Here is a 1,014,234-nt window from a genome sequence, read left to right as displayed (position 1 = left end):
GTCGTCGAATGTACAACCGATGGATCGGTTGAACTCTATCCGCGAGCCCTTTCTTCCGCGGGCGAAATGGAGATTACGTTCGAACGCTAAAATATGTAACCGCCGTCGGGAACTGAAAAGTTCCTGGCGGACGGAGAGATATCGGAGCGCGCATCGCCGATACGTGGACTCCTTCGGGACCAAGTTTCGCCTCTATCGACCGCGGTTCAAGAAAAGGAAAACAAACGGGGGAGGGGGAGGTAGGAGCGGGCCATATCCGAGATGATCTCATGAGTATGCATGTGGCATAACGAGTGTCGAACTGAGCCAATTACAGTCCATAATTACGAGATTGGTCATGCGGGGCCGGCCGTGTCTCATTAGCCCCGGTTCTTCCTTGCAGCTAACTTGCCCGCCGGTCGTCTAATTTGGAAAGTTGTTTAACCGAAAGCGCTTACCCGTGCACCCGGATTGAGGACGCGCGCGCGCGCGTGGTCCAACGACGCTGGATGCTGGGATACGTGCGCTCAGGGGATGGAGATCTCCCTCGGGAGACCGCGTCTGAAATTCAACGCCGCGGCCTCGCTTCGACTTGAGTTCACCGGGCGAGCATTTATAATTTTCCTTACGCGTACCTCCCGCTTTCCTTCTTTTTCGCGACGCTTTTCGCTGGTCGCCGTATCATCGTTTGGTAAACATTTGCCGCAATAAATAAATCTGTGCGAGTCCAAGCTCGACAACACGTTAAATATACCGTAAAGCGAAGAACTTTCGCAGTAATTTACACTTCGCGCGAGTTAACCGTCCCTCGAACGTTGTATCGACGCGTCCGTTCGTTCTAAACGCCGCGTCCTTTTTCCGCCCGATAATCCCGAACTCTAAAACGGTGACGGGCGAACGTAACGCGGGCTTCGCTGAAATGAAGTTTGATCGCGTAACGAGAAGAGACAGCGCCGGGCGACGTTTAACCGGTTGCGAATTTATCGCGGGGGTCGCGTCGCGCCCGGACAATGGCGCGTCTATTTAACTCGCCTATGTGCCCGCGCGGAAAATGGAAAGATAAGCGCGTAGGATTTATACGTCAGCGGCGTTTTAGCGATGACCGGCGGGCGCAACGTGCGCGATCGCGATACCGCGACACATCGTGCCGTCCGCGAAATTGACACGTTTCGAAGCGCGTCCGTGTTCTTTTTTTTTTACTCGTGCCGAGAGGAAGTTCCGGTTTCAACTACAATTTCGTTTATATTACTCGACCATTATGATGACGAAAATAATTAAACTGAGTTTATTTATTCGTTAAAAATGCCGTAAAATTTATAGCCGAGGTCGACAGAAACTACATATATCTCTCTATCTCTGCGTGCGTTTTGCGATTTTTTTTTTTTTTTTTTTTTTTATTATTTATCTCGCGAAATAAGAATCGATCTCGCCCCTGTCCAGGCAAAACGAGAGCTTCGCGATTATACATAGCGACAGCGTCGGCGAATTGCGCTGCGGTAAATAGTGCTTGCAGGCCATTCGACGGCACATTGCGGTCCCCATATGCAAATCAAAATAGGTCCGGAAGCGCTTCCGAATGTAATTTACGGCAGCGAAGCGCCTGGCCGTGCCGGCCGCCGCACTGCGCTGCCAGAAAATGCATTACGATCTTGAACGCGGCCGCTTGTTTTTAGTCGATGTCGCACGTAATTCGTTAATGGTTAAAACAACATTAGAATGCCATTACGCGGCAATGATAATTAATTTGGCGACCGTTTCTAGCGCTTTCAAGAAAGTGGCGGGTGCTTCGTTGCATTTTTAATGCGTTTTTTTTTCTAATTGTTTTCCACCGATGACGCTCTATTAGTGTTACCGTGACATTATCTGCTTCCGTAGGCGAGTTTTAATTACACGCGCGACCCCTTCTTGCGGCCCGCTATCAAACGCGTTACGCGTTTCGTAAAACGTGTGCCGGTGACTCGATTTAACTTTTATCGCGGTGCCTATGAATCGGTTTTTCTGCCCCGCGATTCAGGCGAGCGAAACTTTCGGCGATCCCATCGATTGATAACGGTAGGGCACGGCGAATGGAAATCGATAATCACGCGGGTGTCGCAATTTGTACGACATATCGCGGGTGCGCCTGCATCGCGGCACCAACAAACGGTGACCCAGTTCTGCGAGAGGCGCTTTAAACAATGCGCGGCGACTTTCATTCATATCGCTTAGATAAATTTTCAATTAATTTCATTAGGACGAGCACGCGCGCGCGCGCATACGCGCGTCCCCTCGCGTGTTCGGAGACACGTAAACAAGCAGATGAACGCCGCGATACGGGAGTCGGCTTTATCGCGCGCGTACTTAATTTCACACGTGACTTCCTACTTATCGAAATAAAAAAATAATAAAAAAAAAAGAAGAAAAAGGGAGGGGAAAGAAATTGCGCGGCCCGGGGAGAAGTAACGCGAGGCGACAGGTCGCTATGGGAGTTCGCTAGGCCGCCAGGTCGAATTTGTATATCCACCGCTGTCCAATTCAATTTCTGCGGAGTAACGGGCAGGCACTCGCGGGAATTATGCCTCCCGCGGGCGCAAAAAGGCGCAGCCTATTACCGGGGCCGCCTTAATGGCCGCTCTTAATATTCGCGCCAATTATTTCCCGCGATCGACCGCGTGCGCGCCGAGCGGGGCTCTCTCCTGTTAGTTCGATTGTGGCGATATTGATTCTTACGCCTGCCGTGCACGAGAATCGAGCCGAGCGTCATTGATGTTCCAAAGCGACGGGCAATTTTTCACAGGAGGGGAAAAATTTCACATTAAGAATCACTGTGGCGATACAGCGGTTGTGGGGTCGTCTCGGAATTGTTATAAGTACTACAAACGCTACGGTGGACAGTGGTTAGCTAATATTTAATCTTACAATTCCTGCACCAAGAAAAAATCGTAGTTGAACTTTAGTTGCTTTTGACTTAATCTTGAATTTTATGATATTTCCACCGATAAATATGATAAATTTAATTATATGTATAATTAGCTCGATATTTATTGTTAAAAGTATGGTAAAATTATGATTAAGTTTGAAAGTAACTGGACTCCTCTCTTGGTGTATAATTCTTTGATGGTTTACAACCATTGTGACATCGTTCTTGGTGTAAGATTTTTTTTTTTTTTTTTTGTGCCATCGAAGGCGGTCATACGGAAAGGTTCTCGCGACGTCGGGATTTTATTTCTCCAAGGCGGGGATTTGCAAATGGACCGGAAACGAACCGCTGCTTCACGCGTCTTCGTCGGCGGGGCGTCGTCGCGATATCGCCTTTAAATTGCTCCCTTCGTCTACAAAATGCGCCACGCCGCGAGATGCTGCGCCGATAAATGTGGGCCGTTATTTATGGCGCCGTCGCGCCGCTGTGTTGTACATCTATGATTATTTATAGCAAATGCAGGATCTGATAAGAGCCCGCGACACACGCCGCGAACCCCGTGCAGGTACACGCAGGACTGTGATTTTTATGCCGGTTGATCTCGCGACGGGTAAAAACGCGGTACGACGACGTTATTAATTGGAAACGCTTGAAATTACGTGTTTCAATGCTTCGGCGGAACGGTCGTAGCGTTTGATCTTTGTAATTCCTTATTGTAATCGTCGAATAGGTCTGCGGTTTTATTCTCGCTTGCCGAAGTCACGAGAAGGTTGCGCCGACTTGCGGACGGCTGAAAGAAAAATAATACCCGCCAATATCCCATTTATTACTAACTCGCTTCGTGACGTTGAAAATTTCAATATTGAGGAGGACCGGAAAAAAAAAATTACAACATTTCGGCACACGCCGCGCGTGAGGTATCGCAGGGGAATTAGAATTCCACGTTTTAAATCAATGTTTTTATTTAATTGTAATACTGAAGCAAGCCATTCGGGGCGAGTAGTTGAGAAAAATATCCAATTTCCGCAAAATTATTAGTTCAGTATTTTTATCTGAAATAAAAAAAGAAAAAAAAAAAAATATGTAATTGGTCATCTATGTGTCGCGTTTTACGAGCGAAAAATTGTCGGTCAAGATAAAATATTGAAAGATACAAGAGGTGCAGCCGGTGCGGATCGAAGCCCGGTTAATGAGAGGATTTTGAAAAATGTATGCAGACTAAGCGCATCAAAGCGTCACGATTACGCCTTGTTGTATATTTACGCGGGGGAGAGCATTGAGATATGAACAGCAATTTCACGTCAATGTTGCAGGGATGCCTGCTCGCGATGGCGTTTGTTTCCGCCGAGCGAAATTCGCGAAATATTTCAAGTTCGATTCCCGCGTCGCGATTAGCAAATTGCGCCGCAGCCACTTCTGCATCATGGTAATTCCACGGGAATCAAATACATTAGAGCATATTCGATTTCTGTCGAGCCCCGTGCTTTTTATTAAATATATCGAATAATAATTCGGATATTATTGGACATATCAAATTTTTGTTAAACGCATTAAATTATTATTAAAACATGCATGCGAATTCGAAACTATCCTCCCCTCCTCCCCGCGCTTATAACTTTCAGGTAACTTTAATTTACTTCAAAATTAATTCACGGTATAATAATTTGACTTTGAATTATATTTAATCAAGAGGTTTACACGAGAAATGTAAGAAACGCGCGTCGAGCTTTCGCGTTTTATTTCTCGTTTCTCGCCGGGCAGTTTAGGTCTTAAGGAAATTAGATTCTCGACAGCTCGTTCTACCCGTTATCATAACAATCGTCCGGAAATCGTCGCCGATCGATGTTATTAAGCGCGACCCGAGGAGTCTGCGGGATTCAATTGATCCATTCGCTGGAAAATGAAATACACTTTTCCGAGCGCTCGATCGGGTTCACGGCGCATCGATGACGGGCGTTAAATATAACGCCGGTGTACGTGAAACTGACAAAAAGGTGCTCCAGCACCCGGCGAGCAACTAGGACAATTGCTGGCACGAGTGGTTTTTGCAAACGAATGTTAGGCTGTCGAAAATTATTGTCCGCCCGTCAGCTTTGGCAACTTTTTGTCGGCTTTTTATCCTTCGGGTTTTTACGTTTTTTTTTTTTTTCCCGTTTTGTTTTCATCGCGCCGTTATTTTTCGCTTACGACCGAATGGAAAGCGACGTGGACGTTTCGCGTCTTGCGAACGACCGCCTTCTTGTGTTCGTCACGATAATTTAACGGATAATTAAATGGAATTAATTATAATTAATTACCGCTGAAGCGATATATCACGGAGCCGGTGTTATTAACGCGGAAACGTCCCGAAAGTTGTCCCGCGCTTCGATCATTCGCCACCGTTTGTTAAAGTATGAAAGCCCTTTGTGACAAAAATTAACAAACTTTGCGCGAGTTGCTCCCGCGAAGTTGAATTTCCCTTCTGCATCAAATATTGCGTTCACCCGATTAGAAACGATTATTCTTGTTATGCGGGCGCGGCAACAGGTAGACATTCTCTAAAAAGGGAATTTCCTGAAAAGTTCCCGATAAGATAAGGCTGCCCTTAAGCTCCTTTACTCGGAGCGAAACTTCTTTGTCGCGTGACGTTATGAAACCGCCGGAGATTCATATCCGCGTGATATATTACTCGCATTACGAGTTTCTTTTAGCGTTTTGTATTCCCCGCGTGGCGCTAAATATTGGTAAACGTCGTCAATGAGGGCCGTTCCGGTCTGCTCTGCCCACCCGTTTTGTTGCAATTTAACGTGGAATTATAAATTATAGCGTGTTCTTTATGCAGACGTGGCGGTCTTTACATTGTAAATTCGCGAAAGATGTGAAACAATGAGCGGCATCGAAATGGAACCGGTCGTTCTAAAGAATAATTAACGTGGCCAGCCCCGATCGACCGGCGGCGTATTGTGCTCGTATCGCGTTACGAGTACGCGATTATTAAAAGCGCTGAAACCGGCGACTTCTCCCAGTTGTAATGATGATTAACGCCTCGTGGAATTTTCAGCAGCCCCGAAACACGGCCGCGAGCTCGGTCGATTTGTTCGCCGGCCGGGGCTAAAATAAATTTAATCGTACCTCGATTCAATCGCGTAATCTATTTAGCGCCTAATTTTGGCCACTCTTTTCCGCGCGAATCGCATCTGCGGAATAAGAAAAATCGAACACTCGCGTTGCAATACTAAAACTAGACTTTTACTCTTTTCCCGCCAGTTGCCGTAAACTATTAATAAAATTATTAATAAATAATTTTTAATTGCTTAACTAATACCGAATATTTCACGACTGTCATTGCGGTTCGGCATGCATATTTGTCCCACATCCAGATTCAGTTCTGATCACTCGGCACGAGTCGTCGTACAATTTGTCTTACTCGTTGTCAATTGCGCCGAGTCGGTCCCGAGGGATCTCCCCCGTAATCATCGGCTTTAATGAATCCGATTTAGGACGGCGAGGGATTCAATTAGACTATGAGTCCGAAGAGATTCGAACGATCGCGGGTCTGAGATTTCGACCGCAAGGGTCAATTGCGTAATCCGACGGCGCAGCCCCCGATCCCGCCCGCTCTCGTCGCGACGTTATTCTTTCGCGAAGGGACGCAAAGACGACTCGAAACGTGCTTTGTTGCGCGTCGTAAACACTCCTCCGGCCCGAGAAAATTATTCGCTCAAGCCGGTCTAATTGATCGCGAACGGATTGCCGGGAAGTTTAATTGCAGATGCGCCGGGACTTGCCGCGTGAAGGGAGGAAAGAGGAGGAGGAACTCGCGGAATTGAATCGCGCAAAGTGCCCCGGGGGTCAACTGTATTTTCTCTACCTCGCCTCCCGACCCTCCGCGATCCCCGGCGGGTAAAACGAAAAACGAACCGGCCGGAGGGCGCCGGGCGGGCCTCTAATTCGGTCGAGAACACTGCGATAATTACGGCAATTCGTCGCGAGTAAACGTGCGCTGCATGCGACACCGGAGGACCGCGCGGTGTCATTAGCAGCGCGCTTATCCTCGTGACAATGTCCGCGCATCTTCTTAGCAGAGAGGGCTGGCGCGCTGTTAACGAGCGCGTTAACTTTTCCAGTCGAATCGAAGACGGTTTTTTCCGGACGGGAATTAACGGAGGCGCCTCCTTCAACCGAGACAGCTGCCGGTGGTCGCGATCAACGTTAAGTTGAAAGACACTCGTGCGCGAGATGGAAAAACGATCCGGTGGCGGCGCGACTTTTCTCTCTTCCCTAATGCTCAGAGATCGCGCGTTAGATATTCGTTATCGCGGCCCGTATCGCGGAAGAACTCTAATTGACGACTATTACTTTCGTCACCGGGGTTACGTCACAATTTTATCTCTCATTGTAATAATAATCTCGATTAAACTTGCTCTCGATTCCACGGCACTCCGCCGTAATATTTGCACGTCTCTTGCAGCTTCGTGTTTAATATATAATTTTCGTAGTAGACACACACGTGTGTCGGCGCGGCTGAGTTTCGCGGACTACATGACAGTTGGATCCGCAGTATATTACTTCTCGTGTAAGGAGTCTGGGGCTGTAATTGAGATTCCGGGACACAGGTCTCGATACAAGTCACGAATTGGCCTGCGAATAACGTTGGATAATTGTGGAGCGATCACGGAGACGTCTCTCTCTCTGCCGATGCGATGGCGCACGGAGATACTGCGGACGAGGGTGTAACGACAATGACGCATTTCGCGTATGCATTCGCAACAATGGCAATCAAATTGGACGGGGAATACATTGGCTGGCATTTGAGAATAGAATGAAAGGGCCGCTTGCGACAATCTTCTTCGTTTTACAGCAACATCGTAATTGATCTCTCCACTTTAAAGTTTTGGTTTTGCTATTCAGTCTCGGAGCTTTTTTTTGTTCAACTCTCAAAATAGACACAAAAAAATGTATATATATGTATATATATTCCACTAATTAGTAGTAAATTCCTTTTGGCTTGTTCTTTTTTTGTAAAGCAAAAAAATATTGCGCTAAGTATTTATATTTTTAATTAATATGTATTCATCTATAAAAGAGTGGAGGCTGTAATTAAAAGTAAATTTTTTATACCGAGTTTTATTATAATAATCCGAATAGATTTTTAAAGTAGAAAAATTTTAATAATAAATAATTTAAATCCTCGCGGTACTTACGCTTGATAAAAAAAAAAATAAAATTATTGCGTTATAGACTAGGACATTTTTTTTAACGTAAAAACAGTTTAAAAATAATATATTTAAGTTGAAAATAATTAGAGATTAAATTTAAAATTTATAAGTATTATAATAGCATATAAATTATAATATAATGAATAAAAATTAAAAATTTAAAATAGTTTTAGGATATCTCTCTAAGGCTCGGTCGTTCCAATTTCCTCGTAAACTTGAAAGAACCTGCTTTAGGTATATTTCTTTCTAAATGTATCTCCTCGAAACTGCGTGCATGAAAAAAAAAAAAAAAAAAAAAAAAAATAGGAAAGAGGAAAAAAAAATTATTAAAAATTAAAAGATAGCCGTCGAAATCTAGAACTCTTTTTTTCAGGGTGAGATAATGCGCTTTGAATGCGACAAATAATTAGTTACGCCGGTAACAGCGAGTGCGCATACATTACGTGACGCTTAGCAAACGCGCGCGACGCTCATTACAACGGATGCATTTTTCATGTTTTGTTATTAGAATGATTACGCGTTAACAAATTGCGAATGAGCATTTTAATTGCCGGCGATACGTGGAATACGGAATGCCTGTATATTGCATTCGTTTCCCAATGCGTATAAAGATAAGCGCGTGCATAGTGCCCGCGTAATTATTGAAATGCAGTAATACGCGATCTATGTATGCGCATCCTCGCGTTTACGGAAACACATCAAAGTGAAATTATTTATGCGACTATTTTTTTTTTTGAGCGTAGAAACGCTTAAAAAAAAATTTGCGTTGTAGAGAATTTTGTGCGAAATAATAAACCTTTTTTTTTTTGGCGAGCCGCAGTTTCGCAAAATTATGGAAAATAATTTTAGTTTTAAATGTGATTATAAATTCACAATATGTAACTAGGCGCTGGACTGTTCGAAGTGCGCTTATATTTATATGTTTTCAACCAATTAACGTTTTTAATGCTTCCCCCGAAAAAAAATGAAATAAAAAAAAACTGTTTGTCGTTTTTGTATCTGCTTCGTACATTACTTTTTACATCTGACACGCTTCTGGCGTCTTCTAAACTAGCATTTCAGCGTGAACTGGGAAAGGAAGTATATAATTATGAAGGTAAATTAAAGAAAATGCGTTCGTTAAGTTATCTTTATTCATTAGCGTCACTAATATTTATTTTACATTAATTCGATACTTAAAAATAACTCCGGGAATCATAAAATCAACTTCAACAATTCCTATAAGTTAAATACAAAATTAAATTCTTTTAGGGGGAAAAAAAAAAAAAGAAATTATTTTTGGAACCGCGAATAACTTTCTAACTCTTTTCGTTTTTTATTTTTTGCAGGTTTAAGGGACCGAGGTACGCGGTGCATTTGTGCGTTCCTGAGCGAAGATCAACAAGTAGCATGGACCGGTGGGGGCGATCGCTGTTTGTACGTTCGCTAGGAGGGAGTCGGCATCGTGGCCTGGCGCTGAGTAGAGCGAGGCTTGCGTGAATGTGAACGGGTGGTGGGGCGCAGGGCGAGCGGGTGGAGGGGAGGCCGAAGCGGACAGGCGAGCGAGCGAGCGCGCGCGGCCGAGGGCAGGAAGGGCGAGCTGGCGAGGAAGCGCGTCGCGTTCAGTCGGGTAGGCGCGTTTGCACGGCGTTGTTGTTCTTCGATCTTGCTCTGCCGCTCGCTCGCCGGGCCGTTCTCGAGTCCCGCCGTGCGGTGGAACGACGCGTGTGTGTGAAAACGTAGTGCGGCCGATTATCGCCCGGTTACACCGGAGCAACGTCGCAGGATAAATATAAACGCAGGTGCGGTGCGGGATAGACGATGAGAAACAGTGCGCAGTGACCGTTAAGCGCCGAAGAAGTACGCGGAGGCCAAGCGAAGAAGCGACCCCGAAGGAGGACAGGATCGGAGGAGCGCAGAGGGACGCCGGACCGCCATTTGGAGGAAGGTGGACTCTCGGGGGACCGTTGACGATGCTGGAAACGCACGCCGCGCGGCGGCCCGGGGCGAGGCCCCGCGTCCCTCCCGCGCCGTCGCCCGCCATCGTCGCCAGCGTGCTGATGCTGCTGCTTGGAACTCTCGGTGAGTAAACCATTTCTCTCTCGAGGTTACGAGCCCTCGCTACGTGGCCCGATATCCGTGTGTTCGAATCCGTGGCGTCGTACGCGCACGCGCGGCCTCGCGCTCGTCTTGGTGCGTCGCCGAAGTAGGGGAGGCGATTCCAAGCGGGGCCTCAGATCGCGTTTCTGGGACTTGGCGAGCCGTTGAAGCCGAGCGCCCGTGCTCGTGCCCTGGGACTCCCTTCTCCTCGGCCTGGCCGGTGCGGCCGAGGCGAAGAAAAGACGCGACGTGGACGGAGAAACGCACAGCGGTGTGCACCTCGTTTTCTTGTGAGAGGAGCGCGCCTGGACGCCATGAATGCCGATCGAGGGCGCGCGGCTTCGGTTTCCGAAATAATAGAAAAAGCGTACAATACGACGATGGAATGCGGGACCTCCGACCTAATGTGCGCGTACAAAAAAAAAAGAAAGAAAAAAAAAAGATAAAAAAAAAAAGGTTTTGACCTCTCGCCATCTCTTCTTCCGTGGCCGCCAAAGCGTTTCTTTATTTTTGCGACAACGGGTTTCACAATTATTTTTCAAACAACAGGTTTATTTCCGTTGAATAAAACGCGGGTTTTTTTCGCCCTGGTTAACGAGAGAGAGAGAGAAAAATAGGAAAAAAAAAAAAAAGAAGAGGAGCTCGTGATTGAAGTCCACCTCGGGACGGATAACGGACGGCCGGATAATCGGCGCGCCCGCGTGCTCAGCCGCCGTGTCCCTTCTGCTTTCTTAAATCGCGGATTATACGGGCGAGCTAATTTTTTATGCGGAGTAATAACGCGGTCTCGTTACCGCGAAATCACGGCGATTCTCGAGCTCCAGCTGTCCGCATAATTGATTTTTTTTTTTTCTTCTATCGCGACCCAGTTTGTCTTTTGACTCGCCTGCTTCTTATCAGACTCGGCGACGTTTTTAACAACGCCCGACTCGTCAATTTTTAAAGCGCACACGTTGGGACGAGGCGCGGGATTAAATCCGCTCGTATCGCGAAAGAGATGTTAGCGAGCGTCCGAAAATTCGGTCTGACAGTCGTTGCGCTGTGTGAGTTTACGCGGCTCAGGGAGATTCCGTTATATCGGGCATCAATTATTGCGACTTATGTTTCCGCATGGCCATGGATGGTCGATCGTGAAAGCTCGCGCGAGCTTCAGCGCACAGTTAACGGGTCGTTTACGGTGCTTATGCAGTCGCGGGACAGAATTAAGCTAGTAACAAGCATCCTTTGCATAACGCACGGGTCATGAAAAAGTCAACCGGAGTCTAAACTTTTGTTCCAAATTAAAAATAAAAGCAGACTGATTATATAAAGGAAATCGCGATTAAAATACGACTTTCAATTGAAATAAAAATTTTAATAAAAATAAACGACTAACTGAGAGAAAAAATAAAAAGGTTTCCTATTAAAGTAAAATACTGTTGAATTTTTTTTTTATGGCCTATGCATTATGCAACAAAGTTACGAATTTAACGCTCAAATAAAACCCCCTTAAGTCACGTTAACATGTTCTTCTTCTTTAATATTTCTCGCGTCGATTAAAAGGAAAAATTTCTTGAGATCGATTCATTAGTTAAATTAACTTCTAGTAGTAACGATCAATTTATGAAAACGCTCGGTCCTCCTGCGAACCTCTCCGGCAGCTTTCTAGGCCCACTTCGCAAACGACGTGCGCGGAGGTAGAAAAATTCGCGAAAATTGTTAGAGAAATCAAGAACGCGCTACGACGCGAGCCGACTGAAAAGTTTCGTGAAAGAGGAAGGAAGGAAAGAAAAAAAAAAAAGAAAGAAAAGAAAAAAAAAAGAAAAGAAAAGGGCAGAGAAAGGTCCACCGCCGTCGGGCGATTTGCACTTAAAAGAAGATGCGCTCGAGCGAGTGACGTTGTCTCGGTCGCACGTGACGCCGTATGTAGGTTCGGGAAAAAGTTTCCCGTCACGAATCCCGAAGGAGCGAGGGACGATCGATGCACACCGGGGACAGTTCCTAATTTCGGACCCGCGCGAATGTCGACCTGTTAATCCCGATTCGTTTTTAGACGCCGGTCAAGAGAAACGCCTCGTCCGTTCGCGACGCGGACGAAACACGGTCGCTTGCGAATCACGTGGCTCAAAATCTTTCGTTGACAATCGCGTAATTGCCGGACGTATGCTGGACCTAATTTTTTCTTTTTTTCTTTTTTTTCTTTCTTCTTTTCCTCGCTTTCGATCGCGCGCGTAAGCGCATTAAGCTCGTTTTAAAAGCAGACAACGCGATGTCAAACAAGCGGATTACTTTTTATTGACATTCCATGTTAATGCGCGTTAATCCTTCGGCACAGGGCGTAATACGTGCTCGTTCTATGATTAAACAATTCCTTTTGAGCGTAAATTAATAACGCGCCGTTCCATCTAAATGTTGCAAAACACGCATTTTATTTATCGTACACATTTTATTTCCTACGGAGAAAGGTAAAGGTAACAATTAAATAAATATAAATTTGTAACGCCGAGCGCCAGTTTAATATTTTATTGGACGGAAGGAAGGATTCGTTATTCGTCAGGGGGTGAATTTTTCAAACGGGAGAAAAAAAGCACAAATAAGCGTAACGTAGTTTTAATATCGCGTGCAGCGTAGTGTTAAACGAACTCGCGATAGACCCGACAAACAACCGGCAAGTGCAATTCGGTGAGAAATCGACTCGCAGTCGACCCTGTTTGCCTGCGGGGAGCGGGCACAAAGGGTTTATGCACCGAAGGGCTCTTCTCGATGACGCGCTCGACGCATCCTCCCGTTCTAACGAGATGGTTTACCGCCGTTTACCACGACTTGTGCGCGGCGCGAATCCGCGAGCGGAAACGGCGAAAGGAAGCCCCGTCTTTCCCCCAAGTTGAGATTCCCAAACGCGAAATTGGCTCGGCATACCTGCCTAATGTGGTGTTTGCCGGCGGAGCGCGGCATATTAATGGCATTAAGGGTCCCGCGAAAGTACCTGAGCGGTTTGGTAAACTGAAGACTTAACGAAAGCGACCGGTTACAATCGGGGAAACTCGAGCGGTTTCATAGACGCAAAAAAAAATTTTTTGGACGCCGTAATAAAAATTCGTAAAAGGTGTAAATATTTCTATTTGCTAGAATAATGATTGTATTTCAAGCGTTAGAATTTTTTTTAAGTATTCTTCTTCTCTAAAGTATTTTTCAAAATATTCCTACCATATTTTTTCTTTTTTTTTTTTTCTTAATGTCTTGCGTATAAAATAAAAATAAGCGCTTTGCAATTGGCACATTAGGTGAGACAGGAACAAAAAGTAACCGAGTGGCGATAGTGTGCCGTTTGAAGGTTGAGTTCGATCTGTCGCGTGCCACGACCGGGCGACCCGGAACTTCGAATAGCCTCGTCCCGGGAGAGTTATTATTTTGCTTGTATTTATTCCCCTGCGGTAATAGTCGTTTTCGAAACGGCATATCGAACGAGTGAGAGTCGAGACCCGGGTAAGCGGCCGCCGAAATGGATACGCTTTTATTTTTAATCTCGCGGCAAGACGATCTTTTCGATACCATTAGACCGTTGAAACGATCTCGCCGGGGCTCTTCCCTCAGCCGCGCGATTCCACCGCCGCCCGCGATAGAAGCCATTAATCAATACTTCTAAAAATACACTCGTAACGGAGTAATGAGCGGGAAAATATCGCCCAGCGGTACTTTGATATCTCGACCCGCCGCGTAACGACCGGCGGCCTTTTAAAACGCGGCTTTACGACTATTGACGATGCAATATGTAAAACCGCTCCTGTTGATTGCGTAATATCCGGCGAGCGCTCTATCTCGCGCTCCTTCGCGTTCTCGCACGAAAGACCGTGGCCGCTTAAATAGAAATACGTGAACAATTGCTGCGGCACGCGGAGGGAACAAAGGGCCCGCCCTCGACAAATATTAAAATCTGCGTTTTCACCGGATTCTTTTGCGAAGCGAGTCGGGTTTTCTTCCCGTGGGAATCTTCTTCCCGGGACCTCGCGCCGGACGCAAAGGGTTAAAAGGCCAGAGGCCGCGCGAGACGACGACGGGACGACGGAGATGCCAGGGTAACGAGACTCGCGAAACGCTATCGATCTTCCTTGCGGCCGTGTTCTCGGGTCCGCCGTCGATTCGGTGCCGCCGTTCGATTTGGATCGTCACGCGCGCGTCTCCGCCGAGCGGAGAGTTTTTGGCGACCGGCGAGGACCGGTGATTGGACCGAAGGCTAGGACGTGCCGGGTGCTCCGAGGCGGCTGCTAAGGTGGTCCAGACTACCGGATCCGCGTCGCGGCTTTATTACCTCTCGCGAAGAAGGCGAGGCGGTACGCGGGGCGGGGGGGAGGGACGAAGAAGAGCCGCATTGTAGTAAATCTCGCAAGTCTTTGTCTTCGCGGGGCCGCGATTTGCCGCGGCGGCGCCCTACCGGAAAATACAAAGCGCACACACGGCCCTACGGATCATTCTTCATCCGGATTCCTCACTCGATCTTGTTTTTCCTCGCTCCCCCGGAAGCGCCCCGAGAGATTATTATTCCGGCTTTTCATTTTTCGGTATTAACGCAACGGCTTAATTCTCCCGCGGCCGAGGTCTCTTGGAAAAGTAAACGAGGAGTAAGACGCTGTTTAGGTCCTGCTGGAACTAATTTGGACTCGAATTATCTCAGACGTTTTGTTTTGGAAGCTTCAAATTTCTTGGTCTCTAAGTATATCTTTTCTTTTTTTTTTTTTCTTTTTTTTTTTTTAATATGAAAAAAGCTACGTTAACTCTCTTTGATATCGGACCGTGGAAAAAAAAGGGGAAAAATCGATTCTCTATTAAAGGGGAGGCTGAGAAAAAATGACTCGCCAGGATCTGGAGCGCCATACGTATCGTTTAAAGTTTAAGCACATGCGTACGTTCCGCCTACAATTTTCTGCTATAACGGAGCATAACGTTGGATATCAAAATAGATTGTAGTATCACGTAGCGCGTTATCAGACTGTAAAAATAATGTGGAAAACGGAGAGACGATCGGACGAGATTAGTTGAAAGTTGCGGAGCGATCAATTCGCCGGCATCGATTGTTCCTGTTTCACCTTTATCGAGCATGCATCGAAAGAGCGGTAATGCAAAAAAAAAAAAAAAAGAAGAAAAAGAAATCGTTTTTAGGTGCCGCAACTGAAATTTATCGCTAATCTTTGCATTTGTTGAAACATTGATTTGCGCTTGTTGGGAATATCGATTGGCGCATTTAATTTAACACAAGTTTGTGAAATTACATGATTTTCTTATGCTCGCGCAATTAATAACGCAACTCTTACAACTATTATTCGTTTTAATTTCCCACACTTTTACAGTGTAATCTTTACATCTTTACAATTCAACGTCACAGCGAGCAATATTTTTTGCCGTTACGGGATTATTTTATTCCGCGCGCGTCGCGCCTGAAAAGTTGTCGGCTTCGTACGTGTTTATTACGCTCGTTGGACGAATTGGAAGTGATGCATGCGGGATGATGATAATTCGTTCACAGATTCATGTCTGGGACCCGTATTAGTTTCATTGGCGTTAATTGGCCGGAGTGATTTTATTCGTGAGCGTCTTCGCTCGGATGGTCGCGCGCGGGCGCTTGTTTTGCACGAGGACTTGATACCTCGGGATCTGCGGGGTGTTTTTCACCAGGTAATTTCCTACGAGGCTTCCGCCGAAGCCTCCGTCGCATTCCCGCCCGAGTTTTGTTTGAGGCACGTCGCCGCATTTTTATTCCGGCGTCCCCGCGCGTTCTCCCGACGCAACAATGATGCCAATGACTTCCCGTCGATTCGTATTCAGAACATTGTCGGCCGAAAGCAGGGGACGTCAAGGTAAAATACTATTCCGGGATGACTGAGGCATTTCGCGATATAAAAAAGAAAAAAAAAGGGGAAAGGTAAAAGAGAACGATTCCCGCTTTTTACGTCGGCGTAATAAAAGTATGCTCGCGCGTTATGACGCGTCGTGTTTTGCGCGCGGGAATAAATTACTATTTGAGTTGCGAGGAATATTTAGACAAAGTGCAGTCGGGACGGGAGTAATTTTTCTCGTGGGGAAGGAGAATCTGAAATGCGAATTAAATTCTTTTTTTTTTCTTTTTTTTTTTCTTTTTTTTTCCCCCCTCAAGTGCGTCTCTTTTGAATTTATTTATTTCCGTATCACGGGGCTCTTTCTTCGGTTACGTTTTCTCCGTATTTTCGCTAAACGTCTCTTTTTGTACGTTTGATACGATATAAAACGGAACATATCCTCTCTTTATTTGCCGTATTCTCGAGATTCGCGGTGCTTCGGCGAGCGCAATATCGCGGGGCTTCTCGAAGATTCCTTCGCACGGCGCTAGCCTCGGTTAGAGACTGTGTGAGGGGACGTAAACAAGTGTACAATCCAGCTGGGATTGCGCGGGGAGCGAGAAAATGGTCGGCCGATTCCAGAATTGCGTTAGCCACGGTCCGCCCGAGCGGGACCGCGTGTCGACCGGAAGAGGAAGGGAAAGGAGCGCGTACCTCTCGACCGATCTCACGGGGGACTTGGCCATATTTCACAGACCGTTGCCCGAGGTCTGTGAATCCTTGCCCTGTGAACGTATCCGGGGAACGTAGAAATCGCCCTGGGAAACTCGAAGTTCCGAAAACGCGGCCGGGATTCCGGACGTTCGCGTCCGTCACCCTTTATTCCGAGATAGTCAATCGAAATCGCGGGATATTCGCCGCGTATCGGATCGCTCATGTAAATAATTCGCGCACTTATCAGAACCGTGACGCACAAAGCACTTAAACAGAGAAGGTGTAAGCTCCGGAATAGGGACCGATCGAGAATTTCACCGACCATTTTGAAATGCAGCCGAGACAAACATCGCGTACGGTTCCGGATTTTGAGTCCCCGAGCTTTGGTGCTCGCGATTCAGCTCAGCCGCTCGTTAGAACGCGGACGAATTTTTACGACGAGGCACTCCGGCTGGATCTCCCTCTCTCGTCATCGCTGCACTAGGTTAATCTCAACGCAATGCGTCAGCCGGCGAGCGGCTCGAGTTTCCATCTCGTCGTGTTCGTACACGTCGATTATTTTTCCGCGTGATCGGCGAATTTTGTACTCCCCTCGTCGTTATAATCCTGCGAACTCTCGAAGACGGTCCATCCGATCGTTAAATCGCGTTCCTCCCGCCGATTAAACAAGCCCGCGGATGAACAGCAGCACCGGATTCCTCGCAGGACTTTCGGTCCAGGCGGTAACGCGCGGATACGTTGATGTAATTGCCAGCCCGGGAACGAGATAGCGGGCCGAGCAGGGTGCGGAGGAGCCTCGGGGGGGGGGAAGTAGGGGAGGAAAGATCCTTCGAAAGCTGCGATTGTTCGCCAAATATTCTGCGAATTTAACGGGGGCGCTTCCCGGCCGAGCGTGCCTCTCGTCGGCAGAACGGTGCAGGATGGGTTAGTCACGTCTTCCTCGCGTTGAATCATCGATATCTCGACGAGGTGGGGTACTGTATACGTTACGTAAATCCGCGTCTTGCTAGCGGGCTGGTATTTTAGTTTCGCGCAGTTAACTGAAATCACCGAACGCCGAGGCCTGAAAATTCAATTAAGCTCTCCGGCCGAGTCCCGCTCGTCGGTCAAGCGAGGGCTGCGTTATTAGCCGGCTTCCCTCTCGCGGTTTGCTCCCTCGCGCGCGAATTGACTTTCCCCGAGCATATTTCCCTTATCCCCCGTATCCGCGTTTCCAGAGGCGGGCTGGAGAACATCGCTCGCCACGTCCCATAATGAAATATGCATGGACCGCGTGGCTCCGGTCGTATTGGAGGAACTAAATATTTTGATCATCAAATCCGCATCGCTACGTTATCTTTCAGCGTCAAGCAGGCGGCCGGTGATGCATTATACATGCGGGCTGCGTCGTCGCGAGGTTTCGAAAATTTCAACGCCGATAGCTTCTTTTATTTATTTATTTATTTTTTAACTTAAACGGATCAGAGTATTTTTGGAGAAATTTTTTTTTATCCCCCCCCTTTTTTTTTGTTTCGTTTGAATAAATCCCTTGCTTTCTCGGGAAAACCACTACGAAATCATGCCGGGGGGGGAAGACAGATCGACGATTCGAAATAGAAAATAGGCGACCGGAGTTTGGGGGCTCGCGTCATCTCGGTATCGAAAAATCGACGACGAGTGTCGCTTTTTCCCCTGAAATAGTCTATCAGAACGCGTTTTCGGCCTGGAATCTCGGCCCGCGCTGTCGAGCGGAGCCGAAGGTACTGGTGCGCACGACGGTCGGAAGAAATAGCGAGAGCGAGAGGACGGGACAAAGGCAGAAAAGAGAGGCCGCCGTCCGGGGTGGCGGGGGAGAGGGGGCCGGAGTCGAGAGGACAAAGAGCGCCTGGGGTCGCCGGCCGTTTGTTGTAGGTGCAGCGTGTGCAAGACAGTGTTTCTCAACGACCGTGCCAGGGGTTCTCCCGGGCTCCTCGAGGCCCGCAAAGCCGTCGCGAGCGAAAACCCCCCTCGACCCGGCGAACTTATCCTTTAAATCCGAGTCTCGTTACCCGCGGCGCACATAATACGCGGTTTAATTAGATTCGGGATCAGATTCGAGACGTAAGTGACGCCGGCGACACGGACTGTGAATGCAGTCCCTCTGATTCACGTGGTGCGCGAGGCAGCGGCTTGGAAACCGCCGGGGCCTTGAATCCGGACTTCGCGAGGGAAAAGTCGCAGGCGTCGGCGGGACTCTGTTCGTTAACGAGGCGCGGTGCAGGCTCCGCGTGCGCTAACCGTCGCGCATCAAACGCTCTCTCGTTCCGCGGAGAGCCGACGTCGCGGGATTGCGAAATTAACGCCTCGTATTACAGCGCGATTCTCGCGTAAATTTTCACTCCGACGTACTGCAACGTTTGTTACTTTTTTCTTTTTTTTTTCTTTCACGCGGCTCTGACCAATTTCGATCGGAATAATACCTCGCTGTATTTTAAATGATCGAAATACTCTTATCGGTGATAGTCTCGTTAATTATGGATGCAAAATTGAAAAATATCCTGTTAAAAATACATCTTCGTAAGTACATATCGAGCTGTCTGCGCTTTAAAATACTTGATTACATTAGGCTGGGCTTATTCTAGACTCTTCTCCGATTTAATCCAATTTTCTTTGGTGGAGACATTGCCGAGTGATTTATTTCTCTTCATCTAAATGAACTTCTATCAAACCGAATGAACAATTAGCTCTCGCGCTAAATAGACGGCGGGTACAACAAGTTTCGGGGTTGGCGGTGCCGGCTCGCGTTGAGAGACGCTGCACCGCAGAACGTGCGAGCTGCGGAACGATAGACTTCTCGATTGCAGGGCCGTTGCGAGTCGCCGCGAGAACCCACGAGTGTCCGTTTCAAGTCGTTTTCAATACGGTACGCATTATCCCGCCACCTTCGCCCTCGGTTCCGCGTAATCTCGCAGATAAGCGCCGGCGTCGATAGCGTATCACGGGGCGCGCCCCGCGACGTTGACAATTTTTCCCCGTCCCTTCCCGTCTCCCGCGAGCCGGAAATAAAAATCGTCCCCGTCGCGGTGGAGCTTCTCGTGTATCGATTTTCGGAAAATCCGCGAGGAACTTTGGCGTCCACCTCGCGCCGCGGGAAAGGTGGCATCCGTCAAATTTTATGCGCGGCCAGAAGTTTAGAAGAGTTTTCCGGCCGCGGTGAACCGTAATAGAATTCACCTAGCGGGCGGAAGAACGCGCGAATGATTTATAAGCTGGGCTCGCTAGGTGCGCGCACCTTCCCCTCGGGGTCGTTAGGATTGATTTTTTTTTTTATTTTTTTTTTCCCCCTTCTTCGCGGGGAAGATAGATCGCGCTATCTCTTTCAATTACAGCGAGTTCGGTCGTCCGACCTGAGGAATGACGCGACGGGCGAACAGGGCGAACACTCGCGGGGAAAACGAAGCAGTCGAGCGCGAAAACTTGAACGAGGAAGAAAAAGGGAGGAAGGCAGGCGGAGCGAATTATTATTTCTTTTTTTTTTTTTTTTCTTGTTCCTTTCTCGCCGTCATTCCGGAACCGGGCACCTGTGCGCGCGGAAGCTAAAAATGGACCAAAGCGGCGGCCCGACGAGCTTTCGCGGTGGTTTTTTCAAACGCGAGGGCAAACAGCGGCGAAAAAAAATGGGGGGGAAAAAGAAAAAGGACGAGACGGCGCGATTGTCGGAGGAATTTAGTTGGTTCGCGGCATAAAATATTTATCTTTTTTTTTTTTCCTTTTCTCTGTTCATTCGCGACGCTCCGCGTTCCCTTTCTTCCTTAGCCCCGCTTCGAGTGTCACCGGAATGGCTTCTGAGTTACCTACCTACGGCGGACGAGGGACCGGTGGCGAGGGGGGGGAGAGGTTCTTTGGGTGATTCAGCCTGCGACGTGTAACTTGCTCTCGTGACTGCTGTTGAATCAGACAGTGACGTAGCCGCGCGTCTCGAGAACCCAGCTTGTTACGTAATTAGCCCAGAAAGGAAACCTCACGTTGCTCATTTTCCCCTCGGACGTGAAAAAATATCTCGAAAAAAATGACTAACTCTCACCGCCTACTTCGTCTATTTTTATTAGCGCAAAATAATTCACGGAAGTAAAGTAAAATAATCCAACGTGCAGCTGTCGTTCTTTTTTTTTTCTTCTTTCTTTTTTTCTTACAAATTATATATTTTTATCGTTTGCATCGAACGTATCAAAGACTTTTTTTGTTCGCGAATGAATTAAGACTAAATGGCCACCGGAGATCGCGCAGGGCGATACGATCGCGCGAATGACACTTGAGGATCCGCTTGTCGGGTGTCCGATTGCGATCGTCAAAGGCGCTTCGCATACCGCGTCGAATGCCAGAGGCGTTACGTTTCATCGCGCGCGCGTTCGATTGCTTACACGTACGGTGGAAGAGTTTACCCGAGGCTCGAGTGAGTCGCGATTCGTGTTTAAAATACGTTTAAAAACGTTTACGTACGTGGCAGCCGAGGTGAGTAATCAACGCGTAAAGCGAAAGCCCGAAACTTCGCGTCGCCGTCAAGCTGGGCGATTAACTAACTCGGCGCGTCTGGTTTATGCAATTTAGCCGGCTTATTCGGTTGATCCCGCCGCCGCCGTGAACGTTCGCGGCGAGCGAATCGGCAATCCGCGTTTTAACGTCATCGCGGATGCATTACCTTTCCCAGCCCGTTTGTTTTATCCGCGCGCGCCGAAAATCTCTGGTAAACAGGAACGGCGACCGCCGCGGCATACTAACGCGCCGGCGATAAATTGACGGAGATGATTTCGGCGCGCGATACATTAGCAGAAGTTTCCGGTTACCGTGACGCGGCAGTAATTCACGTCGCGGCCATTATCGTCGAATCCGTTCTAATTGGCTGGCTTTCGCGGTCGCGGCGCGGAGTTTAGAAACCAGCGACCGTCCGTCAGAAATGATGGGGGCCGAAAGCGACGCTGACGTCCGTCCGATTGCGGCCGAAATACATTTGCATTCGAAAATCATCCCCTTCCCTCCCCCCCTTTGCCGCCACCCCCCACTGGCGACCGGACTGTCAGTCTGCGCCGTGATGGACGAAGCCGGTGACACGCGCGGACAGAGAATTGATTTACATGCAGATTTTCTGAGCACGCGTTTAACGCCGCCGAGGCCGGGACCCACAGTGCATCTCTCGAACTCTTCCGCAATAAAAGTAAAGCGAAGAAAAACAGTGGAGGGAAAAAAAAATTTATTTACTCCAATATTAAAATATTTATTTGCAAAATTACATTAAAAATTTAATTAATTCGTGCAAATAATGATTGCAAGAATTGCGTTATTGTGTCAATGTAAAAAGAATCACGGGAGGTTATGAAATTTAAGTATAAAATCATGTTTTTTTTTTTTTTTTTTTCATGATTGTCAATGTAATAAATTATTTACAATTATTATATGCATATTACTGTGGGTAATTTATATGTAAATTTTTTTTTTTAATCGAGAACTGCACACACAATCGTAAAAGTAGGAGCTTTATTTAAAAAATTTAATCTATGTGATTTTAAATAAGAATCAGGGATTGTTACGATAATACGATAATACGATAAATTTATTTGTTTTGTTTGTTATGATAATTTCAAAATTGTCCCTCGGCGCTATCGCAGTTCTCGATGTAAATTCGTTATCAGCATGGAATAGAGAATCGATGCTTTAACACGCGTCGTTAGTCTTCATTAGCATGAGTTCGGTCTTCGGCAAGTGGACCTGTTGAGACAAGATCGTGTTTTCGATGCAAAAACGCCCAATTGCCTCGTTGAGCTAGAAACGACAAAGAGATACGCTGCAAAAAAATTTGGCGTCAATTTACTCGTTCGCGTTCTGCGGAATTATTTATATGCAATTTTAATCTTTCGATCGAAACGCTTTTTCAGTGCGCCGCGGTGAAAACAATTTTCGCGCATTTCCCTTCGACAGATTTCTTCACATTCTTTACGTAATCGAATTATACATATATTATACATTTTAAATAATTTAATTAATGACCGTATTTAAACTCGCGAAGTTTAAGAATATAATTAGTTTTGTAAACGAATTAATTTATAAATTACGTTTATTTTTGCTAGCTCGGCAAATATAATTACCGCCGAAGTTTCTAAGACAAATTAAATTTTATTGATTCGAAAGAAAAGGGAAAGAAAAAAAAAAAACAGAAGTTTAATAACGAGGAGAAATTCGGTCGCCAGGTCCGGAAATATTTTAATGCATATCTCGTGGGAAGTTACGTCGGCGTGATAAATAATGGAAGGAAACGGGAAAATGATCGTACAAAAGCAAATATCATCTGTTTTGATTAAACGCCACCCGAAATCACGGGCGGCGCGCGAAAACACACGATTCACACTGGGAAGCGAATCTCGGGCGAGATAAGAGCAGCGACGGCAATGAAACGTGAATTTTCGCGTACGCGCGAATTTTGCCGTTCGGACGGCAGAGGTGAATTTATTCGCGAGCGCAAAGACGACGGTTGTAATCGTTTGGCTGCTGCATCTTTTATAATATATAGCAGTTGCACGCGTTCGCAGCGTCGGGAATTTTATCGCTTTTCCGCCCGTCCTCTTCCCTCCGTCCCGCTTTTATTTACACGTCGAGATAACTCGTTACAGGCAAGGAGGAGAGAGTTTAACCACCGTTACGTGAGATCTTCGGTGATGATAATCGGAACGGGGGATGAGGGGGTGAGGGGAGGGAAAAGGGAAAAAATTGTAAATTACTGCAAATGTAATGGCGTACATTTTGAGGCTATCCGTTTGTCACGGGTCTTTTCGATGGATTTTTTTTTCTTTTTATTTTATTGCTCCATTCGGTCGCCATCCCTCTCGCGCAGACACGCAGGCAGTTAAGATGATTGCATTTCGCGAGCGTAATGAAACGGTGTTAGTTCAGTGAGAGAGAGAGAAAGAGAGAGATACATGCTTGTCGTGCCCTTTCCCTTTTATCTTCTTTTCTTTCTTTTTTTTTTATTTTCCCCTCTCTAAATTAAAACAATGACACTGACATTCCCGTCGAATTCTCACAGGAAGTTTGACTGTAACTTCATCGTGTCGCAATGCAATGCGCGTCTGCATGCAATATGCACTCTTGCGTTCGCAGTTCTAATTACCTGCAACTACTGCGACACACGGGAGAGAAGCGAAATTGCCTTTCCAGACTCTCCCTACCTCTCTCTCTCTCTCTCTCTTTCTCTCTTTCTCGCGTTTACTGGTGCTTGAATTAGCAGCTTATGGTACATCATGCCACGTTTAATTTAACGTTCTTCGTCGGCAACGGGAGGGTGTCTTTTGAATCCGGATGCAGCGCATAAATAGTTTTTCGATCACGACGTTTTAATTACAAGATACAAGGTGGAGTGTTTTCCCCGTTCGAATGCAAGACTCGACCGTTTGCTCTGTGAGGGCAGAAGCGAGGAGGAAAGGAGAGGGAGGGAAGAGGGAAAAAAAAAAGAGGAAGCCGGGAGAAACGACGGAGGACTGAAACTTGTTGAAAGAGAGAAATTGCGCAAACTTTTGTTCCATTTTGCATTTTATAATAATAAAAGGAACTCTCTTCAAGGAGTGTACCGGGGAATGAAGATTCTCGGGTATTCAATGGTAAAAGATTCGCCTTCATTATTCATTATCTTTATTCATTGTGACAGACGTTCGCTGCGCCGTCAACCCTCGATTTTTTTTTTATCTCTTCCCCTCTTCCGCGTATTAATTCCATTTCATACCTCATTGCCTGCAGTGGCCCGAACATTAATCGCAGTATTTTCGCTCGCGATGGGACCCGCTACTTTTTTCTTCTTTTTTTTTTCTCTCGTCCTTCCGAACGTGCCGGCGAGAGAGGCCTCCGATTAAGCGAAGCAGTTCGGCGTTTGTTGCGCTTATCAGACCTCGGGCTTCGCCGCGCTTTATCAAATTTCGTAAGTTGCAAATCGCACCTCCGGGTAGTATTTCCGCCTCGCCCACGTTGGATTACAAGCGCCGCTGTGGGAAAAGCGCTTACGACCTCGGCGTATCGAGACGCACCGGAAACGAGGCCGCGATACCGCTTTGCCCCGCCGCGAGGTATATCTGTCGCCGTGCGTCACGCCGCGATTCCCGGCCAACTAATTCCAGAGGCTTTTCCCCGACGCGGCCAGATAATAAAGCGATAATTCGAATTCCATTGAGTTCCACCGGGAAAGATACGAGATCGGCGCGATAATTTTCCGTTTACTTTACGCTACCGCGTCGCTCTTTCGGGAAGTCACGGGCACCCGCCCCGGGCTGAAGAGAATAATCTCGCGGCCGCGGAAAAATCATCCGGGCGTGGAAGATTAACTGGGGCAGGCAAATAATTAGCAAACATCGCAATACCTGTCGTTTGGATTAACGAACCGCGAAAGAGATGCGATATCGCGTGCAACGTTCGCTATTCTCTCTATCAGCACATTTGGTTTTTTTACGCGTGGACGATTTTTCCTGCAGTACAAGATGCTTTTTTTTTTTTTTTCTCTTCTTTTTCGACGTTAAAGGAAGGGATCCAGTACTCCGCGCGTTGTCTTTCTCCGAATGCCGCAGTCGTTCGCGAAGGCCGGGTCGAGCTCCTCCGTCGATCTCGCGTTACTCTCGTCCGTTTCACTCGGCGAGCCGCGCGACTGCCGTTGCGTGCGAGTAAAAATGTTATCTGACGCATCCATAATTTCTGGTCGTTTCGCCGTATTACGTGGAGATTGCGGAGGGCCGTCATTAGCCAACGCTCTCATTTCCATTCACCATTTTTTTTTCTCCTCTTTTCCACCGCGCGTCTGAATGGGATATCGACGGTTTATATTTAGCCACGTCTATCCGGAGTAAACTTCGCACGCTTATAAAGACGCCGGGAGCGCGGCAGTGAAGTATAACTTAATCTATACCCGGCTACGTAAGGGAGCGAGAAAGAGGGAGAAATCGAGACGCGAAGAGAGAAGAACACATTGTGTATCGCGTTTCGAGGAGTAATAACGAGTCAACTCGGCGGTGAAAATGAATTTCTTGTGGAAGGTCCACGTACTTGGCACTCAGAATGCGGGCGAGGGACGGGAGAAAACCTTTGTAACAAGCGTCTCTTTCCCCCTCTAACTCCCCCGGACTTCGGCTCCTTGAAATTTCAGAACGGATCTCGAGTGGACTCTATTTTCACCACGCTCGGCCGCTCTCCCGCTTGCTTTCGATTGATTGGTATTAAGTTTCGAGCTCGCGGAGGAGTACCTGTAAAGTTCGACGGATCAGAACGCGGATGGTGCTCGGCGAAAAGTTCGCCCGAATTCTTTCGCCGTGTCGTTAAGTTATATAAAAAGCACGAGGTCTCTTGAAACACGTCGCGGGAGCACGGCGGGATGAAACAAGACGGAAAAGTTTCGCGCACGGCGGGACGAGCCGCGCGACTGGACGCGTTACTCGCTGCGTTTCGACTCGAGAATCCCGAATTCGGGGATCGAGAAGCTGCGATTAAATCACCGGGATCATCCGCGTCGCCGGTCGGCAACCAGTCGGAATTCCGTTTCCCCGCTTTAATGTCGACGAGGGCTCGATACTCGACGGCGAGGACGTTATTAGAGCCCGACAGCTGCCGTCTCGCTACAGTCGACGACGCGAAGAGAGTCATCTCGGCGTGTATTTATCATTAAGCGCATAGACAACGCGCGCGATTATGGCGAAGGCAGACCGGATCTCTGCGCGACTTGCTGCGTCACGAAACGCTCGTTCCCGGGGAGAACCCTCGCGAGAGAATTTCACCGGAAAAGAAACGGGAGGAAGTAAGATTAGTGCAAAAAGGACGGGCTGGGAATCCTGAGTTATAGTCATCTAGAACGATATCCGAACTTTAGAAGTTTTAGAAATTTTATTTTTATTTTGTTAAACGTTAACAAAAAAATTCCAACGTTTTTTTTTAATATATATAGTTGGCGTCTCGATTAAAAAATATTTTAAAATAAATGCATTTTAAATCAAGTTTAAAAAAAAACAAATAGAAAGAGACGGAGCGGCGAACGTATAGTGCGCCGCTTGCGAGTTAAATAACGACGAAGAAAAGAGGCTTCGGACATGCCGTAACTCGGAATTTAAAAGTTCGCACGGAGAAAAGAGAACGGTGTTTTGTCTTACGGAGCAGAAGCAGCTTTTAAACGAAAACTCGGGGGCCCGGGACTCTTCTCGCGAAGATCGAAAAACTCGTTCCTCGTTACTTCGCCCGCCGATTTTAAATCTCGCAGAGCTCACCGGACAAGTTTCCTCTCCTCCTCGCGAAGTAGGAAACCATCTCACGTAGCGGTCGTTACGTATCACGTCTATTTCCGCTTCGAGCACGATTAATTGGGATAGGTCGTAACGGCGAAAGAGACAGCGTAATATTCTGTAATGTAACGTCGCGATATGAAAAATAACCGCCGCGGTGCTCCAGGAAAATTTGATCGGGAAGTTTCTTAATTAGATTTGCGAAAAGGTCACATTATTAATTTCCGCAACTCGCGTCCGTCCACGCGGAGTTAATTATCGTAATTGCCTCTACGTTTGAGCGCCGGCATTGCGATTTAATTTTTATACCGTCCGAAAACGGTTCTTCCAAACGTGTCCGACTGTAGGAGGCGCCTTCGCGTCACGCCGGGAATATACGTGAAAAATCTTATAATCTAATACATAAAGTAGTCTTATCCTAGATATAATCCTATATACAATCCTATGTGCATATAAAAATAATCTTGGTAAACTCGAATTTATACATTATTTTCATGCACACGGAACGCGGTGGTTTCGCGAAACATTTAACGCCGTAAACAATACGATCTTCGCGCCGGTGTCGAGGTGTACTTGCTCCACGTCTCGCGTCGTATACGCGACAATAAACCAGCGACACTTGTACTTTTATTAGGTACAGTAACGCGAACGTCTGTACGTAAAGCTCAGATTTACGCATCTCGGTGGCGCGTGCATTAATATCCAGCGCTAAAGTTTAATTTGTGTAAATACGGCCTTTCAATATCCCCAACGTTCGCCACGCGGGGAGTAGAAATTACACGGTTATAACTTGAAGGAAAAAAAAAAAAAAAAACCACTTGCGGCGCTAAAACGGTAGGAATTATAAATTCAAATCAAGCGCGCGCGCGGCGTGTATCGCTCTTTTTGTGCGCCGCGGCGGCAAAATCGACGGTGAAATCGTGCTCGACGGCCCCTTAACGATTCATTCACATCGAGGAAACGCCGGGTTTGTTCGCCGCGTTCGAGACTTAAACTTCCCGAGCGAGTTTCATTAGGCGGATTTCGCGAATTAATTCCGCGGAAAGCGACAGGTGGATAAAACGCATCTCCTCGTTCGTGTTCCTCTTCGCGTGCTCGCTCGGTCGCCCCGGGAGCGACGCTAGCTCTGGAAACCTCGCGTATACGGTGACCTCTTGTAATCAAAGTTGGAAAAACTGGTCCCGAAGCGGTGTAACTGGATTACACGGGCCGGCTGCTGGTTGGCTGGCCGGTTGGTCGCCCGGTTTGCCCCCCGACTCGGTCTTCGCGATCGTGGCCTGGCAAGGCATCTCTCGCCCGGCGGCAAGACTGCCTTCTGATACAATCTCGAATATCGCCCGTTCCCGCGGATTTTCCTCGCCCGCCTTTAGGTGAAGAGAGCTCGACGGCGAGAGACTCGGGGCGCCCCTCGCGAAAGGAAATAGGCCTCGTAATCGTGACCTCGAGGGGTGAACAACGGCGGGAAATAAGATTAATTACGTTCGGAGATACTTAACGTCCGACGAGACGGCCTTCGTGAACGGCGACGGAAATAGAGAGTAATTCGCGTGGACGTCGCTGCACGGTTTTGATTAATACAGACGGGCTCTTCTTCTCATCTTCCGTCTCTCTCTCTTTCTCTCTCTCTATCTCTCTGCTCTTGCAACGAGTGTCGTAAACGTTATTTTCCGAGAGAAGCCGAGAAACGGCGTTCGGCGCGACACCGCGCCGGATATGATTCAATTCCTCTTCGAGCGAGTGCACCTCGCGCCGCTTCCTTTTGTGTATCCGACGCCGCGAACTCATCTCTTGCTCGCGACACTCGACGGGCATTCCGCAGCGCGCGTGAGGTAAGCGGGAGGTCACCGAGCGGATCCGTAGTACGTACACGAATAACAGTCACTCCAGGGAGAGTGGTTAAGTGGGAATATAAGCTGGCAGATACTCTCAGCGACGCCGCCCGCATCGCAGCCGGCGGCATTGTCGGACAACAACGACAACCTACCTCGATGCGAAGCATACACTTCACCTAGGTGTGCGCGCTTGTATGCACGTGCACGCATGCATGCATGCGCGCACATGGCGTTACCCGGCGCTCGCGCTGCCGCGCCATACCTTTCCGCTGAGAGCGCGCACTTGGGAAAAATACAGTCGCGCCGGCGAGAGAAGTGCCCTAGAATCTCCGTCGCTCGGCACTCAACGGCGCCGCCGAGACGCGGTTACGATTAATCGAATTACGCCTACGACCAAAGTACGGCCGATAGGGAGCCCTCCCCCTCCCTCTCCCCCTTCGCCGCCCGCGCGTGATTAAGGGGACAATCGGAAAGGGAGATAAAGTTACGTAATCGCCGCTTGGGATTTTATCTTTCGAAAGTTCGTCTTTGATTGTATTAATTATCAACGGCCGGCTTTCATTGTATTAATTATCAACTAATGACTAATTGCTCGTGGGAACGTCCGGCGAGCGTATTTTGAAAAAACACGGGGAACGACCGACCGCAGCGCATCCCCGATGCGAGCGAAACTCGCTACTCGAGTAAACTATCGCTGCGTGCTGTCTCGAGAGGGATCGCGTATCACATCGGCGACGTATATATCTGCGAAACGTACACTCCGTATCAAAGTAGACTCGGGAGAGTGGACGGAAGACGGCGAGAGAGAGCCGGTCGGGCGAGCCGCGACTCATTCTCGGTATGCAATTTTCGCGTTTAACTCGCGGACTTCGTCGTCAGTGCCACATTCGACGTCTCTTTCTTCCGACTGTCCCGGTTTTTTTTTTTTTTATTCTCTCCTGTTAATTCGCGGGGCGATTTACGGCTTCCCGACCGAGAGCGATTAGATCGCGGGCTGCGGAAGCTCGCGGAGATGGAAGCGACTCGTTTCGCACGGATACAGGCGCGGTCCCGGCGCTCGCACGTATACGAGAACGCCCAGTTTCGCGACCATATTTTCGCGTTTTACGTTTTTACATTCATAAATTCGACGGCGGAATACACCGCGGGAAGTGCACGCTCGCGCTATAAGTGATTTATCGCCGATGAGAATCTTAATATCCGATACGTACCGCGGCGAAAAACATTTTGCATCTGCGTGGAAATTTTTTTCCGCGCAAAAAGCGCCGTGCTAAACTTCCGACGCAGTCGCGCGTCGATTTAATTAACGCTCGCTGCGAATATTTTATTTACATTTAACACGAAGTAAAAAAAGAAATAGAAAAAAAAATATTTTTTTAGTTCTGAATCTTAAGTTTTTATCTGAATTTTTTAACGTGTTTGCTTTACGTTAAAATTAATACAAACGTTTGAGTGAACAAATCAACGCTAACTCTTTTTACTGTGCCCGGTATTTTCCGTTTTCGTGCCGCGTTCGATAACTCTTGAGTTTTCTGCCGACATGAGGTAGCCCGGCAATGTTAACTTTTTACGTAAATCCGAACACAAACCCTTAAGCCTGTTACACAATGCAAAGAAACGGTGAATAGAAAGAAGAATAAATGATCCGTCGAGAATGAGAAGAAACTAAAGATTTCGACGAATCGGATTTTTTTTTTATTTGTTATTTTTTTATTTTTATCTTCCGTTTTCTTTCGCATTGTGTAAAGGCTTTATACCGTCGATAAGAGCTTCGTGTATGCACGTATCACGTCGAGTGATAAGGCGATTCGACTATCGAGTGCCCGACTTTCTCAATTTAAATGGAGAATTCTTTTTTTAGCGCATGCTGCACGCATATTTAAATGCCTTTTGTATGCTTAATTTCTTCGGTGCAATTTTAGATCGCGTATAACGTTTCTAATCGATTTTCTTGTTACGTTAATCCGATAAGAATATCGCGTGCGATATATCTTTAATTTCGAAAATTATACGCCGGTAATTAAATCTAAAATTAAAATCCTGTTAGAACGCGGTTCGGAAACATTGGCGATAAAATTTTTACGTATTTGCCATACTCCCCGCGACTCAAATGTCTGTCTAAATGTTCGATTTTACGCTCAATAATTTCTCAACGTTAAAGCAACTTTCATTCCTCTGTTCATATCTCGACATGTATGCCAATAAAACTTACACGCCGGAAGCTTCGCGGTGTGTCCCGTCAAGAAAGTCCCGATCCGTCGCGATCTCTCTCTTTTTCTCTCTCTCTTTCTCCCGAACGCTTTGTGACGAGTCGCGTAACCCGTCATTCGTTTAATCAAAGCCGCGTGTACGAAAGGACGATGATTAGAGGGGCCGAGGCTGAAGAGCACAATGCGCCTTCAGACCCGCTGCTTTTTGCGTCATTTCGAATGAATCCCGCCGCGCGTCCTGCCAGGTGCTGCGAGAGATTTCCGATCGCGTCGTAATTGACCGGCAAAATGAACGTGGATCCTTTATCGCATAAAAATATTTCCAGCGTCGATAAGCCGGAAGAAAAATAAATCCATCTTTATTTTTTTTTTGCATCGAGGGAAAAACGCGCTCTTCCTAAGTTTGCAATTTTTTAAAACGTTATTGAGAAGCGAAATTCGTAACGTTTATATTTGGATAAAGATAAGATTCCGAGACAACGGCAGATAAGGCCGAGAGTTTACCAAGTCGGCGGGCTTATTCGGGGCAACTTATCACGCTAGGCTCTCGGTGTGACGTCATCGAAAGCTCGCGAGACACGAACAGCGGTCGTAATCTTGGGATCGCTCATCTTATTGAAACGCTCGTATGGCGGGATATCGCATGATCCGCTTAGACGCGGCGGACGGATGAAGCTGTCAGTCAACTCGGGAGCACCGGAGGAGGGCCCCCTCTGTGCATTGGGAATGCTCAATTAGCGATTCGAGGTAGTTCCGAGCCGCGGCACGCGTATTATGGTATTCATTCCCTTGCGCCCTTTAGCCGCCCGGCGGTGGATCGACGCGGATAAAGTCTTTTTCCCTTCCCACGCAGACTGAGAGAGATTATACAGTTACTTTCGGATCCGGACTATTGTTTTATCTAATTTTGTATAATATTTCTAATGATAAATCCGATGGATTTAATTTTATTTATTATAATCGACACGATTGCGTTTAATTTTATTCATATATATTTTTATTCGTATTTGTTAATATTTAATTTTGGAAGTGCGAAATCATGGCTGGGTTCGGTGATAAGTACGTACTTCTTTCGGTGTACATCTTCTAATTAATTGTGCCTCGCAATTATGCGTGCCCCACGAGTTTCGGCGAGAGGCACGAAGTCGAGTGGACGGCGGGATTTTAATAACGTGCACTCGTTCGCATGATCTTTCGCGTTGGCGGTGGCTTTGGCACACCGAAATTGGCTACGCACGGTAATATGCTCGCCCTGGTAAGACATAAACGTCGCTTTATGAGATTGGATCGGTTGCCCCGCCGCCGGTACACGCCATTAATCACTCCACGTCACGTCATTCTGCAGCCGGCAATAATTAGCGGAATTAGCCGAAGTTCAGGAAACTTTTATGAAACACAGTATTCCGGTCGGCCGGTCGCTCGGGAAAGCGGCCACCGCGGTCGGCGTCCTCGTCGTCGTCGCGTTTTAAAACAACGCGATCGCGGTGACAGGGAAAAATACATAAATCCCTTACGGCGCGTAAATTTTAATTCGCGACCGAAGACCGAGGAACTTTAAGCCCCTAATTCTTCAAGGAAAATCGATTTGCATAATCCGACCGCGGCACGCGATGCCCCAAATGAAATCATAACACGGTAAAAAAATCAAAGTTTTATCCAGGCGGTAAATAAAAACGTGGCTTCCCTTTTTTTTTTTTTCTTCTTTTTACGGCGCAAAGTTTTCGCGAAAACACCGCTGGTCTGCGATAGTCGCTGGTCCTCGCATTTCTCGCATGTTGTTTTTTCACCCTCCCGCAAACTTTTCGAAAACGCGAAAAACGTCGCGGAGCTTCTCCTCTTTTTTTTTTTTTTTTTTTTTTTTTACGAGACGCCGAGCGCCCGGTCGAGATATTTGCGCGCAATCAGAACTCCGCGAGGATGTTTTCTCACGGTAATCAGTGGCGCGGGCACTCTGTGGTGCCGCTAATGCAGGTGTCGTTGCAAACATCGTCGGACCGCTTCTCAACGGGAATGCCGTGCTCGCCAACGGGGAGTGCAGCGGTACGCTTTCTTGTCGTACGAGAAAAATCGCCGGCCCTCTCTCTCTCCGCGCGCGCGATGCTTCCCGTAATCTTTCGGAACGCGCTCTGGTTTGTTGCGACCGGGTATCACCTGCTCCCGCAATTCCGCGGGCACTTCTAGCAGCGGTTTGTTAACATTTTTCACTTCGCGTCTCGATCTCCGCGCGCTCCTCCCTCCCGCGACTTATTCCAGACGGTACAGAAATATCTCTCGCTCTTCGAAATAAAACTATATAAATAATTGCCGAGCCTCGAGCTTGTCATATATAAATTATAGCTTTTGCATTTGAATCTTTCTGCGCGGCTTAAAATAAAATTAATTTCATTAATCTCATTGATTTCGAGTTTGCACGTCGCTTATTGTACAATTTACCGCTCGCCTCGCCCAGCAAATTATCTCGCCATCGCGACGGCAACGTTCCTTTGATCGTCTGCGCGACGCCCGGAGAATTGGTATTGTCAAAACGCTTTGACTGCGGAGCGATCCATAACGCCGGGGCGGCGTCGCGAAATAAGAAAAGACGAGGGGGGGAAGGGGGAGGGCTGGCAAGAGGGGGGTGGCTGGCGTCGGAAAAACGGAGCGATTTGTTTCTGCCTGCCTTTTCAATTTTAGACATCGCCTGTCAAAGAGAGATATCGGAGATTTGTGAGGCTCGAGAGCCGATCGAAGCCGAGAAAACCGGCGGGGTGAGGAGAGGAGGGGTTGGGAAAAGGGGGGCCGCTTATACTCCGCCATTCTTCGTGGAGTCGCGCCTCATCCACCCCTGCCTCTTACCATTCAGCGGCGAGCGCGTCGTGATAGATGAGAGGACATTCAGGAAGCTCGCTCTTGCCCGTGACAGTTAACTTTGTGTACAGTCGAGAGGGGACTCCCTTTCCGCGAGTCGGATCCCGCATTTCGCGACTCGCCTTTGTAATAATTCCCCCTTTATTTCCGCGCCCGGCGAAAATCTACGGCGCCGTCCTCGGCGAAATTACCCCGATAACGGGACCCGTCGCGGCCGGTAATTATAACGTTATTAATAGAAACCGGTGATCATCCCGGCGGGCTTTGAGCGTGTGTAGGGTTTTTCTCGCCGCGAATCGATACGTTCTTCGCAATTGGTGTGCGAGTCGCCGGTATCTATACCAATTACTAATCATCAATATTGGGTTTCAGTTGTTCACCGCCGCGCATCGCCGGCGTAATCCTCTACCGCATAAACTCGCATTATTAATGTTAAATTGCTAATCATTCCGCGTCATTGTTTCCTAAATGCAATTATGTTAACGTAATTTATTCATCAATAGGATAATTATCCGTAGAATTGTAGAAGAGGTCTGCGAGGGGTAACGTCGATCGATGCTCGTATTAACGACCTTCGCTTACCTACAATGTACAATGTAAGAAACGAAAAAGGAAAAAAAAAGAAAAAAACAGAAAAAAATTTAGAAAATACGTGAAATCGCATCGCGGGCCGTTACTCTCGCATCGCGAGCGGGAAGGAACGTCGGGGGTTGCACAAAGCCTGGTCAAAAGTGGCGTTGGCCCGCCCCGGAGCTCTCGACTCGGGATTTCGAGCCCGGCCGTTTATCGTCCGCGAGAAACTGCCTTTTCGCCGTTAAGCCCGCGGCCTCTCTTTGCCATTCACCCCGCCGCCCTGCCTCACCTTCGCCCTCGGCCCTCCGGCCCTCGTTCTTTTTCCCGCGGCATTTTTCCGTGCCCACCAAAGCGCAACGAATACACGAGACGGCTCTGCCCTGCCTTCCGCAATTCCGGCGAGCCGTTCCTAGACGCTACGTGATGGCACGTCTCGCGTGTTTGGAGCGCGAACGTGACCCGCACGCGTAATGAGCGCGCGCGATCCGGCGCGACAGTTAAAATATATATATATTTTCTTTATTTTTATTTTTTTTTTTTCGCCGGGCGAGCGAGGTGAAGAAGGGCCTCCGCGTCTTTTAATGGGACACGTCGTTAGACCGCCGTCGAGATTCACCGTCGTTCAACCGCGCGCTTAAACCAAGGGGGGAAATCCGTTTCCCACGACAGATCGCGAACGGAAACTCAGTTTTGCCGTTTGTTGTTCTTTATTATTACGTTTCCCTTTTTCTTTTTTTTTTTTTTGGCCGGGCTTTTATTTACTGTACGTAACCGGCGAACACGAGGCGCGTGTTCAGCGACCGTTTCGCGTTACAATTATCGCGGTATCGTTACGATAATGGCCCCGTTTTATTCAAGAATACCGCGACGTGTACTCCTACCGCGGCCGACACTCCTATTGACTTGAAATCGTCGACTTCGATCGTCGTACCAAGTTCCACGCGGATCGACTTGGGATTTCGGCTTTCAACGAGTTCGCGTTGTCGTGCGCCGCCGCGTTTGTTAACATTACCGCGCCTCCATTCACGGAGCTCCCGCGATTTTGCGGTAGTTTTAATAAATCATCGGGCCGTGTGCCGCCGGAGTCGGCCGAATCGTTAATTATGCAACGACAGTAATGGGACCCGAAATAAGTTTTTGCCTTTCATTAGACGCTCACGCTCGGATTCATCAACACGCGCCGCGGCCTCGTAGACGCAAATCTCGTTCGCTCAGTAATCAGATATTTGTGATTAGTTTGTAATTATTCCGTAATGAAACTTGCATTTCCGCCGGTGCGTCGGCGGTGCATATTCGCTCGCGTCGATGGGGTGATAATGAAATAACACACAAGGCGACGGGAGAGGAAAAAGGGGTGGAGCCCTTGATAGAGAAAAGTGAGAAGAAGAAAAAAAAAAGAAAAATCCAATCACTGAAGGCTTACCGTCGCGTCATCGCGTAAAAAAAATTACATGTAAATTACCCACGGCGATAAATGTAAAATTGCACTGTAAAATATTTGGAGAGCTTATGCAGGTAATAGTAGCAAAAGTTTCATTATTAGTTATACGAACATAAAAAAAACAATTACTTTAACACGTAAATTATATAAAGTTTCATAGTTTTTTTTTTTTTTTTTTATTCGTACGAAATTAATAATGCAATTCTGATAACTGTTATTTGTGTGATTCAGTGAAATTTCGCAAGTAATAGTTGTAAATATGTTATCACTAATTTCACGAACATAAAGAAATCATGTAACTTTGCATGTAAATTTTGTAGAACAGAGTTACATAATTTTTTTATACTTACGCAATTGGGAATTCAATTGCCGCAACTATTATTTGCGTGAATTTATTAAACTTTTTACGGTATGGTCTTGCCGTTTATATTTCTATTATAGCAGCTAACATTTTTACGGTGCAAAAGGAGCAAAGTGGCGGCGGAAGGGAACGTTGCGGCGCGATTATTTTCAAAGAGCGGGTGCGGATCCATTCGCGGGAATATGTTGCCCTTAGCCGCGATGCTAATCGCAAATCGATAACCGCGGATGTAGTCGTAGCGAGCAACTTCACGGTTAAATTAGATTCCGCCGGAAAATGGAGTTGGCGTGCGAAAGATAAGGCAGAAAGAGATAATGGGAGAGAGAGAGAGAGAGAGAAAAAGAGAATTAGGGAGGAGGAGGAGGAGAAAACCGATCTGGAAGAAAAAGTACGTGGGACCGCGGCGGTCTTTCTACACGTAACGTTCGATTTCACGACTCGGGGAACCACCGTGGCATCATCGAAAGGCGCGCGATTGTTGGCACCGCGCGTTATACGCTCGACGGCCACGCGAGAATATTTAATCCATTTAATATTTCGTCATATATTTAATCATACCGGATGCTAAATATCGCGGCGGTGTTTGAACACGCCTCGTTTAATTTTCAATATTCGCCGCGGGTAAATAATATCCGTGGCAATTATTTGCAAAATAATTAATCTGTAATCGGAGCGAGGTGGACGAAGGGGCGGAAGGGGAAACGTCAACGCGATGACACGCGGTACGCAATCCCCCGTGCGATCGGGATTCCCGTCGTGTCGACGGGTTTCCCGTCGGTTCCTCCGGTTAATTATCGGTCAAGAGGGCCCCTCTCCTCGAGATGAATCACAGGATTCTCGCGCGAGTCGTCCGGGTATCGAGAAGGGCGCCGGTATACATGTGGCGCGACCGCTTATCGAGAGTGCGAAGGGCGCCACGGCCAATTCTCTCCCTTCGAGTACCCAGCAAACGTCAAGTACCTACCCAGTGTTCTCTCGGCTACTTCGTGTCGTTTTCTCTCTCTCTCTCTCTCTCTCTCTCCCTTTTACGTGCGTGCACGTCGAAAACGAAGACGCATATAGTCGTCATCCGCGCGACACACATGCAAGACCAGCTCATTGAATTTCCTTTGAAGTCCCGGAGAGGTAATGGGAAGGTGGCAAGTGGAATGGACTGGAGAACGTTGGAGAACGAAAGAGAGAGACAAAGAGAGAGAGAAATATAGAGCGAAGAGCCAATTTGGCTTTTTCATTTAAATCTTTTTAACGCGTCGCCGCTCCCGCCCGTTCTTCCGCGCGTGTGGTATATTAATGGCACTTTTAAATGTCGACTTTATCTCGGCCGCGCGTTACGTTCGCTTATGTCGGTTCGTCCCGAATGCACTCCCCGGTTTTACGTGGACGCGCCTCGGAGAAGGGACGCGCTTCAGGGAAACGAACGGGAGGCGGGAAAGCGAGACGCCGTGGCGCCTTAATGAACGTATCTCTCACCGTACTCGTTGCCGAAATGTAATACGTGATCAAGGGCGTGCCTGACTGCGAAGAAGAGAACAACACACGCGAACTCACCCGTACGTGCAGCCCGCAGTCTCTTATTTCAGCGGTACGTAAAAAAAAATAAAATTAAGTAGTAGCAGAGCAACAAATCTTTTTGTTTCAATCGATAACTTTTTTGCGATGAAGGGGATAAACATCGACTCCGCTCACTTTCTTCTACTAATTTACGAGACGCCGCCGCCCGGTGTCCCGAAAGTAAACCGGGGTTACTTTCGGTTTTAGCTATAATTTTCTAATACTTCCGACGCACACAAGTGCATCGGTTGACTCAACCAGCAACGGTGGAAACCTCACGAGTCGATTGTATTTATAATCAGAGAAGTGTCATGAAATCATGGTCGCGGGCTGAATTTTTTTTCTCCCGGCGTGTGTAATTAGTCGGGCGGCTGGTTTACGCGCGCGCCGCGGGAATTTCACGCCACGGACGTGCGAGAATCGATCGTCTCACGCTCTCGCGGGGCCGCTTCGTCCGCTCTCTTCTCGCGGCGTACGCGATCGAAGCGCGATTCACGCCGTGGAAGTCGCGCCGCGCCAGGTATATCGTGGAGTGAGTGTGCCACGGCGACTCCGGTGACGTCAGCCGCATTCCTGGCTCTCGTGTCACACGTTCCGGTTAGTCAGCCGTTCTCGAGCACTTTATCTTTCTCGTTCTCTCGCCCCCTTTCTTTCCCGCTCGTGCCTGCACGCCCGCTCGATTTTCTTCGTCGCCGAATTACGCCATGCATATGGATTCGGATGGGTTAACGTCTCAGAGATCGAATTTACGGGCCGGCCCTTTGACACGTCCCTAAAGGAGTCATTGAGCGCGTTTAATGACGAAGCCCTACCTCAAGGGCTATCGATATCCGTCGCCAGTTAACGTCCCTAAGCTCTCCCCTCCCTTTCTACGTAATTGCCACGACAGCTTCATTAACGCGTAAGAATACTCGGACTCTCTAAAATGATACGTCCTTAGAAGCGCGCAATTGGCGCGGCTCGAAAGCGATGATTAGCGGTGAATCGCGGCCGTCCCTGTGCCCTTTTGACTCCGTCCCGCTTCTCATTGATAAGATACGCGCGGCGCGAGAATGAACGTGCGACTTCCTGACGCTCCCGCGAATCCTGTTATCGCTTATCTCGAGCGTAGCGTGACGCGTTACTCTTGTTGAAACTGTATATCTCCGATTAGTCGTTCTTTAAACGCCGCGATGACTACACGCGAGAGAGACCGCCCGGGTTCTTCGCGAAGCTCGCGACGTGAGCGCGATTTTACATCGTCGATTACGCCGGAAAACATATTTGCAGGAGTCAACTGGAATTTATCGTTAATTTTTTGTTTGCTGAAATATCGATTGATTGCCACGCGCAGAACTAGCTTCCGGCATAAATAATAACTGCAAATTCTGCACCACTTGGATTGATTAAGTGCGAGAAACACGCGGCGTTACAGCGCCGGTGTTTTTCAGAATTTTTAAATAAATGCTGCGGGTGGAGGCCGCGTTGAAAAACAACCGGATGCCGTGTTCGCTTATTGCTTATCTGCTTCAGTTAATTTTTCACACCCGGACGATTTTTGCCGCGGCTACAAGATTATTATTTTTTTTTTTTTTTTTTTCCTTTTTTTTCGGCGAACCCGTCCGGGTCAATCCAACGCCGACGAGAACGTTTCCAAATCGTTATCGGATACCGATATGCCCTCGGCAGGGCGCAACCTGACGCCGCGGCCACGCGAATCCGCAGAGAATTACGCTGCGGCCGTGCGGACGTATTATTTATGGGGTCGTGTTCGGTTATGTGGGAGCCGGAGTATAGCTGTATTACGTTCGCGCTGCGGACGTAGTCGCGTGACGGCTTCGCGGGGCGGATGACAAGGGCTCGGGACGACCCTGCACCAACCTGCATAATGTAAGAGCCGTTTCCACGGAGGAGGAGCCCCGCCACGAGAACACCGGCGAAGTTTGTTATACGCGAAACTTCGGAAACCAAATCTTGGCGGCGAGTTTCCGCGGCCGATATACCGAGACTGGCGTTCATTTCGACAGTTGATCTCCCCGGCACGGGTAACAATACCGCACACCACTCGGCGACCTCGTCCCTATCGCGGAAAGGCATTGCGGGCTATTGATTACTTCGTATCGTGCCGTAATTAATACCTTCGCGCCGCGAAATTTGCCGCTCGCGCCACGGTAAAAAAAAAAAAGATCTTGCGCGCTGGAATTGAAATCAGTCTCTAATTGAGAATGCTATTCTCATATACGCGAGCAAACTAATTATTGCGTCAAATTGTACGTGTAGATTTTCATTTGAGATTGTTTTTTTCTTCTTTTTTTTTTTATGTGTGTACCAAAAATTTTCTGGTGCGAAAAATTACTGACGCTGATAAATAATTACCAAACACTCTGATATCGCGTATTTCTTGCACCTAATTAATTTAAATGCTACAGACAGAATTTATAATTTGCGCTCCTGCCAATTTCATGTGCAATCAATATCTGTAAAAATTGAGAAAAATATAAGCATAAATGTCGGACGTGATCGCGTTCTCGTCATGTATGTTTTGAGCCGGATAGGTCGGGGCAGATTGAATTCTATTATGGATTCGACGTATATAAGTATTAGACCGTTTGTCAACAAGACGTAATGTCTTTTAGAATAGCGAGCGATAAGCGATGACGGAAAATAAAGGCTAGTACTTACGAAGGAGACTCGAGAGAAAAAAAAAAAAAAGTAAGTAAACTTCTAAAAAGAGACACTCACGCTCCCACGATAATATTTCAACAAATACAAAAATTAACAATATCGATTGCGGCGTAGTAATTTTTTTTTTAAATCCGTTCTTCGTTCTTCAATTCGGTTTTATATTATTTGTTGCACCGCGCTCGATTATTTCGCGCACGCCAAACATTTTAATTGTCGACAACTAAAGCGCACCGGGGCTCACCGCTCCGCGTTTTTCTCGCTTCGGAAAGGACCGCGTCAGTCGCGATTACGCCTGCCGATACTTTCTCGCGTTTAACGTTTCCCGTTATTAATTTACGAGCCGTCTCGCGGTTCAAGTGCCGTTTTCCTCCTCGCGAGATTTACCAAATAATTTACGAGCCTGGCGGAATTCGCGCGGGGATGATTAATGAAATTAAGAGCGAGAGAGCTTCAATCGTAACCTACCCGCGGATATCGGACGCCTTCTCGCGCGCGGGATTTATGTGTCGCCCGCAGTAGACGAGGCTCGTTCTTCCGGCGATCAAACAAAGGGGCGTCGCCGTACTGCCGTTTCTTAGCGTGATAAATTGCGACGAGCCGACCTGCGATCGGCCGTAGGGGAGCCGTGCACCTGTTACTGCATCGGCTCGTATCTAATGAATGCGTAAAACCTCCCCTTCTCTCTCAGCATTTTAAAATTACACGTAACGTAAAAAAAAAAAAAAAAGGGGATTTGGTCCCACAGGCGTGCATTCCACCCCCGTTCGGGCGCATACCGCGGAACGCAATGAACGCAGGGGATTTCGCACTTAATTGTCCTTATTCCTTTCCTCCTTCCCCCGCGCTCGCTCCCCATCGTCGCAACGTGAGAATAGCGAACAAAGAGCCGTCGCGTTCGTGAGAAACGCATGGGATGTCTACTCGAGGTGCGGTCGTTGGGGCCTCGTTACGAACGGCGAGTACTCGCGGGGCATAAAATTGATCTAAGACCGTCACGGCAGTTCTAACGATCGCGGTAACGCTCGGCCGAATAGCTGCGAATGGCTGGTATAGTTTTGAGAAAGAGAGAAATTCGGTGTTTTTTTTGCTTTCCGCGTTTCTCGCGAAACACCTCGCGTCGTAATTATTATTATTATTATTATTATTAACATTAACACGTACGCTCGCGCTGGCTGCAGCGTCGTGATCTAAGGTTAAGACGCAATTTCGCGCGGGAGCGCCTTCTCGAGGCCGTGATTGCGGTGAGGAAAAACGGTGGTTTTTCGCCGGGCAAAAGATTAGATAATTTTCGGACTGTCGCGGCAAACGGGGAAGTCGGTAAGACGATACGTCGCCTTGGAGGGAGCTAATAATACGCCACACCGGGAACAGTAATGAGCTAAAGTAATGGAGATTGGTGTACCGCGAGGTCATGCGCCCAAGTCACTCCGCCCTACCACACGTGGAGGCCGGGGCCACACACACGCTCACGCACGCGAGCTCGCGGGTTAGATTCTACCCTCAGGTGCGCCATGTACCTCGCATATTTGTGCCAGTGCATATCACCGAAGTCCGTGCATATACGTTTTATGTACGTTATGTATTCTCCGGCGCACTCGCACACCCGAGCGTATAATGGAACCCCATAACACCTGACGCGACATAAGACGCGGGAGTCGCGCGCTCGCGCGCGAGCGCGCCCGCGCCCGCTTCGTAGGTAGCTAAGTTAACCACTAACTCATTAATGTAAGTAGCTGGAATAGCTTCCCCGCCGTCGGAGACGGTGTGTGACAGCGGCGGTACTAGATTGCGACGCTTTCCTCCCGCTGGGTCCACCGTGGCCATTGTAAATTGTGAGGTAACTCGATTAGTTGTCGGAGGAGCCGGTTGAGAGCACAACGCGGGCGCGAGATATTTTTCTTTCTCTTCGTGAGGGGGGTGGGGAAGGGGGGGGAAGGAGGAGGAGAGGGATCTTTTCCAACCTCACCGCCGACTTCTCTCTCCTTTATACTCGATTTCGCGCGGAGTAATCCTGAATTCACGAGTGCCGCCGACTTGCTCGCAAATTCGCGTCTACTTTGAAGTATAAATCTGGTCTGAGAGGCGGAAATACGGCCGATACGTCCCCGGAATATTCCATCGGATCGCACGGGAACGACCTATGGATTCCGTCGTGGCGTTAACGCGCCGGGGAATTTTCCTCCCGGGTCTTAATTGAATTTCGCCCAATCCGATTTCCAGGTGGCGCAGTTCGCTCGGCATTAGTTTCTTTTGTTTATTTAGCGTCGTCCCCCCTCCTCCCCCATTGTCCCCCCTCGCGGAAGATGAAAACGCACGGGGCGCAGTTTCATTCAGCCCGAGATTAAGTCGCTGTTGCGCTCGCGGGGATGGAATTGCGATATCGAAATAAGCCTCGCGAGAAAAGCGCCCGGCGAGATGTAAGTGTGCCTGTCTAATTTTCGACGGACAATCCGCGAAATTTCCGCGAAATTTTCATGAGCGCGAGTGTGCCGCTGCCGGCACGAATCTCGCGGGCGCTTCTTAGAAATTCGTTAATTACGTCGCCCCGGCACGACTCGCGCATTCCGAAACATCAAGTTAGGACAACTTCGACAACTGACCGGGACACACCGTTCTCTTCCGCTTTTCCCGTCTCTCTTCCGCGCACCGCGCTTCCTCTATGCCGGGAATTTCAAGCGGAGGGTGTAGCGGAAACGGGGAAACAAAGGCCAGCGTCGGCGAGCTTCAAAGCGAGCAACTGAGGGTGGGCGGCGAGTGGACGCGCTTATTTAAATATTTACCAGTAGCGATCGCTCTTGACACTCATCTCGAATGAAGGAACAGTTACGACTCCGCGGCCCCTGCGTTTCGAAGCGCGTGTTGCCGACTCTCGCGTCGGCTAAAGTGAATCGTGCACGGAGAAAACTTTGTACTGAGAGTTATTATCATTAGGAATTAAAATTTCAATCCTTATGTCAGACAATAACTAGCCATACCATTTAATCTTGTATTCCTTGATGGTTCTCACAGCTGCCTCTGACCCTACAGTAATTCTTAGTCTTCCCTTTTTTTTTTTTTTTTTTACAAAATTTTCTTCGCGTAAAACTCGCGTTAAATCGACGACGATCAAGCTGAACCTTATCATCATCGCCGACCTCGCGAATGAAAATTTGATGCGGTTAAAACACTGTTAGAAAAATAATTGGCAGTCAAACGTAAAGCCGGCGCGACGCTTTTGTTTGATTCCAGATTTGTATATATTAATATCGCTTTTAAACGCGAAAAAACCGTACCGCGGAACAGTGTTACGTGTTCGAAGGGAAAACGGTATTTACACGCCCGCGGTTTTTCGAGCGCGTTTTCATCGCGGGACGAGCCAGGCCGCTATTGACACGTATCAATCGGCGGTTTAATGCGGATTACCGGGCAGACCTGTTAAACTTATTAATCCTGAGTTATTATGGCCTTTTCGATGCGCGCTCGGCCCGTCCCGTGGAAATTATTACGTCACGCAATGATCGAAATGGCATTCGACGTCGCGCGCCGACCGGCGATTATCCCGCGGCCGTCATATATATTGACCCGTGCCGTATATCTCGTAATACAGGTTACTAGATCATAATTATCATCGCACACGCGCCACCAATGTTGCCGGGCTTAATTAGTATGCTAATTTTCCTGTTCACTCCCACGGCTGCGCGATCTTTTACGGCCTCGTTCCCGAGCGGGCTACGTATTTCCGGGTGGTTCCGGTGATAATTGGGGTTTCATCGATCGCGGGGACATAAAAATGCACAGGCCCGTATATTATTATATATTTATTTATTCCCTCGCTCGTTTATTGGCGGCGTGGAAATCACTCCCGCCCGCGTCGCGCGGTAGAAAGGCGCGAGAAATGGCATACTCGAAAATTTTAATGAAATCGGGAAGAAGTGAAGCATCGAGAAAAGAGAACGGTATTAAAATTTTCAGCACTCGAATTTGCATAATAAACCAAAACGGCAGATAAATCAAACATCGGCTCATTAAGAAGCGACTGTATTTATGATATCGAATCGGGATTCTGTAATATTAATTAAATTAATTAATTTAAGTAAGGCGAAAACGTTTAGGTGCCGGAGGGTGACGTTGAAGTTTTTGCAGTGCGCCAAGGTATTAATGTGCTTGGAATTGATGGGAATAAATCAGTGACAAGGGATGACATCGATGTTAAATGACTGTCTAAATTATTGATGCTACGTTACCGATTTCGCTCGCTTAACGTTATTAATTATAATTCGATCCTCCAACGCGGCTTTTATTTTTAAACAAATAGGATTAAAGTACGCGAACTGGGTTAATTCCTAGAGCACGGCGAACTTTTCGGGAAATATCTATCGCGCGCGGAAACAATCTGTAAACCTAGATATTGTTTTTTCACAGGTATTTAGCCCATTTTTATTTGGAGCCTTTGAATTATTAAACTACACGCGCGGTCCAATCGCGATTTTTCATTGTTGCGCGTGGCGCATCGGGGATACAGATATTTGTGGCGGACAAAAAAAAAATAAAAATAAAAAGAATACCAAAAATAAAAAAAAAACTCTGGATTCGGAAATCCAGTTTTCGGCATGGTCGTCTGAAAAATAGGCAGAATTTCGGTCGGCAGGGTCTCGCTATCGTGTTTCAGGTCCATACAAAGCTGATTCAGAACGCTCTAGGAATTCGCCGTTGCTTTCGAGAGTATCTTACTCCGCGAGATAAATTATTGAAACGATCGTGCGTGACGCATAGTTAGACGTAGTGGATTATCGCGTATGAAATGACACCGGGCCTTTATCGGGCGCGGATTTTTATCGGAAACGAGCGATCGCGCCGGGCACGCACGTACAGCGTCGATAAAAACTGCACGCGGGTGTGAATACATTTTTCAATAGTCCTCGGGAACGCGGGAAGAGGAGAGAGAGAGAGTGAGAGAGAAAGAAAGAGAGGGCCTTCCTCTCGTATTGAATAAATACAGTCGTAGAAAAGCGGCTGGCGCTCGTCGTCGTTAGAGCGTCAATATCCGGCCCGCCAAATTGCCTGTAAATCCCCATTTTTTTCCCCTCCCTCGTTCCGCGCCTCACAGATATTCCAGATTTATGCGGGACACCCTTTTAAGCGTTTTGAATACAAACCGGATTCGCAGGTGGTGCGCACGCATATCAACGAGGCCGGGTGCGAAGCGCGCGTACCAGCCGCCAAAACGCGCCGGGAGATCATTGAAAGGCGGCGCGCGTGCGTGCTCGCGATAGATATTTATATTTGCTAAATATTGGAAGTTACCGGGTTGGCATGCGACGGCAGACCGGGTCCCTCGTTAAGCATTCGCCACCGTCGTAAAATGCTTGAGTCGAGATGATTTTCACCGATGCGGATTAAACCGATATATCGCTTTAACACGCTCTCTATCGTATATTAATTCCAAGAGTTTTCTTCAATTTATTATATTTGTATTGTATATTAATTAAAAAAAAAATTTGACTTTATTTTATTATATTTTTATTGGATATCGGTGCTTCTACAAATTTATTTTATTAAACTTTTAATGCATATTAATTTTTAAGAACAGTGCGAGATAAGTAGGGAGATAAACCGAGATTAAATAAAGGTAATGGTGGAAGTAGCTTCAACTGTCGTGCACGCGTTACGGAAGCGGTCAAGTCACCGCGAGCTATTACGCGATCAATTAAAACTAATTAAGGCGATTAAATATCCTTTTGTTTTTCTATCGCTGACGGAGCATTATCGCTATCTCTACACGCGTCTTCTTCGACGACGTATATCCGTTTCTTCCTCTGAGAAACGTGCGACGGCCGATCGAGTCATGCCTTTGTCTGCGCGATGACGGGGAGAGCCCTTCGCGAATGTTGCGGGGAGGAAACGGCCCGGGGGAGGACCGAGATGGGAATATCAGAGACGGAAGACGCGCCTTTACAAGTCTCGAAACGGAGATCGGACCCCTTTATCTGAGCAATTCCGTGACGCGACTAAGTCGCCGATGCACCGAAGAAAATGATCTCGTGATCTGCAGCTTGAATTGCTTGGGTATATGAAAAGTCAATTACCAAACGCCGTGATGTTTTATTTTATATTTCTGCACTTGATTAATCTAAGAGACGAGGTTTATAATTTATAGATATAAATATATGCCACTGGGAATTCTATGCGCAACAACCAATTGCAAATAGAAAAATTAGCAATTAATTTTGGCTTTGGCACATCAACATTTTTTTTTTTTTTTTTTGCGCGAGTGATTATATCGTGAAAAATATTATTCACTATGGTAGATATGTGACTGAATATTTAGTACATTTGCACAAATAATAGTTGTAAAAATTGCATTTTTAATTGTGAAAAAGCAAGTAATAATAAAATTCTTATAATGATTATACGGGGAAATTGACCAAAATTTTTGCAATTTAATTTTACATTTATTATTGCGGGTAATAATTTACATGCAATATTTTCCACGGTGACATACTACTCCACTGACGTTTTGAAACACCGGGTAACGTCAAAAAATATTTCTTTATTAATGTTGGATGGCTTAAATGTCAACTTTGCCCGCGAGGAATAACTTTTCATAATGCATTTTAAATATTTAGGCCGTAAATATTTGATATCCTTAAACTTCTTTCTCGATACTGTTCCGAGAAAGATTAATGCTTATGTTCATTTATTGTATGTGCTTGCGCGCCGCGCGCGCTATTAATTAATGTGCAATCAATGTTCGCTATGATCGGCGAAAAGCAAGCAGTTAAATAATTACTCGGGATTACAGGTAACTTGTCCGCGGAGTCGATGCATGATGCATTTACGTAGAACGTATCCGAAATTACCATAGAAATATTCGATCTCGTCCGGCATCCGCGGCGTCGCGCAGAAAAAAAAAGGAAGAGAGAGAATTAAAAAAAAAAGAAATAAAAAACAGAAAAAAAAAGAAAATAGAGCGGCCCTTTCATTGCGCTTTTACCGTTCGAGTGATTTTCGCACGTCGCATAGGAGGCTGAGCGAAACGCGTATCCGCATATAAAATTGCGGTATCTAACCGGCCGGTCGCGGGCCAAATAAAATGCAAAAAAATGGTGGAGGGGGAGGAAAAAGAAATAACAACACGAATGTGAGCAGCGTTATCTACTGGAGAACATTTTTACAAAAATACACGCGAGAACACGACAAACACGAATCGACGGCCGAAATTGAATTGCGCCCCGGTTGACGGTGGTGAAAAACCCGGGGTCCTCTATTTTTTTCGGGGATCGCCGGACCGAAAAGTTTGCGTGTGATTTTCGGACCGTCCTCTTCCCACGCGAGCCTTCAATTAACGTCCCCTGGTCGGTTTTCCGCGCATTAGCGTATTGTCTCCTCGTGCCCGATTATACCCCGAGAACGGACCGTGAACTCGCCGCGAGATGGTTTTCCCCGCGAGAGGAATCCGTCCTTCGCGCGCCAATACGGCGCAATTAACCCACCTCAAAATGGATTTGCGACTGCCCGGGCCTGGGCTACTCAGGATAATTGGCTCGAAATATCCGCCGGGCGCTTTTATTCCGGCTACGCTCTCCTCTTTTCGTTTTTAGCCCGCGGGGAGTAATTACCGTCGCCGGCGGGCAGAATTATTCGCCGGATAATCTAACGCTGGAGAGAGAGAGAGAGAGAGAGACAGAGAGCGAGCGCGCGCTCTTGCGAAAACTCCGGACTGCGCTACACCGAGGTAATTAAGTCGGCGGATAGATAACAATAGCCGGTGACGGAATACGCGCCTGTCCCTGGGTCCGCTCAAACGCCATCACGCGGCCCCGATCAACCGGAAGCACGGTTTATTAAGTTCGCCGACTCTTCGCTGCACCTATAACATCTCGTTACTGTTCGCCACGTGCTGCGGATCGCGACAGGACCGCCCGTGTCCCGTCCTAATTGCTTTGTCGAATCGATATCGCTCGTCGCAAGCAATAATCGCGTGTCCAGCCGCTGCGATTCTTTCTCAAACTCGCACGACGTATCCGACAAGTTTTGTCTGCCGACACGACTCCGGGTCTTTCCTCGCGAGATTTCGGGGGAACGCCTGTCCTCGTAAAACCAACAATATTCACCCGCAAAGAGCGACAAGCATTGTCCGCCGTAAACAACAAGAAAGTTTGAGCTATTAATTTAGTCGTCGCATAAATCGCGTCGTCGAGAAGCGAGACTATTGATCTTTCCCCGCTTTGCGATTCGCGGCGAGTCGGCGAGAGTTACGCGGTGTATTATTAAAATATATTTTTTCAGCGTTTTTAAAAGAGACCGCGGAGAGAGGGGGAGAGAGAGAGAGAGAGAGAGGAAGAGCGACGTGCATTCGAATGGAGCCGCACCCTTTATCGATAATCGCTAATTTAAATAACGCGACGGGTTGAAATATGCAAAAATTTCAAAAGAAAGAAATAATTCGCGCGCCGTCATGTAGATGGGAATGAAAAGGGAGGAAAAACGTTTCCTGGCCCGGGAAAGTACTCGAAATGCGCGGAGCGTCCGCGAAGATCGATTGCGATTTAAAAGTGAGACGAAAGAGGGACCACTCTGTCCCTTCCTTTTTTTTTTTCTCCCTTTTTCGCGAGTGACAGTATAAAAGTCGAAGCGCGTGGGCGTCATATGTCGGCTCAAAGACGGAAGCGCGGGCGGACTTCGAAGGGATGAAGTCAGATGGAATGAATAATGCACGCCCTTCGACGCAATTTATGTATACTTCGTTACAGCATTCATGCTCGGGTTTTGCGGCAATCTGGCCGGTAAAACTTTGTTAAGTTGGGTAATCCAATTTTTGCAGATTAGCAAACAGGGATCGTCATCGGGTGGGGTAATTTTACGGGCTGCGGTATATGTTATATTTAACGCGCTTTCATCAGCTCGAAGCGAGCGGGGGATCTCGCGTTATGCGGCATAAACGAGATGGTTTGTTACGAGAGAATTTTGCGCGATGCGCCACCGGAATGTATGAAGGAGTTCTGCCGCAAAGTTTTACGCCAGCCCTCCCGACGTTCGCCCGTATTGTTCGCGATAAATTGCTCCTTACGCGAGCTACTGCTCAACAATAAGAATCAGGGTAATAAGTAACGTCAGAGGGCGAACAATGGTTCGATAAATATTGAAAAAGGCGCGGGCGGCGAGGGAGGGGTTGAGAATAATATACAATTGAAACTACTGTAATTAAAAGTGAACGAGTAAATTATTCGCCGGGAGTCGATAAACGCGGGAGTTATCGCTTGATGCTGAAAAGGCCACTTTTTAAGTTACTTTACATTATTTTTCTTCCGCGTATACATTTTATATATTCATTTAAAATTAAATATCTAAATTTTTTTTTTTTCAAATATATCTATTTAATTATTTGCTTGCGTGTAATTAATTATTAAATATATAGATTCTAATATTTTTTAATAATCGTATAATGTTAAATATTTGAACGTATATCGTTAATGTATTTTATCAATCGATTTTTACGCGACGTGTTAATTTTACCGCGAAACCACTGCCGATAGAGAGCTCGAGGTTTCCGTCGCCGTATATCCGGGACAAGGGGAGACCATTTAGCGCCACGCGGCATGTCGTTTGCAGGAATTTTGGATTTACGTCCAACTACGTGCAAACACGTGATCTTAATGGTTCTCCCACGGCAATTGGGGATGACCATGCGACTGACGCCGGGGGACCGTCATTCCTCCCCTTCCTCTCTCTCTCCCTCTGCTCTCCGAGCGGGTAATCTACAACGCCGTGTGCACGCCAAATATTGCTAAGCAAGGCGTATTGCACCCTCGTGTGCGCGAGAACAGCGGCAGGAGCAACCCAAGGAACCGTGTTAGATCGCGGGATTAAAAAGAAACTTGTAAAATCGGTCACTTAAACGGGAGCACATCTTCCTCATCTTCGCGACTCGTACGTTGATTGGCGTCAAAAAAAAAAAAAAGAATTGCAATTTACGTCACACTTTTGACTTGTGCGACGCACGCGAGTCCGTCGATAAATCCCTATCGCAGTCAGCGGACAGGTGGGCGTTTAGCTCGCTAAATGATTCTTTACGCGTCGCGATCTTTCATCGGTCCGTATGGCGGATTTTCCCTGGGAGCTCGGGCTGGAATAAAAGGAAATCGTCGCAGGAAATTGCTAAATCCCGGACGAAACTGCGCGGAACATTCGGACGCGTTAGTGGATGGCTGATATTGAAAGCGCGAAACCGATTGAGATAAATACGATTGCCGAGTGCGCGCAAGCTGCGAGACAAGCTCTCGTTTTTGTCTTTTTTTTTTTTTTTATTTTATTTTATTTTATCCGCGCGCGTGGAGCGAGCTTGAGTCACGCGGAAATCGATTTCTCGGATGGCGTATCCCGATTCGCGGACGATTCGTCCTCGAAGGGCCTCTCGAGGCCTGAACGAACGACGTCTCGCGCTGAAAGGAACGCGCCCGGCGATTGTACGCGCGATAGCGCGCGTCTATAAATATATCTGTCCGAAGAAAGGGCTTCCTTCTTTCTCGCTTAGGCGCAGCTGACGCCCAAACGAGACGCGGACGCGCGCGCTTATAATTTATTTGTGCATCCCGAGTCTGAAACGAGTTCCTGGCACGGTCGAGATAACCAGCGGAGGCTTCTAATGGCGTCTAAAAATAAGCGACCCGAAGGCCGTCTCGCGTCGCGGAAGGCGACTTTAGCCGTCGTGCGTGCTGGTCGCCGAGGTCCCGCGACTTTGGCAGGAAACCGTGTCCGGAACAAAGGGAACGTTCCTTCTGAACTCGCAGCGTTGCTCACTTCCGCCCGAGAATTTCGATATGTATCAGAAAACAACACCGCGCTTAATATCTCATGGTATTTTCGAAAATTTCTATCGGCATCCTTTATTTTTCGCGAGGAAGTTTGAGCGCTTTAATTGGGTTTTCTCTCTTTTTTTTTGTATGTGTGTGCTTTTTTTTGTGTTTTTTCTTCTACCCTGAAGAAAATTCTTGTCGACCGGATTGCTGTTCGATCCGCTTCTTTTTGCTAGACGTCGGAAAAAAAGAAAGTAGCGTTGCAGCGGAAATTCTCGTAGCGATGCGTCATCTCGCATAGCCGTTAGATACCGCCAAGGTTGTATGCGCGATTATGCTGAGGCAAGAAAATTCCAAGTTGCGTAACGCGGCGCTGAATTTGCGACGGAAACTATGTTAAAAATGAGTTTATAACTTGCCTTATACGCGCGCGAGACGCAAGATGCGCGGGGCTCTCGGTACATGCCGAATTATATACGTGTATCTGCCTTATGAATCTGATTTTTTGTCTTTTAAAGTTTGAGAAATTACGATAGTGCGTTATAAATATATTTGCAAAAAATTTTCTCTTCTCTCTCTCTCTTTAATGTAGATTTTTAAAAAGTGTAATTTCTCCTATAATAATTTCTGATATAGCGAGCAAAAAGAGAAACGCCTTCTCCAATCTAAGTTTCCGGTTCCATTCTTGAACCGGGAAGTTTTATTATCCCGATAATATTGTGCGACACGTTGGGAAATGTCCGCGAGACTTCGCGAACTCAAGTCCATTGCCGGCCCGTCAATTTAAAATTCAAAAATGGCAAAAAAGAAGAAGAAGAAAAAAATAAAACATTTGTCGCGCGAGTTGGAAACTGCGTTTGCATGCGGAATAGATTTCTATTATTGTAATCCCCGTTATTTGCCTTAAAAAGAAAAAAAAAAAAATAGAAAAAGGGTCACAGGAGCGCGATCGCCCTTCGCTCCCGCCGATATCCAATTTAACATCGCTCGGCGAAATTTTCAGGAGATCAGGAACGGTTTGTTTCCTTATGAAACATTAATACCGTCTGTTCGATTGCAAATTCAACTCGAGTCATCCGGTAGTTTTATCGAGTTCCCGCGTCGTCGGGAATTTCGTTACGACGGAGGCGTCAGCCGAACGAGGAAGCCGTTATCGTCCCGACGCTCTCTTCCCTCGCGCGGCGACGCGACGCGTAAGTTGGATTTGAAAACGTGCTTTTCACCATCGCGTGCCTGCCGGCGACGTGGAAAATTAGGCGCGCGGATCTCAGACAGCTGGCGGGAGGGAAAAAGTACACGGCGCGTGGAAAATTCGTTCGTTAGGGGACGGTAATCACGAGGGTAGGGGGTCGGCTTTCCCATGGTTCGCACTCCTCGACAAGATGCTCCTGATGATAGAGCAAATGCAATTTTTCGTTCCTTTTCGACGCGGGCTGACGCGCCTTGCCGTTCTCCCAGGTGTACCGTTCCCGTACGAGGGCGATACCGTAACACCGTCGCTCTCCGAACGCCATCGATTGTGCGCATTGTTATCGCGCGTATTTTCTGTCGCGCGCGCCTCACCGTGAGATTGTGCAAGCAGCTCGTATCAAACGAGCCCGGGGGCCTGCGGCCGACTTTCTCGCGGGCTCCCCTATCAATTACAGTCGCAGGACAAAGTATACGAGGGCGGGAGAGATTAACTTCCCGAAAGTTCGCTACGAGCGATTACGTCGTCGTAACTGCTCTTAATTCAATTATTATTCAAGATCCGAGCCGGACGGGGGCTCCGTCCCCCTCGTCTCGCCCGTCCGAGCCCCGTCATTATCCGCCGCGACGTCACGTTCGATGCTCGCCGCGAGATCTCTCCGTCGAATCTCGCGCGCACGCTGCAACGGACGGGCAGGGGGAGGAGACCAATAGAACAAAGTGGATTCTCGGTCTATGAGTCACCGTTACGTACACTCGATGCATGCGCGTGTGTGCACGCGTGTACTCTGAATGATGGCTGAATGCGCTATCGACCGGTTAATGCAGCAAGAAGAACCGAGGGGCGGCGGGGGAGAAAAGGGAAAACGTTATTGTGAACCGTATGTGTGCCGGGGAGACGGATGGGCGAATGGGCAGAAGTGGAAATAGGTGGGTCTCCGTGGCACGGGGGAGACCGACCCGGGTCGGCAGGTCTTCCACGGCGTGAGTTGGAAATAAGGACGGGAAAAGGGCCGAGAGTAGTTCGCCGGGGTAACTTTATCGATCTGTATTCGTTAACTGGGGCCCTTCGCCGACGGGGGAAGCCTACGCCGCCTCTCGATCACGAGCGCGACGGGGCAAACACATCCGCTTTCCCCTCTTCCCCCCCCCTCCTCCTTCCCCCCCACGTGCCGTGCACAATTACGACGTAATGATGTTTAGGTGAAGAATAACCGCGTGATTCCCGCCCGATCGCGCCGAACGTGCCCCGCTGGCGCTGGAGCACAAATTACAGTTTCGTTTCGTGAGCAGCTTTCCGCGGTGACGGGGTTTCTCAAGTCGATTGTGTCGACCAACAATCCAAAATCAAAGTCTAACAGTACATAGAAAAGAAATAAGAATTTTTGGTATTTATTTGGCAATTTTATAACACTGCCAAAATTATATTTATATATATTATTATATTATTATAATAATAATTATTATTAATTTGAAAATTAAAATTAGGAATTTTTTTAAGAGATGGACGGACAAGTAAGCTGTAATGCGTGAAAAAAAAAATAATAGTAAAATTACAACCGAGGCCAAAAGCAATTGTATTCTCCTTTCACTGCATAAACGATGGCCCTGTCGGCAGCGCCCGAGATCAACGTGTAACGTGGCGTATCGCCGTCCATCGCGCTGACGGTGGAAAAGTCCGCGGCGACGGGGGGGAAAAGTCCCGCCGACACGGAATATTTCTCGAAATCTTATTCAAATCATTTCAAACAGAAACTCCCCCGTCCGCGCTCGTTCTTCTCCGCCAGGAGTGAAAAATTCGCGCTGAAACTTTCGCCGTAAAATTTTTATGAGATCTATTCATTAAAAGTTCAAAGAGCCCGGGGAAGTTCCCGATAGTCTCCCTCGAAGTTATCGGTATACAGTAAAATGTAAGTTTCCTTAAAGATCAGGTGCTATTCCATCTTCGTGCCTGCGAACCGGCCGCGGCTCTCAATATTCCGGCGCGATTGCGCGACGAAAGACGGTGGTTTCGAATTTAACGGCGCATTGTGCGGATCGGGATTGTACGTCTTCGCCGGGTATTTTTGCGGGGAATATCGAGGTTACCCGGCCGTACCCCCGCGCGTTCAGTTTATACATATCGAATTTGGTTCGCTCGGCGAAACGATTGCTCGTTTATTCGTCGCAAACTCGCAGTGTTGGTCCGCAGTGTATGATTCTATTTATTTTATTGAGATGTAAAAACTATTAGCGTGGCGCGGGCTCGCGTAAATTGCGTTCGCGATTACTTGGCGTTTGAAAACGTATTATTTCAAACATTTAACCCGCTGTTTATTTAGTAATTTTTGCTAACCGAAACACGCCGCGCGAATTCTCGGATCCTCCCGGTTTAGGAGAGGGATGGGGCTCGAAAAAAAAAAAAACGAAAGTTTTCAACGAGCCCCGCCCCGGCAATCCGCCCTATATTACAATAGATCCGCGTTTCTCATAAAACCAGTGCCTGTCCTTCCGTTCCTCGCATAATTAACGCGCGCTTGATTCTCGCGCTCGGAGAGAAGGTCTCTCTCCGCGGCGCGAAGAAAACTAATTTTAAATATTAATTAATACAAGTCGGCAGTCCCGCGTCGCGCGCGATCCGCGTTTCTGCTGCGTGAGGTGAAGATGAAAGAAGTAGAAGAGAAAAGAAAAAAGTAAGATACGCGCGGAGCAGCTGCGAAATTTCAGGAATCGCCCATAGACATCGTAGAGGTGAATTGCGTTTTTTTTTTTTTTGCTTCTCTCGCATTAAGAAAATGCATAAAAATTGAAAAGAGCGAGGCTGGTGTTGCGGACTTATTTTATCTTCGTCTACCGAACTGGAGGAAGAAGATGGAAAGGCAAAAGGGAGGTAGTAGTGAGAATAAAGGAGGTTGTGTCAAGCATCGCAAACACAGGACGCGTAAGAAATGAAATGAATAAAAGATCGTTATGTGAAAATAAAATTCTTGAGTTTAACAGAATTTTTTTTTCTTTAAGCAAGAAACGGATAAAGAAATTTAGTCTTTATTTCACTTCAGGTATTGGTAGTTTACGAAATTAATGTCGCCGAATAGATCCTGAAAATTTACTCAGTGTGACGACTGAAAAGCATTGTCGTTCAATATTTTAATGCTACAGATAAATATATTAATTTAATTCTATTTTTTTTTAATATTAAATATTATGATATTGTATTACGCTTGGCAGTACTAACTTACGAATTATCGTCAGAGCTTTCCAAATTTCGCGCATTTATTCGAACCGCAGTCTGCCTCTACTATGTCTATGAAATCGCCGACGGCGACGTCATCAGCGTTACGAGCGTGGGCCAGGCGTCATCGTTCTTCATGACACCGCACGTTTCGCGGCGTGTAAACGAGCGAGTGTCAATTACGGCGTTGGCCTAGGCTCGAACGGCGATTGTCAGCCCGGCGAAGCATCACGCCATTCGTTATCATTGCAGCAGCACGCGGCGCGGCCGGTAAAATACGCGGCTCGGAATAAAACACGCGCGACATTTGTTTGCGCCGTTCGTGTTTGCGCGAAAAGCGCGCGTTTAATATCGAAAAGTCGGCCGGCCCGGAGTACGCGCGCGTTTCCTCCGTCGGCGTTCGAAGTAATTTTGGATGGATTTTTGGAAACCAATCACCCCGTTTTTGATACACGGCCCGGTTGAAAACGATTCGACTTCGCGGCCTAATTTTTACTCGACAATACGGGAGATACTCGGCCTCGACTTCCTACCGCGAACGGGGCGCGCGTAATTTGACGTTACAATATGAGTTTTCCCGGACGAGTTTCCCACGATGGGATGAAATCCCGCGGCCGTTTTCGTCGGCACGCTTTTTCCCTTTTATAATCACTCGGTCGCCGATAGCCCGACTGTGACGTAATTTAAATGCGTAATTTGTGCGTCCCGCGACGCTGACGAACGCACGCCGGGATAATCAAGAGAGGGAGAGAGGGAGAGGATCCCGTTCCGGCGCATTGGCGCAATTGCGGCAACAGATTCTAAAATTGCGCACGCATAATGATCCGGGTTTATGACCGTCAGTAAATTAAGTAATTTGTGTGTACGTGTTTGCGTGCGCCTATCCAATTTTGAAACAGCCGGACAATACAAAATTTCCGCGCGACACTCGTGGACACTGACGACGTAATCGATTCTCGCAGATGGTGCGCTAATTCCGTGGAAAGGGGCAAATCAATTTTTTTTTTTTGTTTTTCCCCGTATAATTAGAGATATCCAGCCGCTCGTTTGCCAAGTCGATCAACGCCGACAAAAGCAGAATTTCGGAGATTTATTTTCAATTACAAAAAAAATTGAGCATTAATCACGCGCTTTGCGGGGCTAAAATTTTGAAAAATTAAAATTCAAAGAGGGGAATGGCCGCGGAAAATTGCCCGTATTACCAGCACGTATCTTCGCTAAGAAGAAATCGTCGCTTTGAAAGAATGCGAGGCACACTTTCGGGACACGGCTAGCTGTTGCCATCGGAACGATTCTTCGTGTTTCGAACCGTTATCGCGACACGAGTGCGCCGCGTATATCGCGTTTAATGCAAGAATGTCGTGTAGACCGTCGGGAATATCGCGCGTGAGATCGCGCCGGCGAATTTTAATCCATTGCCAATTAAAATCCATCGCGTCTTGGGCGATGGTAATTCGGTGTTTCGCGGCGAGACACGACACGATCGCTCCATCGCGATGCTCGGGCAGATTGCCGCACAGCGCGAGTCGATGCTCGCAAGCTCGAAAAAGCTCGTGCCGCTCTCGATATCGCGTGCCGGTCCGGCTCGGCACACTTTAAGCCTATTACACAACACAAAAGTGGAAGGAACGAAAAGGAGAAACAGAAACATGAAATAGATACCTGTTTGATATTGAAATACGATCCTTCTTTTCCAACAAATGCGGTGTAACAATTATTTGTGTCTTTACGTGCGTTCGACAGATCTTAATAACCGAAAGCTATATCATTCTGATGATTGAGAATCAGTAATAAAAAAGAAAAAAAAAATAAGAACGAAAGTTTCACAATCTGATTCTGTTATTTATTTTATATTTTATTAGAAGTTGATATAAATTTGTCTTATTAGACTTCTAAGTATAAATGTAGAGATGTAAACTTTTAAAGTATAAGTCTTTTAAACTATAAATTCTTAAATTTCAAATATTTAAAGTATTAATGTTTTAAAGGTATATATTTTTGTAAATAGCAGCAATCTGGCAATCTTGTTCCTCATAAAACGGAAAAGTGATTATTCTGGTTGCCTGTGTTATTTCCATCGCCAGCACTTTTGCGTTGTGTAATAGGCTTTAGCGGCTCCGAAGCTCGAACGAGGCAGCTGCACGCGCGGGCACGAGTGTGCGCACGTTACCTTTCCGCTCGATCGTAATTTTTGGCGCGGCGCGATAAAACGCTCCCGATACACCGCGGCCGTGGGCCTTTTTAATTCTGCCCTCCCCGCGTCCCCGATCATTCATTGTCGACGTCACTGGTTTATCGCGCCCGAGCCTCGCAATTGCCGGCTGAATTATGAACTCCGGCGGCATAATCAGGCCGCCGTTCGCCTTCTGTTTCGCACGTAGCTCCGCGTTTCGATAGCATAACCCGTCGGGAAAAAAGACCCCGGCGGGACCTCCGCAGTTAAAGTAATTTCGGATCACCTTTCCGTTTCCTAATGAATCGTTAACCGGGAAGGGGGAAGTCGCGCCCGCGGTGCTTTGTGCAAATGTTCGTAACGTTAATCCGTTTGAGGGTCTCGACATAATTACAATTTTACATAAGTTTTCCATCGGAAGAAAATCCGCTGGAAACATTGACCGGACGGAGTAAAGTTTTCCTCCCGCCTCCTCACTTTTATTTCCGTAACTCGCGGAGGAAATCTCGCTTTTTACAAGCGCGGGTTAATAATGAAACTGAGGAAAGAGGGAAAGAGAGAAAGAGAGAGAGCCCGCGCGCGACGTGAAATTCTGCAATTTGCAATTTTGAATAGATCGCTAATGAAATCTTGAGGAAGGGAAGTCTTAATGGGACTCGAGGGCGGGATATCTTTGCACTTGGTATCAGAACGCGTGTTTAAAAAAAAAGTGTTCGATTTGCAAGCGAGAGGCGTATCAGTCCTCTCGATAACACAATCGTCTCGGTCCCGAGCGACTTGATCGCGCTTCGCACTCACGTTATCGAAAGAATCGATAATGCGGGCCGAGATGCGACGATAATCGTGATACGATAATATTGGAAAAAAAGGAAAAAAAATCGCGAGGAAACGCGTTGTCTCTCTCGGAGGGAAAGCTGCACTTCTTTGACGCGCGCGCGCGGGCGTTTATTTCTTCCGTCGCGTCGTAATGATAATACAATTTGTCATTTAAGCGTTTCCCGAGCCGGATAGCCTGCGCGCCGTTATTGGATAGCGACGGCTCAAGCGGAACGCTTTAAGGTTGGACGATTAAGAGGGGTTAAACGGTACAGGAGGCGGTCGAACGAAGTTACCGTTGGAATTAAATTGCAGCTGAAAGGGGCGCGGGGCGCCGGCGAAATGAAATGCCTGTCCTTTATAGTGCGAGGTGCATTTATGACCGGGCGACTTACGAGCACCGCGGGATGCTGCGACGCGCGTCTTGACAAGAAAATTGAGACGTTTGACCGTAAAAAAAGAAAGAGAAAAAGAGGGAAAGTAAAGGGAACTGGCGTATAAAAAAAGTGTTCTACTTGTAAGTGGGGAATTTCTTTTTTTAGGTAAATAAATCTCGCGTAAAGCACATGTATTTTTTTTTTTTTAAGCAACGCGTGTTTATCTGTAAACGAGTCAAAGCGCAATTTGTAAATCGAAAGTAAATTTCTGTATAAAAGAATCTATTGTGATAGTCCGGGTACCCGCTTGAAATAAGAAGATGCTTTAACTATTTTTAATTATTTTAATTTTTTAAATAATTTAATTATCTTAGTAAGCTCGACATGAAAGATTAATTTTATTTTTATGCGTATTGCGTGAGACTCTCCCCGCCGCGAGTTACAGTTTACCTTAAATTTTTCTCGTCTTCGTTTTCCATTCGCGTCGTTACCGCTTCGCATGCACGGCCGCGGACGAATCGGCGATTCTCGGTAAGCACGCCGGATCATCTCGGCGCGCGGCGGGAATAAGTACGTAGCCCAGAAGACGCGCGATTCCGCACGTACGCGTCCGCGGATAACGAAACGCGTATGTGTGTTTGCGCGTGCAATCCGCCGGCGGGAAATTTCATTCCCTTCTCAATTTCAATTCCGCGCGAATTCGCGATACACGCCGTGTACGGGACGGGGAACGGGACGGGGCGGAGGACGATCTCCGCGCGGAAGCGGAGCCCTCGAGACGGGACGGCGGAGCGAAGTAACGGCGGAGAACAAACAAGCCGCGGAAGGGAATACGACCGGCGTGATAGGGACGACAGATAGAACGAACGCCCGCCTCGCGTCTGCATGTGATCTCCGCACGTAACGCGCGCGTCCAATCACTCTGCTCGTCACCCGCGGCGGAATAAAACTTTATATTCCGCGCGAGACACGCGCCGCATTTATGACAGATCCCGCACCCTCCCCCCCCCCTTCCCGACCCCGGCTACATATTCCACGGTGATAACGGAGGCGCGGACCGATACCGACGTGGATGCTCCCCCGAGTGAGCTGCCGCTGGCGGACTTTGTGCCCGAATTGCTGACCCCCTCGGGGAATTGTTTCAACTGCCGAGTCTTTTGTTACCGGTTTGTCCGGGCGCAATCTCGGCCTCGAAGGTCTCCGTAATTTTTGGGGCGTGAAATCGTATCTGAAATCGCGTCCGAAATCATCCCCGTGAGTTTGCATTGGCCCCTCTTGTGCGGCATATGGATCGGAATGGCCACGGTGAGATTCGACACGAGAGATGACGCCGTACTCCAACGGGAAATTAGCCTGGAAAGCGGTGCTCGCAGCGGCGCTTCCGGTAATTCGTACGACCGATAATAATTGACGTAACGAGGACGATGGACGGAGGCCCGATCAATGACGCGATCGGTATACGGGGACGCGCATATATTCCCGCGGGCCGGGGATTATGGCGTAGTCTGGCCGGGAGATCGCACGGGAGGGTGGTCGCCAAACCAGTAGATCGAATGTTATATCTATCCCGTCTGTCACCCCGGTGCTTTAACTTGCAATCGATATCAATAGTTTTACGCTTTTATTGCTTCTCTAGCGTCGTTGCGCGGCGCAAAATAACATCCCCGATTGTTATTTGTATCTACATAGTAAAATTAATAATGAATAATTGCTCCCTTGATAAAGATACACTTCAAAATAGGATCGAGTTGTATCTATAGAATTTTTTCTTTTTTTTCTACTTTAATTATTGAAATTTACAATTAATATTTTAGCAGTCAAGTTATATTTAACTATTTATTTTTTATTGCTCAGGAGTAAAAGCATTAATCTATTTTGCTAGAATTATATTTTTTATATTTATTTCTCTTAATTATAATTTATTTAATTGCGGGTATAAAATTATTTAACTCCGGGAAACGTAATTATTGTGTGTATATATATAATTATATTTCTTTTTAGAGGGATATGTTTATTATTCTTCGGTTAAAATGTACGATTATTATTATTATACGTAGCCGAAATAGCTCGACTCCTCGGTCCTTGTATTCCCTGCGGATGTATCAAGAAACGTTAGCTAGGACAGGAGCGTCTGCTCCAGCCGGTCTTCTCCTTGTCGTCCGTTGCGATTATATCGCGCTATGGCTCTATCTCCATTAACACAAGGCGTTTCTACTGAATATAGAGACGAAATTGACGTTGCACAGAAACACCCTCGCAAGCGTTGCACGCATTCCGCGTGTATATTGAATATTCCGTGCTGTACAGAGTAACCAACGGGGTGCTAGAGTCTCGAAAACACTCCTCGCCTCAACACCGGAAATAAGTCGGCAGTGAAATTTGCGATTAGGAAATTCAAACAATTTTTAAACGCCGCGAAAATTGTGTTATGCTCTAATGAAATAAGGTCCCTCGAAGTTCGAGCGAACTTTATTCGAGGCGGAGAGAGAATCGTTTCGCGTCCGTGTTTGTCGTCCCGCTTGTTGAAGAGCCCCGTTGAGATCAATCTTGAGTAACGATACGGCTTAATGGATCTTGAGAATCAATTTCATCATTCTTTCGCTAAAGGAAAAATTTGTTCTTAAGCGTGTTTGAGTTTCATTTCTCGTTTGGTAATTTCTACGAAGGAACTACGCGCGATCGAAAATTATGAATAATTTCGACTCGTTGAAATTGAAAATTATAATCTACTATTTTTTTTTATTACACTTTTGCGCTCTGACACCAAATCGTTATTTTACGTTATACCCGTTTTATAAAGTAGCCTTCTGTTTAAATTAATAATTTTCAAATTTCATATTGGTGTGTCAGTGATAATTATACGCCAGCAGCACGAAATTTAATGTTCATTGAAGACAATTTCTCTTTGTTTTGGAAAAATAATTGTAATAAATAAATAACGTTACTATTATTAATATTCTTCTTAATAATAACTTAAAAGAAAAAAAGAAAACTCGATAAATTAATAAAAAACTTGATAAAATAAATTATACTATTGCTCTATTATTTTTGCGTTTTGAAAGAAAGTCTAAAATCGTACGTGCTGTTACGAAATCAATTGTTGCAAATCTTTTATTAATAAAGCAAGGAAAAATTTTATTTTTGAAACACCAGTTAAATAGAAGAGCTAATAATCCAATAAATTAACTATTGGTTTAATTAATTATTAAAATTGTTTTAAAAGAGAATTAAATAATTCAGTCGGTGAAATAATTTAGTCAGGATTTATTCTGTAAAGGGATTAAATTTTGTTGTTAATAATCACATTGCAGTATCAAGTACTTAATACAAGTAGAAAGAAATCATACGCTAAATAAAATATTATTCGTTTAATTAATAGACTCCGGTAGAATAAAAAAAAAATTACCGAAAATCCCGATATCAATTCGATAACAACGAACGCAATATACTTAATCGAATCCCGGCAAAATTCTTTTTTTTTCTTCAAACCGAAACTCACGTAAAAAATTTTTACTTTAAAACGCGATCTCAATTAATCCTTATCAACCTGCATTTATCACCGTCACACACGACGCCAATGAAACGCAACGCAAGACACGGGCTTTTAAGAACCCCTCGTCGAAATTAATTCAAAACGCTGCCAGTGGAATATTCAACGCGCGTTTACTTTATATAACGCCCCGCATATTTCGCGGTTTGTTTTTTATTTTATTTTTTTTTGCCGCGCATCTGTCGTTCGCGTAACGAGAGTCGAATTGTCTGCCGTAACGTTACTCCTCGTAACAGTTGTACTTTAGAAATGCAAGTGCGGGGGGGAAAAAAAACCGGGAGATTTAGATGACCCGGGCACAATGCGAGTTCACCGCTCGCGCACGGCTCCGGGATCCCTCTCGCACACGTGTGGGTTCTAGCGCACACACGTGCGTCGTGACACCGCTCGTACATACGCGCGCGTAGATCACGGAAGGTCGGCCCGCGTATATACGTTATACCCGTGGATGTGATTTATGAGACCACGCTTGACTTCCACAACGTGTTCGCTCGCGCTGCGGCTAATCCGTCTCGGCGCTCCTTCGACGAACAGTCGAATCGTTTCCGAGGTGCAAATATTGTTCCTGGCACGTCATTATCGCGAGAACCCTTTTTGCCGCGTATTAATTGCTCCCGTCGCTCTTCCTCCGCTCGATTATTCGGTAAAGCGCGTCGCCGTCTCTGTAATTCGATACTTTTTTGTGTGAGAAAGAGAAAGAGAGAAGAAAGAAAAGTTTGCTGCGGTCGAATCGGCGAGCACGCAAAGAAATCGTTATCATCTTTAATGAAGCAAAAGCGGGAGAACCGATAAGTATATTATATGAAGTGAGAAACTGCATGGCCATGTACGTTTTAGTTTTTACGACGAAAAATTGTACGGAGAGCGATGAAAGCGTTTTAAAATTTATATAGTGCGGGAAAAGATTTTTTTTTTTTTTTTAATTAAGTAAATATATTTCCTTGAAATTTTTACGTTTGACGAGATTTATTTATTTTATTTAAGCTACTTTCTTTCTTAATACTATTTTTTTTTAATTATGTATAACGTTTTTCTTTTAATTAAAAAGTTTGACGTTTTGAAATTGAAAAAGTACATTTTATTTTCGTAAATAAATTTTTCTAAAATTAACACGTAACGGTGGTTAATCCGAAATAAGTTAAGATTCAAGACCTCTTTTTTTTTCAGGATTTAAATTAAAAATTAAGCCTGCTTGTTTTAGGGTAAATTTACTCTCTCGGGCGCATTTCTGCCGCGTTTTGTTATCTCACCGTCGCGCTTGATGCGCCTCGTTCGTCCCGATGACGTTAATAGCCGTGATAAATCTCTGCGGCTATGGTTTATTTTCCCGTTTCTCGCGGGTCCCTTTATTTTTCCACGTGGCTTGTGTATCGTGTATCCGGCCCCCTCGTTTAATCCGCGTCCGTTTCCTCAGGTAGACCCGTCGTCTCGGGATCACTCTTTGAGAACAATGTCGCCGGGGTAAGCGCTCTTGTCGTGCTTACTTGCGAGAAGTTCGATGCCAGACGCTCTCGTAAACTTTATCTCGCCCGCGTCTGTACCGGGTATTCCGAAGTAACCGGGCTAGATCTTTCTTTTGAGGGAACCTGTCCAGGATGTAACCGAACCGTGGCGCGGCGTTTTCACTTTGTCGTCAGCGCGCGTGACGCGAAAAAGCGGAGGCGAACGCAGTATCAATGAAATATCTCTTTATCGTTCTTATCTGTGTGCAACGAGACGGCCTAGTTAGCCCGATCGATCGGGCTGCTGGCTATATTTTATTACAACACCAATCTCCGTACTTTCGATAAAGATCGAACCGCGTACGAATAATATCACGACACCGCCGCCCCGAAAGTAGAGCATGCCCATAATGCACGTGAACGCGCATCGGCGGCGGCGGCGATATGAAATAAATAAGGATAGACACTCTCCTGGTTTCTCAGTCTTTCTCTCTTTCTCCTCGAGTCTTTCTCTGTCATATAAATTCGTAGCGTCAGGCATTCTCCGTTTTCGCACGGTGAAACGATTTGGGGGGTGGGAGGGGGAGGAAAAAGCTTCGCAGAGAGAAAGAGAGAGAGAGGAGAGGCACAAGGGCCACATTGGAAAAGCTTTAAACCAAACTGCAGCGGCTGCAAATTACTTCTCGCCGCGAATCTCTCCAAGGATATTTCGGTTATTAACGAGCGCGCGCGCGCGCGCGATATTACCACCCGGCGAAATATATGAAAGCAACGAGCGGCTGTTCCTTTTGAGATACCGCGGGCGCGTGCAACAATCGCTCCCACGTGATACCGCCGTCTGAATTATTTTCGCGCGGACAGTTGGCCGTAAAATCAACATTGACACAGGCCGGCGGCGTACAAAGGCCCTCCCTGCATTAACGCCGCGCCGGGCGGGGACGAGCGCAATTTTTCCGCAGCTGGGTCTCCGCGAGGAACGAAATTGGATTACGGACGTTTACGTGTTGCACCTCTGTGCGACGCTACGGATAACGACGCCGGTGATAACGCGACTCGCGAGGACTGTTGTCACGAGGCTCACGGGAAGCTTCCCGCCGAACTACGAAATACTCTGCCACTTTTACTGCAAGTTCGGCCGCGTATACAACACTCGATTTAATTGGAATTTAAAAAGAAGATAAACTGAAATAATATTCTCTGCACTTAGTTATATGTATTTTTTTTTTTAATATTCAGCATAAATTTTATCTATCGAATTAAAAAAAAAGAGATGTTTATCATATTAATAATAGGAAAAGCTTGAAGCGTAATATAGAAATTAAATTTCTATATTTTAGTTATTGGATTAATTAATACAGCATACATATTTGAACAAACGCGCGGCATCGAGAGATTTTTTTTACGCGAGTGATCACGGGTTGTTCGTCCAATATTCGCGGATGTTAACCTTTATGTTAACCCTTAACGGGCGCGCTATCGCGGCAACCCTTATATCTCCCTTATATCTTGAGACTTGTTAGATCGATAAAGCGGGTTTTTTTTCCATCGATACTTTGGACGTATATTAAAAAATAAAAATATTAGTTAGAAAAAAATTCGTTTTAAAGGCTTCCGAAAATTTCAGTAATGTAAAATTGCTTTGAATTACCAGTGACCCAGTGGTTTAGGTTCATTTGAAGGACCGACAGCGTTTTTGCACGGAAATAGCGCGGGATAATAGAAACCTAGACGTTCTCTGCGCGATATATACCGGTCGACGGGCTTGACGCTTTATTGATTGCGCGGTGTTTGTGGCCGAGCGATTTGAACCTTGTCCAAAAGAATTGATACTCCGCGTGCGGCTGTTGCCTCGGACAACAGTAATTTGCGGAAGATTGATACGTGCGCTACAAGTATACGACGCCTCGTGTGAAAATATCGGCGGCGCCGCCAGCCTCCTCCCTCTTTCTTTCTCTCTTTCTCTCTCTCTTTTTCTTTTTTTATATCTATTGTTTTAAGCACAATTATCTTCTTAATTTTCTTTGTGATTTTTTTCTTAATTTTTATCAGTATTAATTTCATTATTTTGTTATTACGTTTTTCTTTTTAATATGCATATAGTTTAATTATATTTTTATTTTACGCTTGAAGGGATCCGTCCCAGAACATAAATGACGCTCCTTCCTCTATCAACGAGGTGGAAAGATAACAGAGTTCCGCGAGACTTGGCGAGAACAGAAAAAAGCTAATTGATAGATATTTTATGAAACATCGACGGGGGTGCGCGAGCTTTCGTACCGCGACGTTCGCGCCGTTTCCACCCTTCGCTTCAAGCGGGGAATCTTCGATAATATTTGCTCATTATTTGGCGAGTAATTTCGCCGTTAATTTAATTTCCGCACACCAGCGCTGGACCTTGTCTTCCCCGAGCTCGTTCTTCTCAGCTCGAACCCTCCGAGCACTTTCCCTCCCCCTCGATGCACCGGTACGACGTTCTTTGAATTAACCCTCAAATGAAACATTATCCTGATTTTTTTTTTTTTTAATTTAATGTACCAACTAAGGCAATTTTTGCTTTGACTTGTACGCCTCATTAAGGAAAAAAAATGCGTTATAAATATTTAAAAGGTACAAAAGGATATTTTTAATAATTTTAATTTTTCAAAATTGCCATGGGTCGCTGTAACCCAGTGTTCCACTTGCCGGTTAAATGGGCCGGCGGGTGAGAGGCGCGGTGCAACAACGGGCGAGGACACGGAAAACGAGAGAGAAATAAGCCAGTAATAGGGAGATGGAAGTAGCGAGAAGCGTTGAAACTTTCTACTTCGCCAGATTGAAATTGTTTTTCGCTGCTTCTCTTCGGCCGCCGGCGTGCTCGCTGGGCTTCGCAGCTTTCTTCGCTCCACGCCGCCCTCGATCTTCATTGACTCCCCCCCGCCGTCTCTTACCTCTCAATTATCGGCCATTTTTTAATCGACGCTCGCGTGATAACGTCTCGCGTCTGAAAGCGCCCGCATTCAATGCCCGGAACCGTAAACCGTACGCTTGATCTCTCAGGGGCCCTATCGCGCGAAGGGAAATTCTTTCGTTTTCTGAAATTTATTCTCGCGCGGAAACATCGCTAGCTGTTTAAACCGGTGCATGCTGAGAGAAATATATAGTCACTTCTGCCTGTGTAATTTCGTAATATTTTTAACAAATAAATATAATAGTTAGCTCGATTATTATAGCACCGGAAATAACTGAATCATTGTATTCATAGCTGGATATGCCATTATATTTACTTACAGTCGAGGCTAGATTTTTCTCTCGGTGCATTTGGTCGCTCTAATCGCGAGAAAGCGCCGTGTTTAGCCGCGTAATTATACTGTTATCTTAACATTGCCGACTTAGGCTGGGTACGTCAAGTGGGAAATATTTTGCGGGAACATCCGACTTGTCCGTCGGAGTAGTCGAGTGCAAATAGTGATCAGCACCGGCGGTACCGGATCGTCGGTCAGTTCGTTAAGCCCTCGTTTTATTTTCGTTCCCCACGAGTCGTTCCGTGCGTCGTGACATCGCCGAGGGGTGCCAGCTGTCCCGCACGCACGCGGCTGCACCTCACGTATTTTCCCGATAATCCTATTACATTTCATTAACGTGTATTCAGTTTTCCCCTCCCTCCCTTCCGTGACGCTATTTCTCGTTTTTGTTTAATTTTTTATTTCTATGTCGCGGCAAAAAAAAATAAAATAAAATAAAATAAAAAAAGATACACCACAGTCGCACTGTATTCGATAATGAAGTCGAAGAATGATTCGCTTGTCGCATAACTGATAATCGGTTTCGGCGTTACGCAAAATGCGCCGCGGTGTCGTTTCCGGCACGGAAAACAAGCCGCGAAAGAATTAACCTCCGAAAGAACGGCGTCGGGAAATTACCCCGGATGGGGGTCGGCGTGCTAAAAAGCTCTCTTACACCGCGTGTCTTCTAGTCAGCACCGCCGCCGGGATCTGCATAATTTTACACGGCGAGCGAGCGAGCAACGCTACACCATCGCGCTTGTTTTGCGCGCGCGAGCGCGACCATTTTTGCATTAACCGGTGCAAGCCGCCCGGCGGAAAACAAAAACGATGCCCGGGAGAATTTTTACGATTATCATAAACACGGGGAGTGCAATCGTAAATATGAGTCGCAATAACGCGGAGCCCCGACATTCGCCGTGGAAAAGGAATTACCGCATGCATTTATCGGCGATCATCTTTCCCGGACACGTCGGCGTTGTAATGTAAATCCGCGCGCTTCGATTCGACAAACAAATTACCGCCTCCGACGCGATATTGACAGTCTCGAATAACTCTTAGAAACGCATCACGTTAAAGAAAGTATCGCATCCGCATCGGGAAGTATCGCCGTTATTATTAAGAATTTATCATTCGCTCGCGAAATACGGAGTTAAAAAAGGGAGTTCCACGTGTCGGGATTTGTTTACTAAAATTTTTGTGTTAATTTAATATAAAGCCGATATGTCAAAAAGTACAATAACAAATAATATGCAAGAAAATAACGCAAAACTCAACATTTAATCAAAGGGCGAAGTTTATATAATAATTAACTATGGTTATTAAATGTTAAAAGTCTGTGTTAATTAAATTAAATCCTTTTGATAAATAAATTTAATATTGATAAATGTATAATGTTAAATACAACTAAAATGTAATATTATTTTAATATTTTATATTTAAATACGTAGTTGTTAATGGTTGTGATAAAAATACAATATTATACATATATAAATTGATACATTTAACAGAAACGAATTAATATATACAAATCAGTGACTTCTAATTATTTAATAAAATTGAATTAAAAAATCTTGTTAATTATTAACACAACAAATATGTCAACTGAATAAAGTATTAACTCCAAGCCTAAGCAAAAAAAATTTTTATGTCAAATTAAAATAAATAAAAACAAGAAAAAAATTAAATTTTTTTAAAAATGAATTAAGCGCAGATGCAAAATATTCTTTACTACGTTTCTCGCCCGGTGCGCGTTGTTAGCTTTTCAATGCCTTGTCTCGAATCGATGAGAATACAAAAGCGATACGAACAACGGTCGCGGATACGGACCGTTTCTTTCGAAGAAAGTGCTCCAACGAGCGGAAGAGGCGATAGTCCGAGAGAACAAGGGGAATGGGATAGAATTCACCGTGCCAAATCGACGATTTTTTGTTTCGCGACGGGAAACCTTAGTGGATCTTTCCGAGACCAGGATGCTTCTTCTTTATTATTATATTTCTTTTTTTTTTTTTTTTAAGGAGTGTAGGTCAAGTTGGATACAATAACCGTCCGTCACGATTGCTTCGGCACTGAAAAAACTGCCGCCGTCGCGCAAAACGACAGTTGCCTTTTTGACGTATTCAATACCATTTGTCACTTATAACAAACTGCATTTTATTTATGCATTTCCGGGACGGCGTGAGAGGAAGAGAGAGGGGACAAAAAGGGTACCTGCCCGGTTTAAGATATGAATTATTATTTTATTGCGGTGATTATTGGAGCAAAGGTTATTACTTTTTAATTGTACGTTTTCAATTGGTTTTTAATTGAATTATAGATATATTTCAACGCGGGGAATCCCCTTTATTGCAACGCAAAACCGTTATTACCTCTTCTTTGCGTTTCTCTCTTTATTATTTCGGCTCGTTTACGTTGGAATAACGCATATAAATTATGCCGCCATTCCGCGGTAAATTATCGATTTTACAGTATTCATGCCTACGTACATAATTACATGGATCGCAGTATTGTTGGCTGGTTATTGCCGGCGTGTAGTATTTGTCAATGGCGTAATCGGGATCGGAAAAATGTTGAGGGAGAGAAGAGAGGAGCCGGCTGCGTGGTTCTAAGGGTCGCGTCGACGCGCGACAAGCGAAGGGCGGGAAGGGCCCTGAGGGGGGGGAGGGGAACCGCCAAGAGGGATCACGCTCGCCCCACGTTGATCGAAATGAAATTTATGTTACAATATTGACCGGTTGTTTCGTCCCGTCCCGTTTCCCGCGTTCGCATGAGCGTCGCACGCACGGCACGCATGTCGAAAAAAAAAAAAAAAATCTGCAAGAAATTAAAAATCGCGATCCGCTTTCAGTGCCAGCCGTGCACCGATAAAGCGCGACGTTTGTTTGCGTGTGCGTGTGTGCTTTTTTCGTTTAAACAATTAATTCATATTGCGCTGTTAATCTTTTAACGTTACACGTACAACGCGCGTTCGCGGGAATTCACAAATTAATTTCGTAAAAATAAATTCCATTACTGTATTGGGGGTGCTTTTATAATTTCCCGTTATGTTTAATTTAATTTATAGAGAGAGAGTGGGCAAACTATCGTCTCGATTACAATGTGAGCACGAGTGCGTTGGGAAATACATATTTTTCGGGCAAACAGCGTGTCCCTAGGCGAATATTGTAATATACATTTTTAAAGTAATTAAGCTGAAATTTTCACGCGCCGGCGAGGGAGAGAGAAAATCGATGGGACAATCGTCACGTAGCGAACATGATGATTAGCATTTCGCGGATTTAATTTTACAATTAACAATTAACTTCTCCGTTCGTAAGCGAAGGTATTTCAATTTTTATTACGTTCTAAAGAACTGGCGCGCGTTTTTACGATCAAGATTGGCTGCGATTTCCCGCCTGCCGGCGCCTATGCATCTTGGATCACGCTGGCTGCCATCCATATATGCATATGTGGTGGATACAATATGCGACGTTCGTAGGGTTCGCATAGATGTGAGTTGCATAGACCCGGCAAGTCGGCACGTGACCGGGCGGATGAGGCGAGAGATGAGAAAAGAGAGAGAGCGAGGGATGCTGGGCCTTCGTTTCGCGAGGGGAGTCGAGCTTTCGCGTTTCTCGTAGTTCGACGAGAGTCGTTCCCGAAGGGAGCAACGCGGCAGGGGTGCCCCACTCGTGAAAACCAAAGTGGGATTCTGCGGGGTGTTACAGCCTGTTTTACGATATTAAATCACGCCGCGCGGCAGCTTTTCCCCCTCCCTCCCCCTCCCCCTTCGTGGGTCTGTAAACTTGTTTCGCCGGCGACGAGGCACGAGCTGAAACGCAGCGTGATACAATAGGCGGCTACTCGAGAGCGCCAGGGTGAGCGAGGGAGAGAGAGGGTCCCACAAAGTGACACCCTCAGCCTAAGCAAATTGATTCCATTTGCATAGCGCGAGCCTATTGTGCACCTAGCGCGGCCGTGTCGCACACGGCGGCCACGTAAACGTCAAAATGCACATGCATCACTCTCGAACGCGCTCGCGATAACGGCCGAGCGTCGGATAACTTTAATTCCCGGAAGCCCCCTCGTCCGCGCGCGAAACAATGGCCCTGGCGCCGGCAAGAAAGAGCACCCTATTGTAGACACCTCTGGATCGCATTAGCATATAAGCCGAACAACTTGAAAGCGTCACATTGAAATGAATCTCGGCGCGGTGGGAGATTACGCCCAGCTATTATTTGACGGAAAAGCAAAGCGCCGCGTTCGCGTTCTCCGAGCTCGCCGCTCTGACTTCCGCCGATTCCGCGTAAGTTTTTTCTTTTTTTAAAATATTTATTTCTATTATTTTTTATTTCTAAAGAAAATTAAGCGCGTCGAGGTTCGCGAAGTATCGCCGAAAGGTCAACAGGTAGTTTTATTGCGTTTATTGCGCTCTTTTTCTCGGAATTCCCTTTTTTTTTTTTATTTTTTTCCTTTTCCACGGCGAAACCTGCAGAACCCTCGAACTTCATGTAAAATAGCGGAGATCGGCGGGCCAACTTCCGCGGCGGATCGCGCGAAGTTTCGAAATACTGCGCCGCGGAGTTACGGGCCAGCCTCATTGTGCCGCCCGCAATATTATACACGGGGAAATTATTTCTAACAATGCGCGCGGAACAAAATAATATTTTGAATAGTAGAATTAATACATTAACGGGCGCGTGTTATCCGGAAAGTTACATCGGAATTAGTCTGCGCGATGGCCGGAGGATATCGCGGAAGCCGACCGAAATTCGCCGCGAGACGGGGCTCGCCGAAAATTCGTCTCTCGCGCCGAGAGACAAATAGTTACTTTCGATTGAGCGTAATTTATTTTCGTGTCACCCATTATTATTATACCAACTGTGAATTATATTAAAATTGTCGATAAATATAATAAACTCAATTTTTTGTACAGTTTGCTTCATCATATTTCTCGTTAAAAATGTAATAAAATTGTGATCGGACCCGGAAGCAGCTACATTCTTTTCTGAATACAGTCAACTGCGAATAATTCAAAGGATTTTTCAGTTCCTGTTTTCTTTTCTTTTTTTTTTATACTTTTTTTCTATTTTTCTTTATTAAAAGGAAAGAGAAAAGAGACGCTTGAAATCATTTCCAGCTTCGAATCATTTACGTTGACCGCGTCCCAAATGTCTCCGGGTGAAAATGCAGAGCCCCGATTTTTCCGCGACGCGTGTTTCCCAAACGAGGTGCCGCAGGTCGCGCAGCAAAGCGTTTGCCCATCCGAATGAGAGCGATGGAAGGCGTCGATAACAATCGCTCGCTCCGACCTGGACCGGGGATTCTGCGACTCTCGTAACGAGAAATATCGACCGAATAACGATCGTCGCGCAGCTTTCTTGTTACACGTTGCATAATATATATCGGCGATCGTTATTCGGTCGATATTCCCCGCTCGCTCGCTACAGAATCCCTGGGTCCCCTTTCGACCTCGAGGCACGTAACGATCGCACGGTCCGCCGCGCCTCCGCCGGTCCTTCTCGCTGCGAACGGGCGCTTTATGCGAGACGTGCGCGACGACGCGCGAATCGAACGTGATATTAGCGACAGCGACGTGCGTCCTCCGTCTCCGCGCGTAGCCTCGATTTGAAATTGCACGCGCGACAGGGCGCCGACGGGCGAAGGGCCTCCCTTTGAGCCTGGCACGCTCGTCTCTTCGACATCTAATCGCGCGGGAACGCGATCAACTGCGATGTCCCGCCGCGCTCGCGGGGCGCGTCACACGTCTCTGCAACTCTGCGTTTCCATTAGCCTCCGTTTGTAATTTTCGCCGCGATCCCGCGTGACGGATTCGTCGATCCACGGCGGCCGGGAAGCGACGATCGGCCGCCGCTTCCGTTTGCTCTACCGCGCGACATCGCCGAGCGAAACGGGAAAAACGCGACGGAATTTCGCGATGATAAAACACCGTCAAAGTTACGATTTTTTTCCCCCTTTCTTTTTTTTTAATTTTTTTTTTTTTTTTTATCACGCACGCGACGACGCGAGAAGTTACAGTTTATCGGCTCTGCCTAATCTCCGAGTTGCGGCACGAAACGCCGCATCGCATGCACGTGTCGATATATAGTTGTCGAGCACATCGGCAGCAACTGTTTTTATTTTTAGCCAGGAATTGCAAAGCGCACGCTTGTAATTGTGGTTTGACAGTTCTAAACGATAATGTTATCGTTCATCGACGCTTCGATAGCATCTTTGGAGTTACCGTTCCGTATTAATGCCCGGGTTGAATTATTTATGGGTATTTGATAGGGGAGAATTAGAGAGTTAAGCGTGTTACGTGTTTTCCGAACTTTCTCACGTTGATATTAATTTTACCGGCTGTGCCGCGCAAAATTATGCGATTGGAGTAGCTAATGCGCGTTAAAGTCGATAGGTATAACTGAAAAATACAATTACTTTTCCGCGTGTGGCAAAGGCTCCGCCGCTTGCGTAACGTAGTGCGTAACGCGAGGGGCGAGGGGCACCGACTGAGGTGTACGGGAGGGCGTGACGTCAATCGTACGAGGCACGTACATCGTGCCCTCGCTTGGGCGCTCGACCTTGTTTATGAAACCTCACCCCTTCGAATTATAACGCATTTTAAAGGAATTTTTCCGATTATCATGGCAGAATGTTAGGTCGAATATTATTCCGCTGTATCGTGAATCTCTAATGTAACTGCTGGATATGTTCCGATTGTACGATTAAATTAATAATTTCCAGCTTATGTTAACGTTTTAAATTAAAAAAAAATCGTCAGGTAAAATATTACAAATGAATATGCGAATGTATAATTATATATTAATTACATTTGAAGAAATAAAACGTTTGAAATGCCACGTAAGATGCGCGCATCTGTAATTTATCGCTGAAAATTATTATATGTAAAACGGGGTTTTTTTTTCTTTTTTTTTATAATGTAAACGTAAATACCGTACTTTTTAATGTTTAATTTTATTAGGCTACGTGTAGAATTGTGAGATTTTTTTATATTCACGCGATTAATAATGAAATTTGTTTAACTGTTATCGGGTAATATCTATGAAAGTTTTTCACAATGTAATGTTATGTCATTAGAGCACGTAATTTACACATAATTTCTTTTATTCGTACAACACGTGTGCCTTCTTTACGATCATTTCACGCGCATTGAAATAAAAATACAGTTACTTTTGGATACAATTACAATTTTTTAATGTTTTCGATGGTAATTATATCGAGTCAATTACGCGTATAAAATTCTACCGTTAAAAATATAAAAATTGTGGTTTCGTCCAGAAGTAAATGTATATTCTTTTCTCAGTGCGAGATTGTGCCGCCGTTGTGGAAATGGATATGGAATTTCGTCCCCGTCGATTTCATTTGGCAATAACGCATGCACGCCGCGCCCGACATTCCCTCGGTCGGATTTAATCTGTCGGCGTAACAAACCCGATTGACATGCGGCAATTTGTCCCGCGTAGGATCAGCCGCGAAATGAAATTATTAAATTTGAGATTGCACCGAGTGTTTTTTGCTTACGCGATCGGCGTGCGGTTATTAAGCGCGGAAAAACGCCCGGTCGCTGGACGCGGGGTGAAATTACGCGATCGTACCTTTCGATCGCGTTGTAAACTCTCATCCGCGTGTCGCGATTGCGGGCTTTAAACCCCGCTGGAACGAAGACGGGTGCGACACGTTGGCTCGGCGCGTAGCGCGAAGTAAAATTGAAAATGCAAATTTAATCCTTAATACCCGCGAAAGTTATCTTAAAGTCTGTCACTTGGAACGCATTCGGCTATACATTTGTCTGGGAAATATTCGCATCTTGCCGCTGAATCGGTTTCCCCCTCCCGCCTCCCGCTGCCGTGAATGTAAAAGTGTCTATGTGTCCAGCTGGATCAACTTCATTTATAATCCATTTGTCGTCCCGCGCTCCACTTGCTCCTCGAAGTTCACGTCGAGATCGCTGGCGAGCTAGCTGATTTACACCGCGCGCAGTTTCGGCGTAATGTTACAGCTGATATCCCCCAGAGACGACATCGACGGTATTAACGAGCGAATTGTAATTCATTTTAGTCTTTCCCCTTTCCACGAATACCCGCCGCTTTCCATTTACACGAAAACTCGGATAATTCTCGTCTGTGACGTTGCCCCACTTTTGCCGCCCTGCTCTTCCTCGCTCAGGCGACGAACAAAGACAGAACGACGTTACGAAAATTACCTGAGTTCCGATGAAAAGCGCAGTTTTATTCGCGAACCACCCTCGGCTTCTAGTTCCGAGCCCTTCGCTCGAAATTACGCGGCGACGTTCGCGTCGAAGGGCGCCATCGCGACGCGGAAGTTTTACCGTCGGCTTCGACTTTATGCCTTAACGCGATCAAGTCGAGTGTCGGCGTAAAATTGGGATCGTAACGTTGCCGTCCGCGTTTTCGAATGCGCAAATGACCGTGGGAGTTACTCGTCGCTCGAATTGCGGATAACATTTACATTTTAGGTGACGGAGGGAATTTGTGGGATTTTCTTTTGATTCTCGAGAAAGTACTTTTTTTTTTTTTAATTAACAATTCGCCAACTCGATTAACCCCAAATAAAAAGCTGGAAATTTATTTTAAACGTGAAAAATTGAGCATTGATTGCATATTTTGGCATTAATATATAAAAATATAAAATTTTTAACTTGAGTTAATTACTTTAGTTTATGAACAATTCACATGTAATGCACGGTTAACTCTTTCTGTAATTTTTTTCTTTTTTTTCTTTTTTAATTTTTTTTTACATACATACAATTCATTTTTTATATTTTATTAATTATTTTATTTTAGTCGATAAAGAAATAAAAAGGTAAAATAGTATCGTGAAAATTCGATACGCAATTTATGGTATAATAATACAATTTCTACGTGGATGTATGAATTCACGTATGCGCGAAATATATGTATTAGATACCTTGGATCAAAAAAATGCAGTGCATTGAACGTGCTTTTTTACATTTTTATTATTATTTTTTTCAAGCTAACAATAGAACAAAATTGAGGCAGAATTTATTTCTTTACCGAAAGAGAATTTTTTTTAGAATCTTATTTACGTATATCACGTTTCTTTTCGCGGCACGGGGTTGTGTCCTTTTTTTTTTCAATCGGCACTCGCGATTAGCGAGTCCTCGCTGCATTTATCGAGTTTCGCGCGGTATCTGAAATTCAATTGTCATTCCACTTTCCCCGCAAAGGCGCGAACACCGACTGTGCAAACATCGGCCGATATGGCGGGTATAATTCCTCGATTTTTGCGAGGCGCGCGCGCGCGCCCGACGGCTCGGTCTTTGAACGAAAGCCGCTCCAGTTTTCAAACAAAGGAGCCACTCGTGCGAAATCGCGGAGAAAAAAAGAAAAAAAAGGTCGATTGGAATAGAGCGTGTGGCGTCAAGTCACTCCGGCCGCCGAAAAACCTCGCGAACCCTCGCCGATTCAGGGGGAGGGCCTCGGTCTATTTGGTGACACACGAGTCGTCGCACACAATCGCTAGATCTGTCATTTTTCAACGTCCAGTCAACGACACGGACAGAACGTGTCGACTCGTGTCCCTAAATGGAGAGCATCCAGCGCCTCGTTCGTTTCACGGTTTTCCGCGACACGAATGGCTTTCCATTTACATCAAAACTCAGGTAATCCTCACTTGTGGCCGTCGCTCTGCCTTTCCGCGACGTTTGTCGAGCGAACGAAGACAGAGCTTCGGTGTAAATGGTAGGCGGGTTCGGCGCGATGGCGCAACGGAGGATTACGCAGAATGATTCCACTTTCCTCCCCGAGTTTGAAACTGATCCGCGAAACGGACGGCGAAGCCGGGAAGCATTAACTTTCCCGTGCTGTAAGTCGCGAATCGAGGGGGCGGACCGTTGCCGCCACCCTTTCCTCTTGTTCGCGATTAAATCATAATTCCCGAGGGATCCTTTTCCGCGAGCCGCTTCCGGCAGAACGACAAGGGCCGCGGTATTGCGTTGCGAATATAATTGAGTTGAGTGTGATTCACAAAGACCCCTTTATCTTCAATTTTCGTCTCGGAAGGGTTTTTTTTATTTTTTAGGTTCTTGGTTTTGTTAACGTTCTTGTAATTATTATAATTATGTTGTTCTTACAGGCGAGGTATAATAATCTTTTTTTTTTATTTTATGTTTAATTGAAATGTTAGAAACATTTTCCAAATTATAGGAATAACGTAACTTATTTCTACGTTGTAGATGAAAAAAAAAAAGAATATACCGCAAAAAGAGCATTTGCCGTGAAATTTGCGTTACTCGGATTAACAATTACATTTCTACCCTCCGATAAATATATTCTAGCATACTGCTTCGGTTTTTCGCGCTGCGTATCGCGTAATGAATACGTTAATCGCCTCAGCCGGCGCAGGTCCTTTGTGTTTCTTCATTCGACGCACCGAGTAGCAATTCTATTTATCAATCCCTCCTCGTTTCTCCTCCCTTCGCGAGTTCCTCTCCCGGAACCCTTGTCGAAATTAAATTCTACTCTTTCACGCTTCCCCTGTCTCGTTCCGAATTACTTCCCTCTTCCTTTCCCCTTTCTCCCCTCCGGTCTGTTCTCTTCCACCACGCGGATAAAAACTTGGGCGCTTCTTCATTCGTGAAATCCCTGATCGAATTATCTCGTTACGCGTTTATCCCTTTACAAAACTCACGAATTAATTCTGATACGCGCCTGCATCGCAAAATGACGCGTCTCGTTCCCGATTTCGTCTCTTTTCGCGGCACCTAGCAAGTTCGGAGGAGAGTTACTTTCGTAAATTAGAGCTCGCTTTCATCTGCGTTCGAAGGGGAGGGCCTTTGTGGTCGTCGCAAATTATGGCCGGTGAAAGACGGCGCTTTTATCCGAAAGCAGGCGCCTGTGCGGATATTTTTCGCGAGGTACGGGGAAAGGGCCGCTCCTCGATGGCGAGAACGAAGCGAAAGCAAACGCGAAACGTTATTAATCTCCGTGGAGTAATCCGAAACACACCGGAGTGAATAAAGAGAGCGTTCCTCGGTGAGAGGGAGTGTTTGTCCGCGGTCCGTGTGCGATGCAACTTTTACCAACACATCGCGCATTTTGCCTCCACTAATTATTTGTCTCATTTTGTTTTCAGGTGAGTACGAATGATCTCCGCCAGTAGCCTGGATCCGGATTTATTATTTACGACCGGGTGGCTGACGTCAAAAACAGCTCCTGACGAAACGGACGCGGTAATTAAAATATACGACAGAATAAATACTGAATTTTATATAACGCTGGGTAGGGGGAAGGGTGTTTCCCCCTTCGCCTCGTTGTTTTTCCTTCGAGCGCCACGCGATTGCACTTCGGCCGTGAACGCGCGACGCATTAATTTATTAACGTGAATCGCGAAATCAACTAATCGCGGCCGCGCGAGCGATCATTATGTGCGCGTATTTATTACACGCGCTAATTACGCACGTCACGAGTCAGCCGTAAGTTCGCAGGGCGAAAAGCGGCCCCAGGGGGGGTGGGAGGGGAGGAGGGATTATTTTCCCGTCGACGAGCCATCGCGGCGATAATTCGCATTTTCCTCGGTATTAAGGTTCAAACCGTTTGATCGCGAGCTGTAAAGCGATTAATAGCAATTAATGACCGCCTGTCGAAATAAATCACTCTTATCGCTACGCGAGGCAACCCAATCTGTTTCTCGTCGCGATAAAAAGCAGCTGGATGAGTCAACGAGCGTGAATTGATTATCGCCCATCTTTCTGCTCGTGTCTTATCAAGGCGACAAGTTTTCTTTGAGCTTGAATCACGCGGCATGCTAAATCGGAGAAAATGCGCGTTAAATGAATGAAGCACCGTGAAAAAGAAGAATGATTTGAGCTATTAATGACGCTCGGATCAAGCGAATAATATTAGTTACATATTTATGTTATACAATTGATCGAATAATAGTAATAATAATTATTAATTACGTAATTACGTTATACAATTAGGCGAATTATAATATTATCTCTTTCCGATCCGCAGACGCGCACTGCCAATTCTCGTTTCGCCTGAATTTTCTTTTATTTCGAATTTGCGGTGTCGGTAAACGGAACTGAATCGTTTCGGGGGTTCTTGGAGCATCGAGCACGTCTTTCGCGTCCTCGGGCCCTTCTTTCTTTTGATATATACGGTAGCGGCCGTTACAGACGCAATCCCGCGGGTCGATAGTTGAAAAAGGAGCACGTATAAAGGAGGATATATTCTGCCGTAGCAATTTAATGACGCTCCTGCCAGCCGCGCGGCCTTTATAATAATAAGCGTCCTTTTAATAATGAGTGAACCGAGAAAATTGCCTCTATCGTTATCAGCGAAAGCTCCGCCTTGCGGACGCTTTTACTTCGGCATGAAATCATTATCGGCGCGAAAATATTTCACGCGCCGTCTGTGTGCGTTTGGAAACAAGGCGATAATGGCTCTTAATTTTTAAACAACGCGCCGGGAAACATTTATACATTCGTTAGCACGGATTTGCGAAGGCGACACCGAGCCGCGGCTCGTATTTATTGCAACGCGGTGGAAAATTTATAAATTATTGAGACACTCGGGCTCGATTTTCGACGAGTCCGTAGCTCTCGATAGATTAAACAAACAGCCTCACGCGTGTGCGGCACACACGTTTGAATGCCGCGCTTAAATTTCGTATCCGGTGGAAATATGTCGCGCGCGATAAAGCTCGCTCGATTTGTCCCGTGATGACGTATACAGGGCGCATTCCGTCTCTTGAAATTTTCAAACCTCTTCCGCGAGGCTTTATACGCGATATTGCCCACGAAAATGGTGCCCATATTTCGAGATGGTCTTAAATAAGGGATGGCGGTAACCTTACTCGCAAATCCACGGCGAGGATGCTGCCCCGTCGCCCCGTAAATTCTATGAAACCAAGACGCGGGGGAGGACCGACGATCTTCATATTGCCAGAAATTACCCAAATCGCCATTCTAAAAACGTTTTCCGCTTTGAAAAGCTGCCAAGTCCTGTTACATCTTTGTATATCTCTCCCGCTGTACATACTTCGTATTACGCGGTGAAAAATATTTTGTGCTCGCGTGGAAATTTTTCTGCAGCGGAAAAAACTTTTTTTTATTAAACGTCGAACTTTTCTGCGTTAAATTAATATTAACTGTTCGGTTATTAAATATTACATTTTTTTTGCGTTAATTTTTTTACGTATTATTCGCGTTGTCTTTTATATATCTGCTTTATGTTAAATTATATAAAAATTTGAATAGACAAATCGGGACATAAAACGCGTTAAATTTAATCAAACATTTTTTCTTTTTTTTTTTATTGTGTATCTTTTTCTTTTACCGCACATCCGAGCTTTCCCTGGTGAATCCTAGACTCGATCACGTTAATTCAAGTCGATCAGTTTTGCTTTCGAGATTTATCCTGAACTTCGGATGGGATCCTCAACATGGAGAAGAGATCCTGATTTACTCGCTCGAAGGCCTTCCGCTTTCGAAGGAAATTTCCTCTACGGCGATTTTACTTCGTTCTTGCCCAACGATCTTCTCGTTCCGAGTCGGCTTACTGCGCTCGGTCACGGCTCTTATTGCTCCTCTAGTCTGCACAATTAAGTAGGACTTTCCCCGATTTTTCTTTTCTTCCTTTTTTTCTTTTTTGGTTTATCCGCTCCTTTATTACCGTAACTTTTTTCCTTAATTTTGCGCTTCAGATATATTTTGCTATCGATCGCGGGACGGGCGGATTTCGAGGATAATACCGAATATTACGTAATGCTCCCCCAGTCATCCCGAAGGAGAGTAATTTCAACATCCCCATGTCAGTCGTGCCTCGCCCGACTTCATTGAACGCCGAGCTTCACGCGAGGCGGATCCGAAGCTATTATACAGCGTCTGATCCCCAGTTTAAGCTCGCGGATGTAATCGCGGGAAATGGGCATTGGCGGAGGGCTCGATCTGATAATCGTGCCGCGGGTCTGCACGTTCGTGCACACGTATTCCACCCGCAGGCTCCGCGCATCGCGGCGGAAGTGTGCCGGCTCGCAAGCGCACGATAATTGCCACGTGGAAACGTCAGTTCGTCTCGGGGTGTGCGCGATTACGTGTTGCGGAGCGTGTTTTTCTTTTTTTTTTATTTTTTTTATCCCACAGCCCGGACACACCGGCAAGCGGACCGCGGGCGAGAAATTACAACGTGTTCGCCGCGAAGAAACGGCTCGTGTTCGCGCAACTAAGCGTCGTCCGGTTCCGTTTTGTACGATCGGAAGTTTCTCTGACCGAAAGAAAAAAAAAAATTTATATAGTCACTTTTGGACTCGACTACATTTATTATTAGACATATAAAATTATGGTTGAGTTCCACGCAATTGTATTTTTCTCTCGCCGTGCGAAAATTGCGTCTCCTCGCGAAGCGCTCCACGGTTTTTGCGCTTCCGGATAAATGCAAGTCCCGTAAGCGTCCGGCATTTTTGCACACGCTGTTCCCCACGAAATCCACTTTCCCACCGTTACGTCGATCGCCAATCGCGCGTCCATTATTGTTCCCGAAATCCGTGGAAATCCGCGGCGCCGCGTTATCACAATGCGGCGTTTTTGCGCGCAATCTCCTCCCCAGCTCCCCCCTTGTTTTATTTTTCCCACCTGGAGCAGCGACGGGTGCTTTTTTGCGGCCGTTGCAAATAAACTATTATTGCGTATTAATTTTACAGCCACACCGACATGAAGACCGGCGACGAATCTCAGCTTTCCCGGCCGCGTTTCATCGTCTCGTACCGATAAAAAGAAAAACCGTCGCGAAAACTGCAACGGCAGGACTCCCTTTTTTGTAAATTGCATTTTTGTTACACTCTCCGACGTGCTCGTAAATTTTCTATTTATTTTTTTTCTTTTTTCCTTTTTTTTTCCGTCGGGGAAAAAAAACCGAGATAAACAACGGAAACGAGCGGCGAATACCAATGCTCGACAAAGTGCGCGTTCCCTTTGGCCCCCTTTCGCGCCCTCGTTCGTTCATTTTTCTCCGACAGGTACTTTCAGCGGAACATACCCGGAATTATGTGCACGCGGGATGCAAATGTCGACCCTTGTCCGGTTCACCCTCTTCCCTACGCTCGCGCGCGTACACACGTGCGCGTGTCGCTCCGGCATTCCTGGACGTCACGCTTCTCTTCGTGTCAGGGAAATAAAAGTGACGCGAGAAGGGTAAAAACGGAGGCGAGACCGCTACCGGCGGCGGCACGCGTGGCGTTAAAAATAGGGGCGGCCGTGTCTGAAAGGGGCTGAAAGCTCTGACCCGTTAAGCCGACCCACGGGGTCACGGGACGTTATCTGCGTCTTAATGCTACGCTATTTAAGTAATCCGCGAGATAACGATCTATCTCGTCGAGCTGGTTAATGTCAGACTGATGCCGGGCATAACGGCGGCAACCATCAGTCTTGAATACGAGGGAAGGAAATATAAAAAAAAAAAAAAAAAAAAAAAAAAAAAAAAAGTTGGCCTCTTCCACGAGTCTTTTTAACTATCATTAGCCCTCAAACGGAATACTAAGTCACAGCATCCCAACAGAGTTTTCAAATGTTAAAATTTTCTGACATTTTTGTTTCTCTTTATTAATGTTTGTCGTGTTTTTATTAATATTTGGCGTATCAATTAAAAAGAAAGCTTGAAAATTAATGTATTAGTTCTCGAAATGTAAATGAGAAAAAAGTTTAGTGCTTTTTATTTTTTTTCTTTATTTTTTATTTTTTTTTTAATTTTTTTATTTTTGTGAAGAATTCAGTCTTGAGTATATCAGAAGAATTTTTACCTTATACATGAACGAAAAAATGGTTGCGTTATTTCGAATACATACGTACATAACTTTTAATCTAAAACCAACGTTCTCAATTTGAAAAAAGTTGGATTTTTTATTCCGATTAAAACCTTCGGCTGTTTGTAATTAAAGGAGTTCACAAAGCACGCTGTTTATCGACGTCGCGTCGTCGTGGTAGCAGGTTATTTAAAAAATCATGTACTTTTAGTCGAAGTATTTTAACGCGGCGTATTAATGAAGGATTTTATATGAAGCTGCAAAAATGTTTATTATTGCGAGCATAATGAGCAAAAGCAACGCGACGACCGTTGTTTGTCCGTTTTGCAAAATTATTTTGCGACAAAATTGAATAACGAACGCGACTTTTTTCGGAGAGTCGCGCAAAAAGCGTGCGCGCTGCTTTTTAAAAAATGTTTTCGTAATGTTGTATCGCGCTCAAAGCGCCGCGAGACGTAATGCTGTAATTTCGCGAGGTCCGGCGTGTGTTTTACGTAGCGCGCCGCATGGACGACATTGGAAAAATTCGCTGGGAGATTTACGCGTGACGTGCCGCGATTCGAGCCGCTCGAGCGCTTAATTTCGCGGCGGATAGCGCGACAATTTGAAGCCGGGTCCATACCGGAGGACGATGTAAAATGGAAATGCGATTGGCCGGCGCAATAAACGGGCGCCGATAAGCGACACGATTCCCGGACGTCTCCGCCGTCTTTCTCGCTGTTGCCCGCCGCGTGTTTTATATTTTCTCGAGCCCGCGGCTCCGCAAAGGGACGTCCGGTCGCGTATTTACGCTGGGGCTGCATTTACGGGTGGTACTTGCGATTCGCTTCGGAAAAAAGTGAGGGGGAAAAAAAAAAATGAAGAGAGAACAGAGAGCTTTTCGCGTCGCGAGGAAACGAGAAAACGCGCCTGCCGGATGGCGTGCTTGCGTTCGACTCGCTTTTCGCGTCGCGAGCGCGGGAAAATGGGCTGAAAAGGGGGATAAAAAAATAACACACCCATGTCGCGGAGTACGTTTTGCCGGTCGGCCTCGGAAAAACGTGCGGAATTATAAAGGAACGGGAATTAACTCGCCCTCGCCGTGTGCGTGACGTCCGTCGACACGAAAAAGGGAGAAAGAGAGAGGTCGGATCGCGGCCGCGCGACGCGACGAAAGGGCTCTGAAAAGGGAGCCATGCGTTCCGGGGACCACGCTCTAAAGTTAGAGATGTGTACGCAGTGTAAAGCTAACGGGACAAGGGGGAAACGGGAAGATTCCTTTGAGGGCCGTGATGAAACTCGAGCCGCGCAAAACCCGCACCCGCATGTGCGGGGTTTATCAGCTGAACGCTATCTGAAAGACGCGCGCCGACCTTTCGATGTTAACGTCGTCTCCCGTAACGTCTCTCGCAACGTTTCTGACAGGGAAAGAGACTATTTTTCTCTCTTTTTTTTTTTTTTTTTTGTTTTCCCTTCCGACCGCGCCGGTAGTCGCAATACGTAATCGGTGGCTCATCCGAAGACTCTTGACGACGTTCAACCGTTTAAAGCGAGGGAGAAAAAAGGAGCAAGAAGACGCGCGTCCGTCGTTCGCGACCGCGAGATTACGTAATATGGCGATATGGAAATGCGAGGCGAACGTGGGATCACGATCTTTTTCCGCGTCGATGCGGACGGAAAGAGTAATGAGGTGAACGATGTATCGACTGATCTTCGCCTACCGCGCGCTCGGCGCAGGATGAGAAAAAGGGGCAGGCGCGAGCCGGGAAGAGAAACGAAAAGGGCGAAGCGGGAGCGGGCGTCGCGTCGTAAAGGCTTTCCCGAACAAATTACGAGCGGCGAACGGAGGGCGGTTTGAGTTACAGACACGCGCGGCCAGAAGCGCGGTGCTAAATATTAGAATAGAAAAGTGAGAGCGCTCCTTTGAGAGGCGTGCTTCACTGATGAAACTCGAGCACGAAAAGCAGCGGAATACTCGCCGCGGTTCGCCGGACCAGCGTTTTCCTTTCCAGTGCCGCGTTATAAGTCAGAGTCGCCCTGATGTGCGCCTATGTGTGCGCGCGCCTGTGTTTCTGTGCGCGTGCAATGCACCGACACGCACCCGAAAAGCCAAACGGGCGCTTCATCGTCGTGCAAAAGCCCTGCCCCGGAAATTCCGGTCCGACTCGCGGCAAAGCGCCTCGTTGCTTACGAATCGATTAACGCTACTCGCGCCGCACATCTACCGGAATGCCGTTTGCGAAACATACGTACATTCGTTGCCGCTCGCTGGTTTGGTACAATTGCTCGCATATCTCCGTATTTAGATTCCCGTGAGTCGCGCGAAACAAAGGACTCATTTTTTGCGAACGGCGCTTGGACCGAGGAATCGTTTTACCGTCGTGGATCGTCAATGCCCGACTTCACGAACGTCAATGGACCCTTGTCCCCGTTTCCTAAGATGAGCCGCGTCGTCTCTGGCGCGATTAAATGCGACTCCCCGATATCTCGCTCGTGTTCGGATGGGAATCTTATCGCCGGCGACTTATCGGCACCGGGCGATCTCTCCCGGCCGCCGCTATATCTCGCGTATCCGGTTCGTGTACCTTTCCCCGGGTCGGGGAAACCGCCGCTCCCTTCGCGCGTGGTGTCGGGAAAAGTATAGAGCAGCGCGCTAATAGCGGCCTGTAATTATAAGTTCACCCTCGCGCCCTCCCCTCTATCCGCAGCCTAGCCGGCGGCCCTATCATTCGGTTACCTTTTGCACTTTGATTACTACCTGCAGCACAAGCCGCCTTCTCCCTTCCGACCTGCACGTCACCGTTGGTCATCGTTGAACGCCACACCGTTGACCATCGACCGAATCATCAGGGGTCTCTTTGCGGGCGGCGCGCAACCCGCGAAATAGCACGATTCCCAGGAGGGAAGTGGCACGGGGGGATGAAAATGTATTCCGGTGCTCTCGGACGGGACCGGATGGCGATGAAATGGCGCGGCGCGAAAGAAATCCACGACGATTACGTCGGCCATTAATCCGATCGCGCTTTGTGGCTTTTCGGTCGAAAATCAAAAGTAGTGCTCGCTCTCGTGATTTTTTTTTTGATTTTTTTTATTTTTTTCAGTCTCTTTTCCTCCCCCCGAGCGCTCGAGCGAGACGCGAGTGGACGCGACTCGTTTCCGATCAATCGGTCCCGGTTTTGGAGCGCGAATAGCGTCACTCCGGGCACGGACCTTTTCACTCCGGCGGCAAGGGAGATCGCGGGGGATCGATAATAATTATGATCCACCCCGGGACCGCCTTTCGACGTTGGGGCATGTAAAGAATTAAGCGCGTTTTGCTCGGTCTATAGAATAATTATTGTCGGATATCGGCGCGCAAATGCACCGTTATATTGCCCGCAAATTGCATCGGCGATTCTCTAAGCATAAGCTATACCCTTCAATTGTACGTTCTGGATAACAATTGCTAGTCTCTCTTGTGTTTCTTCTCTTTTTTTTTCCCCCTCTTTCCTCTGTACTTCGCTCTTTCTCTCTTTAATATGTAAAATCGCGCGAGTGGATGGCGGTCAAACGCGGCAAGATACAAAAGGAATTCACGATGATTGCGCGAGTTATTTAATCCCGTTGCGAACGTTACATTTTTCATCGCCATCCTCGCGCTTTAAAGAGCAAATTGCGTATATTTTGCGCTCTCGAAAGCTCGCGGTGTTTATTTCCCCGCTTGTGTCAGCTGTAACGCACGGCGAGGGGCGCCGGGGACCCAGCAGTTCTGATTAACAGCGTAATCCGATCGCTCTTAATGATACGGACATTCGATAGCGTTGCGCGCGGTAATAAATTCCCGATCGCTTGACTGGCGATAATCACTTTTGAAGCTTTCCCCGCCGTTTTATTCGCGGGACACGTAAATAGGCTGGTTACGAGCCGTCACGACATTCATCGGCGAAATTAATGCAAAATGCCGGGCAGATGCGGTGCGCAAAAGAAAATTTCCTTATGGCGCTTTATCGAAGAGTTCAGCTACGAGGCGTTCACCCTTTTCTCGTTTGTCGCGACCGCAAAAGTACGTTCGAGGTTCGCCCACGCGAAACTTCCCCCGTCGACGTGTAGCTTGTGTGACTTTTATATTGTAAAAGCGATTTTATTATTTGCCCGTAGGTAATTGTCATTGTATACACTGAGAGGAAAATATATGTGTCGTTGTTTAAACCCATTTATACATTTTTTTAGAATTTTAAAATAATTGGAAGTACTACGTTTTATTAAAAAAAAAAAAAAGAAATTGTGAATATGATTAAGACAATTATAAATGTAATTAAGTTTATCGTATTTATCTTTGAAAATATAAAAATTTGGGTCGAAAAGTAACTATATATTTCTTTTCTTTCGGTGTTGATAGTTGATTTTACTGGTGACTTATGCAGGAAACATCCGTCGCGTTAGTTCGATCTGTCCGCGGAGGAGACGCGGCGAAAGAAGCGGGTGACGTTACCGCGTTAATTTCCCGCGACAATCGCGGCGACACCGACGTTTTAATTAGAACGACCGCCGTATTGAAACAACGTGCTCGCAAATAAGACCGGGACTCGCGCGTTTTCCACTTTCTCCTTGTTCCTCTCTGCTTTCTCGCGCCGCGACCCTTTCAATTAACCGCAATTTCGAGCAAGATCCGTGCTTAACGAGCCCGGCCGCGCGCGAAACAATACGCCGGGCGCGTCTGATCGAGCGAGTTAAAGCGACAAGAGAGGGCGGAATGTGGACCGCGGCGCTCATTCAACCTCGTTAAGATCCCGATCTCGCGTACCCCGATCTCGCGGGCATCGATCCGCCCGGCGGTTCGCCTTCGTCGTAAGCTGCATCCTCGTCGGACGCGAATAAACGGAATTCGCGTCACGCAACGCGGTCGCCCAAGAGAGGCGCGCTCGTAACGATCATTGACACGCGGCGAAGATAAGATACGGACGTAAATAGAATTGACGGCGGGGGACGTCTCGATTTTTGAGAGAGCGAGCGGCATCGTCGTCCCTCGAGAAGGCTGCGACTGCCGTGGGTAGATATGACCGATCGACGGGCGACCTCCAGATCTCGGCGCGTTTCTCCGCCTCGAATTGTCGAGGCATCGATCGTTCGCCTTCTCGCTATTTGCGGAATGTAAATATTACGATACTTACACGCGCAATTGGCGACGCCGGCTCGGACGTCGCGTAACAATTTTCCTCGCGCGACTACTCAGCGAAGTTATTAATTATTCCGCGCGGCTATTCTTCGCGGGGAGGAGACGACCGGGGAGAGAGAGAGAGCGGCGCAACTTGAGAATTTCAATTGCTACCCCGCGGAACTTGCAATTAGCCTCGCGACTATGGCCGTGCACGGTCGATTCGCGGCCCGTAAGTGGGATGTACCGGAGAGCGCCTACGTATTTGTAACGATTACACGCGGCGCCCGCAGTCGATACGCTGCGGTTGTAACCGGGGTGTTGCCCGGAACGAGTCCCGCAGTTGAATCCCTCGATTTTCCTCTGGTCGCTTGGAAAACGCCGCTTTTATTCACACGGTAAAACAATTTTAGTTTCCCCCGATTAGTATTTTGCATTCATTTACGCGAAGCAGGTGTGTTAAAAAGTAACGTTAATAGTACGTTGACTAAATTGCAATTTACTTCTATAATTATTTTAAAATTCAAACGTGGCATTTGATGAACATTGATGGAATCAAAATGCTTTTCTCGGAGTATTAGAAATATTCGAGAACTTCAAGGTACGCTCGGCTAATTTTATCTTAATCTTTTCTTCATCGGATATATTCGACGCGGCTCGATCGTTCTAAGTCAACGTGCAGAACGGACTGACGCCGGGGGTAACTCGCTCGCCCGAGATAAAAGTTTCGCGCAAAGTCGCGCGTGCGATTTTCGAGAGCCACCCTCCGTCACGTCCGCGCGCGCTCCTCGTACCTCTACGTTATTATCATGTCGTTCCGTTAGCTCGCACACCGAGACCTAGTTACACCACGTTCAATCTGCCGACTCGCGGATCCCGGGACGTCAATCCGGACGAGCGAGAGACGTTGTACACGCCGCAGCATCCCGCGCTGTAATTTCGCGGACGAGCGAGGACGAGATCTATCTCGATTTGATACACCGCGAAGAGTATATTTACTTTTGGACCCGGCCATAATTTTATCTCCTTTTTTTCCTTTTCTTTCAATGATTATTATACGGCTGAATAAATTTGCGTTACTAATTATATTTACTTCGTCTAATTATTAAATATAATTATTTCTCAATTATAAATATAATCGAGCCAGTGGAATATTTATCGTTGAAAGTGTTACAAAAATTATGCCTGGGTACGAAAGTAAGTGTAATCTTCTCGCAACATCTGATCGACTCGATTGCATTTATAATTTATTCGTTTGTCGTTTAGAAATATTAGGAAATTATTTTATCGGATTTGAAAGCGACTGTTGTATTCTACCAGTGTGGAATGATGGTTTTTGAGTCGGCCGATAGGTATATGTGCGCAGATACGGGTTACGTAGGTTACCAGCGGTATAAATGCCACGAGGACGAACCGAGGGCGCGCGGATATAACCGTATATCATTGTTCTGCGAAACTTCCGGGAGCCTCCTGGCACGTCCTGCCGCGTGATTTCGGCGGCCGAGCGTCGTCCACGTGTTTCAGTCCGTTGAACGAGAACTCGGGGTAGGAGCTACGGAGATTCGCGGTTAAAATACCCTTTTACAGTAGCACGAATCGGGCATCGCGTGCCGCCCTTCGATCTCGCATCGAACGACGATGCTGAGAACGAGAGGAAACGCGTGCACGAAAGGAAATAGAAATTTCCTTCTCCCTTTTTGCGAGGAAGGACCTCTGCTATTTTCCGCGACGACTGGGGGGAATTTTCCGGGGTTTTCGCTCGGGCTCTCGCAAATAATCTTGGACGGTCCTTCCTTCTCGAGGGCAGCATCCCGCAGGACAACGAGTACCTCGTAATCTCCTTTCGTTATATAGTTGCGCGGCTCTAATGGGTCGTTAAGTTCCTATTGCGAGCCTCGACCGATAGTCCTGGTTACGTGTAAAGAGAAGTCAGCTACCGGTGACAATTAAAGGGTTCCTTTTGCGGCGCGATGCGGTTTTTAACCACGGAATTTCGTTTGTACCGAGGAGAAAATAAAAAAAGAAAATAATAAAATAAAAAAAATGCAAAAAGAGGCTTGCCGGTAATTATCGAAACATCGAACGTGCCGTGCATAGAAGATGGTTTTCAATTACTCGCTAACTAGAAATCCGGCTCTGTCGCGGCTCGCGCGCGCCAAAAACACAGGACTTCCGTCGCTGCTTTGAACCAGAAACCGGCGCGCCGCCACAGAGGGTGGTTCTTTTCCTCGGCGATGCGGTCAAAGTGACGCAAGGGGGACGCAAAATTTTCAGAGTCATCCAGAGAAAGCGAGTGCTATAATACTCTGCATGTATGAACGCATACGTGGTCGGAAAAGTTAATTTTTACCAGAGAGAAAGAGTTAATTTCACCCGCATGTTTTTTTTTTTTTTTCTTTTTCTTTGGATTATTAATTGTACTTTTGAGCACCTAAACGTTGGGAATCGAATACTGTTAATGGTAATATGCTCGTTATTCGATTTTTAATGTCGGAGAAACGAACCTCGCGCAGCTGCGTTTTTTTAAGGTCCCTGATTAAAAATTAGGATTCAATTTGAATTAAAAAAAAAAAACCCCAATATCCGGTTCAGTGAACTTTGCTTCCATCGATTTGTCATATTGCAATCTAATCTCAAACTTAATCTCTGATACCCAATGCTGGTTCTGCATTAATCGCGAACAGCCGGCTGCGCCCCTGCGACAGCTGACGAGTGTCGAGCTTTACGTGTAGAACTCAAGCCTGACTGGTTGCTGCAATTCGCAATCAGCTGCTCGCGATTAATGCAGATCAAGCGTAACGCGTGGCGCTTTGAATATCACGCTCGTTTCCCGATCGTTGTGAAAAAGACCGCACGTGAAGGGTAGACGGGAAGCAGAAGAGACCTAAGCCTCTTATCCCGAGCTTAATTCGACTCGTAATCCTTCGCGGCGAGTCCGGGGACGTAAAGTCCGGCTCGCGAGTAGCGCGCGGACGAGAAGTTTCTTCGCCCTTAAGACTCACCGTCGAATGCGGCGCGAGCAAGTAATAGGTACGCGACCGGATAATGCTACTTCGCGTCTTCAAATGGCAGTGCAAATGGCACGGGAAGTCGGCAAGTCCTTTTCAGAGGCTTTGCGCGGCTCGGCGGCGAGTCCATTTTTAATCAGGCTCAAGGCTCGGGCTCGAAGTTCGAGCACGAGTACGCCAAGATGATTCCTACGTTTGTCCGAATCGCTCCGCTCGAACGCAAATCACGGCGGGTCCCTTAAATAATTTTGATTGTTCGCGCCGGACGAGTAGCCACTCGCGATGGAATTTTCGCGACAGCTCTCTACCTTCGCTCGAAACGTGAAATAAACACCGATTCGACCGGAGGCTCGTATTTCCGCGCAGCGTCCGGCGATAAAAATGCCGAGGGAATGATCTTTATAGCACGAGACTCGCGCCGAGAGACTGCGGCGGTGGTGTTTGGTCCGCGCGCAGGGGCTGCTCGATGGAATCGCGGGAGATAGAACAATGCGAACGGAAGGAGACCATCGGAAAACGAACAACTCGGTGCCGCGCGTACTTTTGTGCCTGCCGAGAGAGACGTAATCGCAAAGCACGCGCCACGGGTCTTCCACACCGCGCACGTTGGGCGAGAAAAAGGCGAGGTAAACCGCCGTGTGTTCCTCTTTGCGGGTGTACGTGTGTAATAAAATGGCTAAGGGGAAAATGTGGTTATGGAATTTAATTACGGTCCACCAGCGCGCATTACGTTAAAACACTTTGCTGTAAAAATGCATCTTGATCGCCGATAGCGAGCCGGCAATCGTCTCCGCGATACTCGCGCTCGGGTTCTTCATCGTTCGAATTGTTAAATAAGTGACCTGATTTGCTTCGCGCATTGACGTAAATTGGCTGCGCCGTTAGGTGCAACGATCCTAATTTATTTACTAAAATTTTTGAGCTTATTTCACGTAAAACAAATATGTCAAATAAGTAATACAAATACCATGCAAAAAAAAAGAAAAAGATAAGCTAAACTAAAATTGATTTTATTTTAATATTTAAAACAAATATAATTATTCATGATATGACAAATTATTATATTCACAAATTATTATATTCACGATTTAAAAATGTTAATTAAATAGAAATTGAAAGCAAAACTTTTATATAAATGTAAAACTCGGCGCCGATATCGGACTGATGATAAATTAAGACGAATCTTCGCGGCCGGCGTGTCTCGATTTTCGGCAGTATTTTCGGTCATCGGGGGAGCATCGATTTCGACCCGGAGATCTTTCTTCCTCCCCTTCTTCCTCCCCGAAATATCATAAGCCGTAAGTTTCGTTGCCCCGGATATTCGACCGGCGTCGGCCGAAACGGGGATAATCGATATGCTTTATCGTGCTGAATTATTCAAGCTCTACTCGGCCCGCTCGACTTTCGGCGTCGGCCGAACCGAGCGTGGTGTTCCAAAAGAAAAGTTTGATATCCGGCCGAATGTATCGCCGGAATCGTACGCGATCTCCTTCAAATAGAAGCTTAATAACGTTTCCTTCATTCGCGTTGCACGTCATTCACGTCGCTCGCGTTCCTTTTCTATAATATCTTCCGAGGAAATTTCGCCGAGTGTCTGGCAAGGATATCGTTTTATGCGCTAATTAAAACGGATGTAGACATCGGGGTGAACGAGATAATCCAGGGCAGCAAGTGGAGCAAGGCGTAAAAAAAAAATAAAAAAATAAAATTGCGCGAGGTTATTGATTTAGAGAATTATTATATTCGACGGAGAGAAACAAAAAAATACTCGAGTTTGTTTGCGTTTCTTGACTGAAAAATGGGCGGCTTGTCGCCTTGTTTGTGTTTCTTATCGGCTATAATCCGGGCGGCTATATGCTCCTGTTGATTTTCTAAACAACTTTCATGCCAATCGATTTCCGGCGCGTCAAAGCGGCTCCCAGATTTATCCCGGAAATCCGGATGCATTCCGCGCTTAACTTTTGCTATTTCGGGAGAGGTAAAAAAAAAAAAAGAAAGAAGGAAAACAAAAAATTGGGTGTTTGAAAAATTTATGTCGCTTTAAGCAGTCTTTTTTTAAAACTTATAGCCGACTAAAATCTACTTTGCAGCTCGCAGTAACAACGATTGTGTAACAAGGAATATTAAAATAGGTCGAGCGCTAAATTTAGGGAATTTATTCCCATAAAGTTACGTGTTGCAAGAGCTAAAGTTGTATTTGGAAAATTGGAAAGATTATTTGTTACACAAATTAAACTTTACAGTATACGTTATTCAACCGCATGTGTTACAATCTGTGCCCAATCCGGTTTTAAACAATATTTAACAAAATATCGCATATTTACACTGCATGTGGTCGATCAGTCGACGTAATATCCCCGTTTATTATTTACTTTCGCGATATGTAATTATTATTATTGGGACGATTATTATTTGGAAACCCCGTTTCGTCGGCGGTTTCAAGAAAGTCAGTACGCTTTTGTCGCTTAAAGTCCGTTTACCGCAAGCTTACCGCGGAGCTTCTCGAAAAGAATGCTCCGTCGTTTGAGGTGGAAATTATATCTGCGCGATCTCGCGCTAATTGCCAACCTCCGTCGAGCTCTTCGCTTATTAAACCGTCGCGCGCCGCCGAGACCACGCTGGATAATTCACGAGCGTTGAAAACACGGGTCCGTCTGATTTACGCGGCGAGGGACTCGTCGACTCGCGGGGACAATTTCGGAATCGTAGATTCGCCAGACTTAAAATTCCAACCGCGCAGAATTTTCAGCGCCGGTCGAGCCCAAATTTCGTAGAGCGAGATCTAACTTGAAGCGAGCGAACGTTCAAACGACTGACATTGATTCACTCTGAAATTTACCGTGAAAAAAGTGAAAAATTTCACTTTTCACAATAGTAAACACGTTTTTGATTTAAATTGAAGCGAATGTATCCGTTTATTTTTATATTATTTATTACTTTTTTTAAAATAAACTGAGGCAAGTTACGATTCAGAGCGTTAACGAACAAGGATCAGGAAATTAAGCATACGTGGCGTTTAAAGACTCGTGTCACTTAGATCATCGCCTCGGGCTTAACGAGAGAAAGTTTTTTTTTTTCGCGTCATCCCCCTCGTATCTATACCGCATTCGTTCTCTTTTTTCCTCAAGTGGCGGGCTCCTCATTCCACGACAAGAGCGCGTGACTTCGGGAATTTCGGTCCCCCTCGGGGGAAACTACTGCGGGACAGTCACTCTCGTCTCGTTCTCGTGCTCTCGGGACGATCGTTTGGCTGAATAAACGATCGGCCGGGAAAGTCATCTCGTTACTTTACGACGCTTCCGTCGGTGGCTCGGGGCGGATTTCGTGGGCGGCTGGCGTCCGATGAAGGGGCCTCGTCCCTTTCCGTACACCTCTTGCACCCGCGTTTCACTTCTAATTCCCTCGACTCGCGGCCGAGTCCTCGCCTCGAATCGATCCGGCCGAAGTTATTATTGTTCGCGTTTCCCCTCGCGAGCCCGGTACGATAAATTATCGCCCGCGCGGTGATAAATAATCGGCCGCGCGCGGATGGCGCCGCGGTGAGAACAATGTTCTCCAGGCGAGCTCGGGAAGTGACCCGGGGAGACTTCGCGACTGTCACGTGCACGCGTACGAGTTATCAGCGGTTAAAGTTCTCCGCCGCGGGCGAGGGCGCGAGGCGACTCCGCGCGCGGTCGTTAATTCCGTTTGCGAGAGAACGGGGCCCAATTTGCCACCCTCGATTTCCACCCGCGTCGTACAAATTGCAATCTTTCGCCACGCGCCGCCCACTGTTAATTTCCGGTTTGCCGGTCGTTTTGTAGGGGCGTTGTCGCGGCGACGAGGGGGAGGCACGAGGAGGAAAAGAAATTGGGAGTACACGCGCGCGAAGATCGGAAAAATTAACCGAGCTGCTCTCCGTTCTTTCTTTCCGCGAGAGAAAGGGAGGGGAGAGGGAGAGGAAAGAAAAGAGAAGAGAAAAAAGACCAGGGGAACTAGCGGGAATCGAGTCGCCGCTTAATCCTCGGCGAGAGTTCCTCTGTGGAACGACTGCTTCCACCGGATGAGACGTTACTCGAAAGTAATCCAAGAAACGCGGGTGTGCGAGAGCGAGGGATCGCTGAAGATCTTAAATGCAGCTGCGATCGCGTAATTGATGGATTAAGTCGCTATCGCGAACTTGCCGCAGTCTTTCTTTCGATCGTAGATTCCCTATATAGCGTACATATCGAGTTAATTTGCTCTCGACCGTCTTTCGCTGACAGGCAAACTTGCCTAATCGCCCTCGTTCGCACGTCGAGATCATCGTCGACCGTCGAATCGCACGGAAACCCCGCGATTTGCACGCGCTTTTTTTTCGTAATCATCCGGGGAATGATATCGCCGAGGTTACAGTCCTTTTTAACGCGGCGCGTAAATCTCCCCCTGGCCGTGAACGCGGCAATGCTCCTCGGGGTTTACGAGGCGGACGCGGATATCCCGCGTTCGAATTAAAAATAAATTGAGTGGCTGGCTTCCTTCGGGGATTCACGCCGTCTCTCGAAATAGACTCGCGGGGAAGGAAAGCGAAACGTATATACACCGGGAGTCCCGATGAAAGTAATCTGCGGGTGAAAATTTCACCGCCGAAAATTAACGATCGTAATAGAGCCGCGTGGACGAATTGGCAGCTCTTTATTTTTCTTCTTTTTTTTTTTTTAAATCTCGCGTTTGGAGAAAAAGAAACGTGACGCTTTGTGATTCGTTGCCTTATAAATATTCGTAAACTGCTGATTGATAGTGACCTGATTACTTATCTTGTTTAAATAAAGTGGTGACTTATAATTGAATAACTTTATTTATATAGCTGATTAATTAAATCGTCATGTTTATTTATAATAGGTATATTGATTGATAAACTTTGTCAATGTAAATTATGAAACGAGTGCAGAGGTCCGTGGCGATAGTTCAATTACTGTATAATTTTTTTTTTTTTGTAGAAAAAGAGAGAAGCAAATATCTATTATTAATATTCGATAGTTAAATAAAAAAAAAGAGATAACTAGAAATAAAAAAAATACAATTCAGAAAACTCTATCTGGGAAAGAAAGCCAAGAAAATAAAGTTTTTGTAAAACTGTGCGTGATTATTATATTGCACATGCGTTTAACTACGCGCTCAAATAATAATAAAAAAAATATATAAAAGAAAATGAAGAGATTTAATTGTTGTCGTTTTTCCGCGATGCTGATTGCTTCTCTCGCTCGACTCGCTTTGCGCCACGAGAGTAAATGTCGGTCGTAAAGAAATTACAGTTCGTCAGATTTAAGCGATAACATTATCGTGATGCCTCGATAACATTCGCGGAATAAAATGCTTAATTGTAAATAGCTAATAAATATATAATAATTAGATTTAATTGTTAAACATGCCATGCGCAAGTTACGCTCCTTTTCGCGCTAATATTATTTTGCATTATAATATTATTATTACCTTTTTTTCACATATAATAAATAATTCTCTAAAACGCAGATAATGTGAAAAATATATATTTTCGACTCGCCGTTTCGATATGCAGCGAGAGGCGAAGTTATGCAGCCACGATAGCTACGACGACCCAGTAACAAGCGAATCAAAAATTTAAATTCTAGAGATGTTTAAAATAATACCCAGCCAACATCATTCATTGCAAACCGCGGCGTTTGTAGTTGTGTTTTTCGATTAAATCAATCACTTGTAGTTCATGTTATCGACTTGATAGTAGTTTATTGCTAAAATATCATATGTAAAAAAAAGCTCCAATAAAATCACGCTTTTGTGATATCTAAAATCTGAATAAAATCGAGTCGATTGCATGCGTTATTGGAGATATCATAAGTCATAATCGAAGACGAAGGAAACTATTTCCTCTCTTTCGCTCTCCCTCTCTCTCTCTCTCTCAGTGTAAGTGCTAAAGCTTTCGTTTATTACCGCATCGCATTTATGATTTTTCCTCACCAAGTATCATTCCGAGGCAGCTGACCGCAGTAAAATTGAAAAAGGAAGAGAGAGAAGGTATATACATATAAGGCACTTAACGCCGGTTTTGCGATGCAATCTATAATGGACCGGCAACGCTCTCCTCCTGGCCGCCAAGTCGGGGGCGACGATTTTATTTCCTTCCCGTCGGCGTCTCGTGACTTCCTCTATTTTTACGCGTACCTCGTAAATTTTCCTCGATACGGCTCTTGCCCCGGGAACAACCCGGCGCGCACGCGACGACCCTAACTCGTGCGGGATCCAAAGTCCCGCGATATTTCAATGGACGAAGCGCCGTTTAACGTTTCCGTTGTGAAAACGGGCCCTCCGACATCCCAGCCATTTTGCAACATGTTTTTCCGCCTTCCGCGCCCACGTCCGACCCGTTTTAAAAGTATTCCGCGTTCGGGGAAAAATATTTATCCGCCCGCTCGCGTCTGATTATCTTGAAATGCACTCGTTAATGCCGCGCGATGTATTAAAAGCGCTTTCGAGTTGTAAAGTAATTAAAACGCAGTCGGCGCGCTTTTGTTCGCTTCGCCGTAATATCGAAGGTAATGAGAATAAAAAGGAAGGCCGGGTGCGGCAAAATACGTCTCGACACATTTTTTTTTCTTTTTCTTCTTTTTTTTATTATTATTATTATTTTTTTTTTTTTCTCCTTTTCGCACGCAGCGGCAATTCGTGTAACATCAGGATCAATGTTAATCGCCGGACGGTTCGTGCCGGCTCCAGCAATTATCGCGTAATAAGCGAATTAGTTTGATTAAATCCTCTATAATTTACAGTGCCGCGTGCGCGTTTTTTAAAATTAAGAGACACGCGGCGCGATAAACACGCGAATGTAATTTCCCTCCATTTTTTGCGCTTTATCTCCGCGCTCTCTTTTCAACGGGCCGTATGCGGGGGGTGGAAGTGAATATTGCTTCCCGGTAAATCTCACACCTTGGTGATTGCGTCTCGCGTCGCGAGACGCCGTATGGCTCCGAGAGAGAATCATAGTTCTGTAATATTGTCATAATTTTACGAGAATACATTTCTAACAATTATGATCAATTTATTTCTTTCGAAACTGACTCGGTCGCGTTTATCGATAGACATGAAAATTATGGTTGCATCCGAAAATAACTATGTTCTTCTCTCGGTGCAGCTTTCCCGGTTTTTACATTCCGCGCAATTTTTCTTCATCGCCCGGACGCATCATTCTTTCATTTGCAAAGTACGCCGTCGTGTTATCGTAGCCGCTCGAGCGGGCCCGAAATTTACGGGCGCCCTTTCCCGCCTCGCGAGTCGCATTATGCCATCGAATTTGGATTCGGCACGTACACGGGCGCCCGGGGTACTCCTAACTAGCCCGCCGGCTGGAAGAGACGGGGGGAAAAAGTTTAGCCCAGTTTTCGGCGACGGGCTGTTTTGGCCGCGTGACAGCGGTCCTCGTACTCCCGATACTTTCCGGTTCCGCAACTGCTTGAAACCCGTCGAAACGCGGAATAACTCTCCCTGCCGCGGAGAACTGCGAACTGCGCGATTAGCGGATCCGAAATGCGAGTCCACGAATTTGTCGTCACGATAGATCGGGAGAGAAAAAAGAAAAAAATTATCTAGCAGCTGCAGAAATAATTCCCCGGGTATAAACAATAAAAAAATTAATAAATAAAAATTAATCCGAGCCAGATTAATAATTGGCACTAAATATTTTTTGCATCGAATCAATTTGAGCAACGGGGGCAGAATTTATTATTATAATTAAGTTAAATTATTTAAAATATTTGTTATAAAATAAATATAAAAATTAACGATACATTTTGATTACGGCAACTAAAAATTTTTTTACTTTTTTATTTAACGATACATATATTATAATTATTATCTAGAAACAATTACGGGCCCCGGGAATTATCGCAGGGGCGACCAGAACTCGGATTTACTTTGAAATACGAGGAGCCGGGATTCGCGAACGCAGATAGATATTCGGCCGTTGGAAAAGATATCCATTTTCACCGCCACTCTCGCGCCGTTTCCTTTCCGCTTTTTCGCATTGCGCTTTAATGAAATTGCTGCGATGCTACGGGATAAAAATCTTTCGCCGCTCCACTTTTACAGAGTCGCCGCAGGATTAATAATGCCCGGATAATTTCGTTCCCTTTTTAATAAATATCAGGCGCGCCGTTGATGCGCGTGCAACAATCAATGCTTTCTATTCCGCGCCGCTTTTGCGGAGATATTCCCGCGTCCTGCCCTTTCATCGTCACGCTTGATTGCGCCTTGTTATACATTTGCCTTGCCGCTACGAATTATATTTATCTTTAACAACCCATGCGATGCGAGGTCTCTCGGGCGTCTACAATTTTATTTCCGATTTTCGTAATTCCTCTATACGCTCGCAAACGCGACCGTGTTTCTTTTATCGCGCGGTGCACGAGCTCTACGTCGTGTTCAGGTACGTTTGCATGCTTTCGAGCCGGCGTTATGAAGGAAGATTATACGATGATACCGTGGCGAGAACGCCGTGGCACCTGCATTGAGATAAAAACTTGACTTTGACTATAATTTTCATGATATTTCTAACTATAAACACGGTCGACTCAATAGTTCTCATCGCCATAACGGCTGAGTTAACTAGAATTATTAATCTTTTTGACTGTGCCGTGCTTTCCGTGCTTCTGCTTTCGTGTCTCCGCTTTAGTCAGATCTTCAGTTCTTTTGCAAACCGGACCCGTTTTGGTAAACGCCATCTAAGCACCCCGCATTATTATAATTTTACGCTACTCGCTTCCGCAATGTTTTTGGTGGAATTGTCGAAGCTTTGTCAGGCTCGTTTGAAGCACAAAATTAACCCGCAACTGCGTTGGAAATTTACGCAAAGCTGTTTGTGGCAGAAAAATTTTCACCCAAATGCAAAACAATTTTTTTTTCCTTTTTTTTCTTTTTTTTTTTGTCATGTAGATTTATTTTTAGCTTCTCAACATCTCCGTTCGGATGTAGCCTTCTCGTCTTCTACTTTCCCATCGGACTTCCGTTCTCAACGCGTCTTACTTTGTTAACGCGCGCGGTAGAATCATCCGGAAAGCGGCGGTATAATCGGGACTTAATGACCCGTGAAATCAAACGAATCGTGGAGAAGGGGTCGATGTCGGTGGCGTGGGAACAAGTAATAACGACGCGGTCGAATTTGTCGAAAAATGGGAATGTCGCGAAAGAAAAAAGAAATTAAAAGGAATAAAAAAAAAAAAAGGAAAAGAAAAGTCTAAGAAAATGGATAAGAATTCGCGGGCGGAACGTAGTTTTTACGATTACGAGCTTTCTTGCGGAAGAAAGCACAGAGGGTGGGAAACGTCTCCCGGTGTTGTGTCCCTGATTGACGAGTGGGTATAAAAGAAACGTGCTTAACTGGCCGGGTGGCGGTCGCGCTCGCTGGTACCGTTAAGGGTGGCTGGGACAGTTGGCGGGAGGGGGTCGGAAAACGGGCGGGAAAACGAGGGAAAGAGGAGAAAACGGACAGAGCGGAGTATAATGGCGGGGTTAACGAATGGTCGCGAGCGACCGCAATTGAGTTCTAAATTTAACCCGGCAGCCGTAGGGCGGATTCGCCGTTTCTGCGATTTCGCGCGTAAAGGCCGCGATTCAATCGGCGAACTCCGCCGCTCTCGGAAACCCCGTGGACCGTCAAACCACTTATCCCGAATTCCGGCGTGCTCAGACAATGGCCCGGCAGAATCGATCTTACCGATCGCCCGCAAGGCCGAACTGATCGCGCCCGCCCGAAAGTACAATATCGAGCTGGGCGACTCGCGTATTTTCACCTCGGTTCTTAAAGGCGCGCACGGTGGAAGTCAGGGTCCTCAAATTACTCGCGGGAGGTAAACTTTCGCGCAGGGCAAACAGTGTTTAAGGGATTGGCGGGGACTTTCCAAGTCCCCGGGAAAACTTCGGCCACTGAAGTCGAGAGCCACTCGCGATATTCAAACGTAAAAGTTAACATAATTTATTTAAATGTATGAGACGCGGAATCCTTGCCGGTGGTAAAGTGGCTTAATTGTGCGTAGACGGATAGCGGGGTGCGTCTCGGAAAATGTTTAGAGACGGGTGCTTAGGCGAGAGCTGAGAGGCATTCCCCGGAGGGACGGTACCCCCTAATACCCGCGGGCGCGATGTTGCGCACGTAGGCACGTAGGTTTTCCAACGGAACTTTAAGGTTTCGTGTTGATTCTTTATACACGCGGAGCTGTTCGTTCGCAAATTACGGCGCCGAACTTGCGCCGTAACTTTCGGACTTTTCGAAGACGAACTCGCCCGTACTCGCGCCGCGCAAAGTTCATATTTTCTTTGACGGTGTGGTGGATACGGATCACGTGCGCGGTATGCACGTACACGCGCACACATTTCACGCTCGCAGCGTGTCCTGAGAGAAAAATCAACCCTAAGAGGAAAATATAGTTATCCCTCGATTCCGCCGTAACTTCATCGTTTTCTTTTTTTTTTTCTTCACGTTGAATATAATCGAGTCGATTATAAACGCAATCAAGCCGATCGTATTTATCATTAGAGACATAAAATTCCAACTGGATCCGAAAGTGACGCTAGTTTTTCCCATTGTACATTTTTCTTAGCACGAGACCGGTACAACGAAAGCCAGGTTGCATAGTGGCGGAAAACGATGCGGGAGTCACGTTTCTCTTCTCTCCTTCCCTCCCTCCCAACCCCGCTTCTTTCCGATAATAGGAATTGCATTCGCGTTACGCAGTCGGGAAGGCAGCCGCGTAAGGATGGACGTATTCTCCCGAAACGGGAAGCCACGTCAACGGAATCTGGCGGAGCACATCCGCGCCACGTACGACGACGGGGCGTTTCTGCAACTGACACATTTTTCCCAGGCGTATCTCACCGCGAAATTTGCAACAACTGTATTCTTGGTAGCGACATCACGGCGATACGATAACGTGGTGCATTATTTTCGCTAGGAGAACGATCGTCAGCGGATTAAATCGATTGAGACGATAAACGCCGCGATTGTCTCGCGAGGCGAAGCGTTTCTTATGCGATTTTAATGGAAAAAAAAAAGAAAAAAAAATGGAAAAGAAAGATCTTCTCTTGCGCAGAAATCGAATACTTTGCTGTAATTGATGTCGTGAGAGAATGTTCACGCTCACACGTGGACGGGACATTGAAATAATGTTTCTAAATCCGAAACTATTACTGTTCGAAGAATAGAAATAGACCGGACACCGTCCGCCCGCCCACTCGCGCCTAAAACAAACCTGATCAACCTTGACCGCGGCTTAAATTAACAATCGGGGCGGGATGCCATTTCGCTACTTCTTCGACTATTTTGAGAATCTGGAGACTTTTATTTTTAATCCCCGCTTGCTTTCTCCCAGTTCGTATACATAATTCATTTATCTTCGATGTATAGGTATATATGTACGTACGCATATATGTTACGTGCCGAATAACGGTATCGATCATCACTTTTTCCACGTGGCGGGCGAACGTGACTGCAAAGCCGGCGTTTACGACAGGTAAAATGCGCTTTCGTGAACACGTCCCCATATCTTTCCGCGCATTATAGTACATTGGTTACGCTCGTCTCCCTCGCTGGGAGATAGATAAACGGAGGTTACTTTTAGACTCTGCCATAAGTTCGTAATATTTCCGGGGATAAACGATCGCGTCGATTATAAATTTCGAACGAGCTTTGTCGTATTTGTTATATATTTATCGTTGGAAATATCATAAAATTATGATCGGGGTCCAAAAGTAACTATACTTCTTCGTCAGCTTCGTTTTTTTTTTTTTTTCCGCTCCGTTGAGCTTTTCCTTTATTCACGCCGAAATCACACCCCTTCGCCCTTTCCGTATCGTAAATTTCTCGGCGTAGGGTCGACCTTATTTGTCAGCGGAACGGTCTCGTGACGCTCGACCTACCTACACGGCTTATCTGGTTGTTTGACGGCGCGTTTGCTTATCCTCTCGTTCGAGCGGCCCGGATAGGATGCCTTTGAAATAGACAATAAATATCTTCGGATAAGTCCACATCGATAAGACTGGGCATGGATATTTATCGCGCCTCGCAGAAATCGTTCCGCGCTTCTCTATCTTACTGACGATTTCCGCGCGCCGGACGCAGATTCGCACCGAGACTTTCCGCATCGAGAGAAACATTCAGCCTCAACTATCAGTCTATAATATTTCTAACAATCAAATATAATTGACTCGATCATCGTAGGGACAAAAATGACTGGAATCACCTGTGCTTATATTAACAGAAAAAGAAAAAAAAAATAATAATAAAATAAAATAAAATCATAAAATCGTAGATTAATATTAAATTGTTTTCTCAGTGTAAAGTGTGTCGCCGTACCGGGTCGCGATGCGAAAGATTCTTCCCGCGATTATTTTCACGTATATGTACATATACCGTGCGACACATGCGAGCAGCTCTCTCTCTATTCTCTCCATCCTCCTTCCCCCCTCCCCCTTCTCTTTGCGTCATGTTCCCGTATATCTCGCGGGTACACGCGCGGCCGGCGGGATATTAATTTCGATATCGAAATCAGATAATGCAGCCGCGGCGCAGAGTGCCGCGAGTTCCGACGGAGTTCGATTCGCCGCGATCCATGGAAACGAGGTTCGCCCAGTAATACCGATACATACCGCGGTATATAACTCTCTCTTTTCGTTTCGCGATGTAAAACGCGGTAAGCGCGACGACAGCCCGTCGACTAGGTGTACTTTGCGAGGCTACGAAACGCCGATGAAGTCGATATTACTTGTCCTTTTTTTTTCTTTTTCTCGCTACTTTAAAGCGGTTCCATATTTGACGCAAAATTTTTCTTGAGGCTTAATAAAGCGGCGGTCTTTTTTTTTTTTTTTAAATATTTACATGCCACGGCGCGTGTTGGCTGATCTCGCTGCATTGATGACAAGCGACTGTGATTCGACGTGATTATTTATATTCTGGATGAATTCACGCTGAGCTAAATTTAATCGACACTGTGAGAAAAGAAAAGCCATTTCCATAACTTTGTAATATTTCTAAAAATTGTTGTGTTGTCCATTAAGGCAATGAAAATGACTGGAAATCTATTGCATTTATTTGTTAGAAATACAATAAAATATTACTTGAGACTAAAAATTGCTTGCCAAATTCGCAATAATGCCAAGAACGTTTCTCTCAACTTGTATATGTATAACTGGATTAAGTAGGTAATATTAGACACGTATATTTCAATGGATGATTTATTCATTCTTAACGAAGTTTAGACGACGAGTCATCGCCAACTCATTGATCGTTCCGTATCATTCTCGCCGGCTGTTTCTTCGTATGTCGTCAAGTAATCCAATACCTTCGATTATTCACGTCGCCGAAATTATCTATCCTGATAGTAGCGCATCGATTCTGTTCGCTTTTGTGCTCGCGAGTCGAACGACGTGTTACCGTGGAAATTTCAACGTTATTGCCGGACAACCGTTAAAGTTATTGTTGCACGGAACATCGAGACCGAACATAACTACGCCGAGAGAAATATAGTTACTTTTGACTTTAGCTATATTCGCGGTTGAAAATATTATAAAATGATAATATCACTAAACTTGTACAATATTTTCTGTAACGTATAAACTCGTATATTAAAATTCAAATTAACTATATTTGCGGCTGTCAATATCATGAAATTATAATTGAGGCCAAAAGCAACTATAATTTTCTCTCATTGTCAGCGTGCGTTGCAATGATTGTTCTCGATGCCGCCGCTTCGGCGAGAGATCGTTTCGCAGGATTCTTCACAGCTGCACGGCGCGATCTCTCGCGAGGCCGTGAGTCACTCGCGTGATGTGAATGAGGAAAACCACGTGGGACTGGTCACAAAGTCGGACAGACCGGCAATTTAGCGGGTTTCCGTGATGACACGCAACTCCGCGGACTCGTCCTGCGGTGGTCTGCACGCGGTAAAGAATTTTGTGCTCAATTTGACGCGTTTCACATGTCCCGATTTATCCACTCGAATTTTAGTGTCATTTATTTAATAATATAAAGCGAATAAAGTATTAATAATATATAAAGTGAATAAAATAAATCGAAATTATCAAAGAATAATTTCGAATACGTAAGATATTAACGTAAAATTTTTAATCGTCGAAAATGTTTAATTTCTTTTTTTTAATTTAATTACTTATGTAATAAAATATGGAAGATTTTTTAGGATTAAAAACGTGTGCGATCTTTTGGTTTAACTGTCACATTGAAAATATAGCACCATTTATGTTCTTATTTTAACATAAAATCAAGACAACGAAATTGTGTAGCAATGAACTGGGTTGTTTTAACTTTTAAAAATAGTTTCCATTAATTTAACATAGAAAAGTTTAACCTGTGCAACAACGATACGCTAAATTAAAACACAGCCGGCGTTTTAATAAGAAAATCGATAAAAGATTCTGCGGAGCGTACGAAAGAATCTGAAATTCGCCGGTCCTTTTTCCGGCATTTATTTCTCGTGGCAACAAGTGTCCCATTTTTCTTACGTCGTAAGAAAAATCTTGAGCAACCCTGTGTCGTCGGATGATCGATCATTTGCCGTAAATCGAGTATCAGGACCCCTTTTTAATTGTACATAACCCACCTTTCGGCGCGTCTCATTATTACTATTATTTTATTTTATTTTATTTTAATTTTTTTTTGGACATAACTCGACTCAAATAAGACGTTGATTAATCTCAGCGATACTTGGTTTCGGTCAGAGCCGCTTTTGTCAAGTTTCAATCTAATATATTCGCAGTCGTAACGATACTTTATCAAGCCACGTAACTCGAAAACTATTGCTCCTTCAGCGCGAGAAAATATACCGTCAAACAGGATATTCTAATTACGCTTGTGTCACGTTTTTTTTTTTCTTCCTTTCTTTTTGTCGCCGCGAGGACGTTTACTTGTGTCGACTGGCGGGGCTGAAACCAGGCACGTAAGGAAGGAGGATCGTCGTACCGTAAGGAGGACAGGTGTGTAATAACGAGTTTCGAAATCGCCGGAAGTTCGTTATCTTCCTTTGCGGCGCGCTATGTATTTCCCCGTAAGTGTCATTAGGCGCGGAGACGAGATCTTTTCCATCCGTATTTTTTATCCGCGGCCCCGGAGGTCCGAATTAGTTCTTCGATCGCCGACGTATTTTGCGAGTAATTGAACAAACTAAAATGGATTTATTGGATTTCTAATGAATCGCTCAGGCAAATGGTAATCGGCAGGAAAGATTGGCTTGTTTGGAAGTGGGTCAACCGCGAGCGTTATAATTATCATATCCATATATTCTGGTGAATTATTCGCGAAAGAGTTGCTGCACGCCCCGCCGTTTGACTTCACTTCGCTTAGCGCTTTTTCCCCGTTCAGCGTCCGCTTTAATTTTCATTTAATTATTTATTTATACGCGCTGCGTTTAAATGCGAAGGGACTGGATGCCGTGCGCCAAAGTCCAGAAATGTTTCAGTCCCCCGAGCGAGTCTGCGCCGTTATGTTATGCAGAGGCATCTGCTGACGTTATTAATGTAATATCACGCGGTTCTGTAACGAGTCTTCCGTCGCTCGATCGAAAATCGATTAAGCTCGCGAATTCAAATTTAACATTTCGCTATTACACGCGTCCGTAGAATTCGCTACCGCATTTCCCTACCGCAGCGCGACGGCCGCGTAGCTGATCATTTTTTTTTTTTTTAATTTCTCGATGAAGCACGATGCTTTGTTTAATTTTCCGAAAATTCGCCGGTGGAAAAAAGGCGGCTTCCTCGTTGGAACGAAATAAACGTCTTCGCGAAGTGGATTAGTGCTACTTGTATTATATTTAATTTGCGCTCGAAGTTCGAAGCGTTTTCGACGGGCTTTCTTTATCCGCTGCGTATTTAATAGTTGACCGCATCGATGCAGTATTTTGAATAATCTAATTATCACCATTGATTTCATTAAATGTTATCGCGTACATTTCGGTACGCCTTTAAATTCTCGGGGATTTAAATAAGGAATCCAATTGATCGCTAGATAAAAGAAATAGGAGGAGTAACACGGTCTATTTGCTATTCGTGATATTTTCGTTCGATACCACGACGAGATATTTTAAGTTTTCAATATCGAATCTCGCTGTCATCGTTCGCGTATTTGTCGAGGATTATCGAGGTTTATATATATTCGTCTGTCAATTTATAATTAATTATATAGAGCATTTGAAAAGAAAAATGAGCACGCGAGCTCGTACAACATTCTGGAATGGAAGCAGACATTGCCGGAAGAACGCATAATGCATATTTAAGTACGAAGCGAGGATGTGACAACGCGGATGCGGCTGTCTTGCTGACATACCGTCTGCAAAATCATCCCGGGACTATTACATTCCATCAAGTACGTGTCTAAGTTGAGCTACGCGCTCTTCTCTCGGCTTATATCGCTAATAAGCGAATAACAAAGCCGCGCGATCTCTCTTTCTCTCTCTCTGTCGCGGTCGTGGAATAAAAACGCCCGTCGTAATGACGTTGGATATAGAATCCGTTCATGCGGATGAAATTCTCTCGCAGAAACATATGTGCAGCCCAGCAAATCTGTCCAGCACTGAGCCAGAAATGTGAATCTCAAAACGTCTGGGTACTAGACAATCATTACTTACTAATAACGAGCTAGAAAAGCTGAATATCTAAATGTTTTTCGCCGCGTAAGTCAGTACGCGTTATTACGACTAGTACGCAATGAAAAACCTTTAGACACCTAGTTTTCTGGCCATTAGTCAATAATAATTGTCTCTACATGGCCCGCGCTGGACAGTGACTAGACAGATACTAGATCGATATTTTTTTTTAATGACACTATCTGACACTACACTTTGGATCTTATACAGTGGACATTAACTAGACAGTCACTGAACAAATTTGGTAAATGTGCAAATTACTACGAATAATAGTTACAAAAATTTCATTATTAATTTTACGAGCATAAAAGAAATCGTGTAATTTTTACACGCGAACTTTGTAATTATACTAATTTTAAGTCCTGTCACTTGGATCGATTAAATGCAAAAAATATACGATACGACAGTGCTTGCTAATTATTTATCTGCCTTAGTTTAATTCTCCACACCAAAATTATTTTTGCCGCAAGATCCCTTTTTTTCCGGTGACGTCAGCTTCTACGCGTTCCGCCAGGCTTTTCGCTTCGTCGCTGCAGAATCTACATTGCATCAAACACGCGTATCGTATGCCGGTATAAACGCCGAATCAATGCCTATTTTGGAATAAGATAGCTGCAAGTCCAATGCGGTGTGACGTGTCGAAACGCTATCGAGTATCACGCGAACTATACGAAAATAGGATTCGGAATTTCGTTGAACGAGACTCGTGTTTTCTTTCCGGAGATCAAAAGGATTCGAAGTTTCGTGAAGTGAAACAATATCACCATTGATTTTTAACTCACTGCTACGTGACGCAGATAAGGAAAGGCGCGTTAAAAGGAAAATGTATACGTGCCTACGTGCATGGGAGAACGATATTTGATTACGAATCTATATATTTACCGGTTGTAGTAGAATCAATATGACATTTCAGATATTTGCGCGAAATTGTTTGTTCCCAATCCGTTGTATCGGGATTCAACTTTAAATGAAATCAACGGGGATTTAATCGAGATACGTAATCATCGGCATTGTTAATGCCGCAAATGAAATCGCTTCCGTGGACGTGAGCCGTCGATAATTATCGTAATTAAAATCATACGTGCGAAATGATACGAATCTGATATGATTAGTTCGTTAATGTAATCGCGACGAATTTTTATTTCCCCGATAATGCCTATCCGCGCGAAATCGTGCCCGCGATCGATTTCTTTCGGATTTCGGTGCGGTTTTGATCTGCAAAACCGCGACTTCGCCACGGCTTTTTTTTTTCCTCCGAATCGATGCCCGCCGCTGTTTCCCTAACCGCGAGACTTAATGGCGTTCTATTTGTTGGCTCGTAATTACGAGCGAAATAATTCACAGTCATTGCTGCGAATAAATTACGCGACGGCAGTCCCCCGGCCGCCGGGCGTTAATCGAGATGTCCGAAAAATCAGATTGTTCCCGAAAGATAGCGGTTGGAAAAAGGGACACGTCTGGATTAATCTCGCGGATCATCGCGGGACTTTAAAACGCCACGACGCTTTATCCGACCGAGTCGGTCTTATCAGAAACGAAAATGTGGCTCCTTATCGCTTTTTGCGCTCACCCCTCGAGTAACTTCCGCAAATGCTTGCGGCAGTCCAAGTAGGTACGCCACGCCAGTCGAGTTTCTATAAATAAGCTCCGCTTGATAAAGTTAAAACGAAAGTGGAAGTCCGTCCAGTTTGACATTGCCATTTAAGATTCGCGAGCGGATATTGCAACTATCTACTAACTATATAGATTTACTAAATTTTTCACGGTTCAATAATTTTGTTATAGAAAGAAAAAGAAAAAAGATAAAAAAAAAAGAAATTAATTTCTAGGAACAGACGATTAGATTAATGTTCCGAAAAAAAATTCAGATTTAATTTAGGAGTTCATCCGCGTTTCTTTCAATTTTTAATCCCCCTGTGCTCGCTCGCATTGCTCCGCGTCAGACTAAAGACGGAATCGGCATGGGGCGAAGAGGAGAGGGAGGGAAAGAAAAAACAGAACCTGAGGAATTTCGCATTTACGTAATTCGCGGAAGACTCGCGTGATTTACGGCACCCGTCGTAAGTGGACGATAACTCAGGTGTAACTGCCGGCCATCACGGGATTAAGCGGGGCGCGCGCTTCCACCCCGTTATCACGGGCCCCGATATCGAGCGGCAGGCGTCGAGAGCCGTGGATCTCTCGCCCCCACGGCGCTCTTTATCCTAAGTGATTTCGCACCGCTCGAGATGTATATCGGAGGCGCATCGACGTCCGCCACGGAGAGGGATGGACCGTCGCGGAAAAGGGCCATCGAACGCTAGTCGTAGCGCGCTGAATTCGACAACTATCAACTGCGCCGTACAATAGACAATAGATGGTGGCGGGGACAACAATACCTTGCCGCGAAATGTGTGCCTCGCCGGCGCACGTGTACGACCGATCGAGCTCCCTCCCCTTCCCTCCCCGGTGTTCTCTTCCGCTTTGAAACTCGGCGCAATATTTCGATAGGAAAAGAGCCGCCGGAAGTAGCGCGCCCTGCGGGCGAAGGAACGCGAGAACCTGGCGAGCTCCAGGGAGACGGAGAAATAGACTCCGGAGATATTCCACGTTAATCCTTCGACCGGCACGAAAATGACAATGAGCCGCGACGGACAATAGCCGCCGGTAGAAGAAAACAATACCGGAAGAGGGATAGGGAATATATCGAGCACGCGGGAGTCGACCGGACCCTCCTGTGTCTCTTTGTGCGGACAATCATTCGACGTACAATACTCCGTTAATACGTTTCGAATAGAGTCGATGAGGTCTTTGTACTCGCGCGATAACACGCAAATGTGCGCCCCTCTTTTTCTCTTTCGCTTCTCCTCGCTCTTTCTCTTTTTTTCTCTCGTTCGCTCGGCTATATTTCATTAATCGCATACGACTCGAACCGGTGGATCGGCCTCACTTAGCTCGGCCCCCGCCCTTCGTCCGGCACCCGTGAATAAGAATCTTTGTTCCTCGCGTAAATCGCGTAACCAATATTCCGTCACGCTGCGCATTCCGCGCCGCAGTGTTTCATCTCGTCTCGTGAAAACGTCGGGGATTCCGATCGGGACACCCGGTTTCAAAGAAAGCACTGTGCGAGTCGCGACGCGATACGGCGAGAGGTAAATCTCCTCGCGCTATCCCGCACTAGTGGGATCTCCCCCCGAGCCATCCCGAGTGGCTTCTAAAAAAGTCTATCACGTGAAAAAGTTTTCAGCGGCCAGGAGTGAAGTCTGCACGCGGATTCCCTCCAACTTCCGCGTCCGCGAAACGCAGGCAGATGGAAGATCTCGGCTTCGCGAGGGTCAGCCTCGATTATTGTCAGAGACGTTAGGGAATTCGGCTGGTTTCCCGGTCGCGGCGATGCCGAAAAATGCCACGAATTCAGATCGGAGGATCTGACGCGACGAGAAAGCGTAAAGGATTCCGCCGTAAAATTCCACACTGCAGCCTCTCCGCGGCGCGCTGTCAAGCGAAATATCTCGCTTCCAACGCGATCCCGTGAATTTAAATATTTATTTGTAAGTCTAAGTATGAGGTATTTATTGCCACGCCTGTGAAGATAATTCTCTATTTTTTTTTTAATTAAAAAAAAAAGGAGAAAAAAAAAGAGAAGTTCTCGAGTTTTTCTTGCCTTTTATTTAAATGTCAACTACATTTGTAGTTTGAAATATTATGAAATTATAATTAAGGCCATAAGTAATTATATTTTTTTCTCAGTGTGCCTATCGAATACACGCGTTTCGATACGTGTGTACACCTACGTACGCGGTGTTAATTGTTTTATCCACCAAGGTGTCCTGTGCTTGTCCGAGCGGCGAGATGCGTAGCGCGACCTCGCTGATAACGATACCGCGCACGCGACGGTGACGGCGTGCCCCGCTATTTTTTACGACACACGAGACGCCAGATGGAGAGAAGGACGTAAAGAAAGAAGAGCGCAGGTGAGAGGGAGCGTCGAGAGGTAGTTGCGGCCCGACGCAACGGCTCACGCGAAGCTAAAATTTCATCCGGCGACACAAAAGCGTTCCAGCCGCGCGATCTCCTTCGCCTTTCTTCCTCGTCCTCCGTCTTTGTGTCTCCGCGTCCTCGGACGATGTTTTCGGGATTTCACGCGACATTCCACGACGAAGCGCGTATCACACAGCCGACTATCGGACGTTTATTTTATTTTATTTATCGATTCTATTTTATTATTTTTTTTCTTAATAAAAAAATGCCGCAGACTATTTTTCAATTACTTTTAAATATATATATATATATATAATTTCTTTTTTCTATCCGTACGTTTTAAATTTATTGTCGTTAATTATAAATACGTTGACGATATAACGATGAAATAATTATTTTTATTAACGTCTACCCGAACCAGCATGGAATGGTCAACGGTGCCTTTAACGTCTTGGCTATTTGCGACGTCTCGCAATTATTACATGAGACTAAAAGGAAAGCTAAAAGATATAACCAGCGATACTGGCTGAAATGGACCTATTGTACGTTGCAGTCGTACGCTCGCAATCATTCTTCATTAGTGCAGCTAGTCGCGTTACATCGCGCAGTTTTGATCTTCTAACACAGTAAAAAAGATTTTCCTACGCGGAAAGTGTTCTGTTAATTTTTTAATACGATCGCGTGTTAATTCAACATATCTCATTTCGTGGAAATCTTTAAGTCAAATTGATATTAACGAATTTAAAGAGTTTGAAAATAACACAAATGCTTTCACACGCGAACTTATAACGACTTAATTTTATATGTGTTAAGGTAAATTAATTGCATTGCTTTTCAAACGTATTAACTTTAGATTGAACTGACCCAAAAATTTGTATTCGGACATATCGATAGCGTACACAAATTTCAATTACGAGATCAATTAAGACACCTGAAATTCGTTAAATTGATTGAATATAAAACTGAATCTTTTTACTGCGTATTGGATTTAAACGCTCGAGCAGCTTCTCCAAGCAGCCGGCGTAAAAGATGTTTCTTGATATCGCGCGATTTATCTTTTCTCTCACAATTCGTGCGTTCAATGTGTACGATAAGGGGTCAATCTCCGTTTTTGCGCCGATCAATTTTCCACGCCCGCGGTAATCCGTCACCACGGGGCTCGGTGTCGATCATCTCCACCGTGAAATGTCAATCAAGCTCGCCGTGACGCTTTCATGTGCACGTAGTCGCGCGGCTGATCTCCGCGTGCCTCGCGGTTTTATCGCTCGCCGCTACAAATGTGACGGGCTCCGAAGGTCCCGCGTTTTGACAAAACGTTAATCTCGCCGCGCGGGGGGGCTACACGTGCCTCCGCAACCGCGCGCGTAAATGAAGCGGAGCGGACGGCGCACGCAAATCGCGATATATATTATAAGCACGGCGGTAAATGCGCGCGCGGCGACGCGTCCCTGCGATCCTCGAACGTTTCGCACCGCAAATTGCCGACGCACGTTTCAAACATTAGCCCCCGCTTTTTCAGCAACGAGGCAAGCCAAGCGAGAGAGAACTAATCGGTGTAGGTTTTAAGTGGTAACAATTAAAAAGTTAATTTATGCGTCACCCACCAATTTTTTAAGACAGGATAGGAATATTTTTAAACAACATTAAGTCTGTTAAAATAATTTAAATGGTAAATTTTTAGTATTATTACAATTTATATTAATTACGTTGCTTTAAAGTGAAAAAATTAATACAAATAGTTACGGCGTCCAGAAAAATCTCGATTTTCTTCCCGTAAAAGAGAAAATTTGTGAAACGTTACTTTAGCTTGTCTAATCGACGAGATGTCGATCGATCGGACGGAGACATTTAAGAGCATCCTCTTCAGGATCTCGAATATCCGACGGACGGGATCAAGATGAAAGAAGTTCTTTTCCAGTTTAACGAACTTAATGCGCGATATTGTACCGTGCATCCCGAGTGAAAGAAGTCCCTTATCGGTTCACGTGCGAATGCGACAGCTTTAATGTTTACGAGTGGCAATAACGGTGGCCCGCCCAGAGAGAAAAATATAGTTTGGCCTAAACTATATAATTTTATTATATTTCTAACCACAGATACAGTTAAATCAACTATATTTATCGTTACAAATACCATAAAATTGCAGTTGAGACCAAAGTAATTACACTTTTCTCCCAGCGTGAGCGCATCTAGCTGCGCTTTCGAGTATTCGGCGTCGGGCTCGTAAACTCCTAACGACCCGGCAGTTTTAGGGCAATACTGACGAGCAAAGGCTCAGCGAACCTTATTCGCGACTATTAACGCGGCGCGAATCCGGTCTGGATAACGCCCGGTTTATGACGATAATTTCCACTTTGGTTAGCGAACGACGGACCGCGGGACGGCTCTAGTGCGCTTTGCTTGCTCGGGATTTCAGATTTCTCCGCAAACATCCGGAGATACGATTTATGCCATTTACGTCGTGATATTTATGAATCCGCTCGACCTATTTATAAAGCGAAACGAGATCCATAGTAAAACCGAAAGGCGTATGATTTCGCGAGCCGAAGCAAATCGAAGTTGCGGAATAAATTTTTGCGAAGTCTCGCTCCTGGGAAAGATGACGCCGATAAACTGCGCTGGCATCGGTTCAACAACCTGAATAATATACCGCCGAACACTCCTGTTCCGTACCTTGTTTTAAAAAGAGACGCCGCCGATAAATAAAAATCGTATGGAGAAAGATAATGTGAACGGCGGCGGTCGAATTATCGGCTGTTTCGCGCGCAAAGACCTATCTGAGCGTTCTCCCGCGAACGTTGGCTCGCGCTTCGGGTACATCGTCTTTAAAAGGCACAGAGAAGCCATAATATTATCTGGGATGAATGCCTGACCGTATCGGTACCGCCGTAAGTCTCGTGGCTCGTCGAGAGCTTACGCAACGTCGGGAACTGATATCGCTTATCCGAGTGGACGATGAGCTCGAATTAGGCGTCGCCGGCGGCTTCGGTTGATATTTCAGAATCAGCCCGCGAGCCGAGAAGGTTCGGGGAAGGTTTTGCGCGGCCACGAAAGGATGATGGAACGCCAGGGATTGATTAAGCGGCCAAGGATTGACCTGGATACGCCGCGGATATCAAGACGGTTCGTGAAGCGGCTGGCTGCCGAGGCCTTTGCGAGGCCACGGGAGGCAAAGTAGTCGGCAAGTTGGTTTAATTGAATTAGACACGGCGACAGTAATCCATAACGCGCGTACACGGGGGAACCGAGCGGGCGCAAACGTACGCGTAAATGCGGCCGAACGAGCGTTGGGGAGGCACGACGATCGCCCGGGCCGGTAGGAGGAAAGCTGGAGAAGTTGCTCTCGCGCGTGTAACGCGCGCGAGGCCTGCTTTAGCTTCGATTATCGATACGGTATGCACTCACGCTGGCATAATGCACCCGCAGGCAAGCGTATCCGGGTGTCCGCCTAGTTTTACGCGATATTTCGTGCCGCGCAGCTCGTCCGCTGAGAGAGAAGAGCGGCCGTTAATCGCTTTTGGTCGATAATTTTGAGATATTTCCAACGATAAGTACGATAATTTTATTTTATTACTCAGTCAATTGCGTCGAGATACGAGATTTAATAAATTTTCGTCCGAGAATGACTCGGAATCTAATGAGCCAGTTGTTTTCAATCGACACGTAAGCAATGACGTTTCGTTATAGAATCGTCAGAGAGGCAAGCTGGAGATGTTGCTCGACTTTTTCCGAACGGTCCGAACTTTTCAAGCTGCGGCGATCACTGTGTACCGAAGATCCGCGGTAACAATCCCTTTCTCGACCGAAACAGCCTGGTAAATTCCCCGTCCGCGAATTCCCACTTCGCTCCGTGGGCATTTCTGGGATTATCGTATCCCACGTCCCGGAATTATGTCGTTTCCCAGTTGCCTTCTTGAAAGTAAATAACCCGTTCCCATCTGATGTCTCAAATCTCTCGCTCGACACGAGGAGAGGATTTACGCGGCTTACGCGGCTCTTGCGTTCTTCGCACAATTGCGGAATTAACACCGATTTCGCGCGCGTTACGAGTGCGAATCTGACCGATCCGGTCTCGGAGTGAAAGGTCTCGGCCACCGTGAGCAAGAAGTGCCGTTGTTCGATCGCGTACCGATCCTCTCGGCGATTACCCACGTTATCATTCGTTCAAGCGGATAGATTGAGAACGGAACACGGTTGACATAATTTATTCGTTTGAAATATCTTGATCATACAGTCGAGGTTGAAAGTAACTGTGTATTTCTCTCGGCGCGGTCCGATCGATTACCATCCCTAACTCTTTAAATCGATCACCGTGCTGGTCACTTAAATTCTTTGCTTATACCTCGAGTGTTTAATGCATCAATTTTAAAGCGTTAATTAGAATTTGATTGAAATCTTTAGCCTCAAGATTTGAAGGGGGAGAGGGGGAAAAAAAAAGAAAAAAATTGTACGCGTCTAGTGTGCACGTGTGTGTTGAGAATATTCGAAAAAACACGAAATACGATTTTAAAAAAATTCTAATCTCTATAACTGTTCTGGGTTACCGAGACCCAGTGGTCTATTCCGAGTTAATTTCATTATCCGAAACAACTCGTGCGCTCCGCAACGTGATAATTGTTACAGAGAATTTTTCCCGCACATTTTTGCGCCGCTTGAAACTCGACGGCACGACTTTGAAACACGTGAGGCTGGCATGGTTACGGGAAACGACAGGAATAATGTTTACGCGACCGTGTAAATATTCAAAATATTTCGGCGGGCTTACGTATCGAGAAGAATTCGTTTCACGTTTGTCTCCGAATTTTTGATTACGAAATTAAATTATTTTTGTAATTCGATGATGTAAAACAATATTTTCTGCCCGCGAGGAAAGCGTATATTTTGATTCAAATGGTCATTTCTCGTGCAAAGGTAATTCTATCTTTGTAATTATAATAGGTTTAATTGCCGTTGGCGATAATGCTTAAAGATTTATAAGAATTTGTTAAACATTAGCGATGCATCACGAATGTCTTGGAATTAAAGTGAAATTAATTTTTAGCGTTTTCCCTTTCCATGTCAGTCGCGGATTATTCCTCGTGGATAATAAAAAATATTACTATAATAGATGGTAATATTACACCGCAAAAATACAGTAAGCTCACATATTTCATATATAATAATTAGTACTAATTAATAATACAATTTTTACAACTATTATCTGTATAGGCTTCATACTAAACGTTTCGCAATGCAATTTACATCTAACTTTCCTCACAATTTTATTTTATTTTTTTTAATCAAAAGGAATGCGTGCGCTGAGTTTCGCGAGCGCGTCTCCGTGCTCGCTTATCGCCAGTCACGTCAGGCGGCTCCGAGTACGTGCGCTCGATGACCCGGTTATCGATAATCCACCACATTAGATAAACCCCTTGGAACGGTGGGCGCCGCGCCCATCCGCTGCGATCTCTCAGACAAATTAACTCCTCGTGCAGGGTGACGCGTGCCAGAGCGCAACCGCGATTATGCGAGCTTTCTTTCGCCTCTGAAAGTGAGGGGGAGGGAGAGATGCGTGGCGTACCCTCGGGGGAATACACGCAGCCTCCTCGAATCCGGGTCGCGTCACAAACGGAACGCGCGATACTCGTCAAACGCACGCCAACGTCAGACGCGGGAATGCGTGGCGCTAGGGCGTAATCCGAAAATTTGCATAAGCCTTAAACTAAACTGAACGTATAAACAACGCGATGCTTGCCTCCCGGGTTATCGCGTGCGCTGTAAAGTCGGCCTCGCAGCTGCGCCTACGTTGCGCGGAGACTATTAGCCGGTCTCTCGCTTCGAATCGCTCGTTGCGTGCCACTGTCTCCGCTGCGAGGCACGCAGAAAGGAAAGGGATGCGAGGGAGAGCTAATTTATTTCTCGGTGTCGCACGTGTCAATACACCTTCCGGCACTTCTCTATTTTATTTTCTTTTTAACCGCTTTAATTAAAACCGTAGCCGAATCGCGGCATCCATTTCGCGCGTTTTAGAAATTACTCACCGCGGAGGAGCAATCGCGTCGGTCGAGAGTCTAATTAGCGAGCTCATCTCGTTTCCCGCCCCCCGGCGCGCGTCTAACTTCGACAATAATCCACCCGTGATAGTACTCACGGAAACCGAGGATGACAACGTGTTTCTCGATGTCTCCTCGTCGCTTCGGACCGTCGTGTAATTTTCGCCGCCCGGAGATCGAACCGATAATTACGCGGTTTCGCACGGCAAACAATAGGGTGGCCCCTCGAATCGATCCCCTGAATTCTCTGGATCGAACACGCGGAGGCCTTTTCTCTTTCGTTTTTTTTTTGTTTTTTTTTTTTAATACTTTTTTCCCCGCGGTGCAATCGCGGTATCCAACAATTTTTAATATTTTTATAAAACTCGCCGGAAAACGCGGTCGAAACAAACGAAATGCGCGATTACGCCCGGGTGGGAGTGCCGGTGTAATTGGCTTCGTTTGTGGTAATGAGCGTTTGATGCTATCGGGATAAATCTCGTTGTTCCGCTTGCCCCCCGTGTCCCCCGACTGGCGATCGCCCACGTAGATGCGTATCGCCCCGGCCTCGGAAAATATCGCGCCGACACCTGGACGCGATATGAAAAATGCGAAACATCCGACGCCGAATCCTTTCACAGCCGACGCTTCCCCCCCGATGACGTCGCTGATAACGATAATACCGGAAATGGCATCTCGCGGGGGGGAGAAAGGGGGCTCGATTTCCGCGAGATCTCGCATTTTCATAAATCTCTTCTTTTCCTCTGTCGGTGAATTCTCGACGCGCGCGTAAAAAGAAAAAAAAAGAAAAAAAATAAAGCGTGGAATTATGAAACGCTGCTAGTTGCAACAAGCACAGGGAGATGAAAAAAGCGATAAATTCGAAAACCGTTTTAACCTAATTAGATAAGTTAACGGCGCATTTTGTCGCCGGGCGAGCCGGCGAGAATAAACGTTCGCAGATACGTGAAATTATAACGATTATCCGGTGCGTATATTACATTTAGGCGCCTTTTCGCGCGATTCGGGTTTATTAGAGGAGCAATGGGGGTGAGTTGCATAAGCGGCACAGAACAGGCTCCGGCGTGCACTTAGCGAAATGAGGATTAATAATTTCCGCAGCGAACGCCGGGAGTCGTTTTGCGAAAAAATTCGCCACGGCGGGGCGATAAGCGCCGATTGAATCGGTGCCACACTTCTGTCGACTGTAACTCATCGTTGCTTAACCCCCAAGTGGCACACCACCCTACACCGGTGAAAAATGTAGTTACCTATTCTTGGCTTCAACTATAATTTTACAATATTTTTGACACATAGTTAAATCAACTTTATTGAAATAAATAAATATTAAATTAATTTAATTTTTTATTTTCTAAGAGTATAAAAAAAAAATAATAATAAAAGAAAGGCTTAAAAATTTGTAAGGTATGAAAATCGTTTCTGCTTAAGTCCAAAAGTAACTGCGTTCTTTTTTCAGTGTGTTGTCCGTAACCCAGTGCTTCGTTTGAGAATCTACTGTCTACGTCGGCGATCTCGATCTATATTTTATTTGCGACGTGATATACGAGTTATTACGAATCGCCGCGGTGGTTTCTATAAACGCGCCATGCGGGCAAATGTGCCTTCGACAAATTTGCCGAGTGTCGTTCCGCAAGCGAGTTAGTTAGACCCGAGTTCGACCGGCTCTGTCGAGTTCCTCGCGGGTCTCTCGCTAGATAAACCAAGCGTTTCCATAATTTTCACCGCGATCGATCGCCTCGTCGTCGAGTGGCAATTATCAAAGGCGATCAACTTCCCATTTACTGAACGTCAAGGGAAATGTTGGGGAGGGGAAAAAAAAAAATAAAATAGAATAAAACGTCAAAATATAAAAAGACTGCCTGAGGTTGATGAGATTGAACAGTACATGTGCCGGGGCGTTATGCAGGTACAAATCGCGAGTTTTTCGCCGCGAATTAGAGTGCGCGTTGAGCGTTGCCACCTCCGGGGGGGAAAAAAAAAAGCGCGGATCGGGGAGCCGGTGCGGTCGAATTCAATAAATCTCGCTCGTCGATAGTTTCGATAAATGGTTTTGATACGGAACACGGCGGGCTCAATCCGTAATCCGCTAGAACGTACCTGGTTTTCGGCCTGTGACATAAATGTCGCCGAGTCTCTTCGGGCACAAAATGGAATATAGAACGGCGCGAGTGTCATGAATTCCTCCTAACGACGCGAACACACGAGACCTCTTCCTCTCTCTTATTCTGCTTTCACGGGGGGAAAAAAAAAAGAAAAAAAGAAAAGGAGAAGGAGTTTCAATTTTTTTCTTTATATATATATTTTTTTATTTTTATTTTTACTTTTTGCTGGTGGATAAATTAAGCAACTTAGGTTTTTCTCTTGTGTAAACGTTTAATTTGATTTACGCGGACGTCTTTTAGTTTTGCGTGCTTCTGTTTATTTAGCGAGACGTACGGATTCGATTATTTTTATAAGATTGTTATGCAATGGTAGAAAGGAATATTTATGATGTCATTGTGTCAAATATTCATGATAGTTTCGTAAAATATTCAGAAGCTGCGGTACTATTTCATTTGTATTGGAATATACACCGGACTAACTATGAATGAAAAAAAATAGAGAGCCGACGTACAGCAATCGATGGCAGGTCGACACTCCCAGTCCGTTGCGCTGTTGACAAACGTAATGAAAAATGGCAATCTTTGCTGAGCACGCTGCCGGCAATATCTCTTTGACGTTCGCAAAGTGTACGAGCTCATAAAAAAGGTGAATTTACCGCGTTTCACGTACGTTCTCGCATATCGTATCCATTTATCCGCGCCTATTTCCGGCGTTACGAGACGCTTCATCGCAAGCAGTCCCCTGGATTAACCCTCAAACGGCACACCAGCGACTCCATTCCTTTCCACTTATATCTCGAAACTCAATGGATCAAATTTAAAGCATGCTTAAGCCGATACGCCGAACATTAAGGAATAAATAAAAATGCGTTAAGAATAATAATAAAAAAAAAATTTCTAAAAGAAAGTTTCGTAAGATTCTAATAATCAAAAATTATTCTGGGTAATCGTATTATCCAGGGAGTCATTCGAGCAAAGTAAAACATCTTCCGTCTGTTATTTAATATTAAGAGACAGCTGAACATTGACATTCAAGTTTCATTAACCATCACGAGCCTTCTTTTAAACGTAAAGATAACGTTACAGATAATTTGACTTAAATTTCGGTCACTAAATGTTTAATCTTTGTATGAATTTCTTACGTATCGTTCGCGTTACTTTTCAACATATTCGTTTTATCTTAATGCAAAAATTTAATCGGATAAATAGAAACGAGTAAAGTATCTCAACGCAAAAATTTTTTCACCGCGTAATGTAAAACACCCGGGGTAACGGGAGACTTTGACAGAGAAATTTCCCGCTAATATGCGGAGCTTCGCGAATGTAATATCGGGTACGAAGTACTTAATGGATCTCTCGCGTGAAAGAACTGGGCTAAGAGATGCTTTCTGCCCTCTCTCTCTTTTTCTTTCTCTCTCTTTCTCTTTCTCGGAGACGTCTAAAAGGAACGGAGACGCGCTAAAGCGATGCAGCTTAACAGGGAAATACAAATAGCCTCTGCGTGCCGTACAGATGTTGCTCTCTCCCAACTAGGGCAGAACAAGATAATGGACGAAGTGTTAATTTGGACGTTGGGGAGGACGGAATCGCGGTTGCGGGCGGAATGTGTGCTCGATTGAGTACGAGTGATAATAAATTCGAGTGACGTCGACGGTCGTTTCGAATGATTTTGACACAGCCGAATTGGGGGGAGGGAACCGAAAGAGGGAGCCGATTTTCAATTCAATTATCAAAAGTCCCCGTCGGGGGGATTCCTCAATCGACGAGTTATACATGTGCGTAATTATCCTTGTTATACGTTGCGTTTTATGCTGTACTTTGCGCGGATTGAGCGACAGTCGTTTATCGACAATCGTTTATCGTCTCCCCTCCCCCCCAAACATAATTAATCTCGCCGCTATGAATAATCATTAACGTCAGATCGACTAAATTGTTAAACGCCCTCCCAATCAACCTACTCGGAACGACGATATAAAAAAAAAAAAAAATACAAAAAAAAACAAAAAGAGGGAGGAAAAAAGGAGGAAAAATCGAGATGAAAATGCACCCGGAGTGTAGCGAGAAAATCCACGCCGGCGATTTATAACACAAGATGTCCGCTGCTCGTTCCGCCGTGTGTTATTTATTTTGTCGTTTTCACGATATTCCCGGTGACGGGCTGCGAGCGTGAACGTTTGGGGTGGATTTTATGCAGTTCCGCCGGTATCGCTTTTACGGCGCGGAGAAATTTACTTAAAATCCGGGGGACAGTGGGCCACATTAAGTGCGGGTAAACCGCATTGCGGCCGGGTCGCGCAAGCTGCAGGAATGACAGCACCTCGTCGCCGTCACGTATTGCGGTCGCAAAGCATTAACAAAAGAGTGACAGGAAAACGTTTTTGGCGTCCAAAAATACCGAACTACGAGTGTTCGTTATAAAACAAAAATGTCCAAATACAGCATTAACCTAGCTATTATATTTTTGCTCGCTTATATTTCGGAATCAGACGCATTTATTTCAGACGTTTAAAGCATTAATTAAATCCGCTATATTGGACATAGAAAAAAAAAAAAAAATTAAATAAAATAAAATATTTATTTCGGATATTTAAAAAGCTAAAAGGAATTTTTTAACTTGTCTAGCTTCTAAAAATTGTCCTGAGTTATCGTACCCCGGTGTTCTGCTGGAGGTTTAATAGCAAATCACGTTTAGGATGATAAGCCGTCTTCTTTGCAGCCGAACGACGACACTGACAGGTTCTTTGCGAATAATTTTGCATACCCCGGCGCTTGTACTTTCTTCCTCCGCCTTGCGCTCCCTTTCGCCTTTGTGCATTAACTTAAAGGGACTCTAATGCCGCATTAGCAATGCCTACTTTGCGTAACTTATGAATAGTTCCGAGATAGCGCTTCAAGTTGCATTCCGCGTTGGCGCGGGGGCCGACATTGTTGTGAATGATGCATAAAGATACTTGCAGCCGGGTTTCGCCGCGAGATACATAATTTCTAATTCAGTCAGCATTCGGCGCTTGGAAATTTAGTTAAGATTGTTCCCCGAGCTACAAATTTTCCCTAATACTTCGCTTCCGCTTGCCGCGGGAGCTGTCGCGATCGCGACTGCTGGCGTTCTCGTAAAAATGCTAAAAGAAAAATGTACCTTTAAAGTACGTTGACAACTTTCTGATATTTTGAACCGAAATATACGTCTAATTAACAGTATATTACGTCATGTAATTAAACTGTAATGTTATAATTATTATTATTTATAACAAATTATAGTTCGGCTGAAAGTAATTATATTTTTTTTTCCTCTCTCAAAGTGTCGAAAGGACGCTCGATATTTTAAATTACGTGCAAAATGTAAAGTGGGTGCCGGGGGAAGAAAATTTATCGTATGCGCCAAAATAAAATCGCGACGGAACGAATAATTGCGAGCTGAAATAATTATTAAGCCGATTACGTCACGAAAACGAGGGAGAGAACGAGAGGGAGAGAGAGTGACGTTCGTCTTATCATTATAAATTTAACGTTTGACTCGCGTTTTCACATATTACTGAATTCATTTTTGTCAGGGCGCGTGCATTATTTTCGCCCGATGCCGTTGAAATATTCGACGCGCCGCATCGGCGAGCTCCGACACGAAGATAACGCGATAACGTACGTATCACAATTATCTCGGTATCCATTATGCATATGAGATTTATTAATGTGACAACGTCGCGATAGATTGTACAAATATTGTATAATAGAAAACCAATGTTCTTGCTTCGCTCCGTGGATAACAAATCAAGTTGCATACATAAATCATGGTACTTAATAAAAGAGGAATATTAGTTTTAAATAATACAAACTCGACGAATGCATTTCCATGCATTATTAAATATATTTTTGCCAGAAGCAAGCACTACTTTCGTCGACGCGGTGTACGTCAGCGTATCCTTCGCTCCCGGCGACATCCGTAGAGACGTATTTACGTATCAGGATATTTTTCGCGCCACCATAAATATGTATTAGATATTAGATAATGCGCGGGACATGTTATTCGCGTAGTCGCGTGGAGTCTCGGTCATTGAAAGAGTTAGATAACCGTTTTAACCGGTGACGCCTTACCGCTGATAATTAATAAAATATGATTAAATGCTGAATCGAAAAATGAAAACGGTGAGACGACGTCAAATTTCACTGATTTATCGGTGATTTTATTGGCTGTTTCGCAGCGACGGTTAATAGACGAAAAACGATATTTCACTGATTGTTAATGATATCATTTAATTATTGAATTAGCGAAGCGATACACTGACATGTGATATCAGTGATACCCCAATAATCATTGGCAATTAGTGATCACTCGCTTTCTGCGCGCAGAAAGTCTTCTCTCTCTCTCTCTTTCTCTCACATCTCCCGTTCTCTCTCGCGGTCGATTTCTGAAACAACGTAAACGCGTCAATCCCGAAATTTGTGCGAGACTCTCGGGCGATTATCCGCGCCTTATCGGGGCGCAATATCCTAAATGGGCGATATCGTCATACCTCGTTTCTTCTTTATGTTACAGCTTCTGCGACGAGATTGAGGCACTCGAGGCACCTGGACGTGAGATCGCAGTTCCCGGCCGAGGGTGTATTACCGGTGAGTGCTTCTCGATTCGTTCTTGATTCGATTTCTAACCCGCCGTTCCGCTCCCCCCGCCGTTTACACCCCCTTTTCCTTCTGTCTCGACGAGCCGAGCCCGGTACCTTTTTACCGCCCCCGGGATCTCACGGACGATTCAACCGGATCTCCGTATAAACCTACCTACCCGGCAAGTCGGATAATGGATTTGTCTCCCTCCCGTCGTCACCTATCTGCCGAACGGCTTAAATATTTACCGCGCGCGTCTGCAGTAGTCCTCCACGTCACGTCGACGAGCGGGCCTGAATTTATTGCCCCTCGTTGGTTATGCATGAAGCATGTGTGAGACCGCGATTGGGGTGACGAGCTTAAAATATATCTCCTTTAACGACGTCTTTATTATCGTCGTAAAGCTTTTGATTTGAAAACAAACGATTCGCTGCGGGAAATTTTTTTTTTCTTTTTTTTTTTAATAACCACGGTGCTTTAATTTGAAAATAAACAGACGTGTTGGAGACTTTGGATTAATTTGATTTATTCAAGGTTATCGTTTTTAAATTGTAAAAAATAGCAAATATATTTAATTTCGACGTATATGGATTTTCTTAAATGTAACGTATCCGAAATACTCGCGCTGAAGTATTAATATCATTTTTGTTATTGATGTCGGTTTTCTTTAACCGAATGTTGATTGTCGTATTAGTCAAATGAAACGAGCAGAAATATTAATGGTGCTATTTCTGCACTTTGTGTCAATCTTTTTTAAGCAAATGTTGATCATATTAGTTGAATGAAACGGGCTCTCTTTATGCTTGGCAAATTTCACCGTGGTAACCAAATCTCCAACAATCAAGTCACGGCAAATACACGGGCAATATTTAGTTTTTGAAATCCATCAAACGCAAATATTAATATGGGTATCATGTTCCCATCATCAAAGTCGAGATTTGCTTAGCAAACTTTTCTACGCGAAAGACGTGTTTGATCTGGCGGACCGTACCAGATTCACTTTTCTTTTATTGTTTTACACAAAGTGTCTTGAAACTCGAGCGTTCCCGGCGATGTAACGGCTAGCGATAAAAGTTGGTTTTTTAAGCGCGGTGTATTAACCAGATTCTTATTTAGATGGTGGATGTTATAATGGAACATAATTTGATCAGCTAATAATATTTCCTCTCGCATTGCGGTAAGAGCTACGTACGCTGTGAAATCAGTTTACTTGCGTAATCTCCAAGATATTCCTTTTTTTAGAAATTCTTTTAATATTATCGGACTCGTGTTTTATTCTTGGAGTAGAAAAATATTTTCCGCGTGTCATCCAAGTGTCTGTAAAAATCGGTGATCGACGGATTCGACGTCGAGACGCAACGGCGCGCGGCGTTCCTTTTACATAATTAATTCAATTTATTAATTTATTGGTAGTCAGAAATATCGGTAAATGATAGTCGGATCCAAAAGCAATCATATTTTTCTCTCTCGGCGTATAAATATATAACTAGCCCCAGTTCGACGACTAGAGCCGTTACAGTACAATACGAAGCGAGACACTTTGATGAGAAGTCCTCAGCTGGCGAGGCCCACGGGACTTGCTTACGAATCGTCCGTAAATCGTTGACGTTACGCCAAAGTTCGCCCGGCAAAGCGTAGGATATTTAGGAACGCGAATTTCTGGACGGAGTGCCATAGGGGCCATTTCATGCGCGCGATTCGTTAGCCGGAATTTCAACAAACGGCCACAATCTGACGAGAATTGCCGTTTCGCCAGACCTGTAATTGGACGGTGAACTTGTTTGGGACCTAATCTCGCGAATTACAGCCAGAAACGTCGGGGAAACTTTCCCGTGATTCAGATGTGACCTGCAGATCGCAGCAGAAAGGACTACTTACACTCTTCGCGTCAATTAAATATCTATTCGCGATTGATTTCAACCGAAGGAACGGAGCGGCGAATCTATAACCGTTAATGAAACATTACTTTTGTCTCATTAAGCGCATCCTCCTTCGCTTTTTATTCGCGCTGCGAAATGAAACGTTAATTATTTTTATGTTTCTAAAACGGAGACGACAGGGGGGAGAAATATGGTTGTGACATTTATATTAATAATTTAATAATGCACTTTTGAATATCCGGGTGTAGTATTTAACTTCCCCGTTGCGATAACATCTATTTAAATTTATTTAAAATTAAATTACGTATCTCCCATTTTATTTACAGAAGTTCAATTAATTATGATCTTTCAGCATGAAGTATGTCGGCGACTTACTTTTAATTAAATTTTTCTCAGAAACAAAAATGGTTAAAGAAAAAAAAAAAAAAAAATCAAACAGCAAGTACTTAAAGAATAACAGGAATTCGCTACCGCGGCGGTGACTCTTTTGATGTGTATAACGAAATACAATTTTCTCGTCGACGTTACATTAATGTAACAGGGTTTAATGCTCAGTCCCTTTACGAAATTTCATTGCTTTTACCCTGCCCTTTAAACTCGCATTGCGAATCGGAGATGAGACGGCTGTGCGACGGAGCCGTTTTACGCATATTAAACGTCGCGCAAAAAGGGATCGCGTGTAGTTTGCGACACATGAAAGATCTCTCTTTCTCTTCTCTCTCTCTCTTTCTCTTTTCATTCAATATTAAATTAAAGGACGAATATGTGTCTCGCCATTTTGTTGTGTGTGCCGTTAGCTTCAAATTCTGACCGCATAGTACTTTGAGGTAGAAGCCGCCGTTTACCATAAATATACGCAAAGATGTCAACTTCTCTTCTGAGCTCATGATACCGCTGTGAATTCGCGCGGGTATCGCGTTCACACCGACGTTAAACGAAGTGCTGCTAACGCAATCGCGTATTCGTCTCGTTACCGCTCTTACCGCTGTTTTTATATATTTATTTTATAACCGATACGCTAGATATTAAAAAACAGCAGGGATGCGGCAAGAACATAAAAAAAAAAAAAAAAGAGATAATGGAAAGCTCTAAAGAATCTTGAAAATCATGATTCAGTGTAATTCGGCTCGAGAACTTAACTTCTTGCTACGGGCATATTTGCAACGACGGTAGAAATAATTACGAAGTGTCTTTTACTTGGAGACCGGGAACACTTCAAGAGTGTACTCCTGCCTTTTTCCCTTAAAAAACCCAGGTAGCTGCGCGGGGAATTTTATCGGAACTCGAGGAATGTTCGTCGAAATTTCGTGAAGTCTTTAGAAGACTTCTCTTTGCGAATACGAGAGTGTCATATTCTTAGCGCCCAAGTGCTTTATAAATCTCAGTGAAAAGGGTGTCACGTCGGCATTTAAACGCTGACATTTTCTTTACGGTCATAACGGATTCTATTTTCATCGAAGTCCTGTTTATTCTAAATTTGCATGCGAAAATACTCTTGATTTCGTTTCCTAACTCGAAAGCGAAGTTGCCTGGGAGAGGTCGGGAGGTTCTCTCAGGGGTTTTTTTTTTTTTTTTCCTTTCTTTTTCTTTCTCTCTCTTTAAAGATCTCGGTAGATAGCGGAGTTGTGAATTTTAATCGATGGAACTTTCTTTCGGACAAGTCGGCGGAAATCAGTCGCGGCGCAACGTAACGGGGTTAACATGCTAAAACGCGGCTAACTTGTTTATCGTTAATGAGGCTGGAAGGTATGAGAGCGTGCCGGCGGTAACACATGACGTCGGCGAAGCGTCGCGCGAAATTTCCTCGCGAGGCAGAAGGGGGTTTGCAGGATCTCCTCCGCAGAGCAAACACTCCGAATGCGGGTTATATTTCTTACCGAATGCTGTTTACCTGGGAATATCGTTATCCCCCCCTCCCCCTCTCTCCGGTGGGACAGAAAATGGTAATGAATATTAATGCCGCGGCCATTTAATTACGTTGAAGATAACGGTTTAACGCGCTCAGGGACGCGAGGACACTTATTAGCGTTATTACAAGTATTATGCCTCCCGCCTCCCTTTCCATCCCTCTTTTGTGTTTCGGCACGAATAACCGACGATAAGGCGCGAGCCGGTGACAATTTTCTCGCTTTGCGATGGACGTTCGTGAATTTTTCACCCCGCGGTTCTGTCGGCCGCGACACCTAACTGTCCTTTCCTTTGCCTTCTCACGGTTTAGAAGTTAAACGCCGCTTCGATCGATCGTGCGTTACGTACGTTAAACAATAACCGGATCGATTCTAATCGTGATGAAACGGTAACGCGACGTACGAGGGCGAGGAATAATTTATGAGGGTACGACTCTTGCCGAGACGGGCAAAGCCACGGGACTCGCGCCAACCTTGCCCCCCTCGTGCCCCAGATCGCCGGCGACGGGCGACGATTATTGCGAGGCGCCTGGGTGCGATGCTCCGCTTTTTTTTTCTATTTCTCTTTTTTTTTCCTCCCTCTCCTACATTACCCCGCCTCCCCTTTTACTTTGTGCTTTTACCGCCCTCGTCCTCCTCCCGAAGCGGCCGCGTGTTGGATCTTTTATGAGGAAACGCGACATAATAGACCGGCGGAGTGCGCGCTGGTGATTAATGGCGCTTGGTTTATGAGGAAACGCTTTGATTTATCGAGCGCCTTGTTCTCCGGAGTCTTTCCCACCCCTTATTCTTCCCTCTCCCTCCCCCCTCTCTCCCGCGCGGTGCCAAGTTTACCGATTAATCCCCCGGACATCTTTCGTCGGGGACGAAGAGAGGTATGGCAATCCCCGTGTAACACCCGCACTAATAGCCGTCCGTTTCTCTTGCGCTTTCAGTTCGATGAAAATCACAACTACAAGCCGGTGTTCACCAACTGCTCGAATTACGCGCCGGTGGTGAAAGAGGAGGAAATGCCAGGAATAAGGGTGATCCAGGTGCAAGCTGAGGACAGGGACCCACCGGAGGCGGGAGGTATGGCAATTCTTTGAAATATTTGGGACTAATAATTGCTCGACAAACACGGGAAATTATTGATTTACTCGTTTTGAGTAGACAAAAAAATATTTCCGGCCACATTGAAAGATAAATTCAACCTCGGCTACAATTTTATGATACTTTTAATCGTAAATGTAGTGGATTCAACCATTTACGCGACCGTAATGGTTGAGTCAACTATATTTATTCGTTAGAAACATCGTAAAATTATAGCTAAGACCCGGGAGCAACTGTATTTTTGTTCTCAATGCACGCGTAAAGGGTTGCGTTAACTTATTTTTGCGCGGCGGAAAGTTTTGCACGCAAACATTTTTCACGATTTTCAAAGTTCCGCGGTTTTAAATCCGAACGTAAAACAGGTTTAGACAATTCGCGCTTTAAATCGTTCACCGCGTTCTCGGATGTATATTATTCTATAATATTTTTAATACATATGTGATCTTTTGAGCAGCGCGCGTTTGTTTTACTTTAATCTTATCTTTAATAAAACCGTTCTAAATCGAATTTAATTTATTGCCGTTTTTAAAATTTTTTTTTTGTGCCACGAAAGTGATTGTTAGGTTTAGTCTTATTATTTTATTAAATTTTATTATCTTTACAATTTTAATAATTACTTTTTCTTTGCAAGTAATATATTATTCTCTGAAACGTATTTAAAAAAATAAAACAATCATGCGACTCACCAATTTGCATAAGCATCAGCGGAGTTGTAGAATACTGCAGGTGACTGTAACATAAAATTAAAAAAATGTTATTAATATCGAGATACTGAAAATATCCAGTTTGAACAAAAAAAAATTACTCGTCTTTAATTAATTCTTTAATTAAATAAATAAAAATAGTTCGTTAATGAAACGAAAGAGTTATACAATTTTATACATATAAAGAAAAATTTATGCTCACCTAAAAGTTGCTCCGCTGGTGCAGGATGCCCATCCTGGACCTCCTCCTCCTCTCAGATGGGTCGAGTCATCCTTCCGGACTCAAGACATTCACGAAATGGCGACCGTTAAAACACTAATTTCTTGAAATCTTCGCACAACCCTGAGACGGCACTCGCGTTCTTAAACCTCGAAGCAAAAATCGCCGGCTACTAAGCGGCTCTCTCGAAAAATCGACCAACAATCTGGCTGCAGGTCTTTTATTAACTTGCATCGGCGGCTCGTACAAGTCCATTGCTTGCTGGAATCAAAACGAGTTCGATAAGTAATAAGATAACGTTAATCTCATGAAAATAAAAAAATCATGCTTACCCTGGGATTGTTCCACTGACGCGAGATGGCTCTCGAAGGCCTGCTTCTTCTTTCAGGATATTAAGACGCGATTTTGAACCATTCTTCCATCCTAGACACCGATGACGAAAGTGCCTTTCGTTAACAAACTTTCACCTAAAACAAAAAAACAATTTTGATTATATCTAATTATCTTGGGATACTATTTGCGTAGAAATCATTGAATGTAACAATTACTTTTCTGTATGCATGGAGCTTCGTTATGTCTTCCTCTGCGCATGATTTGCTCGGCTTTCCGATAAGAGACCGCTTCCTTTGCACGACGTGGCCCGACCGGCGAAATTTCCGGAGAGGGGAAACGTATGGAAACGTATGGTTCACCCGCTCGCTCGTCCACCCGTGTTTATGTTTTTAATGAATACCTTTAAATGAATATCTGTATGCAGCTCAAACACGTTTTAAAACATTTAAAACACCGAATATTATATTCGATATTTACTCTGATTTATCGCGAATTTATTTATTCGAATAAAAACTGATGCTTACTCTGACGTTGCGCGATGCCTCTTCGAGGCCTCCTCTTCCTCTCAAAATGTTCATAATCTCTCCAGGCCGGATCTTTCTTTCGCGCACAAGTCCCTCGCGGCGGGAACGCTTTCTGCTTCTCTTCCTGATCTCAATCTGAAACAGAATAAATGATTTTCTTACTTAATGACACATCGAGTATTAATATATGTATTATTAAAATGTATAATTCGCTTCGTACGTACTCTTCGCGTGTAAAATATTCAGCGCATACAGAACTCAATGACGACGTTCGCCACGTAGTCGACCATTATAGCGGACGCGACGGTGTGAACAGCGCGCATCTTTTACTCCTCCGAAACTGCCGTAAGTCGCGCTGTTGTCGAAGATCGTGTGACGTCAGCTCGGTCAGCTGCGCGACCGGCCAGCTGTGTGATCAGCTATCGTGAACGTGGACGCAGCGCCCGCGCGAGTCACGTACTCCGCTCGCGCCACCAAGCTAACCTTGGCTGCTACGCAATGCGACCGCGTTACGCACAAAAATTCAGACAGCTAGCATCGCGCTTACAATTATACTTAATACATAACGAATGCATCATCGCGTGATATGTGTGTCAATTATGAGAAGTGCCTTTTCCACACGTCTTTGCACCAAATTATTTACGTAACACACACATGAAAAAAATGTATATCAAATATGGAGCACGACAACGACAACGCCGAATTATTCGCAAGCGAAGAGCTATTATTTTCGTAATTAAAAATAATGATAATTACCTCCAGGTTGATTCGTTGAATTAATTTTTCCCTCGAACGATTTATCGTCTCGAAGTTTATTGAACATTTGACTTTGCGCTTCTAGGCACTATCACGTACCGACTGGTGACCGGTCCTGACGAGAGGTTGAAGTTCAGGATCGACAATAAGACAGGTCTCATCAAGACGACCCAGATACTCGACAGGGACGAGCCCGCCCGCGAAAAGGAAGCTTATCTCACGGTGCTCGCTACCGACAACGGGGTACCGCAGCTGGATGACGTATGCACATTTAAAGTCACCATCGAAGACGTCAATGACAATGGTCCCGTCTTCGACAAAGTGGTGAGTCGCTAACTACCCAAGTTACCAACTCGTTACTCGACTTCCCTTACGGCCCCGTGTCTGCAAATACGAATCTGGGTGCATGTGCCACGGTACGAATACATTCATCTCTGTGTTGCTCCTCAAATGGGACACTGGGTCGCGGTAGCCAAAGTGGATTTTCAAAAGCTGGGGAACTGTGAAAGACTTCCTCTTGTGTTTCTCAGATATTCCTAACATAGTTCTTGATTCTTCCTTAATATCTGGCGTATCGGTAAAGAACTTTTCTTAAAAGCAGCTGGCATTAGATTCTAAGTTTGATACAAAAATAATATACGGTGACCTAGAATAATTTTATATGTATTTGAGAATTATGCATACATCATTATTATTTAAAACGTTAATTGAATTATATTAGAAGAAAGATTCGAAAGAGTAATTTTTTTTTTTTTGTATGATATTTATAAAGCTTAGTATATTGTTTTTCGATGAAGAGGTGAGTCTTTTTTCATGAGTATATTAGAGAAATGAGAATGCAAAATCACTCTTTTAATGCAAGATTAATTTTCTTCGAAAGTGACACATTGCCGAAATGAAGAGAGATTTTTTAAATCTTTTTAATCGACTTTAAAATATAGATGATAATTCTAGAATATTTGGCGATATAATGAAGCGTAATTTGAACATAATTAAAATGCTAGCGAGAAACTTTAAAACGTAAAATAAAATATTTATGTCTATGGAAAAAGTATCGAGCGAAAAAATATCGAGATTAACTTAATAATGAATGAATAGCTCGTGAGATATTTTACGGTTTATGTATGCTATTACATCGCGTGAATCCCTCTTCTTTTTTTTCTTCGTAGACTAACACAACAGCCACTATCGCTACTAACAACAATTGCTTGAATTTTTTTGTTTCATTTCAATCCCAGGTCTTCCGTGGAAACGCGTGGAAGGTTGGTTTCGAATACGTGGTGTGACTGTTGCTCGATGTATATATAAATAAATAAATAAATAAAAAAGATAAAATATAGAAGTAACATAAGTTCTGCTTTTTATCTTTTTTTTTTTATGCGCACAGTTTGAATATTTCATGAAACAACTTGCTTTTTTAATTTTTATATTTTTTATTTTTCCCTGCATCGAATAAATTACTTGTCGAGGTTTGGGAAAATATTTTTAAGCCCAAAGTGAGAATTTGAAGAAAGCATTGAAAAATTCACATGTTGGCACGATCGATTTCATTGGTGAGTAGCCGTGAGGTCGTCAGTGATTAATGTGATGAATATTCTCTGTTGATTTCTTATTCAATTAAATTTTAAAAATAATTCTTATTTAATTTACTTAATTTTTTTTTCTCTTATTAACGTTATTTATTATTGACTCACCATGGATTTTACTTTTGGTATTGATTTATTAACGATGGAAGGGAATTAGCATGCATGCACGTGTGGTTTTTAATCACGGAATGATAGTGGTGCCTCAAGCAAAACTTGCATGGAGCACAACCGGCGGAAAGTGCACCGTAGAAGCCGGCGCTCACGATTGTTGTCGGCTCTCGTTAATATATTTCTGCTTGTTACACAGGCATACAGGGAATCTGTGCCACAAGATTTGGCAATAGGCCGCGAGGTCATGCGGGTCTCCGCCACCGACATCGACGACGGCGACAACTCGATCGTGCGCTACAGCCTCTCGTCTAAGAGGCCGGATGATGCTGCATACTTTCGGATCGACCGCGACACCGGCATCATATTCCTCAACAAAACTATAGACGTAAGTGACGCAAAAGTGCGGCGATATCAAGAGGACGTTATACCCCTCGAGTATCGACGGCGCTTGAACTCCATTTTACAACGTTACTTCGAAACTGGAGCTTGTAACACTTACACTTAACTCGACGGTAGTTACGCCGCTTTATCGGATCGTTCGAATTTTTATACTCATCGGCGAAGTTCGTTATGCAAATGCGAACTGAGAGAACATATAGCTCATATGCATAATCGACTCGTTCATATTTGTCGTTAGAAATATCATAGAATTATTACGTGATTCTTTCAGAGAACTTTTTATTTTTGCCATTTTCGGCAGATACCCCACGTGCAATTAAGCTTCCGAAATAAAACTGCTTGTTGAATAATCAAAGGGCGGCATTTATTATTTGCTGCTTGTGTAAAAATAATTTTTTCTTTTAATAAAACCCTGATGAATAATGCAACGGTTTTATTTGTTTTCTTGAACGAGCGGTTTTAGCTTTTATTTGGCAAATCTTATAAATGTTATTGTGATTGTTCTATTTTCCGCAGAGAAAGCCGAATTACAAGTTCAGCCTGACGGCCACCGCTACTGATCTTGGAGAGAACCCCCAGAGTGGTGTCATTGATCTTGACATACGAGTTGTGGAGTCGCACAAGAAGGCGCCGACTTTCGTGTCGAGGTCGCCGATGGGTCCGATCAAACTCCGGGAGGACTTTCGAGATTACGACACCGCTATTGTTCGCTTACAAGCGATCTCAAACATCAACTCCAGCAGCATCGTGAACAACTCGTATCTGGTGTTCGATATGGTGTCTGGCGGAACGGAGCAGACTAACAAGTTCAACACTTTCAGGTACTAAATCACTTTTTTTTTTTTTTTCCATCTCATGTAATACGAGACGAAGCTCGTTAACAATCGCGAGCCGCAGTATCGCCGCGAATATTTCATTTCACACTTGTTATAGATTGGAGTCGAATAATGACGTGGCGAATATCCACCTGGCCCAGCTCCTTGATTACGAGCGCAACACGCAATACTCGTTAATAGTCCAAGTACAGAACAAGTATCATTTGGCCGCTGAGGCGGTCGTGGATATCGAAATCCTGGACGTGAACGACAACATTCCGATCTTCCGTGAAATTAAAAAGGGAAGCGTGTTTGAAAACGAGCCACCGGGAGTTCCCGTAATGCAAGTGAAGGCGATCGACGCCGATGGAACTTCCGCCAACAATCAGGTATTGAAATTGCATAAATCATACTTTGTGCTCTGCGAGTCTCTTTTCGGTACGACTGTGTATTCGAGTTTCATTATACCTTGCACTTAACGCAATATTTTTACTCTTGTTTTTAAAGGTCAGTTACGAGTTGGACAACTTCAGAGATCTTTTCGCCATCGACCCGAAAACTGGTAATATTACGACGTTAGTGACGTTCGACAGAGAGGTTGAAGATACCTACACCGTGAAAGTAATAGCGAAGGACAATTCGCCAAGTGCCGTTTCGAAAACTGGCGAGCCCAATAAAGGATCGCACGTGTTTGAAATCGAGATTGCCGATAAGAACGACAATCCGCCTCGCTTTACCCGGAAGGTGTACACGCACAATTCGGTTTATGAAAACGCGAACATCAACGCGCCCGTGACCCAAGTCGAAGCCATCGATTCTGATACAGCGAGCCCTGTCACATACAGCATCATATCTGGCAATACCGATGACAGCTTTTACATCGAAGCTACAGGAAAAATTCGCGTGAAGAAGCCGCTTGATTACGAAAAGATCACAAAATACAACTTGACTGTAAGAGCGTACGATGGTGTATTTAATGATACAGCCCAGGTCGAGATTTTTGTTGAAAACGTTAATGACAACCCACCGGTCTTCGAAGATTTTAATAAAAATCCGACGATAGAGGAAGAAAAACTTGTAGAGGGTAAGACATTTATGTAGTAATAAATTTTTAGTTAGAGATTTTGTGACGATCGAATAAAAATTGTTGAATGTTGGTTGGGTATAAATGTCAGACTCTTAAATTTGATCGTTCTTCTAATAAAATGTATTATTGCTTGTTTAGGATGTATCACCACCGTGGTGGCTTACGATCCCGATATAGAAGACAGGAATGCCGACCAGCATATTGTTTATTTTATAGTCTCTGAAGACCAGCAACCTATAATAGGAATCGACAAATCTGGCTGTTTGAGATTGAAAAAGCCGTTAGATCGTGACCCTCCTAAGGGTTACTCTACGTGGTTTGTAAGTTATCGTTCTACTTTCTTATCATATATATTAATAATACATAAAAAAAATAAGTATTCTTTATCACTCTCTTTTTTTTTTGTTATCTTGACAGATTACCGTGATGGCGAAAGACGAGGATGGTTTGTCTACGTATCTTCGAGAATCAATGCAAATTAATATCACTCTTATAGATATAAATGACAATGCGCCATTCCTCGATATGCCTTATCCGATAATTTGGGGCGAAAATAAACCGCCCGGTATGATAACCGAGTTGAAAGCACGAGATTACGACTCTCAGGAAAATGGCCCGCCATTTAAGTTTAAGATAGATTTCACCGCGGATGATGAAATTAAATCTAAGTTTGACATACGCGGAAATAACTTGTATGCCCGAGTGGAATTCGACAGAGAGAGAAAGAAAAGTTATGATATACCGATCGCAATCACGGACAGCGGTACGCCACCCATGACGGGCATTTCGATGCTCACTGTGATCATAGGCGACGAAAATGACAATCCGATGCAGGAGGGCGCGAGTTCTATATTCGTCTATAATTATAAAGGAGAGTCTCCCGATACGGAAATCGGACGTGTTTACGTTAATGATCCTGATGACTGGGATCTGCCAGACAAATCTTTCGACTGGGCCTCTCATCACGACGGTTTTCATCTTGATACGAATACCGGCATGATCACTTTATTATCAGGCACGTCAAACGACACTTTTGTATTGAAATTTATTGTTACCGAGAAAGGCCAAAAAATTGCATCACATCAAGTGCACGCCTACGTCAACGTCACTATTAAAGAACTTCCTGAGGAAGCCGTCGACAAATCCGGCTCCGTACGATTTTTTGGTATAACGGCAGAGCAATTTGTTGAACCTGACGAATCTGGTGTCAGTAAAAAGGAGATATTCCAAGAAAAACTAGCGACTATGTTGAATACGTCAATCGAGAACGTCGATGTATTTACTGTACTTCATTCACCTCATCACAACAACAGAAGCCTGTTGGATGTTCGATTTTCGGCACATGGCAGTCCGTATTATGCTCCCGAAAAACTGAACACGATTATAGCACAGCATTCGAAAGAAATTGAACGTGAGATGAAAGCGGATATCTTGTTGATGAACATTGACGAGTGCCTGTTCGAAAGAACCCATTGCAACAATTCGTGCCGCAATTTCCTGAATGCTAGCACCGTTCCGTACACCGTCTACACCAATACGAGCTCGTTTGTTGGTGTTAGGGCAGTCGTGGATCCGCAATGCACTTGCCATGTTGCGGAACCTATTGTCTGCTTGAATGGTGGCACGCCTCTAAAAGAGCGATGCGAGTGTCCGCCTGGTTTCGAAGGGCCGAGATGCGAGATACTGGGCATCGGATTTCATGGAGACGGCTGGGCCGTAATGCCACCGCCCGGTCAAGCTTGTGACGACTCACATCTAGGTAAGCGCATTTTCATTTATATATAACTTTTGCTTTTTATTTCGATCCTTTTTATTCACATAAGTATGATTTTCGCAGGATTGGAGATAACGCCACACGTGGACAATGGTCTTGTATTTTACTTCGGCCCGATGACTTACAATCCGAAGCTTGGACATCAGGACTTTATGTCCCTTGAACTTCAGCACGGCTTCGCTGTTTTGTATGTCGACTATGGAACAGGAACTGTAAGACTAGATCAAAAACAAATCAAATTAACGGACGGCAAGAGCCACAGAATAGACGTTTATTGGAGAAAAACCGTAAGAATCCGCATTACATATACGTCGTTTGATTTAAATTTTATCTTACGAATTATTTTAATCGTGGTTTTCAGTCGATAGAGATGATAGTCGATAGATGCGGCATATCTGCTTGCATGAGTCTCACAGCACCGCAGGGTACCAACGAATTTTTAAACGTTAACAGTCCGATGCAAGTAGGCGGTACGTTGAGTAATTTAGCGCATTTAGCATCGAGCTTAAAATGGGATCATAAGCCAACGGAAAAAGGATTTGTTGGCTGCATACGCAATATGACATTTAATGGAAATGTGAGTTATTAGAATGTATCGTAATATTCACAGTTATAACTAACTATGAAGAGAAATTAAATTTTTACATTTCTTTTAGACATACAATTTAGGTATGCCAGCGTTATCTAAAAATGCAGATCCTGGCTGTGGTCATGACATGGCGAAGGCGATTTCTTTCGGAATTGACACGAATTTTATAGTAGCTATTTTGGTTTGCGTATTAATATTGTTAATATTGCTTGTGGCAGTAGTTGTGCATAGAAGAAAGACCGATGACCTGTATAAAGATATGGACGATATCAGAGAAAATATTATTAATTATGAAGACGAAGGAGGCGGTGAAACCGATGCAGGTTACGACTTAAATGTCTTAAGAGCCATTTATGATGCACCGCCTCTTGATTCAAAAATAGCTCCAGTTGGTCTACAGGGTAGAGGTACGATAATGGTGGATTAATAAAATGTTACTAGTTTATGAATTTATTGAACGAAAACTAACGAATAAATTTTTTTACGAAGGAGCCGATGAAGTTCCAGATATTTGTGGCTTTTTAGATAGTAAAAAAGAAAGCTGCGATAAAGACCCCGATACAAATCCGTTTGATGACGTGAGACATTACGCTTACGAAGGAGAAGGAAACTCAGAAGGCGATTTGTCGTCATTAGCTTCATGTTAGTATTTTTCGGTCTCAGAATATCTTAAATTTATATTTTCACACTGTTTGCTTAATTAATTTTATGTTTTCTTTTCGTTGATAGGCACTGATGATGGAGATCTCAACTTTAATTATCTATCTAATTTCGGACCAAGATTTAGAAAATTGGCAGATATGTATGGAGAAGATCCAAGTGATGAAGAAAGTGACGGAGTCGGTGAACGAGAAAGTTGGTGTTGAGTTTTTCTACATGAGAGAGCTCAATATAAGATTGTAACACAGGTAATAACAGTTGAATAATTTTTAAATGTATAATTATAATTATACACTTTTCCCATACGTACATTATTGATTTTATATTTTTAATTATCATGGTTCACATAGGATGGTAGAACGTATTAAGATGATCAAACAAATCATATACATATATTTTGCGATATTCCAATAATAATATAAATATGCATTTTTAGTACAGAGCGAATCACAACGCACTAATAAAAACAGTCAAGCCGCTCGTGCTATACAGAGCCCACTATATCAAGTACAGCGAGATCAACAAATGGAAGCACTGAAAATCGAATGAGCTGTGTTGCCATTCCAGAGAAGACAGCGTGCGGCTACTTTATCTTTTGTTGACCCGGCTGTTTTTACAGCCCCAGATTCCAATTACTAGAAAGAAAAATTGGAAAGAAGTAAGGCTTTATTGTACTTAAACTGTGGTCTCGCTCACCAATGGATAAACTCTAGTTCGGGAGTTGACGAGACGTAGAGCGTGTGATCGCGCCGTCTTATCAACGCAATGTGTAATTAATGCGTGTGGTTTATTAGTGAACGGAAAAGGGACTATCATGAGTGACTGCACAGACACATATAAATTTCGTTTATTCGTGAAAGTGATACGTATCTTTAAACTGACCCTTAAGATGAATTTTTATATCGAGTCGATAAAACCTAGCGCATTTACGTTATACTTTTACACTAGAAGTGATATATGTGTGTAAGTGGGACGGGATAAAATAGTGCGCGTTCACTGTACGTTGCACAAATGTGAACGTTTTGGATTATCGTGTTTTCTTCGTATGTATGAGTTGGACAATCGACATTTCCACGCATCCATAATTAATTTCTTTTTTTTTTTACTTGATTAAATATAATGCAGGTTTAATATAAGCGACGCTCCATTAGTTAGAAGTATCAGAACATCGGCATAAATGTTGCATTGCGTAAACGGCTTAATACTTCGCCGATTTTTCTGATTGGAGATTTCTTACTGTTAGAAATAATGTACAGAGTAACTTGGAAAAAGCTGCAGAGATTTTTGTTATTATTTTCAAAATACAAATCAAATAAAACTGATGTGAGAAAAATTAAATATTTATGTTAAACTTGTTTATTATTATTATTAGTATTATTTTATTTTTTATTTTTTTTGTTAATTTCAAACCTTTGATTTTTGCTTTTTTTTTTTTTAGACAGAAATATTATATATATGTAAAAGCCACATTGTTAATTTTAGTGGTACGAACTTTCTTTTCTTCTCGAATTATAAAAATATACGCAAGTTGACAAAGTATTAAGCCAACTTTTTTAATTATTCATTTATCAGGTTAGAATGAGAAAAAGAGCTGCTGTCTATTTTGTTAATATTTTTTTATAATTGCGTAATAGCGACGAAATGCTATGTGACTGACTTTAGAACTCGCTGTCTGGGAAGACTGAGTAACATTGTGAGATACGAAAGCTGCCAGATTCAAGAAAACACTCGCCTGTATACGCATTGTTAGATTTAAAATGTGTTGCATTACATTCCAGTAGCAAAGTAAATTGTAGTCGAGTAACATCAGTTAGCGAAATATGTCTAACGCATCACGGATTTGTAATCAGTCCAGTCCAAGTGTATCGTTTTTGTCAATTGCTGATCTGCATTCTTGAGTTTGGCAATCCTCAAGTTACGAGATTTCCAGACTATTTTTTATACATACATTATATAAAGAAAAGTATATGTATAAATATATAAAGAGATATATATATATATATGTATAGATATGAGAGAAAACTGAGTAACGTCAAGTGATCATTGAGGTAACTTATAAGAACGCAACTCTTATAAAAAAAAAAGTGTATCATCATTCTTCTATTTAATTTATATGATACTTTAACGTATGTGTAATGAGAGAGAATAATAATTACGTATGTATGAATGGGAAAAATGTACATGATACGTTACGCTGCAATCGTATGTTTCTATTCGTGTGATCAGATGGACACGATATTGCGTACGTGTTATTGTTTTCGATATATGTTCCAGAATATAATAACCAAATCGAAAGCTATTTGCAAAGTATTATTTCACTGGTAAATATACCAACAGAAATGTGAAACAGAAAATTAATAGAACGACAAATTAATAATTTTCAATTGTAAATGACTAGAAAATAGTCTTTTTGCCCAGTTTCTATTAGCAGCTTGTCGCAACATTCCGTTCAAACCTGCTAATATTTTGTATGCTGGGTGTATATTCATATTTTACAAGCGCAAACTCTCGCCGTAAGTTTGTCCATAACGTTATTCCGCTAATTAAGATTTTGTCATTGTAAGCAACCGAGTATTCCAAACATTGTGAAACATTGCGGGTATAGACGAATGTAGAACGAAGGTCGAGTGCCATAGCGCGCTTTAGACACTGATCTTTCTCCTCATTTTGTGAGCGACGACTCTTATCGATAAGATTGTTGTGTATCACGGCTCGCAACGACCTAGTGCGTTCTCGCCACGAGCACGTTTCTTCTTCACGTTCTTCATCGACCAGCCGTTCCATAACATTAACGCTGTCATTTTCGTCGTATCTTAACGCAGCTAATAAGTATTTATGTATAAATGGATGCTCTTACTTTTAAGGCTCTCATACAATAAAACGACATATGTATTATCTGCACGTGGATACGTTGAGATACTCTGTGGTACGAATGTTTCTCGATTACTTACGCGCTTAAAATTTTTAATGACGTTAACGAGAAGGTGCGACGAGGAAGTGTCTCGAATGTATTTTAGTACGCAGCGAGCACATGTAGTAAAACGGTACGTTATGGTGTTCTTTGAAAGGTTTAAAATCATTCTAACGAGATCTGTGTATATATAATCGCATTCAATAAACTTTTAACGTTTTATTTTCTCTACGAAATCGTGCAAATAACCGGGAAACGTTAAAAATTGAAGTAAACACGTTTTTATACTTGAAATACAAATGTAATTGATCCTAGCATACATATGTGCATAAAAGCAATCACAATCAAATGTCATGATTCAATAGTCGCGAGAAATAGCGGGAGTAGCTGTAAGTATTTGCTCCTTTCGTTGATTAGGCGCTGACTAGAACTCAACGTACCGCGCAGTTTTAATACATATCGTGAAAATAAAACCCAACTTGTAGGTATGGTATACGTATATGCGATAAGAAATGTAATTTAGGTGAACGCGTGTGATCTCAAGAGTTTGAGGGGCAGAACTTCGCGAGCACGTTCCTCCTAGGAATGTCCATAAGTTATTTAGGGGCTTGCCATTGAACAACGACTAGGGTGACAGACGGATGAAATGTAAAAGACCTATGCTCTAAGGATTATCTACAATAATCATTTGTCGTTCATCAGGCTCGTGATCATAATGATAACATGAATAAATAAGGGAACGTTAGAGCGAGCGGAGTGTTGCAAAAAAAAAAAGAAAGAAATTTTAGAAGCTGAATTATTTGATATAAAACGTGTGGTTGTTCTCTAATTTTTTTATAACGATCCACTCGTTCTAGGGTTTCTTGATTTATTTATATTGAGGGTTATCTACGTTAAAATTTAACTTTTGCGCACTGCCGTGCTATTCAATTCTTTTTTTTTTACACTGAAACGGTATTCGGCAAGCGTTGTTCAAAGATGTTACTTCAATATAAAGTTTATTTGATACAGATTAGTGTATAATAATTGTAATAGGCTATATGGTAAAAGTTTAGCGTACGATAATTGTAATAGATTATTAATCCGCCAGACGGGCGTGCAACTAACGCTAAATATTGCTCGACTTTTAATTATTCTGTTAACGGGATTAGCTCGCAGAGGAGCATAAGAGTTTTATAATTTTTTTTTTTGTCATTCTATATTTTTTTTTTTTTGCAACGAGGCACTTTTCTTACTCACTTGTTAAGAGATCCTCGAAGAGACTATGCCTATGAAATTTGTATGTTCATCACTTCACTTCGTGGCCACTGTAAAAACAAGTTAACACCGCCATTATTCCTCATCCGATTTTCGTACTTGCGTACGTAAGTGTCGTTTTTATTATTCGCAGAGATAGATCGTATAATATAAAGAGTTCATAAATGCTGTTGATAAATGTTTACTCGACACTGCCTTTAAGATAGACGGAGGGATGCATTTTTTGACACGCGTTCTTAATGACTAAATTTTAATTGGATCTTACAATGTATCGCTCTACATTTTAATAAAAACGTATTGTAAAAAATTTTAAAAAATAAAATAAAATAATAAATAAATAAATAAATAAAAACTCTAATAAATAGACACGAGAATATATATATATATATATCCACGGCTAACGTAACGCGCGGATGTACACAAGCTTGTACATTACTTAGAAAGTTAAGAACTATCGTGAACCATTTAATATGTGATAATCGACAGCAACATATGACCGCACTATTATCATTTACCTTCTACTCACTCTTAGCTCGAATGCGTTATGTGTAATTTCTTTTTTAGTAGCAATAAAGTGAAATTCGAATACATCCTCGTCGGTTTTTAATTGCCATTTTAATGATCCCGTGAATTTAAATATACTTTCCTAGGTACGTAATATCATTGATTGATGAAGCAATCGATAAGGCTTCATATCCTGCCACGTCCCACGTTGGCAAATTAGTCGGAAGCCCGCGAGTGTCACGGTCGCACATGTTAATTTAATTTGACAACGAATGACGCAAGCGATCCAGCTTTGTCCCTTCACACGTAATCGTCACAGTGACGACATTCGCGGGATAAAATAATTTTCGGGATGGATTTCGCTGAAACGAAGATGTCATTCCAAAGTAATCGCACCGGAATACGCGTCTCTTTCAACCTACTTTTTTTAAAAGCGTCACGTCAAAACGTATACAGAAATGTTATTATTCTCGCCTACGGTGCGATCTGCTTCGGCAAAAATATTTCATTGATATCCCTAAAGCTTTAACTGATTTTTACAACTGGTTTCTATGCCTGTGATAAAGAAGGGACGCGCAAAGCTGCATGTCTCCAAAATCCTGTCTGTTAAATAAAGTAAAGCCGCAAACTGGATCGCGACGCGAAAATGCCGACGCGGCGTTTTCATTATCCCTTCGAGACGAGCGGTGATTGAATCGCCGGGGGATGTTGTAACGTGTGCGCGCGTTGCAGCAAGGGGTCCAATAAATGTATATAAACAGCAACCGCATCCTGAGGACCACGTAAACGAGACCTCTTGCAGATCGGCATCGCGCGTATTGTCTCGAACGGAAACCAAACCATTCCGTACCTACGTCTATAAGAAAGTGTTGCGCCATGTGAGTCTTCATTCTTTCTTTCTTTCTTTCGTCAAAACATTTTATTTATCTTTGTTAAAGTAGTGCGACCATCTCGGCTCAAACGGTCGGGACGAACCGACGATTCGTTCGACGTGAATAAAAATCGAGTGCTCGTAACAGTTGTTTGATATCGAAAGAAGGTTTAAGAAGCACAGCTTTACTTTTTCAGAGATCGAATTTCTTCTTCGCGCTTTAAGGGGCTTTGTGATTTATTAGTTTGATTAGTTTAGGTTAAATAATTGTACCGGCTTTTGAACGTCGGTTTTTGCAATAAATTTAAAAAGTAAAAGAGGGTTTCTTTATCGTAGAAATGCATATAATTTGTACTTTTCATTGCGCCGTTTGTACTTTTGATGATATTATTACAAACGTATTTACGATTTTTTTATTTTTTTATTTTAATTTTTTATTTTACACACGCATTTATACATCATGCATATTTATTGTCCCACGGTGTCGGCGGTATAAATATTCAAAACATTTTTTGTTATTATATGTTACGATGTGACATGAATATTTATCTCTTTTAACATTCATAATAAATATTTAAAAATAACATTGATCATTTGCATTATAAATTCAATTCATCCGAGTGTTCCCAAAGATGTTCTCTTAAAGAAATTAAATTCTACCAAATAATTACTGATAAATACTTATTTCGAGTATTAAAAAATGTACTTCTTATATTTATATATAATTATAATTTTAATGTTCAAGTTAAATAATCTATCACTATTTTTAATTATCGAATTTCTATGATGGTTTACGAACAATATTTGCAGAAAATTATTTTCGTATTAATTCAGACGTGTACGTAATAAATTTTTCTTTTTTTCTTTTCTTTTCCAAGGTTCTGTAAGATGTCCGTCAGATTGTTCGCTGTAGCATTTCTTTTCTTAATCCTCGTAACGAATGGTGAAGCTCAGTTGAACTTTTCTACCGGATGGGGTCAAGGTAAACGAAGTCAAGATGTGCGAATTAGATCAAGCAACGCGGACTGTTCGTCGCAAGGTGCATCGCTGGAACAATTGCTAAAATTATACTCGTTTATTCAGGTAAGAATTGCACATAATAAATACGTGAATCATTCAAAATATTCATAATTCAATGCCTCTCGCGGAAATTTCCAAATTGATACTGCCGAATGAATGTTAAAAAGTCATTTCTTTCAAACAGGCAAAAGTATTGAACAACGTTGCTTTTGATTTTTCAATATTTATCTGGCGGCATTAATTCTATTTTTACAAAGGGATAAAAAATTGTTGTTGCAAAAGAACAATGAATTTTCCCGTCATTATTCACACCGGCACCGAAATTGTTAAAGATTTATAATTCCGGCGTGATGTCGCCAATTGTAAATTATTACGTGACACTCGAAGGCTGGTGTCCATTTATTTACGACGAACGTTATAACAAATATTCATTAAGATTACATAACGCGCGCCGTTATTTTCGACCTGTGCTAAACTGATTTATTGCTTGTAGGTCGAAGCACAGAGGATCCTGGACTGCCAGACGTTGAACAAATGAGCCAAGGAGACGTTGTTGGTCTTATCAATCAGATCGTTCGTGCCGAAATCGTCAGCTTGAATTAAAAAAAACAATGATATTTGGACAGCGCAGCCGACTACGTCCACGCATCTCATACTTCTGCTTTCGAACTCGCAAACAGATCGGCTTACGCGATTCATGTCGATCGCCCCTATTTACTTTACATATCTCACGCGCGACGTTCGAAATTTCTCTCATTTCATAACCCGAGCTGAATACTTTTGCCTGTTCCCTGCACGCTTTTGTACGCGATATGTTGACGGCGTAAGCTAATATTGAAACAAGCGGCGGATTATGTTGAAGCTGGTCTTCTCTGCTGATCCTGAAAACAACGTAGAATTTTATAGATTATTTGTACACGTTGCATTCCCGCAAAATGTAATTTCAAAATAATTAACAGACACTGTAATTAGCTGTATTTCAAAAATCAAGTGATAATAAACTGATATTCCCTGCGGCACATCTGGTCTTCTTCTCGGAGCGCGGGAAAATGAGGGAAGGTTTTTTTTCTATATAATAAGGGTTGGTTTGAATGTGTGTTACGAACGCCGCCGGGTGCATTCGAAAGATATCTTTTAAAATATTTAATGGGACAGACATAATCAAGCGTTTCAAAGCGTTGTGAATATTTTGAATATAATTCAGCATAGTTACGAAGAGAAATACAACCCCCGGGATAGAGATTAACTCACATGACGCGCCATCTAAAGGGGTGTACTTTACTTATCAAGAAATGCTTTCGCGTTGGGATATTCACCACCCGTCGTATTTCCAGTGAGATAAAAATCATCCCCTAAAATCATTTTATAATATTTATTTCAACTGTGAAAAATAAAGCTGATTTACAGAATGCGAGGCAAGAAAAATTTGACCGGATTTTCTTTTTCTTATTTCTGTCGTCTCGTACAAGAAACTTAATAGAAACGAGCTTGTTTTTAATAATTTAATAACTTTCAGGATTCTTCGCAAAAGTTGAAGCATTCTGTGATTCACGATTGAATCCGTCAGCACGAAAAGTAAAGTGAGGTCTCTCGAAATAAAATTTATATAAATTCGTAAAGAGTTTGTCTTCTCTGAGGACTCGAGTGGTTTACTACGTAAGTTTTCTTTTACGTTAATTATTTTTTGCGACCCTAGTCGCAGATGTTCGCGCATCAGTGACGCGAAAGAAAAAGAAAGAAGAACAAAAAGCAACGAGCACACGCTACAAAAAAACGAGAACGCCGCCCACTCGACGCGATCAAAGTGGCGTGAAATTCACCCTCTTCGAATCGGGCGAATAAAATTGTTGTGTCGAGAAAATATCGCTAAATCAAATTGATAAAAAAAAAAAAGAAAAAAAAGAAAGAAAAGAAAAGAAAAAAAAAATTAAAGCTGTCAACATTTCGCAGAAGAAAAGAAGGTAATACATTTATCTCGCATTGCCCTAAAAGCCACGTTACTCTATTTTACTATCCAACGATAGTTTTCAGCGTGTCAAAAGTTTTATTTTACCACGCGAGCAAAGCTGCCGCGCAGAATTATTTAAATTATTTATACTAAATAAATAAATGCAAAATATAGTAACAACGTGATAAGACGCCGATATAAATTAATGTAACGATAAAATAATAAAAGTAATACAAAAGCGGTGCTGCGATATCGATGTGCGCGGGCGAGCGTTTGAAAAAGGGAGCGGTCCTTGGCGGTTCGGCGGGACGTCGCGGCGCGGCGCGTCGCGCCGCGGAAAAGCTCGCGGCAAGTTAGGCGTCGCGACGCGGGGGTGCGCGGTCGCGGCCTACTAGAATCAATACGCTGGTCGCGCAACGGACGGACGGCGAGACAGCGCGTTCCGGCGGGCCTCCGGCCTCCGGCCCTCCGCGTGCAGCCCGAGCTTTCAGTCGGACGCACGCCCGCGTCTCGCAAGTTCGTGCGTCGGTTCCGCGCGCGACATTGCGAGGCACACAACGTCCACCGCCCGCACGTAAAAGCGAAACCCCCGGCGGCGGCGGCGCGGGGATCGCGCCCTAAAAGGTGGAGTAGCGTCTCGGGCGGCAAAATGGCGGCCGCGGTAAGAAACAAATGATCGGAGCTGGAGAAACGGCAGCGTTGAGAGACATCACCCCTCGCCTACGGTAATCGAAGGGCTGACCGTTTTGATTGATCGCGGGCTCGGGCCACGTCGGCAGCGGCCGGAAGATCGCGGCGGCGAGAGTGCCACATCCCGAAACCCCGAGGATCGCCCGCGGAAGAGGAAAGGCGCCCGCGAATTTTTCCCGTGCCACGAGGGGCTCCTCCGTTGGCGGACGTCGGTCGCGTGCGGGCGCCGCGGTTCGATTATCGATCGCGGATCCGCCGGCGGCGTGAAGGGCCGCGCACGCCGCGAGAATGCTCGCCGAGGAAGCGGGCCTGGACACGACGTGGAATCCGGCCGCCGCGGTACACGGTGTCGGGACTGCGGTGCGAAGTGCTGCCGGTTCGATAGATTGATGGACCTCTCGACGGGCCGTCCGATCGCGTCGCAACCATGCATCTGCATTTCGAGAAGAACAACAACGCCAAGTGCGACTGCAACATTCTGTCGCTGAGCTGGATGGGGAAGGTGCCGGACGAATCGCCAGAGGTAAATGTCACGCATAAAACCTGTCTCGATAACCGTCCGAAAATGATGATCCCGGGATTGCGATAAAATTTACCTGGCCTGCGAAATATTTACGTGTTTCTGCCTGTGAAGTATTGATAATGTTTCACTGACAATGAGGCGGATGAATAATCAGCGGGCACTGTGATAACGCGTATCCTGGTTTTCCTTTTTTTTTTTCTTTTTTTTTTTTTCTACTCAATCAATCCGAATGTCACAGGCAGGATTTATAATTGCAATTTGTGTCGCGGCGATTTTCAGGCGCGATAGAAAATATTCTGACGAGCGCAGAAATTAACGGTGAACTTTGGCCGCGGCACCTTGATTAATTAAGCGATCGTTTAAACGATTTAAAGTGCACCGACAATATTCCGCTATTTATCTTTTTTTTTTTTATCGCTTCTTTATTTATTATACTTACTCATCGTTAATAATCATCACTGTTTCCCTTAGTCATACGGGAGACTATCTCGTTAGCGCGCTAATCAACGTGCAGTTCTTCAAACATAGAGACCTGATCGTTTTGCAAAAAAAAAAAAAAAAGAAAAAAGAGAGAAAAAAAAGAGGTGGATCCCGATTCGACAATCTCCATCCTCGTTTCTCTCGACGTTCCAGCGAACGCAGCGGGCTGAAAACGCGTTTTATCGCGTTTGGTATTCGGCGAATCACGAAATCAAACAGGGCCGCCACTTACAATTGTTTACAGTGCTTAAATAATTTTATTAGCGGGATAAATATGCAAGGGGAGGAAAAAAAATATAAGTTAGCTTCAGCCTCGACTACAATTTTACGATATTTCTAACGAATAAATACAGTTGGATGAACCGTTGCGACAAGCGAAAAACAGTGGAGGCTGAGAGAGTAACTACATTTATGGTTAAAAGTATCACGAAATTATAGTTGGCGTTAAACTTTCATCTCGGTTTAGACTTGCTACGCGTTAGTATCGCACGATAGGCTCCGGGTCTAAAAGCGACCCGTTCGGTCTCTCCGGCGTTTCAGCCTGAGCTGCCTTTTCCCAGCGAATTTTTAGACCGCCGTGATTGTCGATAGCTATTTTTATGTAACCCGCCCGACCGACGCCGATTTACCCGCCCCGGGGAAATTTTAATTCGACAGCGTTGAGTTTGCAAAATTTATCCGCTGATTATTCGCGAAAATGTTTCCCAGCGTGCAGAAACGACGATTCTCTGTTTCGCGCAACGCTGACGGGCGCTCCACGATCGAGGAAAAAACGGCGTATTTATGTGTATTATAGGTTTCCGAACTTGAGAAAAGAAAGCGAACAAGTGGAACGCCGGGGCGGGAGATTGAAAATGGCATACAGCCGCGAATAAAAACGAAGCTGCCGCCACTTTGACACACATACATCGGCGCGAACGGCGGCAGATAAAACTTTTGCTCGGGTGAAATCGAGCGAGGCAGCGCCAGTCGCGCCGTAACGAGCGCGAAATTAATTTATCCCGTTTCGCGCGAGATGGCTGAAATATTCGAGGGCTTACACGGCTCGTTGAAAGGATCTGTAACGAGATCCGAACGTGTAAATGACGGCCGAAAGACTGCGTAATCGGCGGGATAATACCGGTGATCGCGTACGACGTTGCGCGTGAAAAACCGACGACTTTCCGATCGTTAAATAACATGAAATTCATCTGGTTACGTTTCTCTAAAAGAAAAAAAAATAAGAAAAAAGAATAATTTATCAAAACTTATGACGGATAAACGGCGACGGTATTTCAACGAATTAAGGAGAAAAAAAATCGTTACTTTCGGACCTAGCCCACAATTTTACGACACTTCCGTCGACAAATATAATTAATTCGATTGTATTTCATCATTGATTTTAATTGATCGAGTCAATCGTAAACTTAATAGAGCCAAAAATATAATATTCGTCGCCGGAGGTGTCGCGAAGTTACGGCTGGGTTCAAAAGTAACTATACTTTTCTCTCAGGGCAAGTGCCATTCGGCGGGGATCACGCCGTAGTTTTCGCACAAAAGTCTCGCGAACGCGTGGGTTAATAACGCCGCAGAGGACCGCATGACCGCGTCAAAACAACCGCACCGCAGTCACCGGAGATTGGAATCCGTCGAGATGAGGCGCGCGCTTTCCGGGAGAATGCGAGGGTGTCACGAGGGCGAAAGGGCTTTACGAGAGGGTTGCCGGGTGCCGCCGCGACCTGACTCAGTGTCGATGACGAAGACCGTGCTCGATGTCTCGAGTGGATCTCCTTTTTCTCTTTTTCTTTTTTTTTTTAACATGGGCCGACTAACGAGTGCCTACAAGTGTACGATTTCCCCGCGACGGGGTTTTGTTCCGCCTCGCTTACACGGCTAACGAGAAACGAAAGCCGACGTAGAGATGCAACGCCCTGCACGAAGGGCGACCCTAAAAGTGTTTCCGCCGAGACGCTGAAGCAGCTTTTGCTATAAAAGAAGACGAGTCCTTATTGCACGCGTAATTTCGGGAATCTGCTCTTTCGCCGACTGCTACGCAGGAAAGAGTTTAACATACATTTTGCGCGTTCCGATTTGTTCGATAATTGTAATCGTTGTGTTAACGTAGCTTAAAGCAAATGTGTTGAAAAAAAAAAAAAAAAAAAAAACGAGATCTCTTGTGGAGCTTTTCGAATTAATACTGCCAGATAAGTACTGAATTTTGAGGATTAAAAGCGCTAAAAATTATTTATTGAAATACAGACTAATTATCATTATAAAGCCGTTATTCAATATTTTAATAAAAAAAAAAAAGAAGGCCGCCACTACAATTAATGCTGTTAAATCCTCAAAAGAATTGGTTTCCCAGTATTCACCCGGCAATGTTAATTTAAGAGTTTTTACCAGGAATGTTGAATTAATCCTACAAAAGTCTGAGCGATTAAACGACAAGATGTTAAATTAGGGCACAGCTGTGATCGACGCTCGACACTAATCTTTCCCGCATAGAAAAATCCCGCACACGAATGCAAAATGCTCCTCGCTGTGTATCGCATAATTTGAACATGCATGAATGCCCGGCCTTTATTACCCTCGACCGCTGTCGATGGTGGTTTCTCCCGACGATCAGTTCGTTCCCAATTCAACATGCGTGTGCACGCTCAAACGGGAATTAATCTGACTGCCGAACTTCGGGCGGGACGCAATCGATCAGAATTAATTACGACGCCTCGTATTTCTTGATCGACGAGCGGGCCCTGCAGCGACCGCCGTCGCCCACCGTCAGAGGCCAATCTGCGAGCGGGCAATTTGACGGAAGCCGATCCCCTCGCAGGAAGAAGCGCGATGAAAACGGCGCAGAAGCGGGTCCAGCTCAATTACTGGAAATATAATTGACTTATGGCGGAGCGAATTCGATTGAGTCACTCGAGAGTCGTCCCCGGCGGGAATTCGATCAGTGCGCTGCCTATTATTTCCTCGTTCTTCGCCGCCACCGTCTCCCCCTCCCACCTCCTCTCCACCCATCGGTCGTCTCGTCATTTTCGCGAGACATCGCGATACGCGGTAAATAAAGGCGCCGGCGTGCCTACGAATCTGTACGCGACGGCGGTCCCCGAGGGAAAACACCCGATAGCAGTACGAAGCCGTGTTCGAATGGATCCGCGAAAGGCTAAAGATACTTCTTCTTTTACGACCCTCTCGTTCTTTGCCGAAAGGGGGAAGATCTGGCCAATCTCTACCGATAGATTTTTACGCCGTGCGAATCGCGGTGGCTTAAAACGAATAGAAATCTTGATGAAGGATTAAGAATTCGCGAAACAAAGCCCGGCTACGAATATCAGAGATTCTCAATGATAAAAAAAAAAGAAAAAAAAAAGAACGGAGGATAAGAGCACGATTGAACGTGGCTAGGCCACCACGAGGAGGCTCGCTGGTGGGTGGAAATAAGTGCCGGTCCATTGGAGAGGGTGGGCGCGCCACGGCAATTTTCTCTCCTTACGGCTTGCACCTCGATCAAATGGGATTTCTCGCAGGATTTTTCGAAAAAAAAAAAAATTTTGCAGCCGATCGGACTTGGCTTCTCTCGTCGGTGAAAACGGGAGCTCCTCCGTGAAAATTGGGATTCGAGCCCTTTTTTTTCTCTCTCTCTTTTTTTTTTTTAAAGTAGCGAATCTCGGCGTGCGCTCACGTACGCGACACAGAGATAATCCGCCGTCATATGTTCCCATTATGTTCTCGCATTGTGAATCGCGACCGAATCGATAACGTCATTATTGAGAGCCGTTACGCTGCTACTACTACGGCCATTGTTCGCGGGTGAATTCTATCGAGGTGCGTTTCGAGAAACCGAGCGAAGTCCTCTCGTTCTCTCCTCTTCCCGAACGCTACGACGCGGCGTTAAAAAAAGAAACTCGCCCGCGTTTCGTGTCCTCGCGCCGACGTCCATTTTCCAAGCCCTCTCGATTTTCCGCCGACTGCCGGCTCTCAGGGTGTTTGCGAAGATTGAATTACCGCCGATTTCTTTCCCCGGCGGAAAAAAAAAAGGGGGCGGAAAAAACCCCCCGACGCCCTCATCGATCACGGCACATGGAACGTTTCTCACCGGGTTCGGGGCAAGGACGGAAATCCGACACGATTTTGCGGGTGGACGCTGATGACGTACGCAGGAACGATGTCGGCGGATGTTAAGCCACCGCCGCCGAGGAAATCCGCGTGCGAGATACGATTTTTGAAAATATTGTCATTTCAATGGGCTACGTTGCTTTCGAGTTAGGCCGCTTTCGCTCGACCTTTCGATAAATCCACCGATAAACGCACTCGAGTTAATTAATTATTTCGCCCTTTCCGCGCGCTCCATTTGCCGCGAATTACCCAAACGATTTTTGTTTCCAGCGCGGATAATAATCCGCCCCGTCATTATCTACCTTACAAAAGACCACCGTCGCAAAACACCTTCATTAGATCGCGCGTTAATTACAACGGGCGGCTGCACGCGGACGGGCCACGCGCGCGCGAAAACTTTCGTCCATTAGGAAGCACGTGTTGTGCGACCTGCCGCGACCGCTGCGGATTCAATTTCAAATTTTAATGAAAGCACGGGGCTGCATTTTGTCCCGCGCCAATATTTTCAAGGGAAAAACTTCGCCGGAGATAAGAAGGAGGCGGACGGTCCCGTTGCGGATCGAAGACTTTGATGGAGTCGCGTGAAAAGTTTTGAGAACTATTTATATTGCAAGGACGCGTGTCTTTTTGAGGACTTGTTACGTTTCGACGACGATACCTCGCACGTGGGACAACGAGGTTTCTCGCCCGTGTCTTTTTCTCGAGTCAAAAGTACGCCGTTAATTAAAACGAATGCCCGTTTACGCGAAACGGTATACTGCGGCAAATTGGAGAGAATTCGGACGTCGGTCGGGTGGGACAAATGCCAAAGGGAACGCAAATTATCCGGATTGAATATTTCCTGCATATTCGCTCGATTGTTTCCTATGCCAAAATCCAGGAGCTCCCCGGCGGCTGCGGAAATTCAGAAATACAATCTCATAACACACAGTAAACAACAACAGCGAAACAACGTAGCAGCTTATCATTTTAATTTTTATCAAAATCATAACTATCACTTTTAGAACGTTAAAATAACATTACGCTTTAGTTGTATTCGACATTACATGTACGTCGATTTAATATAATTAATAAAATTAATATAATAATATTTAATATAAACTTCAGTCGTTAAACGTGAAATTTTTGCTTTATTTATTCTCTTGCATTTTATTTGCGTTACCTTTTAATATATTTGCTCGTGTTAAATCAACAGGAAAAAAAAAATGTCAACGGTAACTCGGGTGGGCTACGCGAAATTTAGCACGAAATTTATCATTGTGTAATTTTATTTTCGTCCCGTGCGGATCCTCCGTAACGATTTTCCATAACGGCGAAAGTTTGACGTGTCCCGAGCAGTAGGTTAGTACTACTAACACTTTTATAAATATAGCCTTCGCATATTTCGATATCGTGCTCTGCGAGGTTGTCCCGGGGAGGAGGAAGCGGAGGGGGGGATTGCCTCAAATAATTACAGCCCGCGGATGTGCAATATAAGGCCTGGGGTGAAACCCCTTCATTGAAACCCTTGCTGCTTAATACCGTCACGTTTAAGTCGAGACGTTACGTGTCGACGAATAGTAATAGAGTTCCAGTAAGCATCTTCGATTTTAGTTGGAAACGACTGCGCCTCCCCTCGGAGAACGTGACGGGCCCGTGCGACAATCGTTCGTCTAATTATTAATATCGGCCAATCCCCTGCTGCTGTACTTAATCAAATGTAAAGCGCCCCAATTAGACTCGCGAGATCAAGCTTCGTGAAATGAATAATGATCAAACGCTGAGAACCAATTTCAGAAAGGGTCCCGGTAGCGTGACGGATAACTGGCCGGTGAAATTTATTTGCAAATTAAGCGACGTGTTATTCCGGTTGGTCCTTGTATCTTTGCATAGGTCGTAGGTTCCATGCGGTTTCTTTTCGATTCTCTTGGCGAATTTTCGAAATAGCCGTGACATTTGCCGTAATCGACGCCACTTGAGGGAATTATTATAAAAAAAATTCTCACGCGAAATTTGCGCTTGACCGCCCGAGGTGCAAAGGCCAATACAGCTTTCGGAATAGATTAATTTTACGAATACTTTTAACGAACGAATATAGTTGAGCGAACCATCGTTATTATAGTAACAAAGATGCTCGAGTTAATTATATTTCCGATTAAATATATCACGATATATATTTATAGGTGGAAAGCTAAATTTTTCCCTCGCTGCATTAATCACGAGCGCGCGTTTCTCCGCGCGTTGCACCGCGAAACGGTAACTAACGTTCTCATTTTATTTACCAGGACGAAGGATGGCAGCTCGATCGTATAAATTACTATCAAGAAGGATGGCTGGCCACCGGCAACGCCCGCGGTCTGGTAGGAGTGACTTTTACCACGTCGCATTGTCGCACCAGAGCCGCGGAACTTCCACTCAGGGCGAATTACAACCTACGAGGGCATCGTAGCGAGGCAAGTATCGCCTTTCCCTTAACTTTTCGTTATCCGAGCATGGCCGGCTCGTTTGAACGGGACCGACGTTTAATTTCCACAATGTAATTTCTACCGAGAACGTTATAATATTACCATCTAAATCGGCAACGCGTAAAGGGAAACGTAATCTTATATTTTTCACACGTTTTACGGTCCGTTTCCTCAAACAGCAATTTGTAGACAAACCGATGATCAACGCACCGTACAAATATTGTCATAATTTTACGCGACCCCGAGATTGAAGCGCCCCGGCGCGAAACGATATTCTATTCTGCTTGGCGATATTGCGGAAGGAAGCGCGCGAGGGTTATCGGTTAGTAGCAGTCGATGTATGTTTTATCAGCTCGATACACGAGCGCCAGGCTAACCGGCAGGCGCGAGACGTGTGGGTTAAACCGACAAAGAAATTGGATGATTGCGCGATAGGAGCTCCAGCCCGACGACATATTGAATCGTTAAGGAAATGCAAACAGTTCGTACAAATAAACGGCGAAGACACGGCGGGGAAAAAGAATGTAGTAATACTTTTAGCCTCAATTACAATCCTATGACATTTTCAACGGATGAGTATAGTTTATCGGACCGTTCGCCGGCGTTATAATGGCCGAGCTAATCATACTTATCATTAAAAATGTCATAAATTTTGCAGACAAGTATAATTCATCATTTTTTTTCTTTTTTCTTTTTTTTTTCCTCAAAATTTAATTGTGAACTAAGTTATGAACGTCAAGTTTGCTGCAATATTGTCCACGAGTCAACATCGTCGCTTACATCTCGTGTAATTTATCGTATTACATCGTTAATACTCCGATTTGTCGGTAATACGTCGCCGATTCGAATTTCCCGACAGACCGTTCGTCCTTCGGCAGTAATTACAAAGTTCGTTAATATTTCAGGCTGCGCGATACGCTAGTTTCGCAACATATCGCCGTGGTGTATAGCGCCGGGCCGAAACTTGGCGTAATCTCCGTATCGGTAGTAAACGGCGAAGCGGCGCGGCCCTTTGTGGCCCTTAATCGATATTAAGCCGCGGCGCGCTTTTAACAAACTGCCCGCAGGTGCCCGAAATCTACGTACACGACTTTGCGAGATGCCCGCCGCCGCCCCAGCATCTCCAATATTAATATCACCGGCTTAAAATCTCGGGGGCTGCACCCCCTCCTGCGAGTTTCCGTCTTCCTCGCAGCGCGTTATTAAACCGCGTTTCAGCTCGTCCTCTTCCAAGTCCGCCGTTCTAACTCGCCAAGACTTTCCTTGCCTTCCGCATTTGCTTAACAAGTAGCCGAGAGGCACAATAGAACGCGAGCAACGACGTTTGTTCGTCGTAAATCCATCAATAATACACGAAGCCCGGGGTGCTTAGGCGCGGAGATCGTTGCGTAAGGACATCACTTTGTCTCGGGATGAATCGAAAATACGTTTAGAAGAGAGTATGGTTGCTTCTGACCTCGATTACCTATAATTATTGCGATGCAATTATCGTACATGTATCAAAAGTGAATTTTCTGCACGTTTTGATCTATTCAAATTAACCCAAAATGCTGAAACTCGTTATATTTGTTTAAATCGATATTTTTTAAACAGTCTAATCTAGGAATTCTATCGACCATTCCCACCATTCGTAATAATTGAGTCGACTATATTTACCGATTAAAAATATCACGAAACGATAAATCGAAGCTGAATTTTGTCTCTCAATGTGTCGAATATTGGCCGCGAGCCGCACAAAGCTCGGAGAGTTTTTCTTCGGCAATTTTTCCCGTCGGCACACGTACGCACTCGGATGTACGCTATACACGCTCGCGCTTTTCTTTCGCTCGTGTCCCTTATGAATACGAGCTCGTTCTGCTCGAGGGGCTCGCGCAGAATGGCGAAGAACGACGAGGGATCGGATAAGCGTCGCGGGCGTACTCCACGTGACGAGACAAATGAGACGTTGACTCGCTCCCGCGAGGAATTTGTCCCTCGCGCGTCACCCGAGATGTCTACGGTCTGGAAACGCCGCGAAAACATTCCTTTCCCGGCTCCGTGACGCTCGGAGAAGACGCCGGAAATGTGGAAAGCGCGAAGCAGCAAAGTCCATTATCATCTCGCGGAAGCGGCGCGCAGCTTCCTTTTCGAAGCGGCAAACTTCCACGTTAATTGTTCGTTAAATATCGTCCCGCATCCACGCGACCTCGCGTACGTCCTGAGAGGAAAGTACGGCCGCTTTTGGACCCCGACTATAATTTTACGACACTTCTAGCGATAAACACAATCGAGCCAATTATACGTATAATCGATTCAACGATATTTACCGTTGTAAATGTTATAAAATAATGGTTTGGTCGAAGGGTGACTACACTTGTAAGCTTTAGGGTCAGCTATAATTTTTATATTTCTATCTGGAAATATAATTAACTCATTTTCATTATTATCAGCGAGTCAACTATATTTTATTCGTTGAAATTATTACGATGTTATGATTCAGCCCAAAAGTAACTGGATATTTCTCTCAGTGCGCGTGTTTAAGCTGAGCGACGGGTCCACTCGCAGCTAATTTATCCGAGGGCCATTAATTAGATTAGGATGAGCGATGCAGCGTTTGTTTTTGAATGCGGCACGCGTGCACGTAAATCCGCGCATTCGTCGGGTAACTTTCCCAGACCCTTTCGTCCCGATTAACGAGTCCAGTCAATAAGTCACCCGGGACCGTGCAACTATGGGGCGATACTAGTCGCGGGGTGTACACGACGCGGGGAAACGATCTCAGCAACGAGAACCAGGTCAGCTATAAGTTAGAACGGCCGCTGGTACACGGTAAAAAAAAAAAGAAAAAATTAGTGTTAAATGAAATATATTTTACATGTTTCAATTTGCTCGGTCAAATTTTTTTGTTACTTCAACATAAAAGGTAATGCAAATAAAATATAAGAAGTAAAAATTGAACACTTGATGACTGAAATCAAACTGAAATATGTTTGTATAATATTAAGCGCAATGAAAATCAGCACAACTTGTATTATTTTATACTCTGAAAAATTGTTAATACCAATTTAATATGGAAAATTTCAAGTAACGTAATGACATTATTTTTAATTAGCACGTGTGCTGTGTTGCAAAATTAAACCGCATTTAAATTAATACGCAAATTGTATTAGAAATTTAATTACGAAAAGCTTTGTACAAAAAAACAAAATCTCATCGCAAATACAAAATGTTCTTTTTTTTCTCTTTTTTTTTACCGTGTGCACTTCGTTTTTACGTTGCGTCAAATAACGCTGTACGCGCGTTTAAATTATGCACTCGTGCAATACGAGTCTAAGCGTACGTGGAAGTTGTGAGGTCTGTTTACCACTGTTGGACGCTAACGAAGCTCCGATCGCAGTCGATGACAATTTGATGAGAGGCTTTTATTTCGAAAGCTTCGACCGTTTCGCTTGCAGCTGCAAGTCCGCCAATCGAGCGGCTTGTTTAAGCGGAAGTCTCGTCTCTCGTATCCGGTCACAACGCTCGCCCGCACGCGGCCCGGCGGAGGGAAAACTTCAATGGAACCTCGGAATTTTGCGTCCACTTCGGTCCACATTTCAGAGCTTAAGGGTAGCCGCCGTGGTATCGATCTGGCACACGCAGTGCTGTTTTAAGACCGCGGTTCTCAACTATGGTTTCCACACCGGCGACCGCCTGTCCGACGTTTCTCTTCGCGTGGCTCCAATTTTTTTTTTTCTTTTTTTTTCTTCTTTTTTTACTCTTTATCTTTTCCACGCTGAGGCATATTACGTTACACATATCCCGGCGTTGTTCAGGAATAGAAAACTGCACGGCTGGGATGCCCCCGCGAATCGCTATTTGCGCCGCGAGCACCTTCGCGACGATAATATCATCCCCCGCGTTATAAATGACGCCCCAAATGGCGGTGGTCCCGGCAGGTCTACTTAGCGTAATTCAGGACGTTTCTTTAGATCGCAGCCGGTGACTTTCACGATAAGGGTGCATTTTCAGTTATTTCTGTTCTAGGCCGTGCCAGCCGCGTTCTCGCGGGCCTCGAATCGATAGCGCGATTATATCTGCGCTCCTTGTACGGTAACTGTCACTTATACAGGCGGACGTAATTTCCGCGCTTTCCCAACGAGCAATTACAAAATCTCGACTAGCAAACCTCCCATTTTTCCCTCCCCCTTCTGACGGAGTCCTCCCGGTTCGTGGGTCGACCACCAACCCCCGCGGCTTCGCTGAAGTAACAAACGGCACGCCGTCCGCGAGCAGAAATTTCATACGCGGCTCCCTTGTAAAAAATTCAGGCTCGAGCCGACACGTTCCACCCCGGCGACTTATAGCACAACTGTAACGAGACTTTCTTAGCGTAAGCCGGGGCTTTATTACCCGACTAAGAGAGTTCGCGATAAGGTTTCGTTACCGTTCGCCAATAGGACGTAGGTGAAACTTTTATGTTGGCGAGGAAATGTTTTCTTTTTTTTTTTCTCTCGCGCTGACATCGTTAGCCCGCCCGGAGTCCGGCTCGTGGATAAATAACGGATGCCCGGACTAAGTGAAAACGCGACGACAGTGCTGGGTCAGTAATCCTTTGAGGATGGCGGGCGCGCCGTCCGAGGACAGTGACGTTAAAACGAGCGTATCGTCCCGGAAGACGAGCCCGTGGAATATTAAACGGACGATATTATATTACGCGTTATAAATTATTCATTGCCCGATGCGCTTTGATCGCTTGCCGATAAACCGGGAAAATTCGGCGGCGGTGCGGCACGTCCTGGTGGATCGGCATAATAAATTAAAATAACGCACCCGCGACGGCGACCGGGATCAATACCTCTGTTGACAGATTCCATTACGATGGCTCCATAAAATATTCACGTGTTACTTCGTAAGGAAAACAAAAGTTTATTACGAGATATTGAAAGGGAGAAACGAGGAGAGATTCCCTTCCGTTTGCCCTTATTTGTTCGCGACGTTATACGCTTCGCGTAAATCAGCGAATTATCGGCTGAAGAAGTATCTCTTTTCTTCTTTTCCTACTTTAGCCGGAACTTGGCGAGAGGAACCTTCCGGCGCGCGAGCTCGGTAGTGTCTGCTCGCCGTCGTTCTCGGTGGAGAACTTATACATAAGTAACACGAAAGGCGTTCGAGATGTGTAAATTTCGGCGCGGCTGATAAATCACGGGGTGAGAAATTGAAGCCGGGATAGAAATCGCCGAGGGATTCTCTCGCTTGCTGGGTTACCTTGACACTGAAAAAGAACGGGCGCGGAAAGGAAGCGTCCGCATTGATTTGCCAAACGAGCCCGCCGTGCGAGGCGCGCTCCGGCACATGCTGCAGCCTTTACCGCAATGCATTAGCAGTCAAAGGATTACGTGATCAACCCTTCCCCGTCGGGGTAGTCGCGGCATATTCCGGAGAAAGGCGACCGGCTTCTATTAACACTCATGGAACACTAGACTGGGAGGAAAATATAGTTACTTTTGGCCTCGACGATAATTTTATGATATTTCTTACGAGGAAATATAGTTGACCGTTGGTAGTAAGTGGTCGAGTCAATTATATTTCTGGGTAGGAATATTATAAAATTGTAATTAGAACTAAATTTTTCTCTCGGGATAATTTTTAAACGTAAATATTTTTTTTTGTTCTCTCTTTCTCCCTTTTTTTTTTTTTTTTTTTAAGTACCTCGTCTACATTTTTTTCATTACGCAGTAAAAACATTTTATATTTGTATTAACATTTTTCTTTAAAGAAAGTCTTGCGTTATATTTCCAACCCGGTTGGGTACTATTTTAATTAATTATAAGACATCGTTATACTGCTTGGAACTCTTTGTGCTGAATTAATATCAATTGTTTCGAAAGGTTAAAATACTGCAATTGATTAAGAGAAGTTCTTCAAAATTGGCACATTAGATCCCGAGATATGAGCAAACAGAAGTAGAGTGTGTCATTTGATAATTAATATACATTTTCCCGGAATTAATTGAAGGTGGATCATAAATTACATTGCGCGTGTAATACGCCACGTCGGAATAAAGATCATCGCGTTGTTAATGCGAGGCTTTACGTTCGCCGTCAGAGCGACGATAAGAAGATTGCGCGCGAAGAAAGAAAGCGCAATAAAGGATTTTCCTCGAATGATTTTAATTACGTTCTTCTCGTCTCTCCCCCGGAGAGATCTCGTCCGTCTCAAGTAAAAGGTGAAATACGCGCAACGTAATCTATGGCGACGGTGCCGCCGTTGCAGGTCGTGGAACTCCCCTCTCTGGGCGAGTCGTAATGGAAAAAGGAAACGCGGCGACCTTTTCCCTCTTTTACAAGTTCGAAAATACAATTACGTCGCGTCGGATTACCAGACGCGTCGCCGTGTTCTCGCGCCGCAGTAATCGCGAAGCAAGATAAAGGGGGTGTAAAGTCCATGAAGAGTTGCTGCTCACGTTCGGCCTGCTGTACTGAGAGGAAAATGCTAGCTAATTAAGGACCCAGCCATAATTTCATGATATTTCGAACGATAAATATGGCTGAGTCAATTAGAAATATAATCGAATCAGTCGTATCTGTCGTTTGAAATATGTTTAAAAATATATGGATGGGTCCGAAAGTATAAAACATATTTCTTTCTCGGTGTGAACGAAAAAAGTACACCGAGAGAGAAATATATGGTCACTCTTGGACCCTGGACTTATTATAATTTTACGATACCCTAACGCTGAGTATGGTCGAGTCTCGATTATAAATATGACTGAGTTTGGCAAAATTGTGGCTGGGTCTAGAAGAAATTGTACCTTTTTTTTTTCTTTTTTTTTCTCTCTCTTGGTGTACGGTGTGTAGGAAAACGTGACTTCCCAGCGTATGTGACGCAACGACAGTGCGGGGGCTGTCGCATAAAAGCTGATAATTCCACCCTGCGCTCCGTCGCGGAATATAATTTCGAGGGAGCGAGCAGCCGAAAATAGATGCGCCGCGTCAGTTTGCGCCAAGAGAAATTCAGGAGCAACTATAATTTTATAATACTTTTAACGGCAAATATGATTAAGTCACAAATAAATATAATTGCGGTAGACATATTAGTCAATGGAAATTTTATCAAGTCTGCGATCGAAAACAGTTCTTTTTTCTTTCCCCTCGCAGTGTGCAACGCGAGAAAATCCGATGCGGCCTTACGGGGCTTTCCTTATCGATCAGCAGGCTCGCGCTATCTCCGCTATTCCCGGACTTTCTCGCACGATCATGTCCCTGCAATTTACAACGAACCCCCGGACAGATTTTATTGCGTCTGCAGGATGCCGCGCGCGGAAAATTCCGTTTATTCCTATCAAGCGGGGCCGGCTTATTGTAACGCAATTTCGTCCACTACGGCGAAATTCCACGCGATAGACTCCCGCTTAAAATCACAAAAGAGAAAACTTTCTCGGGCACTCGCCACGGAAATTCCTCTCTCCAATCTAATACACCGTTTCAAAACCGATATAGAATTAACCCACGGCCTTTATAATTTTCGTAATGATAGGCTACTTTTGACCCCAACTGTAATTTTATAATATTTTAAACTAATAAATGTAATGGACTCTATTATATTTGTGGTTTGTGGAGTATCATAAAATTATAGTCTAGCGCAAGAGTAAGTGTATTTTTCTTTCAAGGCGACGTTACGTCTTATACTTTATTAACATCCGAGAAAAATGATTTCTGGCGTTATTACGACCATTGAGACCCCCTATCTTCTCGTACGTTTCGAAAAGGGACAATTCCGAGGAAAGAAACTTTGCGCCAATCTGTAGATTAATCCATTATAAAGTGATTTAGTTTCACGACACGTGGCAGAAAATTTCTTACGCTCTGCAAGTTGTTTTGCAAAGGCATCGATAACTTTTCGAATCTTTATACGCAGGTGGATGCGCGAGTGTGTACGTGGCGAGGGGTCGACGCACACGTGTTCAACTTGTCGGCACTCTCGTCACGTACGGTATCCTCCTTCTCATTTTTCGCAGCTCACCCTCGGCGTGACTCCATCCGCACTTTCCGTCCCTCGAACAATACCGAGCGGTCGATCAAAGCTTTACGAACAGGGAAATTAATCTGTCGTGCATTTCAAAAGTCCGGGGGGAGAAAAAAAAATAATAGAAGGTAAATCGAGAGAGAAAAAAAAGAGATTTGTTTTAATTTTATTACGATTTTTCAAGAGAAAGGAAATCGTCGTTGTTTCGTAAAATAATTCCAAAATTAAAACTTGGCACCGCGGATGTTTTTCGAAATTGACGAATGTTAAATTTGACGAGTTTTATTTGCCATGTTGCGTAATCGTAGATTATGCAAGACGCATTCGAGGGTATAAATAGTCGCTGATAGGTTCAGCCGTTTTACTTAACAATTTTAGTCAATGAATTAATTTTCCGATAAACTTCTATTTGCCGTATCGGCGCGATAAAAATACAGGCACCGCGTACGCAATGGAAAGCAATCGATCGAGGATGGAGCAATGACACCGGCGTGGACGTCTCGCACGTACCCGCGATTTCACCCCATGTGAAACTTACCCCCGGGTCGCCAACGACGGCGCGAGGCAAAGCGAGGGTCGCGATTGCCACTCTTGACGGAGTGGTCTGGTCTCTTCAAACACTCACGATTACCTTTCTCGCTTTAATCTCTCTGAATCCTCCAGGATGCCTGACGAAGTCACGCATTTGAGCCAACGGAGCCAGAACGCGACTTCCGATCGGAATTATCTCGCGAACAATAGCGCGAGCCGTAAATTTTATTCCGAATCAATCGATCAATTAAGTTATTTTAATTATTTAACATTTACCAAAGAAAAAAAAATATATATATAAATATGTATAATATTATTTGGTTTTTTGATTAAGAGTGAAAAGTTTTCGTCGAGGAAATTAACGCTAATTAAGGCTTGGGTTTAGGCCGCGCTTAATTAAAGCCCATGAAATTAATTACAGACTCAAGACGAAATACCGTGGATCAATTTACAGCGGTATGTTAAAGCTGGCGCGTTAAAGTCGAGCCGCCTTCGCGGAGGAAATTGATGGAAAATTGAAAACACCTGGTGAACGGCGCGCCGACAGTAGCCCGTCGAAAATTCGATCACGGCTCGCGATTTATCCGCGGATCAGCATAACCACAGGTCTAATTCGTGCGGCTTGTTTCGTCTGCCTGCAGGTGATACTCGTGAAATGGAACGAGCCTTACCAAAAGTTGGCCTCGTGCGACAGCTCGGGGGTGATCTTCGTCTGGATCAAGTACGACGGACGATGGAGCATAGAATTAATCAACGACAGAAACACACCTGTCACGCACTTCTCCTGGTCCCACGACGGTCGCATGGCCCTTATATGCTACAGGGTGAGTCGGTCAACATTATTTCACCTCCCTACCGTGATTTCCTCCTCTCTCCTCGAACACGACCCTCCTCCAACCGTCGTTCCAATGCGCAGAAAAAGAGAAAAGGTCGCCCCGGCTCTTTTTTAATCAAACGGAAGTTTTATTAAAAAAATATGCGCGTCCGTGGAACATTGATTTGTTACATTTTTATTGGCGCGCACGAGCGTAGTTTAGAGAGAAGGAACGTTCCATTCAATGTGCCGGGGGATGCGCCTCGGACTTTAGAACTTTATGTGCTTATTTACGACCCTCGTCATAAATGCGGCTCACACGTTTTCTGCGGAGGACCGTTTGCCGAGAATACGATGTTTTATTGCAGGACGGCTTTGTGCTGGTTGGGAGCGTCGCCGGACAGAGGTACTGGTCGTCAATGCTCAACGACAAAGCGACGATAACTTGCGGCATTTGGACCCCGGACGATCAGCAGGTTCGAAAGCTTTTGTAAAGGACCACTCGTGATTTCCCGGTTATGAGTTCGTTATATTCGGCGTAGGGGAGATTAATCGAGAGAGGTGTACTGATTAGTAAGCGTTTAGGCTCATTAACGTCTGAAAAGACGTGAGGAATAAATTTGAAGCTTCAACGCGAATCGATCGCCACTGCCAAATATTATCATTAGAAGGCTGCTCTTGCTTTAGAGTTTGATTTAGATTTAATAAATATTCTTCGACTTTGCTAAAGAGGAAAGTTAAAGGGTGTTTTTGACCACAGAACGCGATTGTTTCTAGTTGTTTAATTCTTTTTTTTCGTTTTTTTTTTACTTTTAATCCTTTTTTTTTATTTCGAACGTACCAAGTTAACTTTTTGATTAAAACGGTATTTAAAATAACGATAAAACTTTTTATAATATATTATAAATGTAATAGAAATATTTATGTTTATTACGTTTAACTTAAGCGTAGCAAACCGTGTTTGAGGGTGTTATTCTGTATCGATTTGTGTTTTTTAAAAAGAAAGCAGCCGAAGACTAGCTGTGACGTGACAAACAGTGACACGGGTCAAGCTTGAATCGTACATCGGGCGTGAAGTACGATATGCCGATGTACCATTTTAACTCTCAAATGGCATATTGGCTTTATTTCTACTTTTCTTTCCATTTCGCTACTTTTATTTGCCTACATTTTGAAACCTACTCTTGTAAAAAAAATTCTAAATTAACGCCAAATAAATATTAAAAATTATTAATATACTAAATTACATTTAATTATTTTATTTTTTCTCACTTATTTAATTTTTTAATTTATTTAAATCATTTAAATACTTAACAGTAATGCTCTCAATATTCAAAATAATATTTAAAATAACTTTCAGTATTAATTTTCCAGTATCGATTTGGGAATTTATCTCTGCGGGAGTATTAATGTCATCAATTTTAAAGCATTTCTCTTTTTTTCTTTTTCAAACAAAACGGTAAAAAATTCTAATGTTTAAAAATCGTCTCGAATTACCGTAACCCAGTGGTCCACTTGAGGGTTAACAAGAAGCACTCTCGATATTAAATCGTTGCACGCTCAATCATTCTCGACGGCGAGCGAGCGCGAGTTAGAAGCCCTCCTTCCGTCGGCGGAGGACAGTCATCGCGTCGTCGCCGTCGGCAGGAAAAATATGATGAAAAATGACATCACTTACCCCTGTTGTTCCACGACAATAGGTCTATTTCGGGACGACCGCGGGCCAGTTAATCGTTATGGACGTTCACGGGGCCATGGTGTCGGAGGTGCAACTAGCGGCCGGAGTCACGTCGATGGCCTGGAGCGCCGAGAAGTTCACGATGGAAGAAGACGAGACGTGCGACCGATCTCAGAAAGGTACTCGATCACGGCTTCCGGGCTCTCGATCCAACGTGCTTGACCTGTAAAAAAGATAAGAGACTCAAAATAATACAAAGTTCAACGTCAAATTAAATATATTATTTTGTTTTCTATTCCTTTTAGCGATTATCAAGAATTGATTAGCGTTGATTGTTTGTTAATTCGTTAATAACGTATGTGCAAGCGCAGATGACCGGAATTACGTGCTCGCCGTCTGCCTGGCCGACGGTAATATCGTCATGCTGCGGTCGTTCGACGACGTGTCGCCGATCACGATACGCAGCAACCTGAGGCCGCCCTTGCACGCCGAGTGGAGCAACTCGAGGAAGCTGTTGGCCATCGCCGGCACGAAAGAACCGACTGACCAGGGAAGCTCACAAGAGTATACAAACCTCCTCAAGTTCTATTCCGTCAACGGGACCCTTGTGTACACCACAGAGATTCCGTACACGCAAGTACGTTCTACGCCGGTCTCTTTACGGCCTGGCACTTTATAAGATTGAAACTGTTCCAACTTCTGTCCTAACTTCTTGATAAATTCATCTATTACATAAAAACGTGTCTTTCTTTATTCATAAAAAAACAAAATTAAGATAAATATGTGTTTACCTGATAAATAAATTTGTTAGAACAACTTGCATTAATCGACGTTGTATTTCTTATGATTAGTGTCCTGTATCGGCGCTGACTTGGGGACACAACGACAGGCGGCTCTTCGTGGCGACCGGGGCACGCGTTCACGCCGCATGGGTCTCCAGGTGATTTTTCACTCTCTTCCCTACTCACTGACGTGACCGCCACAAATTTACACAAGTAATTGTATCGTGTTTTTTTTTTTCTCTTTCTTTGCAGAAGGGTCGGCTCGCTCCAATTACTATCGCGACTGGCAGTAAGAGCGGCTCTCACGAGGGAATCCAACGTTCAGCATCTTCCGTTACCGCCGCGACTGAGGGCGTCAGTGGCCGCCCTTTTCGCTAATACAATTCGGTAAAACAACTCTTAACATATTCAAAAAAAAAAAAAAAAAAAAAAAAAACTAAGTAGCGAGACGTGTTCTGACTCTAGATGCGTGGATTCTTTTTCAGGTGCTCGGTGCCGGAGCCCAGAGAACTGCGACGTTTTGTGTCGAGGCCGCCGCCGGGAGGCAGCCGGTTGCACTGCACTATGCTCAGGCACGCGGTGGAGCCCGTGCCGTGTTACACGCTGTATCTCGAGTATCTGGGCGGCCTGGTACCGCTCTTGAAAGGCAGGCGGACTAGCAAAATCCGGCCGGAGTTCGTGATATTCGATCCGCAGAGCCAGGAGACTCTGCAGGTATACGACGACATGTCGCAGTGTCCGTCGTACAGCGACGGCTCAGACACCGAGAGGGACACCGCGGATCTGTGCGGCTCGCCCCGGTACAGAAAGAAGCATCGCAAGAGACGAGAGGAGAGGACGGGCGACGACGCGGCAGATCGAGAGGAAAAGCTCAACGATCTCTCTTACGTGGACACGTTGCCGGAGGTATACAATGTTCTCCCTCTCTTCTCTCTTTCTCTCTCTCGTATTAAACACTTCGTATATGCAATCGCGGCTTTGTATCTCCCGACGTCATTACGATTGATTAATCGCATGCCGCGCGCAGACAGCGACGATTCTTTAGTATCAAAGGGAGCGTACGCCTGGTCGCGTGACCGCGCGCGCGTTGTCGCGGATATTTCTAACGGGGGCGTATCTGCTCGTAGCACGCGAGGCTGGTCGAGGTAACGTCGAACATCTGGGGCACGAAATTCAAGTTTCACGGCCTGACGGATTCGGTCCCCGCCAACCTAGGTCAGGTAACGTATCGAACGTCGCTGCTGCACCTACAACCCAGGCAAATGACGCTCGTGATGACGGAGCTGCGGGACGACCTGCCCTCTGGTAATTTGTGACAATCGATTCGGTCGCGTGACTCTTTCTTCTTCACTCATAAGAGCTCGATAAGCTGAGAATGATAATTTTTCAATGCAGGTCCGGACCCGACGTTTAATCCTAATTTGTTCTCCGAGGACGAGGAGGAGTCGTACCAGGAGGCGAGCTCGCGTGCCACTCCGGAGGCGCAGCCACCGCCGATCGCGCCGATGACACCTCGAAATGCTCGACTGAACCATCCGAACCGGCCGAAATCTCAAGTTTCACAAATTTCTAATCAGTTCCTGGCGTCGGAGGCGCTACCCACGTCGCTCGGAAAAATTGAGACCTACGAGAACGAGTACGTGCCGTACGTGGACCTGCAGGATATGGGAAATTTGTACGAGAATATTAGAAACGCTCCTACGAACACCTATCGGACACCGCCGCGGCACAATCCGCCGAGGTGTTGCGACGTGCCGGCTCTGCAGTCGCCGAAAAACGCGGTGGCGCCCACACAAACGTTAATAGCGACCTCGAACGCGGGGGCGGACTACACCAGTAGCATTCAGAGGATGAAGAACGCCCTCGCGGACCAGCAAGCGGGCATGCCGACAAAGAAGGAATTGGAAAATAATAAGCTCAATCAAATCTCGCAAGATGACAAATCGTGCCTGACGTCGGCCTGCGTGGCGAGCATTATCTCCGTGTCGATGCAAAACGGTCAGGCCCTGAATACGGAGGCGTCGAGCAGTCGATATATCTCCCAGGGCCCAACTGTCAACGGCCTGGAGAGCGGCGTCGACTGTTCCTCGGCGCAAACCGTATACCATAACGGTCTAAGTAACACGGGGTGCGCAAGCAACGTTTTACCCACGCCGCATCCGGTCAGCGGCAGCCCGGCCGCGATATCGTCGAGCGCTCATAGTTTTGTACATAGTAAGAATAATCAAAATACCGGAGCGTCGAGTGCGACGCCGTTAAATGGCTCTCAACCCGGGCAAGCCTCGAGCTTAGGTCTTAACAAAAACGGCATACACGGTGTAATTTCGCCGGCGTGTTCCTATCAGTTCCCGGAGAACATCGATCAATGCTTCAGCTCGTCGTGTTCGCAGTGTTTCTCTAAGCACAAAGACCCCAAGTGCCATGCGTGCTACGGGAAAACAAATCCCGGTTACGTAAACACCGGGACTACCGGTAACGTTAAGCTTGATGAGGATTTAATGCGATTCAGTGACGACGAGGCTCGCGAGGAAGCAGAGGCATCGGTAAGAGGCGTTCACAGAACCTCGACGGTTATCAGCATCGGCCCGGTGTGCTCGAATGACTCGATAGTTCGCAGCTGTAGCGTCGGATACCTGGACTTGGTGGACGCCCAGTTAGTCCCGTGCGACGTGGCCCTACGAATGCTGCGCAAAGATGCGCCGAACAAAAGGCTGGTGTTGGTGTCGCGGAAAACGAAGCGGCGGAAAAGGGCCAAGCCCCAACACGACGTAAGCCAGCCGAGCTCGAAACCGCCCAGGCTTCGCAATTGCGGCAAGTCTAAGAGTCTCGATTCCAGCGATATATTTCCAAGTAACGAACAGATATCGTCGCCGCCGCAATTGCCAGAACACGTGGAAGAGGTAACGGGGCCGACAAACTCCGAAGTCGTCGAGGATAGCGTGGCGGAGCACAACAAATCAACAGAATCGCCGAAAACCGAGTCGCGTGAGCCAGCCGATAAACACGAAGAAAGCAACGAAAGTAAAATCGTTCGCGAGCCTCAAACTAAAGAAAAGTCAAGCCAGTTAGAGGCGACTGCATCTCCCGTCAAGTAAGCAATTAAAAATAAAATAAAATTAATGAGAAAAAAAAAATTCTTTCTAAGCAGTTTTAAGTAACAAACTAATTCTGCGTTTCAGAGGCTCAAGTCCGAGTGGATCCTTCGCTTCCTCGCTCGACGGTCTTGCCGCGAGACTTCGCGATTTCGATGATAATCATTCCCTGCCGCCTCCTTCCCCCCGTCCATCATCAAGGTAATACATTAGACTCGTTATTAATTACAGCCAGATAATAATTCAATAATTTTCACAGATTACCGAGGAGCTCGCCTAGTAGTCCGGCACCATCTAAAAAAGGCAAAAGACCAGCGTCGGCCTCTCCGATTCGAAGGAGACTTTTGTCAAGTCCGTTGTTAAACAGAAGAATGAGAAAGAGTCGCGGTGAGAGCTCGGACGAAGAAGGGCTCCTTCAAGATGATTCGTCAACGGCGAGTTATCGGGATCTAGAAACATTCCAGAAAGCTCAACTACGTCAGAAGGTCTGCATATTTTTCGCTCTCAACGGAGAGTCGTATTCGATAAAGACATATATGTATACTATACTCAAAAAGCCTCGGCAAACTATATCGATAGATAATGTTTACAGCTGAAGCAAAGGGGAATAGGAATTTCTGGTTCCAAGGCGGAAGCGATAAGGCGCGACGCACAATTGGTGATGCATAACAAAGCGCCCATGTGGAACGAGTCCAGCCAAGTGTACCAGCTCGATTTCGGCGGCCGAGTGACTCAAGAAAGCGCTAAAAACTTTCAGATTGAGTTCAGGGGTAGGCAGGTAAGATTAACCGCGTCCGCTTGCTCTTCCTTCGTTAAATTGCACGTGTAAAACATCGTTCAATTGCAGGTGATGCAGTTCGGAAGAATAGACGGTAACGCGTACACGTTGGATTTCCAATACCCGTTCAGCGCACTGCAGGCATTCGCCGTCGCCCTCGCGAACGTCACGCAACGGCTTAAGTAACTGTCGCTCTCCGGCAAGTCTAATGTAAGCTGTATGATGAAGGATAACGAGCAGCCGCAGAATGTCCCCGCCGCATATGAAGATGTTCAAAGATGCGCGTTTGCGAATCGAGGAAGAGCTCGGTTCTTAACAAACGAAAATGAAAGTTTACGAGGGTCTTCGTCGCCACGATCGCGCGGGATTGGTTCGCCACTCACGACGGATCGGTGAAAACGTATTCCGGAAGCTTTTTGACGATGCCATCCAACTAACCCGCCGTAGTTTCTAAACTGCGAAGAGGATCGCATTCGTAGCCGAAGGTTGACAGTGTGAAGCGGGCGATTCGATGTGCAATGGGCCAAGTGGCATGTGCTAATTCGCGCGGATGCAGTTGCGAGCGATTTGAATTTGAGCGGAACACAAAGATTTTGCGGCAGCCTATGTAACGTTTCGTTGAACGCTTTTTCGTCGTACCGTCCAAAATATTTCGTTTCCTCCCAACTTCGAGCGCTCATTTTTGTATAGTTTATGCGACACGTTGGAGTCTACGTTGGAGCGACGCTGTTAAAGATTCACCTCGTTCATTTTTGCGGTCCGCCGGGTGTGCATTCGAATTTTATATACATATACTATATATTGACAGACTCGCACGCGCGGGGCGAGGGTTTCATGTTGTTCAATTAAATGTTTCTTAACGCGTATGGTGGAAATAACGATAATAATAGTAACGATAATGATATTAATAATAATGATATAATAATAACGATGATTAAATTAACGTAACATTTGACGTCCGGCCTGTAACGTGGTCTCCGCCATTAATGATAACAGGGCAGACTAATCCTAAGGACAGAGATCGAAAGGGGTCAGAGCGAAAGTATGCGCGTGTAGATGCGAGTGTATGCAGCGAGATAAAGGTCGTCTGTAATACTTAATCCTAATCGCAAGGCCACCGTGATGGTCACTTCGTCGAGTTCGCGTCGCGCAAACGCGATCGACGTCAGGCCTATTAGGGTAGAAGATCGCCACTATTAGCGTATAATTCCGCGCTCGAGCTCCGTGTGACGAGAGGGGCGTCCGAAGTAAAAGGGATGGAGAGGTGACTTTATCGCGAACAATGTGTAGCACGGATTGTAACGCTCTCTCCTTTCCCGTCACCGTTATGCAAGTCACCGACAACAACGCGAGACTGTCGTAGCGCGTAAAGAGGCTCAAGATTTTCCTAATTGTTTTTAAGACGTGAAGCTGCAAGCAGCTTGAGACATTTCCTTCAGATGTCTTTATAAAGCTGATGCCTGAATGTCCTAGTACCTGAGCACCAAAGACAAAGTAATCGCGTGTCCAGCTGTCAAACGTTCGAGTATTCGAAATATATGAATAATCGCACGAGCACTCGGTTATCTCGATCGTAAAGTACCACCATCTCGAGTACTCGGACGTTCAGGTGTCTCGTTATCAAATCATCGACGCTAGTTTATATCGAGTTACGCTGCGTTTGTACTTTCGTATTCGCGACGCCTCACTCTCACGAGAGCGATGTCGGCGACAGCCTTTTATTAGAACCATCCTCGCCCGGGTGATCGTCGAAATGCAAGGCGATAGGTCGTACGCCAGGTTGATCCGTTTTTTCTAGTCGCCCTTGCTGTTGCCCTTAAATTCCTCACCATAAGTCGCGTAATCGTAACATCAGGCTACTTTAATGTACGTGAGTGCCGGGAATCCTGAGATCGCATGAGAAACGTAGCCAGTCGCTTGCTGAGACCTAAAAAAAAAATTTCGAGGTCAGACAGAGTTAAAAAGGAAACGTCGAATCGACCGATCGGGCTGACGAAAATCCGGGAGATAATTTCGAATCGTTTTTGCGCCACGCTACATTTTGATTGGCACGTAAATCCTCTGTCTGTGCGTCGCGGACGTTCGGGATGCTGAATCCAGTTTCGCATAAATGTAAAATGCTTTTTTCACCGTGCGGAAATCGCGCGAATTCGACGCCAGTGAATAGAATGCCTGTATTTGCATTCGAAACGGCCTGCTTGACGCGCGGTGATTAGCACTCGAGGTCCAGCGATCGATTCGTATGGCGTATCTCCCGGCTGCAGCTCGTCGTTATTTTCGTGATTTCCTAAGCTGTAACGTGGACCGGACGAGAAGAGGGAGAAGGATTCGCGTTAAACGAACACAATTCCAACTTATCTCTCTATCTATTCTTTGTAGGACGGACAACCGAATGCGTTCCGTACTACTCGGCCTAGCTTTTCTAGCTTAACCCAGATTACACTGTAAAAAATTGTACCCACGATAAATGTAAAATTACCCTGTGCAAATTCGGTGAACTTACAGAGATCGTAAGGATTATGAATTATGCGAATATATATTAAAAAAATGAAAAAACAACTGAATGCAATTTTATAAAAATTACAAGCAAAATTATATAAATTACTACATTTGTGTGATTAAAAATGAAATTTTTGTAGCTAATGTTCGCGCTGACCCGCTGAATTTTTTACAGCGTAACTTTACATCCATTTTACATCCATTACAGTGGGTAATTTACATAGTTTCTTTTTTTACAGTGTACGATGGACTCTCCTTTTACGTTGAACGCTTAATTTCTCTCTTTTATCGATGTAGTGATTAAAAAATTGTGCTTAAAGAAAGGAAGGACGAACGTTGTCATGTAAATTTCACGACTGATATCTTAAGGAGATTCCACACACATAAAAAAAACACACACTCACACATATATATACACACACATACACATGTACATGCTGTGTCCGATTAGAACGGGTTTTCTCGTGCGAACGCGATACATATTGTTAATTCAGTTCTTGCCTTAGTGCTAACGATAATTCTGTATATGTGCAATGTAATTTTGTTACCGAGTACATTATACGATTATCGACTATTTGTAAATAAAGGAAAAAATTACCACGCGTAAATGCAAGCGTTATCCATTTTCCTGCTAATCGCGAGCCACCGCGATCGTTTCGATCGGCTGACCGATCGACTTAACGTAATTCATTATACGTTTAATAATTACTTGCGGCGAAGCTCGATTAACCACGCGCGTCATAATATTAAGTACCTACATTATTTTCCACCTTTAGAAAAATTGCCGTCCGGTAGCAAATAACCCGGCAAATCGTCAACGGGAGGCGGAATCCACGTTTTTAATAATTAAAGTTAATAACACGATACGAAATTGCACAGATAAGAGCTCGAATTCGTTTTCACCGGACGTGGCCGTATTATCTGATATGACTTAATCGCCGTGGAAGATTTAATTTTGTTATTTTGACAATCGGGGAGCACCTTCGACCGGCCCGTTCGCGCGATATCGCACGCGGCAGCCGAGAAGCGAGATAAAATTAAGTCCCCCATTCCGATAAACATGCGTTTCAATATAACGCCGTGTCATCGCGCGGTTACTTCAGAAGCCATTTATCCGGATTTATAACGCAAGGCGTCGGTTTTGTAACTTCTCGCGGAATCTATCATCCGTGACCTTTTCCGCGCGTGATCGTACCCGCCTTCTTCGCTATCTACGATTCTCCAATCGGCCGTTTAAAAGCCGCTTGAAAGCCGCTCTTTCCTTCCACGTTGCACCGTACGCCGAGAGGGCGTTAGCGCGTGGATCTCCCAACTTGGGAGACCCAAGTAGCCGGAGACTAGAGACCGGAGTCATTGGAGGCTACAGAGATCAGATCAGCGTGGTCCAGCGCCGCACCGGCGTCTGCTTGATGTTGACAGCTTGACTCGCTTCGCTGTATCTAGCTGGCGGTGGGAGTGCTGATAGCGTTATCTCCGAAGTGTCGAGTCATTTCGTTAGAGATACATTAGCAACCGGGAAACGTAGGTGAGTGCAAAGTTAATCGAGTCTCAAGTGAAAATATTCTGGCATTCCTGGCCACTCTCTTTGTTTACGTCTTAATTAGGATCTAATGCTCCAGATTTGAAGCATGCGTTTAGATTGACACGCCGGGGACTGAGGAGAAGTTAGAAATATTCTACAGAGACCGAAAGACTTAAGTCTTGACTTTTGGAATTTGCCGTGGGTTACCGTAACTCAGTGCTTTGCTTGAGAGTTTGTATGGGCCCATCACAGGGTCTTTGAGAAAGTCTAAGCCTCATTCATGCTTGTAACAATCAGCTCCCGTGAAAAAGTGACTCGTGCATAATTATGTATGACACCTTGTATAAGTGTATGGAATTATAAATGATTGCATGTTTAATGTGACGTATAATTATTTACGTTTGTATGTAAATGTCATATATAATTCATATATGAACCATTATTTCGTGATAACCAGGCGTGGCACTGGGGTTTTGTGTCGAAGGGTGTCGCGTTTACAGTAGTAATATGCTAAATTTACACCAAAATGTATCCTTTGTTGTTTAATGAATGATAAAAGAAGATAGAATGACGTCAGATGTAAAAATTATCTCAACTTTGATGTAAATGAGAAGCAACTGTAATTTTATATGTCGTACGTAACGTGCGTTTAATGGTTTAATTGTTTTGCAGAAAATATGTATCCCGCCGTGGATTCCGTACGGACGTTCATAAACCATGCGTTTCAAAATAAGGAGCCTTGGCAAATAGCCGCTATGACGAGCACAGTCACCCTGGCCACAGTGTGGCTGTGGACCTTCGTTTGTCAAGACGAGAGTAAGTATCGCGATATGGAAGGAGTATCCTCTCCAAGTCTACTGTAATACTTTCATTAAATAATCATTATTCGTTCATTCAGAACAAATAATTTCTATTGTAATTATTGACGCTAGAATGTGTTACGCAGGTCTTTTGGAACGTGGGAAGAAACATTTATTTAAACTAGCTCGTTACGTCCCATCTATACGTGATAGGATCAATAAAGAACTAACTAACGTTAATGACACTTTTGAAAAAGACGTTGTGCGCAGGCTGAAGGAAGCATCGTTTATTATCGAGCTTCCCAAAAGTGGATTGAACAATGAAGAGATATTAAATCTAGTAAAGCAGTTTGTGCACCTAGGTAAGTGTGATACTGTTAATGCGCCTCGTTGGAGATTCCAGCATTCCGATCTGACTTTTCATTTCCTTTTCTAGGTGATTACGATTGGAAAGGAGGTCGTGTGTCGGGTGCAGTTTATAGACATAACGACGAACTTGCGCAGCTAATGGGAAATGTATACGCAATTGCATCTTACACCAATCCGTTACACCCCGATATTTTTCCCGGAATATGCAAAATGGAAGCGGAAGTAGTCAGGATAGCTTGCCACTTATTTAACGGAGACGAAGCAGCTTGTGGAACTGCAAGTAGCTTCAATTATTTTTATAATTTATGCTACGCAATCGTGCGAATAAAGCATTAGCATACAATACGTTAAGTCTCTTAAATAATTTTAGATGACGACGGGTGGTACAGAGTCAATTCTACTCGCGTGTAAAGCATACAGGGATTACGCTCGTGATGTCAAAGGTATCAGAAAGCCAGAGATAATAATGCCAGTTACCGCCCACGCGGCATTCGACAAAGCCGCCCAATATTTGAACATAAAAATATGCTGCATACCTGTCGATCCGAAAAACTTCACAGTATGCATCAGAACAATGAGAAAGTCAATTACAAAGAATACAATAATGTTAGTGGGATCCGCACCGAATTTCCCTTACGGAACGCTGGACGATATCGCAGCGATATCCGAGTTGGGCGTAAAATACGGCATACCTGTTCACGTGGACGCCTGCCTGGGCGGCTTTCTGGCTTGTTTTATGTCCGACGCTGGCTACGCTCTGCCGCCTTTCGATTTCAGTCTTCCTGGTGTAACAAGCATATCAGCTGATACTCACAAGGTATTTTAATTCCGTAAAATGTATGAGAAATATAAGCCCTACTCGAAGAACGTGTAAATCAGATGATTCTTTTCAGTATGGATACGCGCCGAAAGGATCTTCGCTAATCCTTTATCGAAATAAAAATTATCGACACTATCAGTATACGATAACGACGGACTGGCCTGGCGGCATATATGGTTCTCCGACCGTTAATGGATCTCGAGCTGGTGGTATCATAGCCTCTTGCTGGGCGACCTTAATGTTTTACGGGCGCGATGAATATGTTAACTCTACGAAGAAAATTATTGAAACTACCAGATATATTGAACAAAAGTACGTATCCGGATATACATTTATGTTACTGGTTGATTGAAGATATTACACGACGTACGTCAATATATGAAATTATTGAATTAGTTTAAGGGACATGGACGGAATTTTCGTGTTTGGCACACCGGCTACGTCCGTTATTGCGATCGGGTCGAAGGACTTTCATATCTATAGATTATCGGAGGCTCTCAGTAGCAAGGGATGGAATTTGAACACGCTGCAATTCCCTTCCGGTATACATATATGTGTTACACACGTCCATACCGAGCCAGGAGTTGCTGATAACTTTTTGGAGGACGTAAGAAACGAGCTGAAAATTGTTATGGAAGATCGAAATGTCCCAGTGGAGGGAAAGGTAAAACAAAGAAAATTAAAATTTGTAAATAAATTTACCTTTTAAAATGGAAATTATTTAATATTTTTTTTCAGCTTGCAATGTACGGGATGAGCCAAAGCATTCCGGATCGAAGTGTCGTCGGCGATTTTACGAGATGCTTTTTGGATTCTATGTATTATACTGACAAGAATGGAACAAAATAATCTCGTTTCTTCCAGAGAATGCAATTTGCTACGTTTTTACACATACATACTATAATCTTTACATTTTTTATGCTGAAAGCAGCTGAAAGAATGTATATATTTTTTCAAAAATATTTTCTACAATTAATTTTTTGGTTGAGATTAATATTTGTATATGAACATGTTAAAAATGTATTTAAATAGTTAGATATTTAAAGTATTTTAAAATGGGTTTTTTTTCTTATACTGTACAATATATAAAAGTGCTAACAGAAATATGTTTTTCTTAAAGAGAAAGTGTAATTTTGTATATAAAATAAAGACTGAATATATTTTTGAAATTTTGTAAGAAATATTCATATTAGTGCCAAGTAATTATTTACGAAATCTTACAAAAAATTATAGTTTATACTACTTTAGTAGTATAAATAATAAATTTATTTACAAAGAAGGCAACGTGGGTATTTTTGCCACACCCTACACCTTTTGGACGTTTTTTGAATGTACTTGGGCGACGCCCTTCCTCAGAAACACTCTGATTTTCACCTTAAATTTCATTCTTTTTTTCTTTTCCTCTTTCTATTTTTCTTTTTTTTTTTTTTTACAGCATACGTGCGCAGAAAGATAAGATAATAATGAAGTTTATAAAATTCCTGTATATTCTTGTGTAGGTATTATATTTCGAATATAATTTTGCACAGCCTTTGTATCCTCTATTCAATTATTCTCAAACACAAGGATTCACGTTGATATTAACAATAAAGCATCACATTATCGTCGTAAAGGTATTTGCTGGTTACTCTCGACAATCGCAAGCGCACCCACGTCGCGATTTCATCGCGACGTGCGTCACGATGCTCTTATAAGATACAAGTACACGTGTAATTCCTTAACTTATCCGTACTTCGATCTCGTGTCCTCGAATATCGGGGTTCTGCGTTCAAAATTTCTCTTGTTTTTTCGGTTAATTCGTCGAGGATTAATTCGATAATATATATTTTCATAAGAGACGTGGCAAAAGTTTGTCCTCACTCCGAAGATCTCTCGCGATTCTAGGCGGAGAGGAAAAAAAAAGAAAAAAAAAATTTACGGGAAAATGTTTCTATAAACCGTGAGGAATAGAGGAAGACGCGGAATAAGCAATCGTATCTTTCGATAATACTTACGCGTACGATAGCGGAAAGAAGACGGGAAATATTTATATCGTAGAAGCTCTCGCTGCACTTTCGAGTCAGCGCGGTGAGTTTTAGAATGCTCGCGTTCAGCCGAACATTTATCTCGTGCTTGTTGGAACGTTTCTTCGTAGACGCTATTTATACGGATTTACAATCCACGCAAATTGATCGGCGCGAAAAAAAAAACAAAAAAAAAAAATAACGCGTCCAACAGTTACGAAATAAATCTTCCTGTGTGCGCCAAAGTTACGCGAAACTTTTGTTCGATCGTGCTAATATCTTCAAGTTTCTACATTTGCGTCTAGAGAATCTACTCCCGAATTCGTATGAGAAGCTTTCGTGAAGAAAAGCGATGCCAGGTAGTCACTTTGCACCCAAACGCTTCTCGCACGGATTTAACAGGACCTTAATTTACATGGAACTTGTTAATTTTCTACTTGCTCATTCGACCTCCGCTTTGTGTAACATTCAAACGTTAGCAGCGCGAACGAACTGTGTACAAATATCCGTTGTATATACACATTTCATTTTCTTCCCTTTTATTTATGCATTATAAGAGTAAACAAACTTCACGTACTTTAAATATTAATTTAGTATTGTCCTACTATTTCCACGCGCGTTAATATGTAAACCGCACTCCACATACATAACTCGTATAAAGTTGAAAGTTTAACGTCACATGTACGCACTGAAATAAAAAAATGTAAACTCCTTTCTTTACTCTTATTATAGAACTAAAACATTTGAATCAACGTGATGTAACATTTCGAAATATTAATTTTTATGATAATTTGTTCTTTATAATCTAGCATATTTGTTGATAAAGAGTTTAAGGATCCTGGCCACTTGCCGCGTTTAGTTTAAATTTTAATGTCTGAAGCGAGAAATTGTGCGCTAAAAATACTTGCATGTTATATTCAAATAAAAATTTGTTTTTTTATTTGATAGTGACATGCGCTATTTTCAATGTGTGATTTCTTGCTTCTGATATTTTAGTTTAACATGCCGCGGCGTTGAATTTTTCCTAATTGTTTTTGATGAAATGCATATTTTATTAACGATCGGTATTTCACTTTTTCACTAGTACCTTACTTTCATATAGTTATCAACGCTATACCATTGTTTAATATATCAAATAGTCGAAAAAGTTTCTCGTCACGCTCAAAGTGTCCGTGTACATTATGAAACTTTATACTTTGTGAATGTAATGCGATATAATATTGAATAACATATGCATTGATATTCCGTTCACAAAGCGCACATTATTTCATAACACCACAATCATTTGAGCACTTTATAGACGCCGTTTAAATTACATGTCATATATACTCAATTATGTACGTGAATGTAAATCTAAACGGTGATAAGTCTCGTTTATTTACAGTTAAAGTAATTTTATATTTAAAGAATATATTCTTTTATATCTCCTTAAAATGTAGTGAAATACCAAATCGCAAAAGATTTAATTTTTTTCAGAAATAAAAGAACAATGATACATTTTGAATAAGTGTGACAATTTAGACAAGTATAAAAATGAGAAATTTATAGTGTATAAAACACGAATAAAATGAGTTAAACGAGATCACTGGTCAAGATATAATAGTTTTTCTTTTTCCCTTTTTCACAATAGACTAAGATTATAAATAGGATCACACGCTATTAGTTGTATGAATATAATAATAATGATATTTACATTCCGACGTGATTTTTATATTATAAATGCAAATGATATTGTACCAAATGTAAATTGTGCAGTGTTGACTCTTCGCTCGCTTTTCAAAATAATTTTACAAAATTTTAACGTTTACAAAAAAGCTATTATACATTTAATTAATTTCTCTTTCGCGAATTGAAATATGGATATGTAGCACTTTGTACGAGCTATTTTCAAAAGACGATGCAACACGATAATTCTCCTATATAACGACTTTCTTTACACATTCACACATAATAAGTACTCCAATCAAATATCATTTTACAATTGTTTGTCTTATAAATTAATTATATAAAAAATCATTAACTTTTTTTACTATAATACAGCTAATGTCTTAGTAATATCCAGCCTCCCTAAAACTGATTTGCTACATTACGTATAAGTCTTTTTTTTATTGTAGGAGAATGGTCTTGACTTCTTATCATGTCATAAAGCATAGAAGAATTCAGACATGGCCAAAGCAGACGATAATCGTTTACATCCATGGGATGTATTTATGTAGCTTTAAACATACTGTTCGTTCCTAAACGCGGTGTGTCAAGCGCTTATACATATAAATTATAATTTATAGTCTCACGCAAGTCAGTTTATTTTAGTTTTTTTTTTCTTCTTGAAAAATTTTTTCTCACTATCTCACCGAACTTGTTAATTAGTCATTGATCAATCCAATTATTTCTCCAGACACTTCTTGCATAATTGCTATTGGTACTCATCATAAGACATTTCTTAGTTTGCGCACATTGTTGCGAACACATTGGATTTACTCACTAACCACTTGTCTAAAATAAAATATTTTTAGATTAAATTCCGTGCAACAGATTTGTTTCTAGAATGTAATAATCGAATAATTCACAAAATACACTTACAATTATATCACAATAAAGGAATCTCTGTATTGATGCGTCACTCAAATGCTATAAATAAAGAGAATATTAAATTTCTGCATTTAATAACACATAATGGAAATTTCAATTTTAACGTAATAAACTGGTATACTTACGGGAAGGAGATCTGGTATCGGCTTGACTCGGCGCTCCATCCATTAGCAAGCGTCCACTGCATACATTTCCGTTTGATGGATTATAATTAAGGAAATCCCAAATTAATATGGTATCATCATGAGATGATGAAACGATTTGGAATTCATCAAATTGAAGACGAAATACGCGTCCAGTATGTTCCTACGATGACAAATATACATTAGTAAATAATAATTGTTAGTCTATGGGACACTTAATAAATTATTATATATCTACAATACGTGTGCGAAAGAATCTTACCACTAAAGTGCGTAAGCATAATGTACTGGCAACGGCACGAGGGTCGAGAGCAGCTACGAGATCCCAAACTTTAATTTTCCTGCAAAATATAATAATAGTCGTGAATGCCTTTACGAATTTATAAAACTAATTTATTCTTAAAGTAAAATTTTTTTTTTATATTAATTTAAAATAATTCGTACCAAATTCAGTTTGAATATTAACGTAAGATTAATAATAATTTTTTTCTTCTCTGTACATAGAGTGTCATGTTGTTTGGGACATTTTGTATAAAAAACGTCATCGTACTGCATTGTAAAATTAAATTTAGAATTAACATTTTTGGATCACATACCCATCATAAGCGCCGCTGACGATGTGCTTACTATCGAAACGAATGCATCTCACTAATTCTTCGTGCCCTTCCAGAACACGTAGGCAAGCTCCACACTCAATGTCCCACAGTCGTATGGTATTATCACTACTACCACTAACTACTAAGCGATCTCTATATTGCAAACACGCAATACCACGTTTATGTCCGTTCAATGTTCGCACGAATTCGCAATTGGAAGTGTTCCACACTTTGATAGTCCTGTCACCACTAGCCGAAACTATATATTTCTCGTCGAAGTCAACTACGTTTACTGCTGCTCTGTGTCCTACCAATACTCTTCTCAATGCAATCTCTGTCTGCGATGTCATATCCCAAACTGCTATTGAGCGATCCTGCAAACAAAAATTATCATCAATAACGATCTCTGATCGAATAATAATTATGTAATAAATAAATTATATATAATAAATACAAGTTTATCGTTTCTTTTCGACTGACCTTTGAGCAAGTGACCATCATTCCGTTGTTGAATCTAAGATGCAACACTGCTTCACAATGATGAATTAGGGTATTAACCATCTCGCCGGTAGTAGCGTCCCAAACTCTCACGGTGCTGTCTGACGAACCGGATATTATAGCCTTATCATCATACTGCAAACAAAGCACAGAGCCCGTGTGACCCGTTAACACTTTGATACACTGCAGAGTATTTCTGTCCCAGATTTTAATTGTGTTGTCGCGGAGTCCGGAAACTATCTTCTGGTCGTCATACTGAAGACAGTAAACTCCTTTCGAGTTCTCACTGCGACAGTTGATTCTTTGAAGATTGAATCGGCCCATTCTCCAGTTATTCTCTATACTCTCGATGTCTTTGACAATTTTCGGATAAAGAGATCTGTAGAAGTTGTGATTAGGGTGAGCCTCGCCTGGTTTCGGTTTGAAGAGATATTGTATCCTGAAAGCATTTATGACATAAATAAAGAAACATGAAGGGATGTTTTACATATATATTTTATAAATTTATAATATAAACTTGTAAAAAAAAAAATATTCTTAGTCAAAGTTTTATGTTAAACATATTGCAGCCTGCCACTTACCATCCTCTTCTTTCAGCCAGACCTCTCCAAACCGAATCCGTTCGAACCTTGCGCTCAATCAATTTCTTCCAGAGCATCCCTTCACTGATGACCCTATGCCATTCCTTGCACACTAGCTCTGCAGAAACGAGCGACTTCGCGTCAAGGTAAGAAAGAATACTTTCCGCTACGTGGTCCAATCCTTTTTCTGTAAGTTATTCATTTTAACGTTAACAATTGAAATAATTGAAAAATATCGTTCAGAAAAATTCACGAAAAAGCGGTGTGCGCATGTTTGATTACTCACTTGGTAAAAGTGAAATAAAGTCTCTCTGCAGCATCGGTTTGAGATACGCATTTATGTGACCATGCTGATAGTGGCACATTCGGGCCAGCAGCTGTTCGACAAATTGCACTTGCTCTGGCTCGCTCCATCTCTCGAACAGCTTCATACAAATTTCTTTTTCCTGCCCGTAATGCGTAGACGCTCCCGTAGACGGTTCCTTCTTGCAGCTGGGGTCGTAGAGAATCGTCATTGGGTACTGGAACAGAATATCGAAGCAAACTTAGACCGAGAATCGCTTTGGAGTGGTTGCCAGTCAAACAGAAAGTAACTTAATTAAAAAATTATATCGCTTAAAATAAGTTTTACTTTTTGAGCAGCTCTCGCGTGTTTCTTGCCTAGAAACACGAGTGCAAATAAAACGTCCATCGTAATTCTATATATATTTGTGAATATAATTAAGAATTAAAAGTTGTATTTGCCATAAAGACGCACGCAAAAGTAATGTTTTTTTAAATTTAATATATATAAACGATAGCGTACGATAAAATCAAAGGAAAATTAAAAGTAGAATTTTATCTTGGAACTTGATGTAACTGCGCTTGAGACAGGTTTAAGCGTGAGTTTTGCAAAACTAGAGAATCGCGGATGTCTTAAGGTAGAACGAAGTACCGGGTTCTTGACCTCTATTGCTTCATTCTTTCTCGCATAAACTACACCGTACACACGAGGACTCTTTCATTCGAACTGATCGTCTATCCATGTCCCAGTTTTGCGGCAAATATCTCGTTTTCTCCGTTAACGCCGTAATTAATAATTTAAAAGCCGATAAAAAATTTTTTTTTTAATAAAAAATACCAATAATTAATAATTTAAACGGACACGTGAGTAAATAAACATCTGTCTACTGATTTTAATTATTTTAATGAAAGTCACTTTCGAAATTCTTTCGAGATAAACAAGGTGGTTTTAAAATTCGCAAACCGTGAACGCGATCAATCTGTAAATACAATTACACGAACAAATAATTAACTGAGTTAAACAAATTTAATAAATTCCTGATTAGCTGTTATATTGAGAGAAAAATATAGTTACTTTTAAGCACAACTATAATTTGATATCTCCAATAATAAATGTGATAAGCTCTAAATTAAAATATGGCAAACTATATATACATTTGACTCATTGTCAGTCATACTAATCGATTGATGTCATCAAATTATGATTGGATCCAAAAGTAAATTTTCTTCGTTCAGCAAAAGATTGTTGATAATAGAAATTCGAACGCTCGATTAAGTTTTAGATGAAAATTGTCCGACGCGCAACGTTAAAGGTAATTTTTTTTTTTTACAAAAGAAAGTACTCTCGCGCGTTTGCACTTTCACTGTTTACGTCATCCTTATCGCCTGTATTTGTCGTAAATATCCGATAGCCTGACAATATTAGCTGCAATGTCACGGAATGAGGCATCGTCGAGCACGCTCTTCGACACAGTTAGAAATAGAACTTATTGATCAAGTCCGTGATTTTCCTTGACTAAGATCTTACTTTCCACGACACTTTTACTACGCGTTTGAAGATTTCATTGTTAAAATTGAACCAAGTAACATTCTTTAAATCGTAAACAGGTAAGAGTAAATAAGAGAAAGTAGTGAGAAATAAAAACGTGCGTACTCACAACTTACGTAATAAAATAAAGTAACCAATTTATAAAAAAAAATTAACAAAATAAGCAATAAAATTACTACAATAAAAAAAAAATTGTCAAACAGGTTAAAGATTTTTTTAACGCTTTCTTGACAAAAATCGATTTTAAATCAAAACGCTATTAGAAGATTGAAAGTCTTTAAGAAGTCTGAGGTGTAAGACACCCCACGTGTCCTGAAAGGCTAAGCACAGCATAGCTGATCCTATATTTATCGTTACAAATATAGAAATTGCAGTCGAGGTAAAATTCTTCTCATAGTGCACAGCAAAACAAAAATAAAAAAAAATTTAAAGCAAAATAAAATAGGACAAAAATTAAAAAGTGAACCCAACCGGCGGCGGACGCGCGGCGGCGCGGATTACCTGAAAACACTTTGAGTGCTTCTGACATAACGGTATCGCGAACTCGTGTCGAATCTACGCTTTCCTGATTCTTTTGTCTTCCTGGGACGTCGTCCCGCGCACCTCTTGACATAGCCCAAGTACCAATGTACCGGGTGTCCGCCAATAGATGCTCCATCTGATTTTCTACTCTTGCTTATCAATTTGAACACGATTTTAGCCCGACGCGCTTTTTTATACGCTTAATTTTTTTACGCGCCTGAATTTGCTTAACGTATTATTTTCCGTTACTCATTAAATAATAAGTCATAAATCAAAGATAAGTAATAATTATCAAACCGATTAAATATTTCTAAAAGTATTTGTAAAACTCCTACATTCTGAAAAAATTAATTGACTATGAAAGAAAAATTACCGTTTAACAAGTGCAATAAGGTATTTTCAATTCAACGGTACCACTATCTTGATTATTTTATTTCGTTTCACTTCTATTACCTAATGTATCAATTTTAAAGCAATTTCCTAATTGATTCGAGACTATCTCAAGTAATTCTTAGTTGGTACAGCGGACATGTTCAGCCTTAAAGCCAAATAAAACTATTTTCGAAGATCTTGAGTATAAGAATGGACTAGGAATACCGGCTTCTGGATACCCGTTACGTGCGAGATGACGGCAGGCGACGATAAGATCTTATCGTCCGGCAGCAACGTGTAAATGTTGAGGAACACGTAACTCTTTGCCTCTGACTACCGTTCGTCTCCCGCGCTTGAAGAGAAACGCGGAAAATTGGAAGTCGCCTCTCGTTGTCTCGCTGTCGACCCGTCGTGGAATACGCAAGTGGAATACGCGCGTTATAATTCTCGGAAATGAAGGGCATGACTAATCAATTATCTTCGATAATTTCATGTGCAGGCAGCAAGTTAAAAATGACGAGTTCGCGCCGCTCTTGCGCAAGATTGCAAAATACTGTTTTCGGCGAACAAAAAGTCAAATCAAAGTAGTTCAAATCAAAATAACGTGTGATTTTTCGATAAGATAAATCTTAATATCTCGATTCGGGTAGCCTTGCAAAAAAACTAATCGAAAGTGAAAAATACACATTTATCTACAATCGCAGATAATGTTAATATAAATAATCTGGATCAAAACAAGCAGACTTTAATTGAACGATACGTTATCTGGTGATGGTTTTTTTTTTTCTTTTCTAATTTGTTTCTTTTTTTCTTTTTAATTAATCCAAGCAAGGAATACAACTTCATCTAATTATAATCACAGATTATTCTGATCTGCGTTGCTTTAGCAACGCAGGTCAAAGTAAATCCGATCCGGTCTGTGATCCTGCGATTGAATAAATTTAATTCCCGACAAGCCAATCAAAGCGTGAAATATGACTTGCGTGCAATCATGGTCAGAAATTATTTGTGTACGGGATTACTTTGATCCGGGCCTGCTATCGCGAATGCCAGTCAAAATCCAGATCGAAGTAACCTCTGGCTTCGATTAAACAACGTCCTGAAGAAAGTACGATCTTGAAGAGCCAATAAAAAGCGCGAGATATTTACATTCAATCGCGAACGCGGAGATTATTCTATCACCTTGATCACTCCGATCTCGAGCTTCGCAGCGCCCTGCCGAGGCGTTTAATGACCGTCGGCAAGTCATCGAGCGTAAAGTAGACGAGGTTTCCCGTGCAAGCGAAATTGTTCGCGGCTGGAGCAGCGCGAAAGCCTCGTTCAAACCTATTCGCGACCGCTTTGGTGCCCGGAACGCCGCCGCAGCGACGCGTCGGAACGGGACACGTACATGCGTGACGTTGCGACGAGCGACAATTCGATCGGTCGCTCGACGAACGGCGAGGAGGCACAAGATGGCGGTAATTTTTCCTCTTCCCCTTTTTCCGCGCGCGGGGGCTGGGGCAGATTCGCGCCGCGTAACTTAGCAGGATACCTCTCACTCACCTGCAGGCTCACGTTCGTGTCGTCGATGATCTTGTCCGTTTCCATGTTTGCCCTTCCCACGCGATGATTCCGCTGGCTGGACGCTCCTCGGCGCACGGGTCGTCGCGCGAACTGGCGAGACGGGGCTTCAAGCGCCACGCGGGAGTAATGCCTAGCCCGACGGGATGTAGCCCGCGAGAGGATGGAAAGAAAGACCGCGATAGAGAGAGAGAAAAAGACACCCCGGGGACGCGACCAGCGTTCAGCGCGACTTGAGGACGACGCTCGCTACGAGCCCACGCTGCGCATCGCTGGGAGTCGACGGAGCGACACTTCCATATCTAGAGCACAGTGGCTGCCGCGCGCGAATAAAGTACGTCACTCGGTTACTGTCTTCTGGGCAACGGGCGTTTATTGCCCGCGCGGTTCCGCTGACCGTGCGGAGTGGATCGCGAACGAATGCGGCCGCACGATGTCACCAACACGACGGTTAGCCCCTTTTCCTCAATGGCGAGAAGAGGACGGGACGTGGAAGCCGAGCGCACTCGCGACGCGGTAGAGTCTGACGTTAGTGACTGACCGAACGACTGACCGGTGGACGGAGACGGCAAGCGGTCGCGTAACGCAACTCTACGTCCAACGACTCGAAAACGCACGGATGCACTGTCCTACCTATACCACCGCGAAGAGAAACATGAGAGTAGCCATCTTGGTCTTTTTCACGGAGCCCGTAGGCCGCGTTTGCAATGGGCGTAGCAAAACCTAGTCCACAGCGGTGTAGCAAACCTAAACTAGCGAATCGTATTCGAGTTCCGATACGATTGGTCGAACTTTTAAGTTAGGTCTTGACGGTTTGATTAAATTTATTTAGCATTTTTATTTAACTCTGTCTTTATTTTGTTTAAAAAAGATAGACAGTTTTAAATTGCAATTCTTTAATTTATATATTTAATTGATCTTAATTTTAAGAAAAAATTATTTTGAAGATATTATATTTTCAAGTTGATAATGTAGAAAACTAAACTTCGATGATCGATTGTGATATCGACGAAGCAAATATTCGAGCTGTATATCCTTTGTAATTGTATCACTTTTCCATGTTCGGAACTTCTAGAAATTTTTAGGCACAGTAAATGTTTGGCAACCACATGTGGTTATTGATGCACGAGGATGTCGAAGAAAGAGGATATTAACGATGCCGCGGTAAGTTTGTCACAAGTATTATCAGCCGTTTCATGTGTTTTACTTGATTAAAGACAATATAATCGTCTGTAAAAAAAAATGTCAACATTAGAGCATAACTATATATGGTAAAGGATATAAATATATCGTTAAATAAGTATTTTAGTTTGTAAAGATAATTTTACAAAAATAATTTTTAAAAATTAAATATTTTTACATCTTTTAAAAAATTGAAGTATAACGTGAATGAACATAATTTTCAATATTTTAATTATTAATATAATTAATTATAATTATTTTCTTTTACTTGTTTAAACATAAAACAACTTAAGAATATTTTTGATTAGTTACACATATAAGTCAATTTTATGTATTACAGATAAAGTCAATGGCTCTGGCTTTATCACCAGATTCTCCAAAGAAACCTGTAAAATCAACAGCAGTGGTGAAATACTCTGCAGTCCAAACGCCAGCAACTTATGCTCAATTACAATGTAACACAGACTTGAACCTTCCACCCAGCAACTGGCTCAGCAGCTCGGCGGAAAGTTATGGTTTGCAAAATGTTTGGTCACAGAGCACAGGATTCTCTAGCTTTCGCATGGCTCATATGTTTCCTGACTGTGTTGGGGAGGTAGACGTAGTATCTGATGCCGAAAATATAAAGAAATTGTTGAAACTACCTTATAATCACGATGTGATCTCAATGATGGTGCATCGCATTGAGAACACATTGCTGTTGGATGATTTTGATATACACAAGTACCTACTGCGGCAAGCAGAGAGTGACTGGGAATGGCTAAAAAAATTCTTCTATGAGCATATCTTTCAAAGTCTTGGCGAAAAAGAGAAGCGCCTTTTCCACAAGGGCTATAGTAGAAACAGCTTGCAGCAGAGGAACTTGGTCTCGAAATTTCTGTATCACTCTATAGTACTAGCGGATAAAACCCAGCAGAGTGAAAAACCACAATTGCCTGTGAAAACGCTTGAGCCGTGCCTGCCGGAGCCGACGCAAGAAGACAAAGTACCTGATCCGAATTATAATCACAATTTTTCGAGAAATGTCGTGTGGACTTTCGAAAACATACAAATGCTTGTTGGAACAGACATGCCTATATTTGGCGGTCAGACGCATCCGTGCATAAGTTTACGATTAAGGGACATGACGAAGCCTATAAATGTTTTAACCGGAATAGACTATTGGCTGGATAATTTAATGTGCAACGTTCCGGAAGTAGTAATGTGTTACCATTTAAATGGTATTGTACAGAAGTACGAACTGATAAAAACGGAAGATCTTCCGAATTTGGATAACTCCAAGTTTAGTCCTAAAGTAGTTCGAGATGTTGCTCAGAATATTTTGAGTTTCTTGAAAAATAATGCAACAAAAGCCGGTCATACCTATTGGTTATTTAAGGGTACGTTTTAAATTTGGCAAATACAAATCGAACTTGCAACGTGCAAATATTTTATGTTTAATTTGTTTTATTTTTTAGGTAAGGATGATGATGTTGTGAAGCTCTATGATTTGACATCATTGTGCAACGACGTTTCAGAAGACAAGGGGCAAAATCCTTTCACTGTGCCTGTTGCAATGTTGTTATACAGAGTAGCTCGCAACATGAAATATTCTCCCGACTGCCATCGTTATCAGGGTACAATCAGAATGCTCCTGAAGAACTGCGTTCAGTTGCTAGCCAAGGAAAAGTATCCACAGATCGTCACGTCCGCGCATTTCATGCTTTCGGATTTGTATATACCGTCAGATACGGATCCAGCCAATCCAGGGCTATCAGATCAAAGCGACGAAGAGGACATTAATAGCGAATGTGGTACGAGTCAAGAAAACGATAAGGAAGAGGAAGAGGATGAAGCTTGCGCGATAAAATCTTTGACTCTAGCAAATAGTGAGTGAGCCTTATTTTAATTTCATTAATTTTAATTTTTTAAGAAAATTAATATTAAGTAATTAATATTAATATTATTTTTGCAGTGAAAGAGCAAGTAGAGCGCGAGCAGCTGAAGTACAAGGCACCTCCAATGTCTGGTACTATAGAAGAGAGATGTTTGTCCGGGTTGGAACATGTTACTCATGGACTCGAATGCCTTCAGTATTTTCCTACTGACAACAGCAAAGATGAGGAGCAGAAGAAAGCGGAGGAATATGAAAAGGAGAAGCGAAAGTATGAGGAGATGCATCCGAATGTAGCGAAACCTTTCCAAGCAATTCCTATGCCTTACGCGCCGTTAAATCAACAAGATAAAAATGCCACACCTGAAAAAAGTTCGGAGACTCCCACGCATAAGAAGAAAAACAAACAAAGGAAAAAGAAAAATGAGAAGAATGTTACGAAGGAAGTAGCAAATGTGAACGCTTTGTTATGTAAACCGAAGACAGAAACATTGCCGACGTGGCACGCGCCGAAAAAGAACGATAATATCTGCTGGAGCGCTCATTTGAAAACGTTATTATACGAAAAGGCGTCGTTAATATTCGCCGTGCTCGCTGAAATGGAATATGTGAACAAAAATTACGGCGCTTCTTTAAGATACATGCTCGAAGTATTATACTGTCAAAAAATATTGGAAATTTTTTGCGGTGTGAGAAACAACAAATCTGTCAGTTATTTGTTAGGCCGTGCGGGGGATTGTTGCTTCATGATGGTGCAAGACTGGTGCAACGTAGAAAAACACAGGAAAGACTACAATACGAAGAACGAAATGGAAGAAAAGTTAGTGGAGGAGCTTTTTAGTATGGAGGGCTTAGACATGAGTGAGTATCGAGATGCACTTAATTTTTGCAATGAAAATAATACGTAAATTCATTTTCGACGTGCGTTTTATTACAGACAGTGCGGAGCTGTTGCCAAAGGGATTAGAAAGTTTAGAATCTACTTTGGTGTCATCTTATAAATGTTACGAGAAAGCCCTGTCGTTGGAGCCGATGGATATGGACAAAAATAATTTGCTGAGACGGTTGGGAAATATTCATAACGAGTTGGGCGTTCTTTACATGAATCAGGCAGGATGTACGTAAGCTTTACATATTTTAACAATAGATAACTAAACTCGTTAACAAAAAAAAAAATATATATATATATATAAATTCTTGTAGCTCGATATCAGCAAGACAATCAGACAGAAGACTTATCGAGTTTGCCGGATGTAACAACGCTCTTAGCACGTTCTTTAACGCACTTAGATTCTGGTGTTAGAGCTTTCGAGACAGTTCATGACGAGACAAATTTGGCGTTATTGCATTCTAATACCGGCCGACTTATGCGACTCTGCGCGCATATGCATGGTAAACAGAACGTGCAAGAGCGTCATTTTTATAACAAAGCACTTGCGAGCTATCAGAAGGCTCTGCAAGTCTTGGGAGATAGAAAAACCAATTCGGCAATATGGGACACTGTCATGTGGGATTTTTCAACAACGTTATACACAAAAGCTACATTATTGCAGGATTATCCTACGACTGACTATAAAGTAACTTAATTAGCATTTTATATTATTATATAATTAAAATTTTTTTCTGTAAAAAATTCAACAAAAAGTCGGTAAATGTGTTAATAATTTTGTTTTAAATTTCTTATTGCAGACCGAAGAGGAATTAGAAAGAGAAGTAGTGGATACTCTTCAAAAAGCACTTAAACACTGTGATATAGACACACCGGGACCACGTCAGCCGGTTTATCAATTCCGCGCTGCGACCATCCAGCATCGATTGGCTTCGTTATACCATCGCGTGTACAGAGAAATAAAATCGGACGCGGATAATAGCAAGAAAAAAACGAGTTTGCAATTGTGCAAATTGTATTACGATAAAGCGGCGGTGCTTTTGCTTATGTTAGAGCAAAGTACCGAATATTTGACCGTTCAAATGGAAAGAGTCGCCCTGGCAGAATTTCAAGCGCAAAGTACGTTTTTTTTTCCTCTTTTTTTAAATTTTTTTTTTCTCCAAAAAATTCTCGTGCCGATTGTTTTGTTTTTTCTTTTATTGTACGAAGATTTTTTTCAGATGCAACTACTTTCAATAGCAAGTTGAAAGCGTACCAGAACGGTTTAGAGCTAATTTTACAATGCTTACCTATTATGAATATACTATGTGAGCGAAGTAATACGACAAGACAAAAGATACTCGATAATAAAACCCAGGATGATAACGCTGAGCGCGAGACAGCGGCCGAAGAACAAAAGTTAATGGACGACGAAGAAAATCTCGTGGTTTTGCTGGAACAAAGATTGCAGTTTCTTTTGCGATCATTAACCAAGCTATTCCTGAGCAAAAGTCCCGTCCATAACAAAAAAGAGTACGTTGCTTTTAAATTATGTATTATAATTAATATTTCAAAGATTGATCAAAGACTTTTATTAGTGCTTATAATTTTAATTCGTCCTTTTTATAAAATTTCAGGCACGAGACGCTTGCAAATTTGTATAAACAATGCTACGCCCGAGTATTGCGACAGGACACGATGTCTGGATTCACTTTAGTAAAACACGTGACGAAAGTTTTACTAGATCTCGACAAAATGTTAATGGAAACGGAGTTCTAATTAAAATATGAGCGAATGTAATGTACAGCTAGCGAATTAGGAAAATGTACATATGACGTGAAAGCTGTTTTTCCAAAGGAGCGATGTGTTTTTTAATCTTTTAAGATTATGTGATGCGTGTGTGCGAAAACAAAATATACACAGAATAATATTTATTATTATTCGACTGGTGCTGAAACTTGGAGATTAATTAATTCCTTTGGCTTCACTAATGCGACTGTTGAGAAACTTTTATTCTAACATGTAACTCCAACGAATCTCTTTTAAAACAAGATGAAAATAAGACTAAGCCGTGCGTTACTTCGATTTCATAATAAATCAGTATTAATTTCATTTCTTTACTCAGTTTTTTTTTCTTTTTTTTTTTGCCCTTTATTTCTTATCAAATCTGATTAGCATTCGATTAGCATCGTCGCGAGATCTTATCCGACGAATCGAAGAGAGCCGTCGGAGTGGCGTTTTAATTAAAATGGGGGTAAGGTCAGATGGCAAAGTCTGAAGCAGTCTATCGCGCCAAGGTTGACCCGGGTTTCGTACGTGTTCCTTCGCAGATACGACCTCGCTTTGTTCCCGGCAAGACAGATGGCGGCACGGTAGTTTAAACGAGTCAAGTTCCGATATACGAGTTCCTGACGTGTACGAGCATACGGGAAAGCTGGCACCGGCCTGGTCGAGCGAAAACTCGATAAAAAAAAAAAGAACTCGTTTATTAGGAAATCCGAGATGAACCGTTGTTGCGTGGCCGAGAGCCGTCCGGCTGAAGATTAAAGGCAACATGCCTTGAGGCGAATCGCGAACCCGGCTGCGCGTGTATCGGAAATGTTTCCCGTTAACGAGAGCTCGCTACAAGATCGTTTTCATTAAACATCGCTTGTATTGGGAAACTTTTCCAAAAATAAAGCCAGGTAATACATATACACGTGTCTCGCAGAGATTTGCAGTCAGATCTTTGCGATCTGTACGTAAATACTTTATGTGGACATAATTCTTTGTCGGCATTTTGTCGACTTTTAATTTTTCGTTTGCAACATATATATATATATAAAAGAACAAAAGAAAAAGCGACGGGAGCTAATTTTATTAGTTTTCCTTTTTTTTTCTCTTACTCTCTTTCGTTTATCAATTTTATGAAATAAACTCGTTTAATTTAATAAATCACAGATTTATCCACGCTATACATTTTACAGTTCTACAACGGACGAGGGATTAAACTTGACGTCGCTTCATTCCTCCATCAGGAATCGATCGAAGCGGATTCCCGGCAAGGACGCCGAGGTACGTTTAGCATGCATGTCCGAGTAATATACTGCGAATTGTTGCGGGTGGTAGGCAGAGACGCAATCCGCACCGGCGCTTCGGCTGATTAATTTTAACGAAGGTAGGAACCAATCCGTCCGCGCGTACGGCGCGACCGGTCGAAGATCAATGAACTGCGAGCACGGGGGTGTCCGTCCGCCCCCGCCGAGATATAACAATTCCAGCTGTCAGCCGCATCCCTCACGCTCGAATAGATTCGACTCCGGAAGAGGAGAGGACGGCACCGCCGGAGCGTATGTCAAAGACAAAACAAAAGGAGCAGGCGGAAGAGGGTCGGTCGATCCGCTGTCTCCTTCCTGTTTTCATTCCCCGCCCGATCCTGATTTCGCTCAACCCCTTTCACCCCCGGACGGTACCCCTATGAACTGCGGACCTTCCGCAGTGGCGGATTCGCCGTTGTAACGCCGACGGTCCCTTCGGAACCTGACGGTCCTTGAAATCGTTGCGTAAATTGACGGGAATTCAAAATTCTTTTTTTTACCACCCTATTTGTAATTCTCGATTTTTTTTTGCTTTTTTTTTCTTTCCTCGGAACGCAGTCGCTTGATGATTCTATTAGAAGCGCGCGATTATTAGGAAATGACTTGTTTTTATTAATGAAAATCAGATGGTGATAAGAAATGTTTATATTAATAATTGCGTAATTATTTTAAAGCAAAGGAAAATTATAATTGTTATTTTAGAACAAGAATAGATAATAGTAGGGTTATTTTAGAGCAGGGAAAGTAATGATTGCATTATTTTAGAGCAAAAAAAATTAATTGCATTGTTTTAGAGCAGGACTCCTGCGTGTTGTTAGGACGCGACTAATTTTACGGACTACAGACTTGTTAGATACATCCTCTGGACAGATTTTCTTCGAAATATCATCGGGATCTCAGAATCGTGACATTCGCGGTTTTCGATATCGATATAACGCGACATTGCGGTTAAATATCTGCCAGTGGAAGATACGACCCACCTAAATCTTTCATTTTTAATATAGAACGTGCTTGACAAACGGCGATAAGTGTCGCGGAAATGAGCACTGCGATAAGTTCGAGTGCATCGGGATTTATTAAAAGATCAGTCGAATTATAATTTATTATTTTAAAATACTTCAATATATTTGCAATATTTTAGATATTATTTTTAATTATTTAGATGCATTAATTATTTTTCCATATATTTATTATTAATTATCGGGTCTCCCCATTTCGCGCGTTGAACGAGAAAGATTATTCGAGGGTGCATGGACGAGTAAAGTTACCTTTTTTCATCTCTTCCTCCGAGTTCACCAAAGATTTTCGTGCGGAGGTGTCGCGTTACCCTGGTTAGTCCGGGGACGGATCCTCCCCCATTTGTCCCCGATGTCGCGTTCGTTATTTGTTCCATCTCCCGGATCCAGCGGGAAGGAGACGTCGTCCCTTTTCACCATCGTGGCACAAGCCCGTCGCCCGCAGCCGCCGCAAATATTAATCCGCGAAGAAATTCGCCGCGCGGTGTGCCAGCACGGTCCTTCTCTCCTCCTCTTACTTCCTCATCCCGCCATTCTCTCGCTGCCTCTCATCCCCCGCGCTCTCGCCTGCACGCTCATCCCTCGCATCCTCTCCGGATTGAACGCACGCAATTTATGGCCCCGGTACCTTATCTTCCGCACGCTTTCGGATAAAACGGTAGACGCAGTGGCGTAAACAGATGAGGGCGCGCACCGAACCGCTCGGCGTTTAATCCTCTTATTCGATCCACTTTTATTTCGCGTTTAAAACGCAACGCGGATCGCCGGCGGTACGTTTGGTCGTGTTAACAAAAAAAGAAAAAAATTCCAACGTTATTACATATCCTTTAGACAGCCCAATAAAGCTCCACGACATTCCTGATGCTGAATGACGCGCTTACGGAAATAGTGACGGAAAAAGGGCGCCGCCGGCGAATGAAATTGCCGCAAATAGGGCGCGGAATTTCGCGAGGGAGATCTCCGAGTCGCGGCTCGTTTCTTGTTTCAATCGTCGGCGTTTTATCTAAACATATCAATTAGTTCGGCGACGGTGCCTCTCGGTCGGCGCACTCCAGCGGCCCTTTTCATCGTCGCCTTCGTCTATCCCTTTTCCCCCCGGCCCCTCCAGACGGTTTCGCCGTTGCCCTTCGACCTTCGGCTCCTCGGCTATCGGCTCGCTTCCGGCTGATTGGTTTTTCTAAGAGAAAATATTTTCGGCGAGCCTAGCGTTCCAGGTCAAAGGGGCTGGCACGCGACCCCACCTCCTCCCCTTTTCCCTTTCACCCCCGCGCGAACCGCGGCGGTTTTCTTCGACGTAGGGCACTTCCGACGATCGTCTTCTCGTCTCTGACGCAAAGTTAGATGCTCGGGAGACCGTGAAATATAAAGTCCGACGAGGATTTTGTGCATGACGCTGGTCTGGTGGAATGAGTCTCGGGTGCTCGCGATGGGTGAATATGCGTCGAATTATTTACGATTATTACCGCGACAATAAATGACAATTCGATTTGATTCTATTTAACGAAGTGATTGTCTAAATAAATAATGTAGCAGTATTGTACGACGTGACGACGTGTAAAAAAATTGATTTTAATTATTTTATAATACAAACATATCGGTCAAAAAATTAAAAAAAAAAAAAGGAAAAAAATATATATTTTCAGCTACGAATCAATTAATAAAAATTAATTGTAGGTACGTAAATATAATATATTTAAAGTTATTCTCGCGTAAATAATCGTCTCGAGCACGCATTCCCGGCAGAATACGAGCGGAACATCGGCGATAATATTCCGCGCATACCCGCCCGTTAAGTTTCCGAAAGTATCGGTACTCGGGGGATGAGTTATAGCCGCGACTACTTCGGATTATTCTATTACGGCCGGCCGGCGAAGACAAACGCGCTGTAAGGCGGCCAAGAAGTGCTTGTAACCCGCGGTGTAACAACGCGGATTTTCGCCGGCACGTTCGCGGAGCACGTGCGGTTACACCGACCTGGCGCGACACGGCCGGCAATCTCCTCGCAATTCCGGGGGATGTTGGATGCTGGGGCCAGCCACCTAGCCGCCCAACCTGCCCCGTCGCGCCGTGAAATATTGGCCGGCGAGACCGCCAGCTAGGTTCCGCGAAGCTGCGAGTTGGCGAAGGAGAACGCGACCGGGGAAACGGAGGCGAAAGTTTCGCGCGCGTGTTAGAAATTTGAATAAACAGACGGTACGTGCTTGGTTTAAAAACGGCCTCGTTTCGGGAAGGAGGACCGCGCGAACGTCCGCGTCATCTAATCCTTGGTGATTCTGCCCGACATCGAGTGCACCCCGCGAACGAAGGATGATATTTAGGATTTAGACGGACGTATATCTAAAGTAGGAAAAGTTATCTTGAAAAAAAAAAAAAAAAAAAAAAAATTTATTATTACACGGCGTTGTTCTTATTAACTTACTTTGTATGAAGTGTCGAAAATAATTACGTGACTTTTAAACTCGAATAATTTGTTATCCGACCAAGAGTAAAACCAGACCAAGCGAAAGAGAACTAATCAGCGTCGGTTTTAAGCAATAACAATTAACAGCTAATTTACGCGTCACGCCAATTTTCTAAGATAGGAAATTTAAGACTCGTAAGTCTGCTGCTATCTTCAACGTTTCAATTGCACGTTTCAGCGTGATTCGACCGCGCCGGTTGAAAATTATGGATAGCCCTCGATAATCTCGCGAGAAGATTACTCAGCTCTGGATAAAGATTCCGCTCGCGCTGAAAATCGGATTAAAGCGCGTCGGAAAGTACGAGCGGCAGCTGAGCGCGCAACAAGTAAAACCGGACGGTCGTTTACTCTCGTTGCAGCATGAAAAAAAAAAATAAAAATAAAAAAAAAATAAAAAAAAGAAATGCCAGACGTATTTATCGTCCGGTAGAAATACCTTTTGATTTATACGACGTGCGTCAAACCGAGCGCGAAATTTTCCGGTCTCGTCGTCCGCGCGACTCGCGAAGATTTACCCTCCGCGTGCCCCGACAGACGGGACGATAAGTTCTTCTACACCGAGCTCCGTTTCTCAAACGTGACAATGACGAATAACGCCCGTGGAAATCGCGCGAGATATCAACCCTTAGTTGGAACACTAGGTTAAGACAACCCAGCGCGATTTTCAAACGTAAAAATTTTTGGAGACTCCTCCCTTTTTTTATTTATTTATTATTATTTTTTTATATTTTTATTGCGTTAAGCTCGACAAACTAGCCGCCTTGTTACCAGTTTCATTTCTGTACCAATCATTTTCATTATTTATTTCCTTGTTTTATCTACGCTTCGGTTTTCGCATCTTTCTCGTTCCTTCGGTGCGTGCACAAAAATTCTGCCGTTACATCTCGCCTCGACACACTTTTCGCGAACGAACACGCGCTTTAGCTCCGACCTGCCCTATCTTCCGCGAAATAAATTCTTACGTCGTAGGAATTGCGGTTGTAAAAATTTTGTGTGCGTTTTATTATCGCGTCGATATACCGCGGCGCGAAACGTGGCTCCGGATAACCGGGAGGGATCAGCGATTGAGGGGGGAAAACAACCGGTTATTACGCTACGCGGATCGTGTATAATATTTTCGCGGTATATAGCGACGGTGCTACGTCTACAGCGGTATCGCTAGAGAGTCCTCGACATCGTGAAACGAGGCTCTTCCGAAAAAAAAAAAAAAGCAATTTTCCTAGAATTTTCATCATTTTCGACAGTAAAGTCGCTCGAGTCTCTTGACCTCAGGCTGCGGAGTGGCGATTACCCGCGATCTCACCTGCCCTGTTGAACGGCTATTAGAGAGTGGCTTTGTTCGGAGAAAACGAGGGCTTTGCTTGCCACGAAAAGCTCTCATTTTTCGCGGAGAACGTTCTCATTGTGCATTTACTGCGCCGAACAAGCAGTTCCTGTCGCGTTCAGCATTTACGTCGGGACGTTCGCGGTGAATAAATAACTAGGTCCTGAATTAGAGACTATAGTGTAAATAAGAGGGAGAGCGAGGGAGAGAGAAAGGGCTTGCGACGGGCTTGCGAGTCATCGAGTGGCGGCGTGATTCGATTAGATTTGCGATCCAGAACTTTTGAACTTGTTCAGCGATCTCCGCTACGACTTGGGTGCACGTGTAACTCGACGTTACATCGGTTACATTCCTAGGAACTGGCGCGAACTTCGCCCGGGCGAGCCGTTTCTGCCTCGGAACTTTAACCGTGTTGAAACGTGCTCAGCTGACGATTTCGCACGGAACAATGCGATCGCCTACGGCGACTAGGGGTGACCGGTCACGCTAATTAATAATGCTTCGCGCTGTGTTGGCGTCGCCAGCAAAACAGCGCCCGCATTCCTGGACGCGGGCACCACCGGAAGGCCCCTTCCGCGACCCCTCCTCCCCCGATAACAGATTCTAATTCCGGCATCCGGTCGACGGTGAAATTCGAATGAATTAATTAATAACGCAACGCGTTCGTTTCCGTTTTTTTTTTTTTTTTTTTCCTTCATCCCGCTGCACTCCCTTCCTCTCAATTATTCCGTCACCCTCATTTGCTGCGATTTCGACTCGGTCGCCGAATCGTTTATACCGCTGTTCTCTCGCGTACATTTTTCCTCGGGACGCGTTTTGAATCACGAGTTAAAAAAGTGATTCGTAATAAATTCCCGGCGCTCATCGCCGCTCGATGTTTCACGCGCGACGTCCAGATTTTGCGGGATTTTTATTTTCGCCGGATTTCGACATCGCGCTAAAACAGGCGGATGGATACTAATTCGCGTTTCAATCGGCGACCCGTTGGGCGGGATATTAAAAATGATAGCGGTAAAACGATAAAAAGGTTATTTAAAAATGTGAAAGGGAGCGAGGAAAAGCTTTTGCAAGCTTTATTAGAAGTAATACTGCGTTTGTGATATACATAAATAAATGCATGTTTGACAAAATAAAATAAAACGTAATAATAACATAATAACAAAAATTAATCTATAAAATATAATATAATAAAGACAAAAATAAAAATAAAAATATATATATAATAAAATTTAAAAATAAAAGTATATTTATAAATGTGTAAATTTAGATATGCGTGTAATTTATATTCAGACGATTATTCTACGTTCATCAAAAATGCATGAAAGAAATACGCGGGTTTCATCGTCGCCGACAGCTCGCGCGACAAAACATTTTAAATTGGCACAAGGAAATAAACCTTCACGCCGTTGTAAGACCCTCCTACCCCGACGCAAAACTAGATCGTACAGCTAAGAACCGGTGAAATTCAATTCACGACGAATCCGATTCGCAACTCTTTTCTATCATCCTTTTCATCCGCCGTCGCATTACCGATGCAGCAACGTGGTCGTTTCCGCCGGCGAAACAAATGAATTTCAATTTATGATTCAATTTTCAAAGCATCCCGAACGTCCCAGTGGCTCTCAGTGGACTCCACGCGAGCCTGAAACGCCGATAAAAATGGCACGTCTGAAAATTGATATTTGTAGAAAGAATACCTTTCACGCTCGAACGTTGCGTGGCAGCCGACAGCGTTTAAAATATTTTCAATTAAATCGTATTAACCATGTTACTCGCGTTTTTCTTTTATTTTTATTATGTTTTCTTTTTTAACTGGTCTCTCTGAGAAACCAAAAGATAAGACGACAAGTAACGGAAACAGCTTTCTGTAGTTCAACTCTAAACGATATGTTATCTCGGCCACTTTATTTATTTTTATTTATATCTCACGATTTGATAGATCAATTTTTAAGCAATTTTTGTTTTAATTAATGCACCAAATCGAAGAGGGGGAAAAAAAAGTTAAACGCCAAAATATTAAACTTTTGTGTTAATTGTTCAAATATTATTATCACGATTATTTTTTCCCTTGAATTTTTCTCGTAAACGCATCGGTGCTTCGATTCAGAATAAAACCCCGAATTATTCTAGAAACTTAGGTCTTACCTCACGCGGTCGTCTGACCCTATCGCATTTTCCTCCCCTTGCGTTACTCCCTCGTCCGTTCCGCGAAGGACTGCTTCACTTTTGCCCTGCGCCCCCGTGACTCTAAAATTAAGCCGCTCGCTTCGTTTTCAAAGCAATCCGACGGGAAGGCAAACTTTCATCTGAAATCGCGCCCGTTTTAATTACATTAAAAATTCCTCGATCTTAATCAAGAATCTTCGCCGGCGGCGTGAGTTTGAAGTAACACTCGCTTTACCGTTCACTCAGCGCGCCCTAAAGGGAATATGCAATACACACGAATCGTAGCGTTCTTGTTCACCTCCGTACGTCTACAAGACTCCCTTGACGGAAACATGAATCGCTATTCGAATATTTGTCTCCGATCCCACGCCGCGTAGGTATTCCCGTTTGATTTTGCGCGTTCCGGCGGACTTTGTCGGCCCTTGATTTAATTGCGCCGCAAATCTCGTTTTGCCAAAATATAAATTAGATCGTAAACCGTAGAATTGATTCGGTCGGGTGTTTGACACGGCACATGCACGCCAGCTATTAGCACCCCCGTGGCGAGACGGAATTGCGTTTTAATTCGTTCAACGGGCGCGTCGCGTGTCGACGATCGAAGCGGCTAATAAAGTTCAATTCCGTCGCGAGGCCCCGAAGCCCCTCTCCATGAGAGAAACTGGACCGTCAAAGATCGCCGCGTTTTCCGCCTGACGTGGCGAAGCGCGGTGAGCTCTCGTGTGCAGACTATATTATAATAAAATAAATACAAGATAAATATATGTTTATTATACACATGTATAATAAAAAATAAATGTTGAATATTATAACAAAAATTGATTTAACCAAATAAAATTAAAATAAAATTAAATTAAAATAAACCGATGTTTTAAGCTGCATTCCGCATTAATATTATTTAAAATATATATTCGTTATACATACAGTAAAAAATAAATATTAAATATTATATCGGAAGTTATTTAATTAAATAATTAAATTAAATATAAATAAACCGATTGCCCCACCCTACATATAAATAAAAATTTATTATATAAATTCACCGCTCGTTATTACATAAGTAACATAAATCGCCGGGGGTCGCGTTAATCCCGATCACCCTTCTCCCTTCTACTCCAAACTAATAATAATCTTCATTTCGCTCGTACTTAGTTTCTCGCTCTCTATTAGGAATCCCGGTAATCCGGCGAGTTTTCGACCGGCGTATATCAACTGGCGCTTTCGCCATATTTCATTTCCCGGTAGCGAGAAGGATTCCCCGACGAGCTGCTCGCCTTCAGCTTCTCGATCGAGCGCACTCGCGGCCTGTAGGGCGCAGATTGATGACGCCGAGGGTAGAAGAAGCATGAACTGAGGGGGAGAGGAGGGGGACCCCAATTAGCGGCTCGCGGGGGCCACGGCATTTGTCCTCGTTACCGCGGAGATATTAAGTAATAAGAAAGAATAAGGATCCCCTGCGATATTGGCCGGCGCGATACGTGACTCGCCGACCGCGGCGCGATATACGGCCGGTTAAACGAGAAATAATTGCCGCGGGAAAACTCCCAGGAAATCCTCGAGGAGTATTCGCGTCACGCAATGACGCCACGTTCGTCCCGACCTTTCGATGCGAGCCACCACGTGCGCCTCCGAAGACGAAACTTCGCGGGTTCGACTCCGCCGTGAGGAGTTCGGAGCTTCCCAGCGCCGCGGACGCGGACGCGCGGATGTGCGAAAGAAAATAAAAAAAAAAAAAAAGAAAAGAATGAGAGAGCATCTGGAAACTTGGGATATGAGTTATTTATTTATGAGTACCTAATGAAATAATATTGAGATACTTTCGTATGCGACGAGTTGGGATTTAATCGCTCGTGGACGCGTAGATTTTTTTTTACGTTATTTAATTGTAATATCTAATGTGACACATTGTGAATTTCTTCAACTGAAGTTTCTCAACGTGATTATAGTACATAATTCTTACGAGAAAGTGGCCCTTATTATGATTAGAATTATTTTTGGTAACCGGCATATTTGTTGTGACTACTCGGGTGCCTCACCACGTTTCGACTCACGCTCACCTCGTGGTTTGAGCCGCGCTAGGTGAAGTTGCGACTCATCTGACCTCTCATCGCCTAAGGGTCGGTCAGGATTAATAGTACCCTCCGTACCACGGTAATATAATCGGCAAGTTAAATTGCGCCTGCGCTAGTAAAAGACTAAACGACTGTACGCAACGCAACGCAGCACGGAATTTTCGGCAACATATTTATTAAACGTGAGATTTTGACGTTACTTAAGGTTTATTAATGTTAAATAACGTGGAACAAAATTAATATCAAGTCGGGCGAAGATTAAAGTAAAACTCTCGTACCATCGCCGCGATTACGTTCGACGCTGCCGGATCTAAAACCGGGATCGTATTTAATAAATAGTAGAAACGCACGCTTGGGCGGAGGGAAACGGGAAGGAGGATGCAATTGCGAGAGGATGCAGCAACTGCAACTGGAGCGGCCGCGCCGCAAAGCGTGCGTCCCGCTTTGCGAAAACGAGAGCTTGTAAAGGGGAAAACGCAGACCGGACCGGTTTGCTCTCCGCCTGCGGTTGCCGGACCGACGGCGTACGCGGTGCACGCACGGTGCTCGCGAGCGAGAGATCTGGGATAACCGAATTATTCCGCGAGAGTTGCGATTAAACGGATTTGCATTGGACCCGATACGTTGCGCTCGTCATAAGTAGATTATACACGGTACCTCGGATTTCAGAAGGCGGCGGGAGCCACCCCTCCCCCCCTCGGCTCGCCGACGTGAGCTTTCGCGTGTGCGCCTGCATGCTGGGCATTTTCCCATCCAAATCTCCGCCCGCGTTTCTCTCTCCAGCAGTTCTTTCCCTTTATATTATCCCTTTTGCCGGGAGGCCACGTCGTACTTCGTTAGACGTCATCGATATCCTTCTGTTTTCCGCCGCGATAAGATTATCCGTAAAGGATCGCCGTCCGGATACTACAAATTATCTTCGAACGACTTTTTCAATGCGGGTGTGGTCTGTATTTCTGAAATTTTTCTTCATTTCTTGGAAAAATTGCGTTTAAAAATTACTCCCGTCGGATTAAAATTGATTATAAATAATTGCAAGTTAATAAATTGTTTTAATTGACTAGATATTACAAAGCGCGCGTCTTTTACTCATTTCTTGTAAAAAACAAAAAAGGTTTTATATTTAATAATTTTTACCAACATTTAATGTTTCTAACAACGAACTACGGTCACGGAATTTACGGGATCAGGTCGTATGCGTTTGTCTATCGGGTTACGGCTGCGTAGCGGGCAGCGTTGTGGCTCGCGCGTGCGGTGTTCGCATCGGGCATGATGCCCCACTTGCTAGCCACGCAGTTAAGATAGGCCAGCGGACGCGCTGGTAACCTACTTTCTTCCTACTTTCAATGCTTCTGCCAGCGACCGAGCAACGGGCCGTGTCCGCGTGTGCGTGTCTCGCGCGCGCGGTCCGAAAGGTCATCGCCCGGCTCAGCTGGCCGGCCACGACACGACCTACAACAATCGCGGGACTTACGGCAATCTCGGCAGCGTACGCGGCTCGCCCGCGCGGTGTCCGGTCATCGCCTCGCGCAAAATATATAACATATAAAATATAATAAAAATAATATGTAATAAAAAATTTTAATTTTAATAATAAAATTTTTAGATATAAAAAGTAATAAAAATTAATACTCCCGCGGCGCAAAGTGAGCCAAACAAGAAGATAAATTAGGTTTTAACTTGATCAACTGAAATTATTTTATTAATATATGTAACAGTTTTAATTATCATTACGTCGCAGTATAATAAATATAAAATGTAGATTTGTCTCATAGATAAATATTGAATTTTTATCGCGACTTTAATTAGAGGTATTAATTTCAGATTGTGTCTTTTTAATAAAAGAAAAAGTTAAAAATTATTTAGTATCTTATTGCACAAGTGGAACGTTGGTGTAATATGAATTATGGAACCACTTCTTTAAAACACGAATGCAAAACTAATGCAGAAGGTATATTGATTAAACGTCATTACTATAGCACTTTCCATCGTGCGATGGCACTTTCATCGTGCGATGGCATTCTCATTAAATTAACGTACATCATACGTGAACAATGGGTCCTAAATAATATGCACTTAAGATACGTTCTCTCATTTTATAATCGTCATTGAAAGCAATGATCTAGTCAAGATTTTTTATTTTTTCGTTAAAATATAAAAATACTATTTGAAGTGCTAATTATATCGCGAACGGCAAAAAGATATATAATAATAAAATTAAATTAATTAATTATTCGTATGTGTAAAATAATTTAACACATGTAGCTGTAACTCGTTATGTAATAGTTATATAATCAGTGAACAAATACTTTATTTCTTTCAAAAGGGGGAAAAAAAAGTAAAAAAAAAAAAAAAACTTGACCAGGCTTCAGATTGGCGTACGCTCCGTTTCAGTTAATTCCCCATCTCCTCTTTGCTCCCCGCAGATGTCAATTTCGATTGTCAACGGCAGTTTTATCCCGTGCGAGGAGTACGAGCTCGTGACGTCGGTCCAGCAGCAGTTAGTCGCCCGGATTCGACGTATGCGCGAAGTGACATGCATGACAGCGTGATCGATAGAGCGACCTATCTTCCCGATATACGACCTACGCAAACTTTCTCTTTCAATTACGGAAACCCCTCGGTCTCATCCGCCTCCATCGCGATCACCGGCAACGAGGCACACATCTCGATGACTCGATTTTCCCGGTTAATGTTTAATCGGCTAGCTACCCATCGCGATTGAAACGGCCAACAGCCGGGCGAAGATGACACCGTACACGATAAATAATGACGGAACGGGAGGACCGAAAGAGGAAACAGGCCGAAGGTTTTCACTCGCCGCACCGAGAAACTTTTCGTCGATTTCGAAAATATATATAATAACATATTTAGCTCACTAGAATTTTTATTTTACGCGGAAATCCTTCCGATCCTGATATTTATTTTTTTGTTCTAACGTGCAAAAGGGATCCCTGTCTGTAGCTTTATCCCGAAAAATTTTTCTTTAATTTGACGATTAAAAGTGATTATTGCATTGTAAAGGGTATCGAGAAACATCTTTTTATGATCTTTCTTAACGTAGGAATTTTTTCACGTGCTTTTTGCCAGTCCCTTGTATTTTCTCGAATAATCAGCGTGCAATTCTTTTTTACAGCGTGTTGACTTGCTACGGGGTGAGCAGTGCACATAAACAATGGTCAAGTCGGCGACGGTAGTCGAGCAAGCTGCGAGCCTGGACTTATCGCTGCATTCCTCAGGCGGGTCGTTCGCGTTACGCGCTACGCACACTTACCACGCGACGAGCGGACCTCTTGCCTTTCTCGCCAAAAGGTAATTCTATTTAATTATTATTCTTTGTACTATTTCATTCTGCACACATTGCGGTCTTCAGTTACGTCTGAGGTGTTTGACTTTGCTTTACAAAATTTAAAAAAAAAAAAATATATATACATATATAAAAAATTAAATTTATCGCTAATTCGTCAATCGCGTCAGCGTGACTTTACGTTTGATTTTAAATGCCATACTTTTAAAGTACACAATTAAAATAAGTACGAGAAAACGGCCCGTGTTAAATTTCTTTTCATATCGCCTGTAAGTTATCGTACGGATTGCTAAGAGGAGAGAGTATTTCGGAGGATTGTTCTCGATCGCATATTTCATTACCCCTCGCCGGCTCTTTTCGGTTTCTGCGAGCATTATGCAATTTAAATTTAAAACGCTGGCCCTCCAAAGCGTCTGCATTAAAATTCGTTCGGCTTACACGAATCGATTGCAAATGCTACGTGCTCCTAACGCACCGTTGAAGATAAAACGATTACTCGAGGGAGGAATATAAGCAGATGTACTCCCCTTCATTTTCGCGAGTTGCTTAAAAGTAGTTCGGGGAGATAGGAAGAAAAAAGAAAAAAAAAAAGAAAAATTGCGAAAGAACCGGTAATAATAATATTAATATAAATATTATATTAATATTATTGGTACTTCTTAAATAAATATATATCGATTTAATTATCCTAAAATTTATTACCAATTTATTACGAATAAATATATAGATAGGTATAAAATACGCCACTGTATATTTAAAAAATAATTCCTCAGTGAACGAAAAAAAAAAAAAACAAAATCGTTGACCAAAATTTTCTTTTCTTTTTTTTTTTCCGCGAGTGGATGAGTAATTTTATATATTACATAAATGACTTCAATTGCATTTTGGCCCGACAGTTAGTTTCAATCAAAACTGTATTGTATCCGGTTTTTCAAGCGTGATATAAATTTTTTATCGGCAAAAATCGTATTTAACGGGAAATGAAAAATAGAGAAATATTTGCTGCATACTGTAACCCCGTGCTTCGGTTGTCATACATAATAAAAGCCCTGGATATTCCATGTCGGACATTATTGGCTCGATGAAATCCGAAGTTTAGCTGGTTTCGTGTTAACCGCAATGACGACCGCTCGCGTTACACTCCACTCGCGCGTTATCGCGCCAATTGTTCCCTCACTTTTCTAATAACGGCGAAATTACAATCCCATCGCGCAACGCAGACAAGAAAAGCAAACAATATCCCTTGAAAAAATTCTATATTTCAAAGTAGAGTGTTATATTTATTTATTTTAAATTACTTTATTTTATAAACGTTAAAAAAATTGTTAAACGTTTTTAACGCGCAAAATAAGCGATTATCGACATTTATTTAACATAATTAATTTAAAAAATATCTGTAAGAGATACCAAATGAATTAAATCTTTTTTTTTTCTTTTCTCCTCAAGATGGCATTTCGCGTCCATCATTTTTCTACAATCATTCGTGACTTCCTGTCTCGCAAAGGGCAAAACGCTCTTCGATTGTGAAAAGGATCGCGATGAGATCCTTGTCCACCTCAGACGGAACAAATCTCACAAGTGCAATAATGTTTCCTCGGTCCTCGCAATATGTTTCAATTTGTCATGCCACTTTATTCGATCGGACAAGTGCATACCAGGGATATCGAGAAAATTATTTCGATGGGAAACGCGATTCGAAAGACGTTCCCCGTGCACGAAGAAAGCTCCTCCCGGCCGCGACGAGGTAGCTGCACTTACGAGAATTATAATTTTCCTGATTCGGCAAAAGTCTCGCGACTACTAAGCTTCAAGGGAGCCCGCACGCATCCCTTCATCCGCCAGTTTTCCCACTCGGTTTATCTTATTAGGAGGAAGACCCTCGGCCCTAAGCAAATCGCGACTTAATGGAGATGAGTCGACGAAAACGTCGGAGACCAGCTAGCGAGTTTCAAATCAAAATTTTTTTTTTTTTTTTTTTCCAAGTCTGCTGCCAAGCGAATCTCGTCTACAAACAGAAATCGGGATACTCGGCATCGAGATTAATCACATTAGTCGGCAAAAAACGCGACGAAAATCGATTAATCAATGTAGATAAGAAAAATTGTTCCTTTCGTACGTCGCAACTGTTTTTTATAATTTCAATTACATATACGCTTAATTTTTAAAAATAAATTAGCAATATTTAGATTAATCCTTTTGTCGTACTTTTATTTTCTTTGTCAATAGAACGTGGGCTCGTAAATTAAAAAGAATTGGGAACAGAAAATCAAAACGCGAGAAATACTTGACAAACGTCGTTGGTCTCCGCGTGTATATTGAAAGTTTAAAACGAAATATAAAGTCAGTGCGAAGAAAGTAAACTGCGACGACTGGCGTGTATATTTAATCGACGAGTATGACCGCCGTGGAGAATAAAAAGCCGAGTGCGGAACGCGGCGGCGTTCCCACGGGAACGTTTTGGCCGTTTGTCGGCGCGAAAGTTATCCGCGAATTTACAGTGTTCCACCCGCGTGAGCTAGTAAACGACGACGGAGGCTTTGTCGTTTACGAGACGACATTCGCAAAAGAGAGAGAGTTCTCTTCCTGGGCGAATATAAAAACGCGGAAAAACGGGCGCAAATCGGGTCAGAGGGAGCCGAGATTTAAAAATATAAGTAAAAGAACTCAATACAACGAGAGGGTACTCGAGTCATTCTTAAGAGGGAGAGGTGCCGTTGCAAAAAAAGAAAAAAAAAAAAAAAAAACGAAATCTATCCTCTCTCTTTGTTTCTTTCTTCATCTCTTTCTTTTTCTCTTTCTCTTTTTCTCAAGGATAATTTTTAATACGAAATCTTTGCAGCACTTCGGCATATCTCTTTCTTTCTCTCGCGATCTTATGCCACCGACCTGCGGCTGTCGAGGCTTTTTTTGCCGGATGTTTTTTCACGTCTCTGGATAAATTGCAATTGAGCCCGAGACAGCAAAACAGAGGAGACCCCGCGATCGGCGGCGATTTCGCTCCGTTTTTCATCCCGACGCGGCGCGGCCTGCCTTCTCGCGCGAATCGCGAACTTTGTTTCACACGTTTTTCCCCCCCTTTTTTTTTTCGTCTTTCCCCCTTCCAAGCTTTTCCCACTTTCCGCTACTTAATCCTTTTTATTCCTGCCTTTGTCTAACACCGCACGCTCGACGGACAGGCTCTCGAACCCGTTCCGCTATTTTTGCAAGGTAACTCGACTCGCGGGCGAAAAGAGATTAGCCGCGCCAAGCCGATTTGGGCGGTTCCTACAAATCCCGCGTTTAAATACCGCGAGAATTCGTAGCCGGTGCGGTTGGAATATTCGTCAGGAATGCACGGGATGTCCGGAAGCAAAATATTTCGCGGTTACACGCGGGAACTCGGAATCAATGTCGCTCCGGCGAAAAGCAATGTAACGCTCGCCGTGCGACTTAATTTTTTTTTTTTTTTTCTTTGATGGTTTTCTCGTTTCTGCGCGGGGTAATATTTTAAACCACGCAGGATGCATATTCAACCCTCGACAGCGGTATCTTATATTCCGGTCACTATATATTTCTCATCGTTAATCAGAGAAGCTAATTTGTGCTGACCGATATCTTTGTTCATCGGATATAATTATTTTGCGACACTCGCGGAGTTTCGCTATCTCCGCGTTATCTCGTGCTGTGATAACAGTCGCGCGAGACAATGAGTCGGCCGCGCACCAATTTTTATTTACATATGTATGTACCTCACTTCTACACAGTTTAACGCGTTGTAAAAAATTTACACGCCAATATTATATCAAAATAACTGGTGGACAGGTGGCGATATTTTTCGATTAAATAAATCCGAATTTAAATAGTAAAGAAAAAAATTTAATATTTGATATTAAGCAGAAAGAACGTGTCGGAGACATTTAAACAAGAAAATAGGTTTTTATATATATAAAAAAAAAATTAAACCTTGCGACAAATTTATATTTATCCATAGAAAACCCGGTGATAAGGTTTTACGTTTGAGATGAATCGTGACGGCTATTCGTCTTACTTACGTCGAGAGTAGCCACTTGATTACGCATTGCATTCTCCATTCGACGGCGAAGATCACGAACACGCAAAATTGCTATTCATCTAATCTGCATATCTCCATTTCGCAAAGATACCGCATAGTGGCTACAATTCCGCAAGTCCGAGCACGTCGATATACTAAAGTCTCGATCTCGCCGGTCATCAGGAGCTCGGAAAGTGTCATTATATGAACAACATTGATTTTTATTTCTATCGAATTTTTTTGATTGTGTTTCTCAAAGTTAAGGGATAGCAAAAATAAAAATAAAATTAGCGCGTCGCGTCTCAATGAGCATGCCATATCTTTATCGTTAATTGCGTCAGTTCCGCATTACGTAAAAAAAAAAAAAAAAACAAAACCCCGCGTTTACTCAATTAAAAATAAAATTTAAGATCTTTATTAATAATAAAAAAAATAAAATAAAATAAAAAAAGGAAACAGAAGGGCCATATAAAATCGAGGTAAACGCCTGCTCTTCCTCCGGTGATGCACCGCCGACGGTGACGTAAACAACGTTCACGGAGTCGCGCCCGCAGCGTGAGTAATGCACCGTTCGCCACGGTCGGTGCAGCCGGATTGATGCGGGCTGTCGGGGACCACCGTCTATACGGTGAATACAAAGTATCGAGCAATGTACAAGCCGAGTTTCAAAAAGAAAAGAAAAGAACGGCCGACCGAGCGAGCGTGCGAGCGAGCGAGCGAGACCGACCCCAGCTGGGGTCCTCCCGGACGGAGGGAGATCGCGCGCGCATCGAGAGGACGCGGAATGCAGTTTACCCCGACGGATTCAATCTCCGTGTGAGAAAGGACGAGATCGTCGGCCCCGATCGTCTATGCATGCGCCACGCGGGAAGTATATCCCGGAAAATGCGGGGCATCGCTCGTTGCCGTAGCGAGCTCTCCTCGCCGGCTGCCGGGAGGGAAGAATCGAGCTGCACTTAAGGGCGATATCCCCGCGATTTGAAGGAAACGTGAAATCTCTCTCTTTCCCCGCTCGCCCCTCCTACCGATACTCAGCGCGATCGTCGGCGGTCCGCGATCCTTCCTGAAGCACCGTCGCGTCCCGCGGGACGTGCCACGGGGACGATGAAATATAAAATGATCCCCGACAATTGGATTTGCACGTGACAAACGCGCCTGACGGTAAATATTTATCCCGACGTTGTTTAAAAGTCAGTTTACACGGTCTTGTGGAAATATGCATCTCGCGGAGCTCGAAACTTTTTAGTTTTTACTTGGAATACGTTTACGCTTCTAATGCGTGTAATGTGAGACGATAATTTTTGGAAAATTAAGAAAACAATATAATTAATACGTTCAATTGAGATCGAGATAATGTACAAATATCATTTCGTACTAGCTCCCGCTGAAATTATAAATGCTGGGAAAAAATAAAATCATGCGACTCACCCGTTTGCAGGAGTCTCAGCGGAGTTGTAGATATTGCCGGTAACTGTAACATAAAGTAGAAAAATATTAATGTAGACATGCTGAAAATGTATAAAAAATTAAACTAATTTCTAATTGGTTTTTAAATAAAATTATTAAAAAAAAACAGCCATTACTTTCACTTCTTCATGCCTTCGAAGTCATTCTATCTATGCTCATTTTACAATTTTACTAAAATTTCTATCTCATTATATACATATAATACTATTTGCCATAAAAAAAAAGTTTGAAATTCAAAGTCCAAAGAATGAGGAAAAAAATGATGGTAAAAAAACCCTTTTTTTCGACACTTAAAACAAATTACAGTCAAACAAACTACAGAATAATAAAATTATTAATTTTTAAAAAGTTATTTGTTTAATGGTGTCAATTATTTTCGTTCAAAAATTATAGTTTCACGTTATGTGCATTATACACACACGTCACGTTTTATATCGAGCTTTTCCTATTCCGTTATGCCTCGATTCTTGTCGATCGTTCCGAAAGTGCGTCCCATAATTTATAGCATCCCCCTATCGTTGCATAGCGATGCGCGCGGCGTAACTCACCCCCGCCGCCAGCCTGAACGAAGATGAACCCGACCCGCGCTATTCATTAATGTATTTATCCGCGCATAATCTCCGCGCGTTCCCTCGCATCCGGTTAAGATGATATACAAGCGGCGTGTATTTTAAGTCGCCGGGGAATAACGGATGCCGTGCGCATGCCTGCGAACGCGTCTTTTTCGATTTGCTTATCGGAGCTTATCGAATTCAAAATAAATTCCATCTTTTAATAACTTCCAGAAAGAAATTCTATTTCCTCGCGACTTAATAAATATATTTCAATTTTGTCATTTAAATTACGAAAAATATTTATTATTAATTTCTAATTCTTTTAAATCTTACGAAATAATTGTCGACATTTGTTAAAGTGAAATAAAATAAAATTTCCTGAAGTCTACCAAACGTACCACGTGTAAACCGCTTTTTTTAATTAATTCATTATTCCCTTCGTTATTTATTATAAAGTAAACCTTATAATTAGGAACACTGCGGTATTAATTTTCTACGACGACTGAGCGTCGAAAAAAAAGAAAAAAAAAATGCGCGTTGTTCGCTCCTCGAGCGAGAAGGACAGAAATGCGGTGGATTTCCCTGCCTGATCCTTTCGCGCACTAAAAAGCCGCGCAATGGCGTTCAACACGCGAATCAATAAAATGCAAACGCGGCATGTAGAAAAATAAAGCAACGCCGGCGGCAAAATATACTTCGATGTGCGGGTTTTGCGTGATCCACCGTCAGACGTGCCGTGTAACTTTTATTTACGTACTCCGCGCGTTACAAGGTACTTTCTCTTTCCTTTTTTTTTTTTTCCACAACATTGTTATTCGTGTCGCGACAAAAAAAAAAAAAAGAACCGGGCATCGTTATTAAGATTGCATTACAATTGCGAAAATGTATAATTTTCCGGGGTAGCGTTTCCTGAAATTTACGACGCAGGGAATACTTTCCGCGCGTAGAGGGAGAGATGGCGACCCCCCCGTTTAACGCGACGCGTCCTCGCGCACGAAATCTTTTAATCGCATTTTCATACATTTGTATAAAATTTATAGCCACACCCTGGCGGCGGGGACGTGCGAGAAATAGCGAGCGCGGCGCCGATAATACTGATCGCGGTATTGCGCGGAATTGCGAGCGTAACGGCGAGGGGTAATTAGATAATGCGGCCGACAAAGGAAACTCGAAGGTGGAGCGGGGAGGGGATGAAAATCGGGCTTCTCGCAGAGGCGACTTTTATCTCCCTACGAAACGTGCGGCACGTTTCCTCGGCGCGTCGCGGAATCGTTTAAAGTTGCCGCTGCTTCGCGCAGGATCGTGGGGAGGCAGCTGGAGGAGACGCGAAGGGGGACGAAAGGAGAAAAGGCGAAAAAGGGACGCGTCTCTCAGGACCTGGATATCGCCTCGTTGAAGCTTTGTTCGCTGCGAGATACATTTGGCATTTACTTATCGTCGTGCGTCGGCCATTGTTAATTCGCCGTGCAAACTTTTTCAATTGAACGAGCGGTGCCGGGGCAATGGGGAACCAGCCGGAAGTCTCCGAGGAGACGGGCCGGTCGAGGGCGGAAAAAGGCCGCGGACTATCAGCACACCGGGACGCGAAGTTCGAACCGGGTTTGTCGTCTTCCTTCTCTCCCCCACGTCGCTGCGAACAATTGATATCGATTCCCCCTTTCGTCCTGGAGAAAACGTCCGTCATTTACAAGCGATTCCCACGGAAATCAGCACGTTGTAAGCCTTCAATCGACCGGGAAGTCCGAATAATGTTAATCTCCGGGAGATAATACCTTTAGAAAACCGGGCGCGTCATTCGGGGACTTTAGCGCGAAAGGTACTCGGCATTCGCTAAAAGAGATAAAGAACAATCGAGCGTTTGAAAGGATAGAAAAGAAAAGAGCTAGATACTGGATACAAATCGAAAATGTTCCTTTTTTTTTTATGGAATTTGTATCGATTTAATTGTGTCCGATTTGAATAAAGTCCAATAATTTCGAACGATAAGGTATTGATGCTCTATTTGAGAAATGGCATTTAACAATTTTGTTTTTTTTTTCTTTCTTTCTATTTAATTCGCGTGTAAATTCGCCTCTGCGAAATCGCTCGCGACATCGGTGGCGGGAAAGCGATTTTTGAAGCCATCCGGCCGTGAGAGTTACGGTGAGCTGGCGAGGCGGAAAAACGCGTTCCTGAAAAATGCGAAATGCGTCTGACGGAAACCACCTTTGCGCTCGTCAGATTTTCGTCATAATCCTGGAATCTCGCGGGGCAAGAGCGATCGCGATGGTGCATGGGGTGAGGACGAAGAGAGAACTCTGAAAGGTAGGGAGGAAAAATCGAGGAGGGTGAAGAAGCCATTGACATTGACTGTGTCCTGTTCGCGCAGTGAAAGAGGAAGAAAAAAAAGCCAGGAGGGATTGCGGAGGGCAAGGAAAGGAGAGAAAAATGTCGTGCGAGAGGAGAGAAATGTTCTCGAAATAGATCGAACAAAGAAAGAATTTTACAAGACAGTCTGTTGTGCCAACACTCATGGCTTACAAGTATAAAATAATAATCATATAACGATAATTATTAATTTAACAAATTATAATATTTAGATTATTTGATTAATTTAGCAACAATATAATTTCTCACATCGTACTGAACAGCTTCGCGATGAAGCGCAGAATTTTACAGCGACACGTTTCGCCCGCAAGAATCACAAGCGCTGAAAAGACAGGGAAAGTGTTCGCGCTTCGGAATTTCGTCATGCGGACGTTTCAATGGAAGTTTACCGCACGCCTCGAGATGAAGTGCAGTCCCAGTGAGAAAATATTTAGATGCCCGGCCGGAGAAGTCGATATATCGACCGCGCGCTTGAAGAGACATTGTCGGGCGACTTTGGGCGGCGGCGAAAATTTTTTTATACGGTCGGAAACATCCGGCGATTCGGGATATATACTCGGCCTGACCTACTTCGGCAAGTCCTCCTTGCCGACTAGGGCAAAGGACGCATACTTTATAAGCAATATTTAAGCGAAAAAATGAAAACAATGTTGGCTTAATGCGAAAATATCCGGGAATCTTCGGCGCTCTCGCATGCGTTTAATAAAACGCGATTTCGGGGAAAATTTCTCATGCGGCATATTACGAGGAATGAAGTAATATCGCGCGCGCACGCGGAGGGACAAACATTGCATATTATCCGAGTTTATCAACAATGCAATCTCGCGCGCATACATACCGGAGCATCGATCATACGCCGGGGCATTATACCACGCAGGGTGTATTGCAAAATGCGCTGGAGCGTGTCTCGAAGTGTATCGATAATTCAGCGGCCATCCTGCAATACGGCCGAGATGAATTTGGCGACGTGACCGATGATCCATCATTCGTCGGGAATTCGATAAAGTGACCCGTCATCCGGCCGCCGGTGATAAACCTCGGCGGAATTTATCTCGCGCCTAAATAACCCGCGCTCCAGATTCCACGTTGGTTTCTTTGGGACCCGCGTTGGAGATATATTAATACGAGCGCGAAAGAAAAGGAAGATGGGTAAACGCAAAACGGGAGCAGGCCTCCTTCCGTTTACTTTTAAGAATGGACAGAGAATTGTTATTTCATTTCTTTAATCGAAGATGAGTAATTGGCATTGCTAAAAAGCATTTACTTAAAAAACTTAAAATAAAATAAAATTTTTATTGACGCACATTTGTATATTTTATTTCAACTTCGTGAAACTTGAAACCATCGATGGGAAAAATATCGCATTTAGGTCACGATATAAATTTTCTTACCCGTGGTAATTATATCACGTCATTTCAAGCAAGAACGTATAATTTTATGCAGCGAATACTTTCGCGAGTATTTATTTTTAATATTTGTTCAATGTGTACAGAAATGTGGCAGATTCATCGATGAATAAATGCAAGCACGATGCGGCATTGATCTCAGAACCTTAATCGAAGCTCTATTTTTGCCCTCCGACCGATGTCCATTTTCGATAAATTACTTTCGTGAGTTCGTGACGGAATGGCCTCTCCACCTTATTTTTCCCTCCGCTTCCCATTTACTTAAAACCCGGTCGCATAGCTTTCTGAACAATTACCCACGAGGACGGAGCGAAGGAGGAACGTCGAAGAACAAATCGCTAAATGTCGCTTCCCGGGAGATGGGTGACAACGTAAAAGAGTGCTTTCGCAGAATGTAACCAGTCGGAGGCGCGGGCGAGGGTATCAAATGGAAAATTCAATTTTCAGTGAACCGATTTCGGTGAACATACGTATGGAAATGCCTCCTTAACCTTTCGATGAGCGCGCGAGGTGCTTTCTTACATCTCACACTTCCGTAAGACTCAGACTTCTAACGCCTTTTGATACGAAATCAATTTTTCTCAAGAAATCATTAAAATTGTTTGTAGATAAATATAATCGCATCAACTATATTTGTGACTAAACATATCATAGAATTATTGCTGAAGCCAAAAACCACTTTTTTTCCCTTCCCTCGATGCATATTTTTCGACTAAGAAGATTAGATCTTATCCCGAAGGGACGAAACGTTTGCTCGCGCAGCATCACACACGAGAAATCAGGATGTAATATTATCGGCGCAACTTTGTGATGATATCGAGAACAAGTTAGGAGCTTAATTATCCCATAACGAGATAGGTTTCGACGGGACCTGAGAGTTCGCCCGGCGACGGCCCGTCTCGCGAGCGGAAACGTCCGGGACACGAGGAGAACGACGGAGACGGAAACATATCCGGGGCCTCGGCCGCGTATATAAAACGAGACGCGGGAGCGTGTTCTCGGGTCCAAGCGCCGTCGGTTATAAATACAGACCTTAGAGCAACGACATGCACTCACGGCGTATGAAATATTCCGGTGGCCCGGCTACGTGATATTCGCAAATGCACGGCATATTCCTTTGTATCTTTGTCTACAGGTGACACGGTTAAAGTGCACTTTTCTCCAAGCGGCGGCAAATAAAAAAAAAAAAGAAAGAAAAAAAAAGCAGAGAAAAAGAGAAAGAGGAACAGGGTTGAAGGGATCGGTTGGCAGGGTGGAGCAGAAAGAAACATCAGAGATACAACTTTGCCGGAAGACAGGAAAGAATTAATGAGACGGGACCGAATGACTGACTACCACCTTGCAAAAAGACAGGGGGGGAGGAGGGGGGAGACGGGGAGGGAGAAGGCGGAGGAAGGAAAAAAGAAAAATTGGATCGCAGAAGATGCAGAAGTTTTCCTCAAGCTGCTCGAGTGGGTCTCTCCCGCCGGCCGGAAGTCACGCGAATCGTCGCTCGCGGAGGCGGCGTGTCCTCCTTTCTTTCTACGAGCAGCTGAGCGGCTTCCTCTTCCTCTTCCCGTTCACCGACGAGCTAACTTCGTAATCTGAATTTTCCGCGGGGACGTCAAAATAAAGAATAGTTGGAGGCGGACGGAAGTAACGAGCGAGTTGCCCGCAGCTGGCCGGCATTACGAGTATTACGCGGGCGTTTAATTAAGAGAACGCGAACTGATTCGTTTACTAAAGAAGCCGAATTAGTTATTCGGGAATTGTTGTCGGATTTGCGCGTTAACCCTTCAGCGAGCGTGTTGAAGATCAAAAACGTAAGAAGAGCGCGAATTATATTCCACGTTACTGGATAAAAAAAAAATTTGTTTATTAATTAAATTTTCTTCATTTTTATAATCTTATTATTATATATATTTTATTGAAATATATATTTTAAAAAATCCAGATCTTTAATTTTAATGTTTTCTTGAGAAAAATCAATTTTATATTGTATAACGAAAGGTGGCCAGAAGTTTGGGATGTAAAAAACATTCCTCGTATTCCGAAAGGGTTAAACGTGATCACAGATTCAAAAACTTTATAACTATCGCATTGAATAAATCGCCTACAGCATAAACCGAATTGAATTAAATCAAAAGTTGTGTCAGAAATTAAGAGAAATAAATTTAATTAATTTTAAAATAATAAATTAAATTATTAATTTTATAAGACGACGGATCTAATTTGAACACTCAAGTTGTTCCCGCAAGTTTTTATTGCTGGTGTTGATTGTAATTTTTAATTAATTATCCCATTGAGGCGACGTTGTCTTGCTTTTATCGCGCGTTATTATTCTGATAATATTGGCAATCGATTGTCGCTCGGGAATGGCGCGTATTTTTGTAGGCGCATGAAAGAAACTATTCTCTAATGTTACAAAAATAAAAACGATATTCCGTTAACATTGTCGGGTCAAGGCGGTTATTTAGTGTAGCATTTTTAGGAAAGGTGGCCTCGTTCCATTAATTTAGCATGCATGAAACGTGCTGATGTTATTTGCGGCCGCCGTTAACTAGCACAGAGTAAAGGTACCATCTTTCATTTTGCTGCGGGAGATAGTTTAACGATCTTTTTTCGTAAGGGCGAGCATGATAATTAAAACTCCGACAAACGAAGCGGCGTAATGATTTTCCGATATTAATACAATTAAAAATTATATAACGCCGCGGATTTAATTATGTTTATCTGACGGCCATTTTGAGGCCATGGAAATATTTCAGGGAAATTAAATTCGTGGAGAACTTTACATCACGCCGCGGTTAGTTACGTAATTAAACCGGATCATTTAAAGATAACTAATTTACGAAAATTGCGACCGGATTAAACTACGAAATATAAAATAATCGCCGAGGCTAAATTCTTTTTTCTCTCTCTCTCTCTCTCTCAGTACCAGCGATACGGCGCAAGATCGCTGTGAAATTTATAGCCTCCCGTGTTTCTTTTTCCATAAATCGATTACCTTTCGTCATTACGCGCTAATACAATTAATTTCCGCTGGCAAAGGGCGCACGAAACGGGAGGTCGACTTTAATCCCGACGTGTCTCGACTCCGCAACCCTATCCGGCAAACGCGACGCGCTCTCGATCGTTTCCACGTCAATCGAGCGATCAAATTCTCCCTCACCGTCGTCGGATCAGATAATTTCGGCTAAGTGGCCGCGAGGAGAACAATCGTATCTCGCTAAAGCGAACGGCGGTGTCGCATCGTCGCGCGAAAGACGCTCCTTTCTACTTCCCCGAATTCTCGCAGCGCCGTTCCTCGTCCCGCGAAGAAGCGAGAGAGAAGAGAAGAGGGACGCGCGGCTCCGGGCCAAGAACAAACGCGCCGTAATGACGTAGCTTTGTCGAATTAGTGCTTTCCTTCCCAGCCATTTCGCGCTTTTCCCTCGCCCTGCGGAGCTTCACCCTTCGCTCGCGGCGCGTGTGTCGGCACGTATGCCTATTCCGGCCCTTTTCTCCTCACTCCCGTCCTGCGTGTGTATCCACGGCAGACATAATTAACAATTAGTTCACCTCCCCCCTCAGGTCGCTCCCTTGAACGCGACGTATGTCTATTGCCTCGTAAATTGCGCCTCCCTTTCTCGCGACGCGGAGAGCTCACGCGCGCGAGATAGAAACTACCGTGCCGCAGTTCGCGATGACGAAACACCGAAAACACTGAATTGAGAGCGAGGAGCGCTCCTGGCTCCCGATGAAAAATTCGCCCCGAAAGCGGATCGATAAACAAGTTTATCCCGCGGCGGAAAATAGGAGCCTCGAAAAGGGTTGAATTTAAATCGATGCGGGTTTAATCGCCGGCGCTCCTAGGTGGTGACCGATGGTCATCGCTATATTTATGATCCATCGCAAATTTCTCGTTTTACAAGTTTGTTTTATAGCCGTGCTGTTGTTACGCGGCTAATTAATTGCGCAATTGTGTTCTTTAATTTACATTTGCCACTTCCGGCTGGACGAACTCGGGCGACGGGGGGATTTTGTTTGTCGATGCAAATAGAGAAACTGCGAACTTGTACGCGCGTATTTGAGGTGGATGCTAGCAGCGGAATTCATTTGTTCGGCAACGGCAACCTCAGCGAATCCCACCGCGGAAAAACGAGACGCAAGTCGCGGGAAAATAGTTTCGGAATGAAAATCGGTTGTTTACGATTCGAGGGGGTGGTTTTCCGGCGGACGTCGCGTTCGTGATGGGAGATACCGCGAGCCACGGGATACAAATATATCTCCGCGTTAGAAAAATATCTTGCCCCCAAAACTGTGAAATTAGAGCTCGATAAAAGCAGCCTCGAGGGAACGTACGTCTGTTACTTGTAAATGGACTGTTAAATAACAAATAAGAAATGCTCTTGGATTTATTTGCGTTATTTTGCAAAGTGAAAAACATTTTGTACTTTGATTACAATTTATCCGCGCAGAGTTTCGTTGTTGGATTAACGATAAAATTGAAGTCGATAAATTAATGCGCGAAAAATGAATTGAGTTTAACACAAAATTTCTTACCGCGGATAATTTATCGAGAAAAAGCAATTTAAATCGTTTCAATTATCGCCGCAACATTTGCTCTTTCTGCAGTGTGCCAATGAACGCTTTATCATGTCGTCGGCTGTTTAATGAACAAAAACTGAAACAATTGTCACACGCAGCAACGAAGATGATGTCATTCGAGGAGGGAGGGGGGAGGAAAATTGAGAGCATCTTGTAACAATTAGCGAAATTGAACGGCACACTATCTTGGCTGTTCTAATTTCTTTTTGTATGTCCCGGAATTTAATACAACAATTTAAAATAACTTGTTTTAATATCGTATATATATACTTACATTTAGATACTTGATAAAAAAAAAAAATAAAGATTTTAAAAAATGTTAACGTTTTAAAGTCGATCTGGGTCACTCTAATCCGGAGTTTCGTTCGAGGATTTAGCCGGATAAAAAATAATTGCGATAAAACGGAAACGGGCAATAATAATTAAGATAACCGAAAAATTAAAATGACGTGCAAACGTGAAATTAAACATGTAAATAACGCGCTATTGTCGGGTGTAATATTTTTTTCGTACTGTCGCCAGGAGATTCGGAACGTCAGTTTCGGATAGGAAATACTCGAGATAAAATGCCTTTAAGAGGCGCGGCTTTTGAAACGCGAATTTACATTCTGAAACATAGTATTCATTGACGAGTTAATAATTCATGACTCCGCGACCCCGTCGATAGTAAGAAAAGCTACGGGGCTTACGTCGCAAATACGCAAATCAGTCGCCCCCTTTTTTTTTTCTCCCCGCCGCCATTGAGAAACTTCCTTCGTCCTTCCCGGCGAACTTTACTCGCGGATATTTCGTCCGACAATATGGAGGGTTATTTGTGCGTAAAACTCCGAAACTTGGAGATAAGTACGGAAAATGGCGTTGCATTCCTGAAAAGTATTTTGTGCCTTTTTACGACTTCGCTTTTACGCAAGCAAGAGGAGAGAGAAAGAGAGAGAGAAAAAGATAAAAAAAAAAATGTACAAGGAACAAATTCCGCCGTGCAATATGGATTGCGTGTTATATTTGGCCAATGGCGGCGCACTTAAATATCAAACGTTACATCCAGGGTCGACCGTCGCGGAATAAAATAAAAGCTTGCGTTATGGGAATGAACGTTTAATAATGAGATTAACAACGCGCGATAAATTAATCGAATTTGTATTACATTTACGCAGCCGCGCTGGCATGTCCATGTGACTCGCGGTCCACGCGATTTATTTGAATCAATTCCTCTTTTCTTTTCCGAGTTATACGTATATTTTATTTTGCAATTGCGTGCGTTATTTTATTTGCAACGAAATTATTATATGTAATTTGTTTATTTGCACTCGGCTCGCTTATTGGTTGCCGCGGTCAGTGATTAGCATAAAACAATGTCGTTGAAACATGTTTGTGCATGGTCGCATCAAACTTAGGGTAATTATGAGTTCATATTATCGCGCTTTTGCAAGTGGTAATGTAGCTTTTGCGTTTAAATTAATTGTAAAAAAACGCAGTACAAAAAAGTTTTGAAAATATCTTTTAAATTAATTTTTTATTTTTAATTAATTACATAAATAGTTTGAATTAATCGGGAATTAGTTTTGCTAAATTAAAAATAAAATACTTTAAATTTTTTATGTATGCTAAATTTTTTATGGTTTATTTTAATAGAGACGCGCTAATAATAGATATGGTAACATGGGCAATTAGCCCAGATTTAATATGATAGTGGGCTTTAAAATGTAAAAAATTACTAATTAATTGTCTTCGACTATTTTATTCAAATTTTATAGCAAATGTGGTCAATTTATTTAAAAAATCAAAACTTGTTATTACACCTACGACACATCGAAGAATTTCCAGAAGTACCCACCCTCTATTTCGTTCTTATTTTCTTTCGTCGATGACTCGTGTAAATCTGAATGATTCTCAGACAAAGATCAAGCGTTGTTGTTTCTCAGGGAAAATGAGCACGAAATTAATGCGTCCCCGTGGTAGAATCAGGAGAGAGCGCGTGTTCGAAGTCAATCGACAACACGGACAAATGAGAAAGAGAGAGAGAGAGAAAGAGAACGACGATAGCGAAAGGGAAAAGAGAGAGACATGGTGAGAGAGAAAAGAAAGAGAGACATAGAGAGACAGACAGGGCAGGGAGAGAGAGGAGGGTGGAGGAGAAGGGCGGCGCGTACGTGCGAGGTGGATGCGCGCGAGGTTCTGCTCCTCCGCTCGCGGCCGCGTACGGGCCGCGCTAGTTCTCTCGCAGTACCGCGGCGACCTTCGAGCCAGGAGTATCCGACGTCCGCGACGCATCGTGCTCGCCCGGCGAAAAAGGGGGTATTCGCGGCGGTGGACGAGGAATCTGTCGTGAAACGTGAGAACCTCTCCCGCTCTCGTGACCAAATTCGTGCGCGTCGCCCGTCGCCGTCGTCGCGGCGCCTCCTCGGTCGGCAGGCCGAGCCCCGAGATCGCAAGAAACCAACTCCGTCGCACCTGTGCGCTCGATATTCCTCCCCCTTCCCCCCCTCCCGCCCGCCGCCCTCGTCCTCCTAGCCCCCGCGCGACGCGATTCGGAGATCTTGACCCCCGCGGGGTGCCTGTGTGATTTATACGTGCGCGAGGTGTTTTCAAGAGTACAGCTATCTCAGCCCGTCGTCGTTCCCTCGGAGTCTTTCGGAGAGATAAGGAGCCGCATTCGGAAGCTGGGCGCCGGACGCCGGAGGTGTCGCAAAGGTAACAGCCGAAGGGGAAAAAGTTACACGCGGCGCCGATTTCTCGACGATGCGCGCGCTGATCTCGTACCGACGACGTCCCCCCGGGGTTTTGCCAGATGTTTCTAAAAATATCAACCCCCATATGCTTGCGCTCGTCGTGCGATCCCCTGCGATTTGTAATTTTTCGAAACTCGATCGGCGGCCGAGCTTGAAGCGGTGCCACAGGTCATTGCGATCCGGATCGCTTCGATTCGCGTCGCGAGAGCGGCCCAGCGGGCCCTTTCAAGAAAGAAACCTCACGCGCCGGTGTATCGGTGGCGATCGACACTGCATGCTTCCGCGATAGTTTTTACTACTCACTTCTTTTAACGTTACCGTTTCGCTCGTCGAAGAACGCGATCCTATCGCGCGATTTTTGTTATTTTACGTACTCGATGACAAACGCAACAATCGTAATCTCTTTCTCTCTTTTTTTTTTTTTTTTTCGTATTATTCGGTACACTGAGAGAAACATTTAGCCTCAATGATAAATGTAATTAATGACTATTATGGCTGTGAGAATGGTTCAGCCAGCTGTATTTATTCGTTCAAAATATTATATAATTATAGTTAAAGCTAAAAGTAACTAAATTTTCTTCCCTCAATTTTAAATTCCTACGTACCCACTAAAATATTAATATCTGAATATTAGACATTATTTAAATCAACGTTGGAATTATATCAATCATAAAAATATCTCTCCCGTTCGCGTTCTATTTATATCCCCCCGATTGTCTTTGATAATTAAAATTCTTCTTTTTTTTTTTTTTTAATTGATTAAAACGACATATTTCGAGGCGTCTCCACTGCCGCGCGTCACTTTTATTCCCCAGTTCATTAGCCGGCAATGACACTCGATACGCGCCGCGTTCAGCGCTCGCCAGTCCCGGCATTGTGTAACTCGGGTTACATCCGTGAGCTAAGGTTATTATTACGCAGTAACTATTACGTATTCGCGCGATGCGCAGCTCAGATTTTGGCGAGGGGGAGATTCCATTAACCACGGTTTCGAGCCCTAAATCCACACCCGCTCCGGCTCCGCGCACACCCTACCGTCTCAGATTCCTCAACACGCCGCTATTAATCCTCCCAAGCTAATTATGCGGGTTTTGTCGTATATGAAAACTTCGCATAGAACTCTGTCAGATACTTACTAAACGCGCCCTCGTCAATTCTCATTTCGACCGCGACGAAGTCGACGTGAAGCACGTTCGAGGCGAAGCAGAAAGAAATAGTTACTTTCGATCAGAAATATAATTATACGATAATTTAATTAAATTTCAACAAATAAATATAATCGACTCTTTCATTGGTTTATTTATATTCGTCATTAAAAATATTAAAAAAATTAATCGATCAATTCGTCAATTTATTTTCGGAGAAGCTTACGTTATACTGTGAGAAAAACTTGCCGAAACTGTAATTTTATAATAGTTTTAATTAGAAATATAGTCGACTCAATCATTTCTACTGGTATAATGACCTAGTTCAATGTGCCTGTTAATTAGAAATATCGCAGAACTACAGTTTCGACCAAAGAACCAGCTACGTCTTTCTCTCAGGGCGCGCGAAGGGCAATCGCTTTTCGTCGAGGAACGGCGGGAAAACGTAGCTACGCGCGGCGCCGTCGCGAATTCACGCGCGGCTTTTCTTTTCGGACAGGATTCCCGGGCTTTTCATTATTTACGTGCCAAGCGAGTAATCAGATTTGCGACAACTTGTTGCTTACCGGAAAGCGCGACGCGGAAAGGCGAAGTTCGAAGACACCGAGGTGGAGATTCGCGCTAACAGACCGACGGGAGATACAAGGGGAAAGGGCGAGGGAACGGGGGAGGGAAACGGGGGATGGCTGCAAGAAAGGGAGGGAGAGAAATCAGCCCCCGCGGCCATTAAATTACTCAACCGCCCTGAAACCGGGGAAACTAGCGGCAGGCCCCAGGACTGAAACTGTTTATCATCCGCGATCGTTTGTACGTTCGCCCCGTCGGGTATTCCTCCTCCTGGTCGTCGTCGCTCTCCGTTGTCGACGACAACGACGACTACAACACGAAACGGGATCGCGGGGCTGAAAAACGAACGCGGATCCGGCTCGCGAGATCGCAAAACGTAACTCTCGGCTCCCGTATGAGTCGTTTCACCGGCGGCGACGACGAAACGTAATGAATGCCGGAGCAAAAAGAAGATTCGGCCGGCCGGCGTTCGCGAGTTTGCACTTCGCGGCTAAATAATGTTTCCGTGTTACCGAACGCTTTTCTCCCGCTTCTAGCCCCCGCGTTTCCTCGAGTCGCCGCGACTCTCGGAGCGAACTATAATTACAGATTTTTACGCAACGCGTGTTGTACGGTGACGCGTTGCTGCGAATTGAGGACGGTATCCGATGACACGTTCGCCGCGCGATTTTACAGTTTTTGTACGGGAATAATGGAGGAGTGGTATTAAGATTTTATTTCTTGAGATGCACCGTCGAATAAAAAAAAGTTACTGTGAATCGACGCGTATTATTCTTTGCCAGGTTAAAAAAAAAAAAAAAACATAGACGTTTATTTCTGTGTTAAAGAACAATTAACGCAGAGTTTCTTTCTTGCAAATTAACAATTTCCACAAATTTCCGTGCAAAAATTAACAATTTAATGTTGAAATTTAGAAGAAAGTAATGAAGGAACGATATCAAAAGGTCTCACTTTTGCGAGACGTATTTCAAAGTGTAAAATATAAAGAATCATTGTTTTAAATAAATTTGTATTATTCTTAGCAGGGGATAATAAAAAGACATTCAGGACGTCTTTCCTCGCGGGGCATTCTCCCTACAAATTAATAATCCTCCGCGCAATTTCCTTGAAGAACTCACCGCTTTACCGTTCAAACTTAGAAGGCCGGGCGATTCCTCGCGATCGATATAAAAAGTTTAACGTATTCGGGGATAAAAGTACACGTGTTTTTGCATTCTGCATCGGGCGCATAAAAGTTTCAAGCAGCGGGGACTATTTATATCACGGGCGAGATGGATAATGCATCGGATCGCGTCTTCCTCGGATCCGGTTTCTCAACAATCGCGCACCGGCATTGTGATCAATACCGAATCGGTGGGAGGAGGCGGGGGAGGAGGGGTGAGAAGATATACTGAATAATGCCGAGCGGCGAAAGTTCCTCGTAGTTATCTCTCTTGCTGCACCGGCGGCACTGCGGCGGCGGGAAATGTCTGGCCGGCGGATCGCGAAGTTCGCAAAGAGTTTCGCGCGAGGGATATAAATATTTTCCGTGTGCTTTTCATTAAGTGTTCGTTTACCTTTTCGGTCCACCGTCGGAAAGGCCGGCGGCAAAGCGCGGGGAGGAGACCTCTCGTCTTAAAAACGAGAAAGCCCGGGTGTTTACAAAGAGGAGCTTTCCCGAGCGGCTAATACCGTAAATAAGCAATCTTTTCGAGCAACACCATGCACCGCATATCTGTGCATCTCGATGCTAAACGGGGGATGTTTATACAAGTCTCATCCCCCGCGATTTAATACGATTCGTACTCGATATTTCTCGTGGACGGCGATCGGCGTTGAATCTATGATTTTTGTTACGAAGCACAATTGTGGAAATATATGAAATATGATTTCTGCGGAGTTTTATTTTGAGTTTTATTGTTAAGGGCAGAGATAATCACTGTTTCGCTTCGATGCTTTTTGCACGAAAACTTGTAATTATGTTTGGTACTGTATATGCTCGCGCGTAAATGCAATTTTTTTTTTTTTTTTTTTTCAACGAAAAAATAACAAAATACTTTCTGCGTGAAATAATACGAGCCACTTTACAAATTTGACTTGATGAGTAAAAATATTGTGTAAAATATCGGGCCGTGTGACGGCCCGTCAATTTACCCTGGAACGGTTCCAGATAGCAGATTCTTTTCGTGGCCGAGAGTGACCGGTGGATAAAAAAAAAAAAAGCCCCGAAAACGTCGGCTCGGGACTCGAGTGACGTCGCTTGAACGGAAGCGATTCGAGTGCGATTTGAATTTCGAACGTGCGCCGATCTGCATACGTAAACAAGCTGCGCGAAACGCGCCGCACTTGGTCGCATGTGGGATATGATTGTGTACCCGCGCAATTTCGCATAATCATTCAGGAAGAGGGACACCTGACTGATTTCCGACCGGCAGAAAACGAAACTTGATAGAATACCGCGAGATTCGCGTGCGAGGGGCACTGAGAGGAAAATGTAGTTATTTTTAGACTGTAACTGTATGATATTTTTAACGATATCTAAGATCGAATCAAATTACGTTAAAGCTGCATTTCTTTATCAAGGTGAGATAGAATTATTCCTGAATCCGATCATAATTTAATAACAATTTTAACGGTATCTAAGATCAATCCAAAATTATCGTAATTAAAATTTTTTTTTTAGCGTGAGAAAAAATTATATCGTTACTCTTGAAACCCAACAATAATTTTATACTTGTACTTTGTCTACAATAATTATAATTAAATTAGGTATAAATAAAACTGAATCAATCACGTACATATATTATTAAAAATATAAAATAATAACTAAATCCAAAAGTAACTGTAACCTTTTTCTTAGTAAATAATATGCGAAGGCGAACAGTTCCTCCACATCGATTTTCCTCGATCGTTTCAGCAGGATAATAATTGAAGAACCTTCCGCTTTTATTTTTTCTTTTCTTTTTTTTTCTTTTTCGCCATCAAGTATAATGGATTCACTTAAAAGAAAAATCGGCACGCGCTCTCACATACCCGCGACGAACAGAGGGATGTTAGCGCGAGTTCACCGACCGTCACCTCTTACGCGACGTTTTACGCGACCGTGCGATAATGCCGCGTTATCCTTTTGATTGCGATCATGTAAAAGAACCAGAATCAACTCTCGCGCTGGGCTCTCTCGGCGCCACCTGAATTATTCAGCAGCTTACGCGACCAGGGGCTCCTCTCTTTCGCCGACATGCCCGCGGATCAATCTTGTTTACCGCGCAGAAACCGGGTTATCACTGCGGGACTGCTTAACAATACAATTCGCAGGTGGCCCGCTTCTAGACCATCGAATTACCATGCATGCCTCATTCATCGCACGTTTCCGGAGGACGTGCATTCATTATCCGAATCGAGATTGACTTGCGAGAACTCGTTTTTGGGCTTTAACGACCAGGCCCCGCGACAACGTTGGCAATTTTTTCCCGATCGATTTTTTCTCGAACAATAGAAATGATTATATCAGCTAATTCAAGCGTCACACCAATTTTTTACAAATATAGAATTCTAACGATAAATATAATTTCCAAATTAATAAAAAAAAAAAAAAAAAGAAAAGAAAAAGAAAGGATTATATTTATAATTAACCGAATCATGTCTGTCAGAAATGTATTATGGAGTAAGAAGAAATTATAATTACCCTCGGAATAAAATATCAAACCAAAATTAAAGAAACTCTAATTCGCGATAATTCGAATTCCTTTCCGTGCGAAAATCTCGAAGAAATATCTCGGAGATAAGGGAGACCTTGTATTTCACTCTTCCTCGCGTTCTCTCGTGCTCCGGCTACGACGATGACGCGATAACGCGTGATTATGCAAGACGCGTGTAACGGCTTGACGTCCCGCAGCCCTGACGTTAAAGCGTGGCGTTTTCCCGACCACGGAAATATCAGATGATTGCGCGGCCCCGGGGCATGATGAATTGTTACCCCGCTTTATTCTATTTCGGTCCATTCTCCGATAAGAGATAAGCTTTATATTTTCCCCGGGACGGTATCGCGTAGTAGTAACCGTAGAAATTACTACCCCGGAGTGGCTGCACTTGTAGGTCGTTCTGCAACTTTATCTTTCCTTGACGTTCCCTTGTACAGAGCACTTTGGAGAAGTTTCACGTTTCTTTTAATATTTTGTCGGAAACACGCTCGGGAAACTGTCGGGAGTAACGGCCGCGCGTTCGTTCGCTCTCGCACGTCGAATTCTCTATCGTGTGCTACTCGGCGCATCTCCACGCCGAAGCAAGAATTAACCTAGAACTTTACGAGATTTCGAACGATAAATATTACACAATCGACTCCGACCATTACGGCGGTGGAAATGGTTGAATTGATTAAAATATATATATTTTTTTTTTGTATTAATTTGTTAAAAATATCATAAAGACATATACAAGAAACCAAAAGTAATTATACGTATATTTCTCTCAGTGTATTTATCTAATTAATCTATAAAAAGAAAGAAAAAAAAAAAGAAAGTAAAGTTATTTTAGATTACTTGTTTGTTACCGAAAAAAATAATGCGTTACTTCCCAGCCCTAAAACGTGTGAATTTTAATATTAATTAGCTTGATGCACATTAAATCATTATTATAATTCTATAATCAATTATTACTCTATTTTATTATTAATATTATTATTATTAATATATTATTAAAGTTAACACGAGTACGTTGGCGTGAATTAGTCGAGTTTATAGGCGCTTGATGACGATTTTTATCTACTACTGTTTTTTTTTTTTTCGCTTTTTCTTTTCGTAGATGTTCCGTGGCACGTGGCACCGGTGGTCGGTGGTCCTGCTGCTCCTGCTCGCAACGAGATTTCTTTCCGTGCACGGCCAATGCGGATCGTATGCCCAGGACCGACAGGAGAAGCAGGAGAAGCAGGACAAGCTGGCGCTCTACAGGGTTACCCTAAGGACCTACTGGTCTAGGGCGCGATTTCCGCGACATTATCCGGAGTGGAAGCCACCGGCGCAGTTCGGCAAGCTTATCGGTGAGTTAGTCTCAACCGCATCAATTTGCAACACGTAAATTTGTGTTCCTTTTGGTAACCGGCTTCTCTCGATCACATTTTTACGTGGATATTTAAAAAGAACAGAGTCAAAGTGAATTCGATACGTCGTCACATCGACCAAATTACGATTGCAAATTTACGTCATTGTTTAATTAAATATCTTATAGAAGTTTTCAAATTAATATAATTAATAACTAAATACTGAAAATTACTTGTTTTAAATATTAAAAGCGTTCTTGTCGGCATTTTAATATTTACGCGAAGTAAATAATTTTCCTGTGTTGTTTCCAGTAATTATGCCAATATTAATTGGAGAATTTTGTGTATAATAGAAAATTTGCTCGATATAACGTTCAATTGATATTACTTTGATTTTCTGTTCTCCAAGGGCATATATTTGGTCACCGCTTGACAATATGTTGCTTTATTCAAAAATTTACGTGGCATGCGAGCGCTAGTAAAGCCCGGTGCACAGCGATGAATAAAACATCGAAGAATATACGATTATTATTCCAGGATTAATGCTGCAGTCTGAGCTGCGGAGGTAGTCGTGTGCTTTAAATAATTCGTGTAACTACCGCGCGCGAAAGGAATCGGAGTCGGTTCTACGTGCCAAAAGGCTGTTTTTTTCCGGGCAAGTCCGTCGTCCAATTCGAGGGCCGATCTCTCATTAGCGACGCGTTCAGAGCCGAAGGCTCGCATTTCCCGGCGAAAATTGAATTGTAAAACGGCGCGTAGGAAACACGGTCGCTCTTTCGCGCGTCGGCCGCAGTTTTAATCGAGCGCGACGTCATGAAAATTAGATTAAACCATTGAGGCGCCGATAAAAGAGCGAGATTTTTCTCTGATTACGCCGAAGCCGCGATCCGCGATCGTTCGTCGAACAAGGAGGAAGAGCGACGGGCGGCTCTCTTAATGAGATTTTCCCGGCGCTTTTTCTCTCTTTCCCCGACGTTTGATTCCCCCGACGCGCGGCGGCCTCCTAGCCGCCGAAACTTTAATTCGATCCGAGTCCCACCAGGTTCCCGGCGTCGCCGATTCCGATCACGGCGAATACTTATTTCTCCCGCGTCGGCCGACTCGCGTGACCCGCGCCACGTCAGCCCGAGCCCCGCACCCCGGGTTTATTCTCTCTTCTCCTTGTCCCCGGCGGGCGCGAAGGCGACCGTGGAGGCGAAACGATAATTGGAGAAGTTGGGAATTATCGCGCGGCGCCGCAGCCGCTCGACGCAAATTTGAAACGTCGCGCGTTTACACGAATATCTTCCCCGGCGAACCAGGTCCCCCTTTCGTGCGAACCTACCGGCGGCGAATTTGCGACGCTTGCCTTTCGAAAATTTGGCAGAGCGACCGAGCGTTAGTCTCTGGTTTTTCGCAGTACACCGAACGCTAATCGGGATATCCGATTCTAATTTAAGTTCGAACCCGGCCGCTTTCAGTCGGGCGGACACCTCGTAGACGCACGAACAGGTGTCGTAAGTCTTCGTCGGTCCATAAATTCCCCGCGTCCCTCCCCGTTTCATCCCCCTCGCTGTCAGTTGGTCCCTATAGTTTCGCGCTCTCGGCCTGGCGTCTGTGGTCGCGTACCCTTCGTTTCCTCGACCGGTTTTACCTCGGGCCGGGCGCCAGCCATCCCTTTCTTCCCCCGTGAAGTCGAATAAATCCCGCCGTTAGACCTGATCCTGGCCGTTTCGCCGAATGCAGTGCGGGCGTTCCGCGAGAAACCTCAAATTCGAATTAGAAAGCCGCGTGCGCGCCGCCGCCGCCGCCGAAATTCAATTTCCAGACTCCGGCGGAGTCGAGAAACCGCGACCGGCGGGCACGATATGAGGAGAATCCGGAGAGCTGCGGTTCCTCCTGCCCCGGTCGCATTTTGTTCTTCCGCCGAAACGTTTTTCGTGCGCGGCGATGCCGTTCGAAATTACTTATCGCTCTGAGAGAAAACGTAGCCACTTTTCGGCTCAACTATAATTTCACGATACTTCCAACGATAAATATAATGGGCTCAGCCATTATTTATCGTTAATAGCATCACAAAATTATGGCCGGGGACTCAAGTTTTTCTCCCAGCGCAAAGTATCTCGATCCAATGAGATTTTCTAACGACAAATTTATATTTAGTCGTTTCAATTGATCACGAAATAACACAAGCTGAAGCGAGAAGGGTTTCACCACATTCACCATTCAATCCGAAGTCAATTTCGCAAGAATGTAATTTCACCTCTGGTAAGAAGTAGCGCAATACGAAAAATTGAAAGAAAAAAAAAAAAAAAAAGAAAAAAAAAATCTTACAGGTCGGCCCCGGGGAAAAGGATCGAATGCCAGTTAAATAAAGAATCAACGGAGCGGTGGAGACTTTCCTTTATTTTATTTTATTTTTTTTCTCGCGTGATACGAAAGGAACCACGTGAAGTGGGCTCGAAACAGTGCGGGGAAGAGGGGAGGGGGGGGAGGGGGGGCGGAACAAAAGCAACGACAAAACGTAATCGAAAATCCTTTACGCCGTCCCGGAGAGAAATCGCGGCTACGGGAAAAACGAGGCCCGGCCTGGGGGGGTTGAATTCACAGAGAGCGCGGCGCGGGGCGGGAGGAGGGACGGTTTCTCTTCGCATTCCGCAGGACCTCCGCGAGAGACCTCTCCGTGGGTACATCCCGCGTGCACACGGACGAGCAAACACGTTCGATCGTTAACGGCCGACTAATGGAATGGAATTCGCATCGCCCCGTCCTCTCGTCGTATATGCGCCTCCGACCGGAGGTCGTTTCCGCCATTCCTTCAGCCTCCTCCCGTTGAGTCGTAAAACTGTTGCCGCGCGGCGCTTCTACCCTTCGCGGCTCCGGTCGATTAAATTCGATTTTTTTTTCCCTCCACCCCGTTGCGACTGCTCGTTTCTCTCGACCTCGGTATTTCTCCTCCACTTCCGTCTCCGTCCGCGCTCCTTCCCCTCCCAGAACCACCCGGATTTAAGTGGAAACGCACGCGGGCATGTTTTTTTAAGGCGTTATCGACGTCGGGTGTATCGTGCATTTTTTATGCTTCTGCGACACGTAGTATAAAGATAAATCTCGCTCGGACAGAAATAAATAGATCTCCCGGCTGCGGCACTGTCTTTTTGATTTTATAAGACGTAGGTGCGGTAATAATAGAGAGGAGTTTGTCGATACTTTCTCCAGCACGGGAGGGGAAAAAAAAGAAAAAGAATTCCGTAACAACGTAGGCAGTGTTTTTCGCAAAAATGTTACGCGAATTGAAACGGCCTTTGATTTAAATTATTCGTCGTTGATTATTCGGCGCATTTTAAGTGAGTTTTTTAAGCGAGTAATTTAAAATAAAATTAAAACAAGAGGCGCTTTGATTCGGTCTCGCGAAAAATGGCACGCTTAAGGAAGCCACGTTTAATTGGAGCTCGAGCGTGAGCGGATTGGAAGCAGGCGCGAGTAAACTGGGTCGGAATAGGCACGTATTTTGCTCAGTTACGGTCTCGCGACTTGTCCGCGCAACATATTCACGAGGAACAAAGGGACGCGCTGTTACCACGCGCGTATCTGCAAGGCAAACACGATAATAATAGCGTCGCTAATGCACGACAGGCGCTATGCTAATGGCGAGCAAATAGCTTTTTTTTTTCAGGAATAAAGCAAATTACATCGGTTAACAAGAAAAATCTTATAAATGTCTTCGCGCGGCTTAACGCGGAAACGGGAAAATATTTTTCGAAGGAAATAAAGCAATCACGCGACGCACTTCGAACATCTCGACCTCGCCCTGCGAATCGAATTTTAAACTCGAAAATATAAATTCAACGGCTCACTAAAATTATTGATATTATTTTCTGTTTTATCTTCGATATAAATATCGCTAATTATCCGCATAAAAAAAAAAAAATATATTTTTCGCGTAGTTTTCTCTCGTTATAATAACGCACGAAGTGTCGCGCTGCGTTTATTGACGCAATAATCCGTTTACGACGAATCGTTCGCTGGGCAACAAAAAAAAAAAAAGTAACGGTCGATATTCCGATTTTTATTTCGCGCGAACGGGATTATTGCGGCCGTATGTTTTTCGCGCTACGTTTCCCCGCGTTGCTCTTATTCGGCGGCGATGATGCACGCCGAAAGTTCGGCCGAAAGGCTATTTGTAGGAGAGAGATTGTCCCGGAATCATCGGCGAGCCCACTTTGGGGAAAGGCACTTTTGGTATATGCGAAAGTTCGCCCATTCTCCGTATGCTAATAGACCCCATAACGGCGACGGGAAAGAACGATTTCCCACGTCACGACTCGTAGGGCGGATAATAAATAATATATGTGTACGTCGTAGTACAATATGTGATCATATATGGATATTAAATATTAAATTAATCATATACGTTATTTATACGTTATTATACATATGTCCACATTGGATATGTAATAATTTTATAAAAATTATTTTTTTTTTATGAACCGCGTTTTACAGACTTCGCGGACGAGCTTTGAGGGATGGTTTATGCGGTATTCTATTTGTTTTTAATATTTTTTTTTTTTTTTACATCCGGCATATTAATTAAAAAAAAATTATTTGAAATTGATATATTGGATCCCGACATATATGCACACCAGTCAGGATAGTGTGCCATTTGAGGGTTAAGTCCGTCGGTGAAATTTCTTTAGACGTTCGAGTGTTCTCTCTCTCTATCTCGTGGCGTGAATCATCCAGCGCGCATAGGGCGACCCAAAAATATCCCCGGCAAACGCCGGCCTGCGATGTAAATGTGCCAGAGTACGCTAGGATAGATTCACTAACGACCACTAGCTTCAGTAAATAATCGCTCTCCTTCGACCGAGAATTGAGATAGACTCTACATCTTCGTCTCCGAAAAGACGCGACAACATATTATTACGTATTTGTCGCAGCAAAATTGAATAAACGCCAATAAAACGGACATAAGTTAAGTAAATTACATCACGACACAGTTGTTGTAGTAAAATTGATATAAACGTTAATAAACACGAATAAAATATTAAACGTAACGTAATAAAAAAAAAAAAAAAAAAAGGAAAAAAATTAATGCCTAATGGAAAGCAGAAAAAATAAAGTTAGCAGTTGATAATTGGCTGCTGATGAGTTATGGTTCGCATAATTTATAGCAAGTCCCATAAAGGTCTGATCACGAGCGGCTACAAACGCAGCGGGGTATCCATTATAATTTTACTCGCAACGTGCACAATATACCACGGATTTTCTCGGCAAGTTCCCGCGTTTAGATACCACCGAGGCAGAACGTCTGGAACTTCGCCGTGAGCGAAGGCAGACTTTGCCAGTTGCGGAACGAGGCCAAAGCACGGCGCGGAGAGTAAAATTTGCGTGCGGGGCCGGCGACGAGCGACGCGTGCACACGACTTGCACTCGCGCGAGCACACTAATCCCGGTGAACTTTTGAAATATACGGCTCGCGTCCGACATCGAAGCATATTTTTCTTTCTTTATTAGATCCCGTCCACGCGGGGTCCCCGACACGGCGTCGTGGCGAAGAGCCAAGGAAAGAGCGCGCTGAATCCGAACAACAATTCCGGCCGGCGCTTGAGCGCTAATCGCGCGAGATTGCGCGAAGGGACGACACGTGCAATCGTCGAATGCGCGCCTCGCGAGAAGAGAAGTTGGAGAAAAAGCGTCCGAATCCGGTAGCTGCCAGATTCAGTAGAAAAATGCGCGAAGTAGAAGACACTCGCGCGACCGTCGGTTACTTCTTTCGCGGACAAATCGGGAGGGGTCTAATTATTCTATCCGCGTGCGCGCGCTTCTCTCGATCTCTTTTCTTTTTTTTTTTTTTTTTTATTTATAGCCAGAGAGAGATGGTTTAGCGCAAACGGAGGACGGAGGGAGGCGGCTGGACCGCAAGCGGGGAAAGCGCGCAGATCCAGAAAAAGCGAGGAGGAACGGGATGAAAGAGAGAGAAAGAGAGAGCTTGGCGAGGGAAGGGCGCGAAAGAGGAATATTTTTAGCCTGGACGGACGAGAGGAGCCGAGAGCCTCTTCTCGTTTTGCTTTCGTTTCTCTCTCCTCGTATATATGCCGGCTGCACCCGTATTGACGACGAACAGCAGAAGAAATGCACGCGGAGAGGAAAAGCGAGCCATTGTGTCGGCGGATTTGTTAAGATTGAAATGTCGAAGGGAGAGAGAATGAGAGAGAAATGCAAGCGACGGATCACTGACTTCCTACCTCGCAAAAAGATTACACAATACGTAGACATTTCCGGTCTCTCGTGTTAAATCCGTCGATCTTAAGCCGGTATTCGTAATCCGTTTCTATTTTAAGACGGTTTAATTTCATTAAATCTTAATTGTGGTAACCTAGAACGATTTTTGAAAGTAAACATTTTTTTAAACTTTTATTTGCGTGTTTTTTCTTTTAATATTTTTATTATATTTTTTTTTTTTTTTATGTTAGACGTGTTAATTTCAAACTACCGGCCTAGAGCAGTATATTCTAACCGACGACGTTGTACAATCATAGTCCCGCTGAACTTGATATATTTCAACGTCCCCCGCGACCTTTTCCTTCCGCCATCCGATGCCTCGAAAGGAAACCGAAAGCACTCGGCGCCTCTTGGCCAGTAATAAGTTCGGAGAGGCAATTTTTAGTCTGTCCAACCGCGAACATCGTTTCCTGCTTGTCTAAACTCTGTGTTTAGTCTTCTTTCACGAGAGGCGTTTTCATTTAAACCTGTACTTGCTCCACGAGCGCGAGGTTCCGGTTTCTCATTAACTAACGATTACTTGTTGTTCGCGAACGTTTTGCATTATATTATCTGGGGCATTTTGCGTTATTAAATACAATATTACGGCGAATTTACTTGCGGGAAGGTGTATTGAATTAAGCCGAGTTATCAGGTTGCAGTAAACTATTTAGATAATTAAAAAACTGCTTAAATATATGACGTGATAATTTAGACAAAGATATATGCAGCAAATAGAATTATAAAGTATATACGCATTACGGACAAACGTATTAAGAATTACACAGCAAATAAAAATTAATTAAAAATAAATAAATCAAAAGTTTCTGATAACTTCAATTATTGAAAATTGTAACGAGTTATCGTAACCTAATATTTTATTTAAAGCTTAGTTAATGTTATATTATGGGAAGAAAAAAGAAAACGCATTTTAATAATAATATACGCCAATAATTATGAATAATAATTAAAAATAATAATTATTAATAATTTGAATTAATAATAAAAATAATTATTATTTTACCGACCTAAATAACAATATTCTTCGCATCTCCGCTCGTGCAACGAGATCGTTTCTCCGATTACTTCGTTCCTCATCCTAATTAGCCAAGCTCGCTAAGACGCGCTAAGACGATTCTCTCCATCGGATCTAAAAAGCTCGGCCGAGATTCATCTTTGTAGACCATCTCGCTGCGCCGGCTCTTTAAACGCGAGAGCCGGCGCGGATCCACAATTTGATGCTTGTTCAAGTCTTAATGTTAATTGAGCGCGAGACCAGGTCGCGATAACGCGGATTCGAGAAACGGCGACGTGCCGCGACTGTTACGCAGCTCTTTACCAGCGATTAAGACCGTCCCTGATTTCCGCGGACAATCTCGAAGCTACCCAAAAAAAAAAAAAACAAAAAATGTTAGCTAATTCACCGAGAAACGTCCGCAAGCCCGAGAACAATCGTTCTCGGCGGCGGCTATCGATTTGTCCCGACGCGGCGCGGCAATGTAAACACATTCGTCGACCCGATATAGCGGTAATACGGATAATAATTTGCGGCGACGGGAAATGGCTGAGGCATTAATAACGCCATGTCCGGCGTGCCGCGATTATTTCGCCGTCGCGGCGATCGAGCCCTCCGCTCGAAGAATATATCTATTGTGGCGCATCTCGGGAATAGAACGGGTAATGCACTCGGAAACCCGCGCGAGAACGATATAATTGATACCCATTTAATTAGTTTTCCGCGCGACTAATGAATCTACGGGATGCTGGACAGAGAGAGAGAGAGAGAGAGAGAGCAATCGCGTTCAGTTCGCGAAAGTCAATCTTTATTAGACAATAATGATATATTAACTGGCATTCCTTGCTGCCAACACAGTTCTGTGACCTTTTTTTTTTTTATTTTTATTATTTTTTTACTTTCGTATTATTTTGTGACGCGTTAAAAAAAAGTGCGTTAATCAAACGTGGATGATTATTTGACAACGGCGTGTGAATAAAAATTGTCTCATTGATATTTAAAAGTCACATCGCGATACGTTGTCGCTGCTGTGGAAAGAAATCCAAGTCGTAATGCATGAATAAAATGAATTCGGTATTAATGACGGAAGTTCGACGCGAGCCGAGGGCGGGCGCGTGATGAAAAACTGGGAGGCTGCATCTTAAATCCGAAGTAATTCATTAGAAGCGCCGCGGCACTTCTGGTCCCGACTACCCGAGGGGTTTTTCTCCGGAGGGCGAGTCCGCCCCTTATCAGTGTCGTAATCGCCAGGCAGAACAAACCGCAAAGTGTAACGAAGGAGGAACCTGGTTAGAGAACCGAGCGAACTGACAGAAAGCTGGGGCGGCGGAGGGAAACGAGGGAGAAAGAGCGAGAGAAAGGGCGAGAAGGAGAGAACGCGAGATGGCGGTTTGAGGCAGGGAGTGAGAGACGGGGACAAGTACGACGGAAAGCTTTCTGTAGCAGATGTAGTACTCGCATCTGAAAACCATCCCCCGAGGGGCTTTTGTTGATTTAATAAACGCCAGCCCTCGAGAGCTCACCAGCCCCCGACCATCCATTGTCGTAGCCACCCTGGTGCCCCCCCGGGTCACCCCGAGCCCCCTCTTCCATCTCTCTTTTTCTCTCGCGCGCCTTTTAACTCATATTTTCTGTCTTTACTATTGCTTAACCGTCTTCCGTTTCATTCGCCTCGCCCATCCGTTCGTTGCCGGTACCTCCGGATTATGTTACAGGCAAATCAATGTCCGGGCTGACCAGGGGTCGCGGCGGGAAAGGGGGAGGGGAAGGTATCGTTTCCCTTTGTCGCCTCGCGGAGGATTCGGCGCGCCGCGCGAAAAAGCCGGGGCGGGACGCCCGCGTTCTTGGGCACCTTCGAACTCGCAGGCACGCCGATCGAATTACAAAGCGCGGGACTTCGCGATTTCGCGATGCGTGACTGTAATTACCACACTCGTTACCCGAACTCCGTCTCATTTCTCTCTCTCTCGTTACATCACACCGCGTTATTTTTCGCGTTCCCTTTTCCTTCTCTTTTTCCGCTTCGGATGACCGTATCGCGTTCCTCTTCTTCGTTACGATATCGCGTTTTTATCGGGACGAGTCCCCCTTTGAATTTTAATATTCCCCGTCACATAATGGAGCCGCGCCGCTCGACAAATAGAGTCGGAAAATCCTTATCCCGGCAGGATCTAGGAGCAACCAGTGTCAAGTGGTAATTTCCTGTGAAATTATTCAAATGGCGCCGCCCTTCGTCGTGAAGCTCCACGGCGCGATTCGCACGGGGGTGGCAAATCATCCGCATTTTCTCGCTCTTCGATTCTAGGACGAATCAAGGGCCTTGTCTTTCGCAATCCTCGTGAATCTTAAATACGGCTATTTATACGATAAGACGAGGCGAGGCTGAGGAGCGATTATTAATACGCCTGAATTCGTTAATAAAGCCCGTCACTATTATATCGGCAATAATTGTCGAATAAATCGCTTCGAAAAGTGCATTAATAAAATTAAACGCTATTTGAGAATAATTTTCAATATTACAGTTTCAAATTTCAATCGGGAAGATTAAATTCAAATCCCAAAAACACGGTAATGACGCAACTCTTTCACTTCGTTCGCATTGAGAGAAATGCGTACTACCATAATTTATAATATTTCCAACAATAAATATAATAAAACCAATTATATTTATAATTTATTATAATTTACATAATCGACGTCGTTTGAAATATTATAAAATTATAATTGCATCTTGAAGTGTCTAAGTGGAGAAAATTTTATATTAATAATTACTACGTCACAGTAGCTGCGGACCATCAAAAAATTACAATATTAAATACTACGGCTTATTCATTAAATTTATAATTCCTCGACGGACCACAACTATTATGACATTATAGCCGTTCTTCGAATAAAATTTTCTCCGTGTACATTCTTTTCTCAGGGTGAAAATGTTTTTTTATTTTTTCCGCGAGCGGTCTTGTTATTATACCGCGCGTGACAAATCCACGTCGCTGATAAGCGTCAGGCAATGAGTACTCACGTCCCATTAATAAATTCTTTCCTCCAGCCGGGCTCTCGCGAAAGGGGATTATCCCTTCGGAAACTATCTCGCCCCGCAGCTCTCGCAACGTGGGTTTCACGAACGCGCACGCATACTCGTCGCCGGCGCCGTTTGCGTAATGAGCCACGTTCCCGTTATGCGATCGTCATAATAATGCGCCCTTGCACGGAATAAAATCTGATTAACGAGCTAGTTTGGCGGAAACACGATATTAATTACGATTTAGTGCTACGTAGGCGGAATTTCATTTCTCGAATTGCCCCGGTTATTCGGCGTACGTGAGCCGGTGTCTCGCCATTTGAAAGGCATACTGATGATATTCGGCATTTCCATGTCAAAGGTTTCCACGATACTTCGCGGCCAGGAATAAATTAGTAATCATAAATTGTGCCACCCCCCCCCTCTCCCCCTTCCTTGCTTTCACAAAACTTTTACGAAGTTTAATAATTATCGCCCCGGTGATTTTCGATACGATCGATCGCCGTGCGCGAATTTTGGAAATTTTAATTAATAATATTAGTAACTAGGAGTATGAATTTACAATTGCCGAATGTATCGGCGTTGTGTAATTGTTATCGCTATATTGTTACAGTAATTATTTCAACAGACGCGTCGAGTTTTGGTAAGCGAAATATTTGCGGATATCTAATTTTCGGCTTAAATTCGCGCATGAATGATTCATAATGCGTAATTTCGTTCGGAATAACAGTGCTCAATGATTTATGAACAAATATTTAGAATGCGAAACGTAGCGTCGCCGTAGATAGGTGGATGAACTACTGACTCACTTCAAGAGGATTATTTCGCGGGAGCGATTCGTCCCGGCTGTCGCCAATAACGATATAATATCGAGTGACTCCCTAAATCCGTTCTTCAGTGTTCTACGCAATAATGCGTGGACGGTATAAAAAAATGTTTGTGTTAATATTTAACACATTTTTATTCACGTTTATGTTAATTAATATAACCCAATTATATTTAAAAGTAACATAAATTTTGTGTAAGCAATTAACGCAATAATTTAACATTTCGGGACGAAAATTTATATCGAGATGTATTATTTTTATAATTATATAATGTTTTACTAACGAAAGAAAATCTCTGGAATTCGTATCATATGAAATATGTCGATTTAGCGTTTAGCAACTGCTACAATAAAAAAAAAAAAATTGGTAAAAATAACACGTAGGAGTTCGCGCATTTACGGATAAATTGCGATATTTAAATTCACGAAAGTAGTTAATATTAATCTAACGTGGAAAAGTTGAAGTGACATAACGATGATACTTTAAATTAACACACAACTGTGTCAGAACTCCGGCGCGTAGCTCTCCCTCTTCCTGCGTAGAAAAATTCTCCCGCGGATGCAAAATGTTTTTTACTGCGCAGTAAATCTCCATGCAAAAAACAATGTAACGATCAGTAAAATGTGTTCGCTCCCAGATTAATGCGCGAAGAGCGCGTGGAAAAAGCGCTCGCGTTTCCGAGCTACTGATTTCTTTTTGCGGGCATTTGTCTTGTCCAACAGCTTTCCGTCCACGAGGCACGCGGCAAAACACTTCATACGTGTCCTGTAATACAATTGCAATTACAGGTGCACCGCGGCGAAGGTAATAATGGTAGTAACGGCGCGATAGTGCCTATCTCCGCGAGCTCAGCAGATCCGCGCCGCGCCATCCGACGCTTTCGCGCTTTAAAGCCCCGCGCGCTCGATAAGGAGAACGCGCGAAATTCCGCTCACGCACCTCCGCGCCGATCGGGACGGGTGTAAATTCTCTTTTATCGTAAACGCAAACGCGCCGGTTCCGTCGTTTGTACGTCGGTCACTGATTGCCGCCGCGAAACTGCAAATGAGATGTGCCCTTTTCTTCATCGAAGGGAAGGTGGAGAAACCCCTTGTCGTTTCCCGGCGTTCTATTATTCGGTTTGTTGCTTCGCGTGCGCGTTAAAGGATTCAGGTTTACGTAAGGCGTTTTCGTTATTTTGGTTTTATTCCACGCGCTGATTGCACTCGAAAGTCGGGAACGTCGTGCTCGATCGTTCGATTTAGGACAGTGCTCCGGAATTAGCCGTGCTAGTTCGGTAGCTAAGTAACGAGTCGTCTCGCGACGGCTGTTCGTAAACAAGTACTGGATTGGAATCTCGGTCCCGATAATTCGGTCCCTTTGTTTATCGTTTTAGTGTAAGAGTACGTCACCCTTTGACGCAACGTCCCCGGAAATCGGATGCTGTTTCACCGGCTGACCCATCTCTGATCCGGAGATAAAATCACGCGCGAGTGCGTGAAAGCTACCGTTCGCATAATTATCGCGGATAAAGACTATCGCTTAACAAAGACTCGTTATTGTCGAATTTCGAACGTGATATTTTAAAACCGCGAATTTATTGGCGTTTGAAATAATGAAACGCTTCGCAGTTAATAACTCGCAAAAAAAGCACTAGAATGAGAGGCGATGCCGTTCAACAAAGTCCTATATTTCCTACGTCTGGCTTCGCGACAATCAAAAACAGCTCTTGTGCCAAACAAATCATCGAGACCGCCGTCGTTTCCTCGCCGACGACGGCCGATCGACTTGACGCTCTCTCGCGGGGATGATTCGCAAGATTTTCAATATCTCGTCACGTCCCGTAAATGCGCCCCGACGTTTCTTTCGAAAACCACGTTTTGTATCCTCGTCGCGAACGGAATTCGGAATATTAAGTTGCATTTTTACATCTCACCAACAAGGTGCACATCCCGCGGGAACGTTGAGATAATTTCAAGAACGTGAGATAGTAGAATGCTACAAATCTGAATATATTTTTATTTTTCGAAACGATAAATGATGAATAAATATATTTATTATTAAATTATATTATTAAACCAAAAAAAAAATTATTATTTTATGTATTATTTTTTGCAACTTGAAAAAATTGTTTGAAACTTTTGTTTCTCGCAAACTGCCAGTTATGTTCCTTTACCGCAAAACCCGGCGTATCGACTTAAAAAAAATCTTTGAAAGTCGTACATTACGTTTCAAGATATAAGCAATAAAAATGTAGACAGTGTGCCGTTTGAGGGTTAATTAATTTCAGAGTGGCGCACGTGAAGGGTTCTCCAATCCCGGCTTCCGAGTAAACATTCTCCGAGCGCTGTCGTTAAGATTCCCGCCGATATTCCGGACGGTGTTCGAAGAACACGTCACGCTTTAATGGCATTTCGTTTGATCGATGGCTCCGCGTATCGCACTGTTTACACGACGCACGAGTGGCGAACAAACACGCGTAACAATGCCCGGGGCAGCTCTCGATCGATGTCGCCACGCCGGAAGACTCGCTTGCCCTCCGCACCCCGGAGGAAGGCATTACGCGAGGATAAATTATGCAAAGTGCACCGATAACTCAACTTCCCTTCGTCGCAGGGGAGGGAGGTGGGGAAGCCTCGACGCTTAATATTTCTCTTAAAACTTGCGAATATACTCGCCGCCGCTCTCTCACCGGTCGTTTCCGCACCCGCTTCACGAATCCGGCCGCGTTCTCTCTCTCGTCGGGGAGAAGCCGGGACGAAACGGAAACGCGAAGTAACCCGGCGGAAAGGAAGGAAGGCGCACGAAAACTCGGGGACCCGTTCCTCCCCGGGCCATCGTCTCGGGTTTCCGAGAGTTAACAGAACTCACGTCGCCGGTAACATCCCGCGTCTTGGCCCGAGCGCGCCCCGCGAACTTCGTTACCGGTCTCCGAAGCTGCGTCGTCCCTTTTCCCCCTGTTTTCATCGCGAGAGGTCCGACAAAGATCTAACGACGTTGCTCTCCGACGTAACTGTATAAAGGGCCCTCTCTAATTAAGCCTTCCGCGCGAGTAACCGAGATAACCGAGATCCCGCGGAAAAAGGATGAAGACGGAGGAGCGGCGCGAGCTCAATAGACTACGAGGCGGAAGTCTCGCGGGGATTAATTAATTAAATATTTATCGCGCGGCGGGATAGCGTCCGCGCACTCCCTACAAGCGACGTGTAATTTTAATACGCGAGCTAATTACGGCTGAGCGTAATTAAGCGAGGACGCGACACGCGGCGAGGACAACCGCGAAAGATTCGAGGGGAAAGATCGATGATGCACGTTTCGTGTATTTAAAAAAAAATCCTGGGTTTCTTTTTTTTTTTTTCTTCTTCCAAGCTGCCAGTTTTGAAAAAATATCGCGGCAATCTGGCGACCGACGAGATGACTTTTTCCGCGCGCGAAAGTAATTAAAAGTTTGCCGCCATCTTGGAGAACGGATTCGGGGATGTTATCGCAATGTGACGCAACACGCGAGAAGATTGCTGGGTTAATGTACCGTTATAAGATGCCGCGATTTTCGCGGCTCATACGGGAGTACCAAAGCGGTTCACCGTTCCTCGGGCATCCTCTTGAAGCGGAGAATTCCCTTCCGCTGCGGATCTCCTTCTCGTTTAAGACGTGCCCGGAATACAATCTTCTCGCGCACGCGCAGCCTTTCGCCGAATTTATTCTGAAAGTCGATCGGCGGAGTTGATACCTGAACTTTCCTTTTTAGGAAATTCGGAAAGAATCCAAAATACCGGCGGCTCGTCGCTCTCGCGTGCGATGCATTTTTTTAGCACCAAGAGCCCGTGACACGCAAACAGTAAGACTCGGGACTTGAAGTTTTAACCGGATGTACAGAATTTTAAGCGCTACTTGCGTTTCAAAATGACCGCTTGTACTTCGGATCTCAAAAAAAAACTTTTTGTGAACAAAATTAAGTTTTCTTGTTTTAAGATTAATTTTTTCCTCGGTGAGTTTGAAAAGTCGGCGAAGACCTGTCTCGCTAGGCATTTATGACGTTATTATATCGTTGAATGCAACCGATGGAACGACGCTACTTTAAGTATTTTTAATTGCAAAAATGTGATTTTTAGTTAGAAAATAGTTCGCAATAATAACAGTAATTTATTAGATTAGAAGATAATTTTATTCCAAAAATAAGAGACTAGAAAATATTCAAAGCTATTGTAGTAGCCGTCAAATAAAATCATCTTAAATAATTTTTTTTTTAATAATTTCTGCTGCGTTTATTATATTCGTTACCGATCGCCCTCATCCGTCGCCAGTGCGCTATCATTTCGACAACGGGCGTTACAATTCCACCTTTAAGGGTCGCGCGCGAGAGAACTGGTATCGTCCGTTCAACTTCAAAGTTAGACACCGAGACCTTAAAGGACCGTTGGGCACAAGTGAAGCGTGCCGTTATTCGTGTCTCCTATATATTCGCAAAGTTTTATTTGAATTGATGAGCTTGGGCCGGCGTGGCGGTACTCCTTCGCGAGTTTGCCCCACATTTCGCGAGCGGACTCTTGACTTTTATTCGAAACGCGTCGGCAACGCGTTTCAAGCGCCGCGGGCAAGGCGGCTTGAAATGAATATCGATTCGGGTATTAAGGTTTACGGCGCGAGATAGGAGATTTAGGTGGCCGGGAAGCAACAAAAGTTTAATGCGCGCGATTCCTGCCCGAGCAGACAGTCGCCCTCTCAGAAGCATATACATATATATTTTAGAATCCACCGAAATGTACGGAATAAAACAAAGATTGCCGTCGGAAAGCCAGGGGGGAGGGAAAGAAGGAATGCCGCGGGAAAGAGAGTGGGTGCCGTAGGTGTCCCGCATTTGCATAAGAATTGAACTCCCAGTGCGTGTCGGATGCGAAATATTTTTCTGCTGTATTCTCGCGGAGCGTGTCCTGGTTCTTTCTTCTGGACGTTACACGGGTGGTCACGAGCGCGTCTGAGAAACGGCCGCCGCTTAATTTGCGAATAATGTATTTTTGCAAAATCACGAAATATATTAATTTACTTGTTGCGGCAAGGCGCGAGATGGAATTACGTTTGCGGTGCAAGTGGCGCCTAACGAAATGGCGCAAGAAAATTTTGAAGACTACTTAGCTTTTCGGTGGAAAGTATCGAGGAGAAAGGTGTTCTTTATCCGAAGTGTAAAAAATTTTGAAGAGCTTTTACCAACAACGAGCTGTACCGCCCTTAGACACCGCTGTAGGACTCGGAAGGAATTTTCGCCGAAAGTTCCCGAGAGTATTATCGCGTTATCAATGCCTCCCTGATGCTAATTAATCCTCGCGCCGCGTGCCGAATCGCTCGAGCGGCTAACGAAGTTAACGCACATACCCTACACATCGCTGGTGATTAAAGAAGAGGGCGGTGAGATCTCACAGATGTCCATAAAGCTCGCCGGGCGAGCGCGAGGACTTCGGCGGCGAACCTTAACTCGTATAAACTTCGGCAGAAGTTAACTCCAGCTATAATTCTGTCGTTCATCCTATCTACGCGGAACTTTTAAAGTAACCCATTGTTACGTCCTAGACGAAACTCGTTAACGCGACCGGCAGCAGCCACGATTTTTCCTCGACGTTCGTTCATCTTCGCAGTGATCTCGCTTTCTAACTCGCGTTGTAATACTTCCCGTCCGGTAGAAATTAAAAACAATTTCTTGGAAATAGTTTGTCTTTTTCTTTTAAATAATAATTTTATGTTTTTAATAGTAATTAATATATTATTAATTATTTAATAATATTTTTCAATATTACGTCAAACTGATATCATTTTAATTCCGTTCTTCTTGGAATCTCTCCCTTAATTCCGAATGCACGTTTCATCGGCGAAATATCGTTAACTACGTGGAAATTAAGGCGCGGGCACATTTCTTTTGTCGGTGTTACTTATGGCGGTGCTATTCTGAAGTTCAAACCGGTCTTTTAAAAGCGGAAGGCTCAGAAAAAAAGAAATTTCAGCGCGAGCGGGCAACACGGGGCCATAACTCCTCTTCTCATTTCCGCGTTTCGGGGATGAATTCAGCGCCGGGGCGGTCGCGCGAAATGCGAAATAAAGACATAACGGACACGTGCATGAGTTATATTGGTCGAGGACTCGACAAGGGCCGTTGGCGAGCTCGATTATCCTCGCGAGAGTCGAATTTAAACGGCCGGAATTAATCGGTGATACGCAGTTAAACGCGGGGAGGGAAAAAACAATAGGACGACGGACACGCTCGATAACTTATGCATTCGTTACTGGTCGATCCGATTATTTCAGCCGCGACATATTTTAACATAATAATGCAAAGTTATACATATTTCTGCGTATACGCAACGTTATTTATTTATAATAAATGAACGTAACTCCAGAAGCAATTGCCGCATTCGATTGATTCATTTATACGATTAATTTAAATTAATTAATCCAATTGGAAGTTCGCTGACGAGAATCGGTTTATTTTACCGCCGGCTATGTTTTTTGTTAAGTTGCTAATTATTTATAATTATTATTGGGAAATACGTTTTAAGTACTTACGTTATAAAGGATCAATTTGTCTTATAGGAACGTTTCAAAAGATACATTTTTTTTTTTATAATTTTATTTGCTCCGCGTTACTTGTAGATGATCGACATTCTTGCCACGTAAGATCCCTTAATGCTCCTTAACGCCGTCGCGTTAATAAAATTTCGAAAATGTGTTTTCTAGTTAAAATTTCATCGGCTCTTAGTTGAAATTTCTTTTCTGTTACACAACAAACTGATGCTTTTGAGAAATTTAATTATATTAATAGCAATTATTATTTTATTGTAAAATACGTCGAGTAACGCGGTTGTTAAGTCTATATTATAAAAAGAACGGCTGCGATAACAGCTTTAAGTATCGTTATAATAATTTATTTCACGGCTCGAGTATTACGGCGATAAAACTGTTCGCGCGAACGACCGCCGTCGTGAAATCGGTGATTCGATACGCTTCGCGGTTATCCGTAACCAGTTAATAACGCGATCCGTTTTCGGCACGCGGCGAATTTCCGCGGCGGCTGCGGAGACGTAACTCTAGGGTAGTCGCAAGAGGTAAACTGCATAGTTAGTCATGCAGATTAGACGTTCGTGTAGTCGCGCAGTCGTGTTCTAGAAGATATAACCCTTTCCCTCCCTCGCTCTCTCTCCTTTACTCCCTTACTCCACCCTCTCTCTTTATCTTTCTCTCTCCCTCTCTCTGTCTCTCTGGTTTTCTCTATTTCCCTGATTTTCTCTCTCTCTCACACTACCACTCGACGCCATTTCCCGACCGCCCCGCGCTGCAAGCACCCCCAGAGAATCCCCGTTGCAGAGAGTGCCGTTAGGACGCCGCTAATAATAGCGATGAATTGTTGATGACGTCGCTGTACTCTGTATTTATGTACCGTGCGCGGTTCCAACTCCCAGGCGCACCCTATACAGCGGTCGTTTCTCTATCATTCTCGCCCCCGTGGTCACCATTCGCGACCTATCCTCGTCGGGTCCCCCGCGACGTCACACCCCCCCTCTTTGGCTCCCTCGTGCGAAATACGCGATGAACAGGCCGATGCTCTATTACGGCGAATTCACCCACGAAATTTGCGTATCTCCCAGGCCCCCCTCTACTACGACATTAACTCCGCCGGAGTCCCACCCTTCGTCGGAGGGTGCACTTTCGACCCCGGGGTTAACACGCCGAAAAATCGTGCCCCGACTGGGAACGAGTGTGCCCGGGGACAACGGAATTTCGGGGAGACGAGCACGCACGTGACGCGGGCAAACAGTTCGTTTTAAATTCCGACGCGGTCGATGAATATTACACGTGATTGAACTGAAAGCCGGAGGTCAAGGGAACCAAGTAAACAAGGTGTTATCTTTAAATTACGGTTTGACAATCCGTCCCCCGCGTTTTGTTTCGCGTCTCATTAAATCTGACGTGACGGAAGCTCAAGAAAAGCTTCGTGGAAAAATGTACTTTTTATTTTATACAAAATTTGTCAAAAATAATATTTTCACGCATGTATTTTTTTTTTCCTCCCCCGCATTGTGGAGGATACAATTTCAATCATGTTTTTGTGCAAATGTAGCTCATTATGTAATAAAATTGTTTACTTATTATTATTTAATTATATTATTTTATTTATATATATTATTAATATTATTCATTTATAAATTTATGAAATTGTAATTTGTAAAGATTAAGTTTCATCATCGAAGGGGTTAAATCGGAGCTCGGATGTCCAACGAATTAACAACAAATTGCAACGCGACCACCGCGATCTTACCGTGCACTCAATGCACATCTCGCAAGCTTTATCTCGCGAATGCGAAATTAGCATATACCTGTTCGCGTTACGCGGGTTCGTATAACTCTCGGCTACAAACGCACATATCGACATGAAAGAAACGAGAGACTCTCATGCGCTTTAACGCGAATATGTGGGAATAATTAAAAAAATTTCCCGGCTGCATGAATCTGACGCATGAATAGTAGAAAGCATTGCGTGCAAACGCCGGCTCTTAGATTGTTGCGTGGTCCTCATTACGGTGGATTCATCCGCGGCTTTTGAGGTTAAAAATAAAAAAATAAAAAAAGTAAAAGGAATGGAGGCAGTAAATTGCTTTGACGAAATATATATCCGCGTAGAAAAAGATGCGCGATGCTAGCATCAATATGACCTCGTGCATCGATCTACTTTTAACCTAATTAAATTGGTGATCGCTGAAAGGAAAGCCGGTGGGAGCCGAACGTTTGGACAACGAGCGCAAACGTGAGGAAGAATTCTAAATGCCGGCTCGAGTAAACGATATAATGACGCTCTTACGTTCCCCGGACTTTTATTCCGCGGCAGTGCCGCCTCGCTTTCGCTGGACGAGAGGTTTTAAATTATAACAAGACGCGCTGTCGAGGTAACCAGCGGGGAAAAAATCGTCCGGCAGATTGATGTGTTTAAAAGTATAGAGAGCGGGATTTAATAAAAATAATTTAACGCGTTTGATAATGCCTGCCCGGGAGCGCCGCGTAAGAATATCCGACGATTTTCGTTCGCAAATCGCGGCGGAATTTCACGGCAAAGTAAATTTCCAATTCGGAATTTAATTAAGATTGGCTAAAAATGAAATATAATATTTGGATTCAGCACGTACGGATTTTAAAATGCGAGATAGCCGGCGGGCAAAACAGCAGATACATGGCGCGCATTATTCGTTTCATATCAAGATCTCCACGGGATTTCTGGCAATCCTCGACACGACACTTCGCTATTGTTAGTTTTTCTTCATTGTGTTCGCTGCCACCGAGAAAAGCCGATATCTCGCATATTGACTTAAACAATAAAATTTTTACAAATGTCTTGCCTCTTTAACGCGCGCTTTATCTTTAATTTTTAATAATGAGCTTTTATCAAGGCGGAAACATTTTGATATGAGTACAATATAATTTTTTACTGCGTGAAATTGAACTCCTTCTCGTGCAAAATGTTACTTTCCAGATACCGAAAGAGACTAGAGTGTACTTTAAAAACAATACAGCGTAGCTCGACAGAGTTGATTATACTTTTGAGATTATTCCCGATAACATTGGACATTCCTCAGGACGTGCGCACGACGGTAAATACGAAATTCACAAGCTCGGCGAATAATTTTATCCATTGCGCTACGGAAAGCGAACTCTTTCCCGGATCGTTTCTCCTCGGTCATCCGCGAAATTTGCATTTTCCCGTTACGCGATTCTCCAGCGGCTCCTTAATTATTGAAAAACCAAGTCTCGCGTCGAATTCGTGAGAAGGTTTCTCCTGCAAGATTGAGGAAATTTGTCTAATCGGAAATTCAGAGATCCGATGATCCGGAGATTCCGGCAGGGCGAGCACTCGCGCGGTTTCAGCGAATTTCAAATATTTGAAAACCCAATAATCTATACGTCTTGCGATCTAATATATATTTTAAAGCTGCTAAAGTCAAGATTAAGAAATCACAAGATCGCGGAATTACAATTAAGATTACAGAAAAAGAAAAAAAAAAAAAAAAAAAAGGGAAAAGAAAAAAATTACTGACAAGCATCGGGGTGTCACATACAAGACTACGTGGCGCAGGCCGCAATCTTGCGCGCGGGATTTCAGGACGGGATGCTGCGCCGAAGCTGGGTACCTAATTCTTACGGCGCGTCCGGCGTCGCCGCAGAAATTATGCAGCTGCAACGACAGCGAAACTGCGGCGGCACACGGTCGGCGATACCTGGGGACGGCGAGTTCGCAAGTACGTCGTAACCGGAGCGGGGTAACGTGTCGTTATGCGGGCGGCGTGGAGTTGACGCAGCCCGGGAGCTACCGCACCGGCGGCGAGACCATTTGTTTATAATTCCTTCGGGATCGCAGCTTCGCGCAGTGGCCGGTCCATCCCGCACCCCCTCCCTCCCCGCCCCCTTTCCACGCCCGGGATTCCTCTCACTCGGCGAGAGCGAGCCGAATTTAAATTTCCCAAATTCCGTTCGCCTATTCCGCCACCTCCGGGTCTAACGACTTTCTTAACGACCCTCCGCGGAGCCTCGCTCTCACCCTCCCTCCCGTTTTCCGGTTCAACCATCGCCATTTTGCACCGTACGTATCGCGTCTTCTCGTCTTCCTACCGTACGTTCGCAGCCTCGAGGCAGCCTGACGACGACGTACGGTCCATCCCGTATGCTAACCGAGTAAAGTAACCGAGATAACTTTGAATTTGTCCGCGATCGAGGATAAATTCGTGCGGACGAAAGTAAAAACGGATACCTGGTGTCGAAGCCACCACTTTTGTCGCGTAAAACGCAAATATAGTAAATTAAATTAAACGTTTAAATGTTTGTTTAAACAAATTTATATATTATATTACTGGTAATTTATTTTGATACGACAAACTTGGTAGGTAGTCGTAAAATTGCATTAATCACGCCGCATATAAAATTTATGGAATAATTTGTTGAAATCGTATGAAGTTTGTTTGTTATTGACTGATGATTAATAATGAAAAATTCATTTTTTGTTCGTATAATTATTCGGGAATAAATGGCAAATCGGTAAATTACGCTGCGCGGATTGAGAGAATGGAATTAAAAGAGTACTATTATTATTAGAATTTGTTTCAAAAAAATAATCGCACTGGCGACGTTCAGCGGAAAAAGCTGCTTTGTAACTGATGCAAAAATCGTCAATCTTATTAGCATGTGCTCTTAATTTTCGTCGAATCTAGGAGCATATGTCAATCAGATTTATAATTTTTGCAACAGTCTGCAAAAAGCGGCTTCTTCTACAGAACGCAGCCATTGTCTGCCACGGCATTTAAACTATAATAACCCCAAGACGGTTCACAACTTTTGTGACGCTATTATAATTCTCGGTATAAAATTTTCTCCGTGCAGCTGGTAACATTTCAAATCCACGTCATCCGTCGCATTGTTCGGAGAGAAGAACCGTTTTCCACCTTCGCCCGCGTCTTTATTGTTCTTTTACTATACATCAACACACGAAACACATATTCCTTTCCGGTCCGCGCTCGGGCATCCGATCATTTTTCGTTCCCGCAGTTTGTCCTATTTTGCCGGGGCGTCTCGCCCCGCTCTCGCTGCCGGAAGAAGGGTTGAGAAATTTATGCGAGAAATCCAAGGAATTCACCGGAACGAATTGTCCAGAAACCGCCGGATCGCGCACCACCCGAGATTTCAAAACGATGTTTTACCGGACGTCTAACATACCCGGGATTCCCATCGCTCGCAGGGAAACGGGGAGGACGAGGGGAGAAAAGGAGAGACGGAGAGAGACAATAATTTCATTCCGCTCCGGTATTCGTTTTCGTATAATTTTCAGCGCGTGCACGTACGATCGAAGAATTGAACTTCCGACCGGAGTGCGGCTTGTATTGCGATCGTGACCGAGCTTGCAGGAATGCTTCGGGGCTTTTCCCCTGATCGACGCCGGGCGTCATTCCGGCTGACGCAAGTCGCAGCCGGGCCACTTCGCGATTAATGTAGAACGAGCCTAGGAAAACTAATATCTGAATTCTGTGTTTCTATACTGACGGGAACGTAGCGCTCTGATTGAATTTTCTTGCGTCTTAAACGTCGGGGGCGAAAGTATATTTTACCGGCCGAAAGTTCGGGCTATAAAGTAACGGGTGTCAACGCCGCTTTACGAATTTATTTACGCGCAATCTCCCCGTGGAAGGTGGCACCGAATCCCCTGTCGTGGGATAGCGACATTCCGTGCCCGCGCCGCGGTGGTCGTGCAGTTTGCATCCTCGGCGTGATTCGCAACAGTAAAACTTCATCTCGACCCCGACCTTTCGGTCGCCCACCGACTTCTTTTATCTTCGCACGCCGCGGCGGCGGTGCGACGACGGCTGCGGTTGTTTCCGTTTTTATTAGACAAGTTTCCCCATAAACCGAAAGCGAGCCCGCGCCGTTTTTGGCCGGGTATTTATTATGTTTTTACCGCCGCCATTTGCACGTTCTTCGTTGCAATCGCATGCAAAAAAAAAGGAAAGAAAACAATTTTTTTTAACCAGAAAAATGTGACGAAATAATTTTTGATAATTCCTTAATTTTTTTTTTTTTTTTTTAAATCAGTATTAAGAATTAATAAAGCCGTGATAAATGCTGCTTCTCGTTATAATCAAGTATTGAAATTAGGTAAGACTGCGCGATGATCTGTAATAAAATGTTGATAAAATCCAGATAGGGCGCGTTAATCCTACGGGGCTGCTAAATAAGTATCGCGAGCCAATTGAGTTCCGTAGGTATACTTGACTGCGCCTCCTTCTGCGCGAGGAAAGCAGCCTTTAATTAGCGAACGGAGCCGTCAAAGACTGCCGGCGAAATAGGACGAGAACTGCCGCATCTCACAGTCTACGTAATTGGATGAATCTCGTCAAGTATCGTGTTTTCAGAGCAGATCGTAGATCGGCGCGGCGCAAGAAATAAACATTTGTAAGAGATGTGATTGGCGCCTTTGAAAATCGCTAGTGCATTAACTATGATCTCGCGACAGCGGAACGAATTGAGAGCCGCTCGCATTATCTGCGACGGGTATTGCGGAGATGATAACGATGGCGACTGTGACGGTAACGTTGAGTATGTAAGCCGATTAACAAGCGTAAATCACGAATGTGCACTTCGATTCGCGTAAATGAAAGTCAGAGCGATGCTGAGAGGAAAGGTAAGTTCCATTTGGACTCAACCAATTTTGAGACATCTCTGACGATAAATATGATAAAGTCAATTATACATATAATTAAGTTCGTCATATGTATATTTATTATCAAAAACATCCTCGAAATTATAATTCGGTCCAGAAGTAACTGTATTCTTTTTTCAATATAGCGTCTTTGTATGTATAATAAATAATTAATAAAACCAGACAAAATAATTATTGGACACAGTAATTAAATTACTGACGATATTAAAGCAATATCAAAATCATAAAAATTGTATAAAAATACAATTTGTATCTTAATTATTTAATAAGTTATTAATCATTGAGAACACCGTCGCCGTCACAACGGCGCAGACGTTTTTCTTTATCAGGAACTATCGCGTGTCTACCGGATTATCGCGGCAAGATGGCCGTAATTCAGCGGCAAGCAGAAACGGCGCGGCAAACGTATTAACACGCATCGCGAGCACGCGGAATTGCGCGCAGTTACACAATAACCGCGCCGCAACTGTTGGCGACGTAATATAATACTGCATTCGCGGAATGGAGCGGTTTAGTCCGCCTGCCGGTTGAAGCCCGGCCGGAGAGAGAGGCGCCCGGGGTTTGATACGAGAGACTTGGCAGCAGATATAACTCCTGGGAGGTAATTTTCCGGACATAACGCTGTAAAGAAGATTGAATTGCCGCGCGGCGTAAGCGACGGATTACCTTTAATGCAGCTCACCCGAACCGGAATCGCATTGCGCGCGGTCAACCGCGCGAAACTCGCAACAAGAAGGACGAAGCCCTTCGTCGGGCTTCGACGAAAAACGTTCGATAGACGTATCTGTCCCACTTGGACACCCGAAATATTTCATTAATTATTGAATAAATCGACACTGAAAAAATATAGTTAAGTTAACAATGAATGCAATTGAGTCACGTTTGGTTGAAATTTTTCAGGTAAAAATATTATAAAATTATGGTTGTCTTAAACATAAGTATACTTTTCTCTCAGCTCGCATGTTATTTTTTTTTCTTTTTTTGAATACCGAATATTACTTGCGATCGGATATTATCGACAGGGCGGCGCGCGGAATTAATTTAGATGCACGGCCCTAATTAAACTTTAATGCTATTAGCGTGCCTGCGCGGCATAAATCGCAGGTGAAACCACGCGGCGATACTCGGGGCCGAGGTTGCGAGACACGCGCGCAAACTTCGTCGTTGCAGCCTGCTTCGAGCGGACTACGGGTGAGACGACGCATATACAAGCCGGATTATACGCAGACGATGCACACGCAGTGTACCATCTACGCGCGCCTACATAGCTGCGTGTAGATACGGTTATGCCGCGTGCGGTTCGAAATTGGTTACATGCATCAAGGGATGCAACACCACCGCCGAACGTCTTCCGTTCTCTCGCTGCGCCTCCCTTCGACCCTTCTCACCGAGCTGCATCTTCATCCTTCCAACTGCCATCGATTAAGCGTTATCATGTGACAAGAGAGCAGCGTTCGCCCCGTCTCTCTCACTCTATCTTTGTACAATATATATTATCTCTTTCTCTATTTCTATCTATATACTTATCTTATCCGTTTATCTTTAATCAATTTTTCGTTATTTGTTTCAATTTTTTTTTACGTATTTTTTGTGATACTTTTTAACCCTATTCGATTTACGTTAAATTGACACGAAAATTTGAACAAACTGGGAACACGGAAGATGTATAAAATTTAACAATAAAAGAGTTTAACGTGTATTGCTTCTCTCTGCTTATTTATACATGTATGCACGGCTTCACTCGTCTGTTGTGTTTGCACGGATGTAAAGAAGCAGTCGCTTTCGCATATTTCATAATCTTGCCCTATAATCCTAAGTCCGCTTATACTCTAATTCCCACCCCCTTATAAACAATGCCATCGGTATTACCGTTCTCGAGTCGGACTCTCTACTGCGTTCACTGGGTTAAGTGTTCCGTCTCGTTCTTCTCTCTCCCTACCCTCTTTCTCTCTATATGTATAAGACTTAGAGATAATACGAGCTTCATTTATACATAATAAGCGTGGGATAGAGAACTATTCCTCCACGTAGCGTTGCATTTAGCAACTGTTTTCATCCTTTTTCGAGATTTAACTTAATGAAAAAAACAACGCCTACGAAAGAGAAAAAGAGAGAGAGGATAGAGGAGGTTTCTGAAAGCGAGCTTTCTCTTTCTTAGATGATTAATAAGTCCACGTCCACGTTTGAAACCCGAAACAATTCATTATCGATAAGACTGTCATAAAGTTGTCATTACTATTCAATCAGATATTCAAATCTCTCCGCTTTTCTCTTTCCCACTCGCAACCGAGCCGGCGGAACCGCTTTGCGATAAGCATAATTAAATAAACGGCGCTTCTCGAGAAGTCCGACGTATAAAGAAATGTAAATGGCGTTATTATAACACGGGCAATTGGAAAAACGAGAGCGTTGAACGGCGCAACTGACGGAGGGCAAATTGATGAGAATAAATAGACACCGTGATGACATAACGGGCCACCGGGGGTGGAAATCCTGAATCTCGCGCGGATCGGTATGACGGCGGGAGAAAATAAAGAAGCTGGCGAATGCGAAATCGATAGGGGCGAGGTCTATTAGCGACGGGGGAAGTTGTCTCGTGATGGACCGGAGGGTGCTCGGACCAGCGCCTCTCCGAGATTAAATAAAACAAACTCGCGATTTGAAATCGATGGTACCGGGCGATATTTATTACGCCGCCGAGAGCGCGATTCGCGGACGAGATCGCGCTTTGCCCGATTCATTGGTACGCCGAGTCTTTTGTCCGTGCCGCTGAAAGAGCCGGGACGAATTCTTATTGTGATCGTGCGACGCAAATCACCGGCGATTTATATTTTTCCCCGCCTGCACACCCCGGTCCTAGCCGTTCTCTCTCTCTCTATCTCTCTCGCCGCCCCGTTTGCGCTGACGAGCGCGGAGAAAAATGCTGGCAAACTGCATCGACGAGTCCCCGTATCGTTCGGGCTTTTCGCGAGTCCCCGTGTTTCCATTCATTCGACTGGCCTAGTTTTTTGTCGCAGAAACGGCGAACATCAACGACGTATGGCCGGCATTGTCGCGGGGCGGTAAGCGATAATTCTTTTTAAGCGCCGGCGGTATATTCAGATCGCGGTCTTCATTTTACGTCCTACGAACGTAAACGAAATCTTTATGCTCAACACGTGTCTTCCTTATTTTTATTACGTGGTTAGTTCGACGGTAAAATAAAAATAAATTAATAAAGCGTAATAAATAATTATCGGTATTTATTCGGCGGTATTGAATCGTCAATTTCTGTGAGGGATTCTATCCGACAAGGGACGCTTCTTCAGCCGATATTTCGGAAACCATTACGGGACACTATTTGGGGTTTATGCTCCATTTAAGGTTTGTCTCTCCCGCCCATCTTTATACTCCCCCCCAAGGACGTGCCGATGCGCTCGCGCGTGAACGTGTGGGTGATGTCCCTTTCTCTCTTCGCGCGCGTATGACGTGCACACACTGCGTGTGTCCGTTAACGGCCCTATAAAAACCGGCGGACACGAAAAGTGTTTCGCTCCATGATGGCTTTGTTTAGGCTTTCCGTGGCCGGAGATGCGCGCCGCGAACTAAGCTTCCTTCGAACGGGATCTGGAACGTTGTCGTTTAAATCGAAGAAAAGTAACGAGAAAATTATTTTAAGGGAAAATGATTTCTTTGAATATCTTTGAATATTTTCTCATCTATTTGGCCGTTTTTCTCTATTAATTTGTTCTGTTTGAACAATGTAATTAACATGAAACATTATCTCTGATAACTGACAAAAGTATTGTTGGTTTATTATTGATTTATACTATACAGCTCGCGAAAAGTTTAAAAAAAGAAAAAGAAAAAAAAAAGAGTCTTGCTGTCCCTTCAGGTCGTTCTCGTTTAATTCTTCTTTAACGGAAATTTAATCTGCGGTTTAACTGGCGAACTATTTAACGCCGCGCATTAAATAGTTTGGGAAATGAAAAATCCAAGTAACGCGAGCGGAAGTAGTTCATTTTTTAATTAACACATATTCAACTTTTTTAATAAAACTCCGTTACAGGCTTTAGCGTCAATTTGCGTATTTAACACCATGAATTGATTAGCGAATAAGTTTTGACAGAAAGACGCGGGGACGAGATGAGAGAAAGAAAACATTCTGTTAAAGTATATTATGTTCAAGACTATCGCATCTTTTTGTGTAGAACGGAAACATTTTTTAACTCTCAAATAAAATACTGACTTCTTAAGAAATATTTTTAAGACATGTTTAATATATTCTTATTAATTTATTTTATAAATGTCTGCCGTACGGATTAAAGAAAATTGATTTTCAAATCCACAATTATCACTCGTATTTTTACTTTTAAAGAGTAATTCCCGCTATGAATTAAATCGCTACTCGGACGGCGCAGAGTAATATCGCGTCAGAGAATAAAATGAATCGAGGCGAAAATAAAGCCCGCAACGGAGCGCGGTGGTTGAATATCCTTGAGCGGGAAAAATGTGTCGCGATCAGAAGCGGGATCGCGCGAGAGGCCATTATGAATTTTATGTCGATCGATTTCACGCCAATGTTACTAATAAAAGTACCATCTCGTCTCGCCGACGTCCATCAATTTTCCATCCGATTTTCGCTATGCGTGTCACGTGACTGCGGCGTCTCGCGAATTCCTTGGATAATCGGGATTCCCTTTTTGCATTTCCCTCGCGTTCTATAACCCGAAATAAAACTAAATGGCAAACAGCGCGTATCGCAAAACGCGAGCGTGTTTTCGCATTTTTTTTGGGGGGGAAAGGGAAGAGCATCTAGAAGCAACAACGATAAAATATCAAAAGCTGAGGGTCGCCAAGTAATTTCCTCGCTGGAAAATACACGCCGGATGTCGCAAAAGATAATTACGCGAAATTTATTAGCGGCAAATATAATTTTCCCGCGTTAGAATCGCACTCGGGCGATGAGAGGAGCCTGAAGAAAGCACGTCGTGCCGGAGACGAGAGAGGAATATCGTAGTTGTCGAGCGGCTTGAGGGAAATAAAAATTCAGAGGAGGTCATTCTACTTACAGAAACGTTAAGAGATATCTCTTGCGGTTAAAGGGGGAGAGGGGTACTTGTCATTGTACGTTCGGGGCTCTTTTCATCGCGCGGACGTATATCGTTCTCCTTAAACTCTGCCTTTTCGACGCGTCCCTTTTTTTCCTTTTCCTTCTTATTTTTTTTTCCTTTTTTTTTCTCTTTCTTTTTTCTTTTTCATTGATCCTCCCCATTCCTTCGATCCGGATGCGATGGAACTTTCAAGGGAGACGACAACGTCGACTGCACTACGGATGAACTCGACCTCTCGCGCCGAGAAAGCGGCGGGATTTCGTTTCCTGACCGGTGGCTGTACAAACGGCGGTCCCTCGAAGTTGGGGTTAGAAAAGGTAGAGAAGAGTGCAACATACACGCGGATAGATACACAAAGATACACCGAGGGAAAAATGTAGTCGCTTTCGGACCCGCCCGTGATTTCATGATACTTCTGGCGATAAATACGGTTGAGTCGGTTCTCCATTTAAAAAACGAATGCAGAAATCTCGTTGCGGCCCAATTGCCGCCGCCTTTTTACGGTACCAATTTGTTCCCTCGCTAATGTCCGCTTAATTTTTATTATTTTGTACATTTTAACTAGTATTTTTTTTTCGCGCTTAATACGCTTTTTCCCAAAACGCTTCGTAAATACTCTCCGCATAATGATTATTAATCGTTAAAGCTAATGCGCGTGAAACGACATAGCTTTGTTCGTCAAATATAAATTTAACTATTTTTCGAAGCGTTACGGAGCTCCGCTACCTGCGTGGTATGTCTATCTGCTTGTTAACATTCGGCTGAGAATTAATACATTGGTTCCCGTGGTACGGTGAATAGAAACGGTAACTGGGGCAGAGCGTCGTTTAAGAGTTAGCGTCGTTTTGCAAAAGAAAAAAAATTGTACAAATGTCGAGGCGATACCCATTAATCTACGTCTCGGGGCTGCGCGTTGTCTGTCTCAAAGGCATAAAAAGTTTTATAACGGTCGCACTCCATGATTTCCACGTATTTGTGCACGTACCACGACGGCGTGCGGTCACCCATGAACGCCATTGTTACCCCCGGCCGGTCCCCGGCTGGAAATTTCAGTTTATGAAATTGGATCAGAGGGTTGAAAGCCGGATGCATAAATTTTCATTTTAATAATGGCGTCCCGGAGTTACTTCGTATAAATTCGTTAAGGTTCTTGCAGAGAGAGAGAGAGAGAAAGAGAGGAGAAAAAAAAACGACCACAAAAGGGAAGAAGAGAGACATCGGAGGCGGGGGTGAAATGCGCAAAAGCGGAAGCGATTTTGTGCCGCGTAATCCACGACTTGGTGTTTGCCGAAATTATTCGTGTTTCTGTGAAGAGGACTGCTTCCTTCCGCGAGAAAGAAGGGCTCCGTAAACACTGGGTAAACTCGGAATCTCGATTCCCTTGTTTATTCTTCGATTTGAATCCGCTTTTCGATCCCGTCGCTCGCCTATCTAATACCGCGCGGAATCAAGCCGCTCTCGAATGTCAAATATAGTCGGATTCGGGGACTAAAAGTTATCCTTTCTTCAAAATAAGCTGGCAATCAAGAGGCTCCCTGCGCGCGTTAAAACAGTCTCGAAACGTATCGTCAGGTGTATCCGGGATACGTTATCCTCTCCGCGAAAAGAATCGAATCTCAGATTAATTTTAAAAAAGCCCACGCACCAAGTTCCCTCTTTCAAAGAATATTTTTATTAAAAAAAAAAAACCCTTGTTCTTCTTGTTGAAAATTGCAAGTTTACAATCACGAACGTTTTACAAAATTCGAAATTCATATGAAAATTTACGATGCTGCACATTTAGTTTTATTGGCATAAACCCTTATTTTTTTTCCTTTTTTTTTCTTTTCTTTTTACGAGAATAAAAAGTGCATTTCTATGTGACATTTCGAGACCGAGCCCGAGCTCAGTCGTTTGACGTTATTTTTTCCGCTAGGTACAAATCGTAAGCGCGAGCGAACGTTCATGGAAGTGCATGGATTACGATCCCTATCGCAATGTCCCACGCGTTCTTCGCTCCCCCGATTCTCTTTGTCCCGCGCAATCCGCAAGCTTTACGATGAAAGCCCGGGGATTGACACGACGCTAAGAAGAAAAAGTACGAAGATCCGGACAAACACGAACGAAATACGGTATTTCCTGTGTCTCTTTCTTCATACAGACGGATTAAGATATTCGAGGACTTTTCGTAGTGTAAATCGAGAGCTCGGTGCGCTTTAATCAGCGGGTATTATCGAACTCCTATAGTATGATCTTGTCAAAAAAATCCACTGAAGAATGTGCGAAAAAATATTTTTAATTATATCAAAACATTTAAATAACATTGTAATATTTAAATTTATATCAAAAACGCAGTGTCAATTTTTTTGTGATTTCTTTTTTAACAATTTTAATTTTAATTTTACTACATAAAGATGCTTTGAACGTTTTCCTTCTTTATTTCTTCAGATTTATTTTTTATATTTAAATAATTAATATTATACAAAACATCTCTACAGAGTGAGAAGATATTTTATAATTTTCTAAATATTTTATTCATATAATTAAACAAAATTGTTGAATTTAAAAAATCATACTCAATTGTTTTTAATTTTTTTTAACAATTCGTTCGCGTTATATTACTGGCTTTATTTTTGGTTCCGATACGTCAGCAATATTGATTCCGCTTTAAGTTCTACATTTTTAATTGAAATGATTATCTTTCTTAACAATCGAGTTCTTTCGGCTGTCTTCCTCTCCAAGTTGCGTTAACGGTTTCTAGCCAAAAGTATTACCAAATCGATTAAATACACGCGGGCAAATCCTCATCGAAATATAAATACAGTTTCCGATCGACGTGTTCCATCGCTGTTAATTTATTCTCTCGATCTCTCTCGCTGTTTCTTTCATTCTCGATTACTATTTAAGAACTTCATTATATTTGCTATCGGAATTGACCGCGAGTGCAATGTTGAATTAGCCGACTTCGTGATACGAGAAATTATGAACAATCCGCGGAAAATAGAGACAACCGACGGGCTGTCCCGCGTTTATTTTCTCGCGTCCCTTTCACCCCGTAGCATTTTTATTTCTCGGCCCCTTCGCCCTTTTTCCCTTTCGCGTGTTTCGTCCGCGGTCCCTTTACGAACTGCATAATAAAATATGTACGGTCCCGCGGCCGCCGGCACCGTCTAGCCCGCCAAATTGGATTTTCCGAAAAAAAATGGCCGAGGTCTGTTGCCCCGGGTCTTCGCGTCTCGTCCTCGAGTGCATTAACGTGGCGTTAAAGGAGTTGATTACGCGAGCTGTGATCCATTGCAATCAACGCCACAGGCGATTCTCTGTTATTCAACGGTTAATCAAGTGGTAATGTGAGAAAAATAATACGTGGTGAATAACGCGAGATCGATTCGAATTTGCACAATTTGTTAATTTTAATTACACGTAGATAACAAAAAAAAAAAAAAGACGAGTGGAAGCAAGGTATAACTGCACGTTAGCGATTGTATTTATTAAAAAAAAATTGATAATAATTTAAATAATAATTTTTAATAATAATTTTCAAAGACGTTAGTTAATCTACATGGAGAATTGATCTCCGTACTATCTTTCGAAATGCATGCCGTTAGTTAACTCGCGCGGCGCTGCTGCGTCAAACGAACACAAGTCGGGATACGTGCGGACGACAAAATGACACGCCGAGTGCATTCGATGCAGCGAGTGAATTAACGTGCTCGAGCATACTTCGCGCGCGAAAGTGTTCCATGTCGCATTGCGACTGTACGGCACATTGTTTTGCGCATTTTGCGACGATCGTCGACGCCGCCGATGCGCTACATTTCGACGGCACGTCACTCGCGTGTTTAATCAGTCGTGGTAGGCAAAACGCGCCATCGCCGCGAGAAATGTTAGATAACTGCGAGAACGATGTCAGCCTTCGGAACGTTAATAAAGAAAGTGTGATCTGGCTTTCAAGTCAGTCACTCCTTAAAAAAGTATCCTGAACCAACGAAATATCGTTTCTCCTGTGTGTTTACGGATTTTTTAAACCTCGAAAACGATACTTAATAAAGATTGTTATCTCACAAAATTGATTTATTTGATATAATTAAATAGAAGAGAAACAAAGAGAAAAAAATTTTTTTTTGAATTTGTGACGAATATAAAAAAAAATATTACTCTGTTAATAATTTTTTTTTCTACTACTAATAGTAATCAACTGGAACACGTTCCGAGAGCTCGCCGCCCGACGGCGGGAAATAGAAAACAAAACGGTCCTGACAAATTTCATTTCTGAAAGTGCACAGGATTTATTCCCATAGCTTTTACAATTGTTGTTCGGCAAACAAACGCGGGCGTGCATGACTATCTCTGAAATCAATATGGAAAAAAAAAAGAAAAAAAAAAAACATTTTATCCGCCGGACGAATATTTATCGGTCCGCGCGTAACTAAATTCGCGCATAAATTGCAAAGTACACAAATAGGGCGCGATCTTTCTTGTCGTACGTCACGCGAAATAATTGCGTGAGTGGCCGTTTACCGGAGAAGAACGGCGTGAAGTTCTTTGTGGAAAAAGGCACGCCGAATTCACTTGGCCGATCGAAGCGCGCACCGATGATTTATCGCAAAAATTTTATTGAAATGGACTCGATGGCGTAGTCGAAAATTTACGGCGCGCTCGCGTATGCTCGCGAACACACGTCCCTGCCTCTTGCATGCACGTGTATACGTACACGTGCCACACGCGAGAATTTACAGCGCGGCGAATGTGGAAGCGTAGATATGTATTTGCAGATATGGCAGTCGTTAATTAAGCCGCGGAGAAAAATTACGCTCGGCGTTCACGTTCACGAGCGTGTTCTAATTAATTGCACATCATATGCTTCATTAAAAGTCACGGATTTAAAAACAAAAAAAAAGGTTAATAAAAAAATAAAAACGATCAATATGTACGACGGAATATAAACTCCAAAATTAATGTTTGTGTCATATAAACGCTTACCTTTTTACCGAATTTAAAATTTAATTTTATTAAAATATATAGAATTTTATTATTTTATATATATATATTTATTTCTACATGTTAAAAAAAAATACTTTTATTTCTTCTCGTTATCCACAATTAAGAAGAATTTTAACAGAATTATGGGTCAAATCAACGAGTGATAATATACATATATTTATTACACGAATATAGTTTTTCAGCAGTCAGAATCTCGTTTCTATTCAACCAAATTAATCTCGGCGATATTTTCTCGGGTTCCGCCGAAAGGAATTGTCAGGGCGTACGCGAATAAGTGGAACAGTCAACGTTCAATCCCCCGGTTTAAAAGTGATGCTCCCTCGGTTCTGCGAGGATGATCGAGAGAGCGATTCGCGCGGCGCGTCAAATTCTTAGGCGGCGGGGAACGCGCCAACGTAACGAGCACACGTTAAAACGAACGACGGGATTTCCATCCGCCGCCGGTGGTATCAGTGAGCGAGGAGGGTACTTTCCTCCCTGTGTGATAGTCCTATTAACGTCCGGCGGAATCGCGCGGCACCCCGATGGCGAGGAGGAAACGACAGCGGCGAAGGCGACGAGATGCGAAATTAACTGCAAACTCTTCGTCTTCCTCGGGTCGTAAGACGGAAGTGAGGGACGCCGGGGGAGCAGCGAGAGGTCACACGGTTCTCCCAAAGGTTTCGTCTCTGTCCTGTCCCGGGGAATTCAGGCCGCGGAGACGCGAAAGGGGGAGTCGAAGGGGGGCAACGCGCAGCCACTTTGAAAGTCAAATAAAGTTTTAAATTCTTAAACACTTTATTGCGCCGAGCATTTAAATTTGAATATCATTCGATTACGGCCACGTCGCCGTCGCGCCGGCAAGACCGCATTCAAATTTATTCTCCCGACGTCCGACTTCCCTCCCCTCCCCGTTTTTTTTTTCCTTTCTTTTCTTCTCCTTTCTTTCCAATTTTTTTTTTTTTTTTTTTGTTCCTACTCGGGACACCCGCCACGAACCATTATTTACCGGGCCCGCCCGGATTCTGAAGCACTCGAAGACCCGGGGCAAATCTCTCGCCTTCGACGACGTCGACGGAATCGAGCGCGAGATCTCGAGTGGCACCCAAATCCGATGGGATGTTCGGAATTTTTTTTATTTCTTTTTTTTTTTAACAACCAACCGTCGCCTGTACAATTAATAAAACGGAGATAAATGTGCGAGAGAAAACTTCTATCCCGGGAGGTATCTCTGTTTAGCGAGAGTTCGAGGAAGGAACTATCGGCCGCGTCTTTTCGTCGTTGCTTCCCGAGTCTTTTATCTTCTTCCGTTTCCAGATTTTCGTTCAAGAGAAAAAAAAAAAAAAGAGAAAAAAACCGAGAACAATGAAAAATGGATGAGCGAGCGAGCGTCTTCCCCTCGTCGAGCCGCGTCGATGACGACAGGCGGCCACCGTGGAAGTGCGGCGAAAATAAAATTAGAAACGACCGCCGGCGCGCGAGAGAGCGTGCCGATATATAGACGGAAATAAAATCATTCCTTATTATGTTATTTCTACCCTCGTCCGTGTCCGCCCTACCTTCTCCTCCGCGTCTAGTGGCGGCAGGGTGAAAAGCTTCGAAGAGACACTGATTGGCTCAGACTTCAACCTCGAATCTCTCTCTCGTCCGCCGTTACCTTACCGCCTCTCCTTCTCTCCATCCCCCCTCCCACCCCCGCGTTTTCTCAAGAGCAGCTCGATCTCGAGCTCGGATGCCCAAGAAAATATTTCCGCGGAGACGGAGCGGATCTCGGATTTTCGCGTCCCTTTTCCGACCGCTCGTCCATCTCCGCCGACCCTTTCCCTCTTTGGATCTCGACGTCCACCGAACATACGGCCCACGATCGTGAAACTTTCGCCCTCTTGTTCGTGTTTTCTTTTAGCAACTCTCGTCCCTTCTTTTTTTACGGATCGATGTAATTTATTATATTAATTTATTCTAATTTCTATTATATATAAATTTTTTTTTTTTATATTAAAATTTATTCTAATGTTACCTACATTGGATTTGTGTAAAAAATAATTTTAGGATTCTACCCGGATGTAGCTTTAATTTTAACGCCGCGCTTCTTAAGCTTCTTTCGAGCGGCGAAGTGCACGGTAAGACGCCGGGCACAATCTCCGGTATTTGTCGCCCGACTCTTCTTGCGTCGCGCGCGACGCGGCAAATTCCCCGCGTCTGGAAAATTACACTCCCGCCTGAAGAACGTCGGATTATCCCTGACCCGTAGCGGAGGACTGAAATTAAACGACGAAGTTAACGTCCGTTTCCCGCGGGATTTCGAGGCGTGCCCGCGCGCGACCCGGTCGCCCGTTCCCTCTCGATCTCGTTATTTTTTCCTCCTCTGTACATCTTATTTCGCGACTCGCCTTTCTCTCGCTTGGATCTCAGTATTTTCGTTGCACCCGGTAATAAGACTCGTTTGCTCTTTACCTCGACCTTTCTCTTTTTCTTTTTTTTTCCCCTCCTGCGAGACACAAAGCGAGTTCCGTCGAAATGCGCGACAATTCATTCGCGAGTCCGTCGAAGGACTAATTAATCTCCTTCGATTGGGAGTTTTAATTATAACCAATGTGTATGCGCTTTGTTATTCAAATTTGTCATGAAATTTTGTCGTTAATATTAAGGATCCTACTTGTTTAAAAAAAGTGCACGGCATATTTGCGACGTTGGACAAATTTATTTATTACCTCGCGTATACGTAAATTGCGTTCGTTCCTTCTTTGACAATTGAGAGCGAAATATTCGAGGCAATATTATGCGGCAGCCGTTGGAGGAAATCGAAAAAGTGTTCTGTGATCAGTGAGAAACGCGAACGAGTGAGCGCGGCATAAAGAAAATCCGGAAAATGAAGTAAGAGCGGAGGCTGCGCGTAATATACAGAAGGTAAAATTTAATTTTGAAAATGGATCTGCATCATGTTATTGAAAGCTTGCTGCAACAACCCTCCGTCCTTCCCCCCCGCTTCCTCTCTTTTCGATTCTCTCTCTTTCTTTTCCCTCCTCCCACCTCCTTTCCCTTTGTTCGCGTTTATACTATAAACGCGCGTATGCAAAATTTGTAAAGCCGCTATCTCCATCCGGCAGTGACCGTCAGAGTTTCTGTCGTGTACCGATAAACAATTTTAATCGCCGGCCTTATAGCGCGGGATTAGTCTTTAATCGCTATCCGAGTCGAATCGAGCCGGCCCGGACTACGGCTTGTAATCGACGATTAGCGACTGCCACAATAGATTCGGACAGATGCGAAATCGAACGCGGATGTAAAACACATCGGATCCGCGGGAGAGAGAAATAAAAAAAAAAAAAAAGGATCAAATGCGGCGAGAAATTAAACGGGACTCCGTGCCTCGTGGTTGAAATAAATTCGATAAAATCACCAGAATCGTCCAGTCCGCCCGAATAAAAAAAAAATAAAAAAATAAAAATATATACACATATCCGTTGCACTTTTTTTTTCCCCACCCAAACGGGAGTAGCAATACATGAAAAATAAACACGAAGCGTTGCGTCGAAATAGTAATACGCGAGATAAGGGATACTGCGTGGCGCGCGAACGCGGTTGACGGTTAATACAGCGCGACAGCTTGTCGTTCGTGTAACGGAAGAGAGTTAAATCTCTTCGGTGATTAACTCTAAACGAAACTCTCGCAGTGTCGCAGCGCGTAAAGTTACAGCGTGAATTTCTGATGAAGTCCCCGGAGTACCGCTAATCGGCTGGGACGCGATCCAATAGGAGTTAATTCCGGAATTCGGCGCGCTGTTTCGAGCACACGGACGAGCTGGATGCCGGCGGATCGCCGGTGGGACACATCGGGAACCAATTTCGTACGTAGCAGGCAAATTGTGCGACGTCACGTTCAGCGTGAACAATTGTTGCCGCCGCCGGCGCCTTTCTCCGAAATACACGAAAAGCCGCGACGCAAACGTCACACTTTACGCGATATCGATTTTTTTTTTTTAATCGACGCTTCCACGCACGAAGGGACGAAAGATATTTAACGCGCGGTAAAAGAGACTTCGCGTTTGCGTGAAAGTTTTTTCCACGTAGAAAGCTTTTGTATTAATTTAATGCCAACGTAAATATTTGACGACTCTATTTTATACATGAACTACGAGGACAAAATATTAAGCTTTTGCGGTGGCTCTTTAATTATTATATGTGTTACTTTTTAACACACGTTTGGTTTATATTAAATTACCACGAAAATTTGAGTAAATAAATTAAATTAAATTGTACGGAAAACTTTTATACGGCACGGCGTATAAAAGTAAAGCGTTGACTTGGAAATGTGTATCTTTTGCGTGTTCGAGATCAAGTCTTTTTTTAGACGAATAATAGTTTGAATTCGCGGTTTAGTTTCGATGTGACGAATAATATTAATCGTCATTAGTCGGCGATAATTCCACGGTGCGGATTTCAGCCGAGCCTGCGAGATTTGCAGTTCATTCTCGCCACCCCGCGACTCCGCCGTTAGTGCGAATCGCTTTAATCTGCGCGCGGATCTTGGTCAATTAATGAAACCTTCGAATACCTACCCCTTCGTCCCCATGAGAATCGTTAAGAACCCTTCCACAGAATCCCCGGCGTTATTTTCCAGATTCAATTAATCGAGGGATTGGGCGAATTTATCGTTCCGATCGGATAATTCGCGGGGAAGACGCTGATACGAGCGACGCCGATAAAGACGCCGAATATTCCTCAAGAGAAATGACATCTAGCCACGTAGACATTGATTTTCTCATTATATTCGACTTTAAAATGACACAATATCTCGTCCGCTCTATTTCTTTTTTATATTTTGGGGTACATTTCGTGTAATTCTTTTTACGCGATTGCACAGAGTGCTCGATTCACCGCGATTCTTTTTCTTAAATATAATTTTCCGCTTGAAATAATTTCCCACCCGAATTTCAATTTAAAATAAAAAGAAATAGAGGACTCACCGGTCGATGCGCAGCAGCGGAGTTTACGGCAATGATGATCTGTAACAAAAAAAGTAGAAAAATTTAATATAGCGATGCTAAAAGTCGTTTCTACCGTAAAAAAAATGTATACGCGTCTCTAAATAATTTATTAATAAAAAAATAAAAAATAAAATTATGTTTTGCTTAAACGGAAAAGCTATTACGTGCAAAGGAGAAATGATTCTTACCCAGGGGTTGCTCCGCCGATGCGAGATGCCTATCCGAGGCCTCCTCCTCCTCTCAGAATGACGAGACGGATCCTCCTTGGCCCACAAAACACTCGCGATAACCGGATAAGTTAAAACCGCGCGACCTCGTACGGCACTCGCGAACAAACCGACGAACCGACTGCGGTTCGTTTATTCATTTATCGGCGATAACGACACTTTCCCTTCTCCTCCGGATCTTTATCTGAAACGAAAAAAAGATTTGTCGTGATTAGTATCATGGTTAACATGCAGATTCAATTAAGATACCTAAGAGCCCGCCCACCGCGAGATCGTATCCGCGAGGCGAATCGCAATACTTTACTATTAAAAATCAAAGACAAATAGTGATCGAGAAACCAGAACAAATAAGTGCTCTCCACGTATGAAGCATGCACGGAAGAAAGTAATTTCGCTTCGGGATACGATATTTATTCGTGAAATACGCTTATTACTTTTAGTAAAGCTGGAAACACGTGCTGCGTACGCCGTGCGTGCTCGACCCCTAGCGCGACTCATCACTCGACTGCGCGCAGCGACGTACGTACCGAGCCTCAGCGCGTACGTGATAAGGAGCGTGGGAGTGGTGGGGGAAATATCGCGCGAGCCTACGCTCGAGCGAAGGCCACCGACTTTGTTTATTATGATCGCTCTGGAAATTCACGAGCTACAAAAAAGCTTATGCCGAATATTATTTTAACACTATATCGAATATTCGACTAAATGAATCACTTTTTCAACGCGACAGCAAACCGCTCGCCTTGTTCAAACGAGCAAAGGTGAAACTTAATGAAAGAAACGCGCCTTCACCTAAATGTTTAAATTAAGTTTTTATTGGAAAAATAAATTTATTACGATACGTAGACGAATTAAAAAATAATATTTCTTTTACGTCGAAAAGTAGGTAGCCGACGTTTTTAACTACACCAGAAGTAGAGATTGAAAATGAAAGAAAGTTTCAATAAAAAAAAAAGGGGGAAAAAAAAATTCTAACATTTAAAAATTCTCTTGGGTTACTGTAACCATGCGCTTCAATTGGGAATTAACAAAGCACGTAAGACTCGATAAATCTCTCTGATTCACAAGAGGCGTTACCAATACCGTGGAAACGGATTGCCGTGTTTCTGAAATTAGCTCGTACTACCGTTCTTAATTGACAAATAAATCCTCCTTGCGGCCAAGAAGGGCCCTTCCTATTTTCTCGTAATTGCGGACGGTGCAATACGTTTCTCTCGGCCGCGGGACGCGTCTCTTTCTCTTTTTCCAAGGAACCCCATCACAAAGGGTAAACAAAGAGATTAATTCAATTGCAGGGCGATTCCGTGCGTCGTGAAGTATTTTCAAATGTATCTGTTGCGGAAAAAAAAAAAAGAAAAGGGCTCGCCAGATATGTTATAAAGGGCGAAATTTAATTATGCATTCCGAGGAGGCGCCTTTCATAATTCCGCGAGGTGAGAGACGTTCGAGGGGGATGCGATTCTTTTCTTTTTTTTTTTTTCCTTTCCTTCCCCGCGTTACATTTCCATTCGATCCGTCGCGCGGGGCTCCCTTGTCTCGCGCCCTTTACACCGGTCCCTCGTGGAAGCTGGGGCCCGCCCGCGTCCCAGAGGATTCTCGTCTCAAAAAGGCGCTTTCCGCGCCGCCCCTTCTTCCCGGCCGAGCTTTCGTCGCCGCGGCCTCCGGCAGTCGTGCCCTGAATTTGAAATACCTTCCGGAAAACGAGCTGATCGATGCGAGCGTCGGACAAATTTCGCGAGCAATAATTCCCTCGACTGCTAACAACTACTCGGCCGCTTTCTCACTCGAAGATTTTATCGGCAATTCCGCGGGAGGTCCGCCGGATACGTACGAGCTTCCTGCGAAATTATCGAGCCCCGCTGCTCTTCTCCCGATTTTTCAACATCGGACGCGAATGGTATTGTTAATCGGCGCGATTTCGACGAAAGGATAGACCGAATGGGTGGTATTTACATCGGAGAAGAGGAGGCGAGGCATTATTTTTGCGAGACACGTCGCTGCGTGCACTACATCACTGCCCTTCGGATCCTTTCGGTCCGAGTGCAGCTGGCATTTCCGACCGGGTATAATGGAAGGGTTATAACTCAAAAGGGCGGCGCTTCCCCGACACAGATTTATATAAACATTCCTCACGCCAGCGATGTATAAAATCGCGCTTTCCGAAATTTTTGCCAGGACTTTTAGAGCCGCCCTGCATTTCTATTTATATTTATTCGTTCTAATAATTGCTGCATTTGCATATGTGCAGCGTATATTTCTCGGCATGCTGTAAATCATGTTTAACCGTCGCGCTTCGTCATTTTTACGATCCCGGTTAGATGCCCAAGATATTTTATGTCCCGCGTAGATCTCTTTCTCCGGTGATAAGTTTCAGTAGCTAATGCGAAGACTACTTTTTTTTCAAATTTTATTTTACTTTATTTTATTTATTTAGTGTTTTTTTTTTTTTTTTTTTTCCCTTTAATAATAAGCTCGGTAGAATTTGTGTAAAAATATATGCACGTGCGTATGATTTACTCCGACTAAACAACGTAAAATTATCATCGCGATTAGGCAAAGCGATGCGCGCAGAGGAGACAAGCGCGGAGAACGAAACGGCGGCCGGTAACAAGCATCATCTTTTATAATAATTGTCAGGTGACACGTGGAATCGCGCGTCTCGCGTTACAACGGCGATCATTGTCGGCCGTTATCCGCGCGGCACATCAGCCGGAGATTAATAGACATCCAAAATGTGTCACCGGCAAGCCGCCAGCCGAGGGAAAAATTATTCCCCCCTTGGGGATTATGGATATCTGGACCGGGGAATGGCGAATCGCTCGGGAATGAAAGAGGGCAAGAAAAAACGCCGAGGGTCGCCGATGATTCCAAGGCGGGCGGCGATTTCTCGAAGACGGTCGGACAAGTCGATCAAATCAATATCCCACTCGTCATACTTGATGATTGATATGTTTCGCCGCCCGACAAAATTCTCGCGATCATAAAACGTCGGTCGCCTCCAAACCGAGAGACATTTATTCCAATCGTACGTTTATACCTCAAACGATATATTTTATTAATGCGTTTATTAAAATTGTAATAAATTTACGTAATAATTATTTGCAACTCCCGACGCTTTAAATTTAACCTTAGACTTGTTTTTACTTCTACTTTGCGTATTTATATAAAATTAAATTAATTTGCCGGAGTAAAACGAATAATACTTTTTACCTAAAGGAAACATTTAAAGAAAATATATATTAACATAATTAAAAAAAAACAATTGTTTCCCCCTGGCATGCGAAGACACTGTCTTAACGCAACTAATTAACGCTGCTTGTTCCACGTGAAAAAGATTTGTTTTAAATAATTAGACGTATATCTATGTTTACCTCGTGCATGCGCGCTCGCTCGCGGGTTATTGTGACAAACTCGGAATTGGAGCGACGCAATTCGAATGCAATTAAAGTTTAATTCATTTAGTAGTTGTAACTCTCTATAGTGCCGTCGCATTCAACAAATTAACCCCGATAGACGTCCACTTGTAGCGCGCGGGAGCGCGCGAGTTTTACAGCGAGTGGATGAAACGCGGGATAAATGAAATCCCCGGGTTGCATACGGATGCAATAATTTTGCGCGATGCGCGCCGGTCCTGCAGATATCCTTTCCCGGTGCAATATTTAGCGGCGCGAGAACAGAGACGCCAACATTCATTAATATCGTACATTAAACGCGAGCCAACCGCGGCAGTCTGGTAATTTAAATTCTTATCTGCCCTTACGTAGCACATTCCCGCGTACGCGATGCATTAAAACGCAGCGGCCCGAACGTATCCTTTTGTATTTATTACGCGGTCGAGACCGCCGCCCCGTGCAGTTCACACTACGGCAATTAATTCCAAAGAGCAGAATTCTAAGTTGGAATTTCATTCTTCGGAAGAATGAAATAAAAATATATTTAAAAACTATCGGAAATGTATATATGCCGGTATGATAATTTTGCGCAAATTGAATTCCTGAAGAATTATTGATCGACCGTTACAATTAAGTTTGCGTACAGCGATAAAAATAGCGCGCAAAAATTAATTAAATTATAAATATTAAACTTAAGTGCATTAATCATTTAAATATCGAGATGCAAGTAAATAGAAATTAACTAACTAGTGAGCCTGTTTAATAAAATTTTTTTTTTAATTATAAGTGTATCAAGGTAATATAATATTGTAGAGATATTTGAAAAGAACAAAAGGAAGTTTTTAACTTTTACGGTTTACAAATCGTATCGGGTTGCCCTGACCGTGTTCCATTTGAGAGTTAATTTCACGTTTTTATTTTTTGTTTTTTATTTTACCTTTCCCATGTGCTCCACTTACTCCGCTAACATTATCGAATGCATCTCGCTATCTATGCACGATAACGTATCACGGCGGGCGCTAACCGTGCACCGCCAGCCGCTAAGTTCATTGTCGGGTAATCTTGTAATGACAAATATTTGCGCGCGCGAGATACGCCGGGATCCCTTTGCTCATCCTTTGCGCAATCTCGGACAAATGAAATGAATAATTCATCATTTCGAAACGCGCTAAGCCGGTGAAGCGCAATATACATATACGTGTACTGTATTATGCGTCGCTGCACGCGCCGCGCGAGGAGAAAAGATCGAGAAATTAGAAAGAGCAGTACGGAGCCATTTGTTTCGCGGAACGCTTGAAATTGGAGCTGCCGTCTTGAACTTCCGACGGCGTCTTCGTCACTTCTGTTCTCCGCCCGTGCGTTCTCCATTTCCTCGGTGTATCTGACTGCACAGCGGCGCGCAGCCCGCCTGGACCATCCATCAAATATAATTGTCTCGCGAATTCCTCCTCGCCGGCGCCGCTCTCTGATGACTCTCGAGCACCTCCGAGGCGTTGTCTCCTAAGTAACTGCCGTCAGATTGAACAAGTGGCCGGGATACTTGAAAAGGACCGCGTGACGTAAGACGTTTGCAATGCAAATGCTCGAAGAAGCGGGAAAGCCACTACGAGGAAGGTGAAGATTATTCGCGAAACGTGGGACGTTCTTTTTTATTTCTTGAGCGTCGAAGCGTACGCTTCGCGTTGAAAATCGACGGAATCAGAGCTTTCGGCGATGTAACGCACGAGATAAACGAATATTCTAAGTATGCGTGAAAAAAGACGTTGAATTACAGCAACTCAGAACTTGCTTTAGATTTTTCTTTTAAAACTTTCTTTTTTTTTTATTAATTTTAGAATCATTAAAAAAGAATTTCTTTTTTCTTTAATGTTTGGCATATTGATTAAATCAAAAACGTTTTAAGATTGATAACCGATTGGACACAAGCAGAGAAGCAGAGCGGCCAGGATAGTGTGCCGTTTGAGGATTAATCATAAAGATTCCGAGAGCGCGATCGGCGAAAAGTAACGATTTCCCAGCAACCGCGAGCTATTTAAGGAAACGTTGGGACTTTCTTTCAGAACTTTTTCCCTCCGATTATTATTTTCATACAACCGCGGACGCCTATTGTTCTCGCTATTAATTACTTCCCCAGTGCACGCCCGCCTTAATTAACGTTCGAAGCACGCGGTGACGAAGACGGCGGAAAATCGGAACGCCCGGGCGAACTCGTCAAGGCGAGACCCGTCGACGGCAACGAGTTTCCGGAAAAACGTCTCGTTTGCAATTAAGTTAAAGGTCGTCGGCCCCTTCTGGGAACGGAGGGTCGTCGTTGCAAGCGTTACGACGACTTCGTGCTGCGAGATATACGCCCCGAGATCGAGGCTGAGTCGTCCCGGACGTCGTCCTGAAGGACGGGCCGACTAATTCGCAAGAGATGGTCGATCGCCGTGCGCCGGACGTGCCGATTTTTTTGCTCGAGGGCGGAAGCTGCGAGGGGAGAATTTTCCGAAATTAGCAATTAGGAGGGGCTCGTTTGCAGTGACGTCCGTCGCGCCGGTAAAAAGCGCTTCGCCTCGAGCGTACGAGCGAGCGAACGAACGGACGGGGTGAACGGACTTCGCCGTAACTTCCGCGGCACGTTGCTACCATCGCTAGCAGCGTGCTAACGTGGTACACGAGATTATGGTTTCTCGGGTTTTGCCGGGCGCAAACGGAATTTCCGGGGCGAGTCATTTGCAGTGGCGCTCGTCAAGAGTTTCGCCGTGAAAAAAGGAGCCGCTCGAAGCGGAGCCTTCGCCGGAGAGTTTCCTCGGCGGCGCTTCTTCTGCCACGCGGCAAGAACGTCCCACTTGACACTTGGCGATTATATTAATCATTTTCTGAGCGATGCGCCCGAACGTACTCGAGGGGGCGAGATCGAAACTCGTGCGGTGGAAAAAGGGTTTATGGATGGCCATCGCGGGGCGGGACGTCGGTGTTGTCGGAGGAGAGTCTTAACGATTAATAAATCAACGAGCTGCGCTCGAGACGTTGAATTATGCCCGGCCGCGTTTGCTGCGGACGTAGCAGCCGTTTCTTAACTCGCAAGTGGAACACTGGGTTACGACAGACCCGGGACAATTTTTATAAACGCGAGAATTTTTTAAAAGTTTCTATTATTTTCTTCAAATATCCTCGACATATTCTTGTCTCATACGCTTGGCGTATCAATAAAAAAAAAAAAAAAAAGAAAGAAAGAAAACTCGTTGAATGCCGTAATTTCGAAAGTTAAAAATACTAACCCTCTCAAATTTCACGTTTGAACAAGCTTCGGCAGAACCGAAGATATATTAACATCACTTAACGCAATCCGACCTGCCCCCTGTGTTTTCCGACTATCTTCGCGCGTCGAAATCACGTTGTAATCCGGTATCCATCGTGTCACCGCTAATTCGGCCATTTGCATATTTGCAGTATCGCGGCAATAGCTACCGTATCGTACTTTTCGATAATACTCGGCGCAGGGTACTCTGCGTAATTTTCGCTCCCCTCCTCTCCCTTCTCTTCGCGTTTCCCCGATGCCGAACGTCGAGCACGCCGATCGCATGGCTGACAATTTGTTAATACTATGGCCGTTCCCGCGCGCTACGCATTCCGGACTATAATTATCGATCAGCGTTTATAATCCCGGGCGTCCGCGTTTACGTTTCGCGGGCGCTGTTTCAGAGGCAATTACGGGGTTTATTCCGAAGCCGCGAAATACGTTTCGCCGGCGAACGACGGCGCGTAACGTTTTAAATAGGTGCGTTAAGAGCATTATGCGCCGAGATCGTAGATCCGGTCGATATGTCATCAACCACTAAAGCCGGGCGTCGAAGGGCCGAAGGGACAAAGCGATGACGTAACACGGGATCTTCCCAATCTAAAGTTGAAGCACAGCTCGCTCTGCCATCGCAGACAGTTCGCTATCGATTGCCCCGCGTTCCACTTTACGACATCGCCGAGAGCCTTCAACGCGACTCTAACGATCACGTGCCGCGATTCGCGCATTTGTGCAACAAACAGAGAGATGCTTTCCCGATGTTCGCGGTTCTTTTATTTTGTTCCTTTCTCCTTTTTTTTTTTTTTTTTTTTTTTTTGGTTGTTATAACTCTATCCTTTTTTTCTCATTTCTCGCGCTTTATTCCTCTTTATTTCTATTTCCTTCTTTGACTGATCAATTTTGAAACGCGACATCCGGCGGCTGTCTGTTACCTGTAATCGCTAAAAGGGAGGCGGCGGATACGAGAAAGGGCGGGCCGCAAAACACGGCGGATTCATTGGGAAATGCGGTTTCCGACAATTTCGCTAATTTCGCTGAATTACGTGAAGAGCGGCCACCGCTGACCGGCCGATAACGATATCGATGTCGATGGAACCGTGATAACGGCTCGCGTTCCCCGGTATCTGGAATCGTTGGCCGGAAACCGAAAGAGAGCTCGGCGCTGAGGGCAGCCCACAAAGCTTCTTTCTTTTTTTTTTTTCTTCTTCGGAAAGGGAGGAGGTGAGCATTACGAATGCGCATTATCGCGTAGACCAAAGGGTGAAGCGGCCGTCATTACGATACGCGTCGCGGCGGGCTTTCACGCTTCGCGTCCGGTGTGTGTGGCGCACGTGTCTGGTGATGTCTGATTGTACATTGCCTTGATTGCGCTATCCCGCATAACTAGATGTGCGATAATGAAAATAAACCCGGACGGACGCGCATTTTGTATTTGCTTCGGTGTTACCAAAATTATATTTTACATTCGCCGCAATTTAAAACGTGCTCTAAAAATAATTAGAAAACAAGGACGATTTTATTCGAACGGGAAATACTTCGCTGTTATTTCTTTATAATTTTGAGATAGTTGCAGTCACTTGTGCGTAATAAGTTTTTATACGGCTGCTACTTTCTTTCAAATTGCAAATATTCTGATTTATGCCTCGTTGACGTTTTTTTGCGTTTCAATTTTTAAGTATTCTTTTAAAATATTCTTTCTCAGCCGTGCGGTGATAAGTGCCGGAGTTCGATGCGCAGTGGAAAAGAAACTCGATGAATCCAATGTGATTTCGGCACGAAGGGTTTCGGTTTATTTTCAATAGCGCCGAGGAAAAAAAAAATATATATATATATCTCGCTGCTTATCGGTTATTCCGGTTCACGTGCGCCATCGCCGATAACGACGAGCTGCGTCGCTCGCGCACCGTCTGACACAATCGGCCCTTTACTACTTCCAGATTTTCGTTCTGCAACGAGTCGCGACGCCAGACGCGCTTTCTTCTCGCCCGGTGTTTCCGAAACGAAAGTTCGACCGCTCATCTACTCGTCATTGCGTTTCCAAACTGTTTTGCAGTTCTGTTCACTGTCCCGATTATCGATTTTTTTTTTATTGCGTGTGAGAAAATAAGAAAAAATTAATCAGAATAGAACGACCGAAGACCTAATTTTCAAACTGTCGTGCAGTGATTTTTATTTTTTTATTTATTTTTTTTTTTTACATTTAGATTTAACCTACAAATGGAACACTGGGTTAAAGTGACTTAAAGTAATTTTTTAATGTACAAATTTAAATATAGACTTTTGACAAATATTTTTAGTTTATTTTTTCTTTAATGTTGACGTATAGTTTTGAAAAACTGCTTTAAAATTGATATGTTATATCCCAAAATCGAACATAAAAAAATAGAGTGGCCAGGGTAGCATTTCAGGGTTAAAAATGGATCGCTATAACATATTTTTAAAGTCATCTGTATACTTTTACAAGTTATTTATATGCGAATCGTGCGACTTGCAGGTTGCACCGTCTGTCGGTTCTCGGATTCACAGGAGTACCTGCATATGAAAATACATTTCGCAATACATAACGGAGCCTCGTCATGCAGAATTACGCTAATGAGAAACTTTCCTAGCGCGTATATTCGCACTAAGAATGCGGAATATTAATATTATCCCATATAAACACATTTCTCGGAAATATATCTGCGCAACGAATAAACGTGTCGTTGATAGCCTCTCTCTAAAACGCAGCGTGACCCAACGCAGTTTCCCGTCTTTTAATATAACGAAAGGTCGGATTTTCAATTTCTAATGGAGTCTTCTAGTCAAAGACGATTCGCGATCGCGCTTCCAATTTCATTTTCGGTTCACCCGACTCCCGGGACGCCGAGCGAGAGCGTGACGCGGGGAAGGTGAGGCGCGCAATACCGCGTTAGTTCGACCGGGCCGACTTTGGCACCGGCCATATCTCTCTTACACTCGAGCGCGAGCGAATCCGTACAAATTTATACGAACAGTTAGTTCCGGGGTGGTTTCAGCGGCGCGACCTGCTCCACCTTTCCTCCCTGCTGGAGAGCACCTTCTCCTCTCGTCATTCCCCCTCTTGCCCCCCGTTCGCTTTCCGCAGCCAACTCGGCATAACTCACCGTCTCGCTCGGCGTCTCTCCCGTCGCTCGGTTAGGTCTCTCGCGCCACTCGCTCGATACGCGATCACGTCGCGAGCCGAGAGGCTGCCTGCCGGGGTCGTAGGTTAAGCCCGGATAAATACACGGCCTCATAACTTCCACGAGCTCCGCCGCGACGCCGTGCCATGCCACTTGCGGAGCAGCCTTCCACTTTGCACTATCATCCCGCCTTACGCGCCCGTCTCTATCCGCACCCGCACTTCTCCTTTTGTACACGTCGCTATTCGTCTCTTTCGCGCCTGCGACAACCACCCATCTCCCTCCCCCTTCTCCGTCACCCCCGGACCTTAGCACGTACGCGATCCTCTCTATCTCCCGGCATCGTTTACTCGAGAAGATCCTCCGGTCCGTCTTTTGCCACTGCTTTTACTATCTCTACGTTCCTCCCCCTGCACCCCGTCCCCGCCGCGCCCCCTTCACGGTATCTAGCCTCCGAGGCATTGCCCCGGTGACTTTTCTTTCGAGGCGCGTTCTTGGCACAGTCTTGGTGCCGCTTGCTCGAGCGGAAAAGTGCCGCTTGGAGCGTACAACGTGCGCTGCAAGACAGATTAAGGATGGTTAAGAGGTGAGAAGCTCCCGGGGCAAGCGTCTCTCACGAACGCCCCGCGTCCCTGAATTATGCAGAATTTTCTTAGGATTCCGCTGAGATATTCATGAAACGCCACGCTGAAAATGCCCGCGACGGCCGTGAATCAGCAACAGTTTCTTTCGGCGTCTCCGTTGCAATGTGAAAAGTTGCACTTTTCCACGGTGTTGGAGGTCAATTAATTTATTTGTTGATTTATCGATTTCTTTTTTTTTTCTTTTTTAATTAATTCCGGCAACGCTTCGGTCTTTTTATTCTCGACATTCATATAAATCTGCGACTGTTTTGTCCACGTAAAAATAGTCATTCCGTTATAAGACTCCTTTGCTTTTTACGACTGTAGGAATAATTTTCTCCGAATAAAAAAAATACTTTATTTATCTATTTATCGATAATTTTATCTCGATAATAATAATTTTAACAATTATTAATGCTTCGACATTTCTACTAATCTACCTCGTCTACATACTAGTAAATCACTGTCCAACGAGATTATTTTGCTCTCGACACAAATATCTTCCCTTGACCAATCGCATTAAATTTAATTCTAAAATTGTTCATACTGATTGTTTATAATGATAAAATTGTTTATCGTGCTCTTATAATTAAAGTTATTTTGTCTTACAATGTATAATATATCGAGCGTTGTTGTAACTCGGTGCAGAACGAGTAACAACTCTAACAAACAACAGAACAAAATCCCGCAGCGTCGAACGACTGCACCAGCGCGTGGCGCGCAGAAATGAGAATATTAAATTATGTAAGTTGCAGGAAATTAGATCTTAACTTCCGTTAGTCCGGGGCATTCTAAAATAACGCGCCAAGACGATTTCCTTCCGCCTTCTCTCTCGCTTTCGCGCGCGCCCTAAGTGTACTTTAGGTAATAGTAACGAATGCCTGCGCGGCGGTTATGAAAAATGAAAATTCTCATCGTAGTCTTGTCGAGGTATCTCGATATGCACTTACTCCCGCGACGACCCTCTTCTCGCACGCGCGATGCCGGGAGGAGTTCCAAAAATGCAATAAAAATTTCTCTTGTTATTCGCAGCATTATTCCCGTTTTTAATCCCGGTTCTTTTTAATAATGAATTTTCTGATCGTAAAGTCAATATTCTCTCTAAGAATTTCGGCCACATTTTTCGCAGAATTTTATAACAGTTGAAATAAAAAAAGAAAAATATTCTTTGTTGAACATTCGTATTTTAAATATTGAATGAGAGCTCAAAAATATTAATTTTATCTGAAATTAATAGTACTGAATTTTTCATTAAGTAATTTAAAAAAATAAAAAATAAAAAAGATAGAAATTAAAAGCGAATATGGCTCTTTTAGTCGTCCCACATGTTACTCTCGTTAATATTTTCCGTTTGGAGGCATTTAAAGTACCTTCTTGTCGCTCATCGTGATCGAAACTTTTAAAATGATATCGCAGTTAATGTGTCGCCAAGAGACATTTAAGCAATACTTTACGCACGTAGTAAAAAGTTTAGTTTTAAATTTAACAAATTTTACAGTTTTAATTTATAAATTCAGTTCTTTGTGCCAATTTTATATAACACAAGTACGTTAAAAAGTACCACAATTTAGCTGCTTATTAATAAGTTAATAATAAATAATATTTATACATTACATGAATTATTGAATTTTACATACATTTTATAATAAATTAATAAAAGCAAAAATATTACATTCTTCAAATAATAAATATTAATGTAGCATAACGAACTCTGAATAATATGTATATGAAATCAATACACAACTGTGTCAGATATTTAACGCAAAATTCTTCGCACGTAACAATTTTAACATTAGTGCAAAATTTTTTTTTTTTTTTACCGTGTACCTAACGCAAGCAACCCCAACCGATCCCCCTTGTGCAGCATTCTGCGTTCGCTTGCAAACGGTACCGTGCATAGGTATTTATCCCCGTGCAGACACGCGCGTCCGATGCCGAGGTTCGCTGTCCCGGAGGTGGCACTTCGGTATGCGGGGGACGATCTAATTTAACAGCCGCCAGAAATTCCAGCTAGGTTAGAAATTGCCCCTTAGCCCTCGAGGATGCGGACCCTCCCTCCCCCCCTCCCTTCACCCTCGAAGGTTCCTCGCGGGCTTTCTCGGCAGATAGATATTCATCTTTGATGCAATCCCGAACGCTTATGGGTCCGTCGGAAGTTTCGGGCGGGACTTGCGGCACAGCTGCAACTGCGACCGCGGCTCTCGTCCGCGTAACGAACCGAAGTTCCTTCCTTCGTCCCGAACGACTCCTTTCCCTCGTACTTTCCCGGAAACTAGCGGGGGTACTTACAACCTGGCCGGCCGGCGGCCGCGGGGCGGAAACGAAGGGGACGGTGGCCGAAGTTGGTCCTGAGGTTACGATCGCGCGAACTTTCTAAAATTCCGACTACCGCGGACCTTCCCTCGTGCCGCAGGTTCTCGCGCGATCACCGCCGTGTACGTCCGCGAGGCGCGGGGGGAGAGGGGGGGTGGCACGAGATTCGTGCTCGCGGACCTTAAAAGAGCTGGGTCACGCTTCTATATTAACCTTTGAAGAGAGCGGCGGAAGAAGCTCTCGCTTCCTGTTGTGTTTTCGCGAGAGTAGACGCTCGGTTTCATCTCGACGCATCGGCGTCTTGTTACAGTCTCGTTTCATTTTTCGTCCCCCCCCCTTCTCCTACCCCCGCTTGCTTCTTTTTCCTCGCCGTCTGCATATTCAATTTGCAAAACTTCTTCCTGAAAGGCGGGGCTCCGAACGAGCTGCACGCCGACGAATAAAAAAAAAAACGGGAGAGAATATGCGGAGCCTGATTTCGTCTTGGACCGATTTTAGGGGATTTCTTCCGATTAATGTACGGATTTGATTATGCGTACGTTATGCATTCGCTCTTTCGACTACGATTTTTTGAAGATTTACTCTTGAACATAAATCTTTTTGTGATAAATATACTAGTGATGCTATATGTGTCATTTTTTTTTTTTTTTTAAATAAAAACCTACACTAGATAGACGATATAATACGCTAATATAATATAATAAAATATTCCGTAAAATCAGACGCGCGAAATATCGAGGAAATAATAAATCTACATCGTAATCGGCATCGAGCAAGAGCGCGAAAATTCTTAATTAAATGCATTAGCTCCGATTCAAATGCAAAGACCCGCTCGGATCGCGGAAGGAACGCGACGAGTGGACGTACACATAAACGATCCTTTATGCGAGCAAAACCGAGGGGCTCATGCGAGATGCATTAATGCAACTGTCCATGCTTTTGTGCCTGGTGTTTGCGTCGTTATAAATTGTTTGCGATGCGAGGCTCCGGTGGATTCCAGAGACGGATGCTTAAAACGTGAGCACGCCGCGCGTCACTCTTATCGTTCGCGGAGAAAAATACGCGAAACGAAGAGACGAATAAGAAACTCAAAAACGTATTTCGCGCCCATAAAGCGCGCCTTATAATAAAAATGTTTTTCTCGTATATCCACGACTTTCCTGAATCTTGGGTGGCGCTGGTGATATTTGGATTTCATCTCCGCGATATCGCGATTCCGTACGTTTCGTTTTCCCCGATTTCACCTGCTTCTACGTCCCTCGTCATCTATTTTTTATCCGGCATCCGTGCTTTCGACTCCTGAGCAAAGGGGTTAGCTATCTCGGAAAAACGTACATGTGTATCTAGCAATGACGATAGTAGTCTCAACCTGCCGTAATAGGAAAAGGAAAAGGTCTGGAAAATCGAAAAAAAGAAACGGAAAGATATAGAATACGCTCGCGGTATCTTTTTCCGAAATAGAAGAAAGTAGAATACTGGCAGAACGATCGATACGGTTTCGCTGAATATTAATTTCGCCGAGGCGTAAGCTGAGTTAATGCGTGAATATTTTTTGAAAAAAAATAAACCAACCTCGTATTATTTGTAGAAAAATCAATAATTGCAAATCGTATTCATAAAGTCATACTATGTCGAATAAAATAAAATTATACTTAATATATAAAAATATTTCGGCACGGTCGATATAAATTATTTCGACAGCAAATTATTTACATCGAGGTAGTTATTAGTTTTTGCATCGAGTAAGGAAAAGGAAAGACTAACTTCTTGCAGAATTGAAGTAAACCGGTAAAACGATCGATGTGGTTTCGTTGAATATTAATTTCGTCGGGGCGCAAACTGTGTTTATGCATCAATATTTTTGAAAAAATAAACCACCTTGTATTGTTGTACGCAATCAATATTTGCAAATCGTATTCATAAAATCGTGCTATGTGCAATAAAATAAAATTATACATATATGTATAAAATATATGTACGTGCCGTACGCAGAAATAGCTCCGTTAGCCGACGTAAAATTATTCCGACAGCGAATTATTTACGTCATTAATTTCTAATATCGAGTAAAGGGAGAGAGAAAGAGAAGCGAAGAGAATATGTGCAATGCGTGCCGCGACTTCGCATCACTATAATGTACACGGAATATTCATAACCAAGTTAAATGAAACTTACCCCGAACTACCTAACATAGTATCACTTACATTTGCTAGACACATTTTAGTTTCTCAGCTGTGCACTTTGTGCACTTCGTTCTCGCGAAGGCTCCTCCATCTTAACCCTCAAATAGCGTACTATCCCGGCCGCCCTACTTCTTTCTGCTTATATCTCTTTTAAACCACTTTTTAAATTGATACACCAGACGATAAAAAAAAAAAAAAAAATGTTAGAATTTTTTTTTAAATATTAATAATAATAATAAAATAAAATAAAATAAAAAGTACCTTTAAAATATTCTAATGTTTAAAAATCGTTTCGAGTTATCGTTGCCTTGGATTCTACTTGAGGGTTAATTTTTGCCTGTACAAGTATATCGTAAAAATTTATCGCTAAACCGCCAAAGATCGACCGACTCGAATTTATATTCCACAATGAGACTTTTCCACGCCGACCGTTTACAGTCCGAGCTGTTGCCCGCAGTTCTCCTTCGTCCCTTCGCAATTTCACTACTTTATTGCCGACGCAGGACGTTCGCGGCGAGCCGCCCGCAGTAACTATGTACGCGATCGTTGCCGAGGTAATCTGGCAGCCGGTCCGAAAGGATCGAAGGGCGCGCGGCAATAAGGGCCGTACATTTTTTATGTCACACGCGGCGTAACTAATACCGTCGGTTTTACAACCAGCCCGCCGGCGGAAACACGCCGGATATTGTCGTTCGGGTGCGCAAACATCGCGTACGCACCCCGGGCTGATGCCGTAAAGAGCCCGCTAATGTTTGCCGAGAAATATTTCATGGCCCAATGGTGTGTCGTTCGATTCCTGCGCACCTACGTCGTCCTCGTGAAAAGACGACGGGAAATTGAGAAGCGAGAGGAAGCAACGTTGCTTGAAATTCAGTAATTTACCATGAGAATTAAAGAAAATTGAGCATCGTTAAAAAATACTAAAAAAAACTACCAGAATAGTTTTGTTGTAATAAATAATTAAAAAGAAAAAATGTAGAAGACCTACTTTTTATAATTCTAAATAAATAGAAATATCTGTAATACGCGAATTATTTAAATTACTATAAATAAAGCAAATAGTACGACAGTAAATAGTTAAGTGATCGAGATTAAAATAGAATAATAATAAATGAGAAATTAAATAATTAAGTGACAAAATTTAAAATTACTTTCAAATTAAGATATTGACTGACTTTCTTCCGCGGTGCTTAATATTAATTCTCTGAATCCGTAGCGGCATTTAAAAGTGGAGCTCGTGAACGCCGGAGGAAAGATTATTTATTAGACGGCGGAGGCTGAGAAAGGTCAGGGAATTTACGAAATCCTGTCCACGCAGCAATTCTAAATGGCGATGAAAGATCTTATCCGAAAATGGTTTCTCGGGGATGAACGGCGCCCGATGCGCACCCTCGAATGGCCATAACTCGACGAAAAATCTGTTGCAGCCCAGGGGAATCTCATAAAGGAAAAAACAGACCTCCGGTGGATTCGCAAAATTTACCTGACTTACGTTTCATTAACCCTCAAACGGTACGCTATCCTGGCCGCCCTATTTCTTTTTCCTTGTACCTCAGGAAACTTACGTATCAATTTGAAAGCAATCTTTTTGAATTAATACGTCAAACATTAAGGAAAAAAAATATAGTAAAAATATTACTTCGAAGATATATATAAAAAAATTAATAATTCTCAAAAAGTTAGAACAATAAAAAAATGTCCTGGGCTGCTGCGACCCAATGTTTTATTTAAAAGAATAATATCAATTGTCCACGAAGAATCTTCGTCTCTCCGGTGCGTTTCTTTTACTCGTTACATTTTCTCTCATTACGCTCGCGAAAAATATTCGTGTTGAAAAAGCTCAGGCGATTACGTTTGCGAGGGCCGCGATTTGTCGTCCGTCTGATTTGCAGTGGATTCGTGCCAACCGTTCGGCCGAATCTGTTATCAAGAAATTCGACTCGCGCGCCTTCTCTTCATTCGGCTCTTCCTTCCTATCTCTGTTCCTCTCTCTCTCTCTCTCTCTCTCTTTCTCTCTCTTTTTTCACTCAAGGACCTCTTAAAAACGACCGGTCGCTCGTTTGCCTTGCTCGTTCCTCTAGCTACTAAAAGCACTCTTCATCGCGAACGCCAATATTTCACTCGAATTTTCAAAATCAACTTGATCTATTAAGTCGACCGGTACTCTAAAATACTCGTCCATTTTTACTTTATTAAATATACCGTGTAGATATAAAAACCGCGCCGATAAAAACTTTATATCGTTAACAGGGCAATGTAATTTCTTCAAGTAATCCAATGAAATAATTCTTGCTCTAACAAATAGAGATATATTTTTAAAGAATAAGTGCGAATGAATTACTGAAACGTGATTCAACTTGGAAACATTATCGGTGAGATCTTCTTTTCACATTCCATTTATCTTTAGTCAACATTATCATAATTGCATACTTCAATTAATCCCGTTAATTGGATAATTATAATTACGCGCGGTACGTTCTTGTCTCACGAATATTTCATGAGTGAGCTCAACCGCGGCGAAAATATATAGATCCGTATGTCTAAATTCGGGGGCGAGCGAATTATCGAGCGTAAGGGGGAGGAATACATTTGTAAAGTCGCGATTGTGCATTTGAAAATCTCGCGGCGCGGCACGACAGGAATTTCCTATTAGTTACTCTCGTGAGCCGTGGAGAAGCCCGTCGGATGTCAGAAATGATTCTCGTCCGGAATCGGCTCGCAATTTCGCGAGTACACGACACAAAGTTTGCCGTCGTCGGGCTCGCTGACGCATTCAACTCGATATCAGCGGCGCGACCATTTTCCCCCTTTCCCCTCGTTCTATTAATTCCGCGGAAGCTGCGTCTGACAAAGGAGCGACGTGTCTGCCGGAAATTTATCACCGCGAAAACGCACCCGAGTTCGCCGCATTCCGCATATCCTTCTCTCCCCCCTTTCGGTGGCTACACGTGTCTTACGCCTGTTAGATTATTATCTGATCCGAAATGATTAATTGAGATTATCGGATTGTTCTTTGCCGCCGCGGGTTATCGCGCCGCTGAGTGTAAAGGGGAAAATCGCGGGGCCGATTGTTTACGCGCTCTAATACGTGCTGCTATTATCCCGGTAATTTTCTTTATGATCTCCCCTCCCCCTCCTTTTTCTTTCTTCCTCCCTTACTTTCGTTTTCTCTTTCTCTCGCTCTTTCTATCTCTCTTCTCTTCATCCTGTTAAGCGAGACACCAGACTCTAAGACCATTAATCAGTATCGAGACTTGTCCGCTTTCCCGCCTTCGGGGATCGCGAGATAATAATCGGCGATTCATTCCCGCGCGTGAAAGAAATCTGCTCAATTTGTACCGTGTCATGAAATTTATCCTGCACCTCCATTCGACGGCTTCTGGACCGTGCTCGCGCCGTGATAATTTATTCGTACGATGCATTTACATGTTGCATCCCCAACGAAAATCGATCCGGCCGGCCGCGAATCTCGGTCGCGCGTATTTTTTGACGTTTAATCGCTTCCATGGACCGCGCAATATCGTGATGCGGATTCGCGTTTCGCGGATTAACGCGCGGCAGAAAACTCCGAGATAATGCTTGCGAATTTTATGCGTGACGCTCGACGCCCAAATCCACTCTGATAGGAATAAATAGGTCAGTGGGTTTTTTTTTTCCCTCGCTATCAGCCGCGAGACGAAAACGTCATCGGGAATTTCGGAGTATCGCGGGATATTTTACCTGCGGCGCATCTCGTTGGACTAGTCAAACTTACTTTAAAAAAAAAGAAAAAAAAAAGAAAAGAAAAAGTATATCATGTCGATTCGTCGCTGAAGATTGTTCGCCGAAGTAATTTCATTAGGCGCGTCAATCAAAGTATCGAACCATTTATCTCGCGTCTGATTTTTCCGGCCATTACGCTCTCGGGGCCGATTAGATCCCGCGATATTTTCACCTCTACATCCCGGGAACGGACGGTAATACGTTAAGCAGCGCTTCTCCCGGCTAATACGAAAAAAGACAGGGAATCAAGAGGAGTCGGGAGGAACGGGCGGAAGCCGAAGCCGGACGGGAGAGAAATAAGGAAACGGATACGGGAGGGAATATGTACAAGAAAGAGAATATCGAGAGGGTTCTTTGATGAGAAAGGATAAGGGAAAGAGCGAAATGCGAAGAAAAATCGAATGGGGGAAACGGAGGGAAGGCGCGGCGCGAAGAACGGACGATTCCGGGGTTCCTTCAAGTAGTAACGGTCGACGCTCGGGCAGCCAAGCGTGATATTCCATTCCGCCGAATCTGCGCGGACTACATAATTCCGAGTCCCGATTTCGAGAAGCGCCGCCGATCGACGTGCCATCGGTTTGACCTAGTTTGCGAACTCCGCCAGTGACAGGTATCTCTTTTATCTCGACGAGCTCGTTAGTTAGCGAAGAGGGAGAAAGAGAGAGAGAGAGAGAGGCGAACGAAGATGAGGTATAAAAATAAAATGTGATGGACAAGAAGCGAAACGTATCGATTTATGGAGAGAGAGTATATAGAGATAATTACAGTGCCAGTCATGAGTTTATAGATAAATACAGAAAAAGAGAATGGCTAGTAATTTTATTTTAGGTACAAATTTTGTTCTACTTTTTTTCTCGTTTCTTACTTTATTATTCAAATAATATAAATAATTCTGTGTGTGCAGTTACTCGCCGTCCGTCAGAATCTACTTTAACGAGGTTAAAGAAGGTTCCATTAAAAAGTAAATACGCTTCATCTTTTATTGCTTGGCAGTAAAAAAACTATAAATAATGTGGCACATTTTAATATCCCAGCTTATGATTCAACTATGCGATTAGAAATATTTTGAAATTATACTTGAGGCCGGAAGTGACTATATTTTTCTCTCAATATCGAGCGATTCGGCCGAACGAAAGTCGCGTGACGTAAACTACAGAAGTTCGATAGGGATAGCCGTGGATTAATATTGGCGCGCATCTTGTTTTCATCCGTCCCGAAAGCTCGCAATAAATCAAATAACGGCCAGCAATCACGAATTCCTTCGGCGCCGTCGAAATCCTGTTGATATAAACACCGGGGGAGCGATAACGTTGGGCCGAGGCGTTATCGCGGCGGCGGGAAAGAAATACGATTTACGCGTGGATATTTTAAAACGCAGTTCCCGAGAATATTTGCACATTTGGGGATTATCATTGCGTTTCGATCCCGGCGCGCTTCGAGATTTCCGCGACTCTATAAAAGGGCCATAAAGCACGGCGGAATATACAAATAAAATATGAAGAATATGGCATGAAATAAAATAAAAAGTGCACGCGGGCAAATATGGGAAAATATGAAAATACGAGGAGCGAAATGCGAAATGTAAAATATTGCTGTAACTATGGAAGATGAGAAAAAAAAAAAAGGTCGATATGAATGTTTAACAAGAGTTTATGAGGAAAGCACTTATTAGAAGATAGACGATACTCGAAAGGTACACGTTTGTAGAATACACCGAAAGAAAAAAAAAACAGGTACTTTTGAAGTCAAGTTTCTAATAATAAATGTGTTTCACCTAATTAAGTATATTTATTATTAAAAATATTAGAAAATTGAAACCAAAAGCAGCTATATTTTGTTCTCAGTGTATTAGATACGGTAAAACATGGAAGAAAGATGTAAAATTTTGTAAGATTGATGTCCGCGATTTTCTAGAACGTTGCTCAACCATTTTATGCAGGTGACTAGTCGACTCCAATATTCTCCACAGATATTACGAACGCTATCATACTTTCGCATCTCAAAGAGTACCAACGTGTTGGTTAATATCCAAAAATATAGCTGCATCTCTCACGCATTTACGAATTTTGCAGGAATAGATAAAAAAAAGAAAAAAAATTTAGACGCGAAAGAGATTATGGCAAAAATCATGCAAAAAGAATTGAACGACACCGGCCAACATTTATTATTTTTAAAAGTAATAAGTACTATATAAAAAAAATAATTGTAATTTTATCGATTAACATTTTATAATAATAGTTTATAATTTTATACATTTAATTTTACTACGCGATTAATATTTTTTTTTTTTTAATTTTATTTTATATGTATAATACGTTTAACTTTAAGAAGTAACAGTTTATCTAAAAGTCTATCGCCATAATAAATTCGTGACGACTTATTTGCGGCGTAATTAAAACCGCTAACTTATTCAGTTCATGTGTCACTTTTTTAAAGTACGCTCGCGCCGCTAAAAATTTACGACCGTATGTTTCCATCAAAAAATCACGGCGGAGACGCGGACGGGGCGGCGAGTTTTCCATTTACTCTCACCCTACGTTAATTCCTCTGTCTGGCCGCTTGTTGTCACCCCTTCGGGACGAAAATATTTTCCAGGCATTATTTACAATATGTCATATTTACGTCGTCTGCAGTTTCGGCCGGGCCTCGAGCTTTTTTTTTTCCCCTCTCCCTCCCTCTAAAAAAAACGCCCGTATATACCACAGCACCCTCGCGTTTTTCACAACGATTAAACGCACGCGGCTCGAAAACGAACGGGTTTTTTTCCGATGAAAACACCTTCGCTCATGTTTCGACACCGTCATCGCGTCGCGCACGATTCGACGATAGCCTCAGATTCGCGCCTCAGACGGCGCGCTGTAATTACGCGCTATCGATTCGGCTTCGGCCGGTGATCGGACGCTGATCTAATCGCTGATTAACGGTGATCGTTTCCTACAATTACCTCGCTCGCGGAATTAACTAGCGCACATATCTTCGCAGGCAGCCAATGCCGCGATACGCAGGTTCGTCGTCGTTGCGGTTCTCGGTGTACTAACACGCTACTCTGAAGCGGAGCCTTGAAATTTTGAACAGAATACGAGCAGCCCCCGTTAGAGGGGGAGGGAGGGGGAGCGAAATTGATCGTCACCGACCGCAACGTGACCGCCATCACCGCGATCATCGCCATCATCTCTGAATTCCAGTACGTTAATGGGTATTGCAATTGGCGCGGAAGATTCGATCCTCAATTTCGCCTGGATCCTCGACTCCGGGCCGAGGTTTGTTTCACGACGATAATAGCGCCGAATACGCGATCCGGACCGGTATCCGCAGCCTCTCGTCTCGTCTCTTCGTTGTCGTTAATGACGAGCACTCGCGGCGTGCAATATCAAACGTTAAATACGCGGAGAAGCGCGACTGCGGTAAAGAGAACGTAGCGAACAGATTGGCGAATCGAATATCGTTGCGTGCGACGGATCAATGTCAATATCGCAGTAAAGAATATTACAATAAGTATACGAAAAAAAAAAAGTTTGGTGTTGAATCTGACACAGTTGCATATTGGTTTAACATGTCATAGTTGCGTTACTTAGACCTTCTTACGTTAAAGTAATATTAAGTAAAGTCCAGAATTAAAATAATATAATCTACGTATGCACGTGAATTTTTGAAGACTTGTTTTATGTCTTAAAATAAATTGTATTATTTTTACTTAATTTTATTTTTTAATATAACGGTATTAAATTGACATATTTTTTTATGTTATTATTTGCAAAAATTTTCTGTCTTTTATTAAATACGAATATTTTATCAAAGCTATCAGTAATTACTTTTATAATATTAAAGTAAAATTATATTTTTATTATATTTAATATGTTACCACAAATGTCAACTATATTTGTCGTTGAAATTATAAAATTATGGTCGAGATCAAAAGTATAACTATATTTCTCTCAGTGCGAAGGAACGGTCGAGTAGACCACCTAAGCGTAGTGCGGCTTCTATCTTTCAACGAAAATCGAGTGACGCGCGGGGTTCTTTTTTTCCTCGCTAATCCGCGACAACTTCGGGAATAGCCGACGAACACTTTTGTTCAAGCACGAAGAGAGTGAAAGCGATCGCGTACAGGGACACACCATCACCTGTGTCCACCGTGTGCTCGCCATCTCCGTTTCTCTTTCTCTCTTTCCACGTCCTATGGGGTCTCGGTGGCAATTTACCAATCAGCTTTATTAAATTTCGGTGCCGCCAATATGGCGGACTACGGGGTAACTCGATTGCTCCATCGTGCTGCAGCCACTTCCGTAGCTCACAGCCGGTCCTAATCCTTAACAGGATGGGACGGGATCGCGCGAGGGTCGGGGGAAACTCATTATGGCTCGATCGAGTCTCCCAAGAATAACGTCGCGGCTAATTACTGTAAGCGGCCGTAATGCGATCTAAAAATTTCGCCGAGTAGCTGATAGAAGAAAGGCTCCCGATAGCAGAAATTATCTCAACAGACAGAACATTAAACGTCGAGGCGCAGACGGTTTGGATCACGAGTAAAGCCGAATTAATAAGTTTCAATCCCAGATCGTTATTCACTATTTATTTATTAATAGAAATTCAAGTTCTCTAAGGTAAACCCACGCTGAGAGAATAATTTAGCCTCAAACTCGTCGGAAACGTCATAAAGTTATAGTTTAATACAATTAATCGAACGTGCAAACAAAACCGAGGCGACTTCATCGAAGCAAAGCGAACGGTCACGGCGGCAAGAATAGCCACGATCCGCACAATTACGCGTGTCTCAGTTCGTAATTTCGGCGCGCTTGTTCGAAGGGTTGAACGGCGAACGAAGGGGGCAACAAAAAAAAAAAGAAAACAAAAAAAGAGGAAAGGCAGGTAGTAAAGGGAGCGCTCGCGGGCGGAACAGGTAAAACCGCAAAAGCGCAGTCTAGAGAGCGGCCTACGGCGAACGTAGTGACGGGGGATCAATATACACGCGCGGATCTATCTAACCAGCCACCCGGACCGGTTGTCTGGACCGCCGCCGCCGCCCTCAGCCCATCGGGAAATCATCCCCTAGGCTTCGAACTCCAGTCAGTCACCCCATCCACCGAGCCGCCTCGTCCGGCACGGCCGATCTCTCCTCCTTCGATCACGTAAATTGCTCCTCCGGCCGTGCTCGCCCCTCGGCGATTGATACGCGGAGCTTAAATTATAGGCGCCCCCTGATCCCCGGCGCGCCTTAGGCGAGCATGGGCCATGGATTTGCGGTGGATTCCGGGCGAGCATGCGAACGCCGGGCGGAATCGAGCTGAGATGTGCGGCATCGGGTCGAGACGAGAGGAGGACGGCACGTCAAAACTCGTTCCGAGCGAGTGGGATCATTCGTCCGTTATTTACCGCGCGGGAGCTAAGCCGTGGATAAGTGTTACACAGCACGATAGAGTCGTTAATTACCGCGTAACGAATCGCCGGGCGCGAGAGGTTGTTTTCAAGCCTCGGAGACTTAAGAGGTGAAATTTATCGTCGCCGAGAAGTGCACCGCACATATCCGCGCGTTTAATTTCTTTGAGAACAAATTCGAAAGGAACAACCACTCGGGAGGGGGAAAAAAAAAAGAAAAAAAAGGCTTTTAATGAATTTGAAAGTGTGAACGGAAAAGTATCCTGAGACAAAAATACATGCACTTTCAGCCCCGATTATAATTTTAAAGTATTTTTAACGAACAAATATAATTGACTCGTAAAAATAATTGCTCCACTAAATTTGTATTTATAGAAATATGCCATAAAATTAAAATCGAAATTAAAATTATTTTTTTGATACGATATAAACGATAACGAGGATGACAACAGCAGGATTATTATATGCGAGATTATTACAAGTTTTACGTTTGATAAACGGGATTATTAATTCAATGCGCGGTCAAAAATAACGGGTCATTATTCACGCTGAAAGTACGTGTTCCATAAGGATATCAAATTTGCATGTCGTCGGTAAATAAAGCCTGTCTGACAGAGAAACTTGAGTTTCAGAGCAATCGCATGAAATTCGCGACTTGCTTCTACAAGTGTTTACACGTGCTATTTAACGCTCTTCAAGTCATTTGATGTAATCGATCTTTTAAAATACATTTTTAATAGTAAATAACGACTAAACATTAGCAACGTACCGCTGCACTTAATTTAATTGCCGATCTTATTATTAATTAATTGAATGGAACAACGATACAAGATTTATTTCTTGATTCAACTCTGTTTGTGGTTAGAAATATTAAAAAATTATAGTCAAGACCAGAAGTAACTATATTGTTTGTCTCAGTGAAGCGCATCTCATCTGATCGAAAAAGATTATTATTTCAAAAACGGGATTTTTCACAAAGCGGTCTACGAATTATTTTTTTCCGAAAACATCGGTGGAGCGCGCCGATTTGTAACGAGCGGGCAAATTATTTTCATAAATTGAAATCGGCACGAGCGCGTATCGTGTAATCAATTTTTGCCGTCGCTTCCGCGCGAGCCGTTTTTTAATCAATACAGATATCGGGAGTTTTAAATACGAATCACCGCGAATATCGCCAGTCAAATGTCGCGTATTTAATTCGCGTAATAAATTACTCTTTACGGCCGAGCACGGCGTTGTGTCCGTCGATTATTATGGCGACATATAATATGTAATGCAATATTAATATTAATGAATTAATTTCAATAGAAATATTATTCAACGGGCACGTGTAATTCCCGTTGAATCGGAGATCAAAATTGAAATTAATAAAACCGCTGAAAGGAACATGACGTTATTATGATAATGAATATTTTTCTGCCTCGTGGACTTAAAAAAAAAAAGAAAAAAAAAACCCCCAGAACAAGAAGAAAAGAAAAACTCCATGGAAGAAAAGAAAGACGGTGAAAATTTGTAACGCGGAGAATCTCGTATTCTAACGCCCGGAGTTTTCTTCAATTTAGATTCCCACGTTATCACCAACATCGTTATCGTACCGAGAGAAAAATAAACTTATTTTCGGATCCGACCACAATTTTATAATACTTACAACAATAAATACAATAAATACGATTGATTCAATTACATTCATAATTTACTCAATAATATTTATCGTATAAGAATTTCAAAAAATTATGGCTCAATAAAAAAAAAAAAATTGGTTATTTTCAGTGTGCGTTTACGTTTGTCACTCTCATTAAAAGCCGGTTTAATATATTTAATTACGACCGCGGGGACGAAATTGACATCGAGGATCAGATGCTTTCTTCTCGTTTTCTTTTTTTTTCTTTTTTTCCTTTTTCTCATATCTACCGCGTTCGTCGATATCGATACCTTTGAGCGCCGGCGACGGTTCGCGCTGGTCGTTTTCTGTCTACGTTGGGCCACGACGAGAACGGACCTCGCGTCAGGGAGCGAAAGCTCCGACATCCGTGGGAATCGGGTGGCTGCGTCTCGCGACGGTAGCCCGAGGACAGTGCGGCGGAATCGTGTAGATTACGAAACACGTCCCGTCCACTCCGGACGTCGTCTTCGATCGCGGAGAAACTTTGTCGCTTGCAAACTCGAGGTGCGAACACGTTATAATCCGTTAACGCGTCCAATACCGCCCGGTCGCTTGACACGGGATCCCGGTTACATTTAACGTCCCTAATGAAAATCTCACGTCTCTTCGTATATAACGGAAGATTTTGCGTTAATCCAACGCGAGGCAAATATATGTTAAGAAAAACGCGAATAAAATATGAAAAGTAAAATAAAACAGAAATTTAATGCAAAGCTCTGGGCATGGAAAAAAAAAGAAAATCTGACGCAAACGTCTTTCACTGGCACATACATATTTCGAAAAAGTAACCCTTGTTAAGTCGCCAGCACTCGTTTGAAATTATCCGCGATGTTCATTACAAAGACATACATATTTATGGAAATTATATTTATCATAGCACCGGAATATACATGAGACCTACCTCCGCGAATAACATTAACGTAACGAAAGACGTAGTTTTATACGAGGCGCTTAAAAAAGTGACGTCCACGCCTCGGAGTGTCCCTCTCGGGAGCGACTTACGACGTTCCGCATTTGCCCGCGCACGCTCTTTTATTTTTCATGCGTGCACGTACGTCGCGACGCGGACGCACGCCGGTTAATTGAGTATTTACGTGAAAGGGATTTAATTTGCGCCCGACGAATATCGGCGCGGGCGCCCGCACGCTTTGTAAACGGCATAAATTAAATACGCGAGGAGCTTTTCTATCGGGAGCGCATTTGTTGCCGCGGAAATGTTTGCCGAACAATCCTGATATTTCCCGCCGGCACTCTTCATTAGCCGAAATTAATAAACACCGGCCAAGTAAGACTAATTAATGAAATTGCGGGGAGGGGCGGCGGGTGCAAGTAAGAGCGAGGAACTAATTAAGCGAATGACAGCCGCGTTCGCATGCGACTGTCACGTTATCGCAATGTGAAATTGCCCGTCAGATAGATCGTTAACGATCGTAATTATTCGAAATTAGTTTGAGCAGTCTGAGACGAGGCGGATCTGTTTAATTTGCGATTCTATCCCCCGTATTGACTCGATCGGCCGATTGAAAATATTTGCCTCACGTTCATTCCAATTTATTAACGTATAAACGTTAAGCTTATTAATTTCACGACTTGACAATTCATGTTTTTAATAATTATTTTAATTATAAGTTCGAATAAGCTCGTTCTTTCAAATAAGATGTGTATGCGTAATCCACTTGACTAACAGTTTCTTTTCTTTCTTTTTTTTTTTTCTTTTTTCTTTTACAACAATTTAAATTTAAGACTAACATATTTGCTAAACTATTCAGCTTCGAAATATCGCACGTAAATTTAAATTTATCTCGTAGTTCATTTCAAATTATAATTTTCGCGATTTATGCAGCGCACCAGCCTGACATATGCGCGCGAGCGCGAATGAAAGAAGTTCACGTTGGGCAAAAATCTCGGCTACTCGTAATTTAGCAAAGTCGAGAAGGAGGTCGCGAAATCTTTGAGCTTCCCCAGCACAACCTAAGCCGAAATTCTCTTTGAGTATTCCTCACCGGGCGTGACGGCGAGAACGTTATTGCAACGGCAATTGCAAAAAAAGAACACCCACCTTCCCCTCCGACCTCACCACAGAAGTAAAAGCGCGCGGTCTTTTCTCCGTGTCTTACGCCTCGCCGGAGAATGGAAATGTTGACTTTCAGATCGCGCGAACAACGAGTTATTTCCTCGAGTGAAAAAGACGATTTCACGCGAATCGCCGCGCAGTTAAAAGCCCATTGTTAATGCAAAACGTCGTCGTCGAGGAAGTCCGCTTCTCCTCGAAATTATGCGTGTCGCATATTACGTTTAACGCGACGAATAATCTCACTGACAGAAATATATTTTTAACGAATAAATACAGTGCACTTAAATATTGCCACTACCATAACGATTAAGTTAATCATAGGTACTTATCTTTAGAAGTCCCTATCATAAAATTATACTATATATTATGAGCGAAAATTTTTCTCTCAGTGCGGTTTTGTAATTAAAATGCGTTCCGAAGTTCGAAAGTCTTTCAGAAGTTCGGGGCGTAAAAAAAAAAAGAAAAAAAAAAGGCAAAAAAAAAACTCCCGACGCGTTTACTAAAGGGTTAACCGCTGTCGCGTGTGTTTAAACGTTGTCTGTTTAAAATGTTTAAACTACAGAATGAAAATATACGTTCTGTTTATTGTGCGGATAAAATTGGCGAGCTCTATGCCGCGCGAAAGTTACGTAGGTTCACCATCTCGGGCATGTTAATACGCGGGTGTTATTCCACAGAAGCATATATTGAACGTGATAATTGCCGCCAACCGTTAATAGAAGAGAAGTTAAGAGCACGGAATTTCCAAGTATACAGCCATGCGCCGCAAATTAATATCGTCCACAGTGATGTATCCGCGTATCGTTAAACACGGTTATCCGACCGCGGCCATCCTGCCGTTATTATCCTGATGCATGGACTACTTGTCCGAGCTCATGCAGTTCCAATGCATCAAACATGCATGCGGGATTGGCGCGCGGAGACATAGTCAATCGATTGCCAATAATAGCGCAAGGTTAGTGCTACGCAAAAATGACCCGAGTTGTCGAAAGGCACGTTAAGCGTTAGACATATTAACGAGTTCGCATTACACTGTGAAAAAATGTACGTAATTCAATCACGTTTGTTAGAAATGTAATAAAATCCTCGGTGATTGTTAATATAAAAATAATGCCAATTTAAGACACGGTAATTATTATAATTAAAAAAAAAAATAAAAAGAAATGTAACACAATTTATTTCAATGCTTCTGACGCGCCGTCGACTATTGTGCAAAATGAAATGAAAATGGACTTGATTAATATTATTAATTTATTACGAGAACGCACGCAAAACGAGTGACAAAACAGCAGAAGCATTAATTAATAACGTCATAAATTGCAAAGGGCGTAACAATTGTTTGTTAAAATTTAATCAAATGTTTCCAAGTCTCTGGCACCAAGATACGTTATTAGCCCTAATAATTATACGATACGAAAATCAATGTTGAACAGCGGTATATAAATTCACGTCGATGTAAAAGTGCCGCGACGACCATAATTTGCGAGATTAAAGCGAGCGCGATTTCCCCCATCCCTTCGAAAGATATTTCTGAAAATACCGGTGGCTCTCGTATTTGGAAAAGAGCTTGTAGCGAGACGTTTTCGAGAGCCCTCGCTCCGAGAAACGCTCAGTACGAAACTTGTCGAGTCTCGAGCACTCGACTGCGGACGATACGTTCTGAAGTTACGCCGTAGACGTGTGAATCAAAGTTCGGCGGACGTATTTCCATACACATGCATTAAGAAGACAAAAGGCACGAAGTTCAATAGCCCGGCGCGTTACGGGGAAAGATCGATGACTCGATTCTCCATCTTTTGCCGGTGGAGCGGCGGAGAGGCGGTTGATAAGTATAACAAAGGGGCTCGCGCTATCTTTCTCGAAGCGACGACGGCGACGACGTCGTCAACGCGTTCCGGCACGTAGAAACGTGTAAAGAAAGACCGCGTACACCCGTGTCGTCAGTCATCGTCGTGAGAGACGACAAGAGGATTTCCACCACGACACGCTCGCCTCGGCAAAGTCGAGGGTTATTCGCCGTCAACCTCGTTTCGCGTATCCGCGAACTGCCGTTCTCACCGGTGCCACTGAAAGCGACGTTTCAATGACGTTGCGACGGAAGGCTGCGAATCTAGGTGTCTCGCGGTGTACCTGCGAGCAAACTCGTGAAATACTACTCTACGTTGCAGCTCGGGGATGGTTTAATATTGCAACTACTTGTGATAGATAACCCTGTCCGTTAGTCACCGCGCTTGACGATCTTAGATTGGTCGCGATCTGTTTTGATGTACTGTAGTTTAATATTTCTTTCTTTCTTTCTTTCTTTTCTTTTTTTTTTTTTTTTTTTTTTTTTTAATTACTTCCCACCCGTCGTTTTATTATCGCCGCTTTTCCGCGATGCTGATTTTCTCGCCTGGCTCATTTTGCGCGAGCACAGAATGTCAATAAGTTATCGTTTAACAATTTTAAACAACAAGATTATCGCGAGGGTTCAATAATATTTTTAGAGAATATTTGTTTTAATACCACGTTGAATAAAAATATTTAATTATTATACATGTATATTAATTAAAATTAGTTGCTAAGCGTATGACGTTTTATTAATAATACATATTACGCGAATCGTTTCAAATTATTATTATATTTAAGATTATAATAACGATTTTATAATATTTTTCCGTGCGTAATACAAATAACCCCAACATTGAAAAAATAATTTAAACTCACCATTTCGATGCGCAGCGGCGGAGATCAGCTGGAACGACGCTGTAACATACAAATATAAAATTAAATTGTAGAGACGATCAAAAGTTTACAATAAAATTAAATTAAATTAAGCGCTTTTAATTAACTTTCCAATTAAATCATGAAAAATGAAATTATCTATTATCTGTATATATCTCCAATAAATTAAACTTTTCCAAACTTTAAAACTTCTTTCTGCACTAATTATTGAATTCTCTATTATTTTTTGTTACAAAAGCAACCCGAGTGGAAATTGATTCCCACCGTTTACCTAATAAGTAGCTGGCTAATTCGTGGTTCATCTCGTAGCTGTCTAGCAAAGTTGTCTAGCACTGAGCCAGAAATGTAACACTCAAAACGTACTAGGTAATTATTATTAGCTAATAACGAGCTACAAAAGCTAGATGTCTAAACGTCTTTCGCCGCGTACTTGTTTGCTGTTGTGTACTGATCTATCCCTACGCACGCTCGACTCCGAGTTCACTGGACCCGCGGACCGCCACGGTGGAGTGAGTACGTGCGTTTGTTTACATCGGCCGGCAGCCTTCGCGTTCCAAGTTCGCAAGGTGGAGGACGCGCGGGTGGCGGGCGGCAAAAACCGGTTGCCTCGACGGATTCGGCAGTCGACCGCCGCGATAGTGTTAGTACGTGCGTGTGTTTACGTCGGCCTGCAGGTCCTCGCATTCCAAGTTCGCAAGGTGGAGGACGCGCGGGCGGCGGGCGACGATAATCGGTCTGCCCGGCGAATTCGGCAGTCGAGTTTTGCGTAAGGTCAACACACAACACAACAGTGGACTAGTACGCGGCGAAAAACGATTAGATATCTATTTACGAACATGTTCCGCGCTGGACGGTGACTAGACGACCGATACTAGACAGATTTTGTCTTTCTTTTTTTATATGACAACTTAATTTTTTGAAGACAGTCACTAAATAGTAAATACTTTCTTATAATTTATGGCTAGTACCAAGCTGGTCACTAGTTAAGAAATATATTTAATCTGCGCGATCTAAAGATAAATTTCCACTCGGGAATATAGCAAGCCCGATAAATAATTAAAAAAAAAAGTTTTATTTCTTGTAAATGAAAAAGGAGGCTCACCTTAAAGTTGCTCCGCCGAAGCATGAAGTCTTTCCGAGACCTCCTCCTCCTCTCAGAACATCAGGTGGTATCGTCCTTCCGCGCACAGGACACTCGCGACACTCGCGACCGAGTGAATTTACAGTCGCGCGATGGTACACGGCAATCCCGGTTTAAAATATATAACAAACGCCCGATACTTTAGCGATATTCGCGAAACGGTCGACGAACCGCTAACGGTTCATTTCAGCGTCGGCGACGAAGAATGATGACGGCACTGTAACATAAAAATACAAAATTTGAATTAAAGAAGCGTTCAACAAGTACTTACTGTAAAAAAAGAATTTTTTATACAAATAATTCTTACTTTGAAGCTGCTCCGGTGAGGCAGAATGCCTTTCCGAGGCCTCCTCCTCCTCTCAGGACGTGGGATGTTGGATGGATTATTCCTCCACGCACTCGTGGAAAACGCGTCTGATTAAATTACATTCGCGAGGACTAATTATTACTTTAAGATGTTCGCACGACCCTGGGCGACACTTCCGTTTATTAATTAAAAACGTAAAAAAAAAAAAAAAACAATTCGCGCGATTATTACAACAACAATCTCGAAAAGAATGGCTGACAAACCGGCTACGATTCGTATACTTGGTCATTAGCGATAAATGAACGTTATCATCTTTCTTGGACTTCTGTCTAAAAAAAAACAAAGTTATATTTCAATATTATCCTCGAGAAAATGGGTATACGCGTCGCGAGAAGCTCGTACTCATACAAAAATTACTGTATAACATGAACTAAAAGAATTTGTAAAGTAATAAAAGCATATAAAGAGAATACGAAGATTTTTAATCGCCATAGTATTTTTTAAAAAGCAAAAGAGATTTGAAACTTTATTTTTTTTTTGTGATTTATCATATCGCGCGATTATGAGATTGCCAATAATTTCTAAATTATTTTATTAAGACCTATGAAATATTAAGTTACTTAATGTTCCTATATATACGTTTTTCTCGAGTTTTATCATTTCTCCGTAAAATTACAAAACGGCTAATTGTCTGGCGTTAAAACATCAATTACAAATTAATTTTCTTTTTATTTAAAATAAGTAAGATACTGCTGGTGTTATTCCAACGAGATTCTTCTTCTCTAAACCTCCCTGGAGTTGCACAAAGGTGGAGTTCCGTCCTGAGAACTGTTCCATCGGTTGTCCCTCTCCTGCTACTTCTTCTTATTTTCTACAAGTTTCCACATGCACCGCGATGAGGTCGTACCTACGAAAAGAAATTACATTGTAGTATAAAATTCACCAATCGATATACTATAAAAATATATAGCTAAAACACTGGAAAATAAAACAATTGCTGCGTTAGAAATACTCACACATGTTGTACACGAAGAACATCCTCAGAAGAGAAGCTAATGAGTCGCATTTACTCGTAAATGGCAGCGTTTCGTCGTCCAATCGTCTCTCCGACTTCCATCTCTCGATTGAGCCTTCTCTTCGTCGTTGCGGCAGCTCGTCCCCGACAGAAAAGCGAGACGCTGCAATTGCGAACATACATTATAGTCGCGATCAATCGTGCGTGATGTTAAATATCCTATACATATTCATGCTACGAGCGCATAAGACTTAAACGCGTTAATGCAAGAGATCGAACTAGCTCGTCGAGCCGTATGCGTTGTCAGTGCGATTGTTCGTTTAACCATCAATTTTCGACGGAGCGCGTTCGCGTCGAGTCGGAAATTCGCCGCCGACAAAACGCAGTTATATAAGCGCGATCGAACACGATATGACGTTAAATCTATTCGCTTTACGGCTTGCCACGGTATTCTTGGCATGGAGTTTACGCGGATTGTTAATTAGCGGGGGTTAAACTTACGACAAAACTGCAGAGAGTGCGGAGTGGCGGAGAGCGGAGTGGCGGAGAGCGGAGTACGTGTCCGTGCCGTCTACGTACCGAAATGCAAATGGCTGACGCGCAGACCCACCGCTGCCCCGCGCACCTCATCCCCTCCACATCTCATGCCCCCTCTACACACCTTACGGAAAATTTTCGGTGCGTGCAGGTCGTACGCAACTCACAGATTCTCACACGCCTTTGCGTATCATTGCATAAATTTGAAAAAAAAAAAGAGCAATTAATCCGTATGTATCCTGGCAATTTACTCGCAATATATTTTTTATTACATCATTAATTTATCGAATGTATCAAACGTAGGTACCGAATGTGGATTTGAAGCATTCACAGCGTAATATTCATAAATTATACAGGATACGAGCGTCGCGTTATCTCGCGTTCTAGCCTTCGATGAAAAGCGTATTAATTTTTAATTAGTCAACAGCTTCATTAAATCCCGAATGGTGCACGCTGACAGTAGCGAAGGTATTTCTCAATTTCTCTCGGCGCCACGGAAAAAGAGAAGTTACGCCTCGTTCGGGCTTGTCCTTCGTGGATTTCCGACCAAAGTACCTTCTGCCCTCCACATCCCCGGCCCTTAATTATTTCTTTGGCAAATATTCTCCCTATCGGCCGACTCGGGCGGCTTGTGTTTCGCTTTTATTAAATCCCATACCCGGGCGCCGCGAAACCTTCTCCCTTTCTCCTCGCGCGTCTTTCATTTCTGGCACAAGGTTTTAATAAAACGCGATATTAAAGATATTAAGTGCGCAGTCATCCTCTGCCGTAGCTGGCTGTACCCGAAGCTAACACGGTCCGCAAAAAGGCCCGCGCGAATTTCTTCCGTTCTCACCCGAGCCCCTTGAACCTCGCAGCCAACGATTATTGCGATCGTGATTCTTTCGCAAGGAGAATGAGAAAAGAAGCCCGGGTAATCCGCGCATCTCCGGACGCGACGTTCCGCACGTCCGACGTTTATTGCATGACACGTCAAGAGAAAGCGATTGGCGAACTAACGACAGCCCTTTAGTTTTTAATAAGCTCTGGATGAAGCTCACGTCGTTAAGAATTAATCATTCTGGCTCCTCGGTGAGTTTATCTGACGTATACATTATGTATCGTTTATTCGTTTAAAGAGATAGATGAAGACGAATGGCGTTAACTTGATACACTGAGAGAAGTACACCGTCTCTTCTGGGCACGGCCGTAATTTTATTTCAACTCCAATTTTCTCTCAGCGTCTGCAAAGTTGCCGAGAACAATCGGCCTTAAAAATCGTCTGCATCCGTGAAAAATCTCAAGACTGAAGCGACGCAGACAACTGGTCCGTAAAAGAAAACTCCGCTCTTTTCGGGGGATACGTATGTGTGTGTGTGGGAAAAAAAAATGACCCAAATTTACATCGTTCGTTCTCGCGTCGGCCGAGCCGACGGTGAAGCCCCCGCGCCCACTTGCGAAGTAAGCGTCGCATATAAACAGATCTCCCTACTCGTAATACGCGACCGTCTTGCAAATCTCCTCTCGAGTAATGCGGCCGTGCCGTCAACGTCGTCGCCGAGAAACGGGGTGGGCTCATGAATTTTTCAGCCGCGCGTTAACGATGCTCCGTGGCCCGCGCGAAAATCGCGGCCCCGTCTTTGACGCGGTCCGAAACAAAGAGGCCGCCGGGGCGCCGGGCAGGTGCACCAGCGGGAGGGTAAGAGGAAGGCGAGGGGAGGCGAGAGGCGCTCCTTTTTCCGTATCACTAGCCTGCGGATAAGAAACGACCGCAGAGCCAGGGGAGAAGCGGGGGGGGAGGATGAGGCAAGCGGCTCGCTCGGAGAAAAACTCCTGCGCCCTCGCCTTCTTCTTTGACCCCGTCCGCCATCATTTCTGGAAGTACCCGCCGCGAGGGAAACTTTTCCGACGATAAAACGAGGCCTCTTTTTATACTTCCGCGCCGCCCCCTCCCCGCCCTCTGCTTTCGCCGTCGACTCGACTGGTATCCTCGAAGTCTATAAATCCCTCGGCGTCTTACCGCGCTTCGAGTGCGCATCATTAATAACGACGGTGAGCCGCTCACCGTCGAGGACGGGGATCTTGCGAACGGGTATACATACTAGACACTCTGTAGAAACGAGACTCTCCGATCGGAACGAGTGCTATTCGGCCGAGTGACACGATTGGGATTTGCATCTAATCGATGCGAGCGCGGTGAAAGAAGTATTAAAAAAAAAAAAAAAAAAAAAAAAGTTAAGTAATTGTAATAAAATATAAAAGATATTAAATTATAAAAAAGATTTTCAAAAATAAATCAAAATTACTTTTTGATCTCAAATAACATTTTATAATATTTCTAATAAATAAATATAACCGATTCAATCGTTCTCACTATGATGAAGTTAACGAAGCGAATTGTGCTTGTTCTTATAAATATCCGAAAATTATACACAAGATTAAATTTCTTTTTTCTCATCACGTCCTTTATGAATTACAATCACAATTAATGTCGCAAATTGACGATGTCGGAATTAATTTCTGTGGTCATTTCCGCGGCTGTGCATTACAAACTATAATGATTATTCCTAATTATGTACTCATAGATTAATCGTTTTGTGATTTTGACGCAATAAACGTTACTCGTGGCGAGTGATACAATTATGATAACGTAGGGAAAAGGGTTTTCTTTATCTGGAATTATGCCTCTCTTGATTTTCATTAGATCTTTGACACGGCTTGGAGTATCGGGATCAAGACTGCAACGTTCAACATGACCTCGACCGATTTTCGACTCTATTTTCCCGACAATTATGGTTCATTACTGCACGAAAGTTCGTCGCGCGGCTCGTTATGGGCCGCGCCGCGGCCATGAAACTTCGTTAATTGCCGGAGCTTTTTATGAGGCCCTGAAAGCGAAAACGACAGCGGCGAGGATATATCGAGCCGTTGTAAAAAGGCGTGTGGATTTATGACTACCTCGGTTCATTAGACGCCATTCGCAATCTTGATGCACTCCCCGTAATCTGCCCGAGATAATATTTCATCGGTTCCCTATACATACACCGTTTATCTCTTCGAGACGTCTCCGGCTCTGCATTTGTAAATTACTCTTCCTACAATTCGGCATTTTATTACATTCTTATTAAGCTTCAGAAAAGTCTGTCGTCTTTCCTCCCACTTCCACTTCGATGTAATTAAAACCAGACAAATAGTGTGCCGGAAAATAAATTTTGCTACGAAAACGATATAAAAACGGTTTTCTTTAACGTGGAACAAATGACGCGCGAGCTCTGTGACGTTTGGCGTGATATAAATTCAATTATTTAAAGGGCGCTTCTTTCGAGCGTAGCCGCGAGCATGTTGCGTATTCGAGTCTCCTTAACGTGGTAATTATTCTATCGGTGTTAGTTTTACCCGACGTCCGGAAGATACTGCGGAATCAAGCAAATAACTCGTTTCCTCTGGTCGCTCTTGCTGGCGATCCGCGTGGTTGTATGCCCGATTGTTATGCAGATTGAAGTAACACCAGCCGGCAGTTACTCCGGGGCAATTTCGGCGATACTTAGCCGAGTGAAGTTACCCGATCCAAGCTGACCCGTAAGTGATGCCATTTCCACTTTAGCGACCCGCTGTTCTCAATTTGCCCCCGAGTGAAAATGATATTTATATGGAATAAACTAACGCTCTCGGCACTCTCGCGGCTTCGACGTGTATCGTTACGAGGATTTATAAAAGGATATCGGACCGACAGACTTCGTTCATGCAAATTCAATTATTACTTTGACTTCGTAGTTGTGGCAAATTGGACATTCTACGAAACTAAAGTAATAATTCACTCCGCCGGTGAGTTTCGCGGATTTACTGATTTATTGATTATTTATCGACCATTTATTTAGTTTCGCTCAGCTGTTGTGATAAATTAAATCACCGCTGTTAATTAAAGTAATACTTTATTCGTTGGTAAGTCATTGATTTACTAATTAACTAATTATTTATTTGTCATTTATTGATTACCTTAACTTGGCAGTTGTCAACCAATTTATCGCAACACCGCTAAATCAAAATAATTTCTTGAAAGATGACGCGACATATTGTGCCGGATAACCAAATGACTTTTTTCATTCGGTGGAATATCCCTGACAATTAGTTTTACGCACGTCACGCTAAAGTATCGTCGAGCGCGAAGGGGGAGGGAACGGGGAGGAGAGAAAAAAAAAAAAAAAGGGAAGGGAGCTCGCCATAACACCGCAATAGAATCGCGATTGCAATACTTTTCGCGAGAATGTCATCACATTTATTTTCGTCAGGAATAGACGGCTGTCACCGGACGGCATCCGATATTTCTCTCTCGCCGGTAATCAATTATACGACTTGACGTAGCCGAACGGCCGGTTGACGCGGCCGTCGAAAAACACAAAAGCGATTCGCGCCCGCCAAGGAAAGGACGCGCATTTGCATGCCGGCGCTGTTGTTATGCAAAGCGGGGGACCGGCGGAAAAATGGCCGACTAATAAACGGCGACGGTGATTGTAATGTAATTAATCGATACGGGAAGATAAAGGAAAGAAGGGGAAAGGGGGGGGGAAGGAAAGTGGGTAGAGAACATCGGAGCGGATCCCGCCGATTAGTGATCCGATCTTGTTTCAGGACAAAGAAGCGCTCTCCTTCGACGAGTAACTGGACAAGGATTAATGACGTGTTTGATCAGATTACGCTTAATGAGCGCCTGGGCTTCGTTCTGGCCTGCAAAAGGGCGAGAAAGGGGAGGTGAAAAAAATTGTTCCTGCATCCGCGCGAAAGATATCGCCCGCGTCGCGGTGCTTTTTAATTCGCGCGAGATCCCGCTAATCACACGTCGGAAGAAGCAGAATTATTGCGAGATAAACGCGGGGGGGGAATTAATTTCCTTTTTGTCCTCGTCGTCTTTTATCCCTCGCTTACGATGGGCCGGTTGAAGGAAAACGAATTAGAATGAGGGCTGGGATAATTCGTTCCAATAATTCAGCGGAGTTTATGAATAATCAGCCTGTAACTATTTCTATTTAAACGATTTATCGAAACGATAATTATTCAACCGGCGAGATAAATAATTGGCGCGGTATTTAAATATTTTCACGTCGGAACTTGCTGCAAGTGTTATGCAGTTGTGATTTATACAAATGCAATTTAAACACCCTTTTCGAATTTTAACCAGTGTTGGATTTATCATTATTTATTTTAGCGCATAAATTGTGCTAATTTTACTCTTGAAAATGTTTAATATTAATTTAACATAAAAAAGTCTAAGTGAGATAACGATAATACAATAAATTCAACTGTGCTAAAAATGTAACATAAAGCTTGTTTTTCTTTTTCAACAGAAAATATTTAACACAAAAAAAAAAAACAAAAAAAATGTCTTTTACTATATATCTTACTCCGTCCCCGATTGTAATCGATGTAATTTTCTTAACTCTTCTGTTTTGATTCAACTACACCGCCGGAGAGAAACTCCCGAACGCCGTGGTGACGTTGGAAAGGGTTAATACTGCATTAAAGAGCCTTCCTCCTCAAAGAGCTGATATCCCTTGCCAACGTGATGGCGCACTATGGCCTTCTCGGTTGGACGACCGGCGGAGAGAGGCGAAAAGGAGAGACGGGGTTGACTCGATTTTCGATCCGTCGCTTTCGCTATCCCGAGGGATTTTGTCCCAGTCTAGCCACCTAGCTTTGTAGACCGACTGACCGGAACTCGAGCTCGTAGATATTGTCCGATCTGCGGCGGGAGGACCCGGGGCTTTTTCCACCTTTAAATCATCCGGTCTTCGAGCCATATTTCGCTCTCGGCGAGTTTCCTACGCTGGTCCGCGCATTCCTCGGCCTCGTTTCCGCAAACACGGCGGGCACAAGTTCGCCGGTGGGAGTGTGTTATCGCGAATTATTCAGTTATCTATGCTTTTGCGCGATGGTACCCCTCCCCTCCCCCCCCGATTTTACCCGCGCTGGATCCTCGCGCACTCTCAACGTGGAAAATAGAAATAAAAGTCGTATTACAGACACATAAATTATCGCCAACTCCGGCGATTCATCTAATAGTTTGTCTTTAAATAAAAGACAGACCGAGATGGAATGTCGAACGGTATTCGTGCGCGCTGCTAACGAAAAAGAGGAATTGAAGAAGTGGTTCTCGGAAAAAAAAAAAAAAAAAAAGCTCTTATTAATATGATCCGTGCAGACGGACGTAGCAATCGAGAATCTACTCTACTCTTTCCCCCGGTTATATCTCTTTGTTGCCCTATTTCGCGCATCCCATCTGCATACCGTCCGCGTAGCGCACTGGAAGCACGAACGTTCCTCTCACCCCCTCCTCCTTTTTCCCTTCAGCCACCATACAAATCGAATATCCGCGAGAAACGAAGCACGCGTCCGATATTTTATTGCCCGTGCTTTTGTTTCGTAAGTTCATTTTCGCTCGGACACAAATTAGCGCGCGGAAAGGGGAAAAGGGAGCGTTCGTGGAAGCGCGATAAAATTGTCGAGTCCACGTAATGTCCCGAAGTATGAAAGTTCCCTCGTTACCGCTGGCATTACCGCTCCGGATTATTTGATTACGCCGTGTTCAGGGGAATTTTAAGAGATCCTTAATGCGGAATTGCAATGCGTTCGGGTGGGCGAGGTAGCGAAAGCTTAAATAAATCTAGTACCCCGCGTCTGATAGCCCGATCCACACAGCTCCATATCGAGTTGATACATACGTTGGAAATGAAGGAGTATCGCTTTGAATAAGACACAAACTGTAGAGAATGAGCGGAAAAATATGGCTGAACGTCTCGAGGTTTTATTAATTTATACGTGTTTGTCAAATTTATTTCGCTGTTATGTTCGTTATCGAGAAGAAAAAAGGTTGTTTTTTATTTTTTTTTGCGCAAATGTTATTTTTCTAGTAATTCCCGGTTGAAAATATTTTCATATAAATTAGCTACTTGATGCGTTATAAAATCCATTGTAACGATACATTAAACTGATATATTTTTCGTTTTTTTTTAAATATTATTTTTTACAATTAAATGATAAAAGATCTCCCGTTTTCAATTGCTTCGTTCTTACGAAACGTGTCAATTAACATTTTAACTTCGTCAAAAACATTGATAACTTTTTAGTTAAAATAAAATAAAAAATTCATCAAATACACGAGAATGTGTAAAACGCGTTAAACTTGACGTAAAACTTTTTTTTTTTTTACCACGCGCGGTTTATCTCGGCAAACGTTTTCGGTCAATCCGCACTTAAACTTCATCGGAATTCATGATTTTCCGACGAACGGTGTCGCTCGGAATACTCTTCCCGATACTCTTAGGGTATTTCGTTGTCCCCAGTTAACCCGGCCAACAATCGTCGACGGCTCATTTGAGCCGTGAAACACGCCAGACTTTACTCTTGCAAGTAAATAGGTCATACATAGCTAATTTCGAAACAGCGCTCGGCTCTGGTGGTCGCGGGGAGCAATATGACATTCATTGTATTTACAGCGGAGAATTACGGCGCGGCCCCCGCGTTTCCGACAAAGAACGCGTTATTTAACGCATTATTAATTACCACAGCGAAATTGTTTCGATCCGTAGCGCACACGCGCTGTGTTATTCCAATTATTATACCGTATAATCCGGCTCCGTGCCCTCGAGCGTTCCATACATACATTAACCGGCCATAATAGAATGATTTTAAAACCCGCCGCCGAATTTTCGACCAATAATTTAGCGGTCCGCCGAGAGAGAAGCGTTATTCGCCGGCGAAAGGAAGGCTCGCGACTTGAAACGTAATCGTAAAAACGAGGCATTTAATTTCTTTTTATTATCAACGAACGAACGTTTGTCGATGCGGTTATCTCTTCACCGCGAGAATTAAGGATGCGGGGACCCCGGCAGTCTGGCAGTTGTTCAATTATCATGATAAGCGCGCTATTACCGGCCCGGAACATAACGAGATGAACGGGAGCACTCATTTATCGCTCTCGGCTCTCCTGTTCCTTCCGTCTCTGCCGCGACGCTCGTACAACGCGGCACGAAGGGACGACGAAACTTTTTCATCTGGCCGGCACGCCATTTATCCGCGCGACCCTACGGCTAACGGCACGAAACGAGCGTACAGTCGCGCCGTAAATCCGTCGCGGCCGGAAGTACGCGAGCAACAACTGAGCGGATGTCCCAGGCAGCGCGATTATCAGCCTCGTGAAAATAAGACTCGCGGGAAGTCGCTTATTTGAGTGCTATTAAGGTGTGTATACGCTCAGTAAACCAACACCGAGCGAACAGCAAACGCGACATTCGCAGATCAATCATTACAGTAATAGACCAACAACACACATCACCGGACAAATATTTGTTCGCTAAATGTATACGCTTTTACATGAAGACCGAACGAACTCCGACGAAAGAAGGAGCGTAAGAAAAATAATTTTAAAATTTTAATAAACGATCTCGCACTCACTGAGAAAATGGTACAGTTACTTTTGGACCTGAGTTTAATTTATAATATTTCCGACGATAGATAAACTCAATTGTATTTATAATCGATGTGATTATATTTACCGTTGGAAATATCATAAAATTGTGGTCGGATCCAAAAATACCCATAGTCTTCTCTCAGTGCTTTGTCCATTTTCATTAATTATCGCTTAAAAAGAAGCCATTCATATTATGATCTAATAAACTGACATACATTCGTTATATCCTCCTCGTTTATTCATATTTATACGAAATTTGCCGCGATTACATCATAATCTACGCTCCTTCGGTCGTTTGACGTATCCTTGCCGCATCCTACCTTCGCCAAGCGCTTCTCCGAGATTGTATCCATGCAGCCTTATGAATTCCAGAGGAGCAATATATTCCCGCGGCATCCCGGCGACGATTTGGCAATACGAGATGCCCGACACCAGGAGAGTGCTTTTGTCGGTTTGCCGGGGCGAAAAACGACCGGCTGAATAGTCGAAGGAAAGGGACCGCCGCGATACAGCATTGAGAAGTCGGAGTCGCGTTTCACACCCCCGCGGTGTCGTCGACCCTTCTTCGCCGCTTTCGTTATCCTATCGAAGGAAACGCCGGGGAGAGGTGAGGAGAGGCGCCGTCGAAGATCGCTGACGACAGGGATCGACACTTGGCGTCAGCCTCTCGAGAAAGTGAGAATCGCGCTGCGAAACGGTGAGACGCGAAGGGAAGCCGAGGGATCGGGGTGGAAGAAGTAGACGACGACGGCGGTCGTCGATAGCACCCCCGGGAAACGAACCCTACCGTGTCGCGATCAAACACGTGCGCGACTGCATCAACCACGACCTTGCGTCTCGCTATGTGCACCCTGAGATCGCTCTCCTTACGTTGGAAGGAAAATATAGCTGCTTTTGGATTTAATCACAATTTTGTGATATTCCTGCCGAGAAATATTTATCGTTACAAGTATCATAAAATGTGATTGAGTCCTAAAATAGCTATACAAGAGCATTTTTTTTTTAATGGGCTTCGCTTTACTAAAAGAACGAATTGATGCCAACCATTATAATCTCATGACATTTTTAATTAATAAATATAGTCGACTCAACCATTATGGTGATGAAAACGGTTGAATTAATTATAATTATTTGTTAAAAATATCATAATTTATAGTTGAAGCTACAAATAATTATATTTCCCTCCCAGTGTTGTCACTCATGTGTAAGTGAGAAATTAATTTAAATCTTTCCCAGTTTATCAACTCAGTTTATTTTCGCGTTTCTAAAAGCATCACGATGCACCGTATTTTCTATGCCATTTCCAATGTTTTATTATATTATCAGTTCTCTAACCGGAAATAGTATGCTTTAAATCCGGCGGAACTTGTCACATTATCTTTATTAAGAGTTATTTAAACTTTAAATACTGCGCCCCGGTTTTATGTTAAGGAATTTCACCACATTACATGTACATTTGAATTTCCTCGCGCAAGAAACGTATTACTCTACAATACGCTAACATTTCTTACCTCGTAATTATCTTAATCCCTCTTTTGACGGAAGTCGGCTAAAGTCATCTCGCGATAGTCATCTCCCTCGTATCCTTATCAGGAGCCATTTGCAATGTAATTACGAGCGTACATAACGTGTCCTAGATTTCCCGCGCTTCCTTTTATCCGCGAGCCCTTTGAGAAATCCGACTCTGGTGTTTCTTTAAGAAATCGTTCGTGCGCAACAATCTCTCAATTATAAATAATTAAAAATATCGTAATTCTCGCCAAAAAGACAGTATCGAATCCACCGCGATGTAATTTTAAACTTGAACGACTCGAACGATTGTTTCCTTTAAAATTGAATGCAATTATTCTTCGACTTTACAACGTAATACGATTCTTATAAAAATATTCCAAAATGAATATTACCGAAGAAATATCAGAAATTACTTGCGTCGAATATTAAAAAGCATTCGCGTTCAGTATGTTTTTTATTTTAATATTTAAGGTAAATATAGTTTACAATAATTTTAATATTTAAAATAATTTTCGGTGTTAAATCGATTGAATTAATTTGGCAATGTTTGTAAGGGTGATTTCTCTTTTGCGACAACCGAAACATCTTTTTCAGTGTAATGGCGAACCCCATGAAAAAATATTTCACGACACTTGATGTGCATACGATTGTAAATCAAACGCGTGCGCGAAGATTCGAAAGCCCCTCGATAGGAAGCTATCAGCGTTAAAGCTTCGCTGCGAGGGACGCCAGGCAACGGTTAGTCAAGCGTGGGGATCGTTTGCAGTATCGATAAACAGTTAACAGAAGCGAGAGGCGATTTACAAATAGCTCGTATTGATTTGTGTCCGTTGCACCGCGTCGCGCGAGAGAGAGTGCATACATCAGCGGGGTAATTAATAAAAGTGTATCCGCGAGGTAATTAACAGGAGCGGACGGGGTAGAAACGCGATACTTTCATCACGGGAAAATTTCAAATTACGCGCAACGTAGCTTTACATATTTTCAAAGCGATCATAAAATCGAGAGAAGCTCGAAAAGATATTAATTTATATATTTTGACGTTACCCAAAAAATTTTGCAAAGAGAGAGAGAGACAGAGAAAGAGACAAGGAAGGAGAAGATAGAAGAGAGGGAGAAACATTGCCTTAATTGCGCTTTTAGCAACAGGCTATTCAATTATCGTTAAACCTACTCAGTAATTAATGCATAACACCGGGCACGTTTTGTTTGGACTTTTTATGAGCGCGATGGAACTTCGACCCGATAAATTCAACGCGCCACATCGAACGCGAGGTGCACTCGCGGAGGTAAAACCTTTGTGCCATTAACATCGAGGCCTCGTGTCGCGGGCGATCCACTTTGCATATTACGAGAGCCGTTTCACGACCGCGAGGGCTCACCGAGAACCCACGTCGCTTGACTTCTGCCGATCGCCACCGTTCAATTTGCCAGCCCCGGGGATGATCGATCGGCGTGAAATTGCCTATCCGAATGCAAAAGTAGCTCAAGGCCCTAGGTGGCATAGAAATTGCGAGATTAAAAAGAACTAGAAGCGCCCGCAAAAGGAATCCGGCGCGAAATTTACCGCGAAGCTCGCCCGGTTGTATTTAAATATGGAACGCTGTTCTCTAAAACCGTTATAAAATAATAAATACCGCGTAAAGATAGAGAAATAAATTAAATCTAGAGTAAAAGCACAAAAGCTAAATTAAACAGAAGTTTCTCGTCGTCATTATAAAAATTCGCTAAATTTATATAAATTGCTAAAAATAAAATCGAAAATAAAGTAACGTTACGGTTGATGTTTTACTCGGTTCAATTTTCACAGCTCCATTAAACTTGGAACTTTCCTTTGTGCCGCTCAATTTTTCACGTAGAAGTTTCCTCGCGATCAGCCTCCGTGCCGTACCCGGGCGCTATCTGGAATTTCCGCCGGAAGCGGCAATGACGAGCGGAAAAACAGGACGCTCCCGCGGGTGCGCTTCATCGACGTAAATGGAATTAACTGCTTAGAACTTCGCGCTTAAACAAACCTACCGGGATCGGCAAACAATTTCCCTCCTACCCCCGCCCTATCCCGAATGAAACTAACTTGTTCGACTGGACCGCGGAAGATGAGCGCGGAGTATCCTCTCTTCCCCGCGCGCTGAAAGAACGCGGCTCGCGGATTTCTTGCCAGGAAGCGAAAGAATGGGAGAAGCGAGGAGGTAAGGAGACCGGAGAAGAGCGGCAAAAGGAAAAGCCCTTCTAATTCTTCGGTAGCCACTAACGACAGGGAGAACGGGGGTCGGGCAGTCCTCTCTCGCGATGCCAGGCGCCTTTTTATCCACCGTGTAATCGACTCCACTCCCGATCCACTTCTCCTTTTGTACACGATGCCGGACTCGACGAGTTTAGAGACGCTACTCGCCGGCTGCCGCTCGCAGCCGGAAAGAAAATCCCGCTAATTCAATCGATAATTGTCCGAGACCCACTGCACACTCGGACGCGCCAAACCGCGCTAATTCCTTAAGGCGAGCGTTACGGCGACTCATTTTTTTTTTTTTTTTTTTTTTTTTCTTTTTTTTTACAAGCGCAACGGATGTACAAAGTACTCGGTAGCTTCGGGGAAAGGGCACGAAACTGAATTACTGAAATGTTGCAAAGTACTACTTCTTTTACATCCGGCACTTTTACCGAGGTACGTTTCTTTTATCAAGAGAGATATTTCTCGGAATATTGAAGCAGAAATACGGGAGGATCTCATAAAAATATGGCTTGTAATATCCCAATCTGTATATTACCGGAAAAACGTGATAAGGATTGGCAGGTTTATATCGACCGTTGCGACATAAGCATTCGGGGATCACGGATGCCAAGTAGAATCGCTTTAAATCGGTTCAGCGGAGCAGAGATATGAAATTCTCGAGACAGTTGGAATCAATGGAAACGACTTCACAAGGTTATTTTCCAGACCGCCTTCTTCCTTCCTCCCCTCCCCCCCCTTGTGGAAAATTATATTTTTAAATCTCCTGCTTCCGCGAGAATAATCGTGCAAGAGAAATTCTACGTGAAATAAAAAAGAGACACTTTTTTCTTTTTTTTTTTTTTCCTTCCGCGAACTCCCGATGTAACGAGAACGAAAAAGTATTCCGCGAGTATATTAACGTATATAATGACTATCGCGATCTCGCGCAAGATTTATGGAAAACGAGAAACTTTAATGGCGTTTTGCATTAATTTATTCGCCGAGAAAAACACTTTGGCGATGCCTTGGTAATTTAATAGGACATAAGTAACATCGTTCTCGGTCTTATCAACTTGATTAATAATCCGATTGCGAGAAATCGGATCGCATTGCGGCGAAGAAGAGATTAATTCTCATCGGTTCTCCCGGGAGCTGGGGGATGAAAATTTCAATAATTTAAATAATTCAAACACGCGCCCGCTACGCTCAGGTACATAATTATTTCAAACTGGCCTTGACGTTTGACTTTCAGCCGTGATGGATACGGCAAGCTTCCACTCTTGGGAATATCCGTTTATCTTTTCTACGTCGGACACGAGGGGGAAGAAAAAAAAAAAAATCAGGCCTCAAACCGTCACCTACTTTCAAAATTACGAAACGAAAAAAGACGTGTCTCTTAAACGCGGTGAACGTAAATTCTTGTCGTGCAGCGGATTCTCTCCAAATTCCCCGTTGAACTTTTTTGTTTCGATCTATTATTTCTCTCTCTCTGTCTCTCTCTCCATCTCCGTCGCTCGCTCGTGTCGAAGCTTTCAACGAGAGTCGATCTCTCGAAATTCCCCTGGAAGCGTCGACGTCATGCATCGAGGGGACCAACGTGTCGGTGCTGAGAATCGAACGAAAAGGTCAGAAGGTTATCGAGCGACCCTGCGGCATGAAAGAGAGGGACGGAAAGCGTGCGGTCGACCGTGCGGAAACGACGTGAGTTATCACGGGACTTGAAAATAATTCACGCGGCCGAGATACAGTTGTAAAAGCGAATTAAACCGTCAAGACGTGTTTCCCGCTTGTAAAATGCCGATCTGACGTGGCCGCGCTCACGCCGATTTATCGAGCACGAGCATTTGTCGTTGGGATTGAGTCGCGGGACATTCTGGGTGCAACGTGCATGGCTTTTCGAAGATGGTCGGCACCAGGTATTGACGACCCTTCACGCCAACTGCGGGCGCGCGGGGCAGTGGTTTGAGAACTTTTCGACGCCGGCCGTGTGCGAGGAAGGAGCCGGGATGTGCCTCCACTTCTCGCCGAGCGAACGTGCGCCGGACGGGGATGAATTTATCGGCGTTATGGAAGACGAATGGCTGAACGCGCGCGCCGAATGAAACGGGAACGACACCTCGACCGATCGGCGTCGGGATGCCGAGATTTCCCCGTCGAAGAGCTTCGGTGCCCGATACCCCGGTTTATTTGCGTGATAACATAGACATTAGGCTTTTCGTAGCAAAACAAGGGATTTAGTTTGTACACCGAGAGAAAAATATTAGTTATTTTTAAACCCATCCATAATTTTCTGTTATTTCCAACGATAAATATCATTTAGTCGCAAAATTGTCAAAATATCGATATTATCTTTACTTTCTGTTCTCTTCAGATTATATCCCGTTAAATTAACGAGCTATCAGTACATTTTTCACAGGGATGCGACTAGTCGGGCACGCAGAGTATCCTATCATCTATATGCGTAACAGTCGCCAGCCGGTCGTCTGGCATCCGGAAAAAAATAGTAAGCGCTCTCGAGGGTGCCGGCAGCCCCGATATCCCCGATCGCATTACCGCGACGAATTCGCATATCGATGCGCATACGAATAGAAATTTCCGCGGAGAATACCTGCGCCGCCACCTCTTCTCTCGACTAATGTACACGGGCCACGCACGATGGGAAACGCACTTCGCCTCCTGAAATATACAGAACGGGGATACCCACGTATAAACCGCACGCCGTTCCGAGTTTTCAATTGCTTCGTTCGTGCTTTTATGGATCCGGTATCGTATCTGCGTACGTATGTCCGGCCGACGACCTCCTGCACGAAAATGAATTCCTCCCCCGCCGATTCGGTTCCCACAAAAGGAACGTGCGTAGCACATGTAAAGAGTCGTACGATAGTACACGCGGCAGCGAATGCTCGATGAAAACACCGACGCGCTGTTGGATAACACTATTTCGCGAGCCCCAGCGAACGAAAATATTGTTCCTGCAATTTTTTTTTTGTCTTTTTTTTATTGTATTAATTAAGGCGGAAAACTGAAACTCTAAGTGAAAGGTTGAATCCCCCGTAAACTTCGGTAGATAATCACTTTAAATTTATCGAGAACGATAAGGTTTAACGAGAGAAAACAGTTAGATTACAGCTATCCAGTGTACGACGAAGATCGTCGTCGCGAAGGGTCGCGACAAATTGCTATTTGTGCCATTCTGAAAAATCATGACACCCACTGTTACCCAACCTGAGACAGCGTATTTTCCCCAAGGGACGTTCGATGCGCCCGCCGCCGTCCGCATAGCTTGCACGGTTCGCCGGGTTTCTTCGCGCGAAATGTTGCGACGGCGACGTCGCCGCGAAAGGTGACGGTTTTCAATTCCATCCCTGCCCGCTCTTATGACTGACAGGTATTTACCGGATAATCGGGTGGCTGCTGCCTGAAGGATGCGACGTCAGGTGGAATCGCGAAAGCAACCGCCGCGAAACTATATCGACCGCCGTGGATGCATTCTCGAGGAAACATCGTCTCCACTCTCTCATTTCACCCCCGCTCCTCTCTCTCTCTCTCTTTTTTCTCTCGCTTTTTTATTCCTCTAACTCTCTTTCTCTCTCTCTATTTCTCTGGCTTTCTCTTTTTGTCTTTTTCTCGGGCACGAGCGGAAATAAAGCACCGCGGGTGTGTATCCACGCAAAAGTTGGTCCAGATAGCAGAATTAAAACGCCCTGCGGGCGCTGCGAATTCCCAGCTGTTTCGACCGCTCTCCGCTTGTTTGAAACTCGCGGATTTCGCTCGGCCGACGCATCGACTTCTAAATAACGGCCCTCCCGCGAACGTAACGTTCTATCGCGCGCGTGCAACGTAATACCCCGAATGTCACGCTGATTTCGTGAAATCTGTTGTTGACACCGCGTCCGGCACGTGCGTCCCATCGGCGGATTTTCCGCGCGGAGCAGCGTTATTAACGAAGTATTCGGGGGGAAATAGAAAAAAAAAAAGTAGAAATATATGTATACATATAAAAATCCTCCCGTATGTGAGGTAATAATTTTTTTAACGGAAAAAAGAAAGCTCTTTTTTTTACGAATTATTTTTACGATACATTAAATTTAGAGATATAAGAGAGAAAAAAAAAATAGAGCAGCCTGAATACTGTGCCGTTTGAAGATTAATTCTTTTTTAACGATTTCAATTTCAATTTTGACTACGCTGAGAGAGAAATATAGCTTCTTTTCGGTTGGTAATTTTACGATATTTCGAATCACAAATATAGTCAAAAGCAAATAGCAACTAAATTTTCCTCCCTTCCTATATACGAGCATTGAAGAAGTCTCGACTCGAGAAGCATTTCGATCGTCGGTTTACGGATGCACAGGTCCTTGCCGATCTCGCGTTGATTTTCTCTCGGCCGCGGTATATGATTTTCATTCGCGCAAGGGCTGCGGGAGAGAGAATCGGAAGGTATCGCGTGATTCTCGCGGCAGGAAAGCCAGCGAACCGGGGGCGGATTAAACGAGAAGCTTAGGAAGAAACTCCTCGCACGCCCGTCGCCCGGGATCCCCCGTCCATAGAAAATGCATTCCGACTGCATTATTCCCCGGCGCACGAGCGGCAGCAGTCTAAACTCCTCGTTTGTTTCTTTCGGAGCGAGAGGCGGACAGAAGTTTGAAGCCGTTTGCCAGCCGAAGAGAAATAATACTTACGAAAGTAGTTCGGGAATTCGTATCTTCCTTATATTTGCAAGTGGCCGTGGCAAAAACGGCTTCGAGAAAACGAGACGCAGACGGTCGGCTTATCCACACAACGCCCGGCAAACTTATACGCCATGCCGTGAAAGAATAATTTCGCCTCGATAATTTTATGACGGCTTTAACGATAAGTATAGTCGATTTCAATTAGTGCTACTGTCATAATGGCCGAGTGAATATTTATTCGTTGAAAAGAAGAAGAAAAAACATGATCGAGGTCAAAATTAACTATGTTCCTTCTCTCAGTGTGGCTCGTAACTAATATAATTATACGTAATACATACATACAAGTATTTAATTGAATAATAAAAAATATAATTGAAAAGTATGGTTCTAATTATAGCTGCGACTAAAGCACGATAAAAGACCGTAGCGTTATACGATGAGATTGTATTGCCTGCATTAAGAAACGATAGATCCATAATCAAAGGAACAAAAAAAAAAAAAAAGAGAAATAAACGAGAACAGCTGGCATTTGCTCGACGTGCGCCGAATTTACGGCGCGGGGAAAGTAATTTGCGAGAACAAATTTCGGTAAAGCAGGCAGGCAAAACGGCCAAGTGCCAAGAAGGAAAAAAAAAAAAAAAAAAAAACAAGGGCGGAAAAGAGAGCGAGAGATCGAGAGAAAGGGATAAAGATAAAAAAAAAAAAAAAAACGGGGAAAAAAATCTCCGTATCGCGGCGCACTCGCGGGCATCCATTTTAAGTTTCGGCCCGGTGCACCGCAATCTTCATGGAAAACTTCCGCGGCGAAGGAGGCGAAAGAAACGCAAGCGAGCGAACGGAGTGCGCCGGCCGAACTCCCTGCAAACAGAATAAAGTTTCGGTCTCCGGCGACTACGGCGCGGCGTCGTAGCGCAGCTGAGATTGCCGGTTACAGGAAAGCTGGTCCGAAAGAAATATAAAATACCGTCCCGCTTTCTCGCCCTCTCCCCTTTGTCTCCCCGTTTCCCTACCTCCGCTTGCAGTCTACTAACGTTACATTTCGCCCGTAGACACGAACCGTCGGTTCAATATACCATCGGATTTTGGCGCCGCCGGTCCGCATGTTAGAGCGATCTTTCATAAATCTCGCGCGGCCCGAGAGCTTATCGATAAGACGGCGCGCGAAAGATTTTCCTGTAATTGCTGCACCGAGAGAAATATAATATACGTGTACCTACTTTCGGAATAACTTTATAATATTTTCCACGAATGCGTACAGTTAACCCGAACATTTTTATCACCATAATGGTCGAGTCAATCATAATTAATTTTTAGAAATTAGTTATTTTATAAAATTATAGTCGAGATTACATTTTTCTCTCGACGCCCCATTTTTTTTTTTTCGCGTCGTATTTTATATAATGCATTAATATACGACGATGACTTTCTAGTATTAAAAAATGTAGCGTTCATAAATACAGCCTCGCTTCGAATAAATAAATCCGGCGGATGAAGGTTTATTCGGTCGGCGGTGCAGCGACGGTCCTATTCCAGAATTTATACAAATTGGATGAAGAGCAATCACGTAGAGACGTAAATATGGCGCGCGCCCTGCTCGCCGGTCCGGACCGGGGATGGAATCGGTAAGGCTTAATTCCATTCACGCGTTACGATGCGGTGTACCAGAGCACCGCAAGCCATCCCGATTGGCTTGTGAGCGCATTACCGCACGCGGCATACCGCATCATCGGTTCGCGCGGATAAAACCGGACATTCGCGCTGCAAGCTGAAACGTAGTCGCGCGGAACGATCGCGGGGGCCGTCGCGCAACCGATTGCTCTTGAATAGATAAAACACAATTGGTTGCGACAACAATTAGACGCGAGGTGGAAGCAAATCAGCCAACGAAACTCTTGGGATTTTTTTTTTTAAACATTTTTTAAATACGTGTTCAGCACATTTTTCTTCTTTTTATTTCTCTCTCTTTCTCTCTCTTTTGTAATAAATAGTAATTCTTGCAACAAAAGGATTTTTAAATCGTTCACGAGCGATATAAATTCGTGCATTCTTGCACCGAGTGCTTTATTATTATTTCTTTTTTTTTTTTTTTTTTTTTTTTGCCTGTCGGCGAAAAAGGCTCGAGGAAAAATCCGAATAATTCCAATTTCTCGCGAGTTGTAAATTTCAAAGCCGTCGCCGTCCCCGCATACAGCGCGACGATTGATAAGAACAATCATTCGAAATCCGATACATGAATAGCATTCCGGCAGTAGAGACGGTACGCGAAATGGATTACTACCGTCCCCTATTTCGACGACAGGAGAAGATCACCGAGTTACAAGGGCGAAGCCGATTAAGAGATTTTTTTAGAACCCATTTGACGAGTCACGCAAGAGGGGACACCGCACTCGAGCGCGTTTCGGGATCTTGAAGGATATATTCGTATTTGCAGAGGGATTTTCTTCCGTCTATGGTTTTATTTTTTTTTTCCCCGTTTTTTTTTTTTTTTCCTTTTTTTTTCTTTGCCCCGAGTCCTTTGTACCCCCCTTGCGATCGTACCTGCGCCAAGCCGCACTTGACAAAGAATACCCTTAACGCTCTTATTTTATTAACTCTACACCCTCACTCGAATTTTCTCCTCTGTAAATATTAACGTAAATTGACGATCCTTTTATACAGAGATATTCCCTTGAATATTTTAAACTTGCAACAAACGCAACTCGTTGTCGTGTTGTTTAATTATATTATCCACACTTAAATAGCGGAAATCACAACTAAAGATTTTATTATTAAATTCGAAGATGAAAAATAAATTAACCCTTCAGTGAGCGCGTTAAAAATTAAAACGTAAGAAGAACCGCGAAGAGTAAATTAGTTTCTTCTTTTATTTTATATTATTTATTGCTGCACGTATTTTAGAATATATGTATAAATGAGCCAGACCTGTAATTTTAACATTTTTTAAAATAAAAATCGGTTTTATATCAAAATGCGCTCAGAATTCTGGGGTATAAAAAGCACTCCACGGGCTCACTGAGGGGTTAAAGAGGAGAATGAACGAAAAGGAACATAAAAACGCAAAAAAGTTCCTTCTGTATTGGAATTTGCTTTCGCCGGAAAGCCTTCGCATTCCCGCGACATAATCGAAAGTACGCCTCGAAACAGAAAAGAGTAACTCGGTCGTTCGCGATCTCTTTTCGGTTCGACGGTGGGGTGTTCGGAAAAATATTCCAAAACCTTTCATTGAAATTCTTGCTGAGGGGTCGGTCCGCGCCCAACGCAGCAATCGGGATGACATACCAGCCGCGACATAGCGTTTCATGCGGAATCAAATGACGCGGGCGTTCTTCGGACTGGTTCCGGTGATGCTACCGCCCTTCACCAGAAACTGTCGCCGCCGGAAAAAAAAAAAATCTCTTTACAATTTTAAAACCGTAGGCGACTCTGTGCGTCAGAAAATTTAATCGCCAACGCGGCGCAACACCCACCGAGAGGAAAGTAAAATCACTTCTGGGACCAATCATTCTTTATAATACTTCCGATAAATGTGATTCAGTCAATCATACATACATATAATGTAATCGGTCATATTTATCGCTAGGACTGTCACAAACTTATGATTTCGTTCAAATGCGACTCTACTTTTCTCATAGCACGAGAATAGGCCGGCCAATCGATTCCGGCAGGCGAAATGGAAAGCACGACTATCGTTGCGTATCCGACGAAATGCGCTCGTCCGACAAAAGTCCGATTTCATCACTTCGATTTACTTCACTCGCATGGACATTTGGCGTTAAGCGGGACACGCTATATGACAACAGACGCAAATGGACTCGACGCGATGCGTAAAGAATATTCACGAGAAGTGCGTGCAAACATGAAAATGTGAAATTCAATATCGAAGCGGGTATAAAAAAATATAAATTCGGCGTTCTACGCGCGACGCAAATTTTTATTTTACTTCGAGGCGAACTTTCGACGAGTGCATATTCCCGCGCGGATTAATAGTTATGAATCAAGTGACCTCCTTCCCGTAGGTGTACTTCGAAATAATGCTTAACCAGCGAAACGGTTGACTAATGCGCAAGTATAATATATCAGATATTTCATTCACTTGAATAACAAGCACATTATCGCAATGCGCAATTAAATTCTACTGTGCAAACTAATTGGTTGGACCCGCAAATGAAATGCGTTTCTGCGCAAATGTAACGAGCGCTGGCGAAACTTGCGTCCCTTTTTGCATAATAGCTCTTAATTTCGCAATTAATTCGTAGGCATGGCGATTGATAATTTAGTATCGCATACAATTGTATATCACATTGTATTACGTGGAAATAATTTTGTAAATTAAATCATATTGCAGCCACATTGCCATATTGATATGCATAATATAATCATCATCATTATAATAACGCTGGCATATGCACCATGCGAAGTTCTTTCACAATCTCATTAATATGCGGGGAAAAAAAAAAAAAAAAAACAATGCGCAGCAAAGAATTTTTTTAATAAGCTCGATGTATTCGACAAACTTCTATTTATAAACTGAAATGTTCTGATAATCAGTCGATTAAAATTAGTCTTTACTTTTTTTATCAGGTTTTATTGGATTATCGTGACACGGTCTCAAATTAATTTAAAAACCAAACAACTTAATTCATTTACGCGACAATGATCCGCAACAGTTTCTCGTTTCTCCGGCCCTCAAAAACACGTTTGCTTTACCAAACTGCGCGTTTAATCGTCTACGCTCTGCTCCATAATGGTGAGCTTTTTTAAGGCACGCGCGAGTGGAGAGAGAATTGTATTCGCGGTATGCGCGCATCTCGAGGAAGAATGTGCGTGGGTACGCACACGCGTACGCGGGCCCTCGTGTCTTTACCCGCTCCCGCGTGCGCCCGCGATTCTCTTCCACTCCTCGTTAGCGCCGAGAACAAAAGGCTGATTACCTCGGCCGTGTATCCCTGTGCAACAACGCGTGTACACTTGACGAGCGCATCCCTCTCGCCGGCGTTTCATCCCCCGGCCGCGATCCGCCGAATCTGAGGCAGTGTGTCAAATTTCCGGTCGACCGGAAGCGCCCGGAGCTTCGTCCCGCGCACCGATGGCAATCACTCCGAACCGTCCCGCGGCGTATGTAATTAACGGCGGAATATTATAAAATCGAAAATCAGCCCGGACGGCCGATCGATCGACGAGAAAATTTAAACGACTCGTCTCTCTCTCTTTCTTTCTCTCGCAATTAACCGGATATTATTGAAAAACTCTTGAAGCGATAAATAAATGTGGATTTGTGTAATAATTTAACGAGAAATGAGGGAAAAGCGGAAAAAGCCGAGGTGATCGAGATGAAAATATAAAACATCGCGTCTTCTTCGGGAGTGCAACGAAATTTCGTGCCGTGTATTCCGCATCCGGTGACTTAATTTGCTCCGGTATTATGTAATACGTTGCGGCGGTTCGCAGATGCATCTGCGACGCGATACGCCGGACCTAGATTACGGAGAAGGTGAATACACGGCTGATACACGGCCAGATGCTGGGAAGGTCCAATGACCTGAATGATTCAGTATGCTCGAGGCGAAGGTGAATGCATTTGCACAACGCAGCGCATCCTCGGTGCAGCTGCTGGTTTGTAATCTCGTGAAAGTCGTTATTAATTTCTTATCTTTATTGATCTCTTAATACGCGATCAGGTAATTTATTTAATGACACGATCGAGCTCGTTTACGCCGACCGTTTACGCGGACTGTATTAATAGGCGGATGCTGATTTCGATTTCGGCTTAACACGGAGACGAACGATGACAAGACGACGGGGCTGCTTGATGAATAACTGTTACGTATACACGGCGAAGTTTGGATTCGCGTATCGCCTTGTTTAAACAGGTGCGTGCCTGGCACGTCGCGTCTCCGCACACCTGCTATTTGCGAAGTCATTAGATTGGGGAACACACGACGGAGCACCGCGATACGTCGCAGTACGCAACACTCCTGAGTACGCGCAACAATAATCGTTATCTTTACTGTGGTTATAGCTATCAGCCGAGTCGCACACCGAAAGGGAGATATAGTTACTTCTGATCTCAATTAGAATTTTATATAATATTTCTAACGAACATATATGATCAACTTCGGCCATTATAGCACCGGAAACGGTCCAGTCGGTTATACTTCCGCGCGTACGGAAATATGAGTTTCGCAGTCGAGGTCAAATTTTTTTTCTTTTTTCCTCTCAGCGAGCGCGGGGTGTAAATAATTACGAAATTACACGTCGGCACAAAGTTTATAATAAAACGTGCTCGCGCAGCGTAATATCGCACGCTTCATTGGTCCATTTCAATTTGGACCGAATGGAATTCCTGCGCGAATTATGCCGAACAAACGCAGCGTTAATAAATGGAAAGCGGTATTCATCGCCGGATGAACAAGAATAAGCAATCAAAGCGTGCCATTATACACGGCGTATATCTTCTTCTGCCTCTTTTTTACAGCCAACGCAGTGAATTCGATCGTAAGCGTATGAAATTGTCCGTTCAAATTGAGCCAGCTCAACCCCGTCAGTCTGAAATTCACGCTGCGGTATTCGATATGTGTTCACGCAGCACTTTTTTTTTTTACGACGTAATATCGGCGCGATACTATGCAGATCTAATAATGTTGAGAATTAAAATTATTATGCAATTTTGATATATTATCCACCGTGGTTTAGGTGACGATTTATAATATTGTAAAATTATCGATGAACGCGATAATTCATATTATTTCGATTACGCACGAGAAGAAAGATTTTTTTGCATTCAATAAAATTTTATTAAAAATAGAAACATATAGTCCTTGAAATAATCGAATTTTTTTATTTGAAGAAACAAATATAAGTATTCGATTTTTTAAGTAATATGTCTTATTGACATAAATAAATGAGTTCTTTTAATATTCTTTTTTTAATTAAATAATTTTATAACTTTATTTTGATGTAAAATATATATGTATATGTGTATAATGTAATTAAAAAAAAAAAAAAAAAAAAAAAAAACTAGTTTTACACGTCCCTCAGTCTCTATTTTTATTTCGCAATTTGTTATTGTGCTCTTCGCTGTTGGCCGCCGATAGAACGCAGCGCGTCACAACGCAGACCGACACCGATATCGCAATAGACCGGGGCTCGAAAGAGTGTTAATTCCCGGCTCAAAGCCCGCGCAGGACAGGGGATAGCGATACGGTGGTGTGCGCGAAAAACAACAAGCTGCTACGGCGCGTAACCCGAATGCGAAATACACGGGGGTGATACAGGGGGATGAAAGGAGGGAGGACGGCGAATTACCTGCGGTCGGAGCCGGCAGATTGTATGTTCAATAAGCGGTCGCCAATTCTCAGCGGTATATATCCAGCTGTCGATTGAACGTCGACATCACTCTCTGCCAATCACCATTTGTAACGGACGACGGAAAACGCCAGCGAACGGTCAATCTGCTCGGCACAGACTTCCCGCTTGTTCTATGCGGGCATGATTATAGCCCGATTGAATTTGGATACCGCGAATAATTAACCGCGGAAAAGAAAAGAAGAGGAAAAAAAAAAAAAAGTACAGCTACTCTTGAGCCCAACTATAATTTAATAATATTTTTAATAATAAACACGATAAACTTAATTATATGTGTAATTGACGCGATTACTTTCATTGTTAGAGATATCGTAAAATAATACTAGGATCTAGAAATTTTTTTTTTTTCCCTCCCGTGTATTTCCCTCCCGAAAAATTCAAATGCTTTTTACAATTTTTTTTTTTTTTTCGTTAAAATCACGACTGTTTAATTTACTGTAATTTACTTGCAATTCCAAAAAGTTTGGTTTCATGCAAAATACGAGTAGGAATGTGTCGGAATTATACAACACACACACGCACACATTTCTACATCCTGCATAGTTATTTCGAAAATTGGAAAAATTAAATAAATTTAGGTAGCATTAAATAAAATTAAATTTTTGTCGTGACAGAATTGCGCGCAATTTTGAAGACCAAAATTACATCACGGATAAATGTGGTTCATCAGAATACGAACAATAAGGGAAGGGGAAACATTTTTAATTTACAAATACAATACATATAAGCGATATTTTGCCCGTTGTAAAATCTGATTTTCAGCGGCTGCTGTTTGAATTATTTATGCACATGACAAATTTGCTCTATTAAGTCGACAGAGCAAAGACGAAATTTTCATTTCGCATGAAACGCGAATTACAACCGATACGCATGCAAATACACTTGCAAATAGCGTCATTGATATACGTATTAATACACCCGGACGGGAATTTATTCGAGTAACACAGCGGAGTATGTAAGGGCGAAATTGAATTCGACGTCATATGCGAATTATGACCGGCGTATAAATACATGCGGACGCGTCATTAGTGCGCGTAAATGCGCATGGATAAGAATTCATTTGGTTAATTCGACGAAGTAGAAGCGAAATTTGATTTCCCGTCGATGTGGAATTTATTAACGCGCGCCGTACGCTTCGATAAACACGCCGCGTGTGCACATGCAATTGTTGATACGTGTTGTTTTATTTATTCAGTTATGATCGCGCGCATCGATCCCATTTATCCGATCAAATATAACGTTTTCGAAAAAGAAAAATACGCTTGGAAAATATACGAGAATACGGCCCTCTACTGAATATCATGAAGAGAAGGATCGTCGCTGAGAGAAATGTTTCTGTTGCCAGAAGAAAAGTTAGTTTGTTATCGAATAATTTGGTCAGGTTTGAATTTTGTACCTCAACGTTGCATTAAATTGCAAACACGACCGTACTTCGATTTCCCTGGGTAAAATAATAAATTCGTGCAGCTTGCCTGTGTAATACGTAACCAAAATACGTAATATAATAATTGCATTAACCGTACTTAACTTCGCAATAACAATGTACATTTTTTTTTTTTTATTTCAAATATTTAAAATTTTATTAAAATTAATAAAATTTGGAAAGGATTAATATATGAATTATCCATTAATTTTTCATCTATTGCAGCCAATATCGAATGGAGATCTTTACAATGTACATACATGCATATATTATTTCATATTTCTTTTATACTGAAATTTCATTTATATTACGAGTAATAATTAATAAGATGCTTAATAAGAATCTACGTGTAATAAAATTAATTCCATCTCTTTTATTGATAATTATACGGGATGCGCCGCGTACAATATTTGGTCGTTATAATTTTCTACGGCAAACTTTAAATTTGCACAGTTCAAATTCACATATTTACACACGACGTTTTACCGCGAGGGCTGAAAATACTGCGGCCGTAAAGTGAGCCGAAACAATACCGGCGAGCGTCGTAATCCCGTCCTTAATTCGTCAGATCATGTCCCGCGTTCCCTGATGTATCGTTGCTCATCCCTATCGACACGGCTGGAAATAATCTACATTTACATTTACATCGCGCCGCGGCCTGCCTGAATTTCCCGTTGTAAACTTCGCTGTCGAAAACTTTAGGAATCGTAAGAGTGCGGCGAGCACCGCGTGCTGCATGCAAATCCGTCTTTTTACATTTCAGCGCGCATTATTATTTCTTTTTTAGCTTCTTACGTTTTTTTTTTCTCCTTTTAGTTTCTCACTTTTTTTTAGTTTCCTGCTCTTTTTAACTTCTTGCTTTTTTCTTAGCTTTCTGCATTTTTTTAGCTTCTCGTTTTATTTTTGTCTCTTGCTTTTTTTTATTAATTGTATTTTTATTATTATTAATTTTTTTTAATAACTCGGGAACGGCTTCTTAGGCTCAAGCTTTACTTTTCGCGTTCGCAGCATCCTGACCGACACTTCGTGATGCGATCTGTAACAGTTTCCGAGGACGGCGAATAAATTCCCGACGCCGGGAATAATTCCCATTGTGCCCGACTGGTCTATTCATTTACGTGGCGTGTACGCGCATAAAACGATCGTATAAAACAATGTTATGTGTGCAATAGTCAGGAACGTCAATACGGTATGGATAAACCATAGGGAGTTTCCATTAAATATACACGTACGGAATGTACAACCGAACGTACCGCAAATACATATTCTAACTGAAAGTAGCTGCAGCAGCAGCGCGCAGTTTACTCCTCGAAAATTGAACGAATATATGCGAGCGACGTATGTTTATCGTACGCCACGACGACATTCTATTTGTATTTTTCGTATCAGTTAATATTTTCGTTTTATTTAACAATCTCGATATCGACAAGGAAATAAACGAGGAAGTAAAAAAAAAGAAGAAGAACGAGATTGCACAGTAAGAAACTTCGAGTTAAATTTCATACATTTTACATGTTTGATTTATAGAATAAAATATTTGTGTCAATTTAAACATAAAGTTAATATGATGGAAAGTAATACGAGGTAGAAGAAATTGACGCAAAAATTTAATATTTAATAAATAATAAAATAGAAAAGAGTGGAGAAAAAAAAAAGAAACACTCTGAAAAAGGTAAACAAGATAATCAGAGACGCGTAAACGTAAACGAGCGGTATGATGTGAGAACAAAGCAAAAGAGACGCGGGAAGGAGGGACTCGCGAGAAAGAATTCCGCGCGGGGATGAAAGAAGTCACCAAGAGATACCGCCGGAAGGCCGCGGGAGATAGACTTCGAAGCCAAGGGGTGAGTCCGGCGTTTGAGGGGAGGAAGATGGAAAAAAAAAAAAAAGACGAAGTTAATGGCAAAAGCGGACAGGAAAGACAAAGACCAAGGGAGAAGATCGGGACCTGGAGGTTCGAGGGTTTCCGGCGAGGGGAGGAAAACTCCTTTTCGCCCTACCTCCGCCTTTCATTTCTTAATGTATCTTTACGGGGGAATTCCGCGAAAAGTACAAGGGGGTCGTTTCCCTGTTCGGGAAACTCGATTTTACTCCCCCGATCGGGTAGAACAAAAGAGCGGGCGATCTTGTGCCGAACTCGTCGCGTTTGGGTGGTCTCTCCCTCGGAACTCTGATAAATCCTCTGAGGAAGTGATTACGGTAATGCGTCCAGTTGATATTTTTTTTTTTTTTTTTTTTTTCATGGATAAAGAGAAGGGTATTACGAAGGCGGATCCAGGCCCATAATTTGATTTATGTAAATATGATAAGATTAATTTACGAATTTGTATCTTAAAGTGTTCTTACGCTGTAAAGTATTTTGTAAATTAAGATATTCATTATTAATTGCGCGGATAAAAGAAGTTATGTAATTTATATATAAAATTAATTAATTTTTCTTTTTTAAAAGGTAATATTTAAATATAAAAAACTATAGAACTATATAGGTTAAATCTCCCGGACAATCGTTTTCACGTTCATTAAAAAATATTTCACCGCCGACGTTTTCGTTCATCGAAACGATTCACCGTCTACTTTCCCCGCGTTCACATTTGTAATCTGACGTCTCTACAGTCGCGAGTTCCCTCTATTATTTCCTGTTGGCCGCAGTCTGTCTTTCGCGGAGACTGACCCGGAAGGGATTTCTTCCTGCTCGATAAGCTCAATTTTTTCCCGCCGAGCGGCGAAAGGACAAACGATCGTAAAACCCTCCTCGTCGGCGCTCGCTCGCCGGCTCATCTCTTCCGTTAGCCTTCCTCTCTTCATCTATCGGTCGATATTGCCGTCGAGTTTTCCTCTCGTCTACCTCCACATCGATAGATTCCCGCAGGAGAATTGGGTCGTTTCGGGCGAAGCAAAGGCGGCTCGTTATCCCGAAGTCTTCCGGAGACCGCAGAAACCACCCTCGCTTGACGGGAATCCCGAACGAGAACTTCCGGTCGGTAATATTTAACAATCTCTCCACCGATCATTGGGGGTTTTATAGACTCCAACTTTTCGCGTCGCGATAATTCCCTGCCTTCTACGATTTCGTCGGACATCCGACTTATCACGGTATCACGTGTCGGGAAAACTCCGACGTTATTGCAACCGATCTCCGTTTCACGATGAATCCACCAAGTTCGATCCTTTTCGAAACTACGCGAACGTTATATTTGCGTGATTGCACCTTTCCGCGATTTAATTTCGCATTTCCTTCAAAATGCGACGCGAAATAAATAGAGAAATCTTGAAAGAAAGGAAAGAAATACAAAAAAAAAAAAGAATTAATACCCTGAGTCTCTATCGAGTGATTTCGAATATTCTTTTCACGATGCGACTTCTAATTGCATTGTGCGAGACGGAACCCGAGCCGCGATATATTTTTCAGTTAATGAAAGTTTCCGACGACGCTCTCGCGAGCTTCGCGCGGCTTGGCACGTCGAATATTTTTTGCTAACAAGTAACGCGAGATCGCACACGAATCGGGAGGGACACGAGCGTTATTATATAACGGCGCGTTATAGCGGAACGAAAATCCTTATCTTTGCGATAGCCCTGCTTTTCAGTGTTGACCGTGAATAGCGGGCACACATGCGAGAGAATATAAAGGGGACGACGCCATATTTACACGAGTTTCGCGTCGCGCACAGTGGTCGGCGAATAAAGGCTGCCTAAAGGATAAAAAAAAAAAAAAGACCCACCTTCATTTCATTAATGCTTGTCGCGTCAGTCTCTTGGACCGAGCCAAATACGATATGAAGAGGAACACAAGCGTGGAGAGCGAAAGCGCGGACGCGCGCGCACACTGAAAAGGCAGCTGTAAAAGGTTTTTATAATCATGAGGGGAAGAAAAAAAAAAAGAAAAAAATCTGCATTGTCTCTTTTTACAAGTTTTTGAAGGGTATTAATATATTGCGCTCCACTCGAGCCGCTAGGATAATTATTAATATTTGAATGAATATTAATTCAAAATTTAGAAAGCAGATATGAGTTTTTAAGTTCCTGCAGTATGTATGCCGTAATCGTTTAATAATAAATTAACTATGAGAGGGAATTAGAAAATTGTTATACGAGCCGCTGTTTCGTTCAAATTGATCGCGTTGTAATAAAAATGAGAAAGCCACGTTTAAATAATCGGAAGATACGAAATATGATTTTAATATTTCAGAACTTCGTGCCCTCGTATGTTTTCGGGACCGAGTCCGGTGACACGGTCTTCACAATGCGCGACCCCGTAAAACGATGATAGAGATTATTATCCCATCGTCAAAGTATCCCCCGGAAAAGGAGTGAATGCATAACCTTTCCTGAATGTTGCATCACAGTTATGGCGAGTATGCAGCATGCAGCAAACAGACGAGTATCTCGAGCGGGAAATCATTTGGCAAATAGCCTCTAAGGGCGCTTTCAGCGGTAACAGAGGTGCTTTTGAGGCGAGTAATGTACAGACCGGTATGTGCAAATGGTCAAGCATTATCCATTCCCTCTTTGTTTGCGGCGAGAGTTATGCGAGCGACGGAGATTATCCGCGTGTCGGTAACGAGACAGAAAACTTCTTCCCGGCTGTCTTATTAAAATTTCTTAATTTTACACTCGAACCCGTTGAGCTTTATAGAAATTGTTGCGCCGACGACGTTTCGCGAAACGCTGATCTACGATCGATCTTACGCGCCAAGATAGGATGATTTCCGTCGGACAACGCGAGTCGCGCGCTTGATTGCGAGCGACGTCCAGGTAACTCGGATCTCGCGCCGGTCGAGAACGAGTCGTCGGCGCCACGTACTTCATCTCATTACTCAATTCGTAATTGTCGACGCGAGCGGACGATATTCATTGCGAGGATCAAAGGACGCCCGATAGCACCGAGCGGCGAAGCGAGACGTCGACAAACAGAATACGTAACTGTTGATTTTCGCGAGAGAAGAGCGAATGATGAATATTAGTCCCTCTCCCTCGTATCCCCGTCGCCTCGCCCCCTGCCCGCCGTCTCTTAGCTTATGAAATAAGTGGAGTCGAATGCGAACTGCAACGCTACGTACGAATAAGCATATCAAAGGATAATTGGCCAGACAGCCGGGTTTATGCGGCCGCGAATTTCGTAAACGAGCGAGAGAGACGCGGAGACGAAGGTAAATGCGAGAGTACGGCGGGGGTCCATAATTTTTTTTTTTTTTTCCCTCTGAACACCGTTTTCCCCCTTTTTCCGCGTGTCATCCGGAAAAACAGAAATTGTCCGTCAAAGGAAACATAATTTGATATCATAGCATTCTAATGAACGCTTATGCGTACGCGGAAAGTCATTACAGACTGCTTACAGCTCTGTAAAATTGTTCATCGCTCATTTCTTATTTAATACGTGCCTAAATATCAGCCGATTAGAAATTTATAAAGTACCTATTTTATTTATCGTTTATTAAAAATTAAAAAAATAAAAAAACATCTTTAGGATTAATATTTTACGTAATTTCCTGTTTCTTACATCTTGTGTTTTTATCTCAAAAGTGCAAAATTTAATTAATTAATAAAATAATAAATTAAATAAACAATAATTAACGTTACAAAAAAAAAAATTTGACAATCATTAATACACAAGAGAGATTTAATATTAATTTCAAAACCAACTCTTGGTCTTCCGAATTCAATGCTGAGCGCGACGCGTGACCTCGGATAAGTGTTCTCGCGGTTATATGAACCGGAGTTCCGACACGGGACACGACGCGTTTTATTTGAGCGACTAATATGAGGGAAGGGTAATATATCCCCTTAATTGGTCGTCGAGCGAGGTCGATGAAGAAGTCGAAGGATTTCTTTCTCCCAGGACGGGAAAAAGAGACGGCGAACGAGCGGCCGTTTTCCCTCCAGAGCCAAAGTGGCCGTCGTTCTCGCAATCGTTAAGCACCGGCCGGTCTTAAAGTCGCCCGATGGGGATAAGACGATATCACAGAGCAGATATGTAGGTACGTGGCCGTACGACGCTTGTTTATTTCTCGCAGCAGCTGTTTGCGTAACTCGCACCCGGATACAGGACAAACCGCTCGCATTCTCCGCAAACGACAAACCGCAGCGCGTTAGCTCGCTTTGAAAACAACGAGAGATCCATTTTCTGTTTCTTCAGACTTACCGAATTGTTTGGTATTATGTTATAAATGTATGAAAAACAAACTGTAATGTTCGAGCTATCGCGCAAAAATTTAGTATCTTTGAACGTGGATACGTTTGTTACAGATTTATTGAACTATGTGTGTAATTAAAGTTAAATTAATAAATTGTATTTTACCATGTGATCAAACGTCGCTTTAGAATTATAATAATAATAATGTGTAATAGTTAAATTAAATATTTTCATTTAATTTAAAATTATCAAAATAATAAAAAATTAAAAAAAAAAGAGATTTAGTAGAAAAAGAAATTATAAATATAATTAAAATCATGGTTTCTAAAATGACAATAACGCAGAATTACGCACATAGAGAGAACAATTTTGGACCCTACCGCAAGAGGAAGAGAAGACTGTTATCGCCGTACTAAAGGAACGGGTTACTCACCTCTCGTCGACGTTAATTTCGTCGCTGCCCCGCCGATGTGAAGCCAACGGCAAAAATGGACACCAAAGGCATGACGACATTCACGGAAAACGAGAGGCGAGGTACGCTCTACGGCGCCCCTTTCTCTCTCTTGCGCGTTGCGTCTCGTCATCAACAACTCTTACAAAGATTAGGTCAAACTATAAATAAATGCGAAGCGCTCATCTGAGCCGAGCCGGACTGAAGTAACCGGACGCGAAGCATCGGTTTTCCAACTGCCTTACATAATCGCACGAGAACGTCTTCATGAATGAAGCGGAACAAACGGCAACGTTATTTTCGCTTCTTAAAGCGCGAACGTTTCTTAATAACGGTGCTCCAACAGAAAAGGAAATTATTCGAGTAATGCGAAACGTTTTCAGCAAAAAATCGTAGACTCGTCGAACGGTGCATAAATAACGTAAATGCATAAAATATTGCTCATTAGTATTAATTTCGTATCTATACACTTTTTTTTCTTTTTAATTTCATAAATGAAAATTAGGGTAAAAGAAGAATGTCATGCTTCTATAAAAAAAAGTACTTTCATCAAATCACGTTAAAAGCAGAACGTTCTCATCTGATCACTCAAGTTAAACAACGTTGGGCGCGGTCAGTTACTTAAACGAGTGACTGTTTGGAAATACCTAATGCTATTATTAGCAACTTTCCTTTTTTTTTTATTTTTTTATCTCGAAATTTAATTGAGGGATCTAAAATTTATTTTATATGTATTATTATACACTACCTATTTATATTATAATACATTAAATTAATTCACGTTTCAGTTACTACACACAATTATAGTAGACTTATTTGCTGTACTCACATTGAAAGCCACGTACTATAATATTCATATCATTTTAACGTAAATGTACTGTAGAAAAGTGAATAATGAATTATGCAATTATAAGTACGAACTAGTTGTCAAAAAATAATAACGCGCGCAAGACGCTTTGCATTGTCTAGCACCGGTATAAATTTTTTAATACAACGAGAAGTGCCGCGTTCGAGATATTTTTCGTACATAAATATCTCGAATTGATTCAGGTGTTACATTTTAAATTTACGTAGTTATTAGTTACCGATGTATCTTCTCAAAATATTTCAACACCACCGTGTGGGTCTCCTTTGAAAATTACGCGATAAAGGATTTATCGAGGTTTATTTCCGTACACGTAAATGTTAAGAATACGACGTGTGACGTGTTGTTGAAAGCTGCCCGATTTAATAACTCGATTAAACCTTCGATATTTCAATAATAGCTCACGGAGATTACATTGGTAGTATTAATCGAGCTACAGCTCGTCAATTTTCATAATATCTTGTTAGATGTAATTGGAGGGTTATTTAAAGCAGATAAGAGAGAGAGAAAGAGAGAAAAAGTCCAATTTTTGGCAGCCGGAAAACTTTTTAGGATTCGTATCATCCGCAATGCTACGGATTTTGTAAATAATCCGGTCCGCGTAACAAAAATGTCAAGGTGGACATCCGACATGCAGATTCGGAATACTCATAAAAACAATAAATAAACAACGAAGCTGGCTATATTTTATCCCGGACTACCTGGTGCGCCGTATTCGCAAACGAAAATGAGAAAAACCTAGCACGCGGTCCGTTTCAACTTGTTGAAATGTATTTGCGCCCATTATACCACGTGCACAATGATTCGCAACTCTGTTTAATTCAGTAAAATTAACTTCATCGTGCATACATCCAAAACGAACCACCTGCAGCGTAGACGAAATTATTGCTACCCGTGGAACGATACCGCTTTTCAGCCGCTGTTATTTAGTTCAAAAATTGCTTTGTACGTTTTTTTTTTTTTTTTTTTTAGCATATCCGTGAACGCAATCTGCTTAAACAATGGCAGGATAATAAAATATACAAATTTGTATATTTCTTTTAAAAACATTACGCAATGTTTAAATTTTTTTAATAAAACAGAATTGTAATCCATCGTTTTTCTTCGCGTTTTTGTTCCGTCGAAACAACGCGATTGGACAATTAAGTAATTCCCAATTTTTTTTTCTATACATATGTATGCATAAAATAAACTTATTATACACATCGAATGGAACTTGTTGTGTCGGCAGAATAAAAATGAGTAAAGTAACAGTTGGCGGAATTCTTTTAGCTCCACTTTTGCCCCGCAGTATTTAAAAAATACGATTTAAATGTCATAAATTATTTAAGCCTTGCAGTTAAATTTTTCGTCGCTCCCTCGATATGAATAAATAGTGAATGGAACTAAATTGGCAAGTAGTTGCCCGGTAAACGGTGTCGCGATAAGGATTGCTATGAGGAATTCGCTCGGAGCTTAAATTGTCGTCAAAGTCGTTCTCCCCTGCGAACGCAGATACGTGAGTTACTTAACGAATTAGCCATTCGACGAGGAACGCTCCTCTCTCTCTCTGCGGATTTAATATCATCCGTCTTCGTGCGCGTCGAGGACATTGCCCGAGTGACGAGTTGCTTAATGATTTATTAGCTAAACCGTCTGCAGGCGACCCTACACTCGAGAAGGAACTCTGTCACCGTACTTTCGAGCCAGCACACATAAGGCGCACACAGGCTTTATGCATAATGAATTTTAATTAATTAATAACACGTGCACCCTCGTAGATATTGTGTATATGTATAATTAATGTCGCTGCTACACGGAGAACGTGCCACGAGTTCGATAAATCTTATATGCAATTAAATTGTTTCGTTCGCCGAGGAAAAACTTTTTCCTGATATCGTGTTAACCCTCGAATGGTAGAACTTTTCAATTACTTTACGATTTTTAAACGTTCGAATTACAAGCGACGATATTCACTTTCGCAGAAAAAAGCAAATACGAATTTGTAATCTTTCTTATTTGCTCCTGCTGCAGCGCGAAAATATATTTTCGTAATAAAGACAAATGTGTAGAATTTGTTAGAATGACGAGCGACGAGAAATGATTTGCAACAGCAATTTACTTGAATTATTTTCTTTACAAAATTATCAAAGTGATAAGCTGACTTTCGTTTCGATGATCAAAAAAATTTTTCTCAGCATTTAGTCACTTCGCTTTTAAGGTCAGGTGTTTCAATAATTGCCTATTATATCGTTACCACGTTTTAATATTAATTAAGAAAATTGCATTCCGGATTTTTCTCGGATTGGCATAGCTCTGCCCTTTCAATTTTCGCAGTTCACGCAACTTCGTGAACTGAATGTTCAAATGTTCGCAACAGTTCTCACGGCAGTAGCCCGCAAACGTTACTTTGACTAACAACTTTGACTAGGTATGTCATGACTGCAGAAGTAATTTTCCACGACTATGAACTGTATAATGAGAATTTGAGCTCGCGATCTCGTCAAAAATAACTCGCTGGTGGTCAGGGGGAGTTTTATTATGTTTTATTATAGACGCTATCTGAGAATGAAATGCACTGGGAGAAAAATTTTAACTCAATTATAATAAAAATTTATGATACTTTTAAAAATAAATACAGATAACTCGACCATTATGGTACTAAAAATGATTGAGTTTAACTATATTTATTCGTTGGAAATATCAAATAAAATTTCAGGCCAAAAGTGACTATATTCTTCTTCTCTCAAACGTGCCTTATTCAGAAACTATGTCAACTGCATTATCTGCTGGAACAGATTGTTTATAATTATCCGCGAGGAAAATATAGTTACACTTGGATCCGATCATAATTTTATAATATTCCCCGCGATTAATGTGATAAATAATCGACCCGATCGCATTTATTGTTAGAAATATAAAGTTATAAATCGGGTTTAATTCTAACTATACCTTTTGCGTCTCGGTGTGTATATTATAACCGACAATGCAGAATTGAATTCTTTTGGCGAAACCGGGGCAGCTGTTTGTTGCTCCTATATCTTACATTATCGTTAATAGCGCATAATACGTTTGCGCCGCGGCGCTTATGCCGGGACTTCCAAGCTACGTAGAAACGAAGCGCGAGGGTGAAAAACAGAATGCAAGAAGGGCTATTACGTTTCTTATCGCGGGAGTACACTTGACCTCGCGAAGCTCGTGCCTGTGATCTCGCGACTTTGCAAGAAAGCTTGACAAATTGCAGTCGCGCCTTAAAACCGTCGCCGGTTGCCGCAGATTTTGCCCGCGCCGCCCAAAGCCACCTTTCGCGTGGTATCGCCCCGAGCATCGTCTTCTTGCTTCCCCCAAGTCTCTTAACGCGCACTTAGCCAGAATGCATACTGAATGACTAACAGCAATCGGTGCCGCGACCTGGGCGAGAAAGAAGGACCGACGCTAAAGAGCCATTGTTATTCACACCGACTAACGCACGACTTGGTTTCCCTCGATTTGCTTCTTTACGCGAAATAACAAAAAGATATATCTATAGATTATTTTAGCGACGTCTAAGGATTTTAGACTATTCAGTTTTAAAGGTAAGATAAAGCGCAAATTAAATCTTCCAAAATTATAGTTTGTACATAAAAAACTTCTTTGAATTAATTTCTCTAGATTTGCTTGGATTTATTTTCTCTATCGAAACAATATAAATATCAAACAAAACGTTATTTTTAGTAACTGATAAAAGTTGTTTCGTTGAATTAAATTATATTATTCGAACAATAAAACATTTACATTAGAAGTGTATAAATAAAATATCTGTCGGGCAAAACGTAACTAAATTAAAATATTAAAAAAAAAAAAAAAAAAATTCCCAGCGTGCTGCGTAATTATTGCGTATAAAAAAATACATATGTATATATTTAATAACAAACTTCTGTTGACTAAAACCGGTGTATATGCAATTAAAAAATATTAACAAACAATATTATTTTAAATTAAATTAAATTAAATTGAAGCACGATAAAGCCCACAAGAACTTTAATTACGTGGATATCAAAGAGAGGAAACGGATGTTTTCAATGTTTTCCATCGAGCAAATTAATTTCTCATGAGCGCAAAATGTGCGTGCATCTACCCTAAGACCCCAGGATCATCGGTTATAAACAGGAATCCTTTATCTATATGAACTCTCCGCATGGGAGGTAAGGTAACAAAGCGTTCTAATCCTTCCACGCCGCTTGCTCAATATTTGACTTTTAGCTCGAAAAGCCGCACTAACGAAGTCCTCGCGACTTCTAAACTGAGTCACGGTCTGAAGGATCTTCGTGGATGAGAAAATGCTTTCGTCCCTCGGCGAAACAAACGAACCGTGCGCAAACGCTCGCTAATTCAACGACATTCGTCGCACTGGCGTTAAAGAAAATTTAGGAAGTTGTTGTTCTCGAAAAATACTTATTAATCTTAAATAATTTTTAAAGCGCAAGAAAGTCTTCACGAAGTAGAAACAGAAAGTTTCGCCAAGTGTCATCCTTAACGGAAGCTATTGAGAAACACATTTCGTTTAGCAGTTGCAAAACTGGCAAAAATAAGTAAGGTTTTTAAACGAAACTTTGAAAAGTATAAAATGTAATTTTGATAAAAATATTTAGTCACGCAAGTGTTTCTCAATATTAATATTTTCCGCTTACCGTTGGGTTGCTTTTAAAGTTCCTCTCGAACAGTTACCCTCCCGAGCAGCGGCAGTATTTTTTTTATTTCATTCGAATAGACCGTCGCGTCCATAGTTTCCCACGGATTATTCAATCACGGCGCGCGTAAAAGATCGATTCAGAGCCGCGGCTTATTATTCCACAAAACCCCCGTATGCGTATTTTTCGCAGCGATCGTTACGCGTGTAAGAAATACCGTATATTGTTCCGCGCTCGCGGCGGTAAAAGTTGGTAACTCGTGTTTCGGGGGTTTCGTTTTTGAACCGCGATTTGGGAGAGAGACAGAGAGGGAGAAAAAGCTTCGCGGCACGGACTGGATCCGTAAAAACAGCGCGGCGATCCTGCGGGCACGTTCGAATCCCGCGTTTGGATTCCGCAGGACGCGCGCGCGCGCGCGCGAGCGCGCCCGTGTACGTAACTCAGTTAGCTACATTGGAAATTACAGCCGGTACACGATATTACATGCGCGGTTCGTGTGCCGCGGGTCCATTTATATTCACACCCGCGCCGCCCCGCGAATAACTTCCGTATTCCCACGTGGCCCTGCCACGTGTATTCGTCATGCGCGTACTCGCGCGCGGGATGCATCGCACGAACAATGGTGCAGTTCCGCGTTGGGTGACTATTGGACGATCGATCGGGAGAAACTCGCCGTTTCGTCTAGCATCCGAACGAGAACATTCATCCTCTATCGTACGCGCAGTAAAAAAAAAAAAAAAAAAAAAAAAACATTTTGTGCTCGCGTGGAAAATTTTTTACATTTGTACAGAAAGTTTTGGAATGAATTTCTAGCACGGTTCTGCCGTCGATTTGATATATTGTTACGCCACTTGGACTTGCCTACGTTGAATTGGTGTTAACTGCTTTCGGGAATTAAAATAACTGTGCATGTGCACGGGGGGAGATATTTGTACCGAGAATCGTCATGACGTTACAGTATTAGACCGTAAGAGAGAAAGAAGAGCGAGATTGAAATGATTATTCGAGTATTCGTCTATCCATGCTAGCCATTGTTCTACTCATTTAAATCTATAATTCTAATTTGTAGAATATAAAAACAAAATTTGATGCACAGATTATGCTTATTATGATACCGATTACGACTTTCGCGTGACCAGAATGCGCGACTCTCGCGGTCCGCGCACGAGCGCGCACGTTTGTGTCACGTCACATATACGTTTAGATGGGTTAGAACTTAGAACAGCCCGCGCCTTCCGCCACAGCGAAGAATGGAGTTAAATGTGCCGTGCATAAGTAGGTAACGTTTCCGAGGCAGAGGGTTGCACAGCCCCTCTTCGCCTCTCTCTTTCGAATTCCCGCTTTCTTCCGTCTCACTCTCTCCTATGCGCTATCGCGGCCTTTCATCTTTTTCCCGTGCTCGCTTCGCGCTTCCGTTCGCTCTCACCCTTCAGGTCCCGGCATCGAGATACTTTAACCACCCGTTACTCTCGCCACTCGAGTTGCCGCGCGCATCAACGTGGCGGAGGCGAAACGCTTTAAGCTCATTCCCGCCGTTTGAACTTTGAGCGGCGGAACGAACCTCGCGATGCGAGTTGCTAGATTTCGATGGTCGTTTTCGTGCCCGCCACGAGTTCTTAATCAGCTTCGAAGCGATCGAGGGACACTCGTTACGCCACGCTCAATGGAGTTTCCCGTCCCGCGTACGTACTCGTGAAAAACGCCAACTTTCTCAAGCTAGTTGCGTCGAGTTTTTTTTTAAATATACGTGAAGGCTCCGAAAGATGATAATAATTATAACGAATCCGAGCGGTACGCAAAGATGTCAGAGATGGGTAAATATAGCGCACGAGAGTTTCAAGCGAGAAAGCCCACCCAAGCGTTTCAATCTTTTCTTTTCCAATTACAATTTCAAATACAATATGTATACGGCATGAAACGCGCCGTATTCAAAGAACGACGCTATTTTCGCGGTTATCTCGCGCGTTGTGCCCGCATAATTGAATGAAATATCACATGCCGCCGGGGGCCACGCGGCGCCTTTAAAATTTTAAATAATACGAGAAGCATTTACCGTACTCTCGCCGCGCGGGAGTTCACGGATTCAAAACGGAATTCAGGTTTCTCTCAGACGCTCTCAATTCGACGTGCTCGCGATGGCCTTTCAACTTCCACACTTTTGTTTGAGATTTTCCTCGCATATCAGTCGTTCGTCGCCTTTTATCTTTCTCTATCTTTCTTTCGTCGTTCAAGAATTCACACCGCGCAAAGATATTATTATTATTTATTTTATTACGAGTATACCACGTTGTATTATTTAATAATTTTATTAGATTAATATTTTTTTGCTTTTATTTTTTTTTATTTACGTAACGCAGAGCTTCTAATTTTTTCTTTAACGCATTCCCTATAATGTAAACATTGTAAATAAAATATTGGACTTACCGGCCGATGCGCAGCAGCGGAGTTAATCTGCTATGGTGATCTGTAACATAAAAACAAAATATAAATTATAGAAACGTTGAAAATTTATATTGTTTAAAATAATAATTTTCACGTTACGTAAACGTTGTATTTAACGTAAAAGAAGCGGGATTAAATTACAATAAAATACTCGGTTGTGAGAGACGCAACAAAAATGTGTAATGTACTTCGTTCTTTCGCTACGCAATTTCATGACGATTTATTGTATTACATTCTTGTAAATGATAATTGATTGCAGCTATGCTGCAATCCATCGGATTGTGCTATTAGTCAGCGAGACAGGTTTTTCACTGACTAACTGCATGATTATGATGGTAAATTATTGCTATTCGCGCTTTAACACAATATTGTCCTCGTTTCGCGTGCATCTTGCGTTAAAAACACGCACGTGTTCGCCGGATTACCGTGAGAAGTGCGCGAAATGCACGGCCGTCGCATGGGATGGATTAAGCAGCTCGTGCGGCGGCCGCTCGCGGAAACGCATCTTTTTCTTTCACCCTCTTTTCGCTGCATTTTTAAACTTTCGCACGCGCGAAACACAAAGCGCGGATTATTTTCACTCGGACAAAGGCACGAACCGTCTCGCTTTAATCTCCTCTCGTTGCTTCGCAAAGTTGTATTTTATACAATGTGTAATATTACAATGCATACACGCGTGCGCGCACGTACGGTACATGCGGTGATTCGGATGCGTGTACATAAAATTATATGTATGTGCATATTGCATTGCGCGTTGAGAAAAATGCGAAACTTTGCAAAAACGTATTCTACTTGTCGCTGCTTCTGTTATAAATTTTCTCCGTAATTTTCCCTACATTTTACGTAAAATTCATATTGAAGAAAGCATTTTCTTTTTGTTGGGAGAACGAATTGACGTCACTACGTTAATAATCGCCGCAAGCTGTCGGGTTTTTTTTTTTTTTTTTTTTTTTTTTCTTTTTTTGTTCTTGATACCGTATTGGCTTAACCTTCAGATAGAACTCTATCTCGACTATTCTATTTTTATTTGCTAATTTAATTAGCCGATACCTAATTAATGTCATAAATCGATCTTGTTCATAATTTCGCGTCTCGCAGTCGGGACGAAACTGGCGGAGTTTACGCCACTTTTGCGGAAGAGTACACATCGCGAGCTCTCTGTCGATTCGCGTTTACGCGGCAAAATCATTTGCGATCGCGACGGCAACGAAAGGTCCCCCCCTCCCCCTCTCAAGATTAAATTATCGGCCACGCGAGCGAGCCACGCTTCGCCGAGTGTTCGTTACAAAATATTTATTCGGCGTAATTCACTTCGGCCGACGGGCGAACGTGCCGCGCACGGCTAACCGCGCGGCTGCAACGCGGCACGAAATAGCGGCAAAATAGGCGCACGTGCGCGAATTTCGGGAACGGTATCGATAACCGATTCCAATTACTTAGACCGCGCCGTGCTCGACGTTAACTTGGATTGCTGACGCGCGATAGCGACCGCTCCAGCAAGACCCCGCAGCTACGGTTAGCCCGGACTTAATCGATGACGTAAGGGCCCTCGGAACCCTCGGACTTAAATACACTCGCCTCCAGTATCTGCATTACGAGCAACTGAACTATTTCTAATTTACGTTGTAATTTAGAGATAAACGTTCGGTGCCGTTAATTAGCGAGAAATACGCAGAAAGTAATGTGTTACTTACAGTTTACATTGAGGGAAAGATGTAGTTACTTTCGGCCTCATCTTTTGAGTTGCCATATTAAAGTATTTTCCAAATATAAGTTCCAAAAATATATATTTTAAAAATATAAATTTTTTTATTTAAAGCAAATTTTCGTATTTTTGATTATTTGGAATAATTCAATTATTTTGTAATTTAATAAATTATCTGGAATAACAAAATACAGAAATCCATTAAAAAAAAATTTATATTTTTTACATTGAAATATATTTAAAAAATAACTTGATCTGGGAAGTTAAATAACTTCATAATGTAGTTATAAATTAATTTCAATTATTTAATTAGTTCAATTATTGTGGTAATGAAAATGATTAATTATGCTTATGATTAAATATCATGAAATCATAGTAGAGGCTAAATTTTTCCTTCGGGAAATAGATAAAACATATCGCTTAATCTTTTTTTTACAGTGGAGGCTAAATATCGCGCACAAATTTTTCGCGTTTCGAATTCGAGTCGGACTTGTTTCTCGGTCAAAACGTGAAACGCTGTTCTCTCATTTTTCGTCAAACATTCCAGTAGTTAAACTTAAAGTGACATTTGTTTGACGCCGCGCGGGAAGCAGTTTAAGAAAAACTATCAAGAGCTGTAGTCGACTACTTGACGTTATTTGCGCGCAACACGATGACACTGTGCACAACTGTTATTTTTCATCGCGAAGTGTGCAGGTAGCCACGAAACTGGGAGCGTTTCAGTTTCGAAATTCTGATCGAATAACCGCATACGGAACGCAGGGAATCCGCGACGCTAATGCACGCCGCGTTATACGCTGAATTGCGATACAGGATCCAGCACTTCTCGCAAATATATTGGTTCCCCGCTTGTTTGTGCTATTTTACATCCAATCGTACGACCCGAATGATCCGAACGTATTTTATACCGTTCAACACTAAATCTGTTTTGATCAACGAGCAAAAAAGAAACGGAGCGAGGGAAATAAAAAAAAAATAGAGAGAGAGACAGAAAGAGAGAAAGAGCGAGGAAGAGGGAGAGTAGACTGCTATCAATGAATAAAGCGCGGTCGTCATAATTTATTCAGCTTGTTCAGCGCGCGAAACAATTATCGAGCGCAATTTAACTGCTCGAATACGAATACAAGTACCAGCGAGATTGGCGAATCGATAATAGCAAAATAACGGCGATTAGCAGATAATTGTATAATAAAATAACTTGGAAGTAAATATGCCGATATTTTTTTTTTTGAAATAAAATTGTTCCATAAATCATTTAAAGAGAATCAAGAAAAAAAACAGGTAGTTTTTTTTCAATTAAAATGTGTTCCGCAAGCTTTGTTCTCGGAGAATTATTAGTTGAAAATATTATAGAAAATTTAAATATAAAAGAAAAATTATTAATTTCCGTACTAAAAATTTTTTCTTTTTGTAGAAAGTATGTTCTTCTGTTTCAAAAAGAAGATGTAAATATTTAATTATTGCCAAAATCTCGCGATGTAGATTAATACTCTTTGCGACCTTCTAAGCAATCAATGCGATGTTACAGGCAACCTAACTTATCGTAGACGAGATATCCAATTTAAAGAAATATAAATGTCTCGCAAATTCTCTTTAATTTTTCGGCATTTAATCGGCAATTTAATCGGCATTTAACCTTAGCTGAGTTCCAATGGAGTCGAAATGTATCTACGGAATGGGTTTGCCGAACACCAGGACCAGCCGGGCGGCTGTTGCGCGCCATTTAGGCGGATTCGTAACGCATACTGTGCACAATACTGTTCGCGTGCGGATAGGGACCGACCGGTTCGTTAGGGGTTCGTTTGTTTGCCGCAGCTCGCAACACACTCCGCGGAAACGCGGCGGGAGAGTGTCGGCTTTTACAGCTACCGAGGCGCCCCGGAAAATCGCCCGCGACACTCGGGGGAGGGAGGGGGAGAAGAGGGAGATGAGGGGTGGACGGGGGAAGTTCATAATTTATACGGCTTTACAGAAAATTAGTCATTGTTCCCGACAATTTCGGCGCCGCGTGGCAACCACGTCGGCTGTTTGCGGCGCAAAACAAACAAATTACTTTGCCGAACGATCGTGTAGCAGGATCGCACTGGGAGACGAGGTAACCTTTGACCATAATTTTGTGATATTTTTAACGATAATTATAGGTGACTCCAGTACTATGGGAACGGTCGAGTCAACATGGGTGGGGTCTCTACTTTTTCTAATTGATCGATTGATTTGTTGCACAAAGTGCAGATGCAACGAAGCGTTTTCTTTTTTTTTTCTTTTTTTTTCTTTTTTTTAATCGATAAAATACATTAATGCGTTGTTATTTACTGCGCCGTCACTTGTACACATCCGGCAGGAATAATAAAGTTACTTTTGAGCTCAACCATGAACGATTTTATAATATCTTTAACAATAAATATGATAAGCGCAATCATATTTGTATTTAATTAACTCGATCATATTTATCACTACCTCGTTATCTACCGCATCGTTTGTATCTCTCGAGCGAGATTATACGCGTGGCTTCTCGTCACCGATCGTTTTGTTAAATGTACGTACGCCAGCTACCGCTTCCGATAAATTCCGATAAACTGACCGTCATCGTTCGCAATTAGCGTATATGCTTCTAGTCGATCAAAATTGAAAACATACGCCAATCCGATTCACGATTTTTGGAATAACTGCAGAGCACCCTTGCTTTTCTATTGAGCGGGGCCAATACACGCCGTTCGCTTATGAGTCCCGATAATCGTTCGTTTCCCGAGGAATTTAGGTGAGCGGACGCTTCATTTCCTTCCTACACGGAGCCTCGTTGCTCGGCGAACCCCTCCTTTCGTTACTCACCACTGGGCCAGCGGTTCCTCTCAATTTTGAGCATTCGAAATGCCCTATTTCCGGAGGCACGCTGCCGTCCATCCATTTGCCGGCTCGTCGATAAGGGGGAAAACCGTTCGATATCGAGAGAGTGTATCGCACTTACGGTATAGTGGCGCGCGACGGTAAATTGACTGCGACAAACGCCGGTTTCACATTTCGGTAAGTGAAAATCTCCTCCCGAACACTCTCCCAGCACGAAGAAGAGTAGTAGCCTAACATTTTAACTCACTGTCCGCCACGTTTCTTCTGCCCGACGTGTTGCCGTGAAACTTTGCAATTCTATGCTTTCCGGGTCGCCAATTACAAATTTGAGGTCAGATTTTAAAAGTTTAAAATGGCGGACTTATTGCGGCTAACAGTGCGGGGACAAAATGTCAAATTCATACTCATTAAACTGCAAGTAATTTATTGTAAAAATAAAGGAGAGAGGAGTACCTCAAGATGCACTAAATAATTCCAGACAATGAATTAAATGAGGATACGGCAAATAAATGTAACAATCTCGCAAATCCGAACGATTCGCAGAACGTGGATCACGGTGGGATTAACTTGATTTCAACAAATCGCATTTCAATTAATGTTACGAGAAACCACGGGTCGATTAAACTTTTTTTTTTTTTCTTTCTATTTATTTTTCAGGAAAATTTCGAATTCAGAACGGAGATAAATATGTTGCGCATTGAAGTGTTAAATTGCGACATTCTCCATAATTAACCTATCACGATCGCAATTTGATATTATGGCGCGATATATTCACGCAATTGCAAATACATTGCGTGTCAAGATATTAAATTGCAAAATTCGGCATAATTAAATAATTCCATTGCAATCATAAACCAGATGCCCAATTAATTAATGTTAATTCAACGTGTTCAGTACGGTAATCCGTGCGAGAGGAATTAACGGTCAAATCTATGTGTTTCATAAATTTGACTTTATAATAGAAGCACAGCATTTCAATTGGCTCAGAATAAAATGTAAAAGTGTTAAGTGTCCGCCATCCCGAGTGGAAATTTATCTAGCTAATCTGATTTTGCAGCTAGTGGTTAGATCGCGCAGATTAAATATATTTATTAACAAGTGACTAGCTTGGTACTAGCCATAAATTATAACAAAGTATTTGTTATTTGGCGACTGTCTTCAAAAAATAAAGTTTCGGATTTAAAACAATTTCAAATCATATCTGACACTGAGAAAAAAATCGGAAGAGATTTAATTACTTTCAATTTCCCGGTTAAAATAATAATATTAATAATAATATTATATTTTAATTTGATAAATAAATATTTAGTAATATTTCTTTTTCCAACAATATCTTCTTCTAAATATTAATTTACCTAATACTAATTTAATTAATAATATGTATAACGTTTTGACTTCAACAGACAGATGTGTTTCAAAGTATAACGACAGTTTCTTGGTCGCACAGTTCGCTAAGATAAAACATTAGTATATGTTAAAATGATAATAATAGTTGTTACAATATTATTTTAAATGAATGAAGATTGAGTTCTCACCGTTAAAGATTCTCTTTAATTAATATTTAATCTATGAAATTTAAAATAGTCCTGATTATTTAACGTGATTTCAAATTATATTTAGAAGAATTTCCATGTTCTGAAAACGATCCCCAAATACCTGACAGTGGCTGCTTCCCGTTTCAAAAAACACGGTCGACCGCTTTCGACACAAATTGACACGCGTTGCTTTCTATTTAAAATTTAATTCGGATAGTGTAATGTTTAAAAAAAAATGTTAAGTGTGCTAACCCGCGTCGATTTTGTGTATTCTAAAAGAAGATTAGCCTAGCGTGGGATCAGCAAACGGCTTTTGAGAAGATCTTCTCTCCTCCTTTCCCGGGATACGTGCTCGCGTCTTTCCAGTGCTAACTCTAAGTCACGCGGTGCGCAAAACTGGCCGGAGCACGGAACAACAGTATCGTCACGACGGAATTGGGTTATCCACTTTACTGGAACACGTACCTCCGTTTCATACATTCGCCGCAGAAGAGCTCTTCCCCTCTCTCTCTCCTCACTCTCTCTCTCTCTCTCTCTTTCTCCCGCAGAAAAGGAGTGTCAGGGACTCGCGTTGCGAGATAAGCGAGAGGGAGGGTCCGGAGGATGCTGAGCGCAGTTGCACGCGCGATTCACGGACTACTCGCGGTTGCGCCGAGTTAAGACCGGCTTGTTACGAAAGTTGTATCAAGTTGGATCGTGCCACCCCACGATGAGACTTCGCTCGGGAGGCTCTCGCGAACACGTCGTCTCCACCCCGTTCTTACTCCCCCTCCTCCCTCCCCCCTTCTGCCCCTTTCGCTCGACCAAGCCGAAATTTGCCGTAACGTCACCCCTATTCGCTCGGTCTCTTCCCCTCAGCCGACCTTATGTGTACACATCTGTGCGAAACACACGTACGTACGTGTGCATGCGGGTATGAATGTATGGAGGGCATATAGTAGATTTACCCGTATTATTACCCCGTGGTAGTTTGGCAGAAACGGAGAGCCCCGTGGTGCCTCATTAAGTTCGCGAGAGACAAGCCGAACCACTCCACATGAAGTAGCTCCGGCGCCATACGCGACAAGTCTTATAAACTGAGAACTGGCTTAGAATAGTTCCTAATTGAGTAAAGAACGCGATGAGGGGGAGGAAAAGAGAGAGAGAGAAAGATATGAATACGATGTTTTACAGAAGAATTCAACTGTTTCGTCCGAAAGTCGCGCAATAAATATAATATTAAATTTTTATTGGCACACTGGGTTATTATTACCCATCGCAATTTTTTTTTTTTAAGCTAATAACGAAATAATTGTAATTAATCTCTGCACTGGTTTTTTAATTTATATAAAAATTCTTTTAATTGATACATTAAAGCTCGAGATATAGGTAAGCGAAGAAAAAGGGGATAATGTTCCATTTAAAAAAACATAACGATGATATGTTCGACTGGCGTACTGTATTACAAATTTAACCCAAAAGTTTTTGAAGCGGAAAAATTTCGACAGAAATCGAAAATGTTTTTCGCTGTGTAATAAAATCTTCGCATAAGCTCTATAAAAGGAAATAAGAACAGAATAGGCACGTTGACTCGAACTGCTCTTAGTTATTAAATTTCGAGGATTCAGCACGCCCCGCGTTGTATTCCGAACTTGACTTTATATGAAAACACGGTCATGATTTATTTACTGTAGGACTAGGCATAAATTTCTTTCACCGGGTACTGTATCAGGCCGTTGTGAAAGCTTCTTCGACTTTATCGTCGCGAAATTGTACGAAAACTAGGCCATCTGTTTATAGCGTAATACGACTTTATTGGATATTAAAAGAGAAGCGCACTGACACTTTCGTAATTTTTTTTTTTTTTTTTTTTCTCCCTTTTTTGGAGGGGCGGCAAGATAATGTTAATATCTCAAGCATAAACCATCCAAATTTTTGATCATATGCAAACAACAACTGTATTACACGAATAACATTATTAATATTTAATTTATGTAATGAACATTGCGTTAATAATATGATGTATGAAATAACATGGTTCGGGATAATATGCAGCGTATTATAATACAGTAAATGAGTGAATTATTCACACTGAGAGAAAAATATATGCTATTAGTTTTGGTCTCAACTACAATTTTATGATATTTCTAATCACATATATAATAAAATTACCGAATTAAGAAATCACGAGAAAAAAAAAAAAAGAAAAGAAAAAGGAGATAACTCATAAAAGAGTTTCAGTGTACAAAATCAATTTAGGTGGCGGTACAAAGGCTCGAGCGTCTCACATTTAATAAAGAGAGAAGCGACATGAAGACTAAAAACACAACACTGTACTGGTAGCTTATTTTGTTACGACATGCTGGAAGAGCTGTGTCAATTTAATACCACGCAGTATAAACATCCTGGTTATCAAGTATGCACCGCATTATACGGCAGAAATGCAGAAACATCGGTAGCGGTAACAGTTTTCCTTTATCGATAATAATTTTCTTAAACTCCGCGGCTACATAAAGAAATATTTAGCTGCGAAATGAAAGAGCGAGAGCTAAATTCTGTAAAAAAGAAGATAACCAAATTGTAGAAATAGAAGAGCCATTTCTTTGAAACGCGGTGTAAAGCCTCGACGAGAAATATAATACAGAATTATGGTAGCGTAGTAGCTAATAAAATAGCACCGTGATAATTCGCGGTGTAAAGTTTAATTAAACACCTGCATTAACGTTGACTCGCATAGTACAGATGAAGAAACGTATCGTTAACATAAAGAGATAGTGGCCTATAATTTTGAACAACCGTAATAGCGATAAAGTATTTTTCTTTTTCGGTAGTACTAATTCTAAGTAAAGCCTGGAAGTATCAAAAAACGAGAGGATTCTTCGAACGAAAAATTATTGTAAAATACCTAAAATAAAATCCACCAAATAAACAGCAATTTACACAAATTTAAAACTTTTATTTCTGTATATTTATTTGTTAGAAATATCGTGAAATTATAGTTGAGGCCAGATGTAAGAATATTTTCTTTCTTTTTTAGCACACAGTAAAAAAAGAAGTATATCATAATAGCCAAATTCCACGGCATATGAAAATAAAAGCTCGCATGGTTTATTCAATACAACTATTTATAACGCCTATTGCTTTAAATAAATACGACAATAAAAATTAAAGTTCTTTATTTTACAATATTCCTCCTTGGATCCGCATAAAAATGAACATTTAAGTAATAATAATAATAATAAAAAAAGAAGAAGAAAAAACAAAGTGTAAAATTGCGCTCTCAAAGAGACGATAATCGCGCGGGTAAGATAAAATCTCGAAAATATTAGCCCAAGTAAGTGCGGAACGAAAGCTGAGATCAACGGCGAAGGGAACTATAGTATCGCACATTTTCAAGATCCGCCTTCAAGATCTTTCACTCTTATAATTTTCTCACGCTCGATGAACCGCTCCTACAGTCTCGCGGATCGAATTTCGAGCCCATCGAGCCTTCTCTCTCTTTCTCACGCTCTGTTACTATTTCGACGCGAAACCTCTTCGTGACCCAAGTCGAGCGCGATCTCCGCCTCTCCGGGCTTCCTCCCGGGGAAAGTTGAAAAGTTGTTTCAAACGCCAATTCTGGAGAAGATGAAGACGAACAAAGAGCCGACCGGCGGAAAAGGCAGGACCGTTTTCCCGCCCGAGTTTTCATCCAATCTCAAGTATAATCCGTACCTCGCAACCCTTTCTTTCTTTCTTCCTCTCTCGAAGGAGCAGGAAACGTTTACAGTCAAGCGACGCGAAACCCCGTGGTCCCCCTGCGCCGACTATCAATCCAACTTCCGGCCGCCGCGAGTTTATCAATTTCGGTGTCGGCGCTCGTACAGGTCCGCTTTCTCAGCCGCCTAAACGAAATCGCACGGCCTCGCCAACGCGATCGCTCGCAATTTGTCAAATCACGCTTGTTTGCCCGAGGGCACTTTCGCCGAACTTACCGGATAAGTTCGACGACGTACGGGTGCCCCACGCCGCGTTCTTCGTCCGCGGCACTAATTAAAGGTCGCGCATTGTCACGAGCGAGCTTTGTTCGCATTTCAATTAAGGCCCGGTCGATTTCGTTGAATGAAGCGCCACGAGCCAATCCGAAAGCCATCCCCCGACCGACATTGTTCTTATCCCTCTTGTTCATCAGGAATTCGACCGCTTTAAGACGCGAGTTCTGGCAAAGCACGAGCTCGAGAAGATTGAATACTGTGTGGGGAAGCATAGAGATGCTCGTTTGATTTCGGAAGAATGTCCTCGGGAAAACGATTACCGCGTTTCGTTCGATTATTCGCGCATCGCCCGACACTTTATTCTCGGGAAAATCATCGGTGGCTGCTTCTTTTAAATATTAAAATAATATTATATTTTATTACATTTAACATTATAAAATTGTACGCGTTGTCAATTTAATATAAACTTCGATCACCAAGTATTAAATTTCGGCATCGACTTCTTACATGTTATTTCTCTTATTTTTTAATATTTGTTTTGTTACATTAGCACAAACAATTTTAAGTGGATTAATTTAAACACGTAAGATTTATTAAATTTAACACAAAATTCTTTGCTAATGTACGTTTCGTGGATTTAATGCAAAAAAAATGCAACGATATCTCTGTCGCATTGCGCTCTAACGATATAATTATAGCTGAGAAAAGCAGCTGATCGTCTTGCAAATTCTTCGACAAGGTAAATTATGACGATCGTTAAGTGGATTGATTTCGCCGTCGAGAAGTTTAAATTCAGCGACGTTGAATTTCGCGAATTGAGCTGCGGGCCCGTTCGCGCTCGTCGTGTCGTCAATCTTCGTTTCAGAGGTTTCTCCGGTGCTTCCCCTCCCCGCCTTTACCACTCGAATATATCGCGGGGGTTGTCGAATATAAAAAAAAAAAAAGTGGAAAATCTCTGGCGCGGGCGAATAGCAAAAATTCTTGTGGTTTCGATAGGTCGATCGAATCGAATTTCTTATTTATTCGGGAGAGAACTTTCGTGCGAAATATCACGGTATTTGTATTGACGACGAAATTTGCTATAAAACTCCCGTAAAGTGTGCTTCAATGATCGAATTCTTATCGAGCGCCATGGAACAACGAAAAATTCGCATGTAAAGAAAAGAAATCGTCGGTATTAAATTGTGATAAAACTCCGGGATGAGAAAGTTGTCTTAAACGAAACTAGTTATCGTTATTAATTACGGATTATTAAAAAGAACTAATAGTTTCTAGTTTTGTAACTTAGAGTGAGTTACAATTTGCTACCTTTCTCTGTTGTTTTTTGAAACAAAAGTTCAAAGTAAGAATTTTAAAAAACGATAGAAATAATAATTAAAATCGTTACTTAAAAAAAAAAAATGTAAATTTGTTCTCGTTACAATTACTTAAAATAAAAAAAAAAGAATCTTATCAGCCCGTCTCGTAAAAAAGTAACTTCAAATAGTAACGGCGTTCCCGCCTCGAATAAAACCCTTGATTGATAGCAGGAAACGATCGATTCGAATTGCGAATCGCGTCGTATTGATATATCGCGTATGTTTCTCGGGGCAAATTTGTACTGAGCGAAGAATATAACTAAATTTACATAAAAGTTTTTTTTTTTTTTTATTTAAGAATATTCGAAAAATCGCGTTATTTCAAATCTCGCGAGATAGAAAGAAAGAACGAAAGAGAAGACGGAGCTCGGGGGTTTACATTTATTTTTACTCCTCCCCGTAAAACGGCGCTTTTTATTTTCGCCGTCCGCGCAATAAATATAAAACAAACGTTCGCAAAGATTTTCCGGAATAATGATTATTAAAATATAGGGGCGCGTAAGGTACAAAGTGGTCGCTGAAAGGAGGCGACTGCCGCCGGGAACGAGCGGAATTAATAAAACGCCACTGTTTGCGAATGTAATTTGCGGGATGGAATCAACGTCTATTTAAGCTCTGATGAAATTACCGACCGGTTAGAGATAGATTGAGCTTCAAAGGTACGGGGGATAATATTCATTCATAAATTCTGTCTCCCCGAGGCAAGGCGGACGGGAAAGACGCTGGAAGACAGGATCAGATTGGCGGGGCTGTGTGAAAAACGGGTCAATACTAATTAATCTAATTAACGAGGGCAATTTAAGCCGCGAGTCGACTTTAACGACTTTTTCAGCTTACTTTCGCGAGGCGGCGCAATACTCGGGGTCTGTTAAATTAATTCAGGAGCGCGTTGTACAAAGATTTATTCAGATTTCGCTGAAATCGGAGAATATATTGCCGTCGCAATACGTTGAATCAAAGGAGGCTCGAATCTTTCGCTTACATCTTAATAAGATATAACTCGAATCTTTGTTATAAAACTAAGAACACCGATGAGAATACAATGGCCGTGTACGGTAGTAAAAAATTATACCGTAACGGTAATGTACTTGTAATATAAACCAGAGATGAAAATATCCGGATAATTTATTCACCGATTATTTATTTGTTAAAAAATTATAGACAAATTCGAAGGTAATTATTTTTTTTTTCTCTCGGTAATCAAATTCATAATTTTAATTGTACGAGTACAATGCTTGATACGCGTTTTATAAAAATATGCGAAACTCGTGCGGAAGTTTACATATTCTTTTTGGGATATTTGCATGCCGCGAATTTCTTCGACCATCAAACTCCGAGCGGGTTTTCACGGCGAAGCGACGTATGATCGACAGTTTTCGCCGAAATTATGAAAGCGCGTTTCGCGTTCTGCGTAAAGTCCGCACGCAGTCGGCGTCCCTCGCGGTTTTCACTAATTTCGTAACTAATTACGTCTCCTTCGAACTCGGCAGGAGGGGTCGGTGCGCAGCGCATTGCCAGCAACGGCAACTATTTCGATCCCTTTGAAACCCACGTTCCGGTTTTGTTCGCACGAATGGAATGGGAAACCGCATCGCGTAACATTTTGGCGAATAACCGGATGCAATAAAAACACGCGCGGCGGACTACTACTCGTGTACCGCGTGTTTCGGAAAGTTTCGCGACGATTATCTTTTGACAAATCCGAAATTAATTTTCTCCCTCTACGCGGCCGCCAAAATCGAGGAAAATGGAGAAACTTTGTAAATGGGAAATTAATCGGAAGTTCAACTAATTGAATTTTAATCAGCGAGGAAGAACGATTCGTAAATAGGAATTAATTTATTAGAATATCCGGCACCTCGCCGGAGATTTTCCCAGGCGTTCGGTTTCGTTTCGTTTCGTTACGGATGCGGGAACGGCGGCGTCGTAAAAAGCACGTAAGTTTTCCCGCGAATCGCGACACACGTGGTGTCCCCCGGTTGCGCCGGGTGCGCCGTCGATTCCCGATTAAAATGCCGCGAGCGTTCGGTAAAAAGAGCGCGGGAGGAAAAGAAACGCCGCGGATAGGGGGATGCAAAAGTTGCTGCACGTGTAACGCCGGTGCGCGCGATTCCATCTGAAGCGACGTTGGTTTTTCAGCGGCGCGGGAGGGCCGACCCGTCGTTTATTCCGCCGTCGATCGATTGTTAAATCGTGCGTGACGATGAATGCCGGTCCAAGGGATAAAACCGACGAGACATAGGGCGAGGCACGTCAGAGAAGATTGTTCAAGGAATTTTTTAGGATTGTGCTGTAAACACGCGAACGAGCGCGCGCGAGCGCGCACAGTTTGTTTACGTGTGCGAGTGGGTCACTACATTGAGAAAAAAAAAGTTTAGCCTCAACTATTATTTTACGATATTTTAAATTATAAATATAGTTGACATTTTTAAAAGAATTTTTTTTTTTTTTTTAAGTAAAAACAAGATTTTTATTTTCCATAAAATAATAACTATACTTTTCGCTCAGTACAAGTATTACTAATCTTTAAACTGCACCTTATGCAATATTTTTTTAAAATTTGATATATCAAATTATCTAAACAATTCAAGAATCTGACCTCAAGTAATCGGATAATAGTGTACATATATCTCAACATAAATATCTCGGTTTATCTGGATCGTAAATTATCCGGATGTTTTTCGTTTCATGCAGTTTCGTGCGGTAACATTAATTGACTATAAATTCAGCGACCCCTCCCCCCCTCCCGTCTTTTCTTTCCCCCGGCGTTAATTCGACTATCTTAGGAAGCAGCTTCTGAAACTACTCGCGACAAAAGCAACGAATCCGCCGTTAACGAAGCGCCTTAAACTCGCGTGCGCTATTTAACGCTCGCGGAGCTACGAAAACAAGACGGCGAACCGGCTCCGCGGATACTCGACAGAAGTAATTGATCGTTAAACGCGTTTGCATTGCGGCGCGGTTGTTGTTCCGCTTCCAGTTGGATAGCGATTATGTGATAGAATAATCGTGTTTCGCAACATGAGAAACAAGCGGCCGCTCCGGGCGCTTTTTAAATAAATTAAGTAAATTAAGTTTATCTGTTAATCAATCTATTTATCTCTTCGCTAAATCATCGCAATAGCAAATTAATTTTCGTTCCGATAACCGAAGTATTTTCCTCAGAGCAAATCTGATAATTGTTTTTTTTTTCTTTTCTGTTGTTGCAGGTCGAACGCACGACTTGACTTACACTCTGTACAGATTGGGCGAGCGGTTATCGACGGGGGCTAGATTGTACGTGGAAACCGGAAGGGCCGACGGACTAGACGCGGACGGGGACTCCCCCAACAGTCTTCACTCATTCGCGGGACCCCCGATTCCTCAGGGCGAGGGCACGAGCGTCACCCGGGCCTTCTTGGACGGCAATCACACCTTAATCAGTATCATGGCGCGTATCAATCCCAGCCCCGATTGGTTCGTAGGCGTGGATTCATTCCAACTGTGCGTCGAGGGCAACTGGGTCGATACCGTGACCGTCGAGGTAATTACATCTGACAGCAATGCGCGCGAAACCCGACGTGTCTAATGTGTCAACGATCGAAAACCGTAGAAGGATAAAAGAAAAAAAAAACAAGATAGAACATTGCTAGTGCAAGCTTCAACTAAATTTTTTTTTTTTTTTTTTTGTCTAAGCGCTATCAATTGCTGGTTTTTGTTCACACCAAACTTTAGACAATTCTCACCTGCGACATCTCTTTATCTGTATTGTTTAATGAATATTAAATACATATACTTCTCGCGTCATGTTCTCGTATTACTCGTTCAATTATTCGGCTTTTGTTATATGAAATATGAATTTTCGAGGAGTCACTGCGAATAGTATTACGTTACGGATGCAAAATGCATGTAAATCGCGTTTAAGCCAACCGCCCGGAGAGTCAGACGTCTGGGCATCGCCAGTCGCGAAACGCGCATAATTTATGCGTTTATCTCCGCGAGTGACGCGACCTGTCCCGCGAAAATTCACGAAGCGCCTCGCAAAACGCGTTTATATCACCGGTGTTCCTTTTTCAACAGCTCGACCCGCTGGATGGGGGCACGGATAACGGCTTCACGTTCACGGCCGCTAACTGGCCGACTCAGCCCCAAGGAATCGCTTACAGAATCACATCCCGATACCCGGCACACCCCGCGGGAAGCTTCTATTATCCAAATATACCTCGCTTACCGCCGATAGCCACTCTTACATTCACCAAGGTACGTGTTGCAACTTAGCTTTAATAATATAATTTTAACAAATAAAAAAATCTAGCTTTAATACCATAATTTTAATCAAACATAACCGAGTCAATCGAATTTATTCGTTAGAAATCTTTATTAATTAATCGCGCGAAATTAGTGAAAAAAAACGAAAAAAAAAAGATAGAATTTTTATAAAAGAATTTGTTGCGCTCTTTGCGCGGTTATTTCCAAACAACAAAGATCACAGAAATTTTTTGCACGTAAAACAATGAAGAGATAAAGCAAGTGAATTTCGCGCATGTACTTAATTTACTCGAAAAAAGCTTTGCTTTTTCGAGAAATTGGGAACAAATTATGTCACCGTCTCTTAGCGACTCTATATTATCTCGTCTTTTTTTATGTATAACGCTTTGGTTTCGCGAGAGCACTCTCTTGTCGTCTGATAAAATAGCAGCAGCGGCAGCCCATTAAAAGAACATCGAACTTTAGTAATAGCCATTAATTTATTTCCCTGGTATTGATACGCCGCGCAATAAATGCCCCGGCAATATCAGTTTCAGAGTAAAACTGATTAATTGCATTCGCTGTTAAACAATCTAATAATTCTTCTTGCGCGAGTCGGGCTGATATAATATGGTCCTGATAATGCGAGGCCGGGCATCGCTTTATTGCGCCAATTTTCATATATCGAGCGCGAGATAGAATAACGAAATTATATATATTTCCGTCGATCTTCGCTAATGGGGTATAATAAAGCAGACAAAAACACATTTCAAACGTTCTCTCGTTTATAAAAATTGCATCGCCGTCGGTTTCTTTGATATTTCGCGGCGAGCAGAATTCCTGCCAAATATAAGGAACGTATTGTTTTAACCCTTTTCTCGAGAGCTGCAACGCTATTATCGTTATAAGTTAACGCCGCTTTTTTAACTATACCGGTAATAAAGCTACATTTTTTTTTTTTTTGTAGTAACGGTAATAAATTTTATATTTACTTTTATCGTCATTTTTTAAATGTATTTAACTTACTTTTTACTTAATTTTATTTTATACGTGTATGTTTAATTCTCACATTAAAAAGATTACGAGAAAAGGGACAGATCGTTACTTTTCTAAGTAACGGTAACTAGTTATTTTTGGTAATCAGTAGCGAATAACGGAAATTAGTTACTTTTTTGACTCGCTAACGAGCAACAGTAATTAGTTCCTTTTAAAGAAAAACTCTACCTGTTAAATACATTTTCGACGCGCAAGAAAAGTTACTCTACTCAGTGCAAATATTCTTTTCCTCTCTCTTACGTATCCAAGCAAACATCATCTCGGCGAAACTGTCTTCTGCTTCACTGCCAAACTAATATCTTTAACCCACTTTTTAACCACCCGAGAGTTAATTAAGTAGCACGGTAATGATTATTTGAAAAAGTTACTACGGGAAATTCGTAGAATTGATACTTCAATGAAACAAATCGAATAATTAGCGGGGCTTTGAAATCAAATTAAAGGGACATTTTGCTGGGAGAATGTCCCAAAATTTACACATCCTTCAAATGCAAATAACCTAATTGATTGAAAATTCCGTTAATAGGCTTTGAAAATTTTTTGGTCAAGCGTAGGATGTTCGCGGTAACGAAATTCGAGGGGCAACGACTCGTATAACTCGCTAATTATCTTCGACCGCGGTCCATCCAATCGCCCTCCTTGCCTCGCAGACCTCATCCGCTTCTCCACTTCCGCTCTTTGACTCGTGTCACCTCTGCTCCGACCTTCCCGTAGGGCAAAAGGGTGGCTCGCTTACTAAATTTCTCTCCCCCTTCTCTTTACCCGATCACATTTAGTACTTAATTACCAAATTTATATCGCTAACCAATACACCTCGTAAATCTGTTCTCCCTTTTTCATAATTTTTTTTATTATTTTTTTATCGCCATTTCTTATCGCGTACTTGAACTTTAAGTGTATCTATAATAATGTTATCTGTACTTTCAATCGCTAGTACTTCCGATGGATTTATCAATTCGATTTTGTATAAAGAAATACAATTCGATATATTAAGGATTATTCTTTAATTTTATAGTACGATTTTATGATTAATCAATTTATATGTTTGACAATTAATAATAGTTAATTTTTATCTAAGCAGTCCGTATCGTTATTTATCACGCGGCGCTTTTTTGCCACTTGAAATATGTTTGTCCACTTACTGGGATATATGTATTACTTTATTTCTCCCGCAAAGCATTTTCACGAACGGCTATCAAGGGTTGCAACCCCTCGAGAAGGAGAGTCGTTCGCAGCTGCGCCCGCGACCCCGCTGTTTCCATTAAACTTCACGCTTCCGGAACTCCATTAAACTGAAAATCAGACCGCCTAATGTAATGCCCATTTCGTACAACAACGCGCCCATTATCGCCCCAAAGTGTCCGGCTTTGCAAAATCGAGGACATTTGTTTACGCCGCCCGGCTCCTTGAAAGCTTCAAGTAATGCGACCGAACGTGGCGATGAAAATAAGCGAACCGATTGCACGAAGCTGCCTATTATTATGAGACACGATCGCAACAAGATTGTAACGAATTTAGTAAACGCTATTTTTGTTATTTACTCTATATGCATATTCGTTTAAAAATAGTAAAGTTATGTTAATAAGCTGAAAAATAAAAACATAATAGGCTAACGTATGCAAAAAGGCAAAAATATTTAATTCTTAAATAGAAAGAAGGAAGTTACTAAAGTCTAAAAAAGTAGAACTTAATTAAAAAAAATAACAATATAGCAGATTTAATCTGGAAATTCCTTGGGATAGCATATCCGTGTGCTAACCCAGCCAATTATACCGAACGAAATAAAAACGATTTAAAATTAATTACACAAAAACTCAGCAGTAAATACTATTTTTAAGTGGCAGAGTGTACGCGAGCTTCTCTCGGGCATGTGCAATTAAAGATTCGATGTATTCCGACTTAAACAATATCGTTAACTATTGCCAACTCTTAATATAATATAAATTACCATAATTTAATTTCGAAATTACTTTAATATTTTATTTATCAGTAAATTATTGGCGTTTGACAATTTTTGTTAGGTATTTACTTTAGCGCGTGATATATGAGATGGAAATTAGCCGACATTAAGTAGCTAATATTTATTCCGGTCGATCGGCAATTGTTGATCTCGCGCGAGCGTAATTTTACGCGAACGGCTAATACGCGCGCAATGCGTTAATTATCCTCGAGTATGGTTCTCCACGTGGGGATAATTAGTGTCTCTTGAGGCCAGTGCACGCGGACGTGCCGGAGTATGAGTCACCGACCGCGGATATGGATAAATTGAGGTCCACGGCGGTGAACCAAATCATCGTGAGGCGAATTAGCCAAATCGACCCGAAAATGGCGCGACGCCCTAAATTAATTTAAATGTCAGAAATTGAATTAGAGGGAGGGGTGGGAGGGGAGGAAATACACCCCTTCACATGTGTCGAAAGCATGACGTCGATTACCGTCAAGCCCATATTTCTCGCAAAGATTGATGACACGGAAAAATATAAACCGCGCGATAACGGTGTGCGATGTTATTACTGCAACGTCACATATAACGATATAATGTTATTATAATTGATGGAATACGTATTAAAACGCTTTTCATGGCTTTAACTATTAAAAAAAAAGAATTTGATTAATTTACGAACATATCAGTTTTATATTTGAGGTATAAGAAATTGCGCTAATTAAATAATCTTTTTTTATATTATTAATTTTTGCGCACGCAACTTTTATGTAAACGAATGGGTAACAATCGTTGTCAGAGACGAAATACGTATTCGTTCCTAAGAGTGAATTAGTATAATTTTTTAAACGTATAAATTTTTTAAGTCAATACGTAAAAATCAATGAGAAAAATACTAATATCTCACTATAATATAATAAAATACAACAAATATAAAATAAGTGACTTTGTATTATTTATTTAAGAATTTCTATAAGAAAATATTACTTGTGTTCAAAGCTGCACGATTTATCAAAATAAGGAACAACTATTATAATTTGCAACAGCAGCTCCCATTAACATTCTTGTCAAATTAAGTAGCACGTGGTAACCGAAGCCTTCCTCGCAATAATACCGCAACTGTTGGCGAACGCTTTCTCCGCGTAACGCGTGATTATTCACGCCTAAGGGTATCGTTCGAGTCGCGGGTTACATCGAAATCTTCCCTAAGGAGCAACCCGCGATCGCGCTCCGGGGGCTGGTAACGCATGAATTACTACAGTCGAGTGGTACAGATAAAGGGCTATACTCGCGCCGGCGTGCGGAATCGGCGTGGAGCGGATTAGGCAGATTAAACAGATTAAACCCAAGCGGTAGGGGAGACCATTTGCCTGCCTCCCGCACGGAAAGGGGAATCGTTCGAACCCCGACGCCGTATCAACGTCAACGCCCCAAACTTCGCGATAAGGAGCCACTTCGTCTTTGGCGAAGTGGCGCCGAGCACCATACTGTGTCTATGCGCGCGTATTCTGCACGCGGGATCCCTCGTAATTATGTACTATATCATTGCGATCGACAGCGCTTCTTAACGTTGGACGATTCATGAATTTACGACACGCTCTTATCAGAGCTTCGCTGCATTATTATTCTACGTTTGCGGCGGCAATATTTATGTCGTATCCGGATAACGCATCTCTTGCCTGGACGATCTTGAAATACAAGTCGCGAAATACAATGACTTCTCAAAAGCTACGCGGTAAACGTTTTGTGTTATTGAAAGATGTTATCGCTGGTAAATTAGTTAATTATTCACTTTTGAAGAAGAATCGTGAAAGAAAAAAACAGCTTTAAAACTGATATATGTATAGCTCTGAGATACAAAGAAGAAAAAGTAAGGTGGCCAAGATAGGTGTGCTGTTCGAGGGTTAAATAATTTCTTTATTAATAAATAATCCTTCCCACCCGATATTCCGAGGATACTGAAAATTCGATTTCGGTTTTGGGATAAAATCGCGGAATATATTGGTGTGTGTGAAAAATGCCGAGCACGCAATCGGTGGAGCAAACATCAAGAGCGAACCTCTGAAAGCGTCGACTACGTGTCTGGCTCTTCCAAACGTGTGAAAGGAGCGGTGATTACTTTTCTACTCGTGTTATCGCGAATGTATACAAATATATAATAATCCGTATGTATCACGTGCGACTTATTGCCGATGCATAACATCATACATAGAAGATTGTACGGAGAAAAAGAGGAAGAATATAATATCAGATCCCTAGTTAAAATATGATATAATAAAAAAAAAAATGTTATAGCACGAATGTCTGATAAGGCTATTATTTTTTTTATTACAACTAATTTTAAAATGTATTTTTTTTTAATTACAATTTATTATAAAACTTTAAAATACATTTAGTCAATTGTTATTAATTTAAAGAAAATTCCTAAAATGCTAAAAAAATCACTGTACTTTGAGTATCTTTATTATTTTTCGAGATACACGCGCCTTTCAAAGCAAACGAATTTTCAAGAGGCCACAAATAACACACTTTTACGGAAAATAGGCTCGAACATGTTTGTACACTCAAATGTGAGGGAGGAAAAAGAAATATTAAAAAAAAAAAAGAGCAAAGAAAAAGAAAGTCCGGACCAACCGGTGAAGTTACCTCGCCTTTTGCTTCGCCTGTTTCGAAACCCCGACTAGTGACGCATTGTAAGTCTTCCGGGGTGTGTGGAGATTTACTTTCACATTTTTAACCCGGCGAATAGAGTTCGACGGGAATCACGTCGCGTACTTAGGATAAACTTTCCTCTTGCCGGACGAGAGAGGCTTTGCCGCGGTTCAAGTGAAGTATCGCGTATCCGAGGCCCGCGAATTCCGCGGAATACCTTCGACCTGGTTTCTCCGAGCGGCACGAGAATAAGACAGGGAGATAGCGGCCGTGCGATTTATACGAAATCAATAAACGATAATGGCAACGACGCGGGTTCGGACTGCTAAAACGGGGCAGAGTAAATAAACTCGAATCTGACTTCTGGTTGAAGAAAAATCGATAGCTGCTTTATTCGGTTACTCCGCGAAACTGACCGAGTTCGAAGGAAAAATGGGCGATTTAAAATTGATACGAAGAAAAGATGTTTCTTTATTCTTTTTTTTTTTTTCTTTTTTTTAGCAGAACGTTAATTATCAGACTACAATTAATTTCTCTTTACTTAAGTAGACGTTTCTTGCTGGGAAATAATTTACTCCGCGCGTCATAAAGCATAGTCGAACCATCGTCTTCTAATTCGCAGAGATGTTTATTTAACGTTTCACGGTGTTGTAAAAGGAGAAGGTATGAGGAGAAGTGCAAATCTTCAATACGGAAAATGGGAGCGTGAAATGTAAAGATACAATTTCCTTTTAATTTTTCATAAAGGAATATTTTCGTAATTAAAATGAACGAAAAGAGATTTCTTTTATTATTCTTTCAGCTCTAGCTTTACTAATACGTTATATGCGTCTACGGAAACAATAACAGTAAAAATATCGAAAATAATAAAATAATCAGATAATAATAACAGTAAAATACCTAAATATATAATGTCTACTTTTTTTTTAATCTCCTAAATCCTCGAAATTTACAGTAAAATAGAATATTTCTCTACGCAAAATTATCTTCCACGAACTTATGAAGATTAGCGCGTTATCGCCTGCGCGCACGGCCGCAGAATCCGGCAACGAGTCGTATTCATTAAACGGGAAACCAATCGGAAAATCGTTACCGCGACGTGACGATATCGCGCGCCCAGCTCGGCGCATTTCGAAATTGTTGTAACTTTTTGACATATCAACATCCATATCAACAATGTTTCCCACAAACACATAACTCTTTCCGAGGCACCCCCGTATTCGCGCGCCCGGTATGTACATACATATGAGCCGCGTGAAATATGCCCCGACACGATACGCGCGCATATCGACAGAGGCTGCTCGTTCTCCGCTCTAACGAAGCAAAAATTTATGGACTCCGTGGAATTTGGCTCTCCGTTTCATCGGCTCGCGGAACACGCTCGCCGTCGCCGCGATCGTTACGCCGGGCTTTTCACTTCAAAGCCGGCGGCTGAATCAAAATTGCAGCTCGCGACAGCGCATTCTTTATCAAATGAGTTGACAGCGCTTTAAGTGCAAGACGCGAGAACGTACTGCATTGATAAATATTCGTTTTAGCGATTTATAAAAAAAAAAAAAAAAATAATAATAATAATAATAAAAAAATTGTCATTTCGCAGGATATTAATATGTAGATAGGAAAAAAATCGTTCTACTGATATTTAATACACGTGCTGATTTAAATCATAATAATCATTCGTACTTTACTGTTTAACTCGCGTACTTATTTTAAGCATATTCTTTAAGCGGCCGCGGAACAGCTCATTCTTTCAGCTGGCGATTATATGTATACACACTTGCAAGCTAATATTGGCTTACCAGAATATCTACGGATTAAGATTAAGCAGTTTTCAAAGTAAATTTTTATTTCCCCTTTGTTTGACTTCATTAATGACTATTCCGCGAGTCACGCGACAGAGTAACTTCGCGAAAGTCCGGGAGAAACTCGAGAAAGATTTAAATCGCGACTTAACCCATATTTTCACCGTAAACCAGAAAGCTCATTAGCTATCGGTACTAATTGATACCGACCGCCTAACAACGGCGGGGTGAGGAACAACGGCCGAATGTCCTCTGGTTTCCTTGATAAAAAAAAAAAAAATAAAAATAAAATATTACGTAAACCTGAGAGAATCTGGTCGATACAATGTCGAATTGATATTATTTTAACCCTCTGTTTTTCGGGTCTAACAAGATTCTCGACGTGGGGTCGAGATATCGCGGTGTAGATGCCGAAGTTTAAAATCCAAAGCGACCGCTTCGATATCAATAACCTCGGGAATCGAGTTTTCGGGCCGCATTATCGAGCTTAGCGCGGGATTATCCCTGCGGGATCGCGTGCAAAGTGTTATTGGAAATTACGAATTTGATTCAATAGCATTGGCGACCCGCTTACAAAATTCGCCATTGTGATTTCGACAAAACGATTGCGAAGCGGATTAACGATAATAACGCGATGCGATATCGCGCCACTCCTCCGAAAGCGGAGGGGAGCAAAAAGGGTGGTAGGGAGGGCGGGCAGAGAAGAGGATAAATTCGTAGATCCGACTGATACGCGTGATTTGATGCTGGTATTAAAATCGACGGCGGATAATCGCGTCTATTAAACAAAATGTATTCAGCGCGATAATATTCGCGCGTGCGCGGACACGCACGTGAACAAACCTCTTGAGCAATATACGTATCTATTATTATCAATTAATAGAGCACGCAATTTTTGGACAACAAACAATTCGGCAGTGAATTAAATGAATCGCCGACGACGAGGCACCGCTAAATTTTGCTACATATTTTATTAAGTATCCGCCACATACTTTCGTTTTATGCCGTTACCAATTGTGTAATGTACAACGAAATATAATGAGTTAATTTTATTAATCGTATTGTGTCGCTAAAGCAACGAATTCCGCTAATTATATTTACCAATTATTATTATAGGTATTAATTTTATTAATTATGGTTGTTTTAATTTCGTTCTTTCCATCTTCTCGCAATTTGAGGTTACAGTCGATAAAGTGCATTAATGATATGACAACTGTCTGCATTCATATCTGTTTTTAGATGCCTCTCACGCGGCGATGAATTTTTCGTTAAGCACACACAATCACACGTCAGCTTGCATATCACGACTCGCAAATTATTGTGGTGACGATAAGCACCGCCAATAATTTATTGACGGACGTTATCGATGAGTCGACACCTTGCAAATATGATGATCCGCCGCGACGACTATTTCGACGAGCGATAATCAGAAAATCAGATAGATACAAACGTTCAAAAATAATTTCGACCATTACCGCCTACTGTTCCGGATTGTCATATCACTCTGGCGAACTTCTCATTTTTCTAACAAAATATACAAGTATAAACGAAAATTTTTGAAACGTCTGCTTACACGTACTCGTCTTAAGTTCAAGTAAATACTCGCGCGCGCGATTAGAATCCATCGAATAAATAATTCTCATGGATGTAATAAAATTTCTTTTATCTGAAGATAATTCTTGAATATCAAACATTAGTTTAAAGTATTTTTCTTCTGTCCTCGTTTATTATCTCTTTAATATTTGTCACTAATTGGCGCTACGTTCTATAGAAATTGGCATTACGTTCTATAGAAATATATTATTGTAAATAAAAAAAATTTATTTTAACTGAATAAAAAATTTAAATACTAAAAAAAAACAAACTTTTTTTTTTTAATATTGTGCAACATGAGATAAAAGTGCTGGCAATCAGACCGTTTGTCGTGCAAACTTTGGAGATAGAGCGCCATGCAAAACGCATATTTATTAAATTGTATTAATTGTCGACTCATAATTAAAAGCTGCATAATAAATTGGAACATCTGCCGTTCGTAAGATTGTCACGCGCGCGTTCGTTCGAAATACGCGATATAAACTGTTTAACGAGAGCAATTCGCCGGTGATAAAATAACGCTTTGTCGAGCGTTATTAGAAAAATAATATTAAACAATTTCTATGAGACTCGTTATCGTCGCAATTTGACCGCTGGGCGTGCAACAAAAGCAGGGATTATCAGATAAACTCGTGCCTTAGTAATTCCACGACGGCGCGAGACTTTATTAAATTACGTTAATTACGCTGGCGCGTAATGGAAAGTTACATTATGAACAGGGAAATGACGTGTGCAAAATTCTCGAATACACGAGTGGCGCGGAAATTTAACGATTATCAGAGGTGATTTGCCGAAAGTGGGCAAGTATACGGCAATTAAAGCCTCAACGCTGCAATTATCACTTCCTCAGTTGTTGCGTGTAAAAAAAAAAAAACTGGATTCTGAAGAAATTGCAAAAGCCACGCAAAGTGACCAGGTTTATGTTAAATCGCGAGTATCAACGGCTGATGTTACAACGAAAACGAAAACTACGCGACCCTTAATAGATACTATAAAATTACTTTCTTTATCTAAACCGCAACTTGTAAGACGAGAAAAACGAAGAGACCAGTACCAAAAATTATTCACAAATGCACTTAAAAAAAAAAAAAAAACAACAACAACAAAAAAAAGGAAAGAAAGTGTTGGAATAATTAATTAGAATAATAAAAAAAACGAATCTAAAAAATTACACACAGCATGCGTGTAACACGTCGACGAAACGGATTTTAACGTCGTTATTCAATTATGATCCCGGCGAATTTGTACATGGCGGTTTTAGCGTGCGCACGTGTCAATCTAGAAACCCCCGGTTCCACCCCCGGATCGGTTTTCCAGTTTCCAATTTCGTGAAATTCGCCGACCGCCTCCGCCGTCGGCTGTGTTTCGATCGGTTGTGCCGCCGCCCGCGTTACAATTTGTCACGGTTCCCTAGCCATCGACGTACTAACCAACGCGACGGTCACGAGAAAAGCAGCCTCCCGTCCGGCGCAAACATCGAACACTACGTGTTTCTCGTAGTTCTGTATCCTCTCCCCATCCTCCCTCTCGCTCTCTCTCTCTCTCCCTCTTCCCCCTTTTCCGTCGGCAAGTAAACGATGTAAAATTAGCGACAATTATTAAATTACAGTGGCGGCCACCGGCTGCTAATTACCGCGGACCCCCACTGGTATTAACAGATTTTATGTTGGGCAAATCCGATTAATGGGAACTGCCGAGCAATCGATGCGCCGGTAGCGCAGGGAAGCTCGTTTCCCGGCTAACGATCGCAATTAATCGTAATTGGCGATAACGATGAATATTTACAAAAATAATGACCGCGTTGTGTAGCAACAATTTTTTTATAGCATTATTAGGGGAGATCATCCAGGACGAGCTAATTCAAAATACATATTGTAACGACGCAACAATATAGTGATAACAAATTTCGATCGTTTTTTTGGACATTGAATTTCACACTTTATTTTTTCATGCCAAATAGCAGTGAGATGAAACATTAACCCCAGTAAAATTTTTAAATGAGCATAGGTTTCAGAGATAAAAGGGGATGAAAGTCATGGATTATGACAAATCATCACTTTCACCCCTTCAATCTCCGGAATCGTGCTTATACTCATCTTGAAATTTTCTTGGAATTAATATTTTATCTAATAATACTATTTGGCATAAAAAATTGAAATCCTCTCAAAAGTTTTAAAAACAAGAAATTTTATAGTCGATTAAAAAAAATTTCTTTCGGCGTACTAATTATTATACGATAAAAATTATACGTTCTTTAAATAATGTAAATTAAATGAACTAAAATGTATAGGTGAGTTTCCAGTGAAGCAGACCCTTAATACCTTCCAACGAAGCAAACCCTTGCAATCTTTCTAAAGTTGCATTTATATTTGCTGCGAGTGTGCTAATTAACTGCTTTTATATTTAAAGTGAATTTTTTTTTAAATCTGCTTATAGAATTTAACAGTTTGTACGACTTTAGTCTACGCTTATCTGACTTTTCTGCAAGAAGTTTGTTCGCTAGTTGATTAGAATGCAAATCCCGTCGATCGCATAGTTAAAAGCATACTTTCCAATATTTTTTTGTTTTTATATCAAATATTTGTACCGTATAATTTTCTTAATTACAAATCATAGTGCGTTTATTAAAATTTTTGAAATTTTCGACTGAAATCTTTTAACAATTTCGATAAAAAATTAAGGTAAAAAATTATTTATCTATACATATTATTACTTGAATATTAAAAAAATGCATTTAATAAATTCGACTTGGTTCGTAGCTTCATTAATTTAATGTACTATATTAAAAAAAAAAATAAATAAAAAATAAAAAAATCTGCGAGTCATAAATAAAAATCACATTCCAAGTAATTTGCGACGAAAAGTGCAAATAGGTACGATTTTACGTGACGTTTTATTAATGCATTTCAAGAATAGTTCGTCAGCGCAGCCTCTTCAGAGCCGCGCGCTCAGCTCTTATTACCATTTCTCTTTGCCGCACTATCCGCAGTGTACGAGTGATACACATTTTCCCTCTCCCGCTTTACCTCTGGTTCTAGCACTCTAACCAAAACCGCGATGTGATATAGGGGTGGCTTTGCGGCGTTGCGCTTGTTCTGCGGAATAACGTGGAACACGTACCCGACTTACGTTCCACACGCGCGTTCCGATGCCACGCACATTAATAAGGAAAATATTTCAATAATCAGAAACAAAAGTCGATTTGTTACTCGATGATTTATTAAGAAAATAAATCGCTAAGTTCCTTTATAGAAATTCTCAAAGTGATATTGTAAATAAAATGCTGAATGAAAATTACGTCAGCGCAGGAATTAAAATCTTATTTTTCTCAAGCCCGGGGCGTTACCGGACTCGGCATTCAAATAATTGCCAATCAATCATTCGTGTATTTATACACGTCGAGTTATACAATTCTATAAGAGTGGCTTTCGCAAAAGCTTTAATTATTTCAAACTCATTAATAACCATTAATAATTAATAAAAACGCGTATGATAGGTGATAATGCTCGTTTCGACCTGAAAGAGTGTTTTGGCGATCAAAAATTCCTTCTAGCGCCCGGTTTTTATAAACAATAATTAAATGATCACCTAAAAGCGAAAAAAAAAAAAAAAAAAAAATCAATGTTTGTTCTTCAACGCGCGACAGAGAGCTCCTCGTAACGAACGGGCGCGCGTTACGAATGATAATATCCGCGCGTGGAATTTATCGACGCGTATTATAAATATTATACGCGTAATGAATATGTAAAATGATTATGCATATCATTATCGCGCATTACGAACGTATTGCGATAATTCTGATCGATTTAATCGTTTAATTATTTCGCGAATGTCAGTAATTACGGACGCTGTTGTACTTACGTAATGTCGTTTCCGCCGTAATTATGCATTTACCATTGTGCCGCCGATATGCCCGGGCGTTGTTAATAACTTAGCATTCATTGTGACAAACGATAATCGGAGCCTAAGAAGCAAAGCCATCGACCCTTTTCGCCGCAGCGCGGCGCATGCACGCGTGAAAACGCGTTCTCGGTTTACTAACGTATTACTTTGCCCGGCAACACCCTTAACACACTTCATGAATACATTATAAAAATACAAAGGGAGACGCGATGCACGTGGATGTGGAAATACCGTTACGTCGTACCTTACAAAGTGAAGTATCGTAATTTTTTTTATTTTTTTTCCCCTTTTTTTGTACGCGCAACTTTTACTTGCACTCCTGCGGAATTTAGCAGCCTTCCGTTGGCAATTAACGAGGAGACGTATAATTTATAATCGTGTTTGCGTTTAATTCAATTCTTATCATTAGCGATTAAACCCTCCGAGGTTCTCCAAGTCGCTAAGAGAACACAAAAGTTAATTATTATTGTAGATACTTAATTATGTAAATTTTTTTATTAATAAAAGGGTACAGAGGGTAGTTTATCTAATGCAATAATGAATCAAATTCAATTTTAAACGTTGCGTTAGTGAACAGAGTGATAAAAGCAGTAACCGCACTTTTTCCTCAGTGCGGGGAAAGTAGGAAAAGCGTTCATTTTTGCTATGTCTATGGGCGATTTGTATCAACGAGGATCAACTAATTCTTATGATTTATTGTAAGAACTTATTGTTGGAAAGAGATGGAAAAGCAAGTCGAGCCGAAATTAAAATTGACATGCATTGAGTGGAAATGATCTAGAGACGTATGCGGACGTCGAAGTACAGTACTTCAAGCCCTTCATTTGCGTGCGCGCGTCTCGTGGGTTCTCGCGAGACCCGGATATCGCTCGTTTGCGAACTACGACGTACGACCAACGATTGGCGACGTGGCCGACGGCGTCGAATAATTCCAAGAGAAATACTAAATGCGCTGCAGCGCGTCACCGGCGTACCTCAGCAACCGCAGATTTACGAGCGTCACGCTGCTCGCCGCAACGTAAAATTAGAGCGCTTTCGGAAACGCGTTCGACCTCGGGAGGAAAAGGGGAAACGTGAGTATCGGGAGGAATCCTTGCTCATCAAACGAGAGCGACGATTCAACCAGCATCAGCCTGAATCAGCTCAATTTACAATGGACGAATCGAAAGTGGAAGGGAATCACTGACAAGAACACTTTATTGACGCCTTGTTAATTTAATAAGACATAGGTATTCGCGACAAATTCGATTGCAATAATAAAAAAAATAAAAAAAAAAATTAAAAAACAAAATTGAATTACTCATTATTAATTCGATATTGTGAAGACTTTTTGCCTGTTTCTGTTCTATTATATTTTATTATAAGTCGTAAAGTGTCCTTATCTTACAATGCCGACGCTACGTCGAAAACGAGACAAGTTCCACAGCGGAGGGGGCTCTACCGCGCAGTATTATAATACCCTTTCACGGATTCCAATTACAATGCCTCCCTAGATAAAGGTAAGACCGCGATGAACAACCGAATGAAAGATCAACAGCGGACGCGCCGCCCGTTCAACGTTACAAGCCAACTTGTTGACGCCTTGCGTCTTGCGCGGCATCTCGCGTTTCAATTACTGCTACTCGTTAGTCGTGACCGTGTAAAAGACTCGACTGACAAGCGAGCGTAACATTGTTTCTCTCCCGGCATCGGTAATTAATAATTTACATAATACATATTTACGGCGCCGCTGCGCCCGGGAAAGTCCGACAGCGTTTTCCCCCCTGCAGCTTCGGCCCGCCTCGCGAGCGACGATGGCGGGATGCAGCAACGGCGCGGAAAGTTTGCGGAATTAATTTACACCGGGGCCGCTCACGAACAACGGTTACCGCGGGTGTTTCGCCCCGCGCTCGGTCGCGCCACGTCGGTCGCATCGTTTGTACGCCGTGCGACGGCCGTCCCGTTCCTCTCTCGCTATGAATGAATGACGAGGTGATCCCTCGACACGACGCACTTGCGGCGGAACGAGGGCGAGCATCTGCGCGCCGCCGCTTACGTCCGCAGAGTTACAATGCCGTTCCGTAAGTAGGAGCACTTCGCGAACCGACAACCGCCATTACTCCGCCGGCAAGCATTTCGTCCCTCCCGCGATCGAGCGTATAAGAACCGAGAGCAACACCCGTATCTGTATCTTCGCGGATATTTTTATTTCAGTCGCGACGGGTTTACGTTTATAAAAATGTAAATATAGTCGGGAACGTGAAATGATTACCAGCCAAAACGGATGGTTAGCTCTCGAATTAAAGGCGATTGTGAAAACGATGATTGAATTTAAAAATAACTATATTCTTTCTCCCAGTGTGATCTAGATAGTTCATGTTATTGATTTTATCGTGCACGACTGTCGCTAGCAGTCAGATATCATTGATGGCGCCTGTGACTTAAATGACCTGGTTTTGTTTTTTTTTTCTTTTTTTTACTCGCGGTGCCACGCTTATAACTAATCATCTAGTATGATTATTCACTGTTTTTTAGTAATAATACCCTGATTGGCTTTGACAGGGGCAGGGATATTATCGGAGAGGACCAATTAATCCCGCGACTAAGAGGGGACTAATGAGTACGCATTACCGAGTGGATCGTCCGACAAATGTCGAGCGATTTACCGCAAGTTACACGAACGTGCACGCGAGTAATTTAAACTTACAAGCCGAGTCCTCGCGCGACCGCCAATTGGACGCGAAGCGACAAACGACCGAGAGCTCTTGTTTGTCCTCGCACAAAGATCCGTCCGAAACTACCACGGCATTTTCACGCGCGATGTACCGCCGCCGTGACAAACGTTAACCAGCTTGCGCAACAAGGAACTTACGCAGAAGGTCCTACACTTTATTTTCCAGACAGCGTCTAGATAACATCTAGAGAATTAAAGGGAAGCGGGACGTATCAAGGTGTAATTCCTTGAATTTATAAAAAGTACTTTCCGAGGTACTTTCGTTTCAAGAAAAACTTGGGAACAATTGTTTTCGCGATAACAATTAAAAATAATATAATACAACGTCTTGTTTGCCCGCAAGCCTTTTATACGTTTCAAAATTCTAACGCGTTCATTGAAGGGTTTAAAAAAATAAAAAAATATAAAAAAAAAACTCGTGACATCGAGCTACTAAATTACGACACCGTGACGTGCCATATTAATGAAAATCGTTGCGTGTGTTTGCGCAGGAAAGTCGGCGAACAACGACCGTGCCTAACGGAGTTCTGTATTGCAGTTAACTTTATCAGAATGGGATTTTTTTTTTTTTTTCGGACAAACGACCGACCCGGTTTTATTGGCTTCACGCAAACACAAGCGTGCGCTGCGATACACCGCGTCAATTAAATCGGACGAGCCGTGCAACCAAACCGTGCTTCCAATAAGCGATCGAGCGAAACTTCTCCGTGTTTTAATACAAACGAAAATATCACGAAAAGGTTTATTCCCTAAAATTGGTAAGATTTCACGATTTACATAAATCCATAAAGAAATCTCGTCGACAGGCTGTACTACTCTAGAGATTCCGCCTAAAAAAATCTGACGACACTTTAAATGACTGTCTGAATTATTCCATCGTTATCACGGCAATTTTCAAGGAATTAAACAGCTTTGGATTATGATTACACGGTTCATGGTTTAACACATTTCACGTGTTATAATTTATCAACTCGAGTTCTCCTGTTAATTTATTTGCTTACTGTAAAATGAGTTTTCAAGAACATTTATATTTGCGCATAAATTTACTGCGTAGGAAAAGTTGAATCCTTCATTCAATACACGTAATAAAAGTAATAAAAAAGCGTCTCGCTTACAAAAGAAAAAAATAAAAATACAAATATTGAAAGATCTCGTTAAAAAAAAAAAAAAAAAAAAACCTAGAGATATTTCATCAAGAGATGTGTCTATAAAAAGACTTACATTTTTGAAATTATAATTAGTCGTATTACAGTGCCACGTGCGCGCGTGCCAGTGCGAGTGCTGAACGTCTACTGTCTCCTAGATGTTTAACGTTTTGCAAAATGAATTAATGAATATTACTTCGGAGATTAACGTTAGTCCGCATTTTCAGGTCGCGTAATTCAACGTAATTACATATTCCCAGTATGACTGTACGATGACGTGATGTCTAAACACGATGCACGGAACTTTGCGCAGTTACCTGACGAGACGAGCCGGAGAGACGAAGTCATAGCTCACTCGGGGAGTTACAGCGCTGTTTGCGAAGTAATAACGCCGCTAACTCAAATGCTATTCTATGGCTACAAACGTTGCTTGACGTACGCTCAAATTATCGGTACGCGCTTTCGAGATAGTATTTATAACGCATCGAAGTATGTGCATAAACACGATAAATAGCCACCGGCTGCAGAGCCTCGTTACTTAATTCTTAAATAAAACATTTGTGGATTTGTGGTAAATTTAATACGATTTTCAGACGTAATGAATATTTTAAAATTAAACGTTTAATAATAAATAAAATCTTTCAAACATTCGTAAAATAATTCTGCGTAAAAGTAGCTGAAAACAATTAAAACTCCGCGCGGAAATAAAAATTAAGACGAGACAGGAAAACAAAGAGGAATCGATGACAATAACAGCGGGGATGACCGTCGCGGATTAAAAACTGACTCGCGCGCATTTATACGATTTGTTCCGAGTTTATCGAGCAAATAACGAGCGTCCTTTGTACGCGCCGCTGCGTATTCGGTTCCATTCCCCTCCCGATACATCGATCCTGTAAATGTGTCCCGCGCGCACGTGTGCGCGAGGGTGCAGATTAGATTTCGTGCGACATGGGTCGCTAATGAACGGCGAGTGTCGTTTGCACGCGAGGGGAAATCCCGGAGAAAATTTTCAAATTTGTGTTTACGCCCGCGGTACCTGGGGCTACCGACCCTCGTCTCGCGTCGTCTGCTCCCGACCTCGTGACTCCCTCATCCGCGACATGCAACTCCGCGGCAAATGAACGGCACAAATATATATCCTATGTAAATGGCGACGAGATTTATCCCAGGCCACTGCCCCCTCGGTCCAATCTCTCCTCGCTTCCTTCTATTTGTTTTCCCTCGTCCTATCATTCCTGCGCTCTCTCGCAGCTTTATATCTGCATGTGTATATTAATCCTATTAATTATATTATGTGCGTAATTGTGTTTGTCCCCTCGGCCCCTTTTTACGTGACGTCCGCGAGTAATGAATATTTTATGCATATACGGTGTATGTATAAGAACGGCGCAGGCTCGCATTTGGTAAAAGCTATACTTAGATTTTTATGTTGAAAATAAAAATCGTTTATATGTATATCAAATAAATAATTATGTCCAAACATATTCAAACAATTAGATGCTGCAAGAAATATTAACAGTAGTTTATTTTATTTTTTTTTTTTTTTTGTAGCACATAATTATTTGGCATATTTATAATAATTATTTATTCGACAATATATCCTGCAACAATATTTTGTTTCGAGTTTCTATGACTTTTGTTTCTCGCGGCATCGTCTTCGTCAGCACATTTGTTTTTCTCTTTTAACCACCGCCTTTCGGTTTTCCACCTCCGTTTTGCCACCCCCCCCCCTCCCCTTTTTCCTCGCAGCTTCAAAATCACCTGCAAGTTAGTTTCCCAGAGTGCACTCTGTACTCGGCGATTCGAAATGCACGGACATCGAGTTTCGCGGGAATCGCACGGGAGTGAGAGATGTAACTTTGGCTGTCGTTACGATTTCAATTCTACGCTTCGTACCACCGCGAATCGCCGACTGCGGACGGGTCCATGACGGAAGCTACATACGGATACAAACGGGAATGAGTGCCGCGGGCGAGAGGAACGGGTGTAATGCGAATCGCATCGAGCGTTATTAGAAATACAATGGAAGCCGGAATTTTCGCGTTGCGCGTCGCAAAATTGCGACACGTTTCAAATGTTGTGTACACATATGTATAAGCGATTTTCACAAACTTGAACGCAACGCATGATTATAACGCGAGATACAAAAAAGTAGGAAAAAGTATTAATTTCGTAAAAAATTTGTTATTACATTCGGGGATAAGTTCGCGACGTAGGAATATTTTTTTATGTTAAAATAAAAAATTGAGAACGCGTCATAGAAAAAAAAAAATTTTTTATGTAGTATTTTCAATTTTAAAATACAACCCGGGACAATTTTTAAACGTTAGAATTTTTAGAAAAAAAAAAAAAAAAATTAGAATAGAATCCGAGTCATAAGCAACAAGGAACAGAGTGGGCCTGGATATCGTGCCGTTTGAAGGTTAATAATCATAATTTAATATTTGATAAAGCGTAAAAAAAATATGCATGGCATAGCATCTTTGTATAGTCCTCCCGGATAGTTAATGGATAAGCGTAGCGGTAGGTACAAGCTCTTTATCTCGCACATTTGATTTATGCACGCGAGAAACGACGGCACGGGCGTTGCATGATGCGGGCGAACGTTTCTTTGCAGTTACAGCGACCATTTGTTAGGACCTCACAGCAGTATCGCGTATAATTTTGTACATAGTCGGTACGCCAGGTTTTTGTTCCAAAACGTTTTAAGGCGATAAAAAACACTTCACGCGTCTCTTCATGCTGATCACGTTAAAGAGTGGCGAGCGAATATATTTAATTATAAATACTCATATATTAAAATATAAAAAAATATCGTTGAAAAAAAAAATAAATAAAAAGAGAAGAAAAAAAGATGTATTTCAATACAACGGATCTTCGTGTCTCGTCGTTCCGTTCGTCTATTTTCTTCCCCAAACTTCCCCGCAACGAGTCACTCGGAAGTAACTATCAAACTGCGCTTGTGACTCAACTGGCAAAGAAACGCCTGGCAATCGGGAAACCTTGTCCGGACAGAAAAGCGATGAACGGAATGGGAAATCGCCAGTCGCGATATCGCGTCTTCCGATAAAAAAGTAAAAAAAAAGGGGGGCCGTGGAGAAATCGGAACGAGACGGAAAGGCGACACCGGCACGTTTGAAGCCACGCACTGTAATACGCAGAACGACCGGTGGCTTGATGCGACCGTTACATCGAGCTCGATATTACCTCGGCGGTGCGGTGTATGCCCAGGGTAATTTCCACGGCTACGGGGGTGGATTTGTTTTGGCTGGGGTAATATCGCCCTCCGGCCGCCGCGGCACTTTGCTTTCCTATCTCTGCGAGGGCTTTTCACTTGCATCGCACGGCCATCGCGCGGTTTTTGTCCCCACGGCTATCATCCCTCGTTCGGTTTCAGGTCGCGGAAAGGCGGCCGAGACAACGCGCGTTCGTGAAAAATGTATCCGCGGCGATCGAACCCCCCTCGACGCTAAAAAACCGCTAACCTCTCGACGAAAAAGTTATTACGCAGACAAAACACGCCACCGGGCGTATGGACCTTGTTTGGGCGGCTCTTCCCTTTGCAAAAAGTGACGTGGGGTGCTTTTTTTTTTTTTTCGAAAACGCGCCGTACCTAAACAAGCGGGGTAATAAGTCGAAAGAATAAAGGGATCGAGCATGAAGCAGCGACAGTTTGGTAAAAAAGTATTATATGCGTTGGGAAATGGGAAAGGCTTTATACATATACGCGACTGTGTTGGTACTTGCGCATGTAAATTTAACTAGATCGATTTCAGTGAAGTGATAAAGGAGCATTTTTTATTTAATGGATTTTATACATTAGCATCTCAACTTAGCTATGACCAATTTTATTTCGTGAAATATACTGTTTCTAGCTAATTGCAAAAATCAAATCGCGTTAATTGTTCGAATAATTTTCGCGCTGTTAATGCAAATTTCTTTTTTTTTTTTTTTACGTAGGAAAAAGAGAAAGAACAAATTATTGGTTTTTCATATGCGACCGCGCTACAAAAACGGGCTTGTCATTTGCGCGGAATTAAACTGCCTTTTTAATTCGACTTCGACGATATTCCCGCACATTTCACTGCTCACCGGGATTCAGGTTATTTCTCTAAACGACGGCAAATCCCCCTTTGATTCGAATTACACTGCCGCCGATTTCCTCGGATTATCAACATTTCGACGATCGCATCGCGCGTCATGACGCAGATGCCATTCATTGCTGTATTGCTGACATCGTTACGGTCGTATACTCGAAAAGGCAACGGAGAAAGGAAAGTGTACAAAAGAAGAGAAAATGGAATAACTGTGTTTTTTATTCTTTTTTTTTTTATTTGCAGACAAAAAAAAATTTCTACGAGTTTATCGACACAACTTTCAGCGTAATTTCAAATTTCTGCACGCGATAGACGACGAATCTAATATTTTCCCAATATATTCTAAACAATGCTGACCCGTTGGAAAAGACCGCAAGATATAAATTCCATTTTCCACATTTTCGTAAAGCAAAGAATTTTTTTTTTTTGAAAAGTATTTTACGCACATAAAGCGCGCAGACACTTTTCGCACGTGAAAGGGAAAAAAATGCAAATTTACGTCACGCCGCAAAATAATTAACCCTTTGTTCCCGGTGAGTTGTTGGACACGGATTTTTATATTTTTCGTCTTTATGACAACCTACAATGGGCAAGTCTTAACCACGTAGAAAATTAGTCTTGTCTTAACGCCGTGAAAAAGAGAAGATTTCCAGTGCAGTGAAATGGCTTTATTTTATAATAATATGTAGTGTGCTACATGCAGTTTATACGCAGCGTTTTCATTTAATGATTAATAAACGTAAATGTGTCAACGTTTATTTATTTATATTAATAATAAATTTTTTTTTATTTATCCCGCGATAGGTTGAGCGAAAACTGTGGGACACTATGTATAGTATGTACATTAAAATTATATTGCACCCTACGCATATAACTTTTTATTTTTTTTTTTTTTTAAGAAAATAAAAAAACATTTTTTTCGAAATTAATCCTCAAATGTAATACGATTCTAAGTGTCCTAATATTTCTTCTTGCTTGTATTTCAGAATATAATGTATCAATTTTATAGAGATTACGTAGATTAAAGAAATAAATAGATTAGCGTTAAGTAATTAATACTTTCTTACGGATTTCGAAGTGATAAACGGCGCGTTTTCTTCGTTTTGTCTATTACGTATGAGTAATAAAGTTACGCATTTTGCATTTAATAATTGATCCCGATCTGAACGTTCGATATTCTCGAAGGGGGCGAACGTTATCGCCGATTAATTGGGAGACCATGTCAGGGGTTTCGAGAGGTTATTAATTGGACTATTATTAATTCAGCATGTTCCTCGCGAGTTCTCTCCTGAACTCTCGATGCGAGAGGACGTGAGATCGTAGTTACCGAAAGCAGTTCGAGTATTCGATTAAAATTTATTATCAAAGTGACGCACTCTATCCTGCTAAAAATTGCATTTATTCTATTTCTTTATTTTGCAATAACACTTATCTTTTGTGCAATTAATTTTCTTTTTGCTTTATTTATATAAAAGTTTCATAATTAATTCTTTTCGTATTATATTTAATAAACATTGGAAAAAATGTTTTATTTCATAAACCATGAACCAAAATTACACTCAAACGACAAGAGACTTTAGTTAAAAATACTGTACGATTTGTAATATTCAGTAAATATTACAAAGATATTAAAAAATCAAATTAAAGTATTTCAACGTTACGTTAAATACTATGGATATAAACCGCTGCACGAAAACATAACGAAACAATGGAAATTGATTTTACGATTAAATTTCTTCGTATTAAGTTTATATGAAATAAATGTATCGTTGCGTATCACACATGTTGTATTTATATTCCAGAAATAATTTTCTCCTCGCGCAAGGATTTTAATATTTTCAACGAATTAATTAGAATGTTGTGCAAATCGAAAATCCGTGTTACAAAAAATATTTTCGCGCTACTTGCTGTTATTTGTTGTTGTTTTATCAGAACAACATAGCAAACTGAGTTGAGAAATAACATTTACGTAACATGCTACCTAGTTTGCGTCTACCTTATTGATTTAGCTCTCCATCCGCATCCCGAATAGAATCAACGCTACCGTCGTGGGGATTTTACGAAATAATTACCGAAACATGATTAGAAGCTATCGCTCGACGCGCGACATTTAATTAGACAATAATTAATGCTTGCTCCAATTTCAAAGTCCTCGCAGCGTAAACAAGCAGATGAAACCGTTGAAATATTATTTAATAATAACTTCCACAACTTTGGTAGCCAAACGAACACAATGGAAAAGTGTCATTTTATTCATTAATTAATTATCTTTTTTTTTAATGAAAATTATATCAAAACGACTATTGTCGGTAAAAATTAAAAAAAAAAAGCTAATTTAATTAGTTTTGTATACAAATACAATTATAATTCAAAAATTATCAATAATTCACTGAGAGTTTAATTATAATAGTAATAATTGTGAAGTCTTTAATATCCATTTCAGCAAATTAAAGATGTATTCGTTTTTTTATTGAAAATTATGGTTCTTACAACTTTTACTAACCGAAAGGAAATCGATATATCATTAATTCATCCCGGAAGCGAGCACGTCGATAAGCTTCATTAAGAATAAATGACCGATATTAGCGGCAACGTGAATAAAAGTATCTTAAAAAGCTCGTTAAGAACGAAATGCGTAGCTTCCTTTTATCACAGCGGTTTCTTTATATTAGAAATATAGTCCGCAGAAAATATAAAGAACGCACACTTGTTGCGTAATTTAAATAAATTAAAAAAAAAAAACTTTGCTTCCTCACTAAAAAAAAGAAAATAAAAAAAAAACACTAAAATTTTATTTTTTGCGTAGAAAAAATAATTCCTACAAATATTTTTTTCTAAAATTGTCTCGATTTATTATTCTATTTGAACAACAAAATAAAGAACAAACTTTTTTTATTAATTAAAAAAAGTATCGTATAGTTGCATTAAATATTATTATTCAAATAAACCAAAAAAAAAATTAAATCAATAAAAAGAAAAAGCTGCTTAGAAATTTTTTTTCTTAATAAAATAATCCTTCGTTTAATTATGTAAAATATTACTCAATGTGATAAAACGTCTCTTTAATTAAATAACGGCATAAACCTAATCGAAAGCTTTATGTTACTTCAGTGAAATACAAAATAGCCGGTTTCGCCCGCTCGGCGTTTTTCCGTGCACGAAGTAAGTGCAGAAGTTCGTCGTTCCGAAAAATCCAGCGAAAAATAAAAACGAATCGGACTAAAGGGCAAACGGAGAAAAACGACGGAGTGTTATCCGGCAAAGCACCATAAAGTCTCATTGGCTTTAATTCGGTCGTACCCCGCTGGCCGCTGGGAGTGATTAATCGTAACGTTACTGTAACACGAAAGCACCTTACCACCAATCATTCCCTACCTACAATGCTTTAGAAAGAAAGTCAACACAGTGTCGCCTAATGCGTTCTGCCCTAATTGGTTATAATTTCTTTCCGGGAAAAACAAACCGACTGTATAATACTAATACTTAATTTTTAACGTAAAAGGAAAAATAATAGAAAGAACGATTTCTTTGAATAAAATTTTTTTTTTCCATTTGTTTAAATTTAATTATTCTATTCAAATAATATAATAGTATATAAAATATTATTTATGTTGACTAAAAAGAAAATTGTATTAAATAATATTATTTTAAAAATCAAATAATCATATTTGGTTTTTTTTAATTAAACGGATTTAATTGACTGTTTTGAAGAACCTATTATTTATTTATTTATTTTTTTTTTTTTTATTAAACGCAAAGAAATCTTTCTTCCTACGTAGTTGATAAAGAACGTGCTGTGCTATATTATGTATATAAAGAAGTTTCTGCCGGTCGAAAAAGATTCTCAATCTAATTCCGAGTAACTGCTGCAAATATCTATATTCCCCATTTATTAAAATTCATCGTAAAGGGAAGGAAAGGGCTTTCGGTTTAAAGCGATAAAATATTCAGTTACTTTTAAAAGGAAAGAAAGAAGGTCGGTCAATGTTTAATCCTTAAACAAAACAGAATGTACATTCTTATACCTTCCGTTGTATCTCTTATTAAATTTTAAAAGTTCTTAAGGTCTGTCTTTAATTTTTCATTACGTCCAGTTTAAATTGCTGAGTCTGTAGATTGAAATACGTTCGAGCGTTTTCTACGTATAAAATAAAAATTATCTTACTTATTTGTGTACGGTACTCCCTATCCGCGGACGAATATTCGCGTTATTGCGGAGCGATTAAATGCACATCTTAAAGCTCGAGCTTCCGCAACGAAACTGGAGTGGCCGTTAAGTTTTTGAGGGCATTAGGTGGAGGAACGAGTTAACAGAGTGAGGACTGAACGCTTTGAGAAAAGGAGAGAACCGCGAATGAAGAATGACAAACAATAGGCTCGATCATCGATTAGGTTTTGCTCGTCGCGCTATGATCCAGGAAACCGAGTCCACGTGGACTAAATTATCGGAAAAGATTATCGGTGCGACAGCTAGATCTCGAGTGTTCGACGAAAAAAGAATTAATCTAAACAAGCGACGCGTGCCGAGCGCGAGCAAGTCGTAAAAAAAAAAAACTTTGAAGTCGTCGCCAAACTGGGCGTTAGAGCTTGTTGTGACTATCGAATGAACGTTAATACTTTAAATGGCCAGCTCGAAAGACCATAAATTTTATTTAGGACCCCTCGAAAGCGACAGATTTCCGAGAACTGATTAGATAATCTTTCCTAGTAGAGTCATAAATTTCTCACTCCCGTCTTTCTTTCGTCGCAAGTCATCTCGGTACTTGGCGGTATTTATAATAGCGAAAACTAAATACTGATCACTGTATTTCGTCCGGTACTATGCAACACTTCCTTTTATTTAATTCGGATAAAATCTTTCACGCGATTACTTTTGAGAGAACTCTCAGAACGACCGACGAACTAGCTGCGATTCGTTAATCATTTATTGCGGCGATATGTGAATTTTTCCTTCGGATAATTATCAAAGCAAAACTCTCGTTCTGCCCTGATAATATCTTCGGGGTGATGAGCCGTAAAAATATTAAGTTAAATTACATACATCTCATTTAATTTAAATTGATATTAAAATAATGATTAATCGTTACATATATTTTATACAAATTTCATGGCGAGTTCTTTTTAGTTTTAAAAGTCTTAATTTTTTTTATTTTATTTTATATTTTATTTTCCGCCCTACACGCGTTTTCTATTATTTTATTTTATTAAATTGTTTTGCTCTACATATTGTATCTTACTTTTCCTCGTTTACAATGTAAGTTTTCCCTCCCAAGTTATTTTCTCCCGCCCTGAACTCTCACAAGATAGAAATTAAAGAAAAAAACCTGTTTCTGTAAAGACTCACCGGTCGATGTGATGCAGCGGAGATCTGCATGCGTGATGACTCTGCAACAAATAAAAAATTAAATTATACAAATGTCTGATAATAATTTACAGCAATTAAAAGAAAAAAAAATTAAAAAAGAACTATCTATTATCACATTAATAAAATAGTAATTCAGATAGTAATTTAATGTAATAAAAAAAGCGACACTCACCCCGGGGTTGCTCCGCTGGTGCCTGAAGCCTCCCAGGCCTGCTCCTCCTCTCAGGATGCTTAGGACGTAGGCTGGAGTCCATCCTTCCACACGCGCACTAGACACTGGCGACGACCTTCATCACACTAGCGACGACGAAATGTTACTGGTCCGCACGAACTTAACGTAACGAAAGGAGTGACGCCCTGGAGTTGCTCCGCTGGTGCACGGTGTCTCCCAGGCTTGTTTCTCCTCTCAGAATGCTTAGGACGTGGGCTGGAGTCCATCTCTCCACGCCGCGTACCAGACACGCGAAGACCTTCATCACACTAGCGACGACGAAATGTTACTGGTCCACACGAACTTCACGTAACGAAAGGAGTGACTCTCTAGAGTTGTTCCGCTGGTGCACGATGTCTCTTAGGCTTGTCCCTCCTCTCAGGGTGCTTAGGACGTAGGCTCAAGTCCATCTTTCCACGCCGCGCACTAGACACGCGACGACCTTTATCACACTAGCGACGACGAAATGTTACTAGTCCGCACGAACTTAACGTAACGAAAGAAGTGACTCCCTGGAGTAGCTCTGCTGGTGCACGATGTCTCTTAGGCTTGTCTCTCCTCTCAGGGTGCTTAGAACGTAGGCTCAAGTCCATCTTTCTACGCCGCGCACCAGACCCGCGACGACCTTCATCACACTAGCGACGACGAAATGTTACTAGTCCGCACGAACTTAACGTAACGAAAGAAGTGACGCCCTGGAGTTACTCCGCTGGTGCACGATGTCTCTTAGGCTTGTCTCTCCTCTCAGGGTGCTTAGAACGTAGGCTCGAGTCCATCTTTCTACGCCGCGCACCAGACACGCGACGACCTTCTTCACACTAGCGACAACGAAATGTTACTGGTACGCACGAATTTAACGTAACGAAAGAAGTAACACCCTGGAGTTGCTCCGCTGGTGTAAGACGCCTCCAAGGCTCGTTCCTTCTCTCAAGGTGCTTAGGACGTCCATCTTTTCACGCCGCGCACTGGACACTAGCGACCTCATCAACTAGCGGCGACGAGATATACTAGTGCGCATGAGTCGGCCGGTCGAGGTAAGGTGGTAGGAGGGGAGAACGTCGCGCGAGCCTAAGCCGCCCAAGCGACCGAAGCCAAGGCCAATGTTTGTGTACATTCTTTAGCGATCACTCTACTGCGCTCAACCAAGTTCACTGAAGCGTAAAAAAATATACATGAGAAATAATATTTTACGTAGCTGGTAAAATACTATGCCGAGCGTTCACTTCGACAAATTTATAACTGAGGATTATGCCGCGGTACTTTATTTAACGAAATAAATCCATTTATCGTTTATGAAAACCAATGAAAGTACAATATACGTATACGATTCGTAAGAGAAATATAATGTTCACGCGCGTAGCCGAAAAGTAATTAATACAAAAGAAAAGATACTCTACATTTGTCACTGCGGTTGCTCTGCCGATTGAGATACTCCTCTTGGCTCTCCTCCTCTTGGCTCTCCTCCTCTTCCTCCTCCTCCTCCTCTACCTCTTCCTCCACGAAATACCAAGCCGGATCCTCTTTCGGCGACGAGTCTCTAACTTCTCCGAACCACAATCTGAAATGGAACAACGGTTTTTCTTGATTGATGATAAATCAAGCCTGACTCAATTACTCGCGAGTTACATGATCGCCCGGAGACGCGAACATAACTGATTGTGGGTACGTGTAACTAAAGGTAGCGTGCCGCGCATGCACCTCTACGCATCTGCAGGTGCTGCAACATTTAAAAGTCTTCGCAGTTGTTACCGCTACGAAAATTCAAATGTTGTTAAAGAAATAACACACCGAATATTATATGAAATATTAATCAAACTGTAATGCACTCGCAAAAAGTGTATATTACTCCTTAACGTTATTTCCGTATTGTGTGCGTGCATATCAGATCAAATGAAAGACTCGTAAATTACATACATCACTTTTTCTTTTCTACTTTATTTGATTGGCGTCAGACCGCTGATTGAAAGCGTTTCCACTGTATTGCTGTTCCAGTTACGGGAGTACACCCTGACCGAGTCGTATCACGAGGACGAAGTCGAGGTGGAATTCGTCAGCAATGACAATCTGCAGGCAAACAGCGAAGCTCCCCGGGGAATCGATCCGAACAGAGACCTAAACGAAGCCATAGCCGAGGAACGAAGGGAAATGGACACTCAGAGATACAGGTACTCCCTCCGCCAAGCTTTTTCATCTTTTCCTCCACGTTTAAGCGAACTTTTTACTTCGCTTTTTCTTCGATCGGCAATGGAAAGTCGCACTTTTTATCGCGTATTTGGCAAATAAACTTCGATGTAATCAAAGAGTCATTCTCCTTCCCATTTCTATGCTCTTGCATTTTTTATGCCGCTATCGGATTTGATCAAACTGAGAACAGATCAGTCGAGTTAATTTAGACATTTTTCTTTTTATTCATTAATTTTTTTATTTGTTTATTCTCTTTTCTTTTTTTAATTTATTCTTCTAATTTGATTATTTTAAATAAAAGGTACAGTGCACTTTTAGCATTTATTATATGAATAAATAATCTATGCGGTATATTTAATCTGCATAGTAAAATGCATTTTCGGTTTGTGTAAAAATGTTTCTGTGCAGACAGTTTCGTGTGAAATTTTTAAGTACCAGTAAACAAGCTAATAATGTTGTTAAACATGCAATAAAATTCTGTTATTTCCGCCGCTATGAATTTTATAATTCGCTTTCAGGGTGTGTGAATTGCACCGAGACTTTTTCTCTCTTTGCAATGATCAATACCGCCATCTACTAAAGTATTAACCTTTCCTCCCGGGACGCTTTTGCTTTCCTCTCACTTTATGAAAAGCCCCAGGACTAGATTCGTCCAGCCTTTCACCAGTCTCTTTTATGACACGAACTCGGATCGCTCTTCTGCCTTCCAGCAGTCCCCCTTCATGCCCTTACGAGATTTCTCGTCCGTCCCTCTAGCATGCACCTTCTCGCTCCATTTCTCCCTTTAACTTTTACGATGAAGAAGCCAAGTGGAGAGTCGTATGACGATCGTGGGCCTTCCTCTCACAATGTCGCTCTTACGTGCCACTCGGAAAAATCGCCGGACCAACCTCGTGACATTTGACAATTCCGTATGACGTGTTTACGCGATAAAGCGAAAACCGTCTGGAAAAACACACCTTTGGTAGAAAAATTTCTCTGTCGGAAGTACGCGCAGTTACCAATATCTCCTCTGCGCCACGACGGCGTTTCTTAAATTTCTTTCTTCAAATTAACTCCAATAAAATAATCGGCTTCTTATTCCCGTCCGCGTGACAAGGTGCAAACTGTGAACTACCGGTAATACCATTCGCCGCAATTGCACAGAAATAAATGTTTAAAGAGAATTTATGGAGGGCATTTTAAGACCGGTTTTTCCGCGACGTCGAAATAAAATGTTTGTACCGTCAAATTCGAAATAAAACCTCTCATTCGAGAGATTACAAAATAAAAAGTGATTATTAAGCGCTATTGAGCGCTTTAATTTAATATGACATTAATGTTGTTTCGAATATTTTATTTTTTGTCTACGTTAATATAATTCTGTAAAATATAATTTTTAGCTCTCCCTATTTTTTTTTTTCTTGCCTCGACCTCCCCAGCTGCACAAAAGTGCAATAAATCTTTTGAACAAGCCGAAGAGACTTGACGTTGCTCTCCAGAACAGTTGGACACTCTTGACATCCAACGGTTGATTACGATATTACTTTTCGCGGACGTCCTAATTCGCGACAATTTCTGCGATACGTACAGCGCATCCGGCGGTTCGCTGTAATATCCGGCCAGGACTCGCGGTAATGTCAGATCGACGGAAAACATCGACACTATACGTCGCCGAGAAACGTACGAGCCTGAAAATAACGTTATAACGCCGCTCCCCCGTTAAATCGTCTCTCCAACATTTTGCACTTGTTTTACTTCGCCGTGGCGGACATGCTGGGCGAGATTTTCATGACCTCCAATTTCGATCAAGCTGCCTGGCGAAATTGGGAAAATAAAGGGGACGTTTTCTCGAACGCCGATCGAAATATTACAGATGACGAAAGAATAAGAAAAAGTGTGCACGGAGGAAACGTAATCGACTCCGAAAAGATTCTGTTTAAAAACAAAGAAAACAAAAAAGATTTATTTAATGACGAGGGAATCGCTTCATTACTTGTATAACTTTATCCGTCTTCAAGTATGTACTCGTATTGTTGTAGAGAAATTTTTCTTTCTGTGCAAAGCGATTACAGTTCATTAGAGATTTTTAATTAAAAAGCACGAGGTCTAAATGCAAAAAAAAATTACAGCAAAGAGATGCCTTCGCCAATCGAATGCATCTTGCGTTTTTCGCATCTCCTATCTCTGGATAACGATAGCGCATGCGATAACTGCGAATATATCAACCGATCGGAGCCGTATAAAAGACCGCAAACGCCTCGAATCGGAGAGCGGGGGACGTGTGGGATCGATACATACGATCGGCGGGGTGATCGCGCGAAGACGAATCGGCTGCGTTCGCTTGATAGGCCTCTCGCATCCTTATCTGTTCAATATCCGGCTGACACGCTCTGGCCCCCGTCGAGATCGATAAAGCTTACGTCCGATGACACTCAAGATCGATCTCCACAACCCTGCCGTTTCCCCTCCGCCGACCGGAGCCAATCTCTTCGGAACGTAACCACAGATTCGATTCCATTCAACGCTATCTGGCCACTCGGCAAGGGGCGCGATCACCGTTTCTGGTAATTGCTATTGTGCCTTCGAGGCGGTCCGCCGATACCGCGGTTGCTCCACTTTGAAACGAAGCCCCTGCCGATCTTTCTATTTTCCTTCTCCTCGTCTTTGCAGATTAAATCTTACGACCGGATCATCTCGGTCATTTCCTAGTCCGAGGCTCGTGGACGGAGCTCGTGTCGTTGGAATAATATATCGTATTACTGCGCCGCCGTTGAGCTGATTCCTTCGTAAGATGCGAGGCAAATTGGCAAATTAAACGGTTGGTAGATTCCGCTTATCGGACATGGCTATCTCTGTCTATTTAGAAAGGAAGATACCTGATGAACGAATTTATAAAAGAAAGTTGCCGGAACTACTTTCTCGTTACAGTTAGACATTAATTTCACGGGCAGCGAAGATCTTTTTATATAATAAATAAAATTGTGCGTTCTCTTCGCATTATGTCTTTGCAAAATTGTATTTAAAGTTGCAGAAAATTAATTATTATTGGTTGAAAAAATTATATTCATGCAACGTGTAATTAAATTATTTAATAGTTTGTTGTTCGATAATTATATAAATTCTGTATCATGCGTGAGCGATAAAGTAATAAGAAAAGAACGGTGACATTTTTTTTTTGCGACGGTCACGCACAAATTGCGAATATTCCCGAAAGGTAACGTCGATGTAACAGTAACTGCGAATTAGTGATAAAAGGTAAATCACGTTCGAGCAGTATTTCAATTTGGCCGAAAATTTTTACGTCCGCGAGGCCACGCAGCGCGCGCTTTTTGTCATGGTGTATTCAGGTTATTTCATTATATTCTTTTCACGAAAATAATTTCCTAACTGTTCCGATAAAAATTTCTATTAACGAAGCAATACACTTTTTCCTCCCTCCCTTCTGCCATCGTCAATATTTTACAATATTTTGAGAAATAAATTGCGAATAGATACGATATCAATGGACACAACCACAAAAATAAACAAATTAATGGTTCAGCAAATTTGCTGATGGCGTCGGAAAATAGAATAAAATACTAAATCGAAATAAAAACAGCGCCGCCCTTTTACGCCACGCGTTTAATTTCGCGCATATGATGATCATTAAAATACACAAATAATACATAAAATAGAAAGGAACGAACGCGCCGCATCGTGTAGGTACGCGTGTTATTTCTGCAAAGAAATAATTTTTTTTCCCCATTATTGTATCGTTATATGTTCCTACGCTACGAATACTAGAATATGTGCTAAAGCGCACAGACATTGTAGTAAATTAATTCAATTGAACGTAGGATTCGAATTTAAGCTACAGGCATAAAGCAAAAAAAGTTACAATGCAAAAGATTATTTCATTGAATTTAAATCTCCGATTAAAATGACGACTTTTTGTCAAAAATTTATTAAATTATGTAACAAATTTTTCAAAAGCAATGTTAAACTTGTCAACGCTTAACGTATCTTTATTTATTAATAGACCAAGTAAACATTTCATTATGTAAATAATTACGTTTAAACGGCATCATTAATCGAGTTTAATAACTACGTTGGGTATTAAGTTAGCTAATCACAACCGTTTCTCAAAAAAAAAAAAAAAAAAAAAAAATGGAATAACTGTAATTGGTTAGTCTAATTACTACGGTAGCAAATCCGATTAACGATAATAACACGGCCGTAGTCAATGAAAACAATGGTTGCGTGCTACAGATGCGCTACATTTGCGACTGTTGAAAAAATCATAAATCCGATTACTGCGAGCTCTTAATCTTGAATGAGTCTATAAAAGCGCGTGTCAATCAAAATCACAAATTTGTTGATGACGACAAAATATATATCAAATTAAAATTAAAAAAATGACTCGTTTTTCTTTATTCGAGGTAAAAAAATTAATTAACATTTGCAACTGAAAGATCACTAAGTGTCGCGTACGTATCGCGAGAACAAAGGGAAGTGGCGTTAATGTTTAAAGTAACCAGGCACAGGGTGAGGACAAAGTTTGCCAGGCGCGTTTTAAGAACGACGCACGTCACGTTAACTGCCAGAGTGCCGCAAAACTTTTTCGGATGCCCGTGAATTCAATAACGCCGGCCAATAAACGCATTCGCTTTTACGCCTCGCGCGCGATCATAAAGTTAATTACCGGAGAACGATAGCCGCGCGCACGTCGCAAAGGGCATGCATTTACGGCCGCGTGAATCCCCATCGCTCCCGACAACGTGGCGGTGCCATTTGCGAACTGGCACACGGCACGTTCCAATGAATTTACTGCGATAAACGGTGAGCGAGTGTAACGAGAAGCAACTACAACGGACGACGTGCCTAGGTGGTATCATACCCGTTGCATCCCTTCCCGGAGGGTGAGACAGGAAAGAGTCGCGAACACGCGCCAATCGTAATGCGCCCGGTAATTTATTTTCCGCCACCGGCAATTTATTTTCACGCATTTTTCAGCGCCCGCACGCGAGGTCAAAGAAACTGAACTGGAATTCCAAGACGCTCGTTTCGTTGGCGAGATAGCCCCCCGCTCTCTATTTCCCGCTCGCGTATTTAATTTATCAACGTCAATGATGCGCTGAAATATTTAAAATGATCCAGATAGAAATAATCCGTGGCTCTGATTGGATAAGCTCATATTTTTCACCCCGATTGACTTGTGAAGAAATCAGAACCATGTTATGGCTCATGAATAGTTCAACCTGTTAGAGTGAAAACGATTTTTATTACTTGTTCTGGATTGCAACAACATTTGGAATTCTTACGGTAAAACTCTTTCAGCGAATAAAAAATTAAATGGCGATAATGTGCAGCATATATAGCATAAAACGATGTGTTTATAATTACTTCGACTTTTTTTCATTTTCACTACTGCTCTTTTTTAAAAAAAAAAAAAAAAAACCTTCCGTCTTTTTCCCTCCACTGCTTCAGTAAACGAAGATCGAGACTCTGCTCAAAATCAGCTTACTCTTTTCAAAGTGTATACATTTTCTTAATACGAGAGAAGCAGGGATGCTTTACTATATCTATATATGATTCTGGCAGCGAACAGCTCCGCTCTTTTCTCCTTCGGCGATACAATCTCGAGCCGAATACATGCAAGTATCTGCGTGAACGTGTGCGGGTATACGCGCAAGTGTACGTTCACAAATGTATGCGACACGATGTCCTGAAACATTTTTTCATATCTCTCGCGAGCCCCGTGATAATCCGTGCGAACGGAGTCGCGGAAACAGTCTGCATAATCCAAAATGTAAATGCTATTACCGTCGTAATGTTGGAAAATCTCCTCCATAGTTTCCACTCATATTGAGCAATATCGTGTATCTCCTGAATATATTCCGAAGAACCCGAGCTGCCTTTTTTTTTCTTTTTTTTTTCGCTGACCTCAATTGCACTTTTTGGAATATGCCGGAGAATTTTATGTGTAACAAGCGCGCGAAGAATCGGAAATAATTTCATTTCGCGATTTACGCGACGTATCCGAAATATCTGATTAAAAAATCTTTTTTTCTTCTTTTAATATTCTTCCTGCGTATATGGAAAAAAAAAAAAAAAAAAACCACCTTTGACTCACGGAACTTTTAATTCGAATATGTCGCGAGATACGTGATCGATCCAGAGAAATGAGTATATCCTAGTACGTATGAATAAGACTAAATCTTACTTAAGATAGAACCATCTCGTGCCGAAGTTAAGTTAGTTGTTTATGAACAACGAAATCAGCCGTACAGGCGAACTAACAGTAAGTTATTCGCAGAAAACTTGTTACAAAATTTATGACGTCCCAGTTTGCGCTTCGGAAAGTACGCCGATAAAGATAATAACTTGTCAAATAATGCTTACCTATTACGCGAACAAATGTATGACGAGATTGAGGTACAATGGAACTAAAATTTAGGGAGCAACAACAAACTACTGCATGTATTAACGTTCAAAGTCCCTGTGCCGTTAAATGCAAGCACATTAGCACGCAATTAATTCACCGACGTCCATTATATCGCGTTTTCCCGCATATTAAGTCCGTCGCTTGTAAATTTCAACGAGCACGACGTTAAAATAAATCACTACGTCGGCGATGTTGCGAGGGATCAAAATCCTGATAAGAGAGCAAACTGTTGCGGCATTTTCCGTTTCAACGTCATTGCCAATAGGCTTCTACAAAGAGGAAACAATCCTTTGAATATACTTTCCCCATTTGCTTTTTAAACAATATAATATTATGCGAAACGTTACCGTTATTAACTGAAAAAAGTATCGTGTATCGCATTATGGTATTATATAGCTAATGGTATTTGCTAAACATTTTAAACGATAAAAAAAAAAAAAAAAAAAAAAAAAACACTTTTATTTAAAACGAATTGATTTAATAAAATAATATATGATTTTATCATATAGAATAGCGTTGGTAAAATATATATTGTATCATATTTGAATCCAAAAGTAACTATACTCTTCCCTCAGTGTACGAAGAAATGCCTTAAGAGATTGAATGCACTTTTGTCCGAAAATATATTAACTTAACAAGCTTCTGGCGATTTTTTCGGGAAAGAAATTGATTAGACAAGTTTTATCTTAGTTCACCGTGAAAGGTGGTCTCTTGTTACGAAGTAAGGTAATAACGCTCGAAGACAATTTCCTGTGCACCTCCCCACGCCCGTGACTATAGTGATTGCCGGCAAGTATATGGTGTATATACTGTTTACCCTACTTCGCCGAACTTCCTGCCGACGCGCGACGTGACCGTAATCGACGAAGACGATGTCGTTACATCAGGAAACCCGGTGGGACATAATGAAGACCGAGCCGAGAATATCGCCGATTAGATCCGAATACACGTCGATTTCCTGTCCCGTAAAATTCCACGAGTCGCACCGCGCCCCCGCCCACGACAATCGATTGCACCGTTGACATTCGAACAATTTAGTTGGAACCCTTTGACACAGTTCGGAGACGTTGAATGTGTTCATTTTCCAGAAAGCGTGTCAAAACTTGAACTATAAAACTGAACTATAAAAGGGCCTATTTATTAATTATATTATGAGTAAATTCACTCCTCAAACTAGATAAATGAATTAAATTGTTAATTTCAATGTTTTCTCGGGAAGGAAAAAAGTCACGTTATTTAGAATGAATAAAGTCTAGGATGTAAAATAACACAAAGCCAAAGTAATATGAATTTTACATCATATTCAATTTAATTATGACTAAAAAATGACGTAAATTTGTTATAACTTTGATCGGTATGACGTTAAAATGATATTATTTTAACTTTCTGTTCTCCTTATACATATAGAGACGTATAAAAATGACACGCTTTCCATTCGCAATCAGGTTTCGCCGAGAGCGAACGTTCGTTTAGGTTCGCACGTTTATTTCGATTTTTCGGTTGACAGCGGTGAAGTAATGGTAGCTCAGTTCAATTAAAAAGTTATAGCGGCCCGTAAGCACGGTCGGTTCTCTCTTATTGTTAGCGTAGCCACCCGCTCGGAACTTCCACGAAGAATATTAAAGCCCAGAAAAAAGTAAACTTATGCTCGATCTGCATACATGCAAATTATCGTGCGGAAAATATGATTATGCTAAGTGCGCCATGTCGGTGTACTTTTAATATCGACGAAGCTATCGGTATTGCACACGATTTATAACATTGAGGTCATGTTTCAGGCATTAACAAGTAATAACCCGAAGCGAAACGCATATATTTTATACGCATTGAGAAAAGAAGTGAATTAAGTTACTTTTGGTTTCGACGATAATTTTATGATATTCCTGACCACAAATGTAGTTAATTCAAGAAAATTATTTTACCCCGTCTATACACTCGCCGCAAGTAGGTCAATGAAATTTTATAATTAAAGGATAACTGTGATAACTAAACGATTTTGGCTCTTGTAGCTCTCTGCCGCGAACCAATACGCCGTCGACCGGTCGCATATTATATGTATACATTGCCTAATACATATTGCAAAACGTAATTGCTTAACTCGGTCACAAATTACAAATGGAATTCGTAATTATCGTACTTAAACGGAATTTTCTGATCGATCGCGTTCAGAATTGCAAATTTTCGTTGCAAATTGCTATAGTAATTAAATCGCAAACATCGCAGATTGGTTATGACGATTTTATCTGCGTCGAAAGATGTAGCTTCCTGCGTCAAATATACGCTTGAGAGTGAACGCTTTCGATGAAATCTCGTTGCGCGCAAATACGTGAAGAGCAAAAGCGAGAAAGGGCAAAAGGAAACGAGAGGAAACAAGAGGGAAAGAGAAAGAGAGAGAGAGAGGAGGAACGCACGAAGTGAATAAGTTCTTCTCGCGCGAGACGCAAGTTTCGGAACTGCCGTCCGACAACCCCTTCATTCTGTCTCTCTTACGTGTACCACATGCCAACCGTAAATCAATTGTCGAAATTGTTTTCGCGCGTCCACACGCCTCCGCTCAGCTCGCTAAATTCGATTCATCGGAGTGCACGTACCGGCGAGAGCCGCTCCTATAGAAGCTTCATAACGAACGACCGATTTCGTCTCGGCAAGTTCGTGCTGCGAAAATCAAAAAGGCACATATCTACCGTCTAACCGTGACTTATTGAGTTCAAATATATTAACGGATAATAGGAATTTGTAGATGCCGGAACAGCTTGCCACGTTTAAATAATGTACATTCGCGAATCATTTATTAAAAAGCAGAAAATAACGTATCGAGTAATATGCACGTGCTTCTTTTTTTTCTTTTGCTTTTTTTTTTTTTCTAATTACTTATTACTTTCAATTAATGCTCTGCAAGTCAGACTTACATCTCGTTCTATAATCAAAGCGAACAATGTAAACGACATTGCAGGTGTAATATTATTTGATTATTGAATTACTTCGTCGACAAATCGATTGGGTTTGAGATAGATCATTCTTACCGCTCGCGAGCCCGAGAATTTTATCGTCCCCCCCCCAGAATAATTAATTAACGACTTCATCCCGCGACGCGAAGGCATTACTCCGGCTTTATATACGCGCAAGTAATGCATGCATGTTTAGCAAATGGGGTCTGACAAGTTCAGCGCGCCACTAATACTTGGCCAGTTCCATTTAGTAATTGCTATCTAACACGCTCGTCCAACTTATTACTGTCTAGGCGCTGTCTGCACTGTGGCGTTCCGCTGCACCACATCGACCGATTGCATGTATATTCATCAGGTATTGATTGCGAGTGTGCGGATGGGACAGTAATGGAAATTTCGCCGATTCGTGTTAAAGCATTTGACGCGCCCGGTCCGTCAAAACACGCGGCGTCGAAACAAGAACAGCTGTACGCGAGCGGCATTACCATAATCGGTGGCATTAACGTTGATAATCGCGGAGAGGATTGACGTGGAGTTCTCACGGCGCGGCGGTGTACTTTCAACCCTTCGGCGCGGGCGTGAAAACGTAAGAAAGCGCGCGGGATGTAAACTACAATACATGCCGAGTTTGATATTGAATTGAGGCTGCTATGTTTATCGTTCCGAGTATAACGGAGTCATAGTCGAGGCTGAATTTTTCATTCGGTGCGCTTATATTTTATATTATAGTATATGTTCCTTCGCAACTTCAGGCTTTGATTCTTTGATAACAGATACTGGAGCACGACCGGCAGCGACCAGTCGTACGTCGTGACGGACGTTCCGCGGGATAACAAGGCGGCGATCATCAACAGCATCGCCACGTCGTACGCTTTGCAGAGACCGAGGTACACCGCGGGCACGATACCGCGCGGGCCGAAGGCCGCCGTCGACGGTAAATCGAAATACAGCGAGACCGGCAAGTCCGACTGGCCGTATTACCAGACGTACAGGCAAACGGCGGAGACGCAGAAGGCGCAGATCTACGAGGACATCCAGAGGAAGATCGCCAACGTGTCGAGCGCGGGCTACCCGTTCGCGAGCAACGCGACCGGCGCGACGGATCAGCGCCAGCACAGATTCAGAATGAAGCACCACGGTTTGGCATCCAAGGGGAAACGAGTCAGAACGCGTGAGTACGACGAAGACGATCGGATAATCGCATTATTCCGTTGCCCGTAATTAAATTCCCGCGTCGTTGTCCACGATACATTTGCTCGTCGCGATCCCGCCAGTAAGTTACATAGGGAATAACTTTTGTTAATTATTGAATGCAGCGGAGTTATCGGACCATCGGATTTGAACGTGGCATTATCTGCTAATTAAATAAGTAGGTTCCTCGATAATTTGAAATATATACAACTGTACCGTGCAGGATTGAGGAGCAACGTTTGACGTGATAACGATTAAAATTTAATAAATTTACGTGTAACAATTATTACATGCTCGTCGACGCGTACTTTAAATTATTTGGCGGCATTATTTGACTACTTCATTAATTTAAAGATTAGAAAAATAATAGTAATCCCCTGCAAAGCCAGGCTTTGTTTGTTCGCGTGGCAAAATATTCGAGGCAATCTGACGTAACTAGCCATACCGTATACCGCGACGCTATTGGGAACTACGCTTTCGTTAATCACCGATGATGCAGCGACCGATGAGCGCGGATGTAACGAAGAGTGTTTTTCGAAACTCACTTCCGTTTTTGCTGGCTCTAATCGAGCCTCTAATTAACTCTTTAAGCGGCACGACGCGAGAGAAGGGCCGCAGCGGACCCTTGGCGCAGCTTTTTTTTTTTTTTTTTTTATTGATAGCAGCTAATGCAAAAGCCAAGCGCTCTCAATAGCCATATTTCCCGCGTAAGTGATCAAAGAGCGCTTCCGCACTCTGTCTCTCACCCTCGCATCCCTTTCCTGTCTCTCCCATTCACGTTGGCCTCCATCCCACACCTGCCGTCTCGCGTTTGTCCGCTATTCCGGCTTCCGTACTGGCGCAGATTTTCCTTCGTTTACGAGAGCCGAGCGTGCACATGACAATACGCTGCCCGAGCTGATAATAACACCATCAGACTGCGGAATGGCAGCCAACTCGATTAGTTCGAATCTTAATTTGCTAAACGTTCATTGAAACAACAGCCTCTTTTGGCGCAATCTGCGTTCTCGTTTACTATTACTATTATCTATTAATGTTGCGAATGTCTTTTTTTTATGATAGAACTAATAATTATTATTATAATTAAGAGCGCGAAGACTTAATTGCCAATAAAGGCTGTTGTTGATCAAGTTCCGATTTTTTAAAAATAATTTTGAAACGAAAGTTTAAAGCTTAATGTCCAGTATAATGAACATTTTTTTTCTCCCCTTTCAATTTGCAATGTATAGATCACAGCTTAACGAGCATAAGTATAGTTTTTACATTTTTCTTCTTTTTCCTGATGTATTATCTATCCTCTTTAAACTGTCTTTTTCTACTTTCTTTTTTTTAAATTCTATAAGAGAACCATTTATGCGAAATTTAACCGTAGAAAATATCCCCGACGTTCATTGCGGTCGTCTATTCCGAAGATCGTGATTATCTTGCCCGTGGATTTCCCAGCACGTCGCGAGATTAGACGTGGACCTGCTCGTCCGCCCAAGCGGAATAATTGCATTCGTGATTCCAGGAGCGCCGAGAGATTGCAAGGTCGGCGAATGGGGCCCGTGGAGCGCGTGTAGTCGCAGCTGCGGGGTGGGCGAGACCCAGAGGACGCGGAAAGTCACGATAAAGCCGCGCCGGGGTGGCGCACCGTGTCCGCCGTTGAAGGAGACCAAGTGGTGCGGCAGCGTGAACCCGTGCTCCGAGAGCAAGCCGATCGTTGACTATCATTGGTAGTCATCGCCCGTGTCGGTCTCCCTTCCACGTACACGTGCACCAAAGTGACTCTGCTCGCTGACGAAGGATCGTGCGAGCCGAGGACGAGCGAGGAGCGACTTGTGCGAAAAACGCTGGGACGCGAATATAATTAACCCTCGAATGTAACACAGTCATTCGGGTAATCCGGGATGATTTGCGTTAGAACTGGAAATATTCTTAGCTCTTTTTTCCTTAACGTTCGACATATCGATTAAAAGAAATTCTTTAAAACTGATACGTTAGGTCCTGGGATAAAAATAAAAATAATAATAATAAAATAAAAAATTGACCAGCTGAAATACGATTACTTTTGGTCTTATTCTATATTCGCGGTTAAAAATATCGTAAAAAAGTTATAATTGAGGCCAAAAGTAATATTTATCTCGTAACGTAGTGTGTCATTTGAGGGTTAAATATGAAGAAACGGATAGCTGAAAAATGTTATAGGCTGGAAAAGAATATCTTTTTTATCTCTCTCTATCTTTCCTCCCTTTCCTCTCTCCCTTTCCTCTCCTCTCCTTCTTTCTCTATCTCTCTTTCAATAATCATCGCAGCGACAAGGAACATTTATAGGATACATTGCACGAAAATTCATAAATGATATCTAATATCTTACAGCAAAAGAATCGGTAACTGTTGCAGTGATTGCGTTCACGCAAATGGCAATAATGATCGCGCGCGACGTAATTTCGCGTAATCCCGTTGCTATCGAATCCTGTTTAATTAACGAGCACCCATGACAAGGAAAAGCGCAGAATTACGTAATCGAACGGTATAATATATTTCGTTACGATTAGTATTACAGAGCGGCAAACGGAGAGGGGGTGCATTATTGCTATCGGCCGCTTTATTTTACTCGGCTGCATTTATTGTCGTTTGATACCACGACCATCATCAATATTACGCGCACACGTACGCACGTGGGGAAGGGGGGGCGTATCACTCGGACCACAAATATTGAAAACACAAAGATTGCTAAAGAGAAATTCGAACAGCTGCCGACTCGCGTCGTATCGCATTTCCGCGCGTATCACTAAAATGCGTTTGAGGCTCGATTTTCACTCCGAGCGTTTCAATCTTTTTTTGCTTCCGAAATAATTGAACGATCGGGCATTGTTTGTTAAATTTGTTGTAGCGAAGTTACGGTGTAACTGTAAAATAGTAAAAACAAAAGTAAAAAAAAATTTCTTTTTTTTTTTAAACAGGAAAAAGTTACGCGTGTTCCGAATATCTGTTTTAATATAGATGTAAATTACAGTCGTGGACAGATCGATAGCAACACGTTTTCCTTCTTTTTTTTTTTCTTTAATAAATTTTGAGACGCGTTTAGAGAAGAACATTTTTTACATTTAATAAAATATAGTAAAAACAAAATTTAATAAAATGTACGTTTAATATTAAAAATAAAAAAATTTTTTTTTTTTTAATTTAGAGCTTAACTAAATATTATTTTATATAATTAATTATTTTAATGTATATTCCTACTTAATGTCTTCTTCCAACGTCACTGTCGAAAAATATTCTTTTCCAAAGATCAGTAAAACAATTTTAAATCTCAAATAACACTGGGTCGCAGTAACCCAATAGAATTTTCAAACGCTAAAATGTTAAAAAAATTTTTCCATTGTTTTTTTTTAAATATTTCTACCATACTCGTTTTTCCTTAAAGTTAAACATATTAATTACAAAAAATATTTTAAAATTAATACATTTGGCCGCGAGATATAAGCGAAATGAAATAGACCGGTCAGAACAGTGTGCCGTTTGAGGGTATTCATTAAAAAAAAAAAAAAAAAAAAAAAAAATGAAAGTACTTTCTGCGTAAGAAAAACGAGGTCGCCGCTCACGTAGGACATATCGAACAAACGTCAGGGCGAGATGCGCGCTCGCATAAAATTCTAGAATGCGTTTTCTCGCCGAGCTTCTCCTCGTTCGGCGGTATCATCAATGAAAAATATAGCATAAAGAAAAACCCGCAGACTAGGCTGCAGGTTTTTTTTCCATCGTCATCGAGAACTGTGTCCTTCTCACTTTCTCATCTTTTTCTCTCTCTCTCTCTTCCTCTCTCCCTCTTTCTCTCTTCCTCCCCCTCTCTTTCTCTCTTTTCCTCATTTTCCCGTGACGTGGTAGGGAAATTTTTACAAAGATATCACATCAGGTACGTCTTAGGTGAGTGTATTATATCTTAGGCATAAATTTAACAATAACAATTAATAATAATAATAATAATAACTAACATCTAATCGTTAATTATTAGACCTGTATTAATCGCGCTCGCGACGTGGAGCTCGGCGTTGTTGCCCAACATGTTGCGAAGAACGCGAAATTTCACTTCTAAGAGCGTAATTAAACCTCGGCGGACAAGCGGAAAGCGGCAGCTAATCGGAACTAGCGTTTACAGAAACGATAAGAGAAGCACAGGGTTGATCGTATACTATTCAACTTGGTAAAAATTACAAAAGTGGACAAATTTACCAGAACACTTGTAATTTTATTGATCAAGATTTACAATGAATTCGCTCACTTTTGTAATTTTCATCAAGTTGTGGGATACACAATCAACTCCCAAGAAGTAGAAACTGGCGACTGTCGGCGCGAGTTTTGATTAGCTCTCGCTTTCTGCTTCTCCGCGAAGATGTAAATGCGCTGTAAGGACGAACGAGAAGCGACTCTGCTTTGGTAAATGATTCTAAAGGCACAACGCTGAATTCCATAGGTTGACGCACGGCTTGTCCTTCGTATCTAGCGTCGTTCACGATTGCTGTTCTCGTCGGGTATTTAGCGTTAAGCGCGACTTGGACAATCACGAGACTTAACGCGATTGACAAAATTTTAGATCATTTAATCACCGCAATTCGATATTAAAATGTCGAACGTAAAACCGGGAAAGGACCTCGATCTCAACGCACGAATACCTGCCGCATTTAACGCTGAATATACGATAAAAGCCCTCGTAGCTAAAATATTTATTATACATAGTTATGTGCGTTACAAGTTTTTATTTCAATTAAAATATTAATTTCAACGAAAAGTGAACTGTGTCCGTTACCGCGTGTTGCTGTAATTAAATATCGCGTAATTTTTTTTTTTTTTTATCAATTTTAAACGTAATAGCGATGATTTCCCCCGCTGCGTTTCGACAACAAAGCGATACGAGCACGCTGCGTGAAAAAAAAAAAAGTGCTACGAGCGGAAAATGTACAAACTCGTATATTACCGCGCATAATGTCTACGTTTGCTCATTCCGCTATGAACTGATACAAAAAACCAATAGTTGGGTTCAGCAGGAAAACCCGCTTTACAACTGTTGTCGAAATTGTGAATCTCATTCACGTACCTAAAAAGAACAGTGTCGAAATAGAATCAATTTGGCGTTATAGTGACTAAATTATGTTTAAAAAATGACGTAAATTTATCATAATTTGATCAATATAACGTCCAATTAATATTATTTCAACTGTTTGTCATCTTTAAATTTGCTCTCAATTTCGAACGAATTTAGAACCAATACGTCAATCATATTCACATTTCTTTTTTTTTTTTTGTAATAATGTAAAGCAGCTTTTTCTGCTGAACACACGAAATTTTCGCGACGATGACGGACAAACGCTCGATGGGGGTTCGATTACGTATGAAAATTCTCAATCGCGAAATACTACATTACAACGTAATAATTTTTCACAATTAATTTATAACTGACCGTTTAAAAAAAGCTTGTTACACTGTACTTTAAACGATTCCCCTCCTTCCCGTAAAAAGGTATAAAAAAATTCACCGCATCTTGGACAATACTCGTGTAAAATAAGGTAATGTATCGTTTTTATACACATGCAATTTCTGCTCGTGCTTTTTCAAATTTCCAAATTATTAAAGCTCGTCAACGCGGAACGTAATCTCTAAATAAAAATGATAAGTAGAGAGTCCCTCGTACGATGAAAATAATATCTACCGGACAAAACTGGGTACAAAAAAAAAAAAAAGAAAAGAAACCAGACGATCGTGTTGAGGTAAAAAAAAAATGTTTTCTCGAAAGAAAGAGTCGACTAGCTAAGAAGTCACCTTTGGAATCACCACGCCTACATTTATGTGGTACTGTTAATCGGGTTTAGCATGTATGGTGCACTGAGACAAAGATATAGGCACTTTTGGACTCAATCATAATTTTATGATATTTCCAACGATAAATGTGATACTTAATTTGTATAATTGACTTAATCATATTTATTGTTTCATATTTTTATATTATAAAATTATAGTTTGATAAAAAAAAAAAAAAAAAAGTAGCCTCCTTGTCACTTCGTAAACGGTACTCACGATGTTCTCCGTGTTATGTTAAAACCCGACCGGTGTATCGCGAAATTTGTCACGAAACAATATTACACGGCGAAAAGAGAGGACCGCTTTTTATTTTACGGTACGTGTACATACATGTATGTACGTACACAAGCGTGCACACCCACCCACATACACAATACGCAAATATAAATATTTATATATGTATAGGAAGGAGGACTGAGCCGTTGCCGTCTCGCAGTTAGATGCATTAAGGATAAACGTTTTGTAAATGAGTACGCTTTCGTGACACGAGAGCTTCTGTAACAACGGAAGGAGAAGAGGAATGAACACGCTTCGGATAACGATATGCAAATAAATTCCTGAATAAAAACGCTCGAGCTTGATGCGCTCCGGCGTCTTGATGCGCCAGAAGGTTCGCTTCCGTCAGAATCGTGCGACAATTCAAAATTTTTTTCCTTATCTCAGTTCAACAATCGATTCAACTAGAATCTCGATAAAAGCTTTGCTTTCTCTCTCTGCAATCCGAGTGTCGTATATTTTTAATCACACGTTAAATTAATAATTAATTACGATTGCAATTCTTTCTCGTGCAACGCAGTTCATTGTCTTGGTTCTCAATTTTTTTTTTCTCGTTCAACTTAATTTATTGATTTTTTTTTGGCAATATGTTCTTTGCGAGAATCATCTTATCTTAATTTTTTATTAAATATTTGTTGGATGCAACGAGTAAACGCGTTTTCATCTTCCTCTCTTTCCCGTGTTACCAGCGTAACGTGACGATGACAAATCAATGACAGATCAATGAAATAAGTGGAGAGGAATAAGTGGAGTGCCACGATGATGATTCTGTACAAGTCACTGTGCATTTTAGCCATAAGGATAGCCAATAGGATTAGCGACTAAGCCAAAGCATATGTAGCGATGTATAACACATAAGTTTATATTACATAATAAAATGTGTCGAGAAAATAAGCGGGCTCCTTTCTCGATCTTCGAATACATAATATTTTTCACTTGCGACGTATGGATGGTATTCGTATATAATAAAGTAGCAATTATTTCAGAATTTGTGTGATTTCTCTCTTTCTCTCTCTCTCTTTCTCTCTCTTTCTTTTGTTGTTATCCAGGCTTTTAATAGCCACAAATGTCATCGCACTTAAGTGTCTTTTTTGAAAATAAATCTTCATATAACAATTTTATTATTTGTTAAAAAATCGTAAAGTATAGAAAATACGGTTTAAATAGCATTTTAAAAATTAATTAATTTCTTTATCGCATACATATTTGAAAAAAAAATACGCGAAAATGCTATATTTTATAAATACTTTTATATGTTAATTTCATGTGTGTATATAGTATAATAATATAAGTAATTTCTTTCTTCTTATTATTATTACTCAAACAAACCATGCGCACGCTTCGTGTGAGCTGTTTTTCGAAAGAAAAAAAAAATTATGCGACTTACCTGCATGCACGATCCATCTGCATGAACTTCAGCGGAATTGTACAGTTCTGCCGATGACTGTAACATAAAAAGGAAAATATTACTGTAGACATGTATATTAATATATTAGTTAATAAGATTAATAAAAACGTAACGTAGCAAACTCATTAACAAAATTTTTCGAGTCAAATGTTTGAAAAGTCGGCTCTTTACTTTTTTTTCAAACCGAGATTTTTAAGGTTAAAGAATGTGCTACAATCTACGAGACATTATAATGCTGATAATAACAGCTATTATTGTTACATTACTCAGCTGAAGGAGCTTGACGAGATGAAAGCCGCTGCTATAAGTATGCAATTACATTGTCGTAAGTATGTAACTACGCCGGAAGTAAGCAATTTCGAGTCAAATTATGGAGCCGAACGAGTTCTATCTCTCGCGTCTCCACTATTTTCCACCCCCGGTTCCATCTCGCCGCCGCATCGCTGCCATGGTAAATGGCGATGATTCGAGAATTTACGCTTCAAGGAAATCGATCGTTATGGAAATAGCGGTTTTCCCCTTTCTTTCTCTCCCTCCGCCTACATAACAACCATTTAACTATGTTACTGCGAAATTTCGATTATGCAAAAAATATATAACGTACACAGCAATAATTTACATATTCAGCGACTTCTTTGCATATTTTTTTTTCCGCACCGCTTTAGATTTGTTTGCTCTATTGAAATATAATATAACATTGTATAAAATATTATTTTTATTGACTGACAATAGTATTGTTTCGTTGCATTAAATAATTTTATTTAAATAAAAAAAATATTTAAAAAGAACAATGATTTAGGTCCTTATTTAAATATAAAACAATTTCTTGTTTAATTTTGCAATATATTGTTCAGAAAAATGAAACACCTTTATGAATAAAAATACCAAAAAAATATATATATACGATTTAATTAACGAAAAGTTGTTTCTTTCATTCAATTAAAATTTTGTCAACAAAGCGAAGCCAATAAGAATAAGCTTCACGTGCTTTCAGACTATGTTAATTAACATATCGTTCTATCAAATGATAAATAAAATTGCACTTGTGCCCGCCGACGAGAAAGTCGCAGCGTCAATCCAAAATAAGATACAGTCTTCTTAGCGTACTCGAGGTAACAAACGCAGAGAACCGAAAACGACGGTATTGTTGAGCTTCGGTTTGAAATCCATTTTTCGCAAGTACCCAGCTCTCTCAGCTCGCCGCGACGACCGAGCGGCGTCCATCGAAAACGCACGCGATGCAAGGGTCCTATTCATCTCTCGCCATTCTTGGCGATCCTACTCGACGGGGTTGTTTCTCTCGCTCCCTCGTGCTCTTTCACGTTCCCGTTTCAACAAACTAGACGAGTGACGGTAAACCCCGAAGAGAGAAAAAGCACGGCAAGTAAGTGGGCGAGGGAGGCAAGCAAAGTCGCGTCCAATCCCGACCGCGTTTATTCGACTCCTCTTACTTCTTATTTTCTCGAATCCTCAGTTCTTGGCCATGTCACCGTATGCGCTTTATTATGCCGCGTATTTCGTTACTTCGTCTCTCTTTCTTTTTTTTTATCCTTTTATTCTTTTTTTTTTCTTTTTCTTTATATTTCGTTTTGTATCTTGTCCTCTTTTTATTGGTCGTTTCTCGTGTAAAGTGGACGCTCGGGATAATATTTGTTGAAAGGAAACACCGGAGCGAGAATGGCAAGGACGTGTCGCGCACAGGACTCTTTTAAGGCAATTGCTCTCATTGCCACTTTCACCTTTGACGTACGATTATAGAGCACAATGGTGTTCGTAATATACAATCAAAATGTTTCGCTCGAGTTACAGATTATCTACGAAAATATCGAGCACAGCTTCGAAAGGACTAAATAATAATTGATTACAATCTCTCGAAAATATTTCTTTCAGAAATAAAATAAGAGGATAAAAATTAATATATATGAGAACCGGAGCAATGCGGTAAAAAATCATTGGAATAATTAAATACGGAATTAATTTGAAGATAAAAATATCCAGCTGGAATAGCAATGCAGCTCCTTATCGACTAGACGGCCTTCAAGAAGCTACAAGCGGCACTAATAATCGTCCCTCTGGGACGATTCCACCCGTTCGTTGTTATCACGCAACATTACCCCAAGATAAAGCGTTCGACGCAGCGATAGCAATGGCGCTGCTGCAAAATTGCATAGAAAAGGTCGTAGAAGTAACAATCGAAAGTAACATAATAGTACAATTTCTTTCTAACGTCAAATCGTAGTGAGAAAAGTTTTACACTTTATTATTAATAATCTTTATCGACATTTTTATCCACCGAAGTGAAACGTTGCGTGCGAACATTAAAATATTTCTTTTTTTTTTAATTACCGCATAAATTAAATAACAGATTGGTCAGATGGGCTGTGTTTTGAAAAGTATTGAAATTTTACAATCAAATATGAAAAGCTTGATACGAAATAATTAGCTATTTAGATTTAAAAATTAATAACATGAATTTAAGATTATATACGGAAATATAAATATTTATTAAAATGGTAAGCTTGCTAATTTACAGCTTATCCATAAATCAGCTTTTAAAAAACAGCATTGCAATCTGCGCAGGCTGATAAAATCGATTTATCGTGGCTCGTTTATAGCTCTCGTTTAAGCATACACGTATTCAATTCGTTTATTTGCGTGTTTGTTAAAAATAGTGTGATCCGTATGCGAGTGTAATAGACAAATGCGAATCAAACAATCCTTGTTTTACTTTTTTTAATTAAACAATATCTCTTTTTTTTTCGATCAAACAATATTATTTAACGCAGCAAAACAATACTCTTTTTCAGTCTATAAAAATAATGTTTCGTATAATATTATGTTAGTTGAAGAAAACAAAGAATTCTAGCAAACGGAGGTAAACTTTTCAAAGGCGTCGTTCTCTCTGTAGAAGATCGACCGCAGTCACTCACATAATAGAGATATTACCGTGAGGGACACGTGCGCCTGGCTAGAAACGGGGATAGCCGAGGGTTCATAAAATTAATAACCCATAAATTTCTAGGAATATTGCCAGGAAAATTACTTCGACATATATTACCACGTCTCTGGTCGACTAACTCCGGCATCTTCTCCCCCGAAACTTCCCATTGTGCCGAGGGCGTGGAAAACGATCAGCGTTTGGCACGCCAGCGTCGTTTTCTTTATCGATTTGACGTAACGGAGGGATTAACAAATTATTTCATTTCGCCTGTTAATCTTCGTTAACGCGTGCCGCATTTATCTTGCGCGACAGACAATCCTACAGCACAAACGGCGCACTGTTCTGATTGCTCGATAATTCTTTTTATAAAAATATGTGTGGCCACAAAGTAAAAAAATGTAACGCCGTTTACTGGTCCGTTTCTCAAAAGAGTAACCTGTACTTTCCAATTCTGACTAAGCGAATTGTGTTAAAAAAAAAAAAACAATAACGCCGTATGCGTTGAACAAAGCTAGATATTATTATCGCGTGAAAAACAAAAAGACGTTGCTGTTGATACAACGACTTTTAGCAGGAAGGGAAACAGTTTTCGTTGAAGTCAGCGGATCTTTCGCCGAGTTACTTCGTCTACGAAATCTATTAGATGCTCGCGGACCGTCCCCGGAGATGCTGCCGCCGAACTACAGACTCTCTTCCCCGCGATCGAAAAGAGACGGAGTCTCCTACAACCGAGTTCAAAGATGTTGCGCTCAAGGCCGTTTAAACTTTACACGCGAGACGTTCCTCATGCACCATATCGAGGCACGGACTTTTCAAGAATCTTTTGCTCTCCCCCCGTCGTCTCCCTTTGACTCTCTCTTACTATCGTCGCTCGAAAACTTTCACGACGTTCCAGATAAAGCCGGGGCGAAAAGCAGGCGCGATGAAATCGAGCTCGGAGGAAGCGTCTCGTAAATTAGGTAAAATTCTGTTTACCTTTTTCGCCGCGCACAAAAACAACGACGATCAAAGGCGAAAGTCTTCTTGCGAGGAATATTTTTTTTTACTTTGTTTCTTTTTTTTTTTCTTTATCATTGCGACAATTAAATTCAGCCTGCGCTTTCGTTCAATTAATAAATCCACGCTGTTGATTAATGTGCCGTCCAAATCGTGCAGCTTTGCTAAATAATTAATGATAAATACTCTTAAATGTACCCGCGTGGAAATTAAACCTAAACTGTTATCTAGTGATTAGCTAGCCAATCCGTGGTTTATTACCGTGTATCATATAGTCCATGTACCATTACCATATACGTGGTTTATTACCACATAAATTTACGGGTTATCTCGTGACTGTCTAGCAAAACTGTCTGGCACTGACAAGCCAGAAATGTAACGCTAGACGATTGTTACCGCCTAATAACGAGCTAAAAAAGCTGGATATCTAAACGTTTTTCGCCGCGTTTAGTCTACTGTTATGTTGCGTGTTGATCTTACGCAACGTACGACTGCCGAATTCGCCGGGCAAACCGGTTCTCGCCGCGGTAGTGTGCGTACGTGGGTTTGTTGACATCTGGCCGGCACCTTGCGCTCGAAGATCGTAAGGTGGAGGACGCGCGGAACGGCGGACGGCGAGAACCGGCCTGCCCGACGAATTCGGCAGTCGAGCGAGCGTTGCGTAAGGTCAGAACACAACAGTAAACAAGTACGCGGACAAAAAACATTTAGATATCTATCTTTCCTAGCTCGCTAGCAGCCGGTATTAAATACCTCGCCGCTTGACTCGCGCTGGACAGTGTCTAGACGGATACGCCGATCCGACTGAATTTCTAACAAATATTTATATTTGAATCGACTATAAATATCATATAATTGTAGGAAGAGCTAAAGGTAACTTGATCGCCTTCTCAGCGTAAACAGTATGTATTTTCGATTCCGACCCAAAACACTCTTTTAAATAAAAGCTTGTTGCTTTTTGAAGCGACAGATAGCGACAAAACGTTTCTTGTGAATACTTCGAAAAAAAAAAAAAAAAATTCAAATGCTCTATACGTACATAGTGCAATGACATGAATAACAGGTGAAACGCGGATATAGAAAGAATGATATCCTCGCACGCTTCATCAATCAATGGGCAGATGCCAACTGCGACCCGGGCGGGCGATCTGTCGATAGTTCCACAACACATTCCGTTCGATGTGACAGATCGTTCGCAGCCCAACGTGTCGTAATTTTCCACTTTGCAAATAGTCGGCGACTCGTAAAGAATATTCTCCTTCAACTAATGACTTTATACTATAAACGTGCAATATTAATAAAAGATAATAAGAACGTATCTTTTATTTTTTAAGCTTGTTTCTTTTTTTTTTTTTACCGAAAGATACTGTTCGATAAATTCTTCAACGACTTTCTATTAATAATTTTTTAATGTTTTTAATTGCACGACGCGCATTTTATTCGCGTCGTCTAATCTCGCGCGACACAATTGCCGGAGAAATATAAATAAAAGCAAATAGTATGCATGTACGCCTGCGAGCGAGCTGCGGGATAAAATGTTCCATAAAGATGCAAATAGCCGAGTGGCGTCCGAAATGAGAAATATCGAGTATCGTTCGCGGAAAGGGAGAAGATCGGTAGCCGTGCGCTCTTCGGCTTCCGCCTATGGAGGATTCCTCCCCTTTGCCGCGTATCAGCCGTGTTTGCACGAGACATTCAAAATCCATTTCGGCATGAACGCCGCCCACCCGATCATTTTTTTTACAGCGCGACCCAATTCGCGAAGCTATTTCACGCCTACACTTCGCGAACGATTGCTCGAACGTCAAGATAACGTGAATTTGTTGCTAATTATTCTGTTTACCTTTCCCGCTTTTCCTCTTTTTCTGTTTTATTTGTTTCATTTTTTATTAGGTTTTTTCTTCTCGATTGTATTAAAGTAACATAATTTAATTACTTTAACATATTTATATATTATATATATTTATGAACAAACGCGAAATTTACACACGAAGGAAAGCCGCACTCCTCGAGGTTCGAATCAATGATCATAATCTGATTATTCATGGCGTTTCAGCGACGATTGCGCTTTATATACCTATTGAACTTTATCGTTGTTCGAGTTGTGCGATAATTATGCTCGATAAAGGGCGCAGTCTCGTGGACGCCTTTCCACTTCGAGAAAGCAACTTTCCCCCCGGGATACGTGTGAGCTACTTCGATAAAGCCAGATGCGAATAGCGAGATGAATATAATGTAAAGGCAGGCATAAACTCATTCGCGAGCTTCACGACGTGATAAGATTCAAGCTGCGGATACTGACTATCTCTGAAATGCCAGCAAAGTATCTGAGTTACTCGCTTAAAAAATTTAAGAAAAACTACTACGCTGCAAGTTGAAATTAATGTGAAAATGTCAATAAGCTCGTCAGAACTCTATAAATTGCACTAAAAAAAAATGGAAAAACTCCGGTCGTTGTCCCGATTAAAATGGCCCACCTGCGCAAAGCACCCAGCGACGAAGTTAAAAATAACTCTGTACGGTTTCTAATGACAGCATCCAAAGCCTCCCGACTGTTTATCGATGTTCGGGGAGGAAGAAGTGGAAATTAGTGAACTCAGAAGTACACCTTGCAAACGGAAAGCGGGAGAGGAATTCGTTATGCTCTCTTCGTGGAGGGTGTTACCCTCCTCTGAGAAGGAAACGAGGGAGACCGAGCAGAAGACCGAGAAAGAGACGGACAGAGAGAGGCAGATACAGAAACAGAAACAGAGACAGAAAAAGAGACAGTGAGAGAAAAAGAGAGAGAGAGAGATAGGGGAGGTAAGGGAGGGAGGAAAGGGAGAGAGATAAGGGAAATACTGGTTTGGCATCTACGCAATTTCCTTCATTAGCATCAAATTTCCGCAGGATACTCCCTTCCCACTTCATCTTGCCACTCTATCAACGCGTTTCTCTCCATCTCTCGCGGCTTCCTCTACCTCCCTTTCTCAATCGCGATCTACATCCCCGGCGAAGCTCACCCTCTCGTCCGCTCGCGGCGAGTCCTGTACGTCCCCCAGCCGGTATTCCCGACCGCCTCTTTCTGCCTCCGTCGACGCGTCCCGCCAAATCTCGGGACTCGAGATTGAAATACACGGTATCCGCGTTGTCGCCGCCCATTGCAATTTGGTTAGTAAACTGAAGCCCGTTAAATATATGCGTAGACTTGCGTAAGGAGACCGGGAGATAAACCAGAGATGAATTTCACGCTAACATCGATCTCCGTGCGACTGAAGATCCGTGCTTCAACTCCGCGAATAAGGCGTATCAATGTTCGGTATTGTTCTTCTTGACGTTAATTCAATTAACTCCATTCGTATAATTAACCTCGTGAAGTAAAAATGCTGCTTTTGCAACTGTTGTACAATTTTGTGCTATTCATTGCTTTGTGTTTTTAAATCTATTTCGGCTAAGATTAAGAGTATATGTCAATCGAATTCGCGACACGTGCGAATCAATTCGTCTTTCGCGGATTGCAATTAAAAAAAATGGTGCGTTTAATGCTTTTTAATGATTTTTCATTTGCAATGGCATTGTTGCGTATCGCGGACACAGCATCGGGTAAATGAATTATTTATAGGCCACGGCGTTCACAAGCGCGCAATTGGGTGTATAACAATTGAGCCGTACGCATTGGCGTACAACAATAGCGCGTAAATGTATGGGTGGGATAATGCGATTATGCCTCATAAAATGTGCGTTGTAAAATTATTAATTCCGCGAAAAAGTAATACGAGTCGTCAGATAACTGCAGCTATAACTGTACGATGAATTATAATTGTATATTATTAAGACAATCTCTTGAAAAAATGCTCTATTAAGTAATAAACTTAACTGCGTATCGTCGCACAATACACAAAAATCAATAATTAATTTGTTCGAGCAATATATAATGTTTAGAAATTAATTACACTGAGAAAAAAATTATCTAAAAAAAAAAAAATGTGTTTAGTTCAAGAGAAGCATTTGTTCAGCGGATCCTTACATACAATTCCAATTTTAACAGAAATTTCTTAAAGCTTCAAAGATTTAATAAAAAAATTAACAAATTTGTTAAAAAAAAAAAAAGACTGCATCAACTGGGCGTATTTGCGAAACGAAAGGAATGATCGTTCTGATAAACCGATGCACTTTCTTCTTCACTTCCATTTCGATATCAGCGTGGACATCCCGCTGGATTCCTCTCGGGATATCGAAGTGGACATGACAGAGTCGATATATAAAGGATCTCTGAAATAGATTTAAAGAGACGAATGCACCTCTCATGTAAAACCATTTGGTAAATCACATCATATCTCGCGTGCAGAGCGCAAAGTGCACTCACCCCGCCTGGCTGCATTGTCTGCGGCTCCCAGTCGATGCCGTCCGAGATCAAATATCGTTTACCTTAATTCTTGGCGACGACCAAAATGCAATTTTCGCGCAAACTCCGCCGAGAACCCGAATGCGGAGTTCCGCGCGAGGCGCCGATGTAAACTGCGACTAGCCGGGAATCCTCGATTTGTTTGCAAGCGATCAAATTTGATGGCATTTCGCGGGTACGGAGAATGGACGAAAATACCACTGCGGTCATCGCGAATCGGAAATCAATCAAGCACGAATTGTTCTGAGCTTCTTGAAATTGCAGTAATGGAATTAAATAATTAATCTTGTTAAATTATAAATGATGAGCCCAATTTCAATCAGAGAAATGTTATACGTATGTATAATAAATATTATATATTATTTAAGATTTTAATATTATTTTTTTAAAATAAATATAATATTTATAATATATAAATCTAATGCATATGCATAACTTTTGTTATAACTATAAATAAACTATGTAAAAAAAAAAAAAAAAACAACTTATTTCCACGTTTATGTTATGCAAAATGCAAAATGATAATCAACGTTATTGGGTATTCAATGGGCAGTAGATGCCTCGAACCTCGCGTTTCAGTGGGACCACCTTTTCCTTCCCTTCAACTACTTTTTAACCTTGCACGTGATAACCTAACCGGAATGATTGTCAGGAGGGGCAAACCAAATTACAGGTTTACCTGGAATGCGTACGGACGGATTTCACAACGTGATCCTCAGTCCCGAACGTGGTTGCCTGGATGACGAGACTTTTCCTGGCCGGCACACGGTAATACCACACGGTGCCTGGCATTGAGGATCGAATTGAAGGACAGGATCATAAATTGCGATCAACGGATGAGAGGAGGGGAAGACGATGACCGCTCATCCTTCACCACCGCTACTGCGCTTCTTGATGGTCTAAAGCACACAAGTTGATCGCATTTTATGATCCTAATAGGGCCATTTCTACCAACACCGACCAATTTTAATCACGGTGCCACTTACTTTCCATCTCGCATTCTGAATTCTTAGAACGTCATCCCCTCAAATTCTTAGAATTGCTTCTTCGAATTCTCAGAGTTCAGTTCTTCGAATACATGCAGCGAGATAAAGAGCAGGTTTTTCTGTGATCAAAGTTGATCGGTGCTCGTAGAAATGGCCCCTTAAAAGTGGCCCACTGACTTTTCGGATTTACTTGCCCAATATCAGATTATCGGATCCCAACGGGATCCGATGTTAAGATCCGCGGCCTGTCCTTATAACTAAACTGTAATAAACATAAGCTCTCTCGAGAAACACTGTACTCGCGCACTTCATGAATTTGGTGTCTTAATGCGTAAAATCAACATTTCAACGGACATTTAAAGTTTAATTCTCGAGACAGAAATTCTAGATCATAAATATAAATCATAATACCGGATTAATGTAATTTAACTTAGCAATTAATGACTATCAAATTAATATGTATTTAAGATCGTAGACATCAAGTGATCGATATACGAACTAAACATGTTTATAACATACATACGTCTACAAGCCTTGTATCAAAGAAAAAGTAAATAGTAGAAACTTTTGCAAAAAAAAAAAAAAAAGTTTTACCAATTTTTAACTGTTATTTTTTTTCTTATCTTTTAATTATCTCTGTTGTAAATTAACGTTAAATTTTGCCACTTTATTTTACAATCTATATATTTTAAACATATTACAGTACGAGACCGTCGTATAAAAATAATAAAGCCTCGAATTGAAGATGCGCTCAGTGGGAGTGAACGCAGGGCCTTGTCGGCCGACTAAACCGTGCGGGAAAAGAAGGAAAATGAAAAGACCACGGTGAGATAAAGGGGTGATGGTGGTGCGATATCGAATGTCGGATTGCTGCCGTCGGGCTCTGGAAAAAGGAGCTCTAAAAGGGGCATGGCAAAATTGCGGAAGAATTGCGATGCACATACCTATAAAAGACGGCCTGTCAATAGCATGGACCCGCCACCACCGCATCGTGCGCGATTTCAATCGGTGTCTTCTCTTTTCCACCCACCCGCCCCCTCCCTCTTTTCGATCCCCTTTCTCTTCTAAAGCGATACCGTGGCGCATACAAGGCGCCACGGCCATACGTATGCATGTCACAGAATGCTCGCACCTGCGCAAGCACAGGACCGGATTTCCGCGTGAAAGCTAGCGGGATAGGTAAGCGGGGAAATTGAGATAGCATAATTTCGCGGCAAGGTGAATCTCCGGAGTGCATCGGCGCTCAAACATAAAATAAAACACGTCAATCTTTATTCCCCGTCGAAAGGTGCGTGAGAAACGTAAACCTGTAATTTTTTCCGCGCTCGTTTATGTAGTACTTGAAAGTTTGAGTAAAGGAAAAAGACAAGGAAAAAGACTTATTAAACAATCGAAAAGATTCTTTTTCCTTCTCGACAAGTTTCTCTCCCGTTATGTAAACTTTGAACTTTGAAACTCGGCGATTGAAATGCGTACATTTTCTGTTTCTTTTTTTTTTTTTTTTTTTTTTTTTTCCGCACGATTTGAATACTTTTACCGGTTGTACAGTTTGAAAAATTTATATAACACGGTTTGTATGATACATACAAGTGATTGGATTGCCCGTCGCGTTTTTTCTTTTTCTTTTTTTTAGCGATAATTAACTCAGTTATTAGTTTCGATCTTCAGCAAGTTAGTAATCCGCTCTAGCACGGGAGAAAAACCACGGAAGAATAATACCCCATGGGACATGTATTCGCGAGTCCGATATAAAACTTATCCGAGAAATTTCCTATCGCGCGTCTTATTTCGTGGTCGAAGGGACTCTGCGCGAGAATCGAAAACTTGGCCGTGGCCAATGCAGTTGACAGGCACGCCGAAGAAGAAAAATCGGGACTCGGAGCCTTCGGAGATCGTAAAATACTACTCAGTGTGACAAAAACAGAACGCGAAAGCGAATTTATAACGTGAAAAGAATTCGCGTTATTGTTAATCGATATTACCGACGGCGATTTCGCGAAATTCGAATCGGTTAGGGCCGCCGTCCACACTTTTGCTTATTTTTGTTTAGCGGAATAATCCGTGGCTGACGAGCGGAAAAAGTTACGTGGAAAATTAACACGAAGAAATTCCTGAACTCTGCAACCGGTAATGACGGAAAGGGAAATATGCGGATGGTATTTCATTAATCGGCGATATCATATGATCGATTTAAGACAAATTGAATCGAAAGTAAAAGAGCAAATCTTCCCTACGAAAGGATCGACGGTCGTTTCATAAATCTCTGCTAATCGATAAAGAAATGATTATCTCTTGCAGATAGCAGCCGCCGATAACGCCGGAAATGTGGTTAGTTTTAGCCTGAATAAATTGTAACTTGAAGATGATCGATGCAATAAATACGAGGCCGGCGCGTAAAATCATTAGATTTTCATTCCGCTTCATATTTTTTTTTTGCTAGATAATGATATTTAACGATACTTTTCTTCACTAAATTTCTTTGCATTAATTTTTCTCTGCGAGATCTACGCGCAGTCATTTTATTTCGCCGACAAAAATGTAAAGAAAACAAATTGAAAAATTGCGTATCGCGTATTTTCTTCCGTAAGCAGAAAGTGTACCGTGCACACTCGCAACGCAATGTAGACAGCGCAAATCACAATCGAAACGTAATACGTAAACGCTTACCTGCCGCTTTTCCGTTGTTCTTTCCCAAATCTCGTTTCTGCATCCGTTGTCCGTTTCGTGAGATACCGCGTGAACAAGGCCGCAAGAGCCGCCGAGGCGCAGCGACGGCAGATGGCGACTGCATAAGGGCGTCAACGGAAAATTAAAAATCCATACACTGCGCGGCGCCGGTCTGGACGTACGTGTGAAGGCAGATGACGTCACGGTTGCCTTCCTTTACCCCTTCTCGACCGAAGAGCATCCCCGTCGAGAGAATGGTGACTCGGGTCCGTTCGAGGCGGGCAGCGCACGGGGATTTAGGGATCCGGGACGTGGTTGAGTCGCGTAGGGAACGCGAGGACGAGCGCGCGTAGACTGTCCGTCCGTCGAGTCCGTGGACGGCTATAGACATTCAGCAACGTGAAGTGTGCATCGTCACCCTGAGGCGCCTGAAAGTTGTCGCGAACGGGCGGTGGCGCAGCGCGCGACGACACTCGGGCTCGGGCTCGAGTTCGTCGCGTCGCGTCGGCGGAAACGAGGACGGTGACGGCCGACGACGGCCGGGCCGGGTCGAGGTGCAACAAGCGTTCGCCGCGCCGGGCAAACATGAGCGAGTCGTACTCGCCACGGCTGGCTGCGAGGCTCGGCCTGTGCGTCGCGAATCGCGCCGAGTTCGCCGGAACAGGTGAGTTGAACAGCACCGACGTCTGCAAAGCTGCTTCCGGCATCCTGGAGGTCGACCTGTCGAATAAGGCCGTGAAGTTAGTTTAAAGGTACAGAAGGTCACTCCTCGCCCGCCTGGCGAAACGCGGAATATTGCAACGACCGCTTTCGCATTATTCTGCGTTCGCTGGGCGTGTTCGCTTCGTTGCGATTCCGTCGCGTCGATTATAACGCAAATATGAGGAAATAAGTCTTAACCAGTTGCAGTGAGTGCATCATTTATCGACCAACATCTATGCGCAGAAAGCTAAGAGCTCTTTAATACCGTTGAACGTAATCGTCTCGGCAACCCTATTACGCCTTATTTCGTTTTCTAAGGATTTACAATTGATCTCGACGAGATCTTCTTGTGTCATATTGTTAATGATTTCGGGGGAAAAAATATGTGTCGCGCATATCATTGTTATTGTTGCGCGCGTGCGTATGTGAGCGAGCGAGCGTCGCAATAACTTTACACATCATATAAAATTTTGAGTAATATACAACAAAATTTAACGAGAATACGTTAGGTAGCAATAATTAATTACACGAAGGGTTAAACATTCATTCTCTCACTCACTGACCGACGTATTTCACAAGGTGAACGTAGTAAGAGGTTTCCTCGCATCACTCTTTTATCGGCTGTACTTTTTATTAATTGCTTTTATTGCTATCATTCAGATATAACTGCTGTACATGCTGGGAGAAACGTAATTATTACTGCATGACTCGCACAGAAAATCAAGACGGAGAGTAAAGAGTCGTTTAAGAGTTAGGATTTATAAGACCGGCACTAAAATTTACGTTCGCTGGAATTACTGCCTGCATGAAATTTTATTCGAGCTTTGCATAGCAACTGCGTGTTAGCCATGTCCTTTTATCAATTGTCTTCGAAAGCGATTCGTTCTGGTCCAAGAGATGGATTAAATCATATTTGAGCTACACGATACATTTCTATACGTGATTATGTTGTACGCGCAATATTTAATCGGGTAAAGAAATCTTTAGACACTTCAGAATAAAGTATACCCGGGATGCAAAATAAATAGAAATAGATCAGCTAGATTACATTTTTACATTGATATAATTAATGTTCTTTAATATATAAATCAACATTTTGATAAAGTATTGTAAAATAATTCTTTGCTGTTCAAAATCATATTATTATTGTATTGTATCTGCATTAGACACGTATTTTTATAATTTTATGTTCTAAATTACTGTCACATGACCTTCAAATTACTCGTGAAATATCTCGGGAGGTTGTTCACTATTCTGAATGAACTTCGCATACTTGTCACTCATTAATCAATCGTTTATTGTTGCCAAGATGTACGTCGGAAAGCAAAGGACATGGCACACCTGTAGAAATATGAAATGCCGGACTAGTGCGAGAAGCGAGCGGCCGACCAGTAGAGGCAGCGCAAGCGAGAAGCAGAGCAAAATAGTTGAAGAGAAGGTAGAGTGAGCAAGCACGTAGAGCCAGGGTGATAAGGGGAGCATTTCGCCACCGAAGTTACTTAGCGTGGCGCAATATTAGCAGAGATAATGAGTCACGCTCAACAGCATGTGCTTGCGAGCGCGATAGTCCTCGCGCTGTTAGTGGTATTCGGCATCCACGTCTTCCTGTTTCCTATGTACACGTCGACCCCGCCGGCGCGTCACATGAAGATCTCGGCGTACGAGCAGGCGCTTTGCCGCACGAACCTGAAGAACAACGTCCGCATACCGGTATCGGAACTGCGCAACAACCCCTGCCCTAAGTACGGCATAGTCTCGGCGGTACAAGGCGGCAGGCTGGGAAACCAGATCTGGGAGTACGCCTCGGTATGGGCAACCGCCCGGAGAACCGGCCTCGAGCCGTTTATGCCGCGCTGCATCCTGAAGACTCTGGAGGAGCACTTCGAGAACCTCAGCATCCCGCCGCTCAGCTACATCGGCAGGTGCACTCTGGACGTCAGCCAGGTGGTTAACTCCCTTGGCCAGTGGAACAGCACCGAACAGAACATTATTATACCCAGGTTGACACATGTTTTTCTTTTGTTGCGTGAATGCGTGAATGAAACAAGTTACTTAATATCTTAATTCTTAATTGAAAAGCGTTAGACTTAAAGGAGAATTTTTTTTCAGGCATGCGGCTTACTGGTCCTTGATACTGGTCTGGCTGGACGACGTGCGGCGCGAGTTTACGTTCAAACCGAGTTTGAGGGTCTACGCGGAGAAGGTGCTGAAGCGCGTGGCGGAGAAGTTCAACCTGTCTTCACCGACTTACGTTAGCGTACACGTGCGCAGGACCGATTACGTAGACTACCTTTGGCAGAAGTTAAAAGCGCGACCGGCGCCGGTGAGCTACTACCTATCGGCGATGAATTACTTCGCCAGCAAGTACAGCAACGTAATCTTTGTAGTGACGAGCGACAATATCGCCTGGTGCAAGTATAACTTGCGCAGCGGGCGTCACCGCATCAGCTTCGTGTCGGAAACCGACGGCAAAGGCCCGGGAAAAGACCTCGCCGTTTTGTCCGCGTGTAATCATAGCATAATAGACTACGGCACCTACGGTTCTTTCGGCGCGATTTTGGCCGCCGGCGAGACCGTGGTTTACAATGTAACAACATACTTTTCTACGTTGATCGCTGACGTTCTACCAAACTGGAAGATAATGGGTTAAATAGAAGGAAAAAATTAAATAGTCTACAGCCGACAAGCCGCATTTCTGTTGCACCGTATGGACAGTTTTCTTTTTCTTTAAAATAATCTTTTTAAAATTAACAAATTATTCTTGGAAACTTTTAATTAGCTTTTGATTGAATAACAGATAGATAGATAGATAGAGAGAGAGAGGGAGAGAAAGAAGAAAGAAAGAAAACAAGAGAGTTTTCCTTACGGTTGCTTTTCGACACCGACAGAGTACAAAATTTACAATTCCATGTTTAAATTAAAGAACAGCTTTCATCGGATTGCAGACCAAACGTGTACAAGCCACATGAATGATCATCGTGCATTGTATCCGCTATTTATGCAAGTATGGTAATTTTGAACTACTTGAAAGTGTATCTTGCCTTTCCCCTATCTAGGTAATATATATGCTCACGTATATTTTCCTTTTATTTATTGTACGAGTACGCGAGTCGCTAGTAGTGAAATGAAAGTGTGTTGCTACATCACGGTAAATTTTATATGTGCAAAAAACGTCATACTATGTAACGGTGTTAAGCAATGTATTGCGCTCTTATTTAACTTTAGTGTACGCACCAAGCTAGAAGTTGTTGCACTCTTAAAAACATAGCGAGGATCCAAGGAACATGAGAAAAAGGTTTACAATGGAACAATGGACCACTAATATCTAAAATTAAAGCAGATGCTTATTTTTTCTACGACTCTGATACACACTGAACACGGCGATAAAAATTGAAAGCAAAACGAAAGAAAAAAGAAAAAAAAAAAAAGTATAGATCGGATAATTTTTCTTTTCCACAAAAGACGTAATTAAACGAGCCTACTTCAAAGAAAGAGAGAAAAAAGAACGAAAAGGACGCGTACAGATAAATTCTAAATTTTACCAAAAACTGGTTAATTTTTTAATGTTTCGCACGATTTTTTTTTACGGGACTTGGATTTTTTCTATATTGTTTCGTATATAATTTGTGTAATTTTATATAACATAACCTAGTGTTGTAATATTTATGTTCACACGTATTCGATGCATTTCATATCGTAGTGAGCGTGGAAAATATATACTTTACAGACACAAAACTGACATATTGACAAAAACCATCTGTAAATCTTATAATGTACAATGATTTCAACTGTGATTCTATTTCTTATTGTGCCAAAATTCTTAATATACACATATGCATATATATATATAATGAATATATACATATATATGAATATAAAATTATATCTATACAAGGCGTTGTATAATATTTACAAATCTGTAAGCAAATGATAAATTATTTCTTCACTTAACCGTAAAGTATTATAAAATAGAAGTTTTAGTCTGTTACATATTACCGTGCGAAAAACGAACGGGGGAAATATTTTACATAAAGCAGTGTTTGAAGTTTAACCATGTGACCTGATGTATTTGACTTATAGTATTTTACAAGCTAGATTAGTTAATGTCTAATATCTATATGTTAATATCCATATATAAATGTATCTTCTATGTATTCGTGCCTGCGAGTTGTTGAATATCTGACTAGACGTTGGAGGTGTAAAGTTACGTTAATAACGAAATCATGAATATGTATGAGCTGTACACGATATCAGATTTTTCATTGCCAATATTAATTACGATATATTACGAGAAGAGATCTAATTAAAAGTATATAAATATGTTGAGTAATTACCGAGAGTTTACAACTTCCAGGCATTAATACGATCTACTCTATACATTCTCTGTGATAATTTTATGTAATTTTTAAAAACATAATGCATAAGCTAAAACATGTATTTGTTTTACAGAATAAAAATACTCTGTGTCAAAATTAATTCTATATACCGATCAAGTTCAAAATTGTAATATTGCAGGCTTTAAAAAATGTTAGTAAATGCACTAAATGGAGATGATCTCAAATACGTACAATATTAAACAGACACGATCAAGTTGTTTAATTAGAATTAAAATAAATTTATATAATTTGATTGGTGGTGTCTATTTTACACTGTGCGCGTTTGGGATTCACTCAATTAAGAGCCAAATTTGTTTCAATTTGTAGGTAACTTTACCTGCCTAATAATATGTTACGTGTTTTTCCGTTGTTTTTCCGGAATGCATCCAAAGATAAAAACAAATGCGTATTTATCTGATAGATAAAGTTACTAAGAAATGGAACACTTGGCTCTAACTGTACATGCTACAGAGTATCTTGTACATACAATACTTAGACACATGTCAAGTGTTGTACGACTTACTAAAAGGAGCAACTTGTCTCTTCCATTAAAATACATAAAAACGGCGATAAAATACAATTTTCATAAGTTAACGTGTAAATGTTTATAAAATGTATCACTGAGACGTAACGAGACCAGCTGGACCCAGTTTCGTGCCGGCTATTCTCATCCTCATAGGTTGAAATCCAAGTTCACTCTTGGGGATTCCGTATTCCTGCAGTTTACTTTCATAAGCCGCTAACAAATCATCGTGTGCTTTGCACACCTTAGCTAGTTCATACTGTAAGTCTTGTATCGCGGTATTTTTTCTATTAAGCATGTCCTACAAGAAAATAGTATATTACGTTACTACGATAGTGACTCATATTTGATTAAAACGATCACCATGAGACCTCGTTTCATGCATACCTCTAACTTTTTATTCACATTGACCACCGCCGCAGGATCTAATTGCGCAGCAGCCAACACTTCACTGATCTGTGCTTCACGCTGCTCCAATAAATCCGACAGCTTTTCTAATTTCTTTTCCAAGAGCACATTTTTCAAACCTGTCTTCTGTTGCAGTTCGAATATAGCCGAAACGAATCTAGCATGTAATTCGTCCCTCTCGGATTGACACTACATAAAATATAAGTATTATAAAAATATATGTATGTGGATTTTAAAAATATGCGTGTGTATACGTACTTTTTCAAAGCGCAGTTCGAGCACTTCGTTTTCCCACTTTAAGTTTTCGAGATCCTTCAACACTACGGACAATCTCCGCTTTGTATTCTGCAAATAATCGTTAATTAAATTACGCTTCAATGCTTCATAGCGTCAAAATTACGTTTCAGATACCGACCACCAAGCATTGCTTGTCTTTCTCGTAATTTGCAAGCTGACGATTAAGCTCGGCAACCATTTCCTGCGAAGTTTTTAAATCAGCTGAATATTTTTTATTCTCCGTTGTCAATTCTCGTACTTGTTTTTTTATTCGTTCCTCGCTGTTCCTCATCACTTCCATTTGTTCCTGTTAACAGACTCGCTTGCGTTAGTTTACTTTCCGATTCTTGCTTTTCACGATTCTATAATTTTGCGTTTCATAATAACGATAGAATTCACCTTCATGCTTTTAATTAACGACAAGTTATTCAAAGTGATGTCATTGTAGTAATTCTTCATCTCGGCAAATGCAGTCTCATGATTCTTTATCAAGCTCGCGATTTGGGCATTCTTTCTTTCCTCCACCTCGGTTATTTCCATGCGATGCTTCAATATTAGGGACTCGTATTGGCTAGTTAACTTCTGCTCGTACTTTTGCTCCATATCTACCGCTTCAGATTCAAACTTTTTTATTATATTAGCCATTTCTTCCGAATCGTGCTGCGTTTCATAGATATAGAAGTAAATATTTTTTTCTTAATGTAAAGCTACATAAAAATATGCACATGTAGACGACAAATAATTATAAAAGAGTCTTACCAGTTTCAGGGCACGGATTTCGTTCATGTACGCCAGTTCCTGTTCTTTCTGTATTTTTTTCAGCTCAGTTTTATCTTTGATAAGTTCGTTTTCCTGTGCAACATGATCATCTTGCGCCAGTTTGAGAGCAACCAAATGCTCGGCTTTCGTTTCAGATAAATTGGTTTGATGCTCGTACATCAAATGCTTTACTTTTTGCTTGTACAGTTTAAGTTCGGCCTCGTGATTCTCTGCCATTTCCTCTTTCTCACGTTCTTTGTTTCTGAAAAAGTTTCAAATGTACTTACGTGTGTTACGGTTTGGCGATCAATGTCGAAATACCTGATTGTAGCGCGCGCTTCGTCCAGCTGGTGTCTCGTAATTTCCCAAAAAGTTCGCAACTTGTCTCTCTCCAGTTGAAAAAAATTCCTCTCCTCCCTTTCGCGTTCCATTTCATCTAGTATCTTGTGGGCATATACTTCTAACTGCTCCCTATTCATTTTTGTTGTGTCCACCCCATCAACGTTATCCGCCGCCTTCCCTTTCGCTTTCTTGGGACCCTTTCCATTTTTAAATAATTTAGATATTAATTATTTAGCATAAGATAATTTACATTAATTTTATAACGTGAAAAAGTAAGAATTATTTGTATGTAAATAAACGTATAAATGTAGTGAGAAAACGATGGTTAATGAAATGCCGAGATAATAATGATGAAAATTAATAATCTATAATGCTTCAGGACTTTTATTACAAGTTAATAATAAAAATTAATAATGAACTTACCATTTTTACAGATCCAGAAAGGTGTAAAAAGATTGTTGTAATATAACCTCAAAAAATGTTTTGTAAGAACGTTGCTAAGTAACCAGATCTAACATACTTAACCGTCATCTATCACATATGTAGATTATATGCGACTTCGGACGCGTCTTTTCAATGTGAAATTTATTCAAAATATACGACATTTTATTTAAACTAATGTATTCAGAAAATATTTGCATATTACATTATTTTTATTCGCAAAGCTTTATTTTTTTTTGCAAGGAAAACAATGTAGGAGATAAATGATATATACATAGTACATTTTCCATAAATAGTTAAAATGATATTTTATTAAAATTGTTTGGCATATTTTTTCACAATACATTGCAACAGAAGTAAGTTATTTGCTTGCACAACAGTATGCTTATGGTAGTATCAAATTACTCGTTAAATTACAAACAACATATCCAAACCTTTACTAATTATTATATTTCAAGTACCTAAAATAGAAGATAAATATATCACGGTTATTGTTTTTTTTTTTTTTTTAACAATGTATTTTACTTACGATATAATATCAGTATTTCTTTAATACGTTGATATTCACTCGCAGTATATCATACTTATCAAAAAACAAGAGTTTTAACATTTGACACATCTCAAATAACTCTGAGTGTGTGCTTTCGTACGGTTTCAACATAAATGTACATTTTTAATTATAAATTGCAATAGATCGCTAGAAATGACATTAAAAAAAAAAAAAAAAGAAAAATGTTTAATTTATGCAACCATTATACATATATGCACAGCATACAGAATTGAAATAATTATTTTATTTAAAAATCTGAATATTAAATATTCAATAAAAAATTTGTATTAAAGATTTCATCCAGCGACACTCAATATAATAATAAAAATACAAATATTTACAGTTATCGCGAAAGTATTTACCGCCCCGGTGATTTTTATCCGATTAAAAACTTATGAAAAGGTATGAAGGTGTAATAACGATTACCGTACTACTTATATACATAAAAACTTGTGCACATTTGTAGAAAAATTTTACAATATAAATTATGAGGTAGAACTAGTCTATGCGGCATCTAACGAACATTGGAAGGAGAGGTAATCCTTAATCCCATTGTATTTGGTCCATTGTATTATTCTACCTGCCGAGTCACACTGGATGTGTGCTCATGATTGAACGATTACTGAAATAATTACCCTCCAACCAGAAAAAAAGAAAAACCTATCTCGTAATTATATTTCCTACGTTAAATTAATTATAAATTATACAATGATTTTACAAGTACACCGTTAATCGTACTACTAAACATCCAGGATTCGGTCTCTTTGCAATAAATGAATTATTCGACAGACAGTACTTAGGTTCGCGTACAATTTTAAAAAATGTAACAAAAATAAATATGGTTACATTGGATAATTTTGCTCACTCGATCGAAATGTTCTATGAAGTTGATTATGTGGAATGCTGCATATCGTATAACTTTTCCAATATTTCCTATTATATTTAGCTTGATTCGCCATTAAATTGAAGTAAACATCCCACCGCGCCAAAGTAGCCCTGAAATCAAGACAACGTGTTCAGTAATATCTAAATGCAAATCGAGTTTAATTTGAAATATAAGCTTATGGTTCAATTTTTACTTCGTGTTCCAAAAACAGGGCCTTCATGGTTCCCTTAGACCAGTAATCCATAGCGTAGGCCAAGAGTTTCATCGATATAGGATTTACCCTGAGAAAATTTCCTGCGAATACAACCTGAAAGCGAGAGTTGTTACAAAAAACTAAATGGAAAAAGAAACATGAAAACACAAATTATTTTAACATGTAGTATTACCCTCTCAATTTTTTCATTGACAGCACACATACGCGCGATAGAGCCAATATTATTTGTAATAGTAACGAGAGTTGCACGCGCCAAATCTTCCTTCGTGACTGTATTTCTGCGATCCTTGGAATTCATTTGTCCAAAACTAAAAACAATAAAAAAATATGACATAATATGATATAAATATAAAAAAATAAAACGAAAACAGTTAGTAATAATTAAGATTAACAATGTGCGTTTTACAATTACGTGTACCTGCTTGCAACTAAATCACCAGGAAGACCAAAAGGACCATAATCGCCACCGTATATATCCTTCACTAATTTATCGACTCTTGTATTATCGCCGCCCGTTGCTAATTCTATCGCCTCTTCAAACGTATTGCATCCGGTAAGCAAACAACATAATCCTAAGAATGTGCCGCCACCTAAACTATAAAACAATTAAACCCTGTACTGCTTTGTTGTTAAACAAGTGTTTTGCAATTACAAGATGTTAATGCGCAATTTACCTTGTTCCAGATATCCTTTTATAATTTTCCGGTCCGTACACAGCCAATATGCTTACTCCAGAACCTATATTAACAAGCTGCAAAATACAATCGTACGTACAATAAGTACCTCTTAAAAGAAAAAAAAAAGTACAAAATTATTCAAAGAAATATTTTCACACTTACTAAGAAAGGATATGGTTCGGAAAAATCGTAGGGCTCTTTTTGGCATTTGCTGTCATCTGTGGGATTCGACCAATAATAGCATTCGTGTGGATTCGTGGTCTCTATGTAAAGCATTCCGCGTATTAAACTATCTAACTCGTCAAATTTGGCCAAGTTCATGTTCACTTCCTGTTGAAAACGTTTCGTTTTAACAAATATTCGTGTTACAATTAATAAAAATCAAGATAGACGATTTCCGAACCTGTTTAAAATTATCTTCAAACTTGAAAGCGCCGCCACCAGTAGCGCAAACAGTGGTAACGAGATTCGCCATACCCTTGGATTTTGCGAGAGCTAAAAAGTTTCCCATCTCACTCGTAGGAAACCTAATGAAATGTAACGTCCCTCGTCTGCCCCTAATGCAGATATTGTCTATCTAAAACAATCACAATAATCGGTTATCATAGAAAAGACTAGTCTTTTCTTTCGTAAAGCTTTACGACGCTCACTTGTAAATGCGTGTCGCGATGTCCGGTTTTCCCGTATGCCGAGTTCTTAGTCAAGTATCGGCGAATATTCTTCAACGTCTCAACTTCGGCGTCCGCTTCGTCCCTCGTTATGTCCTTCGGCTCAAAGTACACTAATTTGCACAGCGTACCGCCGATGTCCATCCCAAACCAAGGCATCGCTGTAACAAAAAAAAAAAAAAAAAAAAAAAAACGACGTATGCGATTTAGCATTTCATCTTGCAAGCTGCTCGAAGACCGGCAAACACAGAATATTGCAACGTTATTGCCGCGATGTTGAGGCAACGTTAAAATGTTGCCGTAACGCTGCTGTAATTCTATGTTTGCTGGGAATGTTAAAAATACACTTTTGTAAAAGAGGATGCGATAATAACTTGCAATTAGAAAAGCGAAGTTCTACAAATTTTATGTGGGGGCATTAAGATAAAATTTTTTGAGCGATATATTAATAAGACACGTCATGCAGAAAAACTGGCAAAAAAATGTGACCATACATATTTGCCTACGGTAAATTTGTCTACTCATTAAACATGTGGGTTTTTTTTTTAAGATAACAATTCAAATAAAGTACCTAAGTACTTTGTTATTTAATTTCATAAAATTAAATAAGAAATAAATTTTTTTTCTACAAAAACGATGTAACGCCGATACTTAGGCTAGTACAAGATCAATGTAGACATCCGTGCGATAAAATAATTATTTTAAAGAATTCCGCACAAGGTTAGATACAGTATAATCGTAGTATTTCTAAATGCATATAATCGTTTGAATATAATATTCATAATATGGATATAGGATAGACATGATATGTCCAGTTTGTAACCTTCTTCAACCACGACGTTCATAGTTTCACTAGTATTAGCGATATTATTTTCGACAACATTCCGGAAGAAGTTTGACTATTAACCGAATACTTGATAAAAATAATAACCGCTAAGTAAATTTATAATAATTAAAATAAATTTTCGACGTAATTATATTTGCAAATAATTAAAGTTGGAGATATCGTATCTATACGTAGAAAATATTATATCGCACGGATGTAACTCGTTCACTCATGTTAGCTTAAACTACATTGGTTGCGTTCAGCGGAAATGCTATTTGTATCTACTTTAAAAATAGTGATTTTGATTAGCATATGCTCTTTACTTTGATTAAATCTAAAAGTACACGCCAATAAGCCTCACAATTTTTAAGATCTATCTATAATAATGATAAATACACTTATAGATAAATACTCTGAGCTTCCCTCAAAGATTCGAATCGAATCAGAGTCGAGCAAGGTTGGATAATTAATTTACTGACGCATCGATATTTATGCACACATTTATGCATTTATGTCTGCATAGAATCTTGCAGAAGTTAAAAATGTATCGCTTCTGCTGAACGTAGCCAATGTTGCTGAATTGTTTGGTGTAACCGAGATCATTCCAATTTGAAGATTCTAATCGTGATACCAAACAACGTGGGGAAACAAGGTGGTATGGTAAAAAGTAAAAAAACTGGCAGTCTAAGCACACATACAATCCACTGACTCACAAGGAGATGAATGATTCCTCGTTTCTTTGGACATGGTACTGCCAGCGGAGTATCCGTTAGACTGCGCGGGCTGCGCTTTCGGAGTTAGGTTGTTCTTATGGCTTTGCGGACTCATTGCTCAGTATAAAATATTACTGGAGATCCCACTATTATGGTAAGTAATGCGTTCGCTGAAAAAAGATACATACATACATTTAAAAACGCAATGTTTGACGTAAAACTATAAAATAAGACATTATCGCATGTGCCTTGGTGACATCATGTTTAAAATATCATGCAAATGCAAATCCTATAAAGTTTTTTTTTTTTTAACTACCGGCATATATCCTTTTGCGCGCGCAAACGCGGAAGGTTTTTGAAAGAGCTTGTATACGTAATAACTATTTTCAAGTCAAGAGTCAAAGATCAATTCTTTGCATTTGCGTACACAATGTGTAAGATACGCATACGCGCGCGGATAGGCATATATTTACATAAATCACGTCACGTAAGCTCGCGTTGTTTACATATATTTTTATACAACTTTAATGTAATCTAATATTTTTACATGCACTTGCCGACGTAATTAACCCGCAGACGGCGCAATCTATCTTGATTATTTTTCTCTGCTTAGATATCGAGATCTAACGTATGAATTTTAAAACTTTTTTTTTTTGTCACGTCAAATATTAAAGAAAAAAAAATATGATAGACGCATTTAAAAAATAAAATAATAGTATAAAACAATAAAAATTAAAATTTGAAAAAGTTTAAACGTTTGAAAATCGTATTGGACTAAGCAAAAAAAAAAAAAAAACAAGAAAGTTTTAAAACGTTCTAAAATTAAAAAAAATGTACTGAGTTATCATAACTCAATAAATTATTTAGAAATTAAAGAAAAAAATCTTATATTAAAAATATCTTAAAAAAAAATAATAAAAATCTGACGTTCAAAATTATCTTAGGTTACCATCACCCAGTGTTCGATTTAAAAATTAAAGATAAGAAACATGGTCAAAGTATTTCAGGAAAAAAGAAATCCAAGAAATTCTAGTATTTAAAAAACGTACTGGGTTACTGTAACCTAGTGTGCTACTTAAGAATTGAACGCAAATACGAAATTTAATTTTTTCCACCGTTACATGTCGCTAAATAAAACAATGTAACTGCTACTCGAATCAAAGTCTTGAAAGAACTTTAATAAATAATACTGTCGTGCACTGTAAAGTTTCGCTGAGTCGCTGAAAGCTAAAGCACTGTAGCTGCCAGAGCAACAAGTATATAGCGTCGGACGTTTGCAGCAATTCACGTTTTGATTACACGCGCAAATATGAAAATACCCGGTTTACGAGTATTCATTGACTCTCTATTATCTTCACAACAACACGTAAATCGCATTACGTAAACGCGTAATCTCTATGATGAATTAACAATTAACTTCTGATCGATCCCGTCGCGACATTGTGTTCCCATTTCGTAGATTCGTATCATTATACATTCGCCGACCTGTTACTTTCTTACACCCAGCGGTGTCACATAAAAGTACTTCATATGCGCACGACAAATTTCTTTGATCATTCTTATTGACTGTAGCTGAATAATATATAAATTAGCTTGGAGACTCAAAAACTTTACCATTTTCCAGTTAATCACGTTTAAAAAATTGATACAACACGTGAAACGTTAACCAAAAGGTGATGTCGCATATCTAGTAGCACACATTTTTAAAGCCTTTTTTAAAATTTAAAGTTTAACAATGGATTAAAATTTTTTTTTTTTTAGATACTCGAGAACTTTAGCATTTTATAACACATCAACGCGCACAAAACATTAACATAAATCATTATTCTAAGGCTGTCACACGTATAACATTATAAATTTTAAAAGATCGTTGATTGACTTCAAATTAGAATATTTTCCTTTACACGCTAAAGATCTTTTGTGACAAAAACAGTCGCACGACACAGAAAATATTAGACCCATTTAAACCGAGCTCCGAGTGAACATAATCGGAGTACGCTAAGATCTCATGGAAAACACACTTTCTTATTAAGTCTTTTCTCGAATCTAACCTCCGATTAAATCATTCAGAGCTCCGTCGAAGTAGGTCTAACGCGCGATGGTCTTCGTTCCGTTCGCAAGTTATCTTTAAGGACTTGAGGGAGACCTTTGCGCCGTGCAAGCAAAGCTGCTGTCTTTTCACGCCAATCGCCGGGTTATCGCGGTCGTTCTCAACAAGCGTCACTGGAGACTCTCGTAAGCGGCGGAGACGAAGGGTGACGGTGGCGTGAGGTAGCGTGACGTTTCACGCTAGGTCGGCGTGACACTTACTCATCGGATCTCCGCGGGATCATCGGCGCAACTTCGCCGCGGCCCGTCGTTGACCTGGACACTCCGTCGTTTCCCAGCGCTTCGCTCACTCCAGATCGCCTGGCTGACTGCAACTATGAATACTACGGTCCGAACTATACGCTGCCGTAATACAGACGACGACTGGCGATCTTAGCGAGCGATCCCCGCAACCGACTACAACGGCACCGCGCTGGTTGTCGTATAAATAATGCCGTCGCGGTGCAATAACTGTACTGTCAACGGGATGGGTCGGGACGGGAGTTTCTCGCCGACGGAAACGCTGCTATGCGGAAGCGCGGCGTCCGCGCGTAGCTCGTGCGGGCGAATTCTTGCCGAGCGCGCATCACCTCAACTCCCACGATTTCAACTCCACCTTGGTTGGCACTGTGTAAAGGCTGCTGTCCATGAAATTATGTCGGCGGCGCGAACTATGGAGAAGGAACAATTTCTTTTAACATTTTTTAACAAATTCTTTTTTCTTTTTTATTTATTTGGATTTGTTTGTTCTGTTAAAATAATTATATGAATTTTTCTTGACTGAAAGAAGTACGTGACTTCGTTGGAATAGATAATATTGGATCGAACATGTAGTATTATTTGAGATAAATCTTTTTATATAATATATATTGTTCAGAGAAATAAAACATCTCTTTAAATAAGAGTCGTAGTGAAGTAGTTTCTTTTAATAAAGCATATATATTTAAATTCGAAGTAAACATTAAATTACGGCGTCGTGTAATTATTTTAATATATTTCATATTCTCATACAATTATTTAGTTAAAAAAATATGTAAAAAAAATTTATCTTCGTGGTAAAAACGTTCTAAACTTACCTCGATAAGATACTCCACGTTTTGTAGATTTTACTCCGTTAAGGAACGTGACGATCTTACTTTAATCATACTTTAGTTTAAGCGTTTTTACAATTACTTTCTGATAATCGTTTCGAATTTTCGGGTTATCGAGAAATTAAACGTCACTCGCCGCGACAAAATTGCAAGAGCGATACGAAGCTGATCAGCTGATCGCAATTTTTCTTTTCTAAAATAGACATACGTCCTTGTCGTTAACGTTCTCGTGCAGTTTCTTATCTCTTCTTCTTCGGCTTGTTTTTCCTTCTTATTTTTCTTGCTATAATTATGCATACAACCTGAAACTACATAAATTTTATAACTATTTAATTAAAATAAAATTACCATTTTAATTATCTTTTTCTCGGAAATTTTAATCTATATTAGACTTAAAAATTACTTATTGAATTTTGGCATTAATTATTGCCAGTCAATTCTGCCATTCTCCATTATGAAACTGCTTTCCATTTTGCAGAAAATTTCTTATTGCGAAAGATATTCGTGCTCATTAAGAATTTACTATCGTCAAGCTTCAAACTAATCGGTTTTCAAGCGTTGTAAACGTAAATTGCTCAATTATTGCGTTGTAACATCGTCGAAACGTATCGTGCTGCTCCATTTATATAAATACACCCGCACTTTCTTTCTCTTTGTTCCTCGTCCCTTTCTCCTCTCCTGCAATAGAATAAAACAAATTGTAATTGCGATGCTCTGAAAAGAATTCGAGACTAAAAAAAAATCAAACAATCGTAAATAAATTGGCAAAAAGACGCTTAGAATGCAAAGAAATAATGTGTGTCGATTATATCATTGCGTAAGAGAATTTTTTGCTATAGCAATAATTTAAAGTCGGTCACTAGAATCAAAAGATCTCTTCGTTAATCATGCATCAGTTGAAACAATAAAAATAATCAACCTAATTCACTCTCGTATTTTTTTTTTTTAATAATAGTTTCTATGTTTATTTGAAATTTAATTAAAGTGTCTAAATGCATATAAGCATAGTGTCATGAAAAACAAGTTATATAAAATTGCACTTTACTTAACGAACGTTCATTTAATACATAATTATAATAAATTAATAAATATTTTTCTTTATGTAAATTATAAATAAATTATACCTTTGCCCGTAAGAAAAAATTAAAATCGTTTTTTTTTCTTGTTAGCGATATGCAAAAATATTATAGTCGATGTTATTATGGTTCAATGGGTCAAATTAGACCTCAATCCATGTACCAGCTCAACCATCTTTTTCTTCTCTTTTAGGTATTTATTGTCTATTAAACTCATTCCTAACTTAACCGTAATGAAACGAAAGTTATGGAAAAGTGCAGATTATATACAGGGTTAACCCCATGTGCAGGAGAACCAAATGTAACTGAAATTTACTCACAGCAAATCAAAGTTTCTAAACCTGAGCTTAAGATGTTGAATAGCTTGGCACAGAAAGGAAGAGAAGAATAAGTTCGGGCAATGTAGCGATCAATGCCAAAGGGGACTAAGCCCCAACGGCTGCTTTTTCGTTCGATCTAAGCAAGATGTTCATGATCGTAATTGCCGGATCTTAACAGGCCCATTTTTGTCAACACGGATCAAATTCAAATCACGGCTTGCTTCTCATCTCGGTCTTTGACAGACCAAGATAATTGGCAACCTCCCTCTACTCTCCACCGTGATTTAAAGATCCTCCGTGTAAACAGAATTGGGCCCGTAAAGCTGGAAGACTGATCTCCATGTTTTCTTGACCAATATCAGACTACTAGATCCCCACGGGATCCGAAGTAGTGATCTGCGACTTGTCCTTATAAATAAAGTATTATGAACACAAGCACTGTCGAGAAAACATCATGCTCGTATTCTTAATAAATTCTGTAGATTCGCAGTATTGTAAAATTTTAAAATCAATCATTCCTGTCCGCATAAGATTATCCTCAAGATAGAAATTCTAGAACATAAAAATAAATCTCAGTAAAAGGATTTATACCATGCAACTTTAACAGTTTATCACCCGCGAATGAATATGTTGTTTAAGCTCGTAGACACCAAGTGGTTGATATCCAAATTAAAACGTGAAGGAATACGATCTTACCCAAAGTCAAAGAATATTTTGATCCGGATAATTCTGCTTCTGTATAGCATAACCGGTAAGACACAAGCAGCTCTCTCTGCCGATTCTGCTCTGACTGCACTAGCTCGATCATTTTTCGTGTAAATAAAAAGAAAAGAGAGCTGAAAAAGGAAAAGTGGATAAGTGATATATTTATTATACGAGTTATTAATTAAAAAATGTAATTACAGAAATAAAGTTTGGACTAGTGCGAATTGGTGCAGCGAGGAATAACCGCCATGCATCGTGCATCGATGTGGTTTGCGGTTACGTCATGAAATGTTATTGTGCTGAACATAACTGTTTCTTATTTTTCTTTTTGTGACGATGATGTTGATATTAAGCAAATAAAAAAATCTGCAGCACACGTGCGAAGCCGCGGTGAGATGATCGGCACACGTTGTCGCAGTTGTCCCTACACAGTTACCGTAATCGTTGGCTATAACCTCACCTAATCTCAAACGGTCTACGTCGACATATCATCACGTCCAGCGGCGGGAATCTCGAAGTATTCATGCTTCTGTCGAACCGGCCCGAAAATGTCGCAGAGTATTCTGAAGAGCAGCCTGGAGAACGCCTCGTTCAGCATTATATTTCAGGTATATTCGTGTAAAGAATTGGGAGGTTTCTAAGGATGATCCGAAGCTCCTTCACTGGGTCTCGCGTTGTTCTGCTTAGCTGTCTCATTCTTAATTTAATCCTGCGTAGTTTATATATCTTTTTCAAATCGAAAAAAATTTATATAACGTAGAATTAACAAATATTAATCTCGTACGCAGATTAATCATAAATTTTCGATTTTCAATGTTTTATAATTATTTTTTATTATTTATTTATAATGTTTAACTTATAATTTTACTGTGGCAACAAAATTAAATTTAACCAGCAAAATATAGATATACGAAACAAAATATGAAACTTTAAAGTCACGAAACTATAGACGGTTGAAAGCATTGTATTTGGCACCTGCTTTTGTACATGGACAGATGCCACAATACACAAAATTTATTAAAATTCTTCTTTCAGATATTCTGCCGTTGCGTTACGTTTGTCTTGAACGCGTTTGTCATCCGTCATGTGGGCCAGGCAGTTCTAGGCGTTATTAATGTGAGATTGCTCCTACTAGAATCTATGATATTGTTTCTGTCGCGAGAGCCATTCATGAAAGCATGTCTCACTAATACAGCAGAACACAATTGGGCCCAAGTTGTAAATTTACTATGGCTGACGTTAGTTCATCATGCATATATTTATATATATTAATCAAGGCTTTTTTTTTTAAAAAGACAAAACATAAATTAATATTTTTGGACACACTTTGCTATAATTATATAAATACTTTTACTTATCAAAGTATATCATAAAAATAGACTTTTATTAATATATTCTAGGGTACCCATATGCATTGTGATGTCTTTCGTGTTTGGATACATCTGGTTATTTCTCCTGTTCAGTACAGAAGCATTACCCCCTTACTACACATTTGCAGTTTGGTCGGTTGGACTATCGTGTATCATTGAACTGTCTTCCTTAGTTGTTCAGTTAGCTGCGAGTGCATTTCTCTTCGTTAGGCTTAAAGTAAGATATACATATATAAGTCAGAGATATAAATAAAGACATACATTTCTTAAAAAAAAAAAAAAAAATTATTTTTTCTTTCAGATAATTTTGGATACAATTATGATCGTTATTCGTACCATGACGTTTGTCCCATTAATATTGTATCATCCAGAAAACGCGTTACTTGCGTTTGGTATCGCTCAGCTTGTGGCAGCGGTATTTTACACGACGAGCCACTACGCGTATTTTCATCGTCACATCAAGAAGCTGAATAAATGCTCGCAGAAGCGGAGAATGTCTCTGAAAGATAATAGCGATGAATATGTGATAAGGGAGTTTCCCTTTCATGCTATAAAAGACTTTTTACCTGGGCAGTTGGAAAATCATGTACGTATTAATGATACTGTATTAGTATATTGCGTCATCTTATGAGAACAGTATAACAGTTACTTCGTAGGATTCGTATCTTGATAGAAAGTTGTCTCTTCTTACGTGGAGCTTCTTTAGGCAGGGAATACTGAAACAAATTCTGACAGAAGGAGAAAGATTGATTATGACTATAATGCCAGTGCTGACGTTCACAGAACAGGTTTGCGATCGATTTATATGTATATTAAAGTTAATATAAATATTTTATTCATTATAATATTATTATTAGACTTATATTTTATGTATTTTTTAAAGGGTATTTACGAGATAGTTAATAATATGGGTTCGTTAGCTGCCAGATTTATTTTTCGTCCCATTGAAGACAGTGGATATTTTTATTTCACGCAAATGATAAAAAGGGATAAAAAGATATCTGATCAGAATCCAGTGAGTGTCAGTTACATTCTTCCTTTTACTGTAAGATTTTGCGTACACATATTTATAATCTACGAAATTTTTCAGGTGATGGTGCAAGAGAGCGTGAACGTGTTGACTCATTTATGCTCTGTCGTCACATGCATCGGTCTAGTTGTCCTAGTATTCGGTCAATCTTACTCGAGCACGCTGCTCTGGTTGTACGGCGGCTCAAAGTTGATTTTACCTTTACCTGTTCTCTTACTAAGGACACATTGCCTCGCTGTCCTGCTATTAGGAATCAATGGCGTAACTGAGTGCTATACAAATGCAACGGCCGACAGCGCGACCATAAACAAGAGCAACTGGATTATGGTTTACCAGTCGATCGCTTTCCTGGGCGCGTCGTACTTGTTTGTCACCTGGTTTGGTCCGGTCGGATTTATTCTCGGCAATTGCGTGAATATGAGCCTGAGAATCATACACTCGTCGATGTTCATTAATAAGATGTACCAAGACACAGTCTATCGTCCGTTACGCGGACTGGTACCGAAGCCCATGTTTTCCACGTGCTTAGTTGTTGCGGCGTTCGTCACTAATTTATCACACGTAAAGTATCGTTACGGATTATTTTTAATACATATGTTTGTATATGTGCGTTTCCTTTGCATAAAGATTAATTTTTATCATTCCAGACTTACTTCTTTCCGGCTGAGAAAGTATTACACCTACTGATTGGTGTAGTAATGTTTACGATTGTACTTATATCTTGGATATACGAAAATTACGAATTAATCAAGCTCGCTACGAACAAATGGCACGAACGAAGAAACAAGCAGAGAAAAAGCGACTGATTCCTGCCTGTGCATTATTTTATTTATTATTTGTTTAAATTAAAGTAATTACAGATTAACGCAAAATCTTGTAAAATGTTGAGATTATATATAAATTGTTATTTTTTTCTACAGCTAACTAAAATTGCCTGTAAATTCGTGCGTAATGAAAAGTTATTCTTATATATGTATATATATATATATATATTTTTTTTTTGTTATTAACTTGCATACATTTTAATAATAAAAACCTAAGTGATAATATATTTTTGTAGAAAAGACATCTTGTTTTACATATAAATAAGTTTTAACATTGCATGTAACAGTAATTCTCACGTTGATATATCTTTATATATAGCGCCAACTACGGGTTCTTTGCGAAGTATAATACATTGCCTAAAATGGAATTAAGCAAATCATTGCTTTAGACTTAGAAGGGCTTAGAAATATTGCTAAACTGTTTAATTTTCTGTTTACCTGTTTTCATTCTGAAGTGACACAATTGGTGATCCAGATTTTGGTTCCAGTTTTCCAACTAGATCTGCTATGGCTGATATCAATCCGGCGCTGTCACTCGACGCATCGCCTTTAACTGCAAAAATTTATTTGTGATTCTGAATTATTTGAGTTTTAATCGAAATGGAAAGCAGTAAGTGTTTTATTTGCGTCTTTATTAATTACCTTCTAGACAGAGACCAGCGTGATCGACCAGGATGCAACCAATGATGCCTTCTTGTTTATCGTACCTGTACGGACAGTACAACACGGTGATTACATTTTTTATATTTTATATATAAAATCGGTGGCAAATTTAATGTATATAAAAAACAGAAATAAGCTCGCCAATGCATATACAACCAAATGAAGTAACTATCACAACGCAAACTTAATTATCACAGAAACTAGATAATATTAAAGCGTTAAGCAATCGACGTTGAAAAAAAAACAGGTTCTCTAACCTAAACGCGGTATGACTTACGTGTCAGCCAACGTTTTAGTTAAATTCCTTTCCATTCTCGAATCCCGCGCGTATCGTGATTGCAGTATCTAGGTTGCGGTGCTCTTGCAAGTACGATTACTCTCACATAAAAAAGTACCTCAGCGTTATCAGCTGTCACGCGAATGTTGCTTGACGTTTGTTTGCTGCTTGACCAGATCTCTCGCTTCGTAATCTCGCGTAAGTCGACTGATACAATCGCGCCATTCTCTCTTCATCTCTCTCATTTCTCTCTCGCTCACTCGCACGAACGTACACGCGCGGTGGTATCACGTGACATCGCCTCACGCATATACCCGGCGTCGCCTGATGAACTTCATTACGCGGTAATTGAACCTTGCTCTTTTTCTCCACCGTAATTGCAATGCGCGAGCGGATTATACATCAAATTAATCGAAGGGGGAGGAAGGGGGAAAGAAGGAAGACGACGCGTTACGCAACCCAATAAATTTCCTTTTACCGTGACTCTTCGAATTCTTCGTTCCCCTGATATTTTCCGTCGAATTGAGCCTCTAATCAAGAACCAGAAGAGATCCCACGTACGCCGGTCCACGGATGCGAAACAGCGAGATCGTCCGACATTAGCGCAACGTGAGATAAGCGGTGATAAGTCGCCGTTTCCAAGACACCCGATATAGGCCGCTATATACGCGCCGCGCGACGGGCCGACGTGACTAGTTCAGTGACAATCATGGCTGGTAAGTAGTGAGATCTGTGGCTGTTTGTTGCTGTTTTTTTTCCGTTGAAAAATGAAACGTAAACAAGTGAAGACGATTAATTTGTTCTTGCAATCTCGTTTAATTAGATGCCGATTTATTTCTGAAACAAAGGTTAATTGGCGTTTCTCGTGACTGTTGAAATTCAAAGGAATGAAATACACGAGCATTTTGGTTGAAAAAATTAAAATTGCGACACAGGCAAAGCATTTAAAATTTAAATTCTTCTGTATACTTTATTCAGATATGTCAACATAAGCGCAAAACGTGTCGTAGATTATTACAGCTTTTTTAATATTTTCTGCAGCGTAATTTTCAACACGGATGTTTTAATTGATTGGTGACGAAAATTGCGACGTGCAAAAAAATGTTTAAAATTTATTTCACGGAATTACAGTCTTTTAAATTATTTGCCGACTCGGCATTTTTATACATTTCGCACTTTAAAATGCACAAAATAAAAAACAAACGTAAAGAAAATGTATTAAATGTTATTTAGCTTTCTGTTAGATTTTATAATTTTCTCTCTTTAATAAAATTGTAATAAAAATTTAAAATATACTTGCTTCACTTTGCATTATGTATAAATTTTTTTTTAATTTGTAATAACGATATATTCTTTTATTTCAGACATAAATCCCTACAAGAACCTACTAAAATCCATTAAAATTGGATTGAAAGAATGCCAGTATTATGATATCAGCAGTTTTGGTACAAGATATGGTAAACTTTTTACTTCTTTCTTTCTTCATGTCTATATATAAATATAAGAATATATATTAGTGTATTAAATTTCTGCATTATAGACAAACTACCATTTTCTGTTCGAGTCCTTCTGGAAAGTGCTGTGCGCAATTGTGACAATTTCCAAGTAACACAGACTGATGTGGAGAAAATCCTGAATTGGGAAAGTAATCAAGCTCTTTCAGATGGAGTTGAAGTGGCCTTTAAGCCGGCAAGAGTCATATTGCAGGTAAAGAAGCTATTTTGATGTATTTTTTATATTTTATACAATTTATTTGTATGCAAAAATGCATATTTATTACTACTAAACTACAGGACTTTACTGGGGTACCAGCAGTTGTGGACTTTGCTGCAATGAGAGATGCTGTAAAAAAACTTGGTGGTGATCCTGATAAAATTAATCCAATTTGCCCATCAGACCTTGTAATTGATCATTCAATACAGGCTGATTTTACAAGGAGGTATGATTTACTGGGTTAACAAGTGTTTTGATTTTTGATATTAAGAAGGAGTTAAAGGTTATCATGAAAGCTGAAAGATTACTAATAAACTACTGCAATGTTACATATGTAAGAAGAAAAAGTGTTACATAATGTGGTTAATACCATTGTAAAACACAAATAGAAAAGTTATTTAATAAGTTCTGTGTTATGCATTATTACGTAATATTTTTTTTTACACACACAAACATGATTGGTATGTTTCAGCAATGATGCCTTAAAGAAGAATGAAGAACTCGAGTTTGAAAGAAACAGAGAACGCTTCCTGTTTCTTAAATGGGGTGCGAAGGCTTTTAAGAATATGTTAATTGTACCCCCTGGAAGCGGTATCGTGCATCAAGTGAATTTGGAGTACCTGGCGAGAGTGGTGTTTGATTCCAACGACCTTCTCTACCCTGACAGTGTAGTTGGCACTGATTCTCATACCACCATGGTGAATGGGTTAGGTGTTCTCGGATGGGGCGTTGGTGGTATCGAGGCGGAAGCTGTTATGCTTGGTCAAGCGATTTCGATGCTGATTCCTAAAGTTGTGGGATACAAATTAGATGGTGTACTGAATCAATATGCCACGTCTACCGATCTTGTTCTGACCATTACTAAGGTAAACGTTCTGTCGCTGAAATAATTTATTTGAGAGATATAATTTTTTTATATAATAAAATGCTATATGTTAATTTTTTATAAATAAAATTTTACTTGTTTTTTAATAGCTAAATAAAGTGTATGCGACGAGATATGTATTTTATATACAGGACGAAAAATATTAATTATAAGCTCATAAATCTTAATATTTTATTTACAGAACCTTCGACAAGTCGGAGTGGTTGGAAAGTTCGTTGAATTCTTCGGGCCAGGTGTAGCACAATTAAGTATCGCTGATCGCGCTACTATTTCGAACATGTGTCCAGAGTATGGCGCAACCGTGGGCTTCTTCGCAGTAGATCAACAAAGTTTGGCATATCTCAAACAAACAGGTAATTTTTTTTATTAATAAACTTACAATTTTACAAATTTCTTTTATATTTTTTAAATTTATTTTATACAATGTGTATAAATATATATTTTTTCTATAATTTAGGTCGATCTCAAGAACACATTGACAAGATTGAAAAGTACCTTAAAAACGTACGAATGCTGAGAAATTATGAGGACTCGAGCCAAGATCCAGTCTTCTCCGAGGTGGTCACCTTGGATTTGAGCACTGTGGTTTCGAGCGTCAGTGGACCTAAGAGACCTCACGACAGAGTTTCGGTATCCGACATGCAGATAGACTTCAGAAATTGTCTTGTGAACAAGGTAAGTGGTTTTCAAACAATATTACTGCATGAAAATATTTTTTAGTGAAATAGAATTGCACTCGTGAATAAACTTTTTTTACTTCGACATAATTTATATTTTCTTACTCAATACGAATCGTATTGATGATATAAATAGTGCTTGTAATATTAATGTAATGCTAAAATTTGTAAAATTAATCAGCGCTTTAGGAAAGATGATTTTTTAGTACATACAAGGGACGAATATTACCCAGTGACTATGAAATTTAAGTCAAACTGGATTATATTCATCTCACGCTGTACCTCTTATTCCGCCAGCTAAGCTTTAATATAATCTCGTAACAAATTACTCTAAAAATATTCTCTCGGAAACAAAAAAAAACCTCGATAAAAATGAAAAATGATTGATAGAGAATCACGTAACTAATTACTGAGATACGATTATCTTGCTCTAACATATTGCAATATAATTTGAATTTTACAATTAAAGTCATTTGCTTCCAATAAACCGTATTATATGAATTTAATATTATTAAACGCTGTATTTTATTTTATTATAATTATTATTTTTTAGAAGACATTAATTTTTAATATTAATTAATAATAGAGGTACTTGAATTTTTTGAGCGTGCCTGCTAATATGATAAGTAATTGTTAATGAGATTCTATGTTGCTATGTCTCGAACATCTTTCCCTTGCTGATCTAGCTTTATGATATTCTGATTCCACATATAGTTAGATCACCAAAGATAAATGGACGAAACGAAGGTTTTTAGGTGACACATGTTGCCATTAAAGACGAGTATATGATCTAGTCACGAGTTTTCATGTGTGATACCAGTCGTATACTCGACCCTAATAACAATATTTAAAAGAGACTGATGCATGCGTGGACTTTGGAAGTAGCAGAAGTCTGAGGATTCGATATTGCATGTAATCATCACCCGGTGAAGTTTTTTATTACAACCTTACCGGATATGATCGCATCCAACGATAATCCTTTGTGTAATGTCGATTCTTGTTATATATTCTTTTTTTTTTAATAATTAAATTTATAAGTACCTTATCTTTACTTTCGAATTACTCCGAAATTCTTAGTGAGGTGGGCATTTGTAAATAGCTTTTATTTTATCACTAAAAAATCAAATAATTTCTAAAAAACCAAAGAACTGAACAAGTTCGAAGATACATGTTCTATAATTTCCATTCACAACACTGCATGCTTGATTTAAAGAATTTTAGCAAGCGTACAAAAAACGTACAAACCGTCAATTCGTAAAAAGGAAAAAAAAAAAAACTGTTTATCAAGCGAATATATATTTAACTCGCGATCATATCGAAAAAGTCGCAATCTTAATCCGACAGACGAACTGCGGCGAATGATCGTTCATCGAGCGGAAACAATATGTGTTTAAGAACAGGCCGATCGATTTCTATTCGAAATGTTCAACATTAGCGTCACGTTACCTGGCCTATGAAGTATACTTGACGAAGAAACTCATCCACGTGAATCATAACGCATCTTCCGTATGAAATACAATTCTTTTTTGATCGAGTTTAATGTTGATGATCAACGAGATATGCCAAAGTTAATATACTAAATCGAAAAAGCATAAACTGAAAATGTTAGATTAAACGTATGCCAAATATAAATAAATAAATTTTTTAATTAATTTAAAATAGATTTTCTGTAAAAAAAAGAAAAAGTTTTTAAATTATATTAAATTCAAGAAACTGCACAAGCATAATTAAATTTAATATTTTCAAGAGTATCTTCAAGACGAACTGTTCTAACGATTTAATTATTTCTACAATCGAATTATTCTCCAACATATAATTTATTTACGATAATTCAAATGTTTAACAATAAGTAACTATTTTAATATATTTCAATAATGAGTTTTTAAAACATTTCCATTACTACGTGCACGTTATCTTCCCACAAGTTTACACAGTCTGTCTGTAGAATGATAATAGTATGTATCGAAACGTCGCTTGAGTTTTTTGATATTTATATTTATCAAAATTTATTTGGTAATCAGAAGACCGCCGATAAATATCTGTAAACTGTAACCTTCGATTCCTCCGAACGCAGAAGAATGCGAGCGCTGATACTTATCAATTTACGAAGAATGAAATAATTTGTATGTACGTACCGCTGATCAATCGGTCCGTCCGCTTCGTTGGAGAAGACAGTAGCCTTTGGTCGCACTTCGCATAAGTTCTGGAAGACTTATTCAGAGCTCGCGTTGAAATTGCTGATACAACAACTTACTACATTCGTTTTGCAAAGCTCACACATTTCGTTGCAAATGAGTTATCGTTTGCCGTGCACACTGGTATATGAAAAGAGCTCGGATTTCCTATCAAGCCACGATGCTCGGCATGGAAAAGGATATGTGTTTACGGAAAACGATGAGAAATTTTGTCCCGAAGGAATCTAGTTTAATTAATATTGTGGCAATGATTATGATTCATAGATTAATTAGTGGTCGATATTTTAAAAGAAATAATTGTAGCTTTTGCTTGAAGTTCTGTAAATTAAAATTAAATTAAATATTGTATACATCTTTATATTTTTTTTTTTTTTTTTTATTGAATTTTTATTTATAAAATATATAGTATATATATATTAACATATTTGCTTTATGTTAAATTCACACATAATTGTTAGAACGTTTATATAAATATAAAATGTTTTTTTTTTTTTGGGAGTATGTGTATATTACAATTTATAATTTTTATATTACAAATTTTTTTAATCTCTCCCTTGTATAAAAGTACTTGTCATTGCTGGATTGTGCATATGTAAGGTGAATAACGGGGTCATAGACCTCGTGATTGCTTTGAAGATCGTTGCCAATTCGTACTGCTTTTTCAGCAAATTGTTTATCAAGTAAAGAATTCCGTTTTACCATTCAATGCATTAAATCTGCTAAATTTATAGAATACAAATAAATGCGAATACCTTCAACCAGATAAAATAAATCGTGTATACGAAACAAAACGTGCAATTTGCATTAGGTTTTAATTGTAATTTAACTGTAATTAAGCACGATAAAAAAGAATTATATATATTACTGTAACTTTTTTTTTTCTTTATTGATTAATAAGTTTTCAGCGCGCAGTAAATAAGGATATTTCCACTAATATTTGAAATTGCATAACGGAAACGTAATTTTCATTTCAGGTAGGCTTCAAGGGCTACGGTTTAGCTCCTGCGAAGATAAATACTGTGGGGAAGTTTAACTACGAAGGAAAAGAGTACAAATTGAAGCACGGTTCGGTAGTCATCGCGGCTATTACCAGCTGTACGAATACTAGCAACCCTAGCGTTATGCTTGGAGCAGGTTTGTTATAATTATTTTGTATTTTAAAACTTTTTGAAATCTTATCAGTACTGATGAAAATACAAAGTTCTATAATTTCAAAATTTTATTACAAGAACATAGTTCTATAAAATTTCAGTATTATTAATGTTCTAACATTCTTTACATTTTAATTCACAGGTCTCCTTGCTAAAAAAGCCGTAGAAGCTGGCTTGAGCGTTGAGCCGTATATTAAAACGTCATTATCACCTGGATCGGGAGTTGTTACCTATTACTTGCAGGAAAGCGGTGTAATTCCATATCTGACGAAGTTAGGATTCGACATTGTGGGTTACGGATGTATGACCTGTATTGGAAACAGCGGTCCACTTCCTGAGGCTATAGTCGAGACTATTGAAAAAGTAAGGAAATTAATTAATTTTATAATCGGATTCTATTTGTTGTTCTCTCAAAACTTTCTTAATTTTTGCTTAAAGGAGATATATGAATATTTTAATAAATTATTGATAAAATCATAAATGTATAAAACAAAAATCACATTAAAAAATAATTAAATCGTAAAGTTTTTTAGTTTTTTTAACTTGTTCTTAAATATTTCGTGTTCTGCTTGTAGAATGAACTCGTTTGCTGCGGAGTTCTGTCAGGAAACAGAAACTTTGAAGGTAGAGTTCATCCGAATACTCGGGCAAATTATTTGGCGTCTCCACTTTTAGTGATAGCTTATGCCATTGCTGGCACTGTGGATTTCGATTTTGAGAAGCAGCCACTGGGTAAAAATTCTTTTCATTTTGCTCAACTCGTATTACAGAGATACATGAAACGCTAAAACATAATTTACATGATGTATCTGTTATCTTTCAGGTCACAAAACTGACGGCACTCCAATATTCTTGCAAGATATCTGGCCAACCAGAGCGGAAATTCAAGTTGTTGAGCAGAAATATGTCATTCCAGCCATGTTTAAAGAAGTCTACAATAAAATTGAGCATGGTAGCAGTAATTGGGCAAGCTTGGTAGCACCTGACGGCAAATTATATCCTTGGGACGTTAATTCTACATACATTAAAAATCCACCTTACTTCGATAACTTGCAAAAGGTCAATATAACTTACTAAAGGCGATTTATAATTATCATATAATAAATACTTCAAATATTCGGTTTTTATTCGAAAATCTTTTTAAAAACAAAAAATAAATCTTGATTTAATCCTAATGTTTTTTTTTACGGTATGTTAATATATATTTAAGACATTATTCATCTTTAATTAATAAAAATAACTATTTTTATAGGAGTTGCCTCCAATTAAGTCAATCACGAAAGGGCGAGTACTCGTAAATCTTGCAGATTCTGTTACGACTGATCATATCAGCCCAGCAGGTAGCATAGCGCGAAACTCGCCAGCCGCAAGATATCTAGCTAGTCGAGGGTGAGTTTGATCAGTATCGATAGAAATTATAGAGACCACGCATGTGAGCTGGTTAAATAAAAAAATTTTTATTTTTAGTTTGACGCCCAAAGATTTCAATTCCTACGGTTCACGTAGAGGAAACGACGCAGTGATGGCGCGCGGTACATTCGCTAACATTCGTCTTGTGAACAAATTTATTGGTAAAGCAGGACCACGAACAATCTACATTCCAACAAACGAAGAGGTATATAATAGACTACATAAAATAAAGATTTTAAAATATACATTAGTAATGAATATGTCTATAATGATTGATGCTATTTAGATGGATGTTTTTGACGCGGCCGAGAAATATGCCAAAGATGGAACGCCTCTGATTGCTCTGGTTGGTAAGGAATACGGATCCGGATCCTCCAGAGATTGGGCTGCCAAAGGACCCTACCTACTAGGTATTCGAGCTGTTATAGCAGAGTCATATGAAAGAATACACAGGTAAGTCGTTTTCAAAAGTGTATATTTTTGGTTTAAAGTAAATTTTATGGAATTAGTTAAAGAAAAAAGAAGTTAAAAATTAATTTATTTAAAGTAAACGATTTAGAATAAAGAGTATTCACTTAATTAAAAAAAATTTAGATTACATTTGCTTTAATTGTGCATTTAAATTAATATTTATTTATTTTATCTGGGTGTGTAGATCGAACCTTGTAGGTATGGGGATAATTCCACTACAATATCTTCCTGGAGAAAACGCAGAATCTTTAGGATTAACAGGTTACGAGCAGTACGACATTGCGATACCCACGAATTGCCAGCCCGGAGAAAAGATTACCGTCAACGCGGATAATAATAAATTCGAAGTAATTGCACGATTTGACACGGAGGTTGATTTAACTTACTTCAAGCATGGTGGTATTCTCAATTATATGATTCGCACGATGCTTTGATGAGAAAGAAATAAACATAAATAATTTTCTTGAAACGTTACTTAACGAGATGCTTAATATATGGTTTTTGGATATAAAAGGCGTATCTCCTTCAAATAAAATTGAATCTTAAATATGGAGAAATATAAAGGATATGTAAAGTAAGGATACATTTTGCAGGCGCTATTGTAATTTACAATATTCATGTATAGCACGCTATTAACATATTTATTTCATAACATTAAAAAATATTTTATTTCTTGTTGTTGAAATTTTTGCTTTGTAGTTATTTTTTTAGCAGAAATAATTCGAAATTAAACGAAGCACAGAGCTTTTTCGAATGAAACCTGTTATAAAACAAAGTTCTTTTTATATTTATAATTGTTACATCTCTTACCTGTGTGTATGGGGAAAATTATGTTGTCTTTGCTTTTATGTATGTATTGCAGTAATAAACTGTTGAAATATAATAGCAATATAATTAATTTTCTTTATTATACAAAATCATTCTTCTCATATATCAACATTTCAAAATATCTCAAATATTCATTGTTTAATTTCCAGAATTGGGCCAAATGATTTTTTCATGTCTTTCCTGCCATAATTAATTACTGAATAACATATAATGTTTCAATCTTCAATTATGCATTAATCTGCACGACGAACTGAACACTGACTTGTAATCGAGCCTCTGATACGAATTGACTGAAAAATTTAATTTAAACACGTGTCTATCTGTAGCACAATACATATTTGTGCTATCGAACTGTACAGAGTAGATCGGACTGCACTGAGATGATCCAGTCGAGTTCACGTAATACATCTAGACATATTGGAAAGAAAATTCGTTATGAACGTATATTGTATAAAGCGCATACATTACTTCAAAATTAATAAGAACCTGAACGAAATCACTCTTTCTTTGGTCCCACAGAACAGCTAGGCAATTATACTGTGTCCCTGTAATCATGCTGTACCGATGATCAGATGAAATGGAAAATAACGTTGCATCGGTTGGATCCGTCCATGCACATACACAGTTTCCGGTTCTGAAATCGCAAGCATTAATGCTATGTCAAACTGAAAGTAAGTAAAAAAAAATAATTACTTATTAAGATTACTAAGTAGTCAAATATATTACCTTACATCCCACTTTCTAATGCGTGTATCGTAGCCGCAAGTGATTAAAGTGTTGGGATCATCCCATAACATGTCTAGTATTCCAGCGCCATATCTCCACAAATAATTCATTGTATCTGCTACTGTGTACCTGAAATATCTCCATTAGCTCATTGTAAATTACGTAGGTTGTATTCAAGAGACAATTAATCACTAAACGCTCAGTGATTCTTTATTACAATTAAATCCTAAGAAAATTCAAAGGAAAGATCTAATCCTATTACAGAATCACTGAGTAGTCAGTGATCGGTTGTATCTGCTGAATACATTAATTCATACATATTAAAAATCTGTTTAGTCATAGTCCTTGTAGTAATCAATTAATTAATCACAATACGCATACCGTTCAATATCAATTACATGTAGTGGGGTCTCAGTAAATCCGGACGAGCCAACAGCAAACCTTACTCCAGTGGGATCAATTGAAAGCGATTGCACTCTATTCTTTAAGCGTTTGCATATTCTGTTATCATAATCATCATTCTGATAAATATGTTTTTCAGACTTATCCATATCCGGATGTCTCAATATCTAAACAGAAATAAATTTTATATCAGACATTTTAAATATATTTTACATCATCTCCTTATACATATACATTACAACTTACCTTTATTCCACCACATTGTAAACCCACAATAACAATTTCGGATGTTGCATCAACAGCATTAACAGAATTCATAAACGGTCGTTCTAACTTATTATTTAGGAACACTTTTGCAACATGATATTTGTTCTTGTCAAAGTTTACCTTAAGGTAATTTAGAGTACCATCTCTGTAAAGTTTTTACATTAAGAAAATAAAAAGTAATAAAGATATACATACGATTAAATATATATCTATATATTATATATACATGTGGCCACATATGATGAAGTCTTTCCAAAGAACAAATTTAATGATGTCACCACCTATTAATTTGTATTTTTTTTCACGTGTGAAATATATTGTTGATTTTTCTTTGCGCTTAAGACCATAAAAATTATGACCACCACACCACCAGAGTATGTCATTTGTCATTCTCAGCCAGGATATCACCTTTAACTTATGTGTAAATATTGTTTCCTTTTTGTATATACCATAACGCCAATTATTAGATACAAACCAGGAGGTACTTGGACGCAATATTGTATTACATCTGCAAGAAAGGAGCAATTTTCAATTTTTAAATTAATTATTTATATATCGTGTAATATTATATGTATATATATATATATATATATATATATATATATATATATATAAATTTTCTAAGAATGTAACATATTTATTAAAAGAAGGTACTTCCAAATTATAAATATAAAAATTTCCAGATATGCATGTCAATGTATCAATAGATAAGATTATTTCGTTACTTTATTACAGAAAAATATTGTACTGTCATTATTATTTAACCGAATTTGTTTTGTAGAAGCCCGAATTTATATTCGAAGACAGAAACGTCAGATATTCAAGTTCAAGTGCAGATTAAATATAACCTTTCACGAAATCTTTCCGATGTTTGATTTGTGACAAGAAATCGTTTGCTTTTCTTGAACCAAGCCACATCCGTACGCACGATTTCGTAAAATCGTTTGCATACTTCGCTGAGTCGTAATAAGTCGTACTCATCGCAGAAGTCAAAAATTAACAATAACACCTCGCTCGGCAGAATATCCAAATGCCAAGTATTTGTCATCTTTTTAGGAGTAAACATGTAAGCAGGGGTAAGGGAGTAGGTTCCATAACCTTATCGTCTGCTTATCGTTCTTGGCTACACGCGAATATCCATAAGGCCGCGTTTACAATGAGCGCTATCCACTATCACAGTTCCTCAGTGAGCGCGCCGGTCTTTTTTATTATTTTAAATTATATTAGCGTGTAACTACGCGCCGCACGCGTGTCTCTCGTCGGAGAATGCAAACGTTTGAAGTCTGACCGAAAAAACAGAAGCTCGGTAACAAACGGCTCTTGAAAATTTCCGTGGATTTGCAATAAATTTATTTCGTCTTTCCGTGAGACTGTCAGTGGATCAAGACTCTAAATCTTCCTATGCAATTCCGTGGCTCAATCTCGGACCCTTTGCATTTTGTGATAAGCTACACTTATCTACTTTATTACCTATTACGAGATTAGATTAATTTTAGTTTTATAGAATTAAAAATTCTATATATAGATACATATGTACAGGATATATACGCGACTGTTAATATGATAATTAAACGACTATTAAGTATCAAAAATTGCAATGTTTAATAGCGGTGAAATAGTCGATTACTACTTCTTTGTAATTGATCAATCGCTTAAATATTTTAAAAAATATTAAAATATTAAATTGTCGTTTCTTATTATCTTAAATAAAGATATATAAAACGCATACTATTCTGCTACAACACAATGTGCCTGTGCATCGTCTGGTTTCTTCCATTCGACATTCTTTCTTGTGTCTGCAATAAAAGAAATATTTTACTAAAAAACTTATCGCACCGGAATCGACAAAAAAATTATTTGATCTTCTTACCTGGTGTTTTATTCTTTAAGTACAAAATATGAAGAATGAGGTACATAAACGCAGAACATGCTGCGAGTGTTGAAAATATTCTTAAAGTCCTTACACCACCAACCTTTTTGTACAAAATACCTCCAATCAAACTACCAACCGCGAAACCTACGAAGATATTACAGCGATAATTATGCAATTAATATAGATATTTTAGCAATGACCATATTTAAGTAGTTCCGAAACAAATAGGGAGCATCCTAGATGTGCAGCGTAAAACAGACATCACCAAATTGCTCAAGATAAATTTATATTGGTAATAAATTGATGGTGTTCGTTTTACATTAATTGTGCGCACCTATAACTCACTCAAAAAATATATTTATATCACTTATATAAACTTTTCTTTTTATAAAATAAGTCTCAGTAATCGGAAAAAGAATTTACCTAAACCATCGTCCATTCCTGCTACAATTCCTTGTACTGTAGCTGATGTACCAGGTGGCGATACTGCACTTGCGTATGCCACTATTGTTGTATAACAAAGCGCATACGTTGGTCCCTGCATGAAAAACTCCACCAGAAGCACCCACCATGGCGTTGGAGCAAGAGATATCAATCCTAGCCGCAGCGCGTAGCACACAAAGCAAAATGTAAAAGTGTAACCGTATCCAAATTTTTTGAGTATTTTACCTGGAAAAAAAAAAGAATTAATATTGTATAATAGATTAAAAAATATCGACTTTTACCCAGCAAACGCAGAATATTGTAACAATATTACACCAATATTTTATGTTTGCTAGGTAGAATTCTTAATTAAAAAAACCATTGAAACGTTAGAAATAGAAATAAGAAAATAATTTACCAGACAAAGAAAAAAATATTATCTCGCCACCTAAAGTCTCCGCGGCTACAGTTAGACCCTCTATTAACTTGATTTTACTCATATGACCAGTCGTCATAGCAAGATCTTCCATATACCTAATGAAAATAAACTACATTGAATGTAATTCGATTTGATTAATTTCTAAAAATTTTTTGGAACAATAAATGTAAATATATTTTAATAAAAAAAAATATTTACCAGAACAAAAAGTAAATCATAAAGCTATCGAAGATACCCGCAAGAGTAGCAAAACATAGAAATATGAGAATAGGTTTCATCTTCAGAAGCGTCCATACATCTTTCATTATACTCGACGATCCTGACATAAGCGGCAGCTGTAATAAGAGCATACGATATAAAACAATATAGAATATACAACGTAGATAAAAATGTGAAGAACAAAAATTTATTTACTACTATTTATTTATTATTTATTTTTTTTAATTTTAAATATAATTACCTCCAATTTTCTGCAACAAATTAAATCGATAGAAGTAAATACAAGCACAAGCAGAAATGCCGGTGTGTAAGTTTTGTAGATTCCTTGCGACCACCAATCTAGTGCGATCCCACCTAAACTCGCCGCCACACCAAAACCAATTGTGCCCCACACTCGCTGCCTACCATACCCCATTTGTCCTCCCTCACCTGAAAAAATAATTTATAGATTTTTAATAATACAATAGAACAGACATCAATCAAATTGCTTTGTTAGATTGAGTCAAAGTAAATTAATTTAATCTGATTGATAAGGTTTATTTTATACTGTAAGCATTTGGGACGCTTACATTTGTATCATTAAAATTTGACTTTTAGGTAGATATTATTTTAACATTAAAAAAATACCATTAAAATATGTTCCTGCAAATCACTTACCTAATACATCAAAACAAATTGCGTCGCTTATGCAATTGGCAACATTAAAACCGATATTACCAAGCGACATTAAGATTACAAATCCCCAAAATGTAAAGGATGTATAAAGACAATTATTATCTTCGAAATCGTCGCAAGTAACATTACAGATGTAATTCTCTGTTGCATGTTTTTGACACAATAACGTCTCATTAATATTTAATAGGCACGTAACGTTTGGCGAAATCTCTGCTTCCTTTCTAGTTTCATTGAAAGATAATCTAGTAGAAAAATTCGCATCCTTGCATACCCAATGACATGTAGTATCCTTCGTGCCGTTACATGATGTCATCGACAATGCGTGCTTAAAAGAAAAACTTAAATTAAAAAAATGAATTTTTTATTAAAAATAATATATATAAATAGTTAAAAAAAAATTAGAAATTACTCAAATAAAAAAAAGCTAAATTATACATATGTAAAGTATGTTCCAGATTAACCAAAATAAATTTTTTAATTCTTATGAAAGATAATTAATCAACTATTATAGAACTTTTATTGTAAAAAAAAAAAAAAATGCGTAGCTATAGAAACATAAAAAAAAATTACATGATCCAAATCGCAAGACGGCAAAGACGCGCAGGAAATATTTTGAAATTGATGATCTGGTAGAAGTGAACCGGGTAGTACCGGCAAAAAATTCATAAAAATATAACAGCAACTTGTTACTCCGAGTAGCGCCATAAATATTAATTTTCTCCAAGTGCGATAATAGTCCACGATAAAGCCAAACATAGGTTTTGCGATCAAAAATAAAATAGGCAAAATCGCAGTGATGCTACCCATAATTAATGGCGAAACACCGAGCTGCTTGCCGTAAACCGGCAGAAACGGTAAAATAGGACCCATTGCTGAAATGATAACAGTTTTCAATATCAACGATTTCGATGATACTTCCTCTAGGAAAGTTCTTAAAAGCATTCTTTCAAATTGTTACAAGGTATTTAATATTTTATAATACTCACCCGCCATGAAAAAGAAATAATGCGCCTTTATAGGCAGTTGCGAGTAATTAATTTTCATGATGTACGTTTATGAGTGTCGACAAACTAATAAGTCCAATTAATTTTGCGTTTCTCTCCTTCGACGTTTTCTCATGCTAAATTTCTCAGCTGTACTGCAAAGTAATAATCAAAGATAATAAGAATAATAGCATACATACACGCACACGTGCGTACAATATATCTTAATTTTAAACATTATTAGCTGCGATCAGTAAAAGTGTTATTTTTTTAAGTGTTGTATAATTTGTGAATTCGATTGATGTGTGCTCTTAAATTCAGATATTTTAAAACAGTCTGCACAAATCATGATACTTCGATCTGCTGGACGCAGTCATTGTACGACATCGATGAAAATAATCGTCAACTAAATGTACACTAAATTGAATTTAAACTTTCCTCGATTCGCGATATATCGATAATCATGAAATGTTTCTCGATCGCAAAAAAAAAAAAAAAAAAACTTGAAATGACTACAAACGATTTCAAAATGGCGCTACACGATATGACAACCGTCGTTGGTACACTGCGGAATCAGTGGTACTTCAGGCAAGTCCAAAGAGTTCTTGAAAAAGAAACAGGTTTCCCACGAGTTCCCGTTCCCGGCCGTTACGTACTTGATAAAGCCGTCTTATCACTCTGTCCGAGCGAGAGGAATCCATTCACCGTGTTTCAGCATATTTCACACGCTTATTAACTTCGAGTCCGCACTCCGACGATCTTCCGGTCCTAAAGACAAGTTTTCTAATTACTTAATAAACCGCGTACAATACATATCAGCGCGACACGGCTTCGATGTCACGGCGACAAAGCACGCTCGGCCACATATGTGCCCGAATAGATGTGATTCGATTTCTGAAGTGTCACAATTGCACTTTTTGCACTCCTCGCGGACTCGTCTTGCACGCGCTGCACGCATGAAAATAAAGCCCCGGCACTCTCGGCAACAGAGCGTCTTGAGCCTTGAGTTTCAACGCCTGACGCCGAGACGAAAACAAAAGAAAGAAGCAAGAGTTGAAAGAAGCGAAAGCAAAGAAAACTATGTACGACATACATATCTCAAACGCGCTGACCGAGTATTAAGAATAGTATTGTCGTTGGCAAGTGCATTTTAGTCAGTCCGAAAGCTGCTAAAAGATTCTGATAGTGCCAGCAATTGTGAACGTACCTCCAGGATTTTTATTGGTAGATAATATTATAACGCAGCTTATGAATGCGATGAGGCTGCGGCGTAGTCGAAAACTTTGACGCTGGATCAGCCTTTCTCTTTCCAACGAAAGCCTCTGGACGCGACTTGTTTAACGGCGCTGACGCAACGCACTGAAATTACAATCACATTGGTATTACTCTCGGTAGATTGATGCGACAGTACCGCGCCGTCTCTTAAAACTAATCTAGAGTGTAAGTCATCAAACGTTATATACCGATCGTTGCGTGTAATAACGCTCCTTTTATTGCGTATACATTGTGAATCTATTATAATTATCTAATAAGTCGTTTAACAATGCGTTGCACTTCACAATATTCAAATGATTTATCACACAGACGATTGATAAGACTGCAAACGACTTATTTATAATAATGCTTAGTTGCGTGCTTATTTTATTAATGTAATAAAATCAGTCTCGATTTGAGAACTCTTAATTATCGAAAGATTTGGTAGCAATTAATTTATATGATAACATCCTGTATTTGCAGTCTAAGATAAGAATGTGATAACGATGTAAGGTTGCTTAGAAACTACGATCTCTTTCGCTAATTTAACTTGGTGCTATCTTTTTTTTTTGCATCATAAAATTACAAATTAGTAAAAATTAAATTTTGTTATTTATATTAATTAGCAGCTGGAAACGAAGTGATAGATAGCTGTTCTCGTATGAACCAGTTAAACTTTTTAAAATTATACATTCCAAGTATTATACATACGCATAAATTCGCGTTGATTAAGACTCTACCAGTAAAGTTATTAATTTTTTTTTTATTGTTTATAATGTTAAACTCACTTGTTCACAAACTGAGGAAATGTGTTATATTTTCCAGCCTTTCCAACGCTCATTTCTGGACCCTTTGAATGATAAGCACAAGGAAACGGCCTCGTGACGGTTCGCAAATATTGCACTCGTGCGAGGTAACGGGTAACAGAGAAGACTGTATTTGTTATCGCAATGCAGCCTCTCTTTCGTGTAAGGCGTCGGGTTTCGAAGATATCTCGTCCACGATGCTATTTTTTAAACACAACGTGTATTATTCATCGATATCTGCATGAATTATAAATACAAGATTATATGGAGACGCAGTCTGTTTGCTCGCTGAGGGTCGCTGATGTTTACCAAGTACGATCCTCCTCGTATCGTAATCGGCATTAATGGGTAAGTACATGAAAAGACAATGTTTTACATTTTTGCTATTATAGAAAAAAAAATACTTTGTACTGGATTGTACTTGTATCGTTACGTATTTCTTGATACTTATAAGTGCCATTTAATCTTGACTGCTTTCGCGACGCAAATCAAAATGAACTAGCTGATTCTGATTAGATAAAATCATATTTCTGGCTCTGATTAATTCGTCAAAAACCAGTTAGAGCGAAGACGAATTTTTTTTAATATCATATTTAAAGACTATAAAATATGTAACATTTGATATACATATAATCAATATATATTATTGATAATCATTTATATAGTACGTATTTTTTTAATATTGCAAGATTCATATATTATGTTTCGTCTGTAGCACAGTCCCTTCGTGCGTCAGCAGGTTTTCTCCATTCAACATTATTTCGTATATCTGCGAAAGGAGAAATTATATTTAACAATCTTAAAAAAATTGAAATAATTAAAATTATGGTAAATAGTATTTCTTGACTCGTTACCTATTACTGTCATCGTATGCTTTAAGTACGAAACATAAATTATGAAATACAATAAAGCAGAAAGTGCTGCAAGTCCTGCATAAATTCTGAAAGTCATTGAACTGCCAACTTTTTTAATTAAGTAGCCAGCTAAAAGACCACCAACCGCATATCCTAAAAACATTAATTGCTGTGTTACGTATAACGTATCGCTAAGTTTGTTGGGAAAGTAGATATATTTATAAAGTGAAATGGGTGTAACGCGGACTGTGATCCTTTGATGGAAACTTTGTTAAACTTACCAAGACCCTCCTTTATTCCAATCGTAATTGCTTGAACGGTGGCGGACGTGCCGGGTGGTGCTATTACGCTTGCATATGTTACTATTGTTGAGTGGAGTAGCGCAAATGTTGGTCCTTGGAAACAGATTTCTACTAGAACGACGTACCATGGTGATGATACTAAAGACAATGATCCCAATCTCAACGCGAAGGCTAAAAAGCAAAATGTTATTGTGTATCCATATCCAAATTTCTTCAATATTTTTCCTGAAGGAGAAAAAAAAATAGATTATTTTCACATTACATTATATACAGTCATATTTTATTTATCAGAACGTTAAAACAAATATATTTTTTGCAAATCTTACCGGACATAAAGAAAAAAATTACTTTGCTACCAAGGAAAGCTGCTGATATTGTTAGGCCCTGTATTAATTTAACTTTATTCATGTTACCAGTCGCCATAGCTAGATCCTCTATTAACCTAATAAAACAAACAATTGGATTGTTATTAATATATATGACACAAATTTTTACATTTTATTCTTTGTATAAAACTTACCAAAATACAAAGTTAATCGTGAGACACTCGAAAATGCCAGCAATAAATACAGTGCATTGAAATATAATAATTGGCATCAATTTCAAAACGGTATAAACATCTTTTAATATGTTTGGCGATTTTATCAATGGTAACTGTAATAAAAATGTAACGTCAAGGTAATAACATCAAAATTATATCATTGTACTTTTTTCTTTAATAATATAAAGTACCTTCAATCTTTTGAAACAGGTCAAATCGATACAAATAAATATAAATACTAAAATAAACGCTGGCGTGTAAGTTTTGTAGATCTTTCCTTCTGACCACAAGTCGATGGTGTAACCAGATATAAGTGTCAGAAAAGAAAAACCAATTGAGCCCCATAATCGCTGCCTACCGTATATTACTTGTCCATCTTCACCTAAACAATTAAGCTTTATTGCAAACAATATTTTACTTGTATTTAATAATATAATGTGAAAGCATTTATAAAGTAATTTCTTGCTAAAATTTAATTGATACAGATATTTCTTTTTTTTAATTTCAATTCTGAAATATACATTTACAAAAAAACGTATTTACCTAATATGTCGAAACAAATTGCATCGTTTACGCTGGTACAAATATTAAAACCAATGTGACCAAATAAAAACAGAATCACAAAACCCCAGAAAGTCACAGATTTATATAGGCAGGGATCGTCTTTAAAATTGTCACAGGTAACGTTACAATTGTCATTTATCGTGGCGTTCCCCTGATGAAATAATGTTCCGTTAGCATTTAACACGCATGTAGTATTCCGTGAGATAATTGCTTCCCTTTCGACTGCGCGAAATGATAACGGCACAGAGAAATTTGTATCTTTACACATCCAATGGCACGTCGTATCTTTCGTATCGCTACACGATGCCACTGTTGAGGCATGCTTGAAATCAATAAATTAACAAATCTTTCTTTAAACGTGTTTTATAGTAAAACTATTCAATACTTATAAACGTAATCATTGGAAATGGGACATTTAAAAGTATTTAAGATTTCAGCAGAAGAATTTACAATTGCGAGAAAATAAAGATCGACTTACCAGACTAGTATTGCAAAGCGATAGAGAGTTGTAGGAAATATTTTGATATTGGTGATCTGGTAATATCGGGCTTGGTAGAGCTGGTAAAAAGTATATCGAGGCGTAGGATATACCTGTCGAAGCGATTACTATCATAAAAATCGTTTTTTTCGAATTAAGAAAACGATCCACAGCGTAGCCAAATAATAATTTGCCAATAAAGCTTCCGACAGGTAGAATCGCGATGATACCACCCACAATTAATGGCGAGATACCAAGCTGTTTACCGTAAACCGGTACATATAAATTAATAGCGCCCATAGCTGGAATAAAATAGATATGAACTCCTTTTATGGTCATTTTATACAATTAATTTAATTATTTAAATGGACATATATGTGTAATTTACTTTGAATTTACTTTTGGGTTGACACTTACCTGCCATAAAGAAAAAATAATGCACCTTAACATTCAGATAAGTGTAATTAATCTTCATTATTTATATTAAAATAAAAACGTGTAAACAATAAGTATAAAGTTAAATATTAGCAGTAACTTAGCTCTATGTTTCCCAGTTAAGACGTACTAACGGGACATTTCGAAATGCAAGAAATATATAGTATTAATACTCTAACATTATTGTGTTGCGTAACAGTAAATGGCAAATAATTAGACGTTATTTATATATTTACCATTATTTGTTATTTACTGATACGCAATACTAAAGTGTTTAGAAAATTGCAAAGTTGATACTATATGTTACTCTCATTTTAAAATGTAGCGTTTGTACGTTTTAACTAGAAAACATAAATTAGTAATATTTAATATAATACTTATGAATTACAGGTCAAAGTTAATATTTTTATATAAATAATAAAGATTAATTATACTTAGCTGATTGTAAAGGTGCATTATTTTTTAATTATGGCAAGTAATTAAGTGTCAACTCGAAAGTAAATTCAAAGTGAATTACACAGATATATGCATTTAAATAATTTAATAAATTGTAGAAAATACTCATAAAAAAAGTTTATATATTTTTTTATTCTAGATATGGGTGTTATTTATCCATATGCACCAGTTTACGGTAAACAACTTAATATTTCGCCGTTGGTAAATATATAGAATAACGTTTCTACCTTAAATTTTCTTCTAACTTAATAAATATGTGTTTTTTCATGCCTTTAATCTTTCCTGAGAAGGAAAATCGTCGGGCAAGTCTACCTTTTTTAAATTTTAATTTTAAAGTTTTTTTGACGTCGGTAAGTAAGAAAATACCAAATTTATCTCTTTCAAGATACCGCACACACACTCCAACGTTAACAGAGTGACGATTTTCCTTCTCAGGAGAGATTAAAAAAAAAACACACACAAATTTACCAAGTTAGAAGCAAATCTAAAGCGGGGGCGTTATTTTATACATTTAATTATTATTAAAATCAGTGTCCAGCGATTACAAAGATAGACTTGCAACGATTATATTTTATTCTTAATCAGATTTTATTAAGCGATAATTCTATTATTTTTATAAAGCAAAAAAAAAGTCTTACATCGTTAAAGGAAAACTAAATAAAAAAAAAAAAAAATTGATTTAACTGAACGAATTCGAAACAAATAAAAGTTGATATGTCTCGAATGAACCTGGCAAGTCCGGGATCTGATTGAGTTTGAGCGCTCGCAGAACTTCGAATAGATCGGGGATCTATCTCGGGCGATAAATCCTCGTAGATTCCGGGACGGCCCGGGTCGAAAAGTTCGCGAATCAAGATTATCGAGTTGGCGCCGGACATGTTTCGCGCGAAGTGCAATCTCTAGGGATACTCCTCAAGGCCTGGCGACACGCGACGAAGATAAAGCACCGGAAGACCGATAAAAAAGCTATCGCTCGCATGCCAGGAAATCGTGTTCCCGCCCTCGGGCCACGACAAGTAGCAGCCCCAAATGGAAAGAATGAATCCCAGGCACCATTTGCGTCCCCGTCGCGCTTAATGGCGCAAACTCGAGTAACTTTCTTCTTTTGTCGGGAGAGCTTCTTTTCGTGGCCCGCGTACCGTGATTATCGCGCGTAAGCGGCACGCCGAGGGAACCGGAAGCGATTAATACCGCATTAATCTAAGTGGCTTTCAACGTGAAGACTGCGGTGATTCGCAGCGCATCGGCTTTCGGCAAATAAAAATTGTCTCGGAGGGGTAAAAGCCTAGCGAGTCGCATCTTCTTCGTTACTTGATCGCGCGCGAGTTTAAGTGCGCGCATATGCGTCTCACGTACTCGCGTGAAGATGAAGTGCTCTTCGATGATATTACTGCTGCCCGTTTTCTTCGGCCAGTGCATCGTTTTCTCTTGGCAGGTGCAGAGTAAGCAGAAATAATGGAAGCAACGTATTTTTATTGATAAAGGCAGGGGGAGCGGGCGATTGAAATTCAAATAGAATTGAAATCGACGACTGAGCGACCGTGCAATCAGCATAATATCACCCCGGCAAATCAATAACGAGCTATTTTCTTTGATACGGCTACGGATACCTGCTGAGAAATGTACTTTATCGCGGAGCATTATTGTTACGCCCGAGATTGAAGTCGCCTTTATCCATCGGGAGCTCAGGAGAACGTTAAGTCGCAGGAAAATAAATTTAATAAACGTCGCAATTAATTGTCCCGATATTTATTTTTACTTCGCGCTGTTAATTAACCCGCTGCGTTGAAGATCGCCGTAGTTTTACAAGTCCCATCTCTAATTACTTTCCGCGAATTTAAATGAGATCAGCCGCTTTATAAAACCCGATGCAGTTTTAACGGCGTATCGTAACAAATATTTCCTTTCAGTGCGATGTCCCACGTTGCAGCTGACTAACGGAAAAACTCGCCTGCGGGCTCGCGGTAGAGTCGTAAGGTTCAACTGCCACGACGGGTTCACTCTGGTGGGCAACAAATATTCCACGTGCGTACGTGGCCAGTGGGACACTCCTACTCCCGTGTGTGTGAGTAAGTAAAATTTTATGTCGGAATAATAGAGGAAATTACCGATCAGAAGTGGACGGGTTTTATAAACGCGATATATACGTTCAATGCATCGCTGCCTATTATTCGCGCTCTTTGTTTCATTTTTGATCGCGATAAAATATTCCGAGCGAAATGCTCTTTAAAATAAAATGCGCTTTGGTAAAATATAGCGTTGGGTGGTAATAAAAAAAAAAAAAAAAAAGTGGAAAAAGAAAGAAAAAAAAAAGCCCGACGAAATGGTCCTGCCTGTGATGGCCTCGCGCTGTCGATATCGTGTTTCAAATAAGTTTTTAATGCGGGGGCGGAAGGGGGATAAGAATTATCGATGTGATAACGAATATTGAATGTGATTTATCTTTTTGACATTTAGACGCGGAATGCACCGCACCGAGTCGACCAGATCACTCAATTATGGTGGAAAAATTGTACGGGGCGATATCAATGTTCTTTTGCGAGCCCGGTTACTCTCTGGTCGGCAACGCTGAAATTTACTGCGACGGACGTCGATGGAATGGAACTGTTCCTTATTGCCGAAGTACTTTAACGAAGAGCTAATTTGTTTGATTATTGTTATTGCTTGGTACGCTTAACGATTGCGCTCGTCTCTGCAGTCGAGCTACGGGATATTGCGAGATAAACGTTTACTTACAGCGTAGAGGAATAATTATTTCATTTTTGTTCCTGCGAAGCTTCGTCACGCTTGTCCAATCTATAGTATATAATTAATTTTTATATAACTGCATATTTTCTTACTTTTAAGTCTTTCTCTTATTTTATTTTAATTAACACCTTATTTTAATTCATTATTTTTATACTAATTTTGGTTTTCTTCGTGTGACGGCATATCGCAAATTTTATTCTCATTAATACAATGTCTTTTGTGATAATCTTCGGTAAGGTTTAAACGCATCCACGCCAACGAAATGCGATTTTGAGAGCCCGGATCTTTGCTGGTGGGAACAAGATCCGCAGCACGATTTCGATTGGAAACGCCACAACTTCGAAACACCAAGCCTGCACGTCGGCACCGGTCCAACGCACGATCATACGCTGGGAGCCGGAAATGACGGTACGTCTGACGCCAACATTCCACTGACAACGATAGATTAGTGAAAAGAGGAAAAAAAGTCGTTTTGTTCCGAAGCAATAATTGCGTACGTTTCAGGGCATTATCTATATATCGAGGCATCCGGACGATTGGTGAACGATACGGCGAGAATCGTATCTCCTCTGTACAATTCTTCATTGGCCGATTCAGGATGTTTCTCATTCTGGTGATTAATATAATTTATATAATATTAAAATATAAATTTGCAGTTATTTTTATCAATTTTTTGTAGTTTTAACACATTATCTTATTAAAAAAAAAAAGTATGTCAGCTTTGTCGTAAAAATTTTAACATTTAATTTATATTAAAAATTTGCAATACACGATTTTATATAAAATATTTAATCAATTCGGCAGGTATCACATGTACGGCGCCACGATCGGCTCTTTAAATTTGTATTTCAAACAAGAGGATTCCGCGCAGCGATTAATGTTCACTAAAAATGGGAATCAAGGCAATCAATGGTTTCACGGCATTTTCAATTTACCAGAAGCTAATGCTAGCTTTCAAGTACGTGTGGTTTTAAACTTTGTTATTTAAATCATTAAACACGGCTTTTAATCATCGGAGTACTATTATTTACGTGGTAGTGCACTGTTATTAAAATATTACGAGAAATCAAACATTTTCATCGGCAGTTTGATATATTTCGAGTGTTTCAATCCAATTTTATTTCGTTAATAATAATATTAATGATAATAACAACTGATAACTTTAGCCGGTTTAAAATTTAAACACAAAATTTCTTTCTATATTTTTCTGCAGATTATTATAGAAGGAGTGCGAGGTACCAGTTACGTGAGCGATATCGCTATAGACGACGTCGCTATTTTACAAGGGGACGAGTGCAAGGTTAAAAACGAGTCCACGAGCGTAATCGTCAGCGACGATGGTAAGATTTAAAATTAATTTCAAGTATATTTTAATTGAAAAGCTAACCGTAAAAGTTATTAGTTTAATTTTGTTCATTATTTTGCAGAAAAATATGTCACAGATCAAGTCGAAATAATTAACGCTCAGCAAACCTGTCGGGATAGATGCGTTTCGTCGGAGAGCTTTACCCCACCGCCGTTTGGGCCGGAGAGTTGCCTTTGCACGATCGATTGTGCGGAACGTTCTATTTGCTGCCCAGATTACGTTGAATATTGCATTCTAGGTAACTGTTTACTGTTTTAATCGGATGCTTCGGTCGGATGCCTATATTAGGAACCCCTAATCGGATTAAAAAACCGATGATAGCGCCGGATTTGATCTTATAGATCGCTAATCAGTTTCGCGAGACTCCCACGATTGAGAATCTTAATTATAATTACAGGATACAGCACATCACTCGACAGTATTACGACTACAATTACACCGGTTAAGAATTCCACTCTAACAGGATTTCCTATAAATCCGAAGGACGATATCGACCCATATGTATCCAGGTGGCCGACGTCGACGGTTCTGAGACCCATAATGACGACGACGGTCAGAGCTCAAACTAGAAAACCCTCGCAGAGAACGACGCCTGTGAAGTCGACGCAGCAGGTGGAAACGAAAGAAACGCCATTCGCATCGAAGACAACTTCGACGACGAAATACGTAGAGCTTCAGGACCGACCCGGTACATATATCTGTTTCATTACGTACAGAGAAAGATTATCCGATATTAAATCGGAGCGAGACGCCTCGGCCTAGTTTAAGTAAGCTACACCCTGAAAAGGATCTCGAAACAAATTGAAAAGTTAAAGTACGGACTTACCCAGCTTTGAGAAATTGCATTATGGACTTATAATGCATTTATACCTGCGTCTAAGTATCGATTGACCCTTCCCTTCTTGTTATGCATGACACTGCCGGCTGATAATTCGGGGGGAGAGAGACGCGAAATGTTTAACATAATTTCACGTTTCAAACTCAGGATAATTTAATTATTGAAAAAGAATTTAATTGATAATTCAATGCATACTACGTTATGCAAATATTTATGTCGAATTAATTTAGTGACCTATATCGATTTTAGTTGGGGAGATATGTTGATGCTGTTGTAATTGGCGATGGGAAAAAAATTTGCAGATATGCACGAAGCGGAGCGGAATCCGGAAAAGGTGAAGCAAGGGAGAGGCATTGAAATCCTGGAGATCGTCGCGGCGGTTGGTGCAACTTCGGTTCTACTCTTCGCGGCGTTTGCGATCGCGATTATCGTCATCAGGAGAAGGAAAAGTTATAAGAGAGGAGCAAGCGGATCCGCGCTCTCAGAGGACAGTGACGTCCGCTTCTTAACATCTGACGAAATTCTCGACTTTAATTTAGCCCGACCTACTGATAACGACGAATTATAGCCCTACGTTATCGAAGTCTCTCTTTTAAACAATTTAAAATTAAATTAAATTAAATTGATCCTTCAATTGAATAACTGATTGACATATTAATTAAGCGAATGAAGCCATGTGAGAAATTACGAGTGGAACATCATCGCAGCTGTGCTTTATTCTTACGGATCGTTATCATCCAATCTTTTTCTAGAAATAAATTATTTTATAAAATTCGAAATTATTTAAGTTCAACTAATGTTCTTTTCTTTTTTTTTCTTTTTTTTTACGCATTAAACGTTTCCGTTCATTTCCATTATTTCAGAGCAGCGACCTATTTTTCCGATGACGAGTGTTACATCTGAGAGATTAACCGCTGGCGAAATTGTGCAACGTTCTATTTGGGAAGTCAAACACGCACCTGGGATTGATGTCGGGTTCTCCGATTGATTTCACTCCACGAATACGTCATTGCCAAAATATGTATGCCGGAGCACGTAGATTCAATAGCACTTCTAGACAATCGGCGGCTAGACAAATGGACGTTTTCGGGCGTCTAGACGCTTACACAGTTATATTACGTATTTGATCGGTCGAAGTGCGAACAGCTGCGTGGATTCGCATCGAAGAGAGGATCTCAGCTTACGGAGCTGCGAGCAAGAATTTTTCTAATTAAGCGCACCCATCATAAAAGGTCCCGCGTGAACGTCGGGCCGATAAATTATTTATGAAGCCACTCTGTAGTCGCGACATGCAGACTTTTTGTGGTGAACTATACAGGTTTGCGGATGTCGTGAAACGACGCTTTCCTCTCAGGAGAGAGTACCGAGGAAGAATACAAAGCGAAAAGTGAATATCGAATTTAGTACGTGCGTGGTCGATTTGCAGCACGGCGCAGTTTCGGCCGCGTTTCACGTCCCGACCTGTGCGAACGCACTGCGTATGCGATTCAGATTATTACGTTTACTTTGCGTTTCGCACGGGACTGCGAGACATGATATTTTCCAACGTGAAACGGGATGCAAGTGTCGTAACCTCGCGCTCACGATCTAACACCTTTGTTCTTTCTTTCCAAACTCGCTCTTTGTAATTACAAAATCATTCAAATTCATGATGTAATACGAAATTAAACTCGATACAATTTAATGTAAATTAGACCCTACTTAGTTTACGCTGCGAACAAAATGTATTTACGTCGGGTTCATTTATACCGGATTGCATCAGCGATAAACAACATATTTATTTCTCGGAATACAGTTTGGGGAACGGCACAAGAAAGTGAGCTCCGGACTAGAGTTGTCTCCAACGCGGAAACGTTCCTTATTATAGAGCGCGGAGTGAACTTCCATTTCCATGCTAATCTCCTCGCACAAATGGCCTGTCAGTTTCCAACGGGACTTGTACCAGCGAGACGTGGCACGTCTCCGAGGCGTGCTGAACGTTGCCGCCGCCCTTGCCCGGGGACAGTGTCAAAAAAAAAAAAAAAAGAAAAAATATGTATATATCGGAATACGTCGCCGGCGTTTCGCGATTGGCCTTCGCGGCCCGGTGAAATTTCGCGCCCGCTACCGCACGTCCTCCTTGCGAAAGCTCGCTCTTACTCTCGAACACTTTCTACGGCCGATTACCGAATTGCGTCGCGTGTCATCTCCCTACCGGTTCCTGCCTGCCGGTGATTTTAGAATCTGTGCCCCAGGCTCGCGCCGGTGAGCGCGGATATATTTGTCTTCCCCCCCATAGATTAGCACCTGCGCGTTAATTTGGAAACACGAACGTTTAATATACAGACAAATAGCTTTACCGACTTTAATTTGGGGAAATCCGTGGAAACGCGAAGGACGAGGTGAGCAAGGGGATAAAGCTTAGACTGCAGAATAAGTATCACGACGCGCGGAGAAAACGCGCGATATCCAACCCGAGGAAGAAACTCACTTGCTGATCGATGTCTATCAAGGATTATCGCTGCGTGCGATTAGTTTGCCGATTAATTATCGCGAACTCGTTAGCGCGAGGCGCGGCGGATCTCGAAGAGAGCTTCATTATTCTCGCGCTGTTTGTTCGTTACCGCAAATTTAACGTTTCTCCCTCGCGCTACGTCCTCCGCCGTCGCTCTCCGCGGAGAATATTCGCGCTCGGTTTTATCGCAACGAAATATCCGCGATGCTGTAACACCTAGATACGCCGGCAACATGCCGATGATCGTTGCCCGATCGTTTGCTCGAACGCGGCTCCGGTGAATCGCAACGGGCGGACCGTGGTGTCATTGTCATTCGCCCGCCGTCGATCGCAGTTTCGCGTGTGTGGCCGCGTGCGTGCCAATGATTACGCGTGTATATCAGATCGCAACGTAACGAGTCGTGCAACTGCGCGCGACAGAAGCACGTGTACCACTGAAAGGCGGGCCACGTGGAGTACACGAAGGAGGAATGGAAAATTCGTTGCGTAGCTTCGCTTTCTCTCCTTTCCCTCGTCCCTCTTCCCCCCCTGACCCTATCGCTCTCTGTCTTTTCCTTTATCTGGCTCGTTCTCTTTTACTCTCTCTCTGTCTCTCTTTCTCTCTTTCCGCGTCCTATTCTTTTCCCCGCCGCTCTACTTGTTGCAGCAGACAATAGTGTGCATTATCTGCCTGTCACGTCGCGGGGTTGATAAATCGAAGCGACGTCCGCGTCATGTCCCTATTACCGCTCCGCTTTCTTTCACTTCCTCGAATTCGCCTCCGCGGATCTGCCAAGTTCTGTCTATATAAGTCCCATCCAGATATCTGGATCGCTAGTAATGGATCTTTCATGACACTTTTCTGCAGCGCGAGCGGAGAGGAAAACCGCGAACAGGTTTTTCTGGTGAAACTATTGTAAATTGCAGTCCACATTGGCGAACGCCAAGTGCAGCGTTTATTTTTTATTATTTACTTTTTTTTTTCTTTCCTTTTTTCTTTTTTTTTAGACAAACTGAGTTATGGGAAGGCAGCGTGCAACAGAGAAATTCTAATCGCGATGTAAAAGTTGTAATCGATGCAACTTTGACAAAGATACGTCTGTCTTTCTTTCTTTTTTTTTTTTTTTAATTTCTCGATTGCGTCTTAATTAATTTTTAATAAAGAAAATAAAATCGGTTCCTTATAAAATACAGTATAAAAAAATTAATTTAAAAAATGCGCTTTGGGGGTGACTAGAGAAAGAATTTGAAACGTAGAAATTTATTGCGACAGATTTCTCGTTTCATTTGCGGAATGTTAAAGAGATTCTTAAAGATATTCATGTAATTCTCACGAAACCTCTTTCAACGAGGTACAGCTTACTAGCTTGCTACCGTCATGCGTGCAATAATAATGCTTCCCAGGTGTCACAATAGGTTCGATCGTCCTGAGCCCGGTATTAACGGCGTTCGTCCCGGCGCCGTGGTAGGGGAGGCGCCTTCGAAATTGCGCTTGTACCAGCAGCAAACAGCAGCGAGGTAGGCAAGTCGGTATAAAATCGAACGATTCCCCGATCAAAGTCACAGTATTCGGGCCAGTCCTCGCGGTGTATCGTCACCGTGATCTTTACCGTGTATTATCGTACTGAGACGCAAGGTAAGCGCCTAAAACCGGTTTCTATCAGTTAAGCAGGAACCCCGGAGGGAAAGAAAGCGAAATTCTAAGCGCCTTTCGTACGGTATCGATCGCGAATCTGATTTCGATTATAAAAAAAAAAAAAAACGACACATAACGTACGAGCAGATGAAAGTTCACGTCTTAATGAAATGATCGGTAAACGAAACCTCAGCGCTACGTTAAAAAAAAAAAGAAAAAAAAATAAAGAATAAGAAAATAAAAGTGTTAATGGTTAATAATTGAATCAAGACCGTCGGTTAAATCGTTTAATTTGAAATGTGACTTTAGTTTTTTTTTTATTTAAAATTAAACTACTTGGTATGTGTGCGTTAAGTACATTTGTGCTGGGTATTTGCATGAAATGCTCTTATGTCACTTGGAAAAATTGATGGTAAACAACAACGGTACAAGGTATTTGTTTTTCACGGACAGAGATGCATCGCACTATTGCCATCATCGTCGCCACCGTCTGTTGTTTCCTCGTATTGAGAACAACGGCGGAAGAGGCTGTCCAACAGAATCAACAATCGCTGGACCTCGGAAACGTCGCTATCGAAGATCAGGTTGATGGTGGCGCGATACACACCAGAGAAAAGAGAACATTATTTTTGAAAAAGAAACTCCTTGGCGCTGGTCTTCTCGGTTTCGGTCTCGGGGTCGCGAAAGGGTAACAAATATTTCGTCTATACATTTAAATTGGTATTTTCATTGACGGTATTTCTTATAATTAAAACATTCCAGTTTTATAAAAGAAAAAAAAAAATAAAATAAAATAACGATATAGAGTTGTCACCTTGTTTCTATTATTTTTATTAATAGAAAATGTAGTCTCGTAATTTTTTAAATTAAAGTTTCCAATATATTAATCCACAAATATTTTATCGCTCTGCATTTCATGAATCTCGTGGTGCGAATTTTTTTTTTTATTTCATTTTCAGTTACAAGGCTGGTTACTTCAGCGCGCCAGAAGTGCATCACGTCTATCTATCGCCACCAACCAAGTACGTGGAATACGTCGAGAAACCCGTTTATATCGAGAGAATTGTACCAAAACCTATTTACAAATCTGCCGAGTATGGTCCGCCACCAGCCTGGTCGCAACCAGACTCATCTTACGGGTGAGAAAAACCGGTCACTAATCTCTATCTAAGGGATTAATATCGTTAAAATACGATATCTCTCCTTCGCTACAGTTAGATTTATATTCTGCAATAAAACTAATATATATATATTTTTTTTTAAGTCTATGCTGCGACAGCCTGAAAAAAATTTAATACAAAAATTATTGTTTGTTGCACCGAAAGGCTTGAAAAGAATTTTTTTTAAAGAGCTACAGCTACTGTTTGGAAAACTGATTATTCTTCGGGGGATTACTTCTTGTTAATCTTACTAAAGTTCTTTTTGAATTTTCTTTACAGCACCTGGTAAATCCGAAAGTGCAGTCGGCGTTAATAACAGAGTACCAGCCTGATCTCCTAGCTTTATCACGAAAGCTTAGGAATAATTGCGCATGCATCGCGCCGAGTCTCAGTCAGATCACCAACTTTAAGTATAAGGACAACAGTTAAGGTTATTTAGCGACATAGTAATCGAAGACATTGTTATTTTTGTTATTAATGTTACAGATTAATAAATGACGGCCTGTAAATATCACAAGCGCATTTATTGCCGTTGTATTACTTACTCCTTTTGCTTCCGTTTGAAAAGTACGTTTTCCTCAACGTTAAATTATTGAAAGGAGAGGAGCTGTACACGCAAGAAGTATAAAATAGATGGTTTTACGGCCGTATGATTATCTTTATTGCCGAAGATGTTACCCAGTAACATTGAAGTATTAATAACGAGTATATAATCGCACGATGCGTCTGAAATATACAAATACCCAACCGTCGCCACCGATTACTATGCTATGTATTTAGATATTCTTCCGATAACATCTTGTAACATGTAACATTCATACGTGTACAATTACATAAGTTCTCTTCTATTCACACAATCAGATATAAGTGTAGAAACGATGGTCAATGGCGTAGCGAATATTTTCGCTTGAGTATTCAACGGAGAAACAAACCTAAGCTAATCTTAATCCATTAAATAAACGTGCATTTTAATTAAGAAAAAAAAAGAAAAAAAAAATACCGCAATTCGTCCTTCAAGAACTAATTTTCGTAATTAACGATAGTTGCAGTTTATAGATTTCTCTGAAGTAATATTTATAGTAAAAGAATTTCATTATTGGTATCGATTAAATAAATTATTCAAGTAAACGTATCGTCTATTTAGAAATTGTGATTAATATAAAAAGTACAGAGGCAATTGAACATTTTAGTTAATGCCACTTAATTAGCTGACCAGCGAGTGGGCATTCAGCGCATATTCGTTACGCCATTAATGAGAAGTGATCATTGAATTTAACTGATGTCTGGCAAGCATCCCTGTTTTAAATCTCTCTTTACTTTATACCTTTACTTCGACTTGGCTTTAATCTTTATTATTCTTAATTATTCATTTTACTTTATAATAATAAATTCGAGAACAGTTCCATTACGTTGATTTAAAATTTCGTAAGATACAATAAACAGCGAGAGTACCTGCTCTTCGGTAATTAACGACTTCAATAAAATTAATTAGAATTTTGATTGACTCTTCGACTCCGCGCGATTTTATTATTAATATTACATTTACTTTTTCTCACCGCGCTATTCGACTCCTTTGTTACACATGACACACGTCGCGCGATATATTATTGAGCTCCTTAAGAGCGAAAGAAATTGGAAAAATGTCAGGTGTCGGAAAATAATTAAGCACCGAGCGGAAGGATGCGAGGGGGGGAATTAAAATCGAGTGACAAACAGTCATTCCACAAAGTGTCTCTAGAAATTATACAATCGGTTCGTGCGCAATTCAAGGATGCCTGTCGCATGGTGACGCGATTCGCTTCGAGAGCTACTTATACCTATTAATATCTCTAACATTAGCGAGCTACGCAATCAAACGAGTTACATCAAGGTACGTACATCCGTTGAGTATCGTTTTCGGGCTGTAGATTATTCACGAGCTCGATCCTTTTAATCGCGGAAGCACCGCGCGAAACCGAGCTCTCTATCTCGCGCGCGAGCTACGAGACAGCCGTTGAGAATGATCGGATAACTATTGTTACGGTGAACGTTAGAAAATGCGATTATATCCCTTAACGATTGTCGTCCGGATTAGCACCGACAGCGTCGGGGCGCTGATTTAGAAAAGGTCGGAACATTACACTCTACCGAATAAACGAAGAAGAGCGCGTCGAGAAGCTAATCGAACTCGACGGGCGCGTTTGATTTGAAACTCACGTATCGTGGGAACGAAAGGGAAGTTCTTTGCCGCTCGGACTCCTCGTTTTGATTTGGGACAACGGGCCCCTGAACTTCTAAACCAGGTTTTTATCCTCGCCTTTCACGTTTAATACTCGCGAAGTGTACGCAACGTGTTTTGTTGCACATTTATTATTGTACGTAGGACACAGTCAAAGATTTTAATTAACATCGTATACGTATTTCGTATCTTGTCGTTACGAGTACAGAATTATTGAGACTACCACGTAAAGCGCGGCTGATATAACACTCAGTTAAACCTCGGGACGGGCAAGCAGACGTAGCGTCCTGATAATCCCCGCGAATCGTTCCAAATCGTTAGGAAGATACTACCCGGGTGCGCTCGCAGCTGAACTTTGCCGAAAGGTGATATCAATTATTATCGCTAGAAGCAAAGCTAAATCTAAAATAGACGAAGCCGGGGAACGTGAACGCTGCCGGCTAGATGCGAAGGTTGAGCGTGATGAATTTCGCGAGGGTGACACGCGGGACACGAATTTATTTTACAGCTCGGTACCTCGGAGAAACTAGTTAGCGGAATAATCCGATCCCGGCGCGATTGTTAGAAACGATACCGAAGAGACGAGAGATTAGCGCAATGAAGAGATTGTCGTCCGCGATAAGAGAGCGCCATTCCTATCCTTCTCCCGTTATCACCCGTTCACGTCTGAAAATCGTATTCCCTGTCTCGTCAGAATCCCTAATTTTCTTAACCGTTGATTTTCCTTCAATTTATCACTGCAATTTATATTCTCGAAATGTTAAATTGACCGTGAAAACACTCGCGCCATGCACTGAAGAATATTTGAAAAATTATTCACCTCGGATTTATATTTTCATTATAATTTCTTTTTCCATCTCTCTCTCTCTCTCTTTTTTTCTCTCTTACGTATTGTCGAATATTAAAATTTTTTTTATCTATCGTTGGCACATTTAATACATATATAAACTTCCCTCGCGTTAAAAGAACAACAACGCTTTCTTTTATTTTAAAATTCCAAGTTATAAATTAAGGTATAGAAGTCGACGAGCAGTTAGATGTTTTATCGAGCTACTGTCGTCTCGATAATAAAATACGTCCCTTAGCCGCAAGACGTCATTCGGCAAACCGATCGAAGCCTCGTCCATTATGATCACTTGGCGATCTCCGGATGTTTACGTCGCACTCCGTCATCCGTGTGCTTGCCGTGACATTACCAGCGTTTACGATCATAAGGTAAAAACCGATGCCGTGCCTCGTAGTAACCGCACTTGGCGCGAGAAACGTGCAAGAAAGTTATTCCCATCGCCCAGCCTACCGTTTCTTAAGCCGCTCGTCATAAAGATTGATTTTCGCCCGCCGGCCGCAAAAGATTTTTTTTCTCAAAGCGATAAATTAAAAGAGCCAGTTGGGCAACGGCCCGTTCTCCTATAATTCTTGCGATTATACATATTAGCTTCGGAGAGTTTTTAACATGAATAATTCAGATGTTGCAGTTACCCGAGCTATCAATTATTTCACAGATTTAAAATGATTTACAGATTGTCGTCGAAACTATCTTCATTATTAATCATACAATTAATAATATGTTTAAACGACTCAATTTTTAGCAAGGAAAAATTGTATTCGATTTGTTTGAAAAATCTTGAAAAAAAAAGAGAAAAGAAAAAGAAAAGATTAGAAAACATATTTCACTTTTTACAAACGAAACACTAATAAAGATAGAATTTATTGTAAAAATATTTGCATTTCACGACGTTAATTAACGTTCCTCGTTAATTTGATCACTATTACAAAATTGTCATGCAACAGAAGACCGAGTGTTTCCCTCGACTTTCGTCATAAAATTATTAGGCCGGAAATAATAGCGATATCAGTCACACTTATATTTACGTACCTGCTGATTGATGAAATGCTTCTCTACTGCCATAATCGCGAGAGAGATGATAGTTAATTACTTCCTATACAACTTTCTTTTTCGACGAGCATCATTATTCATAGATTGCGTCACGTGTTTTGACCAAAATGAGTATAAATATCACATAAAGATTGTATACGCACGAGCAATATATTTCCTTTTTCAAGAATAACTCTTTTTTTTCTTCTTTATCGAGATATATTTAAGAAATAATTATAACTAATAGTTAATTAAAATTAGTTTAATATTTCTTTTTCCCTCGTATTCGTCGCTATCCGTCTTGCCTCTGTTTAACAGTCAAAGATCCATGTTTACAAAACCGGAATCATTTTTACCTTCCCTTTGCAAGATGCGTGGAAATGATCTCACGACGTTAAAATTTCATTCAAGAAAACCGACTTTAGAGAATTTCGCTTTATAGATAGATACAACATTTAACGAGAACGTACAATCGACGGCTACAGTAGACAATCGTGGAGGAAAACAGCGTTTGACTCTTGGAAGGTAGAAAACGATCGCGCGGTATTATGAAAAAATTTGGAAACGAGGGGGTACATTATTACGTTTCTTAAAGTTTCGATTTTCTAAGAAAGAAATCTAGTTATATATTGTACAAAGTGAGGTATAGTAATTTAACGAAATCTCTCGGCCGTTGAAAATACTCGGAACTCTGAATATTTTCGCACGCTCAACAGACACCTAATTGTAAAGTGTTCGTTAAATATTCCGTGCCGTCTGAGATGCTGCTAATTCAGCATCGAGAACCGTGGACGACCGTGTCGTTGAGTTATCGATGAAACGTTGAAATGCCTAAGATTGACAGGTACAAACAGGTACACGTTGGGGGGAAAGAGCGGATTGCGTAAGTCCTAGGAAGATATATATATATTTTTTCTTTTATCTTTACGCCAACGATTATTTGTAAATTTGTAACGCACGCCTAGATCGTTACCTCGTACCACGAGTTGCATTAATTACGATCCCCTGCCCGCGGAATCTCAGTCGAACGGAGATTTCACGTTCACCCTTCGCGCAGTAAGCTCGTGTCTATCGAATCTTTTACAGTTCCGCTCGCGAAACTGTCCCCGAGAGGGACTTTAACGTAACGATAAGGACTCGACGGAGAGGGACACGGAAGCGGCTTGACGATAATTTTGTAAAAGCTGCTTGGGAGTGGCCGGTGGTATTTCCTCGATTCTCTCCAAGTCGTTGGCCGCGCCCGCGCTGTTTTGCTTGTAGAGACGAGGAGTTGACCGCGGCTGGGACTGCTCTGGGATTATAGACACCGGCTCGTCCGGGCGATCCAGGCTGAATTGCCTCTTAAGCATTCGGCACCCGGGACCCTTCCCTGATCAAAGAAAGTGACGTGGTCCGTTAGGGTGGCGGGGTCAATCGAACGCGAGAAGTTCTATATACTCTTGGGATATTCGGAAAATATTTGAGTAACACGATATCTTCCTAATAAGCCGTAGTAATCTAAATCATCTCCCTTTTGTATAAATAATTTAATATATCTCAAGTTCCTCTAGGAAAAAAAAAAAAAAACAAAGAAAATAATCTGCTGCTTCGAGATAAAATAAAGAGGCAAATAACTGACATAAAGCGAAGGGAAGGACATAAAACGCTTTCGAGATATGTACCGTGATACTCGTTGGGCGACAGACATCTGTAGTGATTGTAAGGTGTGCTGAGATCGTTCTCGTCGATGCATCCGGCGAAACGGCGGTGCCTCGCGAGCGGTTGTCGATACGCTGCGCTGGCGATTGACGTGAGCGAGCTGGTGGACGCGCCGAGGATCGCCGAGGCTGGATCGGTACTTGATATCGAGGCCGACACGCCGAGGGAAGTCTGATTATCGCCGGATGTGCTCTTTGTCATCCCGCCATGGACCGTCTCGCTCGTCTTCGCCACCGTGTCCTGCTTACCCTGCAACACCTCGATGAAGTCGGACTTCAAGGAGTAGCTCGGCAGCAGCGTGCGATCGTCGTGGACGGACACGGCGACCTTCCTGGTACCGGTACCCTCTTCGAAGGACGCGGTCCGGCTGCCGCTGACTCCGCTGCTGACGGAATCCTGCCGGGTCTCGCTATCAGGCGTCACCTCGACGGGGGTTTCCGGTTCTTCGTGGCTCTCGTCCTGCGACGGTATCACCGGCAGCTGCGAGCACGCGGAGTCGCTCGATATTCCGCTTTGATGTCCGCTCAGCAGACTTTCGTCGAGCCTTCGGAACATTTGGGAAATTCAGAAGGGACCCGGGCTATGCGAAAGCCGCAAGACGGCGACCGTAAAGGACATTTTTCGCATCTTAAGAAGCGGAAAGGAAATAAAAGATGGATACACATGTTTGTGGGATCCTCCGATAAATTTAAAATGCAACTCTTACCGCAACTTCGCGTTCTGCGGGCGAAAGAAACTCAAATTTTACGGCATCCCACGACCGCTGGCGCATGAAAATTGCTGTGTATCGAATGTTTGCGTTATTTATGCATATCGCCATTTTCCGCCGGCATGCGAAAGAGTTTTTCGCGCAAATTGACATGCGAACGACGCGAATGGTATTTCGATGCCGATGGTGCACAGATGTTTCGTATGGGTGTTTATTCATGTACGTCGCGCTATTTTAACGTCGGTGTCACTCGCGGAGGGAACCGACGGAAATTGGAAAGTTATAAAAGTGATTACAGAGCTGCATCCGACGAACGATACGGTTACATTGGTGTAGGGAAGGATTTAACTTTCGACAGGATAGGGACGAAGTTGAGGGTAAGAACGTGAGAAGCGACTTTTAAGGTAATTGACGTTTTGACGTAAACGTCGTTTTGAGGCTGATGGTTCCTGGAGCATGTTTATTCATGCGCTGCGTTTTGCATTCTCATTTTGGTTTATACTGCTTGTAAAAGACTGATAAAAAATCCGTCATAAATTTTCATTTTTTTTTTTTTTTTTTTTTTTTTAATGAAAATTCCTTTTTAACATTTTAATAAAAAATTTAATGTACGGTTATGTACGAAAAATATCGAATAATGTTGAAATTATGCGATCGAACTTTTGGCAGATTTTCATCCGGCGTAAGAAAAGGATTTATCCAGCGTGGAATAATACAATTGATTTCAATGCTGAATTATTTATGTGAAAATCTACTTACCCGTGGTTCTCTCTGAACGCAGCAGCGGAATAGCAACAGATAAAAGCATTAAATATCTGGAAATCAAATAACTATAGTGGGTGAACCTACATTAAAAACGCGAGGGGCGTGGATGAGAATAAAATAACCGCCCCTTTGCAAATTTGGTCGCGCCAAGCATTCAAATTATTATCGTCAAATATTAAATTATCATCGACTAACAATAAAATTTAATTAATTCAGTTTATGACGTATCAAATAACATGCCGCTTATATAAATATGAATTGAGTTATTTAATGCTAAGTTATCGGCTAATTAAATTTCTGTCGAAATTCGTTTAAAAATTAATTGCAGGGTTCGAAGTTCGGGCTACTGTCGCGTTCGCCTGTAAATAAGGGCGACTTGAAAGCCAATTTTATCTTCGGTATATTTCATCACCGTCGCGTGTAACGTAAAACTGACTTTCTCGGGTTATAACCGAGGCGGGTGTTTTTCTTATATTCGAGTCCGCCGTCTGCGACTGAAGGGCTACGCGTCAGATCGGAAACACCCTGCATAATATAAGCGTTAATTTTAAAGATAGCTTTCCTCCCCGCTTATACGCACACCGTAGTAGGTCACTTTTTGCCCGCGGGTGTCATAATAGAATGGCTAATGCACGAGAGAGAAAACTTCGCCGCGTTATGTCACTTTCGCGAGTACGTTGAACAATTATAAGTAGCGAGATATGCGAGCGGCGCGGCCGCAGGGATGAGAACGGGCACACAAGCCGCCCGCGCGACTCATTGTTACATAATTAAAAACTCCCGAGAGCGGCTTCCTCTCGCTCTCTGACACTTAATCAAAGAAGCACGCGGTAACTTCTTTGATTAAACCCGACTCTTTTCTCCGCGAGGACTCGCAATGGTATTCGGGAACTTATTCCGATCGAACCACCCCTCGTCGTGTTACATTCCAGGCGGAATGCGATAAAAAGAGAGGAGCGACGTAGAGTCGTTTAATGTTAAAGAGAAAGAAAAGTCATCGCGATAAATTCAACTTAATGAGACCTGCCGGATGCGTGCGAAGCGTTAAATCATGGCACGTTTAAAGGGCGTGCTTGCCTTGCCGAGGGGTCGGCGGGCGTCGTAGGGTAGGTTACGTCGATGGGGTGGGAATTCAGAAAATGTTCTCAGTGGAACTCACCTAAGAGGCGGCGGTTTGGGTAGCTCCTTGTCGAAGCCTTGCTTGCCGAGCAGCCAGTAGGTCAGCATCTTGCCTTTGCCCTTGACGTCGGTAGGTCCGCGGTATTCAATGTGGTATCCACCGACCTGCATCAATCGATCCCTTGTCGCCTGGCTGAGATGAATGCGCCACGGCGCTCCGGTCGACTCCATCCTCGAAGCGGTGTTCACCGTGTCACCGAATAGGCAATAACGTGGCATTGTCAAGCCCACCACGCCGGCACAACACGGGCCTGATCGAGGAAAAAGTGAATTTCTACCCTTTAGTATTTTGCGCCACGCGAAAACACTTTCACTTAGCCGCCGATAAAAGAAACGATCGTTCAGATTTGCCATTTCAGCACAAATTTAATCAGAGTAAAGTATGAAGACACGGCGATAAATCTCCGAGTTCAATCGACTAATTATACGAAACTTTACTTGTCCCCTTCACTTAATTCTCGAAGTTAATTAAATGATCGTTTAATTAAAGTAACACGACATTGATTGTTATTATAATAAATTACGTTAACATTTTAACGGGAAAGAAGGGACGTTAAAAATTTATTTCCTCCCGTACAATCTTTTAATTAAATTACGTAAAAATAATTTAAATTGCTCACCCGTGTGAAGACCAATGCGCAGCCTGAGCGGCGTATCCGGAAGGTGTTTTAACTTGAACTTTCCACTCTGATGTAACAGATCGAGCGCCATAGTTGCTATTTGAGTTGCATGATCGGGTATTCTCACAGGGCAGCCGCCTACAACCATGTAGGCATCTCCGATAGTTTCCACCTGTGATATTTGAATATGTATTTGTAGCACCGGAGTTCCAAAACTTTTGACATGATATCACTATCAAAAAAATTAAATAACAAATAAAAAAAAAAATATATATATATATAAATAAAATAAAATAAAGTTTTGAATATTCAAACAAATAGCAAACATAGCTGATTTTTTTAATGAATAAACTTGTTGAAAAAAAAAATAACCACGCGGTTAAGTGAATACCTTGTAAACTGTGTATGCGTTGATCGTGTCGTCGAAGCAGGTGTAAAGATCGTTGAGCAGATCAACCACTTGAAATGGTGTCGAACGCGCGGATATTGTCGTGAAGCCAACAATATCCGAAAAATAAATCGTGACTTCGCGAAACTCTTCGGGATCGACGGGCATTCCGAGCTTGAGTTTCTCTGCGACCGAACTAAAAACATTCGAATTATAATTTTCCCAAGAATATCACGACATTTAGTCGGTTTTATTTATCAAAGAAAAATTAATATCGACAATAGCTTTATACAATAATATTTTCACGGAATAAAAGTTTTTTTTATATTTCTTTGTTGTTTACCTAGGTAACATTCTGTTTAATAATTGCTCGGTCTTCTTTTTCTCCATGTCGAGTTGCTCCGTACGCTCGCGAATAAGTTCCTCCAAATTATTCGAGTACTTCTCGAGCATTTGGAACATCGTGTCTACAAAGTTTACCTTTCTGAAAGTGAAAGGTGCTGGCTTTATTCCAATTATTACTTATTGTCAAGAGTTTTTGTTAAATTAATTAAATATAAATTAGTTTTAAGAATTAGCCAGAATTAAGATCAAAAGCAATTTGTAATTAATATTTATTAAAAAAAAAAATCTTTCGGAGTTAAAATTGTTCATTGCTATTGAGGTTGCGATTAAATTAGCAAGATATAAGCTTCGACAACGCGACTCTTGATTTCTGACCAATATTACGTTCAATATTTCCGTGGCGGAGGCACAATGGCTTGGAGATTATACGACCAGTGATTTTACCTCCCATGATTTAGCTTCTTGAAGAGATCGTGCACGTCGTCGAAGTTGGGCCTCATTTCAGCAGTTTCCGCCCAGCACTGCCGCATGATGTTTATGGCTTCCGGTGGTGCGGCACCTTTACTTACTGATGGTCTGATTAGAGGTGGTGGCTTCATTATTTTCTCGATTATATCTGCAGAACACGTAAAACGTTTGACGTTTTTGGTTCCGCAAACATGACAATTATAAAATTCTAGCGTCAGAAGTTATAATCACTGCCGCTCGGCCGCGCCATTATGAGACTTCGGAGATTACGCTCGTGGATAATCGACGCCAATAAATTAACGCGTAAATATAGATTTAATTCTCGGCAATTGTAAAATCCGAGCCGTAATTATGCGTCTATCGTTAATCATTTTATCGGAAAACGATACGCGCGAAGAATTGGCTCACTCTTATCTCAATTCTCACACATTCCTCATAATGATATTTTTTTAATATCAATGGACTCGACGACATGAGATGCGAAGTAATAATCGATCCAAGCACGATGTAAAATTAACGATTAATGTGTTACAATTAGAAACTGATATAAATACATTTTTCTCGATTTTCTTAATTATTTATAGATTAAAGAGAAAAGTCGTCGGGAAGAAGTCTTTGTGCTGTATACTTAAAAAAAAATTGTTAATAATGCTTGCTCGTACATTACCTTCCGGAGATAGGGCGAGCATACAAAATGGCTCTCCACGAACTACAACTTCCTGCATGATAATTCCGAAGCTGTACACGTCCCCTGCCTGAGTTCCCTTTTTCCGCAAATTTGGATGTCTAAGCAGTTCCGGCGCGGTCCACAACAGGTCTACCCAGCAACAAACCATTATTAGCGAAATTAATAGCCGCCCGCTTATGTTAATTATTCTGATTCTATTCTCGCACTCCCTCTCCGCTGTAATCCTATCTTCCGAAGTAATGTAAAACCCCGGGACTCGGCTTAAATATCTTCAATTAGTAAAGCATGCAGTTTAACTTTTAATTAGTAAAACTTTACAGCTCGAGAAACTTGTAGCCCCGGCAAAATTTCTAAACAGCGCGTAAACACTTAGATAATAGCGCCTGATGAGCAGAAAATATAATTTTCGTGTGATCCAAGAAGTAAAGTCGAAGATATATTTCTAACAATATGATATTCTCGAACAACTACAGGCATTATTATTTACTTTCTTACTTATTTGAGTTTTAATTTGAAAAAAATTCTGCGCTACGAGAGATTACATCGAGCGCACGTTGAAGAAAACATAATGAGGCGAAAAAGAATTCCAAACATAGAAAACTTACCTCGGGCTGTTTTTACCGGCGGTACTATGTTCTGGGCTTCATAAAATGCAGGCAACCCGTAATCGGTGACTTTCAAGACCCACCTCGCATCGATCACGCAGTTCCGCGAAGTCAGGTAGCCGTGGACGCGTATCGGAGTGCTGTGAAGGTATTTCATACCCTGAAGCAAACAAGCCACCCGAAATTATCATAGTTTCATAGTGTGCAGAATCCATTTCAAGTTAGAAACTTTAAATTGTCGAGGAATTACTTAATGCTCATCAAAGTTGAAATTAAAAATCTTCGATTATTCTGCGTAATTATATTAACGTTTTAAATTGCAATAAATATCACGCGTGTTCTATTCAAGTATTTTCGTTATTCTCATACAAATAAAAAATTAAATTTGTAACTGGATACGTTAATATAAACAATTTTTTTTTTTTTTTTTTTTTAATTTCTTCGAATCTTTTTGGCTTGTCGGGAACTTTTTGGCAGGTGCGCTTAATGCATCATGTTTCAGATATTACTCACCCGTACAAGATCGGTGAGCAAGGATAATCTGAAGGACCAGTCGAGTTTAATCTCGTCCTGGACGAGTACGTCCTCCAGGGAGCCCCTCGAGCAGTACTCCGACACTAGACAAGGTCTCGTAGGTTCATTAAGGCATCCAATCAGAGGATTGAGGTTCTCGTGTCGCAGCCCATGGACCTGCTCGAAAATAGAAACGTACAAGTGGAAAGAAACTCGATCGAAATGTAACTCAAAGGTATGAATAAAAGGATGTGCGCCTTTACCGTGACCAGCACGTCCATGGCCTTGTTCTTCAGTTCGAACGTACCTTGAAAAGGCAGCTCCTTCAATTGAACCAAGTCACCCTACCAGAAATCAAGACGGATCATTAACTAAAGCATTAGTGTAGCGTTACATCCGTAGGATATCGCGATCGGTCGACGTCTTCGTCGGGGAAGGGGGAAAAAAAAATAAAAAATTCGTCAACGTTCGATAGAAATAAACCGGAGATTAACTCGCGTCTTTGCTGCGCGTTGTATACTACCTTATCAGTCTTCATTACGCGCAAGAGGTTCTTATCAGCTCGATCATATTCCGGAACTTACGACATTAATCAGCGTCACCATGTAAGGAACATTGACGTTGTAGATGCCGGTGCGAAAACGAATATCGATGTGCGAAGTATATTCTTAGTGCCGTCGGATAATACCGCGTGTCGTGTCAAGCAGAAAATTCTCGGAAGTGATCAAGGGTGAAATTGTTTGCAAGGGTAAAGGTATACAGCGCGCGGGATACCGATAATGCCTTGAGAGCAAATATATGGGACCTCCCAAGTTTTCTTTATCCCCACGCTGACTCTCGTTCTTTTTTCTTTAAATAGAAAAAAAAAAATACGAGCACGGAGGATAAAATTGGACTTTAGAAAACGTTGACGAACTATTTCTATCTCATTACCCTTTCCCTTTTCTCCCTGTCTTATGTCACATCTCGCGAATTATCAGGTACTTGTATAAATTAGCTAAGTCTGGCTGAGTCAACACGGGAACTCAATTAACGAAGATTAAAATCCGGTGCGAGGACGTAAGGCCGGGATAAGAAAAGGCGGAAGCGAAGCGGTGTCTAAATCAGGCAGACACCCTGGGATAAACGAGAGACGTTAAATCGGCGTCACCAGGTGTACTCACGTTATATCTAGCGCGTGGATCCTTGAAGAAGGTGTGCCGTGGTACGTTACCGCCGCTGGCTTGAAGGTACGGCTTCAGCGAGTTCACACTACCGAGTTGGAGGAGATCCGGCTTCTCGACTTCCGGGCCGCCGAACTCCTGCAGCTGCTGCAGCCAGCAGCACAGCATCGCTTCGATGCCCTCGTCTACCTAAGAACACGCGCGCGCCGTGTGCGATAAAGATTGCGCTCCGCCGTGAGTATTATTCATATAAATGCAACACGAGGTAATAGAATCGAACGGTTTTGCAAAATCTTTATCGGAAACGCTCGACTTTATCCCCGACACGTGAAAAAGATTGCGGATTATAAATGCGGAAGAAAGAAATTGAAAGCATAATTTTTTTAAGTGCGCAATCTTTGAGTGGAGCGTCGTAAAAAAAAAAAATGTCTTAAGCTTCACAGTTTAAAGAGAAGATCACGGTAACTATTTGCGACGTTTAATGCAGCAGTATATAAGGGTACTTAAAGCTCGTTCGGCGTTCAATTAAGCCAAGTGAACTACTGTCGCGGTGACATTTACTACTTTTATCGGCCATTTCTAGCACGTAGACCGATAATTTAGAAGCTCACACGGGGATGATTCTCTCGCGTGAAATATATCCTGCCGAGAGTGTCTCCTCTCCCGCGGAGCGTTCCGTAGCGTCATATTAAAAAGTACCTGGCCGTTGAAAAGGAGAGTTCACGCTCGCGGTGCTAACGCGACTCCACAATCCGACGACAGTGAAAAATTGTTTTCGCTTATCCGGCATGTCGGATTACGGTTTTGTTTCGACGTATGATAAAAAGTGAACGCGGCATTTTACAACGCAAACTCTCCGACGAGTCTGACAGACGATATTAATTCTCCCCCGCGCCGTTTGCAGGATATTTCACGGGGAACTTATCAAAGATAATTGATAAGAGCGGTAACCCAAGTAACTTCATTAATAATTTTAGCGATTCTGTGCGGAAGAATTCTTTAATCCTTACGCCGGCGATGAAAGCGAAGGATTAAAAGCTCCTGTCATGCTTTGAATGGAGTTCCACTCACCGTTCTTGAATCTACTGGAGGCACTTGAGGAAAAACGAAGTCCGACGTCGTTAAAATGATTTTGTACGGGCCTTTAGACATCCTTTTCTTAAGCAGCCTCTTCCTGCAATAAATTATCAACGTATTCAACAAAAACTCTCCACTTACTAAGGATCGGAATGAAAGTTTGATATTAATTCTAAAGCTACGTGCGCAACAGAAATAAAGAAGTATTTCTGGCGATTAGGAGCAATGGGAGCGTTGACGCATGCTACTTTCTACGGTTTGGCTACAGGCTATAAATGATATGATGCATAAGATAAAGTGATCGCTCACCGGATTATAATCGCGACGGCGATGGCGACAAAGGTGAACAGCAGCGACCCAAGAATAATAGCTACGATATGTGTGGTACGGAAAGTGGACATGTCGGCCAAGCCATCTGTTAAATAATTAATTCACTGCATTACCTCATTACGAGTTTATCGAGCGATATTTTCGGAATCAAGGGAGCCGTTTATCGATCCCCCCCCCGTGCGGAAAGGTACAAAGGAAGAGCCCTTTCTTGGCACCTTTTGCCCGCAATTATCCCGTCCTATTTTTGACAATACCTTCGCTAATCGCATATAAGCGCGCAATTTAAGCGATCGCGTTGGCAGCGTATATTATTAATAAAAATGAATAAGTAAATTCTTTATTCCGAAAATGCTTTTTCTTAGACGTCGCGGACAAAAATTTCCGCGCGAAAAGACAGGCGCGTGTATTATCCTTGTACATCCTTTGTAAACTTACTCGAGCAATCGCCGTCGACGTCGCAGGACGGCAGATCGGGCTCCTCGACGTTCAGGAACGCCACCGCGCTTGGCATCAGCTGCTGGACCAGCAACTGCTGATGCCGCTCGACCAGGGCGAGGATCGGTTCCCACCCGGCGTCACGCCAATTCATTAAGACGTACGTGTACATCTTGTTGTTGTGGCTATCGAGGCTGCTGTTGTCGCGTGTCAGCACGGCCAGCGATTCGTTCAGTCGATCGAGCAACGCCAGCGTCGCGTAATCCTGCGTGCCGTTGAGGATCTTCCTCACGTCGTACCTGCGTAAAAGAAAAACCGCGCGTCGGGAATACATCTCGTGAGAAGGCGACGCGTCGTCGCGACGCCCGGCCAAGGGCCGTTCCCGCGAGTTAATCACGGCCCAGGCGAATTACACGGATCGACGCCTGCAATTAACTCGGCTCGGTGATCCGACGGACGAGATTTGTATTATAATGCGAGATCGTCACGTGTAGCACGAGGACGAAATTTCGTAATTACGTATAGCCTCGTTGTTGCCACGGTCAAAGAAGACCCTTCGATTAAAGCTCGACCTATCGACTAAGACCTCACGTATTTATGCTGAACCCCGAAAAAGGCCAATTCAGTATCAAAATTAGAATCGATCTCGTTACTTATATAAAATTTACATTTGAAAATATTCGCGATTAAACGATCTACATCTTCGTAAATTAATTTTACACTCTGTCTAAAGAGTTCCACTTTATAATTCATGAAGCCGCTGTATTATACCGTCGGTCTGGAATGTTACAGACCCGCGACTACGTTCATCGATAAAGCGTCTCCAGGTTAACGTCGTTAATAATTGATTACCTCTGATCAAGCGGCGCGACCACGAGCAGGTTCTCCGTCGTGGTACTGCTGAGATTCCTCGGCGGGACGAATCTTCGCGTGGCCGGCTGTACCCTCCGCGCTTTCTCGTCTCTCTCCGAAGTCGCGTGCGGCCCGGCGAGAGTTACGTTCGAGGTAGAAAAATTGGAAGACTGAGCGATCGCGGAGTGGGCCAAGGTCGATGGATCAGCGGGAACCGACGTGGGCGTAAGGTCGTCTCTTCGCGGCAGGAAGAGGTCGATATCCTCCGTGTGGATCATCAGAATGACGGGGTTCTGGATGTGCGTTTGCCATGCGACGTTCAGCTCGATCAGAACGCGGCTCGTCATTTCGTCGAGCAGCGGCAGACAGAGCACGGTGGCTGATAAAGAAAGATCAAGTTCGAGTAATCGTCTCCGCGTGATAATTCCCAAGAAAGTATGAACACTACCTTGATAAAAAAAAAAAAAAAAAAAAAAAATACAGGTTTGGACACCATTACTTAATCACGCAAATTAAAAAAATGTAATTTTATTTACGATTTTTTAAAATAATTACTATTAATTAGTAGATAAAAAAAAAAGAAGAAAGAGAGGCAAAAGAACGTTCGACCGATGAATACATAGAATGCGATTGCAATTTTGGGCTTCATATTACGACGTCGAAACGAATTTAATAATTCAGTGGGCAGGCTTTTGTCGCACGTAGGAATAAGCCGCTCCTCGATTTCGTGCCCTTTATATTCGCGTAAACGGCACAGTAATTACAATCCCCCGGTTCGCGACTGATCGCGCACTTCCTTCAGCGAAACACGAAGCCGTTCATTCATAAGGCTGAAATTAATTAAAACGGGCTTTAACTACGTCATATCTCGTACACGAATATTGAGATATTCGCTTAAAGCCCCTCCTGGAAAGTTCACGTCATGCCATTACTCGATTTATTTGCGTCCGCGAAATTACATTGCTTGTCGTCGTGGATCATCGATAACGACATCGCTCGCTTTCACAGAGACGCTGCAAACAATTATCACGCAACGTAGCGTGATGCAAAAAAAAAAGAAAAAAACGCGATGGAAAAATTCCGACAAAATTTGCTTAACAGTTCTCGAATGGGGTTCATAAGAGAGCTTTTTTTTCACGTATAAATATGTATATGTTGCGGTTGAAAGCCGGCGGTACTGGCTGCAGATGGGTTTTAATGGTGTTAAACCTGGCTCAACAGCCGGGCTGGTCCAGCTATGTCCTTTATATACGACGGGCACCACATTTAAAAAGACATTGTTTACTTTACGACCCTCTATAAACACACATTGCGCGGCGAGAGCAATCTTGGTGTCTGTTACTTTAACTCGCTGGGAGTTGCGTTTGTCGAGGTATCTTAATTCCCATGTCGGGCAAATAAAAGACTTGCAAAGAGATTCCGAAATGGATTTTCTATTCGGGTCGAATTCTCAAAGAGCATATAAACAGCAATAGCTCGCGCGTTTATACAGCAATGTTGTATTTAGATTTACTTTGCTTGGGCGATATTAATTTTGAAGCGAATTAATTTGCCCCGTAGTAACGCAAATATAAATCCGCTAGTTTATTCTAACGACGGATCCGCTGTCCTTTTACTCGTTCTACGAAAAAGAAAATGTTATTACTTCCCTTCAAGTCCGACGGTCGTTGTTTAACTGGGCGGGCTTTTGATATCTCTCGTTTCAGGGAAGAAAGTAAATCAGCTCTAAATCAGATCAAACTGAGTTAAAGTTGAAGGTCTACGAGACATCCTATGTAAATTCGCAGCGACAAAGGAATGTAATTAAGGGATTAAGTCGCGAGCACCGTTTGGAACAGTTCCGAGTTGATGGCATCACCATCAAACTGCGCCGCGCTGACTCGAAGGGCGTTAGAACTGCATAAACGTCTCGAAGGGATTTCGGAACGTAAGGGCGAGGGGGAAAACGCGTGTACGCCTCGCGTCTCGCGCCGTTTAATCCTCAACTACGATGGTTACGGTACTTGCTTCGGCAAAGAAGGGCGACAGACATCTCTGCCTGCCCTTCGAGTGCAGAGTAATGCCCACGAGCGTCGAGTACAATGGGATTAATCGTGCGTTACTTACCGCGACGGGAGACGCTGTGCGCGGACCTTAGAATCCTGCGGATTTGCTCGAGGGTGGCGCGATGGGGTAGAATCAGGTGGTACCGCAGGACGACGCCAATCTTTCGGAACACGTTGATTACAGCGCGATCCAAGCTGGACCACGGCTCGCGATCTGCAACATTAATCACACTAAAAGTTACGCTACTGCTTTGAAAGTTATTATTTAGAGAGGCGCAGTCTCTGTAATTTATTTTTTATTAATTATATTCTTAGGAATATTTGAGTAATTGTTTTCAATTTATTAACTAATAAATTAATTGAAGACGCGTTATAAAAATATTCTTTTTTTAACGATATATATTATTTGGAGTTTTTACAATTTATTTATTTGTTCGTCACGGTATTATTGTAGCTGCGAACTCCGTCGCTGCGCATCAAATCGATGAGTCGCGAATATCTTTTTGCTACGTTTACGTTATGGAAAACCACACGGAAACATAATGAAGATATGATATCAAATATAAAATAATACATTAAAAAAAACATATTAAATAATAATAGTGTAATTCAAACTGCCTGACAGTTAACATTTACTCTCGTAGAACGAAGCGTGACCAAGCGAGAGAACAAATTAGCATTACGAAAAAGCGGCAACAATTATAACTTTACATCTCTTTTTTTTTTTAAAACAGGATGTTTTATTAAATCACTATTTATTAACTTTTTTATTTTAGTAATACTCTATATTTTAAATATTTAATTCGAATTGGTAACGAAAAAGTTATTGATGATAAAAAAAACATTAAAATAAAATAGAAGTTAAATAATATTTTATATTTCTATCGCCAGCACGGTTCATTTTATAGAATTTATTTAGAGCAATACGTACGTGTGTACACGTGCGTAGGTGTAGTTTTCGAGGACTTACCTATACTGATAACAGCCGCGGACTTCCACTGCAAATGCAGAAATATTTCTGCCACGGCATTAGCCATCGACGGTAATGACGGAGTAAGCCTAATGATCGAAGACAGATTTCTTTCCTTCAAATCTCTCTGAAACAGAAGTATATTAACGATTTCAAATTTTAACGAAGCAACATATTCGAGACGTTTTATTTTCAGTTCATAATGCCATTATTCAAAATCAATACATCAATTCGGGGAACAAAAATTGTTTTACAGAGAGATATTTGTAAAAATTTTCAGGATATTTATTTTTTCGTGCGTATATCTTTTCAAAAGCGATAACATACACGCGGGTGGCATATTTGCGTTTCTCACAGTAAAATAAAATCTGTTCGAAATATTTCTTACGGCTCCTCTACAATATCATTTTAAAATTATTTTCCATATTTTAAATACTTTATTTTTTTTTAAATCAGAACTTGCTTTAAAAAAATCTTTAAAAATAAACGTAATAACAATGTAAAATTCAATTCTCTTTCTAAATGGGTCAAGGAATATTTGTAAGTACCGGATTCGTTGAAACGGTGACACAACTGTCATCTTAAGGAACGCGTGAAATATCGACGAGCAGATAAAGAGCTTTTTCCCGAGATGACAATTTTCCCGTGCGAGCGAGTCGTCTTTTACCGGCGACAAAGTTCACAGTGAATCAAAGGAAATTTGACGAACTTCTATTATTGCCACGTCGAAGCGCTCGGCGGAGTCCTTTCGCATCGGAAATGCTTATAATTGGACGTGCGCCAATTAGAAAACTAAATAACGGGAAATAACCATTTATCCAGCCCGGCGCAAATGATGCTCGCAACTTGGTATTAAAATTGGCTCTTCTAGCGGAATCAATTGCGCGGAGGCCAAGGCGAAATTTACAGCCTCTCCAATTTCAGTCCAGATATTACACAGCACGTAATTATTTACGAGCATCACAAATTTTCATTTTAACTTTTGCTCAGGGGGGAAAAATGCAACGGGTTAAATAACGTCGCGCCATATTTCACGGTTTCCTACAAACGCGCCACGCAATAAACATACCGTGGAATTTGCATTTAATATTTCCTTTCGCTCGCATGTCTGGCAACGCAATCTTCATTGTTTTATAGTTTTATTGCATCATTGGAGATTACAATATATATATTGTATACATGTATATATATTTATTTGTTATTCACCAATAATAATATCCGATTGAGTCACGATATTGACATTCCGAAAAGTTCACGTCGAAATCTGCATATAAAAAAAAACTTACATCGATTCGATTTAAATGTAAAGCGAAACGTACATCAATATGTATCGTAAATGTCGGGCAGACGAGAAAAATTAATTTCTAAAATGTTTTTATATGATTTTATTGACTCGCGAATAATTGACGGTAAAAATATCCATAGAGAATGCTCTTCAAGCGAATCAGTGGTGCAAGTCAACAGCGGTCGGACGTGCGCCAGGAGCGCGACGCTTAATTATTCCGACGCGATGCAAAATTTTATATTCTTCTCTCGGCAAATTTTCTTTTAAGAGAAAACTGCAGCGAAAAAGCTTTGCTTTATATCAAATACGTTCGCAAGACCAGACATTCCTCGAGGCACCGAAAATGTGGCTTAATTGCAGTTCAACGGCTCCGATAACTGTGCAAACTGCGAGGGCCGTCTGGTAGTAAGGGTGATAACACTCACCAGCGGGCAAGTCCAAGTTAGCAGCGGTTTATTCCCAAGGTGCGCGAGTTTGGCGGCGACCTCGCAGATCGAGCTGTCGAGCGCGGCTATCACCGCTTTCGTGTTACTCTCACCGAGAGCGTTGATCAGCGCGCCCAGGCCTCCAGTTTCCGTCTCGCACGTCACTGGAAATTAATTAATCGAGCCACTTAGTCCCGACAACGATTAGGGATTTCGGGTCGATGGTGGTCTTCCACTCCGGCAATTTGTTATCGCGGCACGGCCGAGCGAGAAGCATTACAAAGTACCGAACGTTTAACGAAGCGATTTTCGATCGGTCGGTCATTGACTCCGATAAGCTCGCTGTTCTCTCTCGAGGGATAATGACAAGTCGCTCGTTACAATTCAGCCACGGCGAATCTATGTTCGGCAGGCTCGTATTGAAGCGCGATTCCATTGCGACGCGCGTGTATTTCTCTTCGCGAGAGATACGCGACCGTTGGCGATTGTGCGATGTACAAGGGTGCAAACAATAACGGCGGAGACGCTATTAGCGGCACTTTCCGAATGCCCGGAATCGCTATCGATCCCCGAGAAAATCGGGCTTGCGACTACGTGGCCGATTCGTTCTCAAGCTCAACTACGTGCCACACGAGTCGCATTATATGCTGCTCGCGTCGGCGGCGATGCTTCACGTCGCTACGTCATTTCTGCGATACGCGTGCCAACGTTTGCGAGGGTGAATGCCGCACTTGGGGAGCCTCGGACTCTTTGGTGCCCGGCACTTACACTGAATACTTGAGACGAGGTTTCGATTTGAATACGTAATGGGAGTATCGAACACCGCGTGATTCACTCGCGTGTAAATTTAACCGGCAGCTTTATAACACGTAACGGAAGCGTGCGAATAATTATATTACGCTCTATATCTCGCGGATACACGCGTAATGCCATTACTCTTGGCCGAAGGACGACGGGGAGGGACCGCGAGCTGTTACGTTAAAATTTAACGTCACAGCTCTGGCGTGCAGTGCAAGCGGGTATAATTAATTACGCGGGTGAGAGAAATAACCCTCGAATTAATTAATGCGCTCGAGATTACGATGGCGCGCGGTATGTTTCAGGCTTATCGTCTTTCGTGCGCGAATCCGCCCGCGCAATTAATTGTCGCGTCATTAAATACCGCCGGGCGACTCGTGAATTTTCTACGTTTGTTTGTTCGGCCCGCGTTTACCAGAGCCGCTGTGTAATTACGTAAAATATTAAAACCCGTAGGTTTTCCACCCACGTCGCGCGGATAGTTTGCGGCGCCCATTGCGAAATAATAACGAGCTAAGCGTATCGTCGAACGAAGTTCGTGGCAAAGCGGTACTCACGGGATCTCGGCATCACGCCGATCGAAAGCTCGCCGGGCAGGTCGGTCGCGCGGTCCAAGTGATCCTGTATCTCGGTGACGTTCATATACCCGTCGCATCTGTCGCCCAGGAAGATTACTACGTCGGCGTCGGGCCGTGGCCGCTGGTCACGCGCAGCTTCCGAGGGATAGGTGGACGTGCACGAAATGCGACCGGCTACGACCGCGCTGGGCAAGCACCCGGACAGGATCGCGATCGGGAGCCACCACCAGAACCGGCGAAAGCAATTCCCGGCCATGGGCCCCCTGGACCCTGCCGACCACGATGATGTCACTGCCACCACGGCGGGGAACGGCGAGAGTGCACCCTGCTCCGTCGATTCGCCCTCGCCTGCGGAAAACACGTTGTTAGTTGACCTATTTAGACGTGCGTGAAACGCGGCCGAGTTCCCTTTGCGTCGGAAGCTCATGGTATTTCCACAAAGTCGTCTCGTAATAGCATTAATAATGTATTACAGTACACGTAACATCTTCATGTCGAAATTTATTTTTTAATTATTAATTCTCTCGGATATGCCGCGTGATTTATGGGTCGGAATATTTTCATTTTGAATTTCGTAACATTAAAATAGCTTATAATGTTTTATAACTGAGTTTCACCGGTAATATTGTAGCGAAACAGTAGGTACGTCACTTCTCTTCTTATTTCTCATTTTTCAAAGTCGCGCTTTCGCAAGAGCGTTTTACGAAGCGAACTGTCACGCGTGTCACATGCAAGCAGATGCGTGAGACAACCAGAAGCTAGGTATCGCGAGGCAATGAAATCGGGACGGTTCTTTGTTTGTCGCGGAATACGTGATTGTGCTTTCCTTTCTTTTAGCGTCGCAAGAACAGAGAGCTCTGCGGCGTAATTAGCTCTTTGAGATGCTGCAACTGAATCTAGCAGCGAGGTGAGATTTTTCTAACAAGTAGCGATTGACGCGAGTCTACTCTCATATTGCTCTGTGCAGGAAAATCAGTTCGGTGATGAATACTAACATGAAAAATTACGAACAAAGTTATATAAACTTCCGTAACTTCACGAGCAACAGGCAAGCGGTGTTCTGTATAATCAGTGAAATATTATCTTTACAACATAAATTTTGCAATATTTTTCTCTGCTGAAACTAATAAAAGAAAACGTAAATATCGTAGAGTATTCCGTATTTCGATTTTTCCTTTTTCTTAAATAAATTCGATTCGCTTAGACTTTTTCTTTTTTTTTTTTTTAAACAAATGGCGAAAAGAACGGTGGATAAGAGCATGTGTTGCACGGATACTTTGAAACTTCTGTGATTATAATTATATCGTTTATCATACTTTATAAAAGTTGAACGTCATTATCGTTTGATAAATGTTAAAATAATTATTTTAAACTCACGTACGCTGCACTTAACTCGTAATTCGTTGTGCGACAGTTAACGGCCGTGAGCGGAGGCTGGATTTACAGAGCGATTGAAAAAATTCCGCGAAGAAAAATAAAATAAAATAAAAATACCGTGAAAACTGTCGAAGTAGAAAAATAACCGAAATCGGAGCGTTTCCTCTATCGCTATTCGTGCCTCTCGGTCAATCTATCGGCTTTAAAGACCTCTTTGATCCGCGCGAAGTCGAACAACAGAGATGCGGCCCGGTTTCGAAAACATGCTGTTATAACGTTATCGTGCCGTAAAAAAAAAAGAAAAAGAAAAAAAAAAAAGCAACTACTGTGCACTAACTGTGTGCAATTTTTACAATGTTAGCGCACGATCAAAACTACACGGCGCACAGTGCACGGTTTTTACAGCGTTACTGGGAAAACAGAAATTGCATTCTAACTCTGTTTGCGCAGCTATCCTTTTGACGATGATAACTGGATAACGGTCGCTCTATAACACGCGCGCGATAAAGGCCACGTGTGAACTTATGACGTTTATCGGCTTAATCGCGTTCGGCGTGATTATCCAGCGCGGTTGATTGCTGGTTCAATTTCGCAAGGGATTATCTCGATAATGAATAGAACACACCCCGATGCGCATTCGTCCGCCGAGCGCTCTCGGGCAAAGACGATTCTCCCTGTGCCGCGCGGCGCGTAAGTAAATTTACGCGTTATTCGGAAGCTCGCCCCGTTTTCCGGCGCTCGGAAAATTGAATGCCGCACGTGACTCCTCTGCCCGCAGATTTCCACGAAGAGCGGATATGAATTGGAGAAAGCCGAATTGCTACGTCGATTTAAAGCCCCGGCCGCGGCGACCGGTTGTTGAGTAATATTCGCGGGGGAACGCTCGCGGCGCGGCGATTGAAAAGTTTAATTTCGCAATCTGAACGAGATTCTATAAAGAACGCCACAAAGATGCGCATTTTATTTTATTTGGATTAATATACGCGCTGAATAATATTGACGGGACTGAAACAAGAGCGTGAAATGTGTGATACCGAGCCATTCAATTAATTCGGGTCAATACGACATTGAATACATAATAATATATTGCGTGAATGAGTCACGATTGTAATTTAAGGGCATAAATTGTAATAGCCTTTTCAAAAATAAATAATAATATGCAATATACGTATGTGTATAACGAGTTTACTTTATTTGTAATGATAATTTCCTGCGCGAAACTCTTGCGGAAGAGTCCCTAGGCAATTTTACAACGCTTCTCACGTCCGTATCCATTATTGGTCATGATAATTACTATCGTTATTCCATATCGGGCAAGAAAAAAAAAAAAAAAGAAAGGCGTATTTTATCATTCACAGTGACGGGATATTAAATTGGTTCTCAGGCCGGATATCGATGGAAGATTCACGGCGGAAATAAATAGATGAATTTTACCGATAAAAAGAATATCCCTCGCGATTGTGTTCTTTCTTTAAATGAACGGCGGGGCGGTCTCAAATCGCGTTTTCCGTATATCCGAATCGAGAAAACTGTTATCTCGCGCCCTCGGATGATCCGACAAGCTGCAAATCCAGTTCCGAGTCTGTTTAAAAGTCTCCGCGAGGATCTCCTTCTAACTTTCGCATCGCTTGCGGTATCGTGTGCGCAGAAAATAATTCATTTCTACTCAATCCCCCTCGCAATCCCTGGAACGTGACACGCCGGAACACGATTCGAATACGCCGTAAAGCGCTTTGTCTTCCCAGGCTGCGAGTTGAGATAACCGGAGACGATCCCATACCAGTTTGTTACAGACAACACCCAGGTGCCGGGGGTCGTTTTACGCGGGACATTTACGATCGATTACGAGCTTGTTACGTCGGGGAAAATTGCCGTGATGTAATTACAAGACACGTAATGCCGAGTTATTACCGTTCGTGCGCTCGATATTGATTAAAGAAAACCATCGTATTGCGATCCTCGGTATTCGCATTCTCGCACTCCTCCCTCCCATTCTCCCTCGCTCATCAGAGAGATTTCCCCTCATTAGCGAAGTTTAAATGCCAATAACGGTAACGGTGCCAATTAACCAGAGAAATTCGCCGTAACATCTGTGGGGCACTTCGAGGAGATGATTTTCCTGTTTACGTAGCCCGCGCAAGTTTCAGACGCGCGCGCCGAGAGCCGTCATCGATAAATGCATTGAATCAGATGCACCGGTCCCTGACAGGGTATTCGTAACAATTTCCGACGAGCAGTTTGTCGGCGCCCGGGAGGCACGCGGGATAATCATAATTCAGAATCTTAAATTGGATAACGCGCGCGCGCGAGCGGTATAAAATGAAGACGGCAGAAAAATATGAGAGACGTCGGGGATGATTTTGAATGAGAATGGCACGACAATCTTTTGAATTCTATATCCGCCGAAACATCGCTATAGCTACTTCACGTTCGATAAGAATCGAAAAGAGAGATCCATTCCTTGGATCATTCGCCACAAAAACGATTTACTTTTATTCTGGTAATCTCCCTGTCAAGCTCGTCCTTTTTCTTTTCATGCATCGTTCCCGTTAACGCATTTAAAAGATACCAGAGTGTTACATTTCTGGTTCAGTGCTGAACAGTTTTGCTAGACAGCCACGAAATGAACCACGAAATTTGCTGGCTGATTATTAGGTAACGAGGGAGGGAATCAATTTCCACTCGGAAATATTTTCGACGTATAAATGTAATTGAATACGAATGACAGAATGTTATGAAGTAGCCGATTTTTCTGAATAAACCAATTATAAGGAGAGGCGTTAAAAATGTATTATCGTCTTAATTTAATCTTTCCCGATATAATATCTGTCGCGTGCAATGGTACTTTACGTAATTCGATATATTACTCATTATTTCATAATGACGCTAAATTGGAATTGCATTATATTATATGCGAAAGGGTAATCGATTCGATTATACATATAGACATACGTCCACTATTTCATTATGGAGCGGACTCTTAATGTTGCATAAGCTAGAAGTTCACATTCGTGATCTGGGATTGCATTATTTCTTTTTGTGTCTACTTCACACATCTTTGTACAGATCAATATGTCGCTTCCTATTCGCGCCTCTTATCAAATTTAGATTTCTTCTTTAATTGTGTTATCCTTTACGTAAAATTAGCGAAGTCAGATAATACCGATCGCGCGGGTGCAGTTCATTTAACAAAATATTAATTTGATAACGTTCATAAAAAATTAATGTCTATAATTTAATTTCACAGCTAAATGTAATTTTTTTTTCTTTTTTTTTTAAGTAAAGCGATAAAAAATTACTGTTCACGCAAAAGTGTGGCGTCTTTTTAATGGTGTGTGTTAATCAAAAAGTTATGTACACCAACATGCAAGTAATTAAATAATATTAAATAACCACGTACTGACAATGCAAACTCCTTTTTCAAAACGTACTCATTATTTCAGTTTACATTTTGCTAAATTTGTTTTGCAATTTTTCCCTCTGGCAGATTCCTCTTTTCACAAGGAGCCTCTTAATCTTTTCAATTTATTTTTAAAAACATCACTATTATTTACACGCGGTTCTTTTACAAGAAAATCTTCAATTTATCAAGCGTAAAGCACCCATAGTTTTAATCAATGCTGCACGACGCTGTAATAATCTTTCTAAAGTAACGTTTGCGCTACTCGATTACTTAATTTCTACCAGATAGCAAATCCCGAGGACTGACAGTGGACAGTAAGACATTAATTATATTAATTTCTTTAAGATAATTACAGAAATTACAACTGAGCGAGCTAGTCGACGAATATCGCGACGTATTCGCGTAGTTACAGATTCGTGACAGATCAAAATAAATATTCAAAATAATATTTGAAATAGTATTCGATGTATACATTTTTTTTACCACGTGCTAACCTGTGTTGAGATAGAAACATAAAAAAAAATTGCGGCACGCAAAAGGTGTACATTCCTCTCGCGCGCCGTTAGTCAATACATTCCTAAGCCACGTGTCGCGCCAGTCGAGTCTCGGAGAGCGAAGCTCTTACCGTACACAATCGAAAAGTTATTAAATTTAATTATTAAAGCTATCGGTTCACGTGAATTACATTTCCCGATTACTAATCCTTTCGTGTCGAGCATTTACGAGGGTTTTAATTCGAATACGTAATGTCCTTTTGTAATAAATTTCGTCGTAACAAAACCGTCGTAATGAATTTATTCTCCGAATAAAAATTAATTTAAATCGGAAAGTAATAATTATTATAACTTGCAAATTGATGAGAATTAGTTTGACGTTTACCCCCGCGGTACAAAATGAGCCAGCCGAGAGAAGTGATCAGCGTCGCGAAAAAGTGGCATTATTGAATTTTATTGGGTGTAACATGGTTTTTTAAAGATATTAAAGATAAAGATGTTAAAAATAACGCGCCCAAATAGATGATTAAATTATGCGAAGAATGAGATCAACAGGTGATGAATCTACTGTAGCATAGAGCACGGTAAATTAGTGGAGTTGAGGAATTTAATGTCGGCTGCAGCGCAGCTTTCTAGAAATTCGAAAATAAATTGTAGTCACCGCGGTTCGCTTACGTCAACGTAGAATCATACTCTTAACGAATATACTTTCTTACATACTTTTCCACAGAAAAAAAAAAAAAAAAAAGAAATAAAATACGAGAACGTTAAAGAAGAGACGTGTCGAAAAATTAATAATTGATATCCGTGCTTGCGTGCATTTCGTCGCCCCGTTTTAACTTCCTCACAACGTTCTATTTCCTTTTGAAAGTCTCAATTCCGTAAGGTGCTTTATGTTCTCTTGAAAAATCCGTGTTTTGATGCGGTGGCGAGTTTCATTTTAAAATAAAACATAAATCCATATACCTGTAAAATATTACACCCGACGGGATTTGCGACTCTTGCGGTTGACAATTTGCGAGCACCTACTTCTACATGACGGTGACGACATTCGCGCGTTGTGTATTTTTCTTTTTTTTTCTTAATAAAATACTCCTCTGTGCAGAGTGGCTAAAGCGGTTCCTCTCAAAATGGATGTCGCGCAAACTACTTTCGCGCCTGCACATTTTGTCGCATCGACGCCGCGAGGGAAAAAACGCCGTGTGACACGTCGGTTTTTAGCCCCGTCGTGTTTAACGCCACGTTAGCGCGCCTTGTGCGCAGAGATTGAACAGGAGATTCTGCAACACTGATCTAATTTATGGCAGCGGCAGCCGCGCCGCTATCACCGCTCGCAATTTTTATCCAACCCTGCGTGACATTCGATATTGTCAGTCCGCGATATTAAATACTTCCAACATTCTTCTATTTTACGTTCCCGCTGTCCAATAATCCGCAGCGTACATTTTAATTATCCACCTTTATAGAGACAGTTATGAAACTATACTGGTCAACCCTCATTCAGAGTACAAAACCGAATTCCATTCCGAGGTCTAATGAATAAAGGCATTTTTGTGACCGCGGTGATGATTTTTCAGTCAGTTAAACTCACGTTCCTCGTTTGAAAAATTTTATATACCCGCCGATACTCTCGTTTGTTTTATATTGTTTTCACTGATAAACCTGATTTTACTTTTGATACTTTCCTCATCAGAACCTCTTTTGTTTACATCCCCCTCACCGGGCGAGTCGACCGTAAAATTTACGTTTTACGACCGTGTTCACTTATACCGCTCGTAAACCAAATTTCATTTCCAATATCTCTATTTCCCCGGGAAGATCGTTGCTTTATACAACGTTCATATTACAATTGCCGGCATATTCGCTTCGAGTTTCAAACACGGGAAAACGAGAACAAAGAGTAGATTGAGTTAAAAGCCCGATCTTAGCTCACAGTCGCTGCCAATCAGAGACAATAACATACGCTCGTTTTAGCCAGGAATAGCGTGTACTAGGAGACGATATCGAGCGTACTATTTCCGACTACGTCTGTCCATGATTCAGATATCGGTCCGGCGGAATGGGATTCAACCTTGACTCTGATTGTTCGCACACTTCGACGCACAGTTATACTTACATATACATGCATGGGATCCGCGTCCCGTCCCGGAAACGTCTATCTGCGGGATATATCGATTGCGCCGGAACGATGGCGGCGCGGGAACGAGGATCGAGGTCGTTGTTTTTCGGGGTGTCCTCCTCGAGAGGGCGAGACTCCGTCGCCTGGTTGTTCAAAGAGCGAGTGCCGGGCGTTCGATCGCCGTCGCAGCTTACTCGCTCCAATTTCCAAGTCCGTCCGGTGCCGGCCGTCCGGCCGCCACCTCATTGCGACGTGTTCGGATCGCCGTTAACCAGCATCCGGCTGGTTGGTAGCCCGCGTCGTACGACCCTCGCATCCTGCGGGTTTCCGTGGCTCCCCGGATCGACAATGACCAAATTGGACAAAATGGTCCGACGCGCACCCTGCGGCAGCGCAAAATCACCGGCGGAGGCGATGTTTCCACCTGAACCGATTACGACGTATATCGCGCGATGATTGGCAGGTGAAAGGCCGCACGCGCTCGCACCGTCATGATCTGTAACAAGTAATGAATGCCGGTGATTACGGGCCGCCAATAATTTCGGATTAATTCTGTCGTCAGTCCCCGAGATGTTACGCGAAGAACAATGAACCGGCTCGAACACTGTCCGAACGTTAAAGGGACGTTTATTGAATCTGTCGCGCGCGAATTTATAGCAGTCGTTTACGGAGGATTAACGTCGGCGTGTATATTTGGAGCATCGTAGACTGCCGATAAAAACGATAATTTTAAGCCACTAATAATTTCGCGTTAACTCTCACGAAGGCTTCGAGATAACGCGCAAGCAATAATGAGTTTATTTAACGAAAGCGAGTACTTTCAGAATATTAAAAAAGTATGTACGTATATGTACATAGGACATATTTATTAAATCTCTTGCAAAACGGACGTTTTACAAGAACTGTGAACAAGAACCGATGATAATGGGACGAATTTTTAAGTACCAGGATTTGCAGTCGATAAAATCCAGCGCTTATAAGTTGCGAGCATCAAATTAATCCTATCGTGCTCGCCGAGATATCGCATGATGGATGGTATTATTCATCGGGAATAGTTTAGGATTTAATATCGACTCGGTCATTATTGATTCCACAGTTAAACGTTTATTGAATTCGCGGGGAAAATCGAAAACGCGTATTTGCAAAGGCCAAAGATTAAAGAGTGATGCGCGCTTGTAAATGCACATCGTGCATCAGGTAACGGCTAATGGAAGCCCGCGTTTACAGTCTGCTATTACTCGCAGTTTAATCCTATCGAATTCTATGCCCGTGGTGCCCGAAGCGTAAGTTAATTATCGCCCCGGCTCAAAGACGTTTCATTATACACACCGCGAGCGGGTCAAGTGCAGCCCGCGTGTTATCTAACACGCCCTGAGAATCGTAGGCATCGTTTTGTACGCACGTTGAAAATTGATAGCGCTCGGTCAGCGTCTCTCCGAATTAGAAACGATTCGCAACGTCCCTTACAGAAACCTCATTTAATACTGCCCGAATAAATACTGAATATTACTTACTTTGAATGTCAAAGACACTGACGAGCAGAGTATTTTAATATTCAAAATACGTAATTTATTGCCCACTTTTAATATCGAATTTCTATAAGGTATGATAATTACGTAATCGAGTTCTAAAGCGCGAGACAGCGCGCTAATCATTATCCGTAAGCCGCGTAAATATTATTAAAAAATATTTCATAACTTATTAATGAGTTTTTGATCGCGGCAGATTGTAAATTACGTTGTTGAAATTTATTAGCATGATAAAACGCCGTCGTGTGTTCACTTCCCGCGATGCGCGTTACAAAAATGTTGGAAAAAAATAAATTGTTGGACGAAAAAAAGGGATTTTCAGAGCTATTATATTATCGTGCGTATCATCCTACTCGACGAGGATGTCAGAATGACGTTTGATATATGTATATTCGTTTTCATCCGCCGAACTCATATGCATAAGTTATTCACATTTAATGCGAGATAGGCGCGAAGAGACGGGCTGCCGAGTTGGGAAAAAAAAAAAAACAATGGGCTAAACATTTGCAAATGAAAACGATTACGGCAATCGCGGTTCGCGATAACGAGATAAGTTTTTCGATTATAGCCGAACAATGCACTTATTAGAAATCTCGCAATAATAGCCAATCTCTTTCTTCTTCTTTTTTTTTTCTTTTTTGTCTTTTTTTTTTTTACTATCACGTAATATACGTACATATTGTAAACGTATTACGCGCAGCTGCCGTATCGCAAATAAACGTGCAATATGCTCCTTTCTTTCGCCATCGGAACCGCAGAATAGAATCGATTCTCCCAAAGCTCGGATATCTCGCGACGTTCTCATCTTTCGTCCGTATAAATTCGCTGCCGCGATCCAAATGACTCAACCGTTATTAAACTTTAGAAATAGACGCGAGGTATATAATAATGGCAGTGCATTCATGAGAATGGTGCAAGACAACGCCCCGGTATTTTGCGATTTATGCGTCACGAGGAAAATTGTTTAAAATATGACGGTACTTTATGGTTCCACTGAAACACGTCCCGATTAATTCAGGGTGGAATCCAAATCGCACAAAAGAGGGACACACACCTAAGTAATCCGTCTCTTAACATAAATTACACTGAATTACTGAGGCGCGTTGTCCACTTGATCTACCTCTTTATTCCGTAGTCAGTTAATTTTCCAAGGGATCAGGACATATTTAATCCTCTCGTCCGGTTTTCGCTTAATAAGAAATCGATTTAATATCTTTTTAAAATTTTTAATTTAAGCCACTCGCCGTGGAAAAATATTTAACGTATATTTCTTTTTTTTTTTTTTTTTCTTTCTTTTTCTCTCCCCCTCCGCTAATGCACTTCTCATCAAAATTGAAAGATCATTTTGAATCGCAAAAATGGGGTCACTTGAAGTAGAAGCATCGCCGAGAAAAAAACTTGGTGGAATTTAAAAGCTGAGGCTTCGAGGCTTTAAAACGCTCCTCTGAACGTCACTTTACGACCGTTTTTTCGCAAAGTTACGCGAATTTGTGCTGTATCATTTTTTTCCGCCGCGACTTCCCTGCGACCTTTTAATTTTAATGAAAGGTGTATTGCATACAATTTTTCCTGCCACAGATTTAAATTACGCCCTCTGTACAAGGGTTGCCAGTCACGTTAATTTATTAAAGAGCATCGTACTTTTTCATTTCAGAAATTCTACACGTGTTTCACGAGTAAAGATCATTAAATCGAGAGGCATCGTGGAATCGATGTATTTGGCCGCGGTCACGGGGCATAAATTGAATTTTACGACACGCAGCGAGTGAGCTCGATAAATGGAATTTGTAAATATAACCGGAATGCAAACACGAAGGCGTTTTCCTTTTGTACGGGCGAGTTTCGAGGATCGGCAAAATTACCGACGCTCCCGTGACACGTGCGTATCAATCGGGGTAATGAAAATTAGTCAATCACGTGTGTTTGCGGGGGATAATCCCCCAATTACGCGGTACACAAGGCGAAGCGCAAATTTATCTCGCCGAGGTTTCCTGCCCAATTTCCCTCGCCAGCGGTGGCTCGTCTGTCGTCGGCGGTCGTAACTTGTTAGTGGTCGGACTAAATGTGCGAAAAGATTGCGGGGCCGGCATAAAACCGGGCCGGCGCAAATAAAAGGGGTCTGCTTATCTCGCGCGACTGTATCCTCGCGTCGTGGATTTGTTCGCGTTGACATGAAAATATATCGCCCGCTTGTTCCCCGAGACCACCCGCCACATTCTACGCGCGACTGCGTTAATTGTCTAACGAGCGCATTCAAGAAATTCTGTTGTTTAACCGTAGCTGAACGCACTGAGAGTTGAGCGTCGAGCGACCGCGAACGCAAGGCTCGGGCATAAATGTTCGCATGAATGCTCCCTTGGCTAATTACGCTTCGTGCATTTCCTTACAATTAGATAATTAACAGCGATACATTGTTGCATTACCGAGATTACAGTGGCGATCGTGATTTTCTCTCGTCTTAATGTGGCCCTGCTTAATTAGCGCGGCGCACAATCTATTTTCCGCAAATGCGTAATCGCCGTCGCGTTACAATCATCTGGTAACCGACTTCGCCCTATTGACTAAACGCCGGAATAACATTTGCAATTTGTAAAATACACTCCGCGCGATTGTTGACGATGGGAGTCTTTCACGTGCTCGCGAGTTAAAATAGAAATCAATATGTGGCTCGAGGCACCTTGCAACATATGACGACGCCGCGAACGTCGGTAGAAATTTCCTTTCGCTCTCTGTGCCCAGTGTCCGAGAGAGCGGTGCCGTTCGTTCCTCTCCTAACGTCGTCAGGTTCCACCCTGCCGGCGAGAAAACTTTGTGCATCGTTGGGAAAAAGCGTATCGATCCCGCGACGGCAAAATGCCAAATTTAAGCAGGGTTTTGTTAAGAAAGCTGGAGCCAATGTCCCAGAAGACGGTAAATAAGTCCCGCGAACGTCGCAAAATCTCTTTCCCTATCCCACGTTCGTTACGGCGTAATCCTATCTTAATTACCGTCCCCATCGTCTTCGGGATCAACGGCGACTCGCGCATCGGCACGACCGATGTCATAGAGCGCGTCTTAAACAATCCCAACGTAACAATGTGGAAATGTCAAGTGACGCAGGTGAAGTTCCGCGTGGGCGATACCGGGCAAGTTTGCGCCAGACGTTGTTACGGAAGTCGCAAACGCCTTAGCACGTTCATTGGTGTTCGATACCTCCCGTAAGACGCTTTTCCTCTTCGCGAGCAGTTTTGCTGCAAGCGGCGAGGAATAATTAAGCGCCCGGTGTAAATACAGCGGGGGTGGACTGCGTTTGATTAAATATGCATGCCAAAAATTGGAAAGCCCGAGCTGATGCCGTAACGTTAATTCATCTCTGTCTATCCTCCATTTTATTCTTCCATCTTCTTCACCCTCCCCACCCTATTTCGGGAGACAAAGGCGAAATAACTCCACAGCATCCGTTTTAAATACAATAGCGAATAAACAGCGAATATAATAATTATTGAACGTACCTCCCGGCAGGCGGAATTCCGTAAAGCGTAAACAATGACGTAAAAGATTACTAACGGCTGAGGTTATCGTTCTCGTGATATTAAATTTCCAAAATACAATTCATACGTAATACGCGATACTAGGGACGAGCGGGATTCTGAAATTACCGACGGCAATGAAGCGGCGTCTGGACAATTATTGATTATGTTGCGTTTATTGTGATCAGTTATTCAACCTGTGCCGAGTCAATCATTTTATGTAACGCGACCGGCCGCGCACCGTGCTCGCGCTTCTGACGGCACAAAGCAGCCGCGGCACAAACGAATAAGTTCTGGAAAATCGAAATGCTGGGAAGCGGAGGCGAATAAAAAATGCCTATTGTCGCCCGAGCGAGAGGAGGGCGGTTGAAACTTGTTTGTTGGCCGTTGCAACAAATCGGGATGCGGACGAGGCGACACTTCTCACGCCCCCGCGATGAATTTTGCATTTGCCCACCCGTGTCGATCGCGAAATATAGAACCGGCCAACTCCACCGAATTTCTAATTATCTTACCGCTCGCAAATTCGCAATATTGCCGTACCGCGATGCGCGCAATTAGAATTCTCACGTTTACCAGCCCCGGCTCGCAGCTCGACATTGATTCGCGAGTGTCAATTATTTTAATGAATGGCCCATACGTTTCGATGGCATTCTAATTAGCGGCGCTTAATATCCCGATGACTGCTCGTTTGTCTGAGGATTTGTTGGATGAAAAATTATCGCTGTTAGCGTGAACAAATCTCTTTTCGCTCGACCCGACGTCGGTCGAATTGCAAGAATGGAGCGCGCGTCAACGGTAACGAGATAGGTATTATTTATTTCACCGCGGCACGCGGCAACCTGTTAGTATAACGTCGAGTCACCTCGTCATGCCAAAAGACAATGCGTCAAAACTGCCGGGAGAATCCACACGGCTGTCAGGCGGTTTGAAATACCGTTCCCGGGAGGTTGCGACGATGCAACGAGAACGAATGGACGTTGTACCTCTTATTGAGCAGACACGCGGCGTGCTCAAAGGTGGACAACGCCGGCGAGATAACGCGCGGGAAGAATGTACCGCGGAAAAACCACCCCGCGGACGTGTTCCTCGCGGTCTGGTTCGTAAATCATTTATTAAGCAGCCCAACGAGCTCTCGTTCGCCATGCAAGTTTGAAAGGATCGTTGAGGGTGGGCGGGGAGGGTCACCCTCGTCGTCGAGCTATATTTTATGCATGGCGGTTTAAGATCGCGCCCTGAAAACGCAGAGATTGCGAGGGACTCGGCGGAATGTTTCCAATAACAAAAGCTGCGAAACGCGAGAAGAGCCTTACATCGCGATCCCTCCTCGCTTTTGCGCGTTATTTGATATCCTTGAAATTATACAGTCGTTTATTGCGAAGTGTTGCCGGCGAAATTACAGCGCTCTCGGATTATCAACCGGCGCTTTACATGCGATCTTTTAAATTCAAAATTGAACGTGGAAGCGGAACTTTTCCATTTCTGCACGTCGGGATAAATTTTTTATTAGCTCAGACAAGACTGCTTCATGTTCCCCGCTTTGTAATTTCGCCCTGGAGGAAATCATGAAAGTGGTGCTAGCATTTGCTTTTAATTAAAAACTTCGACTTTTAACGATCCGAGCATTTAGCGAAATTCTTAAGAAACTCTTTGCGGCAGTGGACACTACGTACGTATGTACATTAACATCATTAGCTGAAATTAAATTATAAATTTCGCGTAATTTGATCGAACGTCTGATAACAGTCGAAATGAGCGTTAAAGTTGGACTGCAACAAAGTTGGACTGAAATTTCACTCGATCAATCATAATCGGACTACCTGCAACGTACGTAAATTATAATTTCAATTAATCGTAGTAATTAAGTATTTATAAGTATTTCCTTGCAAGTGCTTTATCAAGTATTTATGAACATGTATAAGTATTTATTTATAATTTCGGGTGATTCGATTTATTTCAATAGAGTTCGGCAGGGAGTCATTTTGAAACTAAAATCACAATAAAAATGTGACGGCTAAAATACATTTATATCTATTGAATTGATTGGAACGCTTTTTTGATTCGATAAAAGTAAATAGAACAAATTTCAATTCAGCCATTTTCTAACAGAGCTCAACGGGGGAAACAATTACTAATTAAAAACTTTTATTTTGCAATCAACTTTGATGACTCAAATCTAGAACTTCTGTTGAGGCAAAGTCAAATAAAATTAACTGATAACGAGTTTTCATTATTTACACTTTTCAAGCTTTATTCACCGAAATACTCCAGTTTTCGTTACTAAATATTGAAACAGCCACCTTTTCTACGTTCTTTGTTCCTCTCTCCTCCGCGGTCGGGCGAAAACGCATTTTACCAGTTACAACGTATAGACACAAGACCTCCGTTTCTAGTCATACGATAGTCTCGCCGTATCTCTCTTGCCTCCGACTAGCGGAATTGTTCCGTGAACGTGAAAACGACTTTGCTGGCGCTACCAAATATTTGCAGCCAAACCGGGCCGCTTAAGTTAAGACGTAACGACGGCGAGTTTGGTGTTTACGGCCCGTGGCCTGGGCTGCATTTTCATCTCGATTGCGCGCATGGCCTAGTTGAAGAAATAAAAAGCGATAAAAGGGAGACGCTGATGTCCATCGACAACGAGACGGGTTTTCCATTTCGGTGAATATTGTCTCTCCCGCACGCGGTACACGCCGCTATTTGTATTTACGCGAAATCGACTTTGTGCTATGCGGCCCAATATGATCGCGCGCTATCGAAAGCGATTAGTTTTCGATCGAATGTCGCGCGCGGCGTTTCGAGGGTGAAAATATTTCTAGCCGTCGAGACAACCCGAATCATCCGACGGATAAACTTGGATGAAGTTTTGGCTCAGACGGCATCTGACGGCGCTCTCGAAGTATCTCCAAAAAATCGTACCCAGTTCGTGGGAAAAAGATGAGGTGACAGCGGTGACTCTCTTATTTTTACAAAGCATATAATCTCCGCGCCGTTAATTATTGTTCACTACCAGCATCATAATCCGCGCGTAATAGTTTCTACAGCGGTACGGCGCGTACCGTCAATCGAGTGTCGCGGGCTGATGGAAATTTAATATCGGCAAAGTGACAGCTATATAAAAGTTTAATATTAATAAAATAACAGCTGTTATTTAATAGGATTTCGATATCGAAATAAAAAGCGCGGCTGTGCCCGAGCCGCCGACACGACCGATCGTGAAAAACAGATCCCGTCGCGGCTTCTCCACGTTACAGATACGGGAGAAAGTTGAGTGCCGACGAAAGTCCCTTTCTCTGAGGAGCACTTTGCATGCCATTCTGTCAACGCGTTTACCGACTCTGCTACGAGGGGCCATAAACCAGCCCCTAAATCCGTCGAAGAAGAATGTATAAAAGCGGGAGAGAAACGGCGCGTTCTCGCGTACTGCTTTATACCACTTCGCGATTGCGTCCGAAGGCTATGAAAATCGAGGAGGGTCGCGCGAAGCGTCGCACCCTTGTTAATCATGGTGACCTGCCAGGCTGTAAATATTTTCCAGCCGGCCGCGCGAGAGGGACGCGCCCCGCAGCTAAAAATACTTATTGCCGGGGTGCATTCGATATTTCTACGTCGCAGATAATTGCCGGCTCATTATATAAAACGCCGGCGCTGATATTTTCCGATAGACGCAACGAAAATACGATCCGTCACCGTCGACCATGCGCCGGCCGCTTTATCACCGTCCGTTGCCGGGGTATCTGAGACGACCGAGAGGCGCTCTTTATTTAAAGCGTTTTATTAATCGATACTCGCGGCCGCGGTAAACGCGGAAATTAACTCGCCGCGAAGCATCGGGGCGCCGGGCTGTTCAGATTCAGCGATTAACTTGCTCGGCCGTAAAAACAAGGCCGCCCGTTATCCCGCCGCCGAAATGACAATGGAGCGCGCCGGCACGGCGAGATGTTATTTTTCGATCAGCGGGGGTCTGAAATAAAATTTTTTCACCCGCTCCGCATGCTAAACACCGCCGTCATTTGCGCCGCTTATCTCCTGCGCCGATTCCGCGAATTTACAATGGAATAATCCAGCTCCGGCGGATTCTCGAGCTCGCGCGGCTTAATGATCCAAATCCCTCTTCATCGGGCATCGGAATTGTCTATTTCAATTTTTTTTTCCCGTTGTAATCGAGGATTACGAACAATTGCGAGAATCGCGCCACCGAGTACTCGAGTACATCCACCGGAGTTTGGATTAATTCGTATAAATCTAACGGCCGGGCAACGCGAGCGCTATAAAATATCTCGCACTCGACCTTTTTCACAGACCCCCGAATGCTTGGCGAGCGCGAAACCGCGCCTGTGTACGTACACACGTGCCCTCACGTATGCGCGAAACTTTGAAACAATTTTATTAAACTTCTTGTGCCAGCGAGCGCGCCGAGAGAGACGATTAAAATACGCTGAATTGTCGCCGCGGTGTTCGAGACATTTTAATAGTTAAACAAGAGCCTGAAAGCAAAGTTGTTAACTTGATCGCGCCGTCCGACATCGCAATTTATAATCCCGATATCTCTTCGGCGCTCCGAAAATCCCGATCGTCGCTGTAGTATTCGAGTTACAAATAATCCGGCGAGTACGCTCACCACTTTCATTTGATATTCCGCGCAGGGGTGATAATAGTGGATGAACGCAGCTTCCGGACGTACTCTAATAAAGGGCGCGATCGAGACTCCGACCTTGGAACGTTATATTCGATATTACAAAAGACGAGAAAAAGGGTCCTTTCGCTTGGCGTCCGTCTGTAGTCCGAGCAGTTTCTCTCAACGCCCCGTACCACCGAGAGATGTTTAACTCACATATCCCATTCGTTTCGACCTCTCGTTTGCCGTTTCGCCCGTCGGTTTCATTTTGCGTTACGCGTGCCGTTTGGAAATTGAAGGTAAATATCCCGCGGCCGTGCCACCCTCATTAACGTAATGACAAAAGTTTCGGTGAGATTTATACGCTCGGGAGGGACCTCGTTTTCGAGTTATCGGGCTCTTTCGCGCCTCCGCGCGGAATCTCAGCGGAGCAAGTCGAGCGGAATTTTGACTTTCTGTAGCCCGCGACTTTATCTCGCGAAACTTCTCTAAACTGCGGAAGGATTTATCACGCGGAAAAGAGGTTCTTCCGGATGCAGGTGTTTCCTCGCGCGTACTTTCACTGGTTTAGGAACAATGAGGTAAAAAGAAATACTTATTGTTACGTGACAATCTTGGCAAACGACGATCTGTAAATATGTTCACCGCCTTCTTGCGATAATGCTTAAAGTCTTTGAGAAATGCCCGCCGGAACGATAATTAATTTTGTCTATTTTTCTCCCCGTCTCTCTCGGTCCTGCATGCTGAGCACTTGTTTCAACGAAATGCAGATGTAATTCGGTGCGCGTTTTATAAAACGCGCAGCCCTTTCATTCGTCGTGAGCGAGAATTTTCCGATTTTTTTTTTTTATTTTTCTACTTTTTTCCACCACGGCGCGTTTTTAAGCGCGGTCCACTTACGAATGCACACGAGTCTCGCAGCGAAACACCGCTACTTTTCTGTCCGTGAATCCCAATTTAGCGCGTGTCCCGTTTGAAACAAGAACTGACGAGTGATTCTAGCGCAGCGCAAAATGAGCTGGCATTATCAAGTATCTGGAAAACCTGCGAATTTTCCCAGTATGCGCGGCATATACGTTGATACGCGAGAAACTCCTTTGAACGAAGTTCGCAATTCTACAGTAATTTACGAAGAAATTGAATCACGTTACATGTATCGAAGTGGAAGAAATAAGGAAAGAAAACAGTTAAATAAGAAGTAATTGGGACTGCGTGAATATTCTTTGTAAGTTAATAATCTACGTGTTTAAATAAAGAGAATTAAATTGTAAATTTTATTATCTCGAGATAGCAAATTTAATCACAAGCTGTATATAAAAAAAAAGAAACTCGTGTAAAGTCGTCCATCAAAAGTTCTTTGTTTTAAAATTAGTTCAGGCTCTTTTATGAATTAGCGTTTCAAGATTTATCAGAATAGTAGTAAGATATCTCGGACTGGCTTTCTACCTTTAGGAATATCTGAAATTCCTTACCTCAATAAATCTTTAATGTTCTAACATTTGAAACAATAAAACCCGAAGCAAAGAAGTTGTAAAAAAATTTTGAATTTTCAGTAGAATATTTTTTTTTTATTTAATAAAAATGATATTTTCGCAAGCATGGCTATTTAACGAAAGCTCCGGATAACGTTCCAAGAATTCTCCCACAAAAAGAGTTATTAGCGTATTTCGCAGAACAAAAATTTAGAATTGAACTTTCACATTTATTAACGTCATCGAGAAAGCAAACTTTACGAGATATTTCGCTCTTCAAGTTAGAATATAATCACAATTGGGACTTTTCAATATCGTACTTTCTGCATAATAATAAGAAATATCGATTTTAGAAAGAAAAACAATTTGTTTGCCTTGTTTTTTTTTTTCTTTTGGAAAATAAGAAAAGTTAATTTGTTGTTTTGCGAAGAATTTGGGAGTAGCGCCGTGTTTTTCGCCGCAATAAAATTTAAGGATTACATTTACATATTTCTCGAATTCACAGCATTGAAATTAGTTGTAACAAAAATATAAAAAAAACATTTTATTCATTCAAGCAATAATATTCAAATATTCAACGCGCCAGAATATTTTCATTCAAACTTACATTCAGCGGATGAGAAAAAGAAATTAACGAAAAAGCTCATTTACGTGCGTGTCTCCGAGAAATTGCTGAAAGCGACTCTAAATTGCGGTTGGTATCTCGTTTAATCATCGTGATTCCCGGCATGGGATACGCGCGAATACGTGCGTGTAATCGCCGTGCTTGGATTTTATTGCTGGGAATTTCCAAAATACGGTCAATCGTGCTTCTCTGAAACGTCTGCTCGCGAAGCGAGCCCCTCAGACGACGTTCTTTCGTTCCCATTGCCGAGATTGTTTCGGTATCCGAAATCACATCGCTTAGCGGCTTAATTAATAGGGCGAGCGATGCGAGAAGAGGGTCGATATGCGAAGTGCGTGGGGTATACCCGCTGACTATGAACCATCCCGCCATTTACGGAACACGGCGGGGCAAACCGCGCATACTCTACTGCGTGCGGCATATTACCCGCTACATTCCACCGTGCGCATTCGTTTCCTCGAAATTGTTAATTCCCCGCTGGTAATCTCGACTGAGTTTCTCATTCGGCAATTAAACGCACCCTCCGGCGTACCCGGACTGAGAAATAACGCAAGCTTTTCTTTTTCAAAACCGCGTTCGCCGAAAATCTCTTTTCTACCAATTTATCGAGGCGATCTTCATTAAGTTAATTCGAGTAACGGCAAGAATTTAATATCAACATTTCGAGATCGCGTGCCACGCTCGTCGCTTAAGAAATAGTTACTTCGGACAGTAGTTCGCGCGTATTTTCGACGTGCAGGCGTTTTTTCGAGGGTGAGAAGTTCGATTCAGAGTCACTTTGCTCTGAGACACGTAAATATTGTCCGTTACACGTTCAAAGCGATGGACGACGTGTATGAAAGGGAAGTTTTAACAGACAGAGGTACATATACGGTGGTACATATACAAGCCGAATGTACAGTTGAGTGTACTCACAAGGCGATCGTTAACGATGGCACTTAAGTCGCGTTTTCTTCTCCCGATGCTCGCCGATCCTCACAGGAGGACCCATTGAAGAGGAGTACCGTCCCGTTCGCGATCTCACCGCCGCTCGGCCCGGGAATTCAAAAGCTCATTCACAAAACGAAGCCCCTCGAGGGTGCACATGGTCCAAAGCATTGTTCGCGCACCGGTTCAACGATAATAAGCGTTCCGTTCATAAAGCGATTTCTTTTCGTCGCGAAAAGGAGAACGAGGAAAATCTTTCGATCGCAATCGCGAAATGGCACCCTTTAATTTCCCGTGCAAAATCAATTTCTGTCCAAGGGCTTTAGAGCGGATTTCTGTTTTCTTTTTCTTAATTCCGTGGGGCGCACATGTTACCGCGTGTCGCAGAGAACTTCGCGCGGCGCGCTCTGTGTTCTTTCATCTCTCAGCGAGCGCAAACCGGCGGTACTTCGGGCAAGGGGAACCAGTTCAGCGCGCGGACGTTCCCCAGAGTGATAATGGGATGGGGTTAACGGTAACGATAACGGCGCCGGGATCGGGTACGAACCGAACGCTTCGGCGCTCGGTATCGAACTGACTGAGCAAGCCAGCAGCTCTCTGGCCAGCTCACTCCTACTCTTACGGGACGTGCGACGCCGCGTTCGCTATCGCGGCGACGAAGAGAGAGCGGCGGTGGGTGAGAGCGCGAGTCCGTCCCGGGGAAGCCGAAAGCACCAGCGCGCGCGCCAGCAGCACCAGAGGGTAGGCCAGATCATCCCTACCTACCTACCCCCCTTGCACTCGGAAGATGGAGCGAGAAAGAGGACGCGAGAGGAAGAGAGAAAGAGATAGAGGCTCCTCGTCGCCGCAGACTTTTCCCCTGATCTCGTCGTCCTACATCTGAATTGTTCTTTGCCTCTCTTTTCCTTTAGAACGTTACTCTGCCCCTTGCGCTCCCTTAGCTCAGCGGGACACTCCGAGGATCAGAATCGAAACTGGTCTGGAATTTGATTCGGATACCCTCGGCCCCGGATGAGGAAATGTGACTGAAATGGAACGTGCATCGCGTGCGGTCTGCAACACCTCTTCGGGGTCACCGTCATCATAGCGGCGGCTCTCACGCACGATCTCGTTTCTGGTCCCTTAAACGCGTTTGAATTTACTCGGTCCGCGTGGTCCGCAAGAATTTTCAAGACTCTGAGATACCGTGCCTTCGTACGTTTACTTGATACGGCAAACGAAGGCACGGATATAAAACACGTATGCTTCTCATCCAGAAAATTAGATATTTATTTTCACGACTTGTGCTCGTTATGTTCATCTTTTGATCCTTTTGTATATTCCAGTAGCACAAGCGTGCGTTACATGAACCGTCGTGTAACCGTATTGCAATTTATGCATCTCTAAATAATGAAAAGTCGTGTTTTGCTTATCTCGAATTTTTATCTCATTTTCTAGTTCTCCATAATGCTGAATTAAAAATATAAAAAGAGATGTTTTAAAACTCATTATTATCTTGTTATTGTGATACGTACAACTAAAAAGTACGTGACGCTAATACAGAGCTGTCCGCGCGTGACGCTTTATTCCATTCATTATTAATTATTAAATATTAATTAAATTCCATTCTCTGTCTTAATAAGTTTTAATGAAAAGGCATCGATGTCTTTCGTTCCGTGGAGAATCTAACGCGCACGTTAATTTCGTTGATATCACGCTGATGAGAATCGAGATCGGATCTTTTCCCCCATTTATGCCTTTATTCGCTGTAAAACTCGGAATTTTCTACAGATTGAAACGAGACGCAGTGGATTGAGGCGAAAGTTGCAAATCCAATGAGGTGGCCCTCGACCATATAAAATCAATACACGTTGGGAAGTCAAACTGTTAACGTAAGCATGAAAAGAGTACGAAGAGTCAGAATAGTTATTCTTTTCGCTAGTAACCCAGATTACCGCGAGCCGGACCGAAGTAAATTTAAGCTAAGGAGAGTGTGAAGTTTGCTAAAGTACACCGGAGTTATGGACGGCATTGGTTAGAAGTATGGGGATGCTTTGCTAAACTATGCTAACTCGAACTAGTTAACGTCCGCAAATTAAAAGGGATAACAAATTCTCGAATTCCTTTAATAATAATCCCGCTCTCTCTCGCTCTCTCTCTCTCTCTCTTTCTCTCGGTATTTATTTCTCTGGCAGTTATCACAGTTAATTTAAATATTTCTTTTCAAGTGACGAATTATTTGATTTAACGCAAATTAAACTTCGACAAGAATTAATTGTTCATCGAGATAAAGTAAAAAATTTTTATTTCGGCCTAAGTAGCGTGACGAAAAATATATTCAAAACAAACTACTTTTTATGGCGACGTAGGCAGTCGAGAAGTAAATTAAGCTTCCACATTCTTACTTTTCTCCCCCGTCTATCTCCGTGAGATATTCCTTCGTTTATCGAGGAATCCAACGAATCGGAATTGAATTTAACAATCTGATTGAGCGTCATCGACCGTGCGAAAATCAAAATGTGCGCGGGCTTCGGCGATGCGTGTAATATATCTGAAGTAGGATTTAAACCTGTGATAACATTTAAGTAAATCGCGCCGGAGCGCGATCCGCAGATTCGGGCAGGGTGCGAAACTCATCTTCTTTTACGGAGAACTTTTGCGATAACTCACCTTTGGATCTGGCCTGTATTTGCTAGAGTTAGTCACGATGTCGTTGCAAAAAAAAAAAAAAAAAAGAAAAAAATTCAGACTTAAAATCTCCCGTTCTGTATAACGTCGACATTTTTGATCGAACGAAGATATGTGCATACATTGTACCATCCTCGGCGAGGATCGCACCGAAAACTATTGTAGGAATTAAGATACTTTTCGGTCTCGCAATTCTTCGCGTATAAGAGAGATTTACATATAGACAGATATTTCTCGCCGCGTGGCGTCTTTTTATGAAAGCCCCGTCGCCTCGAGTCTCCCTTTCCTTCTTGTTTTGCTCTCGATTCGCCCAGTATTTATGTAATAATAAATCAGAAGCCCCGCGATTACTGATGTTACGCGCGCCGCGTGAATTGCCGCCGTAAACGTGATGATACATTTTAAAGCGCCAGCTGCGACAAACGTTATTTTCATTAAAATAATACAATTAAAATAATACAATTTAATTTGTTTCGACGCAGGAGAGAGATATCGCAATGGAAACCGTTGTTGTTAGGCGAGATTCCATCAGCGACGCGGCGAAATTAAATAAAACGTTAATTACCCTCATGGAAATGAGAAACTGTTAATTAAATTATCGCGGTACAACGTGTGTCGGTTGAAGCGGCAACGGTGAGAATATAAGTAACGTGATCGGCTAAAAAGGTACGACGCTTATCTGCGAAGCAGGTATTCAATAAGGCGATCCATCTTAGTTCCGCGCGACAAATTTTTCGGCTCCGCGGGCACGGTATGTGCAAAGGCGGGATTTAATATGTTTTCCTTTTCCTCATTTTATCCGCCGGCCCTTTGACAATTCACTGCCACTCGGTATTTCTCATCTACCCGACCGTTTCGCGAATTGAAATTGAATCTGATGATGAGATCGAGCTTCATCGACCGTACGAAATAAATTGTAGCCGAGAAAATGTGAAGGGGAAAGTGGGTGGAGAGAACCGCGTCCGCTAAATGCGAGACTCCTTGAATTAATTATCGAGGCGGATCAAAAATAATTTTCGTCACCGTGCAAAGTCGCCGTGAACGGTCACCGCGATATTATTTAGTTTACAATATAATTAAATTATGGTAAAATTATATTATGCCGAGAGGTCATAGAAATTAATTGCCTCCTCGGCGCCGTCCACTTCAAACAATCCGAAAAGTGTCGAAACTTCGAAAACTGTAAATAATTAAAGCTATTAAGCCGCCGCGATGTGGCCGTGCGTTACGCGGTATTCAGCGAAATGTTAAGAATTCATTCGCGCTGGTGAATATTGCACGACTGCCACTCGTAAAAAACCAATCCGCGACATTCCACCGTCAGCGTGCGAAATTGACAATTTCGGTTTTATTAACTTAGCGCCGGACAATCTCGCCGTTTATTTCCATTCCCCCGGGTAAACACGATTTGAAGTTTCAGGCCGTTTTCGAAGCATCGATGCCCCCAATGCTCGTTAGAGAATGTGTTTTCCGCTTGTTTCGACTGATCGGCGGTCACCAGTTACAGTCGCAAGTGCCAATGAGAGTATTCGTGATATAACTTCACAGGTTTCTAATTAAATTTTTAATAAAAAAAACAAAAAGAAAAAGAAAAAAAAACCCCATTAATTTTAATTCGGTTTATCGTGAAATATTTTTTAATCAATACATTTCCACGCCTCATAAATATATTTCGCACTCTTTTTCGAGATTCGATCCGTCTTTATTTAATTTCTTCGACACCTAGCTCTATTTAAACATCGGTGCGATGGGTATTTCTAAGCGAGAGCAGAATCAAAGTAATTTATATACTTCTAGGACACAATCTCAAATTTGCACATATATAACGAAAGACTAACTTAATTCCGACAGCGTATTATTTGAACGTTAACGGTGTCGATTTGTCCCAGCGTCGTCTGTATAAATTGGCTTTGCGGCTGATATTTCCACGGCCGGCACAATGCGAGCGCTACTCCTATTTACAATTATCGCGAGTGGAAGCGTAACACCTAGTAACCGATGCGTCATGCTCGCGGTCGTGAACATGCATATGCACGTACCGCATTGCATGCGTGTAATGCGAGACCGTGCGGGGGTGTTCGCGCAGGAATTTGCATACGTATCTCAGTTATAAATTAAGAGCGATGCGCGTCGGAAACTTTTGCGTACAATTTCCGTCTAATTGTCCAGAGCCCGAAGGTCTCTCTCGCGTTTAACGCCTCCGTGCGCAAGAAGCTATCCTCCGTCGCGTAACCCGACGTTTAGGTTTTCAGCAGCTAATTCCATCGCGCGTTTGATCGACGCCGGGCGTCGGGACTTTTCCTACGAGAGAAATTACCGCTGCGAAATATTCAGGCGACTCTGGACGCGAAGTTTGTCTTCCGAGTGTAAATTGCCGCGAGGCGAGCTCGATTCAATTATAAGGCGATCACCGGGCGAGACGTCTCGCTAATGTCTTCGCGCGATACGCGTTATTGCACATGTGAAATTTATACGCGCAACTTCCGGTACGTAAACGGCGCAAATTTGCACGCGCAAACATTTCGCGGATGTAGAAAATGAATATCGTGAAGCCGTGCGACAGCGGGCGTAACTAAGGTTCTTATGTCAAGAGATACTCGGGGCTGAAGAAGGAAAGAAAAATAAGAGAGAAACCGGGAGGTAGAGAAAGAAAGAAAGAAAGAAAAAAAAAAAAAGAAAGACAAAGAAAAAGAAACGAAAAGAATGAAACGCATGAAAGAAATATAAAGTTCATCATCAGTACTATTTACGAGTAAGAGGAGCTTTTAGTTCCTTCCAGCAAATGCAATTCGCAAATTATTGTTAGGCTTACAAAGAAAATGAGAGAGGAGAGATAAGTACGAGATAATTGAAATCGACGTTGTTTAAAGACTCGAAGGCAAAAGGGTGAATTAGAGAAAATTGCGGCGGGAAGAGAAAAAGAGAACGAGGGGCTTCCTTAAGCGCTCCTATGAGAGATTCTGTAAATGCTAACCCCCGCGCCGGTTGTATACATATTTATTTAATGTCGAGACGGTATTTTTCTCAGTGCGAGAATTGTTTTATCAACAAGCCGGGTATGAGCACTCGCTTAGCGGAGATACCAAGGGTTTCATCACAATAAAAGGGATGAAAAATTGCCTAACGTTCTCTGGGATCATTGTATTACCGATTTAATTTAAGAGGGTTTCGTAGGAGGGAGGACTCGGGGCTGGGAATAAAATTATTTTCCCCGGCTGGCGTGAAAAATGCTTTGTTGAGTTAGGTTGGAAGAGTCTTTCTGATAAAAGAAAATGACCTTGGTCTACGTAACGGCGCGTGGTGGTTAAGTTTGTACTCGAGAAGTCAATTAATAATTACATTACTGAATTACGTGTGCTTCGCGTAAAGGAATAATTTGCAATTGTGGATTTTATTTTAATTATACGTTACAAAGCGCGTGATTTAGCTCGTGCTTTTTTTTTCACGTTAATGAAAACTGTTTTATATTTAATAATTTTCGATTCAGTTTAGTTTGCAACGAGCTGTAGATGTATGTGTATTATGAAATACTTTAAGCACCGCTTATTCCTTTAAATATACATTTTCGCGAATAATATACTTTTCCAAAACGTATTAAAAAAAACGTTTCTCCAAAACGCATTATAAAAAAAAGTATGTGACTCACCGATCGGTGCACAGCAGCGAAGTTCTGCAGCTACGTCGATCCTGTAACAAAAATAAAAAAAATTTCGTTATAAAAATGTTACAAATAATTTCCGTTATTAAAACAAAAAAAGACCCGCTGGTGGCGTTGTCGGCCTTCATACTCAAAAAGGTGAACGTTAGTAGAACGTAATATTTTTTTACGCCGCTCGTGTCGCGATCTATGCCCACTAGGAGGCAGTAACGCACGCGTTGTACAAAAGCAAATATAACTTACGTATAAATAAGGATACAACTTACCTTAAAACAAATCGAAGCGGTTGTAAATGCTCTCCGCACACAAACCATGGTGAGGAAAAGGTGGATTGCGCCGAGCTACGTCTTCGTGTATCAAACATAAATGAGGTGTCCGATGTGAGCAGAGCAAGTACGTTGAACGTCTCGTGTAGAACCTGAGCAATCGGCTGTCGAAGGGAGAATGAAGGGAAGATGGCCGGTACCAGCCCAGCGGCCCTAGCGCGTACGGCGCAGCGCCGCGCTTGTCCCGCTAGCGCAATCTAGTTTCAATCGATCGCAGTTCGATCGCCTGCATCGATCATTTATATTCCCCACCACTCGACTAAGAACCAATCCCGTGCCCCGAATCCGCGGTAAAAAAACGCAAATTCATATATAACGGGCCGCTTTTCGCGGCGGGTCTTATTTTACCACCAGGCAGGAGGAAGTGAACATCGCTTACCGGAACACCTGTTCTTTTAAGAACAACTCGTGTAACAGAGAAGTCGCCGTTCGCAACGTACTTCAGAATTAGCTCGGACAGTCATTTCTCACCGAGACATCTGTTCTTTTAAGAACAACTCGTGTTTACATTACATAGGAAAAGCCGCCGCTGTGACATCAATCGTTAGGATGCATCTGTACCCGAAGCCACTTGTAAGGAGCCGCAAGTTTTCGGAGCCTGGATTATATTTCGAGATCAGCCCGGGTATCCAAATGCAGTTAACAGCTCGCTGAAAATATTGACGGCCGTTTTTTAAGGTTAGTCACTTGCGATATAAAAATATATAGACTTAATACAGAGAACTCACGTCATAATTAGAAATCAGTCTGTATAGTTAACGTTTCTCGGTGTAAGAGCGATAGTTTTTAAGGTTAACCGTTTACAATATTAAAATATATTGGCTTGATGCAGAGAGGAAGATAAAGAATTCGCGCTCACCGAATATAACGAGTAAAATTTCAGCCGCCAATATTAATCGATAAATTACAGTCCGTCTGTTTCATCGGAAATTCCTTTGGTCTCTCTTTTTCCCTTCTAATTGTGTTTCTTTGTTTTTGCTTTGCGTCTTTATTCCTTATAAACGGGCACATTATCAGTCGAGTGGCGCACGAAAGAACGTTACTTTTTAAAGTGGCATTGAGAATCTACTTGAAAGTTTTTACCTGCAAAACCGATAATTCTTTATTGAGACTTTTTACCAAAGATATACGTTGTACCCTTGATATAGCTTTTATATTTCAAGTCGTTTATTTCTAGATTACTTGATTTTTTATTCGCCGCAGGATCGTAAATGGGCTAGAAACGTTTTATCTGCGAGGGAAGATATTACTAGAAGCTAAGGGAGAGACGTGATAAAGTATTTTCATGCTCCGCAACAAAATTCTGATAAAATAGTTCCGGCGAGATGCCTGCGGAAACGAGAGACGGCCCGCACGCAAGTTCTTGCAAAATAACTTCCAGTTAGAGTTTCGCTTTCTGTTAACGTGAGCTTGTATACGCAAATAACGTGTTATCACACATCGCGATATGATTAATGAGAGGAAAATAGGAAAAAATATATACGCACGAGGCGAAGTGTAACGTGCGGTTTCACCGCGCGATCATTAAGGCAATTTCGCGTAATCTCTTGTTCCCGGGAAAAATGCAAATTACGTTATCTCGGTGATAGCGACGAAAAATAATTTTGTTTATTAGTCGTTACGTGCGGCGAGAATGCATCATTATTTTGATACAATTGATACGACGCTCTCGATAGATCGAAAAGAAGGGGAGGGAAGTATGCAGATTGTCCGATCGATTCGAAGTCGGCTAATTTCTTGCCTTTGTCTGTCATGGCCGCGCGTCTCGGCGCTGTCGGGGTTCACGTCTGCGAGGAGAACGAATACGAGAATTACCCGCGGCTCGCTGGAAGCGGCGAGGCGGAAGAGGCGGCAGGAAGCTCGGGGCTTCGCGTGTTGACCTACTCGGTTCGACACCGGGTGCACGTGGACTACGCCGCCACAGCCGGTGTCAGCAGGCTCCTCAGGCAGTCCAGGCGAAAGCAGTCGGCGAGAATCAGGAGATGCATGTGTCTGCCGTCCAATTACGCCCTCGTGGAGTTCCCCGTGGTGTGGTCCGAACTCAGGTCAGTAATCATGCCCCGTCGTAATTAACGCATCCTCTCCTCCCTTCCCCTCTGTCGCGGCGTGCGGGTTATTAACATTCTCTCCGTCTCTCGGGGACAATACGTGACTACTTACCAGATAACAGGATAAGAGAATCTTACGAAACCCTGATTTGCTTTTAGGAAATTAGCTAATTTTAGCGACTGTTACGCGGCTCCTTGGTGAAAAGCTTAAAAGTATTTTTTTTTTCTCTCTCTTATTTCTGTAGACATGTTTTTAAGAATAACATTTAATAATTGTTTGATGAATCAGATATATTTTTTTATGACGCGAGAACAATGGACTGAAGTTAGTTTTGCGCTGCGAATAATAATACTCTGCGCTTCATGAATCAATAATTAATAAGAGAATTAAATTTTTTGAATGTATTATATTTTTAATTCAATTTAATATTATAATTTTCATATCCATTTTCTCGTTAGGATATTTGAAACTTAATATAAATATTTAATTACGAAATACGAACTGCGTTTTCAAAATTGTGACAAATCTATCGGTTTTAGGGCTAACCAGCAGCTGTGCGACGGCGTTATAAGATGCCTGGAGGATCAAGTCTTCCCAGTCCATCGCGCTATTTTATCCGCAGTGAGCCCTTATTTCAAGGCCCTTTTCACGAACAGCCTGAAGGGCGACAAAACCGAGATCACGGAAGTAGTTATTTCCCATTCCGGCGAAATCTTTAGTCTTATTCTCGACTACGCTTACACTGGCACATGCAACGTAAATGCTGACAATGTCGAACAATTATTGCCGCTAGCTGATCAATTTGAGGTGCTCGGAATCGTCCAGCTTTGCTGTCAATTTCTATTGCGTGAGCTGCGACCGGAAAATTGTTTAGGTAAGGAAAAAAAAAAAGAGATTTACAACGTGCAAAAATACATCTAGTTGTAAGACACTGTGGCATTTACATGGCATATAATTTTAGCTCAGCTCAGCTCAACCAGAGATAACAGTTCGAAAGTTAAATTGCTCGTGTCGAACTTGGGTGTTGATTTTCGATTTTCCGAATGAACAATTCGCGACATTTATGTTAGGAATAACTTGGATTGTTGTTACGGGTTACAGGTATTTTCAAATTTGCACGACACTACTTCTGTCGCGAGCTCGAGAAACAGGGCCGAAAGTACATACGCCACAACTTTAAGCGAATACTGCAGGAGAGCGCGGAGTTCAAGGATCTTCTTTGCGACGAGCTGGAAGCAATATTACGCGACGACGAGCTCAATGTTAAAAACGAGGAGATCGTGTTTGACGCCGTCAAGACGTGGGTCGAAGCCGGAGTCGAGGAGAGACGGGTTTATTTGCCGAGGTTGCTAGAATGTATACGCTACGGTCTCATGAGTCATAAGTATTTCATTAATAACATCGTCAACTGGAAGCTCGCCGAGAAGGACGAAGTAAGTTCATACCTTCATCACTGCCGATCCCCACGTCTTGTTTTGCTTCACTTCGAATCGCATGTAATGGAGCTAGGCGCAGCGCCGACGATATGTTTTGCAATTATTTTCTAGCAAGACATTGTTATAATATTGAACAAAATTAGAAATTGATTTGCGTTCTATTTAACGAATGTTTTTGCTTTATACCAAAAAAAAAGGAAATTTTATACAAATATTAAAACGGGAATTGCGAAATATTACGTAATATTTTTATTAAAACACGAAACGAGAATAATAATTATTGTACTATTTTATTTAACTTTTATTTGAGATATATGTTTGCTTCGGTTTTGATTTCTATGTAGTATTTTAATTTTTCGTTAAACCCACTCAAATTTTCCAAGGCGTGTGAACAAATACTACTCCCTGTAAACGCATATCTAACGGAACAAGAGTTGAAACAAAATGGTGAAATCGATCTAAAAAATCCAATTGCGAGACCGCGAGTCCCGTACGAAATTCTCTTTGCGATTGGCGGATGGAGTGCTGGTTCACCCACCAGTTTTGTAGAGACTTACGACACAAGGTGCGCCAAGCTCTTACAAAGTTATATCGCATAACCGAAATTTCCATAGAAATCGAAAATTCAGAAAGGTTTCAAAAATAGCACTGCGCATACGGATTTTATTTTAGGTTTTAAATAAAAATAAATAAGCATTTTTTTCCTAGCAGCGGCGGTATTTTTCTAACCCATTTAAAATCAATCTTTTTTAAAGAAAAAAAAAATTTTATAATTAGTAAATTGATCTAGCGTAACTAATTAATATACATTAATTTTTTATTTACGTTTAATTACTTTATAAATCAGTAAAAAGAATAGTCGTTAAGATTAATTGTATTAAGATAAAAAATATTGAAGCAGTAGATTAGAACAATGGGTAAAGAAAACGGCATTTAATGTGATTGCGAAACTGTTACCAATCTTGTATAAGTGCTACTTTAGATTATCGTGTCTATTAAGTACACTTCGAAAATCTTGTAACTTACCTCAATATGATCTCTAGAGCTGACAGATGGTTTCTATCAGTGAACACGGATGTAACGCCTCGGGCTTATCACGGATTATGTGTCCTGAACAATCTCATCTATATGATCGGCGGATTTGATGGTAACGAGCACTTTAATACGGTGCGATGTTTCGACCCAACGACGAAAACGTGGCGAGAACGAGCCTGCATGTATCACGCACGATGTTACGTCAGCGTTTGTACGCAAGGTAAATTTTTCGCTAAAAAAAATTGATAAAGCACAATTAAATTAGATCTCGTCGCTGAAACAATGATGAGTTTCTTTTATCAGTGAGAAACTCAAAATAGCGTAGAGGTATTGTTTAAACGAATGAATAGCAAAACAAATGTATGCGCAAAAACCGCGTAAAAACCTTCCTTCCTTCCTTCCGCGTTATTATTTACGTTAAAATAAATTCCATTTCTTTATATATATATATATATATATATATATATATATATATATATAAGAACTAAATACCATTTTTCTCGCGATTTTTTCGCATCTTTCCATTGTCTACTTATTGTGCATTGTCCTGGTACTGTTCAAAGGCGGCAAGATTTATGCGCTCGGCGGATACAATGGTCGCACGAGAATGAGCTCTGGTGAGCGGTACGAGCCGCAAAGGAATCAATGGGAGATGATACCGTCCATGCACCGTCAGCGATCGGACGCGAGCGCGGCCGCCCTGCATGACAAAATCTACATCGTCGGTGGCTTCAATGGCCAGGAGGTTCTCGACTCGGCCGAGGTCTTCGACGTCGAGGCCAATCAGTGGACCAACATCAACTCGATGATCAGCCCGCGATCCGGCGTCTCCTTAGTCGCCTTTCGTGATAGCCTCTATGCCCTCGGTGGATTCAGCGGCGTCGCGAGATTGAGCTCCGGTTAGTTTCGATTGTCTCGACGCACAATACCGCGTTTTTTTTTTTTTTACAGTGCCTCTGATCTCAATTGCGCGGTTATAGCTTAGGATTTTAACGCCCGTAGATAGGAAGTTAACTTGTTGAAATACAATGTCGGTTATCTTCCGCTGTCATTCCTTATCAATACCTGCCCGACCACGGTCGAATATTTCTTACTATTTAAGGAACGCTTTTAAATTAATTAAAGAAAGGAATTCCTTTAATCAAGGAAAGTAATTAGATTTGTAGAGAATATTGCGACATTTTAAAATTATTAATTAAAAAGGAATCGATTTTTAATATTATTTTTATAAATAAATTCTAAATAAAAAAGACGCTTGATCATTATTATTATATTTATAGATTTAATAAATATGTTTAATATTTAGGAGTTAATAACTAATTAGTCAAAGGAAGTTTCACGGACGTTTCACACATTTCTACTAGGATGTAGTTTGATACTGAAATGTTCGCACAGACAATCGCGGTTTTGTTCAACTGCAGTTACGTTACAGTTGCACGATATCATTCTCGAATTGCGTATGACGTAGTCTTCAGTATTCGCGGCCGTATAACTGCGCGCTAAATATTTTCCACGCGAGCTTTTGACGTGATGGTCTACGCGCGAGAGTGAGTGGCATCATTCGTGTTAAAAAAAAAATCAACGTTTATTTTCCAGGGGAGCGTTATACCCCAAATCACTTGGACCAGTGGCACGAGGTCGCGGAGATGTTCAGCCCACGCAGCAATTTCGCTACGGTGATCCTGGACGATATGATTTTCGTTATCGGCGGCTACAATGGTACGACGAAAAACGAGCTACTTCGATCCTTTATCACTCTACTGATTTATTTTAGTCTGCGAGCGTAACTTCGTAAGAAAAGAAAAGAAAAAAAACATGCATATATCTTCCTAATATTCTTTTAGTCGTAATCGAAGGCACAGTTTGACAAAACCGAAAAATATTTTACAGTAATGAGAGAGGTTTTAGGGACGATTGACTTTAGCATAACTCAAAATCCGTGCACTATGACGTGTAAAGTGTCACAAAATGTATAGTGAAAGCCTGCATCAAAATAAGACGCCGTTTGAAGGCGGTTTTCACTTTCGCGTGAAATATAAGCGGCTTATAAACGAACAACGTTATCGTAATAGGATCCAGCACAATTCCGTACGTCGAGTGCTACGACGCGGATTACAATGAATGGTACGATGCATCCCCTATGAATCTCAGTCGCAGCGCGCTCAGTGCCTGCGTGATAGCGGGTTTAGCGAACGCGCGGGAGTACTCCTATCTAGGCAAAGCTCGCGATCTCGGTCAAGGTTAGTATAATATCCGCCTCAGCAGCCTTTGTCGCGGGGTCCCTCAAAAGAGATGATTAAACCTTCAACCGCCCGCTTTACACCTCTATACATATTTATGTACGGTTACGCATAAATAAGCGCGTATGCGCGGGGAGAGCTTGCGTCGCAATCGATCCTCTCGCCGTCAAGTATTTTCTGTATTTTCATCCTAAGGAGCTGCTTCGCAAAATTTGCACAATTTCTGTGAAAGCGTTACTGGCGACGAGCCAGTTTGTAGAAAATTATCCTGACTCATCGCGAAAGAATTCCGCGCACGTTAAAAAGGATCCGCAAATCAGATTCTCGCACTGTAACGATCTTCTCGGGATACGCAGATTACGCCGGGAATTAATTATTTCGAAATTTACTCGTCGCCGCACGTAACCGCGACTTTTTATTAGTAATTTTTTTTGTCACGCGCAACAAGAAAGTATTTCCGATGGATTAAATATGTTGTTGCGATCTTTCCAGGCCAAGCGACGTCGAAGAATCGGAAGAAATCTGATCATATCGGCGAGGGCTCTGCCGCGGCTAACGTTGTAATCTTGACAAGGGAAGATGAGGAAATGGACGTAAGCGAGTCGGTGCAAGTTGTTGGCCCGACCGACGGCATGGCTGACGGTATCGGAAATTTTTACGAGGAAGAGAACGAGGAGAAGGAAATGGAAGGCGAACTGTTGTACGCTGTGCACGAGCTCGATTAAACATCATTAAAAATTGAAGCGTGAGTAGACAGGAGGTTGCCGCTACCTCTAGTAAGTTTGTAAATGTTAAAAATAATATTCTGCTTGATCGAGTTGAGAAAGGTTTTTGCCAGTTAAATTAAAAGGTTTAAGTTAGTTATGCAGAATATTATTTTCTAGTAACGTGTACAAATTTTGAAAAGATACGGCATTTCCTTGTCCTTTTGCTTCAAAATTTCGTGAGAAAAGTCGCTGCAGAGAAAGCATGGACAAACGAATTCTTACCATTTGAACGGAAAAAGAAGCAGACGTTAATTAAACAATTAAACGATTAGTCGCGTAGTTTTAGAATTAACCCAAATGAGCTGCTTGAATTGTACTACGAGATCCGATTTGCCGTAGAAAAGGCTAGCAAACGGGGTTACCAAGAGGACAATGAAAATGGGAAGCTTGAAGTTGAATTGCGTTACGCATTAGCAAGTTTTTATAAGTCGTTTTTGCGATTCTCGCAGATTAGTCGTAACCCGGAAATTTTAATTGGCGCAAATTAACGTGCGGTCTCGCGCTGGTGACGACAGCTCTGCGATTTTAATAATTATTTTTTAGGCAATTTTTTTTTTCACCGTTTTTCTTTTTTTTTTTTTTATAAATCTACCTTCAATTTGTAGGCACACGTAACAATGAGAATTATACACGCGATCAAACATAACGAGATACGCCCGTGTACGTGGAGAGAAGCACCTTTTAAAGCTCTGTAAATTGGCACTGTTTTATTCGATGCCACGTTTTCCGCGTACGCGAATATTTACACATTCTTGGATGGCGAGAAATGCCACGGGAGCATGACATTTTACACTCGCGGAGCAACGTTGTTATTTTTTATGAATACATTTTCCGTCTTTTCTCGCTGCTGCACAACGCGAGCTTTTTTTTCGCCGAGATTCGCATGTAATGACACAACTTGTTATTTTAAGCCAATTAAATCGGTCTCTTTTAAGCCACGTGCTGTACCCTTATTGTAGATTTAGAAACTCGTAGATAAATATTCTACGAACTGAGTCTCACAGACTCCCGGCTAAGGATATCGATTGCACTTATCAGGTAAGACAAACGCATTATTGCACTGGTAAATAAGAATGATTTAAGCTCACTTCAGATTTTTTATTAATCTATTTCTCAATTTATATATACGTAGATTTATTCATTATCATTTATCATTTTTGTATACTCATATGGTATGTATAGTGTATACATTGTTACTTCTTCATTGGTGTTTCTCTTTTAAAGACGATGTGTCTTCCTATTTTGCATATATGCAATTTTTTTTTCTTTCGTTTTTTTATCTCTCACTCACTCTCTCACTCTCACTCTCTCGTTCTCTCTCTCTCTCTCTTTCTCTCCTTTTCTCTTTTTTTCTTTCTTACATTTTTTTTTTCACAAGTGATTCGATTGAGAATTACATGGTGACGCCTTTTTGTCGGAACCAGCTGTACGACACGTTTAATAATCGCGACACGAGAGCGGAATACAATAGCGAGTTCTCTTTTTTGAGTGTCGATGAACACTTCGATGCACACATGAGAACGGAAAAAGGATATCGTTGTCAAACTGGCAATTTTTACTTTTGGCACTGCCTTGGCACTTAACTATCAGAAATCACTTTGAAACCCGTCGTCACTAGAAAATTTATAACTCTTCGAGCGCTTTTATGTTATCAAAAAAGGACGTACGTATAAGTAACAGAAATTTGAGCAGAACGTAAAAACGTTACATATAATAAACTTTCAAAAATAAATAATCCAATCTTACAGGCAGTTTTTTCCTCTAATTATTTTTAATTTTATCTTTACGTATCTATATATTTTAATTTCTTTGGCCCCTGGAAGAACGCTCGACTAGTTCGTTAAAAGAAAAATTGCCCAACGTTAAAGATTTTATTCGTTAATTGTTCGTTAATTATCTTCAGGGGCCGTTACTACTTATTAAAGAAAGCTCGCTATGAACGTACAGCTGGATTGGCGCCACGGGATGGAGGAACGGAATGAATACACGAATTGTAAATTATGCAAGGACATACCCACCAAAAATGCAACAACGATTTTATGTCCCTGAAATAGTTTGCCGGCCCGGAGAAAAATCTTTCTAAAACATGTCGAGAAACGGAACGCGGAAATTATTTCGATCGATCGTCATTGAACCGATCGCGTTTCCATCGCTCCCCGATAAATCTCTAGAAAATTGTTGCCTTAGGTGGTAAGTTAAAAAAACTTAAGTTTACATGACGAGAGTACAAAGTTGTAATTACCGCGGCTAGAGCGTGTTACAGAGTCGATTATAATATAAAACGACGATATAATTGAGCAAATAATAGAATAACAATGAAAGTTCCTTTTGATCCGTGTTCCCCGCGAAAGAGCAAGTCGAAAAGCTCTTCGGAAACTCTCCCATTACCCTATTTCTCCGTCATTCGTAATCTCCTTTTCGCACACGATTTATAACGCGTTATTGATAACAGACGAAGAGAGAAGACGGTGTCTTTCTTGTAATCGATACATGACGCGCGTAAACGTCACCGATGAGATTTATTCGCAGCTGAGGGAACAACATATACGCGGCGATTAACCTGATAAACGTGTTGCTGCGGAGTGAAAATTTGATTAAAGAGACAGTCAGAACATGAATTTTTTTTTTTTTTACTCACATGCGCATTTGTCACGTTCATTGATGGCGCACGAACGTCATAAATATTCGACAGAAGTCGGCAAATGCAGACAAACGTAACTCCCAATTCTCCAAATTGTAATTAATATGCGACAGTTAATTTCAATTTGAAACAAATATATTTCACGCCATAAATTACGGGGAAATATCTCGATATGCATATTAAACGTGTAAACCAATTTCTCAGAGATTTTCTGTTGAAATTGTTTGAGAGAATTTCTAAAAATCATTACGCTGAAAATTTTCAGAATAAACGTATATAGTTTGAAGGAACGAAAATGCTGCACTTGTTTCTGGTAAAACTTTTCACCATATCGCGATTACCAGACTAGAACGGTTTACAACAACATATACAATTGCAGTATACATGTTAATGGTGATTATTAGGTAATCGTTTTACGACGATACACGTAAACGTTCCTTACGCATATAAATGGCTCACGCTGAGTGACACGAGCGATAAATTTGTATGCGGTACGATTACTCGCATATCGAGAGCCGATGTATAATCTATATTATCCGTTTTTGACACATATGTTACGATAGAATTGCTGTAAAAATTATTATTTTCTACGCGCGCGTTTCGCGCTCGGGACAGTGTATGTGTACTCAGAGATTTGCTACGCGAGAACTGTGGAGTGGAAGATTATAAAGGGCTATCCGTCATGTGCATGCGTTTATCTCCGCAAACACGTGTTCCGTAAATTGAAAACGCAAAATCCACGCGTGCGGCTACGAACGAAAATTTAAAAACAGCGAGAATGATGCGCGACGGTGTTGATCGAAAGCTCGCGGGGAAGTCTAATCTCTCACTTTGAATAAATAGTTGCCACCAGAATACAATAGCTCTTACGTCCTTCCACTCCGCAATTATTAATTCGCAATAAAATGGTTCCCTCGCACTTCGGCGCTCTCAGTTCACAATGATTGCAGTATATTGTGGCTATATATAATATATTATTTATATACACATTCGCGATTATCGTTTACAGAATATCGGTTTATTAACACTATTTTACATCGTTTCACAAATAGGGACATACAGTGGACATATCGTGTTCGTTAAAAATGTTTAAGTACATATTTGTATAATGCGTAATACAAACATCTAACACATACCCATTTGATTTCTCGGAACTCTTGTCCTCCCACAAAAAATATTTCTGTAAGCGTCGAAGTGCGAGGTGCCATTTCTGCGCCGCAATGCTACAATCGCACGTAGCAGCTTGGTACACAGAACATCAGAAACTTATTCCTCAATTATACTGACAAGATTTTTGGCGAGTTTAAAATCTATTTTTTTCGAAGATGTCCGTCATTTTTTATCACATTTTAATATTTAATATTAAACATTTTAGATAAATTAACGAGAAAAAAAAAGATAATAATTAATAAAACAATAAGAGTCTGTCTTCTTCAATTACAGATTCAAGTTCTCAAAACAATCCTTCATATTAAACAGTTAATAAATAAAAATCGGCGGTTTCCTAGCGCTCTGCAGATTTTAAAGCTCGAGCTCGCTTGGATTTACACGACGATCTGATCTCGACAGTGACTGCACTCGCGGACACGAAGTTTCGCGTACGTCACCGTTCGATTACGATTAATATAATTTTTTTTTTTTTATTTGCCTTTTTTTCGCTTTTCATTGATAGATTGTTCTGAGCAATTGAGATCTAGTATTGGAGGGATTTCATATACCTGAAACGTTAGTCACTCTCTCGTTCGTTTTGCAGCCCAGATATTCTTCTTTATCACATTTCAGGGCGCGAATTTTCGTTTCGTCACACTAAGATCGTATCGAAGAACCCGCTTGTTCGAGACTGATAAAACCCGTCGCTGACGTTGATAACACTGCTTGCACCTCACGTATCTTCATCTCCTAGTCGCTTTAGTCTAACGTCTTTGTCAACTTTTGCTTAATCATTTTCCTTTCGGTTATCTTTCTTTCTTTCGCTCAGCTACTCGGCTCTCATCCACCCGCTCTTCGTACTCGACGCATTCGGCATTCACACTTATCTGATAACAATTGACATACGTTTCATAACTTTCCTATACGACTAGACAATGTGTCGTTGCATTGCCTTATACTTTTATTATTTTATTTGTATTATTAATATTGTTAATTTTTCTCTCCTCGACACGTGACTGAATTCCTACTCGCTGGAATCTCCTCTTCCTCTTCCTTCAAATAAAAAAAAAAAAAAATAAATAAATAAATTTCTTCAAACTGTCGATGAATAATTTTCGTTTTTCTTTTCTTTCAATAATCGCGATCCGTTCTTCGTGATTAAGTCTGACGACCACATCGTGTTCCCTCGTGATTACTTCGTTAACGCTAGGCCGCCAAGCGCGCTGATCATGTTCTGCTTTATTTTTTTTTCATTTTTCGAAGTTCCAATGTTCGATCATTCGTAGCATTTCGCGTCACTCATAGCGACGGCGTGCGTGACACGCTGGACTCTTTCGAGCTGTATCTTCTCGAATTAGTTTTCCACGTTTCTTTCCTTTTCTCTTGTTCCTCGCTTCCTTGGTCGATATCACTACTACTATCACCACTACCGTCACTAGAAAGTAGGTCCGTTTCACGGCGAGCTACGGGTTCAACGCGAATGCCCACCGGGGCGAAGTCTCGGTAAAGCGTTACAGGAGTGAGTCCGGAGTTCGATCGTCGTGACGGATGCGCGCAACTTTTTCACGTCCGTGATTATGATAAAGGTGGCACGTAAGAATCTAACGAATGCTCGATATTAAAATCGACGGTCGACGGCGCCGCGTCGTTTGTATAAAAGATCGGATTGCCTCGCTTCGAGATCCCGTTCGTTTCTTTTGAAGGAAGACAGCGAAGAGAAGGGGCGAGGCAATATTGGACAGGACGCCTACAATTCACGCTAATATACGGGATGGCTGAAGCTGCCGCGATAGAACGCGACGCTTCCCAGATCCGCGTTTGAGTCCTTGTTTTATTTACTTTTAATAAGCTACGGTTAATTTTTTTTATGTGCGCTAGACTGTTCTTTTTTTTATCTGAAATATTTCAGTCCCGCGACCAGCAGGAATTTCTCGATGAAAAGCTCGGAATCGAGGACGGCGATATGCGCGGCTCGGCCTATCAGGGCGTTCGCCGTCGGCGGTAGAGCGTGATGCACGTCGTATCTGACGAGACTGACCCCGGGCGCTGACATTACGGGGTAAAGAATGTTGTGCACCATCTCGCGATACGCGGCACCTAAAAAAAAAATTAGACAAAAATTCGAAATTATTATTATTTTGTTGTTGCTGTTATTATTAATCAATAAAGCAATTTGATTGAATTTATTTATTTCGTTAATAAGTAAAGCACCGCGAAAAAAAAGAAACGGTAGACAGGTGATACCTTGATCCGTCGGATCTCGCACGGCAGCCTTGCAGAGTTCGATTCGGGCAGAGTGCAAGGGCACGTATCGATCTTGTGCACTGCCGCACAGCAGAACGTGTTTGAACTTCTGCAGATTGCTCTTCTGGCTCAAGCGGAACATGAAGGAACGTCTTACGTCCGACGCGTCCTTCATGGCCAGTTGCAATAAAGATCCGGACTTTTTCCACTTTTGCATGAACCACATACCTGTGAAAATTAGCGAAGGAATGTAATTTACGCTCGAGAGTTCTTGCAATATCAAGAAACGTGTGTCGATGTATTTGTTAGACTTACCAGCGTTTACCAAGCCGCTCGTGTTATAAAGAGTACCTAAGTGCGGTCCACTCAGGCTGAGGAAGGTGTGTAGACGAGGAAGTAACGGACGCAGCTGCGGTCGCGTTAGGGCGCTCCGGATGATTATGGTCCCAAGAGAATGCCCAATAAAGCTCACTTTCTTCGGGTTCAGACCCGACGTCTCAATGTGGTAGAGAATCTCGGACACCAATCGGTCGGTCATCGTCTCGAAGTCGGAAAAAGTATCTCCCTATATAAAAATATTAGTGTTAGAAGTTTAAATATTGAGTTCTCTTTAAATGTAACTCACCTGATTTCGCTCGGACATTAAGAAATCCAAATGCGCTCCCGGCAGACCCAATTCCAAGTACGTTTTGACGAGACGGAGGTCAGCGGCATTACCGTCGAGGCCGTGGACGCATATGATAAGGTGCGCACCTTCCGGCGAGAAGAGTCGATACTCGTCACTGATGTGGAAATACGGCAGGGTCGAGGCCAAGGTTGGGTAGTCACTAAGAGGCACATGGGATCTTAATGGTTGAACCGACGGCGAGGAATTCAGAAGGTCATCGTATCCGAGGGAATGAGCACGTTTATGCAAATACAACTGTGCTTCCTCGCGTTCTCTAGAGGGGGATAAGGTAGACAGAGAACTTAACTACGAACAGACGGAATTTTGCGGAAACAACGCAAAAGCGAAACGGCAAATTCGACACCTTTAAGAAGGTGAAAGCGAGATCTTAGAAAGCGTCGCGTTTGTATCACATTGAAAAATAACACCGTTAAAAAAAAAACTAAATCAGATTAAATTCCGGCACGCGCAAAGCGTAACTTGAAGTTACCAACTTTTTAAAGTATTTTATATTTTATTTTCCAAGCGTATTACTTGAATTCATTAGTTTGATTAATTAAAAAAAATAATTACAGTATTATATTAAATTAATTTAAGCTTCGTAAATTATTTGAAAATCCTGTTGGCTTCAAGCAGCTTTGAATCTTGCTTCGTGTTAATTTTAAGAAAGCGGTTCTAGTTGGGTGGGCTGATCGTGTTATTATGCGTAGAAATTCGACGTACCTATAAATCTTGCCAGAAAAGCTCATTTGCCTCTTAAATTCGTCCTTGCACTTTTTGAAATTAATAAAATCATCTTGCGTAGACTGTAGCAGTTCCTTGCCCTCTTGGTAGCAATCCAGACATATGTCTCTGGCACCGTAGACGTTCTCTCTGTCTCGATCTCGATTTCGCTGTGGACTACAGGGCGCCGTTTTATTCTGTTTCGGACTTCTGCTCTGCTTTACAGTCTCGTACACGTGATAGAGCGGGTTGTCAATTGGCTCCGGAGGATCGCGAAACTCTTCGGGAGGCGGCGGCTCGTCCTGGAACATCTTCGGCGGTGGCAGCCGCACCTCCTCGTACGAGTGCTCTTCCACGCTCTCCTTCGTAACGAGAGGACGATCTTTGCGCGGTACGATTTTCGACAGCTTCTGTCGCAGCTGCTCGCTCGAAAGTTTGGCTTGATTGCGACGCTGTTCCGAGCTGGAAGTGTCGCCGCTGCTGACCCAGCCTGAGCACTCGGAAGTTAGGTTGCTCGAACTCGAGCTTGGCGTGGGGCTACTGGGCCTGGTGGACGGCGGACTGAGAAGATGCGGTATGATCGGCAGGTTGTTAGTAAGACTGTCTTTGCTATCGCGGATCGGCATGCAGGGTAGAGAGACCGCGCTACGTGGCACGACCACTTTATTCTGTTCCACCGGTACGCTGGCGCATCGTAGTCTCTTCACAGTCGACGGCGGTATTCCGAAACTTGATACATCCGAAGGCGTTGTGCCATTGGTCGTTGGCGCCTCCATGGGCGACTTTATAGGTTCCATCTAAAAAAAATATAGACAAATTAGAATATTAATAAAAGTATATATATATAATTTATTTTAATATATATATTTTTTAATATTATTTTCTGCTATTTTACCTTCAGAATAATTTTATTGTTGTTTTCCACTTCAAGAACGCTCGTCGCAGGCGAAGAGGGGTGACGGTGCTTGGGCAAAGGAGCGACAGCGGGATCCCGATACGCTGGCGGTGGCGGTGCCGGTTTTCGGTTTTTATGACTGCACTTTCTATCACTTTTGTGATTACTCTCTTCTATCGGATGGTCGATATCGAGAACGGGCGCTGAGTGCGGCCTTCTGTTGTGCTTGTCTTTCCTTCTTCCACGCGACTCCTTCTTAGATTCCATTTTCAAAGCTATCACTTCGTAAATCGGTTCCGCGTCCGCGTTTTTCTTCTCGGCCTGGCCATGTCGTTGCTTTTCCTCGTTGTAATTTTGAGTTACGCCATTGCGTGGCGACTTGGCCGATCGATCTGCTCTTCTTCGGATCGGTCGATCGCGCCGAAAATCACAGCACTCGCGCTCCACGTCGTCGAGCAGTCGTTCCGTGCTCCTCGGCCTTTTCGGCTTGTCGAGCTCGTCGCGAGTTCTTCCGCTAGTGTTGCCGTTTGCGCGGCAGAAAAGCGAATCCGTGGTAGCATAATAATTAGATCTCTTGCTCGTAGAATCCATCGAATGCAAATGACTGCTTATCGCGCTACCGTTCATGTATTCCGGTATCTCCGGGCGACTTCTTTGCGTCATTGATGTCTTGCCTATCGTGTGATACCTGCGATTTTCGATGCCGTTCGCTTGGCTGTACTTGCCGCCTGTCTGGTGTCCGGATTTTCGTGAGTTTCCTCGGTAAGTGACTCTATCCAACGTCGCGGTGTGTAGCGGTTGATCTTCTAAAAAGTCACCGTTTACATTCGTCTTGGAGGATAAAAAGCTACTTTGGTCGTTTGTGGTCGTTGGTAGCGGTTGGCGAGTTCCTAGACGATGACTTCGTGGCTCTAGTCGTAGCCTCCTGGTATCGAGAGAGTGATAATCTACAAAATAGATAAAAAATTTTAACTGTCTTTTATATATTAATTTATATATATTTTATATACAATTAATTTTATTAATATAATTTAATTAATTTTTCTCAAATTATTCTTAAATCTTTGAACGCATTATCGCGCACCTTCCATTGTATTTGCCGACTTGCTCTCCGTTAAGCAATCGGGCAGTTGACTGAGGTCCAAAGCGCCCATATACGTTGGCACAGTGAGATTCTGCTCGCAAGATTTGGACGAAGGTCGATAACCGGGCAGGTGTCCACCGGGCGGCAGCTCAGGAAACATTACCGCTAGCAGTGAGCTAATGGGAGAGGATTGATAGTCGGACTGCTGCTGCTGCTGCCGATTAGGTACCAGCATCTGCGTCGACTTGGCGCGAGGTAGCGGTATCACCGGCGTGGAGCCGAGCGACGGGTTCGGCGCGGAACAGGCTTGCTGACCCGAGGGCGGGAAGAGGGTGCTAATGGACGGCACTGTCGACCTAGGTTTCCCCCTGGAAGGAACCGTCGCAGGCGGCGTGACATTTCGACCGCCGCCACGCAGCCCGCGTGAGAACAATTGAGTCGACACAGACCTGGGCAGAGTCTTCGGCGACGTCCTGGGCTGCGGAGGTGTTACCAGCTCGGGGCCCAGCTGATCCAGCGACTTGCTGTGCCTCGCCGGAAGTGTCGAGGGTGTCAGTATCAAGCGGGCCTGGATCGATCCGATGTCCTGAGCTGCGCCCTCACTCCTGGGCGACCAGATGGCCATGTTGCGCGACTCCAGGATCGCTGCAACGCCGCAGTTACAATCATCCATGCTGGGAACTGCAGAGCATATTCGCATAATATTTTATAATACTCTAGTACGTAATTAATTTAAATGTTACTGCGTATGCGCTTATACCGCTATTTCTGTGTCTCTGCTGCATGTCAGCGTACTGATCTTCGAAAATCAAAGGCAGCGAATGAAGATCGCCATCTACTTCCGGACAATGGACAGGTAACGGCGGCAATGATGCGAGATAACGCGATCTTCGAGCGGCCTCACTCACCGCTTGATAAGACTGATAATTCGCATCGTAACAGCCCGCCGCTGATGTTCTCGGGTTCTCTAATACGAAAAAACCCTCTGCAAACCGTTTTACCTGCATTTAAATAATTAGTTAATAATAAATCGCATAATATAATGCTATTAACATCAATATTTAAGAAACTAAGTTTTTCTTACTCTCAATTGATGATGAATTCGTGCTAAATGCTGATGGACCGCTTCTCGGCCAGAGAATGCTTCCAGAAAATGCTGCCAAAGAACGATATTTTGTGCGCACAGTTGGGCTATGTCAGCCTCCTCGGTGTCCATCAACTGCAAACAACGGGTTTAAATGGCATATGCTAGAACTTGAAAACATAATACAACGTAAAAACACAAACCTTTGTGATTTCTTTGTGCGTGTTCTGTGCAAGCTCGAGCGCTCTTTGTTGCCAGGAAGGGAGGAGCCGTGCCAAGTCGGACAAATCATTCAGTAAAGACTCCCTCGCAGCTAAGAGCAGCCTCGTTACTTCTTGCTGGACCAATCTCGCGTGCTGTATCCTCGTCGTCGACCCAACGCATCTCGTTGTGGTCTCCTGATTTTATTAAATTTTTATTAGAATTAATTAAATAGCACTTGATCAATTTCTATCATTATCTTGATGATTTGAAAATTTGCTTTAAATAAACTCACGATATTTCCGAAAGTTGTCGCACTGCTATCGCCGTTCGTCGCGGATTGTTTAAACTGCAGCCAAGGTTTTCCGCTTCGCGGTGCACTGTAATACAATTCGATATATTGCAATATACATATGTTTATGTAGGCAATTAATTTTCATGGTAAATATAATTACTGTAATTATTATATTCAATAAAAATGTATTTCTCTTTAATTCTATTAGTCGCGAAAATGGGTGCTGATATTCACGCGATTAAATGTCGCTAGATATAAAATTATAAATACTACATATACATCGCGATTACGTGTATCACGACGATTTCTAGCATTAAGATTTATTAAATTTGTGTAGGGGTCAACATAATCACTGCCTCGTAAATTCAGATTCAAGGCAAAGTTGATTCTTCAGGAATTCAGAAGTCGCGGAAGAAATAATAAATTGCCCAACTACTCGCGCCGAAAGTTTAACCAGTTCCGGGCTTCTGTCAAAAGTGTCAAGAACTTACCAACTCTGCACTACGTGCAGTATGCTCTTCCTGCGTTCGCCGGAGAAGAGACGGGAGCGGTGCGGCCATAAAACAGAAAAAGAGGACTCCGATAAGAGACAAGTCGATTATACGGTGGGATTCGGAAAGTTTGCGTGACGCGCGATCGCGCAATACTGACTTGATGTAGGGCTGATGAAGAGCCACGAGGCACGCGTGGATCGTAATGGACACCGCCGCGAGATGAAAGTAGTCGAAGAGCACCGGCAGGTGATAGTGAAGGCCCTTCGTGGGTGTGAAGTTCAACTGCAGCGCCCTGAAAATGAACGTCCTATCGATCACGAGTGGACCAGGCGAGTCGAAGCTGTCATCGATCAGTTCGGCCGAATTCTAAATATCCGACTTGTTTGCGAACAAATATCCAACGTATGTCTGACAAATCTGTCTGAAGCACGTTTGACAAATTACGATTTTTAAAGATTCTTATGACGATCGTTAATATCGTCAAGACCGAATTAATACCATCGTTCATCGTTCGAAATTGGAATATTTTTTTCAATGTCGCTACTAAACTCATCTTATCGAATCTCGGAGAAAAACTTAAGAACGCCGTTGTACTCTTGTAAATCAATGATACAGCTCTTAATAAATTTCTTTTATTTATTAATTTATATATTTTTTTTTTAACTTTTTAAATTTAAACACCTTGCTCGCAAATTTATTCATTCTTGCGTATATCGTGCTCGGAAAGGGTTGCAAACAAGAGATAAGAATTACACGGCCGACTCTGATTGCTCGGGTCGCTTGTAGTCTGCGACTCTTGCGTGTCGCCGGGAAAAGAATACGCCGTTTTGTGCTGAGCGGCGAGAAGCTTACCTCGAGGACACGCAAGCCATGTTGCCCGGCTGCGTTGGCTCGCTGAACCATAGCTCGACGCCTAGATTGAAGTGGGTACGCGACAGAGCCTCCTCAATCTTGTGGCTATGCACGAGCACGTGCGCCCGGAATAGTACGGAGGTGCCGAGTGTCACCTCCTCGTTTCTGTAAAGGATCTGAAAGCGCTTGCTGGTGCCCGGAGCCTCCAGGGAATCTGCAACACAACGGTGTGTGTTCTTCATCGCATTCGACATCGCCCTCTTCGGGGATAGATCGATCGATCGGGGTGAACGGATCCGGCCGAGCACGTATCGCGTGATGTGACTGAGAACTCCGCGCGGAACTACGAGAAAAGATCAAAAGACTCACGCGATGCTCGAATAAAAAAAAAAAAAGTCTATATGTACGTATGTAATATGTATAAGTGTCGAAATGTAAAAGAAGACCGATAGAGAAAGATGTTTTAAAATACACGACCCTTGGAAGAAGATTTTTATAATAAATTCTAAGACACTTAACGTAATGATTGTACACGCAAATATAACGAGAAATGAAAATGCTTTTGTCGCGGAAGTTAGTTCCGAACGTCGGAGCGCTTACGATTTCTCGGTTGATTGACCTCCACTTTGACTGGCAGCTTCGGCGATACTCTGAGAGCAGTTCGGATCTGGTAGTATCTGCAAAAAAGCACAGATTTCCTCTCGTGAACGACCGAAACCAATCTTGGCAGCCAGACGTGATTTTACGAAGACACGAAGCTGGCGTCATACGCCGAGAGAGATACGAGCGGTAATCTTACCCGCGCTGGAAGAGATCAACATTGTAGAACTTGCAGAGCTCGAGGGAGAACTCGAGGGTGGCCTGTAGATCGCTCATCTCGATCCTCGCGATAGAAAGAACCACCCCCGTTCCCGTGCTACCCTGGCACAGCCCCTAATCGCACGAAGACCGGATTCTCCCGACACGATGACTTGCAAGCACGAAGTTTTCAGGACCCTGCCGAACCTGTCGGTCCGCTCCAGCCATCCTGTGAAGAGGAATCTCAGCGCCAAAGGTCCTCTGAAATAACATTTAAATTCTCTATTTTACAACAGAGTCATTGCACTATTATAACAAATAAAAAATATTAAATGAGAAAAACTTGAAAAGAGAGGCATTACGTCGGAATAATTTTGAACACAAAGAAAACAAACGATTTTTATGATTAAAATCATGCATCTCTGGTAAATGCTTATTACATCAATGTAACGATTCAACTGGAGTTAATTTTAACCACTTGCGCTGGCAACTAATTAACGATTAATTGATGCGCGTGTTAAACTCTCGAGGGTAACTCGCCGCGAGACGTCACTTAAAACGAAAGAACCCGATAGAGTCTTACGGGACGAATTTTACCAGATGTAAATACTAATTTTGTTGATGAATAATTTTCTGCAGTATGGTATCTTTCAAAATAAAAGAAATTCAAAAGCAGCTCGACGTGCCGCGCACGTCTTTCCAGCGCAAGCAGTTAATAATTGAGCCAGTGTAATAATTCAGCCTCTTCAATACCAGCAAGAAGGTGGATTCGCAAAATATTTAATAGTGCCTTATTGTTAAGAGCGCTTAAGGACAAACTGGGAGGCGCGTTTCATATTTCAAGATGCATGTCGGAAAGGGCTATAACCGTCTTATTAAAATTTCATCGTTACCCACATGATATTTCGCTATTCCGCGGCGATAAAAACACGGATAGGGGCATGTCCAAGTTTGCGCGCGCTATAAATAAATCGGCGACGTCTAACTTAGCCGTGGGCCAAATTTAGCCGGGAATCAGCCCGCTCGGGCAATTAATTTTTGAGCAGACTATCACTGCTATAATCTATATCGAAGCCCGGCTTATAATGTCAGCGGAACAATGACCGGACGTGTGGACATGATCCGACAATGCGGCGGCACAGAGAGAGGGACAGGGTTTCAATAAACTCGTCTTTTTGCGCGTACAAATCGATATACCGAAGGCCGATGTAGTCGGCTCGCTCTGGTGTATACATAATGTTTATATCGCGGAAAAGTATTTTACAGCGACCCGCGTTTCATTGCCAAGGACATTCGGAAGCTCGCACGCGAATACAATTATCCACGCTCGGTTTCCTACTTCGTGCACAGAGGAGAAGAGAGAGATCAATTGTTGTAATCCGATTTTCGCAAGACGCGGCTTCACAAAGAAGCGATAATGTATCAGCGGAATTACGTTATCAGGCCCAACAAAGGGGAGCACCGCATCGAATGAATTAATTGAAGGAGCTTCAGGAATTAAGAAATTACATCCGCGAGATGCATATGTAGTTTTTTGCGTAATATAAAAATAATCTCGCAACGAGGAGTGCCGACGGCGATGGTATTTGCATAAGATCTCGATAAATAAATAAAGATATCTCTCAGCTGGGTAATCCCCGGTAAGCTAATCGACCCCGATAGAACCATATAATCCGAGTGTTCCATTATGAATGTCATATACCTTTATGACTCTATCGATACGGATTATACGTGAGCGATTGTTTCAACGCGACAATCTCCGGCACGGGAAGCCGCTCTGAACGGCTGAACTCACGGGGAAACTTTCTTAATTTACGCTCATCGATATTCTCAAGGACAATGTATTTTCTCCGGCGTGCACGTCGGTGCTCACGATGCCGGAAAGTGCTTCTTGGCGAACGCACTCCATTGCCAAGGCTACTCAAAGGCCGCGTGCGCTCGGCCGGCTCCCTTTCTGCTTTAAAATAAGAAGACGGATGACACCCTCTCGGCATGTCGTCGCACTGGCGGCTCTTTTTTTTTTCTTCTTTTTTTTTTCTCCGCAAATCCATTTTCCGCGAGCCATCTTTCTCGCGCGACGACAAGAAAGTGCCAGTGGCACAGAGGAAAATTTTTCGAGCGATCAAAAAGGTTTTGCATAAATTTGCAAAAAAAAAAAGAAAAAAAATGCACTGCGTTATAAAGCTGGCAGATGTAAATAAGAACGGCTTCTTGCGATCTTGACGTTTCGTCGTCATTCACGTCATTTCCACGGATGCTCGAGGCACGGCCTGGAAGCCGTCTTTTCCGACACATTTGTTCGCCCGGCGCGAAGATCAACGACTCCGATTTTCAGACTGGAGTGGAAAGCACGAGAGGCATTACTAGGATAGCACTTGTCTCTCTTCCGTCTAAGGAGAATTTGTGCAATTATCGTACAAATTGCACTAGACCTTGTTCTGGTATTTAAGTTCTTGAAAATAAATTCCGAAGTTTGGAAAATATTAATTAATTAATTATAAAATAATTATAATAAAAGGAATATATAATCCGTATTTAAAATTGCATGAATCTTTAAAAAAAAAAAAAATCCAGAATCTGATTTATCATCTGCTATATTGAGAAGTTCGCCTTTTCTTTTCCCATAAACCGCTCAAGTCCGCGGGTTATTTTCAAGCCTCGTCGTTGAAATAAAGTCCGCGCAATAATTTAAAGGGTCGGATTTTCTCTAAGTCCGCGACAAGCGGCAAAGTGAGAAGGAAGAAACGGACGCGGGATGGTGCTGAAAGGCAGCTGTGCCCTCTGCCATTTTTAACTTGGTCCACGTAATCCAGTTACGTGTGCATGTGTGTAACCGACGAAAAAGAGCCGAGCGACATTGCGTGCATTTTTTAGATACCTTTGAATTCCGCTTCTTGAGCGACGTCTATCTCTTTCACCGCAAAACGCGGTTTCAAACTGTATAAAATATTGAAATAAATCCTTAGACACCATATATTTTTTTTAGATTTATTTCATTGCAGTTATTTGAATTTCATTTAACTAAATGTTCCTCGGAGTGTCAAAAATGTGCCCGAAATCGAGTATATAGGCGAGTTAACTTTTAATGAAAAAATTCACCGTGTTATGCAAAAAGAGAATCGGATCTTTCGTAATAGCTCGCGACGGGACAAAGTCACGCTCTCGCGTACATCAAACGCATTTCAGTCGCACGAGGGTTAATCGTGTTCAAGCGCTCTCTCCCGCCTCGTGTGTGCGCGCTCACGCGATATTTCTAGCCCCGAGGCCGACGCACCGTGGCCCAGATTAATGCCTCTGGGCAATGCCGGCCTACATCGACCGACGGTGCGTATTTACGTACGACGACCGCGGCTTTTTCCTCTTCTGTGCGCGGAAACGCGAGATAAAAAGCCGGCCGAGCGCTCTCCGCGCGTCCGAGAGCTGGGGATCCGGGCTGAGATATCGCCGACGACGCTTCTCCGCGATTTTGGCTTATCGCGTTTTTTCACCACTTCCGCGACGGAACGCAAACGACGCGGCGATCCATTTATTGCGTTTTCTTGCACCGTATTTCGTTCCCTTTGGCTTTCATCATCGTCTGGTCCTTTGATCAGCCTTACGGCTGTACCTTTGGAGGGATTACCATGACTGGGGCAAACGTTCGGGTGGGTTTATCGCGCTCGCAAATATATCGAATTATGAAAAGCGGGTAATTCTTCGGGGAACTGCGGGAAAAGGAAATTTCAATTTCCTAAAAAAAAAAGAATAAAAAAAAAAGAAAAATGTATTATTAAAATAAATGGACTTTATCGTGGTCCTGTATAAGTAAAATCCCCTTTCGAAATAATCTTCGCGAAGAAGTCGAAAGTTGAAAGACTGCAAAATTCGATATTTCGCGACCGAAGGCTCAACTGCTGAAAACTTAATTCTTCCCGCGTTTATGAGTGCTCTCGGATTTACAAGGGGAGGATGGGGGAGGCACAACTTATAATTTAATGACGGTCGCGCCTGAATTCTTTGCGAAGTTACTTTTTAAACGGCGAAACCGCCGGTGAAAATAGATGTACGGCGTGGCCCCCGGCCTCTTCGCGCGCACATCCACGACGGAAAAACTTCCCGGTTGGGCGTTAAGCGCGGATTATTGTGTAACATTTTCCCGGAGTAATCTCCTTTCTATGAAATTGATTTTCTTCCCGATAGACTTTGTAGGTTAAATTAAATATGCGGAACTATAAATACACCGGCGGGAATTGCTTCTTATATACCAAAGGTTCGTTCGCGTAAGAAACGGAAAACTATAAAATGGTCTTTCCCGCGCGATGATAAAAGCTGGGAAAAAAAAAAAAAAAAAAAAAGAAATTCGCGAAAGACATCTCGCGGGTTTTAATTTAGCCGCATTAGTCAGAGAACTTTGTCCATTTCGCGGCGTGTTCTAAAACAGTAATTTAGGAAATTACTCTTTTGCAACACGCACGTAGCGGTCGATCTTTTTAGAGACGTCTACTCGCTCTCTTTCTTATTTTTATTTATTTTTAGAAGGTCATATCTCGAAATCCACTTCGTCAGCAACCTTTCAGTAGATGGATGTCAAAGCAGCTTTTTCCCTGCGACGTGTAATCATTGAGTCGCCATCGCGCGACCTCGCGGGCGTTGTGAATAGCGATGCATAATTGAACAGTTTATTTTGAAGCCGACGCGACGTTAATGAAATTTCGCGACGCGAAATGTGCTGTAATTGTATTTATTTGTGTAGGTTTCAAAGTACAATTTATATGCAATTTCGTGTGAGAAACATGATATTAATTGATACGTAATCTATTTCGTGGATTAAATAGGTTTCGCCGCGAATTGCAGTCTAGCCGGGGATTGTGCCTGACGATCGTCCGCGAAATAATCGCTCTTTGCGAATTAATGGAAAAAAGCTAAACGGTCTTGTCCCTGAACGAACAGAGACCTTGAAGTGCCATCAGGAGACTTATTAAGTTCGCCAGTTATCTCATCGATTATAAAATCGCATGCGCGCGGTTGTCGAATGAAAGAGACAGGAAGCGTCAATCGTCCGGCGTCGGCTCTCCGTGGCAATGGTAGAGGAAACACGCTCTAACAAGGAAAATTGAAATTTCGTATCGATTAGCGCGGTCGTTCTGCGACGAATTTCCATATCGCGCCGATTCACCCTCCGGGTCGTCCACCCTATCTCCGACCGCCGCCCTTCTGGCCAGACAGCCGTGTGTATTTTTCACCTAGCATTTTTTTTCCTTCGCCGCGCGAGAACGTAATTAGTAGCAACGAGAGAAGCGCAAACTTTCTGCCGATGTTATTTCGAGAAATAAAACCCGGGGAAAAGCGCATTTTTACGGGCATGCCGATCCCCGCGAGTGGTTCGATAAAATCTTAGGCTCGGTATCTCACGAGCGATTCACAAGCTTCCCCTGCAAAAAATGTATGATTTAGGACAGTGTTTTTTTCTTCGTTATTTATCCATTTTATTTATTCAACGGTTCCTGAAACGTTTCATCTGTCGTAATCTCGCTGTGCACTCTGCAGACGATTGATCGCGAACCGGCTTCTGGTTACGAGGCGCCCCGGGACTCGCTCGTAAAAACGTAACGGTGAGATTTGCCGTATGTTTCGTGATCGTGCAGAAAATGGGAAATTAATCATTTTGTCGCAAAGAAAAAAAAAGAGAGAGAGAGAGAGAGAGAGATTGAACGGAAAACAGTTTGCGTGCTTTTCTGCGCAACGCTTCCCAATCTCCCGCGTCTTTGACCCTTTTCCCCCGGTCGTTTCCCTCGGAGCATTTAACCCCCGACCTTTTTCGGCTCAGCCACTCGTATTTAGTTGGATCTCGTATGCTTTGTAATATTAAATCACATTTCCCGGTAGATTCGTGCCTCCCGGAAAAGCGCTTCTCGACCCGAGGTTCGATAGACGCTCTCGCAATAAGGCTCAAAGTGAAAAAGGCGAATAAGTAATTTCGAGCCTTTTATATATTGAGCAGGAAATGCAATTGCAGGGCCCACCCTCCCCCGACGTACCTACATCAATTTTTTATATCGCTCTTTTTGCTTTTTCAATTTCACGGAATTACTTTCAAATTAAATCAATCTGGCTAAATGTCTCTGCTGAATACGTGCCGTTATTTATATAAATTATCTTTCACCCACGTTCAATCAATTTGATTTCGATCATGTATTTAGCCAATAATAAATCATCGCGTTTACAATGTAAAGCTCATTCGTTCGTACTGCACTACGTTGTTGATTCAAATAATTATCAAGCTGACTGAATTTTTACTTTAATGAGCCGGTCGGCGCTGCAAATTATTTCCCAAGCGGAAGATATTATTTAGATTGCACCCTATTCAAAAGCACGGCGCTCGCCGTATTTTTATTCGAAAGCCGATATTTATATCCCCCGGTCAAAAGCAACTTCGACGAACAGTTCTGGTAAGACGTGAAAGCACGTCTATACAGGTGTGTCAATAAATTTTTTATTATATTCTCGTTCCGCCCTTAAAATAGCGGCACTATCGCGCTAGATTTGCTCGCCGTGCGCTCGCTTTTAAGATATTAAATCGTAATCTGTCGCTCTCCTTTCGACCGATATCCGTATGACCTTAAAAATACGGGCCAGAAACCAGATGGCGAAGAAATTTCGTATAAATGAAAATTCCTTCCGCGGCGGATATTCACGTTTCCCTTTTGACTCTCGCCCCTCGAAGTCGCTTTCGAGGGGGATGCCTGGATATTTGATGGAACCTCGAGCCCGGCGGCGTGTAAGTGTTGCAAATTTAAAGATTGACTCGGATTGCACCGGCGGACTCAACAGTGAGAGAGCAGGAATATATAGAGCGTCATTGACTTTTTTTTTTCTCTTTCTTTTTCAGAACGAACGTCGCGGAGAAAAGCTCAAGAAGCTTTATTTAAAGGGAGTAAATAATTTACGCTTTAAAAGTATATATAAAATAATGAAATCTCGAAAAACGCGACGTACGACGCGCAGAGCATTAATCCTCGAAAGACGGTTTTCTTTGAAGCCTCGCTCTGAATGGCCCCCTGTTTTCGCTTGCAGAAGTTGCATGCGTGTTTGGGCAGACGTCTAGACGGTTTCTATCCGATGAAGCGGCGGCGGCGACATCGTGTAATCAAAAGTATTTCTTATCCTCGAGGCATCGCACGTGGCTCCTCGCGATATCAGATCGAACCTCGAGGTAATCTTGAGGGTCCGGTTGCTCGCGACCGAACGGCATTTACCGCTTATTACTGCAATAAATATCCCGAGGAGCTCACGCTCTATCGAGGAAAAGAGCGAGCTGAGAACTTCGTAACGAGACTATCCACCGATCGCGACGATTTATTCGAGACTCCCGGGGTTCAATTCGCTCGTACTTTCCGCCGTAACTTCTTTGAACACAAGCAGCACTAGGTTACTTCGTTTCTTTTTGTTCTTTTTTCTTTTCTTTTCTTAATTTTTGAAATTTATTTTATATTCGAAGACTTGATTAAAAATGCCACGTCATTATGGGTTTGATAAAATATTGCATTGTTAAAAATTGATTGTTATAGAAATAAAGCGAGGCGCGTGATAAGATAAGAACTAGAACATATGTGAAATCAACGTTTGGGCTTTCCCGTAAAAAGCATTCTTGTTCAAATCTCGTTGCAAAAACGTCGTTGTTCAATGTAATGTAAATTCAAGATGCAAATTGCTGGCTGTTTCATCAGCGGAACATCGGCGTCTGCGTTTTCGTAGCACGGTATCGCAAAAACCTTCTCATTTGCATCTTAGATTTACATTAGTGCCCGTTGTAAACGTGGGTTTAACGTCTAACCATATCCGAGACATGGGGATGCGAAAAAAAAATTAAAAAAAAAAAAAATCTCGCGGTAACAACTGCGTCATCTCTGTCCGCTCCGTCGTCTGCAAAAATTGCGGACGGCGCTGATAATACGATAAATGTTAAAATCCATTAACTTGGGCGGCGTGGGAAGAGATTTCATCATCGCGTATTTCTCCGGCGAAACGTAGCCTCTCGGCCCCAAAAATCTGGAGCACTTTAATAAATGAAAGCTTAAATTAATTTGAGTCGAAGCTGAGATTTATAAGCTAAAAATATCACAATTATGTAAAACGTATAAATTCTTAATTAATTTTGTTTCAGAAATTTACAATTAAGGAAACGTTACTTTTCTTTAAGTTTCTTTTTCGAGCCGGGAGTTCAACAACCACGCCGGTGTGGCTGAACAATTTCACCCCCCAAGACGATAAAGTGGTCTTTATTGCCGGAGATACGAACACGCATACCCGCAATCCTTTCTTCTTACCACCCTGGAAAAGATTTTCGATAATAATCGAGGCGTGTTTTCTGCGCGCTCGGGGGTTTTTTCTTTTTCTTTTTTACATAATCTTTACAACCGACGTGACGATCAATTTTGTGTTATCGGTTTTAATAGTCAAGACCGTAATATTCGAATTAATTTACAAATAGCATTTTTTTTTTTTTTAATTGATCCTCTAGCGATTAAAATTCAGGTTCTCGGTTCTGGTACGTCTCGTAAAGACAATGCGTCTAATGCGAGGAAATTGCAAGTACAAATTGGCGTATCAAATAAATAGTCGAATCGATTATTCTTTTGTTCCTGCCACCTCGGTCACGTCTTGATCTCGTTTCGAAGCGAAATTGTTCGTTCCGAGCTGAGCAATTCGCTCGCGCTAATCACCACAGTGCAACGAGCCAAGAATCTACTACCGTGGCCCGGAACTCCTAACCGCATTGCCACTCATTATTTCTCGAGCTGCTTCACGAGCAGATCGTGGGCCACTTCAGGTTTGCTGACACATCGCGATCTATCGATATCTGACTTAAACTGTGGCTGAGGAAATTCCATTTGGTCCAATCTCGCGCATTACAATCATAATTACACTTATTCTTAAAACAAATATCAAATCTTAATCATTTAAAAAAAAAAAAAAAAAAATTTACGATAAAAGGTTTTACTTCTTCCGTGATAATACCAGTAAAAAATGAAAAAGGAAATAAATAAGTTGTTAAGCTTTAACGATCGCACTTAAGAGCTCAGGAGTTTTATGTATTATTCATCAACGAGAACCAAAAGCGTTTTACCAATTTTTGAAACTGTCACAAGTGAACGGAGTGCTTCGACAGTCAGTAATTGCGATATTGCAATATTTCTTATGTAATAATACGGTACGTCTCGTTACTTAATAGAGCAAACAATCGCTTACGAGGCTCTGACGTAACCACGAATAAAAATGCGGCATATATCGATATACCCTCCACCTGGCACTGTCTGTTTTACGTGGAGCTATACAAGCACGTCCTACATACACGTGCACGTCGGCATCCTTGCATTCTAATATTCCCTCGCGAGCGTACATATACAATATATATATAAACGTATACGTCTTATATGTATACACGTCGGTTCAACGACCGTCGCGATCAAAGATTGAAAATGACACAACCATCCGGCTGTTCCTTTTTTCCTTTGCGATAAGGTTTCAGGTCGAATAGAGCACTTCGACTGATTGCTATTAAGACCGGAAGTAGGTCAAGACAATAAGAGGCTCGCGGAAAAGTTATAATTCACAGAGGCCTCGGTAAGGAAAATGGCGAGGGTAGCAACCGGGAAATGTGCTTTTGGCAACAATAGGAGAGCGCATTGGCATCGGAATACCTGTCGGAGTACGAAACGAGAAAGACGATCGTTCTGGCGAATAAAAATATATTTAGCATTTTATTTTATTTTACGGCATGTATTATTATTATTATTATTATTTCTTTTTTTTTTTTTTATCAAAAGAACCCTAGAATGGCGAGAAGAGCGGGATGGGGGCGACTATTTCCAATGGGGAAACTCGATCGGAGTCTACGCGCGCGATCCCACAATTCGTGCGCTGCTCCATATCGGCTGACCTTTTCTGAAAACGGCCGTGCCTCAGAAATGTCAGAGTACTACTATCTCCGCGGCTATGAACTTTGGGCTATACATCTGTTACGCTATTGAAGTCATCGCACCGCGCGGAGGCACATTGGCAAGGGGCGGATGGAATTTTCCTCGAAACTGATCACATGCCCTTTATCTCATTCGCCTGTACCTAGTGAAATGTGACTGCCAGACAGACAGTAGATATAATCGATAACGGAATAATGCACGGCACCGGAATATTGCGGTCGGGGGCGTAAAAGGCGCGTTTGTTTAATAATAGCTAATCGAGCGACCAATTTTAGATCCCATTCATTTCCACGCGAATTGATTTACTGAATGGCGGGCTTATTAAATTTCCTCACGACCACGACACTACTGTAAGCAGCAAGATCGCCGGCGAATCGTGCGACTCTTGCAGATCTCAAACGATACGTCCGCGCTTATTTTACTCTTCGTTAGAGTGACTCGAGTTCTGAAACTCGAGAGCTTAAGTGAAGCTGCGTAAAAAGGTAAGGGACGAGATCTAAACATGATTGTGAAACGATTAAAGTCGAGAGCTTTACGTGGCGCTCGGGCTTTACGCGCGTCGTCGTAACTCCATCGGCGGTTCGGAAACTTAACGCTCGTAGACGCGAGAAGGATGCTATTTGCTTCCAGATATCCAGAATAGCGCCGATCATAATCCCCTCAAGTGTGATAGCGGCACGCACGGCAGAAAAGGATTGACGAGCGGCGCGAAGTATCGGGAGGGAAGCGCCGATCGATCAGCTTCTTACGAGCTTCACCGCGACGGCGGTTACCGGGACGGTTGGTGTCGGCAGCAGCCGTAACCTTGCTAAATTATTGAACGATCATGCTAGACGCCGTCCATGCCGCAGTCATGGGCAATTCCGCGGGATATACATTTCCGGATCGCGTAAAGCCGACGTACCGGAAATCGCGCCGATGGATTTTGTACGGTGGGACGAAGTCGAACGGCAGATTTCGAGCATACGCGGCCGTCGTAAAACGAAGATTTGCGGGGCGGCGGAATAAAGGAAGAATAAAAAAAGGGAAGTCGACCCCGTTCTCTCGGGCGCCTTCGAGATTCGGTAACTCGAGATCTGCGTTTCTACTCGGCAACGAACGCAATTGTTGAACGTTAATACGTTTATGGTCATTATTTCAGGATTGATGGTGGAGGTCATCAGTGCCGCGTTAAGCGAAATTGTCCTCGCCCGAGGAGGTAACGACACAAACCGGTCGATCGTAACATCGTGGAGAATTGAGACGCGCCAGAGAGAGGTTCATTGAATTGCTCGGTGAACGGTCGCGGAGCCTGCATTTAAATAAATTGACATTTTCCGATTCGCGTACGCCTAGATGAGGCAAGATAGCGGCTACTTCCGCATAATAGCGGGCGAGGGCGAACGTGGACGAGGGAAGGAGGAAGAGGAATCAATTTAAAAGCGGTGACTCACTGAGGCATGATGACGTAGTTAGTGAGCGGCTTCTGTCGTCTTTCCGAAAATGAGCGATAAAGAGAGGGCGACTGAGAAAATAAAAAGGGAAAAAAAAAAGGAGAGTAATTTGATAACGTATCTCTTTAGCGACGGCAGGAACTAATGCATACGCGATGATAAAGAGGTGACGAACGAGAGGGCTGCGGAGGGAAGGTATAGGAGAACAGCAAAGGGTGCACATACACGTCACGCGCGGTAACCTTTTTTTCTTCGTCGTTTGTACTCGCAAAAAAAGGGAGACGCTTCGCGCACCAGCGATTCCGGTTCGAAAGCAGGGCGAGGAAGATGCGAAGGAACGAGAGGAAGGAGGGGGGGGGTGCAGATGATAGAGAATCGAGGACGAGAAGAAATTGCGAGGGAGGAAACGGGAGGACCCACGGTGTCTCTCCGTCGTTGCGTCCTTCCTCTCGTCGCCCGCACCAGCGAACTCGGCAGAGCGACGTTCCCTCGCCCCAATTACCATTGCCCGGCGCGCAACGCCTGCCGTCCACGCTCGTAATTTGCATCCGACCTCTATTTCCTCGCGGTGACGCGCGATGTTGCGTGGACCCCCTCGATCATCGTCGAACGACGGCACTCAGGAAGCTACGAGCGATTTGCGACATGATGACATTCGGATTCAGAGGCGTGGACGGGCCGCGGGCAGCATCGCACGGATTCATCTCTCATCGGTCAATGTGCACGCGAGGTGGTTCAAAGCGAAAGGAAACGTATCGTATTTTGTTTTTTACTTACGAAACGTGAGGTCATCTAGGAAAAGAAGACGAGCGATGGATTGGCATCGGCTCCGGGACAACGAGCTAGGACCAGGCATCCTTCCGGTCACTTCTCTCTCTTCCGTCTTCCTACGTGCAGCACCACCGAGGAAGTCCCACGGGACCCGGGCGATCCTCCCGCCGTCGTCGTCGTTCAGGCAACACCCACTTTCTCCCGTGGCCTCGTAACCTCGGAGATTACCACTTTCCTCCCGTCCCGCCGCGAGGAAGCGAGAGGTGCGTTATCCCCCGTCGTCCTCGTCGTCGTCCTCCACCACAACCACTTCCACCGTGAACCACCGTGACCGCTGCAGTCGTTGTCGCTGTCACAGCCACAACAAGCAACTAACGGCAGTGGAGGCAGCAGACGCCTGTTATACCACTGCCAGACAGTTTCGCACCCTTCGCGTGTCACGTGAGCTTCCCGTACGTTTCTCACCCTCGCACCCTCTAGCTTCCGCCGTCCTTGTCTCACCCACGATCCCTCTTCCGCCCTAGTATCCCCTTCTCCCGCCCCCTTTCATCGGGGGCGCGAGCTATCGACTCACTCCCGTTGGCAATTAATCGCAGCTCTCCGCGCCGGGTGCCACCGCGCGCTGTGTCGACCGGGATCCTCCCTTACATCGTGGCGGTTGTCGGTGACTGCCGTTTCGCGCGCTGGTTAACCACGACGAGTGCCCGACGTGCGACGTAACAGCCGGAGAAGTCACGGGTGGAGCGACGTGCTCGTTTTCGCCACGGCCGTCGCAGTGGGCCGGTGCGGCTGTGGCTGCGCGCCGCGATGCCCTCGCTACTTCACCAGCGGACCAGCCGCCGGCCGAAACCAGCCTCCCTCCTGCTCCCTCCACTGGTTCTCCGCGACCCCCGCACCCGCCACCTCGTACCTTCTCGGCGCCCTCTACCCTTCACCTCCTTGCTGATCGTCCTACGGAGAACCGTACGCGTGACCGTGGCACGCGCGTGCCCCGGCATGCGCCCTCGACACGCGCCGCGCGACTCGCGCGGGGGTTACGAGCACCCTTAGCGTCATCTGGAGGTGGTTACCCGAGCACCCTCGAGGATGCCATGCGGCCCTCTGAAATATCGGCGAACAAGAATCGCGAGTGGGTTCAACGAAGTAGCGCGTCAATCGCGCCGACACTTCGACCCGGCGCGGTCGGTAAAAACGAACGTTTCTATGGTGTCATGGCGCATAAACGATGACAGACACCGTGTTCCTCGTCGACGAAACCCGGACAAACGCCAACATGTGGGGTACATTTCGCTGCAACAAGACTTACGTGATGCTGATCATGCTAAACATAATCATCTTCCAGAGTGTCGTATGTAAGTAAACGTCTATTTGTCGCGTTTTTCCTCTGGCATCTCGCTCAACCATACGCTCACGCGTGCGACGGCACGAGTGGCGTGAGTCGGCGCCAGCGTGACGCCGTGCTTCGGCGCAAAATTCGAAACTGCGGAAGCGCGTTCCGATTATTTTAAATTAATAGATCGCGTGAATTTAACGCGTTAAGTTCCTATATTCGTTTACAAAGAGGTTCGCGCGGGTACTTTGCTATTAGAAGCTAACCTAAAGAAACCCGGACTTTGTTTCAGAACTAACGTTACGTATTACTGTATTTTACAAAATGGCATAGAATTCAATTTTGAAAAATGTAATTTCAGTTTTATCTTGTGAGGTCTATTTAGAAAACAAAAAGAAACGTAATCCGTAATGGTGTCATAAAACCTTGGCTATTTATAACGCACGGCGCGTCTTCGCAGTTTCATCTGGCTTTCACTCGTGCGTCTACGATGCGTCACGAGTATTGAACGAAATCAAGACGCATCGTAATGCGCAAACAACGTCGTTGCAAAATAACAATTTTTATGATTCACGCAGATTACCAGGAGCACAAAAAATGGCAGGAGATACGGTCTAAGCTCGAGCCGGTGATAGCCGATATGGAAGATGTAGAAGGCCTAACGTACAGCTTGCTGAAGAGGCTAGAGGTACATGGCCTCTTCCTCGACAGTGTCCTTGGTCGGAACAATGGTACCCGGCCGATTATCTACGCGATCACTCCGACGTTCGCTAGACCCGTGCAAAAGGCCGAGCTCACACGATTAGCACAGACGTTTCTCCACGTGCCGAACTTCCACTGGATCGTCGTGGAGGACGCGCCGCAGAAGACCACCCTGGTCACGCATTTCCTGGAGACCAGCGGCTTGTTTTACACTCACTTGTTCGCGGCGACTCCGCCGAATTACAAGCTCGGCAAGAACGATCCGAACTGGAAGAAACCGCGAGGAGTTGAACAGAGAAATGCAGCGCTGAGGTGGCTCCGAGAGAATCTTAAACCGACCGACAAAGGCGTCGTTTATTTCGCCGACGACGACAATACTTACTCTCTTAGGCTTTTCTCCGAGGTAAGGCGACGGTTCAAATAAGATCTGCATTACATTTTGATCGCGTCGTTTGTTTTACTTGAACGTGATGATTATCGTTTACTCTTTTTTCAGATAGGGAAAGTACAAAAAGTCGGAGTTTGGCCGGTTGGCCTAGTAGGTGGCTTAATGGTAGAAAAGCCTATTTGCGACAACGTTACTAATAAAGTGATCGGTTTCAACGCCGCGTGGAAACCAGATCGACCATTCCCAGTTGACATGGCAGGCTTCGCCATTAATGTAGAATTAATATTGAAACATAAAGACGCATGGTTCTCATACGACGTGCAAGCTGGCTATCAAGAGAGCGAAATACTTAGGCAGTTAGTGACGAAAAATCAACTCGAGCCATTGGCGGATTACTGCACGAAGGTATCAAGATATCTATCTAAATTGTTTATACTTTTTATATATATATATATTCGTAAAAATCTTAATTTCCACGTGTTTTAGGTATACGTGTGGCACACGCGAACGGAACCGCCTCAATTAAATGTCGAGCATATGCTGATAAAAAAAGGTAAGCGTTCCAATGTCGGTATCGAGGTATAAGAGTAAAAGACATTTCTGTTTATTGATGTTTTACGATTCCACGCTACCGCGCTGTCTCGAATTTCTAGAATTTATAGAAAAATCAGTGATATAACAGATCTTATTACTAATATGAGATTCTTATTGACAACGACTGAAAAATAAAAAGCAGAGGTAAAGAGCATACACGTTTTTTATCGAGTTTCGCACATATAAACACAAGATAATACAGTGCCATCTGTATAGCTTAAACGTAGAAAGAAGAATTACGTATAAATATTACCGAATAAGTCTAGTGCATTATTATTCGAGTCTAAAACAATATGTTAATGTGATATTGCAATGTGCTTTGGATTGCCAATCCTTGCCAATCGCCACGATATTGTTCTGCTGGAACGAGTCAACGACCATTTGCCATTTTTACGCAACGCAGTACGAGAAATCTCGTTGTATTGCATCTGTGTCGTTTTATTACAAATAAAAAAAGAAAAAAAATGTATATCTTATATATAATAAATTTTTGAGGAAAACGAGAGAGAGAGGCACGGGTTTTTATTCCCGTCGATCCATCTATCCATCTCACCTTCTTCAATTTTTATTCGAGAGCATGATTTCTTGTCGCGTACAGAAAAAGCATTACATAAAAAATACGCCTTACATCTACGGAACTTTAATACTCGTAATAATCTCCAAATTGGAAGATGCGCAATAATACTCCTTGTGGAAAGCTACCTGTTAGGGATTCTCGTGGTTTTTGGCAACGGATACAAAATAGCTAAAGAGGTGTGTTAGAAACGATGACGTGTCTCGCTCGCCGATGCGAAGTGTCGCGCGACACCCGTCACGCGAGTGTCCCGCGACATTGTCTTTTTTTTTTATTTTCCATGTACATATATATCTTTTTTTCAGGTATAATATATATATTTATATTTTATATTTATATGTGTTCATTGACTTACGTGCTAATAAGTACTATGGTATATTTGGCAAACTCTCTGTCTCTTACGTAAAAAAGCTATCCGCACGGAAGGCGCGCTCGCGAAAGCAAGGAAGCGTGCCGATGCTCGATGTATCAACAGGTGCAATGATAAAATACTCGGGAACGTTGTCGCTGCTAGTTATAGATTTCCTACACCTTGTCCATTAACATTTCTTTATGGCTTGACACAGAAGTGCAATAATGTTCACTTTACGAAATTTATGACTAGTTGCAATTTAATTTCGGTAATAAATCAATTTCTTTTTTATTTTAGAGCAGTCATTCGACTTGCATTCAAAGCAAATTGACGTTTACTAGATTTGACATCGAAATCTATGTAAAACGTTGGAGCGAAAAAAATTACGGAACTTTCAGAGTTTATTATTGCACCTGATCATACAAACATCTTCTGTTAGATTCGTATCAGACTAGAAATTAAGATTGAGATTTAAGTGAAGTTTAACCGATCAGAAAAAAGGAACCCAATATCTGGTTGGTGAACTTTGCCTTGATTCGTAAAATTTTAATCCAATCTCAATTTTAATGTTTAGTCTGACACGGGCTTTACGTCTCTTATTCTTCCATGTTTGTCTAACGTCGGTTTCCCGCAACGATACGCGCATTCCGTGCTCGTGCACGTTTTTCTAAACCTACGAAAACTCTCCTAAGGTTATCCTCGATACGTTGTCTTACAATTAAGAAAAAACGTTTACAAGCATTTACAAAAACTTATCACATTTTAACTGCGCTTCTTTCTGCAAAAGCCATCTTAGACATTAGGGCAAGAGCGGTGCGTTTCTTTCTGTCACTCGCTACATATCCGGTTATTATTATATGGCAGCTTTTTCCGACGTCATGCTCGTTTACGATTCGCTGAAAAATCTGACTGGGCAAGCTCCCATGTATAATCCGCAAGACTTGTCATGGCAAAATATTACATATTTTTGATTACATTATACACACATAGTCAGAAAGAAACTTTTAGCGTCAAAACATCGAAATTTTCTCAAACATTTTAATTCGCACTAACCGATTTTTGTACGTATCCTAATACCGTTTTAGGTTGCACATATAAATAGTTTCTTTTTTTCTCAACTTTTTTTTGCCGCTATACGAATAACCGCGCATCATCACCATAATCATGGTGACTTTGTTGATAAAAAATCCACAGTCGCAAAATTGGCCCTATCTTAATTTTATTTGTCTTCTCAACTTTCAAAAAATAATTAAAAAAAAAATTTTACGGAGAAAAACTTTACAATAAAAAGGAAAAAGCGATATTTAAAAAAAAAGAGCTGCCTTTACTTACGGCGCAAGGTAACTAACATTGCAAACGTAAACGCATACGTCAAATTATCACGATAAAAAAAAAAAGGTAATTGAGAGCTTTTCTCACTCGAGGTATATAAAGTAAAGGTATAAATATATAAGTAGTCATGATTATATAAATGTACGAAGAACGAACGAGCTCGCTACAAGGATATGCGAGATTTAAGTAGTAATTCACTCATAACTATAGTGGTCACACGCATGATCGCAAGACTCAACAAAGAACACACGCGCATTAAGCGACACGCAATCGGCGATTAAACAATGAGTAAAATATCATCGGCCACCTAAACGACAATTTGTTCACAGCTTCACCGGTTCTGCATATTAAAAAATCAGTCTTTGGATTGGAAAAAAAAAAGAAAAAAAAATGAAACGAAGGGCTTGAACATTACGATCACGGAGTCGGGAATTTATGAGAATAAAAGCGCGTCAAATACATCGCGTATGTATATGAAAGCTACCTACCGTTCACATCTCTCGATCGAGTCGCTCCCAATCGAGAGACATGAAGAAGGATGAGGTATGAGCGCAAAGGTAGAGAGATAATAGATTTAAAGTATATGTACAGTTTTCAGAGGCCGCCGCAGAATCGCGGACCTCGTTGAGAAGAGGAGAAAAAGAATTTCTCTGTTGGCGTTTGAGGAATGTGAAAGTAACACCCACACTTTTTAAACATTCGGAAAACAAAAGCGCCCTTTTACGAAAAACGTCTCTCAGACGTCTCGTAATTATTATTTTTTTTTTTTTTAGAACACTGGGCAGATAATATTCATTATATTAAACTAAATTAAATCAAAATAAAAACTTTATCGCATTAAAATAATTATTAAAAATCGTTTGAGAGAAGAATGTTGAAGAGGCGTCAGTCGAATTATAAACGTTACATTTCATTTTTATCACGACTAAGAATACTTCCATTCTTTCACTGTTATTAAAATTTGGATATGTCTGGTTGAACCCTCTGATAGATTTTAAAAAGGCCTCACGACTATTTCTCTAATCAATATCAAGTCGATAAGCAAAAAAAAAAAAAAAAATTTCTTTTACAATGACGAATTGAAGTTATTTGAATGTCACACAATGAAGAATACGAGCGTTGCACTTTCACACGATTACACCCCTCAAATACAATCTTTTCGAACGAACACAAAATTTTTCTTCTCTCCCTCTTTTCTGTCTTTACGCGCAACAGAGTACGAGCTGCCGGCGCGGCAAAAAACCTTCTTGAAGGGCCGGCGCGGCAAAAGATGCGATACTACCCAGCGTACTAGACTGTGACAATCTAAAGGGTGCCTCGAAGCGTTCATCTAAATCGACCGGTCGACCTCTACCAATTGCACGACGAATTTTTGTACATTCTCCCTGCCAGCTTCTTTTCGCGTAAGCGATCTACCTACTCCCCCGTCCCCTTGCGTTACGCGTAACAATTACATCCGTATTTACCTCCTAAGAGCAACGACCGAGTAAGCTTCGCTTACTTCGTACTTGACGTTTTCGTAAGCTATCGATTATCCGTGCTCCTTCGCATGCTTCGGCGAGTACACTGACGGGATAATAAAAAGAGTTCAAGACTGCTTTTGTGCTCAAGGGACAAACCTTCCAAACGTGACATACTCGTCGACAAAAAGCCACTCCGGGTCCCCACCTTTTTGATGTTATTTTCAAACGGTATCTCTTCGCGATAGTCAAAGAGCTAGTGAGACATTCTGGACAAATCGCATTTCGCTTCACGTACGCTGTCTTAATACATACGTTTCGGCTAAAGGTACGGCAGATATGTCAGGTTTTTAAAGTTTGTTTCGTTCTTATGTGCGGTTAAGCTGACCTTACACGCGAAATCAAACGCGCGGCAGGAACTTGGAAGGCAAAGTAACGGGTAAAGGACGAGTTCACCAGTGGTAGGAAGCGCTTTTCAGGGGGTTACTACGAGGAAGTGTAGGCGGCAAGTGGTATCGCGGTACACGAGGTAAGAGGTTTCGAAAGGGAAAAAAGGCGGGCGCGCGACCATGAAACCGCGCACGTTTCAGGATAAAACGAAAAGCGGAGGCTCGGGGCAGAAACTCTCCGCTGAAGAGAGCAACCGCGCTGACGCTACGTCTGGCGATAATTCCGGCGGGACAAATTCCCTCGCAAGCGGGCTTTCGCAAACGTTACGAACGGTGAATAATTCGCTCCGCGCGTCCTTCTTTTCGTTTCTTATTTTTATCGTTTCCTCGGTAGTTTCTTTCATTTTCTTTCGAGAACACTTTTCAGCCGGAAACCGTGCCGAGTTTCCGGAACGATTTACAATCTAGTACGCCGGAAGAATATCTAGACGGCCGAGTCCTTGCCGACGAAGCCGGTCTTGGAGACGGACCTTTTGCCGTCGAAGGTGACGGAGGTCTCCCGGCGCAGCCCGGAGTCGATGATCGGTGTGATCTTCTTCTCCTCCTTCAGCGGCTCCTTTTCGTCTCTGCAAAATTGCAAAAATACATTAACTGATTGTGATCCACGACATCGAGTTTAGCTTTTAATACTGGGCAGAAATTTTAAAAAAATTAAAAAATTAAAAAAAAAGAGCATGTTCACATGTGCGGCGCGTAGTGCGACATCGAACATACACGGTAGGCATGCTGTCACTCGCAGGATACGGAAAAGAATTGTCACGGAGAGAGGCTTCGGAGAAACGTCTCTCTTCCTTTTTCTCTATACAGATCTATAACGCTATTTTTAATACCGATAGACTCCGCGGCTTATTATTCTCGGAGGCTGCTTCTGAGCGCGAAACAGCATTCGATTGTCTGAGCGTGCACATGCACAAAGCAGGAGACGGATATCTATTTTTTAATATTTTATATATTTTTCATAACTTTAAACTAAATTTTGTTCAATTTAAAATTGTCTTTAATTTATTCTTTTGCGATTTACATTTTGTACAATACGCCCGTGTATTTTTTTTCCCCTTCTTTTTTTTTTTACAGATAAAATAATTAAATGTAATCCGTGAGCATCGTTAAAAGCCATTAAGTGGAACGGTATATTTTTCTCATTTTCAGAAATAAGGAGTTTGCAAGAGAGATTTAAATTAACTAGTTCAACGTAATTAAAAAAAAGTTTGATAATTAAAATTAAAAAAAAAAAAAAAAAAAAAAAAGAAATTGATACCTTACGTTTCTACCTTTTCATTTACGCGCGGCTAATGAATAATTTCCTTATTCCTTTATCAATTTGTACCGTTTCTGCTCAAGGTATATCAAGTTTGTTAATAGCATTTTACTCGCGGTGCTGTTTGCGCTTCGCAAAGCGCAAAACTGGCCGGCCAGGAAGAAGACTCGCATACTTGTTGCAACATAGTGCGGTGACCGAACGGACTAGAGAAAATTAAGGGCAAAGTGAGCGTTATTTCAAAGTGTTTCGTGCATGCGGCATGGCCAAAGCTCAGGCGAGTAACCAGCGATCTTTATGCGTGTTATAATATTAAACGAAATAATATTAAAGCGTGTCCACTCGCCGGCGATATTCGACGAAATTGTTTACCAGGCGCAGTTTCATAATTGATAATTTATTTAACTAGAGAGCAAAGCCCGAACCATTAGCTATTCTCTCTTTTAGAATATTTCCGTCGCGTGTAACGTGAAAAGTTTCGACTCTACGTTTGCACTTACTGAAACTACCAACGAGTATATTACAAAATATTCCAACTAAATTATCACCAGCAATAAAAAAAAAAAAAAAAAGAAAATTTATAAATCGTTTCTTTGGCTTCTCCACTTGCGATCGTCGTACGCTTTCGCGTTTCGCGAGAAAAAATAAAAGTCGTAAAGGAACGTGATCCATTATACGCGATCCGATCGAACTTCCATTCCACGGACGTTAAAAAGAGAAGACGAAGGGCGCATAATGCGCCACTACCTATGCGTAGCCACGAGTGGACACGGATGCCGGCGTAGCATAAAAGTGTAAAGAAATAAAACGTGTTGCAATACTGGGAATGGTTGGCGGCACAATAAATGCGTCCAACGGATCGAACGTGTTCTCTTCCATGCTCGTCGAATTCTCTTTGATGCGTATCGGCGACTTCTCCCTTGCGAGACGGTTCATCCCCGAACGCCGCACGACGAGTCTGGCGATCACCACCGTAGTCGCTCGGGTAAGTCAGGCAAGAAAAGTACGCAAAGAAAAAAAAAAGAAAAAGAGAGAGAGAAAGAGTGAGGAAGAGGAGAGAAGAATCTCCGAGAGTTTCAAAAGGTAGAGTAGGATATATAAAAAAAAAAAGTCATGCAAAGTGGAAAGCCGTGTCGGAGAACCCCTTCATTGAGGAGCCATGCTTCTTACTGATTTCGCTTAAACATCGTTTTCTCTCTTACATGACAGTGTGTTTGACCAATCTAATGGTATTTTTTCCACTACCCGAGTCTTGGATGGCCGTGACCCCGGCGACATTGGCCATTTTTTGGTCGCAATACGGCAATGGAAACCGCCAACCGTAAAGACTATACCGACAAAAAGAAAAAAAAGAGAAAAATACGAGAGGGGTCAAGAAGTGTATGTCTGTGTATGCCGGCGGGCTACTCTCTAACATTTAATATCGTCACTCCGCCACCGTCATCCATTGTCGTCCTTTCCGCCGCGGGATTACGGATCGCAAGCTCTTCAGTAGAAAGAAATGCGCGACGTGGAATAAATCCCGGCGCGCTCGCGTGCTTCCCAATCAAGTTCTCGAGAAAGAAGCGATGCGAACTCGAGAGCAAATTAAGACGGAAGAGAAACGGAGAAAAAAAACCGTTCGAACGAAGATTCAATGACGGGTGCAAAGTTCGATAACATGATAAAGTTAGCGCTAGACTTGCCAAAGCACAATGTAGAATACATATGTAATAGTATAAACGAGAAATAGATTATAGAAATGTACCCAAGGAAAAAAAAAAAAAAAAAAAAGAAAAAAAAGAGTTTCGTAATGCATATATGTATATTCGGAGCACCGTTGAATTTCGAGTGATCCGCCGGTGTAGAAGTAAACCGGGAGAGACTCACCTGCCAAGTTTCGTGTCCTCCTCGTCGACTGGTTTCCGCCGTGATCGCTCACGCACGAAGTTGATAATTCCTACAACGTAAGAGTAAAACAATTATTACTGCCCCGAAACGTTACTAACAATTAAACAATTAAACTTGGTGCCTCAACACTGCCGGATTAACGAAAACAATACTACTATAGTTACCGCACTTAATTTCTGTCGTTAGAAAAATTTTCTCGACCTTACCACTGGACCTTTGCTGATTTTTAATTAACACACTTAATTGACTTCTAGCTGCGGCTAAGTTTCAAAGCCAGCCGTTTCCATAATCGAGCTTGAAAATACAAATTTCGAAACTGAGCGGCGTAATTAATAGCGACGAATAATAAAGCGGAGTCTCATTATCGCGTAACGTAATCGATAAGATAGCCGGGCGTGTGTCGAGTGTAATTAACAATAACGGTACCGCGAATCGGGCTCTTCGATAGTTCCCATTATGCCGTGCAATACATCGCGAGGGAGTTTATCAATGATCTGCCCAAGTCGGCTCGATGATTTAACGCCGTGCCTCACCTGTCTTGCGCATGCAGCAGCAGATGGCATCGATGATGACGAAGGTGATGAATGTGATCGCGAGGACAATGCCGATTATGGCTCCGCTCGAGATCAACGGACCCTGATGCTGCACCACGCTGGTATCTAAACCTTGAAAGACGTCAAAAGCATTTATAAACACATCCATCGTGCGGTGCGCAAGTATATAAATATATATATATGTATATATATCGCAAGTCCGTTAGTGCAAAAGCGATACTGAACGATGCCTGGTGATGGCTAACGATCTTTGCCTTTGAACGCGTATTCAACGATACGGTGGCAGGAGTTTGCTGAAAGATGCGACGAGACATCCGTCGAGAAAACGTACTGGTAGGCTTTCCCGATCTAGAAATTAAACCGTTGAATAAATTGGCAATTATTGTAAAAAAAAATAGTCGATTTTCTAGTTATTGTAACAACCGCGTGATCTATTGCTTGCGCTTGAAATACGCGGGTAATTAATATAAAATAATTATCGCTAATAAACTATTAAATATTCAACGGTATTATTAATAGTATTAGTAAAGATATCGTGAATATTTAACATATTATTGCAGCCCGTGCGGCGTTAGGTGCAGGATAAAAATTCTCTCACGTCGATGCGGTAATTAAGATAATTACATCTCGAGCGGCCGGCAACGCGGCGTCGCATCACCAAACACGTTCCACGTACAATGATATTTTAGTCTCCTGAAAAGAAACAAGATCTCGGCGGGGGCAGTGTGTAAGGGAGATGCGGCAAAAATCCGTCTTTATCAAAGGAGGAAACCAAAAACCAGAAGGCAACAACAACGGCAAGACATACAAGTAGTGATTGTCGGTTAAGGGAAACACAGAGTGTTAAGTGTGAGGGGTGTGCGTGTGCGTAAATGAGTGTGTGTGCGTGCGTATGTTATTCATCTCTTTTATCGTGTTTATCGTGTATGTGTGCGTGTGTGTGTTCTACACGCCGGTTAATGGATCGCGATAATTAGCGCACTGCCAGAGCGTAGAAGCGATAGAAGAGTCTCGGTTTCGCAACATGGCACAACAACGCGAGCCGTGCTAAAAAGCTCAATGAGGAGAGGAGATGAAGGTGGTGGTAGGGGGAAAAAAGCTCATTCACTAGCCTCCCACAATCCGATGTTAGTCTCTACGCGCCACTAGTCTAAAGGTGCTACCTCCACACACAAAAAGCCCCTCCACTGAGTAAGTGCGCCTCGCATTAACAATTAGTCCGGTCTTACATTCGCTCCCTCTCTGTCGTTCAGCCTCTCTCGCCTTCTCTCTCTCTCTCTCTCTCTTCTCCACTCGCTTCTTTCCCCATTCTCACGCTGGCAATCCTTAACAGAGCTTTCAACTACGTTAGTTAGTGGCCACATCTTGCACTTGCTTGTACTTTAAGGGGATATTTACCGTTTTTCAGCGGCGCGCGTCGCTTCCCGGGTGGTTTACTATTTTTTTTTTCTTTCTCTTTCTCTCTCTCTTTTCTTTTTATTTTTGTCACAGTTACAAAGTAAAGAGAGAAGAGGCGATGTGTATGGCGAGCGAAAAAATAAACAAGACCGCCGAAAAAGAAACCATCTCAAATTGCAAACGCGCGCGGGCCAGAAGGGCCTCTTTGGTCGATTTCCGATCGACTCGTACCGTCCATCTCGTCCTTTATTTTCCTCGCGCTTACCTTTCCGTTTATAAACTCGGTAAATGGACAGCTCCGGCACGGAATACAATTTGAAGGTGGCTTCTCCGTTGGCTCGGATTCGTCTATTCGTATTGTTCACTTTTTTTTTTTTTTTTTTTTTCTCCTTAGACACTCACATATATATATTTTTTTTCTTTTACGTCGTTCCGTTGTATTTACAATATTGAATGTTTCGCACAGGAAAGAACGAGTTACACGAGCTTATCCTCATCATAAATACGAACATAGTAGGCACTAGGCTAGTACATATCCTTAGACGTATGTAAATGGTTTTATCTATCTATCTATCTATGTATATCCTTTATATATATACGTTTGTACATATACCGTGTATTATCGTATCATACGTGTATCGCGTGTCGTTACGTGTCTCTGTGTTACGTGTGTCTGCGTGGCGTGTGAATAGTATGCCCTTCGGAAGCTTACGAGCGGAGTCCACGGTACCGTAATAAAAAGAAAAAAAAAAAAGTTAAAGGGGAAAAAAAAATAAACAAAAAGAACGGAGAACAAGAGGACCGCTGCGAGCGCGATCATCGAATGTCTCATAAAAGTAACCGGAGCGGCAACGGGAACCGAATGGGTCTCGCGTAGAAATTCGATTTCACATTCCGGTCTATTTTCGGTCGGTGTCGTAACCATGGCCCGAGCACCAAAGTTGGCGTGATCGCTCCTTAAACATAGACAATCCGCGTATATCATCGAAAGTAAACTCATAACGGCATGTAAATTTTGTTTTTTTTTTTCATAAAAAAATTTTTTTCTTTTATTCGAGAAAGAGAGAAAGGAAGAAACGGAACGCGGATTACGAAAAAATAGCACATCGTTGAGAAATAAAAAAAAAAAAAGTTAAAGCACGTGTTTTTATTAACGCTCCGGCTTTTGTAAGCGGTTTAAGCTTTTCTTTCTCCGTCACGAAAGTGATTCTGCTTGCAGAGATTGCGTCCAACGCGCTGGAAAAATCTCTAAAACCCGTACCTTATTATGATTAAACAAAATAGCCAAACAGAAAAAAAAGGGGGGGAAAGAGTCGCAAAAAACGCACTAATGCACTGGCGGAAGGCTTTTCCGAATACCAGCGGATGTTTATTATTACCCGAGTCGCATACCGAAACGCGACTTTGTACGTGAACCTTCAGGTACTCGTTTAGCATCTTTTTTTTATTTTTTTTTTTATCAATTTTAACGTTATAAATATATCATCAAACCCCTCGCCTATACAGAATAATAAAACTGCATAAAGAAAAAGAAGATTTCGACTTCACGTTAATATCTCAGTCTCTTCATAAACAAGCATCAAACATTTTTATTAAACAATACTTAAATATGCACTTTACGATATAGAACGGTAGCAGAAAATTCATTAAAACACCACAACGAAAGAAAGAATCATTTATAAACTCCGCGACTTCTACGTTGGAGGATTTAAGCCAGTGCATTTTCACCGTGACGGATTCGAGTATCCGGCGTTGCGAAATCGCGCGGGAACCGTGCATCCCCATCGGAAATAGATCGCGAAGAGTATCGCGTTTATGCTCCTGCGTTTTCCCAGCCTCTTGTCGTTCCAGTTCGCCGATTCATCCTCTCGGCGCGGTTCTCTTTAACGCGACGGCTATTTATAAAGCTACGCAAGGCGGAGGCGCTTGGCTTGGCATTCGGGTTCCACGAACCGATGCGCATTCGCGAGCGGACCTATTCGGTTCATCTGCGCATTTTCTCGTTTCCGACTCCCCCGCGCGAGTATCACGAAGCCGCGTCGAGTCCAGCGCAAACACAGGATGCCCGGCCCTCCTCCCTTCTCGAGCGATCCATTTGCACGCGCGCGGAGATTATCTCTGTAACGAGAAACACTCCAGCTGCTGCTGCTGGGAAACTTCTTGCTCGAACATAGACACATCCAGATTGTGTGTACATTCGGCTCGCGAGTATTATTTCGACGTCTCTTGGGAAACGCGATACCCCGTGCCGCAACATGGGAGGCATTGAAAGTAACAATCGCGATGTAAGTTAACAAAGACGCGTTTTGAGGAGCTCCGCCACTCGAATAAATGAAATTTGCAAGAGAGAGAATTTAGTGAGTTTCTGGAATTGAAATAAATAAAAGTTGTGAAATAAAATAAATAGAGGAGAACGCGGAGAACCTATTCGCGAGCTCTCGGTATTTGATACGTCGAGCGTATCGGATTTTGATGGCGAATTTTCTTTAATAACCTCGAGTCAATTTTCTGTGAAAATTTCAAAGACCTCGTATAACGTTACGAGCCCGTTGCGATAAAAGAGAAAAACAAAATTAAAACATTACGAAGACTCTCGCACGTTAAAAAATAACCAGCTACTTTATTCTTTTTTTTTTTATTTATTTCAAATTTACTCTCGGCGAAACTTTTTATTTATTTCGAATTAAGTGACTCAGATTTCATATTGGAAATTAATCCCTTGAACGTGCTCTACACACATCACGTATTTTCTGCTTCTGAAATGTAATAATAACGTGCTGTGCACGTCGACAGAAAAGTATTTTATTTCGTTCAATTTTCAATTGTTCTTTTTTTATTTTTATTTTTTTAATATTTGTTATGAGGATCGATTAATTAAATATTAGTTGATAAAAAGTTATATAAAATATAAAATTATCAATGATAAAAAAATCTGTCTTTAAAGTCCGATTCAATTAAAGTGAATGAAGGACCATATATACAACCGAACATAGCGTAAGAATAATCTGAACTTAAACTTGTCAATTATACCAAGCAATATTGCAAATTAGTAACATCGTAGTGACCCGAGGTGTTCCTTAATATTTGCACTCTGCAACAAACTTGAACGAGACTGAGGTATACAGGGCATACCATCGCAAAATTTATATAAACGAACACGTCGGCAAATCTTACGAATGGTAAAAAAAAAACAAAAAAAAAACAAAAAAAAAAAACGGCAACGTTTCCGAGTGTATTCCCACAAACCTGAATAATCAATACCATCCTACGTCTCGGGAGGAAAGAAGAAAAGAAGATATCGGATCCAAAGTGCGGAGGTGAGCTTTATCATACGGGTTAGGATTTCTTTTTCGTCCGCTCCTCTGTTTCCGGTGATAGAATGATATTGATTAATCCAACTCCGAGGTATCAAGAGCGCACATCGCCGGTGATAAGTTCAAGCCGACATCGAGACTTAGCCGCAAACATGATTAAATATCGTGATGGATGGACTCCGGCGGACAACGAGCTCCCTTTACTTCCGTTTGCAGCCGTAAAAGCCCGACCGGGTCCGGTCGACGGGAAAGAAAAAAAGAACGTCAACGTCTTTTGCGCGCAAGTATGCTGTTTTACCTCCCGTGACAATAAACTCCAGCGTAACTTCGGAAACGTTGCGAAGCGGAAGAAAGCGTGGCCGCGCGAGAGAGCTTGCGCGCGCGGATAAAGTCGCTTTCAGAGAGACGCTCTTCGAGAGCCGGTGAAGGACCGGGAGACGGGCGGAAGGCTTTAAACCGATGATAAAGACAATGCTCGACGAGCGGCGAACGCGACGGCAGAGGAAAACGATTCGGTGGAAAGGGAGAGGAGGGGAAAAACGATAGCTGTCGAAATGGTTTCTCATCCATCGCGAATCCTTCCTCCAACGAGTTTTCCTTCTTTCTGGCGGAAATCACCGGGCGAGATTCTCCCGGGCAGCCGATTGTAACTGGGGAAGCCGGCCGAGCGAGATCCCTTCGAAATTCGCACTTTGTCTCGATAAAGGGATTCGCGAAATTGCAGCGAACGGACCGCGGGTATCGATTCGGGTTCGCCTGTGCCTCGGCAAAGACAGGGTCTTCCGTTCATACCACTTTGCCGAACGGAATCGCGCGATTCTGTCAACGCCCAGTCCCGTTTTCGCCAGTGTTGGAAGAGTATCGCGTGAGGTCCATTGCCCGCATCGTGCTTACGCAAATTGATTCCCGGCGTTCTCGCCTTTGAACCACGTCGTTTTATTTTCACGTCGTACGAGCATCGTCTTCCGATTGTCGATTCGTTAGCGATAACGTGCGTACGTTCCTCGCGGGCACCGAAATTAGACGGTGAAATTCAGCGGCAAAATCGTGACGAGAATACGGACCATTGTGCAGCTTCTTCCCATCCTGGGAGGGACACAGTAATTCAAAAGCAGACGGCAATTTGCCGTTAAATGTGCGCGGAGGGTCGCGGGCCCCGGTAGTCACGGAACAAGCGGCTCTTTATGCGCGATTGTTCGACGTGTCGCGATTCGCGCGGACTAATTACGCGAGCTTGCGCGATCCGGTTTCTCTCCTCTTCTCTTTATGTAGCCGGGGCCGCGGCGTGTTTGCGGAGAGTCTCGGGGCCGAAGAGACACCGCCGCCGCCACGCGACCAACCCTTCGCAATCCGGATAGAGGATCAATCGATCCTCGATTCTTGCGCCGCATCCCGGCCCGGAATTGTCTCTGCCGGGAAATCAAGGCGGCTTTGTGTTTTGTGCCTCGAGGATCGATCTTCCCTTCCCTCGCGCGAACTGCGCCGCGCGCGTCCGGATAAATTGCGAGCGTATAAATGCTCCATTCGGCGACGACGACTCATTGTTTGCGCGGAACGTTTGCTTTCACCCGGACGGCTTCGAGCACCGGCGCATCATCGTTCTCGAGGACGCGATTGCGGACGGAATCAATTAGCGGGGAATGCGGGATTATTCCGATTGACTCGCTTTGTGGAACGATTGTACGATTATATGGAATTTATCTTGCGAGAGAAAACGTCGTCGAGTCGAAATAAATTCGACAGGAATTAAACAGCGACTTTTTATTTATAAGACGAGGATTATTATTTATTTTATTTTTAGACTTTTATTTATTTCAATTTAAAACAAACTCACTAAATTCTCTGTCTTGCAAATAAAAGAGTCTTCGTAATGTTTTAATTTTTTTTTTTTAATCGCAACGGACACGTCACGTTATACGAGGTCTTTGAAATTTTCACAGAAAATTGACTCGAGGTTTATTAAAGAAAATTCACCATCAAAATCCGATACGCTCGACGTATCAAATACCGAGAACTCGCGAACAAGTTCTCCGCGTTCTCCGCGTTCTCCTCTAAACGGGGACGTCGTGTATGGAATGGGAACATCGCCAATGAGGCTCGGAGTGACGCATCGCTAAGTTATAAAAAAAGAAAAAAAAAAAATTAATAATAATAAGGGTAGTAATGATAACAAAGCGCATGCCATGCGTTGTGGACTAATATCTAAAAACCCAGGCACTGCGAACAGACATAAAAGAGACGTAAAAAGATTTAGGTCGAAGACCTCGTCACATCGAGATCGATCGTCGGTGTTTTCGCGCGAGCATCGCGAATAGGCGATCAATGCGTACATGTATGTATGTGTACAGGCACTTGAGGTAAAAGACCGCCCGTTCTGGATACGACCAGGCCTTCGAGATCGAACCGCGCTCCTTTTGTAGTCTCTTATCCAGGAATCGAAACCGTATAATTTCGAGTTCAATTTTCGACATGAAAGAATAAAAAGGGAAAAATGCACTCTATGCCAATCGTCGCGCTGTTCCGCTGAATAACTTCGTCGCGAAATAAGAGGGCGAGGTAAATGAGAACGTTCAACGAATTTCCGACGTTAAAGCGAACAACTGTGGCTTTTAATTTCTGCAATTTCTAAAAAGCCCTTCATAATTTTGCAATTTTTTTGTTTTTTTTTAATTAACTTTTATTTACCGTTATTGAAAAGTTCACGTCGTTAAATCATATCGCGGTTTAATTTATCTCGCGGGATATTTATGTGTAATTTTTTTAATTCGAACGTTGGCCGCACTCGATAACAGGGAACAGTTCGTATATCTTCCAAGTCGAGATTCCAACTAATTAAAATTAAACCGATCTCGATTCCTTATCACATCGCCCGAGATTAGTGATTAATCACGACAAGTGGTTACTAGTGGTAATTACGGCAGTGGTGGTGGCGGCTACTGCCGGTAGCGGCGGTTACGGATACGTAAGAGCTACGGCGATAATAAATTTATGTAATCATTATTGTAAATGTAATAAAAATCGTATAAATCGGTAATGATCGCAACACACAGATCATGCGCACACTAAACACGTATCTCAAAACTAGTCAAGCGAAACTAATGGTTGTATAAATTCCCAAAAGAAACAAAATTAATTAATTAAAGATTACAAAAGGTAAGACGAACAAAATCGAAGGCAAGAGAGGAGAGAAAAATCAGACGCAATTATCGTACGAAATTATAAACCAACTGAAATGTTTAATTGGCAGTCGTGTGAGTCATCGTACCTTTTCGTACTTTCCCTCGCAAATTAATCGTAAAACCCGACCACATTTATTATTAATGATTGACAGATTATTTTATTACGCGATAAATGTTCGCTTTGAGATTTCCACTCCGAGTTAATAATTCTTGAGGCGTTTAAACCGCAACGATTTTTATATTATTTTATAATATATGTATCTACAGAAATATATTGCATGTAAAATACAGCAGTGAGAACAGTTCAACATTATAATTGATCAAATAAAAATAATAATTAAAAACAAAAAAAAAATATCATCACAATTTTGTTTTATATTCATTTATCAGATTCATTTATCAGATCTTTATTCGTGTTGAGCGAGGTCGGATTCTAAGATTAAAGTTACCGGCTCTTGTGTGCGTGACGCGACTTCGTGAGGAGTTTCGCTCGTGTGAAACTCCTTGCCTCGTAAAAGAAACCTTCCACGAACGCGAGTTCACGCATAAGTATAAATCCCGAAGAAGAAAACTGTCCCAACTCTCAAGGCCTCGATAAAAACGGATTTTTCTTTACGCAAAGGAGGACACCGCGTTTCGTTTCTACATGTCGTATAACTTTATTAATTTTACTTCTTATCATTCCGACACCACAGTGGTGGATCCGCGAGTACTTTCGTCGTTCTTTTTAATCGCCCGGTTATTCATCTCCCTCCTTTTAACTCTTCAATATATCGTAAAACATTCGTCAACTCGTTAAATTCAAATCGTAAAAGACGTGAAAAAGAAAAATGTTCGTCGAAAAAAATTCTCTCGATGTACAGCGATCGACAAACTCAGGAGACAGCTCCAGTTGTTGTTCCTAATTCTAAATATCTGGGGGATACTACAATTTATCGTGCGCGATTAGCACAACGGGTCGCCGCGATTCTAATCGCGGCCGGTTCGTTCTCTTAATATCGATTATAATATCCCTCTTTTTCGTTGCGCGTGAGTAATCGACAATTTAGGGCAGTAGCGCTGTTACGGCCGTTATCTTATAGTCTCACGTTATACTCATTATCTATTCGACGTGAATCGTTAAGGAGGATGAGCGTTTTCAGGTGCTTCGTGGGGCTCTCCGGGAGATCGTGCGATTCGGCGCTCCACGAAACATCTCAAGCGCACACGGGGAAGCACATGCTTTTTTTTTTCTTATTTTTTTTTTTTTACCTATATCGATATAACACACCATACAAAAGTTCGTAAATTGCAAAAGTTGACGAAGCGTAGTCGTGACTTATCTTAGCTCGGTTTAAAAGTGTATCCGACTCTAATTAAGAGACAAAAGTTATAAGACGCGAAATAATTGGTACAGTACGTTACTCGTTTTGGCTACGTGAGTTCCCTCGTGCGAGAGAACGTTATCTTTGCGCACTGCGGTACCCGTCTCTCACAGAAGTCACCGAAAGTGCATCCTTAACTTACGTATGAAAAAAAGAAAGAAAAAAAGAAGGAAAAAAAAAAAAAGGGAGAAACGAAAGGAAACGTACCAGTACGTTTATACTAACACGCAGTGAGCATTTGACAAATCATACGTATAAATACACTTCGCATCGCGACTCTTCGCGTTCTCCTCCTTACAGAAAACCCACTTAAACGCTACCTCTCTTTATCTTTCGGAATGTACCGGCGAACGTATCGGTTTTACTTAGCTCTCTTCGTTGTCGGTCGTTTTACCGCTAAATGGGTGTATAAATGAACGACACAGTCGTGTACAAGTGTCCCGCGATTAACTCTCGCCCGTCGTGTCTCGCACGAGAGGTCTTTCCGTACGGTGAGAACGCCTTCGAGATTTCGTCCGGTCGACTCGATCAGATTCGAACGAAACACGAGAGTCACAGAAAATCGCGATAAAAGGGGGGGGGGGGTGTGTGTATCAGTGGAGCGTGCGTGTCACTTTTCGTCCATCGTGGTGTCTCTTGTACTGTCGGCCCCCGCGAATTCGCCTCGCTTCCTATCGCGTGGGTTCACGACGGAGGGAGGATTAGAGCGCGAGGAGCAAATATCCCTGACGGCGACTCTAAATGGCTAGAGATAGGAGCATTACTGCTGCGGTAATGGCGACGCCGGTCTTGCGAGTATCACCAGCATTACTGTAGTCCACAGTGATGCCCATAGATTCTGAATGGATAAAAAGGCTTTGTGTAATGAAAAAGATTCTCCTCGCTCCAAGCGCAGGATGTCGTCGTCGCACAAAACATTTTTCTCTAACATTTTCTCTACGAGTCCGCGCCGACGGTCACCGAGGGTTTTTATCTTTAGCTAATCTTGGTTCGTTTTGCGCCGGGGTCAAGGGATCTGAGGACTTCATCGAATCCTGCAATCTTGATTAACGCCAGAAGAGCCGGGGGGAGAAGCTTGCTACTTTTTTTTTTTTTTTTTTTTTTAATATAAAATCAAACTTTTATTTTGCGTAAAAAATAGGAGGCAAGCTGCGAAACGTGCATGAAAAACTCGCGTATGGAAATTAGTATACGCGAGTATCGGGCCAATGGAGTCCTATAAAATGTACGTTACGTGTAGAAATGAGAATGTAGAGCATTATTATTTCTACAAGCAGAGCTGGAACTTGCTTGAGCGTTTCAGGCACATTTTATTTGCAACACCTACGATCTCTCTTCCCGCTCGTTTATGCGAGGAAATCCTGACGCACATAAACAAGTCGCGCGACGCTATTTTATGATGCAAAAACTTGTAAAGAAAGCATTCCTGAGATAGATGAAGCGTTACGTGACTTGTTTATACTCATTCGGAGCTTCCTCGTTAAAAAATGGACGTCGCGAGAGAGGGAAAATAAGTGTCGACAACGAAATCGACCCGAAATTAAATCCCAGCTCTGATCTACAATGTAAAAATTTATTTCTCTATTATTTATACTCTACTGATAGATATATATATATAATAATATATCAATATAATTTCTTAAAAAGTAACATTAAGATGCTTAGCGGGCAAAATAATTATTCAGACCTTTCTGGCGATTACAAGATCATTTCGCCGTCGACAAACCAATTGCAAAATTATAATCAATGAAAAAAAAAAAAAAAAAAAAAAGGAAAAAAAAAAGGTAGCTTAACTGAATGGAAGCCTTTCAGGCGAGAAAACGAAAGACCTCAAATAACCCTTTTCCCTCCTCGTTGAATGAACAAAAATAGGGGCGACAAACTGACAAACGATTTGAAGATCGCGAAGAAAAAAATATTCAGTGCAGTAGCTTCGTGCACATATATGTATATTTCAAAGGGAATTATATATCTCGAGTGGAAATCATTACGAGAAACGTAGACACGTCATGGCAATAATTATGTTGGATCGTAGGAACACCGAGAATTAATTGCGATAGGCCGCTAACTTACCTCTGGCTGTCCTGAATTTGGCGTATCCCGGCATGCTGAAGCCCATTATGTTGTGAGCCAGCAGCTCGACCGTGTAGTAAGTGTCAGCTTTCAAATCCTTAAGGTATTCCCTCGTTCTGCCTTGAGTTTTGACCTCCCTCGAACGGCAGGTGTCCTCCAACGTTTCCCACTCGCCAGCGACGGGCTTTACCTCGCAGAACTTGATCAGGTACATGTCTATGGGTTCACCATTGTCCGGCGGCGTTATCCAGCTAAGCTCGTACTGAACACTACTCTTGGATATCTCGTATTCGGAGCCCGGCGTCGTTAGAATTCTTGGCTCTTTCGGCACTGTTCTGCCAGGTGTTATCTCTCGGTGGTAGTTACCCCAGTTGCCGAGGCCAACATCGTTCCTCGACGCGAACCGGAACTCATAGGGCGTTTGCGGTTTCAAGCCCTCGATGACGTACAGGGAACCTGAAGAGTATTGTTTGCAGGTTGTTTAACTATTCTAAATTGAAAGCTTGAGAAACTACCCGAGTGGAAATTGATTTCCATCGTGATTCATCTCACGGCTGTCTAGCAAAACTGCCCAGCAATGAGCCAGAAATGTAACACTCATTATTTATTACTTAATAACGAGCTAGAAAAGCTAAATATCTAAACGTTTTTCGCCGCGTATTAGTCTACTGCGCGTCCTGAGCTATCTAACGCGTGCTCGACTGTCGAATTCGCTGGTCGCCGGGCCTGTAGATTTTTTTTTTTTTTTTTTTTTTTTAAATGATAAATTTCTACTCGAGTAATTGTAAAAAAAAAAAATATATATATGTATATATAGAAGTCAACTAATTACATTAATATCTTTCATATATTTTATATTATAAATAAAATTAAAGTCTCGATTAATTAATTAAAGATTAATTTTTTTTATAAAAATTAATATAGATATGTAAAACTCACCGACGGACCACGTTTTATTTCTTGAATTTTGCCAAACTTGGAACTCCTCTTTGTATTGCACGCTGACGGTCTTCACAGGTAAATCTGGATTCACAGGCGGTATCAAGTCGAATCTTATCGTCGTGGCAGTGATATCGGCCATCTTAACGTCCAGGAGCTCGCCGGGCTTGCTCGCTTCTCTCAGCTCGATTATGTGTTCCCGCGTTCCGTGAAGATTCATGGCGATGCATTTGTAATTAGTGTAATATCTCCGGTCAATCGGTTTTATTTGGAGAATGGACTTCGGCCCGATGCCTATCTGCTTTATCATGTTATCGTTGTCGATCTTCTGGTCGCCATATATGGTCCACCGTATCGTTGCGTTCGGTATGCCCTCGGCGATGCAGGTGAGGTTGACTTCTTTCTGCTCCCAGGACCACATCGTTACGTTCGGCATGTTGCGGAAGGAAGGCGGAAACTCTACGGTCAGATGGCCGTTTTTGTAAGCGGTGCCGCCGGTGTTCTTCGCTATACACTCGTACAAGCCGTCGTTGTCGGTGAGGGTGTCCATGATCGACAGAGTGCCGATGGTCTCGCTGGTCAAGTCATTTGGAACGTTCTTCACGAGGATTCGATCGTCTTGCGACTGAACGCCCAGCACGTAAGGTTTGTCGGCGGTGAACTTCCTGAACGTCACCTCGGGCGGTGGTCGTCCGAAGGCCTTGCACTGAATTTCCACCTTTTTCCCTTCGACGACCGTCTTGTTCACGAACTCCATAATTTTTGGCTTGACGATTACGTTCACCTGGATGTTGACGGTGGCCTGACCGGCGGCGTTGCTCGCGACGCACTGATATTCGCCCGTGTCGTCGCGGTTGACGTTTGTGATTGTGAGCTCACCTGTGACCGGATTGACACCGAATCGATCGGCGATAGACAGGTTCTGCTGAGTAAGAGATTTAACCCATGTAAACATTGGCGGTGGCTTGCCGCTGGCTTTGCATGCGATGTTTGCGTTTTCGCCTTCGATAATGTCAACGGGGCTCGAGTATTCCTCAATCGTGGGTCGTACGTGCACCTAATAAAAATTACATAAGAATATAATGTACACAATTATTAAAGAATTAAAAAAAATAAATTAATAATTCGTACGGATCGATTTAAATTTCAAATGCACGAATAATCACCAAAAATTATCAGCAACAAATTAAAAGAACATTACGTTAATGGATTTGAAATTGTAATTTTAATGTTATAATGAAAGCAGTAAATTAATTCATGATAAAGAGAATAATAAAAATGTGGTGCGCAAAGAATATTTATAAGGCTTTTAAAATAATTATTTTTTTTTAATCATAGTGTAATTAAGATAATACCTCAACGCGAATAGGACGCTCTTGCAATTCTCCTGTGGTCTGCACCGATGCACGGCACGTATATATACCGTCGTCAGACTCTTGAACCTTCTTGATCTTCAAGGCGAAAGTGGTTATAACGTAGTGATCGTTCGTCTTTATCAGTTCTCCGTTATAAAGCCAATCAACCGAAGGTGATGGTCTAGCGCGTACTTGACACTGAATATCAAAGTCTTCTCCGAGAATCGGGTACTGATTTGACGGCGCATTGTCCCATGTGATCGCAACTATTTACAGTAAATTAAAAGTTTTGTTTCGCTTGGAAAAACACCACGACAAACGTCTCAAAAGAAAAAGAAAAAAAAAAAAAATTTAGTTCATTAATATTAATCAACGAAATAATTGTTACATTGAAAAATTATGCGGCTTAAATAAATTCGTATTTTAATTAAAAAAAAAAAAAAACAATTTAGATATCAATTACATTACGTGAACATTTTTTTTATCACTTTATCCGTCATATCAATTAAATGCTGGTTCATATATCTCGTCGGGAATTATTTTGTTCCGTCTCTCGCAATAACTTCGCGTAAATGCTTTAAAAAAAAAAAAAAAAAAAATGCAATCGGAAACTTTTAATTTAATACTCACTAATAGTATCGATTGTCACAGACTTGGTCAACGGCAGATTGCGCGCATAGGACCCTTTGCACGTGTACTTGCCGGCCTGTTCCTCCTGAAGAGAATTAAAGAACAGGGAGAGGCTACCGTCCTGATGCAGCTCGGTGTACATGGCCGGCTTCGAGTGTCCCGCGTACGTACTGCGGAGAATAACGTCACAGTTTGCGAAACTATTTGCAAAAGCCGGTCAAAAGCACGCCAATTGATGGTGATGATCAATGACATCGCGTGGCGAAACCGTGTCCGCGCACGTTCCTCGTGAATGACGCGAGGATGACGTGTAACAACGACAACGAGATGCATTCATACGACCTCGTATTATTCAACGTTGCACCGGTGTGCCGTGTGATGTGAGTGCAGATATGATGGTATGATGTATTCAAGCAATTTCCATATAGTGTATCGAGCTACGAGATGCCGGATGTAATATCGCGTGACGTCGACGATGAAGGTTACGAATATGGGATCTTGCGGATTAAGAAGGTGGCTGGAGGTGATAGGACGCAGAAGTGCACAGCTGCTCCGCGATCGCGTTTCCGTTGTCGGGGAACGGAAAATTATCGTTCGCCGAGTTAACATTTAAAATAAAAAAAAAAAAAATATTGATAAAGTTACGAGCGTAAAATATCACACGGAAAAATATCGCGCGAAAGTTCAGAGATTAATTTTTAACTCGTTATCGCGGAGCAGTCGAGTGCTGTGACAATCACGATGCACGAACACAAGACAAGCTTTAATAAGAATTGACGTGAGAAATAAAAAAATAAAAAAAAAAAAAAAAAAAAAAAAGGAAAGGAGAATAGAGGAATATGACGTTGTGGCAGTCTGTCAATTATATAGATCGGAAAATCACGAAACGAATTCTAGCGTGTAATTTTTCATAATAAATAGCATATTTTTGTGATCTTCAATGCATTGATTATCGCAACGGGCTGTTTTAGCGCAATGACGATGTGGAGAATGTATAATTGAAAGGTGTAAATAGCTCGAAACGGGGACGATTTTGCCGGGGAATGTCACTCGCGGCGCTCTTGACGACGAATGTACTTAATTATGCAAATCGTACCCGGGGTTCGAGTAATCGTGCAAACACGCGACACGACGAATCAGTCGCTAGGGTTAACGTTCGTTAGATTATTAGACTGTCGGATTAAATACTTGGCAGTACGTGCAACAAACTGCATCAATTATTAGAAATACCTCGGACAGACTTGCACGAATAAAGACAAATATTGCAGACAAAGGTGAAATGATGTTTGCGGGTAAGTACAGAATTGCGCCATTACAAAGCTGCTTAATTACTGCTGCTGCACACGCACACAATGCGCCGCTGCTCTAGAAAGATTGTGTTTCGTTTTTAATCCTGCGAGCTCTCCAGCGGTTTAATTATGAAGCTAGTTAATATCCAAAATTAAACGGCACGAGCAGACGAAATTAAGAAGAACATCCCTTAAATAATTAAATAAATTTTATTTCGACAGAACCACGTGTTGAAAATTGCAAGATTTAGCTTTAATGTGCTCGTCGTTGAAAATTTTAATGTGTAATCAATGTCTTTTTTTTTCTTTCGTGGTAACGAGAAATAATTAAATGTGAATTATTAACCGAATTATTCCGATACGTGGAAGAAAATATCGCTGTTCGGCAAAATTTTTTTACCCGGTGGCCAGTTAGTTTTACCTCGGCATGTGCAGACATTCGATAACTCAAATACACCGTTGCGAATCAGAAACGCTTCAACTTTTCCGGCCGGTTTAACGAGCGATAGCCGGTTCGCGAACTGCAATCGGCTCATGTTGCAGCAATTAAAAGCTTCGTGGCGCGGACGGCTGGAACCGCGGCTGCATCGTGGGAAAATGATTGTATCGAGCGAAGTGTGACGGGTGAGTGTATCCGCAAGTAATAAGGAAGGTGAAAACGAGAAAGAGAGAAGAGCAGCAAACGAACGAGCACTACTACGTTGCATGGTTAGATCTTTCATTCAATGAGTTTCATACTCGCCTTTCGAGCGGCAAAACGACGTATCTGTGTATGCGTTTAATTGACAAAAATTTGTTGAATTAGTGTCGCAACAAGCTTCCAGGGTTGTGTGTTTAAATGCACAATATGTATAGTTTCATATCGTTGAAGTAAACTTTTCTTAAAGTTATTTTGAAAAATATTTATATGTTAAGAAATATATTAAAAAAAAAAAAAAAAAAAAAAGAAAGATAAGAAAGGCCGTCGGCATAACAATTGACTTACTTGAGAGTCTCGATTACGCGATTCTGCGGGTCCAGCCATTGCATCTGACTGATGAGCGATGGATTGTCCACCTTCGGTTTGCACGTTAGAAGGATGCTGGAGCCAATTGGTTTCGTCTGGGTCTCGCCGCTTGGCAGAATATCCAAATACGGGTCCGCCGCGTTCGCGAAAGCTGCAAGAAGAAAATCACGAATGTCATTACGGCGACAAGAAAGACGAGGGCGCGTATTACACGGTTTTGCGCGTGCAACGGGTACGATCGCGGTTCCAATAATTATATAATTAACGACGCATTACGACGACCGTCATGACGATTTTTGCATTAATGCAAGAAAGCGCAGGAACGACGGACGTGTAAGTGACGCGATCTTCCAACTTCCCACGGTATTTATCTTATTATTTGCGAGTCTGTTTCGAACCACATGCTTCCCCCTGAAAAGTTTAAAATCCTTTTCGAGAAGTGTCCGAGCAGTTTGTAAACTTAACGACACTGTAAAAATGAATCTGGTCTCCTGTTCTTAAGCTCGTGCAATTTGCAACAACTCCTCGGGGCGGTGAACTCACGGGGGAAGGTTCTGCGGTCTTACCCGCGCGAGTGGAATGAGTCGACGACGTCGCCGGCAGCGGGGGTGGCGACGACGGCGCCGTCATCACGTAGACGCACAGCAAGGAGAGGCAGATCGGCGACGTCTCGGCGCTCATGGTTCACGTCGCGGAAACCGGAAAGCGCACCTTCGGGGATCGGGATGCGTGCCGTCTCGTAAACTACAACGGCGGTATGCGAGCGCCGTCGGAATGCAGACATGCGCGACGGGTCGGCGCGGCCTCTCGGCACATAACAGGAAGCGGGAATTGAGCTAATTAATTGCGGCGAGCGAAAGTGCGGAATTGCCCTAACTGGGAAACGCTTCGTGACCCCGTCCCTACCTCCGCCGCTCGTTCTCTTCCTCTTCTCTCGTCCCGCGTCACCCGGGAACGTGAACTGCATCAACGGCATAATGCAGAATAGATGCTCGCTCTCGCCGGCGCCGAAGAAGAGAGGAAGGGAGGCGCCGGGCTTGCAAGCTCATTAGCTCGTTAACTTCGCGCACGTAAACCCCGGGCTACCTGACGACTGGAAATGACGGCGCAACGAGGGAATCATTATCGAATTTATGGTAGGAGCGAGGGACTGCGACTGGGGGCTACTCGTTAAGTCCGCGGGTAATTCCTCGAATCGCGATTACGCGATTACGATCGGGGGCTGCGGAAAGCTTAAAACATGACCGGCGCCCACATCACGATCGACGGTTGATTTCCGTTTCGGATGAAGAGCGGAAAACGAGAGTGGGCGTTTGCATTCGCGTTCGTATCGGTGGCCAATCGCTTTCCGCACATACGTATATTATCCACCGATTGTTAAATTGACAGCGCGAGCGATTCACGGGAGAGAAATAGAACAGTTAAAACGGAAAAAACGGAAAAAAAAAAAAAACAAAAAAAAATGTATATGTGTAGTTAACGCAAGCACAATGTGATGAGTGAGCCGCGTAATCGAAATACGAGATCGGAGGGCCAGTTCGCCTAAATAATTCCTTTTTTTTTTCCCCGCTGCACGCAAGAGCGCATCGCTGTGTAACAGTTGATCTCGTAAACGCCGAAACCACGGAGTGGATGCCGCGAAAATAATTGAATACGGATTAAAAAAGCGAACCGGAGAACCGGGGCTACCGCCGCTGATGCAGGCAAGAGCAGCTCGCGCGTGACGCGAATCGCGTCTGACGTAATCGACAACGGCACGAAAATTGAAACCGCCGCAAATTGCCGGTGGAAAAAGCCGATCTCCATCGCGTGGCGAGAAAAAGCCCCGTGTGATCTACACCGCCGATAAACACCCAGGAAAATACGGCGGAAATTTTAAGCAAAATTCAAGAACACGTCTCGAAAAAAAAAGAAATGACGTAATTCAACCCTTCGACAGGCGGCCTGAAAAGTTTTATTCCCCACAGCTCGGTATCCCCGGGTGACTTCGAAAATACATTTTGCTTGAAAAATCGTTGTATAAACGCATCGCGTTGCGAAATACATTCCGTTACGACTGGTAAAATTTATTCCACTTTCCGATATTATCTTCTGAATAAATTATCATTTATTTTAATTACCCCTGTCATTATTTTCGAGGCTTCGTTGAAGGCATCCTCGGCGAGATCTGCGCGATATGATTATTTTATTGTAAATAATGCACCGTTCGGGAGAGAAAAAGAAAGAGAGGCCCGTTAATTTCTGTATAATAGCCCGCCCAAGAACGCGGAAAGGTTGCAAACCTTCCTAACGGAGCAACTTCCTTAATTGGCCTAAGACTCATCGGGATGAGTTCTTGCGTGCGGTCAATTAAAGGATCTCGCCCCCGCGCGCTTTGCTTTGCTCTCCGGCGAACTTCGGGCGACTTTAAGCTGCTTTTACGACATCTTTCTATAAGCCGGAACGACCTATCAGATCTAACTTGCGCAATGGAGCAATCATTCGGCGAGCATGTTAAATACCTCGCAAAAAAACTTTCGTAAAAAACATCCAATTCGCGCTCTTAATTAATTCCACGATCGGGTTAAAAGTTTTTTTTTTTTTTTTCTTTTTTTTTCGCAACAGGCGTAAATTTGCACCGGTTACAGCCAAATATCAAAGCGTAACACTCTGTATAAACTGAAAACATGAAATATTTCGTTGAATGTATTTTGACGAAAAATATACAAGTAAATATAAACTTTCGCGAACTAAATTTAGAAAATTTCAGTTAACGATCCGTTATCCGTTTTGTTATTCCAATTAAATTGTAGACGTTTCATTAAACGATTGTTTGATCCTACTAATAGAAACCAACGTTCACGTTCAAGCTTTAATGCGCGCGATAACGAAGGCGAAGTGCCTTGCACCTCGAAAACTCGCACGTAAGAGGTCGAGCTTACAAATTGCGATAAGTTTCAACGGGTACGTTCGAGGCCGGAGTCTGTATCTAGGCGAGAAGCATCGTGATAAGACACTGCTACGTTCGCTTAACACCTAACCGGCATTTGCATCGCAAAGTTTGCTTAAACTTCGAACTGGGTGAATAGTGAGAAATGTGTTAAATTCCCCTCAAGTCGTCACTAATTGTCTCCGACCGTGCATTGTATATACAATAGCCACAATCAAGTGGCAAGTTGTCTTGATTAATGACGGCGACTTTGGCTCCGAAAATGTGCGCTTTCGTTCTGCTATCGAGCCCTCGATCTCGGGCCAGGGACTCTATCTCGAAATACAATGGAGATTATAATTGTGGCCAGCTGTCATTTCAGCGGCCCATGCACAATGCCGGGATCCTCGAGGCAGGTCTAATTTTGCTCTCAGCTCAGTCATTCCCGATAAGAGATTTCGTAATCAGAGAGGGCGAAGCGTCACGTCCCCGAAAGCATTGTCTCTCGCCTCGTAAAAGCAGCTTATTTATTTGCCGTTCTCGCGCAGTCATGAAACGTCATTTCGCGATAAGACTCGCAAATTCATCATTTCCGGCCCGCTTAGGTAAGTAGGGGGAGGGTGAATTGAAGATTTTCCTGCAGTCACTCGAGCGGCGCAAAAATGTATTTCGCAAGTCGAGGGGGGAAGAGCAAGTGAGCAGACGGTCCCCCTCGAACAAAGGCAAGACATAAATCGCAATTATGTTTCCGGCGGACTGAACTCATTCGATTTTATCTACCCTGTCAAGTCTCAGCGATGATCGAATTTGCTAGTTTCATATTAGAATACTGTGACGGAATTAAATCCCGTATTACGATTATGCTTTTAAATAAATAATTTAATACCGTTTTTTTTTTCATGGCAAGAAAATAATTCCCGTTATAATGATTTAATATAAAAAAAAGAAAAGAAAAGAAAAGAAGACGCGTCTAAAGATTTCTCAAGTGTTTTTTCGATAGGTACTCGAAAACATGTTTGCCTGCCACTTCATGAAGAGAAGTCATTGCTCTCGTACAAAAAAATAAAAAGCGCTGATGTCACGATAGATCATTGTTGTTCCAAAAAGATACACTATCATTAATTGCTCGTCAATGCCGCATTCAAAACGCATTCGTCATTACGCACGAAAGGAAACCCGCCCGTTCATCGTCGCGATGCGCCATTATATCGTCGTACAAAACTCATTCGCCGTGAACCACCGAAGAGAGCAACAATACGGAGGGTTGTTCCTGGGGATTCTCAACCCAGGCCTACACCTCCGCCCTCGTTCTCCTTGCCCTCCTCTCTCCCCCGTTCATCTTTGGGGGCATGCGCTCGGGCAGATTCTATAATCGTTTCACAAATTCGCCCGAGTCACCGCGCACCGCTTCTTCTCACCACCCCGCGTTTACAACGGTGTACCGCATCAGCCATTATCCACCCTTGAGACTCGCAAATTCATCGTTTCCGGGACGCGTACCGCCGTGTTCATCCATGGGGCGGGGGCAAGGAATACACGAGGGACGCGGACCGGGACTTTTCCCAAAGAACCTTGTGAAGAAATGTTCGTAATTGACTGGGTTCATCGGGGCCGCCGGCTTTGGCCGACGCGCAAAATTGATATATTGACATATGGGTACATTGACGATGTATTGTAGTATTCTGCGAACACGTGTATATAAATTCTTTCGGATCAAAAATTATTATTTTTTTTTTTTTTTAATTTTATGAACAAAGTATAATATTCTTTTATTAAAATTGCATGTTTATAAAATTTTAATTAAACGCACTTTTAACCCAAAATTATTTAAAAAAGAATGGAATATTTTAGATATTTTCAAAACTATTTCGATTTTATATAAATTTTTATTAAAAAAAAAAAAAATGTAATAGTTTACGCACCATTTTTCTTCATTCGCTCATTCTCTCAGTTAATTTCGTTTTATTTTAAAATAAAAATGTTATCTACTTAAAAGTTATTATTTCGCGCCGCAGGCTATTGCGTCACACCTATTTTATCCTCGAAAGTCACAGATTTATCGTTTCCGGTACGTGCGTCTTTCTACAAGACGTAGGTCACGACGTGAGACTGAATTCGGGAGCCTTTTCTTAGGACTCTTCCGCGAAGAAATCCCGTGATTGCCCCGGGAGGTTAGCTCATCAGCCTCGGCTTTGGTTGAACCTGTGTGCGCGGGTGGCGCGGGAAGATAAAGGTCTAGCGAAAGGACCGACTGCAAGACGAAAGGAACCCAAGAGCGAGAGGACCCCTCTCCCAGGACATCTTATTTACGTTAGTTAGGGTTTGTTGGCGCAGTCACCCCAGGGGCTATTCAATGCTTCTCCGCCACCCATTTCAACCCCCGTCGTCGACGCATACATACACACCTAGGGGTCCTCCTCGGCATTCTGGATCTTGCCATTACACTCACGCCACAAAACCACCCTTCCTAGCCCCTTCCCTCCCCCCCTCGGAGCCCATCCATCCGAGGACCACGCCCGACTCGCGTATACCCTTGATTCAAAGGCGATCCGCGTGTACATACACCGTTTGTCTATGCGCGTGCGAGCCGCTGTACGGGAGATCGAAATAGCGTTCGCCGGTAAACTCCAACGACGTGTCACTCGAGCTGGAAGAATTCGATTCGGGAGGGAAGAAGATCCGCTGAGGGTGGTGCTAACTGAGTACCTGGAAAGAGTGCCCGGAAAAGGTCCTGATCAGACCTCGATATGGAGTCGAGATCGGACGGGTAAGCAGAGGGAATGATCCTGCCGCGGTAGGATCTTCCAAAAATATAGCCAACTGGGAAATCTCGGCTACGTAAATTCGATAACGCTGACCTCCCCGACGTTGACGTCATTCCGGTATCTCATTTTCTTAAATCATATCTACGTGAACTTGCATTTCATATTACATATATGATTTTATTAAAATATCTCGTTCAACGGAGAGTAACCTTTTAGAATTTTTATTCACTGCGGCATTTATTTTTAAATCGCAATTTCATTCTCCAAACCCTGACTTTATCACGGATTATTTAATATTTATTCGCAAAGAATTCGCTATCAACGCACTCTCTATCTCACATCTCTTTCTCCTCCATTATCTATTGTCTATTGTCTATAGTACAGATGTACCGATTTGCACCGCGGTAATTTTCACAATTACAACTAAATTACGAGGATTTATGAGTGCTGAACAATGTGAACTGCGGCGCGTAGCATAATGCGGAGTAAAGTGCAGTATTTGAATTTCGATGTGCGAGGGAAGTGTTGCGCGAAACTACGAATACATTCGCTCCCCGTAGGCTTTGTTAAAGGCACGAAGAGCGAGGCGATTTAATTAAGGTAACGTTACAGCGTGTCAATGATAAGGCTTCTACGCCGAATAAACTTTTCCGAGTAGACTGCTATTCGAAAAGCGAAAGCATAAAAAAAAAAAGAAAAAGAAAAAGTACAGATATACTATTTTCATTGTTTTTTGCAATTTCTTTTTGACGAATATTATAAAATTTTTTAATTTACGAACAATGGGTAATGTAAATGTAAGTTGCATATATATTCAAATAACTTTTTTAAACAATTTTAACCGCTCGACGAATACAGCAAGTCTTCGATGTCGCGCTGCACGCATATGTATGATTACTTAACATCAGTATTCATAAGATGTGCGTTACTCTAGAGAGCTATTGCAATTTCTCGTAAAAAGAAAGCGCCTATAAACCATAAAGAATATCGTAAAAATCGAGTAGACATTTACGCGCGTTCTCTCCATTGTGCGCGCGGCAAGATGAAGGCGAGACGGAAAATCCGCGCGAAAATGTTACTTTGTCGGGGCTGCACAATAAGCAGGGGAATATCGCGGCGGGGATTGGATCAACGACCATTGAACGCAGAACGGGGAAATATTAGTGGACCGGGTCAATTTCGAAAGTTCACGCGAGCGCGATTAGCTGCGGAAATTGCACGGCGCGGTAATCTTGTCGATAAACTCGCGCGATTAAATATCCCGATATCGCGTGGAAGGATAATGAAGTAGTCGGAGGGTGCGCGTCGGTCACCAAAGAGAAATTACGTAATAACGGAATGAGAAAGCGAAGCGTGTCTAAACATCCTTTTGTTCGTCGCGTGACTATTTGCGAGGAGCAAGTCAAAGTTAAATCACAAATATAAATCAACGATTAATAATTTAATAAAAAAAAAAAAGTCTGTCTAATATCCGTCCAGTTATTGCCAACACGAGTCATGTTAGCAAGACTTTTACTGACTAATAACGAGCTCGAAAAGTTAGATATCTAAACGTTTTTCGCCGCGTACTAACTTGCTGTGCGTACTGACTTATTTTAACGCGCGCTCGACTGCCGAGTCCGCTGGGCCGTATACCAGTACGCGGCGAAAAACTTTTAGACATCTAGATTTTCTAGCTCGTAATTAGCTAGTAATAAGTGTTATGTACCTCGTACGTTTTGAGCGTTTGTATTTCTGGCTAAGTGCTGGACAATTTTACTGGACAGCCACGAGATAAACCACGGATTGGCTGGCTAGTCATTAGATAACGGTTACTCAATTTCCACTCGAGTAGCGATGGTAATAGCTGAATCTTCGTTAACACAAAGACCATTAAGCGGTAATAGTAGCCCGTAAGAGGTACGCTTCTTTTGTCTCAAATCGACCTGTGGCTTTTTCTTCCACGTTGTGAAGTAGTTTCGGATAGTTTCACAAAAGAGCCCACGGGGAGAATAATCCAAACCGGTCGGCATCACGTTGCAGCACCGCTTCACTTCGTAAATCCCTTTAAATCTTAGAATCAGAGGAAGAACGGCCACCTCTTTCGGTCAGTTAAAAGTCGCGTGTGTTACGTATATACAGAATGTTCGGATTTAAAAGATTCATTCAAGTTTCTCAGAAACATCGCGTTAAATCTAAAAATTATTCACACAAAAGTTGGAATTTTTTTTTTTGTTTAAAATGTTTCTTTTTATTTAACGCTTTTAAAAAATGTGAGTAAATCCCTTAAAATAGAACACCATGTATACGTACAAGAGGTGTAACGGTGAAAGCTTATAAATCAAACGGGGGAAGGGACAGTGAGCCTCGAAGGCGGAAAGACGCGCCGTGATAAAAACTCCTAACGCAGCTTCTCCGAGCAGATACGCGCTTTAATTAAATGCTCAACGGTAGTCTCTTTCTCTCCTTCCTTCCGCGCTTTTACATTCCTTTTCACTTTTCTTTCCTACTTGTCTTGATTAACATCGTACTTACCGGTGACTATCCCGTGTTTCATCGCTAGTTACGAAAATTTAGAAAAGGATCTTTTATCTCATTTTTTTTTTTTTTTTTGGATTACAAAAACTTTTTTTTATCTCGCGAAAGATTAAGATCTTAAAAATATACAGGCTGTTAACTACGATCGTTTCCATAATATTTTAATACCGCATTGTTACTTTTACGCTGTTAAACGTTTTCAGTTGTTCCAGTAAATTTCCTGCTGTACGTTTGTGAACTTCCTGTGTAAAATTAATATACTGGAAAGGAAACGTTGCCGGAAGCTGTCAGCTTGCATTGAGTTTAATTTATATCAGGTGCTTGTCCATAACAAGTTGGCTAATCAATGCGTGAATTATGCAACGTAAACGCGAGTTAGTTCCACGGCGAAGGGCTCAACGGAACGGCGTAGAACTCCGACTTTCAGGGTGCAATGTTACAGAAATAATTAACTTCCGGATCAATGTCTGAGAGCTGTTTTCGTTACTTCCAACTTTCGTATTTTTCTCGGTTAACCAGAAAAATAAGCTGACTTCGCAAGAAGCTATGGCCGTTTTACTTTTATCTTTATTTTATTTTTTTTTTTTTTTTACATAAGAAGGTTTTCGAACGGCGACGGAAATAAATGGAATGGAATCGTCACGGAGATGGGGCAAAGGGAATATTTTTGCAGGAGCTTCAACGCGATTCCACCGAGACAAACAAGTCGTGCGAGGGGATGGGACAGGTCTGGAAACGAAACGGTCGGATTCACGCTCGAGGAACGGAACGCGACATCGGGTGTTTATGAATGTCGCGGCGGCGCAGAGGAATGGATTGAGAATCCCGATCTCTTACGGCGTGATGAAATATGTCGAAGTACAAGCGTGCCTTTGACACCTGGGAGTCGGGAAATTTATGGGGACGCCGAAGAAAGTTTCAGGCGGAATAACGTCGCTCGGCTCGAGAATTGTTGCTCTCCGCGCGCGGCCGTTGTAAAAATTATTACGACAGTTGGAAGCTTGTTACGTACCGCAATACTGAAAGATATATTCGCCGTAAAACGGTGGGAAATAAAATCTCATAATACATTAATTACGCGGTAAAACTGTTTTCTTATTAAAAGAAAATTAATTATAGGTATTTATGAAACGCTTACTCGATAAGCTCGTTTGGTGTCTTTCGCGAAAGTATTTAATATGACGTCGAATAGAACGGAATTCGTATGGTAATGTGCCTGGCGTATAGTCGCACGATGAATTAAATTAGCCCTTAATGTGATTTAGTTGAAGGTAGCGTACCGTGATATTAATAAGAAGGTTCAGTCGCCACGCGGATAACGAAATTTTCGTTATCAGATGAAATTCCGGAATGTCATTTGCAAGTAGTAAGGTGTAACGACATAATAGCTGCCTTCCTGCCTCATGAAAACTGTTCAATACTTAAACTCTATTTAAAATATTTCCCCGTGGCTTCGCGAGTGTCAATTTGCGTGTAAAAAGAATTTAATGTAACTTTTATTCTCTTTACAAGCGTTAAAATATCCAAAATTAAAAGCGCGGCGCATATAATATGAAAAAAATAACACTGTTAGATAAATGTCAGAGACAATTTTAATCAAACGGAAATGAAGACAAATGGAAAAAGTAGAAATGAACGACGCTGAGAGGGTAAGAGTATAAAAAAAAAATAAAATAATAAAAAATAAAAATAAAATATAAATTATGTCTGACAAAAATCTAATTGAAAGCTCGCTTTGTGTATAACGAGTTCGGCAGGTTGTTCTATTTTCGGGGGAGGCACCGTGCTGTTTATACAGTTTCCGGCTTCCGCAGTTTCGCACTCAATATTAGCATCGTGCTGCATAGGCACGCAACCTCCATAACTTTAAGTTTCCCGGTAACATATTCCATTATTTAGCCGGATACACGTATTGGCGAATGAGTTAAGTCAAATTAACGTGATTACTGCTATTCACACCACCCGTACGCTCGCGGGATAAATAATTCGCCCTCGCGAACCACGAATTTCCTTCCGTATCTCGTCTTACGCCGTGCATTCGCAGCAAATGCAAATGTCGTTTAAATTTGTCCGACATCGCTGTAAACTTCGTTCGACAGGATCTGTTCAATGAATTATAAAGGACTTGTCTTTCTTCAATAAAATAAATTTCTTTTTTTTTTTAACCTTTAAAGAAAATTTAAAGAACGAAGATAACATCACGGAAAGTTACGTTACGTTTTTCCTGCCGTTTTACCGAATGTGAACTAAATTAAAGTCACGAGAACACAGTAACATCTCGTTATGGTGGCAAACGAGATAAACGCAAGTCGACGACCTTCGCAACTGCAATCCGGAGCATTGAAGACACGATATAACGAGAGGTATCGAGTAATCTGTAGTGCAGACAAAACCACGTACGTGTGTGAAGTCGTGTCCCTAAAAGGCGGCGCTTCAAAAGCGGCCGGGCTCGTTAGAGGCAAACCTGCTCGTCTCGTTATTCGCGTTTGTACACGTGCTACGACGACACACGTACATCCGGCGTACACGCACGTGTTCGCGCACACGCGTGTCAGCGCACGTGAGAGAAAGAGAGAACGGCCGTTTCAGTTCGCCCTAAATAGAGCGAAACGCTTGTGACGTAACGGCTCATAAAAGTCACCGTTTAAGCCTTAAAGACGTTAAACCGAGAACTCGTCTTTGTCCAAAGACCGCAATATATTCTGATAAAGGAACCGCCGCGGAATACCAACGAGATACGCGAAAGGAATCGAGGGGATAGGAGAACAGGCGAGAACGACATCGAGTTCACGAGTTTTGATTCAAAAATAAAGAACAGCTTAACAAAAGTTATTGCAAAAGTGCAAAGTGTTCAATCGCACTTGCGAAGATCTGATTAATATCTCGCAAAAGATTTTCCACGTTTTTTTTCATAAAAATTATCAGTTTCTTTGTACGAACTCGCGCCCGAAGTTTTCAACATACTTTGATGCCAGTCCTTTTTTTTTTTTCACCGCGGTATTCCGATAATCCGAAAAATTCCGATAAATATCGATAAAATATTTTCCGAGATAATCGAATCATTCGGGAGGGTAAGAAAAAAAAAGAATTACCATTCATCACCCATTAATACCGCGACGTTGTAGCGTTTCGAATATCGTTACTTATGCAGTCTTTATCCCGTCGATGCATAATTGATGTCGTTCAGTGCGGACGGTTGAAGATCCACTAGAAGCCTCCTCTATAATGCAGATAAGCAAGCCATGGGAGTCCTGGAGGCGCGTATCGCACGATCGTCCTGTGCCCGCGGTAGTCTCGATTTTATCATCTAAATGGAGTACCGTCTAAACGTTGCGTCTCCTCGGTATATACAAACGTACTGTCGCGACAACAAGAAAAAAAAGAAAAATGTATGAGAGGTAGGTAAAGGTAAAGGAAGCGAAATTCTGCGATTTTCTCGGGACGTCGTATTGAAAGACCACCGCCACGCGATATTTCTCGTTTATTTGGCATTCAGCGGGTGCATAAAGTAGACTGCGCGCGGCCATGCAGTTTCTGCATAATGCCGGAGAGAGATAAGCATCCAGGACGTTGACTCTTCCGGTTCTGCCACGGCTGCCTTAGTTATAGCTCGTACATCCTGATGTATTCACCGCTGTTAAACGCGGTCGGGGAAATTGAGCGGATATACTGTGTTGTTTGTATAATAGATCAAGGAAGTGTCCTTTTTATCTGCTTAATAGCAGCTGCTTTAATCTCGAACGCAAAATAGCCCGGAGGGAAAAAAAAGGGGGGGGGAGGAGAAAAGAGATGCAGAGCCGCAACAGCGAAGTTAACGGCGAGGTTAACAGCGAAGGTTTGTCCCAATTTTTTGGAAAATATAGTTATCTAACAAGAAGTAATTACCTACTGTGTTAATTTAAACTCGGCAGATACAATTTGCGCAGGCATTACGAAAAGTATTTAAACGTCGAAATAGTTTAGTAGATATATAAAATTACGAATGAACAGTATTGTTAATTTTATAGTTAATTCACGCAAATTTCATTTACGACCAATTTCGCCTAATTACTTGCGTTCTTGTTAATATATTAATTTTAGTCACAGCGCGATCTATAAACACCGAGTGAACACAGCACGCGCATCGTATTGCATATTCGCATGCTATTAATTTTCCGATATTGCGAGTTTATGCAGTATTGATTTTGAAGACGCGATGAAATAATTATCGAACTTGGAAAAAAAAAAAATTACAAAAGTGTCTCTAATTTTTTAGATTTTCTTTTTTCTTCTCTTTTTTTACAGAATACACAGCGGTGGAATTTTAAAAAAATTTATGTTATCCGACGTGAAAATATGAATCGTGTGTCTGCGTATGTATCTGCATTAGAACGTGCATAATGTGCATAGATAAGTCTTGCAGTAGCTTCGGGTGCATCGCGATATGATCGAATGTCATTTAGAGATTGCGGATAAAAAAAAAAAAAATATATGCACAAAAACACGGAAGATATTTCCAGCGTCGTAACAGCGATTCTGGAAAAAGCGTTTTCATGTCGTGCAGTATACACGTGCATCTGGCGCCGGTTCCGAATTGTTTCGAAAATTGCAACGAGCAATGAAAAAAAATCAAACGAGCAATATTCGTAACTGTTTACAATCGCAGAAGTAACATAACAACGTTATTCTCCAAATCTAACACCTTTATCGCTCTATTACTTTTTACTCGTATCTCGGGATCTATTCTATCAATAATTCTGCTTTCAAAAATCCGCCCTGGGTTATCGTAACCCAGTGTTCCATTGGCGGGTCGAGCAACAGAAGGCTGGTCGACTTTTACTGCCTAGAAAATGTTCACGTTCGTTATCGCGAAGCTTTATGCGCGACGTGCACGCAACGTCCCAGAAACCGCTTCCCAGCGATCGCTCTCGTGCTAATTACGAAGGAAAAGTGGAAAAGCAATCGCGATATAAAAAGTTCTTAAATAATTATAAGCAATTAAAAAGTTAGATGGTTGGTTTTAGTGAATTAAGTTTCGGAGATACGTTTCAGAGCTAGATCCGTGGGAGCTTTCGCAGAATTTTAATTCGGTATGCAAGATGTTTGAAAGTTGGAAATTAAATGAAAAAAAAAGAAGAAAAAAAAACAGAGGGGGAATACAAAAAGAACGTCTAATAGATTTTTCACAAGTGAAAAGCGAGTCTACATTCGTTCTGTGCCTCACAAACGTCCTCTTAAATGACATCCGCAGTCTTTTACTGCATTACCTTGGCCGACATCCAACTTCCGCTCGGGCGAAAAACAATTTTCCGGAAATATGATCCTAGTTTTTTTTTTATTTTATTTTTTTTACAACGAGTCGTTTACGTGCAAATAAAATTTTCAAAGCACGTATAGTGCGATGAACGTTCGCGCATAATCGCCGGCAATCTGAGAAGAAAATGACGGTGGAAAATGAAAGTAGAAAAGGTGCGTGATAGATTTTTTCCACTGAATTTCCGTCAGTGCACTTCGCGACACCTGCTTACCGAAACGACGGAGAGACCGTGGGGAGGGAAGGGAAGGGAAAATCCGGTTGCTGAGGGCTGCAGAATGAAGAGGACGGAGCACGAGGGACCGAGAGAGATATCCGCCGCAGCAGGGGACGATATCCGGCAATTTCGGTAAAAGGGTTCGGCTATATACCGACGGTCCCGTAGAGTCGGCGGACGCGCACCTGGTGACGGCACCGTGCCTCAACTAAAAGCTATCTTCCCCTAATTCACGAGCAGCAGGCAGCAATAGCGGCAACGGCAGCAGCACCAGGCTTTCCCCGGGGTTGTACGCAACGATCGTGTCACGCGCGCGCACGCACACCGGCTTCCATCAATTTTCCGGACGTTGTCGGCCCCGTCCTTTTGCTCTCTATCGTTGTCTTTCCCATCTCCCCCCCTCCTCCCCTACCCGTTGCCTCGAACAATACGTGCCTGTGTGCGGATTGCGTTCGCGCGCAATCCTTTTTCGCGCGGCGCATTCGCGAAGAGGAAAGAGCGATTGGTGGGCGGGAGAGGATTAACCGTAATAGAACGACACGGGGCAGTGTCGAATGACTATCATCTGTTAAACAATCGCTCGAACCGTCGCCCGAGAAGTTTTCGATATTCATCACGAACGTGTGTTATTCGTAAATGTCGGAGGAATAAACTAGCGTCTGATAAATGTTCGTTTATTCGAACTGCCGTAGTTGGTTTCGATTCAAGCGCGTTAAAGTACTCCGAACGTCTGTATCCAGAATTCTACTGCCAGTCGATAAAATTCCGTAGACGCCAGCCGGGGCATGCAGCAAGTCGGGCAACTTCCGTTTAAACGTCAGTCTCGGAGGCCCGTGATGTGGGCCGGTCGGAGAATTTCGACGTTCGCGAAAACCGAGGAATTCTGACGCCGGGCGGAAGGGAAATTAGATTGAGGACAATGCGGGGAGCCGAGACTTTTCGGCCGCGGGCAAATTTCATTTCAGCCGGGCAGTCCTTTCCAGGAGGATGAAAAGCGAGCGCACACACGAAGGAGAGATCAGTTGGTACTAATTAAAATAAATGTGCCCGCAGCGATGCGCATTAATTTTTAAGTTATAGATCACACGCTGCAAGTGTCACTTTTATCAGTGAAAATTACTTTTTCAGTTTAATTATTTGCCTCTTGTTTGTGATCATTTATTTCGTTAAAATATTCAAACGCTCGAAAGTTGCTTGAATTTTATACTAAATATTTAATAACTCCCACAATGTCACATGGAAATTAATAATAGAAGGAAGTTTATTACAGTTCCGGAAATGGCCATTATTTTAAATAAATTTATTTCCAATTGTATTAGCGGTTGCATAAATTGACGGTACGCAACGATAAGTGTAAAAAAAACAAAAAAACAACGCGTTTATCGCGGTGTACAGAAATATATCGCGTAAAATGTACAAAGAGGGGTTATAATACCGCACCAACATTAAATGCGCTTTTCATTAAACGCGGTAGCCGAGCACAAAAGCACGTCTCGCTTTGCGCATCCGGCACAGTGCACGATGGAAATGACGGAAGCTGAAGATGAAGATACGCAATTAGTAGTGAAAAGGGAAAGTCACAAAGCACCATTTACGTGCTCGATATAATAAGCCTTTGTCGCGGATTAAATACACCACGGCCCCTTAAGCGCTTCCCGAGTCAAGTGTCCAATATCGCGATAATTAATTCACGCGTTTTGAAAAGTTCACCCTGCAACCTCATCACGCGATATTAGGGCATGAAAACGGATTTCCCGACGACAGGGACCGAATCTTGCCCGTACACTCGCGGTGTCCCAGAATTTACGGGCGACCAGGACTTATTTGTCTCGCGGGCGCACAAAGAGCGGAAACGAAAGAGAGAAACGGGGGAGGGACGGTGAAATGACGATCTACGAATAATGCGAGTCCGCGGCTCGTTGATTTATGCATCCGCCGGGGGTCAAGTATGACACGCGTCGCGCGTATCGAGATTGCAATTGCAGAAACGTCGATCCTTTCGCGAGGCCCCGCGCGCCCGCGGTATTCCCGGGCAAGCAAATATCGGCGCGATGCAGTATACCGCGACTGGCAATAAATTGGACGTCCGGTCGACGATGCAAAAAGTTGGACAAACGGCGGCGGTGGCCGCGCAGCCCCCGCGGGGGTTGCGTTCCGCACGAGAGGGCGGAAACGCCGCGGTGAATTAATTTCGCGTGTTCTCCGAGCCGGCGGCAACGAGACCGATCGTCGCCGACGCGACGTACATACGGGGTGTGTCCAGTCAAATGCCACGTACGATCGGGTAATTTCGAAATTTTGCGGATAACAATTTTTGTTTTTTAATAAAAAGAAGGAATAAGAAATCGCGAGCCTGTCGATGGATATCCGGCGGCGATAATTTTACAGCGTCGCGTAGACAGGAATGTCGAGCGTAACGACATCTCTTCGAACAGAATCAATTTCATTACCCAGGCGAAACTCACGGCCGCGGTCTGGGCAATGAATTCGGCGACGTGGTCCTTTCGACGTGATCGTAAGTTTCGCGGCAGTTAAAGCGCTCCAAGTTTACGTCCATAGTGACATATTGATAGAAGCGTATATCCGAAGTTTCCGCGCTAACTAATTACAAGCTCAAACTTGGAGGTAACGATAATGTTAAACCAAGTGCGCGGATGAGGAGAGGCGCGGGAAGTCTGATATGTCGCGCCCGTACATATTGATATCGGGTATGCGCAAAAGGAATCCCTTATCCGACGGATTCGCGAGGAGGAGGAGGAGAGAAAAAAAAAAGCGAGAGCGCCCACGGGGAATTAAAAGAGCTCGGCGCGCCGTATCCATCGAATTTCGCGGAAGCTGCGTTCTCGCATCGCTGCGCAATCCCGCTCCACGTATTCCTTCTGCCCTACGGGCTTTTCCCTGGCATGTCGCATCTTTCTTTTTTTTTTCCTCCGCGCGAGCGGGAGTAAGTCCACGGTGGTGGCGATCGTCGGTCGTGAATCGAAACTAAAGAGAGTAAAGCGACGTATGTAAACGCCAGGGTATATGTATAGTTTCCTCCCTGATATTTTTCCCGCGGTCGACGTCAATCAGATTTGCGAGCAACGCAAACATTCGGGATTTCTGCTGTCGGGAAACTAAGTTTGATCGTTGCTAGTCGAAAAAAAAATTCAAATTTGAAATAAATATCACGAGTAATAATGGAAATATATACGCGCGTCGAGAAATAAAAGCAAACGGCAATGTATTCAATTGTTGGAAATATTAAAATAAATTCGATAATGCAATAAAGTCAGTAAACTATTTTTGTTTTGTTCGCGAGCGATAGAGGCACCCCTCTTTTTTATCTCTGCACTTCCGAATTGATATCGATTCTATTGACCGTTTATTATATACGCGGTCTGTATTTTCATCGACCGCTCGAGTCCTCTTAAATTCGCGGACGACGACGAGCAGCGCATCGTTCTTCGTTTCCAATCTCGCTCTCCTCCCCGGTCCTTGACGTAAATTCTCCTTTAACGAGCCCGGCCACGGCCAATTAAAAGCGTTTCGACCGTAAGAGGAGAGGAAAGTAGAGAGAGGAGCCCGCTCGTTGTACGAAAGACAGCCGCGCTCTTCTTCAACGCTTCGCCCAAGTCGCCGAGGGTGAAATTAAATTTCCTCAAGAGAATCGTCCCAGCGAATAAAAGGGTGGCACATGGAAGAATGGCGGGGTGGGGAGGGGGAGGGAGCGGGGGTTTTGGACGGGCCGCAAGTTAAATAATTCAGTCGCGGCCTCCGTGCAAGACCTCCTCCAACAACTTTCTCCGTGCCGGCCTCCCCGAGATCTTAGCCGCAGCTGCCATTTCGCATTTCTCCCGTTCTTCACGTTCTCGTCTTCGTCTTTCCCCTAACTCTCGATGCCGCCACCTTTCGCCCTCTCACCCCTCTCATACCCCCCCTCAAGAGTGGAACCAAGGGTGGAAACACGAGAGAACGGGGACTCAGGCTCGCGCAGATAAGAAATTCTCGTTTCGCACGCGACGCAAAGGAGGGTGGAAATGCCGGGCCGATATTTTCACGCGCGCACGTGCTGCCAATGAAAAACGAACGAAAATATCAAATTCGATTTTCTCACCAAGGTTGAACCCCCATCTCTCTTTCTCTCTCTGTCTTTCCCCGCGCCTGAATAGAACCTCTCCCGTTCCCCTGTCTCGTTCCGACGAGCGGCATCATTAATGCGACTCGCAGGGAACACGGGGACGTGACTGAAATTTGCGTTCTTTGTTTCTGGAGTCAACTATCGCAAAAAATTACTCTCCCCGAGATACGCATTTCCGCCACCATCGGCGCAAGCTTGCCATTGTATTATTCACCGAGGGGAAGCTCATAATTATTCGAGTGCACTTTCTTATGCGAGAAAGTCGAGGGAAATTATCTGGAAAGACATTCTCTTTCGCAAGAGAAATTTTGTGATTTAACGTTACTGGTGACGCTTCCACAAATTTTTCCGCCCCCAAAAATAGTTATTACGCGCGAATCGGGCTAATTTGATCGTCGACTCGACCTACATTTCGCAGCCTGTGATTTATAACAAACTCCTCACTTTCCAATCAGCGTGAATAAAATTTGTATCATAATATCGCGCGATGTAATCAGCACGGTAACCAATATAATTACGAGGCAAAACCGTGCGATGGTATGTTAAGCGCCCGTAATTTCGTTAATGCGCGAATGAAATGCACAGGACTATTAAATATATTTGTTGTAATTGCCGATACGAGAGGCGGGCGCGCGGCTTCTGCCGTTCTCAGTGCCCCGCTTTGTTAGCGGCTCAAGTGCCATCTTGTTTAAATTAATGCGACTATATGTAAACCCTCATTACAAGAGGACGGGTTACAATGGAGGCCGTCGGCAGGGACAAGGATGGTCGCTGCATTGTACACGCTCGATAAGCGCCAACATTAGAGCGATGCGCGTGCAATTCCGCGGGAACGAGGCGAATGCTACGGTCACAATGCATCCTTTTGCACAAACAAGCACGCATTTCGCGCGCACATACCGTACAACCGCATCACACTGTGCGCGAACAAACACACAGGTAGGGAGCCGGGTGAAATGAAAATCGTTCTTGCCGAAATTCCTGCGATCGCCGCCTCTGCGGCATAGTAGCGCACAGCCGGGTATCGTGCGATCATTTTCGGTCGCGTGCACGCGCAGATTAACGCAAAATTATTAATCACCGGACCGGCAAAAAAAAAAAAAAAAAATTGACCAGGCGCAACGATAATGAGGAAAACGCTAGGTAGATGAGAAAAGTAAAAAAAAAAAAAAAACGCTTGTGCACGTCGAATATTAATTCTAGTAACTGCACGAATTTAAATTAATTCTCGTTGGAATTTAAACAGCGAAGGAAATTGTAAATTAAATAATTTTTCCCCGAACAAAAATAACGAAATATCTATATAAATAATTTTTTTTTTTTTTTTCCTATGACATTTGATACTGAATGTCGATGAAGCGGCTCTTCAAAGGATTCACTTCGGAGGGGTGAAATAAATCGATCACGGTACACGGCACGGGCATTACTTTTAATCGAGATTGAATATAATGAACAACACGCTGCTTTTTCATGCGCGTTATGCGTAACTGTAATTCTTCGTGTTTCTATATATTCCACCTCCCGCCCCTCTTGAACGAGACACGCGTTACGGGCGAATAATATTATAGAGAATATTCCTATAGCTTTTAATAAACGCTGGCAATATAATTCTACGCAATATAATGTGCGGGCGAAATTGAGATATCTATATACGGCGCGTGTAATTTGACAGTAACATAAATTATTAGTACGCATTTAATAACACAATAATAGCGCACGATATTATAACATTGTACAACGTTATGTTAAACTACCGAGTGGCGGAATTATAACATCGCGCTCTCGGATCGATCGAATAAATATTCGTGTTTTACGAGCACCCGACGGGATAATTGCGCGAAGCCAAGCCGAGCGGACGGCATTTCTCGAGGCCCATCGTGACGAGACGCAACGCCGTAGCAATCAAAGCGCAGCACGGTGGATGATGAAGAGGGGTTGCCATTAAAGGATGTATCTACTTAATGACAATGGCAATGCCATTTGCATCGTTCTCTTTAGCCTCGAGGAAGCGGATAAGTGCATCGTCGTTATCGTCGTCGCGCCGAGATGAACGCTTCTCGTGGGCGTGCTGCTTGGCGACGGTGGAGAGAAAGGAGAGGGAGCAGATCGTTGCACCGAACAATAATTGAGACAAACTTCTCTCCTTAAAGTTCAACTGGCGCAGCTAGTTACCGGGCCGTCTCCGTAGGACACGCATTATCGGGGATCATTCGGCGGCTTAATAATCGCGCCGGAGAGCGGGAAAAAGCGGGGCATTGTTACCAAGAAACCGACGTAATTGCATCGCGTGGGCGTAGATTTTACGGTCCGGGCAATCGTAACGGGCTAATTAAATTGAGATAATTCGACGAGGCCTCGTTACGACAACAATCGCCGGGAGGGAACCGCTGCACGTTGTTAATCACGCGATTAGTCGAGGTAAAAATTTCCTTTCTTCTCGAGTTGAGGGTTTACACGGCGTGTACATGTACGACGCTGAATCACCAAACCGCATCTTTTCATTTTGATAACACTCTACATTTACGGGCTCGATAACGCGACGATAACGATACGCGAGTCTTTTCGATTAAACAGAAATAATCGTGGCAGGTCGTGGACCTCGACGATAAACGAACACTTTTCGTCCCTTACCGTAAAAAAGAAAATTATTAAATATATTTGAGATTGTAAAATATTGAACTTTTTTTTTAAAAGCTTTTTTTAAATTTAAAAAGTTTGTAAGTTCTTTTTTTATAGTTTGTATGTTATTCATTTAGCGTCCGAATCATTTTGTGAGATACAAATTTGTTTTCTTGCGATACTTGCGTAAATATCTAGATAATAAAAAATAATAATAATTAAGTTTTGGTATTTATTTTATCTATATAGTGCAACCTAAGAAAATATTACGTATTTTTGTTGTTCCGCGTTCGTGTATTAAAAATATAGAAATTAAAAGTCGAAAAACATTGGTGTCTAAATCAATTAGTGAGTGACTGTACATCAATCTCACTAATGGACGTCCAACGTCAACCCGCAATGCGTTTCGTCGCATCTATCACATAACGCGTATGTCGACACTCGCTGGCGAGGCGTAGTGTGCTTTTATCACAGCTTCTAACCTCGAGAAGAAAGCCCGGATTACATCGCCGAAATATAATTTTGCACGCGAGAGCCATCAGTCCGTTAATCTTTTTTTCTTTTTTACACGTTGAGTACGCGGAACGAAGACCCACTTGACTTCCTCGCGACGTGATGCCATAACGCAAACCAGATTCCGCATCCATTAGCTACTCGCTTTCCTCGTGGCGGGCTTACATTTTAATCGAAGGGATATCCGATTGCGCCTAAGTTGCGCCGCGTTTAAGAGGGAGAGAAAGAGCGGGGAACAAGAACGACATTGTCGTCATTTGAGTGCACGCGTATTATGACTGATCGCGGATTAGCTTCTTTTCATTAAATATAACAGCTACTAGAGGGAGAGAAGAGTAGAAACGGGCGTGACGGGGCCCTGACGGCTCTCTGGCAGACCCAGTGCTTTATAATTGACGTTTCTCAGGGGGGTGGCACGGTTTCCGTCTCTGGTGTTGGACCGCGTGCAGATCCGCCTCTCTCTCTCTTCTCTCGCGAAGGGATGCGCACCCATGCGATGCGGGTAGAAAGGGGGAGGGGAAAATTGAGATTGACAGTTAATTTCGTTGTGCCGCACGTAGTCGGGGTGGTCCGAAATTTCGAAGCGTCGGGATTGACCTTCCGCTCCGTTGGCAATCCGACCGCCTCTCCAAGTATCGCGAGAACAGGCGATGTTCGAGGGATCTTCAGCCACGTGTGTTACGTCACGTGAACGCGCGGCACGCCGGATTATACGGCGAAGGGTCTACCCAGCTTCTGTGATTTTGTCAATATTTAACGACGGCGTCGCTTTTGTACTTGCCCGTGTTTAATGCGTGAGGACTGTTCGCCTTTTCTCACTGCGACGAGACGGTATTTGACGAAAGTGGAATGCTAATACACTCAGAGAGAGATATAATTGTGATAACCATAATTTGTCTATAGAAAAAGGTTAAAAAAGGGACCAACAACATTCCTATAGTAACTTTAACTATGCAAATTACGAATTATAAATTATATTATTACAACGCTTGCTTTGTAAGTTAAACGCGACCCAGCGTAAGACCTTAAAAAATTAAATTATCGACGTGTATTTTAAATTCAATTTTAATTTTAAAATTAAGTTAAATATAATTTAGATTTAAATATCGCTACTTTTCCACGTTATGTTTTTAAAAATTTTGGAAAGTTTGAATTGCGACTTGAGCTCCGTCCACCAGCCGCGCAACGAATTATTAATCTTCCGGTTTGCACGGCCGGCGTGGAAATTATTCGTCCGCTGCGGGACAGTTTAATCCCCCGATACAGTGACGACGACGGCGGGAACGAGTCCGGGAATTCGGCCGTAAGAACGGTTCTGTTGCGAGGCGTCCCTTGAAAGAGGAAGCTCGGGATTACCGGTAGAAATCGAGTTTGCCACGGCGCTCAATTTGCGACGTTTCCTATATGCCTTTTTACCCAATTTTCGCGCTAATAGGACCCGGTGCCGACATCGCACATCGCATAACGGCACCGCGATAAATGGCTGTATCCATTACATTAACCGTTCGATGTTTTGCTCGAGTTACAAATAACAAAGACAATTTAATAAAGACTGCATCGCGCATGATAGACTAGTATAAATAAACGGTAAAATATTTCGTTATCGAGAACGCCATTGTTTTTACATTCGGCGGATGCCCGTTTACGGTCCATTAATCGGAGGCGAGAGTTAAATTGGCCCCGGCAAATTTAATTTCAACACGCGCGTATCCACTTTCGCTTAAAAAAAAAAAAAAAAAAAAAAAAAATGCATTCGACGATCCGCGCCGACTGGAATGCATGTTGCATGCCACGCACGATGTCGCGCTTCGACGCGTATTTGCGTGTAAAACGTCAAAAACGACTGCACATCTATTTGATTTATCTGAACAATTGAATTTGATTCAACCCCTGGCGTAACGGATGTAACGAAGGATCGCGAAGGATAACGACAATCGTAATTATTGTCGAAACTTGACAAATTATAAATTACTGTTATCGTTATTATTAAACCGACGAAGCGTTCTCTGTAATATACATATTATTGCTCGAAGCCGACTATTTGGGTGTGATATGCGTTCGCCGACCTGTTCGCCTAAGCGGGGCTCAAGATCCTTTCGGACTAAATAAAAGGCGTTCGCGAAAATGTAACGAGCAGTTGTACGGGAGGGTGCGCCAATTGACCAATTCATCAAGATTTCAGCGCTTATCGCGCCGTAGCGACCCTTTTTTTTTCGATCCTTCCTCCTCCCTCTGACTCTTGCAACGGAAAAGCCGACTTTCCGATTTTTCATATTTTACGCGTTGACCCCTGCGACTCGGACCCCATCCCGTCTAATGCAGATCGGTCTATTCTCGACGGTCGATGACTCCGCGATAAATCAGCCGCGTCGAATTGCCGCGATGACATATGCCGCGCAAAATAAATTCCGTCTGCTTATCCGCGGGCATATTTTTTTTTTTTCTTCTTTTATTTTTCGCCGGAAAAGAGAGAAAACGGCGCCACGTGCCGACACGTGCCAATTCGCGATGCTTACGTCTGCTCTATCCGACACCCCGCCTGTTTATAAGAACACATCGGAAGAAGCCCCATTTTCGGCGTTTCTGAGAGGGTGCGAATGACAAACGAAAGGACCGTCGTTTACATATAGTGCTATATTCTTAAAAAAAAAATCCCATTTGCGGTATATCAGGTGAAAACATTTCATCGTTGTTAAGACTACCCTTATAAAAATCTTTAAATAATGCATAATGAAACAGAAATTATTAATTCGACAATACAATCGCAAAAAAAAAAGAAAAAAAAGTTACATCTATCTTTATGTTATTCTTCACATCACTCACGTCGGAAAAATTTAATTCCTACAATATTTAGTATATAAATTCTTTTAAAAAACTGTTTAAAGATAGCGGGTGAGAGTATAACCTCGTGGCCGGGCCTCGCGTGATTTCGACAATATGATTCACGCATTCCTTTGCCGACGGTCGAGTAAACAAAACGCAGGAAACGGGAGCTTCGTGGTCGAGAAATACTTATATTATTTGAGTAAAAAGTACATTACACGTGGAAAAGTAATAGCAATAATTTTACGAAATAATGCACATGTCATCGTCCAAATTGTTACTATAATTTTTAAATCCAACAATTTTTAAAAAAAGATTAAAAATGGAACAAATAATATTTTTATAGTATCTTTAACTATGCATAAAAAAAAAAAATTTTTTTGCATTTTAAGATAATTAAATATAAATTTAAAAAATATGCGATACTTCAAAGCTTTATCGTAAACTTACGCGCTTACGCGCGGCGCACTTGATGTTACATGCGAGCGTTCCGTTCCACATCCATAACGTGTTATCTTCGTATTAGGCGAGTAATCACGTTTAAAGCTAAATACGGTCCTTTGGTTCTCTGCCAACAATGTCGAACGCAATGGTCATATTATGCAAATAGGGATCAGTCGACATAACAGACTTACACGCCGTGTATAATTTTCCCGAAATTGTCCCTTTGTCGAACCGTCTCCATAAGTCGGCCGATTGTTAATTGATAATTACATTCCTCGATTCAACAGTATAAGTCGGCAAATAGATGTGCGTACAGCCGAAATAATTACGAATGCAAGCCCTTTGTAAATCTCGCGCGATTATTTACTGATTCGCGAGGCACGAAGTAACGACACGGTATGCACGAAATTCGCTCATTGTCGTATATTGTGCGCCGATATTAAAAAACGTTCGGATCGCTACAAATATTTGAGAACGGCGGTGCGAGGGAATAATTATTAATATCGACGGGCTGTGCGGCGATCATAAACGTCCGGCCAGATGATTTCGTCCCCTCGAACGCGCGTTTGCTGCCACGCCATCGGAGTCATCGGTTTATTTTTCTCTCGTCGCGCGTTCTCTCGCGACGATGTAGTAATAATAACAGCCGGTCAATCATCGTTACACGCATCCTCCCACGTGCTCTTTCCGCCGCTCTCGACGGCAAGAGATTTCGAGCGCTTAACCCACGCCGTGTGGTGCCCGCGTAAGACGCACGAAGTCTATAATACTGATGTTTATTTATCGAAACTTTTAAAAAAACAATTTTACTTAATCCGACCATTCTTTTACTCCGCTCAATTCTCTACTTAAAAATGAAACTACGACAAGACTTGTCCGTTCTCACGATTTAGATTAAAAAAAAAAAAAGTTTACAAGAGCAATTAAAATGCAAATCAAAAGAAAAATTAAAAGTTTGCCGCTTTATAACGTGTCAAGTAGCAGGAGGAAAAGTTACGTAATATTTCTAGTTAATGTTTGTTTATAAGTTTGAGTGTGATTGATTATCCCACCATAAAAACGTCTGCGCGGCAGAAAGAAAAATATGTGACGCTGGAAAAGGAATTTACTGAATTTTACTAACAATTTACGGGCCCTTTTTCACTCGGTCGTTTTGACCCAGCTGTTCTACATGGTTGCGTCACATAATAATGGATTATTTGCCTCGCTGCATGTATCCGCCGAGCGCAATGCGTTCCACAGAACGTTAATTTAAAATATTAAAAAGTATAAGAATATAAAAAATTTCCTTTCCCGGATAAAAGCCGCAATTATTTAGAAGGTACTCCGCATTTCAGTGGAGCATAATACGCGACTTTAACGTATAGAATACGTTTTGCTAATCCAATAAACGAAAAAGCGTCACAATGATATTAACCGGAGTGTAGCACAATTCTTTATACGCTCCACTATTTGAATGGTTTTAAATTTAAATAGCGCACTCGACTTTTGCCTAAATTAATTATCTCTTATCGAGAGTTTGGAGAAGCTTCTCTTTGCACGATTCGCTATTGATCAGGTCAACGCCGGGTTATTAAACCGAATCTGCGAATCTTCAAAGCGACGCGGCTCACGAGCTCTGTTTACGTATATTCTGCGTACACATTCGATCTGCGGAGACGCGTTGCGCGGCCTCGAATTAGTCTCGAGGATACCACGCCCTTACATAAACAGCGTAATTGCGGGGGCGTTCGCGCGAGCGTAGGGCGAAGCAAAAGGAGAGAAGGGAAGGTCGCTTTTATCGCCATTGTGACAATACGACTTCGCTCGCCCGGAGGGGAAAACCAGCGAAAAGAGGAAAATATTCCCGTTTCACCCGCGCGCCTCTCTTTATCTAAATATGAGAGAACGCGAGGACACGTTCACGCGTGCGCGTGTACAGCATATACGTGGCGATCTACGATTTTCTCAGGGGGTGCGAATATGAGAACACGTAGGCACCCCCCTGTATCGTACGTGCTCAAGTATTGCGCGCAGTTTCGCCCGGGCTGAGAATTTTAACGGCCGCAGAGGCGATGCGAAGTTTCCATACCCTTGCTAATTGAGAATGCCAGAAGAACGTTGAGACAAACATTGAGGGGAGAAGAAGATTGACGTAATTAAATATTAACTCGAGCTTAGATTAACATTCGAATTCATTAAAGAGAGGGATGAAAGTCAACTTCGTACTAACGTTAGTTACTCCTATATTTTTAACAGTGGTCGTCGGATAAAATCGTGCTAATGCCACAGAGAAAAGAGAGAAAAAATTCAGACGTTTCAGGTAAAAGAATCGCAGAACTAGTAGTCTCCCGCGGGGAGAAGAATCAAAACGAAAAATATTTTAAACCGCTTTCTACCGCCCACGTCTTTATTTCCGTATAATGCCTTTAATAATGTAAGATTATCTTGAAAAATCGGTCGTAAAATATGAAAATCGCGCGGTAAGTCGCGGTATGAAATTATTAAAAGAACCTCTGGCCTTGAAACTCGCGAAGCGTTAACATTAAAAGTTAGAATTAAAGTTAATGATAAAAGAGGAACGAGCGCGCTTTCACTTTCTGTTCGCCGCTCGGTAGTTAACTTAACTGAGCCATAAAACAACCACTACTTGTAAAGATAAAAAATAAGGAAAACGTTAAGCAATAGGTATTTTTAACGTAAAAGTATCATCCTTAAATTATTCGAAAATCACATTAATTAATCCAATTCCGATTACTATATTTTATGTCGACGCCTCCATGAAACTACATCTTACCAATTTGGAGTTCAACCGCGCGGAAATTTTCCGGACTGCGTGCCGTTAATCGAGTAACAGAGCGATTGAATGATTCTATGAGGTGACTAAACGAACCGCGCTCTTCTACAAGAAATCCCACCAGTCTGTCTACGCCATTTGGAAACTTCGTCAAGCGTTTTGCTCTATTTCGTTACGGGGAGAAAGATTTAATTTTTGCATAAAAAATTTATACAATATTATTAACGCATGTATTATTATATACACAAACAGCTGGCTTGAATTTCATGCGAGCGCACAGCATCGCGAAGTTTCCGGTTTCCGGAAGAGTTAAATTAACGAGAACTGTAAGAACACTTGCTTCCCTCATTTCCCCTCCGGCTACCATTCCGGAATCGATAGACGAAGGGCAACGTCGTAACTGGCCCGGTGTAGCTTTATTACCAAGAGTCACGATTAAGAAAGAATCGTGACGAATCGGGGGAACATCCCATGAATGTGATTTTATTAGGAAGTTCGATGCCCAAAGAATTAATTGCGAGAACTACTGAATTGCCGAGGAGGTACCGAGGGATTCAATTCTTATCAATGTCATAAGATATCAATTTCCAAACAAGGATAAAACTTTGTTAACATTGTTATCTTTAAAGCATTTCTATGCTGCAATCTTATCAAATATTCTCGTTATCTCGTCGCTGATTAATTAAAAGTTAAAAAAAAAACCCCCGTGCATATAGTTTAATTATTCGGTAAAATCTGAACTGATAAAAAATGTAGTAGGTAGACACATTACGGTAAATGTACTATATAAATCGATGCATCAGTTCGGGAAACTCAAACAAAACAGATTCGATTTACGTGGGATGTATATTTAAAAAAAAAAAAAAAAAAAAAGTTGCTTGCACATCACTGGAGTCGAGATTGAAGTCGCGAAACGGAATCAGTCGCCGTCGACAAATTTCCCCTTCGGCGCGGAGCGGCAGCTGAGCATTTCCACGGAATTGCTTGGACCGGCAGCGGCTCGCAATCGATTTCCGGCCAGAAGAGTCGAGGAGTATTATGTCGAGCTGGGTCCGGCTCGGAGCGGATACCGACGTCCCGCTGCATCCCGATGGAGCAATATTATATATCGAGAAAACAGTTCCGAAGCGTAGTTCCGTCCCTGCCGCGATATTCATTATATCAAAATTACTCGTCGCCGCGTCGATACGGTTTAGAAACTTTCCCCCGGTCCTTCTCGCCCTCGGTTCTGGTAGTCGCGCTAAAGGTGGCAAAGCCTCGAACAGGAAACAAAAATCCCTCCCCGCTCGCATTAAATCCGTACCTCCGATATAGCGGGGGAAAAAAAATGGCGGAGAAATTAACGCGACGGTCGGGGGTGCATGGGGAAAATCCGTTACAATCGGCGTCGCAACGCCGACGAACGTTGAGGAGAAGCTGTCTCTCGCATATCCGCGGTGATGTCATTGTTTACCGAAGAATCATTCTCCGTTCGTAGAAAGGCGAACGTATCAAATCGCTCGCGCACACACTCACGACGCATGCACATCGCACAAACGTGGGCATTGATCGCGCTTTTGTTTACTCCGGCGATCAAATGTCGCTCCAACGAATTGTTCCCAGGCTGTTTCGCGTGATATGAATTTTCTCGCTACCTTATAATTGCATTTCTCAATCTATACTATAATTGGAAAACTTTTGAACGTAAAAGATTATCAGAGAAATAAAAAAAAAGATACTTATTTATATATAAAAAAAAAAAAAAATTGTGAATTTTAAGACGTCAACCAAATATAAATTTAAAAAATACGTGTAATACTTCAAAGCTTTATCGTACACACAGAAAAAAATATAATTGGAAAAATCATAATTTGACTAAAAAAAAAAAAGATTAAAAAAAGAACCAATAATATTTTTAAAGTAACGTTAACTATGCAAAAAAATCAAATTCATTAAAGAGAAGGTTGAAATTCAACTTCGTACTAACGTTTGTTACTGCTTTATTTTTAACAGCGGTCGTCAGACAAAATCGTGCTAATACCACAGAGATAAGAGAGAAGAAATTCAGACGTTTCAGACAGAAGAATCGCAGAACTAGTACAGTCTCTCGCGGAGAGGAATCAATACGAAAAATATTTTACACTACTTTTTACCGCCCGCGTCTTTATTTCCGTATAAAGTCCTTAATAATGTAACATTATCCTGAAAAATCGGTTGTAAAATATGAAGATCGCGCGGTAAGTCGCGATATGAAATTATTAAGAGAACCTCTGGCCTTGAAACTCACGAAGCGTTAACATTAAAAGTTAGAATTAATGATAAAAGGGGAACGAGAGCGCTTTCACTTTCTGTTCAGCGCTCGGTAGTTAACTTAACTGAGCTACAAAACAACCACCTCTTGTAAAGATAAAAAATAAGGAAAACGTTAAGCAATAGGTATTTTTAACGTAAAAGTATCATCCTTAAATTATTCAAAAATCACATTAATTAATCAAATTCCGATTACTGTATTTTACGCCGACGTTCCCACGAAACTACATCTTACCAGTTTGGAGTTCAACCGCGCGGAAATTTTCCGGACTGCGTGCCGTTAATCGAGTAACTGAGCGATTGAATGATTCTATGAGGTAACTGGACGAACCGCGCTCTTGTACAGGAAATCTCCCCAGACTGTCTACGCTATTTGGAAACTTCATCAAGCGTTTTGCTCTATCTCGTTACGGAGAGAACTATCGGCGCGGATGCTGCACTATAATGATTAGATCGGTAACTGCGGTGATTCGATTACAAAATTAAATTTTAATTTGCTTTTGGGAATCGTGGAAGTTCGTTTAAGAAATGTAATATAACGCTTAGTTAAGAGATATTGGGTGGAAAATATGCAATGCATGTACAATTTGTCTCCCATCTTTTTATCGCCATTGTGACAGAACGACTTCACTCGCCCGGAGGGGAAAGGCAGCGAAAAGAGGAAAATTTTCCCGTTTCACCCGCGCGCCTCTCTTTATCTAAATATGAGAACGCGAAGATACGTCTACGCGTGCGCGTGTGCCGCATATACGTGGCGATCTATGATTTTCTCGAAGGGTGCGAATATGAGAACACGTAGGCTCCCCCTGTATAGTACGTGCTCAAGTATTGCGTACTCCTATTAATCATAATAAAAAAAATTTGTTGCATATAAATTAACAATTATTATATATTATAATATTATAAAATATAAATAATATTGACGTGACTATTATCTTATCGTTATATTATCCGTCTTGTTATATTTAGACGACACGATGTCAATTCTATATTATTGGAAATGACGTCATCTCTATTTTTTTGATGACAAAGGCAATCAACCGTACATAATGGTGTCTTCGTCATTCCCCGTGATCGCGCGATGTATCTGCCATGTTACATGAAGAAAAACAGAGGAAAACGTAGCCGGGGAGAGCTGCCCTTGCTGACGCAAGTTCGATCGAAGGGTTTCCCTCTCATTGACGCAGAGTCCCCTCCCACTCGTAAATCAAAATATCATTTTCGAGCTAATTCCCGCGCACATACTATACGCGGCTAATTTCCTCGGGATATTTAACGAACTCACGTCCATCTTCTTCACGTTCGCATCCCCCACAGCCGGGAATAATTTCGAAATATTAAGTACGCCACACGTGAAACTTGGTGTACGAACGCGCATCGATCTGGTGTATACACTTAATTATTCAAGAGCCGATCGTTCCAGATAAAATATCGATTATCCGGGGCGAGATATTAATTTGCCAAAATCATCAACCGGAAATAATTCAAGTCGAGCGGCGGAACGTAATAAACCGAAATTAATGTAATGGCGAAGACCACCGCCGAGAGATCACCACCACCCTTGAGAGAAAAGTGGAAAATAAATAAAAAAAAAGAAGAAAAAAAAAGAGAAAAGAAAAACGGAACGGGGAAAACGGACGTGCCTCAGCACGATGTGAACGAGGAAGGGAACCGCGTAACTTCGTTGCGGAGGGTTGCACTTAAGTCTCCTCGGAGGTGGCTCGCCGTCGGAGATGAAAGTGATATTTTCGTTCGCAGTAAGTAAAGAACGAGAAGAGAGAGCAGCGTGTTTCGCTGTGCGGGAAAGCCTCGATTGAACGACACGCGTCAGTGGGATCTCCAGGTTGCGTGCGGAATATCTAAAGCGGTGAAGCTCGAGCTCCGCCTTGACCGTGAGGCTAAATGGGGTTGCACAGCTTTTAAAGAGTTAGTTTCTTTTAGAGCGCATACTATATTTCCCGAGAGCGTCACTATTTTATTTAAATTTTTTTTTTATTTTATACGTGGAACGTAAAGACAGCGACAAAAATTCGCGGTGAAGAGAGACGTGCGTACCTTACGCGATTATTTTCCGATATTGGAGCGTGAATATTTTTGAATATAGGCAAACGATTTTATTTATTTATGAGTGGAGCCGTGCTGCCTGGAGCTTTATTTAATTTTCCACTGTTGCGTATTATTATACTTGGTGGCAGGCTCGGTTTGCTCGAAGGAAGGCCGCGAACCACGCGGGATACTATTTTCGTTCCATTTCCACGCGCGTAATTGCCGTGAGCGCACAAATGCGAATATACCCGCTACATACGACTTTGTCTGCACTCGTATACATATACGGAATTTACATGAACAAATGTTGCCGATCTTTGTTTCTCCCCGAGAGGGGAGTTATTTACGCGCTTCGGGATATTGTTGCGTTTTAGCAGATGTTTTGCAAAATTATAAAAAAACACGCTTGCGCTTAATCCACGCAATCGCAATTTCGAAAAGAAAATTCGTGTCTTTCAAAAGTGTAGCTGCACGCTGCATTAAGTAATAGTCTCCCTTTCGACAAATATTAATAAGTCAAATTAAATAAAAAAATAAAAAAAAATTTAATATTAAGATAATAAACGGACATTAATATTACATTACCAAGAAGACTTTCGATCCAGACTTGCGAGCTTACCGAAAGACAGACGCATAATTTTCGCGCGTGTCACGGGGGGGAGTGCTTTAAAGATACCCTAACACGGATTCGCAGCATCGGATCTTGCCTATGCATCAGGATTACTGAAGTCGGGGAATGCGAGGCAAGCTTCGCGCGCGGAAGTCATTGTTTTCGGGCAACGGTAATCGTGATTCATGGTTATTCCGAACAGTTCGTTCGTTGCGAGGAGAAACCGATATTATCCGCAGAAAAGTCGCCTCGTATCTCTCGTTGTTCCCCCCGTCCCCTCGGCCAATTTCTAATATCCTGTTCACGCTCTACTTCCGGCCGGCTGATCGCCAACGTGCTTCCTTTGTAAGAGCTGCGGTAAAGTGTCGGTCCGCGGTAATTAAGGAGACCTCCGGACAACGACCGGAGCCAAAGTCGATCGTCGGGGTTAACGAGGGGCTCGTCACGATGGCAAGCTTCAAGCCGGATTTTGCAAGCCAAGGTAAACTCGACCGGCTAATTCGGATCGACTAGTCGGTATAAACGACGATAGTTACCGGCGCGGCCGCATGGGCCGGAGAGAGATGGAAAGTCAGAGCGGGAGATAAGGGAGGAATGCCGGGCGGAAGCTTTCCTCTCCGTTTAAAATACCGTGGTTATCTGGTTTCTCTGATTCCACGTTATATTCAAATTAAGCAATCCAGAACTATATTTACAGAATGTCCTTAATCTACCGAAATATTTTATCTTCATATATTTTTAGATAAACGCCAAAGTTTGGTTCGCGAGTTGTACAGTTTTAAATCCATGTAAATAGACTAAATGTCGAGGGAATAAATTAATGTTGAATTTTAAAATACTTTAGCACTGATTTGATTAAAAATTGAATTACGTCACGGTTACGTGAATAATTAAAATTATTTTTATATCTCCGTCTATTTCTAGCTAAATCGGATAGAAATTCTTCGTCGATTATTAAATTTCTCAGAGCAAGAGTGTACTTTTTCACGTGGTTATTACAAAGGAGACAAGATCTCTGAATCATCCGCGATACAGTCGCAGCGTACAGTCCCTTTAATTTGAAACTCCAGGCCCTGACAGAGAGGATTAGATTGAACTTTGACCAACCACCGACCTTTAATTTCCTCCTAGACTTCTTAATTGCATCCTCGGCCGCGTAACGTGTATTTAGCTCAATGGAATTGAGCCATAAAAGCAGGCTCAGTCGGGGGATCTCTAATTCGAGGGGAAATCGCGTATGTCAGCCCCCGACATGAAAAGAGTTGCATCTGCGCTCGGTCCCAAGAAAAAAAAAAAATAATACGACGGTTCGACGAGCGCATTAGCGATTCATGAAAGTCAAACATCACTGACCAATCGATGTCTATGTTTAATCTATCCAATCTGTTTGCTTCAACCCTTTACGCAGTTCCTGAAGCGATCGTTACCGGCGTCGAAAAATACAAAAGGCATAGCTGGATAATCATGCCGAATCGGTCCGAGTTTCTTTATGGCTTTTGTTAATTTAATTTTGAACTTTACTATAAAAAAAAAATAAATAAATAAATAATAAAAACCAAAAAATGGGCTTTTTTTTAATTACTCGTAAACTGTTTGAGATTAAGAGTTGACATTTTAACTGAATTATTTTTATTTGGTACCAAATTGATATTTACAGTGCCGATTGAAAACTCGGTGGGGACCGATTCGACGTGCTTATCCGACTATGCCCTTTCTCAGGGCTTTTTATCGCGAGCGTTAACCTCGTCCCACGACTAGATGTTTGCGACAACGTTGCAACCGGGCGTGATCTTCCGCGAAAGATCTCCCTGGTGGACGTAAACAAGATTCTTTCGCGATCAATATAACGTTATCTATTAATACGTCCGGCTGTAATGAATTAAAACTTCTCAAGAGATATAAATTCAAATGACCATATTGTAAGATCTGCAAAAATAACTTCCGCTATTTTAAATATTACATTATTTTCGATCGACCAATGTTTTAATATGTTTTTATGTTTTCTGTTACAGGTAAGTGACGTCACACTGGAGTGGAAAAAAAAAAGTATGTACAAAACGTAATAAACAATATTGATCATCTGCCCAGACCGTACGCACTACGTGGTTGTAGTAACTCGCGACGAGAAGATATACGCACCCGTATACGGTATAATATGTATTATACGACACGCGATCCTTATTTAATCGCTTTACTCGCGGCGGTTCTCCCCGACAATATTCGCTTGCTCAGCCGTGCAAAGTGATCCGGGGCGATCCGTAGCGAAAAACGGTCGATTCATCGTGACAGTTAAAGTACCGACGAAACCCCGAAGAACGGGACGTGTCCGTAATACGGCGCGCGGTCCCAGGTGCAACATCTTACGCGAAGCCACGTAGCCTTGCTTTTAGCACCGCATTCACCGCTAAATGCGGCAGGTTGATTTCATTCTGGATTTTCTCATCGTAGATCCTATCTCTGAAAATCATTTTTACGGACTTAGAAACCGCGCTCAACTGTAATGCCACTTTTAAACCTTGACGTACGATCTCAAATAAATAAAAAAAAAAAAAAAAAAAAAAAAGAGAGATAAACTGCTGATTAGCGCGTTAAGTTGAGGGGAAGGAGGAGGAGGAACGAGGTTAATGTTAAATTGAAAGATAAAAAACATTTATTTCCGCAAATTCTCAACGGAAACAGGTTTAAATATGTCGAGCGAAATTCAATATCGGTCGATCCCTTGTTATCGAAATTGACAGAAGGAGGACGCGTACAAGGATCATATGCACGTCGGAGAAAGGGAAAGGGAGAGGGAGGGGAGGGAGGAAGTGGAAGAAGAGAACGTTTCGAATTTCTCGATAAACTCCCTCCCCCATCTCCCTTGTACGCATCTCTTCCCACGTGAAACAATGGTAGAGTGGCGTGGAAAGACGTCTCGAATTTCGCTGAATCAAAGGTGGTGGTGCGGCTTCGAGAGGGACGAGAGGGGAGGGAGAGAGAGGGATGGAGGATATCGGGGAAGCGTTTTGCGGCATGGGGCCAGGAGTAAAATCGATTTCGTCTACGGCCTCCGCGTGCAAACCCATATTATCCCCCGTGGTTTTCTATAGTGTCATTGTTGGCGATGAAGCCGAAAGTGGGCGATAGAGAGAGCGGCGAAGGGGTCGCGTTATAAGAAAAGGTCGAGGAGGGTAAGAGGGGGCGGAAAGGAAGCGCCGGTCTGAGTGGACTCGGCCGCACAAAGCGTCTATATTACGTTTCCACTCGTATTTTTCTAGTGTCTCCACCGGATCCCCGACGGCACGTCATCGTTGTTGCGGCTTGCGTTCCGCGGTGAAAAGGTTTTTCTCCCCCGCGGGAGAAGGAGGGGAGGGAAGCTCATGAATTTGAATACCCCGGAGTCGTATCAGCGAAGAGTTTAAAATACCTTGCACGGAAACACGATGTAAGATATCTTAAACTCTTTGGTAACGATCCCGCGACACGACACGGACGTAATTGACAAAGTGTTAATTTGTACGACGATAACTTCCCTTCCGATTGCTCTACATTCTTGTGGGGAAGGTCTTTCGGAGTGGTAACAGTACCCTGGCTGATTGTGTAATTGTTTAAAACCGCGTTTACAGAAGTCACATTTTAATTTGAACTTGTCCCGGGAATTAGATCTCGCGGTGATATGACATTGATATCGCGTGGCACCCCCGCACGGCGAATGAACTAGAGTTGAGCGTGTCTGGCGTCGTGAAATTCACGACGCGGCTTCGCAGTCGCGCGTAATGTGTTTCTCCGAAAGTCGTGTTTCGCTTCACGTCAGGATCGCGTTACAAATTAAGCGCGGAAACGTATGTATCACACCAGGTTCTCTCGCGCTGACGCGTTTTCAACGTACCGCGCTCGTTAGCATTCGTCGCGCATGCGAGTGCAATTGTATTACGAAATACGAAACTAACCAACATTTAACACAAACCGAAATAATTGACTTGAAAATTAGAATATTACGGAGGAGAATCTATTTTCCGTCGCGATGTTTAAGAGCGATAAAGTAAGTAATTTATTCTTTGTCGTGCTAACAAGAACATTGGATGAAGCGTCATTAAGCGCGACTGGTCCGAGCTCTTAATTTTGCACGAAGGACAACAAAGCGTTGCTTCCAGCTACAAATATTTTCGATGCTCTCGTATTTTAGAAAATATGCCGCTTAAAAATAATTAAACTTTAAATCTTTTAAAATGTTAATCTGCAGAGTAGATCAAAAAATTAAATTTAGTCTCGCGCCGTATAATATACGAGTTGGAAAAGAATCTAAAAATGGAATATTAAAAATTTCCAAATTTCCCTTTATAATTCACCACGTACGTGTAACGCTCGTCGAGTTAAAGGGAAGAAAGTAAATCGCGCACGGTTGAAGTTGACCCGGACTAATCCGCTTTCATTGTCGTGAAAAAATGTATTTTTCGCGAACCGGAATATTAGAAAATGTAGGTTACTAGACTTTCGCGCGAGATATTGGTGGTTGTTATCGCTCGAACAATATATTAACGTCGCGCCACACCTATTTTCCCGTCACACGAGTTAAAAAGCGGCCACATACGAGCCGAAATAATTGAAGTTCAGGTCAGTCGATTTATCTCAGGGTACTTATGAATAATAATAGCGGGAGTAATCGCACCGGAGTCTTGCACGTAAACTTTCACTTGCGTTAAATTTGCCTTCGGTATTTCTTCAGCATCATTTTACTAGTATTACGATTTGAATTATCTTGTAATTACCGTTGATTCTAGAAATCCGTTTTCTTTAATTATCTCAATCCATTAGCGTGACGTTATTATGGAGATTTATATATTTTTTCTATCCGGGATTCAGTGAATTCCAGTATTTGAAGAGACCGAGGTAATTTACATATCCTTCTAAATCCCTTTGTACAGTACGAACGTGCGAGATACCTTAAGGCGTGCATTGAGATTTATTTACTCAGTCTACGTGCTTTCTCTCGAGAGCAACGAGTGGCCGTTTCGTGAATCTCCCAATTGGCGGTGGAAGAAAGGGAGAAACGGTATCCAAGCACCGGGGAGGAGGATTGCGGTTACCTTGAAAATTCAATCTGAAAACTCGAGTGTGCGCGAGCCACCCGCTCGCGGGCGCGCGTCGAAGGATTAAAGGCGGCACGAATTGGATTAAAGTCCTGTCCCGAGCGCTGCAGACCCAGGATGGATACACAACAGTCGGTTTTAAATTAAAGCGCCCTTGGGCGTGTGCCGGCGGTGCGGGATCTTCGCGTATGCTCCTCTCTCATCCGCACCCCAAAGGTGCGGTTAATTTTTTTAATTGAAACCCAGCCGTGTATCGAGACGCTCGCCACGAGTTTTGATTTCGCGCCGACTGCTCTACACGATGTCAACGTGGACAAACTGTCGCATTATAATAATAAATGGTTCTCCGACGCTTTCCATTTGTCTTTGGCAAACGTCCGCTTTTGACGTCGCGTCAAAATTATATTTTTTGTTTGTTACTCTATTTCATACGACGTACTTTATCAAACATATTTTATAAACTTAACATATTTTATATTTAACATACTTTTTATATTTTTATGAGAAAAAAAAAACACGCAAGACAGATTGCGCCGAAGGAAAGGCAGCTCCCGTCGAAAAGAACGATGAATATCTCACGACGCCGCGAGACGACAAGTCGGCGTTACTGATAGGAAAAAGATGTGAAAGAAGCAAAACACTCTCGGGACCAAGGACAGTTATTTTTAACTCCGACTTATTACGACTTGGGAAAATCTAACATTGACAGTTTGTGACAAAAAAGAGCCGCACGTATAGTCCCAGAATTATTCAGCTTTAATGTAAATTATTAATTTTAAATATCTTTATAAATATCCCATTTAGATTTATATAATATGTATGAACTAAGAAATAGAGATTAATGTTTCATAATCAAAAAAAAAAAAAAAAAAAACTCACAACTAATTCATAATTAATTGTGTACTTAATACGAATTTTCTGATATAACTAATACAATAACTAGATGCATTTGTATTTTCATTATAATAATCTGTTTGCTATTTAATTTATATTAGACACAAGGTGGGTCGTATAATTATATTACGGGCAAGGTTCTTTTCCGGGGCACGTAAAGGGGGAAACTAGGAAGATCCCTGGCTAGAACGCATAAACTGTAAGAGACCTTCGCGCGACACATCCCTTCGTCTTCACGATGTTAGGGTGTTTGTCCTCCCACGTTCTCCGCGTCGCGACGACGAGCAGCAGGAAGGAAGAACGGAAGGAAGGCACACAAAACGACCGGGCGGCCAACCAAAGGACAGCGGGATATCACGGACAGGACCGCCGTGTGCCTTCTTCCTGCGACACGAGGTATTGATCCTGTTTGCCACGCGGCTTTAGTATTCGGCGCGCAAACTTTCGTGAAAACGTGTCCCGCATGCCCGCGGCGCCCCATAATTGTAGATTCAAAGGATATAATTCGAAAGAGAGACAGAGAGGGACGAGAAGAGCCATGGAGAGAGACCAGGACATAATTAGGATAAAAATTGATAATAAATCAAAAAACAAATCAAATAAAACGAACCAAGTTTACGCCATTACGTCTCACAAGTTTAAAGTATTAAAAAAAAAAAAAAAAATTTAAAGCTTGAAATTAGAGAGAAAAAAAAAAAATTACAACGATAAGCTGAATGTGATGCTAAGAAGGTTGTAAAAGAAAAGACTCTCATTAAGAGAGAAAAGAAAAAAGAAAAACGATTATTAAAAAAAAAAAATTAAAAAGCACGTACAAAGAGAAGTTACCATCAAAAGTGTTCAGTATTTGGTACCGTTACCTTACTTGTAATCTATTTTAAGATAATTGAATCATGTACAAATAACCTGATGTTAATTCTTATGCTTTTATTTTATTTATATTAGGCATTATGAAGTGCGCGTCTGGCTTAAAAAATAATTTTACTCTGACATATTTACTTTTACGTACATTACTTTTCATTTCTTGTCTTGGTGCTGTTATCTGATATCTTAATCGATTTATTGAGGAAGGTACCTTCGTGCCTTTTTGACGTTTCTCTAACTTAGGGGAAAGAAATGCAGCGGTGCGTGGCAAACTTCGGAGAGAAATTCGATCTGCGAACGTAAGGACCCGTTACTTTTACGGTTTACCGCGCGTATTATCGGATCATCGGCCAATAAGGTCCCGGCGGCCCTCACGATCTCGACGTTAATTACAGCCCAATAATCCCGCTTTCCGGAGTACCGCACGGGCGGGAGATCATTCCGAATCTTTGTATCCTTGGAAACGAGCGCGAATTAAGAATTAGGGAAACCTATCGCGCGAAAGGGCGCAATCTTGTCTTGGATCCCGGTAATGATACTTAGAAGGGAAACACGGGCTTTTCTCTTGTAGAAGGCATCTATTTATCTTACCACTGAGCTTCTCGCATACAAATACCGAGATTACCGCGAACGAAATTATGATTCAGTGTTTGTCCCCGGCAAGATTAGATTTATCAGGCGTTCTAGAAAATATTTAACATTTATATATATATATATATTCTTTTCTCTTGTTACTTTATTATTTAAGATTAGCCGTATCTTAGTTAGCGTAGAAACGTGAACACGTGAATGAATACCATCCGACATGATTATTTAATTATCTCATGATTATTTAATTATCTCATGATTATCTCATCTAATGATAACGGGGATGATCTGCTCCGGACCAAAATCAGATGTCTGATGAAGAAAAAATTACGGGCAATTTTCACAACAGCATTTTATATTGAATGCTGTTTTCGAACGCGTGCATATGAGAGACCACGTATTTTCCTATCCAAACAAGACCGGGGAACATAATTAACGAAATTGAAGACCGATATTTTTGAATGTGTTAAATATTTGACGAGCAACTGGCGTTTCTCTTCGTTTCTAATTTACAATTATACATCGAATGTCGTACTGTATAATTAAAAATAACGAACAAACAAGTAAAATAAATATCGATGCTTTCCTCGAAGAAACAAAAGCATCCGGGAAGCCCGGATAAGGGTTAATCAAGGGGGGAGGGGGAGGAGGAGGGAAGGATGGGGGTTTGGGAAAGTGCAGAAGTCGTGTTCACACGGACGTTCCAATTGCACGAGGTAGACGAAACACGTGCAACCGGGTTTGCGCTAGTTTGTTTTTGTGTTGTCTTTAACGCAATGTGTATTTGAGCCGTAGATAGATAAGGCCGGGTCTGTGACAACGATATCTCGGGCTTTGTGCCAGATTCAGTTGCACCCATAGAGGCCGAGAGAGCCGAAAGACCGCGGACAAAGACCGTGCGCAAAAACACGTGGAAATGAAATTTATGCCGTCGAGATAAGAGCGACCGAAATTTTGATAGTCGGAAAAAGCATTTCGACTCCATTCAAAATACGCCTATTCCACAGGTTTTCTTTTTCCTCTCCGAAGTTAATCAGTTTAAAAAAAAAAACGAGAAACGATTCGTGGAAATAATCGTATAAAAATAATATCGATTGGCGGACGGTAACGGGTTTTATTCCAATTAAAATCAAACGGCGACGAGCGGGTGTTACGATTGGACGACTGGGTCGACGAGAGGTCGCCGAAGGATTTATGAACGTTATCGAACTTAGCTTTTTGACGGATGATGCAGGACGACGGATCGGTATTCTTTACTGGGGGACACTTCGCCCATTCCCTTCTCATCGCGATGTCCGGGAGTGTCGTTCGTTGTAACGGCGGCATTAAGGAAAGCCCGGGAACGGTAAGAATCACGTCGTAGGAGGATATCGCTTCTCTTAAGATCATAGAATAAGTTTGAACAGCTTGTCTGAGCGGCTTGCAAAAGTTTCCCTTGAGAATTCCCGATTGACTTTGCTCGCCGCTCGGCCAAGAAATTTCGGAGGGACGTGTGATCCTACGAGAGGGACGCTTTCCTCCATCTGACTCGCTAATTTTGGCAGGTGGTCTTTCGCGGACGTCCAAGCCGAGTCTGGCAAACATTGACTCTGTCCGGGAGTAAACACTCGCTGGGAGCGCACCTCCTTTATAAAGTCGTAAGGAGAGGAGAAGGCGCAGGCGGAGGCGAGAAGACGCAGTGCGGACCTTTATCGCGGGCGCAAAGCTTCTCACATAAAGTAAATTTTATCTTTCGGCATCCGGGGTCTGCTGTCTTAAACGAGGGCGCAATCTTCCTTTAAGATCCTGAAAATCGAGCCACCTATCCGCCCCGCCACCCTTCTCCCGGCGAGAGGAAGTTATTATAATTAGGCAAAGGTACGAAGGCACGTCGCATTTACGTTCCCCCGGAAGTAAATTTTTTTAACGATTGCAATTACGGGCGTGGGACTAGTCGGGAGGAACGGTCAGAGACGTCGCAGAAGACGGCAAAAAGCGAGACAGGAAAAGGGAGAGGAAGAGACGGCAAAAGTAGTAGCGTGCTTGTTCAATGGAGCAAGCAAGGGGGAGCAGGGGGGGGGGAAGAAAAGGGGAAGGCGAAAGAGCCATCTCGAGTCAAATGCTTGGGAAAAGAAAAAATTTAATTTTCCCTATTCGCCGCTGCTATTTCGTCGCCTGGATAGCTGGTAATAATTACATGATCGCCGCGCTTCCGCCTCAGCCTGGCGATACGAACAAAAGAAGGGAAAACACTTCAATAAATGACGTTGTCGCCAATCGTGAGAATTATTCACAGGGAAAATGTGTCTAAGAGCGCGCGCGTTTCCGCCCGTGCTTCTTTTCCTCGAAAAACGCAAGAGAGAAATTACGCCTAGAAAGCGGAGAAAATTAAGTATCGTGAAAAACGAAATTACACCATCGTCTGAAGGCGCAAAGAGTAGACGAAGTTAAATTAATAGAATTAGCTAGCGGTGTCAGATTAAAAAAAAAAAAAAAAAGTACATTAGGAGACGCTCCTCTATTGTTCTGTATTAAATAAAATTTTTAATTCTTACAGTGACGTTGAACACGCATAATGCGAGGAGAAAATTCAAAAGTAATTATTTAAAAAATATTTTCCAATTGTAATAAAAGCAATAATGATAAATAGTTATAAACTTTCAAATAAGTTTTTAACATAGATGGAATATTTATGTGCGTATTAATCAAATTTTGAGAAAACAATGAATATATTTAATGAAGTTTTTAATATATTTAAATAATTTTAATTTAAAAGAGAAAATGTCGGAAAAGCGGTAATATATTTCCATATTGTGATAGCCTATTACGAGAAATACAACGTGAATTTCAAAGGCAGGCACGAACAGGCAGATAAGTGGCTGAGACTTTAATTTGTCCAGTCAGCCACTCGGAAACAGTACGTACTATAGTCGTTGACGCACACTGACACGCGTGCACATACACACGAGCGTGCTACGGTTTAAGAGGATAAGGAATGGAAGGCAGTCGTAACCGGCGTAGGACGACTCTCGGCCAAGTCGGAGAAAGATACCGGAATCGCGAGATTTCCTGGCACTGCTCGAGTTACACGTGCTTTGTCTCGCTTTAAATCCAAGTAGTTAGTGTCATGTTATGGCAAACCGGCACCATTACCGCAGGCCGATTGCGCCATTTGTGCATCTTAAGTGTACGCACCGTGTCGCAGCTGCGTCTCTCACCTTTCCCTTCCCGCCCTAAATGGGTTAGTCGCACGTGGAGGTGTACACGATCTCCCCGTGAATTACGATGGAGAGTAATTAAAAATGAGAAGAGCTACGTGCCGACAATCGCATACCGTACGATTCTCTTCTGGTATTTAATTAATTTTTAATTTAAAAAAATGGTAGAACTAGGGCTTCCGATTACGTAAATAATAACCGTATTCCGAATTATTGGCGTATAACGTAATTGGGCAAATGTTCTTACGAAAGGTGTGTGTACTTTCGATCGCCAAGACTGACCTACGGGAAAACCGCGTGTCCAGTGCGCCTTGAAACCGCGCTATCTCTTGAATAATACCTGCAATCCATTATTGCGACCGTCATTAATCGCACGACAAAATTGCGCCTGGCTGCTCTTCGGGGATTTCGACGAGCCGACCCCTGACTCGGCTCGATTTGCACGGCAATGTGAGCGATACGCGCGAGCTTTCGGCTTCGATGCTCACAAGTACAATTACGCCCCTATAAATCACGCGGTCGATGGGAATGAGGGTGCTCGATAGTGTTTTTAATTGCAATACATTTCCGCCGAGGTAAATTTATCGCGCATCGATAGGGTAATAAGCTAATAATAAATATCGCCTTTCCATTCCCAGTGTCATTGCATTAACCAAAAATACTGACAAAATTAATAAAGTTACTAGTAATAAAATTATTAATTAGTAAAAGTTATAATAAATTAATAAAAAAAATTACGTAATACAGTAAATGAAACACTAGATACGTATACCTTGCTTGCTGTTGAATATCGTAATTAATATTGAAATATCGATAATTAAGAAAAATAACAAAAAGTTTTGCAAACACAATTTACGCTGCGCTGTTATTCAAAATGTTTTTGACGTTTATAATTAATAAAAATATTTGAAAGTGATCCAGAGATCGCGAGAAAAATAAAACGTAGTTTTGTAATACGCAATAAAAATGCGAATTGAATTGCACGTCAGCTAACGATTTCACGATCGCGTTATCAGTCTGTTAGAATTCCATTACGGCAATCACGATAAAAGTAATACGTATTAACATAAATACAATCTGCTTTTTATGTTTATTAATGTTCCACAATGTATTCCTGATCGCAGCGCGTATTCATTATTTGGGCGCGACGTAGATTATTTTCGCGGATTTAAAACATCCGATCCCGGCGAGCGGCACCCGTTAAATACGACCGCTCTTAATGAGGCGCATATACCGAAGTCCATTACGAATGCGGGAAGTTACGTTACGCGATATGAAAGGCAAAAGCTCGCATTTCTTCATCAAGAGTCCGTTTGGATACAGAAACGGCGGGCAGTGTTTCGGGCAGCATCAACTATGGTGCACGCCCCCGAAACTGTTTAAATAATTTCAAAAGAGCGACCGGGACTCGAAATAATTCAGTTCGCGCGGCCGTTGAATAACGGGTCGAATTCTCGTTTACATCGCGCATATTTTCGAACGAGCGGCTTTGTAATTACATCAATGGTAACGTATTCCATCCGGCGCGAGGAAGAGAGAAAGAATGCGTCGCAGGAGGGCGTAATTTACGCGATATGAAAAATGCTTTATTTAGCCAGACACTCCACGGACGCGTACGATTGTACCGAATCGTCATTAATAATTCATAACGCGCGCCGGCTCCGTAAATACTCGCGATGTCGCGCGTCTCGCTCGCGTACGCGTCTCGCAATTTAAAAAATGGAGAAACAGAAAAGCTAACTTCTCCCCTTTAGCGTCGCGACGCGAAGAATGTGCGTTTTCGAGTGTCTGCAACCGTTTTCGAGGCGGGAGAAAATTATGGACAAAAGGGAGTTATTTTCCTCGCGATGCATTTTCTCTTTAATATGAACGCGTCTCTTTGCGCGACGTGTGCGGAGACCCGACGTTTGAGTGTCTCTTTCTCCGAAAAATGTAACAAGATTTACTAATTCCCATTAGGAAAATTAAAAATGACAAAGTACGGTAAAAAAAAAAAAAAACAAAACACTAATAAAAGTTCTTTCGGTTATAATAAATTTTTACATTACTAGCATTTGATATCACTTTTCATATCTCTGTATACAAAGATAGGACATTCTACTCATCCGTGTAATAAAATCGTCCAACAACCCATTATTGATTTTACTTAGAATGGCAAACGGTCAGAACGCAGAAAAATAGATATTACGGTTCAGGCCTCGAAGCTGCCTGCGAGAAAAACAAATGCCCAAGTGTATCCACCTCTATTAGCGATAATTTCGTGGGAGCACATATGACGCGCGTGAAATACGAGTCCGCGCCAATTAAGTTGTTTGCTCTCGCGCTAGTTATAGCCGCGCGCAAATAATTCATTAACGAATGTCGGCGAGCCGGGTATCCGCCGTGCGGGTGGATGAACTGCTGTGCCTCGCTAGAGTTAGCAGGTGGTTTAAAGTCCGCGCGAGTCGACTTTAAGCTTCTTCCATCACGTGAGCCGCTCACGTAATGCCAGGTTGCGAGTTTTCGGGGCAGTTACCGCTGACGAAACTCGTCTCTCGGCGCACCTACGCGTTCGCGCGTGGAATACTTACGTCGGATTTCCGCGAGAGCCGATACCGGAGGCATCCACGGCCCGGGGAACGGGTAAATAATTGAATTTAGATTGAAGGGTTGTTTCACGACGGCGTCTCCTTCGGCGAAGTTGTCGTCTCGCTTCGTCGATTAATTTGCAGGGCTTCACTCGCGTGCTTTCAATCCTCCCGTCGCGCCGAGGGTTCTTACGGTGTCCCGTAAGTCTTCGGCGACGCGCGGAAAAACACTATTGGATAATTCCGCGCCGCGCTCTCCGCTCTCTTCGTCGCCGTCGATCGTTTATTGTCGACCGTTTAAAAGCGTTCTACAGGAAAGACGTTTAATTTATGTAAAGCTGCGATTGCAAGCCCTGCAACGGGAAAGCGGATAGCGATTTTCAATGTTTTCAAAGACCCTCGTCGTTTGTCTGTTATTTGCAAACCCGGGGCTTGGCGATTGTTTCATTAATCGTGAATTAAGTGCCGTCGGTATATATTAACGGGATTTCAGCGCGTGCCCGTTTTGCCCGATCGTTAAAACCGCGCGAGGGCCGCGATTATCAGATTTAAGAAATATACATACGTAATGCCTTACAGCTTGGCGTAACGACTAAATCGCTTCGTTTAAGTTTCAACGAATATGATGGCCCAATTGCGTTTCGCGTAATCTACCTAATGATTACTTTGCGGCACATTACCGGCCGACTTTCGTAAGAGAGGCAAGAAGTCCACGCGTTTAAACATCACAGATGACGAAACGTGATAACGTTGTTTGAGAAACCAGCGAGACAAAAAAGTTAGATATCAAAATTAAAATTCGTGTAAATATAAAGACAGCGTCATCTTAAGACCCCACTCCTCTCGCGCTCGGCCACAAATTTGCCTCCCGCACAAACGACGCTCGTTAGACTTTTACGAACTTTTTTGGATTTCACGTAAGTCCGCGATGAAACACGTGTTCTCTACTCACCAGCCCGCGAGAGCATAAATATACATGGATATGGTAAACAGGAGCATGTGCCGCCCTAATCTGTGTACCGGCGACATGCAACAACGTTTATATATCGCGACCCTTCGGAAACTTATTGGCTCGGCGAAGCCACCGTACCTTAAAATTGCCAAGGAGGTACAATTTACTAAAGGTTCAAATAGCTACCGCCTTAATACTTCGTCGCAATATGTAGATAAGCTACAGTTTACATGTCAGAGGCTCGTTTTATTTATGACGATCACGATTGCAGATTCCTGCGAAAAAAAATATTATTCGCAGCATTTAATTTCCAATCAAAAAAATAAAAATATTTTTTCCCCGTATCCTTCTAACACTTCGATTGATAATCGATTTTCGGTCAAAAGTAGGTAAAAGATAAGTCAACCGCGTGGAAGAATAATTCGTTCGCTATCAACAAGCGCAATGTAGCGATGATATTTCGTTCCTCGATAAAATTTTACAGGATACAGCAATTTTTTTTAATATTTTTTACGTAAAAGAAAATGCTATTTATCAGTATATTAATCTCAGCTTCGCAGCGCAAATCCGTTTTGCTAATAAAGAGTTTATGAAATAATGCCAGGGTGGAAGAAGGTTTTCAGGCACGTACTTTAATTTTGTTTATCATGATGAGGCTCGCGAAAATTACGCTACTGTGTTACCGTCTTAATTTCAAGTTGGATAGTCGGGCGCGCAGTAAGGGAAAGGGTGAAACGATCTATTTGATCTCGAGGGTAAACATTTGCCTTGGGCACGAGTGGACGCTCGATAAAGATAGGATGAGGAGGGGGGGAGGGGGCGGTTTCCTCGTTGAAATCCCGTGGACGACGAGGTCGGCTTATTGTAATTAATAACCGCGGAGCGCCGCGGCCGAGTAAAGCCGGCCGGGCGGGAGCCGTTTCGTTGAATGGACCGTAATTCAGCGTCGTTTCTTCTGAATAGGGCTTAATTCCGGACCGGCGCGTTACCCCGTGTCGCGTCTTCCGCAACGAGATCGGCGAGTGGAGCCCGCACATATCGGACGTTAAGGGTTGATTTTGATGGATTACCGCTGTCGTCCTCGTGGAATTTCAACGAATCCCGCGGGAACGTCGTCGCGGACGCGTCGCCGCCGATGACTTGACAGGGAAATGCACTCAAGCACGCCGCACGCGTGCCCTCTTTTACCCTTTTCACCCTTCTCTCCCCTCAATAGTGTCGGATAGAGCTAATTATCTTTTTGTAATGCGAAAGCTGCTTTCGCTTTTAACGAAGTTGTGTTATCGCGGTGATCACGGGAGGGCAATTTTCTCGTCCGCTTAACCGCATAAACACTTTTTCGAGTTTAAATCGAGTTAAACGTCCAGCGTGTAGCTATCACGTATTAGATGGAAGCTGTTCATCTTTCCGCCAAATCGCGCAAAGATCTGACAAAAACAGTAAAAATTATTCTGTCGAATACCATAAAAAAATTTTGACTATCTCTATCTCTATCTCTATTGACCCACAAACAGATGGAGTTAAAAAAACAAACGATTTATATGAACTGTAAAAAATAGAAAAAAAAAATACATGTCGGGATGCGAGAAAAAATTTATTCGATAGGTGGTCAATAAAAAGCAATCGTAACGTGAAGTGCTTCGAACAGTGCCAGATATATTTCAGGAAAAAAGCGTATTCCCACCCAAACATGTAACGCTGCACGTTGGTTTTTGCTTAAAAACACGGTAAATGCGTTTTATACCGTGTCTGCATCGCCACTAGTGCTCTTGTCCGATTGTGCTGATCGCGCGAAATACGAATCGATCGCTATCATTTCAAACACAATTTTCAGAAAGTCGATACGCAAAGTGATCGAAGATAATCGGAATGAATCGGTCAGTCGTCGGTGTGCGAAAGCGAGAGAGCGAGAGAGAGAGAAATTTAGGGAGGAAATAGGTATAGAGAAAGGGTGTGGGAATGATCCCCTTAATCATTCGCACATGCGAAGCAACCCGCTTTCACAAGCTCATAATGCAACACCGTGTATGCGCTGCAGCGTTTTCGATAATTGCGATATTCGTTCGAACGCTGTAGCGACGCACTAATTTATTAATCGCATCGATCGCGCGCATCGATGCAGCGCGTGCACACATAATCAACGCTGTTTAAGGATGCAATATTAAAGCCGGCCGCAGATACAATTAGTTAGAGGGAAAATATCCCTCCCCCTTCCCACCCAACCCCGTCACTCCGTCCCCGCAAAGACCGTTCCGCGAATAAACGGCCGCGGCTGCAAAAATAATTTCCTACTCGCGTACTGTAAATAAAAACGCTGCCGCGTTTAATTGCGAGCGCAAGATAAAACCGGGGTTCATTAATTTTTGTGGTTTAATACAAGAAATTGTTTGACCCGCCGTAGCGACATTGCGCCGACTTTACCGCAATTGTATCATTTTTCTTCGACGAATAACGAAAGGTCGGGTCGCGAGCAGACAGATGCTGAAAAAAACCTGCGGACATTTCGTTTCAAAATCGAACATGGCGCACGTGAAAACATACGCGTGTGACTCGGAAATAAATGTAGCCAGCAGCATTGACGCATTTGACTGAAATATTCGCAACAACGAAACGGCTGACGGGACTTCCTTCCTGGACGTCATACGGTTACTGGAATACACAGGGTGTCCGCGAAATATACGACGCAAATATATATTTTTTTTTTTTCAAATTATCTGGCGTTAAATTTTGAAACGTGAAAGCAATTCTACGAAAAGAATTCCAACACCGTTGGAGATTTACTCGGACGGGCGCGGTGAAATCAGATAATGTGCGATTCGTTGTAAATCTGCGATCTGGCGTACATCTTCGGGTGACAACGGGCGGGTTTAACGACCGGAATGCGCGGAATAAGAAGAGCTTCGCCTGAAATCCAAGCGCCGAACTTTGGTATCGTCGTTATCGCCGGTACACCGCCTTAACCCGCTAGTCCAATTCCCATGGATCGTTATCCCGAGATGCCGGGGCCCGAGCTCTCGTTCTAATCCAGTTCACGCGAAAACGAACCTAACGGAAGCGCGGCCGAGCAGCTATAGGGAGTCACGGCCGACCTATCGCTTTAATGACGGACCCTAACTCCCATTAGAGGGTCCGGATAGCAAGGTGGATAGCCAGGCACAAAAGACGGGAGTCTCTTGTCGTCACGTAGTCTCTTAGAATAAGAAAGCAAGAATGGGTAAAAGCGCTCGCGAGGAACCTAAAAGCGGATCTGTGCAAAAAATTACAACGTCGTCATTGTTAGCTAGCGGTAAATCTCGATTTCCGTAAAGTAACTGTAAAGCTATTCGCCATCGCGAGAAAAATAAGGCTTCCGCACCAATGGGCGATTCGAGACTTCCGTTCGCGTCAAACGGCATCGAATAATAAAGACTGTCCCGTCTTGCTTTATTTTTACCAGGCGTTACGTAAATTGAATTTGTTCAGCTCGTGACTTTCGTTCGTCGGTTACTGTTAATTAAATTGATATCGATATTAATTTATGTTGATGCCGGTGTCGCCTGACGCCAGTTGTAAATTTCGCGGAGAGTGGGAGGGGGAATCTCAATTAAAGTTTCATCCAGTCAAGGGTGAAGTTTCGGTTCTACATTGTCGTAAAATGGTGGCACACGAATGCCCTTTTCGGTAGAATAATTCAGCGAGCGCGGTGCCCGACCACCGGGTCGCTTTTACGATCGGTCGTTCATAAAGGGGACAAATTACAATGCCGCGAGGCGTCGCGTCCGGTCGCGACTTTTCCCGTTTGCGGAATTGTAAAAGTCGTTTCAAAAAAAAAAAAGGAAAAAACAAAAAAAGATTTAGCACGCGGATTTTGTATCACTGAATTAATAAGCAATCGTAAGCGTCAGTTATAATCTTGGTGCTGCTTAAAGGAAGAAGAACAGCAGGCTGTTCTGGGAGATTTTTTTATCTATCCCATCGTGTGACGCGTACGCGGGATTCGGTCGAAAATACGCGGAAAGAAAGGAACGAAAGAAATAGATGCACGCAAGATATTTCCTACGGAATGAGGGAGGGAGGCGGTATAGGCCCGAGGAAGAAAGGGAGGAGAGTGAAAAGAACCGGGGGCCCCCGTACCCTGGTCATTTTTATAAAAACCTGTTCCGATGCTCTGCCTGCAACCTGCCTCGTGCACCTGCGCGGACAAAGGAGACCTTCTTTTAACGTCTCAACGGACCACCGCGAGCCTCCCCTTTGAGTCATCGCCTAACTACCGTTACATCGGGTGTCTCACAAATTGCTAATCTCACACATGAGTTAAGACTATATTTTAAAATCACGTCGCCGAATAGCGGCGCGCGTTATTGTCCGGAAGTTACAATTGAATTATGAACTTTGACGAAACGCCCGCGACGAGTAAATCACTGCGGAATTAACGCGTGAACTCCCGCGGCATTAGTAGGAATTAACGGGCATCGATAAAATCGTAATCAATGCACAAATATTTGATTTGTATACCCGACTTTCCATCGACAACGGACAGAAATTGAACACGTCTCGCACAGCGGAATGCGTGAATGAGAATCTCGGGGATGCCTCTCGGCCTCCGTACATCGTCGGTATGAATGAGGCGTTCTGTTGCATCGCGCGTATTCAAAATGCGCGCAATAGAGGCACGAGAGATGTCAACGACTCAAAGGATTTGGTGACGTCACTAGGATTAACTAGCTAAATACGCGGCGCGAATTAAATTCGCGTGCTCTCGGCGCGCCGGCGATCAAACGGCGTGCGTTAACTTATTGAAATAACAGTTCGCACTATTCAAATTACCCGTTCGCCTCTCGACGTAAAAAAAATATTCCTCCCAGCCTCGAGTGCGCAGTCAATTACAGCCGTTCGCAAGAATAACAGACAATGATATATAATTGCGCGGAAATATTTCAAGAGCCGAAACGCGAGCGCGATATATCGCTTTCGTGCCTGATCATTAGACGAGTCTATTTCGAACTCGCCCGACATACATTCCGGAATGTAATTATGTTTATATTGCATAACGCGATGCAATGCTATTCCGAAGTTTAGTCATCGGAATAAATCGACGCTCGCGTTTCGTAATAAAACGACGAGCGCAAAAAAGAGAGAAGTGTCAACTATGAAATATCGTCACGTTTCATCTCTTTAAATTCGCGATTAAATCGCGTGGACTGCTATTGATATCGAACCCGATCTTTCAATAAGAAACAATTATGTACGAGTGAGCGCGCGGGAAGATTGCAGCAGGTACGACCCGAATAATATAAGCGATACACAAGGTGCATGTGAAAGGAGATGAACCGAAAGGAAGAGCGAAACGTATTTCCACGATCGCGAGAGTAAGAGAACCACGATCGTCACGGCTAAACACGACGAGAATATGTATTGTATGTGTCGATGTATTTCAATCATCTGATTAATAGTAATTGCAACGAAGCGATGAGTACATACGCGCCTGTGTACCGCTTGTGAATTTATGCGAAATGCATATGACTCGCAATTATTAACGGTAAATATTCGTTACATTCGATTATCAGCAAACAATTATTATATGTTGTTGGTCTATTATGCATTAATGTTCTGGATACATTAATTTATTAGAATAATCGATAAACCGAGATGCCCGCAAAATTTATTAACGCTTCCGCTCAAACAATTCTCCAAGTTGCGTACCGCAAGCGTCGATTCCGAAGCGATCTTCGATAACGGCGCGTTTGTCGCGACGTGTTACCAGTGATAAGATATCGAACGGATTTTCAGGCACGACGGCACGACGGCACTTCGGCGGACGAGAGTTCGACGAGTTTGCTCCCGCTCTACGCAAACAAGAGCACAGGTGGCACGCTATTTTTCTTACGACGGTGTTTGCCGATATCAACCGTACGATCGATACGTCCAGAGAAAAATATGATTGGGATAACCATAATTTGATTATAAAAAAAGGTTAAAAATGAAACCAACAATATTTTTATAGTAACTAACTATGCGAGAAAAAAAAAAAATCGTGCATTTTAAGATGTCAACCAAATATAAATTTAAAAAATACGTACGTAACTTCGAAGCTTTATCGTACATTCAGAGAAAAATATAATTGGGATAACTATAACTTTATTATAAAAAAAAAGGTTAAAAATGGGACCAACAATGTTTTTAAGATCCATAAACTTTTTTTTCTTTTATATAACAATAACAACTGACTTAACGGCCATAAAAGCTAAACTCGAGAAATAAGAGCGAGTAACAAATGCGTATTTTAGACTGCTGCGATTTCTCGGGACTATAAAAACGGAGATATGCAGTTGGAATCGTACTTTTTACAATCAACACGAAAACATGACGAAGAAAAAGACTTCTGGGTATTGTTAATTGAGCAAGTTGCTTCGTAATAAAACGAAGCTTCCTGCTGACGACTCACGATGCAAAATTTATTCGCGCAATCTCACAACGGACGATGGTAGGAAATCTAAATATTTGCAGCGTGATCATCACATGGAATAAATAAAATCACGATGATAAGCAATACTCGTTGCAATGGAATCGTTACAAAATGATACGTATTAAATGGAAACATCGCCCGGAAATTTAAACGTATAATTCCAACTCTTTTTGTTAACGAGAATGTATCGTGTATCTTTTTTCAATTAAACTCGCGGGCAAATATTGCAGAAAAAAAAAAAAACATATTAACATCTTTTCCAAAAACAAAAAAATTTTTTTTTTACTAGTCCAGGTTTTACGTAAATAAAGTTACAAATAACAATCAACTGCGATATGAATTTCTGAATAGCGATAATGGAAACGCTAGCGGCAAGTAGCGGGTACCATTAAAAAGATCTGCCGTGAGGCAAAACAAATTACTGCGTGCAAGAATCGTAATTAAAAACACGGGGTCCGGAAGCAATAAATGAAGCCAGACGTTTGTTGCGTGTCCAGCACTTTTTCCACAAAAAAAAAAAAAAATAAATAAAAAACCAAAAAAAAAAAAGGGTTTTCGTTCACCGGCGTTTTCGCCGAGCGTTCCCGCCCAAATTTTTCCTCTGAAAAGACCGCTAATTATTGACAACGGTAGAAACAAACTCGCGTTAAGGATCTTTCCTCCTCCGCTGTCATTGACGCGACGAGGGTCGACTCTTTCACCAGGATAGTGACTGTTAAAAAACCGCCGCGGCTCATTAACTGGCGTCGGTTTCCGTGGAATACATTTTTCCGGGCCGCGCGCGCGAACAGCGTAATAACCGTAATCAACGCGTATCTCTTTCTCTCCTGCGAATAACGACACGATAAACTGCGCCGCGGTCGCCGACGCGACGGGGCGGCACCGGACTGCGGCGCCCGCCTTTTCATCTCGTTTTTGCGACCGACGGGAAAATCTACGATGTGTTACGATAAGCCCACCGCGAAAGTCTTTTCCGGTACGCTCCCCTTCAAGTTCACCGTTTTCCGTTCAAACTTTCAAGAAGTTAAAAACGTCACAAAAAAAAATAGGGAACAATCGTCTCGGGATGATCTCGTTTCAGTGAATGAATTATTGTAACGTGAAGATTTTCCTGTGTTGTGTATATACATATATGGAAAAAAAAAGAGAGAGAGAGAGAGAGAGAGAGAGAGAGAGAGAGAAAGCGCAAAAAACTGTACAGTGTATCGTCCGTAGAATATTAAAAAAAAAAAAAAAAAAAAAATAGGAGAAAAGAAGTACGCAGGAAAAATGTGTCCTGTATCGCGTTCTAATTGAGGCCAGTCGGTCGGTGCTTGATAGAACCAAGCAAATGCAGGATGACCGAACTGTAAGATTAACGAATTATTGTCACGCGGTCGCCTAGTGCCCTTCAAAGAAAAAAGACCAAGCGAATTCGAAGAAGAAAAACGCCGTGCGAACGAAAAGAACAGCTCAGGCGGAACTGGCGCGAGATAGTTATCGCAGAGTCTTTTCGGACCTAACAGCGAATAGATCGATAAAGAAAAATAACGCGTGTCCCGACCAATTACGAATTAGAAATAAGAAAGCGGCGTGTTCGCATTAAAGACGGCGGTTTCACCGAGTCGCACCGAAACGCCGTCGTGTTGTCATTTTTTTCTTTTTTTTTCCCTCCTTTCTTCACCTTGTCCTTCGAATTTTACAAGCACCGACGCATCCCGCTCGCCGATATGATTTATAAAGCGTGCCTGCGCACACATGTTCGAGAAAAGAAAAAAAAAAAAAAAAGCGAAGTACCGTTTTCTGCGACGTTTCACTTTTCAGCTTTACTTCGAGCTTCACTCGCATCTTTTCAGACGTGTAGTTTTCCTTTTCTACGCGCCTGGAAATCGCGTATTGAATCGTCGTTGAACTATCGATTTGTTATCCCGATGATTTTCGCGACGATAACCGATGCTGCGAGGATCAGTTCTACGGGTTACGTATCTCGCTCAAGCTCGTTTATTAACGAATGTTTAAACGGTCACGGAAATTTTTGAGAATTTCGAGAGGAAATTTAAATGCAGGCAACATTGACCCTGGTTTAGACGAAGTTTGAACGATGACACTAATGGCTGGACGCGTTAAATTCTATATTTCACGCTTTTAGTGTTGCTTTTTTTTTTTCGACGTCGACATATCTAGTTGTGGCATGCTTCGGGTTTGAATTGTTCACGCGATCGCACAATGCACACAATAGACGGGTATCGTCACGTAAATGGAAAACGACATGGGCGATCACCTTTACGTTTTTTTAACAATGAAACTTGAAGACCCCGGGGTCAGTAAGAAAAAAACCCTCGGATGATGTCTCGGCGGATAAAGAGTTCAGCGAGTCTTTTGCAAGTTTCCATGGTAAATTACGACACGCTGTCCTCGGTCGCGAGTTCTTTTAGACGACGACGACGGATCATGTCTCGGAAAGATCTCACTCATTCCCCCTCTCACTTTTTCTCTCTCTAGCCCGTTCTCCCTTTTTCTGGGATTTTTTTGTGTCATCTCATAGCCGCGGTCCGTCCGGCGCGCATATAAATTATGGTGGTTAATGTTGTGAGCGCCTGGCTCAATTAATTTGAATGCGGGTAAATAATTCGGAATACAGTCTTTTCTTAGCACAGGAACAGCACCGCGGTGAGAAGGAACGGAAGACGCAAGGAAAGAAAGAAACGTCGCGCGATGGCCTCGCGAAGAGCCGGATCATAAGCGATCGAGACGAAAGAGAGAACGTTCGAGAAAGGAAGGGGTGGGAGGGCGAGGAAGGCGGTCTTCTTCCCGCGATTTCTGCGAGATTCACGGCAGGTAGACGAGGTCCGGTGAGGTCCGGCGAAACGACTTGCGAAAGCGATCGCGAGGATACGCTGGATCAGCCTTGACTTACAGGTGCCCTTTTTCCACGGGTTCCTTTTCCGGATGCCGGCCCGCACAAAGGCCACGAACGCGGTTTATTGTCAGCGGACCCTTTTCAGGGCACTTCGAACGCGCCGAGCGCCTAACAGGTACGCGAAACGGACGTTTGCTCAGGTGCGCGGCGTCTTCCTTGATCCCGTGAGCGAGTCGGGATTCCACGCAAAGATTTCTCGCGTTCTTAGACACAAAAGGTACGATAAAAGTCGCGCGAGACACCTCGAGTGGCAAAATCGCGAAAAGGGATTTTCGTTTTTTTTTTAAAAAGAAAAAAAAAAGAAAAAAAAATTAAAAAAACAGAAAAAGTGGACGAATGCGCGCGACGTATATTATCCCGAGTGTTTGAAGTCGCGGAATGCCATTGTTCCCTCGTCTTTTATTTCTTTTGTTTCCCTTTCTCTCTCTCAAAGCGACTAATTTTTTTGAATTATTATCATTAAAAATACTTTACAATATATATCTTTGAAGGAACCCACGAATGTCTTAATTGGCTGGCTTCCAAATGGCGCAACAAAAATTCTGCGAAAAGTACCAGCAGTGCTAACAGCAAAACGTCTACTGCTAAGAAACTGCGTCTGTGTCTCAACTTTGCTTGGAAGATTTAATTTACGTCAGCGCGATGTAAAAACAGATCCCTGCGCTCACTTCGGCATTTTGGAATAATTCGCGGATAACTTCTGAATGATTCATAACTACCGCGAATTTCACGACGCTAGTGATTCATCGCTGACAAATTCGCGTGCTTCCGTTCGCGGTAACCGGTTAGCGAATGCGTCGATTGCACGGTCGTTCCGACGAGCGTGGAAACTGCGGGATCTCGCGAAAGTGCGTAGACTCGCTGGATTGCAAGGTCGTTAGAGAAGGTGGACATCAACGGTCGGTGGCCGTTACGAATTCAAACGACATCGTTGGACGGGCGGTTCCGACGCGATGCAACAAAACGCGATGCGATGCGACACCCACGGACGCGTGCGCCATTTTAAACTCGAATTCAAATTCACGAGCTACGTTGAGCGCGCTTGAAACTTCGCAGAGAACATCGAATTCCAGAACAGAGCGCGGTGCGGCGGGTTAAACCACCTGCTGAGTGTACTCGCGTGCTCGCTCGTGTCCCTCTCTCTCTCTCTCTCTCGCTCTGCCTTTCTCTCGCTCGCGCTCGGCGCACAGCGAGGCGCGGCGTACGGTACCGCGTGAATAGTCCGTCCCGTGGGAAACCATGTGCGAGAATTCCATCGAGCCGACATTCCGGCGCGCTATTACACGATGAGAGAACACTTTCAGGACTTACCTGTCACTAGCAGCAGAGCGGCGACCGCCAGGCAGGTGGGACGTTCACGGCGAGCTGCCATCATGACGTTGATCGCTGCCTATCTTCACTCCTGTCCGAAGACGGTTGGCTCGTACCTCACCCACCGTTCCTTCCACCGCTCTCCTGTCCGTGCTTGCCTCCTCTCGTCGCTTTTATCGTCGCACTGACACCACACAGCGATTCGCGTTTACCGGTTTCCCGAATTATCGATCGACCGAGATCGAGCGATCAAGCGGCGCGATGCATCCGACCGATTCTTCGACCGACCACGATGGTACGTCGCGACACTGCGCTGGCCTCTCACGAACTGTGGCGGTGAGTGCTGCCTACGCGCTCGGCACGACCTTCGGCCGCTCTCGGCCGTCTCCGTCGGTCCTCGACCCTCCGCCCGCCGTTACGGAGCCAAGTATTCGCGATCGGCCAGCAGAGGGGACAACGACGACCGTTTCCCGCGCGCGACCGCCCTTTGGGATCTCCTTTGGATCGCGTACCTCGTTCCCCGCCGAATTTCTGCGACATCGAGGCTTCCCGGAACGTAAGTTGATCTCATGCTTCCTATGATCGAGGCGACTGGCTTTCCCTGCTTCGAATCGCGAATGACCACGACACCGACGAGCTCGCGTGCTCACGGCGGGTTCGATGCGGAAAATTTCGCGACTGCGAGCTGCAGCAAGAAGGCGATGGATGTTGGTTGTCTCGTATAGCCGTGCGTACACTCGACGCACAAACACAACCGCACAGCAATCGCGAACGACTGTGACGTTAACATGCTCGCGGCGGACTCGATGCCGAAAATTTCGCGAGTGCGAACTATAACAAGATGGCGAAGGCGTTGGTCATTTCGTAGACGTGTGTACACTCCGCGCACAAATACTAATCGAACAGCGATCGCGGACGACTACCACGTTAACGAGCTCGCGTACTCGCAGCTGACTGCGCCGAAAATCTCGCGACTGCGAACTGTAGTAGGATAGCAAGGTTGTCGGTCACCTCGTAGACGTGTGTACACTCCGCGTACAAACACAAATCGAACAGTGATCGCGAACGACTACCACGTTGACGAGCTCGCGTGCTCGCGGCTAGATTACGCCGAAAATTTCGCGACTGCGAACTGTAGTAGGATAGCAAGGTTGTCGGTCACCTCGTAGACGTGTGTATACTCCGCGCAATAACACTAATCGAACAGCGATCGCGGACGACTACCACGTTAACGAGCTCACGTACTCGCGGCTGACTGCGCCGAAAATCTCGCGACTGCGAACTGTAGTGGGATGGCAAGGTTGTCGGTCACTTCGTAGACGTGTGCACACTCGGCGCGTAAACAAGCGAATAGCTTTGGCGAATGTTCGATACAACCAAAACAAATGAAGCGAGCACTCGACTCGCGTTCGGTTTAGCTCTTTCTCGTGACGCGTGCGGGTTCCTCAAAGATTTCTTGCGCGATAAGAACGCGTATTCCGTCGTCCGCCCGTGTCCGTTCGTCAAATATACACCCGGCCGAAAAACACGGCGCATGCAATCCCGCATTTCGAGTGCCAGTCCATCGGGAGTCGACTCGCGCGCAAAGTACACCATTTATTACTCGGATTAGAGATTAAACTACGCGTTAGCCGAGCATTTTTCACACGTCCGGACCCAATATTGGACCGCCGCATCGACGTTTTCCTAGATCAGCCATCTATTTCACCGCCGGCGTCGTTGCTCGTAAACACGCGGGCGTAACACTCCCAAACGAATATAAATCTCCCGGCGGCGAGGGATTTTTGTTCATAGGATAGGATATATACAGCAATCTTGTTTTCGGAATTTGTTTCGCTCTATGCTCCCGTCCGCATATGCAAAAATCGACGATTTATGGCGGCGGCTTATCCAGTCGCCGCTCGCGCAATGTGTACGCACATTCAGACGCGAGGTATCAATGCAATATACCCCTGTGATAAAATAAAAAAAAAAAAGGAATAAAAAAAAAAAAACAAGCGCTATCTAATCTGTTTGACGAGCGGCGCGAAGTAAGATTGATAGACCCGAGGCCGAGTAACTACACGTTGGCTCATTAACTGCGAGAAATAAAGTGAATTAAAGCGAAGTTGTAAAGGGACGATGGTTTTAATCGGGATCGTAGCGGGTCCGAATAACGATTCAATCTAGATCGGGTCTTAATAACGTTGTTTCAAGAATTAATCCCCCCGGAACTCGACGCGTGCGAAGCACGCTTTCCTCCGCCGTAGTTATGTCACGTGCCTTAAACGTCGTCACTTAACGAATCCCTTCTCGCTGTCGTTAAATTTATGGCACGCACGGCGAGGCGTTTTCCTCGCGCCGCCGTCGTCGCCGTGTATGTACGTTTAAGATCTCGGAGATTGATAGCGTATCTGCATCGCGTTGCCGTAAATTCGCGCAAATATTGCTACAGCGCTAATGATAGGCCCGGAATTACGACTCGCGCGTAAGACAATTACTCGCCGGGGCCGACGACGTGGGAGCGACGCCGCCCGGTTTCCGATCCCCGCGCGGAGACGATCCCGCCCTCGGTGATAATAATTCGATCCGGCTGAAATATCTCCAGCGTAAAAGTCGCCCGTGAAAGCTCGGCTTGGAAAACCCGTGACGCGTCTATCGCTGTGCCGGAACCATTAGAATCCGTTGATTGACGAAGCGACTCTCTCGATTCGTTCCCGTAACATCCGTAACCGAAAAGCCAAATGCCGCCGCGGCGCAGCCTCGGAATGTGTCCGTGCTCTTTTATTTCGAGAAGTATACGGACTCCATCACCGGTTACGACCTCCGTTTCATCCTTCTCTCGAGAGGGCCGTCTTTTTTTTTTTTTTTTTTTCAAATAAACCCTCGGACCCTCGCACACTCGACGGATTGAACCCTTGGTTTTTCGTGACACGCGGTAACGTGGTTCTATCTCATAATGATTTTAAGGGACGGGAAAAGGCGAGAAGTGCAGCGGACGCCTCGCTTGTTTATCATTTGTCAGCGGTCTATTTGCACCGAAGCGGTCTCGTAGACGGAGAGTGACCTCGTATCTTTTTCCCACTTTCGTTCCGTAACGTGAAGTCAAGTGGTGACATTCGCATTGTCCTTTGTGACGTCTATCGCGCTGATCGATCGATCCGGCGATAAAAAGGACTCGCCTTGTTAGGGGACAATTGAAGCGGTTAAGTCAAAAACTGATCGTTTTTTATTAAATTCCTGGGGTGGACGGTGCGGATATCATAAAAGGGTCATTACGTTAGTAGCACGATCGTGCGCCGTAAGCTCTCACTTTCTGAATAATTATATGTAAGAGGAACATAATTAACGGATATATCGTTAATGCCGCGGCAGCATTTGCACGTGAATTAGCGGAGGTCGATTAATCTTCGATTATTGCCGCGCGAAAGGTCGTGCGGAATTAATTAAATGTTATCCCACGATTATCCGCCATTATTTTCAAGTTTGTATCCCCGGCATTGTTTACAATTCATTAGTGAGGAAAGTTGGCGCGCTTCTTGCGCAACTAATTCGTCCGCGGCAAAACGAGCCGCGTCTGCTAAGATGATAGATCGCAATTCTTGCGCGACGCCTGCTGAAACACGGCGTAAGGTTTTACCATCTTAAACCCGCCCTGGAAAATCCGTCACGCTATTCACTGATTTTCCGACGGCGTAGCGAGCACCGAAAGTGGATATCCCTTCGCCGGAGCGCGCACTCTTACCGTAATTTTGAATATTTTACGCCATCGGTATTTTAATAACTAAAATTGAGTAGCAACTTAATAACTTTGTTACCTAAGTTTCAGGACATTCGCAGTAGAATTACTTTTGCGTTGCAGTATTAAAAATTAATTAACGTAATATTAAAATGAAGGTTATCAATAAAGGGAGAAAATTATATGGAAAAGCATGCAACATTTTTTTCTTTTTTTCTTTTTTTTTTCATAAATTTATAGGATTCTACGGTGCTTTCTCTGAAATTCCAACAGACCGTCTGCGTTTCCGTCATTTTCTAATTGTCTCATTCAATCTTCCATTCCATTGCTGGGGAAAAAAAAACGAATAAGTGCTCTTGGTAGATAAACAATTCTTGCATATTGGAACTAAAAGAGAGACGGGGAATAAGAGAGTGCGCGCAGGCCGAAGGAGATGCCGGAGATCAAATGAATGAGAGCGACAGAGAAAAATATTAGAACGACTGAAAAGCCGGGTTTAAATAACGCCTCGAAACGCTTGTATCTTTCATCTACTAGCTTTGCGAGCGAGCCGGTTATTAAACACTTAAATCTTTCTCGGTGCATAAAAAAGAAAGCGATGCCGAAAGCTCGTAGGAACAATAAGCGGTAGGGGAGGGGGAGGGGAAGACGCGGGATGCGAGAAAATAAATTTATGAGGAACAAGCGATGCGCCGTTTCTGTTCCACTTCAAAAGCGACTGCTATTAAACTAAATATTTATTCCACGAGTCTTTACCGACAACAGCCTCTTCGCAATAAACGAATAGAAGTATTTCATTTCGTCGAGTAACCGATTCGAGTATCAATTGCCGTTGCCGAGTCGAAGGAACGACAAGAGCTTGCCGTTCTTCAATTTTAATATGCAAATCGATTCTTTACGTTGACGCAGCTTAAGAATGTAGAATACCAGATGCCTGGAAACTTAAGAAAGAAAAAATTAAAAAAAAGAAAAGTAAAATTTTCCGGCGCGAGAGTTCGAGAATTGGGAATGCATACGAACTAGATTTCCGAATTTAGCAAATATTCCAAGATGTTTGCGGAAATGAAACTGTCAATTTCTGAGGTGGAAGATTTCGATTCAAGATGATGGCGAAATCTGCGGAATGAAATGGTTACATTTAGAAATCTGATTCGCGCTGTCGCAGCCTGTCTGTTCTAATCTAAATCGGATGTTCGACTTAAATGACGGTTTTCTTTCTCCAGACATTTTTACGGATCCCGGGAAAAGTGTATTTTCTTTTCCGAGTGTCGTACATCAAATGTTACGTCTTTCTTCAAAATGTTAAATTAATCGCAACAGTATTACGGCTTTGATGTTCAAAAAAAAAAAAAAATAAGTATTTGTGCTCTCCGCGAAATTATATTTACATACAATTATAGTACACGACAAAGCTCTCCCGCGTGAGAAGGAAAACTTCTGGCGGTGAATGGGGAGGGAAAGAAAAAAAAAAAAAAAGTAGAAATACGAAAGAAGCAACGGTGAAATGAATGGTCGCGATGAATCATTCTTGGTATCAATCTTCGGGAAGGCAACTAGAAAGAAAGTAGATGAAATAGTACCTTTTATGAGGCAAAGGGCGACGGTGGGGGCGGGTCAAGAGACGCAGGTTGTGATTTTATCGCGTGGAAAATTTAGATTCTGCCGGCGGCGATTTGAAAGTGCGACGCGTCTCTCGCGTTTGACATTTTGGCTTTTTGCGTCACGTTGAAACTTTATATTTCTTCAAGAAGATCAGAAAGTGCCGTATTTCTTGACCACGTATGCACGGAGCTCCGTTTCTCGCGTACCTATTGTTTACTCGACCGCCGGGAAAAGAATGAGGGAATCATATTGTTAAAGTTGCGCGAGGTCGCCCGGCCGGCCGTGAGCTTTCTTTATATTCTCGTCCGCTACCTTTACGCAGTTTAACGCGTTATAAAAGAACTTGTACACTAAATGTTATGTCGAATATTAACTTTACGATTCTGTAACTGAATACCGCACGGTATTTGCCGTTTAGATTAATTATTTATACTTTTCAAATTTTTTTTTTTTTTTTTTCTTTTTAAATGCGCGCTCTGCCTGTTCGTGTAGTCCGATTCGCGAGCAGTTTACATTAACGGCGATAATTGTTCTCAAACAAATACGAGGGGTCCTTGTACTATCCATGGCAATTTCGCGTCGATCAATTTCATCCCGCTGAACCGCTTACACGATTAAGCTGCCAACAGGTGAGCGCTTTGCAACCAAGGCACGCTACTATGCCGAGTGCAATTCGGTCGATCATTGATAGGACGGAAGGATTATACTTTGAGGAGAGACTGCGTAACGTGGGAGGGGGAGGGGAAGGGAAGGTCGCGCCAACCGGGAAAATGAATGATGAATCCAATCCTATTCGTCCGCAGTTCCTCCTCTCGCTCTCGCTCCTTTCACTCGCGCATCCTCTTCTCTTCCATTCCTCCGTCCAGCGCGGGCACAAATGTTTGTGCTCGGCTATACGTGTATGTTTGCGTATATCCGTGTTGGTGTAGGTTCGCCGGCGCCTGAAAAGCAGGCAGCCAGACGGGCGCCGTTGCTCGAAAGGGTTTCGCCTCGTTCCACCGCGACGTCTGTCGTCGGCGTTCATCCGCGAGCCGGAGCGGGACGGATGAAACGAAACGAGGGTGGATAACACGGGACACCGCGCGCGCTAAGGAACGAGAGCGAGAAGGTCCGAGAGATGGTTGCGAGAGCCGCGGGAAGGAGGCCACCGTCGTCGATGCACGCCTCGAAGACCGTATCGTGGCAAGGCAACAGCCTGGAAGACGACACCCCGGGAGCGACCTCGTCCTGGATGGAAAGGCTGGTCGACTGCTCGAAAAGAAAGAACGAGGCCGTCCTCCACCGACTGTTTTTTGATATCGCGTGCCGTGGACCGCGCACAGGGATATGAAAAGCGCCCGGGGGCTAGGTAAAGTACGCGAAACTCGTTAACGCAACAGAGGTAAATACGGGAGAGGAGAACACGGCTGGAAATAAAGAGGCGGATGTGCATTTCAAAGGGGATTCGTTTGATGTTGGCGTGTTTGCCGCGAAATAAGCGTGATTACCGTTCAATCGTCCAGCAAAAATTAATACGCGATATCACTACCGGTATAATTTCAGATATTGGTCGGCAATTGCGGAGCGTACGATCGCTTTTGATTCTAACCGATAAGAAGCTGCGGGTATCTTGATTTTTATATTTATATGCTTACGATTATTATCATTATATCATCTAGACATTGAAAGTTCACGTTTTAAAAGATCTCGATGCTTCATCGACGAAATAAAACACTTTCCTTGATCGATTAAGCGAGCAACGTGCAGCAATCAATTTGTGATCAAATGTCCAATATTTCCACTTATATAGAAACCTGCATGTCGCTAACGACATCGTTTTCTGTCGGTTGCCGCCATAAGCGGGAAAATAAATTGCATCAGCGGTTATGATAGCGTTCTATTGGTTTGTCGAATCGTTTCGTCGATCAAACTTCGTAGAGCAATATTTCAAAGGTGAGGCAGCATTATGGTACACTCCAATAATATCTCGAGCGAATCGATCGATTTATCGCCAGTTTTATTGTTCGACATCTACGACCTTCTTAATCGTCATCTTAATTTCGTCGCTTATTTAAAGGAAAAAAAAAAAAAAGAAAAAAAAAGATAAAAAAGATAAAAAAAAACCAACGTTTACCCATGCGTGTACGCATACGCGAAGTTCCTGCTATTATTAGAATTCCGAGATAGTCGGCTCCATTAGATAAGTAGTGGCTGAGTGCGATCTTTATTACGAGCTCCCGCGAGGAAGTAAGAGGCGAAAAGAAATCGAGCCCGAGTTTCCGAGGAAAGGCCGAGGCGCGACAGGCTCTTCGCGGTAACGGAGTTACATTTATTTGGTCCCCCGAGCAGGAAGGTGATATTTTTCCAAGGGGGAAACTTTCAAACGCCGACGGTGACTGCTTCTTGCCGTAAAAGAGCGGCATTGTGTCCGCGCCTCTCGATGCCTCTCCCGCCCCGCGTTTCAGCCCGGGATATCGCTCTGTCTCTGCTCTCTCTTCTTCCTGACGAAAGTATAAACACTTCGCGACGGCCGGAAGGCAGAAGTTTCGCCCGAATACCTCGCCGCCGGGATGGTAGAGTTAGGTTGAGAGAGGGACAGATGGATTTATTTCTCGTCCGCAACCCGATAAGACGAAGAAGACGTACAGCGTCCGTAAAGCCCGAATGTCCCTCGTAACTTACTGATTGACGAACCGCGCTCCGATCTCGAGGATACGAGACCCGGTTACCGCGAGAACGCGAGAGCGGACTCGCAAATTCGCCCGGTTGGCTGCAAAATTCCTTCTAGGACACGAAAGTCGCTCACTTATTTAACGTGGCAGCCTCTCGCAGTCGCGGCACGACCGCGCGACGTTCCTCTCCGTTCGCGGAGTACTCGTGGATTAAAGCCATCGCCTTACATGAAGCCTCGCATAATGTTTAAACGAAAAATTACGGCTGCCAGGCCGACGAATTATGGTAATTCGCAGATGAAAAGAGAATATTCGGAGAAATTCAACGGAATAAGGCGAGCCGCCGGTTAATATAAAACGGCGTGAATAATTTAAACCGCGGAAGGCCGTGCTTTACCGCCGCAGCTTCCTAAAAATGGGCTCGCCGTTTGTTTCATTTTGAATAACCGCCTACCGTTTTCCAGAGGCGTAAACACCGTATATTGAATTTTATGCAGCATTTTGTGAAGGGAAAACGAAGCGAGCGAGATACATAACGGCTTCCCGTGATGGACAATTTTTTCTTCGTGAATATTGAAAGACGTAGACACGAGTATATTGAAATTTAACAAAATGAAAATACAATCTTACGCTTAAAAAATAATTTTTTTTTTGTAGCGTTACGTGTCTGAATCTACGACTGTATTTTTTCTTAAATCTATTTATCGTTGTTTTAATCCATTTTAATTTTCAATAATTAAATATTACATTTTTTTTATTTACGATAGAAATTATTAAAGTGACATTATTTTAATAATAAATTTTGAATTATTTTGTGATAAACAAAATCCCCGTGTTAGGCTTTTGATTTCTCAAATTTCATTAAATATAATTTAATAATCACATATGAAACAAAGGCTCGACTGTTACCGGATATTTTGCCAATGCTGATAACAAAAATTTGAATTGCCCCGTGCAGACGTTGCTCAATGCAGTTGTTTATCACAAATTTAATACGCTCGCGATACCAGCTCCAGACTACGATTTGAATCCAGTAAATATTATCGTTACGAAGTAATGTGCTCTCGTTCGAGTTATGCCGAGAGCTCGATGCTGATATATGGTTCTGAGAACCATGCTGAGTGCAACTGATAATTAACAGCTCGTTCGAAGGCTCATAACTGCCACACGACGGTGACGTTGACGGATCGTTCGTGAACGACGTAGTATACAGCGGTATATAAATTTAATATTAAAATTTATTAAAACACTTTTAATAAACTTTAATATGCGCGTTTAAAAAAATCGCGAGACTGCTTTTGGTTATCTGTTTTGTTTGATCATCTGTTGATTCCACTGAGCTCGCCGCTATCATTTCGTGCGCGATTCTACGTCCGGTGTCTCGTATCTTGCCTTCTCGTGTTTCGGTCCTCGTCTTCGAAGATGTTACAGCGGTAACGACCGGACATGTGCATTCGCGGATGCAGTCCGATGACGAGACTTGACAGATGGATTCGATCCGGTACGTTACACACTCGCGGCACAGGCGCCCTGCGTCGGATCCTAATCCGATTACACGGCCCATTGAAGTCAGAAGTGCGATCTTTTAAAAGGGGCTAACGTAATGCGCTTGTTAAACGCCGCGAAGGCCGCATGGAGCCTGGGATCGATATTTTCTGCGACGTGCTCCCCGGCCAAGCGGCGTAGAAGGATACGCGTTGCCAACACAATCCGCCGCCCTCGTCGTCGGCCAGATAATCTGGCGGGAAGCTCGTTACCCTCGTTGCCGCTCGTATTGCGGAATTACTGTAGTCCTCGAATTTGTACCGCGAGCGAACCCTCTCACCCTCGGACACTACTGAAACCGCTATCTTTACTGGTTGCGGCCGGATGAAACGCACGGAAGTATCCCGAGCAGCATCCTTGCCGCGGTTATCAATAGCCGTGCCGCATTAAAAAAAAAAAAAAGAAAAAAAAAAAGACTTACGGCGTAAATCCCTGACGAAGGCTTCCCGCACATCCCGTGTTTTCCGATATTATAAAAGGTGCGGCTTTCGATACACCGTGAGTGAAAGCCGCTCATACACTATTTCTGATCATCCCGGCATGGTTTTAAGCTGACAGAAATATTTTCTACACGAAAATGTCTTTTACGTGGCATATGCACACCGTATATTATTAATGCGCAGGCTGGAAAATTTACTTTTATTTTGTATTGTATGCGAAAAGTTTCTTGTAAAAACATCTCAGTCGTCGCTCGCGCTATTGTTTTAAAATCTTTTTGAAGTGTTCCGAAGCAAATAACTTCAATATTTTTATTAATGTTTTCTTTACAATTTTGTTTTTTTTTTCTTTTTTGGCAGAATTGTTCGATTCAACGGATACTCCGCAGTGAATGGTTCGTGGGAAACAGTGAAGTAGTGGACGTCACTTCGACATCATCGGGATTGTTTGCAGACGTAGTCCGACAAGGTAAGTTTTAGAAGCTATATTTTGCGTTAGCTATCTGTTAAATGCTCTGCTGCCATAATTGTATCTCCCCTTGTACAACGTTAGCTGCGAACATATTTTCTCGTTTGCAACTCGACGCCGCGGGCGTTGTAGAACACTGGCTTTTCCATTCTTTGGTAGTTAGGACGCGGAATACGGACGTTTTACATATTCAATTTGCTACTTTTAATATTTTTGTTACGATACTCTTTCTGTTAAACGACAGCGCTAATAAACAATTTATCTGGATAAAATCAATATGATATTAATTTTAAACTAAAATTAAAACTCAGTTTTTTATTATTCGCATACTTGATAAATTTTGAAATTTCTAAAATTTATATAAAGAAATATTTTAATTTAAAATGAAAGGTAAATACTGATTTATCCACATTTTTTGATCAATTATTTTAACAGATTATTTTTAACCGCTGAAGAGAAATAGTTTTTCTCTTTCAATTTTCAAGTCAATATCGCACGTCTATCATATTGACGAGAAGTGCATCGCGCTGCCAAAATAGTTGTACTTTTTATAGATTCCTTCGTTCGCCTTTTACTCAAATTAAAGTCCATTTAATCGAATCTAATAACAGCGCAATAGTATTCGCTTGCCGTGCTCAATTTTAATATACAAATGGAGCCAATATACTCTAAAAGAGATAATTGCATTAGGCCAACCCGATACGGATGCTCATAATTCAAGAACCCATTGCCCATCTATTTAGGACGTCCACGAGCGACGTGGCGACCCTTTATTTAAGTGTACGCCGCCCTTGGCACTCGCCGTGTTTCTCCATCCGCGACCGATCGAGACCCGTCGAATAAATGATCGACGAAACGGGAGAGGAAATTTATATCTCATTTACTCGATATATACCTTCCCTTAAGTACAAAGTGCGCCTTTCAGCTCCCTTTTACTTGCAAACGTTGCTAAGAGCACGTGTGTTGCACATCGATAAACGCATACACACCGATAACGCCGTTCGCGCAAAAGGAATTTCATGTCGAAGACGCACGACCTACATTTACAAGACAAAAGAAGCAATTAATGAAAGTTTTGCAAGTTCGTTCGGTTGAAAAATGGGCTCATAAATTTTTTTATTTACCTTTAATATACGCTGATTGGTAAAATATATTTTGAAGAACTGTTTTCTTTTTTGTTTTTTTGTTTTTCTTTTTGGTTGTTTGTTTTTTTTTATTCAAGCAATTGTTCTTAAAAGTAAATTTTGATAATGAAAAGTTAAAGACTGAGAGATTTCGTAATGAAAAAGTAGCAAAGTTTTTACATTACTGAGTAATATATATTACTGTCGCCGTAAGAGACATAACTCCAGCGAGCGAAACTTTATATTTGCTTTATAAACATTTTCCTTTTACTCTCGCGGAAATATTTGCAAATGCAATAGGGCAGGATAGGACGCGAAATATAATACGGAAAATCTCAATTCCCGGCGGGAATTTCTCAAGTGCACTTTGCCACACAATAACGCGTACAAAGTACAATGAAATCCTCTGCCGTTACAGCTACGCAGTTGAAGTGCAATTGTAGTTTGCACTTTGGGCATGATGAGGGTGGTAATAATAAAAAGCGCAATTCATGTAAAGTATTTACGTATTTTAACGAAGTTTCCGTTGTATCGCAGCGAAGAGTTCGTTTTGACTAATAATATATTGTATACGCGCAGAAGTACACAAAGTTCAGTGAGAGTGGTATTTACAAGCTGTAAGCTTTCACTTTATTAAACTGCATAACGAACATACAAAAACCACATAAAAAAAAAAAAATCGATTTTAATTAAAACCGAGCGTAGTCGACGCCAAAGAACTTGTTAAAAAAATCCGTCTTTTTTACTTCTCAAGTCCACGATTGTTTGACGAATGCAGGCTAAAAGAATTGAGTTAAACGCATTTGAAAAATTGCCGGCAACAAATTTTGTCTTGCGTTAGAACTCCCGTCTCTTGCCGTTACGAGTGGCGGTAACAGTTTTATCCCTTCGCGAAACCTGAAAACACCCTCGAACGATCTCTTTAACGGGAAACACCGGGGCTGACTGGCTCGGGTCCCGTTTCGGGCCGCGCGGGGGGTGGCGCAAAAACCGCCCGCCGTGTATTTTCCTCCGCGGCGATCTCTCGCAGGAGTCCGGGTATCCTGGCAACCGGCGACCCGGCTGGATTACCTCCAAGGACAATGATCTAGGTTAACGTCGCGAATTCGTGCCGACGCGACGCCACCGTTCTGTCTTACCGAAACACGTCTGACGAATTGGCTTTGAAGCTTACACAGTTGCCAGCGAATCGATTCGGCGGTTTCCGGCGGTGTTACTGTAAAGGGATATCCCAAAGGAGATAAAGCGCGGAAAAGTAAAGCGAGTAAAGATCCGTGAAGCGTTGGGAATTTTTCGGGTCGACGTGGATGCACCGATCGCGGGGGAAATGTTGCACGGCGATGCTTTACGCAAATGCGGCACATAGCCCCGCGGAATCTAGAATACACAGACTTGAATACTCTTTCGCGAGGAACGCTCGATAATCTTCAACTAGGCCGGAGGAAAATCGAATCCCGAGGTCGCAGCGTCGATCATTAATGCCTCATACATCTTCAACGTTAAACTGAACTGGGGAAACTTCGTCGCGAGTACGCTTGGAATTATAGATCGCGCGATAACGAGTTTTGAATCGTAATGCGGGGAATATCAAATAATCGCGCGGAGCCGCGAAGTGGCTGCGCTTAACTGCATGTTAAGGCACGGACGAAGGAGGGTACGAAACCACTGACCTTTCGCACGTAACGGCTATATTTTTAACCCCGCTCGCGGCACGCAGCCTCACGTATTTCGCATTAGAGCGAACTTTGCACTTTAATAAACCATTATGTCGTCATCGTTCGGAAATGTTTTCCGACGTATCGCGTAATTGATCCGGGCGATGATCGATCTCGCCCCCGGTCGATCTCGCATATTAACCCGGGGGTGCGACGGCCGCGCTGTAACACGGGATTCCATACCGTTATCTTTCGACCCAGATACATACGTAGCTAATGTCGGGCGAGCGCGTTCATGTCGACGGGGTCGCCGCAAATGTAGCGTGAGCGGAAACATCGATGCCATAAGGTCCGGCACGGTTAACAGTGCCCGTGCAGAGTGTGCGAGCTCTGGCTGACGAGGCCACCCGGTATATTTATTATATTTGTTCAAGGCCGATGCGCTTAATGCCATGCCTGCGTAATAATTCGTATAATACGCGGCAATATGCTACGGCATTGTCTGGACCGATCGAGAGCAGGATCAGAGGGAGCGGGACGGGGGAGATTCGAGGGGGGTGGCATAAAAGCGCCATGGGATCACGAGGCGGAATTATCGTACGTTCAACCTGCGGAAGGGTAAATTCGACAGATGCAACCAAGATATCGATTAGGCAGGACAGCCCGTCGCGCTTTTACGGCCACGCCGTTATCAGAGCGCGATGCGACATTTTCCGCGTTTTATTCTGCATAAAACTTTCGCGGATACCTCTAACTTTCGCGACATTGTCGCGCCCAATAAAACGAGCGTACGTATGCGCGGTTAGAAGAGATTTGAATGTTCAACATGTTTCGAAAGTTCACGGATGTCCGCCATTGAATCACGATCGACGGCGCGATCAAACAAAAAAAAAAAATTTTTTTTTACGTGGAAGTATCCCGTGGCTTCGCTTATATGGAAACGTTCGATAATTCTTTAATGCTTCGAAAGGGTCAAGTGGTCGTTAAATAATAAAATAACGATCATTGAGATGTGTTCTCTCCAATTTGCTCGTGTGCATTCGCATGCGTTACTGGTGTTCATTTGCTATGGAAAGCTGCATACGTTCTCGCGTATTGGAGTTACGTTGTTAAACGACTCTGGTTTTTTAATTCTGTTTTTTTAACGTATTATCATAAAACGCACAATGGAGCCAGCGTACGTTACTCTTCCAGGTTCACGTGTGCATAAAATTTCAAACAAATTTTTTTAATGTAAAAAAAATAAAAGAGAAATAATTTTTTGCGAATTTATGCGAGTTTTTTTTTTTTATATATATACAAAACATATTTACTGCGTTTTGTTCGTAATAGATATCCATCATATTTATGACATTGTCATTATTTTCATCAAATGCCACGAGCATCGAGGTACCACATAATATTGTAAAAAGCCACGATATTAAAGTACATTCTCTATATTAAATAAGAAGACAAAGTGCGAAATACGATAAAATGATAAAAATACATCAAGGAAGAAACAGAGTGCAACGACCGAACAATGGAAAATTTGATGAAGAGAAACAGAACGCGCGGTACTCCACGTAGTGAAAAATACAGTTATATCCCGCTCGTGCGATTCGTGATATCCTGTTTTGAAAGCCTCAAAGGTATATAAATACAAAATTATCCCGTGGAAAGAAACTCGTAAAAAATTTCTTGCTAATATTTAACATTTATTACATTAAAATATTCCAATGTTGATGTTAAAACTGTTGCGAGAAATGTCAGCGCTCGCGGTATTACCGTACCTTTATATTATGTCGAATTTTACGCGCGTGTAATATGCGTTTAAACTATTGGTGTGCGGAGAGTACGTGTCATGCCGCGTGTATCTTTTATTGCGGACGCGTCTGCGCGGGTGCAGCATGCAACGCGGAAATCGAATATTCATATTTATTTTATACACCGGAGCGCAGCAAGTCTGATTACAATCTCGTACAGCGTGTAGCGCCGACACCTCAATATTTGTTAAAAATCATTTATTAAAATCCACGTCGAGCGCACGGGTATATCAGTATTGATTACCACCAGTTCATTTTTTTTTTTTATTTTGCAAGAGGCATTAACGAACATCATTTACCATCATTTTACCATCATCTTAGGTCTCGCGATGTGTATCGCGAACCAGTTTACCGGCGGAATAACCGTAACAAACGACCGGGCATCAGTTTTCGCTTGGATCAATTCCAAAACATTGTAACACGCGAAAGTACATATGTCCTACAGGCGCGCCTGTATATCTCGCCCAATTTGTTGCGGGCGAAAAACACAAGCGCCAGCTCGTTCATATTTTACGTATACTTCCTTCCGCCGTTTTCCGATACATACGTACCGTGCCTGTCCCCGCGTATGTCATGGGCGGCAGCTGACGGATCGGCGCGCCGCGTGACGATTCCGGAATTCAGAACTTAACGGTGATAACGGGCGCGTTCAATCCCAGCGGAAACAAACGGAGATTGTAAAACGCGGAATTGTTCGTATCTCACAAATCCGACCGGCTTTCATTATTTTTGCCCATAAATTTTCATGCGGGCGGGGGAGACTGTAATTGATTTTATGGCGAAATGCGGGACTTATTCTCTGGAATCTCACGACAAAATTTTACGTGTAAATTTGATAAAAATTTTACGATATCATGGTACGCAGGATGGAAAAAACGAGCGGGTCGTGCTACACGTGAGTGGTGTACGGTAATGAGACGCTAAGATAATAGAGTGCCGGCAAGAAGGTTGGCGTATGCACACATTCTCAAGAGCCATTCGAGTCCCTCGTCGCCGCTTTCTCCGGTCGAAATCGCGATGCATGCTCGCGGCCGCCTCCGCCGGTTTTCCGGCATTCTAATTTACAGCCTGTCAAAGCTGCGTGCCGGGCCATCGCTCAGGCACTCATATCGTGGAAAGTATGCATAATTCATGGGGCCCGGCGTGTGCCGCGTACAATATTCCGCGAAGGTTGGTGGACGAGCACCAGCCGAGCCTCCGCTTGCGATCGACCACTTGAAAACTCGCCGCTACTCGAATTTGTATGCTCGATGTGGAACGCCATGAGCCCCCAGCGGATGGGGTGCATTCAGGCGCACCCGCCGGGTTCATTTGAAATATCTAAATGGATTAATTTCATCGATCGAACCGCCGCGTTCGACCGGGACGCGGGATGAGGCAACATTAACTTTGCGCCAACCGAGAAGATTTAACGTATTCTCGCCGCGCAAAAAAAAAATTTAAAGAAGAAATAATATCCCGGGACAATAAAATATTAACGAACCGTATAGCGAACCGCGACGTACATAGATAAATCTTTTCTTAAACACCGTCGTCTAAAATTGCACAAATTTTGTCTCCGAAACGCGTGTCGTCGAACCTTGCGATCCACGTTGAAATTTATAAGAATCCGAATTATTAAAACTGCAAGTTTAAGAAGGTACAGCCCTCGGCGAAGAATAGGTCGTGAAATGATAACAATAATAGCGGTGGGCGGGTAACGGTTTTAAAAATTGTTGTTATTCTTGCATTTCCTCGAATGCCGCGGACCGTCGTTATTCTCTCGGGAATCATAGCAATTCCTCTCGCATGTACAGCGACGCATGCATAAAAGGGCGCATTGTGCCGCTTCCTTCCGCATCTCTGTCGGGTTTTATCGCGCGATCGTCGTCCCGGACTTTCATTTTTGCGAGTCACGTATGAGAAGCGCGCTGCGATCTCGACGTCGACGAATAAAGAGGATGGCCGAGCGGCGGGACAACAACGATCGCGACGTCGTCGTCCCGACGACGGCCGTCTGGGTTATTACGGTAAAGGTCGACGAATTTCCCGGCAGTCGGGCGTCGCGTTGTCCGACCATGCGGAATCCGTGGGGAAATGCGTTGGGAGGAACTGCATGCACACACGCACGCATCGCCGGCTCGATACGGCCGGTCTTCCACGGCACAGCTCGCATCGCGCGTGTAACACGTGTCTATCAGCTCGGCGAGACCCGATGCTGTCACCCACATCTTCGTGGAAACAGCCTGTCGCTAATACGGTCTCTTCATCGTTGACACGCTATCGACAAGTTCGCTTCCCACGTGTGCTATCGACTTTAACGCACGACCGATCGCTTCGCCGGGCGAAACGCAACGTCTTCGGCGAAATCTGATGAATTATGCAAGTTACGCTGTTGCGGGCGATGATATCTTTTTTTTCCACGCTGCTAAAGAAGCCGTAGATTGTCAAGATAAAAATATTTTCTTTTTGAAAAGAATTTTAGCTATCACATATTTGCTCTTGCCATTTTAATTGCTGCTCTTTTTTTTTGTAATTACGTCGATTCTATTATTTATTTAAAAAAAAAAAATTATTTTTTTATTTATTTTTTTGTATTTTTGTGATACGTTCATTGTTGTAAAATAAGTATTTTTCCCGTGATCGGACGTTTGAATTTTGATTCATAGTGCGTGCGTGACGCGTGACGTGATTGTCCACACGTCACAATGTGTCGATAGTTTCAAAAGTGATGCTGGTCAATTTTAGTTAGCTGACGTATTGATTTTAGGACTAATTAGGACTAATCAATATTCCAATGCGTGATAATAGACACGTTTAATAATAACCATCCTGTAATTAGATACACCCCAGACGTCTCAATTTTGTATTATAAAGGCTACAAATCTGTGATTTTAATATAAAGTTTCACGGTGTCAATTTCAACGTTTGATTTTCGCTTCGACCACTCGAGAAGTAGGCCAGGCGAGTCATTATGTTTCCCGGCGATCTGCTGTATTACGATCCACTCTAAAAAATGATCCCGCGTGTTCTCGGTGCCTGCTTCATCAATTTTGTTCTGTGGAATTAACCCCGGCTCTTCTCTCGTATACTGAGACTTTACTTACTTCCCTGTTTACCACCTGTCTACCGCTGTTATCAAGCTTGCCTAGCCGTAGGCGTTGAATTCATTGGAGGCGATATAGAAACCCGAGGTCTTACAGTTCATGGAACAAGGTCTATGTTGGTTAACGGTTAGAAAAACCTGTATGCAGCACGACTGTGACCCGACGTAATTACAAAAAGTTAAAATTAAAATTATACGCGTTTATTAACTTTAGTTCTCTCGCGCTTATTAATCGCATTTAACGCTACGCGATTTTCTATTAAATATTTTATTCATTGCGGTGTTTAAAAAAAGAAAAAAAAATATATATACATTCGAATAAAAATGTAATTTGTTTTAAAAAAGTTCAGCGTATTAAGTGAGTTTAACTGAGTTCAGAATGAGTATCGTGATCTCTAGAGCGAGAATTGGGGCGACAGCCTTTCGTCGTCGGGCTTTACATAATTCTCGCGGATAAAAGAATTTCCGACGAATAAAATCCTATTGTATATTAAGTTTTATCAAGTCGATCCTACCAATATTCTCCTTTTGCTTTTATCGAAATCACTCGGAATAAACGTCTTTAGGAAAATGGTGATAATGTTTGCATAGACGCCTTTTCTTGCCCAGATTTGAGAGACTCCTGTTTTGAATAATGGAAGATATGGGATGAATAAAATTTTAGATCGTCGTCGGACTCAAGTTGAAGATCTCGTCGGCTTCAGCTTGATCCGTTTAAAAGACCTATCAGACGTGATGTATCTAAAAAAACAAAATTAAAAAGAAAAAACAAAAGAAAAAATAATTTAATTAAAGTCATTCAATATTGCCGTGGTTTTATGCGAATGCGAAATATTAAAATAACGATTCATACATTCGGCTAATTATAAATACATAGCTATATTTCAATCGCATTTTTTTAAACCGTTACATATTACTCTCGTCTACGTGATCATTAATTTCGGCTGTATCGACCGATGAGAGATATACGCTAATAACGACGAATTTTTAGCCCTCGTTAAAAGGGGCTTAATAATAATCCGCATTGATCGTACAGGAAGATTCGGTTCTCGACGGCCGCAAAGGTGGAATAAAATTCATCGACTACCGCGATCCTGAGAGTACATCAAAGCCGATAAAGCAAGGGAGGACAGTCGAGACGGGGTCGAGGGACACTCGTGGGTAGGAGCGGAGACTAAATGTAGCGTATAATTTAGACAGCAGCTGCGCGGCGCGACAAATATAATTCGACGCATCAATCTGCGGCTTCGGGGTCGAACTTCGTCTATGAGAGGCGCGCGCTGGTGTTACATTGAACCCCCCAGTGCATCAAGCTATCACATTGCTGCATTCCAAAGGCAGATGAGATGTGAGATGTAAGATGATACAGCACTTATAACGATACGGGTATCTTTGAGCTACAAATCGGTCTCGTGGCAAGAGTAAGACGGAAAATGTGAGGATGTCCGCAAGTGAAATTAATTAAAATTATTTAAACAAAAATTTTCGTTAAGCATGAACTCAAAGGGGGTCCATCGACTCGCATAATTTTGCATATCTCTCATTTAATGAGCGTATAATATACCGGAGATGCCTTGTGCGCCAGGAAAGCGAAGGCGAGCAAAAAAAGCGTCGTTAGAACAGAGAAGCGTGGAGACGGCGGTAAACGAATATTAATACTGATGTAATGTGACTTACGCAACGACAGTTTGCGCGAATATTGATAAAGAACTTGGAGGGACCGGCTCGTCTCCCCACGTCTTTGCGCCATTCGCGATTCATAAATGCAAGGGGTCGCGTTGAAGAGAAACGATTAATCATAACGACGTGCAATCTATTGTCAAACGTGTTTATCATTCGCAAAATATGTTGATTATTTGGTAATGCACTCGCATGATGAATTCGTGGCAAGTAATACTTGGCAGATAAATTAAAAGAATTTTTTTCGCCAACGTCACATTTACATTTGAATAATAATTATTGTCCTCCGCTAAAGTAAAACATTGAAAGCTCGGAATTTGAAAGAGTATTGAAGAACACAACTCCTTTTTGTTGAGACTTGCTCGGCCAGTTCATTGACCTATTAATTCTCTGCTGAAAGGAGGGTTCGTGTGTGTACCGAGTACGGCGACGCCTCCGATATCGGGAACGTGACCGGCTTCACCTTTTCGAACCTAAACATCTCACAGAAAACACTTACGTAGCGCTTCAACACCATCGGTTGTAAGAAAACGAATGACGCCATCGACCGTGTCGGACCTGACTGCTTAACGACACTTCGATAAACTTTCCGGTGAAACCGAAAATTCCGTGTCACCTAATACTCTCTTTGTTTCACTGCAGTTAGTTTCGACTTGCATGATACATAATAAAAGTAGGGTCGAAGTCGTAACGAGTGAGACGTATAGAAATAGATCCTCGTAAGCGTTATGCTTTTACATCTCTATATTTTTGTAAAATATTTCTATAATTAATACAAATTTTTAGAACAAACGTCAGAATAAAAATCTCCATTACTCAAGTGTTATAAAAATATAACAAAAAAAAAATTAATTAATAAAACTAGTCCGTCGAATAATATTTTTCCACTACTGCGTCGCGCGAGCCACTTTTACGACAAATTTTGGCTTATTGTTATAAGATAAAACTACACGCGGGAAGGGACTTGGCGTATCTTTAGGTATAGCGTACTTTTTTTTCACGGGGTTCCCACGGGAGAGAACTGACAAAAGTCTGTCGCGCCAATAGTAAGTACAAAATTAAGGGTCGTCCGGAGATGTTCGGTAAAGGGGATACTCCCACGGTCTCTTGGGGCGCATCTCCTTGGAAAGGTTCCCGGTTCACGTGCTGGATACGCTAACACTAACTGCTGAATGTGCCTTACGCATGCCTGGCCGCGGATCCGCTCATGTATATTCCATTCGCAGTTGCACGCACCCCATAAAGAGAAAACAACGATCTCCACCTAGTGTATGACTTTCCGTTCCGCAATAAGCAGCGTGCCCTTTATCATGCAGCTGGATATGCGAGCGGCCCTTATGTCCCGGCGTATGTGACGAAAATTTCAATATCCAGGCAAGGAAGTCGTCAGAAAAGTCGACGTAATGCGAAGTGGGTTGCTACGACACGGCGGAACAAAATCAAGTGGAATGTTCGGCATTTTTATCGTCTATCTTTATCGTAAATTTTCATTCTTTTCGTGAATATCTTAGCCAGACGGCAGACATTACGAGCGAGGCGAGCTTTTATTATTTTCATTTTCTGGATATCGCAAATAAACGCGTGCAATATAATTTATTCATTCTTTATAATATTCATCTGGCACAAAAGGCGGTACATGTTCACGATTTGTAATAACAAATATGAAAATGGCATATATACATTTTTTTTTTTTTTATTTATTTTCAAATTGCTGTGTTTATTGTGAAATTTTAATTAAATATTTTATCTGTAAAAAATTAGTGTGACGCCTAAATTAACTAATAATCGATTCTAATGCTGCCGATTATTAAATTATATATATATATATATTTTTTTTTTGTTACAGTTACCAACAAAACTCCACAACTCCGCTGAAGCTGTTGCAAATTGGTAAGTCTCATGAGTTTCTTTTTCGTAATTTGTAATTAGGGGTCACTTAAAAAATAGCGCGTGCATAGTTCCTTCTAGTAAAATATAAAAAATCTCTTTGTTTGCTATTTTAAATTAACAAAAGTTTACTGGGTATAAATTTAACGTTTTAGAAATATTGTTTTATAACTTTTTTTTATTGCGGGATTGAAGTTATCTCAGTTGGTGTGACTTTTTACTACTTTTTACGACACAGCGCGTTTGCATTTTCTTATAAGCGAGACCTTATAACGAGAAGCGCAATATATAACCAGCCGTTAAGTCGCGAGAACAGTTGCAATAAAGAGATCCATAAGCCAACGTTTAAAAGAAAAGAAAAAAAGAATACGTCAAAAGTGCGAAGAGGAATCCGAGATTTCCGTCGACTTAGACTTCGCGGACAGATAATTTATATACTTTATAAAAGTTTCCTATTTATACGGCGATATAATAATAAACAACATTAAAATATGAAATAAAGTAACATCATTGTTCGCATCGATCGCATTTCGACGCTAACAAATTGATCGATTTTTCTGATTCGAGAGTTTGCGCCGCGCGAACAGCCGTCGTATTTAATGAACACTCGAATACTCACGCAAAATCGCGTCGTCGTTCTTCATTCGCGAACTTTCCCAGTATCGCCGCCGATTTCGATGCTTCTGGCGTTAATAAAGTTCCGACCAATTAGCCACGCGCTCATTAAGGAGGACTGGCACCAGAGGGGCGCGCGAAGGGTCAGGTTTGCTTTGTGCGTGAATTGAGAAGGAGGCAGAAGGAGAACGACGAGAACTAGAAGTAGGTGAAGAGGGATAGCGAGAAGAAAAGAGGAAGGCGGGCCTCGCAATAAGTAGCTTAATTTTCTTAATTAACATCAGTCTATCGTCCAGACTATCGCACCGATCTCGAACGTCTTGCCGTCGTTCTTTTGTACTCAAAACTGTCGGATATTGCGCGAACGTAAATAAAATAAATTCCGCGCGGAGAAATTGCGAGCAATAGAACGTCGATTAATTCAGATTTCGACGCCGCGGAGATCCACCCGAGAGAGTTCGGCTCTAAACGTGAATTCTATCGATAACTTTGTTTAAGGGAATGGAGTTAGCGAATATTCATCTAGTTGCTTGCTTATCCGTGATACAGATAGAGAAATTTCGTTAATGCAGTTACAACTGACTGGGATTGGTTAGCAGCATTTGTCAAATTAAACGACTTCATGTTTATTCATGACGACGAAGATCCTGGGATGGATCGATCTAGAGCGCACTTTCTCGTGTCCTTTGTTCTCGAAACCTAGACTTGTACTATTCTCCGAGTCCTTCGATTTCGATCCAATTACTTATTGTGCAAACACAGGTAGCGAACTAATTAAAACGTTGATGATCAAGCGACTGTTTTAAGTTAGATTCGATTCTAGTGCCGTTACATTCGTCGTTGATTATTTAGTCGCAGAGTACCGAGCACTGTTCGCCCTTTTTCACGTACGATTATACGCCCGCGTGTTGTGCACGAGGTATGCATCTGAAATGAGGGGGCGCGAGAGAGACGCAGACGGCGCGGCGATTATTACAGGGTTAATGAGAGAGTGGTAATTGGTTGTGGCGAGCCGCCCATGCCGACCAGAGCTACCGTCGATCGTTCGCTACACTTGCTAGCCCTGGGCGCTGATCGTCACGTTCAATTTGAGAGTGAGCGAGGATGAGAGAGACCGCTCATTCGGAATGAGAAAGAAAGAGAGAGAGAGAGAAAGCTCGCGTATTTGTCTCTGCGTATACAGGGTAATTGTCGGAAAATACGATGACGTGGCGACAACCCTCTTGACTAAGTCCAGAACGCACGCTGGAGCCGACCGGAATCTAATATGAAAATTGCTGCCTAACGTTTCTGTGAGAATAACACTTCATCAAAATGTGTATTGCAATAATATTAATTATTAATTAAAATATTAATATATTAATTATGAATGGGATATTAATAACGAAGAACTGATGCATTTTTAAATATTTTGTCTGACACGAAACTCTTTCATTTTACATTTCCCAATGACTGCAACTGGTGAGAGTAATGATGTAATTAACGTATATTTTCAGATACGATAAATTTGAATAAAAATAATTTTAATATCGTTGTTAATCTGATCGTAAATACATTTTTTTTTCTTTTTTTACTTTTTTTTACTTACTTTACTTTTTTTTTTATTAAATATATTTTGCTAGAATCTATATAATTTTTGATGTTTGAAGCACACATTTCATATATGAAGAATTCTATACACGCAAGGGTTTCCTTCAGTCAAAAGGGGAATTAGCGCGGCATTGCTTTTATTCGCGAAATAATCTTGCCTTTTGAATTCGAGCAAATTTCGTCCGAGGTGTAATACGTCTCCGCGTAGCTCGAAGCTGTAATTTCGTAACGACGTTCACATTCAAGGTTAAGGACTTTAGCTTCTCTTCGAGAGAACATCACTCTAGTGCTTAATGAGGCATGGAGAATGTACGCGAGATAGTGAAAGAGAGAGAGAGAGAGAAAGAGAGAGAGCGATCGATGACACGTTGAACTTGTTCCGCCTCGCCAGCGTGTGTGCGTGATTTTATTATAGATCCGACGACACGCGTTTTAAGGCGATAACGGACTTTTTGTGTAATTCATGATTAATCGGATTAATGAGGGAACAGTAATTGGCTGCGGCGAGCTCGCGTCCCAGCCGCACTCGCCCTCTCGCTGGACCACATCCCCTTATAAAGCCGGGATACATGGCGCCGCTTATACGGCGGGCGTTGCCGGTAACATGACGAACAACGTCGGGTCATCAATTTATTGCGTGACGCCAATTTCGCGAGCCGCGCATGCAATCGCTCGACGTTTCGCGCCTCACATTATCGGATCGTGCATTACACGCGTCAGCGACGTTAAACATAACGTTAAGACCGCTTAACCGGGGTCGTTTTCGATAATGGACATGGGATTTGTCCGCCTTCGTTTCTCACGTACGCGCCGCGATCCATTAAGTGGATCGCATATTGAGTTTTCCTATAATTTCAGTCATCGTGAAAATTGATTGCACCTGACGAACGCGTCCCGCCACTCTATTTTAATTTGTCTGCAAACTGCATAACGTTTGAATGTGTTTTCCCTGTTATTTTCTTTTTTTAATATATAAGTACTGATAATTTTATAAATACTAGAATAAACTTTGCGCCCGCTGTTTTTCAAAAGCTCGACCTTCTAATTATTTAAGGGGCCTCGTACCGGTAATAATTCTAATCCTCGTTATCGCGACGAAGTTAACGCGCGAGAAATTAGACGGACACGTATTCAAGACACTCCAATTTATTTTAGAATTATTACATAGAAACTAGACGTTGCAGAGCGCGCGTTTGCTTGCTCCATTCCTCGTAATAGAAATATCTCGCTGACAAAATTTGCAGATATCTTGCAACGACGTCGGCGAGCGGTGACCAAATTTTCAAAACGGGGGAATCGTTCAAAACCGGGTAATGAGTTTCTGTTTTAGACTAGTAGCCTTCTAGATCGATTGACAAAATCCAAGTTTACATTCGAGAGCTCGTCGCGGAATATAGAACGATCTATTAACTTGCACGACCAAACATTTGACATATTCCGGTTAGGAAAAAGTAAACCAGATACCGCACTATCTCTGGCCCTCTTCCTGATAAATGCCTGTATAGATAGCATAGGAAAACCACGAGTTTGTATATCCACAACTGATATCGACGCTGATAGTGATACGTGTCAAGATCTGCCAGCTGCAAACTGAATAAAAGCGTGTCGCGCGCAGCTCGAGTGAAGTGCACCCGGCGGCGCATCATCCATCAGAACGCATCGCGTTGAAACGAGAATTGATACGTAGCATCGGTGCGATTTCACCCGGGCTCGCGACGTTAAGACGGTAATAGAATTTTCGTGTAATCCCTAGTAATTCCCTTGCGGTCGCGTAGGAATCTACGGCGCGGACTCCCTTGGCGAGCGCCCTTCTCTTGGGACATATGACCGGGGAAGTGCCCGCAGTTGCCTCCCCCTCTGTTCTTTCGCACGATGTTTCTTGGATCCACTTTTAAATTCCCTCGAGGGTTAATTGTTCGATGTTTTGACGCGCGAGTTATGCACAAAGAGATTTCACGCCTCAACCGCGGAGTCGTCGGCAACGAGCTTGTTTCGCTGTCCGCTGTTTCGTCAGATATCGCACGAACTCGTGAATTCGGACGGATAAACTCGGAGAGAGCGAATTTTTCGGAAATAAGATATTATCCGTTCTTATCAATCGAAATATTTTATTGTCCTAGCACGAGTTTTAAAATTATTTCGCTGTTTATTTTTTGTTTTTTTTTTTAATTCTAATTTTAATTTAAAGTTTTCATTACGTATATAATCGAAAAAAATTCTTGATCCTTCCGCTTGAGAGATTTTAGCTGGAAAATTTCAGTTATACGCAATTTGAGAAGTATCCGTGTGATGAGTATTTAATAAGTTCGTTGCAATTGTTTGGACTAATTAAGTGGGAAACCTATTGTTGAAACTATTGTTGGGCAATTCCGAAATAGCCTTTATGTGCAATAAGCGCGCGCGGCCGATTGCGGCAGCATATTTCGCGAATTATTCAGCGGATTATTATTTCGCAACGCGGCGTGTAAGCGGATTTATTAATACGTTTAATATGTCTACCAATTCATCAGTTTGTGATGGTAATATCATCACCGCGATACGCAGTATCATGCCGCGACGCGGGTGTTTACAGAAGCGGTCGGTATTTACGCAATGCAATTCTATGTTGTTTTAATTAATGCGTCTCGTTCGCTTTGATGCACCGCGTGGAAGACCACGCGTCTCTCTCTCTCTCTCTCCACTCTCGCGCGCTTTCGTTTAATAAAATGTATATATGTAAGCTATTTTCGGCTGATATACGGTGATAAATTGGATCAAAGCCGGGCTGAACGATGAGGTCCTCTGCATACATCTCTCGCGTCACGTCGGGGGAAAAATGCTAATCAGTATATTAATTCACACGATATAATGTACTACGGACATAAGGCAATAAATCGCCGCTGTTGATTATTGTTTGATATTCAAGCTTCCATTTTGAACAATTAAATGTTATGCAAACTCACGCGCGGATTGCATTCCTTAATCTCTTTGTTTTATGCGCCGTGATTATTAATTTAAACGTATATTTTAATGTGATTACGTGTCGCAGAAGGTGACCGAGGCTTTTTGCAAAGCAGCTTTCACGATTTACCCCTGCGCCTCTTCTCGCGTTACTCTATTTAGTTTTTTTTTTTCTTGTCAAATTCGGTGATTCCGGAGGGGGAGTCCCGCCGAAAGCTAATCAAAGAAATACGAGACGGTGGAAGCGTATGTCAGCCTCTCGCCTGACGCGAGATAATAAACCGAATTGATCTCGACCCCCGCGAGAGTCGCGATAGAGGATCCCGAGGAACGCCCGGGGCGGAAACTCGTGATTTCTGATTTCACGTGCTGCTTTTCCCATCGCTCCCGCGCGCGGCCTGGCAATCTGTACCTCACGGTGGGCTTCCCGTCACCTTTCCGAAAGAAAAAGCGCACGGCCGCTCGAATTGCACCTCTCGTCGTGCTCGGCCGAGGGTGAGCCTCGCGCACGGATAGGGATGCAAGTGCCGGGGCGAGCAACGACCTTGGCGTTGGCGGCTCGTGCCGCGCGCGCGTTCTTATAATGTTTTTCCAGAATAAATGGGCTTTCCGCTGGGTGCGGCGGTGGCGTCGGTTCCATGGGGTTCCCCGTAACCATGGCAACCCCGTAACGCCATTAAGCGGGCACGGGGTTTCTCTCGCGGAGGGTATCTCCCCGCCGGGAGACGAGAGAGAGAAAGAGAGAGAGAGAAGGCCGTAACCGCCTGGCGTCACCCTCGCCTCCTCGGTTCGACTATCCGAACTCTCCTCGTCCGTTCCTCAAGTTCTAGAAGACCGCGGCGTAGGAGGGTAGCCGGGGTAAAACCTCCATAAAAATAAATAACTCGCGAGTAGCGGTATAAAGGTGATACGCGCCTGCTGCTTTTCCCTCTTCCCAGTTTCAGCCACTCTCGTCGTCGACGCAAGATCCGTCGGCCTAAAACGCTCTACGCCCAACAAGTCGTGCAACATGCTATATTGTATCACACTGTCATTTGCTAAATGCGCGTGAAGCTACGAGCTAGGGACGATTAGGGTGATCGCATCGGGAGTTCAGTTTTATAGAAATCTGATGGCTGTCGTAAATTTATTAGTTATACTAGTCTGCGTAACGTATAAAATATTTTATCACTCTAGTACCGCAATTGTAATTAATAATTATAATGCGATATATATTTCTGGGTTTTGCAAAGAGCAATTAATTTTTCCTTTATCCGCTGTCACGCGTTTGAAATTTACGTAGGTTTTGCTGTTTAGGGAATACTCATATTTAGTTTAGACCAAAATCGACCCTGCCTGCCTGACTCGTAGCCGCGAGGAAGCCTCGCCTCTGCCCGCCCCCGCCGGGCTTTAGTAATGTGATAGCGGTTGTATACGCACAACGGATATATATAAAACGGGAGTAATATGAGGCGAGTGTACCCTGACTTCTGTTGTTACGTGGCTGGGTGCCCTTATTAAAACGACCCGGTGACGCGTCGTCCCGTGAACCGTACTACGCAAGATTCTCCTGAAAATTTACTATTTGTTCGCGAACTTTCATGGTGAATCCTGTTTTATCGCAATCGCCGAAACACGCCCCGGCGAAACTAATAAAAACAATAGTCTCGGTGGCGCAACGAAGGAATTTCCCGATAAAATTTTATCGAATTATTTCGACCGGTGCCAGCTTTATTGCAAGAAAAACTCGTGAATTTTTTCGTATAATACAACCGGCGGGCGATGACAACTACGAGACTTGATTATAAAGATTCCGCAGCAACCCGCGTGCGTAATTTATTTAATGACGAAAAATTCAGGATCCGTCTAATCGTTTAATCTCGAGTGCGCGCGATCCGATCGGTTCCACGACGAGAGCATTTATTTTCCAAGGGTGGGAAAAAAAAAAGAATGGCAAAGCGAAAGGAAATCGATAGAACAATTATAAAAGTTTTCGCTGCGTGAATCACTGCCGCGTGCTGAACGCCGCTCGTTTTTAATCTCGGTTACATTTTTTTAATCGCGCCTGAATAAAACAACAGATTTTTCAGGTTTTCGGCGAAAATTAACCGAGACCCACAAACATTTTACAACGAAGAACGCGACATGCTTTTAACATTTTATAACGTTTCGCGATGATAATGGAATGGTACCGGTCCGCTTTCGCGCTCATATTTGCATTAATAACGCGAAATTATTCGCCTCGGTGAGGCATTTTAAGGAATTAGCAATTTATTTTCTGCTCGCGCGTTTTCCGAAATTTACGCGCTATCATGATTCGCGCCGAGTTAATATTACATTACCGCGTATTCTCGTGCATTCACATATAATTAGTGAGTAACAGAAAACAACAGAGTTTAATCAACATAAAATGACTAATTTCATATCTTTCAAGTTACGACATTACGCTTCTTACAGCGCAGCCTTCCGGAAAGGCAAATTATTCGGACAGAGGTTATAGTTCTGAGCGTTGATAACGGAAATTATGCACTTAATTATTCATGCTAGACCCTTCATCATGTCTCTAATATGTAATATTTTCGTGCTTTCCAACCATCGGTTGATTTAAAATTTAAAAGAATCATATAAATTAACAAAACGTACATATACATTTTAAATAAATACGTATAATAATTTATTTTTGTATTTACATTTTATGTATTTAAATAATTAACGGGCTTCTCCCCGCTGTTAATCCAGTATTTACAATGTCAATATAAATATATAAAATTCGTAAAAATTTAAATAACGCGGATATCAGTTCCCAATTATACGCATCGCGGGCTCAAAAGGTCTGCCTTTTGAATTCATATAATGCTCGCAGTCGTGCTTTTACAGCGGTATGAAAAATGCATAAAATTTATCGCGCACCGCCCAACAGTTCGCCTCCTTATTGTTCGCACGGCGACATTTCGACGGACCTTCGCTAATTTCGTCCCGCCGCTCGTTCCCAAGTCGAGACAATGTATTCGATGATCGTTAAAGGGCAACAAAGGGGAGGCAGCAGGGACCCGCGCCGGAGATTCGATAGAACAATTACAAAAGTTCCGTTTACTTGGGCGCCCTATGGAACCGCTCGCCGAGTGCACGGCGCGATAGCAGCTAAGTAGGTCGATGGTGATAAATTTGATCTGTCCTCCGTACACGGAAGCGGAGCTACCGAAATTCCGCCGGTTATCTGGCCGCTGCCGGTTATCCGTCGGATAATCTCGGCCGCGCATAAATCGCCTCTGCCCATTCTCGCTTAATGGCTGCATCGCGCAACACCCTAGGAAACAAATTAAGTGCCACGCGCGCGTCCGTCTTCTCATTTCCTTCTCCCCCGGCTCGTTCTTCTTCTGCGTCACTCAATGACGCATCCGTGAGAGAAACGAACCGGAACGAGCTTTCGGCGACACGTGAGCCCCTTAGCTCCAAAGTCTTTGAAGTCCAGCTTCTTGATCAGTGCACTTAAAAAATGTCCAGTATATGCATTCATGTCCCGTAATTAATCTTTTAGCGTGCCAGATGTCTTAGATTCATTAAAAAAAAATGTTCTATGAATCGTGGATAAGTTTTACAGAATTTAGGTGAAAAAGAAAACGTGTTATAATTTTACAGTTAAATTACAATTGAAGATAAATGTCTGCCATCAATGTGATCTAAAGAAAATCGAGTCTAATCGCTATTCTTTCGTGAATATCACTTTATTTTATATGTGACATTGACTTCTTCGGAAGCTTCTCCTTAAAATTGCTATTTTATGGGAAGATCGGTAAGAATTGACTTACGCTTAATCGGGTCACGTAATTTGCGCTATTTCTGTCGAGGCACGACGTTGTCACGACAGGATTCTCAACGGCGAATCGATACTCCCCCGTTCGCTATTTAAAGTTTTCTCTTGGCAAGAATCTTCGACGGCGACGCGCTCTTTGGAAAAATCCGAGCACGTTAAGCACGTAAAACGACGAACCTCAACAGGGGAAGCCATATTTTGCAGTTAGTAAATTCTATGGTAATGACGTCGCTGTACTGAGCACGAAGACTTGAAATTTATTCATACTAAGTAGATAACAGGATTTTCACGGTGCTCTGTGCTAGTAAGAAGATAGTAACATCGATGGAACTTTGGTAGGCCCGTTATTGAATCGCTGCTCAATATTGTCCTCTTAATGAATGGAATTTTGACAAATCCGATTTCTCCTGTCGTCGTGAATTACGGCTTGCGATGATAATTACGGCTTCGATCTTATCGACTTTTATCACTGAATTTTAACACGTAAATATGTACAAATATGTATATTAACTCATCCTGCAATTTCGTAGAAATTTTGCGACAATGTCGTTTGCCGTCGTAAATGTAATTCGCTAATCGTTGCTTCCATAAAACAATTTCGAAAGACTAAGGCGCATCTTTCGAGCTCGCGAAGAAAACGCTATCTTTTAGCCAACTTCGCCGCTGCAGAAAATGTAGTTCGGGAAACAGCCGATATCTCCCCCCGTTACTTAACGAATTTTCTTCGAAGCGAAGACACTTATCCCGCGATACTTCCTACCTCGATATACGACTTCGATCGAGGCCATAAGTTTTCTTTAGTTGCAGGTGTACGCGAACGTTGCCCGCATCCGTGGTTGTAATTTGTGAAATAAATGTACGAGCTTGAGTTTCTCTCTTCTCCGAAACCGGAGCCTTGTGCTTTCAAGCTTTCCGGCTTTCACGCACGATTTAGGTTCAATTCGATTTAATGCTCCCTCAAAGTACAATCGGTGCTCGCGAATCGGAAATATCGGCATAACTGGCGGCGAACAAAACTGAAATAAGAAAATTTAACTATAAATAAACGTTTGGTATTCAGTTACAATTTTAATCGCTTATTCGCGGAAATAAAAAGAAAAAGAAAAAATCACTGAGGAAATAACGCGTTTCCGTGTTATCAAAACAATCGATACTTTTAATTGGTTCGTTCTCTAACATTTGGAATTCAACTCGGAACATTCAACGCCTTTCAGGGGGTTTTTTTTTTTCCTTTTTTAACATTAAGTAAAAGGGATAGAATTAAAAGAATTGAGATTCTTTCATCCCGCCGGTCGTGCACTTAAGCGTTAACTACGCCATTCGAATTCAGCGGTTCGCAAAACTTCGCAAAGCTAATCACACGAATGCGATTCTGCCGCTCTCTTGATATCGGAGCTTTTCACTTCTTTCGCGGTGAATCCGTGGCGGAAGACGAGCTGAAAACTTCCCTCCAATCGCGCGGCGAACCGCAGGCGGTCTTATCTTATCCGAGCGCACCGTGGTATCTTCCACAAAAGGCAAACATCACGAGGTAGCACCTGTGCAGTTTCGTAACCGCCTGATGCCGCGAGGCAAACACCTTTCTACGAAACAGCTTTACGACTTAATTGCATGGAGACGAACTTATGTCTCTAATAACGCGACTAATACTTGCGCGGCGCGATTTATTGTCAGTTGAGATTGTGCGTTGCTCGATAATTGTCTCCGCGCTCCGGTCCGAGATGCAATATCGGGAGAACTTCTCGCGAGAGCGGTTTATCGAATTTGCTTAATTAACAGACCAGCTGCGTATGTTTTTTTTCCCCACGTTAACGATAAAGCAGAAATGTTCCAAATAGAGAAAAGATAAAATGTCTTACAAATTTTAATCTGTGTTCCGACGTCGTTCGTTAGAAAATTATATTTAATTAAAAAAAATTTTTTTATAATTAAAGAAACTAGATTAATTACTTTGCACCTACGGTGTACGAAACACAATCTTTTATTAGTCAAATCTTACTGATCAAATCGAAAGGTCGCTTTCGAAATGACTTCTGATTGCGTCATCAGATTATCGGAACTAGCTTTGACAGCGTCGGGATATTTTGTAATTAAGAACGACATTCGCTTGAAGGAGACATCTCTTGATCGCGCGACCTTTTAAGCGGGCCGTTGTCGTCGTAAACATCTGCTCGAGGCGAACACCTGTTTGATCGACGAGAACAAGGCGTCGCGACGGCGAGGTAAACGAGAGCTTTCGATCAGGCCCTCCTTGCTCGATAAGGTGTACAAAGTTAGCCCAGGCTCAGCTGGCTTAGCGTTCCATTAGCGAACTCGAACCCAGCGATCCGCGCACGTTAAACCTCGGATTAGATGCTCAAACCTGCTGTCTCCTCCTTCCCCCGATCTCCCGTCTGTTTCGCGTACGTTCCGATACGTATATAGGCACGTAGATGTATCGATAACACGCGCTCCTATCTCAGATGTCTCGGTTACAAGGCTACGAGCGTCGTCGCTTTAAAGTGCATCAATTCGCTCGACACGAAGAAGATAGTCGGAGGAGCGTCTTCCTTCACGACGATCGTAAAACATTTCTTTATCACGACATTTTTCTTTATACTTGAATATAATCTGGCACAAGTTTACGTCAAGTCCCACTGTTTCAAGCTTTGAAATATCGATCGAATATCCGCGAGGCTGGATCGCGTCAGCTCTAAAATTTTATTGCGATATAAAATATCATTACAAGTCCTTATTACTTTGTAGAAATGGGGAACAGAGTCATAAAAATTAAATTTTCAACGAAAATATTAGACGGAACGTTACATCCTAATGAACGAATCGTTACGATGGAGATCGACAAGTTGGTCAAAGCTTTTTAACCGTCGAATAAATTTTCTACAGTCGTAATTTTCTATTGTGATCTAATCGACCGTTGTCATTTAAATTTAACGTCCGTTTAAATTAAAGCCGAATAACAACTTACCGGCATTACTCGTGAAAGCACGTAGCGACACAGAGAGAAGACAGCCACCTGTTTTTTCTTTTTTGTTCTTTTTCTTTTTTTTTTTTTTCTTTTTTTATCCGATTCAAGTACCACAAAAGGGAGAAGTTTTACTTATTCATTCTATCAAATTAGGGACAGAGTAATAGCCGGCTCGCCGAAGGATACAGAACTTTCCTTTGGTATCCGAAGCCTAACAAGGCCTCGCATACCGCGTGGTTGATTAAAACGGCATTAGTCTGACTGTCCTAGGGACCGATCGATTCTAGATATAGGCAGGCCAATCACCTAATTAAGCCTCTACCAGGCCACCCGTTCCTTCCGCACTTTCTCCACGGGGCGATCTAATTATTGTTTCACGAGCGCTTCCTCGCAGGAGACAATTCTTAGGGTTGTCGCTTTTGTGCCTTATCCCCTTCGCTAAAACAACTGCGAGATTACCGGGAGCTTCGGCTCAGCCCAGGAAAACACGAATTTACATAAGTTTAAGTATTTTAGATGCGCTTTGTTGAAAAACATTATTATAATTAGATCAATATTTAATTAAAAAAAAAAAAAGAAAAAAATAATTCTAACAAACTGGTAAATTTTATAACAAGCTTTAATAATTTAATATTAAGTATTATACGTCATTATCCGAGTGGAAATTAGATATTTAACTTTTTTAGTTCGTTATTAGTCTGTAATAATATATGTTTCATTATATGGACCGTGCTAGACAGTGATAGACAGATTTTTTTTTTTAATGACACAACCTCACTTTGTGAATCCTGTACACTAAAGGCTGGACGCTAGCAAGATAGTCACTTAATAATAAATACTTGCTTACAAATTCTTAGTTGAGGAATGTATCTAACCCGCGCGATTTAATTACTAGCTAAAAAAATCAGAATAGCAAGATGAATTTTCACTCGTGTATATTGTATTTAAAAAATTCCACGTAAAAAATTTCACTGAGCAGTAATGATACGCATATATTGCATGAAAAATTTCCGTGAATACATCTGGAAAAATGTGTGTACTACATCAAAGAAAAACACACGGTAAGCCCTAGGAGTGATTAATGAAGTGCCGCCGACAAGGTGTCGATCCTTTTTCGCAGGACGTAACGTCCCCAGGACAGATATTACCCTCGCAAAAACCAGAGACACGGTACTTTTCATCGCGACTTGCGTTTTATCCCTAATTGCGTAATTAATCAACAGTGACATCCGTGTCACTTTATCGATGCGTCAAAAGATATTTTAATTCAATGTTACTAAGTAACGTATCGTGTACATTTCGTTTTATTTTTAAATGGAATAACCCGCGACTCAAGCTGACGAAAAATCGTTTTGGAACTTCCGCTGAAACGCTTATAAAATTCCATTTCGCGACTCCCGTAAACGTCGCTATAATTTCGCGCACGAAATCTTCCCTTTCCCAATAAAGACCGTTAGGAAACAGATTTGTCGATGTTTGCAAATGCTGCATATCGGGTTAAAGCTCGTGCCGGCGGCAGCCATGCAGTAGGATGTGCTCGGAATAATGCAATCACCGTCAGTAGGAATTCCGAGTATCAGTGCCGCGACGTGCGTTCTGTTTGACGAAATTCAAGACATTCCAGGGCAACAATGCTATCCGTTGTTTCTGATACGTCCTGTTCTAGGGCGAAGCCGAGTAACAAACTGTGGCGACATGGTCGAACAGAAATTAATTAGACCTTTGAAAGCGGTACAAAGCGATAAAGGGAAAATGCTTAGGACAAGCACGAAAGTGAACGTAAAATATACAAAATTTTTCGCAGACACTAACTTACGCTCTGCTCTTCGTTTGACATTTTTTTTTTTTTTTTTTTTTTTTTTATATTGAACGCCATTACATGGAGACGTTATTTACGGGCCACCGCTTTCTAATAGCATCGTAAAAGTATAACGCTCTCAAACTTCGGTGTTACTTGGTTGAAAACTTTCGAATGATCAGTCAAAATTTCTAAGCTCACGATTTAGCAATTTTTCACAGAAGGGCAGGTTTATATTGCCACAGCTGGCGTACCGACGGTTAACTTTTCGTACGTTCTGCAATACACGATGTACATACACCGAGCAGAATTTTCTTACTTTATTTGAAACTTGATGCCTGCCTCTCGCGCTCCGTTTAACGGCTGATTTATCCTGTTCGTAACTTAATTTCGTGCCGCTAAAATCGATACGCCGCCATCAGCGCGCATCGGCCGACTCATTAAAATTTATAATGTTTAAAACCATGGCCGGGAACAATTTTGGAAGCTCCACGTACGAATTTTAGATAAGGCAGGAAACGAGCGATGTCATATCCCGGCGGCTAAACATCACGCGTGCCATAAAGTGGGTAAATGTCAGTGCCTATAAATGCGTATAAAATTAACGAGGAAATGAAGCGCGAGCGGTCGGGTTACTCTTCGTTACGACGGCGCCGCGCTGCACCAGCGGTTTTGTGAGTGATTTTATGACCACGTCCCGGCGTGTTTTACGGCTTGATCCCTGATCCCGAAACACGCCAAATTACAGCGCGATCTCAATTTCCGTCTCTCTCCTTCTTTCTTTCCTCGCCGGCCGCGACGAGAGCACTCTGGGAAAGAGACGAAAATTGAGAGGGTCTATCGATCTTGCGTTTTCTTTGGACGCGAACCAATAAAAGCCGCGAGAGGTTTGAAGCGCGACACACGCCCGACACTACAATTCGGATCCGGGCTTCCGTTGGGTACTAAGCCGCTTTATAAATCCAGTTGAGATGAAAAGTTATCCAATACGATTGTTGGTCACTCGTGAGGACGTAGGTTTTACGTTTGTAATCCTGCAAAATAGTCTTTCTGATATTTTTTTCTATTTTTATTTTTATTTTATTTATTTATTTTTTTTCTATTGCAAGCCAGGAAGAGTTTCGAAAATAAAATTTCATATATCGACAATATTGTTAAAAATCAATGGGTTCTGAATTATGGTCGTCAAAGTAACAATACTGCGATATCCACATTTCTCCATGCATTTCAAAATCAATCGCGATGTTTAATCTGCATTCTGTTCGCTCTTTTGATGGGAGGGTGGGGGGAAGAGAGGTTTCATTTTTTTTCGTAACGCTGCAAAATACGAGAATTATATTTTGATCCGCATATTTCGTGTGTGTCACGGTTGCGAGAATAATAATTCTGCAATAAAAACAAAAAACAAAAAAAAAAAAAACTAGCGAAGTCGCGCCGTAGGATCGATCGCGTCGTGTATTTTTCGGGCAGGAATTTGGGAAATGCAGTGGAGGCAAATCGATACGCATTCTGTGGACGAAGGGGTGGGTATCGCGCGACGAGTTGGCGGAGGTTCGAATTAGGGTAGCGCGACGTGGATTGATTCTGAATGAGGCGGGGCGACATGTCTCGCGTAATCTGACGACAGGTTACTTAGCGAGCGGCCACGTAGACGGATACGTAGGCGCAACAATTTAATTACCGGCGAATATACGCCATGCCAGACACGTTTCTCATAACGGTCCCCCGGCAACCGGTTGATTACCGCGCGCGCTAACTTTGCGTCTCAAAGACGTCGACACTCGGTACGGAAGACCCGCGTAGACGAAACGTCGTAAAGCTTGATTCTGCGCTAAGTGCGTTATGTTTTCCATGATTCGTGTAGTTACAGACAGTAAAGTAAATGCCGTCAAAACGGCCCCCTAAACTCGAGCTATAGTTCACGAGCTGTGTGCCTCGTCCGCGAAAATGTGTACTTATTATTTATTGACATGCAATTAGCGATATATAGGGTGTAAAGTGCTCCCGGTTTACCGCATCTCTCGTTATCCATAGATCGCTAAAAGCAATTTGAAATAGGTTCTTCTATATATAATTCTCAATTATATTATATACATTCTCAATGTATGAAATAAACATTCTCAAAATTGATCTAAGCCTAATTGTGGCTGATAATCATTTTTAACGTTTAGAAGAGGATAAACTTATAGAGCGTAAAATAAGATAAGATCAAGTAGCGTGATTAAAGGAAAGTTACTTGTGCGCGATTACGGCGGTAAAAACTCCTAAGAGAAGTAAGAGAAGTGCTTGCGAGAAGCACTGTGTAAATGTCAGAATTGCAAAAGCTAGAAACAAAGCTACCGCCGAGCATAACATTACCTCTCACACTTTTCTTGAGGATACATTAGTTCACGTCGAGATGTGTCTTATTACTTTTACATCTGGCTCGCTTCTGACTCGCTCGAACATCCAGCTTGCCTTGCATTCGGAACGGTTAGCGCATCAAACATTCCGGATACGATTTTCGCACATATTTCCACGTGGCATTTGCATTTTTTAAAGAGATGATTTGCTCGCGTCACGTATCTAACTCAACTGAGTTAAAAACGACACTGTCCTCCCTAAGGATCCGCAGTGACGGGATCGAGAAAGTTTTTCCAGAGCTCGCAAGTAAAACGATAAATTCGCGTGCAGAAAATAAAAAAAAAAAAAAAAAAAAAAAAAATTGCGACCATGAGGTCAGTCATACAAATTGCAAAAGTATAATATCAAAATTATTTCACACCTCCCCTAGCTGTTTATTAAATTAAAATTGAATTAAGTTTCCTGTTACGAGTTCGAAGACTGTAATTATTGTTGTCGAAAAAAGATTAATTAAGGACAATTAATCTCCCCTTCTTAGATTCTTAAACGAGTATCTTAACGAGGACGACGGTTTTAAATTAAATTAGTTCGCGAGAAGATTTATCCGACTATGAATACGGATGTGAGCTTAACTTTGAAGTACAATAGAACGTTTTGCGAATATTAAATGAGATATCTGTCGAGATATCTAAAACTGGAAAGACGGGACGTCATCTTACGCGAACGAGGAAAGATTCCGCGCGACTTTCTATTCCGGATCCTCGTGACGGCGATGGGGCACTCACGCCTAACCGAAGAAGACGAGAATGTGTCCCGATACGGGATAAAAGAAGCTTTCGGTGGGTACGACGCGGTATTGATCCCTTTCGCGATGGGACCGTCGTCTCGCGGAAAATTCCTGAAGGAAAACACTGGCAAGCGGCGATCGTAAGAAGCTGATCGTTAAGCTTCTTTCTACCTGTCAACGTTCGCGTGAGGCCGCGTCAGCAATAAGTTTTCACTTATAAAGAATATTCCTAATATAATATATAATATATTTTAAGTAGGTATTTGTGTTAATATAAAGTTTATTTCGTTTTAATACAAAGTTTGATTCGCCTCTAAGCTTTAAATCGTCGGCGAGAACGAAGGAACTTTCACACGAATGCATTTTTGATTTCTTAAAGCTTGCGAATACAATAATGCTATTGCGATGGTTATTGAACATAAATATGCATTCGTTGTCCTGCAAATCACAGCGAGCGACAGCATGCGAACGATTGCAGTAATCAATTTCACTTTCCATTGATTAATATCGTTTGTATCAAAATTCCGGGTGGCGGTTACACGCCGCGCACTCTTCAATGCGAATCTGCGTCAAAGGAGAAAAAAATCCGCCGCGCCCCGCGGGAGGAAAACTCAATGTTCGATAACCGGATACATGCGAGCGCCGGCTTAAAATCTAATTTTCAAACGCAGGCCGAACCCTTCTGGGCAAAATTCAATCGGCCCATCTCGCTCATAACGCGCTCGTCGGGCAACACTCGTTATATGTGCAGACGATGCTTTCTCGATACCAGTAGTACCCCATGACACATGGCGCGGTGCACTTCAATATACAAATTGGATAATAAGAACCGAGATTTTTATTTTCAAGTCTTACGTTGAATCAAAAAAAGAATCTTTGGCGTATAACAATTTTTTAACCAGCTATAAAAAAAAATTTACAATATAAATTGAGATGTCAAGCGAATCACTTTAATTTTTTTATAAGCCGTAGACACACGTCTGGCATGTAGTCTGCATGCACGCGAAAGACAGGTTCTGAAACAACTCGCAAGATGGAAAAAAAAAAAAAAAAAAAAAAAACGAGTTTCGTGTGTAATAAACTTAAGCTCGTTCTATCGAAAGAGAGACGGGAACGAACGAACCTCGGAAGAGGGATGCGAAGAGAGCGACCCTCTCGATATGTCAGCTCAAGGAAAATCCGGGAGTGTGCGACATCCCGCGTGATCTGCATCGTATATCACGGCATCGATAAAATCGCGTGCCTTTCACCGTCGCGAACGTGCAACGCTGATAATCTTGTTAGTGAAAAAAAAAATCTTTCTTCAAAAACTCAACGCGTCTCCGGAGATTATGCGAAAGAAAATATATAAAAAAAAAAGAAACGTGCGATTGATAGCTCGATGAAATTGCTGCCACCTTTTTTGTTTAATTTTCGAAGCTCTTGCAAAATCACGTAGATATTATCCAATCATATGCCCTGATGCTTTTTTTGACGGTTATTACTGGAGCTCTCCGCGTTCGTTTCTTTTTCCTTCACTGCCATTTTCTTTCGCGTCTTTCCTCCCTTCTTGCTCCATATTTCACGCCCGTTCGTTAAAAGAGCTGCGAGTCGAGCGAGCAATTCAGCGATCTTCATTTTAAGTGATCCTTACGCGAGTCAGAAAATCACTGCGCATAGCAGACGGAAAATATATTTCGCAGGAAAAGATCTGCTTATTTGTAAATTAGAATTACGAACGGTTTTTCACGTTTTCTACTTAGAATAAAAATTCAGTAAAAAAGAGAAAAAGAAAAAAATTTCAATGAACTCTCGCTCCTTGTACATTGGAAAATCAACGTACTGATTTTACACGCGACTTTTATCCGCGAAAATTCCGCCACCGGCAATCTCCGGGTCGTTACACGCACCTTCTTTCGCAGAGTACTTCCTCCGAACGTTACATCGAAAAGCCAGCGAGGTTAGTTACGTTATTTCGTCGTTGCCTCTATCGACGATGTTCGCCGCCAATTATAACTGCAAAAGAGCAAAAATTATTTCTACAACGCCATATATATTTTTTTTCTTTCTTTCGTTTCTTTCACATTTTCTTCGTCTATTTTTCTTCCTTTTGCAATTTTTTTTTTTTTTTCCCTGACATTTTCCTCCGTTCTTCTTTCATATCGTTTCACGTGAATTCGTTAAAGGAGTCACGAACTAAATGAGTCCTCCTATCATCTCGATGCGCGCGTGACGCGTTTCTTTAACATTCCGTTCTCAGTTGAAAGAAGCTGTGAAAATGAAATGGAACTGTGTCGGGAGCATATTTTTCTGGGACCCCAATTTCGGAGGTCTCGGGAGCCAGGAAATCGCTGTGCACGGCACATCGAAAGGCGCATTGGCGCGTCCTCCTGTGACCGGGAGGAGTTGCCGAAGGGGAGAAGAGCTGCTTACCAGCCGCGGCCTCCTACGGTGAAGAAAGAGGGAACTCTCGCCGATACATAGAGAGGAGATCAGAAGGAAACTTGGCTGGCCCGTAATCTGTATCACATCTTTCTCCTTTACACAACCGTCGTTTTCTCCCTCGCTCGCTTCGTCTTCCCAAAATCGATTTCGGTCGGTGCGGGGCCGCGCCCAGTGAGCTCGACACGGAGAGAGTTCGACTTGGAGCGAGAGGGTAGGAAAGGAGGCTGCGAGGGAGAGAATGACGGGACGAAAAAGGCGGCGGGAAAGACGGGAGAGAAATAGAGGGCAGGAGATGGAGAAAGAGAGAAAGTGCGAAAGTGAGAGAGAAAGAGAGTTAGCCTCATTTAACCGAGAAGGCTCTACGTCGTGCGTGCGATACTCCCGCTCTTCGTCTCCTTGTCCTTTTCATGCGGTTCCACCACCTTCCCCGATGCCGCAAACCGCTCCAAGTTTCACCTTCGAGCTCCTTAGGGATGCTATAGGCTGCGTCTAGAAACGCTTAAGATCCTGGCCCGGGCGAAAGTTTCTTGGACGATGAAAATCGTCTCGCGTTCTTCTACGTTTGTTTCCTGACGTCTGCCGGGGATTTACAAAATTCGTGTGCGCGGCGAAATGAAAACGAATGACGCGCAACATTCCGCGAAATTATGCGATTTATATTTCGGGGGCGCGTCTTTTATTTCGAAGTCAGCGCCTCTCTTTTTCTCCCGCGATGAAGCTTTCGAGGATCGAGAAGAGGAGCGGAGTTATGTAGCACGGAGATATTGCATCGAAAATATAAAATACGGAAAACGCGCGTTTCTCTGAAAGAGAACCATTTTCAAATTTAACAAATATGCTCGAGGAATCGGATGGCTCGCAAAAAAGTAATCTCTCTTCTTTCCTGCCGCGAGGCAACTGTATCGCACGATCCGCGAGATAGTGGAAGAATATACGAGCGCTCGCCTGGCGATGCGACTCGCGCGGCACGCATTCGTCGTGCACGTGCGAAAACCACGCGAGTCGTCGTCCCGGCAACTTTACCCCAAGTACGTGTCCGCATTCAGCATGTCCTCGCACACGTAACGGGGTACTTCTGTCGTCGGCATCGCGCGTATGCACGTCCCAGCGCACATGGCTACCCCGTATAGTCGCATTTTCTTGAGCCAATGGCTGTGAAATCGAGCGTTTTCCCCGGCTTCTTTCTCTTTCGTCGCGCGCGTCTCCTCTTCCGCGGAATTGCGGACGCGCTCGGAACTCCCGCGTCTCTTCCCCGAACCCGCTCTGCGGAATTCCGTTCGGTTCCGCGGGTATGCCGATCGACACGATGCGGAACTCGAGCTAGGAAAACGTCAATTCCGAGCGGCGGAAACTACCGCGCCGCTACAAACTGCATTTTGTCCTGCTTTCGCGACCTCCTTTCTCCGGAAGAAAAACTGGAATTTTTTTTTTTTTCTTTTAATTCTGATTAAAAGTAACATTTGAGGTTGAAAAATAGGGGACTGAATGTATCATTTGTCACGTCGGCCAAACGATCCCCGAGGAATCGTCATGCATCTCTCAATGTCGAATATTAATTTCCTTTTTTCCTATAAAGCCGACTTGGCTCGTCATTATTTTTCGAATTTTAATTTTCAACGTTTTTTTCTTCTTTTTACTATACTTTCTGCAAAATCGGCCGTAAATCGTCTCGTAATGCATGTAAAAATGCACTCACTAGCGTTACGTAATCTTGTTTTACGATATGTACTCTTTCACTTCTCGAGGGCTCTAATCGATAATCAGAGCTCGCCGAGAATTGTCGTTGCGCAAATAATTCCTGCGGGTACAAAATCTCGTTGACCCGGTTTGCTTAGCTACGGGTTCGAAGAAAAAAAAAAAAAGTAAGAAAAGAAAAAAAGAAAGGAGGGGAAGGGGTAAAAATGTCACCGAACTTAGAGTCGTTGCTCTTAATCTTTCTTCGAGTAACCCGATGATTTCTATACCCGGAAAATACCGCGGCTCTTTTTTTACGGGCAACATAACTTCGCGGCTGAAGTTTAATTAAGTAATGCATTTCCGGCATCGCGCTCGCGGGGTTGCTGGCCGCGCGACGCCGGCTTTCCTCCGGAATTTTTCCTTCGCGAGAAAGAGAGAAGACTAAGTACCACCCATCGGCCGTAACTTGTCGGCAAAGAAACCTCGCCGGACCCGGTTCCTTTCAATGACAACTCCGGGGAGAAGCTTGAAAAATGCGGAAATTTATCCGACAGAACGGCGCACTTGAAAATCCGTATCCGCGACTCCCGCGGCTTTCCGTTGGTTTATCTTTCAGGAAATTGAGCCTTCCTCTCCTCGCACAATTATGCCATTTTTTAGGACGAAAAACATTCAACGGCGTCCCGGGCGCATATAATTTAACTCGCATTTCAGTTGTGCATCTTGCGTTATATTCGCGTAACATATATACATGTATAACATGAAAGTTAAGACGAGGGAAATTGAAAATTTTTCAAACGTCCCGTAAAAGTCGCAGCATCCCAAGGCGCACTTAAATTTATTGAGTTAAAGACTCGGAGAGAATGTTTTAGATTTATCGTACGCTCTTTGTAACACTGGGTATCCAAGAGCAATTAATAATCGCAGTTGTTCCGCCCGTAGGTTTTTGCAGACGTTTATAAATAAATATGATGAAGGTGGAAGTTCTTGAAACGCGTAAAACGTTAAGAACGTTTAAATAGATTATAGGCTAGGAGTTTAAGTTGAAGAAGAAGATTAATAGCTTAAAAGTTCCAATCGGCCAAATAACGCGACGGCCGGGATACAATTAATTTTAACTGAATATTTCGACATAATTTTTACCGACATTTTATCGAAGTGGTCAGTTCCAATCAAATTCAACGTTGAGGGATGAAAACCGTCCAGAGCGAATAATTGCGCGTGAAATAATCAGGGGGAAGATCCACTTTGGCGCGGCCAAAGCGTCGCATACTTGAAAGAGACAATTTGATTTCTCGCATTGTTTTCGACGGAAAATCCGGTGCGCGCGAACCCGAGAAATAGGAGCGTCGGGAAAACTGAGAGTACGGTCCTCTCGCTATAGCTGGAGTTATATTTTCAGGCTTGCGGCAGATCTCTCGCCGATTTCGCAATATACAACCGGGGGAGTTTTCCCCGCCCGGGTGAGATATAGCACCCCGTGAAATTGCTCGCGAGCGGCTCGATGACGTATTGCGCTACGACGAGCACACCGGGTATAACGGTGAGTTCTGCAATACGAGCCAGCCGGTCGCGAAAGCACTACGGTATGCGAATTTGACAACACAGAGGAAAACTACTTGCTCTCCGATCCGCTGCTTGCACCGGCATTTAATCGCCGCTTTACGGGTCATGCTAAAGTGCAGCGTTTAGTATTTAAAAAAGAAAAAAAATATCTCCCCCCCCGAAAAAAAATGTATTCTTTCTTTTTTTATCGTTGGTACTGTAGAAAAATATTCCGCGAGAGTGACCGAATTTTTGTGCAACAGCGGAGCTTCGACGGATCTCTGTCGAGGAAAATTAATTCCCCAAGCGGCAACGAATCTTGTCGGCCTCTTTGGATTTCTTATTCTTTGGAAATCGCGGATTAATTAAAAGAAAAATAAAACCGGTTATTCAATATGCATTCGTGGATTAAAGAAAGCGCTTTGAAAGATGATACCGCCGGGCGCATAAAGAACTCCGGGGTCTCGGGGAATTATCGCAGCTGTTTTAAATGAAACTAATTTCATTAAGAGCACTAAGAGAACTCGCCGCGCGAGCGAAACCCGGCAGATTCCTTCCGCTACGTTCCGCGAATGTTTTATCCGTGTGCCTTATTGATTTCGGCAAGATGCCGCATTGTTACGCACACGCGGCTCGAGAGAGCCGCGCAATAACGGGACGACAATTACACGGACGCTCCGGAATGCAGTTTGAATAGCTTTTAATGCGCCCTCGCTAATTGGCCGCAGGTGTGCACCTGAGCAAGTCCCGCAGGAGGAACCACGTTGCGAAATGCGCAAAGTGGCGTAAGCTGGCCGGTGTAGTGTTTACGAAACGACGATCATTTTGTCGAAACGACAGAGTTGCCCCTGTTAGCACATGTAACTGTACGAGGGTGCTCTATTTCACTTAATTTTACCACCCCGATGCGCTTTTCGTCCGCAAAATAAATACCGCCGCTTGTAACGTACAGCATCAAGGCATACCAATTTCAATTCGCATCCTCGTATTCTCTCCTAAATACAAATTAGCAATTTTTATCGACATACGTTATTTGCTCGCGCTGCTCCGATATGTATGTACGTTGCTTCGCGAGCTCTCAATAAAGGGCACACGCTTCGCTTCTCGACAAACATATTACCCGTAGCGTGATTTACCTGTCGTTTTACGCGGGAGACTCGGATCTCGAAGTTACGAGGGACGAAGTTGCACGGGGGTGCAACTCGCGGCATTTGGAGACTCAGGCGGTCGAGGCAGCCGTTTTCCATCTCGCGTGTAATCCGGTCCTTTGTAGGTTGGCCCAGCCGCGCTCCGCTTCGCTTGATTATTAATTATTATTGGAAGGCAAATGTAGCGTGACCGTTGCGCGCGGCGGCGATCGATAATTCATGCACGACAGAGCTCCTCGCGCCCCCGAAGAGGATTAATTCGGGCGGAGGCAAGACTTCTCGGACGGACGAGCGGCGCTTCCGCCTCTTTATCATCGGTACTCGATTTTCCCTCGTCGCGTCGAACCTCCCCGGTATTTATAAACTTTTCGCCATTCGAAGCACTCGCCGCGGCTAGTCGGCGGAGAGGAGGCGAGAGCGACGCGGAACTTCTCTGAAGGATATTGACGTCGAGAGATTTCTCGGCGTTGGCAGGACGATGAAAACTTCGTAATTTCGGACGTGCTCCAGTTCGCCAGGCTGATGACTTCAGCCGAGCTATTGCGATCCCTCGCAGACGCGCGTCTCACGCTCGCGGGACTGTTACGCGTCGAGACGAAAAGTTTTGAGCGGCGCACTCGACCGGCTATTAATAGGAGAAATACGGCGGTTCTATCGCGGCGAACAATCTCGCAATTGCTCCCGATTGCACCGTCTGGCCATAGTCGGTCACGTTTTTACCGCTCCGATAAAAAATATTGCCTACGATGGAAAAAGAATACAATAAAACGAACAAGAGGAGAGGAACCTCGACAGAGTCACCGCGAATTTAATATGTTTTATGTAAACTTCGTTTACACTTTATTTACGAATAATATTGTAATACGAGTGCCATTCTCTGATTTACATACCGCGAGTTTTTTAAATAATTAATAACCGCGTTAAACAATTATTCACCCGCTTAGATACCTGCCGCAACTTTCGCGCGGCACTTTTCTTTCTCGAAGCGTGACTTCGGATTTAGCATTCGCAATTGTCCCGGAGATAGAAAATATAATTGAGAACCGTCGAAAGCTCTCGCGTAATATTTGCAGTGGAGTGAGAGACTGTTGAGGTTTATCGGATCGCAGACTGGACTTAATAAAAATCCTCTCTATTCGTCGCTGCATTAAAGACGAACAATAAAATATAAGAAATCGCTCGGAGGGCATCTCGCTTGAAGGTCTCCGATAAATTGCGAGCTCAATAGTTCCAGCGGCACATTTCCCCGAGTTTCCACGTGCGTCCGAGAGACGGAGGGGGATTGGGGGTGACAAAGGCAGAAGGAAACGAGGGTTCGTCCGGCGAGTTAAACTTATCGTTTTCATAACTCTTCGCGCTCAAAGGGGGTGGACCGATGAAAATATGCCGCTGTTACGGTGGGATTAGCGGGGATTAGCGGGGATTAGCCGAGAGATTTAGATTCATCCATGGGGTTGAGCGCTCGCTAAATGTCTAATCCGGAAATATGATTGTCTTTGCTCGCAGGACGCCAAGGCGGGATCGTCGTCGTGAGCGCGCGAGAGGCGGAATTCTCGACGAATAAATCCGCCGCCTGCACTAAATATTACTTTGCAACGTTAGCGCTGTATTACGTAAAACGGATTACGGTGAATCCCCGGTCTTTTGATCTGCAGTCCTTGGCAGGGAAATGAAAGAAATGTGTCATAATGGCACGGAGTTAACGCTGACAGGTTTAACGCGGCACGATTCCGCGATTATCTCGCCGCGCGTACGTCGAACTTGATTTACTTAACGTTTAAAGAGTCAACCTCGGTACGATCCTCTTTAATAATTTATTATTAACGCAAATGTGTACCGAGTCATGGAAAATATTGATCAACGTATCGGTGAATTTATTTTTTCGATAAAAAAGAAAAAAAAAATACAAAATGTTTTTAATTAATTCTGTTTTATAATGCATCGTATGACGAGACGGTAATATACCGAACAATGTTATTACGCATTGATACTGCCACATACGGCACGGTTTGGATGTAAAGGATGCGGTTCGTAATATCTGATATCCTAACGTGATATTCTCTCTGTCCCTGTGTGCGATCCAGGTATGCGGAAACAACGAACGATATAATTCTGCTACACCGCTTCACCATTAGTTTACGATCCCCAAGGGCGCACGAGGGGTCGCAATGTTTATAGGGCCCTGTAACAGGGAGGCAGCTAACGTAGCACCCCCTTCAGGCCTCCTCTTTCCCGTCGCCGAAAGTTATAATTGCTGTATGTTAACTCGTCGGCTGCGGGATGGTGACCGCGTTTTTCTGGCGTGTCCATTACGTTTTTAGCATTACGATATTCTTTATCTACGACGCGGGACTACAAAATCAAAGACCCTATTCTGGAGACGAGATAATCTCCCGTAAAAATAATTCAGTGTTGAAGTAACCAAAATTAACGCGGCCCCGAATAAAAATTCAAAGCGAGACACTTCATTATCGCGGCGAGCGCGATATATAGCCGCGGAATAAAAATTAATGTGTTTACTTCGGATGTGTAGACCCAAAGGAAAGGCGGTATTTTCTCCGCCGGAGAAAGCTTTAATCATTGAACTTCCCGAACTCGATCGGGGAACATTAATCTTCGCCGATTCCGCGCTTCGACGTTCGCCTTTAGAAAAATGCACCTCCCACAAATTGCAATACTTTTAATAGTAAGTGTATCGTAAGCTGCACTGTCGCGATAGTAATTTGTATATTCTCTCAAGAACCGTTGCTGCAAGCGTCGCGGTAAATGCGGCCGCAGGTTTGCCATAAATCATAAACGCCGAGGCCACCGCGAGGCTTAATAAGTCGACGTATCGACGTTGGGTTTCCCTCCCTCGGCTGGAATCAGTCCTCCGGTTTCCTACGGGCTCGGAGAGGGTTTTCCCAACTACTCCCCGAAGACTATAGATTATTGCAACTTCTGACGCGCTAGAGGACGGAATTAAAAACCTCTCCCGCTGACTACCCCGCCGGGCGTTACCCGCGTGCTGACGGATAAGGATTTAATTGGCTTTGCGCGAAAGGGAAGTTTTAATTAATATGTACGTCGCGGTACATTAATCCTTTATTGGCGTGTAAATGTTCTCGTCGCCGCTGTCGCTCGTAGCTTCGACGTGGTACTTTTGCAGACGACGCAGCCACGCAGTCCAGTATCGCTGCAACGTGTTGTTAGACACTTCGTGCACCGTTGCTGGCGCGCCGCACGTGTAGGCGATCACAAGTAATCCCCGCTTTATCTGGAGGATCGAAAAATACGGTCGTTTTAGAAAAGTGGCTCTTGTTTTCAGTTCTACTTTTTAAGAAGCAAAAAAGAGATATTAGAACTTTCTTTTACCGCGCGCAACGTTGGCGAATAAAAATTGCAGCAAAAATAAAGACGAATTAATTTCTACAATAAAATTTTTTTTATATCTGACTTTTTATTAAATAAAATTTTTATTGAGGATTATTTACCAGAAAGGGATATAGATTTGAAGCGTTGACAGCTCCAATATACGCGGCGAGTTGTACGGGGGCGTCATATGTTCCTCTCAAGTCATCTTTCTTTTTGTCTGACTTCTTCCAATCGATTACGTAGTTTTCGCCCCTGTGGGTTTTAGTACATATGTATATGTAACTGTTCTGAATATGTTGGGTGGATTTTAATTTTATCCCTCGAAAGAATAAATATGTTAAATGGCGCATACTCAAACGTATTTTTAAAAAAATGGTAAAAATGTATGAAAACTAAATTTATGGAAAAACGTTGTAAATAACAGAATAGCTTTTGCAAGATTATTCATTTGAACTATAAAATATAGAATAATTAATTAAATCAATTTATTGACCGATTTAAGAATTTGAAACGTAGAGCTATTTTATAACAACAAAATTAAGAATAAAATTGATTAAAAACCAGGCAGTGACCTCTACTTCTGCTTTGTTTCGTTGAAAAATAGTTTCCTGACAACGGCAAAGTGAAGCCTCTGCTTTACCTGTAAGAGGCTATACAGTCGACTACCCCTTTGTAACGTAATTTCGGGTGAGCCACGTATGTCTCGATCGCTTTCACGTCTTGCACATCCTCCAGAACACATTGAACGCTCTTAAAAACCGGCTCGATCCTAAGAGGAACTTCATATTCCTTACCAAGCAGACTCTGCGCTATGCACGAATGAAAAGATGACCCGTCCTCCAATAATGCTGTATCAAAAGCAAAAAAATTTATTTATTAGACTCATACAAATTTTCTCTTCTAACGCAACCGCTCATGAAATACCTTTCTGATGCATTTCAAATCCCTCCTTGCCGAGCTTCTCTATCATTCTTTTCCTCCACGCCTCGAGAGCCAACTTTGACTCTGGTGACATAGTTTGCGTAAGAATCTTAGTCACGCTGGGAAATTTTGTGGTCTCTAGATCATCTTTTCCAGATATAGATAATATTTCTGTTGAGGGATTCTGCATAGGAAGTTCCTGCTTGTTGTCCATAATTGAAAAAGACAGCAGATTCTTCACAATAATCTTAAAATTGGAAAATGCACTTCTTGTTGCATCTGTGGCTTCACCATAAAGATTTGAACTGGACGCAACGTTGTCATTACTATCTTTTGCTGGCAAATTAGATATAGATTTAGAATTATGTTCTATTTTTTGAGAGATATTTTTATCAGATTTTAGAACATTTTTTGGATTTCTATCATTAGGGCTTTCTATCTCGCTGGGATTTTTTTCAGAACTGCTTTCTTTGTCGTTTGACTGCTTGTCTTCTAATTTTATACCACAGCTGATTTTCTGTAGCTTATCGGGACAATTTTTCATAACCCATGACAATTCTGTGTTTACCGTATTTATCTTCTCGTGAGGTATTTTCCCTTTCCTTTCTAATTTTAATCTCCTTTTCTTTTGGGATTTTGTTTCAATTAAGGGGCCAAATACAGACTTATATTCCTTCATCAATTTTTTAATAGTATCGGCCTTTGAAGAGTACTTTCTCATAAACGGTCGGAAGATCAATTGCGTCTTAAACTATACATTAACAGAAAAAACATTTAATTAATTTCTTCATCTAAATATTTTGTATAACCGTACGCTTATTATTTAGTTACAATATAATTACGAAATGTAAACAAGACTTACCGGTGAAAGAGCCATTTGTTTTTAGCACAGATTTTATGTGTGCCAGAACTGAATTAATTATAAAAATAATATACTTTAGATAAGATATCACTAGAAAACAAGAAATTTAATTTTTACTTATTTAAGTACTACATTAAAGGAGATATGACTTTATTATTGTCTAAAAACAATCGGAGAGGTTATGTACACGTGATGAACTTAAATGACCAAGCTTTAAATATTTTACTGCCATCTGTATGTCAATGTAACACACATTACCTATTTTGTTTCATTATCGACGTTTAGCACAAATATATAATAATTTTAAAAAATTAATTATTATTTTTGTAAGTTTTTAATTATACAAAAATGTTACGACATGAGTTTATGTTAACGCTATAATATAACAATGAAAATCTAATTTAATAAAAAGTTAAATATTAAAACAGAAATAAAAATAAAAAAAGATTAAAAACTGTTTTATATACTTTTAATATAATTAATTGAATATTTTTGAAAATATTTTATTAATCTTTTAGTTTTATTAGATTGAGAAAGACATTTTAATTTTTTTAAACGCTGCACTTTTAGAAAATTTAATTATTACTACGTAATCGTTTAATGTATTAAATTAATAATTAATAATAATTTATCTTAGCAGCCAATAATTTAAAATAATAATTTGTTAAATAATGTCTTATTAAATGTCTAATAAATTTATAATCTGTAATTACGAGTATTAATAGACTCTAATGCAATATGCAGTGCACACATGCAATAATATGTGTACGCGTTGCAAATATGTTATTGATAAATGCCAGAAAATTGCGTCAGTCACGCTTACCGTGAACAAATCACCCGGCTAACTTTCCTGAATGAAAAATTCTGCACTTCGTACAGCCCGGCCATTGATTATCCGATAATTAAATCTAATTTTACACTACTGTTGTGCGCAGTAATAAGATGCATTGATATACTATCAGCCATCGCGTTAATATTATCGCCGACATATTTTCGCATTATCGGTATTCGCGCGATCGGTTACGGAGCGCGTTTCGTAATAAGAATTCGCAAACCTGGGTCTGAAACAACCGTTCGGCCGTACGTTTTATTTCATTGCCTCTCGAATCCCGGCACTATTAAAAGAAGTTCGAGTTTTACACCGCTCCTTATCGATGTCGGATTCTATAACGCTCGCGCTCGCGCTCTCTAAAGAAATCATCGTTAATAATCTTTCCCGTAAGCGCAATTATCGGACTGTAGTTGAAAAAATACTGCGAGTTCATTGAAATTTTTAAATAGAAGAGAACCGAATAGCGGTCTTATAAAAAATTAATCTTTAATTCATACTTGTATAAAAAAAAGAAATTGTTTTTTTTTATGGGAAAGATTCTTGCTCCTTATCTCATTAAATTTAAAACATTTAGCAATATCGGGTATCTACATCTGAGATATTGCTTAAAGATCCGACTGATTCGTGCCGATGCGATCGCCGCGATTTTCTCGGTCCAGCCGGCGTTGGTCAAACCAGGGCGCAGCCACCCTTCATTGTTGCTCGGTTTACGCAACAATCGTTCACATGCGACCTTTGATGCGGCGGCAACTCCTTTCCGCCTTCCTCTGGGCAGGGAATTAGCGATACCGACGTGCTTTATTGTACGACGCGCGTCGAGCCCGCCGAGCGGGTATCACGCGCTGACGTAAGATCTTACCGGACCTCGCGGCCCTTTCGAAGGCTCGAGGGTGTACCCCCTGCTCTCTTTCCCATGATTAACGAGGATTTTTCTGTTAATTTAATAACGGCCTGCTGTCGAATCGAGTTCATGGCAGGCCATTTGTAAAACAGCGATTATCCCGAGTGGCGTCGAAGTAACGGGAAGATAACGCTTGCAGCGGACAGTGATATATGGGGGCCGTTTATTTAGCAATTAATCCCTTTTATTTTTCGCCATTCGGTTGCAAAAACGAATTTTCTTCGTGCACCTCGAACGCGAATTAGAAGTGACAGACAATTAAAATATATCACCCGTATATCGCCTCCATCGGCCCCGATCGGAGCACCGATTCTGTAACATTTTTGCGTCGGGCTGCCACGCCGTTCCTTTGATCTCTTTCGGTCTGTCTCTCTAGCCCCGTCTCTCTCTCTCGTTTCTTCCTGTTTCGTCAATTACGTGATATACGATAGGCGGTTGCAGAAAGGAACTGCAACGGCAGGCGGGCCGAACGGAAAAAATGTGTCTCCACGTTTTTACGTAACGCTGCAACCGAAAACCGTCATCGCAGAGTCGTGCGACAGTGAAAGTTACGTCGCGTATGAAATTTAAGATGTTCGGAAAAAAGCGCGTTATTATGTCACGCCGGCGAATCAAAATGAATCAATCGCACGTGGCCTGCCGCGTCACTTAAATGAGAAAATTACGTTTATGTATATAATATACGTGTATGCCGCGGTGGACACGCCGGAGATAAGGTAGCAATAGATATGTCGGCGACGTCATGCAATCTCCTTCGTGTTCACGGGGATTAATCGTATCGGGTTTGACTCGAGTTCGAATTAACTAATTCTGCGTTACGTAATTTATTGTCCTTTCGAAAGACCACTTTGTCCATAACGTTGAGTGAAAAAGTTTGACCAAGGCAAGGAAAAAAGGGGTTCAACCTTGGCTTGGCTTTAGAACGAGATGACCGCTCTGAAAGTCCAGGGATTTGCGAGAGCTTAATTTAAAAAGTAGCCCGTCTAATGGCTCTTTTTAAAAATTATTAAGCTCACCGAGAATTAATCTAAATTTAAATTAAAAAAAAAAATAATAAAAATAAATTAATTAAACGACAGGATTAAATTCTCAACGCGCCTGAAATTATCTCGAGGCAGTGCGAAGATTTTCCAAATTATTTTGCCGAAAAGATATAACGACGTGAATTAAAATTGACACAAATCGCTCGACTGACGTTGTCTTTCTCGTTTGCAACACTCGAGTCTTCTGATTTAACGAGAGATCTGATAATTTTGTATTGTTCGCGAGTTGTGCGTCAATCTCAAGGTTTTCTGGAAAGTAACGGCATTGATCCTCCAGGATCGATCGATCAATTTTTAATTCCCACCGACGCAGGTCGCTCGCGCGGTCTCTAACAAAGAATTTTCGTGACGTGTGCACTAGAAAAATCGCTTTAGAAAGGCGTATTAGCCACGCAGTACCTCTACCTTCTTGCCGACGATATTGCGCCGCTAACAACTGCTCCTACATCTCTATTCGTGCGTATGTGTGTAAGTAACCGGAGGGTATCGTGTATGGACATGCGATACCGCGTACACACGTGCAATTCGTCCCGGTGAGGCGCAATGCTGTGAGAAAAGACTCCACCAGTATAAAAGGGGGTGTGTCTCGTGAGGTCCGCATCAGTTTCAGTAGTGATCTACGTATCGCCACACCATTATCACCACCATGAACGCTATAGTAAGTAATTTTACTTTTCCCGAGTAACCGAGCTCTCGTCGCGGTATTGCATTAATTCGGGTGGATTTTGTATTTTTTTTATTTTTTTTTTTTTATATTTTTTATCTTTTAAGTACGATATTCGATTATCGAACAGTAAGCCTGTTCTTATCCGTATTATATTGCACCCGGAGGAATTAGCCGCTCGGTGAAAAAACAAACCCCCCGATACAATGTGTGTATTTAACTCTACATCAGGCTAACGTTTGAATTCGTCACAGCTTGTGCTGGTCGTCCTCGGCTTGGCGATGCCCGCAATTTACGCGGAGGAGACGCAGGTAGAGAAGAAACAGGAGAAGAGGGGCCTGTTAGGTTTGGGTTACGGAGGATACGGAGGATACGGAGGATTAGGAAGCACCCTGGTCGCGGGATCGGCTTATGGAGGTATTTCCCGTTAATAATAGTCCCCGGGCCGGTAATTATCATCTCGGCTGGAGGTCACGGCATCCCGCTCTTCTTGGTTTCAGGGCACGGGCCGAGTTACATCAGCGCTCCGGCTTACTCGGGCCACGGCATCTCCGCGCCAGCTTACGGCTACAGCGTTCCCATCGCCGTGTCCCACGGATACAGCGCGCCTGTGTACTCGTCCTATCGTATCGGGTACTCCGGCCTGGGATACAATGCCGCGAATCTTGGGCACGCCGTCGCGGCACCCGCATTGGGATACGGCACGGGATACACCGGGTACAACGCTGGCCTAGGATACGCAGGACACGGCATCGGCGCCGGTTACGGATACTGAACGCGCGGTGGATAATTAAACGCTCCGGCGTCGCGGAACGTCGACCCCCTTCGTCAATTTTGCGTATATCTCGAAGATTTTGGCTCTCTCCTCTCTCGAACTTTGTATCTCGCGATTTTTAAATAAACTTTATATTTTTTGGTAACTTGCGGCGTCGCTCTTGCATCCCTCCACCCCTCATTGTAATGAATTCACCCTCTCCGTGAGCCTCTCAGAAACAAAAATGTAAAATTGTAAATTAATTGAGTCTCTTGATGTTAAAATTTGAAATATAATTCATTATATCTTGGCTATTAAAATATTCTGAATATAATTATGTATATTTATTAATTTTTGTAACAGTAATCGCATGTTAAAAATTTATATTTAAGCAATACATATTTTTATACAATGAAGTATGAATTAATTAACGAAAGCGAGAAATAAAAATTAACAATTAGTATATTATAAGCTAAGTAAATCGTTTTGTAATCGGTAAATGAAATTTCTACCTTACGCACGTTTTCACCCACATAGTAATTGCATCCTCGTTGCTAGAGAGGGTGCTAGTGAACGATCATATGTTTAAAAACAAATCGAGCAGTAGTCAGTGGAGTTAAGTTCCTGTGGGAAAAGTGTTTTAATTATATTAATCATGAATTACTTGGCTAGGAGTGTAATAAACTTTGCCAGAACTTGCATAGCGAACTCCATCCAAGGTACCATCGCTGCACGTTACAGCACAATGATTTTTTCGATTACTTAACCTTAAAATCGCTCTGAATAGTTTTACTAAATAGTTTTACACAATAACTTTTTTTTTTACATAAGAACTTTTTAAATTTTTTAATGTTATGAATAAGTGGAACGTTTAAAGTTTGACTAGAAATATAATTTTAACCATTTTATTTATTTATTTCAGGTGGCAGTCTGGTGAAGCGATGTAGGAACAACAGTAGCCAAGGTAATCTTGCCCGAATAAGGATTTATTTAACAAAGAATTAAAGTCTATTTATTCTCAACAGTAAACATACTAAGCGCCACCAGGATATGTGCGAGCACAGCATTGCAAGGTAATGAAATTTTTTATTAATATACATAGTAATTATTAAATTTTATAATAAATTTTATTCTGAGCAGAAGGTATTTCTTTTTAATATTAATTAAATATTTTATATTTAAATTAAATATTAATATACTTTTATTAATAATAGGGAAGCAGGAATTTAGACTAAACTCGCTCGAATCTGTCACTCTACATAAAGGATGTAGAAATAAAAATCAAGATTAGCAGTTTGATGACTTATTTATGTGAAATTGTATGAAACGGTGGAGGTATTGCATTTCACATGAGCGTGATGACTAGATTGGTCTTCTTCGGACCATCCATAATCGCCTATAGATACGGATCTTTGCGATTTTCTGCTTGGATCCGGATTCTGCAAAAGGAGCGGTCGAATATCGTAGGAAGTCGGCTAGATTTCCCATCGCGGCTGGCATTCTTCTGCTGCGAAAATACACGGCCAGCCCTCACCTCTTTGATCCCCACGGGCAGCGATCTCTCGAAAATACCAAAAGGGATTCTATCCGTCCACTTCGCAAGAAAGGGCTCGCGCTGCGTAAAGACGACGCCCTTGTGACCACTAGCGAAAATCGCTGGGAATTGAGGGGTGTGACGTGTCCATTTGCGGTTGACCAGTTGTCACTGTGGGATCCGATCGCTGCTCGCCTGTTTTTCCCCCTTTCCGCTTTTCTCGCAACCCTACGAATACTGGGCCCACGATCCATTCATGAGAGCATTCGTGAGAGTGTTCGCAAATGATGCCTTATCAGAATTGAGTTCCCGGGCAAACCATTTCTCATTTGCTCTCTTCTTTCGGTATATTTCTCTATCCGTATTGATTATTTTATTCAAATTTGCTTAATTTATTCACGCTAAATAATACGTCAAATGTTTTCAGATAATCTATGGATTCAAGTGCTTTTATTCAAATTTTATATACCAAGTACAATTTGATTTAATTTGATGTAACAAATATGAATTATTAGTCTTAAATATCATGACACAATTTTTACGGTTTAAAAATGGAGAGAGTTCTTAAGTCCGTATTTTTTCAGTCGTAAGATTGTAAGAAAAAGACCTTTTGCAGGGAGAAAGAAGGATTTGCGACATTGTAACGATGCAACAAAGTGCAACACCGACGTTCAAATTTTTCGCAATGTAATCTTGCGCATTCATCTAAGGGAAAAGGGTTTGCCTTTCGTACATAATAGCCTTTCCTAACGTAGGAGGAGTTAGGATGGATTAGTCACTATCCTACTGGACATCTGTCGTATTGACGGACGGTGGTCAGTCGAAATGATCAACAATGGCGCTTTCTTTCGGTAGGCCTTGCTTCATCGCAAAATGTCACGGCTTCGTGAAGCAATTCTGAAATTGTCACGTCACCTCCGGAGCCTTCATTCTCGAAAAAACTGATCACTTCGTAACGAGACTCTTGTCGGTTGTAGCGTCATATGATACTCGTTTTAGATAATCTCTTAAACATGCTCGAGTTTTACGAATTACGGTGAAGAAAAAAATTCTAATAATTTTTCCTACTTATTTATCTTTGCCGTAATTATGTTATTCAATGTTCAATCGATTTTTGTCCCAATTATTTTTCATCTAATTACACGAAATAATTGCACGATTATTTATTTATTTTACTGATTTACAGGGCTGGAACAGATTAGATTTGGAAGCACATTTATGCAAATACACAGGAGAGGTGGACCATTTCACAAGCGCAAACCTTCAAAGAATCCTTTTGACGGTCAGCCCTTCATGAAAGGAATAGTCTTGAAAACTGTTATTAAAAAGCCAAAGAAGCCGAACTCCGCAAATCGAAAGTGCGTCGTCGTGAGACTGTCAAACGGAAAAGAAATGACGGCATATGTTCCTGGTAAGACTCTTAATTCTTAATACTCGATAGATTCATTATTGTGCTTGAAGTATTAGAAGCACGACGCAGTGCGAAAATTTAACTTGATTAAATTATTTTAGGAATCGGACACAATCTGCAGGAACATAACATAGTGCTCTGCAGGAATGGACGATTGCGAGATACACCTGGTGTTAAGATAAAATGCGTGCGCGGAAAATACGACTTACCGCATGTAGCTAAGAATAATTAGATTATAATTAATGACTGTCGTCAACACTGCGCTTGTTTTTGACAAAACTGATGTCATTTCTGTTAGAAAAGAAACATCGATTGTTGTCTATATTTTTGTTAATTATGTATAACGCATTAATAACAAAAGTAATAATTATAATACTTTTTAACAATGATATTTTGAATTTGCAATTGAAAATACATCTTTGTACGATCGATCAACATGACAAGACCGCGCGAGCTTGACAGAAAGCAATTTTCGGGACGTCACGGTTTTAGAGATTAGCACTGAAAATTACGGCCCTTTGACACACTTTTCGGAGCTCCACCGCGCGTTTACCGTTACCTGGTTCGTTATTGTAACGGTGGATGGACAATGGCGCCGCTATCGGACCACAGTGGGGAAAAGGGTTGTGACACAGCATCCGTTTTCCAATATTATTACGAAGGGGTTGGCCGTCGCGCATCTGCAACCTTCGCCCACGCGGCCATCGACCAGCCACGCCATATGACATGCTGACCAATATCCTGATATTTAGAAGAGATCGGCTCTCAACCTGAAACCTCCTGATGCGAAGAAAGATTCTTTTCAAATGAGTATTATGTGAAAGCTGCGTTTTGATCGTCCAATCGAGTACACATCACGCTTAAAGATAAAATAATTTTCGTAGCGTAAATGCTTCCTCTAAAAAATAATTTTTCTAATTCAATATTGAAATTATTTAGAGAAAATTAATTTTCTTTATTGTATTTAAATAATTTTTAATTACTTTTGCTTAATGTATATGAATGAGAACCTGATGTAGAATGAGTTTGTCCCTAGGGATGTGGCTATCTCAAGGGTTAATAATAGCGCCACGAGCCAGACACACACCAAAATGTTTCATTACATTTCCGCAATATATGTCACGCGAGTTTGAGATATAATTCTACTTCAGATATATATAATTGTTTCAGGCAAAGCACGTACATACACAAAGAATTTCCGAGATGAATCCCCATATGTTGATCCAACAAAAATCAGTAACAAAATCGAAAGAAAATTTACAATGCGTAAATCTTTAAATAGCCAACATGCTTTCAAAAACTCCTCAAACAAATGGTGAGTAAATATTTTCCATAATGCTATGCATGGGATTGTGCCTCAACTCTTTGCCGCTCGGCTTAGTAACCGGACACCGGACAATCTTTGCTCTTCGAAAATTCGCTTTCGCAGTTCGACTACTATTTCCCACATCACAAGCATTTCGTTTTGTGCCGCATATGGTGCAGCTGTGCTCCATGATTTTAAATAATTTTTGTATGAAATTACTTTTTACCTTTAAATAAGTTTTTTTAATTAATTAATATTACTGAGTTTTATTTTGCGAACATGCTTGTAAAAATATTAATGAAAATTGCTTGCACTGTAAAATCAGTTATCAATTATCAAATTAATTTTGCTACTATTTAATGATAATAATTATGTCTTCAAAGTTCATGACAGCTCTCTAAATACGTAAACGACATTTTCAATATTTGCTAATATGTTGCGAAGTGCATATCAAATAGAAGGTAACTTTTCGGATATGGACGCATGTGACGCAGATCCATCATCATCAAGCGAACAAAAGATTTCGGTCAAAAAATAAAATTCACCTTCGGAGGCTTTGTCAGGGCAAATATAAAAAAGCATACGAACGAATTTTCGAAAAGTAAAGGTACAAGTTTTGGCATTAGGTAATCTTGACTAACTGTGGAATAAGTAAACTACTTCGACCAGAAAGATAAATTGAAAATAAATTACCTATTATTTTTTCAGCCAGTCACTCTTTGTGCCAATTTCAGAGCAAAGTATTTTTTCTTATTTTACGAAGAATACTTCAAAGAGACCCGACAAAGCGAAAAACGATTTAATTTAAATATGAAAGGAGAAATTCTCAAAGTAAAAAGGAACATATTATATATATGTACTCTTTCGCAATTTTGCTCTGCAACGATATTTAATGTGATTGTTACCTGAGATTTAAAAATAACGTCAAGTGAAATATATAGAAAAAAGTTAAACTATTATATAATTTTAAATGTGTCTATACTTAAGAAATTGCGATCAGCTCCTGTGCGAGTGATAACGTCGTAAACATTACGTGACTAGAACACGCAGTTATCTTATGGTATTCATACTTGATAACAATGTAACATGCGATGTTTGTGTAATGTAACAATATGTTATAATATTCGAGAAATGTCTGATGATCGTCTTGAAGGTATCAGTCTTGATCGTCGTGGATCGCACAGGTATTTATAAATGCAATTTATTTGGCGAACTATGGCATCGTCGGAGTTGAAGGGTCTAAGGAAGTATGATGTCCGTTTCAGATGTCCATCTTCGCTTTATGGTCCGGCCACTTGTAAGTGTCCCGAGGAAACTATCAAGCGGCGTCAGCGGTGCATCTGGCTATTCACGGCTCGCAAATCCAGACGCTCCGAGGAAAGCGACGGGGTGGATATGCGACGTCCATTCGATACCGTTACGTTGCTGTGCACGTACGCCTGTGAGCGTGCGACAGATGCAAATGGTGGGCGCATTCATCCATCCGGGGACCGGCGATCACAGGAAAAATCGCAAATAACGGGTTGCGACCGTTCCACGGGCACCATAGAAATGTGGGTTATGCAGCCAAAAGAGCAAAAATTTGTATACACAAGAAAGAAGGCGGTGCGGTGAATTGAGCGCAGGGGTGCTTTTATGAGAATGACAAGCTTCAACTGGGAACCCAGAATGGACGACTAAATTTGGCGTGATCGCAAGACACCGACATAATGAGCGCAGCATCGCTGTCGTCGTATCGGAAATAACTGTATCCTTTCCCATTGACGATTTTTATATTTCGTTTTATTATATGTCTATCGATTTGTTCAAGCGTTAATGAAAATTGTAGGTAAAAAATTCACTTCTATGTTAAGGAATGGTTTTTCACGTGAAATTGCAGTTACGCGTTCTATTCAAAGCTTTTCTTGACGTTACCATGCAGGACTCTTGGGAATATGAAATTTGAAAAAAAAAAGTTTAGTCATTTGAGTACAAATGCCGCCTTTAATTTTTACGTAAAATACACACCAAATTATCTTTGCTCATCAATCATGTTGGGAACAGCTGTTACAGAAAGAAATGTTTCTTTTTTCCGAAAGATCATTAGACTTGCAAATCTATATAAAAATTCAGATTTCGGTATTTCTAGTTTTCTATACAGTTTGTAACATTATTTTTCAGTCTATGTAACACATGTTACTTATAACAATACATTTACAAAATTTGTAATAAATAAAAACGCTGAAAAATCACGTGCTTTTAAAGGTCTGAATACAATCTCTCTTTTTTTTTTTTTTTTGTTATTTCGACATTTATACTTTAAACGTATGTTGAAAATTCGTTTAAAGATATTAATAATTTTCGATAAAATAGTTAACATTAACGATATATATTTTTTATAAACAAAGTACGTATATTCTTTGTAAGTTTTTGTAAAATAGACATATCAACGTAAAAAAAAATTATATATTAAAACAGTTGCGTGTAATGCTCTTATGGGCGGAGTCATTGTGTAATTTCAAACTTTTGGAAATCATCTGTGACCATTCTTTAAGTGAACACGTGCCATTTCAACGTTTCTAGCCAACAGGTTGTATAGTTTCCCCACTACTTTTCGTAAGAAGTACGCTTGGGACCTCAAGGGTGGACTATATAAAGCTCGTTCAACCCCATTTGGAACTAGATAGAACTAGAAATTTGTCCTGCGAGCATTTAAGTCGAGAACAAAATCTAATATCGTGTTAAAATAATAACAATCGCTATTGACGCATATTGTGAGAAAGAAACGAACGTTTATATTAATAGTGTGCTGTGCTTCCACCCTGGTCACCTTGAATTAAACTTGGATTATTAAGTAAACGTATGTACAATTTGACATAAAAAATCATCAGATAATAATTTACGCTTTTTTAAATTAAAAAAAAATTTTTTTAACTGCTGAATCTTATTGCAGTCAATTACTTCTATTAACGATGGAGAACCTGAGGAATTACAACCAAGGCAATGTGAAACATCTCGAATGCTCATTTGAGCAAAATGACGGCTTAGACTTAAGCGTATTGGCTCTGGACTTATCACGCAAGAGGAACATGCCAGTTATGAAGTTGCCCGAAATAGTGCAAGAAAGAATAAACATAACCGCGGACTCATTACACACTGCGTACACAAATACAAATAAGCGATGTCGAGAAGCAAATTTCTCTGTGGATGACGGGCAGATTCCTATCGCGGACAATAGTATGATGTTATCACCACATTGTGAATTAAGCCCGTTAAAAAAAATGAAGACGATCGAATCTGCGGATTGTTGTGAAAATAATATGGTAAATCACAACGTGACATTAGAAAGCTTGACCGAAACTACTCCACGAGTGGCAACGGTGATACCTCAGCAGCCGTCGCTAGCTGTACCTCCGGACGAAGCCAACAAACTTCCGACGATAATACCTGCGATAGCGGTTCTGCCCGCGGAAACAACGGGACCATATGCAACGCATAACGAGGCCGAAAATAAAATTTCATTGACTATTCCAACAGAGTGCTCGACATCCACAGACGTAAGTCCGACAATGTTGTCGCAAAATACAATAAAAAAAGTGCCGAGGCCTTTCAAGGCTTATCCGAAGAATTTGTTATCCGTCCCACTCTCTAATGATTATGACTCCTACGAAAACTACAAAAAGTTCCGCGACACAGTGCTTCACAAGATTAAAGAGACGAACGCAACTACAAATCCTAAGATGCGCCGAGTGTCAAAGAGTCCAGGATTGCCGACTAGTACCGTCGATGAGAAAGATGCCGCATATTGGGAAAGAAGAAGAAAAAATAACGAAGCGGCAAAACGCTCCAGGGAAGCTAGAAGAGCCAAGGAGGACGAACTCGCAATTCGAGCGGCTTACTATGAACATCAGTATATGTTACTAAAACAAAAGGTGAAGGCACTTGAAGACATTATTAATCACTACAATTGTTTAACCTTATATCAACATAAATTGGAATTGTAAATTATTACAAGTGATAACAATATTAATTAATTATTTATCAAAATACAGTTATTAATTGTTTAATTATATACTATATATGAGATAGTTTGTACATATATTTTTATTTAGTATGTATATACATATACATATGTATATACATATATATATATATATATATATATATATATATATATATATATATATGTGTATGTATGTATGTATACATGCATGTATATCATATACATGCACATACTATACTTACATATCTTATAAGTACTGTCCCATATATATAATGTTTTGCATATACGTACGTGTATTATTATTATATACAATTCTTTGCCGTATCGTATAAATAATTATAATTAATAAGAAAATGGTTTCTCAATTGATTATTTCGTAAAGAACAAAATTTTAAATTATTTTTCTTTGAAAAAAAAAAAAAAACTAATTTAATATATCTGTAAATTATTACATCTAAACTCCGATCATATAATGTTCCAATATAAAAAAATATCAACTGCGTTATAAAAACTTAAAACTGATGTATGGAATTACATGACGATTTAAATATGCTTTGTAGTTAATGCTATTGAGATATAATACGAATAACAAATTGATATCAATATACACTAAAATTGATATACAATATAAAATAATTATCTTATTTTTAGAATTTAATTTGTTCATAATATAAAGTTATATATTCAGAATGATTTATTTATGCGAGCAAAAATGCTGAAAGTACTTTATATGCAGATGTTGTATCATGTCTGTGTATATGTAGAAAGTCAAGATAACTTTTAACCAAAGGTTAGTGTATTAATAACAATTAAGAAATTTTTATAAACATTTTGTACACATAACATATAAAAGACGAAAGTTCCTTGCCTCTATATGTACATAACTACTATTTTATAATACAAAATTATATATTTGTATTACCTATGACTCAAACATTTCCATTTTGTAACAAGCCATCACCTTACAAATTCTTTATGTTAAATTAAAAAACATTTTTAAATTAGTTATACATAAAATCTTTTAAAATGTCAGTAAAATTAAAATTTAGTTATAGTCAATTAGGCAATGTACTTGCAAGTTCCATCATAGTGTCTGACTCAAGAACATTCTTTTCTCTGTTTTGATTATTTGTAAGTACTTTCGAAAAAGATTTTTGTACTTGTCTTGGAATAAAAACTAGCGATGTTGTTTTACTTGTGACAGTAGGTGATGAAATTGTTTCCAAGTTATCTATACCTTTGTAGCATACTGCATTGGTGGAACTATTTTTCGTGAACATTTTGCTCTTTTGGTTTTTATTCAAGAGTACCTTAGGAAGCTTAACGTTCTTTTTACTATTTACATCAACTTCCATTTTAGTTGACTCATGTTTTTTGCTTGAACCTTGTGTGTCATCAAATCTATATTTTTTGGGAAATTTATGTATTTTAATACAATGTTCCTTTCTTTCCACAGGATTGTTGAATTTTATCCCACATTCAGAGTCATAACATTGATACTAAAAAAATATAAAAATTAAGTATATCTATAATAACATGAGTGTCATTGCAAAAAAGCAGATTTTATCAATACCATGGCTTGTTTCTCTGATAAGACTTTGAAAAAGGCATCATGTGTCTCTTGAATATGAATCTCCAGCAATCGTGGGCTTGGCCTGGAAACTTTGCATTCTGTACATGTGTACCGATGTGAGCTATTGTAATGCATTTCATAATCAAGCAAAGTTTGAAAAGTGCTCCTACATCCCGGGACAGAGCATGCAAACTCCTTGATTCTGAAACAAAACATTGCTTTTAATTTTTCTCTCCTCTAAATTAAATTAATGCACATAATTATTTTCAACTTTTAAACTCTCAAAAGTTTTATCTTCGATTTGTGTAATAAAACCCTTTCAAAGAAAAGTGTGAGTGTGGAAGATTGTAGGTTATGTCGGTATTTTCTTTCTTTAGAAGAAAAAAATCCGTACTTACGCTTCGTGACAGAGCTCCTCGTCGTCGTCAATCGTGATGCCTTTTCTCTGGAAGACTTTGCATACTTCGTAAGACTCTTTTAAGAACGGGTCGTTAATAGGTCGAATTCCAACTCCCAATTGCTGGAGAACCTCTTCCATAGCTGACTAAGTACAATATAATTAAATGCGAGCGTTTTACTTATTCGGACGCGATCTAATTAAATTTATTAATTTTTACTGAGCTTGAAGGCATTTATTATTTCATACATACCGCTTTTGTGATACACGACGATCGCTGCGCAACGATACGTAGTTGCGTGCACTATGCATGCACTGCTTGGCGCCTTTTTACATGCTAAAGAGTTACTGCACCTGGGTTTCGCGGCTCTGATTGGCGGATGAGTCGCGAAGTTTCGATAATCGAAATTTAAACGAGAGTAGTTACGGAAGAAAAGACGATACGTAGTGGGTACGGTACCGCGGCCGCTGCGACTCGCGACGGAAATTATTCGGGAAATCGTTTGTTCTCGCGAGTGATATTCGGAGACGCACACCTACCGGCGACGAGGAGCTCGTGGCCGTGTAGGCGACGATGGCCCAGCTTCGGATGCTGCATAATGCCCCTTCGAAGTATGCACGTCTGTTGGTAGCTCAGGGATCGCACGGGCCATCTTGATTGTCTTTCAATCGCGATCGTTGAAGACGGGAAGCCGCCCGTTCGTATCCCGTCCCGATCGATCTTCGTGATCTTAACACGTCACGCGCGCGTTGTACGTGTTACGTTTACCTGAATGATTGTTTCTCGAAACAGTTCCGGCCTTCCGAATGTACGCTAGAAGGAGAGGTTTCGGAACCGGCTGCCGACCCACGGACGGACAAGGTAAGACAAAATGGACGATCTTCTTTTTTTTTAGTACAGTACGTAATTTTATTAACGTGGGTGGCTGTTCGTTTAGATAGTGTCCCTGAATGCCGTCCGGATGCTTGTCGGAGAAAAGAATCTTGGGGCTACAGTGCTTGATATGTGATATTTGTGAGGTAGGTGAAAATGGCTAGATTTTATTTGGTGCACGATATAATATAATTTTATCAGTGTGAATAATTGGTTTATTCAGAATATTTTTGGATGTCTACAGGATGGTAATCGGAGGCCGAAATTTTGGGACTGAAAGTTGACCTATGTCCTGGAAAGATAAAAGGAAGTGGCAAATTTTATTTGGTGTTATTTAAGAAATATTTCTGAATGCCTCTTGGGTACTTATTGGAAGGAGATATTTTGGAACGAGAATCTCTGCAAATAGACAAGGTAGGGTTCGACCAAAAATTACCAAATTGTTTAATGTATTTAATTGTATTAGCAGGAGTACAGTGACATTGGCGCAGTGATAAGTATGAAACCTTGCATACAATAGAAAAATATTAATGGAATAAGTGTAAAGTATTAAGAATATTTCAAATTATTTTACTTAAGTCGAGGAATATTAATGAATTTATTTCTAATATTTTTAATATTTTATTCATTAATCTATTTTATTTTCTTCTAAACCAAGGTAATATCAAATTACTTCTTTTATTCAATATATTCATTCCTAATATTTTCTTTATTGTATGTAAAGCCTAAATGAAACGACACTGGAAGTATATAAGTATAAAAAAAATAAAAATTATCCACTATGCAATTTTGCCAATGTCGATGTCTCTTGCACAAAAGAAAAAATATTTTACGAATAAACTTAAATGTCCTTATTAAGCACATTTAACAGTTAATTAATGTAAATATTGGTTCTTTACAGAAATTTAATAAGTGTTACATTCACTGATTTTCCTTTTTTACGAAACTTCATAGATCGTAAATTGTAATGATAAATACGTAATAGATAGTACGTAATATGCATGTTTGACACTTAATTTGATGTATTACTCGACTAATAATCGCGTCTTCAGGTTTTCTAATATTTCGGCCATCCTGTTTTCTAGGTCGTTTCTTCTTTGTATCTCTTTTCTTTTTTCCTGTAACATATAAGTGCAGAAAAAGAGTACTTGAATGTAAAAACGAATAGATAAAACGTAAAATATTTTTTCTTTTATAAAAAGTTTTTAGAAAAATGTTGAATTATTTATTAAGACATATTTAATTCTGCACATACGCACTATTTTAGTAATTTATACAATTCTATTGTTTTTTATTTTTTATTTTTTATTACATTTTATATTATTTTTATGCAAGAGCAGTACAACAAAAAGATAAAAATTAAAACCGTGACAACTCGGGAACTTGTGCTAGTAACAGATGCAATATAAAACATGTTGCAAATTTTCCATTTTGTGAGATAAGTCTTATTTGTTGCGCGAATGAACAAACGTTTCGCCGCACTGATAATTAACTTGAATTCTTTATACGTAACATTTGCAATTAGAGACTGCGTGTAAAGTCCACGTACTCGATCGGTCCATTAGGCTTTAATTGTCTGCGTTCCGACACTTTCAAGGTCGCTACTTTGTTTCGGTACTCTTTCACTTTGGCTTTGTCGGTATCATTTTCCGGTTCGTCGATGTCTTTCACGATACTTTCGTCGTCATGCTGATAAGCGACCGGTTCCGCTGAATCGAGCAGCGATTTCTCGACAGTTTTTTTTTCCTCTTCGGCTACTTTCATTGCGTCGCTTTCGATACCGAAGTTATAATCGTCTTTGCTGAATCCAAAGAAGTCGTGCGCGGTTTGAGGGTCGTTGAATGGCTTGTTTATCAGGATCTGCGGAGCTTTTGTGGAATTATTTTTGTCATTCTCACGATGATCTTTTTGTTGCACGCTCTTTTTCACTCTTCTTAACATCCGCGAGTGACGCGACGATCTCGGTAGTCCGTTCGGCACGTTACGATTTGAAGGCGCAATATTCTGCAATTGTGTGAAAACCGGTCGAGGAGGTTCCTCGATCGTAGTACTCGGGGATTGAGTTCGATATATTCTGTTCGACCAGTTTTCCGAGTTAAAAATAGGATTTCTCACGTCGACGTTGAGCGGCTCTTTGACTTGAGGCGCGCGATCTCCGAAGTCATATTTGTAATGGTCGAGAGTGTTCGTTGGGACAGCATTCTGAGACTGATAGTAGTAATTTCGTGGACTGCTCGTGGTCTCGTTTAGTTTGTATTCAGTGACATTAGGTTTTACGCGTATAGTCTGCCGATCGACCGTTTGTTGAGCAACGTAAACTTGGTTTTGCGGACGCGGGGCTTCGGTATTTAAGTGAGGAGCTTGATTTCGTGAATTCACGACTTCGTTTGAGAAATAATAAACATTATAAGGATATCGATACGGGTATCCCGGATTATCGACGACCACTACGTAGCCGGAAGGCTGTTCTGTGGATCCGTCACGCGCGTTTTGCGTCACGGTATCTTTCATGACGTGTTGGTAATAGTTCGGAGCGTAGTTTTGCGGGTAGTAGATTCGTGAATTCGGCGGGACGACTGTGTGTGTCACCGACTGTGTGTTGTCGAAGGCGTAGTCAAAGGGAGGCGGCCACGCGTGTAACTCTTTGTGCTCGCCCTCGTGCAGTTGCCGCGGCCTTTCCGGCGGTCCGATCTGCGGAGTCAAACTTTCCTTGAGGACCGTTCGCGCGGGACCCGCGTCATTCTCCCTAAGCCGATCGTGCGTTGATTTATCCGTCTCCTTGTAGTTTAGCCGTTGCGCGGACGCTTGCCGCGGTTTGTCGTTCGCGTTGACGTAACGTATCGGCACGATTAGAGGCACGTATCTCGCGAAATCTACTTCCTCCTGAGACCTCGCGTTTTCTAATTCATTCGTCGGTCGCCCCGGGTGACTGTCTTCCTTGTCGCGGACGCGTTCTGCTTTAGGTCTCTTTGATTTCGTCGGCGTACGATTTTGCGGTATCTCGCTCTCCCTGTCGCCTCTGTCCGCCTCACTGTCGTCGTTCAAGTCGTACTCTTCGTATTTGTTTTCCGGCGGGGCGTACTCTTCCCTGAGCTTTTGCAGCCTGATCAGATGCTCGTCGTAACCGTCCTCGGACGTCTCTCTTTCGTTTTCTTCTCTCGATGCGTCCTCGGCGTGGGCTCTCCGCGAATCGTCGGTTTGCACGTACGGGTGCTTGAACATGCTTACGTAGCCGGCGATCCTGTCGTCCTCCAGTTTCTTGTCGTCCAGCACCTCGCCGTAGCTATCGCGGATCACTTCCGGATTATTCTCGTGGAAATAGTCACCGATAGGCAACTGTTGATTGTACTCCACGTACTTTTCAAAGTTTTCAGGGTGCTTGTATCCGCTGAACTGCTTTAAATCGTTATAAGTCGAGTAATTCTCGTTCTGTTCTTTCTCTTCTTTTGACGATTGTTTCGATGACTCGTTCGAGAGATTTTCTCCACTGGCGTAATCCTCGTGCCTTTCCGCGGAGCCTTCGTCTTCCTCGTCGTCTCGCGCGGGTTTGCTCTCCGTTGATTCATTTTTGGAGACGTGTTCTCGATTTCGACCGGTGATCTCTTTCTCGCGGTTCTTGTACCTCTCGTTCGTTTCCTCCTCGCTGTAATCAGCAGCTTTGTCGTGATTTTTCTTCTCTTCTTTCGGCTCTAGCTTGACGCGATCTTCTTGCTTGCGCTGCAGGTCACCGCGTTCTTTATTCAATTGTTTATCTCGACTCGGCTCGTCGATTTTTACTCGGGGACTGTCCGCTGGCTTCATCACGTCCTTCTCGTCGTAAATATCTTTCTCCTCCACCGTGTATCGTTCCGTGTCCTCGTTGCTTCTGTACACCACCTCCTGCTCCTTCCGAACCGGCGTCTCCGCGTTTTCCTCCGAGCCGCTCGCGGTAGAAACCGGCACGGTTTGATACGTCAACCCGATGTCCTCGGCGGGCACCGAAAGGGGCGAGATTGGCAAAAGGTCGGGCGCGATCGGCAACGGGATCTTGACGAAGAACGGTGCCAGCAGTGGTGGTTTCGTTTGCGAGTTTATTTGCGGATCCAGCGCGATCTTCGCGGGAAGCGTCGCGGGTCGCGACGTTGTCATCGTCGCCGTCGTCGTCGCCGTCGTGTTGCTTCGAGGACCGTGAAAGATCTGCTCGTATTGCCGCAGGTGACCCAGGATGTTCGAGTTATTGCCGAAGTTCAGCACGCCGGTGAATCTGATTGTCTCCTGCTGCTTCGGTACCGTTGCGTTCGTCGGTCGCGAAGACGCGGTCTGTTGTACGGCGACTCCCGCTTTCGACATCGCGACGGGTCTTGTCACGTTCGGATTCGGCAGCGAGGCGAATTGGATCGGAGTTACCGTGTAGCCAAAAATCTGAGCTAGGCCCGAGAGCAGAAGACCGAGGGCTCGCTTGTCGCGAGAATTATCCGCGGGTTGTTGATCGGAGCCATTGGTTTCCTGTACGGGAATTCCTAGGAGGTCCTCGATGATGGATTCAGATGACGAAGGTTCCGCTTTGAGTTCGGCAACTTCTTGCGGTAGTACGTTGGACGCACTCGCTATGCACAGTAAACATAGGAAGAACATTCGCGCGTGCAATTCCATCGTGGAAAGCACTTAGTAGTTGGTAGTTAGATATGAGAGCAATCGCATGTCGCACACTGAACTCAGTTGCGTGTCGAGTATTTTTAACTTTTACCTTATTAAAAAAATTTATACAATGTTTATATTTTATGGAGTTTCATGTCACGAATAATGACTGTCATATTATTTTCACTGGTCAATGTTACTGAGGTAGCGCGGCCGAATCGCATTAAACTTTCGTGTCCCAGAACGCAGCGAGGACTGCCGGCCGATTGCGGCGGTGTAGCTGTCATTAAACAATGATTTGATGGGCGGGGATAAATTTTTGCATAATATCGGAAAGAAATGTCGAGTTTCTCTCGAATTGCACGGGCCCACTCGTTGATTTGCGACAACTGAAGCGATTCGATGCGACGCGCGCGCGGGAACGAGCGAGGGTCTGAGTAAGTTAAAAAAAACGTGTCAAAAAAAAATAAAAAAAATTAGGCGCGTTTATGCGATTCTGACCAGATGAATTAAGTCGTGGTTTAATTGCAACGCTAAAAAACGAGACACTTGTCGCAACACGATTTTCGAAAGAGCTCGACTCGTAATTTCTTGTTTGCGCGTTCACGATCACGCTCAGAGCACCCGGTATGTATATGTGTGCCGGTTCCGGCCAGCGCTGACCGTCGCCGTGACGATTAAAACCGAAGTCGGAATGATAGGTTATTGTGTAGGAATATCTCTGTGAGTTAGAGGGAACGATTTTTTATACCGAATTTTATACCGAATTTCTCACACTAGTCGTTCGCTAAATTTATGGTGAATTCTAGATTCACTGGTATGCGCGCAACTAGCATCCCGACTAACAACTTGGTCACTCTTATCTAAAGGATCGTTAAACAACGTAACGATTGCATGAAAGAGTATCACGATTTATCGCCTAACAGAATATACGACGCAAAAAATTATTTCTAATTTTTCTTAATTTGCCTGTGCGTCGTATATTCTCTTAGGCGATAAATCGTGATACTCGTTTTTTTTTATTACGATAAAGATTATCGAAACAAATATTCGAATTTATCGCAATAGTTAAACCTATATTACCAGTATCGCCGGCGTTTCGCATTACGACGTTTATAGAGTATTCCAAGCCTATCCGAAGTCACGTAATATCGAGCGCTTTAAAAACAATTATACAATCGCTAGTCCTTCCTTAAACGCACGGCGCGAGTTCTTCTTACATCCCTTCCTCACGGAATTATTGTTCTAAGAGGTTTTATCGTTGCCGCTATGGGAAAACACTGACTTTCTCCGATCAGAAACCAGGTTGTCTACTTCTTGTTCGCTTACGAAAGTTTTCGGTAGGAAATCTCCGAACAAATCCAATGCGTCGACGTGACTGGTCACGTCGACGCCGATGGACGCGACAAACGATGCCTCGCATTGATTTCTACCGTCGTCATTCTTTTGCAATATTATCGTAAATTTCTACCTTTCTATTGCCACAGCAGACTGATTGTATGTATGCAACGTGATCATTATTATAGAAATACTCGCGTAAGTGAACGCACATATTTTTCTTTTACGTATGCAACATTCGGCAGGTATTCAAATAAATTTTTTATTAAAAATTAAATTTTTATTGCTGATAAGTTTGCAAGTATTATAAATTGTTTCTATCGTTTACTTCGGGCAGTAATATTGCTTTGAATAACGTCGGTTTATTATTTTCGATTATAATATCGCAACTAATATGCGAATATTAAATTTCGACATCTGGTAACAGTGATTATTGGATCTCGATTTAAAATTAAATGTTAAAAAGTCGCGTCGACTTCTTTGATTAATCACATTATTCATATAATAAACTCAACGCCCATAATTTCGAGTGCTAGTCCAAACTCTGACGTTGACACGGTTATTGAATGTTAACGTAAGATACCAAGAAATCGATAGGCACTCCCTCAGCGACCGTCGCATAGCTCGATCTCGAAATTTACCACCCTTTATACAAACCACCGTATGACAACGGCAAGCTCGGATACAAACCGTACCCGCCGTACAATCCGTAGCCGTACAATCCGTAGCTACTCAATCCGCCCAATCGATACCTGAGAAATCGAACGTATAAATCAGCTGTCAGCGGCAAATTGCTGTCTCGAGATTTTTACATTCCCGCTGTTGACAAGATATTTTATCTGTGCTATTTACCACGGCAGCGCGGACGAGTAAGTGCGTATGTAAGGCTCGGAAAGCAAACTGTAGCTTCTTTTCCCCAGTTTTTTTGTCTCCAGCGATTTCCTCAGAATTCGGTTGAGCTTGAAAAACAATGGCCACTTGCGGCATTTCTACCTCCGCTTAAATCGTTTATACCCCAAAGAAATCGGAAGTACCTACAGCGTTTTTAAAGATTTGCGTAAAAGTAACTATACTTTAAAAACGCTGTACTTCCGAACATGCTGCGGCTTGCGTTGCGTCGTGCGTTTTGCGTGTATTTTAGAACCCGCTTAAGACTAAATAAAAGATTCAGGTAGAAGAAGCAAAGTAGGTAATTTGTCTTACCTTTAATCGCTTTTCTATGTAAGTCGCCAATATTTCTTCGCATATGGTGAGATTTTTGTCCGTGTCCTATGTAATAAATTAAACGAAATTTTTTTTTGTAAAACTGTCGAAAGAATCACTAGCAGCATAATAAAAAAAAGAAAAAAAAAAAAGAAAACTTAAACAAAACCAAAGCATATTGCGAAATTATTTGTTTGGCTATGGACCTTTAATATAGTCGTTAGTTCTTTGATCTTTTGTAACTTGACTTGCTCTTGGTGTATAACCCGTGGAACGTCGTCGTTGCACGTCCGGTGTGATCCGTTCATTTCAAGATGTGAGACAGACAGTCTGGCGTTGCTAATGGTTTTAGAAGTGCATGTCACTTGTCGCCGCAGTACGTGTTCTCATGCGCAGGGGTTGCTTAGGAACGAGACGGCAACAAATATCTCATCGGCTTTCCAATAAAAATTTTGTAACAATTCAATACTTTATTCTGCTCCGGCGAGTGACAATTTCGATTGCGTTCTGGGTGATAGGAATTTTTTAATTAATTTCTTCGGTAATCAGACTAAATATCGGCGACTGATTTGAGAGTTTCTATCTACGCGGTGATCACCTACAGCGAATATTACGATCTTGGCTTTACTCGATGGATAAATCGTTCGTTTTCGCAGTTTATCGTTTTATCGCACATTTTTTTTGTGACGTATAATCTCCTCCATCACCTCATTATACGTTTCAGCGTGTTAACGCTTAAAAAGGTTTAGCGAAAAATTTAATGAATAATAAAGAAATATATTTCTTTGTTGTCCAATACCGCAATCATAGTTTCCTGCGTTATCCATCGCGTGTTACTAACACCCCTGTTCTTTGTTAGAGGGCAGTCGGGGCTCGCGTAAAATCGATTCCGCCACTTTTCCGCAGGGATGACTGTTCCGCACAGTCATTTGGACTTAGCGAATTCACATACCCAAGCTCTATCCATTACGAGTACGCAATAATCTGAGACTAGAAGAAAAATAAAAACAAAACTCCCGCATAGTAGAATAAATATTCAAATAGTATTTTGCTGCGTGTGTCTGCGGCAGGGGTTAAAAATTTTTATAGTCTCGTCGAAGAAAGGAGCGAGAGACAATCTTCTCGGTTTAATGCTGATTCTGACAGCGAAAAAGGCTGTAAGATTAATGACGCGGTTTCAACGACTTTTTCTTATTAACAATTACCCCGGAAAAGTTGCGTTTGTAAACGTGCAAATTCGAAGAATGCGTAAGTTTGACATAACGACCGGTTTAATGAGGAACGCCGGTGCAGAGAGAGATCGGTAAATATGAAAGAATATAGTGAAGGAAACTTCCTCTGTCGAGTTAATTTCAGCTTCGGCTACGAGAGCCTGTTTTCCCGCGAAGAGGGGGGAGGGAGAGGGCATGAAAGGGTCTCGCTACCTACACAGCACATTACCTCCATTCGTATCGGTAACGAGGTCGACTTCACTCCGCGGCACTCTTCCTCCGGGATAGAGGGATGAGGGGGTCATAGACACGCGCGCGGCATTACCGGGACACCCCGTATATAGGGAGGGCGTATTTGTTTTACTGCCTGGCTGCCGGCATTGGTTGAGAACGTGCTCCGCATTCTTGAAATCGTGCCACCCTTGTTACGGCATAGACTCTCCACCGTCGTTCCCTTCGCCCCTCCGCCCTCTACCATCAAACCTGGCTCTTTTTCTCGTCGCCGCAACCATCATAAGAAGGATCGTCGTCGATCCGCCGTCTTTTTTTTCCCCCCCACGTCACCCCCGCGATCGTAAAAAAAATTCTTAACTTCTGTAGTGGTTCTCTACAATATGCATAGAAGCGCGCCACACAAAACATCGTTCGCGAAATGTTTTTGGAATTGAGGAACATCCATCTGGTCGCGAAAGTTCGCCGGGAGCGTTGTAACAAGACGGTGACTTTTAAACCTGCGAGCGGTAGATCGTTATTACTTTTTAGAAATTAGTTGATTTGCCTACTTCGAAGAACCTGGAGTACATCTAAGTGATACATTTTCGCACTCGCCGGGGTATCGCGAGCGCGGGATACAGATGTAATTTCTTTTAATACACGCTGCTTGTTGGTACGTAAGATTTATAGATTCCGAGGTTGCCGTCTTTAATTTCGGCGCGTACATTTATAGTATCATACCCCAGTTGATCGGAACGAATTTTGTTCGTGGCGTTTCAAGTTCAGCGAAAATTCAAGATGTCACGCGAAAGAATATCGGGATTATTGGAGCGCGGCCGTATTTCGGGGATCGGTAGTAGACTCTATTAAAGGGTCGAACGAGACTTAATATGCGACGTCACGAAATCGGGGCGGAAGGGAGGAAGGCAGGTCCGACCTCTCTCGCTCTCGTCTCCGTACTCGTGCACAATAGATATCTAATTCGAGTGCCGGTCCTCGTTGCAAGGAAAGACGGAAAATCGGGAAATCGGCTTTTCGTCCAGATGAAACGCGAAAACCAAAATCCCTGATGTAATCCTTCCTTTCAGCTCGCGATTTTTTTTTTTTATTCGCTCGCTCTCGTTCGCTCGCTCCGCATACACATACGGGCTCATACTCCTCTCTTTCTCTCTCTGCCTCTCTTGCTCGTACACTCTTTCATTTTACGCATCATCCAACCCTTAGAACGCTCGCGTCGACTTCTGCACCCCGTCTGTCTCCGAAAGGTCGGCGCGCCCCAACCCGAAATTTTAAGGGTTAAAAAATTGCACTCGACTCGACAATACGTTACCAAAAAAAAAAAAAAGAAAGATGAAAAGAATGAAAACGAGTGAGAAGGAAATTGTGTTCCAATGACATCGGTAATACGTCTGTCTCGTTTCTGCATCTTTCCCCTTTCGTTTCAGTATCAATCACCTCTCGCCGGGAAATAAATAACAAAATAAATGACAATCGTTCCGAAAACTGTTTTGGGTTTTGTAGCGCGACCATCTCTTTATCTCGGTGCACATTTTTTTCTTTTTTTTTTTTTTTTTTTTTTTGCTCGCGTTCCCGTTCCTCGTTCTTTCTCGTAGCACGACCGGGGGGAGAAGCGTGACTCCGACGACCACCCGGCTAGAAATTTATTACATATTTACTGCGCTTCGGTTTTGCACAGCCGGAAGCGGTAGATTGTCTCGTCCCGTTTCGTTCCGACCGCGATAATTGAATGTTATCTTCACATAATTCATTAAAATATTTTTCTTCTCCGCAACGTTCAAGAAATTAATCGCTTTTAATTAAAAATAATCCCAAAACGATCTTGTATTACAAAAAAGTAACGAGTATTACTCTGCGTAGTCATGTTGATAAATCTTAAGAGATGAAGATACAACTTGTTTCCTAGAAACATCCGCATCGAAGATGCTCGTGTCGCTTAAACTTGAGAGCCCGGCTTAACTCCATCATGATTATTTCACGCCGATCGTCGTCGATAGATAGAATATACGTGCGGCTCGCCCGTAAATAACTCGAAAATGGCGACCTGGCGATGTTACCTTTACGGGGGTTATTCGGAGTTTACAGTTCGAGGGATGGAGTTGCCGTTACCCCGGATACATATATACGAGTACATACGTATATATACGCGCCACGGGGAAAGTCTTTCGCGTCGACGTCCCGCGGGATCTGTCTCCGGCCGATCCTGTTCAAAAATTGAAGGACGGCAAGACCGAAAACTGCATCCGACGGCTGACCAGGGCTGTCCCTGGGGTTCTTTCCTCGGGGGGTGGAAACGTCACGTCGAAATTCGAAATTTAAATTCAAATGCACGCACACACACGGCAATGTCCTCTCGTCCTTTTTGTCTGATCTCGCGCCCCCATGAAATTGCTACGTTGTTTTGATCTACGGCGAGGCTGGCGCGCGCGAACAAAATACGGCGATATGTGCGTATAATATGGATACGTAGATGACCGTGTGAGAAGGATAGTTAAGCACTTGCCTCCGCTCCTCGACGCAATACGAATTTCCATCAAATACCGAGAGAAAAAGAAAAAAAAATGAAAGAGAAAATTATTTAATGTCAGGTCGCTACTTATACTTCACTCGTTTTTTTTTTTTTTTTTTCAAAGTTTCTTTATGCGTACCAATTTCTACGTTTCATCATTTTTTATGCCACGAGATCTCGGCAAGTTGAGAGGTGTGTGATGCTGGCACCCCCAAATTAAATTTTTTTTTTTATTTAAGTTGCATTTGTTCGTCCATCGTTAATCCACGTATGTTCAATAAAAAATTTAATTTGCCCACCTTTATAAAAAAAATTATTAAAAAAAATTTTTTTTTTGTACCAGTACCCTCACGATACAATTTATTTATTTTCTGAGTGTCATACGTTTGTCCATCGTTTTCCACGTATGTCCAACTAAAAATTTTATTTGTCCAACTTTTAAAAAGAAGTTATATCTAAGTTAAAAAATTAAAACTATATATGTGAAGTAAACATCTACAATTGAATTATTTTAATAAAATTCATGAGGCATTCATTTGTCCATTCCGTCAAATCAAATAATTAATAAAAAAAAAATTTTAGTTGGACATAAGTACGTGAATAAACGATGAACAAACGTATGGCACTCAGAAAATAAAGAAATTGTATCGTGGGGGGTACTGGTACCAAAAAAAAACTATTTTTTAATAATTTTCTTTATAAAGGTGGACAAATAAAATTTTTCTTTTAACATACGTGGACAAACGATGGACAAACAAATGCAACTTAAATTTTTTGAAAATTTTAATTTGTGGGTGCCAGTATCACACATATCAACTTTTCAGAATAAAACATCCTCGTGATGGAAATTAATAATAAATAAAATTAATCATTATCGCGACGGTACAGTGTTACTAAATTTTTTATTTTAAATCGACAGAAGAGTACGTTTTCTTAAATTTTTAATTATTAGAAATTTGAATAAAAGAGTTTGCAAGTAGATAAATTTGTCTCCTATAAAATATTAGGCAGAGATCGATCACAATTGGAGGTACAGTAATTATTTCAGATTTGCGTTCTCTACGACCGAACGCATGGTCGCCCGTGAAGCGAACTGCCATCGGAGAAGAACACGAAACGGCCGATAAAGGCGTACAATAGCTGGTACGAGCACGGAAACGTAAATGTCCTCTTTCAGACGTGTCCTCTTTAGAGGACAGTGAGTGATGGACAGGTGAAAGAAGTGGCCAATGTGGGCTGGTTTCGACGTCTCATGTGACACACGCGTCATCGGGTTTTGTTTTCGCGTCCTTTTGATTGAGTACCGCACGTTCTTTGTTCCTAGACTCGGAGTACAATCCTCTTTATCGCATTCTTCGTCGACGGCAGTGTTCCCTCTTCGAAAAGTATAATACAAGGATTCCGCGACGACTGCCACTAATACGCGGACCGTAAAAGTTAACGGTACTGTTAATTCCGTCTCAAAATTATAAATTTAATTACTAATTATAATACTAATTACATAATTATTAACGCACAGTTTTATTCAATATAGTTTATACAGAGTGTCAAAAACAATGTGTCGCTTCCAAAGACTGTGGGTTGGAAATTGGAATTGAAGACTAAAGTCAAATACAATTAATAAAATTTTTAATAGTTTTCGTGAAAGAAATTAATTTATGTACGCGTAAGAGCGAAATGAAAGCTGCGTGCGAGTGAGCGCGACAGGCGAATGGCGTCGTCGTCAGCTCGCGCTTCCTTACGCGTACATAAATTAATTTTTTTCTTTAAAATTATTGAGAGTTTTTTAAAATTGTATTTGACTTTTCGTCTTCGGTTCTAATTTCCTACCCATTGTTTTTAGAAGCGACACATTGTTCGGGTCACCCTGTATATGAGAACAGGGTGTAGCAGTCTGGTACCGCGATTTAAATACTACGATTATGACGCAGTCTTGTAAAAGCGATTTTAATTAAATTTCTCGAATGTCATTTGCTCTATTTTAAAAATAAGTAATATATTTAACAGGTATTTATATTTATTTGCACCTCGTATTTTCGCGTCTCTCTCTCTAATCGATAGACTCGAGTCCGCGTATGGTCGAATCGATTACCGCCTAGCAGGTCTATTACGTTAATGTAAGCGAGAAATTTTCCCGTTCCACGTTCGCGGATCTAAACATTCCACCTGCTCTACATTCCGCATTTCCGATGCGCGCGGTTGAAGATCGTGATCCCGTTTATTCAGCGGAACCTGTTCCCACTGTCGAATTCGGAGCTCGTTGCTTTTCTTGAAAGTCTGATCTCTGATCTCGACCGAATCGCACGTGGACGACACCGAGCTCCCGAACCGGAGGGGGCCCCCGGAACTATGGACCAGTTTCCACTTGATGCAGATCACGGGCTGTTTTTTCCCCGAGACGCGTCGCGGCTGCCCCGTTTAACGAAACCTGTTCCGTTCGCGTGACGAGAGGACCCGCTTCCGATTATATTCCGGCTCATCATCGCAGGCTCGTGCCTGACTGGAAAACTGGTCCATCCGTGAAGGGATGCTGCCCTCGGAACAATGACCGCTGTCCACTCAAATGTATTATATACAAACACCGTTCTACAAAAGCTACCCAGTTAGCCTTTGACTCTCATTTTCTCGTAATATTTTTTTTTCTTTTCTTTTTTCTACGGTCAGTCGCGGAGGATAGAAAAACTGGTCCATCCGAAGGTTGCTCTTCCCTCCTGTCAGCGTTCACAATAGAGCTAATAAACGCGCAACCGCAGAGTACGCGTCCAGTTGATCTTTGACTTTCGCGCGGCGAAGTTTGACTTTGATCTTCGCCGCTACGTAATATTTTAAAAGCGCTAACTTAAAAAAATAGTTAAACTAACTTACAAAGAAAATGAATCTTGATTTCTATCTATACAATAATTTATTATATTACTAATTTATCTGTACAATAATTTATAATAATATTACTACGCAGGTAATAAAAAAATTATTGGCTATTTTAAAACATTCCTACCAAGTGCTTCTGCTAAGACGGCGGGATATTTCTCGTGACTCGTAGAAAAAAAAAAAATTTCTCGTACGTACTCGTCACTTTCTTTATTATGAAGTAATTCTAATTTAATTAGTACATTAGAAAATTAATTTTTTTTTATTACTATGTCATGTTTATCCATTTCTTTCCGAGACACGACTTTGCATATTTTTAAATTCCTCGGCCGCAAACAGCGTTGCTTCTCGTTTGCTCTAGCTCGTAAAGTTGTCATCTTCTTTAATGGTCGATCGGGCTCTCCTCGAGCTATCTCGGTTGGTGTCTGATTTTTCGATAACGGCGCATTGTCATGCAGATACAGTCGTCACGCCGCGGACTCGAGACTACCTCAGCAAGACGAGAGAAATTGCGAGGGAAGAGTCCGGCGATTTCTGCCGATCCTAATTTACGGCCGGGATTTCAGGCGTTTATGTCTTTCCGATAAGGTCGTTCACGCAGATGCCAAGCCTGCACCGATGGATCTTCTTCATCCCGCGCTTCTTCTTATTCCGTTTCCCGTCGATTCCCGCGTGCCGATAGGACGCGACGAAATGTCAGAGCGGAGTTCGTCCTACGACGTTCGTCGTTAACGAGAGTGGATTGGAGCGGAGGTGTCGATTCGTCAACGACGCGCGATCGCGTTGGACTCGCGAAATTACTAGCTATTCTTCCACGATTTTCTGCCAGAAGTGATATTGATTAGCGCTCCGTAGAAATCGCCTGTAAGGTTTAACCGTTTCTTGCATAATAAAACGCGGATCGATGGATGTCTCGTGAACGTGGCGCGAGATCAATAGCTACGCGAATATAAATCTTACATTATTTATCTCTCTCTATTTAAAAATAAGATATACAGATTTTATTGTTGACCGAGTGTTGACACTTTTCCCGCGATGCTGATTGATTTTTCTCGTTCGGCTCACTTCGTGTCGCGAGAGAAAGGTAGAGTATTACCATTATTCTTAATACGCAAACGCGAATGATTTATTTGATATATTAATTTCTTTTTTACGATATTTATACATTTTGACTCTTCATGCATTTCGCTAATTGAAAAACGTGACGTCTCCGCGTTTGTGCATTAAGAACAATGGTAATACTCTACCTTTCTCTCTCACACCGAACTTGGTCACAGATTCAATTTGACATTCTCCCCTCCAGTAATATATGCTCTAAGGTGCACATTTACACATACACAGAGACATAGGGCACTTCGTGCATACACGCGCGATTGGGTATACCGGGTGATCCTGGCGGAGCTAATAAAAAGCATCCCCATGCGCCGTGGGATGGTGGGGTCAGAAGTCCATTCGGAAAATGGAAGGACCCGCTCGTCCAACTAAATCTACTCGATAACGAACACCAATTGTCCGACCTGGGAACGCTTTGAAAATTTATTCCGTCCGTATCGCGTCGACTTAAGACACGAAACTCAAAACGTCGGCTTGAGACGTCGTGATCACGAGCACGACGCGCGGAAACGTTCGCTAAGTCGGCGGGTAAATTTTACACAATTTTTTGTTATCTCAGCCTCAACGACTAAACCTCTCCGGTCTGTTAGCAAGACGTATGGTAGACGGCTAGTCCTGGCCAGGGTTCGGCTCGACTTCCGACTTTCCCTGCAGAAAACATTGAGTCTGAGGGGCGGCTCTGCCTCATCCTACCTCCCCTTTCCCCCGTTCTATCCCGGTCCCATCGCAAAGACGCTATAAATTCTAGCCATCTCGACCCCCTTCCACCCGAGCGAACACCCCCTTGTCGACGTCGCAGAATAGTGGCCGAAAGTAAGAAGTGTGGGTCTATCGATAGCCTCATTTACAATTCGCATCCTTCGATAAGGAACGAGTCTTGTCAGCGCTCGCGCGCGTTGAATCGTCGAAGATCAAATTAATCGGTCTGAATTAATCATTCATTCGGCCAATTCGTTTTGACCCAGTTGTAGGAAATGGAATGCTCGTTGCATTATAAAAGACTGCTAAATAGGTTATTTCTCTATATATTAAAAACTGAATTTTTTATCAAAAATACAAAAATAATTTGTTGTTTTGTGTTTAAAAATATACTCGTGTGTCTAATACGTTCCAAGCTTTCCACACTTCCTCTCTTCGGTCATTATTTTCGTTATAATTCACATCTAATCTAACAAAAATAATAATTCAAACTTTTAGTTTTTTTAAACATTTGTCGAATATCATACCAGTCTCACAGACACCGAGTATTTTGGATTCGATTCTCCGTTTCAATCCCTGATTCGCGAGGCCACCCAGCAATAATTAACGAACCTTACACGATTACCCGGTCAAAGACCACATCTTATATCAAAAATTCGAGCATTAAACGCGAATAGGGAACATTATCTTCTCTAATTTAACGTTAAATGGATTATCAAGTCAGATTAAGCAATTAAAATCATAGAAAATTAAATTTATAAAAAAAAAATTTCTTTATCTATAAGAAATTTAAATTTTCCTAATATTCTTTCGCGGAGAATAGAATAATGAGAACTTATTTCTGTAATATTTATTGGCTTTCAAGAATATGTTTGATTTATTCCGAGATTTGGCAAAGTGTGAAAAATCAGCGCAGGCCGATAGAAAATCGTGAACAAACCCATCTTGTCGATTCTTCCGGGCAGGAAATCTGTGGCTGCCGCATAACTCCGACCAATCGAATCTCACAGGGAATTTAACACCCTCCCTTAGATGGAAAAAAGGCAAAATTTCCAATTTAAGCGAATCTCCGGTCGCTTGTCCTTTAAACAAATATTGCGGATTCTATCCGAACGGTTAAAGGTCCGAGACAATTCGTTTCGCGTTTTCTCACATAGCTTCGGTTTGCGCGCGTTACAAAAATGGTTTTGAATTATTCAATTTAATTGAATTGAATTTTTTTATAAATGGTTCAAAACCGATTCTTAAATAAATAGTCCCAACTTTTTTTCTTCCAATTTTTATATAAATGGTTTCAATTTTTTTATTTTATTTCAATGATCCGACTTAATTTTTAAATGAAATAAAATTTGGTTTCAGGTTAAAAATATTTATTTTTTCTTAAATTAAATATGAATGGTTTTGAATTATTTAATTTAATTGAATTGAATTTTTTATAAATTGTTTAAAACCGATTCTTAAATAAATAGTTCCAATTTTTTTTTTCAATTCTTTATAGACTATTCCTCCTCCAGTAATATATGCTCTAAGATGTGCACGCGTGTTACACGTAGAACGAGCCCGTACCTATATGCGAGGGCAGTGGCCATGTTCAGGGTGGAGAGACAGCCCCCATTTGCCAAATTAACTGCGTTAGACCGGGGCCCTGGGATTCTTTACGCTTTCCTCGACCTACGACCGGCCATTTTACGCTGGATCTCGCGACGGAAACGATCGTCGTTCCTCACCCTCGATTTTTTTTTTTTTTTATCGTATTTTCCTCCACTTACCACGTGTAATTCTCCCCATAGGAGACGTGTGTCGGGCAGATTTACGGCGGCATACTTTGATCGTGTCTGTGAAGCTGGCATGACATTCTATAAATATAGAAAAAAAACTAAAAGTTTTAATAGCACTTTGCATTAATTTTTTTTTTATAGTAAAATTAAAAATTAATTAATGCCGATTTTTTTTCAAATACTTACGAATAAAAGCAATTTCTTTGGTATGTGCAACATTATGAAAAAAAATTAAAAACTGATTAAAAAAAAAATTTTTGTATTAATTTGAACGCGGTGAATAATTAACTCGGAATAAAGTCTTTTCTTAATATCGTACGACACTCGTTTATTAACATTACTTAGACAATAATTACAAACTACTCGGCCACTGCCGTCTTTAATGCGAACACGCTGCTTTCTTATTTCTAATTCTTTGTCCGTTGCGACACGCGCTATTTTTCTTTATCGATCTACCCGCTGTCAGGTCCGAAACCGCTCTGCTGCGCTATATTGCGCCAGCTCCGCTTGAGCTCCGCTTTTCGTTCGTACGGTGTTTTCCTTCTTTGAATTTGTCCGGCCCATTTTTCTTGAAGAGCACGAGGCGACCGCGTGATAATTACTCTTATTATTCGTTTATCTTACATACCTAACGTTGAATGGCCACTTTGCTTCACGGAGACAAGACGGCGGCCCGTGCCGCATATTGATTCACGATAATTTCATTATTTTTCCCAGCTTCTTGGTGACCGATTAATGTCTCTCCCGAGTCTGCCAATTGAAATGCAAACAGGCCGCGAAATCTATCCGTTCATCGACTTTCTAATAATCCCACCAGCCGGGCTTTCGTTTTGACGATCGAAAAATTTCAGCTGACAGCTCGAGAGAATTTTTTCACCAATATTTCCTTTTTTTTTTTTTCTCTCTCCTTTTTTTTTCCTTTTCTTGTTCGCCCTGCGATAAGGGAACATATAAATATGGAGACGTGCACCCGCGAAATCTCGCGCGGCAGAAACGGATAAAGTGGCTGGCTGGCAGGAAGTAAAAGGGCGGTGAAGGAAATAAGAGCGAGCCAAGGGGGAGAAAGAGAATTTTATTGGCTCTGACTTGGCGCCCCTTAACGTCTGCTCGTTTGCCTCGCAGATTTTCATATGTTTTCATCCACTTGGAAAATTAGGACGTTATGCAGAAATCGGACTCGCGAGTCTCTCTCTCTTTCTCTCTCTTTCTCTTTCTTTTTTTCTCTAGGAGGATCTTGAGTACGCGCGAACGGGCGTATCGCGATCCTCGCTCCGCGGCGACGATGAGAAAGTGGAGAGAACCTCACCCCCCGATAAAATGCATCGAGAGTCGAGTAAAGATATTACTGCGGACGTTTATGCCACCACTTTGGAATGGATACTTTTAATATACTTTTTCGTGCCGACGTATATCGCGCATATTTCTTGCCGTTTGAACGTTGTCAAGGTGGATAGTACATTCGTTCGCCGATGCAGATGGCAAATACTATTATAAAATTGTACAACAATGTCAGCAGCGCGGATTTCTGAACTTGAAATAAGAAATTATAAATTACAGGAAGGAAAGAAGTATAGAATTATTTTTCGGACTCCCCTTGGGGTTACCGAGTTCATGATTAAACATGAGACCTACTATTTAACGCCGGTTCCGAACGGCCACTTTTACTCTCCTCCTTCTTTCTTTTTCTTTAACTTCTTATCTATGGGTTTCCGATAGCCATCACTCCGTTCCTCCTACTGTATACTGCTGTTCGTATGTTTCGGAAACGTTGCGTGTATGGTTGTCTGTCGCTCGCAACTTGTCGAAATTCGAATCACGCATTCATGCCTTATCAGCTTGGTGCTTAGCGTACTCGACCATCGCCCGACTCTTTATAAATTACAGTTAAAAGCAAAAATTAATTTTACCACGAGCTATCTTTCTGAAATACTCCGTAAGAAACAATCGCCACGAAATTCAATTTCAATTTTCCACACGCTATCCCTGGCGAGCGCGAGAATAAACGGTACAGCATCCGAGACAGTAAATTCATTCTAATCCCTCATCAGAAATTCCTTTGCCGGATGAGACCGGGCGGTGAATTTCGAGGGCAGGAAATATCTCCGCGGAATCTCCGATATCGAGAGCACACCCGGTACGTAAGCTCTCTCTCCTCTCCGGTTAGTTAGCGGATCTCGAGAAGATCCGGGGCCGAGAGCGAGAGAGTATCCTCGCCGGATAGAGTATCCCTCGGGAGGTTTTCGTCCAATCGGCTGGCTGGTCAGCTAGGGCGAATGGTGGGGTCTGGCGGTCGACCATTGGTCAGTCGAGGGGTGGCCTGGTATTGAGCGAGTCGCTCCGGGGGTTGAAAAAACCGCCCCGAACTGACCTCAAACGTCCTACCCTCGTCTCGTCGGGAAACCCAGCCTAATGTCGTCCCCGTTCTCCCTTTACTCCGTTCGGTTTTGCAGCACCCCCTCGCCCTCCATCCCCGGCCTCCCGCTGCCCTCTGCTCGCCCCATCGGCTGCGTTTACTACTCACGTACGTTTTCCCCTTATTACGGCGACCCCTTATTTTACTCGCACGGCGATACAGCTTTTCTCCGGCTGCCTTCCGCGACGAGCGCGACGAGTCGTGTAACATATGGAAATGTAAGCGTTAAGTAATAGGCGAATAATAAAGTGTTGATTATCGATCGCTACGTAATAACTTAATTATTAAACGAGTTTCACGTAACATCTAATTGCACGTCTTATGCTTCTCCGTTACATCGACAAAAATTCATTTACTTAAGGATTTAATGATCGCTTACCAGTCAACAAATTAAAATTAATTTCAATTTGAGAACGGGCTCTCGCGTAACTCGGCAGATGCGTTTCGTTTTGCGACATCTTGGAAAGGAATGCTTCGTCGCAGCGGTAAGGACTTTGTCTCGCAAGCGGCGACGTAACGAGCTGTGGTTGTCGATGATGGAATTTTTTAAGAACGCGTGCACACGCTCGCTCGATTCCTCGGAAAATACGACGGCAGTCTAAACTCGCAGCGCACCGGCTCTAAAGTATATTCAGTCAGTCTAAGTTCAAAGGCTATTTGCTATTGCGACGTTTTGTTGAAAACTAGGTTAATGGAATTAGGTAGAATAAATTAAAGAAAATAGTACATGTAATATTGAAAATAATGCGCGTGCTATATTAAGTCCACTACAACTCACAGAAATTATCGACTGAAAATAATCTAATAGCAAATAACACCTTATTTGCGTTTCAAAAAGTTGAGCGCGTGCACGGTGTTTACGGTAATTATTAATAGCACACGAGTTTGCTATTGGAGTAATTTCTTTGCGAACTATTCGAAAAGAGGCGAAAGTGCATAACGCGGGAAACTTAAGTAACGATTTCTCTAAGAAAGTTTCACGCGTCGAGACTTTAAAGCCGAGCGCCTGAGACGGCTTCTTAATCGAATCACTAATGCTTGTAAAATCTTTGTTCGAGACTCCTTAAAGAGAAAGAGATGAAGCGCGGCGCGGGACCGAGAGTAAAAGCGTTTACTGCGAGTTGACGTACTGGAGTGTCCGTGAAGCTAGCACGACATTCTACAAATATAAAAAAAAAAAAAAAACTAAAAGATCTAATAGCACTTTGCACAGTTCTACAGTTTCTGATAAAAATTAAAAAGAGTTCCGCGTTTTTTGTATTAAAAAATTAAAATTGAAAAAATGCCGTGCTAACTTCTCAAATCCAGCACGGCGATATTATACCTTCGACGTACCCTCACTTGTACACTTTCTTTCTCTCTTGCCGGCACCCTTCTCCCCTTTCCTCCCTCCGACCACAACCACGATCGCTCTCGTCTATCTGCAGAGCGTCCCGACGGCTCTTTCTCTCGGCTACCCTCTCGCATACCCTGCAACACCCTCGGCTCACCTCGGAACGTCTCGAGATCTCTGGAATTGGATTAGTAGTGGTTCACCCGAGTAAGACTTGGACTATACTCAATTTGAACTAAGATCGCGCCGCCCCGGGAACGGGCGAATTGCTAAATCAGTTTTACGTGATCACCTATTCAGAAAGTTGTCCGCGATCGAACGCGGATATCCCGCAACCCCGAAGGTGGACCGGCTAGTAGCGAGTTTCACGAGGGTAGGAAGGGAGGGAAAGGGAACGTAGTGCCCGCGCGTTTTGCTGCGAGGCGTATATTAATAGAGATCCCTTAAATAACGATCCCGCCGATAATTTTTCGGAGTAGTAGATAGAATTTATAACTGTTAAATTTTAGAAGAATTTTAATGCGAACGTGTTTGTCGCGGAGACTAAAACTTTGACGTAAAAATAAATTAAGTTTAATCGCGTCGATAAGGGAAGTAAGTTACATCAGATAACGTGTAATTGATATTTGCGTCCTTAAGATTTGCCGCAGCGGCTTCTCGCAGTTAGTAAAAGTAAACTTATCTTTTTTTTTCCGGTTTTGTACGGTGTCTGTGAAGCTGGCACGACATTCTACAAATATAAAAAAAAACTAAAAGTTCTAATAGCACTTTGCGTAGTTCTATAGTCCCTAATAAAAATTAAAAAGAGTTCCACGTTTTTTTTTATTAAAAAATAAAAATTGAAAAAATGCCGTGCTAACTTCGCGAATCTAGTACGGCACTTTCCCCTTTAAAGCATTAAAACGTATTGAAAATAATTATTTTTTTAAAGAGTTTACGAGTTAAAGTAATATAAAAAAATTTTGTCATGATTCCCAAATTGATGAAAACCGATTTTTAATAGAAAAAATAAAATTAAATTAATTTTTTTAATACGTGTATTTGATAACATGTACCTACTTATCAAATTTTAACAGAATGAGTCTTATGCATTTTTGTACTCAAGAATAAAAATAAATTTTATTTTATTTTTTCTATTAAAAATCGGTTTTCATCAATTTGGGAATTATGACGAAAGTGTTTTTTTTATTGCTTTTACTCGTAAAAAGAATGTCGTGTTAGCTTTACAGACACGCAGTCGATTATGATGACAATGATTTAAGAATCAGTTATTAAAACGCTAAAACGGGAAATTCACCAAATGTAATGCGGTATAATGTGATGATTCGGCGACACTTTCCCTCGTTACTGCCTTTCAAGCATATCATTCGCTCTCTTCTCTCGAAGGACGCGTTTCTTTCGCGAATATCGAGCATCGCTTAGTAATATTTTCCGTAATATTTTCGGCACCGGAGAGCGTCGAAGCTATTGTTTTTCCAAGTACCCTCGAACGTTCCGCGCGTATTAAACCGAAGGAAATGACGATTGTTGTAATATTAAGGCGCGGAGTTGCAAAGATTTATTTAACGGTCCTTTGATCTCGATACTTTTCCCGACTTCTTTGTGATTCTGCTATAATGGTCATCTTTTATACCGCATAACGACCCCACGGTGTGTATCGTTGATCAAATCGTTATGGTAAGTGTGGCGTGAGGATTCGCCGAATTTCCAACATCTACGACTGGCTTATCCACGTCTTGCTAGTGTTCCAACTTCGGGGATATTTGAGAGTGTACTTGCCAAAGAGGGAGAAAGAGAGAGAGAGAGAGAGCGAAGAAGAGAGGAACAGGAAAAGAGAAAGAGAGAGAGAGAACACAAGAGAAGGAGGTGGACGGGCGTCCTGGAAGGTTTCCGAACAACCGAAGTCTGTGGAATAGTATCGATCTGGCTTGATATATTACTACGAAGGTCCACCCTGCCGCAGCCCCTGCAGGACCTCGAAATATGTTTTTTATGCGCCGCCTTCCTGCGGTGGATGTGCCCGCGTTTCGACACGAATAACCGCCCTCGAGTCGATGCTGAATTTCTTAGTTCAAGATGACGCCGGTTGGCGAGAAGCATTCGTTTCCACTTCGAAGAGTTCGACCATTTCCTCCCGCGTCACCCGCTAGACGCATCACGGGATGGAAACCGTCACGCCGGGATACCGTCGTCGATGTAAACGTACGTCGGCGTGTTTACCAATGTTATCAGCGTAATAATAGGACACCCCGTATCCGTCCAGCGGCGCGCCGGTCTTTCTGCCGCCAGTTTGCTCGAGATGATATCTGCCGTTCTCTTCGTGCCGTGCTTTTCGTCAGATTTCGCCCGCCGCTAAAGTAGATATGACCCGAGACGGCCGTGACACCCCCGATCGGGAGACCGGTTACTTAAAGACACCTTAAAGTTCGCAACCGCTAACGTCGCCGTGGAGACAGGCCTCGCCGGAAATTTCGACCATTGACGGGCCGATGGAAATGAAATCGCGAGCTAAACTCGGATCGATTTCCAACTTCGCTATTACAAACCTCGATCGCGTCACCCCGCGCGCGGATTCCTAACAGCCGGGACTTCTTTTTCGAATAATTCCGAGGCTAATCGCGCCCCCGCGCGATTTTATTGATCTCGATTAAATCCAGATTACTGCCGCGCGCGTACAGGCGAGAGTTCACGATTCGTCGGAAAAATTCACAACCGCATGGTACAAAGTGCTTGTTTGTGTCGTCAATTGACACACACCCTGTATAAGTATTTACATGGTGATCGATAAACCCTATTCCGAGCGAATATAGCGAAATACATTCTCCCTCGATCAAGACATTTTTTATGACGGCTTCTCTTTGCCGAAACGGAAAATCACAATCCACTCCGGCGGGGAAACCGCCGATTTTTTTTTTAACATGACAGGTATTCCGTTGGTTATTTTATATATATATATATTTTTTTTTATTATATATATATATATTTTTTTTTTGTTTGTTTTTTTTTTTCTCTTTCCTCTCAGCGGTCCTCACTCGTTCTCCGGCGCAGACAGGACTAAGAGGGGCGTAGGAGGGTCGGGAGGGCGAGTGGTTGAACCCACGGGAACGGGATCAAAGGAAGAATTATCAGGGTTCCAAGCGCGGCCCGGGATTTGGTCCCGTAGGAGACTTACCACATGTAAATAAGGACAGAGCTTCTGTAGCTCGGTGCTGTCCTGCGTAAATAACATTTTTCCGATAGCGCTGAAATAACCCACCGCCGCCGGTCGAAGTACGAATCCTTGGCACATCGTCGGGCTCCTTTGTTACCTCTTTTCCCGGGTGCAATTTTAAATCCTCGCCGCATTTTATAAAGCATCATATATCGCGTCACGAACAAATTATACGTTTATTTTGTCATATTGCTAGACCGCGAAGAGGCGCAATAGAAGATCATTATATTACGGTAGAAAGATTAAATACAGATTTATTGCGATACAGAAATATGTATATGCACGTTAGGAATAACATAGATTAACATACGTTGCCGTTGATGTTGCAATTATCTATTAAAATTTACCGTGCTTTAAATTAAATGATTAGGTGAGTTCTCAGTGGAACAAAATTACATTTCGAGAACTCAAAGGGCAAAGGAATTTTAATACACGGTACATTTCGACATTCTCCGCGCGTCTCTTGATTTTCCGTGTTTCTCGTTTACCCATCCATTTTTCCTCTCCCCTCTCATCTCTCCCGTCAGAGCGAAAGAGAGGAAGACAAGTATTTTTGTTTCCCTCCGCCTTTTCTCCCTTTCCTCTTTTTTTTCTCTCTCTCTTTTTTTTTTCCTTTTCTTCGCCGGGGCCAGCATATTCGGCGCGGCGGAGGTTCTACGTTTCAAAATGTATGCAAAAGACCGAAGCACCCCGCGCATCCCAACATGGTACACCCCGCGGAGAAAAGTTACCCTTGCGTCTCGGCGATCTCTCGAGTATTTCTTCCGAGATTGACGTCACCGGCTGTCACAAAGGAATCGTCGCAGACGTCCTCGAAAAAATCGGCATCGATGAGGCGCTTTTGTCGCCGGGGTCGTCTCGGTTTTTAAACGTTATCGCGAACTCGCCCGTCGTCCCTGCCTTCTCACTGGACTGTACCGCGTAGTCCGGTCGACGTAGTTACCATCGATTCGTGGTCGCAACTGTTCCGTCGTTTAAAAAAGGAACACCTCGAGCTCCAGGGGTGGAAAGACATCTTTTCCCGACATATATTTCTGTTTGTCCAAGGGGCCAGGCACCAACCGCGGAACAATATAGGGTCATTTTACGTGTTTCCTTACACGGAAGCAGGTCGCCGTTCCTCCCTTCGCGCGTCATCTTTTTTCCCTCCTCGTAATATGTCACTTTCTCTACGTACATCTCGCTTTACATTTGCCTTAGGAAATTCGTATACATATATTTGACTTCTTAAAATTTTGTCCCGTGCTTTTCTTTTTTTTTTTCTTTTAGGATAAGGTAATAATTGTTACTGTATATAATTATTGAATGCTTCGGGATTGGGTCAATGCGTTTAGAAGTATTTACCTTAACAAGTTAATCCATTTCAGAACGTTAATTGATTATAAATTTTGAACAACAGTCGTCGGGACGTTGCGGCTATATCAGCTGTTCGGAGCTCGGTGGAATAATATTCCTACGAAATTTATAGGCGATCAAAGTATGCCGCCGTAAATCTGCCCGACGCACGTCTCCTACGGGGGGAATTACACGTGTCTGTGAAGCTGGCACGACATTCCACAAATAAAAAAAAAGAAACTAAAAGTTCTAATAGCACTTTGCATAGTTCTACAGTTCCTGATAAAAATTAAAAAGAGTTCCGCGTTTTTTTGTATTAAAGAATAAAAATTGAAAAATTGCCGTGCTGAATTCGCGAAGTTAGCACGGCATTTTTCAATTTTTATTTTTTAATAAAAAAAAAAACGCGGAACTCTTTTTAATTTTTATCAGGAACTGTATAACTGTGCAAAGTGCTATTAGAGCTTTTAGTTTTTTTTTTATATTTGTATAATGTCGTGCTAGCTTCACAGACACCGCCGAATCTGTATCGATCGACCGGCGTGGAGTGCTGAGAGGGCAACGAAATCAGATTACACAAAGGCCTCTTACCTGATGCGCCGCGTGCGAAGTCTGGCCCAAAACTGGCACCCCGTCGCCGGGGAGGAAAGGGGTAAGCCTTTTCCGCGGTCGCAAGTTAGGTGCTCGCGGTTGTGTGCGTGCGTCCGTGTGCGCGGGAAGCGCAACATCAGGTATATGCACTCCACCCCTCCGCGCGTTTTCACCCTTCCCGCTTGCCTGTTGGTATTACAATAGCTGTAGCCTCGCGTACCAGCGACAACGTTGTAATGCAGCCGTGAGTTTAGATAAATCTTGATATCGCTTTCCGATCGATCACACTGCGCGCGGGAAACTGAATATAATTCCTCCGTTTATACTTGTCGTAGCTAGCGTACCTAGCGATTGTACAACTTAACTATACGCGAACGAAACTTTCCCAGTATATTTATGACACATATATTTAGACCTTTAATTACTTTAATTCATTATCCGCGAGTCAAATTTAAGAACAAATCCGCGTTTCGCTAATTCGTTCTTAAATATCCACAGTTCAATCTTAGTTCATCTCGCGCATGTTTTCAACGGTATAGTTTTCTCATTTGTAGCTCGTCTCTTTTCCATCTCAGCGACGAGGTTATACTTTTGTGCTCCCGGTAACACCGGAAATCCGCGCGTATCTCGAACGCGAAATTTCGCGTTCGCGATCGCAGAGTACGATTTCCCGTTTCCGGCGATGTGGCAGTTCGACGTGATCGGGATAAAGAAAAAAAAAAAATTCCGGGGTAGCGGGCGGGGTTAGTTGGATAGAAAACCAGCGGTGAGATCCGGGATTCGGTCGGGGAAGATTCGGTCGAAGAGAGACGATAGCCATGCGCGATAGCGCGAGAATTCGCGCGGCCCATTGGGCATAGGTCAGGCAGAAGCCAATCCTACGAAACTCTCAGATATATGATAAAAATTGACTGGAGGCGTCCCCCTTTTGCCCGCGCCTGTGCCACGTTCTCGTCGTCGTAGAGGAGAGCCTGAATTTTCGTTCGTCCCTTAAATCCCTCGGATAACACCACGCGAGGAAGATCGTCCCTCGTCCATCCCTTACGCCACCCCGACGATAACACACGCGCGGCGGACTTAGAGCTAGGCGAGGCGAAAAGGGCAGGAAAGAGGAGGGCGCGAGCCGGCAAGTCATCGGCGACCGATCGAAAAAAATTATCCGGCGGTTAAAGAGCGCGGGATGGAGAGTCGGCCCGACGATTTTGTTTTTTTTTCTTTTTTTTTTTGTCGCAGATCGAGCCTCGCGCGCGTTTAATTTATGATAAAGCCTGAGATGAGTCTGCGAGACTTTAACGGTTGCTATTAAATGTTGTTTCTCATTTTCAATATTTTAATTTTATAATTAGACATTGTAGAGCGTGCACTTTTAGTGCGTTATCGCTCTTGCTTCTTCTACGATAAAGACAAAATTGTTCTACTTATAGTAATTTTCAGCAACGAACTACGGATGCGTGCATCGTTCTAAGGTATCGCGAGTAAAAGCATTCCGTGGCTTCGCGAAATAATTATTGTACGTCCTTACGATTCGCGCAACGACACGAGTACCAGTGAACATCCATCGTGAAGGGAATTTAATATCGGTGGAATCCATTTTCAACGATGTTCCGGTATTATGATTCATCGTGAACGAATATGTCCGTGCGTTCTATTGCGCGAAGAGCCGTCGCCGCTGCGTCGCGGCGTTCTCGACGCGGCAAAAATTCGAGGCATTCTCTCTTTCTCCGGTTTCTTTTATCCTAACAACCATAGCGGAGGCGGCGCGGGAAGTTACCTGGACGCGGAAATTTCCTTTTGCAACGTACGGGAAATATTTTCCAAAGACCCGCAAAGCCTCTCCAAATCCATGCCGTGTATGATATCACTGCGAGCGGTGAAAGTTTTGTCGCCCGTCCTGCCTATCGTCGACTCGCCGACACAAAGAAACGGTATAATCTACGATAAAACATTTCAATATCGACGTAAAAATGCCTACTTTTTTTTATTGATAACAGCCATTTAAGGGACACTTTATTTCGTATATTTTGCCAGAACTAAAATCCGTTTTATCGCGATGATCGTCGCGGTAAGAGAGATAACTAATTTTTTTTTCTTTTTTTGTATTCGGCGGTCGAGCTTTCTTGAAGAACATAGCGGATCGCTGCGTCGCTGATCGAAGCGTATGCAGACGTCGCGACTTGCGCTGCGTGTCTTTCGCTTCCTTTGTTGCCCGGTGAATGCCGGAAAATGGGGCAATACATGTTCGGGTCGGACCCGGCCATTTTTGTATTTGTTTGAAATTTTAATGTGTTCGCGGCCGGGACTTGGCTGTTCGGCCGAGGACGTTCGAGGGTGGCCGAGGACCAAGGGGTGGTGGAGAAAACACCACTGGGTGTAAACCGGCGGCCATTACCTTCGATTTCGAAATAAATTGCGCACCATAAACAGGGCGGTCCATAAGAATACATACGACCGGCTTACCACGAAGGTACCCAATGTTCTGAAAAATGTAGCCGCTGCCGTTGCCGATATCGATCCCTTCTCGTCGCCCTCTCGTGCCGCGCTTTCTACCTCCTTTTCTCCTCGCTCGCCCTTTTTTCCGTTCTCCCTCGTGGACGAAAGGAAGTTGGTCGCCCGGGTTGGCTTAATTTCGCGTCGAATTCAGTCCTTTCCAGAGAGAGAACCGAGTATCTTGGCGACCTTTGACTTCGGGGTTCCTTTTTTTCCGCTCCGCTCTTGGCATCCGTCCGAGGTACCGAAAGTGGCACGTCAAAGGATGATCCTGAATTTTTCAACCGGTCGAAAACAGGTGGAGATACATGATGTACATTAGATTCAGTTTGTCCAAAAATTTGAAAACGCTTTGCAAAAAAATTCTTTTTTTTTTTTTTAATATTAGTTTTGTTGATTATTACATTAATATATTTTTAATCTAATATATTAGACGCTTACAGTTAAGTTAATTAACAAATTAAAAACATTAAATCACTTGTATTGCTTGTGTGAATGTGTTTAAGTTGGCATTCTAGTTTATACATTACGGGACAAAATATTTTATATTGTCGGCAGGATAGTATCGTAACTCAATGTAGAATTTTTCAACGTGGAATTCATCACCAGATATTACTTTCTGCTACTATACGCTTCAGTGGGCTGTAGCAGCCACATTTTCAATTGTACTGACGCTTTTTCAGAATTTATAGTACGATACTCGAACTCTTCTGACGCGTACGCGGTTCCGATTGCTTTCGAAATCATCGCGACACTCATTGCAAAGAAATGATTAATGTTGTTAATAATATAATTATTTAAAAAAAACTTGCTTGCTCTTGACACAAGTGTAAATTATACTTAAAAATATTTCGTTTTTTAATCTGAAATTTTCGGTATTAAATTAAAACGTATTTGAATTTAACTTCATCGATTAAAAAATTAAGGTGGAGCATTTCGTGACTTAACTACTCGGTTTTCCTGAGAAATGCGCGACGGTTAAGCGGATTATTCGTTTCACTGCAAAACGAGGAGTCAAAACCGTAGCACGGATGCCCCGGTCGGTCCTCCTTGATCCTGAGCCTTGATTTACGAGAATCGTGACGGGCCATTTGTCGAGGGGTCCCTCGGACAACGCGACGCGTCCTCCTTATCAGCTCGCGGCAGCGGCCATTTTCAAAAGCGGCTGACTTTCCTGCTTCCCCCGCGCACGCAATGTGGTGTCGCACAATCAACCGACCTAATATAGAACGAGGGGATCGCAAGTTAAGGAAATGGAAAAAGCTACAGTCTTTAAAGGTCCTGCCCGTTTCCGCCTTGGCCACCGTAAAACTCGTTTGTGCGCACAATTTCTCTCTCCACTCGTCAACGCCAAAATTTCCGTTCTTCGGAAGTATGCTAGAGTTCAACGTATCACTGTCGCATTGAAAAAATTTTTTAACGCATCAATTTTCTATGCCTATTAATTTACACGCGCATAGACGTGTTCTCTGATAATCTTGCAAACTCAAAAATCCACGGATAATTTGTCGGAAGAGAAAGAACACTCGCTCGTTAGTTGCGAGTTGCATTTGCGATCGAGAAAACGTCGAGTACCCCGGTCTCGGTTACACAACGATAATACCAACCCTTTGAGACCGCTGTCGAGCGCAGGACGAGCGGATCGCCGAGGTCGCCGGGGGTCGCGCTACTATTTCATCGGTACTCGCTAGAGTTACCAGTCCCAGGTACACGGGACGGGACGTACGAAGGGATCGGAAGCCGTTGTGCGCGAAAAATCAGTGGGAGAGAAATTTTAAATATTTGAATTAACCCCTTTTGGGCCCGGAGGTCTAGTCGTGATACGCCGTATACCTGAATCCCCGGGCCGCTATTATTTTATTCGGTCGTCCTTCTTTGCATCTGGCGTATCCATCGATATAATGTTTCCCTCGCGCCAAGATATAAAACTCATCGCGTCGCTTTCTCTCTCCCTGTGCCTCTCTCTTTCTCCTTCGTTCTATCGCACTCCATGTAAAATTATGTTAATGGATTATCCTTAAGGGGCGGCACGGTTTTTCAGGTAGATCGCGCGCCAGAGGGACACCCTATGACGGGATCCTTTTTTTTTTTTTTCTTCCTTTCTCCCTCTATGCAGCTTTTCAATCCTTTGCCTCTCGCAGAAGTAGGTCGAATTGCCGTGAACGGTTCGCACGCAATGCTCTCCGTGGGATGCGCGCAGCGAAAGAACGACAGATGGGGTTAAAAAATCGGTGAAGAGGATTAGGGATGCGCCGAACTACATTATCGATTTTGCGTCGAACACGCGAGCGAGCGCCGATAGGTTCTGCATTTTCATTTCGGTTAAAGCCGACGACCCCGCATCACCCTTGTTCTCTAGACTATTTTCTTTCTCTCTCTCTCTCTTTCCTTTCTTGTTAGTTCGCTTTAGAGAAACCGCAGCCTGATCGATAAACTAAAAGCTCCGGATAAGGATCATTGAAAGCTATTTTAATCGGAATTCTTTTATTTATATTCCGTTCCCGATTGATTAGCGTTCGATCAACAATTTGTCTTCGATGCAACTCTTAAGGAACATTCAAAGATTAATGCAGTGTTTAATTTTTTAATATACATATTTTTAGCTTCTCGAATATGATTTTAGTTTTCAGATAAATGGCTAGCTCAACATTTAATTGCGATCTGAAGAAGTTAAAAAGCACGGAGATAAAGTGGCCAGCACTCGTAATTTTCTGAGCACTCGGTAAATACGGTTAAGGGCTGCCTTTCGAGATGTCCACAAAGTACCACATGTAGCGCGATCCTACTCGATACAATTTCGCTGGTCCCCTTGAAGGGTGTCAACCCGAAAGAAAACGCGCACCGATTTCCCGCTCGCAACGAAGATTGCGATCGGTTACAAGAACACTTTTTCGCGGACTCGATTGCGCACCGCGCCGTAGATTTCGGATAATTCTTGAGCGCGTCCGACCGGACTCAAGGGTTCTAGAGATGCCCGAGATAAGATATTCAAAGCGTTTCGGGTATTTAAGGGTGCGTGTTATCCTTCGCGTGCATGTGCGAACGTATGAATATACGCGCGTCGCGTATGAAATCTCACACAGAGGTTTATCAAATCGTTGCAGCGGGAAATTCCTAGCTTTATTACGCGCGCCTCAATGATATTCTTTCCGCGTCTTTTCGCTGTCGACGTTTTGGGATAAAAACGATTAAGATTATTTCTTAATTTTTTTTAGTAATGGGGGAAACATTGCATAATGCGAATTTAAATTAATTTAATTCCATTCACAGCATAGTTTCTCTCGCGATAATTTGCTTCTTGCCGGTGATAAATTCCGCGAGCTAGATTAGCCCTTGATAAATGCGCAACCTGTATCCGCGTGCGTTTGAAAGATTACTCGATTAAAATCAGATTGAACCTGACGTGTTGAAAAAAAAAAAATTTTACGTATCCGGGGCGAATTCTGAATCAGATATCTCTACTTTAGTGGTATTATTTGATCTCTTTGTCGTCAATTTCCCGCTTTCCGCCCTATTTTAGGTGTCGGTTTTCACGTTTTTTCGCCCAAAACCACCCTTGGGCTATTGTACGTTCGACACTCTCGTGCTCTTTCTTTTTTTTCCTTTTTTTTCAAAAGCGCGTAATCCAGCACGAGGGGTCGATTCGAGTACTTCGACTTTAGCGTTGTTGTAGGACAGGTTGCACTGCAGGTACAGGAGCGCTTTCACAAATAAAATATAAATCTCTTGTAATACGGTGCACTTTAAAATCGAATACTCTTGAATTTTTTCATAAACAGGGGGAACATTAGCCGAAATAAGTTTAGTCGTGTGGAATAATTTGCATCTGTCTTTGTTCTTGATGAATCTTGAATAGAAAATTTTAATCACATTTCTCGTAATGAGATTATTATGCTCTGCATAATTGCAAGTATAGTTTGCATCTCGTGAATTTTAATGTTTATTGTTATGTGCGGATTACAGGTAGGCTTATCTTTCGTCCTATCTTCTTATCTATTATGTAGTCGCATAATGGCAAGATTCTGTTCAAAGGATGGAGAATGAAAAATTAAAGTAGGCGGACGTTTTTTTTTTCTTTTTATTTTCGAAATTTTGTCTGTTCTGATTCTAGCAATCGCGTTCATTTTTCAATGCTACAGATTGTCTTAAAAAAAAAAAAAAAAAAATAGGAGAAAAAAAGAAGAAATACCAGGTGACGAAACGACGTAGCTCAATTTTGCTTTTCACTCAGGAAATTGGAAAAAGCGTCATCTGGTACCCATGAAAAAGAGAGAGAGAGGAAGAAAGAGAGAACTACTCGCAACCCTTTACTCTACCCGTCCAAGTAAATGGCGTCAACGGTACCTTTATAAACCCTCGCAGCAGGGTGGAAATAAATTAAATTAATTCTTCTTAATGCAGAGTCGATCCCTGCCCGCTTTCAAATATATTATTAATTTATGTATTTCTAACATCTCTTAATAATATCGTTGAAAATATTTTTATACGCGCATGAAGCTTATAACGTCATTATATAAATTATAAGAGAAAAATCGCAGGGCAAATTTTCTACGTAATATGTTACAGTGCACATAATAAGATAATACATGAGTGCACGTGAGATTTTCTAAATACTATAATACGGTGAAAGAAAATAAAGGCGATATTATATTACGAAATGAAAGCGAGCTCGACAAATTTCAGACTCAAATAGACTCTTCGCGCATGCGACTCCCTTGTTACACACGCGATCGCCGGCGTACCTTCGACGTATTTGCATTTCCAGGTAGTCGCACATATGCACGTAATAATCCCGGCCCACGTGCGCGTCTCGGCAGCATTTGCATCCCAGGTAGTCCTTACGCACACACGCCCGCGTTCATCCAGGATCCGTGAATGGATCACGTGCGTGGAGAAAAGAGGGAAGGAAAAAAAATGCTGTTGCATAATAGCGCGTCCTACCACGAAACCCTTTCGCTTACCTGAGCCCCTCTCCGCGCATGGGGGCTCAGGTAAGATTTTTCGGGTCCTATCACACCTCTCGCGAGATACGCGGGTCTTCTCGGCGGACCCAGTCACGTTTCGAGCTCACGCACGAAGAGATCGCCTGTGATCCGCGAAGAAGCGATATTCCACGATCAGAAGAGACAGGACTTCGTCGCGTAACTCACCGTCTGCGTAATTTCGCACAGATTTAAGTTGCTTATTTCGACAGTGTACTGAAATCGACACATCGGCTTCTATCCGCATTACATCGGTCATTCGTACTTGGATTTACGTAATTAGTTTCATTAATTTTCCGCTGAATAATAAATTTACATCGTAGCAATGTGCATGCATAATGGAATTTCAATTTCCATTTTAATAGGTACGTCGCACGTATAATTTCGGTAATGAATTTTATAACACTTTCTTTATAGAGGCGAAGGGATATTCTTAAAGTTCTAATTTTAAATCGTCACGTCTAACTTGGATCGTTGGATCCGCATGGCGGTATTATGTAATGCAATCTGCAGATACGCAATGAACCATTCACGGCACACCTACGAATATTTATTATCCATTTTCTTTCAAATGTGATCGCATCATTTATCGTGGAATCGTCGCATGGTACTTCAGTTGAGAGAACGCGGTAAGTGCTATGTCATCGATAGCTATTTCACGGCGGCTTACGAAGCATAACTTCTAAGTGCAATATAACAGAACGATTATATTATCGTCTCTTATAATTCTCGTGATAGTGTTGTGCGATGTAGAAACTTGTGCAGTAAAGTGGCGTATAGAAATTAACTTGCGGCGGAGAAAACGGTACTAGTTGGTTAGGAAAACAATTATATTATACGGCAAAATTAATTGCGTAGAAAGCAATTGTCAACACGCAACTAAAAATTATTCATAAATAAATTTTAGCTGTACAAAAATTAAGTAAAAGCAGCAAGATTGCATTTATTGCTGCATTTATTAAAAAAAAAATTTTAAAAAATTTAACTTGCATATCCCCAGATTTTCACACGCATTTGACAAATGCACCTTCTCATATAATAGGTTTGATTAATTGTAGATTAGAATCTCTTTGAGACTCGTTCACTCGAATCTCTCTCTTGATCTCTTCAAATCCACCGTTACTTCGCTAACGAACGAATTTCCTCGGAATGGCCATCCACGCCTAAGAGCGGGATAATTCTTTTTCTTTCTTTTTTTTTTTTAGAACAAAGTTTCATTCGAACACCAGCCACGAACTCGGGGGAGAGAGACGGTAATCCGCGCGCGACTTTCGAAGGTTACTTTCGTTATTGGACTCTCATTTCACCAGAGGGTTAGTCGATCCACGCGCTCTCGGGCGTGAATCGAAGACTCCGACCGGAAATAACGATGGCAGATAATGCGGAGTGTCCCGCTATCTACGGAATCAAATCACCTTAAGGTTACCTCAACACCGGAACCTCTTAGCCTAACAATTTCTATCTTTATCTACCTCCATCGTTTCTCGGGAATGCCCCGATACTCGGCAGTCGATCGTGGATAGGTCGATCAAAGAATCTCGCCGTCTCATCGTCCTGTTGGATGAATCTTTCTAGCCCCAATGTTTTATTTTTGCCCGAGCCGCGACTCCCATCTCCTAGCGGGAGAGGGAAGGGGGGTGGTAGCTCATCTAAAATTCACTCGAGTAAAGGAAAAATTCCGATCCCAAACGCGACACGTTTTGTTAACATTCCGCGAGCCCGAGGCGAGCCCGACAATGTTGATGTTAGAACCTCTATGAAACTTTTTTATACGTCCATTAATCTGTTAAGAAGAGCAGTTTGAAGCGCTTTACGAGAACGCGAATATAGCAAGTTCAACATAAAATTAAAAATCTTTATCTCCACAATGTATTGCGAAAGAAAATATTTTGCGCAAGTTATTTGTGACAAAAGTACACGAAATGTTCGAAATATTCTAAAGCAACGAATTGCGTGCTTAATAAATTTTATAATAAAATATTTAATAATTTAGTATAATTGTTACCTCACTCCGTTTTTATTGCCATCGCTTTAAAATATTTTTTACGATCGAAAACATACGTCGCGCTCGCCTTAGCCACCATTTTATTTCATCCCTTCGGACCGAACTCCCCCAACCATCGTTGTACCGATGAAAAAGACTCAGCCTCGCTATTGGCTCGCTGGACCGTAGGGTGACCTCACCCCTTGAGTGCTGACCAAGCACGAGCACCCACTAGAATCGTCCTTTCATGCGTGCGCGTGTGTGTACGTGAGAGAGGACGTATTTGAGCCGAGACACTCCCAAACGAGCATGCCCTCGACATTTTTTTTCTCGCAATCTCTTTCTCTGAGTTTTCCTCTCTCTCTTTTCTTCTCTCTGGCCTACTCTCTCTCGGTTTCTCGTGTCGTTTACTCGGCGCTCGTTGAATATTGATCAGCGTGGACGACATTTTGCATTGGAAGCAATCGGTCAATTAGTCGAACCGAGAGCTACGCCGGGAAGAGGTGGGCCGTTAATTAGACTCTCGTCAATCGTCGCATCAATATGTTTGATCACGTGTTCGCGCGGGTTCACGGGGGCTGTGTTGATTTCCGTTCGATCAAACGGCCCGCCGCAATTTCATTTCCGGCGGTAACGCAACGGGGCTTCGGCTCGGCACGACGAAAATTCCCGCAGCCACCGGAAAATATATCTCTTAATCATTTCGTCGTTTTAACGGTTTGCTCGCGGATGCCGCGCGGCATTGAAGCGAATAGGCTAATTATCTTAATGCGCGCCGGCGTAATAATGACCACAAGACTCGATCGTTAATTAATTATCTTGTTTATTAGGGCGTTTTTATGATTATGGTAGAATTTCATCGTGACGTTTACGTAACATGTGTCTTTAGTCACGCGAATTTTTCTCCGTACCAATGGCGTGTGCCGTCCGGTTTCTGACCCGGAAGCGGAACACGAAGGCACCGCTGACCTCCGCAGACCTTTGAAAGCCCTTTAGACGTGCCTTAAAAGTGGCAGAGAAACGAGTTTTGATGTCTCTTGACCACGTGCCAACGCCTTCTTCCGACGTGTCGACTTATCCCGGTCTAAGCGTATACACATTGAAAACGTGCTGTGTGTCTAGAAAAGTAATCCAGCATTTCGTTTTATATCTTCTACACTTTTATTCTATTTTATACGCTAGACATTACAGATGCGTTTTGCGTTAATTTCTTTTGGATGATTACGAAAGCTACATTAATACAAGTATATTACACGCGAAAGCTCAGATTATCAAAACAAATTAGAAAATCGCTAATAAAATTCAATAATTATCGGGCGAGAGATAACGCGGGAGGGAAGCAACTTCGCGACATCTCAATTAAAGTTCGTTTTTCCGTGCGTATATCAGAAACCTAGCGTTTTGATACGAAGTGGCTGGGTGGAAAAATCAGCGTTCTCCGGTAAGAATAACAGTTCCTCTAAAGGAATAACGAGCGGTCCAACGCGAAAGGAACAGGCGAGTCGTTATAGCGGCGCCTCGGCGTGAATCTCTTCTCTGATTCTTTTTTTTTCTTTCTTCCCTCCGCTTACTTTCACACCCCCACCGGTCGAAGGACGATCCCCGTATAAAGGACGATTCAAATAGTGCGGCACAAAACATCACTTAGAGGAGCCCGTCTCCCGTAGCGCAAACACGCTAATGGAGTCTCCGCCGACGCGCGCGGCATATCTACACGTACATATACACACGCGACCCTTTTTTCGCACCTACATCCAGGGTTCGCGGATACATCGATACGCGAGCGTCTTCCTCCTCATCCACCTTTTACCGTTGCGGGTAACCGCGGTAGGAGCATCTTTGAAAATGTATATTTGGTCCACATCTCGACAAGACGTTCCTGGAAAGGACACTTTTCCTCCCTCTCTCTAGGAGATAATAACGTCGGGCTCGACACATTTTAAATTCATCAGTTTCTCCGAATCGTAAAGTAAGATACTGTACGGTTTGCATATACGTGTAAATAATTGATTAAATAAAAAAAAAATAAATAAAAAGAAAAGAAGAACCGTGCAGATTTTTAAGCGCCACTTGTCTGAAACGATCGTATAAATTCTTATGAAGGGTGACGGGGTTGACAATACCGGATTTTATTGGTAACGAATATTGCAGAGTACCTCAATTTATACCGCGAGCTGCAATCTCTACGTTCGCATTTTGCGTAAAATTTCGTAAATATATGTATGACAAATAAAGCACGTTTTAATTCGATTTCCTTTTTCTTCGTGAGTTAGCCCCAGCTCATCGTTTGTCTCACGGAAATGCATAACTCATCTGTGCAACAATAGCCACTAGTCACGAAAGACTCGCGCGCCGGCGACCCTCCCTGTCACGTTGCACAACCCATTTTCACCGTGAGTGCGCGAAACTGTCGCGCGATTCCTAAGTCACGCGCGATGGATACGTCCACGGGTGTGTTTGTTTATACAACGACTTTTCTCGTGTCACCCGTTCGTTTCCGCCCCGTGGGAAAGCCGGGACCCACGGCTCTCTTTCCTTTTTTCTCCGCGGCTTCAGGTATCGATCAAAAATATATTAGTCCCCGATATGACAGTGCGGAGTGTTTTCTTTTCCGGGCTCGGCAGGAGAGGCGACGTAACGGGGTGGAGAGCAGCGGCGTTCTCTTTTTTTTTTTTTTTTTTTTTTTTTTCTTGCGCATTCCGAGAGGACTCACAAAAGAGGTGGTATACCTACTCGGGAGAAAGGGGTTTCGACTACCTGCGGGAAAAAAAACCCCGGCCAGCCAAATTAATGATTTAGCGTCAGTTCCGATATCCGGGGTGACGGCTCTGCTCCCCTTTTTTTTTTTTACCGTCATTTCGATCGACTCCCTTTCCCCTCGCGCTGCTCGATGTCTCTCGCGAACGGGGTAGCGTAGCTGCGTTTTTTTCGCAACGGTTTTTTTTTTCTCCTATCTGAGCGAGGGAAGATATCCTGAGAGGAAGGACGATCTCTTCCTTACGAAAATCCTTCCGCTAGCGGAATCGGAGCGGGAGCTTGATCGCGGGGTCGCAAGACTTGCCGCTAGGCATCTGAATTTACGAGACATCCACTTGGATGCTTGGTTGAGAAAGATGAAGAGACACGAGCGGTGTTATTCGGACTGAATGGAGAACGCTATTTTCGATAATTTGTTGATCGGGAGCAATGACGAGGGTGGTTAGAAGATCAAGATGCTCGTAGGGTCGCGTGAAGTTTTTACGTCCCTCTGCAGCACAAGTATCTGGGTACGTTTAGTGAGATTGCAACTTCCGACTGCTAGATAAAAGATTTTTACTACCCGCGCGAAGAGACATGATTTTATACCCTCGAGTTTCTGATTATGCGCGCTATTTAAATCTAAGAAAATATCATAAAAAAGTTACCGCGCGTAATATATTTCGACAAATTGCATCTCCCTGACGACGGTTCTTATGAAATTATAATATCGCAAATAATTGGTATCGCATCCATACTCGTTTCGCATTTCTTCTCTATTTATTACCGCGCGGTAGATTATCGGGGCTTAAAAAATAAAAATAAAACAAATGCAAGACCGAGAAGACCATGCGGGGTGAAACAGAGATCGTAAACATTGAGATAACGGCCGCGATAGTAACCGGCGTAACACAGTAGATAGTGACCAGAAACTCGTAAAGTTCTATGAATAAGAAATGGAAATTAGCGTTTATTCCGTGTCTCGCCGGGTGCGCTTTCCCCGCTCTTTTACCCCCGTTTCCCTTTCGCCCGTTCAACGGTCGCGAAGTTAGCCCGTCGAGGGCTGCGTCGTTGTCGGCGGGGCAAAAAAGAGAAATCAAAAGGTCGGAAAGAATTTAATATTAAAAAACTGTCATTCTGTGTCGATATGAAAATTCCAAGGATATCAGCTTCCTCTCCGACGTCTGTTTTCTTCACTCCTTCCTTCGCATTTGCTTCGCGTATATCGCGGTTCCTCTTCGCCGCTTCTCCACCTCCGCCTCTGCATCTTCATCTCCACGGCGGCAGACTCTCTACCGGGTGCTCTTATTGTTTGGCAAGACCCGCCGCCAACAGACAAATAAGGTTAAAAGATATTGATCTCGCGACAAGAGCTCGGTACGTGCCCGCTCGTCTCCGACGTGCTCCGGCCGGTGATATTTATTGTCTCACGTTGTAACGTGGATCATGCAATAATTAAAGGGAAACGCTGCGAACATATATCGATTGCGGCAAATATACGTCGCCGCTAAAAATACAGTGCCCGAGACCTACGGTGAAATATTTTCAGAACAGATCTTCTAACGTCCACATACGTTTATTCGAATTGTGATGATTTGTAAAAGTAATTCCGATCCCCTTTTCATAATGATGCACGAAATCAGGAAGCAGCTCAGGAATGAATAAATATTTAAAGAGTGACATCATCGCCGCGCGGTATCGATTCCTAACGCGAGCATCGGTACCCGCCAGGAAATTTGTGACACATCGTAGGGACGACGTAGCGCCTAGCATCACCCCTTTTTGCTGGGAATTAGGAAATTTTAAAATTGAGGGGTGCTCGCGATGCCCACCGGACCGAACTAACGCGAGAATTTATTGGCAATTTCTCTAAAAAGGCTTTAGATTTATTTCCAATTCGGCGGAACGGTCCGTTTGACAGCGCGAAGCGTGCAGATAGAACGGCGAGCGCGAAACATTTCGCACGATGAAGGATAATTGGATACAGAAGGGCGAAGAAGTTTGGGAAAGTTTTAAAGCCAGGCTGGTCCACGAAGAAAGTAATAACTTTCGACACCACTGACCTTGGCGTATTTTAAAGCGAATTATAACTAAAACTCGGTTAATGAGAGTCGCGGGCTCTCAATTGAACATCGATTTCGAGATTATTTTTTCCATCACAGTTTTCGCGCTTAATATTTTTTTCTGCCTCGCGATCGAATTAGCGTCGCGCCGCCTCATTCACAAATCTCTCTCTGGTTGAAGTTGCTTCGAAAACGCTCGGGAACGGCGTGCGAAAAACAGCGTCTCGCATGCTATTTACCGGAAAGCAGGGTATTAGCAGTTTAGGCACTTTAGAACTCAGCGGCGCGATATGCGCGAGTGCGACTTACCTGCGGAAGTACAACGACCAGCCGACGAAGTTTCGGCAGAACGAGCGAGCTGGAACTTAACTTAACTAGTTGAAGATCGTTCCTTATTGTTAGCCTTTCGTTGGACAACGGCAACTGCGACGGTAAACGTGTTAACTTCGCGATGCAACGCCACCGCGGATTAAATTCGAGATTTGTGACGAAATTGTGTCTCGCTTTGAGGGGACCGTTTGAGAAAACGCCGCCAAAATATCATTAAATTATCGAAAGTTTGATGCCGCGGACAATGATACGCTTTAGTTTCGCTTGAGATTAAACTTTTAAGATTTCTGCAAGTGCATAAAATATACATTCGTAATAATGCGGTATAACAGGCCAGCTCGTGAGCAAAAAGCAAGGCTGAGGCGCAAAGAGAAATGCGGCGACGAGCGACAAGAGATCAAAATTGGAAATTGGCGGAACGAGGATGAAGGAGCGCGGTAAAAACTCCGGAGTTTTTTTTTTTTTTTGTGCGAGAGATCGTTAATCAGTCGAGTCGCGGTGTATCTCTCTCGCGGCTTCGCGGCCGCGGAGAAAAACCGTTGGAAACGGGGTAAAAGCGGGCGACCTCGAGCACGCCGTCGGAAGATTCGTAAGATCCTCTAGCGCTCGTCCGACCGTGAAAGAAAGCTAATGAGCGAAAGTAGATCGTCGCGCCGAGATTATAATTAAGCGAGAATAAGAGCGCAACGGGGAGAGAATCGAAGGCAAAAAAGGGATCGCGGAAAAACCGTCATTTTTAAGCCGAGGATCGTTAGTCAGGCGTGTTGCGAATCAGAGTACGGGCCAGGAGCTTCCTCGTCGAGGACGCCGTCGAGAATGGGTGAGTTGTGGGTGGCCCCGAAGGGGAGGGATGAGCAGAGATGGGCTGGTGGGTGGGTAGCCCTCTAATCGATCGTGGCTGTCCACCCTTATCAGGGGGTTGGGAGAACCGGTATATAGCCGAGGTCGGTCGTGGGGGGTTGCCGCCGCTGCTACTGCTGTACTTCTGGCTGCTTTGCATGGCCGGCAAAGCTCGCCATCCCACCCCCCGGCCGCGACCCTCGCCCGAGCCGCCCTCTCTTCCTCGCCCGAAAAACCAACCCTTAAAATAGGGGCCGCAGACCACGGCCATTGTTGCCAGATGCCCCGCGCATTTGCATTTTCCCGCAGATTCCGTGAAAAATGAAGCTGCCCGTCTTCGAGCGTCCCTTCAGCGAGATACCCTACGTGGTATTAGGACAAGCTCCTGAACTTTTTTCTCCCTCATACCTTTTTCCGGAGCACATTTCACGACAGATCGTCTTATCCCATTTTTCGCGAAATTGTAGCAAAATTATCTGTTATTCGCACAGACCCCGGGGCTTCTGAATTCACATTTTAGAATCAAAGATATCATTTTCAATAAAGCGGATAAATTTTTAAGCTTTTTTTTTTTAATAAAAAAAATATATATTATTTGATTAAATCTTACGTTTGTGAAGCAACTCGTCGTGAAAATTAAAATTTAAAAGTTTACCAGTATTGATCTTTTTGCCACTAATGTAATTGAATTAATTTTGCGGCTGTTTGAAATGTAGTTGCCATCATCGAACTTTTGTTCTTTGAAGATAAGAAATCGGATATCTCTTTTCTTGATAAGTTAATCAATCTCGTTACTAAGGCAAATATACTAGGACCTCCATCTGTATTTGAGAGGTCCGTTGTTTGAACGAGACGCGCGAAATCCGTATTTACGCAAAGCCGACGCTGCTATATTGGTCCAAGACTTATACGCGGCTCGCAATACAAAAGACTAAGAACTTGGACACACACGAGAAATATGAAGTCAGTCTGTTTTATTATCCCTGTTTGCTACTTGTTGTTTATTCGCCGCTGATCCGATCGTCGTAAAATGAAATCGATTCGAGCAACAAGCGCTGAAATATTAATTTGAATCTTAAAATAAGAACTACGCGAATAGATACTTTTCTAATGTTCAACGGTATACTCCGCGTATTTTATTTCATCACTTTCGAAACGCTATTTCGAAACGGTCAAAGCTCCGCAACTTATTATCGCAATCATTTATTTCTCATACGTCGTGACGTAAGTTTTAATCTCGGGCGTTTCTGATCGGATTTTTCCCGCTGGAAGAATTTCCATATTTCAAAAATAGACCAGCCGCTTCATTTGTTGACCCAGAAAGATATCAACCGAACATTATCGCCGTCGCTCGATACGCGTTTCGCGAATCTCGGGGCGATCGTAATGGGAATCGCTTCGTGGCGGCTGTGCGGGGAGGCGAGTTTTTTCCGGGAGGTGTAACCGGTGATAGATTCTCACGTCGGGAAAATTTAATGGAAAAATCCGAGGTGTCAGACACAGACGCGCCGGCGATACGTCAGGCCATTCACGGCTCAAGCTTTCGCGCTTTCCTTTTCGCGGCGATGCGGCGAAGGGCGAGAAAGGAAAGCCCGACCGGGCGTGAGATGTACGCCGGAAGTAACATTCGTCTACCGGCGAACAATCGCTGCCGCGCGTACATGTCGTTCCTGCGTGGTTTTCAAGAACCGGGCACGCGTTTACGCGGCGTGGCGGATCCGTCGAGCGAGCCGAAATATTCCGCGCGCATTGTGCACACGCCGTCGGCCACGTATGTCACCGTGTGACGCGCCGCGTTGAATTCCCGCCGACGGAACGGCGTGAAAGAATTAAATCGATCGTCTCAAGTAACCAGCCGATCGACCGGCGATGGACTTGTCATTCACCCCGCAAACGAATTCGGCGCGCATGTATTTCCGTCGGCTCGATTCAATCGATTTGACACACTGAAAGCGTCATCAAGGATTTATAATCGGGGTCACACTAACCCGCGTTTCTGAATTACCTCGCACGGATCTAAACGTCACTAATTAGACAAATTTAATAACTAGTTGCGATTACGAGAAAATTTAAATATTGATTGCAAATAAATGCTTAGGAGGAAAAAAAAATCACGCGAATCTTTATAGATTTTTTTTTTTTTTTTTTTTTTAAATCTCGATCAGTATGCGGTCTCATCCCTTGATAGAATTTTTGAGTTCATCAAGTGTAAAACAGCCGTGTTGGACGGAATACGGTGCTGTAGGGGTTGCTAAACTGGCAGTACCGACATCTGCCGATGGTTCCTGACCAAACTACACCCGTCTGAGGACTTCCTGAATAGTCGGTAACATAGACCAATCTAGTTCCTAGATCTAGTTTCTATTTGAAGGGAGACCCTTGAGTTGTCCAAACTTTAACCCTCCCTTTCTCTCCTCGAAAAGGGACGTTTAATTTAAGGGTATTAAAAGGGGCGACTTGGGACCATAGAAAGTACCAGGGAACACTTATTGACACGTTCCTCTAAATCTGATAAAATTTAAATTTCTTTTTATCAAAGAAAAACATTAATATTGAAAATTTATATTATATTAATATTAAATATTATATTATAAATAATAAATACTAAAAATTAATTATTATAATTAATGAATTGGTTTAATTTAATCTCGTTAAACTTGTATATGCGTTTGCACAGTGTGTTAGTCACAGCAAAATTATAAAGACGTTTTTCAAAGGTAGTTTATTCTTGAAAAATGATGCTAATAAATTATACATTCGCATTATAATTCAATCTTAAACCAGATAAATTTTATAACAATTGTCACTTCTGAAAACCGGTGTAAAGTTAGCGCTCAACTTTAAGATATTTTCAAATTGTTAACGCCATTCGAAAGAGCACGATTAGCGCCCGTTTGAACCTTCTTTTAAATTGTTTGTCCCTCAAAGAAACCGGAAGTACAGCGTTTTTAAAGTGTTGCGTGAGGGTAACTATACTTTGAAAAGTATTTTAAAAGACACTTAAATAATGTAAAAATAATGTTATTATGCCAAATAACTTATAAATATCTTTTCGACGCTCCAATGGGAAACAGCATAATCCCGAGAATATAAGTAAGCCGCGAATATACGTATACCGATTTTCGCGGCGTATCGATACAAGGGGGGAGGGGGAAAGGGGGGCGAAAGGTAGAGGGACGCAGGGTTTGCGATTTTCATCTCGATTCGGTCTCCGTCGGCCTTTCACGTCTGCCCGGCACGTCGGTAAGAAGGAAAAACGAGCCACCTCTCTCTGGATACTGCGCCTCGTAAAGGAGGATAGTAATCGAAGCGCAGAAACATCCAGACTCTGTATATGGACCCGTGCGCGTTACGAGGGTACGCGCGTTTCTTCTTTCAAGAACTCGGATCGATGCATCTTTATCAACGACGATACAGAGATCCGGCCATCTTTCCTTCTTCCGCATTCCATTACCCTTCGCATTTCGCTCGTTACTCGCTTTCTGAGTCGGCGATTCTCATAGAAATTCACGGTCCATGAATAATGGACGCCGAGAACTGATTAAGACGTTCACGCATTAACGGTGAAGAAATAATAACGTTCGTTGTAGCAAATGTGTGTCGTAACACTCCGGGACTTTAATTCCGCGTTTTCGAACGGACACTTCGGCTTTCTATTTGGCTTTCGTCTACTTGCAAACCACCGGCTATCGATTCGCGTATGGAACAACAGCTCTGCGCGAGCTGGGCCGCGATTCTTGGGTGAGAAAATTCCCGCGGCGCGGCAACGCGACGGCGGCACCGCGCCGTGTCGCGTTGGTCCTCCTCGTGGAATGTCAAAGGCGAAATCGCTCACTAGGAAATTCGAAAACGAGCGCGAAAATCCGACGAATTTCCAGAACAGTGCGTCGTATCGATTCGAGTTTCCGTGGGCGTTGCTACGAGATGGACCCTTGTACAACTCGGAGACCAAGGTGGAGAGAAAGCAAGAGCGAGAGAGATAGAGAGAGAAAGAGGAAGAGAGAGGAGAGAGAGAAGACTTGAGTGTCGCCAAGCTACCCTCCACCTCCTTCACCTCTTCACCTTCGCGACGACTTACCACCCCCAGGGAGAGCCGCCCGCCCTCGGTATCCCTCCGCGGAGAGGCCATCTCGCCCTCTACGCCCGTTATTACTTCTACAAATATACAAGATATCGTATTTCGCGATCGAGCTCTCGAGGCCGTAGAAAACGTAAATTCGATGGAATCGACCAGCTAATACCGCCTCAAAGAAGCGCGGCGCCGCCGTTCGCCTTTGAGACCCGCGATCTTCCGCGAGGAGCCCTCTCCCTTTCCGCGTGGTTCCTCTTTAACCGTATTCGTCGGACCCTTATCTTCCCTTGGGCCTTCCACCTCTTGATCCTGGATCCGTCTGCTTTGTCTCTTTTCACGTCGTGCGTCTCAAGTAGAAAATAATGTGGAAGATCGCGGAGGGTACGCGTAGCTTGCCCCGCGGAAAACTGCCGTTCTTCGCAAACTTGCTACTGGAGGGGCCTCGAATTTGCCAAGACAAGGATATACGCCGGTGGCGCGAGATTTGGAGACGATCCAAAGAAATAATGATCCGCACGGGGCTCTTCTTCAGAACTGTTGCGAATCGCGAGCTTGCGAGCTTTATCGATCGCGGTTGCTAGACGCGATCGAGATAGCGATGTACGCGGAAAACGTGAAACTTTGTTAAACGCGGATCTTGTATCGGAAGCGTCTTTATTAATGATCACCCGCGGCGTCAAGCGTTATTCGTAAGATTAACGACGCGAGTTCCTCGGCTCCGTCGCGGTGAAGTGCATAGCTTAATTAATGATGAAATTAAAATCCCCCTTAGTTTAACGAAGTAATATTTGTTGCTAAAATTTGTGCAAAAAAAAAAACAAAAAAATACCCGCACGTGCACTTTGTATAAATATATTTATATCTGATTTCGACGGAGGCATTTTAAAACTGTATATGTTTGTCTCTAAGAGAATTATATTGTAGGTAATAAATTTATTTTTTAGTACAGTAAAGTAAAAGGTACAATTACGCGACGGTTCGCCACACGATAGAAATATATCTTGAATGAGATATAAGTAGGACACCTGTTTCGTACGCGGAATAAGAGGTCCAGCATCCGGTCAGGTGAGATCAAAGATCACGGGTTAATCTGTGAGCATCTCGCCCATCCAGTTCTGGACCGAACGTGTTCCATTGAGAGAAATGGTCGTGACCCTACGGTACCCGGTAGTAGTAAGAAAATTATTACCCTATTAAATTCATATAAACTACTCCATATTATAAATTTATCAAGAAAATTATTATAAAATTTAAAATAAAATACGAATAATTCTCTTAAGCAGGATTTTAACTTTTTCAATTTTTAAAACATAATTTTTTGTCAGGAAAAAAAAAATTAACACGCGTAATTATAACGTGATATTAATATATCGCATTAAAATTAACTCCGCTGCTGTTTATATTTATGATTTCCTCAATGGCCCGTTAATTCTGTCTTCGAGTAGGCTGGAAAAGATTAACGAGATCTGAACGCGGAGGTTTTTGTTAGGGAATAAAGGGTGCACGCTGTACGGACTCTTACGGTTCCCTGAAAGGACTTCAGGCGGTGGTCCTTCGTCTTCTTCTTTCCGCCTCTTACGGTTTCCATGACGCGCGTACATCACGCTAGCCCAGACTCACTTAATTGGGTCCGCCATTTTCAGTGGCTCGACCCTTCGAAAAGCCTCGCCGCTTCTTCCCTCCAACTACCCCACCCTCTAGTCTTCGTAAGGGAGAAATTCAGAAGGGTTGCCCACCTACCCGGACGCAGCGAAGCCTTCGAACACGAGCCGAGTGGCTTTTGTTTTCGGCCTCCCCTTCCCCACCCCTCGGGAGAAACCGCCATTTTGAATTTATGATACCGGAGTCTACGGTGCTCGGACACCGAAAAACTTCGGTCGTTAGTGAAAGTTAAGGGCGACCCTTGCTCGTCGGTAGCGGAGCATGCGGAGTCATTTTCCCTAATAAGCGATGGATATGCTCTTCGCGAACAGCCGCTTGACAAATGGTTATCAGGTATGATAATACACGAGTGCTACGTAGCTATTTATTCGTATCATAACGTAAATATATATTTAAGCTTTAATTTTATTCCGAAATTAATCAGTGTCTTAATTTCTAATAAGAATTGCATTTTCTTTTCTTTTTTTTTTTAAACGACTTTTCAAATATCACATTTGCCGAAAGATTGCACGTGTGTAAATATCAAATATTTGCAACAAATCTAATTTCCGACCGAAGATCGAGAGGAGGAGCCTGCCTTGCAGGCGGGAGCTTTTTCGATAGGCCGATAATCTGATATTCCGGTCGGCAGATAGTTTAGTTCAAATTCGATGTCCGGAGAAGCGAGAAAGACCGAGAGACGGAGAGGCGGTACACGGAAACAGTTCGGCGGAGATGTCGACTTAAAACAATTGAGGGTGCCGTAGCGGCACGCAATATCCTGACTCCTCTAATTCGATTAGGGAACTAGCTATGCAGCCCAGGAACCTGGAATTCCTTTAACCAGCCCGGAGACTTCCAGGTACGGATACAGCCGACTCGCGAGGGACACGGACGAATTGCAGGATAGATACAACCTTACAGATATATCGTGGTTAGAGGTAGTCACCGAATTATCGGACTCGATGGAAGAACCGGCTCAATTTGCCAAATTAATTCGGCGTGCCTTTGGCAGTCTGGTCTGTCAATCAGAGCTGTGATATCGAACTTTTCGGCGTAACGCTCGCCGATTTTCGTAAACGCAATTCCAAACGCGAGACGAAAAAGCATAGGTTCTTCAAAAAATTTATTAAATCTAATTTCGTGATCTGTAATTATCGGTTTTTGAATTTTAATTATAATATTAATGGAATATTCAAAAACAGATGCAGAATAATTTATTAAGAAATTTCTCTACTGAAGTAGAAATGTAATAAAAATCTGTGACCTCAAAAGAATTTTTACAATATTATTTCGAGTCTCGCCGTGATCCATTCGTCTCGCCGCATCTGATGGTCTCCCTTTTTTTATTTCTCCTTTTTCTGTTTTTTTTTTTTTCTCCCCCTTTTTTTTTACGCCGCCGCGAATCTTGAGTGACGTCTTATCGACGACTGGGATGTCTCTATATTTCTCGCCGAGAGAAATAAACGTTTGCTAGGGGAAAATGCAATTAAATATTTAGAAATTCGACGTGCTAAGCGGAACGCTTAGCGAAAATCACCGGCGGAATTATGCTTCCTGTTTCGAATTTAAATTTATCTCCCGTTTGCATCTACGCTATTCGCGGCATCCTGATTGTATCTCCACTCGCGGGTCCTTTGCCTGGGTGAAAGATCCTTAACATCGCGAAACTTCTCACGTCCGACTGACTTACGTCTTTGGGTGTCCTGCTTTCCCTCTCGTTTATTTTCAAACGGGATTCTAGACAGCTATTTATTCACGGCGAGCAACGAAACTTGAAATCGCCGAGTTTTATTTATACTTTACCGCTAGCTAACAGTGTACTTAGTATATCGTTACGCAGATTCGTGACAAAACGATCCTTCCCGTCTTAGACAATTTCTTATCGATTCACGCGTGATTTATAAGACAAATTTATATAAAACTTTTATGCAAAACTAGAATCGTACGTTAAAGAATTAACGGTCAAAGAGCCGACGAGAGTAACAAAAGTTTCATTTAATAATTTTTCTTCGTAATGAACGTCGTGTCGCTCATCGTCGCGATCGTCGAAATTCAAGCCCGGGCGGGCCGGCGCGGAGTACAACTGAGAGAAACAACGGGCGTTGTTCTGCGGCTTGCGAAAATTCCGAAGGTAAGTACGTCCGTTCGTTCGTCGTTCACCCCGCATCGCTTCGCATCGCTTCGCCACCGCCGCGGCAGAAGAGAAAGCGTGTATACGCAGAAGCTCTAATTCACGCCCGGCATTTCGCGCGGCGTGTATTTTAAGGCTGGCCCCGGCTCTAAAATTCCACCCTTCCTCGTAGCGCCCGTTCACCCAATCTCTCTCTCTCTCTCTCTGTCTCACTCTTGTCCCTTTCAACTTCTCTCTACCTCCTCCCCGTGCTCCTCAACGTCGTCGCGATCTCCGTTTCTCTCAAATAATCGTCCTCTTTGTCTCACCCTTGGTTTCTCACGCGCGGCATCACGTTCGTCTTTCTCTGTTTGTTCTGCTCGCTCACCCCTATGTGTACCGTTCCTCCGTTTCTCTCCCTATCTCTCTCTCTCTCTTTCGCCCGCGCTCTCGAGTTTCCACCGTTTCCTTCTCTCGTACGCGGGAATAACGCAAGCTAGGTAGTACGTACGTACTCGGTACTCGTAGTGGTGGGTATAGCGGCTGTGGATATAAAGGTTGTTCAGCGCCGAGGCAGGGAGGGCGAAGCAGAGGGTGGAGGTGACGGGACAGAGGAGGACGAGAGCGAGACAAATCGAGAGTCAGAGCGAGCGTGGAAAGCGCGACGAAGAGACAGCGTGTAGTGGCGAATGCGAGCGGAAGGAGAGAGAACAACCGGCGGAGAAAGAGAGACCATCGGGTAAGGTGAGAAAGAGAGGGAGACCCTGGGTTCTTGGACTCCGTGTAGTGGTGCAAGGGTTCGTTCGACCCTTAAGGGGTTGTGGCTAGCGTCGGCCCCCCGCTGCCCCCGACGTTCAGCCACCACCGCGTCCCCTTTACCTACCGCTACCTCAACCTCCTCCTCCATCTCCTGCGCCACCGCTATCCCCCGTTTCACCTCCCCCCTCCCGTCGCCTCTTCTGCCGCTACTCGTCGACCACCCAGTTAGCCACCCTCGTAGCCACCCTACGGCGAGCAAAACTACCCTACCGCCGGCGGCCATTTTACTCTCCCCTCGCCCTGGACGCGCCAAATTGTAATCCGAGTCCCTGGAATTCCGGGCAGAGCAGCCGTGGTCCGGCCTCAAAGGAGGCTTCCTTCGCCCTCTCGACATACCCCAGGATAATGATTAACGGAGTACTCCTCTTTCTGGCCCTCGCGACTCCCATACTTCGTAGAACAAACAGAGATGTAGCCGCGCGATGCCAAATAATAGCAGCGAGAGACGCGAAAACCCTTCACTTACTCCGAATCTCCAAACCGAGGCGAATTTCGCAGGCCGCGTTTTTCTGGATGCTAGCTTTGACGCGAGGAGAACTGTGCGACGCGCACTGATACGTAAACAGAAGACTAAATTTTTCTCTACGTTTTTTACGCATCTGTTTGTAAAGCGATTTAAAGCATCAGTAAAAAATACTAAATTTCTTCTTTACATAAATTGCAAGTATTACTGTTCTACAATTTCTTTTTTCGGCGCGGCTAATTTATTTAGGCGGTCATTCACGTTTCTTTTATAAACGCTGTTATCGCATATCATTAACATAACTTTGCTTTTGTTATGCCAAAGCTAATGCTATTCCAAAGTTGTAGCATAATAAAGTCCGCTAAAATAAATTTAGAATAATTATGTAAGATTAAGCTAAACGTACGTCCTTCTTTTTTCCCGTGTCGATTGACAATTTGATCGCGATCTACCCTTAATTAACACTTACGCTGCAGCATTCCGGGGTCTATACGAACCGAGAAATGCGAGGACAATAATTTCGTATCTCCACGTTCAGTCTTATCTGATTGGGCAAACGGGTATCGGCGGGATATTCACGATTATCTGTTTATAGCACGGTTAATGGGGATCGTGCCGAGTCGCAACAGCTCGAGCTTCGCGTCTGCTCGACATCGGCCAATAATATCGCACGTTCTTACCTGACGGCGCACCTGCAGCTCGCTGGATGAAATTAATGTCCGAGGAAGCAGGAGATAGGACAGAGCAGCACGGAGGCAAAGGACGGGACTGGAGCGATCCTGATTCAGGCGTTCATCTCTCATGCCGTTTATTTATCTTGTAACTTTTTAAGAATCAAGGTCTGGAATTCGTGTATTCGAAACTTATGTCCGTCGTTTACTGATCGCGCAGTGATCTCGCTCAATATATAATTAAATCTCGTTGCACTCGCTCCGGATGTCGTGAGCAAGAAATCTTTTCCCTCCTGAAAAATCTCCTCAACGAATTGCCCGAACGTTCGCTGGTGGCCTCTGCAACATAAAAAGAAAAAAAAAAAAAACGGCGTGAGATACGGTGAGCTCGCTCGTGTCCGGAGGTTTTCGCGAGGCGGGTGCGTACGAAAAGTTCTGGATGGAGAACAAACGAAAACGGCGCTGTCACAGGACTTATAAACGACGTGTCGTCTTCGAGCACTATTTATCTAAGTCCGGGGATAGATTTTATCGCCCTGGAATATAATTTGTTGTGCAGCAACATTGGCGGTCGGCGTAGCATTTGTCATTCCATGCGCGCGCCTCTGTGTTGACAGCGCCCGCCTCGTTCCCGGGGTGAAGTTCACCAAAGAAACCGGAATGAAACTGGATCAACCGGTAGTCGAGAACACCCTGTGCAGATTGACCACAATCGCCCATGTAGACAAATTTACGGCAGTGGTGATCAATTGGCTCGAGCCATCGCCGCGACGTGCTGTATTCGCGCGTTCAATGTTACGCAATAATTGTTTTTTTTTTTACGCTGCGCGCGATATTCATAATTGAAATTAATCTTTTTAATAATTGACGATTAAATTCGTATACTAGGTATGATTTAAAAATTCCGAACGCTTTACACGCATGTTATGCTTGAAAAGAATATGCCAATTTTCCGACTTTACCCGTCTCAATGCATACTTCTTGAAATCGCTTCGATAACAGATAGATCGGCAGACGTTTCGTTAAATAAAAACATCATACACTTTGTCGTCGCGAGCCATTTGAAATGTTTTACATCGCAAAGATCGACCCGGCCCGATTTATAGGATTCCAGCTGATCGTTCATTTGAAGAACGTTCGTCGGCAACAGTAGACGCGATCGCTCCGTCCAATTTTCCGGATTTCTCGTGCACGAACTTCCGCTCCGAAAACGAATGCCAGACACGGAGACGAGAAAGGAGGAAACTCGTCTCTCGCGAAGAGAGGAAGCGACCGCTTCTCCGTCGACGGCTTGCTCTCGAATACACGCGGGCACATATCAATATCGGCCATGCATGACAAGACGCCTGACTGGACACGCCGATAAAAACGAAGCGAAGCTTCCTCTATTCGCATTCTAGCCGTACCATTTTAAAATTCGAGCCCGATGCCTAGACAAAGTACTTTTATACTTTCTACCTTGTATTCGAATTAAAAGTACTAAATCGCTCAAAAGAAAGTGCAACATTTACAAACGATAAATAATGTCGTTTTATTACGATGTCGCGAATTAGCAGTTTTCGCATTAATTAACCCCGGCAATAAATACAGTCATAAATTGAAAGAATAATCACGTTTCCCGCTAAGAATAATAAAATCAATTGCGGTAAATTGTGCCCATTTAAGTTTTTTTTTTTTTTTTTTTTAAATATATTTTAATAAAAATCTATAAGTATTATTTTCACCATGTGAAAATTTTCATGTAAATTAATTATGTTACTAAACGTACTTTTAACGCGTCCTCGCTAGCACAAGACCGATTTGAAGCATCGAGATTTGACCGAAATTTAGGTTGAATCGAAAATACAATAATCGGTGGCAAATGGGTTTTCCGATAGAAATAACGGAATGAGATACCGATAGCAATTAGCGTATGAATGTTTAAGCGAGTCTGGTAAGTAAGTGTCTCGAAGCAGGTAATTCGCTGAAAAAGTAATATCGGCCATGTAAGTATTATGTATTGTTAAGAATAACGAGCTGTTATCGATATCACGTGCAGACATCAGAATATTGACTTTTTCGCAACGATTAACAAATTAACTTCGCAACGCCCGGCTCAATCGCATTCGCAATTGGATAACGAGAATAATTCTGAAATGATAGCCGGCAATTTACTGAGCATCTTCGTAAGTACGTCTTTAAATCGCAACAGTAGAATAAATTGCGTTAAGCGAAAGGTTGAGCGTTATATCGGTAAAGTTTTCCGACGGGCGAAACTTTTATTTAAGGATGCGGCTGCGAGGCGGCTTGTCAGACGTTCCGTTACGGGCGAGTATTAACCGCGGCTAATTTCGTATAATAATTGCGCGTTATAAAGGAAATCTTGAACCTAATATCCCCGGCGTTCATCTCGTATTTATCGCTATTCCTCGAAAGATGGACAACTCCAGTTTTGGCATCGCACTGGGGGATCTATATTTGCACGTGGCGCGACGCGCCTGACAATCGATCGAAATAAATGCCGCAGTCGCGAGTAATACAATCACATGTTTTTCCTTTGTAATATTAAGATTGCCTCGGACTTGCACAGTTTTCCCGAGGCAAACGATGTATTTATTTCCAAGTAACGGCAATAACGAAATTACTATTGAAAATTCCATATTGATAGTCCAAGTAATACCATTAAATTTTCCACTAGAACAGCGGTAATAAAATTTCCAACATAGTCGCTTTAATACTTTCAACGGTACTTGAACCAAGGCGTACAATTGCAGTTTAATAACCTCCAGTCTTTTAATAATAAGTAATCGGCCTCTACTCTTTGGCTTGAGGATTTCAGCGAACGGGCGCGAGAACGAGCTGCATTTCGGCCGTTTTTTACGCACGTCCTTCTCTTCTATGCACGCGAATGCGAATCTTTCGCCCGTATGAATTTTGCGTCGCGAATAACTGACGTATTTACATTGCCCTCGACTACCCCTCCGACTTCGCCACGCTTGGGTCCGATATTAACGCACGCGAGTGAGTCGGGAACAATTCTCCGGCGGGACTGAGTTTTTTTTTTCTTTCGTCGCGTGTCGCCGCACCGCGCCGACGACAATGACGACGGCTACGCGCGCGGATTTAACTAATAAGAGCAATTAATGCCGGAGGTAGTAGCTAGAGGGTGGTTTGTCCGCCATGGCATGTCTCTCTCGCCTGGCGGTCGCCTCGGTCAATACCCACCGGACAAGATGGCCGACGCCCACTCCAACACAAACTCGGAGTTACATACATTTATGTACTCAAATGTATAACCCACCGCCGCCCCCTCTGCCCCTCCGGACGGAGTTGCCTTTCTCCTTCCGCCGGCTTCAACCCTCCTCGGTCTCGCCAGCCACTCGGCTACACGGACACCGAACTTCATCATTATTATCTCGCCGGCCGGGTGTACCTACCTTCCTACCGCCGAGTCTGAATTTTGCAAAACCCGCGCGGCACTCGCGCCTTTAACGATAATATTAAAACCGGAAATTCGAGGAGAATTTCGGTTAACGGTGCACGCGCCGCTGTTAATTGCTCACTTTCGAATATGGCCCTCGCTGGAAGCGACGCCGAGTATTTACTTTACGAGCGGCTATTGAGAATCGGAAATCAAATTGTACGTTTGAAAAGATCCCATCGCGTGAGTCTAAGTTTCGGACGACGTTTGCTCGGTTTTGCGTAAGTGCAATTTCGCGCGTCATACTTTTCTCCGGCGAGTATATTTTTCTTTCCGGTCGTTCGCGATTCGAGATGCAGATTGCTTTCATTAGCTTGACACGGTGCCGGCTTGTTAGAGCGTGTATACGCGCGAATGAACCGTGCGAATAGGCACGTAGTACGGAATCTCGATTGGTCAGTGCGGAAGGGTGGCCAACCCACACGTCCGATTGGTCAAATCCACCCTTCTCTCAGACGAATGCTGACCCTTCGGGGGTGGGTTCTGTCGCCGGGAAATATCGCTGATCTGTACCAGGATGTGTGCACGCGGGAATTGAATTATACGGCCGTCTCTTTCCCTTTCTTTGTGCGGCAGAATAAAAAGATGCGACTCACCGCACGGCGGGTGGCATCGTTCAAAAATACTCGAGTGATCGCGAATCGCTCGCGACGATGCGAGAACATGTAAAAACCTGTCGAGAAATCCCCGGATAATTATAACAACGGAATGCACGGCGCGGTAAAGTAAATTCAATACCATCGATTCGATCCGGGTGGGAATGAAGGCAATTATTACAGTTATTGCAGTATTATCGCGCGCTCGCGGCGGCCAAATTTTCTCCGTCGCGCGCGGTCCAGGAATATCCGAGTGTAATTGATCTAGGAATTTAATCCGTTCAATTCAAGACGGGGGGCCACGGGGATCGGGAATCCCGCCCGACAATACTTCGGTTCTTTATCGGGAAAACCCGAACGGGATCGCGGGGGGGATGGCGGGGCGCAGTATCGGCCGTAATGAGATTGAAATTAATTCGACATCGCGGTGCCGAGACACGACGAGAGATGTTCAACGATAAGATAATTCGACAAATTTGCCCGAGTAACTTCGCGAAGATCTTCGCCGGGGTCTCGCGAGATAAAACGTCTTCTCGCTCCTCTCTGCTTCTTTTTCTTTCCCTCCCCCCTCCGACGCTCCCCCGTCCTCCGGTCGGTGAGCGATGTACAACGAAGCACACGACCTCTTTAACCGGAAGACGAATGATCATTACTTAATCTTTTGACCGAGGACGAGGCGCCGTCGCCGTTGGAGTATCCTGGCTAATCCGGCGCAATTGTTTTCGTCCATGTTGACTGCTTATCTGGCTTAACAGCCGACTAATTCCGCGATCTAACAAACTTCGAGCTCCATGGTCTCCCTGGGCACTTAACCTCCGTTACCGTGAGTTTTTTGCCGAGCTGCGAGAGCGACTTGCTGAATTAAAATTGTAAATTCCGCGAGATAACGCGGAGATACCGAAGCAACAATGTACCACGCCAACAACGCGATAAAGGACCATTATGTTTAATGAAATTATCTAGGTGTTCTATGAACTATTTAATTATATTTATTCGATATATTTTTCGACGCAAACTTTTCTAATAAGATACTGCAATAAAAAAAAAGAGCAGTTATTAAAATTAAATTGTACCTGTAAGAATAATGCTGCATTATAAAATAAAAATACGATTTTAATTTAAAGTAATTAATAAATCAGTGAACTTTATTTAATTTTCTTTTTCCTTCTTTTTTTTTTTTTTATGCGGTAGAATATTTTGATGCATCTCGTTAGTTGCAATTTTAATATGCGAGACGAGGTAAAATTGTAAGATTACAGCTTCGTGTCACAAGTAAGTAACGCGCAAGGAGGTTATTATCGTCAGCCAGCGTGCAATGGGTGCAGGCCGGGGTTGTAACCCTCGGCGCTCGCGCTCGAAGGTCTCTTCCGCTGCAGGGTGTATAGCAGCCCTTTCCCTAAGCCCTCGCTGCAGCTAATAGTTTTACTGACCGGACTGTACCTCCTATTAGCAGGCAACCGTGTATTGCACCGGTGCTTTTCGAGTTCGGGTACTTCGGGTGCGAGAAACCGGAATAGCGCGGTATCGCCGGCGCAACAGCGTGTCGTCTCGTCGAATCAGAAATTATTCGTATCGACGGAAATAATCTCGCGATTCCAAACGTACTCGCTTTTACGGCAAATAATATTTATAATTTCTGGCCCTTTGCGATAATCAACGGCATTCTACGTTATTTTAAGACCGTCCCGACTCGTCCGCGAAGTTCTAAGCAATAGCTAAAACGATGCGAGAACATGTCGCGTTTTTTTTAATAATTTTCAAATAATATATTACGGTAAAAATATTTGATTGTAAAAAAAAAAAGGAACCCTGGCGGACTTTCGCTACTTGTTTATCAGGTCGTCGTGGGCCGCGGTAGAAATAACTTCCTGCTATTTACGACGCGGAAACGGTCGCAGCGGCATTTGTGGGTGGTGCAAGCGTTTGACATATTTTGTCCGGGAAACCGACAGATCAGGGACCGGAGCGACGCGGGGAAAGAGACGGGGGCTGGCGAAGGGAGGTGAATGCAGGAGCACCTCTGTTTCTGACGTGCAGATTAGTGTCCGCCATTGTAGTGACGTCATCGTAGTTAACACGCATTCAGACAGGCTCGAGGAAAGGCCGGCGAAATTATTGACCGCGATTATCCGCGAAGATCCGCCGAGTTTCTCTGTTTGCCCGAGACTACCGCGGGGTATTCTTTTTTTTTTTCTTTTTTCCGGAGTGAACGAACGTACGCGGATTTTCCGACGTTATCTAAATAAGTGAGGATGTTCCGCAACGGAAAAGAGAGACTTTGGTAGAGCCCGGGACACGTCCTCCCGGCTCGATCGCGCGAATGCGTCGACTGCAGAACGTGTCAGAAGTCGGTTCGCCGGTTGACAGATGAATATGCCCGGGGAACAATGGGGGCCGACCAAAAATTAACGGCATTGTCCTAACTTTGCATTCTGATGCCGCTGTTTGCTCCCGCCGAGTCGATTGCGACGAAACAAGGACTGAGACCAACAGACGTGTACCGAGAAAGCTTTGAAAGCTGTTCGTTCTCCCCTGCCTCTCCTTTCACCGCCGTTCTCTCTTTCTCTCGATTACCGAGCGGCAGATTAATCTGATGTTGACGGTGAATCCCGGACTTCGTGATCTATATTTCGCTTGAGGTTTGCGTGGAATCCGCGGAACGATCTCAATGCGAAAGCTAAGCGGGTAAAAATCGAAAACAAAAGACTGTAATTTAGAAAAAAAAATTATTTTTATGAGTATCTAATATGAAAAATAGAATCCATATCGTATTAAACATTTCACGACTTGAGAATTAATTTAAACGCTAATCGAGAGATGACAATGTAATTTTATTTAAAAATTTGTCAAAATAATTTAGCAGTTTAGTTGGATACTTTATTTAGAAACAAAAACCTTTTTATTTGCATGCAAATTTTATTGATAATGTAATTCAAAATAGGAAAGAATTTTTTTCATTAAGCGAGCCTTTGCGCAAGCAACCCGATATACAAAGCGTCCTTTCTGGATGCAGCATGATTGTCCTCACCTGAAATTCTACTTGCATCGTTACAGCTTCACGCTAGATGGCACATATGATTCCTTATTAAAATTACTATAATGTTTTAGCGATCAAAATTATTTAAACGCTAAATAAACATATAACGCGCATTTCAATTTTCCGAACATTTTATTTTTATCCCAAACTGTTGATTATAAATTTAGAAATTATTATTTGTAACTGCAGAGCGTATTCGCACAGATTGACGATGATAAAACATTTAAATCGTATTTATGGAAACAAATAATATATATATTTTTTTTCTTTTTAAGCGCAACGCGGCCAATTTATTTTAATGCAGTTTTAAATTATTGCGAAACAGATTGTGGAATGCGTCAAGAGCCAAATGCTACTGAACAGAGTTAAATAATTTATGTAATAAGCTTTTTACGTGCACGTTTAACAAGGCGTATCGGAAATTAATGTCGCGAGCAGACTGCGAGTCTTTCTTTTTCTTTTTTTTTTTCCAAAAATCAAATCTCGTAATTTATAAATTATTTATAAAAATTATTTAAAATCAGAAAGCGTCGTAAGAGTTAATTTGTTACGCAATTAACGTAAAGATCGATGAAACGGGCTAAAAATTGAAGGGGACACTGGCGATGGTAGGTTATTTAAAAACAATGTCGTTTATTTGAATCGCACAAGACATACACCGTATCTGCTATGTTTTACAATTAGGGACCCCTGCGAGGTAAAGCTCGGCCAACGTTTGTCGCAAGCTTCGGCCGGAGTTTACTCGGAGATGCCTGGGTTTCTTTTTATTCTCTTTCGTATTGCCTTAATGTCGATCCTCGGTCAAAAGCGTTCAATGCCAAGTGTTTCAACCCGGTCACCACACAAGTCCCTAGAAACCGAGCTTCGGATTATTTATACCCTGGATCAGAAGATTTTTCTAAATATCCAATTTTTTTTTTTTTTTTCCCGCTACGATAATGTCGTTCTCTTTCGCATCTCTTTCTCCCGTAATCGACTATGGAGGGGAAAAAAAAAATCCTTTCGCTCTCGCTCTCTCTTATTATAATTATAGGAAATACTTCGTAGCTTTAAATTATGTCGACTGCCTAGATACTTCGTTCGACTATTACTCCTGACGTTCGTTCTGGGATTATCTTTTAGCATTTTATGTGATTTACCCTGTAGAAACGTTAGAAACCAACCGGGGGACGCGACGGGACAGTCGGATTGAATTTATTATTAATACGTCAATTAATCGGGATAATGAGGAGCCCGTGCAGCAGTGTCATATTTTAGATTACGCATTAAATGCCAATGTTGCCGCGAACCGAGGTAGAGAGTTGCCGGAGGTAAATTTCCATATCGGATTCGCATTACGATTTATCATGACTGCGGCGTTTACAGTGTCTCACCGGCGTAAGGATACTCTTCCGTGTCGCATAAATTCGTCCTCGTCGCATCCCGCCGATCCGATCGCCCGCCGCGAGATTTGCATTTGACACGCGTCACTCCTCTGTTTCGGCCTTTGTGAGGCAGGGAATTTGGTCCTATGTGGGATAAAACCTGAATGAGAAAAGTGAAGAGAGAAGGCGGACGAGCCTTCCGAAATCAAAGTGTACGCGTTATTTGTGCATGGTGACGTGACTTTTTTTTTTTTTTTTTTATTTCGTCGATTACACGCACGGTGCTCCGTCAAAAAGTTTCTCTCTTATTTTCTCTTTATTCACTTCGCGAATTCTCGAAGGGGATTGCCTCCCCCGTGTCTGCGTAGATCCAATCTTCGTTCGTGATCTCGTCGCGAACAACGATACACGGCGTTGCGCGAGAAGAAGGGAAAACAAAAATTCACGGAACTTATATATATATTTTTTTTTCTTTTTTTTTTTTTTATAATCATTGAGTAACTTTTCGACGACGCGGCTCTCTCTTTCTCTTTCTCTGCTTCCGAATCATCGCTACGGGCAGTGCCATTATTTACAATATGTCGTATAAACGCGGAGCCTGGCATGTACGTATTTCAGGAATCGATCTAACAAACTTTTAACTAGTTAACGAGAGATTTTTATTATTTTTTTTTTTTTTTATCTAGGGCCGTACACGTCTAACACCGAGAGAACTATCTGATATGAGTTTTTAAATCGCCTTTATGTTTTTCGCGCTTCTCACTATTAAAACTCACGCACACTCATCCCCGGAACGAGAAGGATAACACGCACGATGAAATCACATGAAGACACGCAATCGATCCTCGCACACCGTCTTTCACGCATCACGAACTTATTTTCGTTTTTATCTTATTGCCTAAGTATATATATATATATATATATATATATGTGTGTGTGTATATATATATATAATATATCTCTCTTTAGGAACAGTTCTCTTCGAAAACGTTTACAATCGACGAGGCGTCGTTGAGAAAAACAAAAGGGAGGGTAAAGAGAAAAATTATTTCGCTACTTAAAATGGAACGCAAGAACTTGAAGAACAATCGTCACGTCGCCCGAAAGCCTCAGTCTTGGGCGAGGACGAGAGAAAAACGGAAAATTCGATTCTGATTGCGCCGCAGTCTGGCCGCGGGACGATTTTCGCGGGATCGATGCCACAAGTATCAATCCAGCGAAAGCCGAGCGCGGTCCGACACCGTGGCGACAATAAATATAATCAACGAACAAAGCGCCGCTGACAATATTCTCGACGTGGCCGCGAGGTGACCGTCGAAGGAGGCATCTCAAATATTTTTATGATTATTATTTTTTTTTTTTTTCTTTCGAATTAATTTGTGAGCTAAGATCACGGCGGTTCTTCATCGAACGTCGTCGCGATCTTTGTGACGATATTCCAAACGACTCCTCCACTTCGACAGGCACTTCGCGCGAGGATCAGCGGCTATAAACCTAAACAACTTTGGCATTTTCTTAACCTTTAAAAACATCTGCAATAATAATTTAATATCGGAATAAAATAATGCGGCGCTTAAACTCACTGCAACCGTAATGATAATAGTGACAAACGTAATAATGATAGAATGGTAATAGTAATAATAGTAATAATGACAATAATAATCATGTTACAAAACAATAATAATGTTAATAATAAAGACAATATAAGTGTAATAATAATAATTAATAAAGCTAATAAAGTCGCCGATAATAGGTATAATACATTGTACATAGGATTGAGCTAGAATTTATATATGCTAGCTTCTTCTTCATATATTACTTAAACCAAATATTCTCAATTATTCTATATATATATAATATATATATATATATTAGTACATATAATATATGTATATAACAGTTTCGCATATCGATGTTTTTAAGTATGTACACACAGGATCAATGAAGTTACCGGTTCTTCTTATTTTCTAAGGAAATCGATACATTTTAAAAAGAAGACGCGTCGATTTCATTAACGCGTTCTCACGAAGCGACGTTTAATATACAAAAAGACTTCATTTCCAATTTATACCTATATAATACACGGCGAGTTACAGATTTTTTATAATATATATATATAATCATATATATATATATTATTAAATAAATAATCTTCAAATGCGATAATAAAGTAACGAACTGCAGTTGTTCGTAATCTTACTTATAATATTTATATTCTTTGTATTTGCATTTCTTTTCATATTTATATATATATATATATATTTTTTTTTTTTAATTTATTCTTTATCTGTATGTATATATATATGCAGTTTTTTTATATTTATAGTGTCTTTTCCCGTGTTATTTATAAACTATTTATAGAGATATATGTATAGTTTAAATAGCTGTGTGGGTGCTGAGACTCGCAAACTGGTAACCATTCGTTTATTTTTTATTTATTTTTTATTTTTTAGTGAATTAAAGTGCGGAACAGGATATTTTATCAAGTACCTTCTTCCTTTAATCTGTCGTCTTGTTTTTCATTTAAACATCGCCTTCGCATTGCGTGCAATCCTCGTGGTTGCGCGAAGATCCTCTTACTCTCGAATCAAGTTTTGGCTAGATTTTCCAGCTGTTGATTTTTCACACATTTCGACCGGCCGTTTCCAGGCCGTTCGATTAGAGATTCTCGAGATCACGCATTGACCTACCACCTCTCCTAATCCCGAGAAATGACCTCGGACATTTCATGTCAAGAGATCCTTCCGAGGCCTTGCGCCGTCACGACGAAGTCGGCCGTGTGGGCCTCAGAATTCATCAGGTATCTCTTCTCTCGAGGCCCCTCGAAGAGGAAGATCTTTTCATCTTCAGTACACCGGATAGGGCGGCCTGTGCGGCCACAACGGCGGGATTGGCGGTAGGCTTCCGTTCCAGGATCAAGTATCCTTACTGCTAAGCGAAGAGTCTTCGTCCTTGATCACTGGGTACGGTATGTCGAGCTTGGGGCCCTGTTGGACTACCACCACACATTTCCTCATGTGCTTTTCTAATGTGCTCGGCACTGAAAACGGCATCTCGCAGAAGCGGCATTTATACGTGTCCTTACCGTGTCGGCCGTGAGTCTTCATGTGCCTGGTCAGCTTCGAGCTCTGCGCGCACGCGTACGAACAGAGCTCGCACTTGTACGGTTTCTCACCGGTGTGCGACCTCCTGTGTACCGTCAGGTTCGAGCAATTCTTGAAAACTTTGCCGCAATACTCGCAAGTATCGTTACGGCCGCTGCGCTCCTTCTTCAGCAGTGGACTCGGCAGGCCCTGAAGCGCCAAGGTCGACGTCGTGGCCTTGGACGCTTTTCGAAATTCGTTGTTTTCCAAATAGTGAGGACTAGGTAACCAGAGACCGCCGAAATCCGGTCCTGAAGATCTCGGAAAGCCTTGGCCGGAAAAAATATTCGGCGTTGTCGAAGAATTAAAATTCGTAGGTGAGAGAGCACTCTCTTTCTCTTTGTTATTATTGAGCGAGTTAGTGAGGTTGCACGGCGATTCCGTTTTCAGGAAGCCGCTGCGATGATTTTCTTGCAACGCCTGCCGATAAGCCTCCGAGTATTGAGCAATATTGCTCAAGCCGAATTTCTCCATGAGATCGCCCACCAAGCTAGCCGGTTTTTCCACGCGGCCTCCGCTCTCCTCGCCGCTCTGACCTTGAGTGGTGCTCAAATCTTCCGGTGTGTTTTCCTCCGCGTCTTCTCGCTCATTTTTCTGCTCGTTTTCTTCCATCTCGTCTAAATCCATATTTTCATCGCAGCTAGATCCATCGTCCGGCACAGTTTCGACGCTTCCTTGCGGACTCGCGGCCGAATTCATATGCTCTTGATGCTCCTTCCTCATGTGTTTCCTCAGCTCGGCGAAATTCGCCACTTCGAGCTCGCATACCTCGCATCTGGTCGGCGTACTCTGGCCGTCTTGAGTTCCTTCTTGCTGCTGATACTGCCTCTCTTTATCCCGATGGCTGCGACGATGAACAATCAAGTTTGATTGAAAACGAAATTTTTTGTCGCAGATTTCGCACGTGTAGAAAATCGTTTCCGAAGAAACGTCGGTGATGATCGGTGTAGAAATTACAGGCGGGCTGGTTTTCTCGCTGTCGGTCGAATTATTATTATTATGATGACCCACTGGACTTTGAGTATAACAGGGCGGCGAATTTTCTTTTTGATGACTGCCGTGGGTTAAGTTAGCGGGGTTGGCCGAGGCCGGACTAGGCGGTTCCACCGATTGTGAATGAGATTGCGACTGTTGCTGCTGCTGCTGTTGCTGCTGCTGCTGCTGCTGTTGTTGCTGCTGCTGCTGCTGCTGCTGCTGTTGAACACCGCTGGCGACAGGGACCGCTGGTACCGGAGGTACCGGTGGAGGAGGGGGATTCGACGTGGAATTACCGCTAGGTGTAGGTGGAGCCGCGCCTAAGGACGGATTAGCGAGGCTCCTTAGGCGCGCTGAGTAAAAATCCAGGTTCGCTTCAAGTGGTGGTGGGTGAGTTTGGCCCGCGAGGCCGCGACCATGCGATAGCTCGGCCAGATTTGCCAGATTCCGAGCGTTGTTTAGAGAATCCAATGAGCTACGCACCAATGGATCCCCCAGATTCAAACCATCCATGCCGCGAAGAGGATCGCCCAGGTTCTGCAGGTTTCGCGTGGCTGTCTGCAGTTCCTGGAGACCTCTGTATCCCGCCAAGGGATTCAGGGTAAGGAAGTCGGGCCTGAACATAGGCGGGAAACTTCGTTCTAAGTGTTGAGGTAGCCTCAAGAAGCTGTGGAGGGGATCGCCCACAAGGGACGAGGTCTGAAGCTGCTGTCGGCCACCGCTGCTGCCGCTGGTATTCGTGCCTCCGGACGAGTTCGCCGCCGAGGAACTTCCGGTGGACTTGCCGCTTAGATTCAGATGATTCGGCGGGCTTAAATGATGCGCGTGCGTCGGCGTAGGCGTCGGTGGACTAGGCGCCGGGGTGTTCGACGACGAGTTCGTCGACGAGGAGGAGGAGCAGTAGAGGCGGGCGCCGTGCATGCTCTGTATATGCTGAAGAAGCTCCCACGCCGAACACATCCGTCGAGAACATTGCGAGCACTGCAGCCACCTTGGCTCTGAAACAGATTTGTCGACGTCGCGATATTAAGAATCACATTGCTTACGCACAAAAATGCTTTTTATTAAAATTCGAGAAATATTAAATATTATTAAGATTAAACGTTGGAGTTCTCTCCACTTTTTTTTTACATTTTCGACTATTTTGGAGATTGAAATTGATTTTTGAACGAGCGAGAGAGTTACACCGAGGCTAATATACAACTCGATGGGTTACAGCCACGAATAGGATTATTATAAGGCTGTAGATGTATCGTAATAATCTGACGACAGAATTTGAAGCTTCACGGTGATTTCGCGAGCATGTGACGGCGCCTCGTAAAACCCGCACGTACACGCGTAACATGTGCGCGTACATGCCCCCGAGCCACGCTATCAATTTTCGAGCCACCCTTAATTTCGCGGAATCGGGAAGGAGAGAGATCGGACCCGGCCGATTGAATTCGGAATTCAAACGGCGCGTCTGTGTCAAATTGCGGTTTCTGCCGGCGAGTCGCAGGGGGCTTAAAAATAATATCCCCGTCGAACAACGATCGGCGCGAGGCGCGGGAGAAGATCGTTCTGGGCCAACGGGGGTCGGTTACTATGGCACGCGGCTGAAACTGACCCTTAACGACTTCACGACCCTCCCTGTCTATGGCGCGCGCGAAAGCTTATGATGCGGGAGGGACGGGTTTTGAATTTCAATGTTTTTAATCCGGAATATCAGATTTTCGGCCATTTTTCACGCCCCACGTAGCGAGTCTGCGGGATTTTTTTATTAATTCGACGTCGCCACGATACCGAGAGTGCGAGAGAACTGTGCGGAAGAAAAAGAAATAAAAGGGAGAGAAAGGCCGAGGATGCGCGCACCATGTGCTTAAGAGCGACCCTCACTTTGCGAGCAAAAGCACCGTGGAACATTATCCGGGCGGCATATTCTCTCCGTAATGCCGGACGTTAGGGACTGCGAAGGAAGATTAAATCTACGCCCTGAGAAACACGTACAATCGCTTAAGACGTCAATTAATTATTTGTGAAATGTACTTCCTTAATTTCTTAATTCAATCATTTTATTTTGCACAAAATGTTTATTAAATGAAAATACTTTCCGCGATACTTCGAAAGAGATGATAATTTTTAACGCGGGCATTTTTTGCGGAGTGAAACGACTCTTAAGCTGTCTCAACGTTAAAGAAACATTTTGGCTAGGAAACTTTTCCGGAAAAGCCGCGTGACTCCGTTTCCTTTTTCATTTGGCAAGACCGTAGGACTTGTCGAATTTGAGAACGCGAGCGTCCTCGCAGACGAATAAATACGCACGCGGCATTATTCAGGAAGAAACTTCTTAGACGAGATAAATACGAGCGCGTTGTAGCGGGCAGGGGTACACTTCCTCTTGTAAGAGATTAAAAAGTTCAGGACTCGCCCTGTCCTCCCCATTGTACCTCACTGCCTCGCGGTACTTGGGCGACGGGAGGGAAAGTCAGCCGGAGACAAAAGGCTGCAGGAAAATAAAGTGGTCCTAATTAAATGGCCGTTCGGGACAGGGAAAGATCTTTGTTAGAAATAAAGCTGCGAGATCGTCTTAAAGCCGAACAGTCCTCGGATTGAAACATATTTTTTGCACTTACTAATTTATTTAGCTCAAGTGCATATTCACCGATTTAACTGATTCTGCACGAATCCATATTCTCGGCAATCTGAGAATGTTATTTTCTCTGTCTTTTATTTTATTTTATTTTATTTTATTTTTTTTTTTTTTTTTTTTTTTTTATTTATTTGTCTATTTATTTATTTTTTGTGCAATTGCAAATTTATACTGACGTAAAGTTACTCGGGGAACGGTTCGTAGAAACAGCGCGGCTTTGAGAGATTAATCCGATGACGACGAGCAGGATGCGAAAACAATGAATCTTAAATAAAATTAGGAACAACTCAACGCCGTCAACGGGTAAATGATAGTTTACTTCAACGACAATACACAATAGAACACATTTCGTTGCATGTAACAAGGTGCTAAGTAGAATAACGAGCCCGGCAGTGGGCGAGGGACTTTTCTTCCTCGTCTCACTGACCTTTCACCAGGATTACGCTCGCAGCGTTTACGCGTCGCAGCGAGGAATGAACGACGCTCGTCGCAATCTCATCTCATTGACGCGCGTCATTTTTCGATGGGCAGAAAGAACGTGGAGAAAGTCGCGAACAAATAGACAAGATATTCCCGATAATTTTCTTAATTATTCCAGAGTTCCTGTTCGCGGAGAACTGTGTACGCGGTATCGCTAAAAGATTCACAACGTTAGTTTTGATTCGGAAATATAATATAAAACCGAAAAAAAGATAAATGTAATTAGAATACCCTTGATACTTTACTCATAGAAACGAGTTAACGTGGAGCATAATTTTTTTTAATTTTGTCGCTAGCAGTTTTATTTTTGCCAAAAGCATGATAACTACTAAGAGAGAATGACGCTCAAGAGCGTTACAAACATTAAATGAAACGCACCCTCAAGAAGGGAAAACTCCTTGGGAAAGACGAGAGAGAGAGATAAGCAAGTGCTCGAGCATAATAAAGGTGTATCGATTCGCGGCCCTTTTCATATGCAAACCTCGCGGGCGGCCATCTGTTAGGATTACTTCTTCAGATTTTCACGACTCCTGTCTACAGATACAAGAAACGACCGGCTAGCTGCGGAGTCGGGCCGCGTTATCGCGAGCGTCTTTTTTTTATCAGAAAGACGGAGGATTCAATATTATATGTATGTTGCACAATCGTATCGGCTCGCATAATAAAATCTTATAATAGCGGAATATATCGCTAGCTTGCGTACGATATTTAAAATTATAACTTATATCGGTGGAGAAATTTAAAGATTAAAGGGGGATCTATACTGAGAAGGGACAGCGGAATCAAATGAACAATATGTCTGCACACGAGACTTCGGCCCTCCGTCGGTAGTGACCGGACCGATTTTCTCCAGAAATTGCCCGATAAATTGGCCTACGCGACGTTTACGGGCAAATCGCTCGGAACGCCATTGTTTAACAACGATTTGAGTCCCGGTCATCCTACGAATACTTCCTTTCAACCCTTTTACGGGAGACTTAGCACGAGCCCAGCTCCCTTCTATCAATCTTTTTCAAAACTACGTTGCCGCAGGCTTTTTTAAGTTGAGCTTAGGTTTTGAAGTACGAATGTTTCAACAAGTAAATTATTTTTCGCCAAACTCGCGTACAAATCGAGAAACGATTTTTCACGCTTACGTTAAATTAGCGGGTATTGTAAATTTTTCGGTAATTCTGGAGTAAAGCGTAAGTTTTTTTTTTTTTTTGCAAAAATTTATACGGGCTGAAAGGAATTATTTGCGCGCGCACGCCGCCGCAAGTGTTCCACCCGGTATCGTGTGTGTACGAGCGAATTTTAATCGTGTAAAGAACGCCGCGCGCCGCGCTCGGAAATCTTTTTGGACGGGACACATCTGCCGCTCAATGACGTCATGACGTACACGTACGTGCACGCGCGCAACAAACACAGGCGGAGGCCTTTAATCCGGAATGGCGTGTGACAATATTAAAATATCGATTAGCTAACGTATGCGACGTATGCACTTTGTCGCCGATACAAGGGCTGCACTTAAAAGGGACAACGCACAGCGGATCATGTCCACGCGGGTAGTTTGCGGGTGATTTTAATCATTTTACTGGACCTATTAATTAAATAACCAGCTGAGATAAATATCACGCAGTAGCCAGAAGTGTTCGGCGCGTAGCAAAAAGCATTGATAACAAACGAATTGCTCAATAAAAAAAAAAAAGAAAAAAAAAAATTGCACAAAATGTATACGATGTTTATTAAACTGACATTTGTCAACGACATTATTCGGATAAGGTAATTTATTTTAGAAATTGTAAAATTAAATTATCTCACTTGCAAAGCAATTTAAGTTAAATTTATTTAGGCACCGATCGACGTGTCGTGTTTTGCTGTTGTATGAAAAAAACCAGGAAAAAAAAACAAAAAAAAAAAAACAAAAAAAAACAAAATTGTAAAATTATAACATGCAGGTTTTTTTTTACGGTAAATTTTTATTTACGACCCGTTCAGCCCACCGCAGAGTGTCGCGCGACAAAGAACCGAAGCCGTTAAAATCGCGAATACGTCGACCGGCGTGATTCCATCCTCGCTAAACGAATATCTGAACGGCCACGTAACACACTCCTTGTGGTCACTACGATTCCGTCGTAGGATTAGTCATGCCGTGCTTCGCGTGTTTTTATGTTCCTTCGTTACTCGGTTTGTCCGTCCAAACCGCAAGTCTTGCGACGAATAGGCCGCGGCTCGCTATTAATCTTTTTAGAAGAGCCCGAGTTTTAATTTATTAATAGAATTTATTTTTCCACAAAGTGGCAACGTTAAATGAAATTACATGCGACGAAATTATATACATAAAAATGTACGATAGTCACGAGCGCGTTTGATTCGACATAATCGCGAGAGATGAAAGCGAAGCGCTAGAACGCGCATTTTGCTGCGAGAACGTTAGAAGTCTGAAAAAAAAAGAAAAAAAAAAAGAAAAATCCGGGGCTGTCCTTTAACGTGAGAGATTCTTTATAGGTATGTCGATTTTCTTGCAGTACACTTGCGAAAGAAAGAAGAAAACGCGAATGACGGACTCGTTTTACGGCACAAGGATGTAAGGGAAAAAAATTAATCAAAAAGCCACTCGACCTGGTAATTTAAACGCGTCGCAGCGTGCTGAAGTCGTGTATATTGAACTTTTGAGCTTTGTAAGCTTTGATGACATCCTTCCTCCACTTTCTCTCTTGTTCTCCCTCTTACATGGATTTTCTGTTACAGGGTGCTCGCGAGATAAGTGCCAAGGAAGCGAATAACGCGCAGCTATCTCGTCATTGTCGAGGAAGGAAAAAAAAAAGGTAAAGCGTAAACTATAGCAGTTAAATCCGAAGTAAAAATTAGCACTTCATGTTTCTGTTATTTTATTTTATTTTTTTTTTTCCGTAACTCGATCGATCAAAGTATATATTTGCAAAACATGCGGGATTAAATTTCATATTACGTATTTAAATAACCAACTAAAATACGAGACAGCAACAAAGCAAAATACGAGGAGCAGGAGGAGGGCAGTTGGTTCCGGCGATACACGTGATATATGGCCGAAAAAGTTTTTGACGTCGGTTTTTAGGCGTATCGCTCGCACGCCGTTCTTGTCGACTTCCTTCCGCGAGAAACGGAGGAAACGGGAAGGATGAAGGACGCGAAAGTTGTAGGATCCCGAAACCCTCGAGCAACAGCCAATTCGCAAGCAATTCTCCGTTCACCTCGGGCGGTCCGGGGACTCGGCGACTTTACTTGGGAAGGAAAGAACGGCGAGAGGAAACGGCGGGTGGGTCGGAAAGGAGCCATAAAGCTGCCAGAGAAAAACCTCGCCCACGGACGAGAATTAATATTCCCAGACAAACGTGACAGATAGATCAAATCTGCATCTCACCGGGAGCGCGGGTTGGTGTCAATTTCGACGGATTATCGCTCCTTTTTCGCCGCCCGCCTTTTCCTTCGCCAGCCTGCCACGGGCCTTCCTCCGAACACATATCGTTCGTCACGGTTCTCACGCGCCGTTCTCTCTTGCAGCGTGCACTGATTACTTTCAATATTCGCGTATAACCGGATCTTCTCGAAATCACGGATTGTTTTAAGCGCGCATTTTTCCCTGGGCCCAAACAACGACATAAAAAAGCTTTCTGGATAATATTAAAAACAAAACAAAAAATAAATAAATAAATAAAATAAAATATTATCTCGTATCGTCAACTGCTTTTCGGTATGCTGGACAGTCGAAAGAGATAATATACCAGAATCATTGGAAGGGAATTGTACAATACCCCGAGTGCCGAGGGTTCGGGCACATCCTGTCGATGTTACCCCACGTGCGCTGTTTCTGATACGCGCCGCTTTACCTGTTCGCACGTAACCGCTCGGGACTCGATCATCTAACACCGGCGCGGTGCACGTCCGCCCATATGGGCACGCTCTCGCGTGGACGGCTCGTGCGGACCACGTGGCCGAACAATAGGACGATTCTAATTGGGCTTTTCGACGTGGTTGTCCGGTAGCAAAAAGTCCGGCAAAAAAAAAGGCGACAAAAGGGGCTTAACCGGCGGACGGGAGCGGGATGAGCGCACGAGCGAGAAGTATTCTTACGGTCGTGGACCAGTTCGGAAAGGGTTAACTCTCTATCTCGTTGCTGGAACGTGTAGCTAGCGAAAGGGGGAGGGGGGGAGGGGGCTCGGAGCGAGCGCCCCGAAGCGTGATGAAACTTTAAAGAGACACCGGTACGCGAGCTACTGCCGTTCTCGTGCTGTTTCTCGAGAGAGACAATTATGTTCGTCCGCGACAATCGCCTTTGTTTCTCGACGCGTTACAAATTTACGTTCTTCGATACAGATTTTTTTTTTTTTTTAGAACTTAGATTATTTATTGCAATTATAAAATTCGCTATCTCTCTGTTCTCTTTTTCTAATTTTTAATTATGTTCTTTTTTATTTATTTTTTTTTTTTTTAATATTAACGCTTGAACGTACGTATAATTTAAATATATAAATTGCGAGTAACAAGAAGAGTTAAAGACGAACAGCGCGAGTTTTCAACTTTGTTTCGATGTCGCGTAAAATAATCCGAAGATATTGTAGTACTTTCGTGTCACCAAACGAGAACGCTCGCGCGTTAAACCCTTCGACGTACGACAATGTACTCTCCGACAAAAGGCGGTCAGAGAAGCAGCGGGGGGAAGGGGAAGGGGACACGAGGGGCAGGTTCACCCCAATCTCCGAGCGGGCGGTTTAAATTCAAAAATCGAATCCACCGAGCTATTGTTCGTGTTCGTTCGGCCAGGTTTCGACATCACATGGCAGCCCCCGTATAACTGTACTTTAAAATATCCTCCACCGCCCCTTTCGAACAAACCAACGATTCGCCAAACCAGAAAGATTTCGGAACGGCACGTTAGCTACCTCGATACGATCAGAAAATCTGGCGTGTTTTCTCGCTCTGATCACTGCCAAATTCGGAATCTATGATGCGATAGCAGAGCACGAAATTGGAACTTGAATTTATTTGATAGCCGGGTCACGTTACGTATCTCTCTTCGCGACGCGAATCAATTGACGAAAGCACCCCAAGATTTAGTCGTTGCTTCAGTAATTAAATACATAATAATTAGGAAAGAAAAAGACGTGTGAATTTACCAGAATTGACCGTGTTTGTATCGGCGTCCACGGATTCGGTTTTCTGCTTCTTCGGAAGATCTTCCTTGTCCTCGTCCGGTGCCTCCGTTCGTCTCTTCGGCGTCGAGCTGGCGCTTGCCTTGAGGTCGATCGGACTTCCGGTATCTGGCCCTGGGCCCTGCGGCGTCGGAGGACTTTCCAGTCGGCCGCTTCTCTTGTTGATGGGCGCGGAGATGCTGGGCACCGAATTCAACTTCGAATCCGGATCGGAGGTCTTCAGGGTGAGAGCGTCCTCCGGATCGGAGTCCTCCGGCGCGGCCGTCGCCGGCGGACTGTGACAACCCTGGAGGGTGCTCCGACAGTGGTTGACCTTGTGCTCGATGAACCGGACAATTTCTCCGAGGGGGTACGACGCCCTGCAGCCCCCGCATTGGACGGTGTCTGGGGACGTGGTGCTTTGCGAGGTTTCCGCTACAACAGAGAGGGATATATGTCTCGTTTAGATGCGCCGGAATTTTTATTAAGCGAGCTAGGAAGTAACTTTATCATGAATATTAGTCGTTTCTAAATTCTTAATTGATATAATAAAAATAATTGACGTTAAATATTTTTTAATATACGTTATGCTAATATTTTACTATAACAAAAGTTATTAAAAAAAATCTAATTGTCATATCTCAACTCCGATTACGAATTGTGAAAGCGGTGAGTATCGGCTTTTACTATCAATATGTACGCGTTATAGATACCATTACATAACCAAGTGTAGACATATGTCTCGCGCATTATTCACGGCGGGGTATTAATCATTACAATTTATGATACCTATTAACTGACTGCAGCCATAATTCCGGTGATGAGATATCAAAACGAACGATTCTATGAGCGTTTCGTTTTGCCAGTAGTCATAAAATTTATGCGTGCATGTGTAGATGTATGTTAGTTAATTGAATGAAGAAAATCAAACTTGGGAAGGCATTCATAATACAGACGATAAAAAAAAATATATATATTTACGTAAAGAGATCCCTTTTAAAATTTCGATAAGTCGCGTTTCTTTTTCATTTTCACGATTCAATTCCTTTCGACGATAAATAGACCGCAGACGGTATTCGCCTAATCTGGGCGAGCGAACTTTCCTCGTAACAAACAGGACTAATTTCCTCTTACGTAACCGTTATAATTCACCGTCGTCCGAGAAACGGAGGGCCCGAGGTCAGCCGCAGACGTAACAATTCACTTTTGAGTGCTCTTCACGAGAAACTGCGGAGCTCTCCGCGACGTCCTTTCTCTCGTGCGTTTCGCGCATTAACATAGAGATTGGCAGAAGTTTCATACATCGATCTTTCCCTCATCGAGTTAAGTATCCGTATCAATCCGAATGGGGACGCCGGTTTTCGCGACGAAACAAGAAAAACCACCCCCACCGCGTTAGCGGTCGTTCTTCCTGCGCCCTTCCTCACCCCCGTGGCGCCTGTCTCGTCCTCCGAGTTTCTCCCTTTGTCTCCGTTCTCGCGACATATCTTCATCTCGTCCTCGTCGCCGCTCTCCTCGAGGGATCTCCGCTTCTCTTTCTTGCGCGTTTTTTTTTCTTTTTTTTTTTTTGCAATCTTTTTGCCTTTAACTTAAACCAACCCCTGTTTGCTGACTCCTGGCCACCGCTGCTATCTCCTTCTTTCGTTTCTTACCCTTCGTCAGTGCGCCGACAGCGTTCGATTCTTTCTGGGCGGAGCTCGCTTGACCATTGGCCAGGGCGCAAACTCGAATACGTTTCAACCCTTTAGGACGTGAGTTACACCCCGGTGGGTTGAACTTAAGTTATAGTCGGCCTACTTTTACTTAGATTAGAACTATTTCGCATACATTTAATTAATTTTGTTTTTAATCACGAGAAATTGTTAAAAAATTTTTTCACTCGTATCTGTTAATTTTTCATTTACATTTTGAGAAATAAATAATCGCGCTCCGATGTATTACCTCGACAAGCCGAGAATGTTTTCGTGCACGTCTCTCCGGTCTATCGGGAGATTCCGATAAGAATCTATTTCTCGGCCCTTTGCCATTCAAAATCGGTCCGGCCAAGCCGCGAAACTTTTTTCTTCCTGTCCTTTCGCTTTTCACCGGAAGAATGACGATAGCAGGAAGCGAGATAAGTTGCTGGAGCCTCGGCGTGTCGAGATTCATGTGCGGACGGGACAATTGCGGCGTCCCGCATTCTTCGTCTCGGAACGCAAGATTTTAATCGCGCTCGTCCGAGAAGATTGTCGTCGACAGTCGAACGCGACGGGAAGAGGTGAAGCGAAGTAACGACGGTAAAAGTTTCCGATAAAATTTTCGATAGAAACTTTGTGAGGTAAGGTGACGCCCGGTTGCGTCTTGATTCTCTCGCCGACAACAAAAAAAAATAATAATAAAAAAAGAAAGGGAAAAAAAAGACGTAATTTGGTCGAGAGCTGGATACGACGAGCGAGAGCGAAAGAAAGAAACGGCGAATCGTTTGAATGGACCTCGGGCCTCTCTGAGATCCGTTATTCGCCTACGATTCAAAAGCGCTCGGTTAGAAACAAGAGACGCGCGACCGGTCGTTAGCGACAATGGACTTTTGTTTTTTCGGGGGCAGATGTTGGGTCAAAACTGTCGGCAGCGCGGAGAACCCTCCGCAACCCCTGCGCGAGGACCGGCAAGGCCTCGCGAGCTTAAGGTGAGCGAAGGAGGAGGTAGGACTGGGGTAGACACGTGTCTCCTCGCCACTTCATAAATCACCCGCCTATTTATTCGCGTGCGTCTTCAAGCTTCGTTTAGCGTCGTCACTTTTTACGCGGCCTGACCCCCGCGTTCAGTTATATATCGCGATTCTTTAGCGTCAGCAAATGCTACATGATCCCCTTCCTTAGTTGTTCAAAAATTGTTAGAACGACGGTACTAAAAGCCGCGATAAATAAACGTTACTAAAATGGAAATATAAGTATTTAGAATTTTGGTGATAATTTTACAATGCGTTAATTTTAAAATACTTTATAATTTTAAAATATATATTCCGAAATAAGCGTTTTGATGCGACAAAACTCTGTCAAAAACAAGAGGGATATTTCATTATCAGGTATCATTATCAATATACGGGAAATATCAGATCGTGCACGAACCTACGACGCGAGCACATTTCCGAGTTTGATGACGACAATTACTTGCCGCATAAAAATGAACGCGGTTGCATCTGGACAGAATCACGTATACGAGAAACAGGGAGGGGGGGGAAAGGGGGCGGGAGAGAGGATGTGAACTGCCGGGAAAGAAGATAACGTAAAAATATAATATTGCCCGGCGAATCTAAGTTGGATTGCTTACAAATTGGCCTATACATCCGTAATGTTGCGATCACCGAGCCCCGGTGGCCCCTCTATTGCCGGCGTCCTCGTAATTTCCATCTACGAGTGGGAAGGACGCGTACCGGAATCTCTGCGGGAAATGTCCCGAGGTTATTAGTTTTCCACATTAATTTTCCTTTTTATGCCCTTATTAAGATACGCCAGATCAAGTCGGAAGATCAACTCCTCGACGACGGTTTGCGTCGACGACTCTGTCGCTCGTTTAACGTCCAACGTGAAATCCGATTCTTGAAAATTAATTCAATCCAGGTATCGCGACTCCGCGATATTGATTAAGAGTTAAAAGTTGAGTTTTTATTTAATTAAAATTTTTTCAAGTACAAACACTTCTTACTGGAATTGCTAGGCAAGCAGAGTTATTTGCCCGCGAGTCGTAGCGAAAGTTGTCGTCTCCAATTTTCGCGATAAGGATATTAAAGTCGTCATTAAAGTGTCTACGGTAATTCTTACGTTCGATCATCGTTGGGAGAGCAGCCGTGCGGCTCATCGGCTTTTCTTTTTTTTTTTTTTTCCTCCACGACATTTTCGTTAGATCCACGCGAACGCACACCGTCTGCACGCGGAGAAGCGGGCGAACATATCCCGGGGCGGTATCCTTGTTAGGACATCCGTCCTGTCAAAACGTCCAGAGGACACATCGGAGCAATTGAATTACGATCATCCCCAGGGCGAGTCCCGACCGTAACCAATAATTCCATTATCCATTAGTATTGGGTCGCGGCAATTTCCTTCGTCGATCGAGGAGGCATTGGACGCCGCCGCCGTCGCCGCGACGTGCGTGGCAGCCGATCTCCCGGCGAAATACGGAAACCGATCCGGAAAACGGATAGATTCCCGGTGCACGTCACATCGACGCGCGCGAGATGGACAGATCCCGCGATCGCAAACACCGTTTTATCCATAATAGAACGTCGTCGCGCCGTTCATCTAGCACGTCGTACTTCCGCGGTGAAAACAAAAAAGAAAAAAAAAAACAAAATTATTCTGTCGCGCGTGATTTATTGTAATTTAATTATCGGTAGCGCGGTCGTTTTTTTTTTTTTTTTTACTCTACACTTACAAAATTTTATTTTAATTAAATCACAAGCAGCATAACAATATTTTGTGACAAGTTGAAGAAAATTGTGCCGAATCTGAGCGTGAAATCGTAAACATCTCTTTATCACGAGCAATCGTGATAAGATTCATATGGAAACCGTTTTCTAACCTTTAGAGGACCGGGATGGCCCGCACACGAACGCAGGCTGTGTACACGCATAGGTTTTTCGTGCAAGGAATTTGAAGGTTTAATGAAATAGCTTAGGACCTTCGGAGGCTAAATTACCATGCCGAATTATGTATCTCGGTAGCGAAATCGTATTCACGTAACTCCCGCGACTTCTTCGCCGCAGGTTATCTAGTTATCGGCGCTGTATTTATGTCTTGCGCAAATCGCGCCCGATAAGAGATAACGCCGCTTGCTCGGAAACTGCCGACTTCGCTCGCATCGACCGTAATTACCTTTGTGCGCCATTGCCCGTCGTCCTGCGTCAGTTATTACGTTACGTATCCGAATATTCCTATTTGAGCGGGATTCACTGGCGGAGTCAATCGCGGGGGATCCACCGCGTGTTCGCGAACTTGATTGAAAGCAACACGAAGTCGCCGTTTCAGCGGGGCCCTCCGTCCTCGCGGGCGACGCTCTCGTTTGATCTTCGGGGGACGCGGGTCGATTTTCATTGCCGTGCACGAGATCTCATTTCGCCCATGCTTAGACGCTGACTGGAGTATCGGGGCGCGTACAGGGCCAGCCAAGGGCCCCGACACAGGATATCAGAAGAATAGAAAGGACCTACCGGCATGCGCGCCAATGGAGGGGGCAATTTTTATACGAACCCCTCCACCTTTATATTTGATCGTCCTCTTTTTCCACGTTTTCTTACTCTTTCTCTCTCTTTCTTCCGTCTCTCTGCCCTTTTCCTTTTTCTCTCTCCTGCCTCTCTCCTCCCTTCGCCGCCGAGTTTTTCTCGCGGGGTCGAAGAGTTTTTCGAGTTAACCCCCGGACATGTTCCACCGCCGTGCGTTCCCGTTCGGCTACATACAAAGGATCTAAAATGGCGCCCAGTGCGTAGGTCGTTTTTTTTCTCTCTTTCTCTCTCTCTTGTCGGGGCCTTTCCACCCTGCAGCATCCTCGTCCGCGTGTGTGTCGTGAAAAAAAAAAAAAAAAACAAGGCCGAGTAGAAAAACGAATCCGTTTGTGAACAACGAGCTGCATTTGAGACAGACCGATGGCGAGATCTAAAGGTCCATCGACCTCGCTCTCACAAGCGGATCGATTTTTTTTATATTTCGTCGTAGGTTTCCTCGAATTTCTTTGCCCACCTTTTTCAATCCAACGACCTCCCCCTGTATCTTCGATATCGCGAACGGTACCTCTAACGGGTTTTCTCTTTTCAAGCGAAATGGAGGCCGAACGTTTTTTTAAGCCGTCATTGACCCCGCGCCGAGGAACGAGGGTGTGTTAAACTAGAACGCGCAGGTAATTTCCCCGAGATTTTGAATCACGTCTTTCAATTTTTTTTACAGTCGTCTTTATTTATACTTAAAAAAATTTTTTTTGTTTTTTTTTTCTTTTTTTTTTTCAAGAATAATGATAATATTAAATACGAATTTACTACGTTGAGAGAAAAGCTTTTCTAACACCCCGCGGGAGACTGCTTTTGTGCTCGATAAATCTACGGGCGGAACAGTGCCCTCCTCGGAAAGTAGAGCGTATCGTCAGAATCGTACGAAAATATCGGCTCGATCTCAGGTCGGAGCCGCGAGAATGTGTCCCGAACAAACGGGTGAAATCAGTGACCACATTGGATATCAGAAAGGCCTCGGGGAGATCGGAGCCGCTAGAAAACTACGTTCCGCCGTGTTCCATCGCTTGGCGGCCGGACGGTTATGAGAAATATGAAATCTGGTTCTCACGGATTCTGAATGGGGCGCAGGCTGTCCCTCTCGCGCGTAGACGTCCGCGGTCTCGCTCGCTCTCGCGATCCGTCGCTCCACATGCGTATCGTGGGAGGATCTCGAGACCCGCGGGTCGCCCTTTGTAAGCCCGCCAGCAGGACATTGTCCATTGAGGGAACAAGCAAACAGGTCCTAGAGAGAGAGTTGACCTGTCCCACCCGTCCCTTTTTCATCCGCGCTTCTTTTCACGGGAAAAAATAACCCCTTTCCCCAATTTTTCGATCAAAATAAATCATACAGGCGTGCAGTTATAGGTCCGCGAACGTACAGCTGCATCTCGCCTCTTGACATGCGGTAGCCTGGACACTCGCGGATTCCACGCTCGCCGGGTTGCCTTCCCGTTCCCCCGCCGCGCGTTTTCGAGAGTATTTCTCAGGCGCGCATGGCCATGCGTGGCCTTTTAATGCCGCCGCGCGATGCGTTTCACCTTTCGTGAGACTCGGCTTCGACGTTTCTCGCATCTCCGCGGACTCTGGGAACTTCGTCGCCGTCACGTCTCCAATCGCCGCCGCGATCGTTTTCACAACCGCACCGCGCGATTTTACGGCGGACGTGGGAAGGCGAACGACGATACGGAGTGAAAAAGTTTCGCGCGATTTCGGCCTCGGAGTTCCTCCGCGGTTTCACTTGGTCGGCCCGTCAAAACGCTCAACAATAAAAAAAAAATGATAATAAAAGAACAATTAAGAGTATATGGTACAATAACATCGTGCGCGTTTTTGCTTTTCAATGATAAAATGTAAAAAGATTTTTTTTTATTTTTTACAAATTTAATTAAATTAATATGATTGTGAATGAATTAATGCATACAATCGATGTCGGGAAGGGTATCCTCGAACCGAAATCCCAATAAACCGGCCCCGGCGTAGTGCTCCATTCATTTGGGGACCGCGGACACGTTTTTCGCTCGATGATGATGAAAGCGCGCATCAGCGGTTCGCCTCCATGCTGGCCCGGCACGCCCGACAATGACGGAAAAACAAACGGCGGGCAACGAGCGCGGCAACGAGGATCGCCAATGGGAAGCGCGACGAAACGCGCAAAGCGGCAAAGCCTGCCGTTGGCTTTGCATTGTCCGGCTCGCTCTCTGTGGTTTCACCCTTTTCCTCCCACATTCTCCCTCGTCCGCTTTCTCTCTCGCACTTGCCGGTTAATTAGAAAGTTCCGCGGTAAAGAGACGAAAGAGGGAGGCGGGGACGGGGGGGACAGGGAACGGCGGAGGCTGGGGTTTCGTTGTTATATTATTCAAAACGTCCCCCCCTGCTCTCTCTCTTCCGCCCCGCGCGACGAAACTCCCACACCGCGGTACCGCAAAACATCCAAATGCGAACTTTTGACAACGCGTGAAGTGCCGAAGCGTGTCACGCGAAATAATTAACGATCGCGCGAGTTTTCTCGGGCGGGAATTAATGCGCGCGTGGCTCGCGAACCTCGCCGTAATTTCCGAATTGTGTGCGTCTACGAGGCGTCGCGCGGAGACGCCTCCGTGGTGTTACCGGCGTCGTACGCCGTTTCGCGCGGTGCAAAATTATCGCGACACTTCGCGCGACTGACGAGAACAGTTTTGTTCGCAACTTTCCGTGTCCGCGATTCGCCGGATCGAGATCACCGCGAATTATTTATTCCAACGTTGCGAGACACGGCGTCAAGCTTATGTGAAAGAATCGCGTTTGTTAACCATCCGCGGCTGCATCCCTTTCGCGTTACAGCAGGGTCTCGATAATTATGTCGCTAATTTTGGTTACTGATAACCGATTGATAACGGAAAAATATCGCTGACGCGTAGCAACTTCGCAGCTATAGCAATTTTCAGGCGTCGGACATTAGAAGCGTATAAGAAACTGTGACCCCGACTCGGCTTTTTTTTTTTTTTTTTTTTTTTTATCACAGTCCCCGCATCTGGGGCCTCCCGCGGACCCGTGTCGCAATTGGTCCGGTCCCGTAACAATGGACTCTCCTCGACCAGTCCTCCATACGCTCTCTCTTTTCTTGTCGCGAGCGAGCTTACTAAAAATCGAGAACCCTGCCGTGCAATTCTGCGTCTCGCGACCAATCGAAATCCCTCGCGTCTCAAAGCTGACGTTTTTTCCGCCGTTTTATTCCGCCTTCGAGCCCGCCGAGCAATGGCCGGACGTGATTTCTCGCGCCGCCTTTTGTTTCGCTTCGACCTCGTCTTTTTGACCATTACGTCGCTCCTTTATGTCGCCCATTATCGCCTCGTCAAAGCAAATATCCGATCTGGCTCGCCGACCCGAAAATCACGTTCGACAGCGTCACATCCCCTTCCGGTATTCGATGACGTATACCTTGCGTTGTAGATCAAAGAAATCCGGATACTTGGCGATTTTTTAAAATTCAGCGACAATAAGCATTGTGCTTACAATAAGAATACGGAGTGTTGACAAAAAAAAAGTATTGATCGGCTTGTTTTAAATTTAATAAGATATTACGTAATTGAGATATAGAGACAGAACTTTTAACGGATTTAATCGAGCAACATATAAATAAAAGATCTTGATGTCGCAGCGATGCTTTACGCGCTTATCGGCATAAAGCCGCGGGTTACACGCGCAATTAAAAATTACTCGTGCCGCAGCGAAGCCCCGTCGCATTGTTGCTTCATTACGGCGATTTTACCGCGCGGAAACATTAAGACCGTGGGGACAATTTCGGAGAAACTCGGGCCGCTTCAGACACTTCCTCGGTAAATACTTCCTCAAGGTCCCGGCGACGTGACTGGGAGGCAACGAACTCGCCAGGTATCGAACGGCGTTGCACGCCTCGCGTGAAAAGTAATGTTCAAGGACGCGTCATTATGCGGGAGATCCTTTTTCCTCCCTTTTAATTACGCGCTTCCGGCACTCCGCGAGTGTTCCCATTAAGAAACGGGAAAGTAGCTCTCCGGCCGAAGTTTCTGCGGGGCCAACGCTCGCCGTGGGGCCGATGGTGAGAGAATGCGGAGAAAGAGAGCGAGGGAGGGAAGAAGAGAGTGCATAACTAGATCCAACCTCGAACCCGACACGCCGAGAGTCCAAGGGAATATCTATAAAAGCACCACGTTCCTCCCTATTCCCCTGAACTTGGTCTCCAACATGTCGTATTTATAGAATGCCGCGAGACGCCGTGTATACGCACCACGTGGTTTACATACGCGCCGCCGGTCGTGGAGGATTAAGATTATAACGGGTGGCCACGAGGAAGGAGATCGGTAGCGGCGTGCACACATGCTTCGGTACGCAATATAAATTACCGTCCCGCTTATTGTTCCCCGTTAAAAAAACACACCGTGGCTGGGAAAATAAATTGTCCGGTGAAAGGCGTCTTCTGAGCTTCTCCTCACAGTTTCGAATTTAGCGGCCTTTTCTATTTGTCAACCGAGGTGAATTAATAAATTGTAGAAAATAATTATGATCCGTTACGAGCTTGCGAAATTGACTTCTGGACGGAATAATGCACGGTGCGCGTTCTCGCAGAAGGGTCAGTTGCGGGAGTGGCCTACGTTCGCGCGATGTTAAGAGATTAACAGATTCGAGAACGAATCTTAATTAGATTTGTGTCTCGGACGGATTCACTTGTAAACCGGTCAGATTAGATTGCCTCGGTTTCTCGAAGGGAGACGCGAAGTGACCCTTGTCAGGTGACCTGCGAGGTGTCGTCGACGATCGTCCGGAAAAGGGGGACCGACCGTCCACCTTGTACTTCCTAAGTGGAAGGAGGCGCCTCGTAGTGACCCTTGGTCAGGTAGCCGCCGTAGAGTCGGTCCATCCCCCTCCCCCCCCTTTTTCCGACAAGTGAACGGCCAACAAAGCGTATAATAATACGAGCAGATTATCGTTTCGAAAGGTGTGTTCGCACCTCCGGAGGAGGGTTTCGGACAATGGTGGACAATGGACCGGGAAACCGACACCGCAAACAACATAAATTTTCCTGCAGCGCCTTCTCGTCCCGCGGACTTACACCTCCGTGCCCCTCTTTTTTTACGAGTGCAACTCGACGCTACTTTTCTCCAGGGCGACCGTCTTTCTCCGGCGACGGGAGCGACCGGCCACCATCGACGCGCTTGTAAATCCATTATTTTGAATAAAAGTCGAAAGACGAGCCGATCCTCTTCAAAGTCTATTCTGTCCCTCATAGAACCGCTATTCGAGGGGACAAAATATTTTCGCTTGTGGCGACGTTAAGGCGACGAATAGAGTCTTATCCGCGATGCGTCCTCATTTGCAAGTCTTTTCTTCTTCTATTTTTTTTTTCTTTTTTTTTATCTACTAAATATTTTTAATCTCGGTGGAATACTCATTTCGCGCGCCGTAGATTTATCAGTTTCACGAGATAGTCCGGAGCATTCTTCCGTTCGATATGCATTCACATTTACCGAGAAAAAAAAAAACGACCGTTTGCGCGTTACCTCGCGGTCTCTTAACCCCTTTTTAAGGGTGGATGCGCCACGAAGGCCAATAAGCCGGGTCGACGAGTCTCGCGAACGAACCAGACGACATCGTATTTCAGCCGAAATTGCCCACCAGCAGATTGGATGGACGATATACAGCCCCATAGTTGCCGAGTTCTCGGCGAAGACGCGGCGGAACTATATCGACATCGTCTGTCCTGGCGGCGGGAAGACCGGGAGGATTGAAGGAAAGTCCGATGAGTAATTAATGCCTGTCCCGCGTAGCCTGTCCCATTTTCCCCCTGTAACTGCCTCGGTTCTCTGTATCGGAAAAGCACGTTTTCCGCGCCGCAACCGTTTCACTTTGCTGCCGATTTCTTTCCGACGGCGTCTCTAATCGCGATAATTAACGCGGCGCGAGTTAGAAGAGCGCCGCCTCCGCGAAAGGGAGTGGAGCTTTATTAATTTTTGCTCACCACCGACGAACTTTAATGACCCGAGCTAACGTAAATTCGCGAAGCAAAAAGGAGTATTTTAAATGTTTAATAGGTTAGTATATATTCTCGTTCGATTTTGTGCATCACGCTATTTTTAGTCGCGGCCAGTTCGAGTTCCACGTTTCTTAAGGATTTAATTCTTCTAAATTTAAAAAACTCCGTTTTATTTTATTTTATTATAATTATGCAAAGTATTTTAATTGCCTATCTGTGTGACAATTAAATTCGACAAAATGCTCTTTTTCTTCATTAACAAACGATTTATCAAAGAGAGTGTTAACATTCAGTAGCAAACATCAATGCGACGTCAGGCAATGACGATGAGTGGTGCCATCTCGATGTCGGTCTCCGAATTGATTCTCAAATGCATTATTAATTAAAATATAATGAGAATATCATATTGTTAATTCCAAGTTACACTCGCATTAATTATACATTAATAAATCAATAATAATGCCCCCATTTAATTTCTTTATTAGATTACTATGTATTATAATCTAATAAATTATGTATTTATCAAATATAATAAGTTTCTTATCATAATTGTTAAATAATATTATTTCTGCTTAAAAGCTTCGACACAATTAACGTATAATATTAAAACTATTTATGAACATCGATGAAGTTACCAAGACATTTACCTCGGTCGACTTTAGAATTAATCTTTTATCGTTACAAATATCAGATTTATCCACCGTGTCCTCAACGAGGCAAGCTTGCGGGCTTTTTCTCTGCTCGGCGCCATCGTGCGTAAAAATCGAAAGTGCCTTCGTCTTACCTGGTCGCGTGCTGGCTCCCGATGCAAAGGAGGCGGAAGAGAAAGGACGGTGAGGAGAGATCACGAGAGGGAGAGACGAGGGAAAGGGTTCGCCACGCGCCCGGCGCCCCAAAGGTTAATCTAGAAAATCAAATCAAAGCGGTTTTTTGGTCGAGGGACGCGCCGGAGAAACGAGAGGAGAGGATCGGGATCCGCGGGAGGAGGCTGGAGGGGCGGGGAGAAAAAGAGACGCGCGCGAGGAGGAGACGGTGAGGGCTTCCGACGGGCCGCGCATCAAAGACAATATTCAACACGTACGCTGTACGCAAAAGGCGCATATGCCGCGCACGTGCCGGCGGGGGGAAGGCAAAGCTTTAGCGCTCTGTTTGCTAAATAACATCCTCGGGAGTGCCTCCGAGACTAGATACGGGGCGAGCAAGAAACCCTTCTCGCGGGTCAGCGAGTGTAATTGCGCGCTTATTAACCTTTGCCGCGTCTACCTATCAGCGAGAGAACGTCGCTTTAAATTAACATAATTAACTTTCCCGCAATTTCAAACTACTTCCGCGCGCCTAGAACACATATAAAATTTTTTAGACGTAATTATCATTTTTATAATAACTACCGGCGAAAATGCTTTGGGTTTTGTTTAAGTTCTGAGAGGTATGCCGATGAAAAGTTTGCTTCAAAAAAAAAAAAAAAAAAATTAATGATGCCGAGAGTAATTAATAATATTAATGGAATAATGGAATTTATTACAGTTTTGAAAGGGAAGAATAAGCGCTCGCGTATTAATTTAAATCTGATGCAGATGAATGAAAAGTGTAACCAGTTTAAGAATTTTTTTTTATACGAAGTAACCGCGCGGGCGTTATTAGTTAATTGATTATTCGACTTGCAGTACCTGAAGACTTATTACGTTGTTGCGATACCTGCTGCGACTCTATTAACCGCGACATTAGTGGCTGTTTTAATCAAAAATAAAACACACGTAGCGAATAATTTATGGCATTAGATCGTAGCGATATCGCTTGTTACTCGCAATTTGCGAAAAAAAAAGAAAAAAAAAAGAAAAACGCGGTAAAATATCGGCCTCGATGCTACCGACGGCGATGTGTAATTTCGCATTCAGAAGAATACATCGGACGGATATCTCGTTTCGCTGCTTAAGCGGCAAATGAAGATGACAAGCTCGTACATTATCACTACGGAACACGTCGCATACGAAACGTTAATCAAAGCTTCTAGTAAATACTGGCGAGTGTGCTTTTCGCATCGCGTTTAAAATTATGTTTGTAGAATCAAGTCTTCTAATAATTGTCGCATTGTGCCGTGGCGTTTTTCACGGTTAATTTCGGGAGAACGCATTCGCGAGTGTCGATTGATCAGACTAGATACTTAGAAAATGGACACGAAATCTTATTTGACACCAGCGACGACTCACCTTAACGTGAACGATGGGTGATACCATTCGCGTCATCATCGATTCACCGATATCAAGCGAACCGCGGCGGGACGACGAGATGAAACGAGGCACATCCATCATCATCGTTGTATCTACGTTCACGAGGCCGTCACTTCGTCGTCAGCCGTCAAGTAGTTGGTCGAGAAGTAAACAGGACTTTCTCAGTTATCGCGGGAGGAACAGCGGTCCTTTCCTGGCGCCGCGTTCTAAAGGTCAATTCGAGAGAAATCGATCTCGATTTCGCGCGAGATGCGTCATAAAAAGTGGCCATTGATTTGGAAATTAAAGGGTTCGTTCGACACTGACACTCTTCGCCCCTCGTTAATAATCACCACAGGGTGGCGGTCACGCGAACTCGCGGAATCACGATCTTGCCCGTCGCGACGCCTCCCGTCTCTCCCCTTCTAATCGCGACGATCGATCGCGCTGTTATCGGTCCTTCCCGTCTTAGAAACCACGGCGTTGTACATCGTCACTCGCGAATCGACATGGGCCATTGATCGGCCGATCGCCACGCAACTCTCCGACGAGGCTCGTCCGGCAGGAGTCAAGCGGAGAAACGGCGTGGGTGAGGGGATAATCGGTGCCGGAGAAATATTCCGGTATCTTTTCGCGGCGGCGTCATCGCGCGAACTAAAGAATATCGCAGTTGTAATTAAGAAAACGGAGCCGCCGCCGCCGCCGCCGCCGCCACCGCCGCCGTCGCCGGCGTCGCCGCCGTTCCCGTAGAGGCGAGGGGGTGCTTCGCGGACGTCGCGGGGGCGGGTTGCCGGCGAGGGGTAGCAGTCGCGGGGGTGGAAAAGTCTGTGAAAAACGCGCGCATGACAATGCCGCCCTTTCTAGCCCACCCCGCACCTTTCCGCCGTGCCGTTACCTTCTCCTCCTCTTCCTTCTTCTCCTCCTCCATCTCTCTACCTCTCGCTTCTCCCCGACTCCTTCTCTACCACCTTCGCCGCCTCCGCTCTCCTCGCCTGGTGGGGGCTGTCGTGGACTAATTAAAAATTCAGCCGACGACGAGTTACCCGAAGACGTTGGCCTTCCATCCCTCTTTTCCCTCTTTCGCTCTCGTTCGACCTCTTCTTCTCCCCCTGGTTCATTCACTCACACACACACTTTCTCTTTCTCCCTGTACCCCATACTTCTCTCTCTCTCTCTCTCTTTTTTTTTCCTTTCTCTCTCTCTTTCTTTCGCACTTGACTTTCCTGCGCTTTTCGTAGCTTTTTTACCTTCCCTTCGGCCACGCGACCGCGGCTTCTTTTCACACTTTCTTTTTGTGTACATCACGAGGAACGGCCGCGCGCTTACCTCATCGACAGGTTACCCTCTTCATCGGGACGCGGTGTTTCTTCCCGGGAAACGGAGTTAATTACCGGATCGCGACCGGGATACCAACTCGATGCGGAAGGACTTGTATTATGACTGCCGCATTGAATTCCCTTTTCCTGAGAAAGCATCGCTTGCCAAGAAATTAATCACGGAGAGGATCTGATTTTAAAGTTCGCTTTATTTTTACCATGACGTAGAGCGCGCGACGATGACGCACAACGCGCCGATGAACCGAGCCGGATCGTAAAAATGATTAGGATCGAAGTTAAGTACACCGGACTTTGCGCGACGCGATTTTAAAACAATTTCCGACGACTCGATCACCGCGGCGGAATTTGCGGGCCGGCCGACGAAGCCCGAGAGTTTCTCGTTACAAATGGCACGGATTTGTCGACACCGGTTAACAATCGTGAGAGAGATTGCCTCCGATCTACTCTCGAGGAAAACTTAAAATTGAGTTACGTCGACATAATCAATTAAATCCACAAATAATTATGCTTCTGATTAACGACGTTGTTTTTGCATATTTATTAATGCGAAAAATTGACGCTGAAAATTTCGGTACGAAGAGTATGAAAATTTCTTACGATTTAAATAATGATTTTCTTCTATTAACTTTCCAGATATTAATATAAAAATTGAACATAATTTGAAAATGCATTCTTTAATTTTTCGCTTAGAAATTAATTTTGTTACTATTTTCGTTTAATTTCTTTCATTTTTTCTTCTCTAATTCCTAATTTTTTTTCCGATTTTAAATTCTTATTTCAATTACGTATAAAATCGTCCAAGCTAAAGAAATTGATTCGACCGTTTTTTTTTTCTTTTTTTTATTTTGTAGACGTTTATCGAACATACAATTATGTCCTAATTACCGAAAACACTCAGTTATCTCGCTGCGGGAGACCGACCAAGAGGGCACATGGGGATTACAATCTCAAATCTAATCTAATCGTATCGCCATTGATGACGATGTCGTGTAAAGACGAAAAAAATCGTGAAATACAGTACGGTTTCATAATTTTAACAAGTTTAACTATCCCGTTGCCTCGTCCAACCGCGTGGCGTACAATAAACACGCCGATAAACACGACGCGCGATTTCGAGCGCATCGTCTTAGCGAACGTGACGAGTATCACGCATTTGGCGTGTGTCTAATCGCCGTGTTTTCGCACTATTGGGTCGCCGCGTGCGTCTCGCGTCTCGCGTCCCGCGTCCCTTGTCCAAAGTGACCCGTTAGGTGGCCAATAGTTTCAAATGTGTTGTTATTCCGCGTTTTTGCCGGCAATTGTGGTCGGCATGTAAACACGAAAAAGAAAACTGGCGCTGGCCAAATGTACGTCGCGGTAATGGAATTATTTTTTTTTTTTGTTGTCGTCACTCACCTTGCGCGATCCTGACAGCGGGCATTTTGATCCTCATGGTGGCGTTCGCGATTTTCGACTCTCGTCGCGAAACACTGTCTCGAAGAACGAGCTTCAGCTCCGGTTGTCCAGGACGGAAGGGGATCGCTGTTGCCGCTGCTGCTGTCGATTGAGACCAACGGCCAGTTGTCACCTTTCGATCTCCTGGATCACATCCGCGGGTACGAGACGAGGAAGGAGGACGCGACGAGCGCACGTCGGTGAACAGAACAGCAGGACGAAGAGCCCGATCGCGGGCCGTCGTCACGCTTCCGCCCTCCTCCCTCTCACCGCCGCCGCGCGTTCTCACTCTCCGCGAGAGGGTCCATCCGACTTTTCCTTTTCTACGAGGGTAACGAAACACTGTCCTGGTCTCTCGTTAAGGACACGCCGTGTCCAGTTTTCTCTGCCACGAGTTGTTACGCTCACCTCTCGATTATCCGACGCGTTATCTCGCGCACCTGGGCACCGCGACCTAAACACTTGTTCGTCAACTAGTAGCGGTCCTCATGGTCCTCGCTGGCCGCATTCTCTCGCGCCGCGTTCACCACCGCGCGAAACGCGCGCGACATGTGTAACACCGCGCCGATTTCGCGAGCGTCTACCTATCTTGATTCAAGCGACTAACTGGATCGGAACCAAACACAGGTGCGAGGGTCCGTCCGACGGAAATTGACAGCGGGAACGGGCGACTCGCCGACGCGGCCGATTTCCCTGCGGCACCTGTCGACGTCGCGCCGACACGCGGCACGCTCGCAGGAACTTTGATCGCTCTGCCGCGCGGTCAACAGAGTTCACAGTCACAGTCGATTTCCCGCACGGCGAACTCGCGATATTCGTTTGTCGGACTGATGATCCGCCTCTCGTCGATCGCACGTTCACTGCCGCCCCCCCGAGCCTCGACGCCGACGTGACAAGGTGAATAGAAGATGCAGCGTAAACAAGTCGGAAAGCGTCGCGGCGCGATGTTTCGTGCGAAGTTCGATGAACCGAAGTTTCCAGACGGTTGTCGGCCGACGGTATCCTCGGGTCCTTCGACGTCTGCCTTTCGTCTCTCTATCTCTACAGCCTCGTTTTTGTTTCTATACTTTTAATTGCCGGCAATCAGCGCGGCGTATCCTCCGTTCCCGGACCACGCGCGATCACGATGACGCGAAGTCGTTGTGCGACGACACCGTGTCCTCGTTGACGTACGACCTCGGCGGGCTAGTGTGGCTGTCTGGTGCGGCGGCCTGGCCGGCGACGGCGCGGGTGCTGGATGCCTGATGCCGGCGTGGACCGGAGCGACGACGGTCCAGCATGGGTCGTATCGCCGAGTGGACTGTGCCGGACTGTGCGCGCCTCCACTCGTATGCCGTACGAGACCTGGTGTGTGTCGGGCACTGCGCTCGCTTCGGACGCGCTCGGTTCGCCTCGGCGCCGAGGCCGGACACCCCACGCGCTCTCGGGGTAGTTTTTACCCCCCTCTCTCCCCTCCGTGGTGGGGAGTAACGCTATCTCTATCTGTCACTTTATCCTCGGCTCGCCGCCTCTCTCTTTCAGCGTCGCGCTCCCTTTCTACACCTCCCTCCCGGGCCCCTCTTGCTCCCTTCCACTCGCGTAACCGCCGTACACCTACGGATCCACGTCCACACGCCCGCGCGCGCTCTCCTCTCCTCGTCTATCGTCGCCCGTCCAGATACGCCCCTCTCTCTTTCAGCCTCCTCTCGCTCGCCGACACCGGCGTCGGCGTTTCGTCATCCTCGTCGCGCGCGAGATAACCGCGAGGAGGGAGACCGGGGTCTTCTCTCTCGCGGGTATCTCTAACTTGACGCTGGTGGAGGGAGAGGCGCGCTTTTTCCAAAACACGCAACCCTTCCTTCGCGAGCGCGGCGGATACGATTTTTCCGGCGTGTTCCAACGGCTCACGGTGGCCGACGAGGAGGAAAAAGATCCACGTTGCACAGGGTGCACTCGAAAGATAAACGCGAAACTCCAAGACGAGCCGAAAATCTCTTCGATCTTTGCGATCTTTGATTAATTGTCAATTCACTGAACAAACAGCGATACTTGACGATGTGACTCGATTAATTCTACATCCGTCCTTAGCGCTAAATAAATTTTTAATCGAGGTGCGATTCCGCGAAAGCTGCTCGCAAATTAGACAAGCACGCTATTTGCGTTTCGGTTTTCAATCTCGTCGGTCATTCGACATGTATACATTATATTATACAAATGCAAACAGAAAGAAATGTTTAGAAATGCGGCTGTAACCTTCACAGCCTTCGGCGCGATTGATGCTGACCAAGCGTTTAAGTTACTGCTGCAATACCCAAACGTATTAATGTTGCTTGGAGTGGCGCCAAGTTTTCGTTGCTGATCGTTGCCGCACTCGTTACACCCGTACGATGAGTTTCTCTATCAGAATTCCGACGCGCGAGACAAATATCCTTAAGTTGTTACTTTTACTACGGAAGGCGGTTTTTCGAAGCCGCGGGTACAATTGTAAATCATCGATCGCGAAAGGTATAGAAATTGTAAAAATTTATTCCGAATTAATTCCGAGAGTCGCCTGTATATTTGAAATAATGAGGTATTTTCTGTAGCACTCGAGACCTCCCGCGCCGTTATCTGCTTCATTACGAAACCACGCGCCGCGAAATGAAGAAAAAACGGCGCTCCGAGCAACGCGAAATGGTGCTAAATGCACCGGGGTCGCGGCCAGATTTACGAACCGATCGCGGTACGATGCACGCTCGTCGTCTCCCGGGCTCTCGCCGTAAACACACGGCGAATCACAGAGAAAGCGGACGGGGAGCGCACAGAAGTACCTGCTCTCTCACATTAATTATTCCGCGACTAAAACCCCTCATTCTACTTGTGGGATCGATATCCGCGACGCGGATCTTTCCACGTCGGGATTACCCGCTGGAGGATCTCGATCCTGCGACCGGGCGAGCGCTGGATAAGACGCGGAACTGAGATAGGGGGAAAAAGGGGGGAGGGGGGGAAGGCGAGCAGAGGAAGAGAGGAGATTGAAAAGAGACGCAAACGTGGCGAAGAACCCCGGCATTATCCTGGATACGAGACGTTCATCCGTCTACAAAGAGACACGGCGGTCGCGATAGGAAGTTCGAAGTTTCAAAGGAAGCGTGCGGTGCTTACGCCATACGTATGCGCGCTCGTGTATCTCGCGTATTACGTTATACGCCACGTCTCTCTTTCTCATCTCCGGCCCGTGGACCGCGCGATAGGACGCGCCCTTTAATTTTCCGCCGGGCGCGGAGGGCGACTCACTTTTCTCCGAGTCGAGTGGCGACGCGGAGGTAGCGCGAGAGGAAAGGAGGGAGAAGGGCGCCGAAAATGTTTCCCAGGCCTCAAACGCGGTCCGCCCTCGGTCTGTTTTCTCGGTGGAGAAGCGTCTCTGAAGTGACTTTTAACAATCTTCGAAAAATTATCTGCTGCTGGGCCCCAAGCGTTTTCAGGTTTCCTGGACAGTGTTTCGTCCACGTATCTCGGCCGGCCAATCTCAGAGGAGGCGAGAAAGGTCCTCGAAAGAACGAGGATTTAATTAATTTTTCGCTGACTTGACGATTTATCAAAACTGTCGATATTGATTAGAAATAAAAAAATATATATATACGCGAGAAGAAATTCTTCGATAATTATGCTTTAGAGAGTTTAGAGTAATATTACGAATGTTTCGAACGAGAAGAGGCTGGAGATTTCTCCAAACACTGAGAATTGCGCCGCAAATTTTTCTGTTCATTAAGCAACATGGTCAACGCGGCGGCATCGTGATCGCGCTTAATCGACCGATCTCGAGGTTCAGAGGAGAACTCGTTACTATACTGCTGGGATTGCCGAACGTATGTAGCGCAACAAACGAGATTTCGCAATAAAGAGTAATGAATACACGGCACGCGAATCAGCAGCGTAAGTTTGAGCTCGGCGAAGTGTTTCAAAGATTAATCCTCGTTCTTTTCGCGATGGCTCGCATAAACGTCACGGATTAGCGTTTATTTGAATCCATTACTTATCTTCGTTTTCGAGGTGGCTCGAATTAATTTTTCCGAAGCGATTTGTTGCGCTCGATTCAAGGAGCTCGTTCGAACGAAGTCAGATACGTAACAGGTGAATTCAACGCGACGAGGTATCGCGCGTCATATACGGTAATTAATTCGCTGTACGGAACGGACACGAGCTGCGGCATACAGAAACCGTTTCCCTCGTTCAGGTTGCCCGGTCGCGAATGAATTAACGAATCAGGATCGCGCGAGGAAAGTTCCCGGCGCAATTTAGCGAGCGCTTTACGCGCGCGCGTTATGCGACGCGCACGTGAATTTATATGCGCCGCATCCAGTTTGTATATCTTATTTACAGCGGCGCTAGATAGATAGTATCGCCCCGTTCGGAATGCATAAGTTATCAAGCGGTTTATTACGGGCACACACGTTAGGATACACTTTGACTCGTCCTGCGCCCGGCGAGAAGGTGGGAGAGAAGAAAAATGAGGAAAGAAAGCGGAAAAGAGAGAACGAGAAAGAGAAAGAGAGACAGCTGGAGAGAGGGAGAAGACGAAGAAAGAGAGGGAAGAAGGGAATGTATGCACTCCAAGTGCACCTCGCACGTCTCTCTAGAAAAGGCAGCGATCCGTTGACCCGTGTGAAACTCCCACATTCATTACCGCGGGGCCACTGTATTCCGGACGACCGCAAGTTCATAGAATTTTTCCGCGCTCTATGCCTCTACAGCTCACGCGTAGTTTCTGCGATTCCTCTCGAGGCCGCGCCGACAAGCGCGGAGTTCCTCGGTCAAAAGCTTCTTCCGTGGCCCGCGACGAATGCGAGAGGCATCGACAGAAAGCCCCAGTTCCGGCAGATTATGAATGCTCTCGAGGTCTCGCCGACCTTCCGAAGTCGGAAATAATTCTGAAATATTCAACTTCCCCTTCTTGTTCAGCTCATTTTTTATCACGACACTTGACTCTTTAATGAGAAATAGAGTACGAACGCCGAGAGCGGAAATATTCAGCTAAATCCGTTAAAACAGCGGCTGCGTTGTTAAAAACCTGATTACCGATAGTTTGCTTATTAAATAATACCTAAACGATTCGGGCGGTATATTTAGTTTATCGCAGAAAAAATCAAAGGTTGATTAATTACGTCGATTAGTAACGCTGTCGATTAAAAATAATCTGCAACTTTGGGGATTAAAAATTTAATTTTCTCTTTTTTTTTTTCCGCGAAAAAATTATTAGCATTAGTCTTTTCGGAATATTCTGAATCGGCTTTGTCGTGCGACGACACATGCCCCTGTACACTGGTGCGTTCATCTAGTTAAGTCAAACAATACCAACAGACCGCGATAATGTGCTCGTCACGCGCCCGCCGAAGTGTGTCGCCGATACGACCACCGGGTGATCTGCGATAGTATAATAGCGCACCAGTTGCGAGATGTCGCATCTTCTTGACTCAGTTCTTTACAATAAAAGGGAAAAACGTCACTGCAGGTCCCCTCGATCTTAATCGTTCATAAATATTGTCCGACGGCATGCATGAAAATAAAAATGCACCGAGGTATTTCGCGCTTAACAACGACCACACTCTCCGCCGGTTCTTTTTCCCGCCGGAGGATTTATCCTCCTCTCGGCCGCGACGACCGTCAGCCCGGCCGCGTTTCCGACAGATGCGGCCGAGCGATGTACCGCACGAGAAACAAGTTGGGCGCGAGCCCGGGGACCCCTCCGCGTCGCAGGACGTTAATTTCGGACACCCGTTACAAGAAGACGAACCGTCCAAAGGGTGAAAAAACCGTGACTGCGTGGACCGTCTTGGTGACGATGCCCGCGCGTTATCCTCTCCTCCCTCTCTCCTCATCTCTCAGTTCCCTGCTCGAGATCCCTGCCCTAACAACGCATCCTGTTCGGGGTTTTAAAGATTATTTTTACTTCGGGACAAAAAAGATCTGTCTGGCGACTCGGCGACGTGCACATGTGTCTCGCACCGACGACGACGACGACCACGACGAAGACGACGAAGACTACAACGACGACGACCAAGACGGCGGCAAGGAGGAGGTCCAATGGTTTCGGCCGCGCTACCGTTGCCCGCGTCCAGCGCGTCGTGGGAGTTTATCGTTCCCTTTCCGTTCCCCGCGACTCGCTCCTCGGTTTCTCTTGATCTCGGCGCGAAAGAGGAGGCCCGGAGATAAAAGCGATCCCCAAAGCGGCTGCGCGTCGCCGTTTTGGTATTCGTATCGGCGACCGGAGATGGTCAACGGATCACCTCGCGCTACGATCACCCGAAATGTCTTTGAAAATTTCTTTATAAATTTTTATAAGTCTTAACTATTTTTTTTTTTTTTAGAACTGCGGGAATCTCGCGACTTGTAAAAGTACCTCGCGTCACCGCGGGAAACTTCTTAACGTCATTTTTTTTTCTCAACATGTTCCGCTTCGGATTTGTTCGCTATTAATTTTTTATTTTATTGTTTTATTCTATTCGATTGAACAAGTGAACGACACTTATAGTAATTGACCACGTGGATCTAGTCATGGCTACGCCACTGCGGCATGTGTTGTGCTTGAGAAGAGACAGTTACCAAATATAACCGGAGAACGGACCCCTTGCCAAGGGTGTTTAGTGAAGTTCGGACCTTCGTAGACGCAAGGGTTGGCCCCTTCGAGTCTTCGTACACGCGCGGGAACGGCACGGCCGATTTTTCCCGGAAAATCCTCATCGGCACGCACGCACGCACGCACGCGGGAAATCGGCTGTCCTGCGCCGCCTTATCGTTTTTCTCTCGGCCGCGAGATATTTCTGGACGAGCCCTCGTAACCGGATATGCCCCGACTAGCTGGCAAAGCAAATTTTTGACCGTCGAAGGTCGTCGAACCAATTATCAATTTAAATACAATTTAAATCTGCACAACACGCAGATAAATCAGATTTTGTTAATGCTTCCGTACGAAAAGAAAAAAAGCTTCAAGTATTCAGGTGATATGATGTAATAATTGCATCTCGGAACATTAAGAATGAAATATGCTAAACTCGATTGACACGTCGAGAAACTTTGCCTAATTATTTAACCGCATTGAAATCTTATTGATGGCTAAAATACGATTATGTTTCTTTAAAGACGACGTCTTTGAGATATCGGCAGCTGCGTGAGAAAGCTCTATCGCACGTACGTCTCCTCGTTTTATTTTTCTTTGACGAGAGCTTGCCCGTATGGCGAAAATTGGATCGAAGTGTATCGGTATGCGTGCTTCGATGCTTGTCGGATCATCGCGGATGATTAACGTCGCGTGGAATTTCGCATTTTTATAGAATCCCGCACCCGAGGACAAGGCAGTCGCCGTCGATGATTTAACGGTGCACTAAATCAGAACAGCAGGAAACAACGGATGCATAGAAAAACAGCCACGAAAAAAAAAAAGACAGAAAGAAACAGAGGAAGAATAAAATTTCGTGTATATAAATTACGAAAAATAAATTAATTACTACACAATAATAAAATTTCAAATTTTAATTCTTCTCAAATTTTTTTTTTTTATGTAAAATTTAATTTTGTAATATTGAGACGCTTATCGGTAAAATTTATTTTTGCATCGATATATGGATTTTATGACATTAGTTGTGATCACTAGCTGGTATTATATTATACGTATGCTTCATTGAATTTTTGCGGTATAATTATTAGCAAGACGAATTATAATTATCTGTAAGATCGCTGAACTCAGATCTCAAAATTTTAATTTAACTTCCAGCGTAATCTAATTTCCGCCGCCGCACAGATGGCGAAGTGGGTCACGCTAGACTTTGGAGTGAATCTAGTCCATTTTGTACGGAATTAATGAGATCCATACAATTGCTATTAGCGCGGCTCAATAAAACGAGTTAGAATAATTTTATATCAGAAAAGTTTATGTCAAAGCTTTACAAATTACGTAGTTATTCTTCCGTTTCATTAAATTCAACACAGCTCGGAATTATCGACTAATTGTAATGATCGTAAACCTTGTAGTAAAAAAAAAAAAAAAACTCGAAGATATCGCATTAAGCAATAATCATGATACTTCCGGTTGTTCTCTTGGCGCATCTTTATCGGCGCACCTGGCGCGCGACGTCGGACCAACGCTGGTCCACGGGACCCTGTTTTTTCCCATGTCCATTTTTGCATAAAAAAATTCTCACCGCGCCGGCTTTCGCACGGCCCACCGCGGTGCACCGGAAAAAAACATCCTGCGCACCTCCCGAGGGTAAACGCACCGTCGTCGTACGGACGCTGCTCTAGGTGCATTCCTCGTCTATCACGACACACAGCGCGAAACACGGGACATCGTAGGGTGGTGGGAGCTACTATCGAGGGTGCCGGATTTTTTTTTCCTTTCCCTTCGCGCAGGGGCCAATGAAGACGAAGGGGGAAAGGGGCTCGAGGCGCCGGAACTGCATCAGGGCGGAAACACCTTGTGGATGGAGTAAAAAAAAACGAAATAGGGGAAGGGGGGGACGCACAAGACAGAGAAAAAGCGAGAGAGAAAGGGAGAGAAGAAACGACCCTTACGGTACCCCGAGTGGCACAGATTCTTCTCAGCAGCGGAAGGTGCAAAAAAAGATTTTCGGGAGGGGAGTAAAAAAAACTGAAATACTGCTAGGTTGTTAGCCCGAATCCTACGTGCCCGTACCGTAGACCGACGAAAAACTGAAGGCAGGCTCTCCGTTGAAAAATTTCGGGAAAACGCGCGGCGGTCGCGCGTTCCCGTTCGTGAGAACGGACCGCAGTTGGCGTGGCATCGACTAAAAAAAAAGTTTCTATTAAGTAAGGTTTCACGTTTTCGCATCTCTTCAATTTTTCGATTATATTCATTACCTAATATATTAATGTTCTTTTTTTTTCAATTTTTTTTTGGACTACTTCCTACCTAAAAAAGTTATATCTGACGTTAGCCTGTTTCTACACGAGATAACTGTACTATCATATACGAAAAGGTGTTTCACATAGCATTCGAATTATTTTCATTAAACGAACCCATTATAAATACCTATAAGACGATTATAAAAAATAGTAATTAAATGACAACTATTTAATTAATTAAATATTTTAATTATATAAATGACTTTTAAAATTTTATTTCGTTTTAAGAACGAATTTTGTGAATAAAAAATAACGTTTTATTATCTACGACATGGAAATAGAATAACCGTGTATTAAATCTGCTGCATCCGCGAGTAGTCCTCGAACCGATTCTCGTAGATGTGAATCTCGTCCTACATAGAGACGCTACTAGCTGAGATCTTAAACTGGGCCTTAAGCCATTACCCCCGGGTGATGGGCTTCCACGATCTCCTCTCTGTTCCCTATTCGTCTTTCTTTCTCCCGAGTACATACGGGATCATCTCTCGCCCGGCGTTTCACCGTGCGCGTCCTTCTTCCTCTTTTCTTCTTGCCTAACCCCACCTCATAGATCCTGCATCTTGGCCGCCCCTTCCGCAGCGGCAGATGGCCGGCCAAGGGGTAAGAAAAAAATCCTAGGGCCCCGAGAAAGGAGGAGGTATATAAAAAGCGATCCGAGAAAAAAGTAGGGGCGGTGGGGCGCCGGGGAGAGGAGGAGGAAGGCGACGCGAACCACGTGTGTTCTTGAAAATTTTCCCGAACGAGGACCCTGTCCCTCTACGTCGTCCAACATGGCCGATCGCCCCCTTTGATCGAATTTCGGCCATTCATCGGGATCGATTATACGATCGCGCTTCCATTCTTCTTTGCTTCAGCGGCTCGATCGCTTCCGATAGCCGAATCTCGCATTAGCGTTTCCGACGACGTGCCGCGTCAATTTCCGAAAAATTGACTCCGCACAGCTGGGAACGATCCCTACGCCTCTCCACCTTTCTTTTTTTTTTTTTTTTTTTTTTTTTTATACGTCGCGACCTCGTCGAATATCTCGTCGAATATCCCATCGAATTATAGCGCATAATTTACACGGTTTTCGAAGCTTCACAATTTGATTACGTCAGACTCAATCGTAAAACGTTGGTGACGTATCGCGGAAAAGCATATGTCAATATTCACCTCTAAATCTATCGATCGAAAGTATATTTAACTATCTCCCTTGTAGTTCGATATAAATCAAACAGAGTTTAGAAGACGCCGCTCTATGCTGGGGCCACAATAAGGTGATAAGTTCTCGTCTGATATCTCATGCGGGAATCTCTTCGCGGAACCGTAAAAAAGATCTCGTACGCTATCCCAGATTTCGGACGATTCAAGATAGATCCCAGGTAGAAAAATCGAAATTCGTAAAAAAAAAAAAAAAAGACGTAGAGTGAACCGAGAAAAGTTAGAGGAGAAGGGCGAGATGGGCGGATAGAACGAAAGATCGTCGCTTCTGGACGCAGGCCAGCTGACCAACCGTGGGAAGACGTGATTTGGCTGTGGCCTCTTTTTTAAAAGGATTCGAGAAAATTACTTTTAAATTGGCGAGCCACCGGAATCCCTAGATGCACCTGAACAGGTAGATCGGTCAGCCCCGCCGAGCGAGAGCCTTTCGAAAAGGCTCGCCGACTTTTGACTTTGCCAGCGATTAGCGATTAAATCACCCTTACGCGCGCATTAAATAACTACTAGCTCGCTCTCATTTTGAAAAGTCTCTCGCTATTTTACCAAATGTAATATACATACTTCTCTATTAAAGACGAGTGAATATATTTTTAAAGACGACTGTAATTTCGTTAGAAAATATGAAAAGTGTCCGAGAGTGGTGTTACACGATTTTACGATCTTCTCTTTTTTTTTTTCTTTTTTTTTTCTGTGCGCCGTCTGCCGCTCGTAATTTTTCCTCAATTTCGTTTCGCAACCGCGCTAGTCATCAGGACGGATATCGGACACCTCCTTGAGGAAGGGATTCAACGGTATTTGTAAAACACTTGAGAGAAAAGCAGAAAGTTTTCTTGACCGTGATACGTGGCCGTCTCTCCGAAATAAACTTTGTCAAGAATATCGACGTCGGACAAAACAACCTTTCTTCTTCCTTCTGCCCGGCCTCCTTCCACCCGCCGGCTCTTTTTCGCCCTCTTGTCATTACTGTACAATAAAATTCATCCGCCGTTCGTTTTTTTTGCTCTCTCTCTTTCCCACTTCTTCGTTTCCCCGATTTCTTTCGAAAGGAAGGCTATGCATTTTTCGTGCGTTTAAAAATAGGCGATTCGCTGTACCGCAGACTGGCCAGAGGTCAGTAACTTCTTGGGCGTAAGACTGCGCAAAAATAGCCGACAAAACGGAAAAAAAAATAATTTCCTTCTCCCCGGAGAGAGCTCTCACGTCGACAATTTCGGATATGCAGCGTCGTCTGCGATTGAATCGTCGGTTCGCATTTGCATTTTTAAATCTCGTTTATATTGGACTTTATCAGGTCGCATATCTCCTTATCTTATCGCGGCCATAATATTAAGTGTGTTAATCAGCGCGAAGCTTCCAAAATAATTCGTTTAAAATGTTTTGTCATATGTGTAATTAACGCGGCTATTAAAAGTCGTCGCGTAACAATGTTACTGCGTATTCTCTTGCAATGCAAACATTTTCTTTCACAATGCTTTTACGCCGCGTTTATGCGTCTTAACAGAAGTACGTTGAAATCCATTTTGGGCGACGGATCGCAAACGATTTAACGGCGCGCAACGATTCGGAAGGTGTCCAGTTGCATCGTGCGAAAGAAAGTCACACATTGGAAAAGGGCCTCCTTCGTCCTTTCTCCACCGGGCACCTTTACACCTCCGACACTCGCCTCTTACCTCACCGGGCCCGCCGATTGCGAGATAGGTCCGAATCTGCAGCGTCAGTTCTGCCAGATTTTTCACGGTGCCGATCCCCTTTGTGGGGGGCGCTGCCCGCTTGTCATATTTGCCTATGATGGACGACCCCGCCCGAGAAAGAAGCTTCGCGACGCGACGACTTCCCCGGCAGGAATGACGAACGCACTTCTCATTCAACGCGCGCACCACATTTCGGCAATTCCGGTGATCCTGATTATCGCCGCTTCCTCAGATCGGCCAGTCGAATTTTTTTTTATATTTTTTTTTTTTTTCTTTAGGGCCCCGAAACCAGGCGTCGCGAACTCCCTGCCTTTTCCCGGCTGAAAAGCGAATCGTTTCGTAGTATTTCTCGCACGATTTGACCGCGAGAAGACCCGCAGCTGGACAGTTACGTCGTAAGTTGTGTAAAAATAGACACACCAGTGTCCTAGCACCCGCTTCTTTTGGTCCCTGAGACTGCAATCGTCGGAATACACGGGGAATCTTAACGTAAAAGCACGCTCGACGCACGCGAGGGAAAACGAAAATATACGCAGAAACGGATTAAAAAATTTCCGCGAAGTGACGAAAAATTATTAAATATAGAATTATTACTCGAATGAAACGTTTATAAAAGAGGTAATAAATTTTATTAGTATTTTGTGTGATCGATGAGCGGCTCGTCCGTGGAACCGTCTATCCCTCAATCATAATTGACGCCGAGCTGAGTCAAGTTGACGTTGTATTTATTCGATACAAATCGTAAATTAACATAATAATCGCGTAACGGTTTCGAGTCCAACGGCAGTTCCGTAATTAGAAATGGATCGGTGACAGAAGGAATCAATTATCATCAACGATCCGGCATTCACGTGATCCTTTCGGGACCTCTTGCTCTTAATCCTCTTCCTCCCGATAATCCCCCCCGCGTCCTAAGCACGCGATCTCAATTTAGAATTGAATTCCGGATCTTAGTAAGCGATGGTAAAAAAAAAATCCCCCATGCGCCCTACACAAATCACGCTTTTCCCCCGCGCGTTTCCCGACAAAAGGACAAGAGGACGATCGAAAAGAACGAGAAGACAATCGGCGATATCCTCGCGGCGGAAACGGCTCGGCGCTCCGGGCGTCCGAGAGCGTTCCCGTAACGCCAGATTCGGCAACTTGCACGAGATAAATCTCCCAAGGAACGCACGTCCTTCCCTAATTCCTCATTTCTCTTGCCTAGTCCAAGACTCGCGCGTTATACAATCAATATCCTACTGGGAAGAATAATGTAGGAAGAACGAGAATGGAGCCGTAAGCAACGTAAAAAAAAAGCTGGAAGCTGCAGACGCGACAGCTCAATCCCCAGGTTTTTTTTTATTATTATTATATTTTTTATTTAATTATCGTCGATTTTTATAGTTTCGATTTTTCTATCGTTGTTTAAAAAATGATTCTGTGTTTCTCTGGTTCCCGTCTCTAAAGAAACCTACTATCGGCCGTCTTCCGGCTATCCTCTATACACTTTTATAGATTTGGATACCGCCCGAGGGACGGAAAACCTCGACCGTGCCGGAATGAATGTTGGGTCATGCCCTTCGCACCGAACGACTCGCCGCGGCTTAATCGTTTTAGAAGTCGGCTACGCGTTTGCGGATGATCCCGTCGAGCGGCCGAGTCGGCCAAGGAAAGTACGTGAAGCTTGCGAAATTTTCGTTTACACAGCCGCGCCCGGCGAGTCGAGCGCGCTTCGCCCGTATATCAAAAGTTTAATTGAATTTTCGGCCGCGGCCCCGGCCCGAAGAGAGATTAGGATCGTCCGTCGGCCCGTTCTCTCTCTTTCCCGCCCGCTTACCCGCTCAGGTTCGCCACCGCATTCTCGCATCTAACGGATGCATTGTGCTCGCGCCCTGATCGTCTTGGCCCTCTTCCTTATCCGCGTCTTTATCTATCCCGTGCGTGCATCTTTACGCGCGTGTTATTCTAGCTGCCGCATACGTTTTGTTTCGACCTCGTCTACATGTTCTTTATAAAATACTAGTTTTTTTTTTTAATTATTATTTTACGCGTTATTTTTTAAAAACCCCAATTACAAATTACGAAAAAAAAAATCATGCGACTTACCAATCTGCATGAGCTTCAGCGGAGTTATAAAGTTCTGCCGGTGGCTGTAACATAAAATAAAATATATATTTATATATAATTTAATAAAAGGCAACAACAGAATCGATTATCAGCTAATTTAGGCGTCACCAATTTTTTACAGATAGAATTTACAACGATTTGCGTTTATGACAGAAATTATCGAGTAATGGCATAAAAACACTCGCCGCGCGACCTTTTTTCCGGAGGACTTTGCGTTGAAGATTTGCATAATTACGCGTTTTAATGTACTCTCCGGTCATGAGGGTCAGATCGAATTTATCTCATTGGTCCTCACCTGTCCCATACGATGCGGGCCTTGACGAGGCAACTGACCACCTGTACAGTCACGACAGTAATTTAAAAAAAAAAAAAAAAAAAAAAAAGGACAGTTGAGATCACGACCTGTGTTGTAATATTATCGACTTAAAAAAAAGAAAATAATTGACAAACAATAGGTAAAGCCTTAGGTACGTAATTAAAAACTTTTTTTTTGTTTTAAATTAAAAAATTAAAGTTTTAACCATCTTTTGACACCGAGGTATCATCACGCGCCTTGCTCGAGTAAGAGGAGCGCGTCTTCGTCGCCGCTTTAATTCAACAGCGGCCGTCGGCCAGGTCGTAGCACCCGCGCGAGACAATAGAAAAGCCATAACTTTCTCCGCCGCACAACCTATATCCTGTCCCCGGCAACGTCGTCGCGGACGCGCCCAAAAAGATCTCGCGCCTTGTCTGCGGCCGGGGGATGCGAGAAGAAACGATCTGCGGCTTGCCGACGTGACGCGCTAAGTCCAGAGAACTGATCGCCGCCCGAGAGCGCAAGGTCGCGAAATTTGGCACCGTTATTCGCGCGGCTTAATCAGAAAATTGAATCGTCGGTCGCCGACTTTCGGCTCTCTCGATTTTCGTGTCTCGTTTCGACTCTTTTTTTCTCGCTTTTTTTTTTTTTTTACGGCGATGTCGATCAAAGGGGGTCCCCGTATCTCTTTTTTTTGCTCGGCTTTTCTTTTTTTCTATTTCTTTTTTTTTTTTCGATCTCGGACTGTACAACCCGCATAGTCCGCTTGTGACGCGCGAAGAGGCCGAATGGGTCCTCGGTGAATATGTGTCTGCGCGTCTGGAGAGGCCGTACAATGGGGACACATGTCAAAACAATTGGCACACAGGTGTATCGAATTTACCGAGGAACCGACCGACGGAGGACGTCCGCGTGAAAAGAATCGTGGAATTGCGTCACGGCCGTCCCGGCCGTTATCGATGAATTTCCGCCGGGCCGCTCGGGCGACGATGAATCGTTGAGCCAGCGGCTATTAAGGACACGTATTTACATTCAACAAATGTTTCTCTTATCAAGAGCGCGTTACCTTGTCCGCCCGCTTCTCACAACTCGAAAAAAAAAAAATTCTTGTATCCGACATGTGAATCGGTAGCTCGTTATATTTTACAGGCGATAACTATGTCGCGTGATAGATCTAAAAAAAATGGTCTTTATTACTTACTATAATTTTTATTGAGGTTCGGTATATTTGACTTTCGTCTAAATTCATCTGTAGGTGTGCCCATTGAATTTTTCAAGAGACAACTACGATCGAGTCACGCGAGTACATAAACCTCGAGAAGCTGAATGAACGCGATTGGCCAGGTTCGCAAACGCCTGCGGTCGGTTCATCTCGCTCGTTCCTAACAGCCGATCGTTTTGTGCATCATCGCCAACGAAAGTTACGATTATTGTCGCCGTTAGTACACGACGTGCACAGGTACGCGGTCTTGCGGTCGGTCGACGGCGCTGAAAGACACGGCGCGAAACCTTTGGATAGGAGAGAATCGTTGGGACGAGCGAGTAGAAAACGGTACGAGGGAGAGTGACACACGCCGAGAGGGACGTAGGAGTGAGCCGAGACTCGCGCGCGCGACGATGAGCGGGACCAAGCGAAGGAAGAGAGTAAACGGGACGAGAAGGAATTTCTGCGTCCTCCCTGACTCCTCGTCTGTCTTTTCGTTCCTCCCCCTTTCCCCCCCCCCCTGGCCGAAGGAAAGAGAGAAAAAGCGAGCTTTTTCTCTCTTTCCCATAGGGCCCACGGATAGAAATTGTGTGCGAGTGCCGGCGCACAGTGTCGAGGTGGGCCGAGGAGGCGGCGGGAGGGAGAGATAGTGGCACTCGAGAGGAGGTGGAGGTGCGGGAGCAAGGGGGACAAAAATGACAATCATCGTCATTTTAATAATATGCAAAGGCATAGTCGACTTCCACGCCGGGCAAGTGCGGCCACAATGGCGTTATATAATGACAAAGACACGCCGGGTCGGCTGGGTGCCTTTCGCTCGACAAAAGGCGCGGCGTTAGGGTCATCCTACCGGACCGGAACATGTTTTGTCCGGCGCGGACAAATGTCACCGATAATGTTCCTCCGGTGCCTGCGGCCGTAAAAGTCAAAATAACAGTCGCACCGAAAATACCGTCGTCAAGTCGAGCGCCGCGCCGTCAGAAATTACGTATGGATTGCTATTGCCGGCCCTCTCCTCCCTGCTTCTTTTGGACTCCCGCAGAATTTCTACTTTTAAGACGACTCAATCGGAACCAATTTGTTCATTTTTCTTTTTATTTTATTATTATTATTTTTTTTTTTATTTATTTATCGGAGAATCGCTTTAAATTTTATATAAAGCAGCATAAATTTAATTAAGCTTAATATACATTATATTTTGTTTTAATTAACAATGTACATTTTTTGTTTCAGGTAAGTGCTTTCAACAATACGCGATGCATTTTTATCTGTACGAGACAGACAGAAATTAGCCTATCGGGTATGTTTTGTGATTTTATTTAATTTTTTTAGAAAGCAGCTTTGTATAAATATATCTTACAATTGTCTGAACGACTCGATCTTTTCTCTACGGCAGCAAAGTAGGAATTTATTTATGCTAATGGCGTTTTTTCCGCGATTGACGCGATGAATTGGAAGATCTCTCCCGTTCAAATAGAATTGGTGTCGTCTCGCTCGAGCCACACGCCCGACAAATTCGTCTTAGCGGGGCCGTGCCCGTTACGAGAATCCCCTTGTCATCGTGAAAAAGACACGGGCACACCGTTCGCTTTTCGTTTCCATCCGGTGTTTGTTGAATTCCACGTAAGCTGATCTTATAGAATTGTGTTTTCTTATTCTTCGACATGTTCCTCGCTCTAATTTTGATATTTTAACGGCGTTTTTTAATTGCAAATATATATATATTTTTTATTAATTTATTTATTAATTTATTTTTGGGTTTCGTGAAAGTTTCCTCAAAATGCGCAACAGATTCCCTTTTTTCTTATTACATACATCGCGAGCAGATGCAACGGACGAACTTTAACGCACCGATGGCCATACCTACGTGCCATAGATTCACACCCACCAATCGGAATGTACAGACGGTCATAAACCGTCAGAAACGCTAAGCGCGCGCCGCATTATATGCAAGGTTTATGGTTGCAGTATCTTTGAATTACTGGTATCTTCGGGTCTCCAATTCCGACAGGCTTTTTCACGATATCGACATTCGACTCGGATTTTACTTTGTCGCGCTACTAATATCTCCCTAATTTAATTAGCATTATTATTAACCTATGCGGGATCGATTAGCATCCCCGACAGGACATTCTATTCTGTGCGCGATGATCTTTCACGATCGATCTCCTGAATGCCTATATAAGCGTCGTATATCGAGGCATTATGTAGCGCCTCTCGATTTCTCTCGTCTTCTCTCCTTCTCTTTCTCCCCGTCTAGTTTTTCTCTCCTTCTCCCTCTTTCATTCTCGCTTTCCTCCCGCGAATCTATATTCAAATTAAGAAGAAGGAAGGCTAATCGCGAGTCTATTCTTAACGGTACAGAAGCAAACGACATCGTAATTCTTTCACGATCGCATCGGAAGGCGATAAAAATTTGTCGCCTTTTACATAGTTAAGAGTATCTAAAGCTTAAGATGCGCGAAGTCATCGAAGTATTTTGTTGCTCGTAAATGTCGCGCGTTAGAGGAAAAAATGGGTTGCGAGCTTACCTTCATTACAAATTGCCTTGCGCGATATTTACTCGGTTGTTACTCGGACATATTTCGCTGTCGACGCTTTACGATATTTCGCTATGATTACTCTTCGCGTAGACTTTTTTTTTCCCCTCTCGCTCCGCATTAAAACGCTCCGTTTAAAACGACGTATAAGAGCGTAATTAAAAATTTACTTATTGCGTCGAAAGACGCGGTATCGCGATTTCGCAATCGACGAGGTCCCCGCCTAAAAGATGGCCTAACGTCTTTCGAGAAGGACGGTGTAACGAAAAACCTCGCGTTCACACTCAAGATCGAGCGACGAGTTTTCCGGCGATCGAGGATGAGACGGCGCGTCTTCCTCCCGGAGCTTTTTTCCCCGCATAAATTTACATGTTTCGGGAAACAGGTGAGACCGCGCGAAGGGCCGCGCGAGGTGCAACGACGACACGGGGAGGAAAAAATTGCGGGAGGCTGCCAGGTGGTTCGCGAGACGAGAAACTCGAGAGAGATGTCGGTCACCCGGTGCGCCGCCGCGGCGACGGCGACGACGTCGCGCGCGGCTCAAAAATTCGGACAATACTTCCCCGGGCGGCGGGGCGCATTTAAATGTATGTATTCATACGCTCGTGTATCGTTTTGACGAGAGGTGTGGTCAAAATTATTCAAACTGACCCGGACTCTTTTTTCTCCTCTCGGTCTGGGACACTTTCTAGCACCGCTGCACCCACGTACCACGCATCCCGCCCCCCTCCCCCTTCCCCCTCTGTTACTGCGTATTCTCCTCTCTTTCTCGTCTTTCCGCTCCTCGCCTCGACGTCCTTCTTCGTCGTCGTCGTCATCCCCCGTCTCCTCTCCGTACCCTCATCGTACTCTCTATCCATTGTCCCGATGCCGAATTCGAGATCGCGCCCGATGACCTCGTTGCCTTTATGTATTTGCTTCACGAGTGGAACGAGTCGCGAATCGCGCAGCACTGACGATTACCGGGTACAATCGCGAGATCGGGACGCGACAAGAAGATCGAGGGGGACGCGTGTCACGTCCGCCGACGTTGAGGTTTAGCTTTAGGATTAATCGATTTATTCGTAACCGAGTGATCACATCTGTCTCCCGCTTCAACGTTTAAATAATAAAGAATCTCATTATTTACACGGGAACGGAAAGTATCCGTGGGGTTACTCGAGGCGCTTGGTGTCGCGAGAAATTGGAAGTTCAGTCGCGTTGGGGGAATCTTTCTGCACGCCCGTCGAGTCGACTTTCCGCTAATAAACCGTTGCGATCGAGTGGATGCATCCGCGTCGAACGAATAATTTCGGAGAAAGGATCGGGCGAAAGTGTCTATCGTCGTAGAGCCGGACGGCGAAACGAGGCAGGGGGAGAAGTGACGCGCGGCGATTATGGTCACCGACGATCGCACGTCGGCCACCCACCGAATTTTCCGCCACATATCGTGAATGGGCAGAGAAGAACTCAAGCTGGGCTCTCTATGCCACGGCATGCTCTCGACCGGGCCGACTATGACATATGGGTGGCGCAAAAACCGCCAATGCTGATCGATCGGCCACGCCAGCCGAGCCCCCCGTCCGATACACTCTTTTTCTCTCACGTTCCGGCTTTATGTCGCTGCCCGCCACTTTCCTGCGGGGTTCGCCGCCGGAACAACGCCGGCCGAGGCCAAACAGACGAGATAAAACTGCTCGCGCTGCAGCGAATTTCGCCTCTCTTTCCTCGTCCGACTTCTCTCCGCTCTCGAGCGACCGCAACGCTCGTAATGAAGTAGCAAGCGGCTCAAATTATGAGGAAACTTTTAATAGATTGAATGACCCACGGCGGGACAATTGTTTTTCTTATTGCGGGCTACTCTCCTTCAAGTTATTTATTACGAAGACCGAGCTGTCGTTCGACGACTTCGCAGTAAAGTGACGTCGGGGCGAGTGTGCGCTTATTAAATTTGTATCGTTGAAATAAAATCCGCTTCGAGTTACATAAAAATTATTTTTCTCCCGTCTGATGCTTGAATTTCTGAAATTTAATTTCCGGAAGCCGCAGAATTTCTAGATAAATAAACAACTGCCCACGCTTTTGGCTGCCAGTTAAGGGAAAATCTCCAAATTTCGCAAAAAAAATAGCCTCCTGAATTATTTCATATTTTTCGGAAGAAAATCCTTCTGTAAGTCATTTCTTTCTTAATGCCTTAATGTTCCCGCGGCATTCTCGACGCGCTTAAGTGCGGGGTTTGCAGAACGATCTCGATCCAGCGAACGGGAAAACCTCGATCGGCGATGCGCGCGATCGGCATCGCGTCCGATATATCGAGTCCTACAAACGACGTCTATAAAAGGTGCTCTCCCTTTCCCTCCCGCCGTCTTCTTTCCTACTTCTCTTTTCACCGTTCCGCAGGCCTCCACGCCGCCTAGGCCGCATTCGCACGATCCTCAACGCCGGGCCACCTTCGGCACGACCTCTCCGCGGTGCACCTACGGTGAAGGTTTAGCCGGCCCGTGTGTCGTAGGTGGCCGCTCGCGCGCGTGATAGTGCCTGGCTGTCTACGACGCTCGTAGATGCATGTACCCGCCGCGATGCACGTGCAAAGCGGCGAATGGACGACGGTCACTTACTCATCGCGCTCCACCGGGAGCCGAAAGTTCATCGGTACGGTTAACCGGCACGACCGGGCGTCTGGTTGCTCTCGCTCCTTCCTTCCCTCACTCGTTTTCCTCTCGTTCGCTATTCTTCCGCGTCTCGGGATCTCTCTTTCTACCTCTTTCTCTTCCGCCGCGCGTTTCTAGCTCTGGAGAACGGCGGTCCACGGCGAAACACTTCGACGTGCTCGATAGGTCGGCCGAGTTCTAGTTTCAAAGGACATCGGGCTGCACCGTTGCGCTTAGCTACCTGTCGATTGATCCGACCGCCGTCGCGCATCTTTGTGGCCCGTACCTTGTAATTCACGAATAATATGAACGATCGTCGCGTGTTTCTTTTTTTTTTTTTTTTTTATTGCACGTTTGACAGGTTTTAAATTGATAACCGCGGTGGCGACAAGAGTCGACATTGATGTCAAATATTTATTAATTAATCATAGACCAACGAAGTCAATTTCTCAATATTAATTAGAATACTTTCTCGAATAACTGACACGAAAAATATGAAATAAATTTGGTTGAAATGAAGAACCAAGCTATTATTTGAAAATATTGGTGACCTGCACGGTAGCGCACGTGCGAGCAATCAACGCGGGCTATAAATTACGATGTATAACTCCGACTGTCTGCGGACGTTGAATTACGAACGTATAATCGGTAACGTGGCAACCGCACGCTCTTCCCACAACGCGAGCGTGTCATAAACCGTCGTACCTAGCGGACGGACAGCTTCCATAGGAGCGGCATAAATCAGGCGGCCTCTGGAAGCCGTCCTTAATTCCACCGCGATCGTGTCGTCGAGTCAAAGGTGAGCACCGGGACCGGCGATGGACGCCGGCCAGCCAGGTAAAATCCAGCGCGCGTCAGAAGCCAAAAGTTCACCGGCGGCTACCGTTCATTACCAGCTCAGCTAGTGAATCCGCTAACTAGGTCAAAGTATTTATGCTCGCGGGTATCGATATTGCGTGCATTGCGATAATAATTACACTGACTTAACACGTGAAACTCCACGAAGAAAAAAAAAAAAGATAAATAAATAACGCGGCCGCGACTCTAATTTCTTTGCTTTCCACATTGTCTGAAAAACCGAGAGTTTTCCCCGAGGCGAAACGACGCGCGACAGACGCTAATTCCCCGCGCTGGACAGAATTTATCGAGGCGAAAGTACAGATACCAACTTTGTACCTTGATATCTCGAGCTGGTATCTTCGGTATCCCTAAGCGCGACCGGGCTTCCGCTCGCCCCGTTCCTACCTCTCGCTCTTCTCGCGCACGCTTCTGGTCGCGGTAGCGAGCGGAGGAGTCCGGCGAATATTCCTACTGGCGAGAAGTCGAGTCGAGATCGTCCGTGCGTTCTGTCTACCGACCGACCAGCCGAGCTCGCGGTTTAGAAGAGACGTAGCGACACACATGAGAAACGTAGCCGAGAGCCATTCCTCTCCCGGTGATTCTCCTGCTCCCGATATATGGGGCAGCCGCGTAGACTCTCTCACGGTTTCTTCGAGCTATTCATCTGCATGCGCTCCTCCGCCTGCACCTATCTCTATCCTCGCTCGGCCTTAGAGAGGCCCTCCTTCTCCGCCACTCCTTGCCTACGTCGGCCGCACTCTTCAAGAAGCGTTTTCCATTATCGCGGCCGGACTTGGCCAAATGTCGCGACCCCCGCGGTGTTTCTCGCTGGTAACATCGCTTCGCTTGATGTATGTACTTGTCTCGCTACGACATTTTTATCGTCGCGTCCCGGCTACGTTTCTCAAGGCGTTCGTCTAACATTTCGCCATTTATTTCTGATTGTATTGGATTTCACGCTACTTTCCTCCCGGGGGCTCGAGGTCTTCATCTTAATGACAGATTCCTTTAATCAATCTCACATCGAGCGCCTCGCGAATGTAAATTAAGATTTACCCACGAGAACATTAATTTGTTATTAACGTTTCAAATAGATGGTACTGAGAATTCGATATTACGCGCGCAATTCATCCCTCGATGAGATAAATACGAATTTGATTTATTCTAGCCGGTGAAAAAATTAATACATATTATTTTTATTTTATATAATTAAAGTTATTTATTTTTATTATTTTATTATTTATTTTAATTTTGCGTTCTCCGGAAAGGAAATATACCTACATTTGTTCTTTATCTCGCGTTTAAATGTTCGTTCAATCTGTTTCTTGCGGAGATTCTTTATTTCCTTTCAACAGGGCTCTCGAATCCGCACGTGCACGCCGACGCCGAAGCCGTGGAAGTCCGCGCGAATTTATCGGGATAATCATTGTCATCCCGCGCGGCGCTATATCGTCGATTCTTTTTTTGTTTTTTTTTTTTTCGACGACTCACCGCGTGGGCGGCCAGGTAATTATCGAGACTCGTTACAGAGGCGGACGCGTATTGAAAGGAGGAAGACAATGCGAGGTCCCCGAAGGGAGAGACGAATGCGAATCTTTCGCGGCGGATATTCAAATTCGAACGTGAAACAGTTCCCCGACATGTCATCGACAATACTCTCCGCGTTGAATAGCATATTGAATTCATATTAATCGAGTTTCGCGGCCCACAAAAGAAATTGCTGGAAAAGTTTATTAAAACGTCCAAGTATAAATTCGAATCTGATTCTAAGCCGACGTAAGCGAACGTTCCTAGCTGAACAAACAGTCGCGTACGCGTCGTCTATAACGTATACGTACAACTTTCTACAATGTAGAGTAACAGCTGTGCGAGTGCTCGGACTCGTGATCGAATGTCCGGAAGATATACCGACAAGACCGACTAATGATGTTACGGAAACCTCTCGGTATCGTAATCGAGGAGAGAACAAAAAAACAGGCGCGGAGTTCTCTAGCCGTAGGCAACAATGGCATCCGCGGAAACGGCAGAAGTCGTACGGTCTAAAGGTATGTATTCATTTTACTTGGCGAGCGGGCGGCGAACGCGATATTCTTAAACAAATCAATCACTACAAAAATAACATTCCGACAACACACATCGCTAACGAACGTTCGCGTTCTCCGTACGCGTGTACGGTGTTCGTTCGCGGGGCGTATACACGCCTGAAGAAGTGTCCACGTGAAAACTTTACGAGTCCGCTAAAAATCGAGTGCCTACTTCGTGAAACACTCTCTGTATAAGAAGTCCGCATTCTAGCCGGGAGAACGAGGAGAGGTAGGAAGCGAATCGTCAAGGCGGCGGGAAAAAAGAAAAATCGGCAAAGCACATTACGCGAAATCACAATGTTTAATGAAAATTGCGAAAGGCGCGGCACACGAGGCGGCCGCGGCGGCCGTTCGCTCGCGTTCGCTCGCGCCGCGCCGCGCCGCTTTGCTTCGTGTGACATAGCCCCCGCGCGGAATCGTGACGCCACGAAGCGGTATTCAGATTGCGCTCTTAGCGGTTTCGCCGACTTTTTTTCGCCGCGACAAAAGGAGGATCTCTCGGTGTAACCGCTGGTCAGAAGCCGCCGCGCCGCGGCCTGACGAGCAACGGCAAAAACGTGCGATGGACATATCGCGCGCGCGTTCCTCGGTTTTCGCCGCGTTCCGTGTCGCAAGAGAGATTTCAGAATTGCGGCGAGCGCTATTATGCGAATAAGATAGCTAAGAGCCGTGGGCTCTGCAAAAGAACCTGCGAGTTTCCGAAAATATGTCGAGAAAATGTAAGGACTTAATTTTTTAAACTTTGATCGTCGCAAATTAAATGTATTATAAATTTCTTTCTGCGTTTACGAAGGAAATATGAGTTTTATTAATTGGTTTTTTATTTGCCGTAACGGATTAAACGCTGATAATGTCCTTTCTTTACGACGTAAAAAATATGAAAATACGTTTATTTCCACGTGGCTGGTAGGAAACATAATTTTAAAGTCGTACGCGAAAAAGCCTCGGCTGAGTCATGCAATTGTTACATTGATCGTAAACAACGAGGAAACGCGTTCATGTTTCCATGATTATCTGCCGACTCTATCAAGCTTCAAGTCAGCAAATTGCGTATCTAATGGGGACATTAGTTTCTTGACCACGTGGGCAATATTAGTTGTCTATTATCCGTTAATACTGCTGAAAGATCATAAACCCAATTGGCCGACTTCTTTCGCCGTCAAAAGCTTCACTCACGAGACGTCTAATGTATATATGTACGTAGGACTAATCTTAAAATTTCTGACAGAAATTATCTCATCAACTTCAGATTCTAAGTTAAATCTTTTAAAATTAAAGAAAGTTTTTTTTTGCGTGGTTGTTAAAAATTACATAATTTTTCTTCGGTTTTTCCTTATCGGTTTATCGAAAGTTCACCTTCTCGAAATAACATATCTTGATTATGCAACGCTTCTTTTAGAAAGATGAAAAAGGAATTTCGCCGCGTAAATTCATCTCAATGCGAGAACAGCGTCCGCGAAATCAATACCTTGATCGTTTCTACCAGATTGCCGGCAAAAATTCTATTCATCGTTAACAGCTCTTACTAATACATTATAGAAGATCGATATTTAACGCACGGGCCGCGCTGCATCTCCGGCTGAAGAGAGCGCGGTGCATCTCGATCGTTACCGAAAGGAGATGGTTATCGCGACGCGGACGCGCGATATATCACCGGCGGCTCGGGACTCGCGACCCATGATCAAGGATTTTCCTCGAGACGGCAAATCAGCCGCGCTGAAGATCGCTGCCGGTTCTTCAAGTGATTCGTGGTGTCGCGAGACCTCGAAAAAGCGCCGCTCGACTTTTCTCATGTCCCCCGACTTTCGTTCGCGGAGATCCGATTGACCCGGTCTCCATTTCATCGACCTCGGGATTCGCTATCAATTTACGCGAGCCGCGAATTAATGCAGAAAATATAACAAAAGTTTGAAACAAAGGGGCTTGAAATTAAGTCAAGGTGGGATCGATCGAACTTTCCCTCCTTTCGAGTCGCCGCGCGACACCGTCGACGACGATCCGCGAACGGTGATCCCGGGGGCCTCGCTCTTGTTTTTCTTTTCCCTTTTCACTCCCCTCGTACGCTCGCGATTTCGAGCGCTCTCGCTCTCGGTTGTGGCCCCCGCGTGCCTCGGACGTATATCGCGGAATCGCGCGGTGCCCGGCGACGGCACGGCGGCTGCCGTCGCTGCCCGATCCCCGAGCGAAGTGAAAGTTGGACGTGTGGGCACGGGATGCGCACGAATTCATTTTTTCGGCCTCGCGCTGGACTTTTTTTTTTTCCCCTCTTCCTGGCCCCGGCGAAGGAGAAGCGCGCGCGTCGGTTCTTTCCCATGTATATGCGCCGCCGGCCTAGCCTACAACGGCGGACCCGCGCGAGGGTATCTCGCGCGGTCCATGCACATGGCACTCCGCTCGTGTGCATCGCACGTTTCTCGCCTCTTCTCTTTCCTGCCCGCTCCTGCTCTCTTTCTCGCTCTCGTCCCCTCCGTTGCACGGTGCTCGTCGGCTCCACACACACGCGTCTCTTCTTCTCCGAGCTCGCGCGCGTGCACGTATGTGGTACAGATGGTACTCTAACTGCGAGTCTAGTCCGTGACTTATCGGCTCCGAGCGCATCTACGATGTATTCTTGTACCGCACGCCCGCGTGAGGCTATCGATTCCGGATGACGCAGAATCGACGAATGCTACTGCCGGCCGACTGCCACGGAGATTTCGCGATTCTCGCGAACATCCACGGATCTTCGCTTTGATTTTAGTAAACGTTAACTGAAAACGGATTTTAGGGAAAAATTTCACGCTACGTTTTGAGCAGAATTATCCCGTAATGCGAAACAGAAATTTATTAATTAATAATTATCGCCCGCGTTATTTAATTCGAATTAGATAAGCAGACGTATAAAAAATTTGTTAAAAAATTTAAAGCGACAAAGAGGCAACGTCCATTTTTAATGTAGGACACAGAACTGGGGAAACAGCTACCCGAGTTAATGAGTGAGGTAATGAGCGAGCGAGCCGGCTGTCCGCACACGCTGGTAGTGACACAATAGCGCAATCAAACTGAAAAACCTGTCACTTCTGACGGCGGCTATTGCAATATAACAATGAGATAACGGTATTTATTCTATAGTAATATGCTACTACGACGGAACGTTCTGCCACGCGATCGACTCGTTCATTCATCGACATCCGCGTGTATCGATAAAGTTTCATCGTCAGAGCCATAGATGTTCCATTAAGATCGCAAGAACGCGATAACGTCTTATGTCGCGAGACACTAGAGATGCAAGAAATTATATCGCAACTTCGCACGATCGAGACATTGAGAGAGACAAAGAAATAACACGACGGTTACTTTGTTATTCGTGTTAACCTGACGTTTCGCTTACGAGACAATTGTCACATTTTTACTTTAAAAAAAAATTTTTCAATTTTTTATTTTTAATATATCCGCGCCGACAACATTTCCCGACAGATTCACGAGATGCACGAGCCCCACTCACTCGAGGGAACGAAGCTGCCCGCGCGAAACAAGACTCGCTCTTTGTAGCCGGCTTTTCACACATCTCCCAGATTAGAAATTGCCATTACTCTTACCAATACGAGCGGCATAGTTCGCGCTCCGGTTCCAACCGTGACTTATCAGATCGGCGCACGTAAGAGACGTGTTCCGTGGCCTGAACCGATTCCGCATGACGCGCATGGCGGGCCCCGATGAGCGCTAACAGCGTCGTGGGATCGTACTCCCTCGCCGCTAGATCTTCGCGATCGAGATACATTGGACCGTTGCGCGTCGGACGAGAGAGAGAGAGAAAGATCGCGGCCGCCGCGTCCCTGTAAACGCGAAGGAAACGCGCGACCTTTCCGATTAGTCGCGATCACGTTCGATTTTTCTGCGCTCCGGCGATCTCGTCGACGGCACGGTGATCCTATTGTTTTACGGGATTATCTCGCGACCGAGAAGCGCGGTCTATCAGCTGTAATCAGATGCAAACAGATGCAACCGGCGGATCGATCCCGAATGACGTGTGGAATCGACGCGCGCGATCGCCACGCGAAGGATAGCCGGTCGTCGGGACTCTCGGACTGCGGCCCGTAGAAAGCAGCTGGCCCCGCATTGATCGCTAATTATCTTCACGAGACACGCTACTTTCTATTGCCGGTATCTGATGTCACTTAATTTGAGGAATCGACATATGCCGCCGGTATTCGCAAAAATTAGCGCGCGCTATGCCGGGTTGCTAAGCTGCGAAATGTCTGAGAAGGAGAATATGGAATAAACGACACATCATCAACGTTGGCGCCACGATCTTAAGCCGTATTTATGAGAAAACGCTTAATACTTTACTACCAGTTGTCTAGATAAAGAGCAAGGATTATAGGAAAAGCATTAACACGATTCAAATATTTTTCCGGCCATTATTTCAATGACGAGATGATTTATCGTCATACTCGCGTACATTGTAATTAACAAAGCGATGAAAATTATTTGCGAAGCCGTTCGTAATTTTTCTTTTTAATTGCAAAAGACTTCCCAGATAAATTGCAACGCACACATATCGGCCCCAAAGCTTTTTATCGCTACGAAAAGTGTATATCCCGAGTGTCACGCTGTTGTATAAAAATAAACAATACGCAGGGGAAAAAGGGAGGGTGGCGTAGGGACGTGTAGGCGTAGCAATCGGGATACCCGGTCGTCTTTCACTACAGGGGAGGTGACGAAAACAATAATGTACAAGAGTACGAGGGAGCTATCGATCGACACCGCGAAACAATGGCTTTGACTAGAGCGTAACAAATGATCGCCTTCTTATCGGTGGCGCAACGTCACGGTCAGCTTTCCCGCGATCGCGGAGGATCGTTCTTTTCGGCACAATGCGCGGCGATATGTCTTCACCGCTCGCATTAGATACGTGCCGCCTTTATTGCAAGAAACCGCGAAACTTTTTCAGGTCGCCTCGACTCGAGGCAACGTATAATTCTAACACTTTTAATATCCACGTGGTCGTCTCGATATTATTTTCTACCGTGGAATTTGATAAAAGTCGGCAAAAATCTTGATACATTATTTATTCCTTTTACCGTTTCCAATCGCCAGCAATTTCCAAACTTGCGAGATTAACATTTTTACTTCGAGTTTTGCATCAATATCGAACGATCGTTACGCTATCGAATACGGACTCCATCATCTCGAATATTATACCCCGTCTCGTGCATTACCCGTGGCCGTTACGCCGTCGTCGCTGCAAAAGAGACTTAGTGACGTTTTTCCGTCTCCATTTTGCCTCGACGCAGCCGAGGCAGTGTAATACGTTATCATAGAACAAGAGGACTTTCCAGGTAGGATCCGGTGAATCCCCTTGTCCGCGAGTATACGTGACTGTATGTGTATGCATGCCGGGCGAATAAGCAGCTCGACTCCGAAGCCAATCAGTTCGCGTAATGGAGATCGATAGCCATAAGCCGATCTTCGCGAGCACGACGTACGCGGTGCTCCAATATAATGCACCCTTTCGCCGACAGACGCGGAGCTCTCTCGTCGAATCTGCCTGCACGTCGCCGAATAGCCGCGTTACACGCGCGCACGCAGTAAACCGATAAAGTAATGAGATCCCGTCAAAGTATTGTGAAAACGCCGGCCAACGACAACCTATTCCGAGAATATTGTAAATCTACGGGAAGAGCGGCCATTGCACGCCGTCTCGATCCGGGGAGTCTTTATGCGCTATAAATTTCCCATTACGCTGCGCCTCGCCGCTAACAACGTTCGCCGATGTTCTCTATTAATGCGAAAGGTGACAGAGAAGTTATTATTACCGGCGCGCATCCTCATGTCACGTAAAAATTGCAGGAGCCGCTGGAGCCGCCGGCGAAATTACGGCATAAAATAATAAAATTATCGATAACGTTGACGTTTCTGGAAAGTTTCTTTAAATTTTGTAGACAAAATTTTAGATCCCTCGAGCGGTGCCGCGATCTTTTTCCAGAAATGCTAATAACGTTTTGTGAAAATCGCTTAATTTCTGTGACAAATTTCGAAATGATGAGATGTGATTCTTTTAAACTTTTACACATATTTGCCTCTGCCTTAAAATTCAATTTTATATAAAGGCGGTGAAATGAAAAATAAAATATTCATTTACCTCTCATTGCGGTACAATTTAAAAGTTTCCCAGCGGCTTTTAGTACTTTCGTCAGGTTTAAAATCGGAGGATAAACGCGGATGTGTTCATAGGAGAAATATTTGTGGTCGCTACGTATAGAGACAACGCTGCGTCTTTATAGTTTCCGCGAGCGCGTCAAGTCCGTTCTTATCGCTGAATAAACCGAAACTAAAAAACGGACGGACGAACGGACGAACGGACGTAGCCGGGATGAAATACCAGCACTGTCCACTGTGCCCCACCTGTACCCTTATCTGAACAAACACGCGTATCCCGTCCCGGTTACAAAGAAACGAGGGTCAGTCTAATGCACGAATATTTCCTCTTTCCTTGAGTCTCAAAGCTGCGCGGCGCTGTAACGCACATAAACGAACGAGCAAAGATAAGATACGACGTGTTATAACAATCATTAAGATAGCAATGCATATTTCAACGACCAGCGCGAAATTGATCGCTGTAGCATTTATACGTCGATAATGCTTATGAGTGCCATCGTTTACCGGAAAAACGAAAATTACACTTCGTAAATCAATATTGTCAATGATTTTTCTTGCTACCGCTTTTTTGCAATACCGATTTCTTCTCTCGCTTGGGCCACTTTACGCCGCGAGACTAAATGTCAGCTTTATTTTTTTTTTACTTTTTATTTTGTAAACTTTAAACGCTATTATTTTTTCGCGCGTAATATACTTTCCTCTAAATGTAAATACTTCTCGGCCGTGTGTGTACGGAACACTGTTAACTCTGCACGTACTGCGTGCTCGACTTACGGCTGAGGAATGCAAGACTCGTGATACCAAAGTCGCGCGAGGCTACCCAGCCGCCAGCGACTTTTGTTGTGTTTACGTCTCGCTCGCTACCTTTATTCAGTTCAACGCATTATAAAAGAATTTTAAGTACCGAATATTATATCGAATACTGTGTCAAATATTATGTCGAACGTTATGTCGAATTTTAACTTCTTTGTTTCACGCATTTGTAATTAATGAATATGTCGCGATATTCTTTGATTAAATAAATTATTTTTAGTTTCCGGAATTGTTAAAAAAAAAAAAATTAATATAATTAATATATTTAAATTACATTTAAAAGAACAAAGGATGATTAAAGTATCACATAAGATACATACGTCCGTTGCCGAAAATTATAAAATGTTAAACAATTTAATCGTTATGTAATGACTAGCTAGTCAATCTGTGGTTTATCTCGTAGCTGTCTGGCAAAACTGTCCAACACTGAGCTAAAAATGAGTAACGCCTAAAACGTCTAGGTACCAGACAATTATTACTGGCTAATAACGAACTAGAAAAATTAGATATTAAAATGTTTTTTGCCGCGTATTGACCTATGCCAACGCGCGCTCAGCTGCCGCGGCCGCTGACCTCGAAGCCCGCCGTCTTCGCGACTCATGCCACGTGGACCGTGCCGCGCGGACGACGATCACGTGATCACCTTGCAGCAGGATGGTTGCTTGCCATGGTAAATACACGCACGTGCTCACAGCTGACCGCGGCGGCCGGTAAACTCTGTACTCGTACGCGCGTTAACATAGGACACTACGCATAGTAGGCTAATACGCGATGAAAATCATTTAGATATCTAACTTTTCTAATTAGTTATTAGTCAGTAATAGATAATTATTTAACTACGTGACCCGCGCTGGACAATGGCTAAACGGATACTCGACCGATTTTTTTTTTAATGATGCAATCTTATTTTTTGAACCTTATACAGGATCGCTTGGACACTAGTTAGATAAATAATAAATAATAAATTATATTTAATATTAAAAATAATAAATAATAAATACTTTTTTATAAATTATGGTTAGTATCAAGCTAGTCAATAGTAAGGAATATATTTAATTTGCGCGATTTAACTACTAGTTGCAAAATGAGAATAACTAGATAAATTTTCAATCGGGTAAGCATATTTTAGAATTAATTTAAAATAGAAAGCATACTTTTTGTTATATTTAATTCATTTAAATTATTAATGTCATATTAATTTTATTATTTTATCGCGTAATATTATCAAGACAGGTTAATTTGATTTCGAAGCGAATGAGTGAAAGCTCTTAAAATACGACGACTTAATGAGTCGACCATAGCGGGTAGGAAAATCGTTGCGGCATATGACTTAATACACGTGTGCTCGATCTCGCGTGTACGTTTCGCTTTTTCCCGCGCGAGATCGCTCTTCGAGTCCGCGGCATGCATGTGCGGTCATAAACACATATATTCGCGTAATAGAACGAGGTATCTACAATACATCGTATCTCGGCGCTACAAGGGGCTTGCTGGTGGAGAGTGTTAAGTGAAAGTCAGGTAAAATCCCTGACCACGATGCTCTCCGACCCTCCATTTGCTTCACTTACCCGCTGAGAGGCCGCGGCTGCCGCGAGGCGATTCGCGGCCGCGTGACGGAAATGATATGCAACGAAACCCATTTGTGGAGACGTCATCGTCGAAAAATTCACGGCCGAACGATGCCTAAGAAATCGCTCTATCGAGCAAGGCGCGCTCTTACTCCTCGGGGCCGTTCCGCGTTCTCGAATCGAATATCGTGGTTTAGGTCAGCTCTTTAATGCAAATGCCACTTTCCGCGCAACGATTATGCGTTTTCTATCTCGAGGGAAATGTTAGAAGATTAGAAAAAAAAAAAAAAAACGCTCGCGAAGTATCGCCGAGATAATTTTGAAAAACGGAAAGAGGCGGCGGGGTGTCTGCAGCTGTAGGAAAAGAGGATCCATTGATCTAGGACAACATCCTGCCCGTCGGCACGAGATCGAGTCATGACCTTATTCCGACACGTTCGCGGACAGTCGGACGCAGCTCCGCGTGACAAATTACGGATCGTTTCATGCCCGGTGACGTGCCTCCTCGCACATTGAGCAACTCGTCGCGGCGGGTCGGCGCGGTACAGTGAGAAGAGGCGTCCGAGGGTGGATTTTTATCCGGGTCGGGCGACAAAGCGAGGCCTTAAGTCCCCGGGACAGTCGTGGCTGGAAGAATGCTCCCACGGATTAGGATTATAACAGCGTGGACCACCCAAAGAAAGAAAGTCGGAAGAATCGCGCGTAAAATAGCGCGGATTATCTCGTGACCATTCAAAGTGTCCAGTACGGAGGATTTAAGAACTGAAATTAAAATTCTGTAACCGCCGGCCAACTTTCCGGTAGTTCTAAAAATATATTCCATTCAACGAGATTGTTTCACTACTTTCCGAATATTTTTAATATAACATTTCAAGCTCCAAGCGAGAAAGCGTAAAGAAATGAAAGCGCTCGGAGTATCGCGTCTGAGTGTTTCTACAGCGGGCCGTATCTTTCAAAATTACCGTTTCTCCTGCCCCGTTTATCGACGCACGTCGATCGCCCCTCGCACAGGAGTGGAATAAAAAAATCGTAAAAACCGGCCGAATCTCACCGAAAGTTCCCATGCGCCTAACTGTTCAGTCTAATATTTGAACGGATCTCTGGTTTCAATTGAAAATCAACAACGCGACGGAGAAAGAGGAAAGTAGCCTGGTAGCCGGGAAAGAAAAGAGAGAGAACGAATAGACGGCGACCAGAGTCCGAGACAAAGATTTTTGTGCGAAGGGGGGCGAAAAAAAACTGTCTGCCCTAACGGATTCTGGGGTGGAGCGAGGGGTTCCGGCGAAGGTAAAAAAGGGCGAGCGCCGCGAGGGAAAAAGAGAGACCGAAGAAGAAGAAAGAAAACTACACGTCCCGTTTTTCCTTTGGCCAATGCACCTTCGTCGTTCGTAAAGTTTCACCCCGCTCACTTCTCTCTCCCTCGTCCTACCCTCTTCTCTTCCTATTTTTTTCGTTTCCTCACTCGCTCGCTCCTCAGCACAATCATTGGTCTACTCCTGACCCGCGGAGCCTTATCTTTACGATATTTGCGTGCATTATCTCGCACAAGGAGAGTACGAGGCACCGGGATTTCTTCGAGAGACGAGCCGCACCGCATCGCGGAGAGAAAAGGGGAGAACGAGAGTGCCTTCTTTATCTACGGGCGAGGAATTAATCCAGCCACCAGAGACGAGCTCTTTCCACGATCCGCCGTGTTCGGGGAAGAATAATTTCCCCCGGCTCTCCCCCTTTCCTCTCTCCCCAGGTTCCCCCCTTCCGGAGGGCGTTATGCTGAAAAATAGTCGTCGCTACCTTCTCCGTTAACCCCCAGTACGATACCTCCCCATTATGACGTTACGCCGGTAATTAGCATAGTCATCCACAGGTGGTTGATCGTGAAATATATCGCTACCAGAATACATAGTAATGCACGTGTATGTGTAGGAGTAACTCGGTGAAGCTCGGAGACCAGTCCCGGTCTTGAATCTTACAGAGTTGACAATTTTTCGCGCGCGAAGAGAATAGGCTTATTAGAAGCTGATCGAAATCGACGCTGGTAGTTTAATTAAATATTAGATTTTCAAACGGAACTGATAAAAATATCGATTAACTTACTTATAACTTGAGTGAAATAATTGCAGCATTTTTGCATCTGGCGAATATTAAATGTCGAAAAAAATATATATTTATATTTTTAATTCTTACCATCGTTATTTTCAGAAAAATTATGCAGTACAAATATTTTCAATAATTGTTATTCGATATTTAATTTCTACTACTATTATTTATTTGCGATAATTATTATTTCGCCCTTGTACGCGTTGCGATCATTATTGCATCATACACTACTGCGGTTGTTGGAAAAGAAAAATCTTTGGCTGCGATGCTCAACAATCTGTGTGCATGATATATTATCAGATTCATGAAGTCACGGAGATAAGAGATGAATCTACTGTCAGCGCGAATAACGGGATAGTCCGACTGTAAATAAGTTAGTCCAGCCACGTCCTTGATTTGTCGTCGCCCGTCGTAGAAGGCGCGGATCGCCGCACGAAAACGCGTCGCAGGTTCGGTGCCTACAGTCTAAAATGCTTTGCTGTATCTCGGGTGCTGAGCGCGTCCACTTTAAAACAAAGGACTCTATCAGATAAACGCTTTTTCCGATACGAGAAGAGGCCGCATGAGGGCTGTCCACTGCAGACTGATGCTTCGGCGCGATTAGCTTCAAACGAAACTGCCCGCCCGTTGTCCGGCCTACGCGTATTATTTCGAAAAAAAAAAAAAAAGAAAGGATTTATTTACGCTTCCTTTCGTTTGATAATGCGGGGGATAAGTCAGTTTAAAGTTTATCTCGATTGGCGATCTAAAAATTGTCCGGGGGAAAATAAATATAAATATATGTGAAATTATCGTGAGATAAATTTATGAAAAAGTTGTGACATTTTTCATTAAGTTTTTTATTTTTTTACTTTATCGGTATATTTTCAGTAGAGCTCCCGCGCTCGTTTTTAACAGGTATGTAAATTAGAAGAAAAATATTTTCTGACGTCAGAGAAAATTACTTTCGAGCGTATATATTTATAGAGGAAAAAAAAAAAAGAAAGAAAAAATCGATGGTTGGCGGAAAATAATGAATCTCCAGCTCGTTTAGAATATCTCAGAAACAGATCGTGTGAACGCCGTAAAGCAAGAAATATAACGAAAAGCAGTAGTTGCTATAGTAATCATAATGTTAATAGCTTATGAGATGTCTGAAACTTCGGGAGTTCGAGAGAGCAAGCTTGCCCGACTTGAATTTAATGTGCGAACCGCGTGCAACAAAGAAGCCGCGCACTCCCGACGCTAACAAGGGATTAGAGTCTCCGCAATAGTTACCGGGATAGCAGTTTTCTGAAAATTGATCAATTTGTCGATACCTCGACGCGCGGAAGTTCTTCTTACGAAGAAAATTATTATAAATTAAAATCTATACTTAAAATCTTTGATATGAAAAACAGCTCGATTTTTTTAACGTAATCAGATCTCAATAAATTAGCGGCTTGATTCATTACGTGCTTTGCCAGTAAGTATTCTGTAAATCTCATCCTTTTCTCTCATTTACCAAGACGCGCGAGTAATTCACGGCCTCGCCGATCCATAAAATCACCTGTTTCTGGCAGAATTCTTAAGTCATACCGTTTAAATCAACATTTTTTCATGCAAATTATCTTATCCTTATCGCGGCGATGTATCTACACGACCTGCGGCTTAATCATCATCAACAAGGCGTAGGTAGGTCAGATATGATCGACGAGAGCCGCATCTAAGCCACTCGAGGAACGTTTTCGCGTGCATCGGTAACGAGAGGCAACGTTAAAGGCGCAGGCAGGGCCAGTTTCTCACAGAGGCATCGGGACTTTCTCTGTATACGTCGCGGATTTTTCCGAGTGTATTCGTATAGGTCGTGGCACGGGGTCAGGAATGCCCTTAATAAAGTAACCGCGCGGTTGTAAGTATCCGTGCCACGAGGCGCTCGTTACGCGAAATAATGCCGCTTTCCTAGCGTACGGACGCCTGGACATGCCCGATAATTTACGCGAATATTTTTTTTTTTTCCTCCTTCTCCCCGCTGTCGAGAATATTTTCACGCCGTTTAGCAATCGGTCGACCGGCCACGCACGCAGCCACACGGTAAAAAATAAATAAATAACGACGCCGTGATACGTATTGAGTAAAAGTTAATCGTTGAAAATCAAAGATTATTTATCAGAATTAAAAATATTCACACGTCTTTCACATATATATATATATCTATATTAATAATTTATAGCCAATATTTCAGACGAACTCGTGATGTTTTTCGAAACAGAAATGGACCGTAGTACGTGAGACGTCGCGCGATATTCAATATCGCATCGCCGCCGCGATTGAAGAGGCGCGATTGAAGACCGAGAAAGATTTAGAGATAATCGCTTCCGGGTTGTTACGGTATTACGCGATTATTTTCGCGGGGCGCAGTTTCTACCGTTGCTCCGAAAATCCTGATAAGCGCCGAGGGAGGAAGCGGCGCCGGGAAAGATCTCGCGTTGTAGGCGGACAGTTAACATTAATGAAACGGAGCGTACCTACCCGGTGTCTCGGGACGAAGCGAGCGGAGATCTGAGATAAGTTACGTGCTAAAGGAGCATACGTCGTAGCTATCTGTACGGGGAAACCGTGTTCCGGTCATTCGTCCGTCCCGCCTGAAACCACCGCGTTTCCCAGGCGCTCGTAATGTAGCGTGCGGCGCAGCACTTTCGCGCCATTGATAGCGACTCGCGCGTCGCTCATTAATTTAATTAAAAATTTATGAAGTCCATAAAAAAAGATGTATCCCGTTGTCGTATTAATTGGTGTCGGCTAGCAGGATTTGAGCAAACAGTTAAAATATGGCTATTTTAATTAAAATAATTACGTAAAATAATAGAAACCGGCGTGCATACTTGACGAGAGCGCGAACGTATTCCGTCAATATATTCAGTCTCAATTAGCGGCGGGGATCGCGGATTTTCTCGTTTCCCAGTGAAATTTATTTCGCCGGCTTAAGAGAATCCGCGGAATTCGTAACGTTCGATCATTACTATCGCTTATACGTTCGTGTTTTCCACGTTACTCGGTGGCACTTTATACTTCCATTCCGCGATACGAATCATACACACGCCATCGATTACCAAACATTCCGGAATCCGTTCTTCGGAAAGGTCTCGCTATAGATTTTGCAAGATTTCGCGCATTAAATATCAAAATTTATATCACGATCTTGTAAATCACACGTGACTCGTGCATGTCGAAGGAGTGTAATTTCAGCGTCGTGAAGAGTCAGGATATAAATTCGCATGTATTACTGTTACACGCGAATAAAATGCTTTTTTTTTTTAAGCACATTGTACTTGTCAATTAATTATATTAATAATTCCAAAAATGTAGTTTTCCCACCCGATCGGTTTCGTACCCTTCGCGTACTGTATCTCGCTTTTTATTCCGCGATTACAGCGGCGCGATGCTAATGAATGTCACCGAGCTAAGACGTTCGAGCAGAGCTCATTTCGCCAGGAGGGCCCGATCTCTTGCTCGTTCCCCGCGGGTTCAGCTCGCTCGCTCGCTTGCTCGCGAACGCGCTCGCTTGCTCGGAGGTCGCCTCGTGAAACGCTCGCGGACGCTCTCCTCTCTCCGGGGTCCTCCGCGCCGAGGAGGAGGATGTGAGGGCGTGAGACTCCTTGAGTGTGGGAGAGTACAAGGCGCATTGTAGAAGTCGGGAGCGCGCCGACATCGCCGACACCGATGCGGCTGCCGTATAACGCGAGTCGACGCGAGCGGCGCGGGCCCCCTTTCCGCTGCTTTGCCCCCCTTGTCGACTCCCCCGCGTCCTCCAGCGAAGGAGAGGAAAAGAGGGGGCGAGCCCCCTATTCCCCCCGTGGGCCTCGCTCGTGCGAGGCGGCAGGTCGGCGCGCACCTCCATAGGGTACCTCCACGAAGTAGTCTCATTTCTCGTGTGAACTGACCACATGGGTCACGTACCTATTATCATTTCCCGGTGTCTAAGTCGTAGGAAAGAATGAAATCTAGATCGCCGGAAGCCCCTCATAATTAACGCGCCCGCGCGAATGGTATGCGAGGGACGAGGGGGAATGGAGACCGCCGAGGAGGAGGGAACGTTTGCGGGTAACGCCGGACTGATGGGAAGAAGGAAACGGGGAGAAAAAAAGGACGGTGGAAGCGCGATGAGGACGCGCGAGGTGCAGATTCGAGTGAGTGACCCGGTAATATCGCGTGCACCGCGCCGCGGGTATCCGATGACCGATATACCGGGTGCTCGATCCGAATTTATGGCCGCGATACCGCGCCAGCTCGAGGAAGTAGGTCTCCGGAATATCGCGCGTGCCCTCGGTTCTCTCGCCAAATAACGAATCTAGATCAGTGACCGACCGCCAAAGGTAATTTTTACACGCGGGCGTAGATCAATACTTCATTCCTAATTTATTATGTTTTTATGAATCGGAAATCGTGAATTAAAAATTAATTTTAAACCAATAAGCTCCCTGGGAAAACATCGTGAATTATTCACCTAATCAAAGTGCAACGTTCTCTTAAATAATTGACAATGCAAACACGCGAAACTTTTAAAAAGATGTTCCAGTTCGGTCGGGTTCATACGTATTTTAGATAACGTTTAAATCTTTCTTTTATTTATGGGAGAGGTTTCCTCCGAGGTTTTAAATAAAGTAAGCAACACGAGAATCACGCGGTGTAACAGTATTGCCTTTCGTGATTTAAATCTCACCGGTCAGCATCGACGCGTTGAATTATCGAGCGTGTTATCAGTCGATGAGGTATCAGGTTGATTTTCGCGGTCGCGAAATCACGGAGTCGCCGCCGATATGTGCTATGCGCTTTGCAGAATATCTCGCTACGGGTTTAAAGAGCCCGGAGGACGGTCCGGTGAAGGGTTACGCTGTTTTGACGCTGTCGCCGCATCGCTCGGCGCAGCTGTTGTTTTGTTGTTGCGCAAACGGACCCGCACAGGGGATTTTCATGGGGACGTCGGACGTCGTCGGATCTGGCCGTCCGTCCTGAAGCTCGAAGAAAGGGTTCCCGTTGTGCTGCGAAACTCACACATGTGGAACTGAATGCCCCGACGTCCATTCGACCGCTTGCTTCTATTATATCACCTACCACCTTCGTCCACCCCCTCGAATACATATGGCCGACGTCCCCATGGAACGAGAGGGCGAAGGGAAGGCGCGTCATCTTGCAGCTTGCGTAATGATCGCGAGGACCAGCGCGGCGGCACCTCGCCCCCTCGTCCCCTGTGTTTTCCTCTCGTTCTCGGCAAACGATCATTTTCGTGAAAAGGGTGGGGAACTCCATTAACGGCTACCGCGTGAACCGCTTCGCTTCCGGTGTCAGCTTTAACCCTAAACACGACGGCATGTTGCGGGATACGCTTACGCGGGAACGGAAAATATTAAATAAAGGGAAACATTAATAACGCGTGCAGTTAATTGTAGGAATCGGTCAACGGAATTACGCGACTCGTGGGCTAATAAAGCGTAACGCAGATTCTCTACCGGAGAGTCGAGGTGCGCCAGCAGGAAAAAGTCGTTGGCTCCGCTAAAACCGACAGCGTGCTATCATGGTATATCTTTTACCACATAAGGGGCTGCTTATGGGGGTAAAACTCGCTACGAGGATAAAAAGAAAGAGTGAGGCAGGGGTGAGCGACAGGGGCATGAAAAAATCGGGAGGCTGGATGGCTATTAATATATTTTTTTCTTCGGCCACCCCTATTTAGCATAGGCACGAAAGCGGACTCCGCTCCTCTGATGTCTCATCACCCCACGGCGCGTAATCTAACCCTTTGCAAACAGCCTGAGAGGGAAAAAAAAAAAAGAGAGACGGGCTATATCAACCGACAGTCGGGAATCTTCCGGAACGAAAAAGCGCGCGTCTCACGGTGCACTCTTTCTGTCCACTGTCTCGCGGTAAGAAAAAAAAAAAAAGAAACAAAAAAAAACGCAGCAAAAAAGCACGATGCACCGTGCAATCGCGTGCATGTGTCTAAAAAATTAATAATAAATACCGCCAATTAGTTACGTACGTATGCAGGCAACATCGTCGTTAATGGCGTGATTTAATAAGAGATTATTTCGCGGGGGTCATAAATTAAATAATGAAATTGCCCGTGACTTATTTTTTCTTTTAATTACTCGGTTAGTTAACATAAAAGGCATCTCGGTGAAGTAAAAGGTTATTGTATTCCGCTTTGTTCTGACCTACGGATATTTATTTACGTATAATCCTTTGCTTTGTGGTCACTTGTGCCGACAGGTCATTGGGCGTTGATCCCCTGATCAACCGCTGTACATTGCTCGGTCAATAAAAAAAGGAACCGAACAGGCCATTTCATTATCCCGACATTAATTAATTATTCTTGTCCACCGTCAGAGTAATTAATCTCCGCTGAGATAGAGGTTCTCCGCTTCGCAGTCACCTGACAAATGTATTCTTTTTGCTGAATCGCGCGAAACCCACCCTAATCCATCCATTGATCGAAAGCTGATCACGTTGCCATACCAATGGACATAAAACAGATTTAGCTCGTCGTATATTCCACCTATGCGCATCCCATAAATCGTGTTTGCATTAACCAATTACAGTGTTATTTAAAAAATCGTTATTAAATAAAATTGCACGATTTTTCCGATTTAACTTACAGTAAATATTTATATAAAAATGTTCCAAACTATATATATTTTCAGATATGGAAAAAAATTTATTAAGACTCCGTTGTTATCGCGATAAAAAAAATTACCGTAAAAAGAAACCCCTTTAAAAAATTCTCATTTATTTAAGGAGAGTATAGGAAAAAAAGAGGAATCATTTAATGTTAACGTTCCCGATACCGTGGTCGAAATTAAAACGGTTGTTTAAATATTTATTGAACTGGAATCGGAACGAAGCGTTGCGCTATTGTCAACACGGGGACAGCCGGCTGCCTTGCCACGAAAGTCAGAATAATCCACACACACGTCAGTTTTGCCGTGCCATCGAAAATCTCTCCCAGCGGGCAAGCTTAACGTGTCATTACCATCGAAGGTCACTGCTGCCATCGCCGCGAACGATGGCGTAATTTGACTAAAGCTAAACGGAAAGCGAGAGATGTGTATAGGGAAAGCGAACGGTCGGTTATTCATGGTCGTCGGCGTTTTCACCCGGGGCTTTTCGGTATCTTTTATTGCGCGAAATCAATCGATCGACGCTGGGGCCCAAAATTGGTGCAGCATCGCCGTCACATATGGTCAGGCGGCCGCAAAAAAAAAAAAAGAGGGTGGCGCGAAATGACCGAACGCAGCGGAAGTGCAGGCGTCGAAGAGAAGGCGACCATGCGGAGAACAGTGTTTGGACGCACACGCGTTTTATTGCGTCCACAACGAGATTTTTTTCCTTTCGCTTTTGTTCAGAATAGATGTATTCTCAAACCGTTAAACGGTACTATTCGGGCATTCGAATGCGGTGAACTCTCGTTATTCCTGACGCGTGCTTACGAGATTCGATTAATTATTTTAATTTGCTGATTAGAGAAAAATTATCTTGGGTTGTGATAATCAAGGTAAATATAGATTGAATATCTTACTCGGTGAATGCATCTGCGCTATTTTAGTGTAAAATGAAGTGATCAGAGTCTAAAGGCGTTCGAATACGTAACAAACTTTCTTGAAGAATTCGGTTTGCTCCCTCGGTCCAGGGAGGCGTATAAATCTTTAAAGTAAACGCGCCCGATCTCGAATTTCACGTGAGTAATTTTACAACCGTAAATCGACCTTTCAACGATCCTTACAACCCGCGGGGAGGGGAGAGAGAGAGAGAGAGAGAGAACGAGAAGAAAAAAAGAGAGCGAGAAAAAAAGAGAAGAAACGGTTGAAAAACAACGGCATAAAGAAGCAGCAACGCGCCGCGCGCGACGCTTTTTCTCGGTCTTCCTTTCATCCTCGGCGGAAAAGCTGGCAAAAACCCGCGTGTATAAATCGTATGCAAAGACGAGGTGGAAGCGCGCGGTCGGGCCCTTAATTTAGTTAATTTAGATTTTATCCGTTGCCCGGAGAAGGAGCTTTTTTCGCCATGCTGACGATTCTTCCGCGACAGGAAAGAAAAAAGAAAAAAAAAAAGAAAAAAAACCCGGCCGGTACACGGGAGACAACGAGAAAGAGGGTTAAAAACAAGCCGACGGCACTGCCGGCGCATTATTATATACTTATTTAAGATATGCAATGCGAGGGGTGCCCTTGAACGGGACTCCGCTGTCCTTCGTCTTTTTTCGAGAACCCGCATGATTCTTTTTTTTTTTCCTGCCGCTCCGTTTCGGCTTCCTCGTTTTTTTTTCTCCGCGGAGAGCCTGTCCCGGAACAACGACGAATGTTGTTCTTTCTCTTTTTCGTACGAGTCGGTGCGCTCTGCCCTCCGCGAGGACCCCCTCCCCTCGCTCGCGGCTTTATTATAATCGGTGTGAAATGATAACCGATCGCGGGACAGCCCGGTTCTCGCGTCAGACCAGACGATACGGCACGACGCCACTCCGCTTTTTGCGCCGGCAAAAACAAAGCGAAACCGTACGAGCGGGCCGCAAGGGTGCTGCGAGCCGGGTTGGTTGCGGGCTAAAAAATTTACGGGTTTAAAATCACGCGAGAAATTATTATGCCCGCCGGGGCGATCTCCGAAGGGTCGAATTTGCATGCGATTCCCGACGCGCGACTTTTTGCATTTTGCACACTTTGTTTATCGCGGTATCGCCGTTACCAACGCCGCTCGTGTCGCTCATCCGGCTTCTGGTTCGCCAGCGACCTCGAGGATTTTCTTGCATTTTATTTTCACTTTAAGATGCGTATACACTTAGCGAACGAACACCGAACGAATACAGAGAACGCGACATTCGTCAGTGATGCTTATTGTTGGGGTGTTATTTTTGTAGTGATTGGTTTGTTTGTGAATGTTCGCGTTCACTGTTCGTTCGCCAAGCGCATATACACTTTTAAAGATCACGTCGCAACGGCAGCGATCGCCAATTCTAGCTTCTTACGTGATTCTCGAGCTGATGGGCGATGTGATGCTGGGCTAAGTGCGAATATACGTGACTTTCGGGGGAAAAAAATAAGAGAAGACTCGCGTGAAAGATAGAGCGTCGGGGTAGGACAGAGGGGCGCGTTGGCTGACCGTAGCCCGGGGGTGACTTACGATGGACATGTGCAATTTGACCTGTTGACCCCGGAGGCCCGTGGCGCAGCGCATGGGGGCGAAATGTATTTGGGGTAAAAATAATACAATTTACACATAATAGGGGAGGAGGACGAGGCTGCGGGGACAAGCGCGCGTATTCAAATGACGTGTGCATGTGGGGCGCACGTAGGGGCGAAGATACAACGCGGGGGGAGGGCAGGGGAGATGGGGGAAGGAGGACAGTGTGCCGACTGATGCACAATAGCCGGGACGAATCGATCGATACCTCGTCACCTTCGATCGCTCATGAATACGAAACAAACGTGACTTTAGCCACTTACGGTGTTTCCCTCGTTCAAGCGTTTTTTTTTTTTTTTTTTTTTTTTTTATTCTTATCGATATGTTTGGTCTCGTTAAGCTTGGAGAAGAAAAAAAGTGGCGCGAGAAAAAAATGAACGACCTAGCGAAAGACGATGTAAATTTCTCACGAGCGCCTCAGCTGTTCGGCGCAAAAAAACAGCGCGAATACACCGTAGTCCGGAGTCGCAAGATTAGGGAAAATTTGTCGAGGAGCGCCGTTTTACCCCCGCCGGACGAAATTTTCTCACGAGCTCTCTCTTTCCCTCCCGCTCGCTCGTATGTGATTTTTTTATTACAAAAGTTTTCTAACGTGGATATTTTTAACGCCGGACCTCAGCTGCCCTCGGCGAAGCTCGCGCTGGCCGGAGAACTCTGTCACGTAAATTAAGCGCGTTTCTTTCGACATCTGCTACTTTTTCGGCTGCTTCCGACCGGAAAAACTTTCTTGCAAAAAAGGAACTTTTCACTTTTTAGGGGAAAAAAGTCGTTAAGAACTCGGACTCGTCATCCTTCTGTCATTTTATTTCAACGGAGTTCTTCTTTTTCCGCGCGGATTAACGCTCGCGAGATAATTACGCTCGAGACCGTCTTCTCCGTACACACGCAAAAGACCCGAATTTTGTCGACCGTGTTTCAGGAACGGGAACTTGAAAATAGCCCCGGGGACACACATCCGTTGCAGGAGCTGCGTCTCTGCGCAACGGAACCCCGAGTTCTACCCGGTGACTATTTCTGTGCTGGCTCGTGTGTTATGTCTTGTCTCGCGTGAAAATCCTAACATCCCTCACGCGGCTCCCGCCTCTCTTCCCCCTTCGCTCTCCTTATCGGACACCTACCCCTAGCCACATCCTCTCGCATCTACGCGGACGTCAGCCGCCTCGTTCTGACTCACTTAACGTAGACGCGGATAAGAACGACGAAAATAACCGACGCACCCTACGACAACGGGAAAAGCGTTGCGTCAAAGCCATTTGCACTGTCACTTCGTGAGCTCTGCCTCTTTCACTCAATCTTTTAATTCCCCAACACGGATTCAGCTGCTATTTACAAAATGTCCCACCTCTTGCAAGAGATTAATTTGCTCGATATCTAACTGCCGCAAACAAAAAGTAAAAAAAAAAAATCTATGTGTCTAGCACGTTCAGCAATATTCGTATAATAATCGATAGCGTTCGGAGCGAGAAAATGGATTCTTATCCAATTTTACAAAGCGCCGTCATCTCGATTTATTGCCCTAATCGGCGCGTAAATTGTTTGACGTTCTCGACGAGGCGACAGGCAGCGTGAATGCTGTATTTATGCACTCGCGATAACCGTTTCTCAATTTTAATATCCGCGATTAAACACGCGGTTTCTTATCTGATGTTAATTCGGCATACACCGGAGTCGCAGAATTTACGGGCGGCAGCGATTGGTATCTAAAGGCACCCGTTATCGTCTTCACGTGCGCATATACGTATGCGGGTGTATCGCACGTGAATCCGATCGGCGATAATAAACAAGCCATTGACGAACGATAGAGAGCTGCGGCGTTACGTGACTCTCCCGACAACGACGACACGTATGCACGCGTGTTCGCGTATATGAGTGCACGCGCGCGCGCGCGCGCTCGCGGCGATATCTATCTCCTACGGTCGAGCGCAATTAATTATCTTCCGATGGGAATAATTAGTCTGGCCGCGGAGATGCGCCGAGAGAGTCACGTCTGTTCCGGCGGCGTGAGACATCGCGATGCCACGGGGAAAAATTTTCCCCCGTTAAAACTTATCTACGATTTTTGTACATGCCGGAATATTTAACTTTCGCACATAGAATTGCAGTTGAATCAAAGTTTTAAGTTCTGTCTTTGATATTAAATTGGGCAAGCGCGAGAAATACGCGAGAAGGATATTTGTTTATTATTAATTTATTTAAGAAAGTTATTCGCACATAGAAAATTTTTTCTGCAGCTATAAGATCATGTTTTTCAATGCGGAGGAGGCGTAGCGCGCAGGAGAACGACTTTTTCTTTCTCACTGACGCCGAGCGTGTCGGCTGCGAGAATCTGAGGATACCCCATTTGTGGCATTGCGCGAAGCGGCCAGGCTGATTGACGCCTAATTGATGTTTCGCGACCGGTTAATTATAATTAGCCCGGCCGGAAGTAATTAGAATAATTAGTCGCCGTGAGTCCCGTCTAACGACGGGAGGCCTCTCGACATACGCTCGCACGTACGCGGAGAGCGACGGGAGAGAGAAAAGACCGTAATCGGAATGACGGTTCGCGATTAGCTTTGTCTTGACACATATTTCTAAAACAAGCGCGCTGAATTGTTCTAATTAAACAGTTGTCTAAACTTATTTTAAATTTTCGTCAAATATCGCGCAGTATTTTAATTAAAAACAGAAGCAATTTTTTGAATGATTAATATTGTAACATATATTCAATATTCTTAAATAAAATTTTTTTTAATTAAAAATTTATAGATAACGTTTTAAAAATGACGTAATAAGTTAGCAATTCTACGGCGTGTTATGAAATTAATAAAATAAAAAACTTGTTTCTGTCAAGTCTTCGGCCTATTTTCGATAGTCGGCGTCAAAGCGTTGGTGCGCCGGCGACACACGATCGTCCACATCGATCTGGCTGGTTACGTTTTTCGCGGCTTGTTCCGAAGGTCTGAAGGTATTGACCGGTGGCCCTCTTGGCACAGCTCGGTACCAAGGCCCCCGGTAAGGCGCAGCGGCTATATGGCCATCCGTGCTGGCTGGCACCGACTATCGAACAAACTGACCAGTAGTCACGATATCCGACCGAAAGCAACCCTCCCGAAGTACTCTACCCGATAGACTTAGCAGACACCGGACTTTGAATTTGTAGCCTTTATGCACGAATACGAGTAATATAATAATGAGGAAATATAAATATACATTGTTAATAAAAAAGTAAGCATAGCGATTTACGATTAATATTTGTAAAGATTCTCTTCTGTTCAACGCTATTGCACCTTTTGCAGCTGATATTATTATCATTAACATGGTGTTCGTCGTCTTTAAAAATTGTTCGCTTACCTAATGCGAAATTCAAACGGATTGTACTTAAAAATTCACTGGATTAAAATATGACATGTGCACGTCACGCTAAATGTTTTAGCAGATTCTGAAACTCTATCGGAGCGGTTTCGTATGATATTTATGACGTGCTCGGATCTTACAAACTCGTCGTGAGAGATGCAGTATCGACTCATATAGGCCAGTCAAAAATAACTATTTTCACGTGAAAAGATTATAAGCTTTAATTCGACGTGGCAGGAATCCCTCCAAAAAGACCGATATTTCTACTTATTACTTACAAGCAATGCTGTTGTGGATTTTTTACTTTTTGAACATCGAATCTTCGGCCAAGAAAGCGCGAATTTTTAAACGAAATTTGCATTAAAAGAATTTGGATGAAACATTTATGACGTTTAGCTCGAGATATCTAACGCGTCTCTTTCGAATCCCTACGCTTTCATTCGCCGCGTCTATCCTCGTAAGAACCGAGAGAGAGGATATCTCGAATGCGCGTGGTCCTTTGTCCCCGTGAAATTGGAAGAAACACTCGGCAGGACAGCGAGGCGACGGCCGAACTCTCTCACGGAGGTGCATCCGTTCTTCCGTGAATGGGAAGCTCGCGTAATACGTACGCGTGCTCACACGCTCACGATCGCAACAGAAGGAGATTCGGGGCGATCCTTTTGCGCGACCACCGAGAAAGAGAGAGCAGGACGTGGCGAGAGGCGACAGTTGCGCGAACGGTGGGCCCCTACGAGCCGCGAATGGGACCCTTCGGTGCTCCTTGGGACGCGAGGAGCGCCCGCGGGAAAAAAGGGTTCGTAAAAAAATGATCGGCCAGGATCTAAGATATAAAAAAAAGATTTGTCCCCCTTGCCCTTACGACATCCTTTCCCCGGTGGGGCTAAGAACGCGCCCGGCGATCACGGGACCCAGAGGAACCGACCCGAGGGGGTTTTTGCAGCTGGCCCCGGCCCGAATTACGGAACGAAAAGGATTCGGGGGTCCATTCTTCTTCCCTGGACGAATAAGCTCTAAAGGACCTGCGTCCATGCGAGATGCCTCTGACCTGTACCTCATCCTCTACCGCTGCCCTCGATTCACGTCGGGGCCCCGAAGCCCTCCACTTATCGGCCTTTCTACTATTATGTCCCCTCGACTCGAAGACTTCTGTATACGTGTCTTCTTTTTTTTTTCTTCTTTTTTTTTATATTTTTTTATTGAATCGATTCTCACCCACCTTCGCGGTACGATATGTATTTCATATGCGATCATATAGCTTTGTGTTCCATTGTGACGAAAGGGTATAATCAAAAGCTTGTCAAAACCTTTCATATTTTCTCATAATGTTTATATGCATGTACTTAAATTGATAAAACATTTATTTTTAATGAATTGGACTGTCTTTTCTATCTAGATATTTAGATTCGAAATGTAGCGATTCATATTTTACTTTTAAAATAATATAAAATAATTTTCTCGTAAAAAAAATGTTATAAATTATTACTTTTTGTGTTAATATTACATTCCATTGCATTATCTTTTGCTAGTTTAACGATTTCCGTGGAACAGGACAATCTTACGCCAAGTAAAACAAATAGATTATAAATTTCAGTTGGTGGCGACCGTATCGTACCAGGAAATTGTAATCACACACGCAGATAAGCTTCTAAACAAAGACACCGGCGGATCGTCGCGTATCTACCTACGATTTTTGTGCCGCGTAAAGACCCTTTTGTTGCGTGTTTTTGTATTTACGAAGCCTCCTCGCGTCCCGCTTTTCTCCGGGATTCCCGAGCGAAGCGCGACACGGAAAAGCGTCCGACGGGATTATGTCACATGGTCTAGCACGCCGAGCCGTCCTCGAACGAGATTCGTTTTCGTGGTCCAGCGAGAATCGTGAAAGATCACAAATTGCTCGGACAATTTTCTATGGGGGATCGATCTTCCTTGTTAAATGCCCGGCTCCTAGAGACGTCGAATGGGATTACGTCGCGTGAAACGAGACGGATTCGCTCGACTTACACGGGCAAAGGTGTTTCTGGATAACGGGTGCTAAGAGCGAGCTTTACAAAAAGCGAAACTTTACGAAGCGTCAACTATAATTGATTATAACAATTTTTACAGTTTTGATCAAAGTTTTAGCTTCAATCGTTGATTCATCAATATCGAATACAGTTAAAGAATCTTTTTTTATAGATGAAAATTAGCAAAATGTTTTTTTTTATTTTTTTTATTAAGCGTAATGTAATTAAATTAATTCACGTTACGTATTTTTTCCCATCAAAGTGACAGCCGCCATTGCGAATCTTACGAGCGTGAGTTTCGCCTTCGTGGCGGAGGGATCCGAATTCTTATCTGTCTCGTGTCTGCTATCATCGTTATTGGAATATTCGCGCGCGACGTCATTGGCTCAGGAATATTTTCGCTCCGCGCCGTTTAATCCGACGAATAATCACGTGCTCGCACTTCGACCGATCCGAGCGCGGCGTTTGCGATTGATAAATTCGAATGGAGGCGAGCGTGACTCAATGTCGATGGAACGCGTGCAAGTCGACGAAATAATTAAGAAGCCGCGGATTGCACAAAAACGTAGACTGCGAAAGATAAATATTAGGGAAATAAATGAGAAGATAGCTGAGAGATACCCGCGTAAGCGATCTGCATTCATTTGCTCGCGACAAACCACGCTTCTCGGGCAGGATCTCTTATCAAGAGCCACCTTATCGCGGCCGCATCGTAGAAACGGTCCGCGCGCTTAATACTGACAATAAATTAATTCCAGGTGATTTGAATCGCCCGAAAAAAAAAAAAAAAAAAAAAAAAAAAATACCTCCTGCCCGGAATTTTTCGTCCGTGGTCACGTAGAAGGTAGTGGCGCTGCGCCGCGCTGCCGCGCCGCGGGTGAGGGAGCAAACAATTGTACAAATAGCGCCGTATTTCATGATAACACATGTACAAACAGCCTTACGTAAAGCTGGCAATTACGATAAAACTGGACGGGCGAGAAAAAACATGCGCGCCGCGCGCTTTTCGTGTACACAGCGGCGAAGGGGGTGCAGGGGGTAGTGGCGAGAAGACACGTGGCTCTCGGGTCATCGCGAGCGGCTTTGCGTAGCAACTGATTGTCCCTGACTGCGGAATCGCCCGATAAAATTTAGTATAAATGACAAGACACATTCCGAAGATCCGCCGTCGTACGATAAAAAAAAAGAAGTTTCACTTCTCTCACGATAACGTTATTCGCGCCTCTGATTGGCAACAAAGAAAAATAAATAATAATGCGATTTAAATTGCAGCTAAAATGTGGCTAAATTTCGTGATTTATTAAAATTATAATTTGCACGTGGTAAAGCAGCAAATTGTTGTAATTCGATGTACCGTAATATAGAAAACGGTGGGCGATTAAACGTAATATAATCCGCGATCCGCGCCCGAGCTATATCGACGCTAATTGAGGCTTATCCGTCAAAAATTTAATTAAATTCGCGTCGCGCGAGCGCATGTGCAACGCAAATAGAAACTGCGCGTAGCGCAAACGTGCCTGTCTCTGTGATTGTCACCGAGCGTTTGTTGTGCCGCCCTAGGACGAACCCTTCATATGTGTGCAGGATTGCTTTCTCGCAGGTGCAGCCCTGCGTCGTATTAGCATTCTCGCAACCGTCTCGGCGAAATTGTGTTTGGACGGAAGGTTGATTAATCATTATCATATCTTCGCGGCTAGGTAAAGAGAACGGCGCGTGAATCATTGGCTCGTAAAATCGTGGAGTGATCGAATCGCAAGAGATAATACGGCTGGATTTTCTTAATTTTTCGGGACTACGCGATAAAAAGTAAATGGCACACGTGATAGTACATGTCGAAGGAATTCGCCATCATCTTTACAACAGCTATTTATATCTAATTCAATATATTTATATTGTACTTAATATTTTTACATTAAAATAATGTTAATTTGATAAAAATTTTAATTTAATGTTTACCGTTACATTGTTCGTTAATTCTGCCTGTAGGGTTGTTAATAAAAATTAAAGCGAATTAAATTCGTCAGTAGACGAACCTACGGGAGCGCATCCCTTCGGCGTGGGCGACCCCTTCAAGTATTCTTTTTTTTTTTTAATCTACAGCACGTTTTCATCAAAAACTGATTTACATCCCTCTAATCGGTCCGGATTAACCCTCGAGCCGCCCTAGAAACGGAGGTAGGTGCCCTCTGACGTAGAAAGGGAGAAATCTCTGCTGCTCGATTCGGTTTCCAGGCGGGGCATGCGCCGACTGTACGTCAGGCATCTGCCCTATCGATCGTGTGTGCGACAGGGGTAATAGGAGGCATCAGAGGATCGGGTCGGAAGGAGCCCGGGCTCGAACTACCCCTTCGTGTGAACGGGCCCTAACTTGCGCGCGCGTACACCACGTGCACGTGTGGTGGTTGTTCGTACGTGGGTCTTCCTGCGGCTAGGCAACCCAACTTACATGAGATTACGTCGAGCCAATAGCACGGCAGGAGCGCCCGTCAAAGGCATATCTCAATGTGTGGTATGAGCCGAGTCTCTAAAAGGGGATTAGAGCTCCTCGTATTCCGGAATATGCGCCCGTGCACATACGAACGTACGTGCGTTTGCGCGTGGGCGTGTACACGGACGTGAATCGCGCGTGCGAGGGTGTGCGAGGTAGAGCTCATCGAACGCCACGCGGGAAGTTCTTCTCCGCGAGAGAACGGATTCTCGGAGACGCGATCAAAGAAAAGAGCGCGAGGGCCATAGGCGAATAAACGGACGGCTGAAGTGGAAGAGGAGGATACGTTTTGCGAGACACGTCGAGCGCACTTGCGACCCGGCATGCTTTTGACAAGGGGTATTACGCGGATTTAAGGGACGCGTTCGCGATTTGACGTGCCGCGCCAATCTGCTCGCGGATCCACGTGAATCCAAGAATCAAAAGAGTAAAAGCGCACCTTGGAAAAGGAAGCTGTAGAATTTTGTATTTTATTCTGATGCCGACTACGATTTTCGTTGTTGCAATTTATTGATAATAAGATTTTAATGTTATTAATCATTTGTAATGTATTATATACAATTGTTTTAAAGATTACGGGGCCAGGTAGATCGTCAAATCGCAAGGACGTTTGTCAGTTTCCGATCGATCAAGCTAATTGATACGGCATTTCTAAAATCCAATTAGGAACGTTATTTCCGATTTACCGAACGAAACCTACTTTACGCTATTACGAAGGAGATTCGATCGTTCGTTCGAGGGCTCATCCCCCGCCGACGCGATCGCGAGCAGAAAACTTTTCGCGGCAGTTCGCCGCGAACGAAAGTTTAACCGTCGAACGAAACTCCGACGATGAAATAGTGGCACCGGGTGTGGGGACTGGTTTTCAAAGTCGCCGTTGACTTTCACCCGCGCCAATTATACGGGCGCGCCTTGTGGCGCTTTCGATTTTTGCCGCGGTCCACGAAGTCGCGGCGTCCGGTGTACCTTAATTTGAATAAATCTCCCGAAGGAAAGGTGCTCGCGGTTTTCCATCGCGGTCTAGTCGCTATCCCGCTATCGCCCCCCGAGCCTCATTCAACCCCACCCGACAACTCTCACCGCGACGGCGGTGCCGTAAATCGCGAGTTCACTTTCCGCACTTTTCACCTAGTTGGCGCGGCGCCAGAGCGACGGTAAAGGGGTGAGACGTTGAAAAAAAAAAGAGCGGCGGGCGCGGGGCAGGGGTGGTAAATCGCGAGGAAGGAGAACGCCGAGGTGCTTCGCCTCGCAGGGGCGCAAAACTTCCCCTTTAAGACGCAACGGCTCACAAACCGCCGGCGGCGGCGGGGACGACATTTTACCACGTTACTTCGTGCTTATCCCCGGAATTACTTCGCTCGTCTCCGCTGACTCTGTTTTTAAGCAACTTCGCGAACAAATTGCCACGTTTTGCGGAATAAATCGCGGGGTTGTAATGTGAACAATTGTGGGGGTAAAAGATTACAGCGAGGCATCAGAAATGACACTTCAGCAATTTAAAACTCTCTTCGTTCTGATCTTGTTTCAAGTACAAAAAATATTTGTTGCTCTAACAAAATATCTATTTTTTAAAGTTCTGACTAATAAGCTACAGGTAATATTACTGTCAGTATTTATTATATTTTTTTAATGAAGGAAAATACTTTTACTTCCTACGTTAGAAAGTACCTAAGATATCGCTTGAATTTCGCACGTGCGGTCACAAGGGACGTCACGAAAAGGGAAAGGGGATAGGAGATCATCCGGATGTCCAGTTCGTCTAGTACCGGACCTGCGCGTTTCGCGTGGCAAGATCATACGGTAGAGAACCCGAGATCCGATTGGGCCACCGAGTTTCGCCGGGGCGGGTTCTAAGCCGGTTTAGGGGCAGTTTGTGCATGGTGCCACCCTCCCATACCACCCTGGCCACGGGGAGACATGCCGCGGAGGCGCCGACCTACGGTCACGTGCTGGACAGGACGCGATAGCTCCCTTGGCACGTGCGGCACGCGTGCTGTCAGGTGACAGCTAAGATTTATGAGAACGTCGTACGAGAGGCATTGGTCAATTCTCGTAATTGCTAGGGTCGAAGGAAACTCTAACATTGCTCGACGCCAAATTAATAAAATCTACATTACGATTTACATATTTATGTACTCGGCACTTTTATTTATATAAAATGATTTAAGTTGCATCGCCTTTTTTTTTAATCGTCCTTGCCTTTTTTAATTGCCCTTATTTTTAATTGCAATTTCTTTAAAAAAAATTAATAATTGAAATGTTCTGAAAGGTTTATGATAGTATATGAGATTATTTATTTTTATTATTTTACTGAGAGAAGAGAGAAAGAGACGCGCGTAACGTACATACAGTTATTTCGAGTTCGGCTATAAATAGAAAACTGAATAATTAATCGATTTCTCAAGTATACGTGTTTTAGCTGTGGCGCGAAGTTGACGTATCAGTCCTCGACTACATCTTGATTAATCCTTAATGAATTCACTTACCCCCGATCCCGAAGTTCGTCCATTAATTTCACCTCGCGTTCGCTCAGACGTCGCGAGCCACTCGTAGGGCAATTCGGGCGCACGGGAGTCCAGCGAGTCCACATGACTCGGTCGTGTCCGACGAATCACGTGCGCGAAAGCACACCACCACGCTTTCCTCGCGGGCGGTAAGGGAGGGAAACGACGGATCGGGGGTTGGTTATGTGACACACGAGCCACCCCTGCGAATGGCCGAGCGGAGCCCGGCCGCCAAACAATCGATATATGCGTTCAAAATGGCCGCCAGGAACACCACCCACCCTCTACTCCAAATCCCCCCTCGCCCCGTCCCACGTATACCCCTTGCCACCTCCACCCCCTTTCCAGCCGCAATCCTCACCCCCGTCGAGCTCTCTACATCCCTCTCACGTATGCCCCCGAAGCTCTTTAACTTCGAAACCCAGCCACTGACTGCCAACCAGCCAATACTACCCTCATCATCTTGCCAGGGTGTTTCTCTCTCGCTCTCTTTCTCTCTTCAATTTACTCTCTTTATCCGTTTCTCGTCTTTCTTTCCTTCTCGCTTTTTCATTTTTCTCAATTCGTTGTCTTTTTTTTTTTTTCAGATACCTGTTCAGCTTGTCTTCAGCGAAAGGACTTGGTTTCTACCCTTCAAAAATAACGCCCTCGTAGATAGATAAAGCCTGTAAAATTTATTGCCGCGCGCGAAGTGTTGCGACTATCTCGCGCAGGCCGTGCACGTAAGTCGTGATGAAAAACGAGGGGCCAAGAAGCAGTTTAGGCTGTAATCCAATTTGAATACGCGAGAGCGAGTTTACGTTTTTATCGACGCATTTCACGACTAAAAACTCTTACAAATTAATATATGCAAATTAATATAACATATATTTATTTTATAATGTATACTATGTATATGATTTCAATAAAATTAGAGTTAACGATTATTCTTTCTACTTATTTGTTTTTTATCAAAAATATAGATGCGATAATAATAAATAATTACGTAATTAAAATCTACGAATTGCAACGTTAAAAGGCCTGATTTTTCGGCGTGGAGTGTATGCACTTCTTATTCTATCCGATGCATTTTGAGATCGAAAAAGATAGACCGGAGACGGTATCGGCGACGAAAAAGCAAGACGGAAGAAGGACGGAGGAAACTAGTGAGTTTATTAAAATATAATGGCGTTATCAGGACGGCCGCGAGAGAGCGAAGGGAAAGGCGTCAACTTTAAGAGAGAAGTTTTCTTAAGTGTTCTTAATTAGAAGGGACCTGTTGCTTCGGAAAAAACCAGGTCACGGCCGTAGACACGCCGACGACGACGCCGTTACTCCCTGCCCCGTTCCCCTTTCATACCGTCGACGCTTGCACCCCTTCCGCCCCCCCGCCAACCCACAGACGCGGGCTCGCTCCAACGCCCCAGACTCGTAACAGTCATTATTTTCTTCTTATTCTTCTTCTTACTCGCGCTCCTTCTTCCCTTTCTACGCCGTCGTCAATCTTCCCTTGTTCTTCTTATCCCAGTTCTCCGCGCGCCACCATCCCTTTTTCCACGTTTACTTCTTACCCCCGGGTACTACAATGCTCCATAGAATATTTAGCAGGTCGCACCTCTTGCTGAACGTCGTCGCTTTAAAAGAACGTCACCGCGACCGAGCGCGAGTACTCGAGCGTGGTAACGAACACGGTAATATTCATGTACCGGGTGTGCGTCGAGAAGTCACCCTGACCGCGAGTAGTTACTTCGAATCTGGTTTGATTGATTAACGAGTCCCGGCTGATGCGCGCCTTTATTGAATTAAACTTCCACGAGCTTTCTTATTTTTCCCACCCGATATATTTTCCTCTAAATCCTTTTTCTTTATGCTTTAATCATATTTTAAGAAAGAGACTTAAAGACTGTAGAGTTTTTTCGCGATGTTAATTGGACTTTTCTTTTAGCTCATTTTGTATCGTGAGAATAAATATTGGATTTACCCGAGTGGAAATTGATTCTCAACGTTATTTAATAATTACTTAGCCAATTCGTGATTCATCTCGTGACTAGCAAAACTGCCCATTACTCAATCTAACACTCAAAACGTACTAAATACTTGATAATTATTACTAGCTCATAACCAGCTGGAAAAGCTAAATATCCAAACGTTTTTCGCCGCGTATTAGATAACTATTTAGACACATGTTCTGCGTTGGACAGTGATTATACGACTGATAATAGAAAATTTTTTTTTGTTTTTTTTAATGACAATTTAATGAAAATTTAATGACAATTTAATGACAATGTTATTTTTTGAAGATAATCACTAAATAATAAATACTTTCTTAAAATTTATAGCTAGTACGAAGCTAGTAATTAGTTAAAAAATATATTTAATATGCGCGACCTAACCACTAGCTGCAAAATTAGATTAGTTTAATAAATTTCCGCTCGGGTATTTTTATTGTGTCATTAATTTTTTATACATATGTTAAAGGACGCAGTAATAGACAGCATTAAATATACATAATACACTCCCCCAAATCAATTTATAAAATAAATCATTCGACTTACCGGCCTGGATGAGCAACAGCGGAGTTGCAGATACTGGCGGTGACTGTAACATAAAATTAAAAAATATTGATATAGATATGTATACAAATTTACAATTTTAATTAAATAAATGAAAACAAAGTAATATTTTAATAATAGATAAAGCTAAATAAAAATTTATAAAAAGTAATGTTCACCTAATAGTTGCTCCGCCGATGCAGGATGCCCGTCCTGGGCCAGCTCCTCCTCTCAGTTGGGACGTGATGAGCCATCTTTCCGCGCACTGGATGCCTGTCTGTCTCTCTCTTCTTCTTTCTCACTCTGCAAAATTTAACACATTGTTAAAAGAGTTGCAAAACGAATCTCATACCTATTGCTAACTTTAATGTATCGCAAATTGGTATTTGCGGAGACTGCGCGGTGTTCGATAAATAGAATAATCATTTTTACAAACCTGATTTATGATTAACTTTCACTGTCATTGATGATAGTTATGCTGTCCGCGTTGTAGAATATTCTCATTCGACAAAAATACAATTGGCAGTATCAAATCAATTATTGACTCGCTTGTGCGGAGATTGATTGAAGCAGATTGTAAGAAATCAATCGGCGGCTACATGTTTGGTTCGGAAAACTTTCATCTGAAACAAAAATGCGTTTATTTGATTAGCAATACTCAGATATCTATTATAACAAAGTCGCGATCACGAGTTATTCGACACGTGTTACTTACGCTTCACCTTGAGTCGGCCGCTGCACGAGACAGAATGGTAGGAGACCGGCCGAACAGGCAGCCGCTTACGTGCCCGTTTCCACTCTCCGCGCACCCCGCTCCATCCTCACACCGCTGAGTCCCGTGCCTACACAACATTTAAATCTCAGTTCATCGAACTCTGACTGTATACATCAACGAAAACAAGACGCAAATATTATGTACGCGTAGATTAGAGTATAACTTACTTTGCGGATACAAAAAGTGAATAGAGATGGTCTCCGCGTGTAGAAGAATTATGAGAGAAGACAACTCAGGCTCGATTTCGTTTTTTAGTCCACCGATTACGCAGGATTATCTCGATACGTGCAGGTGTGATGCTCGGATTTCGGGACAGAAAGAGAAATCTCCGCGTTCTCTGCGTCGATCGCGCGGCCAACTCCTTTTATTTTTTCCTGCAAAATAATAATATGTTATATCGACAAACTTTTATGCATCTCACTGTTTCACAGACAAATAAATACATAGCTCGCCGTTCGCGTCAATTAAATTCCCTTTGCTTAAACTTTGACGGTACTCGACGATTATATTTTTTTTCCAGAAACCCGAATTTAATGAACGCATATATGAGGATTTAACTTACGTTTCTGAGAAAAGAAATGATGTTAATTACTCTCTGTGTACGGAGGTATGATAGGAGAGAAACAATCAAGCTGGATTATGTGTCTTCGTCCATCGATGCTGCGAGAATCTTTCAATAGGTGTGGAGCGTCTTCTGCGTGCTCGTAGGTTTTCTGACGCCGCGGAAGGAAATCAAAGAGAAAATGGACATTGTCCGCCTGCGACATCTGCCCCGCGCGTCACCGCACTACTCGATCTTGCCTGTCTCTCTCTTTCTCTCTCTCTCTCTCTCTCTCTCTCTCTCCCTTTCTCTTTCTCTCGCTTCTTCTTTCTCACTCTGTGAAATTTAACTCGTTGTTAATAGAGTTTCCAAACGAATTTTATACCTATTGTTAGCTTTAATGTATCGCAAATTTGTATCTGCGAAGACCACGCGGTGTTTGACAAGAAGAATAATTATTTTTACCGATCTAATTAACGATTAATTTTCACTATCATTGACGATATTTTCGCTATCCGCGTTGTAGAATATTCAAATTTTACAAAAATACTGTCGGCAGTATCAAAATTAATTGTCGATTGACTTGAACGGAGCTTGATTGAAGCAGATTCGAATAAATTATTCGGAGGTTACATGTTCGGTTCGGAAAAGCGAAGTAGTATGGATATAAATGAGGATATATCTTACGTTCGGAAAAAAAAGAAGTGGTTGTGAATGCTTTTTGCGAGTACAGGAACAACGGGAGAAGGCAATTCAGGCTCGATTCCGTCCTTTAGTCTACGGATTACGCTGCTTTTTCTTCATACGGGCGGAGCGTCTTCTTCGTGCGGACGAGATCCTCGGACACCGGGAACCGGAAGTGAAGTGAAATGGGTTGCACCTGTCTGCGACATCTGCCCTGCGCGTCTCCGAACTACCCCATGACGTAGGCGACGGCCATTTTACTTCACTTCCGGTTCCCGCTGTCCGAGGATCTCGTCCGCACGAAGAAGACGCTCCGCCCGTATGAAGAAAAAGCAGCGTAATCCGCAGACTAAAGGACGGAATCGAGCCTGAATTGCCTTCTCCCGTTGTTCCTGTACTCGCAAAAAGCATTCACAACCACTTCTTTTTTTTCCGAACGTAAGATATATCCTCATTTATATCCATACTACTTCGCTTTTCCGAACCGAACATGTAACCTCCGAATAATTTATTCGAATCTGCTTCAATCAAGCTCCGTTCAAGTCAATCGACAATTAATTTTGATACTGCCGACAGTATTTTTGTAAAATTTAAATATTCTACAACGCGGATAGCGAAAATATCGTCAATGATAGTGAAAATTAATCGTCAATTAGATCGGTAAAAATAATTATTCTTCTTGTCAAACACCGCGCGGTCTTCGCAGATACAAATTTGCGATACATTAAAGCTAACAATAGGTATAAGATTCGTTTGGAAACTCTATTAACAACGAGTTAAATTTCACAGAGTGAGAAAGAAGAAGAGAGAAAAAGAGAAAGGGAGAGAGAGAGAGAGGGAGAGAGAGAAAGAGAGAGACAGGCAAGATCGAGTAGTGCGGTGACGCGCAAGGCAGATGTCGCAGGCGGACAATGTCCATTTTCTCTTTGATTTCCTTCCGCGGCGTCAGAAAACCTACGAGCACGCAGAAGACGCTCCACACCTATTGAAAGATTCTCGCAGCATCGATGGACGAAGACATATAATCCAGCTTGATTGTTCCTCTCCTATCATTCCTCCGTACATAGAGAGTAATTAACATCATTTCTTTTCTCAGAAACGTAAGTTAAATCCTCATATATGCGTTCATTAAATTCGGGTTTCTGGAAAAAAATATAATTGTCGAGTACCGTCAAAGTTTAAGCAAAAAGAATTTAATTGACGCAAACGGCGAATTATGTATTTATTCGTCTGTGAAACAGTGAGGAGCACAAAAGTTTTTCGATATAACATATTATTATTTTGCAGGAAAAAATAAAAGGAGTTGGCCGCGCGATCGACACAGAGAACGCGGAGATTTCTCTTTCTGTCCCGAAATCCGAGCATCACACCTGCACGTATCGAGATAATCCTGCGTAATCGGTGGACTAAAAAACGAAATCGAGCCTGAGTTGTCTTCTCTCATAATTCTTCTACACGCGGAGATCATCTCTATTCACTTTTTGTATCCGCAAAGTAAGTTATACTCTAATCTACGCGTACATAATATTCACGTCTCTTTGTCGACGATGAACGGCGAGCTATGTATTTATTCGTCTGTGAAACAGTGAGAAGCATAAAAGTTTTTCGATATAACATATTATTATTTTGCAGGAAAAAATAAAAGGAGTTGGCGCGTGATCGACGCAGAGAACGCGGAGATTTTTCTTTCTGTCCCGAGTGTACGAGCACCACACCAACACGTATCGAGAGAATGCAGCGTAATTAGTAAACTAAAAAACGGAATCGAGCCTGAATTGTCTTCTTTCATAATTCTTCTACACGCGGAGACCATCTCTATTCACTTTTTGTATCCGCAAAGTAAGTTATACTCTAATCTACGCGTACATAATATTCACGTCTCTTTGTCGACGATGAACGGCGAGCTATGTATTTATTTGTATGTGAAAAAGTAAGAAGCATAAAAGTTCTTTGAGATAACATATTATTATTTTGCAGGAAAAAATAAAAGGAGTTGGCCGCGCTATCGGGGAAGACAGCGCGCAGATTTCCCTTTTTGTCCCGAGTGTCCGAACACCACACCAGCACGTATCGAGAGAATACTGCGTAATCGGTGGACTAAAAAACGGAATCGAGCCTGAGTTGTATTCTCATATAATTCTTTTACACGCGGGGACCATCTCTATTCACTTCTTGTATCCACACAGTAAGTTATACTCTTATCTACGCGTACGTAATATTCGCGTCTTTTTGTCGTCGATGTATACAGTCAGAGTTCGATGAACTGAGATCTAAATGTTGTGTAGGCACGGGGCTCAGCGGTGCGGCGACGGTGCGGGATGCGCGGAGAGCGGAAACGGGCACGTAAGCGGCTGCCTGTTCGGCCCGGTCCCCTACCATTCTGTCTCGTGCAGCGGCTGACTCAAGGTGAAGCGTAAGTAACACGTGTCGAATAACTCGTGATCGCGACTTTGTTATAATAGATATCTGAGTATTGCAAAATGCTAATCAAATAAATGTATTTCTGTTTTAGATGAAGGTTTTCCGAAACGAACATGTAGCCGTCGATTATTTTCTTACAATCTGCTTCAATCAATCTCCGCACAAGCGAGTCAACAATTGATTTGATACTGCCAATTGTATTTTTGTCGAACGAGAATATTTTACAACGCGGACAGCGAAACTATCGCCAATGACAGCGAAAGCTAATCATAAATCAGGTTTGTAGAAATGATTATTCTACTTATTAAACACCGCGCAGTCTTTGCAGATACCAATTTACGATACATTAAAGTTAGCAATAGGTATAAGACTCGTTTTGTAACTCTTTTAACAACGTGTTAAATTTTGCAGAGTGAGAAAGAAGAAGAGAGAGAAAGAGAGAGACAGACCAGGTCGAGTAGTGCGTAGAGGCGCGGGCAGATGTCGCAGGCGTACGATGCCCATTTTCTCTTTGATTTTCTTCCCCGGCATCAGAAAACGTTATCTGCACGAAGAAGACGCTTCATACCTTTTGGAAGATTCTCGCAGCATCGGTGGACGAAGACACATAATCCAGCTTGATAGATTTCCTCCTACCATACGTCCGTCCACAGAAAGTAATTAAGATAACTTTTTCTTGTAATATAAGTTAAATCCTTATATATGCGGTTAGTAAATGCGCGTTTCTGTGGCGAAATATAATCGTCGTCGAGTACCGTCAAAGCTTGGACGAAAGAGATGTGATTAACGCGAACCGTGAGCTGTATATTTATTCGTTTGTAAAACAATACGAAGCATAAAAGTTCTTAGAGATAACATATTTTTATTTTGCAGGAAAAAATAAAAGGAGTCGGCTGCGTGATCGGAACAGACTGCGCGCAGATTTCTTTTTTTGTCCCGAGTGTACGAGCACCACACCAACACGTATCGAGAGAATGCAGCGTAATTAGTAAACTAAAAAACGGAATCGAACCTGAATTGTTCTCTCATAATTCTTCTACACGCGGAGACCATCTCTGTTCACTTTTTGTATCCGCAAAGTAAGTTATACTCTAATCTACGCGTACATAATATTCACGTCTCTTTGTCGACGATGAACGGCGAGCTATGTATTTATTTGTATGTGAAACAGTAAGTAGCATAAAAGTTCTTTGAGATAACATATTATTATTTTGCAGGAAAAAATAAAAGGAGTCGGCTGCGTGATTGGCACGGACTGCGCGCAGATTTCTTTTTTTGTCCCAAGTGTACGAGCACCACACCAACACGTATCGAGAGAATGCAGCGTAATTAGTAAACTAAAAAACGGAATCGAGCTTGAATTGTTTTCTCTCATAATTCCTCTACATGCGGGGACCATCTCTGTTCACTTTTTGTATCCACAAAGTAAGTTATACTCTAATCTACGCGTACGTAATATTTGCGTTTTATTTTCATCAATGTATACAGTCAGAGTTCGATGAACTGAGATTTAAATGCTGTGTAGGCACGGGACTCAGCGGTGCGATGATGGTGCGGGGTGCGCGGAGAGTGGAAACGGGCACGTAAGCGGCTGCCTGTTCGGCCCGGTCCCCTACCATTCTGTCTCGTGCAGCGGCTGACTCAAGGTGAAGCGTAAGTAACACGTGTCGAATAACTCGTGATCGCGACTTTGTTATAATAGATATCTGAGTATTGCAAAATGCTAATCAAATAAATGTATTTCTGTTTTAGACGAAGGTTTTCCGAAACGAACATGTAGCCGCCGATTAGTTTCTTACAATCTGCTTCAATCAATCTCCGCACAAGCGAGTCAACAATTGATTTGATACTGCCAATTGTATTTTTGTCGAATGAGAATATTTTACAACGCGGACAGCGAAACTATCGCCAATGACAGCGAAAGCTAATCATAAATCAGGTTTGTAGAAATGATTATTCTACTTATTAAACACGGCGCAGTCTCCGCAGATACCAATTTACGATACATTAAAGTTAGCAATAGGTATAAGACTCGTTTTGTAACTCTTTTAACAACGTGTTAAATTTTGCAGAGTGAGAAAGAAGAAGAGAGAGAAAGAGAGAGACAGACAAGGTCGAGTAGTGCGAAGAGGCGCGGGCAGATGTCGCAGGCGTACGATGCCCATTTTCTCTTTGATTTCCTTCTCCAGCATCAGAAAACGTTATCTGCACGAAGAAGACGCTCCACACCTTTTGGAAGATTCTCGCAGCATCGGTGGACGAAGACACATAATCCAACTTGATAGATTTCCTCCTACCATACGTCCGTCCACAGAAAGTAATTAAGATCACTTTTTCTTGTAATATAAGTTAAATCCTTATATATGCGGTTAGTAAATTCGCGTTTCTGTGGCGAAATATAATCGTCGTCGAGTACCATCAAAGCTTGAACGAAAGAGATGTGATTAACGCAAACCGTGAGCTGTATATTCATTCGTTTGTAAAACAATATGAAGCATAAAAGTTCTTAGAGATAACATATTATTATTTTGCAGGAAAAAATAAAAGGAGTCGGCTGCGTGATCGGCACAGACTGCGCGCAGATTTCTTTTTTTGTCCCGAGTGTACGAGCATCACACCAACACGTATCGAGAGAATGCAGCGTAATTAGTAAACTAAAAAACGGAATCGAGCCTGAATTGTTCTCTCATAATTCTTCTACACGCGGAGACCATCTCTGTTCACTTTTTGTATCCACAAAGTAAGTTATACTCTAATCTACGCGTACGTAATATTTGCGTCTTATTTTCATCAATGTATACAGTCAGAGTTCGATGAACTGAGATTTAAATGTTGTGTAGGCACGGGACTCAGCGGTGCGATGATGGTGCGGGGTGCGCGGAGAGTGGAAACGGGCACGTAAGCGGCTGCCTGTTCGGCCCGGTCCCCTACCATTCTGTCTCGTGCAGCGGCCGACTCAAGGTGAAGCGTAAGTAACACGTGTCGAATGACTCGTGATCGCGACTTTGTTATAATAGATATCTGAGTATTGCAAAATGCTAATCAAATAAATGTATTTTTGTTTTAGATGAAGGTTTTCCGAACCAAACATGTAACCGCCGATTAATTTTTTACAATCTGCTTCAATCAATCTCCGCACAAGCGAGTCAACAATTGATTTGATACTGCCAATTGTATTTTTGTCGAATGAGAATATTTTACAACGCGGACAGCGAAACTATCGCCAATGACAGCGAAAGCTAATCATAAATCAGGTTTGTAGAAATGATTATTCTACTTATTAAACACCGCGCAGTCTCCGCAGATACCAAATTGCGATACATTAAAGTTAGCAATAGGTATAAGATTCGTTTTGCAACTCTTTTAACAATGTGTTAAATTTTGCAGAGTGAGAAAGAAGAAGAGAGAGAAGAGAGACAGACGGGCATCCAGTGCGCGGAATGATAACTCATCACGTTCTAACTGAGAGGAGGAGCTGGCCCAGGACGGGCATCCTGCATCGGCGGAGCAACTATTAGGTGAACATTACTTTTTATAAATTTTTATTTAGCTTTATCTATTATTAAAATATTACTTTGTTTTCATTTATTTAATTAAAATTGTAAATTTGTATACATATCTTTATCAATATTTTTTAATTTTATGTTACAGTCACCGCCAGTATCTGCAACTCCGCTGATGCTCATCCAGGCCGGTAAGTCGAATGATTTATTTTATAAACTGATTTGGGGGAGTGTATTATGTATATTTGATGCGGTGCATTAAATACTGCGTCTTTTAATATATTTAAAACTATTACTTATTAAAATTAATAATTATTCTCAGTTACAATTTCGCGATACCTTAAACTTAACATTAGGTATAATATTCGGTTTATAATTTTTTTAACAATGAATTAATTTTTATGTTAGATATTTTATTTATGATAAATATAAAATATAAAATAGTTGTTTTAACGTTAAAGAAGCAAAAGTAAAATATGCGTGCTCTTTACTGTCCAATTTAAAAAAAATATTAACTTTTTATAATTATTATATTAAAAAAAGAAATTATAATTATTTTTCATGTAAAATATTGTATTGATTGAGAAACAAGATATATAACCGTTCGGTGAATCGTCAACTTATCAATTAGGTCGCTTAGAGTTTTCGTTATGCATTTCAATAAAAATCGACGCGCTCATTGTACATGTTTCAAGAGTTCTGAACGCGTCGAAGGACCTTGTAACGCAACACCGTCTCTTTTCTCAAGATCTAGATCTGGCAAAGAAAATGCCGCTCGAAATATCGACGACGAATAGTTACTACGTGCGGATGCGTGCATCTGTCGGCGCGGTTTCCGTTCTAGATCTAGACCGCGAGTATCGACGACTGAATAAAAAAAAAAAAAAACGGAGCGAGATGCAAATTCTTTTTTCGTCGCGCCCTTACCAACCCCCTGTAACTCTCGCCGGTTACGTGTAACGGTTTTCGTTGCGGGAAATAAAAAACGGGAAGAGTAGAGAACGAGAGAGAGAGAAAAGATAAGAGTACAGGAGAAAGGCGGGCAAGGAAGGGTTGAAGGAAGAGGAACCTCCGTCAAATAAATTTGAATATCGATGCCCATTGAATCCGATCGAAGGGGTTCGGCAGAAGTCTCCATTCACATTGCGAAAGGGTTGCAATTTGAATATTCTCGCCGGGGTAACTAGGACGTGTATCGCACGGGGCACGGGAAACACCGGGACAGGGCACGTAGAGCGACCTCCCCCTTGCTTTTTTCTCTATTTGTATACTTCGCGAGAGGCATTGTGCCCGCGAGGAAAACCCAACACCCAGCCACCAGCCCCGGGGCCATTCTGTTCCATTATTAAAGTAATCAGCATCATTGTGACGGGCGTTCGGTTTTGACTAATATAGAATATTCGACGGAGGGATCGAGGCCCCGATCGGCAGGTAACCGATTCCGAGCTTAAGCTAACTTTCTCGCGAAAGAAACAGTTTCCACGACATCAAACGTCTCGCGATTACAACGTAGAATTGATTGTCGAAATCTTTTCACAGTTACGATATTCAATGGTCTCTATTAAACAAACGTAACAACGTAATCGCATATATATTGCATTTATAGATTTAGAAGTTTGAACATCAGTGTGAAATCAGTTTTACATCTCGATATCGGTTAATGAATTAATTTACGATTTCGGTCGGCAGGCCAGTTTAAACGTTTAACTTTGCCGTTACGCGAAAATAACAGAGCGAGAACGAAGAGCGTTAAAAAATTACGGGGTGCGTTTGCGTGAGCATCGAGACCGGAATTAAGTGCGGCCAGAGATAGAAAGAGAAAGAGTTTGGAGTACCCTCGACGCGACGTTGACTATCTCCAAATCGCGAGGCCCATCGAGTGCCCTCGAAGATAAAAATCAAATTCTATTGCGTAGAGGTAGAGGTGCGAAGCCCGGGCATGCATGGATGATCACATTGTCGTTGCCGGTGACGTCTTAACTAAGTTCCACATACGTTCGCGCATGGGAAAGGGTCGCCCGAGCGAAAACCCAGATACTCTATCGGTCAGAGATTGTGCTTTCTCACATCTGCCGCGAGAACGGACGTCCGCGAATGGAATTAGAACGGATCTTTGTCAGCGAACGGCTTTGACATAATTCAACGTCTCGTCGAACGCACGTATAAAACGTAACATTAGCGAATGCTCGATGAAATTAAATACGTAATTAAAATATTAGTTGTACGCGCGGCTGTAACATTTTATTCGGATACACAGCTTGCGTCGCGTTTCTTCGAATATCTCGTTAAGAAAAAGAATCCACTACTGTGTCATTCGGTCGACGATCACAAAGAGGAGTATCGAATTGTATTTTTCACGGCGGATAAATAGATGCGGCGGCTCGAGAGATCGATGCTTCGGACGAATCATTAATTATCGCCGTAGCTATGTTCGGAGATGCGCGGATGTCCATATGAAAATCACATTACGATAAGCAATAGCTGTCAGAGTGACTACCCGAGGGTTCATAGAATTTTCTCTTCTCTTTCCTCCCTCCGTCTCTTTCTCTGTGAGCTAAAAAAAGCCTCAGGTAGCTCGGTTTTCGTATACGTGCGCGAGGGGGGCCTCAGATGGGGCCTCGTGCCCGTTTACTCGCGCGGCGTTAATGTGTGCGCGTGTACGCACTGGTATCAGGGTAGGAGACGCACATGGGACCCCATGGAATATGCATGCGTTTTGTATTCAGGAATATGTTAACCCTTTCGCTTAGTCTTTCGATTGGCGTCGCGGAGGCAACACCTCGGCGACGGAGCAACGGCGTGCTCTCGTCTCGTCTCTTCAGGTGAGATTTCACTCCTTGCACTATCAGTGCTGCGATACGCGTTGCGTCTTGCGTTGTCTCGGCGCGTTCCTGTTGTCGATGATAGAATATTCGCGTTTTTTTCGAGATGTAGTGCGACTAAACATTTTTTTTTTTTTTTTTATCTATAAAATAATCCGAATGTATTCGGTTACGTTTGTTTCGCATATAATAATTTTTTTCGTCGACGAGTGACATTGGAATAATCTATAAAATAAATTTTAGTGCGGAAATATATTCAGTCCCTTCCGTAAAAAGAAATCAATTTGATTCATTGTATCTCTGCAAATGTTTATATATTGACACGTCAAGAAGTGCTTTCAGCAATAGCTTTCAGCGATGGCCGAGTATGCGCGCGATACACGTCACGAAAGATGAAAGTAATGCAAAAGTAATATCCAGCTCGGAGAGAGCATCGCGTACGTATAACAGCCGCTTTAAAAATATACTCTCGCCGACGCGAAATGGCTCGGTAAAACCTCTCATTTAGTTACCGGTCATTAAGCAAAACTTAAATTCTTACGTCACAATAAACTGCTTTATTTGGATTCGATAGCGATGCAAATAAAATTATCGCAAGCTTTGAAGTAAAAAAGATACAGTAACATTAAACATTCTGAAGTTTCCGGTTGGATTTTGACATTCGACATTGATTCAATTAAGGTGTCGCTAACAAAATGCAATTTTAAAGATCTTCGAGACGTCTCGTTTGCATTTTGGTGTATAAACGAATTTAACGATAGATATATTGGACAAATTAACGAATGATTAATGAATTAATGGCTATTTAATGATGATATCGTAAATGTAATAAAATTAATGATTAATATATACATTGAAAAGATACATATATCTTACATTTTTTTAATATAAAATATTTACATTTGCAATTTTTTAAATTTATTCTTTCGTTTACAAATAGTCTCTGTTCTTTAAAAATTAATTTTACTCAAAGAGCTTTATCTCAATTCTAAAAGTGCGGCCATTTTATGAAAGGTCATCCCTTATTTGAGCTCCGACGGCCATCGTTGCACCCCCGCGGGCGCCATCCCCGTATTCGTGTTCCGACCAATTACCTCGAACTGGCGTGGTTTGTCGACTTTTCCCCTAGACTTCCCGCTGGCAGGCAGTTGACCGCTGGTCAGTTCTCGCTTGACCGTAAATAATTCGATTCTCGACGACGATGAAAAACTCATAGACGTTGACCGTGCACGCGCGAAATTCGTTTAGACGTCAAACAAGCCGCTCAGTGAGCTTTGCACCACCTACGGCGCGTTCGATTTGTCGAAAAATTTCCTTCGGCGTACAATATTTACATTTTGCAGAGATACATTGTGTTTCGAAAACCAACGCGAAGAAAATTATATCGACGGCTCGTTTAACGTTGACGTAGTTTAATGATATTTTAGAAGCGAGCAGCGTATTATACTATTTAATATTCAAGTATTAGACATCCCTTAGTTTTTATAATACTTTTGTCTCATATAAACTTCACGTTTCCATCGGTTCTTCTACGTCGCGCTTATCTTTTCCATTATTCATTATGAACGTCGGCAAATTAGCCACAGCGACGCACCTAATATTCAAATTACGCGACAGACTGTCACCCAATTGAAAATTCCGGCGTCGCGGCAACTGTTGTTTGACAAGCTATGGTTTGCTTGGCTACGAATCACGTTGCCTGCATAAAACTCGAAAGTATTCCCCCAGGCAGGCAGTGCTCCGGGCGAATATTAATTTTCGCGGGCACGGAGCGGCACGGTAGGTGCTAATAAACGATTAAACATCGGCCCACCGATAAATCATTCGCGGAATACGGTGTCGGGCGTGTGCCGTGAAAAGGAGTGACCGGGCATTATCGTTGGCTCGAGTTCAGGTCAATTTTGAATGGAAAGAAAGAGAGAGAGAGAGAGAGAGAGACTAGCGGGAAAGAGAGGAGAGAGAATGGGAGTTCTGGTTGGCGGTTGAATTTCCGGTTTTTCGTCCCTTGGCCACTCCGGGGGTCACTCAGGCCCCCTGACCCAGGTCGAGGGTCAGCCCAAACAACCTTTCCTCGAGGTCAGCCCACCGAGCATTACGATTCTGATTTACGGCTTACGTTTCCACGCTCGATCTACGCGGACCGCTGAGAGTCGATGGCCAGAAAGTGACGCGAGTCGACGTGTTCAATTAATCTCGATTGTACTTCCCTCGGTCGTCGCGACGATGAATATTCCGTAACGAACGCGGTGCGCATAATAGCTCACGCTTTATTCCATAAAGTAACATTTGAAAAATGAATTACATTGTTAATTATTTTTAATGTGTACATTGCAAATTTGAAGTGCGAAAATATTGAAGATGTTTTGCAAAGTTAAACGATAGCCTTAATATATACTTTGCGAAAACCAAAACTGCCGTGATTAATTATATATTAATATCATCAAAAGATAATTAAGTCGATACACGATGCGCTGCTACGTAAGAAGCAGGCAATTAGCGGTGAACATTACCGTACACCGATGGAGTCTCAACGAAAGAGCGAGATGTATGTAAGAGACGTTCTAGAAGAGATTATTAGAATTCGTTGTCGGCTTCGGAAGAAGCCCCGCCGCGAATTCTCTGCCAGAGTGAAGAGAAGACGAGAAGACGAGCGAGAACTAGCGAGCGGTTTAGAGCAACGGCAGAGATTTCTAAGAAGTGATGCCAAACACAAATTGGCGCAAATTGGCGGCGGTTTCCGCGCAGGACGCACAACGCTGCATAAGACGCTAAGCCACCAGCAAGCAATTGCAAAGTCTCGCTACCTCGAGCCATACGGAGTTTAGATGTGAGGGCCGAAAGAGGATGGAGAGAGAAGTAGAATAGACAGAAGGTAGGGAACCGTAGAAGACAGCTTCGGCGAAACAGGACAGACAGGAGGAGAGAGGAAAGGGCAGAGGGTGAAGAGAAGGAAAGACAGGAGAGAGAAAGAGAGAGAGAGAGAGACGCAGAGAAGAGATCGTTAGGCGTCTTACGTCTTGCATCCTGCCAGGACGACGGAGGCTTTATCGTGCACCGTTGCACGTACAGCGTGCCCCTTCTGCTTCTCCGGTACATGTACGCGCGAGAACGTACAGTAGGGTGGTTTTGGCAGGGTCACCCTCTCGCGTCTCGATCCCGAAAACCACCCCCGCGCAAGTAGCGAGGGTCACAAGCTGGCGCCGCACCGGTTCAAGCCGTCCTCCACCCCCGACAACATGGCGCATCACGACGTCTCATGCTGTGTATCGAGAATTATCTGCTGTACGTTGCGTATACGCGTTATCGATTGGCATCGAAATCCAACGCGAGAAATACTTTTTCACAGATGGAATTTATGCTCCTAAATTTAACGAAGCGTAGCTTTAAAGCTTTTCACAAGACGCAAATTTTTTTATTTAAAATTAATTAGGCGAAATAATGATTTTTATTAATAATGTTGCGTGGGGAAGCGATTGTCTCTCACCTGATGCGCCGAATTGTCTCGGAGTTGCTATCGGCTGTGGCTTTTTCCGCGGAATCGCGCGAGGAGCGGAAATTAGAGAAACTTCCGAGAGATCGAGTGGCTCGAGCACTTCCCTAGGCACTTCCCCGGCGAGCAAGTTCGAAACTGCTTCGTTGGGTATTCCTTATTGACTGGCAGGCAGTGGGAACAGGACATCTTGTGGCACGCCAGGGGGGTATTGCTTAGGCAACTTCAAATTAATTTCAAACGCAGAGCGAAACAATACCTAGCGCGATGTAAGTCGCGCGTCGCGTTCTGTAATTACTTTTTAATAGAAATCTTAAGTGACACAAGAATCTATTTTATCGTCCCGATAAAGCGCCTCGATAAAAATCTATATTCCACACTTTGTTTATCGCGAGCGCGAATTATTCTTACGACTCCCGTAGACTTCAAATTTTTACGATACTAAATTTTTTAAATATTAATTATGATTGATAAGGACAAACTTGTTCGCGTGTAGAAAAAAAAAAGAAGTAGTTGCTGTTCTAATTTCTTAATAATAAACTCCTCGTCGATGTGTCTACATAAGGGTGGAAATTTTCTTAATGAAAATTTTGCATCGCGCAAAGGATTAACGTGTGTACGAGGGTATTAATTGCACACATAGTGAGTACCGTTTGGCGAAATACGAGAGCGCGATGTTAATGGAATTCGACCCGGACGAGGTGGTTTCGGGATTCTATCTACCAGAACAGGGAGAAAGGCAAGGAAATGCGAACCGCCGCGCAAAGCGAGAGCGAGAGAGAGAGAGAGAGATAGAGAGAGAGGGAGAGGAAGAGAGAGCTAGAGACAGAGAGAAAGAGAGAGAGAGCTCATGTAATTACGACCTGAAGACTCGGTGAGGCTGCTGCAGTTTCGTACTTTGGTAAGGACGCTCCTGTACCGGCAAGTGCAGGCACTCGTGCAGCCCTGAGGACACGAAACATCCTTTCTAAAGGTGCCTCCGGGTCTCGTTGAGTATGGGGTCTCCTCTATTCCACGAAATACTCTTGCACACTTAATCGTGTCGCATCTTGTTCGCCGATACTCGTAGATGCGCGCGCAAAATCCGGTGTACTGACGTAAAAGTTCGCGTTAGTTCTTAGAGAATTAAACCAGCCCGAAGTCCTCTCGCACTGATGACGTCTTTCCGCCACATTTCTCGAAGAAGAAATGTTTAATAAGACGATCATTTAGCACCGGCACTGATTCTCATGTACGTAACGAGACATAAAACGCACGAGATTTCATTTACGTTTTACAATTAGCTCGATTAAACAAAAGAATTATCGTGATCGAATCACACACGGTGAAGGAAATTAAATGCTGTAATCGCGCGAGTGAATAGTTGCACGATTTTTTTATAATGTAATAAAAATTTTACTATTGTATTATTAGATATGATAATGAGGGCAAATTCGCGTGTCGTAATTATTACATCACAACTTTTCGATAAAAATCTACACTCGGAAAACGCGATCCGGCTATTTATAAACCATCAGAAATAATTAATTTGCATATAAATCTCCAAAGTTCGTCTCGGTTCAATTTAATTTATACATCGACGTTCCTTCGATGATAAAATTTTATTTCGGCGGGATCTATAAATCTCGCAGCAGATTCAGTGATTATGAATTGAATCGATATTTTCTCGCTCGTAACAATTGCTACCGCCGCTTCTATTATTATTTTCGTCGTTCGGACCGTATGAATCGACAATAATGACATCGGTAATTTGCTCGGTGATACGATGACGCTCGCGAAAACGAAGGCGGGCATCATAGCGCGAAACATCATCACGCGGTCGGTTGGTCAGTCGAACGTCTTAGCGTTTAATGATAACGAACGACTTCAAAGGCGGCGGAACCGACGATTTTCGCACAGGGAACGACGTATTTTCTTTCTTTTTCTTTCGTTCTCGCCACCCCGCGTAACTGGGAATCCATGTGCATGGGAGATCCCGTAGGATCAGGGTCTTTGGCCGTCTTAACCGGCAACACGATGGATCCCCTCTTTGGCAAGCCCAGAAGGTTACCATGACGACCAACACGTGACGTAACCACCCACTGCTGTGCCCGCTGAAACAAATGAAGGCACGTCCTTCTGCCAACCCCCGCAGCCCCTGGCCATCGCCGTTACCACCGCCTGGTCTTTCTCCTCTTACACCTTCTGCCAGCATACCCTCTCTTCTCTCTCTCTCTTTTTCTCTTTTCTCTGTTTCTGTGCTTCCACCTTTCGAGATCACCGCAAGAGAATGTGGTCTAGGGAATAAGGCGACATGTGGCGGCGAAGAGAGTGCGGAGAGGAACGCGGAGAACAAACGCTGTTAGGCGAAATTGAAAGGATCGCGACCTGAGGGATATCTGATCTGATCCGTGGATATCGGAAAAGGAGAGAATTAGTCTACGTGCTGATCGACGTACTTTTTGAAATTACATAATAGGCGTGCACGACGCTGCAGATTTTTACGACGAAGCACATAAAAAATGCGTTTTCCCGTTTCGTTTTATTACGATTTATACAGACATGATTCTCGAAAAGTATAGGCAACGATTTTATTCTTTCTTTTTGATACGTTTGCATTTTTTTTCTTGAATGATTTATTAAATGTAGCGAGTGAAAAGTATAGAAATTTGTACCTTAGGCGTAATGCGGATCGTATTTCTCATTTTTTTTTTTTTTTTTGATATATCCATGAGACACGCTGTCTTATTCTTCTTTGATTTTGCCCTTTCTGCTTTCGCCCAGGTACACCATCGCCATTTTCCCGACGCGAACGTTGGGGAGGATTCGATTCCGTACTCCCAACACGCCCCGATTTTTACGAAGTCTTTTTACCGATTTTACTATTCCTTCTGTCTTTATCCCCCTGGTCTCTTCCCTACTCGCCAGCCTCTTTCTACAATCCGTCGGATCCAGGACGTTATCCTTCGGCGGGAATACGTAACGAGAGGACGCGCGAAAAGACAAACTTCGAATCAGGGTGCCCGAAGGGACGGAAGTCCTCGGGTCGACGGAGGGCAAAAGAGCGGAAAAATATTCCTGAATCTTCCGCCGAATCTACCGGCGCTTGTTGGTTTCAAATGATTCCCCCTTTGTCCATCTTTTCGCCGTCGTCGGGTGCAGTTATTTCAAAGAAATTCGGGCGAGTTTTTGCATTTTTGAGCATTTATTAATTTTTCGAAGATATTTCGGAAATTTAGGAATTTTTTAATATAATTTTAAATATATATTTTAAAGACACGCGTATTTTATTGATACGTTCGAAGTATCTCGGAAAATTTCTAGCGGGTTTTGAGCTTGAAAAAGCGTACAAACAGGGATAAGTCAGAGCGAAGGAAAGGGGAGCAGAATTTCCGTATTAGCAGCCGTCTTTGATGAAATTCGCCCTTCGATTTCTTCCAGCCCATCGCCCATCGCTCACCCCGCCCGGGTGCACGCTCATATGCGTGCGCGGCCTTTTATTCTTCTTTCTTCTTGGAGCAATATGACGCGTCGGAGGAACGTCTTGCCGCCGTGTGCACGTGACACGCTCGAATACGCGCGATTTCCTTTCCTTCGGGGGTCAATTTCCTTTGCGAATCTACATCAAGAAACGCGCGAGCCGACGGTCTTGGAATTCCGCCCGCGTCTGTGAGCTGTAAAAAAGCAACAAGGGAAATAATTCCTTCGACAATAAAACAATTTATTAGACTCGCGGTAGTAATAAAATGGTGCTAACGCCGTTTAAACCGAATAATTGTAGCGGTATTAATTGACTTTATTAAACCTATCAGCAAACATCAATTAATCAAAAAATAATTAGTTTTCAAGCCGAGATGTAAACGATTAATAGCAACGAAAGGGAGACCCGGGAGAAGTGAAGGGCCGTCGATCGTTTGTCCCGGGTGTCACGGATTGAAGCATTATCCCTTCAGATTGGTTATTTTCCGTAAATACCATTTTGAAAAGCCAATAATGCTGTTTCCCATTGTGCCTGGCTTCGTTTCTCCGGCGACGTATTTTTTCCCTCTCGCTCCCGCTTGCACGCGATTTTCGCCATCGCCACGTTCGCTCGTTCTTTTCTCTACGGGGTGTCCCGACAACACAAACCGACAAAAGTAATCCCGAAAACGGCACAGGTGATGCAGCTTCCAGTGGGGAAAAAAAAAAGTAGGCCCGGAACTTACTGCGGAAAACGCGTCGCGAGGGGAGCCCCAATTCGGATAACGGGTTAACCCCTGTCACTTTCGAAGGGCTGATAGAAAGAGAGAAACAGAGAGACGGGAGGGGAGAGAAAGAGGAGGAAGAGAAGATATTTGGGCACATACCTGCAGCTTATTGCGCGTATCGGGAAATCTGAAGAGGAAGATAGAGAGAGGGGTAGATAGAATGTGCGGAGGCCAATTTTCGAGTGGTGCCGAGGGTCCTACACGCGAGTTAGGAAATAAAGGGTATAGCTGTTACTGTCGAATGAATCAGGAAGTCACTTTTAATAAATCCCTGTGATGTCCCGCGTAAAGTATCACGCGACAGGCTGGCTAGAAAGAAAAGATGAATTTTAACACTTTTCTGAAGCGACGTATTCGATCGCTTATTGAAATGCTCAAACTTCATTTACCGGAGCTTCAACGTCACGTTGCAAGTCGACGTATCGCGGAAAGTTTCATAATAATGGCGGCGTAATAAACTTCGTTGCGTATAATGATGACAGCGAGTATACGTGAACTTGCCGTACAGTATCCGCGTACTTAGTTGATTAGCACACGTTGTTCTTACGTCGCGAATATAAAAATTATACCGCACGTATATTAACGACACGGTAAAACATTTCTAATAAAATTTTCACGACAGAAATAGTTCTTCGTTTATTTAAATCGAGCACGAAATAATAAGAATTATAATAAAGGATTTTAATTTTGTATCGCAGGAGTGAAACGGTTTCTGAATTACGAAAAAAAAAAAAAAAAAACAATTGTTTAAAAATTAAGAAAGCAACGGAAAGAAAGAACCGCGTGAAGTAGCGTCTAGACGACACAAGAGGAGGATATGAATGAGAGAAAAAGAGAGCGGGCTGAAAGAGTGGCGTGCAAGGTAGAGAAGGGGTGTGCGAGTGAAGGTGCAAGCAAGTTGAAAGAACGAAAAAGAGGAGCCAAGGTGAACCTCCCTCGAGGCGTCGGCCTTGAACTACATTTTTAATTGCAACTTCCTCGTGCAGCTTTTCTCGCTCCCATCAGCATGCCGGCGAGTTCCTCCGGACGATAAGAACAAAAGGGAAACAGTTTTCTGTCGACGCCGCCGCAGACGCCTACCCCCGCCGACCCCTCCGCGATGTCCGCCTACCGGGGCTTCCTCCCCCACATTAAGTTTCCCCGCGTATTCCTTCCCTCGCACGGGGGCCAACTTTTGCCCCCTACTTCGTCGTGCTGTCTCCCCCTCGCCTCCCTCTCATCCTTCTCGAACTACCGCGGCCCGTCTGCACGGCCCACCCCTTTTCTCCGTGCAACAAGTAGCGCGTTCATTTAAGACGTGTCGGCGTTCTTTTGTTCGTTTTAAAAAGCCAAAGCACCAGCAAAGTTCCGCTTTAAGGAGGCAAGACCGTTATCCCCGCCGCGAGCAAAGTTCAAGGGGTGGCTGGCGGGCGGAAAATGCGGTAGCGTCGTCTGTTCCGTTAGCTTCATGCCAACAGATACGGCTTACAGCTTACGTCCTCTGTCTTTTTATCCTCCTTACCGGCTCGTTATCCCCCGATCGTTTTCAGCGGTTACGTAATTTATTGTTCGATTCAACGAAATTGCACAGAGATTACTTGCAATCTTGTATTTCCGTTCGTCGTACGCAATCTACGTAAGTTACGCAAAATTTTACGTTGCGACGCGCGAGTGATATTTAACTGATCGTAACATTTGCATTTAACAAAAATGACCGCGAGAGAGACGAAGAGGATTAAAAATGGGTTGTTGGGTATAAAAATGAGGCAGGTTGTACTTTCAGAGAAGGGTATCTCGGCATATGGCGGTTGCCGGAATCTATCTAGTTAGCGTTAGCTTATGCATCCGTGTGTCGATATACGCGGAACGTTATGCGATCGGAGACGCGGCCGTCTCCCAGCATCCCATTGAGATCCATTCAATGGACCATCGCGCTTCGTTAACCAGTCTGTCGCATTTTTTACCTATCACCTATATAACCTACCCGCGGAAGGTACAACCCTTTTTCTCGCAATTTGAATACATTGTACCCTCGGCCGACATACATATGTATATCCGACCGATACTCTCCCTCCCTTGCCCTTCTCTCTCCGCCGTCACGTTGATGCGCTCTTTCTCCGCAACTTGCTCTCGCACACGTATCGTAGTTTCTACCTGGCTAACCCTACGGGGGGTTTTGTTATAGCTTGACCGAGTTTTTCCTCCTTTCTTCCATTCTTTTTTTTTTCCCCCTTCGTCCTACCCCGCGCGCCGCCCCTCACAATGCGTCTGATTTTGATTTATATGACGCGACCGACAGCTCAAATCACCGAATCACCGACGGGAACGAGCGAGAGAGAGAGAAAAAGGGAGGAGAGAGTATCGCGGGATGCGTGGAAATTATAAATTCATGCTTCCCGTGTGTGTATAATATATACATCTATATGAGAATCCGAGGACTGCGCGGTTCGTCTCCACGTTTCAGGGACCCCCTCGCGCGATCCCGTCCCGTTCCCCGTTTCCGTTGGCTTTTATGTCACCCTTTTTTTTTCGCCCGGCGAATATGAAAACGATTTCGATGACGCGGATCGCGCAGAAACGCCCGAGGCATTGTTCGTAAGAGCGTCCTCCGTCGATTGGAGTCACATAAATATTTCGACGGACGGATGAACGGTTGGAGGAAGCTTCCAGCGTCGCGATCGCAACCGTTTGACTGAGAAATAAGAGGCTCCAGTAGATGGATTCCGACTCTTCTATCTAAAACTCTCGCATTTTATCTCTCCGTTTTAATCGCTGCTTCGCACCGCGAGTGCTTTTCTTTTTCTTTTTTATTTTTTTTTATTATTTTTATTTTTTATTTTTACTTTCCGCTGTAAACGGGGCTTTCCTTCCGTTTCCCATTAATAAGAAAATCGCTGCACGTTTCTTCATCCGCGGCGCGAATTACGTTGGCAACGCGTGCTCCTCCGTCACATTTCATTTCGCGCCCGCGAACATCCGCACTTCTCCCGCCGCAGACGTCACTCGAGAACCGAGGAGTACTCCCTTGATCCGCGCGTTATCGGGACGCGCGACACGCGGAATCGCGATTCGGAATTAACCACGTACATAATTCCGCGTGTCGCGTCGATCCGCCCTAACTCGAGTTGATTTGGCCCCGTAAGCGTCACGGGGAAACATAATTTCGTCCGCGTCTCCCCCTTGATGTCGTCGGTCCCGGCATCATCCGGCCTAAAGACGCGGCTGTGCCATCAATAACTGATATTCGTCTTCCGCTTAAAGACCCCGAGGTCCCGAGACCCTCGTGACACACATAAGCAGGCTACATTTACGGGCGCGTATGCAGACACCTCCACGGGTAGACAGACATTACCGGCGTCGCTAATGGGAGCGGAAAGTTATCCGAGCTGCGAATCCGCTCGCATGGAGAGCTAGCAAGAGACAGGCAAAGGCTGCCGATCCTCTCTGTCGCAAAGAAACAGTGAAAGAAACCGGGGTCGCGGCGGGACCGTAGTAGAAATTCGAGACACACCCTTTCAGAGACTTTTCACGCAACCCTTTGCCGCGCAACCCTCTCGCGAAGGATGCGCGCGGAAACCGTATGCGATCTCCCTCGTGCATGTCTCCCTCGTTGGCCCGAAAATTTCGTACGTGACGCTACATCCGGCGGATGTTCCTTGAAAATTGTTCTCCCGTAGATCGTTCTTCAAAGGGCACGGATCGCAAGATGTATTGAAAAATATTCCCACGTAAATGGGAATAACGGGAATCGAGATAAAGTTTGATTTTACTCGTCTGTGTATTAAATGTATCAATTTTTTAAATATCTGACGGTAGTTTCATTTCTTATGTGCGTATGTAATTTTAATAACAGGCTTAGTCAAACATTTAAGTTCAGGTATCGTTGATGGCAATGAATGCCGGCGAATTTCACCGCGCGGAACAGGCAGCTAGCTAGAATAACATCCCTCGTCATCGCACAGAATCCGTGGCGCAAAGTAGTTAGGAAAATATCTTACTTAAGAGAAAGTTCGTCGACCGACGGGGGAGGCGGTAACAGGACGGGGATCGTTGCAGGCGACCCTGGCCCAGAAACAAAAGCGAGAAGAAGAAGCTTGTGAATAATTCAACTACGCGGGAAATGAGGAAAGAGTTCGTTGAGAAGTTTCCGCAAGGAATTTTACGCGCCCCCTCCGCGCTTCTTTGACCACCGTGTCCTTGAAAGTCGCGGAGACAGTCGCCGATTAACCCTTCCGCCGCTCATTTTCAAGTAATTAATCCTGCAAATTGGGCACTCTTTCTCTTGCCGACAGAATGTTAAATGGTCTGTTGAAACATGCCCGACGAAACTTTTTTAAACGTACTTTTACTTCCCCGTAGCAAAATTTTAAATTTTTATCGTGCAGATTATCGCTACTGCCACTATCACGTTTTCCCGTAACACCTCGACTTTTAACGCTCGAGATTTTATTAAGATAAAGATTTAATCTCATCGTCAAGTCAACTGTAAAATCGCCAACGTGAGCAAAAAAAAAAAGAAAAGAAAAAAAAAAGAAAAAAAAGTGAAAAGGTTGCGGCATCGTGAAACTCGCGCTCAAGGAAAAGTTTCCAGGGTTTTCGTTGAAAGAAAGATGTATGCCGAGGGGGTCTAAAAGACGGGCAGGTGGAACGAGTGCAGCTCTATGGGGGAGGCAGGCTACCGTACGGTGAAAGCGCGAAACAAAGAGCCACGGGAACAAATTACGGATTCAAACGGCCAGCTCTTTGTCTCTCGGTGTTTATTTCTTTGTTTTTGCGCGGGCTGCATTGTTTTAGGCTAGACGAAGCGAGAGAAGAGAGCGGTAGCACCCGGGCACCGGGCTTTGTGGAACCTCCGACGGCTTTGTTATGTGCCTTACCGGCTTCTCGTCGCGCATATTCGCGACTTTTTCCCTCGTGCGCTGACCCGCTCGCTCCTCTCTTTACCCCTTTTTGTTCACATGTGAGCTCCAGAAATTGCGGCACGATTGGACCCCGGGAGATTAAACGACAATTCGCCGTCGCTCGCCATCAACTTTGCGGATCGTAGAATCTTCGCTTGTACATCGCCGAATAATATTTACTCGCGGAGTAATAATGAAACAGCTGCTTCCACGTCATCATTAAATCTTAATTTTAATGATAATCACCGACTGCGACCGAACGTCTGACAATACAAAAACACCACGTTTCTCCATTTCCTTCCTGCAATATTCACGTCGCGAAACTTTGTGGAATCGATGACTCGAGCAGATTTCGCGAAAGAGAGTTATCGCGGCTCACAGGATGCAGACGGGTTAATCTTAATACCGACGAATCGACTAGGTCGGACGGTTATTTCGGGCCGATTAATTAACGAGACTATTTGTCAAGCGGCCGACTCGAAGAATATAAATCTTTCAGGGATGACGAAGGTAGGGAAGTGGGGAGCGATAAAACGGCTTTTGGGAAACGAAAGCCGTGAGAAGAAGGAGCTCCGGCGAGGAGACGGGGGTGGATGGAGGGCGAGTGGAGACGGAGCTTGCAATTTAAACGTGCAAACGCGCGCCTTCGCGGTAAACTGACAACGAACGTGACGTCGTTCAAAGATTCACGAGCCTCGTTCTCCGGCAGCCTCGGAACCCCGCTTTTCTTGCGCGGTTGCCGCTGGGACGAACGAATAACTCGACGATGTAAAATTCCGGCGACGGCGAGAGATGCCGAAAAGTCGCATCGAAACGAAAGTAAGGACGAAGAACTTTGCGCCCGAGATAAAAATGTTAATTTGCCGGACCAAACCTGTCCGGTTGAACGTAAATGAGACGATCTTCCTAACAATTGCAATTAACAATTCCAATAATCATTTGTAATTTCTATTTTGGTCTTTTCAAAAGTTTGCATTCAAACGCGCAAACTTGTTATTGCTTTCCGATAACTTCACTCGATAACACGACGTTGATACGACAACGACGACGCAAGTTAAAAGACTCGTCAAATATTAATAGTTGCTATATTTTAAGTGCGTAAAGATCCCTTTAATTGGGCCGAATTTGTAAATTACATTGCGCATTGCCGAAGCGAGCCGAATTATATCGAATTTCCGGCGCAAAATTCTCGTTTTGTCTGATCCAATTTCCAGATGTTTTAATTAATATAGACGCAAATAGAATAATACCGGCGTAAATGACAGTACAATAATTTCCCGGAGACCAACTTACGATGATCGCGTTTTCGAGCGCGAGTGAATAATTAAGAATTGCATAAATTACTTAGCATAGATTCTTCAGGCCTTCACGAAGGAATTGTGGCATGATAAATAGCTGGATAGCCTGCTCCGATTCAGTCATTTATTTTCAAGTTTTAAAGCTGAATAATTAAAACATTATTTTAATAACCATTTATTATACCAGCGCCGGAATAATATTCTTCATGAAAATTATCATAACAAATAATAGCTTGGAGACTTACATTTTTTAAAAATAAAAAGAAACCCTGAATAAATTAGTATTTATATAAAATGCATTGAACGATAAATTTTCATGAAGATATTTCAACGGAGGAAGGTGCTATGTATGTACAATTTATCACCGTGCTGCGACTGAACGTAAAAAAGTTCAGACAACACCAACGGAATTACGTTACACGCTGGTCAGGCTCGACCTTTTTCGGAGGTTGACGAGGACGAGAGAGCATAGCTAAACCGGGGGCGAAAGAGATGAGGTGCGGAGGGAGATGGGAGAGAGACGACGGTGACGGAGTGCAGAGGGGTGGTGTGCGACGGTCGGCGAGGACCACGAGATCAATATGTATGTTGGGGGATGTGGACCACGTGGGTCGGGGGTGGCCAGCATCCCCCGGCTGCTGATTGGCCAGCGGCCACCCTAACGCCACGCCCACTCCCACACACGCTGTCTTAAGCTCCCCTCGTGCCATACAGCCACCCTGTACATTCACCGCGGTTGGCGGGACGTGGGGGGGTTGCAGGGGGTTGCGGGGGACGCGGGCCGCACAACGCCGGGCAAAGAGACTCTACCTACTACCCCTAACACTGTTACCGAATTCGGTGGAATAGTCGAGAATTGAAAACTGCCTTAGCCCGCGCCGCGGTCTCGCTAAGTTTCGCCGGTATACTGCGAAACTACCATCTCGCGCTGTTCCCTATAATCCGATTAAATATGCTACGCCCGGAACGACCCTCGCGGAGGAAATTGCCGGGGCACGGCGGAGCCTGGCGCGGACCCGGAAGGGCGGAAACTGGGTTTACCGGACGACACACACGTCCTGGGGGTAATCGTTTAGAAACGATTTCGGAGAAGCCGCGCGCGATAAATTTACCATGCGCGCTTCCTCCAAACTAAAGTTATTCCGTCAATAAAGCAGCCCCAACAGAGCTCAATTTAAGACATCTGAATTGTTTGCTTTTATCCCTCGCAAATCATGAATAACGCAAATTTATAATAATATCATTAATATTTTTCCTAATGTACCGTAAAAATTTTGACACGATAAAATTTGTAATGTTTTCTTTAATGCTTTTTTTTTTAAAATACGGTATAAACGGAATTTGTTTGTTTAATTTTAACTGACTTGATCTGAATGAAATATCAATCGTTGATGGCGTCTCTTAATACAGCTACTTAAAAATACTCGGAAGCTCGTTGGGGTTTGAAAATTTCTCGAGCATCGGCATAACGGAGAATCACAGAAGTGACATCGTAATTAATGCACCGCGTTTCACAGGTAACCCGCGAAAACAAGAATTGAATAGCGACGTGCTCAGTTAATCGACACGGCAGCTTCGAATGAGAAATTAATCAACGGCGTTTTCATTCGTCGCCGACATTGTCGCCGACGACGACTGCAATTGCCAGCTTGTTATTGGAAAGTTAGAGAGATGCCGGGCGATGCAATGGATTTAATTAGCCATATAGATCCGAGTGCGGATGTGGGGCGATGAGAACGAGTAACGACGTTATCCGACCCTCGTGACGATCGTCGATAAACGAGAGCGTCACCTTCGTCTAATGCTCATTTGCCCGCCGCCTGCCTCCTGTAACGAAAGGAAGAAACCGGAAATTGTACTGCTAGACGGGCGGGAAAATAACGCATTCGCTCGATAAGTGCCGATATACGAGAGAAAACAAAGATTACGCGCGAAAATGACTAAAAAAATCGTAATTCTAAAAGACCGAATTGTGAAACAAATAGTATAATATCCGTCGCAATTAAATTGTCGCGTTTATTTACATTTAATTTTTTTGCGGTTTGTGTCGGCATCGGTTTCAGCACGATCTCCACGTGTCTTTAGATAAATCTTCTTTTTTTTTTTATGAACGTACTTATATTTACTCACATTCCAAACGGAGCGGGATTGTAAAGCGTCACTCGCGCAAATCCGCGCGAGGCGGATTTATGTTTCTCCGACTCTAGATTCAACGCCACTCAATACCTCCTCGCTCGACGACATTCGGAATCTAATTGCACCGGGCGCATTCCATATTTAAGCGGCAAATTAAAGAATACGGCCACGATAGGATTGTCGATCCACGGGTTTAATCCAGGCATCGCGATACGCCGCATTCTCCGTCATAAATGCAATATCATCGACATCGTCGCGTAAAAGGCATTCTTCGTTTAACGAACAATTAGCCCGCGTGTGTCTCTCGTAAGATTAACCGAGCCACCTCGTGCTGCGATATACCCGCCGCGGCAGCTAATATCATTGAGAACGCATTCGCTTCCGAGAATAGTCGTCGCAATCGTGGTCGCCTGATAAGTTCGTTAATTAGTCGATGAGATGCCACTTAAGCGCTCGGATTTAATCATGGCCCGTGCGCGCCGACACGCGTGGATGTACCAAATAAATCGTTTATCCCCCCATCGAGACAGCCTTGCATATAATCCGTTACGCGTATGCTTGAGTTAAGACATTTTTTAAACGTGTCATATATTTTTAATATGTGTATCGCGAAGAGACTTGAAGATCTCGCAACAAATACACACCGAACCGGATAAGTCACGGTTTACCCCGTGCTCGTCGCGGGCGCGGTGTAATTTGAATTTTCGCCGCGGGCAAGGCGGGCTTAAGACAAACGAAACGGGGCCGCCGTCTTATCAAAGCGCGAGCGGCTGGCTGATACTGACGAGGCAATTTGTGCGCGTAGCGTAGCGGCTCATGCAAACATATATGTTCGTGCGATGGTGCACACAGCCAGGTCTACGCTCCCAGGATTCGTTAAGGAGTAGATGGAAACAGACCCCCATAGGTACACTTCGGCTTAAGCTGCATAATGGAAAACGACACTCCGGCGACTCCCGTAAGTCTTGAGGATTTGCGCGCGGATGACGTACTAGCGACGTGAAAGGACGACGACCGGAATTAATTGTTGCACGTACGCCGTTACTTATTCTAAGTCTAATGTATAAAAATTGATACGGGAATTTTTCTTTCTTTTTTTTTTTTTTTACGCGACTTTCTTCCGTATTTACCTTCGAGTTTTACGGATAAGAGCGGCCTGCAACGAAACCGAGGCCTTCCACAGCGGGCGCCAGCGCGAAACTTTATGATAACGCAGTTTTCCTGCGGAGGAAGAGTTTAACGGACAACGACTGACTTTACAGGATAGAATAGATTGTGAAAGTTAAAATGCTACTAGCCTTGTTTTTGCACAAGAAAAGTTGAACTACCTACGACTGTTTTAACGGTTAACTCTTTTATTCGTAATAGCAAGGCGATGTGAATAAAATGATATAATGACAATAAACGATCTCGTTACAAAATTATTACGTTTAAACTGAAATGGAATTAACATCAAACTAACAAGCTCGCCGCAATTAGGTCTTGTCGTCAGCGACTCGGAATCCTTGGCCTTCCCGAGGGCGAAGAAAACGCGGAAGAAAAAAAAGAAATAAAAAAAAAAAGAGAAAGAAAGAATAGACGTATGCAAAGCAGGGTTACGTAGTCTCAGTTGCGGCGCTTAACTGCGCCAAACTCTCTTCTCGCCGCGATGCCGCGGGGATGGTGAAATACCTCCACCTCCACTACTACTACGCCGCGCTTTTCCCGCTCTCCTCCTCTGCGTACTCACGTGCACGCCTCACGACGCTTTCATTCATAATTAGAGAAAAAACAGAGAAGAGTAGCGAGAAAGAGCGCGCCGTCTCGGAAGGCGGCGAGAAAAGGAAGAGGAGACGAGACGAGATGCGGAGGGAACGAGATAGAACGTGATGCTGAGCGAGAGAACACTTGGTACAGCTTGCGTAGTGGAAAGAAAGAGTCAATGAAGAAAGTGGCGTAGTAAGGCGGGGGCCGGAGTCGAGGGGGTAGGGGGAGAGGCAGGGGTCGGTTGCTCAATGAATAAGAGAGTAAGAGCGCGAGGATGCCGGCGGATAAGGACGACGGTACCAAACGGTGGCGGCGGGCGGGGTGGAGGGCGAGCCGAGACGCGGCGAATCTTAAAGACTTTCGCCGTTCTGTTAATTTTCTTCTCAAAGTGGGTTAAATTATTTTACGACTTCCAACGCCAGTTTCTCGCCACGGGCGGTTCCCGTTCTCGCTCACCCTTCCTATCTTTCTTTCTCCCTCCCCCTTTTGCCACCCTCTCGTTCTTTCATCGGTGCAACGCGGTGCGGTGGCGTCACGTGCACTTAGCGAGGCTTATTTTCTCGTAGGATCTATCGCTTTCTCTCGCCGCGAATTCGTGCTACCGCCTTCTCTTCTGCGAATGCACGTGAAAACTTTTTCATTGAATTCACGTCTCCCACACTCAACTTGTTGGCGATCCGTTCATTTTAAGATTAAGGTGAAACTCTGTTTGACTCCCGCTGGTTGTTTTTATAACTATTTTGTTTCTTTTATTATCTAAATCACTGATTTTAATTTTTTTTTACTTGCTATTGTTATTTTTAATATCGAGTAAAATTTAACTTATATTGTACATTATCAATATTTTAAATTAATTAAGTAATTAATTAATTAATTATTACACGAAATGTATGGAATTTTTTATCAAAATTATTTTATTAACGAAACATTAATTTTAAATGAGTTTTATGTAATTAAAAAATTTTTTATACTTTATTCAGATTTTATTTTATGCGATCTCGTAAATTTTTGCATCGATAAATAAACTATTCGTGAACTGCTTAAGTAATAAAAAAGATCTCCTAATCGGCTAACCGAGATCTTAAACGGGAATCTTTAAACGCGCGACTTTAAGCTCTGAACGCTTAACGAGCGAAATTAGGTGACGAGAGTTGATAGTGAAGCCGTGGAGATTTTCTCGTGAAAGTGCACGCCACTTCTGCCGACTTCCGTTTTAAATAAATTTACCACCGTAGCCGACCTGATATTTCCGACGAGAGAAAACTTAGCCGCCGCGGAGAACTTTATAAAGTTTCTCCATTTACTCGTGCAAAAAGGAACAAAGTGGCGCCGGCAAACAGAATCATGCCTCAAAACGTAGTCTTCGACCTTCAACACCTTTTCCGCGCGTAAACGATGCGATCATTTTCCGCTAGTATTTCGGACTTTTTATTTACCCAAATATGCGAGTAAAACTATTGTTGGCAAAAGGATTCTTTTAATACTTTAGTCGATTTTCTCGTTATCAAATTACAAGTTCTCTGAAAAAATAGCAATTGTCGCGTGTTAATCGCAATAATATTGCAAAGATTCTACAATTAATTACTGATTTGAAAATGTAAAAGTGAGAAATTGAAGGCTGTCGCGAACGGCCATCGAGAGAACTTTGCCCCAAGCAATTTTCTCTCTGGAGAGGGTTGTTACGAGTATAGTCAACGTGGACACTGGCGAAAGGAACGGACGCGCGTGCATGTGTACACACAAACACACGCATGCATATACGCATTCACGCACACGTGCGGGGGGATCGGTCGAGGCCCCCGCGCCGGCCAATGGCGTTTCACCCCCGTGCCGAGGGTGGGTCGCCATAGCAACCCCTCGCCATGCCACATATACGCGCGCGTAGAGTCACGTATACGTGTATACGTGCACCACTCGCGTTGGGTGCTTTCGTGAGTGAGTCGAGGGATAGGAGGAGGATGACGAAGGAAGAGAGCACCATGGGGGAGGATGAGGACGGCCACGGAAGAGAGAGAGGGGGCGTAGGGGATACCTCTTCCACCCTTGGACAAGCCCAATCGATCGAGGTGTGCTTCGGCCGGACGAAACTCACCCTCTGTCGGTCCGCTTCCCCCGATCCGCCGTTATACCATCCACCCAACCTCCTACATCCTCCTTTCCCCTCATTCGTCCTTCGAAGCGGCGGTGCCTGTTATTTGAATGAGGGGCTGCCGACGGTGGTCGGGGGTTGAATGTGACAGAGTGCCACCCCGAGGGCCTCTCCCGCCACCCGTGGAAAGTGCGGCGAGCGAGTCCTATCTCTACCCCCTTCCTCCCCCTCATCTTCTTCCTTCTATCTCCTGTCAGTCTTGTTCTCTCGTGCCTCTTTCCTTCTCCCTTTCTCTCTCTGCTCTTTCATTCGTTCTCTTACTCGCTCCTTCGACTCTCTGCCTCCCTCACCTCCCACACCTGACGCTGCCACCTCCCGTTCGAGCGTAGGACGGTTCGCGCGGAGGTTACGGGGAAGGCCCGGCGGGGGTGGCGTGGACAGAAATCAATATAAGACGGGCCTCCACGTACTCCATCCCTCTCCTATGTAGCCCTCGCTCTCACCCTCTCTGCCCTCTCTCACCCTCGCGTTCTCTCTCGTTCTCTAGCTCTAACTCTCCCCTCCCCCCCCGGCTGCCCTCTTTCTACCCTCTCTTACCTCTTCAACCCCAACATTCCTCATCCTCTCTACCGCACCATGTTCCCTCGAGGGTGGACTAGCACACATACATCCGCACATATACGCGCACACATGCATAAACATACGGTTGTACGTGTACAGCGAGCGCGAACGCGCCGGCAAACCAAGCATTTCTGTACAGGGTGTGTTTCGCAATGCAACGGGTGACCCATGAACGCCGCAAGTTCTAGCAGCGCGAGATAAAGTTGTTTACTAGGTAAAACTGGTAACGATAAATCTATGTAAAATAGCAAAGTATCTTGGCATTATTTCATCCCGTTTGGAAATTTAATGTGCAAACGCATCTTTTCACCGCGTCATTTAGCACGTTATGAAATTTTTACTCTGATCTTAACGTTATTAATTTATTCTGATTTTAAATTAATTTTTGCGCGACGTTACGTTTATTTATTTCGTATAAATTATATTTTTAATAATATGTTCCGTAAATTTATTTACTTATTTTAATGAAAATTTTATTTTGCACAATATATCTATTCATACTTCACATAAAATTGATAATGTAACGGTAAGATAAAAATCAGTACCGAACGCAGAATGCTTCGACAACGCTGTCTATTTTTATTCGTTTCGGTGGAAAAATAGAAAACCGATAAGTTCCGATCGACATGAATTTCCATGAGAGTCTGGCCGAGCGACACTTTGCGGACACCCGTTTCGTCGCGGTATATAGGATCGATAGAAGGACAGCAAACGTGTGGGGAGAGTGGAGTTCGTATCCTGCGGATAAGGGAACGGCATCCATAAATTACGACGCAACTCTGCAGGGTAAAAGTCCTGTACGAGAGACCTCCTATATACGACTGAGGTCCCTTCCACCTACCTTCCTCCTCCTGCTTTTTCCCGCCGCCCCCTTCCGTACTTCTCGCCCTCGTGCTGGCTCTTATTTCCACCCTTGGCATCCGACACTCAGCCCACGGTCGTCCTTTGCCGGAGACGACCCTCCTCTCCGACCTCCGGGCCCCAGGGAAGGCTAAGGGTAGGCGTGCTACGGAACTATAAATTTTATCGTTAAGTTGTTTAGACCCCGCGGTCCGCAAACTGCTCGAGTCGTTCTACGTTATCCCCTTCGAAGGTCCTTTGGTCTCCCGGCACCCCCGTCGCTCTCGCACCTTCTTGCGCCGGGGGGGTTGATTTCGAAGACTCACTTTCTCCCAATTTCTCCACTCTTAGCCCCCCGATCCCGCGGGGGTCCACTGATATCTCGGCTCGCGTACAGCAGGCGGGACGCGCTACTGAAACGAAATCGTATCTCTCCTGGAAACGTCATTCTACCGGCAGGAAGCTACTCCGACGATCGCGATGATCGAATTCCTTTCGCGCGCGAAGTCGATCCCTTGGAAAGGAACTGCTCCCGTTCTATAGAAAAGTAGCGATAGCCTCTCGTCCGATCGACCTCGATGTAGAATTTCTATACAGTTAGACGACTAAATAAAATATATTTTAAAATATTACGCGGAACTTAAAAGGTTAATATTAAAATGTTTTTATATTTTTATAAAAAAAAAAAAAAATTATAAATAGGAGTTATAATTTTAAAACGTTTAAGTATCACGACGGCTGCATTCGGAAATATTTAATTATAATATACTGCAAACAAAAATCTAAGATTTTAACTTTGTGTTATTTTTGTCAAGAATCATTTTACTGGACGGTTTTAAACGTCGCGTTATCGAATCGCATAAAAATCTCGTGTCATTCTCGCTTTTTGTACAGGCTAGGCATTTTCTTCGAAAGAGACGCTCCGTAAATGCGCGAGATCCCCGGATGAGTGGAAATATTCCATGTGCTATGCGGGGACAGAAAGAAACAAAGAAGCCCGCGTCGTCGTCGTCGTCGTCGTCGTCGAGGGTAGGAGAGGGCAGGGGGTTATCGCATAGATGTATAAGGGAACGAGAGCGGACATGGGGGTGACGGTGGTGGGATGGCGAAGTCTGCCGAACAGCCGGAGGGTGGCGGGCGAGGGTGAGTTCGATTCCGCGAAAACTGTACGTTTTTTCGCCGATAGAATGGCCGGGACGTCACCTGAATACATTATGTGTTTTCCACCCCTGGGGCTAGGATATTGAAATTTTTAATATCGAGGGCTGGCGGCCGGGGAGAAGGTGGAGGATGAGGGGGCGGATGGACGGAGCCAAACGTCTATGGCTTCGCGAGGCATCTCTCGTGTAACCACCCTCCCACGACGTTCCCTTATTTTGCTACCGATATGACTGGCTACCGATATATTTTTATATGCGAACGCGTGTATATATGTAAGCCTACTTGAGCGTGCGAATACGTCGCCACTCGCACGCTTTATTACATTATCGTCGGTTGTTTCTCGAATACTGCCAGCAGGAGTCTGCAATGGCAAATATAGTACGGTATTATTTTAACGAAGGCATCTTTAATCGTAATTTTTAATTAAAAAATAAAATCAAAGTAATTAATTGTCAACGATTGTTAAAACTTTTGTCCAAAAATTTAAAAGAACGATTTAAACTCGTAAAATATAAAATGAATTGCGCGCACGGTAAAAGTGGTGACAAGAAAAATGTATTAGCTAAAAAGTAGATATGTAGTCTCGAATGGCAGTAGGATCAACCGATTGTAAGCTAGAAAAAAGCAACCTTTGCCGACCGCGACCAACGGTTCTCCACGTGCCGCTTTGAAAGGGATCCACGGGTGATCCAGTTTCGCTGAAAATGACGCAGGTGCCCGTCCGTCCACATACTCGACGCCGCTATCTGATCCCTACAAGATCGTTGAAAACGTTAGCGCGTTTCACGATGACCTACATCTCGACCGTCCGTGTCGTCCCCCGATTGTCTCGGTTGTCTACCTGAGCGCTCTATACCCGCCGGACACTCCGATAATTTGGACTTCTCTGACCAGTAGGCGACGCGACCCCGGAACGTACCAAACTCGGAACCGAACCAGGCCGTCGAAATGGGCCGGGCGCGTGCTACGCAACCCTTTTTCGCGCGAAATTTCGGGGCGCGACCGAGTTGCCCCGCGTCGGATCATCCCTTGACCCTGGGCGTGCGGCCCAGCCTCGGGCCCCTTCGGTGGTCAAAACAGGCGGAAACATGGCCTGACCCTCGTACATCACGAGTCGGATTTTACCACCGAGCGCTGACCAATTAAAAGGAAATTCGTTTTTCCAGCTGACGAACATCGATTTCGTATTTACTTAATTTTCACATTTATTAATTTTTTATTCAATTATATTTATGAATATCGATTAATTAGATTTAAATATATTACGAATATTTTATCGTGTTACATTAGGTACATTACGTTATTTGAACGCTTATACTTTTAGATATAAAAATTATAAATCCGTTACAGAGCAAAATCATCCCGAGATCTCGTCAGATTTTCGCACTTATGACGCGTCTAACAGTGCAAAGACTGAATAAATTCATGCATCCTTTTTTCCTCGGCGTGCATCTACATGGTAGCGGATGATTTTATTCAGCGACGGTGCCCCGGCCGACCGGGGCACGATGTTGACGGCGACGTTGCCCGGGTTGTGGCGTTCGTGCTCTCGTTACAGCGCCTCCACTCTGCGAGATTCAATATTCTAACCAAAATCCCCGGGGCAACGGTAGGAGGGGGGTCGGGGATAAGGGCGGTCTCTGTGAGAAACGGGCGCGGGGGTGAGGCGGTGGTGGTTTCGCAGAGGGGGTGTACAGGGCAAAACTTTCCAGGCGTGCAGCCGCGGGAACGCTCGCTCGACATACAGCCGCGAACGTGAACGCGAGAGGCGCATCCGGGACTAAAGTTTCCCCAGTAGGAGCGACGTCGCCGATGTCGCCCTGTCCTCGTTGACGGTAAACTCACGCGCGGTCCACACACGAGAGCGTCGGAGGGAGAGAGAAAGAGAGAGAGAGAAGGAGGGGGGGAGGCGACGTGAGCCAAGGGTGGCTTTACGAGCGAGTTACTTGACGGACTCGACGTTGCTGCCTCGTACAGCTACCGCCAGGAATCCGGGCCGAGAAGAGAAATTTCCACCCCATCCCGCGTTGCCGAGAAATTCAGGATGGCGGGCGGTGACGTTCGGACGTCGCAGACGTAGTCCGCAGTAGTTTTGACGATGAGATTTGCATACTTAACGGCTTTGAAAAGGGCCGAGTTTTAACGCTTACATGCTGTGGTGTTTGTTTTACGAAGGGTTTCTTTAACAAGACGTTTTATTATCGAATACTTTTTCTTATCGGCGTTTCGAGCTAAGAAAATTGCCAATTATTTTGATGTAAAAATGTTAGCGTAGTTCGATATTTAACGGGACTTGAAAGGCTTTTAAAAAGCTTTATGGAATTGTCGATTCTTGAGAACGCACATGTCTCGTTCGTTTTAATTTTCGTTCACGCTGCTTTTAACGCACGCTGCAAAATCCGAGTCTTCGAGCAAGCCTCGCGAAATCCTCGCTACGACAATCACAAATACATCTGCAAAGTGCAAAATCTCATTTAATACTAATGGAGCTTGCGCCGTTGAATTAGCCGGGCTCGCGCGATGAACACGCAGGCACGTTCACACTTGTATTTGACGATTTCTCGAATGTGCGCGCAATATTTTTTGCATCAAGAAAAACCCGAAGCTAAAAGACGACGAAAGCTTTTCCTTTCCGAGTTTCTTCCTCCTTTTACATATTTCTCTTACAATATATGCGTAGCACGCGTATCGGTATACTCCTCGAATTCACCCTCATCGAGCAATCGAAGTCATTGGTTCTATCGAGGTAAATAAGAGAGCCACGCGATGCTTCAAATATAGAGAATGTCACCTACTTTTATCAATCGCGCGTTTTCGAAATGCACGATCTGTCAAGTCGTAAGCGTAACGACGTTATCGTTGTACACGCGCAGACAATATTTTCTCAATATTCAATTAATAATTTTTTTTTTTAATTTTTTTATTAATTTTATTAATTAATTATTAATACCTTTATTAATTAAGAAACGCCTGCATATCGTATTAATTTCACTCTCTCTCTCTGCAATACTTTTTATTCCTCCGTAAGTTATTTCGTTCAATTCGCCTCAAGTCTGGATAACCAATCGAGCTCGCCAATCGTATCGAAAATGTAAACAACGAGAGCGATTTTGCGATTAATGATTTTGCTAGGAGGATGAGGAGGGTGTACACTTTACCACCGAGGCGCCGACTGTACGCCTCGGAAGTACATACATATAGAGCTTTCCCTCCGCACAGAAGGAAAGGCCCGGAGCTATGGCTTCCCATCTTACTCCGGTCTTGTCCTCTCTTTTTCTCCCCATTTCGCCCTCCGGCGACTACTGCTTCTCCCCTCGCCTTTTCTCCTCCGTCCTCCTCTCTTTCCGTCTGGTTGCGCGTGCATGCTGCGAGATATGGATAACAAAATGCACCGGTGATGGTGTACGTTCGTCCGTTACAGGGCGCCGTAAAACTTTTGATATGAGGCTCTCGACGACGGAGATCCCCCTCACGTGACCTCGTTTCTTTAACGCCCTCCGATGTGACGTAGGGCTCTTTGAGCATCCCGTGCGAGAGGGTCGAAGTACTGGCAAGAGGTATCGAGATACGAGCAACGCGAGGATGCTATTTCGCGACAGGGACGAAGCGGGAAATTCGTCGGTTATCCAACAGGGTAATAGGGGGGAGACACCCTTGGTGCGCCGGATTTAACGTTTAGCGCGGCTCTAATGAGGTGCGTTCGCGCACTCTCGTCTGTAACCCGTTATTTCTGCGCCAGGTAGACGCGCCCGATTTTTAATAGGGCACACAGCTCTCGCGTGCTCTCCTTTTTTTTTTTTCAATCTCTCCTCACTCCGCTACCGGCACGATCTTGCAACCCTTTCCATCTCTTACCTGAGGACGTCCTGGGTAGGCAAGCAGATAACCCCGCGGTCCGGGGGCCCCCAAGGGGTGAAAGCACCGAAAAGTGTCCGCGCGCCACGCCGCCGAGATTGAAATTCAAATGAGACCGCGAGGATATTCTAATTCCGTACGGCAACCCCTTTTTTGCATATCGGGACCCACGCAGCTGCCATCGGGGACCCAAATTATATACATCGCCTTTTCCATTCTCTCGTTGCCGCCTTTCTCGATTTCCCTCTCCTTTTCTCTCTTCGTTCGGCGGTAACTTTGTTGCCCTCTCCGTTCTCCTTATTTGCCGAGCGCACGTTTTTTCGGCGTTGCGCGCGATCTACAACAATCGAGATTCGATAATAGAATTCAAACTCCTCGATGTAAATCCGAGGGTTACTTCGATCCGGATTAAACCTCGAATACTGCGAATTATACTGTTACTTAACGTTACGCACGGTGTAGCGATCTTTATTTCTGAGAGTCCTGATAAAGCAAGATATTTCACTACGTTGCAGTTAATGAAGTCGAGCACATTTTATACGCGAATCCAGCCAATCTTGATAAAATTTTGTGTAAAAAAGTATAAATGCAAATGGAATTCTAATGATAACGACAGTAAAAGTTTCAGAATCTTAATTAAGATTAAAATAGGAAGCGATTTACTTATAGATGTTCTATTTTGTTCGCATGCAGCTTTATCAATTCTTCTCTCTTGAGCTTTCTTCTTTTTACCTTTTCTCTTGTAGTTGCCGATGGTGCGCTATCCGCGACAATAGAGAAACGACACTATGCAAATCTAGCGACGTACTATCTACGTGCCTAGGCTCGAGGTTTATCGAATACTTCGAAAGAGTTCGATCGATTTTACGTTGTAACGAAAAATGAGAAAAGGGACGCGCGCGAAATAATACCGCTGGTATCGCGGCCACGTTGCTGACGGAAAAAAAAAAAAAAGAAAAAAGATATCGCTTTGTACGCCGTGTCGTGTACCGGCGTACCTATTTCTGCGTTTGGTAAATCGAAGAGCTTTTCGAACAACTTGATTTGTGACGCCACTTTGCGTCTCACACTGATTATTCTCATTATTTTTTAATGTATGCTGCGAATTATATTGGGACAGACGTCGAAACGAATAGCGGCTAATTGAGAATACCGAGTAAAATTTACTTTAAATATAACGACGTGTCGCCGTCAATAGATATTCCTGCAGAATTATATTCTCGCGGGGCCACCGGCGTCATTGTGGAAATCGACTATCATCCCGTCGGAAGCGATGACCGATTATTGGAAGGGGAAAGTCCATTTCCGGACGGACCGGAGCGATCTTCATCTTGGCGCGAAGAGAAAGAGACGTCGAAAGGTGAAATATCTCCTCGGCGATACTTTGAAGCGCCGGTTGTTACTTCTGAATAATATGGTGTTGGAAGAACGCTTTGTTTAGTACCTCGTCGCGAGCCCGGGAAGATTTATGATTGCAACAAGAACTTGCCTCGATAAAGTGTACAGTCGCGCTTTTAAAATAACGGCGGGCGTTTGCCTGCGTCGTTATACCAGACTGCGAAAATTACAGAAAGAAGTATGTCTCGTCTGTCGCTGCAGAGTAAAACTATAAACGACAGGAAGGGTGTATTATTTCCCATTATTCTACATTTTAATTTTAAATTTATTATTACTTTTATTACGCGCACGTATTATTGACAGGCCAATAGAAAATGCAGCGCGATAAACTACGCGAGTAAAATTATCGAATTAATTTTTACTATTAAAAAATCAACGATTGCGGTACTGGCAAAAGTGATAAAGCTTTGAGAGTTACCACCAGCTAGTATAAATGGCCGCGCAAAATGGGATACGGTAAAACGTATCGAGAGAAAAAGTAGAACCGGGAGAGGAGGCTAAGAAGAAGACTGGCGCTTTGCATAATCAAATCCCACGACAATGTACTAGAATGCGAAGTGCACCCCTTGTAGGGTCGGGAGGGTGAAAGCTACGCCGCGAGCACGCGAGGCCTCCGAAAAATGCAGTTCGCCCTTCTGCGATTGCCACATGAACTGACGGACCCCGCGCGGTCATAAGAGAGATTCTTCGTGGGGCGCCACTCGCCTAGCCACCCCTCGCAACGGAATTCCGGGAATAAACCGGAAACACCCACCCATTCTGCGCGCGCGAGATCTCATGAATCCTCACGGCGATGAGCGTAAGGGGTGACTCGGGGTAGCTCCCGGCGCAATCAAAATGGAGCTCTTGTACATTGACTGTGCAACATATTCAGACTACTCGCGACGGTACTCGTGAATAATGGTCGTATCTTTGGCGCGAGGGCGAAAAATCGGCACTAAAAGTCGACCAGCGTTGAGAATACAAACTATTTCGTGTAACATCAACCGGGAAAAAGTAAAGTGAAACGGCACGAGAAGCTGTTAACCTTCGAAATATTTTACGTTTATGCGTTCATTAAAATGATATCAATGTAAGAGCTAATTGATAATTACAAAATTTTTAATTTATATTAAATCTGTGAAATTGATTAGTTTTTTCTCTATTTGTTAACATAATTAAATTCAGACGTATCACCGGTTAACATAATAATTTCTAATTAAAATTATTAATTATGAAATTTTCGGACAATTACACTTTTGCCGAGAAAGATAAACAAGTTCTAAACAATCATATGAAATGTAACCCACGAAATATTTGGCGTATTTGGAAAACAGCAGCGGGTACTTCGACAGCGAGGGAAAAAAAAAGCCTTACGGAATTCCGTAAGAACTGGAGGGTGGCTGGTGAAGGGTAGCACGCAGCCCGTCGTCAAAATGGACGGGCTAAGCCCGTATAAGTCTAACGGGATTTTCGATCGTAGGTGGGCGGGTGAGTGCAGGCCGCGGTCCGGGGATGAGAGGCAGCAGAACCGAGGGGGGTGAGTGCGATAGAACGGGCGAGAAAGAGACGGCGAGAGAAATAGAGCAGGTAAGGGGAGTCCTTCAAGATGGCGGCTATAAGGGATGGTTTAGGGCGCGTGAGGGTTGCGGGTGAGGCAATATATCAGAGGGAGACCCTTCTCGAGGGTTGCTTCGCTCCAGACCGTGGTGGCCGTTACCATCCCCCTTTTCTCGTACTCCCCCTTTTTACTTCTCCTTCCTCCACCGCGTTTTCCTTGCCACCTTCTCACTCCTCCTCTGCTTTCCTATTTCTCCCGCATCTTTTCTCACTCCCGTCTCCGGCACCCACTCGATCACGACCACCCCCTTAACTCGGCCCCGTACAGCCCCCGGGTCCGTTCTCTAAAGTATAAACGTCACTGGAGACTGATGGAAATGGACGAGATGAGGGGGAAACGGACGATCGGGAAATGGTGGAAAATCGAATGGGGAAGGAAGAAAATACGAAGAACCAAGGGACTGACTCGTATCCGTCGCTGTTAAAGGGACGGACGGAGGGAATTGGAAATTTGCCTGATTGTCACGCCACTGCTTGATTTTTGAAATGAAAAAATATTCGAAATAATTCTAATAAGTAATAAAAAATTATTTTTTTGTAATGTTGATATTAAGCTTGTATGCAGTTATCATTATACGTTGTTCATTATTGGCAGGGATGAGAATATAAGCTTAAAAAGTATATATTATAGATATTCATTCTATTTTATAACGAAACAGAAGGAAAGAAAGCGCACTTTGCTTTGGTAAACAAGTGACATGAATTTTTCCATCATTCTGCGTAAAGAATGAACATCACGAGTCGACTCCTTTCTACTTTGAATTGAGCTCAAGATGAAAGTGCAACTTGCCTTGCGTTTCGAGCATAGAAAACGCGATGTTTAAGTACCCCAAGACGCCCGCATTTTCCTGCCTCGTGGCTCGAAACGAGCGGTAATGAACGTCGATTTTTTTTTTTTTTTTTGCTTAGCTCCGTTTTGCACTCGAGTTTCCTGGCCCACCTTTCTCTTGAAGTGTTCACAAAAGGGATTTAAAAAAAAAAGTAAAATTAAATAAAATGAAATCAAATGTTAAATGTGTTAAAGAGTTTCTTCAATTAATTAAGTTTTAGAAAATTTCTTTGTTTCGACTTGTCTTTCGTTAGAACTAGATTTTAATTAATTTTAGTAAATTAAAATTATTTAATTAAATTAAATATTATCTATGCCTCGGAAAGTAAAATTCAAAAGTCAGCAACGCACTTATAAAATTGTGCAAATTGCAACCGTGGCGATTTATCGTTGGTGTAAAAATATTTTTGCAAAAAACACAATACTTTTCTTTTCTTCTCTCTTATTGTCTTACTTAACAGTATAACTGTTACAGGAAAAATGATAAAAGGATTTGGAAAGCTGTCTTCTTTAACTTGCCAGCCTCACTAAGAAAATTCTTTTTCCGATACAAATCGTTATTCTTGCAGTCTTCTAGCCTCTTCAGTTCGGAACTCTCTTTCTGTCTCGATTTTTCCTTTCGTCAATTCGCATGAAATATACTATAACCATTGACGAAATGTAAGCTGCAAATAAAATATAGGTACGAAGGCTATCAATGTTATGCGTAGATAAATGTACATGTAATAAAAACTCGATGACATTTAAAAAGTCGATCCTGCTTCTTTTTTAAAGAAAATACATGCGCGAAAATAGGGCATAAGAAACCGATGGAGGGCTGTTAAAACCGTCGCAAACTTGATAAAAAGTTATAGGCGTACAAAAAGCTACGCAAGGTGTAAGAAAAATAACGTCAATGAATTACTTACCTCTTCCATTCACTGTCCCTTTTATTTCACGAATACATCAGAAAGCGCAGCCGCGAAGCGAAACGAGGGGGAAGAAAAAAAAAAAAAATGCGACGCGACGAAAGACGCGACCGAAAGTGAAAAGCTCCGAGTAAATATCGAGCGTGTAATTCACTCTTTAAAGAACACTTGAACGATAATTAAGCCGGCCTGCCAGCGCCAAGCCGGAAAGTTGGAAAAAGCGAGCGAGAATACCTTAACGACACAATGAAGAGAGAGACAAAAGTAGAAGTATCGAAGAGGAAAAGCAGAGAGAGAAAAATGCGAGAAAGAAATGACGAAGAAAGGCGAGGAACGAGACGCAGAGATTGTGCAAGAAGGATAAGGGCAGTTTAAAAAGTCTTGTCTGGTTTTCTTTTGCAAACGCGGTCTCTAAAGACACGTGAACTGCTTTTAATTAGCGGCCAGGTTGCGTTGAAAGTAACTTAGAAGGTTGCAGCTAAGAGTGAATTTCAAATTAGAAGTTACTTATCTCTTTAAGTGATTTCCCTTTTCTTGATTTTCTAACTGGTTTCACATTTTAAAGATTTCTTTTAATTTCACAGTGCTTCCTTTTGTTTAAAAAAAAATTGCAAGATTTTCTATAAATATTGTAGAACCTTAGTTGCTGTATTACACTTGGCACTATTGCCAATTTAATGGCTAGGAGGGAAAAAAGATTTGAATATTGATCTTTCTTGCTCACAAATTCAATTCGAAAAACATGCTGATTAATATCTGAAGTATATGTTGGATTTTGGCACATTTCTTTTGTGATTGTGCACGTATCCGGAGAAAATAATTCAACGTTATATGGCACGATAGATAATTTAGTAAATTAGTGAATGCAGTCTAACAGTAAATAAATAAAAGTAGACCGAAAGGGTGTCGACTCCGTATATTTCTTCTTTTTTTTGCGCGAGGGTGGATGGGAGCTAGAGCAGCAACAGCGACAACGGCGGCAACGACGGAAGGGTGAGTCGTATTCAGCGACGTTTTATACGTCGTCGGGTTTCATGCGGCGGGGTAATTTTTTTATTAGCTCGAAAACCACTCGACCCGTCGTCGTCGTCGTCGGCGTCGTCGCTATGTCGCGCATGTCGGTGAGATCCACCTTCCCCCCCGAGAAAAAGATCGACTACCCCTCGAGCGCCTCTGTGTCCATGTTTTTACTCTTTTTTTTTTCCTTCCCGTTGTCCTCCACACCACCGCTGCCACCCCAACTCGCTCTTCGCGGATTAATCGCGACTTCCCCGTTCACATTTTGCTCGTCAAACAGTCAAAAGAGCCACGCATTCATTTCCTTTATTAAGTAGTTTTGCGTGAATTAAAAACGTACTCGCGCTGCTTTATTAACCCGCGCACGCTCTCATCCTCTTTAACTTTCTTTTTTATTTTTGTTCTAGTTGTCATCCACCCAGAGACGAGACCAATTATGCGACACCGACGATCGGCGATGGAGTGATGCATAAATGTAAGTTTGGAACTGTTTTATTTAATGCACTCTCTAAAAAAAAATTTGATTTATAAATGGCAAATTTCTTTTGATAATTCTTAACAATAAAATCTATAGGATAGTTTGCTTACATTCGCGTTATGAAAAATCGAAACAAGAGCACACGTTGTTGAACTTGGAGCTATTTCGGATGGCAGACGGCCGATTTTGAGGACCGTTAATGATAGGGACTCAGCGTGTCTGCGTTATAATTATCACTGAACATCAATTAAGTATTCTCGGTGGCGGTCGATTGCTCATTCGTTATTAATCGCGCCCATTTAATGCAATTTTCACCGACAGTTTTCGTTTGACGTGATCTTGAGGGCGATTATACTATCACGAGTATTATATATCAGTTTCTTTTTTAATTTATTTAATAATTATTCAGAATATAATACATTGCAAAAGGATAATATATAGTAATAAATAATATATGATTTATAAAAAAAAAAAAAAAATTACGGTACCACCGTTAAGCACATAATCTGGCATGAATAAACGGCAAATTTTAGCTTCGGCAAATTCCACAGGAAAATTAAGGTACTTTTTCTCGACAGGTTAAAGTGTCAGGAACTTAAGACCTCGAGAGCAACCCCTCCTCGGGGTGTCGGGACTGCTTAGAAACTCTTAAAGGGTAATAAACTTGTTTCACGTGCACGCGTCGCTTATTATAACGAGTTTGAGAAATGCCGACAGGTTCACGTCCTTCTGTGCAAGATGCTCGTCAGGTCGCCACGCAGGATTACAAAACGTGATTTCGAAAGTTAACGCAGGCTCTTGTATTAGTTAGCGACATTCAAATGGCACGTAGTAATCGCTGCGCATATACTCCGTAGAAAAAAAATTTTTTTTTAAGATATCTTTATCTTTTATCGTCGATCCCGATCTCGGAAAACCGCGCGGTTAAACGATCCCCGCGATTTCGAGAAAGAGCCTGGCTTCTCGCGATAAAGTGAGATGCGTGGTCGTGTCAGAATCGTAGGAACGGAAGCCATCCCGCGAAGGACCCTCCGGTATTAATGCGAAGAGAAGCCCTCGGGTTCCCCGATTCTTCCAATCACAGGCATAAATAAATCGCGCTCTCCGTCTATTCCTTCACCGTCGGCCGGAATCCCCTGCCACTCGATCAGGCCATCAGCCGAATACGCCGTCAACTCGCGCGAGAAGAAAAAAGAAAGTGATCGGGTAGGATGATTGTGCTGCTCCCGCGATCGGATCGGAGATGTGTCGCTAAGCCGCGCTCACTCTCTGCCAGTCCTTCGAAACGATGTGTAATCAGGCCCGACATTCCCGATTTATTTGAGACAGCTTTATCACCGCCGCGGCCGTGCAATACGGCCGATATATCGGCGGCGATAAAGGAGACGTATTTTTGCACCTTCTCCCGAGCGGCACATGGCGGAGGAGCTCTTTCCTCGCCCGTGAAACAGATTTATCACCATTTCCGTAATGCATATCATCGACGTATTGTATTAGCGAATACGAATAGTGCGCATATTTTTATAAATTCTTCTCGTTGTTGTTTTTTCTCTGTCTTTATTTTAACACATACATATTTCTTCTCGACTGCAGATTTCTTTATCTGACTGTCGAATTATCCCTTTACAAAATTATTTAAACTTAAGATACTTGCATTAAAAAAAATGCATTAAAAAATAATGCATTAAAAAAAAAAAAAAAAAAGAAAGAGTGAGGAAAAAAGAAATGTTCGTTTATCGGAAATTTTAGCGCTCATTATTGACGTTGAATAGTGAAAATAATGTAGAGGCGCGCCGCAAATTGGAACATGAGAAGGCAACTGCATGGAATCCCGAGGCGAATTCTTTGGGGGAAGGGTTCTTGGTACGACGCTTAAGCATGGACTTTAACCATTAGTCTACGAGCCATTAACTAAATTATGCAAGCACCGCCGAACTCCGCCAAACGTAGCACGCGTAAACTTCAGCCATCGCGTTGGGATCCGGATCGATCGAATTATTCATACCATCCACATATGCCGCGCTAACTTACGTTCATCATTAGCCTCTCGCGACCCAGTACAAAGTTTCCTAACTATTTTTACCCCGCGAACTTCGCGCAATAGATACCGCGTGTACCGCATTATAAGATCAATGCGCGTCCCGCGCGATTTTCTCGCTTTCTGCAAAAAGTACTTTGAACGTACGGAAAGTAAATTAGCGACGTTACAAGTAAATAGAATTAAAAAAGTAAATAGAATTAAAAAAGAAAACCTGCCGTCGTTATTTCGCTTCAGGCCGACTTTCCGCGGCCTTTCAAAAGCGGGCAATTTGTTAAAGCTGGCTCGAATTGATTCCGGATTTATTTGCGGTGCTTCGTCCGAGTTTTTGAATTACGAGGAACTAAAACCTTTAAAGTTGAACGCCGATCCCGAGAGTGTCCTGAACCGGCGCACAGGTGTGGGTCACGGGAGAGTCGTTAACGCGCAGCCTCAACTTAACTCCCGGCGATTAATCTCCCCCACGCTAATTATTTAGCCGGTTACCGAGAGAGTCCCGGACGGTCGAATAACGACGTTCCGTTATCGGATGTAGCAGGATCGTTCGAGTTGAGTGACGGGCTGCGGGATACGGGAGGGCGGCAGGGACATCAGTAGCAAGTAAGGGTTTAGGGGGTGAGGTCGCGCTCACGAGGATACGCTTGCACGAGGGGTTGGGGTCTTGCGCAAGAGTAAATTGATTAGAATTAAAGGGTTGGCTGGCAGGTGCTGCTACGAAGGTTGTTGCAGATCTACCGAGGAAGAAGAGACCCCGAGGAGCAAGTAGTGGCGAGGAAGAGCCACGTCGCGCGAGGTACGGAGGGAATCCAAGCCGGAGGGAAAAGCAGCAGGACGTGGGAGGGTAAGGGGCCGAAGGTACAACGGTGACCACAGCCTCGACGCTGATTGGTCGAGTCAAGTTTGTGGCAAGATGGCTGGCTGGCTGGCTGTTGCCACCGCCGCTGCCGCAGCTACTGCTTCTGCTTCTGCTTCTGCTTCTGCTTCTCTATACTCACGTTCGTCTCCCTTTCTAGTCCTCGCGCCCACCATTACCCCCCTCGCTCGCCCCCTCAACCCTTCCTCTAGCTCTACACCGCTGTAGTTCCCTTCTACGCGGTCTCTAAGATGCTTTACCTATGTGCCAAATAGATGTATGTACGTGTACACGCCTGTTCGAAACAATGCCGGGCGTGCAACCACCCCCGCGCTTGCCTGCTACCCTTTCTCCGGCCAGCAACCCCCGTCGCGCCCTGCTCTTCCGTGGCTGCCACCATCCTCGCCGTGCCACACCAACCCTTACCGCTACCTATACGCTCTACCGTCGGCCACCCACCCCCGTTTCTTCCTCCGGCCACCCTCCGTCATCTATAGCTCTCCATCTCAGCTCTGTGAGCACGGCGTCACTGCTTCTACCATCCGCAACGCACACCGCCACCCATCTGCCCACCCACTCCTTTCACCCACCACGCACGCCGTCCTTCTCTACCTTCGCGTGCTTTTCTCTTTCCCTTTCTGTTTCCACTTCCGTCTTCCTCAAACGCCCGATCCAATCCGCCTGGCGGGTAAGACCGTACCGGTGCCGTAAGTACGAGAACACCGGCGCGGTCTCTCAAAGAGAATGCGATAATACGAAGAACTTCGACTAATGAGTTAATAGTTGGTGCCTCGCGTTACCGGCAGTACCGGGAAGTACTTTATTCGACGTCGCCGGGAGCAACGAGATTATAACGCGGCAGAGTGGGTGTGAGTGAAGCCACACAGACATACATGCACACTCACATCCGGAAGAAGTATACGCATGACGGCGTTGTCGACGGCAAGCAGGCCGTTAAGAAAATTCGTCCGACATAATCAAACGACTATCTCGTTTCCGTCGCCCATCTTCCAAGTCCCTCCAAGTCGTGCCGATCTCTCTCTCTTCAGCCTTGAACGACTTTTCCTCTTCTTTGCCCGCAAGGTCGCCCGCGGCGGCAGCTGATTTACTGTCGGCGCGCGCCGCCGACGCCGATCGAAGTGGCGTTTATAATCGCGCCCCTCGCGCTAATTAACAGGCCGTCGGGTCCTGCGAATCGCGCGGCCGAGACCGAGGGGTACAAGGTAATAAATGGGCAAACTCAGCTGATGAAAAAAATCCGGGCTTGACACTTCGATTGTCTTGTGCTCAATGATTCGCGCGCGCGACTCGAGGCTGCAAATTTATATTTAATACAAGTCAGACTTTAAAATTTTTTAACTTTGAAACTCCGAAAGCACCTGCGTTAAAAACAACACGGTAATTATACTTGCAGTAATAATTGATCGACCGCTTTAAAGTTTCCGATTGCAATCAATTTTAGATTTATTATTATCATTTTTTTCATTGCCGAAGGAGACTATTGTATACAAATCTTTCTTGCCGGTAATTAAATAACCCATTTGAGATAACGTATACGAGATTTTTTTTTAGCCTGACGGAAAGATTCAGCGAGAACGAACGTGGAGAACGAGGGTGGTGCGTAGACTCTTATTCGGTTTAAACATTGCGGAAAAATTCGCGCCTTGAAATTCTCTCGGCGTGACGACAAAAAGGGAACGAAGAGCGCGAGTTTGTCCGCTCTTTGGCCGTTTGCGTAAAGAAAAGTGCGACCAATAATTTTATTTTTCGCGATAAAGCACGGCGCGCTCGCGTGGCGTCACCGAAGCGCGGGGGTGACGTGGACGACCACGGGGGACACAGGTTTGGGGTGTGACGGGGGCAAGCCGCGTATCTTTAGTAAGTAAACAGAGCGCCTTATGAATTTTAAGCAGCACAACGGAGAGAGTACCCAGGTCTCTCTCTGCAGCTCGCTTATTTTCACCATCTCGCTTTATCTCCTTTTCGCACGCTCTTTTTCCATCTTTCTCCCCTTTTTTCTCTTTCTCTTTCGCGGTGTCCTCAACATCTCGCGGCACCCTCCGTCGCTCGTTTTCGCCCGCTCTTTCTCCTTTGAGGCGGACCCCTTATATGCGCGAACCGAGACGGCGAAGAAGGGCAACGTAATTTAGAAAAGTAGATGCGCCAAGATTGTATAAGCGGCGTTCTTTCCCTTCGGCCTGGCGGTCAAAACATGAAGATGATGACATAGGCAACGAGGTCGTTACTCGGTGTTACTTAAGCGATCCGTCGCGAGACAACTTCGCTGAACGTAAAGAATATCTTTTTTAATAATTAGAATACGAGATACAAAGATTTCTCTCATTTTCTCTATTTTCCTCTTTTTTTCTCTCTAAAAAATTTACCTTAAAAAGCTTTAAAACTTTACTTTACAGAAATTTAAAAAAAAATAGAGAGATAAGATGTCGTCAACGATCGGGCGAATTATTTTTAGAAGTTTAATAAAACTTGACGTGATGAAACTGCATATGAATTTCACTTTGTACCTTCCTCGCCGTTCAACTTTCCCCCTCGACAATTTAGACCGTGATTTTTCCAATTAATCGCACCTACGTCGGAGTTCCTCGACGGGGCAGATCTTTACACGGTGGAGAAAAAGTATTCCCGTGCCGACAGAATTCGTTCGCGGGTGGCAAAGCCTCGGGATTTGCGTCGTCTCACGATTGTGGGCGGTCACGCCGTTGTTTTGATATTGATCTCCCGGATAGGACAGCGTCGTCGTCTAAGCATTCTAATGGCAAGGGATCGGGATTCTGCGCGCTGCGAGCCGCACGTGCTTCTAATGATTTTAGTGTACCGTGGTATACCTTCTCCGGCAATATATATATATATGTATATATATATATAAGGGGCACATGTATAGCCACGTATCGTATCCACGTTACCGGGGCGCGGTGTAATATGTCCCGGAGAAGCCCGAAGGGTGGCCGACTTAGAGTGGGTGCCTGGCGAGGGCACGCGCGGGGAGGAAGGGCCACTTCCCCGAGACGGTCTTGCGGGATTCTTAATGGCGAAGGGCCTCCGAGGTAACACTACGGCTATTAAACGCAGACCCTACCACTTCGTCTTCTCTTCCAACACGCTCTTCCCCTTGAATACGTATCTCCCTTTGCCCTTTCCCGCACAGTTTCCGATATATGTAGTTTTAAGTTACGCGAGACGAAATTTCGACAACCTTCGCGGAGTCCGTAAACGATTTAGCTTCCGCGACTTTCTTACGAAAATTGATCGGCTTCAGTTCGATCAGTTTTATTATGAATTAATTAATTAATTAAATTTCGCACACGAAATGAGATTCTGTAATTATTGATTAGTAAAGTTCGCAAATAAAAAGGGTAAGCTCGAAGCGTCATTCGACGAAGAAGAAACTAAACCCCGTAAAAAAAAAGTTTCGTGGGCAGCAGAATGAGCCTTCAAGTAGCATTGCAATCACGCGTGAAAGATCGTTTGAGAGCAATGGGATTCGGGAGTGGCGTGACGCGACGTGGGTTGCCACGGGGGTAAGACACGGGGGTAAGTAACGAAAATGTAAGCCTGGATCAACCGCGCTTATCCCCTTTGGCGTCGGCGTTTGACGCGACCGCTGAAATTTTTACTTCGTTCGATTTGGCCTTTCGGTAAGATTTTCCCTGTCCTCTGATTGGTGGACCCTGGCCACGCCCTGCACGTAAGGGTGACTCGCTCGCCCGGCACTATCAACCCTTATATATGCCCGATGCGAAGCACACTTACGTGCCGGCACGCGTACACACACACACTCGCGCGTATGCATTTATTTGCGGATGTGTGCGAGTACGTGTGTAGGGCCGCAGAGCTTCACGTGCACATACGTGAATACATACGGCCGATACATAGGCATAGGGATATACATACCGGGTGGGGTTCCGTTCGAGAGACGGCAGTGGGCTTTCGATACGACACGGTCGATCGAACGGGCTCGTATTTTCGGTATCGGGGCGTTATCTCTCGGGAAGATAAGCGCGCACCCCCTACAGCCCGAAAAATATTTCGGCACCGTTTACCGGTGTCTGCATGCACTTATGCACGTATGCACAAGGATACGAGAAGTGTCGGAGGAGATAGCGCCGCTGAGATTGTCGACAAGGCAGGAAAAAAATTTTTTATGCGAAACAACATTTTATGTCTGCATCTACATTTAAATATTAGTTTGATATCTTTAATAACGAGAAGGTTAATATTTCTTAAAAAATTCCGCGCGACTATTACAGTCTTATAAATCAAATATTTATAAAATAAATCATAATATCGAGATCACAGTCTCTTGCAAATTACCAGTCTTTGTCTAAATTTAAGAAAAGATATACGATACATTTTTACGCACGCTGAACCGATCGTAGAAAGAAAAAATCGTACATATGGCATACTTGTTACAAGTGATAATAATTAGCGGGGTGTAAGCGACGATAATACATTGCTCATGCATACCGCGTTGTGTTGGCATATTTCGGGAACAAATTCCACGCGTAAGAATGAGAAACCTCGGCGTGATCCGGATCGCGTGATTTAATTTTCCGATATACACCCTTCCGACGTTCATCAAGCCAAGTTTAGCCTCCCCATATTTAATTACGTGGTATAAGCTATCTCATTCACAGCTGCTGTTCCGTGACAATCGCGCAATGGATTCAATATTTATATATTTTCATTTATATTGATTGGAAATAATTTCTTTTTTTTTTAATTACGAAAAAACAAAGTTTTTTAACTTTTGCCATCATACTTTATTTTATTTATGTGCTTTTTAATTCTTAATTGTCATCTTTTTTTTTTCTTTTTTTTTTAATTTGTCTTTCGCGTATGTTACACGTTTTTATTTTTATATATATTTATGTCGTTGTTATTAGAAATATATACGAGAATCTTTAGCACGTTAAAACCAAGTCCGAAAGTTTTTCTGAAGTTTAAACGACAAGGTGAATTAGTTATCCCTGTAGAACCGCAAATTCTCAGCAGTTACGTGCCATCTAGCCCTACAATCGTTACGCAGAACCTTGTAGGGAACCATTTCAGCTACGTCGGTTAATATAATTTCCGCGCTAATTTAATTCCATTTTACTAATTAAAATGCACGAGGCAGATTGTGCCGAATCGTCCGAGCGAGTTTAAATTACATCTTGCTACTGGTCAATTAAATATAAAAATACCTAGTTGACCGATGCACGAAGGGTTATAGTACCCTTCGTTCCCTTTGATCCCCGACCGAGACGCCAAGCCGCGAATGATTTCGCGCGGATGGCGCTCGTGTCAGCACTGTGAAACGCTTCAAAACAAAATTGTGTTTGGTGACGGCATTCAACCAAAATTTTGGACTGAAATGATCGAGGAACACGACGAACGCGAGACAATATGCGATTCGGTGGTAAGTATCGCGACGCACATGTTGGAATAACAACGGAGCTCCTGGAGATCCGCGTAACGCCGTGAACGCATGATGCACGTTGCTAATCTAACCTCACTTTCAGAACTCGCTAGTGGAAGGCTGCCGTTTACCGGTCAGGATGCATGGAACGGACGATTGGCGTAAGTAAATCGTGCACACGCGTTGTTCCGTTCATTCCAAAGAGCACGTCGTTGCCGAGAAGTACGGCTTTCTCTACGGAAGATCAGAATATATTCCATAGTTTACTATGGTTGCAACCATGCAGCTGGATTGAGTTTTAGCAAAACATATACTGTTTTATTGTAAAAGATTTGTTATATTTATAGTATTTGCACTCAAAATGGTTTTAAATATATATATAATTATATGTAAATTAAAAGACAGAGTAATCTAAGTAAATTTTTCTTGTTTTGTAGCACTTGCTGAAATCATCAGCCTTAAGGAAGTACAAGGGATTAAGTGCTATTATGTTCACTATGTAGACTGTAAGTAAATTGCTTATTGGTTATAATTTATTAGTGTTGACGTCGAGTTTTATCAAAACTGTGCTGTTTTAGTTAACAAACGATTAGATGAATGGGTTATGGAAGATTCCTTGGATACTAGAAAGGTCCAGTATCCACGTCGTGAAGGAACTGCTCCAGGAACTGGTGCAGCAACCCCCAAAAAACAGGCCGTTAGTAGACCTCCTAGTCCTATTAGCATTAGCAATGAGCCAGTCAATGGAAATGCTGTGCTACAAGCGGCACTGCAAAAGAAAATGTCTAGAAAGAGAAAAGCAACGTTTTTAGAAAATGAGGATTCTCAAGATGCTCCACCACAAACGCCAGGTCCCAGGCCTACTGGCTCACTAGTGGCACATCATCACGACGATGTAGTCACGAGGATGAAAAATGTAGAACTAATTGAATTAGGCCGCCATAGAATAAAACCTTGGTATTTTAGCCCATATCCACAGGAAATGGTGAATTTAACTTGTATATATATCTGTGAATTCTGCTTAAAGTACAGAAAAAGTCGAAAGTGCTTGGAGCGACATTTAGTTAAGTGCAATTTACGGCATCCACCTGGAAACGAAATATATAGGAAGGGATCTATATCGTTTTTCGAAATCGATGGCCGCAAGAACAAGAATTATGCACAAAACCTTTGCCTACTGGCTAAACTATTCTTAGATCACAAAACCCTTTACTATGACACAGATCCATTTTTGTTTTATGTAATGACAGACTTTGATAGCAGAGGGTTTCACATAGTTGGCTACTTTTCGAAAGAAAAAGAATCGACAGAAGATCATAACGTAGCATGTATTCTTACACTGCCACCATACCAGAGGAAAGGTTATGGTAGGCTGTTAATAGAATTTTCATATGAACTGTCCAAATTCGAAGGAAAGACCGGCTCTCCTGAAAAGCCACTGTCCGACTTGGGTTTACTTTCGTACAGAAGTTACTGGGCTCACACGATACTCGATATCTTGCTGACCGTAAAACCTGTGGTAGAGAACGAGAAGCCGCAAATAACGATAAGCGAAATCTCTGAATTGACATCGATCAAGAAAGAGGACGTCATATCGACTCTGCAAAATCTGAATCTCATTAACTACTACAAGGGACAATATATTGTAACATTAAATAGGTAATTTACAGTCAAACAGAGGTTTACCTAAATTCTGTGAGATCTTGATACTGATGTATATCTTTATTCGCAGGGAAATTATCGAACAACACTCAACTGCGATGGAAAAGAGACAGATCAAAATAGATCCTAAGTGTTTACATTGGACACCAAAAGACTGGAGTGTTAGAGCTAAATGGTGAATTTAGCTCGAGTTGACAATAAAACTTTATTGTTTTTGTCTTGAAATTATTTTTCAGGCATTCTGAAAAATCGAGTATGGTTTAAATAGATGTACAAAAATTGTACATATATATGTTAATTTGTGACCATGGACGGTTCATAAATTTAGCGTTTTAATAAGACTGTATTTGGCGTTATGTACGCTTATTACAATGCTTTAGGAACTTGTCGACATATGCAGATCTCGGTAATAGAAGGGCTAGGTTTATATTACGCAAGTTCTGTGACAAAATATTTGCTGTAACAACCATATACCTTAATGCAATGTTTTAATATAATGATTAGAATTTTTTTAAAGATTCACAAACGACTGTCATTGTACAGTAGTCGAGTTTGTACAAATAATCTACTGCTCTTGTAGAATTGTAAATAAATGTGATTTTATAACATACAATTCCTCCACGACTCAAGCGTACATAAATTTTATAGAGAACTATTTGTATAGATTCAGTCAGCAGATTGCTATTTATAATTCAATTTTTAGCAAAGATAAATGAAGACGTGTATCATATTTGTCATTATATCTACGTGTATATATATGTATACATCTTTTTCACAATATAATTTATTGTACATTTTTCTGATGTGAAGTTGGCTTAGAGTTACGAGCATTATAAATTTATAAATCTATTAATATTATTTTAAAGTAACTTCAAATTATCATAAAAGTTTATTATCATAAAAATTGAATGTAAATAATTTTCTAAATTCTGATTGAATACCGTCCGGTGTTTATTTTTTAGTGGCTTTGTTACAAGTAAAAAAATTGAAATTTGTACATCTTTTGCAAGTAGTATTATAAGTTTGTAGATCGTAAATATTCATCGTGTACAATTGTACATTGATATTGATTTTTATTCTGTAACAGAGAAACATTATAGTTACCAATGCAAAATAAATTTCAATTCGATTTATGCTAATTTTTTTTTATGTTAATTGAATATTTCACATATATATTTAATATTTTATAAATTTTCAATACTTGAAAAAAAATTTATTTGCGCGTGATGCGGTGTATACCAAATGAAATGAAGGAGGGAAAAGTAATAATTTTACATGTACACTTCCACTGAACGCCTGATGAGGTTTTTGTCATGAATATACATGTAGAAAGGATCTAGCACAATACATTTTTATTGCCTATATTACATAATAGATCAGTCACATTGTCATTTTTAAAAAATAGTTTGCTCGTACGAATATAAATTACAATTTCACTTTCACAGATTCGCGATAGACTTTGTTTCGGTGAGCGAGGAGATAAAAGAAAACAATCTTTAGACACGACTTTAAATACAGCATCTTTTATGTATATATATATATATGTATATATTCTTATATATAGATATATATATTTTTTTTTATATTCAACAGTAACATCACAGTAGCTTCATATACAATAAATCTTTGTTTATAATTTTTATCTGTATTCGTTACCACGTAAGCGCGACACGGCGAGTTCCTAAAATTCGTCACGACGACAAGCGGAAGGAAGAAACTCGTGTACACGCACTTTTCATAATTGTCAGGTCACAGTGATCTCACATCGATATGATCGCATGAAACCGGAAATGCTCTTTGATATTTGCGTAAATTGATATTCGGTAACCCTGTCCGTTACACGCACTGTTAGTTACGTAAATCTACGTAAACATATATTCGACATCACGTTATTATGAAGCTCCAAGAGCTGCAAACGTAATAAATGAATTTTAGCAATATAATGAAATCCGTCCGAATAAACTAAAAAAAAAAATTATTTTGATTAATTATAAATTGGTGAATAATTGGATATTCTTACACGGAAAAGACTATACAAGCCGCATAAGTCGAGAGCAACGACTCTAACTTTTATGTATGAAAATTATTTGGAAAAGAACGCGATGCCGTAAAAAAAAAAAAAAAAGAAAAGATTATCGTGGCATCTCGCCGCTGCATTTGTGCGTGCAATCGAACGGACAATTTCCCTCTTAACAATAACGACAACAACAACAACAACGAGACGATGAAAATCCAATGGCAGCGGTATAATGTCGAGAAGAACAGCGAGCATTTAACAAGATAAGAATGATAACACGTACACAGCATCACAACAACGGCATTTTGTAAGACTTATCGCGCGAAGAACCAGATGCATACCGGAATAATTCGAGAAGCGCTTAAAATTACGTGCACAACCCTCGTACATCGCACAGAACACAGAGATTACTCTTCAGCCAGGCACACATTGAGTCCTGCACGATGCAGCGGCACATCTATATACAAACACCGTCATTTTTATTTCCAGGTGACATTAAAATTTATACTCAATTAACATATTTAACAGCCCATTGGAATATGTGCAAACAGCGACAATATATATATAGTATATATATACAACTGCTTGATAAAATTTATAACAGCATTTTGATTTGTACGATTAGAGTGGATTAATCGTTAAAACGTCTCGTTCGCTATAAAATTTACACTTAAAAGCAGATATGGCATTTGCTGCGACGAGCGGCGACGGCGGCTGGCGTACGTGACTCCCCCCCCTCCTCACTCTCGGCCGCCGAGTGTGGGGAGGTGTAGTAGGCCGCGTTCTCCCTCAGTCCTCTGTAATCGGTGCTCCGCGGCGTATCTACGCACGTGCTTCGTGTGAAGTTCGACGCACCCCACGCCAAGATCACGTACGCTAGCCGCCGTCGCAGCACCACGAACGCCATTCCTGACGGTAAGTGTACAACAGAACGTTACCGATAAAATTTACACTTGCAACGCAAACGAGAAACGAAATGCAAATCCCGACAACCTTACAGCTTTTAATCCTTCGCGACAATTTATTTAATAATAAATTAGTCTAGGAAAATTTGTAGAGATAAACGTAGACCTTTACGGCAAAGTAACGTTCTTAACAACGTAATCTTTTCTCTACTTTTCGGAGGTTTGGCTCAATGTGCGTCTGATATTATGTTCACTTACTCCACTTACTCGCCGAAGTCCGCTCACGTGGCTCACAGTATTTCGTTATGTAGTTTTGACTTATCGCATTAGACTTTCTCTCCCTCTCATTCTCTCTTTTTTTTTATCATTATATGTGCACATGTACACCATATGCGTGTCTGTGTGTGTGTTTTTACATCTTAATATATATGTATTTCTCTGTTTTTTTTTATTTATTTGCTTCCACTTCTCTATGTCTCTGCGAAACAATTCCTTTACACATTTGCATGAATGTACAGTTGAACAATAGGCGGCAATGGCTGGACAGAATGGCGTTCGATGATTTTTTTTCAAATTTTTATTTTTTTTTTTTTCTGGGTGTTCTTGAGGGGGTGTTGTCATGCCTTGTCGCGGCGTGTTACATTTTTTTCCTTTCTTTTTGTCTTATCTTTCTTGACAACGAGCAACGCCTGGACTGTCGTCGAGTACAGTAAAAAATGTTTCGTTTTGTACATTAGTATATACTCGTGCCACAGCGCGAGAGGAGGAAGAGTTATACACAACAGGCGTAAGTTTGTACTGATTCGTGATATATATATCTTTTTTTATCTTTTTTTCGGGCAAACTCAAGTGCAGATTCAAGTTATTTTTTATTTAAAGCAAGATTAATTAATATCAGCGTGAATTATTTTGATTTTTGATTGCTGTAGTTAGGAAAAAATTATCAAGTGAAAAGTGACCAAATATCGAATTTTCTAAAATGTCATGCAATTACGTAATCGTAATTACGACAGTAACATGTCTCAATATGTTGTAAAAAATATTATCTCGAGTGAATCTGCACCGAGTTTTACCATGATAAATATAATAATGAATAAGGAGCTTATGGCGCGTCTCTTCACAGATTGAAAGATGTCATACGTCTCTCCATAGATTGAGAGACATCATAGACACAATGAATAATCAAATACACTTCGATCACACACACTAAAACTATGCTTACACACTGACGAAGTAGAATTTTGAATTTCACCAGTGCGTTGTTAAAAAAAATTAATTAAAAATTGATTAGAAAAATAATTATATCCACTATTTACGTTTCCTTCTTCTATCATATAAAAATGTGTTTATAAAAAACCTTTTTGTTAATAGAAATAATAAAATTGAAATAAATATTAACGTGAAAAAATTTAAATACAGAAATAATTAGATTTAATCGAACGACGATATTTCAAAACTCTACTTTCGTCTAGTCGCTTGAACAATAAGACACTTAACAGTTTGGCGTCCTCCACTTCTGGTGGAAGGAGACCGATTTAATCCTCAACTATTATAATTATGCATTTGGAAGTAACGGCTACAATGAGATTAACTGGAACTAATAAAGAACATATCTTTTTTTTTTTTTTTTTTTTAAGTTATTTGTGTCTAATTCTCTTACTACATTCGATAAAACATAAAACATCGAGCATTTTTTTATTAATAATATTTTGTAACAGGAATCAAAGAGTAAAAAAACTAAAAGAAAAAGGACTGTACTTAGAGCTGTATAAGTAGTAATTTTGGTAATCAATTATTAAATGATTACGATCACTTGTAATTAAAAAAAAAAAAAACATGATTACGATTACAAGGTAAAGTATTCGTAATTGTAGTAACCACTTTTTTTCTAACAGCTCCGATTGTACTATTATTAATTTGAACTCATTGTAGTGGTTGAGGATTAACGGCCTTTTATCTTTACGCACATTACACCATAGTATTACTTGTTACATATATAATAACACAATATACAGCGGGGAATCGGCGATTGAAAATATTACTTCGTATCGCGGACGACCAACTGAGATCGTGTAAAAATATTTCCTCCTTTGAAACATCGAAGAAGAGATCGACTTCTGAAAAATATCTTCGGAAAGAGAGCATTGTTCGCGAAATGTAATTATTCCGCGTGTTAAACCGTGCGATTTCTAATCGCATTTGTTCTCCCTTTGCCTCCCAATTTATTATTATTATTATTTTTTTTTTTTTTGATATAATTGTTTAAAGTGCTGCCGAAACCAGACTGATGTGGTTTCGTTTGATATTCGCAAAGACTCGTCGAAGTCACGAGGTGACTTCAGTGAGAATCTTTTATCTCTCATAAATTCATTCTTTCGTCGGAGAAAGATCGTCGATATGTCCTCCTCTCCTTGTAGAACAGGAAGGTCAAGTAGTTCATGATTGTGTGATAAAAAATTTTGCGGCCACGAGTAAACGGCTCCCTTTCTAGGGAGTCGTTTTGCAAAATTAAATAGAGGCCCGGCGCGTTGTCGCGCGAAAAACCTTTTCGCCAGCCTGCCCTTTCTTCGTGGATTTTAGAATCTCTGTCTTAGAGTTATTCGAAAATATAAAATCTACGATAGAAAACAGAACAGACCTGGAATTAATATATGTATATACATACATATATGTGTGCATATATACATATGTATATGTATACATATATCTTTACTCTTTTCCTTCCGGCATGCAAAATCAATTCGCTTGCGCTGCTATCGTTATTGTATCAGATCTCAATTTTACTAGCGCTAATGTTACGTAGCATTATTGTTGTCTTTCATCGTTTATCGTTTTACTCTTATGTATACATAACGATACGTATATATATTATATATGTATATTTATATATATCTTTTTAAGCTTAAAAACGTAATAGTAATCCACTCTTATATTATTAACGTTTTCTTTTATGATACAGATTGTCGTGTACTTCGCAATTTATTAAGTGCCGCCAATGCGCACTATTAATCCAAAGCTTTTCTGATCGGTGATATCGTCAAAGTAATTTTTTTTGTCTTTTTTTTTTAATTCCTTACAATAATGTCGTATCGTCCGGTGATTTTGCTTTACTACTTCGGTCTTTGCCGTCATATCAAAGTCGAAGGTGATAGATGACGTTTCTATGGGTTATTATTACCCATACGTTTTCACCTGCGGTATTGAAATATAATAAAAGTCTTTAATTAATTATTTTGACTTTTAACTGATCGGTAGTTTCGTTTGTGAATCCTCGCACAAACTGTATGAAAATTGTGCCTTATCCTGCGTAATCCGCGTCTCAATCGATACTTCACATTTAATTTTATTAATTACATATTAAGAATATATTAATAACGAAGTCCGCGAAGATTGATAATGCCTATTTACGAAACTTTAACACGAGGGTGATGCATCATGTCTCCTGTTTTATATTCCCTGCTTGATTTATTGATATAATATGTATTCGCTGTTTTACGACAGCTTGGAAGAGCTCGTATTATCAAAAATAACGCTCTCTGCAACGATATGGAATCACAAACGTGAGCTAATATTTTATAAAATTAACAGACATCGTTCGATAATGGAAACGACGAAAGATTTTTAAACGAAAAACTTCCTAGACCTTTTAGAATCTTTGAATAATTTTCTAAAGAAACCTTCGGTATCTTTTTATCAAGTGTATCTCCATTAATGTCAGCATAGTGTTGCTCGTTTCATAGACGACGTGACCATCCATCAACCGGCAGATGTAATTGAATTACTGCGGACGAGTGTCGAATAAAGTTTAACCGCGGATGGAGTCGAGATTATGTTTAAACTTATTCGCCGGGAGCTCAGCAAACGACCTTGATTAATAATCGGAGAAATCTATCATAATTTGCGTCAGGTCTCGCAGTGTAATTATCGACACGTCGCAGTCGGAATGCATTGCAAATCATTACCGCGAAAAGATATTAATTATTCACGTATAATATTTAATAACACGACATAAGGTACCGCAAGAGAATAAATTTCCCATTATCAAGAGACTTATGGGTCTTTTATCGATACGCGTTTTTCAGGCACCTTACGCGTGTTGGTTAACTTTCATATTCCGTAATCGAAACTTTCTTGATTCTGCAAATTCCTCTCGTACGCCTCCAAACAGCTGTCGATGTTTCTGTAGATGCCTGTATTCGCTTGGTACATCAGAGTGTCGAGGATCGTCTCGTTCTTTATAGCTTTTGACGGTAGTACAATCTGAAAAGACGAGACATTTTTTTTTTCTGTGTGTTTTGGAACACTTTGTATATATATTTATTTTTACACTCACTCTGATTAATTCTTGTGGCGATATCTTATGCAACGTGAGTTCCTTGGTGAGTCTGGTCATGATGCATGTGTATTCCACCTTGGCGTCGATCTTTGACGACTTGGTAGTTTTGACTTTATGCTTCGCCCAATTCAGCATCGCCTCGAACTTCTTGATTTCCGGCAGTTCAAGGCTACGGGTCATGATCAGTTGCACCATCGACTCGCTCAAAGTTACGAAGTCCGGATGATTGAAAAGCAATTCAGCCCGCGTCTCGATAAACGCGAGAATCATGGTGACCAGTTCCGAGGCGGACGTGTAACGCCAGTAGTAATTCTCGAGGGTGCACAGCATCACGCAGACGACCTCGACCCTGAGAAATTGCTTGGCATGATGAAAGCAGGCTTGAAGGAGTTCGGGCAAGTCGTAGTGCTCCGCGGCGCATATCAGACCAGGTATATTTGTGCACGTCAGTGGGCAGGATCCGGTGTGCAAGTAATCGAGCAGAATTCGGAAAGTGTCCGGATCAAATTCGATGATGTCAAACTGAAAATATTTACGTTTGTTAATAGAAAAAAACGGACTGCAAATCACGAAAGTTGCAGCATTGAGATTTTTTAAATTTATAATACTTCTTAGAGTATTAAATTGATTTATTAATAAAAAAAAAAACAACAGCAATTAGAAAAATATATTAAATATCAAAATTTATTTTATAGCAAAATAATAGAGAACAAAAATGTTTAATTCTACAAAATACATTACAAAATATTATCATTATTAAACATAATTTTAACGAACTGATTACATATTTCTCAGTAAATTTTAATTTCGAAGATAACGTGCACTTTCCAAAAATTCTCTTCAATCGTTTTCTTCAGTATCGAAATACGCATTAATCATCGACGTCCAGCTCACCTCGGTTTGCGCTAATTTGGCTTTATCTACTTTCTGCGCGTCCGCGCAAACGCTGAGTCGCGGCACTGCCAACGACTGGGCTTTGTCCTTATCTTTCGCTTCCTTATCTGTAAAAGGCAAGGTTCAAACTCTGCTTTCTTTTTCTTTTTTTACTTTATCGCAAAAGATGCATTGAAAAGTATCCGATATAAAACAAATCGATCCCGTTTCTTATAAAAGTTGAAACACGTACTGCTGCAATCCTGCGAGCTGGCCCACCGTTTCCGGTCCTCGCTTTGCAGAGTGCTGCCGTGCTTTCTGATGCTCCTACCCCATCCCGCCGTGATCGTTCCCAGTCGCGAGAAAGCCCGTTTCACCATCGGTGACGAGGGGACACTTTTGGGCCTAAACACATCAGAACCAGTATCTCACAGAAACCGCGGAGCGGCACCTCGAGGTATGGAGATTTCGGGATTTGCAGGGATTTTACGCGGAAATACAGGGATACCGGGTGCGAGGGGCGGGAAGGGAGAAATATAATTGAAGGAGACAAATATCGAATATAAAATCATGAAACAAAAACGAGACAACGACGAAAGCTCACTCTCGAAATTAACAATCTGTATACTTGACAACGTGCGAAAGATTCAAACAATTTGTGCGCACAATTTATCGAATTGCATACCAATGATGTAAACAGTTTTCTTTTTTTTTTTTTTTTTTTGGTTGATTAAATCGGTACGACCGACTATTACGTGAAATTTAGAATATGAAAAATAATTGTGAATTGCACTAACTAACATTATTCACGATAATGAAAGTAAACGAAAAGAAAGATACGTGATATAACAAATTATAACGTACATATTTTTTTTTTTTCTTTGAAATACAGATGATAAGAGATGAAGAACCTCTTAGGAAAGTATTGACGAACAAACGACAGACTTCACTTGTAAAATTTTAAGCGATAATTATCTTTTTTTTTCTAAAATCGAGTAATTAAAGTGAATCTACCATGTCAATCGTATCATTCGACAAAATATTGCAAGTGCCTCTTAGAAAAGAGCATGCTACATAAAATTCAATACACGATATGTGGCTCGATTAAATTTGCAATTTTTGCATAACACGGTAATAAATAAAAAAGTTACGAGTTAATCATGCGGTGCGATAAGGATAGGAGACATGGATGTGCCGTGAAAAGATACATATATTACGATCAAGTAACTATATAGATATAAAAGAAACATTCGACATCGAAAATCGCAGGCATTTATCTCACCAACATTTTCAACTTATTTCCATTAGAGAAATCCAATTTCTATCTCGCGTAAGATATCCGCATCCTGCTTGACCCTCAATTGTGATTCCATTGAGATCGACGTTCCAAATGTACGTCACCAGTCACCAATCAATCTCACGGCCAATTTTGCGGATTTATTTAACATCCAATTCATTTGACGATTTTCATTTCTTTTTATTATAATTTTTTTTTTTTTTTTTCGAAGCTTACCAGTTTTTACAATGACCCATTCCGGTACAACGACTTCTGATATCATCAAATTCGGACTGGATTCACGAGACTAACAAATAAATAACGAGCTAGTAACAACATTCACGATTATTAAAACGTACCTAGGACTCTCCATGTCGGGTACTTGTAGGAAATTCGAGCTCTTCGGCTTCTGCGGGCTGAGCAGTGTCGGCGCTGGTCTCGCGAGCAATTCAACAACCGGTACTTGCGGGCTTCCGAAGCCCGCTTGAATTCCGTATAACATTTCTTGAAACACTCTGTATAACAAATTTATATCGATAAGTATCTACATTGAGTAAAGGGGTGGTTGGAACATAATTAATTCACAATTTTGCAAAAATTATTATATACGTTATAAATATCTTAAACCGTATTTTGCTTGGTTACAAAAGGAGCAAGGGTCTTGCTTGTAGTCTTCGAGAAAGAAAAATCTGTTACCTGCTTCTTACTGCCAGAATCGCTCTAACGCCGATAAATCGGATTTTCTGTTTTTGCTGCCCCGGTACGAGGAAAGACACGTCGAAGAGACTAGTGTTCAGCGTCACGTTCGCTGAATTATTGAGAAACACCCTGGTAAAGTCTTTTGCAAGTTGATCGTAATCCTCGAACTGATCTCGCACCGAGTCCAGTAACGGTGAAGACGGTCTCATGTGTCCAATCGGTCGCCAAGAACCTCGCCTAATAATTAATACCCATAAACTTAATCCTAATGTTGACCGAGCAGCATGACTGAATAATATATAATTATGTAGAATTATCAATTAAATAACGGCGTGCGAGATAGACGTTTTGATACAACGAATACTGTCACATACGGTACAAAATAATATAAATAAGAATACGATAACGAAAAATGCGTACAGAATATATTAATTTAACGCAAAGTATTCGATATCAATTTTAATACTCGTTAATTTTGCTCGGTTTTTAAGATATAATTTTTTTCTTTATGACTTTATCTTACCTGTAGGGTTTCGGGATCTGGCCGGTTTCCGCGTGATTAGCGAGATTCGCCACGATATCCTCCAACATTTGACTTCTCGTTCTTTCCTGCATTCTCGCGAACTTCGGTGCGGAGTAACTTGCTCTTTCGCCATTCACGATTTTTGTTAATATCCATTCTCGGAACATCGGACCTGTTGCGCACGGGAAACCGTTCAATAGAGCAATAATAAGAAATCGGTTCGATGTGAAGCAGATTTTAAATCTGCACGATTTTGAGAAGTCAGCCAGTCAGTTTTCCTGTCGCTATTATTATTTTTATAATTAAAAGCTCGATAATTGCAGCGTAACATCAAAGTGAAAATTAATATTGAATTTGTTAAATTTTATCGCAAATCATATATAGGCAATGAAAGTTACATTATTAAAGTTATATTATGGAAATTATATAATTATATTGTTATTTGATGCATCCATAATGCCAGTGATAAAACGTTGAATAAAATTGCTGCGGCGGGAAGATGAATACAAACTCTTTTTGCGCCGTAAATATTTTTTCTTTTCTTTTTTTTTTAAATTTAGCTTTAAATTGAATAAGTTTAACTTCTTTTAGTCGCGTTAACTTTTTTTTTTTTTACGTGAAAACGTAATAATACCTTTTTCGAAGACACTTTGCTCCCATAAATACGGTTTGTAGGCCCCAACTTCGTCTCTCGTAACTACGGACACCTCGTACCTCGTGGGTTTTCGCTTTATCCGCGGACTCACTCGCACCAAGATAAATGTGTGCAAAAAGTGTGACTTGATGCAAGCCGGGCTGAAGCTCGTGTTGTCGGCTTCCAAAAATACGACGCATACTATATCGTTGCCGATGTGCCTTTTTCTCTGAAGCTGCGCGAGCGGAGAGATTTTTCAATTAAATTCTCGACACGTTTTGTACTATTTAAAAATGTTCTATCCGCGTTAAGCGCGGTAGAAAATTTAAACAGGGATAAAATCGCGTAGGAAACAGAGAAACAAACGGGAAGCAACTTACTTTTTGAGGATCGTGCTTCTCGTAAGGCAACAGGGTGGACACGTGGAACATAATCTCGATGCCTCTCCAATTGGTGTAGACAGAATATAGGCCCGTCAAATCGTGCACGGTGTCGAGACCGCCTTTGTACTTGTCGAATCCCTTCAGCCTGACTTTGTCCCCGAGAATCTGCAGGAACTCCTCGAAAAGCGGCGAGTTTTCGTTGTTATCGAGTATCTCCTCCTCGCTGTATTGACCCTCCTGAACATATATCATCCCCACCTTCAGCTCAGACTTGATAAAAACTTGATCGAGCTTCAGAAGTTCCTCGGGCGTGTCTGGCAATTGGCCCAGGGTTAACGGTGGATTGATGTTCACTTCCTTGCCAAGACTGCGTACTACTTCCTCTCGATTGTACCTGCGGAAAGAGTCCGCCGTGCCTCATTTATCCTCGAGAAGATATTGATTGTAACGTTCGTTCAATCGATGACTTTAACTTTCAACACATTCAACCGTTAATATAAATTTTTATTACGAGTGTAATAACAATTAAATTAAAGTTTTGTTATAATATTTTCTACTCTGGGGACATTTAAAGTAATTATATTTTCCACGTAATAATTTATCACTTATTATTATGTACGTGTTAATTAATTTTAAAGTTGACAAAAAAAAAAAAAATAGAGATTTATTGTTAGAATAAAATATAATTAGCGAAAAAAATTACCGATCAGCAAAAACGCAGCTGGCGGGGATGAGGCCGTGGACCGTGTAGCTGATGGCTCTGACTAAGATCCTGAACTGGTCGCGATTGTTGAGAGTCTCCTGCTTGATGCTGAGTATCACCGGCCCCAAATCCTCATCGTTCGTGAAGTAATTCCAGTGTTCCGAGCCATAGAAATATTTCTCATAGGTCTCCTGCTCGACGGAGGTGAGCTCAAAGCCTTGATTCTTGTCCCATTGCTCCTCGATGGTGGTCTTCTTGCGCGGTGGATCGTCCGTGTCGCCTTCATTTTCCGCCTCGTACAGACAAGAGCTCTTCTCTTGCCTCCTCAGCATCGACGAGCGCTCCTCCGCGCTTTGACCCTCCACCTGTTCAGGATCGGTTGCCTCGCTTTCGCTCTCGTCCCAGATCGTGTCCGACGTGATCTGCTGCCGCGAGCATTCGATCCAATAGCCGGGCGTCGGTATCAAGTTGTGCGGGAACTCTTGACAGAACTCGTCTGCGGGGAAATTTATTTTCAGCTCGCGCCTATTTCGTGGAGTGCATTATTATTATTATTATTTTTTTTTTTTTTTTTTTTTTTTTTTTTTTTTTTTTAATGAACAGTGACGAGCAAATATTGCACAAAGTTTAAAAAAAAAAAAATTAGAATAAATTGCTACGCACGATCCTTATGTGGCAAGTTTCCCGGATTTTTGCACGTCGATTATGCCCTTGGAAAATCGAAGTTTTTGCAGATCAAGCGGGAGATCATTACAGAATATAATCGCTGAGTAATATCGCAGCGTAAAAGTTATTACATTGTCGCAGTACTCGTTGCACGTAAATGTAATATCCTCAACGTTTTCATGATGAAGCGCGCGAACGTCGATTGGCCAATTTCACTCAAAGCGAGATTAACGTTAATTAAACCCGTTCGACTAGCGCTTTTCTCGTCGAAGGCAAATTGGTGGGTGGTGGCGCCGACGGTGTCTTTGTTCTCCGTAAATACGGAAAGGATCGGCCGGATCATCCTTGAGGCGAGAGGAGGTTTGTTTAGAAGTTAGCGGAACAAAGAACGGGGAGAGGGAAAGGCGGCAGGAAGATGGGGAATCGAGAAGAGTTGGACAGAGCAAATAGTATCCGGAGACAAGCGCTCCGCTCTGAAAGTCATTAGAAAGGAATCCGATCCGATATAATAGTGCCTCGAGGACGAATCGACCGTAAGGTGGAGCCCGACCGCGGGGAACCTCCAAGAGATTTTATTTTCACAACGCAGGACTCACGTCCACTCAAGTACATATCTCCGGTGATATGTTCCTTCTTCGCCGGTCCCTGCGCCCTCCGCCGCCCTGTTTTATCAATCTTCGTTCTGCTTTCCGGCTCGCCGCTCCTTTTCCTGGTGCGAGGGTGTCGACGATACCGCAGTCGATTCACTGTAAGGTAGAACACCAAGCTGTTTGCAAACAGGGCTTGGTATTCGAACTTAGAGTGAGCCGCCCGCGGTGCCTTCCTCTTCTGCGGCCCAGTCGCTGCAAATCGACCTAATTGCCGGGCTCTTTGTTCGCATGTAATGACCGTCCATATCTCACTGGAAATTCGAATTTCGACGCGGCGCCGGTGGCTGCGGCTCCCACAATCTCCTTCGCGATTTGTACATTTCGTGAAATAATAGGGGTTGTACATCAAAGGGAGGTAAACAAGAGCTTTTAAAAAATTAATGTTCGAACACACGTTCGTACGGCACAGCATAAGTAATTCGATATTTTCTGTCGATCGAGATTCCACGCCTTACAACGGTTTATATAAATTTATTCTATTTTTACATTAATGCTTTTAAAAGTTGAACAAAGCCCGTTCGAAAACGTGAAGCCAGAATGCGTTCGCAAAACCTTGTAAAAATTTTATTATTATGCATATAAAAAAATTGCCAGCGAACGTATCAGTATTTATTGATTGTGGGATACAAATTTTCTAAATGCAACGATAGAAATTTGTTATGCGGGGATTATTTAAATAAATTCATATTAATGTCCGAGAATTACGTTAATACAGTCTGACTCGGTTTCAAGCTATTTGATACACATATCGACCGAACGCAGTGAATACAAACTGATGGAACGCGACGGCTATTATTCCTTTGATTTGCCACATTTTAGCGCATATTTGACCATTCGATCTGGGGTGTAACTTCGCACACATAATCATGCGTAATCCAAAGACAGGCGGAACCACCTGTGGCTTCATCTCATACATATGCACTCTTCCAAAAGTCGGCGGGCAACCGGGGTCGCGTTTACGAAAGCGCAGCGCGACGATAAGAGATACGGGGAGAACGAGCGATCTCTCGGCGGCACGGCACTTACCGGAACACGCCTGAGGTGGCAACGGGAATATCAGGGTGGTCGAGGACTTTCTTCTCGCAACTGCACAGCCTAAACTTTGTGGCTTGAAGCTGCGCAACTGCTGCATGAAGTCTGAGCACTCCATCAGCGCCACGTCGGCAAAGTGCAGATCGCAAAGTATCTGGTTCTTGAATCTGGAATGCGGGACAATCCTTTAAAATTGCTCGTCGAAACGAGCGGTGCTTCGCGCGACCGCTTCTCGCGCCCGAGGGGTCTTAAAAGTTTATGGAGTCGCGTTTACAGCATCGCAGTGAAAGTCGACGAGCGGTGGTGATACCGTTTCCTCGGTATTAATCGTACGAAATATGAACTTAAGAATGAATCTTGTACCGGGAAGCGTGATAATAATTACGATATTTTTAATCGGTGCAGTATTTTTTTATTGTACAGTATTAAATTTATTTTTCGTAATCGCGAAAATTGCAAACGAGTAAATCGATATTTACCATAAAAACTCAGCGGTCTCGTACAAAAAAAATAAAAAAATAAAAAAATAATTGAACAACTTCGATTATGTTGGGAGTGAAAAAAAAAAAAAGAAATCTCCAATTGACGCGTTTCAATTCCACTCGCGATAAAACTCGCGAAATTTAAACGAGTCTTATCGCGGATGAAAACAATCAGGAAGAACGAAGTTTCACGAGAATTCAGATTGCTTGATAAAACGCGAATCCGTTGTGGCGTCCCGTCGGCGGCTGTTATTGGAACACGTCGCTTCCTTATCTCTTTTATCATTCGCTTTTATCGCGCGGGTTTACGCAATACCAATTAAAATCACGGATTACCGAGATCCACTAGAAACTGCGATAATCCTTAAAAGAACACATTTGATCTCTTTGAAATTCATTTAATTTCTGTAATATATCGTTACACCGCGCTAAGAATATCATGCTCTTTATATTTGTCTTTAAAAATTATGATTCAAACAAAATTAATATTATAGGATTTAATGTAATATTAACACTACAAATTATTTTTCTCTTAAACATTTTTGTACTATTTACAAAGAGATGAAATCAGAGCTGCAAAAAATGTCACTACAATTACGATTACAAGTAATCGTAATTATCCAGCAATTAGATTACTAAAATAGTTACTTAACTTATACAGCTTCGGGCGAAATATACGAACGGCGGACATAGAAACTTGCGATTAAATTTCTTTAAAGTACTGAAGTCCCGTCAATATTCTCGTTAATATTTGTCGATATTTCGCGCTCGATACTCGCGGCTGTCACAAATCATAGAAAATATTATTTCCTAGACTTCACATGACGTTTCTATTTATATTTCCTGCGCGACGACAGGCGGTGGCCTCGTAATAGTGACGCATTAGTGACTTGCGTAAGGGTTGTAAAACGGCCAGTAATCGCGTAACGTAACATTAAAATGTCCATTCCAATTCGGCCTGCGTCTGACAGGGTCTCCGCGCGTTATTTCCCCAGCCTGCCCGTCCGCGCGGCGGAATAATAAAAATATTTTTCGATAATCCCTCGCTCTCCGAGAAAGCTCCGTCGAGAGATGACATTATGGCGCAGTATGACGTGGCGGCCCGCGGCGATAACGGCCATCGTAACGTTCGCTGAATCGCAAACGGCCGGCTGAATCGGCGACCCGATATGGGAGGATATCGCACATCCTTTTATATTCGCCAGTAGGTCTCCACGTTGAAATCGCCGATTCATCCCCACGTCGCACGTGACTCGCGATCGAGCGACGCGGCGACGGGGGTGGCTTTCCGATCGACTGAGCCCCGCGATGATCTCCCTCCCCCGCGCGTGTGTATGTGACGTAAAAACGCCTCTCGAATGGAGAAAGCGCGATAGATAGCCGGGCATTTATTTCGAGACCGAATCTCGTCGGCCATGTAAATTCGATCGAAAGCACGAGCGTGCGGAAGCGCGATATTCCGCGGCCGAAGGCGGTGCGTCCTCGCGTGACACTTAACAAAGCTCGGGGGAATGATTTTCCGCGAGAAGCGTGTCGCAATTTCATCGAATCTGGGCCGCGACCAATCAAATTAGTCGCGGGGGATCGAGTTTACAGGCGATGAACGCTTGATTTCGCGTTTTGTCTTTCGATTGTCCGCCGGCGATTTATCGGACGCGGAATTTCCGCGCTGTCTCGTCGGGAAAGTAGCAAAAGTCGAGCAGCGACGGTTGATGCACGGAGAACGAAAAAAAAAAAAGCGGTTTCCTTTGTTACGCGATCTATTGACGTCTTTTTCGCGCCGGCGACCAAAGTGTTGAATCGCGAACAGAATCTCTGTTTGCGTTTGCATGGAGACGAGTTTACAAAAGCACAGCTACGCGACTGACTCCACGATCGGCTGAACTTCTCGTGCTGTGCAAATGTATGCGCGTGTTACAGCTCTCGTATTTTTTTCTATCCGCGGATTATTACACAAATAGGTTACAAAGTTATGTAATACATTAAAAAAAAAAAAAAAAAAGGGTGGGTGAAAGAAATTATCATGTATTTTAGTTGAGATGCTCATCATTATCGAATGATTGAGTCATACTACTTCCCTCCGAACAGATTTTCCCTAGTACGGATGTTTATCGATTGCATTATTTTCGGTGTCTGTGAGATACAGATCAAACGGCGTTTCGCATCTATCTCGTCGTGTATACCTTGAGTATTCGCTACTCAATTTCCAAGACTGAAATATCTTGAGAGTTCGGCATCATGGGACCGCCCGTGCCAAGGATCTCGTTTTATAAGCGTCGGCTTGGTTTTTAAAATATGGAAAAGGAGTCGAGAGTAATGGCATCGGGCAAATAGCATAGATATAATCCCGTTGAATACCGTGTAGTTATTTACGTTCCCCTACGCCAGGCGGTATTAAATCGCGGATAAAAATTATTCTCGCGCGCAACATTTCGCGCGCTGCCAATATTACAGCCAACAATAAAACCCGACGTGCTTGACTGTACGATTTACCGTTATCCGAAATAACGCCGCTTTCAGATACAAAGTGCAAAGCTTATACGTACGTTTGCCAGACTCCATTTTCGCTTGCGGCCATCGCGCGAAATCAGGTCGGGGGATAATAAAAAATAATAAATCGACGAGCGGAATAATAAATGATAACCCGGATGATGAAATTGCAATTTGTGACTAAGCATTTTTCTGGCAATTTCCGGGGCATACATTACCCTTTCTCGCGCCGCGAGGCGATATAGATTCGTGGATTTTTATGCAGAGCGCAAACAGCATAAGCAATGCAAAATTAAAACTTTTCAAAACTTTGCGAGTGCCCGAGAAAGGTGAACGATTAGCATATCTTTCAAGGTAGTCTTGAAAGCGATTGGATTAACGAACGAAATCGCTACAATCGCATTGGGAATCACGGCGAAATGGGAATGCGATAAAAGAGTGTGACGATAAAGTGAAGAAGAGGCGTGCCTCCATATTAATGAGGCACGGCTTACGACAATACTGATTAAGGATAATGTCATTTTATGAGTTCGTCGGAAGCCGTAAACCGCGCTGAAAGTGAGATTCTATCTTACTTACCGTCTTGCCCGCTTCTGATTGGGTCCCGTGAGATTCAGGCCGCAGCTGTTACATTTTAGGCACTCCTCGTGGTAGTGATTGTTGTCGTACAACGGCGACGGTTCTTAAATTAAACAATAAGAGTGCAGAGATAAAGTTCAGTCTCTAAGACATGACAAATTTTTTTTAATATAAAAACGTGCTGAAGCATGTAATTTTTATAACAGATATTCAAAATGTTTGTAATTAATCGATCGAAGAATAGATTGCGTATCCGGTGAACAAGCCTTTTCTGGTATTTACCTAGTTTCGTGAACTGCGGACGTTTGTAATGCGAACAAATCATTTTCACAGTAATTGCAGAGATAAACGTTTCTTTTTACGTTTATGCGGTTCTTTTTTTTTATTCCTCGCTTTTGCATCCTTCACTTTGCAAGCATCTCCCACGCGTCGCGTAATACCCTCTTTCTCATTATCGCCATTAAAACCTCCCAGCTGTTCGGGAGAACCCGCGCATCATCCCGTTCCATTTACACTATTTTTCTACCTCCCGTGTTTCCCGACGCCCCTTGGCTCCCCCGCCTTTCCCTTCCGTTCTCGTGTCCTTACTTAACTACCCTTCCGCGAGGTCGTGTCGAGCTAAGCTGGGGTGTGGTCGGCGCTCTCGTGACACCACGACCACACCACGGCACACCAGAGGCCGTAAAGAATTCCAGCGCATGCCGGGCATGGAATTTTGATATCGAGAGGAAAGCGGGCGTCACGGCGCCACGCCGGTCTCGCCAGGAAGCAGGACGAGGCGACGTTCGTGACCGCCGCGATATGTACTAATTGCACGCATGCACGCACGCACATTCGTCAATGGGTGGCTCACACATGCGTGGCCCTACTTCGTGACCGCAGAATTAATAGAGTCGTACCGAGTGAGAAATACTTAACGGCCGCGACTTCCATCCGTAATTCCGTACCTGAGCTGGGAACGTAATCCTAAGATTGTGGTGATAATAAAGACATACGACGAAACGTAAGAAACGTGACATAGAATCCTAAAAATGCCTTTTCTCCTTTAGTCGCTATTAAAAAGAAATTTTCTCGGGTTTTTTTTTTTGGTATAAAGCAAACAAAATTTATGATACGTAATTAAGAGGTAATTAATTTACAAACGTTGATTTACAAAAGCAGACGCAGTGAAATGTATTTATTTTTGTTTTGGAGATAATTGGATCGATATGAACATTCGCGTAATTATTTATTTCAAATTGGTCAGGAGGGTTGTCTGGATTCTTCGAAATCACTCGGCACATTTCAAGAGCTATTATAGAAAGTTAGGAAACGCTCGATACGTCATAAGACCCCTTTCCGCGTACGAAGCATAGATATGCTGACTTAGATCTGGTTGTTTAACTTGAGTTGTTTGAAAGTTATACGTAATGTAATTATTATTACATTTTAACATCGACGACGTACCTATATCTCGAATAGGAATGGTAAACTTGTTCCTGATAATTGAAATTTGATAAGTTAAAACTGTAATGGCTTCCTACACACACAAGGCGCTTTAAATTAAAACGAGAAATTTATATAAATATTAAAAATCAGATTTTATTGTAATTTTAATTGAGGCAACGTTGCGCAACTTGAAACGTAATAATAATATGACGTAATGATATTCTAAAATATATGTGGCGGACGTGATTGCTTATTCGACTCAAATTTGCAAAATGTTACTGTTTTGCAAGTAAACGTAATTACGGTGGAAATGCTATTTTCATTCGCAAGTATATTCTAACTACGTCGGTACGATATTATTACAACTGAATATTTTATTATTTAACTTGAATCTTTATTTTTTTTTTTCTGAAACAATACTGGAAGAGAGTTTAAGTGCGTGAAAAGTTTCGTAAAATATAATATTATATTTAATATTTAATAAATAAATTTGTAAAATTAATTTTGCCAAACGACATTACTTTGAATGCATTTTCAGAGGAAATAGAATTGTAACGAATAGGTTATTAATATTTACGTATTGTTGAGAAAAGTTTCGGGGGCGCCGATGAATTTGAAATATAAAGTAGCTACGCTGGGCGGCCTCGTTACAAGTTTCCACGGGCCGCAATATATTTCGTGCAAAATATCCAGATGACGAGCGAAATTATTCGCGGCGCAACGTGAAACACGTGATACGATATAAGATTACGTCGGCTAGTATATTGCGCTTCAGCCGACGCATTATATTCTTTCCACCCTCGATTTACGCCATTTAATATATTTTACGCGCGAACCTCACGTACCTTAACCTTCTCTTTTTCTCTCTAACGTATTCAAGAAACCGAAATCCCGTGCTTCGCGTGAATTTTTATTGTAAATAAAATTTAATGCAGCGCCGCTAGTCATCGCGTAGCGCGTTAAATTCAGGCGTAAAAAAATTTTTAACATTTTTTTTTCACGTTCCCACGTCGCTGAAAAGCACTTCGTATCCCTCGTGATTTTTGGCGGGAGTAAAAACTGAAAATTTAGATAGAATGAATAAATTTACGCGGAAAAAAAAAAAGAGGATGAAAAACATAAAGTAAAAATGTTCGTATTGTAACTTGAATGTCGTCGAAATAAAATTGCATAAGGCCGCAAACGAAACTGTGGGAAACGTCGATTAACCCGCAGTTGATACGCGATGATATACGTTTCAACGCCCTCGTCGCGGTTACGTGGTGTGTACATACATATTTCCCTATATACAGTTTTGTTTTTATCTCGAAACACGGCACGATGCAAATCTCGTTTAAATATATAAACGCCAGGTCAAATTCTAACGAGCGCCTACCGCCGAGATAAAACGCTCGCTTCGCCTCGATCCGAGACGAAGATTCGCAAGAAGTATGAGTCAACGATTGAGTCTTCTATTATCCGGCGCGTAACCGCGATAGCCTTTTTAACTAGTCGGCATGGTGATTACGCTATATTCAGAGTGATTTTCTTATTTATATATGTATACATTACACGATAGAATAACGTATCAGAAAAATGTCAGGTAATCTAAAACGTTAAGTATTAACATTAAAAAAAAAAAAAAAAAAAAAAAAATCTTTGCTCGCACTTCCAATCGCGATGCTGAGAAGGTGATTCTAAAAGTTCGAAAGCGTTGAACAAAGTAAATAAGAGCGATGACGTTGGAGGCGCGAATGAAGTAGAACTTTGGTGTAACTATTGTGCCGGAAGTATTCGAAAGTATTACTTCGGAGTTGCGTGTTTGTTATTCCAGGTAGGTTTTAGTAATGACGGAAAGTAATAGCGTGCACGCACGAACGCGGTAATATTGACGCAGCCTTTATCAGTACTTTAATGTATTAACGCCGGGCTCGATTTACCAGGACCTTCGAATTTTCGTTCCGTGAAAGGTCCCAGCTTTTAAAGCATTTTAAACATCTGCGAATAGATTTTTTTACCCCTGCATTAAACATTTTAATCTCATTTGAGTCTATTGTTATTATTTATAATAAGTAACTGCAATCCATTTTTCTTCGTGTAAGAATATAAAAAGAAAAAAAAAACAAAAACGAAAGCATGCTTTAAGAACTTAATCTAATTCACACAATTAATGTAAATACATTTTGCAGCATAAAGCCGGGAGCCCAATTTCAAAGAAATCAGCGATGATTTACGAGCTTGCGCTTTTGTAATAAAAAAAGGGTGCAAATTTTTAATTTTTTTTTTTTAGGAAACATCCATCGTATTTTGAATAGAGCTTTTATCATAATCTCATCTTAATTCCCTCGTGATGGACTTTCGTCGCGACAATCTTCGTGTTATCTCGCAACTTACCACCAATGGAACTTCTGTGAGCGTTAGATTGCATCTCTCTCTAGCCACTCCTAATTAATTAATTCCACGCTGTTGTCCCGTTACTCCCGTTTCCACCGACAATCTCGCGCGCGCACGATGCCCTTGCTTCGTAAAGCATCTAACGCAAATAAAATTTACGAGCGTTTATTCCTAAGAGAAAGATGGAGAGCACGAGGCATGTAATATCACACAGACGCGCGCCGCCATCGCTCACGTTGTCCCGACAACCTTTATTGACGCTTTGACCCTCGTCTTTATCGCGTGCTTAGATCAGGTGGTTTATCCGGCGTCGTTAATTTGCAACGTCTGGGCTTGGCCGCGGTTAATGAGAAAGTAAAACTCTTGTCGCATCCGACGGCAGGCGGCAAGAAACAGCCGGCGGATTCGAGGTAAACTCCGGGAGTGAATTTCGCCGCCTCGTCGGAGGTGGTCCGCTTAACTCGCGTGTAAAACGCAATTACACGCACGTGCCGAGTGCGTAATGCAATTGTATCTGATAGTTCCGGAGGGCGAAGCTCGACTCCAGGCAATGACGTTCGCTACGAGAACCAAAAGTGATCGCGAATATTCTTTTGGCCTTTCCCGGTGTCAATTTCATTTCGCTAGATGTAATTATTGTTAAACGGAAACGACAGGGAAACCTTGCAGGCAAAACTGAAGGTATAATGATTAGATAATTATTTTAGGCAATTACATGCTTGTCATTCATGTGTTATTTGACGTTTTAATAACAGCTTTTAGACATGTAATTAATGACAACTATATATAATCATAGTTCGCATAGTTTGACCTTTATCGGCACGGGATATTTAACTAGGATCGAACATAGTGGTTTATAAATTTCTCCGCGCATTAATTCTTACCCGTGTACGATCAACTCGTCTCAAAAGTTGTTTTTTTTTAGCTCTATATTTTTAACTTAAAATAGTTTCACGGATATTTTTAGAACCGATATAAAATAACGCACGCGAACTGTAATAAATAGCATCCCAGCGCGATTCAAAGAGATGAGAATTGGTGAGCGATGATATTAATATAGGAGCAACACAGCGCAAACTTTCAGACAATAAAACCAAATTTCCTCGATTATAAGTCCAAACTGCATAACGGCATGATATTGACATCGGATCATTTATAGAGTTTTCCAATACGGAGAATATGGAAACTCGTATGGCGCGCGTCAGGCGTGATTAAGCCGAGTTTATACATATTTTTTTCAAATAATCCTTTAAATAATATTTTAAAAAATAAATAAACGGAAAACAAATCTTAAAATAAATGCTAAGCTTAGCGTTTCAAAAAGTAATTTTCCACGTTGAGGGATCGAAAGGAAGTACAGTAAGTTCAGCGAGACAAAAAAAATCGAATGTTCTCATAATTAAATAATTTTGATTCGCGCGTGTGTGACATAAAAATCTGAAAATTAACTTCAATGATAAACGCGCCTACAGATAATTGATTTTCCCTAAAAGGACGGCAATAACTTGTGAATTACAAGCGATCAAAAGCAAAGCGTTTTAAGGGTGAACTTGAGCTTGCCGATAGTTCACTTCCGATTCATTCACTCGGGAGGATTTACTCGGGAGGATCACCGAGGACCGCGTAAATTCGGCCTTAGCAGTGAACGCGGTCTTGTCGTTGGGAATTGATGACCGGAGAGCGCGACCTCGGCTGGTCGCTCGGTAGAATTTATCGAAACCAATGAAATTTCCGAGAGTTCTCCCCAGCGGCGATTACCAACGGCCGCCACCGATGGAAATAATAATTACATCGCGCACAATTATTGCACTTGGGACTCTTCGCTGTTTGCGCGTCGCGGATGAAAGAATTAGACCGCTCCTTCAATTCTTTTTTCTCTCTCTCTCTCTCTCTCTCTCTCTTTCTTTCGCATTACGATCTTCCAAAAAAATAAATCTCGGCAGATCTGCCTATTTCGAAATTAACCCGTGCATCGGGAGGAAACTTCAGGTGCAGGTTTATGACCGTATAACATTTTAGATTTAATGAGAAATTGGTGTGACGTTTAAATTAGTTGATAATCAATTCTATTTTTGCCGTTTATTAAATTATATATATATATTTTTTTTATAGAAAATCTTTATAAAAATAAAACTTTACCTTTACTTTAATTTAAATACATGTCTACATTAATATGTTTTATTTTATGTTACAGTCACCGACAGAACTCCGCTGAAGCTCATGCTGATTGGTAAGTTGCATCATATTTTTTTAGTAGTTTGTATTTGAGATCCCTAAAAAGTAGCGCGCGCGTAGCATGTGAATAGTTTCTTCTAGTGAATTTAAAAAATTGGTTTTTTAGAAAGGGCAAAAGCTTCCTCTTTTAAAGAGAAAGACAGAAAGAGAATTTTTATGCGCTTCATGAAATCACAACGAGGAAATTGTACTCTCGGTGTCGTATATCATATGTCAGTCTCTCTATTAATCTTCGCGGATTTGCACGTTTGTGTAAATTGTGGAGAAAGAACGTGGCCTTAATCACAATGCACGCGCTCGTGAATAAAATGCCGATTATTTACACCCGTGTGTGCGGGATAAATCGAAATTCCTCTTTAATCTGCGGAGCCGCGCCCTTTGCGTCAATAGGAATAAACGAATAATTGATCTGCAATTGGCGCGAACAGTTCGAGGCGGATTAGAGCCCAAATGAATCCTTAATAAACGCACATGCAGGAGCACGAGCAACGGCTGAGATTGATCGACGCGCGATTGATACCGAGATGAAATTTACGGCCGCCAGCATCCCAGGCGTCTTCTCGTGCGTATCGATCTGTTGCTCGGTTCGATGTTGTCCTTTAATCTCGATCTTGGATGCAATGACGTATTCCATTCAGACGTATTTCGCGACGCCGTGTCGTCTATTATTAATAAGAGACTGCCTGCGCAAAATTATCTTCTATAACCGCCAATTAATTATTTGTTCACATAATATTGGGGGATTATGTAGCCATTATGCGAGAGCAAGTATAACACAATGCGAATTATTAATAATGGATACGAAACTGTTTGCGATATTCGTGACGATAATTTTCAACGTTGACCGAAGTATTAAAATATTGCCAACGTATACTCGATACATAAAATACTCTTTCAAGTGATAAACGTCAACCGCATTATGGACTTCGTTTACGTAACAAATTTATGACAGAAAATTCGCAGGAACGCGATTACACGGATATCAATAACCGCGACGTCGCACAAGAGATTGCTTCTTATTCTTATTGTTATCATTTTATCAATATGTTGGGAGAAATTTATTAGCTTCATTGTTAACGCGCGCTCGTCGGTGAACGCGTCCTTCATAGCTGAAATATGAATAAAGGGCGATTGGCGGAACTTTCGAGGGCTCGGCTGGCACACACAATAAAGCTTGGGAAATTTTTTTTTCGTAATATCGGCCACTACCGATTAATATGTATCTCTCGATTAAAAGTCCATTAGACTGGCGTTACACGGCGAATGAGCGAGGAATAATGCGATCAGGACGTTCCATTGAGTTTCAACACTCGACGCGCATGGTAATCTCCCTTACTTCGTCCGCCACCTTCGCTTTCGTCCCTTCAATCTCACGAGACGAGGGAAACAATTGTGTTTCATTTCACGTTTACAAGCGGTCGAAGAAAACGAAGCGACTCGCTATTCGAAGCGGCTCTTTTTTTTTATTTAGCTTCACGGCGGAACGACAGGGGGTTTAATACCTATCCGTTCCGCAGGGATAATCCCAGGGGAGTGATATGAGAATACGAAAAAAGCGATAGCTGCGGCATTTCAATGATGAAAACGTAAAACAGTATCCAGAAATAAAATGTAAAAATAAAAAGATTTGACAAACAAAATCGCGGGAGGTCTCGCAAACAAAAGCAGTCTCGGGCGAGGGTAATCGATAATTAATATTGACGGAAAAATATTACCGCAAACGCGGTTTAAGAGTGTCTTGCTAATTTTCGTACGCTGCATATTGTTTTCGTATAATTTTCAATAAAGTTAGACGGGACATGCGACGAGCGAGCGAATAAATATTTAAGAATTAATTTTTGATCACTTAAATTCGGGTCGCCGCGGATGTTTTTGTTGTCGCATTATTATTGCAGATAACTTTGCGGTTAAAAAAATAAAAATTAAAAAAAAAGCTGCTTAATAATAGACATTCCTACCGCCGTTCTATCTCGGGAAAATGTCTGTCCGCGGCAAATTTAACTCTATTGTTGAGAGTAAGTGTCCTGCATGCACATCCCTCGGCAAGGAGAAAGCCTAGAATGGGATGGACCGAAGGACGAAGCGGAGGTACTCAACGTAAAAGTCCAGGCTCTCACCTTGTTTAACGGGGACCCTTCTTTAACGGCAATGCGAAAACACACGAGAGCAATTTCGAAATGGACGCGGGGCCGCGCGACGAAGAGGCCAGGCCGATCTGGAAAATTACATTTGCCAGTGGCGCACAAATTACGGACAATTTGTTCGTAGTCCGTGCCTCTCCCGGCTCTGGCCGTTGGCTTGAAATGTGCATCCACTAAATTACACGAGTCGCCGGGCGAGTCTCGGAGATAAGGAAAACATAATTAAAAGCGTTGCGGTAAAATAAAAAAAAAAAAAGAAGGCTGCCATAAAGCTGAAAGTTAGCGGGGTGAAAAAGCTTCGGTGTCGCGCGGGGAGAAGATAACGAAAAATGTAATAAGCTGCAAATCGATGATTATCGCGGAGCGCGATGTCCGTAATGAGCTTTAATTGCTGACCTGGTCAATAAAAGTCGAAACGCAGCGGCGAGAAGCTGCTTACCTTTTGTGAGAGGAATTACTGCACGGAAATCGAATACAATTTATTTTTTATTTATATGTTGCTTCAGACAGAGAGGTCGACGAATTACTGTTTGCGGCTTAATTAAATTTGACGTTGTACACGGCTCGCTTAACTCCGAGTTATTGAAAATGTTCCGGGACACGCGAAGGTAATTCAGTGACACGGACTTCGTTACATTTCGCACATTTCTGCGTTTTCGATAATTGTCTCTAATTAAATCGTCGTCGGACACCGTTCGATTGGCTCATTTGAAAACGCACTTGCGAACGAACCTGCACGTAGGTACATGTATACTTAATGTATACCTGTGCAAAAAAGGGCCGATTGCAGTTGATGTAGTTGCGAGTTTATCGCATCGTAAAATATTCAACATTTTGTAAACTAAATTATTACTAATGGATACTATCAAATCGCTTGCCAGAATATAATCAATATAACGCTGCCGTGAATTATCTTCGAGAAAAAAGTAATTAACGACTATCGCCCGGGTTAAATCTATTTCGACAGTCTTACGTCGACAAGTGAGGGATAAAATTCGTAAAAATACATTCATTTCGCGTAATCTCCCGACGTAAATCTATTCGCGCGGTGGGAAGTTACACGGTTAAATAATTAATCGGCCGTGATTGCAATAATCAGATTAATGAAGAGCCCGTGTTAATGAGTGGAAATAAAAACTGCCCACGGATCAATTAGCGACTGGTAACCCGGTCAGTTCAACGGGAGCGAATCAACGTTTTAATCCCGCGATACTTGAATATTAAAAACAAAAGTACGCAGCAGGACATCTGAAAGAATTATTTTCATAATTGATCCCGACGTGTACAAACACACGGTAAAATAAAACGTCTCTCGCAGCGGCGCGTATTAAACGTGCCTCGCGATAAAAGCATCCTGATAATGGACGCATCGTGCTGATTACATCTATCGTAAAATTTCTCAAATGAAAATATTTATCGTTTCCGATATCGTCGAGAGGCACAATTATATCGCGTCGTAACTCCTCGGACAGATCACGGGCTCGACTAAATTACCGCTCGAAATGTAAACGTGGCACATTTAATTCCACGATGTTTGTACCGTCGATCTATAACAAAGCCGACGGCGATTATAAATGAACGGTGATCGATTCTAAGTGCACGATTGAACGAAATGCTAATGTTGTACTTTAAGAGCGATTTCGAATCTACTTGAAGTGGACACGTATGCGTGATACGCAATTAACGTGTTAAATTCAAGTGCGTTGAAGTAAATTACGTCATCTCGCCGTGCACGTGCATTAGATCCACAAAGATTTAACTTTGACATTTGAGCGCGCCGCGTTAGGAATTCGTATTGCAAATTGGCGACTAACCGTGAGTTAACACGTATAATTCGTATTGACTTATTAATTTGAAGCATCGTGAAGCACGACACATTACAAACTGCGATATGACACGCGATAAGCTACGCTCTAACTTCTCATGATCGCTTAGCACGGCACACATCATTTACTTTACGTATTTTATTGTCTGTAAAAAAAAAAAAAAAGAAAGTAAAGAGAAAACATTGTGCTATGAGCGGTGCAACGTTACAATATTGGCTATCAAATTTCGAAAAGCACCGTATCAAACTTCGCATTATGTATCTTGTACTATCTAAATATTACATTTGCAAAATAAATGTTCTTTTCCGTTTTTTAAACATGATTTTAAATTAAAATTATTAACGTGTTTAATTTTGATTATATTAAAATATATGAAAGTAAGCAAGTGGGTGTAAGTGACGAAAAGAGCATTTATTTGTCTATACAAAAAAAAAAAATCGATTTTACGTTAATAAACTTTATGCTGTGTGAAAAATCTGTTACGTATCAGTAATTACGCCAGCAATGCATCGCGTTATATAAATTAAATGAAAATGGAATACTACACTATATTATTATGCAGCAATGGTATAGGTCAATGATATTCAGACGCGGGTCGTCAACATAAACTGAATCCTAAGAAAACTGCCATATACAATAAAATTCGATGAATACCACAAGCTTATTCAGAGAAATATTGTCAATATAATATTTTACATCGAATATCAAATATTTGATAAACTTTTGTAATATTAAACGCATAAAAGTAAATTATATTCCTGGCGCGAAATGCATTTTATTGTAATAATGACTGTATCGTGTTTCAAACAATAAGGAGGCAAGTTTGATATTAAAAATTAAGCTTGTACGATCGAATCATACCTGTGGATCGACAGTTTCATGAGAGCCTTCGGTGTCATGACGGGCAGGCAACAGAGTCCTCGATCGCCAGAACGAGCCCTCCTCGCCATCACTTACGAGATTCTCATTGCACAGGGAAAACACAATCGGCACACTAACGAATCGCGCGGGCGACTATCGAACGATCGACATAATGTGTCAAGGATGTCGAGAGACGTCCGGCGCCGCCTCGAAGGTCACGGAAGGACCTTTCAGGGCGCCCGATGACCGAGCAAATTGAATCCTGTTTCCTGACGACGCGTGCCACGTATTGGCCGATTTCCAAATCGCCTGCTTGATATCGGGGGACGATATTGAGTTTTGCCGGGCCCCGCCACAAGTGGTTGTGTCTTGCCACGGAGAAACACCTGATCTTGCGCTCCGCAAGTGAAAAAAAGTCTCGGACGAGTTCGCGGAACGTGCACGCGAGAAAGCGCCTTTGTTCAACGCGAAAAATTTTAACAGTCGGTAAATGCGAATCTGCCGATCGGAAGAAGGGCCACCACCCACGATCAACGTGTTTTCATTGCTCTAATGGGCAAACTCGACGGTGTCATCCTTCCGCAGGAAGACCCGCGCACCCTCCTGACAGCGTGGCTCGCCACCGAGCCCGTTGTCCATTTGATCGTCCGAGGATCGATCCTTCGATGCAAGTAAACAGATGAAGAAGAAAATGGGATGGGCAAGAGGATTTGCTGCGCGCACCTTTAATTAGAGCACGAGGGTACCGTACGATCGCGGCGAGTCCTTTTCTCAGGAGCGATTTTTTTTCCGCTCGAATTCGATCGTCGATCCTCGGGACGGCGAGGTAAACACTTGTCCCCGAGTTTGACGAATATTTTCGACGTCTTCGTCGCAACGTGAGACACGTTCTAATGCGGCTAATCCTTGTTCCTTTCTGTGATGACGGGAGCACCTCGCGCACGAAGCGGAGCCGCGACGAGTGTACGCACGCACGCTCGCCTTCAGCCGTGGGGTGTCTCACAAGGGCCAGTTTCTGTTTTTCACCCTATCGACTGCCGTGCACCCCCGTGTTATTTAGCAGGAACTAAACCGGCCACAGCGACGCCTGCGTCCTCGAGCGTCGCGACGACGGTTATTTGCAACCCCCGCGCCCGATCGCGCATGACGTTGCAACAAGGGCGCGAATTTAGCGCAACATTCGAGATGGGGAACACTTGATAGCGAATAGCGCGGACCCGCAGACTGTTAAAGTAATGAGACTGTCCGCTATGCCCATGTGGTTTGCCGATTCGAACGAGCATTCAATCAGGACAAAGATGAACACACCTCATCTGCGATTCCTCTAATTTTAATATGGAAATTTAATTTAATAGAATCAAAAATGAGGAAAAAAAAATTATTAAAGGAATTATAAAGAAGATTGTAGATTCACGTATGTACGTGCATAATATATGAAAGACAATGTGATAATATGCGACGCGATAATTATAGAGATGGAACAGATATGAACAATTAATTGCGAAAATTAATTATAAAAATACGTTTAGAAAGCAACAACTACTGACGTTTTTGTGTAAACTTCTTTTTTATATAATGAAAATATTGTGATAGTTAAAAAATATCGTTGACTCGTACTACTGCTGCATGACGCGAATTATAAAAATCTTACAAAAAAGGAATAACTTTATTTTGCATCTCGTCTTTGTCAAATAATTGGAGGATTTAAATTTTGTCGTACTTCCGTTGCTATTTTTGCAAAAATAAATATTAATTAACATTTATGAATTATATCGACGATTAAAGAGCGATTCTACGTTTTTAAAATTTATTAAAAGGTTTATTGGTAAACAAGATTTATTTATACTTAAAATTTCTATTTAAATTTCCATGTGTAAAACGGATCAATAATGCTGCGTCAAGGCAGCTTTGTTCATTATGTCGTTCATTACGACGCAAAATTTAATATGTGAAACGTATCACGTGAGATTTAAAAAAGAAAACGTGGATATATTTCAATTAAATTAAATAATAAGTGATTAAAACTGACGGGACGGAAAAGAAAATTTATACATTTAGAACAGTAAAAGTAATAAAAATATGTAATGCGTCGTATAATTTTACTTCTCCGTGCGTAATGATTATTATCAGTCCGCACAATTTAAAACACTCACCAGTCTGGGTACTGCTATCAAATAAAGTGCTGGACGTTTCAACTGTCATTGATGCGAAAGTACCATCTGTTATTTGAGCCGAACTGTCTCTTCGTCCGCGAAATCTCTGAACCTGCAAAATGCACAATATGTAAAATTCGAACAGTGGTTAGATTGATTAATTAATTCGTTTATATTAGAATTACAGAAAAAGAATTGGAAGTTACTAATTATTCTATGTTCTGCAGCTTCGAAATTTTTATAAAAATTTCTAGACGATCTGATTAAGCTCCTTCCTTGTCAACAGCAGTTGAAATTATTATTTTTAATGCGTTTATTTCAAAACGATATTTATTACCACAAATTATTAAGAGAAACAAACCGTGTCGTCGCTCTGAGAGCTCTGTCGCCTAAAATTCCGACATCGTATCATCTCCTCGGTGGTACTTTGTCGTCGAAAACCCCGCGCTATTAAAATCTCTTCTGTGGTAGATTGACGTCGTATTATCGGCGCATGGTGGATGTTGGGTGCACGGGCACAAGGGCTGGGTTCCCTTGATGAACACGAGGAACTATCCGGTGATCTGCAATACGAAATTCGGTGTGAGACAATAGATATCGTAAAGACATTTCGAAATTTTTATAAAATTATTGTTCAAAATTATTGATCTTCTGTCAGTCCATTTTTTAATTAATTTATGAAGTAAATTTTATCTCGTAATTATAGACTAATAGAAAACAGTCTTGATTACAGTTAATTTTGTTTCAATTTTTTTTTTTTTAGAGAGTACGTTGAAACGTCGTACTTATACTGTGTTTAAAAAATCAATAAAGTGCAGGTACCGTGGTGGCCGACCAGCCATTGAGGTTGACTGTCTTCTTAATCGGCTTTTCCTCTGTCTGTCTCTGATAGGACTGATATCTCTTTTATCGACGTTTCTATCGGGGCTCAGGTGACTTTTTGAATCACGCCGTCGCAGGTAGGAAGCAGAATCCGGGCTCAGGGAATCCCTCCGTGCTTTTCGACCTTCAATAAGATCAATTTGTCTCGTCATTAATACAATTACAAAAGCATTTTTTTTTAATACTTCCTTGAGTAATAATTTACATATAGATGTTTTTGCTTGACGTTTAGTTCAGTGAGAGCTAAAATTTTTAAATAATTTAATTAAGTTTTTAATTGATTATGAAATAAATAAGAGAATAAATTATGAAGGATCACGGACGATGTATAGAATTTTAGTTTGACGTATCGTATATACTGAAAAGCAAGCAGTAGTAACAGCAGTTGGTACTCACCCCCTTCCTCGGGATCCGGGGCTAAAGTTGGCTGGCTGCCGCGACGTCCTGTGGGTGGCATCGATTCATCAATTGCTGCATGCTGGCGTATCAACCTCGATAACTTACTCGGTGAAACTTCTTTACCTTTGAAATTGCACTGTCGAGAGAATCAATAATCATTATAAAATCTATGTTAATCCATCGCTAAGTGAAATTAAAAATTAAAAAAAGAAAAAGAATAAAGCGATGAGAGTAATAAAATAATTATTAAGAAAAAAATTTTTTTAATTAATTTTTTAAATGTTTATAGAAATTTAGATTGCGTGTCAAATTAACTAATTGCAGTTTCTTCTCGTAAGAAAAAAGACTTTATCGCTTACCTGCGTGGTCGAATCCCTTCGAATCGAAAGTAACGGATGTGTGGGTGTGTTGTTGACGTTCGGTGAACCAACGGGGCTAGAGCTACCGGAAGTTGATGTGCCGGGAAGTGGTAGGCTACTTCCGGCCGTCGGTGATATCGCTGGTGGCGTTACAGAGGACATAACGATGGTCGGCGGACTCACCGATGCGTCCAAGTTGGATTTGTCAACTGCGGCTTTCGTGTCGACGCTCAAAGTCGACATCACTGGCGAGGTGTTTATCGATACCGTCGTCGTCCTCGTTTCGTTCGTCGATGTTGTAACAACGGACGTTTTCCCGTTGACCATTAAGGGCATCGTCGTCGTCATTACCATCTTCGTATCGGTTACGGTGCCTGCCGACTGAGTTTTGGCTTCAAAGCTACTCGACCTCTCGCTTTTCTCCGTGGAGCTTCTTTGAGTCTCGATAAGATGTTCTCTGCAATGAGAAAAAGTATGAGCGCAAAGTGCAAGTTTTATCATTTCATTAATGCACAAAGACCGGGCATGAATAAATAATATTACGGTATGAATGAAAGAATATCGCATTATTTAGCGTTATATAATTTATTATGTATGATGTATTATACGTATTAATTATCTTGATTATATTGATTGAATTAATTATCTTGAAGGTAATCAATCAGATTCAAATCATTTAAATTGAAGCTGAATCTAATTACTTAAATTTAATTATTTTTATTATTTTAATTATGTTTATTCCGCAATCTAAATGGTTATTGTAATCAACTAACCGAACCGTATTACTGCCCGCGCTGTCTGTGCTGGAAGCGCTCGGTCTTTGATCATTTCTGTAATACTTCGTAGGCGTTACGCCACCCCCGTCGACAGATTGTTGAGACTGCCTACGTCTGTGATGACGGCAATTGTGCTTGCGATCGACGGAGCTCTGAGACTGTGTCGCGATCATCGAATCCCTTCTGGACCTCGCGCTCTCGCCCGAGCCGCGACGAGAGTATTTCGACTCGCCCGAACCTAAAATAATATAACAATTAGTAAAACAGTTACAAACAAACGATACAACTTCAAAGAGCTCAGAGCCTACGCGTTGCATCGTTATAACTTTTGAGAGGAGACCGAGATGCACCGTCTTTTCGAGAAATTTTTTTCCCCCCGACCTCGAGCTGCCCGAACTGAAATATAACGAGCGATAAAATTTTATTTTTTCCCAATATAAAGTCGACGATTTTTCATACGCGAAAATCTATCGACCTTCCCGAGGTTCTGCTTGCAACGTGACTTGCGAGACTCGCGGATCCGCTCTTGCCGAATTCGCAAAACGGATGCTGCGATGCAGCAGCAAGCGCGCGCACTATTTTTAGACTGCCACCGGCAAAGCGGTGGTTCTCTCGCTGAAAATTTCACCTCGACGTGGCGTGGGCGTGATGACCGTGGGTGGTGGTTGCGGCTGCAGCACGTCTTTCTTGCTCCATAGTCTGGCTATATCGTTTTTAAGGTCACTGATAGCGGAGTCCCGCCTGGACTTGCTCGACACCTGGCTCCGGATGCCGCTGTCGATCGAGCTGTCCCGCCTCTTTCGCAGGTTCGCCAGGTGGCTGGCGTCGGTGGTAGTTTGACGCGACCACGGCAGTGACTTGGCGATGTCCGCCAAGGTCTCCCTTCGGCAGAGCTTCGTGCTGCGGCTTTTCGTCGAGATACCTCCGCCTCCCCATTCGCGCAGAATGTCAGTTAGTTGAGCGAGGCTCGATCGCCGACGTCGCTGATTCGTCGGCGAGCAGTCCTGAGTCTCGTTCGGTGGCGAGATCGATGAAATCTGCGCTGCGGAATCTCGCCTGCCTGTTCCTGACGACAAATGCGCTCTGTTAAAGGGGTTGCTGTTCAATAAATTGTAAGACAATAGCGTCTTGTTATCGAATCACTGTAGAACATCTGATGTAATAATAACGGGAGTTTAATGAGACTTTTTGTATCTTTAATGAAACAGATCGTAAATAACGAATATTACTTTGTGCATATAGCATTTTGCATACATAACTGAGAAACGCGGGAAAGAAAAATATGAGAAACATATCAAATGCACAATTAAATTTCTTTGTGCTTAAAACATTACTCTTTTGTATTAAAACTTCTTATTTCTTTTTTTTTAATGTTCAAAAATTGCATTTTACTCGAAAGAAAGGGCAGAAACGAATATAAGCACCATTAACTTCTGACTTTAATATTTCCGTAAAGCGCATACATAGCCCATTACAATCCTCACGTAAATGAATTCAAAGCACTTTTGCATGAGAAAACCAACGAATTTCCATAATGTGCTTTCGTGCGAAAAATTCGGGTTACGAGCTGAAAGCGTGTCCATGCATACCCAGACGTTGCCTCAGAGTAGACTCCTCCACTTGCTCTCTTACGAGGTCGTCCCAGCCATTGCCGCCCTGCCATATCAGCCCGACCTGGTGGCTCAGGATCGGCAGGTTGCACACAAAGCAGATCGCCGTCATGGTTCTGCAAAAGAAGAAGCGCACGGTCTCGATTTAAGCCGGCAAGATAATTCGCGACGTCCGCTCGCGAGCGGGACGGTAGAACTTTCAACGGAAGAAGAAGGTGCATCTCTCAACGATAAAGTTATGTGAAACCAGGCCATGCCAACAGAGCGCTTAAAAGTGATAATTTGTCGAAGTCGTGGTTTCCCTTCCTAGGAAAAATAAAACTCGCGACAAAACGGTTAGAACGCTTGAGAAGCGTCAAGTTATCTTCAAGTGTTCGAGGTACACCAGGCGGAGACGCGCCAAGTATTTGATATATACAGATGCGAGCCTCCTCCTGTTTCGTTATCATCGCGAAACCACGCTTCGTCTACTTCGCCCACTTCGTAAATACTTTCGAAAGAACTTAACGAGATACCCAAGATAATACAAACGTAGCTAAGTAGAACAACACTAACAATGTACAATAGACACAAGAACGCAAGTGTGATAGTTAAAAAACGGGAATGGCAGTCGTGTAAGCTCGACTATGTCGACTTTTGATAAAGACACGCGGAAGAATCCCCCGATTACGTTAGCGCGAATGTGAATTTTTCAGAAACAACGAAAATCTAACACGATCTTGCAACAAATATCGTAAACATTCACATTTAGAAAAGAACTACTTAACACCAATTTGTGATCACGAGCACGACATCAAGATTTAAAATAAAGACCAAAAAAAAAAAATCAATTTCTTTCGCGTTTTACTTTCAGCTTTAAGACATTCGCGCTATATAAAATTGCTGTGACATGTATCACTTTAATATATGTAAAATTAAATCTTCGCGTCGTTTCGAATTAGCATAGATTTAAATATGAATGAGGTAGTCTTTAAGAACGAAGTAAACGTGAAAACGCCTTCTAACGTATGAAAAGCTCGAAATCGTCGAGGTCACACAAGTCGATGTCAGCCTCCAGTTTATAGAAATGTTACCGCAGCGTGTTTCGCGAGCGCCGATGAACGTCATTCCAAAAGCGTGGATGCATAAAGAAACTTGAGAAATATATATATATTATAATAATACAATATAATATATATATACAATTACTATAGAGCGAGAGAGCCGCATATTTTTTTTTCTCATTGTATACAGCACATACTGAAAACTTTTTTAGAATATCTGATTTGATGTTTCGACCTGTAATGTCGAAGTCTGGGGCTCTGCAACGACATCGCATGGCAAGGACCTGGCCGACCTGCAAAAAACATACACACACAAACTTTTTTTTTTTCGACAGAACCGCTACCGAGAGTAAAGTAGTTGATGTAGAGAGGCATCGCGCTCTCGATGATGCTGTATCCTGAAAAGATGCATGATACTTAAGACTGCCAAGGAAGCAATTAATGATCACTTTTAATTACAGGAGTCTTGTCGTTTTTACGTTAACCGACGCAAACATCTGTTTCTTACAAGCGTTATCGGAAATCGATGGCGTTGTAAAGAGGTTGACAATGGAGTTTAATTATAATAATGTAATGTAAGAACGCTATGAATAAATAGCGTATGCTGCGACGATGTAAAATGTAATGCGATTATATACACATATATTCTGCATAGTTTATTAAAATGTCTTAACAGTTGTTTAACAATCAGCCGGATCGCTACGGTATCAAATTAAATATTAACCGTACATGTTTCCACCGTATATGAAAAGAAATACGATTTTAATTATAAAACCTGTTAAAATGTGAAATATTATTATAAATAACGTGCGAGAATTTCTGCATCACTTGGATACGCATTTCTCACCTCCGGTTTCATCCACATCGGATACTCGTGCATTAAGTGAAACTTGATAGAACTGCATCCCCGTAAAATATTCGCAAACTTTACTCCTACAAATTTCACTCAAATACACACTTTCGTCTATAATCTGCTTATAATTCTCTGCGAGGCCGATTCGCTACAAGCTTTGCCATATTAATAACATTCCAGAAACTCCCACTGTGTCATAATAGTATTACCTCGTTAAAACTTGACTATCGCGAGTCTTATATTAAGAGAAATCGCAAGTCGACCAACTCCAATCCATTCGTATGCTAATACAGCCGGTCGTTAACGACGAAGTTTAACGGCCTGTATAAGACGAATTAAGAGAAGTAATTCAATGGACGACAAAAGAGCGTTTCGGTAAAGCGCAATTACAATTTCGCCCAGAACTGCCGTAGACTGAAAAAACTGCAACTTGTTTGAAAGCCGGACCCGAAACGTGCGCGGACAACAATTAATTAATCTCCCTGTCAAAGCCATAGGGCTTACTTATGCACAAAGTGACCTAATTAGAGATTCACTTGCCCCAATTACTTCGCTTCGGCAAACAAACGAGCATCAGTAACGAACTCAGGTTTAATATCGATTGTCAATAAGTTTGGACGGAAAATTTCTTTGAAAATACGAAAATTTTGCATTAGAGAGTGAGCAACTCGCAAATCACTCAATTAAAACTTATACTTTCTTAATTCTCTTCTAGCGTATTTTGCCTCGTTCTTATTTTAAGTATTTTATATTATTTCTTTTATTTTTTAAAATCACTTTTAGTTTATATTACTTTTAATTAATATTCAATGCTAATTAAAAATGCGGAACGTACTTTGAAATTGAGATGTTATTTTCAATTTACGTTAATTTTATTTATTAATTTTATTTTTTTAATAAATTATTGAATAAATAATGCCGGTATGTTTTGGTGCGCGATTTTAAGATACATTATTGTAGCAATGCATGCCAAGTAAACCATCTGGATCACCACCTCGCGTCGCTATAATACACGGTTAACGTCACAGTGTGGCTTGTATTATCGGCCGGCAAAACGTCATTAATACGACAGCTTTGACATTTCCTGTTTCAACATCCATTGAACGTTAATAATGCTGATTGCGGGAACTGAACGGAAAATGGCTTGTGTTATGCGATCGTAGAGCGAAACAGAGCTGTGAATTAAGAACGGAAAATTAAATTAATTTTTGTGGAAAGCTGTTCTTACGTTTTCTCGTTATTGCTAAATCGCGTATCTTCGTGAGAAAATATGCCAAGTAAAATGATTTAAATATGTACGGGCAACCACAAAATTAAGTTGAAGGAAATTGTCTCATTGTGGTTATTATTACCTATTGGATTGCGATTGTGTGGCGCGCTTATTTATGTATGTATGTAACACGCGTGAAATTATTTCTGCAAGCATCACGTTAACACTGAAATTATGAACGCGCAATAGATATTCCGCGATATCATATTCAACTCCTGAATTTAATTTTACGCAACGCGACACGCATGTGTAATTTGAAGCGTCGTAACTAGAAACCGGTACACAAATGGGATACAAGAAACGGAATTGCATAATTTAAAATTTTATGTGAAAGCACATTCGGCAATTGTTGCATTTTCGATTTGGTCATTGTACACCGTAAACATACATTCATTATTTACACTTATTATAGTACTTGTTACGAATTTCCTGCAACCTTAATTTAATTTTTATTAAATGCGATTATAATTCTTCAGGCATTGCATTCACTGGAACACAATGTCGCGTGTAACGTTTCTCGTAATAGCGAGAAACGACTTAAGATGTTTACTTGAAAGTAATAATAAAAAGTCTTAAGATATCGTGAAAGATCGTCGTGATTGCGGTTTCATAAAAAGAGGCAAAGTTTATCTAAAAAAAAAAAAAAAAAGAAAAAAAAAGAACCAAACTCGTGGAGGACTCGGAGAAGCAGTAGTTGCGCAAATTGAAGGACTCGTTTCCTTGCATCGCAGATCGCGACGCAGACCACGCGAAGTACCTTAATAAAATCCGACCCCAAAACTCGTCGGAAGGAAAACTCATCCAGCATCGTTTCGAAAGCTCATCTGCGAAGCAAGTTGACGGCCAGTAACGGTTAGATGAGAGAGCGTGAGGTGCGAGGGGGGGAAAAAAACGCGAGAGAGTCATCCTTGAGATAAAATAAATCCTCTCTGCTTTCATCCAGGGATGAAAATCGCGAAAGGTTTTTTTTCCAGGTGGAAGAAAAAATAGAACAAAGAGTACCCTGAGCAACACTCACCCAGTTGTTCCGGATATTATAATTGACATAGATATTGTTACGCTCTTTTGCAGTTAATAAGCTGTGAGCTTTTGTTTTACTTAAAAAAATATTGTTATTGTTTTGATTATTCTTTGTTCAAAAGCTGCTGTGTAGTAAATGATGTAACATGATAGCACTCATTTATCAGAGCAGGCGTAACTTCAAACAATTTTTGTATTAAAGTAACCTTTAAATTCCAATTACTTTACTCGAGAAACAGAAATTTATTAATAAATTAATAACCGAGCGTTCTTCAATGGTAATCTATAAGAGAAATACACGATGTGGTAGTAAAACAACAGAACGAGTCGTAAAAATGTAAACGGGCGCAAATACGAATACGAATTCTTTTTTTTTCTTTTTTTTTTTTTAAGTTTTATTCGGAAACGGTGGAAACGTATTACGAGATAGAAACGATTCTCCACGTAAATGATGATAAAATGTCCTTTTATCGAGACGATGCGGTGTGCACGTTTTGTAAACTCGATCATGTCTGCCACGCGTTAAAGCTTTCTATCGAGTTAAATATTTGAGAATGACAGAGAATCGATAATGGAAGTATCAATATGTGCTTTACACGGAGACGTTTGTGTGGAGTAGTAAATATTTAAAGAATATTGTTCAAAGTGACGTGATTTATAAAAATATATATTATTACTAAACGAAAATGTTTGATATTTTAAAAAAGAGATGAGAGTTACCTTTTGGAAAATATTGCATAAATTGATCACATGAGAGGGAAGTGAAAATTTTCGGTCAAGTATTTGATTAAACTTTTTCTTCACTCTTTTGGGATATGTATGTTTCATGAACTTTTCAAGTATCTAAAGAGAGGACGGAGTTTCAGTCACTCATACATATTTTCAACTTTAACCGATGTTACAGAAATATTCTAGTTTTGAAAGAATTAAAAACTATTAATATTATAAAAATGTACATAATGCATATATTAAATTCAGTCACTGAATGATTTAAAATAAAGCAATGTAACGAATCACGTAATGTGTCGCGAATAAAAAATGTAGAATAAATGGAACATAAAATAGATTGCGAGAAAAGGAAAAATAGTTTTACGAGGCAAAATTTTAAGACCATCGCTAGCATTTTAATATTGAAATTGGCATTACAGTCAACGATAATTGCTTTCGAGAAAGCTCACTTGATTCGCGAAAGACCTTTGCATGCAAGGATCTGTTTTAAGTGTTTATTTTCTCTACCCGTTATCGGACACGGTTCTTCAATTTTCTGTTAGCTCTGTCGTTTTCTGGATGTATCGCGCGATAGTGGTTTCCACCAAATCAAGTTGTTCGAGGCAAATTGAAAGTAACTCGTGAAACAGGACAAACGGTCCATATTCAGTCTGCGGTGCGCAACTCGAGATTATTTCTTTTATCGAGGAATCACATTTTATGATACGATCGTACGTGATGGACGTAGCAATACGAGTGCCGAGGACACTTGTCTCAGGCGGTTGTATCCAAGACTTGATACTTATTGCTAGAAGAAATACCGATCTACAGGTGGGCGTTAAAAGATGAAAGATATGACAGTGTCGTTCAGTAAAGATCTCCCTCAAACATCTCCGCGACGGGATTGTCAACATAATCTTTATTATTTTGTAAATTTTTATTACTAATATTTTTCCGTACACAGGTAATATACTTTTTTCCAAATATAAATAAATACTTTTCGGTCATGTGTGTGCGGAGTACGAGAAAAAAATAACGCGCGCTACGTAATGTCTGGTAGAAGTTAAAAAAGACCTAGCCAGCAGATTTCCAATTTTCCACGCAAATATTTTCTATTTAAACGATGCTATAACGTTTATCGCAATATTTTCTTTTGCAGATATTCCGCACGTTATTATGTGATCTTGTACGGACGAAGAATCAAAAGATATTTGAAGTGCCGATAGCGCGCGACGAAAAATCCGCGGCCGTCCTCGCTCTCGCAGAATTTTTTGATTTATCCAGCGAGATGGAACACTAAGATAAAACGTTTTCCTCGAGGTCGAACAGGAAGCGATCTCGCTGACGAATGAATAACGTTTCAACGTCGCGCGGTCCCAAAAGGCTCGTGGTGACGAGTGGAAGGCAACGAGGGACGCATGGGGCCACGAGGATCAAATGCCGAGGAATGAAAATCGGCCACGCTGTTGCTCGATGCCGAACAAAAGCCCGGAAGGGTATCCCCATAGCAACCATCGCGACAACGTTACCCAGCTAGGTGAGAAGAAAGAGCAAGCGACGTACAACTGGGACGTCGCGATGACGGAACGGGCAGGAAGGAGCCGCAAGATTCCCCGGTGAGCGAAGGAGAACTAATGTCTTTTCTCTTATACCGGAATATATGTTTGCACGAAAACCGGATTACGAATCAAGCCCCAATCAAATGGAACTTCCTCGTCGTGTATACAGCCCCAGATATAATCGGAGATCTTTCTGTGCTCCCTTTCTTCCCCCGAACGTTACAGAACGTGATAAATTCACCGTTCACTTTGATATCTTAATGCGCGCCGCCCCGAGCTTGATCTCCCTGCATGAGTAACTTTATATATATAACGAGGAATTAATTTGTAATTTAAAAGTTCAGCGATAATTATGTCTTCGACGTGGCGGGCCTACAAACGCGGGTGCAAGATAAACAGGTCGATCCTCAAAAGAGAGCTGCTCTTTTTTTTTTTTTTTTTGCAAATCGTGCGGCAGACTGATAAATGAGACTTAATGTATTTTTGATGCTGCGTCAGAAAAATATTCAGGGTGCGTTCTTGTTCGTTATCGGAATTAATCGGAGAAAAATAATTCTAGGAAATTTTTACGAAAAGCGTAATTGATACGAAAGTATCGGACGTCGTTTATTATGAATGTTTGGGTGAACTTCGAAATCTGGGATATCGGGGATGTAATTAAAACCTCGAGTTTTATATAAATCCGGCGGAAAGTAATACCGAGGTCCGTTTTGCCGCGTGGAAATGCCCGAGATGTACAAGAAATGTTTTTCACATGAACATTTCATATGGCGACGAAAATGCTTACCGACATTCCGAGCGTTTTAATTTCGGCATCGTGGCAACGTTCACTGGACGAAATTCAGTTGAGCTCGGGAACGATTTCATTCATTTACACCAACATGCAACGATTGTTAAAGCCGCGTTAATAATTCGAATATCGCATTGAGTTTGGTAGCCGCGAATTATCATGATCAGCTCATTATTCCGGTATTTGTGATCGCGGTCTTACGTCCCCGCGCCCCCCACGCTCCCGCGCCTTTGTCTTCTCGTTCCTCGGCGTCCCCGCGTCTCGGCGTTGGTCGACGTACCGCGGTTTTCTAATATACGTACGCGATTTCGCCGGTATCTCTATTTGAATGGATGCCCGTTTACCTAAAGCGAGGATGAGTGCCGGCGGGACATGTCGGAAGACTACCGTGAGAGATTTATCTTGATAGGACGACTGCATTCGCCAATGATGCTCGCTGGTGTCAACCATCTTCTCGAAACGAGCTCTTTCTCGTAATTTTTGCACAACCGGCACGAAAGGTAAGTTTGCAAGTTTGATAGTTGGTTTTAAATTTTTCGGATTGAATTGTTTATTTTTCTTGCGCCACACCGTTCTTCTTCCGTCACTTCCATACAGGTTAAATTTGCCGATGAAAGCAAATTTAACCTGTATGGAAGTGACGGAAGAAGAACGGTGTGGCGCAAGAAAAATGAACAATAATAACTAAAAGCGGGAAATCCCTTCGAAATAATGACGCAAGCGAGCCTTTTTCCACATTACGAGTAGAAACGAATGTCGTTCCGTCGATCCTCAAAAATAATTTGATTAACTAGCGCAAAGTGCGCGACAGAATAATTTAATAGAAGTTATAAGATCAAACGTTACGTTATTTCATTGTTTTTCTCTCTCTTGACGTAAAACCGCGTTTCATATTATAACAATATCGCGTTAGCTCGACGCGCATAGCGTTGGGAATTAACTATGCAATATGCTGTTAAAGTAACTGTAGCGCGAATGTCACAGAACGTTACCGTTAACGTATCGGCATGTAATATCGCAACGGCGGTCTAATAAAGCTGGTGTATGCGGACGATTTTATTGGCGACGTGGCGTTGCCTGCTCGAGGTACCTATTAGAGAATACCTTTCTATCGGTGCACGCAATTTAGTTGCTTTTCCGCGTTCAACAGAGAGAGAAAAAGAGAGAGAGAGAGAGAGAAAGAGTGGGGAAATGAAGGGAGAAAGAGACAGAGATGAAAAGTGCGAGGGAGGCAAAGGGAAAACCACGTGCGGTCGTTGCGGCTACGTTGCGTTTACCGAATGCCATTTAGTACGAAGGGAAACTCAATAAACTCTTAATAGCAGTTCCGTAATAGTGTCACAAATACTAATACTTAAATACAACACGGCCGTCCCGCTGTCGTGATGCCACCGATAAATCGTTTTCTCTGCCGGCTGTAACTATAAACGATACTGCTAATTAGGCGATAATCGAATTAACGATGGACGCTGCGCGCAGCGAGTTTGGCCGTTTATAAGCGCGCTAAATCTCGTCAACCTCGTAATCCTCTTGTCCTTCCAAGAGTGAAAATTGGCTCACTCTTTCGCCTGTTAATCGAGTTGCCTTAATCAGAGCTATCCTCCAACAAGCTAATGAAAATCGGATTAACCGGTGTATGAATAGAAGATCTATATCGGCAAATTGACTAACAGCTTCGCCATGTTGAAGTAAACAATTCACCCCGATGCGCATTAATTTGGTATGAATTACTCTACTGTATCATACTACAATTTGTAATAGTTTCATCAATAGTGGGGGTTCATTAATATTTATTTGATTGCGGCTTTGTCAATAGCAAAATGTTCACTTTTGAATTCATTTTGTGAAATGTTCACTTCGACTTTTAATCATTTTGATTTTTAGATAAATACATTCCGAATTGGTTATCCGATAAATATTGAAAAAAGAAAATAGCGATGAAAACTATTTGTTTTCAATTAATGGATTTACTTACCTTATCCGAAGATTGCTCTCGATAAGATGAGTATCAAAGGTACATGTTCCTCGTCGATATTTGATGCGCACATTCCATGAAGATTATAACGTGACTCCTTTGATAAAACCTGCAAAGAGTTCAAAATTTCTATCTTATCACATACAGTTACTCCCAAAAGTATTCGGACACTAATAAAATTTTGCTATATAGTGATGTATCCGGATAACGTACAAAAGAAATTGACTGAATCATTTTTTTTACAAAACATATATTTCTCTTCAATGTTTTACATTTCTAGTCTAATAAATTTTTGTATTTAATGTTTAATAATAATATAAATGAAAATAAGTTTATTTGGTACCTTACAAAAGTATTCGGACAGTTTAAAAAATATTTTTTTTTTATAAACTAAAGTTAACATTAATATTTGGTGGCATAGCCTTTTTGTTTTAACACTTCTCTTAATCGTTTGGGCATATTTTTAATTATTATTTGTAAATAATTAACGCTAATTGTACGCCATTTTTCTATTAATCGCTCTTTTAATTCTTTTTTATTTAAAATTGGTGTTCTACGGATGTTACGATCGAGTTCTTCCCATAAATTTTCAATTGGATTTAAGTCCGGACATTGTGGTGGCGGATGTAACACTTTGGGACAGTTATAACAAATATTCTTGTACAATTCTTGATTTATGTTTAGGGTCGTTATCTTGACAGGACGACTGCATTCGCCAATGATGCTCGCTGGTGTCAACCATCTTCTCGAAACGAGCTCTTTCTCGTAATTTTTGCACAACCGGCACGAAAGGTAAGTTTGCAAGTTTGATAGTTGGTTTTAAATTTTTCGGATTGAATTGTTTATTTTTCTTGCGCCACACCGTTCTTCTTCCGTCACTTCCATACAGGTTAAATTTGCCGATGAAAGCAAATTTAACCTGTATGGAAGTGACGGAAGAAGAACGGTGTGGCGCAAGAACAATGAACAATTATAACTAAAAGCGGGAAATCCCTGCGAAATAATGACGCAAGCGAGCTTTTTTCCATTACGAGTAGAAACGAATGTCGTTCCGTCGATCCTTAAAGTCTCACGGGTACTTTCGCGTTATCATTGATTTTCTCTGCGTGGCGTGACTATTTGTCACGTGTAAACATATCGGTGTCATGTTTGCAAATGTACGTGTGCATAGACGGACCGGGTGTGTTGCAGGAGACTAACGAAGCTCCTATTTTGCGGTTCGTAAGGTATTTACGAGGGGGATAATTAGATCCGCTTTTATCGATAAATTACCCCTGTATCGTGCATTAGGCATTGTAGTACGAAATCGTCGTAAGCTAAACATCGTTAAAAAAAAAGTCTATCACAAAGTCGCGTTTTAATTATCAATTATCTGTTGCATGGAAAAATTAGTTTTCTTTTCTTAAACAATTTTTTTTTTTTTTTTTTATAACTTTTAATACAGTGTGATTAATATCACGAACAAAGTTATAACCGCGCGTACACGTGTAACTCACTTTGAGCGTAAATATTTTCAACGCGATTGTCACTTTCCTTTTTTCTTTAAATTTTTCGCGGAACATGCCGGAGGCATGGAAAAGCGATTACATGAACCGTTAATATTAATATGAAAGACAGACCGTGAGAGCGAGGGGAGAGAGAAACAGAGAGAAAAGAAGGAGTTATGGGACGTACTAATATGCGTGGGTAACTCTTTTTCTACGTGAATATTCATATCCTTGTAGCTGAATAAATAAGTTTTAATGACAGCACGCTGACCGCGCTCACTCGTCATCGTCGTCGGTCGTAAAACGATTATGGAGATGTAACTTTTTTCTTTTTCTCCTCTTTTTTTTTTTTTTTTACACCCGCATCCAACATTACGCGTTCTCATATCCTTCTAGAGCGTACGCAAATACTTTTCTATGTGGCCATAATCACCGCTCCGCGTCCCCGGGCATTGTGTAAATACTCGTCGTATTTACAGCGTTACGGCGGACGAACGGTGTACTTAGCGGCCGTATTTCCTCGAGACTCGTTCACGTTTCGCGAAATGAGGCTTTCCTGCTGTCTTTCGCCCTTGTCGTCCCCACCGCGAGCCAACTTCCGCTCTCGTATCTAATTGACTTCCGACACGTGCATCCTGACGAATAGCCAGACGGACCTACGTGAGGTCACCCTTTAATCGTGTTTTGCTCTTTCTATGCTAGTTTCTGTCCGCACTTCATTTAGATTAACGAGTGCGGGCGCAGTTGCGGTTGACACCACGGGTTTATGAAATCAGCTGAATAATTTATCTTCGCGCGGAAAAAGATAACGTTTAGCTATCAACGATAAGCACAGAGAAAATAATTTCAGTTTATTCAAGTAAATTGAGCTTTCTCGAATTCTTAGACTTCTTAAATGAAGAAGTCTTCTGATTTTTATTCTTTTCGTTTCTCGTGTCGTTAAAACATTATTTACATAACGTCGGACAGAAAGATATTCATCACGATTCAAACTACGGCGAAGAGAACCGTCTCTGACAGACAATCCCTTTGAATGAAAGCATTTTTATGTGCGTCGGCTGCTAACTCCGCCGGGGCCATGTTGCTAAGCCGTGCTGAATTAATATCAAATAACAGCGCGCACTAATTATGAGAGACACGGCAACAAGAACGTATCTGTGTGATTTACCTCGACCTCGGGCCCTTCGAATTTATATTTCGCTTTATATCGGAAACGATCGGCGTCGACTAACGCGCAGTGCCTCCAAAACTTTGCGGGTCCTCACAAAGCGCGCTGCTCGTAGTTTATTATTACTTAGCGCGCCCACGCTTTGTACCGCCGCGAGGCATTGTTGTACGTAAATGCGACATTATAATATTTTTTAAATATTTGATAGTAAGACAAAGATAAAAAAAAAGCTCGAGATATCGATATGAAACGTAAGTTTATATTTTCAATACAAATCCCTCGACTCAATTTAAGATACATTTCAATTTCGAAGAAATTTACCTCTGAGCTTTTTTAGAAAACCCAGTTATTATTTCGTCGTTAGGAAACTCATTTTGTCATCTGTTGTAAAAAAAAAAAAAGCAAATAAAGTTTTTCCCAGCTAAAGGGCCGAATTTGCAAAATATCTATTGGAATTAGGATTGCTAGCTGTTGTAACGCCAATAAGTTTAATATTACAACTACCGCCCCTACTACCCAGTTGCTTATTCACGCGTTTCGCCGACACGTGCGATTTAAATCACTTAATCGCATCACGTTGAAGACTGAGTGCTTTTTCACAGATTTAATATGAATATTATATGAACTCTGCGAGGTTTTTTTCTCTTTTTTTCTTCAATAAACGCTTGTAGCCGAGTCGAATACCTTGGTTATACAATGCAATTCGCATTTCTCTCGTATCTTTCTATTCCTAACAATGAATTATTGGCTGTGAAATCGAGCGCTTTTTCAAATAATTCAACATTACGAAAAAAGGAATGGTTTTTAAAATGTTCCAAGCAAAAGAGCTAATAGCTTTATTATATTTTATCGATATTTATCTTTTCAGTGGCTAATTTCTTTCTCCCCAACAATTAAAATTTCTTTACATGCAAAAATTAATTCCGCGAACATTTCCTCTGATAAAAAAAAGGGGTTTTAAGACATCGTAATTGCTTTGTCTTTTCTGCGAATTGTCGTTGAAGGGATACATACGCTCTTCTCTAGTAATGCGAAATGGAGCTTTTAATGTATGAGAATCGGTTTGCTTTTGCACTAGAACGAGTATACGAGCAGTTCAGAATTCTCTTCAAAGATAATGGTTGGACGAGAGGTCTCGAGAATGACCTAGGTGCATCGTATAGGTCATATACCGCAAAAAGCATCACGGACTGCTGCGTCGTTTCGTTTTACGCGTTTAGTAAACGTTGGGAAATGCAGACTAATTAATTTTGCACGGGCCGTTTCGCTCAATTCGGGAAATTATCGAAAACGCATATTCAAATGTGCGGAAAATACCCGAAGCTGCTCGCGGCCAGGACTGCGCGAACAAACGAAGTACTGCGAATTGTTTCGTATCTATAGCACGACTCTGTTATCACAAACGTTATTTATATCCTTCTTATAAGATAAAATACAGCGCAGCGAGTCTCGAGAGAAAACTTCCGCGTACATCTCGCGCGTATCGTATACACCTTTAGAAGTGTCGGTATCGATTCTTCTACGCCTTGATGCGCAGATAAAGGTGAGAATTAAACGGCATCTTTATAAATATTTTACTAAAATGCAAAAGAGAATTTGCAAATACTTAAACTTTTAAATAAATAATTTAAATAAAAAGTTTAAACTTTTAAAAAATAGAACATTGTGTTTGCCTCTGTTGAAAACAAAAAGTAGTTGAAGCTCAACGTTTAAAATTACGCACATGAGAGAATCACTGATGATTTTACTTTTGCAACGTTAAACTTTTCTTTGAAAATGTGCAAAAGTAACGCTAAAAACGTCACCCTGTTATCTCTAATAAAAATAAGAGCTACAATTGCTCATTCACGAATTTCACGACGTATACATTATCGAACTCGATAAAGTCAGCTTCCGCGATACTTTCGTGATACCATCGCGGACAGTTGAAAGCACCCCGTGGCAGGATCTGCTGTAAGCGATTGATCATTTTCTCTACGAAATCGTGACCGTAAATGTCCTTAGTTCATTTGGCGATTAAATTAACGACGACGCGAAGTATGGAATCTGTTCAATTATGATAATGCACTTAGCGTGAACAGATTAGCACGTCGGCCAGACGGGAAAGTTCCAGCGGTGGTTAATTTTGCGGTCACGGCATAGTTTCATGCCGTCAAACGGCATGAAAAGCGCCATTTATCGAATCGGTCGTTACACGGAAACCCGCGCTCGGAAATAGAGAGAACGAGTGATTTCTCATACCGTACTATCTGTGAAAGTCCCGCCGGGATGACCTATCCGCGCAGTCATTTGAGTTTAGCAAACCTGCGTACCCGAGCTCAATATCCTGCGTACCTTATTTTTACAAATTTACACGAGTTTCATATGTGCTTATATATATGTATAAACTGAGCAAATAAATCTCGAATTAAAATTTAAAACAAATTATATTTATTTTTGTTTAAACTTGCATCGCGAGAGATTAAAATAGTTGATTTCCGTTTAATTTAATTTCGTCGAATGAAAAACACGAATACAATAAATAAATTTTAATATTGAAGTTAAAATTAACGATCAGCAGTTATTTCTCTACAGGCGGAATTGGTACGGGCGAAATTGGGATGTCAGTCAGTTCCTTCTACTTTTTCCTCAGATAAAGAGGATTCCACCGGTGACTTGTAATATTTGCTCGACGACAAATAATGCCGCTACGTTATTTTCCCGCTACTATTCCCCATGCTATATCGATCCCCATGGCGAAGGGTACACATGTGTCTGCATTACGTATTACAATTCTTATCCCAGGCGACATCGCGAAATTGATATGTAGCACGCTCTTTCAACGCCCCCTCCCCCCGCCTTCGTCTTCAACGCGCCTTGTCTCACGACAGAACAGAATGGAGATACTAAGTAAACAATCCCGAGGATGTAACCTTCGTGTTACGAGATATTCGGATCTCCGGACGTTAAAGCTGATAATTACAAGGAGATTTCCCGTTGAAATATTTAAACGGCTGAAGAATTAAGACGTTTGAACTTTTGAAAAACGGCAATTTCTGTACGCCACGTGGCTTCGTGAAACCATCTCGGAAACTTATCCCCGAACATTAGCAAGTTCCGTGCCTTGCTAATCCTATTTCTTAAATCTTGTGAAACTTAATTAACTAACACAAATACCTCATCGCACGCTCGATTGAGTGTTGCGTCGCCCGTTTTAAGTGTTATCAATGACTTTACTCTGGTTCTTTCAAGGAAATGGAAATACTTGGAATTGATTTTACCGAAGTCGTCCCCGGTACATTTTCACGCTCAGATGCATTACGAAGTTACTTGTTTCATCGGACATGAAACTCCCGTCTCGTTTATCGAGTATTTTTCATTCTGTTTCGCAATTCGTTCTATTTTCGAAGCGCGATAACGTATTAACCTCGGTACCTCGGAAAAACGCTTCATTAAGCTCCAAGTTGAGGTGATATTTTCGGCTGGATATTTTGCTGTCTGACGTTCTCCCTCAAGCGACAAGTAATATCTACCAAATTAATCGCGCAAGCTCTTACTCTGAATTATTAGCGAGAAACGCATCGCACCCGTTCTCTTTTTCGTTTATCACTTAATGTCCCGTTTCATCATTGTTTGCGGTTGCGGAATTTGACTTTTAAATCGCATTTGTGCTTGCCAGGGGAAAATGGGAGTGTGCACGCATCATCCCTTTTTCTACCTTGTAAAAATTTGCCTCATAACTTTGACAAGTAGTTCACCAGCAGCCAGCAGCAACGATTAAATTTATAGATACAGCAGAATACAAGAGCGTCCCGGCCTGAATTTTGACGTTTAATTTAGCAACTGCGGCTGCCCGATCGACTTTCGAATCACAATTCAATTTTTCTCAATAACTATCGTGAATTTTGCAAAACTGCAATGAACTTATTGATTTGTGTACAAATTTTTCTTTTTTGGGTCAAAGTAAATTTTTGATTGTACACCGCGCATTTATTTATACTAAAATTAAATTTAAGAAAACCGAATAATGCAGCAGCTCCATACATTTTTCATTATTCGCGAATGATCCTTCAATCCTGAAAAATTCATATAATTACAAAATCCTAACACAGTAATGCCCTAAGGCGATTAATGCCTTTTGCATACTAGATTTCATGTAGCATCTCTGAAATTCGATCAAACCTTCCCCATGGGGGATTGTTGCGGTATCGTAATTGAAAATGCATTTGCAGGTGGGAAACCGATTATACATCTCGTCGATTACGCCATTAAGCTTCCATCGTTTATTTTTCCTTTCGTAAGAAGATAAAAGGCGATTATTACAAATTTTCATTAACAGAATGAGCGATGTACAGTCATTGACAGAAAGGTTGCAACACTTGAAGTTAGGGACACGATTTTAGAAATAAAAATTTGATGTAAACCACTGCATTCGCTTATGCGGCGGCGCTTCACACATATCAAGCGCCGCATAAGCGAATGCAGTGGTTCACATCAAATTTCTATTTTTAAAATCGTGTCCCTAACTTCAAATGTTGCAACCTTTCTGTCAATGACTGTACATGCATATTACATGTTTCACATTTATCGATATGATTATTTCAAAATGCCTGAGGATAGTAATATTTTGATATTATTGATACTAAAGTTTCACGCTAAAGTGCGATTGTCGTTTATTTAGATTACTATTTGAAAGCAATATTATGCAATGACTTAACCGAGTCTTTTCTTAAAGTTTCATGGTTGTAAATCGAGATTGATTGCGACTCAATATAGATAACTCGCGAGACGTAAAGTGAGAAGCTTGCTTCAACTTTTATAGCTCTTTACTTGTAAGCGATGTTAGGAACATTTCCAATAACTGAGATAAATAATTTTTTTTATTTGAGTAAAAATTTGCTAAGAAAAATATCGAAGTTAATTTTTTTCTTACAATAAAATGTAATTTCCAAAAATTTATGAACTTTAAACGGAATAAATGTACCGGGAACATTGTACGGGCTCTGATCGTTCATTATGGTTACAACGGGTGTTGTTTTCAGTAAATTGTAGATGTTAGCATCGCAGAGGAATCATATTCGTATGGCGCGCGCCATATGTCGCCGCTTCGAACTCATTCATTGAGAGATGAAATTTAGGGAATATCGCCGAAGTAACTTCAGGTAATGTTTCGAGGTATAGCATCGTGCTCTCATGTATCCGTCACATGCGTCAGAACTACATTTGCAACTTTGTAACATGAGATCAATATCGCAGCTGGTCCGTTCTAACAATCATAGTTTTCTCATGCATAAGGTGAGAATTCAAATCGTTTGTGAATTCAAACGGGAACTCGTATTCAAGCTTCGGTGTTACGTACATAATGCTTTTTACGTTTATTCGTAATAATGTCTATACAGGGTGTCCCTGTCACTAACGAAGGATACTTGGTGGGTGGGTAGATCTCCTAGAGACAAGTGTAAAAATTCCATGTTATTTTGCATTATTTGCACTAATAATGAAGATAGGAATTTCTAAAAATTAAACTTGTAGGGCAAATAGGAGCCGAACTTTGCCGTGCGCTTCTATTTACCCTACAAGTTTAATTTTTAGAAATTTCTATCTTTATTATTAGTGCAAATAATGCAAAATAACATGGAATTTTTACACTTGTCTCTAGGAGATCTACCCACCGACCAAGTATCCTTCGTTATGTCAGGGACACTGTACAAGTATTAATCTAAATTAATTGTTAATTAAACTTTAATGATTAAAGTTATTGACGTCTCACCGCTGGGTCAGCATTCCCTAATGATTAGGGAATGCTGACCCAGCGGTGAGACGTCAACAAAATGCGGAATGTCGATCGATTGTAAAACGGTCAGCTTTTAAAACAGATCCCGAACTTCTTGGACGTGCTCTTAGCGCGCGTTATTGATCCATTAAGCTTCCTATAAAGCACGTCAGCACGAGTGGCGATTTGTTCGCTTCGGGCATCTCTCTCGTTTGAAACGGAATTATTAACTACACGTGACAGGTGCGTCTTAGCAGCCTTGAACTTTTGGCCCTGTTCGCATTTTCGTCTTTGTACGTAACTGGCGTTCTCGTGAATATTTCGTTAGGTTATCCCTTATCATTTCTTAGGTCGAGGGAAAAACGTTTGAGAGGGGCTTTAAAAAGAGCAAGAACGCGGAGGTATAATGGCACAAGAGGCTACGCTTGTGTAAAAAAAAAAAAAAAGAAAGAAAGAAAGAAAAATATATGTCGTGGACAACACTTGCGCTTTGAACGGCACGTTACATCACTTTTGCAAATATTCAAGGAAAAACCTCCCTCCGTGACGGTCACGACAAAAGGTGGTTATATTCCACATTTTATTCAGAGTTTTATCTTACCTGACATAAACTTATTTATTTCTACCTCGTGTGATTCGCGTGCGTGTCTTTTCCACGAGCACGTTTATTCATAATTGCAACGTAATTCGGTTTCGGATTAATTAAAAAATGTATTTAAAATTGCACTCAGAATCACGAGGTCCAAAGCGATCGAATATTTCTCATGTGATTCGAAAATATTCTTTATAAATAGAATATATTTTTTTACTTAAAATGTGACTGAAATTAATTCGCTTCGCGATCTCTAATTTTTCTGTCTGCATTTAATGTTAAACACCCGTCACGTTCTGTTTTATACAGCTAATAATCGCGACGATCGTAATTAATGTCAATGTCTCGTGATAATTAAACATTCATCACCGACTTCGTGAATCTGCCTCGTTTGGTTTGTTCGTTTTGTCTCATACTTTTGTTCTTGTGTGGTTTTGTTTTTTTTTTTTTCTCTCTTTCTTTTAATTGAAGATACACGATGCAAGAATGAGGTAATCGAAGTGAAATACCGCGTTTATGCTCGTCAAACGCAGCCTAGAAGTTTTCAAAAGGTAGCGGAATTAGCGGGGAATTCAATCTTCCTTCGCGATGCATTGTCTCGAAAGCTTTGTTAACGCACGGTATTGTGCCAAGAGGGCGACTTTGTTTAGAAACAATGTGCCTAGTGTGGCGTACGTTGTTGGCGCATTTCATAGACTCGTGCCGTCATATCAGAATCATGATACAATCGCCGGACAAGTTTTGTGCTTATCGAGTCCCTTTGACAATTCGGCGGCGTACGGAAAAATCGGCCAGTAGGAAAAACACAGTCCCAATATTACAAATTTTTAATTTCGTGATTGCATTGTAACTGGTGCACTTCAGCGACAATTACTGTAACGTCGTTAGTAAATCGTTTTTCTACACGAACCGGAAGTTCTTTTATTTTATTTTTTTTTTAAGCAAATTAGCGGCGACAGAAATATTAATTGTACAACATCACATTTTTGCTTTTGCATTTCACGAGTATAAATATGCTTCGTTAATAAAAAAATTCAATATCAACACACAATAAAAATGTAAAAATAAAATAAAATAAAAAAATTTATTCGTACATTAATAAGAATACAAAAATGAATGTAACTAATTGCCGATCGTGTAATAGCTTTTCTTTACGCGTGATGTTCGCAGCAACGTTTGCCGATAGCTGTGCGTTCTCGAGTTCTCAAATATAATACCTGCGCTCGATGAGAAACTCCAAACCCGGCATATATCTGAGGCGAGTCACAGGATGTGTTTCTAATTCAACGTAGCGAAACCTTAGACGTTACGGGCTACCGGCACGCGTTCATCCCGTAACAATCAATTATTTCAATCCAAGCTGCTCTCGGATATTCGCAAACGAGACAGAAATTCACGCTTGTAGCGTCACTCGGCATCGATAACAAGTCGTTAACGAGTTGCTCGACGTAGTCTTAATCAGACTTAATAGTCGGATCGTGCGATCGCGAGCGGCAGCTTCTGCTGCTGCTGATGCTGCGGGTATCCTGTTACGCGGAATATCCGTCCGAACGAGGATTCCGTTATACGTGGACGTGCGATCCAGCCGCGTCGATTGAGTTATCGGTATTACTACTGCCTGGTGCAGCAGGCTATCGCCGTTACACTCCGCTTACTTCGACGTTCCTTCCGCTGTACGTGTCTGATCGGTGCCCGTAGTTACCCCGTAACTGCGGTCAGACAGCACCAGTAGTTTCTGACACGTGCACGCGAATTGCATACATAAACGGCCCCGGAAGCCAATAGATTCGACTGCTCGTGTGTGCGCATGCGGAATTAAATTTGACATTTTTGTATCGCGATAACAAAATGAAATAAGCGATCTTCAAACTCTTTCCCTTCTCTTTCCCATAACCGATACTCAATTTTCCCCAACGACCTGCTCGGTACAATACGGTGATTTATGATCCGGCGATATACGAAAAGCGAGTGGATCACAAGGCCATGAATGGTCTCGACCCGAGTCGAGGAACGAAAAATTCCCAGGCTTCGAAAAATATTGTCGCGACGCAACACCGTCGCGCGGTAAAAGGATACTTTCACGCGTAGATCGCAATGTGCGGCGTTTCTCAAATACCGTAAAGCTCAATAGCGAATTGCCGGTCGAGCAAGCTAGCAAGCTTTTCAAATCCGGTCTTTATCGTTTCTCTGCGTGACGTGCAATGGGATCTATAGTTTGCAAGGATATGAGCTCCCATTTTTCCGACATCTTTAGTGGTGCCTATCCTACCTTTGAACGGTGATATTCATTGTCCCATCGGAATACGCAAATACAAAAGGCAGAAATGAAACAGAGGACGTAGATCTCGCTTGAGCAGGGTGCATCTTGCACACGCCAGATTTCTCGCGACCTGATTTGCAGACGCAACGCGAAATAGATAAGTAAAGCCTCAGAAGAGAAGAGATCGCGGGAAGTGCTGAGGTGTGCTTTTGACATTCCGCAGAAGTCGCGCGTTCTTAATCAAGCTGCGAGATGAGAGTGGTTCCTTTACTTGCCTTCTTTCGTTTTATTTTATTCTTTCGCGAAGAAGAGAGAATATACGGTGTCGCGGGGGGGGGGGAGAAACGCCACGAGATCTTCGGAAGTGATGTCGCGAGACTGCGCGTTGAATATTAATACCATCTTAATGCTCAGCCGTGACTTTGAAACTATGGCGAGACACGCGGTAATTCATCTTTTCAACTTCCGGACGAAGGTCCGAAGAGACATAGCTATGTAATTTATTACTCGAAAAAAAATCGTGAGATACTTTTTAGTCTTCAGTTTCTTTTTAAAAAAATTCTCATGTCATTTAGATCGATTTAAAATTCGGCAGACTAGAGCGGGAAAGAAAAACTTGCTACATCTTGCCTCAATAATATATCAATATCCCGTTCACGTTACGATCGAAATTTTCTCCGTTCATCGCTGACAACGTAATTTGTCCGGGCACATATTTTCCGGACCCTTGTAATATCCCTTTACCGTCTGGCGGGAAATTGCACCGGCGGTGATTCCGAGATTTTCATTGTAATGAAATTATCTGTAAAGATGTCTCGATGGAACATTTCTTGGAGGTACGCGACTCAATTTCGGCCTTTATCGGCCGTCAAGGAATGCGAATATCTCGTGCTTCTCTTCTTGTTAGTAAAAATCTCGGAAATTTTCGACCGACGAAGGGACGGGAGCTCTCGTGCATTATCCGACGGTGCCTGTATAAGGCGTCAAAGCACGACTCGTTGATTAAAATGCATTGCACTGCCGCGTAAAATCGACGGAAGTCCTGCACGCTAATCATCGACAATCTCGAACTGCCTACTTATTTGTTTTTTTTTTTTTTTTTTCTTTTAATTACGAGTGCTGGCTGTGATTTAGTATTATAATATCGCGAATTTTGAGCGCTCCTCACGATTAGCGTAAATTTTTTTTTTCTGTAATATTTGTCGTGTGACGTTCGGCTTGATCGCGTTACCGTGGCGTTCTCAAAAGTAATCTTTCGGAAAGTAACGAGTTACAGGCATTTATGTAACGCGGACGCTTCGCAAGAGTACGAAGCGTTGCGAGTCGCCGCGTCGTTTTCTTTGATCGACGATGCGAGATCAAAGCTCCGTTCCTCCGAAGCGTGGCCCTCGTTATCACGGCGACGTAAACACACACCTCGGCATTCTCTCGAGGTCGTTCTAGCTGTGCATTATGCTGAGTAGCATGCAACCATGATAATGCATACCTACGTCGTTTTCAGAGAAATAGAGAATGTCGAAGTGAGTAGATAAACTTATAATTAGATTTCACGGGGCTGCAGCAGGCCGTGATAAGAAAAGTACAATAAAATTAATAGGATCTAACAATTGAGCTCGGAATTAAAATAATTAAGCGGCCTAACGGTGGAAACAATTTTTTCTTTTTTTTTTTTTATTAATTTATCACCGTGTGAGGTTCAAAATGTCAGTTTTCGATCGGAAATTCAAATTCACGAAAGTTTCCATTGTTTCGACAAGAAGAGCGGCGGATTACATTTAGATGGGATTTCAGATTAACGTAAACTCGATCGATAAAAGGGACTTTGCTTAACTGGCGCAAAGTTTTTCAATCAACTGTGTAATCCACGTGTTCGATTGTTGCACGGTTTCATAGCGGGTGCGAAGAGGCGTCGCGTAAACGTTTATCTTTTCCCCAGCGGGAAAGTATAATTTCATTATTTATTTTATTAAGTATTCCAAAAAGTACGCCGAATCGCGTTGAAAAAAAAAACTTTTCCTTTCATCGACGAGCCGCGCTTTATTTTACCTTTATTTTACTCGCACGGTTAATTGTGCGTTACGGGAACATGCGGCTGTAGTTTCTAAATATTCTGAATATCTCGCGCGCGTTTGCTACGGTAAACTTTCTTACATCTCGCGGCAGCAAATTACTCGATTGAGCTCGTAGGTATAAGAATGTGATCCACCGACGCGAGTCGGAGTCGCTCGTAGAAGTCCCGCGTGCGAAATCGCGAGCGCGAAATTAAAGAGAGGCAAAATTGTTCCTTCCCGCCGTTCTTTTTACAACTTCGCCATTAATTGAAAAATAATTGCTCTCGCTAATGGGTCGCTTAAATAACGGGGGTAAACGGGCGAGATGGAAGTGGCAGAGGAGATGCCGTGTGCCACTTGTTGTTCCGACCAGCCGCAGAGAACTAGAACGTTTTAATTAGTGTGTGCACGTGTCTAGTAACGAAGTTGTCCCGCCGTTAACAGGTGCGCGTACGTACGTGTAGACGTGTGTACGCGTTCGTGTGGTGTGCGCGCGATAGGGATTGACATTTCTCCCGGGTACCCCGCTGCGTTACACGGAGAAAAAGTTCGCAAATGCACCACCGACGCGTAGGCGAATTTATGCGTCTATAGTTAGAAAATGTAATTATCGTAAGGTATAAGGACATTCATCGTTTTACGCGCCGATATTTTATGCATCGTTTCACGAGACGCTACACTTCGCAGAACGAGGACGGTATAGTTCGCACATTAAATAGGTTCTGAGTATATAATGAAAATGAAAATCTTAATTGCACATCAATTCCCGTCGATTATTTTATCTCGCGACGTAAAATTTAATTAAATCTTTATTTACTTTATAGAGCGGTTATTTGGACTTGAAAACATTTCTTGAAGTTGATCGAAATTAAATATTTTCATAATAAATATCTTTAATTATTATTATCGAATATATTTGACTAGCTGCCGAGAAGTTTTGACGGAGACGTGACGTGCGAGACGCGTTAATGAACTGTCACGGTGCAATTTCGGTCGACGGCGAAACGGTGTATTATTTCCGCTATCGCAAATAGGTACGGTAGTTGCAGCGGAGAGCAATGCCTCGCGAGTTGCAAACTTTTTGCAAAAACGTTAATACCGATGTATCCCGCGACAAATAAACGTGCGCACGTGTATAATACTCGTTCGTTTTAATATGTTAATGCACGAGTGAAATAAATTTCATTACGATCGCAGCCGCACGGATTTGCGTGGCGTAAAACGACGTCCGTTTATATTAGCTCCGGGCAAATTGACGGCGGTAATCGCAATGACATTGTGATCGGAGATTGTCAACGTGTCAGTAATGGGTGCTCTCGAAACGTTTATTTGTCGCATTTGCGCGCGATTATCGTGCTGTCAGTAGCAATTAATCATTCCGCTCCGCCAGATTCGGGCATCATCATTTTGTCGTAATTGTAAGAGAATTTACTCGCCCTCATCCCGCAATAATCGTCGCAACGTCGTTGCGCTTTGCCCTGCCGACTTTTCCTTCTAATCGTTCAAATAACGTATTTGAGATGTACCAGACGGAAAAGACGGATTATCATTTTGAAACGAGAATTCCTATTTCCACGAAATTTCACGTGCAGAGTTTCGGGGTTATTTATATCTTTCCTGATTCGTAATTTTTTTTTTCTCTTTTTTTTTTTTAGTTATTTTAAATATTTAACTAGATTGTCGCTCTTTCTTTATATTTTAATATTAAATTTTTTCGAAGTTCCTCCCCGATACATTCTATAATTAAGTTAGCGAAAATCGATAGCTGCGAATCCCGTTATAAAATTTCTCTCATTTATTCATCTCTCTATCGATTAAATTTACAAATTTAAACATCTACTTATTAGCTTGCAAAGTATAATTAGTTTCTTTGTATTTATATTTCATGGATACTCGATACGTTTCCATATTAACTAGATTGTACCAATAGCCGCAGCGAAATCCGGGAGGTCCGCTAATTTATCTTGAATACATGATAATCAATAGGGCGCTGTTTCTTTTCCTACGGTGCGTGCGTTATCGGATAATGTCGACAACAATAAGCGTACCGTGCCATTAGCAAGAAAACCGGGACAAATATGTCTAACAGCCCGTTGCAATTTCTCTAAACCGAAGGACGCGCACTTCTCATTTGGCTTATTGTCCCGGTCTTTCTTTTTTTCTTCGCGTATCGGAAAGTAGGAAAACGTGGGATTTTTATAATTATCACCACCGCGATGTTTTATCAAAGCGCGCTCTCGCCGTTATTGACTACTTGTTAGTTTATCACCGTGTCATTAATTGAGGCTAAGTAGGTTAAACGAACGGCGTTGCAATAAAACGAAATGAAACCTGCGACCTGCGATCCTCGCATCTACCTCTTTTTCCTATCAACTTGTTTTCTCGCCGTTCTCGCACCGCTACGAATCATTCCTGCTGATCGTTAGCTGTCGCCATCGATTTATTAATTTTAACGTGTCAGCCGATGTCGTTAATAAATCATATTTCCTCTCGTTATTCGATTAGCGGGCTCTACGCGATTAATTGACGACTGTCGGAGTTAATAGTAAAGTAGGGAAGAAAAAAAAAATGCATACATACAAGAATGTCACACGAAGTCGAAACACGCGACTGCGATGTACAACTCGCAAGGGACCCGATTGAAATCGTTGCTTTTTTTCGTCACGTTCCGCAATAATTAAAATGGGTAACGTAAAAAATGTAGCTGAATAATCGTCCCTCATTAAACCAGCTTTATTAGTGATAAAATGTCAAATATTTAATATTCTGAATTTAAAAAATTTTATAGGCCAGCAATTTAAAAAATTTTATTAATAAATTTATTACGCCTCTAATGAATTAACTCTTTATAAATTAAACATTTTGATGGATTAGTTATATATTTATTTTAATATACTAAAACCAACCATGCGCACGCTTCGCGTGCGTTATTTTTTGGAAGGTCCCAATTCGTGCGCGTCGTTATAATATGGGATATTAATTAATTATAATAATTTCTTGCCGGTTCAAGAAACGCAATTAAAAACTACGAAAAAAAATTATGCAGTTTACTTACTTATTTAAACTGCATGAACTTCAGCGGAGTTTTAAAGTTCTGCTGGTGACTGTAACATAAAAAAGACAATATTAATATAGACACCAGTATATTATTTGATAATAAGATTAATAAAAAAATAAATAAATAAAAGTTTTTTTTCATAAAGATTTTATTTAAAAAATTCATTCTTACTTAAAAGTTGCTCCGCTGATGCTTGAAGCCCGTCCCGAGCCTGCTTCTCCTCCCAGTTGGGACGTGTCGAGCCATCTTTCCGCGTACCGGACACTCGCGAACGCGACCGGGTGAAGTTACAATCGTAAGCTCTAAGTATTTTTTTAACACAGATACGCACGATAACGTACGGCACTCCCGTTTATCTAATTCGCGTAACAAATCACACGCCCGATTACTTAAACGAATTCGCGAGAACGCCCGACGAACCGGCTGCGGTTCGTATTTTAATTTATATCGGCGACGAAAGCACTTTCCGACGATCCTGCAACATACAAAGAAAATTTAAATTATTATTTCTGCTTTCTGACAAAATAATTTTAATAAGTATCCAAAATATTCTTAATTTTATTCAAATAAAAATTAATTCTTACCTTGAGGTTACTTCACCGATGCAGAATACCCTTTCTGGGCCTGCTTCTCCTCTTAGGATGTCCGTGAGTTGTCGGGCTGATCTTCCTTCGTCAGTCCTCTTCTGGATCTCAATCTGAAACAAAAGAAAATTTAACTAGATTAGCTTTACAGATTATTGAGCCACTTATCGTGACGAGATCGTATTCATAAAGCGTACGCATGCATAAAGAGTAATATTCGCAATAAGTATTTCGTTTCACATATACTCTACATGCATACATTATTCTTACCGAATCGGAAGCTCCTCCGTGTCTATCTCGATAGTCAAGGGCTATTTCTTGAACTCGTGTCCCTACCATCGATACTGATGCACTTTTAATTTCCCATTAATTGAGAGCGATATCAAACGAGGGGTATCTATAGCTTTTACGACGTTATGTTATGCCCGCCGCGTTGATATTTAAATAAGCGGCAAATGCACGGTAAATATTGTCAAAATAATTTTCGCGTGACCATTAAACTGATGAGGTCGTTGTGGCGCTAATGTGTATAAGTTAATTAAATTATGGTCTGCGGTAAAGCGGAATACTAGCAAATTAAATTTTGAATGCTTTCCTTGCTCTTTCTCCGATTGCTCTTAAAGAGAAAGCTCGATCTGCTCAAATCGTCATTTCATCTCTTTTGATGCCGATAGGGGTGTGTACTTTGATTTCAAGTTAATGGTTTAATTAATATATTAATTGGTTGTCGCTACGATGATACATTTTCGTGGTTTACAAACGCGAGTACTCACGTTGATTCAATTTCTAAAGAGAAATTTTGATCACATTTTACTGCAAATATATATATATATATACGTATGAGCGCTGCATCGAAGCTACAACCCAATATCGCAAATTAAAAAAGAATGAACGTACATATACGTGTACATTTTAATTTGCGATATTGAGATAATGATAAAGTAAAGATAGTAAAATTGTATTGAAAATACGTTTCGAATGAGTGAAAACTGAATTTCTTTACACTGTCGCATATTTCAACCGGTTGAAAATCTGCAAGCAACGCGGCTGGCATTGTAAACCTGCAAGAACGACCGAAAAAGTCTAACTCGTGCGCGTCCTTTTCGCCCGAAGAATTTTCCACTCCAGATGTAGCGCATTACAATGCAACGCGCCGATGCCGAAAAACAATAGTGTCCCTCGTAGCCACCGAATCGTTCACGTGTGAATTTGCATTAATTGCAATTAGAAAGCCGACTTCACGTTGCGGATTTTCGTTAATTTAAATGGCTGTCGGCGCGTGGTATATACAAATTCTCACACGTTCCGTACCGCTATTTGCGCCCGTTCGCATATCTCACACCTTTATATCCGTTGTGTCGAATATCGACAGCTGGGTGTCACGACGAGCGGAAGGCGGCACGGCTGTCGTTTACTTGTCAGATTCCTTTTCTTGGGCGCCGATGCAACGCCGGCGACAAACATCGGCACGAGCTCGGTTGCCCCGAAGACCCATTTAACCCGCGCGATACGAGACAATTTCGATCCTACGACGTTATCAATACGTTACGCAACGGACAAGCGACACGTGTAACCGGTTGCTATCGTTAGAAAAAGATCTCGACGGTGCAACAAGTACGGCTCGCGAGGATCGTAGTATAAAGCGTTATTTCGGATTTTTGAGATAAAGCCCGGTAAACTTTTAGAAATCATTACCGAGAGACGAGATCGTTGGAGCTCCGAAAAATTAGTTTTTCGCGAGAAATACGGCTGGCGTAAGAAACTCTTTTATATCGTATTTTTAGATGCACTTTGTAATTTTACTTTGTTTAATTAAACAGGTTGTTTTTATATCTATTTGTGTATCTCTTAACGTGATTGAAAATTGCGATGTTCGCTCGCGTGTATTTCCTCGCTTTTGACGTCACGATTCGAGAGAACGGTGCCGCCTACATCGATCTTTATCGTCACAATCGATCAGCTGTAACCGTGCGTGAAATTCAAGGAGCGCGTTTAGCCGCGCTAATTATCGGACGAAATCGCTCGTTCAGCGGTAGTTGATTGCGCAATTATTTCGATACCGCTTTTCGGTCAATCAAAGAATTTCAGCAAACGGACTCTCGCAACTGTAAGGTACACGTTTGGTTCCCATTGCAATTGATTTTCGAACGAAACTTTTGTGATCGCGTTCGACAGCCAAACGGCAATTATTAATCACGCTGACCTATAATTGCGCGTGCACATAATTGCAGCATATATACGGTCGCAAAAAAGAGAGGGGCGCGATCTCGCAGCGGTGCCTTTCGTTTCGCGAAAACCCGATTTGTACGCGTGCTCTGTTTAATTGTTCGCCTCCTGTGCCTGACAGATCACCGCGATATTTGTCGAGCGCAGAAAAACATTTATATCCCCCTCCGCCGCCCCCTTTTCCTTTTTACTTGGGCAATCTCGCAAAGTTCTTGCCGCGAGTTTCGCGGACTTAATCGCGTTCCGAGTGATGCGGAGCAAGTCGCGAACGTAAGCCGCCACATGCACCAGATGCGCGGCGTAACTTGCAAAGTTTGCAAAAGTATATGTGTATCCAAGATATGTATCGAAGAATAGGTACGTTAAGCGAGAAATTAAAAATGTTTCCTATTAATTTTGCTCTAACGGCGATCTAAAAATACAATTGTGCGTGTCGCAAGTTTTTTTCCCTGTACTTCGCGAAGCAGGTCGCGGTGTATAAAACCTTTTCTCATAGGAATGCATTACTTCCAAGCTGCAGAATGAATGATTGCAGTTCACGACCTAAACAGTTGGTTATAAAAACTGAATGCAACTGTCTTGCATAGCTCGACGTGCTCCACGTATCTCCCTCGTATTCAGCATTCTAGAACTGATGGAATTTCCGACCGTCTGGAATTCGTTCTGTTTATGAGAAAAGAATAAAGTGAACGTTAGCGGATCGTTAGAATACCTTCGAATATTATAAAATTTGATCGAAACTTATTGCAAATCTTTTTAATTATGGCTCTTTAATTTGTCTGTCACGTTTTATTTTTATTTGTTGTGAGATTATTGTAAGATTATCCCTTTTTTTTTTTTCCTTTTTTTTTTTTTTTACTTTTTCTCTTACTCAAGAGAAGGCTTTAAAGTTGCGAAAATACGAGCGAGCTATTTCGTTTATCTCGTTTGATATCGCTCTCAATTAATGGGGAATTAAAAGTGCATCAGTATCGATGGTAGGGACACGAGTTCAAGAAATAGCCCTTGACTATCGAGATAGACACGGAGGAGCTTCCGATTCCTTTTCTCCTTATCAGTTTTCTCTTTTCCTACGTTTTCAGCGGGCTCTATTGAAAGCCAACCTGGCTTCTTGTCTTCTCGAATTTCGTTACGCCATAAAGAAACAAAGTTTCCAAGTACAAGCGGAGTTATTTCGTATCACTAGTTCTTCTGTCTGAAGAGGAGCAAAGGATAGAAATAATACGATTTAAAAAATGATTGCGATAACTTTGTAATAACTATGAAATAACGCGAGAAAACACAAAATTCACACACACATTTCGCGAGTCGCTAAATGCATCGGTGAACTCTCACCGCGGGATATTATGCGCGTTCACTAATATTTCCTCCTCCTCTCTCTTTCTGTCTGCCGACCTAACTTGTCGCTCTATCTTTTCTTCTTTGATGCGAATGCACTTTATTTATTATTACTTAGCGCGCCCACGCTTTGTGCCGCCGCGAGGCATTGTTGTACGTAAATGCGACATATATGCAAGAGTGAGTGCATGCATTCCATGGATAACACTAGGTTAGTAAGCATCTCCCTCATCGGACATAACAGCCCACCCACAATTCATATGACAATTATATCACGTATAATAGACGCGAACGGAAACCCAGAAATTTGTACAATTCGCCGCAATAATTGCACGTGTCAATTTTTCAATAGCCCTAGCACATTTAAAAAAAATTGATGTGACTTACCGATTTGCAAAGACGACAACGAAGTCCTAATTTTTTTCTTCCAATTCTTATATAAATGGTTTCAATTTTTTTCTTTTTCAATTATTTTTAAATTACTGACTTAATTTTTAAATTAAATTAAATTTGGTTTCGGGTTAAAAATTTTTTTTTTCTTAAATGAAATGAAAATGGTTTAGAATTTTTTAATTTAATTTAATTTAACTTTTATAAATGGTCTAAAACTGATTTTTTAATAAATGGTTCCAATTTTTTTTTCTAATTCTTATATATCACTATTTTATATCACTATTTTACGGGAGCCGTGCTAACTTCGCGAATCTAACACAGCACTTTCCCCTCTAAAGTACTAAAACTTATTGAAAATAATTATTTTTTTAAAGAATTTTAAATAATTTTAATTGAAATTTATATGTAGGTATATTTTTAAATTAATATTTTGTTATTTACAACTTTTAAATAATTTCTTTTCTATTTACATATATTTAATAAAAGTAAAAATGTGACGTAATGATGCGCTTTTTGATATTTTAACAGTAGTTTTGCAAATGTTTTAGAATTAGTTTTAAGTAGATTTCCGGTTACTATTAATTTTTTTTAACAAAGAGTATATAGCCGGATAAGCATGCTCCCACCGAGCTTTTAATCGGCACTGTAAGAGATGAATTTGGTCACATTTTTACTTTCATTAAATATATGTAAATAGAAAAGAAATTATTTAAAAGTTGTAAATAACAAAATATTAATTTAAAAATATACGTACATATAAATTTCAATTAAAATTATTTAAAATTTTTTGAAAAAATAATTATTTTTAATAAGTTATAGTACTTCAGAGGGGAAAGTGCCGTGCTAGATTCGCGAAGTTAGCACGGCTCCCGTAAAATAGTGATATAAAATAGTGACGTAAAAGTAGCGACATATACACTCGCGTGGATTTAGAAAATAGTCAGAACTATTCACGATATTCACATAACTCAAAAAATGTTTAAAGCACGAAAAAAACCCCGGGCTTTGTCAGATAAAATTCTACTTTACAAATGACGAGTGTTACATAATATCCATAAAAAAAAAAAAAACACGTTTGCGATCCTTTCTCCGCGTTGAGAATAGCTCTCTGCAAATATTCGAGGAATATTTGCAGCCGAGTACGACGGATTAATAAAATATCCAATGAAAGTCGTTATTAAAATCCGTCAATTAAATTGCAGTTGCTTAATTGGAAAATAATCGCCTAACGACCTTCAGTAGATATTTTAAAAAGCGTTCTCGCGCTATGAAATCCGTGCTAGGTAAATTTAGCGGATGTAATAAAACGAGAACTCGTTTTATGTCCGGAGAATGATCGATTAAAACGGTAATCGACGAGCGATACAACAAAACGAAATCCGCCCGTCCGGATCTATGCGTGAAATTAAATTGCATCGCGATTAGGGCCGATTAAACGTTAATTGCAGAATTTATGCCAATTTACGCACGTGTCCGCGGCAACGTGTGTGTAACGGGATCGCAGTATACGCCGTATCCGCAATCACAACGTCCTATTTCCATTTGTCAATTGACGAAATGTTTGCTTGCGCAAACGTTCACGCCACTCTGGTTGCATCATTCTCTAAACATGAGGATGATTATTAACGCCTCACTTGATAAAAATAAATGATCTTTACGTATCCAGAATTTAATTACATATTTAAATATAATTAATATAGTATTTTTATTTTTTTTTTTTCTCAAACGTTTACCTTAGTATTTTTTTTTTTTTTAATAGGATATATATATTTTATTAAATGGTCTTAATTTTTTTTCCAATTCTTACATAAATGGTTTCAATTTCTTTTTTTCAATTCAATGGTTTGACTTAATTTTTATTTAATTCTTAAATAAATGGCTTCAATTTTTTTTTTTTAGTTTTTATATTATATTTATAGTATAAGCTCATCGGTCATACATATATATACATATATTGCGTTACTTGATCGCTGTTTCACATAAATTGCTAACCATGCAATCCCTTCCCCCCGCCTCTTCCGCGTTATTCCCGATGCATATTTCACACGAGAGTCGAACGCGCCGCATTCCGACAGTCGCACTGCATATCCGCGATTCTCTACATTTATACACCGCGATTGCATGCATGCATGTATGAATCGTGCATGAGAAAACGCGAATAGACTTATAAGAAATTCCTTTCTACGGTAGTGCGCAGGCGATGTTTGTCGATCACGGGTTAGTGCGAAATGCGTGTGCACGCGGGTGTATGATGCTCGCGAGAAACTGGCTACAAAAGGATCGCGACGGGATCAACCCTCCACGTTGCGCCGGGAACTCGCGGAATTTCGATGAACGCGTCCAGATGCGGCATCGCGTCCGCGGGCGTCGACGAAGCGCTGCAACATGCAAACGCACACGTAGCAATCGTAGGAGAGAGAATGCAGGAAAGGATTGCATTCACGGATCGCGAGCATACGCGCTGTTTGACAAAGGATGCGAAATTACAAAAGTAATCCCCGGGAAATTTAATTTTTATATCACTTTTTACGTCTTTGCGCTTTAAACGTCCTTCCGTGTAATTTCGTCTCGAAAGAACACTCCAAGGGGAGCCGGTTGAAAAGCGACGGAAATATTTGACGTGCTCTTAACTTGTGAACGTGATACCTCGCATATAGGCTCGACCTACATATGGCTGCGGGAAAACGGTACTCTCGTATTACTGACCGACTAGTAGCGCGCCTGTATTACTTTCCCGATCCGCGAAGCGATTCCACCACTGCCAGGCAAGACCGGGGCATTCGCAATCCCTTCGGGCTGACTAGTGGTACGCTCGCGTTGCTATCAAGTCGAGTTACTGTCAGTGTCCGGTTTTCGAGTTGTCTGAAGCGTTTGAGACGATGATAGTTTAAGTCGACTCATATCGTTGTTACGCTAAAACCATATTCTATGCTATTGTTCCACGATATCTTTGAGCCGTTATTTAGGTATTGTTATAAAGCTAATTGTAAGTTGTAAGCTCCCATAATGCCCCACGGAAACTGTAAAGTTTCAAGTGCGTGCTCGCGACAAAATTTACATATTTCCGATTATATTTACATTTGTTTCCCGAATTGATTTAGCAATGATTGTGCAAGTAATACAAACTCCACCTTTCCTACAATATTTTCGTAAAAATAAAACATTAACTGCATGTTGCGAGTTGATATAATTGAATTTCGCATGATATGTAATCGTAATTTATCTTCGTGGAATATTTACCTACGTTTGCACAGACGTTTTAACATCTACAGGTTGATTTCTGCTTTACAAACGTGTAAATACGCGAGAGTGGATTCGGGACCGATTTAATCGACCTTTCTACAAAAAGGCGGGCAAGATCGAAGCGCTATGAAACACAGGAACTTCCAACGAGAACTATCCGAAACACTGAGAAATTTATTAACATATAATGGAAAGAGCGCGTAGTCGATATCGGATATTGAGGAATCGTCCGACCCCCGTGTGCGCCCCGTAATTGAAATATTTGCCAATATTCGAGTAGGATGGGCGTTCATGACTGCGAGTTTAGAAGTTCTGTGGTCATCGGCCGACCGTTATTTTCCAGTTATTATTTTCCCACTCCACCAGGTCGATCTAGATTGTCGTGTTGCGCCCATCCTTCCCCTTACGCCCTGACACACATCCGAAATTATACGAGCCGGCTTATCACGTATTATCGTTTCCTCGGCGGTAAATTGGGAACGGAGTTGCCTCCCGGCGTTACATTTTTAATTAAACATCGCGGATATCATAATTTATAGATGCGGACGAATTTAATTAATGGCAATGTAATTCCGCGTGAAATTTCTTTCCTCCAACGTGACGTCTAAAGTCGCGAGTTAAATAATACATCGAAATGAAATAGCAATCGTTTATTATACATCCACTCCTAAAAATTGCATTATTTCGTAATTAATCACACTGTCTCCGCATGAAATACTAATACCTTGTTAATAAAAATTGCATTTCACTCAAATGCGTTTTCTTTTTCCTTCTTTTTTTTTTTTTTTTTTGCCAACATGGTATTAATATTGCACACGACGGATAATATATGCACGTCTCACTTTAATATCTAACGTATGACTTGCACGATTATAATTGGATTCTAAATTACCGCAATTAATACGATGACCACGAGACTCTTTGAGCTCCTTCCACGGTCAATTTTTAATAAATTTGTAGTACAAGAATAAAAATCGAAATTCTATTAAGGTTTAGAAAAGAGGATAAGGAAATAAACGTAATCCACGAGTTTCTTAACCGCGAGGTGATTCTCCCGAGTTAGAGAAAAGTTTTCCCCTGAACGTCGACTAGTGAAACATCGACAGAGCTGTCAAACTCGGCAGGACCAAGTGAGGGTGTGCCGGGGTCTTCTATTTACTCGCTTCCCTTCTTCCGGTTCACAACTCCGCCTGGATATCGGCTATTATACGAACCGGGGACTTGTAGCCCTCGCGCGCATTCATCAACGCGGAAGATTGATGACGTCTAGTCATTGAATGAACGGCACTTTCGCACAGCTCGTTAAAACGGAAAGCACGGATCGCGACTAACACCGTTGTAATCTCGCCGAAATTAGGACCCTTATCTTTTTTAACTTTCCTCCTCGACCTGGCCGTAACGAATATTTTACCTGATTACAGCGATACGCGATGTACCCATTTTGCATGCATTGGCGCACTTACTTTCTTTCCTTATATTTATAAAATATGCAATATGTTCGTCTTACTTCGCGAAAGCGCAGTAAGCATCGCAGCAATAAAATTCTGTAAAGTTGTTAAAATCATTTCCCCCTCGAAAACTGTTTTATCGAATTCTGCACTTTTGACCTACTTTTTGTGCCGCATTACTGCATCTTCAGATACATACTTAGCACAATTTCAGACGCCGTATATGACTCAAGGGCATTTGTAGATTAAAAGTATATATCGGAAAAAATTATAACGACGCAAATGAGTTAAATGGAAGAAATATCAATTAAGCCGTGAGTTCGGTTATTGATATAAATTGCACAGTTCGAATGCAGAATGAAATCTCTTTACGGTGAACGAATTTATTAATGGAGCGCGAGGCTATTACGAGAAATTATCGTGAGGAAAACGACGGACGAGCGCAAATGCGTCGTCGGTGGACGCAAAGCTCCCGGGAGATCGCGTCGTCGCGTCGTTGATTTGTGTCTGATTTGCTTGCAAGCTGAGCGGCGGCACGGTTCAGAAGATCGATATTCAAGGCGTATGTCCCCGGGATGTCCGGGCTGATATCTGTCAACGCGGCTCCTATGATCGAATGTCAGCGGCGATACGGAAGGATAGACGCTCGGCAAACGTAATGCGCCGTTTTCTATTTATAGCATACGCAGAAAATTGTCTCGATGACTATTTAAATAAGAAAATTGCTTACACATTAATTTATTCCAAAAAATAAAATTTATTAAAACATGTGATGTTGAGATTCGTTAAAATTTACGAACAAAAGTCAAAAAAGATTTTTTTTTGAAACCCTCTTTGCTCTTCTTATTCAAATCTCATCTTTTCGTATTCAAATCATAATTTTTTAATTAGATTTCTCGCGAGCAATTAAGAAATTAGCAGTTTTATTTAAAAAAAAACATGTAAAGTACGAATAAATAAGTAGCGTATTCGGCATTCAAATTTTACATTGGAAGCATCTGCGTAAAATAAAATAATCAGAGACTGTTATTTGTTCTGTACTCCCGCTTTAAAATATTTATGTAAACATCTCTTCGTGGGTACATTTGTGCTCCGCTTTTAGTCGCATTACTTATCGATACCTCTAATATTTTTACGTAGCAAAAATATATTTATATTCCGCGGAAGATTACTTAAAAAAAAATCGAAAAGAATTATCTAGACGTATAGAGTATCGCAATTTATACTAATCGTAATTGACTTTATTCTTTTAACAAGGCAATCAAACACTGTCCACTTTGATAATTACCTTGATAATAAATTTGCCGACGAATAAAGTAAAAAAAAAAATATCTTGTAGAAATACGAAGCAATTGTATTTTGGTTTTTTTTTTATTTTTACTTAAAAAAATTTTATTCAGAAGCAATTTAAAATGTCATTAACGATGTCGTCGTTTCGCTCTTTAATTTTCATATCTTTTTCTTTTCAAACTTCGTGCGCAACGCCCACAAATAATGTGCAAATAACTCTGCTCTTTTCGACTTCTCTCTTTCGGTCGGAATATTCTCTCGTTACTTGCGACCGTGATTTCTGTGAGAACCTGCAAATAGCCCTTGATTCATTCCGACTAGTATCACTTACAGGAGCCGACCCTCACTTGAAAATACGTTATACCCGCGGATTAGAGGGCAGACTGAATTGAATCGTTTGAACCCTCGGATACTATATCCTACGGACAGAAATGTGCCTTTTTCGCGGTAATTCCATTGTAACGGTCTTGCTACTAGTTCGGGGTTAATTGCCGGCACTGATCGCACCCGAGGTCCCTGATCACCGCCGACCCAAGGTGCGATTAAATGCAAATCACCTTAAAGACAATTTTATGGGCATCGCGTTAACGGATACCAACGTATAAAAGCCGTGGTGTCGAATACGATATTAGCATGATCGATATATTCGATGAACTTCTCTCCTTTTCCCTTCCTTCCTTCCTCTCTTTCACCGTTCCGTGCGCGCTTTCTCTTTCGGGTGCGGAATATGGAAATTGATATAATCTCTTCCACGGTGATCTATACGAGGTGGATGTAAGTTAAGATACCATTAATGCAAATTGAATAAAACGTGATTAACTGAAGCGTTACAAATTTTATCTCGCGTAATATGCACAATGTACATTATAGAGTATATATTATATTCTTCCTACGCGCAGCTTTGAACGCTCTCAAAATTAAAAGCCGAGTTAAAACTTTGCTCGCGTAAAATTTAAATGCTTACGCGTAATATTTACAAAATCGGTAATAATACCTATTAAACGTGAACGTATAAAAATAATCGACGCTTAAGAATATCATCTTATTTCGTCGAATTCCATCTAAAGGAGGCAAAAGAATCGTTTTCGTTGCGCATCTTTATCTCCGTGCGAAACGAGAGGAGAAATGCTGCATGAAATCATTGGAGAGCGAAGTGTTCTTCTGCATTTCGCTTCCATTCAACGTCGCCATGCGCAGTTCTTATAAAGGAATATTCCATATTTGCTCTGTTCCGCGTGTTGCATATTGCGTTTAATATCTATCAAAGTTACTCGGGAGATATATTTATCATCATTGCGGTGCATTATGGTATTAACCATTCGAATATTTCCAAGTCGACCGGGTAAATTAGTCAGTATGAAAGTTACATGCAAACATTTTTATTTTCTTTTTTATTTATTTTTTTTTCTTTTTTAATTTTATAATCGCGATAATTAAGACGAATGCACCTAACAATTTTTAATACGCAAAAAGGATGATTTATATTATACCGCTCGTAAATTTTGTGGGGATGAATGTTCAAGAATATATCGTGCAATAAACTTTGCATTTTAAATACTGCTTGTCACAAAACTTCGCTTTGTATTAAAGAGTATATTTAAATTTAAATTTATATCGCCATATTTCCCATGCCTCAATTTTCTTTCCGAAGAAAGCTTTTTCGAGGGGAAAATTTATTATTTATATTACATTTCTTCCGCGAATTTTCGTTTCTTACGCTTCTCGCAGATTTGCATTTTGTCATATTCGACGGAAGAAAGGATTACCGTCGGATTTCAACGAAGTTTCTACAAAATCAAGGACTTTGATGAAAGACAAATCGTTAATGCTTTTCATAGATTTACTATTTTTTTTTTCTCTCTCCACGATGCAGTCGTATCTTCTGATGTCTTTAAATGAGCATCTCATAAATATCTTTGCCGAGCGTGCATGACGAGATTTTATACACCGGTATTTATCGCGTTACTGTAATCTTTTATTCACTCAGTCGAATTTGCGCTATTTATACGCATATAGTATAGTTTTATAGTATCTATTATTTTAAATTGCACTTGTTGCAAAACGCGAAATAAAGATAGTGCACGAATTAAAGACATCCACGAACAGTTTATGTTAATCCTAAAAACCAGTGTCTCCTTCGGGGGATGGCAATTACGCGCCAGACTACGCACCGAGCGACTTTATTTATATACCATTGTACACCTTGCGTCCGGTACGCAGTCTATCACGAAATCGTAACTGAACGATGCAGCGTTCTTTGATTAAATTAATCATTTCTAGTTCAGGTTATCAGTTTGTTTTTAATGTGCTGAAATCGAAAGTAGACGGTGCGCGTATTTAAATTTTTTTTTTTAATAAATAGATAAATATAATTATTTATAATATAATAACGCCCGCATACGTCCACCAGCCGTCACCTTCCTCCCATATATCTTGGAAAGCCGCACTGCTTTTCAGACATAAAGAATTTATTTTCCTCCGTTGGTTTTCCGCCTGCGGGATCTATCCTCGCTAAAAGAGGGTTTTCGCCATCCCGAGTCCTTTAATTTTCTTTTCAATTATGTAACATCAGAAACATTCATTTTATATTTATATTAAAGCCCTTTGGGGGCAGATTCAAGGGACCGTATTGGCTATCTTGTCAAATATTTATCCACACATATAGCGAGGGTGGATAAACGCATCCGGCGGAAAGAGATTATTATTAATGTTTTTCAAGGCGGACTTTTATTTTTTATCACCGCCCTTCAGAAATTATTTTATATTATAAAATGATCACGTAATAATATTATGGATATGTTACGGCTATGCGGGGACACGTGCCCGACGCGAACACTTTAATCTTACGAACACGAGTTCCATTAACAGGTTACCATCTCGCGGGAGTGTGGCTCTTTTGGCTAAATGCGCTACCATTTCAATAAAGTTTATACAGTATTTATAGACGCATTACCGGACCACATGCTTTTCTCCTATTCGCGTTTGCATGCACACAGGCGCAATTTATTTTAAAGCTAATGGAGAGGCAGGTACCGGTAGTTATTCCAAGTCCTCGCGTTTTGTCTAAACGAAAAGGTAGTCGTAATATTACCTTACATTAAATATTTTTATTTACTTTCGTCTCGTTCATATACAGGGTGTCTGTTATTTAATAAAAAAGTTATTTAACATTTTGTAAAATTCTCAATTGTTATTGAGAAAAAAATTAATTTGTTTAGCGCAAGAGTGACAAGGAAGCTGCGGGCAAGTGAGCGCGACAGGCGATTGGCGCCGTCGCCTATCGCGCTCACTCACCTATAGCTTCCTTGTCCTCTTGCGCTAGACAAATTAATTTTTTTTTCAATAAGTATTGATTTGAATTTGTGTCACGCGTACTCGAGGTGTTCTTTTTTGTCCGTGCAAAGTGGAAAGCCAGGCATTCAATCAACGATAATTTAAACCGCCAAGTGTGTACTCCACTTCGTAGAATCACGAAATATCACCACGTCCGGAACTTGAAGCATTTCTAAACGGGTTAGGCAAGCTCGATTTGAGTTCACAAATGAAATTCCTTCTCCACCCTCCCCCCGTTGAGATCATTAAAAGTTTGTCTTGCTATACAGCGATTGCGATGCGTAAAAATATGCAGTATTGCCCAAAAAATGAAATATATCAGCATTGCACGCTACGAACCGTTAGGGAATCCGCTAAAATCGTTGTTATTGCTTTGATTTTTTTCGTTGAAATAAATACAAATGTATGATACAAAAAACAATAGGTGATATCAATCGATGTCTGTTAGCTTATCATGTTTAAAACATTTCGGTCATAGGCGTTGTTGGATAATTCTAAAATCTACTTTCCTGCTTTAGAGTTAAAACTTGAAATTAAGAATTGCACGCACGCTCACACAGTTTAGAATTAAAACGGCATGTAGCAAGGGAGCTTGGTAGGCGCGCGATAGAACGAGAAAAGCTCCATACGGCAGACGAACGTATATTAAGGATTACTATCGTAATTGGAGTTCACGAGAAACCCGACCGTAAAAGCCGACTTACACTGCCAGCAAAGTTCTTCACTTTAATACCACCATCGCAGTCGAATGCCCTTTGCTTTAATAAAACCTCGCGAAAAGAGCGCAACGAAAGAAAACAAAAAAAAAGGGGGGGGGAGAAAAGAGAACATTTTCATTGAAAAATATGCTCATTGCGCATTAAATACTCTGACTCGCGATTTACTTGAAAGTCTCAGTATCCTTTTTATTTGCTAATTTATTAGCAAAAAATGGCAGGATCTAATTAAATATATACGCGCCCTCGGACTAGAAATAATAAACTAGGTCAGTTAGGCCGTATTATGAGTTCCATAATATCTTTCTTCCGAAAATAATACTAGGTTCACTCCAAGCGCATTATGCATTATTACGTCGTCTAATTGCTGCCTGTGGACTCGCAAACTCGGCATTTCCCGTAATTTCGGTGTCAAATATTTGAATTATGAAGGATATCCGACTGTGCCGTCCCGCTCGCGATATTATGTCCTGCTGCATTGCTTATTAATCTATTATGATGGAATGATAAATTCCTTACTCTGATCTTCGAGTTTTAATCCAGCCTGATAATATTTCAACTATCAAGAACGTTTCTGACGTAAGTAAATATATTGATTTCAAGATACTCGTTAAAAAAAAAGAAAAAAAAGGAGGAAATTGTGCCATATTAAGATCGTCCCTGAGTTGTCAGTCAAATTTATGAGACAATGCGGGGAAATACTAAGAACTACCTCTTGGCCGATGAATAAAAGAACATGACGTGTTCATTATGCCTTTTTAAATGTACGTTTCATTACACTGTAAAGATACAATCGCATTAACTAAGTCAACCTCCTGTTATTAAATTATTAATATAGAATATTGCATATCTCGCTATGCTTCTTCAACAGCGGCTCGTGAATTTTCCTGCGAAAGAATATCGGCGTAACCGCGATAGCATAAATTTTACTCGTGTGCGCTTTACGATTACGGGCCCAACTCTAACAACATCAAGAAGCCGAGTGTGACTGGAGATGTTATCTCGTACGTGCAAATAAGCGTTGTACGTGGGATGGTTGAAAGGTGGCGGCGACAAGGCTGCGGACGAGTCTCGTCTCCTTTACTTGTTGCTTTTTCTTTTCGCGGCGTAAATGGCTCGCATCGCTCCTCATTGAAAAACACGCCGTGAACGCGCATCGCGGCCGCTTTTACGCGAAGAAAGCAGGGCCGCGTTTTGCCAGCGCGGGAACGCATGCGGAATTTGCATGAAATTTGTCGCGCGAACGAGGAGAACGTTTTACGGCATTATAGCGACTACGAGGCTCGAATGTCAATTCGAGTGCGACGCGCACGTGAACGAATTACGAGACGGATTGCGGCGGCGAATTACATTGCGAGAGTAAAGCGAGAGACGTTGGGATCTCAACCCTAATGACACACGGAAGATTCGTGATATCTACCTTTCTAATTTAGCCTTCAGGCCGCGAACTCATAGATGAAAGTATTCGATCTATCTTCTCCATCGAATTTTTACTTAATGAATGTTGTATAAATTTCACATTGAGTGTAGAAGTAAACTCAACATTATTGGACTCCAGCACTTAAAAAATTTGCCTTAAAAAAAATGAATACGAAAAATATTTCTTGGGTAAGTTTCTCTCTGCTTTTTCTTTCTCTTTCTTTCCTCCGGCTTTTCTCTGGACCACCAGATTATTTCCACCACGCGGAAGCATGATTTACATTACAATACTCTTGACCATTATGACCGGCTACTTGCAGGAGCAAAAAGTTAACTGCCGGTGAGGTAGTGGAGAAGGCCATTAACGGTTTATAATTGCGTCGAATAAGTCGGGCAACGTAAATTAAAAATTAATCCACGTGGTAAATTGCACGTACCGCCGAGAAATTATATCGTACTTTATACTTTTATGTGAAACACAAGTTCTGATTATGATCACGCGGGGAGCAAGGAGGATAACGTTGTCCACGTACGCGCGCTCGTGTACCATAACGTGTAATCTATAGCGACATGGCGCGGGCCCGTTTTTACTTTTATTTATTTCCTAGCCTTGATTAAATTTCCGCCGACAGCGGGCAATCACTGGGTTTCCACCCACTCGTTATTTACGTATAAAACGCTTAATCGCTTTTAAAAGAGGAAAGCCGCGATACTAACTTTTATATCCGAGATCCATCGCTTCAAATCCGAAAGGTTTGAGTATAATCCCATTTTTTATTTATATTTTTTATTTATTTTTTTTATTTTTTTTAATTTTTTATTTTAACGGTAGACAACCAGGTTTCGAGGCGCGAATTTTAATAGTAAATTGAATAGTGACTGAACTTTAGCGACAGATCGTTATAAATAAAAAAAAAAAATGCACGCAACCGGAAACGGCTTATTCCTACATAATTATTTTTTAACACGCTTCCTTTGAAGCGCATTAATATATTCGCAGTGATATAACGCTGCGATAAATTGCCTATTTATGAAACATCATGTTTGCCTGTATTATTTTTATATAACCTGACATGTATACAAATTTGCGTATATTTTACATATATTTGAAATAACTTTTACAAAACCGGATCCCTCAAATTAAAATAAGAGGCAATTAACGCTTATTAACGCGATGAGTAACAGCAGAGCGTTCAAATATCAAACTGTGCATATAACTTTAAAGTATGAATGCGTTTAGTTTATCGCCTGAATATGTAACTGATATTTCGAAGAGCGATTGTTACGCGCACTGAATAATAGAAACAATTAATTATGCGTAGGGAAATAACAAATTACTCACTTCGTAATTGATCTACCGTTGCCTAGTGCCTTTTAGGCCTCTTCCTTCTCTTCCTGTTAAAACCCCTTCGTCACACCCGCACAATAATCACGAGAACAGGGTTAATTTCGAACGCACGTGAGCATTAATCACTGAAGCAAGAATGTGCGGCATTTCTGGCTTGAGTTACGCGACGTGCTCTTTATTAAATAGTCCAACGGAAGATTAACATCTGTTAATTAATAATATCGGCGTTTCAATAATCATTAATTGCAACAATCCTGGGGGAATCATTGCGAGCGGCAAAATAACAGACACCCTGTATAATTAAATCGGCACTTCCTCTTATTACCCCGTCTTTTCGTTCTTGCATTTAATATTTTCTTAATTTAATAATATAAAATATAAAAAAAATTCTTTATCCGCGCACGCAAGTTGCACCTTTTGTTACCTTTTTTCCCCGTTCTCTTGATCTCCCCCCTCAGCTGCTGAGACCATATCTGCCTTTCAGTGTACATTACAATTCAATTAAATCGTGTAACTCGGTTTTCACAGATTATCCTTTTTTTTCGGCCCGAAAGAGGAAAGGATTTATCGGCGCGCAAAATCTCTTTCGCTTTCTCTTCATTTAATTACGAGATCGTAATCTTTTCTTTCAACGATTTAAAAGTCTGTCAATGTATCGGTGAAACCGTTTGGTCTCTAAAATAGATTAAGCGAAATACGTGATTAATTCGAGTGCCGATCGTTCGAGAAGAGTACAGTGAAACAGCTAATTACTCTAGATACTAATTGGCACTTTGCGACGTCACTCGGTTTTTTTTTACTGGCGTGTTATTCATTATCGCCGGTGCATCGCGGATGCGCACAAGCAAGGAAAGAAACGTTTTACGAACTATTAATCGAAGTGACAAATTAACTGATAACGCTTGACAAGTTACGAGAGTATTTGATGCGTCTCGTATATAATAACGAGCGGTTAGAATAATTTATGCCCGAATGTAATTGCGTAATTTGTTAAGTAATTTGTAATGAACAATTAATATTAATATATATATTAATATTAATATATAATACAAGAAAATATATAATACATACACTGTTAGAAATTTCTTATCGATTTTTAATTAAAATGTAAAGGAAGCATGTGGTTAGGCCCGTAAATAAAATGTAATGAACACTGTATATGAGTATTCATTTACTGATGTCTTAAATTCCATAATTAAAATTATGAAAATTAAGACATCAGTAAATGAATATTTATATACAGTGTTCATTACATTTTATTTAATACATTACATTACATTACATTACATTACATTACATTACATTACATTACATTACATTTTATTTTCCTTTACATTTTAATTAAAAATCAATAAGAAATGTCTATTTTATTTTTAATGGTAAAATATTATCATCATCATCAGGCAAGATGTTCTGATCATTGTTATACTTTTCTTGAACAGTGTTTGCTGTGTCATAACTGCAGTTTCTATGCATTTTTGACACATGTCCCGTAATGGCAATTATCATCTCGTCACTTCATCAGACCGTTTTCTTAAACCATGGTTGCTATCCCTAGCAACGGCGTTTGCGCGACTACCGCGCCGTATACAGGGTGTCTCAGCCCATGTGTAAAATCGTTTTCATGAACGAACGACATTCGCCGAATGTCGTTCGTTCATGAAAATAATATAACAATTCGTCGTGCGGAATCGTTCGCGTTTTCAGCTGCGACGCGGTACGCGTTTATATACGTGCATGCTCGAGCGTGTAAGTACGATGCTGCAAACGACAGCCGAGTATCGTAAAAAAAAAAAAAATTTTTTTGCCGTGGAGAAAACAAACTGCGCGATCTGTCGTTGAACATCAAAGGGCCAGGCTGTTCGAACGTGTCCTGAAACCCGTTAGATTTGCGTTTAACGCTGTTACGTCGACAAACACGTTCCCGGGCATTCCTCGCCGACGAAAAAAAAAAAAAAAAAATTAATTGCGTAGACTTTTATGATCGATTTTATTTCCACGTGTCATAACTCGACGCCGTTCAACTTCCGCAGAAGTATGTAACTCGTTCAGAAATGGGAAAAGGGGGATTGTTCACGGTTCACCAACGATTCGGGAAAACGTACCGTCACGTGGGACGCGGAACGGGAGAGAAAAGTTTCATCAGGCTAAAGCGCACGACGGGAAATACACCCGGGACCGAAGTTTCGCGCGGTTTGTCACGGCAACGGCGACGATAGTAGTCGTTCTCCAAAAATTACTATTTACGAACCAGCCCGGAGGATTGTTACGAGCAAACGTGGATCGATACGACGCAATCCCGTGAGCACCGGTGACAATTTCATCGTTTCCCTTTTTGCCGATTGCTTATTTATTAAAAGCGAAACATAGATTTCTTCGTATTTCGTTTCGAAAGCAAAGAGCAACAAGGAAGATGAATATTTTTTCCGCGCGCCACTCGAATTTGTGCGTAATGTTTTATACATATATAACGATAATTATTTGCACTTTTCCTACCGCGGTATTTGACTTAAATGAAAATGTTCATCAGACCGCGCGGATCATCCGTTAATTAAATTCATCGTGGCTGCGTTGCCGAAAACAACGGGGGCGCGTTTCACTTATGGCGGATCGGTGTTGTTCAAACTTTAAACGTGCAGCCTGCATTTATATTGCCCGCATAAATCAGGTAATACTTTTCCACGGGCGACATGCACTTTTTGCCCGTTTTCAATCCCAGCTGTTCGCATTTATTTCATAGGGAGATGCGCGCCATCGATACACAGGTGGTCGAACTGCCAATAAATGAGAAACGTGTGCCATAAACTCTTGAGCTGCATTAATTCTTGAAGGCACCCGCGACTTCGCGTCGATAAATTTATAAAGCGAACGAGCATGTTGCGCTCGCAAGTTCGAATGGAAACTGCGCGGTGTAAATCCAAGTGTTTTGATGCACAGCTAAATTCTCTCATCTCAATCGCGAGTCACGCGCGATCTGATTTGGAACGGCAGCTGAATTGTAATCGGGCATGTCAACGGCTTCATTTCAAGTCGCGCTAGTAACCGACGTCGAAAAGATTTATCTGGATAGTGATACACGGCGAAATGAAAGCTCGGGCGGATATAACGTTTTCAATATTTAACTTCAACATACCTTCCCGTTTTATATCGTACTTTAATTATATCGATTTTTTTTCTTTTTTCTTTTTTACGTTTTTTTTATGTGAAAATTTTATCGCGTGCACTGTTAGAAATTTCTTATTGATTTTTAATTAAAATGTAAAGGAAGCATGTGGTTAGGCCCGTAAATAAAATGTAATGAACACTGTATATAAATATTCATTTACTGATGTCTTAATTTTCATAATTAATTTATTTACTGATTTCTTAAATTTTATAATAAAAATTATGAAATTTAAGACATCAGTAAATGAATGCTCATATACAGTGTTCATTACATTTTATTTAATACATTACATTACATTACATTACATTTTATTTTCCTTTACATTTTAATTAAAAATCAATAATTCTAGATTTTTTTTTTTTTGCATTACGTGTTTACCCTATTTATTTCAGTTTTATATAAATATACTATATGTATACATACATTTATATAAAACTGAAATAAATAGGGTAAACACATAATGCAAAAAAAAAAAAAATAAATTTGTCTCGGCGCGGTAGTTTGATTAATATTTGATACCGAGATCCAATTAGAGATCGCGGCATTTCGAAGGAGTGCTCACGGAAGCAGCAAATATTTGCGTTACTCTCGTTTGTCGTGTATAGTGAATGGACGTCGTCATCCCGGGGCATAAGTTTATGCCCGAGTTTCTGATTACAGACAGCAACGAGCGAAGATGCATTTTGCGCCGTTCTTGGAAGCAACGGCACAATTTGTTTCTCTCAGTCGCGATCACTATTGTTATACTCGCGACCCGTTCGTGTCACGGCGGAGGAAAATACGGCGCGGCGCGACACGAAGGGATAATGATGAAATTCTTTGTCTTCTCGTTGTCGGGGAGAGTATATCGCGACGGGTATCGTAGTAACCAGATATAGGTTCCGCGTAAATAACGGTCGAGTTTTCCTACCCATATGATTCGGAACGTATACGTTTCAATTTCAATTTCATTAAGAAATGTAATGAACACTGTATATAAATATTCATTTACTGATGTCTTAATTTTCATAATTAATTCATTTACTGATTTCTTAAATTTTATAATAAAAATTATGAAATTTAAGACATCAGTAAATGAATACTCATATACAGTGTTCATTACATTTTATTTACGGGCCTAACCACATGCTTCCTTTACATTTTAATTAAAAATCAATAAGAAATGTCTATTTTATTTTTAATGGTAAAATATTATCATCATCATCAGGCAAGATGTTCTGATCATTGTTATACTTTTCTTGAACAGTGTTTGCTGTGTCATAACTGCAGTTTCTATGCATTTTTGACACATGTCCCGTAATGGCAATTATCATCTCGTCACTTTATCAGACCGTCTTCTTAAACCATGGTTGTTATCTCTAGCAACGGTGTTTACGCGACTACCGCGCCATATACAGGGTGTCTCAGCCCATGTGTAAAATCCTATACAGATAGGTAGGTCTTAGGGAGATTAATAAAAAAAGTTCTTTAACGTTTTGAAAAATTTTCAATACTTACTTTTTTATTTATCTCCCTAAGACCTATCTATCTGTATAGGATTTTACACATGGGCTGAGACACCCTGTATGTGCTGTTTTTATATTTATTAAGTAATATTGCGGTAGAGAGAAAAACATGAAAACCCTAAAAAGTTTAATAAATAGTAATTAGAACTTGATTTTATTTTTTTTTTCTTTTATTTTACAATAAAGTACAAACAAAAGGAACAATAACGTACCGCATGATAGATATTTTATTGCGCACCGCGAGATTGGAAGTAATTTCTGTCTGCAATTTTCGCACATTTATTAATGAAGTAACAGAGGGATCGTTAGGTTGAAAAACGTTTTACGAATGGCGCATTCGCGAAATAACGGCGGGAAGGGGTGGGCGACCGCAAAATCCGAGAGAACGATTTCGCGGCGACGTTAATTACGTTCGCATGTTGCGCCTAAAAACTGACGGTAATTATTCAATTTAGCGGGCAACCCAGCGAATAACGCAATTGAATTGTAAAGGAGTGTTGCCTTGTGATGTACAATGTGCTTAAACCACAGCGATATTTTAGACCTTACACCGGGATTTCTATTTTAGCATAATGGATGCCGGGAGCTGAAAATTGTGCTTTATTCACGCGGAAATAGATTCCGCGTAACGGGATCGCGAAATGAGGATTCTGCGTGGTGAGAGTTTCGCGTTTTGCACAAACTCACAATCACTGCGAGGCCGACGTGTCGCAAACGGTGAGATCCCCCGTAAAGATCCGCCGTAAAAGACCGCTATTATGGGACGCGGTACTTCTCGTCGAGCGCACTGTTAGAAATTTCTTATTAATTTTTAATTAAAATGTAAAGGAAGCATGTGGTTAGGCCCGTAAATAAAATGTAATGAACACTGTATATAAATATTTATTTACTGATGTCTTAATTTTCATAATTAATTTATTTACTGATTTCTTTGTGCTTTTTTCATGATAAAATTAACGTTTAAGTTGCCCAAATAAGAGGAAATATTTATCGCTGGCTTGCTAATCCCATCATCCTTGTTGCGTTTTTGTAAATCCCTTGTACTTCTGGCATTATCCTGTAACGTGATGGAGTATCTTCTACAGCTCGGATTATCCTCACGAAATATTTTCTTATTATTTTTATTTTAATAATTAAATATAAATTTTTTTTTCTTTTTTTAAATACGAATCAATTATTTTTACTATTTTTAGTTTGCGTGAGAAATGTTCTCTAAGTCTTTGTTATAACAAAGACTTAGAGAACATTTCTCACGCAAACTAAAAATAGTAAAAATAATTGATTCGTATTTAAAAAAAGAAAAAAAAATTTATATTTATAGGTTCCCTCCGATTGACAATTCCCGATACGATGTTGAACAATCAGTGACTAGAGCTCGTCTTATCTAGTAAACAACTTTTGCACGAGCGGCAAGCTTATTTAGAAGCGCCATTATATCGACTATTGCAATCATTTAATTACTTTCCCTCACGGACCCGTGAACGCCGTAACTCTGTACTTTCGGAACGTTCGTTATTAGAAACCGGTGATTATATTACACGATCGGCCGTCGGGGCGAACATTATTATTCTAATTTCTATTTTCACGTCGAGTATCCCATCGGTAAAAATAACTACGAAGGACGTGGACTGACCTTTTACCGTTTTAATCGCATCTAATATCTTGCAGCCCGAAATGTGTGTATTCCGTGGATGTGTTTTTTTTCTTTTTTTCTTTTTTTTTTTTCTATGTTCGTTAAAATCTCTCATTTTATCTCTCGCCTTCCCAATTTTGTCAACTCAAATGCTGGAAAAATTGGAATTGTTCGCAATTTAGAGGATATAGCTGATTTTAATCGGACAGCTTCTCTGGGAAAACGCGCGCTCCAATATAAAGTCTGTACAGAGAAGTTTAGAAAAGAAACTTTTAGAAGTTTTTGAAGTTCTCTAAGTAAAAGAATGTGTTATTGCTTTGCATTCCGCAAGAATTAAATTTACCAACTTTCTACTGGTTAAATTATCCGTGTAGTTAGCTCGCGGTAATTACGCGTTATTTACAATAATTACGTACACTGTTAGAAATTTCTTATTGACTTTTAATTAAAATGTAAAGGAAGCATATGGTTAGGCCCGTAAATAAAATGTAACAAACTTTGTATATGAGTATTCATTTACTGATGTCTTAAATTTCATAATTTTTATTATAAAATTTAAGAAAGCACGTATTACCGCTCTGCAACTCGCGACCAGCGCGAAAGGGGGACTCGTACTACTTATCAGATCACGTTTGCCTGTGACGCGGAAAACCGAGCCTGTTTTCTCTCTTCGCGGGTTAATCAAGTCGACTTCGAGAACGCGAAACGGTTGATTCTCTTATATGTATGCATAGTAAATCGCCGAGCGGCACTCGGCTGTGCAAAATCTCGATAAAAGACACCCGACTCTTTGTTTTTCTTCTTCGGAGGCTTCGGTCTCGTTCCTTTCTCGCGTGCGCGCCGTTCTCTCTGTCTCTCGAGCACGGTGGAATCGTCTGTTGCCTCTCTAATGGAGTTCCTAGCACAATAGCTGCATTGTGTAGTCCCCTAGCAAGCCTGTCAGGCCTCTCTCTCCGCCGGTTCTCCGCTAGCTCGTTCGTCGACGAACGCTTCGACCGTGCCGAAGAAGAGAGAGACCGTCGCCGTGCCTGCCGCCTACTCCTGGTAACCGCCATCGGCGTAAATACAATATCGGACGATAGCTTCGCCGGGTATTCAATCGCGCGACAGAGAGCAACCGCCGTCGGCGTATAATATCGACCGCCGGTGGTCCATCGGCGGCAAGGAAATTACGGATTTTCCATAGCGATCACCTTAGAACCCCGTCGATTGCCATCAACGGTGTACTCTCACCATCGATAACGGCGAGAGACCCGCGCGAGCATCCTTTTTCGGTCCGGCAGTATTTTTCCATCGCCATCAACGAGCACGTTAATGATCAATTATTTTATTTATCAGCCGCGGAGCCGCGTCTCTGGCTAATGACGGTTCTTTCATCACTAACAAATGCGGATCAGTTATTCATTCGGCGGTCGCAATTGCGTCGCGTCGCATCAAACTTGATCCTGATCACTAATACTCTTTTTCTGGTGCGTGCGTATTACATACACGCGTGTAACCCGTTCGCTCGGTGAATTTAATCGGCACCGGGAGATTTCGTCACGTTAAATGCCCACGTTCATTCGTACGCGTAGCGCGGACTCGGCTCCAGACGAATCTCCCTTCGCTTTCGACACGTTCGCCGCTCGGTTTAATCCCCATTTGTTTCCGCTACGCCGATACTTATATCGGTTTATACATTTTTTTTTTTTCCCTGTCATTGCGTAAAACTGACGTAATGCGGATTAAACGGAAATGTTCGTATGTCACGTCGAACGTGCGTTTGTCGAGTGGACAGCTCAACGGACGAGCGTTCGCGAGCTGGATTAGCGACGGTATTACCGAAATGTCGTTACTCGCAGCTTTGCTGGTGCATTTGACACGAATATTTAATGACACTACTCGCACGACACGTACGTCAGCGTTATAATTTAAATAATGCACCCGATATATTTTTTCTTTTATTTAAAAAACAATCTCCTGCTCTATTTTCCCTGACTTCTGTTACACGCACGGGTAAAAAAAAAAAAAAAGCAGTAATTAAAAGCATAAAAATAACCAATGTAAAAATGTACCTTTACGTGATTTTTGTTACGTATTTTTACATTTTAAACAAAAAGGATTTTCATATACTGTAAATATTGAAATCGTAAAAAACATAGTATTTTATAATTTCAATGAAAATATCAATAAAATATTGAACGCGAGAAGGGAACCGCGTTTAAATCGGAGGCAATTTTGATCGCATATTCTTCAAGGTAGTTTCTTCCAGGTTCGCGTGCTTATAGTATACAGCTGTTTAGAAACCTGCCTCTGTCGCGGTAGAGGTTCGCGAAAGCCAGAACATTCCCGGAAAGTTAGCCGCTCTGCGGGAAGTAGCTATAGCAGTGGAACGTTAATGCACGGCATACGCGTACATTGTATGGTGCATACGTAAACGCATTCTGGCTGTATGACTTCATACGTTACTACTATTAAACACCTACCCGCTGAACTCTTTGACTTGTACGTCCGTTTATTAGCGGGATCCGAGTTCCGACCGAGCACCGTCTCGGCGCATTCACTAAGCACTCGCCAAGTTCACCGTCTAAAGATTTTATCCGGCCCGAATTACAAATCCTCGGAAAGCTCACGGCGGTTCGCGATGCGAAAAGTTCGTCTTAGCTCCCGCTGAAGCTTTTATAAACTCACCGGCGTAATAAAGTTCTCTTTCTCTCTCTCTTTCTCGCGCCGGATACCTTTCTCGCTTTGTTCCTCCATTTGACTGCGACGTTCATGCTTGTTTTCTACCGCGAGAGTGGACATTTTAATTAGCGGGGCATGACACGAAGCGCAATGCGAGAGAATAATACGGAATTCGCGCGGAGAAGCTCTCCCGTGCACGCCTCATTACGAGCTCTGAACGTGGTCCCGCGTTATTTCGCGAAGCGTTTAATAAAACACGCCGATGGTTTACGAACGCGTATGCGTGAAATCGAAACACACATTCAACGTACGGTGCGTATAACGTTACGTATACCGGCGCACACCCGCGTGAGACATTATCCGATCGCGCGAACACGACCCGGTGTGTAAACGAGCTCGGTGTTTAATTCATTGCAACCCTTTTCTCTTTTATAACAATGCGTTTGTGAGGCTGATAACTGATTCCGGCGACTTGCGCGCGGAATGCAATCGGTCGAATGCAAAGGTAACATGATCTATTAAAAAAAAAAAAAAAAAAAGAAAAAAAAAGGTTATTTAATCCACCGTCAAGTAGTAATTCGAGTAAGCATTGATCAAATTCCAAACAACGTCCACGTTGATAAACGTATACAGAAGTCACGCGACTGGGGGTGTTAGAGATTCTTCTGCAGGAAATTATTGTATACAATAATTACAATAATTAATAATACACTACATACGTATACGTATGTAGTGTATTGCTTTTTAATTGAACTTTTACTTTGACGTTTATTATAATTCAGGCAGGCGATGAAATGGTAATGTCGCAGCAACCGTATCATCGCCGATGTGGGTGTATTTTACGCTCGCAGGTCGCCTGACTGCAAACGTAATCGCAAACGTAACTCTCGTAGAGATATCTTCTCGTAGATATCCCGTGTAACACTTTATGCATACGCACGATACCTGTCCACTTGCTTTAACACTGGCGATCGCTCTCGTCCCGGGGTATCTAATTACTTACGTATCGGGACGCACCGGCGACGCTCATAAACGAAGCTCTTTGCATAGTAACTGCACCCTGTTGCAACTAGATAACGATGTTGCCGACTACCATTTGCGCAAAGCATAATTGATAGCGGTCAATTCGCGTCAAGACCGACTGTTCGGAACACGAAAGCGGCTGGTCTCTAGGCCGCATTATTTCCAAGCGCTCGTAAAGCGAGATAAATGTTAAAGAACTTTTTTATTTATCTCCCTAAGACCTACCTATTTGTATAGGATTTTACACATGGGCTGAGACACCCTGTGTAGCAGCTAGTGGGTTTATTGTAATGTCTCTCCAACTATTAATGTAATCAAAAGTTAAATTTCCTAGATAACTCCATTCGATTCTGACAATTTACACCCCTCTCGTCCCTCCTTCTTTTGACATCGTTTGAATTGGATCGCTATCTCGCTACGTAATGACATTTCCTTGAAATGTGCATTCGCCTCGATCTTATCTTTCGCTTTTGTTTCGTGACGTACTAATGCAAATTCGTCCTGCGGCCGTTTACATTCATCTTACATAAATTCTCTACCTGGTTTCGCTTAGAATTCGAAACGTGCACCATCTGCGAATCGCTGCTCAAATTAAATTTGTTCTTTTTCCCTCTTTTTACACTGCTAGCATTTGAAATCGTGAACATTTCATCATTTGTTACAGGCAAGATTTGCTAAAATCTTCCACAAAGGAGTGGCATAATTCTTAAAAATGAAAGAGAACCTCGACTTGACGGGGAAAACAAGTTTTATAATTAAAAATTTTAACTCAATTCTTCTCACGTTTGACATTTTGATTTTTTTACGTAATGCGGATTAAAAAAAAGAAATTAATTATACGCCGTTTGTTTAGGTAACAAGCTGAGTCTCCGTTGAACCCCGTTGCACCCCTCGTCTCTCATATTTGAGGAGTCGTTTTCTTTGGGGCGGCGCGAAATTCAAGGTCCCTCAAAGTGAGGCAATTTACGAAAATTCATACCTTATGCTGGCTGAAAGGTAGACATAGGTTTGGCCGTTCGATCATCCGATTTATATCCCTCCGTCCCACTAATCGTATATCGCAACGACACGTTACGGTTCATAGATAATCTCATAGGCTCTCGTAGCCCACCTTCTCAAACGTTCGCCACCGCAAATTGCCGCCTTTGTTTTCCCTTGCCCCTCTGTGTACCTAGCCGGTAACCCTTCTAACGCCCACCAAAATTACGCTATCGAATTAGACGCGTGAGTTCGGGCCCGCGGCGGCGTTTGAAACCGACAAAGTTCTGCGGCTCTCTCTCCACCTTGTATATCCCGTCGAAGTGCACGTTATCGACTTTCCGAAAATAACTTTGGCTCGACTGGAGCCTCGAGAAAATCGGGTTTCCCTCCCGCTGGCTTTCGGCTCGAAACATGATGAAATATAAGAATAGGATAAAGGAGTAAATATAAGAATTCGGCGCAGAGAAAACAGAGTGTATCGATACGCGAAACCGCATATCGGGAAAATTAATATCCTATGTTCTTTATCGTTCAATCGGTCGTTGTATGTATCAAAGAACGTCTTCGGTCCCTCCAAACATACTTATAGTATTGCGAGGATATATTTGAGAAAGGCCAGCCATGCTTTAAGAACAAACATTAAAAGACGCGACTATTTTTATACATTCAATTGAGCTGCGTAAAAAAAATTCTGCGAATCATCGCGGATACTCGATCGGGTATTCATGCGAGTCAGAGTGACTGTACGTTGCCAATCTCTAAGTGACGGTTGGCTTCGCTTCAATCTTGAGAAAGCCAAGGTACATTCACCGCCTCTCTTTTTCAATCCCTCCCTCCCCTCCCCTCCCCTCCCCAAGCACCACCTGTTGAGAAAGAAAAGTCGTTCTCAAGGCTTGTCGGTGCTTGAGTGTCAGTTACTTGAGATCGCGTCAGGATATGACGTACAGAATACTCCAAAGTTCTTCGACTCGATTACGAAAATGAGATATTTCATTGAACCCGCTTCTAATTGACAAAATTGTTTTTACGCAAAAGAAAAAGCAACGATTTTGTATAATATTAATTTCCAAAGTTTAATTTAGCGCTTATTAAACATAGGCATTAATGACGATATATATATGTATATATAAATCGCAATGTATTATTTTAGTAAGAAAGTATTCGACGAGCAAATCTAAACAGCACTCTGCAAACAGCATTTTGCACTTTAACGTGCAAAGGAGGGAAAAACAATCTTGCGAAAGCTCTTATAAAACAATCCGCGAATTCTAGGAGAGATCTGAACCTGACAATAGAATATTAGAGTTTAACGCTGCGTCGAATTCTTATGAAAAGAGAGTGTTCCCGTGAGTTTGAAATTTGAGGTATTGTTTCCGCGCGCAGCTCGAACACGGTGAAAGAAATATGTCAGTGGAAAAGATCACAATATCCATATGTCACGTTTAAACGTGTATGTCATATTTGAGTTAAATGCTAATTATATTGGAAACGTTAATTTAGCGGGACGTAATTTCGCGAGTTCTCTCTTAGAAAATCGCATAATCTCATAATTCTGTAGATTATTTCTATGAAGCCTCGTCGAAATACGTTCGTCATTGAAGCACGAACGTCACGACTTTATTCCGATATCGAATATTACGCTTTCACGTTGAAAAGTTCATTTGGAGATTTGTCGATAGAGCGTTTCAGGTGATTAGAAAAAGATTACGATAAAATGAGTCCTTTCTGTCATCGTCCTCGCGCGCGGTTTTCTCTTTTATGTTGATAGCTTCATTTCCGCTACGATCGGAGATGCTGTTTGCGGTTCGAATAATCTTCAAAGGGCGTAAGCAAACGAGCACGATTTATTGATTGTTAAAATAAAAAAAAAATACCATAATTTGGCCCGACTTTTACCATTTATATATGTCATTTTGATTATTTAAAATTTATAGTATCGAAATCGAATTTATTTTAATTTTAACTGGAGCTTTCGTTTAAAAATACTTGAGATTCTCGTGTGAAAGTAGGTTATTAAATTGATAAAAAATTCTATAAATAAAGAAATTATTATATCTCAGTAATATCCCAAGTAAGAGCTTACGTATCTATCTCACGGAATAAGAAATCGTGCAAATTTTCCGGATCACAATTCACCAAATCTTACATTCGCACGACAAACTTGAATAAGTAGAATTTCGCCAGCAAGCCTGATATGTCAAAGAGAGTTAATCGCTCTGAAAATTTGCGTCGTCGTTTCATTCAATTTGCGCAGCCATCTAGATTACGCCGTCGTGATCTAAAAATATTCCCTCAGGAAAAGGACTTTTCCAGGCCCTTAGATTTTTTTCAGATCCGTTACCCGTCATATTTCAGACATAAATGCGCGCAGCATTATTTAAATAGTGGACAATATAATTTTTATTTTAATAAGTATTAATTCATTTTACCAATTTCTATTTATTGAGTTACAGAATCTATCAATCTCCGATAGTAATTTATGAATTATTGATATTTAAAACAAATAAAAAAAAAATTCAGTAAATGATTTAAGGTGAACATTTTTTTGAGTAAAAAAAAAAAATGTATATATAAAATTTTCGAATATAAATTTGCAATCGCAAAATATTTTTTTCAACAAATTCATATTTAAAATATGACTTTATCACGTAAAATCAAACGTGGTGCAAGTTAAAAGATACATTTATCGAACCATGCAATATTTCGACATATCTGAGTGCATTGAACAGGTGAAATCCGCGAATAAAATTTATTTACTAGATACCGATGTAACGTTTATATTATGTGCATACTTTATATTTACAAGCTTGAAGCGTTGCATCTTTTTTTATATTCTATTATGCGAATTATTCATCGGTAAATTGCAATTTTAACGAAGTTGTCATGTTTCTGCAAATAAAGAATTTTTGTCGCGTCCTGGAAGAGAATTATGAAACTGATAAATTAATTAAATTTCGCATTTGGATAACACTTGTGCAAAGTATCACAGATATCATCCAATGCACCTATAGCCACATACGATAGGATAAATTTAAAATTAATTTCGTATTAATAAAAATTTTATGAAAAGTATATTAATGGAATATATTTGCGAATACATTATTATTCTTCTGAAATTAAATTTTTATTAAAATGCGAAATTTTATTAAAGTATTTTCATTAAAGTAAAATGAAACGGGAAAATTTAACTAAAATTCAAAGCCTTTCGGTTCCCTATTGTTATGCTTAATACATTTAACAACATTTCGAATATTGAATTGTGCTATATTGCACTATTGAAGATTTGGTCTGTAGATTCTATAACATGTGATGGAATTTTCGATACGCTTATTGATCCAATTTGATCAAAATGCGACACAGCGGACTGATGGAATTTCGGTAGCCGTACGTCGGGCGTGATTTTCTCAGATTTGACGAGATTTTTCGGACGTAGTCGATATCAGTCGGAAAGAGTAACATTTTTCTCGTAAAGATTTCTGCCACATGAATCTTTCAGAAGGTCTTAGGCCGAAGGGTTAACAGAATATGGTCTATCACATCCCTAAGAGAGAGAAACAATCACGGTGGAATTATTCCGCCGACCATTTTTACTGCTATAAATATTTCACCCAAGGGATCCCAGTGATACAGCGAGTAATCTCGGTCAAAGTTCATCGACCTTTAATCTTGATTTTTGTACTGCTATCCTATAGTACTCTTTCAAAGTGTTCGAAACTAATCGACACACTTTTCACTAAATCCTTTAGAAATAATTTTATCACGTAAATTCAAGTTTTATTAAAATACGCTGTTACAATTAAATTAAAAAAGAAAAAAAAATTACTACAGCAATAATAATTTTGAGACAGTACAATGCAGAGTTTCGGGTAAAATACGTCTGAGAGAGCGGAAGACGAAGGAATAGAGAACAAATGAGAAGAGAAACGGAAAGGTGGATTGCGCTCGTGGTAGTATTCAGTGATCGAAGCGCGCTCATTCCACCGCACTGTTCGATATAAGCGAGCTCAATTCCTCTTTTTTGTGAACGTGTAAATTCAGGGTCATTGGTGAATGTAGCGCGCTTCGAATTGAAGTCGAACCAAAACGAAGTTCGATCGAAAGCAGAAAAATAATTAATCGCTCGTCTAAAACGGATTCAGAGGCATCTTGACATTTTGCGATTTAATTATGTCTAAATTAATCTGTTTTGTATCCCGCAATTTGTAAAATTGAAGGACAAGCGTAATCTGAAGTTCCTTCTCGCTGACAGTAACCAATAGCGCGCGCAATATAAGTTATAACGCGATTTGTTTCGAATCGTTTTAATTACCAATGTGTACTTTGCAAATAAATTTATTTTGTATTTTCGTAAAAACTTTTCTCTCTTATACAATAAACTATATATATTTTACATAATTGATAGAATATTAAATTCCATATTTGAGAAATAATAAAATGCAGTCGTGAATTGAATGCATTTATTAAAAAATCAACATACGGATTATTAATAACTTGTTAATATACCACGCATCGACGTCATTTAAACTATTATTGAATATTTCGGCTCACCTGCACATATTGTTTTACGATACTTGTATTCGACATCAAAAAATGTATAAATAACGAACAACTACAAATAAAAGCGTTGTTGATTTTCGAGCATTTCGGATCTCGACTATCGGAGTCGTATAGCGCTTTCCGAATGCCGATTTTTCGACAACGGTTTATTAAAAATTCCAGACCCACGATCGGATAACGAATATATGCTCCGCATTGTTTATCGGTAAATTAATTGAGCGAGGCGGATTCTGATTGCCCGTGTCGGCCCCCCGTCCGAAGAAGTTTGTCTCATCGAAAGTCTGATATCACTAAGGATGCAACAGTATGTTGGCGAGTACTGACCCAGTTACACGCTGGTGGTTGACCTAGTTCCGTTTAGCGGCCGCGTGTGCGCCCGGTCGAACGTGCGTGTGTGTATGCTGTACAGTGGTGCGTTCGTGTGCGCAGTTCGCATGAAAAACGACGAGAGTAGTAGCCGGCTAGCCAGCCAGCCAGCCAACCGACCAGTCGACCAACCAGCCAGCCAACCAGCTCGTACATGGGTATCGGGAGCGCGGTGTAGAACGATGACGCGCGCCCCGCTGTACAGCATAGCTCGAGCACGCGGCCAACAGGTTGTGCGCTCCCCTGGCTCTCATATAAATAGACACAGCCGGGATCATCCCTGGACCGACCGCGGGTCGACTCTGTTCTCCCACCCCGTCGTCGTCGTCGTCACCGCCGCCACCGCCGCCACCCCTAGCGCGTCCCTGAAACTACCCCCTCAATCATGCGGCCTCTCTCGGTCTCCCCTTGTTCTCTCGTTCTCACTGAATCGCCGAGGCGCCTCTCACGCGCCTTTTTTTTTTTTTTCCGTTCCCTTTCGCTACCTCCACGAGTGTTCGACCGCGTGGCATAAACGAGGTTTCCTTCGGGAAAGGAACTTCTCTCTACCTTAATATGTATGTCTCTGTGCCGTCCCTCCCGAGAGCTATTGTAATTTTTTTGACTTCAAAAAAGTGAAATTTATTCGCGCCGAAGTCTGCGACAATATTATGCCAACTTGCAATAATACAGAAGCGACAGAGTTAGGGAGTGAATTTCATTAATGCGAAAAGAGCTTCCACGTTAGAAGAAGCGTGGAAATGAGCTCTAATAACGGCCGTTTATTATCAGTCGGAAAACACGACATAAGTTAATGGAATAATAAATTGGAATAGGTTAAATTAAATTGGTATATTAGTTTTTAATCTAATGGTTTGCTCTTTATAATAATTTTCTCTAGTTTTCATATTTCAAACCGTATGAAATCAATGTTAACTGAGCGACAATATTGTCAACCAACGGAATAACATTCAGTGCAGCTATTTCAATTTTAACCGATTGGACGGAGACTACAAAGGCGAATACACCAGTCGGTAATATTCGATTTTCTTGTATCTATTTTCTGTTTCATGGCATTCAAGAAAACAAACGCGTCTTATGGAAGTCCACTAGACAATATTTCTGCTCCTCTGCCTCGCCCTTCATGTAACGACTATCTATTTTCTATCCGTTTTCCTCCGGAATCGATTGCGACCTACTCAGCCTATAAACGGTTTCATGTAATAAAGTCTATCAAGTAGCTTGGAGAGTCTTCCCCCCTCTTTTTTTTTCTTCTTCGAATAACAAGATAAACATTTTTCAAATTAAATTTCCTTTTTTTTTTTTTCCTTTGTGCTTGAAAGCAAAAATTTGACGGACACGGGAATAATTTTAACGCTAACTTACGATGTCTACCAACGAAACGTCTTTAAAAAAGTTGTACTGCTAAAATTGCAGAAAACATTTTTGCAACGTTATGCTCTGGAAAATTTATCTTGCTCTGCTTATCCAATAAATTATTTAAATTAAGAGATTCATTAATTTTTTCAAAGACAAATTGACCAGATAACTTTAATTCGACTAGATGAGTCTCAAAGTGCACCTTCTTTTTTTCGAGCTATTCACAATTCACGGGAGAAAATTTGTTCTAGAACTGCTTATTAACTTTAATTAAAAACTAGTAATGTTAATTAGTTTCAAAATATTCAGCTGTTTGTAGAATTAATTAACCGGTTTGAGTTTTCGGACGGAATAAAAGAAGTGTGTTGAAACCCTTTTTCATATTATATCATTATATTCACAAAGAAAAATAATTATCTCGAGTTTTAAATGGCAATTAATTTTTTTTTTGATAATTATTCATCTTTAGATAACAAGTTGCGAAAATACTCCATACACAAAAATTAACTAATCATCTACGACGATGATTACGATAAATTTCGCTGCAACTCGTTAACGTTCAGTAGTACGAACCAATATAGGCGCTCCATATCGGCTTCTCGTCAAACTGAGACGCGTATCAAAAGACGGACATTGTTCGCGAATAGTGGCCGGATAGATGCACGCAGCTTTAGAATACGCAGTCTATTTGTGCTCATGAAGTATGTACTGGTTTTCATCACGTCGTCGGGGAAAATAGCCGTTTCAGGAAGCATTGTGTATTTACGTCGCGCGTTTAGCACCGCCGTCTCTCGTCGCGGATACGAGTCACGCGATAATAAGAATGCGCTCTACTCCACATTGACGAATAATTTCTACGTTGATTGCAGCAGCCGGATTCAATTTCAATGAGAGATTATAACCTCGATTCAACAGGCTTCTCGTTGCATAATTCTTGCACGTATAAACAATGCGACTATTAATCTTGTTAAAAGTACACGCGACGGAAAAAGCGTTGGAAAACGAAGTTAAAGAGGTCTTTCCTATGAAAAAGGAAAATATTTCACGATAACGCAAATAACGCGCGATACAATCATCGAGGATAAACGATAGAGCGCGCAAAAAATAATCAATTTACCTCAATTGGTTGCTTAGTTGCTTGATATGCTCTTTTTGTTTCCTTTTCTTTTTCTCAACCAATTCTTCTCCTCTTTTTGCTACCCCGTGAAGAACAAAACTCTCACAATATTTGTTCGAAAAGACACAATTAATTACAGTCGTACGCGCATTAATGATGACAACAAAAAGACCGCATGGAACTTTGTACGGCACTTCCGATATTAATAGCCCGATATTAAACGATATGCGCTGTATTACGTTATGATAAAAATAATACAAATACATATTAAAAGAAAACACGTCAAACGAATACGAAATTCAATTTGTGATTGGTAAATTAAAGCGTTGACAAATATTAATTACAATTATATTATTAAATTAGAATCATATTATGCTATTATTAAATTTTTACTGTGTCATTTCATTATGACAAAAAAACAAAACAAAAAAAAAAAATATGAGAGGGCATCGGTAATTTTATCTTCGTACGTGTGGAATATTCAATCAAATAAAGCTAATAATTAAACATACAATTAATTAAAATAAGTTGAAAAACATATGAGTTGCATCGTATCACATTATATTATATGAGAATTACATCACGAATAAGCAAATAAATTCTGCTAAGTATACACGCTATTAACAAACAATCGATTTATCATGCCTTCTCATTAATTATACGTACCACTCTCATTATTTGCATCCGGGAATTTCTATCGTGCATTATTTTGCAGCCCTAATTAAATATCCCAGTAAATTTTATTTAAATTAACGAAAGGGATCAAATACATGGATCGTACAAAAATCAATGTCGTCAAAAAAAAAAAAAAAAAAAGTTATCCATCTAGAATTTTTTATTTTTATGCGCTATTGTCTCAGTAGCAATATGTTTTTAATATCGTATGCGATATGAATTCGACATAATTTTTTTCATACGTCCATGTAAATCAGAGACTGACAGCTGGTAGTAGTAGTAGTACGTAGTACGTCGTGAGTAATTCTCTTTTCTCGTACTTGTGCACGTACCTCATAATATAATACAGCGGCACGCGCTCCGCTCGCCCTATTACGCAGCAAGGTCGATGTCTGTACGCAGCATTCACCGTGCCGTGGCCCGTTATTATTTTCAAAGCGGTAAAAAATAGAGGGTAAGTCGCTCGAGCTATTGCGTTTCACGACTTTGTAAGTCGCGCTTGTTTTTCGAAACTGTTGCGTTCCACGGCGCCGCTGTGCGATTCACAAGAAACGTGTTTCGCGAAAGAATCGCTAATTACTTTGGTTCAGTCGACAAATAATAAAGCGCCTCATACGTGCGTCATAACGCGTTGTTGGACGAGTTCATCGTCAGATTCGTTAGTTTCAATGGCGGTAAAATGGCGTACTGTTACACCAAAAGGGCATCAAAGTAATGTCGCTGGCTCGCGAAGCTCGCTTGAAATTTCAGCAAAGCGGCAAAGTGAAATGCTTTAACATCCGGTTCCCAATTAGGGACGTCGCATGGCGAGAAATATGATATTGACTCAACGCTCCGGACTCCGACAATCTTTCATTTTGCATAAATGTTTGCACACGATCTTATGGACAACGAATATCAACGCGTTGTAATAAAATCGGCGGAAATTTCAATAATTAAAGTTGCCTCGTTTAGCAGCGGGACATTAAGCTGCGCAACGTCGCTCGGAAACCTTGATTCATTTTGAATGACAATATCTTTTTTTTTCTACAATAATAATTCTTGTCAGATGTAACTTCGAACAATAGCTTCATTGTGGTACTATCACGGCTGTTTTTCATTACGATGCAGTACTGCAATATCGCGGTGCATTATTGTCGAAAAGCCGCCCGGTCCATTGCCGTGTTTACTCAAGATCGTTCGTATAACGTCAACATCCAAGATTTATTACGCGCTTAATACACAAAATCGATTTTCCATAAATCAAAAAAATATTAATATAAGTCACGTCGATGAATATGACTTCTTGACGGTACGTGTCGATCGGTTTGGTAAAGTAGCTCACTTCGTAGCTGGAAAACATCGCTAAATATGTAAAATCGCGTAAGAAAGATATTTCTCCGTTTTAATAAATTCGTTTTCATAATTTCAATACAGATTGAAAAGTTCGGGGCCATAATCACCACGTTAAAACTTGATGTTCCGCATTACACGTATACGTGTAATTGTGGTACGTAACGTTAATGAAACATGAGGTAGATAAAGACTCGTTTGATCATAATTACGAAATAATCTTCCGTTAAATATTTGAAAACCGCGGTGGTATTTTGCTCGAAATTTCAATATATATATATATATACGTGCAGTTTATATATCATGAGATAATTTTAAATATTATACTCTTTTTCATTTAATTACATGTAAATAGAAGTTTATAAACTCTATTCTGGTTATTTGTGGTATACATGAAATAATTCACTTTATCTAGTTTTTTAGTTCAATAACCAATTTTCACTTTCTGGCGGATTTACGTTAAGCACGTATTCTAACTTGACCCTTCTTCCGAAGCTTTTTAAAATTTCCATAAATCGATAAAATCGGATAGAACGCATTAGCATTTTTTGTTTCTGCGAGGGTGCAAACTTCCATCGAGAGCGATTTACAAACTCTTCCAGTTATTGACTTTCTAAAACTTGACTCAAATTTTGCGAAATAAACTTTACAAATGATCTTTAACATTCTTCTATGATACTATGTATACTTAAACAAAGCTTATTTTAAATTGTATAATCCCGTCTAAAATTTATTCCTAAAATAATTATTGTCAAAGATATAGTTTGGATTAAGAGGCCATACTTCAACCAGCGCAGCCTTTGCTCGTATTAAATTAAATATAAATCTCGTTATATTATAATTAATCTCAGGCAATATTAATTTTATTCAATGGATTTGCGTCACTTAGCTTGGTACTGATATCCTGACTCCGTTTTATCCTTCCGTAATTTTTGACCGTCGGGCAAAACTTATCCGGAAATTGTCGCTTTCCTCCTTCGATAAGGGTCGAGCCGAATCCGGATTGCTGGTTTTCCGCGTTCGGTGAGACACGGCATCGAAATCGCTTTTTATCATCCTATAATGCTCGCTTCCTAACCGGGAGAAAGATTTGATAGGAACATGAAGAGGGTGAAAAAGAATTTGGGGATGATTGTATCATCCAGCTAAATCGCGATAGACGAAATCTCTAAATCGATGCTCGCAATATTCCTAACTCCCAAAAATATTTTTGAATTTTTTAAGAATCTTATAGCAATGGCATTTATTTTTATGAATTTACGAGTACAAGATATTTATTTAAATGCCCGAATATTAATTTTATATGGCTATCAAGATTGTGGCTGATGCGCTTGTAAATTATTTGCTTTATTAATGTAAATTCATATTTAATTTAATTTTCTATGATAATGCAAGCGCAGTTTTGACCAAATTACAAAATTTAATAAACGTAACATGGGATTATATTGCATCAGTACAATTAATTTAGCACCATAATAAATACTTAAAACTGAAAACAAATTAAATTTAACAGAAATTCCGTCTTTCATTGCGTTTGATAAATGGGCAGGTTTAATATTACAAAAGGTACAACATTTGCCAGTGATACGTTCCCTGCCTTTTTCAATAGGCATATGGTCAGCAATCAATAAAGCAAACTGTTGATTCCGACCCCGAATGATAGCTACAACTGCGGATTTTATGGCGGCGCGAACATACCGAAAGAATCAATCGATTTCAAGTGCTATCGATCTTTTTACACAAGAAATAAGAAATGTTAATAAGAAAAATTTCATTTAATTATAATTTTTAAAGCGCTTTTATCTAATGCGGCCATTTCATTTGTTTAAGTATACGCGCGTATTCTTTAGAAATACTCAATTGACTGCTATGTGTTTAAGCGCAGATCGAAGTATATTATTATAATTATAATATACTGAGCTGACGACAGGTATTTTATACACGCTTGTACATTTTTCTCGAATCAATCACGCACGCAGCTCTCTTATCTTTAACAAGAATTACTTAATTCGATTGTGTTACGCGTAAGAATTTTATCGCTATTTTTTCCGGTCACGGCCGTTCTTCCATGAGCCCGCGGATAATCCTCTTGCAAGAAAGAAAAGCAGTCCCGATACGTTCTCACAAATCCGCTTTCTCTCTTCGACCATTCTTGCGAACATGAATTCCGGTTGCAATAGCAACATCTTAGTGTCCACCCTCTCTCTTCCCCTACTCGCTATAAATACGAATTGCGAACTCCATTCCTCGTTAAGCCGTAATTGTACCGAGCCTTCTACGAGGAAGAAACATCCTACGACAGTCATGCGCTATGCAAAGAAGGGAAGAATAACCGGTAAAGGGCCAGTCGACAAATATCAGTAGATAATTTAATTCTATTGTTGAATAAAAATGTTATTTTTATTCCATCATACGCGCTTGTTATTCAATTTTTAATTAAATCCAATTAAATATCCTTTTAATTAAATTTATCTAATTCAGGTTTACCAAATTTTATTAGAACTTGGTAAAATTAGATGATATCGTTTACAACGGAGTTTCCGACGGGGAGATTCGACGAGCAATGCTCCAAAGTCTCGACGAGCCCTTGCCGTGTTCATTCACGCTTTTCTGTTACCATCTTCATTCTCGATCTATCACGCTTCGCTCTCAATGTCGCCTTCTCGAGTCGCTTTCACGCCCTCGAGGCTCTCATTGACTTTAAGTCTCCGCAAGAATCTCTGATGAGATGTACATCGGTGTAAGTGGACTAATATCCCGCCCGGAAAAAGAGAAAAAGAAAGAAAGAGAGGAGAGAGGGAGAGAACGCGAGTGAGAGAGTCGGCAACTCTCATCCGAAATCGATAGAGCTTAAGACCCTGGACACGAGGGTTAGCAGGGTGTTCCGACATCACAGCCTCGGCCGAGGCTATTCTGCGGTTCTTTTTCGGCTAACAAACTCGGTTGCCGAATGTTGAAAGATGCGGTCCGCGCTCGAGGGCTTAAAGGGAACATTTTACCGTGTTTGTTCGCAGCGTGATTCCGACCAGATTTTATAAATAAGAAACAGTCGCGTCTATACTGACAGCTCTATAAAATATTTCACCGTTTGTTGCTCCGCGATGTCGCGTATAAATTTTTCTAGTATATTATATAATTTCCTTATTTTAATAATTAAATAAAATTTCTTAAGCCGATATAATAAAAGGTTTTCAGATTCAAATATTATTTGTCGCACAGCATTAAATTGTAGTTATCGAACTCTATTTTGTTTAAAGTCTATTTGACTTTAATATCATTTTGTAAATTGCTATTACATTTATGGCATGCCATTACTACTCTCCGTACCACTAGTATAGACCGCGAATGCTGCGCTCCCGACTATCCGAGCTACCACTTATCTCAAATGGTTTTCATGAATGCTAAGAGAGCATCGGTTGAAATGATTCGGCCGCCAAGTCGCGTCTCGGTTCGTAAATCACAAACAGAATTAATAGAATAACTCGGCGGATGCACGGCGGGACAAACAGATTCGATACGAGCGCACATCGTCTCCGTCTCAATCGAAGATTTCGACTTGTCGCATCTATTTCGGTATACCGAGAGTGATCTTTCGCGATGAAGGGGGTGGGAAACGAGGGAAAGACGCGAGGCAGAATCAGATCGATCGCGGTCATGAGTAAAACGATGAATGCGAAGCACGTGTCAAGGTAAAGTGGCTGCTGGCGATGTCGGGAAATCCTCGCTGAAAATGTATTCCAACAGCTCGTAACATTTCTACCGATGTGACTTCTCCGCGATTGCCATTTCTACGCAAACGAAGGCTTTCCGATCCTCGTTCTTAAACCGCGGGATGATTTTCCACCTCGACGTGGCTACGAGCGGTTTACATAAAGACTTTTATTATGCGGAATCCGCAAGATGACGGATCGCGATGGTAGATTGGATCGGAAGGACAATCCATTCGATACAAATATTTTAACTTTTTAATTTAACCGATAAATAAACCGCGGCGAAAGAACGGAGAATAAAATGGATTTTTATCCGACTCCTATATAAATGCAAATTTATTTATTACCTTTATGAAAATCGCTCGTGACATAAACAAATTTGTTCTTGTTTCAAATTAATTGGAATCTGATTCGGAAATTTTAGATAAGAGAAATCGGACTTTGCGTTTTACATACGGATAACATTTCAAATTATTAAACTCCCTAATTATTGACGCAATAATTGTATTTGTCGCTTTTAATTTTGGATGGCGTTGTCGCACGGAGGCTGGTTTAATAAATTATGCTTTGTTAAATCCAATTCAGCACGCAACTAATAATCGATGACCCATCGCTCCGAACTAAACTTGCGGCCCAGCTGATGGATCTGACACGCCGCGATGAAAGTTGCGGATTAATCGGAAATACAATAATGTCGGCAGCTGTTACGACGTTTTGAATGGGTCTAGTAAAGTAGTCGGGTGCAAGGGAGAACGCGACGAACGGCATTGCGGCGGTTATCTCGCGACGTTATCTCGTTAACGAGTCAAAGGGTGGGTGTAATCGCTAGCGATAATCCCAGTAGCGCTGATTTTAGCTTGCGAATCACGAGTTACCTGCCGCTTAATCGCCTGAAATTATTAATTAGGACCGGTACGCAAGCACCGCCGGCGCTCGCCGCGAACTTTGAGAATAATCGCGAGCAAGGCAGGTAAATAAATAAAGTGCATTCGCATCAAAGAAGAAAAGATAGAGCGACAAGTTAGGTCGGCAGACAGAGAGAGAGAGAAGGAGGAAATATTAGTGAACGCGCATAATATCCCGCGGTGAGAGTTCACCGATGCATTTAGCGACTCGCGAAAATCGAGGGGTATCTATAGCTGTTGTACGAGTGGCGTACAATGTAATTTCGCGCAGAAACGCACGTTTCATTGTGCCCCACCATCCTTTATGCATCTCGCCGTCGATCCGTGCGTACGGACGCGAGCTTACGCCTGCGAACGCCAAAGCTGTCGCATCGCAAACACCAATGCATAACCGGAATCTGTAACAGTGGTGGAATATACTCACGAGCCTAAACGGTCGATACCGAAGCGAAACCAGGGCGCAATTCGCTTTTGCTTTTCACAAAGAACAATACTTCGGCCGGACCACCGCCGGATGCGGCACCTGCGTATAACGCAACTTCCCTCTCAGTAAATCGAGTTCGTCTCGCCAGGTATAAAGTGCCGTTGGATATCACGGAGAGTTTATGTCTCAGGTTCTATTGACGAAAACGCGCACCTCTTCTTTCTCGATTTCGATAAACTTTACGATCACGCGGATTAACTCGTAATAACTTTTGTCGGGATATTTTAGATTTTCATATTTTATCACGTTGAAAGAAAAGATATTGTTATAGAGTAGATATTTAAAACTTTTTGATGTTTGTTCTTTAAAATTTCAAACATCTAAATATTTTATATTAAAATAAATTGAATTGTTTTAATATTTTATATTTTTATGTCCGCAATGTATAGATTTTTTTAAATTCTGGAAAATTTCTATTTGTTAGCAAAAGTATATAATATTCTTCGCGTTTATTTCTCTTTCTTCGTAAATCCGCGATATGTCGAATTATTAATTTTATTTTTTTTTTTTCTTTCCTTTTTTTCTGCACAAAGAAAAAATGAAATCGTGTTTCGCGTTAACGGTCAATTCAATATTCTACATGAAAAACGAAAACAGGTCGATGCACAATATCTGTAGCACATATGCATGAGAAATTTTGGGAAACAAACTCTCGCCGCAGGAAATGTACCTCGGGCATTTGCTACGATTTTCAACGACTCGAAATAAATTATTCCGGAATAATTTTCCCAACTTTCGTATTACATTATTTAAATTCTTTTACATTGTTTCCTCCGTTATTTTTTTCTTTCAAATAAATCGGTCCGAGTTTGTTCCATTAAAAAGGGAATATCCTCTACTGCAAGAGAAATACGTACGCGAGAGCGTCGCGCGAATAGTAATGTTAATTAACAAAACAAAGGCACTGAACTCTTTTCTACGAACAAAAAAGGCCCTGTACAATACGCGAAGCAATCATTTACGAGCGAACGTGACAGAATCCATAATGCGATCGACACTACGCTGCACGCCGGAATCGTACATCATTTCTCGGTCTCGCAATAAGAGTAGCGCCTCGTTTACCTCGTCTATGAAAAATCTCCGTGCAAATGTAACGTGACCTCGCCCTCAGACAGATTCCCCGGCATCTCCCATTTACAAAAGCATTACTCTTCGTAGCCGCCTGATCGATATTTCCATATTCAGAAACGTTTATGCCCGCGGCTTAACTCGCCCCAACTCAGACACATCGACATTCTCATCGTTGTTTCGACTAATCCTTAAATTTATATTCAACGACGGCTGGTCCGGTGCCCAAGGGACCTTGCGAGACCCGCCGGTGCAGAAGGATGCATTGAGAAAAGAATGATTCTGACAAAAAATAAATTGCCGATATCCTCCGTGCGCCCTGTATATACAAGGTTTCCCAACGAAACGTGTCGCTCTCGAAAACTACTGGTAGGAAATTAAAATCAAAGACGAAAAGTCATATATTATTTTAAAAAGATAGTTATAATTAGGACAGTAGAAAAATTAAATCGACGGTCTTATCTAGCTTGACCCGACAACTTATTTATATGTAGAAACGGGCTAACGTCGGATATAATTATATGCTTTCTTCGTCTGGCAACCCCTATGAGATATATTCCGCTTATCCGCTGGAACGAATTAAACGGTGACACGTGCCGCGCTTTTATCGCGGCTGATACGGTAAACTTTCGGCGCTATCTACGCGCACGAGCTCTCGTGTAAGCACTCGAGCGGGAAAATGGTGAAGGGAAGTGACGGAGAACAATAAAGGGGGCATCATAAATTGCACATTTCCCTCCTTACGCCGTTAAAAGAGCAAACCTCACGTACTTCTCCGTAATGTGGAGTAACTGACAAGAGTGATCGAGTGGGCCCTTTCAAACCTCAAACAATGCTCCGCGGGAAATGATAAATTTTAAACGTAGAAACAAATTCGAGAACTTCCCAATTTCGTACCTCACAACTTCTCGCCCATTAATATGAATTATTTATCGAGAGAGTGATGTATAGGACCCGCAAAGAATTCTGTCGTAAAAATATTTTTAACAGCCAAGTTTTTTTTTTTTTTTAATTATCAAAATTACATCGTTCTCGATGTTCTATAATCGACTTGGATAAGAGATAAACTTAGTTTAAAAAAAAAAAAAAAAAAAAAAAAAAGAAGAAGAAAAGAAAGAAATGAGTCTGAGAGGACATTACGTTATCCTTATTTGCTCAACTGCTCATCTATCAATAAAGTCATCCAACCAACTGTGACGACATAATATTTTCCAGTCAATATTTGTCCGCGATTTTGCGTATTGATATGGAGAACCCGGCGATGCATCACGGAAATATCGAGTCAATATTGGCAGGTTATTGCGATACTGATCCGTTATATACACCGTATTGCCGCGTACGTCGTCATTGTCGTTATCCACGTTCTCGTCGTCATCGTCGTCATCGTCGTTAGCGGCGACAGCAGCGTCTTTTATTATCCATACATTGTGCTTCATCTCGAACAATATATCCGACCTTTGAAAATAACCCGTACACGAGTCAGAGTAGTTGCGCCATCGGTGGAAATGCACCGAGAGAGGTAGATAGACGCGGATCAAAATAGCAATAAAAACGGACAAATTTCGAGCGAATTTACAGAGTCACCATCTCATTTTGAAGCTATAAAATAAAATCCGTTCCCGCATCATTTTCATCTTGTTTATACACAATATCGCACGCGCCCACACACGTACACCCTCGCCCATTCACACATTCAATTTCTTCATGCGATCCAGCGACGTATGAAAAGCAACGTATCAATTTTATCCTTAAATTGCGGTTATCTTGTTGCAATTAGTAGCGCAACGGATTGCGCCAATTTTAAAATCGCTATTTTGAGAAGCAAATTCGTCAAAACATTTAAATACAGAAATACTTGTATTAATTTTCAACCATCACGGTGCAGCTAGAGAAATATTCATATGCGATAGATATTACACGAGATGTAAAATAAAATTTATTTTGTTTTTTTCTCTAATATTTTTGTGCGAGATATTTTTTATATATATTGTTTCGGTAATTAAAAAAAATATAATAAAATAGAAAAAAAGAAAAGTAGAATCGACGACCGTTGATTTCTCGATACGCTTCCGTTGCGAAGAATCATATATGTTAAGACATCTGTACAGCATTGATTGACTAATCGCTGCGATGCAGTTGGAAATTAATCATTTACGCGAACGGAAATAATGCGCAATTTTGACATGAAATTTAAAGCAGATATTAACCGATCGATTGATTAATTTGATTCAATAAATCCTGAAACGACCAGTTTAAAGCTGCAGTTCGTAGTTTTGTGGCGAGGCGGTAAAGCTCGACAAAATAATAGACACTTGAATGATCTTTTATAAAGTCCTAGCGGGAGTGCGTAATTACGTTGTATTATTAGCTTAACCCTCGCATAAAGCTCCCCCTCGTCAATGAATTTTCGTCGAACAATTATTATCGGTAATCCATATCGTGTGTTTTGTGTACAGACGCATATTATATCTACCTGCCGCAATATTCCGTGATATTCTATCCGGGCTGATACGTGTGTAATCAATTGTTCGTTACAGAAGGTGGATTCAGAATTAGCAATCGCCTACGGTTAGTGATTTTAACCCTCAATTATTATGATAATGTCGATACCGATCCCGGCGCAGATACTTTATATTTTGTGTTAAAAGCTTTTTAGCTTATTGTTCTTTCCCTCTTCTTTTCCCTCCCTCTCCTGGCTTTATGCGTGACCTACTTTTGGCTATTCATAAAGATTAATCATAAAGAGTAACGCGAAACACAGTAAAAAAATTTTTTTTTTTTAATCACGGCCAGTTTAATTCGTATAACGTAATTTGCTCCGACTGCAGCCGCGAGTTAATAATTGTAATTACAGATGCATTATTTCCTATGATTTAGACATTTCACGTATGCGGCGTGGTAAATATTTCACGTGTAGGCGGATGATATATTTCATGTATCTCGGCGGAATATTTTGTCTCTTTAGAGTAACTGCGACGACCGCATACGTAAGTAGGACTTGGCTGCTTAGATATTTACCATATAATTCACATCTAGATATACATACTCGAGGGAAAAACTTGTTACGGGAGAAATTGAAGCTTTCGATTTGTATATCTAGGGTGCCTCAAAAAAATAAACTCCCCCAGCTGTGATTTTTCAATAGCTTTTGAATTAATTATTAGCGGATATAATAAGTTTTTTTGTTTCTCTTAGCCAAATTTTTTGGTACCTAAAAATATAATAATAAAAGTGACTAATAATTTTCTCGGTGATCCGATTTTGGGACACTCTATAAAACTTTGCACATAATATGCATACAAATGTTCTTATCAATTTTAACAGCCGTGTACATAGACAGATCTTATGAATTTAAACGGAAGTAGGACTCGTGGTAAGCGATCGTTTTCCTGTTCTTTTTCAACGAAAAAGAAACAAAGCTCTGTATCCACTTCGTCGTCGCAACGTAACGTCGCGCTCGGCTTGACTTCGTTTCCTTGATCGCCCAGAACTTCCGGTGAACTGTGACCGCGGCTGCCGAAGCGGAAATCCTTGTTTCTACGCCACCGATAAATGCAACACGATTTTGTCGCGACATCGCGACAATATAATACCTGCCCGCGATGATCCCGCGGCACCGTAATTGACCAAATCATTCGCGCAACACGATTCTGCGGGACGTAATATATGCGTACCGTGCGCATAATTGTTTTAATCTCGACTTTATTCGTGATTTTTCCACGCTAAACCTGACAGTGTACTTTCGATACTTTTATTTTGTTATTTACATTGCTGTTAAAATAATCTTTGGAAAACGGAAAATGAACAGACCGATCAAAAATATAGATTGTTGTGTTTTTAACATTAAAGCTGGTTTACGATCGTTATCCGAGTTGGAAAATATTTCCACGGAGACTTTGTTACTAACTTCGGCTGAGTTTAACCGGATAACGACGCGATCGATAATATCTTAAGATCTCCAAACTCCACGTACATCCATCGTTGTGATTTGGAAAGATATCCCTCGACTGATATCTCGAGTAAGATTTACTAAAGCGAATATCTATTTTGTTTTAATGCAAAGATTAATGTAGCAAAAAAATTAAATAGGTAGATTTAATGCTATGACTAGTAGAATAAAACAAAAGTGGACGGAGAAAGTAAAAGAAAAATTTTAGCTCTTTTTTTTTTTTATCATTAACTTGAAACGCGTTTATATAAAAATATGATGATATTAAAGTTTGAAGGGATGAGTAAAATTACAAAAATGAGACTTAAGGTTTTTTTTACGTGCAGCGAGAAATATAAACGGTGCGGGATCGTTTTTATTCAGCACTCATTTGTAAGATCGCCTCAGTAATCAAGGAACTACTTGTTGCCGATAAAAACGAGCGGCCGAGGAAGTCCTGAGCGAGGAAACGAAGCTTTACGACTCGCACGTTATTCGCCACCCTAATCTCATTTTCGAAAGTTATCTCCCCTTTAAAGTCTAAAGTCGTTTTTGCTCTTAATGGCAAATAACGTGAAACTGTTTCGCACAATATCCCCGCGACTCGGCGTAAACTCGCAGATTGTTCCCGGTGAGATTTACGGCGGTAAATCCAGACCGCGGTAAACGAGAGGCTTTTACAACTCGCACATTGCCGGCGGTCCAAGATCGCCTTTCGCAATCGTCCCCGTTTATACAGGCAGCCCGTGAACGGCGCAGAGCGCATCTCGTCCGTTGTCTTCCGGTACGGGGAGCAATACGGAGCGGCGGAAAACTCGGCTGGCGCGTACCACGAGACCCCAATCCGCGGACACTGAGTGTACAAGGTGGTAAAATCCCGACAATGAGTAGAATAAAAGATGCGAAGTAAAAGGTAGGCGAGAAAAGGTGGCGGCGGAGGGTAGAGCGACGGAATATAATGCGCCGCCGGACAGCCGCCGCTGAAAAACGGTAGAGAGAAGTAGAGGAGCGGAGAAGAAAAGAGAGAGACAGGCGGAGGAATGAGCGAGAGACCAGAGCGAGTGTGCAAATTTACTCACGATTGTGTGGTACGTTTTGGCGGTGCGGGCAGGACTGTCCTCGCCGAGGGTGGAAAAGCACGTCGGATCCCCCGCGAAAGAGGCTCACTCCTGTCCCGGCTCTCATCGCGCAGACGTGCCTTCCATCCCCTCTGCGTTTACGTGTACACGCTGGCAGGCGAGCGGGCGCGGGTGCTACAGAGGGGTTGAACGTGGGGGAGCGGATCGGAGGGTGAACTCGGAGGCCGACGAAGGGACGAGGCCTTCCTCGGGACTGATAGGTGGACGTGGCGGTTGGGAAAACGACGAAGTGAGGAGATCGCTCTTACGCGATCCGGTATAACGTGACACACAAATAAATGTTTTGCGTGGACAGAAGTATGTTTCTTCCGACCGAGGGTGGTGGCGGTCGATTTATTTTTATTCAAGGGGAAGAAATTTCGGGACGGTATTGTATTAACACAGCAGTTCCCCGTGTCGAGAAGATTTTTATTAAGGAAGTCATGAATCGAGATAGCTACGTTTTAGAATCGTAAAAACATTATTTAATTTTATCTGCAAATTCTTTTGAATTTTTTCTATTAAAATATTTATTTTTTAATTCTTTTTTTTTGGACACGGAATAAGGACGTCGAATTCAAATATCTGACGAAATTTCTGTAATAAGTCACAATTGTATATCGAGAGAAGAAAAAGTATGACATGCATCTGTGCGATAGAATTTTAACAATGCGTCCCGTTGATTGGAAAGAATTATATGGCTCTGCGCATTTACCAGGATTTTCAACGATTGAAATATAAACCTGCTGCAACATACAGATATGTTTTTATCGTATTCCACCACGTGGATTTGTATGCGCGGTGTACACAGTATTAGAAATTATGTCATGATATCGCTGCAACGACCCTTCGAAGTCTATCGTATTTTAATAATAACGTTATAGAAAATATTTCATAGCCGATTGTCTCGCGTGCGCCGTGTGTCATATTTTATAAATCTCTTTCTCTCATATTTATCAACAATAAGCGAAAAAGGAATTGATTTAATTTCCCGTATATATCAAAAACAGAATTTTGCCGGCAAAGGGTTAATATCGCGTAAAGTAAGCAAATATTTGATCATTAATTGCACAACGATATCGCGTTCGCTGTCTGCGTCTATATCGCGCAGGATATTTCATCCAAGTGTTACATCGACAATTAATTGTACGACCCGTTGCCCGTATTTACAGTCGCTTTTTTCATTTATTTCGACGCAAAGTTCAAAAGGACACGGAATTGTCCCAGCCAAACAGTAATTTCTTTGACATCATTATGCGTTTAATTTAATTTATATTATCATATTACTAGCAACATTTTTGCGAAGAGAGCGCGTATAATTATTTTTATACATGTATCACGTATTAATTTATTTTCATTTAAATAGAATACAAGTCATATATTAATATAAATGAAATATACGTATACTAACGAAAAAAATTTTTATTTGACTAGTATTATGGTGTTTGATGAAGCTGAAGCCGATTAGGAAACACCGTAGAAACAAAAATTATTGTGACATTTTTAACGTAAAAATTAAATGCTATAAATGTAAAATCTAATCCGACCTTCGATCGCGAAGTTCTGCTCCTTAAGCTTTAGGGTATCGAGGGGGGAAAAAAAAAAATTAGGTTGATCAAAGAAACCATCTAAAATGAGGATTGAAAGTTTTCGAAGCGTTTGATATTTTCCGAGAAGTTCACTCGAAAAACTGACGATGATACAGATGATGCCAAAGTTTCGGTTGGCCGAGGAAAATTTCTGTAAATTAAGTTCGGAAACTCGGAGTGGGTCGAAGGGGTTTTATCATCCTACCAAATCCTAAGAGGGTCGCGCGAGCTGTATCGCAAGATAACATTTTCTTAATCGCACGATCGAGACAACGTAGGGTAGTCCGTACAAAGCGAGCTCATCGGGTAATTGTTTCTCGCCGAGGAAACAGATCCCATAACAGCTAGGATTTCCTGAGACGACGCTCGGCAAAACTGCGGTTAAGCCTTCGCGTTTATAGCGCGCCGAAATCTTAATTGCGCCACGGGGACGGGGCTCGAATATAGCAGATGTAGCCGGGAAATGTTGCGAATTTTGTTTTTCGCACTTGACGGTATTGATGAACTTTGTTATTATCCATTAACGAAAGCTTTGTGGAACAGGTGATACGAATAGCTTGTTCAGCGACGTACGTACGGCGATGCGTCCGGGAAAGTTTTTAATTACATTAGTTACGTGTCGTCGTTTCGAACATTTTCCTATTAAATTTAATTAATCTGATAAATTTCGCATTTGCGGCGCGCGGTTATCGCGTAGTCGCGTCTTCGAAATACAACGCGTTCCCTCGACAAAGTAGCTATATCTGATAAAACGCGAACGCGTCATAAAATCGTAACGGATTCATTTCGCTATATACGGGTTTACGATAAATCCAACGCGGTAATTTATAGAAGACAAATTCGGCCGTTGTCTCAGCCTCGTAAAAGAATCAATCCCGAAGGATCGTATACAAGGAAGGGAAAATAATGACAGTCATTATTCAGCGAGATGCCTGCGCCCCAAAGAGCTACCTTAAAACTTTTCGATATCCGCAAACGACGCTTTCGATCTTCAATGTCGGGGAAATCGTAAGAAGCTTTGCATCATATAGCTGATTACTTATATTACATTTTTGTGCTCCTAATTGCTCGTAAATTGCTCGGAAACATTGATATTTCTTTCTTAAATTATTACATTAATAATTGAAACATAATACCAATAATCCTAAATCTGCGATTACGGACAATGCTTTATTCTTCTATTCTTTCGTTAAAATAATTGAAAAAAAAAAATTCTTTTTGCCATGAAATTATTAAAAAATTTCATTAAACGTACAAGCCCTTATTTTCTGAGTCTCTATAAAAAGTTTTGCGAAATTAAGTGAGAGACGTTGCTGCGAAAAGATTGTTGATTGAACAACCTCGGTAACACGCTGAAACGACGAGAAATTAGGTAGAAAACGAAAGCGCAGATTGTTATCGTATCTTTTAAGAGCACGTATTCTCATCGTGATATTCATCTCTATAAAGCGCAACGTCGAGAGAGGACCATTGTCTTGATTAAGTT

The 1,014,234-nt window shown here is 42.4% G+C and overlaps 31 protein-coding genes and 4 long non-coding RNA genes across 64 annotated transcripts; 18 read left to right on the top strand and 17 right to left on the bottom strand.

Annotated features, from left to right (window-relative positions):
* The first annotated feature begins 9,666 nt into the window (after positions 1-9,666).
* Shg (E-cadherin shotgun) lies at positions 9,667-143,605 on the top strand. 4 transcript variants are annotated; one of them, XM_070663568.1, is made up of 17 exons: positions 9,667-10,137; positions 124,346-124,419; positions 129,133-129,268; positions 131,912-132,150; positions 133,065-133,088; positions 133,720-133,908; positions 134,439-134,743; positions 134,856-135,126; positions 135,245-135,821; positions 135,963-136,144; positions 136,242-137,583; positions 137,662-137,885; positions 137,960-138,175; positions 138,255-138,594; positions 138,677-138,829; positions 138,917-139,095; positions 139,289-143,605. In XM_070663568.1, the coding sequence occupies exons 1-16, from the start codon at positions 10,029-10,031 to the stop codon at positions 139,051-139,053; spliced, it is 4,518 nt and encodes a 1,505-aa protein (XP_070519669.1). In that variant the 5' UTR covers positions 9,667-10,028; the 3' UTR covers positions 139,054-139,095; positions 139,289-143,605. The 4 variants fall into 4 exon arrangements, with proteins under 4 accessions (XP_070519669.1, XP_070519668.1, XP_070519670.1 ...); XM_070663567.1 differs by having other exon boundaries at positions 9,668-10,137; positions 139,284-143,605; XM_070663570.1 differs by lacking the exon at positions 9,667-10,137 and adding an exon at positions 78,376-78,394 and having other exon boundaries at positions 139,284-143,605.
* A 4,359-nt stretch (positions 143,606-147,964) lies between these two features.
* On the top strand, positions 147,965-175,278 carry Tusp (WD40 superfamily protein Tusp). Its single transcript, XM_070663093.1, has 15 exons — positions 147,965-148,571; positions 155,414-155,581; positions 164,752-164,934; positions 165,293-165,400; positions 166,625-166,781; positions 166,974-167,239; positions 167,454-167,542; positions 167,637-167,771; positions 167,870-168,290; positions 168,512-168,689; positions 168,780-170,475; positions 170,564-170,677; positions 170,736-170,961; positions 171,069-171,254; positions 171,324-175,278. Exons 1-15 carry the CDS (start codon positions 148,476-148,478, stop codon positions 171,438-171,440), a joined length of 4,140 nt encoding a protein of 1,379 aa, XP_070519194.1. The 5' UTR covers positions 147,965-148,475; the 3' UTR covers positions 171,441-175,278.
* Positions 175,137-178,433, top strand: Sply (Sphingosine-1-phosphate lyase). 3 transcript variants are annotated; one of them, XM_070663109.1, is made up of 8 exons: positions 175,137-175,278; positions 175,948-176,091; positions 176,222-176,437; positions 176,512-176,720; positions 176,815-177,261; positions 177,338-177,576; positions 177,661-177,928; positions 178,003-178,433. In XM_070663109.1, the coding sequence occupies exons 2-8, from the start codon at positions 175,953-175,955 to the stop codon at positions 178,111-178,113; spliced, it is 1,629 nt and encodes a 542-aa protein (XP_070519210.1). In that variant the 5' UTR covers positions 175,137-175,278; positions 175,948-175,952; the 3' UTR covers positions 178,114-178,433. The 3 variants fall into 3 exon arrangements, with proteins under 3 accessions (XP_070519210.1, XP_070519212.1, XP_070519211.1); XM_070663111.1 differs by lacking the exon at positions 175,137-175,278 and adding an exon at positions 175,456-175,473; XM_070663110.1 differs by lacking the exon at positions 175,137-175,278 and adding an exon at positions 175,484-175,604.
* A 317-nt stretch (positions 178,434-178,750) lies between these two features.
* Positions 178,751-188,620, bottom strand: Slmb (beta-transducin repeat containing E3 ubiquitin protein ligase slmb). Its single transcript, XM_070663112.1, has 9 exons — positions 187,945-188,620; positions 183,961-184,195; positions 183,675-183,861; positions 183,076-183,532; positions 182,596-182,969; positions 182,262-182,340; positions 181,982-182,162; positions 181,848-181,895; positions 178,751-181,760 (listed from the first exon to the last, which is right to left on the bottom strand). Exons 1-8 carry the CDS (start codon positions 187,987-187,989, stop codon positions 181,885-181,887), a joined length of 1,569 nt encoding a protein of 522 aa, XP_070519213.1. The 5' UTR covers positions 187,990-188,620; the 3' UTR covers positions 178,751-181,760; positions 181,848-181,884.
* A 379-nt stretch (positions 188,621-188,999) lies between these two features.
* LOC139106376 (erythroid differentiation-related factor 1) lies at positions 189,000-193,842 on the top strand. Its single transcript, XM_070663094.1, has 9 exons — positions 189,000-189,126; positions 189,485-190,523; positions 190,602-191,012; positions 191,099-191,878; positions 191,955-192,134; positions 192,221-192,594; positions 192,707-193,025; positions 193,127-193,418; positions 193,523-193,842. Exons 1-9 carry the CDS (start codon positions 189,094-189,096, stop codon positions 193,662-193,664), a joined length of 3,570 nt encoding a protein of 1,189 aa, XP_070519195.1. The 5' UTR covers positions 189,000-189,093; the 3' UTR covers positions 193,665-193,842.
* Positions 189,087-386,845, bottom strand: LOC139106391 (uncharacterized). 2 transcript variants are annotated; one of them, XR_011546347.1, is made up of 10 exons: positions 386,501-386,845; positions 386,308-386,348; positions 344,418-344,457; positions 303,735-303,896; positions 302,373-303,625; positions 301,253-301,291; positions 270,705-270,927; positions 270,496-270,534; positions 212,764-212,806; positions 189,087-189,192 (listed from the first exon to the last, which is right to left on the bottom strand). It is a non-coding gene; the product is annotated as an uncharacterized lncRNA (long non-coding RNA). The 2 variants fall into 2 exon arrangements; XR_011546346.1 differs by lacking the exons at positions 189,087-189,192; positions 212,764-212,806 and having other exon boundaries at positions 269,913-270,927; positions 386,501-386,844.
* LOC139106384 (spondin-1) lies at positions 223,818-402,818 on the top strand. The gene is made up of 7 exons (XM_070663113.1): positions 223,818-224,389; positions 230,919-231,153; positions 359,040-359,353; positions 359,890-360,069; positions 388,532-388,704; positions 398,851-399,248; positions 400,779-402,818. Exons 2-7 carry the CDS (start codon positions 230,919-230,921, stop codon positions 400,985-400,987), a joined length of 1,509 nt encoding a protein of 502 aa, XP_070519214.1. The 5' UTR covers positions 223,818-224,389; the 3' UTR covers positions 400,988-402,818.
* A 16,177-nt stretch (positions 402,819-418,995) lies between these two features.
* Positions 418,996-423,942, top strand: LOC139106389 (galactoside alpha-(1,2)-fucosyltransferase 2). Of its 3 annotated transcripts, none has more exons than XM_070663122.1 (3): positions 418,996-419,428; positions 420,776-421,466; positions 421,576-423,942. In XM_070663122.1, exons 2-3 carry the CDS (start codon positions 420,994-420,996, stop codon positions 422,114-422,116), a joined length of 1,014 nt encoding a protein of 337 aa, XP_070519223.1. In that variant the 5' UTR covers positions 418,996-419,428; positions 420,776-420,993; the 3' UTR covers positions 422,117-423,942. The 3 variants fall into 3 exon arrangements, with proteins under 3 accessions (XP_070519223.1, XP_070519221.1, XP_070519222.1); XM_070663120.1 differs by having other exon boundaries at positions 418,996-419,516; XM_070663121.1 differs by having other exon boundaries at positions 418,996-421,466.
* Gas8 (Growth arrest specific protein 8) lies at positions 423,506-426,774 on the bottom strand. Its single transcript, XM_070663114.1, has 8 exons — positions 426,574-426,774; positions 426,130-426,347; positions 425,809-426,070; positions 425,449-425,709; positions 425,189-425,356; positions 425,032-425,118; positions 424,753-424,962; positions 423,506-424,666 (listed from the first exon to the last, which is right to left on the bottom strand). The coding sequence occupies exons 1-8, from the start codon at positions 426,574-426,576 to the stop codon at positions 424,460-424,462; spliced, it is 1,416 nt and encodes a 471-aa protein (XP_070519215.1). The 5' UTR covers positions 426,577-426,774; the 3' UTR covers positions 423,506-424,459.
* Positions 426,775-427,079: 305 nt separating this feature from the next.
* Positions 427,080-433,702, bottom strand: Fbl (pantothenate kinase 3 fbl). Of its 4 annotated transcripts, XR_011546345.1 has the most exons (11): positions 433,436-433,701; positions 431,111-431,295; positions 429,569-429,747; positions 429,322-429,495; positions 429,081-429,248; positions 428,916-428,992; positions 428,660-428,836; positions 428,414-428,549; positions 428,221-428,334; positions 428,007-428,137; positions 427,080-427,777 (listed from the first exon to the last, which is right to left on the bottom strand). XR_011546345.1 is itself a non-coding variant. In XM_070663119.1 (10 exons), exons 2-10 carry the CDS (start codon positions 431,238-431,240, stop codon positions 428,084-428,086), a joined length of 1,194 nt encoding a protein of 397 aa, XP_070519220.1. In that variant the 5' UTR covers positions 431,241-431,295; positions 433,436-433,702; the 3' UTR covers positions 427,080-428,083. The 4 variants fall into 4 exon arrangements, 3 of the variants coding, with proteins under 3 accessions (XP_070519220.1, XP_070519217.1, XP_070519218.1); XM_070663119.1 differs by having other exon boundaries at positions 427,080-428,137; positions 431,126-431,295; positions 433,436-433,702; XM_070663116.1 differs by having other exon boundaries at positions 427,080-428,137.
* A 1,265-nt stretch (positions 433,703-434,967) lies between these two features.
* Positions 434,968-436,709, bottom strand: LOC139106392 (uncharacterized). Its single transcript, XR_011546348.1, has 4 exons — positions 436,604-436,709; positions 436,397-436,536; positions 435,429-436,252; positions 434,968-434,982 (listed from the first exon to the last, which is right to left on the bottom strand). It is a non-coding gene; the product is annotated as an uncharacterized lncRNA (long non-coding RNA).
* Positions 436,710-436,876: 167 nt separating this feature from the next.
* LOC139106379 (man(5)GlcNAc(2)-PP-dolichol translocation protein RFT1) lies at positions 436,877-439,854 on the top strand. Of its 2 annotated transcripts, XM_070663100.1 has the most exons (8): positions 436,877-437,013; positions 437,441-437,643; positions 437,806-437,992; positions 438,077-438,361; positions 438,432-438,563; positions 438,659-438,790; positions 438,866-439,366; positions 439,453-439,854. In XM_070663100.1, exons 1-8 carry the CDS (start codon positions 436,954-436,956, stop codon positions 439,609-439,611), a joined length of 1,659 nt encoding a protein of 552 aa, XP_070519201.1. In that variant the 5' UTR covers positions 436,877-436,953; the 3' UTR covers positions 439,612-439,854. The 2 variants fall into 2 exon arrangements, with proteins under 2 accessions (XP_070519201.1, XP_070519202.1); XM_070663101.1 differs by lacking the exon at positions 436,877-437,013 and having other exon boundaries at positions 437,435-437,521.
* On the bottom strand, positions 439,780-440,862 carry Lamtor5 (Late endosomal/lysosomal adaptor, MAPK and MTOR activator 5). The gene is made up of 4 exons (XM_070663123.1): positions 440,570-440,862; positions 440,272-440,336; positions 440,068-440,182; positions 439,780-439,986 (listed from the first exon to the last, which is right to left on the bottom strand). The coding sequence occupies exons 1-4, from the start codon at positions 440,602-440,604 to the stop codon at positions 439,923-439,925; spliced, it is 279 nt and encodes a 92-aa protein (XP_070519224.1). The 5' UTR covers positions 440,605-440,862; the 3' UTR covers positions 439,780-439,922.
* A 264-nt stretch (positions 440,863-441,126) lies between these two features.
* Positions 441,127-449,966, top strand: LOC139106377 (cytoplasmic aconitate hydratase). The gene is made up of 15 exons (XM_070663096.1): positions 441,127-441,285; positions 441,934-442,026; positions 442,110-442,276; positions 442,363-442,508; positions 442,755-443,148; positions 443,350-443,521; positions 443,626-443,843; positions 447,015-447,174; positions 447,334-447,554; positions 447,767-447,923; positions 448,015-448,250; positions 448,444-448,580; positions 448,659-448,806; positions 448,888-449,054; positions 449,257-449,966. Exons 1-15 carry the CDS (start codon positions 441,279-441,281, stop codon positions 449,504-449,506), a joined length of 2,673 nt encoding a protein of 890 aa, XP_070519197.1. The 5' UTR covers positions 441,127-441,278; the 3' UTR covers positions 449,507-449,966.
* LOC139106387 (F-box/WD repeat-containing protein 4) lies at positions 449,951-452,496 on the bottom strand. The gene is made up of 7 exons (XM_070663115.1): positions 452,144-452,496; positions 451,522-451,803; positions 451,275-451,440; positions 451,008-451,195; positions 450,627-450,755; positions 450,387-450,534; positions 449,951-450,308 (listed from the first exon to the last, which is right to left on the bottom strand). Exons 1-7 carry the CDS (start codon positions 452,359-452,361, stop codon positions 450,123-450,125), a joined length of 1,317 nt encoding a protein of 438 aa, XP_070519216.1. The 5' UTR covers positions 452,362-452,496; the 3' UTR covers positions 449,951-450,122.
* A 134-nt stretch (positions 452,497-452,630) lies between these two features.
* Positions 452,631-457,257, bottom strand: LOC139106381 (major facilitator superfamily domain-containing protein 6-like). 3 transcript variants are annotated; one of them, XM_070663108.1, is made up of 11 exons: positions 456,564-456,673; positions 455,911-456,062; positions 455,495-455,796; positions 454,907-455,249; positions 454,491-454,678; positions 454,229-454,365; positions 454,010-454,125; positions 453,592-453,837; positions 453,166-453,312; positions 453,025-453,091; positions 452,631-452,765 (listed from the first exon to the last, which is right to left on the bottom strand). In XM_070663108.1, coding segments are annotated over exons 2-11 (1,605 nt in total). In that variant the 5' UTR covers positions 455,969-456,062; positions 456,564-456,673; the 3' UTR covers positions 452,631-452,764. The 3 variants fall into 3 exon arrangements, with proteins under 3 accessions (XP_070519209.1, XP_070519208.1, XP_070519207.1); XM_070663107.1 differs by lacking the exons at positions 452,631-452,765; positions 456,564-456,673 and adding an exon at positions 457,115-457,257 and having other exon boundaries at positions 452,874-453,091; XM_070663106.1 differs by lacking the exon at positions 452,631-452,765 and having other exon boundaries at positions 452,874-453,091; positions 456,428-456,714.
* Positions 457,258-458,173: 916 nt separating this feature from the next.
* Positions 458,174-467,342, top strand: LOC139106378 (uncharacterized). 3 transcript variants are annotated; one of them, XM_070663098.1, is made up of 10 exons: positions 458,174-458,315; positions 463,508-463,666; positions 464,055-464,219; positions 464,583-464,753; positions 464,850-464,958; positions 465,150-465,303; positions 465,559-465,685; positions 465,773-465,949; positions 466,109-466,399; positions 466,852-467,342. In XM_070663098.1, the coding sequence occupies exons 1-10, from the start codon at positions 458,312-458,314 to the stop codon at positions 467,115-467,117; spliced, it is 1,623 nt and encodes a 540-aa protein (XP_070519199.1). In that variant the 5' UTR covers positions 458,174-458,311; the 3' UTR covers positions 467,118-467,342. The 3 variants fall into 3 exon arrangements, with proteins under 3 accessions (XP_070519199.1, XP_070519198.1, XP_070519200.1); XM_070663097.1 differs by lacking the exon at positions 458,174-458,315 and adding an exon at positions 462,632-463,039; XM_070663099.1 differs by lacking the exon at positions 458,174-458,315 and having other exon boundaries at positions 463,538-463,662.
* LOC139106380 (major facilitator superfamily domain-containing protein 6-like) lies at positions 458,314-461,341 on the bottom strand. Of its 2 annotated transcripts, XM_070663103.1 has the most exons (9): positions 461,124-461,337; positions 460,707-461,008; positions 460,208-460,550; positions 459,856-460,046; positions 459,644-459,777; positions 459,450-459,565; positions 459,103-459,348; positions 458,822-458,974; positions 458,314-458,736 (listed from the first exon to the last, which is right to left on the bottom strand). In XM_070663103.1, exons 1-9 carry the CDS (start codon positions 461,179-461,181, stop codon positions 458,666-458,668), a joined length of 1,614 nt encoding a protein of 537 aa, XP_070519204.1. In that variant the 5' UTR covers positions 461,182-461,337; the 3' UTR covers positions 458,314-458,665. The 2 variants fall into 2 exon arrangements, with proteins under 2 accessions (XP_070519204.1, XP_070519203.1); XM_070663102.1 differs by having other exon boundaries at positions 458,314-458,974; positions 461,124-461,341.
* A 3,106-nt stretch (positions 467,343-470,448) lies between the features above and the next one.
* On the top strand, positions 470,449-472,825 carry LOC139106771 (uncharacterized). 2 transcript variants are annotated; one of them, XM_070663735.1, is made up of 4 exons: positions 470,449-470,658; positions 471,112-471,346; positions 471,618-471,797; positions 472,098-472,825. In XM_070663735.1, the coding sequence occupies exons 2-4, from the start codon at positions 471,114-471,116 to the stop codon at positions 472,105-472,107; spliced, it is 423 nt and encodes a 140-aa protein (XP_070519836.1). In that variant the 5' UTR covers positions 470,449-470,658; positions 471,112-471,113; the 3' UTR covers positions 472,108-472,825. The 2 variants fall into 2 exon arrangements, with proteins under 2 accessions (XP_070519836.1, XP_070519835.1); XM_070663734.1 differs by lacking the exon at positions 470,449-470,658 and having other exon boundaries at positions 471,087-471,346.
* Positions 472,826-476,068: 3,243 nt separating this feature from the next.
* Positions 476,069-514,466, bottom strand: LOC139106770 (retinal guanylyl cyclase 2). Its single transcript, XM_070663733.1, has 23 exons — positions 513,910-514,466; positions 501,239-501,737; positions 493,828-494,196; positions 492,473-492,636; positions 490,763-490,889; positions 489,854-490,006; positions 487,748-488,126; positions 486,896-487,194; positions 486,440-486,545; positions 486,125-486,227; positions 485,054-485,242; positions 484,154-484,234; positions 483,891-484,067; positions 483,378-483,537; positions 482,752-482,901; positions 482,061-482,232; positions 481,615-481,755; positions 481,275-481,467; positions 480,884-481,055; positions 480,244-480,514; positions 479,079-479,090; positions 477,574-478,154; positions 476,069-477,281 (listed from the first exon to the last, which is right to left on the bottom strand). Exons 3-23 carry the CDS (start codon positions 494,102-494,104, stop codon positions 477,031-477,033), a joined length of 4,158 nt encoding a protein of 1,385 aa, XP_070519834.1. The 5' UTR covers positions 494,105-494,196; positions 501,239-501,737; positions 513,910-514,466; the 3' UTR covers positions 476,069-477,030.
* Positions 514,467-520,912: 6,446 nt separating this feature from the next.
* Positions 520,913-528,575, top strand: LOC139106494 (kelch-like protein 10). Its single transcript, XM_070663318.1, has 9 exons — positions 520,913-522,617; positions 523,161-523,495; positions 523,723-524,054; positions 524,441-524,622; positions 525,101-525,312; positions 525,656-525,991; positions 526,689-526,811; positions 527,165-527,332; positions 527,825-528,575. The coding sequence occupies exons 1-9, from the start codon at positions 522,325-522,327 to the stop codon at positions 528,055-528,057; spliced, it is 2,214 nt and encodes a 737-aa protein (XP_070519419.1). The 5' UTR covers positions 520,913-522,324; the 3' UTR covers positions 528,058-528,575.
* Positions 528,576-529,182: 607 nt separating this feature from the next.
* On the bottom strand, positions 529,183-553,870 carry LOC139106484 (protein FAM135A). Of its 3 annotated transcripts, none has more exons than XM_070663301.1 (17): positions 553,396-553,870; positions 541,228-541,487; positions 541,029-541,105; positions 540,429-540,642; positions 539,734-539,868; positions 539,574-539,603; positions 539,083-539,167; positions 538,790-538,984; positions 538,587-538,721; positions 538,263-538,503; positions 537,503-538,147; positions 536,419-537,365; positions 535,524-536,320; positions 534,759-535,074; positions 534,449-534,698; positions 534,134-534,361; positions 529,183-533,986 (listed from the first exon to the last, which is right to left on the bottom strand). In XM_070663301.1, the coding sequence occupies exons 2-17, from the start codon at positions 541,302-541,304 to the stop codon at positions 533,781-533,783; spliced, it is 4,578 nt and encodes a 1,525-aa protein (XP_070519402.1). In that variant the 5' UTR covers positions 541,305-541,487; positions 553,396-553,870; the 3' UTR covers positions 529,183-533,780. The 3 variants fall into 3 exon arrangements, with proteins under 3 accessions (XP_070519402.1, XP_070519401.1, XP_070519403.1); XM_070663300.1 differs by having other exon boundaries at positions 537,503-538,183; positions 553,396-553,869; XM_070663302.1 differs by having other exon boundaries at positions 534,759-534,960; positions 537,503-538,183; positions 553,396-553,868.
* Positions 553,871-554,078: 208 nt separating this feature from the next.
* Glcat-i (Glucuronyltransferase I) lies at positions 554,079-659,203 on the top strand. 3 transcript variants are annotated; one of them, XR_011546366.1, is made up of 6 exons: positions 554,079-554,741; positions 555,298-555,824; positions 555,918-556,214; positions 556,296-556,362; positions 647,859-647,967; positions 659,160-659,203. XR_011546366.1 is itself a non-coding variant. In XM_070663311.1 (5 exons), the coding sequence occupies exons 1-5, from the start codon at positions 554,615-554,617 to the stop codon at positions 614,777-614,779; spliced, it is 1,026 nt and encodes a 341-aa protein (XP_070519412.1). In that variant the 5' UTR covers positions 554,079-554,614; the 3' UTR covers positions 614,780-615,161. The 3 variants fall into 3 exon arrangements, 2 of the variants coding, with proteins under 2 accessions (XP_070519412.1, XP_070519411.1); XM_070663311.1 differs by lacking the exons at positions 647,859-647,967; positions 659,160-659,203 and adding an exon at positions 614,772-615,161; XM_070663310.1 differs by lacking the exons at positions 647,859-647,967; positions 659,160-659,203 and having other exon boundaries at positions 556,296-556,557.
* Positions 556,877-638,021, bottom strand: Fas2 (fasciclin 2). 4 transcript variants are annotated; one of them, XM_070663306.1, is made up of 11 exons: positions 637,546-638,021; positions 580,799-580,970; positions 580,556-580,579; positions 578,525-578,694; positions 577,895-578,160; positions 576,540-577,596; positions 575,601-576,056; positions 564,252-564,383; positions 563,698-563,767; positions 563,031-563,156; positions 556,877-561,136 (listed from the first exon to the last, which is right to left on the bottom strand). In XM_070663306.1, the coding sequence occupies exons 1-11, from the start codon at positions 637,607-637,609 to the stop codon at positions 560,995-560,997; spliced, it is 2,679 nt and encodes an 892-aa protein (XP_070519407.1). In that variant the 5' UTR covers positions 637,610-638,021; the 3' UTR covers positions 556,877-560,994. The 4 variants fall into 4 exon arrangements, with proteins under 4 accessions (XP_070519407.1, XP_070519409.1, XP_070519408.1 ...); XM_070663308.1 differs by lacking the exon at positions 563,031-563,156 and having other exon boundaries at positions 637,546-638,018; XM_070663307.1 differs by lacking the exon at positions 580,556-580,579 and having other exon boundaries at positions 637,546-638,018.
* A 26,653-nt stretch (positions 659,204-685,856) lies between the features above and the next one.
* On the bottom strand, positions 685,857-688,227 carry LOC139106413 (mitochondrial genome maintenance exonuclease 1). Its single transcript, XM_070663168.1, has 5 exons — positions 687,963-688,227; positions 687,104-687,851; positions 686,820-687,027; positions 686,299-686,431; positions 685,857-686,081 (listed from the first exon to the last, which is right to left on the bottom strand). The coding sequence occupies exons 1-5, from the start codon at positions 687,975-687,977 to the stop codon at positions 685,902-685,904; spliced, it is 1,284 nt and encodes a 427-aa protein (XP_070519269.1). The 5' UTR covers positions 687,978-688,227; the 3' UTR covers positions 685,857-685,901.
* A 2,515-nt stretch (positions 688,228-690,742) lies between these two features.
* LOC139106493 (glycine-rich protein) lies at positions 690,743-692,322 on the top strand. The gene is made up of 3 exons (XM_070663317.1): positions 690,743-691,396; positions 691,657-691,819; positions 691,903-692,322. The coding sequence occupies exons 1-3, from the start codon at positions 691,385-691,387 to the stop codon at positions 692,175-692,177; spliced, it is 450 nt and encodes a 149-aa protein (XP_070519418.1). The 5' UTR covers positions 690,743-691,384; the 3' UTR covers positions 692,178-692,322.
* Positions 692,323-692,657: 335 nt separating this feature from the next.
* Positions 692,658-695,490, top strand: Tko (technical knockout). Of its 2 annotated transcripts, none has more exons than XM_070663315.1 (5): positions 692,658-692,875; positions 693,079-693,120; positions 693,182-693,229; positions 694,877-695,101; positions 695,203-695,490. In XM_070663315.1, the coding sequence occupies exons 1-5, from the start codon at positions 692,812-692,814 to the stop codon at positions 695,331-695,333; spliced, it is 510 nt and encodes a 169-aa protein (XP_070519416.1). In that variant the 5' UTR covers positions 692,658-692,811; the 3' UTR covers positions 695,334-695,490. The 2 variants fall into 2 exon arrangements, with proteins under 2 accessions (XP_070519416.1, XP_070519415.1); XM_070663314.1 differs by having other exon boundaries at positions 693,164-693,229.
* A 1,022-nt stretch (positions 695,491-696,512) lies between these two features.
* Positions 696,513-698,638, top strand: LOC139106495 (uncharacterized). Its single transcript, XR_011546367.1, has 2 exons — positions 696,513-697,591; positions 697,673-698,638. It is a non-coding gene; the product is annotated as an uncharacterized lncRNA (long non-coding RNA).
* An 87-nt stretch (positions 698,639-698,725) lies between these two features.
* On the top strand, positions 698,726-700,822 carry Gt (transcription factor giant). The gene is made up of 2 exons (XM_070663312.1): positions 698,726-699,246; positions 699,340-700,822. The coding sequence occupies exon 2, from the start codon at positions 699,359-699,361 to the stop codon at positions 700,388-700,390; it is 1,032 nt and encodes a 343-aa protein (XP_070519413.1). The 5' UTR covers positions 698,726-699,246; positions 699,340-699,358; the 3' UTR covers positions 700,391-700,822.
* On the bottom strand, positions 700,759-702,701 carry L(2)k10201 (lethal (2) k10201). The gene is made up of 4 exons (XM_070663313.1): positions 702,613-702,701; positions 702,361-702,506; positions 701,963-702,164; positions 700,759-701,888 (listed from the first exon to the last, which is right to left on the bottom strand). The coding sequence occupies exons 2-4, from the start codon at positions 702,498-702,500 to the stop codon at positions 701,445-701,447; spliced, it is 786 nt and encodes a 261-aa protein (XP_070519414.1). The 5' UTR covers positions 702,501-702,506; positions 702,613-702,701; the 3' UTR covers positions 700,759-701,444.
* A 1,556-nt stretch (positions 702,702-704,257) lies between these two features.
* Positions 704,258-708,476, bottom strand: LOC139106485 (apical junction molecule ajm-1). The gene has a single exon (XM_070663303.1). The coding sequence runs from the start codon at positions 707,863-707,865 to the stop codon at positions 704,755-704,757; it is 3,111 nt and encodes a 1,036-aa protein (XP_070519404.1). The 5' UTR covers positions 707,866-708,476; the 3' UTR covers positions 704,258-704,754.
* A 54,113-nt stretch (positions 708,477-762,589) lies between these two features.
* Cph (BCL11 transcription factor chronophage) lies at positions 762,590-793,269 on the bottom strand. The gene is made up of 3 exons (XM_070663305.1): positions 791,883-793,269; positions 775,704-776,153; positions 762,590-768,457 (listed from the first exon to the last, which is right to left on the bottom strand). Exons 1-3 carry the CDS (start codon positions 791,917-791,919, stop codon positions 766,257-766,259), a joined length of 2,688 nt encoding a protein of 895 aa, XP_070519406.1. The 5' UTR covers positions 791,920-793,269; the 3' UTR covers positions 762,590-766,256.
* Positions 793,270-853,738: 60,469 nt separating this feature from the next.
* Positions 853,739-854,800, top strand: LOC139106628 (uncharacterized). The gene is made up of 4 exons (XR_011546407.1): positions 853,739-853,910; positions 854,011-854,138; positions 854,238-854,424; positions 854,558-854,800. It is a non-coding gene; the product is annotated as an uncharacterized lncRNA (long non-coding RNA).
* Positions 854,801-899,552: 44,752 nt separating this feature from the next.
* On the top strand, positions 899,553-901,966 carry Tip60 (Histone acetyltransferase Tip60). The gene is given in 6 exon segments (XM_070663077.1): positions 899,553-899,691; positions 899,795-899,852; positions 900,129-900,197; positions 900,270-901,350; positions 901,424-901,508; positions 901,510-901,966. Coding segments are annotated over 6 exon segments (1,377 nt in total). The 5' UTR covers positions 899,553-899,646; the 3' UTR covers positions 901,549-901,966.
* Positions 901,967-902,688: 722 nt separating this feature from the next.
* On the bottom strand, positions 902,689-1,011,353 carry Rsh (Rap GTPase activating protein radish). 4 transcript variants are annotated; one of them, XM_070663072.1, is made up of 24 exons: positions 1,011,121-1,011,353; positions 962,815-962,927; positions 962,402-962,705; positions 962,228-962,276; positions 936,624-936,760; positions 935,663-936,100; positions 935,032-935,272; positions 934,259-934,715; positions 933,897-934,035; positions 933,441-933,624; positions 932,980-933,181; positions 932,619-932,730; positions 919,602-919,704; positions 916,045-916,217; positions 913,703-914,198; positions 912,997-913,393; positions 912,617-912,851; positions 911,983-912,154; positions 911,457-911,696; positions 911,120-911,275; positions 909,738-909,889; positions 909,506-909,612; positions 908,609-909,133; positions 902,689-908,535 (listed from the first exon to the last, which is right to left on the bottom strand). In XM_070663072.1, exons 5-24 carry the CDS (start codon positions 936,754-936,756, stop codon positions 908,383-908,385), a joined length of 4,815 nt encoding a protein of 1,604 aa, XP_070519173.1. In that variant the 5' UTR covers positions 936,757-936,760; positions 962,228-962,276; positions 962,402-962,705; positions 962,815-962,927; positions 1,011,121-1,011,353; the 3' UTR covers positions 902,689-908,382. The 4 variants fall into 4 exon arrangements, with proteins under 4 accessions (XP_070519173.1, XP_070519177.1, XP_070519176.1 ...); XM_070663076.1 differs by having other exon boundaries at positions 909,738-909,880; XM_070663075.1 differs by having other exon boundaries at positions 935,663-936,094.
* Positions 1,011,354-1,014,234: the final 2,881 nt, after the last annotated feature.

The sequence above is a fragment of the Cardiocondyla obscurior genome, linkage group LG11 (genome assembly GCF_019399895.1).
Source record: "Cardiocondyla obscurior isolate alpha-2009 linkage group LG11, Cobs3.1, whole genome shotgun sequence".
NCBI classification, from domain to species: Eukaryota; Metazoa; Arthropoda; class Insecta; order Hymenoptera; family Formicidae; genus Cardiocondyla; species Cardiocondyla obscurior.
The sequence above is the reverse complement of the archived record's forward strand: the minus strand, read 5'-3'. Positions and strand labels throughout refer to the sequence as shown.

Coding starts and splice junctions, on each gene's coding strand:
- LOC139106389 (XM_070663122.1), top strand. CDS start 420,994: ATGAGTCACGCTCAACAGCATGTGCTTGCGAGCGCGATAGTCCTCGCG. Junction 421,467..421,575: donor CAGAACATTATTATACCCAG/GTTGACACATGT, acceptor ATTTTTTTTCAG/GCATGCGGCTTACTGGTCCT.
- Cph (XM_070663305.1), bottom strand. CDS start 791,919: ATGAGGATCAAAATGCCCGCTGTCAGGATCGCGCAAG. Junction 776,154..791,882: donor CGCTGTCAGGATCGCGCAAG/GTGAGTGACGAC, acceptor TCTCTGTTGTAG/CGGAAACCTCGCAAAGCACC. Junction 768,458..775,703: donor TACAAACACGGTCAATTCTG/GTAAATTCACAC, acceptor AATCTGTTTCAG/AGCCAAGGTGGCTGCAGTGC.
- LOC139106381 (XM_070663107.1), bottom strand. CDS start 455,968: ATGAAAATTAATTACTCGCAACTGCCTATAAAGGCGCATTATTTCTTT. Junction 454,366..454,490: donor TTTGTTGCAGAAAATTGGAG/GTAATTATATTT, acceptor CTCTTATTACAG/CTGCCGCTTATGTCAGGATC. Junction 454,126..454,228: donor ATGATTTACTTTTTGTTCTG/GTAAATATTTTT, acceptor TATTTTCATTAG/GTATATGGAAGATCTTGCTA.
- Slmb (XM_070663112.1), bottom strand. CDS start 187,989: ATGGAAACGGACAAGATCATCGACGACACGAACGTGAGCCTGCAG. Junction 184,196..187,944: donor ACACGAACGTGAGCCTGCAG/GTGAGTGAGAGG, acceptor ATTCTGTTCCAG/TACCCAATGACGATTCTCTA. Junction 182,341..182,595: donor GTCAGCGGCGCTTATGATGG/GTATGTGATCCA, acceptor TATATTTTGCAG/GAAAATTAAAGTTTGGGATC.
- Tko (XM_070663314.1), top strand. CDS start 692,812: ATGAATTACTTGGCTAGGAGTGTAATAAACTTTGCCAGAACTTGCATA. Junction 693,230..694,876: donor TGCGAGCACAGCATTGCAAG/GTAATGAAATTT, acceptor ACTGATTTACAG/GGCTGGAACAGATTAGATTT. Junction 695,102..695,202: donor AATGACGGCATATGTTCCTG/GTAAGACTCTTA, acceptor AAATTATTTTAG/GAATCGGACACAATCTGCAG.
- LOC139106387 (XM_070663115.1), bottom strand. CDS start 452,361: ATGTTTACTCCTAAAAAGATGACAAATACTTGGCATTTGGATATTCTG. Junction 450,535..450,626: donor ATTAGAAAGTGGGATGTAAG/GTAATATATTTG, acceptor TTGCGATTTCAG/AACCGGAAACTGTGTATGTG. Junction 450,309..450,386: donor GAAAGAGTGATTTCGTTCAG/GTTCTTATTAAT, acceptor CAATATGTCTAG/ATGTATTACGTGAACTCGAC.
- LOC139106413 (XM_070663168.1), bottom strand. Junction 687,028..687,103: donor ATTTGAAATGCATCAGAAAG/GTATTTCATGAG, acceptor CTTTTGATACAG/CATTATTGGAGGACGGGTCA. Junction 686,432..686,819: donor GACTGTATAGCCTCTTACAG/GTAAAGCAGAGG, acceptor TAAAACCCACAG/GGGCGAAAACTACGTAATCG.
- Gas8 (XM_070663114.1), bottom strand. Junction 425,710..425,808: donor AAATCCGTGCCCTGAAACTG/GTAAGACTCTTT, acceptor TATGAAACGCAG/CACGATTCGGAAGAAATGGC. Junction 424,667..424,752: donor ATGTGAATAAAAAGTTAGAG/GTATGCATGAAA, acceptor ATTTTCTTGTAG/GACATGCTTAATAGAAAAAA.
- Rsh (XM_070663072.1), bottom strand. CDS start 936,756: ATGACGGCGATCTGCTTTGTGTGCAACCTGCCGATCCTGAGCCACCAG. Junction 916,218..919,601: donor AATCAGAAGCGGGCAAGACG/GTAAGTAAGATA, acceptor CCCGCATTCCAG/ATTCAAGAACCAGATACTTT. Junction 913,394..913,702: donor AGCTGCGTTTTTGCTGATCG/GTAATTTTTTTC, acceptor CTCTTTCCGCAG/GTACAATCGAGAGGAAGTAG.
- LOC139106380 (XM_070663102.1), bottom strand. CDS start 461,181: ATGAAGATTAATTACACTTATCTGAATGTTAAGGTGCATTATTTTTTC. Junction 459,566..459,643: donor ACGATTAACTTTGTATTTTG/GTAAGTTTTATA, acceptor TTGTTTTATTAG/GTTAATAGAGGATCTAGCTA. Junction 458,975..459,102: donor TGGAATAAAGGAGGGTCTTG/GTAAGTTTAACA, acceptor TAATGTTTTTAG/GATATGCGGTTGGTGGTCTT.
- LOC139106771 (XM_070663735.1), top strand. CDS start 471,114: ATGCATCGCACTATTGCCATCATCGTCGCCACCGTCTGTTGTTTCCTC. Junction 471,347..471,617: donor GGTCTCGGGGTCGCGAAAGG/GTAACAAATATT, acceptor TTTCATTTTCAG/TTACAAGGCTGGTTACTTCA.
- LOC139106378 (XM_070663097.1), top strand. CDS start 462,964: ATGAAGTGCTCTTCGATGATATTACTGCTGCCCGTTTTCTTCGGCCAG. Junction 465,950..466,108: donor CGTTGAATATTGCATTCTAG/GTAACTGTTTAC, acceptor TTATAATTACAG/GATACAGCACATCACTCGAC. Junction 466,400..466,851: donor AGAGCTTCAGGACCGACCCG/GTACATATATCT, acceptor AAAAATTTGCAG/ATATGCACGAAGCGGAGCGG.
- LOC139106494 (XM_070663318.1), top strand. CDS start 522,325: ATGGCCGCGCGTCTCGGCGCTGTCGGGGTTCACGTCTGCGAGGAGAAC. Junction 524,623..525,100: donor GTAGAGACTTACGACACAAG/GTGCGCCAAGCT, acceptor TATGATCTCTAG/AGCTGACAGATGGTTTCTAT. Junction 526,812..527,164: donor CGTTATCGGCGGCTACAATG/GTACGACGAAAA, acceptor TTATCGTAATAG/GATCCAGCACAATTCCGTAC.
- LOC139106493 (XM_070663317.1), top strand. Junction 691,820..691,902: donor CGCGGGATCGGCTTATGGAG/GTATTTCCCGTT, acceptor TCTTGGTTTCAG/GGCACGGGCCGAGTTACATC.
- LOC139106484 (XM_070663300.1), bottom strand. CDS start 541,304: ATGAGCGATCTACAGGCCACCCTCGAGTTCTCCCTCGAGCTCTGCAAG. Junction 539,869..540,428: donor ATGGCTTGCGTGTCCTCGAG/GTAAGCTTCTCG, acceptor GTTCATTTTCAG/GGCGCTGCAGTTGAACTTCA. Junction 535,075..535,523: donor TTTTCTGGCAAGATTTATAG/GTACGTCGAATT, acceptor ATCCCCCTCTAG/AGAACGCGAGGAAGCACAGT.
- Shg (XM_070663568.1), top strand. CDS start 10,029: ATGCTGGAAACGCACGCCGCGCGGCGGCCCGGGGCGAGGCCCCGCGTC. Junction 132,151..133,064: donor GTCCCGTCTTCGACAAAGTG/GTGAGTCGCTAA, acceptor TTTCAATCCCAG/GTCTTCCGTGGAAACGCGTG. Junction 133,909..134,438: donor TCCTCAACAAAACTATAGAC/GTAAGTGACGCA, acceptor TATTTTCCGCAG/AGAAAGCCGAATTACAAGTT.
- LOC139106485 (XM_070663303.1), bottom strand. CDS start 707,865: ATGGAATTGCACGCGCGAATGTTCTTCCTATGTTTACTGTGCATAGCG.
- Glcat-i (XM_070663310.1), top strand. CDS start 554,615: ATGACAGACACCGTGTTCCTCGTCGACGAAACCCGGACAAACGCCAAC. Junction 554,742..555,297: donor CATCTTCCAGAGTGTCGTAT/GTAAGTAAACGT, acceptor TGATTCACGCAG/ATTACCAGGAGCACAAAAAA. Junction 556,215..556,295: donor TGGCGGATTACTGCACGAAG/GTATCAAGATAT, acceptor CACGTGTTTTAG/GTATACGTGTGGCACACGCG.
- LOC139106770 (XM_070663733.1), bottom strand. CDS start 494,104: ATGGCCGGGAATTGCTTTCGCCGGTTCTGGTGGTGGCTCCCGATCGCG. Junction 490,007..490,762: donor CGCGGCTGTTATCAGTATAG/GTAAGTCCTCGA, acceptor TTAATGTTGCAG/ATCGCGAGCCGTGGTCCAGC. Junction 483,538..483,890: donor TGCTCACCGATCTTGTACGG/GTGAGTAATATC, acceptor TGTTTGCTTCAG/GGTATGAAATACCTTCACAG.
- Gt (XM_070663312.1), top strand. CDS start 699,359: ATGGAGAACCTGAGGAATTACAACCAAGGCAATGTGAAACATCTCGAA.
- Sply (XM_070663109.1), top strand. CDS start 175,953: ATGTATCCCGCCGTGGATTCCGTACGGACGTTCATAAACCATGCGTTT. Junction 176,721..176,814: donor ACGAAGCAGCTTGTGGAACT/GCAAGTAGCTTC, acceptor AAATAATTTTAG/ATGACGACGGGTGGTACAGA. Junction 177,262..177,337: donor TATCAGCTGATACTCACAAG/GTATTTTAATTC, acceptor GATTCTTTTCAG/TATGGATACGCGCCGAAAGG.
- LOC139106384 (XM_070663113.1), top strand. CDS start 230,919: ATGTTCCGTGGCACGTGGCACCGGTGGTCGGTGGTCCTGCTGCTCCTG. Junction 231,154..359,039: donor GCAGTTCGGCAAGCTTATCG/GTGAGTTAGTCT, acceptor CTGTTGTTGCAG/GTCGAACGCACGACTTGACT. Junction 359,354..359,889: donor TCGATACCGTGACCGTCGAG/GTAATTACATCT, acceptor CTTTTTCAACAG/CTCGACCCGCTGGATGGGGG.
- Fbl (XM_070663116.1), bottom strand. CDS start 431,240: ATGAGTCCGCAAAGCCATAAGAACAACCTAACTCCGAAAGCGCAGCCC. Junction 428,550..428,659: donor GGTGATTTAGTTGCAAGCAG/GTACACGTAATT, acceptor TATTGTTTTTAG/TTTTGGACAAATGAATTCCA. Junction 428,138..428,220: donor CCCTGTTTTTGGAACACGAA/GTAAAAATTGAA, acceptor TCTTGATTTCAG/GGCTACTTTGGCGCGGTGGG.
- LOC139106377 (XM_070663096.1), top strand. Junction 443,844..447,014: donor GAAATTGTCTTGTGAACAAG/GTAAGTGGTTTT, acceptor TTTTCATTTCAG/GTAGGCTTCAAGGGCTACGG. Junction 448,807..448,887: donor ACATTCCAACAAACGAAGAG/GTATATAATAGA, acceptor GATGCTATTTAG/ATGGATGTTTTTGACGCGGC.
- Lamtor5 (XM_070663123.1), bottom strand. CDS start 440,604: ATGGAAAGGAATTTAACTAAAACGTTGGCTGACAC. Junction 440,337..440,569: donor ACTAAAACGTTGGCTGACAC/GTAAGTCATACC, acceptor CTGTCCGTACAG/GTACGATAAACAAGAAGGCA. Junction 439,987..440,067: donor TCACTTCAGAATGAAAACAG/GTAAACAGAAAA, acceptor ATTCCATTTTAG/GCAATGTATTATACTTCGCA.
- Tusp (XM_070663093.1), top strand. CDS start 148,476: ATGCATCTGCATTTCGAGAAGAACAACAACGCCAAGTGCGACTGCAAC. Junction 148,572..155,413: donor TGCCGGACGAATCGCCAGAG/GTAAATGTCACG, acceptor TTTATTTACCAG/GACGAAGGATGGCAGCTCGA. Junction 168,690..168,779: donor GCGGGACGACCTGCCCTCTG/GTAATTTGTGAC, acceptor TTTTCAATGCAG/GTCCGGACCCGACGTTTAAT.
- Fas2 (XM_070663306.1), bottom strand. CDS start 637,609: ATGATGGCAGCTCGCCGTGAACGTCCCACCTGCCTGGCGGTCGCCGCT. Junction 580,971..637,545: donor CGCTCTGCTGCTAGTGACAG/GTAAGTCCTGAA, acceptor TTCTTCTTGCAG/CTTTCGCGAACGCGGCGGAC. Junction 580,580..580,798: donor CGCGTAATCGAGACTCTCAA/GTAAGTCAATTG, acceptor ACGCATACACAG/ATACGTCGTTTTGCCGCTCG.
- LOC139106376 (XM_070663094.1), top strand. CDS start 189,094: ATGTCGAAGAAAGAGGATATTAACGATGCCGCG. Junction 192,595..192,706: donor ATCCTACGACTGACTATAAA/GTAACTTAATTA, acceptor TTCTTATTGCAG/ACCGAAGAGGAATTAGAAAG. Junction 193,419..193,522: donor CCCGTCCATAACAAAAAAGA/GTACGTTGCTTT, acceptor ATAAAATTTCAG/GCACGAGACGCTTGCAAATT.
- LOC139106379 (XM_070663100.1), top strand. CDS start 436,954: ATGTCGCAGAGTATTCTGAAGAGCAGCCTGGAGAACGCCTCGTTCAGC. Junction 437,644..437,805: donor GTAAATTTACTATGGCTGAC/GTTAGTTCATCA, acceptor AATATATTCTAG/GGTACCCATATGCATTGTGA. Junction 437,993..438,076: donor TTCTCTTCGTTAGGCTTAAA/GTAAGATATACA, acceptor TTTTTCTTTCAG/ATAATTTTGGATACAATTAT.